The 1153433-nt window shown below is 39.2% G+C and overlaps 4 protein-coding genes, 2 long non-coding RNA genes and 2 pseudogenes across 17 annotated transcripts; 2 read left to right on the top strand and 6 right to left on the bottom strand.

Annotated features, from left to right (window-relative positions):
* The first annotated feature begins 16175 nt into the window (after positions 1 to 16175).
* On the top strand, positions 16176 to 39977 carry LOC135322579 (uncharacterized). Its single transcript, XR_010383236.1, has 2 exons — positions 16176 to 16512; positions 37237 to 39977. It is a non-coding gene; the product is annotated as an uncharacterized LOC135322579 (long non-coding RNA).
* A 75532-nt stretch (positions 39978 to 115509) lies between these two features.
* Positions 115510 to 115808, bottom strand: LOC105096765 (bolA-like protein 2; annotated as a pseudogene).
* A 194777-nt stretch (positions 115809 to 310585) lies between these two features.
* On the bottom strand, positions 310586 to 331415 carry DIPK2A (divergent protein kinase domain 2A). The gene is made up of 3 exons (XM_031448705.2): positions 330491 to 331415; positions 316354 to 316657; positions 310586 to 313454 (listed from the first exon to the last, which is right to left on the bottom strand). The coding sequence occupies exons 1-3, from the start codon at positions 331145 to 331147 to the stop codon at positions 313123 to 313125; spliced, it is 1293 nt and encodes a 430-aa protein (XP_031304565.1). The 5' UTR covers positions 331148 to 331415; the 3' UTR covers positions 310586 to 313122.
* Positions 331416 to 331537: 122 nt separating this feature from the next.
* On the top strand, positions 331538 to 939438 carry SLC9A9 (solute carrier family 9 member A9). 10 transcript variants are annotated; one of them, XM_031448597.2, is made up of 17 exons: positions 331538 to 331644; positions 336598 to 336840; positions 352403 to 352522; positions 476428 to 476505; positions 478060 to 478136; positions 580295 to 580410; positions 617526 to 617631; positions 680492 to 680630; positions 683261 to 683366; positions 700548 to 700636; positions 744247 to 744360; positions 745922 to 746033; positions 765727 to 765880; positions 835002 to 835053; positions 846863 to 846942; positions 935391 to 935496; positions 936824 to 939437. In XM_031448597.2, exons 3-17 carry the CDS (start codon positions 352457 to 352459, stop codon positions 937049 to 937051), a joined length of 1623 nt encoding a protein of 540 aa, XP_031304457.1. In that variant the 5' UTR covers positions 331538 to 331644; positions 336598 to 336840; positions 352403 to 352456; the 3' UTR covers positions 937052 to 939437. The 10 variants fall into 10 exon arrangements, with proteins under 10 accessions (XP_031304457.1, XP_031304530.1, XP_031304543.1 ...); XM_031448670.2 differs by lacking the exon at positions 331538 to 331644 and adding an exon at positions 331836 to 331851; XM_031448683.2 differs by lacking the exons at positions 331538 to 331644; positions 336598 to 336840 and adding an exon at positions 336864 to 336882 and having other exon boundaries at positions 936824 to 939438.
* LOC135322578 (uncharacterized) lies at positions 434158 to 445003 on the bottom strand. The gene is made up of 4 exons (XR_010383233.1): positions 444905 to 445003; positions 437285 to 437456; positions 435400 to 435507; positions 434158 to 434261 (listed from the first exon to the last, which is right to left on the bottom strand). It is a non-coding gene; the product is annotated as an uncharacterized LOC135322578 (long non-coding RNA).
* A 736-nt stretch (positions 939439 to 940174) lies between the features above and the next one.
* Positions 940175 to 940647, bottom strand: LOC116152230 (large ribosomal subunit protein eL37-like; annotated as a pseudogene).
* Positions 940648 to 1054645: 113998 nt separating this feature from the next.
* CHST2 (carbohydrate sulfotransferase 2) lies at positions 1054646 to 1059788 on the bottom strand. The gene is made up of 2 exons (XM_031448212.2): positions 1058308 to 1059788; positions 1054646 to 1058201 (listed from the first exon to the last, which is right to left on the bottom strand). Exon 2 carries the CDS (start codon positions 1058017 to 1058019, stop codon positions 1056427 to 1056429), a length of 1593 nt encoding a protein of 530 aa, XP_031304072.2. The 5' UTR covers positions 1058020 to 1058201; positions 1058308 to 1059788; the 3' UTR covers positions 1054646 to 1056426.
* Positions 1059789 to 1105670: 45882 nt separating this feature from the next.
* U2SURP (U2 snRNP associated SURP domain containing) lies at positions 1105671 to 1149171 on the bottom strand. Of its 3 annotated transcripts, none has more exons than XM_010976825.3 (28): positions 1149039 to 1149171; positions 1140594 to 1140638; positions 1139123 to 1139254; positions 1137131 to 1137229; positions 1135196 to 1135310; positions 1134630 to 1134763; positions 1133728 to 1133795; positions 1133065 to 1133159; positions 1132945 to 1132980; positions 1132776 to 1132858; positions 1131590 to 1131755; positions 1131196 to 1131407; positions 1130217 to 1130260; positions 1127018 to 1127122; positions 1125880 to 1125946; positions 1125638 to 1125801; positions 1124151 to 1124313; positions 1123669 to 1123748; positions 1122640 to 1122727; positions 1121564 to 1121686; positions 1119851 to 1120007; positions 1118953 to 1119048; positions 1118202 to 1118268; positions 1114045 to 1114204; positions 1111166 to 1111276; positions 1108724 to 1108842; positions 1107345 to 1107521; positions 1105671 to 1106214 (listed from the first exon to the last, which is right to left on the bottom strand). In XM_010976825.3, exons 1-28 carry the CDS (start codon positions 1149081 to 1149083, stop codon positions 1106076 to 1106078), a joined length of 3090 nt encoding a protein of 1029 aa, XP_010975127.1. In that variant the 5' UTR covers positions 1149084 to 1149171; the 3' UTR covers positions 1105671 to 1106075. The 3 variants fall into 3 exon arrangements, with proteins under 3 accessions (XP_010975127.1, XP_010975128.1, XP_031303984.1); XM_010976826.3 differs by having other exon boundaries at positions 1132948 to 1132980; XM_031448124.2 differs by lacking the exons at positions 1130217 to 1130260; positions 1131590 to 1131755; positions 1132776 to 1132858; ... (7 more) ...; positions 1140594 to 1140638; positions 1149039 to 1149171 and having other exon boundaries at positions 1131196 to 1131391.
* Positions 1149172 to 1153433: the final 4262 nt, after the last annotated feature.

Here is a 1153433-nt window from a genome sequence, read left to right as displayed (position 1 = left end):
AAACGGAAGAATGGTTTTAGTGCTCAGCGCTAAAAGTCTAGAAAAGCTCCATTTGTGATTTAAGCACCCCAAGGAAGGGTAAGGGGGGCTTAGACATGGGCTTTGAAGCCCAGGCTGAATCCTCATTATTAAAATCTCTTGGGGATAATAATACAACCGTGGCTTTGGAAAAGGTAGTAACGGAGTTTGACATTGTTTCCAACCGCTGACATGACAGATTCGGAGGAGTCTGAGAATAGCTCAACGTCTGTGGATGTTATTAATTATGTTATAAATAGCTTCACATTTATTTTCACCTTTAGCCATGCAGCAGACCAGATGAGTTTCTAGACCCAATTTCAAGTTCAACTGTTGCAGTCACTCCAAGAGATCCTCTTACCTATTTGAATTCAACTCCAAATCACAATTTAAAACCCCTTGGAATCTACTGAAAGTTTCATAGAACGAACGTGCTGGAAGTTGGATTTAACAAATGGTCATTTTATTTGACCTTCCATTCTTCCTTGAGTGAAGAACAAAAAAAGGTGGCAAAACAATACAGTCCTACGAATTTTATAAAGTGCTTATGTACCAAAAAATTTAAAACAATGTTATTTGATAGGTACAGCAAATCTGTGGTGGAAAACAATGAATTCTAACAGGCAAACATACAGTTCTTGGAGCTATACAAGGATAATTCTTTGACTAAAAAGCACTGGAAGCTCTGAGAGAGCTGTAACTTAAACTTTCAAAGCTGAAGGAAGTAAATAACTGAAAGAGTGTGATATCACTTCAGGAAAACACCCACGTTCGACTTAATGAGAAACTGCATCACCTCTCCAAACCCATTTCTTACCCAGAGGGGAAGAGAGTGCAGAGACAAACCCTTACACTGCCATCTATCCTCTAGGTACTGTATTTTCAAAATTCATCAGCTGATAAAGTACGAGGGAAGATGCTTCATGTTATTTATTTATTTATTTTTTGCTGGAAAAAGTAAGCAGTTACTGGAAAAACAAATGAGCAATTTTATAGTTGAAACTCAAACAGAACATTCAGGCTTGAAGCTTCCAGAAGGATGGGGACCAAGTCTTCCAGCTTCCTGAAGCATGCTTGTTTTTGCAATGTCACCCAAACCATCTCCCTAACAATTTAAAAAATTATTACCTTATAGTCTCTTATTCCATCATTATATGATAGCAATTTTAAAACTCATTGCTTTATATTTTCTTGTTACATCATTACATTGTATTGTAGTTATTCTTATTATCTATATATGTCCAACTTGTCTCCAAGGCTAGAAAATCCTAAAATTTCCACAGAGCACACATGGAAGCACATACGTGTGCACCCCACACTGGTGGTGTCGGTGGAGGAGCTTGCCTGTGCTGAGAGCTGGGGTGGGGGGGGTGGGCTCACCTTACCTGTGACCCGTTCATGTATCACAAGAAAAAGCTCTGCACTAGATTCTGGGCTCACTGAGGGCAGGGTGTTCATCTTCATGCCTATGAAGAAGTGCCCTCAATAAGTACAGGTATGAAAATGAAGAAATAATTCCTGGAGGTGGAATCTGGGCCTTTCACAGCCCAAACTCCAGCCACTAGTCCCCACTTGTACCTCATCCTAGACTCTGAAGTATTCAAATAATAGATTCATGTTCTGTGCACTTACTGCCTTGCTACATGGTGAACACTCAACAAAAAATCCTGAGTTATGGTATCTTCAACAGAGCAATGCCAGGATGTTACTGCCACAGGAACAACTCCACGACCGTCCCATGTACATTATCAGAGACCTAAGAGTTCATCCGACACATCCCTCCTTCGCCCACATCCAGTCAAGCGCTACTTCCGGCCACTCTAACCTCCTAATGTCTCTCCAGTCCATCCATTTCTAGGATCATCGGCTGTCATCACCTCTCACTTGGACAATTTCCATACTCTCCCAATCTCTCTCAAAGCATTCAGCTGCCTTTCTTCACACAGTAGCCTAAAAGAACCTTCAAACACAGGCATATGATAACCTCACCTAAAATCTTTCAATCTCTGATCAGTGCTCTTATGATTAAAAAAAAGAAAATTCTTAATGTGGTCTATGGTGAGCCTGTGCCTACGGATCTCACAGGGCTCAGCTAGCCTATTATTGTGCAGTTTCTCCTCTCTTATTTTGCAATCATAGCACTTTCTGTTACTTCCCTAAATACAAGTGCACTCCCACTTCAGAACATTAACAAATGCACTTTGTTTTGGATGACCTACTCACCCTTCCTTCTTAACCTTGTTAATGCCTACTTGTACAGTAAATGCAGATCAAAAGTCAAAATCTCAAGAGAAGCTTAAGAAACATTTATTAGGTCCCTAACAAATGTTCTGTTTCCCCCCAAGCTTTTTGTACAGGAGTAAACAAGATAGAAAAGATGCCTGCTCTCATGTAAGCTATGAAGCAAGATTTCATTTGGCTGCTAGTAACCAAAAGCCCTGCTATAGTAGCCAAGTATGTAATAAATTTTTTTTTCTCCAGTACAAGAAGTGGCAAGTCTTGGATGATACAGTATGTCAGCTAAATAATGTCATCAGTGGTTCCATGATTCTTTCCATATTCTTACCTCTTTGCCTTAATGCAGAACCCTCGGTGTACTCATTCCTATCATTCTTGGCCAAAAGATGACTGTTCTTTAGACTTCAAGGTAGGGATACAAGGAAAGGGGGGGGGTAATATTTCTTACTAGGAAAGTAAAGTCTCTGCAGAAAGTACTCAGTAGACATCCCTTTATAACTCATTCACCAGAACTGCCATGTTTTGCTTCTGTACTATAGTGGAGACCAGGATACTGCATTTTATTAGCTGGACAATTGCCACACTGAATAAAACCAAGCTTCTGTTATTAAGGAAGAAAGGAAGAGTGGGTACAGAGTCTCCTACATGAAATTCACAGGTCGAAGAAGAAACACTGTGTTCAACAGAATAATGGCCCACCAAAGATGTCCACCTTCTACTCCCCAGAACCTGTAAATATGTTAGTCACATGGCAAAGGAAAATTAAAGCAGAAGATAGAATTAAGGTTGCCAGTCAGCTGACTTTAAAACAAGGAGATTATCTTGGACTATCCAGGTGGTCTCAGTGTAATCACAAGGATACATAACTGTGGGAAAGACAACCGGGGAGATGGCAGTGTGAGAAGGACTTGGCCCATGTTGTGGTTTTGAAGACTGAGGAAAGAAACCATAAGCCAAGGAAAGCAGGCAGCTCCAGAAGAGGAAAAGGCAAAGAAATGGGTTCTCCTCTAGAACAGGCAGAAAGGAAGGCACCCTGCCAACACCTTGATCTTAGGGCAGTGAGGTTTGCGTCGGACTTCTGATCTACAGAACTATACAACAGGAATTCTGAGTTATTTTAAGCCACTAAGTGTAATTGGCTTACACAAATTAGTAATTTATCACAGCTGCAACAAAAAACTAATACAGACACACACAGACACACACAAATCACTCCAATAACTGTTAACTTTACCTCTGATGATTGTTATAAGCAGAGAGCCACAAGACTGTTTTTTTTTTAAATTGTGTTATAGTCATTTTATAATGTTGTGTCAAATTCCAGTGTAGAGCACAATTTTCCAGTTATACATGAACATACGTATATTCATTGTCACATTTCACAAGACTGCTAATAGGGGTACATAATGTAGACTGGGACTAAATGTCCAAATGCTTACTTTTTTTTTTTTTTTTATTTTAGAACCTTCAAATTGTAGACTTTTCATGGCTTTCAAACCCTTGCGTCAGTTCTCACCGTCTTCCATTGTATCCAACCACCATTTTCCAGGTTAAGACCCCAGTACTCAGAACACCACCCAACACATGCTAAGATCTGAATGATTTAATTAGTTAACTCATTAATAATCAATTAATTCATTCATTAATAAAGAGTTAATAGTTGTGAGTCTGAAATGTAAAATATAGATTTGTGACTTGTAAGTGTTTAGGGGTTAGTTGTTCTGATAAAAGAAGTGAGAAAGAACTGGGAGATTACAAAAAGTAGAAAAAAAGAAGAGTCCAAACCAGAATTGTGGGAAACATCAACATTTAAAAAGTAGTCAGAAATGAGTATAGATACAGTGTGAACATAAAAAGATACTAGGTACTTGATAGAAAAATCAAGATTTAAAAAATTTAGATAATTTGACTGGACTATTGAGAAACACATAATCACAAATGTGTATAGCACATGCAGAGCCTGGGAAGAAACCGATCAAAATGTTAACTAGTTGTGTTTGGATTGTGTGCATATTGGTAAAAATATATTGTGACAATAAAGAATTTGTTTTATTCTTTCTATATTCCAATTTTATGGAATAAAATTCCATGGTATTTTAAAAAATAGCAGTAGCATTTCATGGTCTCTTTCAAATGATTCAGAGTTTCCTCCCTTAGATATTCAGAGGGAAAATCTCCCACCTTTTTATCTTGGGGACAGATCCCTTTCCACCTTGACCCTTGCTGATGGCCTTCACCACTGCACCTCACCCACTGCAATCCTCTCTGTGTCATACACTTGGATTCAGATATTCTAGGCCAAATAAAAATTGCGTTCAGCGCATGGGCTCAAGTCATCACTCTTATTTTAAAAGGCATTGCAAACTGGTGTCTACAATTTCAGTTTCTTCCCTGATCCACATAGCAAAAGTCAAGTTAGGCGATCCTTTGTTGAAAAGCCCAAGGGTATTTACATTTAAAAACTGGGAACTTCATTTACATATCACTACTTCCCAGGTGCTGGTGAGGTGTGCCTTGTATTGCTGAAGCTGTCAATCAAACTCCAGCCACTAGGCTCTCCAGGGACCAGCCAAGGGACCTAAGGCTAGAGAAGACAAGGACCAAATCTATTCAGCTATGGACTCAGAGGATCAGTATAAACTGAAAATAATTGTGGAGGCATTTTAAAGGCCACAGTTTCATGGACAATAACCTTAACAAAACAGTCATAGTGCAGGCACATGCACAAGGTACCATCATGATTAAGACTATATTAAAGGTCAGTTTTTAGGAAAGACTCTGCCTTGAGAGGATGGATGCAGTAATAAATAAATGGAATGATAATTTGCCTTTCTTCATCATTTCATCTCTTGCTTTTATACATTAAAGATGATTAAACTACGTATCTTAAGATATCTCTTAGTCCATTGTGATATCTGTAACACGTAACATTGTGACATAGGGTTGAATGCACCCTGAATAAAACAAACCTTAATTGAAGTGCTTGTTCAATTTCATGGAGAAATGTGGTTGAGTTCCATTTTAGAAACTGTTACCAGGATTAATGTATCTAGTATAAACTTGTCTAAATGTTTTTGTTTTGATTTTAATCTAAAAGAGAAAATCAAGACAAGTTTTTGTTATAGATTCAAAGAGTTGAGATTATTTGGGCTGTGTGGTAAACCACATTTTTAAACATTTGGGGTTTAATCTTTACTGGGATGAAAAAAAAAGGCATAAATAAATAGCACTGCTAGTGCCTATTGGATAAAATCAATTGATTATGTTGTTGTTAGACAAGAGAAGAGACTCTTCTTTCTGGATATTTCTCAACTGTGTAAAAACAGTGATCTCTGTGGCTTCCCACAACTCTCCAATATTATGATGCTAAGGTTCTGTCAGGACCCCCTCACACCACCACACACATCTTTTTGTTGGCTTAACGTTTTCAGGGTGCTCTGTTTTTCACTGACATATAAAGTCTTTAGGTCTTGTTTTTATTCAAAGCAATAACTTTCATAAATGTATCACCCACTGTCCAGGGCTTCCTTGCCAATTGGAATGGGTTGAATTGTGCACCCCACTAACCATCTGTGTATTGAAGCCTAACTCCTAGTATCTCAGAATATAACCTTCTTTGGAAATGGGGTCATTGCAGATATAATTAAGATGAGGTATTGCAGGGACCCTAATCCAGTATGACTGGTGTCCTTATAGAAAAAGGAAATATGAATACAGAGGCAACATGCATAGGGGAAAGAAAATGTGAAGAAACATAGGAAAAGGAGGCCTGGAAGAGATCCTTCCTTCACAGCCTCTGGAAAACGTCAACTCTGCTGACACCTTGATTTTGGACTTCTAGTCTCCAGAATTGTAAGACAATAAATTTCTGTTGCTTAAGCCACTTATTTTGTGTGCTTTGTTATTGCAGCCTTAGCAAACTAATATACCATTTTGAAGCATCACACCATTTCCTAGACATATCTAGAATTCTAGAACTTTACTCAAGCCATATTATACTCAGTATGCAAGTCATTTTTCCATACCAAAGATTTCTTATTTTAAAAATATATGCATCTATAGAAATCTCCTTCTTTCCTTAGTTTGTTCTTCTAATTCCCCAATTCTTATTTGAAAAGTCCATGTCTGAACACTTTTCACTTCCATTTTCTTTAGAGACAGCATCTAGACCTAATTGCAGGAGCCTAGACCTTGATGCAAGAACCAATCACTTACTGAGCCTCACTTTCCTCATTTGCAAAAGGCATTAAAAACTCTCACACAGAATTTTTTTGAGGACTAAACTAGATAAAATATAAAAAAGTGTTTGAGGGGGAGGGTATGGCCCAGTGGCAGAATGCATGGTTAGCATGGATGAGGTCCTGGGCTCAATCCCCAGTCCCTCCATAAAAAAATAAATAAATAAACCTAACTCCCCTCAAAAATAGAACAGATAAACAACAAGGCCCGACTGTATAGCACAGGGAACTATGTTCAGTATCTTGTAATAAATCATAATGGAGAAGAATATGCAAAAGAATATATATACTTACATATATATGTGTAACTGAATCACTTTGCTGTAAACCAGAAACTAACACATTTAAATCAACTATACTTCAACTGAAAAAAAAAAACTTAACTAAAAAATTGTTTGAGGTGCTACTGATGTTTTTGTGTCATTTGCACGACCTCTCTGATGATTCACAGAATTGTAATAACTGTTTGTGTCACCACAGACTTCAGGTGGATGTCTCCAGGAGTAGAAGACAGTAAGAACTCTCACATTTTATCATGGGTCATCACTGGTGCTCAGGGGGCATCATCATATAAAATTTGGTTTGTATTATTTTTTTTATTATTCTACAACAGTCACACATCCAAGGTGAAGTTCATCTTTGTGTCGACCTCACAGGCAAGCAGGAAAGATTTTTCTACAGTTTATCCTTATCAGCTTGACATTTAATTACCCAGAGAAGCTTAGTGTCCATCTGTGAACTTGAAGATTTTACTGGGCACTTCATCTTCCCGATCACTTATAAAAACTTTAAATGAAGCCAGTCCTGGCAATAATCCCTGAAGCAGAGCCTTCAACCCCAAGTGCGGGGAATGAGTTACAGATGCCCTGAGGTGCGGATGCTTCAGGAGAGTGGACAGTGACACAATCACCATCTTCTACAGACATTATGTAAGAAAAATTGGGAAATGATACTTTAACGGTAGCTTCTGTTAAGATCATTTTATTCATAAAAGTAGTTATCTGTGCCCTTGCCTTTTTCTTATGAATAAACTGGGCTTCCAGCCATGAAACCATATTCTCCTGAATATCTAGGCAATTTGTTGAGTGTGTGTGTGTGTGTGTGTGTCTTCTATGACTATTTTTAGTGGACTTAATTCGGCATAAACAATTTTCAGATGTGTTACAGTCATGACAACTAGAATCACAGTAAAGGTGAAATTCAAAGTGATGTGAAGAATCAGTCAAATGAGTAAGTAAATGAATCAGAAGTGAAGGTCAGAGAACTCACATGAGGTATCATATGACTCATACTGTCAGATCTCAACAGATGAAAACATTTTGTGTTCGTAATGTGGAACCATATTGTTATGGAAACTGTATACATTCAGGAGCCTTGTAAATGTTACCTTTATTTTACATCTACTGGACATTCCTCGAGGTATCCTAAAAGATCATCTCAATTAATGAATATTTTGTTTTACTTAAGTCTAGCCACAGCAAAGCTTTCTGAAAAGATAAGGCGTTCCTGTGCAGGTAAGAACTCTTCCCTCTGAAGATGATGGAGGAAATAAAAGGAGAGGGTTGGGGGTGGGGGTCATTTAGTGGGAGGAGGGGAATTCTTAGGGAAAAGGTGAAGCAAACTTAAGCAACACTGGAACATCTGTTAGAAATCTAACAGCCTGGTCAGAGGAGTGGCAGGCAGGCTGGGGTCCCTCAGCGAAGCCTAAACCTCCCACAGGAAGGGGTCGCCTAGTAAGTGGCTCAGAAAACAAGTAGAAAAATAAAAGAGCAATAGGGAGAGAGAGAGGGAAAATGAAAAAATGAAAGCAAGAGTGAAAGCAAGAGATAGTGAAAGAAAACCCTAGGCGAGGCAATCCAATTCCTGTCTTACAGTAACATCTGTTACTACGTGAAGACAGCTTCTATATATATGTCAGTGGCAAAATTCTGTTTGAAATTTAAAACATTGTGTATGTATCTACACACACAACACACACAAGCACACACACACGCACACACACATACTCTCAGCATTCTAGGTAGATAATCTATTCTGTGTATAGATAAAACAATATAAGAACTATTTATTGATGCATTTTGTGCTTTCGCATGGTGTCATATGCAACAGATTGAAGCAGATGACCTCTCCAGGGTAGGAACTAAGGAGAGACAAGGCACTATAGAATAACTTGTGAAATGACGTCCCTGTCCTATGAGACTGGCACATGTCCAAGCTGAATTTTTCACAGATTGCTGTTGTGGGAGTTTCTGAGATTCCCCCTTTACCAACTCCTACTAGAATACCTATAATGCACAGGGAGCCTGCACCATTCTCAGCCTGGGAACCCACAGTCAGACCCTTGCTGATCTGTGTCACCCCAGAATTGCGTTGGATGGATTTCCCTTCAAAATGGCTCCACTCAGGCTCCCTCCAGACAGGTGGGTTGGGAGGTCCCCCTAAAGCCCCTCCTACTTGAATAGAATCAGTTCTCCCCCTGCCCCAATAGAAAAGAGAACACACAGCTGGCCCATCGTCTCTCTAAGGAAAATCTCCCTCACTCATTTTCTACATCTACGCATTTGTGGTTGGAGCTGAGTGATCACTAAGACAACAGAATCTATTTAACCATCTCAACACACCCTGGTTAAAAGGCATAGCATGTGACACTTTGGAATATCTGACATCTATCATGTTATTCCTTGCTGAGGGGCTCCAGGCAAAAAATGAAATAAAAGGAGTTCTATTTACTCAGTTGCTCAATTTTAAATTGCTATATTTGAGGTTAAATATGGTGGTCTCTATAGGCAATTTCATATGTCTGTAACTAACCAGGCATTATAGGACCCACTGGAACTAACCAGCCTCTACTCAGCTCTAGTTGATTATTACCATACAAATGTGGGTTCACTATTGCCCAATATTCTTTCTTTTTTTTTTATGAGATCCTGGAAATGGATATCTTTAAATTAAATGTCCTATTTTATTTTTTATTTTTTTTTTTGAAATTGGCAAGCTATTCAATTAAAACATACATCACTGTGGAGGCCAAATAAATCACCTCTGAGAGCAGCCAATTTGAAACTAGCCTAGCTGATGATTACAATCCTTTTCAATTCCAATGTTCCACGGATCTACTAAATAAATGTTATAAAACTTTTTCCTTTTGTTTTAAATAATAAATATTGTAAATGTTGTAATACCTTAAATGGCTTCTAATTTTTCTTCCAAATGAAAGATTTATGATTATTAATGCATTATGTTTTTTTTTTTTACTTTTCTATGAGATAGCTTCCTGTACAAAGAATTACAGGAATTGAAGTTCATATTGTGCATTTGCTACAGTAAGTCATCAAATTCAAAAATGATATACTTACTTTGATGTATAACCTTTTTATTTTAATAGAAACATGAAAATAATGTGTACCAATAAGGAATAGCTGTACTTTTCCTCCCATCCACAGAGGTGGTAGTTAAGAGTGTCACCTTGAGCAAGTAGCTTAACCTTTCTGTGCCTAAGTATCTTTTTTTTAATTAATTTATTTTCATTTAGTTATAGTCAGTTTACAATGTTGTGTCTATTTCTGGTGTACAGCACAATTTTTCAGTCATACATGAATATGCATATATTCATTTTCATATTCTTTTTCACCATGAGCTACTACAGGATCTTGTATATATTTCCCTGTGCTAAATTTCTTGATATATAAAATGAACTTATAGTAATAAGCAATAACTAGGGTTTATGCGAGGATTATATGAGTTAGTACAATTGAAGTGCCTGGAATGTTGAGCAGAACATAGTATCTAACAAATGTCGGTGATTTACAAAGAGAGGCATGTAAGTTGTAAAGTATAGAGGAGCTCATGCTTTGGCCAGGAATAGAGCAGCTCAGTGTTGCTTCTGTACTTCTTTGTGTGGCTTTCAGTCTAGCTCAAGTCCACCTTTTCAGGTCCCTCATCTGCTCTCGTCCAACTTGACTGGATAGTCCAACTAATCCAACTGCTCAGCATTTCCTAATCCCAAAATGCACCTTCCTCTTATTTGGATCCCGCAATCTGGACCACCAGAGTCTTATTCTTCTTTGTTTGCCCATCCTAAGAAGCAAATGTATAGACAAGTCCTCCACAAAATCTCCACGGATCCTGCAGAGAACTGACTGCTTATTTCTGTAGTAGGTGTTTAAACTTCAGGTAAAAGTGAATGGCTGATACCTTGCATTGTACTCATTTACATATTGATCTGTTTTGTTCATAGATGGTAAGTTCCTTACAAATAAGTACATTTTAGTTGTGTTCCTACAGAGCTTAGTATGATGGCTTTTCTATGTTAGGAACTCAGTAAATGTTAATTAAATTGCATATAAAATGTTCAAAAGAAGCAGACCATTCAACAACGGACAAAGATAAAAGGAAAAAGAAATCATTCGATTTTATATATCAAATTTAAACAGGCATTGGTCTGCCAGGTTTTAGAATTTTGGGTTTGTTTTGTCGTGTGTGTGTTTACTTGAATATTCACCTTTTCAGTCTTAAAAGGAAAACAACTAGTGGGATGAGAAGCCTGTCCAGGAATCATTCCAAACAACATAATTAGATTCATAGCCTCTTGAATTTAGGAAACTTTGCTATTCTTAAATGAGATAGACTTCCGTCACAACACAACAGCCTAGAGCTCCACTTATAAAACACACATAGGCCTTTGACAACAGCAAGAACACAAAGGGAAACCTTTACAACGAATGAAAAGGATGCATGCCCACTTATTTAAGAGCACAGCACCCATTCTAAAGCAAAACGCTGCCCTCACTGACTAGGAAGGGTTTTCTTTAACATATAGACCCACTCTCTGGGGAGAACCCCAAAGGCCAAAGATGACTCTTAAAAAAAGATGATTTGAGTAGAAAGCTCCGTTCCACTCCTCCCAAAGGCAAATCCATCAATAATCACTGAATTTGGGGTTCTACTATACTCTCATTTGCAACAGCTGCTGCAGCAACATTTCTGCCTCTTTACAAAGTAATCATACAGCAGAATAGCCTGCCAGCTTAGGCGTGGCAGGTTCTCCTGCTGGTTTTCCTTGCCATCTACCCACTGTGGATGCTGAGAATCCTAGATTCTTACTTCCTGGGCCTCACTTCCAGTCTGGTTACGAATTTATAAGCCAGAGCTGGTCAAGGGAAACCTGTTGCAAGTCTGCTCTGGGTTTCTGGGAAAGGTTTTCTTCCTCAATAAAAAAGACCTCTTTCTGCCTTTGAACATGTTGTGTGAGGATATCCTGTTGCCTGGAGGTTATTTTGTAGCCACAAGGGGACACACATGAAAACTAAAGCCAAATCACCAAAAATAGAAGATGGAAGAACCCCATCACTGCTTTGTCGGAAGATAAAACCCAAGGCCTGCCAACTCTGGACTTCTTTTTACGTTAGATCATAAATCCTTATTGTGTAAGTCACTTTAATTTTGGTATTCTTTTACCTGTAGCTGAAAACAGTCTAACAGATAAGCAATTTTCTCCACATAGTCTAGATTTTGCAATAAAAATACCAAATCTAAAGTGTTTCCTGAATGATATAGTATTCATCATAATCACAGCAGACAAAGACTTGTATTTCTCAATCTTTTTTTTTTCCTGAATTAAGTCCCAGTTAACAGCAAGATTTAGTTATAATAAAATGATGACTTAAGGGACATTTAAACTGACATTATGGGACTGTCTTTATAAACCGTAATACTTCGAAAGATAAAACTCATGGTAATCTTGTGCAGTTAAACATTAATATCTTGCGATTCCTAGACCTCCCCGGTGATTTACAGTGATTACAGTGAATACTGCTAATAAATACTCTGGTGTAATGCATGTCGATAATACTGTGTGAGAAGGACTGTATCAACTTACTTCCAAATGAAGCAGCCAGACATATGAGCTAGAAATCTTTCAATTATTTTGTGACAAAGAAATTGAAGAAGTTTCTATTTCAAAAGTCAATTGATGTGTACTGCTCAATTTGGGTCTGTTTGCCCTGAGGACTGACTTACCAGGCTGGTCTAGAAATATGCAGGGCACTTCTTGTGTATAGAGCTACGTCCAAATAGCCCTGTTCACTTCAGGTGAGTTAGCAAGACTCCTAACCCTCACATCCTTCTTTAAGACAGATACCACCTAGCTGTACCAACACAAAGCACACAGAGCAGGGAAAAGTAGAAGTTATATTTGACTTAAATAAAACAGAACAGAAATTCTTTAAGATGTACAATGAGCAGAGTCAGGGTTAGGTGTTTGCCCAGTTTACCTATTAACAGAACTTACTTCATCTTTTTTATAATTAAAGTTAGATAATAGCTGGTTATGGTACTATACTAACTACATAGTACAGGATGAGTGGAATGTGTGGAGTTTACTTTTTGTTTTGCAAGGAATGGGCAGTGAACATTTCAATCTCTTCCTTATTTGGTAAAAAAAGGTGAGCTGAAACTCCTCTGATTATATATGAAAGAAATCTCAACACAAACCAACTTAAGCTAAAAAAGGAACTCTACTGGGTCAGGTATTTGAAGAGGCTAGAGTGGGTTCTTGTTAAGTGTGATTCAAGAATGCATTCAGTATGATTTGGACTTGGTTTCTCTGTCAGGTTTGTTTTCAGGCTCCTCATGTAGCCTCGCCTAGCTTCTGGCTCACATCTTCCTCATTACTAACAAGATCAGGAGACAACAGCCATGCCTTCCCTTCAATGATTCCAGAAAGTCATCTTGCATTTTATTTCCTTTGACTGGGTCTCTGTCCTTTCCTGAATCATAGTGACCGGAGCAATACAGTTCCAGTGAGCTAGGAGTTAGAAGTGAAGATTTCTGCACTGAACTACAGGGACTGAGAATAAAGGAGGGTGTTGTTCATCAAAATACAATTGTGAATTTATTACTAAGAGGAGAGAGAATAGTTGCCGGGTAGCAAAGACAAAGATGTCCACTATCATCATTTTGTTTTTAACTAGACTTGAAATAAAACTAAACTGACATACATTCTCTGGATACACAAAGGATCGGTCATTTAGTTGTCAAGTGACAGAAATGACTTCGATTGAGGTTGACTGAAATTACTTATCATTCCCAAATCTTTCAATGTAAAACTAAATGCAAAATATATTTTATACATATTACTTAATATATTTACTCTCTTTTAATCAAACAGCAAATTGAGTATTTGATGTGGTGAAGTCTACCATGACCTACCATGAAATATTTCTCATAGAAGTAGAGAAGAAAAGACATGACTCCAGATATCAAATTAACCTAACTGGGGAGAAAAGACGTACTTATGTGACGTGGTATTGACCAATGGAATGGGAGATTCAGCAATGTAAAATTGTGTGTTCTTGCTATGGAAAAAGCAGCATGGATATAGAAAACTTTAAAGAGGTTTGAGGTGGAATCCTCAAGGAATTTTAAGATTTAATTAGATAAGGTCAGAAGATAATCTTGGTGGAAGTAACAACAGCACCCCTCAAAAGAAAAAAAAAAACAGTGAATAAAATAAAATTGATTTTAACGGGACCACAAAGTTGTATGTCAGGAAATCATGGAGGTCCTCAGAACCATATAAAGAAGGATTGACAGAGTAAGGTAACAAGCAATGTAGATAATGGAATCACATAGACCAGAGCTCAAATCTCAGTTTTGCCATTAACTAGGTATGTGACCTTGGACCAATTACTGAACTTCTTTGTGCCTCAGTTGCTTCATCTATTAATGAAAGTTAAGAAAACCCATTTGAAAAGACCGAGAGGACTAAGCAAGGCCATGCATTTGAATTTCGCATCGCCCCTGGCATGTGAGGTACATGTAGTAGTCGCCAGTTGTTATTATCATTCCTATGTGACTTAATGTGATAAAAAAAAGCAAAGATCCCGTGTTGGGTTCTTTTAGGAAAAAACAAACACTGTCTTGCTCAATTCCTTCAAGTAACATGCAATTGTTTGTTTTTAGGAGGAAACATAGAACTAAAGACAATGCATGACAAGGTTTCAAAAGAACCCAGGGACCATCAGAGAACAGAAACCATAGTCGACCTAGCTTCACAGTAACCAGATCACCACACCTGAGTGTGGTTCAGGCTCCAGGGCTCTAAAGAGGCAAGAGCTAATTGTGCTTCCTTCTCATAACAATCTAGTCACGTTGTCTGATGAATCTTTTTATGAAGATTCTCTACTTCTCTCTACTTTTGCTCCTTCCTCCACTGAGCTGACTTTTCTCACATGGCAAGTCAAATCCTGAAAGAGAAGGTTAGTTCTGAGTCATTCCTTGGATAAAGCATTCACCCCTTCACCTCTTCGTCTGTGAGTCTGTATATTGGATATCCCTAGACCAGATGCCCATCTCGTTAGCAGCTGCCAGTTAACAGAATAGAGTTTGGAGAAAAGGCAGTTGTAGCATGTTGCAATTTGCTGAAGGAAACCTGTAGATTGGGACTGTGCATAGAAACTGGGGTGGAGGACTTAATAGATTGTATGAGGTGTGGCCTATCCAGGGCACAGCAATTCAAAACAATTATCTAAGATATTAATAATAAAAGCCATCTTTAAAACAATTATTAAGGTATCAACATATCAAATGCATCCTGCAAAAAGCTGTTACATTTATCCTTGTATGATGTGTAAAGATCTGATCTAAGACTCCAGGAGTGAAAATGGAGAGGACAAGTTCACCAAAAATATCTAAACAAAATTCATATGACTGATAACTGACCAGTTATGTGGTAAATGGTCCTTTAGCAGAGTGGTTAAGAGCATATACTCAATGCTTGATCCAGCAATCCCACTCCTGGGTATATACCTAGAGAAAACTCTAATTTGAAAAGATACACGCACCCCAATGTTCATAGCAGCATTATTTACAATAGCCAAGACATGGAAACAACCTAAAAGTCCACTGACAGATGAATGGAGATACACACACACACACACACACATATATACACATACACCCACACACACATGTATATTAAACAGAACATTAATCAGCCATAAAAAATTAAATAATGCCATTTGCAGCAACATGGATGGACCTAGAGATTATCATACTAACTGAAGTAAGGCAGACAGAGAAATATAAATATCATATGATATCACTTATATGTGGAATCTAAAAAAATGATATGAATGAACTTATTTACAAAACAGAAATAGACTCACAGACATAGAAAACAAACTTATGATTACCAAAGGGGAAAGGGAGGAGGGATAAATTAGGAGTTTGGGATTAGCAAATACACACTACTATATATAAAATAAACAGCAAGAATTTACTGTACAGCACAAAGAACTGTATTCAGTATCTTGTAATAACCTATCATGGAAAAGAACCTGGAAAAGAATATACGTGTGTGTGTATGTAAGTATGTATATATGTATATATAATACGTATGTGTATGTGTGTGTGTGTGTGTTTGTGTGTATGACTAAATCACTTTGCTGTTCACCTGAAACTAACACAACATTGTAAATCAACTATACTTCAATAAAAAAATTAGAAAAAAAGAGAATATACTCTGCTTTGAGAGTCTGAACAACATTGTTTAATGTTTGTATTTTGTCATTTATTAACCGTGTGACACTAAGAGTTGTGTATCCACTCCAAATGTCAGTTTCTTTGCCTATAAAATAGGGTTACTCACCACAGCAGCTGCACAGTGTTGGTGTGCAAAGCAGATGAAATCATGCACTTGAAATGCTAAGCACAGAGTGTCATTTAGTGCTCGACTCACGTTGCCTGCTTCCATTAACTCCATAAGAAGAGGAGTCTGCTGACTCCAAGGGATTTAGATGTAATCCATGAAAAGAGGCTCAGAAGGGAAATTGATCCCAATGCAGCAGAGACTGGGTTCTGCTTTGATGTGTTGGGTAGTTTGTGGTACAAAAGTCTCCAGCTGGAAAGGCCAGAAGAGCTCTGGACACATGGAAGGTCATCAGCTTGGAAGAAGACAAGAGACAGAACAAGAGAATGGCATTGGGGAGGCAAAGAGGACGATGTTGGAAGAGCACAGGTAAGCACTCTGGAGATAAAGCAGGGAGATCAGAGAGAAGAGAAGTGCCCCCTCCCTCAGTTAGAGGTTGAAGGTGGGATGTGCCAGGAACAAGAATAAAGAAGACTCCCTGAGAGAGGGTCCCAAGATTCATTTGTGGGAATGTGTAATTTAAATAATTTGTAGTATGTTTAAAAGCATGTGCTTATTGTTGGCCTTTTATCTCACAGCGAGAATATAATGCTCTATAATTAACTGGAAAGTTGAATAAAAATGATTTTAATTTATATAAGGTGTTCTGTGAACAAAATAATTCATACAGAAGTAATATTCCTTAAGGACTACATCACACATGAGAATATTTAGCAGGTTATAATACAATGACAGTTTTTGTGTGTGTGTGTGTATATATATATTATTACATATATGTGTGTGTGTGTGTGTGTGTGTATATATATATATATATATATATATATATATATATATATATATATATATATGGTATTGAAGTATAGTCAGCTTACAGTGTTGTAATGGCACATATTTTAAATTTGCTTACTTCTGTAGGTTGCATCATTTCATACCATAACAGAAAATGGAATTCATTCTCATTGGAATCCACCAGTAATTCAGTAATATTTGCTAAAGATCACTGCCTTCCACCTAGCTTCTTAAGCCATAAATTTAGTAGAATTTCCTTTCTTTATTTTAGTGGTGATACCCAACACACACAGACACACACACACACTCACAATCAAGCACCAAGACCTATTGTCTCTATAGCTTAATTATCTGTCAGAACTGTCCACATATCTACATGGCCACTGCCATGGCCCTAATCCAAGTTGCCATCTTGCCTTATCAGGACAACTGTATGGCCTATAAGCCAGTATTGTCACTTCCACTCCTGTTCTTCTCCATTCTATTATCTAGAGACATTTGTGTTGTAAAAACACAAATATAATCACAGATGTCCACTGTTTAAAACCCAATAGTTGCTTCCTCTAGGCCTCCGATGAAATCAAATCTCTTGGACACGTTGGACGCTATACAGTCCTTCATACCTGGCTCCCATCTGCTCTGAAAGCTTCATCTTTTACCACTCTCCGATTGGCACTCTGTCCCAGTCATCCTGGACCCTTTCCCGTTTACGGCTCATCCCTGATAATTTCCCTCACTCTCTGGCCGTAGATACACCCAAGACAAGTCTGACTCTTCTACTTGGTCATTCTTCAGTTATGAGTTTAAATTTCCCTTTCTCCAGTAAGCCCTGGCCCCCAAGTCAGAATAGGTCTACATTGCTATTCATTCTACTATCTTTTTGCTTCTCATGACACCTGTCGCACTCTTAATTGCTTACTTTTCGTCTGTCTTTCTCATTAACCCACATACTTTTTGAAGGCTGGGACCGTGTCAGTTTTGTTTGCAGCAAAAACTGCAAAAATAAATAGCAGAATCTATTGTATAGAAGAAACAAAAAATATTGGCTGCATTTACTGTCAAACCAAATGGCAGTAAACATTTACATTATCACTGAGTAATTCTATTAATCATTTGTTATTTGTCTGTACAGCCCATTTATATCATATAATCTGACATACATTACAAAACACAAACTAAATGGCTTATATATATGCACTTCAAAGCAGATCATAACATTTATATACATTAAAATGGAGATATATATTTTTAAGATTGTGATTTCATAGGCAATTTGGCTTCATAATCATTTAAATGATAGAAATGTACAAAACTGTTTCCACAAGTATATCCTCTTTGTTACTAATTTCTCTGCAAAATAAAAACTTGATAGAATTTCCTTTGTATTTTTTCCCAACTTCTTTATAATTGAAATACTCTCTTTACACAAAATTAATATGATTTTTCCACCATAGCAGTAATTTCTTAAGAGGAGGAAAAAACTGTGAGACTTGGTACTTGGATATTTCCACTTAAGCTAGTAAGACAGAAAAGGCAGGGGAACATGACAAATGAAATTTATGCTTCATTGTCAAATAAGAGCCGAATGGTATGTTATGAGCAGCACGAATGTTTGAAGCTCAGAGATAACAGAGATTTTCAAGGAAATACATACCCCAGATATTCAAAGGTCATTTCAATTCAATCCTAAAATAATGGAGCCTAAATTATTAAATAGATTCTGTCTCAGACACCCAGAATTAGACCAGGAGCCAATTAAGTATTTATTGCTACTGGGTATCATGAACTAATTCTCCCAAACTCCAGGGACAGGTTTCATTCTAACCCAGTCCTAAAAATAAGAAGCCAGAGAACAGTCTTAGACTATTTTATTTCATCTCAGGTTATTAATTGACTTGATTCCTGCCCTTATGTGGGAGAGAGGTCAGTGGGTACAAGCTATCACAGAGTAAAAAGGCACTTGAAAATTAAAATTATGGTTTTACATGGCAATCAATGAGCGGTGTTTCTTTAGAACATTTACTTCAAAAATTAAGGCTCAATAAATATTCATGGTTCTTGTTGAAAAAAAAAAAAAGACACCATTTCACTTCAGTTAAAGACCACTACCACCAAGGGCCAGGAGCACAAGTCTAATAAAGCCCAAACTTCCCGGCTATCTTGGTCTTCCAATCACAAAAATGTTTCAGGTTTTGACTAGAGTGAAATTTTCAGATTTAACTTAAGTATAAACCTAACATCCAGGATCATGGCAGAAGCCAACGTCAGAGACTAGAGGACCCATGGAATCTTTACCCCACAGTTTTGAACTCATGTTAGGGGAGGGATCAGAGTCTTACCTTTGCTCATTGGGAATAAGATAGGCAAATGGAAAAGTGAATATTCCTGCATATAGAAACAAACATCCTTCTCTATGTATGTAGATGTCGCTATTTCCTGTTATCAGCTTGAAGCTGCAGCTGCCAAGGTCTCTCATATTTCCTCGTTGTGACTCAAGGACTGGTGTCTTAGGTTCACTCGGCTGTAAGTTTAGCTCTGCCTGCTGAGGATGCGGGCCTCACTCATCCCTTCATCTCACTGTTCAGTGCCTCCATTCCCCTTTCTTCCATCTAGGAGGAATCATATCCTCTCTTCTCAAGAACTTAAATTTTCTCTACTTCAGTTAGTTCAGCTGGCAACTTCACGTGAATGCTGAACACTGGCTTCTTAACCACATCAGTGGTTTTAGAAACATATAAAACTGGCACCTTTGTCTAAACTGGGGAGTCTGCTGTCCTTGCTGGACCAGAAAAACTATCCTCTCTGTACTAGAGAAACTGTCCCAACCAAGGCTGCCAACAAGCCCCTAAAATCAAAATAAGAAGATTCTTCTGGGTCTCATCTTTCCATAATTTGGCAGTGATGACCCATTCCTTCCTCCTGGGATTTTCCCTCCCCTTGGTCTCTAGGATCACACACTCTCCTAGTTTTCCTCTAATCTCACCAAGTAGTATACCATTTATTCTCGGTCACATGTGAAGGTGTTTCCTTTAGTGCAGAGCCCACAGAAGACCCTGAAGCATTACACTGTATCTTCTCTTTCTATCCAACACACTGCCTTACTCTTACACCATCAATCTCTAAAATAGCTAAAGACTTACTCATCTCCATGTTCAGCCCAAGACTCATTCTAGACCACCATGTTTATACAACCATTTGTCTATTCAATATTTCTGCTCAACTGTGATGCAGGAAATTCAACCTCAGTATATTTAAAACAGAAGTGCTCCCTGTTTTGCACACTCTAACTTATGAAGAACACCACTTTTTCACCATCAAGTCATTAAAGGCAGAAGTATGGTAGCTATCGGGGTCTTCTCTTTGTTCTGAATCAAATCCTGTTAAATCTTCCTCTTTCAATGTCCTTTGTAACTTCTCCACCTTTCTCTTTCCTTTCTGGTATCTCATACTGGCACATCTTCATGGTCTCATGATGGTCAGCCTGTACTCATAAATGGTCTTTCTGCTGATTTTACCTCCCTCTAATCAAAATTTCATTAAAATCATCTTTTAAAGCAGAGATTTGAACATATCATCACCAGCTGAGTGCCACTTGGGGGCTTCTCTTAGCCCACTGGTTCCCAAATTTTAGCATGCTTCAATCACCTAGAAGGCTGGTTGAAACATATAGACTGTTGAACCCCACCCCCCAGAAGTCCTGAATCAGTAGGTTTGGGTTGGGCCTCGGAATGAGCGTCTTTAATAAGTTACAAGGTGGCATTGTTGACACGACTGAAACTATACTTTGCAAATCACTGTGTAGCTTATAGTATACACTTCAATCCCTATAGCATCGTGTACAGGGCTTTGTCAACCCGTCTCCCCAGCCATATCTCCTTACCACCACTATCTAGATCTGAGAAATGGGCTCCAGATGCACGACAGTGCCTCACTGCTTCTTGCCTCTTTGCCTTTGCTTGGCTATTTCTCTTCCTGTTTCCTTTCCCTTTGCCTCCGTAATTAACATCTATTCATCTTTCAAGAACCAGCTCAAGTGTCACCATCTCACTGAGGCACTCCCCTCAACTGTCTCCTATCCCTCACTACACACACACACACACACACACACACACACACACACGTTGGTAGAACTGGTTCATCCCTTACTTGGGCTTCATTTATGAACTGAGTCTACTCTCACCACAGAACATGCATCTTTTTATTGCACTCAACTGCTTGTCTTCCCCTTTAAATTCCAAGATCTTATGAGCAGAAACTCTTACTAGTATGCATACCTCCAGTAGGTAGTCGAACATCTGTAAAATTACAGAAATGCAATATTTGATTATTGAATGAAAACAGATGAATATGAGTTAAACAACTTTAAAAGCCCACACTGTCCCACATATGTTACTCTGTACTTTTGTGCAAGGAAAACTCATAAATTGGGGGAAAAAAAAGTCCAAGGATATTTTACCTTTGTAGTATATGAAAAATATGGAAACAAGAATCAGAGCAGATTAAACCTTCTTCTTTCTTCTACTTAATGAATACAGACACTGAGAATAATTTCGCTAATGGAATATTAGGCCATACAACTGATTACACAGCAATTCCAGAAGAATAAAGAGATTCCAGTAATTCTACTGTATTCTCGGCTACATTGGCGAAGGCCAGCATTAATTTACGATGCATGCACCATGCTTAAATAAAAAGGATCTAGGCCACCTTTAAAAGAAGAGAAATAATTCACTTTAAACAGGGCCTGGAGTGGGTGGAAAAATTGCTTCTAACTATAAATTATGGAATGGTCAACCAAAATGAAATTTTTATATTCTTCCTGGGTCAGAGATATAAATCCCTGCATGTTTCATAACACATTATGTTTTGGATAGTTCATTTATTTATAGTTTTAAAATATAACACACAATAGAATAGCCAATAACTATAGTGTAAAATATTGTGCTAAATACAGTGGAGGAGTCAAAGAAGAGGCAACACCACCCCCACCCTACGTGGCAACAGGGGCACCTTGGTGTTTTCAGTAGGACAAGTCTTCACTGCGTGGGGTGGTCCAGTGCGTTCCAGGATGTTTAGCATTCCTGTCATTCACCTGTTAAAGCACTGGTAGCATCCCTTAGTTAATGTAACTAAACTCGCCTTCACCTTTCCTTCCGTCCTAGGCGTGACAGAGCCACAGCTGAGGTTTACTGTACTAGAGGTGCCCTGACAAGGAGGTTCTTTGTGAAAAAGTGTGATACTTTCACTCTCTGGCTGTCCCACCCCATTTTTGAAGGGAATAAGAGAAACATGAAGAGGAAACACTTCAAATTTTCAATTTTTATTTTGTTATGGTTGACACATATGCTACTCATGTAACTCACTAATTAACATGTTGACATTGAACGGTAATGGTAGAATCTAGTAATTAGTTATGAGGGGAATAAATATTTCTTATGCTGATGTCTGTTATTATAAACTGGGCAATAATTATTATCTGGCCTGGGCTTTATTGTTGGACCACAGGAACATAATGGAATATGTTGTTTTCTATCAATGCATAAGGTATTCCTATATCATGGTTTATAGAGAGCTAGCTTAAATTTATGTATTGTAGTCAAAGTTAAAAAGGTGAATAGATTTAGATTATGATTTCTGGCTTTGATCCTTAATTGTCCAGTGCATTTTATTTTTGTCAGCTTACTCACATGTGATTAGAACTTGGCTTGTTTAATTCCCCCAAATGTAAAACATGTTGGTAAATCAGAATGTCAATTTGTTATTTACAGTGGGGCTTAGACTTTGTTTGGGACCAGAATGTTTATGTCCTCTCATCAGGATACACCCAGGTCATAATTCAAAGGCTGTGCGTCCACCTCTACCACTTCCATCCTTGTCCTTGTCTTAGCAACTTTAATTGCATCTTGCCCTGGTGCATCCTGCTGGCCCATCTCCAACCTGTGCTCAACTAGTTATCCTTGTGATGAGCATCTTTAGAAAAATTAAATGGTGATTTTAACTCCCCTGCTTAAATCCCTCCAATGGCATCCCATTGCTCTTAAGATAAGAAACCATAAAAGTATTTTTCAGAAAAATAAAAGCTCAGAGACTTAGAAGCAATCAGGTGAGGACTGTAAAAACTTCTAAAAAAAAGTTATTCAAACTGAAGAGAAGTGACAATAAATGGAAACTGGAAGTGATACAAAGAGATAAAGAAAATGGTATGTGGGTAAATATAAAAAGCTGCCTATTTTTCTCTATTTTTTTAAAAAGATAATTCTTACAGCAAAAATAAAATTTCATTGTAGGTTTTATAATATTTGTAAGAAGCAAATTATAGGATAAAAGGAGTAGAAGGAATTATATTTTTAAGATTCTTTTATTCTACACAATGTGGTATATGTTAACTCCAATTAAACTGTATTCTATGTTCTAGAGCAACCAAATAAAAAAATAAGTACACAAACATATAACTAAAAGACTGATATAGAATTTAAAATAAACTAATAAGTCTTTTCAATACTCAAAAATAAAATATTTGAGGAGTGAAAAAGGAAACGGAAAATAGGAAAATAAAAATCAAACAAATGGAATGAGAAACCAATAGCAAGACTATAGGCTTAAATGTAATAATATCAATGGTTGCATTAAATATCAACAGACTAGCTAATTAAAAGACAAAAACTGTCAGACAGAATAAAAAAGTAAGAGTTAAGTGTATCACATATAAAGACACAGATTGAAAGTAAAAGGACAAAAATTACAAACTACTCAAACAGTACATGTAAGAAATAGTATGGCTATAGAAATATCAAGCAACATAGATTTCATAGAAAGAAGCATTACCAAAAAGAATGGTAAATGGGACAATTTATCAGAAATACTTAGCAACCCTAAGTGTGGTTTCTTTAATAATAGGACTTCAAAATACAGTGTTCTATACCATACCCCAAAATGATGTCCAGATGACCATCAACATGATGAACAATTTGAAAGCTAAGACTGTAAGGCTTCCCAGAGGAAAAACAGAACATTTTCATAATCCTGAGGTAGGCAAATACTTCTTAGTGAGGATTGAAAACACTCAAGATAAATTAAGAATATATATAATCTGGACTTGGTCAAATTAAAAGCTTTTGCTTATTAAATGACAGTCTTACAAAGATGAAAAACAAAGCACAGACTGGGAGAAAATATTTTCAGCACAAGTGTCCAGGAAAGTACTTGCATCCAGAATCCAATGAAGAAGACTCAAAATTGAATAATACATATAACACAGAATTGAAAAATGGGATAAAACTTCAACAGACATTTCACAAAAATAAGATGAATAAATGTTCAATAAGCCCACAGAAAGATGTTAAACATCTTAAATCATTATAAAAATAGAAAGTAAATTCACAATGATAAAGCACTTCATATACCATGAACACCAAAATACTTAAAAATGTGAAGCAGGTGGAACTCTACTTCATTAAGGGGGACTGTAATATGATTCAATTAATTTGGAAATTTGTCATATATTTTAATGTTAAATATATATGTAATATATAATCCAACAATTCCAAGTATTTGTACCAAAAGACTCATAGAAGAATGTTCACAGTAGCCTTATTCATAATAGTCAAAAACTGAAAACAATAAAAAAAAATCAATAAGAGACTAGAAAAATAAATTACGGTGTATAGATTCAACAGAAAGTTACTCAGTAATATGAAAGAATTAACTAGTGATACTTGAATCTCACAAACAGGTATTACATAAAAGAAGTCAGACTCATCTGACTCAAAGTCAAAATGCATTGAATTATACACTGAAGATCTGTACGTCATAAAAAATTTACCTCAGTAAAAATAAATATAATCCTTTTGAAAATCCAAAAAGTGGGAGGGAGGCGTTATCCCGTGAAATGTAGCAGAATTGAGAGACAATGTTTAAAATCCATTTGAAAATAGATATAAACTTTTAGCCTTCCCCCCCAAAGAAAGAGTGAATCAAGGAATATAGGCATGTTTCACTGTGCTTAATAAATATACTGACATTTCAGGTGACCCTGCAAGCAGAGTAACCTGTTAGAATGCTTACATTCTTGTGACTGATATCCCATGATTTATAAATTCATATAGAAGTTGACAAATGATGTGGAATACTCTTGAATTAATTTACTAGGGTTTGGAATAAGAAATTAATATAACTAAAAACTGAAATGTCAAAGTCTATCAATGTTTCATGAATGCTTCTCCTCTAATAAATATAATTCTAAGGTTTAAATCTCCTATTGGTATTAGTGTTGTGGATTCATAGGAATCTGGGCAATGACAGTGTCATGGACTAATCTATAAAATATAATTCCTGTTTAAAATGGTATCATGCAGCCGAATTTGCAAAAGGTTCCTCTGAGGTGTTGTACAATATTCTGCTGAGGAAGTGTGGGTCATGAAGAATGGGCTAAACCGTGTTATTTATTTCAGTGCAGAAGAACTTGAGATTTTCTATTTCTTAATATGGTCATTTGAAAATCTAGGAGAATGTATAAAATAAGTCCTGCCTCTTGATCTGTAAGAGAAAACTTTAAGGTGTTGATTTCTCTCATACACGTAAAAGATTGAGAATTAGCCACACCTGAAGTAGTTAACCATGCAAAAGGAACTATTTCAACATATAAAGGGTTAACATCCTGTGTAGGAAGCCAAAAATCAAGTACTAATGGTCAGAAGCAAAGCTAAATGAACTTTCAGTGGGGGCATGGGGGTGAGCACGGAGCACTTGCAGTAGTTCCGATTCAATGCGATGAAAGTCTTTGTTTTATCTTTTTCTTCTAATGTTTTTTTTCTTAATTTCTAAGTTTTACTCTTTGCCTGAAACAGTACTAGAGAACACAACAACTTCTCAACAAATGTGTGGTAAATGAACTAATACATGAAATAAATAGGGCAAGAGACAGGGAAGAGAAAACGAAGGGTCCCATGGTGCCACTGCACAGGAATCGCAGTGCCATAGAAAGAAACCACTGACTTGAGACGTGGAGATGCTGGAGAGGGTGACAAGTCCTCGAAGAACGTCTTTTTACAGAATCAAGAAGTAAATCCTGAAATTAGAGACCTAACCCCTGCCCTTGGAGATCATACGTCAATAGAATATCCTTTCCTAGTGCTGTCAGGCTGAGAATATTTCGGAGAACGTCTGCCTATGTCATCAGATGTTCCAGCATCAGAGTCAGGAAGTCAACTTAGCTGGCAGGTCTTTCTCAGAGCTCAATTTAAACACAGCTCCTGATGAGAGGTGCATTAATACTAAGATAATGAAATGAAGATGAATCCTCAGCCACTAAAGAGTGGGAAGAGGTGGACTGGCTTGAGTTCTAATTTAAGGATATGTTTATTGTTAAAGCATCATCCAGACTGATCATTCATCTGTGAGGATACTGCTCAGACTGGAGGAGAGGTGTGAGGGCAACACTGTCCCATAAATAAAAATACCATTTCCTGAAAATTCTGCTGGAGGAAATTCCTACTTATTAAAATATCTAAACTAAATTTTTTCAGAAGAGCCAACTGAATCCCCCTCACTAACTTCTATCTCATCATATTACTGTTCTAGTTCCTAAAAGAAATCTTCAATTGTGAATTGTCAAAGAACTCTGGAGTTTATATGATATTTCATGATTATTTTTCTCCACAAGGAAACAAAAAGGACTAGTAGAATGCAAAAAATCCATATGTTTCAATCCACTGAACAAGGTAACCAGTTTAACTTATGAACAATGGTGTTCAAAACAGGTCTTCCTTTGCAGTCCTTCAGGGACCTGTATTACTGACCCACAAACAGATTCATCAGAAACCATAGCAGTGCACACTTCACATCCCTTCTTGAGTCTGCTCAATACACAATTAATCTCATTTTTATTGCATGGTTTTATACAGTGGTAGAACTTTTGGGGCACTACATAAAAAAATTCTTCCCAGAATCTCCCAGAGACAAGGTTTTTATTTTCCAACTCAGAAATTCATATTTGGGCAAATTTCAGTTTAGATATTTGTAGCCTGTCAAAGGTAATGATTTCATCCTTTAAGCTCCAGGCTCACTTTCTCTTTTAAGTCATGAGGATATTAATTTTCTTTTGGAAACGAGCAAGCAAATTGAGGAAAGCTCTTATGGCGCCTCCAAAGTGGTAACTTCTCCCCAGAGGAGATACTGGCTTCTGTCTTTGAGCAAATAACTTACATATCCTGGCTTTGATTTTTTCTCATTTGAAAAGATATATCACTGGAATCAAATGGCATTTCTCAAGGTAGATCTGTGGTCACTAGAACAGTTTGATGTAGAGAAACCAACTGCACTGTCAGATTTTTAACAAAGATGTTGCTACTTATAAGACTCGTATTACAGAGGATAAATGGGGAGCATTTTTCATCCAAAAGTTGGAGACTCCACACTCCAGTTCATTACCACATTAGAACCAAGATTTCTGGTACACATGAATACAACCTCCAACCCCTACCTCGTGGTCAGTAGGGAGGAGGGCACTCAGCTCTCAGCAGCAGAGGTGAGGTGGACTTTGCAATCATAAATCAGCAAACTACACAAGGCTACTCAGAAAGGGTCATGCTAAGATACAGATGAAAGAGGCCATAGTATTTACCTGGTAAGATATTAATCAGTAAGTTTTGTTATCAGTAAAAGGGTAACAGAGTGTCTCTAGGAAACAATCTCTTTATTAGTTCAGATTTTAATGTTTTGAATATGTGACATGAAGTTCTGTTGGTTTTGGAAACCACTTATCTCTTTGGGGATTCTTTCAGTATAAGCGTCCAAGTTCAATGAGTTCTGGTCAAACAAGGCTTGCTACCCTTGGAGAGTATACATTAATAAACAGAAGGCTCTCTGTAAGCTGTGTTTAACTGTGCTTCCCAAACATGTTTAACCACAAAACCCATAACATATACTTCCAGCCAATGGAAATAACCACCTTAGAACAGTCTTCAGGAAACACTGACCTCAAATGATTTCCTAAATCTAATATATATTCTGAAAAGAGGCTAAACCTGAGTAGACTTTGATTTGTAGCCTTCAAAACTAGTGAAAAAAGTAACTGAACATATTTCAATGGTTCTTTGTTGTTTTCATATTTCTTCTCTCAAACCTGTTTTAATTGATCTTCACAATTCCATGAAATGGCTTTCATTTTTAAATTGACACGGGGAAACCACAATACACCAAAGACTTCTGCAAATGATTTCAGTGGAAAATCACCTGACCTCACAATAATAGTCATACTGCTCAGTTTGCAAGATCTTCTCTGGATAGAGCCATGCCACATTTCCATGTCTCCAAGACGTTAATTTCTTGAAACCGCCCTCACAGATTCCCCATGCTTCCCACATAGGCCTATGCAGTAAAGACCCTTATGCTCCAAATGACTCCTACTTCCCTCAGTCTCTCAAGATTTGGTGAAGTATTATATTACGGAAATAACACTGGTTAGAATTAGACACTCCTGGGTTCTAATCCTTACGCTCTAAGTCATCAACTTCAAGACCTTGCAAGTTACATTTGGTAATTTCATTTACTCCCCTTGAAAAGAGAATGATGACATCTGTGCTTTCTAGGGACAACAGTGTCTTGATATAGAATAAAGACCTTCAGAAGAACTGATTTTCCCTTGCCCTCTTCGCCACTCTCGTTTTCTGACACCATTGTCAGAACTGCAAAGAGCTAAGAGTGAAGATTATACTGATATTTATTGTTGAGAAAACAATGGTGAATAGAGTAAGGAGAACAGCCATCTCAGCACCACCATTACCCACAGCCCTTTCTGCAGAATGTCATCTTCACTACAGGACAGAAGCTCTATTTTCTAAGACTCTGAAGGCATTTTGTGACTACAATGGGGTAGAGGGCTTTGCAATGGACCCCCGTTTCTCAGACACAGAGGACTTAATGATTATACTCAGAAGGGAGTTAATAAATGAAGAAAAAGGCCAAAAGTTCACACCACTTCTTCAGTAAAACCCAGTAGCATTGCATGGCGGTATTCTGAAAAATAAAGGGTGTCCTTCCTTCCTTCCTTCCTTCCTTCCTTCCTTCCTTCCTTCCTTCCTTCCTTCCTTCCATCCTCATTCATAAAATGTTTATTGACCACTTACCATGGATCAGAGGAATAAGGAAAATTGTGGTTTGTCCATCTTCAGACTCAGTTACTGCAGCACTGGGGGCTGCTTTCTTTGTCCCAGGACACAGTGGGGTGGCTGACACCAAAGTGAGCAGGGGCTCACGGTGGCACCCGAACAGCACAGGGGCATACGAACAGGAATGGATGCGACTCACCTCCCTTTTTACTAAAAAAGCCAAAGCCTCTCCCCAAAAGAGGGGCTTACTACTAACCCAAATGGATTTTTAGAAAATCAGTCTGAGGTAATTAATTCTTTATGAGAAATTCCAGAAAGACTCAGGTGCTCTGAAGTATTTAGCAAAGAATGGCTACATTTTAAAAATTATTGTTGGATACATATTGCACTTAAAAATTGAACTATTTTTAAGGAAAATTACATGGCATGGCATTGAGTATTGGGTTTCAGAGAAGTGGGACTACCTGTATTATGTATCTCAAATGTATTTGTCAACAAAGCCAATTCTGAAGTGAAAGATTTTTGGTGCTTTCTTTTGATGTTGCATAGAAAGAACTTTCCCAAAAATTATGTGTGGCTTGGTCTGTAGGCAGTGCAGTCATGGGTGTTATAGTTAAAGTATGGCTTGTTTTGCAGAGACATTTGGACATTTCAAAGGAATGTTCATGAATTTCCAAATGCTATGTTTGCTGTAGCAAGACACGCAGAGTAATCATTACCTCTGGCTGTGATTTCCATCTTCCCCACACTGCTCCCCGTGTGTGCTTCTTTTATGTTTGACAGACATCCTGCATTTTTACCACTCTGACAATAATCATGTAGTTGGTGAGCAGCAACCATTAAGCTTAAGCGTATTTGGTCCTACTTAGTCCCAATTATACGATCACGAAGCACTTCAAGTGGTAACACAAAGTCAAGCATCAGGACAATATAAAATCAAGAATTTAAATGAAAAAGAGAAAGGAAGTTACTTTGAGTGAAGTACAAGCTAAAACACATCTTTTATGGGGTTCTTTTTAATATAATATATTACCCTAGAACAAATTATTTGAAAATAATTTATGAAATTACCATTAGAACATACATAAGCTGTAGCAAAACTTTTGTGAGATTTTTCAATCTTCTGAAAGTTTGTCTTTCTTGAATATTAAAACACCTTAACAATATTGTCTTAAAACAGAGTAACTACCTAGTAACTCCTCAAAGGATTTTTTCTTTTTGTAGGATCTCAGAGTGCATATTATTCTATTCTAAGATTCCACCCAACATGTCCTTTATAACAGTCTACTTCAGAATAAAACAATTAATGTACAATTGCATCTAGATTATATTTCTACTTGAAATGTGCAAATAAATATATTAAAACTATATAGCAATGTCTTCAGTAGGCATATAGTATGTGTGTGCATATGTTTATACATACATATATATGTGTGTTTATATATATTTAATTTTTTTAGCTTACATTTTTGGGAGCTAGACATAGCTAATCCTAGTAATAATTACATCTTTACTTTCTTACTTTTCATTGCATTTTTTTTAGTAGAAATATTTTCATGGAACCCCCTAAAAAGAAAAGCAACAGGTAGTGTCTTTTAATTTATCATATTCCAACTTAACTTAAGGACTTGTGAGAATGAATATGATGTACACACACAAAGATTTTTCTTCCAAAAATATTAGACCTATTCCATTCAAGAGTCAAATGAGATGGCAGACCTAAGTGATTTCTCACAACTCCCTAAGTTAACAATTTGGAATTTGATTAATTAAAAAATACAATCTCCTGTTTTTCTTATTAAAATATTCCACTAAAATAGTTCTCCCCCCCCAAAAAAAAAGTTCAGAAAGAAAGGAAATACTCATTACTAGGATCAGCTATGTCTAGCTCCCAAAACTATAAACTCAAAAGGAGCCTGACTCCATAATATAGCTCTAGGTTACATATAATTCAGATGTCACTCAGATAGAGTCAAAAAACACACATATATTTTTAATTCTTTAGATATTTGGATTACAAAGAAACAGCTTTGGAAAAAGGAGGATGCAAAGTAGCAAATAATATCTTGGTATCTTGACAGTTAAAAGTTGTGGAAAAATTTCATGGGAACAAATGTGATCGTGAATTGTAGATTTGTATTAATATTAGAATATATATCTTTTAAAGTTTGGGATTAAGAGACAGGTCAGAGCATAAAGTGGAGAGAAGCTGCTTCCTTTGCCACATTAATATTGTATAGGAAGCACCTGAACTTGACAATGACTCTCTTTGCAATTGAGTGAAATAAGAAAATAAGTTATCTGGTCAAGATTTTGCAACATTTTTGAGTAATCTGGGCCCGTTCTACCAAAATTCTCATTATTTATCATGTACCTTTCCAACCATAACACAGTCAAACTTTCTTCTTCTAAGCCCGTTCTGAATGGCTACAGGTTGAATAGAAAATGATAGGAAAAGCCAAAATGAGACCAGATCTGAGTAAGTTATTTGACCAATTTCTAATGGGAGCCAACATGATGTTATCCATGATAATTACCTTAACCTGCATTGATGATCTATTTATATGAACCATCTCTACCATTCTTTTATATATAAATACGTATTTATAACTTTTTTAGAATTTAATTATGGTTGACTTGTGCTCCCTTTGGGATACGATGAGTTCCACTTTTTTAATTCGTCCCATTGTCTTTCTGTTGTGACCTCATCTTTATGACTTATTCCTTATAGACCATAGTCACAAATCAAGGCATTTTAAGTTAAACTCTTCTCTCTTATAATTATAAAGCTATGAGTTGGGGGATTTACTGACCGTAAGTACCATCTGAGCAGATCAAGACTTCAAAACTGGTTAAAAGGATAATTTTCTCCAAAATGGATGTATGGAGTCCAAGGAGAGCTCCACTCAATAGGAAATAGGAGTTAGGAGTCCCTACATATTTCACTGTGGTCCCTGGGATTGCCTCACTGAGCTATTCGAGATGCATGTCCTTGAAGGAGAACCATCACCAACTGGACTGAAGGACAGATTGCTACAGGCTCACTAGAAGGCAGCAAAAAAGGAAGCGAGAGACAAGATTAAGGCCACATACTCCGCTCTAGCCTGCTGGCCTTCTCCTGGGGCTTTGATGCGCACAGATCCACGCTGTATTATCCCTCATTTTACTGATGATCACTTTCAGATTCATCCTGGGGAAGGGAACTTCCATTTGAAACCTAGCATTTAATCCTTGTCTAGAATTAAAACTGCACTCAACCCCTCCTTGGAAAAATGTGTTCAAGTACTCAATGACCAACTCAGTTCCACTCAAATTTTCTCTCTAGTCCAGCAGAAAAGTAGAAGTGCCATTTTTTGAGGGTTGCAATGATTTTTGTCATTTTAATGCATTTTAATTTTTCCAAAACAGTTTTATTAGAGAAGTTTTAAATTTGTCCTTTTTTCCAACATAAAACAAGCAGCTATTGTCTAAATATAAACTCACATAAAATGTCTTTATTTAAAGGTCAATATTTAAGAATCCAAATGGAGGGAAGGGGTACTAAAAACATACACCTGTAGAATACATACTTTGTTTCCTTCAATTTCAGAATGAATCTCTGACTTTCAGTGAAGTTCCACAGGCCATGTAGCAGTATCTTGTATTTTAAATCTCTTAACCAGGCTTTTAGAGAAATACTGGATCAGAATGCTGTGTCTTATCAGTAAAACACATTTCATGGTAAATTCAGAGGGAAAACATCGAGTGGAACAGATGTATGCTCTTTAAGGACCATTTATTACACCAATCCTATTAAAAATAATCATGTAGCTTCTCACTCTTTATAATATTTTGATCCTTCCTTTTGTTACCCATAATACCATAAGTTAATACTTTACATGAAAATCCATTTCCAGGACAATCCTATTGGGCTGCTGTACCACAGTAAACTCTAATCTCTGGAAGAGAGAGAAATTGCCGTGAAGGATAACAATGTCCATCCTTTAAATATGGGTTACTGTTTTCTTTTGCATTTAATAGAAGGAAAAAAGGAATAAAGAGGGCAGCATTCAAAAACCCTATTGGCATACTGAAGAAAAGATCAAAAATAAGACTAATCCTTCCAAAGAGGAGATCAAACCTAGAAAGCCCAGGAGAGTGAAAGTTGATGGCATTTTATTCAACTGAATAAATGAATTCTAAATGTGAATATGACATATAATGAAAAATGATACTATAGTCTTAAAAAAACTTTTTAATCTAAGGCAGACAGTTTATAAAAATAAGGGTACACACACACACACACATGCAATGCCATATTATTCAAAAATTTTCCATATAATTGTATAGCTTCCTCCTACACACACACATTCACAGGGTACAGATGAATGAGGAATCATGTTAATAGAAGAAATTCTGTTACAATCAATGGGAAGCGTGCTTTTCTATTCCTGCATTATTTCCCCAGTCCCAACTCTTCTAAAAGGGAAAAGCAGAGACAAACCCATTTGCAGAAGGCAAGGTCCTGGGGGACATCTCCCTCTACATGCCTCCCTCTTTGTCTTAGTCACTCATTCAGTAAATACTTAATGATTGTCCACTGTGCACCAGCTGGGGCTGGGGATACAATGATGAGAAGAATAGTTTCTCCCTTCAATTATCATCTAGGGGGAAGAGAAATCTACAGACTACAACACAGCACACTAAATTCTCCCCTCTGAATACTGTTTTCTGCAATAGCTAGTCAAAATGCTGAGAGCGCCTGGAATCAGTAAAGACAGAACAGATCTGCTTGCAGAAGGGGAGATCGGGTGGGCTTGGTGCTATAATTTCATGTATCTCTTTAGATCAGGAATTGAAGTAAGATAGTGCATGAACACCTGCCTCTCTGGGCCTTCTCTCCACTCCTGCATTCTTCACATCCATCCCCATATTCCTCCAGATACAGGCCCCAAGACACCTGCTCTAATTTTTTTGTGTCCTGCAGGTAGTTCTCAAAAAAAAAAAAAAAAAAAAAAAAGCAGATAAAATAATTCTGGGACAAATTCAATTGAGTACAGCGTGTCTGCGAGAACTTGTCTCCTGGGGACTCCCTGTCTCCCAAAACCTGTATCATGGACTATTAAAGCAGAAGTTTCATCTGCAACATTAGGATGGATATCAGATACCCAGGCAAGATACAAGGCAAACAAATTTTCAAAAGCCACTGTCAAGTAAAATACAAGTTTAAAGCTGCACTTCAGTTATATCCAAATTAAGAATACAGAAGAGTGGGAGGAGGGAAAAAATGAGGAGTATGGGATAAACATATACACACTACTATATATAAAATACATTAACAACAAGGCCCTACTTGTATAGCACAGGGAACTATATTCAGTATCTTGTAAAACTGCCTTCCACTAAGGAGGCTTAGGAATTCTATAAGGGAAAAGAACCTGAAAAGTAATATATATACACACACATGCATAATGTATATCTGAGTCACTTTGATGTATACTTGAAACTAACACATTGTAAATTAACTATACATCAATAAAATAAAAAAATATATATATATGGCCAATCAGTGCACTTAGACAGATTTTATCTGCATCTATGGCAACTATAAATTATAATTGACCGTTGATTGTTATTACTTTTCTGTATATGGGACTGACTGATAACCATACAATGTTACTTCATATGAATAATAAAAATAATTATAACCCAGTAAGATAAATAAATATATATATATTTGAGAAATTAAAAAAATAAGAATATAAGAGTCAAGTGAGAATTTGGGGGAAGAATTTGTAGGGCAAGATGAATTCTATAGGAACCATTTACCCCAAAGGGAGGGAGGGAAAACTTTCCTCTGCAACTCAAGTCAGAAGAAAGGAGGGTTCAAAGGGACCACTCTTCACAGTGAAGGTGACCCGATAAAGTAGGTTCTGCCTTCCACTAAGGAGGCTTAGGAAGCAGGAGAGATGGGCCTGAGAGCTGGCCAGAGAGCTTGGATTGTGCAGAGAATGAGAATTGCTTCTGTATTGGGATTGGTCTGCCCGCCCAGAATTTGTATAGGCAAAGAGAGCACAAATGTTTCCTGTTGACCAGATGTGAACCCTTTTCAAAAGAGAGGGCCAACCAGTGCTGCTGAAGAGGACTGCCCCGAGAGAAAAGCATCTTGGGAAGGCCCTTGAACTCCAGCAGAGACAATCTGTGGGGAGATCTCTGAAACATGAGAAGTCAGCGGGGAGGATGGCAGAGTTGGGGGTACAGAAAACAAGTGGGAAAATCAGCCCTCATGTCAGGGGAAGGACCACCATATGTACACTTGGGGGCCTCTGGAGGTCCACCAAAGCCCCCCTCTGAGAGTCAGCGTCAAACAGCTGCCAGGCCCACAGAGTGAGATGCTAGTTTGTGACACCACCAACCAAGGAACACTTTCCTACCCCTTCCTTGTCTTTTCTCCTCAGCCTTCAGGGTCAAAAATCAAACAGAGCAACAGAGGAAAAAGACAAAAATAAATAAATAAACAAAAAGCCTGAGACAGGGATGCTAGGGGAAAATATCCAAAACTTGGGAAAGAGGGGGAAAAGCAGACTGCGTGTCCTTTCTGTGTCACGCCCAAGCACAGCTAACAGGTCTACCCAGAAGGAATCGTTATTTCACTCACTATTTCTGCTTATCAGGGCTCAGACGTTAGAATTGGATACCGACTTACAGATTTCGGTCCAGGAGAAAACAGAACCTGAAAGTTACAGTTCTAGGACAAATTTAGGAAACTTAATTCAGCTTTCTTTTCCTGGGCAAATGTGTGGATTCTGCAAAACCTCTTAAATCAGCTTGACCAGCCTGCTGATTTCCTCATTAATGACTTACATACATTTTTGACCTGTGCTCACTTTATGACTGCAGGAGACTCGCGTTTGAAACTTCTTAAAATAATACCTTTCTAGAGAGGCAACCTTTCTCTGCCTCTCATTGCCAGCCACCAGCCTGCCCCAGACCCCCAGCCAAGGAAGGGGAGAAGATTTAACTATAATTCAGCTCCAAAGTTCTCGTTCTGACATGTGGCTGTCCCTCTAATTTCTGAGCAGAGGCCATATTAGCAACATACAAAGTGACTTTAAAAGTTTCAGTAACCTGGGAGTGTTCATAAGTGTCATGTATCTGCCAAAATTACATGTCCAGAGGTAGTGGAATATTTGCTGCAATATTTTTTTTTAAGTAAAGGGATAATAGGAAATAAAAATGATGTCTTTGATGAAAATCCTTTGAGTTCTGTTTGTTCTTAATTTGTAGTCCTCTAAAACTACAGAATGATGATAGAAAGGGTCACTAAAAGAAAAGAAACCAGAATATGTATTTCTTTGTTCTTTTTCTAACCAGGGTAAGCCTCATTTTTAGTTAAAAAAAGAAAACAAAAGTTTTATATATGAGTGATGTGCATTCCTTTTAAATACAGATAGCCTGTTTAAATTTACAAGCACTATATATGCTAGAAAATATATTATCTTGAATCAGGTATTCAGAAGATTATAAACAACAGCCAGCTCCAAAAGTAATAATTTTCATCAGGACAATTTCATTTAAATTCCACTTCATCCAAATGATACCAATAATGTATTTTTCTTGAGCAATTATAAAAGCAGATGGGATCTTATTATAGATTTTTGCATAGCAACAGTAAGATTAACTGTACTCAAAGTTGAGATGACCTATAAAACCTGGCACAGCTTGTGCTGTACAGGATGTTAACATTTTTACATCCCAAACACAGAAATGCAAATGAAATAAAATGCAGAAATACAAAGAAATAAATGAAACTTGTTAAAACATACTTTCATTAAATATAACCTTTGAACATCATACCAAAAATAAGATACTTAATTCAACAAAAGTAGTAACTGATACATAATTTAATAAAAATAGTAATACATTATAACTTCATGTCATGCTTGGTTTACTGACTATTCACACAGGAGTGACTATAACCCTTGGAATTAAGTCTGAAATTTGGGGTCTACATAGAGTCAAGTTCTAAACCCACTTCTTAACTGGCTGTGGAATTTGGGAGGAAGATCATTTAGGTTATTTTAGCTCCCATTTCATCAAAATGTCTACTGCAAAGCGTGTTAAGTATTAAATATAAGAAAACAATGTATGTGAAGTACTCTGTATGCTTCTAAATCCTATGTTCATGTTAATTATTATTAAAGTTTCTGTTTTGCAGGTATGTTCTCTTCGTGGGGGAATAGTATCATCATAATGCAGAGCATTTTCCTGAAGAGTAATAGATTGTAAGGAGAAGACATAATGGTCCCTCTTTGAAAACTCCAATATGATTCACTGAGACGCTGAACTTGAGAAATGAAGACGGAAGTGAAGTAAGACCTCTCTGCTGCTGCTTCCGCTGTACACAGCTTCTGCTTATTTCTGGCCAGTGGAGTGAGAAGGCAGGGAACACAGAACACTCCCTCAACACGTGCAAGGAAAAGCCAAGTGCAGCAGCTGTTACCAACTGCAGGCACTGGCTCCCTGATAGCAGAGCTCCCAGCAAGACTCCTGAGTCTGAAGCCAGGCAAGTACTTGGAGTCCTAGCCTGCAAGGAAAGCCCTTCTCCCCTCCTGTTTCTCTGCCCTGAATCTACTGAAGACCAATGCCAGAAATAGCAGCATTCAGGAGTTGAAGACCCACCATTCCACGAGACTGACATGACTGACGGTGGCAGAGTAGCCTCTGCCAATATTTAGCTCTCCAGTAATTGATGGGGAGCAGCTGGATAAAACCTGCTTTTCCAAACTGCAGCCTCTCTAAGCAGAGCACTGACAATAAAGGAAGAAAAAGTTAAATATCAGAGAAGACAAAGGAATGGATACAAGTTTCCTCATATTTTAAGGAAACACCTTGTTCTTTGGAGATACATTTGTGGAAAAAAATTAGTATGTTTTGGATTCAAATTATCCCCCTGCATAAGTAGATATTCTGTAGCTTCTGGAGTGAAAATCACAAAAAGAACAAAAACAAACAGAAATGAGATTATTTAAAAGTAGCATATGTTAACTTTGGACTATTAAGTAACTAAATGTGTTAAACTAGGTTCTCCTGCACTTCCTTGTACAGTCCAGAGAAATATATAATAACGTCCTGAAAGGTAAATACAAAGTAATATGTCAGATGATAATCACATCGCAGATCTATGACTACTGGTTATAATTTTGGAAAACAGTGGAGTAAGTGGAGAACACTTACTCAGTGCATCACGGTGTTCAAGGAGCCACCTCCATACACTGCTAGCTTTTTGGCTTTGGGGAATGACTACACAAATCATTTAAAGAGCAGCTAATCAACAATTTAAGGACAAATGTACACATAGTAGCTAGCAGTTTCTATGTTCTGGGTATCAAATGAGTCATATGAAAGTGATAAATTCCAGCCTGCAGCTGTTATGCTAATGAAGTCACCAGTGAGTCAAGTTCTATCTAAATATATGCACATGCATTTCTATTGCCATTACATTTACCCCCAGTTAACATCAATTATCTCAAGAGTTAAAGGGCATTTCTTCACACCCCTACAAAATAAAAAAAAAAATTGCCCAGAATAAATTATGCGTTCAACAAATCCCCAGATATATTCAATATACCCCAGGATAGCATTCAGATTCCAGTCCTTTCAATGGGCAGCTTCTGGACCCTGACTTGAGGTGCTTTGTCCTCACAACAGAGAAAACTGTGCAGTAGTGTTAGTGCGGGCTTTTGCTCTCATGATCTTGGTGATCAGTATTGAAAGGAAAAGAGATTTTTGACTCAACCTTTGTTCAGGGTTGTATCCACAGACGTAAGGCAAACACAACTGTTTTTCTTTAGTATTTTTTTTTTCAAAACAATAATATGAGGTTGTCACAATGATATTTTCTTTTGCTTTTGCGTGGAGATCACAATTCAGGATGAAAAATACAGAACCTAGCAAATTCTCAGTTATTTTAGTTTACCCTAGGAAAAACCCTGAAGACAACCATAGCCACAGAAGGCAGGAATTGAGATTCCACTTTGCAGGCATCTGTGGTTAAAGTAACTACAAAACATAAAGTAGCCAGAGCAATAAACTGGGTCAGAGTGTCAGGTCTGGCAAGGAGGAGTGGCCTGACCCACTTGTGTCATTTGGCGCTTGGGGCCTCTATTGACTGACCTGGAATCTGAGAAGCTTAGGGAAGGTCATTTCAAAAATGTTCTTAGTTCTAATATCCTATATTTGGGTAAAGAGAATGTTAAGCAATATTATAACTTGCAAAAGTAGCATCAATTGCCCCCTCCAAAAATCACAACCTTTACAATTAATTTCCCCTCTCCCAGTAACTCACCTTCAAAAATAGAAAGGCTGTACATTTGAAAAAAAAAAAAAAAGCTTTCTTTATTATGAACTTAAATGCATAAATACAATTCTTAAATCACATTAATTCTATATAGTAATTTTGAGACAGGAAGAGGGCAGGGCACAGCCATTCAAGGAATGCTACAGCAATTAACATCAAAATGGTGAAAGACTCAACCCCCAGTAGGCCTTGAGGCTCAAGATGGTGGGAGATTTGACTTCTAGCAGATCTTGAGCTTCATTATACGCTCACTGTAACATATTAGCATGGTGAATAACACGCCCACAGGCACCATGGCAGTCCCAAGGCTAGCCACAAAAGGTCAAAGAGTGGGAAATGGCCAACTTCCAGGGAATCCCAGCCCCTTCCCCAGGCTACTTAGACTGGTCCTTCCACTTATTAGCATATGAAACCATCAAGCCTATAAAAACCAGCAACAGGGTGCCTCGTGGCTGCCTCTCTCTCCCTCTTCCGAGACAGGCCCACATTCTGTCTATAGAATGTGTACCTACTTTTAATCTGAGCACCCAACCCCCACACCTTGTGGCCTTTTTCTTGCCTTTCAATGTATCTCTCTAAATAAATCTACCTTTACTCAACTGTGGCTCGCTCTTGAATTCTTTCCTGCGCGAAACCAAGGACCCACACTTGGCGGGCACGTCCCAGGGGCTCAACCAAAGCCTGGGACTCGGCCCTTCTCACGCCCCACATCTGTTTTCCTGCATCAATTTCACATATACGCATAGATAATTTATTACTTATGCGTATATACACTACACATAACTTTCCCAAGCTATTGGTACATGTGTTCATTTGTCCTAGATGTGAACAGGGGAGTCAGGTGTTGAGTTGAATACATACTGATACAATGAATAATAGATGGCTGCCAGACATGCATTTCATGTTACAGAATACAGTATCCAACATAGTCATCCACTGCTATTTCAAAAACATTTTGTATTAAGACATGATACCAATTATCTCCTCTTGTTTACAGGACCTACCATGGGATTATGAGTTATAAACATGGATCATTTAATGTCTAAGCTGCCTGCATTTAAACGTAAGGCACAATCAGAATAACTAAGTGCATCCACCATATTAATTTGAAGTCCTGGTAGGAACTATAAATTCAGAGGAACATAATCAGTTCACCAAGGAAATAATGTTGATCTCTTAGCCTTATATCATATTCACCCTAGAATTATTCCACTCCATCAATCAGAAAGAGAAATATAGCTTATGAGGCAGCAGAAACCATCTTAAATGGGAACCATTCTTAAATGGAAACAATCTTTGCATATGATTTTCTAGAAATAATGCACAGGACAGGTTCTGAATAGTAAGAAAACACTGAGTCACCATACTGTGTGCTTCCCAGCTTAGGAAACGAAATAAAAGTTTTCTCTGGGAACATCTCCTCCTACCCGACCCATTTATGACAAGGAATAAGAAAGGTTTGATGGGACACTCTACAAGTTTCTAAAAGGGAGATAATTTCCCTTGTCCGTGAAGTAGAATTGGCAAATTAACCTGGGGGCAACATCACCCTCCCCTCCATTGCTGGGATCCTCAATGAACTGCAGTGTCCATTTCATCATTTTCTGTTTAGAAAAATACTGTGCCTAGTGCACGCGGGGCAGGTGTGCTGCTGGAGGAAGTCAGGAGCGCTGGAAATGACAGAATTCACTGCAGCTATGTATCACGAGGGCATCATGGGCTTTCTGGGGGAAGCAGGAGGGGAATCAGCGGCATCCAACCTCTCTTTAAGACCCTCCCCTGTAAGGATTCCTCTGAGTGATGGCTTTCCAGGTGTCCTTCTACATTTTTTTTCCAATATGCATCATCTTTGGAAGGAATCTGGAAGATGTCATCCCTCAAAGTACCTCTGGGCTTTGAAAGAGGTGAGTTGATCTTTAAGACAATCACAACAAGACACAAAAACTAATTTAATGGTCAGTAAATAGTCTGTATCTTAGACTCTCTTGCCACAAGTCCTATTTATTAAAAGGAAGACTAAGAAGTGATGGAGACACACTTCTGAGCATGTGACTTGTTTTAAGAAGAGGAAGGTATGTGGTGATTCTGTTTTGGGGTTTTTGAGAGGCCTCCATGTTGTTTTCCATGGTGGCTGCACCAATTTACATTCCCACCAACAGTGTACAGGGGTTCCCTTTTCTCCACATCCTTGCCAATATTTGCTACTTGTGCTCTTTTTGATGATGGCCATCCTGACAGGTGTGGGATGGTGTCTCACTGTGATTTTGATTTGCGTTTCCCTGATACTGGTGATGCAGAGCAACTTTTCATGTTGCTGCTGGCCATCTGCATTTCCTCTTTCGGAAAAATGTCTGTTCAGTTCTTCTGCCCATATTTTAAATGGGTTGTTTGTTTGTTTGCTAGCTTTTTAATTGAAGTACAGTTGATATAAAATGTTTTATTAGTTTCTGGTGTGCAGCATGGATGGCCTTGGAGGGCATTATGTTAAGTGAAATGAGTCAGAGGAAGACAGATACTGTACAATACAACTTACATGTAGAATCTAAAAAAATACAACAAACTAGGGAATATAACATAAAAGAAACAAAGTCACAGATGTAGAGAAGGAACTAGTGGTTACCAGCGGGGAGAAGGAAGAGGGAGAGGCAAGGTGGAGGATTAAGAGGTCCAAACTCTCAGGTATAAAATAAGCTACAAGGATGTACTATACAACATGGGGAATATAGCCAATGTTTTATAATAACTATACCCTAACCTTTAAAAACTGTGAATCACTATAGTATATACCTGTAACATATAATATTGCACATCAACTATACTTCAGTTTATAAATATGATATTGTAAAATAAATACATAAATAAATAAAGTTAAAAAAAAAACTGAGGGAAAACATTCATTAAAAAAAGAAGATGAAGGTAGAAACTAGATAACCTGACATTTATACTTAGGTACATTGTAAAGAACACGTACAAGTTGTTGGATACTTTAAAAAATTATAGTCAATCTACCTTGAACTCATCAGGAATAAGCCAAATAACCTCACAGAATGAAGGCCTGGAATGCATCAGATCAGGAGGCACTTGATTGGATTTTCATGAAGTCAACTACTCACCTCTTATCAACTTATAAAATTCAGTTAATATAAGAGGAGGGAGAATCTTGACATAACATGGGTTCTTCTATTCAGTGGCTCAGTTGACTCAAAACCAGAAAGATGTGCTCATTTTTAATTTATGGTTTATGAAGGATTGGGGAAGTTTAGATCCTACAAAACTCATGAAGAAATGGAATTCCTCACTATATCTGAGACAAAGACATCAAAGAGACCCTTCCTTCACCATAACTATTGGTGACTCTCAAATCCATTAATGCAAGGGCTGCCTGGAAGCAACTAGAGAATGAACTCCATCTCTACTGGCTGAAGATTCAGGCTCTCTCTTTTGATTTGTGCCAGTTGTTTCTTGTCATCATTTATGAATAAAATTCATAGAAGGGTTAGAAGTAGAGTTGAGACCAGAGGCTAGGGTTTCAGTTCAGGTTCAGGATAGCATCAAGGATCCTGCCTTAAACATAAATATTATTTAAAAAAAATTATTGTTTGTTTGTTTTTGTTTTAGGGGGAGATAATTAGGTTTATTTACTCATTTATTTTAATGGAGGTACTGAGGACTGAACCCAGGACCTCATGCATGCTAAGCACACACTCTATCACTGAGCTATGCCCTCCTCCTCTGCCTTAAATGTAATTGATCCCAGCATCTACACATTCCTGATGGACATTTCTGTGTGTGTGCTCTTCAGTGTTCAGTTCAGCATTCTCAAAACCTAGCTCAGGATATTCCTAAAACACAGACCTTCTTCCCAACTTAACACGAGAGTCTCACCAATCAGTGGTCTTGCAGCCCAGGAACACTGGAGTTTTCCTGTCTCCCTGTATCACTTGTGTATCTCTAAGTCTTGTGAATAATTTCCCACCACCAACCTCCCTGGTTCTTAAGGTCTTCCTGACCTCATCCCGAGGACAACCAAGTAAAGAGTTTCACGATCACAACATGAGCTGCAGCAAAAGCTGCTGAATAAGCTTTTCTTTTCTCATCCAATGTATTCTACACGTGACCAACAGGCAAAAGGTCTCATTTACAGCACTGTTTTGCTCTTGAATCTCTACTGCCTCCTTGCTGTTTTGAATCAAAGTCAAATCTCACTTGGTCTTGAAGGCCCTTTACAATGTGCATCTCTCATTCCTATAAAAAGACACACGTGCTCCCACACACCTCTGTGCCCTAAACACATCCTTGGCTCAAGGAGAGCAGTCTCATCAGGGCACCGCCATGTACATGTTGGTACTTGTGCTTCCACTCTTGCCGCTCCCCACCCTGGAAGGCTCAGTCTTCTCTGCTCTGCCTGGCTACATCCAGTCCATCCGTCCAGCCTCAACTTAAGTCACCTTGCATCCATCATGTCCTGGACTATCATAACTTGGAGTCTCTCTTTACTGGGATCCTACCACATTTGCTCCATATACCCCCCAACTTAGCACTTTGTAAGTTGTGTCCTTACTCTAATTGTTACCTGTGTATTTGACATCCCCAATGCAGCTGGTCCAATGTGCAGAAGCTGTTCAATACATGCTTAAATCATTCATCTATGAATACTAAAAGTGCTCTTGTATACAGTAATATGGAAGGACAAGGTACAGATAGAAATGGAGATTAATGAGTGTTTACAAAAATGAAGCCATTTTGGAAAAACTGGAACAAAAAGCACTGTCATTATTCTAATTATCCTTTGACTGAGTTCCGAGTATGTGTCGGAAAAGCATTGTGGGGCTGGTCATCAGTGCATCTTATTTAATCCTAGTAACAACTTTGTTAGGTAGATAATTGACTATGTTCATTTGACAGCAAAGACACTGACTTTAGGAAAGGCTGTCTGACTTGCCCAAGACTGTCCATCTGGTAGATCGTAGAACCAAGATGATCTCCAGGTTTGTCTGACCCTAAATCTATGGTTATTTTACCTGTCCAGGAAAGTAGAGTTTAAAGACATAAAAACAGAGTATACATTTTAAATGGAGAAGATACACAAAAATTAGTACATGAAATACTCAACTCTGTTATCCTCTTTGTATGTGAAAGGAAGCTAGCCATGATCTTTCTCGGGCACAGACTTTCACCCTGTCACCTCCCACACCAAGATTTATGCTTAGACAAAAGAAAGCGTGATTCTTCAGCTGCCAGATGAATACTCCTCTGGGAGAGCAGCGCCGGCTGCTTGGAGAACTACCTATATATTAAAATGACATCACGGATACTTTTAAATCAGTGCCCCTTCCAAAGATGCACAGGAGCAAGATAGTTTTCTCTTTCTTGTCGAGGATTTCTTGTAATTTTTAATAGAAGTTTACATATGAATTAAGAATACTCCATGCCTCACATTCTGTATCATCCACCCTGTACTCAGGGCGGTGGCAGGGATGGGGAAGGGAATGCTAGGGGGCTAGGGAAGTGGAAGACAGGGGGAGGAGGACAGGAGAGAATCTATAGCTCTTTGAACTCCGGCTGAGGAGTCTGGAGTTTGATCTGCAACCAGAAGGCACTGAATTTATTGTGTAGGAGGATGACACTATCCTCAGAGGATGCCACAAAATTCTCCAAGTAAGACGTGAGTAAAAATAAGAAATCTGTCCTTATTCAAGTCCATATTACAGTTAAATAGCAAAGTGGATCAAAAATTTTAATTTAAAAAGCATCAGATTTAATACTATTTATTTGATCTTGGGCAAGATACTTAAAATGCTTGTGTTCAAGTTTCCTCATCTTAAACACACACATACAAGAAATGATAAAGCCTAATCCCATGCTCTAGGGGTATTGTGGAAAAAGTGAAATAAGGTATGTAAAAATACAAACAGAAATTTATAAGCAGCAAAACTACAGAAAGGGAAGTTTTTATACTACATTTTCATCGTGGATAAAATGGAAAAATACAGACTCAAACCAGTAAAACAGAATCTCAAATTTGTAGGAAGGTTATGATTCACATATCCTTGACACTGAAAGACATTCAGGGAAGGTTTATTACTTCTCCCAACGGGGAGGATCTTCTTTATATCCAGCCAGATTCCTTAATTCTACAGTTTTTTATTCACTTGCTAATGTTCTCACTTCTGTTAAGTTGCAAATGGTTTTCATCCTCTCCATAATAAGCTCTCCCATTCTTGAAAAATTTTTAATGACCTTGTGCTTTGTGGTCTAAACTATTCTAGTTTCTTTTGCTTTTTCTCCGAATACAACATTCTACTGCCTTTATAATTTGCCTAATCCAAAATTAGAAAAAAAAATGTGTCCCCTGACCATTTTTAAAAAAGAGAGAGAATGATGTTTGGTGATCTCTCCAAAGCATGTACATTTTGATAAAATGCAGATGAAGCACGTGTTGTTTATTCTGATTAATAATAATGAACAAAACTGATATACTCCAGAGTGATTTTATATAACTACCCAACATTTTAATATTTCACGTGGGCTCTTTAAGGACTTGGGTGATGGAAGGAGGATGGCAGGGCTGACAGGACGAGAAGCACCCCGTGAAATCTGGCGGTGTTTCCTGCTGAAGCTCCGTGCTCTGTCAAAGCCACACACATCCTCCGTCACAGGATGCAGCTCAGAATCTATAACAAGCTTCATCTACTTTTCAACCAAAAATTCTAATTTGCTTGTGCCTAAGGGATAATGTGTCAGGTTCTCTTTCAGGTTTTGCGCTTTGTTATTCTGTCCTGCCTTTAGCTTTAAATTTTATATGACTTGTATTATATAATAACGTGTCCATTATCTTGTCCCAAACCTTGGTCTTCCGTGGGCTTCATGCCGCAGTCCATGTTGCTCTCGGTTTTAACTATTAGTGACCGCTCTGAAGTTAAAATAAGTGTCATTAATCCCTGTTCAGAATTAGGGAGTCAGATCAGTTCCAACTACAGGGTGGAAGGCTGCCCCATTACTACCCCAAATGAGAGGCCAGCTCGCCCCACTCCATTTTCCTTGGATATATCGGTGCCCTGGAATGTGCTGTGGGGTCACCAGACAGAGACTCGGACTAGCCTAAAGGTATGTGTGATGGAATGTTCATGAAAATAACCCTAATCCGTCCCCTACTGTAATCTAGCTCTTGATTTTGCAGCTCCTCCCACCCGATGGCATCTATCCCCCCACCCGCTGAACTGAGCCTTCTGAGTTGCTTTGGACAATAGAATATGGCAGGACTGACTGTGTCAAAAAGGAGTTTGGGCCTCAAGGGTCTGTGTGCTCTTCCAGTGAGAACAAGCCTGGGCTGGCCTGCTGGAAGGTGAGAGGCCACAAGGAAGAGAGCTGATTCAGTCCCGCTGAGGGTATTTAGGACCAGCCATCCCTCAGCTGACCACCAGCTCACTGCAAGTGCATGAGGGAGCCCAGTGGACTGTCCAAGCCCAGTCAACCCAGAGAGACTTTGCATCCTTTCTCCCATAACTTACAAGGATTCGTTCTTGGCATTTTTTTCTCTTTATCCATCCTTGAACAGTGTTGTGGAGTTTTGTGTTTGTTTTGTCATGTTGACTGAGTGGACTAAAGAATGACAGTAACTTTATACTAACATCACAGATAAACCGGTGACCTATACTCACCTACACTTGCTGATACAGCTCTATAAATATGAAAACTCAGTCTCTGAGCTATTTCATGTCTATGATAGCAAGTGTCTTGCTGCATTCCCCACCCCCAAGACTCATATGTTGAAGTCCTAACCCCCAACATACTTCAGAACATGACTGTATTTGGAGGTGAGACCTTAAAAAATATAATTAACATTCTATGATGTCATAAGGTGGGCCCTAATCCAGTACAACTAGTGACTTTATAAGACAAAGGGATGGGCATGCACAGAGAAAAGGCCACGTGAGGACACAGAGAGAAGTTAGCCATTTGCAAGCCTGGAAGAAAGGCCTCAGGAAAAACCAAATCCGCTGACACCTTGATCTTGGATGTCCAGCCTCCAGAACTGCGAGAAAATCAATGTCTGTTGTTTAAACCACCTGTTCCGTGGTATTTTGTTACAGTAGCCCTAGCAGACGACCACAGCAGGTAGCCAACCTAATTGCCCAAACATCCAGGTAGCTGCTTGGACTTTTTGCCTTTTTACTTAGAGATTTATGTACAGAACCTAGAATGAGACTGCAGGTTTTAAGACTTGACTCTGTTACTAATGGCACAACCCAGAGCAAGTTATTTAAAATCTCCTAGTCTCATCAGCATGAAGGGGCTGATAGGAACTCTGCATCTAAGTGCTGTTTGTGAAGATTAAATGAGATAATAAATGTTAAAGTGTTTATTAAGCACAGTTCCCAGAAGCATATCACAAGGACTCAATGCATGTTACCTATCAGCATAATTGTCACTGTATTCGTATGACTTAATAAAGCCAGAAAAATTCAATTCCCCGATGCAGATTCTTATCTTTGTAAGGCTTTTTAAAATACAAAGTGGCAGAAAGTCCCAGCCTTCGACTGCTTTTTCCTTCTGTTATGAAATATTAGAATAAATTTATGAAAGTTTGGAATCTTCCTGGGTGGTGGTGAGAGTTGGGGGGATGGTGAGGGGGTAGTGACATTTCCTAAGACTTTTTTTTAAAGTTAGCCTATGAAATTTGCAGTCATAGATTAATAAAGTGAGTCAACAATCATTTGCAAGGTTCTACGATCAAACAGCCAGGTAACAATTTACATAAAGGCTCAGAGTGTTCTCCTAAAATCTGCGACACCCTTCAAAGGGAGCTCTGCAATAGCTCACCTACACATTTCCTGTTCTGTCACCTACTTGTCACTCTCACAGTGAAAGCAAAAGGGTCAATAGCTGAGCAATGGTTGGAACCTGAAATCTGAGAATTCCGGGAGCAAATGTGAGGCCATAAGAATACAAAGTGAGGAACAGGGAAGGAATCTGCTTTTAGCAAAAGCTTTTCCCTAGCATCCTGGAATTTCAGAGCAGGGCCTGTTTAGTGCTAGGTGAACTGGGTTTCAAATCAATGCCTTAATTTACATAAAGCAGAAAAACAAGAGCACAAAAATTTAAACGGTAAAATTGCACAGTATCTCATGTATTTAAATAAGAGCACTTACTAGATTATTTTGGAGACATCAATTTGCTCAATTTTCACCAATTGTTTAGGAACCTCTGTTTGCAACTATGTTTACCACCATCCCTGCCCTGACTCTGCTGTATTGTGAATCCCTCATTTGAGAGTTTGGAAATTTGGATTCAAACAGTCTGGGTTCAATTAACTAACCACCAGTGACCAGCTGTATGGCCTTGGGCAAGCCATTTAAGCACTCCATCACTCAATGTCTGCACTTATGAAATGAGCGTAAATATCATACCATTACAACAACAGTAACGTAACACTGCTTTATTTCTGTTAATTAGTGAGCACACTGACTACATGAAAAGTGCTTAATAAACATTAGGGACTATTATTATTGTGAAGATATCTTCACACCCAAATCTCTGTCTTTGACCCTGTTACTTCACTTCGGTATAGTTCTCATACACACAGGATCCTTTCCCCCAACATATCTTTGACTCTTTCTATACTCTCCTTGACTTCAATATATGGCCTCATATGAGGAAGGAAATTCATTTGACATGTGGTCATTGTGAATGCCACGCTTCAAAATCCGAAGTGCTTTAACAAAGCGTTTTAGTTAACAAAGTCTTCTGCTAACCTAGAGGAAACAATGTACTGCCTGTGTCTCAGTGATTAGAATTTAGAAACAAAACAAAACAAACAAACAAAACTCGAATTCCTGAATCCTGACTTGAGGATTTAGAAGATACTTCAGTATTTTCAAGTATTTGAGATGAAGAATAGAGGAAGCTACCGAATCACGTGGAAACAAAATGGAGCTTTTTGAAATTTAGGATTACTTGCAGCTAAGGCCATTTGGATTTTTAATAAATTATTTTTCATGCATCCTTCATTGCGTCTCTTTTGCTGAATAAAATACCTTTCTTCCATCGGCACATGCTAATATAGAGGTAAAACATCGGCCACCAGCCTTTTGGCCCTGCTGACATATTTTGTAATCTTCCTCCTGATGAATGTGGGATGGTGCAATCTGTGTTGTCAACTCTACAGGGACTGACAGCAGCTATTTCTGGAGACTATCATTAATTTTCAAGAAATTCATCACAAACATGCAGAAAGAGTGGCATTTTGCAAATAATGCATTGTCCTCTTTAATATAGAAATGACCTCTATATACCCAAGGGTCTCAGTGCTTCAAATAGCCTTCTCTGCATTCCTGAGAGCTGGAATTTTATCACATTAACCAAGAAACTGATTTATTCCGTGTCTGAACTGACAAAAATTTCATCTGCCAGCCTTGTTTTTATTTTCAAATGATTGGAAGATAATTTTGATTCCCCTCTTCCTTAGAAAAGAACTGATACTTCAAAGTTCCTATGCATTTGCAAGAAATTATTTTTCCATAACACCAGTATTTCTAAATACTCCATTAAAAAACCCTCTATAGTCTGATCATTTAAAAAGCCATAATTGGTTATTTCAGATTATATAACCTCCTAATGTGTTTAAATATTTCAAATAGCTTGACCAGTGCTATTAGATTCAATATATATATAAAACCTCTCATACAATTAAAATTGATTCCAGTGTTACTGTGTTGGCTTCAGTGCCTGCTATTAACTGTCTGAATTTTTACCTCATACCAATAAGGCATGAACTACTGTAGGATGACCTAATGAAATTCAATGAGTTTTGAATCTTGACTTCATTTCGGTTTTATTACAGAAAAATATTTCCTTCTTGCTATAATATCCTTATTTTATTTTTATTTTTTCCTTTAAGTTATACCTCTCTGGATGTTCTAATCAACTTTAAAACTCTTTAAAGTTACTTCCTACAATTAATAGCTTTTGGGCAAGTACACTTCACCAAATCATTAAATTATAAAGTAGCCAGTAGCTGAGTTTAACGAAAGAACAAAAGGAACAACCTCACAGACCCTGGGAAGCCAGGAGAGACCAGGTCAGGGATACTTACGCAAGGCAGTAGCCTTTGCTCCCACGGTTAGGTGAGCAGAGGTTTTACCAGGACATGGAGGAAATACCCTAACTGATCTCCTGCTCCTGAAAACTCTTTCCAGATGTTTCAGAATCTTGAGAATTTATGATAAAATTTTAATAGAGGAAAAACTTCACCAATCCAAGCAAAATCTCTAGGCCAATCAGATGAGTCATGCTGAACTAACTGTATGGAAAATAATTTAAGAAAGCCTTGTTGGTATCTCAGCAACAAAAACAAAGGCATTTTTCCGCTATGGGTGGAAAAAAAAATTCCTATCTCTTTGAATTGACTGATTTCATTAGAAAAGTTGAAGACCTAAAAATATTCTGATAAAAATCAACAAAAAGATCTACAAATTTTCAATCTGAGGCTGTCATTTTGTGACAGATTGTGGGGGGAGGGGAGCAAGGAAGGGTTGCCTTGGAAACAGAATATACAATGCAAAGAAAAATAAGGTTGCCTTATGTAAAGCAACTGAGAACAGGAAAAAGAGACTCAATATTTCAGCATAACAGCCTTTATAATGCTATGTGAAACTGGCATTAAAACTGCAGTAAAATATAGGACCATCTTGGAGACAGCAGACTTTTTGAGTTTGCACTCCTGAGGGGAAGTTGCCTTAAACTGCCTCCTCCAAATGCATGCTCTAGAAGGGGGTGTGGGAACAAGACTGATAGAACAGAATTAGTGCTAAAGGAAGAAAGGGGACAAGATTAATGCTCTTTAAGAAAGCAGTAAAACAAACTGAATAGGGTGAAGCCCTGACCCCAAACCACCCCAGGTGTCCTTTGCTTGCAAATAAACGACTGAGATTAAGAAGACCCTCTCTGAAAGCCTTTCTGGCTTCTCTGTGTATTGATTGGCTAAAAGAGACACATTTTTTAAGATAATAAACTAGCCTTTCTCTCTCTTCAGCCTTGAGTGTATGGTAAGGACATTACTTGTAGAAGCGTGGAAAAATCACCCCCAATTCACCGTGAGAAACTAAACAGCTTAGAGTTTAGAATGCCAAACTTGCCTCACAGGCCCTGGTGTCCTGTTTCCCTGATCCCTCAGACCTCATGCTGATTATCTGACCTAGTTCTAGTCTTTCTCCTTACACAGCATCGCAAGCTAACCCAAGTTACATATCCTACGCATGTGGGTTGATTGGGCACGTTTTGTGTTTTCCTTGCCAGGTGGGGATGCTAAGATGGCTGCAAGGTCCAAAAGGCTTTATTCATACAGCACAAAATTGATGCTGATGACCAACTGGGAGCTCAGTAGGGGCTGACAGCCAAAACCTTCCATTCTCTTCCATGTGGACCTATCCATGGGGTTCCTCAGCCTTCCTCACAGAACAGCTGCTGGGATCCAAAAAGGAGGAATTAGGAGGCCCCTGTCCTCTCAAGGCCTGGCCTCTGAAGACCTAGGATGCCACCCATGCTACATTCTATTGATCAGAGCATTCTGAGGGCAACCCAGAATTATAGAAGGAAGAATTCCATTCTACTTTTGGATGGAGGAGTGGCATGCATGTATAGAGACAGAAGGAATGGATGGCAGCCATCTTTGGTGGCTACCACACAGACTTAATTTGATTCCCCTTCTGAACAGGTTAAGAAAAATACGAAAGAAAGCTTTCAGAATTGCCCCACACTATAATAGCTCTTTAAATCCCAAATCAACACAATAAATCTACTATATGGTTTTCTTTTGTGTAAGCAGTTATTTAATTCTTAGAACTAAAAAGCACTGTATATTTTCTTCATTTTAATTATATTATTTTGATGCAACTAAAGCATTTAAAACATTGCTAAGCAAAATGTTAGTTACTATTCTCTTTCTTAGTGTTACTATATCTACCAATCATTTGTTGAACAGAAATAATTTTCAAGGATTTATGTTGAAAATAAATCAACTTAAGACTCAAAAATGAATTGTTAAATGCAACAAAAGTTGCCTGAAACCTAACTTTAAAAGAAAAATACATATTATTATAACCACTAAATGCTTATGAAGAATAACAGCTAAATATTTAACATTTTAGTCACACTTTGAGACTTAAAAACAAAATCTCTTTGAGCCAATATAATATAGTGTAAAAAAAAAAAAGAGAGAAGAGGAAGATGATAAATAAGTACTACCAAGTAAAAGGCTAGCAGAAAAAAAAAAGTGAGGGCAAATTTCATAAAATACGATATTTCAGAGAGAATCTTAGTGTAGAAAAATAATTGAAGAATGTTTATCCATTAGAAGATCACTGTTTTATTTACCCCAAATGAAATATGGATATAACATATGTCAACTCCCAAATCTGTTAAACTAAATATGCCCAGACATCTACTTAAGAAATTAGAAAGATTCTGAACTATTTGTCTTATTCATTAGTGTTACAGTCTGACACTACATGTCTCCAACTGGAAGAAAACTGAAAACCCATATACCAGCATGCCAGACTGAGAAACATATGGCACTTTCCAGTAACCAAAGCTCGCTGCTTGTAGGTGCTGAAAATCTATTTGGGGGCCTCCTAACAGCTTATAAGAGTAAGCATCGTATGTTTACTTTCAGGAGTTTCAGTATGAAGAAATCTTAGATTTGTTTACAGCACAGAGGAAAAAGTATTACCTTTATTCATGGAATGCGGGGATCTTACAGAGACTGGAGGGAATTCTTTTAATACATTTCTTTAGAAAGGGTTGGCAGCTCAGAAGGAACACTTTGTGGTGTTTTTAAATATTTAATATCCCACTGCTGTTTTCTAGCTTGAGAAAAACTCATGGTTCTTTACTGGGAAATATTTCAGAGCTTATCTCAACTTGTACGGAATTTTTAAAAATGTTTTAAGATTTCTAAGTGTAAAGCTAGATGAAAAAAACAACAGCGTAGGGCAACAAGGTAATTCTTTGCAAAATTAAAAAAACTAAATATTAAAATTTCAGACTCACAAATCTTCCCAGTTAGATGACATGTTCTTGTTGTTGGGGGTTTCATTCACTATCTTTTAATTAATACTTGTTGGCTGCCCATTGTACATGAACTATTTGAATAAAAGGGTTTTGGTGAGTCAAGTGATCATGTGGCTTCTGTTCTTAACAGTGCATAATTTAGTAGATAGACACAGCTATTAGACAAAAGATATAGTAATGAGCCTTACTGTCTAGGGGAGATGCAGTATTATAGCAGCATGGAAACAGCTAATTATAATAGGGTGATTGTAGATACATATTTTTTAAATACTGTTGGAAAGTCTCTCTTAATGGACTTACAGTAGATCCGGAACCACATATATTATTAAACTCATAAAGTTAAGTCACTAATCAAATAATGTGTATTTCCTAGAAGACAAAGAACATTATTTTTTATCCTTTATATGTGTATGTACCTATTAAATTATTTATAATGTAACCCCCATCTACTGTTAGAGAGGGTTGTCAAGACAACTGGTGATAAAAGGTACGATATGAGGAAATTTCTAAGTTATAACGCATTTTTTAAAGTTAAATATTCAGTTCCCTAATTGAATAATGGCAGTGGTTAGTAGTAGGGGTCCCACAGCCAGAGTATCTGGGCTTCCATCCTTCATCCACTATTAAACAGCCATATCAAATAGGCCTTTGGCAACTTAATTAAAAGCACCATGGATTAAATTCCTGACCTTTGAAGTAGAAATGTACCATACTTTATCTAAGATGCCTTTGATTATGACATACCATTATTTTATGTACTACTAGAAAAGAAAAATCACCCAAAGGAGGGAGTTAAAAAGAAGACACTGTATAAAGTGGATATACCAAAGGGCTATGACTTCAACATGAGGAAAATGAGAAAAAGTCTTGACACACAGAAAAGGGAACCAGAAAACTTGCACACCTCCACTTTGGCACAGAGTGAAAAGAAAGGAAAAAATACATCCCCTAAAATATGAACAAGAAGCCAGTAATCATGCCATTCAGCTGGCCTAATTCACACTATGGTCTGACAAATCTCAAAAGAGAATTTATTTGCAAGTAACTTTAGGTTGCTCATACTCCAGGTGACTGGCGGAAGGAAACACAAATTGTCTCTGGAAGGATTTGATGGAAATCCAAGCTGAAGACATTTCAAGGGAACACTGATTATAACACCAATTTCAGAGATGCTATAATGAAGAAAAAAATAATGCGCAGCACATTAATTGCAAATATGGCCCTGATTCTTTTCTTCCCTGAATCCATGTGCTTTGCATCATGACTTCACAGGTCCTCCCATCTAGAGGTCTATTTCCCCAACGGTCTCTGCATGCCTCATGACCTGTCTTGGCCAATACTACATGACAGACAAAATGGTGTGCCAATTGCAAACCTAAGCTCAAGAGGCCTTGCACATTTCCAGTTGGTACTTGAACTCTGCCATTTCCAGGAAAATAAACCCGCACTAACCTGCTAACAAGCAGAGGGATCATATAGAATAGAGACAGTTCTTCCTAATCAAGGTTTTGCTAGATCACCCAGCCCCCAACCAACCCATCAGCTGACCGCAGATGCATGAGCAAGTTTATATGAGATCAGCTGAGCCCACCCAGATCAACAAAACCACTCTATAGGCTTGTGAGCAAGAATAGTTGTTATTTGAGGCCATTAGATTTTGGGAAATTTTCTTATACAGCAATAGCTAACTGAACAAGATATATCTTTAAAAAAATCAAAGAAACACAGCACTATTACTTACCTTAGGGGGCTATGGTAAGGAATTAATTGATTTAACACCTCTAAGGCACTTAGAATAATGCTTCATACATGGTAAATCTTAAAAAATGCTAACTAAATTCTTTATTGAGGTATTACCATGTTCAACTGAGACTCTTGTCTCCAACTTCACTCATAAATAAAATAGGAGTTCTGATCTGAGGAATGACTGTGAAGATCAAATGCAAGTAGACAAATGTTATGACTGTAAGATACTAAATGAAATGTGATTACAACTGTAATTACACAAGTAGCTAAAATATAATCATGTATATGTACCCAAAAGGTATAAACATGTAAGTGGAATACAAAAAAGCAAATAATGAATTCTGCCTGGGAAACTCAGGGATGGCTTTATAGAGAAGGAAGCATTTGAAATGAACACAAAAGAATAGGCAGGATTTGGTAAGGTAAAAAGTAACTCTAAAGAAGAGAGTGGAAGGCACTCTATGTTAAAGACACTGCATGTTCAAAGATTTAAAGATACGAAAGTATTTGTTATACAGCCATCTTGCCTAACTGTCTGATGTGATAAAAGTAGAAAGTATAAGATGAAAAATGGTCCTGTAATGATGCCAGCAAGATAGGTTGAAAACCTAGTCATGTATCTGTCCAAGCCAAAAATGGCTTTCTTCTTTAAGCAATATAGACATCACCAGAAGTTCCTAAGAAGGCAGTAATATGACACAATCTGTTTTAGAAATATAATTCTGGTAGCAATGCAGAGGAAAGACTGCAGGGAGGGAAGTAAACACAATCATCTGGGTGAAAAATGAATACGGTCTGCCTTAAGGTCTGTTGAAATTAAAGAACTAGAGACGTGTTTGAAAAACTCAATGAAAGACAATGAAAGTTCTTAAATACCTTACTCTGTAGCAAGTCCAGAGCTAATTGTTCTCACGTAAATTATTGAATGTAATTCCTCTGAATTTTGAAGCCTGGACAGGCCACTGTCCATGGAAACACAGCTGGTGATCAAAATTTAAGTCTGCCTGCCTCCAAAGCCCACAACTGTTTATTCTTATGCCTTGCTTACCAATTTACAGAACAAGAAAGATAGAAGCCAAATATACTAAAGCCCTAATGTATTTGTTACAATTATTTACTGAGTTGACTTCTAGATACCAATGAAACCCTTATGAAGTATAAATAATTTAACTTTGAATTAATTCCCTGAATTATCATAGAGATGAGTTTTTAAGAATGGGTAACAGTCAAGTAAGACTTCATTGGGTAAAGTTAAAAGAAAAATCACTTGTCAGGTAGGATCTCTCTATAAAGCCACAGTGGGGATTCCCAAATAGTCCAAAAGTTTTATGAGCAGGCTAAGGTCAGGAGGAAAAGTTCTGAAAGGAAAATGTTGGTAGTGAATATAAGGTGTCTAGATGTCAGATTATAGAATAATTCTTGAGGAACGCTCAGCCCCAAAAGGAGGCAGTATGCAAAAAAAATCTTCCAAATATGTGAAAAGATGCCTTCCATTCAATGGGCTGAACTCTTAGTGAGTTACTGCAGAATTTGGAACTAGGAGTAATGGGTAGGAATTAAAGGAGATACAGTTTTTGACTTACTATAAGAAAAATTTTTCTATTATCTAGAGCCATTTGATTAGGAAATGGGTTTATTTGTGAGGTTATGATCCCCACCTCTGAAAGTATTCAAGTATTGTTCATTCAAAAATACTTAACTGAGCAACTAAAATTTGCCAAGCTCCAGGCTAGGCATTCAGAAACAACTATGAACAAGACTGTCAATTAGAAACGATTATAGAAAGAGATTCTGCATTGTTTACGTTAGAATAGACCCTTATATAATGCTTATCATATTCCAAGTGCTGTTTGAAATTCTTAACAAATATTAATTTACTTAATACTCAAAACAACTTATAAATAGGGAAACTGAGGCAAAAAGAGGCAGTTTGTTCAAGAGAACACAGGTAGTAAGTGTTGGCCCTGAGATTCAAATTCAGATGGTCTGGCTCCTGGGTCTGTGCTCTTGGCCACTATAACTGCTGCCTTTACTGGCCCCACTGGATGGAGTTGGACCATGGGACTGATAAGTTACTTCCATCTCCTCACTCCCAGAATGCCCTGAGTGCATCTACAGAGTGAGTGGTAGAGGACACTGAAGTTTTTTTTTGTTTGTTTGTTTGTTTTTTTTTTTGCCAAATTCAGTATGTTCCTGGTGACTAGACTTGATTAGGTTTTGTTGTTGTTTTCTTTTTTCTTTCAAATGTGAGCATACACCCCCAAAAAACACACATGCATACCACTATTCCAGAATGTTTTTGTTTGTTTGTTTTAGTCATCAGCCCTCAGACGTAAGAAAGTCTGTGTATCTAAGGGAGAGAAAGTTTGGAAATCAATTTTGTTATACAGAATTTATTTTTAAAAATCCATACAAACTTAATCCATATAAAATTATTTCTTTCAGGCATGAGATGCGGAGAATGAGAATAGAGGAAGAAAGGGGATTACATTTTAGAATTCTGTACTATTTGCTTTTTTATGAACATTCTTTGTTTAAAACTTATGGGAGACTTGTGTAAGTAAAAGTTTATTATAAAACAATAATAAGAATGTCTCTCCTCTTTGCTTATCTAGAAATGAAAGCAAGAATTTGGAATTGTGAACAAAATTCATAAGACTGCCTCTAATTCCCATAATTAGAAAATGTTGAAGCTAACAGCATGAAAATTGCCTGTCATGTAACCGCCTTATTCTACAGATGAGGAAACTGAGGCTGAGAAATTTTATGAAACTTGGATAGGGTCAGAAAGTAAACTGGTTAAGTTGAAATGCACATAGAAGTCATTAAAACTATAAAGCACTGTACAAATACAAGTTTCAACATGACTGGTGCCAGAGCCAGGACTAGAACTAAGCTCTTCTCATTGGCAGGTCAGGGTTTCTGTTACTTTCTCACAATATGTGTTCAGAGTTGCCTGCCACTGTGACTCACTTAGCTACTAGCATCAGGGGACACAGAACTCTGGGGAAACAAATTTAATATTTCTGAGTCTCACTTTCCACATATGTAAAACGAGAATAATAACAGTACCTGCATCCTACTGTTGCTCTGAAGATTAAACGAGCAAAATCGTGTAAAGCATGTAGCCTGGAACATAGTGCACCCGTAAGTGTTATTAATATTTGTTATTACTATTATTGTTATTAGTCACCAAATCACTAGCCTCAGCTAGTTTCCCACAGCAAAATTACCATTCCTTCTCAAAGTAATTCTATTTGTTAAAGTATCCGGATGATGGAGTTTAAAATGAGATCTGAGCACAGATGCCAGCACTGCCAATTACTAACTGAGGGATCTTAAGCAAACTGTCTAAATTTGTAACATTCACTTTTCTAGGTGAAAAATGTAGTGATACTATATAGTGGAATTGTGAGGTTTAAGGGAAAAGGCAGGGAAAACACTATACTCCTGGCATTTATTAAAACTTCCAGTAAATTACAACAGTTATAATTACTTATTAAATTATATTAATGTATGTCCTGAAGGCTCTGTGATGCATGCAAACAGTATAATGTAGAAAAAGAGCTCAGAAATCAGCAAGATGATTGTACGTGGGCAATAGGTTTGCTTAATTCGATTTCCCTAGGTATGCTTTCTCTTCAGCTCTTTGACTACAGCCACCTGTGTTTAAGTGTAAACTCAGGGAAAAAAGAAAGTAGTGGGGAGGGTATATCTCAAATGGTAGAGCACTTGCCTAGCATACATTGAGGTCCTGGGTTCAATTCCCCAGTACCTCCTCTTTAAAAAAAAAAAAAAAAAAGTAAGTAAAACTAATTACCTCCCCACCAAAACCAAAAACCCTAAATTAAAAAGAAAGAAAATAAGCTAAAGAGAAAAATCAAGAATTCAATGCCCCTCCCCTGTAGATCCACCCATGGGATCCAGCCTGTTCGCTGGTCAATTCCACCTAGAGGAGGAAATGAAAAATGACCAAGTATCTCTTGTCTACCATTTTGTGTAAGATAAAAGGGTGAGAACATTGGATTTGGACCTTAAGGAGAGTCCCTGGGGCAACCCAGGATAGCTCTTTAGAAAGGAATCATCGAAAGGATGAGGGACATAGTGGAAGCCCCACTATGGAGCCAAATGGGGTACATGAGAGCCTGCTGGGGGGATGAAGAAAGAACCTGTGAAGCACTGGGGTGGTGATGACTGGGGACAGGTGGACTCTGCTATCTTCCTGATATGCATGATCAAGGATGCCACTACCCCTTTAAAGAGATAGATAAGACTGAGTGGACAGAGAAAGCTAAAATACGAAAATAGAAAAGCAAGGGATCAAGAGAAGAATTTCAGTTCAACACTGCATTTCACTTGGATCAATGGTTCTCAAAGTGTGGTCTACAGACCCACAATACCAACCTACCTGGGAACTGGATAGAAATGTAAATTCTTAGCCCTTCTCCAGGTTATTGGATCAGAAACTCTGGGGTTAGTTAGTTGGCTGGGGAGGGCAACAACCTGCGTTTGAACAAGCCTTCCAGGTGGTTCTCTTGCACGCAAATTTTAGAGGAAAGTTAGCATCCTTCTCACTTTTTATTTGAACTGACAATGTATTTTTCTTTTTTATGCCCCAATCTGAACCAAAAAGATAAGGGAGAAGGGTTCAAAGGCTGGATGACTGGGACAGACCTATTTGAATAATCTGCAAATCTGAAATTTACTAAAATTAAAAATAAAAGTGAAGGTTAACAATTGTTTAATCACAGACAAACATTTTCATGCCATGCATGACTTTCACAAAAGAATAGACATATTAGTCCAATGGAATAAATAATAAGATCAGAACAATACAGAACAGTCTTTGTTAAGTGGAGAGGAAATGGCACTTGATGGGTTGCACAATGAACTGGGAACGAGATGTCCTAGATAGAACCTTCCCTATCACCATAGCTCCTGCCAGACCATTTCCGCCCACATCACTGAAGGACATTATTTGCTAAAGCCTAGTTGATCCTATGCAAACAGGACAATGCTGTATAAAGTCTGCTGAGGTTTTGTCACAGCCCTGATTCCAGCAGAAGACTAGCATTATCAGAAAAATCCTGTTGTGGAAGTACATAAAAGAACTAGCAAATAAAAGACTGAAAATTGATATTCGTCTTTTGAAAGAAAAGATGTACCCTATTGGAAGGGCACTGGAGTTAAGTTTTCTGCACATCTTGCCTCTCTCATTTCCCACCTGACAAGTCTTATATTGTACGTTTTAGTCATATGAAGCTTGTCTTCATTCACCTTAACTAGCAGCATGTTCTTTCAGCTGTTTCAGTGCTAAGAAGATCTACTTTAAATGTATCCATTGAAAAATGGGCATTTTTAACTTATTTCACTAATGAGTGAGCATGTGAATTTTCGTATAGTTACTAAAACCTTTGGTAAGGTGTTAATGAGAAATACCATCATTGGTACCAAAAATTTCAAACCAGGCTGAACTTTACCGTGCATCCCATAAAACCCCATGGGATCATCTGATTCAAAGAGATCTGAAGACAGAGTCATACTGTTGCATTCTGATATTATAAGATATATTGCCTCTCGTTCACTTTTGTGATACTTTAAAAAATTAGTCTATAAAATTTTCATGGCAGCTTCAAAGCATTAAAGTGTAGGTAATGGAATGAAATGGCTTGAAATGAAAAGAGTTATTGAGATTATGCCGGTCGCACAACTGAAATTAGAGCAAAGAACTAAGCATCAAAGAAAAATGTTTGGGAAATACTTTTTAAAAGTGACTATAACCATCTCGTCAAGAGGATGTATAATGGCAGTGAGTGGCTGTTCTATTATACATCAAACAGTCCTGGTCTGCAAGTCCATGAGTAGTTAGGAGAGGGTACAGGATTTTTTCTCAGGGCAGGGATAAGAAATCTTTGCAGGACTCTCTCTGTGTATCAGTGGCATGTTCACCTCTTAGTCAAGAACCAGGTTCCAGGTTACCTGGTATAGAAGTTCCCACTGTCTCTAGGGTGAGCTGCCACAAAGAGCCCACAGGTAGAAAGCTTGCAGCTAAGGGAGTTGCCTGGCCAGTGCTGGGACTGGGGCAGATCTGGTGTTCAGTGGAAGAGGAATAAAAAGGCTGTGCAGGAGGAGTCTGGAGAGGAAACAGAGAACAGAGGGAAGCCATCTGGCTACCAACAGTGCTAGAATAGAAAAGAGTTCAGTTGCTTTGCTTGTCAACTCTCTCGACCCCCTGCCTGAATGGTCACCACAGGAACCACAGCTTCAAATGAAAGTGGTTTATTTGATAGGAAGTCGAATCAGCAAACACCAGAGCCACCAAGGTCTGTGTAGCTCCCAGATCCTACAGAAAGCCTGTGTGTCGCATGTGGGGTGACTCCGGGGCAGCAAGTACCCATTTTGAAAGGGAATAGGAGGGGGAGGCAGGTGAAAGGTCATGATCCATTAGCACGGAAGCATCTTCTAGACTCTTTCATTTTTCTCAAACACAGTTTCCTTTGATGACAGGAAGACACTCTACTATAGATTTTTTCAGAGAAAAAACTTTGCCCTCTCAGAAGCCTTTGTTTTAAAGATTCACTCCAGATGTTTAAAGCAAGAAGGACAGCAAGGATGCACACGACTTTGAGTGTCCAATGTGCCGTCTCTGGTAAATTTACTTTGCTAAGTGAATTAACTTCTTTTGCTCAGTCTCTTGGCGATGAAAATAGGAGCAATAATATTGCAAATCTCTTTAAGCAACAGACTACATATTCAACTGTCTTAGCCATCCCCAGTAGAAGTGATTCCGGCAGCTCAAAGCCACAAGTTTTCCTAACGAACCTCGCCACCTCTCCCAAACCTGCTGTCCCCTCTCAACAGCTGGTGCTACCACATCTACCAGTCCTCCAAGCCAGAAGATAAAGTCTTCGTGGGTTTCCCGTGCTATTTCTCTCAACTACTCCTTCCTCATTACTTACCTGGGTTAATGCAACCACAGTCACTATTGCTGACTGGCTGCCTTCATTCCAAGCTTGCATTTTCCATTCCCTCTGCCCAGAGGGACAATTTCATCTTTTTATCCTCATTGGACAGAAGGACTGGAAAGGGATGGAGAGAGAGGCAGGTGGAGGTGATTAGATATTGGAGGCATGGAATAAAAATAATTAGAGTTGGTGTGGGAATTTGCTCTGTCAGTTTAAACTTACTCTTTCTAACGAATACCTCAAAAAGAATGTCATTAGAAGCCAGTAAAAACAAAACAAAGCAAACAAACCAAAACTTTCTTCATTCTTTCCAAAATATCTAACAATTTATCTGTTAGGAATTATCAAAGAGAACAGAGGAGTCATTCTTTTTTGTTGATTTTTTAAGGCCAGATACATTGCTGGTTGTGCATAAATTTTCTCTCTTACAGTCGCATGCCAGAACATAGAATACTTTCAAAACAACAAAAGCACTTTCTGTTTTGCAGAGGTGGTGAAGTGCAGGCTTGCTCTCTGCATTTTGTACCCAGCCGGCAGACACAGTGATCTCATAAACAAGTATGTGACAATTCTGCTGTGCATGCACTTGTCTCTGTAACTAAGTTATGAACTCACCACAACTACCTGTTTCTGCACAGATGCTCAGCTCTCACACTGGAAGCACTAGAAATGTTCTCAGAACCTGCACCTTGGAATAAGCACAAAGGACAAACAAGGACCTGATTTGACCTAATTCTCCAAAAGGAGAATGACTAACAATAGGTGGTTTGTCAGTTTGGCAAGGAATGAGTGGATCCTGTATGAGTGAGTGTCTGAAATATTGCAGACCTGGTTCCTAAAGTAGAATCATAAAACTTTGGAGCTGGAAAAGATATCAGAAAAGCAACCTCTCAGCTGGAGTAGGAGAGCAGACTGACACTCAAAAAGCTGAAGTGGCTTGCATTTGGCAAGTGAAATTGGCACTCAGCTACAGAGAGAAGCAGAGCCGATCCTGAAACTCTGGTCTCCTGATGTACAGACAGGACAGCAGCCATTTGCTTAGTTCCCAAGTAGCAAACAGCGAGAAGTCAGCTCATCTAAGTCCCAGTAGGTGTTGAGTCATCTTGGCTTTCCCAAATGTGAGCCACTCTGGGGAGATTCCAAGCACGTGAGTGAAAACACACAGAGGATGGAGCCCCAGGTGTGTCCTGCCTCTAGTGAAATCCTGTGCCAGAGTGAGAGGCAGAAACTCCTCAGTTCACCAGTCCAAAACAGCAGGAGGAACATGCAACTAACACTTCTAAAGTTCTATCGGTACTTTGAAGAAATAATGCAGCCTGTCCCCTGGAGGTGCTTAGATGCTCCTGCTTCACACGTCAGAAGTTCTCTGAGCCACAGGTTATTGATATGGAGTTACTCCTTCACGGAGTCATTTGCAACTCATTCAACAAGTGTTTGTTGAGCCAGACATCATGATATATACCGAAGCAAATCTGATACATGTAGTCTTTGCCTTCACAGGACTTTCCCTGAGGCAAAACTTCTTATGATTTGCCTGCCCTGCCCTCCAAGCTCTACTCAAGCAGTAAAAAAAAAAATGCACTGATGATAACAAAAACTAGTTACATACATGAAAAGACTGGGATAACTAGCAAGTTACTATTTTCTGTAAAATTCTTAATTACACCAAAGCATGTGAAAATAAATCCCCCCCCCCAAAAAAGACAGATTTTCTTAATCACTAGGATATAGAAATTTTGAAAGAAAATTAAGTTAAAAGAGAACAAGTGCTTTTATGTCAGAGCACACAGCATATTTAGTACAGGCTAAAGAGAAACTGAAGTAAAATACAAAATCGCAGGTTTCTCCTCTTCTCTAAATCCAAGCTTTAGTTTGCAAATGACCCAGCTATAGAGTTTCACATTTTTTGCACATTTCATGTTTTACATGAATGAAATAGACAATCTAGTTCTCTGAACTTTATTTCTTAACATTTACTTTCTCAAACCCCTGAAACCTGGTTACCTTTTCATCGATCCACTGATGCAGTAAAGTGGCCAAATCCCAAGGTCCCCACTCAGCCCTTAAAAGCCTCATGGTTGTTGCTAAGTGTGGCATTCCTGAATGCACTGTTAGTCCTAAAACCACTTTCTCCCTCTGAGCATTTTCTCTTGTTAGCAGCTTGTGTTCAGTCCAGATCATCTACTCTAGAATCCTCTCTCTTCTTACAGTCACTTTTTAAAATTTATTTTTTATTGAATTATAGTAGATGTACAATATTATATAAGTTACAGTTGTACAATACAGTGATTCACAATTTTTAAAAGTTATACTCCATTTATAGTTTTTTAAAAAAATATTGGCTATATTCCCCATGTTGTACAATATATCTGGGTAGCTCATTTTATACTAATAGTCTGTACCTCTCACTCCCTCACTCCACTGGTATCACTAGTTTGTTCTCTGTATCTGTGTGTCTGCTTCTTTCTGTTATATTCACTAGTTTGTTATATTTTTTAGGTTCCACATATAGGCGATATCATACAGGATTTGTCATTCTGTCTGATTTATTTCACTTAGCATAATGCCCTCCAGGTCCAACCACATTGCCACAAATGGCAAAATTTAATTCTTTTTTATGGTTGAGTAGTATTCCATTGCGCGCACGCGCGCGCGTGTGTGTTTGTGTGTGTACCGCATCTTCTTTATCCACTCATCTGTTGATGGACACAAGTTGCTTCCATAGCTTGGCAATTGCAAATAATGCTCCTATGAACATTGGGGTACATGTATATTTTCAAATTCAAGTTTTTTTTTTTCAGATATTACATAGGAGTGGAATTGCTGCATCATATGGTAGTTCTATTTTTAGTTTTTTGCGAAACCTCCATACTGTTTTCCATGGTGGTTGCACCAATTTACATTCCCACCAACAGTGTATGAGGGTTCCCTTTTCTCTACATCCTCACTAACCTTTATTCTTTGTGCTCTTTTTGATGACAGCAGAAACTCTGCAGGACAGAAAGGAGGGAGCAGCACGAAATATTTAACGTGATGAAAGGGAGAAACCTACAACCAAGAATACTCTACCCAGCAAGGCTCTCGTTCAGATTTGATGGAGCGATCAAAAGCTTTACAAACAAGCAAAAGCCAAGAGTTCAGCTCCACCAAATCAGCTTTACAACAAATGTTAAAGGAACTTCTCTAGGTGAAAAAGAAAAGGCCAGAACTAGAAACTAGAGAACGACGTTTACTTTTTAATTTAGGTTGTTCTGAAAGCATTCTTCTGAAAGCATTTAAATTGCCTTGCAAGGCAAACATCATATAAAATGGACCAATTAGGAACAAAAGAGTTTCAATCGTACGCACGGAGATCTCATCCCTTGCTTGAAGCAAGGAGAAATCATCCCAGTTCAGGCTGAGCAGAACGGAGCTCCGCATTTTCTACCAGCTGAAACACCAAAGGAAACATGTTGAACTACATTCTTTTCATTATCAGACAAACAAAAAGTACGCACAACTGTCTCTGTAGTCTGAGCCACTTCCTGGAATGAAACTCAAGGAGTTTATGACATGAAACCTTGTAGAAAACACAGCAAGTAACACATCACTTCAATTATGTGATTATAACATTATGTGATTACAAAAATTCCATTCAGACCACCCTTTGTAAAAACAGCATGCTATACAGAATGCAATGAAAGCACTGGGGAGAGAAGGGAAGACAAGGTAGTCTGGAGCCTGACATTCTCAGGATCTAAATTAAGATGGGGGATAATTTTGAACAGTGAAACAATGAATGTGTCTATTAGACTCTCTCAAATACCAGATTCCTTAGGTAATGCTGGCTGAGGCTATATTATTGTCATTTCATGATTACAACTCTCACAAGAAACTGCAGTGTAAATATTCTGGTTTGTCAGTTAAAACTAAACCTCCTTGCTTTAGTTATTAGTCAAGATTTGTCATTTTTGTCAACAGTCACATTTGTTCTCATCATAAACAAGTAGTCTCACTCACCACAGCAGGGATGCCAGCCAGCCTAAGAACAACTGTTTTCCTTACAATTGGCCTTGGATAGGATCTCAGTAAAGATGCTATCATTTGTATCTTCTAACAGGAAGAAAAGAATTTCACTGTGAAAGTTTTATTTTTTAAAGCCTAAACAACTTTGTTTTGTTTTATGATTAGTTATTCTCATCCACTGAAGAAACTCAGTGTTAAGCCTCTTAAATATTAAATAGTAAGAATAACACTGCCCTAAAGACCCCATTGTTGTAAGCCAGCTGGAAAAATGTACCTTTATGTAACTACACAAACCCAAGCTGTCAGTTGGATTAATCTTGATTATTTAAACATTGATGAGTGTCCAGATTATTTCAATTTATATTTAATGGACTCAGAGTTGTTCTTTCATGTAATGACTTGCTAATAGTCTATATCTTAAGATCCTTTCTGTTTAAAATGATCAATCTAGAGCTATGAGAAGTTTTTCTTTGTGCAGTATATACTAGAACATGCCCCTAGCTCTCCTAACAACTGTCCATATGGGATAGATAACCACTAAAAGGGAACAAAAGGAGTACTACTGAGACATAACTTGTTGTCTGCATTATGCGTTAAGATTCCATCTGTTAGATTTCCACTTTTGGCCATAATGTAGTAATTTGAACCCACTCGCTTTCCCACCAAAAACAATGAAAAAAACTGGATAAAATATACAAAATAACTCTGTAGATACTGGACGACACACAAGGCAGGACTGGGATCCCTGCGAGAAGGAAAACAAATGAGATGGCCCTACAGTCACTCTAGTTGTTGCCTGATAGCACTTTCCAGACTGCAGCACAGGGAGGGAGTCCCACACGAGCACAGCCGGGCCTCACCAGTTCATGGTAAATGTGAGTTCAACTATCTGTACTCACTGTTTTATCCCAGTAGTTAATATTTCGACTTTTAATGGGATATAGTGGGACTTTAAATTCTTCAGATGATGTGCTCTGGTAAAAGAATTTGAACTTAATAAGACTTTCAAAAACAAGTGGGTTTAAAATTGGAAAATGTATTAGAGACAGCAGATCATTTAAAAAAATAAAACTGATCAACTCAACTGATACAGAAACAGCATTTTAAAAATCCTTCACTAAACCTTTTGTTTAACAAGCTAGACATCAAAAACTAGGAAAACAGAAATAGGAAGTAATTAGGGAGCATGATAAAAAAATCAAAACCACTAGTCAATAACAAACCAAATAATGCAGTTATTTCATTATTCTCACTGTCGATGTAGACTAGACATCTTCCTATTAAAAGCAGTAATCAGACACAAATGCTTCTATTTCCTTTGTGGCTTAATATTATTCTTAGATCAATAAAATGTCTAACAGTAGGGGACTACTTTAGAAATATATGTACTAGATATAAAATAACCATTAAAATGACATTGTAGATAATGAAAAAGGAATGGCGTTTTAGGCCTTCATAGAATTCAGTTTTAAAGAGTTACTATCATTTGTATAATTATAGAATTTTTAGACTTTTCTAGAATATAAAAAGTTAATGATCAGTGAGATAAAATACAGCAATTTTAACAAGAATTATTTCTGGGTAGTACAGTATTTTTTTTAACCTTACTAAGTTTTCTAAAATAAGCATGAATTAATTTCATTATTACATTATAATTACTTTTTATTTAAGAAAAAAAGACTTTTAAAAACAGCTACATATGTGTATATATGCTCATATAAACATAGAAAATATGTAGAAGATTATACATTAAGCTAACTGTTAACACTGGTCATCTTTGAATTAATGACTTGGGCGTATGTGGGCCACGGGCAGAGATCTCTGTATTATTTGACTTGTAATAGGTACATGTATTACTTTTGTGATTTCAAAAATCTGATAAAATAAATGTATCCCCAGAGCTATCATAAATAAAATAAAGGACACACAAAGGGATAACTATTTGCCAAAGATGATATATTGGTATTTTAAATGATTAATAATGCAGATAACAATAATAAAAATGCAGACACACCACTATAAAATGGCAAAACAATATTAAAATAAAAGCAAAAAATACACATAAGACAAACACTTGAAGAAATATATATCCCTAACAGCATATAAATATTAGTCAACTGCACATATTTCAAAAAATATAAAAAGAATTTGTTATTAACATTTTGACAAACTGACATAAGTTCCAGAAAAGATACAAGTTGCTGAAATTATTAAGCTGATTATTAATAATTAATAAATTATTAATCTTATAAACTACTAGGAAAAGATAAATTGTTATTTTTTTCTTGAAAATAATTTGATAATATACACATAGAACTGTTAAGGGTTTCTACTATTGAAATCAGTAGATTCCACTCAAAGAAATCTACCCAAGTACATTATTAAGAGATCTAAAGAAAAATGTATTGAAAATAATTATTGCAGCAATGTACATAATGGAAATACTCTAAAGTCCAATAATAAGATAATGGCATATTAAGTATAAAGTGTTCAAACTGTGAAACATTACAGTCTATAGGTAAGGTAGCCTAATTTTTATTTCTAGTGTCAACTGAAATCTTGACCCTATGGAATGACTTTGCCCCAAGCACTATTTAGGCTTAGCGACCAGCTGGGCCAAATTTCTGCTTTTCTAGCCAAGGGCAATCATGGTTTTTTTCAGTTTACCTAATCTCTGCTTAAGATAGAGAGAGGTCTCTCTCAAATAGAAGAGTGATTTCAGCCTTTCTGGCCTTCCAATGTGCTCCAATCTGGTGCGTATCTGGTCTTATCTGGCTTCCTAGCCTTTCCCCAGACCCCTCCCAGGGCTGTGGCTTTCTCTGCAGGTGAGGATACACAATGAGTCCCCAGGAAGGGTCAGCAGTGTGTGACTTTTAGACCACAGCCAATGTAAGATTTACACATAAGAATAAGATTCAATGCCATAAAAGATATTTTTGGATGTTTACAACAGCACATACTGCAGTCTTATTCATAAAAGAAATCAAGAAATGTGTGGTGACATGTCATTGTACCTAAAATGTATTATCTAAAAATGTTCTGGGTTTGGCAATCCAGACAAACATGGCTTCCAAATCCACCAACTGGAAGTACATTTCAATTTTCATAATTCATAAATTAAATAGTAAATTATTAAACAGGACCTATTCAAGTTTTGCAGTAGTTTTCATTGCAGGGACATTAGCTAGAATTATGAGCTCCATGGGATACAGTCATCTTGCACAAGAAGCCAGTAACCCTACAACTCAGTGACTGATTCCTGCTATCTTGGCCGCCACCAACCAAATATGTCACAACTTAGAAAGGATTTAATTCTCTGCCATTTTAAAATATTACTGTTGACTATTATTTCCTCAGTGTGTAAAATCCACTTTGGTTCAGCAAACATTGTCTTTACCTTGGTTAGCACAGTATTGGAGACTCGATAGTAACATTGTCCTCATTCTTGAGTTGCTCACCAGCTTATGCTTTTTTGATGATGATATAAACTCACTACAAAAATATCTTAGAGAGAAGTAGGGAGGTAACAAGAAACATTTAGGTTCAACTGGTTCATCTTTTTTCTTTGTTCTTTATTCACATCCACTAAGTTAACATGTATACAGTGTCTGAAATCACCACAGCACTTGATTACATCTTTATCTTTGCATAAAGGCCAATAAAATGCCAAATGTAGTTTAATCCAATTTATGACCCAAGAAGTGGATCATAAAGGAATGATCTTTTTTTCTTTTAAACTTCAGATGTGCAAAGTCAAGTTAATCAGATTCTTTCCCTTCTGGCCTGCTACCATCTTTGCCAACTCCTCTTCTACTTTATTTTAGTATGTTTCCCCATCTCCAACCCCATTCTCCACCATGGTCACTCACTGTAGTATTTTTAATAAATGTCCTTATTGTATATGCATGTCCAGAAATACATAGTTTTCTTGTGTGTGACACTTAATTTCCACGACTTAAACTGTACTATAAATGTTAACACAGTCCTTTTTTTTTAAACTCAATACTATGTTGTCCATGTTCTGTGTCTAATTCATCTTTGTTTCTTCTGATATAGCCACATCAGTTCCATCATGTACATACACTACATTTTTCTTATCCACATCCCTAGTGACTATGTTTATGTTAACTTTTGCTCCGATAAGCAATGCTATAGTGAGTATCTTCCTAGACGGCCCTTATGGACCAGTGAAATTTCTTCCCTGAGAGATAGAGTCTGGAACGGGATTGCTAGGGTGGGATACAAGCATATTAGCTTTTCTAATTATTGTCAGATTGCTTTTAAGGATGAGGGCAACAACTTGTCTTCTGACCATTGGGCACAAGATGTCCCATTTCTTCTCATTTTCTCAAACAGCTGATACCATCCAACCTCTAATTTTTGCAAATCTAATGAGACAAAGAAGAACTCATTGTTACGATTTAATTTCTCTGGAATCTGATGTTAAAGTGAAGCCAAACATTTCTTTACATACTTAGTCATCTGGGTTTCCCTCTCAATGATGCTCCAGTGTGAGGCTTGCCCACTAATGGAGGTCCCGAGTGAGTCCCACGTGCTAGAAACACATGCCAAGACCTACCTCCCACTTCCCACCTCCAGCGACCAGGAGGAAGCCCAGTGTGATCTGAGCTGCACAGGCCTTCCCCAGCCCTCTCTGCTCCTGGGTGTGTCTGTCTAAACCTCATCTCTCAATGTGTCCCTCATCTTCTGCCTCTAATCTAACCCTGAATCCCTTCCGAAGACACTACATCCGCTGTAGTTTCCACAACAGTGAAGTCTATTCTTTCGCCTCATCCTTGGTTCCAGTGTTTGGAGGAGGTGAAGGTTTTTTTGGCCCTTGTTGCTGGTTCCAGGATATTCTCTCCCCCTCGTCCCTAAAGTCCTACATCTCTGAATCCTGTGTCCTTACAATGCGTCACACCCCACTGCTCGAGGTTGCTGTCCTCTGCTCATACCTGTTCTCTCCCTCACTCCAGAGACACATCACTTCTCTCTCCAACTACTGTCTGGCACGGTTGAGTACTTCTTCCTAAAATGACTTCCTCCCATTTGATTCCAGGACACCACTCTCTCGGTTTCTTTCTTATCTCAATACTCCTTTCCAGTTTTTCAGCTGGGAGTCTTTTCCTAAAATCCCCGAAACACTACAGTTACCTAATCTCTCGGAGCCTTGGTCTGTCTTGTAGATTGCATAGATGCAATGAGGCTTCAATGAAATAAAATTTACCGAACTGAGCATTAACCTTGGATCACAGGCATTCAATGAGTGATGGCTATTACCATTAGTAGTAGCAAACATGATATCAGGGGACAATTAGTATTCCCAGGTAAGGAATAATAAAGATGCTGCAGTGATTCTCAGTTAGCTTTTCCTAGGAGTGCATAAAAAATAAAAGGTCACAACTTTAACCTTTAAAAGAAATATATACCAATAAAATAAAGACTAATTTTATTTCTTGATATGAAAATCCCTTGCTATGGAACTTAAACAGAACCAGGAAATTGAAATGCAAAGTCTCACCTTAGATAAGAGATGGTAAAACACACACATTTTTAAAACACCAACATTCTATTACACCAAAGCATAAGCCAAAAATTATTAATGGCAGTGATATATTTTTTTAGCTCAGCATGTCTGTTATGAAAGTTTGAGAATCTGGTCTAGGGGAAAATTATGTTATTTGGAAAATGTCTTTAGTCACAGTGGGCTAGAGCATGTGCAATTATAAACGATCCCCAAATTCCAGTGGCTTAAAACATTGGTTTCTGCTGGTTTTCCTCACTTATGTCACATGTTATCACACATGTGGCTCTGACTTATGCTGTTTTCACTTTAGGATCTAGGTGGATGGAGCAGTCACTATCTGGAACAGTGCCCATCACTCTAATGGGTAAAAGAAATAGCCAGGCACACACTGGCTCTGACAGCCACCCCCTGGAAGGGCAGGCATTGCTTTCTTCACATCTTAAAGCTAAAGCAAGCCATGTGGTTACACACAGCTGCAATTGGTGCAGGCATGCAACCCTTCCACGTGCTCAGAAGAGAGAGAGCTGGATATCTGGAACAGCCCCAATAACTACCATTCTTCAGTTCAATATTCAGAGTTCAGTTCCCATTTCCTTTGACTTCTTGAATGGAAAGAACCCTCTCAATCTTCAATAATCTTTATTAACAGGCAGTTAAGAACTTTCTATGGAGTTGCCAGATGTATCAGACTTTCAGTCAGTAACAAATCTGAACTTAGATTGGCAAAAGCAAAAAGGTTTCTTTAAGGTAGCAAGACTTGCTGATACAAGCACTGAACTAAGAATTGGTATTTCAGTCTAGGTTTTACCACTGATATCTTCTGTGGCCTAAGGCAAGTTGTTTAATGACACCATCCTTCAAGAAAATAAGGAGACGTAATGACTGATTGATGCTGGAACATCTCTGAGCAGAGTAAGGAGGTGGTAGAGATTAATAGTGAAATCTTCCCATCAGATGGAAGCCTGAACTATTCAGTGACTGACACTAAAGAAGCAAAACATTGACATGCAAAGTGTTTCAAATCCTATGAGACGGGCTGTCTATATTGTAAAGAGTTATTATATATGAGCATGCCATATTCAGTTCTCTGTTTCACACTGATGGAAAAAGAAAACCTACACGTTCAAATCTGGCTCTGAATTTTCCCTGTAGTAACACAGGCACTGTCAGGAACTAGCTATACAATATTGTATTTATCACATATCCCAGTGTGAATGTCTGCATTACCTAGTAAAGAGTCCCAAGAGGAGGGAACAGACAGAATTTCTTTAGAGACAAACTATTTTCTAGTCAGGCTATAAATAATGGCAGGCAGGGAGCCGACAGTGTTAGTAATAACTCGTGATGCTTTCAGTGATCCCAACTCAACACTGCCAGATCAAAATATTTGAACAATTATAAATTGTTTTAAACAAAGCATTTCAAAACACAGGCAATGCACAGCACAGCACCTTACATATTATATAGTTTATTTTCTGTTTTCTCTTCCCTTTGTTCTAACTACATAAGTAATTTATAAATATTTTTGTCAATGTAACAATTCAGGCATAAAAACATACAGTCCAAAACCTCAAACCCTTCATTTACTGTATCTCCACAGATAGCAGCAACCTCTAACCTTGACAAGCCTCCTATTAATTTATACAATAATGCACACATGCTCATCCATATACCTCTTTGTAAAGTTTTTTTCCTACATGAATGATGGGAAAGTATATATGTTAAAATAGAGTTTATTTTTTCCCCTTAAGAATGGGACTTGCAGAGATTTCCATGTAAAGAAATATAACTTTATCCTATCTTTTAGTTGGCGGCATAATACAGTTAAGCACTATTTATTTAACATGTCCCCTATCAACAGTTCTGCGGGCCAGTTTCAAATTTTTATTATTAAAGATAAGATGCAATCTTTTAAAAATATACCTTTAAGGTGGAATTTTAGTAGTGGACTTGCTAGGTCAACAGTACTCTTTTTTACCTTTGGAGAGACACCATGAGATTGCTTTCCCAGCAGATTCTTCCCTGTACACCCCAACCAGAGTGTGTGAGTCACCTGCTTGACCTTCATTCTCAGTTCAACAGCATATGCTAATCTAATGTGTAAAAACATCTCAGTTGGTAATTTAATTGCGTCCTGATTGACAATACAAGTTAGCACATTTTCATTGAAAGATACCTCAGGAAACTGAGATTCATGTTTGGAGACTTTTTTTTTAACTGTGTTTTTTGTATTTTGTTTTCACTAATTTATAGAAACAGTTTGGATATTCTGGGTACCAACTTGTTGTCTGTTAAGTATGTTGTAAATATTTTCCAGTTTAATGCAAGTTTGGCTTTATATTTAGTGCATTTCATTATACAGAAGTTTACATCTTTTTGTATCCAAATCTGTGGGCTTTGTGTTTAGTTAGGAAGACTTTCCTCTCCCTAAATTAATCCAATATATTATTCTATTCTTTCTTCAAATCCTGTCTTTGGAAGCCAAGTGTATGGAGGTATTATTTATAGGCAATAAAATTCATTCTAAAAGTGCACAAGTTTTGACAAATGCATGCAGTCATGATACCACTACCACAATCAAGACACACAACAGTTTCATCTCCCAAAAGAATTCCTTCAAGTCCCTTTTGTCAACCCTTAGTCCAATACCCAGACCCAGACAACTTCTGATCTTTTTTCTGTCCCTATGGTTCCCTTTTGCATAAAGTCTCATAAATGGAATCATATACTATGTAGCCTTTTGAATCTAGCATCTTTCACTTAGCATAATGTACTTGAGATTCATCTCATTAGCTGAAGGCACCTATAAATGGCTACATCTTATTGCTGAGTGGCGTTCTATTGTACAGATGACCACATCTTATTTTACCATTGGCTGGCTGAAAAACATTTGGGTAGTTTTTGTTTGGGTGATAACAAACCACTAGAAGCACTCGCTGTAAGATTTTTGGATAAATGTAAGGTTTTAGTCATCTTAGGTAAACATCTAGGAGTGAGAATGTGAAGTCATGTGATAAGTTAATGTTTAAAAGAAATTGCTAAACTGTTTTCCAACAGGATTGTCCTATTTTGCATTCTCACCAGCAGTGTCTGAAAGTTCCGGCTGCCCTACATCCTCATCATTAGCACTTGGTATTATTGGAATTTTAAACTGCTTTGTTTCTCTGGCCATTCTAAAAAGTGTGCAGTGATTAACACTGCAGTTTTAATTTGCCTTTCCCCTTTAACTAATGATGTTAAGCATCTTGTCATGTGTTGTCATTCCAGTATCTTCTTGGGTGAAGTATCTGTTCAAATCTTGTGCCCGTTTTTATTGGGTTGTTTCTGATTATGGTGTTTTGAAAGTTACTTACGTAGTCTAGATACAGGTTCTTTCTCGGATATGCGTATTTTTCTCCCAGTCTTTGGCTTGTCTCTGCCCTCCCTAAACACTGTTGAAGATCGGAGATTAATTCTGATGAAGTCCCGATGATCAATTTATTCTTTTTGAATTATGCTTTTAGTGTCTTATCTAAGAAATCTTTGCTAACTCAGGGTCATAAGGATTTTTCTCCTAAAAGTTTTCTAGTGTAGGTTTTATATTTAAGTCTATGACTTATTTTGAGTTTTGAATTTGATTTATGAATTATATTAGTTTGCTAGGGCTGGCATAGGACTGGATGGCTTGCACAACAGAAATTTATCTTCTCACAGTTCTGGAGGCTGGAAGTCCAAAATCAAGGCATTGGTAGGTTTGATTTCTTCTGAGACCGCTCTCCTTGGCTTGCAGGTGGTCCCCTTGCTATATGTAAGCATGCTTTCCTGTGTAAGCATGCATCCCTGATGTATCTTTTTGTGTCTCAATCTCCTCTTCTTTTAAGGACACCAGTCAGATTGGAGTAGGCGTCATCCTTATGGCCTTATTTTAACTTTAATTACTGCTTTACAGGCCCTATCTCCAAATACAGTCCCATCCTGAGGTAATAGGGGCTAGGACTTCAAACATGAAGCTGGAGGGAGGATACAATTCAGCCCTCCCTCCATGAATCAAAGTTCATTTTTCTGTGTATGGATGTCCAATTGTTCCAGTACCATTTATTGAAAAGACCATTCTTTCATCATTTTTTTTTTTATGGTGAACCTGTTTTCCTCCTGTTCTACAAGTGAAATTGTATTAGTATTCTGCCTCTCCTTGGAGATCTTTCTGTCCTTAAATTTCTAGCTAGTTAATTGCCCTGAGACCTCAGCTGGGTCTCATTCTTGCACTTTTTTGTGGGTTTGAGAAAAATGAGGATTTCATACATTTTCTGGCTTTTTCTTTTCAGCATGGGAGATGCTCTTTTTCTAACTTTATACCCTTTCAAGATCCTGTAATGCCATTTTAATTTTTCTGTGTATGTTTCACTCATTAAGGTTTTCTTTTATGTCTCTCAGTACAAGTTTATATTTTTCATAAATTTCTCATATTTTATAAGGTTTATTTCTTGACATTGCAGAATTTTAATTTTGGTTATTTTGATGTATGCAACAGTATCATTTACTTTAGTATTGCTTTAAACTCTACTAATATTTAGGGAAATAAATGATTTTTATAAGTTGATCTGGCAAACTTACTGAATTTTATTAAATCTGAGAGTTTACCCATTGACTTTTCTTGAATTTTTTCATCCACTTATTCTTAGTTTGTAGCTCCTAGAACTATTCTATTGCCATAGCAATGTTTTCCTATATGTCGTGGGCTGCCAGTTCATCTTATTTTTATCCATAGATCTGATCCTATTTTCTCTCTTTTAGAAATTAAGAGTTTGTGTATGGCGCTGTTGTTTTCCTGTGCCTATATAGATATTTTCCAAAATCTTTTTTGGAATTTCATGAAGCATCCTGCTCCATGTGGAAACTCGAACTCAACACTTGCTTGCTTTCAAATGTGCCTCCTCTAATTTGATTTTTCCCATGAGTAAAACTTGTTTGCAAATCAGGTGTATTTTGGAAAAGTACACATATAAAGTTTCTGAAAACTAAATCCTATTTTAAATATACTAGGTAAACTTAGCTTTCAATAACATCTTGCGAAGGGGGTAATAAGTTGTCAAGCACAAACTCAAAATAATCAAAAAAAAAATAGCTGTATTACTTTCATCCAGTTTTGGTATCAGGATAAATCTCAGCTCATTCACTGAGTTTGAAATTTTCCTATTTTTTTACTTCTAGAAAATTTTTTCTAATATGGAAATTATACAGTCCTTGCAGTTTGTTAGCTCTTTCCAAGAAAATCCATTTGCCTTATTACCAATAATGAAAAGATATTTCAATCACTATTTTAATTTTTTTAACAGCACTGGTCTAGCCCAACGTTTGGCTCTTCCTAAGTTAATGTTAACTTAAAAAGTTATTTTACCTAGGTTTTCAAACTGCTTGCATGAAGCTTTTCATAATATTCTTTTATAATTTTTAATTGCTTTGATTTCTGCAGTTACATATTCATTGCTCAGGTTTTCTAAATTTTCTATCAACAAAAGGATGTCTTTAATTCATTTTCAAAGCACCAGGTTCTGTTTTTTTTAACATCTTTTTTTGAAAGTTTTCTCTTTAACTTCAACTTGTACATTTAATAATTTCTTTCTACTTTCCTTGAAGTTATTTTGCTGTAATAACTTCCTGAGTTGAGCATACTTCATTTATTTTCATGATAAGTATATTCAAGACTCTAAATCTCTATAGTTTCTCTCTGACCACTTCTCACAGGTTTTATGTTTCCTTTGTCATTTATTTTTTAATTATTAGAGAACTGCTTTAATGGGACAAGGACTTGCTAGTAATGGCAGAAGAAGGCATGTTTGCTAATATTTTTAAATTTCATTTTTACAAGCATTTACATGGATTCTGATTTTTGTTTTTAAGTATTTTTTATTGATTGATATTTTGTTTAACCTATTCAAACCTTTGACAACATCCTGTGTATTTAAAAATAAAGTGAGAATCAGTTGCAAACATATCTTAGAATCACTAGATGCAAATATGGCTAGGAGACAAAAAATAAACCTTGATTTTACATGCCTATGTCTGAAAAATTAAGATGACCTCATGGAAAATCAGGCAGCATGACCTATAAGAAATCAGAGGAAAGGCCTAAAAAGTATTTTAAATATGTTGGTATTGTTATTCTGTCCCCGAACCTCTTCAAATGCGCAAGGTTGTGGTTTTTAATTTTCATTTTTATTATTTCATCTTCGGATGTGAAAAGCCACAAATCTACCTTCTTACCATATCTTCTAAGTCTAGTTATCACAGGAAGCATTAGAGAAGTAGACACTTTTGACACAGGAGACAGAACCATGGCAAGTTTAGGAGATCATATGGAATTTGTCTGGATCGCATGATAGTTCTTTGGAAAACCATTTGCAATATTTGATTGCACACAGTTAAGTTACAGCCTAATACTTCTCCAAAAATGGGATAGAAAAGGCTGTGCATTTTTTCTTTAACCCACGAGTATATCGACAACAGGTATAAATTGAACAAAGGGGAAATTATTTTTAAGAATACAAAGGAGTTATCCCCATTTCCTCAGGCCACACCAGCCTGGAGGAAGAAATGATGTCCCAGTGTTAGTAATAAATACCATTATTCTGCATTTCATTCCCCAATGTGTGAGGAAATCTTTCAGTTCTCACAGCTACCTCACACTTGCCTCCAACTCCCTTAAGAGCAGCACAGGCAAGCTTCCAAGCTTCCAAGCTTCCAAACCCTTCTCTCGGCAGCCACCAACTCCAGAAGCCTCAGCGGCTCCAAGTGGTACCTGATGCAGTCTCGCTCTCACCTGCTCTCCAGGATGAAGGAGGACAACGGGGTCCTGCCAAGACTGCGCCTCCCTGCTCCCTCAAGTGCCCATCTCCTGCCGGATGGGAGGTGGCTGAGGGCCTCTGCCACCGTCATGGCCTTGGGGTCCTCAGGGCACCTCACCTGGGCTATCTGGAGCCTGAGCTCACTTAAGCCAGAAGCACCTTTGCCAAAGTAAAGTTTGCCTCCCTCTGCCTCTACTGTTATCCTATTATCCTGACCCCCAAGAAAAGCTGCCTTTTGCTTCCAATACGGTATAGAGATGTGCAGAAAGATAGCTCTTTTTTGTTTGTTTGTTTTACTCATGTGCCATTTTCTGCCTAGAACTCAAGTGTGGATACATGACCACTGGACTAGCGTCACACACACTGTAATGTGTTAGAACCAACTCTTCCATCCAACGGCAAGACATGGCTACATGTCAGACCAAGCCCATGCAGCCAATTCTCTCCCCCATAGGATGAGGTTTTTCTACAGTATCTCTCAACTCCTGATGCAAAGGGACTCCTGGTATCCACCCCATACCCTGCCAGTGGTGCTCAAGTATTTCTGAGTCCAAATGAATACGTAGCTCAGATAAACCAATGCCCTCCCTCTAAAATATAGATGATATTTAATCTCCTGGAAAATCAGCAAAGAAAATATGCAATAAGTAATAATCCTATTTGATAAGCATTTGGTGGAAATTTACATAGAGCAGGGACCTGATGGTGCACAAAGCAGTGATTCATTTGTGAGGCTGGCTGATGTCATAAACCAGGAGAGGCGAGGAGGAGAAGTTTATGGGCAGTAGCAGTTGCTTCAGAGTAAATTATGGCTGTGTATTCATTCTGGGACATTTACTACTTTCTCCCATAAATACAATTAATGTGCTGAATTTATTTTCAAAGCACAAAGCAGGGTTATAACTTATCTTAAAGTTTTTTCAGTGGAGAAGCATATAAAACAACTTCAAAGGAAATTCTTTGGGACTGGCTTATTGAAGAATTGAACCAACATCTTCATTTTCCTTTTGGAGACCGTGGCACACGTAAGCAGAATTTCCTTTCAGGATGTGGCACGTTTTCAAAAGCAACAGACAGAAACTAGATACTCAATTATGGTTTTCGGTTTTCTCTTTATCATTCCTGTCTTTCCCCCCAAAATCTGAATTTGACTTAAACATGGTGCTTTTTTTTTTTTTTTTGAAGGAGCTTGTCATCATGAATAAAACATGCTTACAAGTAACTGTAAGCCATGGAAAGTTACTCCAATTCATTTTCAATTATCTAAAAATACACAGTTAAAAGGAAACATTCACAGAAGTTTACCTGAAGACTACAGGAATTTTCTAAGTTCTTTTAAAACTTTGCCTAGTCACCAAGGGGCCTAATTTGCACTAACTTTATATTCCATTGTCTTAAAAAAAAAAAAAGAAAAGTGATTTATTTGCATTTATCGAAAAGCTAATAAATACAGCAAAAGGAATTTCTTCCAATCTTCCAATCTCCCTTTCCCACACACATTCTCTTCTCTTTGTCTTTCACACAATCTCCGGATTCATTCTACAGTGTTCCATCAAGAAGGGGAAAAATAGGCAGGTGGGGAATGGGTCCATCAGGCAGGCAATGGAGCATACAAGCGGGCCACTGACCAAGTACTTAAGCATCCAGATGAAACCACATGGCCGTAAATTACTGTCATTACTTTCTGAAAGTTCCCAAGATGGTGCAGGATTACCCATGCAATCATAATTACAGAGCAAGCTGTAGTAATCATTAAACAAACACTGCAACTTCTGCAGGCTTAAACAAACGCTTGTTTTCCTCACTGATGCTCATTTGCAATCCGGAATCAGCAAGTGGGAGGCAATAGCTCACCTTCAGTCTGTAGGAGTCAGAGAGAGAGTAATGCTCTCAATGGGCCATTCTTATTCTCACCAGCAATGGCATTTGGCAAACTTATATTTCAAAGTGATGAAATAAACAAGTAATCAAGGTAGCTCCAGGGACCATCCAGGAAAATTACTCAAGAAATTCAGTGAGGAATTCACAAATGTGAGTTACCATTGAAGAAAGGTTTTTCACTGGGCACACCCCTTCCAGATGATGTTTAACCTTCTTGGTTTTCATGAAGGGAAGTCAAATTGGAAAATTGACATGAATGAGTAATTAGGTGGCAGGGTAACAATGTTTTATCTATTTTTTCCTTTTAATATTCACAACAACTCTCTATATAAAACAGCTTAATTGCCTCCATTTTATCAAGGAGGAGAGTTAGGCTCCAAGTACTGTGGTTATTTACCATTTTTCATCACTGGTTCATGCCAGAACCACGATTCAGCACCAGGATTATCTATTTGGAAGGCAATGCTTCCTCCACTGCGCTGTGCCAGTGATGGAAAATCTGGGAGAACTTTTCAACAGTAAAAAAAAAAAAAAAAATGTTGAGTGGCATTTTATTTAAGATTTTATTTTAAAGATGAGGCAATTTGCACAGATCCAATAAAACTTCGACTATTATTACAAACTTTTAAAAGCCAATCAATCCAGCCCATACCTGGAAGAACACAGGTGCAGATGTTTGCCACAGGCAAAAGCAAAACTTAAGTCTAAACACGACATTTATTTACACATCTTTATTGAGGGCTGATTTGCAAAACACTCAGTCAGATGTTGGTGAAACAATGATGAATATGGCATGGTTTCCACACTCTTTGAGCTCAGAGGATGGTCGGGGAGATCACTGAAATACAAAAGAACCAAGGCAGAGAGAAACTACAATTGGTGATGTACTTCTCAGTTTCTTAAGATGAACTCCTCTACTGACCTTCTCCACCTCAAACATTCATAGCCCCGAAGAGGGGAACAAGCAGCCATACACCCTTGTGAAAATGCTCACATTGTGAGAGGCGGTAAGAACCCCAACTCCAAGGTTCCAGGTAGACCTAAAGCATTGTGAAAGAGAAGAAGGATGAAGACCAGCTAATGATGAAATGCACCTGCACGAGTGCCACCTTAGATGCCAGCCTGCAGTAAGACAAAAATACCCCTCGGAGTCCAATCTCTATTTATTCCATCCCAGACCAGCCCAGGTAGCTGTCCCAGATCATGCACTGAAGAAGCCCAAGAAGCTGAGTGCTACAGTCACTTGGAGAAATAACTGAATTTCCCTGGAACATAAATGTAGTCACTTCCAGCCCCACCCTAAGCTCTTCCTCCTCAGTGATGTGACTCGTGGATGCTTGGTTGGCTTCCCCCGTCACTAGCCACGGGACACCCTGCAGCGCTGGACCACCTGCAGTTCCCAGAGAGACTGACGTGCTGCTGCTGCACCTTCCTGCAAGCCCTCTACGCTTATCTCGTCCTGTCCCAGTGTTTAAAAATGCAGTTCAGGCAACTCCAGCCTCAGTAAGAGCCTCCTAATTCCTCCAAAAGCGTATAGGGGCATCCGTATGATTTCATGTATGATATTATCCAAAACACATTTGTAAACACTGAGGATTCAGCAGTGCACAAGGCAGACAGCTCTGCCTGCATAGAGTTTATATTACAAACAAATAGGATCATTTCCAATATCGCTAAGTACCATGAGAGGTACTTAGGAGGGTTAATGATGCAGGAGGACATAATGGTGGGTAAGGGGCAGTGGTGGCCTGCTTCACCCAGGGCTCCCCTCAGGGCAGTGGTAGCTGAGCTGAACTGTGAAGTACAGGAGACTTCCAAATAAGAGGCAGTGGAAGGGCTAGTTTTTAGGCAATAGCCAAAACAAGTTTGAGTGCCACCTTACAGCATTTCTCAAATGGCATTCTAATTGCCTCCTGATGGCAGTCTGAAAATTTTGAGGGGAAGTTCTATATTTTATTCATCCTTGCATCACCAACATATCCCTTAGAACCTGGCAAATGGATATTCAATAAATGCTTGCTAAATGAAAAACAACAAAAATATTCCTGGTCTTGAGGAAAAATTTACTTGAGTCTTTATATATGGAACACTGAACAGTATAATGGACAGACAATACCCTAATTCTGCAAATGTAATAGGATTGGTGTCTTGGCAGAGCAGGGACTATCGTGGCTTTGGTGTGCCAAGAATGACACATCCATCCTACATTTATTCCATGACATCTACTTATGTACACTGGGGGTTAGAAAACCTTCCAGAGGGAAACAAAAACAGCCTTCCACAAACTGCACTGATATTTGGACATATCAACCAGTCTAATGGACAAAGTCCATGAGAACACAGAAAGAAAACTTGCTCTAAGGGAGAAAAGTCTGGCTTCCAGTCCTCAGCCAAGGGATGAATGCCCAATGGGAGTGGTGGTTTCTGGCCATGAAAACCTGTCCTCGGCCAGCAATTCCAGAGACCTGAGAGGAAGGGCTGTACACATGAGCTGAAGGTCCTCTCTCCCTGACCTCTGCACTTTGTCACCAATACACCCTGCTGTGGCAAACCCTAACAGCATGACACAGAGGGAGGAAGCGTTTCCTCTGCCTTTATGAAAGTTGAATGAACTGCCACAGTCAAGGTTAAGAACAGCATTGGGCCACATGACACTCCAGGGGAACCAAAAGTAGCTTAGTTCATGGGAAGCGAGCCCCAACCCAGCCAAAGTGACAGCTCTGCCATGGAGACATCGGCTGTGGGGCTCTCTGGCTTGCCGGGGGTCACAGTAGGCAACAAGAAGATTGAATTTGTAAAGACACATTTGAGTCTCCTAAAGAATCCTGGGAATTCTTGGAGACAAGAAATTGTACAAAGTATATTTTTATACCCAAGTATGTAGAGGTTTGTGAGTAATGAAGATAATGTTAAATCATGGTTCTGTAAAGGAAGTGGATGGGGGCAGTTATTCCTAGACTAAAACATGACTAGCTATTTCTAGCTTACTACGGAGTTGAAATTTAGAGAATCTTATAATTTAAATGACTAGTATTTCTTAAACTAGTATTTTGCAGTAGATGAGAAGTGTATGGAAATGTATCTAAATCACTTAGGAAGTTTTCAAAACAAGTTTCCCTAGTTCTCCCTCTGACTATAATACTTACCTGCCCCCTACCCTCTACCCCATGATTCCACTGTACTCTCCCTTCCCAAAGAGCTGAGATGGGACATGTGTCTCTTTTTGTAAAATCCCCCTAGATGACTCTAATTTATATATATATATATGTATCTCCTCTCAAAGCCATCTAGCTCTTGAACTGAGAACTGTCCTAATCGCTCTCTAATATCAGTTAGGCTTTGACTAATACTGTGTAGGAAATCAGAGTTAGTTCCACTAGTTAAGTCCCTGAAAGACAAGTAAGTTGATCATAATGTTTCTGGCTGTGAGTAATTTTTTTAAAAAATGAAAATATCTTAAAATCAAAGGATATGTATGATTGCACATAGAAATAATTCTGAAGATAGGGTGGCTCTAAGCCAACATTATCAAGAATGAAGAGTCCTATACTGTTGGTGGGAATGTAGTTTGGTGCAGTCATTATGGAAAACAGTATGAAAATTCCTTAAAAAACTGAAAATAGACTTACCCTATGATCCAGTAATCCCACTTTTGGGCATATATCCAGAGGGAGCTTTAATTTGAAAAGATACATGCACCCCAATGTTTACAGCAGCACTATTTACAATAGCGAAGATATGGAAGCAACCTAAATGTCCATTGTCCAGTGACAGATGACTGGATAAAGAAGATGTGAGATTGTATATATATATATATATATATACACATACACATATACACAATGGAATACTACTCAGCCATAAAAAGAATAAGATAATGCCATTTGCAGCAACATGGATGCACCTGGAGATTGTCAAACTAAGTGACGTAAGCCAGAAAGAGAAAGAAAAATAGCATGTGATATCACTTATATGTGGAATCTAAAAAAAAAAAAAGAAAGAAATGACACAAATGAACTTATTTACAGAACAGAAACAGACTCATAGACATAGAAAACAAACTTATGGTTACCAGCAGGGAAAGGGGATACAATGGGATAAATTAGGAGATTGGGATTAGCAGATGCTAACTACTACAAATAAAAAAAGATGAATAACAAGGTGGTACTGTATAGCACAGGAAACTATATTCAATACCTCGTAATGGCCTATAATGAAAAAGAATATGAAAAAAATATATGTATATATATATTCCTCATATATATGAATCACTGTGCTATACACCAGAAATGAACACAACATTGGAAATGAATTATACTGTAATAAAAAAGAATGACGACTCTTTATCTTCTTCATCTGTGCCATCCACAGCAAATCAGCTCATCCTCTTGGGCTGGCACCACATGATTTCAATATAGCTGTAACAGTTGCATGTTTTACAGGCAAACATAATACCTTCCAGAGGAAACAAAGGTGTTTCTTCTTGTAAACTTCCTTTTTAAAGCTGTCAGTGAGAAAAACCTCTCAGTAAACCCTCAGCTACATTTGCCTTAAAGGTTGACACAACTCTGATGTTTTATCAAAGCATGGCACCAACCACTGAATAGGGACAGCCCTGTGACTGGCTCTACAGATGCTCACTGCTCATTAGAATCAGGGTAGAGCCCACATCCTGAGATCTGGATTTAATTAATTAAGTAGGGCGGGGCCTGAGCACTAGAGGTGTTTAAGTTCCCTAGATGACCCTGTCTTGTAGTTAAGGCTGTATCAATCACAATTCACCCCTGGAACTGACATTTGTCATGCCTCAAACACCTGCCCACACAGAGGAAGTAACAGAATAAAAGCAGGGTTGTGTTAAGAAAGAGGAAGAGGAAAACGAACATTAGGAAGACCACAAACCATAAAACAGGTGTTCTGAATTGTTCCCTGAAAGAAAATCCATGAGGGGGTGAGCAATGGACTTAATTCCAAAGGTTACAAAAAAAAAAAAAATTCCATTCAGATTTAGGGTTTATTTACATTTCTGATAACTGATCAACCAAACATTTTAAAATGCCTATAGTTTCCTCTATGAAGCTTTCTTCCAAATAAAAATGTTCTAACGTCTCTCCCTCTAAAAATAAAGTCACACTTTGAAACATTTAGGGATAGGTTTGATATCTGCTTCTGGCCACACGAGAGGACGACCTTACGGCCACCACCTTGGTGATCTCTAGGGAGAGCTCAAGTTTCCTCTTCACTGTCCCTGGGAGGCTCAGGGAGGACTGGGGCTCACTGGGCCGTCAGAGTGAAGGAGGGGTGAAAGGTATGGAACTTTCAGTGCTCAAGGAAAGAGGATTAAGTTCCAGGTCTATGTGGAAGCAGTTTTCTCCCTTTGGAAGTCTCCTCAGAACTGTTTCTTGAAAATAGCCTTTATAAAATTGATGGAAAGAAGCCCAAGTCTAGAAGGTCTGTACAAATTTTCTGGAACAAAGGGACTTTCTGCTCCATTTCTTAGTGTGCTTTCCCTTCAGTCTACCTTTTCTTGCTATTAAGAGAACCCAGAGAGGGCTGAGACCGTGTGAGGGCTTAAAACGAAGTGGTTTTGAGGAGATCACCTACAACGCTACCCAGCTTTAGTTGTGACACTGAGGCTACCAATAAGCTAAAAGAGTCCTTCTGGCTCCTCATAATTTAGGTCAGTTTATAAAAGCTAAAGCTTGACACTGGGGTTTGGAGCCCCACCCTTCCTTGCCTGACCTATTTCTCACTCAGAAATTGCCTGTGGAATGAATGATGTGTCAGTACTAGGGCAGAATCGTGTTTGGAATCCTGGGTCCCCACCCTTTCCGAGTCTCTTCCATCTTAACGCAACTCCTGCTACCACTTAGGTTGGCGATGAGAGAAGAGAAGGAAAAGGAGAGTAATAAACATTCAGGTTAAACAGTGATCTTGTTCACTGGCTTTGAAAACAGAGAGACACAATTTCACGCCCTAGACCTAGTACTTCCTTAAGTGGCCTTAGAAAAGGTGCTTAAAATCTCTGACCTTTAATTTCCTCAGCTATAGAATAGGGATAGTAACAGCAGACACAGACAGTTACATTGAGGGCTAATTTCGATCAGTTGTTCTCAAACTGAGCACACATCAGAACAGCCCGGAGGAACTGTTGACCCCTGGGTTGCTGCGCCTCACTGCTAGAGTTTCTGACGCACAAGGCCTGTGACGGGGCCAAGGTTATGCATCTCTATTAAGTCGCCAGATGATGCTGATGCTGCTTGTCCAGAAACCAGGCCTTGAGAACCACTGATTAAGATCATGCAAGCAAGTGACTTAGCACAATTCTTGGGAAAGAGTAAGCAAGCAGTAAATATGTCTTAGCTATTATCTTTAAGCTACATTTTGGCCTTATTCTTTTTCTTTTTTCTTTTTTTATTGAAGTAAGGTCAGTCTACAATATTGTGTCAATTTCTGGGATACAGCATAATAGTTCAGTCATACATACACATACACATTCGTTTTCATATTCTTTTTCATTATAGGTTACTGCAAGATACTGAATATAGTTCCCTGTGCTGTACAGTAGAAACTTATTGTTTATCTATTTTATATATAGTAGTTAGTATCTGCACATCTCAAACTCCCAATTTATCCCTTCCCACCCTCTTCCCCCACCTTAACCATAAGTTTGTTTTCTATGTCTGTGAGTCTGTTTCTGTTTTGCAAATAAGTTCATTTGTGTCTTGTTTTGTTTTTTTTTGTTTTTTTGTTTTTTTTGTTTTTAGATTCCACCTATAAGTGATATCACATAGTATTTTTCTTTCTCTTTCTGACTTACTTCATTTAGTATGATGATCTCCAAGTCCTTCCACATTGCTGCAAATGAAATTATTTTATTCTTTTTTTATAGCTGAATAGTATTCCATTGTATATATACCACATTTTTCTTTATCCAGACATCTGTTGATGGATGTTTAGTTTACTTCCATGCCTTGGCTATTGTAAACAGTGCTGCTATGAACATTGGGGTGCATGTATCTTTTCGAATTAGAGTTCCCTCTAGATATACGCCCAGGAGTGGGATTGCTGGATCATATGGTAATTGACTTATTCTTAATGCAAAAATTTATTATGTTTTAGAATTTTTAAAATGAAGCATATGTTCTACCATTCCTAATGCTGGCAGAGAGTTTGTGCTGACATTGTCAGTTATCTCTCATAATGTAATTACATCTACATGTCAAGGCACATGATAGGTTTTTGGTAATAGACTTTTCTCCTATGACATGTTTATTTGCCAATATGAGTGAGTTGGTAAATATATGTGTAGAAAATCCTACCTTGACTATTTCTTCACTCTGATGATTTCTGTGTTAGGAAATCTGAACTCTCACTAAATTATTAGCCAATGTTGGCAGTTTCTTAAGCGATTGGGTTCTTCAGTACCTATCTCACAAGATAACCAGGTATCGTCTAAAGAATCCTGAGAAGCAACAGTTCTGCACAAACTGGGCTAAAAGGAATCATATCATTTTGGCTGTTCAATCATAATTTATCCCTCTCTACATCAGGGTTCAGTGAATTACCCTTCCAGATTAATAATAAGTTCCAAATGACACTCATACAGTCTTCTAAATACTTTCACATTTATTATTTTATCTGATCCATACAGCCTCACAGAGGTAGTTTTATCACCACTGTAGCCATCCCACAGATGAGCAAATGAAGATCTGGTCTGGTTGTAATTGAATAGTCTCATTTGCTAGATTCCTGGAAACCCAGATTTACGTTCAACGTGTGCTTAGAATGGTTTCAGAATTTTTAAAAATCAGACATAAGATTTGAGATTTTTAAGCTTTTCATTTTTCATTTGACAATTCGTTTAAAACTGAAACACTAATACCTGTCTAGGATCAGAAATCAGAACACGTGTAGAAAAAAAAAAAGAAAAAAAAATGAAAACCACACCCAGTCTAACCCACTCAAAGAGGACCGCTTTAGCATCCTGGTGCACAACTCCCTACACTCCCCCTCATTATCACACCATGTGCAAATCGAACTCTGAGGCTTTTGAAGTCACTGTTTTCACTTACAATATATTAACGATCATCTTTCTACGTTAATAAATCCAAATTTTTTTATAGCATAGTGGTTCATTGTTTGAAAGCACCGTCGTGTTCTTAACCAGCTGAGTGCTAGGTGGTTTCCAACTTTTGGTTTGTCAAAGAGCACTCCATTGAACACTCTTGGAGCTCAGACCTTCCCACATCCTTAGTTATGTCCTCGGGGACAATTCCCAAAAGTGAAATTACTATGTCAAAGAGCCTGCACAGTTTAAGTCTTTTGATACATATTGCCAAAATGACCTTGAGAAAGGTTGTTCTAAATTATTTGCCAGCCCTCAGCTCATGAGCACGGCACCTCCCCTCTTTTACTGTCATTGGACATTATTTATTTATTTGGCTACTGGTGGATATTCCCTGGCCAAAGCATCTGATGTTCTGTACTTCCACAGAAGAAGCCTCGAAGCATTCAATAAAAGCACCTAAAAATCTCTTCTCGTGACGAGCTTTGAGGATTGTGTGAAGAAAATCGATAAAACTCTTTCATCATTTAACCCTGATGTCTCAAACCTCCACCAATACCTTCGACTCCCCATTCCCACCTGCAATGGTCAGTCTTTACAACGAGCCACACACTATTTTAAATCCTTTACTGTGTAAGTCATTTAATCCCACAGTATCCTCAATCTAAGAGGAGACTCCATTATCATCCGCTCTCTACAGATGAGGAAATGGAGGCCCATCTTTGCCCAAGATCCCACTGGAAGTATGAGAAATGATATTTGAACCCACGTAATCAATCTTCAAGCAAAAAATAAAGGAAAATGGAGAGACAGAGAGGAACAAGGCAGAGAATGGGGGGAAACAAGAGGTGCTGTTCCAGATTGTCAAACGGACAACTCTGAGGATGTCAAAGGAGACATTAAAATATGTTATGTTTTGTACTTGTTATTATTCCTAATAAAACATACGGAAATTGAACTAATTGGATCCAAAGTAGGACTAGAAGCACTGCTCAATCTGTTTCTGTAGCTCCGTCCGTGGACCTTGTGAGGAAGAAAATCAGGCCTCTTGAACCTCAGGGCCTCTGTGCCAGGATGCATACCTTCTGAAGCCCCGGCCTGTAAACAGAGCTGTTTCATCTCTCTTCCTCCACCAATTTATTGTTCAAAGTGAGCACACTAAATCATTCTAACTCTGATGGGCAAAACTTATTCTCTTGACCTGTCAGATGTTTTCCAGATTAGGAAATAGAGCAAAATAAGGCATGATAATTAAACAAACAAACAAACAAAAGAAAGAATCCTCAGACAAGCTACTATGCCTACATCCAAAATCTGGAAGGAGACTGCACAAAACTGTTCATTAATTCTGGTGCAAAAAGGATATAAACTGTGCTAAGCCAAACGTTGCTAACCTATGGGAACCTTGATGCATTTCTGAATAAAAGCACTTCCTGAAAGAAACTAAACAAATAAGTGTCCCCAGGCTGCTATTTTATTGAGTTGTGTACTGCTTAAGATTTGGGATAAACTAGTGATATGACTTATTAAAGCAATTTAGACCATTATCAGCCTTTGCAAAAAGGGATTTTTATCCAGAAACAGCAGATGCTGTATGTCTTCCCTTTGTCATGGTTTGATTCCTTTAGTCCTCACCCAGTCTCAAGATACGTTTTTTCCCCCCTAAAGTACTGTTTGTCACTGTCTTCTTTTTTTTTTTTCATAGCGCTACCTCGTAAATTGGAAATTATTTTGTACCAGTTCCTAATATCACAACGTCACAAAATTGTTAATTTGATTTGTTTAGGAAGTTTAGGAAGGTAAGAAGTAAGGTAAGGAATGGAGGTGAAAAAAGGATGTAAATGTATTTTTCCTCCCCAAATTAAATAGGCCTCAGTTTTCTCCAATCCTCCTCTCCTCTCTTTAGGGTTAACTAAAGAAGTCAGCAACAAGGTAAGTAGGAGTCCTTGACCAGAACAGAAGGTGCTTGTCCTAATGGCTCCATTCTGATGCAAGAGAGGGGCAAGATGTGCAGGCCCTGTTCCCAGAGAACATGTTGCAAAGATGCACAGGTCCCTTCAGGGAGGAGGGGTGTGAGGGCTTCTGAGATCCTCTGAATTGGGTAGGTCTACTTTTCTTCTTGTTGCAATTTCATTCTTCCTCCTCAGTCTAATTCTCTAAACAGCTTATTTTTTTTTTATTCTTGGTTTAATTTTCCTATCATGTTCTCAAGAGCCAGTAAACTTCTGAGGCAGACAGAAAATGTAAACCAGATGTCTGCTGAAGGCCATAGGCAATAGCATACGGTAGACTCAGTCTTCTGCTGTAATTTCTTTTTTTTCTTTTTTGAAAATAGCTACAGATGAATAACCAACTCAAACGATAGCAACGGAAATGATGGAAAAGAGGATAGAATAGTATATTCAAATGCAACATCCTTCACTTCCTTTTAGTTGAAGAACTATTGCAGCTGGTTTTACTGTGAGATTTTTCCCCAAAGGAGAAAATAAATAAAAGTCAAAACCTCAGGTAAACTTTATTAGGATAGTTGGAAAAATTGCCTCAGGACAAAAAAACCCACAAAAAACAAAATATTGGAGACATGCTAAAATGTTATGGTAAAACATCTTGTGCCCATTGTAAGCTTGCCAAAATAGTTACACTCTTTTTAATATAAGCTTGTCAATTCCCAGGATCATATTATTTTCTTGTTGTTCTCACCAGAACCTGTAAATAAAAATGAAACATACTATGACTGCTAGATCTTTAGGAAGACATTTCCTTTCAAGAGTAATCCTTCAAAGTTTCCTCTAAAGTTGATGAACCAGGTTTGACTTGGCCGAGATCATAAGCTTCTCAAGTCTTTCGGAAACATCTAAGTGGTTAGTTACGAAACACAATAAGACTTTACTAACTCAGATTAATTTGGGAAAAGCTAACATGTTCAAATGATAAAGTATTCACTGAGTTTTAGTTTCGTTATTCAGACTGTACTTATGAGTAGTTACCGCCATACCAAAGTGCTGCCAGATTTTACAAGGCCCATCTTTAGTTATGCAGTTATTTATTGAGTAAAGTTTGGGTTCTTCCTTTCTCAGATATTACTTTCTCTCAGGGAATAAAATCTGCACTTCAGCCTGAGTAATGCAGATAGTCATCACTTTATACATTAGAAGATTAAAAAACAGAAGTGCATAATGACATGGCCTCCAGCCAAAAGGCTAATTTATTCCTACTCACTGATGGCCCTAGTATATTTCCAGTTGTACACTCTTGAATGCTAGTTACCTGGAGAACATACTTTGGATAAAGATGCTTATAAGAATATTCTCTGTCTCTCAGATGGGAAAGCTTTGCCAGGTATGCAGGTGAGGCCTCATACCACCCACCTCATTATTACACTAGTAGATTGGGAAGGAGCTATAAGCGAGATAACTTTAGAATTCCAAAAGGATGTGATAACCTTGAGAAGTAGTCTAAAGCTAAAAGTAAATTCTCGTAAGCAGGATTTATGTATATCAAGCATGATCACAAAGATTGAAACAAAAATAGAATTTCTTTTTAAGCATGTTAAAGTAAGCAACGTTATGTGTGCACAGCACAAGGGCAAAAATGGAGACAATTTTCACATCTATTTCATGAAGTTAAAGTGACTATTGAAACCAAAGATCTTTCAGAATGAATGAAAAATAAACCTAATGAGGTTCCTCCAATCAATTAGCACAACATGTGAGCTATAATTGAGTTATAGAACAAATTATTACCAGTGTGAAGTATGTGTGATTACTTACAACCTAGAAGAGAAATCAGCACCACTAGCTCAGGTTATATCTGTCATTTTGCAGCTATCATAGTATAAGGATGTTTGATAACTGCATGTAGTATTCAGTTGAAAGAATTTCAAGCTGCCCACCCTAATCTGAGCCTCTCTGGTTAGTAAATCTTTCAACAGTGTTTTCCACAGAGGGCCTTTCAGTTTTACAAGAGGAGGCTTAAGACCCCAAGGAATACCATAATGTTCATCCCTGAGCATACATCAGATTTCCTTATTATCTACAAAACCATTTAAAGAAAAATTACATATGCCTATAAGAAAAGATGAGCTTGATCAAATTTTTAAAATGTGTTCTTGAACTAAAATACACATAAAAAAGAGCAATGTTAATAAATATGCTCATAGAAGGATCAAAGGGAAACATGCTAATATCTTAAGAGAAATCTTGCCCTTTCAAAAAGGACCAAGCCAGGAAAAAAAGAACCAGACTTGACAGGCAGCAAGGGTCTTTGTGTTCTGGGATAGCCAGAAACAAACTCTATTCTGGAACACTTTTATAGCTAAATAAAAGTTTTTCAACCCTGATTCACATTATCTTTGCCCCATTACCCTAACTCCATTTTCCCCACTGTCACTGGCCAAAGTTCAATAATTTATTACCCTGAGAAGAATTTGGAACATGCAACTGAGGTCCATATTTGGAAAAGAAATTGCATGGGTAAGGGAGTCAAGAGAAAAGTAATAGAGAAAAAATTCTCGCCATTTTGGCTTCTACCTCAAGAAACCTCATGACATAACTTAGAATCCACAAGCCTACATATGAAGGTATAATTGGCTCTTCTCCAAAGCATTGTTTACTTTACCAAGCATGACCCAGAAAGATTATTGCCAAAGTGTTTAGTTCCAGAAAGTGGAAAATTTGTTAAAAGGGAATGAATTTAACATAAAAAGTATACAGCTCCCCCACCAGGAGAAATATTTTTATGAAGAAATGGAAAGCAGTACACATACACAGCAAATTCTTATTTAATCTGCCATGTGTCTCATAATCAAAGCATATTTGGCCATTTAAAAATACTACAGGCTTTCCTACTTTTAAAACATGTATTTTGCTTTATATTTCTCAAGATCCTTGGCATTACTTTCTTCTAATGTGATATACTTTGGGGTTCCTGAAGAATGTTATATAGAAGAACCACAGAATAGTGTTCTTGTCGTATGGACTTTTGTCTTTTTCTAATAATTTTCATCACCATATTGGCCAAGTTGTCATCTCTCCCTTGCTATATGGGAAAGGGTCTAACAGACTCTGTAAGGGTCTTCTAGGACCACTTTCTCTATAATTAGATGCTCTGACCTACTGCATGCTCAGAAACCAGATAAATAAGCTTGAAACAAGAATAAATAAATACTAAGTTAGGATTTTTTTATTGGCAAAGGCCATAATATTGGGAAGCCTTTCCAAGCCTTACGTTTAGCTTCTTGACCATTTCCTGAGCAGTAGAATGTGCCACTTCAACAACTGTCATGTATGTGAGGTGTTGAGTGGTGTGCCTGTTTGTGGGTTGTGTTGTTACTCAAAACAAATTGGATACTTACAATAATTTTTAGTCTTAAACAAATTTAGCAGCAGATCTTTCCTCCCATGCTGCATATGTATTTCAGACTTCAAAGACCTTCTATCACCAAACTAAATTAAGACAGAACATGTGTAACAGGGATGAAGACAATGTTCTCACATCTTTAGAATAAATCAAGGTAAATGTTTGGCTTCAGGTCACATTCTGAATTAATGTGTTGGCAGTGCTGTGCAAGTCGAGGGCACAAACATATTCGCGTCACTTGTGTGCACTCATGCACAGACTGACTCTCAGAGGCACGTGTGACTTGTTATTCTAGCAACTAAATCCAGTTCCCTCTCCTAACTTGAGTTCACTCAAGATCGAGTGTCTTTACTTCTCACATCCTCCCTGTATGTCGTACGGATGATGCTTTGTTCCTGGATGGTATTATGAAAAGCAAAAGATCCCTGGGACTAACAAACAGATGATGCTCTCAAAGCATTTTGGCAAAATGGAGAAAGCAAAACAGAGCAGTGTTTTAGAAATAACAGATATCTATGGTTCCCTTGAAGAAACTTCAAAACTCACTCTAACAATCTATTTATTTTTACTTCATGCCTAGAAATGCCTCCTTTTTCACATTTCTACTCCCTTCCTCCTTTTAAAATATATATATATATATTTTTTTTTTTTTTAACCACGAGAGCATCCGGCGCCTCTCTAGCCAATATTGAAAGTAATTTCAAGCAATGGGATGATTAGAGGCTGCATTGTTACTTTAGAGAAAAATGAAAAGCATTATCCTGGCCATTATCATCATGCCAAAAAGGGAGAAAACACACTTAAATAACTGCTGAGTTAAGCCATAATCTTCATTGCTTACACAGTTGCTGTCCAAGCAGAGATTCTCTCATCTACTTATCTTCAAATATATATTAAAAGCTTAGTTTCATTTTCATTTCTGAAGATTAGATCTAGTCAGAACTCATCTCAGAGCACAGAGTGAAGATATAATGCCTCTGACATGCTGAGCATTGGGTTGGGACAGATCTTCATCTATTCCAAACCACTGCTGAGTATCTCTGAGATGAGGAGACATTATCTCTACTAGTGAGAGGCTGTATTGCTGTTGAAGCTCCAAAATCCTTGGGAGCATTTAGCACTCACTCTGAGTTACCTATCCACATTTTAATATTACTGTAGATTTCAACTAGCCCCATGCTCTAAGAGATTTAATACCTGCGTGTAGACACTGACACACGCTTGAGACTTTTCACTCCTCCCCACTCTCCCATTTCTATCCCTTCACTCACTGGCTAATTTGACTAAGACTTAGAAACTAAATATGAGGGCTTAAATTTTAAGCCTGAATTGAGAAAATATCAAATTTCCCTAATGCTCCATTCATTCATTAAACATTCATTAGTACAAAGCACACAGACTCAAAGAAATGGTGTAGAGATACTGTACCTTCTGCAGTAGAATGCAGAAGTAATTCAAAACTGGGATTGGCTTTGAGAAAGGTTTTAAAATAAGTGATTTGCTTTTGTAGCCTCCTCTTGTCACCTCATTTCCTTATTACGTTTCTTTCTATTTACTCACTCTTTCTTCACCAGACCCTCTTAGGGAAACCCCATGTTTCACTTAAAGCTTTTGCCCGACATGTAATTTCTTTAGACTCGAATATTATGTGCAAAACTGACTGAAACTGCCTCTTCTCTTGCCTCCCATAGGCTCCTTCTTTCCCTTCCCACTTTTTTTCCCTTTCCCTCCCCTCCCTGTTTCTCTCCTTGGTGTCTTCCTATTTCTTTCACTGTATCTAATCCCTTTCTTTTTTTTTATATCTTTATTAACAAAAGAGTATCAGCCCATAGTGGGAAAATAACAAAGATGTGGGGAAAGAAGGAAGGAAGGGAGAGGCAGCAGGAGGCAGAGAATCAGTTCAGACTCAGCCTAATCTCCCAGCCCAGAATGCCTAAGTACCTAGACCTTTCTTCCAATCCAGCTGCAGGGCATGGACAGTAGAAAAAGAATCACATATTAGGAAAGTGAGACATAGTCTCTTCTTCTCCTCTTTTTGGTTCCAAGAAGATAGAAAACAAAAGTCATGATCAGAGGACTGAGTTTATTTTGTCAGAATTTTCGAGCTGAAAGGGACCAGCTCTCATCAATCTGGGGCTAATTAGCCCTTTGGGTTTCCATTTATGTGTGATCATCATTCATCATATTCTCCAATTCTTTGAGTTCAGATCCCTCTACTGTGACTGCATATTTCCTTTTTCCATTTTGCAAAGAGCCATCTTTTTTTCCATAAGGCTGAAACCAGCCACTCTCCAGCCATGCTGAGGCCCCCCTTCCGGTTTCTGCTCTCCGTGCCAGAACCCCATCAGTACACCCTGTGCCCCCAGTGAAGGCTCACCTGTACCGACTTTGCCTGACCGTGACTGAGTGGTCCCTTCAGCATCCAAGGCCTATCATTTTATTTTCTCCTTCTCTACTTGCCTTCTCTTGAAGTTGTTTTGTGTCAAGACAGAAGCTGCTGATCATCTTAATGGACCTCATCGAACAGAGGAAATCACACAGCAAGTTCTAGCACCTCAAAAATAGAAATTATCCACTTTTGAGATAATATAGTTAATAATCACCACAGCTTCAATTAAGACCTCCACTAATTGAGGCATTTCTTTCTGCTTAATCATCTTTTCTTTGCCTTAGTCAGTTATTTCTGGCAGGAAACCCGAAGGCTGTTAAGCTGCTGCGTTTCCTTACTTCATTTCTAAGTAGTTCCACCTGGACTGGATTTGTGAAGATTCATAGCAAAAAAAGCCAAAATAATCTTGTCTCTCAACAAAATATTTGGACTCTAGAATGAACTGGATCTCTGAACAAAGCAGTAGAGAGGCTGACAGCATAAGCTCAAGAGTTGTAGGGGTGTATTCATTTTAATCTCTTCTAAGTCTCGTTACCAGAACCATCCTGGGAGCCAGTCCACTTGCACAGTATCAGTGCAACTTCAAACTGCCTCCACAGAATCTCATGTCACTCTGCTACATCAGGATAAAATAAAAGGCAAAACTGTCTCATCACTCAACCTCAAAGAAGAAAATCATTTACAAGAGAGATGGTCTTGACTGATCTATGAAATTACTGCAGCCTGTCATAAGTTTTTTCTCCCATAGCTAATAATTCTGGGCATTTATCAGTGATAATATTTTCATTGATTGCTAACGAAGAAGAGATTTAGTTTGTTAAATCTTTGTTGCTGTATTATAAAATGCTGCTTGAGGGTTTGAAGTGTTTCTTAAATCCTAAAATTAGAAATCACTCTGATTTGAAGGAAGAACAGCTCTGTTTAGTTCAACAGTAATTTTTTTGTATTGAAATATATTTCCATTATTGTAGTAATAGAAACTTTAATATGAAGATTAATCAAAATAGATCTGAAGCCTCAAAATAGACCGTATAAGCAGAAGCTACTTACAACCACAATCTTCCATATCTCTGAACGACACAGAATTATTACAAGAGAAGAAACTAGGCTAAGATGGCTGATTGAAGCCATTCAAAACTGTTGGAATGAATATATATAGTGTTAGCTAGATATTTAAATAAATTCATATTAAAATATATCCATAACATCATGGCTAACCAAGAAATATTATCAATTGTGAATCAGAAATGTGGATGAATCTGTGAAAAATAAATTCAACGTTTTGAAAGAAATCAACAAAATTTCATTTACCATCTGAAGTTTTCAATCATTGCTAATAGTGCAATGTTATGCCCCTCAAAAACCTTAAAATACAGAAGTAACTAAAATACAAAAAAGCTTAAAATATAATAAGCATAATCCTAGAGGATATGGAAATGACAAAAAAAAAAAAAAAACAAAACAAAACCTCAAAATCCAACATTTGATTGGCTCTTCTAGGGAAGAACATACACACATGTTATCTTTTCTAAAACATTCCTCATAGAATACATGGGTCTCTTTGTCTTGATCTGGTTTCCTATACCAAAAGGGAATATTGCCACAAACAAAAATCCCACATGGAAACAAAATATTTATGATAAAGCAAGCCACTCAGAACAGCCAGGCTCTCTGGGAAAAGCAGGAATGGAATAAAGGATGCCGATACGACTGATAACACAGGTACAATCTATAGCCACAGACCATCTCAGCACAACTGCTCTGGGCTCTTCCCCCACAGCGGAATCTGAAGTGGGCAGAGCTCATCAAAATTCCACTTGTGCAAGCCCCTTCTGAGGCAGGTGGATATTAAAGGAGAAATTCATAGAGCAGTCTGGAAATCAACAAGCCGGGACTCCAGCGTTTTATATTAGGCCTCCTCGATTGGGCCTCCTTTTCCAGGCCTCCCTGGAGGAAATGGTTTTTTAGCTTTATAGGGCTTCTGTGTTACAGGAGACAGAAACCTTAAGATGTATGCACTACCAGAATGAGCTAGCAGCAGATTCATTGATTTTAAGTCAGTGTGAGGGCGAAGGAATGGGATTCACAACTGAAGCAGCTGGAAGGGGCTGCCTGCTTTCTGACTGCCCAGGTTCCTTTGCTCCTGGGATTTTTACCAACCAGCTTACCTGAGAGAATCACAGGTGCAGCATTTCTCCCTACATCCCAGTTTGCAAAACAATAACCAAAGCTCATAGACAGGTCAGAGGGTTGTGAGCGGTATACGGGAAAGCCACACTTTGCATGTGTGATGGCTTTTCTCACAAAGTAGTTGCAGACACCTGAGATTTTTTAATTCAGTAAGTTAAAAATAAGAGATTACTGAAAGCATTTTTAAAATTCTGAAATGATACTAATATAGAGAATTGAAGGAGATACGTAATACTATATATGTATATATATATATACACTTTCTAAAATTGTACTACAGAAATAGCAAACAAGGGCAATCTTGTTCACAATAGTGATTGACTGAAAGCAATCCAAAAGTTGAGGGTACTCATTGGTGTTTCTTGTAGTCACAAGGTAAGTTTGGCCACAACAGAATGGACACAGAAGAGCCATGTTAGTTTTGCAGTTGTAGTAGCAGTTTTATGAAAAACTTGAGAATCCTTACTAATTATGAATATGCCTCAGTTTCTCTAACCATAAATTATATGACAAGTTCTCAAGATCAATCTGAGATGAACTGTAAGAAAAAAAATGGGAAAATGTCAATAAATGATGATAATGAAGTATTGGTAACTAAGCTAAGATCCTTAGGTAAAATCTCCAAGGAAAAACTATAACTCCTTCTTACCAGGTAAGAGTGAAATCCATTCACGTAATTGATATTTAATGGTGATTTTATTGTCTTAAATTATACCAGGAAATGTTACTGTTTTTAATTTAAGGTAAACATAAAAAAAGAATATTAATAATCAAGTTTAGAGACTGACTAAAGGGGGAAATTGAATAAAGTACAGAGGGATGAAAAGGTACACAGCTGAAGCCCAGGCGTAAGTTACTGAGATTTCGCAAAATCCATATTCAAGTATTTTGACAAAAATAAAATCCATGAAGAAAATAAGAGACATTTTTCATGAAACAAAAAAGGCATGTAATTAGAAATGACAGAAATGACTGACAAAATAATCAAGCACAAAATGGAGAAGGAATAGAAGTTTGTAAGTTGGTGTAACTTGGTATATTAAAACTCAGTTACTGCCTAAGTCAGAAAGTCAAGATGAAGACAGTGATCTTGCACTGAAAATAAAACTCTCACAAAAGGAAATAATGTGTTATTACTCATGTAAAGTGGGCTGCTACCAGCACCAGAAGGGTCTCAAGGTAGTATTCTAACACTGCTTTTCCTAGTTTCACCTTCCTGTAACCGTTTAGTTCCACTTTAAAATCTCAATGATATATCATGACCATGAAAGTGGGAGGCTGTTTTCTGAGCGAGAAAAATCAACGCTTGTTCCCACTTGTTCCGTCTTGCAACTGGATTCCTCACTCGGGCCCCCAGTAGGGAGAAAACAGACACGGCGCTGTGGCCGTTCCAGTAGCAGTGTCTCTTTTCTCTATTGCATTTTCTTTCTCTCCTCCCTTCAATAAGAAACACATTTTGTGCAAGGAAGGTCACCTGTCACCTCACCTTAGGCAGTCAGAGGATTCCACTTATCCAACTTTCAACCTCCCTCCCTCTCCGCTGTGCTGCAGGATGATGTGCTGTCTGCCCTCGCTACCCAGTAAATATTACAAATGCTCTCTAGTCCACAAACCATGTTCACCACGTTAGTAAGCACAACGCAATTCTTGTTAGGCCTCAGCTGAGGCTCCAAGCCCAAGGTTTGGCCTGATAACATTTTCTTTTAGAAAGATGTGAGGTAGGAAGAGAACAGAAGGCAATTATCACAGAAAAGTTGTCCTTGTGCTCTCCCAGAGACAAATTCACTTTCCTTTTACTGGCAGCTGCACTGATCCTGCCCACACACAGGGATGGGGCATTCGAGAACCCAAGGAACTGGCCAGCTAACCCATAAGGGCTTTGGTTTATTTGTCAGAGTCAGAGGATTTTACTGTCTTTTGAAAGAAGAAAGTACCCACAATCACGTTTAGTATCTTACTTTTACTATCGGGATAAAGACTGGCAGCTAAGATAAGGTATGAGGAAATGTTATGCCAAAGGGAAAAATCAGAAAGAAGATAGCAACACACTGCAATCTGTGAGCCCAGCTTACAGCTTTTCCTGTTTTCACTTAAATCCACTGCTGATTGCAGCAAAGGGGAGGAGCTTAAAGAGAGAGAGAAAGGATAATTAGTAAAGAAAACCTTATCTAAAGGTTTCCTGGTTTATTCAGAAAGATCTCGTTTTCAGGGCGAACACTTGGCTGTCAAGAATTGTGAAGAACATTCTCCCTGGTATCTGCTAAATGTACTGCTCTAAACATGACACAGATGAACTCCAGTGTATTTTTCTTTCCCTTAGAAGAGAGAATCCATTTTGAGTATCTCTATAAAATAACTCGAACAACTTATTTTCTACTGTGGCATGTGACATGGCTACACACGATGAAAGTGATTAAAATATTATTTACATCCAGCGGGATTCACATTTACATCTAGCTTTCGGCATCCATATTAGTAAACCTGAAAAATATTAAGGAAACTCTCGATCAGGAATGTCCTACAGTGTTCAGAGATGCACAGAGAGACTAAGGAGACCTGAACAGAACAGCTTCAGTAGGTGATTTTGTGCTGTCGGCTCAGCCTATGATAAGCCCCTTCTTCTGAGAACTAACTCCATCCACCAGGGAAGGACTTCAGTAGCCGTGTTTAAAACACGTGACCGTGCAGCTCTCGCTACAGATGATGGTGGGCCGATCAGATTCTCTCTTCTCTGGGAATTTGTACAGAAGGGATGTAAACTGAAGAGAAGGGGACCAGTCAGTCATCTTCCTCTTGCCCTGTGCTTGGAGAAGGAGATAAACCAGATCTTGGGAAAGGAGAATAAAAAAGATGCAAAGACTAAAACAAATCCATGAAATGGAGAGAAGCAGAGGATACTACTAGGGTGCCTGAAAGCTTTCCATCTTCTCCTGCTGACAATCCTGCTTCCTTCATGCCCCACGGGGGTTGTTCCGGAGCACCCTCCCCATTAAACTTCCTGTGCCTAATTCTCCATCTCAAAGTCTGTTTCTGCTGATAATGAAAACACAGACTGACAGTCTTCCAGGTATTATTTCACCCACTATTCACTACAAAGCCGTATAGGTCAATGTCAAGAAGCTCTTCCAATTGGATATTATTATTACGCAGTCTATGCATTTCAAATTAAAAAGGTGTATTTCAAAAACACAATAATCTTCACCTCCTAGAACATTTCAGATCATTTCAGATTGTTCAAAATGTAAAGGGAGAGTGCACTGCATTTAAATTAAAAAAGTAACAAGAAACTTTACCTCATCTGAACTTAACTCCCTTTATTAGTTTAACCACATGTTGAAACACATATGAAACACGGCATCTGGTGAGGCTTTCCAAAAAACTAATCACCTATCTGTGAAAACATTCCATCAGAGGATACGGAGTTCCTGGCTTTATCTGAACGATAAAACATGAATTAAACAGCTTTGAGTTTTTAAGAGTGTAGAAAATCTCATATTTTCTTTGTTCTTCTCTTGGCAATTACAGACTTCCCTGAAATCCAAGAGCTTGGAGAATTAACATATTTTCAAGTCAACCCTTGAAAACATCCACTTATGTCTCAGTGACAGAAATATATTGTGGCAGAAAATTCTCCTCCTCTATCAAACACAGTTTGTGCAACCAAAGGGAAAAGTCTTTAGACTATATCAAAAACTCATGCAGTTAACCAAACTTAATATGTTCATGTTTAATTACTAACCAGGTATACTTTAATAAGACCTTAAATGGACTATGGTTATCAAAAATACTTTGTCTTTTTTGTAACTTCTTTCTCCTTGAGGGCTCAAAGAATTTTTAGCAGAATTAAAACATTTACAAAGCTTTTGAAACTGGCCTGCTTTCCTTCAGGGGCAAAATACCATTTTAATATGCAATTCTTTTATAACACTGATGTCTTTGATAAGTGACATCACAGTAGAAGCTAAGAATTCCATTTAAAATTATTATTTTCCCTCTCGCATTTCATGGGATATATAAGAGTCTGATTAATATTTAGTCATCTTGAATGTGAGCATAATTCTATATAAACTAAAATATTGTCCACTTTAAATACATTTGCCCCTTATTATAACAGATCAGTGGCCAACATAGTTGTTTCCTATAGCAAGTGTGCAAAACAAAAGAATGCCCTAAGTTAGAATAATATTAAGGAAAATTTAATGTGGGCTGTTATCTCTATTCCCTATATCTGAAATTGGTTAAAACTAGGAATTTTAAGAAGAAAACTTGTAGGTTGTTCTGTCTTCTTCAAAAGCCATCTTATTATTTGGAAAGCACATTAGCCAATTTAGTACATTAATTGAAATGCTGATGCACTCTCAGCCTTTTGGCTAAAGCAGAGCAGTCATTGGTAGTGAAAGCTTTATCACAGCTTTGCAGTTTCCTGGCCTTCAAGCCTGTATCTCTCTGGGTTTCTGAATGAGGTGCCGTTTTAATAGTTATGGAGGCTATTTAAACATCATGGCATCAACTGTGATCACTGCCTGCTAAGCTGCCCCATTCCCTCTCCTCCCGATCTGTAGAGTTCTTTGAGCTGCTGCTCTGGGTCCTTCCTTTAGTTGAGGAAAACACTGCTCTTGGCAAGATTTGGATTTCTCTAGCACCATTCTTACTGCTGTGTCCCTTTGCTATTTGAATTGCTTATCCCAAGGATAAATTTATGTGTCAGTCTTGCTGGGTCCTGGATCATAACGCAACCCGGACCTGGACTTGACAACAGACCAGAAGTTAATTACCATGATCAAGATAGAAAATAAAATGCCTCCACTTGTTCCTACACTGAGTAAACACTGGTCCTCACAACAGGATCTGATCCTTGTGTGATGAATCTTTTCACAAATGAGAGGTTTGTATATTGCAGATACATCTATCCGATGTGTCATCTCAAATAAAGATGTCTCTCGAGAGCTCCAAAGTCTGAACTTCTTCCACAGTGAACCAATGAGCCAATCTTTCATTTTATGCCATTTTAGATTTCTATAGGATTATAAAATAGCAGGTACTCATTATGCTTTTTCTTTCTCAAAGAACATCACACACTCACACAAGGTACATAAAGGCCAAAGGAAAAGAAATTTTATTTCTGCCTGTAAATAGCTTTGCTATATATATATATATACACACACACACACACACACATATATATATTAAATTTTATTACAAATTCAACTTTTCCACTACTATTTCTTTAAAAGAAATCCCTTCAAATTCAGTTGTCATTGATCCTTGGTTCCTTTCTTACTGTCAGAAATGTTAAAATTCAATTTAATATGGAAATTTTCTTCCTGCCTTTCAGTGAAGTATCAAATTTGCAAACTTTCCAGATGTCTCACTGAATTCACCCACAGCCATTTCATGAATGTCTGAGCGCATACTGGTTCCACGGACGCCCTTGGAGAGAAACAGGAGAGCTCTCCCCACTGAGAGAGGGACGTCCTCTCCCCTGCCCATCCAGGGCACAGTGAGTGTATTCCGCCCGCTGCCCCTTCTATTCTTCTAGAACATCACATTTCATTCTATCTTGGCCTCTTTAGAGAAAAATGAAATGAGTAGAGAGACTATTATTTCTCATCAACCTCTTTGGAAAAGCAGACATTTAAAACTGTCTCACTGATGGAGAGCATTCCTTTACTTCTCCTGTCAGATTTGCTGTCTTTATACAAGTTTCCTGAGCGTGATGTGAAGCCCCGGAGGCTTGTGCTCAGATGGAACAGCTGCTTGTGGCGGAATGAGCCTCTTGCGCCTGACGGTTCTACCGTCGCTCCTGGGAAGAGGATTCGTGAGCGCAGCTTTCTGCATATCTGTGGGGTTAAGCCTTCCTCTGCCCAATAAAGCGTAATTCTGATAAAACCCGTTTATTCTAAAGTTCAACACTGTTTTTCAAATTCACAATCACCTTCCACACTTTTTTCATATATTTTAAAGAAAAAAAAAGTTTCTTGTACAAATGTTTGAGAAACACATATAAGTATAAAAATAAAAGTCACCAAGAGCTCCCAACCCAAAGTTGACCACTGTGATTCACAACCTTAGGTTAATCCTTCCAGAAATAAAATATAAATTAATACAATGCAAAAATAAAAACTTTTAATTTTATTTTTAAAATTGATATCACAGTTTCGAAAAATGCTTTTGATTATTTAATACATCTTTAGAGGGGAGGGTATAGCTCAAGTGGTAAAGTGCATGCTTAGCATGCATGCGGTCCTGGATTCAATCTCCAGTACCTCCTTTAAAAAAATAAACAAATAAAACTAATTACCTCCCCTCACCAAAAAAAAAAAAAAGAAAAAAAAAGTTTTTAAATTAAAAAAAAAAGATGATACATTAAAAAATATTTTTATGTTTGTCCATGGGTTTTTAGGGTCCATATCATGTTTCACTGTACAAATGTCTCTTAATTCCTTTAAACGTCCTCTTGCTTTGGGACATTTAGGTTTTCCTAAATCCTTTGCTATTACAGACAGAGCAGAGAGAACACTGCAGTTTGGAAGTTCCTGTTACATATGCCTTTATGATTTAAAGCATAAAGGATAAAGTTAGGCTTTACAATTTTAAAAATAATTTTTGCCAAATTGGTGATTAATGGCACTTTTAGTTCTGCTTGCTTGTACTCAGTACTGGGCATGTGAATCTTCGGAGAAAGAGAAGGAGGTTAAAAGGAGGCGGCAGAGGTGGAAGGAGGAAAGAGGACAGAGAGGAAACATCAGCCCCCCAGTGCTTTTTCTGTTCCACATTCTGCTAAAAGCTTTCAGCCCTTCCACACTGTCTCACTGCTGTAACTGTCTCAGGGTGCTGTAACAAAACCCCACAGACCGGAAGGCTTAAACAACAGAGACTCTTTTCCCACAGTTCTGAAAGCTGGAAAGTCAGACTGGGGTGCCGGCACGGTTGGTTTCTGGTGAGAACTGTCTTCCTGGCTTGCAGATGGCCACCTTCTCACTGTTTCCTCACATGGAAAAGGGTGGGGGATGGCTGGGGGAAGGGGGATTTCTGGTTTCTTTTTATAAAAACACTAATGTCATCATGATCACCCCCATAACCTCATCTAAATCTAAATCTAATTAACTCCCAAAGGCTCCACCTTCAAATACCATCACATTGGAGATTAGGTCTTCAAAGTATGAATCTTGGGAAAACACATTAAGTCCATAATACATATCTTCCATGCATTTATATATTCAAATAAACAAATATTGGTTTTTACAAAGAAATAGGAATAGGCTGTATATGTTCTTCCAAAATAAGGTTTTTTTTAAACTTAAAAATAGATCATGGACATATTTCCATGTCAGTCCTTGTAGATCAATCTCACTTTTTAAAAATAGCTCTAATGATATTCCATAGTATGGCATTTCCAAGATTTATTTAACCATTTTTTCTACTGATTGACATTTAGCTGCTTTCCATTTTTCTCCATTAAAAATAATCTTGCAGTTAGCATAAGTAGCCTAATGAGTATGTGGTAATATTTCTATAGGATAGATGGAGTCTTAGAAGAAAAATGAGGAGAGGGTGGGTAGGCAAAGGGCACATGCACTTAAGACACTCAGGGACACTGCCAAAGGGTCCGTCAGAGGGTTTTCCACTCTCACATTTTTCATTCTCACCCACAAGCCTTTCTATTCCCATCCTTATACTGTCAACCTTACATTTCAAACATTTATCCTATTATCTGACACATATTAAGTGCTCAAGAAATTGTATTTTTATGATGAAAAATTGATATTGACTGAGCATATATCTGGAAAAGATGAAACCTCTACTTTGAAAAGACACGTGCACCCCAAAGTTCATAGCAGCACTATTTACAGTAACAAAGATATGGAGGCAACCTAAATGTCTATCAACAGAAGAATGGATAAAGAAGATGCGCAATGGAACACCACTCAGCCATAAAAAAGAATGAAATAATGCCACCTGCAGAAACATGGATGGACCTAGAGATTATCATACTAAGTGAAGAAGTGAGACACAGAAAGACAAATATCATACGATATCACTTAAATGTGCAATCTAAAAAAAAATGATACAAATGAACTCATTTACAAAACAGAAACAGATTCACAGACACAGAAAACAAACTTACAGTTACCAAAGGGAAAAGAGGGAGAGGGATAAATTAGGAATTTCGGATTAACAGATACAACCTATTATATATAAAATAGATAAACAACAAGGACCTACTGTATAGCACAAGGAACTATGTTCAATATCTTACAATAATCTATAATGGAAAAATAATCTGAAAAAGAATATATGTGTATATATATGTGTAACTGAATCACTTTGCTGTACACCTGAAACTAGCACAACATTGTAAATCAACTACACTCCAATAAAAAATTGATATAGAGATTCAGTTTATAATGCACCATGCTACTTAATATTTTGCTATATGATTAACCACAAAGGTCCTACTTAAATGACTTTCTATGCATGTGAGTTCTTATTAGAATATTATGTGACATCACACTAACTATTAAATAACATGCTGTAACTCTCACAATTCCCAGGGAACACTGGTAGAATGAGAAAGTCAAGGAGAGTTGGAGGTTACCAGTCAGGTCTCCACACTTCAGCACCAGCAACAAAGCACACAAGAACCTGAGTCCCTTCACATATTCCTCACATCTCCACAGCCAGGAGAGGCAATATACCAAATTAATTCTGAAAGCAAAAACTGAGTGTCACTGGGTGAATAAAACTGGGAAAAATTATTAGCACCAAGGAACATCTGCTGCCATCACAATGAAATGGTGGCACATAGACCATCTCAAAATGACAACACGCACAACAATGAAACTAATGTACAGACAGAAGACCTGGTAACTACCTCCATGTACCTGTGCCCTCTTTAGCTGCTTGCCAGCATCTTTAGCCCAGATCTGTGATTCACTGGAATTGCTGCAAAAATTGCCAAAATAACCTCTGAGAAGCAGATGGTTATGAAGGCTTCTGTCCAGATGCCAGAACCCCATATGCTTGCCAATCTGTGTTTCCAGCATGCACCATTATACTTAAAATTATATTTTTCCTTTTTCTGCCATGTTCACTCTACCATCATTAACAAGATTCTAATGCTTTTCCAGAAAACAAGAAACATCACAGCCTGCTTGCCTTCTCTTTATAAAGAGAAACATAAAAAGCAAGTGTCAGACACCCCCAAACATTCAACCTATGCCACACCTCGACTACTTGGGACTCACATTAGTGGTCTTCATGGAGTCTTTTTTGTAATTTTTTTATTTCAACAGAGTCATCGCCTCCCCTGGGCTCTCCAAGCACCACAGTACTGAGAGGGCTGCTCCCTAATTCTTTTCCAAGTCTACTAGCAAAGAAAAAAAAAAAACAATAGTTTCTAGAAAGGAACTAGTCACAGAATTCTTATTACCCAGAACGAGGAGAGAGAATGGTAAGAAGCAAATTCTCTATTTTAGAATAATGGTTGGATTTCTCAAGCCAGCAATGCCGGCTAATATACCCCACATACCATGACAGCCAAACTTCTGGCACCATCTCAGAGGTTAAGCTTTTAGATACCAAAACAAAGCACTTTGATCAGTACCCAAGGTTACATATCACAGGGAGAACTGAAATATTCCCCAAACCCAAGCTGACCCTTCGGAGAACTCAGAGATACCATTGTTCAGAGGTCAGTCTTTCCAACAACCAGCTTTTCTATTGAGTTGTTTACTTGCTCCTGGACCAGAACACCCACCCCCTCCAGGGTCTGGCACCATTGGATGTGGAAAATGTCCAAAATTTCACAAGTTGTCTATTTCTGCAACAGTCAATTTGGCATATTTACATGGTGTTCCAGTGCAGGGTGTTTGAAGCTACCAGTCATTGTAAACAGCATTCTCTCACATTCTCTAATGCTGTTTTCCCAGGAATCTGTGTACCTTACCTGCAATATTGGAAAGGAAATACCCTTACACATTCAACCTTTCAACAAAGAAGGAACTTAAAGTCCTTTCAGTGAATATTTTGGAGTTGCAGAACAGTGTGTTGATTATATTAGTAAAAGTCTGAAACAACACTGGGTTTTTTTGTTTGTTTGATGTAGGGAGGCATGATGTTTTTGAAAAACTTAGATTACATTGAAATATGTGACTCTGAGTCAGCAATTTAAAAGAAAGTATTATGACACTTTAATTACATTTTAATGATTAAACCTTGGAAGTGATGCTGATTTAAGTCAAAATAACTTTTGAAGGTGTTTTTCTTGCCTGCAGCTATCTGGAAACCTGACAGAAGGGAAACAGGAAAAGAGAGAGTAAAAAGAGAATGATGTTTTAACTAAGAAAAAAAAAAAGTGAGTGGTGGGCTTGGGAGATTTTTTGTTGTTTATTTGAATTAGGATTGATAACCATGATGGAAAAATCTAGGCAGGCAACATCTGGACATGTGTCAGAATGCAGGATACTGTGTTTGCATTTGTTTTACAAAAAAAAAAAAAAATCAACACTAAGGATGAAAAATTAATGACAAAGACTGCAACACATAATTTCTGTCTGCATGTATGCCCTACCTCCCACTGCCACAGAATCTGTTTAGGTTCTGCTTGGACTTCTTAAGAGAGGAAGGAAGGAAGGAAAAGAAAGAAAGAAAAAGGAAGGAAGGAACCGAAACTCAAGAAGATTAGATGGAAACACCAAAATCCTAGAACATTTTTTCTCAGCATTTCTTCTTCCCAAGGAGAGAGAGGAAAATTACATATAAATGATAAAAAAAAAAGTTTACTTTGAGAAGACAGCAATAATGAGTTAAAGGCAAAGCCTTCTTAAAACACTGCACTTAAATATATTGATCATTTACAAAAAATAACAAAGGGCTAAAATATGTTCAAGTATGGATGATCTAAAAGAAACTAAAATGGATAAATATTATGTTTCTGTTGGAGACTGATGTTTGATTTACAGTACTTTTTTTCATTGATTTTTCTATGGACTTCCTAATAATGTTTGTAATTTTTTTTCCCTAAACTTAAAGCTCCAATAAAACTAAAAATTTTGCGTTTTGCAAAGCACTTGCCCATGGCCCTGGGCCTTTGTACCTGCTATTTCTTCAGTGGAAGATAGGCATCCTCACAATCCCTGCCACATAGAAAACTAGCCAACAGTGAAGTTTCTTGCTCAGATGGAACGAAAGAGAATCCAGACACTGATCTAGGTGTGAGATAGCTTTTAATATTATAAAGGTGACAGTTCAACTCAGTGGGCTAATTATTTGGTTCATAACTAGTATTGGAAGCATTTGTTAATTATTTGGAAAATAAGTAAACTTAGACCCTTGCCTCATGCCTTATTCAAAACTAGATTCCAGAGGGTTAGCAGTGTGAAAATGGAAATCAAAACTATACAACTATTAGAGTATCATTTGGGAAAATAATTTTTATAAAAATCATTTACAACGTGGAAATTATGGAAATAAGCAAGTAACTAATAAACACATAAGATGATAACTTCAATAATGATTAAATAAATATAAATAAAAACATCTAGTTTGTACTAATGATCATTTATCATAATGTGTTATAAATATGTGAGGGAACGAAAAAAAGTCACTCAAATGTTGTGGGTGAAATTTTACATCGGCATAAGGATTTTAAAAGGCCATTAGACAAAAACTCCAAATTCCAAATGGGCATACTTGTCAACCCCAAAACTTTAGTTCTGAGGAATCTATCTCATAGATATACTTCTACTTGTGTACAAAGACACACATACACACACACATTGCAATATCATTTGTTATAGCAATAAAATGAAGACAGCAAAAGTCCATCAGCAGGAGATCGGTTAAATCAATTAGAATTCAGACATACAACAAAAAATCAGACCACTATTAAAATGAACAAAGTATATCTGTATTTACTGAGTTGGATAAGTGTTCATGATACACTTTTAAGTCAAAAAAGAATGTTTTAGAACCACATGCACTGAATGTTTTCTGATGAATTACACAGGAAGAAAAAAAATTAGCCCAAGTGCAAACTGGAATAAGGTAGAGAAATCTTTTCTTAAGAGCTCTAAGCCATCTTCGAACGCAGTGGCTCTTAACATGGGGTCCCTCAATATCAGCAGCAGTATTTCCTGGGAACTTACTGGAAACTCTGAGGGTGGGGCCCAGCAGCATGGATTGAATGAGCCTTCCAGGTGATTCAGATGACTACTAAAGTGGAGAACCACTCTTCTAACGGCTATGGTTTTGCAGGCTTTGATGAACTCAACTTGGGGTAAGTTGACTGTAACAACTCAAGGTCTTCTTTCATTGGACTTTTACATTTGGCAAATGGGACTTACTCAGTATCTAAAAGGGAATCACTTGGATGCACACATTTATTTTTAAATGGGTAAGTATTTGATATGAAACATGGTGATAGCAGAACATGTAATCTAACATTTTTGTCTGATTTATAAATACTTAAATTTGAAATCTTATAAAAGTCTGACAATTGACTCAATATCTTGTAATAAGCTATAATGGAAAAGAATCTAAAAAAGATATATATACATATAAATAACTGAATCACTTTGCTGCACACCTGAAACATTATAAATCAATTATACTTCAATAAAAATGCTTATTTTTAAAAAAAATTAAAAAAAATTAAGTATGACAATTGAATTCATCGATGTATAGTTAACAAATCATCTCTTTTAAAAAATATATAGTCATTGGACCTCTCTCAGTATATTCCAATAGCCATATCTAAATGAAAACTGGACAGTATCTGTTCTCAAAAAGACAGTGATTTAATACATCTCTTCCTTGACTTCAACCCTACTTCTACCACTGTTTCTGTCATGGTAATTAGATGATTATCTTCCTTGATGTCCTCAAATTATTAACAGCCTTTTATGGAGCAAGCATTTAATTTATGATACAGATGAAAAGCCAGCACCTTCTTATTGCAGGTATGTTGAAGAATAATAGTTTTCTTCCTCCTGTCATATTGTACATTTTCAGTCTCCAGATTTTCTAAACCTTCAAGGAATTTTATATAAAACCATAGTATAAAGTCAGTGCTCTCATTCCTTCCTCAAATAATTCAAACAAGGTTAATCAGTAAGATGAAATGCATAATAATGTGCATGTAAATTATGAGTATTTGCTATTAGGTCTAACTGAATTTGAAACCACAAATAACCTTCCCCCAGCAAAAAACAAGTCTTCCTCAGGCAACACAGTAGCCTTGATTATGGAAGAAACATTTCTTATTCTATTGGCCCCAAATACTTTAATAAAAACACTAATTATATTGTAACCTAACTGAAATGGGTCAGAAGTTCACATGATTGTATACAGAAGCGAGTAAAAGTAACAAATTGACAAAAAATTCTGTAATTACTAGATTGTCTAAAACACCATTCATTAATTTAATTATTGTATCTGATTTGTCTTAAATCCCCACATTAATACGTCTAAGATGAAGGCCAAGTAGTAGACCATTCTCATTGCTCTCTCTGTTTTAACTTGCTGTTTATTATGTCTCTTTAATTTAGTCTTTTAACACTACATATATAAAAGAAGCCATAAGTGTTACAAGCTCTGGGTTAAATTGTTCCTTTAATTCCTGTACATATATTATATGCCTTTAAAGATTCAATTAATCACAATTTTTATATTCAAAATTAAGTAATTTATCCATCATAATTAAAATTTTCTTTCAGCTAATCTCTCAATTTAAAATGTCAAACTAAAAGTAATATTCATCTTTAGGAAAAGATAACACATATTAAAATGTTCTGCATGACTGGGGATTACACAGAGACTTGAATTCCTCAAGCCCAAAAGGAATAAAAATGATATGCCATCAGATGAATATACATCTTTTTTTTCTTGGCAGAGGACGGGGAGGCAGTGAATAATTTAAAAATATTGTTTAATGTCTTTCTTATCAGCCTCAGTATGCCTCTGCCTCTTTCTTATTCAGCAATGCAGGTGCTGGGAATTAGAAGCAGTAAAAAGGAAAAAGCTGCCTTTGCAGCTTGTTTCTCCTCTTGGCTCCTCCTGGCCCCTGAGCCTGACATAAGTTGCAGTTGTCACCAGCAGCTCAGGTAGCAGACAGAAACCCCAGCCTGTTTTGAGACCTTGCCAAGAGCAGCAATTGTTCGGCACCAGCGGATGCAGGCGTGCGCCCGGCATTTCCATCGGAGCATTCTGAGTCCAAAGACAAACCTCTATTAATGGTGCATACTAATGATCTTTACATTTTAATTAGAAATGCTTGAGTTAAGATCACTGGCTGAAACCTTAATGAGCAAAGGAAGGCTTACCTCCTGTTCCTCTGCTTTTCGACTACAAGGAAACGCAATAAGCTCACCTGAATCAGGTCAGAGCAAGTATCAAGAAAACTCATTTGAAATCCGTGATTAGTCCAAGCTGGAAATATCAGATATTTCCACTTCAAAGCCAAGAAAACATGAAGTTAGCAAAAGGGATCATCCACAGAGGTCTCTCTGCTCTTTTTCTTTTTCCATTCACTCACACATGCTTACATTTTTATTTGACTTTGCCATAGCCAATCCCTTCAATATGCAGAAACCAAAAGCCATATGCCTGTATCAGTGTCTTAAGGCTCCATCCAATTTGAATATTTTCCTATGCAACTTGAAGGTTTTGTTTATTTTCTTTGCCTATAAGCACCATTATATTATTATACTAAATGAACTAAGATTTACTTCTTGATTACTGTAACACCCAAAAAAAAAAAAGTAGATTTAATACTTTTGGAAAATATTTTGGAACATTTTCTTTAAACTGAAGACTAATGTGCTCCTTTTGAAAACAGAGACAAGATATGAATAATTTTAAGAGATGAGTTTATTGGGGAAAAAAAGTTCTACGAGGTTCTGCTTTCCTACCCACAATGACTCCTAATGCACCATTATCAGCATGGAAGCTTTCAAACATTGCCACTTAATAAATTAAGTCCTCAAATATGGAGAAGTACCAAGTCTAGGCCCAGTTCCAGGGAATGGCTTTGAGCCTCTCCTCCAACGAAAACAGGGGAGAGGTGAGCAGTTTCTCTTAGCTATTCCACTTCCTACATATAATTTCAACCCAGATGTTGTCTCAATGTTCCTTCCTCAAATATGTGGAGCTGAAGTGAAGTTTCCAGACATCTGGTCCATGGTTCAATCAAGTGGTCTTCAGATAACATGGAAGCTTTCAAAGAAAAAGTAAGGAAATGATCATGCTAACAAGCATTTCAGAAACTTATGGGAAATGTGAAAAGATTTGATTTTCATAGGAATCTTGTCACATGTATCATCACCTTTTGAAAAGCTGTTGTAGGTCCTGTGAGAGTGTGGATCAATTCTTGTCTAGTCTTCAGTTAACAGAGTGTATTTTTGTCTCTGCTGATGAATTTTTTCACTTGTGATATGTTTTTCATAATTGTGACTTTAATATCTTCTATTGTAAGTATCATGCTGAGTTAATGCCCCTGTTTGAAAACTTGAATCAATGGCTCAAAATGGGTTCAATGATGCATGAAAGTAATGATGATGATAATAATAATTTCTACAACTCTGAAGGTCCTATAAATAAAAAGTGAATGGAACTCCACTGCAAATATAGATTATGAGTTTGTATATATTCGAATATGTGAATCTGCTGGCTTTCCATAAGCAGATAAAAAAGAGAGTGAATATCTGGAAATGGTTGTTTTGGAGGAACAGCAAAACTATTAGAATCCAGCCCAATTCTGTTTTCTATTTTGAAACTTTTTCCAAATAATGGCATAACACACAAAGCTTCATTTCTAAAGATAACAAAGTAACTTCTTATGGAAACAACTTGAGTTAACATAGTACAAACATTTACGGATGCTTTCATTATACAATTAATTTTGTTACCGGGCCAAAGAAGGACTAAAACCAGAGTGGTATGATTGACACTGGCCCTTCTCATAAGCCTAGAGCTTTCATTCTAATAGCACATTTAAGTCTCCCTGGCTTAAATATTTCTCCTTTAAATTTGAAGTTTTGTATTTAATATCATTGTGTCATCTACAGATAATGACAGTTGTCTCTTCCTTTCCAATGGTTCCTCTTTCTGTTTTCTTATCAAATTTATTGTTTGGTTTTAGTCCTCTATAGTGTCGAAGAGTTGTGGGAATAGCATCTCATTAGTGTCTCATTCCTGACTTTGAGAAGACTTCAAAAGTTACAGCATTTTCTGGAACACTGGCTGTGGATTGCTGATGGCTATCTGTTAGCACATTAAGGAGCTTCCCTTCTGTTTCTAGTGAAGAGTTTTTTAATATTAACTGGTAGTAGATTTTACTAATTGTTTTAGAAGGGCATCAATTAAGATGATTATATTGTATTTTCCCCCCTTCTAATCTGTTTCTACAGAGAATTGCATTAGATCTCCTGATGAAATCCCTGCTTAGTCATACTTTCAATCCTCTGCTGCAGTTTCCTTGCTGATAACTTACTTTGAATTTTTGCATCAATGTTTATAATCCGAATACTACTAGAAGTTTGCCCTTTTTGTATTAAAATCATACAGTTTAGGTATCACTCTAAAATTAGCCTTGGAAAATTAATTAGATAGCTTTCCACCTTTTTTAATCATCCAGAAGAATTTCTAAAACATGAGCATTAGCTATTCCTTTAAATTTCTATGAAACTTAGAGTAAACCATCTGGCACTAGTTCTTTGAGGAAGATTTTTGACTGCATTTCCCATTTCTTCTGTGCTATTGATGGTTTTGAAGTTTTCTACTTCTTTCTGAGTCATTGCTATTAATTTACATTTTCTTAGAAAAAAATAATTTTTTTTCTCCTAGAATTGCAAATTTATTGGTCCAAATCTGTACATACATAGCATTTTCTTCAAATTTGTTCAATTCCACAGCTCTAGTTAATAGCCCTATTTCTTCTTTTCTATTACTAAATTATTGCCTATGTCATTTTCCCCCCGGTCAGACTTAGCAAATGTTTATCAGTTTTGCCATATATTGCCTTTATTGATTAATAAGACTTTTATTCTCCCCCCCATATATATATATTTCAGCCATTTTTTTTTTTTTTTTTTTTTTTTTTAGTCCTGATTCATGATTTAATTGGTGTGCTGGTCCGGGTCCCTTATTTCTGCTGCTCTCGGGCGCACTGCTCTGGGGTCAGGGTTTTCTGCTCGAAGGCGTGGATGTGCCGGAGCTCTTTCGCTAGCCACAGTGTTCACAAGCAGGTGTCTCTGAAGCAGCAGCTTCCCCTCGAACTTGGCGACGAGGCCACAAGGACTGGAAAGCTGGACGCACAGCGTCTGGGAGTCGTGCCCTCCACTTCCACGTGCTCTGCCTCCAGGTCAGGCTGCAGCTTCTCCTGGAGGTATTCGGCGCTGAGTTCCATTGCCACAGCCCAGCATGGGTGGCAGCCCAGCGCAGACGTATATTTCAGCTTTTATTGCATTAATTCCTTCTTCATATTTCATTAGTCATTCACTTATTCATCTAGTGTGTAAGAATTGGGGCATCATTTCAATTTGTCCCACTGATAATGGTATTCACTTTGATCACTTGATTAATGTGGGATCTAAATATCCTGTTTCTTATCAAGCTTTTAGTTTATTCATTTACTTAACTGTATCACCATAGACTCCTGGTTTTCTGTTTTGCCAATAGGTTGCAATCCATTCAAATATTTATTTTGATACTGAAATTGGACTTTGTTTCGTGGGAGCCCCTCCGAGAAGGCTTTGAATTCTTTCTTCTGCCACAAGATGACTCTGGCTTATTAAACTTCACCCACACCAGCCCTGAAAGCAGCATTTCTCAAAGGAGCCCTGGATACTTTTTGTGGAGAAAAGTGGTTACAGAATCCTGCCAGTGGGCAGAGCAAGGGAATAGACGTGTGCACACACTTAACATTCACAGACACACGTGTACATCAATGTTTAGTGGGTTTACAAACACATTAACTGTATTTAATTCTGTAGTTACCTATCTTTATCAATTTATCCTAAAAGCCATGAATTCACACTAATACTGTTGAATCCAATCTACAGAGTCCATTCTAGTTTTCTCCCTTGCTATATTTGTAATACCATTTCCAACTATGAGAAACTGCTTCCCATTATCTTTAGGACATACATTCATTTGATTAGTTTCTCCATATATAGAGTCAATATCCCATTTCTGGATACTCCCCATTTAAAGATTCCAAAGCCAGCACAGGCGTTCTCCTCTGCCTGCTTGGGCTCTGACTCCCCACGCCAGCTGTAACCCCTCCATGGCCACCCCCTCAACTTGTTCAGATTCAAACATGGTACACAAGACCACCCATCCCCAAGAATTTCTCTCTCACTCTGCTCAGGTTCAAACTAGCCATGTGGGGCCACCATCAGCTGTAGGTGCCCTTCTCTCCCTGCGAGACCTCTGACTGCCCGCCCACTCTGGGCCTCCCTGGCTCCCCATTCCCAAAGACATGGACACCTTTATCAACCCCATCTGAATTATTCAGGGAGGAAAAGGACGCAGGAAGAGGGAAAAACTGTATTCTATTCTACATTGAGGTTTCCTAAGAATTATTTAAAAATCCAGGAAAACTTTTTATAAGGATAAATATTTATTTGTTCATATTGATCAATCGACAAACATTTACTGAATACCTGCTATGTGCTCAGCTGAGGCAATATAAAAGAAGTATGAAAGGGTTCCTGCCATGTAGCTACTTGAAATTAGATGGGCAACTCAACAAGGAATAGAATAATAAAAGTTTACTATATTTTTCCATAACAACAGAAACAGGAAAAGGAAAAATCTGTAACTATTAGACTCTCAAATTATCATAATGCATATTTTGCTTTGAAGTAACCTTCCCACACCTCGATATCTAATGCCTTTCCTTCTCATGCTGTTGAAGCTCACTTCGCACCAAACTTTTTATTAATGCTTCAGAACAACTGGTGGTAACGTTTTACTCTGTTAAGTTACTGGAGCAGACACTATTTATTATTTTGGTAGTGCTGTCATCAGAATTAAAGCATACTGATGAAAGTCACAGTGTAATGTAAAAAAAAAATCATCACTTAAGAAATGAAAAAAAAAGAAGAAAGAAATGTATTACAGAATAATTCTTAAAATGTGCTTGCTGTAGGTTGTTCTGACTCAGATATGCAATTTATATTTTAAACATCATTTTCATAAAAGTCTACATTTCATGTGAAAAATGTAAAGCATAAAGCGTGGTTCCATGTTCCGGCTGGGAGTGCGGAGGTTGTGACTGTGGAGCAGTGAAGTATCTATAGGAGGATTAAAAAGAGAACCCAAGGGGAGAGGAGAAGGCAAGGAGCCCACGGTGACAAGAGGAGACAGTGGTCCTGCTGGGAGGCCCTGGAGGAGCAGGAGGGAAAGGAAGTAGCTGCTGCCAATCACTACTGTCCCCACAACCATCATCATTTTTGATGTCAGAGGGAAATGGTATCATTCGTGTCTTATTCTACATGGGTTTTTAAAAAAGTGATTACTGTGGCTGAGAGTATAATGTCACAACTGAAGGTCACATACTGACTAATGTCCACAGCAAGAAATGACCACTATTATTAAAATCATTAATTATTGTCCCAGCTACTGCTCTTCTCAAGATAAATGTGCAGAAACAATTATGGAAGCAATTACTTATGCCTTTAAATTTCACAAGTATGTGTGGACTTCACTCTCCGGCTTTCTACAGCAGTGACTGAGACTCAGTACTTCCAAGTAATGTCACTTATGATCAAGGCACAGTCTTCATTAAGGTACAAAATATTTCCCTCCATAACCTAAGAGGAAATAAAAGCTCATTCCTGAATGTTCTGGATGTCCTTCCCTTCAATAGACAAAAGCTCCCTCATGGTCTTCACTTCCTGCAAATGTGCTTGGTCCTACATTCATTGAATGAGATCTTTGTGAACGCTGCCCAGGCCCTGGTTTTTCCTCTAAAACCGCTCTCCAGCAGTCAACCTCTGGGACCCTGCCTCTTTTGCCCAAATCATTCAGTCAAGGTAATACTGATCCAAGCTGGATGAATGAGATCCTTCCTTGGTGAGGTTAGTGTTAGGACTCGGGGACTCCAGTCACAACCTGACAACACTGAATTTTTAAGGACATCTAAACATGGGGACTGGGAAGATGTGCCTCATGTTGGTATCTGTAGTCCTTGCATGAAGAATCAGAGAAAAGTGATTTATAAAGAGACTAGAAGATGAAGTAGGTGGGCTGAGAGAAATGGAGACGGTCCAGGGAGAAGTAGAGGAACTTCTGATATGACCTTTCCCTTCTGGGTCTACAGTTGGCCCCTCCATGTGGTAAAATTCCACTGGTTCCTTGTAAACATCCCCTACCTTCACCCGACCTTTTACTTAAATTGTTTAGAATTGGGCAGAGTTGAGGAAACCTTTTGTTCTATGAATGGTGTATCTGAGAGTGTTTGACAAGTTTTACCTCTGACTCTGTGACCGTTTGTTTTAACTGGTGGCAGTGTGTACACGGAAATACCTCTGACATTTTTATATACCTAGAGGTGGCTCCCAATGGATTACTGAACACCCAGATTAACAGACTCATTGCTTAAGGCCTCCTTTCCACCCAAATTCAATCATATCAGTCCTGGAGCAGGTGATCCAAGGAGCAAGAGCCCTAGATGGGGACGTTCTCTCAACAACTCAGAATATTTCCACTCAAGATACTTACTAGAGACCTTAATGTGTGTTTCCTGTTCAGGTCCTGAACAGCTCGCTCAACTGACCTTATTAATGCAATAGCATATGCTAATTAATCCATCTGGGCCCTCAAAGAATTGCTGTAACACCACCGGCTTAATTATATAAGACACGCTGCAAAGGCTTTTAATGTCCCCTTACAGTGAATGTACCAGGGATTGCCTTAATTAAGCTAAGCTTTCAGCTTTCTTTTTCCCTGCCCACCTTTATTATTTGGCTCTTTTGTTTCATTTTGGTTTTCATGTTTCTTTGTTGTTGTTGTTTTGCCTAGTTTTTTTTTTTTTTCCTGTTTGTTTTGTTCTGTTTAGTTTTATTGTCTCTGTATCTTTTATGGTTAATGTACTTAAGTTACTCTCGAATAAAAGAATAAAAACAACAGTGAAGTCAACAATAAGAGGAGAAAATTATTTTCAGGTTCATCCACTTTGTTAATATATCAGCCAGGGATATGGAGTTACCAGGAAATGGAACATCACTCAGAACAGAAGCTCATGGACTCTTTCCTACAAGGTTAACAATATCATGTGCTACACGCTTCTGGGCCTCTTTCAGGACCTTTTATTTATGTTTACAATTACTGAGCCTTGGCTCTTCATACAGGAAGCAGAAGTCAAGAAGAAAAACTTCTTTCACTTGAGGAATTCATAGTCAGTGGGGAAGACGGACATGGAGTCAGCTAATAAGAACATAAGAACAAAATAGGTTCTAGGAAGGCAGGCACATTTGTATGAAAAGAGAGGACAGAATTGGCCATGAAGGAAGAACAGATTGAGAAGAAACACAAGGTCATCGGGACATCCCAGATGAAAGGGACACCCTGAACAAATGGGCAGGTCCCTAAAGTTTCACCTTTTGTTTGTGAAACAGTCAAAAGCCAGTCAGGAATATCTTGATTTGTTAGAATTTGTTAGAAGCGTCAACTATTTGGAATCGGGAGTTCAGGTTTAATATACACAATATAATACACACTTCATACGGCTAAGATTTTGTCATGTCAAGTGCTGCTTAAATAAAAAATAATCTAAAGAGAAGGAATAAAGTGAAAAGAGTCGAGTTGGGATTGATGAGAACAGAAATGGAGACAGCACCCTGGAAGCCTAAGCACGGAAACTTCTTGTTATTGTTGTTGCTGGTGTTGGGAGCCCAACACGGACTCAGCCGTGAGCTGGACAGTTCCACGCTCTACCAACTGAGCTAGCCAGGTGCAGCCTGTTTTTGGAAAAACATCTATTGTATCCCTGTTGAATCTCCGCTTGAGATTAGATGTTTCCAAGATAACTGACCTCTCTGTGTGCCACATGATCCAGGTATGTCTATGCTGGCCTCACACTATGGTCCTCCACCTTTTGGGAGTCATCCACACCATGGACTTCCTTTGGTAGAGCAGAGCATGCATACATTTGCATAAGTGAGCATGGTGTGACCACATCTTTATTTTCACTCATATTTTATGGTAACTGCATAATTAAAGGATTGACATTTAATGGTATAAAATCATCCATTAATTTTATGTTTGAAACTTTCTGTATTTTATCAACTAGATATTAAAACATTTTTCCTATTACCTAGAAATGGTTCTTGATCTAACCTGAAACAAATTAACTCTAAAAGAATTTATAGTTTTTGCCCAAAAAGCCACTTCTCTCTTTTTCCTGGAGGATTTATATTTAGCAAAATACAGTTCTTCTTGTCAGTTTGTGACCATATGCTATAAAGAGACACATAACTAAAACTGTCAAAACTAAGCTACCGGCTGCACATTTGTGTGACAGGGAAAACCTAGGTTGATGCACTGTGATCACAAAAGCAACCCAATCAAAAGGGCCACAGGGCAGAGATCTGACACCCAAAGTTTGGCATCGTACACGGCAATTCTTACATGGCAAGACAAACGCATGACTTAAAGGGAGACTATGTGATGGTCTTAAATTTCAATTTTTCACACGCATTTATTTAAAGGATACCTTATAATCATGGATAAGGTAAGAAGTAGTCAGAACAGTGAGAAATGAGGAGAACAGAATCCCACCATCAAACTGGAAAGACTAGATAATAAATTCAGTGCAAAGGCATTTGCTTTCCAGTCATCTCTCACAGCACTCCAAGGCCTTCTCTCCCACCGCAGCCACAGACAGCAGAAGGAAAACAGGTTCACATTCAAGCAAGCTCCAGGAGTTCCCTGTCTGGTTCTTATCATTTATTTTGTTTTGGAAACTACAGTGAAACAGCAAACATCATCTTATCTACTGGAAATCAGCATCACTTTCCCCGCTTTTTAGCACCATCCCTTGTACAACTGCCTTTGATCTTCTCTCTTAATATTCTTCAGCGGGAGACTTCAGGGGAATTGATTACTCAAATGTTTGAAGGCAGATATGAAGAATTACCAGTTCTTACAGAGAATTCGTGTGGTGACACGTTTATGAGGACCCTTACGGAGAAGCACTCCTAGCCAGCCAAGCAGAGACTGGAACAAGATGAAAACATAACCTCATAACAAGGTCCGGTGAGGCCCACTGTTCTCCTGCCAGTGGGGCGGCCCCTCCTCCTGCAGGAGGAAGCAAACCCCTGGGGAGCGGGGATGCTTCTGGACTCCGTCTAGGGCCTGATGGCAGTGGGCCAGGGGAGGAAGGGCTCTGCCCACTGTCAGGTGTGCTGCCAGTGTCTCTAGGCTCCATGGGACTCCCCCGCCCAGGAATGCTCACCTCTGAGACTCTCCAGGCATGAATAAAAGAACATCCTACCCACAGTCTATTATTTCAAGGCCTGGGGCTTCTCCAAGGTTATCACTGGAGGCACCAGATGCTCGCTTAACCCGCTTAGCTCTGAGTTCTTCCCCATAGACAGTAAAGGAGCTGACTAGCAAACAGCACAGAGAACATTCCATACCTTGTAGTAACCTATAATGAAAGAGAACATGAGAAGGAATGTATGTCTGTACATGTGTGACTGGAGCATTGTGCTGTACACCAGGAAGTGACACAACATTGTAAACTGACTGTACTCCAATTTATATATATATATATATATATATATATATATATATATATATATATATATATATATACATACATACATATATATAAAAGCATTAAGTACATAATCACCACAGGGATGAGCCGACAGTCAGACCCCCAGCCACTCAACTAGTGGAAACAGCCTCCTACCTGTATTAAACAATAAGTGGTCTCTAAATGACAACAAAAGACTTATTCCCTTTCTCTATGGGAGGGGCATGGGAGGCTCTAATAAACACTGCCTTGACCAGAAGCTATTAATTTCACGTTGCACATAAAATTAAGGTTATTGAGCTAACAATTTAGATTATGTTTACTCTGAGCATCCCCATTCTGCCCTGACAAACCGAGGAGCACACAGGAGAAATGGCAAAGGTTGACTGAAGCAGAACCAACTGAGGGAGGAAGAAATAACTGAGGAGAGAGGAGACAGAATAAATATCCAAATTTAGGAGAAAGAGTGTAAGGTCCGAAACCGGACTTCCTGGGTTCAAATACGGCTCTGCTACTGACTACTTTGTGAATCGAATAAGCCACTTAACTTCTCTGTGCCTCAGTTTACTGAGCTATAAAGTGGGGATAACAGTGGCACATGCCTCAGTGGGTTGTTTTGGATCATTTTAAATGACTGAGTTCCTGCAAAGCTCACAGAACTGTACTTGGCACAGAGGAGGCCCACAGAGCCTGCAATTGTTAGTTGTTGGTGAAGGTGGTATCAGAAAAGCACAGCAGTTAGGAGTGTTTGAGCAAAGGCTCTTACACGTCAGGATAGACCCAGCGGGGCTCAGGCTATTGGAGTCTATGACAAATAATAGACTTTAAAAGAAAAGTATCGAACTGGAAATAGCGTTTTGGGATCTTTTATGACCTGCTTTCTTCGCTTAATGTTTAGTGAACACTTTCCTATGAAATTAAACATAAAATTCATCCTACAGCCACATCTTTTATTTGCCAGTGTCTGATTATCACACATTTAAGTGTTTTCAAATTTTTATATTAATAGATAGAGTGAGAAGAAAATATCAATATTTCAAATAAACAAAAAATTAACCATTGCTATTTCCGTACACTAGTGGATATGGCTCTTTGTTTAGGAAGGTATCTAGAAAAGCCTTTTGGGGCATGAAGAATAACAATCCATTTCATGGTCTGAAGGAAGAGGAAATTACAAAGAGGAAAGTGAAAAGAATATATAGAGTGAAAGGAGTTTTGTTTTGTCCCTGGTTTGCTTGAGAAGAGTAGGTGAGGTTTGGGAATGGAGAGGCTCCTCAGGGGAGGAGAGGGTCCGGGGTTAGAAGGGCATGGCAGGTGCCAGGACTCTAAGGAGGACACACTAGCAAGGAATTTCCCAAGGCGTGGGATAATTTTCCAGTCGTGGTGAAATTTGGCACTGACATCGAAGCTGTTCCTGGTACCATGCTTTATCTACTTCCCTTTGGTTACCTCCAGACCTCAGTATCTCCAACAATACATTTATAGCAATGATAACACAGGGGAATGGAGGAGGATATATGTCTAGAGTGGAGAAAAGCAGGTCACCAAGAAAGGTCAACAGATATCATTTCTAGCCGTGAGATTTTAGGAATGTTACTAAACCACTTTGTTCATAATTAATCTGAAAATGGTGATAACCACTTATTTCACAGAGCTGCAATGTAAATTAAAATGCTTAGAAGATGACTGGCAATAGTGCATGTGCTCAATAAACGTTAACCATAAAAGTCTACCCCAGTGAATACCCTTATGCACATCCATGATTGAATGTCATGCCCTACAAAGTCACAGAAAGAATTTTTAATCAGAACAAAATCAGGTTTCAATTGTTCTGCGAGGAAGAAACTGGGATAAAGCAAGAATTCAAGCTAATACACAAACACTTAGAAGAGATATGAGATTAACTAAATATATTACAGGCATACCTAATTTTTTATGCTTTGCTTTATTGTGCTTTGCAGATACTGTGTTTTTTTTACAAATTGAAGGTCTTTGGCAACCCTGTGTCTATCAAGTCTATTGGCACCATTTTTCCAACAGCATTTGCTCATTTCATATCTCTGTGTCACATTTATGTAATTCTTGCAGTATTTTAAACTTTATTATTATATTTGTTATGGTAACCTGGGATCAGTAATCTTTAATGTTACTTTTGTAATTGTTTTGGGGTACCATGAACTGTGCCCATATAGGAGCAAGCTTCATTAATAAATGTGTGTGTTCTGACTGCTCCACTAACCAGCCATTCCCCCATCTCTCTCCCTCTTCTCAGGCCTCCCTATTCCCTGAGACACAATAATATTGAAATTACTCTACAGTGGCCTCTTAAGTTCAGGTGAAAGGAAGAGCTGCATGTCTCTCACTTTAAAGCAAAAGCCAGAGATGATTAAGCTTAGTGAGGAAGATATGTCAGATATGCCAAGGCAGACTGAAAGTCAGGCTTTTTAAACCAAACAGCCAAGCTGTGAATGCAAAGGAAAAATTCTTGAAGGAAATTAGGACTAGTCCAGTGAACACATGAATTATAAGGAAGTAAAACAGATATTGCTGATATGGATAAAGTTGGAGTGGTCTAGATAGAAGATCAAACCAGCCACAATATTCCCTTAAGCCAAAGCCTAATCCAGAGCAAGCCCCTAACTCTCTTCAATTTTATGAAGGCTGAGAGAGGTAGGGAAGCTGTGGAAGAAAAATTTAAATCTAGCAGAGGTCGGTCCATGAAGTTCAAAGAAAGAAGTTACTTCCATATACACAAAAGGGATGTAGAAGCTGCAAGCAAGTCATCCAGAAGATCTAGCTCAGATAATGAATGAAGGTGGCTACACTGAACAACAGACTTTCAGTGTAGAAACAGTCTCATATTGGAAGAAGATGCCATCTAGGACTTCTAGAGAGGAGAAGTCAGTGCCTGGCTTTAATGCTTCAAAGAACTAAATGTCTGTTCTTAAGTGACTTAAAATTGAAGCCAATGTTCATTTACTACTCCAAAAATCCTAGGGCCCTTCAGAATTATGCTCAATCCACTCTGCCTGTGCTCTATAAATGGAACAACAAAGCCTGGATGACAGCACATCTGTTTACAATATGGTTTACTGAATATCTTAAGTGCACTGTTAAGACCTACAGATCAGGAAAATATGACTTTCAAAATATGACTGCTCATTGACAATGCACCTCGTCACCCAAGCACTCTGCTGGAGATGCACAATGAGACAAATGTTGTTTGCATGCCTAATAAAACAATCCATCCTGTAGCTCATGGATCAAGAAGTAATTTTGCCTTCCAAGCCTTATTATTTAAGAAATACATTTTTAAAGGTTCTAGCTGCCATTGATAGTGATCCTCTGAAGGGTCTGACCAAAGTCATTTGAAAACCTTCTGGAAATGATTCACCACTCTAGACACTATTAAAACATTCATGATTCATGGGAAGAGGTCAAAAAGCAACATGAGCAGGAGTTTGGAAGAAACTGAGTCCCCTCATGGATGACTTTGAGGGGTTCAAGACTTCATTTGGAGGAAGCAACTACAAATGTGATGGAAAAAGCAAGAGAACTAGAATGAGAAGTGGAGCCTGAAGATGGACTGGATTTCTGCTATTGCGTGATAAAACTTGAAAGGATGAAGCACCGCTACTCATGGATAAGCAAAGAAAGTGGCTTCTTGAGATGGAATCTCCTCCAGGTGAAGATGCTGTGAAGTTTGTTAAAATAACAGTAAGGGATTTAGAATATTACATGTATTTATTTGACAAAGCAGGGTTTGAGAGGATTGACTCCAATTTTGAAAGAAGTTCCACTGTGAGTAAAATGCTACCAAACAGCATAGCATGCAACAGAGGAAACATTCCTGAAAGGAACAGTCATTCAGTGCAGCCAACTTCATTGTTGTCTCACTTTAAGAAATTGCTGAAGCCACTCCAACCTTCAGCAACCACCAGTCTGATCAGTCAGCAGCCATCAACACTGAGGAGAGACCCTCCAACCGCAAAAAGATCACAACTTCCTGAAGGCTTAGGTGATAGCATTTTTCAGCAATAAAGTATTTTTTTCATTAAGGTATGTACATTGGTTTTTTTTAAAACATATGCTATTGCACACTTAATAGACTACAGTCATGTAAACATAACTTTTATATGCACTGGGAAACCACAAAAATTCATGTGACTGGCTTCATTACAATATTCATTTTATTTCGGTGGTCTGGAATCAAACCTGCACAATCTCTGAGGTATGCCTGTATATAATCTTTCCAAATTCCTTTCTCTAAAGAAGTATTCATGTAAGATAAACATTGTGGAAATAAAGGATAGATTCCTACCAAAGACCGTTCACATTCTACGCATTTTGTGTCTGTATCCCTTGGTTACACAGGTTATTTTTGCAGAGAAGCAAAAATTACACAAAAGAAGACTCCTGGAATTGCTTGATCTAGATCTCATTTCAGTTGCTTTTAAAATGGAGTTTTTGCTATTAAGTATTAAGGGTGATATTGAATTATATACAACATATTCAATTTAATAAGGCAAGAAGTAGAGTACCTTTTAAAAGAAAGTTGGTTCAAAAGTAAATACATATATGCTTTGAAGAAAAAGTTTCACCTGTTCAGGAAATCTGGTTATCCAGAATAAGTCATCCCCTAAAAGTGCCAACTAACCTAAGAAGTTCTGATATACCACTCCTCTGAGATTTCTGCATTTCACTCTACTTAAACATGAAACAACAACTTGTGAAAAGTTTTTTTTTTCAGCCATGTATTCCTTCACTGGCTACAAGTATACATTTATCCACTCATCATGGGACCAACAAATACTTTTTGTGTAGCTACTGTGTGCCAGAGTATTGGGCACTAGGTAGGGATACGTTCTGATTTCAGAGTACTTTTGTTGAACTGAGCACGAGGCTACATATATATGCTGCCATCCTTTGTTATGCAAAGTGTGTCCCTTTTTGCTTGCCAGCCATCGTGAAGGAGGGCTTGGGAAGATTCCCACATCATATAGTGTAGACTAGGGAAAAGCCTACACCTGGGGACACGGATGAGGCAAGAGAAGGCAGAGGCCCTATCCTTTTGTCATCCAGCAGATGGGTGTGCCTGGACCCACCATCGGAGAAGGTTCCAGGTGAGGGTCCCTGCCACTATGTTGATCTCCCTTCTTATAAGGCAATCAGGAAAACAACCTTGTGTGTGTGTGTGTGTGTGTGTGTGTGTGTGTGTGTGTGTGTGTGTGTGTCTGAAAGAGAGAAACAGGATGGGGATGAGAGGAAAAAAGAAAGCTTGGCAGAAGTGAGAGTGTGGTAGTAATCAGAATACTGGGGAACCAGGCAGAGCAGGTTACGTTCTAGAAGTCTCTCGTCATCTGGGAAACCAATCGTCCAGCTCTCGATGCTCAAGGGAAGTTTGGTTCAAGCACCGCCCCTTCGTGCCAGAGCTTCTTCTGTCCCCAGTCCTGTGGGATGCTGAGTTTGGGTGCAGTACCTTCCATGGAAAGACGGAGGAGTCTTCTCCCATCTGGCTCATCTTCCAAGGAAACGAGAAACCCCAGGGTAACTTTCCAGACAATTTGAGGCTCTCCTGTGTGCCAGATTGTATGCCAGGTATTAAGAATATCAGAGTAAATAAACTGGATAAAAGTCCCTGCTGTTGTGTAACTAGCAGTCTAGTGGGAGATACAGACTACTACAAGTGAGGCTACCATATTAAGTATTATCTGAGCATAATATCAGCATTATCCAAGATGTGCAAGAGATAATTTTACACTTATTTTAATGCATAATAGAAAAATGTATCCAGTGGATCAAATTTTTAAAAATACCATTTGAGATAAGGCCAAAGAAACAGTAAGTTAAAAAAAAAAAAAAAAAGGAGGGGGAAGAGTTGCTTGCTAAATCTTGTTAAGCACATAGCAATACAGATAGAGCCTCATATGGCATGTGAATAACTAAAGTTTGGGAAACACCACTTCCAGCCACTGAATCTTCACAAAATCCTGTAAAGTAGGCACTAACATATATATTACTGTCAGAAACTGGACTCAGAAAATCTAGAACACCGTCCAGTCCCTCAGGACCTGAAGGATAGGCTGCCTGGCTCTGCTGCCCATACTCCCTCCGTGGTCGTGCACTGACATCAGGAATGCCAATGATCATCAAAAATTCTAATTTCTGTAGGATTTTCCCAAATGTTAAACCTGCACAGTCAACTCTCTCCCGCAGAGCAATCTGGAGTCACCATGCTGAGGATCATGAAAGGAGTCATAACTTACTTTTTCTCTCCAAGAATCAATAGCTCAGTGTTAGTAGCATTTACTCTGCCTGTGCATTCGCAGCCCAGGAACCTGAAGGCAGTTACATCAAAATTCAAGAAAATGTCTACTGATAATAGGTGGTCCCACGGAGAGGTTTTCCACCATAGGGAAAATGAAAGAGAAGAGGAATTAAATATGGACAGAGAGAAAACTGCTGAGCTGGCTTCCACAATGGAAGTCATTAACCAAGTTGAATTAGTAAACTCGTCCAAAGCCACATCTGCCCCATTAAAGCTTTAAAGGCCATATGCCAAAGTGAAAATTAAATAAAGCAACAAAAAGTCAGTGCCCAAATGAATTTGGTTTTATTTTTACTACACAGAGCGAGGCTCTGCACAATAAAGCAACCACAGAGAGACTTTGCCAAGTTGTGGTGGTTTCCCAGAATGCATTAAAAACTCAGGAAGTCTCTACCATCTCTACTAATGCTGTTTGCTACTGGATCATAAAAGGATTTCTATTCTGACTTTTAGGGAAAAATCCATTTAGTGAAAATTTCATCAAGTAATGGGAAATTTGCACATCAATTTTAGTACAGTCTGCTAGGAGTGGCCAAAAATTCTGTAGCAATAAAGGTTTCAAAATGCCTTGTTGTAATTAAAAAACCTTATTCCTGTGTTAATTGTGTCTTTTCCTTCCAATATTACTAAGTATTTTATCACATGCAAAAAAAAATCTTGGCTCTAAATTGAGTAAGGGACAAAGGATAGCTCCATGGAATTAGATTATACATTCAAATGCTGTTATGATTGCAAAGGACTTTTCCTATTCTGTTCATTGCTTGATCAGAAGAAAATTTAGCCCTAGATAAGTTTTATTATTGCCAGGTTGCTTCAAGTATTGAATTTTAAATTATTTCCTGGTATAAATATAACTTTATATATCTTTATCAATTTTGGAGGATGATAAATCTGAATTACAGAATATTTGTTTTGCCTTGCTTTGCTTCTTTCTTTTTTTTTTTCTTTTAAGTTTGTGCAGTAACTCAAACCAGACCAAAAATATTCCTAACAACCTGTTTCAATGAATAAGAATAATGAAAGGGATCTCTAAATGGTACAACAAACATATTCTCAAGTGCCAAATATGGTTTGTTCACTGAATTGCAAAGACTTTTTTTTTTAAGCAAATTATCCTTCCCAATCCTTGTTTCATAATCAGTAGAAAAAATTGGTAGACTATTACAAAAATCTTCTGTTACAGACTTTTAGAAAAACTGGGTAAAATATAACAAGTGATAGTATTTTTTAATACACAGCATAACTTGGTGTAACAGTAGGGCAGAATATCAGGTGCTAAACCTCAAGAGAGTTCTGAAAACCCCACTGTGTGTATTTAAAATAACACTGAAAGCGCCCAGGGAGGGAACATCAGTACTATTAATCTAGGGACATGGATTTTAAGGTTAATCTAGGGACTGAGCAGTAGCAGTGGAACCATAGTACGTGAGATCCCAACAAAAAGTCATAATACTTGAATAGCTGCCCACTCTGAATTGGTGGCTCCCTGGAGTATGGGGGTAAAAATTCTCAAATGCCTATGGAGGGCTGTGCTCACAAAGACTAATGGACAAAACCAACCTTGCTAAAACTTAGTTTGCAAACAAAGTTAACATAACACATGGGAAAAAAAAATGTATCCAAGCAAGAGTCAGGAGACATTAAAAATAATATTTAATCCCATAGAATTTTATGCAATAGAACAATATCTCAATTTCTAGGCAAGCTGAAGTCTTATTTCTTATGAGAGCAGTAGGAAAAGCTGGATGATAACAGGTATGCTATGTTTGGAAATATTATTAAAGGACTACAGATCAATGAAATCCAGGAGGATCTGGATTTTGAAGACAGTAGAAACATGAGGAAATGAGCTGACATTTTGCAGCTGCTTTTTTCCCAGGCCCAGTTGCTGATTTGGGGAAATGGGCAAAAGGCCAAGAATTAAGATTTTTAGGGCGCATGCTTAGCATGCATGAGGTCCTTGGGTCAATCCCTAGTACCTTCATTTAAAAAAAAAGTGTGAGAAAAATTTAAAAATAGTAATAGATACAGATTTTACTTGGACAGAAAAATCCTTCTAGGACTAGAAAAACCATCAGAGATTTTAGTAGTCTAAAAAGATGAAGAGATAAAATTGGAGACTTGATGATTCTTGTAGTCCCCCAATTGTGTGAACAAAGGAATAAGCCTTCGGCTGGAATGGTAAACAAGTTATAAAAGGCTGCAGACTCAGAGGTGAGAAGGCTGGTTAGCCAATGACAGGTAAGATCCCCAGAGGAGGGCAACCTAAGACAGGCACAGCCCCTGAGTCAGAAAGAATGTCATCAAGCAGCTATTTTCCTATATGTTCTGCCCTGATAAGATGTAAGGCTCACTGGCTCCATGATGAGCGTAATCTATCAAAAATATCAAAGGATCTTAAGATCCTGACCTTAAAACAATCTGTGCGTCTAGGGAGTCATAAAATGTCATACCATAGTTAAACACTTTCCATATTGTTCTCTTTTGCTTTATAAGCCTGTGTAGTTTAATAAACTTTTAGAGTAGCCATCACCTCTCTCCGCATACAGTGTATGTGTGTGTACGTTGATATTGCGGCGCCAACAATTCTCTAATTGGAGACTTGATGGTGTTCTCTTCTAGAGATTTGTCAAATTATGAAGCTGCACAAGAGAGGAGGTTAAGGGTCTGCCAAGGAGGAAGCTCAGAAAGACAGAGCAGAATTTTCTGGAAGCCCGTTGGTCCAAGGACACAAGGACTGGAGTTCAAGAATAACCAGGGAGAGGAGACCCAGGGCATATGATAGCCTCCCAGTTGAATGCTCTGGAAGGCTATGACCTAGAGTAGAGAAGAATGAGAGGTAGACTGAGCTCTACCAACATTGCAACCAAATTTTGAATTGGCTTAATTTCTGATTGGATTAATGAACTCAGCCCCAGCCCTACCTGATTTGCAGAGCAAAGAGTAAATCTCCATGAAGAAATATAGTATCAACTGGATCTATAAGGTAATATACACAATCCGGCATTCCATCAATGATAATTTGACTTTCCTAGTTTTTAGAGGCTGCCCACATTCCTTGGTTTGTGGCCCCACTCTATCTTCAAGACCAGCGACCACATCACTCTCACATTTGCTCCTGCCTTCTCTCACTCTTCTGCCTCCCTCTTCTACCTTCTAAGAACCTTTGTGATTATTGAGGCCACCCAGATAATCCAAACTAATCTTCCTATTTCAAAATCCTTAATTTAATCACATCTACAAAGTTCCTCTTGCAATGTATGGGGATATATTTACGAATCTTGGGATTAGGACATGGACATTTCAGGGAGATCATTAGTCTGCCTACCACAAGAGTAACATTAAAAATTCAAATAACAGTGAGATCTATTACACAGCAGATTAGAAAGCATATACTTGTCTGTTGACAAGTATGAGTAAGAATGTAATGTAAAGGGAACTTTTACACACTACTGGTGAACACGTAGAACTTTACAGTTACTTTGGAGACTATTTTGACAATGTCATTTCTTGGTGTCTACCCTAGAGAAGACATCACATGTGCACAAGGAGTCAAGTTCAAAAGTATTTATTTCAGCTCTGTTAGTAGTTGTAAAAAAGAGAAATAATCTGATTCTTAGCAGGAGAAAGAGAAGTAATTATGGTTTATGTATGTAATGGAATCCTATACATTAGACAGGTATCTTGGTAAGACATTTGCTCTTGATTTTCAGTATTGGTGAAAGGAGAATCTTAAGGGGCTTCTACATGGTTCATTGAATCATACTATCTGTCAATCAAAGATTCAGAAGAGCACTATGGAAGTTCTACCATTTGCTAAGTATATTTATAACAATTACGTACATAGAATTTGGAAAATAGCCCAGATAATGGTTTGAGGATACCAAGAAGCTACTCATGAAGTTGAACTGGGTCAAAATCCCTTTCAATGATCCACACAAGCCTCTATTCTGACTGATGGACAAAAGTGATGCTCTGGGACCCAAGGATTTTTCTGTTCAAATCCATTTCCAACAACGCCTGAAAGATCTGATCACTTGTCTTTTCCCATTATATAGTGACTCAGGTCAACAGGCACATAGAGACTTAGGAGGTTTTCTGTACATGTTTGTGACATTTACACCCGCTTCTTCCTCAAGAAAGGCTTCCCTCTTTTCAGGGGCTCTAAATCTTGTGAAAAGACTATGGTTTAAGACTTGGGTGAAAAGCACCAGACTCTTTTTTTTTTTTTTCCTCAGTTATAAAAATCCAAGTAGAATCCTTTTTGATTAGGTCGACTTTTCATCTTTTTTAGGCCTAGGAATCAATAACCAATTATCCACCACCATGGATCACTGTGAGTCAAACCACTCTAATGAACACGCCTATCCCTTTACCTATAGTCATGTCTATCCCTATAGTCATGGCCATGCCTCTGGCATTTAATGGCTTGAGTCTACCACTCCAGGATGCTGTCTTTGCATCTGAAAAGAAGCATCCTATTTCAATGGTAGTGTCTCCTACCAGTGTCCCAGGTTAACAGAGAGTGCTTTTCAAAGATGATGGGGCTGTTGTTACCAATGCATTTTTTCCCAATAATTATGCCTTTTAGGGAGTCTTTTTCAGAGCCCTCTTGAGAAACACAGGTTGTGGGAGGGGGGCATAAATCAATGTGTCATATGTGAGCAATCCATTTCAATTCATATCTCCCTAAGTCTCTAGGGTCCTTCCTAAAGCCCTAACTGCTGCATAAGAGACCAGACAAAGCTGTGAATTTCACTGCAAAATAGTGGCAACTGCAGGGGCAAAATTTGAATTTGGTTTTTATGTATCTCAGCCCTATGCCACAACTGATAAAAATTTTTAGCAAAGAAACTCTATGGCTTTCTTTCTCTCTCTTGAAACAGGAACTTCAGATTTTGAACTTGTAATTCTTTTTTAAGTTGTCAAATGCCATTACAATCAAACACTATATATTCCTTGAATTCCCCATGTCTCTGCATACGGTTCACTGGCTGTGGGCCTGGTTCCCTCAAAGACTCACCTTCTGCGACTACTTCACTGCAGGTGACCACAAGTGAAAATCAGAGGGCTGTTTCACACTGCCTGCCAAGAGCTTTTCATATTGGCTAGGGTTCAGAGTCCTCAGCTTGAATCAGAGCAGATAACGAATCCTAGATACTTCCTTTTGCCTGAGGTTTTGTTTTCTAATATGGCTTCTGGAGTCAGCATCTGTATCAGTCGGGTTATCTGTTGCCTGCAAAATAAGCTAATTTTAATAGTTTAAGGAGAAAATGAGCTTGTTGTAAAGATATGGCAGCTGATGAAATTTTGAGAGAGATGGAGGAACAGGTTAAAGATTAAGATTCCAGAATTAATGCCCGCAACCATATCACAGAACTGGCCCCAGGAGGAAACAGTCACTGCTACCAGTATTGAGCTCTTGAGACTAGAGTTGATAGGACTGTGAGCGATAAGACTTAATTTGCATCTGATACTGAAGAAAATTTTGTGCCAGGAATTCAGTCCTAGAGGCAATTCACCCCTGAGAGGCAAAAGCTGAAGTACTGTACCAACTAGTATGGCTAACAAAATGAATTGTTCACGGAGCCTCCTTTCTTCCATCGCTCACTTCTGAACCACAATCTGGCACCAAGGTTAACTGGATTTACCTAGGTCACATACTTGTGCCTTAAGTGCAAGAAAGGCTGACAAAATAAATTCTCTGGTCTCTACTTTGAGGATGTGAAGCACATAAGAAGGAAATTCTCCAAACACAGGAAAGATTCAAAAATGCTAGATAATCAAAAAACATAACAGATATATACTCTTATTATTAATCTGTGAATAATTTTTGTCTTAAGTATGTTGGATACAAGTTGCATGGAGTCTTCTTTCTATGGTCTTATTTTGGGGTTTTTTGGTATTTATGTCTTTTGTTTTCTTGCTTTCTCTTTTTTAGTATTGTTGTATTACTCAAGTTTTCTTTACATTTTTTGTCAAGTAGTTTAAATGTTCTGCTTTCAGTATTTACCATTCAATTAAATTTTAAAAACTGAGCTATTATTCTTCTACTACAGTCAAAGAAAACAGCTCTCTCATCAGCAGGATAAGAAATTTAACCTGTATTTCTTTCTATCCACACTGACCTCATAGTTTTCATTAAAATAATTAACATCTGGAATTTTTATATCCAGGATATTTTATTTGTTCTTATTTTATCCTCTCTTTTAAAATAATTTTGACACATTATCTCATAACTATGTTAATTTTTTTCAAAACTCAAATTTTCCATATAATTCAGATATTTATTTGGTTCCATTTATTAAGTAGTTAGTGAAAGCTTTCCAGCAATTTTTTTCCAGGAAGTCTGTTTGGGTTGTCTACTTTCTCAATCACTGCCTGTCTAAAATTTCTCTCTAAAGCATTTATTTAAGAAATATAAATTCATAGGTTATAGGACACTTTGGTGGCAATTATCTCCTTAAAACTTTGAAGAAACTATTCCAATGTTTCTTGCATTTAATGTTATGGAGAATTTAATGACACTGTGTATGTGTGTGTGTGTGTCTGTGGGTGTGTGTGTGTCTGTGGGTGTGTGTGTTTCTTAACTCCTTGTTAGGTAACCTGCTTTAGTTTAGTAAGGTTAAGAAGGAGGGAGTTTTGCCACCTGCAAAAAATGTGTGCAGATTTCCTTCTGGTTCCGAAAATTCAACTTTTACCAAGATATATTCTAGAAGTGTAATTTTTGTTAATTTTGCCTGCAATTAAAGTCTGGAAGTTTGACAACATTCTCTGTCAATGAGGCTATGGGGAAATAGGCTCTCTCATATATTGCTCATATAAATATGTAATGCATAACTTCTATAACAGGTAATTCATTAACATCTAACAAAATTATTTATGCATTACCTTCTGAACAGCAATGCTGTTTCTAAAAATTTTCCCCAAAAAACCCTGGCAAAAGTATAAAATCATTTGTGTGGAGTTATTCATTGCAAGATTATTACCTTGTAAAAATTCAAATGTCCTTCAACAGAGCTAGTTAAATAAAGTAGGGATATACCCACAAAGTAGAGTGCTATGCAACTCGAAAATAGAGTAAGGGATATCTGAGGATGCTAATATGGAGTAACATCCAAAAAAATTCAGCTAGGTTAAAAACAGAAAGAAAAAAAAAGCAAGGGGGAAAAATGCATACAGAATGCTATCATTCAGCCAAAAAAGGAAGGGTATGAGCATAAATATTTATCTCTGGTCTTAAAAAGTAAACAATAGAAAAATAAGCCATAAAGTAAAAGGAGTGATTTCCTTTCAAAGGAGAAAAGTAATATTAAAATCTATATTTCTTTGGATAGATCTTGCTTTTTACATTTTGCATAATTATAAAAAAATATTTTAAAGCAATCTCTGAAAATTAAAATAAAAATTGGGGAGTAAACTTAATGTGTGTTAAGTTGATGGCACACAGACTGTTCCAAATGACTTTTTTAAAAATAGTAATTTGACAGTATATCCCTAGTAGGACGTAACCCAAGAAGTAAAGGAAATTTAAAAACTAATTTTTTAGTAATAATATTGTAAGCGAGGTGTTGGCTATTATTAGTCTGAATTTGCTATGGGTTTAGTTTAGGACAAAAAAGTATAAATGTGATATTCTTATTCTTTAATTCTCCCATGTTAGTTAGAACCAGGATTCTCAGCATGTGTAGAGAAGATACAAATACAAAGCTGAAATGGTTAAGTAAAACCTCTGTAACCTTGGATTTGAATTGAAAGTACCAATGCAAATTTGCAATGACTTTTCCTTAAAAAAAAAAGTATTTCCTAACTCTGAGTGCTAAAAAGCTAAGAGAGAATGACCAACTCATTTATAACAAACACTCTTAGTACCTAGATTATGGTCACCACATACTATTTATCATTAAAAGAGACTGAGGCTCCTTGGAGAAATGTCTGATTCTAGGTCTACAGCAGAAATTTTACAAATTAAGCTCAGTGTACTGTGTCATACCACACAGCAAGGGAACTCTCTAAGACTGCTAGGGTCATTGTCAAAAATACACAGAAGGCAACTTAAATAGGCTTACTCTGGTCAAAGACAGAAATTTTCAGCATTAATAAGAAATTAAAGTGGTTTAAAATTCATTATAAATACTTCAATATAGGTCTGTACAATATAAAAAATAAGCATATATGATATTAGTGAAAGAACTCATAATTTTTAAAACTAGTAAAAGAGGGAAAGAATCTTACACCTCTTCTGCCTTTCCTATACAACCATGCAACGGGGTAATCAGATAATAATGAAAGGGACTTGTTCTAGAGAAGTATTCTAGCTGGTAACTAAGGAATGAATGATAGAATTAGAATACTGCTGTTTTTCAAACCATAATGAGTCTAGGTATTGATCATCAACGGCTTCTAATATCACAAAAAGACAAAAACCCATGAAGTAGATTTACAAAAGAAAAAGAAAAAAAAATCAACCTTTTCTGGTCAAGCTTCTAAGTCCATATACTAACTCTAAGGAAATACAGAGGTTATAGGATCCTTTTATTCAACACATCAGGGGGCAATTTGCAAATCTCAGACTGGAAAACTTCAAGATTTAAAAAAAAAAAAATAAAAAACACTCTTTAATAACAAATAATTGTAAAAACAAGAAACAAACAAAAAAAGAGATGGAGGGGAAACCTGTAAGTAGGCACTTAAGACACCTATCAACCAATTCTTATCTAAGGACCTTATGTGGACCTTGATTCAATCAAATGATAAATATTTATTTGTTTGTTTATTTATTTATATTATAACATGTACAAGACATTAAGAAATTCAAACAATAGACTCAATGCTTGATAATATTAAGGAGATATTATCAATTCAATTTTTTAAGAATGATAATGGTTAGGGTTTTTTTTTAAATTATCTGTTTTAGAAATAAGAACTGAAATATTTACAGAGGAAATTATATGGTGTCTAGAATTTACTTCCAAATAATTGAGGAGGAAGAATTTAATCTGTGTATAGATGAAACAAGATTGGCCAAAGGCTAATGACTATAGCTGGGTGATGGGTATACGGGGGTTCATTAACCTATTCTGTCTACTTTTGTATAGGTTTGCAATCTTCCATAATACACTGTTGAAAAGAGTGTTTACTACTTAATAAGTCCTATAATTCTGGAGATACAAATGTGTGTGTGAGCTCAACTAATTTATTATGTGTTTCATTTTTTTTTCCTATTCTCCCTTCATCATAGTTCTTGACTTTTGGAATTCCTGTTTCATACATTGTGGATCGACTGGATCTGTATTTATAGCCTTTGTGCTTTCTCTTATTATGTTCTTTTCTTTTTTTTTTTTTTTCTCTGATTGTGTTGTGCTTTCGTTTAAAACTATTACAAGATTAAATTATGTTGTTTTTCAATAGCCAAACTTTATTCACTACTTTTATGGAATATTTTATTTGTTATTGCATTGTCATCTCCAAAACAACCAATTTTCTCAGTCTCATTGAGAATATTATTTTATTAAATCATTTGATAATATTTTCATTAAATTATATATTTCAGGAAATATTAAATAATTCCATTAAATGATCATGGTGTCTCATATATTTGCATACCTTTTATCTTTAGATTATTCATTTTTAACAGATAAGAAACCTGGGGTTTATAAAGCTTTAGTAACATCACAAAGACCCAGCCTGGACTTGGCTGGGCTCATTTGGAAGGTACTGTTAATCTTGGCTGGGCTTGCTCAAGGGTCTGGAGCTTGGATGGATGCTGGCTGATCTAAGTGGGCTTATCTAGGTGGTTCTACTTTTGTTCCATGGGTCTTTCCTTCTTCCGGGGCCAAAGGGCCAGCCCATATGTGGTCATTTCATGATGATGGTAAAAATACAAGGAGACAGGCAGAAACATGCAAAGACTCTTAGGGCCTATGCTGGGAACTGGCACACCATCAATTCTTAAAGTCATATGGCAAAAAGCAAGGAAACAAATCCTGATCCTTCAGTGGGAAGAATATCTAAGTCATAGAACAAAAGGGATGAATTTGGGGAAGCTGATAAACAATCACTCATGAGAGTTCTCTGTAAATCAAATGACCGAGTTTTAAATCTGAACAAGAGCTTGTGCCCCTAACCACTATGCAACAACGGAATTTCTCAAGTTTTCTACTGATTTCTTATTGGAAGATACAAACATTGATGTCAGTGATTGATATGCTTGTTGGAATCTCTTGAATCTTTTCATGTGCCTGTGATTTTTTTTCCTGCTTTTCTCAAATAGAAGGATGAGGGGCATGTATTTTTATACAGTATTGGGAACTGGGATGGTCTGTTAGATTTTATGCCTGTGTCCCTTTCATTTTTCACATCAACTATTAGAGACATTCCAATATATCTCATTGGATTATAAGAATTAAATGCAACACCTGGAAATACCAGGCACATAGTAGCAACTTAATAATAATGCCCCTGTATCTCCTGAGAGTCCTTCACCTGCATGTAAACATGTACAACACTTTCAGTGCTCCTCAAATTTTCAACAACACTGCCTTCTGTTCACATTTCCTACTTTCTCAGGTCTTAATGATTTCTCAGTATGGTTTGCTCCAGGCTCCATCGCTTAGCCACCTTGAGAAACTGAGCTCTCAAACAACACCACTAATCCAATTTTCTTCAATTTCCATTCATTCCTCAGACAGCTAACACTCCATACAACTGCATTTCCCGAGGTCACCAATATCCTCCATGTTGCCAAGTCAATGAGCACATTTCTTTCCTCATACTACTCACATTCTTAGCGGTATTTTACGTAGCTGATCACTTATACCTTCCAGAAACACTCTTCTCGCTTGACACATGATACCATACTCTTTGAGACTTTTTTCCCCTTACATCTCTGGCCATTCAATCTTACTTTCTTTCATGATTTCTTCTCCTCTACCCAATCTTTAAATACAAGAGTTCCCCAAGGCTCACACCACCTGGAATCATTTCTAATTTTTGTAATGTATTTTCCTTATTAGATGATTTCATGCTTTCCAATGGCTTTAGACAACTTCCAGATGCTGAAAACTCTCAAATTCATATCTGGGTCTAAGCCTCTCCTTCAAACACCATGTTCCTACCTGATATTCCTACTTAAATATGTCCACGGACAAAGTCTTAACTTCTGCTATTGACTTCCTTGTTTAATTCTCATAGCCATTCCTTGAAGACGCAACCTAAATTAACTCTCCCAATAACACTATTTCACATCACTTCGTTTTACTACATGACCAACACCACACACAGACACAGACATACACACACACACACACACACAAACGCACACATATATCTGAAATAATCTTTTTTTCCCACTTATTTGATGCTTGTTTATTCTATCTGACCATTAGGGGAAGCTTCACGAGAGCAGAAACTTTGCCTGTCTTGCTTACTGCTTTCTTTAATACCGAAAATACTGCCAAACACGTAGTAATAACTAAGTAGTTTTTGAATGAAGGAATGAATGTTGTATTACTTTGGCTGATTTTCTGAAAAATAAGCTGAAATATACTAAAAAGTTTATCAATTATTAATAATAATTGCTCACTTACTTATGCTGCTTTATGTTTTGCAAATATTTTCATTTAAAATGTCTCATTTAATGATCGTAGCAACCCTGGGAGCAGGGATTATTATTCTCTTTATAAAAGTGAAGAATCTTGTGACTGAGAGGGCTCACACAGGTGTGAAGCTAAGTTTTCATTCCAAATTTTCTGATTCCAAGTTCACTGATATTTCTATCATACAATAATATTTATGATTTTTCCTAAGTAATTATATTTTTTCCATTTTTAAAAGAAAAAAGTTATAAAAGGCATACATTCAGATTCCATATTCATTCATGTACATAGAAACCATAAAGTCAATGGAGTTTTTTCTATTGCTGTATTTTTTAATTCCTCAATAATGAAGGATGTATTTAGATTACTATACCCAGGGACTGACTGACAGCATCATCTTTCACCTGGAAATTTTTTTGTAATGATTCAAAGAGAAAATTTCATGAATCAATATGACTGGATTTAAATAACAACAATCGCAGTCATAACAATCATAATAATATCCATGCTTCTGTGTGGTACAGTGTACTTTTGTGATACCTGCCCTTTTGATTTTCACACAGACTATAATGTAAGATTCCCAAGAGCCTTTTAAAAAAAATCATTTTAGGTATTTTTGAAAACCTACTTTAATATGACTATGTAAATAGCCCAGTAATATACTTTCAAAATTGACTTCTTAATGTCTCCATATACCTAAACTCAGTATTGTCTTTAAACCTTCCACAGAATTTTCTATCCCTTAACTCATTCATTGATACTTGCCTTTTCAACCAAATAGCCCCCTGATAGTCTTCTTGAATGTAATCTGTACCTTCTAATATGTCCAATATCATTGCCCACTGCAAGAGAAGTTGCTGTCTGCAGCCTCCTATTCATTTCTTGCTATTTACATTTCATTGTTTTTCCATAATCCTTAAACAAAACATACCATTCAGCATCTTATATGCTCATCTGAACTCTCCACACCTTTTGTCTCGATGTTGATAAGTAATTGCAAGCAACAGAAATACTCTAGCTAACTTAAGCAAAAAAGTTATTGGGAGTCTCACAACACAGTTTGAAGGTAGGAGGTCTAGGGTGGGAATTGTTTAGGGAACAAGCTTGGTTGAAACAGGGACAGTCTAGTCAGTACACTGCCACCAGGATAAAATCTACTTCCAAACACGCCAGTTGTCTTATCTCATTGATCAAGATTTAAGAGAGCATCCGACTCACGTATCTTGGGTGATGTGCTGCTCCTTGGTTAAGGGAGGATATATCACTCATATGTGGAATCTAAAAAAAGAAAAATGAAGACAGTTATGAACTCATCTACAAAAACAGATAGGCTCACAGACATAGTAAACAATCTTATGGTTACTGAGGGGAAAGGGGGTGGGAAGGGATAAATTGGGAGTTTGAGATTTACAAATATTTTGCAAATATTAAGTACTATATATAAAAATGGAGGGAAACAAATTTCTTCTGTATACCATAGGGAACTATATTCAATATCTTGTAGTAACCTATAATGAAAAAGAATATGAAAACGAATATATGTATGTATATGTATGACTGAAATATGCTGTACACCAGAAATTGACACATTGCAAACCGACTATACTTCAATTTAAAAAAAAAGCATACCTACAAGACTATATTCAACAGAGAAGAGGTAATTATTCAAGAGGGAATAGGAGTTCTGGGTTTTTGTTTTTTCTTAAAAAAGGAAATCATGCTATATTGACAGTCAAAAACAAATTCCACTACAGTCTACTTCTGTGACTATACAATAGCCATACATTTTCATATGTACCTTTTCAACAATATCTCTAAATTATCTATCCCCTTAAAGAAACAGCCAAAATTCTTCCAGATCAAAATTCACAGTTTCTGGCATCATTCTTTTCCTCATGTAGTTCCTTCATGACATCACCTCAATATTCTGCAGCCAAGAAACCAAATGGAAAATTTTAATTACCATATAACCCCCTTTATAAAATAGTGGGGTAATGGAAGGAAAATGAGAATATATATTGATTTAAAGTATAAAGATGGGTGTATAACACAAAAAGAAGAAAATAATGGTAAAGGTTAACACCATTATTTCTGCTACTGGTCATGAGGCTGTTTTATACTTCCTTCCTCTACTACCTATTTCAGGTTCTCATGGCCTTTAGCCAGTATTCCAGCTAGTAGAGGTTACTTGTTCTGTAATGTAATCCAAACGTGTAGTCTGAGAGATCTAAGTGATTGGTGGTCTTGTATATATAGGATTGTAATAGTCTTACTTTAACTGTTACTTCTAGTCATACCAAAACAAGTTGGTACCCCAAATAGTTGCCCAAGTTCCTACCATTTTTCTCTCTGCCCCCGTTGTACAACAGAAACCCTATTTCCCCTTGATAAACAGGTCCAATCACCTCAATTAATGTCATAACCCTGTTTTTCACAGTTTTCCCAGTTACATGACAAAGGCAAAATTACTACACAGTAGTCCAGACTTCCAAAGCTATGGTCCCTAGTGGGAACACTCCCCAAATGGAAACAAAGCTAAACCTTGAATGGCTATATAAAGTCAGAAAACAAACATCAGCCCTCTCCACTTATGTTCCTTGATTACTGAATCCATATTTTCTGATGTTGAGGGAACTCCACATTTCATAAGATAATGTGTGTCAAATGGAATCATAACTGAACCTCCCGTTTTATGACTACAGTGAAACTTCTTTACCTTTACCTTTGGTCAGAAGTAATAAAATAAGGGCAAGGTTTAAGGAATTTCACTAGTAAACAGAGTCATGATGTGAATAGAAAACAAGTGCAAATTCAGAAAAGGTATCTATCCTAGTGGGGAAAAACTGCAATCAGTTTCAAGGGTAATCAACTTTCTACTGTGTGGTTGGATGGTCACAGAGGTATGAAATCAAATTAAAGCCCCAGGTTAGTAGCTGCTCTCTTGCAAATTGGACTCTCAGTGGTAACAGCCAGGTCAGCCTTGGTGAGAAGTAAATGCTCTTGAGTCCTAGGATGGTCTCCGTGTTCATCCTACCAACAGGACCACTTTCTTTATGAGCTCAATGAATGGACATTAGGATGGCAGTGGTAAATGGTGACTGAAAATCAGTGTGCACATCCTATCCACCTGATTTTTTAAGGACTTCCTTTGTAGTGGAGACATAGATGAGCACTTGGGGACTCAGTTTGAGAGATTCATCTACATTTTCCTTCCAGAAATTCTTGTCACTACTTCTCCAATTATACTCCTAATTTCCCAAACATGAGACCAAAACATTAGCTATTGCCCATTAATTTACATGAATCTCCACCTTATGACTGCCATCATGCCTCCCAGTCAAAGTGGAGTACTACTGACACTGGTTGCATCTAGAAGAACTGGTATGCTGGGCTGGTTACTTCTGGGAAAAGAGGGTTGTCAGGCAGACACAGGGGTGGAGGGGTTGTGCTGGGCATTTGTTGAGCTTTTCTTCTCTTCACTGTCTAAATCTCCTTTCCAACTTCACTCCAAAAATCTCCCTAAGAAACAATTATTTTGAATAACTATTTTGGATAAATTTTAAAACAAAAGAGCAAGAAAGATGTGGCAACAGAATTGCAATTTCCTATCTTCCCCTCTAGTTTTTTATAGTAGGAGAGTAAATGGGAATTGTATGGAGAAGCTCAAAACCAGGAATAAAGAGCTCAACAATCATTTTCTGTCATTTACTCAGAAACTTCAGTATAGTAATTGGCAGTTAGACCACATCTACTTTACAAAAACAATCTTAAATTAGACAAAATCAGTAGAACGTAACTCTTAAAAGTCTGAGGAATCTCAACAACCAAATTCCAAAATAACTCCCTTTCTGCAGTTTGTTGTGGATTCTATACTTGTCCACTATTTTGCGTATATACAATATGTTATTCTTTATTATTTTAATTGCTTTCTCCGAGATTTGGGGAGAGAAAATGTTGGAAATTGAATAGTTCTCATAATTTTCTTATATTTCTAGAAATTTATGCAGAAATTTTATTCTTCTTTGACATTTCAAATTAATTATATTTTTAATTTTCCAAGAACACTGCTATGTTACCATGAATTTTAGTGAGAACCTTAGTGAACTTTGGGTTCTAGTTTCAAGAGCACACTGGAGACAGTAATTTTTTTGGAAAAATGTGTGACTGAACTGCTATAAAATATGCATTGTGTTATAAATCATGATCACCAGTGGAAGTGTATTATTAATCCTGCATAAAAGATGCAGTAGTTATTATTACTACTGTGCATTCAGTCCTCTGTCTAGGAATGTAGCTGAAATTCCCAAATTATAGGTCAGGTTAATCTTTCAGCCTAATGAGCAGATTTTTGTATCAATTATTTTTATATTTATCTTCATATCTTATAATTATGGATTACTAATTTTCTTCTGGCATTAAGCCATCTGCCTCAAAGTTAGTTTTACATTCTAAAAGTCTTCTCAGTGACTGTCTTTATTACAGATTGTTGGAACTGCTAGAAAGGAATTACATTTTTACTGCTTTTCCCTTGAATATTTGACCTGTTTCTAGGAAGGCAAACTATTTTCAAACTTTTGGTGATTCTGATCTCTTCTTTCATTATGAAATAGCTTTGTGCAATAAAAATGGGGAAATTTTTTCATTCGGTGACATTTTACCCTGAAAAAAATTCAGCATCCATGAGCATCTGATTTTGTACATGAAAACTGATAATTAAAGAATTTCAAACAGGATCAAATTAGTAAAAGGCTAGACTTCAGCTCTCTTTTTAAATTAAGATTTAACTTCCATTTTTACGAAAGTGATAGAGGTTCACAGTTTCAAAACAAAGAATATGCTAGACTTAAAATGAAAAACTGCCGTCTTCCATACCATGTCTTCCCACTCCCAATTCTCCTTGCCAACTACTGATTCTCACTTGTAAGAAGCCACCACTTTCATCTCTCTTAGCTTTTTCTTAGGTTATCTACAGCCATATTTTAAAATAACAGGACTATACTGCTGTCACTTAGTTAATTCTTACGTGGAAGAGGAAGAATGTGTCATTCTTTGCACACAAGCACACACACATACATAAACTCTTCCCTCAGCCCATCCTTCATATATAGTGAAATCACATTTTTGGATTAAATTAGTACTCAGTGTTCAAATTATTATGATCAGCTACATTTAGTTTACAGTTTATCTTCCAAGTATGCTATTATTACATTTTCTTTCTTGTACAAACTTGTGCTTCCCTGCAACTATACTTGCCTTATATTTTACATTTGCTTTAAAATGTATGTATACCTGACACCAATTCATCCCAAGTATTCCAACTTCTTCTAAATATATATATCCAAAGTTCTACCAATATTATTTATTCATTAGACTATCCCTACTAAATCCCTCATCTACCTACTTCAAACTGCATTGCTTGAGCTACAGATATCACCCTAAAATTTGCTTAAACGAATTTCTCTGTGGATTCCCTTCAGCTTTTCTTTTTAGTGGCTTTTTGGGAAGGGTGTTTGAGTGGTAAAATGTTCAAGATTTTTACATGTCTGAAAGTACCATTATTCTACATTCATAATTGCTTTTCACTGTGGCTGGGCAACAAATTATAATTTTGAGGGCATTACTCAGTTGTCTTCTAGTTCAGGTGTTGACTAATTTTTTTCTATACAAAACCAAATATTAAATTTATTGGCTTTGTAGAGTGTAAGACCTTTGTTGAAACTACTTAACTCTGCTATTGTAGCTCTAAGCAGCCATAGAAAATTTATAAATGTCTGTGTTCCAGGAAAAATTTATTTACAAAAGCAGACCATAATTTGCACTCCCTGTTCTAGGTTTTAGCACTACTTAATGCCATGTGATTTCTAGTTCATTTATATATAACTTTTAACTTTCTTTATAGAATCTTTTAGTTTTAAAGGCTGTTCACTTTGGCCTTGACATTTGAAATATCCAGATGATATACTTTGTTGGGCACATGAGATTTCTTGCTGGAAACTAGATGAGCTTTTCAAACTGAAGAATCTGGGCAAGGTTCATTTATAGTGATAATTTCCTTCCATCTCCTTTCTTTATTCTCTCCTCTGGAACTCATATTGGTTGAATGTCATAACTACTGGATTCATTTTTTAATTTGTCACCATTATTTTCATTATACTTTCTGGAAGATATTTTAGAATTTAACTCCAGTCTGTCTTTTTGACTTTTCATTTATGTTACCTTTCTTTTTTTAAATTTGTAAGAGATCTTTCTTACTATCTGATTCCTTTATAGTCCCTTGTTCTTGTTTTATGAATACAACCTCCACTAGGATTTTAACGTGTGTGTGTGTGTCTTAGTTCATTCAGGCTGCTATGACAAAATACCATAGACTGAGTGGCTTATACACAACAGAAATTTATTTCTCACAGTTCTGGAGCCTGTAAAATCCAAGATCAAGGCACCAGCAGATTTGATGTCTGGTCAGACCTCCTTCTGGTTTGTAGGGGGCTGTCTCCTCTCTGTGTCTTCACATGGTGGAAGACGTCTCTGAGTTCTTTTATAAGGGCACTAATCCCATTCATGAGGGCTCCACCCTCATGAGCTGATTACCTCCCAAAGTCCTCACTTCCACATACTATTACACTGGGGATTAGGTTTTAACATATGTGTTGGGGGAGGGCACAAATACTCAGTCTATAGCAGCCTGTGTGTGTGTGTGTGTGCGCCTGTTATCTGTATTGCCTCCTTTTCTTCTGACTTTATTCCTCCTCCTCCTTCCCTCCATCTCTCTCTTATAGAGGCTTCCTTGAAAGTTAGACGATTTTTGTCTATCTCTTCACATTTAAGAACAAGGCACTAAACTGATGATTGGAAGCTCCATAGGCATGAGTAATTTTGACAGCTGGTCGTGCTTTATCACAGTATGATCAAATTAAACCCAGAAGTTTCATTGAGGACCCCTAATTCAGCATATAGGACTTTTTTCTTTGGCTAGTCAGTTTCCCAGAAAGCAATTTTCCAATCTTTTGACTGGGGAACTCATCTAGCTAAGAGCATTCTGGGAACCAGGGAGGGAAAGTATGGTGTAAGGATCTCACAGTCCAGTAGGAAGCCTTTCACTTAATTCCTGTGGTTGCAGTGTGCCCCACCACAGCCACCCTGGGTGTGTTCAGTATTCCTCCAATCAGACTTTGTCTGACTCAACATCTATAATAAGAAAATTTTACTCAGTCTTCTTCATGGGCTGGAGAAGGGTGACCATGTGCGCTCAGGAAGGTGATCTGGTGGTCTGATACTTTCAAGACTTTCATTTGATCTTCCTTTTCCCATCCAGTCCTATATCTTGTGCCTTGAGGTACCTGATACTACCAACTCTTTACCTTCCCAGGCATCCACAGGGCAAACTAGCTTGGTTCTTCTTGACTTTCCAATCAGCAGGCTTAGATTTGAGATTTCTGTAGTCTGATAATTCATTTACCACTCATACATCAGCTTTCCAGCATTTAAAATATTGGTTTTTTAGTCAATCATAATCTTCCCTTTTATTCTTTATGTTTTTTTCTTTGTATGCTTTTTAATATTTTTTAATTCCTTTGGTATCATTTTAATAGGATTTCAGGAAGGAACAGACATAAATTAATGTGTTTAATCTAACATGTTTCATTTAGCTGTATCTCCAATTTTAGGAAACTCATACCAACGCCAGCTATTTAAAAATTCCATAGGGAGCTCTGGAGCTGGGATGGTCTTACAAGGTTCTCTTGAGTTGGGGTGATGGAGGTGGGCTTTTATAAATCATCCTTCAGTGACTGGATGCTGGATGCACCAGGGAAGGGACACATCCTTGAGTGAAGCAGCTGAGGGCAATTCCAGGAAGAAGTTTAGAGCTGAGGCCTGCCAACTCAGGTACTGGGAATCTGGGCTACAAAGCATAGTGTCTGATGCATATGGCTTTTAGCAAACTTGGATTTGAACAGCTGGACCAATAAATAAAGTTGAAATTTCAAAAAAAAATTCAAGTGATTTACTTAGTAAGGATAACTGACACTTCTGAGACAGGCAGGGCTATAAATTCTTTAATTGTAGAAACTATGTATAAGTCATTTCTGACTGCAGGATTGGTTCATAGCTTCTCTACACTTAATAGTTGTTTATTAAATAAAATTGATAATTAGCTTCTATTCAAAATTTACTGCTAATATTAACATTATCTTTTTCAGTAGCTAAATATAAAACATTTTTTCCTAATAAAAAATTCAGCATGTGGCAGTCAATGAAAAGAGTGTAACAAATAGAACAGTTTGACCCATGTGATACATATTGAAATGGAAAGGTCACAATATATCACCATGATCATAAGTGGAAGTACATGTTGTCCTCAACTACCACAACCATGTCAATTTGCTCCTTGACAAAAATTGTTGTTTACACTTAGGGAAGTAATGTAATGACCAAGAATGTCCTAGGTATAATTTTAAGTCAATAACTGGATTATTTTTTTATCTCTAGTAAAAGCTAGGAATGGAAAGAGCTGGGGTTAATGATCCTGAAAAAAAGTGTTATTTAGAATTCAGGAGTAGATTTCTCTAAGCCATTACCCCATACGGAAATAACACTGGACAAAAGATGTCTCTGCTTTCAACTACCTGTCATCTACTGGCCAGTTTATTACCTCTGGATAGTGAAGCATCACAGATCCCTCTGGGCATATCCAGCTCATTTACATAGGCCAGTTGTCCACTCAACGGTCTTATGTTAAACTAGCAAATAGCTAGAAGAAAATGAATTCCTTTCAATACACATAGTTCAGAGTCATATTTTTCTCATGTTGATGGCTTGGAGAGAGTGCTGCTTTTCAATTTTGTACTAGATGCCTAAGCTTATGCTGTGTCAATCAAATCACATTATATCTAGTTACAGAGCAGGTCAGCACAAACGGTCGTGTTCAAAGAAGTCTCTGACTTCCTGCCAAGTTGTTTGGCACCACTCATGTCGTCATCAATTTGAATTACTTGTAGATCATTTCAGGAGATATTAAGATAATTATTGGCTGTTTTCATAAGGGTAGGAAGCCAGAAAAGCACTCACTGAACCTCTGCATTTATCTATAAATTGAGAAACAGACACTTTATAGCTTAAAAAAATATAATTCATGTCACGCTAATGCATGCACCATTTCAGTTTATATTCTATTATTCTACTCTTAAATTATAAAATATATTGGGGTAATTTATCCAGTTGATATTAGCATGCATGCAGCCTTGTTGTATCTAAGATAGTTTCTCTCAGTGCTTTGCCGAATTCTTCCACTAGAGTTATTAGTGAATAAAGGCACCTGGTCATGCTACATCCATGAAACAATTGAAATTGGGCTTCAAAATTTACCTTTTTAAAATAAATAGGCATATAACAACTGATATTACAAAAATACTCTCCAAGTATATGGTATTATTTTGCAAAACTTCATTCAAAGGCTGGTTGCCCGAAATGACCTTTCACATAGGAACGATACAATTATGGATCCCCACAACCTGGTTATGATTCAACACTGTAACAATAATAATGTCATATTTACAATATTGGTGCTGTGAAGAAAGTCATATACACTTGAGGAAGCTCTAAGAACACATCTCCTAGTATGATGTTCTAGCAGGAAAAAAAAAAATCAAACTTTATACCTTCTTAATTGACTTCTCAAGATGCCAGCAATAGGAATGAGAATAAATTATCTTAGTTATCTCCAGAAAATCAAACTCAAAGAGAAAAAGAGTGGAGATTAGCTCCTGGTAAAGGTGATTTGTATCCCTAAGTCAGGAACTTTTATGTGAGAAATGGAAATGGTACCTAACTAGCAAATTTCCCTGTCAACATCAACACTTATTCCACAGCTTCCCTCTCTACCCCTTTGAAATTTATCTTCCCATCCCTTCTCTTCTAATGACTTATTCCAGTTTATCAAGGAGAGATCATATGATGGTTAAAAGCACAGGCTAGAGTCAGACCATCTGGGCTGAAAACATGACTCCATGTTGGAAGGCAATTCTTCATAGGTCTCTCGCATTTCTGCACATCCTTTCAGCAAAGGCACTGACAGCCTTTATTCTGGAATATTTTTTTCAAAGCTGTTTTTATAGTGAACAACCTTGGACAACAGAGATAGCCCAGGTGTGTCTGGAGCAGAGGGGCTATTTATTTGTTACTCAGTAAAACAATGTCTCCACCCAGGGCAATTGTTAGACATGTCTACATGCAATCCATTAAAGACTGGGATTTCCTAAATTTGGGATTCCTCAGCTGTGATGCAAAGCCACAGCATCCACCTAGGTCTGCCTCAATGTTATCTCCTTGGGACTTGAGGGGCAAGGGTAACCAACAGGAACATGACACTCTTGCTACCTGCCATGTCTTTTGTCTTTGATCCAGAAGGCTTGTGTCTTTTGCAGGCATCCGTGAAACTGTGAGAGGCTAACATGCTAGCTTACAGGTCAGGTAAAATCTCAGCTTGACACTGCCACTTGGTATGCGTGTGACCTTGGAAATGAAACTTTGGTTTTCATGTTTTAAAAAGTGAGGTTAACAATTGCCTTCACTTCACAGGATTGTTAGATGTTTAAATAAGATAGTGCTCAAGAAATATTTAGCCTAGTTCCTGGAACTGTAAATGCTCACCAGTAAGTTAACTGTCATTGTTTTTTATGTTTTGTGTTCTTCCCAACATATTTGGCTTAAAATTGCTTTTTACTCTTTTTATAAGCACAGTTCATCTTTTTGGAAGTACTGTACATATTCATTTTTTCTCTTGTTTTAGCCACGTATTTGTATAGAAATGGAAGGGTAAAACATTCAATAAAATACAATAAAACCTTGGAATTGTATATCTAGGCACCATCCAGAGATTTGCAGAGAAGAGAAAAGGAGCTTACTGCTTTTGCTTTCACAGCTCAAAGCTGAGGGTTTCGCTCTAGAGATGTAGCACAGATAATATGCTGTCTAATTGAGAAAATTCCCAAACACATAAAATCAGAGCACCTGACTGTGGGGGCCCCGGCATTAATGGTGTCTCCATATTCTCTCAGGTGACACTAATGTTCAGCTTGGTTGAAAACTACTGTTCTGGTCAAAAGGATTTGTCTTTTTTCTTCTAAGGTGAGGGCTGAGTCTGAACTGAAAGCATCTGGAGAGCTTTAAAACTACATGTGGATGCCTGTGCCCCACCCCAAAGTTCTGATTTAACTGAATGTGAGATGTCGGCCTCACAATATTTAAAAACTCCCCAGGTGATTTCAATCTACAGCCAACGTTCTAAGAAAAAAGAGCAGCAAGGTGGTAAAGACTTCTCTTTGAAAGTATTTCAAATGGGGCGGGCAAGGGATATAATAAAATCATGAACAATTGAAGGGACGAGTCCATCCTTCTTCATGCTTCAAAGTTTGTAGCACCCAAAATCAAGTTGGAGACTCTCAAAATCAGTCCAAGTCAACCAGCTTTGCTCTCAAGGTGGCCAAGGTGGTCCTGTAATTCTTTCCCAACACAACAACTAAATTGTGGCACATTGTAAAGTAAGCATTGTATATTTCGATGTTGATGATTCAAATAGTTTCTGTAGCCAAATATGCTGTAGACATTAGTCAGACGGGTTGTATAGACAAGTCTGTAGTTGATCCTTGTGATCTGGGAAGGTTATGTTTGTTCTGAATGAAGGCATCTTTGTTTTTTACATCAGCATGGTTCACTTGTATATTTGTAAAATGTGATACTATCTAGGGTAGGAAGGTCAAAGCATGATTGTTACTGAATTATCTGCAAAATAAACAGTTTCATCTAAAAAAGCCATTTTTAGACCACCCATAGACAAGGATTTTACAGGGATCCTTCAAGTTAAATATGAATAAACATACAACCATGGTCTAAAAGCAAATGCTGTTTGCAAATTAGGAACTTGTGAAAACAATTTAGAAAAAAATATTACTTAAGAATTTGATTGGTAAACAACTTCACAATTCTCTCCCCCAAAATGAAAATATAAGGATCAAAACAAGTTAATCAATATTTCACTTTCCCTATTCATGGCATTCAATGGGATAAGTTGTTAATATCTGAACAGTTTCTTCTTCTTTATATGTTATGCACTATAATAACATCACTATTTCATCTTCATGCACACAACAGCCCTATTGGGTGGTGGTATTATTGAGGGTCAAGGAGGTTAAACTGCCTGGAGTAGTTCAACCACTATGTGGGAAGAAAGGTAGGCGTGGACTTCATCAGTCTCATGTAGAAATCTCACTCTTTCCCATTACATCACTTGGCATTAACAATGGACTCAGCACACAAGGGCACCTAACGAAGGTGCTATGGACTGAATTATGTTCCCACAAAATTCATGTTTTGAAGCTCCTAACCCCCAGTGAGACTGCTTTTGGAGATTGGGACCTTAAGGAGATAATTAAGGCTAAACAACATCATAAAGGTGAGGTCCTAATGTGATTAAGACTGAGGTCATAAGAAGAAGAGACACCAGAGTTCCCCTTCTCTGTGAGCTCACAAAGAGGCTATCTGAGGACCCCGGGAGAAGGTGGCCTCTACAAGCCAGGAAGAGGGCCCTCTCCAGATACCAACTTTGTTGGCCTTGATCTTGGACTTCCAGCCTCCAGAACTTTGAGAAAGTAAATTTCTATCCTTTAAACCACCTGGTCTAGGACATTCTGTTATGGCATCAAGAGCACACCAATACAGAAAGAAATGCTTCTTTAATTCATTTATAATCTCGCTCTATATGCCTGGAATCAGGAACCACTGAATAGTAAAGAAGTGTCTGGACCAGGAGTTAGAAGATCTCATACCTTCCCCTCAGCATACCAGCCAATGAATGTGGGCATGCCAAAAATTATTTGAGCCCCTGTTTATTCATTTGTAAAATTGAGATTTATCTGCTCAGCCTACCCCTCCAAGTTACTGTGAAGATGGAAGTTCTGATGCTTTATAAATTATAAAAACTAAGCAACCATAAGGAAATATCATCAATAAAATTCCAAGTACATGTGACAGGTGCCCAGAAAATACCACTTTCCTTCAAGCGAGTGTGGAAAATATTTATAGTATGAAGGCACTGAATAGATTCTATGCTCGGAATAGATTTCAAATGGCCTGTCCTGATGTGTGAAATTTAAATTTCTCTGGCACGTGATTATTCCTTGGATAGAACCCAGGAGACCTCTTAGGGTTCCTGGATGGAGCAGCTGCAAGTGTGCGGTTACAGCCTCTCATTATACACCACTAGCTTTTATATTCCCTTATCGGTCTTCCTTTAAAGGTGTTTCTCCTCTACCTGTAGCACATCTTGGGTTTTCTTCCTCAGTACCTGGGAATCTACATCTTCATCCCAGGTCAATCACACTCTAACTATGGATACTTAACCATATTTCACCTCAGTGGCTATAACGTCTTCATCTAAAAAATGAACCTGTTGGGCTACGCTTAGGCTTGCCAGATAAAATACAGGAAGCCCTGTTAAATTTGATTTTCAGATGAACAAAATTATTTTTTAGTATAAGTATGCTCTGTATTTTTATTTGTTAAATTTGACAACCCTGGCTGACTAACTTCTCAGGTCCTACATGGTATCACTTCAGATTATATAAACAGTAGCAATAGCTGTAAGTTTATTCTGTGCCAGGCATCTTTGTCTTTAACATGTATTATCTAACTTAATCCTCTACAAAGCCCTATAATATAATGGGAATTAGAGGGAGCACAGTCCACAAGACCACCCTTGCTGCTGACACCAATCAAAATTTCAGAATCCTTAAGACAACTTTTAGTTTCAGTAATTCACTAGAAGGACTCGCAGAACTCACTGAGAGCTGTTTGAGTCACAGTCACAGTTTATTACAAGCTTAAAAATACCGATTAAAATCAGCTAAAGGAAGAGGTGCCTAGAACAGAGTCCAGGAGGGTCCGATACCAACTTCCAGGAGTCCTCTCCTGTGGAGTCATGGGCAGTGTTAACTCCTCCTGGAGATGATGCGTGACTGTAGTCACAGAGCATTGCCAACCAGGAGGGCTCACCTGAACTCTGGAGTCTTTACTGGGGCTCCATCACGACTGCCCACATAGCCAGCATCAGTGTCCAGTCCCTTCATACGTCAAGCTAATATAGAATTCAACAACCCCACCATAAATCACTACATTAGACTTTCTGCTGTGGCTCAAAGCCCCCAGGTAAACAAAGACACTCTTATCAGGCAGGACATTCCAAGGGCCTCCAGATAAGCTCAAGAGGGCAAAGGCCAGACCTCTTTAGGTAAAGTTAAGTTCTTTGCTACACTGATAGAAATTAGTAGTAGCTCTCATTTTAAAGATGGAAAAATGGAGGTGTGGGGTCAAATGACTCCCCTATGGTCATATAAATAGCAGCAGGGATGGAAGTCAAAGTCAGAGTCTATGCTTTTAGACACTGAACTATGCTGTATTTGATTCACAGAAAGATCCAGAGCAACTCCTAATAACTGTTCCATCTTCCAGCTCCTGCTACTTTCAAATCAAGCCATCAAGTCCTTTTAAACCAAGTCTGATCCAAGTCAGGTTGTTTCCAATAAAAAACTGGTTTCAGTTTCCTGATTAAGAAACAGCCAAAGGTGATTTTTGTTTTTGGCTGAAAAGATACAGCACCCCAACTTTTTCAAATAACGCCACAAAGGATGCACACCCCCTATGCCGGGCAGTGCACCAGTGGCGTCACTGCACCTAAGTAAACCTTAGTCATGAAGGGTGGGTGCCCCTTCACTCTGTAACTTCTGAGTGGCCAACCTGCAGCTCTTGTTCAGATTCTCAGTCTCTCTCTCCCTCACTCCCCTCCCTCACTCCCTCCCTCCATCTCTCCTGCCCTCTCACTGAGGCTGGTGGTCCTCACTGCTAGGTGTTTGTCGGTTTTCTCTTTTATTCTTTGACTTCAGGTCTCTTGGGTGAGTAGAACAGGGTCTCCAGCTTGTGCTCAAGGGAAAAACAGGCAAGGCCAGCTTTGTTTTGAAGTTCCTTTGGCCTATTTAGCATTAACTTAAAAAAAAAAAAAGAATTCCTCAGGGTTCAGCTGAATTATTGAAACTACTTCAATTCAAAGGCCAAAGCCATTGCTAACTCTATTTGTGCTGCCGCTGTATTCTTATTTTTCTTTTTGTTTATCTCAAATGGGAATTCTTGAGGAGAAAAATGAGTCTAGATTTAAGAAATCGTATATATTTTGCCAAAATAATATCATTATTAAAACCTAATACTTACCACTTACATTTACTGTGCTACCAAAAGAGTAGAGAAAACTGAGGATCAGAGAAGTTATGTGAGGAGGCCAGCATCACACATTAAGTCAGCATCCAAGTCAGAACTAGAACAAGGGTTTCTTGATTTAGAATTCAACAAAGGCTATGCCACCTCCTCTACAGAGAGAGAGTCTTTGCTCTAGATAGAAGGTCAAGCAAAAGATAACAAAAGGGGGTGAGCTGGCACTCAAACATGTGAAGTAACTAAAGCTTAATAGTTCAGGAAAGATTTTCTGCAGAAGAGGATTTTAAGGGTTTTTTGCTATTGTTTATCTACATTTTACCTTTGTCTTTAGACAACACATTAATAAAACAGTCTCCAAAAGGAGTGTTTTGTAGTTTGGATTAAATTTTTTGTTTGCTTTTATTAGGTTTTGTGTATGTGTGTGTGTGTGAGGTGTGTTAAAGGGGTAAGAGGTGTGAAATTAGGTGGTGGGAGTTAAGAGAACGAAGAGACGACTTTGTTCTTTCTGCTTTTAAAGTCTCACAACATACTTCCACATAAGGGTAATTTTAACAAACGCTAAAACACAGGTGCACCGAGGACAGCAAATAATTAGTCTCGGATGTCACCAATCAGTCCAGATGCTGGCCACAGGACATGAGTTTAGAGAAATGAGATACTGGGTGGACACTGGCTGAATGTCAATGCTATACAACTCATAAGTTCTACTTTTTATTGAGCACTCCTATGGACTGAATGTTTGTGTCCCCCTACCCTCTCACTCCCCAAAATAATTCATATGTTGAAATCCTAATCCTCCATGTTAGGAGGTTGGGCCCTTGGGAGGTGATTAGGTCATAAGGGTGAGACTCCCATGAATGGGATTAGTGCCCTTTTAAAAGGGATCCGAGAGAGCGCTGGGCCCTTCCAACATTTGAGGACACAATAAGATGGCCAATCATGAACCATGAAGTGAGCTCTCAGCAGACACCGAATTGTCCAGCACCTTAACCTTGGACTTCCTAGCCTCCAGAAATGTAAGAAATAAATGTTTGTTATTTAAGCCAGTCAGTCTATGGCATTATTGTTATAACAGCCCAAAGAGACTAATCAAATTTATTCTGAATCAGTCACTATTTTACAAACACGTTATAGGACTTAATCCTCCCAACATTTCATTTCACAGATGAAAAAACTGAGTCCAAGAAAGGTTAACTGCCCAATATTTTACAGCTAGCAATTGGCAAACTTTGAATTTGTACCTAGTTTATACAACTTCAAAACTCACAATATTAATCATATAACCTTCCCCATAATAAGGTGACATAATGAGACATACTGGACATCAATAAGGACATTATTGTTTGGATGATTTGGCTTGGTTTGTTTTTGATTTAGTTGGATTTAGTTTGGTTTTAAGCCAACAGTCCCAAAAGAGAACTTGAGGAATCATCATTTTTGGCTTAAACTACTTTATTTGTTTTGCCGCAAAGCAAAGATGTTTCAGCATATTTAATTTGTCAACAGAAATTCTATAGATAAAATTTCAGGTAATAAAAAGTTTAAATATTTAAAGAAACTATAATTCGCAGCTGTAAAGTATTTCTCATCTTTAAAGAGTTTACTAGCAGTCAGCCTATTAATTTTCTTAGACCTCTGCCATTATTCTCACAGGTGGTTGATGAATAAACTCCACAGTGAAGATGGTCATGGGAGAGCTATGTGTCATGGGAAAAACCATCCCCAAATCAAAATAAATCCTTGTGCAACTAACTCTTTGCAAAGGTCATGTAGAGTGGAAACGGCACATTGGTCTTCCTTCTGCACTCAGTCCAACCAGACTGAGATGCATGGGGAGGTTAACAAGCAAGTTAATGTAGCAGTTCCCCTATAGGTGTTGGGGAGATCCACTACTCAGGAAGTCATCATTCCAACGTGAGTAAATATGAGGGATAAACACCACCAAAACAAAATGCATTACTGAAAGCAGGAATTAACATTAAAACTAAATATGGAAACAGGTCAAAGAATTGCTAAGGAAGAAACAATCTGAGTATGAAGAGGCTATTTGGTAGAAGAGCAAATCCATGTTTTACAGTTAGACTTATGCATAGCCAATGCCTGGTATTCCTCCACTATGCTGAAGCCACTACAGAAAAAACAGTGCTGAGAGTCAGCAGTAGTTCAAAGAAAATAACCTGGAAATGAGAGAATGTTATTAATTACACTTTGGTAACAATCCAGTAAGTGTGCTGATAAAAATCTAAGCCAAGTGATGAATGAATCTGACTTTCTTTTCTAAATGTTAGCACAGACAATCCTTTACCTGCAATCCAAGAATTAAAAGAGTAGAATATAGGTACACCATCATCTATGTGGGTCTAAGTCAGAGATCCGGGCCTTTGAGTTGGGCAGTGGGGAATAAAATAAGTAGCAACCAAAAGTAAAAGATCACAAAGGACTGGACATACACAGGGGTCATCAGCGATCACTCATCTAACATCCACGTTTGGGTATTAGGTTGAGCTGTAGTGCATATCCAAAGTCCCAGGTTCACAAATTATAGGTGTGCCAGTTCTCACAGATGCACAGTGTTCACACATAAAATCACCTAATGAGGCTGTTCACCGTAATCTGGGCTCCACTCCAAGACCTACTACCCAAGAGTGACTAGACCACGTTCCACGATGAATCAAGGTTCATTCCAGAGAACATCTGTTAGCGCTGGTATTTCTATGGCTGCTGAGTGAATCTAGACTATTTCCTTTTAATTACAATTTAAATAAGACCAGCCTCTTATGAAGCAAGTGCACTTTGTATGGCTTCTTTAAGCAAATGGGCCACCTACAATTTTTTTCAAAGGTTTTCCAAATCAGAGTCCAATCTAGTAATCAGTAGAAAATCAGTCCAGATAAGGATAATTGTGGTGAGGTTTCATCAAATAAATAGCAGTGGTTAAAATTCTATGCCAATTTGCTGCTGGTATTTGCATGTGACAAATAAGTAGATTCAGAGATTCAGGGTTGAAGATAAGTGAGCCTCTTCATTAAAGGACAGAAATCACATCAACCAAATTCCCCAGAGATTGCCTCCAGCTGCTCTAGCAACCCCAAACCAATCAAAAAGAAAGTTTAGTTGGTCCTAGTCCCATCTGGACTCAAAGACTGAAGCCAAGGAACAGAAGTAAACATACTATAGAATGGAGATCCCTAGAGTCAGAGTAATTTATTTTAGAAACGGCTGATTGGTTTTGAAAAGGTGACTAAATTTACCATTTGTTCACTTCATATCAAGATGTTTAGGAGAAAAATTTACTTTAAAATGTGTCTGGTGCTGTGTTTTTTAAGGTTGTATGTGTGTGCTGTTTTGCTTTGTCTTAAAATACTAGTTTCACAACGTGTGTGGTATGAATCTTACGTAATCAAGAATGGCTTGAAGGCTGCAGAGGTGGCTGACATTAAAGCTGTCATTTAAACAGCACCAACCAACTGGGAGAGAAGGTGCCTTGGAAAAAGCCAGAGCAGAGCATTAGTAGTGGACATTAGCAGCTGTGTTACTGAGAGTGGAGGCAGGCCAGGAAAGAGGAGAGGGGCTGAATACAGACATTCCAGTGGATCAGAGAGGCCTAGATTCAAAATTACCCCACGTTAGCAATGTAGAAGTTCCTTAAATTTGGGCGGTTATATATACAAAAGTCAGTGATTTCATTTTAATTTTTAAAATGACATAAAATTAGTAATTTAAAATTAAACAATATTACATCCTGAAATTTAAACTATAACTTCTGCTAAATGTCTGTATTAAATATCTGGAGGGGATTTTACTTTTATATATTATTTATTTTACTGTAATAATTTTCTTTTTATTCAGCTCACCCTTCCCCCTTCCTAACAGAATCTTTAGGCAATTAATATCATCAACCTGGAGTTAATTCCTCACATCTTCTATTATAGATTATATTTATAAAATATAAAACAGCAATTTACAGAAATGTAGATAAAATGAAAGATTTTTTCTCTCAGTTAAAAAAAACTTTATCATTTTTTTCTATTTTAAAAGCAATTGAAAAGTAGAAAAAGAAAAATAAAATTTCCACGATGGCATGTTCTAAAACAACCATGCTAATATTTTATAAATTTTTTTGAATTATTTCTCCATAGATTTAGGTTATTTTCTAACGTTATTATATATACATATATACACACACATAATTTTAAAGCCATATTATGTTTACCTGTAGCTGTCAATAAAATTAAGAATGAGTTTTAAAGATACTTGTAAATATCTGTGTAATACTCTACTGAATGGATGTATCATGGATGTGGCAGAATATTGTACTCTTAGTACCAGTACCCACATGCTTTTCTTCATTCCCAGAAGCCCTTGCAGTTAGATTAGCTATATTCTGGTCAACAGACTGTAGATGAGAATGATGTATGTCACTCCTAAACTGTCCCCCAAATCTTCCATGTAATCCCTTTGCTCTCCCTTCCTTCTTCTCTCAACTGGATACAGAGAAACAAGCTGAAGACTAAGGAATCCAAGAAGTTGGAAAGAATCTGCATTGTTGAATGACTACACAAAAGGCCATTTACCAAAAACCTGATTAGACTGTGACATGAGCAAGAATTAGAACTTTATTTTTTTATGTCATGAAGGAGGTATGTGTTACATCATCAAGCGTACCGTCACTAATGCATAACTTACCCTAAAATTTTATCTTCTAGACATATTGGTTAAGTGGCTGTCATGGATGGGCACTGCTCAGATCTACAAGAGGAACCGTAGCAGGAGACATAGCTAACTGACAGCCCCAAGTATTGTTCCCTGGGCTCTTCCCTGGTGTTCATACCAAGGCCAGGCTTCTCCTGGACTCCTCCAGGCCAATGACCGAGCACACAGTGGGTACTAGAGCCAGGATATTCCTACACAAAGCAAGAACCCTATAGCCTTTGTTCAAAGATTCCTTCCCCATCAATATACTGAGACTCTCTAAGAACTACGCTACTGTCTAAAGGCTCTTCCAACTCCCGTTCTCCCTTCTTTATCTTTCACAGGAGTTTCATCCAATAAATCTCTTACATATATAATCTCATCCTCACATTCTCCTCCTGTAGGATCCAAACCAATATAGGTTATTTCAATTTTTTCTCTATTATATGTAAAATTGATATGAAAATATTTATGCATATTTTCTGAATTTCGGATAAAATTCTTAAATGAGATTCTTCAGGAGGCAAAATGAACATTTTTAGAACTCTTGGCACATATTGCCAAATTGTGTGCCAAATTGTCACAATTTACTCTAATACTAATTACAAATGGAAATGCTTACATTACCACATACTCAGCAAAATTAAATATTATAGTTTTTAAAAAAATAATAAAAGCTTTTTGCTCATTCAAAGGGCAAAAATCATCATTCATAGCTGTTTTGTTACGTACTTTTTCAAACCTAGTGAATGTGAACATAATTCTAGGTATTTATATACAAATAGTATTTTGTCTTGTGTGAGAATTCTATTTGTGTACTTTGCCCATTTACCTGTTGTAGGTTCTACCATTTTTTCTATCTGTGACATTTATTTTTATTCACTAAAGTCCCTAGTTCTTCTTTAATTTCTTTTAAAAAACTAATTTGAAACAGAAATAGAATAACTAAGCAGACAATGTTTCCTTGTAAGTACATCAATGTTACATGTAGCTAATGATAAAATATGAGCTGTTTTTAAATAACACTCTTCCAATGTGTTATGAGCTCCTCTTTTACCAGAATGTCAACATTTATTCTTTGGCATATTTTAAATGTTAACAATGAAATATTTGTTGAATTACCTATTATAGAAAAAACAGAAATCTCTGCTAAAGATACTAAATAAAGAAAATGTCATAGTTCTTAAATAAATTTTGGGTTTTTTCTTCCCCCGATACAGTACTGTTGACTGTCCTTTACCCATCTTCCGTGTCTCCAAGGAATAAAATCAGTTGTGATTATTCTTTAATTGTATCTTCAAAGCCAAAAAAAAAAAAAAATCACAAGGAAAAAGACTCAAATTATATACAGAATCTCTATAGGACAACTGAAATCACACACACACACACACACACACACACACACTTATACACACACTTACACACACACTTACACACAAAGCCCTAGTGTTGGCATGCAAAAATAAAGAAAATAATGTTACAAACACTTTTTTACCCACCATCAAGCTTAAGAAAAAAAAAAAAACAGTGCATATTGTATCAAAGCCCCTTTTATAATCTCAATCTCTTTCTGCTTCAAACTCCCAAAGATAGCCACTATTATGAATTTAATGTTTATCAATTTTAAACTTGTCTTTACACTTTCACTATATATGTGTCATACATCAATACAAACATACATTGGTTTGCATTATCTATATTTATGTAAATTGTATCATATCTACATCCTTCTGCAGCTTGTTTCTTTACCTCAAAGATAGATTTTTAAGATTTATTTATCTTGGCAAGTGTAACGCTGGTTCATTTTAATTGCTAGAGAGAACCATCCTCTTCCAGGTAGTGTCTGTGGCTGAGTACTACTGCACCACCTGGGAGTCTGTTAGAAATGCAGATTCTCCAGACCCACCCCAGACCCACAGAATCAAAATCTGTATTTAATTTAACAAGATTCCTACGTGATTTAAGTTCACCCTAAAGTTTGAGAAATGTTGGCATTAAATTCCACTGTATTAGAACTTCACATTTTATATATTCTCTGCTAATGGATATTTAGACTTTCTAAATTTTTAATATGCTAATTTGATATTTTGCCTATTTTATTTTTCTGTTTTTAAGAAAACTTTCCCATCAACAAAACAACAATGGTTTCATGCCTCCATTTAGGCATGTAAATAACCTACTGAGGGAGTAGTTCTTTATCACAGAACTAAGACGACTTGTAACATGTATAATTTGCTCAACAGCCCACAGTGTGCAAGATAGATCACATTCCTTAGTCACACTAAACTGCCTAAAAACCCTGCATCTGTTGACCAAGGCCAACAAGATTTCTAGTATCAATTTTTTTCATGGTTTCCTCACCTTCACATCCATTTTTCTAGAACTTTAATCTGCAAAGATAAGAATGAGGCATTAGGTTATCAGTCTACCAGGTCAATAATGGAGATGCTCCCTGACCAAGCCTATGAATTTCTTTCAAAGGCTTGTGGCTGCAATAAACCCACAGACTTTTGCTCAATGAATCTTTGACAAAGGAGGCAAGAATATATAATGGAGAAAAGACAGTCTCTTCATCAAGTGGTGTTGGGAAAACTGGACAGCTGCATGTAAAAAAAATGTCTGGTCTGTGGCTCCACCCCCTCTGTACCGAGCTTCACCAGGGACCACTTCACTGAGTCCAGCGGCCATCCCCCAGTGCTCAGGGGAGGCATTTACTTCAGGGTCCTGACACCTCCAGGTGCCCTCATTGGGCCACCTGCAACCCTTTGTTTTCCTTCTCAGTGTTTGAGGTATCAACCTCTCGGGTAGAGCAATTACCCATCGAGAATACCAAGTACCACCAGAGTTCTCTCCTGCTCTTTAGGTCAAGTCCATTATGTCTAAAACTCTTTCTTTTTTTCACAAAAATCTGTTACTCCTCCTTTGGGAATAAGGAGAGCTCAAACTTTGGGAAGAAGCCCAATTTAAGTCCTCTTGTTTCTAAAGAAACAACATACAACACAGAAAAATAATACCAGATGCCAATTAATTTCTCATCACTTGCTGAATTATAAGCTTAACATTTGCTAAAGTTAGAGGATCTAATTCAGGGTCAGGGTAAACCAATCAAGTTCTCTTTAGGACTGATCATCCTTAGCACTGAGTCACTACATTTCTTTAAACTCATCTCCTCCACCTTAACACCTTTCCTTTAATAAATTAAGAATTCAGCCCAAAAGAATAGAAATGTTTACAAAAGCTTAACGAAGGTCCCAAGGTCCCAAGCTTAACCAAGGTCCCAAGGAAGTGATGAAGCCAGAGTTCCTCTGGAAAACATCAGTTAGGAAATGCTCTCAGAAGTTCCATGCAGCATGAGTCCAGTAGGATTCGCCCTTCCTGGGACCATCATGGGGATTCACTCAAAATGCTGCCTCAGCAATGAAGCTGCAGTCATAAAACCAGTCCCTACTACTAATTATAAAATATATTTAAAGAAACAGAACTTGGTAGAAACGAATCAGAGAAATTGGTAGGATCGACAGATTGTGTGAAGGTAGAGTCTGGAAATAAGTCAGCAATCATTAAACACTTGCTAAAGTGAACACAGTTGATGGTAAGGGTGGAAAAATTCCACGAGTCTTGCCTACCTAGGCAACTCAATTCAGCAAACATGTCCACTGCACACTAGGTGCTAAGTGCTTCATACTTCATCTCATTCAATCTATAAAATCATCCTGTAGGATAATATGATCATTGTCATACATATAAAGAAGCTAACTCTTGCATTAAAAAAAAAAAAGATTATATACTTGGCAAGTAACAGAACTGAATTTGCTCCAGGTGGGACTTTTGGTTGCAGATTCAGCTCTCCTGCCTGTATACTTCACTAAATTGCCAATAAAAATACCAGGCAGCTAAAGACCTCTAGACTTACCAGCCCTGAAGAACTCATATTAACAGTAATCATCCAGATCATCCCATCTTTTCTGCTCAGGTTGGATTTCACCCACCTGAAAAGAAGCTACAGTATTTCTAGCAGACATGCTTTGGAAAATGCCTGCTTCTACATGGACACAAATTCTTCCTTCTGCCAGATATCTGCTGGATACTGTCAGGTCAGAAGGGCACCACTATTTCTCATCAGATAGTCACTGGGCACTTTCAAGCATGGTCACAGTTGGGACACCAGAAAACTCAAGATTCCAGACTTGGACTTTATTCTATCATGTTATAGCAAAGAATCAATCTCTCTTTCTTTCTCTCCTCTCTCCAACCTATTAGAGAAATACCTAAATAAGGCTATTAATATTTCCTACACAGGCTTCATAATGAACTCACTCATCATGTTTATTGACATCTTCATTCCTGCCCCTGGTCACCACAGTACTTGGGTACCAGCTGAATGAAGGCTCGGAAAGATCTAAAGGACCAGTTAGTCATTCTCAAACTCATCTCACCTATATGATATTCACTAGTCAGGCTTCTTGAACCCAGATTCTTCCACATCAAGGATCCCCATGTAAAGAGGCTTCTGGAATCCCACTGCCCAGTTTGCTTTGCATGTGTCAGTCCCACTTGGACCCAGCCCGAGGCAAGCCCTGCAAGGAGAATAAACAGCTTCTTGTTGAGCTCCTGTCCTGAGTCCTGAGTCAAGTGTTATTTATATTATTTATTCTTCTTATAAACCTGCAGGTAGCTAGTATTATCTTCATTTTCAAACAAGGAAACAGACTCAGAAACTTTAAACTGTCTGAAACTGTACAGATCCAAAGTAAATTATCATTATTTTACCTTAGGTCCTTCTGATTCTGAAACCTATTATTATAGGTTTATGCCCTCCCAAAATTCACATGTTGAATCCCTAACGCCCAATGTGACTATATCTGGAGTTAGGGTCTTTCAGAGATAATTAAGGTTAAATGAGGTCATAAGGGTGGGGCCCTAATTCAAAAGGACTGTGGCTTTAGAAGAACAGGAAGGGATATCTCCCTCTCCTTCTTTCTGTTTCTCCTTCTCTTTCTCTGTTTCTCTTTCTGTCTGTCTGTCTCTGTCTTTCTCTCCTCCCTCCACATCTCCACCACCACCACCACCCCCACCACCATGTGAAGCCCAGTGAGAAGGCAGTCACCTGCAAGCCAAGAAGAGAACTCTTACCAGGAACCAAATTGACCAACACCATAATCTTGGATTTTCCAACCTCCAGGAATGTAAAATATAAATTTCTGTTGTTTAAGCCACCCGGACTGTGGCAGTTTGTTAGGGCAGCCTGAGATGACTAAGACACACATGCTGTTTCCTCTTTGTCTATCTCATGTGTTTCCCTCAAGTAGCTTCCTGGCCATTTAATTCTTCCCACAAATGCCAGTTTACACTTCTGTGCCCTATGCTGTGCATGGGAAATATAACGATGAGGAAAAAACACACATGGCCCCACCCTCATGGAGCTTACAGTCTAGTGGGAGAGATAAACAGGAATTAAACCACCATATACACGTACAATCATATGATTACTGATACCGAGCTTCCTGGCCCCCAAGTCCATCAGATGGCATGTCTATATAAGTCCAAAGGCAATTTGTGAACACAACTCAAGATTTATTTTTCCTAGAGATTTCTCCATCCCTAGGTTAATAAATAAATACATATTAGTATTCATTAAAGAGGGGCTGGATTTGCCCAGCCCCACTGCTCGATTCATCCAAGGCTCAGCTAGGGTAATCTGGATCCTGCAATGCAGCAATTAGTCTCAAAATGAAAATTACTCTGGGAGAGGTAGTACATAACTGTACTGTCCCACTAAGGAATAAAATCTGAAAGCAGACATCCTCGAGAGAAATTTTGCCAACAAGGTATGTGCAAATGTTTCTTACGGTATCATTTTACCTCAGTCCTGTCCCGGAGGAGAACTATGACTTCAGAAACTCAGGATGAGTTTAAAATCTCACTAAAGTAATTTTATTTCCATTTTATAAGTCTTATGTACATTTCAGATAGTTTCAACTGCCTTGGGAAAAAATATTAGAAATGAAGTTTGGAGCATTTCCTTTGAAGGAAAACTCTATGCTGCTAGACTGGGAAAAGGTTACTTGCGGCAGAATGATTAGGAGAATTTTAAGATAATTGCTGCTCTGTGCTCCATTTTAGAATTTGAGGTTGCGATTTGAAAGGGCAGAGTTGGCAGAAACTTTGTGACATCTTAATAAATGATAAGAGAGCAGTTCCACCATATTTCAGAGAGCCGTATTTTTCAGAACCAGCGAGAGTCTCTCTCAAGGGCACCTCATGCCTTTAGCTGCCACAGACTGAGCAAGTAACCCCATTTCTGAGACACCTGCAACGGAAGGAAGTGGCTGCTGGTTCAAGACCCCAGAGCCTTCAAGGGAGAAGAATCGAGAATGTGATTGGGAAGGTCATCGAGGCTTGGCTGAGGCCAGCGTCACCTGCACGGCAGGGCCTATGGGTTGGTGCGCTGATCCTTCTCTTCCACGTGGGCCATTATTCTGTTTTCTGAGGGAGGCTGGAGATGCAGTTGGAAGGAATACGGCTCAGGGCACTGAAGCTGTCTTTTTCGGACATGGGAGAACAACACACCCAGAGATGTGATGGAGGAAGGGGTGGCTTCCTTGTAACTGGGGGCAGACGATGGCACGCCTGGTACGGCGCTGATTCTCACAGTGAGTCAGCGTGCTGGCAGTTTCTGAGTACACAGATCCATGTTCCATAGCACATCAGAAACAAGCTTCAGTAGGGAATAAGGGCATGGCCGGTGAGCAGAGGACTCATTAAAATAGCATAACCTACAAATTCAGTCACGTCATGCTCCTGCATAAAATCCTTCAGTGGCCTCCTGATGTCCACAGTATAAAAGCTAAGCTCCTCATCATGGCACACTTCTATCTAAATAGCCTTCTAACCACTGTTGCTACTTCCTAGACTTGGTGATTCAGGATGCCTACCCTCCCCCCGACCCACAGCTTTTGTCTTTTGTCTTTCAAGTCTTGTCTCCAGGGTAATACAGTCCTCTCTGTCTGAGGGGATTCTTCCTCTACCAGGCAGAGCATCTCCACCCCCACCCTCCATCCCTCCATGACAGCACTTCTGATCCCTTTGTATGGTCATTGTTTGCCTTGTCACAAGACTGTAAGGTCCCTGAGAACATGATCCATGCTGTTGCCTTCTTTCTAACTTACTAGCTGGGTGACTTTGGGCAAATCACTGAACCACTCTGTACCTCTGTTTTCCTGCAAGAAGGTGGCTACTTATGTCATATTTCCTTGTACTTTGAAAAATAAGGTAGATAATGTCCAGCCTGGTGACGCTGATTCTAAAGAGGCGCTACATGAAACTGACAACAGACAAGTGACAATTCAGAAGTCAGGACTCAAAACTAAAGTGAATCAGGACAACTAAAGCTCTGAGATCCTTGTAAAGGTTGGGGAGGACCACAGGGTTGGGGTTCAAGGTAATCTGATTAAATCTTGAATAAGGTTGTCCCAAGAGACTGAAAGATTTAAGGTTATCCATCCAAACAATAGGTATGCACCTGTATTTCCTAATATCACACTATTGCTTCTGTCCTGATGGTCTCTGTTCTCCAGCTTTGCCCCAGGAATTGGCTCTAACTTCTCTTTTGCCTGTGTCCACTGATGTCAGTAATGGTTTAAAAAAAAAAAAAAAAAGAGAGAGACACTGGCCAGGCTTTCATAAACTCCACCGAACAAATGCAGGTAACTCAGCACTAATTCATTCAGACAGCAATGTCTATAGAGTACACCCCAGGCACTGGGTCTACCCCATGCTTCAGGTAGACAGAGGAAAGGGGTCATTCCTCAGGTTGCATACTTTGGCCTAGAAATATTCCAGGACTAGAGACAATGAATCCCAGCCTCCCCAGCTCGTGTAATAAATACCTCTATACCTTGATCTAGCACAATCCTTATAGAAGTGGATATCCTATTCTAAGGTGGTTGCACTGGTATTTCCAAATCCATGAAGTTGATTTCACTTCAGCAGTTGCAGTAATAATCCTCAGATGGATTATTGTTACTTTGATCTTATAATTTCTGAAGCATCCTTAGGCGGTCAGTCATCCAGTCAGAATATTAACCCTTGGTATCTCTGGATGAGACGGATATTGGTAATGCCATTGTTCATCCAGCCACATAAAAATAACATCATAATTGAGGATGAGCTCAGTTCCACTTTCTTATTGGCCATCCATGACCTAAACTATTATGGCACAACCTCCTTGCAATCTGTAAAGGACAGCTATAGATCTAACAACACCATAACACATTCTTCACTATATGATATTTCTTTTTCTAGGACAGAATGGAGACGGTTAAGGAAAGTCTCCCAACATTAATCCATCAATCACACAGCAGGGCTTTGATGAAAGACTTAGCACTTCTGTTGCCCCAGGTCCTCTGAACATGGGGTTTTTTGGCTTTCTTGAATAAAACTCACATGTTCCTTAAGCTCCACAAAAATTAAGTCCGTTTGGGATGGCATCTAAGGTAAAAAAGAAGTTTTTCTCCTGAGATGATATTTTAAAATCAATAATGATTCTTGACCACTTTCTTGGTCAGTTTAGAAATTTGATGTTTTCTCAAGATTTGAAGGTCAGTTACCTTTTCCAGATTATGAGGTATTGCTTCTCGCTAATATTTTCAGGTAAATAATACATGACAATATCACATATATATGGTTAACATTTTCTAAAATAATGTTTTAGAAATAGAAAAGATGGTTTCATGGGTGGATAGTTTATGTTGAAGGCTTGTAACAGTGTGAATCTTGAAGCTTGAAGGCAGGTGAGGTCAAAGTCTATCACCTGGAAAAAGTGGCAGACAGGTGGGAGGTTTCAGAGTGGAGAATTTACTTTCATGAGTCCAGCTTTGTCTAGAATTAGTATCGTTAGCTTTCCAGGTTTAGACTCCATTCTGCCAGTAGCACCTCCTTCTGTCGGCATTGGGGGAGGGGGAGATTTACATGAGCTAAGTTCACACTATCATTAAATCAGACAGTACTATTTCTCTCTTGCATAAAATAACTCCAAAGTTGAGAACCAGGGCTGATATAGTGGTTGCACTATCAACATGGACCCAAACTTTCTCTCTGCTCCACTATTCTTACCCCTGACTTCCATCATTAGGGTTGCCACATTATTCAAGATGTCCAGGATGTCCACATTCCAGGAAGAAGTAAGGAAGAAAAGGAAGAGAGCAAAAAAGGGGCATGATAATTGTTGGTCTTCTTTTTAAGGACCATTTGGAAGATCCATCTAAAAGATTGCTTACATGTCATGAATAACTGAAAAGGAGGCCTGGATATTTAATTTTTTACTGATTCCACATGGAATAAAATTGGGGTTCAGTTAATAAGGCAGAAATGGAGAAGGAAGATTATTTGGTGACGAACATCTTTTCCACAAATGCATGAATCAGAGTATCAAGTTATTAATTTACAGCAAGAAACATTACTTTGTTATATTAAGGAATGGGAAGAATTGGGATGGAAAGTCAAGCCATTAAATAGGAGCTGGTAACAGGTATGCAGATAGAAATTGCCAGAAATTGACTCCCATCAAAACAGGTGGCCAGGGTTAGAGGAACAAGACAGAGCAGAAGTCAAAGCCAATAAATAAAGCAAGACAAACAGTGGAAGGAATGTCAGTGTCACAGTACAGCAAGGAAGCAGAAGCAAGAAAACCAAACCAGATCAAAACTCAGAGAATGCAAAGGGAACACATTTGCATAGTTAAAAGTAATTCTGCTATTACAGAGTTTTTCAGTCACGGTGCTATTGACATTTTAGATTGAATCATTCTTTCTTGTAGGGAGCTATCTTGCATGGCAGCCTCCCTAGCCTCCACTCACCAGATGCCAGTCACGACAATCAAAAATGTTTCCAGATACTGCCTAACGTCTCCTGACCTGAGGAGAGCCACCTCGCTCCCTGATGGGTACCACTGTGCTAGCAGATTTGTTGCTGTTCCAACAGTTTTTGTAGTTCCAACTCTTAGAGTGCATTAAAGGCAATGAGTTACTGCTTACATTTCATGCATCTTATCTCAGGAGATGTGACTCTCAAAAGCACTGATGGTGTCATCAAGGAGTTGGAGGTGACCTAAGAGATCTATCACTAGGGAAGGGATCAATAAAGTGGTGTGGATGCACTCTAGAATCTTAGGCAGCAGTTAGAAGCAAAGAACTGGATGGATGTGCAGTAACATGAGTATTACTTTAAAACACAGTGTTCAGATTTTTAAAATTAAGAGAGAGCTATAAAGTAGTGTGTACAGACATTTAAAATATAGATAAGTCACAGAAGAATCTGTAGATTTTACAAGGATACAGATCTACTGAAGGACATATATCAAACATACTAGACTGAATGCCTATGCAGGGAACAGGATCAGGACTGAAGATAATCAGAGAAAAATAAAATTAAATTAGGATAAAGCCTTATATAATACAATGAATTAACATGCCATGAACTGAAGAGTATAATTAACTCTCAGCACTTGCTGTCCAAAAGGAAAGAAAGAAAATATGAAACTGGATATCTCAAATTCACATTTTCGCTATATGGTTAGCATTCTCACGGTGGAGGCCTTCCTGGCACTGAGCAAGCTCACTGTGGATAAGTCATGCAGCATCTTGCTGATAACTTCCTAATTACGCTACAACTCCTAGGTCTTAAATTATGTGAATAATTGAGAAATACTGATAGGAGGTGAGTTGAACTTCCACAAGACTAACTGAGATCTATTTTGATCATTTTAAGCAATCAAGCTATTTTGTCCCATTTTTCATGTAGAATCTACATTCTTCCTTCCTGAACTAGACACAGAATATTGGTATGTCACTCTTTGGTCTGATATAGCAATCATTGCCACTAAACTCACTCTCAGATTATGGGCAGTGTCCATGACTCAAACTGTTGGCCAGCATTAGCTCCTCTCAGCTTCGTAGGTGACAGTGGAGATGATGTTTCAGCCGCAGGCTCAGGTGCTGAAGCTTCTCCTCCATTTGTTATCCTCAAGTGACGCTGTCCTGCTCCTTTTCTGGGCCATTCATTACAAATGGCCAAAGGCATTGTTACAGGGCTTCATCATGAACTCAACATGCAATATAAACAAATGAAAAGATCTTTGAGAATTTCAGTGCTAACACAGAGGTATAATTTTGCAAGGGTGACATTAACACCCACAGCAGGCTTTGATGGTCCTACAGTAATTCAAACCTCTGAATGGTAGCTGGTTGTGGCAGACAAGGAGATGCACCACCCAGATGCCTTCAAGAAAGGACTCCTGCCCAGTTGCAAAGACTGTGATTAGCAGATTGCCTCCAGCTTTTATCTCCTTCAGGATCTCCCTTAAACATTACCCTCTAGGTCTCACTCTAGCCAGGAAAGCCACCAGTCAATGATTAAGCAAGGCAGTGAGGCTTTGCCATTTCTGCCCGGTGTGAGACTTCTCTGACAGGCAATCTTTGCTCAAAAACTCTGAGTTAGCAGAGTTTTCTCAGTTCTGCATAGTTATCTGACACCTGCCCAACCCTATTTTCTCTCCTTTTATTTCTACAAGTGTTATCCCATCCCCCACCAAACACACACACACACACACACACACACACACACACACACACACACACACACAACCTTTAAGACTTCTAACGCCATCTCAGATCTGCTTCCTGGAGAATCCTATTTGTGACACCAGTGGTGCCAATGAAAAGTGTTATTTACATATTTTCATATTCCTGGGGAACTTGGTCAGACTCTAGAAGAGAAATCTGCAAAAATTCTAAAATCATATAAAAATGTGTGTGTACCTAATGTGATTTTTTCTAAAGGGACCTTAGCTTTTGAAAAGATTCTTAAAAGGTGACTGTCACATAGAATGATGATTGTGAACCCTCCCCAAATCCATCCTTCCCTTCATTTTTAGCTGAGAACAGAAATGTCAGAATAAAAACAATTATCCACCTTTCCTTACAGCAAAGTATCAACAGATGACCATGTTAGTAAAGAAAGAGAGATTATCTCCACCCTCTTCACATCAACATGATGGCCAGGGATTGACCAGCCATCTTGGAATAGGAGATGGAAGTCAACTGTTGAAGATGACAGGAAAATAAATTAGAAGCCTACATTCTCAATGACCATGGAGATGACATTCCAGTTACAGACTGCTTAGATTTGTAGGAAGGAAAAAAAAAAAAACCTTGTTTAAGCCTTGTTTGTTTGGAGATTTCCATCACTTCTAGCTGAATTTAATCCTAACCAATCCAGAGCCCATGACATTAAAAAGATTTTAAAAAGCAAAACAAAAACAAAACAAAAAAACCTATGCAGTAATTCCTTAATCTGTAAACTTCTTGAGGTCAGAACTATGTCTTACTGCACTGAACTGTACTGTACAACACTATACCTGACACTTAGTTGAAATACAATACGTTTGGTAAATGTCTGAGCTCTACATATTTTGGGGAGCTGCCTGTTCTGCTCAAGTCTTCCCATTTAATTTGCTTCCAAATTGGATGAAAGTCTCTCAGGCTATAAATCCCAGGAGGTGGGCTTTTGTCACCAAACTGTTGAATACGTCCCAAGATATCTATGTTAACCTCAGAATCTGATCTGGTTCCAATATTATTTCGGGGTTGATTTCAACTGCATACAATTACCCAGCTTTTTAAAATGGAATTTCCCTTTTGTAACAGAAAAGATGCTCCCTTTATTGAATTGCTATGAAACAACTAAGCAGATGACAAGCATTCTGTCCCAAGATAGGGCTTTGGCTGGGAAGTTACCACACAGTAATGAATGTACACCCGTTCTCTACACTGGCCAAATCATAGCAGCCTAGGCCTTCAGAAGAGCTTAAACAAGGATATTGAAAGCTGATATTTCATGACAATCACAATGAAGAACATTTCAAAGTTTCTTCTAAGTTTTGGAATTCACCCACTATTTATTCTCAGTCTATTTCCCCCCATCCCACTAAATACCAACTTCAGGTTGCATCTGAGGTTTGAAATCTCCCCACTTTTCTACTGTCGAATCCACATATGTCATTAAGATAAAACAAGCTCAGTCTGAACCAAGAGTCTCTGGCTAGTTTTCTATCTTATGGGGAAAATCTGAAATTTGAGTAAAGCAATCATTTCAGGAAAGGCTTTGGAAATGAACACTTTTCCTTTTATGGCAAACTGTTCCAGTCATTTCTCTGTTCTCTGGCAAGTCTAAACAACAATTTAACCACTTTTGTATTTTGTTCAAATCTTGGATAAGAAAAGTTATTCAAGGACAGAGATCTAACACTGGAAGTTCCAGTGCTTTCCCCAGAATGAATTACAACCCCTGCAAGATGCAGAAAGAAAGTTATAACCCCTGATGTCTTAACTTCCTTCCACGCCACCCTGGTCACCACAAAAGCCTCTCAAGGCTGGCAAGCTGTGTCAGCAAAACCATGCAGATTTCTGCCTGTGCTGACTCTGCCTGAGGATTCTATCAGGGCACCTGTCCCGGCCCTTGTCAGTTGTGTCATGTTTGGCTGTGGTACATCCTGTGCTGACACAGACTTGAAGATGTGTCAGCCATGGCAGTGTTGGCTTCTTGGAGCCTCACATGGTGCTTGTGACCAGGCTGAGGAAGCCTTGCACTTCAGTAATCATTTTAAAAAGAGGGAGAGAAAATTACACAGAATTCCTGAAGTAGTCCACACCCTTGGAGAAGCAGCGTGGAGCCAGGCTGGCTGGACTTGAATCTCGGCTCTGTCATTATTCACAGCATGAGCCTCAATAAGTGACTGGCTTCTCCATGCCTTACTCTCCTTATCCATAAAGTGAAGATCCTAAGAATCAACTCTTAGGTCTGTGATGAAGACCAAAGGAGCTAAAATTTTTAAAGCAGTGGGAACAATGCCTGGCACATGGTAAGAATTACATAAATGTTTGTGAAATATATTTTTGTTTGAGTTTCACCCATTAGAAGATGATTCCAACTCCTAGTTTCTTACCATAGAAATGAGCCTTTTAAATTCTTGTATGGCTTCTCACAAGATTTTAGTCCTGTTTTTAATTCCTGAAATTAAATCCATCTCACATAAACAGTATCCAGCTTAACTCATTTCAGCTGATTCCTACAGTACCATCAATGAACAAGGCACTGTGCAGTGCAGAGCACGGCATGGCAGGTAAGCCACACTGCCTGTCCTCAAGGCATCATAACCTAATAGAAGGAATAAGAGGCTGTGTGATCTTAATCAAGTCACTTAATCTCTCCGAGCTTGGTTACACATGTCCCCGTCTATAACTAATTAATCTCAGAGGTATCTTCCAGCTTCAACAATTTATAAATCAAATAACTTAAAATAAAAGGCTGAAAGCAATGAACCACAGGTGAAATGCAAAGTGTCATGAGGGCTCACAGGGGGAAGATTATTTGTTAGTGCTTCTCCAGGTTTAGTTATAATGTACATACTAAATTGTCTCAACTGAATTGTTGTTCCTTCTCTACTAATTCAAATTGTTTAAGGCATGTGATTAGGGTCGGGGAAGTATTCTTTAGTATAAATCAGTACAATTTAAATTATGAGATTTTATCAGATTTTAATTACAGAGCTTTCAAATATGGAGTTTATCAAGCAGAAGTCCTTTTTTTAACAGGAAAAGGGAATGCTTTGCACCTGACCTAAGTCAGACAGCTCTCCGTCTTGGGGAATCCAAACTGCCCTGACTCTGGCTCCCACCCGCCAGCTTAAACAAGAGCTCTGGCTTAAGACAAACTCCCTGTCTGGGGTGCACCCAGGAGGAGACTTCTTGGAGTCTCACATGTGCTCGACCACCAGCCTGCTCACCACTGTCCAAGATGCTCCCCTGACACTGCTGTTAATCTGCTCAGCTTTGCTCCTTGGAATGGCTGCTGTGCTTAACAGGATACAGCAGTCTCCCCATCCTCAGCTGGGACCAGTGCCTTTAAGGCATTATGTTCACTGTGATGCTAATGACAGTTTCATCAAATACCCAGGCTACCTTTTGTTACTTCCAGCTGGAGGCCCCCTCCCTGGAGGTCCCCTCCCTGGAAGTCCCTCAGATGCCACAGTCCCGCACAGGTGCATGCCTGGGTCTCCCGGGTGTCAATCTGTCTGTTCATTACAGTACAATGGGAGGAAATCAGCGCTCCCATTCACACTGAAAGCTACTGGAATGGTCCCAAAAAGCAATGTGTCTTGGGTCCAAAAAATGTAACAAATTTTGCTAAAATAGCACTTTAGGGTTTTAGTTACACATTGTTCTTCCTCCCAAGAACCTAAGCGTGCTCTCAGTGGTTAGGTGACAATCACAACCCTGCACTAGCTAGGTGTGCCCTTCCGGTGTGAAAGGCCTCACTAGCAAGCCCGGCTGGCCATGGCTGCTTCTTGCTTTAGTATGAGATCTCCCTGGGGAGGCCCTTCCCACTGCACACAGGACATTCACTAGTTCCCCCACATGCCTTGAGGTTTCTTAAACTTGGCAGTCAACATAGATGAAGACTTTTCCCAGGCATCTCCTCAGTCCTCAAGAAAATAGGCTTGTAAAACTATTGCTCAAGCTTTGAGAAGAATGGTTTGATATAGGACAAATCTTCAGGTAAACCTTCAGAGAGGTGGCTGGCCAAAATTGGGAAGAAAAAAAAGTGTCAAGGAAAGAGGCAGCTTGCTAGTTATTCCTCCAAAATCCATTCTCTCCTTTTCCCAAATGATTAGAGTTTAGCTGGGCATGAGGTTGCCCAGCCAGGACTACACTGCCCAGGCTCCCTTGCTTCCAGGAGGCACCACGTGGTTGAATTTCCTCCAACTGTTTATGAGTAAAAGTGAGATGGGCAACACTTGTACCATTTGCTTAAAATGAAATCTATACTTCCTCTCTCCCCCTCTCCCCACTGACAGTAACCAAGCTTCAACCAAGGGAAAATAAAGCAGAGACACAAAGATACAGGAAGGAAGAGAGGGAGGGAGGGAAAGGAAAGGAAGGAAAGGAGGGAGGGGCAGGGATGGGGGGAAGAGTGCTTTCTTAAGCTCTGTGTTTGCAGACTGAGATGAATACCTACCACAATTCCTTGTTAAGAGACTGCACTATATATTTGAAAGTTACTAAGAGAGTAGATCTTAAATATTCTTACCACACACACACACATACATGTAATGACCTGAGGTGGTGGAGCTGTTAACCATACTGTGGTAATCATTTTGCAATATATATGTGTATCAAATCATTACGTTATATACCTCAAACTTACACAATGGTGTATGTCAATTATATCTCAATAAAACTGGAGGGGGAAAAAAGAGACAACAGTGAAGTCACACGACCCCTAGATCAACAACATAAGTATAAGAACGTCCCTTAAGATAAGAAAACCGCTTTCCCTGTAAAACGAATATTTATGCCATTGGTTTTGAAACTTCAGTGTAAGTGTGAATCACCTGAGGAGGTTGTTAACATAGAGTCGAAGCTTCCATCCCCTGAGATTTTGGTGGAGTTCCTAGTGGAGGTCCACGGCTCTCGGCAGCCATGGCTGCACCATCAAACACCCAAATATGTTTTCAGTGGCTGCACTAACTCACAATGAAGTAGAAGCAAAGAGCTAAGGAGATCTTGAGAACAGCAGAAATCCACAAAATGCCTCAGGAAAGAAGATCATTTATATCCTCCAACCCAAACTTTACTTCTAAGATGCTCTTTTGAGAAAATAACATTTCCTACATTTTCTTGTAAAAAGCATTTTCTACACGGTATGAATTACTATTTCCCTTTTCTTATTATTTGCCTGTTTACAGTGCTTCTTATGATAAATACTACAAAGAAACTTCATTGAATCATCTCTCCAAACTGTTCTACACTCCTAAATATAGAAGCCTAAATTAATGAGGTTCCTACCACCCTCTGCCTCAATGACCTTATCATTCATGGAAAATAAAACAATGTGGTGTTAAAAACCTTCTTATCTTAGTCTGTATTAGAATCAGAGACTTGGAAAATCATAAACTTCCTGTCTGACCACTTATTTTTGCACAACTGGTTTATAACTTATTAATAAGATACGCTGCCGAGTCAGTACTTGCTTCAACATCTGAAGTTCATGGTAGAGTGGATTTAAACCATCATCTATCCAAGGCAGTCCTGCAAGTTGCCTGGACCAGAGTTTCTCAAAGTATACTACCTCGACCAGCAGTAGCCACATCAGCATCACCTGGAAATTTGTTAGAAATGCAAATTAAGCCCCAGCCCAAACTACTAGCGGTCTTCCAGGTAATTCTGTTGCTCACTAGAGTTTGACAGCCACCACCCTAGACTTCTCTCTCTTTTCTGCCTTTTCTGAACAATAAGCATAGCCCATCACTGTATCTCCCTGTTTTTCCTGCCAGCCCCATTCCTTCCCATACCCCAGTCCAATTCCTTATTATAGTTCACTCATGCTATGGAAGAAGCCTTTGTATGGTTTCCTTGACTTTAATTTTGCTCCCTTCTGCATCCAGCCTTCACAAAGCATCAAGACTTACCCTTCCAAATGCTAATTTGCCCATGAATTTTCCTAACTAAAATTCTTCAAATGCCTGCAGGATAAAACACAAACACCCTAACTTGTTGTCATAGAAGCTCTTTATTATCTGGCCCTCCTTCAAGGCTGTATCCTTGATAAGCAGCGCCCTCTCTACCCCACCCCCGTCTCCCATTTTAATATCTCTTGGCCTTTGAATATACTGTTCCCTGTGCCTGGAATAAATTACTTAAACCAGAAACATTGATATATAAAATAATATTATTCTTATCTAGTCACTACAGCAGAATTTTTTCTTAATCTTCCCAGCGACTGCCCTCATCTTATGCACAGAGTGCAGCAAAGGCAAAATCCTGTTTATTCATATAGACTCAGTAAAGTCTCGATTCCTCTGAGCAGCTTCCAGTGACCACCTGTAGCAGATTCAGTTGCTCTGTCCTTTGTGCTCCAATGCACTCTGTAAAAGAGCTATTTGAAGGCCCCTCATGGACTACTGCAATTTATGAATACGATGTTCTTTCTATTGGGAACAGGGATTGTGTTTCGTTCCATTCTGGCATCTCAGTAACTCCAGCACCTAGCACAGTATGTGGTCCAAAGACACTAAATGATGTTGCTGATCGGTAAAAACAACAAGTGAAAAAGGAGTAAATAAATATCAAACAATATGTGGTATGGAAAATAACTTGGGATTTGAAGTCCTTTGCAACTTGGATTTCTATTTTCTGCTACATTCCTTTCCACGTTGCAAACTAGTGGCCAGAAACAAAATATTTTCCAAGACCGTGTCTTATTTGGTCAGCACATTTTTAAAAAATTTAAATTATTTTAGTTGAGGCATGTACCCCCTCTCCAGTATCCAGTCCCCTCCAACCATTTTTGTCTTGCTTCCACTAGACTCACACATTTATGCTACCATCTGGGCTCATGAAGGCAAGTGAGCCAGCCACCAGCCTTATCTGCTTTTCTGGACCCTGATTCTTGGCTCTGGTTTCTCAGACATAGCTCTTGCACTCCATCCTAGCTGCTGCCCAAGTCCTCCGCTCCACCTCCCGCTGGCATCCTTAGATGTATATGTATACTTTCCAGAAATCTCAGCATCTCTCTCTGGCATTCACCTTGGGCCTCTCAGGCTGAGTTTTAAATCCACTGTTTCTCTAGTTTGCCTTCTCATGGTCCCAGTTCCGGATTCTCTTAGCCTCCAAAGCAGGTAAGATAATTTTTAGGGCACAAACACCAGCTCTGACATGCAAACTCGGTGACCTTGGAAGCTTCAGTTACTTTATCTGTAAATGGGAAATCATGCCTTCCTTGTAGGTTTGTTGGAAGAATTAAGTGAGAAAGAATAAGTTAAAACATATTGTGTATTTCTTGCAAACTAAGAGATCCTCATTCAATTTTCTCTTCTGCAAGTTAGTTAAGGCAACACAGCTCCGATGGCATAATCAAAGAGGTATTTATTAGTGAACTGCTGTGTGTGTTAGTCTGTTAAAGTACATTTGTCAGTGAATCCTTACCAAACAGTAACTATAAACTGTGAGTTAAGTATTTTTCCTAATTTATATAAAAGGAAATTGAAGCTCAGAAAAGTTAAAATATTTGCCCATCATAATAAATGTTGGATATCAGTAAGGAATGCTTTTGGCTACAAGCAATGAAAGTATTTTTTAAAATCACATTACAAGGAATCAGAAAGCTGATAACCTCAGAGCTAGGTCAGTGATTCAACCAGATGGGCCACTAGATTGGGTCCTGGTATCTTCTTGTCCTTCCCTTTCTTGGTCAGAAGATAACCACAACCATCCATTTACAGATGCAATACAGGAAGAAACAGGGTGATGGTAAAAAGAAAATGACTTCTTCCTCATGCTGTTCTGTCTTTTTTTTTTTTTAGGAAAAGGTTTCCTAGAAATTCCCTGAGGACTTCCCCTTAGAGCTCAGTGGACCGAACTGGGTCATACAACTTTGTTGGAAAGGAAGCTGAGGAAGCTAGCATCTTACTGTTTCAAGCTCTCTCTGGGAAGTTGGGGAGAAGAAAGCAGGCTGGGAAAAGCCACTGGGTGAGCCAGACACAGGTCTGCCACAGGAAGATTGGGAGAACTGGGGTTTAATACAAGCCTGTTTGGCTTCAAAGGCTTTATCCCTTTCATTATATTATATCTCCTGTTATATGAATGTAAACTATTTTATAGGAATTTAATGTATTAGTAAAAAAAAAAATCCAGACTGTTTCTATTTCCATTCTGAATTCTTTCAAAAGTATAAAGTCTGATTTCTGTCTTTAGTGACCTATGATAAAAATGGCCTGTTATAAGTAAATCATTGTCCCTTTATGGAATAGAGATATTAGCTCTCTTGAAAATATGTTTTCCCTTGGATATCAAAAATATGAGTGATGTTATAAAGCAAGAGTCATCAAATTAGCAACAGATTTCAGATGTATTTAAGTTGGAGGAGGATGGATTATATGCTTTTAAAAGATCCATTTTATATTTTTGATCATAAATTCATGTAACCTAGGTAACATGTTTCCACTACATCTTTCAACCAAATATGTCTTCAGCATTTTCCAATTTCAAGCCAGAATCTTATTTCAAAGGATTTTTGTGTTTGTTTGAAGACTAGAGTTGCATTTCAATTTATTTTAGCAATCCACTGATATCTAACAAGATGTGAATATATAGAATACTAGGATATTTCAATCAAAAATTTTAAAGATAGATATTTACTTATTAAATCAATTTCACTGTTGAAATGCAATTCAAAGCCAAGTTTTATTTCAAAGTTAAAATTGCCACTGAGTTTTGCAAGAAATAACTGTGTTTGCTTTCTTAAAGGCAAAAAGAAATGAATGTTTGTTTATCTAACAATTAATAAGGAGGTTAGGTTAATTATTTTAGGGTGTAAGAGAACAACCCCCTCTTTTAGTCTAAAAAATCACCATGATTAACTATGCCAGTTGTCAATGACAGAATAGTTTCTCTGGTTTAATATTTCCCATTTGATTTATGAAATCACCTCTCTGTTATGAGTATAAAAGGAAGGGGTGGATTATAAATACTGTGCTCAGATTTGTCATCTAAAAACAAGACATTCATAAAAGAATGTAAAGCAATATTATCTGCAGGGATGCTAAAAGCTTTCCCAGTAAAAGAAAAAAAAAAAAGCTTCAAACATCTGATAGAAACAGTCTATACTAGAGATGGTTACAAAATACTACGTGAATGCTAAGTACCATTATTGATCTCAGAACTGCCTGATAAGCGATACTAGTTTAAGGCTGCATTCATTAAAACTGCATTCGGCTCGTTGCAACAGAAAACTACCTAAGGGTAGCTTCACTCTGTAAGATTATGTTGCCTCACACAACAAGAAGTTGAGAAAAGGCAGGCTAGGACAGGGATGGCACTAAAGTGCTGGCATCAGGGGCCCAGCTCCCCAAGTCATAACATGCAGGCTTTCATCCTCTTGGTCACAAGGTAGCAGCTTTTGCCGCCAGGTAGTCTCATGCCAAGTGGGATGAGGAAGAAAAGGAGGTGTGACGTCTGGCCGGTAATCATAGAAACACCATTGTGAAATTTTACAACATAATTTTAAGACAACCTGATTCTAGTCCCCTAATTTTTAAGTGAAAAAAACTAAAATGCTGTGTGAGAACAAATAGCTTTTCCTAGGTGACCCAGCTAGTTATATTTAGAACAAGAATAAGACCTCTGAGTCCTTGGGCTCATGTCATTTCTACTGTACCCACCACTTGCTGACTGTTGGGTGGGCTTCCTTTGAAATGCCAACAGTGAAGGCCACTGAGGACCACTCCATATCTTGAAGGAGAAGGGCAAGGACAAGGTGGGGTCCCTGATTCATAAGAACCTTTACAGTATGGATAACAGACCAGTGGGACATTCTCCTCTAAAACCTCACCCTTCTCTATCATCCACAGAGTCAGCTCTTGGCTTCTTGGTATTAAAGGGCCAGAGTATAAAGAAATCTGGAAGAAAGTTTTGGTCACAATTATGATGGCCAAGGTGGTGAAGGTGGCAGAGGTTGGATGGGGAAGGGAGTGGGAGGTGAGGGATTGGTGTGGAGGAAAGAGGATCTAATCAAAGTTATTAAAATGCAGAAGGTCTGAGTATCTACTTTTCTCAGCTTTGTGCACCACATCAAAGCACAGAGACAAATGCAAAGGTCTTATTTGATATCTTCTTACTACACAAACAGAAGAGTGCTCATAATTATCATTGAAATGATATAGACGGCCTAATACTTTAACCACTACGAAGCAGATTAAGTAGTTCTGGCTTGATTGAGATGAGTACTGAATTATTGTTATCAAAATAATTGGGTCATTCAATTCAATAGGATGACTATCCTCTAAAAGTGTAGCTATGTAGTCAGACTTCTACTTGAGGAAGCTGAAACCCATCCTGCTATGTGTGACAGCAGATGGCCTCAGCATGCCTTCATGCTTGGTCAGATGTCATTAATCTATGACCAAAGGAGCAGGTGGCAACCAGAGACCGCACCATTTCCTTCAGAAGTCACCCGAGCTACAGAAAAGTATAAATTGTTGCAACATGTTAGACTCTCCATACCGCTTGTTTTCTTTAATAATTGTACTTTTTGAAGCAAATGGAAATGAGGAACTGACATTTTATCTCCATTTTCCCGGTGCCTATGAAAGACTCCACAGAATATTTAAGTGAGTAATCACTCACTCAAATACTCACTGGACAAAAGTAATTCTAAAATAGGACATTAACTCCACATTTAAAGAAAAATTCATTAAGCCTGAGTAGTTCATTGCCATGAAATGCATTTGATTATATTTTCGAGGATGAATAGGCGTTTCCTCAGAATAAAGCATTCAACCAAACATTTTACAGATTAACATGCACGAGGAGTGTAACTTATTCTAAGCCAAAGACTATTTCCTTCGTGGTTCACCTCTGTGCAGCCCTAGGGTATCACCCTGGGGTCTGTCAGATCAACACCGCCATGAGTCTTCCTGGAGGAAGGGTCCCAACAGGCCTTATCAGTCCACATGGGTGTGTTTCTGTAAAGAAGTTAAAACACTAGCATTGCAAATTGAAATCTTAAATTTATTAGCTACTGTTATTAAAATGCCATGGTCATATGCTATTCAGCATCACCCAAAGAGCTTTTCTTTCATATTATTATTTGTATTACGGAAAGCCATTTAAAAATGAAATCCCATTTCAATTTATCTTTGTGTTTAGATTGTTGGTCTAGCTTTAAAAAATGAAGCAAAAAAAAAATCCCTCTACAAATGAAAATTGCCTTCTTGTGTTCTGAACCAATTTAATCTAAATCGTTAACTCTGCAGAAGGTACATTCTGAAGAGAGAAATCTCATCCCCAGGGCTAGAGGGGTAACAGGCTTATCTTACTTATGCATCTGGTGCCCTAATTCATGAGACTCGGAAACTCTGGACTTACCGCTCACACCCGGCAGAGCCTCCCTTTTATTCAATAAATTCTGCAGTGGCAAAGCAGTAAGATAATCAGCTCAACCCAGTGGAGTGTCCAAGATAATACAGAGCTACAACATAAACCTTTAGGAACTGGAAAGGAGCAGATGTTGGAGACCATGGGAAACCACCTGGAGTTGAAGTTTGGGAGGTAGGAAGACGGGGACTTGGAGAGACCACACCTTTATTTCACCCAGCTTGCAAAGGGAAAATATAGCCTTCCAAAGCAAACAGCTCTGAATCTTATGTGTGAAATGCTTTTTTCCCTATGTGCACGACAACCGAAATTTTTTTCGGTTTATTGGTATGTTTATTTGAATGCTTTAGACTCACCTCTGTAAAAATAAACATGTGGTTGTTAAACTTTTATATTTGGACCAAAATACTGAATGGTCTCTTAGATGAATCCACCCAAGATTTGTTTCTCTGTTATGTGTCAACAGAAAGCACCCACATCAATGCCCTAGCTCACTTCTTTTCCTCTCCCCACACAGAGCAGCATTATATCTGGAATTCAGAAACCAGGACCCGACAGGAGTTTGAAACAGTGTCAACACTTCTCCAGTCTGCAGGGAACTGGTTCCTTGTCACTCTTGCTCTTTAAGCTTAACTCATGAAACAGGCAGTTGGAAAACACAGTTTAACCAGATAGCAGTAAAAGATTTCATCATAATTTGTTTCCTAATTTCTGTTGGGTTGAAGGAGGACACATAGAAGTCATTGTTAAAAGTTTTCCCAAACCTTGGTTTTGAATGAAGCGTCTCAGGCAAGTTTGCTCCTGCCTGAATGTTTCATAGCCCTTGTGAAACTTTTGTCCAAGTAAAGCTGCTGGACAGGTTCACATGTAAGAAGTCTTGGTTAACTCTGCTCTTAGCAGTAATTGAAACACCTACCAAAAATAATTTACAGCCACAGAAAGTGCACGTGAAGGTGAAAAATTGCAATATTTCTGCCACCTGTAGGCAAGCTAAACAACTTATCACTTTAACTAATTCAACAAAACTCCTAAATTGAACTCTGAAGCAGTTTAGGTATTAAGTAAGGAGATATTTGATCTGCTTTAGCTACCAGGGTGAGGGCTTTTTTCCCATTTTTACTTAAGGCTGTGTACATTCACCCATGAATTCAGGATAGTCAGGACTACAGGATGTGGTCTGGAATCATGTCTGTCCTCTTCCTGGCCTGTCAGGCAGCTTATAATAAAGGTGACCTCAGCAGAGAACAAGGAGCTTGAGCAGACACCAGAGGGTCCAGTGTATCCAGGAGAGCGGATCATGTTCACTGGATAACGTAAGATCAGCGAGGCTGTAAATACAATGGGACGTGGTTGCTGAAACTTAGGATTGTTAAAGCATCTGCCACGTACTGGTTTTGTAATCTTGGACATATTTTTAAGCTCTCTTTTACAGTTTATCCTCATCTGTGAAATATGGACAACAATACCTCCCGAGATGGCTGTCAGGAATAAACAAGCTGATACACAAAGTACTCAGCACAGTGTCTGGTTCACAGAGGGTGCTTTACAAATCTTAACTTTCCATGAAATTAGATAGCCCTCCCTCCTGATAGTAGGCTGAAAATCAAACCCTCTGAAAGGTATCCATATCCTAATAATGCCTGGGACCTGTATATAAAAAGTATTTGCTAAAAAGAGTCTTTGAAAATGTGATTAAATTAAAGATTTAGCGATGAGAAGATTTTCCTAGATTATCTGAGTGGCTCTTAAATCCAATCACAAGTGTCCTTATAAGAGAGAGGCAGAAGGAAACTATATACTCAGAGGAGAAGGCCTCAATGGCCGTGGAAGCAGAAACGGGAGTGATGTGGCCACAAGCCAAGGAAAGCTGGCCGTCCCCAGTGCAGCAAGAGGCAAGGAGGGACTCTTCCCTAGACCTTCTGGAAGGACACAGTCCCACTGACACCTAGATTTTGGCCTCCAGAACTGTGAGAGAGTAAATTTCTGTTGTTTGAAAACACTAAGTTTGTGGCAATTTGTTATAGATGTTATAAGAAATGAATACCTTCCCTAACTACTTCAATGTTGTAGACTATGGTACCAGACAATGGTCACGCTGCTTTCAAGGCCACCAGCAAGTCCTTTCACTGTCCACAAAGACGACCATCTTGTGCACTGTGGTTGGTGCATCCAAGTACAAAGTGTCTGTTTTCCCTTTAATTGAAACTTTTTACCTCAAAATAAAGAGAAAATCCTGGGTAGTCTGTGATATACTACACCATGGACTGTGCTGGTTAGGAGGCATTTCTGCAAACCATACAACTGGGTTCCAGCCGAAAGCCCAGCATTTGTTTGCTCCCAAGCCCCTCATCACTAGGGCAGCCCCAGTAGTGCTCCAGAGCCTCTGGCTGGATGAGGCAGGACCAGTCACAGGGAGAAGAATGTATATTTTCTCCTAAAAGGTAGTTCCATAGTCATCAAAACAATTCATGGAGATGATTTTAGGCAGTACAGCAGATGGTCTTCAGTGGTACTTGAACACAGAGTTAAACAGTCTTACTGCCTTTTAAATTCTTCAATCCTATGCATATCAAGGAGAAAATCTAACGGTATTTATATTGATTATGACCTGTTTGTGGCAAAGATTTCTTTTTTTTAACTATTTATGATAATCATACAAATGTTCCTTCTTAAACAAATGCATTTAAGTAAATGTGGTGAATCAATTTAAACCAAAGTCTCAAATAAATAACACTATGGGTGGTCACAGTGAAGATAAGTCCTTCAATGCTTACAGTTTGGGACACACAACCTTAAAAAGACAGGAACCTCTATAAAGTCCATTAAGGACCACATCCAACCCCAAAGCTTCCCAGACCATAAGCCAGTTAACCTCAACACCTTTCACACAAGGTCTGTCTAATCCCCAAACTGGTCTCCAGTAGTTCCACTAGATTCTGCCTGAGAATCCCAAAGTGTGATCGAGCTCTTCCTTTCACCTGGGAAGCACCCTGGGCGTTCACAACATCCTGCTGAGTCAGGATCCAGCTGATCTGAACTGCACTGTCCACCCACTCCCTGGACCATCTCCATAACAGTCAAGAGAGTCTTTTTCAGGGACAAATATATGCAATTCTTAATTTACGCAATTGTCCCATATCATCTTCCTATTCCCTATCCTTCTAGAAATAGAAAGGTAATCGGCTCCAACATTAGCCATCAGAATAAATTGTGTGGCTGAAGGGACTTGCGTTCTAATGGTCATTTTAAGAGAAAAATGCAGTTCAGTAATCTTAAATAATTCAGGAGTCATATAATTACAGTAATTTTTACATAGAAAACAAAACAAAAACACTTAAGATAATTTGGGTTGAGTCATACTTCACTCCGGTTAGCGGAAAATTATAATAATACATCTCAGGTTTATTTTTCCCCCATGGATGATGAGAAAACTGCACTCCAGTACCACAATACACAGAAAAGGGAAATCACTTGTTTTGGGGGTACTGACATTACACTCCGATGTGTAGGAGAAATGGTGCTTTCTTAACTCACCTATAACTGATTCAGCTTCCCTCCTGAGCCCCACCCACAGGATGGAAGAGAAAATAAATAGATTTTTTTTCAATAGAGTAATCCCAGGCCAAACCCATCACTGAACCATCAGCTTAGGTCACACAGTCTTGCTTTGATAAAGGCTGTTCTTTACCCTTCTCTCTTCCTTCCTCAAGTTGGCTCCTTATTTGTGCCCCTTGTGCAACTCCTCATTGCTAAGGCTTCTAGCACCTGCTATTGAATAGCAAAGATCAGTTCATCACTTATCTCCCTCTTCATTCATCAGCATTCCACAGGCTTCTCTGGTTGGCTTTTGTTGGTGTTCGGGGCATCCTGAGGTTGGCCCAGGCAGTTCTGCATTACGGGCCCTGGTTTTAGGACCACTTCACTCTGAACAATGATCGTCACCCAGAGTTTGACACCAGATTGCCTGTCTTCAAATCACCGCTCACTATCTGGGAGCTTGGACAAGCTATTTAATATCTTTGTGCTTGCGTTTCCACATTTATAAAACGGGGTGGGGAGTAATAAGGATAGTATCTACCTCTCAGTGTTGTTTTGTGAGGATGAATTACTAAAGAGAAAACACTTTGAGCAGTATCTGACACATACAAGTGCTACATAAGTGCTTATCACCATTGTTGTCATTGCTCTAGGGAGATGTCCAGGCAGACAGCTTACTTCCATCTCCCACAGGAGCATGTGTGGACCTCTAGATTCTATTCAGATTATATACCTGACTAAGGCAGCTCAGAGATTTAACCCAGGTGGTCTTCTCAGGCCATGGGGCATTCTCAGTTCTGACCAGCTCCAGGTCAGCAGGAGAGCAAGCTGTGAGGCAGACTTCTCCTAGAATCCCAAAATAAATCAAGGGGAAACTCTGCCCACGTCATTCCCTTGGTTTGCCTAAGCACCATGCCCAGGCCAAAGTCAAAGAAAGGAGCGGGGGTTCAGTCTCAGCGCATCTCCCTCACCTCTCACCCGACTCCTCCTCCCACTATCCTGAAATTGCTATCAGGAGCTTTTCTTTTGCTTTTCCTTCCCGTCTTCCTTCCCTTGCATCATTCCTTCCTCTTCCAGACTCTAGCTTTGTTGGTTAGGACACAATGATGGACAGAGCGGAGGAGAACTTACCAACAAAGTGACTTACATTAGGAAGCTTTCGAAAATACCAAATGTATGACACTAGCTTATAATCTAAAAAACAGCAAGAACCATCTTCACATACTCAGTGATAGAAGGAACAAAGTAAAAACAGTTGTACTGAGTTCAGGGCTAGCATTCAGAGAAGTAGCAGAGCATGCTTCAGCTCATGGAAGTGCTTTCCTGAAGAGAAACCTCCCACACCAATGATATTTGGAGGAGGAGGAAACATTTTAACTAGAAATAAAGTGTTGATTCCAGGTAATTATAAACTAAGTTTTTTTTTTTGGGGGGGGGGACCAGCCATAAGATGGATCTTTCAAAACTATAATACACAAAACAGGAAACACAGCACCTTAATGAGAAACAACCTGGAGTCAGAGTTCCTTACAGATACTTTCTGCAGAAAATGCCAATTTCTAGAGTCCATAATGAGTAAGGGTTTTTTTGTTGTTGTTTTTTCAGTGTGATGCCAAAAAAAAAAAAAAAAAAAAAAAAAAAAGCCTACGAAAGGAGAATCACTTGTCTCGTTGCAGAGGCCTCCTGTGATCTATGAAGATATACACAGAGGTTCAAGATCTGCCTGTTCAACACTCTGCCAATACCATGAAGCAAAGCCTGAAGTTCTAATACAAGGGAAGTGCTTTGGGACTTCCCCAGGTTATTCCTACTAAGGTATAAAAACAGAGAATATGCCATAGAATACATAACTCTAGAAATACAGACATCTCCAAATCACCATGAGAACCACTTATCACACGCTGCAGTGTCTCCTAATGAGCAGATGACTGCTGATGGCTTCAGGTATAAACCGTCTCCTCTATTAATATTGCAGCCACAAGCGCATTATTTTATTTTCAGAGGCTCTATGTGTGTGTCCAGGCACACGATGAAAAAGTTAAACAGGCTCAGAGTCAGAAAGAAAACTTTGGTAATTCTAATTGTGTTGCCCATTTCTATCTGTAAGGTAGGTCATTCATTAGCCTCAATTTTATGAAAGTGGCAGGCCTAACTCATTAAAGCCATTGGTGTTTTTTAAATGGAAATGGTTCATAACAATTTAACAGAAGAAAAAAAGCCCTGGAGGCATGCAGAAGTTTCTTCATTAAAAGAATTTAACCCTGAATTTGTAGCACTGTGATTTAATGAGCAATGGTAATGCTTGCCCAAAATATACAAGATCAAAAAAAGTACCATATGGCTTGATTATATGCAGTAATTGGGGTAGAATTGGGAAGCAATGAAATCATAGCATTTTAGATCTGGAAGAGCTGTAACAGATCATTTCATCTAATATGTCTAGTTTCTTCTTCCCAACCACCCCCATTCCTCTCTCCCTACACACATTTTACAGATGAGGCAACCGAGTACCAGAAAAATTAAATTCCTTTCTCTATATTACATATTTATTAGAACTGGAAATCAACATTCCTATTTTAAAGTACAGAAAAAAGCAAAAGAAATTCTAGTGTAAATGACAATCTAGAGAAAAAGACCGCATTATGTAAGATAAAGAGGTGTTATCTCCTAAACATATAAATAATTTTCTACTAATCAATAAAAAAGTTAAACAGCCCAAAGAGAAAATTTTGAAAGGAAATTGATAGACAATTTAAAAAAGAATCCATAGGAATTCTTGATAAATGTTCAACCTTAATAAAATGCAATTTGAAACTATAAAATTCCATGTTCATCTATCTATTGACAAAGATTGTTTAAAAGGTTAACATTCAGTATTGTTAAGGGTTAAGGAAAGGGGTCCTTTTATATGCTTGTCATGAAAACAGTACATAGTTTCTGAACAGCAATATGTCACATAAGCCTTAAGAATATTTATGTCGTTTGACCTACTAACTCAATTTCTAACCATTTATTCTAAGGAATTAGGTAGATATGTATACCAATAATTATGTAAAAGGATGTTTATTGCAGTGTTGTAGGAGTGAAGAGTTGGAATCTATCTGAAAGTCCAATAATAGGGATTGAGTAAATACATTTTTGTACATTACTCAGTTGACTACTAGCCAGTGATCATGTCATATGACAAAGCAAATTTAGTGTCACAAAAAAGCTTATAAAAATACTAGGTTATAGAAGAAAGGTACAGTGTGATTTAATAAATTGATCTATCAATAAAGAATTAAATATATGGAAAATAAATACCAAAATGTATGGCAGTTGCACTGAGTGATTTTTTTCTTTATTTTTGATAATTTTTCAATGAACATGTGTTAACTAAAAATAAAACCTAAACAACAAAGCATCTATTAAGATAAATCTGACTTGTTTGTCAACATGGAGGTAGAATTTTATAATCTCACGAGAACTCTTCCAAGGATATTTTATAGTTCAAAAACTGAGCCACACTCTGATGAATTCTGCTTCAGTGAGAATAAGACAAATGATCACATACACAAACAAAACCTAACAAGGAATATTTTAATACTGCATTTAACCTTCTGGAGGTGTGGAAAGTGGGGAGAAAGACCAAGTGTTCTTTCAAATCTTTTTTTTATTCAGGTAACATTAGTTTATAACATTAGGTAAGTTTCATGTGCATTATATTTCTTCTTATATTTTGTACATTTCTACATTATATTTCTACTTCTGTATACAGTACAGTGTGCTCACCATAAAAATTTATTTCCATTTTGACCATACAGTTGACTCCCTTTACCTATTTCATTCTCCCACTCCTTACCTTCTGGTCACCACTACTCTGTTCTCTGTATTGATGTGTTTGTTTTTGTTTGATTTAGTTTATTCATTCTTTTTGGTTTTGTTTGTTTGTTTTGTATATTCCACATATGAGTGAAATCATATGATATTTGTCTTTCTCCAGATTAATTTCATTTATATATTTCATATAAATACATACATACATATATATATATATATATATATATATATATATATATATATATATATATATATATACACACCACATCTTTATCCATTCATCCATCAATGGGTACTTATATTGTTTTATCCTTTATTTTGTTAATATAGTCTATCATGTTGATTGATTTGCAGATGTTGAGCCATGCTTGCATCCCTAGAATAAATCCCACTTGATCTTTTTAATGTACAGTTCAAAACTGAGCCTTCAGAAAACCACACTCTCTCTGTTGAATTCTGCTTCATTGAGAATAAGACAAACAATCACACAGACACATACACACACAAAGTATAACAGGGAATGATTTTAATAATACTTCACTTAACCTTTTAAAGATGTAATGAACGGGGAGAAGGATCCAGTGTACTTCTAAAGCTTAAGCATCATTTTGTAATTTCCATTGCTGAAAACAGAGTCACTGGTTTAATGCCTTTAGCACTTGATTAATTAGTAATCAGGACAGAGTTAGATAGTTTTTCTGCTTCAGAGCTGGTAATTATCATTCCTGACACAGAATTCAACTTTTGGTAGGCAGCAGGCACACTGCTGTCACCATTATACTATGCTCCGTGCTCCAAATTTATTTCAAGGTTCTGTTTGGAAAAAAAAAAAAAAAAAGAACTCTTGTAAGGATTTTACTCAAAGTAGCCACTTACTGGAGTCATTTTTTTTTTCTTTCATTGGATCTCTGTATTCATAGGTGATATAATTGACCACTTGATGAAAGCAAAGACTTTGTGGAACACAAGTAGATAGCTCAAGGGTGTATTAAATATTTTTAAAACTCATGTCATAGTTGTTAAAAAGTGGGGGCTTTTCAGAGACTAAGAGGCTATTGCATCTTGAGAAAGCTCCCTAAAGTAGCATGGAAAAATTAGAAAGGCTGACTTTCTCCTTTTTAATTTTGAGCATTGTGCCTGCAATCAAACATGTGTCCAAAACTTTCTAAAGCCATAGTTTAGCCCCTATTAATTAAAAATTCTTTAGGGAAAATGTCTGTAATAATTCAATTGCCGCACATATTTGGAATGCAAGTAACCAAATTACCAATTGTAAGTCCATTTTTCCACTCTCAATGTTAGATGCTGAAGAAGGAAACAAAAAAGGTAAGACAACCATAACAAAGAACACATTAAAATTCCTCTCAATGAAATAATGGTCACAGCTGATAAACATTCGTGATATGATGAATAAACACACAAACAAGAAAATAAACAGACAAATACAGTGCACTCTAGGAATATCATATGGCATGGGTGGTCCTATCTGTGGTGAACCTCTACAGTGAGGTGTCATTCTGCCATTCTAGTTACCTTTTATGCTCCACTGACATTTGCTGTTTCCTAATTAGAATCCTAAGTTATGGGGAGCCAGTCTTAAGAGGCATTTCTTTTTTAAGTAGTGTTGTTACTGAGTCCAGGCTTGTACTTCTCACCATATAACAGGGCAACAAATTGAGAGATGGAGTGTTGGGGCAACGAATAGCAACTCTATCCAGAAAGCCAGCAGACTGAGAAGATGGCAGAACAGTGTCCCATAGAACCATCTTAGCCAAGTTAGAATTCAGGCTTCCTTTATACTAAAAGAGGAGGAGGTGTGGCTGATTATCGCGAACTTCCTGGTGCTGGCCGGCTCAGGAAGGGGATGTGATAATCCTCTGCTCTTGCACCTGTCCGCATAGGGCTGGTCACAATGGTTCTATAAACCTTCAACAGAACAAATATTATTTTCTGTTCTGCAACTTTTTATCTCTATAACAAGAAAAGTGTTATACCTTTAAAGGTCAAGCCTAGGAGGCATAGCCTTGAGAAAGGGCTATTACATATATTTCAGGCAATAGGTAGCATTCCTTCACAAAGGTGCAGAACCAGCATGACTAAGCACAGGCCAGAGAGCACAAAAGTTAGAGCTAAAGGAATAGATCCACTGTGGAGTTGGGTTTGTTCTTCTCTGTTACAGTGTAAGCAATGTAGGATTCTATGATCCAAAATTTCCTTTACAAGAATTTAAATCCATAGACCCTGGAGATGACCATTTCCCATTTCTTTCAGATGCTGGTGCTCTTGACGGAAAGAGGAAAGTATGTGCGACGCAGAAGCGATGTCCTGATTCTCAGAAACATAAGAACAAGTTCCAGGTAAGAGCTGCAGGGTGGTGTAGCAGTTGTTACCTGCCAGGGTTCCTGGACTCCTTAATCAATAGAAATTGATAACAGGCCAGATGAGAAATTCAGATGAGGCTTTACTGGGACTTGTGCTACAGCATGAGAGAGCAAAAATAAGTAACAAGTCCCCTTGCTTGCTCCCTGAGTGGGGGCAAGCTGGTCCCTTAAATGGGATGAGGGTGGGGGCAGATTCATGGGTCAGGCCTGAGGTGTGGCTTAGGTGGCTGGCCCACCCCCTTAGTGGTGCTGTGTGCAGGGATCATGCACAGGTTTTGCTCCTGACACCTCAGAAGTGTCAGGTGGGATTTCAGGTTTTTTTGTATCTTATTCATATTTTACCCTAACTGTGTATGTACACATTTATTTTTAGTCCTTATAGTTTCTTTGTATTCTGTTACTCTATGTTCGTCCAGGTGCATGCACTGTAGCAGAGTCCCAGGTTCCAGGTTCGAGGTCCCAGCCTGTCCCACAGTTACACTGCAGGAGCCAGACAGTGGTAGCAACTTTGTGCCTTTGTGTAGGTGCATTAAACAAACAGGATACGATAAATAGGTTGTCTTGGAATCTGACATGGTATTAGTAAGGATTACCCTTGAAAATGCTGAGAAAATTGTTAAAAAGAGTTGTTGGCAGTCAAGTCATTGTGGAAATTAAGGTATAGAGACATACCAAAGTAATCAGCATAGTTTGCCAAGTATATCCAGCTCTCAGTGTTCCAGGAACTTCCAGGGGTCCCTATGAGTGGAGCCAATGAGTCATAAACTCAAATGAAGTATGTCATTTTCAGATCACAGCATTTAACGGCCAAGGGGAGACACTCGAGTGTTCTTTTTTCCTTCTGGCATGGTGGCCAGCCACATTCAAAACGGGCGGCTACTCTCTCAACTTGAGTCCCTAAAGAGTTACAATGAATCCAACCCCCTTTAGACCCACAAGATACATTATTGAATGAGAAATAAATTTGGTTATTTGAGGCCACAGACATTTGGATTTGTTTGTTACCTCAGCATAACCCAATATTCTGACTGATAACATATGTGACTTCCAAGTGACATATGTATCACTTGTCATATTATCCTTAGGCTATTTAGTTTTTTCTAATCTTTCAAGAACTTAGATATAAATCATAAAATTCATAAAAAACCCCACAAAGGCCATAAAAATCCTAGAAGAGTTAGAAGTTAGATGTAAAAAGGACAGCAAAACAGCCTTGAACTAGTGTATCTCAGGGAAAAGAAATGTTGGAGGGAAGGAGTGAATCAAGAACTACAAGCATAAACCTAATAAATAAAAATTTCCTTATGTTTGCTACAGTTCTTCAAGCAAAGTAAAAATAACTGATAGACTAAATTCTTTTCATAAACATTTGGAAATAATTTCCCTGTTTTTGATACACTGTCCTATACATAAAATGCACCATTACATTATTCTCACACTACTGTCATTTTCCCCTGTGAATTAGCAATCAAGAAAGATCATTCTCTCATTCTATAGATAAAATAAACACACTGCCAACTAATTAATATTTCATCCTAAACCAACTCACTTCTCAAAAAAACATGAGATTAAAAAAGATAAGAATATGGAGGATATAAATTTCCATAAAACATTGAATTCTTTGTCACTTATTAATAACAAAAATTCTTTATTGATTTTGAGAAATAAAATTTGTGCAACTTAAATTGTGTGTCTTCAACATGAGTATAGACTAACTATGGTATCTATGTAATCCCCACTCCCCATTTCATGAGTGAAGAATGGGAGGCTCAGAATCACCATGAAGCCAACTACAATGCATTTAGGAGTCCATTTTTTAGTATTATTCAAAGTTGCTAAATATTTGATACTCATTTTGTCATTCAATAAATATTTAATGAGACCCTACCATGTATCAGACATTGGGCTAGGTGAGCAAGACACACTCTAATGGTAAAGGCAACCATCAGCAAGTAATTAAAAAACAGAATGGAAAGTCCTAGACTTGAAACACAGGAAGGGCGCAGCTGTGAGGGCACACACGGGGCCATGGAACATGGGGCTAGGGGGTCTGGGGAAGACTGTTAGTGCTGCACGTCTAAAATGAGACCAGACTAAAGGTGGCTGAGGGCAAGAACTTTTTAGGAAGAGAGCAAATAAACAAAACAAGCCTTTAAAAAAAGAACCTGAAGCAAGAGAGAACATGGGCCTTCGGTCAGTAGATTGGTGTCCTCAAAAGCAAGTGGAAAATGGTCAGAGATGAAATCAAAGAGGTAAATTTGATAAGATTCAGGTCTCAAAGCTCCTTTTGAACCACATAAAGGGATATGTATTTTTGGTTAAAAACCAGAAAGCCATTAAAGGAATTTAAACAGTGATTGCTGTGATGGAATTTGAGCATTAGCAAGGTCATTCTGGCCATAGTCTAGAAAATGAGGATTGGACAGGACAAGCTTGGAAGCAGAGTGGCTGGTTGGGAAGCATTTTAAATAATCCCATTTAGGTAAGTGTCCTTCAAACTAGGATAGGGGGAGCCAGGTAGAGAAAACTGAACAGTCTGAGAGAAAGACAATAGAATCAAGAGAAGGTCCACAGGTCAGAAGATGGGAAGAATAGCCCAGAACACTCCCCGAAAGGCTCTGGGTTCCCTTGCCTGGCTTGGGAGCCTGGCTTCATCATTTACTACTGGGTGACCTTGAGGACCTTTCCCAATCTCTTCTGCAATAGTTTCCTCAAGTAACAAATAGAGATAAAAGTAGTTACCTTACTGGTTGTTTTGAGGTTAGCAGTCCCATTAAGGCCTAACACACAGTTATCTCTCAATAAACATTAGCTGTTAGTTTGCAAAGGAAATCAAGCAGGATTAGGACTGAAAATACCCATTAACTTATTGACTTTGGGGAAAATAACTCTGTCATTGGAGGGCAAAGACCAAAGTCACCATGCAGTGATCTAAGGAAAAGGAGAGATAAAGAAGGAGAGATGGCAAATGTGGGTAAGTTTTGGATGAAGGAGGGATAAGAGGCAAAATGGGAGGGAAATTTGAGGCCAAAGGAGGACATCTGAAACAAAATTTTTAAGGTGATATCTCTGTACAGTTAATTGCTGATAGGAAATAGACGACAGAGAGCATGACACTAACGTTTCAGGAGAGAAAGGGCACGTGTGACGCTACAAGTCCCACAGGAAGGAGAGGGAACGTGGGATACAGAGCACAGCTGGAGGAATAAGCACAGAGGAAAGAGATGAGCTGTGCTTTCAGATTCGGAGAGTCCTTGATGCAAACAGTTTCTGTGTGTCCAATCAACAGAATATTTTTGTTCATTCTTATCATAGAAAAGAAAACACTAAGACACATGGCACATAAGACTTAAGTTAAGCAATCACATAACTGTGCAAAGTGAATGAAGCAGGATGGTAGTTTCTTTCTAGCTCTTTGTTGTCGGATTGTACCCTAGTCCTCTGCATGTCACTGACAGAGCCGCATTAGGCCACTGTTCAAAGAGTCCTTGCGAGGTCAACAGTGATGGACTATTGAGCAACCAGGAAGATTCAGCAGTAATTTAGCAAATGATGCTAGACCAAGAAATAAATGTACATATATCCAGAAATCAAACTCAGAGAGCAAGGATTAATAATATAAAGATAACAAAGTATTTAGATACAGTGAAAGGCTAGGATAAGAACCAAGGTTGATTCTTGCATGAAATATTTATCTGTATGGAATATTTAAACTTCTATATTTTCTCAAAAACATATTTTCCCAGGTTCCATTACAAAGCCAAAGCTCTTAGTAGGCCTGGGCTCACAATGCCTTCCAGGGTCAGCATTCTATCTGGGAAGGTATTAATTGAAACTCAGGCATGGTCACTTGCAAGGCTGTTGGCAACGTGGCAACGAAAGAGGCTCTGCTATGCAACTGATTTTCAAGGCAACAGGAAACGTATGTCAAACCTCATACCCTTGTGCATGACTATTTCTGACTCCTCTATAAGGCAAAGTGTTAGAAACTACTGGAATAAGTTAAATTTATATTTTGCAGAATTGTTTCTAATGGATCACACTCTGAAATATGAGGAAAATGTAAAAACATCCTTTAAAATATAATAACAGTACAAAATTAGTAACTGCTTGAATTTTAAAAGATCAAAGAGATATCTCATTAGCATAACAGAGGCATTATAGGTAATGTTTTCTAAATATTAAGCACTTATAACTGTAAAAAAATTTGGAAGTCAAGTTAATGACATGCTTGCTGAAATATTTAGGAGTGAAATGTACTAACATTGGCAACTTCTTTCGAAATGCATCAAAAAGTAAGATGCTTTGATGGATGGATAGAATGATGAATAAATGAGATATGTGATAAAGCAGACACAGAAAATGTAGCAAAATATTAATGGTAGAATCAACGTGATGGATATATGATTGCTAACTTCACAATTTTTTAACTTTTCTTCATGTTTTAAAATTTCATGCTAAGATGTTGTAAAAAGTACTTATAAGTAATCATTTCACTAAGGTCTTGATTTCATCAGCTAGCATCCTCTCAAAGCCCTTGTTTCATCAGTTACCAACTTTTTACTCTGTCTTGTACAACTTCCTCATTTTTTTCCCTACTAGCTCTTTCGTCCTTTCAATACTGAATAGATTGTGTGTGTGTGTGTGTGTGTGTGTGTGTGCATGTGTGTGTGCTGAAAAACAGAAATGTCTTAAAGAAGATTTTAGTTTCAATTATTTTTAGAAAAGGAAGGTTTGGACTACTCATAATTTGCAAGTTACAAAGACCTAACTCAATCTGACTCAAGAAAAATGGAGAATTACACACTTTATTCAAGTCTTCCCACAGAGTTGGGGAATCCAGAAGGTTCAGGCAATGCTGGATCCAGCAGCTCAAATTATGCTGTCAACAATCTATTTTTTTCAATCTCTCTGCCTTTCTTTTACTATGTTAGTGTCTTTTCAGCCACTGTAAGATTATTTGAGAAGCAGTTGTGTGAGGGGTTGGATCATAGTATTGTCTGACTTGTTCATTGTGAAAACTTCTCCTATTCTGAAAATTATCACCCTTAAATCTGTGTCTCCTTCTAGCTATCACCTTATCACTTGCCACACCTTTTGAAAGCTCTGTCTATACTCATTTCCCTTCTTCCTCACCTCAAAACCCCTTGTTGGTTTTCTGCCATCTGGATTCTGCTGCTACAGCTTCACTGAAACTACTTTTACAAAAGTAAACAATGACTTCCATATTGAGGAAGACGTTGGGAACTTCCATTCTCTCATGGTCCTCTGTGCAGCATTTAACTCTACTGACCATGTACTTTTTTTCTTACTTTGGATTCTTTCAGTCATGGACCCTGAGACAAGAACGTGGGTTCAAGGAGTCAATCTGAAAGGTGATCTCAAGAAACACAATTGAAGTAGAAAAAAAGTGAGTCATGGAATACAGAAATGCTAATAGAAAGGCATTAATTTTAAAAAGGCCCTCATCAGTTTTGTTTTCAGCTGGACTGTGACAATAGTCCCTTCATGGGTCACCTTGCCTGAGTTTTGCTTTTCTAAATCCATCCCAACATGCATTCAGGGAAACAGACACAAAGTGGATGCCCTTCCCTTTTCAGGTTTACAGATCCCTACCAGATACTATCCAGCTACCTAGCACTCAGCACTAGGTCTCCGACCACTTAACCCTTATTTGTCTTTCTTGTCACTTCTGGCTCTGGTCTCCTTTAGTGTTGGACTTACAGCTACTGTGGTGCTTGCAACAGGACAGGCTCCTTCACACCCTCTTGTCTTTGCCTCTGCCTAGAGCACATGTCCCATTCTCAGTGCCTAAAATGCCTTCCGCATCCTTCACAACAGGATAGGGCAGTCTTCCTCCATGGCCCACTGCATCTTGAGCAAACCTTTACCCTGGCACCATTAAATGCTATCATATCAATACAGTCTGTTCCCTTTTTCTGTCTCCCATACTTGACCATAAGAACTTCAAGGGTAAAGGCCATTTATTATTCTGTAGGCACTTAATAAATACTGAACTGAACTGTAAACATACTAATAGTGCCATTAAGACATCTCTCAATTTAAGCATATAAAATTGTTTATAATTTATTTCGGGACATGAAGTTACAAGCAGTATTTACTGCAGGAGGGAGGAGGAACACAGCAAGGAGGTTTGTTTTCCTCTGAGTACTAGTATGTCGGAGCTAGCCAGATGCCTGCGGCACACACTGTTGGAACTGGTGAGCGGGGGAGGTCAATAATCCCACCCTGTGCTCCTTGGCACTCTCCTCGGTGAATGTGCTAGGGTTTCCAAGATCTGGAATGGGCTTCAGCCTGTAGGCTAAAGATTTGCTTTTATTAATAGGTAACATGAATTTAAGCAGCCGTTTCTCTTATCTACTTTAACTAGATGTAAACTTCTACCACAAAAATGAGTGACTTTATCCTACTCCTTGAGATTCTCAGAGTAGTCTGTTCATAGAGAACTTTTTGTCAATATCATCATTCACTCATTCAACTAATATTTTGTTGTGTTTTAATTTAATTAACTTTTGAAAAAATATAACATCCCATGGTATGAATATTAAATGGTAAAAAGAATAATATAAGTCAGTTTTATCTAAAACATCATTTGGCAATGATGGAAATGTTTTATTTCTATGTTATCCAATATGGTAGCCACTATCCATATGTGGCTATTAAGCCTTCAAATGTGGCTAGCACAACTAAGGAACTAAATATTTTATTATATTTTAATTAAGTTAAATTAAATAGCCACATGTGACTAGGGGGCAACTTGTAAATGCAAGATAGACAGTAAGACTTCTTTTTCCCTTTATTTCCCCTCAGGCACCAAGTTCCCCTCCTCAAAGGAATCCACTATTTTCAGATTCCTGAACATATTTCCAGTGATACTCTATCTATTTACAAATACAGACAGGCATTACTATGCACAAAGAGCAGCACAGAAAGTTACACAAACCACTTTGAATTCTGGTTTTTCCCTTCAGAGAGTTTGCCAATATTTCCACATTAGAAAATAGGATTGCTGCGCGTAGGAATATTGCATAGTATTATTCCTTCTCGGGTGTGTGCCATAACAAGTCCTCTATTCATGGCCATTTTGCTTGCTTGAATATTTTCCTGTGAAGACACTTTATAATAAATGTTTCACAAGTCCCCAAGACCATCTACATAATCCATGATTCACTAGAAGGGCTCTTGGGTCTCAGAATACAGTTGTTCTCACAGCTAGGGGTTATCATGGCTAAAAGATACCTAGCAAGATCAGCAAGGGAAAAAACGCACAAGCAGAGTCTGGAGAAATCCATGCATAGGCTTCCCAGGTTGTCTTCCTCCTGCAAGGGGACACACACACAGAGTGCACACCTTCCTTCCGCAGCAAAAAGTATAGTAATATGTGTGCGATGTCTCTGCCCAGGGAACCCATTAGAGACTCGGTACCAAGGTTTTCACTGGGGATTGGTTACACAGGTCCCCCATGTCTAGCCATGATCAAAATTCTAAGTTTCTGGAAGGAAATCAGTTCATCAATGTCCCAAGTGAGTGCAACAGCCTTATCACTTAGAAACATTTTCAAATCAGGGCAGGTAACTATTTACCAGCCAGATTCCCGGATGCCAACCAAAGGCCACCCTGTAAGCCCTTTTAAGATAGCAGCCTCAGACTTGCTATGTTAATTCATGTCTGCACAATGAATATCTTTTCATGAACCTGACTTTTCACATGTGCAAGTGTACCTGCTGGATAAATACTTAGACATAGGAAAGCTGCATCAAAGAGCATGAACGTTTCCAATCTGAATAGATATTGTTGAATTGTACCAATTTACATTTGCACCTGCAGTATATGAAAGTAATTCCCTAAATCCCCACAAACATGGTGAAACAAATATTTTTTAATATTTACTATGTACAAGGCAATGTTCTAGGCACTGGGCATAGAGTGTTAACCAAAGCAGAGGGTTCCTGCTTATAGTTTATACAAAGAAAGTCAGGAATGAATAAGTAAATGAGTAAATGAACAAAACAACCTCAAATAATGATAAGTAATATGAGGAAAGTAGAATTAGATCACATAATATATAGGGACAAAGGGGACTGCTTTAGATTCAGTAGTCAAGGAAGTTCTCTCTGATCAAACGCTCTTTGAGATGAGAACTGAATTACAAGGAGACAACTATGCTAAGACTGGAGGCAGAGCTCTACCAGATAAACTTAAGGGAACAGTTCATAGGCCTCAAGACAAAAACAGAAGGAAGGTCACTATGGCCAGAACACAGTGCTGGACCAAGGTGGAGAATAGCTCAAGTTCAAGTCAGAGAAGACAGCAGGGGCTTTCTAGGTCAATGCAAGGAGTTTCAGTTTCATTCTGAGGGCTGTTGGGGAAGGCAGCCTCATGTATGTAGTCTTCAACCCCTTCTTGGCCACATAAGAATGGGCCATGAACCTTGAACCCTTCCTTAACCCAAGCCAAAAGAGTTGTCACAACCTCACAGCCCCCAATAGGCTTATCACCTTACGTGGGAATATTTTTCCCTGTTTCAGACTCAGTTGTGTCCTGCATTGTTCTGCTTACCAGTGTGGGTATATGGCAGGTGGTCAGCCCCACTACTGTATCTGTCCCCTGCAGGAAGAGGACAGGGTCCTTCTGCTGCAGCACAAGAAGGTTGTATGTGGGCCAATTGCGGGCTTCTAGACAGAAGCAGCTGGCCACAGGAGTATGACACTCACCACTGAAGCTGATCTTGATCTGTCTTTTCTCTATGTGAATAAAGAGTTCTATCCAGTGCTGAATGGTGTCATGTCTTCCTTGGAAATTCCAGTGCCAAGATGCAGTGGGCAGAAGATGCCACTTGCTCAACAAGTGCAATGTGAAACTTTTGGAGGACTTTAGGAGGAGACAAAAGTGATCAGTGGGTAACCGTGTAGAGAATGGACTTGAGAAAAATATGAGAAAAAGCAGAAAACTTTGGAAGTTATAAGGCATTCCAGGTGAGAGACAATGGCGATGAAACTACAGTAGGGGCAGTAGGGATGGAAGACGTGAAGCCAACAAGACCTGCTGAGAGTTTGGATGTGTGTATACCAGGCACTGAAATCAACATAATCTCTGTCCCTGTGTTAAAGGATCCTGGGTCCAGGCATAATTTCTCTTCCCCGTGTTAAATAGCAATGAGAACAAGCATAAAATAACTCAGCTAATTGCTTGAGGATACTTACTCTTAAAGACAAGACTTCAGAACCAACTAAATAGCTTACCTATCAAGACTAACAGCTTTGATGCTATAGCCTTGACATAGCTATCTACCCAAAATTATTACGTGATAAACTCCGTCTAATCTCAGCCAGTTTCTTGCTTTATAAGACCCATCTTAAAAATTACTCAGCCCAGGACCTAAAACCCTGTAAATATCCTCCCTGGCTTCCCCTTTGGAGACACTGCTAAGATTATCAAGGCGGTTTTCTCCTTTACTGCAGATTCTAATAAACTTGGCAAGATTGATCAACAGGTTTTTCATGTTATCTTCTAGTGCTGAAGGTCCAGAATGAGTTGGGGAAAGGGGGGAAAAAGCAGAGAGAGTCTTATGGAAGATTACTATCCTATCTCTATTACTGTAAAGTTTTTAGAATCGTAGTACGAGATGTTGGTAGAATGAGTCCTAGATTAAAATTTTCAAAATGCTTAGTCTATGGCAAACTCACAAACTTAAACCTCTCAGTGCCTCAAGCTCTTTTTCGACTAAATAATGTAAAAGTAAAAAATTAAACTCTGGTCCACCTTCAAAAATATGAAATAATTTATGTAAAACACTGAGTAGCTGGAGGGGAAAACTGATCTTTATGAAGTAAAGGAACTGTACTATTTTCTGATTCGAGTGGAACTTATAGCTCACATTGAACCATGTATCCCTTTGAAGTACAAGATGAGATTTTCTGATTCCTCAGGAAATGCCTTGAAACCAATTATGTTTTATATGAATTTAGATTCTATCAAAATAGGTGACAGAACTAGCATCTGGGTGTTAATTTTCCTTCAAATAGTAGGAAATAGATAACGATCCCAGAGCCAGCAGGGTCTTAAAAATAGACATAATCCTAAATTACACAGAAGAATGGTAAGGAGTGCAAACATTGGCAGAAAACCATAGAGCACTTTATTCAGGTTATGCAAATTTTATTTCAAAATATTAATTTTTTCAAAAAACACCCATGCTTGCTATCATAGACATATTAAAGTTTTGCTGACTTTGAAATGCAAAGATATCTTTGTTCAAAAGGAGAGGAAATAGCTACACTTCTCTCTGGTTTGAATTTTTTTTTTCAGTATTTCTCATCAACTATTTGTAATTTGCTTATACATTGCATGGACCAGGTGCTACCCAAACCAGTATAAACCTTTTCAATGAAAGCACAATGGTTATTCAGAAAATGAGGGCCTATAAGCAGTGTGTTGTGGTATATCATCTTGCAAAATCTAAATATAGTGCCAGGTCAACTCCTGTAGGTCACTGAATAGAACTGCCGGCAAATCCAGACAATTACTTTTTTGTATTTTTCCCCTTGAACATTTCCACCACCTGTCTTCATGTCTGACCTCTCCAGTCATTTCAAAGCAGTTCACAAAAGGAAGAAGGAAAAAAACCTGGCAAGCCCATATGACAAACTAAATCATATCCAAGAGACCAAATGCCTTCTGAATCCAAGAAATGGCTATTTATAGACCTGTAATTAGTGATTAAACCCCCAGGGAGCATTTTGTTTTCCTTTTAACCTTAAATTCTTCTCAGCTTCTATGTATTCTCATTCTAAATGCAGTGCTACACAGCTCTGCCATTTATTAAGAAACAACCTAGTAATTATTGTGGGAAGTGTGCTCTCCACAGTATGTCTAGTTTGCCCCATATTTTTAGTGGCCAATTATTCTTTAAGATAAGATCAGAGCCTAAATTTCCATGGTCAACCATCAGAAAACTCAGCAAGGTAAAAATTAGGAGATACATTAAAAGTGAAAAGCAATTTTTCATTAGTAGCCATATTTCTGATAATTTAAGCTGAAATAGTGATATGTAAGAAATGGATGTTCAAGTAGGAAAAAGAGAGCGGAGCTCACTACATTACTATTTAATAACAGAGAAGTGAGTAATGTTAGATTAGAAGTATGCTTATCTATTATTACTTGTTCTGAATATTTAACTACCTGAAGGACTATATATTTGCTTAATTAAAATTTGCCCAATGTAAACAGACACTTCACTTCTAGCATTGAAAAATCAAGATGAGCAAACAAAAAATTGATTAAAGATCCCAGGCAAAGAATTCCAAAAAAACTTACGCAGATACTCTGTCCTCAAGGAGGGGGAGGGGAGCATAAAGTCACACTGCTTAAGTATGGGATGCACCTAGTGACTTGTTCCAAAGAGCGCAGGATGGAAAGGGGGAACGAGAGAGTGACTTTAAATAGAGAAACTTGACAAGCACCATCTCAGCCAGGTGACCAATGTTAGTATCAAGTGATAACTCACGCTGACTGTAAGTTACCCTCAATACTTTGTGATGAGAATGGCACTTCACTCCTGGATATTACTCCCCCAAGCGCACAATCCAGTCTAATCATGAGAAAAACGCCAAATTCCACTAGAGGGGCGGCCTGCAAAACACCTGACCAGTATCCCTCAAATCCATTAAGGTCATTAAAGACAACGAAAGTCCGAAAACCTGTCAACCAAGAGGACTCTAAAGAGACATGACAACTAAGTGTCATGAGGTATCTTGGATGGAATCCTGGAACAGATAAAGGACAAGAAGTAAAAACTAAGGAAATCGGAACAAAGCATGGACTTTGGCTAATAATAAATCAATATTGGTTCATTAATTAATGAAGGTACCATAGTAATATGTTAATAATAGGGAAATCTATAGGGTATGAAGGTACTCTCTGAACTACTTTCTCAATTTTTCTGTAAATCTAAAAATGTTGTAAAAGATAAAGTATATTTTAAATAGTAATAATAATAATACACATGAGCACATCTAGTACCAAGATCTTGGTTTCTGGCACCAAAGGCTCCTTGGAGAAATGGCTGATTTTTGGACTGGGGCAGGGAATAAAATCTCAAGCATCCAAGAGTAAGAAAGCACTCCAAAAAAAAAAAAAAAATCTACTATGATAAGTATATGCCAGAAAGATAGAAGAATCAACTAAAAGAGCTCCTAATGGCCAAAGCTGGAAAAAAATGAATGATTTAGCTTTTGCCACTAATACAAGGGGGAAGGAAAATAATACTGATGGCAGGCTGCTTATGAGCCAGGCACTGTGTTAAATGCTGAGCATTCACGCCACATTTAATCCAAGGAACCACTCTGTGAAGTAGAGTGATTATCTCAGCTTCACAAATGAGGAAATTGCAGGTCAACAAATTTAGTTACTTTGCCCAAGGTCACACAGGTCTCAAGGATAAAACCAGGTTTTGAATCCTGGGGTGGCCTAGCTCCTGAGTCCACTCTTTTTTTCACTATCCAATGCTGCCTCTAATTCAGATTCAGTCTTCATCTGGTCATGAAGCTTAATCCTAACTTATGTTTCTTGTGAATATCCATAAAAGAGTTTAAAAAATTGGATGGGAGAGAGACGGCTTATATTAGAATTTATTATGATTATTTCTTTAGTGACTATGATGAACAAATTCACATACACACACACACACACACACACACACACACAATGCTGCAAAGCTGAGGAAATGATAAAGATATCCATTCTGAGCACTGTTCTTAGAACTTTAATTTGCATCCCAGCAGTGGCATCTAATACTTAGTCTGCCCCTTAAAGAGCCCAGTGTTTCTGCTTCATTTCTGCTTACTTAGCCTCCAGGAGAACTAGTTTCTACTACAAATTGATGAGTAAACAGCTGATAGAGTCTCAGCGTGACCTCATCAGAGGAAAGAAACCAGCATACTTGGTAAGGCTGCTCCCATCAAGCTGTCACCCTGGAAAGGCCAAAAGGGACCTAGTTAAACAGAGCATCACCAGGGAATGGCTTGATGCATGGAAAAAGCACAACGCAGCATAGCACACATACTGCCCATGTGCAGGTTGCATCACTCTCCACACAGCTCCATTTCCATCTTCACTCCCTGACCCCACCAGCCACATGATGGGCTGCTCGGTTACCCTGTCACGCAAAGCCTCAATATCCAGACACTGATGCAGTGACTGGTCACTACTGTGTTAAATCAGTACATTGGTTTTGTTGAAGTTTATTTCTTCTTTCTGGATAAGTAACTCACACTGGTTGTTTTGGACTGTAGGAGTTTTATTTACATATTTTCTTCCTTCAGCCTCTTTACTTAGTGGTCGATTCCAACAACACTTTCAAATTCTGACTTGAACATTGTCTCAGGAATTGTGTAGCCTGGAAAGTTAAATCCTAGACAATAATCAGGTCTATGAAGTATCTCATAATATATTTTTCTGACTTTATGAATGCATCCTTTCCGATCCCTTTTTTCTTCCAAATCATATTCTCTCATTATTGAATTAGTCACTTTTATGTGCAGGTCATTTTCATTATGCTTTTGTAGACAAACTTTTTAAATCTTGTTAGAATCCAACGATGTTATTTTCTTTTCTTTGCATATACAAGCCCTAAATCATTGAAGGATACACTAAGAGGTTGAAAGCCATCTGGCACCAATAAAGGTAGAAATAATTTTATTACACTGAGAAGGCATCTGAGATCTTCCAAATTGGACTTCTAGACTCTGGGAAAGTTTTATGAGGCCACAGCTCAGATCCAAAAGGTTTGATGTACAGTAAACGAACTCGAGTTTCTCTGTCAAAGAAAGAAACTGCCATTCAGGATGATTTGTTGGGGCTAGGGGGAGGGGGATAGTATTAACTTTATTTAGTTAATCTAATCTTTATTAGATCACTAATCTTTCTGTAAATAAATTACGAAACAATTTTAAATATTTTTGTTTCTTATAGACAAAAACGGATGGCTAACTTCCAAATAAAATGCATATTTTGCCTGCCTTAGAGAACCTAACAACAATATGAGTGACAGAATTTTAAGCAGAATTTGAAAAATATTATTTCCAATATTTTCCCACAGTTAACAGTCTGGGGACATTTTCTCTTATTAGATAACCAAGAAGCTAACCCTGCATAACATTCTGGCAATTTGCTTCTCTGGACAAGGGTGGGAAAAGCAAGTATTCAAACTCTGGGAAAAGTCATGTCTAAGGAAACCCCCATGTTTACCCTTCTTTGAGGAAACTGCATGAGTGCAGAGTTCTTCACGTATAAGCAGGCGACATGCAGACAGAGCTTTCAGAGAAGGGGTGTCAAAAGCCCCTCCTCAGGGAATGCCTGAGGTAGTCACTTGCTTATTAGACTTCTCTGGTAATTAGATGTCTGTGTAACTGCCCAAAGCCATGTGTTACCAGGAAGAATGAAATCCCTGGGAATTTATCCCCTGGATTTAACGTCTGGCAGACAGAAATGACCAGAAAGAGAGAGGGGGTTGAGGAAAGGGCAGAACCAGTTGTAGAAAGAATGGGACAAAGATTCTCTCACCTAAAAAAAAATTAAAAATCGAAATTTAGAACCCAGTGTTCCTAATTAAATTTGGATTATTGAAAAGACATGCCCTTTCCCCTCACAAACTGTTTTAGAAAGTATTAAGCATAATGCTAAAGAAGAGATTTGGGGGGTCCAAACCATTGAACAAACAGCACCCTTTTTAATACGAGCCTGGCTCCCAGTACTGAAAAACCTGGGAAATGTACACACTGGGTCTAACCATAGTTAATACTGGATTTTATACAAATGAGGGCAGAATAAATAGCCAAACTGCACCATAGATATAATTGTATATTTGAATCTCATATAAGAGATCTTCTATAAGCTCTTAGAGAACCCATCTAGAAGGATTAAAAAAAAAAAGATTAAGATTTGGTCCTTTTTCATCAAGGAGTGTGTTGTCTGGTAGGGTAATAAAGAAAGCACATTTTATTATTAAAGCAGTAATATGGACTCAGGGAAGGATGGAGCCGCCCATGTCATTAGGACTAAGAGCAGGTGTTTTATTGATGAAGCATATTTGAAATAAGCTATGGAGGAGAAAGAGCACTGAGTTTTGATAGGTGGAGACAGGGAGTCCAGGCAAAGGGGCAATGGTTAAAAATTAATAATAATAATGATAATGATAATAATAATAGTGAGTTTTGGATACACGGAATTGGCAATTTGTTTAGAGCAATGTTATCAAAGTGTGGTTCCTGGACCCACTTCAGCATTGTATGGAAACTTGTTAAAAATGTAAATTCTTCCAAGGAAGATATTCAAATGGCCAACAAATACTGAAAAGATGCTCAATATCACTAATTATTAGGGAAATGCAAATAAAAACTACAATGAAATATCGCCTCACACCTGTTAGACTGGCTATGATGAAAAAGACAAAAGATAACAAGTGTTGGCAAGTTGGTGGAGATAAAAGAATCCTTGTGCAGTGCTGGTGGGAATATAAATTGGTGCAGTCACTATGAAAACAGTGTGCAGGTTCCTCAAAAAATTAAAACTAGAACTGCCATGTGATCTAACAGTTCCACTTCTGGGTATATAGCCAAAGGAAATGAAATCACTATCTCAAAAACATATCTGCACCCCATATTAATTGCAGCATTATTTACAATAGCCAAGACATGGAAACAACCTAAGTGTCCATCAATGGATGAACAGATAAAGCAAACATGGTGTATATGTTAACAGTGGAATATTATTCAGCCATAAAATAAAAGGAAATCCTGCCATTTGTGACAACATGGATGGACTTTGAGATTTTATGCTAAGAGAAATAAATTAGAGAAAGACAGATATTTCATGATCTCACTTATATGTAGAATCTAAAAAAATCAAACTCATAGAAACAAAAAACAGACTGGTGGTTTCCAGAGGCCAGAGGGAGGGGGGAAGGATCATTTAGTCTTCTCCAGTAATGGTTTCTATTCCTATTTTCTTATTTTAACTCTCCTGTTTCATAAACATGTTACTTTTATAGGGAAATTCAGATTCTTTTTTGAGGTAGCTGGAATCAAACGCATATAAAATATCATAAATATTTCTAATTTGGAAACAACAAATGGAAAGCTGATTATTTCATAGCCGATTGCATTGTAATTAAGGGATATAAGTACTCAGAGACTAAAAAATTTTAGCTATTTTTAAAATAACTTAATGTATGGACTATAAAAATACATATTGATATGAGTCAAAAGTATTGATACTCTGACATTCAGTGTCTAATTGCAGTAATTTACCCACATTTTCTGGGATGGAAATCAATAAAACATTGCTTGCACCCTCAGCTAGCAAGTTGATACTAAAAGAATATACCAACTACATAGACAGTGTGTTACAGTTAGAGAGAGGAGGGCAATGTGGAGTAGGGGTTAAGAGTTTCAGCTGTGAGCTTGAAGGGGCTCTCACTGATCTCACCTGGGACATTTTAGGATCTAAATAAATAATAATAGTGATGGAAATTAAATAATATAGAAATCCATGAGTTCAAAGCTACAATGGGGAGGGTATAGCTCAAGTGGTAGAGTGCATGTTCAGCACACAAGAGATCCTGGGTTCAATCCCCAGTACTTCCTTCAAGCAGAAATCAATGAATAAACCTAATTACCTCCCCCTCACAAAGAAACAAAACAATACAAAAAAAAAGCTACAAAAATGAATTTTAAAATTAATTAATTAATTAAAAGTTTGATAAGAAAGAATACTTCAGAGTCTTAAATAATCTTTGCAAAAACTACTTACTAATTTGCAGAAGAAAAGAATAATTTTATGGTGGAGAAACCTGGAAGACACCACCTTAATCAAGTGATCAAAGTGAAGATCATCAGACGAGACAATTCAAAATCACGCACCACTTGATAGTATGCACTGAGAAGAATACAGTACCATATCTGAGAGAGCCCCATCAAAGATGCCTGAATCTCATCATTAAAAAAAAAAAAAAGACAAGTTTAAATTGAGGAGTGGTCTACAAAATAACTGACCTGCCATTCTTCAAACCTTAAAGTCATGAAAACCAAAGAAAGACTGAGAAACTGTTCCAGACTGAAAGAGACTAAGAGACATGACAACTAGGTGGACCACATGAGTCTGAAGTGGATCCTTTTGCCGTAACTGCATTATTGGGACGACTGAAGAACCTGAATGGGATCTCAGCATTAAGTGTCAACAATACGTCGATGTTAACTTCCTGAATTTGATGGCTGTATTAAGGCTATATGTGAGAATGTTCTTGACTGTGGTATTTATATACTAAGATGTTTGGAGGTGATGAAGTGTCAGGTTGGCAACTCACCCCTGAAGAGTCCTGCAAAAACAAAGTTCTTTTACTGTACTTGGATCTTTTTGGTAAGTTTGAGCATTTTCCCAAATACAAATTACTAATAAAAATATAAAACAAAAAGTTTTGGGCTTGGAAAGAACTGCACTGCTTGACAGTGCTTGAAATCCAGTGTAAGATCACAAATTCAGTGTATAGTTCCAGATTTTTGGTTATGCCAGCCAGCCGGCAGCGGAAGAGGGTTCCAGTTGGGGAGTGGAGCAGAGCACCCAACAGCAATTTTCAGTCTTACCCAACAAGGCAAAGTGCCTGGAGGGTGAAGAGTCAGTCCCAGGGCAGGTCAAGGAGGAATCAGAGCTCTGCCCCTGCACGCAGTTCAGCAATGATTCCTGGAGTTTAAGGAAAACTTAGGTGTAGGAGCAAAACAGAAGCCCAGCTAGCCCAACAAGATAGAGAACCAGACACAAAGTAATGTTCAGAAGAGGAACACAAATGATGAGCCTCTGAGTCCCAGAGCATACCTTCATCTCTCTCCCTCTATTCATTCAATAGCAAAAAACTAGGGGAGAAACTTAAATGTCCACAAATGGGTGACTGGGTAAATAAATTGTAATACAGCTATACAATGAAATATTTCCCAACTAGAGTTGACCTTTCACTAACACAGGTTTAAACTGCATGGGTGCACTTACACGAGGATGTTTTTCAATAGTAAATACTATAGTACTATGCAATCCACGGATGCAGAACCTCAGATATGGAGGACCAGCTATAAGTTATACTTGAATTATCAACTGCACAGAGTCTCAGGACCCCTAACCGTGGCATTGTTCAAGGGTCAACTGTATTTAAAAGATACGGCTTATGTATGTGTTCCAACTGTAAATCCACAAGAGCAGGCAATTTGTCTGCTCTAGTGTTTGCTACTCTATCCCTGGAACCTGAAAAGTGTGGCACGTAGCAGCTGTTCAATAACTATTTGGTGAATATAGAAAGGAATGAATATTAATTAAAAATAAAAACAGGTTGCAAAATGGTATGAATAGTCCAATCTCATCTAAGATTTACCTGGATGGCTCAGTCCTCTAGTGTTTATCCTTTTCCTTTAAATACTCAAACCTAATAATTCTAGCACTAATTATTTAACATTTTTGGTGGGGAGGAAACATTTCTAAAGGAGAAAAGGCTTACAGTCTCCTAGAGGTTGCCTGCGACTTCTCATTTCAATTTCCCGCTTGTTTTTTTCTCAGCTCTCACCCCAGACCTCTCTGGCCTCTTCCCCCGACCCCTTGGCCACCAGCATGGACTGTCTTTTATTTCTTCTATCACCATTTATCAAAGGCTGTTTCATGCAGTACATTTTAACTGAAGATCTGTGAACAGTAGAGGGTCATTTCAGCTTAGTACAGAGAACAATGTAAAAACGAACATTACATATCACTAACACTCCTGAACTCACAGGGCATCCTTTGACGAGGAACCTTCTTTCCCATGCCTGTGGGCTTCCTACTCCCCAGCACCCCATGAGTCCGCCTCACTAGCTCATTACCACCTGGACCTACCCTCACACCTTTCATTCTCCCACATCCAAGGCTTTCTCCATTATATACCCCACACTCACTCTCATGCAGCTCTGGAAATAGTGAAAATGACGATTGCTTTACTAGACCCAGTAATTTTGGTCCCTTTTTGGTCTCAGGCTCTCTATCCAGCTGAGCCCTGAGTCTTTCCTTTTCCTTTTCACAGTCACTAAACACACCTATTTTTTTGTTGTTGTTATTGTTTTCTCCCACCAACATGCAGGTACCTCCCCCAAACAATTTTCACCCTCCTGGATCAATGTGCTCAAAGTGAAGGCTATTTTGGAACTAGAAAATGTTCCAGCCTCACTATGCATAGATATAATCAGGAAGAATATACACCAAAACATCAACAGTGGTTGTATCAGGCAGATGGGATAACAGAGGTTGAAATCAAAAATACCTACAGAGCTAGGTAGGCAACAAAACCAAGGAAACCAAGCTGATGTAAGAAATATTTCTTCTAAAGAAGCAAAAACATAAAAAAATAAATTTTTTTTTTAAATTAAAAAAAAAAAAGACGCAAAAACATTTGTGGGAGCATTCCTTTGCCAGATATATCCCTGTTTTAGTTTCAAAAAATGTGAATACTGGTATAATGTATTCAGGTTACCTCAATGCACAGAAGTTTCCCTAAAATTAATGCATACATGCTTGCTTCAAATTTTCATAATTAAGAACAGCCCACCCAAATCCTTAATTAGAGCCCAGAAGAGCCATATCTGGAGATTTTTATCAGACATCTGAGATTCCGGTATATATGTAAACTCCTCTGATTGTTAGCTTATGGTTCATTTAAATGAAAATATTAAAATGACAAATCACCCAATTGAAAAATTGGCAATAGACATTTCTCCAAAGAAGACATAAAAATGGCCATGAACATATGAAAATGTATCATTAACCATCAGGCAAAAACAAATTGAAACTGCAATGGGATTTCACTTTACACACACAAGGATGGCTAGAATCAAAAAGTCAGATAATAAATGGTGAGGATGTAAAGAAATTGAAACCCGTACACACTGCTGGTGAAAATGTAAAATAGTGCTTTGGAAATAGTCTGGCAGTTTCTAAAATGCTTTAACATAGAGTTACCCCATGATCCAGCAATTGCCCTCCTATGTATACACGCAAGAGAAAAGAAAACAAAAATCCACACAGAAACTCACAAACAAATGTTTACAATAGCCAAAAAGTAGAAACTCCCCAAATATCTATTAAAAAATAAAAAATGTGTTATATCTATACAGTGGAATACAACTTGACAATGAAAAGGAATGAAGTGCTGATATATGATACAATATAGAGGAACTTTGAAAACATTATACTAAGAGAAAGAAGTCAGTCGCACCACATATTGTATGATTCCACTTATACAAAATGTCCAGAACAGGCAAATCTATAAAAACAAAAAGCAAATTAATGGTTGCCAGGGGTTAGGGGTTTGGGGGAAAATAGGAGGTGACTACTTCTTTCTGAAGTAATGAAAATGTCCTAAAATTGATTGTGGTGATGGCTTCATGACTGTGTGAATATACTAAAAGTCACTAAATTGTACATTATAAATGGGTGAATTGTATGGTATATGAACTATATCTCAACAAAATTATTTTTAAAAAGTACCAAGGAGGCAAAAAATACACAGGCAGGCCTGATGTCACCTTCAGACCCTCCAGTGTGGGATCTTTGCTTTATATTTCCTTACTTATTGAATGTTTCACAATGAGTATTGTATCAGTGAGCTCTCACTGCCATGACAAAATACCATAGCAATAGTGGCTGAAAGGACAGAAATTTACCTCCCATCCTCTGGAGGCTGGAAAGGCCAGATCAAGGTGATGTAGATACCATTGTGCACCCTCTTCTCTTGGCTGGTAGGTAGCCACCATTCTCTGTGTGCTTATGTGACCTCTTCTTTGTATAAGTGAGAGGAGAGAGAGCAAGGAAGTTCCCTGGTGTCTCTTCTTATAAGGACACTAATACCATCTTAAGGCCCCACCCTCACAACTTCATCTAACCCTTATTACTCACCAAAGGCCCCATCTCTAAATACTATCTCACTAGGGGTTAGGGCTTCAGCATGTGAATTTTGGGAGAACACAAACATTCAGTCCATACCAAGCATGATTAATTACTCTGTAATTTTTAGAGCTCTGCTTTACTTTTATTATTGAAGTATACAGTCAGTTACAATGTGTCAATTTCTGGTGTACAGCACAATGTCCCAATCATGCATATATATACATATATTTGTTTTCATATTCTTTTTCATTAAAGGTTATTACAACATATTGAATATAGTTCCCTGTTAGAGCTCTGCTTTTTTTAAAAAAATATTTTTAATCAAAATAATAAAACCTCCACTGCCTATAGTCTGGTTTTATCTTAAGACTGGAAGTCAGCTTCTTGAGGATGGGGACTGGTGAATCCAGCTGTCTGACATAGAACTGGCACTCAAAAATATTTGCCAAAAGAGGGGAGGGAGTGGGGGAGGGAGGTAGGAGAGAGCTAACAAACAGGGGCCTAGGCTGAACCTGCAGGTGGAGGATAAGAATATAGACCTACAGGACCTACAGGGCTGCAGAGGCAAAGAGTCAGGCATCTGAGACCTTCATCCTTTAATTTCACCCTCTTCATTCATTCATTGCCTGAGCCCAACCCGTTTCAAAGACAGGCAGGGAGCTGAGATGTAAGTGATTCAACGCTGTGGGTAATCCCTGTGCTCCACCTTAAGCAATTTCAAATGACACGGATGTAGGGGTGTCTACACATCAGCGTGGATCAGTTCACTGAATCAAGGTCAACCAGCAGAGAGCCAGAACAAGCATCTGTGAAATGAGACAGGTGTCCTGCACACTGCGGGGCACTTTCCGTGGACCCTGATGGCTCACATGGCAGCAGGGAGTGGAGTCCAGGGTGAGAGGGGTTACTGAGAGCAGCCAGGGGATTTTGATGAGACTGGGTCGTTTATGCCTGTAACATGTGCAACTTGTCTGTCAAGAGACTCAGGAGTTTCACAGTATTGCCATGAGAGGAGGATGCGCTGCTGACCACATTCCAGTTTTGCTCCTTCAGTGATTTCAACCTTTCCCCAGCAAGCCCCATAGCCTCACTTCCTTCCCTTCCCTCACTCTCCATCTTGTTCCCAGAATTAACTTTCAAATATCTGATCTGACACCTCTTACTTCACAATAGTGTCTAAAGTCATAGCTAATGTACTTCTCCTATCAAATCACACAAGCAAAGAACTCAGCTTTTGGGGAGAACTTTCCAAGAAGCAAATAAATCAGTACTATGTTTCACTGTGGCACCTCAAAAGACATAATAATGCCTTATATGTGCATAGTCCTTTACACATGACAAGCACTTGCACATCTTTACCTCATCTGATCTTTTTGAGTCTTACAGGTGCTATCCTCTGGAGGCTGAAGCTCCGAGAAGGGAGGTGACACAAAATATTCAAGACTGGATGGAGTATTCACACTGTGCATACACTTCTCTTGGTGTGTAGGTGTGTGAGCCCACTTCATTGCAGGCAACAACCCTGGCAGGGAGGTACAGTTACCACCCACTGAGGGAATGGGGTACCCAGAGGCACCCATGGCTTAGTCAGGATCTCACAAGCACACAAAGAAGTGGTAGGAAAGTGGGGATGTGAACCCAGCCTGGCCAGCTCCTGAGCACACAGGCTTGTCCTCTGCGCTCCTTTGCCTCCCTCTGCGTGAGCCAGACGCCACTGTCGATTCCAGGACTTCTGTACCACCTGTTAGTCCAGATCATTACTACTGTTAGGGATGGCACTGAACTGGTGGGAGTGTTTGAATTTTAATAAAGTTAGAAGATTTATAATCTTGTCTTTCTGAACTTTCAGATCCTAAAATTAAGTGTGTGCATACACACACACACTTTACTTGTGTGAACTGATGAGGTTTTTTTTTTTGATAACTGAAAAAAAAATCATACTAATTACTTTTTGGGTAAAAGGGTGTTGTGTGTCTTCCCAACTCCCCTCAAATAGGGCTTGTGAAAGACATGAAGGAGATGGAGCCTGAATAGGGTGGCTGTGCAGGTGGTTGGAGAGGGCAGAGGGGCAGGGTGTCTGAGAAAGTAACTAGATATGTTCATTTTGCTTCTATTACTATGTGTTTAACTCTGGTAGCTATAAAAATGTCCTTTTTGAGGACATTTTCCTCAAGGAGCTTGCACTGTCCAAGAGACAAGCCCTATGGTTACAAAATAATTAGAGAACACCACTAACACAAGTGCAAGTGTGTGGTATTGACAAGTCTCATCCTGGGCATGAGGACCTAAGGCCAAGTACAGCTCTGTAGATGTACATGGACCGCCTGTAAGGATCCTTTTCTACATGCCAGTGTGTGTGTGTGTAGGGCAGGGAAGATATCTGATTGTATTATGATGATTATACTTTTAATCTCTGTTAATTGAGAATGTAGATAGATAGATAGATAGATAGATATAGATAGATAGATAGATAGATAGATAGATAGATAGATAGATAGATAGGTAGATAGATATGAATTCAAGAACACCTCAGAATAAGAATCCTGCATGATTTAAGAAAAAAAAAGCAAAATGAGGCAGGAAAGATGGGAGATTGTGGAATTTAGGATAGACAAAGAGGAACTAGTGAAATGTAGACTGAAAAAAACAGCATGAGATATTCAAAGCAGAGGGAACACAGAGCTAAGGCCCAGATGAAAACATCAATCTTGAATAGGGGGGGTGGGGAGGGGTGTAGGGAGTCATGTCACTTTTGAACTCTACATTTATCATGCGCTTCTCTTTTCATAATCTACTATAGTCATGCAAGAATCTACTTAGAATGAAATTGTTCCCCATAATTTCATGGCCAAAGGTATCAAGTTATTCAAATTGCTATTTTTCCCATTGCGGTATTTCTCGCTCACTTAGGTAATTCATAGTAGAGACATATGGACCAGGTCAGACCATCTTTTAACACATTCTTTACATTCTTACTGGTAGAGAAATTCTAAAGTGAAAACTATAAAATACCACATACTGATTTCAATAACTACTCAAAGCCAAAAATATGTATACATCTGAGATTCTTTTCAGCAAGACCTAATTAAATGAATCTTGCCATGTCTGGAGCGTTTAGCCCTTTGGAGGAGCACATAAGCTTTACTCCACTGATACCTGGTGACCTGCCCATCTATTACTTGATTGTCCTAAGAAGTACCAGTGATTATTTGTGATTTTCCAAAGAACGTGAAACAATAGTAGAAGGGATGATTCTTAGAGCACAGGGCAAACATTTCAGCTTTATAGCTTGACATCTGGGATTACATACAGACAACATTCAGTTTCCTATAACCTCAGGCTTACAATACTTTACATCCTAAAAGGTCTTCTATTGCTTCCCAGCTTCAAGACAAAGAGTCCAGAAGAGAAAAAGAGATCTTAGATTCTTTCTGGTGTCCCAAGTGATCCAGATAAATGAAGGCTGAGCTATAGGTGGAGGAAGTATGTTGTTTCACAAAAGAAAGCAGAATGGGGAGAGAAGGAGGATGTATCAATCAGCTACTGTTACAGCAATGCAGCATAACAAAGTACCCCAAAACTCAGGAGATTACAACATAAGTATTGATTTTTCTTATGCACAGGTCTTTAGCTTTGCAGGCATGACTGCCCCAGGCTGTGGGTTGGTTCCAGAATGCACTTTGGGACCAGATATATTCTAGATGTCTTTCAACTTCCTTGGGCAAGTGACTGCCTGAACCAGATTCTTCCTGATGCTCAGCAACTGGGGTCATTACAACAAACCAAGAATCTAATGTGAGAAAAACCTGGAACTTCTTAAGAATCTCTTGAGACACACAAAAAACGAAAAAAATACCATCAATGACCTGGGAAGCATGGTTCTCTCCAAACAGCCTTTCTGACCTCACACCATTTCTCCTCTCTCCTATGTACACTTTCTGATGAGCTTCTGAATTTTCTCTACTCCTTAAAGTCTACTGATACTTGGCTAAACTCATAATCCCCCCAAATCTGGATACTAAAGAAAAGAAGCAAAGAAAGGGAAGGGCCACATTTGATAACAAACTGCAGACCTTACTTTGAAAACTACTTATTCCCTCTGAGTCTTGGACCTTACAAAATGGGACTTGTTTGTAGCCTAAAAGCAGTAAAGCAACTGGAAGGAGGGGAATTGAGTTGAGTCTTGAGTGCTCTGCTGAAAGAAATGCTAGAAGGAAGCAAATTTAGCAACATCTTCTCCTTAAATAAAAGTCACCATGAAGAGAGTTTCTAAAGGCCAAAATAAATCTGTTAATAGATACTTAATGGGGCAACTGCCCTGAGAAACAGAGTTCACTTCGTAGCTGAATTTATTCTCTCTGGGGGTGGGTGTCAGGGTATGGAGAGAGGTCAGGTACCTGAATGAAGAAGGTCAGGAATGATTTAGAGGATGCAGTTTTTCTTGGAATAGGCACAGGCACTGCTAGAAACTCCATTCCCATCCCTTTCTATCTTTTGAGTTCCATCTTTTCTCCACACTTGGTGCAAATGAGTGGAGAGGGGGTCAGAGAGAGTAAGCTGGCAAAGCCCACTCAGGGGTGCTGGGTGCACCGGGGTCCACTTGGGTCATGACACATGCATACAGCCTTCTACAGAACAATGTCACTTGTCAAACAAACAAGCTGCTATCAGCCTCCTCCTACACCTGCTTTACCTCAAGTGATGAGTAGCAGAGAGTGGCGGTGAAGCTGCCCAGTCCTTGCCACTTCTGCTTGTGCTGTTGAGTTCTGGAGATGCTGTTATTCCACTGGCCTTCAGGCTCAGGGCAAATGCCTGCACCTGCAGGGACAGCACATTGTTGTGTTAATTAGCAGGGTCTTGCCAACTGCTGGAGGAAGAAGAGGTTCCCAGGACTGGAAATCAACCTGGTAGGAGGCCCATGGTGGGCAGGACACCCAGCTCTCTTTTACAGAGCAGTCAAAGTGAGCCAGGAAGGAGTAGCCTCAGGTGTTGGGGGAAATGACGGTGCCAGCTCCCAATCTTGTGGCCAGCTGAAGCTGGAACCTGGTCCCCTGCTAAGGTGGGCAAAAATATGTCCCAATCTTCTGGGACCACCTTGCAGGATGTGGAACAGGGACAGACACACAAGTCCAGAGAGAAAATGAGTGAAAGTAGGATCACAAAACTGCCCTCTGGAAGGTTTCTGTGCTGTGTGCGTTTCCTTGGTTTGCTTTTCTTGCATTCTCCCTCAGCACTGACTAAAGTAATTGCGTCTTTTCATGCCAGCTGATCTCAGTGGTGGAACTTTCCAGACAAAAATGGGCTTCCCCAACCCAAAGCGGTATGTGATGGCAGTGGTCACTACAGGAGATAGTGCCTCGAGGTGACAGAATTGAAGCTGCTTAGTCCAGGTGGTTTTCTCCATCAGGAAACAGGCAGATTTTAATTCTAAGGGTGGTATTTCCCTCTCACAAGGGATGTCATGTTATTTGTTGTGTAGGGAGTGGGAGAAAGTCCCCTTGGTGGCCAAGAATGTGGTTTCTGAAATTAGATCTAGGACTCAACTTGGTCCCACCACTTACAGCTTGAATAAGTTTCTTCATCATCTAAACCAGTTTTCTCATCTATAGCACGGAGATAATAATTGTAACTTACGAGGTTGTTGTAAGGATTAAATAAATGTAAAGCTTTTGGGACAAGGCCTGGAAGAACTGAATACATATTTATCATCACTATTACCATCATTATTATCATTACTCCTTATTCTTTCTGGAAATTTGGGGAACAGAGGTGATACTCTTTAAAAATGTAGGATGGAAGGAGTTGCTAACTCCCCCATCTCTCTCTCCTACTTCTGTCTCTCCATCATATGTGGACTGCTGACTCTAAATAATTGATAAGGGTCACACTTTCTGGGATGGGAGAGAACAGTCAGTGGACGCTAGTGAAGCTCTTTTGTGAGGCAAGTTGGCTCCTGAAATACGCAGGAAAGAGAGAAAATGCTCCTCATTAGTGTTACAGAAATCAAACACCCCTCATGTTTCCTGGTGCAGATCAAGGTTTTACTAGTAATTAAATTCTCAAGAAAAACAAAAACAAAAATGAGAAGCAAATATCTGCTTCACCAACAGTACAGTTTACCTTTGGAGGACAAGCTTCCCATACTAGGCATACAGTTTAAGAGTCCATGATTCATGGCTCATAAAGAGGGACTATCAAAAGGAAAAGTTAAACTGGAGAGGCTACACCCCCCACCCATGAGACTGAAGCCTCTCCTCCCCTGTACTCACTACAGCAAGACACACTAAATAAAAGAAAAGAGAAATGATCTAAGGAGCCAGATTTTCTACTTTGAGAAGGGGTATATTTAGATAAGGAGAAAAGAACAGAGCTTTCCCTTTGAGACCCAATGGAAAGTCCAAAAGAACTGGACTAGTTTTCCAGTAAAGAAAATCACTTATATCTCCCCACTCTGGAGTGCTAATTTGGGTGAGACTAAAGATACCAAGTGGAGATGAGAAGGATGGGGGCTTGCTTGGTCCTATCTCCCTCCAAGCACAGCTGAGAGGCAGCAACAAAAAATCAAATGAACTGCATTTTGAATTCCAGATGGAGATCAATTGTCTGGGTTAATGAGGCCAGGAAATTCAGGAAAGTCAGGACAGACTCAGTGGGTCAGAGAAAAACTGGAGGTGAGGGGTAGGAGAAGGCAGATATAAAAAGTGAGGAGAGCTGAGATAAAATAGTAACCATTGAAGAAACTGAATTACTGAGCAAAAGTTTCCCTCACCAGAAGACACCAGGCTTAGACTATTATATGGGCAGTTCTACCAAAACTTCAAGTAACTGATAATATCAGTCTTACAGAAAGTGCCTCAGTGATCAGAAAAAGTGAAGAAGCTACTTAACTCATTTTGGATCGCCAGTATAACCTAGATATCACAACTGGATAGTAATAGTACAATCAATACAAGAAGATTTATATCTGTCTCACTTATGATCATAGATTTGAAAATATTAAGTAAATAATAGTATATAAAATTCTGTAGCATGTTATAAAACATGTATGAGAAAGGTTATCCGAGAATTAAAGTTTCAGGTGTTTTTCAAAAGAAAAAATATATTTTTTTAAAAAATCAAAAGAGAGCTTACAGTTTTGACAACCTGGCCAAAAATTCCATTCCATAATACCAAGATCCAGGTAATGTTTAAAGTGCATTTAAATAGGACCTTAAAACCACTTGCCTACTGCTTCAGTCACCATGATCTTATCCCAGCCAACAGGAAGGAGAAACAAGGAAAGAAGGGTATGACACCCTCCTTTAAAGATAATTCCTCAAAACCTCACTGAGCACATTCATTTAAATACATTTCACCTGAACTTAATGAAATGTCCACTCCCAGTTCAAGTGCAGCTGGGAAATACGGTCTTTGTTCCAGGCAACCCTGTTTCCAGTTAAGGCAGCAGATCCCCTCCTAAAATAAATAAGTGGATAGACATTAGATAGAGAGAGAGAAAGAGAGAGAGAAAGAGAGAAAGAGAGAAAGAAAGAGAGAAAGAAAGAAAGGAAGGAAGGAAAGAAGGAAGGAAGGAAGGAAGGAAGAAAGAAAACAGAATTTTTTAGATAGAAAGTGGACAGTAACACAATAGTAGTAACCCATTAAGATGTAATAAAAAAAGTTCCTACTGAGAATAATTATAGTGCATGGTAAGATACATAGGAATAAATCTACAGAAACTGAAAACTAAAACCCAAAAAAGTGGAAAAAGATAGAGAAAATCATTATAGATTATTAAAGAATATAACAGAAAACTTGAATAAGAAGAGAGATATAGAATATTCATGGATAAAAAGACCCAACAGCACGAAGAATTTATTCTTACCAAATTAATCAATAAATTCAAAGCAATTACAATAAAAATCTGAGCTGGGATTTTAATAAAATTGTTAACTGAATCACAAAATTCACATGGGAGAACAAGAGGTCACAAATTAGTTTTGAAGAGGAATTAAATGGCAAGAATCACCCTACCAGATATTAGATAATGATTAAGTTGGAAAAGAGTAGAAAAACAGACAAATGTAACAGAACAGAGAGTCAGAAAAAGATTCAAGTACGCACTGAAACTTGATATCTGACAGTGGGGACTGCATACATATCAGTGGGTGCATAAGTCAGGGTTCTCCAGAAAAACAGAACCAATAACATGTGTGTTTGTCTGTATCTGTATCTACCTATATATTTATCTATCTATCCATCTCTATAGTGAGAGAGAGAAGAAGAAAAAGAAAGTGGAGGGGTGAAGAAAGAGATTGATTTGTTTCTAAAAATTGGCTCACACAGTTGTATAGGCTGATAAGTCCAGTCTTCAGGGTTGGCCAAGGTGTTGGAGAGCCAGGGAAGAGTTGATGCTGCAGTCTGAGTCTGAAGTCATCTGCCAGCAGAATCTCTATTAGAGAGGTCAGCGTTTTGCTAATGGCTTCAGTGGACTGGAAGAGGCCTACTTACATTATGGGGGGTAATCTGCTTTACTCAAATTCTATTGTTTAAATGTTAATCTTAGATTGAAAAATACCTTTACAGGAATATTTAGAATACTGTTTCACCAAATATCTCCGTACTGTGGCCTAGCCAAGTTGACATAAAATTAACCACTGCAGCGGAGTAAGAGAGAGCTATTCTAAATGTGATGCTGGGACAAATAATTATCCACATGAAAAAAATCAGATTCCACTCACTTCACTCCAAATATTAATTCTATATGAATTAAAGACTTCAATGTAAAGCAGTAAAACTTTCAGTTAGAAAAAAATAGAATATTTTTGTTGCTTTAGGGTAGAAAACACAACACACAACACACATCAAACGCATACTATTATGGCAAATTAATAAATTCAGTTACCTAAAAGTGAAAACTGTTCTTTCAAAAAAGGAACCAGAATCAAAGTTCCAAGACAAAATAGACTGGAAAAAATATTTGTAATAAAATAAATAGCAAAGGCCTAGGATGTGTATTTAAAGAATCTCTTCAAATTGGTAAGAAAAAGACAGCCAAATAGAAAAGTAGGCAAAGGATATCAACAAGGAATTCACAGAAGAGGAAACATTAAGTGGCTAATAAAAATGTAATAATTGTTCAATCTCTAGTAATCAGGAAAATAAAATTTAAGACAATGTTATGCTGTTTCCTATCCATTGCATTAGAAAAAGCAAAAATAACCTAATAATTCCATTTTTGTGATAACAAAAATGATGCAACCACATCAAAGAAAACTTGGTAGTTTTTAGTGAAAGTTGAAGATGCACATGCACTTCAAACCAGCATTTCCATTCTTGGCTGACTCCCTAGAGAAACGCTCCTACCTATGAACACGAAATATAAGAAAGAACAAACATAGCAGCATTTTTCTAATTGTGAAAATTAGAACCAAGCTCCTACCAATCAAGGAGATTGAATTCCTAACATATGATACATTCAATATGCATTCAATAGTTTATTACATAATGCTAAAATGAATGACGTCTAGATCCCATATAAGTTAACATGTTATTAAAATAGATAAATCTTAGAAATAAAGTGTATAATCTGATACTATTTACACAAACTTTGAACACATGCAACAACACATTAAATGTTAATTATGTATTTGTGTGTGGAGGCAGCATACACATGCATAAATAAATGGAATAAAGTATAAAAATGTGAATGATAATAGTAAACACCAAATTCATGGCAGAGATCACTCCTTAAAAATGAGGGAGGGGAATGGGTTCTAGCAGTGTTACAAGAAGTGTTTCAACTGTATTTGTGACATTTTGTTTCAAGAATAATATGAAGCAAGAAGAGCATAATGTTGGAATTTGGTAGAGCAATGTGATGGGTACACAGGTGTTCTTTATGTTGCTTACTACTTTGTTATCATTTAAATATTTCAAAATAAAAAATGCTAAGAATTTACTAGTAATCTGTAATTTTTAAACTGTATCTGTCACAAAAAGGCCAGAATTTGTTTCAAAACCACAATTTATTGGACAGAGTACCATAAATATAAAATGGTTTCCTGACTTGTGAAATAGCTTCCTTTTAACAAACTCTGAACAGTATTTTTAATTTCCACTAAGTATTAATTCTTTTTCACACCACATACTTGTGGATTCTAAAGAAATGCTTCAGTTGATGTGAATTTAAAGACCTGTCAGTGGATGATAATATTAAATTATTAAAGGAAGAGATAAATACCCAAAGTGTTCAGCCAACTGGAAGGAAAAATATAGCTAGCTCTTTTAACAAAAATTCATAAAATGTATTTGTTTCAAATGTGTACACATTAACTACTCTGATTGGCATGACATGTAACAAAACCTTGTTAATGCAGTATTATCCACAGGGGATATGTTTCAAGACCCTTAGCGGATGCCTGAAACTACTAGTGTAAAACCCCACATATACTATATTTTTTTCCTATACATACATAACTATGATGAAATTTAATTTATAAATTTGGCACAGTAAGAGATAAACAACAACAATAATAAGACAATTATAACAATGTATCGTAATAAAAGTTACGTGAATACTCCCCTTTTCCGAAGTAACTTATTATACAAATTTAATGCCTCTTCCATCTTAACTAAGCACTTATCATCAGTGCACTGAAGCCACAACTTTTGCAGTGTGAGGCACAACAGCAAAGCTAGCAGAAATTTCTTTTTCCTTCTTCACAGTTTCATGGACAGAAGATTTGTTCTTACCATAGATCTTAGCAATCTCAACATATGATTTTTTTCTTTCCTTAATAGGTTGGGAACTTTCATCTTTTCATTTGAAAAAAACATTTAACAGTTTCTCTTTGGCATATCTGATGCCAGCATCACTCCTCTTTGGGGCCATTATCAGGTAAAGGAAGGGTGACTTGAACACAAGCACTGAGAAACTACAGCAGTCCCTGTGGTAACCCAGACAGCTACGAAGTGACTCAGCAGTGGGAAACCCTGGACAAAGGGATGGTTCCCATCCCAGGTGGGATGGAGCAGGATGGTGCAAGATTCATCACTCTACTCAGAATGACACACAATTTGAAACCTATGAATTGCTTATTTCTGGAATTTTCCGTTTAATATTTTCAACCTGCAGTTGATTTGGGTTAACTGAAACCACAGCAAGTGAAACCAGGGATAAGGGGAGACTGCTGTCTTCCCCAGTCAAATTCTATGTGCTAGAATTAAAGAGATGCCACGTTCCACTTTAAAGTATTTGAAATAATACAGTGATGCAGTAAAGAAAGACTCAATAAAACTTATCTCTTGCCCCTCTTCATTTCTTGCATGGAGCTTAAATTTTAACCTGCATATACTAAGTATATATTAACTTGTGTGAAAACCATCAGGCAGGGCGTCTTGGACAGTGGAAGAACCATAGCCTGAGGAGTGAGAAAGACTTGGATTCTCTGTCACTCTCTCAAATGGGCCATAGCCTGAAGCACATTGACAGAAGCACTGAGAAAAAAAAATCATGGCGTTTCAATTTATACACTCATTTTTCTTGAGCCATGTTCTGCTCTCTGCAAGACCATATGTGATACTATTTTTAGTGTGGCCCTAAACATGGAGGGAGCCACTCAGCTTTTCCTTCAAGAGAGAACCTGCTTCAAGAAGTGCAGGCGGCTGACAGCACCCAGGAGCAGCACCTTGTCAATTTACCACAGTATTCACCCCCAGTCAATGACTGAGTTCAGAGGGCGTGCTAGGATGCAGCAGTTTCTGCCCACCGTGGACCTTCTCCATACGCCATCTTCGTACTGAGCTTCTGGTTGGTCTGGACAAGAGTTTCTTGAAGCTGCACCACAGTCTAGGGCTCTTCCAACCCAATCCTCCCTTCTTCCCACTCTTAAGTCATAGAAGACCGTCCCTGCCTCCCCCTGCTCCCTTTTCCCTTTATCCTTCATAGATGTAGCCCCCAATAAATGCCCTGTACTTCCTACTGTCTTAGCTTCTGCTTCCTGGGGGACCTGTACTGAAACAAGGGGAAATAAACATTTTTGTTCAGAAGGAATTTTTAACCTGGAATATAATATAAATTAATTATATTACTAGGGAAATATGTAAATTTTAAAAGCACATTATGATCAGTCTACTGCGAGGCAAATAATTATAGCCTACAACTCCCCAAAAAGCTAATAAAATTCAATAACTTAGTAGACTTATTCCTTAGAGTCCTTTTGTTCTCCTAGGATGTCCTGCGGCAAACAGGACAGAGGTGGGCAGTGATTCAGATAAAAAAAAAATACAAGTTTTAATTATTGGCTCCTCCTATGGCTAGCAAAAGCAGCAGCTGTAGTTACTCTGACCAACACTACCTGACACTACTGAAATCCTCTCCTTTTTGAAGAATTACGGAGTGTGACTGACTCCTTGCTTTTCATCCCTGGGACACTGCTCTGGAGATTTACTGATGGCTACTTGAGTTGATACAAGTACAAATAAGTAAGCTGTAAAAGTGGGGAAAATATGACAGAATATCCAATATATTTATTCTGCAAACACTGTGGGCAAGGCTCAGTGTTAGCACTATTGGAGAGTCATAAATATGAAACAAATATAAATATTTCCCTAAGGAGCTTAGACGGTAGTCAGGAAACTCAAGATTATTTAGGTATTTCCATTTCTGAAGTCATACTTGCAAATTTAGAAATATTTAAAAAGCAGAGGAAAGCAGGGAGAAGAAAAATACATTTAAAAAATAAAGATTAGGAGCTCAAGTGGTAGAGTGCGTGTTTAGCATGCATGAGGTCTTAGGTTCAATCCCCAGTACCTCCATTAAAATAAACAATCAAACCAACCAAATTACCACTCCCCCCCCAAAAAAAACCACAAATAATAAAAAAAAAATTAAAAAATTAAAAATAAAGATTAAATACTAGGTATCAATTTATTAAAGAGGTAAAGATAAATTGCTTTGGGAGTTCAGAATAAGGAATACTACTTTCAGCTGAGTTGAGAGCAGAGAAAGGGGGTAACATGTAAAATTTCACAGAGAAGATGGAATTGGAAATAAGAGAGACAGGATTTGGACTTCAAGCACAGACATAAGCCATGCCCCACAAAGAGAAGGAAGTAACAACATGAGGTGAACACAGCAGCAAGGACACGCAGAGGCCAAGGGAGGGAAGGACAGTAATTCAGGCTTGTTGGCACAAAGGATAAATCAAGAAATATAGTAAAAAATGGGGTAGGAGAGGTAAATTGAGGCTCAGTTTGGAGGGTCTCAAGTGCTGCACAGAAGGTTCATATTTTATATCATACATCCAACTGACAGAACAGGAGGATGATGAGACAAAATAAGACAGGTGTGCTCTTTTACAGTAAGTGAACACCAAATGAAAATATCAGAATCATCTTTGACTTCAATGTCACAAAGAAGCAAAACTTTTCCACACATTTTGAAAAGTCATTACCATAAAGAACAAGTGACTTAGCCTGCTTGAAGTACGATCATGGTAAAGAATTTTGCATTTCATTTAACTTTTTAAATATGTATTTCTACACCTGATTTTATCATAAGGGGGGAAAAGGCTTTCCAATATCCTTCTCATGAAAATGATAAGATTTTAATATCTGGTATCTACATGTAGAGAACACAATGTATTCAAAATGTCACTTAGCTTGGAATAGGAGATTTAAGTAGCAGGTTGTATCAGAAAGCTTAAGCTGCACGTGATAGAAAACCCCAACTCAACTAGCTTAAAAGTAAGTAAGAATTACTGCATTGTACACCTAGAAATCCAAGGCAGAAAGTCTCCATCATTGGTTAACTCAGCAGTTCAACAACATCTCCCAGAACCCCAGCAATTTCCATCTCTCTGCTCTGCCGTCCTCAGAACGCCCCTCTCTTCAGGTTAGCCCCTCATGGTGACAAGGTGGCTGCCTTAGTTCTAGGTTTCAAATCTCAATTGGTAATGCATAGCTGAAAAAAGGAGGCTGTCAGCCCTGTGTGTGGAGCCAGGGAACATTTACAAGAAGCCCCTCAACAGACTTCCCCTCTTCATTGGCTAGTTTCCAACAAGGTTTACATGCTTCTTCTTAAGGCTGAGACCAATCAGGATTAGTTCTGGGTCAATGCATTAGGGGTAAAATCCTAGAAATGTAGGATCAGCCACCAAGGAAGAGTGAAAGGCCTTGGTAAACAACAATGCCCACTGTATAGTCTACCACTACACTGCTGTATGACGGGGTGTGGTTTGTAACATCTCTGAGCCACAAGGTCCTCATTTGGAAAATAAGAAATTTCGTAAGTTCCACATGACACTTTTCAACATACTGTTCATTGTTCTGCATGAAAATGTATCTTTCTCTTCAAATTTTTCTTCCCTTTGTTGTATTCCTTGTTTTTATTTAGGAACTTGGTGGTTTAATGCTACAAAGGCATTTCAGATAAAACTGAAATGAACAGAAAACAAACTTGCAAAAATAAAAACTGCAGTTCATATAGAAAAGGGCTATATATATATATATAAAGGAAGTTATATAAAAGAAGGAAGTCTCCTTCAAATTGGAAAGAAAAAAATCAAATTAAAAAAACTGGTAAAGTTCATAAAGAAACACATCCTGAAAGAAGAAATACTAATGATTCTTAAGTATATGAAGATGGCACAGAGAGCAATTCACATTAAAAATACACTGTGATACTACTTTTTACCCATTAGACCAGAAAAGATCCAAAAGTTTGGTAATGCTCTCTATGGGCAAAACCTCCAGAAAGCAGGCCCCATGTGTACCTGCTATGGAAATGGAGCTGGGGAGACCCCTGTGGAGGGTAAGGAGCTGGCAGCTCTCCACATCACAAATGCACATGCCTTCTGAGACAGCAAAGTCAATTTTAAGATATTATCTTATAAATGTATCCCTGGTAACAAGATAATTCACTGCACAGTTATTTTTTTTTAATAAAATACTGGAAATATCTGTCAATAGAAGATTGTTTTAAAAAAATAGGTATACTGCATACACACAGAGAAATAGCATACCTGAGGAAAAGCAAAGAAAAAAGAAAAACTGAGGTGCTGATATATATACTGATGTGAAAATATCTCAAAGAAGCACAGTCCAAAAGAATGAACACAGTATGATAACATTTGCTCAAGAAAAGCAGTTTACAATGTTTGCTCGAATTCACCTTAACATTTCACGAACAGCTTAGAAACTAATTATCCTGACTCCCAGTGTGGAAGAAAACTTGACAACTGGGAGACAGAGTTGGGAGAAACATTTTTTTCACTGTGAATTTACTAATTTTTTAGAGTATTTAACTATATGGATGCATTGCTTATTCAAAATTAAATAAAACATTTGTAAATTGTTATGATAGATGCCTCATAAAACTAAAAAGTTTGCTTCAATATTTATCTCACAAAATGTAGCAGTAATTATCATAAGCTGGAAAAAATTCCCACAATATACAATTCTATCCAGGGAAAAGCACATATAAAAAAAAAATTTTAAAGAATACATAAGCAGATCATTTGACTTAAAAACAGTCTTTACTTATTACTTATTGACTTTTCCTAAAAATGAAGCACACGGGGTGGTTGATGTTGGTTTACATCATCAGCGTAACAACAGTGCAACAGTGTGCAGCTGGAACCTGATTATGTCTAGAGATGCAAACTTTGGTATCCTGCACTCAGCGGCTGGGGCACCAGTGCAGTCTACGCACGAGGAGCCTCTTCACGGCAGGAGAGGTGCCAATATATTTTCTTATTTCCTGGTTTATCTGTGATGAACCAGCAAAACATGACTAGACTCAAGATAAAGATCAACTCTCAGTTTTGCCTGATTCACTATGGAGACTGGATTTTCTTAAAGATGAGAATTGGCACCACAACTTAAGCTAGTGTACATATTTATTTTGAACACAGGGCCATAAGAAACTTCCCTGATTTTTTTAAAGCCATAGGAAGCTATTTGGGGAAACTATAATAATGGGAGGATTGTCCAGAAGAGTCCAGTCAGCCACTGCCAGAAATGAAACTCCTCTCCTTGGATTTCTGATTGCATCTCAGCACTATAAAACTTTTATTTCATATCCTCCTATATATCCTTCGTATCCAGTTTACAAATAAATTCATTTGTAAATTGTCTACATGTGCTTCTTTAGTAATAAATTATATATAAAACCTACACAAGAAACAGCAATATTTTTAAATATCAAGAGGTAAATAAACATTTATAAAAGTTTTAAAACTTTCTTCTCACATTCCAACATCATGCACTGCTTGTGGTATACACACCCTAACATGGAACATCAAATTAAATAATTCAGTAATTTTGTCATAATTTGCATACTATTAGAATGTTTTTTGTGAATATAATTGTAATGAATATCTGTCTCTAAACAGATAGATGACTTATACATAAAAAAAAAGATTTCACGATCCTGAACTACAGAGGAGGCTGTGTTCTACATACTTGGAACGAAATAATGATTAAGAACTCTTTCTCCTTGTCCTTAAGGAGCATTAGAACTTGGTAGGGATATTGCAATCTATGCTTTTATGTAAAATCTATATTACCAGTAAGTGATAACTATCGTATACTCAAATGATTTGCAGTTTCGAGGGCAGACAAAAAGGCATTTCAACAGGAATCTTCAAGAAAGACATGACTGAAGAGGCTAGGTTACAGCTTGGCTTTGAGTCATAAGAAGCTTTTCAACAAATGGAGATGGGTGTGGGCACGTCATGATGGCTGCGATGCCATTCTACATGGGGAGAAAGGCAGGAGCAACATGGTAGAATGGTGAGGGGTGTTCAAAGGACAAGGAGAGGTAAGCTGGAAGTGTGAAGTGGGAGTCAGATTGGGGAGGACCTTGAATTGCTGGCTAAGGATTTGGGTGTTTACTTAACACTCAGTTAGAGAGCTCTGAGGAAGATGTGATGGAATTGAAAGAATTCCAAAATAAGAGTTAGATAGCCTTGTTCTAGTGCTACTTATAGTTATTTGACTTCAAGAAAATTAGTCTCTCTAAGCCTCATTTCCTTTCCTAGATGAAAGCTTCTTTCATCACTGATATTCTAAATTATAGAATATAATTTATTATTATAAAGTCCTTATAGGACTTTTGAGCTTGCCTTGGCTTGAGCTGGAATCTGATTAAAAGTATATTCTAATAATCCAGAGTAGGGTAATGATGGTCTACACTAGGGAGGTGGCAATGGAGGAATGCAGTGGTTCCCACAACACAGAACAAGCACTGCCCTGCTACAGGCTTTATTTAAGAAATTGTCCAAATGAGAATGGGAAGGAGGAAAGAATATGAATGACATTGCCAAGATCGTACCTTGGGGCATGGTGAGTAACTAGCAACAGGGACAGGAAGAAGATTCAAAAATTGTCCACCTGCATTACCAAGAGAACTTCAGCACCATTATCACAGAGACTGGGAAAATATTCTAGAAGAAGGAGGTGAGGATAGTTTACTTATTGAGTTTAAGTAGGTAGAAGATTTTCCAGGTCAAAATGTCCGGCAAGGAGCTGTTACCTCGACATTAAAATTACGGATTTGAGCATCATCATCCCTCAAAAAGAAAATTCAAGATCAGAATTATAAATAAGTGCTTTCAAAGAGTTTATAAAGACAGGAAAATGCTCAGGAATAAAAAAAGCAATACATACATTTGGTTGCAATGTATGTAATTATATATTCATAGATAAAAGGTAAAAACAAAATAATTAAAATATAATCATTCAGTCTATATTATGAACATATGAGCGAACTTTATCCTTTATGCTTTTGCCTTCCAGTATTCTATAACCTACATTACTCTTATAAACAGAAAAGAAAAACAGTAAGAAATGAAAAGAAAAGAAAAGAAATGCAAAAATAAAAAGGATGATCAAAAAGTTTCTATTAAACTTTAATAAATGTTTTTATAGTAAGTCATAAATGTCTCTGGAAAAAGAGGTCTGTTTCAGAAGTGCTCACACTGACTAAAAATCACACTTCATAGAAATCCAATGGGACGCACTACAAGAATCAATTTTCTCAAGACTGCATAGTTCCAGTTATAAACAATGAGCTATTTATTCTCCCATTCCTGGTAGAGTCGAACACATTGTATCTGTCTTCTTCCATAACAAGTTTCTGTATACTTAAAAGAGAAGGGAAAATACATCTGGACATGGAGAAAACCTCCGAGGAAGAAAAAATAACACTAAGTGTCAAGAGAGAAAACTTGAGTTTCAAAAGTTCAGGTCTGCCCCATTAAATTAACTCCATCACCAAGTAATAAAACTGAGACTTCAATTTTAATTTTATGCTTGGCAGCATCTTGTCTCTTAACCCCTGACAAAAAGCTGTATCAAACGTAGGAGGAGTCTTAAGCTGAAAAAGAAACACTTTTATTAAATCTAGAATTAAGCAACCTCGTTTGTTAGGTCACATGTAACTGGAGTATAAAAAACAAAGTAAATACACTGGCTTTGTCTACTCAGAAATTCTTATTTATGTAATATTATAATTAGGCTAGAGCAGAATATAATACACAATGAACGAGATACAAGATTCTAGGGTTATTCTGAAGTTGGTTAGTATTTTTCCTTCCTAGCTATTTGGAAGGAAGCTGCATAGGTTATACCAACTGGCCTGAGACATTTATTTCTCCTAATGAGAACTCTCCCAGGGCCACTTGGATATAGATTAAAAACAAAACTGACCCATGGGATGTCATGAATAAAGAGAACAGACAGTGACAGAACAAAGGAGAGGCCATTCCTTATGTAACATTTAGGTGGGAGGTAACTCAGATGCTAGGTGCTCATCTATAATTTCTTAGCCCAACGGGAGTGATCACTGGGTCAGTCTAGGTGGCTGACTCCACACCTGGAGCACCAAAAAGTGATGTCCAGCTTAATACTAACCGAGCCTAGAACAATTCTCCAAGAACTATAGCTGCACCATAATTGACTTTCTAATATTGTCTGCTTGTGATCTCCCTTGAGTTTTGGAAAACAACGTAACATATTGAAAGGAACACGTGTGTTTTGAAACTAGAGAGACTTAGATTTAAATCCCAGTGCCACCATGTTACACTTGTCATGTGACCTTAGATGAGTCATTTAACCATTTGGAACCTGAGTTTTTGCATCTGTAAAAAAGGGGGGAGAATATTCTACCACAGAGGATAATCATAAGAATTAAGTGAGATAACATACAAAATATTGTAACTGTATCAGCTCAATGCTAATATAGCAAATTGCCTTGTCACAGAAAACTGTTGTATTCTCCAGAGAAGCAGAACCAATAAGAGACAGATGATAGATACATACATACATAGACATATATATGGAAAGAGAGATTATGAAAGCTGAGAAATCCCAAGATCTGAAGCAAGCAAGGTGGAGACTCAGATAATATAGTCCCAGTCCAAAAGCCTACAGACATCAGACCCAAAAAGAGCCAATGTTTCACTTTGAGTCCAAAGACAGGAAAAGGCTGATATTCTAGCTCAAGCAGTCAGGAAAGAAGAGATCTATCTTACTTGCCAGGTCTCAGCCTTCTTCTTTGATTCAGGCTTTCAACTGACTGGATGAGGCCCACCTACATTGGGAGAACAATCTCCTTCACTCAGTGCAATGATTCAAATATCATCCAGAAACACCCTCACCCACACACAGACACCCAGAATAATGTTTGACCAAATATCTGGGCACCTCATGGCCCTGTCAAGTTGACACAAGAAGTTAATCATCACTACAAAATCTTAGTGGTTTACAAGGAGCGTTCATTCTCCTTAGATCAATAGCTACCGTACCAGGCATGATCTCACAGCAGTGGCAGACACACATGAGAACATGCCCATTTCATGCACAAGCACATTTAAACATTTGTTCACATCATGTCTGCCAACATCTGATTAACTAAAGCAAGCCACATGGCAAGCACAACTTTAGTAGAGCATGGAAATACACCCACCTCCGGTAGAAAAAACTGCAAAGCCATAGAACAAAGGGCCTGGATATAGAGATGGCAAACATTGGGGGGAAACAGTACAATTTACTGTGGTAACCCAGTGCCTGGCACATGTTAGATACTCAACAAATTTTATTTGTGTGCCTTTCCAAATCCCTCCACCCCAGTTCCACTTGCTGTTTTCCAAGAATTTTCCCATCCCTCTTTGCAGTGCTCTACGTTGAATACTAAAATAATATTTTAAAGAATTAAGATAACACCATTAATAAGAAAATGCTCTTTCACTCTATGGAGAGTTTCATGTACCAGGCAAGATGCTTTTTCACCTGACTCACAATACCTGTTAGTTCATTGCCCTGAGTGGTTTTACAATCAATTAAGAATGTACAATGTGTGTAAGTAATTTACAGCCTATTCTTCAGTGTGCCCTACTTTACACTTGCCTGTGTTGAATTTCACCTGCTGTTATTTTGCTCAATTAACTATGTTTGTTCCACAATTATCTAATCTATTTAGTATGTTCTGGGAGTCTTTAAAGCTCCTTTCCCATCTCTGCCCTGACTAAATAATTTATCATCTGGTATGCTAACTGTCTGGCCATTCAGCCCAGCATGGTAGAAATTTCTTTAAAAGTATAAACATTTCAACTCTCAGTGTAGAAGGTATGGATGTTGTACAATTAATTTCTTTTCATGCTGTGACCTGCCTTTTTCTCTTCCTTGTTTTACTAATCTCTCAACTTGCTTTTAAATCCATAACCGAATTTTACATCTCAACACAATGCTACCAGTTGCTGTACGTACTTCTTTATGGAACAAATATGAAGATCTTATCAAGATGTCAACAGTCAGTTAGTAACTTGAGGCAACATGAAAATTACTCATAAAGAATGAAGGGTTCAGGTGTAATTTTAAACTGTAAGGCCAATGTTTAACAGTAAGATAGGTATTTAACCATTAAGTTGTCTTATTTCAAGAGAACACTAATAGGTATTGCCCCTTCTAGGATCTATCAGGCACTGTGTGGATGTGCTCAGACACTTTATTTCACTTTAATTCTCACCACAACCTTACCACATTGGTACTGTTATCTCTACTTTAAGGATGAAAAAACTGAGTTAACCACCGTTTAAAGGACTTGACCAGGGTTACTGGCAAATATGTGAAAATCCTAATGGTTGATTCCAAAGTCCCATCTTTTCTCTAAATCTCACTAATAGCTCTTTCTCATTCCTTTGTCTGTGACTCTTAGTGATAAACAAAAGTTCTCACCATTCCATAACTATATTGGAAATTAAGTAGTACTTTTCAAAAAGAAATGGAAGCAATAGGAAAAAAAAATACCACTTTTTTTTTCAAACTATACTCTTCCCTTAAAAATGTATCTAATATGACCTACTATGGGAATATTCCCCCTCTCTATCTGAAAATCAATCCTTTATAATATTTAAATCAGTTCATGAAAATTATCTTCCCCAACACCAGTCTCCAAATTCACTAAGCTTATTTAAGATTCTCACTGTAAAGTATCTCCAAACATTTTCGGTCACACATTCCTATTAGTAAAAATTTTTGCATATCCATCATCTCTAAAGTAAGTATATTGATTTACACATCATTTACGTGGGCAACTTTGATCCATATGGTATAAAGCTGATGTTTTACTTATTTTTAGGAAACAAATAAAATTAGTTTTGATAGCTCTTCTTCCACCTCAGTGTGGGAGGAAAGGAAGTTAGAGACCAGTGCTGAATTATAAGCTCCTTGCAGTCCTTAACAGTGTCTTATTTTCCTCTGACTCTTTAAGACTTGACATAGACCTGGACCATGCCAGGCATGGAATTGAGGCTTGTAAGATGAACAATGAATAACGGAGCTGACATTTTAGGAAAAGATCAGAGCCAAGCCTTTGTTGTACTTCTCTAACTTCAGAAAAATATTTTGTCAAGGACCCATCAGACCTTACATTCTTTTCTCAAATAATATAAATTTTCTCACGAAATGAATCTGTCTTGCGGCCGCAACACTCAAATCCCCACTCTAAGATGGAGTGGTTCCCAGGAAAGGGCATTGGCGTGAGACTTTCAGATTTGAGTTCTGGCTCTGTCACTGGCTCAACTTCACACCCTGTACAAATCACTCAAACCTCTGAGTCTCTTTTTTATCAAGGATTAGAAAAGATTGGAATAGAGAATTATGAATAATGCTGCAGCTATACCCACCTAAATAAGAGGATGCTTATAATATTTTTCCTAAAAATAAAAGTTATATTGTGTATATTCAGCGACTTATATAAACACCTTGAAAAATAGTTACTTGAACCAGTCTTATACTGAGAAAAAAAATCCAAAAGTTGTTCTTTCTTCTTTATATTCAAATAAGCAAATGATGCCCAGGGGTGAGTAAGGATGCGGCTTGGTGTGATGTTCTGCTACAGCTAAACACAGTAAGTGTTGTAAGAGACACTACCCTCCAGCAACTCCCACATAAACCCAATGTCTATAACGTCTCAACTCTGTTTCCCTAGGAAGCCTATCTTTTTGGTAGAATCTCTAAGGAGAGATGAAGACAATCAAATTAAGACTAATGAGTCTGCAGTAAGAGCCAAATCACAAACTTACTTGTGATGGTCTATCTTTGTTCAGGGGATGCTTGCAACTTGATTAAATTACAAAAATGCTGTTATAGAAAAAGACAAAGGAGGGTGGGGGTCAGGGGAGGAGAGACTCTAAGAACAGCTAAAAATCTCCATTTTCGAAGAAACAATATTAATTTATACAGTTAAATATATCATATAAGTTGTTCTGCCAGACATACATTGTATCCAAAAATTGCCTCTTGGAGTTTTGTCAGACTCTGATGTTTCAAAGACCATACTAATGTGAAAGACTGAAATAAGTTATACTGAACAAATGGAAAATTCTGCCATTAGACGGCAATTTTCTGTCAGAGATCTGCCCCTTATCTTTTGAATTAGATCTAGATGCCTTCCTGGAAATAAGCATTCTTATCAGAGACTGAAGTGGTCCCAATACAAAAGAGAAAGTTTAAATACTCTAGAGTTTCACAAGGCAATCCTCTGACTATTCCGGTGAATAAAGTGAATTTGGAAAGTTTTTTCTTTGTTTAAATGCCACTTCACAGGAACCATTCTATAGCTTTTCCTCTCATTCTAAAGTGTTTCCCACCAAGGATGTAAGACTCAGCTCAAGAAGGGCCCAAAGCCAGCTCTTGAGCCCCTACTAACAGCCAAGTGCTTTTAGGATGCCATTTGAGCATGGATAAGACAAAAATTATCCCCTTTTTATAGCTGAGTAAATTGAGGCTCGAAAAAGTTAAATAGCCTGCCCAAATCCAGACAGCTAGCCAATGGCCAAGGTCTGTTTACCCCAAAGCTCACTATCTCGCACTAGCGTGTGAACAACCTGCTGATATGCTGACCGTTCCAGTCTCGTTTTCACCTCAACAGTGACAAAATAAAATAGAATCTCTCCAGACACTTCTGTTCTCTCTTACAAGATGAATCCTTACTCTTGATTTGACTTTTTTTGTGGGCATTTTCTTATTATTTAAAATTGAACACTTAACTTTTTTTTCCTCTAAAAACAAAGCCACAATTCCTTAATTAATAGTGCACACACGTTAAGTTTAAAGCTAGGAAAAGTGAGTTACTCAAATGTATAAAGAAACCCACTCTAGTAGTAACTTTCTCCTTAGGAACCTATAGTGTTTTCATATCTATCATCTCACTCCTTACAGCATCTTTCCAGAAAATCTAATTACCACATTTCATGATTAGTTATAGGGTCCAAACACTGCTATTTCTAAACTAGCTTATCCAAAGGACCTGCAGGAGGAGAGAAAAATTTATCTCATTGTACTAGCCTCAGCATAGGTTTTTCCTAAGTAAAAACAGAACTGAAGGATAGCAGATGTTCTGGCTGAATATACTTCTAACCCACAACTATAGCCCAGTGGCTTTTCACAAAGTGTTTCTTTCCATTCTCACACTGCTGCCTGATCACTCCTTTCCCTCAAAGAAATTTTGGACAGATTTTAGAATCATGATCCAGTGAATTTCTACATCATTCTTACAGCTTATAATGTGTACACACCTGTGCACACATGCCTATTTATTTACTTACTTGTTTATTTATTAGAAAAGCTACAACAATATGTCTTTCCTTACTAAAGCCTGGTGATTATGCAAGCCCAGGCAAGAAGAATTTGTGTCATTTTCACTGGGGTTCCACAAGCTTTGACATTCTCACAATTTTATTTTCTTAAAAACTAGTGAGTAACTAGTTTTCTGTAACAGTTATACAGAATAAAAAAAGTATTGCTATCCACGCCTTTAAACATAACTAGACTAGTAATTAGACTCTGAATTTGATAATGAAATTATCCTCAGGAGGTTTCACAGATACTCATCTCATTCAACATGTCCTTAGCCAGCTCAAGCATAAATTTTCATGGCATTTAATAGATATTCACTGCAACAAGGGAAAAGGGATAGAAAGAGATACCTTCAAAGTCTCAAAAATAAAATAACACTAAGATCTACCCAAAATGCCAGTTGTCGCCCCACTGTTACGGCTCAAAATTACCTGGAATAAGAGGCCTTGTTATGGTGTCCAAAGGTCCCCATTTACTACCCCAAAGCCTGGTTAACTACACCTTTGTACAGGTTATCATATGAGTAAATAATAGATTTCCACCACTCATCATTCTATCTTGTTATCATGCAGAAGATCACATCAATGCAAATTGCGCACACTGATAGCAACTCAGCAAGTAATGTTTGCTGTCACTATGAAACACATATTCCATCCATTCGCCAAAAAGCTGTCCCTGTGATTAAAAAGGATTCTTAGAGAAAGGAATGTAATCCAAATTGGAAATGAGAACCATCACTGAGTTGCCAACTTTTCTCTTAGATGAGAAAGATAGTTCAGATGGATCTTTATTTCTTGTTTTCCAAACACCTACCAAATAGGACAGCAGGAGAAGCTGCACAGAGGCCTCACAAGAGGGTACAAAACTTCCCTAATTTGTATTTATCATTGTGATTATCACCAATGAGTTCACCAGCAATATACAACTCCTCTGAATATAACAAGCTGTGCTGGGCAGAGCCCTGTCCATTTTCCTAAGACATGTATTAGTTAGTTTGCTAGAGCTGCCTAACAAAGTACTACAGATAATGTGGCTTACACAGCAGAAATGTGTTGTCTCATAGTTATGGAGGCTAGAAATCTAAAATCAAGGTGTCAGCAGGGTTGGTTCCATCTGAGGGCTGTGAGGGAAGTATCTGTTCCAGGCCCCTTTCCTTGGCTTGTAGATGGCTGTATTCTCCCTCTGTCTCTTCACATTTTCCTACCTCTATGTGCATCTCCATGTCCAAGTTTCCCCTTTTTATAAGGACACCAGTCATGTTGGATTAGGGCCCACCCTACTGACCTTGTTTTAATTTGATTATCTCTATAAAGATTCTATCTCCACATAAGGTCACATGCTGGGGGTTAGTACTTCAAACTATGAATTTGGAGTAGACACAATTCAACCAAGACATTACTACCTAAATATCACATACAGTTTAGGAGAACTGTGCCACATTTTATCAGTAAGTTACTTGGATCATCACCAAATTTTAATAAGAGGCTGGTGCAGATACAGGAGATCCAAATAGCAGAAGCGCCCAAATTCTGCCCTCAAAAGCAAACCAATCTAATTGAAAAATTGGACACAAACACAAAATAACAATATGGTGTGCTTGTGATGAATAGTAAGATAGAATTTTACAAACTGATTTACATCCTTCCATTTCCTTCCTTCCTCCCTTCCTCCCTTCCTCCCTCCCTTCCTCCCTTCTTCCCTTTCTCCCTTTCTCTCTCTCTCCCTCCCTTCCTCCCTTCTTCCCTTTCTCCCTTTCTCTCTCTCTCCCTCCCTTCCTTCCTTCCTTTCTTCCTTTCTTTCTTTCTTTTTACATTTTGGATCCTCTCATCTTTATTTTTTTCAACCCCCAGAGGCTCTTCACAGTCTCTGGTCCCCTCTCCAGGCTGGTTCAAGCCCTTTCCCAGAGCACCACCTTGGATCATATAGTTGCTCAATACACTTCCATTTCCTTTAGATTTTCATTGTACATTCACCAGTGCAACCAAACTTGACTTGTCTGAGCAACCACAGCAGGAATCGCAGCCATCACTTAATCAGAATGAGTAGAGGCCAAATACAAACAGAAAAAACACCTGGAAATTGCTTTTAGGTGTAATAGGCCAGCATCAGAGCTCAATGTACAATAATGTATTGACAGAACCTTTCTGTCTGGTTTACTTGCTCTGGATGCCAGTTTCTATATTTGTGCTAGCAAGTAGCACAACTGCCGGCTGTTATTCGGGTCACTTTATTTGGTTTTCCCAACACTGAGACGTGTATTGTAAGTCTATAAATGAGGACAATGAAGCTCAGGACCCCTTAGTTGACGTGGGCAAGGTTATACCATAACTTGGCACTAAAAGTAGGTCTAGATCTTGGGTTCTTTCTGCTCTCCCCACTACTCTGCTTCTCATAAAGTGGGTAAGGACTGCAAACCTTTGCGTGGGTAGGTTTGTTTCGTGCAGTTTGTCAGCTAATCCGCACCTGACCCAGGCAGCTGCTTCGTAAATGTGTTTTGTGGGCCACGAGGCCTATCAGTGTAGGGTTGTGAGTGAATCAATAAAAAGAACTCAAAATGAATGTTCTACCAATTCTGGGTCAAGAGCTATCTACCTACCTTCTTACATGAAAAATGGGTTTTTATTAATATTATAGACAGACAACTTTAAAAAAAGCCAAACAAACAAACAAAAAGACATTCTTTGGAACTACTTCTGTTCCCACAGTCTTGATACTGTGTTTACAGATCTGTTACTACAGTTTCATGCACTCCCATGGCATGTTCCTACTTGTATCGTTCTTGTTCCTACTGACTATAAGGAGTAGACAGAGAATCACTGCAGCTGTGGAGGAGAGAGAGAAATACAATAGAACAGTCATTGGAGTAATTGAGCTTACACAGTGGTGATTCTCAAACCAAGGAGTCCTGTCCCTAAGGAGACCTCAGAGTCACCTGGCATGATAGATTATGTCCCAGGAAGATGACAATGACCCCTCACATCCCCATGCTCTTTCACTAATATAATTGTGCCCTCTTCTCATTAAGAGATGGGTGTCTATTTCCCCCCCACTTAAAGTTGGGCTGGCCCTCTGACTTATTTTGACTTTGATGCTTTTTCATTTTTTGGATTTATGTCTTAGGAGAACTTACAACCTCTGTTTTTTCCTTCTTGGAAGCCAAACACCACGTAAAGAAGCTGGGGTGAATGATGAATTACCGTGTGGACAGGGAATGTTCCCAGGCTCCAAAGCATCCTCAGCAAGTCCCCAGACATAATGGTGTGGGTAAAGCCAGCTTGGACCTCTCACCCAGCCGGGCTGCCAGCTGAATGCAGCAACCTGAGTGAGCCCAGAGAAGACTAGTAGAAGAACCACTGTGCCAAGCCACACAATCTTGAGAAATTAAATGGTTGTTGTGTGAAACCACTCAATTTGGGGTTGGTTTGTTACAGAAATAAATACTGGAAACACCTAAAGCTTTTCTGAAGTAATCATGCATTCTTATCTTCCCCCCTTGGACTCTGATGCACTACTTATCCTCCCAGGAACTTTAGATTTATCCGATAGAATCAATAATATGACCTTTCCTTGCACTCCATTTGTTCAACTGAGGATAATTAGCCATGGTACAAACCAGCTTGTGGTTAAATGCTATAATTTAGGGACACAAGAATTTTGTACTTCATCGGAAGTGCATCCACCCTTGTCAAAAAAATTGAGAATTTCTGCTTTATAGAACCATTGAAAATGATTCCCATTCAACAACAACAAAAAATAAACAACCTGATTTTTAAAATAGGCAAAAGACTTGAATAGACATTTCTCCAAAGAACATATATAAATGGCCAACAAGCACATGAAAAGATGCATAACATCACTAATCATTAGGGAAATGCACATTAAAGCCATCATGAAATACCACCTCGTACCCATTAAGATGGCTACTATCAAAATCCAAACAGAAAATAACAAGTGTTGACAGGATGTGGAAAAACTGGAACACTTGTGTATAGTTAGTTGGTGGGAATGTAAAATGATGTAACCACTGTGGAAAACAATATGGTAGTTCCTCAAAAAATTAAATACAGAAGTTCCATATGCTCCAGCAATTCTACTCCTGGGTATATATCCAGAAAAGAAAAATAAAAACACTAATTTGAACAGATAGCTGCCTCCACAACATTCACAGCAGCACTGTTTGCAATAGCCAAGGTACAGAAGCAACCCAAGTGCCCATCAACAGATGAATGGATAAAGAAGATGTGATGTGTGTATGTGTATATATATATATAAAGAATGTGCTCCGTATATTGAGATCAGTCTATTCTCAATCACATTGGAGAAATGAGGTCTAGATTAAACTGAAGAATGGATAAAAGATCAATCTCTGCCCTAAATGAGCTCAAAGTTTGAGAATGAATTGCTCTGGTGACTGTCCAACATAATAGGTGTGGAAATAGTGACATGTACAGAAAGCCATGGGAATACAAAGAAGGGAGCTGACCCAGGGAATCAAAGAAGGCCTAAGAGATGATAGCTGGGTTTTATTTTTAATAATCATGTTAAGCCATTAAGAAAATGCAACTTAAAACTTTGAGACATGACTTCACACCCACTAGGATGGCTAATAAAAAAGAAAGATAATACAAGTGTTGGTGAAGAAATAGAGAAACTGGGATGCTTGTACACTGCTGGTGGGAATTTTAAATGATGCAGAGGTTTTAGAAACAGTTTGGCAGTTCCTCAAAAAGTTAAGCATAGAGTTACCACATGACACAGTAATATCACTTGTATGTATACAACAAAGAGAAGTGAAAACACAAGTCCACACGAAAACCTGTATACAAATGTTAATAATAGCCCCAAAATGATAACAACCCAAATGCCCCTCAACAGATGAATGGATAAATAAAATGTGATGTCCATACAATGGGATATTATTGGATAATAAAATGAAGTACTGATACATACTATAATACGGATGAACCTTGAAAATATGCAAAGTGAAAAAGGTAAATCACAAAATGCCGCATACTGAATGATTCTGTTTATATGAAATGCGCATAACAGGCAAATCTATAGAGACAGAAAGTAGGTTAGTGGTTGCCAAGAACTGGTGAGAGGAAAAATGGAGAAATATTGCTAGTGGATATGATGTTTCCTTTTGGAGTGATGAAAGTTTTCTAAAATCGATTATGGATATATTAAAGGCTACTGAATTGAACACTTTAAATAGGTAGATTTTATGAAATGTGAATTATATCTCAACATAGATATACAAAAGCTTTGAAGGGAATATGACAAAATCCTAGTATTTCTTAATCCTTCTAGGGGTGTGGGAGTAAGTTTAAGTGCATGAGAGGACAGCACGGAAAGGGAACTCCAGGATAGAGAAGAACGTGGTCCAAGGCATGGATGTATTAAACGCCACGAGCTGAGATTGGAAAGGGGTTTGCATCTTTGGAATTTGCATCAAAATCTGAGTCTGTCCTGAAGGTAACTGAGAATAATGAATTGATTATAACAAAGAGAGTGGGTCATGTTTTAGGAATATATGTGGCCATGTAGAGTGAACTGCTGAGGTAGTTAGTGACTGGAGGCAAGAGAGACCAGTTGGCTGTAATCATCTGCATGAGAACTGTCAAGGACCTGACACACTGTGATAGTAGTGGAGATGAACAAGAAGGAAAATATTTGAAAGCTAATTACAAAAAATTGAAGACTTAAAAAGTCACTTACTATGCTAAGATTTTTAGGTTGGGAGATAAGGTAGATGCTGATACCAGTTTTAACTTTTATAGTAAAACCCAGCAACTTTGGGAGGCAGTGTCCATTAAAATGCATCAGTAGGACCTCCTGCTGCAGGGGCATAAGGACTGAAGGCTCAGGTGCTCTGAATCCACCACTGTGTTAGCACCAAGGCCACACTTCCCCAGGCTTCTCTCAGCCAACGACTGGTGTGGTAGGACTACTAAGGCAGGTCCCTTCCTGCAAAATGTGGCCCTCTTCTGGGAGACAAATTTGACTCCAGGACTTCTTGCTAAATTCTTAGAACCGCACTGCAGCGTGAGGCTCCACCTACCAGTCCTCTTTCCTTCCCTCTCTCCTTCACCAAGGCCAGTCCCCCGTGGGTCTTACAGCTCTCTCAGCCTCTTCCAGCTCCCTCCCACTTTTCCCCTACACGTTGCCATAAACTGAATGTTTATGCCCCCACATCCATATGTTGAAATACTAACCCCAAATGTGATGGTATTAGAAGGCAAGACCTTTGTGGGTAGGAGTGTCTAAACCACTCTGGCTCCATTTGTCAGCTCCATCTAAGACCCACAGTCCTACGCTCTCTCCTCGTGGTGTAACTGAGCTTTAGCCTACTCACAAGGAATGTGCCCAAGCCAGATAAGTTTCCCATCAACTTTTACCCTTGCCTTCATCTGATATGAAAACTGGAAGAGTGCCTTTTTCTGATACAGGAGGTTAATGGTCATTGAGTCCGTTGAGGGGAAAGAAAAAAAGCCTGGGTCCAGTTGGTGCAGACAAGCTTTTCACTCGGTAGTCAGATTCTATGTTTAGCTTTGGCCCCTTTCAGCCACACTGTATGCCCTTCAGTGGTCAGAAGGCAGCTGCAAATGCCTCTGGATCTTCTGCCTGCCCACCTGATCCTTCCTACTTGTATGTAACTTACCCACAACTTCATAGTTGCACTTAATGGAGTTGCACACTGAGTCTTTTGGTCTCAAAATTCCTTCTCCATCTCCCAACAGCATGATTAGATCATGAGGGCGGAGCCTTCATGAATGGGATTAGTGCTGTTGTAAAAGAAAACCCCAGGGACCTCCATCACTCCTCCCACCATGTGACAATACAGTGAAAAGACAGCCATCCACAACCCTTACTAGGAGAGGCTCCTTACCAGAACCCAACCACGCTGGCTACCTGACCTCAGACTTCCAGCCCTCAGAACTCTAATAAACCCTGCTTCTCATGTCTGTAGTATTCTCACACTGACTAAGACAGAAATTGGCACTGAGAAGTGGGGGTGCTCCTGAAACAAATACCTGAAAATGTGGAAGCAGCTTCGGAACAGGGTAACAGGGAGAATCTGGAAGAGCTCTGAGGTGCATGCTAGAAAGAGCTTTCATTGTCGCAAGCAGGCTGTTGAGAGCAATGGTGCCGGGAGCTCACAAAGGAGAGGTGAGCTGCAGGGGAGCCTCAGTCTTCCTGGAGATCACCTACTAACCAGGAACAGGGTGTTGGCAGTAAGGTGGACAGTCAAGGCTATCCAAATGAGGTGTCAGACAGAAGTGAGGGATATGTTATTGGACAATGGATAAAATGCAATCCTTGTTATAAAATGGCAAAGAACTTGGCTGAATTGTGGAAGGTAGGACTTGTGAGAGATGAAATCAGATATTTAGTCGAAGTGATTTCTAAGGAAAGTGTTGAAGGCACAGCTTGGCTCCCCTGACTGCTTATAGTAAAATGTGATGAAGGAGAAATGACTGAAAAACAGAATTGTTAAGCAAAAAGAAACTAAATCTTAGAGATTTGGTAAACTCTCAGGTGTTTGGATATTGCAAAACAAGAGAGCGTGTTAGGCAGCTGACTAGGGTGCAGTCAAGTGACCATTTGATAAAGAGATTAGTCTTAGTATGAACCATGGACCTAGTCTGTCTCAATAGAAACCAGGTACTATTCTCCAAGTCAGTGGAAGAATGACCTCAAAGATAATTCAGAGAGCATCAGAGCTGCAGATCTACCACAAGCCCAAAGTGCAAGGGTGGTGGGGGGCAGTGATGCATGAAGGGCCAAGTGGTTTCAAAGTCAAAAGACTGATACCTGGGGGTCCCGATGCAGCACAAGCTGCTTTGGCTGCCCCTCTGGAGAGCACAGGCAGCAAATCTGGGCAGCCTCCACATGGGCCTCAGGAATATGGTTGCCTCCACCTGGATTTCAAAGACTCTCTAGCAGAGCCTCTGGCACAGGACTCCAAGCTGCGAGAGCCCCAGGGTCTGGGCAGGGAGCTGCTGGAGGGCCTGCCTACTGAGCCTGGGGTGGCATTGCCGCCACAGTGGGCCTCAAGGATTGAGCCGATGAGAAATATTCACAAACTTTTAAGGTCTCATGGAGTTTGCCACGGAGTTTAGACTGACTTGGAATCAGTCGCCCAGCTCTTTTTTCCTGTTTCTTCCTCTTGGAATGGAAATGTCTGTCCTATGCCAGCTCCATCATTATAGTTTGCTTTACTTTAGGTTTTATTTTGTTTTTTAATTTTTCCCCCAATGGAGGCACTGGGGATTGAACCCAGAATCTTGCACACGTCAAGCACGTGCCCTACCACTGAGCTATACCCACCATCCCCCAACCATTGTATTTTGGAAGCACATAACTTGCTTGGTTTCACAGACTCACAGCTGGGTAATTGGCTTTTCAGGTTGAGTTGTAAATTTGAGTCTCACCCGTATCTGATTTAGATGATATTCAGACGAGACTTTGAACTTTATACTTTAGTTGATGCTGGACCAGGGCTGTTGAGATGGAATGAATGTGTTTTCCATGGACATGAATTTTGGGGGGCCAGCAGTGGAATGCTACAGAGTAAATAGTTACGTAGCTCCAAAATTCATATGTAGAAATCTTAACCCCCCAATGTGATAACGTATTAGGAAGTAGGGGCCTTTGAAAGATGATTAGGTCATAAGGGCAAAGCTCTCACGAATGGGATCAGTGCTCTTATACAAGAGAACCCAGAGAGTTCCCTTTGCCTCCACAGTGATTTGAGGACAGTGAGAAGTAAGTCATCTATGAGCCAGGAAGTGGGCCTTCACCAGATACCAACTCTGTCAGCACTCTGATATAAACTTCCCAGCCTCCAGAACTGAGAAATAAATTTCTGTTGTCTATAATTCACCTAGTCTATGGTATTCTGTTATGGCAGCTCAAAGGGGCTAAAACACAGGTGATTCCTTCAAAAAATTTCTTGCAATCTAATCCCATCTTGGTATCTGCTTCTCAGAAGATCCAAAATAATAAATGGGGGAAAAGAGGTGAAAATAACACTCCTTATTCCTTTAGCCTAGTTTCCTTTTTTAATTAAAATTAAATATTAATGCAACAAACATTTTTGAGCACCTATACATACAATGATCTACAGAGAAACAAATCAAATACCATGAAAAATTTCTTGGTTTTAGTTGTTTTCCAAGGTTCTATGGTTTTGTTTTACATATTAATGACCTGGCCTTGGTTCAGTACACTTTTTATATTATAGAGAAATACTGATTATCATATAAAAAAATTGTATAATATTAAGGGAACAAAAACAAAGTTAAAACTTTAAGGTTGCCCCAACTATTTTAAATGTATTTATGTACAAAGAGAGAGAAAAGACAAAAAAAAAAAAAAAAAAAAAAAAACCAGTTCCCAAAGGTCTGAAAGGTAGAAATTATGAATTACAGGTTAGAATTATGAGTTATTTTCCTTGTTTACTCTTTTCTTTATATAGTTTTAAATTATCCAAAATTTCTTCAATAAACGTTTTGGCAATGAGCAAGATTTCTATGTCTTGAGGTTACCTATAGAAAGAACTAAATTGGTTGAGGCAGATAAGAAAATGTTATTTTCTAGTTTCAGAGACCTTGGCTAGACTCTTTTAGTGTGTTGCCATGGAAATTAAAATAAAAATAAAAATTGCTATAATTTTTTTTATATCTAGAAAGATCCATACATAGTGTTGAATCTCCTAGATTATCAGAATCATCCCTCTCTGCAGTTTGATGCAGATGTTTTCATGTCTTGTTAAAACCAGGTTTGAGAGCTCACCCCTACGAACTATGCTAAAAACTCTGAGAAAATACTCTTTAAATACAAAAATAAATACCCTCCAATGCTCATTAACACTGAAAGGATTTAAATTCAACATAATTCTCAAAAGAAAATGTAGGGACAGCAATGTCTGTGCCCGAGGTGCATTTCAGTTCCCTTTCCACCATACCCTCACTGTTTTTTCTTCTTGGTATGTTTAATACAAACTCTTCTCTTCACCCTGGCTCCTTTTTTTTTTTTGCCCACAGCTAGAAAGTCCGAAGTGGCACAAGCCTGTACCTTAAAGATAAAAAGGAAAGGACATTACACTTTTATCCTTGGGAGATTTCATTTTGCTTGCTCCATTATGTCTACAGAAAGCTAGTCTTTCAATATTTGTGCCATTCAATTTCTCAACCAGAATCCAGTCAAGAATCCAGTCAAGAACAAAATATAACTCTTGCGAACACCCTGAACAACCATTCAAATAGAACTCCAGATTGAAAGACCTACCAGATATAGAAAAATGAAGATTACCATTCAAGAAGTTTGGAGCACAAAAAGTCATCAAAGTATAAGAAACAATAGCATTATTAGAAATATGGAATCATTTTCCTTTCTTTAAGAAGACAAATCTCATTGCTTAAAAGACTACACAGTATCAGTTTGAAATGCAGAGTTCTGACCAAAATCTCCTGCTTTAATCTCTTGCTATAACAGACTGAGCCAAGATTGGTGCGTCCAGGCAACTATCAGAGAATGATAGTTGATGAGAGCCATTCAATTTTGTGAGAATGCTGAGAAGGGAAATAAGTTTGAAAAATACAGAGTCTATTTTGGAGGAAACAGAGTAATTTTTTATGCATTGCTATGAATTTGACTAGTGTTCCCAATCTCAAATTAGTCTGTTAAAAAAAAAAAGCAAATGTTTTAATTACATAAAACCAACAGGACTTGAAATATAAGCAATCTCATTTCACAATATAGAGCAATGATGGCAAAAATAAAGTAGTTCACTATTATGAGGTTCTATATTACTTATTTACATGTAATGTAACAATAGTAGGCTGAGAATTAAAGAAAGTCAAATTCTAATCTCAGATTCACCCTCTACTAAGCTGTACTAATTAGAGCAAGCAAACTGAACTTTCTTATCTGTTTCCTCATCTACAAAATGGGTTGAGTAATACCTGCTCTGTCATCCTCAAGGAATTACTTGAGATTTGAACATGAAAATGGCATAAAAGTGCTTTAAACATCATGAAGCATTACTCAGATTAAAAATGATTATTACTTCCAGCTACACCAAATTATTAATGTATAGCACATGGGAAAGATGGCAAAGTGAATTCCTACTTCATTAGCAATGTTAGACAGAATGCTCTTTCTCTCTCTCTCTCTCTCTCTCACACACACACACACACAAACCATTCCTTATCAAAGCCAGCTCTGAAGAGCAACTTGGGTGATAAAAGGAAGAATAATATTTAAGAGCAAATTAAAGATATTCTTTAACTCATTAAAGAAAAATTCTGTGTTTTATGTTCTTAGCATTTAGTATTATTTAAGTAGGTAAAATATTCCTTTCTTATTAAATATGCATAAGTGAGAAAAAGTAATAAGATTAAAACTCTACCTCATACCATTCACCAAAATAAAATCTACATGATAAAAGAACAGACTTTTTTAAAAATTTAAACCAACCAGAAAAAAATAGGTGCTCAATCTCTTACATGAAGAGGAAAACTTTCTAAGCATAAGAGCCAAAGTAAAAACCATAAAATAAATTATGGATAAAATTTAATAATAAAAAACTTCATGTATATCAAAATAATATCATAAAAAAATTAAAAGGCAAATGACAAACTGGGGAACTATCTATGTTAGCAATGGATTGATATTCTTAACATATAAAGAACTCAAAATCAATTAATATAAAGTAAATATTACAATAAAAAATTTTAAATAATAAGAAAAAAAAACAACCCAATCCAAAAATGGGCAGAAGATCTAAACAAGTAATTCTCCAATGAAGACATACAAATAATCAATAGGCACATGAAAAAAATACTCAGTATCACTAATTATCAAAGAAATGCAAATAAAAACTATGATGAGGTATCACCTCACACCAGTCAGAATGGCCATCATTCAAAAGTCCACAAATGACAAATGCTGGAGAGGATGTGGAGAAAAGGGAACCCTCCTACACTGCTGGTGGGAATGCAGTTTGGTGCAGCCACTATGGAAAACAGTATGGAGATTCCTCAAAAGACTAGGAATAGACTTACCATATGACCCAGGAATCCTGCTCCTGCATGTATATCCAGAAGGAACCCTACTTCAAAACGACACCTGCACCCCAATGTTCATAGCAGCACTATTTACAATAGCCAAGACATGGAAATGGCCTAAATGTCCATCAACAGATGACTGGATAAAGAAGATGTGGTATATTTATACAATGGAATACTGTTCAGCCATAAAAAATGAAAACATAACGCCATTTGCAGCAACATGGATGTTCTTGGAGAATGTCACTCTAAGTGAAGTAAGCCAGAAAGAGAAAGAAAAATACCATATGAGATCGCTCATATGTGGAGTCTAAAAAAAAAAAAAAAAGAACATAAATACAAAACAGAAATAGTTTCATAGACATAGAATACAAACTTGTGGTTGCCAAGGGGGTGGGGGTGGGAAGGGATAGACTGGGATTTCAAAATTTATAGATACTGACATGCATATGCACAATAGAGCAACAAGATTATACTGTATAGCACAGGGAAATATATACAAGATCTTGTGGTAGCTCACAGTGAAAAAAAATGTGACAATGAATATATGTATGTTCATGTATAACTGAAAAATTGTGCTCTACACTGGAATTTGACACAACATTGTAAAATGACTTTAACTCAATAAAAAAAGTTAAGAAATTTGATATGACAGTTCACAAAAGAATAAATATAGTCAATAAACATTCTTTAAGGTCAATTTTCACCACAACAAAAGCTGTTAATTAAAATAAAGCATAATCATTTTTCTCCCAGCAACTTGAAGGTTTCAGGAAGACCCATACAACTATAAATGGCTGAGGAGAATTTAATTTGTTATAGCATTTCTGAAAGGTCATTTGGTCATATAAATTATTTCACTTGTTTAAGATAAATTTGCTGAATGCCAATAAAAGTCAGATACTCTAACACAGACTAGAGAAAGAACAAGACATGTGAAATTCCCCTTATAATCTGGTGGGGGAAACCGGCATTAAATTGTTGTACAAATAGCTATAGTAATGTAGTCACATGTGAGGTGATGACTGGAAGAAGGAAATGCACTTGAGATCTGTTTTGGATATAGAATTCACAGACCTTGATGTGAGGTATTCGCTATCAAGAACAGGTTCTAGCATGAGCAAGTGATCAACTACGCAACTGGGTAGATGGTGGCTCTTTCACAGGCTGGGAGGGGGAAAAGGAGAGCAGGTCCAAAGACGTTAGGTTTGACATGCCTGGGAGACATCCAAAGACGTGAGGAAACAGGTCAGAAAAAAGATCTGCATGGAAAATATAAACTAGTGGATTGTCAACATGGGGTTTACTATATTTAAGCCATGAGAGTAGAGAAGATAGGCAAAGGAAAGTGAACAGAGGGAGAAAGGGATGTTGCTGTTGAAACTGCTGAATTACGGAGAAAAAAGAATGTGGGTGCAACACTTCTGAGACATCAGGTAAATACAAGAATGAAAAGTATCCTTGGGATTTTGCAGCCTGGAGATCACTGGAATTTTAGTGAAACAGTTTCAATCACTCTATTTCTAGGAATTTACTCTAATGAAAAAATTAGAGGAGCACAGAAAACATTAAATAAAAAGGTATCACAGAATTCTATACAATAGAAAAATGCAGAAAATAATCTAAATGACTGAAAATAATTGGTTAATGTTTCTTCTATAAATAGAATGCTATTAAGTCATTCAAAATGTTTTCAGTATAAAATGTTAATTTTTAAAAAGCAGAATACAAAAATATACAGCATGATTTTAAATTTTGTAAAAAAAAATCACAAATATAGAATACCACATAAAGTATATTTAAAGACAATATATTAAATTCATCTCTGTGTAAAGTTATGGATGATTTCTATCATGTTCTAAAAAGTCTTCTCAACATTTCTACTATGACTGTGTATAACTTTAATAGAGAAGAAACTATAAATTACTTGCATATTTTAATAAGAGGTTGCCTAGACACCTCTGAGCACCCGAGTTTTTAGTGATATTAAAACCATTTTTCACAATTCAAATATGTTTAAAATGATGTGTCTGAACAATTCAAGTTTCTTTATTTTTATAAAGTTGGAAAATATTGATCCAAAATTTTTTTATGTCAAAAATCCAGAAATAGCAAAATTAAAACTATCAAATCAATAAATAATACTTAGTAAGCTTATTGTGCACATAAGAACAATTTGCAAACTGGAAACTTTCCAAATTCCAAGATTGATATGAAGCTCAGGGGCATGAAGTTATAGGATGGCTTATAAAGTGAAAATGAGAAAGTTGTTACCTTTTACAGTGATTGGTTATTACAGTGAAGGTTTTCAGACAGCAGAGTATTGGTTAAAAGTGATTATCTCATACCATTTTAAGGAATATGACTTGTTGCTTTTAAGATTGTCAGAAGCATTTACAAGAAATAACCTAAGTTAAGTTTCACTTATGTTCATGAGACAAGGTAAATTTAGTTTTGCTTACATGACTTAAATGGTTTTGTCTGCTTAGGGAATTCTCAAGTCCAGTCTCCACTTTGTATCTACCACATAAAATAAATTTAGGTTACAGGGAAGAGACGGGAGAGAAAATATGATCCATGACACAATCAAGGAGGAATACTAGAAAATAATTTCCAAAGTTTCTTAAAAGTACTAAATCCTAGGCTCAGGAAGGCAAGCCCCTTGCAAGAAGAGTTGCAAAGAGAGATGGTGTAGCCTCATTTCTAAAGCCAAGATACCTGCAACTCTATTTTCTCAGCTAATTCTGCTGCTGAAACTTCTAACTAGATGAAAAAGAGATCCAAAACTCCCACCCAAAACTTAAATTTCCAGATCACTTTCTTTCTAAAGTGGTATAAATGAAACTAAAAACAACCGCAGAAAGAAAAGGACAATAATTGATCTAGACTCTTGGTTTCAAAACTCAACGATCAAATCCATTTCCCATCAAAATGACACTTGGGGAGGAGGTTTAGAGATTTAGATAATAGCTTCCAGCTAAAAAACAAAAAAGCAATGGAGTGGATTTTGAATGGGTCATTGAGTTTCTGGCCTGGAGCAAGTCACTCCACTTAAAAAAAAAAAAAAAAAAAAAAGTCTGTTTCTCACAATGCTACCATGCTTTTGAAATCAAAATAGAAAATTTGTAATAAAAGACAATACCTACTAGCAAAAAACCAAAACTCTCTAGCACTACTTAGTATAACAGAAACATCTTGTTTCTATGTCAATCTATCTTAACCTAAGGTTAGCCTTTTTTTAATCTGCTTTACTTGCTTCAAAAGAAATTCTGCATTGAAACAAAGAACTTAAAATAATTCACATTATAAGTTCATCTTTAATAACGTTCATCATAAAGACTAACAAGGAAAATCAGCTTTTTAATGGAAAGCAGACATTAGCACAACCAAGTTTGTAATGTGCGAATATCTTGCTTGGTCATCTTACTGCCTCCCTTATTAAAAGCCTGTCAGCTTTTACTTATACTTGACTTTCTGCCTCAACTCTTAAGAGATATTAAATATCTACCTTCCATTTTGACAGACTTTAATTTTGCTAAATGCCACTTCCAACTTTTAGAGTTTCGGAAGTTTTCATTAAAGTGGAGTGTTAGCAGAGCTTTGTTCAAGTAATTTATTCAGCATCTCCTTTTATAACTATGCGCTCAGTTTCCAATAGGCCTCTAAATTACATCTGCAATGTATGATAACCTTTTCAACAGACAAAATTGCTTATTTTCTACATAATGGTTAATTTTAACCATAGTCATGCAAGGACTTATCTGATTTTAGGAGACTATGCCAACTTATTAAATCCAAAAGAATTTTTTCTTCTTATTCAAGAGCTGATACATATTTTAAACTTTGGTTTGATATCAAAGAGGTAGAATATTTAATTTATTATTTCATTTTACTTGCTCCCTAAACCTAGACTAGGCTCAAATGCAGACCAACAGGATTTCTAAACACAAATGCCTGCCAATGTCAAGAAAGTTGAGCATCTACGAGAAAAGCAGAACTGCACTGCACTGTGAGAGGCTATGACCTGTTCAAAGCAGACACCTGCCACTCAGCAACAGCCCACTTTTGCTAGGAGAGAATATAGACCAGATGAAACCAGAGCTTTAGATCCACCAAAAAGGGCCAGAAATTGGGATTTATAAATCCATTAGCAACTAGTGTTAAAAAAAAAAAAAAAAGAACTCTGAGAATTAAATCAAGCCAACAAAAAATGTTGCAGCCCACATCCACCACCATTTTGTTACTTCTGATGTAGGAAATCCCCGCATGAAGTGAAATTCCCTCTGTACCTGCTCCTTTAAAGGTTTAAGTTATACTGTTTAAATGTGATTATACTATCTGAAAGGAAAAAAAAAATAGCAGTTATCATACTGCCTTAGTTCATAAAATCAGAAAGAATTAATCTAAAACTAACAAATGAAACCCAAAACAGCTAGATTTTGATGACGGAAATGAAGGGGAGAGCCTGGTTGAGAAAGCTGCAATGAACTATGGCACGGGAAAACCCAGATGTAGATGAAGCAATGGTCGGGGATCTGTTTATGCAAATGGAGCCTGTGACCTGCGCTGAGGCGGCTTTGACGACCTAGAGGCTCTGCAAGAGTCCCTGGTATTCGGGACGAGGCTGCAAAGTGTCATTGATTTCTAAAAGTTGGAGGAGGCCAGCTCTGTTTTAAACAAGTATTGTCGACTGGCAACTTAGTGTAATAAGTCCCTAATCAATTAAACTACTAAGTACCGTATAGGGGGAAAGTTGCTAACTTTTTTTTCAATCCACTATGTTAAAATTAAGTATTATGCAAAGCACTCGAACATTTAAGAACCATATTATTAAACCATCACCAAGTCTTGGCAACCAGGACACAACAAGGAATCAAAACAAAAGGGTAATTATGATAGTACAGCAGCTGGTATTTTTTTGCAGCCAATTTGTTGAGAGGTGCTGGGTAGCAAACTGTAAAGTTCTCATAGGATTGAAAAGAGAGCCAAATAGTGAGGTATGTGCACTGCCAGGTTCTAAATTATATATCCCAAGTACCACGAAGCCAAAACATCTCACATTTCCATTACCTCTATTCTGACCACTTTAACTCTTTTGTTTCTTCTGACAAAGCACAATATTCTCATGACTCTTCATTATGACACTTACCATAAACTGGCTGGTGCTGTTTAATTGTCTTCACTTAAACACTGGAGGACAGGGAAAGGTTATTTTATTATCACTAACACATCTAGCAGGGTCCCTGGTAGAGAATACCGGCTCCATAAACTGACATGAATCCGACTGGTGGTGGCGCTTCCCTAATGCATCCTGGCAGCTCCCTTTTCTTCAGCTATTCCCCAGGGAACATCTGCTCTACCTTCTTATCTGGCTCTGCTGCCAGCCTTATCGAGAACGGTCTCAGCTCTCCCAACAGAATCTGTCATCCAGAAACTGTTTACCAAGTTTGCTTTTCGTAATACCCTTAAGCAGGCTCTAACCCGTGTCTTGGTATTGAGAATGGTCTCTTAAAAACTAGTCTCCCTTCACATTTTAAAAATTATTCCTGATACAAAATTCTCCCAATCTCTTATAAAACCTAGTAACTATGAAAACTGTCCTAATGTACTCAATAATTCCTAAAGCTTTATGATGATAAAGACTTGAGCTCTGTCACATTTACCTCCTAATTTTCTAGTATTGCAAATTCCTGCCTCTTCAGAACTATTACTTATTTAACTCTCTCTTGGGACATGATTTGGTCCTTAACAGGTATGGACTCTTCTTTCTGGTAGTTCAAAGACACCTTCATCCTTATAGCAACAGACAAGGTTTAATTTCCTTTCTCTCTGCTAAAATACCTGCTAAGATAAATGACATTGCTGAAAAGTGAATCCGATTCAATTCTCCACTGAACATGCCCTTGATAAAAGAAGACCAGCACTTCTTAAACCCTGGTGCGCATATGAATTACTAGGAGATCTGGTTAAATGCCTGTTCTGGATCTTGTATTTCTAAACCCTACCAGATGCTGCTGTTGCTGGTCCACACAGACCATACTCTGAGTACTGAGGATCCAGACAAGGTACCTTTTGAACTCTTCCCCCGATGCTTTTTCAGTTTTCCTTTTCTCCAAAGCACCCACCCAATTGCTGTCCCTACCCTTGGCCACACTGCAGTAACCTGCCCAAGCCTGCTTCCCATGAACTGGCCCACCTCAGTGCCCCATTACTCTTTCATGATTCCCATAGGGACTTGCCCTCGGCAGGCTGCAACACTGCAACAGAAAGCTAGTTGACTGACTCACATGAAATATTAATAGCTGCTTTTTGAGCCATGCTTTATTTTACAACTCTCTACTTGATTCATAGGCAGTGAGAGGAACATTCTAGAGCAAGGGTGGGGGCTTTCTCTGGACTTCTAAAATCCCAACCCATTGATGCTGCCTAAATTCACCTGTGTGGGCTGATTCATTTATGCTCTTGAATGTTATCACTATACTAGAAATTTCCATTATTAGGCACCTCTCAAGTTCACCTGCCTAGAGTGACTCTGATTCTCCTAATTTTCTCCTAACCCCCAGGTTGAGATGCTGTGACAGCCTTACTCGGGAACCGAGACTGTTAAAAATGTTGAAGTGCTTCTGAAATCCTACCAGACTTGGCAATATTACAGGGATGAATCAGACACAGAAGTATGTTCAACTTTCAGCTGAAATGAGAATGTCTTTATCTAAATTCCATTAAACCTGGCATCTTTCAGAGAGTTCTCCGACAGGAACAAAACTCAAACACAGTGTCTGCAGGCCTGCCAAGTTCCCCTTATCTGAATAACCCTCAATTTAGGACTGGCCTATACCACTGACTTTAGGAAATTACCTGTCACTCCATTTTTGCTTCTTGTGTAATTTAGGTTTTGTTATAGTCAAGTTCAAGTATCATTTACAATATAACATTAAGATTCCTTTACGGTCATTATTTTAACCTCTATAAGCATGCATGCCCATAGATGAGAAAGAAAAGAGATTTTAAAGTTGAAAATTTAAAAATATTGCATGATCAACGGCTCCTGTACCAATGTAGAAGAATAAACAGTCCCCAATTTTAGATGTATTTGTCCCTGAGAAATGTTTTTAAGCAGAGTGGAAGGCTGGGTGCCCTGTAAGCTATTGAATGTGCCCTGTCTCTTTCATAGATTAACCATCAATAGAAACAGAAAGGACAAGTCAAGTCAACAAGAGGTGACCCATATCATTAGGCAAAGGAAAAATAAGAGGATTAGCATGGGAATCAGAGAAAGGAAAATATTTGTCTAGGATTTCCTCCTTAACCCACTAGCATGATTCTGATTACAGCTCCTATATTTGCTTCTTTAAACAAAGATTACCCTAATTATCCTAACGATTTTTTCAACAATTACTTAGAAAAGCACTGCCTCGCTTTCCCAATTAGGCAGACAAAAATTGGATCTGATTTTACAGTACTGACAGAATGAACTCAGCCACAACCTAGGGTCAGCAGAGCAAAGTATTGACAGGCACAGACGGAGAGCCTCCTCTCCTGAACTCCTAAAGGCACATGATGTGTTTTCTAGCATTTCTGATTTTGGAACTCACCCTTACCCTCTTGAGTACCAAAAAAGTTGCCCCTAAAAATCTGAAAGGGCATATACTGGGCAAACAGAGCAATGTGAAGGTCTTTCTATAACTTTGAATATGTCTAAAGCTGAACAGCCTTAAAAGCTGCTATGCTCAGTCTCACAAAATCCCCATCACCTATGTGACTTTGATTTATCAAGGAAACTCCCAGCTAACTTTTAGGCTCTGGCTTGGAAGGAATAAGCAGGACACCATTAGTTATGGAGCACACAAAGCAAGCATGTGCTGGGAAGTTATATAAATCCAACCAACTCTTCAGTTCCAGATTTAGAGATAGAGTCCTGGGATGGCCTCTAAGCCTCCCACCAGCAGCCCTGATGGGCAATGAAAAAAAGTGGCGCTAATGCAAGTTGTAAATCTACTGTGATGGATTCCTCAGTGACGACCTTGGAGGCTGGAGAGAGAGCTCTGTGACAGAGGGTCCTGGAAGCCTGCAGCCTTGGTGATTGCGTAGCAGCTGGGAAACAGAATCACAGAGTCAGGAGCAGCCTCTGACAAGCACGAGTTGTCTGTAGGTGCCCTCCATCATCCTTAATAAGTGCCTGTGAGGTGTCTGTCATGCTCAGGGTCTGGTCAGACAGAAAGAAAGATTGTACAGCAAGGTCCTTTCCCTTTATGCTCTTGTTTACTTTATCTGTAAACACCACTCAACCTCTTGGCCCCCAGGAAATCCTCAGAGAGCATCTGTTGAAAAGGCACATAGCCCAGAACTGAGAATGGGAACATTTCAATAGACTAAAGGACAGGAGCCAACAGAGCCACTTAGGACTTAAAACAAAACAAAACAAAAACATTGGAAGAAAGAACTGTAGACAGAGGTTGACTTAGTGAGTTTGGAAACTAATCAAGCTACCATCCGTACTACCTGGATTTTAAAGACCTGGCATATTCTGAAATTGCCTTCTCTTAATTATATAATGCCCAAAGTTTTCCATTCTGAAAATTATCAATTCATGAAATAAAAGCTGTCCTATATGCAGTAAGTGAAAACATGTATTTCTCCTTTATTCTTGCACTAACATGAAATCTGGTCTCTTCTGTTTAAAAACACACTTACCAAAATGCAGCTTTAGAAATATTAATAAAAGTGTATTACTTTATATCACTTCATCAGAAAGTGGGCCTAGGATAAAATGACAGAAATATTCTGTACTTCTCACTCAGCAAAGGCCATTAGACACCCGAGGCAAGCAATTATTTGCCAAACTAAACTATTAAACTATTTTCTGACTCAGAATCAATTGTCAACAGTATAATGCAAATACTTTAGAAAGCTTGATTACATAAAACTAGATCACAAATGGGAAATTCAAATAATTTGTTTAATAAATGTAATAAATATGTATGTTGATCAACAAAATATTAGAGATGGATTAGGATTTTTTTTAAGTATTTCCACTGCAAAATAGAAAAATAGCTGTTGCTATTATAGAGTATTTTGCAGTTCAATGTCCTCTATCTGAGTAAAGTAGAACATTACCCCAGAATAGTGGAAAGTCCTGACCTAGAAGAGGTAAAGTCAAGAGTTGACAAACTTTTTCTGTTAGAAGTCAGATAGTAAATATTTTACACTTTGCAGGAAACAGTCTCTGTTGCAACTACGCAACTCTGCAACTATAGCATAAAAGCAGCCAGAGACCATACAGTGAAGAATGAACATGGCAGGGAGCCAATAAAACTTTATTAACTAAAACAAGTGACAGACCTGATTTGACCCAAGGACCATAGTTTGCTAACACCTGAGTAAAGCCAAACCCCACTATAAAAATCAGATCCAACAATGTTGTCAAATTTTACCTAATTTTAGTATCTGGAGTCTATTCCACCATTTTCTAATTGTACTAAACCATATTTTCACAAATATGCAGGAAATAAAAAATCCTGATTAAGTATACAATCAGGTATGACAGTTTTTCAATGAATAAGTATTCATTAAACTAGAATGTGTCACATAATATTGTGCTATTAGATTACATAGGAAATTGCATGAAAAGCAAGTAATATTCTCCTAAAACATCATAATCAAAGCACCTTTCAGGATCTTACAGCAGTGCTGATATGTAAGTATAAACAACCTTCATTATATAATATTGTTAAAATATAATTTCAAAAGGACTCTCAAGCAAATATATACACGTTAAAGATTTTATTTAACTTATTACTTAATGAGAGAACAGTTAAGATGCCAAAAGTGGTTCAACGGTTCAAAGAACATTTGAAATGGTAATATGTAGGCAATTTAACAAGAAAATATTAGGATAAGTTTATTGGGTTAGATTTAAAACTGGTTAATTGACCAACAACTGAGGTTATCTGTTTAACTGGACAGAAATTATTTGCATATTACCTGACATAAATCCACAAGTTAACCTTTGTCCCACAGAGTTGTAAATGGCCCAGTTAATAGAAGCCCAGCATTACAATGAAAGAAGATCTAGTAATCTCTTTTACCTATTTCCAAGTCTCAAATGATTTTTCTGACAGTATTGGAGATTAGCCTATATTTGTTCTGCATGTATGAAGCATCTCGAAATGTATTAAATAAACTCTATGTGTTACCTTATTGTTCTATTTTTTTGTTTTCCCATAAAAGTAGAGGATAGAATTCGGAAATAGGTGAGCTTCTCTGCATCATAGCACACAAAAAATAATGACAATGTATAGCCTTCTCCCAAGTCGTCCTGCACTAAGCCCTTGGTTGTGAGGACCGCATTCCCGTGTCCTTCGGCTTTACTGTTCCAAGAGTCTGCATTCACGCAGCCAACAGTGGACAGCTGAATGGATGATGGTATATTAGCACCAAGGGATAACTGCAGCTGTTGCCATCATGTTGGAGAAACACTTCTTGGCATGAAAATATTTTCATAATTAATTCATAAGTGAAAAAATTCAGCTATTTGATAGTGTGCATAGGCACTTCTGTGTGTACATTTCCCTGGTCTTCTGCATTACTTTTATAGTTTTGAAAGTTTAGGATTCTCTCCTTATTTCTTAAATGTAGTCTCTGCATAATGACTTTTTCCAAGGAGTACAGTATGTAAAGGGGGGGAAATAATTTTATAGTGAAGAAACCTGACAAACACTACCTTAACCAGATGATCAAGGTCAGTCTCAACAGTGATAATTCACTCACGCTAACACTAGGTACCCTTGATATGATGTGATGAAAATGGCGCTTTACCTCTGTGGTCTTCCTCTCAAAACCCCACACCCCCAGTCTATGCAGGAGAAAAACTTCAGACAAATCTAAATTGAGAGACATTCTTCAAAATCCAGAACTGCACTACTCAAAATTGTCAAGGTTACCAAAAACAAGGAAAGTCAAAGAATCTGTCACATCCAAGAGGAACCTAAGGAAGACATAACTAAATATAACACAGTATCCCAGAGCTAAGAGGGGTATCAGATTACAAACTGAGGAAATCTGAATAACGAATGAACTTTCCTTAATAGTTATCTATGAAAATTGGCTCATTAATTACAACAAATATACCATACTAGTGTAAATGTTAATGACAGGGGAAACTTGGGTGTGGGACATATTGGAACTCTCTGTACTATCTTCACATTTTTTTTCAGTAAAGATAAAACTGTTTTAAAATAAAATTATATTAAAAATGTTTCAGGTTTTGATTCTCTATTTTTTGCATCACTATTTTTTCATTTAAATTTCTTTCAGATTTTTCACTCATGTTTCACCTTCATAAAGTGAAGGCATATTTACTTTAAAACAAGGAAGCATCTTCTGTGAACTCATGCTTCTATATTTTCAAAGTTGCCATCTCAAGACTCAGAGTCTCTTTCTCAGAAAAAGAACACTTCTATACACATCGCATCATAATTTTCTCCAATATTTCCTCAATCGTTTCTTTTAAGAGAGTTCTCCACACAATATGAAAAATTGTAACTTTGATATAATAAGACTTAAACTTCTTCATAGGGTTTGCATGTTTGACTTCCTATCATGTAAACTATCTTCTGTAATATTTTACTTTATGAATACCACCCCAATGCCTAAGTTAAATCAATTCAGCTATACTGGTAAGGAGAGAAATGGTAAAAATATTAAATGTGGGTCCTGCTTATTAACATCCCAGTATAATTTATGGTGACAGAGGAATCTAACAGGTAGTTTTGGGGTCAGAACTGATTTGTGTCTTAAACTTTACTCCATACTTACTGAAAGGTCAAGTTATGTGTATAGAATCTATGTGGTAATTTTAAAATATAAATGGTATGATATAGATGTGTAAATTAACTTTAATCTATATCCTCAAGTGGCTTGTTAGTGGTTGGAAGACCCCTAGTCAGAAATCTACATGACAGAGGTCTTGTAAGCCCTTCAAATGTCATTACTGAAATATGCACCAGACTTTTGTTAATGAACATAGAGGATGTTTAGAAAATAATTTTCATGAGTGAAATAAATGGAGTTTACCTGTACTAAATGATTCCACAGATGCCACCACCACCCTTACAAGTGCTACACTCTAAGCCTACTGCTCCATTGGGTTCTGGGTCCTCCCCACCTCCCAGCTGCCCTCGTGGCCTGACCGCACGAGAGTTCATGTTGGGCCGCTAGAATGGTGGAACACGGTTCGTGTCCATGTCAGAGTGAACCTTCAAAGTAGTAAGGCCTAACATGTGTTGATCACTTACTGTGTGTCAGGCACTGTTCTATGCTTCATGCATGTAGACACTCATGCAGTCTCTCTGAACCCTGTAAGGTGTGCAGAGCTACACATCACAGATGAAGAAACAGGCCAGAGAGGTTACAGAACTCAGCGAAGGTCTCACTGCCAATCAGTGATGCCAATCAGTGAAGATAATACAAGAAGCACTTCTTAATCCACAGAACTTTATTATGTCTTATATTCTAAGAGGTGGAAACTCCAACAACAAAAAAAAAACTCTTAAGGTGCAGACTGCCTTGACTATATTACATGACAGGACACTCTCCTTTGTTCTTCTGAAGCAACACTTGACTCCCTTTCATTTCAAATTTTTGTCTACTGTGATGCCCCTTGTTTTCAAAATGTTTGAGTTTCTTTTCAAATGTGTATGTGAAGTTTAAGAAAAACTTCTATTAAATCGGTGTGTTAAAAATTATCGTGTGATAGTCCCCGGACTCTGGCTGAAATGACTAACCCATCATGTCATCCTCCAGAGTGACCAGTGTGATGCTGGTCTTTTCCCACCACAGTTTGGTATCATCTTGGCCTGACCTGGAAAAGAACAGATACTGAAAAAGAGTAGACTGGCTATACAAAAAAGTCTCATGAAAATCTGCAGAAAACTTCTCTGAGCAGTTTTCAGTTCAAAAAGCTTTCATTATTTCAGGTAGGAATGAATCATCCTGAGCCTGTCTTCTGTGTTTGCTTGTTCTGTCTGTCCTCTGTCATCCCTCCCTACCACTTAATATATTTTCTGTAAAGTTTCCATAAATCGTTTTTTCTAGGTATCCTGTTTTCATCCCTAAGCAAGATTCACTTTTTGTGGACACTCTTTTGTCCAAGAGTCAGGAAGCTGAAGCCCCACCCTGCTCAGTTATCTTCAACCAAATGGACTCTGCATAATTTGGTTTACCAGCCATGACCCAAAGTATTCCCCTTGATGACTTCCAGGACCATCATGACTTGAATCATCTAAGAAAAAATTGAAAATTTTTTCTAATGGAAAAATTCCATCCTGGCCAGATGGAGTCTGGTATCTATGGGAAGAATAAGCATACAAAGAAAAAAAAGCCATACTTTAATTGACTCCCTATCAGATAATCAGGAGAGACTGCAAACCTTACTAAGTACACCCACAGAAAGAGAAATGAAGAAAGACAGGGTGAAACAGAGAAAGAACTCGGGGACAAGCCTTATAAATTTATCTATTAAAAGGCCCCAGGAGCAAAAATTCTAACCCTCCTCATTCAGAGGAGGTACACACCCAGGTCTCTCCACCAGACTATGTTTGGAGAGATGGACCCCTGTGAAACTCCACTGATAAAGGACTGTCCAATAACCTCAATAACATTTGTACTTCGTTCTTCAGCTTATAATCACCCATGCATTAAGCCCCCACCAGCTTCTAGATTTCTGTCCTCAGGGATGCCAGGAAAGTTTCTGTACAGTTACTTCAGTACAAGATAAAATATTCAAAACAATAATACTGAAGTCCTAAACCCTGAGGAGGTCACACCTTAGAAATAATGGCCAGTGTTGGCTGCTCCACTTACAATAAATGGAACAAAGACTCATCCCCAGGATAAGTTTATCTTTCGCAAATTAATTCCTCTGCTGCCCATTCCTTCAGTTTTATATAATAGAAAGTAGATCAAAATAACCTCTCTCCTTAAGTAGACCAACATTACAAAGAACAGTAGAATAAAAAATGTATTAGTGTAGCAGGAAGCAGTGAGTAGATGTTGAAATGCAAACAGGTATAATTACAAGTAACTCTGCTTTAGGTTGTAATGTAATCTCTCTTCCATCCATAGATGAAAAATAATATCCTAAAAAATATATAAAAACCTGTTTGGATAGTTACAAACATAAACTTGTTGAATTACAAATGATGCTGAGAACTTTTTAAGAACCTTAAGAGCTGTCTGCTTGAGGAGCACTCCAAATACATTTACCGTATAAAACGTCTATTTTTAAATGAATATGGTTAAAATGTATAAAATGTGTTGAATCTATATTAGAATATTTTGATTGAATATGACCATTGATTTATTTAACCAGGAAGACAGGATGACACTGAAAGTCTGTGTATAAAAATAAAAGTATATATAAAATAATTCTTATTTGTTTACTAGAAGAATCATCTAAAGCTCAAAAAAGAAAAAGTTATCTTTGGTCTGACAGAGGCCAGTGACAAGCCAAGTAACTGATTCTAGGCTTGAGCCTGAGGCCAGCCTCTGAAAGTGAACAAAAAGAGAGGGAGGAAGGGAGGAAGGACATCAGCCTAAAACCTGCAAATAGTGGTAATTTCAGTTCTAGAAACCTGGGCAAGAGGTGACTTGATTACTTCCCTCTTCTTTAATAAAATATTCATATTTTATCTCATTTTTATTTCCAAAACACTCATTGCCAGTTTGAGGGAGTTTTGTTGTTGTTGCTGCTGCAGTTTTAAATGCCCCTGTTAGAAAAAAAAATGTATCTAATATATGGAGATAAAACAAAAGGAAGAGTGTGTGTCCTCTCACTGTCTCCCTGGAACACTGTCTCATAAGAGTCAGCCGATTCCCTTTGCTTGACTTACTATTTACTGTTCATTAAAGTTCAAACTCTGTAAAGTTAGCCATTAACCTGCAGAAAACTGGTAAGTTGCAAACGATTTTGATCCGGTAGAGATGTAAATGATGTCTGCCCTATAGAAAATACAACCCCCCAAATTAAAGCTCTTTTGCCCTGTTTTGCACCTAATTTAGTGCTCTGATTTCAGCATTCTTTGTTTTGAATACTCCTTTGATCCAGCTTTGCCATCCCACTGGATTCCTCTTTAATGAGTTGAACATGCCATGCCTTTGACTCCATCTATATTTATATGAGAATCATATTTTTAACCATCTACGTATTATACTTTGACATCTTTAAATCTGAAACCATAATTTTTAAAAACATTGTGTAATAATGAAACTTCTACTGGTGTACATGAATTGCAAAGAATGCAATTTTATATTGTACTCTGTAGTTACAAGAGCAATTACTATGAGATATAAAACTGGAAATCTTGGGCATAGCATATTTGTTTTCATTCAAGAATTTGAATTTCTGCACTAAAACTGAAGAGCTAATGTTTTATGTAACACATGACATTTCCTTCATTTGAAATGAAGTGCAGTTGAAATGTATTATAACTATAAACCTGGGTATTCTTTCTGAGTATCATTCTAACAGGACACAGATAATCTAAAAATTATGTGAACCCATGGAAAAGTTTCCACTTGAATTTCTTGAGTATACAATCTTCCACATTTTCCAGATTTTTTAAATCAATTGCATTTTATTTGGATATGTTCTTGATATATTTATAACATTCTTAGTTGGATTTTAGAAGTCCAAATTCATAAATGTTAAGATAATATTTATCTGCATCCAAAGGCTTCTGAAAAATGGCTGTGTTTATTAGAATCTTTATTAAACTTAGGATATCAGTAATATATGTGAAGTATTTTTGACCTTTTATTCCAGGCAAAGCCTGAGAAGCCTATATATCCATGCTTTGTTGTTTGATAATCACATGGGTTACAACACATGACACATTCCTTTGATAACCCTGGAGCAAAACTGAAGACTTTGACTGGGTCAACCTGATCCTAATTGAGAGATTTGGTTTTATATATTGTAAACTTGATATAACAATGTAAGTCATAAGATATTGAGTTCTTAAGGGGATGTTATATACTGTAAAATAAAAAAGAATTTGTAGCTCAGAAGAGGAAGCAAAATAAATTTAAATACTTAAAAGATCAGGAGATGATTTACCACAGTTTAAATTATATATAACTAAATACATAAAAATGTATATATAGAGATTCTGATATTCTAGAAATTCAGTAATACTTAGTAATATTTTAATATATAGCTTAATTATGTTTTTATTATGGATGATGATATTATAGACAATATACAGAATTTTGAAAACTGAGCTATTTGCATTTTATTTTATCTCAAGTAGAGCAGACCTTTCTTTCTCCTAGCCACCACGAAAAGATTAGCAGCTAAAAGCTTCCTGTTTCAAGAATTTAGATTATCAGCTAATAAAATGCCAAGGCCCTCAAAATGAAAGCTAATGGAAACAACTGGACTAAACTATGCATCACAGAACTTTATAGCTACACAAAAGCTATATAAGTTCTAGAACAAAGCAATTTGACTGCAAACCCTTTGAGTAATGCAGTTTAAAAACAAAAGGAAATACATAGAAATGTCTGGACGTTATTCTAGTAGTTTTATTATTTGTATTAATGTTGTATTTTTACTCTGAAGCTGCAGCTAGTATAGTTAATAATTATGTTGACTGCATTAGGTATCTAGATTCCTATAAGATATACATAGCATACTATATGTTATAGAGTATGAAAGAAAGGAGGTAACATTTTAAAATCAAGAATTAAAGGAGGAACACTCTATGGATAGAATGGGATTGGAAACTACTCATGGGAAATATGCCCATGAGGCAAGATTACCTCATTTCTTTATAAAATTTAAAAAACAAAACCCTCCAAAAAATGTTTCCTGTCTCTGCAATGTCACTTCTACAACGTACCCTAGCACTGGGTTCTACAGCCACCGATACTGCTTTCCCCAGGTTTCTCGGAAAAATGCCTGATGTCATGCCTGCACTGGGAAGTTACAAGGCAAACGAAGATCAACTTATTGACCAAAAAGCAAGACGGCATTCAAAGTTTATGAGAGCATGTCAAAATTACACCAGAGCCAATTGAAATGGGGCTCCCATTAGTCACAAAGCTGTGATAATCTGAGCATCAAAAGGAGACATTTGGCCAAGACTGACTGCCATACTTTAAATTCGAAAAGCCATAAATCCATAATGATATATGGGGGAAGGGGTGGGAAGGGGAGGCTAACGCAAAATAATCTGAGAACTAAAAAAAATTGATTTCTATTGTTTTGTATTATATCAAGATGATCTTATTGAATCATTTACTATACCAGTGAAGAATATAGAAACAAATAAATGCAAATACATAAGTTAAAAGGTATTTTCTGATTCACAGATATGGCCTAAAAGATCCTGAATGACCAGAAGCTCCTGACATTTATTAAAAGAAATTAGATTTTATAAGTTTAATTAGGTGCTATTTGTTTAGTTTTGTTTTTATTTCTATGCTTGGGTAGACTGCCCTAGCAGAACATTGCTAAGATTTATGTTAGAAAATGTTTTGCCTATGTGTTCTTCTAAGAGGTTTATAGTGTTTTGCCTTATATTTAAGTTTTTACATGCACCCCAATGTTCATAGCAGCACTATTTACAATAGCCAAGACATAGAAATAACCTAAATACCCATTGACAGATGACTGGATAAAGAGATTATGGTATATTTATACAATGGAATACTACTCAGACATAAAAAAGAATAAAATAATGCCATTTACACCAACATGGATGAACCTGGAGATTGTTATTCTAAGTGAAGTAAGCCAGAAATAGAAAGAAAAATACCGTATGACATTACTCATAAGTGGTATCTTAAAAAAAAAAAAAAAAAAAAAGACACAAATGAACTTATTTACAAAATAGAAACAGACTCACAGACATAGAAAACAAACTTATAGTCACCAGTGGGGTAAGAGGGTGGGAAGGGATAAACTGGGAGTTCAAGATTAGCAGATATCAACTACTATCTATAAAACAGACAAACAACAAGGTCCTACTGTATAGCACAGGGAACTATATTCAATATCTTGTAATAACCTATAATGAAAAAGAACATGAAAACCAATATATGTATGCATATATATGACTGAAACATTATGCTGTATACCAGAAATTGAACATTATAAACTGACTGTACTACAATAAATAAATTAAAAAAAAAAACTTAGAAATTGCTCAGCAGCTCAGGTGATAGCACAAGGCTATTTCACTATATTAAAAATTAATATTCTTACTAACTAGATCAAAAGTAATCAATAATGAGAACAGACGTTGTATATTGTTAGATAAAGTTGGACACAGTGATTTTTTAAATATCCTTAAATTCATTTTAAAAGTAAACAGGCTTAAGTTTGTCATTTTATCAATAGAATATTTTTTAAATTTATATATTGATTTCTAATCATGCAATCTACTTTTTTTAAAATACAGATGCCCTTACACAGTCAAAAGACTATTCTACCACTCTTCATGCTGTTAATTATTTGTATTACGTTGGGCAAATCATTCAGATATTAATACATTTATCTATTGTTCCTTTTCCTCAGAGTATTGTGGTAAAGATCAACCAAGAAAATATATTTTACAGTGCTTCAAAAAGATAAAAACAAAGAAGGCTTCAGTTCTCACCCTTGTTTTTCCTACTGTGAAGTTAAATTCATATCTTATGGCAAGACAAGAAAAATTTAAATATAAAAAAAAATCTTCTCTGTCCTTTGGTCTCCTTTCTCCAACCGCCCCCCAACCCCCCACCCCATGCACTGCATATCCACACTGTGCAGCAATCAAACCTCCCCCATTGGCAGAAATACCTGTTCAACCATTAAGGGCAACATTCTCTGAGAACAAGACAACTCCTTAAAAGATAACATTCCTTCTTGATCTTGTAAGGGTCCACCAAGAGGCTTAGGTCTGGATTGTGTAAATTTTCAATAATATGTCATTTAACATACAGTCCTCTGTCTCAAAAAGCTTATATCACTGTGCCTTGACTTCCAATGGGTGAAACAGTTCTTGGAGCTGAGATGCTGTTCTCAGGTTATAAGCCTCATTTTGGCTAGAATAAAATTTTCCACTTCATTCTTAGATTGACTGATTATTTTTTTCGTTGACATTACCAAAGTGCACATGACAGAAAACATTCACATCCACTATCCACTCCTATGGGAATATTTATATATTTTTTATGAACACTCACACAACACTTGCTGTGTTCTAGGCTCCATTCTAAGCAACCTGTAAATAACAACTCACTGAATCCACAACTCCCTATGAAGTAGATGTTCTTACAATTTTCATTTTACAGACAAAACTGAGGCACAGAGAGGTGATGTAACTTGTCACAAGTCACACACGTAGTTGAGTCACAGAATTAAAATATAAACCTACCGCTACAACTCCTTAACTACCATAGGAAGCTGTAGCTAATGAAAATAAAGTGAATCATGATGCAGTTTCTTTGTTTGCTTTTGAGTTTTTAGCAGTTACATAAAGTCACATGAAAGATGAAGTCAGCTATCTGAAGAACTCAAATTGTAATTTTACATGAAAAAATAAAAGGGCTAGTTAAAGAAAATTAAATCTTCTTTAAAATCTCAAATTTTCAAAACAATCTACTTCCCTCTCCCCACCCTTGGGTAATGATACTAAGACAATCACTTGAGAGGCATGTGACATAGGGATAGAAAGGAGTTTCTGGAGTTAGAACAGCTTAGTACTGAAATTCTTGAAGGAGCTTGTAATTGTTGGTCATGAGTATTGAAGGCTCAAAGAATTATAATATTTATGATTCTCCTCATTCAAGACCTGCTGCCAAATCACTTCCCACAGATTCAAAAGTATCTCATTTATCTCTTCTACAGGGGAGGAAAAACACAAATGGGCAGAAAGCAGAACGTTACTTCTCAGATGACAACATAAATTTCAGTGTGGTTTTTTTTTTTTCTAATCAGAAAGTGGTAACTTTCACTCACAAAAGAATAAAAGATCCTTCTTCCTAAGCAGAAGTTCTTGTGATTGCTGCTGGTAAGGTATTTAGTGAAGTTTAATAAGAATGGATTTCCTCTTTAGCTAGAGTTGCCACTGGCAGCAATTCTGTTTTATACATCTTTCAGCAAGGTAATGTTTCAGAAATGATGCCTTGATATCTTGTATCCTTTACAGAAACAAAGAGCTTTCAGCACTGCAGCAGACAGGATAATTTCAGTTACTATCATACAGCAATACACAATACTCTTGCTAGTATATGCCTACTATGTGTCAGATCCTGCACTCATCAGGGGAGACCAACATAAGTCCTGGAATACATCCTAAAAGAGGTCCCACAGCAGTGGCGGAAGCAGTCATAGGAGTAAACACTGACAGAACACTGGGACTTGTGGTCTGATACAGGCATATAAAATGCTGTGGAAATACTACAGATGAACAGCTCCATCATCCTGGAGGCAAGCACTGATGAGGTGACCTTTAGTTTTGCCTTGAAGAGCAATGGAATTTTAATAGCTGGAGAAGGGAGGCAGAAGGTGTCCATATGTCGAGTAGGAACAGCACGAGAAGGGGCATAGAGGGATGAAAGGCAATAATCTGTTTGTGGGACTGCTGATAATTCTTAGTTACTTGAGAACAGCACCCCTGAGAGAAGGCTGGAGAGGAGAATAGGCATGACTTGTGAAGAACCCTGGAGGGCATGCTAAGGAGTTTATATTTTATCCCGCAGACAAACAGGAGACATTTTTTAAGTTTAAAATCAAGCCCCAAATAACACTTCTAAAAAGTTGCAGTTTTGAAAGGTCACTCTTGCTGTAATGTGGAGGTTGGAGTAAAGGGAGAAATTAGAGGTGGGAACACTGCTAGGGGAGTACTGGGATAATCCTAATGGAAGACGATAAGAGAGTCACCAAGGAGACCAAGAAGATGCTTTGGGAGCACTTCGTGCAATAGAATCGATAGGAGTTGCTGATCATTTGGTTAGATGCGACGAGAAAAAGGATGAGTCACAGATTTGTGGTCTAGATCACTGATACCACTAGCTAAAGTAGGGAGAATAGAAAGAGAGAGAATTAATCAGAAAGTAAAACTGAAAACATACCTGATGCTCATGTTCTGCAGGAAAAGGACAATGGGGAGTAACTGAATCAGAGTCTCTGGCATGGGTGCTTGAATGCAAAGCACAGAGAGTTAGGAGTGGGTAGCAGAATTAGAAGCAGAGAGACACCCAGAATGAAAGTGGTGAGAAGAAGCTGTATGTCTGTAGAAGTCATGAGGTGGTAGAAGACACAGGGCATCAAAAACCATGCCTCTATGAGGAGAGTGGAGAGAACTCAACTAACAGGCAAGAGCAACAGAAGCAGAGAAGGTGCCTGATGGGTCACTGTCACGTGGAGCCCCTCCAGAGTAAGCATGCTAGCTCTATGAGTACAGTTTCCAGAGCTGCCCCGGGTCTCCAGGAGAGCGGGAGGTCAGCTGCCAGATCACTGCCTTGCCCTGTGTACTGACCATATGGTTGTTCCCAGTCCTCCAGGATTGCACAGGGAACCCTCTATTCCTCTACCATTTCCCATGTATCCTGACAACAAATCCCTATCACCTGAATCAGCATGAGTTTTTTATTCATTGTACACCGCTTCCTTTTGTCTTTATGCAAGCTTATTATAGAAAAAAAACCAGTAAACTATGCTTATTATTGACTTCAAACCCATGGCACTGGATTTTCTTAGCAAATACTTCTAGAGGTTTGATACAGTAGTATAATTACTCCATTCAAGGACTATATCCTTCCTAGCATTTAATTTCTGAAAAAAAAACTCATGAATTTGTGTTTGGAATTTCATGATCATATGGGTATGATTTTAATACCAATGAAACTTCAATACACAGAAGTTATCCTTCAGACACTATACATGGCTTACCCATGTACGTGTACATCTGCCCATAAATTCTAATTCCTTTTCTTCTGATGTTAGATCAGAGGTAGCTGTAAGCTCTGAGGTTTTATTTGAATCAAAATCAATAAAGAACTCACTATAGGAAAGTAGAGGAGAGATGATGTGGTTTCTTCAACAAATAAATCACAAGAAAAAAGAGAAATGATACAAAACCCATAGAATAAGAGAGGCTTAAAATCATACTGATCACAATGTGTGGACCTGATTTAAATAAGTTAAATAAATTCAAGTAAAACTGTAAATAAATACAAAAAAACTTTGGCATTTATGAGACACTTGGAAACTTGAACACTGAATATTGACAGCAAGAAGGAATATTCTTAATTATACTTGTTTCTGATAATGTTTTGTGGTTATACTTAAAAAAAGAATTCTTGTCTTTCAGACACACATACTAGCATCAAGGATTTGCTTCAGATAACATAGGAGGGGGGAGGGGGAAATGGGTGAGGGTATAGATGAAACAAGATTGGTCACAAGATAATTGTTAAAGCTGGGGATGGAGATTCATAATACTATTATGACTCCCTTTACATATATTTTGAATTTTTTGTAATAAAAACTTCTTAAAAAATCAATAAAGACCTTGAGCATCTGTCCTTTCTGTGACTTGATACAATAACAGAAATGAGATAATTTCATCGTCTTCCAAATGTATGCTTAAGCATATGTATGCATGAAAATATAATTGGAAATAAAATGCCAAAATATTAATGGTGACTATATGCAGATGATGTGTGTTTTAGACTGAATGTTTGTGTCCCCCTAAAACTTATATATTAAAGCCTAATGCCCAATGTGATAATGTTTGGAGATGAGACATGTGGGAGGTGATTAGGTCATACAGGTGGAGCCCTCATGAATGGAATTAGAGCGCTTATAAAAGAGGCCCCAGAGAGCTCTCTTGCCCCTTCAGCCATGTGAGGTTACAGCGAGAAGGTGGCTGTCTGCATACCATGAAGCAGGTCCTCACCAGACAGAGTCTGCTGGCACCTTGACCTAGGACTTCTCAGCCTCTGGAACTGTAAAAAATATATTTCAGTTGTTTATAAGCCACCCAGTCAATGGTGTTTTTGTTTCGGCAGCCAGAATGAACTAAGACTGCATGATTCTGAAAGAACGCTTAAAAACTTTTCTACTAATCTGTGTGTGTGTGTGTGTGTGTGTGTGTGTGTGTGTGTGTGTGTGTGTGTGTGTGTGTGTATTATTCCCCCCCCACAGTGGGTATATATGATGTTGTAAGAGATTTTCTTTTTCATTTTGCACAATATCCATTATGCCTGAGATAATAGCTGAATCACAGTGCTTAAATTGCACTGCACAAATTGGTGCATTTCCCTGAAGTGAAACACATACATGCTGAGAATTACTGAGCCAATCAGAAACCTGTTCTGATTAGCCAATCAGAAATACTGATATTTTCAGCCCAAGTTCTTCCTTATACCCTGAATCTCACATTGATACTGTTCCAACTCTTTCAAATTTGTATTTTCTTCATGATTTACTCTAAATGACCACATTCTCAAAAGTCCAATTCTAAAACTTCTTCCCAAATATTTTTCTTCTACATCATATTTCAGATGTCAAATTAATTTTTTTGGCAAGTTGCAATTCCAAAGATCTATAACTTTACAAACATTTATTGAGCGTTTATTCGGCTTAAGGCACTGTGTTAAGTACTACAGAAAATAAAAAGATGAACAACCTGTCAGTCCTCTCTACATATAAAAACTCTTTTATGATATTATATAATAAATATATAATGTTAGATTTTATTTATATTTGTGCATATATATATAAAATATGTGTGTGTGTATATATACGTATATCTTTTGTGAGAATTAAGATAGAGACACAAGCAATCACAAACATAAGGCAAATGGAAAGTGACAAAATAGATATATTAAAATACTGTAGGGAAAATAAAGGAGGAACAGATTACTTCTGATGAGATGCTCTTGAAAACTTCATGGAATCGGGGCCATTTGATCTGTGTCTTCAAAGGTGGGTGGCATATAATAAGCAAAAATTCACAGGTAACTTTTCCCATTATCTAGGAAAAACATTCTTGTGTTTTCCTTTGCTCACACACTTACAACACTTCTGACACCAGATGTGTGGGTTTTCCACACATTAAGCAACTCAGCAACACCAGCTGGGTCCTTATAAGCCAATTCAATTCTGACACTGTCTATCTGAAGTTAGCATCAGATCTCACAAATTAAGGACTCAGTTCCACAAGACTGCCTCCACTTCAGACACTAATTGCAAGTCCCAGATTGTTACCTGTACTTCTGACCCACTGTCTGTAGATCAGGGTTCTCACTACCCCGTCTTGGATTCCATAATTTGTTAGAATAACTCATGGAACTCAGGGATTACTTAACATTTACAGGATTATTATAAAGGATAAAAATGAACAGCCAGATGAAGAGACATATAGGGTGAGACCCAGAAGGGTCTGCAGTGCAGAAATTCTGTCCTCGTGGAGTTGGGATGTGCCTCCCTTCTGACATGTAGATGTGCTCACCAACCCAAAAGCTCTTTGATCTCTGTAGTACTGAGCTTTTTTTATGGATGCTTCATCATACAGGCATGATGGAACGTTAACTCAATCTCCAGCTCCTGTCTCCTTCCCAGAAGGTGGGGGGTGGGGCTAAAAGTTCCAAGCTTCTAATTACTGCTTGGTCTTTTTGGTGACCAGCCCCCATGTAGGAGCCCACCAAGAGTCATTAGAACAAAGGACTCTCCTATCACCCAAGAAATTCCAAGGGATTTAGGAGTTTTGTATCAGGAACTGATGTCAAAGACCAAAGTGTAAGAACAAAACATCCTCCTAGTGCTCTTATCACTTAGGAAATTACAAGTGTCTTAGGAGCCCCATGTCAGGAACCACAGGCCGTGTTTTTTGTTTTTTTTTTTTAAAGAGAGATTTATATTTTTATTATATATTTTTTCTATTACTTCACACTCCCTCATCAAGGGAAAAGACAAAAAGAAGCAGTCCAGTGGCATGCAGCTTTGGATACCATATTGAGATTTTTATACATTTTAATAAAATGCAGCCAAAATATTAAATTTTGCTCTGATGCAATTTTTTGGTATCATAATGCTCTCTAAATGTAATTGTCTAGTTAATGACCACAACCAATACAATTGAAAATTTTACTAAAATGGGCCCCAAGAACCCTTGGGACCCAATGCCCTGCCTGTATCAACTGAGTTTTTGCTGAGAGTGTGACTGTGGATAAAACTCTTGGGAATGTCTACATATTTAAGAAGTAGGTAAAATGGATGGTAAAAGTGGATTAATTAAAGGAATATCCCTCAAACTTCCTTTGAGGTTTTTGCTTTAAAAAACCTCTCTCCCCATCACATGTCCTCTCCCTGGTCCTACACATGCTTTTCCTGGACCTCCCAGTTCACATTCCTGCATCTGCACTGGGATCTGTATGGCCATTGGGCCTGACTCTGAGCACGCCATATTCTGACACAGTCCAGTAGTAAGCCTCTGTCTCTAAGCTTGTACAAGAAAGAAATATTCTCCCTCTCAGGACATTATTTTTATGCAATGCCCCTGACAAATATTAGATTAGTAAAATCCCATTACCATACAGCCCAATGGATAGGCCGGAAAGCATAGTACAAGAACCCATCTTGGGTAGACTGAAAGAATGCTCTCAGGCTGGTCTGACTACATTCGTTGCTCACCAGAAAACCCAACTTGGAGCAGAACAGAAAAGCCCAAAGTGATAACTTTATGATCAACAGGTTTCAGGAACAAGCAATTTTACAAAGCAGCCTTAGGCAGCAGTATATACAACTGTGTATAAAAACAATGGGCAGTTTTAAAATAAAACCTAAATGTCAGGCATAAAAATGCATTTTTCTTACTTTACTCTGAAAGAATGCACCAGGGAGAAATTCAGCAAATAAAACCTGTTGAAAACATGAGCATTCCTGCAGGCTTACTTCCAGTGGGACATTAACACAGGCTTGCGGTAATACTTCTATTAATGAAGAGAATGTGTTCCAATGACACACTTATATTCATCAGACATTTCATAAGCAAGCCAGAAAAAAATACAAAAGATTGAGGTGTCAGCTTCAGAACTTCATGTGGGAGGGTAGAAATATGACAAATAATATAAAAACATGACAAAAGACTAAAGAAAATAGCACCAAATCTGCTGGGAAACATTAAATATGCCTCCTACGATTCAGTGTAGAAGTAAATGGTGAGAAATCATGCTAAAGGATTAGAGGAAAGAAACCCAGTATTAAGCCTGTAATTGAGAAAGGTTTGGGGAAAGGTTGATTGGAAAAGGTTCACCAGGTGATCTGTTGAAGAGCAGGACAGTGCACCTTTCAGTAAAACCCTGTAACAAAGGACACAGTTTCATCTAACTCCAGCCACCCCAGTATGTGCCACTGGTAACCCAGAGGAGTGGAAAGAGAGGGAGAGACTGGGAGGAGTATTCTAGGGGAAAAAAATGGAAGTATCATTCCTCCCCTCCTATTTGTATTTTTTTTTCATTTTCCCCAGTTTTATTGAGATATAGTTGACATACAGCAGTATGTAAGTTTAAGGTGTACAGCATAATGATTTGACTTACATACATCATGGAATGATTGCCACAATGTTTAGGGAGCATCCATCAACTCATATGGATACAAAAACAAAGAAATCGAAAAAAAAATTTTTCCCGTGATGGGAATTCGTAGGATTTACTAAGCGTTAAAAACCTTCATTTATAACATAGAGCCGTGTTAATTATATTTACCATGTTGTACATTACATCCCTAGTACCTATCTATCCTGTAACTGGAAGTCTGTACCTTCTGACTGCCTTCATTCAATTCCCCTTCCCCGCATTCCCCCCACCTCTTGTAACCACAAATCTCATCTCTTTTTCTATGCTTTTTTATTTTTTAAGTATAAGTGACCTATAACACTATGTTAGTTCCTGTTACTTAATATAGTGATTCAATATTTCTATATATTTCAAAATGATCACCACGATATGTCCAGTTGATATGTCACCACACAAAGATCACGCATAGTTATTGACTATATTGCCCACACTGTACACTTCATACCCGTGACTTGTTTATTTTGCAACTGGCAGTTTGTACCTTTTAATCAGCTTCAGCTATTTCTTTCCTCCACCTACAACCCCAATCCTATTTTTAATACAAGTTACTCAACTTTACTTTCATAACCCAGAGACCTCACAACTTAAGACTGTTACATACCTACTTCCCAAGGTCTGATATTCTTTAAAGAGGGAACTAAATCTTTTCCTTCACAATTTGAATGTATATGTATAAAATGCAAGTTCGTAAAACTTAAGTGCTATTGAGGGTAAAATTGTCATTAAATACAAGAGACAAAACAAATGCTCACAAGGGTCAGCAGGGGACTTAAATGAGTGAGGCAGCTGAAGAGCGGGAAAAATGGGGTTGGTGTAGAAGGTGCCCCCTGTGTGGAGGGGACAGACATACCCCAGCTTCAACCAAGGGTGGCTAAGGGAAAGTCTAGATGGTTACAAATGTTGCAAGAGCTTCTTATATTTCAAGAGAGATGCTGAACCATATTTATGTAAAATGTTTGTATTTTTAAACACTGGTAACTAATTCATTCAAGCCAACAAACAAAGCACTGTGAGGGCAGACAAAACAGTTTTGCCAGCCACACTCAGGATATAGATTGTCATTTTGTAACTTGCACATCAAAAAATATTTAGTCAAGAATATACAATGGAATAAAGACAGTCTCTTCAGCAAATGGTGTTGGGAAAACTGGACAGCAGCATGTAAAACAATGAAGCTAGAACACTCCCTTACACCATACACAAAAATAAACTCAAAATGGATCAAAGACTTAAACATAAGACAAGATACAATAACCCTCCTAGAGGAAAACATAGGCAAAACATTATCTGACATACATTTCAAAAATTTTCTCCTAGAAGAAATAAAAGCAAGAATAAACAAATGGGACCTAATGAAACTTACAAGCTTCTGCACAGCAAAGGAAACTAAGTAAAACAAAAAGACAACCTACAGAATGGGAGAAAATTTTTGCAAATGAAACCGACAAAGGCTTGATCTCCAGAATATATAAGCGGCTCATATGACTCAATAAGAAAAAAATAAACAACCCAATCGAAAAATGGGCAGAAGACCTAAACAAGCAATTCTCCAAGGAAGACACACAAATGACCAAAAGGCACATGAAAAAATGCTCAATATCACTAATTATCAGGGAAATGCAAATCAAAACTACAATGAGGTATCACCTCACACCAGTCAGAATGGCCGTCATTCAAAAATCCACAAATGACAAATGCTGGAGAGGCTGTGGAGAAAGGGGAACCCTCCTACACTGCTGGTGGGAATGCAGTTTGGTGCAGCCACTATGGAAAACCGTGGAGATTCCTCAAAAGACTAGGAATAGACTTACTGTATGACCCAGGAATCCCACTCCTGGGCTTATATCCAGAATGAACCCTACTTCAGGATGATACCTGCACCCCAATGTTCATAGCAGAACTATTTACAATAGCCAAGACATGGAAACAGCCTAAATGTCCATCAACAGATGACTGGATAAAGAAGAGCTGGTATATTTATACAATAGAATACTACTCAGCCATAAAAACCGACAACATAATGCCATTTGCAGCAACATGGATGCTCCTAGAGAATGTCATTCTAAGTGAAGTAAGCCAGAAAAAGAAAGAAAAATACCTTATGAGATTGCTCATATGTGGAATCTAAAACAAACAAAGAAACAAAGAATCAAACAAACAAAGCATAAATACAAAACAGAAACAGACTCATAGACATAGAATACAAACTTGTGGTTGCCAAGGGGGCAGAGGGTGGGAAGGGATAGACGGGATTTCAGAATTGTAGAATAGATAAACAAGGTTATACTGTATAGCACAGGGAAATATACACAAAATCTTATGGTAGCTCACAGAGAAAAAAATATGACAATGAATATATATATGTTTCTGTATAACTGAAAAATTGTGCTGAACACTGGAATTTGACACAACATTGTAAAATGATTATAAATCAATAAAAATGTTTAAAAAAAAGTTAGGAGATAAAAAAATATTTTATGTACTGTAAGATATGTGCTGCCCTGTTCATTTTTTAAATCACAGTGCCTTGCACAGAGATAAAAACATAGTTGTACCCAAAAAAAAAAAAATTTAGTCAGCTAGGAAAGCTGGTGGAAGTGAGACTTCCTCTTAGGCAAAGGTGAGAGTAAAGAGTACAGGAGGGCACTGGTTTAAGGAGGCAAGACATATTTTGAAAGCCTCACAATTTTGTTCCTTGAAGCCCTAGCTGCCTGCATTTAGATAGGACAAGTAAAAGCTGTGTAGAGTCATTTGTCCAGCTAGTTAACCACATGCAAAGCTTTTCTTCCCACAGTTTTAATAGTGCAATTTCACCATAAAGGAGACTAGTTCCCAGAGTTTTCACTAATCAAGGTATCACATTATGTTTTTTGGAAAAAAGCATATTTGTGTATCACATTAAGTTCTATCCATGAGGATGATTTTTCCAAAATGCGGCAGACAGAGTGTGGTTTTGGATTCTGCAGCCCAAACATCAACAAGGCATTTTTTTTCAGGAATTAAACCATAATCTGCAATGCAGCAATAATTCACTACAGAGCTTTGGGCAAGAAGCCTGCCACAAATTGTCAGTCTGAAATGTTATTAACACATCAGCTACTAAGGTCACCAAAAGACACTATAAAAGTTTCTTTCACTGTTCTTAGATGGTAAAATATATAAATCACTTAACTGGTGCCCAGAACCTACTTTAAGCAAATAAATCCAACATTTGCTATTCATCGATTTCAAGGAAAGCAACAAGCTGATGAATAAATAATTTTGGGGATAGTAAGAATCGTACAGCTTAAATTAGATAGCAAGAACCACCCACAATGATACCCCAAAATACTCATGTACATTTGAGTAGAAGGAATATACATATGTTTATAGGTATGAGCACAAGGTAGCTAGGATGTGTGTGTGGAGAAAGCATTCCCTTGCAGAAACTAGAAACATTCATATGGTCTCACTATGAATTTTTTAAAGCTGGTACTGTTTGCTTACACGCTTTTTGCATTCTGTTGTAAATTTATTTTCTATATAAATAAATACTATCTCATTACCAACCATCTCCACTAGAATCTAGCAGACCATGAAATAGGCTTTGCAAGATCAAGCAATGCACTTAAGCCCAAAAAAACATTGTTTTGGCTTTTAGCTTAAGAACTCATGGAGAAATAAAATTTTACATAACAGTTTGGAGAATATACACCATATAATCCTTTCCAGTCAAAGGCATTTCTAAAAAGGAAAGCAGATTATTTATAACTGTGCAAAATAAACATTTCTACTTCTACCTACTTCTTTGTCTACATTTCTAGTATTTCTAACTTGCATTTTTCCAACAATCCATATTTAAAAGACTGTATTTTCTCTAGTACAAAAATCACCCAAGGGCAAAGCATCCTGAGATTTAAATCTGCTAAATTAAACACCAAGTAAGTGATCAATCCACTCCCCAACTTGTTTTAAGCACGTAACTTCCAAGGAGAATGTAACTAAGAATATTATAAAATTCAAGAGCAAGTGCCTGGCCACATCCTGGATGGCATTCTGAAATGTCGCTAAAATACCAATAAATCAAGCGTGTATTCCATTAATTAGGCAAATGATGCTGAATGACAACCACAGTAAATACACACCATCAATTGTTCTTATAGGCACTCATTTAGATCTTTACTTAAATCGCATAAATTTTAGCACTTTTCACAAAGTACATGTGCCCAGGGCCCAAAGTCTGAAAGGAGTATTTAAGTATCCTCCCCAAAGAAACATCAAAGAGTTATATTTTTTGCCCTGAATTTAAAGTGAGTGGGAAACGTAGCAACACAAATTTTTGTAGAACAAGTTCTATTGCCAAGATTAGGAACTGGCGAAAGCCCAGGAACCGATGTAAGAGCCTGGCACAGCAGAACAGTAAGTTTTGATTGGCAGAAGGCGAGCCTTGAGAGGCACAGCAAAACACACACAAGGGCACTTGTGTTCTGCCCACTCTCGTGAGCCCCAGGAAAGAAGCAGTGCAAAGGCCCCAGGACGCTTACACAGCAGAAGCCATCAGTTCTGCAGCGTGCATGAACCATAGCAATATTTTTATTTAACAGTATGTAAAAGAGAGTTTTGAAAGAACTGAGCTTATACTAAAAGAAAAATGAATTAATCTATTAAGTCACTTGGTCTAATACAGTGTTTGTATCGCTCTTTATAGGATATTGATTTGGGGTAGCTATATTTCAAAGTCAAAGATATTTTTCATATACTCCAAGGGATTTCTAAAATGAAGTATATTTAAATATGAACGGTATAGAGGATTCTATTTTAAAAACAAATAATCAATCTTAAAATTCAGCTACTTGGCGGTGGGGAGGTATCACCGTGGAGACTGTTGGTTGGCTGGGAGGCATGTGGCTTTGTAGAGAAGGATCTGGCTGGGACCTCAGGGACTCAGGGATCAGTGCTGGCAGGATGGTGGAGGGGCCACCATACATCTTGCACCTCCTGATGGGATGCAGTAGGAACTAGGGGACATTACTCATAAAGTATTTGTGTCAAAAATGTTCAACTTGAATCCAATCACTCCTAAAGATCAAACTTCTGGTTTGTAGAAAACCAGGAGCTAGAAGAACAAGCTAAAGCAGCATCACCAGGAAGCAATTAAATTAAAAAAGCAGGTGGTTTCACAAGATGACTGGCCTAGTCTCATCAACAAGTTAATATCATGGAAAGGGAAGGAGGGAGGAAAAGTGGGTGTTGTAGATAAAAATAAACAAGGGACATCACAACAGAATGCACCATGGTCCCTCCTTAGGATCCTGGTTTCAGTAACTGGCTATAAAAGACATACTAGGGACAAGACAGGAAATTTGAATATGGGTTCAGTACTAGATAGTATAAGGCAATTATTATTGTATTTTTAGTTGTAACAATGAATTGTAATTATGTGGGGAACTGCCTTCGTTTTCTAAGAAATCCATTCTGAAGTATTTAAGAATAAAATGTCATGAAGCCTATAATTTATTTTTAAAGATTTCAGAAAAAAAATAGAAATATGACAAATGTTTCAACAATTATAAAGTCCAAGTAGGAGGTATCTTGGTGTTTATACATAGTATTCTCTGTACTTTTTAGTATGTTTAAAATTTTTTAATAATAATAAATATAAACAAATAAAACAAAGTTATTTTTTAAAGATGTTTCTGTCACTTTCTTTAGTTAGTTTAGATATTCAAAGCAAAATAGTCTCTATGTAGCATTTAACTATCTTCCTGTCCCATAAGTCCCAAGAAACAATTTTGTATCTTCTATTTATTTGTACTCTTTAATGCTTTTCAAAAAAGCAGCAGGTTTCTGAGCCTTAATTCAGTAACTTTTATAGAACACTTGAGAGTATATCTTATTTTACTCTTCTAAAATACACATTTAAGTGCTTGCTTTGGCAGCACACACACTAAAATACACATTTAAAAAAAGTATTTTAAAAGATAGCCAGTTACTCAATACTGTCATCCAAAAATGACCATTGTTAATATCAATATTCCAGTCTTTTTTTAGAGCACATATATTTTGATATACCAAAGATATTACTACACATAAATTTTTATTCTGCCTTTTTCATATATTGTAAAAGAGCCTGGGTCTTAGTCTTTTTCTAAATTTTTTTTTTCTTTTTCAGTTTTATTAGGTAGAATTATTACAGTTTGACTGCACTTACACATTATATTGCATGTAAATACATATATATAGTATACTGCACTTTTTTTAGTTTACATATATGTACAATTATTGTTTCTAAGAACAGATTAGAGCATTAGCTTTTTAAACTTACCTAGTTATCAAAAGAACAAAGCCAACTACAAAATAAGAATCAACAGAATGCAGTAATCCAATCATAAAGGACAGTCAAATGTGCTTACATATATTCAAGAAATCAAAATAATAATTAGTTCATTTGTGTCATTATTATTATTGCTATTATTTTTTAGATTCTTCATATAAATTATGTCTTAAATTGTCTTAAAAGATTCTCTAAACACAGGGTAGATGTTATAACTACAGTGCATCTATGCATAAGGACAATTTTTTTAAGCCAATATTTAACTATCTTCTCCATTAGAGAAATTCCTATTAAGGAAGCCACAAAGAGGAAAACCACAGTTAGCATATAACCACCAAGCTATATTATGACTGGAATCATGGCCCCAGGGCTCCCCACTGCCAGCAGACAGCCAGAAATGGGGGCAGAGGCTCCTTCTCTTCAAAGTTGCATAACGCTGACATCCAATTTCATTACTTGAAACAATTTGGGGATATGCTCCTTCAGAATGGAAAAACTGAACACAGATAGTTAGAAATATTTATAGAAGTAAGTCTTAGCTGTACCTAGAAGAAGGCCTGGCATGGATATGTGGATTGAGAGTCAGCGAGAAGGCAAAAACACAAGGGAAGGGATTGAGTTGGAGAAGGGTTTGAAAATGGGCACCTCCTGAAGAGGCAACATAGGAAAAGGTGTAGGAAGGTGTCGAGTACGTACCTGTAACCAAGCTACAGCAGAAGGTAGCTGAAGAGATTTAAAACACAATTTCTATAAGTAATATTAGACTGATGATAAAAGACTTTGAATGACAAATTCAACCGCACTTCAAACTTCACATCCTGTACAGTTACTGTGAGTTCTCAAGCCATAGAAAGCCACAGTGAAAGCAATGTTTTAGTTAGATCAATCTGGCAAAAGTGTTGGTGTGGTTTGCTTTGGAGGTAAATAAAAGCTGGGAAAGAATGACACGTCTGTCACAACAGTGAGTCAGTGGACGGCTGTAGCCATGGGACTAGGAAGGCAGGAACACTGTAAAGGAAGAGTAAACATGACTCTGTGGCTAATTAAATAAGAGAGATAATGGAGAGGAAGAAGTGAAGGATGACTCATGGATGTATCCCTGGTGACTGGAGGAAAGGCACGCCACCAACTGAAAAGAGGGCTGGGGAGTGGGAAGGAGATAGGGAGAAGAGGGAGGCTTGACTTCGGAGTTTTAACTGATAGTGGGACGTGCATGTGGAAAAGTTCTATAGGCATCTGGAAAGATAAACCTAGACCTAGGGCCTAGAGCAAAATCTGACAATAAAGTAATGTGAAACGTTCCACAACTGGTTTGTACAACCCAGCATTTTAACTATATAGGACTCCTTTTATAGGCCAGTAGCTTAAGCGATCACTGAAACAAGAGCGAAAAATAATCTTTGGTCATTCATGTATTCAACCAATACACATTTATGTTCATCATGAATGCATATTACATTTACCATACATCAATGACATTCTAATCCCCTTCCCATTAAGAAGGTGTACAAGTAAAATTCAAAATACGTGAAAGTCAATCCAGGATAACTAGGGGATGTGTGCTGTCCTCATCTATGCTGGAAATTACTTGTATATTGAAAAATCAAGACAGGTTGTTTTCATATGATAGAAAACATCAGTGTGATTCTAGCTCCACAATTTGATAACATAGTTATTCTTTTAAAATTACCTGTTAACCCTGGGCAACAGAAGAGTAACATGGCTCCACTGGACACAGGAGGATGGGGTAATAGGCAGGGGCCTTTTTTAGCCTTTTGAGAAGAAAATGAAATTATTTCATCTCTGGACTTTTAAGTACTATTAGAATGTTTTTTTTCTTTCTAAACAGGGAAATAATGTTACAAAAGCATCTTTTTTTATTTGTTTGCATCTCTCCCCCACACCCTGGTGTTTTAAAAATGCAAAAAAAAAAAAATACACTTTCTGTATAAAAACACTTAAAAGATTTTTTAAAATACACCAAAATAAAATTTAAAAATACCTGTTAGCAAATCTAGCCTTAAAATGCTGTTGCATCGGGAATCAATGTTGCATTAAACGAACTTACAAAAAATTCCCTGCCATCATCTTTGCTATAGCTGTCAATATTACTCAGCTCCCATTAGCCACAGTATGATTAAGTCCCAGTGAGTCTATTTTGATTCTCTTACATAGTTACTCATGGTGTTTCTGCTATGTCTCTAACCCAGAGAGGTATGAAGTCATATAATTCACAAAACTGTCAAAGAAAAGTGAATCAAAAGGACATTAGCATAATGGCTTAATCATTCAAAAATGAGTGGTGGTAGCCAGAGACAGGCAAGTCAACTACCTTTTCAGAACTCTTTTCCCAGGGTATCAAATTTCTTATTTTCTTTATCCTATGCCATGATCTAAAGGTCTTACCATATCTTTATTAACATTTTTCTGCACAATGTTAATAAATGCCAACATGTCAGAAATAACCATTTTTAATAGTTCATTAGTCAGCTGACATTGGCTGGAAGTCTTCCAGCTGCAAGTAAAAACATGATTTAAGCTGTCTCAGATAAGGATATGTATACCTGTAATTCCAGGGGAGGGCACAGTATAGGTTTGAAACAAGCCAATAACTCCAGTCCCTTTTCTCTGTAATTCACTCCACTGAGTCCTCCACTGTGAATTAATTTCACCCTTAGATTAGCTTCTGCATGATGGAAAAAGAGCTGCAGCAGTTCTGAGTTTTTTATCTGCACCTCCATGACGGCCAGAGAAAGACAGAATATCCCTTTTGAGTGTGGCTCTCTCTTAGAAGCAAGAAAATTTCTTTCCCTGAAGCACTTAGCAAACCTTTTTTTATGTCTCACTGGCACAAACTGGGTCATATCACATGCTCATTTCTGAAGCAATCACTTTCCAAGACGAGAGATTATGTTTGGTCAGTGACACCAATCCCTAGAATTAGGAAAAAGGTCTTACCTGAAGACCAAAGGCTCTGCCACTGGACATTATTTTTGTTTTATTTTGTTTTGTTTTTTAAGTAGGGATTTTTGGTGTAGGGTAAAGGAAAAAATGGAAAAGAACCCATTTGCTAGTTCACATGGTTACCTACTCCTTCCACTTGCCTCAATTTTTCACTTTTTGAATTTCAAGAGACTGCCCTGTCATTTGTCCCCACTTACTAGCCTAATTGCAAGTTTAATTTTTCAATAATATTAGTAACTAGGATCCAGTATACTGGGACTACTTTTTCCTAGTAATTTTTTTCACATATGTATTTTTTCTTTCTTCTGTTCCTAAAGATATTAGTCGGATTTCTAATATTTGGAGGGAACACTCATCAAGAATAAAGACTTTCTGTGTATCACTTCCAATACTAGATCATTTGAATACTTTTTGAGGGGTGGGAGTATGCATGGTATTTTTAAAATACCATCAGTTTATCAAAAGAGATCTGACATTTTCACTGCTAGAGTAAAGGTAAAATTTTTAAACATAGTATACTTAAGCCTGGTCAGATTTAATCTTTTCTCTGTCTCCCATATACTGCTTCTGAAAGGGTGTAGTTTTATCTTCTGCCTTCCTCGTTCTCTCAATGGTGTGAAGAATCAATCCCTTGGCTCCAGATCTGATATATATTACAACTAACAGCTACTATTCATTGAACATGTAGGAACTTATCTACATTACTCCTCATATCAGTTCTGCATAATAAATGTTATTCATTAATTTATTTCCAAGGAAACTGAGGCCCAGAGAAGCTAAATTTCACAAAGTTTTCAGACTAATGATTGGTACAGTCGAGATCCAAAAAATGTCTGTCTGATTCAAGGGCCATATTATTTCCATTATGTCAAATGGCTTCTCGGTTTCAAAAGCCCACCAATAATTTTTTTAAATTAATAATCTTTGGGGTGCAGGGGTAGCCCAGTGGTAGAGTGCGTGCTTAGCATGCATGTGGTCCTGGGTTCAATCCCCAGTACTTCCATTAAAAACAAACAAACAAACAAATAAACAAATAGCTAGCTAGCTTTTTTAAGAGCAATTTTAGAATCACAGTAAAACCGAGCAGAAGCAGAACTGAAAGTACAGAGTTCCCATGTACCCTCTGCCCCCACAGATGCATATCTTCCTCCACTATCATTATCCTTCACCAGAGTATTATATTTCTTTCATTCGATTCACTCTTGATGTTATACATTTTGTGGAGTTTGACATCTGTGCAATACAATTACCCACCACTGTACTATCGTGCAGACTACCTCCACTGCCCTAAAAATCCTCTGCTTTGCTGATTCATCCTCCCTCCTTCAACCCCTGGCAACCACTGATCTTTTACGGTCTCCATATAGTTTTGCCTTTTCCAAAGTGTCATGTAGTTGGAATCATACAGTATGTAGCCTTTTCAGATTGCCTTCTTTCACTTAGTAATATGTACTTAAGCTTATTCCATGTCTTTTTGTGGCTTGATAGCTCATTTTTTATCACTGAATAGTATTCCATTGCCTGGATATACCACAGTTTATTCATCTGTTCACCTTCTGAAGGATATCTTGGTTGCTTCCAAATTTTAGCAGATATGAATAAAGCTGCTATAAACACCTGTCTATAGGTTTTCAAGTGGATATGTTTTCAATCCCATCAACAATCTTCAGTCACTCCCACCTCCAATGAATGTAATTTTAAGGAAAATTACAGCAATCGTTAGAAAGATTTACTGTAGGCTTGTCCTCTGAGTGAAGTTTCCAAGGGACATCAAGAATTCTCTAAATCCAAAAGAAAATGTTTTGAAAATATAGGTTAGTAGTTAATAATATCTTATGAGAGAGTTTTTATTAAAATTATACAAATGTTTAATATGGACTTCTTAACACAAATGGAACTCCTGAAATATTGTAAAAATACAATTTGAAGAATATTAATAAAGATTAGTTTTCACTGTTCTTCAGTTGATAGAACTGAAAGTCTCAATGCCAAATGACAATGGCAAAAATAAATTATTTTCCAATAATTACATATTTGCATTCCAGCCATTCTTGGCACAGATTTTAGGGTGAACATATAGAGAAAAAGGAGAAGGCTGTGCAAGCAAAGATAAGGACCTTATCCTGAGAGGCCCTAGATCCTGTGGCCCCCGGGAGAGGCTAAGGGTATGATGTCTGCAGCACTAGACAGCAGTATAATGAATTCCAAATCATAAATTTCACTGAGGGTTAATGTCCAACATGGGCCCAAACAATCATTTTAAAACAAGGGCACATAAAATAAACTCCATTTTCAGCACAATTTTAGAAGTTTAATTTGAATCTGATGAATCATGTTTAACACATATAAATTTTTACTTGTAGAGTTCATGTTATTTTAGATCATTCTTTTTATTATACAGGTAGATCTCAAAGATAGCGTGGGTTTGGTTGCAGACCACTACAATAAAGTAAATATTGCGATAAAGCAAGTCATGTGAATTTTCTGGTTTCCCAGTGTATGTAAAACTTGTGTTAACACTATACTGTAGTCTAATAAGTGTGCAATAACATTATGTCTTAAAAATCTATATATACCTTAATTAAGAAATAATGTTGGAAAAATGGCACAGAGAAACTTGTTATCCTGCAGCTGCAGGGTTGCCACAAAACTTCAAAGGCAGAGTGGGAAACCTAGACAAGGAACAAAGCCTTGTGAGGCTGCAGTGACGCTCCCCAAACCCTCTCAGTGGTAGTATCAGAGACAGCAAAGTAGGAAGCAAAACCCCCATACTAAACATCCTTGTCTTGCATCATTTCTGACAAACCTGCTGTCAATCATATCTTTATTAACCTATAGTGCATTTTTTTTTCTTTTTTCCTTTAGCTGCTGCTTTTAAGATTTTTCTTTCATCACTTCTTCTAGGTAATTTAATTATAATATGCCTTGGTGTAGTTTTCTTCATGATTCTTGTGCATGGAGTTCATCGAGCTTCTTGGATCTGTGAGTTTAAAATTTCAACAAACCTGAAAAATGTCAGGCATAACTTATTCAAATATTTTTCTACATCTCCCTCCCCTTCTTTGGAGACTCCAATTACAACAATATTAGGCTGCCTGAAGTTGTCCCAAAGCTCACTGATGCCTTTTTCCTTCCTTTTACGTTCTTTTCTTTCTCAGTGGTTCACATTGGATAAATTTTATTGTTATGTTTTCGAGTGTACTAATCTTTTTCTTTCCTGCAATGTCTTATCTGTTATTTATCCTATTCAGTATATGTTAAAATCTCAGTCATTGTGGTTCTCATCTCCAGAAGTTTGATTTGGGTCTTTTAATGATATTTTACTTAGTTTTTTGAATTTAGTTCAATCAGTTTTAATGCCCTTATGTTAACCCATTTCTGGGTCCACTTCAATTGATTAATTTTTCTCATCATTATGGGTCATGTATTTCTGCTTCTTTAAATTTCTGGTAATCTTTGATTGGATGCCAGACATGATTTTTATATGATTGAAGGATGCACATTTTTGTATAAATATTTTTTGAGCTTTCTTTTTTAACACAGTTATTCGAGAAATTTGATCATTTTAGAGCTTACTTTTAAGATTGGTTAGGTAGAATTAGAATAACATTTAGTTTAGGGATGATTAATTATTCTCCACTGTTGAGACCCTTCTGAGTACACTACACAATGCCCTGAATTGTGCGGTTTTTCCAGTGTGGCTGGTGGAATCAGGCCCTCTTCAGGCAGTGTGTGAACACCAGGTTTAATTACCTCTAATCTTTTTTTTTGAACAGTTCTTCCCATGACCTTAGGTAGTTTCCTCCCATGTATGTGTAGATTAGTACTTTATTGAATACTAGAGGAGGACCCTCTGCAGGCTTCCAAGATTCTCTCTGTGCAGCTCTCTCCTTTCAACACCTGGCTCTGTGAGCCCCACCTACCATCATCTCTCTGGACTCCCAGTAGCTCAGGGAAGCCAGTGTTCTCTGCCTTGTTTTCCTTTCCCTGCATCAAGGCCTGGAAACTCTCTCAGGCAAAAAAAGAGGCAATAGTAGGACTAACTTCATGTGTTTTCCCTCTTTCAAGAGTCACCTTCTTTCATTGTCTGATGTCTAGTGCCCTGAAAACTATTTTTTCATATATTTTTGTCTTGTTTTCTTGTTTGTTTACAGCAGGGAGGTAAATTCAATCTCTGTATTCTCTCTTGGCTAGAAGCAGAAGTCTGGTGAGAAAATCTTGAAAGAAATTAGACTTGGAAATTGTACAGTCAGAAGACAAAGGAACCCGTATCTGCCTACTCTCTTTTACTCTTCAGTGGAACATGGCATTTGAGTGCTCACCATTGACTAAATGTTCTTGTCTCCCTAGACCCCACCTTCACCAATTCCCAGAATACCGAGACTTAGGGAAATGTGCGATTAGGAAAAGGAGAACAGATATTAGACCTAGATCCTACACCTCTGTATAAGGGTTGAGTTTTTCTGAAAGTCGGTGGAGATTCATTCAGCATAGTTTCAGTAGAAGCTTGGAACTGAAGATGCAGACTTGAGGTCAGGACTGCCATTTCCCAGTGAATACTCAAACTTCTTGAACATGTTTTCACACCAGCCCTGAGAAGCGCACGTGATCCAAAGGTGCAAATTCCTTTAACGGGAAGACTCAAGTGGGACTAAGCTAAAATCTCCCTTTTTCTAACACTTTCTAGAATAAGCTAACTTTAATTGCATTACTTAATTTCCCCCCAAGAAAGAGTATAAATAATAGATTCATAGGGATAAGAGACTGTGGTGAAAGCCACAAGTTACTAAAATTAGACTCATGTGTTTAGCTTGAGATTGTTGAAACTGACATTTGGAGAGCAATGTTTCCTGGCTGTGCAAAAAACAAGTGTATTCTTAGAGAAGTACAATTAAAGGAATGACCATTTCAGAAAAAAAATTATTTTCAGGGTATAGTATAGACAAATTTGCAACACATTTTTCAATGCAGTATTACCAAAATCTGCCAATTGAGTTAAAGTTCTAGTGAAAAAGTTAATCCTTGAGACTGACCAGCTTCTCTGCCTTCTTCCAGACTTCACTCCAACTTCCTTCTTGGAGAAACTCCTCCTGTTTAAATGGACATACATCTTATCCTTTCATGGAGTTCACACCTCAGAAACATAGGCCAAAAGGAAGAGCAAAGAAAGAAAACTGTGTAATACTACCTTCCTTGGTTGACTCCTAGGATAGCAAAGACTTGGATAAACTTCATGAGGAAAACCACAGTACCCTAAAACCAAAATTCAAGCTCACCTGCAGATACCCTACCTTTTCATAGAATCTAATTCAAGTCTTTTAAATGTAGAGGACAATTTAAAGTAAATTCTTGCTTCATTAACCACCCAAAACTCTCTATTAGAAACCCAGTGTAACAGCTCCAGGTTCTTCTTCTTTTCCCAAAACCCCCATTGTCTTCCCTTGAATCTGGAAGATAAGCAATAGCTATAAAACAGTAATCTGGAAGAGACGGCTGAGCCTTTCCTCATAGGGCATAGGGGTGTCTGATGTGTCCAAAGCCCCTTTACAATCTGAGCACATAATCCTCTATCCTATACTAAGATTGGACCCCAAACCACCTGATAAGTCTTGATTTCCCAACCTCACTGTAGCATAGGTATAATGAATAAGTACTTTAAAGCCCCAATATAACGTGAGGACAGATCCTCCTCTGAAAGGACAAGAAAAATCTTCACTCTGCTACAGAATCAAGGCACCATACACTCTCCAGCTCCTAGCACCACATACTGCTCCCAGCTCCAATTCTGCAGTAGCGATTGATGCTCCTAGTCATTTATCCAACAGTTATCTATTGTGCACCTGTTACATGCTAGGCATTGTGCTAGATGATAGAAACACAAAGGAGAACAAGCCTGAAAAGGCCTCTGATGTCACAAAGAGCAGAAGGTGAAAACAGGTAATAGAAGAGTAAACAAATAGGTAATTGCAGAAAAATAAATGTTTTAAAGCAGATGAAATAGGGTAATTATGAAAGAGTACTTTGAATGAGGTGTAGAGGTTTCTATAAATAGAGTAGTCAGGGAAGGCCTCTCTGAGTGGGTGACATTTGGGCTGAGATGGAAGGCAAGACGTTTAAGGAGCCCAGGGAAAAGCCTGTTCTTAATTAAAAGGACAGGCAGGACAAAGTAAGGCCCTGTAAGATCCTAGCCAAGTCCCTGCTCCTTTTTTGGAGACTCTGCCTCCCAGACATCAGACGTCATGAACATTGATTTTCTGACCTGCTCTACTATGACACGCCTGTTCTACCTCCAGACTCCTCCCATGTTGAGTGCAAACCCTAAAGATTTCCACCTCTATCACAAGAGTCACCATCCAGGTCCAATCTTCTACTGATGATCAACATTCCAAGGACAACATGAGCTTTATCCTATAAGTCTACATAGGTATAGTCTTTGGGTGTCTTCCCAGCCTAGAGTTAGACTGTGCGCAAAGCACACTTACAGGAAAAAGCAGAGACAAGAAAAAGGAAGAAACTGATGTTTTCCAGTCCCTGGGTTCACTCCCTTCCTGAAGCCTGGCCACATTCATGCTGTTGGAGTATGAGACACTTTTATAATAAATATTTTTTTAAAACATAAAGTAGCTTGAATTACTCCGTTACTTACAATCAAAGAATATTAATCATAATGCTCTCTCCATTTTTCCCTCTACCATGCAAGTATTTCTATTTAATGTCAGTTCTGAACTATGCACTCAGTGATTTAATACAATGATGAGTGACCACACTTGGTCAGCTTTCCGATGCATTTTCTTCCTGATGGTAGAGAAGTTTCACTAGACAGTCTGTCATTTCTTAGATGCCAGTGGCTTGTACTGTTTTCCAAATATAATACTAGAAGCATCTAGTCTTGAAATTGCCCAACTGCTATTTATATCATCTTTCATCTAATGGCTGTGCACTTTGATAATAATATGTTCATTTTGCTGGTTCTGTCATGTTTGCATGTTTCTCTTAATGTTCACTTTGACATTAGATTCTTATTTTTTCCTATAAACATTTTAACAAACCTTCCTACAGTATTTGCCTTGATATCACTGAAAGTTTCTAAATGGGTTTTATTAGAGCAAAATATCCATACTCTATTCTTTGATCAGTAATAATGTGTAAAGGAAATGTCACATTTTCCTTCTCACTTGTTAGTATAGTTCAGGGTATTTGGTAGGTATTATAGACTACATCAATTCTAATCTCATGTACAAATACATAATGAAGGCAAAATCAGGAATAGATGCTAAACTTTGCAGGAGAAGAAGCACTGGGAACTTTCACAAAAATAACTTAGAATCTGTTCTTGATAAGAATGAGTTTTCCTGAGAACACAGATCATATTTTTTAGTAGCCATCATTTCTACTTACAAGAAACAATTTCAATAGAAGAAAAAATTGTTGAAAACAATTATTAGATAGATTCAGACATTTAAGTCACTTTCTTTCTTAGTATAAACAAATGATCCTTTGTTACTATTTCTAAGATGATTGTAGTAACCCATCTACATTTGATTTAATTATGCCTATAAATATTTTAATTAAAAAAAACACATTTAGATAAGTGATGTCTAATGGAAATTCTAATTTCAAGTGTATAAAAAAAGACATTGGAGATGTGACGTGTTCATATTTTGGCATGTTTGAAGCCCAAAATTGGTGGGTAATGGGATAATCTAGTAAATAGGCAATCCCATTGCTGTATCTGTATCTGAATGGGATTGCCTATTTTCAAAGCATTAGACCAGCCCATTAGTCATTTACACCATTCTCTTTGAAATGCCCCCTGACACACTGGGCTGAGATCCTGACAGCCATTTTTTGCAAGTGGCAGTTATAAAAAAAATATACTAAAACATATAGAACTTAAATGATAAAAAGTGCCACAGAGAAAAAGAAACCAAGGAAGGGGCACAGTCATATTCAACAGGGAAACATTCATGTTCTATTTCAAATGTGAATATGATTTTATTTTACAAATATTTGAGAGAAATCTGATGAGAATTTGAATGAGTTTAGGATCTAATAGAATGCATAGCTATTTAGAGACTTAGAAAAATATATAAAAGAAACACAAATGTATAATGCTTTAAAAACAGTTTTTATAAATAAAAAGCTTTACCAAACTCTAAAGAATAGCACTTATTTAGCAACAAGGTCATCCTCCACATTCATCCCCATCAACAATACACCTCACCCTGACAAAAAAACGCACCACACACACACACACACACACACACACACAAATGTTTATGAAAGCAAATGTATATTCATTTAGGTCCTAAAATCACTCCCAGGAAAGTATGGAAAATAGATCTTAGAGGAACTTTATCCCTTGTCTTATTTTTTTCTGCACCAATACGTTTCTCACACAAAGACCCACTACAGTTTACGAAACACATCTAATCCTCTAGCAAGCTTTTATTACAAGCCATTTTGCTTCACACCTAGTTATGAGTGTTCACTTTCCATTATGCTGACAGACTTCCAGGCCCTTAAAGGCATAGATATTTATTGAAAGAATATTTTAAAATATTTAATAGCTTTTTAGTAAGGTGTTCAATATTACTTGTCCAATGATACAGTACATATTATTTCAGAACACAGAGTAGTTATTATTTTAGAAAAGGACTTTTTAAGAAATCTTAATATATGATGTTTAAGTACATCACAAAGACCACAGTAAATTTATATCAACTTGAAATTATAGAAAACTGCAGCTGAAAATATCCTTAGGGATAATTTAATCCTACTTCCTTTTAAGAGGAAAAAGTTGAAAATCAAAGAGACAAAGTGATTTATCCGTGATTATTCAGCTCTAAGGTAAAGAGAGGCCTCAATCATAAATATTCTAGCATCCAAATCTTACCTTCTTTCTCTAAAACTTGGCAAAGGCCTTCAATCTTAAAATTTAATAATCTGAACTATAATTCAGCAAACTGCATTTTTTAAAGAATTGGGTAAAATATCTTTAAAATGCTTAAGTTCGCTCTGAGAATGTATATCCTTAAGACACCACTAGTTTTATCACAGCTTAACAGCAGTATCTAAATCTTCTCTGCCAAATGATGTTTCACAGAAATAAATACAGCCTCTGCCTTGAGGTTGCAGCAGTCCTGACCTTGGTGCACCATTGTCTAAGATGAGGACATTTAGGTAGACATTGTAGTGACACTCAGCAAAGAACATCTTTTCTCAAATCTAAAGAGCTAATTCAGATTTAAGGATGAGGCATTTTCTTATGTTATCCTCCAGGCTTGACCCAGCCTCAGAGACAAGAGAGTATTCATGGTGACTCGGCTCTGAAGTGGTAGCAAAGGAGCTAAAAAGTGAGTACAGATGGAATTCAAATTTGGAACACTATAAGACATAAGATTAGAAAGAGTTCTTTTAAGGGCATGGAGTCCATATGGAAATTACATTGGAAAGTTTTGTCAAGGGCTGCCTCCTTGCATCCTGCAGAATGAAAGTACACACTTGAAATTTTTTATCCTCAGTAGAGATCAAAGAAAATGTCCTAAACATTCTCTTTCCTGCAACCAACCTTACTGCTGACCAGACATGCACATTTATTTACAAGGCAGCTGCTCAGAGAAAAAAGGGGGGAAACCTAGCATTTTCCCAAACTTTTAACTTACAGGAAACTAAGGGACTAATAATGGTTAACTATGATGAGACAGCCCATTCTGATGTCCTTTTAAATCACTTTAAAGTGGTAAAAATAAACTTGCTTTCCTAAAGACTTGAAACGTAAACAGACGGAAAAAAAATAATGATTAGGAGTTTGGGATTAACAATATACACACTACTATCTATAAAATAGATAAACAACAGGATCTACTCAATAGAAAAGGGAACTATATTCAATATCTTGTAATAACCTACAATGGAAAAGGATCTGAAAAAGAATATCTATAATATATAAATATATAGGTATATGTATAACTAAATCATTTTGCTGTATAACTGAAATGAACACAACACTGTAAATCAATTATACTCCAATTAAAAAAATGTTCTTTATTCTTTAGTCATGAATCATGAATGTCTTACGAAGGATAAGGTCCTGTTACTCCTTGGACTAAAAGGGCTCTGGGAAATGGGTGATAAATTATGTAGACTACCCAAGGACAGTCAATTATTGAAATGTACTAAAAAACGCCCTTGAGGAATGAATAGATTTGTGTCTTTTCTTCCGGAAAAAAAAAAAAAAAACAATGAATGTATCCTACTTTTTCAGATTAAGCTTTTTGCTGCTTTAAATTTTTCAACAGTCTCTTATTTGGAAACAGTCAGGCTGAAAACTGTTGCAGCATTTCTTCCTGGTCTTGCTGAAGACAGGTGGCGAGTAGGTGAAGGATGAGTTCCCCTGGCCACAGCTCTTCTTTTTCCAGTATCTCATATATGTAACTCTAGGTACATTCATCCACAAATAGAAATGCCCTCCAAAGAAAGGACAACCTCTTAAAATGTGGCAACACATATGAACATATATTTTGTTGAGCTCAAGGCCTGGTACAAGCTAACATTTTAGTGTCAAAAAATAAAACAGTGCAAGGCAAGATCACATCACAGACATACATTTTTAAGAGCATCGAGTTGTCAGAAACTTGCCAAGAGGAAACAAATATCACACACAAGAAAAAAATCTTGCCAAAAACTTGAACAAAGTTGAAAGATCTGCAGACCCATAAAATTCTTTGCCAGGAGCCCTAAATATAACCTGAGGTGGCATGTAAACTTAAAAGCTAATCTCATCTGATGGGCCATTTCCTAACATGTGACTTGAGAGTATTTTAAAAGGAAACACCAAACAGATATGAACATTACTTTTAGCAGTTCTCAAAACTCAGGTTTAGAATTTTTATTAAAACCAGACATGAAGGGTAAATAAAAAACTGATGGCTTGAATTCACTGTTTTTTTTTTTTAAATCATTCCTTTATCCCTATAGAATGCACAAAAAAGGCAGTAAGTAAATGCTTCTGAATTAAAACAGTTAGTGCTAGTTTAGTGAAAATACTATGGGGAAAGAAGTGTTAGGAATTTCAAGTGGGATCCAAACTACTGAACTGTTTTCTTAAGGGGTTTCTTCATCCAAAGGTATGACATAAATAAATTTTTCTTCAGGGACTGCATTACCTAGGTATGTTTTTGACAGTCTGGACAGCTTGTCAGAACCACAAAAGCACTGCTAAAGATTTTGAGAGCTAAACAGTTTTCCCCATGATTGCCAAGATTCATCTAAACTTTAGAGATGGTAACAGCACACTTATAATTCAGAACTTAGTTTTATAAATTCGGTTAAGAGTGAACAGATCATTTTCTCAAAATCAGACTGAAATATCTGTACTTGAGAAAAGGGTGCATCCTAAGAAAAAAACTAGAATCAAGAGAGAAATTTAAAGATGCTTCCATAACTTTTTACCTTAAATTTCTATTGTGGTTACCATTAAAAATGAGATGAATTCTTTTTTTTTAAAAAAGTATTGCCTCATGCATTTATTTTATTTTCTACTCCTTTTTAATATTCATCATCCTACCATCATCATCACGGATGATGAATATTAAAAACCACATCCATTTTAAATAAATCTTAACAAAACAGTATGAGTAAGAGATTCACAAATATTGGTGATATGGACTTAAATTATGAGAGTGTTGAGTGGGAAGTGATCAAAAGTGAAGTAGGATGTGTAATGAAAGAAGACCCAAACTGGGGCAGGAGACCAGTTTCTGGGCAAAATATTGCCAACAACTGTGCCCCCTCCTCCTGCCTTCTAGTGACCTTAACCACTCCTGGTATAATTTCTCATGTATCAAATGAAGAATTCAGATTTGATGAATAATTTTTTGACAGTGTTTTCCAAAGTAATTGGGTTTGGAGGAAGTGCCTCTTTTGGGCCACCCTGAGGCTGGCACAGGTGATGGGTACAGCAGTCAGAGTGGGTCTACCATTTATCTGCCCTGTCCATCAAGATCTCTAGGGGATTTTGTTTGCAAATAGTCTATCTCTGCTTGTTACAGTTTCAAAAACTACTGGACAAAACCGCTAATACCCCTTTCTAGATTCTATAAAGTGAGAATTCATTATGAGATTTTTAAGGTCTCTGCTGTAATCCCTTGATTCAATTACTTCTACTAAAGATTGGCACACCCATTTCTTTCTATGGCTGCCTTATCATGTGTTTAATTGTTGTCTACAATCCAGGTACTGCCTGCCTTTTGATGTTCCTTCTCAGAGGGTATCAGTTTACGTGTTAGATAATATGCTCTGAGCAGCATGGGGAAACCTCCAAGACTGGAGAGCAGACCTTTCTGAGAAGCTCTGTATCAGCAGTGTCCTAGCTGATCTGACCTAGCAGGTCCCAACTGGCCAGGCTGATGCTGGAGAAAAATAGCAAAAGCATTATATGTAAAATTGGAATCACCATCATCATCATCTATATACAAATTGAGGTAAGAAAGAACAGAAAGGATGGGCATATTCAGGAAGTGTGGAAAGCTTTCAATTTTAAAGTTGGATCCAGAAGTTAAAAATCAGTGTACAAAAAAACAGCAGAGAAGCTATGATGGTTGAGGAGATGCTGTGAGATGGAAGCTCTGACTGGCCATTTACTTACACAAATGGAACCTCTAGCTATCTTTTGATGTTCTAAAGATCCAGCATCAGGAATATTTATGAAAATTATGTATGATGGAGAAATGCAAAATCAATGGCTTGGTTCATAATATTTATTTATAGAAACAGTATTGCTGTTTATCATGTGACCTACAGTGATTAAAGTTGGCAGATCTGATATAGCTATAAAGAAAAAAACGTTGCCTGCATAACCATTCTTCAAGGATCAAGTCATTAGCCACTGCAGTCACCCATCAATAGTGCACCCTGAGAGGGATTCAGGATGGAGAAAAACAGGAAGCATTCTGTGCTTTGGATACACAGGCCCCTAGATAGTTAAGACATATATTTAAGGAAAAATTTCAGTGACTCCAGATTCTTGTATCTTCCCATACTGGAAAAGCACCAAAATCATTAACTTGAGGCATCTGTTCTTTGTAATTAGCAGTAATCTCTTGATATTTGACTATATGTTTTTTTTTCCAGTTAAAAAAAATGTATATATTCATCCTGGCTCCTCGCTTACCTCTTCAGGACAGTTCCCCAGAGTTATCTGAGATGCTGTCTCCCAGGCTATAGTCCTCAGTAAGATCCCTGAATAAAACTTAACTCACAACTTTTATATTGCACATTTTTCTTTCAGTTGGCATAGCCTACTGCTAACAGTCTAAAAACTTAGGTGGGGTAAGGTATAGAACCTCCTTGAATGTTACAAAATGCATAGGTTGCATCAGTGCTTGGATCATTTGTCTATTACTACTTTAAAAAAATACTCCATAATTTAATGACCTTAAATAAATAAGCCTAAATCAACCACCATTTTATGTGCTTATGATTCAGTGAGTCACGGAATTAGGCTGGGCTCAGCTGAGCAGCTTTTCTGTTGCTTTTGCCAGGTCACTCATGTGGCTGCAGGTATTAGGCAGCTCACCTCAGAACAGGATGGTCCATGATGACCTCATGGATATGTTAACAAAAAATTAATCAGTCCATCTAAGAAAGATATGGAAAATTTTACTCCAGCCAAATTGTGGATTATAACCTGGGAATAGCATCTCAGAAAACCCTGAGACTTGTTCCACCCATTAGATGTCAAGGGGCAGTTATACATGATTTTGGAGACAGAGGACTGTACGATAAATGACATATTATCGAAAGTTTACATAATTCAGAACTAAGTGTCATGGTAGCCCCTTACAAGATCAAGAAGGAATGCTATTTTTTAAGGAGTTGTCTCGTTGATGCTCGGAGAATGTTGCTCTTTATGGTTGAGCAGGTATTTCTGCCAATGGGGGACATTTAGTTGCTGCACATTGTGGATACACAATGCACAAGGGGGCAGAGAGGAGGCCAAGGGGCAGAGAGAATGTTTTACATTTAAATTTTTCTTGTCTTGCCGTAAAATTTATTTCACAGACCTATCTGGCAGTGGGTACTGCCTGTCAGCTGAGTCATGTGTCTCCAGGTGGTGTTCTCAGGCTCCCTCATGGAACAACAGCAGTGGGCCAGGAGGGCAAAAGCAAAAACTGTGAGACCTCTTGGGGCCTGGGCTCCAAGTCACACCACCCTGCTACATTCTACCAGCCAAAGCCAGTCCCAGATTCAAGGAGTAGGGAAGCAGAATCTATCTCTTAAGGGGAGGAGGAGAAAAGGACTTTGTGTACAAGATGGAGGGCTTATCCTCCATAATGTCTTTAATGCATTTTCCTCACTCAGACTACTGTACTTGGATTGATAAAGTTGCTTCCTGTGAGGCATGGGTTAACAACTCTGAAACTACTGTACATGTATACCGAGACTGAACAAAAAAGTAAAGGCATGACATGATGGGAGCCAGATTTCTCCCAACCCAGGTTTCTTAGAGGAAGAGGCTACAAATAAGAGGGTGAAGCTAGAATGAACCTTATGGGCCTGGACTAAGTTTGGAGACATCAATGTGAACTCATGTTTAGCTTAATATACAGACCGATAAATACATGAATAACCATAGATATGTGTGTATACATATGTGTATGTGTGTGTTAATACACGTACATGTATTTCCTACCTCTGTTCACTGAAAAGGCTTAGAAACAATGGAATTCTCATAGCAACAAGCACACCAAGGGCCCACATGTTGCTTTCTGTGCCATTCTCCAATTAAGGAACCAGTGCTCTTTGGAGAAATGGCTAATTCTAGGGCTGGAACAGAGAATATACAAAGTGAACCTGGAGTGTTTTGTAGTGTCAGAAAGTAAGAAAATACTGAAAAAATAACCCATGTGGTCATGTCACAAGGACACAAGACCAATCTGAAGAGTTCCCAATGACCAAAGCTGAAACAATAGAAGCAATAAAATAAATAATACGGTATTGGGTTATAACCCAAAATATAAAATAAATATCCATGAGTCTGTACTGATATAAATAAATGATTGAATAAATAAATAAACAGGGGAGAAGAGACAAATCTCTCATACAAAAGAATTCCAAATAGTTTATGTAGACACACCTCCTCTGAAAGATGCAGCTTAACTTCTCATGCCTCAAGTGTGGGCTGTGCTTAGTGACTTGATTCCAAAAAAGAATAGGAAAGGGGAAAACAGCAGCTTTACAGTGGAAAAATCTGGCAAAAACTATCTCAGGCAGGACATCAAGGTTAACATCATCAGTGATAAGTCATCTGGTAACATGAACCCTTGGTATTTACATGAACCCTTGGTATTTACATGAACCTTGATGTAGTGAGAATGGCACTTCACATGTGTAATCACCCTCCCAAATCGCATAACCCCAGTCTAGCCATGAGAATAACCTCAGGCAGTACCCCTCAAAACTGTCAAGGTTGTTAAAATCAAGGAAAGTTTGGGAAATTGTCATAGACTAGAGGCTAGGGAAACATGAGGGTTAATGTAATGTGACATCCTGGAACAGAAAAAGGACATCAGGCAAAAACCAGTGAAGTCCAAATAAAGTATGGAATCGAGTTAACAGTGTACCAATGTTGGGTCCTTAGTTGTGACAAATTTGCCATTATAATGAAAGATGCAAAAGATAGGGGAAACCAGGTGAGGGTTATACAGGAACTCTTTTTGTTATCTTTGCAACTTTTCTGTAACTGTAAAAAGCTTAATAAAAAAGCTTATTAAAAAACAAACCTGGCAACCAACTGTTAAAGAATTCTTCTACTCTCTTGTTCTCTGGTTCAAACCTTACTTACGTCTGCTTTCCAAACTTTCCTATGACTTTGGACCTGGAGTCTCTTAATCTGTCTAGCCCTTTGGACTGAAGGAGTCTGGATGACCCATTGACCCATAAGTGAAAAGCAAAAAATATATATATTTAAAAACAAATATATACCTATACATATACACCTATACATATACATTTGAAATTCACACACATACACATATACATATAGACACATATATAATCACATTGCAGAGATGCAAAATGAAAATATGCCACAAATAAAAACAGAACAGATAACCACTCCTAGCAGCTCTCTGCATAGCCCACTAGTCTCTTCTGAAATAAGAACAAAGTTTTACATGCTGTTCAGAAACCCACTTTCCCCACAAAGTATATTTGTGACGCTTAAACTATAAAGCCCCATATAAGCATAGACCCTTTCCAGGTATCTGAATCTATTTTCTTCTTAAGTACTCTAAACTGTAAATTTTAATACCCGCAAAACCTGGATTCACCCACTTCCATGTGAATAAATATGTATCTGCATTATCATTTTAAGTGCCAGAAAGTATCATAGTATTTCACTGAATAGATGGACCATCCTTTTTCAATTAATCCTTTAAGGAGCTGTCTAGCTTTTCTAATTCTCTGGAATATCACCCAATATTTCTGCTTGGGGGTTGAGTTAGCTCTCTCTCTCTGAAGTGTTTTCTCTATGCCCTGAAGCCCCTTCACTCAATCCAGGCTCCTCAATAGTGCTCCTGCCCTTGGTGCTCCTGGCCTCTAATGGCCTTGGGGGGACAACTGAGAGTAAATTTGGGACAACAGAAAATAAGTGCAAGTTCTTGAGCAGGAAGTCAGTGAGAGGAAACTATGTTTTGGAGAATGTTATTATGACAATCATTTTATCATCATATTATGACATGTGTATGTCATAGTATCATCATAGTATGACATGTGTGCTCTGTGCAAATATAAGTCTCAGAGTAACAGGAAAGAGAAACTGTAACAAACAGATCTTAGAATCCCTGCAGTGGCAATTGCAATCCTGGGGGAATAAGATCCCTTCATATGGCTCTTAGGAGAGAAAATATTTGAAATAAAAATTAAAATATAATAATAAGTAAATAAATAGGAAATAGAGAAAGCGTCTGCTCAGAGGGCAGAGATAGGGCATGTGGATGGGTACACTTTAGAAAGGCAACCCCATAAGCTACCTTTTTTCTCTCCTATGAAAATAGGAGGCCCCGCTATGCAGCAAGAGCCAGGACTTTGATGCTGAAGTATGCACAAGGTAGACAGAGGAAGTTAGAAAAAAGAAAATTCATACCAGCAGCACAAGGGATGGTTTAAGAGTTTGGGAACAAAGCTTTGTACCTCATTAGCCAGATACCAGACACACTGAAGGAGCTGCAGAGCTCCGGGCAGGATCACAACAGAACAACAGCCAGTCCCAGGAAGGGCAAAGCAAGCCTGCAACGATGAGGGGGCACCCTCTTTCTGACTATGGAGATGGGGAAGTGATGGTTAAAGAATTTCAAACGTGAAACTCTTAGGGCCAGAGTGGCACAGTGAAAAGGACTGCAGGATGGGGGTGGAGGTGGCAGGTTATCTAGAAGCAGAGCCCTGTATTTGGATTCCATCTTTGCAGTTCACTAGCTCTACGGCCTTGGGCTGGCATTTAACCTCCGTTTAACCAGTTAACCTGGCATTTAACCATATAAAATGGAAATAGCATATCTATCTTGCTTCATAGATTGGATATAAAATGTGAAGCACAATGCCTGTCACTTTGTGTGTACTCAGGTGGAGTGGTATTTAAAATGATGTCAGTAGACCTAAATCAACTGCTCCTTCTCTCTCCCTGTCTCCTTCTGCTAGTTTCTTCCCTCTCCAAACCCCAGGTCATCTCTGTGGTTTCTGTCTGTCTCCTTTTTTCAGGCAGAGTCTTTTAGCTCTTTCCATTTCCTATCCCAGACTCTAATAAGATAGAATTGTTCAGTTACTCTGGGCATAGTTTACTCCTTAGATTAATTTACAACGGCTAATCTCTTTGTTTCTAAAGATACAATTAAAGAACCTCTGGCCGCTCTTGCACTTAATGACATACAGCTGTGTGGACACTGTTGCCAGATGCTTTGCTCCCAGTTCCTTCACAGCCATTGCTGCATCCTTCCCAATGCATAACTTTCTATTTATTCTCCATGGTGTCAATCAGATGTTAGAGTTAAAGGATGTGTGACAGTTTGGAGATTTCTGAAAAAGTTAAAAATAAAATTCCCATGTAACCCAGCAATTCCACTCCCAGGTATATACCCCATAAAATTGAAAACAGGGACTCAAATGGACTCCTCTATGCCAATGTTCACTTCAGCATTATTCACAATAGCCAAGAGATAGAAATAATCCAAGTATCCATCAAGAAATGAATGGATGAACAGAATCTGGTATAGACATGAAATAGAACATTTTTCAGCCATAATAAGGAATTAAATTCTGGTACATGCTACAGCATGGATCTTGGAAACATTATGCTAAGTGAAAGAAGCTAGACACAAACAGACAAATGTATGACTCCTCCTATATAAAATATCTAGAATAGGCAAATTCATAGAGACTGAAAGTAAATTAGAAATAACCTGGGACTGGGGAAAGGAGTAGTGGGGAGCTATTATTAAATGTGTACCGAGTTTTGCTTGGGGTGATGGAAATAGATAGTGATGGTGGTTGCACAATATTGTGAATGTAATTAATACCACTGAGTTGTACACTTAAAAATAGTTAAATGACAAATTGTGTTTTATATATTTACCATAAAAAAAGAAAAGAAGAACAACACATTGGAAAAAGGCACTCTAATTCATCAATGATAACATAAACATTTCTTCAAATTTTAACATACCTGAAACCAACATTTGTTTCACCATCATTGTCTTACATTTACTGTCTGCCAGGCTGCAGTTGTGAAGTGGAGGCATTGCCTGCACGTGTTCAACTTTGGCTGATATTCCCATTATTATTGGAAAGGTGTAATCCCTCAACACTTCAGTCAACATACAATTCAAGAACCATTTAAAGAGAAAAATATGAGCTCTAGTTTTTTTGTCCAAAACCTTGTTACATTTACTGGTAAGTTCAAGAAAGTGCCAGCATCAAAACTTAAAGAATTGGTGGCTATGGCTTGTAAAAAAAAATCTTGGCAGCAGCACCGAAGCACTCTTTGGAGAAATGGGGCTACATGTTCTTGATGACAGAGAGGATGACATAGTGTGGGAAAACATGTACAGTGAGGGCTCTGAAGAGAGAAGTGAGTCAAGACAGTGGATGAATTCTGAACATGTTTTGCAAATACCCTAGCCAATCTATTTTGCTTATGTTTTTCCTTTTAAGTATATACTCAAAAAAGTCTAAACAAGCTCTTTCAGTACATATAAAATAAAAATTTCAAGTGATAAGACTCACTATGACATGGCTTAACTAATAGGGGTTTTTGTTTTGTTTTTAACCTCCCTCCCCTTAGGAGTATATAAAGCAATGGTATCTTACAAGCAATGGCACCTTAGATTTAATAAATGCAGTAATTGCAACAAAGATTAATATCCTTAAAAAGATTAAGCACTTCTACGAATCAATAAAAAAATGATAAACCAGCTTTTAAAAATGGGCAAAGGATAAGGGCAAACAGTTCACAAAAAAATTAAATGGTCATCAAACTTATTGGAAAGATGGTCAACCTCACAAAAACGAGCTGGAGTGTCAGGGGAAGACATTGACTTTCTACTCCTGTCTCCAGGTGGAAAGACTGCCTGAGAGTGGCACTCCTGATCTGTCTCCTCCCCTTCCTCAGTGACTCATCTAACTGGTGAGTTTGGGAAAGGGAACTGGATGTGTGCGGTTCACACACTTTCTCTTTCCTCATGGGATATGACTGTATTATGAGTCGCAAATTCTCTGCTTCTCCACAGATGATTTCTAAGGAGAGACTACTAATGGCAGGACTGCCCTTTCCCAACTCTGCCTGTGATAAAAGCAGGGAAGATGAATTCTAGGATACAGTATTCAGAAAACGATTGTTACCATGGATATAGGCTATGCTGCCCAACAGCTTTCTCAGTACCATAGGTGATATTCTCCATCTTCATGATTCCTGAATCTGCCTCTCAACTTACTCTAAATCAGGCAGGAAGGTAAGGGGATGTTATTAGTTCTCTCAAGCTTCATCAACTAATTATTAGAAATGAGGCAAATATTCTGCACATAAAATATTGGTAAAAATAAAAACATATAATAATGGTGGCAGGCAGTAAGAAGCCCATTCTCAGATGCTGTTTTGGGGAGTATAAATTGGTAAGTCTTTGGAGAGTTTGGAAGCTATATTTACATATTTAAATGTGCACACCTTTGACCTGGCTATTTCACTTCCTACAGATGTATTCCTACATGTACAGCGTTATTTATATAGAGATATTCAAAACAGCAGTGTTTAATAGTGGAAAACTGGAGACAATTAACTACAGAAATAATTAAAGTATGGTTATTTTTATGCAGAAATACTATGTAGTAATTTAGAACAGGGGTTGGCAAACTGACCCATTGGCCAAACTTTGCCTGTTTATGCAAATAAAGCTCTACTGGAACACAACCATGCTCAGAGGTTTTGTACTGGCTATGGCTAATTTTGTGCTATACAAAGGCAGAGTTCAGGAACTGCAACAAAGACCGTGTGGCCTGTAAAGTCTAGAACATTCACTGCCTGGTTTTCAAAGAAAATGTTTGCCAACTCCTCATTTAGAAGAATGAAGCAGATTTAAACTGATACACTCTAAGGTCTACCATGAAAAAAAAAAATCCAGTTTAAGACTAGCATGATACCAATTATGTAGTTAGTGTGATCTCCCTTACATGAAAAATCTGCCTGTATGCTTACATAAATGCAACCCAACACAAACAGCACAAACAGCAGTTACTGATTTGAAGGAGAGAAGAATTGGGGTAAGGGGAGAGGGGTGATTTTTATGGGCATATATTCATATACTACTTTTGGAAATTTAGCATAGGCATCAAAAAGGACAAAGAAAATGTCTGGATCCATCCAAGGATTTCTCTTTGCCTTCTAGTACCCTTTATCCCTTTACTAAATCCTTGCTCTAGACTCACGTTCTGTCAAGCCAAGAAGGAAGACTCTTCACCTGACTCTCTACCATCTTCCCTGGTACTGGTTCCCTCCAATGAGAAGGGTAGGGATGAGTGGTTTATCATTGGATTACTAATAAGCTTGCATATTTTGCCATGTTAGCCCCACTGTGTTTCCTCTTTTGAGCACTGTGAGACTTAGTTGCATATACTACACTGGTTTCATTTAATTCTGATCAGATAAAACAAAGAAGATTCTAAATAAGACCATGAGCTGAAAACAAATAGCCACACCTTAATTATCACAGTAACTGACATTTTTTTATTTTTGATATTTCAAAAGATGCAAAAATTAAGTTTTAAAAATGATAATTTATTTGACAAAAGTAAAGTTTCTGAACAACCCCCCTTCCCCCCAAACGTTTGATTTCCCCCCCTGCTGATAATAAATTATTATCCTATGAAGCACAAGAACCTGGAAACTTAAAATTCTCATGCTGAATCACATCTTTGGCAATTCATCTAAACCACAGGAAGTTTTCTAAAAATATCTGCTGCCTCTTCTCCTGCTAAAACTAGTTTAGAGTCTTAAGTTATAAAGTAAAAGTCATGAGTGGCTGTGTACTGCTAGTTAGCAAGAAGTCAATTATTTAATCCTTGAATGAAGCCTCCTCTGTCTCCAAGCAAACCATCAATAGTTGTTCTTACAATATACTTCACAGCTTACAGAATATTTTCCCATACATTAACACGTCTGTTCAGTAAACTTGTAATAAGAGTCAAAGAAGAAATTCTGTTTCTTTAATGTGAACACTATCTCATAGATGTCAAATAATTTGTGCAGGGAAGCAACTGGCAAGTGTCAAAGAAGAGATTCAAACTTCCTTAGAAACATCTAAGTGTACATTTTTAAAAGTTCAGAGATGTCTATCTTTCCTCTCTTTTTTAACTGCCTTTTCTCAAATGACATTAGAGAAACACTATTTTTCCATGGGGCATTTATGAGTGTTAAGTGTTTGAGACTCCCACTTCTGGCTTTAACAATAGCAAATGACTTTTTAAGAGAGAATTACTAGTTTCAGAGGAAGATAGGGAAGAACTACCCACAAAACTTCATCTCATATCACTGCAAGTACACCAGTATCATTAACTAGTTTCATAAGATCAAAATCTTCCTGTAACTTCTCCTAAGTCTTAACCTTATTCTACTTCCCCAAATATTTGAAAAGAAGTTGTCTCAAAATCATTAGACAACTGAAAACACACCTTTCAAAGCAAGCCTCAGAAAATAGATCATTTAGGGGTGGGTATGTTTTCCTCATCACTCCCTAACAACCCAGTATTACCAAGTGATTATTTAAAAAACGAAAAGATAACCTACTTGAGACATCCTTAGGAGAGACTACAAGTATAATTAAGTAATTTGGGTAGCTTAAAAAAGAAAAAATGAATACATATTACAAGAAACTAAAACCAATAATCGATGTCTTTAAATATAAAAAGAAAAAAAAATAGAAAATTAGTGAAACCACTCAATGTCATTGGAGGGCCACTAGCTCTGTCCCAGGATTAAAGTGAAATATTGACAGAGCACTGCTTCTGCTTGTCCTATCTTCATCTTACAGTCTAGAGGTGACCTCTTTCAATATTCTGAATCACCTAAACACCTGAGATATACATTGAAAAGGAAAGCTAAAATGAACAAAATCCCAAGCCTGACAGCGTAACTGTTGAGCTTATTTTAATGGTCTGTCACCTTACAAGGCAGACTTTCTTACAAGTCTACATCCTTAGAACTTAGGGTATAAGGCATGACATACAATTTTAACTGTAGGATAAAGAAAGGTGAAAGGAAAAAAAAAAAAAACTCGAAAGTTTGAGGTAGATCCTTAGAGACAGAATGTATTAGTAAACTTATGTTGGGAAGAGTAATCTAAGTAATACTACATAGATCTACAAGAAGCCTAGCGTTTTGAGGTTGAAGTGAGAAAGATCTTACCCTTTTATTTCTCTCACTTTCTGCCCTCTTCTCCCCGTCTCTCTACTAACCCTGACATCCTCTTTTTTTTTATCTTGTACCTTATTTGGGATTTCTCTAATTCTCCTTGCCCTTACAAATCTTCCCCTCCACTTACTTGAGAAAATGCATGTGAATGTTTCATGCACTTATATTTTAATGATCTTGCCTTCAACTCTATTCTTATGGTTCTTAAAAGTTGCAACACGGTATATTAGAATGTTGAAGTCAATCAGAAAATCAGTGTTGAGACCCACGTCCACCACTACCTATTTTTGTGACTATGGGCAAATAACTTTTCAAAAGAAAAAGAACCAAAATTTTATCCAAAATTTAGACATACAGTTAACTTACTATAGGTAGAATAAGTACTTTTATGGTTTTTCCATGTTAAAGCAAACATAAAATTAAGTTGATAAGGTAATTCAAGACATCCACCTATTGTTCGGTTGTTCAAATCTGTTTCCACTTGGTTTTAAAGTAGATTTGTTCAAATCAGGATACAAAGGTAACATTTGTATTTACTTTGTGTGTTATTTAAGTCTCTTTTAATGCAAAGGGTCTCCTTCCTTTTCCTTGCAATCTGTTAAACAAAACCAAGCCATTTATCCTGCAGAATTGCCTGTGTTCTGGATTTTGTTGATTGCATCCCCATGGTGTTCAGCAACGTGTTTCTTTGTGCTGTGTATTTCCAGTTAGTAGGCAGATCTAGGGGCTTGATGAGACTCTGGATTTTTTTTCTCCTGTCAAGACACTGCATAGGTGGTGCTGGGTACTTTTTATTGAGTCATATTAGAACACACATCAAGATTAACCAATAAGTCCATCAGGTGCTACCATCCTGATCCATCCATCCAAAGTTCATCAGCTTTTCAATTAATAGCTTTGGCAGCCATTGAGGATCATTGTCTAGCTCTTGCCAATTCATTAGAACTTTAAAAACAGTGATATTCTAATAGCACTCCTTCTGCATATATTAACTGGAGTAATTCTACCAATTCTTCCCCTCAGTAATTTGATTATCCTGGAGTAAGGCAGGATTAATGCTCCTTTCTCTCCAAGTTACCAGTCTTCAGAATAATCCCTCAACATCCTTCCAAAGGTAACTGAGTTGGTTTTTGTTGTTTTTGGTCACATTTATCATTTTGAATACATAGGTTACATATTTAATACATTTCAATCCATTTCAGTTACTATCCTTATGAATCATCAAATCATTTCATGTACATCACTAGTTGTTTAGAGCCTCTGCAGTTCAATCTTGAGCTTTTGAGAAAATACCTTTGAGTTTTTGACAGCTTTCCCTCTTCAGCGATATTGAGGTACTACTGTTAATTTTTTAGATGTGAAATTTTTGTTGAGGGGGATAAAATGCCTAATGTGTACATCAGAATCAAATGATATCTCAAAATAAGGAGGGGGAAAGTAGGTTGGGGTATAGATGAAATAAGTTTGGCCACATGTTGCTAACTTTTGAAGTTAGTATAATCAGTTTATTATTGTTCATTATATTATTCTTTTGTATACATTTGAAAAATTGCAGAATGAAGTTTTTTTATCCCATTTTAGTAAAAGTTTAAAAAATCACCAACTACTACAGAAAAACAGAAGAAAACACACATACCTTAAGTCCAGTTCACACCCAACCAGTTTCTGAAAATTATATTAAAATACATGCAAGAGGGGAAAAAAAAAAACTTGTATCTGTATAACCTTATTTTCCACTCAAGAATAAGCCGTATATTTGAAAAGAGACAGTCTGAAAAGTGTGATTCTTAAAGTACTCTTTATTAAGTTCATTAAAAGTTGTAGAAACAACTTTATATTATAAAGGCACAGGGAGACAGTTCTGATAAAATATTCAAATTAAACAGTAACTTACAGTACAAAAGACAATTTTAATGCACATACAAACCCCAAATGTCTGATTCAAAAATATTTTACTGCGTCTATTAATGGGAAATGATTAAAAATATAAATTGCTGCTGTATAATAAATATCTGATAGTGAACATCTTGATAGCAAAGTGAACAAAATATTTATTGCTTTTCACATACCTATTTTTCCCTGTAATGTTAAATTCCTAATTCTTTTACTATCTTCTCAGTTTTTCCAAAGATAAAAGAAATTCCACATAATCTCATGGGGGAAATGGTAGTTACAAAAAACTACCTCAAGTAGCGATCACTGCTGGCAGTGTTTTTCACTTCCTGTTCTGCAATCACTCTTCCAAAAAGTAAGATAAATGTTTGCTAAACCACAGAAGGACGACTCCTCTATGACTGGCATTCTAAGTTTTGTAATGAATACTTATCAAATATAAAAGGAACTCCATTTTGAAAATGAGTATTTTATTTAAGGTTTTGAATAAGAGGTGAATGTTTGACTAGCAATTTTACCCACTCCCCTCAAAAGTTTTCCAAAGTTGTAAAGTCAGCTTAGTAAAATTTCCAGCAATTAAATGTTTCTTTGAGGGTTAGTTGATATATGTAATGTACTGATGTATAAAAATTAACATAATGAAATCTATTTTATAATGAAGCGATCTTACCCTTCTTCCAGTTTTTAAACTGGTATTAACTCTATTGATTTTCTCCTGCTGTTTTTGTAGCAACCCAGTGATAGATGGTACGAGCAGAATTTCCATCACAACAAGATAACACAAAAGCATCATTCTAATGTAATGAATGCTATTTCAACTTAAGAAATACCTACATTAAAGTCTTTGACAATTACTGTAAAGTAACTTAACCATATGTCATGTTCAGACAGTGTGTAGCAGCTAGTGATATACCTGGCACAGAGCTGATGCTCAATAAATAGTTGCTGAATGAATGAAAAAGAAAAACTTGGCTTTGGTTGTGCACATTTTAATCACTGTCTGATTAGAATAAAGTCAGTCTAGAACTAAATACTGCACACTAGAACAAACTTTGCCATAAAGAAAAGTTATAATTTCAAACAGGAAAATATCACTTATGTTAGTGATAGTCAATTTATATATTGTAACTTTTAAAAATAGCTCACAGAACTTTAACACGCTTGTTAATTTTTACCCACATACTTAAATTTGATGTCTTGATGTTTAATAATTGGGTAATGAAGACCAAGCTGCGCAGACTGGCTAAACCGTCTGCTTTACAGTAAATATTACTAGTCCACCAATAAATAAAAAGTTAGGATGCCAGATTAAACTCAAACTGTGACTACCATGTTGGTTTCTGCAAAACTACCAATCAATAAAAGGTAGGACATCTTTAAGTTACATATGCTTGGGAGCAATAGCTTAATTTTTCAACATAAAATAACTAGGGAGATGTGAATTTAATAATGACAGAGCTGAAGTACTGGAAATAGGATAATAAGAATAAGTAGGTGACCAATTTTAAAATCTAACCATAGGACTAGGTCTAATATTTCTTTGGCATATGCATTACTATCTTGGACTAGTTAGCATTTAAAAAATACTGGGTTTTCTTCCTCAATTAAAATTAACATCAAGGTATAGATTGCTAATATACTCTGAAAGCCTTTTAAAGGACAAAAATGACATTTTGCAATATGCCAAAGTTCATGTTTAGTGTACACTTACAATTATTGGCAGAGAGGGATGTAACTGTTAAATAACCTTAAATGATCTCATGCAGTGGTGAAACCACAGAAAGTAGAAAGAAATGTATTTACATAATAAAATATTCAGCTTTCCAAAAAAAAACACAGTAAACCTGGGAATCCTGCCCTAACAGTAAATGTGTACCGCATAGCACTGAATGAGAACTAGCCCAAATGTAAATGAAAACCTACATAACCTGAATGTGTAAAATTTAATAAAAAACATAAAAATGAAAAAAAAACAAACAAACGTTACACATCAGAAGGAATAAGTGGCCTATAAAACAGGCCAATCTAACTTGACATTCAAAGTAAGTATAAGAGATTCACAAAATCATGATAGTAATGAAAACTAAGTCAAGTACCAAGTACCCTTTGATACACAAGCCAATGTAACTATCAGACTCATTTCCAATAGCTTAACAATATTCAGTAATCCACTCAGGCATTCGGGGGTAAAGCAGTCAACGATAGCTCAAGTCTCCAAAGTGAAAGACCAAACTTATTTGCAGAAGCATCACGTGATTTTTGAAATTATGTCTTATGCTGATGGATGTTAACATAAGATCTATCAGTGCAAGTTTATCACCTTCTGAATGTATTACTCCCAACTTTCATTTTTCCAGATAGTTTTTGGTGGTTTCGTTTTAGCCAGTGCTATTTAAATGGAGAAGAGAAAAGTTCACCATAGACTACCTCACATTGTTACTTAATTGTGCTAGATATTCACGCAGTTCTTTTGCAGCCTGGAATCTGCCATAGCGCTTCTTTGGGTTGGCGCACTCATCCAGCAAGGCCTCTAGTCGGCCATCTTTGGCAATTTCACTTGGTGGGTCATGGAGGAGTCCTCCAGAAGTGCCACGCCAGGTGGCATGTCTAGATAAGAGGTTCTGACAAACAGCATAATAATTGTGGTCCACAGTGGCACGAGCACAAAGAATTTCTTTTGAAAATGATAAGCAAGCCTCCTTATCACAGTCATCAAATTTGCTTTCATACCATACATCCCAATTTTCAGGTTTATCTGCGAAAAGGGGACAGAGCAGAAAAAGAAAAATATTTGTTTAAAAGAGTTTTCATTGCTTCCCAAAATACAGCATTTCACTAATTAACATGGTAGTATTTGTTTTTAAAATTTTATTATAACTTTAAACATTTAAATATACTGATTTATACACATTTATTGGGAGCCCACCAATGCCAGGCAGAAGGATCAGATAAGGGCCCTTCTACCAAAGGGTTCAGTGTAGAGTGAAACTCTCCATGATACAGAGGAAGTGCCACACACAAGTCTGACATGATGCTACATGAGTACAGAGGAAGCAGTTACCTCTGCCTGGAGCTACAGAAAGCTGCAAAGAGAAGAACAACTGATTTAGATCTTGAAAGATAAGTAGCTGTGATGTAGTCAGGTAGGCAGGTCATATATACAACTAGAAATAGACCTGAAACTTATGACTTGAGTCAGAAGAACAGTACATGTACTTAAGAATGCATCAGCATATCAGTGCTTGATGGAGCGAAGAGAACAACTGAATTATATTGAAAAGCATGTTGAAAGCAAAGGAAAAAAAAAATTTAAGGGGTTGGCAGAGGAGAAGTTAAGTGAAAGAAACTCCTTCATTCACTCAGCAAATAACTATCTGAATGCCTACTCTATGGCAAGCAAAGATATATTAATGGTAAATAGATAATACATGGTTCCTGTCCTCACTGGCTTACAATCAAGTATGTGAAATATACATTAAGAAAGTAAATAAACATTATCTATCATAAATTGCGGGGAATGCTATGAAGGAAACAGCAGTTCCTAACAGTGGAAAGGTTTATGAAAGAAACCCTCTCTGCCATTAGATATAGCCTTCAAGTTTCTCTCAGAGGTAACATTTTTAGCTAAGGCTTGAAGGACAAGTAGCTAGCTATGTATATGAGGAGAGATGAGGCATGTTAGGCAAAGAAAACTGCGTATGGGAAAGCCCAGAAGTAGAAAGAGTCATTCAAGAAATCAAAAGGCCACTGTAGCTGAAGCATTAATAAGGGCAGTGGAGGGATGTTAAAAATGGAGAATTGAGCCAAGTCATGCAAATTATTCTCTGGCAAGGAGTTCGAATTTTACTCGAAAAACAATGGGAAATCATCAAAGGCATTAAGCAAGGGAGCAATAAGATCAGATTTATGTTTTAAAAAAGGAACCAAATGGAGTAGAAGGAAACCAAAGGAGGAAAGAATTTCAGAAAGCTGTTACAGTTCATGAGTCTGCCAATTAGGTGGCTGCTGATGGTAATACAGACTTCTGAGTCAGGCTTAGAAAGTAGAGATAGGCAGCAAGCAATACTTTTATAAACAATGGGAGAGCAGGAAAGAATCTTATACATACTTGTTTACGGGAAGGTAAGAAAAACTAGATTTTAAGAAAGAGGGGCTGGAAGCTGAAGAAGAAAACTGACGCAACAAGTTCTCAAAGAAGGATCTACTCTGTCTGGAAAAGAGACATGAATGTGTATTGTTTTTACCAGTTTAGATGATAAAGGAAAGGACACTGAGGAAATTGCCACTATAAAACCTCAATTTCCCTGTAAAGGTCATTTACTAGAAAGAGTTCAGAAAAGAGGGTGAATAAATAGATAACAGCCTTTCGCAAAGTGTCTGTTTAGATAGCTCAACATGAGACATTTGAAAAGAACTAGACAGAGCTGAAGTAGCACTGGAGCAATGCTCACCGCATGAAATGCAAGAAAAAAAAGCCATATGCTGTATTCATCTAAGGTCAGGAATTAGTTGGTATAAAACTGTTAACATGTATTCCAGGAACGCCCACATTAAAAAATTTTAAAAAATTATTTTTACAAATACTGGAATAATTTTTTTTTAAGTTTAGGCAAGCTGCACAACTCTGTGAATATAATAAAAACCACTGAATTTGAAAAAATCATGTTGTAAGCTGATGCAACATTAAAAAATGTAGGAGGAGACAAGTGGAGGGTGAAGCACTCTAGAGCAGGACATCAGCTCCCTGGGGAAGGATCTACATGGCAGGTCAAGGAATAATCAGAAAGTTTGGTAAGTATGGAATCAGAAGAAGGTATTGGGAAAACAGAATATTTAACAAGATTAAGCTAATATCATGCAAAAAGTTAGTGTCAACCTAATACATTGCTGTTACACTCACTGCATTCATTCCCTAGGTGCCTCAAACTTTTGGTCTTGTGTTCATCAAAAGACCCCTTTATGATGGGAGGGGATTAAAAATACAAGATCCTCACCATGGAACAACACTTCAGTTTCTTTTACTAAGTACATTAATTATAGAACTACAGGCTTTGTCCGTGACACTTTGAAATTCCTATGACATTTAATTTTCAAAACATTTCAGACACTCTGCCCACCTCTCCTGTGAATAGGTGGAAAGCAAAGTTTTGAATGAGATGTAATACTGTCACATCAAAGTTAGAGATGTGTAGTGATGGAATCATCTAAATGGTTAAAAGGAAAAGAAAAATCACTGGAGGGACCCCACAGAACAGTGGAATACAGAATATCACTGTAAGAGACTCTACAGAAAAACATGGCCTCCACAAAAGCGGTATAGTTTCTCTGATAGCCTGTAACTATATGAAAACTTAATTCTGCATTAGACTCCTAAACCATGGAATATAGCAGAGTGTATGAAAAAGATGTGTATACACACACACAGAGTATATCTGTGTCCATTTGAACCTGAAGGATATTTTACTTAATATGGAGAAATTGTGACTAAGAGTACAAGAGTGAGTATAATAAATCAGCATCCATTTATTGATACTGGTCAAATAGTACAAAGAAAGATGCAGGGTTGCCATCTAAGGAGGAAATGAAAGGTTTGCTTCACATTAATGTAAACATTATTTTGACATAGAAAAAAAATCTAAAAATTATATACTTACTTTGTCTAATTAACCTTTTGTCAGCAACCAAAACATTTTCAGCATCCACGATGATTACCTTGCCGTCTCTAGGACCAACTGCAAAATTGTCAAAGCTGACGTCCAGGAGGTAGAGTGCAAATTCAAAGTCATTGTTTGTAAGCTGCTCTGCTATTTCCATTAATTGCCAAGCGAGGTCAACTCGTTTCTCCCACGGTGCATTAAAGTAACTCCACAGTTCTTCTCCAACATAATTTACAGCCACCATTCTTCCACAGGCTCCAAGATACTTTGCAAAAGGCCAACCTTCATCAGATGGAAAACTCTACAAAAGAATTACCTTAATATTATAAAAGATTCCGATGAAGTTATCCTAGGTCTATCCCCAGATCCTCAGTAGAGATTCCTACTAGGCATGGGCTTGGATTTTCTTGTTATATTCAGCAGTTCAATAGAGATAAATTTGATTTCTTTAACTTTTATAATTACTATGGACTTGAAAAAAATTTTTGAATTGGTAACTTTGCATTATAAAACTAAAATAAAATAAGTATGCTTATCAAAATCTCAGAAACAAATTGATCAACAAAACACAAGACATCTTCTTTATTACCAGATTTGAAAGTATGTATGATTTCCTTTATCTTTCTGACTTGCATAAGTAGAGTCAACCAATCTTTTCTTTTTTTCTTTTCCATTATGGTTTATCACAGGATATGGAATATAGCTCCTTGTGCTATACAGTAGGCCCTTGTTTTTTATGCATTTTATATATAGTTGTTTGTATCTCCTATTCCCAAACTCTTAATTTATTCCTCTCCTTTATCCCCGTTCCCCTTTGGTAACCATAAAATTGATTTCTCCATCTGTGAGTCTGTTTCTGTTTTATAAGTAAGTTCATTTGTATCATTTTTTAGATTCCACATAAATCATAGGATATTTGTCTTTCTCTGACTTATTTCACTTAATATGATAATCTCTAGATCCATCCATGTTGCTGCAAATGGCATGATTTCATTCTTTCTATGGTTGAGTAGTATTCCACTATATATATACACACATCTTCTTCATCCAATCATCTCTTGATGAACATTCAGTTTGCTTTCATGTCTTAGCTATTGTAAGCAGTGCTGCTATGAACACTGGGGTGGCATGTATCTTTTCAAATTAGTTTTCTCCGGATATATGCCCAGGAGTGGGATTGCTGAATCATATGGCAATTCTACTTTTAGTTTTTTAAGGAGCTTCCGTACTGTTTTCCATAGTGGCTTCACCAATTTACGTTCCCACCAATCCTTTTCTCACACCCTCTCCAGCGTTTGTTATTTGTAGACTTCTTAATGATGGCCATTCTGACCGATGTGAGGTTATACCTCATTGTAAGTTTTGACTTTCACTTATCTAATAATTGGCAATGTTGAGCATCTTTTCATGTGCCTACAGGCCATCTGTATATCTTCCTTGGAGAAATGTCTATTTAGGTCTTCTGCCTATTTCTTGAACCAATCCTTTCTTTTGAATGAATAGGACTGCAGGCCTATTAGCCACCAAGTATTTACCAGGCACCAGGCACTATGCTATGCTGGCAATAAAAAACAGTGAACTACACAGTCTCTAAAATAAAAATTTGAGAAAAGACAGATACCAAACAAATAATTATAAGTGTAATAAGTGTTAGTTATTAAAAAGTGGTGCAGGTCCTGAAAGAGTCTTTAATAGGGGCCTTATCTAGTCCAGAAGCAAGCAGGGGTGGAACTCAGAAGGATTCTTGGGAAGCATCTTCTAATCTACACCCACAGGTTGGTAAAGAGCGATCTGATAACCTATCAATGCAACCTCCACTCCAAGTACCAAGTACCTCTGGTCCCACGTTAGTCGTGCTTTTCTTTCCAATGCCACCACATTTTCTATTCACCTTAAACCCAACTTCTAAACTATTTATTCTCCTAATCTCAGCAAGATTTTCTAATGGATTTTATAACTACTGGGAGGAACAAGTCATTTTCAACCTAAGTAAAATGGCAAGCTTATTCTAAGGTACTTTCCAATGCTAAAAAACCTACCTACGAGATGAGCACCCGAGTAAAAACGGATGGGATGAAATGTTTCAACCAACTTCTTGTAAGATCACATGACCAAAGGTGTGTTTTAAGAGCCATTTGTCAGCCTAGCACCTCTCCTTAAATTGGGGGAAAATACTATCCAAAGATGATGTTTACACAAACTGCAGGGAAAACAACAACAAAAATCACTACAGAATATAAATGTAGTCTACTTCTGTTGCTAAAAACTGAACAATCTACATACATTAAAAGAGCTACGTAAGGCTTGTCTTCTTGGACCCCATAATAAAATAAGTAATATTAATTATACCCTGAGCTTTCATAAAATTGAAAAAACTCAGTAATATCCTTACATTAAAGCTTTTATCAACTTTAAAACAAAAGAGATTTTTAGAACTAAACTTCATCCATAATTACCTGTTTTCATTTGAGCTTCCTTTCAGCTCTATCAAGGCACAATATCTGTACTTGTTCATTGTACATACACATTTTTTTCTTTTAAATTTAAATATATGCAGTTTTGTGATAAAATGCTAAGTATGTAAACTATAAATTTAGATATGATAGTGTGAACCTTTAAATACAGTTAATGAATTGATCAGATTTTGTTTAGAGACAGTATCTACTGATACTTTAGCAATTAGAGGAAAGTACACTTCAATCTTATACCTGAGATTTTTTTTTTATTTCTTCTGGGCATTGGGAGAAGTGACAGATGTCCAAAGTGAAGTGCAAAAACTGCCAATCTCATGTTACTTTCAACTTTTCCTCCCAACTTAAAATACCTCCACAATCTTGAAAATTTAGTTAGGCAAAGTGATTATAAAAGATTTAACTGTTTCCCAGAAGTATTCATGTATAAAAATCTGACATAAAGAAATGAAAGCACTGAAAATAAGTAAATACATGATATTATATAGTTTTATCATACAAAAAGTAAAAAGAAAAAAAAAAGAAGTCTCCATACACTATTGGTATATTATTCACATGCCATATTGTAGAACAGATACAAACATATCTTTGTGAAAATAAAATGGTCTTTGACAACAGGAGGAAAGGGAACCCTGCCAACATCTGCACATGTACAAATGCCTCCTTGTTTTTGGAGCCTTTCCAACTGGCAAACGACAGTCAAATATACACTTCATTACCCAAGTCCCTCATAGAAGAGGATAAAATATATGAACAAATGTCACATTGAGCAACTTTATATTCATACAGTGATTTCTGACAATGTTAACTGAAATCCTGTTATGCCTCATTTTAAGAAGAGCACTACAATTCTTTCATATAGTTTGCTACCTAATCTTTTGGAAGAACTTAAATAAATGAGTGCACATCACTTACTCATACAAGAATTTTTCACTGTACAATCAAAATAGTCAGATTTTATTAATGAGAACGGAGTTGTATTGAACACACTGTAGTTCAAAGAAAGGCAAAATACTTACAATTTGTATTTAAAACAGTTCTGCCTTAGAACCAAATTACCATGTTCAAGCAGAGTTTGAGAGATAAAATTTAAAGACATTACTGCTTGGACTTATTAAACATATCAAGCAGTAAAAAATACAACTTCTTACTTTCTGACTACCAAATTCCCACAGTGCATAACACAGTAGCTCAGATAAGACGTTTATCACTAAGGTACACATTTTTAAAAATTTAAGCAAAATCCTAAAATCAGTTATTCAAATTCCACACAGCAGGCACACAGTTTAAAGTAAACTGAAATAAAATGGGTGTATTTTAAAGAATCAAAAAAAAAAAATGTGTACAAACACCTTTCTTTTGAAGGAAAGAGTCTTTAAATTGGAAATAATTTAAATTCTACTTGGATTGGAGGCACTCCAATAAAATTGTTCAGACTTTTCATCAGGCTTGAATGTATGACATAAAGTGTAATATGCAAAGTTTTTAAAACAAAGTATTAGTTTAAAGTTATATGGAGGCACAAAGTAGTTCCAAAACAATATATTCCCTATTACACTACCGTTTTTTTATTTTTATGTTGTTAGTGACCACCCAAAGAAAAAGTCTATTGAGTATTATAAATGTAAAAATTAAAAATAGAAATTTTAAGATCAAGTGAAACATGGTTAAGAGTTAGAGGGTACCCGAGTTGTAATTCTAGTATGAAATCTTATCAGCATACCTTAAATAACTTATCTCAAGTCACATAGGTAGTAAGAGGCAAAGTCAGGCTAACACAACCTCTCAATCCAATAACCTTCTGTTTCAGAAGGTTTTAAATTTTGGAAAGGTAATAGTGCATGTATTTCATACTCATATTATGCAATGACCCCAGGAGAGTCTGGGGCAACTTGTCACAAGAGAAACGTATTATGCTGCAAAAATAACATAAGCTTATTCATCCCACATGGGTTAAACCAGATAAATTAGCTTATGTGTTTTCACATGTTTGTTTTTGATTTGACAAAACCTATTTTTCTACAGGTTTTTAAATTTGGATTTGCAGATAAGGGATTGTTGGTCAACCCACATTTCATTGACTACTACAAGTAGCTGGAGTAAAAGGCAGTGAGACAGTTACTGTAGAATAAAAAGGATACAAATTTTGAATTAAAAAGTCCTAGATCTAGCCTAACTCCCCCATGAAATGCTATGTAAACAGTTGTAAATAAAATAGTCTCTATCCTCAGGAAAGCTTTTCAGCCTGAGTTGGGAAGATGGTTATTAAACACATATACATTATAAATTATGAAATTTGTTATAACTACAGAAAAGTATAGAGTATACTGAGAAAGAAAAGTAGAGACCTATTTTAGATTGTGTGGTGAAGGGCGGCCTCCATAAGGAAGTGCTACTTAGGGTGAGATCTCAAGGAGGAGTATAATATTACATAGACTGGGGATGAGGCAGTAAGAATGTTCCCAGCACATGTTAGAGCCAGAAACTGTCTTCTCAGAACTGAAATAAAGGCCAAGGCAGCTGCAGTGAAATAAACGAGGAGGAAATGGCTTGAGGTAACAGTCTGGAGAGGGACTTGGGATCAGATCATGTTGGGACTTACAAATAAAATACAAGCTCTTCAACATGCTATACATACTATAGCATGTGTCAAAACCTTAACTTTCAGAAACATCTTATATACCGGAGTTAACAAATATTCTGTGGTATATAGCATCACTCTGAAAAACAAGTTTTCACAATTATCACAATATCCTTTAATCAACAGTCATTGTCTTACCAGATTAATTAGGTAATTTTATTCTATTACGTCAGAACACAGTCCCTGATGACATGCGACATATAAGTAAAACTGATAGAATAAGGTCAACTCTAATGCACTTGTGTTCTATTATCTTTTTCTTTTTCTCTTTACAAAACCAAAAGTAGGGTTTACATATCATGTTTAAAAGATCACAAATGCTTCCATACTAAAAAATATTTTATAGCCATTTATTATCTCACAACACTCCATTAAAAGGAACACAACTTTGCAGTTGGCCGAAAGAAGAAATGTGTTACGAGACTATTTTTTCTTTTTAAAGAAGAAAATTCCTAGTAAAAAGACTATGACTTGAAAAAAAATCCATTAATAATCAAAACATACAATCTAAAATCCAGTTATAGGTTTTCTACAGAACTGGCAATTCTGTGTGCACACACACAAATTTAAACTTGAGAACACTTTTAGAAAGAAAATGTTATCAAAAACAAAGAAAATGCTTAAAGGTTTAATTTCAGTTTCAAAATTATTTTTAAAAGCCCAAATTTGAACAAAATCCCCCTGTAGTAACACATGTTATAACAGCTGTTCATGGAGACTAGTCAACTGTACTGGTGACAGACTAATGTGTTCACAGTTTTGTGAACTGTCTGGAGGGGGAATATAGTAAAATTACTGGGATGATTTAATGGTTACCTAATTTTTGCTAAAATTTCTCTAAGACCTTGGCTTAATTTATACCGCCAAATAGTGGCCAAATCCATTGCAAATACTACAGAATCTTAACCTCATATTTTCAAGTTACAGGATATGTTCCATTTATTTCATTACATAATTTTCTGAATGCCATTTCCACCCACCTAGAATTCCAACAATATTAAGCAATGCCTTGAAAATAGCAAAGTTGTGTTATTTTACTGAATATTATGCCCAACAACTGTATCTAAAATTGGAAACTAACGTTACGACACATCAATGACAAAAAAATCTACCAAGTTTCATAGAAATAAACCATCTTTTAAAATAAACAGCTTAAGAAATAATCTCTGCCACCTTAAAAAAAAATCACTTGGCCACAAATTTTAAATATGCATAAATTTACTAGTCTCAACTGACCTTTTCTTATCTTGTGAGAATCAGCAACTGTGATCTACGTTTCTAAGTTCAAATATATGCTTAGAAACATGACACTCAAATATTTACTTCCAGTAAAACAAAATGACAAATAAAGGGGGGAAAAAAGATACAAACAACTTCTTTTGGACCCAATAACCTAAGAATGCTATCTTACTTTCTTTGGTCAAGATCTGATTTCTTTTTAACAGTCTGCCAACAGAACAGTACTAACTTTTCCCATTCCCTTAAAACATAAATTAACACAGCCCTTCAGAAGTATAGCAAAATATCTGCTAGGAGCATAGTATCTCTCTGCATTAAATATCTGGTGCCTGGTTTTAGATTTCCTTTCCTGTTGTTGCCTTAAATATAACATAGTCAAAATGAAATTCTTGACTTTTCCCTACCCCAAAGCCATTCCTTCTCTGGGCTTCCTCATCATAATAAGGAATTGTCATTCAGTAGTTGCTGAGACCAAAACCCTGAAGATATCCTTTATTTCTCTCTTTCCCTCGCACCATAACCCATCATCAACCACCTTAGTACAAACCACCAAGCTTTCTCCCACAATCTGGTGCAAAAGCCTGATTCCTCTCTTACCCTCTTACAACGCAATCTCCACCAATCAGGCCCTGCTAAAAACATGTCTATTGTTTCCCACTGCACTGAAAACAAAATCCTAAACTCATTAAGCATGTTTACAAGGCTATACAGGACATGGGCCTTGCCTACCTCTATGATCTTTTGTTCTACCATGCTTCCCTACTCTGCTGCTTGATCTTGCTTTGGGGCCTCTGAATTTGCCATATCTCTTGCTTAAAATACTCTGCCATCAGAACTTCACACCACTGGCTTTTTCTCATCATTCACACCTCAGATAAAATGTCACTCTTCCTGACCACCCAATTTAAAGTATTCTATCCTCAATCCAATTCTCCATCACAGGAATCTGCTTTGTTCTTTTTAAAGTATGTAAAATCTAAAATTACCTTGCTCTTTATTTGCTGCCCAAACCTAATGCCCCAGAAAGCAAAGACTGTGCAAACTGTGCCCGGCCTGTCTTTACTCTACCCTAAGGGCATATACAGGTCAGTTCCTGGCACTACTGAACAATGCTGAATAATTCTTGTCAGATCTCTGCATTTCAGTTAAAACTCCAAATGAGCACTAAGGCAAAGTATGAAGAAGACCCTGAAACATCATACCTACCTCAGACAGTAAATCTTTTAAGGTTCTGTCTCAGAGTCTAAGAATGCCTATAAATAACTCAGACTTAACCTCTATTTTTCAAATTATCATTCATCAATGTACTAAGTAGAATTATTAAACTTAATGATTTACAGATAAAAAGTAAACTGTTTTGTATTACTGAATCTTTATATAAACCAGGTTTCTTACAATATTCATCATATGGAACAAATCTCTAATCTCCCTTTTAACTACTATTCCAAAAAAGCTGTAGCCCGAAGCAGCAGCTAACATAGGTATTTATGACGTGTGTGTGTGTGTGTGTGTAAAGGAGGCGACATTTGAACATTTGCCATAAGGAGAGTAAAATTTATATATTTCGACGACAGATGTCAACACAGTGTACTACAGAACTTTTCAGCTACTATGGCTGTCTAAAAATGGAATAAGCTGATTTGCAAAGTAATGATACACTGTAAAAAACTTTAAAGACATTTTGTTATATGATCTGAATAATCCTTTTTCCTTTGATAATTTAAAACAATCCTATTGGATAAGTAGTAACATTCCCATTTTACTGATTAAAAACTCAGGCTCTGAAACATTAAGTGACTTGTTCATTGCCACCCAACAGCTTTGTGGTAGTACTGAATGTTATCTCAGTACTGCCCTCACCACACCTCTTGCCTCCCCCAATCTATGGGCAAAATCTCATTTATCCTCAAACCTCTAATCCACTGTGAAATCTTCCCAGGTATCCACTCCTAAAAAGACACATGCAGATGTCCCTCCATAATGAGTCATCTGACAGGGTGCACAATATGTTTTTGTAAGGCTTTCTATGCTATATTGATTATAATTAGTTGTTTATATACCTACCTCCTACATATAGCTAAGCTACTTGCTGCCTAGAAAGACCTTTTCAGTCCAAATGCCTTATAACAGACTATTTACCAAGTGAACAAACAAAATTCAGTTCTTCTAACTCTAAATCCAGAGCTGGAAGTCCAAAGAGCTTCCAGGTATTTCACAGAAAATTTTGTACCAAGAATCTATTAAAAAGACATAAAAAAATGGATAAAAAACTTGATTACATAATTTAAAACCTTTCAGGGTCTATGACCAGGATGAATGATGAATAACTATCCTCATCTTACATCAATAATTTACAATCTTAAGACATTTTACAATTATTTACTAAAGTCCATTGTATATACAGAAAAAAATGCAGGGCTTATATTCAAAGGTCATATTAGTTTAATATATGCATAATGAGTGAAAAGAAAAGAAAAAAAATATGTCAGTATTTTGTGAAGAGTCAGCAGCAATAACAGCAATATAGGAAATTGGCCAGAGACAATAAGCCAGAAAATCAGACTAAAAAAAGTCTGATTATCCCCTGAGAAAGTGACCACCTATCTCCAGAAAGCAGATTCCCAAAAAGTAAGCTTTCTATTCCCAGCCAACATGGATGAGGAAAATGTGCTGATCCATGCAAGAGATATTTGAGGGAAAAGAGTTCAAAGATTAGACAAAAGTACAGAAAGGACCTCAGAACTAATAATGGTCAAAAGATATGGCTATATCCAGAAAATAGGCCAGGGTGTCAAATGATTTTGCTCCACTGATCTGGAAGTGGTGCTTTCCTAAGAGTTATTGTCTGTTTCTATATCTTTCCAAAATAAAAGTCTCCTTTTTTGGACCTGAGTTAAACAGATTTTATTATTTTGGTTTGTTTTATGACGCAAGATGATCAAGTGTTAAAAGTGTCAATGAAACCTCTGATGATAAAAGAAAAAAAAAAGAAAGAAAAAAAATCACTCTAGATTTAAGCTTATGAATTTATTAGATAGAAAGTTCTCTATTCAGAACTATCTAGTCAGAATCATCTCTGAAGCCTAACTCTGAGAGTGCAGTTACTACAGCAGCAGCCAGCGCGAAAGAAGTAGGTGGCTCCCTAAACTGTTGAAAAATAAACCCCTGAGACAAAGTCTGGAACATCCCTTCTAGGTGCTATTGCCCCACAAGATCCTTAGCTACCTTTAGCTCCATGTTTTTTTCCTTTAAAGGCAGTCTTAAATTTCTGTTTTGTTTTAATCTAATTTCACACGTGTGAAAATTGGGGATAGGAAGATAAGCTTAAATCAGGGCTATCTATCCTGGTCTCCAATCCATATTTTCCAGCAGAGATCAAAGTACCCAAACCCCCAAGTTCTTCTAGAAGAGTTTAAACCTACCAGTCAAAGTTAAGCTCAGAAGTAGAACAAACAATAATTTCTCAAGACTTTGATTGTCACAGGATGTCAGGGTTGAAAAGGAAAAGATCTAATCCAATAGTCTCATTTTACAGTTAAGTGAAGGGAGTCCATGTTTATCAACTGGTCCAAGGTAAAGACCATAATCTTTTATTCACATCAAAAGCTGCATCTTAGACAGTGCACCTTAAAAAATACATTCTTCTCCCATAGAAATTATTTTTAAGGACAAAAATAAAAACATTCAAAGTGTACTGCAAAAATACATCTTGTAATGTAGGAATGGATTAAATCAGTGCAACTAAAGATATGGTTGATATTCAGAATCATAACTATTTTTAAGGTGATTCATATTCCAAACAAGCTTCAAAACTGCTATTCAAATGCACTAATTACTTTTAACCTTATTTAATATCTAACATTTACTGAGTGCATACTATGCATCAGGCACTACGTAAAAAGTTTTCCAAGTATTATGTCATTTATAAGAACTGAAATGAAAGCTTAAAATTTACAGCTTAAACAATGATAGTTACATACTATAAAAATTAAGGAAATCCTATTAAAACTATCATTCAGAAAGTTTAAGACAAAGTTCCACAAATATAATAAAACAAATTCTCACCTTCTCATGCCTAAACAAATAAGAGTTTTCTTATCCCTGTAAACAAAATCATGTTCACTATTTCCAGGTCATAAAGTTAGAATACAGTTTGGACTTCAGGAAATCCAGGCACATTTTTCTCTCTCACACACAATTTCAATAAATTCAAGAATAGGTAAGTACAAATGCTGGTAGAAATTTTACCAATAACAGAAAACCTCTTGTTATCGTGCCAAATACTTCAACACCTCAATTTTTGACTATTCCAAGAATGTTATACACAATGTTACAAAGTCCCTCTCTGCATTTTTCCCATAAGATTATGGCATACCTGTAATTAAAATATACTTATTGATGAGGTAACAATGAAAAGAGAAAGTATCAGACTAGAAAAAAAGGTTCTAGTATTATCTTGTTGCTTGATGTTTATAAAATTTTTTAGAAGATAATTCTAAAAAACAACTTCCCTTAGAGCTAGATAAGCTACTGTAAGCTAGTAAAACTATATCCAACCATGGGAAGAGAGTTGTACTTCCGTATCATTTCATATCAGGAAATCTGTATTTCAGATCTGTCTGTATAGCCTTACATAAAGTATGTCCATAATGTATCTTATATTTAATACCATTCATGTTTCTTTTCAAGGCTTAAAAGAAACTTCAGGTTTTTATTGTTTCTTAAAATCAGCAAGAGGCAAGTTTAATGGGTTAAATTAATATATAATTTTCAGTTCTTTAGTACCTTATAAAAAGAGATTTTTTTTAAATGTTTATTTTGGAAGCATGTTTACTACATTGGAACCTTTGTTAAGAATAGTTTGATGAATTCAGTTCAAAAGATTTTTTTTCCCCAAATAGTTAATTTGGGGGAAATATAAGAAAAATCTAGTTTGTCACCAGCTGTCCAAAAATTCAATAAGTAGCTCCCTCTCCTGGAAAAAAAAAGTGAATTCCTCTTTTAAGCTGTAAAACACACACTTGTACCCTTAATAATATTTTTTAAAGATATATAAACCCCAAAATATACACAGAGAGCACAATTTGAGTGAGTTTGCCTACCATTATCAATTAATACCCCATTACTACCATAAACAGCTATTAACAGTTTCACAGAAACTTGTATAAATACTAAAATTATGTATGTTTGTCTAGCTGACAGAAAGTAATAAATAATAAACATCATGATTTGACTTCTTATATAACAATCTTTGTATTGGATCCAGAATTCTGAGATTCTTTTTACTTTACTGATTTTACACTGTCATCGAACCTTAATTATATTGTTCATACTTCACTCACTAGTTTTTTACCAAAGATGAAGTTGTTCTACAAGGACAGTAGCAGCTCTATGAAGACCTTTCATTTAAAAATAAGTCTACTTATTCTACTTGCTGTTCATCAGGTAAAAACTAAACATACCAATATGAATGACTAGTGCTAAAGACCTCAAATTTATATTTCATACAGCATGTAAGTAGTTACAAAACTGGGTTGACTAAATTAAAAATTCAATTTACAAGTGTCACAGTGAACAATGTTGATACATATATATCCTCACAAAGGAAAAATTCTTATCCTATAACCCATCCAGCCACCCACTCAGAGCAATTGTGTCACTAAGTTTAAATTACAAAAATAACTGTGATTTTGTTTAAAGCTGTTTATCACTACAGATGAAAACAGGAAGAAAGACTAAGCTTAGGGAAAGAGTTAATCATAAAATAAGATACAAGCATCCTTGCCTATCTCAATAATAAACTGAAAAAGCCAAGACAATGTCAAACTTCAAAAAATATAAAATCTTCCCAAATAAGGCAGATTTACTTTAGTGTACATCAAATGCCAAAGTTTCTCATATTTAAATGCCAAATGTTTATAGAACTGGATATATAACACTCTTAAAATACTGGTTCTAATATTAGTTGTTTCTAACACATACTCATAACAATACTCAGAATTACTTGATAAAAACTGTTCAATATGCATACACAATTATAGATGCAGAAAATGTGTATTACTAAGATAACTCCCTACTGTTTTTGAGTCCCAGAGAATTTGACAGACTAACTCAGCAAACTATACTGCTAAAGCATTCCCCAGAGATCAACTGTATTAACATAAACATCTATTTCTCAAAGAGAAAGGCATTATAAGTGAAAAAAAAAAAAGTTTCAAATCAAACATATATACCATAAATATGGACTTACACTTTAGAGTTTTGAAAGTACCAAATAAAGTAATTTCTCCCACGGAAGTTTATCCAGTTTTATATACCATTCACTGTTAAAAAGAGCAGCATTTAATACACAGTCTGTACTTTAAGTGACCCATTACATACAACCTATAATGCCTTAAAATTTACTAAGATCAACACTAAAGTTTTGTTTGAGGCAAAATATTTATTTTGTGTTAAAATTATTTAGCTGCACTAATCAAACAAAACTGGTTTCTCTTAGCTAAGCTAGGCAGTGGAGAACTTGAGAAAAGAAAGCTGTAATATAACAAATACTGCACATTCCTATTCATGTACTTTAGATTTAAACAATATAACCCTCTACAAACCTCCCGGCCATTAGTGACACTCTTAGCAGCACAGACACGGAGTGAAATATACCAAAATTACTTGTGATTAATTGTAAATCATTTTCCCCCTTGCATTTGAAGTACAGCACAACAGGTATGGAAAAGGGGCAAGGTAACTTTCCCTGCGTTATCAGGAGAGATCACAATCCCCAGCTGCAATCACTACCCAAGGACACCGCACTAAAGGGGAGTGGTGGGAATGTGTATAAACTCAGTCACTATTCCCAAGGAAAACACAGTTGGGGGGGGGGGGTTGTTTTCTTTTTTGCTGTCACCAGTATAAAAGACCCCAACCTACTCCCTTAAAAGGCACATTTGCTTTCAAAATAAAGTCATGAGAGAGCCTGTAAGTCAATTAGAAGAAAGGTGAGACTCTCCTTTCTCTATTTCTCCTGGCCCTAACATTTCATCTCCTTCCTGCAGCCAAATTACCAAAGGAATAGGGCAGGTCACAGGATCAGGATGAAAATGTATTGGCCTTAAACCTTCGCAGCCCCATGTCCAACGATGCCCTAGTTTTTCCTCTTCCTAATCCCATTCAAAGCACGGCTCAAGGATTAATCTCACCCTGGCCCACGGTCCCCATTCTCTGACCTTATCCTCCCGAGTTCGTCCCCAAATTAGCTGCCTCAATGATCTGCCAGGTGAAAGAGCTCAGGAATAAAACAAAGAAAGACTTGGAGGCCGAAGTTAAACCAGCCACACAGGTACTAAAAGGGAGAGCAAATGCGGTGTAGAAACACTTGAGAAGAACTAAGGAAGGTCCAAGGGCTCCTGAACAGACTGAGTTGTGGAATTGCAAGCCCTGGCGGATCAAAGCAGAAAGGGAGGGAGGAGAGCCGAAGGAACTCGCGGGAGAGACATTTTGGGAGTGTACAAGACGCGCTCCCTCTGGCGTTGAGGGATCCGCAGTCAGATCCGAGATTGCGCCCGCGTCTAGGTGACAAGAGCAGACTCTCCACCAGTCGCGACGCCCACCGCCATCCCGCACAGTGCCCAGGGGTCCCCCAGCGTCGCCCCCTTCCCATGCCCGCCGCCTGGCCTCGCCGGGCCGGGTCCAGACTGGGAAACGCGCGTGGGCGGGGCCGCTTCTCCCAACTCCCGTTCCCCTCCCGGCCCTCCCGGCAGGACGCCCCCAGCCCGGGCTCCACGCCTACCTGTAGCACCAGCGGCTCGGGGTTGAAGGCCAGGGTCAGCAGCAGCTGCATGCGCTCCGAGTCCTTGAGGTTGCGGAGTAGGAAGCTGCCAGAGTCCTTGGTCTCAGCGTAGCGGCGCACCAGGCGGTCGAGCAGGCGCTGAGAGGGGCAGTGCACCAGGTCGGACCAGCCCTCCACCGCCTCGGGCGTGAGCAGCCGCACGTCGCCGTTGAGGCGCGCGAACTCGGTGCGGGGCATGGCCTGGAGCAGGTCGCAGCGGGGCCGGCCGGTGGCCCGCTTGCAGATGCTCTGGTCGAGCTGCGCCAGCTCGCGCTGCGAGCCGAGGCGCTTGAGCACCACTCGGCGGCGGCCGCCCTCCCGGGGCTCGCCGTACTGTGCGAAGTAGACGTTCTTCACGTTGAGGAAGTCCAGCAGGCGCAAGCGGCCCCACGCCTCGAACACCACCTGCCCGTTGAGAAAGCGGCGGCACCAGCTCGTGCCGAAGCACGCCGGGCACTTATTGAGCTGCAGGAAACGCCGGTCGGCCAGCTCGTTCCGCTGCCAGGAGGCGAGCAGCGACGGCGAGTGCATCACCATCAGCACCAACAGGCTGCCCAGCGCCGCCAGCTTCAGCGAGCGGGACAGGCGGCCCAGCTTCGGGGGCACCAGGCGCCACATCCCGCCCGCCGCCCGTCCGCACCCGGAGGGCGAGGGCACCCCCGGGGCGCCCCCGCCGCGCCGAAACCTGGAGAGCGACCGGCAGGGGCCCCCGGGCGAGAGAAGGAGCGAGGGCGCGGGTTGGGGCGGGAGGCAGAGTAGGTGTGTGAAGAGAGACGGGGAGCGGGAAGGAACCGACCAGAGCAGGCTGCGACTTCTCCCAGTCACTAGTCTCCACAACTCTCGGGCTCCCTCCTCCGAGCTCCCCGCCCTCCTACTCCGGCGGCGCCTCCTCCGAGCCAGTCAAGTTATAGAGCAGCGAGAGGGGGAGGGAGCGCGGGGACCTGACGGCCACGCGCACGCGTGCGCGCACGCGCACTGCTCGCTCTGGCGCGAGAGCTGCGGCGGGGCTGGCCGCCCGCGGGGCGAACGAGGTCTCTAAGAGGGAAAGAGGGACTCACGGAAGGGAAAGAGAAGCTGGAATATCTCACACCGAAAAGTAGCAACAGTGTAGAAAGGTGGGAAGGAAGAGGTGCCCGCGCGTCCCTGACGCCGCACGCCCCAGTTCGTGCGCGCTGGCTCTCCAGAGGGAGGGGGCCCGGGGGCGTGGCTGGCGGGGCGCAGCCAGCGCGTCGCGCGCCGCCCGGAAAGCGTAAGCGCGGGCTCCCGGGGGCGGCTTTGAGGGGCCGGCTCTGTGGGGGCGGAGCTGAGCTTCTGGAGGCAGGGTAAACTCGTGAGCTCTTGTGGTGAAATTACTTTTAGTAATAGTTAATCTTTTATGATTGTTGACTTTTACTGGGGCCTGTCTTTTGTCTTTGTGGAAACATTCTCTTGGCGGGGGAGGAGAAATAAACTGAGAAAGCCTACTGCAACCCTTTCGTCTGCGCGGCGCGCGCCGTGTGGCGGCAGAGTGGGCGGGGCGGCGTGCTCCCCGCGCCTTATTCGGGTGGGGCGCGCGCCTGGGGGCGGGGCGAGACCGCCAGAGTGAGCTCGCTTTCCCCGGGGCCCGCGCGCCAGGCCCCCGGGGGCGGCCCAGCCGGGGAAAACGTGGGAAACGCGTGAGGGGTGGCAGGCCGTTTGTGGGCTTCATCTTTGGCGACTGTCACATCTGTGGAGGCCTCTTAAATTACCCTGACTGGGCACGGAAAAAACGAAGTCCGCGAGACACCATGTTACAAAAAGGAAAGTAGGATGAAGAGGGAACTGACGCGGCGGGGTCGCCGGGAGTTCTGCCCTAAACACTGCGAAGAAGCGGGGACGAGCAGTTGGCTTGCTCTCCGCCAGCCTTCCCAGCCCAGCCCCGAAGCCGTTTCCTTCAACTCGGGGAAGCGAACGTCCCGGCGCCGCCCCTGAGGGTCCCTGAGGCGCGCGGGCGGCCACCTCTGCCCCTTCCCTCAGGCTCGGGCCTGCCCCGCGGGCCGCGACGCGTTGCTGCGGCGGTAGCCATGGGCGCCCGGGGCCGCCGGGTGCTCCACACACAGGCACCTTGGCTCCGATTCACGCCAGACAGAAAATAACTCGGAAATGCTGAACTACAGCGCCTTGTTTGAGTATAAGTTTTAGAGGACCCAGGCGCTACAATAGCTGAAATATGTAATTATCATGCTTGTTAGTTTTAGCGCGAGAATAGTTGAAATGAGGGGTAGTTATTCTGATGGACGAGTGATTCCTGATGTGATATTAAATATCTGGGGTTTTAACTGAGTTAATTGTAGGGACTGAACAGTGATTTTTAGAAGACCCATTTAATGGCATGTATAAATCAATTCTGAGGAACTTAATGAGAAACGTCTATACTGGATTGTCAGATTCATTTCTGAGTTCTAAGCAGCTGTTTGATTGTAAAAGGCAGAGCCATTCTCTTGAGAAGAATTGTTGAAGTCAGTGTTTTCACCTTCGTGATGTAAGAATTCAAACTAAAATAAAACCTTTGTACAATTTATATTCAACATAGAAGTGATCTTTAAATGATGTTGCAGTGACTACAGACAAACCAGTCTGTAGAAGATTTAGTCTTCAAAGCCTGTAGAAAGTGACTGCTTAAGAAATTTGACTACTAAAACGAGGGACTTTTTGCCACCTTTGGCAGAAATTTGTTTAACTTGCCTTCAAAGCATCCCAGAATTCCATACAATGTGAAGTTGTGAGTAAAATCTCAAATGAGGATTTTGAAAGAAAAGAGTTTGGTATGATTTATCTGGAGGTGTCAGCTATACCATTGCTGCTGCTGCTGCTGCTGCAGCTGAATTGTAAACTAGGCAAGTTATTACTAAACTGCAAATTTCTTATCCCTAACATCTTTTCTACCTGGCCTGTAGATCTGTTCAATTAATACTAGGTAATTTATGTGGAATTGCTTTAAAACAATAAAAGCACTACATATGTGTTTATATTTATAGTTAGAGTGAATGATTCCATTGTCGTTCTTGCCAGTGATTAAGCTGAGGAAATTGAGGCATAATGAGAGACTAGGGGACCAGTAACAGGATTAAAGAGGTATTGCTTCTATGTATAGAAAAGATCTCTGGAGTTCTTAAACTATTTTCAGCCTCCAAATCTTTGGAATTGTATAGGTATCATTTGAAGAGTAGAAATAAAAAAAGGTTATTAACCTGTAAGTTGAATATTGAAAAATACTTGCTTTGTATCTAAATATTTTACATTTGTTTAAAAGCCCTGATATTTCTTTTCAGTTAAGTTTTCTAGACTTTTATCAAGAAAGGTAGTCTTCAAGAACTTAATACATTCCTCAAGGTGGTGGAGGGGAGGGCAGGAGGCTTAGAGCTATATGGAATAACTCAGAATGTCCTAAAGTACCATGTAAGGGTTTAGAAAAAGATCAGTAAATGAATGCTAATGTACATTACCCACCTATCTATAAACTACAGAATGCTTTTGCCTAATGGATTATAAGCTAATACCCAAATTTCTTCCCTGTAAATTTAATTAATGACAGTTAATGTGATTTCCAGTACATTGTAAAATGTCAATTTACAATAGCTCTTTTAAATGTATGTAATGGAATTGAATATCATGCTATTTTAATATGCGTCATATGTTTTTTAAAAATGAGCTAGCTCTTTGACAGTCAAACTTTTACATTACATTGCTATTATATCTCCTACAGCAGTGGTACTCATGGAATATAGCCTCGTGGTGTGAGGGTGGGGACATTTGGCAATATCTGGAAACATTTTTGGTGTCATAAATAGGAAGTGGGGGCTATTGGCATCTAGTGGGAAGAGTCCAGGATTATTGCAAAATAGCCTGCATTGTGCAAGGCAATTCCCAACAAAAAAGAATTAACCAGCACAAAATGTCAATAGTGCTGTGCTATTGAGAAACTCTGACCTACAGAATTCTACTGTTAGGTAGTATGGTTTTAGGCATGAGAGTCTTATTGGTTATTATTTCTTTCCTGCAGCAAAAAAAAAAAAAAAAGTGTAGATACACATTTATTGCATATCTTGTGATCATAATATTCTGAACATTGTCAACTCAGAAAAATTTATCATTATAACTGTTATTAGTATACAGCTAATCAAAATATAAGTATCAATTTTGAATATTATAAAAAGTAATATTGAAATACATTTCTTAAGAAATTGGGCTTTTTATCATTTAGGTAAAGCTTTCTTAGATGAGTATTATTTATTGCTAGAATCTGATAGAGTTCAATATCAATTCTTTTTCTCTTTTTCAGTTTTAGAGATGAAAAGGCTAAATAAAACATCTTGTTCGTTTAAGTTGAGAGGAGTAAAAAGAATATTATACATTAATGTCGTCCAGTACTTTTTATTCCTTCAGTGTTGTTTGCCAAAGATCATTAGTGACATTGATCTATCAGAATATCCTTAATGACATATCGATTAGGCTCTCCAGTTTAGTTTGGTTTGGAAGCAAAGCATTGGAATCCCGACTTGGAAAATGATTCCTTATTGAGTTAACTTTCTCAGTATTGACTGTTTAGTGCCCTGGCAGTTATTTAATGGAACAATGCATCATAGTAAATTTAGAATGGTTAAGAGATATTCCTTTTGTAAAGGCCAAAAGGGCAATACTCTGTGTTCTTAAGTACCCCGAACAGTGTCTGATTTAAGTGGTTGTTTATTTGTAATTGTTGGATGCGTAGATGGATGAACAATTGAAACAATGAACACTTTAGGATTAAATATTATTGGGACAATTCAAACTAGAAATGACAGCTGATAATAAAGAAGCTGTTGAGAACATTCTCGATATATTCCAAAAACAAATCTAACAGTTTACACAAGGTTTGGATGTGAGAGAAGAAAAAGCATCAGCTATCACTGTATGGTTTTTGTCCTAAACTACTAGAAGAGTTACAATTTACTGAGATGGGGAAGATTGAAGGAAACGGAAGAGGAAGATAACAAGTAAAATTTTTCACATCTATTTTTTTCAGTGCCACATTTGTGTTTCTAAACTTAATTTAGCTGTTGAACCTATAGTTATCTATTAAAGTATAAATATTATTTTCAGTCTAATTAAAAGACTTATACAGTCATTTTCCCACAAAATGTTAGTCTTTTCCCTGTTTCTAACACCAATGCCTAGAATTTAAACACTTGACAATGTCAGTTGTAACTCTTCTACTAAGTAATGTTAATTATCTGGTTTATGTACATTAGATGTACCTTAAGGACAGGTTTTATAGTTAAAAGATGTTCAATGTTTCAATAGAATTCTAAGTACATGTTATTCTATTTTAAATAAATTTTTAATCAATAACGCTATACACAGGTATTTTTTGACTGGCTTAATATCAAACAGTTGACTCCACTGGATATGAAAATAGACTTCTCAATTTCACAAACACCAAACCATGATTTTGTCTTTGATAATTGAATCATAGAGTTTTCTGACTTGGTTAGAATAATTCAAATGAGTTCAAATGCAACTGCAGTTTGTAACTCTTGACTCATGTTAATTCAAATTAACATGCAATGTTGCACAGTTTTCTACCTTGACTACGCTAATCCAGAGAAGCACATTTTTCTCTTAGTAAATTTTTAATAATTCTGTTTTTTTTCCAGTTTGTTTTAGCAGAGAAAATAAGATATGCAAAGACAAAAAAATTAATACCACTTCAGTGAGAGGTCACTTATATATCCAATTGTTAAGATCTTTTGAAAAGTAAAACCAAAACCTATGTAAATGAACATTATTATTATCTATTTTGAGTTGGCATACATACTGAAAATGCCCGTTATTCAGTTCCACCCAAGTACAAGATTCTGTAGGTTTGGGTTCTCAGTCTAGTGGAGGAGACAGATACATACATACTAAATTTTATTACATGTTTGTGATAAATACTGAGATATAAGCAAATATTAAAGTGTCATAACAAATTCCTGTAGCTACAGACATTATCTTTGCATTGATAGCACTCTTCTTAGGAGAGTAGGTTTTGTGCACTAGGGTAATTTTGCTTCTTTTTTTCTTGACAGTTTATTTTCCTCATAAGCCTCACATGCTATGTCTCCTACTCTTTGAATCTACTGGCTTATGCAAGTGATGTTCCTGCCACCTCTGCTGGATGATGACAGCTGCAGCCTACTGCTCTTCTCTCTAAGCAAGCATTCCAGAAAGCTTGGAGAACCCCAACTGCCCTTTTCAGAGCTACAGCATCTTCTGGGTAGCTAAAGCTCAGACTTCTAAGTATGGATCCCTTCGTGGAAACCACAGTTTAGGTAAAAAACCTGCCATAGTCTCCACCGTAATGACTGTGCCAGGTAAAAAGATCAGCCACAGCTGAGGAAGGCTATTTACATTTTGTACTTGGATATCAAACATAGTGTGTATTTAGTATTAATAATTATGTGGTTGAGATATGTTGACTTTTTTGTTTTTTTCCTTATAGCAAGGTTTATAAACACTGTAGGTAAGTAATCAAGAATTGCCATTTTCAAACCTAAAGATTCTGGTCACCAATTCTTGTGTGGGAAGTATATGTGCATGGGAGGGCATTGCTTGCATCAACAAGCAATTCTTCGACACCAGCTTAGTGTCCTACAATTTAACTCAATTCTGACACCATCAGATTCCATAGATTAAGGGCACAGTCCCATAAGACTGTCCTTCACTTCAGAAGAAAATTATGAGCCCAGGTTGTTACCTGTGCATCGGATGACCTGGACCCCTCCTTAGGTTACACGGTAGGGGGTCAGTCCTACAAGACTCTCCCTCCCACTTCACAAGCCTGTTGTAAGTCCAGGTTATCATCTATGCTTCTCACCCTGTGCCTTCCTTGGGTTTGATTAATTTGCTAAAGCAGCTCACAAAACTCAGAGGAACATTTTATTCACTAGATTACTGGTTTATTATAAAAGAATATAACTCAGGAACAGCCAGATAGAAGAGATACATAGGCAAGGTATGGGAAAAGGGCTCAGAACTTCTATGCCCTCCTCAAGTGTGCACTCCCCTAGACTCTACATGTTCACCAACCCAGGAATTCACTGAACCCTATCCTTTTAGGGTTTTATGAAGCCCTCTCATTACATAGTCACAGCTGATAAAATCATTGGCCTTTGGTGATTGGTTCAACCTCCAGCCCCGTTCCTCTTCCCTCTCCCGTTATCAAGGGGTAAGGACTGAAAGTTCCAACCCTCTATTCAGGTGGGTTCCCCTGGCAATCAGCAGCATCCTTATGTGCTTTGCAAAAATCACCTGATTAACATAAACCCAGTTGTAGTAGAAGGGAGGTATTTATGAATAACAGGACACCCATTTCACCGTGATGGCTCCTAAGTGATTTCAATAACTGCAGACAAAAGACCAAATACTATAACAAAAGGTGTTCACATTGCTCTCTGCTCAAGAAATTCCAAGGTTTGGAACCAGGTCAGGAACCTAAGACCAAATATGTATTTCTTATTATAAATCACAATATCATAGGTACTAACTGGTGATGTCTTATCATCTAGTATAATCTAATTACGCACTATACCCAGTAGAACTGAGTTCAGAATAGATGTAACTGATTCACTGGTCTTTGTGATTTGACAGACCATCTACTACTTTTCTGTCCTCCTTGTGCTGCTATATATTTTCTGTGGAAAGTAGATTGATATGCAGGGTGTTTTCCATTTCCCTCCCCCTGCCCTCACCCTCAGGAAATAGTAAAGCTCTAGTTATTTTTTGAGAAGTTGTTACTGAACCAAATTTGGGTCCACTTGCCTGCCTCACAGCAAAGCCAATCTACTGACACTGGGTTGTAGTGAAGGAAAGTACAGCATTTATTTGCAGGGACCCAAGCCAGGAGAAAGGGTAGCTTGTGCTTAAAAGACCCAAACTCCTGGATGACATTCAAGGAAGGGTTTTTAAAGGCAATGTTTTGGGTGAGAGTTGCAGCTTGTGGACTTTCTTCTGATAGCTTGGTGATGCAGTAACAGGGTGACCTTTCAGGAATCTTAACCAGCAACCTGGTTCCATCCAGTCTGGGATCTATGGCTTGTGGTCATCATGTTATCACCATCTTCCATCTGGTTGGGGGTATTAGTCTCTACAGAACAACTCAAAGATATGCATCTGATTGTTACGTATATCCTTTGAGGAAGAACTAGGGTTTTATTTTATCACTGAATTATTGTTTAGGCTGTTATTACTTATCTAGCTTAATTGCTGTTCCTTTGTTTCTGCATTCCCTCACTTTCCTAATTAGTAATGATTTGAGTTTGCTCTTTGGAACTGTGGGAAATCCTGGGAGACTGAAGCTTTTTTCTGCAATCAAGAAAAAAGAGACAGGGAGAGGCTTTTGTATCCAGGAAGGCCCCAAAGGGTCCTGCTCAGTTTGAAAGTCAAGAATTAAAATTTTAAATCACATCAAAGGAAACAGAAAGATTACATATTCCTTTATTATAACTAAGCTTCCTTAAAGATTTGCCTGCTACTTAGAAAATATAATTTAAATAGTTACAGATAAGAAAATATATTGTGTGGTGATCTAATCAATGATAACAAGACCATTAGAATTTACTGATAAACTAAAAATAGCAACTTAGTGGATTAAACTGGAATATCAAAATAATGTATATTTTTATAAATGTTACATCATTTTAACATAAGATAGCACCTAATTGCAGCTATCAGTTTGCAGACTCAAGGGTAAATACAGTAATTGAAGTTCTATAATTTATTTAAAAAGAAGCTTTAAACCCTATACAAAGGCACATTTTAATCCTTTTTTGTGGTAGATTTTGATTCCCAAGTCTTTGAGACACTAGTACTTAATATTGAACTGTAGATAATGAACGGCAGTTTAAGAAACAGTTATGTAGTCTCCAATATCAAGAGAGAAAAAATAATTTAGTGCTAAAGTCATAAATACCAAGGTGATGACCAATAGTAAATAGTAAAACTTTCCTATAAAAATTATTAAATTGTAACATGTATTTTTATTCATTTTTTGGAATGTTCATTTCTATCAAAATGACTACCAATGAATTACATTTTTTTAACCTTGTTTTCACTCTTAAAATGAAGTAATTGCAAAGGAAATTTCAGAGAAAATACTAAAAAGAAAAAAAATGTGTTTTAAAATTACTTTCAAATTCCACAGATATTTTTAAGTCACAGCTCAATGTGCAGCTTAATCCTCAGCAAGACTCTAGGTCAGCCTTCTACAGTTCTCTGCAGTACTTTCTATACATTATTATATCTCCTCAACATTATCATATCTTGCAAATTCTAGAAAATTTGGCATCCTCAAACACCAAACGCTTGGTGTGACTGCTGATTTCTGTCTGGGAACCCTTCCACATGCTCCAACCTGGGAACTCCAGAAATGAACTTGGACAAAAATAGGGCTTACCTTCCTTATTTCCTTTTTAACAGGGTCACTGATCACTATTCTGTGCTGACATTGTCCAGAGTCTGAAAACCATTGTTTAATGTGTTTTGTCCAGTTTTCTGTTTGTTTTGGCGGGAGGATAAAATCTGGTCCCTGTTACTCCACCATGGTTCAGAATGTAATATTTTGAAATTACATTCCTTGAGAAGGCACAAACTTTCCCATTTTACCACTAAACTGTTCACACTACATATAGTTTTAGAATGAAGAGTTTCACAAACATTTATGTCACTTGCTTAGACTCGAAAGATGGATGAGTTTGCAACTGAATTCTAGTGTGGCCTTTCCAGTCAGCTTTCTCTAATTCTTAGAGTTTTCTTCTTTACAGTATCAGAGTTCCTACAACAACTGTTCAAATGAAAATGACAAAAAAAATACAGAGGGTGATCCAAATCCAAAAAGAAAAAGACACATTTCACAAGGAAGCCAAAAAACCTGTAGAAACCTGATACCTAGATACATTTAATTTACTCAACAAAACTCTTAGCTTCTCTAAGATGTTTACATTCAAGATTGTTAAAGTTTTCCCAAGAACAATAGGTATATACTTGATTTACATTTGCTTTGTGGGCACATTTTTTATGGCTGTCTTAGAAAAATAATCTAAAGGTAAATTTAACCTCTTAAAAAGCAAGCATACTTATAACATTTAAATGACATTTTTCCCAGTCTGTATTAATCAAGGGCTCAAAAGTATTTTACAGTATCACCTTTTTCATGTGGTATAATAGAAAAATATTTGTTCTTTGCCTCCATTTCCTAGCACAAAATTAAAACTTTTAAGATTTCCTTCCTAATAAGGCAGGCCCTTAGACAGCTTCATGTTAGGGGCTGGTCACCAGAGGGCCAATCCATGATTAAAAGCTTGGAACTTTTGTTACCCAGAAACTAGGTTTGCCTCTTGGTTGAGTGTCAAGCCAAAAGACACAAGAAAGTCAAAGAGTGGGAGAAGAATTTATTTCTTGCAGCAAGTAAGGAGGACACCAGAGATCTTTCTCAAAGCATTGTCTCCCCAAACAGCAAAATTGGGGAGGTTTTAAGCCAAGGGTACATGCATACTCATGAAGGGGCTTGGGCAATGTATGCATATTCATAAAGGGGCTTAAGCAGGGAAGAATTCAGCATAGAATTGGGGCAAATTGATCAAGTCCAAGTTTTAGTTGACTGAAGTCACAAGGGTCAGAAAAGGTCAACATTCATCATTCCTTAGGTTCCAACCAGTCTGGGGTCTCAGCATGTAGTTATCGTCCTCCACCTGGATGGTGACCTTAACCCAGAACTCAAAAATACGTATCAAAATGTTATGTATATCCCTTGAGGAGGAACTTGGACTCTGTTTTATCACAGAACTATTGTTTCTTGACTATTTTTCCTTTATTCCTCCATTCCCTCATTTCTTTTAAGATCATTAAAGTGAGACCTGTTAAGGGCAAGCATTGTGGCCAAGCTTAGATCACAAAATGGCTTAGGCCAGAAATGACTTCTCTTATGTCAAGAAAGTCATGCCTGATTCTCTTTCTCTGGGGAACCCCTACCTTATCTGCTTACACTTTTAGCACCCCCTCCCAACTTCCAGGATGAGGAGAGGGGCTGGCGATTGAGTTAATTACCCATTTCCAGTAATTTAATTAATCATGTCCATGTAATGAAACCTCCTTAAAAACCCCTGATCAGTGAAGTTTGGAGAGCTTTTCAGTTGGTGAACTCACTGAGGTGCTGGGAGGTTAATACATCCAGAGAAGGCATGAAAGCTTCACACCCCTACTCCTATACCTTGTCCTGCACATCTCTTCCATTTGACTGTTCCTGAGTTATATCTTCTATAATAAATCAGTAGTCATAAGTAAATGCTTTCCTGAGTTCTGTGAGTTGTTCTGGTGAGTTACCAAACCTATAGAGAGGGTTGAGGAAACCCTTGAATGTTTAGTCTGCTGAGCAGTAATGTGAGTAGCTTTGGCACCCCATCTGTGGCCAGCTTCCCGAGTGGATGCACTCTTGGAACTGAGACACTTGTAGATCCTGATGCTAACTCTAGTTGCTTGTGTCAGAGTTGAATTGAATTGTTGGAAACCTGGTTGATAAAAGAATTAGTTGATGTTAAAAAGAAATATCTATTTTTCCATGGATGGTTGTTACGGGCTGAATTGTGTTTAATTAAAATTCGTATGTTGAAATCCTAACCCCCAATCCTCAGAATATAATCATAGTTGGAAATAAGGTCTTTAAAGAGATGATTAAGTTAAAATGAGGCCATTAGGATGGATCCTAATCCAATCTGACTGTGTCCTTATAAGAAGAGGAAATTTGGACAGATAAATGGATACCAGAGGGCGTGCACACACTAAGAAAAGACCATGTGAAGAGGCAGCAAGAGTGCAGCCATCTGCAAGACAAAGAGGTCTCAGAGGAAATCAATATTGCTAGCACCTTGATCTTAGACATCCAGCCTCCAGAACTTTGAGAAAATAAATTTCTATTATTTAAGCCACTCAATCTGAGGTATTTTCTTATGGCAGCCCTAGCAAGCTAACATAACAATTTGTTACTCCTTTTTCATTTCTGTTGATTTGAGATGTTTATTTCAAGCCTGAGTCTTTAGTCTGGAAATTTTAGGAGCACATTAACTAGTATCCCTTTCTCATTCTATCCAAACCTAAGGATTTGAATCATGATTTTCAAACTTTAAAGCTCAGCGTGTAAATCATACATCAGAATTAGAAGTATGAAATATTAAAAGGAGGACAATTGAGAGCACAGAACAAAAATAAAAATGGTTGGAAAGCATAAAAGACAAGAACAGAGAACTGAAAGACACATACTGAAGACCCAACACTGAATAACAAGAGTTCCAAAAGGAGGAAGAGGAAATGATGGAGTAACATTTTATAGCAAAAAAAAATTTATAGAAAAACAATACTCCCTAAACTGGAGAAATACATTCATCTGCTGAATAAAAGATCTCACTCAGGTAAGACTGATGAAAGAAAACCCTGTTGTGGAAAATAAAACCATAGACTCAAAATTTTAAATAAGACTTTGTTATTTACTAAGAATGACATTGCAGAAAATAAAGAGGGAAGTTCCCACCAGCTATAGCAAAGCCAAGACAACTAATTTCTTAATACATCAAAATTATCATGATTTATTTTATACACTAGTATAATGAAAGCCCAATTCCAAGAATTGCATTGTAGTCAACAGGGGAGAAAGGACTCATTTAATTAGATTAGTGACAATTAATGAGAAAGGAAATATCAGCAGTCACAAATTAGCAAGCAGAATAGCTACTTGAAAGATGTACCGCTATCTTACAATTATAAGGGGTTATAGAATCTTCATTAATATCTTAAGGACCTATCATTTGGTTGAGATTTCACCTTTCTCTGCATACTGACTTTTAATACTGTCTTGTTATGGACATATTAGAAATAATCCAGTTAAATTTCTGAGTTCCAATGATAAAGGAAAAAAAACTGTAATTATCTTCCTTGGAAAAAGAATTAATCATGAAGGGAAAAGAATCAGATCACTTTTTACTTACAATATTAAAAGCTACAAGAAAATTTGGTATCATTTATACTGAGAAAAAAGACTATGGTCGAATGACTCTAATATAACCAAAATATTACTTAGTCGTCAAAGACAATTGTTTGGGAATATGTGAAGATTAATGGAATATATCATTGAGTAGCACAACTGAGGAAATAGTAAAGGAAAGGACTGTAATCAAACAACAAAAAAATGGAGGAAAATACAGACATCAAGAGATGGAAAGATGTACTAAACGAAAGAGCTCTGGCACATCTGTTACCTAAAGAAATACCTAAACAGAGATGCAGAGTGGCTGAATATGTGTAATATGAGTACTAACTTGATTCTTGAAATAAAAGTGGCATACTGCAAGGGAACCCTGATAATAGACTCTAACCAAAGGCAATTAAAATAGATCAGTGAATCCTAGGAGTTTGGGGGTGGAAAGGGGGAAGTAAGTGTTCTAAAGGGTTCATCCAGTGAAGGAACAGATCACCTAGCAAACAAATAATTGGTTTCCTATTTTTATATAACCCTTACTTTCATATACATTTCATTTTGTGTATATGAAAGTGATAATCACCTGTTGAGTGGAAAGTACAATAGGATTTCCTAACTAAAAAGAGGAAAAAGATTATAAATTTAATTAGGTCCCATTTGTTTATTTTTGCTTTTATTTCTATTGCCTGGGTAGACTGCCCTAGGAGAACATTGCTAAGATTTATGCCAGAGAATGTTTTACTTTTGCTTTTCTGCAATGAAGACATACAAATGGCCGATACACACATGAAAAAAAATGCTCAGTATTGCTAATTATCAGAGAAATGCAAATCAAAACTACAATGAGGTATCACTTGACACCAGTCAGAATGGCCTTCCTTCATTAAAAACTCCACAAATGATTAATACTGGAGAGGGTGTGGAGAAAAAGGAAGCCTTCTACATTGTTAATGGAAATAAATGTAGTTTGGTGCAGCTGTTATGGAAAATAGTATGATGATTTCTTAAAAAACTAGAAATAGAGTTACCATATGATCCAGCAGATCCTGGGCTTATATCCAAAGGAAGCTCTAATTTGAAAAGGTGCATTCACCCCAGAGTTCATAGCAGCACAATTTACTATATCTAAGACGTGAAAGCAACCTAAATGTCCATTGACAGATGACTGGATAAAGAAGTTGTGGTATATATATATATGTGTGTGTGTGTGTATATATATATATATGTATATATACACACACACACAATGGAATGCTACTTAGCCATAAACAACAATAAAATAATGCCACTTGCAGCACCATGGGTGGACCTGGAATTTGTCATACTAATTGAAGTAAGCCAGAAAGAGAAAGAAAAATACCATATGATATCACTTTCATGTGGAATCTAAAAAAATGACAGATGACACAAGTGAACTTATTTGCAAAACAGAAACAAAATCACAGACATAGAAAACAAACTTATGGTTATCAGAGGGAAAAGAAAGTAGAAAGGGATAAATTGGGAGTTCAAGATTTGCAGATACTACTGTATATAAAATAGATAACAAGTTTCTACTGTATAGCACAGAGGACTGTTTCAATATCTTATAGTAACATATATGAAAAAGAATATGAAAAGGAATACATGTATGTACATACATGACTGAAACATGCTGTACATCAGAAATTGACCCAGCATTGTAAACTGACTATACTTCAATAAAAAATTAATTTAAAAAAATTAAAAGAGGAAAAAGATAAATAATAATAATGATTAAACAGGAAAACTAGTAATGGAAATATTTAAAAGGAAATAAGGAAAACTTAAAAAAAATACAAAGTGGGGTGAAAGGATTAAAACACACAAATGATTAAATTCCCCAATGTATAAAATAAATTCTCAGATTAAGTTGATAAAAACAAAACTATCAATATATTCCTAAAACACACACAAACATATACATTTAAACAAAGCAGTGAAGACTTTGAAACAAAAAATGGGAAAGGAGAGAAGCAATTGCATACAAAAAATGGAAGAAAGGGAACATTAACATCAGATAAAATAAAAAGGTTTAAAGTACTAAACAAGATAAAGATTATGCAACTATAAAAGGCACAGTTTACAAAGAGAATATAACAATTATAAGCCAATTTTTAAAATATCTCTCAGCTTCAATTTTACCCTTCTATGTTTCATTTTGTGATGCTGGAACTAGAATTCTGGATATTGCCTTTCTGATTTGTCAGATTGTTCCCTGTTGAGCTCTGTCAATAGGGGGAAATAAGGGTGATCACAAGACAGGAAGAAGAGGAAAGAAACTCTTCTTTTTCTTACCATTTGCTTCTTGTTTCTATAAACATCACCCCAATAAAGCTTCATTCTGGCAGTAACATTTCCTTACAACAGCAGCAGTTGACTGTAGTTTGCAATTTTTCAAATACCATTCTGATTGTGGCCCCTCAGGGAAACCAGTACCAATGGTGCTCCAGCTTCTCTTAGGACTACAGTCCCCTCATCTGAACTCAGAAATGCCAGCACCAGCCAAGCAGTACACTCTTCTTTGGTCTCGCATATCTAGATGTGATAGTTGCTTCCTACAGTTTCTAGCTCTATGATATTCAAGAGTTCCTTTTCAACTTTCTTTAATATCTAATTAATTTTTTTATATTAAGTCATCTCACTTTAGTAACTGTATGGGATTGTGAGAAGATGGTAATAGAGATGGTAGCATAGGTTTGAGATCTTTTGAATTCCCACACAAAAGCACATTGCAACTAGATAACAAAGGCAAAAACAGTATTTGCAAACAAGACAACAGGTTTTCCTCACAAGCCTCAGAATACAAGCAGGTGGAATAAGCCATCAGTAGTCACAAGACCTGTGTCCTATCGGTGTCTATGCCGGAAAAAGCAATGTGAAGCAGTGAGGCATCTGATGGACCTGAGAACAGAAAAAAGCCACATAAACTAAAAGGTATTCACTGGAAATTATGGTAACTCAATTTGAGAACAGTAGCTAAAACTGGGAGACATTTAGCATATTCCAATAATCAGAGAAAAGTCTTAGTGTTGGCTTATTCCCATAAATTCTCATAACTGACACTAGGGCTCCCTTCAAGTACAAGATCTTATACTGAAGAGAAACTGCTGAGATGAAACAAAATTGTTCAGCATAGAAACAACTAAAATGAAAGGAAAAAAAAAATCCAGGTAAAAGGGAGACGGAAACAGAGCTGGAAACTGCACCAAGCAAGCAATTGTAGTTTTACTAATATAGAAAACAACAGAAAAGGGAGCTCATGAGAAGTTTGAAAAACTATCTGACCCAAATCTTCTAAGAAGTTATGCAAAATAAATTTATTTAAAAATGATCATTGGAAAACTATTGAAGCCAAATACCATACAAGCAACTGTAAGAAAAGATGACAAGAAGAAATAGAATAATCCTGCAGGCAAAGAAAATACACTAAAAAGACATGTTCATCATGTATGCAAATTGAAACATACTATGTCAAAATGACCTAAGAGACTTAATATTGCTTAATGAAAAGATACAAGATATGAAAAAAAACAAAAATTAGAGTTGAAAAACTTAGAAATTAGCGATACAGTTCAAAAAGAAAGAAAAGAAAAAATATTTCAGAGCTGAGGAATAAACTAGAAGAAAAAAATCACACACTCTCACACACACACACACACACACACACACACACACACACACACACACAAATCCAAGCACAACAAATAATGCCTTACAAGAAATAGTAGATTAGAGGGAGGTAGTTTTTAAAAAAAACACAACAAAATGAAGAAACAAAAAGGATTTGAGAGAAAATGATGAATATTGAAGATATTAATAGAAGATTCAACATACAGATATAGGAGTTCCTAAAAAAGAAAAAAAATACATAAAGAATAGAACAAATATTAAAAACTTGCTGAAAAATATTGTTGTGAAATATACATTAAAAGAGCACACAATTGCCTGAGATTTTTAACCCAGAGCAAGACTGAGAAATATTCTAGTAAAATTATTGGACTTTAAAGAAAAAGAAAAAATAGTTTTGGGGACTCTAGAGAAAAGAGCACATATTTCATAAGGGCATCACATTATATTATCATCAGATTTTTTTAACAGCAGTGCTTTGTACCAGAAGAAATGGAGTAATATATTTAAATACTTAAATGGGATAAAAAAAATAAGTGAGATAAAGCAAATGAACAATTATGATATATTCTAAATCTATCATTACTTGTGACCTTAAGAATGAGGATTCTTAGTGTGGAAAGATGTAAAATAAGAAAGGTTAAGTAAAGACTATGTAGACCTGAATTTGAAAAATCTAATAAAAACATCACCAACAAGTAGCAAATAGCAACCCTAGCTTCCAGATTATACTTTTGACATACTATTTTCTTTTAAAGGAAACCTTGGCTTCTTCAAAATATGACTGATTCCAAGTCTATAGCAGAAAATATAAGAACATCTTGAAATACTGTATAGCAGAGAAAAAATAGAATATTACAAAGGTCATGTCACAAGGATTCAGAAGTCAAATTGAGGCTCTAATTGACCATAGTTTGTATAAAAATTAAAATGGATTGAGGCCAATAAAATATGTTTAAATTTGTGAGTTCATAATATATTTTTACATAATATATTTTTAAAAGATTGTATTTGTCACTGTGGTAGGTCTTTAAAGATACATAGTTCTTATGACTTTTACTGTAGGTGGAAAAAGGGTCTTTGCACATGTGATTAAATTCAGGGTAATGAGATGGGAAGATTATCCTCAATTATCCAGGTTGGTCTTAAACATAATCACAAGTATTCCTAGGAGGGAGACAGAAGGAGATTTGACTACAGACAGCAAATAAGACTACCATGTGATGGAAACACTGTTAAAGAGAGAAGATGGAGGATGTACCATGAATGAGGATTGCATTCTTCTTGTCTCTGGAGCCTTTGTAGTGAGTGTGGCCCTGCTGAAACCTTGATTTTTAGCTCCATAAGACTCATTTCAGACTTCTGGCCTCCAGCATGTAAGGAACAAATATATGTTGTTTTAAAGCATCAGGTCTGTGGTAATTTGTTACAGCAGCCATAAAAAGCTAATACAGTCAGTCACAAGTCATTATCTTAAAAAGATAAATAAAAGGAAAAAAGTAAGCTTTCATTTCTCCCTTCTTAAATGAACCATACCAATTGGTAAATAGTAAATGAGGTTGTATCTTCTTATAAACTTATTCCAGCTAATAAAAACATTAGGATATCTCTATTTTGCAAACACCAATGAATCAATGAATCTAAGCATTGAACACAAATGGCTGCAAACATAAAATTGAGTGAAAACAAGCTGTAAGTGCCTTCAGATGAAAATTATAGTCTTACCAAAGGGATAAAAAGGTAGTTTTATCAAGCTTTTGGATCCTGAAGACAGCTTGCAAGAAACAGAAAAAACAGAACATGTTGAATTACACCATGAATACATAATCAGCGAAATTCAGACTGTGAGAAACTGGACAAGACAAACAGCTCAATTCTTAAAAAGATGAATAGTAAAGAAAAGAAAGGGATGAAGGGAACATCTCTACATGAAAAGAGACTTACAAGACAATTCAAGGTAACAAAAATGGGTAAGACTATATAGTGTCTAAGGGTGCCCACTTGGATGATTGAAAACCTCAAAAACTCCAAGGAAATGAGTATTACAAAAACTGAGATACTAGATATGGATAGAAGGGGGCTGTGAATGGGGAATAGCATACAGAGAGGCTTCCAGGATAGCTAGCCAATTTCTGTTTCTTGGCCAGGGTGGTGGTTATAAAGGTTTTGTCTTAGACCGTTTGGGCTGCTATAACAAAATACCAAAACTGAGTAGCTTATAAACAATGGAAGTTTATTTCTCACTGTATTGGAGCTGGAAGTCCATGATGACAACATTGGCATTGTTGGGTGAGGGCCTTCTTCCAGGTTACAGACCTCCTTGTATTCCCAATGGGCAGAAAGGGCTAGGGAGCTCTCTATTGCCTCTTTTATAAGGCATTAATCCCATTTGTGAGGGTTCCACACCCATGAATTAAACAAAGGCCCCACCTTTGAGGGTTAGGATTTTAACATATGAATTTGAGGGGGGACACAAAAATTCAGACCATGCATGGCAGGCATTTAACTTTACATTAATTCACTAAGCTACATTTTCTTTTGTGTGTTTAATTTAATTTAATTTTACAATAAAAAGGCAAAAAATATAAAGCAAGTAACAAGTACTAGATTTGTACACCATAAACAACTAAAAAACTGGACAAAATATGAGAAACAACTGGTTTCAGACTTTGGAAAACAGGCAACAGAAGGCTGTGAACCTAAAGAGAAGGGAGACCACTTAAGTGAGTTCAACAATCATTCCACCTTTCTAACTGAAGGCACTTTCCAGAATGAAAGACAGGAAGCAGAGAGCATGAACAAGCCTGGGAGATATTTGAGCTCAGACCAGCCAAAGTGGAGAAACATTGGTGAACAATAAAGGAATTCAGTAGAGATCCCCAAAGGGTCATACCTTGGTAAGAAGGCTAAGTTATGTCTGAATTAAGGCTATTCTAGTATCTCATGAACAAAACTTTTTAAACCACCTCAAATGGATGAAATAATTATACCTCCCTCCACGCATACAAAAGCGCATTCTTTAGAGGAAAACTAAAACTCCAGACTCAACAACATGAAAATCATCATTAGCATTGAATCAAAAATTATTCAAAATGCAGGAAAAAGCGACTAATAAACTAAGAATGCAGTTAGTTAATAGCAGCAAAGCCACAAATAAAATAGATGATAATTACCAGACATTCTTTAAAAAGAAATTATAAATATTTTTAAGGATTTAGAGGAAAACATAAAAATGAGGGGAATTAAAAATATGAAAAAAGAACTAAAATTAACATCTAGACCTGAAAAACATATCCAAAGTAAAAAAAAAATCACTTTAAATATAAAGACAATGATAGGTTTTTAGTCATAAAAAAAGCTAAAGTGGCTGTGTTCATATTGGATGAAATAAAACAAAACAGTATTGTTCAGATCAAGCAATATTACCAAAGTAAAGAATATCATCTCATAATAATTAAAGGATCAATTCACCAAGAGGACATAATTCTAAATGCATATGAACCTAAAACAGAGCTTCAAAATACAGGAAGCAAAAACTAAGAGAACTGAAAGGAAAAATAAATTAACCCATAAATGTAGTTGAAGATTTCAACACAATTCAGTATTAATAAAATAAGTTGACAGAAAATTTCTAAGTGTATAGGAAACATGAATAGCAGTACCATCCTGAATGACCTAACTGAAATTATGGAAAACTATACCCAACAAAGAATACATCTTTTTGCATGCACAGGGAATATTTGTCAAGATAGATCATATGTTGAACTATAAAAGAAGTTCCAATAAAATAATAAAGTCATACAGCATGTATTCTGTGACCACAATGAAATTAATTTAGAAAACAATAACAAAACTTACCTGGAAATAAATACCTAAACATTGGAGAATTAGCTACACAGTTCTAAATAACCCATGGTTCAGTGAATAAGTAATATGGTAAATTAGAAAAAATGTTGAACTGAATGAAATGATGAACTGTAATGAGAATAGCACATCAAAATTTGTAGAATGCAACTAAAATAATTCTTATGGGGAAATTTATAGCTTTAAATGCTAATATTAGAAAAGAGGAAATATTTAAATACTGATGATTTAAGCTTTGATTTTAGAAAGTAAAAAAGAAATTTAAACCCAACATAAGTAGAAGGAATGAAATAAGGAATTGAGTAATGAATTAAATAGAAAATAAATGATAAAATCAATTGAGCAGAGATAGTTCTCTGAAAAAATTGATAAAGTTGATAAACTTCTTGCTAGACTTATTATAAAAAAATGAAAGAAGACAAAAATTGCCAAAGACAAGATTTAAGAGGGGAAAACTCTTTGGAGCCTACATACATTAAAAGAATAATGACATATTTTGTTAAAAGCTATGACTACTTAGGATAAAATTGAAAATTCCTGGAAGGCCCAATTAATAAAACTGGTACAGGGGGAAAAAAACACATGTAAATAACTCTTCTATTTTTAAAAAAGGAAATTGATTATTTAAAAATATCCCACAAAGAAAATACCAGTCCCACAAAGAAAATACCAGTCCCACAAAGTTGGACTGGTAGATTCAAACATATATTGAAAGGAAAGCAATGCTAATCTTACATAGACTCCTTCAGAAAATAGTGCTAATGAATCACTGCCAAGTTATTTTATGATGCCAACATTATCCTAATATGCTAAAACCAGTTGGATATTATAAGCAAACAGAACTATAAACCAATATCCCTCATGAACATAGATAGATGCAAAAATTCTTATCAAAATATTGTCACTCAAATCCAGCAATACATAAAAATAATATTACATTACCAAGTAAAATTATTCTATTAATGTAACATTGATTTAATTTTCAAAACCCACAGATACTTAACTTGAAATGAGTCATCGATCAAAACATAAAAACTAAAACATAAAACTTCTAGAAGAAAACCGAGGAGAAAATCTTCACAGAACTGGAGTAGATAAAAGTTTTTGCAATGAAATATCAAAAGCTCTTACCATGAAATCAGAAAACTATAAAATTATTTTATCAAAATTAAAAATTCAGTTCTTTATTTTTAAATGCTTTTATTGTTAATTTTGTAGTTTAATAAATTATTTTGTAAAATATATAAAATCCGTTTTAAGAGGTAAGGAGTTAAATTGACTAGGGGATTGCTTACAAAGGTTATTGGGAGACTGAACATGTGGGTTCTGAGATATAATTGTTTGAACATAAATTGCAGGCACTGACGAGGAGAGAGCATCCTGACTCTGATGACATCCCAAAGGAATGCTCAATGCGAGGAAATCACTGCAACTCTAAAACCTCTGTTTGGCAGTATAAGACCACACTTCATCCCAAGGTACAATGGAGTAGCTATATGTTTTAAGACTAGCTTGAAATTTACTAATACTTTCTTTTTTTTAACATTATTTATTTTATGATTTTGGCTTTCCTATTCCTTTTTTCTTTTCCAGTTTCTTATTAGCTGTTGGTTTACAGTGCTCATCCAATTTATCCTTACTTCATTGTTTTTTCATGCTTGATGTTTTTTCTGGCTTGAAGTACCTGTAGAGATGCCAAAATGTCTCATGATGATAACTGCCCTTCTTTTTTTCTTCTGTGCTTCCCACTCAGGGTTGTTTTATTACCCATTTTCTAGTGTGAATCTGTATTACAGTATATTTTGTTATGACACAGTCACAGTCTTAATTCCTTTTGGAGTGGTTTTAAAAAGTGAGTTATTATTTTTATTTTTAGATTTTGCAACAGTATCTTTACTTTTCCAGTTTTATTAATATATAATTGACATACAGCACTGTATAACTTGAAGGTGTACAGCCTAATGATTTGGCTTACAAATTTGCGAAATGATTATCACAACAAGTTTAGTTAACATCCATCATCTTGTAGAGATACCAAAAAAAAAAAAAAGAAAAAAATTTTTAAATGTGCGATGAGAATTCTTAGGACTTACTCTCTCAACAACTTTTAAATATGCTATACAGTATAGTTAACTATAGTCATTATGTTGTGTATTATATCCTTACTTATTTATCTTATAACTGGAAGTTTGTATCTTTGACCACTGTCATCCAATACCCCCCACACCTCCACCTCTGGTAACCACAAATCTTATCTCTTTTAGTATGAGTTTGTTTTTTGTTTTTGGTTTTATTGGGGGGGGGCTCTATATATAAGTGAGATCATACAGTATTTGTCTTTCTCTGTTTGTCTTTTATCACTTAGCATAATGCCTTTAAGGTCCAATCATGTCACAAATGGCAATATTTCCTTCTTTTTATGACTGAATAATATTCCATCATATATGATATATGTATTTATGTATATATTATTTCTTACATATATTTTATATTACTTATTTTTATTATACATTAACTTTTTTATTTATTCATCAGTGGACACACTTTGGTTGTTTTCATGTCTTCACTATTGTAAAAATGTTGCTATGAACATTGGGGTGCATATATATTTTAGCATTAGTGTTTTCATGTACTTCAAATGTATTTCCAAAAGTGGAATTGCTAGATCATATGGTAGTTCTTTTTTTTAATATTTTTGAGGAAACGGTATACTTTTATTCATAGTGTCTATACCAATTTACAATCCCTCCAACAGTGCACAAGTGTTCCCTTTTTTCTATATCCTCACCACCATTTGTTGTTTCTTGTCTTTTTGATGATAGCCATTTTAACAGGAGGTAATATCTCGTTGTTGTGATTTGCATTTCCCTGATGATTTGTGATGTTGAGCACCTCATCATGTAGCTGTTGGCCATTTGTATATCTTGTTTGGAAAAATATCTATTCAGGTCTTTTCCCCATTTTTTAGATTGGATTGTTTGTGTTTTTGCTGTTGAGTTGTATGAGTTCTTTGTATACTTTCGTTATTAGTCTCATCAAATATACAGTTTGCAAATACTTTTTCCCATTCTGTAGGTAGGCCTTTCACTTTGTTGATAATTTCTTTCGCTGTGCAGAAGCTTTTAACTGATAAAGCCCCATTTGTTTCTTTGATTTTGTTGCTTGTGCTTTTAGGTGTCATAACAAAAAATTATTGCCAAGATCTATGTCAAGAAGTTTTTTTTTTTTATGTTTTCTTCTTGAAGTTTTATTGTTTCTGGTCTTATATTGAAGTCTTTAATGCATTTCAAGTTAATTTTTGTGAGATGTGTAAGGCAGTGACCTAATTTCATTCTTTTGTAAGAGAATATCCAATTTTCCCAGCACCATTTATTGAAGAGACTATCTTTTCTCCATTAAGTATTCTTGGCTCCCTTGTCAAATATTTCTTGGATTTATCTCTGGGTTCTCGATTCTGTTCTGTTAGTCAGTGTGTCTGTTTTTATGCCAGTATCATACTGTTTCAATTACTTTTGCTTTATAATATAGTTTGAAATCAGGAAGTCAGGCCTCCCACTTTATTCTCCTTTCTCAGGATAACTTCTGCTCTTTAAAACACACTGTTAAGGAAATAAAAAGACAAGCCATAGATTGTGAGAAAATGTTATATCTATCAAATTTATATATATAATTATACATATATAATATATGTAATATACTTACATTATATTTTATATAAAACTGTATATATAAACAATATGTGAAAGTATAAGTAGTCAATAAAAACATGAAAAATGTTCACTATCAATAGTCATCAGAAAAATACAAACTGAAATGCAGGTGAGTTACTACTACATACATACCCTTTCACATGACTAAGATGAAAATAACTAGAAATAATAAGATTTGGCAAGAATATGAAGCAACAGAAACTCATGCTTTGCTGGTGGAATTGTGAATTAGTACAGCACTTTTGAAGGCTATTTAGCAGTTTCAACAACATGTTGTTTTAGAACATGTTTACACAAATAAGTCAGTATCAAGAAATAGCACCCAAATTTACCTTATTTCAAAAATAAAGAGAAAATTGTATAGAAATTCATCTTAGTTACAATTAGTGCTAGAAGGGGATGCAATATTATTTACAGTTTTCTCAGGAAAAGAAGGACCATCCTAAGAATTTAATGCAAAACCAAATTATTGCACATGTTTAAAGCCAACAGACTTTTCAAGCCTATAAATATCGGAGGGTAAGTTATATTAATTTTAAAAAGAAAACTATTGAAATTATTAGGAAGAAAATAAACAAGATTAAAACTAAACCAAATAAAAAAACAAAACCTTATAGCAAACATAAAATTAAACATAAAACATAACAATTTGACAAAACTAAGACCAAACATATCTATCAGATCAATAAATTTAAATGGAATAAACTTACCTAGTGAAAGAGGAAACTCTCAAATCAAATCACAAAGCAAAACCCAAGTATATAAACTATAGATTAAAGAGAATCTAAAACCAATCTAATTCAAAAAGTTTGAAAATTAATAGTTGGACACAGACATACCTGCGAATACCAATAAAATGGAAATAGGGAATATTTGTGCATGTTTGTATGTACCAACGTTTTTGTTTTGTTTTTGTTTTTTGCAGAAATTGCTAGATGCTCATCAATCCCATTTCCCTTTCCGAATGGGAAGACTACTTTTCCTGAGCCAGATTGCAATATGGATATGGCCTTGTAACTGGATGCTGGACAAAGTAATGTGGTAGATAGGATACATCCACTTCCGGGCCTGACAATAAAATGTTTCATGTGGTCTTCCCACTTACTTGTCTTAGCCAGCTAAAAGCAAAAGATCTAACATAAAATTCTGAGAGGACCGTAGAAGATGACTTGAACTAACTTGTTTTTTCCTAAAAAAAAAAAATATGTATATATATATATATATATATACACACACACACACACACACACGCATACATACATATATATCTGTATATGTGTATGTATATACATAGTTGATAGTTTATACTTATTCCTCTAGATAATATGGCCCTTCACACCAGAAGGTAGCATCTTTAGGGGTGATTTCCTTGTTCTGGGGCCTTGATCTGCTCAACTCTCAACCATGAGATATCCCTAAACTTCAGAGGAAAGGTGATATTGAAATATTGCTGGGTAGTGCAATGTAAAAACTGTTTTTATTTACCTACTTTCCACCATGTAAAAATTCTGAATCATCAAAGCCTTATTCATTTGATGAGAATGATTTCATTCCTAGCATATCCCTTCATATAAATAATTTATTTTTCTATGTTGTGTACTGACTCTTGGCATAGAGTTATGATTTTTTGTTATTCTAGCAGCTTATCTCTGCTTCTTCATGATCTTTTAGCTAATAACTGGTTTCTAACTCCTGATCACCACTTCTGTTGCTGAATATATCTTTCTTGTTATTACCTCCTGGACCCACTTTTTGAATTTCTCCTTTGACCCAGATGCCATGATTTCCTTTCTCACAAAATGGAATTTTCTGTTTTTTCTCTTAAAGTGGTAAAGAATTTCTGGCTATGACATTTATAGATTTTTTTTGCAGAATATCTGATGGTTGTACCTAGTGATAAAGTGATGAATTATATTAATGTATTAAAATATGTTTTGAGCTTAAATTAACACCACATTTTAGATTTCAGAGTCCAATTGAACTGCTCTAAAATACCAGCCTTAACGAAATCGCTGTTGACAAAATGATGGATGTTATACTCCTTTAAAAGTTTCCTTATGGTATTAAAATTCCCCCCTGTTCCCTTCCCCCATCTGTCTGGAGTATCTGTACCTCCTTGGCCCAAGTCAAATATTTCTCTAGGAGTTTAGGCAACATAAATGACCTCCCCATCTTTTAGGCCCTTGATTCGTGTTAAGTTTTAAAGTACATCATTGGATGGTAAATCATCCTCTGTTACGCTTATAAAACTGGCTTATAGTCTTCAATTCTACTTGCCAATTTTGTTCCATATCTAGAATCAGCCTATGGTTCTCTTAAAGCGGAAAAAAAAAAAAGATGCTTTGTTGTGGAAAGCATAAACATTTCTTTCATTTAAAGACTGTATACTACCTGATTCAATTTACCTTCTTGTTCCTTCTTAACTGCTTCTGAAAGATAGGAGACACAGCCCCTTAGCTAATAGTTCCTAGAAAATAATAAATCTTTCTAAATAAGTGCTGTGCCTTGTTAAATCTAGAGGATTTATTAAAACAATGGCTGTCTCACTCTTCTAAGGCTGCCATAATAAATTACCACAATCTAGGTGGCTTATAAAAATAATCCCAAAATCTATTGTCTCACAGCTTTAGAGACTAGAAGTTCAAAATCAAGGTGTCTGCAAGGCTGTGCTCTCTCTGAAACTTATAGGGAGATCCTCCCTTGCCTCTTCCTAGCTTCTGGTAATTTGCAGCAGTTTTTGGCATTCTTTGGCTTGCAGATGCGTTACTCCAGTTCTGTCTTCACATGGTGTTCTACCTGTGCCTCCTGTTGGAAGCATTCCTCCCTTTGAAACTCAGACCTCTAGATCAGAGTGTAAGATTGCAAGTACACAAAGCAAAAGTTTTGCTAGTGGATCACTAGGAGTAACAGTGAGTGATGCTACTCCCATATTCTCCAGGAGGCTGTGTCTAAATCAGCACCCAGTATATGATATTGTTTCTTCCATAGCCAGAATTCACAGGTCCAGGGATCAGGGGTAGAAAAATGGAAATGAATCCTGTTGCTGTTTAATACAACTATTTCCATACTCTAAAACTTGACCAATAGTAGTGTTTTGGTGATTACTTAAAATTAACTTTCTTAAAAAAACTTTTAGCAATATACATAGTCACTAATATAAACACATTAAAAAGTACTTATGGATTGCTCATATATTAAAGTATGTGAAAAAATTTTAAGAAAAAAAGCAGTTACAGCTGAAAATTATCATTTCTTAGTCATGAGGTTTTTTTTAGTTATAGTTTTAAAAGGCCTCATGCATCATCCAATATAATTTCACAATTACTTCTTGTGCTGATCCCTGGGATATTTAAAAAGTTGTGGAGGCAGTGTTTCCTTTTATGTACATTTTCTGTAGTAAATGTTTATAAGTCATCAGGCGCCAATGTAGTTTAGAAGGTCTCAGGTACAACTCCTAGAGAAAGTAATTCACTTTGAAAGAAAATGACCACGCCACTTTGTTTAAACAGACCTAGTGTGTTAAACTTGAGGAAAAAGGTACACTTTCATGTATAGATGATGATTTAACTTATATTTGCAGCCTTGATTGCTTCTCTGAGCTCCTAATACACTTACCTGCCATAACGACCTATCCACGGGGAAGCCCCTCAAACTTAACGTCGCCCTACCAGAACCCTTGTGTCTGCCCTTTATCCCCATCTTAGTAGATAGCTAAAATCCAAGACATTCTTATTTTCTCTTTCCTTTACACTTTACATCCAATCTGTCTGCAAGAACTGTTGGATTTATTTAAAAAATACATCCTAAGCCTGACCACTTCTTGAAACCTCCACTGCTACCACCCTAGTCTAACTCACCATCGTCTCTTACCTGAACACTGCAGTAGTCTCCTAAATTTCTGCCTGCTTCTACCAGACCATTACCTACCATCCAGTTTCTATATGGAAACCAGGGTGATATTTTTACAATGTAAAGTAGACCATATATGTTGCCCTACAGCCCAGAATACGGCTCAATGTCTTTACTTTGGCCTAAGGACCTACATACCCTTCTGTCTGGCCTAATCTTATACTACTCTCCCCTTCCTGTCACTCCAGCTACACGATCCTTCCAAATCTTCCTACAAATACACCAAGTTTGCTCTAGCTTCAGGGCCTTCCTACTTGCCATTTCTTTTATCTTTCACTGGATAACTTTGCAGATTCAATCCTTCACCTCTTTCAGTTGTCTGGTCAAATGTCCCCTGAGAAGTTTTTCCTGATTGCTCTAAAATGCCACCCTTTCCCACTGCTTAATACTTTTTGACTCCTTGATTATTTTTCTTCATAGGACGTGTTTATTTTTTGTCTCCATCTTGATTGTCTGTCTCTCCTGCAGGAATAGGAGCTTTGTCTTTTTTCATGGCTTTATCCTCTGCCTGGTACAATGTCCAATGCTTAGACAGAAATAAGTATTTTTGAATGAATGGATGAATGAATTTACTTAAGTATTCATACCTTAAAAATTGAGGCAAAATAGTTTAATTTAAAAATGCATAATGCTAGCTTAAAAAAAGAGTTGTATTACTTTGGAAAAATCTCAATCAGTTAAAATTGTTTGGAATTTGCTTCTCTGAAGAGAGTTGATGTTCTGAGTGAATCAAGCATTAATGGGTACACCTGGTGGCAGGTGCAGGCATTGCAGAATAAGGACTAAAAACTTAATTTGTCTCGAATGGGCCCCAAATTTGGCCATACATTAGAATCATCTGGGGAGATTATAAAAGTCTAATGACCAGGATAGACCACAAAAAAAGTAATTCAGAATCTTTAAGAGTTGTATCTAGGGCTCCAATAACATGTTTTAAAAAGTTCCTAAGCTGATTACAATGGACAACCAATAATGAGAACCATTGATCTATGAAGTAAGGGGTTTTTGTAAAACTATCCTCCATGCTGACAATAGTATAGGAAGTATTCAAATACCTGTTAAATGAATTAATGAGTAAGTGAATGAATGAATGGCTGAATGTAAAGGATGTTGATAGCCAACTGAACTCTTGAAAACCATACAAATGGCTCGGTCTACCCATAGGGTTGCCAGATTTAGCAAATAAAAATACAGGATTCTCATTTAAACTTGAAATTGAGATGAACAAGGAACTTTTTTCAGTAATCCATGTTCCAAATATTGTAAGGGGCATACTTATACTTAAAAATGTACTTATTGTTTGCCTGAAATTGAAATTTAACTGGCATTCCCTGTTTTATGTGGCAACCCAATCTACTGATGAGGCAAGAGTTAAGGTTCTCTTGTAAAAATCATTGTGTTATTAAAATATTTAAAGCAATTCACTGTTAAAATGGTAATTTAATCTCTTCTATCTTCAGCTATAAAAAGCTACCATAAAAATAGTCTATTATCCTTAGGAATAAATTTAATTTTGCATTTTTAAAGTATTAATAGAAAAAGTATAAAAATTAGGTGAGTTCTGCATTATAGGTTTTCCAAGAGAACTTCAAATTTAAATACTTCAGTATCTACTTTCAAGCTATCAAATCTTGTACCCTAGAGTAAGAAAAGCATAATTCAAACTGTTTTTAAGACCTATGAGGTACACTCATAACCTCTGAGAATGTTCTCCTCATGTCCCTAGAAGTGTGAGAAAGGCAAGACTCCCTCTGGCTATAAGCCTTTATTTCTCCCTGGTTACTTTCTGCTCATTATACTGACCAGCAAAAACTAGGATTAAACAGTAATAATGAATAATACTTGACTTTAATTCCGGAAAAAGAAAATGATTGAAACAAATCAGTTGAATAATTGGTCATGCAAGCCGAAGTATCAAGATACTGCCTTTTTCTTTTTAAAAAATTTTTATTGAAGTGTAGTTGATTTATGATGTTAGTTTCAGGTGTACAGTAAAGTGATTCAGTTATACATATACATACATATATATGTTGTCTTTTCAGATTCTTTTCCATTATTTGTTATTGAAAGAAATTGAATATAGTTCCCTGTACTATACAATAGGTCCTTGTTTATATATTTTATATACAGTAATGTGTGTCTGTTAATCTCCAACCCCTAATTTTTCCCTCCCTGCCCTTTCCCCTTTGGTAAACATAGTTTGTTTTCTATGTCTATAAGTCTATTTTTGGTTTGTAAATAGTATTTCTGTATTTTTTTAGATTCCACATATAAATGATATCATATGATATTTGTCTTTCTTTGTCTGACATTTCACTCAATAGGATAACTGCCTTTTTTCTTAAAGGATCCACTAAAGTTCCAATCCTTTGCAAATGGCAGATAAACACCTTTCCACCACCAGGTGGCATACTCATATGTTCAGAAATTAATGAGTGGATGATCAAAAGAGGGATCAATTATGGTTCATTATCTATCTGTGGAAAGAATAGAATGATGAAAAGGCAAAACAGAAAAGCCTGTTAACATTTCTAATGCTTTCTGTCCCCAGCGGAATTGCACAGAATGGACTGGTTTCTATGCTTCCTGCAGAATTTGCAGGAAATTGTTCCCTGAGAGTTAGGTGGTCAGAATTTTTTGATTTTATTGGAACACTGTCTTTTATTGTTTGAAGACATCTTCTTCAAAACTTGTCTAAATGTTGTAATAAAAATTAAATTTTTGTAGGAATTTTCCTGGATATATGCCATTTCTTAGCAGACATGTTAGCAGCCCATTCCTAAATCTACTGATAAGTGGAAAAAAAAAAAACATCAAAAGAGGAAAAGGTCTATTTAGACAGAAGTTTTAATCCATTTATCCCGTAAGTCTGAGTCTATTTCAACAAGAAAAATGTGGAAATGTCAGGCAAGCTATATATTTTCTACATATCACTCTGGCTGACAATCTGTGGTAAAGATACAAGAACATGGAAACTCAAATTGATTTTTCTGACATGGAGTGCATCTGGCACTATGCTTTTTCATAAACATTACTGCACCTTTCTTTCTCAGAGCTTGAGATGACAATTGTTGGCTTTGTCATTTTTCAGCAACACACTAAGATAGCTGATGCAGACATGAACATAGCTTTAGAGTATAAAATTACAAGCTTTTTTTTGAGGAGGAGGGAATATTTAAAGTTTTGTTCCTAGAAAGATTGTCCTGGGAAAGTCGATACAGGTGTGGAATGCTTAGCTGTATTTTGACTTTTAGAAGTCGTCCTCATACTTACTTTGCAATTTGGTACAAAAGTAGATGCTCTCAGTTCAAAAGGTTGTCCATGAAACTATTTGATTTCCTAACTACATTTGTCAACTTTCAAACATAATGCATAGATGTATTTTTTTTCTTTAGTGAATTGATTTTAAGTTTATTTTTTAAGCTGATACCTATGGTAATAATTATGATAGTAGCTAATTTTTGCTGAGGTATTATAGAAAAAGTTAAAGGCAACGACCTTGCAAAGTTTTCTTCCTGGGTTTTGACCCCAGCTCTGTCTCTTATTAGCTGTGTAATTTTAGCAAACTATGTAACCTCTCTAAACTTTAAGAGAAAATAAATGCCAAGTCACCAGCATGTAGTAGGCAGTAGATGGTTGGTAGCTGCTCTTTTAAGGATAGAATTTGTAAACTGGAAGTTAACATTTCAATTAACTCATCTCTGAATTAGAGATTATAGCATACCTACCTTTATGGCTTTTGTGAGGATTAAATGATGTAAAGTGTATGACATACTGAGTTTACTGGTTGGCATATAGTAAGCAAGTCAATAAATGGGAGCCATTGTTTTATTATTCTTGTTCAGGCACCATATGTACTACATTGCTAATAAAAATATTATCCCTGTTTTACTGAGTAGAAACTTAAGCCCAAACAGCCTAAAAGGAATTTGGTCCAGGAGTCAAACCCTAGTCTGGCTTCAAAGACTGAGATCCTTTCCTGACAATCTATTTGACTCTAACCAATGGCCATTCCGACATCAAAAGGGCTGACATTGAGGGACCAAGGAACAAGTTTTATTTCTTTAATTGTTCAGAGATGGGACACTCCTCAAACCATTTTGCTAATACCCTACTGTATAATAACTGAAAAATACATTAAGTTTTGAGGACTTTTAAAGAAACATTATAATGATATTATCTTTTATCATTCAGGCAATAAGATTACAGATTTCATAACTAAATAAAAAATAAAGGAAAAAAAGGCAATATCATATTCTTTGAATTCTCTAAAGTCTCTGATAGAATTATATACTTCTTTGTACTTTTTGGTGTACTTTTAAAAAGCAAGAAATCTGATATTTAAAATTAGAATTATTTTGTACAAAGATGTTACATGAAATTATTATTTTTACCTCTAATGCTTAGTTTCTACCTCTAGTGTTTACAAAATGCACCTGGCTAAATATAAACCAGTCAATCAGTTGGCGTTCCAGATGTCTTGGGAAATATCCAGATGTTTGTGATCTTAAAAAAAGGATATTTTCAAAACAAACATTTTATTTTCCCACTTTTCAGCTTCATGTGCTAGCCTAGCTATTACACAGACTGAACTACAATTTGCTTTTTAGTGTAAAATAAACCGAATCTTTTCACAGAGAAAATTCAATTTCAAAAATATAAACTTTAAGTCACTTTGGAAACATTTTAGAACATTAGAATGGAAAGAAAAATAAGGACTGTCAAACCAGGGATTGGTGCACTTTTTCTGTCAAAGTCCAGATAGTAAATATTTTATAGGCTTTGCAAATCTAAAATCACCCTTCGAACTACTCAACTCTGCCTTTGTAGAGTTGATAGGCATGGCTGGATTCCAATAAAGCTTTATTTACCAAAACATGCAATAGTGGGCTGCATTTGTTTGACCTGGGTCTAAACACACTGTAAATACCAGATATATCCTGTTTTGGATAACAAGTAAACATCTGTCAACATAAATTAGGACAAGAAATTTCAATATGATAGCGCTTATCACTACTTAATCGGCCTTGAAGATGTGCTAATTATGCTTCATGTGCCCCAACTTCCTTCTCTGCCCTCCTCTGTGTCCTGGGAAGCTGACCTTAACAGACAATATCACCCTTGGACATTGGGGTTACACTAGTAGGAGATGAGAAGCTGAAAGGAGGGAGAAACTGTTTCAACTTTGGAGTGCCTCACCCAGACATAGATACTTAACTGCCTACCAAACCTGGACTGCCGTGTTCTAAGGGAAACCATACTGTGCAGAAATCTTTCCTCTCTCCTCCAAATTAAAGTGTATTGCTTCTATATGTATTCTCTAAGGGCAAGCTTCTGGCTGATTCTCACTTAAAAAACAGCTCATAAGCCTGCTAAGTGTTAACTAACCGTGAGGAGGGACTTCTCTTTATTAGAGAACTCCAAGAAATACCTTAAAAAGTAAATAAAGAAGGATTTTATAAAAATAGTACCAGAAGCTACCTTGTGGAAAATGAGGGCAAAAGAGCCATTATGGCAATTCCTACCGTAGAGAAAATTCATAATCCATATAGTCAATCTTGATACTGGCAATGAAACAAGATTTGGGGGCACAGGTTTGTGTATTATGTCATCAAATGCTGTTAGGGCTTAACAAGTGGTGTGGTATTTATTCATGTTTGATACCATCTTAACTAGTATTATAGAGATATTTTAAATTACTCTCAATTGTCAGATGTTAGGATATCCATGATATAATTGAGAAATGATGGAATAGAACTAAAGTGGTGATTTTTTTTCATGATATCTTAATGACAATTAGAAATATTACTGGTTTAACCAGCTGTGTGTCTATGAAGAATCTACTGTTGGAAAAAAATCACTTTAGAACTCTGTTAATTAGCCATTTGTACTTTTCTAATTCCTGAAGTCTGCTTCCTGGAACCCTAATCGTATGAGACTCTGTAAAAGAGTTATATTATAATCTGTTCTTAAAGGATCACAGTGCACAGGAGCAGATTGAAACCTCTGGGAAGTATTGCAATAACTAATCTGTTTAACTTTCTTCACCAACTTTTCCCCAGGCCTGCTTAATCATGAAATTTTATTTTGAATGTGATTTATTAACAATCCATGGAACTTACTTTAGGAAATGCTGGTAAAAGATATTAAGATACTTGGTTTCAATCACTAGGAAAATTGCTACTATTTCATTCAATTGTTTATGTCATCTATCAATCTATTAATTTGAATATTTGTTATTTAAAATTCTTACCTTTGAACAGAAGGCAAAAATATAAGGCATTTCCCAAAATGTCTGGTAAAAAACTTTTGCCTGCCTCCAAATGTTAGATCTGATGACTTCAAGTCAGTAACCAATAGTGATTGAGAATAAGGACTTCCTACCTATGTCCAACATTCAACTCAAATCAACTCCACTTGGAAGCATTTCTGACTAATGATCCAGTTCCTTGCTCCCTCTTATACTTTTCCCTTCCCATGGCATTTAATGATCTTGTTTATAGTCAGTGATTTAACCTGTCTAATTCAACTCCCATGGATTATAAAATCCTTGAGGGCAGAAACTATATATAATCATGTTTGCTCCTAATATCTAACATAGTACTTGATTTTTTAGTAGTTGCTTAATAGAGTTAATTTCTTTGACAATTCTCCATGGTTTAAGGCGTCTATAGAAATAATTGACATTCTCACTAAATATTTAAGCAGTAGTAGCCAGAACTTCACCAAATTCTGAGTGTATACCAACTCGTGAGAGCACATGGTCAAAATCTGAGGAATTTTGCCAGCCCATTGATTTCACATTAGTACCTTGATATCAGGCTATGGTGAGAGTATTTACAACATAGAAATTGGGAAAAGCTACAAATCAAGACTTTTTTATTTTCCTGGAGAGCCAGTTATTAGGAAACATTTACCAGCATACCACTATGTATGATGTCTTTTATTGTTTTTTTTTAATTAAATAGTAATTTAATCATTAAAAAATAGGATAAAATTTAAATTTTTAAAAGTAATGATTTTTAAATGAGTTGTTCTGTCTCCTCATTTAGATTGCAAGTTCTCTGGGGAAAGGGCCAGTGCTTTCTTTTTCTTTGTTGCCCCAGTGCCTGGGAACTTATAAGCATTGAATAAATAATTGTATATGGAGGGATTGATTTCCTAAATGGGCTTTGCATTTTGAGTAGTAGGGTAGTGGTGGGGTGGTGGTGGAGTGTCAAAAAGGGATGAGAAAACCAAAATAATGTTTTGAGTTGATCCTAACACTGAATTTTGTATTCAGAATTATACATTAATAATTATAATAAATTACACATTATTTTTTCTCCTAATTTTATGTTTATTCTCAAAATTTAAATATATACAAGAGTTATATTAAAACCAGTAACATAATCATAGCCACAAGATTATAATCTCAGGGATATAGAATTTTATGATGGTTGGACTAAAGACAAAGACATACTTTCACTGCCACAAAACTGCAGCAAATTAGCTGAAGTTGCAGAATTTCCTTAGTTTCCTATTTTAACAAACTACCCTAAATATCTAGGGATATCTAGGGATATTAATCAACCTAATGAACTACTTTATTGTGTGGATTGTGATAAGAATTTCAACATGACTTTTTGACAATATGTGAAGAAAATGCTGCCTCCACAATGTATCTTGTAGTATTTATGCTCATGTTGTTACAAATAAAATGAACCTTCAAAGCAAAAGTCATCTAACACTAGGATTTAATCTAAGCAAAATACATACTTTAAAAATGTTTTAAATTAAGATCTATTTTACACACAGCAAAATATACAAATCTTAAAAGGAAATTGTGATGAATTTTTACAAACATAAACCTCCATAACCATCACCAGATCAAGATTTAGACATTTACACCCTAAATGAAAGTTCTCTTCTGCACTTTCCTGTTGATACACATCCTTCTCATATCATTATTCTGACTTCTACCACCATAGGTAATTTTGCATATAGAAGATATATTTTTATGTCTTTTTTGTTGTTAACAATTATATAAAAAGGAATGATTACTGTTTGGGGACTAGTTTGGTGCAAATGAATATGAAACACATTGGTGATTATATATTTAATAATGATAATGATTAACTCTCACTTTTAGGGATCTAGCAGTGTTTTCTTAAAGAGGTTTTTAAAATATCTTCCAACACTTTAGGAACACTTTAGGAGTTGTCAGTCGCTACTATGATTTTATTTACTCTGCCTACAGTTCAGTTAGACAACATAGCTTTTCTGTATGAAGAACTTTTTCACAAAAAGACATTTTTTTTATATTCTTTGAGTTCATTGTTTGAGGACCAAGAGACTGTGTTAGACATAGGCACTTCTGTCAAGAAGTCCATAATCTAATGTCTGTAGAACTTACCTGCCTTTCATCATTCACTACTATTTGCTTTATTAGGTTTTCTCTCCCAAGTAGTATATTTAAAGCCAGCGTAGGATTGGAATCTGGTTCTCCACAAACCTTACCCTATGGTTAGCTCAGCCTGGTAAAAAGAAAAACAAAAGATGTTTCCTTTGATGGTAGGCCACAGAGATGTAGCCCAAAAGCCAAATGCTCTTCAAGTGGAATATTGTAGGCCCTGAACAGACGGATTCTGGGAAAAGCCTGAAAGGCATGATTTTCTGCAATGTGTCTTCTTCACAGACAAGATTCGGAGACTGGAATGATAATAATTATACTTTATATGGTCTACAGTTTTCTTGCTTCCCAAGTTGCTTTTGAGAAGGGGCAGAATGTGAATGGAACAGGCTCCTCCAGACAGCATTCTTAGGGTGCTGCTCTCCTGGCCTGCTCTCCAACTCTAAACACCACAATTCCATCTATAATTGTCAGCTGGGTCCAGGCTAGAGATGGACCACACCCTCTGTAACTTTAATCCCTTCATCTAATATTCCATATTGCCTATTGCTTTTGGGAGTTAGCATCCAACCCCACAAGTCCCCTGGCGGATTTAACAAAAGCCTCATGAAAGAAAGGATAATGTCTCGTGTATCTTCCCTTTAATTTTTTTTTTAGTTATTAATTGATCCAAGAAATTCTTGTTTTCTTTCAAAGATATTTGATTTAGTATATTCCCCCAATGTCCCAAACTTAAAATTCAAGTTAAAAATTTTATACCTGAAATTTTTCCTATCTGTTATTTTTCTTTTCTCCTAATTATTATTTTCAAACTTAATTTAAATGAATTCAGTTAAACAAATCTTTCTTGGGTTCTGTTGTGTGCCTGGCACATAACCTAAGTCCTGGGGAAGCAACAACAAATAAGAAGCTCACAGGCAGAGGTTCTCAGAGGGACTGGAGTCACCGAGAAGGTGCAGACCCTGGAATACTTTTTTCCTTTTTAAAAAAATTCCAACTGAATGGGAATTTTGAGAACCACATGTAGTGAATATTGTGGTGTGGCTTTCTCTCCAGCATCTATTTCTTTTTCTTAGAAACCTCCCTGAATTTTCATTTTGATAGTTACAACTACTGCATACACCCCTGGCTTCAGGGTGGGGCATGAAGCTCAAGCCCAAAGTAGATTTTATATTCTCATGTTCTGAGCTCAGTGATTTATTAAAGGTTATACCACCATAGAAAAGCCAGAGTCAGTTTGAGGCTAATACATAGAAGACAGAGACCTGAAAAGGAATGACTTCTTGATCAAATCAGTTGTGAAGTCCACTGAAGCCCTAGACTCTCTAGTTACATTAGCCAATTAACCCCTTTTGTTTTAAAATTTGACCTATCTTAGGGTAAATATTAAGCTGCTATAAGAAAGAGACAAAAAAAAAAAATACACCCAGAAAAAACTAGTTGCTAAATTAAGATAATAGTGTATTTCTTGTTTTATAGTTTAACTTGACCATCTAAGGCTGAGGAAACAGCTCTGTTCCTCCAGGCTATCCAGAGACCAAGAATCCTCCATCTTACTCTTCTGCTATCACTATGGTTATCTCTTCTGGGGAATGGTTAAAACTGGGTCAGTGCCACGCCTATACCCCAGCCTATAGGAAAAGGGGAAAGAGAAGCTGGAGAAATATATCCCAAATGTTTTTAAGGCCAAAACCTAGAAATGGGAAACATTATTTCTCTTCACATATCATCAGTCTAAATCCAATCACATGGCCCTATCTAACTAAGAAGCAGACTGGGAAATGTACTCTAACTGCATGCCTAGCTAAAACTTGATAACTAAGGAAGAAGGTGGAAATAGATTTAGGAGACAACTAGCAGTCTGTCACACAGTTTAGGTTTAGTTTTCTGTTACTTACAACATCAAAAGTTTTGAGACATCATTATTATAAGAGGATAAATTCATGTTTACAATTTTATGTAATGATATAAATACTATAGAAACAGAAAAAGTGATGCATTTTCCCCCCTTAGATCTTGACTTAAGGATAAAAATTGCAGTTCTATGAAATTATTTGTAGAGCACATTTAAGCCATTAGAAGATTCCTGGGGATGTCCAATAATTTTTATTTGATCCATTTCCTCTAACCTGATCTATTATCTGCTTTTCATTCAGTCTCCTGGTTTACTTCAAAGTACAGCCTCCAAAATGACCTAATATTGACTATTTTGAGAAATCTTTCTGAGGACATACAAAACTAAATGTGTTTTCTAATTAATCATTACTTTTATTTGTTCAAACAAGAGTACAGAAAAAGACAATGGCATTTATAGAAAAGTACTTCAACCAACCCAAACTTGGTCAATATTTATCATACTCATTAAGCTATCCATGTGTAAATGGCTCATTTTAGTCATATAATTTCATTTTGAAATTACAGTAGTGGAATGTTTTTGTTAAAACCTGAGGAAGCGTTTTACAATTTTACTTGGAAAAGTTACTTCCTTTTAAAAAATGGCAGCATCTCAGAGCTTATAGATTTTTTAAGTAGACTTTATTTTTTTAAGATTTTTTTTTTAAGAGCAGTTGTAGATTCACAGCAAAATGAGAGGAAAGTACAGAGTTCCCATTTACTCCCTGCTCCCACACATGCATGGCTTCCCTCATTATCAATAGTCACTTGCAGAGTGGTACATTTGTCACAATGGATCAACCTGCATTGATACATCACAAGCACCCGAAGTCCATAGTTTATATTAGGATTCACTCTTGGTGGTGTACAATCTATGAGTTTTGACGTATGTGTCATGAAAGTATCCACTATTGCAGTATCATCCAGAATAGTTTCACTGCCCTAAAAATACTCTGTGTTCCGCCTCTTCATCCCTGTCACCCTCCTACTCCTGACAACCACTGATGTTTCATACAGTCTTCATAGTATTACCTCTTCCAGAATGTTACACAGTTGAAGTCACACAGTATGTAATCTTTTCAGGTAAGCGCCTTTCACCGCGTAATATGAATTACAGACTCCTTGAGACCAAGAGATCTCAAATATAGCCACCCCCCTTTTAAAATAGTCCAGCTGAAAATTTTCATTTGAGGAAAAATTTTTCCCATTTAAAGTGTTCTGATTCCACATTAGACCTAAAGTAAGGCTTTTGAAAGCTTTGAGGATTGATTGTTGAGGTTTCCCAAAGAGCTGTTTTCTCCTTGTTGACCTCCAGTATTTTATTTTCATCTTTAATTGCAAAGGTTTTCTTTCCAACTTAGAGAATTTCTCAAGTAGCATCACTTCTTTCTTTTTTTCAAATCCTATGGTTTTTAGATACAAACAGACACACGTATATACACTCATTTACAGATATATATGTTTTTAAATTTTAAGATTTTAGTACCTTTAAAAATGATAAGATGTTTCCCTTTATCCAACACAACCTTAAGCAATTAGGTCTATGGCTATTGTCTTTTTTAGTCATCTTCCAAAAGGTTTTTTTTTTTTTTTTTTTAAGAATTATTACTGTAGCAATAAGATGAGTTATGACAACAAACAATATCACCTCCTTTATTTGTTAAGGAAGAATTTAGTAAAAAATCACAATGATTAATTAGTCAACATTTTACTTTATTAGCATAACAGTTGCTGTGTAATAACTATATTATGTATTGCGTTGGCATGGCATTAAATTTAATTCATATTTATTAGTACACAGGTAAAGACTTAGAACTGTAAGATAAAATATTTTTATCTTCTGTCTGAATTCCAAGTTGGGATATTCATTTCATGCCGTATACTATCTAAGTTACCAATATAAAATCATAACATAATTTTTTGCCTGGGAAATTGCAGAAGTTTGAAGTAAAATACATTTCTTCTAGGTTGTTTTCCTACATTGACTTGTAGCTCTTAAATTCATATTACATTTTGAAAGTTTATTCACCTATAAAATAGTTCAAAAAATATACTTCCATTTTACAAATTCACTATTTGAATATCAATGACAGATGCATTAAACATTGACCAGCAGGCTCAGTGGTCTTTAAAGTACAGTGCTTCCACACCTTAATTGCTATGCAAATTGATCCAGTGGAGTGTGGGAAGAAAATGTTAAAACACATAATTCTTGTTAACTTTTGAAAATCTCATCCATTTAAAATAGCTTTTTTAATGAGTTCTTATGTACAGTATTAGTGCAGGAAAACATTATGTAATTCATAAATAAATAATGGGTGTATTGCTTTTTTTTCTAATAACACTGCTCAGTTTAAAAGTTTTGTAGACACTGACTCTAGATATAAACTTCATTGTTCTCTTTCTTATGGCTCGTACCTCATACAGTGCTTGACACAAAGTAGAGATGCTCAGTAAATATTTGTGAATGAATAATTAATTAGAATGGGTAGAAAAGGGCTCCATGCATTATTTAAATCTAGGAATGCCATGGAAACAGACTCAATATATAAATAGGCAGAGTAAATGTTTTCCAGACCTGTTTTTTTCGGGACACTTAGGCTTAGTGATTTCTGTGATACTGGATTGTCCCATGAAGCACAGAGCCTTCTAAAATGAATTCCCCCAATTTTTTTTTTAACTTTACTGGGGAACAAGAACAAAAATAAAAGCAAATGAATAAACATAAGTATTTGATAGGCTAGAATTCTATCTAGACTTAATGAAAAGGAGATTAGGGAAGAATTTGCTATTGAATCTAAAAATGTTGAAAGGGAGCAAAATGAAGTGTTGACAAAGAAACTTATAGAGCCATAGCTTCTAATGCTCAAAGCCTCCACCTTTAAGAATATCATTTAAATTTGCATAAGACTTGATACATTTGAATTTTTATAGTTTTTTTAGAGTCTTTAAAATTAAATAATGAGAAAAAGAAATTTAGGGAAGAGTTCTTTTTTAAAAGGAATGAATGACTGCGTAGATTCTCATACAGAAATTACAGCCCTGTTTTGGAGGACATGGTAGTATTTTCTCAGGCACCTGCAGTGTGGCCCTCCGCAGAGTGTAGGAAAGGAAGGAAGCAAGATTGCTTATTGACAGTTAAACTTGAAGATCAAAGCAGAGGGGATAATTGCATAGGTGTGCAAAATAACTAGAAAGACAGGAGTCTTGGCTGTCCCCAGACTGAATGAATCACCAAGGAAGACTTGACAATAAGGTGGGGGCTGCTCAGTCAAGGACTTGGTAGTATTTGATCTCCAGCGAATCCTAGTGTAGTTATGGATGCAGGCAGTGTCACCAATGAACTTTCAAGGGTGTTTTTAGTTTTTTTTCAAATCAAGACCTTCCCTCTTCTGAGGTTCAAGTTAGTGTTTCTGCTTGATCTGCTTTCAGCCCAGCAAGGGACCTTCTGAACAAAGGGCCTTCTCCTAATTTGATTGCTCACATGGGCTCACCTACAAGAAGAAAAAGATACTAATTGTATGAATTTGGGTTTTTCCTGATAGCTATGATAGTGGTTTCTTAAAAAGAACTAATAAAGTGGCTTCTGATAATGTTTGGGGTTCAAGCTAAGAAAGTGACCATGCTAAAGAGACCAGCACTCTAGTCTGTGAGACAGAGTTCATTATTCATGAACTGGTGTCTTCCTCCAGTTCAGATTCATTTTAGGAACCATGAACGTTGCTCAGGTCTTATCATTCCTGAATGAGGACAAAAGTGAAGTATTTGCCATTGCAAAATCTTGAAAGGTTGGCCTGAATCCAGGATTTGGCAGTCCAGTGAACCAGCCTTTACTTAAAGAATTTAGCTTGCCTGCCTCTTCTCTGTTCTCTCTCCCTTACCCAAAAAAGTGATTTGAACACAAAGCACAAAGTACTTTAACCTCTGTGTGAAAGAGCAACCAAACTACACAAGTCTTGAAGAATGACTTGGACATTTGTTATGATTTTCTTAAAGGGGTACATCAGACGGAAAAACTACCCCCTAAATCTATTAGCAGCTTTCTTTCTCCACATTTTCACCAGTGAGCAGCTGTTTGAAAATCAGTCCCTCTCCCCACCCCTTCTCTTTGCAGATAGTCCTATTACCCACACACCGTGCATTTCACAGTCCTCAGCCCGGACCCTTTCAAAATCCTGCCTATCGTCTGACTTGTCCTCCCCTGAGAAGAGTGCATTCTTGCTGAACAGTCCCCCTGAGATTCTGTAGAAAAAAAATCCTTTACCTCAGTTCAGCAGTGAAAACAAAACTCCCTTGGAAACTCTTTGAAATGATGCACCATTTTTATTTTAAAAATAAGCAAATATCAAATGGGTGATTTCTTATTTTAGCATAGGCACAAATTCTTTAAAAATGTAAAAATAACACTGAGAGAAAATGATTATTCAAATCTTTGAATTTGGTAAATGACCCTATCACAAGTTAAAAAGAAAAGGGCTTTGAAAAGAATTCCAAGGGACATTTGAAAATGTTTAATAATGAAGAAATACTTGAAAGGGTTGTGTTTATTTTTGATATTACAGAACCAATTGCTAGAAAACTTTACACTTAATCTCAAGCCATTATCTAGGTTACTGTATTTTTTAAAAAATAATTAATTTGGTGGTCTTTTACTTTTCTATTATTATAACAGTACTATGAGTTCATTGTACACCTTTCTTTTTCTCCCCAGCTTTATTGAGATATAATTGACATATAACATTGTGTAAGTTTATTGTGTACAGTGTATGGATTTGATACATGTATATATTGCAAGATGATTACCCCCGTAGCATTAGCTAACACCTCCAATCACATTACCTAGTTACCATTTCTTTTCTTGTGGTAAGACTATTTAAGATTTGCATTTGCCCTCTAGCAACTTTCGAAGGTTTCTGTATTTTGTTTTTATCTTACTCTAAGGAAAACCACTTGGCTAGGCATAACCCAGTGTCAAGCCATCTGATTCTACATTTCTTTGAACTTCGTTTTTTTTTCATCTGTAACATAGGATTAATATTTGCCCTGCTATGGAGATTAAATGATATAATTAATATATGTGTAATAAGGAAAATTTCAACAACTGGCACCTCAATCCTTCCTGAGGAGAAAGTTAAGGGACAGTTGCCTATATGCTAGAACAGAGTTAGAGTTTTTTTTTTTTTTTAACCTTCAAAATTATTTGCCCCTCCAAAAAAGTTAGCAACCTTAAATTCAAGTCTTATATCACAGGACATCATTTCAGTAGTTTCATAGTGGGTGACAAAGAAGCATTTGGGGAAAGTCTGCCTGAAATTGCTTTAATCGATATTAATTTTAGTTATTTAGAAAGGTCACCCTAAAGAATTGGTTACAAAAAAGGAGGCAAAGAAATTTAACCCAGCTGTAATCATTTTTCCCCAGTACACCCTCTCAACTGCAAGTGCTGAATGTCATTGTAAATAAGGCTTGAGGGTCACTTTAAAAAGCAATAAATTAAGTGGTTACATTATGGAGAACATAAATAACAAGTTGATTCTTATGGTTTGGGATAAAATTGCAGTACAAGCTGACTGGATTAAACATGCTTGTACTTCAAATTAGTTAGAAGTGAACTTGATGTGTTCTAGAGAACTGTGTTAGATGATTGAACAGTGGCTCTACTGATTGCAAAGATACGCATGTCAAATGTGAAGAATTTTCATGAACTTTGAGAGTGGGAAAGAGATCTGTATTTTAAAAAGCAATATAGGTCCTCTATAACGGGTGCTTTTAAGTCTGTGTGGTTAAATTGATAAACTCAATACTGTAAGAACACATTTGACTATTTCTTCTGTATCAGGCATTTATATACATATTATGTTGGCTAAAAACTTTTTAAAGGGAATCTTCTCTTCCAGAAAATACATTCTTGGGTCTCTTTTATTTAGTCATATATAGTATCTTTATGAGCATCTCGTTGGGGAACTTGTGACTCTGGAGATGGGGAAACATCTCCATTTGAGAACATTTGAGGCCTGTTTTCAGAGAAAAAAATATTTGAGTGATTGTTAATTTGGAAATATGTACTTTGTGAAATAAGAAAAGAGTCATGTTTTTACTGAAGTCTGACCTGTCACTGAGTGGGTTTGAATCTTCCTCACTTTGTTTTTACTTGAAATATAAGTGCTTTTGCTAGAGTCACATACTTGCTCAATTTTACTGTATATAATTTCATAGTTTAATTATTATCTTCATTTTACAAAGAAACACATTAGATGCTTAGCTTCATCTATTTTCTCAGAAACATAAATATAGGCATAGCAAACATCTGGCTCATAACTCAGATAAGACCTTTAGGAAAATTACTTTTAAAAATTAATAGAAAAAGCATTAGTTTCAAGAATAATAACTTTTTACAAATAAGCAAGATTGAATTAAAACATGTTTTAATTTTATTCTAAAATGACCTTCTTTAATATATTTTTGGTTCCCATAACAATAAAAAAAGCTGTCATCATTTTCTGGTAAATGAAAATGGCATTTCACAAGCTTTGATAAGGAAAGCAGTTATATGACGTTGCTTCTGTTCATAAATACTGCTAATTTAGTTAAGTCTTATTTCAGCCATTTTACTTCTTAAATCATTTTAAGCATGTACCTGTTTTGAAAGCAGGTATTTAGCTTATGCTTGGAAAAAAATAAGTTAAAATCTGACTATTCTTTGCAGTTTATTGTCCTATGCAGTAAGGACTTACTTGTGAGGAGATTCAAGATGGAGGAGTGGGGAGGAGCAGGATGCCACTTGTTTAGTCACCAGGGGTTTTTACTGTGATCCTTATGTTTCTTATTATCTTGGATCTATTTCTGTAAAACTTGTAGTAGCTATTTTCTAAAATAAGAATTTGAGGCCTAACTGCTGATGTATAATTACAGCAGTATTATTATGTCTCTTGGTATAATCCACTATAATCACAGTTGTACATGTACTCCCTGATTATATATCCAGTTGTTCTGCCAACCATGAAACAGTTGCTGGGAATGTTCTTGGGAACCAGTTGTGCTTCTCCTTATCATTTCTTCATAAAATCTGCTTCTGCACTTACTATAAAATCTTGAAGACCTTATCTCTCCTCAGACACTCATTATCTTCCATACATATAAAGCTTCATGTGAGGAATTTCTCTTAGAATTTAGTTTTGAGGCTCCAACTTTCCATACTGACAGAGAGAATGAGAGATCAGCGAGAAGCAGAGAGAAGCAACTCAAAAAAGAATTTAAAAAAATTACCCTTGGCCCACCTTGTTTATAATATTTTTGTTCTTCCCACTTGAAAGCTCTTTTTTCATCCATGAGGACTCCATGTTGTTCTGGGAGTTAGAGAGCAGCATTCTTAATGCCAGATTCATATGTTTGATATCCTACTTCCTGTACCTTTGGCCAACATTGCTAGTTAATTTAGGTATTCTTTCCTAACATGATCTCAGAATCCTCATCTATACAAGATTGGTAGCCCCTCCCAAGCAATCATAATTGGCTTGCAAGATGAAGCCCATTTGTTGTCTTTAGTTTGGAAGGTATAACTAACAATTCCCCTTTAAACACTTTTTATTGATGTTTGTATGAAGACATTGAAGCCTTCTTATTAGATTTGCAGATGACATCATGGTATGGAGATTGACTGTTGTGAGAGCAGCTTAGTGTTGTGCAAAGAACAGTGGTCTGGGTGCAAGTTCAGACTTTGATCCCCAATGCGACTCTTCACAAATCGCCTTCCTTCTGTCTGCTTTCCCCTTTTGTAAAATGACTATCATAATTTACCACTTAAGTCTGCAGTGAGAATCTAATTTAATATTGGATTTGACAACTGTTATACTATGTCTGATGATATACACATGGAAGTCAGTGTCATTTTTGTTTTCTTTGGAAAACTGTGAAGTGGAAATATGTTTTGCTCTTTTGTCTTAGTCGTCTAGGGCTGCCATAACAAAACACAACAGACATTATCTAAGTGGGGCTGTAGTCAAACAGACAACTCATCTCTAACGGACAACTGAAGAAGTGTAGTCCATTAGTCCCAAAGAGCTGGAAAATTCCCTCTTTTCCTATTCCCCACCTTTCCTTTCCCCTGTCTCCTCTTCTCCTTTTTCATCTCTTTCTCTACTCCTCCTCCTTTGTCCTAACTTCTTCTCTTTCCTCTAGAATGTTTTAGGGGGATATTTGGCCAAAGATCAGGGGTGATTTCGTTTTCTATGCCAGGTCTCAAAAAAATTAATAAACTCTTGTGTATAAAGCAGTAGATAAAATGTTCAAAATGCCAAGAGATAATCATTAATCAAGATTTAGAATAAAATTGCTTCATTGTCTACTCAAGAAAAGGTGAGGTAATAGATGTTACCTGCACTGGTTTCTCAGCCCCGAAAGAAGAGGCCTTGCTTCTGCCAACTGTTTCAGAGATCTGAGAAACCTGTCCTAGGAAGGAAAGACCCAAAGAGGATCATCCATGGTCAAGATTCATGGCATAACGTGTTCACTCTTTCTCCCCCTTCAGAAGAGGTGTCTTTCCTTTTTGGACCCAAGAGGGATAATTGACAGTGAGGACATCATCTGCAGTTTTCCTGTTCTCATTTGTAGTGTTGAGAGGCCAGCTTTCTTTTCTCTCTGACAAGTTTGCAAGATCACAAGCATGCAAAATTTCTGAACAAAGGGCAAGCTATAAAGCACATTACGCTTTTGTTCTTTTCCCCTTGTTTTCACTTATGTAAATTACCTCTTGGGAATGGGCCAGTTTAAACTTGCCACATCAGGCTTTCTTAGAGAGTAGATACTCAGGGCATGTGCTCACAAACTGCACAGGATCAGGATATTCCCTCTGTGTTTATGAGATTAGGCAGTAACTTGGAAAATAAAAGAAAAAGAAATAGAAACATCCTTGTTTAGAGTTGTGTAACAATGGAATAGTTTCCTTCACCAAGTAGTGAACTTCCTGACACTGTAAGTATTGAATAAGGGGTGGATGCAACTTTTAGAGACATGGCACTAGAGTTTTCCTCTACTTTGGCTCAAATGATATCTGACTGTTCATTGTAACTCTAATATTCATGGATTTTTCTGGTTCTGTATGACATATCAGCAGGGAACAGAGACCACAGACAACTGAAATATATAACAAAGTAGTTGAGGAAAACAATATTGAGTATGTAGAGTATATGATCATATGAATTATGACTGTAGGTGCCAGTTCTGACCACAGAAATGTATCAATACTAACACACAAAGGCTGCCTACTGTCAGTAAGGGCCACCTCAGCTTTTTAGCACCAAGATATTAGGTCAGCCTAGTTTGCATATAGCCAGTAGTACCAAGAGTGGGAAGAGCAGTAATCCTAGGTGAAACAGTCATAGAAAGGAGCACTTTACTATAGAGAGCAGAAGCCTAGGCTTCTGTGGCTGGATGGCCTTGCTCCCTCAGCAGGGGCTCATGCCATTGCTCTGTTTACTACACACTTGAAAGTTGAGGCTCTGACCAGAGATTCTGGATCCCGCTTGACTCTGACAGTGCAATTTGCTCCATGACAATAACCCAGACAGTTTCCTGGGAGAAAGAAAGCATTCATACCAACAAGGCAACCAATAGACCAATGCAGCTTCTCACCTAGAGACCTCACCCCTCAGCAATGAACGTGTGGGGGAGAAAGGTGCAGGTATTAATGGAAATGGTTCTACATTTGTAACTCTATATAACAGTAAGAGAAGGTATAATCCACTTAGTAAATCATGACCACGGTTGTTTATTATTCACTGTCCATCTTGACCACCAAGAGCTTTGAGGGAATCATTTCAGTATCTCAGTACTTTGGAGTCATTTCCAGGGAGTCCCCTACTCCAAGGTTAGACTTTTCTGAAAATGAGAGGATCCCCAGTGATTATATGAACTAAGGCAAGTCCTGCTTACCCCAGACCCAATCCTCTGAGGCCAAGAGGCCATCACTGATGGATTGAGGCTGGCAGGGGGTCCCACTCTGACTGATTCTGACAATTATAGGACTGAAGAGGGGAATTAGGAACTTTCATCTTGCCAGTGGTAGGTAGAGTGGGATTGGATGCAGTTTTAGGTTCTGTATTTAGCAAGCCTTGGGCCTCTGTGTATTGAAAGTTCTGGTCTTCCATTCTGATCAGTCCCTGCTCTAAGGGCCTGGTCAGAGTCAATACTGTTTCTGCCTCAATCTTCTGTTCAGCACTCCAGTTTTCTAGAGAACCATATATACCAGTACCAGCCCTTAAACCTGGTTAGAAAGGGCCCCTGTCCTGAGCCCTGAACTTTGGACAGGCTGTATATCAGAAGTACCAAATTGCAAAGACTATGAGAATGTCTTTTGGATGTTTGGTAACTGATAGAACAAGTGAGAATTGTAAGAGAGGAATTTATGAGCTGAACTGGGTGTCCATCCAGCCCAGAGAATGCAGGGCTGAGAACCCTCACCTGTGAGTGTGGTGGTGAGGGTGGGCGGGGGGGGTGGGGGTGGGTAGAATAAAATCACAGCCTCTGCCCTGGGAAACCAGGGAGAGGGGATAGTTTTTATTTGAAGCTAGCTGCTATTCATTCGAAGTGGCATCTGAGCAAACTGGATTCCATCGATAACTGTGCCCCCTCCCTCTTTTTTGGGAAATGCTAAAAATTCTAAGAAGAAAAAGTCTTTGTCGGGAGGAGGACTGGTCCCCTTCAGCATTCTGGGGAGCTTTTCTGTATCACTGGGCCTGGGGCCAGTTTCTGCCCTGCCCTGCCCTGCCCCACCCAGCTGATCTGTGTTGGACCGGGAGAGGGGCCATATCCTTTAGCCATCAAGGCTCCAGGACAATACCTGGGAAATTAGTGGGAAAGGAGATGCCTGGGAAGAGAATGTGAGCCCCACACTACACTTTCGCTAGTTCCCTGTGCTGGGTTACATGAGGGGGATTGGACTCTGCTTCTGAGACTCTGGTCCTGGTCTAGGGTCTGACTCAATAAACTGATTACCTAGAAGAACAATATTACTGCCTGCTCTTCTGGGTTTGACTTGCTCCTGCCTAGAAACTTCTGCTACTATGTTCTTCCTCCCTAGAGTACCCACCTTCATAACATCACCACCATGACCACCACATTGAACCATCTTGGATAACTTGGTCAGCTTGAGCTAATCCCCTTTTTGCCTTGGAATATTGGATATTAAGTAAAATCAATCTCCCTTAACCCCATTTCCTACCAGGCCTAGTTCCCTGGTTAAAAAAAAAAGATTTCAGGCCAGGTAAAAATTGTGGGTTAGTCACTGACGTTAGTTTTCTAGGGCTGCCGTAGCAAAGTACCACACACTGGGTAGCTTAAACAACAGAAATTTATTTTCTCACAATTTTGGAGTCTAAAATTTCAAGATAAAGAAGTTGATAGGATTGGCTTCTCCTGAGGCCTCTCTTCTTGGCTTGCAGATGCCTGCCTTCTTGCAGTGACTTTCCTCTGTGGGCCCACATCCCTGGTATCTCCCTTCTCTTATAAGGACACCAGGCATATTGGATTAGAGTCTACCCTAATGATTTCATCTTCACTTGGTTACTTCTTTAAAGACTATCTACAAATACAGTTACATTGTGTACTAGAGGTTAGGATTTCTCATCTATACCTTTTGGAGGCAATGCATTTTAGCCCATAACTGTCACTTATCAACTATGTGACCTTGGGAAAGTTACTCACTCTGAGTCTCAGTTTCTACAATTGTAAAATGGAGAGAGGCATAACCACCCTATGGGGTTATTATGGAAATTAAATACATACTACATATAAATAACAACAATGATCCTTGGCACTGAGTAGAACCAGAGACCCTTGGATGCCAACTTGACTACTGTGGGGTGGATGAATGTGTGATTAACAGCTCTGCTAACTCAAACCACGCATACTATGGTGTCTGTTTGTGCGAATGTGAGTAGAAAACATGTGACTTCTGGATAACCACTCATGTACGTGCCTTTCTAGTGTCTGATACAAGTATTTATAATTTAGTTTGAAGAAATAGCCCTATACAATTTCAGAAATGAAAGTTACAATCAAATTCAGGTGTTAGAAAATGAAGGAAGGCTTGTTTCCATTTTGGCACAGTTTTTTGTTACTCTTTCAACATTTTAACTTTTGAGTGAATCAATTCAAATTATGTTCCCTAATGGTCTTTGGTGTGCATTTTACAAATTGAAGAAACAGAAAAAAATAGGAAAGAGTCTACCATTGATATAATAGGTTTCAGTTTTCTTTTATCTTTTTTAGTATATTGTTTTTGAAGTAGACTCCCACAGGAATAGAATTTCCTTCATGAAATTTGAAATGAAACTGCAGCATTCCTCACACAGAGAAGGCCATGTGATTCCAAACATGCTTCCCATTCATCTCCATAATGAGAATGGATTTTCCGTGACATCACCCTGAGAAATGTGAGCATCGTGGCTGGGGTGATCGAATAGGGCAAGATCCATTTTGGGGAAAAACAACAACAGCAAAGAGAAAATAAGTTACCAGAAAAGTTGCTTTTCCTTAGTGTCCTTTGCCATGCATAACTGGTAATTCCCAGAGGCTCTGGTCAGGGGCTTGTCTGGGGACAGGGCTGAGTTGAGCCCATTATAATGCAAGTCTTCAGGACAACTCAGGAGGAGTGGTCAGGCCCAAAGCTGTTCCTGAAGCCTGACTTAGAAGACTAGGTGTTTGGGCCTGAGAAAGAGTGTTTCACTCCATGGGCATAAGCACACCAAGTTAGCAGGGAAAGGAGGCCCCACACTGCTAGTTTGGTGTCTTTCTCTAAACAGTCTGGGGTTATTTCCAGGACGTCTTGAATTCATTTTTGGCAGCCTTTCCCCATTCTATCCGGTGATATAGTTCTGTTGCCCTGGCAGCTAGTCTGAGATGTGCAGATAGCTTTCCAAATGCCCTTTTGCCTTCCATCCACTTTCCCTGTCTCCCTGACAGGCTCAGGGCCAGGCCTCCTTAATGGTCTCCCCGGCCTTTCCTAAAGTCATGCTTTACACTGAAATCAAAGTGTCCTATAGATAAAACTCCAGATCCTTTCTTGAGCATGTAGCGATGCCAGATAAAATACAAGATGCCCAATTAAAATTAAATTTTAGATAACCAACAAATAAATTTTAGTATAACTATGTCCCATGCAATACTTGGGACATACTTATACTACAATGTTATTTATTATTTATCTGAAATTAAAGTTTACTTGGATGTTCTGTATTTTTATATGCTAAATCTGAGGAATCAGGGCCCTGCATACTCTGGCCTAACCTTGCTTTAACCTCTGTGGATTTTACAAGTTTTCTCTGTTGCTCAGCTGCTTGCAGCTCATTCAATAAGGCTGCTTAGTCTGGATTCCCCAGAGCAGAACCTGTGACAAGGACTGGAGTGAAAGCACTTTATTTGAGAAGTGCAGAAAACACTGGTAGGGAGTAGGAAAACGACACAGGAAAAGGAAGCCCGTGCCCACAGTGGGGTTTGGAGCTAAATCCTTGGTGAAATTCTAGGAAATACTGTAAAACACTCTCAGAATTATCCCACCGGAAGGGAGAAGAAACGGGGGTGTTTTCATATAAACTGCACCACTCTGTCATTGGTTGAAGTCTGCTGCTGGCCATGTCAAGCCTCTCAAGCTTTTTACCAGGATTTCCTACAAGAGAGAAGAGCCTTCTGCCACCTGGGAGAAAACTCTCAGGTGGAGCTGTAGATACAGGCAGGTGAAAATGCACTGGAGAATTGGAAAATTTTCAAGCCCAAGGGATACTGACAGGGCAGCCACAGGCCTGCGATACAGATAATGCTTTTCATCTTTTAAGTCCCTTTTCTTTGATAATCTTAGATGCCTCTCATCTTCCCACTGCCCTTTGTTCTATTCACTCTGTAGTATTCAATTTATATGTCACTTCTGGAGGAATTCCTCCCCACCATTACACCCACTCATACATCCAAAATTCAAGTACTTCCCCATCTGTGTGCTAACATCTAATACAATTCTTAGCGCGATTTTCTTTTTCTTTTCTTTTCTTCTTTTTTTTTAACTGAGGTATAGTTATTTTATAGTATTATATTAGTTTCAGGTGTACAGCATAGTGATTGAGTATTTTTGCAGATTGTACTCCACTATAGGTGATTATGGCTATATATAATGGCTATGCTATATAGTATATCTTTGTTGCTTATCTATTTTATGTGTAATAGTTTGTATCTGTTAATCCCATACCCCTAATATGTCCCTTCCTTCTTCTTTCTCCCCTTTCATAACCATAAGTTTATTTTCTGTAACTGTGAGTCTGTTTCTGCTTTGCATAAATATTCATTTGTATTATTTTAAAAATTCCACATATGAATGATATCAGAAGGTGTTTGTCTTTTTCCGTCTGGCTTATTTTACTAAGCATAATATTCTCCACGTTGTGGCAAATGGCAGTTTTTTTTTAATGGCTGAGTAATGTTCCATTGTATATATATACATATCTCATCTTAATCCAATCATCTATTGGGCACTTGGGTTGCTTCCATATCTTAGCTATTGTAAGTAGTACTGCTTTTCAGCTAATTTAGTTATGAGCATATGTCAAAGTTCATTACAACTTTGCTTCAGGGAAAAAGCCTATGAAAGATTATGCTGGCTAAAAATTATTTTTTGGTAAGAAATTTTATAGTTAAAATAATGATTAGATAATTATTGCTGAATCAGATCAAAATGAAAAGAACATTTGGTAAAAGTTCACCAAACTCTTGACTGACAGTCATCATGATAATGGGTTACTTGATTCCCTAAGGCAACTTTTTACCTATTAAAATTTGTAGGGAAATTATTTAAAAATTAATCAAAATTAATACTTTCTCCCCAAAAAAGTGATGAATTACATCACTCAAAACATGTTCTTTCTTGGATCAGATTTGGAACAACTTCTTTTCAAAATGTGATTACATATTTTCTTCTCTCTTGCCTCCCTCTAATTTCTTGAGGTTGGTGATTATATCTGGTTCCTGTTATATTCTTAGTAACTAATACAATTACAAAGCTTTTAATATACAAGGGACTGAATAAATTCATGTTGAATAAATATTTATTATTCTAAATACTAGTAATCTGGTCCTAGCCTGGTAACATAACCTTGAATCTTGCTTCTCTGCAAGATCCCTAATCAAAAATATGTTTCCAAAAAATTAATTCAGCAGGTACTACTGGTATACAGCTCAGCAAGTAAGGATCCTAGAAGTCACCTAACAATAAGTAAAAACATGAACAAATCAATAACTCTTGATCTTTCAGAGCAGTAAGGTTACAGGGTAATCCACTGCCCCCAAAATCAGTGTCTTATAAGTTTGGGCTGCTACAAAAATGTCATAAACTGTGTGACTTGAACAACAAACATTTATTTCTCACAATTCTAGAGGAAGATCAAGATCATGGCATCAGCAGGTTTCATGTCTGGTGAGAGCCCACTACCTGGTTCTTAGATGGTTGAATTCTTGCTGTGTCCAGACATAGCTGGGAAGGGCAAGAGATCTCTCTGAATTCTCTTTTATAAAGACACTAATCCCATTCATGAGGGCTCCACCCTTATGACCTACCTAATCATCTCCCAAGGTCCCCACTTTCAAATACCATCGTATTGGAAGTTAGAATTCAACATATGAGTTTTGAGAGAACACAAATATTCAATCTATGACTTTCCACTCCTGACCTCCCAAAATTTATGTCCTTCTCACATGCAAAATACATTCATTCCATCCCAACAACCCCAAATGTCTTAACTTGTTCTAACATCAACTCTAAAGTCTAAATGCAAAGTCTTCGCTAAATATCATCTAAATCAGAAATGGGTGATTTACCCTGACACAAATTCCTCTACAGTTGTGAATCTGTCAAATCAAAAAATTGGCGTGCTTCTAAAATACAGTGGTGGGACAGGCATAGAATAGACATTTTCATTCCAGAAGGGAGAATTAGGAAAGAAAGAGCCTAATGGGTTCAAAGTGAGTCCAAAACCTAACAGGGCTAAAAACATTAAACATTGAGGCTCAAGAATAATTCTCTTTGGCTCAATGTTCTACCCTCTGATCCCACTGGGGTAGCAACATTGCCCTCAAAGACTCAGTGGGGTGTTGTTTATCCTATGCTGTCTGCAGTGGCCCTGCCCTTGCTGCTCTCTGCTGGGGCCCTATCATTGAGGCATTGAGCAGGGGCATCCTAGCCCATCTGAACTAGAGAAGTAGCCTCACCCTTTGAAGCAGTTCTGCTACCTGGGCTCTTTCATTCTGGGACTGTGGTGGAAGTGGCAGCTCTGATGATCTCTGAATCACTTTGTGGAGGAGGTGTTTTCATTCTTCCCCTGTCTTGGAAAATAGTGCCTGGCTTTTGTTGAGATGTTCTTTTAGGGCCATGGTTCATATCCATGGTTGTACCCTTAATGTTCTCTTCAGAATATGCTCTCTATTTTTTTATAATATGGATAGGCTGAGAATTTTCCAGATCTTTAAGTTTCAGTTCTTTTTTGCTTAACAATTCCATTTTTGAAGGACTTCTTTCTTGTCACATCTTGTGACCAGCAGCCTGAAAGAACCACTCCTTCAACATTTTGTTTAGAGATCTCATCAGCAAAATATCCAATTCTATTGCTCACATGTTCCACCTTCTACAAAACACTACAACATGAATATAAATCAGCCAAGTTCTTCGCCATTTTATAACAAGGATTGCCTTTTCTCCAGTTTCCAATAATACATTCCTTATTTCCATCTGAGATCTCATCAGAATGGCCTTTACCATCCATGTTTTTACCAATATTCTGTTCAGGGTTACTTAAGTATTTTCTAAGATGACTGGAGCTTTCTCTATGCTCTGTTCTTTTCTTTCTGACCCCACCAGAATTACCTTTAATGATCCATTCATAATGTAGTATGTATCTCAGAACTCTTTCAGCCTCTATTCATTACCCAGTTCCAAAGCTGCTTCCACATTTTTTTGGTATTTGTAACAGCAGCACTCCCTTTTTGTAGTACCAATTTCTGTTAAGAGAGAGAGAGATTTATTATGAGGAATTGGCTCATGTGATTATAGAGGATGAGAGGTCCCAGTCTGCTGTCTGTGAGCTGGAGACCTAAGCTGGCAATGTAATTCGGTCTGAGTCTGAAGGCCTAAGAAGCTGGGGAGCCAATGGTATAAATCTCATTCTGAGGGCTGGAGATGAAATGAGATGTACCAGCTGAAACAGTGAAGCAGATAAAAAGGGCAAATTTCTCCTTCCTCTGTCCTTCATTCTATTCAGGTCCTCATTAAATTGGATTATGCTCACCCACATTGGGGAGGGCAACCTATTTTATGGAATCCACTGGTTCAAATGCTTATCTCATTTGGAAATACCCTCAAAGACACCCAGAAATGATGTTTAATCACCAGGTACTCCATGGCCAGAGAAGTTGATGTATAAAATTAACTGTCAAATTGGAGAGACAGAGAGATACAGAGAATCACAACTAACTGAATCAGCAACCCATGAGAATTGGTGCCAACACAAGAAAATCTTAACTGTAACTGATGAATTATTAGAGACTTAGTGTGGACAAGTCTGAGAATTGGAAACTCTAGGAAGGCCCAGTCATAGGAAGGCCCCACAATATTTTGAGATTTACCCCAAGACCTCTACCATGTCTTCACAGTGAATATCAGAGGCAAATCTCCTCTGGCTTCCAGCAGGGAGAGAGGAAAAGGAACCATCTGCAAATATACCAGAGCATTCTGTTCTTAACAAATTCTGCCCTCAGGAGAAATTATTTTACCAGAGCCTAACTGGCTGGGAGTTTGTCAGAGCCTCATCTACCTGGAGGAAGGGAAATAACCAAATCCAGTTGACTAGTGTTCTACATGAGGGAAAGGAAGTATTCAACTCCTGCCCCTTCTTGCCGTCCTATCCCACATGAGGTAGGGGGACAGGGAATGAGAATCACTAGTGAAGTTTACAGTCCAGGGTCAGAGGCTTACCAAAAGACTGAAACCTAATCATAAGACTGTAGAATGTTTCCCTCCATACACAACTTATAACTTACCATTACATTACTGAAGGTCTATTTACCATGGTTGTTTTTGCAGAGTGCATTATATCCACCTTTCAAAATTACAAGCACCAAAAGGCAAAAAACAAAGTTTGAAGAGAGTGAATAAGCATCAGAACCAGATTCAGTTATGGCAGGAATGTTGTACTTATCAGACCAGGAATATTTTTTAAAGCTATGATTAATATGCTAAGGGCTTTAATGGAAAAGTAGACATGTGTAAGAACAAATAGATAGGGTAAACAGATGGAAATTCTAGGAAAGAATAAAAAATGCTAGAGATCAAAAAAACTGTAATAAAAATGAAGAATTCCTCTGATAGACTCATTAGTAGACTGGACACAGCAGAGGAAATAATCTCTGAGCTTGAGGATATGACAATAGAAGTTTCCAAAACAAAGAGAAAAAGGACTGAAAAGAAAAACCAGAATAAAAGGTGGGATCAAGATGGCAGAGTAGGAAGATCCTGAGCTTATCTCCTACAGATACACCAAAACTACAGCTACGTATAGGGCAACTCTCTCTGAGGACAACCTAAAGACTAGCAGACTAGCTTTTCAACAATTTAAAGATGTAAAGAAAAAACCACATTGAGGTGGGAGGGGCAGAGATTTAATCTAATCTGGATCCACAACCCCAGCATGGCAGCCCACAAGTGAAAGGAGATATCACAAACAGAGGTCCTCTGTAAGGAGTAAGGAGTTCCAGCCTCACACTGGGCACCCCAACCTTAGAGACTGGCACTGGGAAGACAAGTACCTGTAACTGACTTTGAAGCCAGCAGTACTTACATCTGGGAGAGCTGGAAATCTGTAGGAAATTGAGACTCTATCTTTAAAGGACTTGTGCACAAACTCATTCTTTTTGAGTCCCAATGCAGTTTGAAAAGAACCTTTTGCTTTAGCTAGACAGTCAAGGCTGACAGCCTGCCCCTGGTCCACACCAACTCCAGCACCAGCTGTCCCAAAGCAACAGTACTGGTGCACACTGGGAAAGCCTCTAGTCAGCACACACTCCAGCTCCAGTCACTTCTCCATAGTGGGACTGGCCTGGCCTCCTAAGTGCCAGGACTCCCCTAGCCTATGCCTGCTCCAGCCCCAACTGGCCTGCCAAAGCTACCTGGTACATTCAGTCTATATGGGGGATGCTCCTACATAAGGCCATACCTTCAAGACTGGGAGAGGTAACTGTTTCACTTAATTCATAAAAACAAACACAGAAAGTCAAACAAAATGAGAAGACACCAGAATTGTTCCAAATGAAAGAACAAGATAAAACCCCAGGAGGAAAAAAACCCCTAATGAAACAAAGATTAGTAATTTACCTGATAAAGAGTTTAAAAGGAATAGTCATAAAAATGCTCACTGAACTGAGGAGAAGAATAGAATAACACAGGATGTCAACAGAGAGTTAGAAAATATAAAAAAGAACCATTCAGGGCTGAAGAATAAAATAATGAAAATGAAAATATGCTAGAAGTTATCAACAGCAGATTAGATGATACAGAAGAATGTGTAAGCAACCTGGAAGACAGAATAGTGGGAAATCACCCAACCAGAATAACAAAAAGAAAAAAGAATTTTTAAAAATGAAGATCATTTAAGGGGGCCTAGGAAAACATCAAGCATATTAACATTTGCATTATAGGCGTCCTAGAAGGAGAAGAGAGAGAGAAAGGGACAGAAAACTTACTTGAAGAAATAATGGTTGAAAAATTCTCTACCCTAAGGAAGGAAACAGATATATAGGTCCAGAAATCACAGAGAGTCCCAAATAAAATGAACCCCAAGAGCCACATCAAGACATATAACTAAAATGACTAAAGTTACAAAGAAATAATTTTAAAGGAAGCAAGAGAAAAACAATAAACTACATAAAAGGGAACAAAAAAAAGGCTATCAGCTGATTTTTCAGCAGAAACTTTGCAGGCCAGAAGGGAGTGACTTGATACATTTAATATGCTGAAAGGAAATAAATTACAACTAAGAATACTCTACCCAGTAAGTCTATCATTCAGCATTGAAGGAGAGATAAAGACTTTCTCAGATAAGCAAAACTAAAAAGAGTTCATCACCACTAACCTGACCTTACAAGAACGGTTTAATGGTCTTAAGTAGAAAACAAAAAGCCATAACTAGAAAAAAGAAAATATATGAAAGAAAAAAATCTCACTGGTAAGAGCAGATATAGTATGAAAGCCAGTATGAAGGTTCAAAGGCAAAGTCATAAAATCACCTATAATAACAAAAAATAGTTAAAAGTAAAAAGTTGTAAAATATGATGTCAAAAACATAAAATATGTGTGTAGAAATGTACTGCTTTTAGAATGTGTTTGGATTTAAGCAACTATCGGTTTAATTGCTATATCTATGATGTATCATAGATATATATCATAGATATATATCAACCTCATGGTCACCACAAATTAAACTTTTTTTAAAAAAAAGAAAGGAATTCAAACATAACACTAAAGAAAATTATCAAACTGCAAGAGAAGAGATTAAGAGAAGAAGAAAGAAATAAGAAAAACTACAAAAACAACCAGAAAACAGTTGACAAAATGGCAATAAGTATATACCTAGCAATAATCACTTTAAATGTAAGTAGACTAAATACTTCAATTAAAAGATATAGGCTGGCTATGTGGATAAAATACAAGACACATCTATATGCTGCCTACAAGAGATTCAATTCAGATTTAAAAACACACATAGCTGAAAGTGAAAGGATGGAAAATGATATTCCATGCAAATGGAAATGAAAAGAAAGCTGGAGTTGCAATACTCATATCAGACAAAGTAGGTTTTAAAATGAAGTCTATAACAAAAGAGAAAGAAGAGAATTATCTAATGATAACGGTATCAAAGAGGACAATGTAACATCTGTAAATATTTATGCAAACAAAATAGGAACACCCAGATATATAAAGGAAATATTAAAAAATGTAATGAGAGAAATTGACAGTAATAAAATAATCATATCCCACTTACATCAATAGACAGATCATTCAGATAAAAAAATCAAGAGTGTAATATAGGCCTTGAATGACACATTAGACTAATAGATACATATAGAAAATTTCATCCCAAACCATCAGAATACATATTCTTTTCAAGTTCTCATGAAATATTCCCCAGGATGGATCACATGCTAGGCAACAAAACAAGTCTCAATAAATTTAAGAAGACTGCAATTATGTCAGGCATCTTTTCTAATCACAATGGTAGGAAACTACAAATCAATTACATGAAGAAAACTGGAAAAACATACCAACACATGGAGACTAAACAACATGCTACCCCACAACTAGTGGGTCAATAAAGAAGTCAATAAGGAAATAAAAAATACCTTGAAATAAGTGAAAATGGAAAAACAACTTTATGAAATCTATGGGACACAGCAAAAATAGTTCTAAGAGGGAAGTTCATACAGAGAGGCCACCTCAAGAAACAAGAAAAATCTCAAATAAATAACCTAACTTTAAATGTAAAGGAACTATAAAAAGAAGAACAAATAAAGCCCAAAGTTAGTAGAAAGAATGAAATAGTAAAGATCAAAGCAGAAATAAATGAAATAGAAACTATGAAACAAAAAATAGAAAAGATCAAAGAAACTAAGGGCTGTTTCTTGGAAAGATAAACAAAGTTGACAAACTTTTAGCCATACTTATTAAGATAAAGAAAAAAGACCCAAATAAGTAAAACTAAAAATTGAAAAGAAACTACAACAGATACCACAGAACTACAAAGAATCATAAGAGACTATTACAAATAATTATATGCCAACAAATTGGAAAACCTAGAAAAAATGAATAAATTTATAGAAAGATGCAATCTTCTAAGACTGAATTTGGAAGAAATAGAAAATCAAAAGGAATAAATTACCAGTAATAAAACTGAATCAATAATCAAAAAACTTCCAACAAACAAAAGTACAGGACCAGAAGGCTTCACAGGGATATTCTGCCAAACATTTAAAGAAAAGTTGATACTTATCCTTCTCAAACTATTCCACAAAATTGAAGAGTAAGGAACTCTTCCAAATTCATTCTGTGAGGTCAGTATTACCCTGATACTAAAACCAGACAAAACACTAGAAAAAAAATTACAGGCCAAGATAGATGCAAAAATCCTCAAAATATTAGCAAATTGAATTCAACAATACATTAAAGGGATCATACACCATAGTCAAGCGAAATTTATTCCAGGGATGAAAGAATATTTCAATATACATGAATTAATCAACCTGATACAGCATATTAACAAAATGAAAGATAAAAATCATGATTATCTCCATAGATGCAGAAAAATCATTTGACAAAATCCAACATCCATTTATAATAAAAACACTCAACAAAGTGTGTGTACAGAGGAACTATATCTCAACATAATAAAGATTGTATACAACAAACCCACAGATAACATCATAGTCAATGATGAAAAGCTGGAGATTTTTTCCTCTAAGATCAGAAATAAGACAAGAATGCCAACTCCCACCCCTTCTATTTACCTAGTATTGGAAGTCCTAGCCACAGCAATCAGACAAGTAGAAGAAATAAAAGTGTTTACAGTAACAATGGGGTGTAGATAGATTAATATGTAAGATCTTAGCCTGAAGTATCAGGATTTTAGAGTCTAGGAACCAGAGGTTTATTTCATTCAGCCCTGTGCCTTTCCTCGCTTGAATGTGTTCTGGCATCAGCGTTCCCAGAAGACGTGCATCATTCATGTCTGAAGAGTAGAAATGTATTTAGGTTGTTCACTTAACAATTTGCTAATTTTTAGGAATCAATCAAGGAGAATCCTTGTTTGTCATTCCATGTAGATTTATATTCTAAACATTTACCTAAGGGATGCACTCTGGATGACCCAAAACTTTAGCACTAGGAAGATCCCACTACCAGGGGTTAGCATATGAAAGGAATTGGAAGCTGAGGGGCCACTGAGTGATCATGAGTCAAACAGCCCAGAAGTTCATAGACCTTTGCCTCATTGCCCACTGGGTTAGTCTGGCCCTCCTCTATGCTATCCCTAAAATTCCTATCTTTCTTCCTTTCACTGGGAGCATCTCTTAGAAATATGAGATTCTTCATATTTCTGTGGAGAAGCTCAGTACAATATGAGCATTTTCATAGGGAAGACAGTTCTTTGAAGAACATTTTATTGATGGGATTTTTCCCCTTAAGAAACATGAAAGGTTTGGTCTGAAAAGCTCAGATATTAGATGGAATCATTCATACTTTAGAGTTTCCAGGGACCAAAGTATGTGCAAAATCACAATACTCAGGACAATTTATTTATATTATATGTCAATTAGCAATATATAGATGTCCTAAAATTGGTCATAGTTACATATTACAATAATTTCTAATCTGTTACTCATAAAATGACTAATGAAATTAAAATATAGCAACAGACCTGATTCCTCTTGAGTCAGTCTGCTTCCATTCTGGCATACACACACACACACACACACACACACACACACACACACACACACACACAGCAACTCAGTCACTCAGAGCAGTTTGGAGATCAAAGTCTCTACATTTTCAGGTTTCAAGTTGTCCTGAATAATTAAACCCAATCTTAAATCACTTAAGTTTTCAAAAAATCCTATTTGCTTTTTTCAAGCCACATCCTACCTGGCTCATTAAGAGGGAGTGGTGAGAAAAAGTGCTTGGGATAAATGTTCAGATAGTTCTAGAAATAAACCAACAAGTCAAATTAAAGGTAATATGCATTTGTAGCAGTTGTTCAACTAATTTGATTCAGTTATTGTGATTCTAGAATTTATGCAACTGAATATAGGGCCAACCTTACGGTTCCTGGTATGCTCCTTGGGTTGATCATGTTTTGGGCTGTGCTGTCAGTTTAAACTTTTGAGCCTTAAGGGGAAATATCGGAAATGTCACCAAGTTAGACAAGTTACCTTATTTCTCATCTGTTAGTTTCTCATCTTTCAAGTTTGTAGTGAGAAGTAGAGATAATATAGAAATAAAAGAAAGAATAAACAAATGGGACCTAATGAGAATTACAAGCTTCTGTACAGCAAAGGAAACCATAAGTAAAACAAAAAGACAACCTATGGAATGGGAAAAAATTTTTGCAAATGAAACCAACAAAGACTTGATCTCCAGAATATATAAGCAGCTCATACGACTTAATAAGAAACAACCAAACAACCCAATCCAAAAATGGGCAAAAGACCTAAACAAGCAATTCTCCAAGGAAGAAATACAAATGATCAATAGGCACATGAAAAAATGCTCAATATCACTAATTATCAGAGAAATGCAAATCAAAACTACGAGGTATCACCTCACACCAGTCAGAATGGCCATCATTCAAAAATCCACGAATGACAAATGCTGGAGAGGCTGTAGAGAAAGGGGAACCCTCCTACATTGCTGGTGGGAATGCAGTTTGATGCAGCCACTGTGGAAAAAAGTATGAAGATTCCTCAAAAGACTAGGAATAGGCTTACCATATGACCCAGGAATCCCACTCCTGGGCATATGTCCAGAAGGAACCCTACTTCAGGATGACACTTGCACCCCAATGTTCATAGCAGCACTATTTACAATAGCCAAGACATGGAGACAGCCTAAATGTCCATCAACGGATGACTGGGAAAAGAAGATGTGGTATATTTGTACAATGGAATACTTCTCAGCCATAAAAACCGACAACATAATGCCATTTGCAGCAACATGGATGCTCCTGGAGAATGTCATTCTAAGTGAAGTAAGCCAGAAAGAGAAAGAAAAATACCGTATGTGGAATCTAAAAACAAAAAAACAAACAAACAAAAAAACACAAATAAAAACAAAAACAAACAAACAAAGCATAAATACAAAACAGAAACAGACTCATAGACATAGAATCCAAACTTGTGGTTGCCAAGGGGGCAGAGGGTGGGAAGGGATAGACGGGATTTCAAAATGGTAGAATACATAAGCAAGATTATACTGTATAGCACAGGGAAATATACACAAGATCTTATGGTAGCTCACAGAGAAAAAAATGTGACAATGAATATATAAATGTTCATGTGTAACTGAAAAATTGTGCTCTACACTGGAATTTGACACAACATTGTAAAATGATTATAAATCAATAAAAAATGTTAAAAAAAAAAAAAACAAGCAGTTTTAGGTCTTCTGACATCAGTCCTGAGCATGCTTTGATGGTATGCTTGCTTCCTTACTCCACACAAGTTGGTAAAATGGGAAGACCACTGTGAATGGTTGTAAGCTGCTTAACTTTACAGCCTAGGGAGATGACACTATTACAACAAAACAACATATCTGTCCAGCTTTCCATGAGTGAGTTATATTATCCATGAAGATGAAGACAATTACACATTTCTTTATATTTTCTTGAGAATAAGAAAGCTGTAACAACAACAAAAAGGATCAAAAAAATGGAAATAAATGTCAGATTTTTCTTCTGGTTCACCTAGTATTCCAAGATGAAATATTGACAATGCACATTGCAATATTCTACAATTCTCTTATTTGGTTATATTTCTAGCAATTGATGTCTCTAAAATCAAAAGCACTTAACAAGATCTGTAAATGTTAATACTGAAGTATTGTATTAGTTAGCTCAGGTTGCCATCACTAATACCATAGACTGGGTGGCTTAAACAACGGAAGTTAATTTTTCCAGTTTAGGGGGCTGGGATGTCCAAGATCAAAGTTCCTGGTGAGGACTCTTTTCCTGGATTGCAGACAGCTGCCTCTTTGCTGTGCCCTCACACAGTAGAGAGAGAAAGAGCTCTCTCACTTATACTTCTTATAGGGCTACCAATCCTATTGGATTAGGGCTCCACCATTACAACCTCATTTAACCTTACTTACCTCTTAAAAGCTCTATTTTCAAACAGAGTTACAATAGGGGATCAAGGTTCAATTGTATGAGTTTTATGGGGACATGGTTTGGTCCATAACAGGTATGTTTTTAATATCAAGAATAAATAGAATAGGAAGGGAGGGCAAACAAAGGCAGGGAAGGGAGAGAAATTTTTTAGTGTGTGAAGAGGTAAACATTGGTTTCTTGGTATTTTAGATCCTGAATGGGCTTCCCTTAAGTTTATAGACTTGAGTTTTACTGCTGCAAACAACCATTAACTAAGAAACATTTCCTGTCAAGCTGTTGCACACAAAGGTGTGAACTAGCATCCTTCTCACAAGTTTCCATAGAATTCTCAGCTAACTGGCATTGTTATAGCAACCAGAGTGCCAATGGAAGCAGTCATGGTCTTCATCATCATCAAGTATCACTATGGCAACAGGAGCCTCTGGAAAGTAAAAGGGGAAAAAAAAAAAACTTAAACTGTCAACTGGAATCAAAGAGGTTTGTGAAGAAAAAAAGGCGGAGGCTGAAATGAACATGAGGCTGGAGCAAGGGGCAGAGCAAAGAGAAGTGATTGTACAGAAGCTGAGCAAACAAGAGAGAAAGAAAACAATAAGCAAAACAGAGGTCAGAGACGTGGCTTGCATAGGAAAGAGGAAGGCAGGAAGAAACATGTAAACATAAAATGATGGAAAAAGTGTTTCTAATGAAGGATTTGTAATATTTACTGATTTGAATAGCCCAGAGGTAAACATAATAAGTTAAGGTTTATATTGTTGGGACTATCCAGTATGCTACTATTAATATTCAAGGAATATTTAAAATGAGGCCACAAGATAGTAAGAAAGGGTAAACCAATTTACAGAGTGCTTTCAGCATAGCATCCCGCTGACTAGGAATTCTTGTAATATTTGGTGTTCAGAGGCACCACATTTAAATGTGGATCTTCCTTTATTGGACAGTATGATTGCTTCAGACAAGGGCATGTTGCCATTTGGTCCATTACAAATGTGTATTTCCTTCATTAAAGGATCTTAATGGATGCTTTTTTTCCAAGAGAGAATTAAGGTAATTACTCTAATACTATTAAAAAGTAAGTGGCAATGTCATTTAGAATAAAACATTTTCAGTTAATATTTTCTGTTTTATTAGTACTCAGACAATACTCAGCTTTTTTATGGCATAATATTAATTTTTTTCAAGGGAAAATATATTTTATTAAAAGGTACAACAAAATTTTGATACTTTTTTCTTTTTAAAATAAAATGATTTTGAGAAGTGAGAGATTAAAGAATGAATGAAAATAGAGACAGGGAAAGATGTGATAGGTGCAGTCATAAAGAAATAAAGCAAAAGAAAAATAACAAAATCCTGAGATTAAAGTATAGAAATAAAAACAGCAGTCTGGGTGCTTTGCAGAAATCTGTTCCCAAGAATTTTAATAGTATTTTTTTTTTCTGTTTTTTGTTTTAAAACAAGCATTTCTCTCAAGCACTGTATTTTAGGTGTCATTTGCTGACTTGGCAAGGGATGGTTTGTCACCATTTCTTTTCTGTTCAGAAAGAGTCAACAGGTTGACAACAGAGATGAGCAGACCTCTTTAAGAAGGCCCAGGTTTTCAGTAGCCATAGGCCCCTACTGACCTGTTCCCACCAGCAGTAAAGACCAATCCCCAGAGCACATTATGGGATGAATATCCATCTGGTCTTTGGGATCCATCCCAAAAGCTGGGATGCCAACAATGACAATGCCTCTTTGTGAAAGTTCATGATTTGAAAACCAATGCAAAGTTTTTTTTACTGGATAATACTTACTCTAAAGTTCCATTTTTCTTTTGACTATTACAGCTAAGTTTTAACTTTTTTCCTACTTTTTCTGCCAACAGACACACCAAGCATCATAATTTATAAAATATGTATAAAATTCAGTGATGCATAAGTAAAATAGCCAATTTCTAATGTTCTAGATTCTTGAGAAATGAAACAAAAAAGTGAGGTAATATGCAAATAGAAGTCAAATTATGGATTATATCTTTAAAAATAAACTTTTTTGAAGTGTAATATTAAACAAAAAACTACCTAAAAATCATAAATGTGTTGCTTGATGAATGATCTTATAGTGAACACATTTGTTTAATCACCCAAATCATGATATGGAACACTATAGTATACCTTTTCAATAGTTTTCTAATAGTATAAGAAATTACTTTTGACACATTTTGCAACCACATCAATTTACATTGTAAGATGGATAAGCAAAATGAAAATATTCCATTGCAGCTTTTAAGAATTTTTGTACCATGTGCAGAGAGAGACCCCTGCTGGAACAATTTTTTTTTTTTTTTTTTTTTTGTAAAAAGAATGACTAAACCAACCCAGAGAAAGTGTATGTAAAAAGTTCTATGACTCTCCTGGCTTTAAGATAAAATATTTGAATGTATTTTATCCCCCCAAATAGAAACTATTTAACCCTCTACCACAAAAAAAAATTTCCAGTAGGGGCAGCTTTGGATTTTTCCTTGATATTTATTTCTTTGCTTATTTTCTTTTCATCTCTAGGCTTGGGTAACAATAGGATCTAACTTTTTTCTATGTGTCTTGAGATCCCTATGTCATTGCTTTCTGCTGGGCTAATCTCTCCATATACTAAGGATGCTCCTGGAGGCCTCCATCCTATGGGGTGTGTGGCTGCTCCTCAAGTTCTCTATGGCACTGTAACCTAGTGTTTAAGATAGACTGTGGAGGTGTCAATTGACTCCAAAGTATAGGCCATAGTTTTATAGTAATATGGATGCATATCACTTATACTTTCTCAGCTGATTTAATTTATTCCAGAGTTTGGGACTTTGTATATGCTCTTTACTGGGGCTCTCTTAGTGATATATCTGAAGTCTGTGGTTGCAAATTATGAAGATTGGATCTCTAGTCAGTACCTTGGTGTGGAGTGCCAGCTAAGGTGGGAAACCAAGAGAATCTGGAACTGGAGTAATAGATGCATGGGGGTGTTGTTCAGCCTGAAGTAGGAAGGCGAATGCTGGAGCAGTTCCCTGCCCCAACCACTATATAGTTGGGTAGGCTTAATCAAAAGTTCCTTAGGCAGAGAATGGGACTCAGAGGGATTCAGGTACATAGAACATGGGAATTATGATAATTTTAGAACTTGCACCACTTTAATTTTATCTAAATTTCCTCTAACTCCATACTTGTCCTCTTTCTGTGTTTCCTCTCTCAGCAAAATAGTACAAAATAGCTCCTCCCTCACCCCAAAACTCAGGATTCCAACATACTTACTTCCTTCTCTCCTTCACCTGGACCACTCTCAAAAAGCTAACAAGTTCTACTGAACTCCAATTCGTAACATGTTCTGAATCCATTAATTCCAGCTTCTGGAATGCTCCAGGGCTGCCCGGTAAAAGCCATCATGATTTTTCACCTGGCCCACCATGACAGTCTAAGGATTGGTACCTATACCTAATCAATTCTCTGAGTGGCAGGGATAAAATAATAGCTCTCTTATCACTAAAATATTCCATCTCAATCTTCAGTGTTTTTGAGGTCAAAATTTCTTGGTGCAACATAAAGGGTCCTCTACTATCTACTTATTTCTTAAGTTTTTAGTTCCGTCTCTTGGTAGACATTGCCTCACATCCCTATATTCTGAACTTCTCAGCTGTTTGGGGGTTTCTGAAAACATCTTTGCATTTGCTATTCTTTTTCCTCCCTTATTTACCATGCCAACAGCTTGTGACTACTACTTTTTTGAACCTTTTATAATCCTTCCCCTCCAACCTCAATTGAAAAGAGCCATTTTCTCTTTCATATTACTATTTTAACCTTGTGTTCTTCAATGGTCACTCTTTTACTAATTTCTTGAACCTTTTTACTTACCTGCCAGTTTCTCCAAGCTGGAAGGTCAGTGGGAGCCACAGCTGATTGATGTTCTTAGTGCTCAGCCCAGGGCCTGGCTCCTAAAGGAGCTCCTTAAATATTTGTTGAAAGTGTAGTAAGGTGCTTCAAGACTCAACACCAGTGACTCTGGAGGAGTGACTGTTGGAAAGGTAGACAATTTGTTATTTTATCTAGGAGGCATTAGCTAAATTTCTTATATTTATTTTAAGAAAATCTATTACTAGGTCTTTACTTATGCAAAAGTAAAGACAAATTCAATTCCAGGATGCCCAAGTCAGGACACAGATATCAACCGAGTTGCATTAGCACATGCAGTAGATTGTCTTCATTTTGATCAGAGTGGTATTTTTTGCAGAGATTATCGTGGCATTTAAGGGACATCAGGAGATAGATTGAGTTAAGGAAGGAATTAAAAAATTTCCCTCCTTGTGAGATGAGCAAAAGCACTTACAGATAGCTGGGTAGTGGATTGGCCCAAAGGAAGGAAAAAACACTGATATACAAATAGCTTTACTTTTCCCTTTTCCTTTAGTTAAATTCCCTTCTGTAAGCTCTCAAGTTTGAGTTGTATTAATCACTCTAGCCTGGATTCATTTGAGCTTTCAGGACATATGTGAATGGCAGTGAATGGTGGGGTCCGTTCAGGGCAAAACAGCTTAGTTAGGAGCAGTGCGGATGCCTCACCACATGCCCTGAGAAGTTCTGGGTTCAGAGTAAAATGGCTGGATGAGCAGCAGACAGAGCTGCCACTAGCTCTTACGGCACCCTTGTATAAATCAGAAGACGGTGCCCAGTCTTCAGTACCCCTTACTTAACTCTGTCAGAAAGTTGACCTAATATACTTATGTTAACAAATTAACATTTGTTAAGTGCAGCCCAGGGTGCTGGATGGTGAGCTGTGGTTCAACAACAGACCCAGGAGAAATTGAAATGGAGAAGTTTACTACTCACAGGTCCTGAAGGAAGGACCTGGCACATCTTGAGGGGCCACGTGGGGAGGTCAAATGAGAGAGAGAGAGGCAGGACCTGGGGCACATGCCTTTATTAAGGTTCATGAGTGGAGTGCTTCAGGGTTCCCAAGTAAGGGTCAGATTGGTCAATTCAAACCAAAAGAACTGGGTTTTGGTAAGTCCCCTGAGGATCTTAACACTGGGAGGCAGCGGAGACTGTTGATCAAAAGGGGTATGTTGAGAAAGTCATATCAGAAACTTGAAACATTTGCTTCTGACTCTATGGGCTGTTATCTAAGGCTTGTACTTATATGACAGGGCTGGTGTTTTTAAGGTTTAAGATTATTGCAGTCTGCTTGGTCAAACAAAATGAGTGCTGAGGCAACAATACTATGAAGTACTTAGCTAAATTCTCAAAAACTTCATTTGTTAAAGCAAACTCTTTACTTCTACCTGCCAGAAAAGTGTTGCATTATCTTTATGACGTCCACAATGGGAATGATGCCCCTTTATGTGTGGTCCCCTATGCATTACAGACATACATAACTGTACACAGCATATGTGGTCATGAGAGAAAGATGCAATGCATTATCATACCTTGAGAATCCCCAGAAGTATTTGAGATTAAGAACCTGCTAATCAGAGCAGATTAGGACTGACCAAAGAGAACATTACCATTTCTGTTTGCATGAGTGGATGATATTTTCAAACAATCACACAAAGTATACATCTTCACAAAACTAGGCAGCAATACAGATGACTACAGCTGTAGTCTAGTGCATCTACAGTTACAGGAAAGTCCTCTTTGAAGGCAGTCCAAGACTTTCCCACTGCACTTCTTTAAAAAAGAAAGGCTGAGATATCTGGTCACTTTGTTCAAATCCAAAGAACTGGATCCTTGCTGACTCTGGCGTAATCTTCTTCTATCCTGAAAGATACAAGAAGTCTAGCGCTTTCTATTTGTACCCAAAACCATCTAGTCTTACTTTGTAGGCAACAGAGAACTGGAATGCTAAACTAAATGCTAAACTAAGTGCCAGGGCTAAGTGTGAGCGATGGCTGGTTGACCTGTGGACTGTGACATGGAAAGGAGACCTGAATTCTGCATTTGGGAGTGGGGGAAACTAGGGAAAATGGGCCAATTTGGAATATTTGGTCTAATGGGGAAAATGGGAATAACAAGCACAATAGAAGCAGAGAGTCTAGAACAGATGAAAACTGATTTGGCAGGGTCAGGAAGTGGAAGTGGAGGAGATATGTTGGGGTGCTGCTGCACAGAGGGAAGACACATCACATGGAGAAACCCAGGGGAAGGGAGGGAGCTACTAAGGCCAAGCTGGTTCAGAGGGGATATTTGTCACCTCTGTGACTGTTCAGTATCCAAACATTTTGTTTTCTATTTTGGATTAATTCCAAAAAGATGAGAGGCAGGACTTCACCTCTCACCATAGCATCATAAGTGAGGCAGATGTTCCTTTTCCCAGCTTGCTAGTTCAGGATATGAGAATTGTAGCCTAATCAACTGATGGCTCCAGCCTGGAAATTTGAAAGGAAAGGGTGTGACACTGATTTAGCACCAGTTCCCTAGATAAAAGAGCCTGGGGAAGAATCTTAGATGCCTAGTTCTTATTGAGGAGGCACAATCCCAAGAAGACAAGGTTGAGGAGAAGGAAGGAAGTGAAGCAGGGTAGGAGGGAAAGAAAACACAAAGTGATGCATTACAAATCTGGCCACAGCTTCTCAGGAAGACACCATTGGTAGCTCAGTTATGTGAGAGATGACTACAGTGTGTGCACGGAGCTCTGTGTCAAAACAGTCCAGCAGGGGCAGAGAAGAGAGTTACCTGCAAGCCTCTTCCTACCTTCCATCTCCTGTAGATCAAAGTTCTCCTCATTTGGGTGTTAACTCTCCCACACTTCTGGGTTGTGTTAACCTGCTCTCAAGGTCAGCTCTATAGAAGGCTCTGTGTATGTGAACAGATTGAATTGGCCCTGGAGCTGCTTTGGCCATGTAAAACCTACTCCCGTTTCAGGGGTGACTGACAAAGTAGGTGGCAATAGGAGATGTGATAATGTTACAGCAAAGCATCTAACACCACAGCAACAGCATGAGGAGCTCTCTGTCTAATAAGCCAGGCAAGTGGCTCAGGCCTGAGGGCATGAGGGCCCAGCAGCTCTGGGATGGTATGGAAACTGGTTCTGGTGCCAGTAGGTAGTCAAGGAAACCATTGAAGATTATTTAAGGACACATCTATTGTCTTAAGGTGGGGATGCCAACAGTGATATTATAACAACTGTCCCCATGACTAGGGAGAACTGTAAATGACCAGAGTGGGATTTTCTTGCTTGCTTCTAAAACCCCTGATATCCATCATGGCCAATTATCCTTTGGTTTGCAAAATGCAATACTCTGCACTTGCTCTGGATGGAGAGTGTCTGTGATCGTACCCCATCTATGTGGGGGCCTGAGATAGGCAAAACTACTTTTTATGGCTCTAGAACAAGTCACCAATGAAATATTTTGAAAACTATTTCAAATTTTTAAGACACTATGTTACAGGGTATGAAGAAAGGAAGTAGCATTTGGTGGGGCTCATTCAATTCGCCATGTGCCTTATGTATGTTATTTCAGCCTCAGAACAACTTTTGTGATAGGCATAAACAGAGACACCACAAAAAGTTTCAACATAAAGTGGTTTAAGCACTCTTTAATTGCCATTTATTAGAAATGTAAATCTCTGTTTTATGTAATACTCCCTCTGATATCTTTATTAATGTTTTGGTTGGTATCTCTGAATTGTTCACTATATTTAATGTAATACTTCTCACATAGTAGGTCCTCAGAACTGTTCAGCATATGGAGTTGGAGTTATATGCCATATGCTACCAAAAACTGCCTTTTACAGAGAATATAAAAGGCTACTTTGTATTCACTCTGCATATTGTAGCAATGGATTTTCATTTTCTTATGGACCATGAACAGTATAGCCATCTTGTCTCATCAAACTTGTTAGAAGAAGAATTTACCTGTCTGTGTATGTCTGTGCATGTATAAATCTTTTGTTTTGGAAAATGACAGTGACTGTGATTACTATTTGCAAATCAGTTAAATGACTGCTCTATAATTAGCAATCATTTCCAGATTTTACACACAAGGATTCCCATTTGATTTTAACCCATTGTTGCTATCTGTGTGCTGTTTGCTCTTGGCATTGTAGATTGCAACCTGCCACTTAGATTTACTTTCAGGCAGATTATTTTATGAGATAATTGGACATCTATTGTCCCAACAGCTCCTCATGGTGCCACATTTGTTCCTTTAGTAACTATTTTTGAAGTGCCTTTTGTAGGGGCTTTGGTGTTATTGGGCTTCAATGAATTGCAAGCATTGACTTAATCTTTCACATGGGCCCTTGATTTTTGTATTAATTACATAAAAATCTAAATTCTGTAACAAAGAACCCAATAAACCAGTGGATTAAGTCAGATTATTTCTCTTACCTAGTGAGCTTCTCCACACTACATGACTGTTCAGGGACCCAGCTTCCTTCCCTCTGGTTTCCACTGTAGATTGTTGCCTGCATAGTCAAAGGTGGGTCACAGGCACCAGCCTGTTTCAGTTCACAGCAACAAGAAGCAGGAAGGAGACTATATATAAGGCCCAGGCCCAGAGTGACACACATCACTTCTGTTCACACTCCACGGTCACACTTAGATGCAGAGGGGCCTGCGATATGGTAGCCCCTAGCTAAGTGGCTACATGTGCAAGTGAGACTGCATTTACATGCAGAAAAGGAATGATGGAAATCTGTCTGTCACAGCCTCAAGGACTTCTTATGCTTTACACTTTGTTTTTTGAGAAGTGTAAGTCACTGCCTTTCTAAAATCATTACTGCAGAGCCATCCGGAGGCCTCCCTTTTGGAAATAAAGGTTTTGATGACCAGCTTCTCTAGAAGTTCATGCTGGTCCAGGAAAATGTCATTCTTCTTGCGCTTTGTTGATATAGCATCTTTCTTTCATCTGTTATCTCATTTTCCTGGACTCATTTCTGATGCCAAATCACCCCATCTACCACATCTCATTGTTCCTGGAACTTGCTTGCTTAGAAATTTATTATTGTTAAAGTTAATCCCTGTGGCCAGATAATTTATCTAAATATTTACTGAGATATTAATTGAGTGTTTTTGTTTTCCTATTTCAGAAAAATCACAGAGATGCTTATGTTTTTATTTTTTTATTCTCCAAATGTGTATTGAGTACCTATTATTTATTTAATTGAGATATAATCAACATATAATATTTACTTTCAGGTGTACAGCATGATTCAATATTTGTATATTTTGAAATGATCACCACAATATGTCTAGTTAGCACCCTTTACCATAAATTGTTACAAAATTTTTTTCCTAGTGATAGGAACTTTTAAGATTTACTCTCTTAACAACTTTCAAATATGTAATACAGTATTTCTAACTATAATCAACATATTTTGCATTATGTATCCATGAATTTTTAAATTTTATAACTGAAAGTTTGTACCTTTTGACACCCTTCACCCATTTTGTCCACCTTCCACCTCTGGTAACCACCAGTCTGAAATCTATATATATGGGCTCATTTTTTTAAGATTCCACATATAAGTGAGGTCATACAGTATTTGTGTTTCTCTGTCTGACTTATTTCACTTGGTATAATACCCTCAGGGTAAGATTTTATTCTTTTTTATGCCTGAATACTATTCTATATATACCACACTTTTTTGTTATCCATTCATCCATTGATGAATGAATCGTTAGGTTGTTTCTTTATCTTGGTTATTGTAAATAATGCTGCAATGAATATGGGGGTGCATGTATCTCTTTGAGTTAGTGTTTTCAATTTTCTTTGGATAAATACCCAGATGTGGAATTCCTGGATCATATGATAGTTGTTATATTTCTAATTTTTTAAGGAACCTCCATACTGTTTTCCATAGTGGCTGCACCAATTTACATTTCTACCAACAGTGCACAAGAGCTCCCTTTTCTCCATGTCCTTCCCAACACTTGTTACCTTTTGTCTTTTTGATAATAGCCATACTAATAGGTGTGAAGTGATGTCTTATTGTGGTTTCGATTTGCATTTGCCTGATGATTAGTGATGTTGGATATCTTTTCATGTGTCTGTTGGCCATCTGTATGTCTTCTTTGGAAAAATCTCTATTCAGATCCCTTGCTGTGCAGATGTTTATGTTTTATGTTAAGATTTATTTATTTATTAATCAATTTACTTATTATTATAGTCACATCTTTTCCTTCCATGGCCGTGAGTTGGGATAGATGCTATATTGAAGGCTAAACACAGAAATTACCTATGTTCTTGCTTTCAAAAATCTCAGTTAATTGAATGGATTATGCTAGGTCAGTCCTTCTCAAAATGTAGCCTCAAATCAGAGTCACGTGGAGGATCTGTTAAAACACTTCCTTCTGGGTCTTTACATCAGAGATTTTGATAATTTACATTTCTAACAAGCTCCCCCAGTACTGCTGCCACTGCTGCTCTCAAGATCACACTTAGAGACATGAGAGAGGTAAGGTGGGAAGGAGAGTGTTCCAAGAGTAGTTCAGAAGCAGCATAAGGAGGGAAAACAGTTTCCTCCAGCTAAGAAGGGGTCAGAGGTCCTAGGAACCTGAGGCCTGCTAGGTATCCTGGAGAGATATCACATAATGGCTTCTAACAGAGTCTTCTGACTTCACCCAAAGAGGGGCAGTGCCCCTGCCCTCAAGGGACATTTGGGCTTTGCTAACACACATAACAAAAAGGGACCAAACTCCTGGCTCCTTCTCACCCTTTGAAATGTTCTTCTTTGCGTAAAGTCTTCAGGACCTTCCCATGCCCTCATGAGTGGACCTCATAATCTTTAGATTGGATTTCCCAACAGCTCTGACCAATCAAGACATAGATTGAGATTGAATTTGATTTGAATAAAGAAAATGACATTCTTGCACATCTGGGACTATAGGGTAAAATTTCTACATGCTTCATTGACTAAGTTGCTATCCAGGAATTGGCTTAGGGCACTAATCCTTCTCTTTATACCTGGACATCTTTCCAAGGCCACAGGGAGAGTACTTCAAAAGGTCATTTACAAGCCCTGTGATTTAGCTTTGGGAGAAGATTGGGGCTGGAGGAACACTTCTCAAGGCCATGCCCATGATCCTGACCCTCTTCCCATCCAGCACAGCTGGTGCAAGTGTTCTGAGGTTACGAGGGAGGTGGCCTGCTATCCCGGATCAGCAGACCTCCATTTGTCTAGACCTCAGGGCTACACTCTGTTGTTGCACTTCTATAAACACTTTTACATTTAAGCAACAGTGGAAATCTTTTGCAAAAATTATTATTGTTCCCCGATTCTCCCAAACAAAAAGGCCATTTTGTATAAGCCAAGATATTTAAAACAAATGTTCTAAATCAGAAATGTTTATTATCCAAACATTATAAACAAAGAAACTTTGTTTCTATGTACTTACCCAAATAAAGTATTTTCTGGGACAAAGTTTCTTCTGGGAAACTTGTCAGGGAAATCTCCAAAATGTCCGGAGTATGTCATATAATGCTTTTCTTTGTCCTTAAAAGATTACCCTTTGTTTTGGCTTTGGCTTGTTCTTTATTGATTGAAATTCTAAGCATAGCCAAGAATAATGTCTGTTTTCTGAATTATTTTCTGGCCATTTTCACAGAAACATGGAATGAGATGGTCATTACATTTAAAGGAGATGACAATAGAAAGAGAGGTTGATATAAATAAGGTTTAAAGACTTAGCAGGTATTGACAGTGAGATAAACCACTGTGAAAGAAAGTGGAAAATGTCCCTATAATAAAAGCATGGTGTTCACACTGGATCATTAATTCATATCCTGCTGTGTACAGACCACACAAATATTTGATACACAACTTGCCAAGTTTAGTCTCTGCCTAAGCTTTACAGTATTTGTGCAGAGGCCCGAACTCACTTTCTGCACATAGATGAACTCTGTCAAGTCACATAATACATGGCTCTTTTGGGTGCTCTATTAGATGTGGCATAAATAGAATACAACATGCAGCACCTCTTCAAAAAGGCAACACTGGATTATTATTTATCTTCTCTTGTAGATTGTGCCTGATACATTTTTGATAGCTATAAAAATAATCAGACTGCACACTGAGGACTGGTGTTGCTTCACAGTTCTAATTTCAAAATATATTAGTAAAAATAGCAGCTTCTGCTGTTGTAAATGCACCTTTGGATCTAAAACAGGAAAGGAATACTGTGTATGGGGCAATTTCAAGTCAGCTTAACAGTCAGCCTCTATCCACTGTCATTTCAGGTTCTGGGTTTGGTTTTTGTTTTCCTTCTGGTAAAACATAGAGAGTTCCTATATTTGCCATTTGTTGAGATTTAGAGAATTCTTAGACATTGTGCTAGGAAATGTACATATATTTCTCATTTGATCCCTACAATAATGCTATGGGGTTAATACTGGTTTTAACTCATACTGCTATAACAAAATACCATAGACTGAGTAGCTTAAACAACAAGAATTTATTTTTTTACAGTTCTGGAAGCTATAAGTGCAAGATCAAAGTGCCATGTCTGTTGAAAGCTCTCTTCTTGGATTGTAAATTGCCACCTTCTCCCTGTGTCCTCAGATGGCCTTTCTTTGGTGCATTTGGGTGGGGAAAGAGAGCAACTTCTCTGGTGTCTCTTCTTATAAGGGCACTAATCCCATCATGATGGTCCCACCCTTATGACCTTATCTGAACCTAATTATCTCCCGAAGGCCTCATCTCTAAATACAATCACATTGAGCATTAGGGTTTCAACATACGAATTTTGGAGGACACAATTCAGTTCACAGCAGTATTATTATTATCTCCACTCTAAGGATGGAGAAATCAAAGCTCTAAGAGGTTCAGCCAATCAGTGGAAGAGCTAGGAGTTGTATCCATTCCATCTCCAGGTTCTGATCCCTGAAAAGCCGTACAACCTTCCTAGAGCCATCCTTGGGATGATATCACTGGCTGATGTCAGTATCACCTAATTCCCCAGATCTTAGTAGCCCATATCTATAAATAGAGTTACAATTCCAACTGGACCCTTCCTTTCCTGATCATCCAGGGTCTCATCTCTCGCAGATTGCAGTCCTCCAGTCCTTATGGGAGATGACAACAATAATTCAGCTTCATTAGGGCTATCTTTCCTCAGGTACCTGTCCTTTCCATCCCCAAACCCCTTGTTTCACCCAGGCTGAAATCCTGGAGCCTTCAAACTTCATGACTTCCTACTGGAAATGTTTGTTGAATGCCTTCTGTGTTCCTGGCACTGTGCTTCATTTACCACAATAGGTGAGACAGAGTATAACTGAGTGAAGTATTAAATATATATATGACTACAAATTATGATACATGTTTTGAAGGTTTCAAACCTGTGTGTTATGGGGTAAAAGTACATCTTTCTCCGTCTTTTTATGAATGTATTAAGAAAAAAAATCTAAAACTTAGAAAAAAGGCAAGATGATAATTGTATGCTCTTTCAAAATCATACTAGACTAGTGATTCTCAGCCATGGGCAATTTTGTCCCCCAGAGTCATTTGGCAATATCTAGAAACACTTTTAATTGTTATGATTGAGAGGGGAGGTACTACTAGTGTCCTGTGGGTAGAGGCAGAGGTTCTGTAGCACGTCATACAGCCCACAGAACAACCCCCTTACAACAGTTATCCAAGTTATCCAGCTCAAAGTGTCAATAGTATCAAGATTGAGAAACACTGTACTAGAGCATGATCTACCAAGCCTGATTAAGTGTCATCTGGTGCTCTAGGGGACAATAACTTTGTTCGACTGTCTATTTACAATTCAGTAGTTCTTCAGATGTAAATTTGGTTGTTAACTTATAGAAGATTGATAAGCTGCCAATGATTTCTGTCTAGTACAAAAGTTTTATTGTCTAAATGGTCATTGACCATTTTTTTTAAAATCTAACTTTGTAATTTTATTCCAGCATTCTTTTCTTCTCTGAATATGTATACAGTTGGTGTTCATTGTTTGTGGTAGTTATGTTCTATAAAGTCACTGTGAACTCTGAATTAGTGAATACTAAACCACTGCCCCAAGAGGAAATATAGGGTTAGGTTCCTTCAAGCTTCTGGTCACATTTTAATCAATTAATCAAGACTTAACCTTGATTTATGTGGGTTTCTGTTTAAAGGCATCTTATTTAATATATACTGTTAACTAATTAACATTGAACTCACAGCCAACAGCACTATAACTCATGCCTGAATGAGGCATGTCTAACACACATAGTTTCTCTGTGAGACATATCACAGCTTTCTTGAATTCAAAGCAATAGACAGAATCCTAGCACTACTTGTGGGACTCATTTTGAACAATAAAATCACCAACAAAAATACAAAAATGTGGCAATAGACTTCAAAAAGGACATTTGTTTACAATATGAGAACTGAAACAAGAAGAAAGAGCTTTTACTTCTTTGACCTCAGCTGGGAACTTATGTGTTAGGAGACACTCCGCAAATGACTATGAAGTGATGCAAGTATTGATTTCAAGATTACATATAAACTTTAGTGAGTAGATATATTTGCAAATATGGAATTTGCAAGTACTGAGGATTCACTATGTTAGTTTTTCATATTCCGTTTTGAACCAGCTTCTTTCTCGTCTTGTTAGTTTTTTTTTGTCACTGAATTAAAAAATTATTTGACACATGTCACTATATTGGTATGAGTGACATTTTTAGCTTTTTGAAAATTGAAATAGAAAATTTAACACTTTTCAGGTGTCCAAATTTGTTATTTAGGAAGACAAATGCCCAATGTCATGATGGTTTAGGGCAGTAGCTCTTCCAGGTTTATTTCAGGGACATGAGTCCCACTCAAATGGCAGCTGGGCCCAGAGATGAATGTACATGGCAGATGACTCAGTGTTAAGGGTCTTCTCTCCCTTCAGGTGTTCCTGGGCTAAACCCCCTACGACTGGCCCCTATTTCTCTCAGGACGCGTTCTCCCTCAGGAGGCTTGGTCCTAGGGAAATAGGCTGCTTCTGAGCCCACTACACAATTTCCAGAAATGCCAGGCTAAACTCAGTCTGGGTCTCCTAGAGACAGGTGGGAAGCTGGCCTCTGAGTTCACAGCAAAGGTAAAGTCAGGGAGGCTACAGTCAGAAAAAGTTCAACAAGGTTAAGCCTCACTAAAGGGACTGAGGAAATTCTCTTTCATCATAGAACTTTTTGGAAACTAAAGAAATAAGGTCACAGCCTGTAGCAAAATAAACTTGTAGCATCCTCAGCATACAATTGAAATTTTATCATAAAATTAACATGTAAAACGTCTTTGTAAGTAAGAGGTGCTATATTACATTAATCAGGCTGCCAAGAGGAAGGCTGATGTCTTGAGAATCAAAAGTAACTTTACAATCCCTGCGTACTTAGAATCCATGTGAGTTGTATTTTTAAATACTAGTATACATTTTTTACTTGGGGAGTTTTAAAATTAAAAATAGTATTTAATAAACTCAGCAAGAAGTAAAGTAGCATTTTCCTTTTCATCCCCTCATCTTCCCTTCCTTCTTCTTATCCTTTAGCAACCTGAATCATCCTTACAGCCTTGTGAAAATTACTGGGATGGTGTTTTCATCATTCACAACACTGGTTCTGTTACTGACCCTCTTGAGTCTGAGTCGGTGCTCAGCAAGGTTTCTTCTGCCTGGTGTCATTTGAGCAAACAGAATGAGACCGAACTCCATTCAGAAGCAAAGGAAAGCTTTATCCTTTGATCAAAGAATGGAGAGGTGCAAGCTTCCACTCTAGAGTACAGGCTCACCCCAACAGGCCTCTAGCAGGCTGCCTTATAGGATTCTTGTCTTTGGACAGAGGAGCGGAGTTCTTGTGGGTTGGGAGCAGTGCTGTTGCTCAGGGTGCTCCAGACTAAAATACTGGGTGCAGCATCTCTGCACAGAGTACGTTATCACCATCTTGAGTTGGAGTGTCATGGGCAGCACTTCTGCTGTGGTCCACCAAGTTGGGATGTCGGGCCCAGCATTTCTGGCTGGGAACTCTAATCAGACTTGTTAGGTACAAGGCCTCTGCACATGGCCCCTTATAGGCAAATGAAAGTAGACTTAGCACTAAGAAGAGATTAGATCCTATCTTATCAGCTCGACTCCATCTTATTTTTCCTGGGGACCTCAGTGGGCTTTGCCAGTGACCGTTCTCAACCAGGAAGGATTTTTGCCCCTCAGGGGACATTTGCAATGTCTGGAAACATTTTTTGGTAAGAGACAGAAGGGTGGTTAGTGCCACGGTTTTGAAACTAGTCTACCCAGGGGTCAGCAAATTTTTTCTATAAATGACCCAATAGTAAGCATTTTAGGCCATACTGTGTTGCAATGACTCAACTCTGGTTGTAATGTGAAACTAGCCATGGACAACGTGTAAACAAATGATTGTGGCTGTGTTCCAATAAAATTGTATTTATTGTCACTATTAAATTAATTAAGCAAGGAGGCCATTAAGCTGAGGTGGCTGTAATGCTGTGACTGCCTACATAAGCAAACCAAAATCTGATTCTATAAATTATGCTATAAGTTTACAAAATTGAAACCTAAGGACAACCAATCACAGTTACCTAGGCTTTAAGCTGTAGCCAATCAAAAATTTCCTCTCTTTGCTTCCATCTTTTCTCTGTAAAAGTCTCTCCCAAGCTCCTGTCTGTGGAGCTGTCCTGACCACTTCTAGCTTGGCGATACCTCATTTGAATCAATTTTCGCTAAAATACACTTTAAAAATTTTTTATATGTATCAACTTATCTTTTAATAACATTGAAATTTGAATTTCATATAATTTTTATGTTATAAAATATTATTCTTCATGTGATTTTTTTTTCTTTCTCAACAATTTAAAAATACAAAAAAAACAAAAACAAAAAAAAACCTATTTCTGCCCTGCAACCTATACAATAAGAGGATGGGCCTAATTTGGCCCATGGTCCCAGTGAATACAAGGGTTTTTGCTTCTATCTATTTAAAAGAAATGTTAGCAGATAGAGGGACCCCTAAATTAGGAGGCCCACCAAAGTGTGGGTCTTTGCCACCATCTGTGAAAGAATTCACTCAGAAGAAGCAGAGGGATGATGTGAACAGCCGCTTTATTGCTCAGAAGGGGAAATGTAAGGAAACTCCTCAAGCAGGGAGAAGGGAAGAAAAGTGCTCGAGCAGGTAAAGGAAGCCCCCAAGCAAGGAGCCATCGTCAGCCAAGATGGGCAGAAGGGACAACTCTGGCCCGGGTCAGGCCATGTGGACTTTTATGGGAGGCTTCTGCCCTTGCGTCCGCCTTCTGAGTGTGATGGAGCCAATCAGTCCTTGTATGGGCTTTTCAGCCCTTGCATGGACTTTTCTAGTTGTTGTCATGGAGATCGTCAATTGTCAGGGCACTGGTGGGTGTGTCATTTAGCATGATAATACCTTACAGTGAGTGTATAATGAGGCTCAAGGTCCACTGAAGTTCAAATCCTCCACTATCTTGGACTCCATCTATTCTAAATGATTTTTGTTTCTTCTCCTTGCAAGTGCCTCCTGAGACTTGGATAAGGGTAATTAGTTTCTATTCGAGGGAGGGGCAGGGGTATGATCCTGGCAGCAACAGCCTTGGTAACAAAAAGGAAAGTTGCTTTTAACCAGAATGCCTAGAATCTGATGGACCCGGCATCCCCCTGCACCCCCAAAAAACCACATCCAAAGATCCTGTTCAGCCATGAAAGTTTTAGAGGGAAATGGGGGAGTAATCTCAGTTAATCGTTGAGCTAGGAGGTCAGAGTCATTACCATCCCCCGATGCCTGTAGGCTTGTCCTAATCAATTGCGAGCTTGCTCTTCTAAGACTTAGGGAGGACTGGGAGAGTTCAGGTTTTCCATAAACAAGACTGGGGAGGGGTGGTGGATGTGGTGCCCAGGGTCCTGCTCCCTTTCAGAAGCACAGTATTTCCATTCAGCAAAACCATTCTTTTTTTTTCTTTTTTTGCTTACAACATTTTACAGTATGACTTGTGTTGTGTGTTAAACACCAGTGATTCAGCTAAGAAGAGCTGTGGATGAAGAATAGCCCTATTCATGTAAGCAGTGCTGTTGTGTTCCGGTCATTAAGAGCTGAATTTTTAATAGGCTCATGGACTGAGGAAAATTATTCTTTTCCTTAAGTGTTTATGATTTGGTTATTTAATCTTTGTCCCCCTTTTCAGCCTTTTTGGCTTCTTTTGGCTTAGTACTGGATCTTCCGAGTGAAGCAGACCCAATTTTCTGTGGGGCTGAAATTTCACCAGGGGTGAGTTCATTCGGATTTGGAGTCATTTACATTTCAAGTCTACAATTTGATCTGATTATCACTGGCTGAAAAGAAACACTAAGAGCTTTATAATGTGGGCTGAACTGGATAACCCATTCCAAGGGCTGGGTAAAACTGGGAGTCTCAATGGTAGTTGCTTTCTTTTTATTTCTCATCAGTGGAATATTATGGGAGAGTTTCATAAACACCATTTTCCAAAGAACAACTGAAAAAAAAAGGCTGAAGAACCAGGAAGGGAGAAATACTTCCTGCCATGGCGAAAAGGAAGGAGGACCGGGAAAGGAACAAAAAGGGGTTATCAGGGAACGGGCTGAGACATGCCTAAAGTGAAGGGCATTGTTTTCGTACTTCCAGTACTTTCTCCTTTCCTAAGTGGTGCAAAGAGTACCTGAAAAAGCTCTAGAACTGTTCAGAGTTTGCTACAGGGCCCAGATACCATATAAAATATACAAAACTCATTAATTTCTAAGAAAAATGAAGGATCTCATCCTCAGTGTCAACAAAAGACATAAAATAGTTAAGAATGAGCCTATCAAGAAATGTGTAAAACAGACATGATGAAAACCACAATATTTTACTGAAAGTTACAGAGAAAAAGTTGAATAAATGGAGAGACGTTTTATCAGTCAGGCTTCTGTCAGTGAAGCAGAACCATTATGAGTGATGGAGAGTCGGGGCTTTATTCAGTGACTGGACCTTACATACAGCTGTGAACCGCTGAGAAGTCAACATGTGGCAGTTGTTTCTGCATCTGGTGCTGGCCTCTTGTCAGTAGAGTCGGCAAATGGTAAAGAAAGATGGTCTTAAGTGAGGGAGAGCAGGGAAAGACCGGCAGTTGCACTTTTCCCCCTCATCTCCACCAACCTCAGTGACCTGGGTGGCCTTCAGGAAAACTGGCACCCTTCACCATGGTGAAGCTGGCACATGAAGCTGATTCTGAGAGCTCAAGGAGATCAGGCATTAACCGGTGGCTCTGTAGGTCCCAATGCTGCTTCATTTCATACACTTCTCTTGGCCAACCCTATCAGAACCAAATAGGGAAGGAAAGTGAAGCATAGTTCCAGCCTAGCCAAGTGGACCCTGTATGAAGCAACCATACATACTGTGTCTATGGATACTAATATTAGTTATAATAAAACAGCAAACAAACAACAACATTTACTACATCTTAGACACTTTTCTAAGCATTTTACATTTATTAACTCATTTTAACTCTCACCACAACTCTTTGAAGTAGGTATGATTATTAGCCTTATTTTACAAATGAGGAAACTGAGCCTTAAGAGCTTAATAGCTAGTAGGTGGCCATATACCTTGCAAGTGGCAAAGCCATCATTCAAACCCAGACAGTCTGGAAAGACTGCACTTTAAAAAATGTTGTCTCCCTAGATTAATGTATTTTAATACAATCTCAGTTAAAATCCTAATAGGTTGAATATGAAAATTTGTGAGACTGTTCTAAAGCGTATCTTAAAGACCAAACATGTGACTACATGCAGTAAAACTCCACAGCTGAAATAGCATATTTCATATGAAATAGAAAATCAAATATAGCCCCTAACAGAGCTTAATATACACACCCAGAAAAGAAGAACTAGAACTTGAAAAATGCATCCTTGCAAAACTGGCTTCTGGGGCGGAATCCAGTGAGACTGTCATCTTCCTGTGACTCACTGTGACTGTGACATTGAAAGAGGGGAGACAACGTCAGTCACTTTCACACTTTCTCACCATCGTCCTGGCAAAGCTGCCAGACCAACCCCTTTTTCCTGTGTATTTGAGTACTGTCCTGGTCAGGGAGGTCCCATCAATTATTCAACCATTTTTAGGTAGTAAGTCCCTCCAGTCACATTCAGTCATAAAAGTAGGAGTGGCAAGGAGTAGAAAGTTCTGACAGGCAGAGGTGCTCTGGTATTGGCTCCTCCTGCCTGCAGGTGTTTAAAGCTGGCTCTTTATTGTGCAGTCGTTTTCTGGGGCTTACCCTCACTAGTCCTGCTGGATCCCTCCACTGCAGATCCCCTGAGGGGCAGAGTTTTTCCTATCCTGGTTCTTGCCTCCCACCTTAGCCTCTCCTAAATGCTGTTTTCCCTCTTTTTTCATAACTTCTTGGGCAATGTATAGGGTGACCTGGTTTGCCTGGGACTGAGGGGTTTCCCAGGATTTGAGACTTTTAGTGCTAAAACTAGGACAGTTGTGGACAACCAGGAGGATTGGTCACTGTAGACATTCCCATTTAAACAACACTTCTGTGCCACCATGCCTGTCTACATCTGGCCCCTGAAAAATAAGCACTTTTGATCCACTGTTATGTCCCAAACACAGTCTTGTGCTGCCATGGGGTCACTGGTAAGTGGCTTGAATCTTACTCTGGTCCCTTGTGTCCCCAGGTACCAAGAAACTACACACCAGGCTCTCAGAGTGGCCTCTTAAAAGCCCAAAACTGGGATTGAAGTGAAGGGGAAGAGTCCCCAGGTCCTCCCTTCAGAGTAAGTGTGGGACCTGCACTGACAACTCTCTAAAGAGCGCCCCCCCCCCCAGGCTTTTTCATTATCAATCCTTGTAAGCCTTTTTCTATGGTAGGAAAAGGGCCGCAACACTGGTGATTATCACTCCTTTGCAGTGCTGTTGAGGCACTGGAGTTTAGGCACTACTTTGGAATGTGGGAGCACCTGCCACCCATTTTTCAGTCATGAGTTTTTAGGCCTCAGAAGAAAACTGTGACAAAAAGAATTAAAATTTTAATATCAAGTTTCATAAACCCATTAACCACAAAAAAAGAAAATTTCAGAATGACATTTAGAATGTCATTCTAAGTGAAGTAAGCCAGAAAGAGAAAGAAAAATACCATATGAGATCGCTTATATGTGGAATCTAAAAAACAAAAACAAAAACAAACAAACAAACAAAAACAAAGCGTAAATACAGGACAGAAATAGACTCATAGACAGAGAATACAGACTTGTGGTTACCAGAGGGGTGGAGGGTGGGAAGGGATAGACTGGGATTTCAAAATTGTAGAATAGATAAACAAGATTACACTGTATAGCACAGGGAAATATACACAAAATGTTACGATAACTCACAGAGAAAAAAATGTGACAATGAGTATGTATATGTCCATGAATGACTGAAAAATTGTGCTGAACACTGGAATTTGACACAACATTGTAAAATGATTATAAATCAATAAAAAATGTTAAAAAAAAAAAGAAAATTTCAGGGTAAGAGAGGACTATGAAATATGAAAATAACTGATTTGATACTTGGAATTGTTGTTTCTGTACATCAAAAATTGTATACAAATTTAAAAGTTAATAGACAAGTAAGAATGTGTTTCCAACAAAATAACAAATAAGAGGTTAATAAACATAACTATGTTTGAAAAAACCCACTTTTACAAATAATATTCTAGAGTCCACATCTCACCACCTGTACCTGGCCCCTCCCCTGTCCAAATCACTCTTACCAATTTTCCTGGACTGAAAGCATAGAGATTTAGGGTAATGAATGCCTCTGTTGTCTCCCAATGTTCTATTCACCACCATTGTCAGAATGATCCTTTAAAATGTGAACACATCATTGCTCTATCTGAATTTTCTTTATGGCTTTCCTTACATTTGAAAGTGAGATCCAAAGTCCTTACCTGCCATGGTGCAGAGGGCCTCATGCCGTCTGGTGCTGGCCACACTTCTGACCTGACTCACACCCTAGCCCTCTGTGAGAGCGGAAACTGTGTTTATTGCCATCACTCAACAGTGCTTACCACAGAGCACACACTCACTAAATTTTTGTTGAGTGAATGAATTAATGAGTGGACGACTAGAAGCAAAAAGACCAATGAAATGTGAAGAGTTTTTTTAAAAAAGGGTATTATTCATCTTTGGCTAGTTGCTAAGGGCACTCTCTTGTACTGCTTCAGGACATATACATTTAAACAATATTTTGGGGAAACAATTTGGAAATAAGAATGTAAAGTACATGAAGTTCATATCATTTTAGGATTTAGTAGTTTCAATTCTAGGAATCCAGAATATTCATACCAGTTGATTTAGGTAAAAAGAGTTTATTATAGCATTATTAATTATAATAAAAATTTTGAAATAATCTAAATGTCCAAAAATAGGGGGAAGTTTAATACATGTTTGTTTACTCACATGATGGAATATTATATAGGCATTAATTATAGTGATTTTCAGACAAGTTTTTACTTCTGTGTGATTGCTAAGTAAAAGAACAAAATATAAAATTTTAGATTTCATATAATTATAATTAATAATTCGTATGCATAAATTAAAAATTGGAGTAAATCATTACAATGTTAACTATGGTTAATTCTGGTTGGTGGGATAACTAGTGATTTAAATTTTTTTTATACTTTGTTTAAATTTCAAATTTTATTAAGTTTAGAATCAGAAAAGCATATAAAATTTATTTTTAAAATCATTGTAGTGATAGAGAAACTACTGATCAATGAGTGCTGGTGGTCTTTAACATTTCCACAGGCAGGTGTGGGCCAGTGAATTGATGAATGTGATTCAAATGTACATAAAATTAAATTAATTTCCTACACAACAAGGCCAGAGAACCATGTAACAAGATTGCAGTTCACTCCTGTGGCTCAGATGTGCATAAAGAGGAACTTTGTTTTTTGTAACTGGTCTCATTTTAATCTACACCCTCTTATGCCTCTTATGATAGGACATATTTGATCTGTCAGATGAAGTTGTCTCCATCTCATATAGTTTAAAATAGTATATTTTGGGTAATTAGTCTTTGCTATTCTGTCTCTTTCTTCTCTGGTTAATATAAATCTGGGGGATGTGGTTCATGAGTTTGTTCTAGAAACATGTCATTTCATCCTTGCTGGACCTGGTTACAGTATCTCACTTTGTTTGGCCACTTGCCACATCTGCCAGAGTGTCTCTTGGCTCCTTAGTGACTGGAGTCCTGTTCCATCAACTATGGAAGTGAGGGTGGTCTCATTTGGTGTTTGGGGCAGTGTTTCCAACTAATGCTTATAACAACTAGTTTTTATTGAACACATACCATATGCAGGGGCATTGTTCTAACAACTTGAGGTGTACTAGCTTGTGTAATTCTCATCCCAGCTCTGTGAGATAGATACAGATAAGGAGACTGCAGAACAGAGTCAGTAAGTACTTTGCCCACAGTCTGTAACTGTCAAGGTCAGAATGACCATGGACCTTGCCACTGTCCCAGTTGTCAGGTTCCCTCACACTGTGGCCTTCTCATTTGACCCCAGATCTCCTTGGGACCCCTTCTGCAAGGTTCCAGAAACCCTTGACTGCTTTTCCACAGGAAAAGTTGGGCCCTATGAGGTTGTTCTCATACCTAGGTACAAGTCTGTACCTAGAATCCCCCACCATCGCTGCCTTACCTTGCCCAGGGTGAACTGGAGGCAGTAATGATAGGGTGGTAGTTTTCTCAGGGTCGTCATAGGGAAAGAAGGGAATTTGTCCCACTGTCTTCAATTTTCCAGGGCATGCCCTCCTGAGAACTTCTTCCCAGTTCTGTTCCTCTAGCCTCTGGACAAGATGTATCTTCTTCAGCTTTGTCTTTTTTCCTCCTTGTCTGATCTTCAAGCTTTAGATCTTAATGTGTGAAAACCCAGCTGTGAGATATTTGATAAAACCATTGAAAAGCCAGGTTATTAGGAGGAAAAAAAAAAAATCTTGCTAGGAAAAAAAGTTCAAAAAAGTCTTCTTAACTTCAGGTATTACCAGTTTGTTGCTTTTCTGGATTTGGCTTTATAATGAAGAGCTAAAGAAGGAAAAAAAAAAAAAACCACCTGAATTACACAGAAAGGACATTACCCTGCTCCTTATTTTATCTTCAACCCTGAAGGTCCATGCTAGCCTGGCCATCCCTACCTGGAAGCACCCCTTTGTGTCTTAGTCAATGGTCCCGCCTTTCCCATTCTGCAAACACACACTCAAGAGCTATTAATATCTAAGTTCTGCTATTCAGCATTTGGAAGGCTCTTGGGTTTCAAAGGACCCTTGTTGAACTCCATGCTACTGAAAGTAAAATCTTAAACATCAAAAGCTGACATTTTAGCTACAGTTCACTTGTGTGTCTCAAGTGAGAGTGGGAAAAAGAACTCAGAAAGGGATTTCATAGAAGGTCAGTGAGAGTATCAGAATTTTACCCAGAAGACCCTCTTCTTTCTAATATGAATGCTCTCATTGCACAAAGGGAATGCTGTGCTACCTTTACAGGAATATACTTGCAGTTTAATTTCTCTGTTGGAGTCATAAGGCTAATGATAACAAGTCTTAGTTGTTACCTTTCATTTTGTTCACATATCTAGATTTCACGTTATGTTTTCCTCATGTAGGAATAATCAATATTCCCTTTTTATATCAAAGCATTTAGACTCACATTCTTAACTCTGTTCAACTTGTAAGACTCTGCTGCTTGCTTACAGTGGAAAAGAATAACTAGAAAAATTGCTTTTCACTGAGGATTTTTATGGAACTGAACTTGAATCCTCTCACCTGCTATGCAGCAAAGCCAATCTATCGACACCATGTTGTGGTAACACCAATGTTTATTGCAGGTGCCAAGCAAGGAATAAGGGTGGCTCATGCTCAAAAGACCCAAACTCCCTGATGGTTTTTTAGGGAAGCATTTTAAAGGTAAAATTTGTAGGGAGGACTGCAGGGTGTGTGCCTTTCTTCTGATTGGTTGATAATGAGGTAACAGAAACAAGAATCCAGAAACATGGATAGGCTTTTGTGCCTGGGAGGGACCCTCAGGGCCCTGCTTGCTTTCAGTATTATTACCATAATAATTTTAATCAAAACAATCTTGCCTGGAAGTTGAGTCAACAGACAATCCACACTCCTGTAATATTCATTTCATTCCTGTTTTGAAGGGCTCAACTAAGGGGAGGAACTACCCTTCAAGAAATCTCATTGTGCCCTAGAGGCAAAGTTCTAGAGGTTGGAAGTTCATCTAAGTTAGTATTTAATGGTCTTCTCCCTTCTTCCTTTTTGAATATTGTCATGTACTTGACTACTTCTTTAAGTTACTAAAAGTAAATTCTCCTCTTATCATTGATTTGCTTAGACGCATTTTAACATTCTAATCATGAAATTAAAAAAACAAAAAAGCAAACACTTTAAAAGATATTTCTTCTCTGATTCCCATTATTATAAGGTCCTGCCCATCTAGGTTCTGTTTCTGTCTATGCCTCTTACCCCCACACTGGGAGAGGCATTGAGGGCAGTCATGGCAGATGTCTGCCAGTGCATGAGAGCCGGTTCAATGCAAAAAACCAAAATGATAATGATGTTGATGATGAAGTTTTAGCTTCATTGTCTGTAGGGCCAAGGATATAAGCAGATAGTTCAAAGGAAAGGAAATGTAAATGTCTATTAACTCACATGCACAGATGCTTAGCACCATTCATAGTGAGAGAAATGCATATTATCAGATATACCATTTTTCACCCAGTAGATTGACAAAGATCAGAAACTCTAATAACATGCTGTGTTAGGAAATACATTGGAAAATAGATCACCTTTGGTGCTGACATTTGGCAAAATCTAACAAAATTGCCAATGCATATAGTTGTTGACCCTTAAGTCCCACTTCCAATAAACTTATACTATAAACATACTCACGCAAATGCAAAGTGACAGATGTAGAAGTTTATTCCAGAGTTGTTTTTAATAGGTCTATAGGAAACAATTTTAAATGTTTATTAATAGGTCACTGGTTGCATAAATTATAGTACATCCCTGCAGTAGAAGACTAAGCAGCCTTTAAAAGACTGAGAAAATATACACAGATACATATGATCTCTAAATATAAGTTAAAAGAGCAAAATATTGGAGGCGGTTACCATTTGCAAAAAAATAATTAAAGGAGAGGGCTTTGTTTATGTACAGCACTTTCTTATAGCAGCAAAAAATAACTCTGGAAAGACTTATAAGAAACTGATAGCATTTGTTGCCCCCATAGAAGAGAACTGGAGGGCGTGACATTTTTCACTATATTTCTGTCTATCTACACACATACAAATACACACACACGTTATTTTTTGTTTGAATTTTGGACCATACAAATATATTGTCTATTTAAACCTTACATACACTTTTGTTTGTAAATAGTGAACACTTTTGCTTCTCAGTAACTGTGAGCTGTTTCTACTCACAACTTCTGACACCAAATGTGTGGTGTTTTCACCAGCACCGAGTTCTCCAATTCTCCAGCTGTCTACGGGCTGTTCTACAATTCATTTTAATTCTGACACAGACCTCATAGGTAAAGGGCTTATTCCCAGAGAAGCCTGAAGACTGTCCCCACTTCAGACACCAGTTGCAAGTCTTAGACCACCCTACTTCTGATTAACCAGTTATAAATTGGGAGCGCCCATGACTCCCTCCTCAGGTTTGTTAATCTGCTATACCAGCTCACAGTACTCAGGAAAACACTTTACTTCCAATTATTGGTTTATTATACAGGGTACAACCCAGGAATTAACTCAGTCACTGGCCACTGGCCACTGGCCCCTTCCTATAGGTTAGGCAATGGTGCTGAAAGTTCCAACCCTGTAGTTGTGTGTGCCTAGGTCTTTCTGTCTTTCTGGCAACCAGCCCCATCCTGAAGCTATCTAGGGACCCTCAGGCAGCAGTCATCTCATTAGGATACAGAAGACACTCTATGGCTCCAGAGATTCTAAGGGTTTTAGGAGTTGTTTGCCAAGAACCGCGGACAAAGACCAAACATATATTTATTGCATCACAGTAACACATCACCTTACAGAGGATGTGGCAGATTATGTTTTCCAAAGATAGCTATATCAATATATCACACGTCACAAGCTCATCTTACAATATAATTCTGACACTCCCCTTGACTCTGGGTAGGCCTGGAACCACGTGGAGGTGACTATTTGAATTTCAAGGTTAAGTCATAAAAGGTGCTATAGCTGTCCCAGACTTTCTTCCTCTCTGGGAATGCTTGCCCCTGGAGTCCAGTTACATTGTCGTGAGGAAGTCAGTAGCCCCACAGAAAGATTTTGTGTAGATGTTTCCACCCCAGCTCCAACTGAGGTCCAGGTACAGCCAGTATTAACTACCAGACTTGGGAGTAAGTGAGCCAGCCTTCAGACTCTTGCAGCCTTCAAGCCATCTCAGTTGGTGCTGACTGTAGCAGAGACAAATTGTCCCCTCCCAGCTCTGCCCAAATTGCAGATTTATAAGTAAAATAAATGATACATTGTTTTAGGCCACTAAGTTTTGGGATGGTTTATTGTTACACACCAATGAATGAATAACTAGAACAGAGGGGAAATTGTTAGAAGTTTTCGAGAAGACCTCTGGTGCACTTGCATGAAATAAAGGCAGGCATACAGCTTGGTGTTGGGCACAGCTAGAATCAGATTGGTCACTTTCACGATTTCCCCTCTCTTTATCAATTTCTCCTCATCCATTGGTCATTGCTGCTTCTCTTTTCCTGGATATCATTTTCTTAGATCATCTAGCTTCGTTTACATGGTATGCTTTCCCAACTCCCAATTCACAGCCCCTTAAAAATAACTAATCCTCTTTTCTCAGTTACAGGTTTCAATATCCTATGAACAACTTTGGACCGATCAAATGTGCCTAAAGGGAGGGTCCTATAACAACATTTGGCTTCTAGGGGCTCCACCAGAGAATTGGGGCTGTTTTCGGAGAAGAGAAAATTGCAAAATGAGTAGTCTTCTCTTTTGACTTTGGGGGAGCTGTTAGGAAAATAATAAATTACTGTCTGTGTAAGTTTAAATCTCAGAATCTCAAGCAAAATGCAGCTCTAATTTTATGATAGAAATCAGTGGCAAATAGGATTAGCTTAACAGGAATTCTTCTAACAGTACCATCTTGGATACTTCAATAAAAGTCATCAAGATCAGTTGATTAGGGAGCTAGCAGGATGTTAATGGTAAATCAAAAGGGATATTGTGAAGGGCAAATTTATCCAATGTGGCTTTGTACTTAGACTAATTTTATGGAGCAGCAATACATTATAATTGTTAGGAACCTGGTCTCTGGAGTCAGACTGCTCTGCTAAATATGGCTCCACCACTGGTATCTTTATGACATTTGGCAAATAATTTCTCTGTGCCTCGATGTCCTCACCTGGACATTGGCTATCATAACATTTCCTGCCATAATGGTTATCGTGGGTTTTAGTAAATTTCTTGCAAAGCACTAATAATAGTGTCTGGCACAAAATGAGTCCTCAGTGAATAATGACTCTTGCTTTTATATTCTGGACACCAGATTTGATATCCTATGGAATTTATAGATTAAGTCTTTTTCACTAGAATTTATAATCAAGTTAAATTAATAAAGTATGAGCAAATCCAGCCAAAAATTAGATGCTAATAGGAAACTCCTTTCTATTGCCCTTTGGTCCCTGTCTCCTGTCCATATTTGGAACTGGTGGAACATTATGAATATAGTAGTTTGGCACTCGTTATCCATTCTAACTTCCTCCACATGTGCCTGGAGTCATGCAGCGACTGGCATACTGAAACCTACCTTCCCTAAACTTCCACACAGCTGGTGTTCTGGGCACAGATTAGACTCTTTAATTGGATGCACTTATGCAGTCTTTAAGGTGGACATAAAATGAGCACTGCCATCTTCCTGTTGCTTTAGACCTTTCTACTGGCAAACATGGTTGTGACAATTCTGAGTTTTTCTGGAGAGGTCCTTCATTGGCTCTGTGTGTGTTGAAAGGCCACTGTGATGGGGAGGGCAGTGGCTGCAGCTTCCTGATCTCTGGGTCACAGGAGGTGGCAGTGGGTTTTGAGGTCAACCAATCCAAATGTCATCTCCTGAAGTCCCACATTTTTTAATGTGTCAGAGGTAGCAGCTCTCTTGGCAGGACTGTTATATAATTTGGTTGGGAGTCATTCCTCAAGCCCCTACAACACTTATGTAAGCTCCTAATTTCCTGCATTGTATCCTTTCAGTTCCTTTTCTTGCAGCCAAACTCTGACTGATTCAGACAGGGAGCCACAGAAGTTGTCTTCTCCATGGCAGTCCTCAGTCAAGTGACTAATTTTTTCGACTTATTTAGTGTGACCTTGTTGAGCTTCTCTTTATAATGGAGGAAAGCTAGAAAAGGAGAGTGCAGGCTGAGGTGCTGGATTGCTGATAAAGGGTGATTCTTCAAAAAATGACAAACAGGTTCATTATGTGCACAGGCAAAGCCATTCCTCTGCTACAGCACTGTTATTGGGGTGCAGGGGGGTCATGTAGTGAGAGAACCTAGAGTAATCCTCAGCATGATTACCCCCAAAAGAATTTTAGTTGATTTTACAAGTTATTGTTGGATATTTCCACTTTAGCAGAGTGATTCAGATCTGTTTTATCTCCTCTGCTATGCCACCTTGAAAAATTAACTTTTTAATGCCTGTCATTCTTCATCAACACTAGTATTAGGTTCCCCAAAGGTTCTCAGCTCCCTCCTTTCTTACTGTTTCCCTCCACAGGGGATAGAAGGCCATACACTTACTGCCCTGTCTTCTCTTGCCCTAGCAGGGGTCATATGATCTAGTGAAACCCTGCCTGAGGTAGCTTCTAGAAAAGCTTTTGTTTTCTTTATATATATAAAAAAAGACATGGTTAATGGAGTGCCCTCCTTTCTTTCCTTCTATCTTAAAAATAAACGTGGTATCTGGAATGCTAGCAGCCATTTTGTGAACATGAGGTGACAAACCAATTCACCAAAGACAATAGAGGGAAAAAGACAGGAGTCAAGATCTCTGATGACACCATCAAGTCTCTGCATTTGCCCTGAACTTCTTACACCTGTACTTTTTCTTAAGTGAGAATAATAAACCTCTACTTGTTTAATTAAGTATTGGTAGGATATTGTAGTCCTTATAGTCTTATTTCTACATAATATGTCACTTATATCTCCTGGGGGTTTTGTGGGGACCCAACAAAATAACTGGTGTGAGAGTACTCTGAAAAAACTAATTTTAAAGTCTTATTTTAAAGGGAATCAGATGTTTTCTGAGTAGCTCAAGATAGAAGAAATTTCAGTGAAATGATAAATGATTGACATAAATACACCACATACTCCTTTCAGCAACTCAGATGAAGGTTTGCTTCTCTCTTAAATTATTAACAACCCCATTTAGTACTTTCAAAGTGCTTTACTATCATTTGATATTTAATCCTCAGAATTTTCCTAGCAGATTGTAAAATCTCATTTTACAAGGGTCAAAATGAAAACAAGGTTTTTGAAAGACTTTCTCAGAGGTACATATGCCTGTGGCAGATTCAGAATTAAAAATCAAAGAATCTAACACTCCAGTGTGTAATTGGCTTTCTCATGTAAGTTTGATATGCAGGGCATGACACAGCCCAAGGAAGCTGTATGCCCTAAGCATTTTAAGTTTCACTTATATGTGTATTCTAAATGAAGTCCAGCTATCCATATATTCTATACTTTATATATGTGTGGATAAAATGCCTTTATGCACAACATTAGAAGAGGGCAATAAAGTAATATCTTCTACCAGTAGTGAACTTAAGTCCACTTACATGCTGCTATATACTGTATAATAGTTTTGTGTGCCCCCCAAATTCATATGTTATACTTAATCCCCAATGTAATGATATTTGGAGGTGGAGTCTTTGAGGGGTGATTAGGTCATGAGGGTGAAGCCCTCATGAATGGAATTAGTGCCCTAAAAAAAGAGACCCCAGAGAGCTCTTTAGTCTCTTCTACCATGTGAACACAAAAAGGTGGCAATTTTTGAACTAGAAGGAGGTTTCCCCATATATTGAATCTGCTGATACCTTGATCTTGAGCCTTCTAGCCTCCAGAGCTATGAGAAATAAATTTCAGTCTATTTGTTTATAAATCATTCAGTCTGTTTGTTTCAGCTGCTCAAATTAAGACACATGCTGAAAGCACCATCTAATCCTGGCATAAAAGAAGTGAGGTCAGATTACTTTGTTATTTTCCTGATGTACATCATTATAAGCATTAAAAAGGTAGTTATGTTGATACTGTAAGTTGGAAAAAAAAAAACAGGGGCAAAATATGGGAGATATATAACTCCCTAAGAAGGAAGTAGATTCATGCTTAAAAAAGGAAGTAAAGAATAATTGGTGATCAAAGCCTCATTGAGAATTGTGCTGCTCAGAATTTCCCTCCACCTTCAGCCCAAGGAAATGCTCTGGCAATTTTAATCATGTTTTGTTCCATGAAAAGAAATTTGGCCTTTAATTAATGGTGTTATTTTCAAGAACAAATTTATGCATTTTAAACTCTTTTATACAAATTCTTAGTAAGATTTACATGATATGAGGTCAAAGAGAGGAAAAAGAAAAAAAGAGCTTAGACAGAAATACAAAAAGGCTTAAGTCTATATTATTACTATCTTTATTTTCACATCCAGAGATGGGTGGTATAGGCATTTCATATCCCAGCTCCACTACTTCCTGGTTGTGGGACTTTGGGCAAGTGACTCCCTCTGAACTTAACTTTCTCAAGTGGTAGATGGGCATAATGCTAGTACCTTCATGGGCTGGGTAAGTGGATTGTATGAAATGGTTATTGTAACAATAATGTTAGCAATTGTTACTATCTATAAAAACCGTGACACAGTAGGCACAATTGAAAAAGGGACTCTTAAGACAAATACTACAAAGTTACAGGACCTATGTCAAATACATTTTGTAAAATACTACGGGGCAGATTTTGAGCGGTCACAAAGAGCACCCTTTGGTCTAGTTCTGCCATTCTTAAGGGCAACAATGGTCACTGGATTGAAGAGGACACAGTGAATTTGAGGAATGAGGAGGGTGGTGGTCAGCAAAGAAACAGGGCTATTCCTGAATAGAAATCCACTGTAAATAGGAGAAAATTATCAAAAATTATTAAGGGATTATTACTTGTCACAACAAGGAGGGGATGGCTTCCCAGAACTGTACTTTCCAGAAGGCCTGAACAGTAGAACTCTGATAAGCCCTCTTGATTCTTGTTGAGGCTTATGAGTTTATGGGAATAGCACACACCCTGGGAGAAAGAATTCTGTAAGATATTTAGATCTCTGTCACCCGGTGATTTAAAGCCTGTTGTGTATGTACATTTTATTTGTTAACTACCTCTTCTGCAAAGGTTTTATAACAATTACAACAGGGGAGTGAGGTTACAATCTTGCCTTTTTTATGTAACATATTTTCAAGATGCAGTGGTGTTAGAATGGGGGAGAGATAGGAAAATGAAGCCAGAGAAAGCACAAACTTGAAACAGGAAGGCTTAAACTAGGTAAACTCCAGGAAGAAATGTGAAGAGAACATAAATGTCAAGCCATACCTGGCTTCCAAATATTGTTACTGCCTGATGCACCCAGCACAGGACAGAGCCCTTCACCCTCAGGACGCCAAGTGTCCTCAGTGTCCCAAGAGCATCTCTTGTGTTTCCTGTCTGCCTCCCAGGTGGCGCAGCCTCTTCTGAGTAACTTGGGCTAAAATAGGGGAAATAAAATGAAATAAGGGTGAGGAAGAGAAGACAACAGGGAAAAGGGGGGAACTGAGGAAGAATACAGAAGAATGAGGGAAAATTAAGAAGAGAAAGAGATAGCAAAAAAAGGAAGAAAATTAGATAAAATATAGAGAAGAAAGAAAAGAAAGCTGAGAATGGGACAAGCATGGAATCACAAAGACGTCACTTAGAAGCTTGGACTGGAGTGTTGAGCTAGAACTGGGTACAAGAAGGGAGAGAGGGGACACTGTGTCCGGAGGGCATCGTGAGAGTAGAAGAGGTAGGAGAAAAGAAGGTTAGAGGAATAAGGAAACACTGTCATCCCAGATGTCTGGATTAATAATCATCTTTTATGTCTATTCTGTCAAAGCTCTTAGTGGCATTGTGGGCAGAATCACATCCAATATTATTTCAAAATAACGATGCCTTCTGTTGAAGCAGAGTCTATGAGGGGGAGGAGAATTAGATAAATGATGAAGAGATAAGGGGCCAGTCCTATGAGACACTGTGGGGAGACACTGATGCTGATCACTTGGGAATGGAAGTGATGCAATGCCTGTGAGAATGAGCAGGATGTTTATTACCTTTTTGCACAGTTAAAAAAGGAAAAAAAATGATGGCACTGGCAACACACAGTATTTTCTTAAAGAAGAACACATTGATATCTGATTTATCCATGACTGGGTTGATTGTCACCTTGAGGACTTGGCATGTGTGATATTATCTACATGTGATGTTATATACCAGTTATTTTACTATTTTTAAACCAGACTTTAGCACTTTTTTATTTGTATATTGGCTCCTTTTACTTTATGAATCATTTATTGCTCTATCAAATCATATGTCTAACAAGTTATCTCTTGGATCTGTTGTTCTCAAACTTTAGTTAGCATCAGAACCATCTGGAAGGCTTGTTAAGTACTGATTTATGGGCTCTGTCCCATCAGTGTTTCTTATGCAGCGGTCTGGAGTGGAAGAATCTGCCTTTCTAACAAGTTCCTAGGTTAAGCTGATGCTACTGGTCCGGGTCTCACTTGAGAACCACAGGATCTGACACACAGTAGAGTGTTCCAACTGGGCACAAATGCTGTTACTGCTGAGATATTAAAATTGTATCTCCAAGGATGGAAGTTTTAGGGTTTAGAAAAACTGTTAGAAGCATCACTATAGACAATTATCAATTAGATTATTAAATCAATGGTAAAATCAAAGAGTTCTATGACATTTTTTCAGGAAAGTTTCTGAATTTGTGACTTTCTCTGATTAGATGATTGTCTTAAGTTCTGGTCTTCCCATTATAGTTTCCCCAATTTTAAAACCTCAAACTTAAGAGTTGTGAAGAAGTACACCCAAAACTAACACAATATTGTAAATCAGCTATACTTCAATTAAAAAAGAAGAGTTATGAAGGAAAATTTTTCCTCTTCTTCACCTAATCCCATCTTGACCCAGAGAGGACATGTTCATTACTACTTTTCTCTTCTCAGAATAGTTCTGGTGAGAAAGCTTGTGCCTCTCCCTACATCTATTCTGGACTGCATGTGATACTCACTGGGCTATGTTGGTTGTGAGGACTGTGCCCATAAAAGAGAAGGGGGCCACCTTTATCTCTGTGACTCCCCTGAGCTCTCAGGTGCAAGGATGCTCACCTGCACTTCTGTGGGTGTGCATTAAGCCCACCTGGGGTAGTGCCCTTCCACAGGCATCAGTTCCTGCTGGAGACAGCCCACAGTGCAGACTGGTCCTTGCAGCTGGCTGGGTAAGTGGACACAGAGTCTTATCTGCAACCTGAACACAGTCCCAGTGTGAATGTGCAGATCCTAGATCTAAGAAAACTTCAGGTTGAAGTTGCATTCTCCAACATGCTTTAGCAGAAGTCCTGCTAAACCATTAATACAACTGGCTATCGGTTCTTTGTTTCATCAGTCAGCACTCTGGAGGGGAGAAAGAAAGAATTTTAGATCAAAAAGACCTCTAAAACATAGGCTGGAAAACAAGTATACACATAATATGGACACTTGGGCAGCAAAAGCTGACCTAGGGAGACAGAATCTCAGTGTGGGACTTGGTCGTCAGCTTGGGCTGGGACAGCTCGCAGTAGTTTGTAACATAGTCTTAGGTGGTACATCAGGCACAAGGATGCTCAGAAGCAGAGTTATGGTCAAGTGCCACCTCAAAATATGTGGCCTTCACTATGTGAGGCCTTTTTAGACATTTGTGGAAAGAATGATCATCACTTTCATAGTGTCTTTTTTCTCCACATAGTGCTTCTCAGCTGGGTTCTCAGCTTCACGTGTGGCACAGGGCACTCATGTGTCCATTCTGACCTCCAGCTTGTTAGGATCAGGCTTCAGTGTCAGCTCTAGATCAGTTCCCAATTTCGATTTCTTTATCCTAATTTAAACTAATTAGGAGCCAAATAGTCTCTTGGACTCATAAGTCTCCTTTATAGAGTTCCGGGAATATCCAACCTCTGCCTCTGAGTTGTAAATTGGCTCTGAAATGGGTATGTTAGGAATTCTGCTTATGGGTGTGGATTTACCCCAATTATAACTTCAACCATGGAAGGGTTGTGCAACAGGCAAAGAGGAATATGGAATTTCTCCAGAGGAGCTATGTCACATTTTTAAGCTGGAGTAGAAGCAAAAACAAAACCATCTTCATTATGAAGCAAAGGGCAAGAGGAATAATTTCAAGATTTCCTTCCAGGACACTCTATTATTTGGAATTTGGTTTGCTTAGTGAAATATTGAGGAAAGAAAACTATTTGGAAAGAGATTTGATCTTGCAATCAAAACATCAGTGAGAAAAAGTGAAAGTAAAATGAAGGCATATGGCATTTAGAAAGAAGACAAAGATGGAGAATCTACTTACATTTGGAGAAAGGTTGAATTCTTGAAAAAAGATGAGACTAGGAAAAAAGGGAAATATTTCAGTTGTTAATCAAGGAGTTTGAGGAGCTTAAGAAATCAACTAAAGGAAAAGATATTTAGAGAGTTAACTGGATTAACTCTCCCAGTGAGAGCCCAGAGAGAGAATACTTTTGAAAGAGAACTTCCCTTCCATTCCCCTCCCTCCCCTTCCTTTTCTCCTTCTTCTTAAAAGAAAAAAAATTATTACAGAAATTTCCTAGTGTATACCAAAGAATAGAGAATAATATGATGATCTCCATGTGCTCATCTCTCAGCTCCAGCAGTTATCAACATATGATCATTCTCAATTCTTCTGTAACTCTCCATTCCTCCCCAAGCCCCTGATCACCTGCTGGATTATTTTAAAGTTAATTTCAGACACCATATAATTTTATCTGTATTATCTTAAAGACATAATGATTTAAAAAGCAAAATTTAACCACAATATTCTTTCACGTCTAAAAATATAAAAAATGACTCCTGGAGCTAATAAGCTATTGCACCAAATTTCCAGTATACAATGTTAATATACAAAACTTAATCACTTTCCTACATACAAACAATGAACAAGTGGAATTTGAAATACAAAATGCAATATCATTAACATTAGCACCTCAAAAAAGAGCCACTTAGGTATAAATCTAAAAAATATGTATAAGATCTATATGAAGAAAACTATAAGACTATGATGAATAATACCAAAGAAGAACTAAATAAATGGAGACATATTCCATGTTCATGAATGGCAAGACTCGATATTGTCAAGATGTCAGTTCTTTCCAATTTGATCTATAGATTTAATCAAAATCCCAGTAAGTTATTTAATGGATTAGACAAGCTCATTTTCTAAAGTTAATATGGAGAGGCAAAAGACCCAGAATAGCCAACACAATATTGAAGGAGAGAAACAAAATTGGAGAACTGACCCTACCCAACTTCAACACTTGGTATAAAACTTCAGTAATCAAGATGGTTTGTTATTGACAAAATATAGACAAATGGTTTAATAGAACAGAACAGAGAGCCCAGAAACAGTAACTCATTAATATAGTCAACTGATCTTTGACAAAGGAGCAAAAGCAATATAATAATATAATGGAGCAAAAATAGTTTCTTCAACAAATGGTTCTGGAGCAACAGGACATCCACATGCAAAAAAAAAAAAAAAAAAGAAACTAGACACAGACCTTACAGCCGTCACAAAACTTAACTGAAAATGGGTAAAAGACCTGAATGTAAAACACAAAACTATAAAGCTCATAGAAAATTTAACATCGGAGAAAACGTAGATGACCTTGGGTATGATGATACCTTTTTAAATACAACACCAAAGGCACAATTCATGAAAGAAATAATTAATAAGCTAGATTTCATTAAAATAAAAAATTCCTGGCCTGTAGAAGACAATGTCCAGATAATGAGAAGATAAGTCACAAACTTGGAGAAAACAGTTGCAAAAATCACCTGATAAAGGACTGTTACCCAGAAATATACAAAGAACCCTCAAAATTTAACAATAAAAGAATGAACAACCCAACTAAAAATGGGCAAAAGATTTGAACAGAGTTCATCAGATAAGATATACAGATAATAATTAAGCATATAAAAAGATGCTCCACAACATATGTCATCAGGGAAATGCAAATTAAGACAACAATGGGATACTACTACACATTTCTTAGGATGGCCAAATGTGAGACACTGACACCACCAAATGTTAGGAGGATGTGTAATAAAAGGAACTCTCATTCATTGTTGGTGGGAATGAAAAATGGTACAGCCACTTTGGAAGCCATATTTTTGTTTGTTTTTTTGTTTTATGAAATGAAACATAATTTTACCATATCATCCAGCAATCCTGTTTCTTGGTATTTATTCAAAGGAGTTGAAAACTTGTGTCCACATGAAAACCTGCACATGGATGATTGGAGCATTTTTTATTCATAATTGTCAAAACTTGGAAGCACCAAGATGTCCTTCAGTAGGTGAATGAATAAACTGTGGTACATCTAGACAATGGAATATTTTTCAGTGCCAAAAGAAAATAAGCTATCAAGTCATGAAAAGACATGGAGGGACCTTAAATGCATATTACTAAGTGAAAGAAACCAATCTGAAAAGGCTACATACTGTATGATCCAACTATACAACATTCTGAAAAGGGGAAAACTATGGAGACAATAAAAAGATCAGTGGTTGCTAGTGAGGGGCAGGAGGGTGGGGAGGGGGAATTATGAATAGGCAGAGCACAGAAGATTTTTAGGGCACTGAAAATATTCTGTTTGATATTATAATGATGGATATATGCCATTATACTTTTGTCCAAACCCATAGACTGCACAATACCATGAATGAACCTTAAGGTAAATTATGAACTTTGGGTGATTATGATATGTCAGCAAAGGTTCATACTTGGTAAAAAATATACCATTCTGATGAATGATGTTGATAATGAGGCAGCTGTGTATGTGTGTGGGCAAGCGGAATATGAGAAATCTCTGTACCTTCCTTTTCTTTTTAATTGAAGTATAGTCAGCTTATAATGTTGCATCAATTTCTGGTGTACAGCATAACGTTTCAGTCATCCATATACATACATATATTCCTTTTCATATTCGTTTTCACTATAGAATGTGACTTTATGATGTGGACACTTAGGAGATCAAAGAAATGAATTTTCTCAGGTCTTTGATTGCAGTAAATTTGCAATAAAATATGCTGCAGCCTGGAGTGGCAGTTCTCCATCATGCCCTCCCTGTCCTTGGCTCCAGAGCGCATACTTCTTTACAACTCTGAAGCCTTCATCCTGGGTTGTGGGGGAGGTTTCAGCCACTGTGGCCAGTCTGCACTTACCCTGCCTTATGAATTGCTGACAGAGACTGAACAAAATAAAAAGCCAATGAGTGACATTCTTCTCACAGTTGACCTTTCAATATGTTCAAGACAAAAGAGGGGACTAGTGAACTGAAACTTGTTATTTCTTTTTTCTTAACTTTTTTTTTTAAACTGAGATATAATTGACATGTATAATTCACAAAAAGGTGCTCTCTCCAAAAGAAAAGGGGTGATATGCTGTAGATAGAAGTCTAGGGACAAAGGGAGAGAAGAAGTAGAATTAGGCATCAAGATATTCACCTGGGACCCTCCTCACTCTGAGACTTTACCTGTGAGGCCATTGACCTTTGATGGCATAGGGATGATGTGGCTAGATCACAGGCACAATGCCAGATTTGCCTCCCTTCAGCTCTGCACAGCTTTGGGACTTTTCAGTGGAGAAATGCTTAAATAAAAAGTGGGATACAGTATGTGTTTGCTGGTCTCACAAGTGGCATCCAGTGCAAGTGCTAGGGGATTTCCCTCTTCTCTGGTCAGCACGGGTCAGGGGACCTTATTATGTATTCCTGCACTTCAAGGATGAACAATCCAGGGATAAGACCTCACCTGGGAAAACAGTGAGGTCTGTACCCATTTTCCCTCCTCAGAGCATGGCTGAAACACACTGTGTGGGTAGAAGGAAGTGATACTCATTCATGTACACAAGTTTCTTCATATGAGTTGTTTAATAAAATTATACAAGTCCTCTCATTTTCACTAGTTTTCAGTGACCTTTATTTCACCTTGCCAACATAATGGAGATCAGTGGAAAGAACATGGCCTTGGGGGTTATGTCCTAAGTTCAAGGTCCTTGGTCCCATACACTCAGAATCTGCAGAGGATAAAGACAAAAACCAGGTATTATGCAGTGAATTTCTCTGGGACTTAATACTGTCCAAATGTTTATCATGAAATTTAACTTTCTGTGAAATTTTTAAACTCTCATTTCTCTGTGGGAATCTACTGATGGGAGGGGTTCATATTCAAATTAGGGGCATTTTTATGGTAACATGTGACTTTTGGTGGGTAAGGGAAGCTAAGATATGTTAAAAGATAAATTGAAGCACATTAAAATTTTCAAGAGTTTGTTTGAGCATGCATCCGTTCAAACTAGGGCAGCACCAAGCTGAAAGTGATTAGGAGCACTCCACCAACAGGAGCTAGGAGAGAAGTTTTTTTATAGAAAAGACTGGGAAACAAAGCAAGGACATTATTTGATTGGCTACAGTTTAAGCCGTCACCTTATTTGGGAAACCTTAGTTTGCCATTTGTGATTGGTTGTTCCTAAATTTTATTTTCTCAGATTTGAGCACATTGACTCTGGCTTAGGTTTGGTTTGTTTGCATAAGTGACCAAGGCATCAGAGTCACCCCAGTCTAATGGTTGCCTCAGTTAATTACTTTAACTAATGGATTTATGGCAAGTTTGAAAATAGAACAGGTGGTGAGTCTTTGGTTTAGTGCATTGTGTGACCTTCACATAAACTTAATTACAGTCCTGTCCTGTCCTCTTTTAGAACCTTTGTGGGCAAAATATGAAACTCCCACCTCACTGGTCTCAGAGAAGGATAAATACACAGAGAGAGGCCGAGTGAATGAGACAATGGGATTTTCCTCTAACCCAGGGTCTGTGTTGACTTCAGTATTTTCTGTTAAGTCTAATGTTGAGAGAGAGCTAAGGTAAGGTGGGGCTCCAGGGAGCAGGGAAGAGGAACCCTCAGCATCTCTCCTCACCCTAGGGAAGTTTCCCTTCTCAATTCTCTAAGCCCACAGTCTCCACTATCTTCTCCAAGAACAAGGGACTCTCAAATGGTTGGTTAGATCATGAAACACAGTCTATGGGTTCTAACTGGTCACATTCACAGCGTGGGGTTACTGTGCTACACAAGGTTATCTGGCGTGGAATTCTTCTCCCTTCAAGTCTTTCCTTCCATGGGGCTGGATGGGCAAGCTGAGGCAGGGCATACTCACTGCAATAAGCTGGGCCATCCTGCTTTTCTCTTTTCTTCCCTCCTCTCACCTACATGTTGTATCTTGCAGCAAGAGCCTTTGACTCAGTCAGCTAGCAGGTGTTAAGATCTAAATTAAGAGACAATCAAGAATTCTCCTTTGGGCTTTGTGTTTAAGTTTTGAGTTTCATCCCAACTTCATCAGAGACCTAGCGCTAAGGGTTATGTCACCAGCTAATAAAAGTGCCTTAATTTTTAACTGATATTTTTCTTTGTGTGACTATCTGGCCTCAGGAGTCTCATAAAGAATAATCATTTTTGACAGTACAGGATTTGTAAGTTGGGGGAACCTTGGCTATTAGGGTGGCCAGTTGTCCTGGTTTGCTTGTGACTGAAAAGTTTCCTGGGATACAGGACTTTCAGTGCTAAAACCAGGACAGTCTCTGACAAGCCAAGATGAATTGATCACCCTAAGATGAAATGCCATCTTAAGGCCATTAAACCCTATACATAAATTTAACTCCTACTGGCTGTGTAACCTTGGATATATTAGCAGCCCTCTCTGAGCCTTAAATCCCTCACATGTAGAAGGGTTTTTATGAATACTACATTAAACTAAATTAAATTTCCCAGCATATTTTCTGGTACATGTAGATACCAAATTAATATGTGTTTTTATTTCATTTTCTTACTTTCATTGGTAAAGAAGAATATAAAATGATATTCTGAGAAGAAAACACAAAATAGGAGAAATTGAAATACTTTTCTGAATGCAAGAATTGGAGAAGTTTCCTGAGCTCCCTTTTCCTCTCAGCTTTCTGTCTTAATGTAAAACAGTATCAGAATTGGACAATGCAATAGTGAATGTATTCCATTCTTGGAATTAACCAGGGGCCACCTATTCAAGTGACTGTAGAGGCCATGCAGGGAACATGAATGAGTGAAATGGGGTGAATGGGACTTGTGGCAAACAGGCAACACCCCCAGCCCTAACAGATTGTGGCCACATGGGAAGGAGGGCCCAGTGTGCCAGAACTTAACATTTTTTTCTAGAGAAGCCATGTCTATGATCTTTTATGTGAAATATACTTCTTAAAATATGTTGACATCAAGCTTAAGATTTAAAAAAAACAATGTATTAGCCAGTCAAAACATTCCATTGGCCTTTAATCCTCTCACTGAGTTGCTTCATTGAGTAAGAGAGGGAAATTAGGTGTCATAATAAGACAACCAAAGAAAGTTTATTCTGCCCAGATGGAATAATCATCATTATTGAAAGGAAACCAAAGTAATTAAATGGTGACTGAAAAGAAAAAAAAAATAAGAAATTGCGAAGTTTTGAATTTGGGTTGTCTTGTAGCTCTCATGACTCGAGACTAAACCTGTGGGGTTGCAAAATTGTAAAGGTAGAACCTGCTAGCAAAGCTTCATGAAATGCTTGCAAGCATCATCTGACAGATTTCAAAACAGTTTGAATATTAGTCATCACAGATATGCCTGCCAAAAAGGGTAGTATGTTAAAAGAACATCTGCAGCCCACATAAATACCCCTTACTGAGTTAAACTCAGGAAATCAACTTCAAAAGTTGCAGAAGGCAAAGCAGCTGAAACAGCAGAGTTTTATATTAAGTGGTTGACAGACTTCCTCTGTGGGTGCAACTGTTATTGAGGAGCTAGTTAGCTCCCAATATATTGCATGTTCGACCTCCAGCTTTTGGTGACAAGATGTTTTGAGGATATATTTGGACTCATCCTACTCAATGAATCACTTACACTGTCTAAAGTGAATACCAGTTCTGTCAAGTATGGACATACGAGGTGATTATTAAAAAAGCAGCAGAGCTGATGGTAGTATTGTCTTGAACTTTTTCAAAAAGCATAAAGATATTAATTCAAACAGAACCAACCTGCCAAATGGAAGATGGTCTGAAGAATCATCACTGTCTGTGCCCTGGGATTCTGGAAACTTCACTGTTGGTGGCAGACTGTTCCTCAGTGAACCACGTTGTTTTGCCACAGGACAGAGGAGGTTTGTGATCTGTAGCAGATTTCTATGGGTCTTGATCGTGTGGACAGGAGCTTACAAAGAGAAATCCACGTATGTGGCATTACTGAGGATGGCTGTATGGTTTCTTACTTCAAAGATACGTGTTTAGCTTTCTTTCTTTTTTAACTCATCATATAAAAACAGTGCAGCCGCAGAGATGAGGACAAAATTCTTTTTGTTTTATGCTTTCATTTATTCTTGTTCAAAGGAAAGCAATTGATTCAGAGTTTAAATACTGCTCTTGTGACTGCCAGTTATATAAAGCCAGAGAGAGAGAGAAAGAAAGAGAGATAGAGAGAGAGAGAGAGAGAGAGAGAGAGCCACATACAAAATTATTTCTTGCTTCTCAAAAAAAAAAAAACAAACACAAAAACCTCCTGAAATCATCTTAGGTCAAACCCATCACATTGCGAGGCTTTGGTTGGGGAGGGAAAATCTCGCATGTGACTGAGGTTATGATTCAGGAATTGGCTTTTTGAACTTAGAAAATGTGTTGCTGATTTAAGGTGATCTGTTTTATTATTAATCTGCAATTCACCAATTATGCAGCTTCAGAAGACTTGTTCGAAAAGATTGATCATGACTCAAGATCTCAGAATGATTCCTTGCAGGCTTGTCCAATATGAAAGAAATTTCATGGAATGAATCATTTAAAGACAGTAAGAGTAGATGATGAAACCACACTCTGGAATTTGAAAAGAGACGGGGCTGCTTTAAGAGAGAAACAGGAAGTTGTAACTAGAAGCCATCTGAATACTAAGCCAAGACAGAATGCTCATGAAGTAGCAACTTAAGTGGCAGTGTTTATCCCGAAATCCTCAGGCAGCCAGATCGTCTTAGACAAACCTTGATAAAATAGTCCTTATCCAGGTTTTTATCTAAGGAATCCTGAGAAGACAGAAGAATGGAGAGACAGCGAAGGTTCATGTCAGAGAAGGATGAATATCAGTTTCAACATCAGGGAGCAGTGGAGCTGCTTGTCTTTAATTTTTTGCTCATCCTTACCATTTTGACAATCTGGTTATTTAAAAATCATCGATTTCGCTTCTTGCATGAAACTGGAGGAGCGATGGTGTACGGTGAGTGAAGAAATTGTAGGATTGATGTGAAACTTGTTGCTTGGGCGTAATTAGAGACTTGTGCTCAGATGGCAAAGTATCGAAACTGGAGAAAATGTGCTGATTGAAATGTCATTAGCTTGATGAAAGGTGCTGCAGCATAATGAATGCTCATCTCTTTACAGATGAGCTGCCGAAATTTGCCTTGTCACAGGAGTAAATGTCACAGTTGTGTTCTCACGCAGCACATAATGAGAGTCTGTTGACAGATGTGGGTCCATTGTCATGTGAGGAGCCAAACCAGGCTAGCTGTTTGTTTTTGTAATGATAGATATTGGGAAGTGATGGCTCTGAGGCACAAAGAGCAGCCTTTTTTCACAGGAGGGGCTGATGAGCATTATAAAGTTCTAGAAGCAGCATCACTTAAACATGTATTGGGTAAATCCTCTTAGATCAACTAGTTTTAAGAAGAAAACTTGGAGAAATGCATTCCACCCCTCCTATTGGGATAATTTTGTTCAAATCTGTTTTAATTACATGAACATGTTTTATTTTCTTATAATACACAAGAGTTTCTTTATGCAGTACTCTTCATTTCTTAGCCTGATTTCACACTTTCTAATTAATAATAATTGTCATTATTAGTATTATTTGCTGTGTGTCTTCTTTTTTGGAGGGAGGGACAAGGTGTGGAAATGCACTTAACATTTTAAACTCCCAGTTGCTCTTTCTGTACAATTTACCATGCCATGCCTTTCAGAAAGTTTAATAAAATGTGGCAGAGATTATCCAGGCTATACTCTCACCTTTTAAAGTAAGATGGAAGACAGGTTTAAAACTGACCTGATTGATGAAATAGTTCACTTTACCACTCTTATCTCAGTCTGATAATGGATAGGAACTTTGAACACAGTGGAAAGAGCTGAGGTATTGCTATAATTCATAGCAAAGGATAGACTTTTGTATTTCACTTCCCTTATTTTTGGAAGTCCTGAAGCCTTTTATACCCCTGAGGTTCAGGGAAGAGGATCAATGCACATTTTATATGCTAACCATATGATGTCCTGATGATAACAATGTACAGTCATGATTTGAGACCATAAGAAATCCTATGCCTTAACTGGATCCCACTGTGAGATACTTGAGCAAGAAGGCAGAAGTTTCAGGCTAAGCAGTGTAATTTTTGTCAGGAGACTGGCATGCTGATCCATTCAGAGCACAGAGCTAAATTCCTTTGCATGGAGGGACTTAAAGCACACAACAAAACTCTTATTTGAGGGGAGAAACTCACAATCAGTTTAAAGAGAAATAGTCAAAGAGAAGGGAAGTGACACCATCAGATGTAAAGCCCTAGGCGCCAGTCATTGCCCTTGTCCATCATCAATGGACCAGGCTCTTGCTCCTGACTTGACTAATAACTAATCAAGAGGATATGGGAAGTAATTTGAGAAGCCAGAGACAGTGTAATTCTTGGAATTTAATTAAAGGGCTATATATGGTTTAGCAAAACATAGGTTTTAAAATTACAAACTTCTATTAGATGGAAAGATTTCTTCATAGCCTTGAATTTGATTGAACTATGACTGATTTACCAATTTCAGCTTATTTATGATGGAGATACTGTTTTGTTAAACTTTTGATTAGGTTTTGGTGACCTATTAAAATTCAGACATACTTTGTGTTCATAAGACATAAATGTAACTTTTACTTTTGAACCTTAAAAATTCCAGATTATCTTTAATACTCAAAAACTCCATTAAATACTTTTAAGTTGTGGTTAAAGTCCTAAAATATTAGCACATTGAGCAATAGTTGAGGTAGCATTTCTCTAAATTGCTATGCTTAAGGCATTTTAGGCTTAAGGTTTATTATGTGTGGGATTAAAGTTCTGTCCTTCTTTCATGGATTTTCTATACGAATGTTATTAAAAGCAAGTTCTGAAACAATGTAATATATAAAGATTATAAAAAATTATGGAGACATGCATATATGTGATGAGTATTTGATTACTAGAATTTTTAGTATCCTTGAGTTATCTTGAACTGTATAAATCAAGGAAAAGATTTTTATTTTAGTGTTATTTAATTTTTTTGGCATAGAATTATAATTGTTGGAATTAAATGGGATCTTAGAGGTTATTTTTTCTAGCCCTCTCATTATACAGAGGAAGAAACTAAATCTCAAAGAAGGGGAGTAACTTCCCCTAAACTGAATAGCCACTCATAGCAATATCCGTGTGATTTACTCATCCCTATGCCTAATAAGGTTCATGTTCATCTTAGAAGAGCTGCCACTGATAGTCTCTGCAAATAGTCCATATGGATGGCATTAGTGACATCTCATATTTCCTCTTAAGGGATGATCTAAATGTTATATCTAAAATATTTATTAGGGACTTTGTCAGTGATGTAATAAAATAGTCTGAAGCTACAACAGAGAAATAAGATGGGACAGTCTAATAAACCTTTTTAAATGTAAGAGGAAAGGAAATGCCAAGCGAATGAATTTCCCAATAGCTATAAATGTTGAAATTCTTATATTGGGAAGGGGTCTTAGAGATCATAAGTCCACCATCTTCATTTTACAGGTGAGGAAATAAAGACTTAGAGATGTGAGGTCATGTAATTAGTTAGCTGCTGAGCCGGGATTCAACTTTTATCTCTACTAAGAGGTGCTGAATATATTTTAAAATAAATAAATTCTTTCAGTGATTGTCCTGCAGAGAGGATGTATCTGTGAGATCCAGATGCATCCTCATATTGTTTTTGCTTTCAAGATAAGTCAGATAGATTCTATTTTCCAGGAAGTCCAAAAGAGTGAAATTTCAGAGAAAGACCATATAAACCCTTTCCTTATCAGAGGATGGAACCTATGCTTCTGTGAGAGTCCTGCCATGGGCATGATGATAATAAATGGAGAAGAAAAGAAACAAAACTGTGGTTCAAATTTGAGCTTTTAAAAGGTTTTTTGTTTGTTTGTTTGTTTTAAAGGGGATGACCATTGAAGAGTAAACTGCACCTCAGTCATCTCCATCTTACAGATAGATACACTTGTAATGAAATATCTTCTAAGATTTCTTGGTCCTGTATATAATACTTATCAATGAATTTGGCTAACAGTCCCCCTACTGAACTATTGCTCTTACTCTCATAAACTATTTGCATAATGTGTCATTTTCCTCTGTGTCAAGAATCATAAATATTTTTCTTAGGCACCAGATTTTGTGTAATCCCTCAGCCCGGCCTGCTATCTGCCTTTCTGTTCATATTCCACTGGCATGTGTCAGTTATCCTTTAGAAGACACAATAGATGTTGATGCATTTTATCAGTATACCAGGAAATCCAATTTGAAAATTCCAGGGAGCAGGGGCTTAGGAAATGAGCAATTAAAGAAATGTTAGGGGAAAAGTGATAAAACAGAACATTTAACTACTCTTTTACAGTTATTATTAGAAACAATTTCCAAGTTGTTAACCTTAAAATATCCTATGAAGGGTTGTAGAGGTGAAGAAAAATCATGTGTGGTATTTGGTTTGACTCTGTGTTTACTGGAGATAAATCTGATACTCCAAATACAAATAATCCATTATATGAAAAGTAGCTTCTTTTTTGGTATCAAGAGTCCTAGGATACTTGCAAAAATTAGTGGCAGCATTTTAACAATATTTCTGCTTCACCAGGAATAGCAATTTGTAATTGTGTCTCATGACATCCTATAGCTCTTATTATTTCAAAATCAAAGGATTAGAATCCATAACTGGTTTAAAATACAACCCATAGTGATGTTCATTTAAATTGGACTAAAAGCTTTAAAGACTATTAATGGTCAAAATATTGATTGACAGCAGATGGTGCACTTTGCACTGCTCACTTAGGGCAACGTATCCCTTACTCATTGTTCATAAAAGAAAAATTGCTCCTTGTTCCCTGATAGCATTAACAATTCCATTACTCCTCACTGAGGGCTCCCTTACTTTATAGGACATTTATAATGCCATGCATTTGAGAGTTGGGATCTGAGCTTAGAGACAGAATAATTTAAACCTCTTAGAATTCTACTTTTGATTTCGTAGCCTTACAATATAAAGGACAGTCTCTAAATACACATGGAAATCTCACTCACTATTTAGTGGGCTGAAGGGAAATTTCAAGCCACAGAGTTTAGATTTTGAATTCATTAAACTATATTATATTAAACTGTTAAACTATGTCTGATCCTCTAATAACATACTTAGAAGTTTAATAGGGCCAATTGAGTTCACTCAACAGCGTATTTTTCAAGATTTAAAGAAAACATAGTTACATAGTCAATCACCAAGGTTTTAAAAGCTATCTCTCTTGAAAAATCATAAGACATTAATTTTATCCTAGCACTGCTTGGAGGTTCCTCAGGATAAACTTGGGTTGTTGGACATGGTGTGGCTCTTCCCTACTGATCCATTTTACTCTGCTCTAGTCCAGCCGCTTGACTGCCAGGCCAATAGGAGATGTTGACTGCTACTTCACACCCTTCTCCCTGCCTGGAAGGCCCTTCTGAGGCTTTTTATTTATTCAAATGTGGCATGCTTTATGGAGAAAGCATTGGATTGGTTTTTAAATCCTTATGACTTCCCTTTTTTTTTTTCCCCAGTCGCTAAATGCATGACTTTGGGCAAATGACTTAACCTCTAGCCTTACTTTTTTCATCTAAAATGAGGAAGAAATGAAATATGTATCAATAACCTTCCTTCCAGCTACAAAAGCCCTTCAAAATTCAGGTCAAGACTGACTTTAGTAACCAGGCATCTCTCAGCCACTCGAACCCAAACCAATAGTTTTCTTCCCAGAACCCTACCAGCCTTAAATGACATCTAAGTCTTTCTCCCAGATGGGATCTTGGTTAGTGTTATTTTATGATTCTTAGTTCTTCCAGTCCTGCTCTGATTGTGTATTGAGTGCTAAGTAAATGCTGTTGAATTCCTGTTAGAAAGACAAGGAGAGAAAGTTATACCATCAGAACAATGAGGGCTGACTATGAATTTGGGGGTTTGTGGATGCATATCATATGAAGATCAGAGTGGCTCTGGTTTAATTTGAAGAGATCTGTAGGAAAGGTAATTAAGGTTAAGAGCCTAATGAACTAAACTTGTTTTCCTTTTCAGTGAAAAAAGATTGATTTTCAGATATCATGGCAAGGTTTTCCATGCTATAAAGTGTTAGCCAAAGAAAGGTTGAAAAGTGGGAAAATTGAAGGTATATTGCTCTATGTAAGTTTTTAAAAGTTAATTTTAAGAGAGTAATCTGCTATATATTCTGCTGTGCTTTGAATCCCTAAGGAGCTATAGAGGAAGATCTTAGAGCAAACCACTGTGTTGCCTCAAAGGATCCCCTCTCAGGTCTTAAAGGCTAATGAGCATGCACATCAAGAAAATGAATTATGATTTAAACTATTTATTTAGATATTATATATAGTCTAACTTGAATTAAAATTACATGACTAGGCACGTGGGGACATGACGAACTAACATTTCTTAATCATTTATTATATCAAAATAACATAATAAAAAGGAATTTAAGAAATAACTAATAAAAATCACTAACACAAATAGCATTTACAGTGTGAACTTTGCTGTCATAAGTACTTTACATATATTAGTTCATTTAATCCTCACAACAACGATTTTTTTTTTAGATGGAAAAACTGAGAAATTAAAAATAAAGTAACTTGCTTAATGTCACAGATCTACTAGATGTCACAGCTGGACTCAGACCTTGGCAAGTTTGGCTCCATGAGGTCACTGCGTATCACAGACAAGGGTGTGTTTGTGTGTGCATGTGTGTGTTACAATGGGGGAGGTATTATCATTTTTATGTTACAGATAATCAAAGCAACACTCAGAGACATAAAGTGACTTGCTGGGCTGACCTTCAAACCAAGGACCATAAAACTCATGTTCTTTCACCTATATCCCACATTTAGCCCTGGAAGAATTGCTGTTATTTACTAAATGTCTACTCTGTGCCAGGTGATAGTATCTCAGAAAGTTTATAGAAGAAAGATAGAGATTCAGAGATCTCACTACATACTAACCTTCATTGCGAATCACCATATCCATGGAAAATAGGCATGAGGATCTTCAGTTTGTATATAAGGAAACAGAAACTCAAAAATTTACAACTTTGGCCAAGGCTGCACACAATAATTGTCAAGAACAGCATTTTTGAAAGTTAATGCTCTCAGATTTTGGCCACAGTGGTCCTCTCATTAAAGTCTGCTGTTGGTATGTAACTCTCCCATGAAGTCAGGAGTGGGGAGACCTTGGGGAAGGTAGGTGAGGTAGTTAAGTTTTCTATTTACCTTGGAGCTTCAGAAATGTTATACTGTCTATAGTAAAAAGCCCAGAATGGGAAAGACAGTGGGAGCAATATGTGAAAGTACATACATGCCAAGCAGCTGGGTTGAAATTTCCCACGGAGTGTGATGAGGCTGACCCGGAAACACCTGCCCCAGCATCAGGGAAGGTGATGTTGCAAGTCTGTGGCCATTCTGGTTTTAAATGCCTGTGGTTGTCAGAATGGGTGGGGAAGTTACTGTAAATCATGTGGAACATGCAAAATAGTCTTTCATCGTATGTTAGTTTAATGGAATTGAATTTTTGGAAGAGACTGAAAATAAAAGCATTAATTATGCTCTGGGCTCTCCAAGCTCAATAAATCCTGTGTGCATGAGCCTGAGATGGCATGGATTTTGACAGTTCTATGACTGTGGTGGCACTCATATTGGTAGGAACCTTTGTTTTCCAGGGCAGTGCTTCTCACAGTGAAGTCCCAGGACCAGCAATACCAGTATCGCCTGAAAACTTGTTGGAAATGCAAAGATGTAGGGCCCAACCCAGACCTACTAAGTCAGAAACTTGGGGTGGAGTCCAACAAAGCAGTGATTTAACAAACCTTCCAGAGGGTTCTGATGCACTAAAGTAGGAGAACTACTTCACCAGGAAAATGAAACTGAACATGCAGTTCCTAGTTTTGTCTCCTTTGTTTTCTTCTATCTTTTTTCTTTCTCACTCCATTACCCTCCTGTGATGAAGAAGGAGTTTGGAAGACAACCTTCATGTATTGGAGAGGCCCTTCCTCTTTCACTATCTATAGTACTTTGTGACATTTCCACCTCTGGTCTGAGGAAAAAAAAGTCTGCTTTGTGTAAATATTATAAAGTAAGAATCATTTCGTTTTAGTCAGTATGTTTCTAGTCAGATATCTCTATCTCTATATTTCTTCTGTAAGCTTCCTAAGGGTATTAGCTAAATATAAGCTGGTGGCTGAAATAGTTTTTAGAGAAAAGTTTCCTATAGTGCTGTGTTAAGAATCCCAGAGTGCTGTGAAATGTGTGTGTTGTGTGTTTGTGTATATAGTGTGCATGCATGTGTTGTCTGGGATGCCCCAAGGATAGGAGTCCACATTGGACAACCTACCATAGTGGACAATCTCATGGTTGAGACTCTTTGTTATTTCCCATGACTCTAACCTGTCCAAAGATAGAACTTTGGATGAGGCATCCCAAGGTGGACCAGCTTCATGGACCACTTTCCACCTTGGAATATCATGGGATACTCTTGCTGGCAGATGCTCCAGAGCAGTTCTGAAATCCTTATGAGACACTTTTCTTCAAACCAAGTTGATAGCACAAAGCAATAAAATGTGTCCCTTTTAGCAACACTCACACATTCCTTTAGTTCTTTGAATTTGGAAGGTTGTGGGAGGGCAGAGAAAAAACAAAAGCCCTAAATAACCAGAAGGCATTATATATTTTTACTTCGTGTTCTATAGCTGACTAATCTCAGTGTAAAACTAAACTGCTAAAGGAAAATGTTAGGGAATGCATGTAACATTTGAAACTCAAACCCATGTCATCTCTCTAAATCAGTGTTCTGACAAACGCTTTGGTAAGATGGTGGAGGTGGATTAATATCATGTAAACAGTTAAAAATTGTGGAGTTGCCACTTCATCTCTAATATTTGTGAATACTATCTTACAGACAGTTAAATGGTGTCCACTGGTTTGGCTTCCTTCCAATATTTAATTACACTCTTTCCTTCTTTTTTTCCACACCTGTATCCCTAGTTCATGTTTTTCGAATCTGAGCAACTGAAATTACATTTTAGATTCCTTGCCTTACAGAGTCTCCCACTGTAAAAAGTCTTAAAAGTGGTCAAGGATACGCTTCCTTGGGCTTTATTTTATTCCTGTTATCTTGAAATTCCTCGACTCAAGTTCCTCTGCTAAATTCTTTTTTTCACATAAATATAAACTAATTCTGATGTTAACTTCCTTTCCATGTTCCCACTGTATCTCAGTTCTCTCTTTAGATAATTGTCTCCAAACACTGTTTCCTCTGCTCCAAGACAGAGCAAATCTACCTCCCCAAAGGAGCTCACTTTGTTCTTCTTCAAGATCTTGGCAACCATCTCCTCCTCTTGAACATGCTCTGTTTCTCAGCTGCTCTGGGGCCCTTGCCCCAGCTGCTCTAGTGGGCCATCCCAAACTGCCTGAAGCGCCTGATTAGCCCTGTACTCATTGATTTCCATGTGCTTCTCCCTAGAAAATCCACACCCTCTTCTCTACCTTGCAAATCCTATGCATCCTTAAGAACCTCCTCTGTGAAGCCTTCCCTAACACTTTAGGGGTGGAGTTAATTAACCTCTTCTTTGAGATTCCTTGGGGCTTTGTACATTTACTTGTTAAAAAAAAATGTATCTATTAGGACATATTCAGATACTAGTCACAGAAACCCTGACTCAAACAGATTTAAGCAATATGGACATTTATAATCTCCCATAACTAGAAGTCTAGAGAAAGGCAGTTTTCAGGGCTGGCTGACTGGCAGTCTACTATTGTCATCAAGGACCCAGGTCCTTTCCTTTGCTCTGCTCTGCCATTCCCAGTCCTGACTTCAACATCAGGCTAGGAGCCAGGTGGGTATGGTGGTTCCTGGTGTCCTAACCAGGCCCAGGAATAGCCTGAGGAAGAAGAGAGCTCATCTGGTCTCCCCCTCTTCTCTTAGGATGTCAAAACTTCTAAGAGACCTCTGAGCAAGCTTCCCTTCACATTTTATTGTAAACTGGAATAGATTCACATGCCTTCTAGTACCAATCATCAGCAAGGGGAATGGAAACATCCTTGGAACTGAGAGAGAGAGCAACTTACTCTGAGCATGTGTGGGGAGGGGTGGTTAGCAGAACGAATCAGGGCTTTGTTGCGGGGAAAGGGGAGGATGGATGCTGGACTGGCAATCAACAGTTCTGGTGCCCTTATCAAGGTGAAATATAAGATTACATATTATAAGGATTTATCTTCTTTTTTTAAGTAAGGGACAATATCTCATTTCTGTAGCTTATTCTTGGTGGCCCCTTAGTGCATAGAGAGTGAAAAAACTACAGAATTCTGTTGTTCTACATTCTTCATATATTAACTACATTTTCTTTAGGCTTCTAAATTCTCTCCGATACCATGCGGCATTTAAATATATATATGTGTAATAGTCTGTTCAGATGCATGTGTATAGTTGGGCTTGTTGCATTGCACAACTCCTGGGGAACACCAGTCCAACAGAAAAAGAGCCTGAAGGGAGCCTGCTGGAGTGGGCCATGCAGTGTGGCAGTGTGTGTGATAGTGTGTGAACACAATCATCAGTTTGAACGGAGCCAAAGACATTGCAACACTTTATATCTTCAAAACCATTCTGTAAGCCATTTCATTATATGTAAATATAATCATTATATATAAAAGTAAATCCCCATCCATATTCCTATAAGAAAAGGCCCTTTAGGATAACACTTCAGCATCATGTAGAATGACTGTCAATAAGATGCAGGGAAATTGGTTATGAAATGAAGGCTTAATATAAGAAAACACTGAGGAAACACTTTTTGTACCTTATTCTTACTGGAAATCAGGATCACAAGATTGGGCAGGAGAAAAAGGGCTAGTAAGATTAAAATATTTTAATATTTTATGATCAGGGCCATATTTTATTCATTTTTATAACTCCCACAAGCCTTAGAGCAATGATTTGCATGTCTGTAGCATGAAAGCAGAATGAGGGAGGAAGGGAGTGGGGTTTTCTCGTAATTTTCAATGTAGAGAATGAAGTGAGAGCCAGTCCAGAAGGATGAGGCTTATATTTTGAAATGTTTCTCTTTCCTCTTTCCTCCCTCCCTCCCTCCTTTCTTCTCCCTCAAACACCACCATGTCAACTGTATGTCAGGCATCTGTTATGAGAGTTCTTTTGCAAGCTCTGTAAGGAAAGGGACATCGCAGCAGTTGTGATGCTCCATACATGTGACATTTTTAAATGTTGGTCACTGACTAACTACATAAATTCAGAAGATCTTTTTCTTCTTGAATTCAAGGGAGTTTGTGGACTTGGAGAAAGTTGGGTTATAACTGCCTAAAGTGTTTGGCATTTCTAGAGAAAAAAGAGATGAATAATAGCACAGTCTCTGCCCTAAACCATCTCATTGTCTAGTGGGGGTGACAAAACCAAGGTCTACAAAGCACAGCTGAACTATATAAGTCTTTACAAAATTGGTCCATAAACAGTGTGTTCAAACTGTGAGTGCTGAAAGAACTCAAAGGCTAGAGAATCAGTGAGCATAAGCTGCATCAGAGCACAGGCCCCCCAGGTGGGACGTGAGCTGGACTTTGTAGGATTGTGAGTGCTTTAGGGATGAGGTCTGTTGTCCAAGTTCCATCTTGGGGCTTGTTGGGGTGAGGTCAAGTTCCCATTACTGTCACCCTAATTGCCCAGATGCTCAGACTTGTAGGCCCAGGGAATACATCTGGACTAGAGTTCCTGCCTAGAGAAGGTAATGTCATCAGCTGGCCAGGTGACCGAGCTCAGCAGAATGGAATGTCATGCTTGTGAGGATACAACCTGGAACCCGGGCTGTCCACACAGATGTTGGTGGTATTGCTCTGCTGGTACAGGCTGCCCCCTTTTCTCCCTGGGCAGGTAGGGCTCTGGTTCATGGCTTACCAAAGAGAGTGTTGTGGTTTGTGTCCATAAGTCATGGTAGACAGTCCCCTCTTTCCTTCTTGTGTACACGGGTGGTTGATGCTTTCTTTATCTTGTATCTCTTTGAGGTGTAAAAACCACCGTCCTTTATTAGCATACTCTTTCTACTAGCAATTCTACTTTATCTGTCACCTGCTCTCATACAGTCTTGGGCTGGAGTACAATAGCTCAAGACTCCACATTTGTGTCAGCATATGGCTAAAGCTCTGAGTGGATGTTTGGCTGTCAAAGGCATTATGAAGCTCCGTGGGTAGGTGTCAGGCCTTCCACATCAAGGATTTTTCAGTTGCTGCTATTGCAGCTGGGGTGCACAAATGGGTGGATGTTTGTTAACTGAGTGCCTTCCCCACTGGCCCTTCCACCATGCCAAGATGTTGATTCCTCTCAACCCTTGAGGTTGAGGAGAAGCAGAGCCAGGGGCTTTTGTCTACTGTGTTAATTTGAGTCCTCCAAGAAGCAGATGCAGGAAAGAGATTAGTTGTGCAAAATATTTATTGGGGGAAATTCCTTTGAGGAAAAATGAGGAGGGAGCCTGTGGATGCTGGGCCAGCTATCAGGCCTTAGTGGAGCCCCAGCCAACCCCTGTGGAGAGAGGGAAGGAGGGGATGCTGGGTAGGAAAAGGTTTAGGCTGTGGTGCAATTCTAAGAAAGGTTTGGCCAGGCTGATGAGAAGTCTTTGAACTATGGTGGCCCTTCAGAGAAGTCCCATCTCCCTGTCTTAGTGCCCCTGCTGTGGTCAGCCATTGGTCAGCCAGATTCCAGACCGTCATCAATGTGCTCCTTATCGTGGGAGATCTATCTGAAAGGTGTATTTTATGGCCATTACGTTTGGTCACCTCTGGTGGCAAGCAGCTTTCCACCAGTGTGCCTCGTGTTAAAGGCTGGGATCAGAGCTGGTATGGGGGGCCAGGCATGGCCATTTAGCTTTTGAGGCATTGTATGAATTTAACTGCAGAGACCAGGTACTAAGCACTTGCTATTATGACAAATGCCTGTTTTCCCTGCTTGGGAAAAATGGTGGACACTTCACGTTCACTTCTTGCTATTGCACTGAAAGCATTTGCGAAAACAAGCATGTCACCCTCCGGGAATTTCAAATAGTATTAATACAGGTTCTCTCCATTCCACTCAGCAGAAAGCAGAGGTCATAGTATCATTCACCATACCTGCCAAGTTACTTTTAGGAAATGAATCCTTCCTAGGCAAAGAGTGTTAGAAAAATGATGTTCTTACTCAGACACCCTAACCACATGCAGTGTACATGACGTGTCTTCCTTTCTCCTTCCTGACTAATTTTATTGTGGTCGTTTGACGCTGCACATGGAAGGCTGCCCACTGTTCTGTGGCGGGCCCGTCACCCATGGTGGTTACATATCCGTCACTTACTTTCTCTTGCCAGCAAAGGTTAGGATAAAATATTTCTCACTAGTATGGAGGAGTGGACCACACACTGAAGCAGAAATAAGTAAGGTAACATATTCTTAAAAGAAATCTCTTTTTATTCTTATCTCTCACTATAAGTAGCTCTCCACATTATTGCCAAAGTGATAGTTCTTATATGAAAATGTGACTGTTTTACTCTCCTGCCTGAAATCTTTCAATAGTTCTATATTATCATTGGGTTAAAAAGAAAAACTTCTTTGCCTGACAGAGAAGCCTCTTTATGATCTGGCTTCTGCAGTCTAGAGGTGTTCTCTCTTTTTGTCTCTTTCCCTGTCTATCTGTCTCTCTTTCCACTTATTCTCTTCTTACTCCACTGCTGATACTCTAAACCCGTCAGATTTCTTAAGTCCCTCTGTCTGTATACATTGTATTCCTAGGTCATCTTAATGACAACAGAAGCACTCACATTTTGGTGACACAAGAGAAGTTAACTTTTCACTCACATAACAGTCCAGTGCAGGTTTTCCTGGTTGGTGGATGTCTTTTCCCTACCCGATGTCTCAGGGACCCAGGCTGCTTCAGCGTAGTGACTCTGTCTATCTAGAGGGCCCTGTTGCCTCCCCACCCATCTGATAGATGGGGAAAGAGAAGGGAGAAAACTCACCTACTTCTTCAGTGCTGTGCCACATACCACTTTTCTTATGTTCCTTTGGTGGGAACCCAGCGAGATGCAAGACAGCCAGAAATACAACCTCTGGCTGAGCAGCCACTTCCCTACAACTATTCTACACATCGACGAACAAAAATCCTAGGGAATGTATAGCTGTCTGTCTCTGCTGTTACTCACGTGCTGCCACCCACATGTGCAGCCTGGATCCTGATTCATTCCCTGATTCAGCTCATCTGGACAAATCTTATGTGACCTTTTAAGATTCATCTAAAGCTTTGCATCATTCAAAGGGCTTTGGCATGTCTCTTCTTTATACTCATATAATGCAGAGTCCTTACCAGCTGTCATAGCACATGTCATGTTGTATTATATTTGTTTGCTAATGGGTCTTCATTTTACAGACTTCAGCTCCTGTAGGATTGGGGCTGTATTTTTATTTTAAGCCTGTAAATGTCTGGTGTAAAATATGCACCCAATGAATGTTTTATTGAATAAATGAAAGGCAATTAGATGACTAGATTCACAAAAGCATGGTAAAACCCTCAACATTTGATGTTTTAAAGAGTGAACTGTGGATTTATCTTAAATACATTAATCCTAAATTTAAATCGAGGAATGTGTGGGCTTCCTTGCTATTTGTTAATAAATCCACAATATTAAGAGAGTTCACATTTATCTGATTACCACAAGCATCCTTACAGAGTTTATAAACTTAAAAGTCAAGGATTGTTACTTGGGTTCAACTCTTTAATAAAAGAAATATTTAATCATTAGAATGCTTTTGGCTACAGGTGAACAGAAACTTGATTTTAAATTGTTTGAAAACTTAGAAAATGTATGTCACATATCAAGAAGTCTAGAATTAGTATAGCTCTGGGATAGATTGATCCAGGGCTCAGTGAAGTCATCCAGGACCTGGGTTCTGTCTATATCTCAGTCCTCCATCCTCAGTATGTTTTTGGACTATATCCCCTGAAGGTCACAAGATACCTGACAACAAAAACATGGATAAACATATTGCCTTGATCATGTCCTAAGGGAGAGAATAAGAACACCTGTCCCCTAACCATGGCATATAAGTACTACCTTGTAGTCTGATGGGGCTGTCTCAGAGATGTGCTGATCTGTGGACCAGAAGCTTTCTCCAGGGGAATTCCATCTCCTGCCTGATTAGGTTACTCAGTATCTGTCACAGAGCCAAGGCTTCCTTGAAGCACTTGGATGGATAGAAGAGGTGGATAGCTCTTTTCTCCAAAATCTATGGGTCCATTAGGAAGGAGAACAGGGGGAATATTAAGAGTGTCCATCACAAATATTTTAACAGTACAATCTATTGAACTGATATCTATGGAAGAGTGAACACTTTTCTAAACCAGGCAATGACCCTTTTTCCTGCCACTTATACAAGTTCTAAATCACATATTTAAAAGCATCTAGTACTGAACATTTTAGATTACATTCCTCCAGTGCAATTATTTATCCTTTATTTTAGGCCTTGTAATGGGATTAATTTTACGATATGCTACGGCACCAACTGATATTGAAAGTGGAACTGTGTATGATTGTGGAAAACTGGCCTTCAGTCCATCAACTCTGCTGATTAATATCAGTGACCAAGTTTATGAATATAAATACAAGAGAGAAATAAGCCAGCACAACATCAGTCCTCACCAAGGCAATGCTATACTCGAAAAGGTAAGGATCCTATCTGGTCATATATTTTTGTTTTCCGGTACAAATAATTGCATCATATGTGAACCACCATATATAATGCAGTCACACACACACACACACACACACACACACACACACACACACACACTTATGCCTCTTTTCAACACCACACTAATGGGGCAATTTAGTTGACTAAACAGCTAAACCTCGATATACTTTTATTATAAGCTCAGTTGTCTGTATTTTTTTTTCTAAAAGTTATAAAAGAATGCTTTTTAATATAGTTGTTTTGCAAGCCACAGGTATATTAGGTAAAAACATAATAATGATTCAGCTGACTCTGCCTTTCATGATACTTGATTCAAGTTTTCACATGTGTGTTTTGTGTCATTATATATATATTACCAGCTGGCTACTCAGTTCAAATCTTCCTTAAGTCAAAATAAAAATGGAAGAGAATTTTTTTAAAAAAATTGCACTTGCAAGCCTTGATCTAGAATGACTGACTTCTGGCTGCCAATGCAAAACACTGGCCACTTGGTTGTTTATAAATACACTGACGCACAGTCAGTCTCAAGAGATCTTAACTCCATCAATTTAATTAGGGATCTTAGACTGCAAAAAGAAAAATTGTGAAGTTACTCATCTTTTAAAATTTATTTCATCATTCCAAATGTGTGCACTACTTCAGTTATTGGAAGGAAAATGTCTTTCTGCCCCCAGGACTCTGGTTCAGAAAACAGATAAGTTTACCTTTTGTGGTGCCTTGTGTGTGGGTCAGTCTTTGGAATAAGTGAATTTGTATTTAACCATACAAGTACATGCTAAGAACCAGGATCTCAAGTGACTTATTCTAGATCCTTTTATGTCAGAGCTGAGAACTTCCTTGAAATTATGGAAGTGCATTTTATCACTTTAATCCCATATGGATTTCATTTTCTCTTAACATATACATCTTTTTTTTTTTTTCATTTTGAGAGATTTGGGACAGGAGGGGAAATGTGTGATCTCCTGTTTTTCCTCATTCAAGACGAGTAATTTTTAAGTTTTTTTTTTTTTTTTTTTTTACAGTATCTCTCACTCGCACATTTCTAGATTAACTTCCTCCTAGCACTTGGTGAGGCTCAGAAAAGTCAAACTAATTATAATATTATCCTAAATCAGACTTAGGAAAGTTAATTGAAGCACACAAAAAGCAAATTAAATAATGTATTTCTGAAGTAAATAGGAGCAATATGTAGATCTTCTGCTATTTTGGATGATCTCTTCCATGTGATTCTTTCTGGGTAATAGAAATTCTTTCATGGGTAATAGAAAATTATCTATCTTGAAATAAATAATCCTTTTAAATGAACTTGTGAGCAGAATAGGATTTAAATACATTCTTCATTTTTACCTTTGATTATTACCAGAGCATAAATTATTTCCCTTCTCACTCTTTTACCTATTTTTATCTGCATTTCTAAGTAATATTATTTCTCTGAACAGGTTAACCCCCAAAGATGCTGATAATCATCTCTGTTATTATAACAATTCGTTCTCTAACAGGATTGCCAGCAAACACCTGATCAGGAATTTTGTTCCTGTATTATTGACATACTGATTTCTTTATCAGCAAACTCTAGTGTTTGCTTTTTAAAAAATTACAGCAAGAGATGGAGAAAATGTCTAAGTTTCTGGAGCCCTCTTGGTTTTTTCGTTGGATAGATTATGAGTTCTGAACAGAAAATATTTAATGGACCTTAAATGGCTCAACTATTTTATAGATTAAGTTCTAGATCATGTGACTTACTGAGTCACAATTAGCATTTGCTCCTCCAGGTATCCAAGATTGGCAATAGGTGACTCAGTTTCCAGGGTAACCCCCCACCGCCCCCACTGCTGGTGGAGAAACAGGCATCCACTTATACACTTACCATACTAGGCGACTTTTAATGGGAAGGATATTTTTTATAAATAGCCAGAGTATATCTGAACACACATTTGTTGCTTATGTGCCAGTGTTGGGGGGCCCTAGTTAGTCTGTGAAATGGAATACCCATTGTCTGTCTTCCTTACTGGGAATTCTCCACTGCATGCAACTGCTCATATCAATCAATCAATCAATCAATCAATCAATCAATCAATCAATCTGTGTCAGATGCTAAAGAACTCCAAAAAAAGGCCCGTTTATTGGAAGGCTTGTAGGGAGTCACCAAGGGGTAATGGGGAAAAAATCCTGCACCAGACTGATGTGCCATGCATCCTTAGTAAGTTCCTTGAACTTCTTAATCTCCAACTTGCTTGTTTGTAATGTGGGGAGATTAGGACTATTTTGTAGGATTGTTTTCGTGTTTAAATGAGACACTATATATAAAGTGCCTGACCACCCACCATAAGGCCCCTTACATTGCTCTCACTACCTCTCTCACTACCTGCTCTCACTGCCTCTACTACTTACCACTTCCTCTGCCACTGGTAATACCCACTGCCAGTACCGGTACCATCACTACTACACTACTTCTAACATCAGTGCTACCATTGCTGCTACTAGGTAATGTTTGAATGCTTAATGTATGCCAGGGATAAATGAAATGTGTGTTTGGGTTTTTTTCCATTTATTTAACATCCTGGGGAGATAAGTATATACTAATGTATACTATATGCTAGTATATAGTTTAGTTCTTGATTATATCACATAGACTATGAGGATTTTAAAACTTTACAGATTAGTTGTCACACAAAGCACTTGTCTTGCTTCAGGACCTCTATACATGTTACTCTTTTTTCCTAAAATGGTCTTACTCCTGCTCTTCAGTTGTCAGGCTCCTTTTTATCCCTAGAGTCTTGAAATTCCATCTCTTCAGAGAGGGCTTGCCCTGTGATTTTCTCACACCGTGTCCTCTCTCTCTCTTTCTTTCCTGCCTTCTCTTTTGTTTCGAAGTACTTAGCACCATCTGAAATTTTATATGTATTTTCTTGCTTACTGATTATCATTCTTACATTGTTTAATGTCCTCTAGGCTGTAAACTTCACAAAGGCAGGGATGATGCCTTTTTTACTGACCAGTGTATCCTCAAAACCTACCATAGTGCCCAATGCATACTGCTGCTGAATAAATAGTTTGTGAATGAATAAACGAATAAATGAAAGAGTCTGAGAGCTTGGTGGAGCATATACAGATAGAATATTTGGAAGTTATCACCTTGGAGTTGGTAGAATATTGTTCTGGATGCCTAATGGCTGAAGAAACTAAGATATTATCTAATTTTAGTTGTGTAATATAAGTATAAGGTATATCAAGAGAAATTACAAAGTGGGTCAAGGTCCCACTACTGATCAGAGGCAGAACTGAGACCCACGGCACTTTACCCTGAGTCCTGAGTGGTTTATCATACCCCACACCACTGGACAGGCTTCTGAGTGGCCCTGTGGGAAGAGGAAGGGCAGGGTGCCTTGGGCTGAGGCCTGGGGATTCTCACAGTGACACAGGTGGAAGGAGATAAGGACCAGTGCTGGAGAGAGAAGAAGCTGGGTGGGATTATGGGGAGAAGTCCAGCATGGTGGCATTGCAGAAGCCATTGGTGTGGCTCTACTGGTTCCTTTTTCTTTATGGTACAGATTAAAAGGAGTATTTGGCCTTTGTTTTTAAAAGTTACAGGGTGAGGTAATAAATTTTACAATCAGAAGAATGTAGTTTAGGGGCTTGGATGAAATTCTTGACTTAAGGATTTGGAGAGGCTGGAATAAATTCCTGTGCAATGTAATCATTTCTTGGAATACTTGTAAGAGCACTTGTACTTTTGGGATGGTTAGGCATTGTTGTGCTTGGAAAAAGCATTGAGCTTGATGGCTTGCTAAGTTTCTTCCAATAAGAAGGTATAAAACTGGAAAATATGAGAGCTGTTGGCATTATATAAGCAGCAGTGTATTCTACTTTAATGCTATGTTGTAAAAATATAAAAAATTCAGGAAATACCGTATGCCAAGCTTCTTTTGTTCATGCTTGATACAGATAAAAGTGTAGAAAAGAAAAAAATATTTTTGCTTAAAGATCAGTGAACACTTTTTCTATATATTGTGAGCAGCTGATGTTCTCAAAACAACCTTCTGAGAGAATAAAACTAGATAGTGTTGCTCTGTGTCTATCCAGTTAATGTTTCCAAAACCATTTGTCAAATTGTTCTGTGGATCCAAGGTATTCTTACCTAGTTTTAACTGAATGAGGCCTATATTCTGTTACACAATGGCTTTACAGACATTGATTTGTTATGGAATATTTAGGAATACTAAAATATCTACTAAGCATTTCTGAATTTCATATCAATAGAAAGTTTAAAACTTGCTTTTGAAGAGCAGATGATAAAAGTGCTCTCTCCATCACTCATCCATTCTTTCAACGCAAGTGAACTGAGTCCCATCAGTATCAATTCTGTTTTGTTTGTTTTGGGGATAATTAGGTCTGTTTGTTTGTTTGTTTATTTATTTATTCTTAGAGGAGGTACTGCGGATTGAACCCAGGACCTCATGCATGCTAAGCATGTGCTCTACCACTTGAGCTATACCCTCCACCCGCCTCAACTCTGCAATAAGGAATGGTCTCAAGGAGTTTATTGGTAAATCTGGGGAAAACACAGCATATGAATAAATGAATAAATAGACCACAAGATAAGTATTAAAGGAGTGGGTCAAATACCACAGATATTCAGAGGGTACAATATTAATCCTTACTAAGGTGATAAGGAAGATTTCAAAGAAGCTGATTGACTGTGGTGGTGATATATGTAGTGTGTGGAGGTGGAAGAGCCATTCCAAGCAGTAGGAAAAGCATGATGTGGAGGTGGAAAAAGGGGTAGAGAATATTCCAGGAAAGAATAGTATTTCCAGTTTGTTGAAGTATGGAAGACCAGTGAAACATATGGGGCTGGGAATAAGGGCAGAGCTTGGTTACAGAATCCCTTAAATGACAGGTTGAGAAATGCCTACTCTATCTGTAGTCAGTGGAAGAATGTAATGTTGACAAAAGCAAAGGAACGGTTAGGCTGCTGTGTACAAGGTAGAGAGTGAAAGCAGGCAGACAGATGAGACCTGTGCTTGGATGGTAACCAAGGGCCAGATGGAAGAGAAGCAAAGAAGGAAGATGCTGTAGATTTTGGAGCAACTGGGCATGAGGAGGAAGAAAGAACAGCTTATTCTGCTACCTTGTTTTGTGGGTTCACAGAGAATGGTAAGACAGAAGTGGGGAACTTAGAAATTAAGGAAAGGAGCTGGTTTGTAGTTGAAAATCACAAGTATAGTTTAAAACTGATGAATGAATGAATCAGTCTATCTCATCACTAATTTATTTACCATTGATTGAACACATTATGTTTTTCCACATTGATATGGAAAGGTGAACAGGCCATTTGGCTGGAAAGGTCTTGCAGACCCAGTAAACTTTCAAAAAGTTGTCAGCACAGTTAAATTTATACTTCCTATAATTTATAAATCAGTTGACTGTAATGTGAAAAGTCAAAGGAACTACCCATTGAAAAGTTTGCCTAGTCTTCACTTCCTGTGTGACAAGTGACACTATCATTTGGTAAGGAAAGTTATTTTGGAGTAAGTTACACTGCTGAATAATCTGTCCTGTCTATTGTTTCAATAAAGAAAATTCCCAGGCTTCAAATAGGTCACACTGAAGCTGTTATCAATTGTGTTGATAATATTGTGTGCTTTTTGAGATATTTTAAGGAAGTCCTTACAGCAACAGCTAATTATATGACTTTAAAAAATAATTTTGTGCTATACAGAGGAAATTTGAAAGACAAATAAAATTTTAAAAAAACAAAACCCATAAAAAGTAATTTTGTATTTGCAGCATTAAAACATCAGTGTCTTAAATTTTTTTCTCTCTGTCCAACTTTTTCTAATGGTTATTTTGACTTATTGTGTTTCAGAATCTTAATTCTCATAAATTTGTTTATAAACTATTTCTGTTCTTTCCAGTCTTTCTCTTTGCTTTATTATTCTGGCCGCAGAGGCCAGAAGGAAAAACTCTTCTGGTAACAGGAACAGCTTGACCAGAAAGAGTCATTAGACTACGAGATAAATATGTGCAGTTAATGCTGGGACACTTTTGGGGAGGATAAAGAAAAGACAGGAAAGAAATCTCTAAAACTATTCTAGGCACAATGAGAGGAGCAAGCATCACAATAAATCAGCACTTTGGGTCTGGAGAAACATTTGTAGGATATTATCAATTACTTCTCTATTCTGCAGAAAGCAAGGATTCATGATTTATATTTTTCTATCATGACAAGTCTTGGCTCTTACACATGAGATGGTCCCAGGGAATATCAAGCTTGGCAGTGCTTGGGATGCGGCTGTTTGGATAGACTTAGCTACTTTCGTCCTCAACCTTAGTTAAGAGATCTATTGTTAATAAAGAAACTTAACATGTTAAATTTGTCTTATCTATTTTTTTCCCACCTTTATTCAACTCTTTGCAGAAAGTTGGCCTGAGAAATGATTTCAGAAATGTCTCAAGACACTAAGTATTCCATTTTTAAAACATGTTTGCCAGTTTTATTGAGATAAAATTAACATAAAAGATTATATTAGTTCAAAGTATACAGCATAACGCTTTGATATATATGTATATATCAAATGCAAAATAATTATCATAATAAGTTTAGTCAACATTCATCACTTCATATAGTTATAATTCTTTCTGTGGTGAGAACTTTCAAGTTCTTAGCACCTTTCAAATGTACAATACAATGTTATTTACTGTAGTCACCATGCTGTAAATTGTATCCCCAGGATTTATTTATCTTACAACTGGAAGTTTTTATCTTTTGACTACCTTCAGCCATTTTTCCCACCTCTCATCTCTCACCTCTGGCAACCACCAGTTTGTTCTGTTTTGGTGAGTTTGGTTTTTTTGTTTTGTTCTGTTTTGTTTTTAGACTCCTGGTACGTGACATCATACAGTATTTGCCTTTTTCTATCTTATTTCACTTAGCATAATGTCCTCAAGGTCCGTCCATGTTGTTGTAAATGGCAGAGTTTCCTTCTTTTGTATGGCTGAATAGTATTCCATTGTGTATGTGTATGTATGTGTGTGTGTGTATGTATATATATATATATATATATATATATACATACACACACCATTTTTCTTAATCTAATTATACATCAGTGAACACTTAGATTATTTCCATGTGTTGACTATTGTAAATAATGCTGCAGGAAACATGGAGTGTGACTATCTCTTCCAGACCCTAATTTTAGTTTCTTTGAATAGATTTTTAGAAGTGGGGTTACTGGATCATACGGCAGTTCTATTTTTAATTTTTTGAGAAACCTCTATACTGTTTTCCATAGTGGCTGCACCAATTTACATTCCCACCATCAGTGCACAGTGTTCCTTTTTATTGACATCCTGGCCAACACTTGTTATATTTTGTTCTCTTTTGATAATAGCCATTCTAACAGATGTGAGGTGATATGTTCTATCTCCTTGTGGTTTTGATTTTTATTTCCCTGATGATTAGTTCCATTTGGTTATAATTTAGTCATTGAACAACATAGATTTCCTTATCCATTTAGCCATTAAACAAGTATTTATTTATTTAGCACTAATCATATACCAAGCACTTATTTTAGGTGATGAAAATTTATCAGTGAACAAAACAAAGTCCTTGCTTTCATGGAGCTTAGATTCTATGGGAGAGACAGACAAGCATTTATAGCATTTATAATCTAATGTCAGGTGGAGACATGCTATGAAGAAACCATGTGATTTGAGCATAGATTGTTCGCAAAATGAGAGGATGGAGAGAGAAGTACATTGAGATATGTCCTGCAAGCCTCATTGAGGAGGTGAAGTTGGAGCCAAGATGTGAATGAAATTGAGAGCGAGCCACCCAGAGATCTGGAAGAAGAGAATTTCAAAGCAGAGGGCAAAACTAAATAAGATTAGATGCCTTTGCTTTCTGGAAGTCATTTTTTTCTTGCCAGATCTATGCTATATTTTTCAATATCTAAGACCATTTTGTCTATACAAAAAGTTCTGGAAAAATCCCATTTATTGTGGTCAAGAAAGGTAGAGGAGAAGAAGAGAGACATCTACTTGAAATGGGCAGTGAAAATGCAGAAAATGCAGAAATAACAGGAACATCATGCCCCAAAGGCTGGCAGACTCTGCCTAGCTTCCTGGCCACTTTTGCAATCCTGAATTCAGAATGCACAGCCAGACACCAAAGAGTTGTCCTACTGCACTTTGATTGTATCTTGGAGCACCCCAAACACAAGATTAAGAATTACCTGGACAGATCTGTTTGGCAGAGTTGGGGTCAAGCCCTTGCCACCTGGACTGCAGCTTGGCTTTCTGAGACAGGGCCATGGACACCTCACTCAAAAACTCTTCTGACTTCCTTTCTTATTCTTCACAAATCATCACTCAGGACTCATGTTCTAAGGAAACTGGCCACTGGAACATTGATTTGTGGCAGGGATTGCATTCCACCAGCAGTCCAATTTTATTTCTTACCAAAAATCCTAGCTACTCAAAATAACATAGAAGCTGTTGGTGGCAGTGGTCTACTGGAGTGCCATGTGATTTGAGCATAGATTGTACTGTTTCTCTCACACTCACTCTTGGCTGGGGAATGAGAGCAGTCATATGAAAGTGTGTGAGCAGGCTGAACACTGGCCTTGGTCCTCTTTCTGACATGACAGAATTTGAAAAGAGGAGAGTGGCTGTGGAATAAATGGATGGCGTCTTAGGTTTCTGGCTTCAAGCCCTAGAAAATACCCTAGAGCACCACAGGGAGAAACAACTGGGATGCCCACCCATCTCCCAGTCTCCCCTGCCTCTTGCTTACTGCCTGGTCTTGGACCATCTTAGATCATCCATCTGGTCATCCATTTCCTAGTTCCAGAAGGGACTTAAGGTTGTAGCACAGACACACTTTCTAAGAACTGGGAGCCAGCATGGCAGAGCACACTGTGGACTAGTGATTTGGGATATTGATAGCCATCCACTTAGATTAGATATCAGAGGACATGTTTTTAAAGCTATTTGTGGAGGGAGTGCGTAGCTAGGGGTTCTGAGACTGTTCTCTCCACTTCCCCATCCTGCGCAGCTCAAGATCATGGTGAAATATTTTCCATGCAAGGCTAATCTTTTAAAAACTGACTCATACTTTGTTATTTGATACTATTTTCTATATATATCAATAAATCTTGTATTATATGTTATCTCAGAACAAATTATTCCTCCTAAGTGACTTTTCACCAAACAAACCCTAAATATTCTTTTAAACATTAACATGTATGGTGATTTAAAAAAAAAGTATAAAAAGTTCTTTGCACTCCCACAGGGATCATCTTGTTCACTTCCTGACATATGTACACCCCAACTTAAAGACCAGTAGAATAGCTCATATTTTATTAACATTTTATTTTTATTTTAACTATTTTTGTTTGTTTCTTGAAAAATTCCGCTCTTTTCTGAAATCTTACTGTATTCTGAGTTTCAGCAGCACCAGTATATACATAGGCTCTTGGCTTGAGGTAAGGATGTTCTTAGAGGCTGTTAGCTTTGTGGGAACATTGATTCCCATCCCAAGTGACCCCACACTGCCATACTTCAGTATCTGGTTCTATCAGCTTGTAGCTCCAGCTTGGGTGCTCCCACTGTATCTTAACTGAGTGGTAAGTTAATATTTATATCTGTGATGCTGGATTAATGTCTATCTCCTCACTAGGTCGTAGGCTCCAGTAGGGCAAGGACCAGGTCTAAGTCTGTCTGTGGTCACATTGTATTCCCAGCTCACAGCAGGGTGCTTTGCACATGGTTGATACTCTGTGGACCCTGGCAAGTGAGTGGATGAAATAATGAAGCATCATTCTCCAGTTTTCAGTTGCTACTTCTCCCTAGTACTCAATCCTGTCTTAGTTGCTGGCCATTTTATATCCAAGTATCTATCATAGCTTCCCCCTCAGAGTGAAGTACCGGGCTCTGTGGTGGATTTTGCTACTCAGAGGGTTGAACTGCTGGCAGTCTCATCTCCAAATAATGGAGTAAGGCTAGAGGGAGAGGGAGAAGAAGAGGCTGGGCACAGGAGAGACAATCGGGGAGTAGGGGGGGAGAAAGGGAGGGAGAAAGAAATTTCTCATCAGACTTTAAGTAGGTAAAAGTTAAAACAGGTCTTTCAATTCCTTTCCCCTTTGCTTTGTTCCTTCTAAAACATTAAACTGTGCTGAGAGTGCACATTTATCATCGTTGATCTCCAGCGAGTAATTATATAAGGTTTCATCCAACTGCATTTCCTTGTTCTTCCCTAAAGAGCTAAGAAGCTCCTCATTAGTAGCTTATACAGTCCGAAGTTAGGATACGCATCAGCGGCACTGGAGGGATGAGGACCGTCAGGAGGGGTGGGAACCTTAAGGAAACTGTGCATTTAACTGGCTTGTCTCCTGATGCCATTTGAGCCTGTCTTGAGTTAAGAGTCTCCCAGCTGCTCCTCTCAGATCCATTTCCAATTATAAGGCTAACTGGACATGGTCTGCTGTACAGAGTTTCGCTTCAGGTGGTGGCGTGTGGAGAAAGAATGTCCTACAAATTCAGGTGTTCTCCACCGTTCCTTCTGACTATCGGGTTCTTAAAGAAGTGGTCTCTGATGTGGAGTTTAGTGAGCAGGATAGTTAAGTGCCCTTGAGATCAACACTTACTAAATGAAAGAGGAAGGAAGCCTGAGTGGGCCGAGGGTGAAGTTAAGCTGTCATGCAGGCTCAACAATTTTTTTTCTATCTCCTCAGGAGGCTCTGGAGTTAGAATGGCTCTTTGGGGTCATCTCCAGTTGGTCCGAGATGGCCTGGACTCTAAAATACCAAAGCATTCTGTCTTTGGATGCGGGCTACTCTGGAAAGGGCATGGCTTCAGATGAGGTAGCTCTTTTTAGTCTTGGCAATCTCTAAAGGGGCTGAGAGCATTCCAAGTGGCAGAGATAACAAGACCTTCATTGGAGGGGATCCCAGTATCCAACACACTGACCTTTGCAGGGGAAGAAAAATTTTTCTTTCTACCCATCTAAGTTTTTGACTAGGGCCCCTGTAAAAAAGGATAGATTAACAAGAGAGAAATAAATGGAAATTTATTAACATAGTTATTTCATATATACCTGGGAGAAATCTAGGGAATGAGTAACCCAGAGATGGCTTAGAATTCAGGCTTTAATATCATCTTCAACTAAAACAAGGGAAAGGATATAGAGGAGGCAAGTTTTAGGAGAGTGGCCAGGAAATGTAAGGTAAATAAGGGTAAGGTCCTAAGGTTTAAGTCTATGCTTTTCTTATTGATAAATTTCTCATGATTTAGAGTCATCCTTCTCTTCCTACTTTAAAGCAGAGGTTTCCTTAGTGAAATTTCCCTTACAAAAGGCATATTTTGAGGGGGATATATTCTGGTCTTCTACACCTTCCATGGTCTGGGAACTTTTATATAGGTTAAGTGCTCAAGAAGAGAACCCAAATCACGACTTAAAACATAGTTGGAGTCAAATAATGTAGTAGAGTGCTAGAACAGGCTTGTCCATGCTCTGAGAGCTGATTATTTATTAGGTATCTAGGAATCTTGCAAGCCAGTTGCTCAAACATTGGCTTCTTGAAATGGGCCATGGTAAGAGTAGTTAGACCACAGAAATTGTCAAGTCCTACAAATCTGAGCTTGTGGGCTTTTTTTTTTTTTCCTCCAGAGAGATGATTTACTAGCACACCAGTGAAAATATGCCTATATCATTGCATTTTTAGGAGAACTGGAAATACCACACACCTCATTTTTCATCTCACAAAAAAGTTCTTTGCCACATGATGACTGTCTTAAAATTCCACTGTTAGAGCTGCATATCTTCAGCTTAAACTGACTGCTTCTAAGGTGATGTAGATAAATGCATAAGGTTTTTGTCTTAGTCCTTTTGGGCAGCTATAGCAAAAATACCATAGTCTGGGTGACTTAAACAACAAACACTTATTTCCCTCAGTTTTAGAGACTGGAAAGTCCAAGATCAAGACACAGGCATATTTGGTGTCTGGTGAGAGCTAGCTTCCTGGTTATAGATGACTGTCTTCCTGCTGTGTCCTTACATGGTAGAAAGAATGAGAATGCTCTCTGTTTTCTTTTATAAGGGCACTAAACCCATTATGAGGGCTCTTCGCTTATGACCCAGTGACTTTCCAAAGGCCTCACCTCCTAGTACCAACACTTTAGGGGTTGGATTAACATATGAATTTTGAGGAGACACAAATATTCAGTCCATTGCAGTTTTGCAGTTGCACCTAGAGCTGAATCCTATCTATGTCATTTCTAGCACTGAGATCTTGAAAAGTTAACTTCTCATATTTTTTTTCATCTATGAAATAGATCAGTGTTACCCATGTTAGAGGATGGCTTTACAAAATAAGTGAGAAAAAGTTACATTTAGTGTTCGGTGTGCTGTAAATATTACTCTGCTTCCTTAACATCTGCCCTTGGCAAGCATGGATTCCCCTCTTGGGGCAAAATTTGAGGAAGGCATGTTGGAGGAACTTTGGTGTTATTTTTTAATTCATCATACTTAAGGTAGATGCACTGTTTGAAAAACACATCATTTTAATTTTAAATCAGGCTGTTTGGCATCTATCTTCTGCTGATTTCAGCACCTCCTCCTCCTTCCCCCAAATCCCCTCAAGCATGCCTGCTGTGACTGCGGTCCTTGCTGACTCAGCCCTTCACTGTCCAGCTTCCCCAGGCCAGTTGCTCCCTGGTGAGGTCTTGTGATGGGGAAGCTGCCCGCACGTTTCAAAGTTAGGTGAGGCCAAAAAGAAACTGTGGGGCTGCAGTGCTCCCATATGTTCTGAGGGTTGGAAAGCACAGTTTCTTTTGCCTATAATATAAAGATTGGCCAAGATTAAGACCAATTCCAGATTGGGGAAAATCACTCTTGATGCACAAGTTTTCAATTGTGTTGGATGCCTTTCCTTTTGTAATTCTTACCTTGGTAATGAGGAGTAAATACTCTTGGTGAGATGGGGACCAGTCCCTTCTCACACCCACCTGTTATTTTCTCTTCCCCTGCTTATATCGAGCCAATATTAGAACAGGAGCCTCCCCACCCCACGCCACCCTCCCACCCCCGTCATTTTAATATCACAGCTAGTGGCGGGAGGTAGGCTATCCATACAATGAAGGGCAGGCCCACAAAGGACCAGCAGCCAATCGAAGTTGTGTGTAGGCAGTTAAAAGGCCTGGAGTCTGGGTGCCTAGGTTCAAAGGAGGAAACCAGATCATTTGATTTTCAAACTGGAACTCTTGAGAGTGAATGGGGCCATGATAATTAGGCCAGGACAACAAGTATTACCTGGGACTATTCTGGTCAAACCAGAAGGTATGGTTATGTTAGTAAAGGCTCACAAAGGTAATAGACGTAATTTCATGTGTCAAGAATCTTATGTAGAAACATAGGAAACTCTGGCCATCAGTGTCTAGGTGCTGTGGCAATGATCTAGAAAACCTAGGTGGTCTTTATGTATTTTTAGCCAATGAGGGCACATCCAGCAGTGGAGTGGGTAACCCGAACCCACAGGTGGATGGCAGATGGAATATTGTAGTTAAGAAGGCAGCCCCTGGCACTGTATTACTTGTTTCAAATGCTACTCACCAGCTGTGCGACGTTGGATGAGTTACTTAATTTCTCTATACTTCAACTTCCCCTTTATAAAATGGAATATTCCTAACTACATTGTGATTTGCAAATGAGAAAATACATGTAAAACACTTAGAATAGTGCTGGCTTATAGTAAGCACTCAAGTTATGTTAACTGTTAGTTTTATTATCATTATTTTTATCAACAAAGCAATGAACTCACAATTAGAAGCTAAGATTTGAGTCTAAGTCTTACTATTTACAAGGTATGTGATTTTGTGAAAGCCACATGACTCTCTGAGCCTTGGTTTTACCTCTGTAAAAATGAGCTGTTCACAATACTTATACTAGGGTTGTTGTGAAGAAAAAATGAGAGTCTGTGTATGAAGGCACTTTTAAAACTGTAACAGCCTTTGAAAATGTCAGTTGTTATTTTTATTATTAATTATTATTATGATTAATTGATGATTGGTAACTGTACTAGTATATAAGTGAGGAAGACAGACCTTGAACTTCAGCCCTGCCTAAATTTTAATGACTGTGTGTTCTCTTTTCCAGGGTAGTTGTTATTTCCATTTCAATCTCACCATTATTCTGTGAGGTGAACAGATGTTACTCCTATGTTTCACAATAGGAAACTGAGGCTCTTGAAAGCTTATATGATTTGATCAATATTGATCTGTGGCAGAACTGGTCTTAGGACCAGGTCTCCTGACTCTAACTTCAATGTTCTTTCCACAACTCCATGCTGCCAAACTCAATATTTAGAACTATATAAATGTTTTGTTCATAATTCTCCGCTTAAGTCTGCCTGGGTTTATAAACATTATCTACCTCCAATGAAATACCAGTGTTTATATCTGTCATTTTTGCATGTATAATGTTCACAATAGTGTATTTCTAACTTCTGGAACTTTAATCACATAAAAAGTCATCATATAATGTATATGTGCAGTCAAACTGTAATAATTCTACCTAATAAAACTGAAAAAGGAAAAAAAATGACAACAATAATAAAAAAAGTCATCATAGTTTTATGGTATAATATTCTTACAATTTCTCAATGATAATTTATGCTTATTACATGTAATATTACAAATAAATATATTTACATATATTTCACATTTTTCCTATGTAGTTTAAATCAGATAGTCTTTAAAACACTATAACTTACTTTATTTATTATCATAACCTAAACCTTTCCTCAGGCTTTTAAAATTTCAGGATGAACAGCCAATTATAAAACTTCAGGAAAAAAAATATATTTATGACATTAGGATAGGGGAAAATTTTTTAAAGTTACCAAAGCTGAATTAAAGTAAAGATGGAGTAAATTCTACTACATTAAACTGAAAAATTTTGCATGAAAAAGACACAATTGATAAAGTTAAAAGGCAATGTCAAAAAGTTTAAAGAGGTGAGAGAATAGAAGAATGTATTTGAAATGTAAGTAACCAAAACTCACAGCGGAAAAAGAAAGTGACAATGAATATATGTATGTTCATGTATAACTGAAAAATTGTGCTCTACACTGGAATTTGACACAACATTGTAAAATGACTATAATGCAATTAAAAAATGTTAAAAAAAATAACCAAAACAGAATAGTAACCAGATTGTATGAAGAACTAATAAACAAGAAAAAGTCACGCTGGGTAATAGATATGATCCAAAATTCACTAAAGAGATATCAAAAAAGGCCAATAAACAAAGGAAAATATGCTTATTTAATTAGTAATGGAAAATGCAAAGAAAACAATAATGTGACATCAGCTTATACTTAACCTTGTGGGTAAAAATTAGAAATTTGTCAGTATTAAGCGGTGGCTAGAATGTGGGGAAATACTCCTATACTCTCCTGCAGAGTGTAAATTGGTATAACCACTTTTAAGTAATTTGTCAGTACATTCTAATATTGACGATTAGTATACCTTATCATCCAGCAGTTCTATATCTAGGTATTTTCTACTTCTGGAGAAATTTATACCTGTACGCAAAGACTTAAGTTCAAGAACATATGTCGTGTTACTTTTAGTCATGGTGACAAATAAGAAACAACCTAATTGTCCTAATTCTCTTGTTAGAGAAAGAAAAAAACAATCATGATACATTCACCAATAGAAGGCTACACAGCAGTGTAAGTGAATGGACATAATACACATGTATTAATGTGGGTAAATCACTTCTGAATGTAAAAAGCAGGATACAAAGGCTAAATTTTGATAAAATTTAAAAATAAAAATACTAATTTTTGCTATGAATACATATATATGAAGTACAAGGATACAGTCATGGGAGAAAGAACACTTTCTAACTTCAGAGTATTTATTACTTCTGGAGAAGGGTAGAGGGAAGGTCTTCAAGTCTGACACATCATTTAAAACTTGTTTGAAGCAAAATTTAAGACATAAATATAATAAAAAGAGAAACAACTCTAATTTAGGATTTCTAAGTTCAGTAGTGCCTCTGAGTGACCCAGTGACCTTCCACATCTCCCTTGAGCTCTCTAGGGGATGATATTAGGTCAGGGCTTTGAATACTTTTTAGCAGAGGAACCTTTCATGCAAAAAAAATCTGAAAATCCTTCCCAACATGTGAAACGGGTGAAATCAAAACTGCTCAGGCAGAAACTGGAGGGCAGAGCCAGGGTGGGCACCAGTGCAGTTGTTCCCACTTCCCATCACCACCGCATCCTCCACAGAGCCCAGGGATCAGCAGAGATCAGTTTGTAGACCCCCAGATGGGTGACCTCTAAGACAGCTTCTCCTTCTGACAACCTGTCTGCGGTGCTGTTTTTCTTAAACAATGGCCTACTTGAGGTAAAGCTTGTTTCTCTGACGAGAGCCTGCCACGTATAAGGGCTCTGCAGGGACCATCTGGAGGGGTGGAAAAATACTTTTCACTGTGAATAACTATCTCCTAATCTGGCTGTTCCTCAGATTTGAATGTTGAGAGTAGGATTTCTCCCCATTAAAAAAAAAATTGATTCACTAACTTTTTGCTGCTCGTATCACTTCCTTACCTCTCTCCACTTATACCTTCATCATTCTATGTCCTGGTCTGCTCTCCTGCATCCTCCTCCCTCAGCCTTTGTCCCTTTGTTCCTCCTTCATCCCTCTGTCTCATCCTAGAGCCATGTATCAGGTTTCTGAGAGAGTCTGACACTCAGCCTCCCAAATGAAGGGCCTAGAACCCACTGCTTCCACATTCTCATCACTCACTCTTTCCTTAACTCCCTGAACCTACTTCTTGATTGAATCAATTGAAAATGATCAACAGCCACTTCTCAACTATGAAATTAAAAGATTTCTCCCGGGCCCTCAAAATTCTGTTCTCAGTCACTGATCCCAGGATGGAGAGTCAGCTTCTGCTTGATCATTCCCTCAGTCAACCAGGTGCAAAAGCATAGGTTCGTTTTGGGTTTTTTATTTTTGCCTCTCTCTTTATTTATTGAGTTTCAGATAAATAAATTATTGGGGAAGGCATGTTCCAAATATGATACTAAGAAATCATTCTGAAAAATTGCTGTTTATCTGAAGTTCCCATTTAACTGGGCGTCCTGTATTTTTATTTGCTAAATCTGACAGTCTTGCATCAGGGAGCAGCACCTCCTTTTTACACCATACTTCTTTCTGGCTTTCTTTGTGCATGAACTTCATTCTCCTCTTCTCTCTGATTGTTCCTTCACTGTCTCTCTCCGTGGTACTACCACCTCTTCCCATCCCAGGGTCTATTCTTGGCCCTCTTCTCTGTCCTACAGCACTCATTCCTTCAGAGATCCCATCTATAAGTCATCCTCCATGCTGACGATTCTGGATCATTTCTCCTTGGCGCTGACCGTCCCCAAGTATGCATTTCCAAATGTCTCACAGACACCTCAGCCTCAGTGAGCAGAGGCTTCAATTAGCCCTCAACTTTTCTGACCCCTCTTACCTCTGCCAAGTCAGCTCCTCTTCAATCATTTTTACTCAGTCAGTCACCCAGGTACAAAAACATAGGTTCCTTCTGGGGTTTTGTATTTTTGCCTCTCTATTTCACCTGCAAGCCCTGCCAATCCTCCCTGCCATATGCCTGGCTTATTCTAAGTAAATATTGCTGGATGAATGGATTCCTCCTGGTGTGTTCCTTTCTTTCCATTCCATATATATATATGGTGAGGCTATGGCAATTTTTGTTACACATGCCAGACATGCTGTTCTATATCTTGCGCTTTTACCTTGCCAACAGACTTTAGAAAGCAACCATATCAGTTCGTAGATAGTTTCTTCAGCCTTTCTAACAGTTCATAGTATTCAGTTTTATAGATTACAGTTGACCCTTGAACAACACAGGTTTGAACTGCACAGGTCCACTTATATGCAGATGTTTTTCAATAGCAAATACTATGGTACTTTACGATCTGCAGCACTACATGGTCCAATCTGTGGATGCAGAACCGTGGATAAGGAGGAAATGCAGAAAGGGAAGAACCTTGTGTACAGAGGTCCAACTGTGAGTTGTATACAGATTTTCAACTGCGTGGAGGGCCAGCACCCCTAACCCCTACCTTGGTCAAGAGTCAGCTGTATACTGTGATTTATTTAACCATGATTCTGTGATTTATTTATACCATGATTTATTTAATCCATGGTTCAATTATCCTCAATGCTTTCTTTTTTTCCCATTCATTCATCTGCAATGAATGCTCTTGTCCTGTCATTCCACACACGTGCAAGCATATCTGCAGGACAGATTCTGAGATGAAGTATTGCTGAATCAAATGGTATGGATATTTGACATTTTGTTATCTATTGCTAAAATACCCTACTAAGAGATTATACAAATTTATATTCCCCAAAGCCATTTTATTGTTTAATCCTTCTGTGTAAAACTTCTCTAATTTTATCCATGTTTGAACAAATACAGTTCCAATTTATTTACACCGGGTCAGAGAGAGGTTCATAGTCTGGGTAGTACCCACGTGCCAGGCCTTAACTGCCTCTCCTATCACTTAGGAGGTTTACATTGCCTATTTCTGTTCTCCAAGGGCTCCAAGTGTACCCTGGGCCTCCAATCCTCAGTCCATTACTTCAACAGTTTCTTTCACTTAGATTCAGGTACAGTGAACATCTCTTGAGAAACAATCAGGGTTGGGTACCAAGTAGAATTCTTTACATCTGTTATCACATCTAATCCTCAAAAGCAATTCTAGGAAGTAGGTATTTGCATGCCCATATTGCAAATGAGGAAACTAAGGCTCAGAGAGATTAAGTAAATAGACTAAGCTCATCTGATTAGTAGCTGATGTATTTTCCTCAGACATTCTGAATTTATTCTTTTTTCTCCCACTCTAGTGCTGCTCACAGCAAAGCATAACTTAGGGCAGAGGAAAGGAAATGCACACCTTTGAGTTGTCTCTAGGTACGTTCCCACAGCTGCCTGCCCTGAGAGAGACAAGTTTTCTTTGAAGTCCCCAATTTATAATAAAAATGCATACAAATTTTGAATTTCACTTTTAGATATGCCTGCATTTTAAAAATATTTAAAATATTTCAAATTGCTTAGTATCAAATATAACTGAAACTCCAGGAAGCTGCCAGTTTCCTCTGTGGCTTAGTGAACCCTGGCTCACTGCTCCCAGGGCAGACAAAGGAGCATGGTTCTGAATGTTGATGCCCCATGGAGAAGCTCCTACCCGTCTTTCAAAACCCAGCTTATGTGCTGCTTCAACGTGAAGCCTCCCTACAGGGTCAGCAAGCCCAGACAGGTGTCTCTGTCCTAGAGAACTCGGAATTACAGCTTAACCCCCTGCCTTGTACTGACACTGCACGGCACCTTTCCTATCTTTGACTATAACCTTCATGGATTCAGTCCATCTATCATATATCCTCAAGAAGTTTGCAGCTGAGAAGAAGCTTGTTAGATTTCTAATGAACAAAGCATTGAATATGAGTGAATACATTATTGTGTTAACCATTTTTACTTTTCCAAAAGAACTGGGAATTGCCAAAACAATGAAAGTCTTCTTCTAAGTCCCAACTTCTCTTTAACACTGTTAAATCTCGCTTTAAGTAGTTGTGTTAGCCTGGCACTCCCCTGGAAAATACACGTTTAGTTTGCCCATGCATGTACACCCCATTCCCAGTGATGTCCCTGTCACATTGATTGACACTGGGCATGCCATTCATTTCTTCTTTGTCTCTGGAAAGCGGGAATAACTGCATTTACCAGCTACCACTCAGGAATGTTGTCAGAATTGATGAAACGATGTTTCTAAAAGGCCTCTTTGGAAGTAATATGCCCCATAAATCACAGTCCCCGTTAGAGTGGTTATTTTAGTACTTGGTTATTTAGTAGTTGCATAGAACACTGGTATTTCTTCCTAGATAATTCATATTGAGTTGCTGAGTGCCTTAATACTCAGGTCCAAACAGAGTTTTGTATCTGTAACCTTCTGATTAACTTAAGAACTAAACTTGGTACCTTTCCTTTCTACTCTTGGAAGTTTTCAAGTTGATTATCTCTATGAACATATGTCCGGCCCATTCCCAGCCAAATACTGGTGTATATATGAGACAATAGGTAATACTTGTACTAGTTGAATATATTGATATTTTTCTGTCCCTTATGTTATCTGGTATTTAAAAAAAACTGAATCCCAATATTTAAAAATCTCACTTAAAGCATCCATAATTCTTTTACCTCAGGGTTTCAGGTCTGTTTCTCCAAATTAGCCATTCTTTGTATAGGATGATAGACCATCTAAAAACTGAATGTTCTGCATTTTTAAATTCTAGTAACTGTCTATAAACGTTCTGTCCACAGTTACTAGTTCTAGATGGGAAAATAAAAAAGTCAGTCCCTCAGTTCCATTGGCCTACACTTCAGTTGCTCAGTATCTCATGTGGCTTGTGGCTACTGTATTAGGCAGTACAGTAATGGCACATTTTCACCATCACAGAAAGTTCTATTGGACAGTGCTGGTCTGTAATATTTGTGTCTTAAGACTAATGTCTTTAGCTGAAATATTCTTTAACTTTCTGTTCTTCCAAATCACATCTATCTTAGATTTTTCCTCCTCATGCTGTAATGAAAATTTTTAGTTGTTTGGGTTTTAAAAACAGTCTCACCTCCAAGGCCACGATTTGAACACAAAGTCCGAGCAAAATGACGTGTGGAATCACCATCTGGAGGTTGGTGCAGCAGCAGATCCAGACATCTCTGAGAAATTGTCTAGGATTGGAGTTACTCCCAGAACTCTGATTTAGCAGTTTCTAAGCTTATAGCAAGTCTGAAAGGAACACAAATCTGTTTTGTATATACAAATAAATCCTCGTATGCTGGATGCCATTCTCAGCCTGCCAGTTTGGTCTGGTTGTTCCAGAAAATATAATTCAATAGCACATTAGTTAACCTGCATGAAGGGAATGGGGCATTCTGATTATTGAAATGTTCTGGTTGAGTGATTAACCTGATTTTTGCAGAAAAACTGCTGAGGCAAGGAATTTTCTGTCCAAGATGTTGTGCCACTGTAATTCTCTCTCCCAGATGACCACAGCTGCATTGCTTCACTCCTCTAGAACTCAGAAATACATCTCTTTGCTAAAAACTTTCAAAGATGAAATTGATATTCTCTCAAAGAGGCCTCATAAAAATAGATCAATATGGTATTTCAGATAATTTTAGAAAAAATAGTAAACTTAAAAGGAAAAGTAATATTTTTGCCCAAATATTACAGTTTTAACCTTCAAGAGTTCCTGACAACAGGGCAATTTCTTCAAATATCATAACTTGAAAATATTTATTCAGATATTTAATTTTCTTTAGTAATAAATAGTTACAAATGCTCACTAGCTGTTAGGCAATGCTATGAGGGCTTTGCAAACATTAATTCAGTTAATTTTTATAACTACCATAGAATTATGTATCAAATTATTATGTTCATTTTAAAGATAGAGGAAGTAAGGCACAGAAACCTATGGATGCGCCAAGCTGATCTACTTGAATGCTCACTAGTACGAAAAGTTGTAGCATCAGTGAGGTTTATGAAGAGGGGACCCAGGCAGCTCCTACTTCACCCACTCATCCCTTCCCAAATAGTGGCTGAGTAGAGCTGAAGGGCTGGGAGGGGGAAAGGAGCAGAAGGACTCCAGCAATGTCAGCTAGGCCCAAAGAAGAAAATACAGTTAAGAAAATCTTTTAATCTTACTTAAATAATTCCTGTGTGTGATGTGTAAGGTTGTTAGGGCCATATATAATTCATTCTATTTTAATAGATTTGATTCTCAAAGGTATTTTTTTTCCAATTTAGAAAATGTGTATCGAGCAATGGGCTAGCACTGGGAGGGATGAAAGTAACACAGAACTGATGAAGGAAGGCATCATTGTGATCCTTGATAGGTTCCCAATTTAATGGGGAAAACTGTCAAGCTGAAACCAACAATCATATAAAAACACATGCTATAAGGGAAGGTACAAAGTGCCGAAAGAGCATAGAAGAAACATTGGTCAGTTTTGACTGGGGAAATGAAAGCATGTTTCAGAAAGGAGTAGCTTTTGAGATCCAGCTTCAGAGAGGAGTAAGAATTCAGGCATAAAAGGGGGAGGAAGTTAGAAATTATAGTTGTGAAACTCATACATCTGAAAGATTTTGATGAGCACTGTAATGATAAGGAGGCCTTAGTGGTGAAATAATGAAGGGCAGCGTGTGTGTGTGTGTGGGTGTGGGTGTGTGTGGGTGTGTGGTGGCGGGGAGAGAGAGAGAGAAAGGCACAGAGAGAGAGAAAGTAAGGAAGAAGAGACTGAGTCTAAGGAAGGTTTTAAAGATTAAATGAGTTTTCATTTTCAGACTGCCCAGTAAATAGCAGATATTGGATTCAAGAATTTCTACATCTCATTTCATCCTACTTCATACCAAGAAATATTTATTTTTTGGGCTAAGTTTATTTTAACATTTAAGTAAAAGCCAATAAACAAATACTAGAAAAATCTATTTTCACTTTTAAATGTGTTTTTTTCTAGAATCTGGAAAATATTTTGAACATTGGAAGGGATAAAATAGGGAAAACTAAGACTAAATTTCTAAAACTGTTTTATTGGGGAAAACTTTAAATAAATCCTTGTCAGAAGCTAAAATGTTTGAACGCTACCAGACCCTTCAACCAGGAAAAAAAAAAAACCAAAATAGAATAAAAGCATTTAACATATGAGGAATGAATAATTAATCAAAGTAAAAGGAAAAAGTTTTCTTTGCCTAGAGAGGTTTCATTGAAGTTTTTTGTTGTTATTATTCTTATTAGCTACAGAATTGAGTATAAGTTTTACATTTAAAATATTACTTTACAGTTGTATTCAATTATGAATTTCTAAGTTTGCATTTTCTCTTATTTTCATCTCTGCTGATTTAATAGCATTTTAATATGTCTCATACAACCTTAGCAAAGGTGACCAAAACTGTTTTGTTTTATTTTTAAACCTATTTTTAGTAGCACCAAGAAGCATCTTCCTAACTCCACTTTTGTCTTTTCTGGCAGATGACATTTGACCCAGAAATCTTCTTCAATGTTTTACTGCCACCAATTATATTTCATGCAGGATATAGCCTAAAGAAGGTAAATATACAGTGATTATTTTCTTCTTTTATCATTAAGTAGAGAATTTTGCCAGCACTAATGAAAAAACAATTATTTTATTTTATTGGTTTACCTATTTGGTAAGAATATCATTATCTTAGATCATGTAATATAGATTCAAATCTGACATTCTTAGACTTCTTCTAAACCTGTTCTGTCCAATACACTGGCCATTAGCCATGTGTAGCTATTAAGCCCTTGAAATGTGGCTAGTCTGAATGAAGATGTGCTTTAAGCGTAAAATATGCGCTGAATTTTACTCAGTGTTAGAAAAAGAAGGTAAAATATGTCAATAATGCTTTATAGTAATTTCATGTAGAAATGATATTATTTTGCATATATTGGGTTAAATGAAACATATTATCAAAAATTCATTTTGCTTTTTTTAAACTTATTTTATTGCAGCTACTAGAAAAAGTTTAATGACATATGTGGTTTGCATTGTATTTCTATTGGGCAATATTATTCTAGATGATTGTAACCAAAGAGTTTGCTATTAATTAACATCAGGTTTAACCATCAAGGTGACAACTTAAGATTGCTTTGCTAATACTCAGCTGTTGATGCTCACAGAGAGAAAGTCCAGTTTTGCAGTTCCTATGCACTTTCATGACATTGCTTAGGTGCAGCCTGAATGTGCACATTTCCCAGATTAGGAATTCACATCATAGTTTAAATGCTAGCACCCCCTGTGCCACAAAGTGAGGCTCTGACCTGAATGAGTTTTGGGAAGCAGAGGTAGCGAGCTGCTTTTCTACTGCCCACTCCCCGCTCCGGAGACTCCTGCGGCTCTCCTCCCTTTGGCCTCTGGGCTCCAGCAGCCAGGGTGGCTTGTTCAGTACAGACCTGATTTTCTGGTGTTCTCCAGGCTCCCTCTTGCTGTCAATTCTGGCTACTCAGACACCACTTGCAGAACCGGAAGGGAGTTTTCCCAAGCAAGCACTGGAAAATATTTAGAAGGCTGGATTCATTCCCATAGTGCTTTCTCCTCCACAGCCCCGAGACTAAGCAGCATTTTTGTGTGATTCATTAAAATAAACTGTTGTAGGTGATTAAGTTTTTGTTTCATCACATTCAGAAGAAATATAAATCAGAGATCCAATAAAAGCCAAAAGGCAACTTAAATCTTTTAGAATGGTATTTTTTAAGTGCTAAAGGGGTCCCAGTGACAACAGAACTTCTTAAAAACTCTGTCTTCCTTTAATCATTCCAGAGTCCTGCGTGGCCATTGCCCCAGTCCTGTCCCTCCCTCCCGGGTCCAGCCAGCTCTGGCAGTCGTTTCTCTCTTCTCTACCCTGTCACCTACCAGAAGTATTTTTTCCCTTTTCTTTGGAACCCTCCATCTTTTGCAGTGTAAATCTTAAGTCTTGTTTATACAGTAAGGCCAGGAACTGAGGCTCCAAAAACAAAACTTGCCGAAATAGTGAAGGAAGGGAGAGACTGTGAAAACTCATATATTTATTTTTACTTCCTGTTACACTAAGAAAAAAACCCTGATGTGCTATATGAAATATATATATTTTTTATCCCCAGAGACACTTTTTTCAAAACCTTGGATCTATTTTAACATATGCCTTCTTGGGAACTGCCATCTCCTGTATCGTCATAGGGTAAGTGACATTCAGAACTCAAGTTCCAGAAGGCTGTGGGGCCAGTCGTCTGTGGGAGGGATCTCACATTTCCTGGACCCTTACTGACTGTATGAATTATCTAGTTTTTTCAGTGTATCACGTCTTTACACATTTTTCTGACTCAGTTCCAAGGCTTGCGTGTCTTCATGCCTTTTGTTGCAAATCAAAGCAAACTAGAATTAGATTGTTGGATTTTCTCTGTGAGTTTTGGACTTCTGACTTAGGAAATGTGGATAATTTGGCTTAAGGTATGAGAAGCAAAATGCCTTTTTTCCCTTTTTGGCTTAAATAACGCAGATAAGCATATTGTATTCTTTTTCCATCTCTTTGCGGAACCTTACCTCTATTTGACAGGAATACATTAGTAACTATATGTCAAGGGTTTTACTTCTAAGGGAAAGTTGGCAAGAGAGCAGTCTGAGACAGGCATCTCCAAAGATCAGCAGAGGTGTTCAGTGCTGGGATGGCTTTTCGGTTGATACACTGTAGAATGCAGACTTGTTTTTTCTCATTACATTTTATTGGCTATACTGCTAAGCCCCAAGTCTAACTATACAGACTCTAGCTTGCAGCTCATCATAAAGTAAAATGTGGTACAAAATGGTGAAGCCAATCCAATTCACTTATAATCCTATCCAATACATTAAATCTCCACTGCAAAAAACATGGCCAGCTTCTATGTCTGTGGTGGTGTGGATGTCTTAAATTGTCTGACACAGCCAGTTCTACCCTGGAATTTTATTGCATAAGTTGTTACATCCCTAACACAAGAAACTGAGGCTAAAAATACACATTAGTCACTCATCCAGTCCTTTCCTTATGAAGTGTTTAGTGCGTGTCACTGGAAGGCTAAGAAGTTATCATTACTTGGACCTGAAAGCCGGACAGGGTTATATTGAATTCTCTTGTAAATTTTTTATTGATTCAAGCCTAGAACAACTCGGTCTACGTTATATGGAAATGTCCGGTATGATGAAGACAGTGAGGAAGCTGAAAATTTCAGCACCTGTAAGTGGAGGCTTGCCGAGACACAGACTGGGGAGCCCCATCAAGTCTGGACAGCTAAGGTCTGCCAACTGTTTGTGGTTGAGAGACACAGTGGATTTGATCCTTCTCAAAGCACATTCAGGGAAGGCTTTTCTGTTCTGTGGGTATGCCATAGCTCAGTATCCAAATTTCAAAGCTGGCAAGGGCCTCAGAGATTTGTGTAATTAAAACTCCTACTTATGAAGATGAGGAATGTAACATCTTAAAAGGTAAATTAATTCTTTCAGTCTCACCATCTATGAGAAGTAGGGCATCGGTCAGGAAAAAATTCAGAACTTCTGCTCTTGACCCAGCAGGGCTTATCAACCCCCCTCTTCACTTAGCAATTTCTCTTGAATTCTTATATTCCCTAATCATTGTTCCTATACATTGACAAAAGACTCTGAGATATGTGGACTCTCAACAAATATTTATCAGTTTGTAGCAAAGATTGATCTTTAGCAGTTCTACAATATGGAAATCTGAAATTTATAATGGATCCAAATTCTAAACTTGTGGACAATGTTGTCAAATTATAGAATAATCAGTTTCATTATTACCCTGTTTCCTTTGCATAGCTGATTTTAAGTATAGTTAAGTGTATGCATTTATATAATATGCTTTTACTATCATAAAAATCTATACAACTATTTTTTAAAGCACAACATTGTGTGGTGTGAGTGTATGTGTTCACACATGTGCATCATATATAATTGACTTGTTCTTAAAAATTTCAGTTCAGGAGATCCAGTGATATGTATTTACTGGAGTTGAGAAACTCTTCTAATTGAGTTTTAAGCTACAATCAATAATTTGTAATGGAGAGTGATTTGAATAAAATCTTTTAGAACCATGTTCTTTGTTTGAAGAACAAAAACTTGTAGGATGTCTTCTTAATGTGGGTCATTAGGGTCATTAGATTAAAGTGCAGAAGGGATAGATAGTTAAGATTTTAGGATCTTATCCAGCAAGGTAAGGGAAACCACTGAAGAGCTTTAGCTTGAGGGTAACAAGGTCAGATTTACACTTTAGGAAGGTCATTCTGGTGGCCATGTAAACGAGAAATTTTGAACTGGGAAAAAGACAGCAAGGGGACTGTGTATGAGACAATTTCCCGACTGGGTTGGAAGAGAGGAGGGCCTAGTCTCAGGCAGTGGCAGTAAAAGTGGATGTGGAATCATTAACTTGTTAAAATCCTGAGAGAATGGGGTCATCCAGGGCAAGTGTGTGGAGTGAGAAAAGCAAGGTACCTGGGCAGTAGCACTGTTTGAAGAAAGGGAAGAGGTACCCACCAAGCACTATCCAGTACTGGGCCAAAGAAACAGGAAGCAAACCAGCAGGGTGTGTGTCTGAAAGTCAAAGGAAGACGTGGATGGAGGATGGACAGTGTCTAACACACGGGGGGGTCAAGGGGGATAGGAGTAGGTATCCACTGGATTCAACCTCTAGGGAATGATGGGTGACTTGACACATCCATCCTGTGGGCAGAAATAAAGGAAGAGTATTGGTAGGGTCAGTTGTTTTTGATACTGTACGATGAGAAACAACACTTTATTTTTATGCTGATCTCCAGACACAATTTCAGAAATTCTGAAGGAAAGGCACAAACTTCAATTCAGACCAAACTGACACTTTCATATTTTGGTGACTTCCATTGTGTGTCACTCAAACGTACCCTTAAACCTTAGAAAATGACCAGTTATGTATTTCTGGTAAGTTAATGCTGATAAAAACAACACAACAAACATTTATGGAGTGCTTGATATGTACCATACCCTTTTAAAAGTACTTTACATGGATTATTTCATTCACTCCAAATAATCCTGTTAAGCACATATTGCTATTACCCTCATTTAACAGTTGAGACAACTGAGGTTGAGAGAGAATAAGTGTAAGTAATATGGCTGGTATTAGTAACTAAATAGTTTGGCTCCAGAGTCAAATTCCAAAAATGCGCTTTACTTCTATTTATTTTTGGCACTAAAAATAACATTTAAAATATTAAACTAGAAAATAAAATGGTGTAAACCAGTCAATAGTTACTAACATGCGACATGTTTCTTCATTTATCCCTTTAGAAGTTCTCACAAACATAAGATACTTTTATTAGGGGATCCCATCTGAAAGGAATCCAGATTTTTAAGGGGAATTAAGGATGTCCAAGTTTATGCAGAAATACTCATACTTGCATGAAATGGGCAGGAGGAGGGATTCAGGGCAGTCAGTTAGATTGGACTCTGAGAATAAAATTATAAAGCAGGTAGTCATCTAATGAAGAGGGGTGAGTAGTTGGATTTTCCATCATCAGGTGCATTAGTCCTGTTGCATATGGGGAATACTGTGCAAGTTTCCAAGCTGGAGAGTAAGTTTCACAGGGCAGTGTAAGAGAATGTGGAAACTGATGCCAGAGAGTCAGCTGAGAGATGGCCATAAAGCCCAGGATCAGAAATGTATAAGGATGTGAAGATCATGAAGAGGGAGTGTGGAACGTGAATGAAAACTTGGCTAGTGGGCCATAGTGTTCTGTAGGTAAAGACTGTGTCTAATCAAAATACAGGTTGGTTTTAGAGCTGGATTCAGATGCTTTATAGGAATTGGGATCATTGGGTCCATTTAAATGAAAGAGTTCTTAAGTTTTATTAAATTCATTTCATTTCAAAAATTGGATGTAAAGCATCTTTCATATTACAAGGGAAAGTTTTACAATATCCCTCTGCCAATAAAATCAAGAAATCTTAAAAAAAAAATTTTTTTTAAGCTTGGATTATTCTTAAAGAATTCAACTGCCTTTCTTGGCCTCTCACCCATTCTATCACTTAGGAAATGTTTTAAATACATCTCTGTTTTAAAATAAAACCCATGTATTTGAATTATTTCTCAATTCACCTGCTCCATCTTTGGGGGCTTTTCCTTTATCTTTGATTTCATGTCTCCACCCTTATGGTGACACAGATATATCATCGCAATGACAACCTACCTAATGCTTATGTCAGCACATACATGTCTGTCCTAAGAATTTATTAGTAACCATGAAATGCTTCTTCTTTAAGAGCAATGAAAACGATATCCTTTTGACTTCTCTGTTAATGAGGAATTAAAACGAATGCCACAGTTCTAAAAATATTTGGAGAAAAAGACATGGATCTAAATGATGAAGAATGGGATTTTGGTTTTTAAAATAGCTCATTTTTAAATCGCATCCCATGTGCCAGAAACTGACCTATGCTTTTTACACACATTATCTCATTTTATTCCTGTAATGCCCCTATGAGATAGATACTATTATTATCCTTATTTTATATCCATGGACGCTGACGTTGAGACTTGCTCAAGGTTACACAGTAAGTAAATGGTAATAAATGGCAAAGCCAGTCTGACTTCAGAACAGACACTCTTAAAATCTCCTTGTCTTCCTCCCCCTCCTGAGTTAGGCCCTTACATTTCCTGTAGTGTTTCCTGTAGTTTGATGAATAGCTATATCTGCCAGACAAACCAAGCCCTAAATAATTTCAGATTCATACATTTATCATTATGGCTAGCAATTATGAAAAAAATCTGCACATTAAGAATGAGCTGTGAATACGATTGCAAAGTAGAAATGGAACCTGTCTTTTCTTATTGGAGGTATTTGGAGGGATAGTCTAAGTCCATTTTACTTGCTTAGAATTGCTAGACTCTGGGTAATACACTCTGGAAAACCTGGCTTCAGAAATGTGAGGTTGTTTATATTATTCAAGTCAACATTCCTCTGAAATGTTGGTTTTCCTGTTGGGTTCCTTAATAAACCACCAAGCACACCTGACACTTTGCCCTCTTGTGTCATTGTGCCTGCTGACCTGGGGACCTCAGGCCTAAGTGCCAGTGGCGCTGGTTCTGGAATTGCTGTTGCTCTGTCCTTAACTAGGATAAGGTATGGCGAGGTTCAGTAGTCTTAAAATGCTGACTCCTAAACCTGAAAGAAGGGACAAGGAACTAAAACCAAATCCTGAAGAGGTATAGTTCATAGATGGAGTCCAAGTGATAGATACATCAATGTCTTAAGCTCTAACACTGGAAAGAGAATGACTTAGAGCAGAATTCTTAACCAGGAAACACAGACCCTTAGATGGTGCATAGAAGGACTTCAGGAAGGCAGTCAATCCCCTTAAATTATCCATGAATTTTTCATGGGAGAGAGTCTGCATAGATTTCACTGTTTCATCAGCTTTGCTAGGGAATTACAAAGGACAAGTGTGTTTTTCAAGAGCCTAAGCAAAGAGAGAGTTGGGAAAGGAAGGATTTTATATCTCCATAGTTAATTAGGACTGAAGAATTATCTCGACTGCATTCAGGGTAGCTATAAGGTATTGAAATATGCATGCTATTATTTTATCATGTATCATAATGCAATAACAATAAACCAGCTATTACATAATTGTCTGTGTTCCCAGACTTGGTGGCCCTTCTATATTCATATCTAAGTGTGGAAGTGCCAGGATGGAGAGTCTACAAATGAATTGGTTTTTATAAAATAATGCAAAATTATTTCCAAACCAGTTGTGCCAATTTTTCTTCTTAATTTTTGGCTATCTAATATGTGTGAAATGAAATTATTCTGTGGACTTTATTTATATTTCCCTGATTGTTAATGAAATTAATTATATTTTCATATGATACCAGACCAAATTTTTTGTCCATTTTTCTAATGAGTTGTTTTATCATATTTTCATTAGTTTGCCTGATTTCTTTATATGTTCTACATGGTAATCCATATTCAGTTACATATGCCACAAGTATTTCCTCCCAGTTTAGTCTTGTGCTTTTATTTTTTCATGATGTCTCTTAATGAACAGAATTTCTTAAATTTAGTGTAGTCAGGTTTATAACTTTTTTTTTCCTTTTATGGTCAGCACTTTTGTATTTTATTTAATAAATCCTTTCCTACCCCAGAGTCAGGAAGATATTGTCTTCTAAAATGTTTTAAAGTTTTGCCTTTTGCAGTAAGTCCATTTTCTGGAATTGATTTTTGTATACAATATAAAGTAGATATCCAATTAAATTTTTCTTTCTCAAAGGGACAGCCTGTTATTATAACATCATTTATTGTCTAGTCCCACTTTTCCCCAGGGTCTATCTACAGTGCCTCCTGTGCCATTTGTTGTGGTTTCTGTTTCTAAACACTTAATTCTATCTGGCTGGCCAATATCTATCCCTGCACCAATACCACACTGCCCTAATTATGATGGCTTCATAATAAGTCTTTATATCTTAAAAGGATACTCTTCTTCATGAGCACCTTATCTGTTATTAGTTCTTTACTCTTGAACATAAATTTATTTCAATGTGTATATTTATGAGTATATAATTTGAAAATTTATAAATATATTCTTATATTCTTTGTACATATTTGTATACTTTATAACTATATTTCTGAGTATTTTCCAAGGGACCCACTTGCACACATGTACCATGTATAAAACTATTTTGTAGCAACATTATTCATGGTAGCAAAAACTTGTAAACAACTTGTATCATTAAAAGGAGAAAAGAAAAATGAATTTATATAACATAACATTACACAGTGGGGAAAAACAATGAAATAAAATTGCTTATGACAATGTAGGTGAATCTTGGAAATATATTGTAGGATCGGTAAATCAAGCCCCATAAGATTACATGCAGTATGACATCATTTTTATAATGTTCATAAATGAGCAAGGTTAAACAATATTGTTTAAGCATGCATGCATGTAGGTGAGAATGCATATATGCATATGTGTAATAAAGAAGGGAATTAAAAACAGAAAATTCAGCGAAGTGGTAATTTCTGGGAAAGAGGGAAAAGAATGGAATAGAAAGAAACACATGGAAGAGATAAATTATTGGTAGCATTCTGGCTCATAGGTTGGAGTGGGTTTCCAGGTATTCAGTATTTTTTTAATAATTTATAACTTGTATAATCCTTCTATATATTCTCTTGCATGTATCAGTTATATTAAAGTAAAAATAAAGGGGGAAACAAGTGAAAGGAGCTATTTAATAGATTTATAAAGCCCTGCTTGATTATTCTGCTTACTTCCATCTCTGGGAAACTCTGATTCTACAATTGTGTGTTTTAATAAGAACAACTCGGGCTGGCAGGCAGTAGCAGAGAAGCAAAGGCGCCAAGTGTGTATTTGCCAATATCCCCTGGTTAATTCTTACCAACCACAAAGCCCTATATTTTTCGTCTCTCTTCTTCTGTCTTTACCTTCCCTCTTCCTTCTCCCTTCTCTCTCTCCCTCCTTCCCAACCATGTTTTTCTCACTGTCTCTTGAGACTCTCTGGGCTGCTGCTCTCTGAGACTCCATTTTCAGTAGGTTGCAAAACAGCAGAGCTCAGGGAGGCTGTGTTGAGTCAGACCAGAAGGCCCTGTGACTCCTCAGTGCATTCATTCATTTACTCTCTGAATTTGGAGCTGGCACAGTAATAGCTGTCACTGATGTCAGAGAGAAAAAATAAATACACTGCTGCCCTGACACAGCCAAATAAGAAAAAAATAATCTCTAATCTGTCAAGTACAGCCCGAGCTGCTTAGCAGTGTGGTTTCTCATATCCATATCACAGCAAGCTTGGGCTGTATGTCTGGCAGCAGAGAGATGAGTGAAGTTTATGAGGAAAAGAAACTAAAGGGAGGGAGGAGGGGACTGTGGGAAACATCAGAGATCTAGTTTGGAAGTAAAGGAGGTGAAGTCGTCAGAGCCACATGGATCTATGCGTTAGTCACCAATGCAGTCCTTCCATCACAACCTTGAAGATGTCTGGGGTAAGAATGATAGGACAGGGTAGGAGAAAATAAACAAATTCTAAAAGATTCAAAAAGGAAAACAAATAAAACCCAACTCTAAATTAGGAAGAGAAATGTTAAAAGCCATGTAGAAGGAACAAAATGGTATATGAAATTGCTGATGTGAGAAAAGAGAAACAGAATAATTTTTAAAATATAAAAATAACTGAAACATACTTTATTCTGAAAAAGAATTTACCTGAGAAGTCTTATTATTAAACAGCGTATCGTAAAGATCCTAACTATGGAATTCATTTTAAATGAAATATTCAGATCTTGTAATTACCCAGTTTACTTTCATTCTTCAGTACCCTTAGGCACAAAGCCAAATATTTTTTTTTTCTCAGTTTGACCAAAATCTGATGGAGGAGCTACAGTAAATGTAGGTCAGCTTCTACATACATACATACATACATACACACCCCTCATCCCATTCAGATAGAGGATAAAAAAAATAAGGGAAGTACATCAGTTATCTATTGCTGTGTAGCAAACCACTCTCCAAATTTAGTGTCTTAAAACAACAATTATTTTATTAGTTCACAATCTGTGGCTCAATGATTTAAATTAGACTGATTTGGGCAGTTCTATGGTTCTCATCTGAGGTGACCCATGAGATCACAGTCATTTGGGGCTTGAGAGGGATTGAATGGTCTAAGATGGGCTCACTCAAATGTCTGGTAGCTGATTCTGTTAGCTGGTTGGTCTGGGGCTCAGCTCTGCTTCATGTAACCTCTTATCTCCCAGTAGGCTAGCCCTGGCTTTTTTCCACGGTGGTCTCCGAGCAGCATTCCAAGATGTTGGGAACAGAAGTGAAAGCCCCTTAAATCTCAGACCGAGAAGTCCTGTAGTATCACTTTCACTGCATTATATTGGTCAGATTATCACAAGAGCAGCCAAGATTCAAGGCACGGGGAAATAGGCTCCAGCTCTTGATGCGAGATGTGATAATTCACATTATAAAGGGGTATGCATACAGGGATGGGAAGAATTATCATGGTCATCTTTGCAAATAACCTGCCATGAGAAGAAACTATAAAATATCTTCAGAGCTATCAAGTAAGAACGTGCATTAAAAATGGGACTCAGAACTTGGTATGAAACTTACGGCTACTAAAGGAAAGCATGATGGAGAATCAAGTTGGCCTTAGAGGGGCTGACTCACTGGCCTCCACTGTTAGACTTCCTCATATTCTGAAACTAGAAATAATGATGACTTAAGAGACTTCTAAGAAGTATCTTGTTCTATGTTTGGATATAAAATTTCTAGGGAAAAAAATGCATAAAGTTCAAAGGAAATAAAGTAGAAAGCATAGCTCACTAAGATTTTATGCTACCAAAGCAAAAGGCAGTCATGGAAAAATCGACCCCTGCTCAGCTAGAGTGGGTAATTATGGAAAAGTTTTATTTAATTTGAGAATTTCACTTGCACTTTTCCCCAGCAGTGATCCAGAGAACACGGAGGTGAAGGTGTGGCCATGTTAGCTGTAAAGGCAACATCTCTGCTGAGGGGGCTTCTTTCGTAGCTTGTCAAGGGCTGTCAGATCAAGCCTGGCTTGCATCCGCATTTGTCTGGCTGGTGGTAGTGCTTTGGGAAAGGGTGGAGCTTTGAAGATGACTAAAGCTTGATGTTGGCAGCTTATTCACTTTGCTTGAACAGTTTAAGAAGAAATAAAATTAAGGAGTTATGCCACATGGCCTTTATTGCACCTTTTCAGGGCCTTGAAGATTAACTTAAAAATGGAAACTCATGAATCCTTCACCATACTATAAACTACATTGTCAAAACTGCCAAATTTATCTGTGTGCTCCTCCCATTCTCCTTTTCCTCATTCCCCAGAGGTAAAATCTCATGAGGAATTTTTATTTGTAGTTTTTCCATGTGCTTTTGAATTTTATAAAATCAGTGTCGTGCTTTGCATCATCAAGCCATTTTCTTTTCTCCCCTGTTCATAATTTTTCTAATTCATCCATGTCATGGTTTTCAGCTATATTTCAATTTCATTGATAATATGCAAATATGTGAATATTTCACACTTTACTTATTCTCTTACTGATGGAGTTGCTTCCATCTATGAATATTTTTGTACAAGTCACCTGGGGCCCATGTAGAAGATTCTTTAAGCAATGACTGTTGAGTGGAATGCACAATACCAAACTGTCTTCCAAAGTAATATCCCTACCAGCTGGTGTACATGTTTCCATTGCACTACATCCTCACCAGTGCTTTGTATCGTCAGACTTCTTCCTGATCAATTTGTCTAGCCCTGTAACAGTACCACACTACTTTAATTACCATTGCCTTTTGGTAATTAATTAACTCTTGATATTTAATAGGACAAATCTTACCTCTCCACTGTACCTGCCCTACAATATTCTTCTTGAGTGTCATAGTTATTTGGATCTTTTTCTTTCATTGTAAAATTTTTAGAATCATCTTATCAAATTCTTTGACTCACTGCATTGGTATTTTGATTAGAATTGCATCAAATCTATAGATCAGTTTAGGGAAAACTGACATATTTATGATATTGTCTTTCTAGTCTTGAAATCTGATATCCCTTTTACTCATGTTTACTTTAAGTATTCCAACAAAGATTGAAAGTTTTCACTGTAAGAGTCTTGCACAAATTTTATGCAATTTATTCCTAAGAATACTATATTATAAATATTTCATTTATGAAGATTTTATTTTCTTAGTGTTGCAATTTAGCAGTGTTGATGAATAAGAAAATGGCTCACTCCTGGCTGGCCTGGAGCTTACAGACTACAAGGAAGGTAAACATTCATGAGGGAGTCACACAAACACTTGGGAAAGTACAACTGCAGTGAGTGTGAGTGAGGAGAAGTGAATGGTACAAAAAGATCAGCAACTTGGAGGGTCTCCTTGAGGGCTGGGCCTGGTGTGACAAGAACTGTGATGGGATAGATTGAGGAGGCTGAGGGAGCACACTAAGAGGGCCAGAGAGGCTCCTAAAGAGGTATCTTCTAACCTGAGATCTTACATTTATTTCAAGGGAGGGAGCCAGGCAAAGATCTGGGAGAGGACATTCCAGGCAGAGAGGGAAGCACATGGGAGGCCAACAGCAAGGTAGAACTTCAGTTCTGGCTTTCATCCAAGGAGGCCAGAGTGTGGGCAGGTAACAGTAGGAGATACACACGGTGAGGAGGGAGTTTATCCCAAAGACTTGAGACCTTGTTCTAGAGTTCGGATGTAACTCTGTAGGCTGCAGACTGCTAAGCAGGGGATATGTACTTTTAAAAATTCACTCCAATTGGAATATGAAAATGGAAGAGAGAAGGTCAAAATGGGAAGTAAGAGAGGAGTTAGGAGATAGGTGATTGTACTTTAAACCGGGAGACTACTTGGCTGGATTTGAGAGCGGACTGGGAGGTGGAACTGACAGGACGTGACTGTTGATTAGATTTAGAGAAATAAAGTCCATCATGGGTGACTCTCAAGTTTCTGGCTACAACCATAAGCCAATTCACTCTGAATTTGACTGTCAGATCTAGCACAATTTGGACCTCATGTGCTATCCCCTTCCATCCGTGTCTTATGTTCCCTAGTAGACGTAACCTCGTAGTTATCATGCCTTTACTTTCAGTAAAAGTCAATAACTATATTGCCAAATGAATGAATGAGTTAATGAAAACATTTGAGAATTGCATATCCTTTTGTTGACAAAGAGGTGGTAGAAATAACAAGTTACCACCAAAGCTAGTTTTTGGGGCATTTTCTATGTTCCTGGCCTTGAACTGATCATTCTGTATTTATTATCTTATTTAATCTTTCAATAAACAGTAGAGATTGATAATATCTATTGTTCCCTTTATGTAAGTGAGAAGTATGAGGCTCACATCGCTTAAGTAATTTTTCTAAGCTGTGACTGACTCCAGAGCTTATATGCTAAACTCATCCTTGCAACTTAAATTGCATCTTTGGACCTGTAGCAGCTCCTGGAGCTTGTTAGAAATTCCAGAGTCTTGAGCCACCCTACACCTCCTGAATCCTAATCTGCCTTTTAACAAAAACCCTAGGTAAATTTGCTATGCTGCACTTACAAACTGGTAGTAAGATTTAATACCTTACTTAGGATTTAGTAAGAACAAACTATAGAAAATAAGATAATTTTAAACTTGCATTTAATCCATATTACCCAGGCATCATTGAAACTAAACCAAATCAATTAATTTTATAATTTATATCCACAAGATTTATATAGCTATCTCTGTCTGTGCACATGTCCTCATCAAATATTGTATGTATGTTATGTAGAGGATAGTTGGTAGATTACTATTAGGCACACAGAGCCAACTAAGTGAGAAATGCCCAATGTTCTGGTCTAAAGGTTTTCGCAGTATCAATGTGGGAGGTGCTCATCCTGATTTAGCAATTATACTCTGATGTCATTAAAATGAAATGGCCCCAATAAAAGGAATAGAAGTCAATCTTAACCACAGCTCTGAGATGCTTTATTGCTCTATTTCACCCTTACTTATGAATTCCTGCTGCATGAGAGGTAGCTATAAAAGTTTCCAATAGGCAAGCTACATTATCAACAGAATCATGAATATGAATGATGACATCATTGTTTTAGCTTCAATGAGCAAGTTTAATCTTGAAGGTCATTGCTACTGGATTATAGGTACCTAGGATCTCTTTTTATACACTGTGACTATTTGCCCTGTGGTTGCATCTCCTTTTTCCAAAATGTAAGTGTGATTTCAACACTTATATGAATTAACCTGATTTTAACTGGATTTTTCTTGGAATCTCTGTTCTAGTGCTTGGTGAAGTGGATTACTCAATCTTTTCCTTAACTTCTCAAGTGTGTCATAGCACTTGGTCCCTGTCTTCAAATATGGACTACAACTATAAGAACTATTGACTGTAATGATGACAATTGCTTGCATTTATTGAGCATTTACTATGTGCCAGCCACTAACATGCACTTTACATGCATTAAGCTCATTCATTACCCCAATCCCCCACTTAAAGATTTTTTCTCATCATAAGAATATATATTTATGTCTATATTCTTTATTAAACAAGTTTTAATTTTTTCTTAGAATGTCAAAAAGTTAACAAAATACTTTCATAAATATTCTTATTTATAAAATAGACTTTTGTTGAAATTTTGTTAATTTACAGTAGAAGTTTAAGATTCATGAGAAAGAATGTCTACAAAGACAAAGAGTGAACCTTAATGTAAACTATGGACTTTAATTAATAATAATGTATCAATATTGACTTGTAATAGAGGCAACTGAAGGGGAGTGAGGGGTCTATGGGCACATATTTTGAGATTTTGAGTACTTTCTACTCAATGTTTCTGTAAACCTGAAATGTCTCAAAAAATTAAATAAAGCCTATTAAGTAAAAAAAGAATGTCCACATTACAAATCTTTTACACAACCTCTTTCTTTGGTAACACATAGAATATACCAGATATTTCCTGTGGTTCCAAAGGTTCAAGACTGAATAAAAATTGGAGGTCCTAAACCTTGGACTCCAACTCTTTTGAGCTCATGGACTCCTAAAGTCCATTCAGTCTGTTTCAGGGGTAGTGCCTTGGTTGACCAGTTTGACAGTGGCCCTATCACACTTCATCTCTATCATTGTATTAGGGGTCCTAAGAAAAGCAGTAGAAACTAAATTCTATATGACTACTGGGAAACTTTCCCTCTTGTTCACCTCCGTTATACAGTGGCCACCTTCTCAATCCCTTAGAATAAATATTATGAGGATGATGGTTTCTTAATTGCCTAAGTTAAATCACATTTCCTCTATTTTACAGAATGGATATTAGCACTCATGAGTTCCTTGCTTCTCCTTTGTAAGTGTCCAAGCTACACTATTGACAAGGTCATGATTGAATAAAAGCTTTTCATGAGAGTGATCATAATATATCATAAATCTCTAATTGACTGTGATTGAGTAATCACATTTCTCAGGATAATTTTCTCCATAGCTGTGATCATAATGTCTTCATTATGCTTTTTGGTTGCATGTAATGTGCCAATGTTTTCTTCCCTCCAAATACTAGGCATAATTTAATCATCTGTTACTAATTGATTCTTTCTGTCTGAGTAATACATGTCACTTTTGTTTCAAAATTTACTTATGTGTTTAGTTTTTCCTGTTGATTGTGTATAGCTTGGTTTTTGTTATTGGACTCTCCTCTATCCAGGTAAACCTATGACTCCTAACATATGTAGATAAATTGCTTACATGATTGTGAAGGCATTCCTTTTAATTTGCAGCATATGTATCTATTCTAGGTTACAAATTTAAGGCTTCTATAGGAATCAATAACCTGATTATTTAACAAGTTATCCACTGTGCTTCAGAGAGAGAAATACAATTATAGTCTTATCCCAGCAGAGAGAAATTAAGAGTCTAGGAAAAGGTAAACATTATCCTTTAAGAGTAGAAAGTAAATGGAGACTCATTTGGAAAAATATAAGTGGTTAGTGTGGATGGCACAGGATTTAGGAAAGAACTTCACTTTAAAATGTCCTATTTACATAGGAATAATATTCTAATGTTAGAAATAAAGGTAAAACATACAATTTTCATAGTTCCTTACCCTCTTCTCAAAGTGTATTCATTTGTATCTTACAATAACCATACCAGACAGACAGGGACAGAAATGATCCTACTTCAGGGATAAGAAACCTGAATATTAGAGAAGTTAAATTACTTTCTCAAATCCTTTCTTCATTAGTATTTGTCAAAACTGGGGATGATATCTATTTTTTCTAATTCTTAGATCTCTTCAAATGCTTTTCATCCTTGGTTAAGGGCCTACCCATCTCTTGAAATCTACTTTCTTGTTGATCACTCAATACAACAATTAAGACTTATAATAGACATGATAAATAATAACAGTATATTACACGCACTATTTATATACATGTACATAACTACACATACACACATACACATACATATACACCACGTTCAATTTTTAATTAATTTTTTAAAAATCTGTTATTTTAACTGCCCATCAAGCCAGCTGGTATGTAAGATTTTCCCCCCAAAACATCCCTGAGCCAGATCAAGAAGTGAATATAAATGCAGTGAAATTTTTTAGGACACTGGAGGTGTAATTTCAAGTTATTGCAAGAGTCCTACATTAGAAAAAGTGCTGTGTTCATGGAAGTTTGGAGAACTGTATTTAGGTAATCTCTAGAGGAAATTACATACACAGAGCATGCAAGTCAACCAGCATTAACTCACTCAATTGCAGCCCAAGTTACACTTTTCAGGAGCTGTGTCTCTAATCTTTTCTCAGACTCAACTGATCTATTACTTCCACTGATGTGCAGTTTAGCTTGGCTACTTCTAATGAATAACTTTTTGTTAGGAAATTGATTTTCCTGTTGGAAAAAAGTACAGAAATCTCCCCAAAGATTTTTCTCTTTTTCTTTCTAAATTTAACTAACTTTCCATATATCAGATTAGGAAAATACAGATTTCTTGAAAGATATGTTCTTACATAGTTGCCAGATGATTTCTAAACCCCCTTTTTCTCTTCCTCCCTGCCTCACAGATGGATAAGTTTACAAGGGACATAATTGGACATTGATATACAGTTCCAAAAACCATTTTCCGATTCCATTCCTCCCATACTGACAAATTTCAGCATAATTTAGTAGCAGTTATGGGGTTTTTGGTTTAAAGTTTTACAAGATGAAAGGGACTTTACTTAAACCTCGAGTCAGTCATAGCTGTTTAGATTCTTTGAAACATATTTTGAGTAGTTTTTTTTTTTTTTTGAATAGTGTTGGTACTCTTCAGACAATGTAGTTATGAGAACATATCAAGTTTTTTACAAACCTTGCTATAAGAGGAAAGGCCATGAGCACAGTGCTACTGAAAGTGTTGTCTGTAGACCCATGCTGATCTGGGAGCTGGGTGCTACTGGATTGGAAGGGATAACTACAAAAAGCCATAAACTTTCCATCTTAAGTAAGTTTCCTTGAGGCAACTGAGCTTCAAGTCACTCTGGCTATCCAGTTTTTAATGAAAATGGATGTTTTCTAGGAAGGGCCCAGTACAACTGAGCTTCAGGAATGATCTCTGTGGTGGGCATGCCAACACCAGCCTAGTATTTTTGAAAAAGAGAGAATAGAGCCCAGGAAGAGGCGACAAAAATATCCTTTAGTGGCCTCCTTGGTACCCCAAAGAACTAAACTGGTGTATCTTTCACTGAATAGATACTCAGTTCCTGAATGTTGCAAGTTGCTCCTGCAAAAGAAAGCTTTTATATCGAGAATATATCTTAGCACTCCCTTTAAGTGAGCTTACAAAATTCTTATGATGAGGTGTTCAAAATTTGCAATCTTTCTAAAATAACAGCTGTACATAGGGGTAGATTTTCCTCAGTTGAAGCAACATTCCTACTGTGGTGTGGAATTCATGCATGTTGAAGAGGAAATAAAATATTGCTTTAGAACATAACTTATAATTGAAAAGAATTCTGATCCAAAAATCTAGCCTCCCTTTGTAGATTCTCTCAGATTTTAAAATTTTAACATCTAATAATATTTATGAGATTTTTTATTTTATTAATTTAAATTTTTATCTTTTTTCTCATTATACAATTTTTAAAAATTGATAAATCTGTAGGAGAAGTCATAGTTATGAGAAATAACTTTTATTTTAAATGGAATTTTCCTGCTCTATCCATTTTGAAAAGGAGGGAGAAAATTACATTCCTTAGAATTGAAGAGTTGACTTTATATTGCTTTAGAGTTTGTTTTCATCACCCACGTTGCTGTTCAGTTTTTCAGATGTTCAGATGTTTACTTACTAGTTCTTAACTTCACTGGATAAGTCCATTCAATCACTATGAAGAACATCTCAGTACTAGGGAGAAATTCCCCTGACAAAGTTTAGTTTGATAATTGGATTGGCATGAGGATAGATAGATAGGTAAATAGATAGATAGATGATCTAATAATAATCTTTATACATATTCCTTCTGAAGAAAGGGAATAACACATAGCTTACTATTGTATGTGTTAAATCCTATTAAACCGCCAGTATTTTAGATAAACACATGTTTTGAGAAAACAGAAAAGAGTAGTAAATTAGTTTTTTTTAAATTGTGATGTTTTGGATTTAAAGAACATACATTTAAATTTTGAAGATGATAGATTTTATTTAGAACATGATAAGGATGTGTATATTTTTTCAGTGTTCCAAGGATTTGCATATAAACTAGATTTGGAGCACAGAACAAATAAAGCTATGCCCTTGCTTTTTAACCACTAACGCCCAAGCAGAGTTGAAGCCGGATTTTAGCAGTGCTTAAAGGCACCACGATGTGTTATTGTAAGTTTACATTTCAAGGTCATTTCAAAGTTACAATCTTTTGCCTATTGGAAAGAAAAGCTGTAACTTTAAAAAGATCTGTTTCAATAAGCAGATGTGAAAAGCCATTTTGGTAAAATTATTTGCGGATTTCAGACTCAGGCAAACCCTAAACACGTAAAGAATGGAGTGTGGATTATATTAAAATGGATGTTAAACAGGAGGGGGCAACTATCACCACCTAGGAAGCTGAAACTCCATTCCAAAATCAACAGAATGAAATAATTATACACAGTAAACGATACACCAGCTGTAGCTCGGCAACCATTGGCTTTTATATTGTGCCCTCTGGTGGGAAAATTTATAAACCACAATTTTAACAGTTTTGAACTGACTCAACAAGGTTTGTTATTTCTGGGCTTTATGTATAATCAAATTTTAGCCTAAGGGAAAATACATGATGACTTTTTGAGGCAGAGTTGCCTTAGGTATCAACTAATCCAACCTCCCAGTTTTACCTGGAGATGATAAATAATTTAGTCTGGCTTAAGAGAAGTGAACTATTTATTATTCAGTTCTCCTGTCCCGGGGAACGTATTAATTATTGAATACCACTTAAGTGCCAGACACTATATAAGCATCATTTCATTTAACCTCATTAACTCTGAATTTAGTCCAATAATTTCCCTGTTACCTTAAGGTCTTCCGAGTGCTAAAACCACATCTCCAGTTTATTCATTCTTGCAAATACAAGCTTTAAATGTTATTTGCTTCCTGTCCCCTTTTGGAGAAAGACCAAGGAGTGACAAGATCAGCAGGGAAGGGGTAGGTCCCAGCAGATGCTGGTCTCTCTGGCTAGTGAGACCAGAGGCCTGAGGCCTGGGGTCCTTCACACAAGTTAGCAGTGGGATTGGGAAATCCAACTCCAGGTCACCTGTCCTGGGCCAGGTGGGGCAAAAGTCCATGACAGAGAACTGCCATGAGGTTTGTGAAGCTGCAAAAGCTGAGGAGAAAATGAACCAGAGGCAGGTGAGAAGAGGCTGGCAGGGTCCTGGGGTGGGGAGAACACAGTGGGGCTTTTTCACACAGCATTGGGGTGGGCTTGCCCACATATGCCAGGTCAATTTGAAAGGTCCAGAGTGGGCAAATATGTATAGAATATGAACATTTTTAGAATTAAAAAATATTGCAACAATATGTAGTTCAACTTTTGGTTTTTAAAAAATTGTCTTTTTTTTTTTCTTTATAATATGATACATGATGCACATAATAATAATAATATAATAGCTAACTTTATAGGCCACCTTTTATGTAGGTATTTTGTTTTAAGCCTTTCCTGTATCTCAACCCATGCAGTCCTCACACACACCCCATGGAGCGGATGGCGCTGTTGTCCTCAATTTGCCAATGAGGAGACCTCAGCTCAGTGGGAGCAGGTACCATGACAGATGTCACATAGACATTTAGTGTGAAGAGCTGAGGTTGGAACCTAGGCCAGCTGACTTTAACCTGTGCTCCTAACCAATATGCCATGCCTACAGGAAGTTATGAAGCATAATAATAAATCAAACACCTTTAAACCCTCGGCTCAACTTTAAAGAGGACAGGCATCGCTAGTACCAGTGAAAGCCCCAACTAGTGAAAGAGCCTTTCCCAGAAGGGCTAAGTGACTGGCCAACAGCTGGTTAATACGCCTTGCTGAGTTTAAAACCCAGGTGATGAATGTACGTGATTGCTACACAGTAGTGAACGTAGAAGTTTACTAGTTGATTTTTTATTTATTGAGGCCAATGTAACAGAATTTTTTCTTTATATGACTTTTTTATCTTATATCTAAGGGTCACTCCACCCACCCTTTATTTGATTTTAAACAAACCTGAATCTTTTATTGTTTTTGCATTTGGAAGACTTTCAGGCTCTGATAGTTACTCATTAATAGATGAACCAATTGATTCACCAAACGTATGTAAAATGCCTACTGGGTGGCAATCACCACGCTAGGGACATGTGGCGACGGTCAGAGGTGCACTGAAGTGGCTTGTACTGACTCAGAGCTGACAGTCAGTGTTTCAGGACTTTCATAAGCCTGCTGTCAAACACAACCATTATTAAAAATTAAATTATATGAAGGTACAAGTATATAAATTATATTATAACAAAGTTAATAAATACTAAGAACCTATCACTTCCTAATTTTTTGCTCTTGATATTATTTACAATTGCATCTGTATGGTGGAAATACAGTGTAAGAATGTGCTAGCAATTGTGCATTTCTTCCCAACTCTACTTCAGAGACTTCACACTGGTAGCTTGAAACTGGCCATTGTGTATTTGTACTATGGAAATCGGCAAATGCTATATATAAATCAGGGCTTTTCTCCCCAAAGAGCTAGTTTTTAAACTTTTGGTAGCACATATACAATAGTTACAGTGAAAATCAATACACAATCTCTAGCAAAAAAAATGCTTGATTTAATGTAATTAGTGATTTGATCAATACATACACTTAAAATTAAAAAAAGAAGTTGAACAGAACAAACATCAAAACCCACCATGGTCTCCGACAATGATAATTTTCAAGTATTATCCTGTAACAATTATCCTTTAACATAGTTAAGATCAACTCCATTTCCATTTTTCTCTGAAATTTACAGATGGAAATACAGAACTGATTCCACACTTCTGAAATTGGAATCAGTTGGGCTGGACCTCTTGGGGGCAGTGGTATCCCTGTAAATGTTTCCAGTCAGAGCTCTGATCTGACAGTTTTCCACAAACTTGACTTTGGAATAACCATCAGCTTGCTAACCGGCACTTCACAATAGTGGTCACAACTCTTCTTTTGAGGTGAAAAGTCCTTTTGAAAGTATTTAACTAATAGAGTTTAAATGCTATAGTTCCTTCCAGAACCTGCTTTCACTTCAGGTAACAACTAGGCAGAGAATACTTGGAAAAACCACAGAGTCCCTGGGCTTATAGGTTAAACTTACACATGACTCAACCTCGAATTTGAGTCCCTTCTAACTAGAACCTTCCTTCTCAAATATCAGTGTTTGATTATACTGACTGGCTGTCCTTTAATCCACAAGCTTGAGTGTACCAGAAATAAATTTTTCTTTACTCTTTTTCTATAACTAAAATTATTTTCTGTTTTGAGGCTTTAATATTCTGTCTGGGTGGCCAAAACTAAATCTTTCTCCCTGAGATCATGTCCAGTGCTAGGAGACCTTGTAGCACCAGGGTATCCAGGGTGGGGGCCTCCTGGATGTTTTCTGGGCATGCTGGCATTCACGGAGACACCATAGCCTGGACTTCAGACATTGGTCTACACATTTCACTTGTATACCCTTATTTGTCCTGGCAGCAAAGTCTCACCGGGGCTGCCAGCAGCCGTGTGTGTGCCACTCTGGGACCCATGAGAAACGTTCCGCTGCCCCCACCCCTCAACATGCAGACACACACACCCTGGGGATCCTCTGAGGCTGCCTGGGACCCATCTGCCTGAACGTGAGGCTCAGCAGACCATCTGGCTGTTCTTGAGTACTTCCTCTTCCATTTCTGCTTCTCAGACTGGAGGGTAGTCTGGAAAGGAGGCTGCTGCTTCCTCTGTGTCATTTTAGGAATGGGATGTGGTCACTTCTCCACCCCCTGGTGAGTGAGAAGAGGAGCTGAAGTCCTCTACTGGCTGCCTCCAAGTGATGACAAGAGGAAGAAAAGAATCTGAGTGGTTTCTGCTACTTTCACAGCCAAAAATATGGCAAGGAATGGCAACAAGGGTAGAAAGTAAATCATAATGTCTTATTAACTGAGTCCACCCGCATGTCAATAAAATTTCTATTTATAATTAAGGAGTTTCCTGGGGTTTCAATTACAAGTTAGCCTGAAATGTTCGATGTTGAGGATAGATTCCCTTTCAGTCTCTTTATCCTCAAATGTGACATCTCAGCCTTTCCCCAAGGCACTGACTCTCTCCAAGTTCAGGGTATCTGTCTACATGTATGTGTGTATGACTAATAAGGATAGTATTAATTTGAAAAAGGCAGGCTTCATTCAATATAGTCACTCTGTCACTTTCTTTCTTTGATACACACCAAGCACTACATGCAGTTGAGTCAGAATCCCATCTAGCATGTCATGAAAAGAAAATAAATACCACAAAGAACAACTCCACCTTAACATGGTTGGCGTTCAGATTCCATGTGGAGAACTCCTTTCCCTGTTCTCTACAGATGCTCTCATCAGCCATTACAATCCAGGTCTGTTATGAGATCCCCTTGCTTCTTTGCATCATTGTGTTGTGTGGACTGAGTACTTGTGCCCCACTCCCAAAATTAATATGTTGAAGCCCTAACCCTTCAAAGTGATATTTGGAGATGGGGCCTTTAGGAGGTAATTAAATTTAGATGCGGTCATAAAGGTGCCATCCCATGAAGGGATTAGTGTCCTTATAAGAAGAGGAAGAGGAAGCAGAATGTGCGCCCCCGTGCTCTCTCTCTCTGTCTCACTCTCTCCGCCAGTGTGAAGACATAGCGAGAAAGCAACTATCTGCAAGTCAGGAACAGGGCTGTCATCATGACCAGAATCTGCTGACAACTTGATTTTGGACTTCCAGCCTCCAGAACTAAGAGAAATAAATGCCTATTGTTTAAGCCACCCAGTGTATGGTATTTTGTTATAGCAGCCCAAGCTGGAATATTATACAATGTGTATTTGAAATCAAGGCTCCAATTAGAACATAACAGGGAGGCATTTTCCCATCTACAAACATTTTGATCTGATCTTTGCCATTTTGATAGGTGAAAAATAACAACTTGTAATTTTCATTTAGACTTCTCTCGTGCATAAGGCTGAACATCTTTACATTTGTTTAAGAGCCATTTATAATTCCTTTCACTGAATGATCTTCATACTTTTGTCTATTTTGCCTTTTTCTTATTGAGTTGTAGGAACCCTAAAACATCAATAAGAGTGGTCTATAGTGATATGAGTTGCAACTATTTTTCCCAGTTTGTCATTTGTTTATGATAGGAGTTTTTTTTTTTCCAAGAGTATTTTTTTTTCATAGAATTGATGTTATCGATTCTTTATTTTGTGGCATTTAGGTCATTCTCACAAAGCTTTTCCCAGTCTAAATTTTATTTAAACTTTTTTTCCTTGTTGTCTTCAAGTGCTTTCATGTGTGTTTGTGTTTGCATCAATTATATGGTCTATCTTCAGTTCCTGGTATAAAAGATAATGACGTAAGGCTCTAACTTTATTCCCCCCTCCAATCCCACACACAAGGTGGTTACCCATTTATTCCTGTAGTGTTTGTTGAACAATCTAAATTTTTGTCCACTTATCTTAAATACTATTTTTGTCATATACCAATATACACATTTATTTGGGTTTTCCCCTGAACAATATACCCTGTTATATTGATTATCTTTCTTTTTAAATGCCAGTACACCACTATCTTAATTATCATGGCTGTAAAATATGTTTTAATATATGATAGGGCTAGTGTCTCTTCCTTTCATCCCCAGAATTTTTCTGACTATTCTTTTTTGTTTATTTTCAATATTAACTCATGAATCACCTATTTAATCTTGTACCAGAATCATATGTAACTAGTTTTTTTTAACAGGGATTTTATTAAATTTATAAATTAACTTTTGAAAAATTTGTATATTTATGTGGTTGAGTCCTCTTATTTAAGAAATATATGTTGCAAATAATTGATTATGAATGAAGTATCAATGAGAGATAATGATTTATATTCTTGATATAGTGAGAATTAATTTCAAGCTACCTGTAAACACTTACTTGCATACAGATCCAGCTTCTCTTAAACTGGAGAAAAAGAGATCACAGTGGCAACTAGTTACCTAGGAATTCCACACACCTCTTGGCATATCTTATCTGTGTACTCAAAGGTGTGTATTCTGCTTATAAACATCATCCATCCTTGTGTCACATTTGAGGGGAAAAAGTTTTTGATTGTAGCCAGAGCACATGCTCTTATTTACCTAATAGATTGCTGTGTTTTCTTGACCTTTTCCTAGAGTATTACTTTTTCAGATCAGTAATGGCCTAACTTGCTGCTATATTTTTATATTTTTGTATGTTTATATGTACTTTTTATTCATTAGTGCACATGGAATTACAAGTTAGCATGGCTTCCTGGAGATCTGGGGGCCACAAGGCTATTCTTAGAAAATAGCAAAAGAGAGCATTTGTGGTAGTGTGGAAAAGAAACAGTTCTCATGTTTCCTAGTGTTTTCTCCCGATTTTGCTTTTGTTTCAGAAGACTACCTTAGGGACTGAAGAATGAAACATTAAATAGACTAGGCTGGTATCAGCAACTGAACTCAATACGGGCTTGTTTTCACTAATGTTAACATGAGTAAGGGTTGTATAGATTCTCTGAGGGGAATAAAGAGAAGTTTTGGTTTCTGGGCATAGAAACAGCATGATGCAGAGCAGGGCCCAAAGCAAGTTCAGGTTGTAGTAAGAGCTGAAGAAACCACTCCTATATTTTTAAGATTATAAAATATAATTTTATTTTTGTTTACTTTGACAGCTCCTTGCTTCTTCTTTAATAACCGGCAGTAACAGTAGTTACTATCTACTATGTGCCAGTTGCTAAGTATTTTACTTATCTTTTCTCCTTGAATCTGAATAACTATTATCATGTTGTTTCTTCCCACTCTGTAGATGAGGAAATCTAGGCTTAAAAAAGTTTAATAACTTGGCCAAAGTCACACAGACAGTAAATAAAGGAACCTGAGTGAATAGCTGAACTCATAACCACTAATCCATTCTTAACCTTTTATAACAGACTCAAAACCTTATTATTTTTAACTATTTATATTTCAATATGAAACATTTTCTCAAAGCAAAATATAAACATTTGTACTAAATGTTGCATAAAGATATATAATTTTGTTTTAAATAAAATAGCGTTAGTACTTTGGAATTAGAAACCTTACCGTGGAATCCCATTTCCCACATTTTACTGAGTGAAGACATATTTATAGACCATTAATTTGCCATGCCATTTATTCAGCAATTACTTTTAAGGCATCTATTATAAGCAAAGCACTGCATATCTCAGTAGCCTTACTATAAAGAATCTGTGTCTTCTAGTATGCATGAGTAAGAGTTCTTTTACCTGAAACAGCCCTTTGGTATCTTAAGCCAGCTCCTCCTGTGTTTAGTTAGATGAGATACATTCCATCCAGTTCCAATACCTTGTTAAGTAGTATTCTATTACTAGAGTTACATGCTCAGAGCAATGTGGTGCATCTGATTCCAAGAGAACAATATTTCATTCTCTTAAAAAAAAATAGAACAACCTTTTTCAAATCTGTAACTTGGGGACAAAATAAAAGGCAAGTTTATTGTGAAGATTAAATGAGTTAATATATATGAATTAATATATATGCAGTTCTTAGAATGATGCCAGACACATTTTGCCCCCTCCGTCAGTGGTGTTCTGATTGCTTTTTATTACAGCCATTATTATTACTTATAGGTAGAAATGCTTTGCTGGTTTTTCCTCCTGACTGAGAATCATTGAGAGAGAGGAGCCCTTCCGGTGTATAACTTTAGTGTGTAGCAGTTAATTAGTGAACGTTGTATGAAAGCAAAAAGAAGGGGTAATGTGAAGAATAAGAGGGGAAAGAAAATGGTAAGAAAGGGAAAGGTCCGGCTGGAAGCAGGGAGCACAGTGGTTATGGAGACTATCTCTATAGCTGTCATCTATCTGCCTTTAATTGCCTTGTACAAACTTTGCTACAAACAGAGCAAAGATGAGATTTTATACCAGCTCTCTTCAAGAGGATATATTTTGATCATTAGAAAATTCTGAGGGAGTGAGAGGCTAGAAAGATGTAATTACTGTCTGTATAGTTAATTCTAAATCATTAAGGGTCCCCTTTATAATCATTTAGTTATAAGATAGAGAGGTGTCACAGAAATGCATGAAGTGATGAAGATGATTGGGAAACCAGACCTCTAAATGACCATTTCATTAAGGAAATAGACTGTTATTTTTAAACATTCAGTGAATTTTTTAAAAAATCATGCTGTAAAGGGTAGAGGAAGATTCATACTTACTGTTGAGAAAATTCTAAACCTTTTCACCTCTATAAAAACAAGGCTGCACTAAAAGTCCCTTACTACAAAAGAGTAGAAACAATAGAACACATTTGTTGAGGGTCTACAATCTTTATTCCAGTGGACTTGGATGCTCTAGGTATTTAAGAGTGAGAGGAGTCCCTGGTCACAGGGAGCTGTCTAGTTGAGGTTAATGAGACTTTTGCCCATTAAACTATCCTTCTTCCACCAAACCACAATAGTCAGTTAAGGTAGCCCTTGAAGTCAATTTATTTTTTCCACTTTCTTGTGCATGTGTGACACATACGCACACTATCTTTCTGTTTCAGTAAACAAATCATCTGAAGGGCAGTACCGTCTCATGTGTGTATATGATAGGGAGGGAGTAAATAAAATGGAAAATTGCATGTAGGTGGGGGATCAGCCACATCTTCAAAGGTCTTGTTGCTCAGTCCTGTCTGAAGATACCCCAGCATGAATAACGTGCTTGAAGTTTGGCCATGTTATCTAGTCAAACACCAGTTCTTTCACTGTTTCCCCTGCAGAGACATCTAGAAATTCAATTAAGGGGCACACTTTCTGAATGAGACATATGCTTTAAACAACCTAACCATATTATTAGCATAATTCTCATGAGGTAGTCTTCAGTTCAGATACACTCAGATCATAGTCGTATTGCTTTTTAATTATATTTTATTTTTTATTCTACTGCTTCTCTCTCTCTCTCTCCTTTTCAACTTTCTTAAGTGTCAGCTTATCTTCAGCATGAAGAACTTTCTCACTTTTGTTCCCTCTAGCTGTCATTTTTCAAAATCCCAAACTACAGTTCTTCATTGCTCTCAGATTACTATTTTCCAATAAGAACTTCCTCTCGTTAACCCCTAAGCCATCCCCAAACTAGTGAGCATCCTCTCTATCAGTTATCTATTGCTTCAGTAATATTGCACAACAAACCACCACAAGTCTCAGTGGCTTAAGGTGATAGTAGCTCAGGAATCTGTAGGTCAGCGATTTAGCCTTTGCTCTATTGGCTGGTTCTTCTTGTGTCAGTTGGTCTCACTCACATATCTGATATTCAGCTAGGGTGACGATAGTGATTGGGCCACTTACCTCTCATCATCTTTTAGCAAGCTTGCTTGGACATGTTTTCATGGTGATGGAACCGCTGTGAGAGAGGAGGCAGAATTGTGCAAGTACCTTGTCATGTCTCTGCCTGAGCCAAGTCTGCTAATATCCTGTGGCCAAACAAGCCACAGGGTTGAGGCCATAGGCAGAGTTAGAGGGCACTGCAAAGTGGCATGGCAAACAGACGGAAGAGTGATGGAAAGAGTGGGGTCTTTAATGCAATCATTCCCACCAAAATCTGACAGGAAAGTAATATTGAAATTGGTTGCACAGAGGCCAGGGTGACTATGAAGCACAGACTTACATCAGTGATTTATATTAGCAATTGCAGACTTGTATCTTTCATAGACAGCGGTCTTTATACCAACTGACAACTGATGCTTTTTGGTTTTGGAGTAAAAGGCAATTATTATATAAATTTAATGCTACTTAATTCAATTTAATAAGTATTTATTTACCAAATTGATATGTTAGTCATGAATAAACAGCTAGCGTACTGAGTAGCATAATTCTGATGAGATCCCTACTGAACTTCAAATGTCTCCCATCTTTCCAGCAGCATATGTATAATATGACAGACTCATAGGGTCTGAACTCAAGGAGTTAGAAAACAGGGATCCCGCTTGGTTCAGTGATCTCTCAGGGATCATTGGTGATGGACTCAGGTGCCAGAAACAAAATGCCAGACAGAAGGAAGAGAAGGTGGAAAATTCAGCAAAGGCGTTTTTAGCCTTTCCAGATCACTGGGGTAGCCACAAGAGATGGTGACAATGCACCCAAATCTTTTCCAGAAGTTACTATGAGGGCAGCAGTTAGCACTGCTTGTGGAAATGTAACTTGCATGACATGCGGTTTTACTTTTCAAAGGAAAAAAGGATCAGAAGTGGTTTATTTGGAAAATGACATGCTATCATTGAAATTTCTTCAGTTAGTTGTACAGAAATAATCTGTCTTTATTCTGAGACATAGATGGGAGCCCCAGGATTTATGATGTCTCTTTAATCTACCTGGGAACACTCACATCACCTGTTATATACCTTGTCAGCAACTTTCTCCATCAAACTTTTGATGAGAATTAATAACTAGGAGAAAAATGGCCTTTTCTGAGCAATAGTCCCTTTCCCTTGCCCTGCCCATTCAGACTGGATTTTTTTTTTAACATTTTTTATTGATTTATAATCATTTTACAATGTTGTGTCAAATTCCAGTGTTTAGCACAATTTTTCAGTTATTCATGGACATATACACACTCATTGTCACATTTTTTTCTCTGTGAGTTATCATAACATTTTGTGTATATTTCCCTGTGCTATACAGTGTAGTCTATTCTACAATTTTGAAATCCCAGTCTATCCCTTCCCACCCTCCACCCCCCTGGTAACCACAAGTCTGTATTCTCTGTCTGTGAGTCTATTTCTGTCCTTTATTTACGCTTTGTTTTTGTTTGTTTTTGTTTTTGTTTTTTAGATTCCACATATGAGCGATTTCATATGGTATTTTTCTTTCTCTTTCTGGCTTACTTCACTTAGAATGACATTCTCCAGGAGCATCCATGTTGCTGCAAATGGCATTATGTTGTCGGTTTTTATGGCTGAGTAGTATTCCATTGTATAAATATACCACTACTTCTTTATCCAGTCACCTGTTGATGGACATTTAGGCTGTTTCCATGTTTTGGCTATTGTAAATAGTGCTGCTATGAACATTGGGGTGCAGGTGTCATCCTGAAGTAGATTTCCTTCTGGATACAAGCGCAGGAGTGGGATTCCTGGGTCATATGGTAAGTCTATTCCTAGTCTTTTGAGGAATCTCCACACTGTTTTCCATAGTGGCTGCACCAAACTGCATTCCCACCAGCAGTGTAGGAGGGTTCCCCTTTCTCCACAGCCTCTCCAGCATTTGTCATTTGTGGATTTTTGAATGACGGCCATTCTGACTGGTGTGAGGTGATACCTCATTGTAGTTTTGATTTGCATTTCTCTGATAATTAGTGATATTGAGCATTTTTTTTTCATGTGCTTTTTGATCATTTGTATGTCTTCCTTGGAGAATTGCTTGTTTAGGTCTTCTGCCCATTTTTGGACTGGGTTGTTTATTTTTTTCTTATTGAGTCGTATGAGCTGCTTATATATTCTGGAGATCAAGCCTTTGTCGGTTTCACTTGCAAAAATTTTCTCCCATTCTGTAGGTTTTCTTCTTGTTTTACTTCTGGTTTCCTTTGCTGTGCAGAAGCTTGTAAGTTTCATTAGGTCCCCTTTGTTTATTCTTGCTTTTATTTCTTCTAGGAGAAAATTTTTGAGATGTATGTCAGATAATGTTTTGCCTATGTTTTCCTCTAGGAGGTTTATTGTATTTTGTCTTATGTTTAAGTCTTTAATCCATTTTGAGTTGATTTTTGTATATGGTGTAAGGGAGTGTTCTAGCTTCATTGTTTTACATGCTGCTGTCCAGTTTTCCCAACCCCATTTGCTGAAGAGACTGTCTTTATTCCATTGTATATTCTTGCCTCCTTTGTCGAAGATGAGTTGACCAAAAGTTTGTGGGTTCATTTCTGGGCTCTCTATTCTGTTCCATTGGTCTATATGTCTGTTTTGGTACCAATACCATGCTGTCTTGATGACTGTAGCTCTATAGTATTGTCTGAAGTCTGGGAGAGTTATTCCTCCAGCCTCTTTCTTTCTTTTCAGTAATGCTTTGGCAATTCTAGGTCTTTGATGGTTCCATATGAATTTTATTATGATTTGTTCTAGTTCTGTGAAATATGTCCTGGGTAATTGGATAGGGATTGCATTAAATCTGTAGATTGCCTTGGGCAGTGTGACCATTTTGACAATATTGATTCTTCCAATCCAAGAGCATGGAATATCTTTCCATTTTTTAAAGTCTTCTTTAATTTCCTTCATCAATGGTTTATAGTTTTCTGTGTATAATTCTTTCACCTCCTTGGTTAGATTTATTCCCAGATATTTTATTACTTTGGGTGCTATTTTAAAGGGGATTGTTTCTTTACTTTCTTCTTCTGTTGATTTATCGTTAGTGTAAAGAAATGCAACTGATTTTTGAACGTTAATTTTGTAACCTGCTACCTTGCTGAATTCTTCAATCAGCTCTAGTAGCTTTTGTGTGGACCTTTTAGGGTTTTCTATATATAGTAACATGTCATCAGCATATAATGACACTTTTACCTCTTCTTTTCCAATTTGGATCCCTTTTATTTCTTTCTCTTGCCTGACTGCTGTGGCTAGGACTTCCAGGACTATGTTGAATAGGAGTGGTGATAGTGGGCATCCTTGTCTTGTCCCAGATTTTAGTGGGAAGCTTTTGAGTTTTTCACCGTTGAGTACTATGCTGGCTGTAGGTTTGTCATATATAGCTTTTATTATGTTGAGATATGTTCCCTCTATACCCACTTTGGCGAGAGTTTTTATCATAAATGGGTGTTGAATTTTATCAAATGCTTTTTCTGCATCGATTGAGATGATCATGTGGTTTTTGTCCTTTCTCTTGTTGATGTGATGTATTACACTGATTGATTTGCGTATGTTGAACCAGCCTTGTGTCCCTGGGATGAACCCCACTTGGTCATGATGTATAATCTTTTTTATGTGTTGTTGGATTCTTTTTGCTAAAATTTTGGTGAGGATTTTGGCGTCTATGTTCATCAGTGATATTGGCCTGTAATTCTCTTTTTTTGTAGTGTCTTTGCCTGGTTTTGGTATCAGGGTGATGGTGGCTTCATAGAATGAGTTTGGGAGTATTCCCTCCTTTTCAATCATCTGGAAGAGTTTGAGAAGGACTGGTATGAGTTCTTCTTTGTATGTTTGGTAGAATTCCCCGGTGAAGCCGTCCGTTCCTGGACTTTTATTTGTAGGGAGGTTTTTAATTGCTATTTCTATTTCCTTTCTAGTGATCGGATTGTTCAAGTGTTCAGATTCTTCTTGATTCAGTTTTGGTGGACAGTATGTTTCCAGAAACTTGTCCATCTCCTCTAGGTTATCCAGTTTGGTTCCATATAGTTTTTCATAATATTCTCATATGATATTCTGTATTTCTATTTTGTTTGTTGTAATTTCTCCATTTTCCTTTCTTATTTTGCTAATTTGTGCTCTCTCTTTTTTCTTCTTTGTGAGTTTGGCCAGAGGTTTGTCGATTTTATTTACTTTTTCAAAAAAACCAGCTTTTGGTTTGGTTGATTTTTTCTATGGTCTTGTTAATCTCTATTGTATTTAATTCCTCTCTGATCTTTATTATTTCCTTCCTTCTGCTGCTTTTTGGGGCTTTTTGTTCTTCTTTTTCTAATTCATTCAGGTGGTCGGTTAAATTGTTTATTTGAGATTGTTCTTCTTTTTTGAGGAAGGCCTGTATTGCTATAAACTTCCCTCTTAGCACTGCCTTTGCTGTGTCCCATAGGTTTTGAGTGGTTGTGCTTTCATTATCATTTGTCTCAAGGTATTTTTTAATTTCAGCTTTAATTTCCTCATTGATCCATTGTTTTTTCAATAACATATTGTTTAATCTCCATGCTTTCCTTTTTTCCTCCTTTGTTTCTCTGTTGTTGATTTCCAGTTTCATGGCATTGTGGTCAGTAAAGATGCTTGAGATAATTTCTATCTTCTTAAAATTGTTGAGGTTTCTTTTGTGCCCAAGTACATGATCGATCCTGGAAAATGTTCCATGTGCACTTGAAAAGAATGTATATCCTATTTTTGGGGGGTGTAATGCTCTGAAAATATCCACCAAGTCTAGTTTTTCTATTGTAGTATTTAATTTCTCTGTTGCCTCGTTTATTTTCTGTCTGGAAGATCTGTATAGTGATGTTAAATTCAGTGTTAAAATCTCCAACTATGATTGTATTCCCATCAATATCCCCCTTTACCTCTGTTAGTAATTCTTGTATGTACTTAGGTGCTCCTATATTGGGTGCATATATATTAACGAGTGTAATATCCTCATCTTGTATCACTCCTTTAATCATTATAAAATGTCCTTCTTTATCTTTCTTTATGGCCTTTGTTTTAAAGTCTATTTTGTCTGAAATCAGTACTGCAACACCTGCTTTTTTGGCTTTTCCATTTGCATGGAATATCCTTTTCCATCCTTTCACTCTCAATCTATATGTGTCCTTCTCCCTAAAGTGGGTCTCTTGTATGCAGCATATTGAAGGTTCTTGCTTTATTAGCCAGTCTGCCACTCTGTGTCTTTTGACTGGAGCATTTAGTCCATTAACATTTACAGTAATTAATGATAGATGTGTGTTTATTGCCATTTTGAACTTATCTTTGCAGTTGAATTGGTATATCCTCTTTGTTCCTTTCTTCTTCCTTTTGTGGTTTGGTAATTTTCCTTTGTATTATCATGGATTTTATTTAATTTTTTTGACTCCTTTGTAAATTTTTGGCTTGTGGTTACCCTTTTATGTAAATCTATCAACCCATTACTGTAACTGTTTTTATTAAACCGATAGTAATATGATCTCAAACCCATCCTACTGTTAAAAATTTTTTAAAAAGAAAGAAAAAAATATTCTATATTTCCCTGCCTCCCTCTCCCACTCTCAGTGATTTGTATGTCTTCTTTTATAATTTCATGTTTACTTTATTTGTAATTCATGAGTTATCACCTTTCCAGTTGTGTGTTTCTCATTTCTGTAGCATCCTGCTGCTTTTCTATTTAGAATAGCCCTTTCAATATTTCTTTTAGCATGGGTTTAGTGTTGCTAAACTCCTGCAGCTTTTTTTTGTCTGTGAAACTCTTTATTTCTCCTTCTATCCTCAAGGATAGCCTTGCTGGATAAAGGATCCTAGGCTACATCTTTTTTTCATTCAGGGCTTTGAATATATCTTGCCACTCCCTTCTGGCCTGTAGTGTTTGTGTAGAGAAATCAGCTGAGAGCCTTATGGGGGTTCCCTTGTAACTTACTCTTTGCTTTTCTCTTGCTGCCTTTAGAATCATTTCTTTATCCTTGACTCTGGCCATCTTGATTATGATATGTCTTGGTGTGGGTCTATTTGGGTTCTTCCTGTTTGGGACCCTCTGAGCTTCCTGTACTTGGATATCTGATTCCTTCTTTAAGTTTGGGAAGTTTTCAGTCATGATTTCTTCAAAAACCTTTTCAATCCCCTTTGATCTTTCTTCTCCTTCTGGGACCCCTATTATGCGAAGATTGGGACGCTTTATATTATCCCATAGGTCCCTTATGCTATTTTCATTATTTTTTATTTGCTTCTCTTGTAGTTCTTCTGAATGGGTGCTTTCTATTGCCCTGTCTTCTAGATCACTAATTCGTTGCTCTGCATTATCTAGTCGGCTTTGCACAGCTATTAGATCATTCCTCATCTCTGTCAATGAGTTTACCCATTCTACTTGGCTCTTCTTTATAGCTTCAATTTCATTTTTGACATATTTTATATCTCTAAACACTATCTCTTTTAATTCCTTCAGCAATTCGATCACTCCTTTTTTGAAATCTTGATCTAGTAGGCTATTGATGTCTATTTCGTTGATCTTTCTTTCAGGGGATTTCTCTTGTTCTTTTAATTGGGAAAGGTTTTTCTGCTTCTTCATCTTGCTCATACCTCTTTGGCACTGTGGTTTATGGAGTATCAGTTGTTTATTTTGGTCCTTAAGGATTTTATCTATCTAATGCCTATTTAGGAATAGAACTTAGGAAAAAAAGAAAAAAAAAATAAGAGAGAGAGAGAAAGAATTTTAAAAGAAGGGAGAAAGAGGGTTTGAAAACAGTGTATAATGAATAATAGAAGAGTGAGTTGAAGTAGAGTATTAATCGGGTTGAGACGTCCTTTTAAAACCTTTACAAAAAAAGGGGGGGGGAGATGAATAGATGTATTTGAAACCTGTGTCTAATCAATAGCAGGACATCAAAACCCAAGAGAAATAGAAATGAATTAAGAAGTAAAAAGAGAATAATAGAAAATAGAACAGGTAAAAACAGATTAAAAAAAAGGGGGGGGGGGTTTGTCGGTGTTCTCCTGGAGTCTGTGTGCTTTTACTGTGAAGTCTTTCTGTCTTCGTCCTGTTTTGGAAGCTCAGCTTGCTATTTTCAGAGGCCCTCCGTTGGCGCCCTCTTCTGTGCTGCTCCCAGCACCTGTCGGCAAGCAGATCGTGCCTCCTCCTAACACTGGGTCAGGTGCAGCTCTCTGCTGTGGGCGGGCGGGTCGCTGCCCCTCCGGATGCCGCAGTCAGATGTTGCAGACTGGCCGGGTAGGAGGGCGGGTCGTGCCCCCTCCCAGCACCTCGGTCAGGCGCTGTGTTCCTGCCCGAAAGGCGGGGGGGGGGGGGGGCCGCTCTCCCTCTACCTGCGCCGCCGGTAGCTCCGCTCTCTGTACGGCTGCGCGCTCCGCCCTGGTCGGCGCTCCGCAGGTGGGCTCCGGGAAGACCGAGGGACAGCCTTGTCCCTGCTCCGAGCCAGAACCCAGCTCCTTGTTTGTCTTTGTGGAGCAAGTTCTCTGAGGGACCAGGATGGAAGGATCCTATTTGCCCCGGGCTGCAGGCCAGTCTCAGTCTGGCCTTTGAGGCTGCTAAGCCCTTTGGTGCGGATGCAGGTTTCGCCCCCGCCCCCGCCTGAGTGCTAAGCGCGGAGGATATGGCGGCTGTGCCTGAGCCCCGCCTCTCTTCCCCCGAAAACTTTCCGCGGGTTTTCAGAGATGGGGGTGTGCACCCTTCCCCTGAGAGCACATCAACCTTGCTGTTTTATGGAGGGCCCAGGTTGTTCTGCCCTGTGCACCCACAGCCACGGCGCGCAGCCCCTTGCGTTCCCCCGGGGCTGCCTCCGTGCAGCCGCCCCCGTCCTCGCCTGGCCCTGCCCGCCGCTGCCGGCCCGCGTCTCAGGCTGGGTGTCGGGGGGACGCTCTGTGCCCGTTTAACTTAGTTCTGTTAGTCAAGGGCTGCTCTGTACAGATCCGAGCCTCGGAGGCTCCCCCTCCGTCCCGCTGGCCTCAGTTGGAGAGGGGAGACCCAGCGAGCGAGCGCCAGTCCTCCTTTGCCGCTCCCTCCCCGCGGGACCCGTCCCGCGCTGCTTTGCCTTTTGTTCTTTCTTTTTTCCTTTTCTCCTACCAGATTTTTGGCGTCTTTATCTTTTGAAGAGGGCGATGTTCTGTCAGAGTTCCACAGGTGCTCTGGTTGGCTGAGTGGGTCTGTAGATGTGGGTCTTGGTGTATTTGTGGGAGAGGGTGACCTGCGAGCGTCCTTCTACTCCGCCATCTTCTCCGTCTATCCCAGACTGGATTTTTTAAAAGCAGTGAAATCTTCTAATAACAATTTGACAAAGGGAATGAGGAAGAGCCCAGCTATGGTTTGACAAAGAATGGCTTTCAAGGATCAAGAGTCTTAGTAGAAAAAGATCTGTTAATAATAACCTAGGAAATGTGAATGTTCCAAGTTAAAAAGGAGCAATATTGACTTATCATATTAGACTCTCGATAAATACATTTTGTGTAGTAAAGAAAAAACTCATCTGACTTTATGGCCCCATCCCCACCTTTCTTGTATTTTTAGTTCTACAACAGAGTTAAAACCTTAAACATTCCACTAGGTGGAGATCCTGAGCCATATTTCCATGCTTTATGACAAAAAAAAAAAAAATGAAGAAATGTGAAAAATATTTAATTTTGCTTTTTACTTCATTTTTCGTGGCTTTTTTTTCTTTTGGAAGATTGCAGAGTAGAATTATTTATCAGTTGGTATATTAAAGAAAATCTGGCATGTACAAACAAGCACTCCAAAGATTTTTAGTAACACCTATCACAGGCGGCTGAATTGATACCAGAAACTAGGAGTGTAAAATCCATGATGGTATTTTATTATAAAAGAGAAGTGCAAGGGTTTGTGCTTTGTTTCAGAACCACAGTGACCAAATTATGCATCAGTTATTTGAACTTATCTGTTTATAAAGACATTTACTTTAAATCAGATTATGGGATTTTTTTTTAATTCAAAATTTCTTTGTATAGAGTTTAGTAAAATAAATGTATGATGAAAAAGAAAAAAACTAGAACAATGTAAATTTCCAAGGCTTGTGAACTAAATGGTTCTTGCTTTAGTGACTGACACATATCTGAGTGTCATTGCAGATTGTCTCTCATGTACATTATCTGCATTCTGAAGGCAGGGTTGGGGGACTTCCTTGGCTCACAAGGAGAGAGTATGAATTTCTAGTTCTGCCCACTGTATAAGAAAGCCAGTAGAAGCTGCCACCAAAAGCCTCAATGAGGGGCTAGCCAGGTGTTCTAGAGGCATCTGAGGACTCTCCAAAATGTCAAGAAACCATTGGAACTAGTCCTCTCCCTCTCTCTCTCTCTCTCTCTTTTTTTAATTTTAACAAATGGAACCCAAAAGCATAGCTCCATAAATGGCAGAGGCTGGACCAGAACTCCCCATCCGGTGCCTGGCCATTCTACTGGCTACTTCTCATGTGAATTGATCTGAGTTCAACTGATCTGAGGTTTTTGTTTTGTTTTTTTGAAACATTTTCTTAGCAGTATTGATCTGAGTTCAAGAGGCAAACCCTAGTTTTCCTCTTAATGTTATAAAGCTTGTAAAAGCCACAAAGCCTTCTCAAAGAGGTGAAATGTAAAGAGCTTTAAATCAGGAATGTCAACCAACTCAGGATCCAATGCTAAGTGTGCCATTAAATTGTGTAACTTTGCTTTTTAAGCCTCAACATCCTCATCTGTAAAATGAGGATGATGGAGAAGAAAGTCTCCTTGTTCTATTTTGTATTCATCCACAGGCATATTAATAGCTCAAGCAAGTTCAAGTCAACTTGAGAAAATAATCATAGGCAGTATCCTTGCCTCCATGGTCCTCATAAAAACATAGTTCATGTGGGAAAGTTGCTTTCTGGATCATTACACTCTTAAAGCAACTCATTGCAACGTTTTATTTGGGAGTATTAAAGTTAAACTTCTATCAGGGTCTATTTTAATTATTTATCCAGGATTGCAGTAGAATTCCTTTTTAATGAAATTGGTAGACTATCAAAATAGTCCAAATACCATTAAAATTAAAGTCCACTCTACAAAGAAGAAGAGTATTTATGATATTAGATGTGATGGTGGTGGCTATTATTATTTTTAAAGTCATTTTCATAAAGCAACACTCTGTGGTTATTTTGTTCCCAGTCTTTCTAGGAGGAGATAGAGGTCTTCTGATGCCTATGATATTATTGTTCTAAGGCTAAATCTCAGTGGGAGATTCCTCATCTGAAAGGAGACAGAAAAATGTTGATGAAAAGAATAAATGCTTAAGGAAGTAAAATACATAAGAGGAGGAAACTACAGACTGGTATCTCTATGCTGTTTTAATTACATCTCTTTGGTTGTAAGTGACAGAAACCAACTCAGTGCAGGTTAAGCAAAAAGAGTGTGCTTATAATGAGGACAGAGGGCATCTCACTGAACTGATGTCAGAAAAGAACCTGGTCTCAATTAGGCCTGAAATAATGAGCTGGACAACCACTGAGGACCTCAGAAATACTTACTTTCTCTCTTTTCTATGTCCTTCTGCTCATTCCCCATCTTCTGTCTCTTAGTAGGCACAGAGGGAAGACAGCAGACACCTGGTACCCCTGTATTGACATTTTAAAGCTAAAAAGACTGATCCAAACTGACTGGTTATTTCTATCCCAATTCCAAATTACTGGGAAGGAGAGAGAGAACCTGAATGGATTAACTTGGGGCCAGATGCCCTCCTTAATTTGAACAGTTCTGTCCTGGGGAGGGGATAGTGCACACAGGGCTTCTGGGGCCCCTCGTGGGGAGATGGAGATAGTTCTCACGGGGTCTGTTATCCAGGGAATAGTAGAGAGTGTCAGGTGTGACAGAAGGCATTGTTACCTAATGGTTAAAAACAGGGATTTGGTACCAGATGCCTGCCTTCATATCCCTCTTTCTACCTGTGATTTGAACAAGTTATTTCACCCTCTCCACTTTAGTTTCTTCAGCTGTAAAATGAGGATGCCCATAGTGTTGAGATGAAAAAAAGCTAATCTGTGTAAATTTGATAGACTATTGCCTACAACATAACCAATGAATATTAGTTGTTGACATCATCATAATTATTAAAAGGAACAGATATTTTAAAAGCATAACAAGGGTTACTTTGAATTCGTTTCTGAGGCTATAGGAACTTGTTAGTGACCTCTTATTTTGCAATCCTCCCTTCCTTGCCAGTAATCATGGACATTACATTTAAAAGCCTAGCTTTATACCAAGGCTTAGAGGACTCCTTCCTCCTCCCTGCTCCCCAGCCATGTCACCTCTTTCCCCAGTGACACACACCCAGTTTGCTAGTCTTTAGGAGTAAGCTTAGTGTCAGTTGTACCTCCTGACCTTTCCCTCCCCTGGGTCTTCCACCCTGCATTAACTCTGTCTGACACTCCTCCATTGTGAACTTTTGAAATTGTCTAACACATATATACCTCCCCCACCCCCAACTTGATTCATTTTCTCTTCTCTGACAACAGTTTTATTCCAAACATCTTCAAGTCTGCATATCCCTGATACCTTCTTATCGTTTTTACAGATGTGAGGGCCATTACTCTATCAGGGGAATCTCTACAGTCATTAAGTCCTTGTAGGTTGTAGCTTACTCCACTCAGAGGAAACAAAAAACCCTACTTTGAGAATTGGTGCCAGATTTACATAGGATATTATAACATGCAATCAACCATAGGTAATTTCTATTTCTGAATGAAACACTACATCAATAGGTATATTAGCTAGGTTGACTGGTAAAAGGACAATGACTTGGAAATTAAGGGAGCTAATTATATCCATAGCAGCAACCTTGGGTTAGTGTGGGCTATTGACCATGAGTTGGCAATGGCCTCATTATGTAGAACTGGATGTTATAAATGGTAGTCATTAAGACAGGATTCTAACTTTATTTGAGGGCCAAAGATATAAATGCAAAGTTTCTCAAATTGGGCATTCTGGGAAAGTTCCAAGGTGATGGAAGAGGATGAAAGAGAGCAGCTTTGAAAAACTGTGTGGTAGTAGTAATAATAAAAATCACTAGTCCAGCCTCCCTCCCCACATACTTTCCCTGCTGTTTCCTTTGCCTAGTGACTGCATTGATTCGTCCTTTGATCATTTTCTCCTCCTCCCCATCTCATTATCTTCATATTTCCTGCCAACCCCTTCATGGTACCCTTTCTAATCCGGTGTAAGACAAAGGAAAGGACCTGCTCTTATACTGTCCTTCTTATCCTGAAAATCATGTTGTGAAGAGGGAAAAAAAAATAGGGTGAGATATGAAACTATCAAGAGGTAGAATAGTTTAGCCATGAATCTAGACACTATGGTTCTTACCTCGGGGGGGTGGGAAACACATATTTGAAATTTGTTAGTTGTCTGAATGGTGTTATAGCTTTTGGTTCCTTTGAGACCCGAATGTTCATAGACTTGGAATGCACGGCAAAGTCCTGCACGTCCTGCACAGTGAAAACTTGTTCCACTCCAAGTGCCAGTAGTTCCACTGTTGAGAAACTTTAGTGGAGTGAAATATATTGATTCTTTAGACCAGAGGTCTCAGTATAGCTACTGAGCCAATAACTGTGGTCGACAGATGTGTTTTGTCTGAGTTAAAGCATGTTTGAAAAAAATATAAATTTGAATGATGGGCAGGCACATACTCCATTTCCCCATGAGCCACCCCTTCCCTGGTTTTTCACCACTTCATTCTTATTCATTTATACCACCCACTTGGAACTTGAAGGCATTTACGTTTGCCTGGTGATTTTTGGTTTAGATGTCTCAAATCTATATTATTCAAAACAAAAGTGAACCCTGAGTTCTCCCTGTTACTGGTTTGGTTTCTCCAGCATCTGTGGACTGTTTGGCCCTGTGGACTGTGTCTGACATTGCTCCGGGGGACAGTTTCTGGGATATCACAAGGAGCCTTATTTTCTCATTTCTCCTGGGCCCTGATAGGGATCTATTTGTTCATCATACATTTTACTTAAGCCCCTGTGGAAAACATTTTTATTTTATTACATTTGTTTATATATGACTTAGATCTTTTAAAAAAGACTTTGAGGCAGCTTACCGTAACAGGATAATTAAAAATAGAAACAGAACCATTTAAGAGATCAATTAAAAGGACTAGAACTACCAGGATTAATTTGTTCCTTCAGTCAGATATTTAATTTAACTCTGTGCCTCCTTGGATAAACCAAAGAATAGATTATAGAATTCTCTTGCCCAGTTAACAGAAGTAGACATCTTTGTTTGGTGAGTCAGACCTCACCAAACAAAGCTAATAATGAAGCTAATATTGAAGTCTAAAAATATTTTATTACACAAATTCTTATACTGTGGCTATTTCTAATTATTTTCAGTCTGTCTCTATTTATTGCTACAAAAATGGATTATCCATTCAACAAACCAACACTCTCCCCAGAATGCCCTGGTTTCTGATGTTCAAAAGTGTGGAGGACCAATGAATGCTTTTGAAAATAAGCACCTCTGAAAATCTCTGGATACTTTACATATATAGGGCAATGATTACAAAGCAAATGAATGTTTGTGTTAAAGTTTCTCAAGCAATTTGGGGCACAGATATTTTTTAAAAAGCACACTGAAAATATGGTACGAGAACGAGATAGTGTATGGAAATGGCAGCAATAACTCTCTTTTCATGCTAAAGCCCTTGTCTGGTGAGTCAATGGCTTTAATTGGTTTATTCCAAGGATTTATAAGGCCTGGGTACTGCCACTGTTCTGTGAAGAAGAGCTTTCCCCACCTGAATCTTGAGGTGTAATTATGGGATTGTGGCCTTCATGTTTTATGACCACAGGCACAGAAAGGCCTCTAGATATCTTCTCTTTATGAGAGTGTGAGATAGATGAAAAGTGATTTGTTTGATGTTGTTTGGGTGCAGAGAGGAGGAAGAGGACCTGATTAGTGAAAAATGGTGATTTACCGACCATGGTGTTTTAGAGACTGGATCTCTGGAGCCACCACTGCGTCACCTAGGATGTGCCATTGAGCAAGTTTTTTACTGGAACCTTAGTTTCCCTAAGGTTATATGGTGTCCATCATCTTTTCTTTTCTTTTCTTTTTTTTAAATTTCTTTTCTTCTGTGAGGCTCAAAGAGAAGTATAGAGCCAAATTTCTTTAACTTATTTCTTGATATCTGACACAATTCTCTTCCCTTTGTTACATTTTAAAAATTACAGACACACACATACGCACACACACGTGCACACACACACACATGCACGTGCATATTTGCATATACATAATATATTTTGGCATAATATATATTATGACATTATATTCTAAGTGACTTCAAACTATTTTTGGAAGTCAGAGGAGTATATATGATAAATAAGTTAGATAAATAATAAATTAGGATTTTTCTAGTGCTTTTCAGCAATTCTGCCTTATTTCTATCTTCCACGTAACTGTTTAACAGGACACTTCTATGTGGCCACATAGGAGCCTCACAGTAAGTATTTCTTGAATGTCTTGAACCCTATTGCTTCTAACGGGGCTCCAACATATTTTCAAAACAGATCTTATAAATTTTAATATTAAATTACCATGGTTGCATACTGATTTAGGCACTCCCTCTTTCCCTGAGTCCTTGGATGTAATCTGTAAAATTCCTCCTTGCTCTGAAATGCCTGTGAACATGTTAAACACTTGAGAACACACTTGTGGTCATTTCGAGGATCACTATTTTGGGGCAATCAACAAATCTTATAGGTGTGCATACCAGTGTGGATCCAAATGTGTTCATCTTGAGAAGCCAAGACAGTGAGCCTTGGCAACCTACTGAGAGGGGAAGTGCCTTCAGTTCCATTCAAGGGTGGCTTAGGGGCAGCTGGAGAGAGCCCACCAGCCCTAGTGCTTTCCAGAAGGGCTGGAAGCTCCTAAATCACCCATTGTGCAAATACCCATTCACTAGCAAGTTGTGATTATAAGATTATATGCCCATAGCAAGTTTTTGATGGTGCTATAAACCACTCAAGCTGAGCTCTTATAATTTGTTGAAACACCAGTTCCCCTCAAGGGAATTACAGGCTAATTACCATTTGTCCAGGTGCCATAAACCAAGTCAGGAGACTTTAAATTTCTCCATGGCAGAACTAAATGCTATGTTGTAATGGGGGGAGGATGCTTTTGTAAAAACTAAACAGCTTAACAGACAAGGAACCATGCCACCCAGATGAAGTTCTTTTGATACACATATTTTCTCATCTCTCCTCACCACCCACCCTTGTCTTAATCCCTGAAAATTCCTTTTTTTGGAGGAGCTTCTGTGATAATCAGCTTTCCTTTTGAACACCTCGAGAAGCTTTTGTTTTCAGCCCCGGCTTTGTCTCAGGACTTCTGGCTCAGTTTCCACCCCTCTGTTTTCCCCTTGTCACTTTCCTTTCCTGGAGGTGCCTGCCTCTGTCTGACTCGTCCTTTTCGGTGGCTCAGCCTTTTCAGTCGCTTGCTCACATGGGGAAAAGTCTATTCTGTTCAGGGACCCACTGAGGCTTCCACGTCAATAAAGCAAATTGATGGCAGGCTTAACACATTTCCCAATTATTGTCTGCAGATGCTTTTCAGAACAAACAATCCCCCAAACCATTCACACACAAGAAAACACTCCCCTGGCAAAATAATCTTGTTGGGAGCCTGAAAAGGAAAACCCTGATAAAGGAAGAATGGAAAATATTCATTGGCAGGAGCTTCCTGGCCATAGACCTTACTCCTGTTCAGAGGGATAAGAGCAGGAAAAAGTCCCAAAGCATCATAGCCTGATGCTGGGGTTACCATATTGGACCTAAATTTTACTGAGAGATAGAGACTGGGTGCAAGAACACTTTCCCTTATTTTATCACCTCAGTGGTTACGTCTTTCTATATTTTCTATTTTCTTTTTAGTCTCACTTTTCCACTATTGCGGAAGGTGGGCTAATCCTGACAGCTGGTTGTCTCTTTTCCATACCTTTGTCTCAAGAGTCTTCCCCATGTGATCTCTGAAAGGCCTATGCAAAACTGTGGAGGATGGTTGGGCTTTAAGCCCTTCTCATGGCTTCTAGGAAAGAAAGAGAACTTCTGAAACATCCAGACATGCCTGATTACAGGGGAAGATTCAGCACATACGTTGGTCTGTTTCCTGTCGGCAAGCAAACTCTGGTTTTTTATTTCATTTTTCTCTTTATCAAAAATCTTCCCTCTTTGATAACATTTTTCCCTTCCTCTCTCCACTTAAAAAATTAGAAATAAATTTCAAGACATTTTCTTATCTATTATTATTACACACCCTTCTGGGCATCGCTGGTATGCAAGTGATCCTGACAAGGCTGGGGATCACCAAGGCTGGAGGCCTGAGAGGACTAAGTCCCCTCCAGCTACACGTCCATCTACGGTGAGGGCGTGTCTCAGTCACATCCATCTGCATGAGGGGCCACTGGGACTCAAAAAGCTCTAGGGGCTGCTGCAGTGAAGGACAGCATCATTCCTGGAAATCCTCTAAGGTTGCTGTCAGTGGTCGCCAGTTTGAAACTCAACTGTGATAACCCACGAGGGCCCTGAGGGGCACCAGGAAAGAACAAAGGCCAGTGTTACATCAGGCCCAGGGCATGGCCTCCACTGGCTTCCTTTTCTTTCTTTTTTTGGAGGGAAAATTCCACCTTGTTTCCCCAACCATTCAAAGAAGGGACTGGATCTCCGTGTGGCTGCAATTAACAGAAGTTGGAGAGGGAAAAAAGCAGAGCTTTCAATCAGTGTTTGGTATCTCCGTAAAATTCAGCTAGCCTGCCACCCCCCAACTTGCATGCATGCAGAGTGAGCAAAGTGATACATCTACACCTTTTTTTTCACATAGGCCAAAATCTAATTTCAAGGAGGCAGAAAAGCCTTTCAAATGCGGCAAAATACAAGGCAAAACTACAGCCTAGGGGCAGATGTGAGCTTTCTAAAAGCAGAGCAAAACTTCTTGGAGCCATTCTGCTCGAGGGAGTGAGGAAAGAGAAGGAATGAACTTCAAAGAAATGTAAATAAAACATTCCTCTGGCTCTGATTTTAATCTTTTCATTGGTTGCTTTCTGTGAGGGGCTGCAGAAGTGAGTGGATTTGCCTACCCCTTCAACAAATCAAAGCTTTTCAGAACAGGATCATCGGTGGGGACTCCTTACCCCAGGAAACTATAATTGGAGGTAAATATTAATTCCAGAGGAAGGCCTTTAAGCGCAAGAAGTGCAGCAACAATGTGCCTCCAAGGAGACATTTCTTTTCTTTTCCATATCCGTTGGAAGCAGATTGTGGGAGCAAAGCTTATCTCCCATTTTTATCCACTTTAACAATGCTCTGCCTACTGCTAGTTAAACTGAGCTGCCTTAAGCTCAACACAAAAAGCTCTTTTCAGGGCATCTAACAGATAACTTAAAAAAAAAAAAAAAAAAGGAACCTTTTCACACCGCTCTCCTGGTGCCCTTTCATGAGATATGGCTGTGTGCAGACAGCCAGCCCTGAGATGGCTTTTGGGGACAAAGGCATCACCAAGCATTAGGTCTGCACTTACTCTTCTTTGAAATTGCCACCATGCTCTTACCTCTAACCTTCTGCCTTTCTCCCCACACCCACCCCTATTCCTCCCAGGTAGGTAGGCCTATGCTGGCAGCTACGATGGCTTTCCTTTGCACGTTGTCCAGCAAAGCCCAGTGAAGGTCTCTTGTGTTAAATCATGTCTCAGTTTCATCAGCTCGTGGTGTCGAAAACTCATAGTCTCATCCGGAGACCCAGTAGACCACCTGTGGCAAAGATGATAAAAAGGAGAATTCAGAACAGGTTGGTGGCCAGATTCTGCTAGAATTCTGTGACTGGTTTGTTTCCACACAAGCATGCTAAAGATGGGCTGCTGTTCTCTCTGCTAATGAGACAGATCCCTGGACTGCCATTTCCCTTCCATGATAAAGGCAGGAGTGGCGCCCACTCTGCTGTGCCGCTGAGGAGATTTCTGAGAACTCTGGAGTTTATTTTAAAATCTCTGAACATCACTTTGAAGTAAGGCTTCTTTGAAGTAACTCTGAAGCTGTTTCTGGAGAGTCTGATGAGCGTCTGTGAGGTGATTAAAAAGACTGTGGATGGAGGAATCGCTTCCCCTCCCAAACCTAGTTGTCCTTTCCTCTCAACAGAGGCCACGTTGGTGCGAAAAGATTTTTCAGTAGTCGAACTCACTGAGGATGACCCAGGCTCATGGACCAGAATCCACTTGACTTGACTCAACTCAGTTTGAGGAGAAAGGAAAACATTACCTACTCTGTTTTAGTCTTCAGTGTGGCCTACTTCTTTCCTGTACCTTCAGCCACTTTGTTACACATCCTTTCAGCATCTGCTTGTTGATGTCATATCCACCTCGTTACTCTGACTTTGATCAGCGTCATACCATTTACTTGTGTGGAAGGGAACTTTGTGTCATCTCTGTCACAGGCCAGCTCCTTCGGAAGCCATCTATGAAGCAGAGGTTAGTGTGCAGAGATTAGGGAGCATTCTTATGATACAGGCCTGTGGAAGCAGGTAGCCTGGGGCAGGGGGAGAAGTTGAGTGACAACACAGTGCCAAGGCCTTTGTCCTCTTCATCTCATTGGATGCAGGCTGCCCCTGGAAGGAGGATGCTCCTGAACAAGATGGATCTCTTCAGTCAAGGCAATCCCTACAGGGAGGCTGACAGCAGCAGGGGAGTAAACCCTACGTACCTGAAGGGAGATGAGGCCATGCATCATATCATCTACTACATTCCCCATGTTAGACCACTAGGTGGGCCTGCTGGGAGCATTCTACCAGTGATTTTAAGGTGGTAGGTGCTTAGAAAGATGCCCTTCAAGTGTGTGCATCCTCTTGTCCACATAGCAGGAACCTGACTGAACAGTGGTAAGAACAGTAACCTCCAGTCACCCTGCAATGCCAAACTGGGGTCCCAGTTAGCCTGGCTTCAAAACCAGAACAGTCCATAATGACTTCTTATCTAATGTGCATCTTCTCCAGCAGCCCTGGTTCTGCAAGCTGGAGAGTAGAGACCTAACATTTAGACACAACAGGAAGCCTGAATTTCAACACAGAAAAAAATATAAATATTTATCTAATTACTTAATTAAAGGAAATCCACTGTCCCTGTACAGTTGCAATCTAAATGGCCCACTTCATTAAAATGCAAACGTTTTGTGAAATACTTTAAACTATTTCCTTAAAAGACTCTTTCCTCCATGGATTTATTTTTTTAAAGTGGAAACATATAAATATATCTTATATGATATAAATATACTTTTATAATTTAAATTAAATTAAATTAAAAAAATATTTTTATTATATATATTATATTTGAATACATTTTGCTTTTACCCTGTACCTACTTCCTGCTTTGCAATAGAACAGTTATGCATTATTGGTACTTAACAGAGACATTACCAGGCAGCATTATGAAACGTTTTCTTCTATGTTGTCATTACAGGTAGCGGGTAGATTCATCTACACAGGTGGGGGAAGTGGAGAGCTGAATTATTCAATGACTTTGATTAATGTTTATGTCAGAGCAGGAACTAATGTATCAGTAATGGGGAAGTTCAATTAGTGCTTTAATTAATTAGACTCCTGTTTTTAGCTCTATTGTGAAGGATAATTATTTGTTAGCTTTACTTAGGACCTGGGTGAAGGCACTGATTACAGGTATTACAAAAAATATGCCACCAAGGTTGGGGCCCTTTGAAGCAATGTGAAGCTTGTGAAAATAGAAAATGTCGGTGAAAATTCAAAAGCATTGTCATTTACTAAAGCCATTAAAGGCTCAACTGAAAGTTAGAACAAAGTTCAAGATGAATGATTATAACTGAAGATAGGATTGTAAGACAGACCTCTTTGATGCATTAATTGTCTTCTGTTTGAATTTAGAGCCATTTTAAACTGCAATAGCCAGACAATACAGTATCATGCATTTAACCAAGAAGCTGACTTGAGAGTCTCTCTCTTTCTTTCTGCTGCTACAAATTTATATCCTTACAGTGATAAATCTACTAACAAATATTAAGACCATGGAGGCTTAATCTTACCGAAAAATGGAGTACCACCTGTAGGGGAGCCTGCATAATTTACATTTCTCCCCCTACTCACTGCCAGGGTTCAATCATATCTGAGAGGCAGAGTAATTTAGATGCTTAAGCATCTGCAAGTAGATCTTCCTTTTGTTCCTTATTTTAGTGTGGCCAGTAGTTCTCAAACTTCAGTGATATGCTCAAGGATTACTGTACAGAAATATGTTCTTAAAATCAGGATAGTTGTACCTCATGGACCAATTAAGGGATGTTCAAGGGTAATCTTAGCTATCTGAGAATTATAAGAATCAACTCAACTATTGAGCCACTTAGGCCTTGAAATCAAGGCCTAATGATCAAAAGTATTATCCAACTAGTCATTCTCCTCCACAAATATTAGGCTACTGATAAAGTATTGAACCTTATGAATGATTTGCTTTATACTTTTGAATGAAGTAGAGAGCATTTAACATTTGTCCCATAAAGTAGCATGCTTAATCTTCAGCATCAAAGAATGTTTTCCTAGTGGGAGAAAAGGAATTCCAGCCAAGTCTCCAGATCTGGAATTCTTAGCCTAGCTCTTTGATGCTGTAGCATTTTGCTGTGGGTTGTGACTTTCAAATTCCTATAGTGTTTTTGAAATTGAAATTATAGTTAATTTTCTTCTTAACTTATCTATGGATACAGTTTTCTAAAAGGAAGAAAAAAAAAAGAGTAGAGGAAAAAAAAAAGAGTAGAGGAAGAAAATGTCTCATTTGTGTATGATAAAGAATGACACCATATCTATCTGTTTTTACATCCCAGCAGTTTCAATGCCTCCAATAGGGCAAAGAGATTTATGCAATATTTATGAATATCAATTTAAGATAACAAGCAAATAAGTAAAACCATGTGTTCACAATATTTATAGTCATAAAATGCTTAAAAAATTTTAATAGTCTGTATTTGCATCCATGAAATAAATGAAAGTCTAAAAGAAATCAAGATTTAAAAAAATAAGTTCAGTTAAAAAATATATATGCCATATTTAACTATTTTCTGTGAAAAAAATGACACTTTTATTATTCACTTCCTCATATAATGCTGTTACTCACATCTTTATTATGTTTGAGTTTTTTTTTGGACTGCAATTTTAGTTTTATTCCTGTCTTTAGTTAGTACCATCTTTTTTTTTAAATACCTTTTTTACCCCTATTTCAACTATTTTATATAGTTGAAATAAATCTTTCATATTTTACATTACCCCTTTAAGTCTTCTAAAATCTCTTTTTTTTTTTTTGAAGACTGTGTATGTAAGTGTGCATGTGTGTGTGTTTGGGCAGGAGGATAGTGGTAAAAAGCAAGCAAGTAAGTAAATAAACAAAGACATCTTAAAAATATGTGTAGGCATACGTGGCCCTGCATCTCTTACACGGCTGTACTTGAATGAAAAAATGAACGCAATCAGCAAGAAAGCTGTTCTTAGATTTTATATGTATTAAATGTATATAATCAACATACATATTTATTAGGCTTATTGGATTGCTTCTCACTTGCAGGAACAAAATGAATGATAAGATGTGACCCTCGCTTTCAGGCAGCTTGTGGTTGATGGAAAAAGACAGAATAGTATACAAGCTATCACTGTTCCATGAGACAAGTTCTGGAAATACTTGTGCTTAGGCCTGAAGGAAGAATAGGAATCTCCCGTGAGATAGGTCCTCTCTGTTATCAAGGCAGCAAAATAAAAAGCAGCAAGAGTAAAATAATCAAGTCTCAGAAAGCTTCATAGGAGGGATAATTCTTTCTGTTTATGATGGGAAAGAGAAGCACTGTGGTGCCAGATAAAGCGTGAACATTCGTGAAGCAAGAGGCAGTGAGCCGAGAGGATCATGAATCACATATTTTGTCAAAGGGAACGGGGCAAAGAAGACCAGCATTTATTAAAAATCTCATGTGAGGTGAATGATGGACTCATTAACCCCTCAGAGCAAGCCTTTGACGAGTATTCATTCAGGAGTAAGTTATAGAGCCAGCACCATGCTCGGCACTAAGAACATAGCAGGGAACCAGTCAGTGAATCCCCCTGCCCACATGGGGCTTCCACTCCACTAGGAGAAACACAGTCAATAAGGAAACAAACAAGTGAATAAGCTGGGAGTGGGACATCAGGAAGTGATAGTTGAGCTTAGAGGTACTTGGAGGAAGGGGTCCATTCCTGAGGTGATGTGAGGGCAGAACATTTCAGGCAGATACAAAGGACCTGAAGTGGAAATGAACAGAGCATCTTCAAGGAACAAAAGGAAGGAAGGTTGGTCTAGAGAAAGGTGAGCAAGGAGATAGCAGAGAGGATAGGAAGTCAGAGGAAGAGGAGCCACGCTGTGGGCTCTAGTGGAGAGTTTGGCTCTTCTAAGTGTGATGGGAAGTACTTGGGTAGTTTTCTGCAGAGGACTGATGTCAAAGAAAAACGCAAGCTATGCAGCAGTGAACATGATCAAAACTGATTTCAATCAGTAACTATTGCAGGAGGGGGAAGGAGACCTCACATAAAACTGGGCTCAATTCTGAATACAAAAGCAAGAGGGGATTTAGCCAATAAGCAGGGTCAGGGGCCATGGATAAAAAAATTATGAGGCAACATTAAAGCTAAGAGGGGTGGGGTTCTGCTAAACTAACTCAGCAGACTTCCTATTGAAGCTAGGCCAGCATGATCAGATATCAAGGGTGAAGGCTTCTCCAAAAATTGACTTACAATGATACTTGCTCTTGAGGACAAAGTCCTAAAGCTGGACCTAGTCAGAAAAGAGCAGGAGCCTGACTAAAGTTTGATCAAGGAGAGAGTCTTTGCCAGTGACATGATTATCTGATTTTCTCTTTAAAAATATCACTCAAGCCACTGGATGAGAAATGGATTGTGGGGGATAAGAATAGAGACACTGAGGTCACTGCAGTGGGGCAGGTGACAGGCAATTGAGGCTCCATGAACTTAAAGAATGTGCCATTAGTCATGGGGCACAGATTTGATGCAAAGTCTGATTCCTAAGCCCCAGTTCTTTTGGTTATTGGATCCTCCCCTCGTTGGTTATAGTAATGTGCCAGGAACTTGTACAAGAACTCTGATGAAGAAGATCAGGAATGTGGAATGCTCTTTAAACTAGCTATCAGACACTCAGACTTGGGCAAGGCAGAGGAAGTCACATGATGTCAGCGCAGTAAGCCCAGACCTATTTCTGGGTCTGTAACATTTGTGGGTCCCAGGATAAAAGCACAGATGGATACTCATGTATCTTTTGCCTAAATATTTAAAATTAAAAGTCAAGCCAACAGACTGCTAAATAAATATGTTCATACTTCTACCTTGACAAATATACCTTTATCATTAACTAACCTGGAAGGTTAGTTCCAATTTGGAATTCTCAAGACACCAAGTTCAATGCCAGAATGTAGGGGCAGTGAGAGTGTGTCTCTGATTCCTGGTTGCCAGCCCACTCTGGCTCCATCTCAGACTTAGGAAAGGGGCCCACAGAATCCCAGGAGCAAGCGTGGCACCATTTAATGGTAGGGGATCCCGGAGTCTCAGATACCAGAGTGTGATCTAGGAGGGCTGTGGGTTCAAGGTGGCCACATCTCCTTGTTCTACAAACTCTCACCCTGAGGAGGGGGGGGTCCTCTGGACAAGGTCGATAGTTGTGTGTCTAGAGCACAGGACCTTGGACACGTGGTCATTTCTCCAGGTCTGGGAACAGTGCTGCCTGTCCAGTGAGCTGAGAGGTGCAGTAGGAAGCTACAGGGGACAGAAAGCAGACCAGATCCCCAAGGAGAATTCTTTAAAAAAAATAATAACTTAAAGCATAGCATTGTTGTGTTGGTTTCCTATGGCTGCTCTACAAATTATCACCAATTTGGAAGCATGAAACAGCAGAAATGTATTGTCTCAAAGTTCTGCAGGTCAAATTGTGAAATCAGTTTCACTGGGCTAAAATCAAGATCTCAGCAGGGCTGCTTTTCCTCTAGAAGTTCTAGGGGAAATTGATTCTTTGCTTCCTTCAGCTTCTGGTGGCCGCTGGCATTCTTTGGCTGGTGGTTGCATCACTCCAGTATTTAAGGCCAGCATATTTAAATCTCTCTGCTCCATCTTTATATCTCCTTTTCTCTGTGTGTTCAACTCTCTCTCTTCCTCTGTCTTATAAGGATATATGTAATTGCATTAAGAGCCCACTTGAATAATCCAGGGTAATCTCCCTACATCAAGATTTTTAACTTAATTACACCCACAAAGTTCCTGTGTCCATATAAGGTAATGTTTACAGGTTCTGGTAACTAGGACCTGATATTTTCTGGGCCCATTGTTCAGCCTCCCACAGCATTGTCTTTGTCTGGTGGTTCAAGTTATAATATTTGGTCAAAAAGGATTTTTTAAAATATTACTTTAAAGGGGAAAAGCAATTAGATTTGTCACATGGTTTAAAGAGATAAATATTTTCATCTTGGATGCTATCAAGACCATCATCAGTGATGACAACAATTTTCTATTTGGTCATCTTTTTTATACTTAGGGTGGAAAACTGATCACAGATGACTGAGAATGCAAGGATTTCTAGCCAACTGTTTTCTAATTTTGTTTGCATTAATCAGCACTATTTTTATTTGGAATGGGCAGGTGGCAAGCCACATCATGCTGGAAAGAAATTATTTGAGCGCTTAAAAAAATGGTGAACGTACTCAGATAGGCAAGGCCTAATGACAAGCTTTATTCTTGATAATTTGAGATAGGAGTCTTGAATTCAATTCAACATTTTATTTATTTATTGAGACACTGCTAGATGCCAGGCACTGGGCTTTGGAAATAGAAAGATAAATTATATCCCATACATGTCCTTCAAGAGCTCACAATTTAGCTTGCTAGAGAGACACAGAAACAAACAATTAAGAAAATGAAACTACAGTGTGTTAAGTGCTGTAAGATGGATATGATTGAAGTGCTAAGGATAAAGGTCCAAGAGGAGAAAAAGGCGAACCTAGGAAACCATCAGACACTCAAGAAGCACTCAATAAATATTTGAATGAATGGACCACTGCCCTCTCTTCCCTAACACCTCCTCCACCTCACTGTGAGTTCAAGCTACCATCATCTCTTGCCTGAACCACAGTAATAGCCAGCAAACTAGTCCCCTGCTGCCATTCTTGTTCCCCCACATCCCTTCTCCATGCAGGAAATCTCTGTCTTCTCTGCCTAAAACTCTCTCATTTCTTACCATATTGAGAATAAGATTCTATTTACTTGCCATGGCCTACCAGGGACATGGTTTACCCCTGCCTATCTTTTGATAGTTGCTTATGTTCATCTTTCTCCATCTACACTGGCCTTCTTTCTCTTCCTGGAAACCCTGATCTTATTCCTGCCTCAGGGCCTTTGCTTTTGCTATTCTTTTGTTGTATCTTAGTTCCTCTTTTCATCCAGTCTCTGCTCAGGTGTCAAGTATAAATGTCCAGAGTGATTTCCTGTATTTATTTTCTTTCTTTTCAACTGAAATGCAATTTCCTTGAGGCAGGACTGTGTTAATCTTATACAACATTTTATCCTCATTGCTTGCCACAAGATAGAGATAAACTTTGACACCTGCCATGATACGAAATTTTAAACTCTATGTTGTCCAAGTCAGGGCCTTGATGAAAAGAATTTCCAGAAAAATACACACCAAACCTTAGTGGTGTAGGCATTGATGACATTATTATCCCAGTCCTTTAAGTAGGCTTAAGAATTAATCCCATAAAGGCCAAGTTGCATGGCTATAAAGTTTTCAGGAAGGATGATTTTAGTATTCTTTCCAGACTCCTAGGCTAGTCATTGAGCTAGAATTATGATACAGGAGTAAAAATGAACTTAAAAAATACAGTATCACTTTAAAATGAGAACACAGCAGGAGATAAAATTGTGATAATTTGAAATAGTTATTTGAAAATCTCTTCTTTTTTCTTTCTCTGGACAATATTTTCTGTACTGCAACAATAAAAATATCTGTAAATACTTTGCAGTCTGAGAAGCTTATTATAAAAACATGTCTTGGTTGCTTTAAAATGCTCACTGGTCAGTATTTTTTATTTATCAGTCTCTATGCTGTATTTGTCTGGAAGCTCCATCTCTCTCTCCTTTGAGTTACTGCCTGAACATCAAACTAGTATATTTTGTATGCCAGTCATATTAAATTTGAGGTTAAAATGAAAAAGCTCTTTTGTGTAAAGGTCAAGCTCTCTTTAAAAAGCTTCTGGCATTCAAAGTTGAAGCAATAAACAACAAAAGAGCATGGCAAAGTTGAACAAATGGGCCTTAATTGGCCATTAGACTTAGAATGATTTAAAAACGAATGCCTAACTCTGCATTCTGGGTATCCACCAAATCTAAGCTAGTTCCCCATTAGTGGGTTCACTTTAGATAAGTATCATCTAATTCCTTTCTCACTAAAAACTTCCTCTGGATATTGGCACAGTAAATACCTCGTGTAAAAAGCTACCCCTGGCTCACACCCCTTTCCTCTGATTCTCCACTTAATCAGACTTAATCATTATTCATTTGCGTAATTCAGGAAACATTTAAGGCTGTTAATCATTTTGACTAAAAAAGCTACAAGACCAGTGGAGATTTTTTTTAAGCCTGTTAAAACCTTTAGAGCATAAAATGGTGAACTCTAATTATTATCTAAATAAGACAGGGAAAAAAAGAATCAGGAAGTTCTTTTCAATGGTGAGGGGAACACATGCAGGGCCTGGGTAGGCTGGTAAGTGAGTGGATGGGGCCCTGGGGAAAGGAAGCCAAGTTTTCTATTGCTGTGGCTCAGCTCTGAAGGGGTTTTGTGTTAGGGACACCTGTGTGGGAAATGACTATGCACAGGTAACTGTCATCTCTGATTAACACCGCCTAGAGTCCCGTGATGAGGGAGACACACTCAGGAGCCTGTTAGAGGGTCAGTCTCTGCAGCCAAGAGGCACCATGAGGGATGTCTTTGACGGGTGTGAAGCAGCTTTTGCCAATGTTCCTAAAGAGGACAGGAGCATCAGCAGGTTTCCACCAGCTGAGTGGATGTCTGGGGACACTGGAGCCTAGGAATGGTGTTATGCTTTAAGGCAAAATTGAGAATTGGTATTAACCTGGAGGTGTTAAAGATTCTGGACTTTTCAGAAATTACCTTGAATTCTATATTGCTGGTGCCGGGGACATAGTCAAGTATTTAATTGATGCTAACTACTGTTATTGGTGTTAATTATATTAGCTACTCACCACCTGCATCCACAGGCTCATGAAGCCTAGATGGTCATCTGGTCGAAACTTCTGCCTTTAGGGGCTTAAAGTGTCAGAATATATTAAAGTTAAATGTCTCACTTGTATTCATATCTAAAGAATTGTACAGCAGAAAAAAATATTCTTCTCACCCTCATGCTTTCACTCTTGAAATAATGAGGAATGCCATGGGAAACTAATACAGGAACTAGCATATATTAATGCATTTATGCAAATTATAAGCACATACCAATGCCTTTATGCAAATTACACAAAGCTGCCCCCTGTGAAGTGGTGCAGTCTATTACCTGGGCCACAAGCTGTATAAGCAGAGTGGGAGTTGGGTTTCAGCCCCAATCACCCTCCACAACTGGCATAAATTGGAATGAAATGAAGGTAACCTGGGAACAGGCCGCAGGCTCTCTTGGAGAGCTGTGATATATATATATTTATATAAAATATATATATACATAATATGTATATATAATTCTTTAAATAATAGGCTATATTTTAAAACAGTTACAGATCTGCAGAAAAATTAAGCAGATAGTATGGAGAGTTCTCATTATATCTCCCCCATCCCCCCTCCACATGCAGTTACCCTTATAATTAACATCTCACACTAGTTTTGTTAAATAACAAAAATTCAACCGAATAAATTTTAAAGATTTACTGAATGATTTATGAATCAGGCAGCATCCCAGCTAGCAAGCAGAAAGGAGCTTTGAGGAGCTGTACAAAATGGAAGACTTTTATAGGCAGAAGAGGAGGAAGAGTAGGTCCTTTCAGGCTTAGGTACCTACCTATGGGGGATGGAAGGGGTCTGTGTGGCAGATTACCTCATTGGTGCTGACCAGAAAATTCCAGACTGATCTGAAAATTCTAGGTTGACCAGTTAAGTCAATATTCCTGGGAGAGGTTGTAACTGCAATTAGGGTAGGTATTAAGTCTTGACTTGATGACATCAGGCTTATGACAAGTGACTTCATTTCCAGCCTGTTGTTTCTTTTTTAACAGTTTGGTATGTTTGTTAACTCTAATGAACCAATATTGATACATTATTATTAACTAAAGTTCATACTTTATTCAGATTTCCTTAGTTTTTAGCTTACTACCGTTTTTCTGTTCCAGGATCCCATCCAGAATATCACATTACATCTAGTTGTCATGTCTCCTTAGGCTCCTCTTGATTGTGACAGTTTCTCAGATTTTCCTTGTTTTTAATGACTGACAATCCTGAGTACTGGTCATCTATGGACAGAATGTCCTTCTGGAATTTGATGTTTTTCTCATGATTAAGACGGGTTATGGGTTTTGGGGAGGAAGATCACAGAGGTAATGTGCCATTTTCATCACATCATATCAAGGGTACAAACTCTCAACATGATTTTTGACTTAATGTTGACCTTGGTCATCTGCCTAAGGTAGTGTTTGTCAGTTTTCTCCACTATAAAGTTACTCTTTTCCCCTCCTTTTATACTGTACTCTTTGGAAGGAAGTCATTATGTGCAGCCCACACTTAAGGGGTAAAGAGTCATGTTCTTTTTCCTTTCCATGGAGTATCTGCATCATTTTTTGGAATTCTACATACATGGAGAGATTTGTCTCTTCTCCCCCATTTATTAATTTATTCAATTATTTATTTATTTCAGTATGGACTCATGTATATTTATTTAACCTTTTGGTTTATATCTGATATCTCTTTCTTTCTTTGTTTCTTTCTTTCTTTCGCTCAAGTTATTTTAGCTTTAGCCATTGGGAACTCTTTTGGTTGGCTCCTATGACCTGTTGACAAATTCCCATCATTGTTGGGTTCCTTGTGGGTGGGGGTCACTTCCTTACTTTCTGGCACTACAAGATGTTCCAGGCTTATGTTGTATATTTCCTGTCCAGTGCTAGAAGCATCCATTTATCCAAAGAACACTGGTTTCTTTTATTGCAGAATGATTAGAAACCAAGATTTGAGGGTTAGGTAAAGTCCTTTCTTTTAGGCCTCTTAGCTGAGAGGGCAAGGAAATATGTGTGTGTATACTAACTGTGTATATACATATGTCTATAAATATCTCTATATGTAACCATCTGCATCTATATTAACTTAAACATGAGTTCTCACCAGTGTCTCCAACTCTAATCTGTTACCGGAAGGATTGTTTTAGCCTCCTCTCCTTGCTGACCTATACATTTTCCCTCCAATAGGGAGAACCATTTCATTATTTAATTCCAGTCTATGTGTATAGTAGTATCAGAGTTTTTAACCCATACCTCTATGGAAAACAATTTTATTAACTAGAATGAAGTATTTAGGTGCAGTTCCTTTTGCCTTTAGTTTTAGGTCAGTCCCTTCCTCCTTCTTCTGTTAGTGAGTTTTTTCATACATTTTTAATACAGCTACATACTCTTTTCACAGTCTGCATTTTTCCCTGGGATTCTCTAACGAAGAGATGTGATCATTTAATAAATTAATTAATCCCATGTTTACCAAACACTATGAGAACCATTTGTTCATATGTTCAGGTAGTGGCTTAAAGGAAGGACAGATGAACCCTGTATATGTTATTATAGAAAATATCATTGCTTGAAGGCAAATGAAATAAATGAAATTAAACTTGAACTTTGGAGTTCCCTTAATTTTATTATGGTTATTGATTGCAAGATCAGGTAAGGTTATTAACCTGTAAATTTAATAAAAGTGACAATTACCAACATTATCATCTTTGTTATAATCCTTTTCCTTTAATGGCAAACTTTTAGTAAGTATTAAATAACCGTTCTATTTATGTTTGACCTCTTTTAAATCAGGGACATTTTGTTATTTTGGGTGTGGTGGTTAATAAGAGCAAATGGTTTGGACAAGAAGGAAATTTTTTTCAATTTTTTTTTTTTTACTTTGTTTATTTTGAAAACATACCTCAAATTTGCTTCATTTTTCATTTGCTCATTTGAAGTTTATCATAAAATATAAATATAAAAATCTTAAAGAAATTTGTGGCCTCAGATACAGTAACCCAATTTTTAGGAATTTCTTTTTATGGTATAATATGAAATGCAGGCAACACTTGGGAGTATGACTTAAGAGTGAAAATTGGAATTCATCTCAATGTTCAATATTAAAGGACTACTTAAATATATTATGTTAAATAAAATGAAATTTTCCATTACCCTTACAAGTTAAATGTGTAAATGACAAAGAAAATTCTATATAGTGAAAAATAGGAATTTGTAGCATTTTATAAATGGTAGGGGTCACAAATGGGTTAAAACGCATAAAAATTAGATTGGTATAAAATGTGCTAAAGTTGTGTACAATATATCACAGGGCTTAAAAGTGCTGCCTCTGGATACAGACTGAATGAGTTCTAACACTTTCTAGCCATTGGCCTTAAATGAGTTTATTAATCTCTTTTAGTTCTCTACTGGGAAATGGAAGCTGTGGTACAGTGGGAAATATATATTTGGTCTTTATCCTGGGTTCCTGGTACAGAGCTCCTAAAACCCTTGGAATTTTCAGTGATAGGAGTGTCACTATTCATAACAAGCTCCTTTTAACTATATGTGAGTTTATGCTTCTAAGGTGATTTTTTGCAGGCCTGTAGATAGCTTCAGGATGGGGGCTGGTTGCTAGAAAGACCAAGGCATGATTAGAAGTTTGGAATTTTCTACCCCACCCCATGACCTCCAGGGAAGTGAGGAATGGAGATTAAGTTCAATTACCAATGCCAGTGATTAAATCAACCATGCCTGTGTATTGGGCCGTCATACAAACCCTGCATGATGAGGTTCAAAGAGTTTCCAAGTTAGTGAACACATCAAGGTGCTGGGAAGGTGATGTACCTGGAGAAGGCTTGAAAACTCTATGCCTTTCCACACCCACTGCCCTCCACTACCACCACTATCCTTGCCCTATACATCTCTTCCATTTGGCTGGTCCAAAGTTGTATCTTTTATAATAAACTGGTGATAGTAAGTTAAAAGTTTTTATGTGTTTTGTAAGCTGTTCTAGCAAATTACTGAACTGAGAGGGGATTATGGAAACTCCCAGTTTTATAGCTGGTAGGTCAGAACTACTAGTGGCCTAGGAATTGTGACTGGCATCTGAATTGAGGGCAGTCTTATGGGACTGAGCCCTTTAACTTGTGGAATTTGATGCTAACTCCAGTAGATAGTGTCAGATTGAATTGAATTGTTGGACATCTGTTGGTGTCTAGAGATCTGGAGAATTGGTTTTTGGTGTTGTAAAATACGCCAGGAGTCATATTATTATTTAACTGTAACACTAATTGTTCACTTGAGAAAACAGATTGACTCTAGATATTTCAAGTAGAAAAGATGTAATAATACTTGGGGGTTTACAAAACTACTGGAAGGGCTGGAGAGGGAAGTCAGGAAGGTGGCCACTAGATTTTACAACTGTGTCCCAGAGATCCATCCAGTGGTGGAGGACTGTAGGAAACCTTGCTGTTATCCCAGTAATACCTAAGTCCTGTTGCATGTAACTGGAAGGGGATTCAGAAGCCATTGAAAGACTAATTTCTTCTAAGGCCCACATATCTGCAGGAGGAAGAAAAATGAATTCTGACTCCCTCTTGTCTGCCAAACCTAGTGCTAGAGCATCTCACTAAATGGCAAAATGTAAGTTGCCTGCAGAACCTAGGTAGCAATGGAGTCTAGGACACATAGTTCTTGGTCTTCCAACTCCTGTGATAAAGGGAAAAGCACAAAGAAGCATGGGAATACATGCTAATGGCTTAAAAATAGTTTTAAAACTCCAGCATACTATCTTATAGGGTTTCTGTGAGGATTAAATGAGAAATGCATGTAATGTATTAACAGAGAGCATGTGAGCATATTTTAAATATTTAGTTAGTGTAAACATTCTTGATGATGATGGTGTAAGGTCTTAGGGGGTGAGGGAAAAAATGGATAGTCTATCTTGCTCTATACTTTTCCCACACTTTCAAATTTTCTACAGTAAAACCTTGCATATATTTGGAAGAAAATTAAGTAAATACCAACATGAATGCCAGGAAATCATTTTCTGTAGGTACATATAAAATATTTGTATAGGATAGCATATTAGAAGAAATTATATATAAATTTACAAGCAAATTATGTTTTCTACACAAACCAAATACATTGACCTTCATCCTGCACATGTTTGAAACTTGAGATTGATACATGCCATCTGAACAATCCTCACTAGTTCTGCCATTCATGGGAGTTTTAAACTCTCTTTAGTAGGGTTCTTATTTTAGGTATTGAGTGAATTCTGAATCAAGTCTTTATTTCTGTGATTCAGACTTAATTATTCTACCTGCTGTCTTCCAAAAATAAAAGTGCATCCAATTCCTGTGAGAACATCTTGGTAAAAATTGGAAAAGGCAAATGACTAACAGGAAGAACATTAAATGTACCTAGAACATAAAGAGTAATAGGAAGATGAAAAGAGCTAATTTTTCAGTGAACCCAGAGAGACAATTCCAGTTAAAGGACTAATTAGAATACTGGGGCAGAAAATGTTGTTTTCACGATGAAATGATGTAAAGACCTAGAAAGCATGGTACTTCCGGAATGAATTTTAAAATATGACATACTGCCTTGACATTTTTAATGTGGCATGAGGTCTACTGAGTTATTATTACCATAAATCTTTAGTAATGTAAAAATATTATAACCTGGTATTTTAATAAAAAAATATTATTAAAATGACTCAATATCTGAGCTTTGCTCTACTTAGTGTATTAAAATAATTCTTTCAAATACTCCAATTATAATTGTCAGAGTAAGTGGGAAATAATTTATTTAGGAAGTAACCACATTCTTAATGTTCCCTACCCACTGACTCAGAGCTGATTAATACTTTACAAACCAGATGTGATTAGCTGGCAGCCTGGCTTGGAAGAGTCATCTCATTACTGGCCCATTATTTGTTAGCCCTTTGCTCAAAAACTGATTAGTGAGCCAATTAACTACCCTCTCCTTAGTGCGCAGGAGCATAGAATTGTGGTGTGTTCCTCTTTTACAGATGTCACCTACCATAGTCATTTATTTTGAATATCATGAGAACTAAGAGCAAATAGGAGAGAGGTTTCCTCAGTCTTAGACCTCCTTGCTATTGCTTTAAAAATACCTCAAAATTTAGATAAAACTTGAAAGGAGTAAATAGTTACCTTCACAGAGCCTCGTATTTAGTGTGTTTTGTGTCTGTTCAACATTTATTGAATACCACTTCTACTTCAATATAACTTCTAAGAGGGTAGGGTTTTATCTTGATTACCTTGAAATCCACACTCTGAGAATTTTGCCTGGCATGTAGTAGATACTCAATAAACGTCTGTTTAATGAATAAATGAACACTTGACATGAGGCTGGTGTATAAGGACAAAGAGAACATTATTCTTACCTTTGGGGAACTCCTAGGCTAGAAGAGAAACAGATACATAAACAAGTAAATACACAGTAGTAAGTGATGAATTATTATAATATAGGTACAAGAAAGAATGTGAGTCAGGGAGAGACTAAATTTGGCGTCAGGAGTGGGTAGGGACAGAGCAAACTCCCCAGGGATGGGGAAGCATAGATTTTAAAGAATTGTTAGGAATATAACAAGCCAAATGAAAGGTTCCAGAAAAAGAACACAACATATATAAATGTATGGATTCCTGGAAGAGCATCATGTATTAAAATATCTCAAGGGAAACTGCATAATCGACTAATTTTTGCAGTTTCATGGTCATGATTCTCAAGAAGAGAAGTAACAGGACATGGGGAAAGAACAAGTAAGTTGCAAGGGGAATCTGAAAGTGGCAAAAAAAATCATTGTTGAAGAAATTAAAGCTTAGAGAGGCTAAGTAACTTGCTCAATGTTAGACAAGTAACAAATGAGAGATCAGGGATTTGAACTCCTCTCTCTTACTCTGGGACCCATGATCTTACACACTAACTCTTGGCAGTATTGTGAGGCATCCACTTACATCATCCTTTCCTTGAATTATTATACCTGAGAAATCACACGAGTTATTCAAAGCCTTATTTGGTGAGCATGAAATCTTAAAAAAAGAAAAGGGAGCCTATAGTTTAAATGTTTTTATAGAATCCTATGGTCCCTTTAGCTTTCTGCAGTTTCATTGCTTCATTCATTCAGTCAGCAGTTCCTAGCTCTTGTATCCCAGGAACTGGGCTGAGCATTGATTCGTAACACTCCTTTCCCTGGGTTTTGTAGACAATGAGAAGTCTTGATTTCCGACTTTACTTTCTCAGGCTAACCTGAGAGTTAATGCAAATCTAATTTTACAGATAGCATATCTTTATTTATTATTTATTTATTTGTCAGTTTTTATTGAAATATAATTGATTTCAAATTCTTTTTCAGATTCTTTTCCATTATATATTATTACATGATATTGAATATTGTTCCCTTTGCTATACGATAGGTTCTTGTTGTTTATCTATTCTATATATAATAGTGCATATATGTTAATCCCAAATTCCTAATTTATCCTTTCCCTTCCTTTCCCCTTTGGTACCCATAGTTTGTTTTCTCTGTCTGTGAGTCTATTTCTGTTTTGTAAATAAATTCATTTGTAAAAGTTTTTTAAGATTCCACATTTATATCATATGATATTTGTCTTTCTCCAACTTATTTCACTTAATATAACAATCTCTAGGTCCATCCATGTTGCTGCAAATGGCATAATTTATTCTTTTTATGGCTGAGTAATATTCCACTATAAATATAATATAATAATAATATAATATAATATACACACATCCATATAACTGGGTTGTTTGTTTCTTTGATATTAAGCTGTATAAGCTGTTTGTATATTTTGGAAATTAGTCCCTTGCTGGCTGCGTCATTTGCAAATATTTTCTCCAATTCCATAGGTTGTCTTTTTGTTTTGTTTATGGTTTCCTTTGCCGTGCAAAAGCTTTTAGGTTTAATTAGATCCCATTTGTTTATTTTCACTTTTATTTGCATTACTCCAGGAGATGGACCCCCCAAAAATATTGCTGTGATTTGTGTCAGAGAATGTTCTGCCTATGCTTTCTTCTAGGAATTTTATAGTATCTAGGCTTTCATTCAGGTCTTTAATCCATTTTGAGTTTACTTTTGTATATGGTGTTAGAGAATGTTCTAATTTCACTCTTTCACATGTAGCTGTCCAGTTTACTCAACACCGCTTATTGAAGAGACTGTCTTTTTTCCACTGTATATCTTGCCTCCTTTGCCATAAATTAGTTGACCCTAAGTGGGTGGACTTATTTCTGGGCTTTCTATCCTGTTCCATTGATCTATGTGACTGTTTTTGTGCCCATACTATACTGTTTTGATTACTGTAGCTTTGTAGTATAGTCTGGGGTCAGGGAGAGTAATTTCTGCAGCCCCATTTTTCTTTCTCAAGATTGTGTTTGGCTATTCAGGGTCTTTTATGTTTTCATACAAATTAAAAAATTTTTTATTCCAGTTCTGTGAAAAATGCCATTGCTAATTTGAATGAGATTGTATTGAATCTGCCTTGGGTAGTATGGCCATTTTAACAATATTGATTCTTCCAATCCAAGAACGCAATACATCTTTCCATCTGTTTGTGTCATCTTCAGTTTTTTTCATCAGTATCTTGTAGTTTTTGGAGTACAGGTCTTTTGCCTCCTTGTGTAGGTTTTTCCAAGGTATTTCATTCTTTTTGATGTGATGGTAAATGGGGTTGTGTCCTCAATTTCCCTTGCTGATATTTTATTGTTAGTGTTTACAAATGCAACAAATCTCTGTACATTAATTTTTTTATCTTGCAACTTTAATAAATTCATTAATGAGCTCTAGTTGTTTTCTGATAGCATCTTTAGGATTTTCTATGTATAGTATTATATCACATGCAAACAGTGACAGTTTTACCTCTTCTTTTCCAATTTGGATTCCTTTTATTTCATTTTCTTCTCTGATTTATGTGGCTAGGACCTCCAAAACTACATTGAGTAGAAGTGGTGAGAGTGGGCATCCTTGTCTTAGAGGAAATGTTTTCAGCTTTTCACCACTGAATGTGATGTTAGTTATGCTTTGTCATATATGATCTTTATTGTGTTAAGGTATGTTCCCTCTCTATACCCCCTTTCTGGAGAGTTTTTTAAAAATCGTAAATGGATGTTGAATTTTATCAAAAGGTTTTTCTACATCTTTGAGATGATCATATAGTTTTTATTCTTCAATCTGTTAATAGAGTGTGCCACACTGATTGATTTGAAGATACTGAAAAATCCTTGCATTCCTGGAATAAATCCCAGCTGATCATGGTGTATGATACTTTTAATGTATTGTTGAATTCGATGTGCTAGTATTTTGTTGAGGATTTTTGCATTTATGTTCATCAGTGATATTGGCCTGTAATTTTCTTTTTTGTGTTATATTTTTGTCTGATTTTGGTATCAGAGTGATGATGGTCTCATAGAACAATTTTGGAGTGTTCCTTCCTCTGCAATTTTTTGGAGTGATTTCAGAAGGATAGGTGTTAACTCTTCTCTAAATATTTGGTAGAATTCACCTGTGAAAACATCTAGTCCTGGATTTTTCTTTGTTGGGAGTTTTAAAATTATTGATTCAATTTCACTAATGGTAATTGGTCTGTTCATATTTTCTATTTCTTCCTGATTCACTCTTGGGAGATTGTACTTTTCTAAGAATTTTTCCATTTCTTCTAGGTTGTCCGTTTGGTATATAGTTGCTTGTCATAGCCTCTTATGGTACTTTGTATTTCTGTGGTGTCACTTGTAACTTCTCCTTTTTCATTTCTGATTTAATTGATTTGGGCCCTTTCTCTTTTTTCCTCAAGAATCTGGCTAAAGGTTTATAAATTTGGTTAATGTTTTCAAAGAATCAGCTTTTAGTTTCATTGATCTTTTGTATTATTTAGGTTTTATTTCACTTACTTCTGTTCTGATCTTTTTGAGTTCTTTCCTTCTACTAATTTGGGACTTTGTTTGCTCTTCTTTCTCTAGTTGCTTTAGGTGTAAGGTTAGGTTGTTTATTTGAGATTTTTCCTATTTCCTGAGTTAAGCTTGTATTGGTATAATCTTTCTTAGAACTACTTTTGCTGCATCCCATAGGTTTTGGATCATTATGTTTTCATTTTCATTTGTCTCTGGGTATTTTTAAATTTCTTCTTTGATTTTTCCAGTGACCCATTGGACGTTTAGTAGCATATTGTTTGGCCTCCGTGGTTTTTTTTTTTTTTTTTTTTTTGCAGTTTTTTTTTTCTTGTGGTTGATTTCTAATTTCATATTGTTGTGGTCAGAAAAGATGCTTAATATGATTTCAATTTTCTTAAATTTACCAAGGCTTACTTTGTGGGCCAACATGTCATCTATCCTGGAGAAGATTTCATGTGCACTTGAAAAGAATGTGTATCCTGCTGCTTTCGGACAGAATGCTCTATAAATATCAATTAAGTCCATCTAGTCCAATGTGTCATTTACGACTTGTGTTTCATTATTGATTTTCTGTCTGGATGATCTGTCCATGATGTAAATGGGGTGTTAAATTCCCCACTATTATTGTGTTACTGTCAATTTGTCCCTTTATGTGTCCCTAAATGTCTATTAACTTTTGCCTTATATATTGAAGTGCTCCTATGTTGGGTACATATAAATTTACAATTGTTAAATCTTCTTCTTGGATTGATCCTTTGATCATTATATAGTGTCCTTCTTTGTCTCTTGTAACAGTCTTTATTTTAAAGTCTATTTTGCCTGATATAAGTATTGCTACTCTGGGTTTCTTTTGATCTCCATTTGCATAGAATAACTTTCTCCATCCCCTCACTTTCAGTTTGTATATGTCTCTAGATCTGAAGGTTTTTTTTTTTTTTACTAAATAAACATCCTCAAAGAAAATGTGTATTGGTAACATGAAGTAGAGGTAAACAGTTATAAAGAAGGGAAATATTTTGTATTAACAATAAAAATTAATAGATTAGATGAGTCAATGATTAATGAGTGGTAAATACTGTGTAGCACAGAGCTTTTACAGGCTTCAGAAAGAATACAGAAAATGTGATGTGAAAAGATTAGAAGTAGAGATTTCAGCAAGATACTGAAGTGGGGAAAACTCCACAAGTGAAGAGGAGAATCCACTTGGAAGGAAGAAGAGTGCCAATTTTATATATGTGAAAGTTTCTTGTAGGCAGCAAATATATAGGTCTTGTTTTTGTATCCATTCAGCTAGTCTGTGTCTTTTGGTTGGAGCATTTAGTCTGTTTACATTTAAGGTTATTATTGATATATATGTTCTTAATGCCATTTTGTTCATTGTTTTGAATTTATTTTTTGCAGATTTTTCCCCCTTTTCTTCTTTTGTTCTCTCCTATCATTTGGTGACTGTATTCAGTGTTAAGTTTGTATTCGTTTTTCTTTCTTGTGTGTTTATCTATTATAGATTTTTGATTTGTGATTATCATGAGGTTTTGGTATACCAACTTGTGTGTATGTGTGTGTGTGTGTGTGTGTGTATACATATACATATAAAACATACATATATGTCATTGTTTTAAGTTGCTGATCTCTTCAAATTCATTTAAAATACCCTGCATTTGTACTTTCCTCCCCTCACAATTACTGTTTTTGATATCATATTTTACATCTAGTTGTTTAGTGTATCCCTTAAGTGCTTTTTGTGGATACAGATCATTTTACTACTTTTGTCTTTTAAACTTGCTGCTAGTTTGTGTGTGGATGATTTCCTACCATTACTGAATATTTGCCTTTGCCAGTGAGCTTTTCCATTTTATAATTTTGTTTCTAGTTGTGGCCTTTTCTTTTTTTCCTAGAGAAGTTCTTTTAGCATTTGTTGTAAAACTGGTTTTGTGGTGCTGAATTCTTTTAGCTTTTGCTTGTCTATAACGCTTTTGCTTTTTCCATCAAATCTGCATGAGAGCCTTGCTGGTTAGAGTATTCTTGGTTGTAGATTTTTCGCTTTCCTCACTTTAAATATATTGTGCCACTCCCTTCAAGCCTGCAGAATTTCTGCTGAAAAATCGTTTGATAGTCTTATGAGAGTTCCCTTGTATGTTATTTGTTGCTTTTCCCTTGTTGCTTTTTAATATTCTCTCTTTATCTTTAATTTTTTGTCATTTTAATTCTACTGAGTCTTGGTGTGTCCTTAGGGTTAATCCTATATGGACTCTTTGTGCTTTCTGGATTTGGGTGACTGTTTCCTTTCCCAGGTTAGGGAAGTTTTCATCCATTATCTCTTCAAATATTTTCTTAGGCCTCTTCTCTCTTCTCCTTCTGGGACATCTATAATGTGAGTATTAGTGTGCCTGATGTTGTCCCAGAGATCTCTCAAACTGTCCTCATATCTTTTCATTATTTTTTCTTTTTTTTGTTCTGCAGTAGTGTTTTCCACTACTCTTTTCCAGCTCACTGATTGTTCTTCTGCCTCATTTATCTACTATTGATTCCTTCTAGTGTATTTTTCATTTTAGTTATTGTATTCTTCAGTTCTGATTGTTCTTTATATTTTCTAAATCTTTGTTAAAAATTTCTAACTTCTAACTCTGTGCATCCATTCTCCTCCCAAGTTCTTTGATCATCTTTACAATCATTACTCAATTCTTTCTTGGGCAGATTGCTTATCTCCCCATCACTTAGTTATTCTTCTGGGATTTTATCATGTTCCTTTACCTGTAACATATTCCTCTGCCACCTCATTTTGTCTAAATTTCTATTTATATTTTTGCGTATGTGGTAGGTTAGTTATGTTTCTCAACCTTGGAGAAGTGGCCTTCTGTAGGACATGTCCTAGGCATCCCAAAAGTGCACTCCCTTCTTATTGCCCAAGGGCCAGCTAATCCTGGGGTTAAATCTGGCCTGCATTTTTGTACTCATTTCACAGACTGCAGAATCGCAGTTTTCTTGCTTCTGGTGTCTGCCCCCTGGTGGATGAGACTGGTTTAAAGGCCTGTGCAGGCTTCCTGGTATGAGGGTTCAGTGCCGGCCCACTTGTGGGTAGAGCTGAGTCTTAGCTCTCAGGTGGATAAGAGTGTGTCTAGGGGCATATCTAGGGGTGACTGTGGATTCAGGAAGTCTTTAGGCAGCCTGTCTGCTGATGGGTGAGGATGTGTCCCCACCAGTTATTTGTTTGGCCTAAGGTGTCCTAGCACTGTCACCCACAGGCTGTTGGGTGGGGCTGGGTCTTGGTGCTAATGATCCAAGCAATATGTGAGCCTCCAGGAGAGTTAATACAGATATATACTCCCCAATATGTCTGCCACCATGTCTGTGTCCTTAGGATGAGCCACAGCCACCCCCTCCTCACCTCCCTAGGAGATCCCCAATACCAGCAGGTAGTCCTGGCTCAGGATCCTATAAAATTGCTGCTTTTGCCCTTGGTTTCAGTGAGCATGAGATTTTGTGTGTATCCTTTAAGAGCGAACTCTCTATTTCCCCCAAGTCCCATGGAGCTCCTGCAATTAATCTCCACTGGGCCTTCAAAACCAAATACTCCAGGGGCTCCTCTTCCTGGTGCCAGTTCCCTGGGCTGGGTAGCCTGATGTGGAATTCTCATTTCTATAGGAAAAACTCTGCAATATAATTATTCTCCAGTTTGTGGGTTGCCACATGGGAAGTGTGGAATTTGAAAATATTGGGAGTCTACCCCTCCTACTTGGCTTGTTGTGGTTCCTTCTTTATGTCTTTAGTCATGGAAGATCTTTTCCAGTCTTTTTTTTATCAATGGTTGTGATTTTGGTGTCTTTGTGAGAGGAGGTGAGCTCTGGCTCCTTCTACTCTGCCATCTTGGCTGCCAGCCATAAGTTTGTTTTCTGTGCCTGTGAGTCTCTTTCTGTTTTGTAAATAGGTTCATTTGGAATAGCATATCTTTTAAATCTAGGATTCCAGGGCTGAACAAAAATGACTTGAATAATTCCTGGAGTTCCTTAAAGGGCAGGAGTTCTTTTATTTGAGGACTTTAGGAATCTATTGTTGACTTTTCTGCTTCACATCATTGATTGCAGAAGCTTTAATCATTATTAAGATTTTCATTTAGGTAGTTGATCCTCAAAAGTGATTACTTTCTCTTTGAGGAATGAGGAGAAAGAAGAGAGTTTATTTTCATTTTTATTTTTCCAACAGGGCAAGAAGTGTGGCTCTCACAGGTATTAATGTTGATTTTGTCAGGGACTGCATTCTATGTCTTAGTGAATAGACCCTTCATTCTACCCAAAGCAAGTATTTGAGTACACTGTTTATTGTCATTTGTTAAATGGATTCAGTTGGGCTGTAGCCAGATTGAATTGATGCATGTTTACCAAAGTATGGGTGACAACGCAATGCACAATCTTATCGTCTTTGTTATGACTTAGCCAGAAGATACTTCACCTGGGGTTTTCTTTAGTCATTTAGAGAAGGGGAGTAGAGGAAAAAGCATGGCTATGTTACCTAAGTTTTAATTCATCTTCCAGCTCTGTCACCAATGTAACTTGAACACATTACTGAATCGCTCCATAATAGGGTCTGTTCATCCACAAACCTCCCCAGCAGGTTTATGATTTGTGATGATTAGAGATAGTACCTGTATATAACATAACCAGAACGAAATCAGCACTCAGTAAGTGCTAAGTGCTGACACTAACATTATTACCTAGGTACTAATTAGTGTAATAACACATATACATGGGAGGACACGAGAACATTGGAAAACAAGATTAATTAGAAGGTTGAAGAATGAACTTTGAAATGGAAGACTATAGAGACTAAGGTTCATGATATTAGAAATGAGAAGAAAGACAATTTATTAATGGTATTTTGCAGTATGAAGTGTTATTATCCTAAAGATGGCAATTGTTTGCTATTTAACTGAATACAAAGTAGGAAAATTGGGGCCTATAATATAGGATGGTGAATAGAGGTTAGACAAGCTGTTCCCATGATGTTTGCATACACTAGACTCTTGATAAATTAGTTGAATGAAAGCACACATGAATTAATGAGCAAATGTAGAATAATTTCCTAGTGTTTATGTTTCTTGAACATTAAAGAGATTGGAGACGTGATTAAAGAGGGACCTTCCACTGTCTTGACAACATGTTATTTCTGAGCTGGGTGAGTATATATTTACTATAGTTGTGTGTTGGTTTATTTATTATTTCTTTTTGAATAGGTTAAATATTGCATAATAATTTTAGAAATAATCACACCACTAAAACAGATTTAGGTGTCGCAGAGAATAAAATCCTTTTGCAAAGAGGCTTAGTGATGAGAAGGAATAACAGGAGAGAAGGATACCAAAATGCTCACTTCTGCAGCACCTGTGGAATATGCTGTGCCAGCTCCCCAGGATTTAGCATGTAGGAGGCTGGGCCACAGATACTTCGTTCCTTATCATCACTGCCCTGGAATGGAGGCTGCAGCCAAGGCAGGAGGGAAAGGCATTCTGCTGGAGACAGCTCACAGCTCCCACGGTGTTCCCATGGAGAAACTGGACTAGTTCTGAGCACGTTACATGAGGGGCTGAGACCTCAGCCTTTCCTTTTAGCATCTCATTGGCCTGCAGTGGTAATAGCTATCATGATTCTGTGTGTTTTTCTACTAAATTAGCAAAAATTTAAACTAATGCTCAGAGGTAGTTAAGTGTTGAGTGAATGAAAATAGAGCATCCTTCCTAATACTGAAAAATAAAATTGTAGAAATATATGAACAATTAATGGTTGTGAGTATTACTGACTCCAGTAGATGGACTTTTGTGGTCTCTGTTTCCACTGGACAGCTGCTTACACCTTTGGCTCCAGTTTGGTCCTTCTCTCAGAGTACCTCATTGGATGATTTGTCCTGGGATCAAAATGCCTGTCACAAATGGTTACAGTGGATCCTGGGCCCTTACAAATGGAGGACCAAAAGGAGACCAGTTCTCCCCCTTCATTCCTTCCTCTGAATTGTGAACCTCTAAAAAAAGGGTTTCTACAGCCTTGTGACCATAAGCCTGCTCTCCCCTACTCCCGGTCCTTTTCAAAATCCTCCTTGGGGCCATTCTGAGTATGAGACCCATGAGTGGAGGTAGTAGGGACAATGTTCCTTCATTCTTTTTTTTAAATTGTGGTTAAATATATGTAAACTGAATGTTACCATTTTAAATATTTTAAAGTATATAATCCAGTGGCATTAATTGTATTCCCAATGTTACACTGTACAACCATTATCACTATTTATTTTCAAAACATTTTCAACTCACCATATAGGAACTTTTGTAACCATTAAGCAATAACTCCCCATTCTCCTCTCCTCCAAGCCCCGCCGGTAACCTCTAATCTACTTTCTGTCCCTATGAATTTGCCTAGTCTAGATATTTCATGTAAGTGGAATCACATAATGCTTGTTCTTTGGTATCTGGCATATTAATTTAGCATTAATGTTTTTAGGGTTCATCCATGCATGTTGTAGCATGTGTCAGAACTTTACTCCTTTTTATGGCTGAATAATTTTTGTTCAACATAAGTCCATTGAGCACTTACATTTTCATAGCCCTGAGTCAGCTATACAAAGATGAAAAAATAATACATGGTCTGTGTTCTCAAGATGGTCATGATGCAGGGAAAGATGAGGGAAGGACTTATGGAAGGTGGAAAACAAGTAAATGAGTCATTATTGGTTGTACCATGTGCTAAGTATGTACATCATGTAAAAGTAAAAATCAAACAAATAAGACCAGTTTAAAATGCTTTGAACAATAAGTGGATTTATTGTCTCAAATAACCTAATGTCTAGAATTCTTCCAGTTGGTTAACTGAGCAACTTAAATCTAGGCCAGTTTCCTCTGATGCTTTTGCTCTGCCACCTCCAGACTCCTCCTATCAAGCTAACTCCCTTCTTCACAATAGCTGTTAGGTTGGACAATAGCTAAAACATTTCTAGGCAGCTATTTCTCATACACAGACATCCAAAAGTGGGAACAGGGATTATCTCCACCTTGAGTGTCCTTTTAAGAGCTAAGAAACATTTTCCACAATATCCACCCACCCCCAGCAGATTTCCCCTCGTGTTTCATTGACTTAGATTGTCCTACATCACCCCTGGGTGGGGATGGTGTAAGGCCTTTCTCACTCAGAGTGCTCTGAGGGAAGTCACCTGAACAAACTTTGGATTCTTCTGGCAACACAGGAAGGAAAGGGCCTAGGGTGATGGACCACATTCTGTTACTTCCTGGGACAGAAGTGTTCATGGGGTCTCTAATCAGCTTACAGAGTGGGAAGAGATTAGATAGGATCTTCTCTTGATGTTTTATTTCTCTGAGGCTCACAAACTGGTTACTTACATCAAATTCTTCTTTCTTTTGTAACTAATAGTTTTATTTCTAATATTGAAGTCCACATGCTTCTTAAAAAATGTTTAGAATAAAAATATATAAAGAAGAAATAAAAATAAGACATAATTCTACTATTCTGGGATTTTTATGTATTTCTTTTCTTTTTCCATAAATTATAGATCACATATAATTTGTTTAAAAAAAATCAGGTATATAAGCCATGTAACTTTATTTCCTGTAATTCAAATCACCATTATGCCTGGAAGCAAAAAAAAAAATCTTGACTTAAATTAATCTCAATCAATTCAAGATTTGAATTAGTCAATCCAAGTCATCCCCAGTCAGTTCAAGGTGTTCTCTTTCTCTTTTCTTGGGGATTCTCTAAGTTCCAGGAGTCACAGTGTTGGTGGAAAGTCAGGGCATCTGGATTTCATTGTCCTCTGTCCACAGTCCATGGCTAGATCTGCATCCTGGGTAGTTTCTCAGTTTTGGTCCAAGCAGATGACCACTATGTCCTCATTGTTTCTACAGCTAGACCTCTTGGATCTGCCAGCTGTATTGCCTGTCTCTTTGCCAAGAATTGCACAGGAGGTATGGCCAGGGATGAAGTTAATGAAGTATTTAGGTGGATTCTATTGAAGCATGGATTTATCTGTTGTAAAACTGGACATTAAACATTTAAGTGAAGGCTTTGTTGATGAGAAGTTAAAATCAAAGTGGTCAGAGGCTGTCCTCAAATCCCCATTCATAATTCCCACGGGTCTGTCTAAGATATTCATACATGCAGCTGAATGTAGTTTTGCATAAAGCTCTTTCTTTGAGGTTAATACCATAAACATACACTTTCATTTATGAGAAAAGAGGTTAGTGGAACTTGAGATATCTCTGTCACATAAGGAGAGAGTGATGAAGAGCTGTCCCACTTTTCTTTGTAAACTCTCTATTTGTCCATGATTGGATTGCAGTTTAAATACAAATTAAGATATTTGCAAATAAAATACAAAATACAATTTAGGAGGCCAAATTAAGGGACTTGGGGATTTTTGACAGAGAGACATAAACTGCCACCAAGTTTCAGACAAAGTGATGTATTTTAAATTCATGGCACAGTGTGCTTAGCTTTTGAAGTATGAGATCTGGGCCTTCTGTCGTCGTCAAATTCATCCTCTGAATCAGTGACACATGGTCCAATAAACATCAAGTGACAGCTCCTAGTCAGTAACCAACACAGGGTTTCTGGAGCGGATCCAATCCTCAAGAACAGAAGCCATGTAAATAAACTCTGTTGGGCAGGTCGTGCACCGAGAGCAAACCAGACTAAGACATCAAGGCAATTCCTGGACATATTACTGTAGCTGAACAGATGGCAGGCAAGAGAAGTGCTTAAAGGAGCCACTGGAGCACAATTTCAAGCGATGTCTCACATCCTCTGACAGTTGGAGAGTGATAGAAGAAAACAGATCACGGGGATATATTACCACTCAGAAAGGAATGATTTCATTCAAAGATGACCAAGGCAAAAGACACAGGAAGGTCTCCTCAGAAAAGGGCAATGGATATGGAGAGCTGAGAGCAACTTTGGGCACTAAGGACCTACCCTGGGTCAGGAGTATAGCAAGGGTGACTTTCACATCTTAAGAGTCTCATGTTCTTTGTAGGGCACTGCATCCCAAATCATCTTAACAATAAGAATACTTGATATTAGAGGGAGACAGGTATATTAGAGCACTTCTTGGCTCAGAAGTATGGCTGAGGACACATTATGAGGTTGAGCCTGCAGGTGGAAAGATGAGCGAGAACAAACTGTGGAGTAGGAGAATTGAAACAGAGGGAATGAAGTGAGGACTCATAACAAGCAGGATTACTGTCTTCATCCCTTTATAGACCTTGCACAGGCCCAGGAAGGAGCAGTAGAACTCAGACTCAAACCTGTTTGGAGATGCATTTTGAATAAGGGAATCAACTGGGAACTTTGACTTGGGGAACAAATACCTACCCAGCATCCTCTTTTCCTTCCCCTTGCTACCAGAACACCCATTTTGTTAGGCATCCACCCAATACCCTCATGAAGGTGGTGACCTCTTCCCTAGTTCAAGAGTAAATCCTCATAGGTATGAGTAGGTTCCTTGCCAGAGGTTGGTTGGACATGTGATCTAGTTCTACCCAATGAGGCTTGTCGGGGAAGTCTCTACAGGGCTTCTGGGAGAGATTTCCTCTCTCCTAAAGAGATATAGCCCCTTCCGCTTTGAAGGTTGTTGTGTCTATATATAAAGGCCAGAACAAGATGTTGCAACCATTTTGTGACCACAAAGGAACCAGTCTATGTTGATCAGATGAAAATGACTGAACTGAAAAATTACTGATATGGGTCTAGTGTTTTGTCACTTGCAACCTATAGCATTTTAACCAATAGTTTTTTTTTTTAAGTCATGCTGACTTTTTAGAAAGTTTAGTAGAGGTCAGAGAGAGGGGAGTTGGCTTACTCTATAAGGCTCTATCTTTTCTTCTGTCCATCCATCCATCATTTATTATGTGCTTACAGTATGCATTTAGATGACCAGGAAGATATAAAGATGAATTGAAAATAACCCTTGCTCTTGCAGTGCTCACAGCACTATTAATGGATGATATGTCTTGTAAGTTAGGAACGTACAAAATGTCTTGATAGTCCAGAGTGGGGAGTGATAAGCTCTAATCTATAGGTCAGATGTAGAGTAGGATGTACAGAGACTGATTAGAACTTGCCCAGCATACTTATGTTTCAGGGAGTAGGAACTGAGGAAGCAAAAAGAGGCTGTAAAGAAATCCCAGATGCTTCATTCCTAGATGTAAATCCGTGCAGAAAGGCAGACTATGTGGAAATGGACTGTCTACATCATAAGGGAAGTCCAGATCATGGCAAACAAAAAAAAGAGTTTAGATGCTACAAGAGAAAGAAGGTAGGTTTGAGGAAGGGTGGGAGGTGGGTTATAAGAGTAATCCTTGCTCTTGACTTAACACAGTCATGCCAAAGTCCCCAAAATACCTCTCTTTCAAAGGTGGTCCAACAAGTGAGTATGCTCCCTGAAGTCTTCGTGACCCCCTTTCTGGTTCTGATTGTCAGAATGAGATAAGGCCACCCCACTTGGCCTTAACATGTACTCTTAAATTCCAAACACATTTATGTAATTAACCACTTGCTATATGTGATATAGTTTAAAGAACAAGGTACAGAGATAAATACCAGGCTTCATACCTAAGGAGCTCACAGGATAGAAGAGAAAACACACAGAACACATAACTATCATACAAGAGGAAACATTATAATAGAAGTATGTACACAGGTGTAATCCTTGAGAGGTACAATGCAGGGAGATTGGCCAGGTACAGACAGTAGATTATATTTCTGTTGATTCTGAATGATAAGTAATGGTAGGAGTTTCCAAGTTGGGAAAAGGCAAATAGAAGGATCAACAAAACAGAGAACTCCAGAAGAAGAGGGCCTCTAAGGTAAGAATATTCTGGGGGCAAGAAGTCACAATGAGGTGAATTGGGGAGATGACACACATGAGTGGATGAGAGAGGAATGGGAGGTGATGAGAGGGGAGGGGCCTTATGGACCAGTAAAGGTAATGTATGCAGTCTCAAAGAGTCTGAATTTCATCTATTATGTGTTTTTTGAATGTCTCCTATGTGTCCAGGAGTTTTAGGATTCACAGATACAAAGTCATAGTCCCTACACTCAAAGAATCCTGGACCAGTGGAGAGGACAGACACAGGGACAGGAGTAAGGAGAGTTAATGTTTGAAGAGCCTTGACCTTGTGCCAGCACTCTACCTAGATTATAGTATGTATAAGATAACTTTTAAACATTAGAAGGAGTTGGCTAGGTGATGAAGGGAGGACATTCTAGACAGAGGGAAGACCATGAGCAGGGGTGTGGAGGTAGGGGACTGCCTGGTGGTAGAGAGAGTTAAGAGTTGGTATCACATACATTAAGAGGCAAGAGAAGGGAATGAGATGAATCTAAATACGTAGGCAGCAATCAGATTATGGATGACCTTCAAATTACAAGGAGAGGACCAGACACTGTGTATGCTACATGACCAAAAAACACTTCAACCATTTCACCATCACCAGCTCCCTGCAAAATATCTTCACCATATCTGTCATTGGACCCATAATCCACTCAGTTGTTAAGACTAGACCTTGACAATCACCCTTGATTTTTCCATACCTCTATCCCCGAACTTAATGAATCAGGAGTTAAGCGAGGTCATTTCTCCCTTCTAAATATGTCTCTAATCTTCTCTGCTCTCCATCCTCCCTGCCAATACCCAAGTTGAAGCAAATCATTCTTCACCTAGATATGGTGAGGACCTCTTTTGTGACCTTGTACTTCCTCTCAGCAGCTACAGCAATCTCCTGAAAATGTAACTCAGACCACCTAACTCCTCACTTCTGTTTTAAATTTTCCTGTGGCTTCTCTTATGTATCAGATGAAATCCAAACACCTTACCATGGCTGGCAAGGCTCTGCCTTCCTCTCTAAGTTCACCTCACCCCTCTCTCCCCTTCATCCATTTTGCGCCACTTCCGTCAAGATCCTAGAATACGCTGTACTCCTTGCCTCAAGGCCTTTGTTCTTGCTGGTCTTCTTTCCTGCAATGATTCCCTTCCAGATCTTCACATGATATCCCCCTTTCCATTTTTCAGATCTCAGCTTAAACAATGCTTTACTTGATTCCTCCTTCCATTCTCCTACTTCAAGTTGTTCTCCATCATTGATGTTGTCATTTTCTTAGCATCCTCAGCAGAAGTAGTCAACTCCCAAGAGGACAGCACCATGTTGTTTTGTTCACAGTCTATCCTGAGCACCTCATCCAGAATAGCCACAGTCCTTAGAAGTATTGTTGTCTTCTGTTAATTGTTTAATTACAGCTCCACTAATTAATAACTGGAAACTTAAAAATAACTTTAAGGGACAGCATAAGATATAGAAGAATATGGAGAAGAAATAAAATTTGTGCAGGAAATGTATGGAAGCATGATGATAAATTTGGCTTAACAGGCATGGGGACATGGTGACTACTCTGGACAGTGCCTGACACAAAACGGGCATCAATAAATATGCCTAATTAATGTTAGCTCAATGATTGAATCTATTGACATAGACAAACAATCCAATACTAACAGACCTCATAGTGGCATGTAAAATTAAGAGCCCAAGTCGGGTTATTGTTGAAAGCGTTTTCTTCCTCTGTGAAGGGAAAGCATTCAGTAAATTAATCTGTTTTATTTTCACGGCTTTCTTTTTTTCTTTACTGTACAAATTTGAAGCCAAGATATAATTTGTTATGGATGATGAGCCCTGCTAGCCATAAAATTTTGGCAGGAGAGAGGCAGAAGCCTTTTCACTTGGTAGTAAATAGAGTATGACTCACTAAGAGTAATCTAATAATAGTGAGAGAAACAAGTGTCAAACCTAAAGAGTGGGCTGAGAATCTTTGGTCCTCATAGGCTAATGCATGGATAGAGATATATTTTAATTTTAAAAAAATTTTAAAGGTTACTTTCCATTTATAGTTATTACAAAATATTGGCTATATTCACTGTGTTGTACAATGCATCCTGGAGCCTGTCTGATACCCAGTAGTTTGTACCTTCCACACCCCATCCCTGTATTGTCCCTCCCCCAACACTGGTAACCACGAGTTCTCTATATCTGTGAGCCTGCTTCTTTTTTGTTATATTCACTAATTTGTTGTATTTTTTAGATTCCACATATAAGTGATATCATACAGTATTTGTCTTTCTCTATGTAACTTATTTCACCTAGCATAATGTCCTCCAAGTCCATCCATATTGCTGCAAATGGCAAAATTTCATTCTTTTTTATGGCTGAGTAGTATTCCATTATATATTTGTTTATTTATTTATATACCACATCTTCTTTATCTATTCATCTGCTGTTGGACACTTAGGTTACTTCTGTATCTTAGCAATTATACATAATGCTGCTATGGATGTTAGGGAGCATGTATATTTTCAAATTAATGTGTGTTTTTTTTTTTTAATATAAACCTAGGAGTGGAATTGCTGGGTCTAAATGTTTATAATTCAAATGGCACAACACCAGGTCATTGAAGTTGGTTTTTAAAATGTAACAATGGTTCCATTGATGCCCTAAGTAGCACTTGTAGAGAAAGCATTTTATAATGTAGATTTTCTTCACTGTTCACATTTATATTTGGAAATGCAGTCTATGTTTGAGCTACCTTGGTTACAAATAAAGATAAGATTTTAGACTGTTGTATCCTCTTCTCAAAGTACTCAGAAATTTTTTTTATCCCTGTTTATTAGACAACAAATATTTATTGAATATCTGCTATGTGCCAGAAAGTGTTAATTAAGGTTTTTTTTCTCTTTGTCATGTTAAAACTCTAGGCCTTTATTGTTGTTTGCCCCGTAATTAGGAAGGCCGCTTTTTTTTTCTAACTATTCATTTCTTTTCCATTCACTCAGGACTTTTTGTAGGGGTGAGGATCTCTTATATTTAAAATCGTCTATGATTCATGTCAAACCTCAAGTGATTATTAAAAAGCCCCACAGATGCAGTAAGTCCAATCTTAAGGCACTGGAATGATTCCTTTATATTTTAAGCTGGATTCTTTTGCAATGATGGATTCCTTTAGAATTAAGGAAAGACATCTCTGTCTCGGTTACTACATTTCCAATCAACCATATCCTCCCAGAGTATTTCCCTCAAGCATTTTAGAAAGGGAGTGGATTTTTTTTCCCAGTCTATGAAGATATTCTTTAATTAACTGGGTCAATACCTTTTAAAACTCTGGCTGCAAAAATGTCCATTCACCTCTCCCTGCCTACTATTTGAACATACTTATGTTACAGCTTATTCATGGACAAGTAGCTTACCCACTGAAGAGATGTGTCACAGACTATATTCAGAATATTCAGAGGTCAGCACAAATCTAATGATGTACTGTGGGACAAAAAATTAACAATGTGTGTGATAATCTTTTTACCTGATAAAGTTTTAAAATGAACTTTATCAAGATGTCACTTTCATACAATAAAAGGCACCCATTTAAGATGTACAGTCGGATGAGCTTTAACAAACGTATGCCCCATTTAAGCACCACCTCAGTCAATATAAAGTGTATTTCCATCATCTCAAGCGTTTCCTTGGTGTCCCTGTGCAGTTAGTCACCCTTGACCAAGCCATAGGCAACATTGATTAGAACTGTGTTTCTAATTTTCTCCTCATCACTGGGCAGAGTGAAGGACAAGACACATCTACTGCCTTCAAAATCCTTATGCAATAATAGGAGAGAGGAAAAATTCCAAAGAAATTCAACAGCAAGTTAGTGATATACTCAAGCATAAAGATTGAATGTTGGTGGGGCAAGCAGTGCTGGGGTGGAAGTTGGCCTAGACTGAGCAGTACGAGGCCTGGACTCTCTTTTGTACAAACTCTATTTCTAACTCTCTTGTCTTGGTTTTCTCACCTATGACATGAGCTTGAACTACCTTCTAAAGGCTCTTCTGGTGTCACACTTCTGCATTTCACTTGTGAGGAATGAATGCTCTAGTCCTTGGGATTGCCACTGGTTTCGGAGTCTGTAATTACTCTGTGGTAGGTAAAATGTCTGACTTCACTCACCAAATACATTTTCATAAAAGTTAATTTTTTTAATGTTTAGCATATTAGGCTCTTCTCATCAGAAGCAATCAATGGAATTTTATTTTACTCTATTTACATAATTTGAAATAATTTGAAGGAGCTACTTTTGGGTTCAGTTTTGTGAAATATGTTAATTGATGTTTTCTAGTCAGGCAATAGCTACAAGAGACTGTCCTTAATTGTCCATAATCTTCCCTGCTGGTCGGTCTCCTTTACTCAAAAGTGGCTTTCCACGAAGTTGAATGTCCAGAAAGTTATAATTCAAACAAGGAATAGATAGGGAGTGAAAACAGAGGAAAAGAGATCTCTTCAATTCCAGCAATGGTAAAACTTCCATCTCCAGAGATCAAATAGATGGGCAATTATTTAAACGTTGTTCTAGCATCTCTGACCATTAGGGGTATTTTATTTTTCTTTAATAGTTCACAAGTTAAACTTCTCAAATTTGAATCACCTGAGAATCTTGTTAAAATGCAGATTCCAAGTCAGTAGGTTTTGGTGTGGACTCTACATTTCTAACACACTCTCAGATGATGTGGATGCCCCTGGACCAGGGGCACACTTGGACAGGTGACTGGAGTGGTGAGCTGTGAGTCAGCTTACCTTTTCTGGATAACTGATCTACTGACCGCTCTACTTCAAGTTATTTATGTTATAAAAGGTGTATAGTTTAGAAATGTCAACTTATGCAGGGAATATGCTTCCTGTGAGTTGAGTCCAGTATAGAGTCAGCAGTCTGCAAATGTCATTGAAATATACATTTTCCATTGGACAACCAATTCACTTGTCTAGTCTTCTGGCTAGAAAATGTCTCATCCTTTGAATTAACATGAAAAATATGAAAATTATCTCCAGCCCTAAATCCCCAGGGACCTGTATGCAAAAAACAGAGGTCCCATCCCAGTCTTCTGATGGACTTAAACTTGAGGCAATAGTAGATTTGGGCCCCTCTACCCAGGGTACCTGTTTTGGGAGTTTAGCATCTAACTCTACATGAGCAGTCTAATCAAATTTTTGTCCTGACCTTGGTTTTCAGGAACACAGGTTTTTTTTTTCTCTGCTTATTGGTTTGTTGATTTCTAAAAGCAATCTTTGTTCCATCAATCACATATCAGGAAGACATATTATTTTTATCACCTAAAAAAGGCAGATACTGAAATTTAGAGCAGATTTATATGTTGTTGGGTTTATTTATCTGTAGGGGTTCCAGAACTCAATCAGCCTGCTGGGTTGATTAGAAAGGAATGAAGTAGAGAGTAATCATCAAACTATAGTCAGGAGACTGGGGGAAAGATTATAATTTGAAAGTTGTACAGAAAGAATAGGGAGCATTAGCAATAGCTAGAACTGATGATATGGGATAAGGATTACACAGGAACTCATTTTTAAATGAAATGGAGAGTTAGGAGACAGCCAAGGTTTTGGTGTTCTGAGCCCTGTTTGTACTCAGCAAATATTAAAATACTAATTATCAAAAATAATTGGGCCTTAGGAATAGTGAATGGGTAAATAAGCAGAAAATGGTCTTGGAAACCGTAGCACAGAGACTAATTAGTGGCCACTGAAGACAAAATTGACTAAAAATCAAAAAGAAATTCAAGAGGAGTTGGGGAGTGAAAAGAAACTGTCCTCTTCCCAGGAAGGAGGACAAAAGGAAAAGAAAGTTAAAGCCAAAGAATTTTTGACCAAGCAGAGAGAGGGAAGCCTGCATTCTGTGTGATCTTGCAGTTTGTGTGGGACTGGAGGCCAGACCTTCGGTACACAGGCTTGGCCCTAGGTGCACCATCATTTTTATCGATGATTACAATTCATTTTGGCCTGCAGAAAACTGTTGAATTCAGGAGGAAGGAGAGTGTTACCAGATATACATCTGGCAAAATTGCACTTCATTTCCACACCTACTGCCCACCCCTCCATCCGTCAAATTCTTTAAAACTTAACATGATACTGCTTCTCTTCATTCACTTAAAAAAATTACTTTTGGCTTACAAAATTCTTTGTAAAGGCCATGTTTTCAATAATGCGTTTGTTTTAGATGCTGACTAGTCAGATTGCTGAGATATAGAAGCAAACCATCTGTTTTTAAAAATGATTTTTTCTAGGCTCTTCTTCATTTGCCTTTGTCTGATGTCCATCTGACCCTCGGTGTTAAAGGTCACTTCAGAAAGGGCTCCACACTTTCCCCCCTTGTGCTGAGCTGCTACTGTGTGGGAATTTCTCCTGTCTCCACCACTGCTGACCCTTACAACCACAACCACTAGTGGTTCGGGACCTCACTGCTGGCCAAGGCTGCTGTGAAGGACTCTATAAAGCCTGGGCTGTTGGAAAGAAGTGGGGGGGATGGGGTTGGCGGGGGGACGTTACCCACCTCCGCAGCCCACAGGAACATGCCTCTCCCTGGGGCCTGAGGTGGATTACCGAGGCACACCTCCAACTCTTCCCTCTACCCTCCTTCTTATTGATTACCTCTTTCTCCAGAAGTTCCCCTCCTGCTCCCTCACAGGCATCTCCAGATTCAGAGAGTGGAAGCTCACCACTTCTAAGTGTTTCTTTATACCATGCCATTAAAAAGATTAATAAACGGAAGCTCCTAAATTTCTCCTCCCTCTGTCTGCCCACATGAGGGGTTTCTGACTTGGTCCTCTCAAATAGCTTCCTCCCAGAGGCTCTGAATATGTGGGTGTGATTGCAGTAGGTAGGAGATGTAAGGGGGGATTTTTAAGAGGTCTTGTTGGGACCTTTTCAGGTGAAAAAATTAAATCTGATGACCTGGACTTTGTTCTTTTAACAACGATAAAGTTTAAGGAAAATACGTAAGGACTGAACTATACATGGGTTATAGCTTCAAAATATTAAATTGATCCTTCCTGTACCTAGAAAGCCAGCATTTTCATTTCCCCATTCTTTTGCCTTCCTAAACTGGACTTAGAAGAGAGACTTGGGCATGAAAACCTAAGAAGGCGTTTTTCAATGCTCTGCCCATTTTCCTGTTGAAGGCTACGTGTGTTCCTCCAGGACAGGTGAGGGGGCATTGGAGAGGAGGGGGAAGCTGAGACTGTTGGAAGCAACAGAAGGTGGAGGTGGAAAGGGACGCTGGCTCTTTGCAGTTATAAAGGGTGTGACAGGACACCCGTAGTTCTAGGTCACATTTTGAGGAGGCTTATACTGGCAGGAGAGCCTGGTTTCCTGTCATCTCTGTACAGCAGGGTTGAGTTAAAAAAAGTGAAACTCTGCACCTGCTCATTTGTTCTTTCCTCAGCAAGTGAGGCCTGAGGCATTGGCAGCCGAATGCATCTTCCTCAGGTGGCCTCCAGCCTCACTGTTAGTCCTGACTTTGATTGTCAGGTAAAGAACAGCAAAGAAAAACCCTGGGCCTAGGTAGAAATCTGTCTTGTTTTTTCAAATTATTTATCATGTGTATAGCTAGATAGACAGAACCCTTGGAATACCTGCCTCTTAATTCCCGCAGAGACCCCAAGCGTGGCATGTTGCTCTGTGTGTGTGTGTATCAGAATCTTTACAAAAATCAGTTGGGTTTAATTTAGAACATTCGTTTGGAAGCCACTTAAAAATACTGCCAGCTATTTAAGGTTAGGAATTACAGCCAAGCATGAGAGGGAAAAAAAGGTAGATTACTTATTTAATTGTGTACTTATTGGGCATCTACTCAATAGTAGGAGTAATAGTAGAAGCAGTTTTTCGGAAGGGAACGTCAAGGAGTCTCCAAGTAGGAGGACTTCTGATTCTCTGATTGAAAGCTAGTGTGCAAAAAGTATTACCATGTTTGACCTATATACGTATGGGTGGCTGAGTGAAAAATGGAAGGTGATATCCCAGAATGACAAGAGGGCGTATACGTGGCTAGGAATGGAGATAGTTCAATACTGCTGCCAAGTATTGCTTTTTTTATTTATCATAAATGTTTTCAACAAGCAATTATTCAGCACCTCTTAAACGCCAGGCAGCGTGCTAGGTATTGAAGATAAGAGAAAAACACGCTGTCCCTGCCGGAAGGCACCCACAGCCTAGCTGCAACAAATATACAAATGTTACAAAACGAAAAGATAAGCTACATCTACCAGGGAATCAGGGGTAGAAGAAAGGAGAGCACACTACCTTGGAAGACCCAGTGTAAACGATGGACAGGTCCAGATGGCTTCCCAAAGATAGCAGCCCCTGAACTGAAACTTGAAGAACAGGTAGGACTATTTCAGTGGCTATCCAAGGGTGGTAGTGGTGGGGGTGGAAGGTATTCCATGTGAAGGAAACAGCAAGTACCAAGGTGCAATTTTATCAGCCTTACGTGTAATTCAACAAGGAACATTGCATGCATACTTGCATCTATTTTATTTTAGAATAAAAATATGGGCTCTGATATTTCTCCAGTACCACCATCTTCCACATTGCTAAGACTCTCACCATCTCCCTATTAGGAAAAACAAGCAAATATTCAAATAAAATAGTGACTAGATTAATTGGGACAAAGATAATTAAAAGCTGGAGATCCCAAACTGTCTTTTTAACTAATTTCTTTCATTCCTGAAAGGGCTTACTTGAAAGCTAAAGAATGTTTTTGTTCTGTGGCTTCATCTGTGTTTTTATTAAAGATACAAGAAAAGGGACTTTTTTCTCAAGCAAAACAGAATTTAAATTTACAGTTTATTATCATCCAGCATCATGCCTGTGCATTTGGTGCCCAGGGGCTGCTGCAGCCCAGATGTCTCCCCACAGGAATGGCGGTGCTTGGAGGCAGCTACAAGTCCTGCCCAAGAATCTTGTAAAATAGAAAGTGGCAAGTCACCTGTCTGCATGAGAAAAATCAGGGCCCTTTATCTGCCATGGAATACAAATTCCCAGTTAGAGCATCTCAATAATGTGCATTGTGTTCCATAAGGAAGCAAACACAAATTGAAAAAAAAAACAGTAAGAAATTAATGTCCATGAACACATTAGCATGGATTTTTAAAAATCTGAATGAATATATATATATTCATGTGTGACTGAAGCGATGTGCTGTGCACCAGAGATTGACGCAGCATTGTGGACTAACTATACTTCAATTAAAAAAAAAAAGATTCAATAGCCATTTATTTAGCTGTGTGTAAGCACAGCAGCCTTCCAGGTTGGTAGGGTTATTCTCATTGTACAGAGAAGGGGACTGACGTTCTGAGAAACTAAGCTGTCCTAGTTTAAATAGCTCCTAAATAGCAGTGCTTGGAGTTGAATCCAGAGTTTCTGACAAGTCAAATGCCCCTTTCCCTATATTCAATTCTCACCTTGAAATTCATAAAACAGGGTCCTAAGGAATGGAATTCACGATGAAACAATTTTATAAGAGGAGAAAAGATAAGGAACATTTCGATCCATGTGATACCACCTGGGCGGGCTGAGCCAGGTGAGCTGCTGCAGAGCTGGGCCTGGGCCCCTTGCAGGAAAGCTATGCGGGGCTCAAGGGCAACAGCAGAGCCTGCCTGTCCAGATTGGGAGTGGGAACGAGCTGGGAAGGAGGGGGAGGCATTTCACCCCATGAGGGGCTCAGCTCCAAGTGAGAGGTGCTGGTACAGCAGGGACCTGACTGAACCTGATCCAGGCCCCCTGGCACTGTGCTGCCTGCACTTTTCATTCAAAGCTCTTGATTCTATAACAAGGGCAGAAATGTTCCCTCTGTGAGGACTCTGCTGGATATGGTTTCAACAAAAACAAGGACGAATTATGCAAGGAAAACATTTTCCCCTGAGTTTCTTCTCCAAATCGAATGTGTGGGGGAGAGAAATATGTAAGGAGAACAGAAAAATGTAAGTAAACAGTGCAAATCAAACCAGTAGGCGAGCTTGCACATCCAAAGATTGCAAGGAGGAAAAAGGAGTTATTTCAGCTTTATGTTGTTCTCTGTGAATGTTTCTTTTTGTTTTTAATGTTTTCAAGTCAGAGGCTTGTAAACGTGCCAATTCCTAAGAAATGGCCTAGGTGGGATGCACTCGCTATCTATTTTTCCTTCTTAGCTTCAGTCGTTCTTTTCTCCCTTGTTTATCTCCCTGTAACCTATTTGATCTTTAACTTCTGTGGCTTGAACTTTCCATCACCATCTGGATCCTTCTACCTTCATTGAACATGATTAGCTGCTTAATTCTTACCGCTTGAGAATGGTACATCCGCATTGTGATGTGTGGACCTACTAACCCTGCCGCTGTTGATTCAACTAATCATGTTTTCTCTCTTTATCTGCAAATGGATAAGGCCACCTGTCCATAGAAGATGTGTTCTTTCTGCACTTGTTTGCCTCCTCAATAGCAGTGACATAGCTCCCTAAAATGGAGAATTATGTTGGTAACTAAAAAGACTTGTCTGGAAGCAAAATTATCTTTCAAAAAACAGGGAGCATCTCAGTTCAAACTAGTATATCAGACACAAATGCAGAGGGGGATGAGGCAGGGGATGTAAAAGATTGAAGCCACCTAGATGTAAGAGTAATTCAGACTGTGGCAAAGCAGAAGCAGGCAGCCACCACCCAGTTCCAGTGGGCTGTTTCCATGAGGGAGCAATGGTCCAACATTGCTAGATGTTATTTTCCAAGACAATTTCATAGTCTAAATTTTTATGTGTCATCTTTTACTATTAGCTACTAATCCTGATAATTTTCAAGACACTCAACTGCTGCTCTGTGGTAGGTGAGGAATGAAAGAGAGAAGCCACGCTGAGATAGCACTATTCATTGGAAAATGATACCATGTGTGTAGTTTAGGACCTTGCTCCTTAAAATGTGGTCCATTGACCAGCAGTATTCATATCACTGTATTCAAATCTGAATGAATTAGAATTCAGAATCTCCGGCCCTACCCCAGACCTACTGAATCAGTGTCTGCATTTTAACCAGGTCCCTATGTGACTGGTCTGCACATCAGAATTTGAGAAGCCCTGATATCAGTATAAGGTGATGGTTGGTGTAAGGACAACTCTGATGTTCTGGAAGGGGACTTCACCACGGTTCACCCATCCTAGGAGACACCAAAGGAGGCTTTATTAGCTCTACAAGCTACAGACAGGCAGCTGAATGTTGTGGTTTATTTGTAGTCATCTCTCCCTCATCTCTTCCCATCCTCCTTTGCCCCTTTCCTGGTCTCACCAGTTGTGGTTGGAGAAAACAGGGCTGTTGCTCTCCATCGACCTCCCAGACATCTGAGCCAACAGCAAGAGAACCACATAAAGGGCTTTAGCAACCTCTTTCACTTTCATTCTATAATTCTCTCTCCTTTTTTTCTCTCTGCCTTTTGCACATTCCCTTACTTACCACCTCCCCCTTGGCCATCATCTTACTTGTTTTCTGTTTTGTTTTGTTTTGTTTTGCCTTAGCCTTTGTCCAACACCATTTGAGCTGACAACTTCATTCTGGTCTGATTTCCAAACCTTGACCTTGTACTCCCATAGGATGCTTCTCTGGAGTGTCCTTCCTCCTCTCACAACCACGTAACAGGAGAGACTTGCCTGAGTTCAGCATAGGCTTCTGGGCACTGGTGGCCACTTCTCCACTTGTCAGGAGTCTGGGATGAGACTCTTTAATTAATCTCTTCTTTGATGTGAGCTGATAATTAACAGGTAATACTTAATAAGAAATTAAGTAGGTGGTTTTTCTGAAAAATATTGACATTTGAGCCTTGAAGAAAAAAACGCCATTTCTCTTTTGAAAACATCTCCAGGTAACAACTGTGCCAAATCCAGCTAAGTTGCTGTATGGTGGCTTAGCTGCAGTAACAGGAAGTGACTTACTCTTTGGGGATAAACCTCACATTATGAAAATGCATTTAATTGAAGATATCTTCTTTGACAAACAATCTCTTTGTGAAAAGTATCCTGCCAAACAACTTTTTGATGTCATATCTCCCCCAGCTTTTCTACAACAACGAGAGGACAGCCTCTGCTGCCCTCACTTCTTGGCCTTACAGCATGGACGTCCTTGGTGGGTGATGGCTCTGTTGGCTCTGACTGGGGCTCTTTCACTCCCACCTCGTCCCTCCTTTCTATCTTTTCTTCTTCTCCACTCTCACCAGCGCTCTCATTTGATAGATAATTATTGAGCACTTGTGTGTAAGTGTTCTAGGGATTTGGGAATGGCTACTACAGAGATGGTCCCTACCCTCTTCCTAGGAGGAAGGACAGAGATTAGACAGTCTGCTACACAGTTACTCTTTTAATTCTATGGTGAGTGCTATGAAGAAGTATAAGCATTATTAAAAGATCTGTTAAGCAGATCTGACTCTTGCAGGAGGATCCAGAATAGTGTCCTGAAAGAGTGATGTTTGAGAACTATTTAAAAGATGTGGGCAGGGCAAAGAAAAACTGTAAGGATAGTCCAGTTTCCAAGGCTACTAACAGTGGGGCATCATAATCTGAGGGGGAAAGGAATGAGGTGATACTAGAACTTGAGATGAGATCTGTGTGGACAGGACCAACTGAATGGAGTTGTGACCTTTATTGAAGAACAAAGAGCCCATATAAACCCTGAAGGGAGAGAACTGAAAGAATAAAGAATAAATACCCCACTCTTACACTTCTCTCACACTCTGATCTCCTGCCAGTGTCCCTTTACCCCACTAACCCATTGGTCAAATCTAACCAAAATCTAGAGAATAAGGGAGCCAAGTGATAGAGCCCATACATGGTAGCCTCTTGGGGCACAGAGCAGGGTGGAAAGGATAGAGAATGGATCTGGAGAGGAATAACCACCACAAGTATTTTGGCATTTAATCTAAGAGCAATGGGAACTCATGAAAAGATTTTGAACATGGAGATACATGGTCAGATTTGTGTTTTACAATGATTCTGGCAATACATTGGTAGAAAGTGAGGGGATACAAGGAGACTATTTCAGCAGGCATAGGAATATCTAGAGGAGATGTAGTCTAGGCTAGATGTTGGATATATCTGAAATCAGTTCAAGAGTGAAATAGCAGTTTAGTGATGAGTTGCCTATGGGGAGGCACATGGCGAAGAGGTAGACATGTGTCTAAGATGACCTCCAGTTTTCTGAGTAGGAGATGCTGCCTTTGCTAAGAAAAGAGACTCTGGAGCAACCCCAGGGTTATGGATAAGATCTTGTGTTCAGGATTAAAGCTGCTGAGTTTAAGGTACCTACTCATCATCTTAGAAGCCAGAACAGGAGCCTGGGTATTAGATGTGGTAGAGAGGCTGCTAGATATCCTGTTAGAGTCATCTGGGGGAAAAAAAGTGAGTTATTCCCCAGTCTTGGGGGGAATTAAATGAGTTTTGTGAATATTCCTCCCCTCTCCTAGGAAGGTTGAGGTATTGACACAGACAAGAATAACTTCACGTATTTTCATTTTAATCTCAGAGTAAGCATTTGTGAAGAAGCTACTGTCAAGTTAGGAAAAGAGTGCTGATTAACAAAAGCAGTTCCTGGTGCCAGACTTTGGGTCCTGTCAAACTTGTCTTTATTTTGACTTTGATAACTGACTAAATGCTAGAAAATATTGTGAATTACAGAGTTTCCCATCTTCTGCTCTTGGTCTTTGCTTTTATTGAAAAAAATAAATTTTTTTTCAGATTTTATAAAATCATAAAGTTTGAATTTGAAACTACCTTAAAATGTATTTAGTTCTACCTCCCAAGTTCACTCCTCAAGTATGCCTTCATCTTTTTTCACATAATAAACTAGTATCCTTTTAGTAGAATACTTAAGGAATGCTTAAATGCCTCCAGGGAAGGAAATTCACTACCTCCCACAATAGTGCATTTCTACCTCATTCTTTGAATAGTTTTTCAATAAGCTGATTTGACTCTTTGTAATGTCCACCCCCCTCCCACCATTTTTTCCCTGATTTTCTGGAGGAACACAGATTAAGTTCTCTTTCTTACTTCTTATGATCACCTTCCTGTTCTAAACTCTGGATGCCACATTTCTTCTTGGCCTTCTTCAGGTAGCAAACCCAGCTCTACATCTCTTGCCCATTTAACATGTTTCTGACCCCTCAGTGTCTTAAGAGGCATTTTCCAGTGGGGTATTTTGAATAAGAAAATATTTTAGCTGAGATCTGAACAATGTTGAATACAGTGAAATTAGTATGTCTCAAGACCTACACAAATATACATCCATTAATACAATATCTTTTCCCTCCACTACTTTTGCCATACATCTGTCCTCTCTTATTATCTTCTCTTGTCAAGTCACTAGGCTTTGGGAATTTTGTGATATTTGTTTGATTATTTTCATTATGTGGATGACCAAACCTATTAAGCTATTTGTGGCTTCTTGGCAAGCCTCCCTTCACCATCTTCTGCTTGGCTACTTGCCTGTTTTCTTCAGGGCACCTGAAATTGGATGTGGTGGTGTCAGCAGAGGTAGGCTCTCTGATGTGTGCTGGGCTGACAACACTAGATCTGGTATTAAGAAACATTGAAAGGAGTATTCTCTTTGCCAACGAGTTCTTAGCAACTTTCTATTGCGAAATTAGATGAAAATGTATGTTTCTATGTTTAAAACAACCTATTAAAAGCTTCTCTTGGTAGCTCCAAATCTGAGCCTCCTGGTTTGCTGATTCTCTGAGGGACATGTTAGTGCTAAGTGGCCTTTTGTGTTTCCTGACAAAAGTGATAGCTGGAAGAACTAAAGAATCCCTTGGATCATTCAGCAGTGGTTCTCTAGTAATAACACAAAAGGAGGACTATTATATCTATTTTATGGACAAGGAAACTGAGGAGAAGATGAGATAGATAACTTGCCTAGTATCAAAGAGCTAGAAAGTGGCAGAGGCATTTACCATAACTGATTTCAACAGTCTGTTTACTTCTCTACATACCTGAGTAGAATGCCCATTATTTTTTTTTCCATTTTATGCCCAGCACCTACAGGGTGCTGAGTATATAGTAGGTGCTCAATTAAAAGTGTATTGTATGAATGATAAATGCTGGAGACGGTGTGGAGAAAAGGGAACCCTCTTACACTGTTGGTGAGAATGCAGTTTGGTGCAGCCATTGTGGAAAACAGTATGGATATTCCTCAAAAGACTGAAACTAGACTTACCATATGAGCTAGTAATCCCACTCCTGGGCATATATCAGAGGGAACCTTAATTCAAAAAGGCACCTGCACTCCAGTGTTCATAGCAGCACTATTTACAATAGCCAAGACATGGAAACAACCTAAATGTCCATCGATGGATGACTGGATAAAAAAGTTGTGGTATGTTTATACAATGGAATACTACTCAGCCATAAAAAATAATAAAATAATGCCATTTGCAGCAACATGATGCCCCTGGAAATTGTCATTAGATTGTCATTCCAAGTGAAGTAAGCCAGAAAGAGGAAGAAAAATACCGTATGATATCACTCATTGAAAAAAAAAACAACAAATGAACTTATTTATAAAATAGAAACAGACTCACAGACATAGAAAACAAACTTACGGTTACCAGGGGAGAAGTGGGTGAGAAGGGGTAGGTTGGGAGTTTGAGATTTGCAGGTACTGACTGGTATATATAGAATAGATAAACAAGTTTATACTGTATAGCACAGGGAACTATATTCGATATCTTGTAGTAGCTTACAGTGAAAAAGAATATGAAAACAAACATATGTATATTCATGTATGACTGTGCTGTACACCAGAAATTGACACAACATTGTAAACTGACTATACTTCAATTTAAAAACCAGTGCATTGTATGACTTCACATATAAACTTGATTCTTACCTCTCTCTCTGAAACTCACTTTTATAAAGAAGAAGACACTTGTTCCTTCTATGTTGTGGTTTTAGAGATTACACTTGGTAATAACAGATGTTTTATTCTCCAGAGGAATGGAGTTGTTAAGAAATCAAATCATTAACTCTTAAGTCATCCATTTACTTGGATGAATCATCTGTAGTTGGTTCAAACCACCATGTTATGTCTTACTGCTAAAATTCAACTCAAATCACATGGGAGTATGCCAAACTGTCTACCCTTCAGTTCAGTGCCTAATAGTGTAAAGCCAGTCCATTTGTCAAGTGGATGGGGGTTAGTTGACAGTAAGTAGGGGCACAGATGAAGAGTAAGTTCTATCAATTGTCTGGTGTTGTATAGACCAGATAACTGGGTGATTTGTCAGAAATGTTCTCATAGATTGTGCAGGCTGGCCTAATGTAGATCTAGCCCTGGAGTCTGGTCAGTTAATATTATGACAGGGACACTTGGGAGTAGCAAGATTTAGCAAACCAAATGATCTTTTTTCAGCAAATGCTTGTGCTGCTGGAGTGATGGGAAGCAGCAGCAGTGATCTCAAAGCTCAGGCTCTGTAAAGGAATACTTAATTACCTTATGGGATTAAATATTTTATTGTTTTCTTGTTCTCTAAATCACTTTGGTGATTTCTTCTATATTTGATTAGTTGGTAAACTCTGTTATTAGAAGAAAAACCCATGAGAACAATGTCTCTGGGCTCTGAAAGGTGATTTGAAATATTGCGAAAGTTCACTTTATAACTACAAAGGAATTTCAAGTAAGTAGTTGTATTACATGCATCATAAGCAAAACAGGCCATTTTGAATCTCTCCATTCTAGATCAAAAAGTTTTCAAAAATATATTGACATGGTTGAAAAAGGAAGAATCAGGCCAAGGAATTAATGTTTGATTTTCATCACTCATAAGATAAATGGTTCATTTTATCTTGTCACCAATAATGGTAATATATTTTAAAGCCATCAATCAAACAGTAAATAGTGTAACATCTTACACTGAGCTAAATATGTCTTAAACATCTACATTATTTATGAGCTTGCTGCTTGCTGGAAAATTGATCTGATTGGGGAAAAATCCAGAGAGTTGCATTTTCTTGCTATTTACATTCGATTACAACCAGCAGTTGGCTTTAGGGTTCCAAATGGTACAGCTGAAGAACATAAATATGCTTTAGGGAATATGAAAAGAGATGGGAAGTTTTCTAGGAATAGTAAATTAGGCAAATTATATTCAAATCACAGGCTTTATTCCCTTTGCTGAAATCCCAGGCAGCAGATCGTCTGTGGAATCTGCCAGTTCTAGTGAAATCTCTTTAGGAGAAAACTGGCATTCCAGTCCTATCTCCTCTACCAACCAGGTTCAGTGTGACTTTGACCAAGTCATTAACCTGGGTGGGTCGTGGTTTTTATGTTTTTAAATAGAGATTCTGCGTTGAATAACTTTTAAGTTTTTTTTTTTTTTCCTGGTCTAAGCAACTGTTTCCAAGGGGTTTCAATTTCGCACCTTTGGGAAAATAGTGGAACAAAGGCTGTGAAGTGGTGCATAGGCCTCTAAGCTCCTTGTGGCAGTTACTTCATCTGTGAAAAGAGAATGATGGACTTTTATTTCATCCACCTCCTGGGAAGGGTGAGAGCAGATGAGGCAACAGTCACGCACATGTGTTTAAAGGTGAAAAGGAATGGCCAGGGCCTGACTGTGCGGGGCATCAGGTCGTCTATTACTGCTTTAGCCTGAATGAATTTCATAGTTGGAGATATTTTGTCCAAGCTTCCTTACTTGTTATTGATCAAAGATTATATGTGTGTGTGTGTGTATACATACGTCTACATATTTATGTATATGTGTGTGTGTGCATGTGTAATACACACATACGTATTTGTACTACTAATCAGAGTTTCTGATTTGATATAGTTCAGCCCAAAGCAAAGAAACCTGTTATTTCATTTAATAGTCACAGTATTCCTTTAACAAACCTGTAAATTTCTGCTAGGATTGACAAAAAAAAAACAAAAACATTTAGAAAGAAAAGCTTGAGGATTCCTTTTACCACTTTTGAAAACTCAGTAGAACTTTGCAGTGACCAGCCTCAGATGTGATGAGACCAAAGCAGTCATCCAGCTCTTTCCCTGTGTCAGTGAAGGGCGGGTCTCTACCTAGGAAAGAAGTCTCCATGGAGCTGTAGATCAAAGGCATAATGGAAGTCTGTTAAATTTTACATTTTAGTGGGAGAGACATTCTTTCACTTCCCCTTCCCCACCTCTTTTTAAATTTTCTTCTACAAGAAGCTCCAAATTGAAAACTAGAATCCTTACATGCTATTCAATAATCCTCACCACTCAGTCACAAATCAGCAGGGAGACGAAGTCACCAAGCCGTGGGTATTAGGTGCTTATCTGCATGTGAACCTGTATTAATTACATCTCAGGCAAGCTCTATTTGTGAATTCAAAGTGCTGCCCCCTTAAGGAACTTACCATCAGGGCTAGAATGTACACAAGTGGCTGAGCGATTTTGCTTAGTTAGCAGCCTCCTCATTTAGAGTCTCCTACTCAGGGTGTGGCATGGGACCAGCAGCATTGGCACCTGGGAGCTCATTAGAAATGCAGAATCTCAGGCCCATTTCAGACCTGCTGATCCTCAGGTGATTGGTCTGGACATTACAGACATGATGTGGTGATTTAGAACCCTTGTTCTAGATCCTGGCTACATATTGGACTAATGGAAAAACTTAAAAAAAATACTGATGTCTGGGTCCCATCTACAGAGATTCTGACTCACTTGGTCTGGGATGTAGCCTGGGCATCATGATTTTCATAGCTCCCCATGCAATTCTGATATGCAGCAGAATTTGAAAACCACTGAATTAGACTATATAGCAATTCATAGCGGAAAAATCCATCACCTCATGTGTTGCTTTGGTGGCCCTTGTTACTCCTTAGTGACCACCTCCTTTTCCTCCTTCTCCTATCACAACTCATGTCTCACCCCATTGGCCCTTCAAGAAAGATTCACCTCCAATGCTTTCTTCCCCCAGACCATATTTCTCCTTTCCTCCCCTCAACCCCATACCACTTTATCTTTAGGTTTCTTCCAAACTGCTTATTTCTCACATAGTAGTCCAGTTATTTATACGTGTTGCTTATCCCTTCTCCTAAGCTATGAGCTCCTAAAAGACATAAGCCACATCACGTTTATCTTAGCATCTAGCTAGGCTGGGTAGTATGCAGAGGGGAACAGAGAGGGCAGAAGGCAGCACAGCCCAGAGGTGCCATCTCTCTTTACATTGGTCAGATAAGATGGACACACAAAGAATGCATGAGTGGAATTTAATATCTGGATGAAATAAAGGCGAGAGCTGTGTTAACCACGTCAGAGGATGGACAGTGGTGATACAAGTTGAAAGAGGGGTGGAGACAAGAAAGCAGTGAATATATCCAGTAAGCACTAACATGGGGTTCTGAAGGGAGAAGGCAGGATCCCCAGGCTGTAGAGAGAGGAGCAGAGCTATGATTACTCATGCATTCCAGAATGCTGGCTCAGACTGACAAGCTCTGCAAGGGAGGTTGTCGTTTGGGGTGCAGGATGCCTTTGGTGAGTGTGACTGAGTCCTACACTGCCTTCGTTGCTCCTCTCAGTCTTCCCAGAAGCAATCCCTTCACCCCTGAATGAGCCAGCGTGCTCCCAGAAAGTGGATATAAGTAGACACGCAATAGGATGCCTGGTTAAGTTCAATACTGTGCTTAGTTCACCTTTCAGTAGATCTGAACCTCCTACTGCATTTCAGCATCGCCACTTACGCCCGTTCCATATTCATGCTTGGGATTTATATCACATTTCCTTTAACAGCTGTGAAGCACTTAACAGGAGGGAGGCTTGATTCGCTGCAGGCAGCTACACAGATTGCTGGAGGGCCTCCAGGGGAGGCCCAAGAAGGTGGTGAGTTGATAGTCCAGCGGTCAGTACAGTATGTGGGGAAATGGACTCATTTAACTTTGTTCCAAGGGTCTCAAGATCCCAGAGCCCTAGACCCCAGCCATGGTTAAAGAATAGTGTATTTCATCACAACCTCCTCTCTGCAGCCTCTCTATTTTTGAAAAACAAACAAACAAAAAACATGGTGACCATGTGTTCTTCTAGGCCCATAGAAAGTCTGATATAGAACTGGCTTAAAGGGAAAATCATGGAAGGCATGGCACTTTCCATATCCTCTTATAGCCAAATTTGATGCCTAAAAGCAAGGTCTTCTAGGCCATTCCTAACCCTCAAAAAGCTGATCTTATTATGTATCATTTCAAAAACATTCTACCAGAAAAAAATAATATAGTAATTGACTTTTTAAATTTGGAAAGCCAAGGCAAAGATATCGTAAATTTTCTACTTAGTGTCCAATAGTAAAATATAGAAAGGAACGTGTATTTAAATCTCATTTCTATCATTTGCTGGATTTCCTTGTCTGTAAAATAGGATTCATGATAGCTGCTCAACTAACTGGTGTGTGTGTGTGTGTGTGTGTGATTCAAAAAATATATAAAATGCATTAACATAGGGCCTGATACAGAGTAGAACTCAACAAATGTTAAAATGTTCATTCCCTTCCCCATCCCCCCATTTTTATTCCTATTAATTTTTTTTTAGTGACGGTGCTGGGGATTGAACCCTGGGACTTCATGCATGGTAAGCATGCATGCATGTACCACTAAGCTATACCTCCTCCTCCTTATTCCTATTACTGTTATTTCTTCTTAAAATCTCAGAGCCAGAGAGCCCACTACCCAATGACAGATTAAGTGTCTTGAGAAGAATTAAGGTTTCATGATGTTGGTAGCTAAGAAAAAAGTAGAGGACATGGATAGAGAGAACTGTGGAGGTGCAGTTGTCTTGGTGATGGCTGTTGCAAACAAAAATTTTTGAGTGGTCAAATGTCCTGGCATAGAATTTCCCAACCTCAACACACACATTTGTGCCTTTGACAATGAACCCTCCCTCATTTCTCCCCTTCCTCCTACCCCATCTCATTCTCTAAACAGCCTCCTTTATACTTTTAGGGACAGAAAAGTTGGATGCAACCTTTCTCTTCCTCTAAAGACTGTCTCTCTCTACCCCTTTCAGAGGAGAGAGGATAAAGGGCAGGCAGTGTGCAGTCTTCCTGGTTCCTTGTGCAAGATATCTGATACAGGAACTGGGCAGGGGCTCACTTCTCACCATAGCCAAGCTGAATGGGGCTTCACCTGATACCCTATTTTCTGTTAACATACCCACAAGCCACCCAATTGATTCCTTCATCCTCTTCTCCCCAACTTTCAATAAAACAGAAGGAACAAAGTCTTCAGACTGGTGGGAAAAATAGAATGGGCCAAAGAGGTCGCCTAGTTTGTGAAATCTTAACACCTGATTCAGTAACAAAAGCCTTCTTGGGGCAACAACTCCCCATACTGGGTACCAAGGTAAAAGCCATATGTACAGCCACAGCTAAGTCAGGACAGGCCTTTCCCTGTCATCTCTGCAGTGAGTGGCAGATGGCAAATGATTCCCCGGATTGCTAAAGGAAAGGTTTTGATTCTTTGCCCTTTGGGTTTTGTACTGAGTCAAAAAGAAACCACCTTCAGTGGGAATGGTTTTGCATTTTAGGGGAAAAAATCAGTAGTTTGGGCATCATGCATTTAGATGAGACATTGCTGGCAGTCTCCTAACTTAAATGTGTATTTCAGATTCAGCAAATATGCCACCTTCCTCTCAAAGCCTTTCCTGAGTCCCCAAGTAAAGAGAGCTCCTCTGTGAACTCAGTGCACTTGATCTGTACCTCTCCTGGGACACTTAGCACCTTCTACCACACATTCTGCTTTTGTATGTGACTTGTCTCTCCTTCCTGAAGATGAAAATTATGCCTCACTTATCTTTGCATTTCTTGTGGGACTTAGTAAAAGCTTTTATGACAGTAAATACTGTATGTATTTACTATTATATATATGTATGTGTTTATATATGTGTGTGTTTATATATATATACAGTAAGAAACAATGAAAAAATAAGAGACTCATCTCTTTGACACCTGTAGGAGCTGATGGTTCTATAGACCCTCTAAAGTCCATACAATTTCACCCAAATTCATATTTACCACCTTGTGCCACTACTCTTGATGAAGCAGAATTATTATTTTGTAACTCCTGTTTGTGAGCAGCCATGAGATGTGAGCTTCTTCACAAATTCTTCCTTATGTCTCTAAGATTGACTTAAATCTCACCCCAGTCCCCTTTCATAAGCCAAACTCCTTGGAAGGATGGGTATGTTGCCTGTCTCAATTTCCTCATTTTCTGTGAGCCCTTCAACCCATTCTAATCCCACTTTAGCTTCCACAATCCTAATAACACCAAGTAAAATGCCCTCCTTGGCAACATTCATCCCTATTTATCATACCCTCCTTCTTGAAACACTCTTCTCTGGACTCCTGAGACTCTCCACTAGATTACACTCATGTCTCTGTTAACTGATTCTTGATGTCCTCTGCTCCGCATCATCTCCACCTCGTCTTCAAATGCTGAACGCCAGCGTTCCCAGGCCTCAGCCATGGGCCCTCTTCCACTTTATGTTCTCATCACATTTTCATCCATATCCAAGGCTGCAGTAACATACACCACACCGTTCTGCTCTCAAATCTATCCCTTGGGCAACCCCGTCATTAAGTCTAACTCTGAATACCTAACAGGCTCACCAACTCCTCAACCTCAACATTTCTAAAATTGAACGTGTGATCTTTCCTATAAAATATAGTCTCCCTTTAATGTTCCACAGCTGATCAAAGTGTGCACATGTGCAATCTGTACTTCTCTCCATAGGACTTAGCCACGATATTGATAAAATTATAAATTAGTTATTAAACATCTGGCTCCCCAATAATATATAAGCTCCCTGAGGGAAAGAATTATGTCTATGAGTACTTATTTGTTGAAGAATGACTTAATGAACAAATTAATGAATGCATCAGTGAATGAATGTGTCTAGAAGGCCTTCCCAATCCCATCCATCCCAACATTAATAAATTATGAGTTCTCCCATAGAAAAGGAGAACAGATTGGTGGTTGCCAGAGGCACAGGGTGAGGTAAGGTGGGAGAATTGAGTGAAGATAGTCAAAGAGTGCAAACTTCTAGTTATAATATGAATAAATTCTGGGGATGTAATGTACATCATAGTGACTATAGTTCATACTTCCTTGTATATTTGAAAGTTGCTAGGAGGTAGATCTTAAAATTTCTTACCACACAAGTGTCCCAGAAAAAAAAAAGAAACTGTTGAGATTGAAACTATCCATAAAATGTGAACAAATAAATAAGGAAAGATACTTATCCAAGGGAAATGTCTCAGTATAGAAATCAGAAGTCTCGATGCAGATTATAGTCTTCGTGTTGCTTCCAGAGCCTGTTGGTGCTGGGCTTTCCCACTGCAGACTGGGCTCCATGTAATGGTCTGTTTCACATGCTTTCACGGGCAGGGATGTGGCTCTTCTGACAGCTAACAGGCCTGGTCCACACAGCTGTCTCCAAACTAACAGCAATTCCCTTGCTTATCTCTAGCAATTCAAAAAACTGCCTTTTCCAGTAGATCTATTCATAGCTTGATCAAGACTATTTTTTTTAAGTTGCATTCTTTTTAAAAAATACTGAGAAAGACTAAGATGGCATACTTAAAAATCATCCAAGCAGTTGAGCCTTCTGGAACATTTTATTTTGAAACATTTTTGCAACATGTCTTTAGGTGTGGAGCTTTAATAGTGTGAAACAAGCTCATGAAATTTAAAATCAGTATGTGTATCACAAGCATTCGATAAAGTGAGTGTGTGGAGCACTGTGTAGGGCATTTCCCCAAATTCTCTTTTACCCAGTGCTTTCTGTTAGCATAAGTGACATGACTTTCATCCTGTGATACTCTACTCTTTGAAGGCAGGTCATGGATTTTTACCTTTGTATCCTCCATAGCATAAGCACTCTGCTTTTTAAAGAATAGCACCAAGTAGATGTCTGTTGGAATCAATGTTATCAACAATTTGGCTTTTTATATGGCAGTTCTGCTTCTGCCCATCCCTGTGGCCCAGGCTGCCCCTAACCACAGACTGACCCCAGGAAGGCATTTCACTCGGATCTACCATCTTCATGGCATTGCATGGGCTGGACTTCACTGAACTCCCTCTCCCCATTAGACTACGTCTTTCCTGTCTTCTGAGCCACCTGAAATACTTTCTAGGAAGTGCTGCTTAGAATGTACCACTCTGTGAGACTATGGTGGTGCTTTTGCTTTCATTTTTTATCCTCCCAGTTAATATAGTTATAACTAGTTAGTTATAATAATATAATAACAATGTCAATAGCTATCATCAATAGAAGAGTGCCTGGAACTTAGTAGATGCACACTGATTATTTACTTATTATAATTACCAGTGATAATGACCTTTGTTAGTAATATAACAAAATATATTGAGCTCGTACTGAAATGGTCTCCCTTTTTTTGCCTTTTTTTGTTATTATCTCAGGGAAGCTATTGGATATATAGTAATTTTGTGTCCAGGAATTGATTTGGAGTGAATAAGTCATTTACTTTCTTTAAAAAAAGAACAGTGTGTACAGGGGGGTGTGTGTTTCTCCTGATTTCAAACAATTCAAAAGCTTTACAGAATAGTGGTTATGTTGGCTTTGGCATCCAAAAGCCTGGGTTCAGAAGCTAACTTCTGTGACCTTAGGAAACTTATTTAACCTCTCTGAATCTTAATTTTCTCCTTTGTAAAAAGGAATAATTATAGTACCTAACTCATAGAATTGTAAGGATTGGATGACACAATAAACGTCTCTTGTGTCACATAACAGCACTCACTAATGTGCATTGCTATTTTTTATTATGACTGTTATTTTAAAAGAACTGGAAAATGTGGAAAAGCAAAAAAGAAAAGTCACATTTAATTCCATTATATAACCACTATTAACATCTTAGACTATATGCTTCTAGTTTTTTATGTTTATGTGTGTGCCTAAGTATGTTTAATTTTTATAAAATTAGAAATTATTATTTATTACTTTATAATTTGCTTTATAAATTTACTTTTCTGTGCCTAATATATACTGTCATACATGGTATTATTAGTTGCATATTTATCATATGTGTCTTCTGTAATTTATTCACTGGACATTTAGATTGCTTTGAATTTTTCATTAATAAATAATAGTAGTTTCTTGGCAAAATTTATAGGAAATCATTTAATAAACTGCAGAATATAAAAAAAAATTTTTAAATAAATTGTCAAATTGGCTTTTATAAAGACTTTAATTTTATTTCCATCAATAGTGTATGAGACTTCTAGTTTCCATATAACCTTGCTGAGCCTGGATAATATATATGGATATACTTTTTCAATCTTACCCAATCTAATGAGTTCTATGCAATATAGGGCAAGTCATTTTAATGCTGAGCCTCAGATTCCCAACCCATAAAATTAACTAATGAGTATAGAATTTAGAGATATGAGTCACAGGTCATCAAGTTATATTGATTCTAGAGCCTATTGATGCTCCATATTAGAAGTGTAGCTGAAATGAGAAAGGGCTGTGGTGACACTTGGTTAACATGCAAAGAGACTGAAGGGGGTGACTATGGGAGAGCATTTCCCTGGTAAAGTCAGGACTGTCCAGATCTCCCAATGTTCATCAGACATGCAGTCTAATTCAAAGAGTGATGTGGGCAACATGTATAATTAATATTTATGATTATTTTTATTGCCACTTATCTTGCTATAAAATGCAGGCTCTGCAGGCACAGGAATCTTTGTCTTGTTCACTGACGTATTTTAAGTACCTGGCACAGAGCCTGACACATAGTGGGGGTTCAATAATAAATATCTATTGAATAAACAAATAAGCTGAATGAAACTAACCTATACCTGTCCAGAGGCTGTACACCTTGTTAACCAACAGAATTGCCTCCCCGGGATGAATGTAGGTGACCCACCATGATTGTGCCTCTTGCCAGAAACCATTGCTGTGTCCCATCACAGAGTCTTTCTCAGTTATGTTAATACCTGCAGTCTGGTTAAGATTCAGGCTTTCTTATGGGAATCCACACTCTTCACAGCAATGTTGGGTCTCTGTGCTCCAACCCATTATAAATTGTCTTAATAGTTCAACTCAGAAGGTAGTATTATTTCCAAGTTCTTAGGAATACTCCATTACTGCCCCTTTGTACTACCTAGAACAACCACCTTATGGCCTAGTTGAGAGTACACTATATGAGATAACATATAATGTAAAACATAGAACTGTTTGTCAGGCAATCTGATGTGGTGGTTAAAAGCATGGGAACTGGAGTCAAATAATGCAGTTCAAATCTGGGTTCAGCAATTTAACAACTGTGTTACCTTGAGCAAGTTAGTTTATCACCCAGTATTCAGTTTTCTCATCCGTAAAATGCAAATAGTACCTGCCTTATAGGATCAATGCATGGATGAAATGAGTTAAAACTTGTGAAGTAGAAATAGTAAGTGACTATTACCTAATGATTATTATTATTAGCAATAATAATAATAATCTTATTGAGAATTTACTATGTGTCAAAACCCAAGTTTATATTACTTAAAATAATCTTTAAAACAACTCTATGGGCTAACCATTACTATTATCCCTACCTCATGCTTAAGGCTATTGAGGCTCAGAAAGTTTTAGTAATGCCCTAAAATCACATAGGTAGTGAGTAGTAGAAACTGGATTTAAATGCAGGTGTGTCTAAAATAGTCTCTCATGGAGAAATCTTTAACAGAATTTGAAACATCTACATTCTCATTGACGTTACAATTTCTAATATCTGATTTACACTCTTTTTAGTCATGCTCACAGCCCTAGAACATTTTTCAACAAACTTTTTTTTTAACATTTTTTTTTCATTCAACAAACTAACTTTAAATGCATGTGAATACTTGAACACCATCTATTGGTCTGAGGGTCTGTAGTTTCTAAGGATTCTTACACTCACTTTTAGTGATTTTATTATGGTCTAGTTCAGCAATTTCTGTATTTCCTCGAGTAGGATTTAGCAAAATCAGTCAGTTAAATAATTAAATACAATTTATAAGCTGTAGAAGGGCAAATCTCATGAAAAAAACATCTTTCCTTGCAAGGTCAAATGTAACCTTTTCAGGATTCATTTTCAACAGCGTGTTGAAGTTACGGGTACTCTAACCTAGCAGTGATTCTCCACCTGGTGTGGAAGTGTCTTGACACCAGCAGTAGTACAGACTCATCTGTTGTACATTAGCTGGTTGACATGGTCCCCTGTGAGCAGATAATATCCATCTCATCGCATTGAGAGACTTGAAATTTTAACCCTTTTCAGACATCTCCTAGCAGACAAAACAACCTGAAAAAAGCAAGCCATCTACAGTTGTCAAGCCAGCCACCACATTTGTGGGCCTGATTTGCTATGCCATATTTGACAGATTATTTTTTGTATCTTTGAGACTTATCTTGTTTTCATTGAAATTTACTCTAAAATGTTCTGTTACCTTTGCCAAGTGAAGGAGTTGTGATGTTTGGTAAAAGTGTCTTTCATAGTCAAGAGATTTAGACAATGTACTGAGAACTAGTATGGCCACGAATTGGTAGAGTAGTGGTAACTTGGCAATGATCCTTATTCAGGAAGCACATTAGAATGTTAGCTATGATTGCATGGGTTTATACAGGATTTGACTTGAGGTTTGAAGATCATATTTTTCTCTTCAACAGGTTAATTATTTATGGCTTTGTGAAGGCTATGGTATATGCTGACCAGCTGAAAAATGGAGACTTTCATTTCACTGACTGTTTGTTTTTTGGTTCACTGATGTCTGCTACAGATCCAGGTAATTGCCCAAATAATGTTTTCTTCTTTTAAGAGTCAAACATGTAAATTGAATGTTTCTTTAAAGACCATCACCTGAGCCTGCATAATAATAATTCCTTATTCCTCTTCATTTGCAATTGACATACATGTTAGTGATTACAAAAAAAAAATAAGAAAAGAAACAGGTGAACTTTCTAACAGCTCTCAAAAAATGGTTTTGAAAGCAATTTTAGTAATGGGAAAGACTCTTTAAAATTCATTATAGTTTATTTCTCTAGAATATGCAGCCATTTTGAACTATGGTCCTTAATTTTTCTCTGTTTAACTTCTTTCAAAAATGATTTGCTGAATTAAATAGTAAAAAATATTTTTAGAAAATTATTTACTATGTAACTTTTGAAACTAAGAGAGAATAGTAAAAAGATTTATCATATATACTTCAAATCAAATTATGATAATTATCAAATATGATCAATATTTTTATCTATACCCTCTTGTACTATTCCCAGTGTGACTGAATTATGTTAAAGCAAATCCCAGACATCATATTTTATTTGTAAATATTTTGAAAAACTACCATTGTCAATATGAAACCTAAAAATATTAATAATCATTTAAAAAATATTATCAAAGAGCTAGCCTCTGTTCAGATATCCCCAATAGTCTTTTTGTCATTATCATCATCATTATCAGTTTGAGTAGTAATGTGTACAAATTAGGACCCAAATAAGGGCTACACATTACAATTGATGGTTATGACTATTGAGTTTCTTTTAATCTATATGTTCCTCCTCTCTTCTATTTTTCTTGTCACTTATTTGTTAGGGGGAAAAAGGCAATTTTTCTTGTGGTTGAATTAAATATGGTACTTAAAGTGTTTCTCTATCCTCTGTATTTCTTGTAAACTGTTGATTAAATCTAGAGGTTTAATCAGATTCAGGTTCCTCTTTTTTGGCAAGATTACTTGCTTACTATGAGTCTTTATAGAATCATATCGGAAAGTGTGTAGTGTTTAGTGACTCAGCTGTCAGCCTGATCCATCACATTACTGAATTGCTACTCCAGCAAAGACCACCAAAACGCACCTGTAGTTGAACAAGATGTGTTTATTGTAGTGAAGAGACTGCTCACCAGAGAAACAATGGGATCTCTCAGAGGGTGTTAGAAAGGACTTGTTATAGGACTTGGGCTTATGCTTAGTGATTTTAGGGAGAGCTTAAGGAATTGGGGCTTTGCTCTGGATTAGATGCTGTCTGGAAGCATGAGTAATTGGGCATTTTAGTAAGTCTTATCCGGTAGGAGGAAAGACTGAATAGAGCCTAAGGCTACAAATGGTAAAGAAGCAGCGCCATTTATAATAGCCAAGATAGGGGGATCTTTGGTCAATTTTGTTGTTTGGACAGTGTTCATTATTTGTGTTTATGCAGATATGATTATGTAGTAGTCTTATTTTTGTCTTGATCCATGCTCACAGAGTGAACTTGTCTGATGTTTTCTGTGAAATTATTTACATTCAGCTGAAGAACAAGGCCCAGCTAATATACCAGGCCAGCTCGTAAGTGCCAGGAGCTGCTTTTCTCTTTCTTAGAATAGCCCTCTGACCAGCAGTATTGATTGGCACCATGTGGTAGCTTGTTATAAAGCAGAGTCTCAAGCTCAACCCCAGAACTACTAAATCAAATTCTAGAATTTAACAATATCCTCAAGTGATTTATATACACATTAAAGTTTGAGAACCACATTTCAGACTTCCCCATTTTAGCGAACGGCTTTAGAACCAATTGATGCTTACTGCTTAGTCTAGTATTATTAGTGGTTACAAACTAGTGGTATGCTAATTTTATCCTACCTTTTGCATGTATTACCTGGTATTCTCCTAAAAGAAACAATTTTCCAGATCCATTATTTGAGTGCCCTGTGATATTATCTGAGGAAAAAATCAGGATAAATTATTTATTTTTTCTGTTTATTTACTAATTTTCTGTTTTCAAAATAATGAGTTATTTCCCTAGCATCCTCCACATATGACTAAGGATATGGGTGGGGTTGGCTTTTTATGAGTGTCATATCAACACATGGATTTAAACATAGTTGATATGTTATAATCTACTACTGTAGTTATACTTTTTTGATGATCAAAATATTCCATCTTTGACAACCAGGAGCCTTTTCAAGTTTCTCCTGCATCCTTTTGTCATGAACCCAATGGTCTTTCATAGATTTCTTGTTTTGGAAAAACATTAGGTGTTCCAACCTTATCTTGTATGTTTCCTGTACTCTGACATAGACCAGACATTTCTCCAAGAGGCTTGGTTCTTTCTAAGAGGGAAATGTATCTAAAGACCAAAATGTGGGCACTAGGCATTCTCATTGCTACTGGATTGCTCATTGTTTCTAGATATTTTTATTTGTTTTGAAGGAGAAATAATATCACAAATTCATATTAATATTTTTAGTTCCAATTTAGGATTTCAGGAATTTTACTTAACTGCCTTGAATTTTTATTTGCATTTATATTTTTCTTCTTCCTACTTTTCTTCTATTACATTAATATAATTTCTTACTTCCTTTAAATATATTTTTTCAACAGTATAATACACATTACTACTAAAATATGATTATTGAAAACTGCTTTAGAGTTCATTGTGGTTCTTTTTAACCTTTGTACATATGACAGTAGGATGAGCAGTTTAAAATTACTCTGTTTTACAAAAGACCCTGAATAGCCAAAACAGTCTTGAAAAAGGAGAATGGAGCTGGGGGAGTCATGCTTCCTGAATCCAGACTATATTAAAAGGTACAGTAATCAAAACAGTATGGTATGGCACAAAAACAGACACATAGATCAATGGAACAGGATAGAAAGTCCAGAAATAAACCCACATACTTATGGTCTATGATATATTAATCTATGACAAAGGAGACAAGAATATACATGGAGAAAAGATATTCTCTTCAACAAGTGGTGCTGGGAAAACTGGACAGCTACCTGTAGAAGACTGAAATTAGAACATCCTCTAAATACCTAAATATAAGGCCAAATACTATAAAACTACTAAAGGAAGACATAAGCAGATCACTCTTTGACATAAATCATAGCAATAGTTTTTTTCAACCAGCTCCTAAAGTAAAGGAAATAAATTAAAAATTAAACAAATGGGATCTAATTAAACTTAAAAGATTTTGCATGGCTATAGATACCATCAACAAAACAAAAAGACAACCTACAGAATAGGAGAAAATATTTGCAAATGATGTGACTGACAAGAGACTAATTTCCAAAATACACAAATAGTTCATACAGCTTAATATCAAAAAAAAGCAGCCTAGTCAAAAATGGGCAGAAAACCTAAATAGACATCTCTCCAAAGAAGACATCCAGTTAGCCAACAAGAACATGAAAAGATGCTCAACATCACTAATTGTTAGAGAAATGCAAATCAAAAGTACAATAAGGTAACACCTCACACATGGTAAATTTTAAAAAGTCCACAAATGATAAATGCCGGAGAGGGTGTGGAGAAAAAGGAACCCTCCTACGCTGTTGGTGGGAATGTAAATTGGTGCAGCCACTATGGAGGACAGTATGGAGATTCCTCAAAAAACTAAAAATAGACTTACCATATGATCCAGCAATCTCACTCCTGAGCATATATCTGGAGGAAAATATATTTTGAAAAGATACATGCATCCCAGTGTTCAGAACAGCACTGTTTATAATAACCAAGACATGGAAACAACACAAATATCCATTGACAGATGACTGGATAAAGAAGATGTGGTATAATTATACAATAGACTATTACTCAGCCATAAAAAAAGAATAAAATAACACCATTTGCAGAAACATGGATAGACCTATATATAGTCATTCTAAGTGAAGTAAGCCAGAAAGAGAAAGAAAAATGCTATATGACTTCTTATATGTGGAATCTTAAAAAAAAAAGAAAGACACAAATGAACTTATCTACAAAATAGAAACAGACTCAAAGACATAGTGAACAAACTTATGGTGACCAGTGGGTAAAGGGAGTGAGAAGGGATAAATTGAGAATTCAAAATTTGCACCTCTTGGGGAGTGATAGAAATGTTGGCTATTTTGATTGTGGTGGTGGTTCCACAGGTATATATATTTATCAAAATTCATCAGATTATACATCTGAAATAAGTGTAGTTTACTGTAGAGGAATCATACCACAATAAAGGAATTTTTAAAAATTACTCTGTTTAAAGAGTTCTTAAAATAATTCCTCTGTATGTTTAAGCTGCAGGTCAATATACAATAATGTTCATTTGTTTCATTTTGTTTTTAATTTTTGTTTTAAAATTATATTAAATATCTACAGAACTCCAAAATGAAAACCATAGAACTAAACAAGAGAAATCTAGCTTTTATCCCTATCACGTCTATCTTAATTTTCCCACCATTTTGATTGGTTTTTACTTTACCCTTCTACTTTTAAACCTAAGCAAATACACAAACATGAGCACACTCTACTGTATACTACTATACACATGGATCTTCACCTTGCTCTTCTTTAGTTAACAGTGTTTTCAAGAATAATCCTTAGCAACATATAAAGATCTTTCTCATTCTCTTTTATAGCTGCAGAATACTTCATAGTTTATTCAGCCTGTTGTCTGTTGATGGACATTTGGGTTCTTTCCTGTCTTTTGCATTACTAGTGGTGTCACAATTAATAACCTTAAAACTAATAGCTTTTCATATTTTGCCAGTGTTTCTTTAGGATAGATTTCTAAAAACAGTTTGAAATGTATATGTAATTTTCCTAGATGCCAAATTCCCTGCCGAAGGTTTGTACTATTTTGCTTTCACACCAGCCGTGTATGACAGTATCTGTTCTTCACAACCTTGCCAATTCAGAATTCTGTTACAATTTTGGGTTTTTATCCATACAATAGGTGAGGATTTGTATCTCCCTGTGGTTTGACTTAGTACTTTTCTTGTTATGAGTAAGGTTGAACATTTGTTCATACATTTAGGCAACATGTGCATTTTTTTTTCCTGAAAATCAAATATTTATAAGATGCCCTTTTTCCAGTGAGGCTGTTGGTCTTTTATTCTTCAAGTTTTAGAAGCCCTTAATATATTAGGGATATTAACCCTTTGTGTGTAATATCAGTTACAAGTATTTTTCCCAGTTTTTTACCTGTTTTATTTCGCTTATGGGATGAAGGAGGAAAAAATATTTTTTAATGTATGATGTTTACCTGTTTCCTGGAAGAGGATGAAATGAAAGTTTGTATCACATTTGAAACCCATGGTGTAAATTAGAGAATCAGAGCTCCAGAATGATGTACATAAATAGACAACTCCATCTTCAGGCCTAGAGATGACCTGGCCACTAAGTCCTTGCTGAAACATTTTACACAACACTCTCCCAGCCCCAGGGAAATGCAAAAGTCCCTTGGCATCCATGGAAGTATGGACTTGAGATAAAATATTTTCAACCCATCAGTGATTTCTAGGGTTGTTCTCTTACGCCATTTATGGATACTTTGCTTCTCATGGTCAGGTCCCATTTTAGGTCACCTTTGCACAAATCTGCATGTTGAAAAGCATTGAATCCATTGTTTCCTGGTCCCAGCATTAATGGCTGAGTTGTTGCATTCTATTGAGTGATTCAGCCAGCTCCAAGCACAAAAGTGTGTTGTGTTAAAGCTTTGCTCCCTCTGTGTCTAGTGATGTTCCTGAGGTTATGTTTACACAACACAAGAGGTCTGATTGAAATAGAAAAAAAATATCTAGCTTAGTAAGATGGTTACTTATCTGCATGGTGTCAAACAGCTGAGCTGACTGGATTTTTAAACACGGAATTGACTCACAGCCATAATGAGAATCCTGGGAACCAAGTAGGCTTTCCAAGTCTGGCACAGACCAGCTGTGCAACTTTGAGCACCACTTAGCCTTTCTAGATTTTATGGGTTCTTGGAAGTGGAAGATATTCGATCTCGTCTCTTCTAACCCCTTCATTTTATAGATGAAGAAACTGATATTTCATCTGTAAAATGAAAAGTTTCGACTAGAGCCCTTTCTGGCTCTAAAATTTCATGACAGTATCTGTCATGATTCTTATTTCTGTGATACTGTTTTTTTTTTTTATTTTAAAATAAGCTTTTGTTTTAAAGAAAGTTAAAAGTCAACCCAGAGTCCCCCACCCAGACATTCTGGGGTTCTAACCCCAACTCAACAAATGTTAGAGAAGATCTTATATAGCAGAGACCCACACATGAGCAGAAATACTTAAGCTCCTTTCTCTTCTGGGAGTTAATTGTTATATTAAAACACATTGAACCCACTCTCTGCTAAATTGGTGCAATTTAAGATCTTCAACAACCTTTAAACACCTAGTTAATCTTACCCCACAATTATTCATTTATTGCCTAAATTATTGTGACTCACTAATTTATGAAAGAGAACCTATGCTCTCCAGGTCTGATTTTTCTTGGCCTTCTTTAAATTAATTCTTTCCCATTTAGCCTTAGCTAAATCTTAGCTAAGTGTTATTAACTCTTCATATTTTTCTTTTATAGATACACATTTATATTTAAATCTAATTCTTCTTGCATGTTTCATACTCTCTTCAGCCAGTTTTCAGTTTATTTCCAATAAGGATGATTTGGCTATTATTTGATTGATTTTATCTCCTCCCTTTCTCACTGATGAAGATCTTGCTGGTGATGTAAAGGTCATCAGCAGCATTTGACAGAAAGAGTTTATAACTAAAGGCAGACCCCCCCACAAAAGACCATGTATGATAAATTACAGGGTAGGGGAAGAGAGAACTTCTTAGTGGGCCTGATCAATGAGCCAGCTCATCTTCAGTTGTGTTTAGACAAGGAAAATTTGGAGGATGGGGCAGGGGAGAGAAAAGATCAACAAAATGACAATAGAATAAACTTCCCAACAACTAGAAATTGATGCTAGAGTTAATATCCCTCATTTTACAGATAGTCATAGCCCATTAGAGAACCTTCTGACCTCATACTACCCTCCTGTCTCTTTCAGCATTGACTTGGGTCCAAGTTTGGAAAATTTAGGTTATCCAAGATAATTATTTTTATTAATAAATCTGAAATGTCCCTTTATATGGGGTGGGTGAGATAGAGAGGTTTAGGGTATGTAAAGACACTTGGGAATCCCAGTGTACCTATGGGCTATTCTTGAACACACTAGTCTTTTTTTTTTTAGTTAAAGTATAGTTGATGTGCAATAGTATATTAGTTTCAGGTGTACAACATAGTGATTCAATATTTTTATAGATTATACTCTATATAAAGTTATTACAAAATAATGCCTATATTTCCCTGTGTACAGTATGTCCTTGTTTCTTTATATATATATATATACACATATATATAAATATATATATACATATATATATAAATATATATAATATATTAGTTTGTATCTCTTAATCCCATGCTTCTATCTTGCCCCTGCACTGGTAACCACTAGTTTGTTTTCTATGTCCTTGAGTTTGTTTCCATTTTGTTATATACATTTATTTGTTTTATTTTTTAGGTTCCATATATAAGTGATAATAGAATATTTGTCTTTCTCTGTCTGATTTATTTAACTAAGCATGATACCATCTAGGTCTGCCAACAATGTTGTAAATGGCAGCATTTCATTCTTTTTATGGCTGAGTAATATTCCATTGTATTTATTTACTATTGTTGATGGGTACTTGGGTTGTTTCCATTTCTTGGCTATTGTAAATAGTGCTGCTATGAACATTGGGGTACATATATCTTTTTTTTTTCTTTTTCAGTTTTATTAGGTAGAATTATTACAGTTGGATTGCACATATACATTATATTTCATGCAAATACATATATACAATATACTGTACTTTTTTTTAGTTTACATATATGTACTGATAATTGTTTCTAAGAACAGATTAGAGCTTTAGCTTTTTTAACTTGCATAATTATCAAAGGAATAAAGCCAACACAAAATAAGAATCAACAGAATGTGGTAATCCAATCATAAAGGCCAGTCAAATGTGCTTACACATATTCAAGAAATCAATCATCTAAGATATAAATAATAAGTTCATTTGTGTCCTTAATTTTTTGTTTTTTGTTTTTTAGGTTCCACATATAAGTGATACCATATGGCATTTTTCTTTCTCTTTCTGGCCCACTTCACTTAGAATGACAATATTCAGGTCCATCCATGTTGCTGCAAATGGCATTATTTTATTCTCTTTTATGGCTGAGTAGTGTTCCATTGTATATAGGGGTACATATATCTTTTCAAATTAGTGTTTTTATTTTCTTTGGATATATACCCATCAATGGAATTGCTAGATCATACAATATTTCTATTTTTAGTTTTTTGAGGAATCTCCATACTATTTTCTGTAGTGACTGCAATAATTTACAGTCCCATCAACAGTATATTGGGGTTCTCTTTTCTCCACATCCTTTCTAACATTTGTTATTTGTAGACTTTTGAAGATAGCCATTTTGACAGGTGTGAGGTGATTATCTCATTGTGGTTTTGATTTGCATTTCTCTGATCATTAGCAATGTTGAGCGTTTTTTCATGTGCCTGTTAGACATCTGTATGTCTTCTTTGAAAAACGTCTATTCAGGTCTTCTGCCCATTTTTTAATCAGGTTGTTTGTTTTCTGATATTGAATTATATTAGCTGTGTATATATTTTGGATATTAACCCCTTAGCAGTCATATCATTTGAAAATATTTTCTCCCATTTAGTAGGTTGTTTTTCCATTTTGTCAATGGTTACCTTTGCTGTGCAAAAGCTTTTAAGTTTAATTAGGCCCCATTGGTTTATTTTTCCTTTTATTTCTTTTGCCTTAGAAGACAGATACAAAAAATATTGCTATAATTTATGTCAAAGAGTGTTCTGCCTATGTTCTCTACTAGGAGTTTAATGGTTTCTGATCTTACATGAAGGTCTTTAATCCATTTTTTATCTATTTTTGTATATGGTGTGAGGAAATGTTCTAATCTCATTCTTTTAGATGCAGCTGTCTAGTTTTCCCAGCACCACTTATTGAAGAGACTGTCTTTTCTCCACTGTATATTTTTGCCTCCTTTGTCATAGATTAACTGACCAAATAAGTATGGATTTATTTCTGGATCTATTCTGTTCCTTTGATCAGTGTGTCTGTTTTTGTGCCAGTACTATTCTGTTTTGGTTACTGTAGCTTTGTAGTATATCTGAAGTCAGGGAGTGTGATACCTCCAGCTTTGTTCTTTCTCAAGATTGCTTTGGCAGTTTGGGAATCATATAAGTTTTGTGGTTCCATATAAATTTTAGAATTATTTGTTCTAGTTCTGTGAAAAGTGCCATGGGTATTTTGACAGAGATTTCATTACATCTGTAGATTGCTTCAGATAGAATGGACATTTTAATGATATTAATTCTTCCAATCCAGAAATATGGGATATCTTTTCATTTCTTTGTTATCATTTTCAAATTCCTTCATCAGTGTTTTATAGTTTTCAGAGTATAGGTCTTTCACCTCTTTGATTAAGTTTATTCTTAGGTATTTTATTCTTTTTGATGTGATTTTAAATGAGATTGTTTTTTACTTTCCCTTTCTGATAGTTCATTATTAGTGTATAGAAAAGCAACAGATTGATCTATATTGATTTTGCATCTTGCAACTTTATTAAATTCATCTATTAGTGTAAAAGTTTTTTGGTGGAGACTTCAGAATTTTCTGTGTATGGCATCATTGCATCTGCAAATAGTGATAGTTTTACTTCTTCCCTTCCAATTTGGATGCCTTTTATTTCTTTTTCCTGTCTGATTGGCATGGCTAGGGCTTCCAATACTGTATTAAACAGAAGTAACAAGAGTAGGCATCCTTGTCTTGTTCCTGATCTTAGAAGAAAAGCTTTTCAGCTTTTCACCATTGAGTATGATGTTATCTGGAACACACCAGTCTTGTTGCTGCCTCGGGGCATTTGCATTTGTTGTTTCTCCCTCTTCATCTTCTTTGGGCCTTTACTCAAATGCCACCTCAATGAGACCTTCCCTAACCATTCTATCAAAAATTTTACCTTATAATCCCCCTATACAGTCACCTGCAAATCACTTGGCTTCCCATCCCCTTTTCTTGACTTACATTCTTGTACAGCACCAATCACTATTGATCTATGTATTTATTTTATTTCCCCTTATTTCTTTGTCTCCTGTGAAAGAGGAGCTTTTTTCCTGTTTTTTCCCTTTATTTTCACTCTTATATTTCTAGTATTTAGAATAGTAGGTTTTCAATAAATGCTTGTTAAATTAATGAATTAATAAATTTGTGGAAGAAACTGCTAGAGCAAAATGTGAAGGGTGTCTCTTCTCAAATATGAAATGTGAAGCAGTTTAGTATCCCAGATCACCCTTGGAGATAAGGAGTCTCATGGCCCCAGGAGGGACAGTGACTCAAGATGAAGGTGGACCTCCTAGCACATAGCTGAACTTCCAGCACATAGCTGAGTGGCAATATTAGTTTCTGTCCTCCAAAAAAAGATATTCAACCAAAACAAAAACATGTATCTTTCTTTTTTTTTTATTGAGTTACAGTCATTTTACAGTCTGGTGTCAATTTCCAGTGTAGAGCACAATTTTTCAGTTATACATGAACATACGTAAAAATATGTATCTTTCTTTTTGTTCAACCGTGCAGCCAATATTTCTTTCTCCCTACTCACCAGTGGTCAATGGCTTAACACTTTCCAGAGAGCACCAAGCCATAGACTGTAGACTTGCAGAAGCAGTTCTATATAAAGTGTGGGGTTTTTTTCAGGTTGGAAGATGTCCAAAATAGGAGCTTCCTTTAGGAAAAGGAAGAACTCAACACAATACATTAAGTAGTAATCACCCATAAGACGCCAGAAACAGATCCTGATATTTATAGGACTGACATTTCTTCCAAGGTCTCCAGGAAGCCATTCATTCAAACACACGTGGGCTATGCATTTTCTCACTTTATCAATTTTCTTGTTTCCTATTTGGATTAAAATGCCTTAATTTTATATGATGCAGCTGCATAGAGACTCAAATACAGCTGCACTATTTTGAACTTCAGAAGTATTAGTCCAGTATTTAAAACTAGAAAATAATTCTTACTTCATAGAGTTGTCCTATTTTCTCTCTAGAAAATTAATCCAGGTTGTCCTGATTTAGGTAACCTCAAATAGGGCTTACTCAAGCATTGCTCTGTCCAGTTTGGTGGCTATAAGCCACATGTAGCTACTTGAAAGGTGACTAGTCAAAATTGACAGGCTGTAAGTATAAAATACACCATAGATTTCAAAGACTTAAAATGAAAAAAAGTAAAATACCCAGTTGATAATTCTATAAGCCACATGTAGCTACTTGAAAGGTGACTAGTCAAAATTGACAGGCTGTAAGTATAAAATACACCATAGATTTCAAAGACTTAAAATGAAAAAAAGTAAAATACCCAGTTTATAATTTTACTGCTATAAAATTATAGCAGTAATTAAATATTTAGTTAAATAATATATGCCATTAGAATTACTTTTGCCCATTTCTTTTTACTTTTTTAATGTGGTCACTAGAAAATTTTAAATTACATATGTGGCTTACATTGTATTTTGATTGAACAGCACTGCTATAGAGCAATATAGATATGGAACTGTGGCAAGCTGAAAAATATTATTGACATATATAACATAGAAATGTTTAAAATGTACAGGGTGATGATTTGATACCTGTATGTATTGTGAAATGATTACCACAGTATGATTAGTTAACACCTCTATCCTCTCACATAATTACCTTGTGTGTGTGTGTAGTGATAACATTCAAGATCTACTCTCCTACAATGAGATACCTCATCTACAATGAGATATCACCTCACAACAGTGAGAATAGCCATCATTAAAAAGTCTACAAATAATAAATCCTGGAGAAGATGTGGAGAAAAGGAACCCTCCTACACTGTTCATAGGAATGTAAATTGATACAGGCACTATGGAGAACAGTATGGATGTTCCTTTAAAAACTAAAAATAAAGATACCGTATGATCTAGCAATCTCACTTCTGGGCATATATCTGAGTGAAGCTATAGCTTGAAAAGATACATGCACCCCAATATTCATAGCAGTACTATTTACAATAGCCAAGACATGGAAACAACCTAAATGGATGAATGAATAAAGAAGATGCCCATATATATATAATGGAATATTACTCAACCACAAAAAAAGAATGAAATAATGCCATTTGTAGCAATATGGATGGACCTAGAGACTATCATATTAAGTGAAGTAATCAGACAAAGACAAATATCATATGATATCTCTTATATGTGGAATCTAAAAAAGCATGACACAGTTGAACTTATTTACAAACCAGAAATAGACTCACAAAGAGAACAGACTATGGTTACCAAAGGGGAAGGAGGGGAAGGGATACATTAAGAGTTTGGGATTAACATATACACACTACTATATATAAAATAGATAAACCACAGTCCTACTGTATAACACAGAGAAGTATATTAGATGTCTTTTAATAACCTATAATGGAAAATAATCTGAAAAAGGATAGGTATATGTATAATTGAATCACTTTGCTACACACCTGAAGCTAACATAACATTGTAAATCAACTATACTTCAATTAAAAAAAGATCTACTCACCTAACAATTTTCAAGTTTATAGTACAGTATGGTTAACTGTATTCACCATATTCTATCTTAGATGCCCAGAATTTCTTCATATTATAGCTGGACATTTGTACCCCATTTCCCCTATTTCCAGCTCCTGGCAGCCACCATTCTACTCTCTATCTCTATGAGTTCAGCTTTTTTGGATTCCACACAAAAATATGATCCTTAATAGAAATATCACAGTTTTAAATTGAGTAGAAAAATTAAGCACAGATATAACACACTGCACAAATTATAGCATTTGCTGAAAAACAGGCCATTTATTTTTATAAGATTGAACTAATGTGTCTGAAATGTTCTTTTTAAAGTCTCTTTTCCTTGTCTTATTTTTCTGCTCCAATACATAATAACCCATAAACTAGTTCACACCCATGCTTCAGAAGTAAAACAAAGCGAAATGAGAGTAAATATCTGTATGATTTAAATGGCATGTATATGCCATTCAAAATCATAAATACAGCAACCTCTGACTTGAGAGAAGCAGATTAAATAAACTTCTGTCCAAATGTCTCAATTTTGTTCCTGTCCCTTAGTAAAACATAAATAACAAGTCCCCAAGCCTGATAATCTCAGAGTTGTTTTTTTAATGCCCATTACTGTTTTGTTTCTTATAGCATGTCAGAAATCCAAGAAACTTGACATTTATATTGTTAGCCCTGTTTCCAAGTAAGTTGATGCGTTTAATGTCCCTAAATTAGGTAGACCTAATATCAGAAATAAATATTGTTCTAAAAGGAGTAAGTAGAGACTACCTGTGTTGCCAGTTGGGAAAAATCAGTCCATAACTCTTTTCATTAGGTTTAAAAATCCAGTTGATGTAAATTATTAGTTCGATTCTCCAATTAAACAAGTCAAAATATACATAATGCTTAATAATGCCATTTCTTGATCTTTATCATCATTAAATAATCTTTAAAGACTAGAACTAAGAAAGCATCTACAGATGTCTCAAAATACAGAAGGTCTGCTAAGTTTTGCATAGTGCATGGTAAATATTTATTGAATAAATAGAGCAGTCATTGAATATTGGTTAGGAACACTGTATATGGTGTGGGATAGGCCTGCATTTAAATCCCCATTCTGTCTGGCCCATTTGAGCCTCGGTTTCTCCAGCTATAAAATGATGATAATAAGATTTATTTTAAAGGTTCTTTATAAGAGTTAAATGAGATAATATATTTAAGTTATTATTTTTATTTTTATGCTATATTAGGATAAGGCTGCTATTTTCCCATCAGCAAGTGAAACGTGCACATTTTTGCTTGTTTTCCTGGTAACAGTAATGGATTTCCATAATTTTACAACTCGATTAGTGGAATGTTCACTTGACCAACTACATTTGCTCATGAGTTGGGAGTGTAATATGTATAATGTGGTAATTTTACTTTGGATAAAGCACAAATACACTTTTATATTTACATTTCACGGGTCAAAGATAGTAATATGTAAAACCAAATCCCAGACATTCCCATTTATCCTCATGTATTTTGGTATGCATCTCTATAATTATGAATATTATTCTTATTTAGCCATGAAGCCATTAACAAACCTGCAAAATTTTCTGTAATCCATTGATATCATCTAATACCCAGTCCACATTCTATTTCTCTGATTTTTGCCTTTTACTTTAATCAAAACTCAAGCAAGATTCCCACTGGACATTTAATTGTTAATATTTCTGCATTCTCTTTTAGTCCAGAGCAGTGTTCCCCTCTTCTAGTCCACACTTTTTATGCTATTGACTTGTAGAGGAAATTGGTCAACTCTGTAGAATGTCCCACATTCTAGATTTGTCTGTTCACTTACCTGTGATGTCATTTTATTGTTTCTGTATTTCCATTGTGAAAGTTAGTTCAAAATCTTGATTAGATACAAGTTTGCCAGTTTTTGCAAAAATATTGCATAGGGGATGGTTTATAGTTCATGTTACACCATGTCAGAAGTTATACATTCTCTGGGTGTTGACTTTTAGTGATATTAAGTGTGATCAGTTAGGTTCAGGTGGTGATTCCTCCTTGTAAATTTCCCCATGAAACTTTCATGTAATGGTTTCATTCATTGATGCTTATTGTCTGGTCTTATTAGTTTCATTAAAATTGAAAAAATGTGATTTTTTTTCTAATTTTATCATTTCTTTCAAATTGTTTGCTAGAATTTATCATTTCTTTCAAATTATTTGCTAAAATTATTATTGCAGCCAAAAAAAGTCCTATATTATTACTTTGAACCAATCATTTCATCTACAAGGAAGGTGTAGATCTTATCTGGATCTTTGGCCAAATAAAGCAGCTGTAAACAAATTTCCATTTTAAACATGTGGCTTAAAACGTAACCCCAATGCCATCATTACACATAAAATATTAACAATAATTTTTGTGGTAGGCAAAATAATGGTCGCCAAAGACATCCATATCCAGAACCTGGGAACATTTTATCTTACTTTGCTTAAAGGGCTTTGTAGATGTGATTAAAGACCTTGCAGTGTGTATCACCCTGAATTATCTAGGTGGGCCCAGTCTTATCACATGGGTCCCTAAAAGGTGGAGAAAATATTCCTGGCTGTGATCAGGGGAAGATATGACTATGGAATAAAGGCACAGAGAGACAAAAATTTTACTGGTTTTGAATATGGAAGAAAGAGGGTATTAACCAAGGAGTGTGGATGGTCTCTCGAAGCTGAAAAGGACAAGGAAACTTGTCCAGTTCTCTCTTAGAGCCTCCAGGAGGGAATGGAGCTGTGCTGCACCTTGATTTTTATCCCATGAGACTGATGTCAGACTTCTGACCTCCAGAACTATAGATAGTCCATTTGTGTTGTTATAAGCCACCAACTTGGTGAAAATTTGTTATAGCAACCATAGAAAACTAATATAATTTTAAGTGTTATCAAATTTATAGCTAGATTTAAATTCCCCAAATTGTCTCATAAAAATTTTTACAGCTGCTCTATTAGACCAAGGATTAAGACAATGTCTGCCATTGCTTTCAGATGATACAAGGAATAATTTTAAATAATACAATTGTAGGATATTTTTGCAGGAAGAGACTTTAGAAGTCATTTAATCTAACATTCTTATTCTACAAAAGAGCAAACTAAGGTTTAGACGTGAATTACTTGACCCTAAGATGGTCATGTCAAAACAACATTATAATCACTCTAACACACTCAGAAAGGTCTTCAGTGAGTTCTGGGAAAGCGATGACTTTACCTTGGTTTCCTTGGCTTTTATTACCCACTCCAATCTACCCAATTTTGCTATGCAACCAAGTGCTAGTGAAGCCATGAGCTCACAACAGGTGAAAAAACAAGTACTGAGCTTTCTCTACCATGGGCGTCTAGATGCCAGCTTCACAGATGTTTTTAGCTAGAGACAGGAAAGCTATGAATACTCAGCAAAGGTCTGGATTGTAGAAATCTGTGGCTCTTGGTGATGGGAAAGGGGGAATAGGTTGACCTGCTTGACCATGCATGAGTGAACTTGATTACTGGATACGGGGGTGGCTTCCTTCAGGTGTCTGAGAGTAGCCCATCTGCTTCAACACCACTGGCCTACCTTCTGCCCCTTATAGGGCTACTATCTTGGAGGGTAGTCCAACAAACAGTCTTAAGCACCAATAACCTAAAAAAGAAAACACAATGTAACTATTCAGCAGCCTGAGAGAGGAAGATCAGTCAAAACAAACACACATACACAGAATAAATTCCTGAAGTAGTCAGAGGACAATTTGAACAACATTCTTATAAGAAAACTCAGGAGGATCAAGGGCAGATAAAATTCCAAGTAAACAGTAGAGTAAATAAATTAAAGAAGAGGATGATACAGTCAAGACCTTCCCTCCAAATCAGATAATCTTCTGGTCCAAAATGTCAATAGTTCCAAGACTGAGAAACCTGTGTTAGCCAATTTCCCCAGTCACGGTTTAGACCTTTAGGGAGAAACAATGTTGGTAATTGACCAGCCCTGGATTTGTACAGAAAGAGAATAGCTAAGATTCTCGTCAACTTCTTACCCCAGGAGATCTTTTGCACTGCCCTGATATCACTCGCATGAATACCTGTCCTAGTGTCTAGCTAATGGTGTGTGTTTTGTGTGGCAAGGAGCTGAGCAGTAATTACTCCATGGAATACAAGTGAGCCGAAAGGATGGAGCTTAAATTGTTTTTTCTAATTTGTCTGTTCACTGCTGTGTATAGCTGCCCTTTGCTGGAGTCAGCTGTACCCTTCCCACTTCCCTCACCTCCTTTCCACAAGCAGCAATTCAAAACAGGCTTCCTTCTTCCCAGGGATTTTTCATGGCTTTTGTTGGTATTATTCTTACTGTTTGTTAGCTTTAATTCCGTTTTCTTTGTATACTTTCTCTACTATTGATTTTGGGGAGGAAGTCAGTAGATTATGCTAGCTTACCCTCTTGATGATGGGGAAAATGCTCTGATAGAAATGCCACTTTCCCCCCAAATAACTATAAAAATTTGATGTAATTCCCATGACAGCCTAACACTTTAAAAGTTGGAACTGGATAAAATTATCTTAAAGTTTACAAAGTAGAAAAAAAAACATGAGGGGAAGTTTCTAATCAGGCATAAGAATATACTGCAAAACTATTATAATGAAATCAATATGGTATTGGCTGAGGAATAGGGAGACCAGTGGAAAAGAATAGAGAATCTAGAAACAAATTTCAGTATAAATGAGGGTTTGACAGGGGTGGTATTTCAATTCAGTGGGGAAGAGATGGTTATTTAATAAATGGTACTTGACAACTGGCTGGCTATCCATTTAGGAGGTGTTAAAATTGCACAGTTATCTAACCATTTACAAAAGTATATCTAGAAGAATTAAAATGTAAATGAAAAAATAAAGTAAAATAACTCCTCTGCAATAAAATCTGTAAATTTATACTTGCAGATTATAGATAGGGAAATTCTTCTTAGCAAAGAATGGAAACCCAGAATCTACATTTGACTATATAAAATTGTTTTAAATGAGAAAAAATACCATAAACAAAGATAATAAAGAGATAATACATTGGGAAAAAGCATTTAAACCTAGAAGACAGAGTATTATTTTCTCTAATATACAAAGAACACTTAAAAAAGACAATCTGGCAATAAATAACTGAAAAATGAAAAAAGACTATAAAAGGGAAATTCATAGAAGAGCAAATCCACTTAGACCACAAATGTGAAGTTATTCAAACTCACCAGAAATCATAGAAAGTAAAATGAAGTAACAGCGTATTATTTTACCCCTTGCAGTTTGGCAACAATTATAACACCAAGTAACAGTCATTGCTGGCAGGGAGGCAGGGAAAAGTGGACTCTTACCCATTTCTAGTGGAAATTTAAATCATTAACAGACTTTTGGAAAGCCATTTGGCCACAGTTTTAGAATTTAAAATACATAACCCCTTCTCCCAGTGATCTGACTCCTAAGAAGCTGTCTTACACAAGTAAAAAGACTGGTCCTTAGGGATATATGGACAGGGATGTTTACTGCAGCTTTTTGGGTTTTGTTTTTTTCTTTTTTACTGAAGGGGGGAAAAAAAAGCTGCAAGTGAATCCTATCAATAAGGGAATTGTTGGATACAGTGTAGGACATCTACGCCATGTCAGGTAGCCCTTAAAAAGGTAAATTAGTGCTCTTCCAGCTGACTTGAGAGTTTTCCAGGAGGCATTGCTGACTAAGTCAAGAAAAATGCAGAAAAGTATATATAATATATGATTCAAAAAATTTTAAAGCAACAGTCACGCCCATGAATTTGTATATAAATAACTAACCTCCATGCCTGTACTTGTATATACATATATATATATGTATAAATCAGGACTCATGGGGTTAACCATAGAAACTGCTTTTTTTTTTCTCCTCCCACTGCTTCTTTAAAAGTATTCAGCAGTACTACTCCTCTCCCATCTTCTGGGTAAAATCTCTTGGCATTTAAGTTGCAATCAGAGACTCAATTCACAATGTGCATGTCCAATATCATGATATGTCAAGTTTTCAATTTAATTTAAGACTTTGCCCCACCTCTCCTAGCCCATTGAAGGCAGATACGGTTCGGGTTTCTTCCTCACATGCCTTATCTACCCTTTGCTAGATGTAGTTTCTGACTTCTACAAGATGGGGGCAGAAATGAAGTAAGAAAAATTTTTATTTGATTGAAAATAAGCCACCATTAGAGCAGGTGAACAGTCACATCCCATTAGATTTCTCAGGTGAGAGTCAACCAGCTTTCCACTGTGTTCCCAAACTCCAGGGGTCACATCTTAAGCTGTTTAATGGTCTAGGCAAAGTTCCTTTTCATAGCCTTGAGATGAAGTCAAATACCCCCATCCCTCCCCATATGGGAGTGTGAGATTCACCACTTACAAGTAGCAGACAAACTCCATTCACAAATCTTAACTGCTAGGCTAGAGTCTAGAGACACTTCGACATTCTTAATGTAGGTGAGAGGTTTAAGGGAGTCATGTAACTGATTTTTGAATAAGTTCTTTCTTTTCTTTTCTTTTCTTTTCTTTTCTTTTCTCTCTCTTTCTTTCTTTCTTTCTTTCTTTCTTTCTTTCTTTCTTTCTTTCTTTCTTTCTTTCTTTCTTTCTTTCTTCTTCCTTCCTTCCTTCCTTCCTTCCTTCCTTCCTTCCTTCCTCCTTTCCTTCCTTCCTCCCTTCCTTCCTTCCTTCCTTCTTTTGGTAGGGGGAGGTAGTTAGGTTTTTATTTAATGTATTTACTTTAATGGAGATACTAGGAATTGAACCCAGGACTTTGTGCATGCTAAGCACTTTCACTGAGTTATACCCTCCCCCTGGATAACTACTTTAAAATTGTACATCTCACTGTGGAAAATGTTCTTTTTTCTTTGCTTCTCAGTTTAAACTTCTGATTTAATCTGTTATAAATGTGTGTATGTGATTATTATACAGAGAATTTTAGTATAAAGAGACATTGGTGGGACATATACTAGATTGTAAAGTTGGGTTACTTGGGAGGTTGGAAGATACAAGTTTAGGAAAGGAAGAGATGGAGAAAAGGGAGACATGCCAAAAAGGAGAAGAAAAAAAAGACTATTAAAATAAAGCACACAAATAAACAGAGCGTATATAATATGATCACATTTATGCATTTGTATGGAAGCACATCTATGTATGCAAAAAATAAAACTTTAAAATTTCATAGAAATGGGAAAATCAATTATTTTTTATATCCTGTTAGTAAATCACTATGAAGTGTGAATCCAGACTCAGTATGATATTGTGCATACCATGGAGTTAAAAAAAAATCCAGTGAGTTCACATATTACATGTAAGTCACACATCTTGACTTGCTCTGGCGGCTAAAGTGTGCTAAGAATCCTAAGTGCTTGATGAAGCCGAGTACTGGGTGTTGGCTTTCATAAGGAGACTGGCTCATGTTAATTGAATTTAGAATATTCCCTCTGGCATTCTCCTGTCTGGAGCCTAAATTAAATGTGTGGATGATAATTCATTTATTGAAGTTAGAAGCCAACAGGAATATAGATACAAAGTCTCTGCTTTGCTAATGTTGAGCCCAACCAGCTTCTACTTGGCAAGTGCCAAAGCACCGTGCTATTCTTATTATTGGGCATTGGGAGATCTGAGATCTAGTTCAGTTCCTGCTACTAACTCACAGGGCAAACTAAGGTGGCCACTTAACCCTTCTAGGCTTAGTTTCCTCATATATTCTGAGAGGCATTGCTGAGGTCACTCACTTCCTGTTCTCCATTAGTGGTTCTCCATTAGTGGTTCTCCAACTTGAGTGTACATAAAACTCACTTAGAGAGTTTGTTAAAATGCAGATTACTGGGCTCTGTCTCCAGAGATTCTGAGTAGGTTCAGGTGGGGTCCAGAACTATATAATTGTAACAAGTATCCAGTTGATGCTAATGATGCTAGTCCAGAGGCCTGATAAATTAAGAATTGATGAGTGAAATATTTGCATTTCTGAGTAAACATGGTGAATCATAGAGAGTGAAGTAGGCTCAATACTGATGTTTTTAGGCTGAGGTAAATATCAGTTCACGCACTTGTAGGACACATGTAATTTAAAGTGTGGCAAAACTGAGTTTTTAGCGTAATTATAGTAAAGATAAAATTTTCCCCATATATGTTCCCTCTTCAGAGAATGTGACTGTATAAGTCTCATTTTGCAGGAGACTGCAGGAGTGTAGAAAGTGCTGCTAGAAAATTTCTGAGACTTCCACCTCTGGGAATAGTGACCTCCCTCTCGAGATGGCCACCGTCCCGCTTTTCCTGGTGGTCTCCCTTACTCCAGCCTTCCCAGCATGTGCTTCCTAAAGTCACAGCTAGGTGTCGCTCTAATTATGGAGCCCTTGGTCTCAAGGGGAGGTGTGCACTAGGGCGTTACCAGTTCCTGTGTTTGTGGGTTAAAGCATGTAAGAGAGTGCCTAGCAAATTCTCCATATAAAAGGATCACAGTTAGGGATGGATCATAAACTTTCAATCCCAAGAGGAATTGCCACTAAAAATAGAATAGGCATGTGATGGTGTAGGAGAGTTACCTATAAATGAGGTCAGGATAGGGCCTTCCAGTGACCAAATTATCCTGAATATTGAAGTGTCTGTTCATTAAGGGAGGATTAGTGTCATGGGTGAATGGAGCACCACATTTTAGTGATTTAACTTCTCTGAACCTCACTTTGCATGTCCTTAAAATAGATACTGTGAAAACAAAACACAACATGAAGTACCTTCAGTTTCTTGACAGAATTGTTATGAGATCAAATTTAATGCGTAGAAAATTATTCATAAATTGCTAGGTGTCATTAAACAAATTTTTACTAACAATGAGTTTTTCTAAGTCACCTTATTGGCTTTTTAGATGACACTATCATAACATTCGTATTTGTTTATAATTGAACCTAAAATTGCCAGATATCCATTCTTTTCTTAAATAGCCATGAAGAAATAATTGTTTTCTCCTATTTTATTACTACTCCATCCACTTTCATGGTAAATCCCAAAGGTAAAAAGATTTAAAAGAAATAATAATTATAATTTAATTTATCCTTGTGTGAATTCTCTACTTTTTGTAGTATTCACTGTACATTTAAATATTTAAAATTCAGAATAGTTTCCCCATGCTTCCAGATGCTGCTCCTGTAGTCATATCAGGCATTACAAAATGGAATACAAGGGCTTGTATGCAGCCTCTGTTTTGCATTATATAGATCATGAAGTAATTGAGCATAGGTGCTCTAGCCTTTTATTCCCTGCTCACCCATCCCTCCCCATCCCTTTCTACCCCTACCACAATTATAAAGCCAAATTCAGATCTGTGTTTGGGTTGGTACTTAACTGCTTTTTCAAACCGGTTCCACTTCCCTAATTAAAGGCTCCTTTTCTTTGTAATGTGACTGCCAGTCCACACCTTGAGTCACTGACTATAGCTTATCCCACGTAATGTATGTCTGCAATCACCATTGACAGTAGCCATCTCTGAGTGCATGGACACAAAAAATAGCTTCTCATCCCGCAGGGCGCCCAAGGGTAGGGTTTTCTCTGTAGCAAATTCTCCAACTTGGCAAAATGATTATTATCGGAAATGAGCAGCATTGAGTTTTTATTTTTTTCCTATTGTTAACACTTTGAGGAAATAAAAGTCTCCCAAAATGACAGGCGTTTGTATACACCATACTTGCCAGTCACTGTTTTCATTTAACATTTAAGTTGTTGGGGGGAAAAAGGCACCTTTATCCTTTAAAGTTTGCTGCAGTGTAACTATTCCAGCGGCACATGAACTATCTTACCTTTGATCATGTTGGTAATCTGAAGACCCTTTCTATTTGGGGTTACTATGGTTACGGCTGCACGAGTGATGTGCGAGCTACACTGCTGTTTTGATAAAAATAGGTATTAACTACCAGTCATAGTGCTTCTCATTTCACAGTAGTTCTTGCAGAAAAACAGCATTTTTTTAAAAGGAGGAAAAGAAAGAAAAAAGCCTTTCCAAAGAAGTGTGAGAGAACATCTGCATAAATAATGGTGATGGGTCATGTGTATAAAAATATTTTTAATTAAATTTTTTTTAATTAAACAGGGCATTTTGCTGAATCCTTCTCTGTTATTTGCACCAAGCTTAGCCTTGAGGAAGATAGCTGATTAATAGACCCAGGAACCTATAATTAAAAGCAGAACTGTTATTTTTGGAGAAAAGCCTCTTCAGTAAGGGTGACTTAATTGGGCTGTCTTTCATATTTTTTCATTTGTCATTGAACTCTCTGGTTAGAATTTTGATTTTTTTTGTTTGTTTTTTTTTTTTTTTGCCATGGGAGAAATGATTACGAACATTGTCATAATCAGAAGAATTTTCATTGTTGAGTTTTGTTTTTCTTGAGTCCCTTTGATCACACACTCTCTTCACTGTTGGTTTTCAATATTTAATAGTGGTCTTAATTCACTTCTTTTGCTTGTATTATATCTTCTTTTTAAAGTCATATATATTGTTCTTTTCCACCTCTTGTCCTCTCTGCCTTTGCATTTCAGAGTTTCAGAATACAGCAAGTTAGTGGTTTCTCATCACTGGTGTTATCAGCATTCTATAAGGGAATTCAAGAGAAAACTGAATAACTTTCTATCCGCAGACAAAAAAGAAATAAGATGTAATTTACAAAGTAGTCCCTTGAGCACCAGGGCTTGCTTTGAGAACAAAGACAACATTCATTTAATGTTAAGCAGCATAGGAAGAGATTGAGATGGTTTTATGGCCATACTCTAGGGGGAAAGAAAGTTCACATACAGTATAAGGTCCATGTCCTTAAATTATTTGCATAGTTATCTGTAGAGAAACTTGGGTGACTCTATTTTTTATTACCTAATATTTGGTAGAGAAGTATTGTATTAGTATTGCTGTGGCAGAAGGGAAGCTGTGAGGGATCATTCAGGGTCTTTTTATTTATATGCTTTCATTGAATTCCAGGGGGGGTTATTACACCTCTGAGGAAGTCAGAGGATATTAGACCAGTGTACTTCCCATTGAAGGCAGTAGGCTTCTAGAGACTGCAGACATACCATTTTCACCATGCAATCTGTGTATCAAACCTGCACCCAATGACATTTAATGGTACTCAGCTGCATTTTCTGTGTCTGTCCAATTCCATGTTAAGCACACTGGGATAGCATCAGTTTAAAAGCCTCGACATAAACCCAGGTCTATAAAACACCATCATATAAACCCAGATTCTATTTTTGAGTAAATTTACCCAGAAATAAAAAGAACAGCTTGAATTTACAGTATATATCTCTTTCAAAGAACTCAGAAAGCTCCCATACACAGTATTTCTGTTACTTTCACACAGTTTTCTTGGGTAGAGAGGATCCATTTCTTAAGTGAAATAATTGAGGCACAGAGCAAGGATATGTTTTTCTTAAGATTTTATAGTAAGTCAATGAGAGATTGACACAAAAGCCAGGACTTCTATTTTCTTAGATGACTAGACTATGTTTTTTGTAAGACACTAACATCTGTGTGATCAAAATATATTATTGATTGCAGCCAACTATGAAATCAGTAATGTCCTTATTCTACCCATCAAAGCAACTGTGCACTTGAGTCAATATTTAGAACCCATAGCCACCAATTGGTAGCAAATGAAAAACTCCATCTGAATTTTTCTACCTAAAGAGTATGTCATTTAGTGATAAGAGCCATTAACTGTGTACACATATATCATCTAATTTGATCATCACTACAGCCAATTACTTCCATTTTAAGAAAGTTAAGATCCTAAATACTTGAGTGGTTTGTTTAAGTCTACAAGCCTCATAAGTGGCAGAGATGAGAGACAAAGCATATCCAATATTCTTTGTCCTACACCTCTGCTGTTTCTCAAAATAGAACAGTGAGGTGCCAATCAGTCTTAGCACAAAATGAAACCCAGTAGTCAAATTCTCACTTTATTATTGATTTCATTTAGCAAACATTTATTCAGCACCTGCTATGCACTAGGCATTGTAGGAGTGACTGAGGGAGGGGGTGAGAAACACAGATCCTGCCCTCGAGAAACTCTAGTCTAAAGGGGTATATAAATGCAACAACCGGTAGTGAGTTTAAAAGATAGGGCAGAGGTAGTCAGGCAGTTTTGTAAGCTCGGAGGAAGGGCCCCATGAACTGTATCATTCTGGTGGGGAGAGGGTTCTGGGAAGGCATAAAGCCTCCTTCACTTCAAGGTAATATTTTGCTGGATTGAAGAAGATGGCATGTCAGTTGGAGGAGCCCCAAACTGTGTTTCTCTTCTACAAGAGAAAGCTGTATGAGTAGGGTATATTTTGTTCCCATTCCAGACCACAGACGACATGACCTGCTCAACATCAGCAAGATCTGCCTGGGCTCAGACTCCCTTTGGAGGGGTCCTGGCTTGATAATCCTGGGGATCAGGGTCAGATCGAAGGCACACACACTTGCTATTATGACAGCTCTCTCCTCACTTATGCAGAAAAGAGTCACACTCATGATCATTTGTCCTCGACGCTATTCTGCACCTCTTGCTGCAACCTGTGGTCCCAGTCCTGCACCCAGGCGCCATCAGCATAATTAGGAAAATATGCACTCTCTACACCTAGAGTCTACAGTTTAGAATTTAGGTTTGAAAGCCATAGAATTTTAGCTTTGAAAGGACCTTGAAGACAACCTCTCTAACCTCATTTTTAGACGGGGACCCTGAGTCTCAGAAAGAGAAAGTAAATGTACACTGAACAGGAATAGGTGTTCTTTTCAAGTGCAGAAACTCAAGGAATAATTTGTGAGAAATTTGGGAGGTTAAGAGAAGTTTTCATCACTTCTCTGCTTGATAATATCTATTTTTATCTCTTGAAGGCACTTTTGAGTGTCAAAGGGAAAACACACAAGTAGAAGGAGTCATTCCATTTTATAATGGACTCTGATGGTTTGATGACATGAATAATAGCATTAATAGTAACCACCATTAATTGAACTACAATATGCCAGACACTTTACATAAATTATCCCACTTAATCATTTCCCAAAAACCTATGAAGGAGGGAATATTTTTATCTCCCTTTTGCCAATGAAGCTTCCTGAAAGCTTAGTGAGGTTAAGTAGCTGGCTCAAGATCACCAAGTTCATTTGCATTGCAGTTGAGATCTGAACACAGGTTGGTGTGACATCAGAGTTAAGTTCCTAACCATTATCTTACTTCAAAACAGAGTTGTGATTAGCAGGGTCTTGGCACAAAGGTCTTCCTTCAGAAATCAGAAGCCCAGTTATGGGAAGTCAGCTCCCTAGAACAGAATTAGAGCAGATAATGGATGACAACCAACTATATAAATGCCTCGGGATATTGAAAGTGGATAAAGCAAGTCTCCAGGTGTTCTGAGGATGGGATTTCAAGAACACACTGAAAAACCATTTGAAGCAATTGAACAGCTCTGTGGACAGCTGGGAAACAGCTGTGGCTGACAGACCTCTCTGGCTCACTGCTTTGGGGAACAGAATGGCTCTGTTTAAATGAAAGCAGTTCATTCTCAGCAGTGCTCAAAGACAGACCTGCAGGACAGAAGTTTTGAAAGTCAGTGTCCAGCCCACACGTTCCATTTTTGTGTTTCATATTGTGGTAAATTGGATTCAGAAATTTGTTAGAGTGTTTCCTTGGACAGGAGGCTGGTTCCCTTGAGGGCTCAGCTTAGCTGACTGAGGGCAAAACCATGGGGCAGTGAGGCAACTAGTGAGTCATATTGAAGGCAGCACTCACTCTCAAAGTCGTGTAAGTGCAGTCAGCACTTACACAACCTGAAAGCGGGGACTTCCTGAGGGCAAGAAGCCCCGGGAGCCAGGAGGTTGAGCAGCAGTCTGGATTGAGTCCCCTTGCTCTACAAAGCTCCACAGAGGCCCCTGGGGTTAGGATTCCTTGAGAAGTGGCTTCCCTCCTTCTAAAACACAGCCAAGAAAGGGAAGAGACTGACCTCTTACCTGGGTACAACAGATAAAAAACATTGTACTGTTCAATGTATTATTTTGACCTGAAATGGAGATAGCTTTTTATGGCAAGTGCTGTCAGGTCAGTGAGTGGGCAAAGAAGTCATTGATCACAATGGGAGAACACAAGAGTGGCAGGGGCTGGTCTGATCCTCAAGGAGTTAGACACATGGCATGTGACCTTCAAGTTTCATTCATTCCTTCACTCACTGAATCAACAGAATTAATTGACTGCTGCTTGCCAGAAATTATCAAAGGTATCAACGCATACACAGATGAACAACCAATACCAGTGATGACCAATTATTTATCTAAGAGGACCAATTCAAAGAAAAGTTGAGATGCTTGTGGGCTATTTCTTGGGCAGGGGTGGGGGGGGGGTTCTTTTTAATACTGCTTTCGCATAAGAAAAAAACATTAATCTGCAACTGAACTTCTGCATTCTTATATTATTTTCCAGTTCAGAAAGGATTACTGTAGAGGGCTAAAATTTCAGATATGACAACACTAGTTCATAATGCAGTATCTGATGTATATAGCACTTCTGGAACTGGTTTCTTTTTCTTTTCTTGACTGACCTTATAAACTACTGAATTGCAAATTGTGGCTTGTATCTTGATATTATATCCTACAATGCCAGAGGTTTCTCCATTGTAAATAAGATAAATCACATTTTTATAATACAAACAAAAAGTTTCTCGGTAGGTCAGGATGCCATTTCTTACCAATTCAAGAGCGAGAGCAGCAGATTGATGAGGTAGTTAGGGGATAGAAAATCTATGGTACGTCCATACCAAGTGCCAGGCATGCAGTGATGTTTAATATGTATTTGTTCCAGTAGAAGAACTCCAGGTGGAGTTGTCTTGGCAAAGGCTAGACATGGGAGTCTGTAGCTGAAGGAGAGGAAGGGATAGACTGGAGACTGGGATTACTGAGTGTGGATGAGTTTGCCCAGGGAGAAGGGAACTGAGGAGGAGTTCCTGAGCAACATCTGTATCAAAAGGATGGGTTTACAAAGGGGAGAGAGAAAGAGAGGCTAGAGGGGTTGAAGGGAAACTAGGAGAAGTTGGTCTTCCCAACACAAAGGAGGAGGGCACTTGGAGAGACAAGAAGGGTCCGCAGAGTCATGTCACATAGCGAGCTCAACAGTCTGGAAGCCTGGCGAGAAAGTTCTGAGAGGAAGGGAGGAGAAGAGGAGGCCTCACATATGGCATCCTAGGCCATGGAAAGAGACTCTGCATTCCATACTCTATCTTCTTACTAATTTTGCCAGTGTCTAGAATGGCTTTTTGTTCTTTCTTATTCTAAAAATAGTGCATGCTTATTGTAGAACATTTATAAAATACAAAAAAAAAAGGTTCAAAGAAGAAAAATGAAAATGTCACTGCTTGCTTTTATCACAAGAGCTGCTTTGTGACTTTTGGCTTGCCCTCCTCAAGCTTGGCTTGCCCAGCGGTGCTAACCTTCCATCCTGGTTTGGACATCATCATTCCCTCTCTCAGCACTAATCCTCCATAGTGATTGAGCTCAATAATGTAGGCCAGATAAACACTGGAAAATAAACTGATTTCTTAAGCTATAAAATAATACATTCTGAGTATATGAGTGATCGGTTGTGTGTGATGATCGTACTGAAGGGGACACACATGGATAATTAATCAGCAAGGAGGGCTCCGTAGGCACACATATTCACAAACCCACAGCCTTCTCATTGGTTCAGGCTTTCTTTGCTAAGCATGAGATAAGACATGAATTTGTCTAAGTGACTTCTTTTCTATCAGAGGTAGGGTAGAGGGCAGGGAGGACTGAGGGACCATTCTGGCCTCATTCCCACTCAGTAACTCATGTTTTGCAAAATCAAAGGCCTGGGGGCTTAGCCTGCCCATCATTTTGTAGTTTCTATTGTGAGAGGTGAGCAGAGTATATTTGTTTGCCACGGCTGCTGTAACAAATTATCCAGAAACATTGCAGCTTAAGACAACACAAATTTATTGTTTTACAGTTGTGTAGATCAGTAGTCCAGGCTGGCTCAACTGGGTTCTCTACTCTGGGTCTCACAAGGCCAAAATCAAGATATTGACTAGCTGAGCTCTTACTGAGAAGCTCTAGGAAGAATCCCCTCCCAGGCTCATTCAGTTTTTTGACAGAATCCAGTTCCTTGCCATTGTAGGATTGAGGTACCTGTTTCCTTGCTGGCTGAAAGCTAGGACTACCTTAGCTTCCTGAAGTATCTCTCTGGCCCTTGCAGGTGAACCCCTTCATCCCAGAGTCAGCAATGGTGTGTGTACTCCTTCTCACACATGGAATCTCCCTGTCTTCCCTTTTTTAAAGTCTTTCTTCTTGCCTTCTCTTCAGCTGCATCTCTGACTCCAGGCAAAGAAATTTGTCTGTTTTTAAGGGTTTGTGTGATCAGGTTGGACCCACCCAAATAAAAAAAAAAATTCTTCCCATTTTAAGGGAATCTTACTTACATCTGCAAAGTCCCCTTTGCCATGTACAGTTACATATGCACAGGTTCCAGGGGTTAATGCCAGGACATCTGTGGGGAGGTCATTCAGCCTACCACACAGAGTGATAACAGGAATGATTGGACTCATGATATGACCCCTCTCCTACTGCCTCTTTCCCCCTTTCTCTCACACAGGCCCGGTGTTGACTCTTCTCAGTATTACTCTTGTTTACCCTTAGCAGCTTTGCTAATCTTCTTAAAATACAGGAATATGCACGCTCTACTCTGAAACCTTTCTGTAATGTCCCTCAGGGTCTGGATCCACAGGTTGGGGAAATGATGGTATAAGATATCTGCTTGTTTCATATCTTTTTATTGCAAGAGAAAAATTTAGTTGTGAAATATAGTTATGTGTCCCATGATCATGACTAATACCATCATCTCTTTCCTTACAATTATTACATTTAATGGGTCACAGTGATGTTTTTACCTTTGATTGTTGACCCATCCAAATTTTGTCTGCTTTATGGCTCCACTGAGCTTTTCTCTGAACTTATTTCATGATTTGTAGGCAAACCCCTGCCTACCTCATTCATTTTTTAAATGGCAAAATGCTTAGGTCATAATCCTGATTGGAGAATCCTTGTAGGACAGGGTGAGTCATCTTCACTCAGATACTGAGCACACAGCAAAGATTCCCCATTAAACTGCACCATGGCTCATTAAACCCCATTGGTGAGAAAACTGAGCCTTTGTTAAATGTTTATGTTCTGTGCTAATGTTAAATTTAGAACATTTCTGCTGTAGATACCTTTGGGGAAATTTTTGAAGCATTAGCTAAAGTGCCAACAGATCTCCGCTCATAAATTCCCAAATTCGGGATCTGGAAAACATCTCCCTCCTACCCTGGTATTTATTCTCAGATTTCTCTCTTTTTAATCTTTATATATCTTATTTATTTTTCTTTTCTTAATGCCAAACCTCGTGATCTTCAGATTATCTTTTTTATATTCTCAGTAGCTACTAAGGACTGTACTTCTGGCCTTACAGTAAAAGAGGAAGTAGATTGTTCTAGAACACCATTCAGCCATGTTTGAAATCAAGAAAAGGATGTGTGATTGTCAGTGTTTTTATTATGCACTCATGTACTGAGGAAATAATCTCTTCCTACAAAGCACTTACATTCCAAAAAAGGACTTAAACAAACACAAATACTAGTTCACAGAAATACGGTGGAATTAATGTGAAAAGAATAATTTTCCTTATATAAGAGTAATTAGAAACCCTGTACCTGTACCTGTATGCCAAAAGAATCAGCTGGTTATTGTGTGGCAAGAGATGTTAAGATCTAGGGAGCCTTTCTCAACAGGAATCCAACAGGAGAACTAAACTCTACAGAAAATTATGTGAGGAACTGTTTTCCCTTTTCTCTCAAAGATGATGCTTAGCTGGATGTGTAGCATGTAAGTTAATTCATTACACACAATAAATGCATTTAGTTCTCAAGCGTTTTGGTGTCATAGTCCCTTTTGGTGTCACAAACCACAATTCTTCAAAATAAGAAACACCTCAAGGAGTTTTATGCTTATGGGTGTTATATCAGTATTTATGTCTATCAATATTTACCATATTAGAACTTTAAAACATTTTAACATATTTTTAATGATCTATTTAAAATAACAAACATACACCCTTTACATGTTAAATGACATATTTTTATAAAAAATAAATTCATTTCCAAAACAAACAAAAAAAACTTGCTGAGAAGAGAGATATTGTTCTACACCTTTGCAAATCTCCTTAATGTGTGGTGGAGTAGAAGACAGCTGGATTCTCACATCTGCTTCTGCATTCAGCTGCACTAGCACACATCACATCACATCGCCTCTGGAAAATTCCACTGTACACAGAAGAAATAATAAGAATGAAAAATGCAAGTAACATTGTCATTTCATTCTGAAAATGGTTTTGACCTTGGGAATCTTCCTGGGTAGGTCTCAGGAGCTCCTGGGGGTCCCTGGGCCATACTTTGAAACCATTGCCCTGGGGCATTAGGGCTGGTTTCTCCCAAGGATTCTCGGTGAAGAGGTCTGCAATCGTGTGCTTGCCTATAATATTTTCTCTATTTCTAATTCTGTACCAAAATGATATATTGATGGCCAAAATAAAATTGTAGTGTTTTAGGGCTAAATCATTCATGATGGTTTGTATAACTTCTAATTTAGAATGACCTCAGTGAAGTAACATCTAGTGGTTAGCTTTCTAGATTTGGCATTGTTCTCTGACCTACTTCAGAAGGGTTAGGTTTTCTAGTTGTATTTCTAGAACATGACTGGCAAAGCTTGACCAGCAAAACCAACAGGCACTGATTCTGCTGCCAAGTCTTCACTGGGAAGGTTTGGGCTCAGAATAATTCCAGTATTCCAGCCTGTCCTAGGATACCTCAATTTTTTGGAAGCCTTTCCTTGAAATCTCACTACATACAATATTTCAGAAAAGTGGAAAAAGGTACTGGAGAATTTCCTGTACAGGAATTACAGGAGGGAAAAAGAAACCTACATTTTCCTCATAATCACTTTTTGGAAATGGAAAAATGCTACCTCATCTGTAAGACTACCAGCTTCCTCACCTGTCAGGACTGACATGGTTCAGCTGCACAAGCCGGAGACATTTTTGATTCTCCACGTGTCAGGAACAAATGTCAGACATTACTGATTTGCAACCACAGAGAGCAAAACCACAGTGAGCTCTCCAGGGAGAGCCAGCGTTTTGACAAGGCTGAGTGACGACTTAGAGCAACAGGGGTGGGAACTACTGTGTGGTGTTGTCCACAGACCCAGGCAGGTCTTGTGCCAGGTTGCTGAGAGCTACTGCATTAAAATATCATTTGAAATTTAAATTCCTTGTGAAACACTAAAAAAAAAATGAGTCAGAGAGCTGCTAATGGAGATTCTAGGGAAGGAACTATCACTAAATCACCCTGAAGACTTAGAAATGACTGAAAAAGCATTAGGAAAGTGGTCAGTTCAAAAGCTGGCATTGGAAAAGAAGGAAGGAAGGAAGGAAGGAAGGAAGGAAGGAAGGAAGGAAAGAAAGAAAGAAAGAAAGAAAGAAAGAAAGAAAGAAAGAAAGAAAGAAAGAAAGAAAGAAAGAAAGAAAGAAAGAAAGAAAGAAAGAGAGAAAGAGAGAAAGAGAAAGAGAGAAAGAAAGAGAAAGAAAGAGAAAGAAAAAGAAAGAAAGAAAGAAAGAAAGAAAGAAAGAAAGAAAGAAAGAAAGAAAAGAAAAAGAAAGAAAGGAAGGAAGGAAGGAAGGAAGGAAAGAAAGAAAGAAAGAAAGAAAGAAAGAAAGAAAGAAAGAAAGAAAGAAAAGAAAGAAAAGAAAAAGAAAGAAAGAAAGAAAGAGAGAAAGAAAGAGAGAAAGAAAGAGAAAGAAAGAAACAAAGAAAAAGAAAGAAAGAAGGAAAGAAAGAAAGAAAGAAAAGAAAAAGAAAGAAAGAAAGAAAGAAAGAGAAAGAAAGAAAGAAAGAAAGAAAAAGAAAGGAAGGGAAAGAAAAGAAAAAGAAAGAAAGAAAGAAAGAAAGAAAGAAAGAAAGAAAGAAAGAAAGAAAGAAAGAAAGAAAGAAAGAAAGGAAAAAAGAAAGAAAAAGAAAGGAAGGGAAAGAAAGAAAGAAAGGCAGACTGATTGTTTAAGAGTCAACACATTGAGATACTGATGGGGTTAAGCAGTCATTATCTAAATTTTTATTTCCAGATATGGTTATTACATTTGAGATGGGAAAATGTTTTGATGCTGTAATAGGGTTGTAACTGGGGATAAGACTCCTGATATGATGAAAAAATTTATCAAAATATCGTATTACTTCACTCTTAGGGTTTTTCTCTAGAAGAATGAGAATTAGCCTATAATTGACCTTAACAATTTTTCATAAAACTTGACTTCATCCGCCCCCAGCTGATCTGGACATTTTTAAAAATCCTCTAGCCTCTAACTCATGCCCTGCTCCCCTGGCTTCCAGCAAATGATCTTGCTTTATTGAGAAGACAACCTCACTTCAGCCCCTTGGTTGTTCTCTGCCTTCTCTGGACCTTGATCCAACAGTTTCCCTTCTGTCCCCTCTGTCTTCAACTTCTCTTTCCACTTATTCTGCTCAATCTGTAAATTAGTAATTGAAGAGAAAGCCTTGCTTGGCTTTATACTCCATAGGCTTCCTTTTATCACCAGCTTCTCAGAAGTGCCATCCTCACCACTGCCCCATCCATCCCCTATCACTCCTTGCTGTTTGGCTGCTGAAACTATTTTCTCAGATATCTCCAGTGATTCAATGGCATCTCTCAATCATCCACTACTCTTACCTGGGGGTAGTTGTGTGTGTATGTGTGTTCATCTCCTTGAGCATGAGGTCATATATGCGCTTGTATCCCTTACTACCAACTTGGGAGACAAAGTGGGTTTTTCTCTAGCTACAAAGTCAGGTGGGAAGAGGGTGTGTGGAGGAGGAGCCCCAAGCGGAGCATTAGAACCTGCCCGTAAGTGATGAGTACAACTAAAGTACGACAAAGGCAAAAATGACTAAATCTCCTGATAGAAATCAGAGGTTTAAGAAGTTGGATTATGTCTTCATCCCTTCCTACCCAGCTGGTGTCTAGAGTGTTCCCTTTACACTGTCACAGAAGGCTCACCTAAACATGCATTGCTTTTCTGCCCAGCCTTGGGCCCGGGTTGTCCTTATAAACCTAGTAAGGTGCGGTCAGAGCCAATGTGAGCATGTCCACAGCTCTTCCAAGAGGTTCTCTCCTGGGAAGGTGCCACAGAGAGTTTTGGACATTGTGTGTGAGACTGAGTCCTGCCAACGAGCTAATTAAATGAGTTTTTTAAAAAGCTCTATGCTTAGCAGCAAAAGTGGGTGGCTAATTTCCTGACTCACCTATTCAACTCATTTGTGGTCCCAGCAAATACTTCCTCTTGTAGGACACACTGCCTGGCTTTATTTCGAAGCTGTCCCATTTCTTCACAGGGTAGTTAGGAATGCACGAGCAATAGCTTTCTCTTTCGTGTGGGACAGCGTTTATGAAGTGGAGCTCAGTTCTTCGTGCAGGAGGAATTGTGGGAATGTCAGAACAGTTTTGAACAAAACTGGATATTCAATTAAAAGCCTCCAAAGGTCCACAGCTCTCAATGGAAAGATGCAAAGTCCGTTCCAGCACAGGGTGGACTTTGTACATAGGGAAGTGGGGAGAGAAACCCAGGACCTAACTTCCCTACTTGTGAGCCTAGGAAACCCATCTGGGAGTGCAGACAAGCTGCAAGTCATTGTCAAAGGTTGGAAATACAAATAAACAACTGCAGAGATTAAAGTCAATATTCAATAGAGCTTCTATGATAGAATTTTCTAATTTAAGAATAGCTTTATTTTTATTCCACAAGATCCTAGCAAAAGGAAAATGCTATTCATTAGAAACCCCAGATGAAGCCTCTTTGTTTTGATTAGATGCAGGGTCTTGACTCTATCCTAGCAGCAGAAAGAAGTTACTTAGCAGAGGTAATTGTTAGCCCCTTCCCACCACCACCTGCAAAGGCCAAGGGTGGTGGCAAATGTGAACAGCCACACACTGGTAGAGAATACATCTCTGCCGTCCTGCCTGTCACGATTAAGGATCTGCTCAGCTAGAATAATGAAATTGACTCTATGCCTAGTAAAATGGGATTTAGCTAATTATCATGCCGATTCATGACATTTTCTATCTGTTGTCTCTTTACCCCAAAGCTAGTTGTTGAGTTCAATACTCCTTTCCCTAAGATAGTTTTTAGTAAATAAAAATCTACTCATGATGGATATGGTTTTCAGCCGACTTGTTCATGCTTAGGGTCAGGTTTGGCAAATATACCACATGTATATTTCATGCTTCTTTTTCTCCACTTACCCCTCAGCTGTAAGTGTCCCCCAGGGATCTCTCATGAACTCTCTTCTCTTTCTATATACTTTGTCTAGGCAATCTCAGCCACTCTTGTGGCTTTATGTTCCATCTATATGCTTATAACCCCTAAAATCTTTCTTCTGCTTTGACTCTGTGTAGTTCAGCCTTTTATTTTCAGCTTTTTTACTGAAGTTTCCACTTGAAATTCCACCTGGCTATTTAAGTCAACATGTCAAAAACCAAACGTACAAAATTCTCCTGTCTACAAACTAATTTCTCTTATGCAGCTCATCTACCAGCTGCCCAGGATTGAAACCCAGGTCACTCCTTGCTGTCTCTCAGGCACCAAGACCCACCAGTTCTTCATCCCAAATATGTTGTGGGTGCTGTCACCTCTGCTGTATCCTCTCTGACATTATCTTTTGTGCATTCACCCACTAAAAGCTTACTGTATTCTAGCACTGTGCTAAGGGCTAGTGATACACAGGGAAGATGAGAAACAATGAATAAGTGAAGTACAAAGCACTGTGGTGACTGACCTGTCAGAACCCATGGTGGTGGCTGTTCAGGGCAGAGCAGGATGTGCAAGAGTTTAAGAGCCTGAATCTAGGATTCTTCCTGTCTTGGTACAGCTCATCTCTTGCCAGAACATTTGGGAAAGCCTCCAGCCACATGTCCATTCTGCCCTCTGTCCTGCTGCCTGCACTTTATTTCCAAAGTGCAGATTGTGTCACTCTCTGACTAAAACCCTTCCATTATGGCAGGACAAGAGCCAAAGTTCTTGACCCTACTTATGAAACATTTCAACTCAGCTTTTTCTCCCTCAGCATGCTTTTATACAACACAGTTACTAACCTCACAGTCCAATAGCAAAGGAAAGAACAGAAATGAAAATGCCCACTCTGCCTTAAAAATTTACCATCAGTATCATTTTCAACCACCCTCTTCTCCCCCTTTGGCAATCAGCTCAGTGGATCATTTTCCTAATGATGGCTGTTCACACTTTGCATAACTTTTTCAAATATCAAGACACTGAATAGTTTTGATGAACACAGTTAATCCGAGTGTGATTATTTACTGCCCTGATGAACTCCTGGCAGCTGCATACAAGTATTTGATATATAGTAGCCAGGCAGCAGGCTGCCAAATACGAATCCTGAGGTCCTGCTCTTAGGAACATTGACTCCATCTTTATGGATGAATGTGATCACGAGAGAATGAGAGCCAGGTGCCACCGCCTCTCCTTCCACAGGAGTCAGCCACTGCGACACCATTCATTCAGTCAGTCACTTAGTCATTCGTGCATCAAATATTTATTGAGCATTTGACAAGTGCTCACAGTTTCTTCTGTGATAATTTCTCTTATTTTCGCCACATCTGGGATCAAAAAGGAGTGAACTGGGTCACTGCTGAAGGATCAGGGGGCTGGGGGGACCCTTGAAAGGCTTTTAAAGATTGAATAAAATTTTTTTGTAGCAAGAAGTGTGTATGTGTGTTTATGTATTTAAGGAAGGAAGGGAATGGTAGCACTTGAATGGGAAAGAAATATCTGCTCTGGTAAAGTGAACCAAAATGCAAAAATAATTTACAAAGGACACAATGTGTTTGGGAAATTGTGGCAAATCAGTATGGCTTGAGGGAGGCAGCAAAGGGTGAGCAGGCGGTGCAGATGGAGATGCTGGAAGGTAAACACAGTGCAGATTATACAAGACTTGTACCAAGGAGTTCAAACTTTCTCGGTAAGCAGTGGGAGTCCAGAGAAATCTCTAAGGAAGGGGATGCCAGATTGGATTGTTTGTGTGTGTGTGTGTGTGTTTGTGTGTTTGGCGGGGAGAGGGTGGGTAGTTAGGTTTATTTATTTGTTTATATTTGGAGGAGGTACTGGGGATTGAACCCAGGACCTTGTTCATGTTAGGCACGTGCTCTACCTCTTGAGTTATCCCCTCCCCCACAAGATTGTTTTCTGATGAAAGCTCTGGTTTGTTTTTAGAGATGGATTTGAGAAGACAAGCATTTACTGAGTACCTTATACAGGTGACCACAACCAAGGACAAGTCAATGGCTATATCCAGCTAACGCTGCATATTTGTGTGTGTTTCTTCCCCAGTGACGGTGCTGGCCATTTTCCATGAACTGCATGTTGACCCCGACCTGTACACACTATTGTTTGGGGAGAGTGTGCTGAATGATGCAGTCGCCATAGTCCTTACATAGTAAGTACCAGACCTTGGCCTGTGCTTCTTCCACCATGTGAAATATGCTTCTGTTTGGTGATAATTCCTAGTGACTTTTCTCTTATGGCATAGAGATACAGGCAATTTCTAGCTTTTTAAGGAATTGTTACCAAAGAAAATCTCCAATAATGGGTACAATTCATTAGGAACTTAATTTCAACACTAGTAATAAGTTTCATGTTTCTAGCCTATTGCAAGATACTACTCAGAGGGTACTGTTTTTTTTTTTTTTTCTCGGTGCATATATTTAGCTGATTCACTTAGGGTTCCTAAAATGCATATAAATAAGCTTTCTTCATTTCTAATCAATATCATTTAATTTTTTTCCCTTAAGTCATTTTCCAGATAATAGACTAGCAGAAACCATTATATTTGTAGCAAGTTTGGCAAATTGGAGATAGAAGTTGAATCAGAATACTCTTTATTTATCAGTGCAAATGTAATGCATTATAGAAACACACGTTTTCAAATCATCACGTGACAAGTAAAACTGATGGAGTTTCAGCTAAGAGCTAATGTAATTTTCCCTTCTTCCTGGAAGAATTTTCTTCTTGAGATGAGAACGAGTGCTCTTTCCTCACCTCCCCCTGTGACACATTTGTATTTAATAAATGCCACTGTGGTGCCTTTCGCTATGTCTGAGGTCTCTTCTTGGCTTTAGATTAAGACCAACATTTTGGGCAACTGTCAAATACCCCAAAGGAAAGCAGCTATCTGATAATTAAATGTGACAACAGGATTCAATTCAGGGTGTTAATTACTTCAAATGCATTTGAAAATGTATTGTGAAGTCATAAAGGATTTTTAAAAGTCAGCTCTCACAGAGGGGAGTAGGAAACAGCAGGGCAGTGCTACTCTTTTTCCTGCCAGCTGACATTTCTTAAGACTGCCACCCCAAAGTTATCACTGAATTCAGCAACTTGCAAGCAAAAGTCTCCAAATAAACTTCTATTTCACCTGGCTACTGAGAAGTGCCTTTCCCGCATTAAGGGAAAATACCACAAAGTGCAGATTAAGAGCAAAAGCCAAGGCAGATTCACAAATGCTGAAGGATGTTTTTAAAGAAACACCAAGAACAATTAATTAGAACATCAGGAATCTTTGTTCAAGAAATAACAGTGTTAAAGGAACTTCTGGAGTAAAAATGTTTAAAAATCTGCTGAGTCCCTCATTTTTACTTCCTGGGCTGCCAAGTTATAAAAGGCCAAGCAAAGCAGAACCACTAAAGCACAAATGAGCTTGGGAAAGAATAATGCAGCTACAACCAAGGAAAGGTTTGGCCCTTCCGCTTTTAGCACCACCATTCACAGTGGTTTTCCATTAAAAAGGCAAACTCCAAGAATGAATGTTGATGCTGTTGAGCACTAGCCTGTGGGGCATTTGAAACAGTCCATTTAATATCTCAGGTCAATAGGTGGTTATTACTGGCAGCGCCTTTTCTACTCCCCTACCCGGCGTTTCATGTCTTAATAAAATGTTTTTCCCACCATGGCAAGTATCCCTGCCTTTCTAGGCACCAGACACTTGCCATTCTAGCCAAAATCTCATGTGTCCCAGCTTTGGCAATTCAAGTGTTACGCAGAGTGAACCTAATGAATTTCAACTTTAAAATCATGGTAACTCTAATTTAGGAATACTTGATCCAGAAACTTCCACACATTGAAATCTGCAGGCTCTTTCTTCCGCCTGGTGCGTTTGGACTCCACCAGCCCCTTCCAAGCACTCTACTGAGTGTTATGTACAATCAGCTCTCTGTCTATAAGGGATTGGTTCCAGGACCCCTGAAGATACCGAAATCCATGGATGATTAAGTCCTATATACAAAATAGCATAGTACAGTCAGCCCTCTGTATCCGCAGGTTCCATATCTGCACTGTCAACTAACCCCGGATAGTTCGATTAGGAACTCACAAATACGGAGGGCCACCTGTACCTACACTGTCCTGGGTCTGGACTATGTCCACCAGTGCTGACTGTTGTTGACCACTTCTTCTTTCACCTGGCACAACTTTCCACATGTTGTACTCTGCTTTTCTCACTTGCTCCTTAAACAGTCTACAGAACTTATGACAATGTCTTTTGATGCATCTACTTACACACACATTCCCTCTCCTTTTAATGCCACATCCCCATGCTCTCTCTTCCAAGTATCTTCTACTTCACATGGAAGATCCCTATTTAAGTTTTCCATGACTTTCAGACCAGAAGTTCAAACCTTTGTCTCTCTATTTTTCTCTTCCTTTACTCTAAACTTTGCACAGTGCCCAGACACAACTCTCTGGCTTGTAACCTGACTTTGTTTACACACACAAAGCTGTCTCCTTCCCAACTTCTGTTTCTTCCTAATCAAGTCATTCACCACATATCTCAATCTCCTCTTTCAGGAACCACTAGGCCACCTGCTACGTCCCTACTCCACTCCTGTATGTGCTTCCAGCATAACAGTGCAATATTCAGTTTACACATATATTTGTGTTTCTAGATAGTAACTTTTTGAAGATGGAGTCTTTGAAATATACATTAAAAGAGCAAATGAAAATGTCTTCTGTATTTTTCCTTTCTCAGTTCCACCTTTGTGTGGTTTTGAAATTCAAGAATAGAGATAGACCTTTTATTGTACCATGGAAAAGAAAAGTTACACATTTTGATGTGAAATCAAGGAAAGAACCTAAATCATCGACCACTGTGGCCTTGACAGTACCTCCAAAGCCTCTTTGGAATGGCCACACACTTTCATTTACTCTCCCATCTTCCACCAGCAAACCTCCTTGTTTAAGAACCATCTTCTTAGTATTTTAAAATTTTTTCATTTTTAGTGTTATGACAGTACTGTGCTTTAGTATTTTTCATTCAAATACACAGTAACCTAGCCACATTTTAGATTAAATCAGCTTTTCTGTGCTAGTCTATGAAGTAAATAACTCATTATAATACTGTTTCTTAGGTTAAATGTGCTCTGAATTTCAGACAACTAAGGTACAATTGAATTTTATGACTGCAACTTTTACACACAGCAGTGGGTGTTAGATGGTGCATTATGTCTTAAAACGATCCAGAATTGTTTATTTTAAATTAAAAGTAACTTAATTTAATAAAAGTTTTGAAGTTAGGTTGTCTCTGATCCATACTGTTATTTCAAGTATATAGGGAGTATCATGCCCAAATATGTCATGCGTCCATGTTCATGAGTGAATGAATTCCACGTGATGGATTTGCATTTCTAAAAATTGCTTAATAGGCTATGAAGGAAGGCAAAGATATATTAAATATGTCTTGAAGGGTATGTGTTCCCAAAACCTGAACAATGATCTTACTTTCAGAAGCATCATGGCAAAGTAGAAAGAGCCCTAGATTTAAGTCAAAAGAGCTGATGTCAGGATTGCCGTAAATTAAGTGTGTGATTATTACAGTTGACATGAAACCAACCCAAACTGGACTAAACACAAAAGGAATCTGTGTTGACTCATGAAATTGAGCAGCCGGAGTAGAAATGGCTCAGGCTGGGGAGGGTATAGCTCAGTGGTAGAGGACATGCTTGGCATGCTTAGCATGCATGAGGTCCTGAGTTCAATCCCCAGTACTGCCACTGAAATAAATAAATAAATAAATAAATAAATAAATAAATAAATAAATAAATAAATAAATAAATAAATAAATAAATAAATAAATAAATAAACAAACGAACCTAATTACCTTCCTCACCCTGCAAAAAAAAAAAAAAAAAAAAAAAAAAAGGCAAAATGGCTCAGGAAAGGATCCAGTGAAATACACAGGATCCTCTCCTTATGCAGCTTCTTCAGGGTTACCTCCCTCACCTGGGCACAAGATGGCTGCCAGCATCTCCCTGGGCTGTATCTCTCTTAAGGAGAATAGAGCAGGAATCTTTGGCCCATTATTCCCAGCCCAAATCTTAGCACATCTTTCAGATTCTTATGCCGTTTCCAGACCCACTTGTGGCAGGGGAAATGTGCGGTATTTATTGTTTCAGGTCTAAGTCACATTCTTCATGAGTTGAAGGCAATAATTGGTTTTACTTGGAAGCACATGAACTGAGCCTGGGCAAAAGTGGGGTTATTGCTGAGAGTGAAGCTGCCACAAAAAGGAGAAGTGGATGCTGCTTAGAAACAAAACAAAACCTAAAAGACCACGACAGTGACTTTATATGGCCCAAAACTCTTCACGCTTATTTCCTTACCTATAATACGTAAGAACAGTCATTCTATATATGTTACAAAATTATCCTGGGCAATAAATAAAGCAATATAGTTGGAAAGGCTCTATAATCTATATAATCTACATAGTCTATGCTTGTAAGTATATGCTTAGTATAATTTATACAGTCATTTATATCAGTATCCTTCATTCTACTTACACAGTTCTCTCTGGTTTCATTGAAATGACTAAAGATAGACCTGCTTCTAGTGAAGCATTCCTTCTTAAATATGGTATTTCATGATCCAAGGAATAGGAGAATAACAATTTTTACATGTGATTTCCCCCATTAGGAATGAACCACTTAGTTAAGGCATCCTGTTTGAAGCTGATAAATCAAGAACTAGAGGTTGAAATGTATTACTTAAAGTTATACAGGTATTCCCACCAAAATTGATATCACTTGTGGAAGTTAATTGGTGGGGAGAGAGGGAAAGACAGGACTGTTACCTAAAAGGCCACATTTCTCACAGTAAGAACTCAATATATGCATGTGAAGTTGATAAATCAAGAAATGGAGGTTATATATATTATTTAGGGTCATAGGGCAGCTATTGGAAGAAATAAATATATAAATGGTTAAAAGGAGATACTTTTGCTACGTAGGACCATGATAAAGGGGGAAAAGATAATTTAATTCTTTATTTCAAATCCTTTCATACTGTCTGAATATTTGTATGTATTTGAATTATATTTATCCAAACTATTCTTCAGGTGATCAAATATCAAAAGTAGAAACTATAAAAAAAAAGGCAATTTATTTGATGGCAATAGAGTTAAGAAATCCTAGCAGGCAAAAGTCACTACAAGCAAAATTAAATGAGGAAGGATAAATCAAGGAAAGCAGTTTCAACACACATGTCGATAGGTTAATGGTCTTTATAATATACATAATGAATTGTTCATCTTTTTAACATACCAAATGTACTAGTAATGTTACCTGAGGTAAAGTACTTAATCTCTCTGTACCCCAGACACGTCATTTATAAAATAGAGATGGTAACAGCACTTACCTTGTTGGGTGGGATTAAACGTAAAACGCTTGGAACAGGGCGTGGCTCATAACACTCAATAAACATTAGATGTTAGCTACTGCTGTTACTCCTGTTACAAAAGACCAATAAAGAAAAGGTAAGCATAATAGAAAAATGAACAAAGGATGTAAGTAGATAATGAGCAAGCGAAGAAACATAAATGGCCAATACTCTACTAAATAAGATCAGCTTTACTAGTAATAAAACAAATTAAACCAACAATGGAGTATCTGCTTTGCCTCCCAAATCTTCAAATTTTCAGAACCCCCCCCCAAAAAAACAACAAAAAACCAAAACCACATCAGTCATAATTGGGGTAAATCAAAGTTTAGGGAAATGTGAGCGTTCCTACATTACTAGTGAAAGAGAAGAGGAATGAAACTTTTACAAAGGCCATATGGCAGCATTTATAGAGTCATTAGAATTTGTGAATCCTTCCATCCATTTATTTCATTTCTAGAAACTTATCCTAAGAAGAAATTAAGGGCGTGTGCAAAAACTTCTCCATGAAGATGAGTGCACTGATTTGAGCAAGAAGTTGTACATAAGTTACTAGATGGTTAAATAAATTAGAATATACTAATATCATGAAATCCTATGCAGACATCCAAAAAGATAGAAAAAAATGTATTAATGTTAAAAGATATTCACAATACATTTTTAAAGAAAATGGGAAAATTTTAAAATGATGTATACTATTTTGGTTCAAAAAAATCAGAGCCAAATTCATGTGTATGCATGCAAGGGTGTGTGTATAACACATTACAAGTATAATTTGTATGTAAAATAGTAAGTGTTAGGTGGGAGTCACAGGTGATTTTTATTTTCTTCTTTTTGCTCATATGTATTTATTGGGAATAGATTAAACTACTTATGATTAACCCTGGTCCAAAGAATCCTCCATTAACATACTTGATAATTGGCAATCTTCATTTAAATGCAGATTCTACAGAGGTTTAAGTCTGAAATATTTTTCTACCAATGAAATAGGAGAAAGAAGATGTTGAGTGTTCTCAGCCGTTTATCCACAAAACTGAAATATTGCCAGCATTGTACTGAAACATCTTCTTGTGAAATAATTCCATAGTTTGTAAATATCTCCAGATTTTCTCAGAGATAAAATATGAACCTCATTAAACAGCTGACTCTTGGATGACAGCAAATACATACTAGGTGCTTTTAATTGTCTGTTAAGCAAATGTTTCTAAGGAAACTCAATGCAGATTATTAAAAGAGAGTGAGAAATGAAGCACTGATTTTCTCTTTTTTGAGTAAGAGTGTTAAGCTGGTTAGAGGTTCTTGCTAGAAAATGTCATTTAAAGTGTGTAACTGCCAAATGCTTGGCACTTAGAGTGAGTGACATTTTGAAAGACCACATTTCTTATAGCCTATGCATCTTAAGGGAAATTTAACATGAAAATTAATGGGATGGCTGTGAGGTTCATGCAACTAAGAAGAACCCTGAGATGTCATCCAGCTGTTCAACAGAAATGCACTAAGGATCTGTATGTGCCAGATGTTACGCTGAGTGTTGGTGATACAGCTGGATGGGCAGGCACAGTCACCGGTCCCTGCCTCAACTCCTCACTGAAGTAGGGAAATGTTACCTATAGCAGGACTTAATATGTGCAACAAAAACTTGCTCTAAAAATTACCCCAGAAAACAGCTGTGTAGGGATTGGTTCTAAACATACATCACTAAGGAAATCTATTATTTCTCTAGGTACCATCATCTCTAAGTAGATTACAAGCTCCTTGAAGGCAAGTTATACTTTTCTCCAACCCCCACGACATGCAGCTAATTGTCTGGAAGGTTCTCAAATAATCCCTGAATGAGTGAGATAATATACCCTTTCAAATACAGGTGGGGACATTTTACTAATCCTCTCATTAAAATCGAGAGGATGGATGTTTAATATTCTTCATACTACTTCTTTCAAATATTTGGAAAGCCTTGTTAGTTATCCTCATTAGCTCTACTTCTTCTCCCATTTGACCCATAACTGTACACACGGAGGTGATAAGAAGGTATCTCCTTTTGATGAGAAATGAACCGAAACTGTTATCACAACCAGAAAGTATACTATTTCTCATGGATCTGCTTAACTTGAAAACAAATTTCTTATATCTTGACACATCTTTCTGAGGTAATTCACTTTGATATTTGCCTTGGAAACTGATAATCAGCATGAAACGCATTTATTTTGATGCCTGTCCAGATACTGCTGTGATACATAATTTTTAAAAAATTATGGCCCTTTTTGCTTAAGGATTCCTTGCCCTGGCAGTCAATTCTATGTCAGCTTCATTCTTTGGACACCAGGTGGCATCACCTAGCAGGAATGGGAATACGTCTTGGCATTTTAGAAGCAGCTGGGAGGCAAAGCTCAGCTGACCTCCAGTTTAAGTCAGAACGCCCAGTGTTTGTGGCCCACACCCCTGCCTGCTGCTTCAGCTTTGTTAGTTTTTTCTCATTCCTGATCCCTGCTTCCTGTTTCCTGACTATGACTGGCATCTCCCCTATCCTAGCTCTTAATGTCTCCATTCAGATTACTGAAAGTTGACCTTGGCTTTATCCTGTGACTCTGTCCTCTTGTCTCTCAGATTAGATCTGACATTTACTCACCGCTTCTCCGGAACTCAGAACTTGCTTTGCTTCATGTCAAGCCAAGCACGACAAACTGACCTGCCAAAAATTAATAAATATAAGAAACCCATGTTGATGCCTTCTTATCTCAACTCCATTGTACTTTAATTTATTGGTGTATAAGTCAGATGTAAGTGACAGAAACCCAATTCAAATTAGCTTAAGCAGAATTCACTGACCTACTTAACAGGGATTGCCCTGACTCTGGGCATGCTGGGACTTAGGGATTCGAATATGTCTATTCTTCCTTTTTCTTTCTTGGCCCTGATTCCATCTGAGTGCAAGTATCATTTTTTCCTAGTACAGATAGATGACTGTGCAGATAGATGACCCCAGAGCAGGAGAGGATGACTAATGGCATCTCCAGGCTTATATGGTTCTAGCTCAAAGTGACACTTAATTCTCACCATGTTTGCATATCAGCCACAGAAAAGGATTCCCACTGGCTCTGCTTGTATCAGAAGATCACCCCTAGGCCAATCACATAGTACTCCATGGGAATTACACATGGTGATTGGCCAGATCTGAATCATATCCCCATCCCTGTGGCCAGTTGCATGGACTGTATTGTCAGAAGAAAACAATTGGAAGACAAGTATAATGGGCATCCCAGAACAACTACTATATTTCACAATAATAGAATGTTCAGAACGTGGTGGATTAAAGTGAATCAGCTGTCCCTATGTCATTACAAGCTTAAAAAAAAAGTTTCATGTAAAAAGGCAAAAATTATTTTCTAAATGCAGATTCGATTTGAAGAAGAGAAAAGGAAATTCTCTAGGTATGAGAACCGAGAGAAATCAAGGCAAGAGTGAGAAGCTACCACTGTCAGTGGCCATGTGATTTTGTATAGGACATAGACCCAGAGGTTTTAGAGCCAGAGTGCCGTTTCCATGTGGAAATCAGAACCCTGTCTTTTGTAGGCTCACTCATGGTAACAGATCTTGAGGAAAGTTCTTTGAATAGAGCCTGCAGTCTCAAAGGGCTCCCTCCATCACACAGGCTCTGTCCATCAGCCTTAAGAAATAGTAGGGAAATTTGCCATCTATCTGGATTTTGCATCAAAATCCCTGGCTTGGGAAGTTATGATATAAGAAATATATGCCAATGAAATAACATTAAAAGTTTTTAGGACTATTAAAACACCTGCCCCAGTCTTATTTCCCTTTCTTTATTTCCAAATATGCTAAACTGCTCTGAAGTGATACTATTTCAACCCAAACACATGGAAATCCCACAGTTAAAAAAACAAAACAAAAAAACAAAAAACCCTTCCTGAAAGTGAATTCACAATAAAAATTTAGAAGCCACAAAGGAAGTAACTCCACTATGAAGAAACTTCAGGATATTAACTCAAAAGAATAAGCACCCTAAGGAACTAAACAAAAATTACAAAATTTGAGATAAATTATAAAATGAGCATATTAAAATGACTAAAGAGATAAATGGAGTAGCAGAAAAAAGTTAGGAAAGAACAGTAAAATAGGAAACAAAAGAATGTTTCAAAATGAAAAATGCAGATACTGGAATTAAAACCTTAAAACCTTAAAAACTAAGTGGATGAGATAAATGTCATATAAAATCCAGCTGGTTAATCAGAAGAAAGAGTTTGCAAATGACCCAGAATGCAGAGCAAAATTGATCTGTGGCAATATTTGATGAGATAATGGATGATGATTTTCCAGAATTGAAGAGAAAAAGTGAAGTAACATATTATGTCCAGAGCTGGATAAATTAAAACTAACCTACATCCAAATATATTATAGTGAAATGTAGGCTCATCAAAGACAAAGTGAAATCTTAAAAAGCAACCAGAGAGGAAAGATGAATTACTTACAATGGAACATAATTTGGATCGCAGCAGTTTTCTCATTAGCAGTAATAGCTGCCAGAGGACAGTAGAATAATATGTACAAAATATCAAGGGAAAGTAACCTGCAATCAAGGTTCTGAATTCAACTGAAATACCATTCAAGGGAAAGGATGAAATAAAGAAATTTTCAACTAGACAGTTAACCACTCATAGATAATCAATGATAGAAATAGGAAACTGAATTCACAAAGGAATGGAAAACAAGGCATGGTGAGCAAATAAATGGATGCAATAACCATAAATATAATAAGGAATGACTGTGGTGTTAATAATGATGATGATTAATGGGGAGGGGTAAATTATGGTAGAAATAATATTATCCACTATAATATTCAAAGATGGTGAACATTAAATGATAGTGAAAGGAGAGATGATGTTTTGTAGAGGAAGTGGAGACACAGCAAAAGAGCTATTTTAAAGCAATCCAATTCTCACTCAAGTAGCTATGTTCATCAAAATGTTTCTCAAAATGGCACAAAAGAGTCTAACAACAGATAATTCTTTCCAGTTTGGGTTAGAAATGCTGGAATCAATTTATAATTTCAAACTGTACAAAGTATTTCTATACTGATGTATAGAATTTAGAAATATAATAATGTATCTTTTTAATGGGAGCTGGTAAAGTACCTTCCCTGGGACCTTTCCATTTTTCTGTTCAATATTATAGGCTCTCTCCTTTGTACCCCTAGTGTCTCAAGTGTGGGCCTTGTCATGTTCTGTCTGGAGTCTGTTCATCTTTCTCATTGTCTTCCTAGTTTTGCTTACCCTCTATTCTGATTGCCTTGCATTCTTTTATTGTTAGATTTATGATCCACACTAGGAACTCATCTGTTCAGTTCTTGCTAAGTCCTAGGAAGAGGAAAGCTCCCTAGATGTAAAGTGGGGGACATTTTCTGCCACACCAGTTGCTGATATCTCCATCAGCTGTATGATGGAGATTCTTTAAAATATGGTCCTTTATGTACACAAGTGACTTTGAGCCAACGTTTTAGGCAATGAACCAGTTTTGAGAAACAGCTGGAAGAGGTAGTTCTGTCTTCTGACACTAAGTCATGGTAGCTCCTTATTCATGGTAGCCTCTGTTTGAAATTTTGGCTCTCTCTCTACATTGAAGAACCTGGTGATGTTCTCTAGTCTGGGCCCAGGATGACCAGCCATGTACTAAGAGAGTGACTTGCAGTATGAAAAGTATGTGTGAGGCAGAGGTGGGTACTAAGGTGCTGATGTAATAAACACCAAGAAATTACTGATCTATGAACCAGAATATCCATGTTAGCAAGATAGCTCATTTTTGTTCTATAGTTAAGCTACTTAGGAAGCTGAATCATAATTAGCACCCACTTTATTAATTCGCCACAGGAAATTACTGTCACCGGGATTTCAAGTACCCCAAAGATCATATGATAAATGCAATTTTCCCTTGTAGGCAGACCTGTATATAAAGACAAATAACATCCAGAGGGTTATATGGTCAGTAAGGGGACAGATGAAAGGTAGACCGATGAGTTATGTTTATCTGCATCTTTCACACAAAAAAGGTATTTTTCCCCCAATGGAACTTGGAATTTTGAAGTGGTAGGAAACCACCCCTCCCCCACCAAATCCATAGCAACATTTAGGCATTTAAAACTACTCAGAGTTTGTTAGGATAAGTAAATCTTGCTCTCTCCCCACTACATAAAGCTGAGATGGTCATTTGCAGTATTTGATTCTGTGATTCTTCACAGTTCTTCTGTGACTAATCAGTCCTTCTTCTGGGGAGAAAGTGATACATTCCACTTTTATCACTATACATGAATGCCATTTGTCTCTATTTAATATCCTTTAATATCTGGTGGGGGATTTATAGTGATTCCCTCTCCTTCTCTGTGTTGTGACCAGTGGCATATATTCAAACACAGTGACCTAGTGATGGGGAATAATTCATAACTACGTATCAGGGACATCCATGAGAAGAATCAATCTTGGCTTTGGCTTCACGTGAGCTAAGATTTCCAAAGGTTGTCAAACTGGCTTTTATTAATAACATGATCTAAAACGCTACACATTAAACTTTTGGGGAGGAGGTTATAAACTTCTTTTAGAATCTGAAGAAAACTATGGCTCTCACCTCAGAGGTAGAGGGAAGTGAATCTAAACAAAAAGACAAGACTTTATATTTTAAGAACTCTGGGTTAAGATTTTTTGTGTGTCCTCAGGCATATTTCCTTTCCCATGTGCTTAAGCTTGACTTCTCATTCTTAAGAACCATTTATTTGAGGTGATCAATTCTGAAAATTTTCCAAGAAAAAATATATTCCAGAGAACAAGGGGCCAAATCAATATGCAATCAAAATTTTGGTCTAAATTAAAAGCTCTCTCTTGGCCTGGAGAATATAGTCTGTTCATATTACTTGGGCTCCATAATTAATTTACATGGCAGGCTTATTGCAGGTTTTATGTGGGCTCTGCATTACCGTGGCATGTAATTCTCAGGGAATCTGATTAAAACTTTGGGAAGGAGCAGCTGTTCAGCCATAGAGGGTGAACTCAGGGCCTATTTTTCAGAGCGTGACTATAACGCCTGACACCCTTGCCAGCTTTGGATGATAAATGAACTGTCTTTGAATGGCCAGCTCCTGTGTTAATAGCTTTAAAATATTGGTTGTTTATGGGAAAGAAGTTGGGAGCTCTTATCAATTTTCCTGTCCCAGGGTCCTCAAATACATCATTTTTTTCATTGCCAGAATGGTAGGCAGTGTTGAAGTGAAAAGGAAAAAATTCTTTCACTATTTAGTTTGTTCTTCATGGGTTAACAGCAAGAGTTTCTCATTTCAAAAGAAAGTGGAGTGAGTGCCCAGTGAATTCTTATATGAAGTGAAACATAAAATCCAGACCACATGCTTGATGGCATTATCCTATAGTAGCAAAATCATAATGTGGCTTCACCTGATTTTTTTAAAGGTACTTCATTCAATTAAACATATGAAAGTCAAATTCTGAAGCCTGTGCCAAATAGCTTATTCCCAGAATGGCAGTTAAATGGTCAGATTTGATCTAATGCCATTGATGTGAGCATGCTTTACCTGCTGCCACTAAATTAAATCCTAACCATAATATATTTGGAGGTTTATCCCTTTTGATCTTTAACCCCATCTCCACCTTCACCTGCCTACTTTGTTTTTATGAACATTAGGATATCATCTTCTAAGTGGAGTTAATTCTCAATGATGTGACTGTTGACCACTTATACTTTCAGATATTGTCTATCGTTCTAATAGCAGTTTGCTTTTAGCCTTTTCATTAGCATGTTTATAAGACGAAGCTGTGAAAGCTAAAAAATATATACATATATGCATTCAATTTTGTTTTATTAGTCATTCTGGTAAAAGTTTTGGTGGAGGAATTTTAATTAGAACATACCTCATGTGTAGATCGTGTGTTTTACTTTGTCCGTGAAGTGAAGGCTGGGCTGGGAGTCTGGATGATGACTCTATCATTTACTGACTTCATGCCATTGAGCAAGTCAGTGCACCTCTTCAAGTCTGCTTTCTAATTTCATCAAGATGGAAGCTTCAGTGGGATAAAGAAGTGGGACATACATCTATCCCAATTTAAAAGGTAAAAATCTGTTGGGATTTTAGAAGCAAGATTACACTGACGATATAGATTATGAAAACAGATGAGATCAGTGTCATGGGGAAATGAAACTATAGAAAACCAAAGTCCAAGACATGTATAATTATTTACTAAGATGGAATAAAAGACTATTTATATCCCTAATACAAGAATAGTTGAAATTTTAAAAGTAAAATCATAGAAATTTAAAATATAAAAATCAAAATGAAGTACTTGGTAGATGAGCTGATATGGTTATCTACTTAAAAATACAGGGACTCCCCCTAGAAGAAAATATAGGCAAAACATTATCTGACATACATCTCAAAAATGTTCTCCTAGGGCAGTCTACCCAAGCAATAGAAATAAAAGCAAGAATAAACAAATGGGACCTAATAGAACTTACAAGCTTCTGCACAGCAAAGGAAACCATAAGTAAAACAAAAAGACAACCTATAGAATGGGAGAAAATTTTTGCAAATGAAACCAACAAAGGCTTGATCTCCAGAATATATAAGCAGCTTATACGACTTAATAAGAAAAAAACAAACAACCCAATCCAAAAATGGGCAGAAGACCTAAACAAGCAATTTTCCAAGGAAGACATACAAATGATCAATAGACACATGAAAAAACGCTCAATATCACTAATTATCAGAGAAATGCAAATCAAAACTACAATGAGGTATCACCTCACACCAGTCAGAATGGCCATCATTCAAAAGTCCACAAATGACAAATGCTGGAGAGGCTGTGGAGAAAAGGGAACCCTCCTACACTGCTGGTGGGAATGTAGTTTGGTGCAGCCACTATGGAAAACAGTATGGAGATTCCTCAAAAGACTAGGAATAGACTTACCATATGACCCAGGAATCCTGCTCCTGGGCATATATCCAGAAGGAACCCTACCTCAAAATGACACCTGCACCCCAATGTTCATAGCAGCACTATTTACAATAGCCAAGACATGGAAACAGCCTAAATGTCCATCAACAGATAACTGGATAAACAAGAGGTGGTATATTTATACAATGGAATACTATTCAGCCATAAAAACCAACAACATAATGCCATTTGCAGCAACATGGATGCTCCTGGAGAATGTCATTCTAAGTGAAGTAAGCCAGAAAGAGAAAGAAAAATACCATATGAGATCGCTCATATGCGGAATCTAAAAAACAAAAACAAAACAAACAAACAAAACAAAACATAAATACAAAACAGAAACAGACTCACAGACATAGAATACAAACTTGTGGTTGCCAAGGGGGCAGGGGGTGGGAAGGTATAGACTGGGATTTCAAAATGTAGAATAGATAAACAAGATTATACTGTATAGCACAGGGAAATATGTACAAGATCTTATGGTAGCTCACAAAGAAAAAAAGGTGACAATGAATATATATATGTTCATGTATAATTGAAAAATTGGGCTCTACACTGAAATTTGACACAACATTGTATAATTATTATAAATCAATAAAAATGTTAAAAAAACAAACAAACAACAACAAAAAAAACCCAATATCACATTGCAGAGATGATGGCAGAAATTGATGCCACCATTAAAAACCTAAAAAAAAAAAAAAAAAAAAAAAAAAAACCCAGGAGACTCAAATGTCAAAATTTAGAGAGCTCAGAAATCTGGCTGGACAGAAGACTGACACACAAAATAGCTTTCTTAAACTTCAGCAACAACTGATGATAAAATGTAATGGGAAAATTATTTAGTTCACAGTAGCATTTAAAATTTTAAATAAACTAGAATATCCCTAAATATTCTATTATTCTATTAAATAAACTAGAATATCCCTAAATAATAAACGATATGTGAGAAGAAAAATCTTAACTTTAGTGAAGGACAAAAAAAGACAACCTCAATAAATGAGGAGACCTACTATGAAATAGGATGGGAGGATTAAATATTGTACAGTAGTTAACCCTCCCCCCAAGTAACCTTCAAAATAATCTCACTCCTCAAATCTCAACAGATTTTTTTGAGGTAATTCTAAAGTTCATGTGGAGCTTCTGCTTAAAACAGAAGGACAAAATATTTTATTCTCCTAGATGCCTTCAAAACAAAGTAGAACTATGAAAACCATTGAAAAATAGGAAATTTTCATAGCACATGAAACAGTGAAATAGTCCCACCTCCAAACCATAAACTATGAAATATTTAAGTATGAAGTATTGCTGCCAAATAATGTGAAATCATGAACAAGAGATGGAAAGATGCTGAGCCAAGGCAGTTCCTCTCGGACCTGACAGCATATCACATCACTAAAAGGAGCAGCTAATTTAATATTCTGTTATTTTGAGCACAGATAAGATCAGGTTGGATGGGCCAAGGAAGAAATGGAGGAAAATAATCTGACCTTTCAGAATGAAAGATGAGTAGAAATCATGCTGACCTACATTCTAGTTTCCTAGCTAGGGCACTGGAGGAGGCTATTTGCATTGGAGGAAAGGGAAAACAATTTCCAAATCAAAATATAATTTGTCTGTAACTTATGGGTCTTTTCTCTATGGCACTCAATTTGAATTCTGTGGACTGCAAAGAGATGTATTCCCAACAGAAAGAAACCAGATTTAGTGACAAATGTATAAGACAGACAACTTGGGGCAGTTTTTGAACATGACCCTCACATTCTTTGACACTTCTCCCACAGGGAGATGAAGCCTGTGTTCCCTCCCCTTGTCCTCTTGAATGGATAAAATGCAGAGGAGGGGATGCTGTACCAGTTTCTAGGCCCAGACCTTAAGAAACTAATAGCTTCCATTTCCTGTCCCTTATGACACTCCCTTGGAAAGCAGCCACCTTGCTGTGAGGTCAAGCCGCTCTGTGAAGAGTACCACCTGGGGAGGGAATGACAGCCAGCCCACTTTCCAGATGTGTCGGTAGTTCATCCTTGAAGTGTATCTTTAGAACTGCCCTAGCTGATGCCACTGCAGCAGAAATGAGCTGAACCTGCTGAGCTCTGCCCAGTTTGCAGATCTGTAAGCAAAACAACTGATTGTTGTTTCAGACCACTAAGTTCTGGGGTGGTTTGTTGTGCAACGATAGATAACCAGAACCAAACCCAAATTAAAACTTCAGTTGGCTTCAGTTTACTCAACTCTATTCCACCCATTTCCCTGTATGCCTGCACTATATTATTCTTTAATAAACAGCCAGTCTCTTTTAAAGATGAATGATAATCAGAAAGCAGGGAGTAGGACATATTCATCAAAACTGCAAAGTATTTTTTAAAATTTAAGCCAAAGAAGAGCCCATAATCCCCCAATTTACCAAAGTATTAAAGAAAAATTTAAACAAAGAATTCTCCACTATTATGAAGGACAATATGAATTTTCTTTCTCCCTCTAGATATAGATACAGATATATGATTCAAGACTTCATGGGAGAGACATAAAATAATCAAGGGAGATTAAAAGTGTGCTGGCAGAACTCAGGAGAAAAGCTGGAGAGATAAAATCACTGACGAGATTTAAAAAACACTTTAGAAACAACAAAAACATGATGAACTCTGAAAACACTGTCAGGAACATAGAAGATAGACTTGAGGAAATAACAAAAGAAAAGAACAAAGATATAATAATGACTATAGGGAATATGATAGAACTGGATGACAGATAATTGAGTGCTTTTGAGAAGAAAACACATGGAAATTATTTTAAAACATAATAAAGCAATATTCTCCTGAAATTATGTAATAAGTGAATTAAAAGACTTAAAGGAGTCACTGGATACCAGGAAAATGTCATTTGGAATCATCAACACAATGAGGTAAAATGGCAAAGTTTTTGAATTTCAAGTTTAAAGAAAGACAGAAAATCCAAGTTACTTACAAAAGCAGAAATGATTAGGTTGGCCTGGGACTTGACCACAGTGACATTCAATTTCAGAAGATGGAAAGGCCACACATTTTCACTTTTAAGGGAAAGAATGTGAAACCCAAGTCAAATTATTCTTCCCATATAAAGGCAACAGATTGGGTGTTTTAATAAATAGTGTGAGTCAATGGGCTATTCCTTTGGAAGAAAAAGTTAAATGCCTAATTCACATCATTTCTAAAAAAGAAACTCTGGAGGGATTACAGAACTAAATGTTGAGAAAAAACTATGAAAATATTAGAAGACATTTCTATAATTTTGTAATGTTAATGGTCTTCCTAAATAAGACTCAAAACTTAAAAACAGTAAAATAAAAAATTAACCAATTTATACACAAATTTTAAAAAGTAAATAACAGCATAAATAGGAGACAAATGACAGACTAGAAGAAAATATTTGTGACATCTTTGACAGTCTTAATATTTTAAATACACAAAGAACACCTACAGATCAGTGTGAAAAAAATAATACAATAAAAATCTGAATAAAAAATACGAACAAATAATTTGCAGGTCTCTGTATGTGTGTATATACATGTACGTGTACATATATATATACATATACTGAGGTAAAATGATGTTTATTTACAAATAGGGAAAATATAAATTCAAATGAGACATTTTACATCTATACAATTAGCAAAATTTAAAGGATTTTTTCAAGTTCAGTTCAGTATTGGCAAGAATAAAGAGCCTTAGGTGTTCTTATACACTATTTGTCAGTATCACCCAACATGTTAAATGTACCCAGTAAAACTACTTCTAGTAATATAACTCAAGAAATATTTCCTTATGCAGACAAAGATACCTATACTGTGCATCAGTGTAATGACAACAAAAATATAAACAGCCAAAAATGTATATTGATGAAGGAGATTAAGTATATTGTACTACATACAAACTGGAGAAAACTGCGGAGTCTTTAAAAAGTAGATGACATAGAAAAATCTCTAAGGCGTTTTAAGTTGCAAAATAACATTTCTGAAAAATACGTATTGTATAATAGCATTTATACAAAAATTGACATTTGTATATAAGTACACATAAGTGTAAGGAAATGGCTTTCACATTTTATTCTGTATTTTTGCATTGCCTTAACCTTTAATATAGAGGGTGTATTTCTGTTTTACTTTGGTAGTAAATGCATTTTTAATGGGAATAAAAGTGCCTCACCTAGTAGAGGCTTTAAGTTGTGTCTACTGCTACATTCTGAGCACCCCACAACTGGCATAATAGTTGGCAATCTTTTGTTAGTAGATCTCTGTCTAATGAATGAATGACTAAGGTTGTGGTAAGATCCAATGGGAGGATGGTTATAAAAGACTTACACAAGCACAGGTATTTGTGTGACAGCAAAACCTGATTTTAAATTATAAGAGTAAAACCCTAGAAATATGTGTATCTCTGCCAGAACAGTTGACTGAAAATTGAAACCTTTGTCCAGTCCATTTAGATCATTTTTAATTTGAAGTTCCAAATTCCTAGCCATATAATAATATTTAAGAGGTATAGGATGTATGCATCATGAACTTGACTCAAGAAAATATGTTTACATAAAATCAGGTTTTTTGCCTTTGTATTAATGATAATGCAATTTGAAGTATTTGGAGACAAAGCAGGTGATGTAAATTTGCGATGGTCTAGGATACAAGACAACAAAAAATGGTGGGGCCAGTGCCTAAGTGGAAGGTGCATGCCCTCCAAAAGTACTTTAGGTTCAATTTTAATTTTAAACATTGTGATAGCCAAACATAACTAGAGGTGACCAGTTTGTGACCCTAGGTTTATTTGACATAAACAATGAACCATTAGAACTTTCTCATTGCCCTCCCCGTTTCATGCCATCCTCATTTCTACCTTTATTCTTTTGTGCCTGCTGTGTTATCAGCTAGGAGTTCCCTCCCAAGTCTTCAGTCTCCAAATGGTTATTGTTTTACAAAGTTGAGATCACATCCTACCTCTCCAACAAACACTATCAAGAAAATTCTAGGCATAGATTCCCCTCTCTGAACCGTAGGGAAAGCTTTATTTGGAACCATAGACTCTCAGAGTGAGAAAGGGCATTCAAGGTAAATCAATCCAGTCTCAGACTAGACTGCCTTCCAACATGACCAGCAAGCGGTCACTCCTAGCTGGGACTCTGAAGAGCAGTGAGTGCTTCCTTCCAGTGATCTCCTACCTGATTCCCTGTATCTTCAAGCCATTGGTCCTGCTCCACCCCATGGTTGTCCTGCAGTAACTAGCAGTTTGGTTTTGTTGGGACTCCCCTGTGTTGACTGGCAAAGTGTTTTCTTAGAACAAATCTGAATTTATTTAAGATTTAAAAATCAAGCAAATTAACATAAAAATGCAGGTTTCTGGTTACTTTTGAAAAAATCTGTTAGATGTACTAACACTGGGAGAGCATAGATAACATCTCCGCTGACAACAATTCACTGGCATTAGGAAACAGCTGCCCTCCTCTTTCCCCGAAGTACAACACCTCAGTCATAGTATCGCCCCTACGCTGAGCCCAGGGATCATTAGCTGTGGGCTATTGAGTTTGCACAGTGACTTTTTACGGGATAGTTAAGAGGAAAGGCATTATTCCTTGTGCTAATGTCTTTATCAAAGGAGGAAAAGTGAGAGTAAGGCTGTCCTCCTCACTCACATTGCCTGCCAGACCTCTGTGGAAATTTGAATTGGCCACCTTAGTATTGAAGAACAGTACCCTCTCTTTCATGTAAAAGCTGCACTAACATATTAGAAAAAATAAAACTACCAAAAAGAATTAAAGGTTTTCTCCTCTGCAAATCCCTATTTCAGTTCTACACGACGTAGTTCTGATTTCATTCATCATCCCAGTTGCTCTGCTGTGAATGAGTTGGCTGCTATGTTTTCAAAAGTGCATTAGAATTTTTGACCCAAATGCAGGGATTATTGTTAATCCCTACTAAATTTTGTTTGGATTTATGCAAAGTGCTTGGCCTCTCATCAGAAACTTGTGGAATAATATGGAGAACTTAAAGTTAGTAATAAGCAAAATTAAGTAATTGGGTATTCATTTAAGTAGCAAAAGTCAATATTTCTAGTAGCTTGGCAGAGAGCTCTATTTGGGGACTTATTCTGTTTAATATTTTTATCAGTGACTGAGATGGAGGGACAAATCACAGCCTTGTCAAATTTGCAGTTGATATGAATCTAAGAGATATAGCAGATATACTGATAAGATGCTGAGATTCCAGCAGCAGGCTGGAAAAATAGACTACCACATGTATTTAAGGTTAGTTTGACATAACTAGTCTCTGAATTATTAATTATTATATCATAATCATCCTATCAGATTTTATTTTGTTTTCAGCTATTAACTGATGAGTAACACTAGGGAAGAGCATTTCCAGAGAAATATACTTAAAAACCTGTTATATTCGGAAAATACATTGGAGTATGAATTCATTTTTAATGTATTCAAATAATCAAATTAAAAATTGAGCTGTAAATCAGAATTCTGTTCCTTCTTCTTAGATTTTCAAGTAATGAACTCAGCTCATGGCCTGAAAACTAATCTCTGATCATTTTCCCCATGAACTGTATTATCATTAATATAGTAGATATTATCTGAAAAATCTCACAGATAATTGTCAAGACAGAAAGAATTTGCCTTAGCTTCTGTGATAAGAGGAATGGCTCTGTGCTCTTTTCCATAAGAATCATTCCTCCCCCGCCTCCAAATAAACTGATTTTCAGAACAAAAAGACAATTCACTGGAGTATTTGTAGTTATCCTGGCACCTTCCAAATGACTACATTTATAGAATTTATCCTGTTTTCTGTTCTTTTTTCATATCCAGAGCATCTCTTGATATTCTTAAGGCAGACTAGATCAAACAAGTGGTTGTTTTTTGTTGTTTTCTTTGTGCCTTTTGCCTCCCTGCCCCCACCGCCTCCCATACTTGAGTTGATTGGTTTAGGGAGTTATTTAAATGGGTCTGAATTTTCTCTAGAGAGTTCATTTTACTTCTCATTGATTTTGAGGCATTTTATTGATGAGCAACCCAAAGACAATTATTGTAAAGGATAACAAAAGGTTGTCAGCCAATTTCTTTTCTTCTTTTCTTCCCCTGGCCAAGTTGAGGATAAATGGTTGTTGAATTTAACAAAAATACACATTTTGTTTTTTTCATTGAGCCTCATATTAACAGCGAAGGGAATAAAAAATCGTATAGTTGGATTATCTTCCATCCTTTTACTAAATATGATTTCACTGCTGCTGTGCCCTGTCATCCTAGTTGGTTCTAAAGAACTCTTACAGGTCCACCAGAGTAGAGAATGCTTCTGTTCTGTTCATCATTGTATCCCCGGTGCCCAGTGCCTGGCTCATAATAGATATTCAATGAATACTTGCTGAAATAAATGGACATCTCAGGGCCTTTGAACATGCTGTTCTTTTTGTCTGGAATTCTTTATCCCTTCCTGCACCTACAACACCCCACCATGCCACCTGCTTTCTTTCCTGGCTGTCTCCTTTTCATCTATCCAATCTCAGTTTAAATAAACTGTCTAGAGTGAGGTTTGCTTGACTATCCTAGCTAGTGTATCTTTTCTCCTGCCCTCTGCAACACACACAGGCACACACATTTATTTTCTATACTGGTAGGGTTTCCAGATATAGCAAATAAAAAAATAGAATTGAATCATTATGCTGTACACCAGAAATTAACACAGCATTGTAAATCGACAATACTTCAATTAAATAAATAAATAAATGTAGGGCCTGCAGTTAAATTTGAGTTTCAGATCAATAATGAATACTTTTTTTTATATAGAAGTTTAATATAGCAACCTTAAATATGGTGCCCTCATCACAACACTTACCATGATTTACAACTATATGTTCACTTATTTACTCATTTATTGTCTATCATCCCCTACTATTTTGGAGACTCCATGGGGGCAGGGACCATGTCTGTTTTCCTTACCAACATATCATTACCACTCAGCACAATTCCTTGCACTAGTAGATGCGCCATACATATTTGCTGAGTGAGTAGTTTGGAGATCAGATGAGCTATCTATCAAGCTTAATAAATGATTTTTTTATTAATTGATTGATGAGTTGAGTGGACAATTTATTGATTAGTGTTTCCGCCCACCGCTTGATGACTGACTGCAGTCAGTTATATTTGAAGAATATTACCTTTTTCCTTTGATGATGTCACCAAAAAGGTGACCTCTCTAAGTGCAGGTGATCCAGAGGAAACAGAGAAATGGCCATGGATTTACCCAAAAGAGATTTTAACTAGTAAAACATTGATATTGAAGTTCCTCTGATGATGGTATTTGTCTGTTTTAATATTTCTAGCAAAAGAAAAATACTTAACTAAGCTACATTTTAATTTATTTAATTTATTTTATTTTTTGCACAAGAAGGATTTTGAATGCATTAATCTTGTAGAAAATAAGATTGTTTGACTATGACAGTTCAAAGACATATTTGAACATTTGGGCCTGATTTACATCGTCTGTAAAATGAATATTGACTAAATGCCTCTTATTTTATGTACTGTAACTCTGATACCACCAAACTATAGTTCAGAAAATAATTTCATAGTTCAGAAAATGATTGTTCTAACAGAAATAATCAATTTAAATGACTCAAATAAGCCATATTGTCCATTTTACTAACAATGAGTACTAAAGAGTGAGTTGTTATGGTACTCTATTCTTTTATCCTTCCATCACTCCATCTACATCCATCTGTCCCTTAGGAAAATAACTTCTACCTGCTAGGTTCTCGCATTCTAAACAAAGAAGATTCTGCTCCTTCTAAAGGGTCACAAACAGCAAGAAAGTAGTATTTCCCTAAGAGTGTGTAGAAGGGTTTAGCATATTCTTAGGTAGAGCCCCAGGGTAGAATATAGACTACATTGTAAAATTATAAAATACATTAAATAAATAATGGCCTGCCCTCCTGACAGTTCACAGTTTAACTGGAAGAGTAAATGTTCTTCACTGAACTTGTGTATTACCAGATTCCTGCTCATTTTTTTTAAAATGTTAATGTCTATTGAGTATTTACTATGTGTTATGTATTGATAAGTAACTTACACATACCATCACATTTCATCTTCCCAACAATACTATGCAATAGATACTTCATATCTCCATTTAATAGATGAGAAAACCTAGGCTTAGGCTACTTGCCTACAACTCCTCAGTTAGAAAGTGGCAGAACTTAGTATTGGAGCCACTGCACAGATATTTGGTACAATTTGAAATGAGATATATAGAATAAATGTTAAAAGAAAGAGGTCCTGTAGGAGAAGTGCAAATGAACCAAAGGGTCATGTCATGACTCCCAGACACAGGGGCCACTGAGAGGAAGAGGGGTTCCCCCAGTCTTGCTGCTGTTCCATGGCCAAGGCACAGCTGTGACAACCCAAAGACAGCCTGGATTGAAGCCCCACCTCTGCCACTTCCTAATGATCCTGGACAAGTTACTCAACCTATCTGACCCAAAATATAGTTGTAACTTTTATGAAAACTTAATGAGATAGACTCTTTGTTAACTGTAAAACACTACACAAATTGTATTTATTATTTGACCTCTTCTTTTAGTTTGTCTGGAACTTGTTGAGATATTGAGAAAGAAAAGGGCATTCTTAGAAGTGCTTCCCCAAATCTGTTCTTCCCCAAATCTCTGGCCATGTGGGTGGCCCTCTGGAGTCAGCTGCAGGGTAGTGGAGATTAAGGAGGACTAGTTTATCCTCTTACTCAAAGCTATTGTCCTGTTAAAATGAGGATTTGTGTGCCTTTCCTCAGGATTGACACAGCACGACACCAGTAGATGAATTTTTATCTGGGGCAATACAAAACATTGTACAAATGCATTACACTAAATAAAAGGTCTATAAAGATTTTAATATTTGAATGCTGTGCATGGAAAATGTGTGTGCATTATGTATAAAATGCAAATTTTTGCAAATTTGAAAATCCCATTTTCATCAGACAAGCATAATGGTTCTGGTTTGCTTCAAGTAAGCCTCCTTTCTAAATATTAGTTACTGTTTGGAAATGTGTTTTCTTTCTGTTTTCGCCATACACAAGCACAATTATTCTGCTCAGAGCATTTATCACAAGTTCTTTCAAATACAGAGCATTGCCTGAGATTTTGCTTCAGAAACTTTAATCTTTACAGTGACAGCATTTCTTAGGTTTCCTTTTTAACCTCTTTCTTTCCCTCTTGTCTTTCAGTTACTCCTTGTGGACCTTCTTCAGCATCTCTTTCTAACGTTAGTAAAGTATAGGGCTTAGAAAACTGCCTCAGCTACGCTTCTGAATGAATTAGATAGAGGTGTGTGGGCTGTCAAGGAAAAATCTTTTCTCCCCTGTAAGATTCATTTCACTGTTACGATGAACTTGACTGGAGAAGCTATCACAATTTTCAAAATTCAGGATGTCGTGCTTTGAGTCCCTTTGATGTGATGCTCCATGAAAACTGCCATCTCTTCTCTGCTCAGAGATATGGCCTAAACCCTCTGTCTTTTATTCTCCACTTGGTCAAAATCTTTAAAAAATACTATCTGGTACTTGTTTTTTTCTTCAAATAAATAACTGTTTTGAGATTATCTCTCCATTCACAAGTGAAAGTCGCCTTTCAACTCTGTAAGATGCTACTCCTCACTAGTAGTTGGTGATAGATCCTTATCGGAAAGCTCAAGAGAGTCTTTCTAACAGACAAGAAGTGACTTGCCTGCTGTGCATCTAAAGAGGCTGAGAAGAATGGTATGTCTCCTGATGTAGTATTAGGTTGGTCCTGAGGCAGCCCCTCTCTCTCCATCAGAAACCACTCTTGGTTTTGGAGACAGAATTATGAAAGAGTGGGAAGAGGCACATGGATTGGATACTATCTTTGAGCCCCTGTGAGGTCTCATATCTGCCTCTATCTACCAGACTTTACAAATCTGGGATGTATATTGGACCCCATGGCTCCTGCTAAAGCACTTGTCCCTTCAACCACCTTGATGTTCTACCCCTACCTATAATGTAAAGTGATGGCCACTAGTCCCAGATATTGTTCTATAGTGTCTTCTGAAGAGCTTCTTTGTCCCACCTCAACACTTGTCATCCCCAAGATTCCTGATGCATAAGCTGTCTTGACCCAAGGTCGATCAGTCAGCCATACAAAGCAGGCCCTTACTGACTTTAGGACTCTGTTGAGAATCCCCAAGTGGGGATTCAGGAAATGGTCTTCCCCACACCATTCTAGTAAGAGAAGAAGTGGTTAGCTTTTGTCAATCTAATGTCTTCTGCTTGTATCTCAGTCCCAGCTGTGCTCTTGGTTGCCGTGCAAATATTCCTAATATCCATTTCCTCTTTACTTTTCCTCTGACACTAAGTTAAGATATTCCTCAATCCTTTACTAGACTTCTGAATTCAAAAGCCCTTTGACTGGTCTCACTGCTTCTGGTCTTTGTCTCTATTAGTCCATTCTTCATGATGCTATCAGAGTCTTGTTCTTTAAAAGGCCAGTCTCCTGAGGTCAGTGGGCTCTTTCAAACCCTTCAGTGGCTCCTCACCACCTCAGAATCAAGTCCAAGTTCTTCAACAGGGCATTCCTAGCTCTTCAATGACTCATTACTATCTTTATCTCCAGCTTCTTCTGGAATTTGTAAACTTAAATTCCTACAGGGCAGAAGTAGACAGATTAGTGAATGAGGCTGGAAGCGGAAGGACAATGGGAAAGTGGAGAGCTAATGCCCATCTGCAAGGGGTTGCTCCTACTCAGCTCTGATTCTTGCCATGCAGAAAAGTACGTCCAAAACTGGTAGAACTTCTGATTTTTTAAGAGTAGATACAAATCTGGATTTTTTATGTGCAATCTCTTAATTTTTAAAATTTGAAAGTATTTCATATTTTCTTTTAAACAAACAAAAGAATAACATATAGGCCAAATAAAACATGGCCATCAGATGAAGCCCATAGGCCATCAGTGTGTAATTTGTTCACCCTGCTTCCATCTACTCTAATCCAGGGTTCTGAAGACTTTTTCCTATGGATTGTCAGATGGTAAATATTTTAGGTTTACAAGCCATATGGTCTCTGTGGCAACTTAACTTCATCATTGTAGTACAAAAGCAGCCAAAAACACTATGTAAATGGATGAACATGGCTGTGTTCCAATTAAACTTTATTTATAAAAATAGGTAGTTGGCTGGATTAGGCCCATGGGCTGGCTATAGTTTGCTGACTCTTGCTTTATCAAATTAAGGTATCTGATATTTCTCTACAGACTCCATGTCATGGTAGATTCTGTTCCTTTGCCTGAAATACCATCTCCTCCTTCATCTGCCTGGCTGGTTCCCAGGCACCCATTAAGACTGAACTCAAGAACACCTGCCTCGGAAACCATGCCAGATTGTTTTGAAAGTCCAGCTGTGCTGGGTGTCTTCTGTGGTCCCATTTTACCTTGAATATTCTTTCTATCATGCTAGACTTTCTTTGTTGTTTCATTTCTCTGTCTCTCTGACTAGACCATGATCATCTTTCAGGCAAGCATTTGTAGCTAATTTATCGAGTAAAAAGGATATAATATATAAATGAAAGTTAAATATTTGATTTAACAGTGCCAAACAATGAGATTTCTTTTTTTTTTTCTTAATTCATATTTAGGAGAGGCTTCTTAAGAAGTGTCACTGAGCATCCTTGGGAGAAGAGCCTAGAGGAGTTGTCAGCCTCCTGAGCTAGGAGTTAGGAAAACTGAGGTCTTTGCTCAGCTTTGCCAGTGACCAGCACTTGGCTGAGTCAACTCTGATACCTTCTGGACATCAATTTTTTATATCTGTAAAGTCAGCCCAACCTGATGATCCATAAATGTCCCTTCCATCTCTAATATGCTTTGGGAACTTTTCTCAACATTTTAAAGCAGAACAGTGAATATATTTAATGCCATAATCCTGTAATAAGCCCAGAGATTATTGGCAGACATACAGAACTATTTGCCTTTTCACTCAATGTCCTCATCTTATTTTTCTGTAAAATAGTTTTCTCCTCCTAAAATTTCAGTTCTAAGTTTTTGTACTTCTAGAAGTCTCTCAACTCTCCAATTTGCCATTTCTAATATGTTTTACATTATAAAACTGGGTAATCAACTGCTCTAAACTTCTTAGAATTATGTAGATAGTAAGGATCAGTGGAAGCAGATTATTGTACAGAAAAGAACACAAATGTTAGTCAGATAAGAATTCAGTTCCTCTTTCCATAACTCACAATGTGCAGCCTTGGAGAAATTACCTATTCTCTCTGAACACATATTTTCTTCGTCTATAGGATAGGGATAATTTTACATACCTCACACAGTTTTTGTAATAATAATAATGGTAATTTTTTACAGCATCTAATGCAAAATAAAAATTAAACAAATGATGTTTGCTATACTTATTTTACTATTACTGTTGACTCTGGGTTATCTCCTGTGATAATTTTAATATATGGACTTAAGTTTTCATGACCTATTTTTTTTTTATTTCAAATGTCTAGGCTCATACACTCGCCTTTTGAAAACCTGAGATTGTCATATAGTCAGTATCTGAGAGAACACCAAGTATCCCGCCTGACATGTAAGAAGATCCCATAAATGTAGAATCTGAATTGATAGTTCCACCACCCATCATGGGAGTGGAAAGTTTCCAATGTCCTAGCTATGGTTTATATCTTTCTTATACTAATAAGACGACCAAAAAAAAAAAAAAAACCCAAAAAACAAACCAAAAAAACCCTTGAAACATCCTAGATCCCTATTGAATGCCATGTGAGCAAAGACATGATCCAATTATAGCACATTCAGAGAGCAATTTCTCCTCATTTTATTAGGCAATCAGTAAGATGTACTCTATTGTCTGTTGGAAGATTGTGAATTAAAGTGCCTGGAATTGGAAGAGAGCTCTGCACAGTCTATTTTTCTCCCAAGCTAGAGGTATCCCTGAATACGCTTTGTGGCTTATTAGAAAAGAGAGGCAGAAATGATTGAGAGCCAGAAAGACTGATCAAAGAACTAAATATACAGCTTACCAAATGATGCACAGCAAGGGTGAGAGCGGAAAAAAGGGATCAGAAATTGATACAAGCATACGTCAGATGAGGAAAGGGATTTGTTTTGAGAGCTGATCAGAAGCAGGAACATGAACCTAGGCCTAGGAAACGCTAGTCTTAACCCTCAGAAATGGTGTACTCACCACATGGCTTGTTGAAGACTCCCCCAAAGGAAATGAAGGAAGGACCCAGACTCATTCAAGCCATTGGTTGCTGCTCCGGAGCAGGTGGGCAACTGAAAACACAAGCAGAGGTAATTCTCAGAGCCCACTGGAGTGGAATTATACAGTTTGAAGAGGGGAGAGATATACTACTGCATAGGAAAACTCATTATTAAAACTGCTAATTCTCCCCAAATTAATTTTAAAATATAACGCAATTCCCAAATTTAATATGACCACTTCTTTAAAAAATGGATAAAATTATTTAAATTTCGTATAGGAGAATAAATGAGTTACAATAATGTCTAAAGTAATCCTGAAAAAGAAAGCATAATGGAATGATATAATTATAATTATTGCAATATGGTACCAGTACAGGAATAGACAGGTCAAATGAGCAAAATAGAATACCCAGAAATAAACAGATGTGTGTCTGTGGAGATGCATGCACATATGTTATATGTTTAAGGTAACATTACAATTCAGTAAAAAATGAGAAAGAAGATGAAGTTGGGCCATTTAACTGGCTAATTATAAAAAGGCGAAAGAAAAATATTGTAACTCTACCACCATATCTTACATGAAAATAAATTCCAGATGATGTATAAAAAAAAGGTACGTAAACTCATCAGAAATACTACCTTTACTACTACTGAAAATTACCTATTAGCACTTAATAAATATTTCTGGACGATTTTGTGGTCATAAGATTTAATTGCACAATTTGAGAAGATTCGACATATTCTGAAGACTCTGGTTGCCAGGACTTCAAACATATTGAAATTACAGAATGTTTCACAAATTCTTCATGACTCTGTACTTAATTTTCTTTTTAGTAAGTTAACCATAACTGCCAGAAAATTAATCATTTGTTATTGATATTTGGAATTTCTTTTCCACTCTTTTCAGTTCTAAGATGTTTTTTGAAAAGAAAGAAAGAAAAAAGTAAAAAAAAAGAAGCATACCTCAGGGCCCTGCCCCTCTGCCCCCTTAGACATTAATCATGTGACTCTAACCACAGTATCCCGTACAGAAGGAGAGGTAATTGATCACTATACCAGCAGCTTGCCATAAGAAAATGTTTTGTATCTTTTCAGTACTTCCTGGAGTCAAGGAATCAAACTGAGAAGAGAATACAAGCAGTGTGTTATTGGGAGACTATTGCAATCAGCACAGCTATTTCCAAATTGTTTGTCACATATTTTAGCCCCTGCTGTGTTATTTTTTTCTTTTTTTCTACATTAGGGGAAAAAAATCCATACTGGTCTGATTTAGCTTTCTTAAAGTGCTTCAGGTTTCTAAGACAGTACTTTAAGTATGTTGCTATTGAGGTAATTCCTTTTGTTTACACATAATATTCAGATTGAAATCACAGTCCTTCCCTCTATGTGGCAGGCTAGAACATTTCTGCGAGAGATGTCACAGAGTCTGCCCTCAGGGATGTATGAAAATGTAACTTGGTGCAAATTAGCTGGGAGTTCCCGTGCATGTCATTTCAAATCTGCTGAGACTAGTTGCAGGTATTTTGGTCTGTTTTTCTATAAACAAAGGATACTATGAAATGGAGGTTTGATAAATACACAGTTTTTTTGGAGATCCTTGAAACCACCTCAGAGAAGCAATGATTTACTTCTGTTTTCAATCCAGCATCCATATTGGCAGCCTGGCATCTTAACCCCTTTTGCAAACCTGTCTGAGGACAGGGGCACCGCCTTGAAGGTCAGTGAGATTGCCAGCAAGGCCAGATCCTTGCTCTTTCATGTAAGATTATCCCATGAGTGAGAGAGTCTGTCTGAAGGCAACTGGATTGCTTAGGATTTGGTTCTACCTTGCAGATACTATTCTGTTTAAATGGGCTGCACTCATGCAAATTCTCGTGGGTTCAGGGTTTGAGACTTTGAAACAGGCTGAAAAATGTCGAGTTTAACTGCTGTTCTGCTGTACGTAGTGGTACCTACCTCTCTTCAAGCTTCACTGCCAAAGGCAGTCACTGCTTGTGGAGACGGGGCCCCGGGCTACTCCACTGTGACACACCCCACATGGAGCAGACTGAGGTGCTATCATGGGCGAAGTCCAGCACTCACTATCTGTCTTTTAGATGCTTCTAATACTGATGATTTACCCAAAGCTTTAACTTAAACGTATCCCCTGCTTTAATCTCCACTTGCTTGTGTTGACCTCTATAATGTCATTGTCTTTAACCTCTTGATTATCCATCCAAGATCCCTTCTGCGTGAATCTACTCTGTATTTTTTTCACCCATGTGCCCAGACCCTAGAGCACTTCCTAGTCATCTTGCAGAACAGGATCGAATTTAAAACAGCTTTGGAGACCAATTGGCTGCAAACAAATTGATCTATCAGTAGAATGATTTTTTCCATAAATGAGTATTCCATTCTGGCTTTTTTTCCCATGTATCAGTTTGATTTTTGAAGTGCCACAGATCAGTTTTATATGCTTTGTTGTCTTCTCTGATCGTCTCTCTCTTTTGTTGTTGTTGTTATTGTTGTTTCCTCTGCTTCCCTCCACCCTCCTCCTAGAATACAAGGGCAACTAAATATTAAAAAAAAATGTATTAAGTTGAAAAAAACCTAAATACTCAATGGTTGGGGGTGATGCCTACCAAAATTGTTTGGAAAGGTTTTTGTTTTTTTTTTTTAATAGACTGAGGGTAAAAATTGGTTTAAAATGAATGTTTCACTATATCATGATTTCATAACTTTTTGTATAAAGGGCATGAGGTAGTATATGAGGAGAATGCAGAACAGGCCTAATACCTGAGTAGACATACTTGACCAAGAATTAACTCAAACTTTATAAATTAAAGAAAAATATCTGAAAAGCCCAAGTTTGAAAAATTTTAGTATTTTTTCTTTCTTTGTATTTTTCTTTCTTTTCACCTTTAAACAAAAGTAATTTATGCACTTTAGAAGAAAATGACAAATTGTAGACAAGTAAAAAGTACATCAGAACCCTTGCCATGATCCAACCTACTTAGAGACAACCACCATTTTATATATATATGTATACCATTTCTTTGTTCATACCTGTATATAACATACATATATATGCCTTATTCAGAAATTATACCATACCATACCTAGCGTATGAGAACATTTAGCCAATCATCTGTTGTTGGATATTAGTTTTATTTACGTGTGTGGGTAAATTTTTATTACTACAAACAGGTACAGTAATAAGTATAAAAATAGAAATTAAAAACTTAAGAAAGGAAAAAGGAAATAAAAATATTCTTGAAATGGACAAAAATATTTTTAAACAAAACATTGTAAAACTAAATAAATACCCAAGTTACCTATTTGTGAAAAAAAAAAAGTATTGTTGATAATTTTTTTCCAGCAATTCATCCTTTTGACTAAATTATCTTGTTCAACAAATTACTTGTGAACAATTTTCTAACATCAAGTCCCATTATTGAGTCCCATTACATTTTTTGCTGCAAGTGTCTGGCTCTCATAAGAACTCAGAAAGTGGTCCTTTCTGAGCCCCAGGTGTTCTACCACTTACCATATTTCAAATCTATTTCTTGCTCCTTAAACCCCTGATTCTTCCACCCTCCATCTGGAGTTTCTCCTTCAGGCAAGGAGATTTGCCTGATCTGATTTATAAGAATACCCAAGCTGTTGCTTATAAATTAACTTTTACAGAATCAATCAGACATACCATTGTTCCTACCTTTATCTTCTTACTCTTTTCCTTAGTCTCAGATAAACCGTCCAGCTGGTTAGAGGGAATGCCTTCACTTGGATTCTCATCCTTTTGTGTGCATTTTAAAATGTGATTCTAAACTCATCTCTTCCTCTACTTTGTTGTATCTTTTCTTCTGTATCATCTCCTTTATTTCTTCTTTCAGATATACCCTAATTTTCCCCTCTTAAATAGTACTTTTGCTTGTCTCTACTATCTACTTTTACTATAAATATACTTTTCTTTTTCTTTGCATCCCCCAAAATAGTAAATGAATTATACTATTCTACTTTCTCATATCCCTCCTTAACCACTGTAAATTGGCTTCTATCCCACTGACTCAACAAACCTGCTTCTCCATTCCTTTTAGTCTATTCAAACTTTGTGCTTTGCAAGAACTTGGCTGCCTTCTTCTCTGAAGCATCAAGAACTGTTTAACCCCTTACTTTTTAGGACTCTTCCCACTTCCATCTATTCCCAACACTGCGTTAACCTAGCTCTCTACCCATCTTTCCTTAAACCCTCTTGTGTTTTATCCTAACCGCATCTCTTCCTCCTCATCAAACATTAATGAGGCTTAAGTTTCTGTCCTCACCTCTATTTCTCTCTTGGCATGTACTCCCTTCAACAACTTATCTGTTCTCATGGTTTCATATCCCTTCTCTATTTCATCTTTCCCCTGTATTTTCTTTTTTAGTATATTTTGGAGGGGAGATAATTAGGTTAATTAATTTATTTTATTTTTAGAGGAGGTACTGGGTTTTGAACCCAGGACGTCGTGCATGCTAAGTACGCACTCTACCACTTGAGCTATCCCCTCCCACTGCCCTATACTTTCATGGTGCATATCCTTTTGTATGTTTCTGCAAAGGAAGCATAAAGAGCAATTATTTTGAGACATTGCCTGGTAAACACAGCTTTACATGTTTCATCTCATTTTCTCAACTTTTCTCTTGTACTTTTCAATTCTTTATTTATATCTATCTAAACATCTATGTATCTATTAATATAAACATTTTGGGGGAGATTCACTCAACTTTATGTTCCAATTTTGAAATTTTCATTGCAGCCCTTGTATTTTTAATTTCTAAAAGCCCTTTCTTGTTTTCTGGTTGTTTCTTTTTCTAGAGTCCTATGCTTGTTTCCATGAATGCAATATTTTCTCTTGCCTCAAAATATTGATAATAAATTTTAGAAGAATTTTTCAATGCCTTAAATTCTGTCTGTTTTCTGCAAATTCTTTTTTTCCCCATCTTTTCATTTTGTTCTCCACTTTTCCTCACCTCTCTAGAGAAAGTTGGCTGCATATCCATGTTTAAGAGTAAAGGGGGACGTAAAAAAGAAAGCCTAAGAACGCACAGGATGTGGGTCGGGGGCAAATTATGGGCTTGTCAACTGGTGAGCCTCATTGTAGGGTAACTGGGGAACCTGGCCTTTATCTGGGGGTAACCTAAATCTAAATATCTGTGAACCAGGCAGCTTCTCCAAATAATTGTTCTAGTAGGAAGTATAAGTAAATTATCAACATTTTAGGAACACTGAATGGAAAAGGATCTTGGGGTCCTCACAGTTCACTGTATGGACTTTCATTTAACCCACCTCTATTCAGTTCTGCATCCCCTTCTTCCTCTCCTGTGCCTTTTGTCTCCAGTTCAGAACTTTTCTGGTTCAATTTCTTAAGAAAGTAAATCCTTCAGAGATGGAGTGCATGAGATTGGCTGACTGCTCAGAGAAACAGATAGGATATTTTAAACTTAACAAAATGATGCTAAAGTTTATCTGGAAAAATGAACATTCAAGGAAAATTCTGAAAGTCCTGAGTAACACTAGAATACCAGATCTACCTGACACTAAAATGTATTATGAAGCTCTAACCATCAAAGTTTGGTGCTGTGAGGGAAAAGACTGTAGCTTTATGGAAAATCAGAGTCAGAAAAAAATCCAAACAAACACATGTAGGGATTTTGGATATAATAAAAGTGGCTTTTCATATCTGTAGGGAAAAAGATGAATTATAATAGGATATTAATTGCAACATTGTTTATAAAAACAAAAAATTTTAAACAGCCCAAATGTCTACCAATATGGAATTAGTTTAATAAATGTAATAACTTAATACAATATTTGCAACTGTTCAAAAGAATGAAATAATTATGTGCAAGTGAGCTCATTTGGAAGATATTCAATATATCACTTAAGTTAAAAAACAAGTTGCTCAATAATATGTACGATATTATCCCATATTTGTTCTAAAAAAAGAGAGGGTATATATTTGTAAATCCATGCTTAAAAGTTCTAGAAGCATAAGAAATATTAATAGTACATCTGGGAGTGGGAATCAGGGCCTGGAGAGGGAGGGAAAGAGTCTTTCACTTTTCACTTTATACCCTCTGCACTCTTTAATTTTTAAAAAAAAAAATTTCCTATGAGAATACATATCTTGTATAGCTAAAATTTTGTTAAAAATTAATAACTACAAAATTGCTAGCTTGCTGTCCAAATACTAGATTGCAAAACAGTTTTTAAATGTAATTGAAAAAATATTGATTCTAGGCTGGTTTGTCCTATAGCAAATTGGCCCGTGAGCTGGGATTTCTTCAGGCTTGTCATCATCCCATATATTTGCCTTCATCAGCTCCATCTGCCAATTATCATGTTTTCTTGCTTACTTCTTGGAACCCTCTCTCCCCAATTTTTATTTATTTACCCAGTTGCAACATAAAAGTTTCCCAGATATCTGTTCTCTTAGGTCATTTGCTACAGTTGCAGCAGATCTGTATGTAGAACAGCCTGACTGAGAATAGTTATCTCCACCCCACCTTTACCTCACTGGAGTGGGGAAATAGGTCAGATAAGGAAGTTGTAGAACACCGCCTACAAGGACACAACAAGCCATGTTCTATCGTAGATAACTAGGGAATTTACATGATCTCACATTTCTTTTGTTTTAGAGAAAATATTTAAAATGATTCAGCTATATGAAGGTACACAGAAAAAAAAAACATGTACCCATTTCTCAGATTTTCCCCAATTCTCAGATTTTCCCCAAAGGATCGATGTTACTTTAGAATTCCTTTCAAAAGAATAAAATTACAGCTCCTGTTGTAGTCCTATTCCTTCCTGTTCTCTTCCTTCCCCCAACTCCCTTATCCCTGAAGGTAACCACCACCATGAAGTCAGTGTTTGTCCTTCCTGACCATTGTTTATTGTGCTCTGTATCTGTATATACCTGTAAACAATATGTACCCCATTTCTGTGTTTTAAAAATTTTACAAAAATAGTATTATACTGTACTTACTTGTTTCCATTAGATTGCATTCAGCTGCAAAGTTAACTGAAAAATACTCTACAGGGTATTAAATAATTGAGTGCTATTTGTGTCACTAAAAAGATGTCTAGGCAAAGATGGTCTGGTGGTCATTCAGTGGCTCAGTGATGTCATCAGAGATGATAGTGATGTTTTCTGTCATCCTTCTCTACTATTCCAGTGAGTAATTCTTAACCTGCTAGTTACAAGTCGGTGACAAAACCTCAGGAGTTCACACTCCAAGGAGGACAGAGGGAAGGCAACAGCCAAAAGCCTTTTTCCTGTTAAGTTTTGTCTTTTTATTTGGGAAGAAAAAGACACCCATATATTTTCACTACATCTCATTTGCTAGAACTGATACTTTAAAACTTTGCTTTAAAAGAGGGCAAAGTATTGAATATTTTAGTTTTTCATCTTCCTTAGTGGAGAAAGTCACTGGGAAAAAGGGGGGCTGTTAATAACTTTTAGGTAGCCAGCCATGCTATTATTCTTTCAAAACTTGCTTTTTCCATTTGCCATCATGTTTTTTACAGTTTATTCATTTTGGTAATTCTAGATATAATCCATTCATGTTAACTGTTGAGTAGCATTTCATTATATAAATCTATCAAAATTTGTGTATTTTCCTATTGATGGGCCTTTAAATTGTTGCCATATTTTCACTATTTGAAAAATGAAATCTTTGTGTGTATATATATATATCTATCTCTTTGTACTCATGTGAGAATTTTATATATAATACATATAGATTACACAATGCTGTAATACATAATACATGTTACATATTGTATATAGTATATTACATATTGTTATATATAAAATATATATAAATAGTGAAATAGGATGGTAGATAATATCATTTTCATCTCTACATGCACACACATACATATACCTTATTTTGTGCTTTCAATGTAGATTCTTTTCTGTGCTTCTTTAAAAAAAAAAAAATCTAATGAGGATTGAACCCAGGACCTCATTCATGCTAAGCATACACTCTAGCACTGAACTATCCTCCTCTCCCACCTTCCATGCTTCTTGTTCTTTCCTTTCCTGCTTTCATTTGGATTATTGAATGTTCTGTGTCCCTTTTATATTGTCATCATTCTACTACTCTGGAGTGATTCATTTTGGTTCATTTTGTTGTCTTAGTCATTATCCTTAAATTATAAATACATAATTCATAGCATACATAATTAACAAAGTCTGAAATAAATAAGTATCTCTAGCATCATCCTGGTTAATAGTAAGAAATTAAAATCCTTTAACTCTTCTTACTCCTCCCATCATTCATGTTAGTAATTGTCTAGTATTTTAATTTCACCTCATTTTTAGCTATTTAATAATAATTGTTGCTGTTACAGTTAATGTTTATTTTAGCTTATGTTTAATAGCTTCTTTAATTAACATTGCTTCATAAACCTACTCTTTCTTCTGTGTCTAGTTTTCTTCTTTCTGAAAGTTTTGCTGTTGTGATTCTTTTGAGATTAGTAAATTAGTAGTTTAGCAGTAAATTACTAGTTCTTGGCTTAAAATTTTCTTTATTTTGTCATTTTTAAAAGACAGTTTATCTAGCCATAGAATTCAAAATTGACAAATATATTCCCTCAGAACTTTGGACATATTAGAAAACTGTATCTTGGACTTTTTTGCTATTGATTAAAAAATGCTCTGTGATTGTTATCATTTTTAAAGCTAATCTGTCTTTTCTCTCTGGTTGGTTTTTGGTTTTCTCATTACATATTATAATTGTGCAATTTCACTATAGCAAGTCCAAGTGCTTATTAATTTTATTTTGCTTCACTCAGAGCTTGATATGATTCTTCTATTCTACAAATATTCTCCTAGAATATTGTCTCTCCCTCATCTCTTTTCTTTCTTCTGAAACTGTTATTAGATATATGCTGGATATCTTCAGTTTATTCTGCATCTGTCTTATTCATTTAAATATTTTCTTTCTTTGTATCAATTGAGTTATATCCTCAGATCCTGTTCTCTGATTCTCTTTTGAGCTGTGCCAACTGAGTTTTTAATTTTATTACCTCTGGTTTTCTTTCCAGATTTTGGTTTGTTTCTTTTTCAAATTGGCTATATTCTTTTGTTATGTTTTATATTTATTTTTAAGATATCATTAATCATTTTAAAGGTAACTGTTTTGGAAGGTTTACAGATTGTGCTGCTGTTTCTATCTCTTATGGTTCTAGTTAGTTCTCCTTTTTTTAAATATTTTTATTTTCTGCCTCTCCCTCATAGGAGTTTCTCTTTTTACATTATGTATATATTTTTAATTTTTTTTGTTAAACAAACTTAAAATGAAAAGAGAAGGATATTGGTTTCAATTCTTCTTGGGGTCCGTTGCAGAAAGCACGACAACTCATCTTTTGTGAGGTTTTTGTGTTGTTTTTTGAATAGCATCAAATGGAGCTCATCCCTCTTGCTTTCAGTTTTCCTTTGTTCCTTTCTCCTGGGGATTTCTATTTCTTTATTTTGCGTTCAGCTATGAGTTAAAAAAGTTGTAATTTACATATAAATTTACATACACTAATACATTAGTTTAGTTCTACTAATTGCAAGAACCACATATTAATGACTTTCTGAGGACACTTAACTTCCTTAACACTGCTCTGTACTCCTCTTGGCACTCAATCATGTCAAAAGTCATTGAAGACAAATAGAAATTTTAAAAGTGGTTTCTGTACAATTCCTTTATTATGTACCAAAGATAATATCTGCTAATATGGTTATCCAAAGCTAAAGTTACAAACATATGGTCTATGGTCAGATCCCATCTGCAGACATATTTTTAGTCCACACAATGTTTAAATTTTTATATGTTTCCTACATTTAAAAATTGGTCAATTTTACATAACGGTTAAGATTTTTCAGTGTCTCTTACAAAGAAAATAACCAGAAAAATGCAGTTCCTCCTGCACTCCTGTGCCAGTCCTGAAAGTTAGAGTTCTTACCCTTTCTCCTTTGTTTCCACAGACAGCTTGTTCCTTTATATAATAGATGTGGCCTTGCAGGCACCTGAGTTTGTAACTTCTAGTTTAAGGAAGTAAAAAATTTGTAGAATGCCATCAGATAAATCACCATTCAGATCCTAATAAATATGTAAAAGGCTGGTTAATGTGGTTAGTTGCTGACTGCTTTAGCATGTATGCACTTCTTTGGCTCACTATGGTCAGAATGATGATCTCCTCTTTTGGTAATCTCCAAGGGAAGCATGTTTATTTTGGAGAGTAATCCGAGGTCCTATAAAGAAAACCTATACATTAACTAGAGTAACTATGGACACAGTGGGTTCCAGTGTGGTTTGGACCAGCAGAAAGAGCAGAAACGGCATTCATTTTGGCTTTGTATTGGTACATTTGTATCTCTGAAGTTTCGTGGTTTCTTTGGGAGCAGAGCCTCCAGATCTCTCTCTAACTCTTGTTTCAGCTGGTGGGCCCCTTGCTGGAAACTTGACAGAATCTGTGGGTAATTAGTAAGAACTGGACATGTTCCAAGTCTAAATTATTCCTTCTTTCTAGTTTTGCAAGAATTCAGCAGTATCACAGCTGAGTGGGAATGCTGTAAAATGTTACTGAAGAGCTTTATTATTCCCTGTAGGTTACTATTTATTAATTTGGTCAGTACTCATACGGAAAAACAGTCTTTATTGTGTTGAAATTTCTTCTATATAAACTGTGTTCCTGGATACTCAGAAGCACATTACTTGTTCTGATTTGTACCCCATACACTTCCACCTCCACTTCATCCCTACTTGAGCTACACTGAACTTCTCACCATATCCTAGATGATTGTTACTTCCCTGAGACCTAATGCCAGCTTTTCCCTCTTCATCAGGCCCAGTTCTGGTTTTGTCTCAAGTCAGAAGTCATTTTCTCTCACTAACACTATCATCCTGCTTTATTCACTCTGTGAAGAGCATGGCTGTCATCTTGTTTTATGGCTAGTTCTCCAAGTAGCTGTTCATTACTAGTTTTTGAGCTTCTTAAAAGCAAGCCCTACCTATTTTTTCTCTTATTCATCTTTGTATTTCTAGAGCCTGGTACCCTGCTTAGCACCTAACAGGTACTCAACAAACTCACAATGTCTTGAAGTAATCTTAATTACTTCTGAAAAGGATGTGAGCTAGTTTACGGGCCTAAGGAACATTTATTTTCAAAATGGATAAATAAGATTAAAAACTGATAAGACGTCTCTTAAAAGAAATGAGAAAATGAGTATCGGGCACCAGTTAGATCCTTAATTTAGCACTAAATTTTGCTCAGAGCCTCCTGGCAACAAAGTGAAAAGGAAAGTACATCTGTTTATATGATTCTCTAAGCCAGTTAAAGAAAACACACAGATCATCTGCCAGTATTGCTTTGTTATTGAACTCCATGAGAAACAAGGCATAGGGTGATGTGGTAGACAATATTATTGACTATAGGCTTATGAAAGATACAAAATTATTCTTCAAATTGACCTTCTAAAATCTACCCTCTACAAAAGCTAAAAGTAAAACAATAATCCCTAAGTAAATAAAGCCACTGCTATAATAGTTCTTCAAAGATGTTTCCTCATGATCTGACGTGGAACAAAGTTAGAGCTTAAGTAACTATTAGTTATCCACTGCTGTGTAGCAAATTACCCCTACAACTTTGCTGCTTGATATGGCAAACATTCATCTCCCATTCCTGAGGGTCCATGTAGGCTGGGTATGCTGGCTCAGGAGCTCTTGTGACTTTGCAGCTAAGCTGTCGGTCAGCGCTGCAGTCTCTGACGACTCGACTGGGACTGATGGATCCACTTCCAAGCTCACTCACATCGCTGCCAGCAGAATGTTTAACTTCCCTGCCATGTGTTCTCTGTAGGGCTGGCTATGACTTGGCTTCCTCCACAGAGAACAATCCAGGAGAAAGATGATGATGTGGCACATATGAGAGAATGAGAGAGCAACCAAAATGGAAGTTGTGGGGACTGTTTAAATCTGATCTTGGAAGTGACCTGTTATCACTTCTATTGGTCACACAGACCAACTCTGGTACAGTCTGAGAGGGGATTACACAAGGGAGAGGATACCAAATGTCAAGGATCATTGGAGGTCACCTCAAAGGATGGCTGTCACAGCAACCCTGAAGAATGTTTGGTTCTCATATACTTTGGATGGTCCTTCTAGAATCTCAGATGTGAGCACTTTTAAGTAATGCATGAAGACCATTCAAAGTCGACTTCTATGGTTGCAAGTCAATGTTTATGTTGTTGATTAATGAGAGATATATATACTTCCAGTCCCAGGAGACAAATGTACTTGGTATGGGGTAAAAATGTGCAGGCCTGCTGTGCATATTTCTTTCCCATCCTTGCAGTGATTAAGCCAACAGTATCCTCAGAAGAAATCTGATTATGTTCAAGTACTTAGAAGAGCTGAACATAGATTTCTGCACATAAAATATGAAAGAAAAACTCTTGGCTTTAAAACCTTTAAGCACATGTGTAGTCACAGGCATTCTCAGCCACAAGTCTTAGAAATGCTATTTCAAATGCCTGATTTTAAGGACGGCATCTTTTTTTTTTTTTTAGTTGAAGTACAATCAGTTACAATGTGTCAATTTCTGATGTACAGCACAATGTAAGGACTGCATCTTAAATGGTCCTCAGCGACAGAGCTAAAGAAGGGAACTGTCTTATAATGTTAAAGGGACTCCTTTGGAAAAAGTCAGGTACTACTATCATCCCTATTGTACAGGGGGATTAAGTAATTTACCCAATATTCCAGAGCTAAGCATCATATATATTAAGCCAGGAGAAACAGATTAGGCTCTGTCATATTAGACTACATGCAGAATTATCCCATTCATGCCTGTATTTCTTTAGCCTTTTAAAAGGAATTATGAAACGATTAAAAATGAATGAAATATTAATTAAAAACACAAAAGCTAGTATTAAATAGAGAAAAAGTAATGTACTTAAGTATCAAGAATTTCTAGAGGGTAAAAAAAATCGCTTTACGTCCTTCTATAGGCAGCTGGTAAATGTTTGGAGGAACTGACCTGATACAGCTGGCTTTCCTCACCGGGAAGAACTTCTTAACAGGCAGACTTTAACTAAGATCTCACCGTTGAAATCTTGAGAGGTGTTGACCTAAAGTCCTTGGGTCTGAGCCAGAGCCTTCAGCCCCCGTCAGAGCATGCACAGGAAGAGGCCATTGGCTGCGGGGCTGCCTACGTGCTGCTGGTCCCATAATAAGCAAGCCAGCGAATTTTCAAAGCACACTGGTCCAACCACCCTCCTCTCTCCCCTGACTCTTGGATGCTTTGAAACATTAAATAATACAATAGCAAAGTTAATTTTTATATGGTAGTGTTAAGGACAAATAAAACCTGTAGTAGTAAAAAGTTTTTAAAAATTGAAGAAAGGCATTGACTAAAAATAGGAAAGAGGATGTTGGAAAACTGTTATATACAGGCTGGAAATGCAATAGAGTAGAATTTCTCCAGGAAGTTTCCCCAGCAGGGGCCTCAAGTCTTAGCCAGGGGAGTATGAGGGCACTGGATGGGGGATGGGCATGGGGGGGTGCAGACACAGTGAGGGGAGGGGCACATGAGAGCAGTGTAGGGGAGAGTGAGAGGGTCTTGGGCCCAGGGAGGGTGTTTCCTCCAGAAGAGTCTGCAGAATGAGAGATACTCTTGTGCAAACCACTTGGACACATTCCATCGGGTTTAGGCGCCTTTCAAAATAATGTAGAACTATGTCTTCCTTCTGGGTGATTTTATGTGAGAGCTGGATAACGGGTTCAATAAATAGCCCCCAAAAAGTGTGCTTCACAGGCATCTGCGCTTGAGGATCTAGGAATTAGACTACCTGGTCTATTTGCTGGAGTTCTGCTCACACCATGGCACTGGCCCCAAATTTCAACACAACACTTGTTCATGAATGAAAATAATGAGAAGCCTAGTCCAGCTACATGTCTTCTATCAGACATCTGTCTTATAGGATTCCTTTAGCCATAATTACACTTCACTATTCACAAATCTTCCTACATCTGTTGCACAATATGATTCTCATGACAATATAATAAATAAGGTAAACTAACATCATTATCATTCCCTTTTCACAGATGAACCAGTAGAGGCAAAGAAGAGTAGTAGTAACTCCCCCGGTTTTCATATGGAACCATCATGTGTGTGTGTCATGCCTTGCCTCTTACCCCATTGAATCCTTACTGCAGTCCTGTAAGTTACTGTACTGGAGATGTTGCGTGACCCTGCCCGGTAAATTGCTGCCTCCAGGGTGGCGGAACTCCTCTCAAACCTAGAGGATATGGCACCAGCCCTCCTATCTCTCCACAGTGAAATTTGAAAGCAGTGATTAAACTTCAGTGCTATAAATTAGCAGTAGAGAGTGGGAGAGTTAAATACATGAATTTGGAAAACTGTTTAATACTGGATTTGGAAACTGTGCGTAGGTACACAAAATTTTAAATCAATCTGGGAAGGTGGTATGATACAGTAAAAGAGCAGAGGTTTTGAAGAAAGGTGTCCTGAATTTAAACCCTGGCTACTCCATTCACTGTTTAAATGGATTTGGCTAAGTCACTGAACTTTGCTTAATTTCAGTCCCCAAATCTACAAAATGGAGCTTTTACCACAAAATTTATTTAATTGAAATACGATGAAACTCAGATAAGATACTGTCTGTGAAGTCACTTTAGAATTCTAAATTCTGAATTCTTTCAAATCTTTGTGTAAGGAGGGTCACAGGTCACTCTCCATCTCAAAATACTGATTGTTGGTTTACATATTTATTGTCTGTCTCGTTGCCTCCCCCTCATATTCACCTACATAATCCCAGGTCTACAACAGTGCCAGGCACTTAGGCCCTCAGCAAATATTCATCAGATGAATAAACATGAACACCAATAGAAATAATCATACTGGAATTTTATCAAAGAGAAGAAATTTTGAAAAATAACACCTATACTATCATGATTGAGACTGTGTCCTGTGTCTAAGGGAAATGAAATGTGTGCTTAAACAAATACACCTGCGGCGTTTCCATTTATCCCCAGTCACCACTTTCTTATGCCCAGTTAAAATAAATCACACAGAGCTTCACCCCCATATTGTTTTCTGATCTTCAGCAAGTCCTGCCATGAGCTAGAGACTGCCCAGTGGGTCTCTTCTCTCAGCCTTGGGCACAGTGAAAAAGAGGATTTGAAGTAGTTGAAAATGTTTGTTGGAAAAAAATATTTCAGCCTTCTGGTCTGTTTAACCACCTGTATCACCCATATTTCATTACCTTATCTCCTCTCAATGACTGTAAAATAACTTCTCAATTCTTTCCTTAGTCCTGGTTGCTGACCAACATGAGTGTTTTCATAGTGATCAGTTTTTCTGATTTACTGGCAGTCATTTTTGGGACATGATGTCAAATCCATTGATGAACAAGAATGTCACCAATCTCTGTACATCATCAATATTTAAAAAGCTAATAATGTTTATTAGCTTTAAGGATTGAGTTACCAATGTTAATATTTAAGTCTAATAAGTTAATATGTCCTACTTTTATTTTTTGCACACTTAAAGAATTCTAATCTGTCTAGAGGGAGCTTCTCTGATTTGCTGCATTTCAGGGCAGCAGACTATCTGCAAGCAGCACTGGGCTGATAGGTAAGATCCAAGAAAACACTCGTTGGGACAGTTACTGATTAGCTGCATGACCCTGGACAAGTGACTTCATTCTGCATATTTCCTTTGGTTTCTGAGTTGAAAGAAAAAATGGAATGAGCCCCTGATTTCCTTTGAGAGATGATAAGACAGGTGAAATGTTCTGGGACACTTTGATCCCTTACAGGTCTCGAGGGATCCATAGGTGTTTGTTTGTTTCTTTCATTTATTTCCATTTTATTATCTATTTTATTATGGGTGATACTGAACACTTCAGGGCACTGTGAAGGAATTTGGATTCCTTGGTCCTCACAGCCCTTGTCCGTGGTCAGCCTTACCTCATTTGCTTTGCAGTAGCACAGAGAGAGGTGAGTGACATTTTGCTGGGTCACAGAGAGTGTCAGTGGCAAGTTAGGACCCAATGCAGGCAGTTGTTTACCTCAAAGTCCCACAGCTTCCCTGGATGATTTGTGGGTCGCATCTCTACTTTATGTTTAGTAACAACCGCCATGAAAATTGCTGATTACTCAGATGTTAAGCACAGCCGTATTTCTTTGCAAACAAAGGCTTTCCTCACAGAATAAAAGAACCACTTATGCTTTCCAAGTATAGTCCCTTTATTAGTAAATTCCTGGGCATTTGGTGATTTATACCATTTATAATTCAATGCTCTTAGTAATAACAAAATTGCTGTAACCAACTGTTTGATAAAATACAGAGAAATCCGGAATCTTTTTTTTTTTTTTTTTTTTTTTGAGAGTTAAATGGTAATATGAGATGGAGTGAGGTGGGGGCAGGGAATGTAATTTCTTTTCACACCCTTTTCCTGTGAGGCACTTGGTAGGCTTTCTTTTCCTCTTTGTGGCCACAGCCCCACTGCGCCTGTGTTTCAGCAGGAACTGTCCCTTCAGGTTAATGAAGGGATAACTAGTTTCAGTCTTGTTTAGAATGAGGGATATGAGGGACTGAGGCCACCAACATTTCAGAGCTGTGAGTTCTTATCGCATAATATTCAGTAGCTGGTTGGCCAAGCAAATCAAGGGCTTAAAAACAAAAGCAAAAATGAAACAATAAACAAAAGCATTATCCTGCTCCCTGAGAAAGATACTGTCATTGTTAAAGAAATGGCAGCTCCAGAGGTGTCTTCTTGTCTTGATTGGTGCCTGCTGTCCCACACAGTGAAAACCAAATTCCCTCTTGAAGGACCAGGACAGCAGCAGGCAGCACACTCGCTGTGACTGGAAAGTGGAGAATGATTTTAAATACATTGTGTTGACCTTCTTGCAGCATTTTAATAACTCATGAAGGGGAGCCATGGGACTTCAGATGAACAAGTACTGAGTGAGTGCTGTCAGTAGCGCTTGCTTCTGGAATGTTCTGGGGTAGCATGTGGAGATTAGAGGCAGGTGAGGGTATTTTTTTTAAAGGCAGCTATTGGAGAAATTCCCCTAAATTCCCCTCCAACAAGCCCTGAAGGGAGCCTGGCCACAGTCCATCCTTGGTTCTGCTCGGACTCACAGACATGGCCTTCTCATTCTGGCAAAAGGCAGGAGCATCATTACGTCTCAGCGTGTTTTATGATGCCTCATGGAAACAGCTGTGTTGCCTGTCTTTGTGTGGATACAGTTTTTAAAAAATGGAAATTGCCATGGCAACAGCTGCAGCCACTTATTATAGAGCAGTAGAAGTGACGCCGGTATTTGTGAGGAAATCTATGCTCTCAGAATAGTGTGCCCCTTACAATGGAGTGGATTTCTCCTACTAACATTTCCATTTTTGAAAAATCGAAAGGTATAAAAACGTGTCCAAAAGAAATTTACCAGGGAACTGGAGAACTTAGGGAATTGGTAAGTGGGAACGGAGCCTTTTAACTGTGGCCCCTGAGTTAAAAATCCAACTGGCAATCTCAACACTGGGATTCTAGGGAGGGCAGCGCTCATTATTTGTTTTTAACCCCGTGGTACCTAATATGGTACTCTAAACAGGATTGCTTAATTGCGATGACAGGGATGATTAGAATTAATTAAAGCCAGTTTTCTGCTTCTTTTCACATCACACCTTCCTTACAGCTTTGAGGAACCTTTAAATTTGAGACTATCAGAACCAATGTGCCCTCATCTCAGCCAATAAATATAAAGTAGTTTAAGTATAAGCTTCAGTTTTCTTTTAACTCAGTTCTGAGGTAAATAACATCTTTCATAGGCTCATGCTAAATATTTTTTTGCTAAGCATTAAGAAGGAGAGTGAAGAAGAAACCTAACAAAGAAAGATTTGCCATGACGTGTGTTTAAGACTTTATACATTAAGGAGGGAGCATCCTATGCTGAGTTTTGAATGAGTTTTTCATGTTCTCTAAACATGATGTCATATCATTTTAATGATCCCATAGACCATGTCCTTGATGGAAGCAGCCAGATAATTTAACAGGAAGTATTTAACTATAAGGAACACAGAAAAGTGATATCAGTATTGTGTAACTTATGGAAATAAGCTGGGTCTCTAAGACTACAGATAAATAAGCCTTGAGCATGGCACAAACATCTATCAAATCCAGAATTTTTCACTCACTTCCAAAGAACTCTGACACCTGATGAGAGATTTCAGGTGTACTGTTGTCTCTGAGAGAGTCGCAAGGTTCAAATCCCTTAAATAAGTTATTCCATATATATATATTGGATATATATATATATTTTTTTTGGTTGTTGGGCCCTGAAGTTTTAGAGTATATATTTCACCACCAAAATTATATTTCATCTGAGCTTTGTTCAACTAGGTTGTGCCCCGGTTGTTTTCCTCCCATCACTCAGAAGAAGCAGAGAAGCCCATGGAGAAAGTTTTTTTGCCCTGGGCTATAGGAAACATATTGCAAAAAGGCTCCATCTCATCCTATTCCAAGAAACGACTGAAAAACAAAAACTTCCCCCCACTTTAAATCCAGTCACTAGGGATTGTTTTATTTTCATTAGAAGACAAAGCAGCATATTAGAATCTATTGTGCAGCAAGCAGTATGTCCCATCTCTCTCCTTTCTGCTGCCAAATTTGTTCCCCATTCAAGCCAACCAAGCAACTGTTACACAAAATAGGCTAGAACACCATTGGATGGAATCTGTCCAGAGAAATCTTCAGTGCTCATGATTTACCAGTCCCCTTTATTTCTATACTTCATCCATACCACTCTAATCAATTTATTCATGGCATTGCATTGTATCATACTTGAGAGACTCAAGAGGAAGGTAACTTCAACAATTTTATATTCACTAAACTAGGCAAAAAGGAAGGGCGTGCTGATTTAAATCTTGATGCAGGAAAGGGAACATTGAAAGGAATGCAGCAATAAAGAAGGGAGATAATCTTTCTCTTCATAAGAAGTCAATACATTTTCCTGAATACGGTAGCCTCAGGCAGATGTCTGATAAGAGTTGTTGGTAGAGAAGGAATTACCATCTGGTGATAAAATGCATCTTAGTATAATTAATTTCTCATTTAATAAGTATATTCAATTTTGCTGAACCACCTCTGAAGCCAAAGGAATATGTCTGTTGGGAGGATCTTGGATCTGCAAGGAGGATCTGGTCCTCTAACTCCACTTATAACCTTTGTTGGTGTGCTTAGGTCAGAAGGAACCACTGCCCCCAAATCCTTGTGTACTTTGAAGCACAAATCATTTGTTCAAGAACTCATCAAGGGTCACATTTCTTGATGGCGTCCTATCTAGATGTCCTCAAGTTTGCTTTGAGGTATAGATTTCCAACATTTTGCCCCTAGAAGAGTCTACATTTGGTACCACATTCCATTCTGATAGAAAAATAATGTTTTAATTATCCATAAAATTTAGGAGCAGCCAAAGACAGATATGCTACTTCCTGCCAGATACCAGGCAAGACATTCTACCTTTCAAACACAAACATTTTGTTAAGCCTAGGGAAAGTCTGGAGGAGAGCTGACCCTGATTCTACTTCAGTTACAATAGCCGTACAGTGGCCCCGGGGCCTTTTTTTGGTTAGCTCTTAAATAAACACACAAAGAAAGAACTAAAGAAATATGCAGCTAGATGCTTTGAAGACCTCACCTCCCCAGTAGAGACTACCTAAGGGAAGAACTTACTCATTGGGACCATCAGGTATAACTAACCTTTTGTTGATGCACAGACACGCCGACAGTTTACTGGGAGGAGGCAGTGAGGGAGAGGCAACACAGGAGGTTTGGAACTTGGGTTCTAATGCCAGTCCTACCATTTACTTCCCATGTGACTTTGGCCACATAGCTTAACCTTTCTCAGTGTCCTCAATTTCTCCTTGTAACATGTGGATAATATTATGTCTTCTGTGGGGTGGTTGTAACGATTATAAATGCTGTTACAAAATGCCTCTCACAGTTCTGGCTTGCAAGAGGCCCTCAATAAATGGCAGCTATTAGCACTGCAATGTAGGAAGCACAGGGTCCAAGAGGATACTAACACTGAACATTTTGCAGAAACAGCCCATATATATACAGCTTTCCAAATTCAGTATTTAAGGCTCTAAAATTACACTGGCATTGCATGGGCTGATCACTCAATTTACCAGCAAACTATCTTTTTATATTTTCCTAGTTTATTTTATTATGGTTTTAAAAGCCAGAAATTATTATTTTTTCTCTGTGTCATTTTGGTACCTTACTAAGTTCTTTTTTTTTTTAATCCAGAATTTTGAAGGCTGAATGTTTTCAATGTAGGTAATTCAACAGAACCATGATCTTGTTCCTCTTCACTGCCACCTACACAGAGTGGTTGGTGCCAGAGTCACAGATTATCGGGTAATACCAAGGCAGAAGGTGGCAGAGGCACTCATCCAGTTCTCTGAGACTCGTTTTCATTACAGTCCCCACATTTTGGCATTAGGTCTGTGGGATTATCACACGTTGCCTGTGATGAAGTTACCTGGGACGTCACCATCACATTTCGTATGTATCCATGGTGCTCTAGTCTCTACCTATGCACTGACCTCTTGCTGATGATGCTTCAAGAGCACTAAGTGACAAAGCAGGCTTTTCACACACAAAAACATGAATTTTGGATTTTGCTATTTCTCAGCATAAAGTTTTTTAGAGCTTCTCTCTTGCTCTCTAACACACACACACATACAGACACACACACACACACTTAATGGATATGAGAGCAGCACAGTCCTCTATTGTTTTCATCTAAATGGTGTTCATCTCTCCTATCACTGGCTCACCTCTGTTTCCATTTGGATGCTTGCTAACAATGGCCCTGAGGCATTTTTTTTAACTGCATTTTCCAAGAAGGTGGTAATAGGTTTGAATAAAAATATAATGAATACACTTAGTCCAGAGGAGACACTGAGGTATAATTATTGAATTCTGCCTTTTCTTTCAAAGACTTTGCAGTTTCTCTATAACCTTAGTCCCTCTTTAGAAGTAAAGTTCAACACTAGCTGGTAGCATGCTCAGTAATGTGGGCAGAATGGTAATACAAAAGGGACCTGACCAAATGAATAAAAAAAAAAAACAAAAAACAAAACTGCAGAGAGAGCGAGACTGACTCCTACCATAAAAGGAACAGAGGGGAATTATCACAAAGTAGCCCTCACCACCTGCTGCATGCCCTCCAAGTAGGGGGATCTACTTGGCATCTTGTACCAGCTCCTCCTTTCAACCCACCCTGGCTACTAGCTTCCTCCCTAACGAAAAATGTGAACAATTCACTAGTTTTTAACCCATCTCAGAAAGAGACATCTGCATCCCAAATGCTATTTATTACCAACATGTTACTTATTTAGTAATTGAGCCATCAAGGAACATTTCTCCCCCAAATTCCTGGCGGAGCAGCGTCCTGCTTCTCCCATTTGCTCTCATGACACATAAACAAAGACAAAGGTAGTGGGTCTTCTGAAGATCTAGCCGTGGGTGCATGGAGCAAAGCCTGGGAGCTGTTGTGTCTCACACATCCTGGGCAACCTAAGAAGAGCCAAGTCCTGGTAGTAGTGATGGTGATGGTGAGTCTGGGCATGTGACTTTGGATATTTTGAGTCGATAAAGTTAAGCTAAACCATAAATAGGGAGCAGGATTGGTTCAAGTCACAGTTAATTTATGCATCGTGGTGTTATCTGCTATACTTCCGAACTCTGCCATTTACTCCTGTGTAAATAGAACTCTCCAAACCTCACCTTCCTCTCCAGGTATACTTAGATGTCGTTATTCACTTGCATTCTCCTATGCACTGCCTGCTAGCCCACAGCAGCCATGTACGATTTCGGTGTGAGCAGGAAGGATGTGAAAGGCCATGGCTTAAGCACAGGGTTTCTTCCACGACCCCACTCCTGTTTCCTGGACTTTGCACTTGTTATCTGATTGTCTTTCATCTCACCTTCTGTGATCACCATTCACTTCAGCTTATGACCACTCCCTCCTTGTTCTACCTATTTGTATATGCCTACTTCAGTGGTTTTTAACCTTTTTGAGATCATGGACTAAATGGAGAAGGTGTATGAAATTAGGGACTCTCCTGCCAGCAAAGTGAGTGTGTGTGTTTATTTGAGTTTACATCCACCTCTGGACTCCGTAAATCATTGCTTTCCTGGCCATCTTGCTGGTTGTTTTTGTGCTCATTCTGGCTTGCTCACCTGGTCTAACTTGAAGCCTTCCACTGACCTCCCTCTACACCATTCTCAGACTCAGTCTTCCAACCTGAATTTTTCCCAGCCTCTGAGCTATTTTTGGCCACATGTGCAAAAACCACACACCTGATTCTTCAAGACTGCTTCAGGGCCCAGGGCCCCAGCTCCTGGCACTGCACAGTAGATTGTGTTCCTCCACAGCAACAGCCTTGGTAAATGAAGTATTCAAAATGCTTGTGCTTGGCATTCGACTCCAAGTCTTAGTAACTATCTTTGCTGCATAAAATGGGAAAGACCTGCCTGTTGCTTGAGTTAGGAATCCCTCAATTTTCACAAGTTGTATTGGTTTGAGATTCAGATATAATGTAAAGTCTACATTCTTATCCTGGATAAAGCTGTGCCCTGAAGATCCAGTATCAGAGATGACCCTACTGTGGAACCCTAGCATTCTGCAATATCTACTTTTCAGCAACTGTTAGACACATGTAATGTCCTTTAAAAGCATTATGTGGAAGCAAAACCCACTTTGATAAGATTTGTTGGTCTGTAGCTCCCATGCTTCAAACACAAAATCGAAATCTGTGGAGGGGAGGCAACTACTTTGGTAAAATACATGAGTTTAGGAAGATAACTGTGTGCTTTGCCCCCAAAGACAACCTTGTACTCAAGCAAGAAATTATCTGCAACTCTAAAAAATGGATGCAGATTCTCAATTAAGTTGTGATTTGGGGCCCAGATGCTCACCTAATTGCTAATAAATGGAAGAATAAGAGAAGGATCGGAGGCTACAAGTTGATCAGTGTGAACATTTCCTGGAGGTTGGCTTGTCACCAGGTAAAACTCCATCAGGCTGTCTCAGAGAGCTGTTTGTAACAGGAGTGAGGTTTATTTAATGCAGGAATGAAAAGTGCCCAGATTAGAAAAGCTTTTCATAGGACATTATCTATGGTAAATCCTTTCATGCAACCAGAGGAAACTGGCATTTCATCCAGCCCCTCATCTTTGTCCTCAGCACACAGAATTAGTGGAGCACTGCAGGTCCCTATGCAAGCAAGTGCCTGCTTTCAGATTCTTCTTTATCTCTAAGTGACATGCAGGGAGCTGTGAATTGGTGATCGCCATGAAAGTAAATGTCATTGATTCCTTGATTATTGCTGATCAGCAATTCCACACAACTTCCTTAGACACCCTCTGTTTGTGAACACTTTTTGCCTCAGGTATAGCAACGGGATTTCTGTGGTCTGTCTACCTTGGTGTCCCCTTCTCCAGCAAGGCTGCTAGAAGATCAGCTCTGTTGGATTTGCAAGACACTTGTGGATTTTTTCGATCTTAACTATTGTTAACAATTTATATGCATCTCCTTTTTTGATACTGTCCCAGTAACTTTGTGCTTTACAGGCCTCATTAAGAAAAAGATGAATTCAGTATTTGATCTAACTCTAAACTTTATTACTCATTCCACCCCAGAAAATTCTTATAATGGTCTGACACATTAATTGGAACTCCTAAATGCCTCTATATTCTTAGAAGTAGACCTCAGTTTTTATAGATTTCTTTTGAGCAAATGGTGAAAGATAGAGTAATTATTCCAACAATAATATTAATACGAGTAATAGTAACAACTGTAGTAGCAGCTAACATTTATGGAGTGCTTTCTATGTTCCAAGTAGGAGCACTGTACATGTTTAACCCAGTTAATCCCTGCTCCATGAAGGAGGCACAATTTTTATCATCACCGTTTATTAGATGAAGACACTGAGACACAGATAAGTAATTATTCTAAAGAGACAGTAGTCACCACATGGCAACACAGGGTGAACCGAGATGAAATGAGATGAAATGAGACCTGAGCTGGTGTTGCCATGAACACCTAGAGACGTGGAGTGTACAGAGTTTCACAACAGACTCACTGGATATGGAGAAGAGGCCTCCCTGAAGAAGTCCGAGCCTGCGAGCAGCACTAGGTTGTCAGCAAAACAGCTTGTGTGGAAATGGCTATATTCACTAATGTGATTTTTCTCTCACAAGTTAGTACTGGAAGTCCTAAAACCTTCAACTTCCAAGAGTAGTCTGCCTCTATGGTAGGAAGGTGAAATATTTGTTGAGTCATTTATCCGTGAGCACGCTCGGGCAGTAGATCCAAGTGTTCTCACTTCCCATCTGTGGCTGTGCACGGGCTCTCAACAGTGAGGCCTGAGTTGAGTGCCTGCCCCTCCAGCTACTAGGGAGTTACTTGGGGCAAGTGATTTACCATCCCTGGGTCTATTGATCTCTAAAAGGCAAATATTTTCATTAGATGGTTGGAAGGATTAAATGAAGTAAAATATACAAAGTTACTGAATTTCTCTAAACCGTGGTTTCCTCATCTATAAAATGGAAATCATAATAGCAGCTACTTCAGGAGGCCCCTGTGAGGGTTAAATGAGATAATGTTGATAAAAATTCTTAAATGCTCTGTAGGAACGAATGCAGAGAATGATAAGTATTCTGAGTGCTCAGAAAATGTTGAAGCACCTGACCCCCTTCTGCATTTCAACCTTGGGGATTAATATTTGGTCTTTCTTGTGCCTGTTAATGATTATATTTTAATTTTAACTAGATTTCCATCTTTAGTGGCTATTAACCTACTTTTCTATGTCTTTTTATATCTATTATGACTAAAAGTTTCACATATCACAGTACTCTTTGGAGCTAAGATTTCATTAGCAAGGATTAAAGGAACTGAAAAGTTGGAGAAGGGGGTTGAAGCTCCCATTAGATCATGAGAATTAGTCTCTCTCTTTTAAATAGGCTCACGGTAGTGCGATTCAAATTCCTGTTTCTGCTTCAGAAAAGAAAGAAAGGAAGAAAGAAAGAAAATGAAATAAGAGTATTTGCAAGTTACTTTTATATTTAGGACTATCTCAAATTCACTTTTCTCTCAATATTAGGTGTAAGAGAAAAATTCTCAAAGCCCACAGACTAACTCAATTCTGACAAGACTTTTCAGGCTAAATTGCAAAGTAATTTAAGGTCTCCTTTCAAAGGAAATGCACATATAATTCATAACAAACCTCCTTCAACTCTTCTTCCCTTTAACCAGTTTTAAACACAGAGCTCTCTTTGTCACTTTAAACTTGGAACTTAATGGACCAGAGCCACTTAGGACTCCGTCAAAGACTATTCCATGCTGAAATTTGTAACTGTTCTTAATGTCATTATCAACCTGGCTCCAGCCTCAATCATCGGTGCCTTCATTGCTTCCCCACTGCTCACTAAATTCTCAGCCGTTTCTAGTGGCAGGATCTGGTTTGGCACAGAAAGCTGAGTACTCTCCATCCCTCTCCTGATAGTCCTGGAGGAAGCTGGAAAATACAGAGAGTTGGTGACTCTTGGGGTGGGAGGTTCCTTGAGGCCCCATTATGCCACTGTCTAGTGCATGAATTTCCTCCATAGTACCTGACAGGTAACTCTTTCATGCTGTGTTTAAGTATCTCCAATGACAGAGAACTTGCTTTTATAGATCCCATTTCATTTCCCATCAGATCTAAGAATTAGGAAGTTCTGAAATAGAATATAAAGCTGAACTCTTTCTCCCTCTGATGTCTTACTTGGGGTCTTTATCTTGCCTTCTGGAAACACAAAGAACGAGGCCAGTCCTTCCTCGGCATGATCACCTTTCAAGTGCTTACTGTAGCTGTTTCTAAGTCCATCTGTCTTTTAAACTCTCCTCCTTATTTACACCTTCCTTCCCACACCTTCCTTCCTACTTTTTCTCCTGGGGTCTGCTGTGGTTTGTCAGGTCTCATTCAGGTGGTGGCATCCAGACCAGTGAAGAGAGGCCTGGTCTGCTCCAGCCACTGAGGAGTACAATGGGGCCATGCTGACTCCAGCTCCCTCAGATGTTATAACATAGCCTCCACCTGGAATGTTCTATACCATGCTTTCCTCTACCCTGGACTCTCCAGTGGAAGCCCTTTCACCCCTAGAGGAAAATCCTAAGTCCTGAGAAAGTCCTGAAAGCTTCCACAAGACCTGGCCCCAACCCCATCTCCAGCCCTGTCTCCCACCACACTCTCTCCCCTTGTTCATTGCCCTCCAGGTACCCTGCCTCCTTGAGGCTCCTCAGACCTACCGAGGCAGCTCTGCTTTAGGGACTAGAAGGCTCACCCCGCTTTTTCCACTCAGGACTCCACTTCATAATGTTTTTCAGAGAAGCCTTTCCTGTCCACCTTAACTAAAGCAGCACCCCCAGTAGACTCTATCCCATCCCCTCATGATGCTTCATTTTTCTTTTCAGTCTCTGTCATTAAATCATATGTCTATTTGCTTAGCTATTTATTATGTCGTCTTCTCCACTGGAATGCAAGGAACATGAGGTCAGAAGCTTTGTTGTGTTTCCTTCTGTATCTTTAGTGCCTAGAACAATGTCTGCAGATTGTAGGTGCTCAGTAAATATGTGGATGGACTGAATCTGTTAATTCAGCCTGAGATCCTATTATTCTGGAGGCAGCCATGGTATACTAACTCATACTTCTCACAGAATTCTTGTCTTTTTCTTTCTTGTGCCAGACCTCAAAATGACAAAATGGTCTTTGTCCAGGATTTGGGAAATCACTCTTTGGTATGAATTTGGATTCTCAGGGAGCAGTCATTAACTAAACAGTCCTCCAGAAGCCGAAAGAGTTAATTGATGTACCTCCCCAAACACAGCTCTTAACCCTGCAGGGTTATTGGCCCTTGGAAAGGTGAAATCCTATGGTTCTAACTCAAGCTCAGCGAACTTCTGGCCAGCTCCTCTTATTATTAAAAGGCAGCTCTTCTAAACTCCCAGGGTGCCTGGAATGCCCCCAGTTCCTCAAGTCATTATGTTTTACAGCAGGTTCTCTTGAAAGAGCTTCATCGGCCTTTGGCAGAACATAAGCCAGAATAATGGGCAAGCAGATGCCAGAGTGAATTCCAATGTGTACACACAATTCTTGGCCCCGTAAAAATCAATTCGTTATTCATAATTAAGCAACTTCTTGAGAAAGGGAAGGTTGATACAGTTATTAAAAGATAAATAATAAATAAAGATCTACTTGTTTCTCTTTTTTTGGAGGGAGGATAAAAAATTTTAAACACAAAATAGCACTGTAATTAGTTTTTCTTCTACTTTGTTTCTTACCTGTGACACTTAGGGCCAGCCAAACAGAGCAGCTTTTACAAATTTCCATCACCCCTTTGTGTTGTGTTTCTCCTTAAAATGCATCCTTCAGAGCAGAATGGCAAGGCAGCTCCCGATAGTTGGGGAGAAAAGAAACTAGAAGCACCTGAACATAAAGGTCAAAAGGTGTATCATCCTGTAATGTGAGTCTTTTCTGGTTTTCCAAATTGAGTTTAGGGAGCAGAGCTGAAAACATAAGTTGCTAAATGCCTTAGTACTAAAAGGAGCCTCTGGGCTGCCCAGCAGTTAGGACCACACACCTCCCAACAGGCTTAATTGGCAACAGAATTAGCCTCATTACCTCCCATTTCTACCTCATCAACCTGGTCTCAAATCAGTATATAAAAGGGATAGGAAAGAAAGGGGGTCCTCCTTGGAGAGAGTGCAGGTTGAAATGTGAAGCTATTACCCCTCCCCATGAAAGAGATTCCTCTCCCCTAAGTCAAGTGGAAGGAACCCCCTGGAATCATCCAGATAGACTGGAACTGTCTGCGAGAAAAGGGCTTCCAGCTCATCCCCCATGGAGGGAACTGAAGGGGGGCTGAGGTCCTCCCAAAACAGAGCAGAGAAGGGAACTCTTGTGTGTGGCTTCTTGGAATAGGAGAGCACGAGAACACAAGGGTTGGCCTAGAGATTTCTGAAAGGAATCAGCAGGAGCCTTCTGTGTCAGCAGGACCTGAACGCTCCCTGGTTTGCTGTGTTTGGGGAGTGATCAAGAGAGAGGTGAGAGCCACTGACCTGCCCAAGTGGCCCCTGATCCAAACCAAAGAAAAGGGCTGGGGATGTGTATAGCTGGCAGGGCAGATGGAAAATTGAGTGGCTCCAGAGAGGGGACTCTCAAAAAAATAGAGGTGCCACCATGTCAGCAGAGGCATCCAAGAGAAGAATCAAGCAGGAACAAGAGTGAGGCCAGGGGCCCCTGACCACTATGGACAAGCAGTGGGCCACCTAAGATGGAGAGCTTGGCTCCCATCCATCCTTCATGCCTCCATCACCAGGGGGTGCTGGTACCCAGGAAGGTGGTGGAAGGTACCTCTTCTGCCTCTCCTTCGTTCTAAATCATCCTGCCTGCTGCTCTAGAATATTCTGCAGGGAGAAGAATACTGCTTTGATGATTTAGGTTTTAAGCTGGACAGCACTAAGTTTTAAAAGCTGAAAGGAGTTGGATAATGGAATTTGACCAAGACATCATTAATTAAACTATACACCCAGCACAAAGAGGGATTCAATATAGTACAGTTAGAATCAGTGATTGGAAAAAAATATTCATGTATATGTCCCAACTAATCAAAAACTCTGCAATAAACTGGTGCCAGCAGTTAGAAAAAAAAAATTGTTAGGGATTAAAGATTTGGCAGAGAAAAATGGGAGGCTCTTTTGTGTATCTTTGGCTATAGTAATCATCTCCCCTTTTTTTCTTTAACGATTAAATTCACAGAAATTCTAAAAAGGATACTATGTATTTGCATAATACTTTCCTTCTAAAATTCTTAAAGTAGCATTGATTTCATGTTGATAGAAGAAATGAGACAGGACTGGGAGATAGAGAAGCAGGTTGTCCTAATCAGGCACCCAGGACAGTGAGTGGATTACGTATGGAAGCTGGGAGGACCAGTCAGAGGAGAGCATCGTTATGAAAAAATGGCTGCCTGGTAATTTGAGGTTGTTGGGTAGTTTCTGTGAGTAATTGTGGGGGAAATATTTTAGCAGTAGCAGTAAAGAGTAACAGGAGTGGGTGGTGTTGGAAATGGGGTGGTCTCGAGAAAGATTGTAAGAATCAGGAAATAAATGACTTCATAGGGTCCAGAATGGGAAGATGGCCAGAGTTTTGGAAGGGATGGCATTGGTGGCAGTGATGGTGGTACCATTTATAGACTACTTTCCACACATTATCTCATTTTCACTCAGCATAATTGCAGTACCTTCTTACACACCTCCTCTTCATTTTACTTCTTTTCCCCTCTCCCCTTCTCCTTCTTCTTCATCAGTAGCATTTGTTGAGCATATGTGCCCCATGCCATTCTTCACAATCGGTAAGCTCAAATGGTCCCTGAAACCCATAGATTCAAGACCAGGGACCAGTCAGCACGTGAGAGAGATAGGTGATGATGCCTTAGTTCTGTTTTGATTGAGGTATTGATTGGACATCCAGTTTGAGATACTTCTTTTAGAATGAAACCAAGCTCTGAGTGAGAGAGAGAGAGAGAAAGAGAAGGAAAGAGAGAGAAGGAGGAGGAGGAGGAAGAGGAGAGGAGGAGGGATGGGTTATTTGAAAAACAATGATTTACTTAAGAAATGTTTACCTAGTTCTTAATATGTGCCAAGTACTTCTTCAAATGCTTTAAAAACATTAATTTATTGATTTCTCAGAGCAATCTTATGTGACAGGTACAATTATTATCATCCTGATGTTTATTATCGTGTTTTAACCATCATCATGATATGAAACTGAGGTTCATATAGTCTTTAAGTAACTTGCTTGAGGTCACACAGCCAGTAAGTGGCAGAGCTGAGATTTGCACCCAGATCTCAGATTCAGATACTATGCTCGTAATGCTACCTAAGCTGCCAGGTGGGCTCCCTGCACGAACATTATAAAGATGAAAAGATAGGTTGTTGAGAAACACTGGAGTTTCCCTCATGTCTATGAATCTTAAATGACCTGGTGAGTAGTATGATCCTTATTCAACTTGCTCTCATCAAAGGAATTTAGGATATTTCATACATTTCAAAACTTTTGAGTAAAAGATATACACATTTATTTCTGAGACTGGATGCAATACATATCATCAAACTAGTTTTTGCTGAATAATCTGTTTCTGAACAGAATGAATCAATAACCTGGACTTATTTCCAATTTATGAGATGAATATTTAAACACCACTGTGTATTTCTGGTCATGCCATTTTCAAGGATATTGGTTCCCTCCAACTCAAATATTCTTTTCCAGAAATCTGGGGGCCACAGATCTATCTTCTCCAGCTTGTTCTATGAATAGTACCTCTTCAGAGTGTTGTCCCAAAGAACAAGCACCACAGGTTAGCAGAACGTCTAATTCCTCTTCCTCACCTCTCCCCACTTTGGTATTTGCATCCACTAGTGGTTCAAGCCTCTCCCTTGGTGCAGAGGAGGAGGTGTTTCCTTTTTAAGTCCAAAGTGCTGAAACCGTTGGAACATGATATTCCTTCCTCTCTCGGGTTGAAGTCGGAAAACTCTACACCCACTACCCAAACCCTCAGTTGTTTCCAAAAACACCCTCTGCAGCTGCTGTGCCATAATCCAGAGGCTTAGTGTTGAAGCTGAGTTAGAGCCTGGAGGAACCACCTCCTAAGACCCTGGCAGTCGGGAGAGATGCAACATCCCTGAACCACAGGCTCCTGCTTTCTTTACCTCACTCCTCGCCAAAAGCCAGAGGGCTTTGCCTGCAGAACATCCCCTGTTAAACCTGGGGAGATGCAACTCAAGCCCAGTCTCCTGGCCTGTTCCTGTCCTGGGGCAGATCCCTGTCCAGACGGCTGAGGACACTCCTTTCCTCCTTAATTCTCAGAGCCAGGAGCTCCGCACTAAACGTGACAACCTGCTAGCCTCACTTCTGTGGCCAGTTCCTCCCTGGAAACCCATCTGTTCCCATGAAAAAGTGACTGGTTCCCCTGCAGCAACCTGGAAGCACATGGTGCTGGGAGGGAAGCCATACCCCACTGGCCCGTAGTGGGGACCGAGGCCTGGTTTAGCCACGGCACTCTGCTCTCTGTCCTCAGGAGCTTGTGGAAGTCCTTAGTAGAATGATGATGACGATGTTGGTGATGGAAGTTAACATTCACTGAGTGTTAATTTTTTGTGCACATAATCAGCACTCAATGACTGGCCCTACAACCCACAAGGTAAATATACAGATTCTAAATGTACCTCATATCCTCATACATTTCTGGGGGATAAGTACTTACTATTATATCTACTTTACAGACTTTGAAACTGAGTCTGAGTATGATGAAGTAACTTACCCAAGGCCTTTCAGCCAATAAGGATCAGATCTTTGAGGCTCAAACTGAGAGTCCCAAGTGTCACCTTCAGTCTTGATTTGATGTATTTTATTTAAAAAACGGGAGTTGGGAGAAAGAAAAAGTTAACCTTACCTCTCTATTTATCTAGCATACATTTTATAGGATCAAATAAGGTTATAATGCAGGCATAAGAGAACTAAATATTATGTAACTGTGAGGGCTTTTGTATATTTTTAATGTGGAATTTAAAGCTCTGGGTGATGCCACCTACCCACATTTACCCCTCCACGGTTGCCCACATACATGCCCCTAGGCTCTAGCCGTAACTATATGGTTCTACCTTGAAGTGCCCTTAACTCACCTGCCTCCTTGCCTTTGCTTCCACTCTTTCCACTGCCTGGAATACCCTCTCCCTATCACTGACTATTGACTTGCTTCCTTGCTCAAACATGACCCCCTCTATTCTAAAATAGTCTCCCTTTCCTCTTTTGCCCCAATAAATGTTGTACATCTCTCACAAAGTCACACTCAGCACTATGACTATAGCTAGTTGTCATCTATATCTTAGGCTTCTCTGCCTATGTCTTGCAGGTGGTCAATAAAATGTTTGTTAGCTTAATTCTGCTTCTCTTTTCTATGCCCTTCCCTGCCTGCCCCCAACACCTTGCACCTAATGCATCTCCTGGTATAGAGCAGGTCCCCAGTGCATCCTGGGTAACATCCTGAGGTGCTTTAGGGCTGGCAAATTCAATGGGCAATCCTCTATAGGTCAAGGAGACTTAAGCTCTTCTTTTCAGTTAAATCTGACGTCACAGGGAAGGTAGGCTGTACCCTGTTGGGTGGGGATCAGAGCCCAGGAAGAAAACATTTCCCAAAATGCAGACTATCAACCCATAGGGATACCCAGATGATTTTAAGTGACACACAGGTGAACTTCTTTTTTTTCAAAATTTATAATTACATAATCTCATTTGTATTAGAAAGAAATATAGTAAGCACATCAAATCTATGATTTCATAAAGATTATTTAATAAAAGCATTTACATTTGAACAAAAATATGTTGATTTAGAGAAAATCATCACAAAAATAATGACACAGAATATGACCAGAAGGTGGGCTGGTGGGGCTTCGGGCTCAAGAGTCATGGGGACAGAGAAAACACTTCTGCTGAATGTGGAGGCGAAGATGGGGGTGAAGATGTCCTGTTCTATAAGTCAGATCTGCTGGGGGCAGCCTGAGGAATTAACAGAATTATTTACAAAAACTGTGTTACTGTGCAAAAACCTTTGTTTGAAAGGCACACTGCAACTAGAATGTTTTCTCATTACTATTGTTTCTTCATTGGAATGAAGAAATATGTTCACATCTCACGTACACGGCCTTAGGCACCAAGTTTCATGACAGCGAGGGGGTTTCACACACTTTCCCAGGCCTGTCAGCTACCATGGACCCAAATATGGGTTTGCTTTTCCTTTCTTTTTTTTTTTCCTGCAAAGCACCACACTTTACAAAGAGGAAAAACACTTCAAAGGCAATCCCTTTCTCGCATACATTTCAGGGTTCCATTTGAGATCCACATTCATCTTCCTTATCCAATTACGTGATCAAAGCAGAAGGGTTTGGCCTACTTTGGCGGTTTAAAGACATCCAGGGAAAAGCTAAAAACATTTAAAACTACCTTTTCTATGCCAGACATCTTCCTAGAGGAGAATTGGAATCCACTCCCCCTGCTTTCTCTTAACTAGTCTCTAGACACAAAAAGTCAGGTCAGAGAGTTAACGTGTCCTAAACATCCAGCCGGTAAAAGATTCAGTTACATCTCTGTAAAATCCAATCTAATCTTAAGTCAGTGTGTCTAGTGTACTGTTTGCTCTCTACACAGCTACAAAGTCCCTTCCAGAAGCTGCTGAGAAACTCTTGTTTTTGTCTGATTACTTTTAAAGACCTCGTATTAAAATAAAAACTGCAACAACAAAAAAAATCTGAACAGTTAATTCATTAGTCTCCCCAAAGCTACTGGCTCTAGCACATCTGTTCATTTTAATGCTATAATATGGAGTTCATGTTTCCTAAAATAAGACATACCTTGTCCTTTACATGAATAGTCTGGGATTTGAGGCCTTGGTTAAAAAAAAATAGCAAATATAAAATCCTCAAAAATATTTAAGTGAAAAGACTGCCTATTGGTGGATTGATTTTTCCTCTATGGGTATAAATCTGTTGGCAACCACCAGAATCGGGGTATGAAAAATGACCCGAGGCAGCTGCTGCTATTTGTTTCAGTGGGAAAACGAGGGTTTTGTCTCTCCCCAGGGGTTAATGCTGTGATGCTCTGAACGTCATCTGGGCTCTGTTTCTGAAGGGTTACACTGGAGAGGAGCAATGCTTTGTGGTTTATGACAAGATCACAGCAGAATATTTTGTGCATGCTGTGATTTGTATCGCCCATTTGTGCACAGGCTATAAAAGTGCACTTTTTATCAGGAACATTTGTGAATATATAACAGCGCTGAAGACATATGGCCACTAAATAATTCACAGTTATCTATCTCCTCAGCAGATTCCTTATACACCTACCATGTTTTAATGCCTAGTTTGCTCAGAAACAATATTCTTTATGACCCTTCCAATATAAAAATGTTTACTGACTGGCAGCAATATATGGATACCATGGGATTGGGCTGTACGGAAGGGGAGAGCTTTCTGCTTTCTCCTTCTCTCTTGGTCCTCATTTGTTTCCCCTGAACTCTTCCAGACAGCACCTAATCTCATAGGAGAAGGTGTCCTCCCCCCGAAAGTGGGTGCTAAATTGTAACTTCTAGGGTTTGGGCCACGAGATGGAAGTCACTGACTAACCTTCACTCTCTTCTCTTTTCAGTTCTATATCCATTTACAGTCCCAAGGAGAATCCAAATGCATTTGATGCTGCAGCATTCTTCCAGTCCGTGGGGAATTTCCTGGGGATCTTTGCCGGCTCATTTGCAATGGGGTCTGCGTATGCTGTTGTCACAGCACTGATATCCTTTGTCTGGAGGTGGAAAGCTGGGGACTGTGTGAGGCTGTTAAGAGCAGTCAATGTCCCTGGAATGTTTCTATGGATGGACAAACTCCAGGCCAGAAAATGGCTAGATAGTCTTGTTTAAGTGCAATCCAGCACCACTGGGGCCATCTTGATTCTGAGTCAACCCTCAAGGCATAGGTACCAGTGGAAGAGGGGCCCAGGCTCTTTTCCTGTCTAAGGACAGTTCTAGCACTGCTGCTGATACTCTCTGATTCTAGGATATCAACAGTTTTAAAAATTACCACCTGAGAAAATAGGTGGGAAGGGGGGCATCAGGATTAACTACATTAGGGTCAAGAGGAAGAACTAAAGATCCAAGGCCAAGGATAAAACAGGATTGACTGTGAATGATAAACTAAGTATTTTCTGCCTCCTTCTCAAACTTGTATCAATCACTAGTTCACAGGGTTGGCTGAGCCAATGATCACTATGGGTTTAAACAAGCATCCATAGCTATTTTCTGGAAAGGGAACAGCAAGCAACGCAGAAATGATGTTTGCTGTTATCTGGGTAGTCATCTCATTTCCTCTTTTCAGTAGAGAGGTGAGAGGATGGGTAGATTTCCTAGAGGAGTCAAGCCAGGGAAAGGAGCTGGTCTGGTGGGTTATTCATTCAGAGCAGTTGGATGGACCAAAAATAAGTCATATTTGAGGAGGAAAGCCAAAAGGCTAACGTCGAGTATGAGGACTTAACAGAGGTCACAAAGAAGAGGCAGAGCAAAGGATCAAAGACCTTGGGGAAAAGAGAAGGAAGAAAGAAGACAGGTGCAAGAGGGGTCAGGGATTGAGGCAAAGAAAGTGAAATGTTGAGGTCTTTTTGCATGAGAGCTGGTCCAGCAGTTGACTGAAAACTGCTAAAAGACTAGGTTCTATGAAGGGTTTCTAAGACAAGTCAGAAGATGAATAAAACGTGGACCCTGCCTTCAATGGGAAAAAGGGTGGAGAGAAGGAAGAGACGGAGGTGGGGCCTCGGCCAAACCTCCTTTGGGTATAGGCTCCAGGGCTCTGGACTAGCGTGGAGCTTGCTCAGAACCGAATGGCTTTCTGGAGGCAGTAGAAGGAGAACACCCTATGTCCAGGGGATGCTCTGCTATTCAAATAGGCCTGAACCTTCTCCTTATAGCACATTAGAAGAGAGAATTCAGAGGAACAAACGCCACTAGAAACAAAGCCTTTCCTCCAAGTAACAAGAAAGGATGCTGGAAGAGTCCAAGGGCAGCCTATTTTTTCCTCCAGATGAAGAATTGTTTCCAGATCCTCACTGAATCTTTTTTCAGAAAATGTTTTGCAGAGCAAATTAATTTAAATCACACTAATATAAAAACTTACACATCCCTTGTCATATACCCCACACTCTTCTGAGCACTCGACATATTGTAACTGGTTTATATACCTAGAGAATCAGTTGCATTATTATGCCCACTTTCAGACAGGGAAACCGAGGCACAGAGCCCAAGATAGAGTTGGCTTCTAGTAGCCATACTCCCAACCATGACATTACCCTTGGTATTTTGTGCTTTCTAAGTCCTAAGACTTTACAAAACATTTTTAATATACTTCATCTCATTTTACTCTCCACACTGTGTGGGTAGGTATTCTTCTTATCGCCAGTTCACCTAGGATACCAATAAGGCTCAGAGAGATAAACATACTGCTCAGAAATCACACAGCCAGTGACTTAGAGAACTGGGACTCAAACCCAGATCTTCCATCCCAGGAGTCATGCTTTTTGCTTCCCTGCCCTGCTGCTAAACATCTCTTAATGTGGAATTTTCTTTAGATTTCGCTCTAGAAGCACAAAAATGCAACATTGCATCTCCTTTTCTGTCAAGGCATTTTCAGCCTAACAGTGGACACAGCTGCAGTGTAGTCCTTTCCCATCCATCACATGCTCCTAATCATCTCATAACCCATTCTCTGCATGACTCAGATCACTGTGCCTTTGCTCTATTTGCAATTTATAGACTATTGACCAAGTGTCATCCTGGCCAAAATGAACCATTGCTCGCCAAAGGGCATCTTGCTTGACCTAGAAATAATATACTTTTTCCTCCATCCTACTTATACAGAGAGAGCATAGGCAGCTTCCCTATCACTGAACATGAATGCTTCTTATCCAATTTCCATCCCCAGGAGAGAAGTTTCTTCAAGGCGATCTGTCCACAGACCAGCACTCCCTGGAGAGCAGTGGCCTCCTTTGGTGTTTATGCCCTGGTAGGATCTCTTCCAGCCACAATCTCCTTGGCTTTCCCCCTAGATCTGCCAGTCTCTTAAGGGGCACACCCCAAGAGCTGAGGCCAAATTTAAGAAGTTTTTTGCCTGCACTTAGCTGATTTTATCCTCTTAGTAAGACATCTTTTTATTCTGAACACCAGTTTGAATTTTTGCAAGAGTGTTCGGCCCCCAGTGAAGCATGAAACTCATGCTGGCTTTCAAAGTAAGTCTCAGTGAGAGTTACAGCCTCCCAGTCAGGTCTGAAAATCAGTTCTCTCATCTAAAACTATCACAACTAGATTAGTTTCTCTCAGCCAAGAAGGAGATTTATCTGTACAAGCAGTTGTTGTTTCCCTTAACACGTCTTTGTCACTTGACCAAATTTACCAAACTGTGTGAGTTCCCAATGCTGGAAACCGGCCTGTTTTTCCTCCTATCTTGGAGCGCCTTCCTGTCTGCTGAGGCTGCTGGCCTAACAGGTCAGTACTTTGTTCTGTGCAGCAAACTGGGCATGTGAATACATGTGTTTCCCACCCCACCCCCTGCCCTGTGCCCCACTCCCTGCACAGCAGGTGAAATGAAGTCTCTCTTCTATAGGTTTGTGTCAGAATCAGTCTCTTGGGTACCCTGGGGAGAAAAAAAATTCATCCATTTACCCAATAGCTCAATCAGAAGTCTCCAAAGTGCCATTTCCTCTTCTCTCCTTGTGGGTCAGGAAGGGGATGTTGAAATCTACAAATGACTGATGTGTGGAGGTGATGGATGATTTTACAAATGGGAGTCTCTGCTCAGTGTGAATGGACGCACAGCTGCTTTGTGGGAAAGGGTGGTGGCTTTCCATTGGCTATTTACAGCTATGCCTGCATAAGCAGCCTGTCTGGGGTGTGCACATCTCCACACACAACAGTGTTCACAATCTTTGCATTCACTCCATCACAGACCAGAAAACAGAGAGCTAATGTGGTGACTCTATAGTTTGGTATCTCCTACTGCAGAAAGTCTGTATGTAGAGTCCTCCGAGGTGGAATAGTTGATAGACAAAGAGGCAGTCCTTAAGGTTCCAGGGCCATGCATCCTGTACCTGGATTTGGCAATTAGATTGCCTTCCTGCAACAGCAAGGGTTTGTGCTTGGATGGCTGCAACAATTGGGTGCTTTTCCATGTAGAAGAATCACTGCAGCTCTGAGCAAAATGTCAAAGCTATTTCTCTCCTTTGGCCTAGTTCCCCGCTTCTCCCAGGTTTCAATCCTAGATCCCTTGCTACTCACTAACTACACCTTAATTGACATTCAAGTGGTGAGACACCCCCTGTCTCCCAAAGTGCTAGCCGGGAACAAAGTGTGTCTCCCTGGGTGTTTGAATTTGAATAGATGATACTTTAAGTGTAAATAATAATAAAAGTTGACATATGTTGAACATGTACCATGAGCCAGGTGCTGGCTAACTGCCTTTTGTGAATGTTCTCATTAATTTACAGAAAGACTCAAAGTTAAGGATTATGCACAGTTTACTCAGCCAACAGTAAGTGGTGGAGCTGGGATTTAAAACTAGGAGATCTGATTCCAGAGCCTGGGCTCATGGGTACCAAGCGTTGTTATCTTGAATGAAATTCTATTTATGGAATATAAGGCAAGCCCCCAAGAGTAGGAAGACCCAGGAGCCTGCCAGGCTCACCTGCTTCTAAGTTGGTTTTGTCCCTTCTGGGAAAGCCAGAGCAAATCTTTGTTGCCATGGTAACCTGTTGCTCTGGGCAGCTGACTCACCTGACTTCATAGCCACAGGAACCAAGCTATTCCCACAGGCTCTGAGTGTGTTGCTGAATCAGATAGCCACCCTGCCAGTTCTTATGACACTATAATCAAGACTACATTACCAGAGTCCACCCCACCAGGCCCTTGTATCATTTCAAGTCATTCCAGCACGACATCCATTATATTAGTGCCTTACCATGTTATTAGAGAGGTTACTGAAGAGTTTATGCATTCCAGAGAAAGAGAATGCTAGTGTCCCTTAAATGAAATAAGGCAGGAAACAGTTTACATCTGTCTTTCAAAAATTTGTGGTCCCCTTTCTTCCACATTCTGTGCCCTTTTCAGCACTTAACATGTTGTAAAATGACGCAAGTAATGTTAACAATAAGAATAGCTGTTTGACCTTCCAGAAAGGTAAAAAAAGTATCTTAATTCACTTGGTATTTTTTAGTCTCCTGTTGAACATTGTAATAAATAAACACACACACACACACACACACACACACACACACACACACACACCAATGCCTAAGATTGTTTCTGTGTGAAAATTGTCTTACTATTTCCTGGTCCATTTCAGCAAGATCTTGTTTTCTTAACTCATTTAAAGGATGTGGTTCACTTACAAATCTCTAGCTTGTCTGTGCCTTGCTTTTTTGCCACCCCTTTCAACCTGGAATCTTTATTGGATACCGTGCAGCCTGCCACTAAGGAGCTAGCGTCGTGGGATGGGTGGATGCAGGTATGGGTCTCGTAGCAGGAAGACTCAGACTTCCATGGCTGCACCCAGAGGTGCACTAGTCCAGAACAGTCCTCCAGATTAAGCAACATGCACAACAGGCGTTTGATACAAACCAAACTTTAGGTGTGAGCATTTTGTCCTGCCAAAGACCAAGCCTGCTTAGTCCAAATGGCTTATGTGTTTGTTTGTTTATTATTTAATCCTTGCCTATTTCTAAATTGGATTTGAGACAACTCATAACAGGAGCCATGTACATCATGGGACCATTTAGTTGAGGATAGACACTCAAGTGCTTTGGGATAGAGTTTTTCTGCAAAATTAGGCAGCTGTTCATTGCTGTGGCTTGGCAATAAATATAGCTCTGAGCTTTCTGGCAGCCAAAGCCAAAAGGGAAACTTGATGACTTATGTAGGAACAATACAGTATTATAAACAGAAGTCATACTTATTTATAAAATGGGAAACCTTGTTTTCTAAAATTTTAAGGAAATTTATCACATGCATATTTATATAAGGACCTTTGAGCACTATAACAGACAATGTATTGTCTTAGGGAAGATGGAAATCCATTCTTCATGTAGTCATTTCCCATATCAACCATCAATAAAATCTGAGGGTGTGGTATTAAATTACAATTCTCTGCTGATATTTCATGTAATAGGAAAATCCTTCTAGTTCTAATCCATAAGTAAACTAATACAGCACAAAGCTAAAATCTAGAAGACTTTTTAAAAAGTGCTTAACAAATGAATATATGAGAATGAATACAGCAAACTAAATGAACTGAGTTAACAAGTAGTTTATGAGTAACTGTAGCAGTAACCAGCAATCCCAAGGCCTTGCAAGGATTCACTAACAATACATCATGTAAGTTCTAGGAAAGGTGCACAATAGTTTCTCAACACAATTCCACCAGCCCTTTCGGTGCTAGGTGGGTGCTCAAGGATGCCCACTAGGCCATCCCCACATCACCCCTCTTACTGGTTCCATGAATTAGGTTTTCACACAAGATTTCATTTGAAAAAAAGATTTCTGTTGCTTTAAACAAAATACATCTGTTTTTAAGAACATTTTTAAATTTTTTTCTTACTGCCAAGGTAAGGTATACACATTGTAGAAAATTTGTAAAATGAAGATTCACAGAAGGAAATAAAATTAGAGTTACCTATATTCTCACTGCCTATTAATAACTGTTTTTAGTGTTTATCTGAGTCCATCTAATTATATGCATTTACATGTACTTAATTAAACATATGCATGAATACATATATGTGATTATATTTTTATTTTTAAGTAACTTGCTTTTTTCATTCAGCGATTTATAATGGATTTTTTCATGGCATTAAATATTCTTCTATATTACTATTTTTAATGGCTGCCTAGTACCATATCATATTAATTATTCCCATAATTTATTATATCAACCTTTTGATTGTTTATAGTTTTCAACATTATTGTGATTGTGATGGTAATCCTCATATATTAACACATGGATTCTTATTTATTTAACTGCCTTAAAATAAAGTTGTAGAGTTAATAAGAAGGCTAAAATTTTAATGTCATCCAAGTTATCCTCCAGAAAATGTCTATCCTTTTGTATTTCCGCCAGCAATGTAAGCGCGAGCTCATTCACTCACATCTTCACCGCACTGACTCATTTTCATCACTGCTAATTTGATAATCAAGTTCCATTTCATTCTGATTTAAATTTATTATATTTTCACCAAGGAAATCATTTTAATTATGTCATTGGCAATTTGTATTTCTCCTTTGGTGAACTACCTGTTTATGCCCTTTGTCCTTTTTTCTAGCGAGGCGCTGATAGTTGTCACATTAAATTTTAGAAGATCTTTATCTATTAAGAAAATTAACCTTTTAGCTGTCCTGTAGGCTATAAATAGTCTCCAATTCATGGTTTTACCTTTCAAATATGTTTTTTTTGTTTAGGTTGATGTAGACATTTTCAAGTTTCATATGGTTAATTTTATCTCCTCCTTAGAAAGCCCAAGATTTTATTAATTTCTACTTAGAAAGCCCAGTGTTTGTTGACAATAATGTGTACTTTCTTTTAATAGTTGTCTGGCTTTATTTTTGCATTGAAATCCAACTGGGATTTGTTTTGATATAAGGTGCAGTATATAGTGGAGATTTGATTCTATTCACTCATCCTAAGACCCTTCGACCTTAACCTATGAATTTATACTACAGTGTCCACATGTGTAGGTACATACATATATGTGCAAGTTCTGGCCTTTCTATTGTTCCACTGAGCTTGTGGTTTTGGTCTTTACCGTTTTCATCATTTCAGCTCCATGTTTCATTTTAATATCTAATAGATCCATTTCTTAACCCCTTCCCCCCTTTTCAAGGACCTCTTTGCTATACTCATTTTTATTATTCCAGAATGACTTTGAAAATAGTTTCATTATGTTTCAAGCAGAAAATAACTTTAGGATGATGATTTGGTTTGTCTTAAATTTTTAGATTAATTTGAGGAGAAGTGGTGTTTTTACAACATTGAGTCTTCCTACCCAGGAATATGTTATATCTCTCCATTTATTCAAGTCATCTTTTATGGCCCTTAGTAAATTGTTATAGTTGTCTTCACATTAGACTTACAGATTTCTTGTTAAGTAGTTTTTAAGCTATTTTATATTTTGGCTTACTGTGATGAGTGGAAGCTTCTTCCATTATAGTTTCTAGACGGCTATAGTTTATTTATGTGCATGTAGACTTCACTGTACTATTTGACTTACTCTCTGCAGCTCTGAAATAGAGAACATGGGCTGATGTGTAGAATTAGGACTGATGGATCAAACTTATATTAAACTACCAGGCCCATGAGGGCTGTATCATCATTGGCAGTATGGCTGAAGCATGCTAGGCATTCAGTGTCTTTTGAGCAGTGGAATGAATGATTTTAGCTCAACAAAAGGAAATATTTCCAAAAGTTGAATAACAGACTATTTTATAAGGTAGTGAGTGCCTTATGCCTGAAATATTCTTGCAGATTTTATATTCTGGTCAAGATATTCCAGAGCAGATTCATACACCAACTAAAGGATATATAATAAATTGCATTAATTTGCAATTTCATTTCTCTAACCATTAAGTTAAAATAGAGACATGTGACCTAAGGAAACAAGAGCATAGTCTAAAAGAATATGGTGGGCATATGTTGGTTTTGGCTGCCCAGCACCCATTCTCACTTTTACTGATAAAGCATCCTCCTGTTACTTAGGGAACTACCCCTCCTCCATCAGATACTAACTTGTAAACCCCACCCTCCCACTCCCCTCCCCTACAAAAGATAATAGGGACACCTGAAGCTAGGTCAACCAGAAACTCTTCCCCCAGGATGTGAACTTTAGGAGGGAGAGAGAAGGGTCTATAACTGTTGGCACCCATAATTTCCAAGAGTGGAACACTGTTGGGACCCTCTATTTATTTCTGCCATAGATCCCTGGAGCTGCCTTCCTGCCTCTTCCCTCTAGTAAATTCCTTTCTGATTACAGTTGCCGGAATCAGTTTTTATTGCTTATAAACAAAGAAACCTAAATAGTACGAGGGAAGGAATAATCCATGAGGTATTTCAACAAAAGAAGCTGCATAACTTGGTGACAATTCAGAAGGGAAGAGCGGCTCAAAGACAGCACAGCCTCTAGGCCTGGATGCTTGGGACCATCTTATGCCAGGTGCATACTGATAGACAAAAAGAATCACGCTTTTAAAGACAGTTTGCACAGTGTTCATTATCCTTTTCAATTCAGCTTCTTATAAGATTCATTATGAACGCTTCTTTGTGAGGGGGGCTTGCTCATTACCACATCTTCTGCTTTCACTTTCAGTTGTTACTAATTTGATGATGATCATCTGATTTATTTTGATCATCTTTTACTTCAAGGGCCACATTTGCAGCCACCTCATCTCAGTCTCTTGGAAATTGCACCTGCAAGTATTCAGTAGTCACGTAGAAGAACTTAGTTTTATGGAAACAAGTGGCTTTTAGACATGCAAATGAAGGTTGTCATTTCTGTTACCCAGAAGTCTGATGCTCTGCTATTGGAAATATACAAGTGCAGTTTAAGAAAACTTTTATATGGGAAGACTGGGCAGAATGTCAAATGCAGGTGAAAAGTCTTTCTGGAGAATGAGGATGTGTAGATAGAAATGGATTTTAAGGAGTCCTCACGAGCCAGGATTGCATAGAAAGAAGGGAATTTATATGGAAGTGTCTGCCCTAATTACAGAATCAGCCCCTGGGGGATATGTCTCTGGCTTCTAGCTCTTCTGCTAACTTGCTGAGGGATTGGAATAAGTCTCCCTGTTAATTGGTATCTCGGTTTTTTTTTACGGCCAAGGTAAAAGGATTTTTATTATTTTGTAATAGAAGGACACTTACACATACAGAATGTGGCTTTTGAGTAAACACGTGACCTGAGGTATTCTCTCCATGAAGCACCTGGAACACATGCATACCTAATTTCTGATCAAGCAGAATTTTTCTCTTGCAGAGTCCTATTTTCTAAAAGTCATTAGGTTACTGAGCCATTATTTTAAATTGAATATTGAAAATAATTCAGCAGTATTATTTATAGCATAATCTCTAGTGGAATTGAATCCTGTCATAGAAGCTGCTTTTCAGTTTATAAAGATAACCCAAAAGCACAGCTGGACAGGTTGTTTGAAAATTCATTTTTATAATCTGTTTCCCAGCTGAGACTTTAGGGTTCAGGTTTTTGCCAGAAGCAAACTTTCAGGGACTGTCATTAAACACCTGAAGAGTAAGATTTCTAATGGCAACATTGACACCATGTCTAATGATTTCTCCGCTTCCAGGCACTGCTGTAATAAAGACAGCTTCCATTTTTAGATTCCTGGGGCATATTTTATGTCCATTGGAAGTGAAAGAGGAGGAGGGGGGCCATTGGCATCCCTCATTTTCTCATGCAAAAAGTTAGAACTGTATAGCCCACTGTTTACGCAGCTTAGAATGGTTTCCATCTAAGAAAACAAACACGTAAAAATCTGAAAGAAAAGTGCTCATTACTAAGCAATGCTATTGGGCTTTGTAGTCTGATTCTAGAGAGTAAGAGACTGAAGAATTTTTTTAAACACAGAAGGGTGAAAACAAGTGACACTCTGGCCCGTTCACTAAGGAATTGACCAAGATGTCTGAAAGAGAGAAGAATTTAGCACACACAAGCATCAAGCACAATATAAACAGTTAATTCATCTCAATCCCATCAACCAGGCCTTTTCTCCTGTTGGTCTCAAATGACAAAGGCCTAATTACATTGTCATGATAAGGAAAAGCTGACACTTGAAAGCTCAAGTCCTGCTTATCTGTCAGGTCAGTTCTTGAAAGGCTTTTGTAAAGTAGTCATGAAGGGAAGCCTGGGGAAGTCTTTCTTTTTTGCAGTAGACAAGGAGGAAAGATTTCCAAATGAAATGACTATTACTGGACATGTTGCAACTTCACTTGATCTGAGTAAGTTGGCTTTTTACATCTCATCGCCATCATCTCTCAGCTTGGCAAAAACTTGTCTGTAACTCTTAAGAAGGCTTCTAGTTCAGAGGTGAATGTGTTCTGTTTGGCTTTCTACTGATGCATCGCATGACTGGATGGGAAATATATTTCTAGATCTCAGTAAATAAAACAAATCACCAGGAGGGGACTTAGTTTGAATTATTTCTCGATTCAAGTCTGGCTGGTTTCAGTTTCTATATACATGTCATTAGCTGACATCTCAGCTTTAGACTGTTCTTGCTTCATATTGACAGGACCATGTGAATCCAGATTAATTAGCCAACAATTCACCAGCAAATGAGGGGCACTGAGTGTTTTCCAAGCCAAAAATAAAACCCGGAGGCTCAAAATATTAGGCATTCAAGCTGTAGCAATAGACACCCAAAGTTCTCAAGGGGATTAGTTAACCAACTTGCTTAACCAAGGGCAAACGCTCAACGATGCCATCGCAATAAAAGCAGGGGTGTAAAGTACATCTCGCATAACAACATATTAACTCACAGCTGCACTTTCTTGAACCAAACAGCTCATCATTTCAATATTCAGACAACCTTGCACATGTAACTTGAATAGTGGACAAATTCACCTCTGCTTTCTTCACTGTAAATGTTTTCAGTCATGATTTAACATCTCCCCATGGTGTCAGCAAGGCTTAGGGAAAAGAGAAAGTTCTTCCCTTCTCAGTTGCCCATGTTCTGCACAGGTATGTAGAAAATTGTCAGAAGATAGATGGTACAAATGACTAACATGTAAGTGAAGGAGAAAGAGGGGTTGACGATCATTCTCAGTCCCTATAGCAAATGGATCAGTGGTTCATTTCATCAGACTGGGAGTGGTAAGTGAATAAATACATGTAGTAGAAAAGGAGACACAAAAACTGGTTCATTTGAAGAAAACCTTCTGGATTCTACACAAGTGTGGAAACTTCACATGGAAAAGTACAGTGGGCCATGGGACATGAACACCTGGGGTGAGCTTGCTGATTAGACATTTAGGTGACGATGTCCAGCTGACTCTAAGGAAATGGAAACTGAAAAGAAGGGACAAACCTGACAAACACCAACATTTGAGGTAAAAAGCCAGGAATTTAAGCTAAAGGGGATTTTTCTTCTTCTCTAGGCCTCAAGTTAATTTGCATAAATATTCACTACTACATTATTGAAGGAGATTTTTGTTTTAAATGGAAATTTATAAACCTTGCAGCATTGACAAGAAGTAACTCTTAAATGCATGCCTACCTTCTGCATTGAAGAATCTAGAAATAAGAGCATAGATGTGTGTTGTTTTCTGAATTGATACTCTTACATCCCGCAGACTCATGATTAATTTGCGGACTGTGGCATTGCCAAATATGGTGAACTAGACAGTGATTGTACGCTTTGGAAACTTGGAATCTTTCATATTCCCTGAAGGAGTTTTCTATTTCGCTAAATCTTTGACTTTTCAGTTCCAGGTTCACGTTCAGCAGTGGTTGGTAGGAAACCTGTCAGAAATGTCTCTTTTTACCAGATCAAAAATAAATAAAAGTGTGGCATGGAAAAATAACCCATCAACCTTAAAACCCCTCAGAGTATCGTCTGAGAGGAAGACACATTTTTTTTTTCTTTCTCGTTTGCTCTCGCTCTTTGTTCTGATGATATAATCAATATTTCCTGTCCAAAAACGCAATATTCTCTGGTCTTAGAAACCCCTCAAGTCTGCATTTAATGTCAAAGAAAATCATGCTCCATGTGACAGATGTTTGCTTTTCAGCTGCTGTATCTGAAGGCTTCATCAACTTTTAATGAGAAAAGAACTACTGAATAATGTTATCAGTAGTAGAGACTGTAGGTGACAATAGTCTTGAATAAGAAAATTTAAACACTAGAAGAAAATGGGCCCTGCCACTAATAAATTCACATAAACATCTATTTGTATGCGAGGATCAAAAATAATTTCTCCTGCATTCTCTTTTTAGAGCAGATAAATATTTCTTGAAATAGAGTTTCATTCCTTTTACAAACCTGCATTTGAGTGTCTGATGTCTGCTGGGCACTGTTATGGAATTGGGGGCAATTCAAAGAGGGAGGTCATTGACCAGCCCTTCAGGAGATCAAGGTCAAGAAAGGACACTGGTAATTCAGTTGTCAGGAAGTCAACCTGAAGCTAGGGGGACAGGGAAGGCGACTTATAATTCTTCAATTCCATATATGCAGACCTTGGAGCAAATGTAAAAACAACCATTCAGATCACATTTAAAATGGGGAGGTGCTTAGAGATCATTGAGCAGTATTTGCCAGTTTCTTGACCCTTGTTGGAAAAAATAAAATAGTTCTGTCACGCATTTATCTGCATGTAGCATAATTTTTTGCCCACAAGGGTACTTATATACTTTAAAATACACAAAAATTCTAATTAAAAATTATGAGGTTCTTATATTTTCTTCCACCCTTCGGTGGATTTTCTTGTATACTCCAATTTAAAGAACACTAATGCAGACCATCTTCTTCAATTCATTGAGAAGAAAACAGAGGGCCAGGCAATGAATTTAAATTGCACTAGTCATTCAACTAGCTAAGTGTCTGAACTATGACCAGATAGATACCAGGTCTCCTGGCACCCATTGTAGTACAGTTTTTTATATAATTTAGAACCACACAGTGAGCCGTGAAATCATGTACACATGTTTATACATATACCTATACAATATTTAGTAACACAAGAGCTCTCTGAGAGGGTCCAGAAACAGAAATCACAGAGAACAGTATAAATGGTTCTCTGGTAACCAAAAAGAGTTAATTGTCCTCTCAAAATTGATTCTCTGGAAAGAATTTACTGGCTAGCAGAATCATTATTCTTCCCAAAGAATTATGGACCACCTCATGTTGTTTCCTAAACTACTTTGCTTGCCAACTAATTTGAATTTAACTGTGTACCTCTTTGTGGTTTCTCAAACAGCTCTTTTAGTTAGTGTCATAAAGTGTTGGTTTTAGTTCTCGTTCAAAATTGCATAAGTGAGTCCTTGCAGACAGCCCTTCAGGGATGTTGCTCACCCCTGAAAGCTTGCTGTGCAAACTGAAAGGCAATTTTGAGCACACATGTGAGTCAGAAACTCTTATTATTATTTTCTCTAGGCCACTTCTTGATTTCTTTCAGAGCTCCTAATTTATTTTAGTTCTCAGCTATTTTTGAGCATGCTCCACTCCCTGTGGACCGGATATATGTATTTGGTTCCATTTGTCATTGCCACAGGACCCCATAAATACAACCTGAAACCAAGACCTTAGACGTGCAGCCTAGTAGTTGCATTTAATGACTGCTTGCTTTTGCGGAAGAGGTAGAAGCAGAATGATCAGATTTTACTTCTGCTGGGAAAGAAAATGAAGTAATGTTTTAACAGCAGAAGACAGACGTACTATTTGTTTCATAGTTTTATTTTATGGATACTAGAACTAATTTAACATGTAAGAGAAATACCTTCATACTTATAATAATTAGACTATTTAAACATGGATCATATTCATTGTTTCTTCTAAGTTTTGTATTTAGAAAAAATGTAATTAGTTGATTCAATGTGTGTTTATTCCCTAACCTATAATGGATTAAAACCCAAAATATGCTGGTAAACTGCACGTTCCTCAAACATGCCCCTCAGTCTCCTACCTCACTCCCTTCACTCAGATTGAATTCCCTACCCCTGACCTTGCACCTCCAAATTCTTCTTATTTTTCAAGACCTAAATGCCTCTGCATCCTTTAGGAAAAGTTTCTCATCTCTCTCCCACCTTCCCCAGTCCAAAAGAAATCACTCCCTCTCAGAATTCCTATGTTCTTATCACCTACTGCATTCTGCCTCCTATTAGGTGTCTCTGTATGCACGTGGTCTCTGGTAGGAGACATAAAACTGCTTGAGATCTAGGACTGGGTTTATTCATCCTTGCATTCCCCATAGCCATAATGTATGCTTTCCTCATGGAATGACCTCAGTAGATAGTAACATCTGAGTGGAGGAATAGCAGGTACCCTAGCTAACGTGCAAAAATATGGTACCTTAACTATAGTATACTGAGAATTGCCTAGGTTTGGATTTCTAGGAGGGAGGAGCACATTTTCACTTGCTCTTCCTTGATGTGGGAGTTAATGTGGAAGAGAAGGCAACAAATAATGATTTAGTTATCAAAAGTTGCTTATGAACTGAGAAAAAAAGGTAATTAAAAACGTGTTGCTTCTTTGGAGCTGTCTTCTAATTGTCCCAAGATGCTAAAAGGCAAGAATAAAGCAAAAATCTCTTTTTTAAGACCATACAAGATCAAGGCCAAGCCATTGCAAAGGGGAGTTGAGACTTAATACCAAAGTGTCGGTCAGAGATTCACATCTCAAAGTGGGATCCTAGAACTAGTAGCATGGGCGTCCTTGGTAGTATAAATGCAGAATCGTGGGCTTTATACGAAACCTACTGAAGCAGAATCTGCATTTAACAAGATTACCAGGTGGCTTGAATGTTTAGTAATTTCCAAAGGCATGAGGTGGAGTTCAGAAACCTCTCTTGCCTAATGCAGATTCTTGGGCCACAGCTGAGCTTCCAGTGGGGTCAGGTGGTTTCTGATGCATGAGGATGACAAGATAAACTGTAAATCAAGCACAGTCTGCGAGTGACAAGCGAGACAGAGGGGTGAGAAGCAGCGGTAAGGAAAAAGAAAGGAAGTGGGTTCCTCTGAGGTGAGCTGTGTCTGGCACCTGAGCACAGACATCAGAATTCACCATTTTCAATGCCCTTTGACCTGAAAGTTTGTGGTCTACAGATTTACCACATTTTCTGCACAGAGGAGATTTCCTGAGTTCATCTTTAAACCTTCTAGCTTACTTGAAAAAATTAAGTTTTTATGATTTGAGGGTATGGTAATGATATGTTTTAAAATTTTACTTTAGAAAGGTTGTCTATCTAAAATTGAAAGAATATTTGAAAGTCTCTAAGTTTATCTTGTCTTCACTTTTTGAGAAAGTCAGGCTGCTTTTATTCAAAAGGTCTATAGGTTTCATTTGGAGCCACTATTATTACTTTGTCCTGAACTTAAAAAAAAACAACAACTAAATTGAGATGTTAATCCTAGTGAATTAATAAAATAATATATAGGAAAATGGTAGACCCATAGAACTGGAGGATATTTAAATTTCTACTTTATGAAAAAATTTATTTCTATAACACCTCTGACAGATGATTATTCAGCCCAAACATTTCCCATTATATCGAAATTTTCACACTTCAGGGCAGCCACCCCACTGTAGGATTGTTCTCACATTTTGGAAAAATCCTGTGATTGGGAATCAGAAGACACAGGTCGGAGTCTGGGCCACCCCTCTTTAATAGATCTACGCCTAACTTACTCCTCTCCCCAAGCCACTTGTTCCAATCTAGTGGCTCAAACTCACATCACTTTTTAAAAATATGAATTTCAGCCATAGGTAGGATTGAAATGAGCCTGAGTCCAGTCCTCTGGGACTTGGCATGGTGTCTTAGTTGACATTGGCATCTTCCATGGTCCCAGTTATAATAAGAGAATACAGGCTGAATCTTATTTTCTGATAACACAGCTTCGATGTTTTCAGAGAACCTGAAAGTTTAGAATGCAAAAGGACCACAAGAGACTGCTGGTCAGGTTTCTGTCAGGAAGAGAGGAACCAGCTGGTTGTCGACAGGGTTTAACGCAGGAAATTGGATACCTAGGTGGTAGAGAGCTGCCAAAGTAAAAAGCGGGCACTGAGGCAACACAGAGGTAGTAATTGCAGGAAGCAAGTGTGAACCCTAGGACTGGAGGAGCAAAGGAAAGAGAATCTAGAAGCTTCTTAGAAGGAACCTCTGAGCTGGGAACCAGACCTCTGAGGACAGTGCCTGGCTGCTGCTACTTTCTCTGAGGGGGTCCCAGGAGGCTAATCCAGAGTGAAGCTAAAAAACAGAAAACAAGCCTGGGACCAACTGCTAAAGCTATGGTCAAGAACCATTGCTGAGATGCAGCCGAGAGGAACAGCAGGCAACCAGGGAGAAGCAACGCCTTCTCTCCTCTCCTGCATCCTGGTCTCCCTCAGGGGCTCCGTACTGACAGATCCTAGCTGGCTCCAGCAAAGGAAGATGCGGTCTGCGAAGCCCGACCCCAGAAACACAGAGCCAACACATGCGCTGAGACACTGTAGTTTGCCAACTGACCCAAAGAACACTTGGTCCTCCTCCCCCACCTTTTTACACCTGAGAATCTGAGACCCAGAGCATGTAAGAGGTTGTCTAGGGCCCTCCTTTACAGTGGTATGGCTCAGGCTAGCAGGTATGCACAAATATAATGGCAATTAAAATGCACTTTTGTAAGGTAGAAAACTGCTAACTCTAAATCTGTTTAGATGGCAAAGAATTTTATAGGTAATAGATGTATTTAGGTGAGACATTTTCAAAATGTGTTTTGGCTTGTAAAAGTCATACTAATTATAGTTAATATGTGTGAGTTGATTAATTACCAAGCTATAGAATTATGATTGTGTATACTGATACTAAGGGTCGGATCTACTTAGTTGTTTTATTTTAATTACAACACTAAGACTCTGGTCACATAGGCACCCTCTTCATTGTTTGTTGCTTGTGTGACTTATCTGTACACAAAACTCAAAAAATATTAGCAGAAACTTTGTTAGTGTTCTAACAGAAGCAAGGAAACAAAAACCAGTGGAGCTACTGGGGAAAATATCCTCAAAGGAGACATCCAGGCAGATCACATGTATAATATTCGTCTTCAAATCTCTGACTTTTTCCCTGGGACATCAGAAATGACATTTTTAGATAAGCTAAGATTACCCTAAACATTCACGGATGGTCTAATACAGGGAGAAAAGCACAGGGAGTCTGTGGAATTTCGAATCTCAGCTCTGTCACCTTCAAGGTGACCTTGAGTAAATTACTTTAGTTTCTCGTTACATGGGGATAGGACTGTTCATTTATTCAACAAATATGTGGAGGGCCTACCATGTGCCTGGCATTGCTCTAATGGTTGGGGACCAGTGAATCACTGTGCACTCGATGAGTTTCCATTGCAGTGCAGGAAGGCAGAAAATAAACCTATAAATATATAAAATGTTAGGTGGCAGTAAATAATATTAAAAAAATAGATTATTGTAGGCGAGTAGAGAATGATGAGAGAGATTATTTTTGTAGAGTATATAGCAAAGGCCTGTCTGACAATGTGACATCTTAAGGAAAGGAGGGAACCATATAGATGTTTGGAGAAGAACTTTCCAAGCAGTGGGAACCAGACATGCAAGGGCCCTGCAGTGGGAGCAGGGAGCAGGAAGCAGGGAGCACGGTAGGAGAGGAGGTCAGAGAGCTGTGGAGAGGGGAGGAGGGATCTAGGTCTAGATCTAGGTTCTGCAGAGCCTTTTAGTCATGGGGATCTATTACAGAGCTGGGAGCAGAGGACTGACATGATCTGAATTGTCTTAAAAGAACCAGTATTGCTAGGTAGAAGATAAACTGGGCCCCAGGGGCAGCAGTGGAAAAGGGGTGGGTGGGGGTGGAACCAATTAGGAAGCTGTTGCTGTCATTCCAGGCAAAAAAAGAAGGTGGCTTGAAAAAGAGTGTTAGGGTGGAGGTGTTGAGAAGGTTTCAGATAAGTTTTGAAGGACAAGTCAACAAAATTGCTGATGTACAGAGAGAGGAGAGAAAAAAGGGTGTTCCCAGAGTTTTGGCTTGGGCAGCAGGAAAAATAGATATGCCATTACTGAGAAGGGGAAGATAGTGGGAGGGGCTGATCAATAGTGGAAGCCTGCTGTGAGATAATAAAACAATGAAATAAGGTGGTGTAAATAAAACTAATGTGTTCTTTGTTCACAATAGACATTCAGCCAATCTTAGGCCACTTACCTATCCTTTATAACAATCCTTTGTTACCTGTTCTTCTTCTCAGAATGCATTTGTGCACTGTTCACACCCCTCTCCCTTTTTATTCACTACTTCTCCACAGATCAATACATAGTCAAAACATTTCCGCAACAGTAGGAGGTCAGCTAAAGCTCTTGTGAAAAAACCTCCAACAGACTGTGCAATCGGCAGAAATAGACAAATAACATTTTTAAATAAAGAAAGAAAAATATTTGATACCAAAACAACATTCATGGCAATCCTCCCAGTTCCTCAAAATACTTGACGTGCTTCGGTACCCTAAAAGTTTTCCTGTTACTGGTTGTTTTTTAATAGAAATTCTGTGAAGAGTGAAATATAATATTTCACAAGCATTTTTTTCCTTAGAATTTCTGAAGACAGGCTAAAAAGCTGAGAAGTTAGCCCAAAAAATCTGTATAAATGCTTACTACATATATATTCTTTGCAAAATTTCCTAGCTGTTTTTATTCTTTTTGCCTAAAATTTTGAAACATAATATTAAGAGGAAATAAATGATAAAAATATCTATGCACTTATATTAGATAAATACATCTTAGCAATATTTTATCCAAAGCCAACCCTCAAAATAACAAACATATAGATAGAAGCATACAGTCTGCATGTTAAAAATATGCTTGGTTCTTTAAATTCTCTATTGCAGATACATTTGAAATGTCAATATTCAGTTCATGTAGTTCTATACTCTTAAGAATCATCAGCATTTAATTTATGAGTGTTTTTAGTTGGAAGATTCTGCTGCTTAAAATTCAGTTCAATCCCCTTGGTTTGAGTTGAGGAATACTTACATCTAGTGTTTTTCCCAAAGCCCTCCTTCATGCCCAATTTCCCATAATTAATCAAATCTTTAATTCAAAGTAGAATGCAGCCCCCACCACTTCCCCACCCCAGCTCAGGGCAATAACACATAGAATAACAGAGCCCGGGGACAAATAACACATTTGTCCCATGGTTGCTACTCCTCTGTTCCCAGGCAGCATCTAGCGTATGTGTGGCTTCACGTAGTGTTTAAAGCTGGGTATAATGATGGCTTAAAAAATAAATCGTGCAACCAGCCAGGAAGCAGCGGAGGGCCACTGTGGGTAGGAAGCACACAAGAACAGATGAGCTTATCTTCAAGGAGTGTGTGCCTTGGATGTGTTCATGAGATTAGTCAGCAGCAGAAAGACAAAGCCCCCAGCTTTGCCAAGGAGGCAAGGGGCAAACGAGGACCTGTGTCTGTGCTTGGAAAGTAGGAGCATTGGCAGAGGCAACAGAACCCTTGTAGTTGTCTTAGGGTTATGACTTACGGTTTTTAATATTAAATTACAGTATGAGAGAAACTTCTTCAGTCTCCTTAAGGCACACAGTGGAAAGCAAATGTCTAAGCAAATATGCCAGCATTTCCTATAAAATACAGCAAAGTAGTTGGCACTGGCTAGGAGAGGCCTGGAGTTGACTGTACAGTCTTTTGTTTATGAGTTTCCAAGTATAAATTTCCCAACTCATGATCAGACTATCGTTTATCCCTGGGAAGAATCTATTCCTTAATGCTTTTCTTTAGCTTTAAGCCTACAAGCTCCATGTTTAAAGCAAGTAGCAAGGTTTACCTGGGTTTCAATATCATAATTATTAGCAATTTTAACTCTACTGACATCAACTCCATTTTCTAGCTGGGATAGTACTACCCTTTGACTTAGATGAGAAAGAAAATTGTTTTTAACTGGTATGTTTTTAAATTTCAGGGATAGTCGCCGTTCTCTTCTGTGGAGTCACACAGGCACATTATACGTACAACAATCTGTCGCTGGATTCCAAAACCAGGACTAAACAGGTAAAAGAGAAAGCTCACTACAGGCTTTGTCTCTTTTCTCAGTGTAATGGTTATGTAGCAATTCTGGCAATGCACTCGGGAAGAATTTCATTAGTAAAGGAAGAAAAAAAAGCTTAAGGCTTCATTATAGATTAGATATTTATAGATTTTTTTTTTCCTTCAGGATAACTATTAACAATTCTCTTGGTAAGCAAAAACATAGTTATAATAGTCTCTCCCTCCTGAGAAATGTGGACCGTAGACTGTCAGTCTTGAAGATGAAAGGCTCACTGTTGGTAATAACTCACAGTCACTTACATCTAAAAGCATTATAAAGCGTGTGCGATTGGGTAGTTACATAGAGAGAAGGAAATGGAGAAGAATAAGCAAGTGATGTTTGGTTTTTAATTGGGTGCTTTCGCTTCCAAGTAAACTCAACTGCCAGTTGTCACACAAGCAGGATGTATCTCTCAAGAACACATCTGTTTCAATATTTGCACATAAACACTCACAGATTCCTTCCACAAACATTTGCTGCATAGCCACTCTGTGCCAAGCACTGTGCTAGGGACTAGGAATAAAAAGGCAGATACCTTTAAGTGGGTCATTATCAAATCTGTTGATAAAGACATGCAATGAACAATTAATTATCCACAGTGTGATAAGTACTGTGATGGAAGTATCTGTACAGATTGTTCTGGGAGAATTCAGCAGGGCCTCCACTCATGGTTAGGACTGGGAAGGTGAGGAGAAAGTTTCCAGAGCTGATAGCCCGATCTGGAGCTTGAAATACACATAGAAATTAATTAGATAAAGATGTGGGATTCATTGGGGGATGAGAAGGTGGCAAGAAGGGCATTCAAGGCCAAGGTTGTAGCATGGACAAAAGCTCTGAGGCAGATGATTGGAGCACTTTAAATAGCTCTATGTGGCTAGTGAATGAGGTTGGGCTGAAGCTAGTGGAATACAGTGAGGGATGAGACCACACACATACCCAGCGACCAGATCATGAACAGACTTCCAAACCTTGTGAAGAAGTTTAGACTTTATCCTAAAGGTAAATGGGGAGGAGCTGAAACAAATAAACTTATTGTCTCAGACTGCTGGAGGCTAGAAGTCTGAGATCAAGGTACAGGCAGGATTAGTTCCCTCTGAGGGCACTGAGGGAGAATCTGTTCTATTCCTCTTTCTTAGCCTCTGGTGTTTTTCTGGCAATCTTTGTGTTCTTTGACTTCTAGATATATCATTCCTAATCTCTTCCTTCACATTCACACAGTATTTATCCCATGAGCATGCCTGTCTCCAAATTTCCACTTTTGATAAAGATATCAGTCATATTAGAATAGTTGAATAATATTCAACTTAACTAATTACATTTTCAATGACCCTATTTCCAGATACAGTTCAGATTCTGAGGTACTAGGGGTTAGGAATCCAACACATGAATTTGGGAGGGCATCATTCAGCCCATAACAGGAAGTCACTGGAGGGTCTTAAGTAGAATAATTTTAGGATAATTGAAGTTCCACTTTAGATATCACTCTGGCAGACAAGAAGAGCATGATTCAAATGGCACCTGTATAGTTAGCTTTTGCTATGTAACAAGCAACCCCAGTGGCATCCAACAATATTTATTTATCATGCATCTGCAGGGTTCAGCTCTTTTAATCCAGGTTGATCTGTGTGGCTCTACTTGTCTCTACTGGGCTGATTCACTGTCTGGGGGTTTGGTGGGGCTCTATTCTAGGGTAGGCTTGGCTGGAGCACCGTAGCCAGTGCCATGTGTCTGTCATTCTTCTCCTGGCAAAAGAACAAGCCCACTGTGCAAGTTCACTTCAAGCCTCTGCTTGCATCACATTTCCTAAACATTCTACAGGCAAAAAAAATCACATGGCTGAGCCCAAGGTCAAGAGACTGAACAGGTCACCAGCCCACAGTGGGAGAGCACTGTAAAGTTATATGACAAGGAACATGGATATAGAAAATGATGAAGAATTGGACCAAATGATTGTAATCTATCCCAAAGTGCAAATGGAGGTAGAGAGGCTCCTTATAATGAGCCCAATGATGTTGAGGACATCTGATGTGATACTGGGGCAGTGGCAGTGGCAAAAGCCGAAGTGATAGCTAAGCAAACCTGTAATTGGCTAGGAATGCGTAAACGATTTTTGAAGACTTACCTTAAAATTCTCTAAAATGGTCATTGTTTTCATCCCTCTCTCTTGGTCATGTCCCAAGCTCAGCTGGACCTGACCTCGCCTCCCACCTACCCAGGGACTCTTCAAGGTCACCCTTACCCTTTGCCCACCAGAGGACTCAGAAAATGCAATTACAGAAATTTTAAGGACCCCCGATTTTTTTAAAAAATGAACAAATAATTGATACTAATATCTAGAAACCGCCAGTATAGTCTTCTAAGATCCTTTTAATTATGGTGACAACTAGCATTCTCTAGAGTTTAAAGGAAAATATCTTGAGCTGGTTTTCCCTGACCTCATGTAGTTCTCTGAGCATTTGTATTCTTGGAAGCTGAACTCTGTTGAGGGACTTACACTTTTAAGTCATGCTATCTAGACTTCTCGGCAGAACTTCAAAGATAACGCATCTCATGGCGAGACAGCAGCCTAGCACCTAGGGGAGACAAAGCCAAAATCAGTGCCCCACAGCGTTCTGTTCTCCTCTGAATGGCTTGACAAGCACTCCCTGATGGGCTGCCAGCATCCATTTTTACAGTAGTCTCCCTTAGGGAAGGAGATTTTTACAAGTTCATTTTTTAACATCCGGATAATTGCATCCCTCCATCTTTGTACCCCCCGTCGCCTTCTTTCCTTGGTGCCTGGTTCATCGTAGGCACTTAATGAGTGCTAATTCCCTTCCCTTCCTCACTTCTTTTCTTTCAAGATCTCTCATTTTCTATTTATTTTTTTCTCTCAATATAGCCATATGTGGCATATGTGCATATTTATACATGTGTGTATATATACATACATACATATATATATATATATACACATCTACTCACATATTCCTCACTCTGGTATATACAGTCTGATCTCATTGTAAAAAAAATGAGATTAAGACCTTTAATTAACTTCACAGATCAGAAGTCCTTGGCCACATCTGCACGAATGTAGCAGGCAAAGTTTAAACTCCATGTGGGAAACCAATTACAAATTGTAAAGATAAGCTGAGGCAGGTATTAAGATTGTGGCTATTTCCTCTCTGAAACTGGAAAAGGTTTAGAAAGTATTATATGGTGACACATGGTTACAGAATACGTTATCTCCCTCTGCATCTCCCTGAGTTGTTCATTGTCAGTGGGAGAAGTAGCCTCTTTGCCTCCATCCCCAGGACTGTTTAATGGGATGTAAAGGAAGTCAGTTAGTGAAGTCTAAGGAAAATCTAAGAAAATCAACTTTGTGTTATAAAATCCTTAGGTGATATGATTTACAGAGGAATTTTATTCATGGACTATGCCTATAGCAGCTAATCAAATAGCTACATCTGAATACAAAGACCTTTGAGAATTAATATATCCTGTATAGCTTTAAGAATCAGAGTGCCTTTTAAAATTGCATTTTTACTTTAAAATATGTTTTGTAACTGATAATGACCATCTAGATAAAGGTAAATTAATTTTCACTCCAGCTCATGAAGAAACATGTAACATCACTGTGTGTTAGGCACAAAGCAGAATAATAAACACACCCTGGAGCTGCTACCTACCATAAGGATTTATATTTTCATAGGAAAGCACTCTAGTGACAGGTACATGAGCATATATGCAGCAGTCCCTTTCCCTGGACTTGGAGCGGTTTGCTTACTTTAGGGTGTGCACATATAGCCCTAGAGAAGACAGATACTATAAGCCATGACTCTTGCCCTAGAAACTGAGAACTGCTAGAGATGGACATCAGCACACCGCAGCCTGTGAGCCTAGAGCTCTCACTGAACCATCTGAAGACTGCATACTGACCGCATGACTCCACTCGTACAAATCCCAGCCTGCCTCCCACCCGCTTCCTCCCTCGTGGGAGGCTTAGGAGCCGGTAATCTGGGCCAGACTCCAGGGTGTTTCCATCATCTGTCTCTACCTTGCCTGAGGCTGATTTGCAAAACCATGTACTTCTTTATTATTCCTTTGAACTAGAATTTCTCCTTCTCTTCCTGCAGTTTCCACCTAAAATTTACTTCCAACAGATACACATGAACATATGAGATTAATTAAAATAATTAATATCTGTGGTACATTAACATGTACAATTACTTATTTAATTTTTCCTTATTTCTCCACCTAAGAGGTAGCTCTCCTTATTATCACTGATAACCTTCATTCACTCAACTAATATTTATTAAGAGCCTGCCTTGTGCCAGCCACTCTTCAAGGTGCTGAAATACAAGAGTGAACCAAAAAGAATTGCTAATAGAGGAGCTTTATAGTAATCAAAAAAAATAAGCAAAATATATAGTGCATCTGTGGTAAGTTATAAGGCCAATAATAAAGCAAGAAAGGGAGGTAGGAGTGTGTGTATGGGGAGGCAGATTGCTATTTTATTTTTGTTGTTGTTGTTGTTGATTTGTTTATTTTGGTGTTCGGGGTGGGGGTGGTTACTATTTGAGACAGAGTGGCCAGGGAAGGCCTCAATAAGAAGGTGATTCTTGAAAGAAATTTTAAAAAGATCTATGTGGGTATTTGGGGCAGAGCTATCCAGAGGTTGGGAACAATACATTAATAACAGCATCCTGGGACAGGGTGACCAATGTGGCTAAGGTGGAGTGGACCACGGGAGAATAGGAAAGACAATATCAGAGCAGTGACAAGGGATGTGTCCTGGAAAGCCTGAACAAGCTGGGAAAACACTGGAGGATTTTACGTTCAGGCATGGCATGATATGATTTAAGTTTTAAAAGAATAGATGTGCCATTTATTAGCTGAGAAAGACTGTAAGATAGCAAGTTTGAGGGACAATCAAGAACCAAGTGTTGACTTGCTACACTGGAGATATGTATTAGTTAATAAAGCAGAGCTGTTGATAGCCAGTTTCAAACATAGAATTTTGGAGTTCAGGAGAGAAGTCTAGACTAGAATAATATATAATACTGTTATGTATTGTACTATAAAATGTTACTATACTTTATTATACTATTATATTATATATAATATGTAATACTATATTATACTATTGTATAATAGTATAAATTTGGAAGTCATTAGTGTAGAAATGATATTGAAAACATGAGACTGGAGGAGATCTCCAAGGGAGTAATAGAAAAAAGATCCAAGAACCAGGCTTTGAGGCACTCCAATGGTGTAAGAAGTCAGGAACTAGCAAAGAAGAACGAGAGGGAGTAGCCAATAGGGAGAAGGAAAATCAAGAAAATATAGTGTCCTGGGAATCAAATGAAGAGAATGTCTCAAGAAGGAGCACGATGATGGTGCCAAATACTGCTGAAAGGTCAAGTAAGATGAAGGTCATGAACGTCATTGATGACGCTGATAAGAACCATATTGGTGGAGTGTCAGGTAAAAGCCTGAATATAATGGCTTCGAGAGAGAATAGAAAGAAAGAAGTTGGAAACTGTGTGTGCAGACAAGTCTTTCAAAGGGTGGGGAGCTGAGATGTGAGATGATAGCTGGAGGGAGAAATGAGGCTAAAAGAAAAATATTTTTATTTTTAAGATGGAAGAGGTAACAGTACTTTTGTATGTGGATGGGAATAATAAAGTATAGAACACTGTGTGTTAGAGGATTTGCCCAGACTTATGAGTGGCAGAAGTAAATTTTGAACTTAGAATTTTTGAATTTGTAGTTTTACTTTGTAGTTTGCCTCTTAATAATGTTCTTTGATTAGTGGATGGGATTAATAGCAATTGTGGGCCTTAGCATCATTTATTCAGTAAATCTTCAATAAATAGATGAATGAAGTTTTGCTATCTTTGTTGCACTTTAAGCTAATTAGACATTTATCTTATATTTAATTCTATTATCTCTGAAAGTCTAACAATTTCAGTGCATTTTATTTGTTTGTTTGTTTGTTTATTTTTACTAAAATACAGATTGGGATGGACATAGATATTTTAATGCATTTATTTTGAGAAACCAGATCCTTGTCTACCATTTATGAGCAAACAATGACATTTCATTACAGCACATTCTTTCCAGATGCTTATTTTATTTCCATTCCCCCTGGATGATATTTGGAGTGTTTATTACCATTAAGTGGAAAAGCAGCAATGCAAATCCAGATTTAAATTTTTGATTAAAAACAATACAGTGGGAGCCAAATTGGATGTGCTGTGCATGACTTTGTAAGAAAATTAAGAAAAAAGAAATCTGGAATGTGGGAGAAGCTGAATGATATGGTGGAAAGAACACTTGACCAAAAGTTCAGAAAGCTGGGGTTTGCCCCTTAATCTCTACAACTGATTGTGGGGCCTTGGATAATTAATTTAACACCTGTGAGCTTCAGTTTTCTCATTTATAAAATGAATGATTGAACTATATGACTGGATTTTAAGAAACATCCTCTAAACCTAGTATTCTGTGACTTGGCACAAAGCACAAGATATGCATCTGGTTCCCTCTTCCAGACCAGGATTGGGCAGGGAGCGCTGGTTTACAGACTGCAGTGCATAGAGATGAGAGAAGACATTGCTCTTGTTGGCAAATCATCAGGTAGACCATTTTAATAAGTTGTCAAATCAAATCCAAGGATGAAGCGATCAAACATCAAAGGCCCTGGTTCACTCTGGGGTGAAAAATTTCTCTGAGGGCTGGACACCTCTTCCTGGAAAAATTCTCTGCTCCTGAGTTATTGCATGGGGTTTTTCAAGTACTGCCTGCATCCTTGGAGTAGAGAATATAGAGCTTACATTGCTACCACTCAGTATTGGGGTCTGAATGAAGGGCTTCCCAGCCCTTCATTTCAAGCTTGGACTGAGTGTGGACTAAGCACCATATGGCTGCATGGCAGGCACCATGCTAGAAGCCAGAGAGGCAAAGGCAAATAAGAAATGATTCTCACCCTTAAGAGCTCCTAATGTAGCAGGGGACACATGCATATACATACATGCATGCACACACATGCACAAACAAGAATCCCATGTGGCAGATGTTAACATAGAGGGATACACAAGGTGTCATGGGAACCAGAGGACTGCATTTCTTCCTGGAGGCAAGGAGTTCATGGGAAGCTGATTATGGATTGAGTGTTTTGGAGATGAGTCTAAGGATAATTAGGAGATTTTCTTCCAGATTTCTTGGGGAATGAAAGCAAAGAGAAAAGAGTATGCCAAGGCATAAAACTAAGAATGAGCTTGACAAGTCCCAGAAACAAAGATGTAGTACACTCTGACTGGGGCCCAGGTTGCCTTGGGGAAGTGGGTAGGAGTGTTTGGGCTGTGGGTACAGGCTGTGGAGCAGGAAAGGGAAGGCTGTGGGAGTGTGTTGAAAATTAAAATGGAGAGGTGAATTCAGGTGGACATTTTAGTGTCTCAGATTTAAAAGAACTATATTCTATAAGACTAACACTTGCTTAAGGCTTTTAGACATGGAGATGATGATAATAATCAGATCTGTGCCTTGCAAAGATAATGAAGATAGCATCATGGAGGAAATGACATCAACTCATGGCATCAATCTCACTGCTCATCGCACTTCCTTTTGATATATACTTACATGTGTAACATCTAAATTTATCTTAACCTTCTGTAGCTCTAGACATACTTTTGTCCTGTCTAATGTCTTAAGATGTTGTGGTCTATATGAAAGTTTATGGAAATTTACCATTTGGTTTTGTGTTGAACTTAGGAGTTCATTAAATTCTTGCTGAGTTAACAAGTGAATGAATGAATGAATTGTAACCATTAACATTCCAAGATAAAAAATAGGGGAAACAATATTTGCTAATTAATGGTTTCATTTAATTTTGATATGATGCATTAATTTAAATATAATGAGTTTGATGTATAAAGCAAATGTCTAGGGTAATCCTGAGATATTGAAAGGAAGATCAAGTATAATTCCATTACTTGTGTGAGTTTCCTGCAGTGTGCCTCTGCCTTATTGATTTGCATTACAGTGATTTTTGATTATGGCTTTGTGTAATTTTTCTCCATCACTTTTAACAAAAGCAGGCACGTTCCATCCCAGTTACCTATTCTGAGGCACAGCGGAGAGAGAAAATTGTGGGCAACAATGCCCCTGCCTCCCTGGCTTCTGAGAAGTAAGATCAAAGATATCTTCATAAAGCATAGAATTGCCTTTTTTAAAAACTCTAATTACATTTCTTTTGTCAAGATTTCTACCACTTTTCTTCTTCCTTTCATTCAAAGTACCTTTAAAAATACCATCCTAGAAGGGTTGAATTCATAAATGATGGCAAAGTGTTTAAATTTCTCCTTAGCTAAGCTGGTGATTCTTTTCAATGAAACTCATTATATTGTATAAAGGACATTTAGTAGTTCAGCTAATAAGTGTTCTCTTTTAAATGCTAATGAGAGTGGAGCTCCAACATCATGGCAAGAACACACTGTACTTTCAGTGCCCAGAAAGAATGATTGTCTGTGAACCACTAGTTAAGAAGCCTTACACCACAACCAACTTGCAATGTAGTAAGAACCACAAATGACCATTAGGCACCTCAATATTAGGTATCTCCTATACACCAGGTACTGGGACTCAGGGAGAAATAAAGCTAAGTAAGACATGAGATGTGCTTTCCCTTGAAAATTTCTCAGGTAAATTTTTTCTATGATAAAGCTATAACTGTACTGTAACTTCTCAATTAAATTTTAGCTACTCTTTTAACCACACATCTGTGTTTGTTTATCATAGTATATAATTGCAGTTGGAAGTTTTAAGTCATAAAATCCAAGAGGTTCCAAGCAAGGTGGAACTATAGAGATAAACTTTTAAACCCAGAATTTTGTTGAAGGAAACTGAAGCCCAAGCAAGTTTGAGGATATGAGGGATAGAATCAGTTGACCCAGGGGCCAACCTGGACATAGAACAGTGCTCAAGAGATACGTATTGTAAGCTAAAAATACATAGTACCCACCTCTAAAAGTAACCTTTGATGTATTAGTTATCTATTGCTGTATAACAAGTTATCCCCAAATTTATCAGTTAAAACAGCAAACTTGTATTATATCATATAGTTTTGTGGGATCAGAATCTAGGAGCATCATCTTAGCTAGGTAGTTCCTGCTCAGGGTCTCACATGAGGTTGCAGACAAACTGTTGGCCCAGCAGTGTAGTGTCTGAAGACTTGACTGAGCCTAGAGGATCCACTCCAGGATGTCTCACTCACATGGCCATTGTCAGAAGGCCTCAGTTCTTCACCATGTGTCTTCCATAGGGCTGCTTGGGTGTCCTCATGATGTCAAAGTTACTTTCCCCCAGAGCATGTGTACAGAGAGAAAGCAAGAAGAATGCAGCAATGCCTTTTGTTAACTAGTCTCTGAAGTCACACATTGTCACTTCTGCCATATTCTATTTGTTAGAAGCAGGTCACTTAGACCAGTCCACACTCAATGGGAGGAGAATAAGCTCCACCTCTTGCAAAGAGGAGTATCAGAGAATTGTGGGCATAGTTTAAAACTACCATGGAACTTGATGTCATTTTTGGAAGTAATTTTTTTATAATAATTTCAATATCTTATATGGTTGAATATTTAGGTTTTCTACTTCTTTAGTCAACTTTACTTTCCTAGTGTACTATCTAGTCTCTCCAGATTTTCAAAAATTTTAATAACAACAACTGTTGAACACTACAGTGTGCCAGGTACTATAAATATATGTTTCATATAAGTTATTCTAATTAATATTCATAAAAAATCCATGAGGTAAATAGTAGTATTAGTCAGATTTTTTTAAGCCTTAGAGGAGTTAACATGGTTACCTAAAGAATGGGATTGTGCATCATAACACATTGTTTTTAATGTCTTTTTCATCTATTTGATTATAGACTTTTCCTGTAGAAAATGATGTGTGTGTGTTTTCCCCCTTCTTTAATTTAACTGCATACTATACTGATCATTTTAAGACACAGCATTTGGATTTGTTTATCCTTTCCACTACCACGTTCTCTAATTCATTCCTTTCTCCTTTTATCACTACCATTTTCTTCCTCCCATTGGGTATCTTTGCTTCTACCCTGTTCCCTTTAATAGATGACAGTGCACCTAAGTAACCTTGTCCCTGCTGACCAACCCTCCTCCCTTTGCTCTTCTTTTCCTTTCTCAACCGTAACACCAAACCTGACATGGCCTTAACAGGTAGAGCCAAGGATGTCATTTCTTTTTCCACCAAAGTATTGATGCTATCACATCTTCTATTCACCTCTTTATCTTGTAACAGATATTTTATTCCACTTTGCCGCTGTTGATTTTCTCTTTCCTCAGGATTCATCAGTGCTCCATGTAGCTAAGAGTAATTGAGCATTATTGCTGCTTTCTTCTGCTTCCTCATCCCAATAATAAAAGACTCTGTATCTGAGTCACCTGTCAGGACTGTCACCCGATAGGCAACATCTTTTGTGGCCCATATTAATTCACCATGACATTTCTTGCCAACAAGATTCCGAGTCTTCTCTTAATTTTTGTCTTATTCATCTTTCAAAAGCCCAAGAAAGGGTACTTTCTTCATTCAGAATTTTCTAAAATTTAATTTTTACTACATTTCCCCCAAAATAATGGCTTTATATTCTCTACTCTGTGTTTTCCCTAAGAGGGCACTGTAAATCATTAATTTATTTATAGGGAAAACACCACCCTGTAGAGCTTCAGCTTCTCAGAGAGATGGTCCTCTCAATCCCTCTCTCACTCCTGCCCTTTGTCTCACTCTTTTCTTCTCTCATTTCTTTCACCTTCAGGAAAAAAAAAGTCATCATTCATGTTTAAGTATCAACATATAAATACATACAGTCCATGTCCTTCTATGTATGAGTCTGATTCAAAGCATAATGGAAAAATTTATCTGAATAGGATTTAAGAGATCAGCTGGCCTGGTACCCACTTTGATGGCATTCAAGACAGATGGTTGTTCATTATTACCTTAAAATTTCTCAGGATGGCAATGGCATAACCCCTTTGAATAGCCCATTATAGTTTTATCACCCTGCTTGATAGGTGCAGGTATGAAGGGCTTTGGTCTCATAATGGCATTTTGGGATGATAAATGGAAATTACTGTAATTTTTCTACTCATTTTAATTAAATTTTACTGACGCAGCACAGAAAACATCGAGGCTGAATACATGTGCCTGAGTGTGTGTTTGTTAAAGAATACTGCCAAATTTAAGGATGCCATTTCCTTGATGGTTTTGAAAGATGCAGCGAATGGATTTAATAAAATGTTGAGTCTTTTATGCAGTTCCCTCCAAAGAGAAGTTGAACTGCTTCTGGAGGCACAGCTGAAAAATCCAAAGAAGCCCATCAGGGGAGAGATGATAGGGAACTCCAAAGTGCCTGAGAGGGAGCTCTAATGAATGAGAACGAGAGTTTGGGTTTAGGAAAGCCGCTTAATGCAATTGTTCTGGGTTACACTGAGAAAGAACTTGACTGCAGTCAGCAGTGACTGCTCTGTTCTTGAGGGAGAAGAGAACGTCCCTTCTAATGGACCTGCTTTAGCAGTGAACACGCAAATAACAAGCTACTCCTGATACATTCTTCCATTGGTTCCAAGCTGTTAAAAATTGTGCTTGAAAACATATTTCTTCTCCCTTTTTGTACTGTGTCTTGCTCCATTCACATTAAATTTCAAGGACAAATCAGAGGGGCAAAGATACCTGATAGAAAATAAAGGAAGTCTTCTGTTGAGAAAGAATGTCTAATCTTTTCTGAGTCATTGTAGGTGACTGAATTTACACAACTCTTCTCTTCCCCAGAGATCTGTGAAAATGTGGTTGTCAGGACTCAGATCTGGAAAAAAGTGTTATTTTGGGTTTCTAGGACAATGACTTCATACTTCACTCAGCACATGTCATCCTCTGACACACTTTTCCTTTCTAAAGATTCTGCTCTGATGACAGCATAGAGACCTACAACATAGGGCTGAGGTAGAACATCTCTTGGACAGCTAGAAACAGACAGGCAGTGAGGGGCTCCAGGTAGCACGTGGGCTGGGAACCAGCCGAGTTTCAGTATTCTGAGTTCTGACACAGCAGAATTTCTATGAGCAGCCCTCGGGGGTCTTTCCTAGGGCCACAAGGTGAACCATAGCTTAACTGTTTATACCCTTCTGCAGATGTTCACCAGTGGTAGTTTGCAGGCTGATGTCATAATGATTCAATTTTATGACACTGCCTATACTCAACCCCAAAATAAATTAATGATTTACACCACCTTCTTAGGGAAAACACCACCATTCTTCCCCTTTGTGTTTGGTTTTTTGCTTGCTTTTATAATACCAAGTTGGGGTAGGTGGCCTACAGGGGTCTTTTGCTTCACCCAAGTATATTAGAGACAAAAGAGTTTGAGACCATCTAACCTTCCAGGGAAAAAGTAATCTGATCTTAAGGGAACATTTCTAGTTTCCTTGGCTTTACTGAATGTTTCATGTAATGGCTGGACTGTTGTTAGGACTCAGATGTATAGGCCTGTAGAATAAGGCAACGTTCCTTTAGGGTCTTCCCTATGTTCTGGGGGGAAAGTACCTTATTAAAGGCTCCAGAATGTTCCCAGGCACTAGCACAGGCATCTAGCGCTGGTTCCTTATGTGCCTGAAGTCCAGGCAACCAAGAAAAGGAGCTTGAATTTTATCCCCAATTGGGATTCTGGCATAGAGTGATATATGTGTGAGGAAAGGGTTAATGACAGAAGTCAGGCACAGAGAGGAATAATTCAACCCTTAAGAGGCAAATTCCTATCAATTGGAAGGCATCTGGTACAGCCTGAGGGTCAACATCCTCTTGTGGGACATTGTGAGGATGGACGTGGCCCTCCCAACCCACCCCACTGCGGTCGTGCCTGCACTTGGAAGATGATAGCACTAATGGGTAAAAAGGGGAGTGAGGGAGGCAGCATTGTTTCCCTGCTGGGACCTTCCTCTTTTCCCCAAATGGTGGGTGGTAAACTAGGAAGAATTTAAGTGGGTGTCCAAGTAACTCTACTAAGGGACCATCTCTAAAAGAACTGGGAACAAGAAAATGAAGGCCTCTGCTACCAGTTGGAGTGATGGATAAGTGGCAGCGACCAGGAGGCAAAATAGTGGGTGTCCCAAGGAGGGAGGCCATCCTGCACCTGCAGGTGGCTGGCAGCTGCAGCGCAGGCGGAGTGGAGCGCAGCGCCTGCTCATCCCCTTGGAGTAAAGCAGAGCAGGTCTGTGCAGGCAGCATTGCTGTGGCTGAGCAGAGCACCCACGGGGAAGCTGGCACTGAGGCATGGCAAGTTCTACACCGTGGTCACATGCCACCCCTGCTCCCTCCTCCTAGAAGCCCCCAGAGCAGTCATTCCCAAGCCTGGGAGCATGTTAGAATCACTAAGGAGCGCTTACAAATCCCAGATGCCTGGGCCCTGTGCCCAGGAATTCTGATTTATTTACTCTGTGGTGAGGCCTGGGCTACAGGATTTTTTTGAACTTTATCTAAGTGATTCTAATGAGTGACCAAAGTTGAGACTCTAGAAGGACACTGGACAGGGAAGGACTGAAGGCCTGTCCCTAGGCAGGTGGGGTTATGATCCAGCAGACAGAGGCCCAGGGGCCAAACTGTTCAAGTGACTTCATGTGGGGTGGGAATCGCACACTGTGGGCTCAGGGTCCTGGTTCTCCCACCAGGCTGCACACTGGAATCACCCGCGGAGTTGTGCCTGGTGCCTCCCCCAGGGATTCTGGTTTAATTGGTATGGGGTGGGATGGCCCAGGCAGCAGAGCTATTTAAAACACAGCAGCACTTGAGAACCCTTGACCTAGGGGACATTGAAGTCACTCATAAAACTCCCCTTTGGGATTCCCGTAAATATTCAAGAGACAAGGAAACTCTGGAAGGAATTTTATATTCTGTATGAGTAGGTGGAGGCTCAGAGCCATCCAGATTTGGATGTTTATACTTCATATTTGCAGTCAGGGTGTTTCAGAGACATTACCCAGATAAGCATTTCCACAGTTCTTAAATCTGGGAAGACAGTCACATTGACAAATCAAAAACAACAACTGGCAGGCCCCTTTATAGGTGACTTGCTCACCTACCTGAAGCAAACAAATAGAGTTTTCACTTTAAGATTCACAGATTCATTGTCGTAATCACAGCCTGCAAACCTGTTATACCACATAAAAAATGGGACTTCAAATATAATGAGCTATTTAGGGCTATCTATTTTCACTTCTTTCATCTTTAACTTGGGAGAATGCAGATTTGATTAATATTTATTGAGTATCTAAAAAGTTCCAGTCACTGTCTAACGCGGTTTGGTGAAAATTAGTATATTTAACCTTCATGACAACAACTGGTGAGTTAGGTCTTAATAGCAGCTGTTTTACTGAGGAGGAAACTGGCACACAGAGAGGGTAACTAATTTACATGGGATCGTACAACAAATAGACATAGGTAGGGAAAATGGGACTAGGACAGATTCCAACTTCAGTTTTTTTCCCACATCACCAAGCTGCCTTTCTTCCATCTCTACTTATGGACTTAAAAGCATCCCACGGCTTAACTCTCATTTGCCAGCTTTACTTTCATATGGTAATTTGTTTGGGATGAATTTCATGAAATACTTTTGGAAAATTGCTAAGTAGAGGCTCTGTATATGAATCTAGACTTACCTATACTATCCTATACCATAGATAATTCTAGGAAAGAGGATTTTTCTCCACTTTTTCTCCACCTAAATTTACTTGGAGCCCCAATAAATAACATCTTCCTAGAGTCAATACTCTTGAGAGTATTGAGATCAAATCTAATTTCACCAGCTGAAGAGGTGGTATTCTTAAATGACAGTGATTCTAATTACTGTACTCTCCCATGGATGAATTGGGAAAACATGTGCCGTGTCTATTCCTCAGAAGGCACGCTCTGATAATTTTCAGAACTGTACAGAAGAAAGTGAAATGTTTTCTATGTAATGAGGTAAATGTGTAAAGAAGAATCAAATGTGTGTTTAAAGTTATAATCCATGTGCAAATATTGTACATGTTTATTTTAAGAATTTTTAATTCTTTAACATTCTCAAGAGCTTTCATCTTAGAACACCTTACTCTACTCACTGAATCCCTCTCCCACAAAGAACACATTTGTATCATCAGTTATAAATACTCCAAAAGCTCATATCACCATAAGGAACATATTCAACTACTTGAAAATAGTCAAAGAAAATCCTGTTTTGATTTTAAATTGCTTCCGATGCAATTTAAAATGAAAAAGCATTTTCTTTTCAAATGGAATTTCTGGGTTGAGGGAGGCCTTTAAAAATGGTAGAAAAAGTAACTTTAATTGCATAAATCATTCGAATATTTGGGTGAACAATAGAAATGAAATCAGTTCTCTTTTAAAAGCAGATCTCAAGTTTAACTCCTATAGGTTACCTAAAACATCATAATAAATCACAACCTATGATTTTGAAAATCCTGTGGTTTATGGTAATAAAACCGTATATTAGTATTTAATTTCAAGCAGTTTACACAATGTTTTTGTGTAGAAAAAAAAAAGGTTGTATATTCATTGACAATGTTCAACTGGACATGGAAATAAAACACCCAGGTATCATTGGCAGAAAATGATAGGACTGAACCTGACTCCATGTTTCTACTTCTAACATGATTTTTTTTGTTCAGAAACAATATGTACTAGTGGATTTTGTGATATAGAAACTTCTATGACAGAACTCGAGTGGTTTGAGTTGTCTTAAGATTTTCTCCAGTCTCTATGTTCATCAGTAGCTGAATTTTACTGACTTGAGTATGTATATTACATGTCTTCTCAGCACTTTTAAGCACTTTTAAGGGATTGATTCTTTCCTAAATGTTTTTCTTGGTTGTTATTTATTATGACGACTTAAGTGGTAACCTACGGAGTTAAACTTGAGATCTGCTTTTAAAAGAGAGCTGATTTCATTTCTGTTGTTCACCCAAATATTCAAATGATTTATGCGGTTAGAGTTACTTTTTCTATCATTTTTAAAGGCCTCTCTCAACCTAAAGACTCTATTTGAAAAGAAAATTCTTTTTGATTTTAAATTGCATTAGAAGCTTCCGCTTATTACACAGAACACAAGAAGTGATTGCTTTTTAAGTTCTTGTTTGTTTTCTTTTTTAAGTAAAATGTTAGCTGTACCATAAGTTCCTCAATAACTTAAGTAAGGGTTGCAATTCAAAGAATGCCTCATGCCAAACTGAATGTGTTTACTCCAAATATGTTTTTCTGATACTACTATCCAACCTTCCAACTCTTCCACCAGTTTCCAAATATCAAGCCAAGCAGCCACTAGGGTAGATAAAGAAACACTTAAGTCTACCTTGCTGGTCACCACACAGGGCTCAGGCAGGTGGCTGGCCCCCCAGCTCTGCCCTGCTGCCACTTTCTAAAGTTAAACCCAAACTCTGTGGACCAAAAGAATCTGGGGTGTCTGAATGAACCCATGATCTTTAACGTGAACCAATGATCTGCCTGCTAAAACACACCCACCACCTGCATCCAAAAAGCATCATTACCTGACCCTGTGAGGAGTAGTTCCAGGGCTCTGAGAGAGGTGCCCAATGCACTGGGCTCCGGGAGAAAGCCATTACCACAGAAACTTTAGACTTCATGGTGGCCATGTTGAGAAAACCAGTAAAAAATTCACATTTTATAGTCAATCAACTTCATAAAGTCATACTTAACCTCTTCAGACTTTGAACTAGGTGAACAGAGAGATGATTTGATTTGTGACTCTATTGCACAAAAGTTGCACATCATTAAAAATAATTTTAGAATTTATTTTCAAATTTTTTAAAAGCACCAAAAAATCATTTTTGTGTTTTATTGACTTTCAGACTTACTTAAATCTCAAAACATTATTATCTTTTAATTATTATAAGCTGGTCTTGAGTTTCAAAGTATCATCTGATAACCGAATTAATTTTCAATGTGTAAAATATGGGCTTTCTTCCCACAAACAGAACTGTTTTTTTAAGTGAAATCTGGGCAAGATAATTATTACACTCTGTTTTTACCATATGAAACCTTTAATAAAAAAAAAAAAGCTTTTACTATAGCTCTGTGAGTTGTTTCAACCTGCAATATATGACTCCATTTGTTCATAGATACTTATGTTAAAAATTGCATTGTATTTTAGACTATAGGTTAGGTGGACTAAACTCAGACATTTATTGCATTACAGGATAGATCTACACTATTATCTTTTGAAAAATATGCATAATAGCTCTTCACAAATGTTCACCTCATTAAAAAAGAAATGCCATTTCACTTTAGCTACAAAGACCTTTCCTTGACAAAGGCGTATTTGCTACAGTGGTCTGTTTGAATTATTTTTCTCTCTCTCAGATACATTTTTAAAATACCTCTACCTCCAGGTGATTCAAAGATACATGAGATTTTAAAATGTAGGGTTTTTTTTTTCATGGCTATGCATCAGTAGCATAACAAAGGTCAGCTTAGCCATGTCTTGCATGTGGCATATATCTGACTGCTTCTATCCGTTTAGCCTCACTAACTGCACCTCTCCAGATTTCAGTGTGTTTGTCCTTTTCAAATCATCTTCTGCTGGGTTAGAGCCATGACTTTTGAATTATTAACACATTGCCTCCCAGAAACGAGAGAATACAAGTGCTGAATTATCCTGTATGTCTCCAGGTCAGTCTTCACACAACCTTGGCATCTGGGAAGTAGGGCAGGTTGGATGGCAAACACTGAAACTGGGAGACCTGGGAGACCCTGGGCTCTCAGCCTGGGTCAGCTCATGCACTTGTGGTAGCTTCTGATACAAGAGATTCTTTTCTTTTACTCTTTACTATTTTGTATGCTTTTTTTTTCTTACTATGTCATGGGCAACATTCTAGGCCACAATATAGATGTCCTTCATTAAAATGAGACTTGTGTATATATGCTAAGTGATAGTTACCTAGATCATTTGGTATTGTTTTTCCTACCATTTCTCATAATTTATCATATCTTGTCTTTTATACAGAGTTAGGCTGTAAAGAGGACAGGAGAAGAAACTCCCTCTTCTTGAAGGAAGGTTTGCATGGACTGCCCTTTTCTAAAGATTTTTAAGACAATCTTCCCATATTAATGTCTTCCCGGTGTTAAGGCCACTTCCAGCAGGAGGATAGGCTGTGGACCACTTGTGGTTTTTGTTCTTTCATTCCCTCATCTGAATCCCAGTCCCCAAGGACATAAAAAGATGCCCTTACTATTTGGGGGGAGAATTCAAATTGGTAAAACTCAGCTGCATTCACTGCGGGCTCTAGAGAGTTTGGAGCAGAGATCAGTAAAGAGGAAGCCTGGGGATTGCGGTTTGCTTTCCTTAACAATAGAGCATTCAAAATCTCAAGAGCTCAGTGAGACCAAGACACCCAAGAGGAGGCCTGAGGGGGTGAATTTAGTTCTTTCGTGAATGGGGATAATGACAGCTTCTACTTCACGGCCCAGAAATCTATAACAAGACTCACCAAATGCTGTTGATGAATGAATAGAACTGTTGTGAGGATTCAATTTGTTTTCACACACTCCTTGTTTTAACAGTGTTGTGGCACTCTATGCATGTTAGGTTTTGTTTTGGTTATTTTGTTTTGTTTTCTGAGTGCTAGAATTAGGATTCGTAATTATGTCTTGCAGTTTGAGCTTCCAGTTTGTAATGGGATTATCTTATTCCATGAAATCAAATTTAAAATGCTGAAAGACGATAGGTTGACATAGGCAAATCCTGGATCATAGTATAGCAATTTTGCAATGACTTTAGACAGAGTAGTGAGCAACCTGAAGCCCATTGGATCAGAAAACGGGTAGAGAGGAACGCACATATTTACAGAGAAGTGAGAGGCCAGATCTGCTCTTTGCACAGCTGCCTGATTCTTGTCTCTGTTTTCTGTGTTGCAACAGCTATTTGGATAGTGGTTGGGGGACTTTGGACAGACTTGAGAAAATGCCTGGGCAATCTTCCATCTGGTCAGTAAGGAAAAACCTTGACCAGATAAAGTAACTTGATAAATGACTACCACTCGTAATAATTTCCTTGCTTATTAGCCGCTTCTTGTTTATTAGCCAAAAGCCTCTCCATTCCTCGAAAGCAGATATTCATTCCTTTCTCCTTGTGCAGTACATGTCACATACTCGATAAATGCAGGCTGAAATAAGTCATAAACCTAAAACGAGGCTGCAGCTGCTGGCCAGGTTCAAGAACAGGTGATGCTCAGGTTCAACTCTGGGCAAACACAACCCCCAGTTTCTCACTCCTCCATCCTGGAGTCATGGAGGTGCATCTGTTTCTCTCATCATTAATTTGAATCAAAGTAAGGCACTCTGATAGATGTTTCTTTTGCTAAATTAACTAGAAGTACAACATCAAATATAGTGTGCAATCTTTTTAGTCTTCCATTTGTGAATTCTTCGCTTTTTAATATGTATCAACAGCTTTATCTAATACTCTATGAATACCATGTAAATTTTATAAATATCAAATACTGTCTACAATCCTCTGCCTTCTCAGTCTCTCCTTAGAAGATAGTAACCATTCATAGGTCACAGAATCCTTACAATTAAAAGCATGACTTTCCTTTTCCTCTCTTCAAGTTTTCTAAACAGTTAAAAATTCCTGCTCTAATGTGTTCAGTTCACCCAATATATAAAACTATCCAACAGAACAGTGTTGGATCCTTCCAAAATCCACACAGATCCCTTTATGGGCTGACATTCCCTAAGCAAAACTTCATAATGCTCTTGTTTTATCCAACCCCCTAGAGAGGATTACATATCAAACACAATAAAAACTTTTTACTAGAAATGAGGCCAAAATGCTTCAGATGAATAAAAAAAATCCTCTAGATCTTTTTCAAAAGCCAAATGAACATGGGCTTTTTCTCCATTCTGTGTTTTTATTAAAAAATTTTTTAAGTTTACTTTGTGTTTTTGTTAACTATCTCAGTGTTGTGGTTTAGGCCATAAAACACTGACTTCCTTCCAAAAGGCATTTCCCACCCTGAAATAAGATACTGTGATTGTTGCTCAAGAGGCTTGACCGGGTCTCTGAACCTGGACAAGTTAGATGACCCAGGAGACACTGCACCGTGTTCAGATGCTCTGTCTCCTCCCACCATCACCTGCCTCTCTCCTCATCTTTAAGATACACATACATGTTCTCCTTCAGGCTTGTTTTCTTTTTCTTCAGAGATAAGATCCTTGCTGACTTCATATTTCTGTCTTTTAATGTTGTTGATGTTGTTTTTCTCAACTTAGGAGTCATGAAGTTCAACCAAAGTGAAGATAAATTCCTGATTTATCAGCTAGTCCAAACTCTGCAGATAGTAAATGCTCAAGAAATACGTGTTGCCTTTTCTTTCTTTTGAGCTAGAGGGGTAAGTTGAAGTATAGAAGGCCCCTTCTCCTTAGCCCCCTCCTAGATATGTTAGGACTTTTTCTAGGCTGGACTATGTGAAATGACTGCTATTTGAAGGTTTTGACCTACAAAAATGGCAATTTCATACCATTCAACTAAGTCTGTGCTGCTAAACAGCTGGACATTCTATTTGTTAAGAGTTCCTACCCTCATTACTAGGTAGCCAACCAGTGGTCCTAATTTGCAGAAGACTGAGGGGCTTCTAGGCTATAGGATTTCAGTGCTACAGCTGGAAAAGACCCCAGCAAACCAGGACAAGTTGGTCACTCTCCTCATTAGACTGCAGTCAAATTTTGCTTTCTGTGCTTTCTTATTTCCTAAAAGTGTAAAGAAAAAAAATGTCTAAATTTCTCATAATAATATAATCATCAATAAGGTTTATTGAAGGCCCACCATGTGCAGACACCTGAGATCATTTGTTTAATCCTTCCAGTAATCCTATGGGGTAGGTACTATTCTTGTCTCCATTTCACCAGTGGGTGAATGGAGGCACAGAAAAGTAAAGCAACCTGATTGAGGTCACAGAGCCTGCAGTGGTGGAGGAGGGAGCTGAGCACAAGGACTCTGAATCCAGGGTTAGTGCTCAAAGGAGAAATATTCACTTCTCCCTTCCCTGGGTGTCTATAGTTTCTGCAAACTTGGCCAATGAAAGTGGTTTCTGAGGAAAAGGAGTACAAATTGTTTTTTCTGTCCTTCTCTGGCTTTAGTCTGTTTCCTTTTCCTCCCACACCCATGCCCTGAGTGTTAGCATTCATTACAGCTACTTATTTTTGGTCATGTCACTGCCCAGCCCCGACCTGGTGACCTTCCCCTCACCTTGTCCCAGATGCACATGCTCAGCCCTTAACATGAGATGTCACTCTCTGTCTGCTAAGCCTGTCCCTCTGCCTGGACCACCACTTCCCACAAAACAGTTTCACCTACGGCCCCTGCCACCCGCTGTCCCCACTGCTAAGGGCACAGGGGAGGAGAGTTACGCATCAGGAGGTGGGCCTGTTGCTCAGTCTCGGAGAGTGTTGGATCCTGAAAGTCGTGCTAAGCAGTTTGGCTTTTATTTGATAGACAGTAAGGAGCCAGCTAAAGTTTATAAGCAACGGCATGAACACACTGTGTTTTAGGAAGATGAGTCAGAAGGTGGACTGGAGCAGGGAATCTATAGGATTACTTTCATTATATGAGAGCTGACCAATTCTGATGCGGTAGCACTCAGTGTGTACTGTGTGGCACCAACACAACTAGTCAATTAAGTGCGGGGGGTAGGGGGACAGCGTAATCCAGTTACTTCAGCCTTGTGGTCATGTTCCCTGATTTTTACTCTCCTGAACCGATTGAAATTTCTAACAAAAAAAAAAAAAAAATACAAGTTGTCAAGTTTTGTCAAGTGTCAAACACTTTAGATCAGATTAGGTTTAGATTTAAATTTAGGTTTAGATTGGATCATACGGTGCTCCAAAATGGCTAATATGTTTAGTGAAAATGATAGTTTATTAATCTTATATTAAGACCTAAAAAAGAATGATGGAACACATTTCATGCTATCTATGAAAAATGGTGAAAATCAAAAACAAAAATGAAAATGTTAAATCTGTGAAAGAGAAACAAGTGCTGGAATATGCTATCAAACCACAGTTCTGTATATGTTTGTGGATTCCAAGCAGAGTTACCTAAAAAAGCGTGGAAAAGGTTTCAGAACTAGAGAGGTAAAAGCCTGCTTTATTTTAAACCTACTTTAAAATGAGAAAACCTCTCCCCAAATAACCCTGGTTCCTATTATGAAGTAGATCTGCTTTAAATGAATGCAACACTTTTCTACGTATGTGTCCATAGTTCCCCAAGCGTGCCCAAGCCCCTCACCCCACAGGAAGCTTGATATGTAGTTCAACACATAAGATAGCATATACTTTGCTCAGATACTTCCTTGCTAAGTTCAAGATCCTTACAATGGCTGCCAAATCCTAATATTTCAAAGACTGTCTACATTAATATCTTTCAAAGCCCCAAACCTTGGCAAGGAACAAAAATTGGTTTTGAATCTGCTTCAAGAATTAATATTAGAGAATAGGAGATTTTCCTCTCAGCAAGTAGAAGCTGAATAAATTGTTCTCTGTCTCCTTAGAAATGGAATTGATTACTAGAGGTGAGCGCTGCTGTGAGAAGGCAGGGTGCAATGCTGGGTAGGGCGCGTGTGGGCTGAGAGGGGCCTTTGTTCTCTTCAATTATTGGCAGGTCTGTTTCTCTAAACCCAGTATAAATGCTAAAATACAGGAAGTAAGTATATTAGCTTGGAGTTACATTAAAGACAACTGGAATTGCTGAGAGGTTACTGGCTGTTTTCTTTTATTACTGTGCACACGGAGCAGCCTGCTCTGAAACATTTCTGGGTGTCCTCGCCGCAATGGCAGGTGAATTGAAGCAATCCTGTCAGATTTGCCTTCGGTTCTGTTCCTTGGAACAGGACAGCAGACCCGAGAGACTGCTCCTTGTGGTGCTTCTGGCATCTGCTTTGTCACTCTCTGCCCCACGCAAGCAGGGATTCTCTGGTTGCGGGTTTGGTGTAGTTCCTCCATCAAATATTTCAGTGATGATTTTTTGACTTTGTTATTTTTTTCTATTTATAAAAATAACATAATTCTTATAGTATACCAGTAAATATGAAAAAGAACAATGAGACTAAAACGAAATCCTGCTGCCTAAAAGCAACCGCTATATCTGCTAGTATTTTGGCATTTTTTCCTTCCAGTCTTTCTTAGTTGTTTTAATTTAGTCGAGGAGAAACTGTGTGTAATTTTGTATCCTGCACCATCTACCTGACAGTTATGGCCTAAGCATTTCCCAGTAATTCTGTCTTCTTCTTTGTTTTGTCATCGCTGGCCAAGTAGGTGTGTCTAGATCCATCTACTTTTCTTCTCTTAAAAACCTGTGGATTTTTATCATTTTATTCTCTCTTATTTATGTGTCGAATTACATCAGATTCCACAACAACTTAATGACACCATCTAAGTTTTAAGGGGATAAAATGTTCTTCACTATAGGCCCAGAAATACACTCTGAGGTTGACTGTAATGCCATTTGAGTGCTGATTCCTAGGGTAAAAGAAGAAATGTTTCCCCAAGAGAGTCACAGAGCAAAGGAAGATTGTGGGGGAGATTTGGAGGATGAGATTCATATGCTACTTCAGCATCTAGAGAAGGCATCCATCACTAAGCTGGCAGAGCCAGAGTCCTCACTTGTCACTTACTTGCTGTGTTATCTTAAATATGTCACTTCGCTGAGCCACAGAGGCTTCATCTGTGCAATGGGAGAAGTAACACCTAACCCACGTGGGAGCATTGTTTCGCATGTAATCGATGTTTGTTGGAGCTCTATCCTTCCTGTTCAAGATGAGGTCTTTTCGTAATGGATTTCTGTTAATTTAAACAATATAAAAATAGGGAAATGCCATTTTCAAAAGCCTTAATAATATGAAAACTAGTTCCTAAATTAACTGCATCCTCCTTTAGCCAGCATTTTTTAAGCAGGTAGCCCGTATTTTGCCTGGGCTGACAATTCCTTTTGACATCTGTATAGCACTCAGTGTACTTTGTTCATCTTGGTCAAGTGTGGATGTAGAGTCTCAAGAAATCTATGAATTGGTCATAATGATGGACACTCTGGAAACCCAAACGATTAGTGTAGATAGAATTCTAGGCGCTCGTTTCCAAAAATATATGAAAAAACTGATTTTGTTACTGTCAAGCATTTTCAAAACAACTATATACATATAAAGAAACAACATGGCTACCACACATTCATTCCTGATTATTAAAGCTGACCCAGTTCTCCTCTCTGCACATTCTCCAGTCCCACCCCTGCCTTGCCTTCAGCTTGACTCAGACAACTGAGGCCATCAGTTGGATGGAGAATCTATTACCCTTGATCCCCCATCTCAGTTCAGCCTCTATCCTTTTCTTCTCCTATGTCAGCAGGGTCTTGGGACTCTTCAGGAACTTGGGTTATCTTCTTCCCCACTTGTATCGTCAACCTCTCCATCCTTTCTAGCTGTTTCTCCTCAGTACAGTGTTTTTCATTATAGATAACAGATACATTCTTCAATCCACCTCTGATTTATCTGAGACAGTCAGTCCTTTCCTGGTCTTCCTTTCTCAGTCTTCCATCTTCTTTGCTGAGTCTTTAAAGTCTACATTTAGAAAGGATCCCCCAAGTCATGGCCTTTCAGCATGTCAAAGAAATATAACATTACCATTAAATTTCATTGTTTGACTTGGATGGAAGAGACAGCTATATTCAACTCGTTCTTCTCTTTATATAGCTTATGTGACAGAAATAAAAGTAAACACATGTACCATCAAAACTGTGTTTCTTTCTCTTTACCTTCTTACCTTAGGTATAGACAATCCACAAAATGTTGTCATGATTTGTTGTCTTTCAACAATTAATAATTGAGAATCCCTATGTGCTAGACATTGAGGGGAGTACAGAAAAATAGTGATAACTGTTACCCTTCACTGAGCCCCTCATGTTTGCCAGAAGGTTTACATAATAACAACCTTGCACAGTAGGTATTAAGTTCTCCGATTTTACATGGAATGATGTTGAGGCTTCAAGTTCTCAAGTTCACACAGCTTGCAACCAAAGAGCTGGGATTCAAGCTGTGTCTTTATAACTTGACACTTTCTTTTTATGACTCAACACTAAGTGTTGAGCACATATAACAGCTCCTAAGAGGAACAAATTATGAGGAGGGGTGATTACTGGGGTTAGCTCTGAGTTTTGATAAAATTAATTGTGTAGTTTTTTAATTTATTCATTTGTTTTTCTAAAAACTAAGAAAAATATGAAGTTCTGCAAAGTTTGAGTTTTGTAAAAGGTAAAAAGAAGTCACTCCTCTCCACATTTTTCATTTCAATTTATAAATCAATTTTTCCTACCTTATAAAATCACACACTTTGGAAGCAAAGGTAAGCATAATTTTATGGAGAAATATGAAAATACGTTCAGAAAAGTTACATGCTGGCCTTTTGCTGGTCATTCCTAAGACCTGTAGACTAGGAATTTTTACATGATTCGGGAGGTGTTGAAGCTGTGTCTCCCCGACAGCTCATTAATTATGGACATGTTCTCTCTTTCTCTACATGGAATTTTGGGACTGGAAGAGAGCCTGTTACATAGCCCCCATAGGAAAATAAGCAATGACCTGAGGACCAAATGAGATCGGAGCAGGTCTAATGAGAATCAGGAGGTGTGCATAGTGAGAGGCAGGCAGTGGGCCTAACGAGAAACTTAACAGAATCTGTTTCTTTTTTGTTTTTTCCACTTTTTTTTTTTAATTGAAGTACAGTCAGCTTACAATGTTGTGTCACTTTCTGGTGCACAGCGTAATGTTTCAGTCACACATACACACGTATACATTCCTTTTCATATTCCAGACTCTGTTTGTTTGTATTACCCTTTCTCTGTTTTTCAGGGTAGCGTTTGGGTTGTGTTTTGCTGAAATCTAAGCATGTTTTCATTTACACTTTCTTATATTCTTATAACTTTCTAATGTAGTGATTATAATGGCATGAAGTGGCAAGGCTGTACCACGGTGTAGGTAGCTACCCGGGGCAGTGTTAAAGTAGCCCAGGGAAATCCTTGGTAGATCTGGTGCCCAGGATTTTCTGATCTTGGAAGCTGGTTACATTTGAGGGGAATACTAGATGCTTTCTCCTAGGTCAGGGAAGATAAGAAGGGATGAAATACGATGACTCAGATGAATTGAAAATACAATGTAGAGATAGAGTTTATGGCTGTTTCCAAAATCAATGGGAAAGAAAACTGGGACCAATTAAATGCCTGTCATGGGCATAGAAGATAGAACTTGTGGTGCTCCCACCAGGTTTGGCCATTTCCATGTAACAAGGCTGTAAATCCCTCTATTTGGCTACTAACTTCTAGAAGACAAGACTTATGTTTTATTCCTTATTGTATCTCCAGTGGCTAGCTTTAGCATAAGGTAAACAGTTGACCAATATTCAGAAATAGATGGGAATAGAATTAAGAGTACAAATAATGATTTTAAACTATTTTCAAGTTTGATTTATGGGCTAGGGTTGTCTCATAAATAGTTCTTAAATGTAAGCTACTAAATCTACGATATCTCAGAAAATATTGTTGGTTTCTAGGTGGGAAAAGATGTATCCCCTGAGAAATTTAAAATTCAGCCTTGACCTTATGAGAGTTCATGGTTTAAATTTATATTTCCTATGATATCAACAATACCCAAACTTAAAAATAAGTTTAAAACATGATCTTAGGTTGGAAATATCCCTAGAAAAACTGGCAAAAACAAAGACAAAGCATCTTTGGAGTCCACTTTCTAGGCCAAGGTCACAAAGATATCACCTCTGCTAAAACTCCACCAACATTAGCTCATAATTCAAAATTTAAAATCCACAAGGAAACAAACCACTATGAAAGACAGAAGAAATAGCAAACAACAGAATTAGACCCCAAGATTTTCATATATCAGTAATTGGATAAGAATAATAAAATGTATATATTTAAAATGATTAAAGAAGTAGAAGATGGAAGCAAAAATAAGAAAGGAAAATAAATTACTAAAATAAGGAACAAACAGATCAAAGGATTTTCAGTTCTTGGAATATTAACAGTAATCCACCTTATGTAAAATATGTTTGTTATAATAGAATGCATAACTTCCAACCTGGTGAAGAAATAAAGAAGAAAAAAGTCAATCCATACAAATGTAGACAGGAAATGGGAACAACAACAAAATCCCCAAAGCATAGAAAAGCAGGGTAATTTGAAAGTAGACAGAAATAAAATCAAATACATTAATAGTAGGCAAATGGACTAAACTCATGACTTAAAAGGAAGAGACTTTCAGATCTAACTTTTAAATTTTTTTACTGGAGTATAGAATATAGAAGGGAAAATGCGTATAAGTGCACAGCTTACTGAATTTTTGTGAACTGAACTCAACTGTGTTAAACACCACCCAAGTTAAGAAACATTACCAGACCCTCAGAAGCCCCTCTCATGCATCTTTCAGTCACTTCCCTGCTCTTCCCCAAAAGAGTAACCACTATCTTGACTCTAACATCATAGACTAATTCTTCCTTTTATTCTAGATTAGATTAAAGATGAACATATGTAAAGTAAAACTCATAAAACTTTCAGAAGACAGTGTTTATGATCTCAGAGTTTGCAAAGACTTCTAAAGCACATAAAGTATATAAAGGAAAAGACTGATCACTTTGACTTCACTAAAATAAAGAAGTTTTGTTCATCAAAAGACATCACAAAAACAGTAGGAAGTCTAGTCACAAACAAGAGAAAATATTTGCAATTTGACATATAACTGCCAAATGATCAGTATCCAGAATATATATAAAAATTCCTACAAATCAATAAGGAAAAATAAACTACCCATTAATTTGAAAACTAGACTAAGATATTAGGTATTTAATATGAGAAGAAATATTAATAGCCATCAATATATCACAAAATGGTCAACATTAGTGGTCACATAGGGAATTCAAATTAAAACCATAACTACAGGTTAAAAATACTGAAATATATAATTTATTGGCTAAGAGCACAGACTCTGCAGTCAGCCTAGCTGGGTTCAAATCCCAGATCCACATACCTAATTGTATGTTCTCAGGCAGGTTACTGCACTTCTTTGGGCTTTGGTTTCCTTGCTTATAAAAAAAAAAAGGCTAATAATTCTTCCTGCCTTATGAAGACATTAACCTCATTAAGATTTTCATTTGTTTAGGCTGAAATCTTTGTGTCATCTTTGGCCTTCAGCAAATCCCTTCACTTCTATTTTAAAAATGTATACAAAATTTTCTCTCCTTTCACAAGCCCCATCACTCCCACTCTGGTCCAGCTTCACTGACATCTTCATCGTGGATTATTATAATAACCATCTGGCCTTCCCACTTCAGCACTGGCCCCTGTAGGCTATTTGCAACATGGTAGCCAGAATAATGGTGCTAAAGCATAATCAGAACCATGCCATTCTATCCTTCAGAATCTTCCAGTGCCTTCCCATGGTCCCTAGAAAAAGCCAAAATCCTTACTAAGTCCTACAGATCCCTAGATCACCTTGTGAGCTCCTGATTCTCACTCTGATCTGTTTTTCTTCCATTCTGCTTCTCCGCTCCAGCCACACTGGCTTCCTTGATATTCCTTAGAGCCTTTGTGTTGCTGCTCACTCTACTTGGATTGTTCCTCTTCCAGATGTCCACTTGGCTTGCCTCACTGTTTTTTTAAAGTCTTTACTTGAAAGTCTCTTTTCAGTGATAACTTCATTGGACACTATCTAAAATTTCAACACTTACCTTGATACGTTTTTTTCAACCTCCGAGAGGGGAAACCAAAGGCCAAAAATAACCTGAAGCAATTGAAATTCCTGGGCCAAAGGCAGTGTTCAGCCAACACATTGAATAACCCCACTTTTTCCTACCTAGCTTCCTGTCTTGGCCACACAACACATCAGGTAACTTCTGACCTCGGCACTTTCCCTCTGAATTTTCTCCATCAGTCTTGCCCTCTTTTTGGAGGGGGGGATTTGGAGGGGGTTAGCTGGGACTGCTGTCTAATAGCTGCAGCTCTCATCTCCCTGGCAGCAGAGTGAACTCCTTGGGAAAAAAAACTTGATATTTTATATCTCCCTTTCTTGCTTTATTTTTTTACCTTTAGCTCATATCACTAATATACTATATATTTTAGTTATTTTTCTTGTTTAGTGTCTCCTCTACAGAATTTAAGTTCCAAAAGATAAGGATTTTTGTCAGTTTTATTCACTACTGCATCTCCAGCACCTAGAATAGTGGCTGACACATAATTAAGTCCTCAATAACTTTCTGTTGAGTGAATGAATAAATGAATGAATGAATGAATGAATGAATGTCTAGTTTGGGCAAGTATGTGAAGCAACTAGAACATTTACACATTGCCGGCAAGGGTGTAAATTTGAATGACTTTGGAGAAGCAATTTGACAGTACCAATAAAGTGGAAGATGGGTGTACCTTCTGAACCAGCAATTTCCACTCCTGAGAGACACTCTCTAGTTAAATGCATCATATGTGCATCAGGAAACAGGTACAAAAATAGTCAGAGCTCCACTGTTTGCAATAGCAAAGAACTGGAAACAACCCAAATGTTCATTAATAGTAGAATAGATAGCTGCATTTCCATTTATTTATACCATATAGGAGGGAAAATGAATGAATCAGACCTGTAGCAAACCAACACAGATGAATCTCAAAAACAGAATATTGAGCAATATATTCAATGTGATTTCATTTATATAAATTTGAGAAACATAACAACCAAGTAATATATTGTAGAGAGATGTTAAGATTTGTAGCAAAACTGTAAAGAAAAGCAAGGCAATAATGTACACAAAATTTAGGATAGTGGTTACCACAGAGGCAGAAAGGAAGAGATGGTATCACAGAGGAGCAGAGAGCAATTCTGAAATGTAAAGTTCATGTTCTTTTTCTTTAACTGTGTAGAGAATGCATAGACATATGTTATATTACTTCTTTTTTATTTCACAGTTATAAGTATTCCATATTGTCTACTCAATATTTAAAAAAAAATGATTTTAAACAAAAATCTAAAGAAAATGATTAAAGAAAAAGATAGGCTATTCACTGAACAGGAATTCCAATTGGTCAATAAACATGAGAGGTTGCCCAAACTTACTATTAACCAGTGCTACAAATCAAATAATAATAAGATAAACTCATGAGATTGGCAAAAATTCTAAAAGTTGACCAGGTTAGGTCTTTTTAAGGTTTTAGAGAAACAGATATTCTAATCAACTGCTCATGAAAAGGTAAGAAGGTATACTCATTTAGAGGGAAATTTGGTAGTATCTATTAAATTAATGTGTAAACCTACAACCAGCAAATTTTCAAAGTGGTACCATTTTTTTCCTTTAGTATATTTTCAAAAGAATTCCATTTTGAAAAACATACAAAAAATAATATTTTATGAGTATACCTTTCTAGATATAAGTAGACTACATGGGATGAGAGAGGGAGAGACCAGGAGGATGGTCAAAGGGGATTCTCTCATCTGTAATGTTCTAATTATTTTTAAGCATATTTATGTATTGTTGGTTTAATTATATTTAATTTTACAAAAGAAATATAATTAAAGCTGTATACCAAAATTTGCAGCTAATTTAATGTAGTGTTTACATGAAATTAGAGCACTTATAGCCTTTAATGTTTATATTAAAAACTACAAAGGACTTAAATTTAATAAGTTAGAGTATCAGTTTAAGAGGTTAAAAAAGGAACAAGCAGAACAAATGCAAGGAATAAAATTAAGAAAAAAAACAGAGATAAAGCAGAAAAAAAAGAAATAGAAGTCAAAACAGTAGAGATCAGCAAATTCAAAAGTTATTTCTTTGAAAAGATAAAGTAGACAATTTTTTTTTAAATTGAAGTATAGTTGATTTACAATGCTGTGTTAGTTTCAGGTATACAGCATAGTGAATCAGTTAAGTATATACATATATATTCCTTTTCAAATTCTTTTTTAATTATAGTTTATTGTAAGATATTTAATATAGTTCCCTGAGCTATACAGTAGGTCTTTCTAATAGTGTGTATACGTCAATCCCAAACTCCTAATGTATCCTTCCCTGCACTTTGGTAACCATAAGATTGTTTTCTATGTCTGTAAGTCTGTTTCTATTTTGTAAATAAGTTCATTTGTGTCATTTTTTAAAATATTCCACGTATAAGTGGTATTTGTCTTTCTCTGTCTGACTTACTTCACTTAATAAGATAATAGGTCCATCCAAAAATAGACAATCTTGATAAGGCAAAAAGAGAGAGCAAAACTTAAGAATGTTAGACAAGAAAAGAAGGACATAGCCACAGGTGCTGTGGAGTTAAAAAGATATGAACATGTCATGCACAATTGATGCAAATAAATCTAAAAACTTAGATGAAATGGACAATTTCTTAGAAACATACAACTTATCAAAACTGTCTGAAGGGGAGAAAACTGAATAGACCTATAGTCATTAAAGAAATTTAATTAGTTGCTAAAAATCCCTTCACCAAAACACATGGTCCAGATTGTTTTATAGGTGAGTTCTATCTAACTTTCAAGAAACAGATCATTCTATTTTATACAAACCTTTCAAAAAAAAAAAAAAAAGATAAAGGAGAAATGCTCCCCAAATCATTTCATGGAGCTATTATAATACTCCTGAAATAAAAGCCAGTCAATGGCAGTAATAAGTATGAAAAGTATATTCCAATCTCACTTATGAACATAGATGCAAGTGTTGTGAACACAATACCAGCAAGCCAAATTCACCAGTGTCAAAATACATTATTACTGAGCTGGGTTTGTCCCGGGAATGTAAGTATGTTCTAATGTTAGAATATTGTAAGTATAATTTACCCAGAAATAAATGAAAAGAAAATATCTCAGTAGATACAGAAAATGCATTGAATATGAAAGATTCAACACATTTTGGTCTTTTAAATTCTTGGCAAAGTATAGAAGGGAAGAATTTCCTTTGTCTGATGAAAGATATCTGGCCAAAACCCATAGGAAACATCATACATGGCAGTGAACCTTCAGAAGTGTAATCCTTTTTAAATCATTTAGTATTCTTCTTTTGATGTATGTTTTGGTTGTCTTCCATATTTTTCTATTTTAATCAGTGAACATCTTGATGTAAATCTATGTATACGTGTCACATTATTTCCTTAGGGAAAATTCCTTGAAATAGAACTGTTCTGATCAAGGTACATCCTATAAATTTTATTGTATTTTCCTAAATTTCCACAAAGGAAGATTGTGCAAACTTACAGTGATACAAAGCAGTTCCTAAGAGTTCCCTTTTTATTTAATTATGTATTCAACAGATATTTACTAAGCATTATGATATGCTAAGCTCTCTGCTGGGAGTTGATGTTCAGTGACAAATACAAAAAATGTGCTCGGCCCCCTTCTGGAGATTACGACTAGTTTTGGGGTCATCTGTACATCTTCTTTAAGGAATTGCCTGTTTGGGACTTTGCCCAGTTTTCTGAGTTTTCAGTTTGATTTCCCAGAAAGCAAGATTCTAGGATATTTGGCGTCTGAAGTATAGAGGTACAAGGAATGGGATCTCTTTGGGTAAAATGACTTTGTTTTCCAAACCAAAAATAGAACAGATGGTGGAAAGCACAACAGTACTTAGATGGGGACAAAAGAACAAAGTATTTGAAAATAGGTCGGTCCCAAAGAGTCTGAAATATATGATTTTTCACCCTTAGAAAGGGAAGCAGTGCCCCACACCGAGAGGCCAAGGGCACAGGCCACAGACTGCATCATAGTCCCAGTTTTGCCTTGAGCAGGCTCTGCAGCACTCCTGATGTGGGCAGTAATTTGACTCAGATTAAACTCAGAAACCCCTATAGAGGAGGTTCAATACCATTTATCATTCTCAGTCAGCAACTTTCACTTTAAAAAAATAATACAAAACTCGGTGATGACAAGATAGTGAACTAGCTTCAGCTGCTGGCTCCTTCCTCCCAAATCAAACCTGGAGACACTACATAATTGAGAGGAAACATGGAACTGAGCAAGTAATAAAAACTCTAAGAACACCTGGAGAGGCCAGAGGTGGTCTTGAAGTGTTGTGGAGAGGCCACACCTGCACAGCAGCCCAAAGCAGGAGCCAGGAGGGAGGATCAGTGAGAGATTTTTAACTTCTGCACTCACCTCCTGCCCTCACCGTTTTGGGGTGATCTTCACCCGCATAATAACAATAGCCTAGGGCATCCACTGTGGTGTCAGGAGTAGCATCTGGGCAGTAAAGAAGCTGATGAAAGTGCAGGGTGACCAGTTGTCTTGCCCTTGAGTATCTTCTCCATCTCCTATGCCTCCAAAACCCCTGGCTGGTGGAAAATGACCTAGAGAGACTGCCTCTTCCCAGTGTTGCTTTGTTCTAAAGATTTAAAGGTGAGTCCCTGACAGAGGAATTGCCAGAGGAGTGAACCCAATTCAATTTCTGTGGAGTGATCAAAAAATGTGATGGTTCTGGGGGGCTTCCTCCTCCCTGAAGCTCATCCCTTCCCATAGCCTAAAAATCACTGAGGGGACACTCTAGTGTGTATCCCTCATAACATTTCCTCATAACATTGGCAGACAGGATTGACCCCAGGAAAATATGAGCTCACAGGCCAAAATAACAAGATGTCCAATGAGCACAACCACTATAAAACAGAGACCAAAATTTGGACACGAACCACAAGAAGCAACATTATTGGAACAGACAAGCTGACAATTTATAACAGGCAGAATTAGTATCCTTAAAGAGATAAAGGAGAATATTAGTAACACGGAACAGGTACAGGATGTTGTACAACTAAGCAAATGGAAATACTAAATACAAAAAGAAGTTAAAATAGAGAAAAACAGACACCACTTTTATTCAAACAAAGTTACAATCAGTCAATTAATGGAAGTCAGTTAAAGCAAGAAATCATTAAAAAATGACACAAATATCTCCAACATTTAATTGTCACTTGTATAAATGCATATTAATTTGCCAATCTTTTGATAAAGATTCAGTGCTTTTTCTTTGAATCTTAGAGTTCTAGGATGTCTTTCTTGCACAAAGCATACCCAAAATATATCTACCAGAACTTCCAGTTTCTATTTCTGTTCTTTAGTTCAGAGCCAAGAATTAAAAGACATCAGCAAAGCATGTAAGTTGAGAATCCTTCTATATTTAAATATATTTTTGGTAACATTTTATGGTTGTCCTGCTCACTACCAATTTAGTAGCATTTTCTAAGCAACTAAATTTTACCAAGTCTTTTCTACACATTTAACTTATTTTTTTTTGAAAAACATCAACTCTTTCTTTCATAGTCATACTAAATCTACATAGTTAAATTAACAACTACAAATAGCAATTTAAAGCAAAGATAAATAGATTTTGGAACAAGTGGAAATGGCTCTTGTTAAGCCTAAAGTTTTTGTGGTGGGAGCAGAACTGACTTGGGCACACTGGAGAGTAACCTAGTGCCATCTGCATGAGGTGTGCAGGAAGCATTGGTCACTGTGCTTTCCAGGAGGAATGGAGGGATAAGCAAGAGACTGGAGACTGATTAAGAGCTTCTAATGCACATCTATAGCAGAGTCTTCCCCTCTCTATATTTGATTTGCTTTACATATAAACTCATTTTGAACATCATCAAAAATACACATGTAGCCCAAGAGAACATTCTGAGGGATCTTTGTAGAGTGCCTAAAGAGTTCGGAACAATAATAAAATTAGCTCCAAACCACCAAAGTAAGTCAAAGCTAAAATTCTCATTCAGAATTGATTTACGCATGCATGATTTTTATGTGAAAATATAACTGCTTTCCTTGGAAACAAAGAGAAATGCATTCTCATACTGTAATAATTCATAATTTTTGACATTTTGCCTGTATTGTCCAGGGTGTACAGTAGCAAAGAGGCTTTAAGGAGGGGGTTTTATAAATCTTGCTGAAAAAGAAAGCTCAACAAAGTTAATTGGTGTAAAATAAGAGTTTTCTGGAGGTCAATACAAGCACTGAGAATCTACACTCACTGCATTTTAACTGTCCATTACAAAGAAACAAGCCAAACAAACTTAATTTTCATCAGCTATTGATTTATCGATATTTGCGCCTTCATAAAAATCATTTGGTAGCTGTTTTCTAATTAAATGGCATTAGTCAAATGTCATGTATTTGTTGTCTTCATTTTCATTGATTTCTCTGATCTATAAAGACTTTTTCACTCTCCAGTTTCTTATCATGCTTAGCACAATCAATGTTCTACTCTAAGCTTTAAGCCTTCTATTGAATGCCTTTCCATAATCCAATTCACCATAATTCAGAAATTGAATTAAAAATCTTCTGTAAAAGGAAATGATTTTTAACTCTTAGTTTTGTTTTTTCTTTCCTTTGTCAGTGAAGTCAATTAACTCTATAACTATCTGAAAAACATAAAATTAAGAGTTTGAACCTTACCGTTTACATATAGTATAAAGTTGAATGTTATGTATATGCATTAGACTTAAAGTCATATTGAAATACACAAGAAAAAAATCTATACCTCTTTACATTCTAAATTGTGCAATATCTACCTCCATGTATTGTAAAAAGATGACCTCAAAGCAAAAGGAAAAATTGAACAAAGAGTTTGGTCAGGTTAAATAGCAAATCAGTTGAATCAGTCTTCAAATTATTTTCCCTCAAAAATAGAAGATGGAATAATGTTTGTAAAATAGTTTTTTCTGAGAAGTTCTGATTACTGTTGTACCACTACAGCAGAGTATTCAAAATTAGCTGCTTTAGAAAGTTTATCAAAGGAGTTCAAATATGATAGATGCACTAACATAAATGACAGGGTTTATTAGGAATAACGTAATATGAAGCAAAGAAGCCCTTGAAATTTTCAAGCTAGTGATACAAACACATGCTTCAACTTCTCACTCTGAAATCCTGAGGCAAAGTTTTTTTCAATGAATACTGGTTTGACTCTAGTGTTTCACATTTGTCCGAATATTCTACTGCATTACACTGTGAAATAGCTGATCATGAAACAACACAGAATCATGTCCTCCATCCTAGGTGTTTCACTTTGCAGCACTTTTATCAAGGCAATGGGAGGGCATGGAGAAGTCAAACACAGCTCATAGTGCTTGAGGCTCCATATTCTATATGTTGCCAGTGGTACCTCTTCAGGTACAAGGAGCACATTGTTCTCATAGTGCAGATGGAGTAGAATGTCCTCCGCCATGGTGTGGGTGGTTGTCGCTCAGATCAGTGGCAAGGGCTGAGGTTTTGACATTCGACTCAGAGACATTAAAAAAAAAAAAAAATCATTAGAAATCTTCCCTTTCTGTGTACATTCTTCACACTCCTACTCAAGAAAGAATTCAGCATAGGTTAATTATAAAGATAAAAAGACACACAAGATGGATAAGAAAGGAGATTAAGACTAGCTAAATGAAAAAAGCTAAATAAATGGTATATAAACCTTTAAATTTTTTGATACTGTGTGAATTTTTTAAACCAATGCCCAACAATATCAGTATTTCTCTTGGTTTATTCATTAAGAGATTTTTTTAAAGCATGGTTTTAATTTCTACAAAGAAAATATATTGTTTCAACTAGTAAATTTTCTTTAGCTAGTATTTATTGGCAATACTACCGAGAAATTAATGTGTTATGCCACATGTCTTTTTTCCCCCTAAGGGCCAGTACTTTTAGATTTACTAAGATCCTTCTGGAGAACACTTATTTGAAAAAAATTAGAGTTACTGCAGTCCCCCAACCCTTGAAGGTATTCTAGACTTGAGGCCCCACAAGCCAATCACGAACTCCTAGTAAAATGTTTACTTTCAAGACAAACAAGACTATGGGATGAAAAGTGGCAGTTGCTGCCTGAACTGCAGATTTGCCAACTACTGCAGCTCTTCTGATAGGAATCCCCTTTCTGCTGTTAAAGGAAAGCAGTATGGAATAAAATGATACTCTGTGTGACTTTCTCTTTTTAATAAACTAAAGAAGTAGAAGTAGGAGAAGTGGACTCAATCTCTCGACATAAGGAGAGATTTTCTAAGTCACAGATGTACCAAAATGCCATTTGCTTCCTGGGAAAGAAGTGAGATTTCTGCCTTTGACTGTGTTCAATTACAAGCTAAAAAGCCCCTTAACAAGAGTGTTGGAGCAGTCAAGCATTGGCTAGATGTCTGAACTACATACATCACAAGATGACTCTGCCTTTGAAATTTTGTGCTACTGTATTGTGTGTGTGTGTGTGTGTGGTGTGTGTGCGTGTGTTTAAATTCACCAAAATAGGTCTGAGGCCAATCTTATTTGGGGAACCAATATTTCTGATCAATATCATGATAATAAGCGCTCTGACATTGCAGACTTGAGAAGCTATTCTTAATAGTATATAGACTTAAATACAGCCTTATAAAACTCTGCACTTTCACCTTAATAGTCCCCCTGAAAAGGAAGAATCAAAAGTGGAAAATCTCCAGAAATAAGAGCATTATCATCAGTGTTTACTAGCTAAAGTAATTTAGCAAATTCATAGAAAATAGCCTTCCCCTTAAGTTATAACCTCAAGGATTTCAAGAAAATCTGGCTACAGTATTTATTCAGTTTAATGGAACTCAACTCCTTGTAGCTATAACTACAATTACTTCCTATATTACCTTTACTTACTTAATGATGACTATTCATCTTCCTAAAATGTGTTTTGTTGTGTTTTTATAGGCTGTGCTTTTGAAATTCTCATGTTTTTAAAAAGCCAAATTAAGTTTAAAGAAGACAATGAAAAATGCAGGGAGTGGGAGAAGGTTGAGTAGTAGCCAGGAGTTCATATGGAACCCAAGAATTCTCAGACAAACAAATATATGACAAAGAAGCAGCTCTCTGAGCACTTAAGTGGTACACCTCCTTTACATCAGGGCCAATGGAGTCCTAACCTTAAAGAATCTGATCTTGAATTTGGAACCCATGTCCTGCAAATGGAGCAGAGACAGAACATCCACACTGAATGAAGTTTGTCTCATTTTAGACCATAGACAGATGATGATAGATAGATAGATAGATAGATAGATAGATAGATAGATAGATAGATAGATAGATAGATATAGAGATATAATATATGCATAGTAGTATAGATAAAACCACATATAATCATTATCATGGTACCATAGGGGACAGTATAAAGTCCAGAATCTCTCTAAGGGAGAAATGGGTTGGAAAGGGGTGATTGGGAAGGAGATTTGTCTTGTAGTTACAAAAGCATTATAAGAACTTTGCTTTTACTCTTTTTCTTTTTTTCTGAGAGGAAGGAGAAGGTTAGAGATTGACTTGGGTGAGTGGATAATAACAGAGAATAAGTGTCCACCCCCCCACCCCCTCACCCCCTGCTTCCACTAGTTGGATACAAAGAAATCTACCTTTCAGTTTCTTTACTTGAAGAAAATGTGGTTAGAAACACAGATATCTTTCCTGCCTATCAAGAGTTGCTCTGATGATTCAAACATATGTATGAAAATATGCTTTGCAGACTCTAATGTATTACAAATATTCATCAATATTATTATTAACAAACATCTTGCTGTCCCTGAACTGTATATAATGGAGAGGCAGCCTAGTCTGGCAGAAGTGGTGTGGGCTTTGGAAAAAACTCAGGACAACTGTTTTTTTTTCCTTTATTGTGGTTTATTTACATGGGCAAATGCATTAATACCATTGAGTGCAGTTTCCCCAACTATAAAATAGAAATAATATTATCAATTTATGAGCTTTGTAGTCATTATAACATGAATAGTTAAAAATTTTAAAAGTAAGCAAAAACCTTTAACAGATTCCCTAGAACAATTTAAGTCCTAAAAAATGAATCCCACTAGCATGGTTACTATTTCAGAAGTAGAAATATTGATATTATTAAAATGTCCTAAATCTCAAAAAAGATTTCAAAGGACTGCACTTGTATTTATATGTAACTACAAATCTTCAGCTTTGTAAGGAGAGGCTATACTCTGGGAACATGACCCTGACTGACAGCAAAGCCTTCAGATCATGTATGTCCTAGTGGGAAAGATCATGTGTCTTCAGTACAGTGTATCTCCTATGCTAACCTCTAGAGCCCACAGGAATTACTGGGTTCCTGGTGACTCAGGACTAAGAGAATATTAGAATCCCAGGAGTAAAGGTTTAAAATTTCAATAAATATATTGTAATATTTGTTTACAAATTCCCTAATATGGGAATAAAAATTGTTTACTTATACTCCAGTTTGTTTAGAATAGTTATAGACACAATCAATAGTGTATGAAAAGTGAAATCTGAGATGTCCTCTAAAGAAAGTTGCCAGTTAGGAATAAAGGCAAATTTTATAAACAAAAAAAAATTAATCTGGAGACAAAATTATGGAGAAAATAGAAGAATATTTATAGTTCTACCTTTTCTTTCACTTTTATTACAGCTTTGCAGTTTCTTTAACATCCCAGTTAAAATGAATCTCAGTGCATTACTTGGACAAGTAGATGAAAGTCAGTAGGTTGGGTCAAACTTTACTAAGCCAAATTAAAGCCATGTTGAGGAATATATGTGAATTTAATTAGCAGTATTAGTTAAGCAGGGTAGAGTGAACTGCTGTAGTGTTTCTGTCCATGAATCATAGTAATGCAGGAAAGTTCTTTTACTAATAGGAGAAAAAGTCAATCAGAATTAATAATAAACATGTTTTATAAAATAGATATGACTTTTTATTTTTACTTTCTAGTGTCTAGTAAGGAACACCGACTTAAAAGCATAGTATTGAATAAGTCTTTAGAGAACATGATTTGCTGACCAGATTAAGTTGTTCAATTAACATATGAGTGGTTACCAAGAACTTTCAGAGTTTTTAAACACAGATTGTCCTCTTATGCAGTTTAAATATTTCCCTGGTCTTGTTTGCACTATTAACTTGCTTATTATTTTTTTCTCTCTGAAGAAAAGCTTTGCTAAGCAAAGATTAGTTTTAACCTGGGTCCCCTCCAAAGGCTCACAAACTGTGAATTCATGGAAGTAAAACAAATATTGTTTACTGTACTGGATAAATAAAATGTTGATTGAAGTTATTTTTCATTGACCCTGAGTGGGAAAAACGTAGATTTGAGATTATTCACATTGAAAACTGAATCGACTAGTTTGTCTGTTGTTGTTGTTATTATTATTATTGGTTTTGGGGTGGAGGTGGTTCTTTTTTTCTTTTTTTTTTTTTTTTTTTTCTCAGAATTGACCAATAAATCTGCTCCCTCAGTAACTGACTACTCTGAGTCAGACTCAGGCAATAAAGGTTTCATGTTCAAACTGGTGGTTTCTGTCAGCTGAGCCTTCCTGTAGATTCTCCTCTGAAACATGTCTTCAGGAGATTTTTGCATGTGAAACCCAAAGTTGAATTTGCCCACACATTTTCAGTAAATGCCCCCAAGAAGGAAGTTATTATGAAGCTATTCATTCAGAGGAGTGTTGTTACATGTTATAAATAGAACAGGAGTGCTAATCAGCGCTGCTGCCTTGCTATGAAGGGAACCTTTTTTAAAATGCTAACAACCATCTACAATTTAAAATGTGAGTCTATCAGATTGACAAAGGTTTTGTAAAATTGATAAAAATTAATTTTGGCAAGTGTGTGAGGAAAAGGGCACCCTCTGCACCATTATTAGAGATGTAAATTGGTATATCTTTCTTAAGGGCAGACTAGTAGTATGTTGAAAAAGAAAAATGAATGTATATCCTTTGACAAAAGTACCCTGTATCTAGGAATTTCACCTAAGGAGTCATCACTCAACTGAGGAGAGATATTTGTATAAGATGCTCAACGCAGCATTGTTTATAACAGGAAAATCTGAAACAACCAAATATCCAATAATGGGTAATAGTAGGTACAGTGAAATAAAATTTGGTACAAAGACACAAAGGGATATTATGCTGCCATTAAAAATGGTTTAGCAGATTCAAATTTATTGCCATGAAAAGAAGCTTATGAAATATTAGTTAAAGTAAATTATATAAAAATATGGTCAGATTTATGTAGCACTATGCATGTTGTCTATATAATCTTCGGATCTGTGAATGAAGAGATCACTGAAAAAGATGCTCCACAGAAAGATAAGTGTGTTTTTTGTTTGTTTGTTTGTATTTTTCTTCATTTAAAAATAATTTTTAAAGAAAATAAGAAAAATATTAAAACTAGATATACATGCTTGATAATTTCCTGAAACTAAACAAATGAAGAGTTGCTAATGCTAAAAGGAAGAAAACATTTGGAAAACATTTTATTCTACTTTAAAATTTTTGTTCTAATTTAATCTAATTTTTTAAACTATGAAAGTAAAATGTTCATGGTTAAAAAAATTGATACAGATGTCAAATATCCATAAAGTGAAATAAAAATTATGTGTAAATGTATATGTTAATACACTTAATGGATTCAGACATACACAAACATATCCTTTGTTTCTTTAACTTATATTTTTTCTTTTTTGCATCTCACAATCAGAAGTTCTAACTCCAGCTAATAATTACTGAATTCATTATACACATTTCTGAACCAAACACACTGGGCTGAGATTGGGAAAAGAGGTGGAACCCAGAGGCAAACTGGGGATATGACCACTAAGAACAGGCTGAATGGATCCCAGTCAGCAAAATGTCCCCTCTAGAGTAAAACACACTTGAGATGGAGGCTGGAGAAGGAGAGGCCTTGGGAATTTAACCCTAACATGTGATTATTAATCTCAAAACCTGGGTAGCTGCTCTGGACTGAATGTCTCTCCCCCAACCCCAACAAATTCGTTTGTGGAAGTCCTGATCCCAGCGTGATGGAACATGAGGCAGGGCCTCTGGGGAGTGATCAGGTCATGAGGGTGGAGCCCTCAATGAATGGGATTAGTGCTTTCAGAAGAGACACAGAAGAGAAAATCTCTCTTGCTCTCTGCCATGTGAGGATACAGCAAGTAGGCTGCTGTTTGCCAACCAGGAGGAGGCCCCCCACTGGAACCAAATCAGCCAGCACCTGGAATTTGGACTTTCCAGCCTCCAGAACCATGAGAAATAAATTCCTGTTAGTTAAACCACCCTGCCCATAGTATTTTGTTATGGCAGCCCAACGTGTTTTGGCAGATTAAGACAGTGGCCAAATCTCAAATTTTGAAAAAGTAAGGATACAATGAGGTAGGAAATATTCTCCCATCCCCAAATCCCCCCCCCCCATGTCTTCAAGTTGCCTGTACTTATGTGGGTGACAGCGTTTGTTTAGATGAGCTGGCCTCGAATGCAAAGTGAGTGCTCAGGATAACTGATGATCACTGCTGCTGCAGAAAGACCATCCTGTAGCAAAGGAGCTGTGTCTTTTTAATCCTTTCTTTCTATTCCTGGTTTTAAATAATGTGTCTGACAAGATCCTGCTTTTCCCTCTGTCAACTGTCAGTGAACAAGTATTGGGCGTTATTTGTGGGGCTGTAAATACATTACATGAAAAAATAATGAGTCCTTAAAAAGTCAAGAGAAATGCCTCCAGAGACGTTTACTTAACAGGGTGATTTATGTTGGTCTCGGAATGAAGTTTCAGAAACTTCCACATGAAAAGTCTGGAACATAATCGAAAGCCTCTTCCAAACCTGCCTTCGCTATAGCCCCTGGATACATTTCCCTTTCACTTCTAATCTGGAAGTTGGAGAATGTTTTGCATGTTCGACTTAAATTGTTTAGTTAATGGTCTAAGAGTAAGTCTTGGGAGATCCCTCAGCATAACGTGTTATTACTCTATTCCTCTGACTGAATTTGATGTATCTATTGTGTTCTTGCTGAATAAACTGATCCCTGGGATTAATCATTTTCTTTTTACCAGCTAGAAATTGTAGACATTTAATGGATGTACCTACATCAGTCAATTTAATGAGTCTCATTGTCTGAAGTTTGAAATATACTGATCATTCTAATGTTGAAATATAATCAACATTCATCCTTATTACACATTTCTAAGTTTTCCAAGTTTGTCCCTCCTGCCTGCCAAAGGAAAGTAGTTTAGCTAAGTTGTTTTTTTTTTTTAATTAATTCTTGAGGGTCTTGGAACTCAAGTGTACCTACTGGTTTACAAGGGGCTAAACAATTTTTGCATCATTCATGACAGTACATGTTGAGCAAATCATGTAGTTTCTGTTTCTGTAATAGGAAATATTCTATTATCCTAGTAGGAATTGTCCCACGGAAGGTCATGCTGGTTAATCTCACCCAGAGGTATCTCTGGCAGCCTTGTGGTTGGAAAGGAGGGTGGGATATTGACATGGCTGTGGTATCTGTCACTGAGTGGAGAGCCAGGGTAGAGTCAGCTGGCCTGGCAGAATAGGCAGGGACCACTCCACCCCTCCAGAGATTGAGCACGAGGCCAAAGGATGGCTTTCCCTTCCAAGCACCAAATACAATAACAAGAAATTAAGTGGATTCAAAGCTGAGTCATAATTAATGGGTTTTGGTTTCTGTTTTATTTTCAGTTGTTTGAATTTATGAACTTCTTGGCTGAGAACGTCATCTTCTGTTACATGGGCCTGGCCATGTTCACATTCCAGAATCATATCTTTAATGCTCTTTTCATACTTGGAGCCTTTGTATCCTTTGAAATACAGAGCATGGGGTGATGAGAGAAGAGAACAAACTACTTACCGTTAGTGATTATTCAGTTAAATTATTAAAGTAATTTCAAATTCAAGGCAGGTAAGTAAATCTAATTAGAGGAGAAAAGTATCCTAAGAAATTAAGACTCTTAATTAAATGCTTATGATTCAGGATAAGAAGTTTGGAAAATACTGAGGGAAATAAAGGGGGAAAAATAAAGGAGAATGACATTTTTCAAATATTCAAAATATGTTTAACTAAAATTATGAATCATTTACATAAAAAATTATGTCAATCCATTTTTATAGAGAAATATATTTAATCTGCATTAGAGTGTATCTGAAGAGAGCCAGAATTTAGAACTTTAGAAATATTTTTTATTCCAAGATGGTAAAATCTTTTTTCCAGTGAGGACTTTGAAAATAGGACAGACAGAGTAAAGACCAAGTGAAATTAACATGATGGATGTGCTTTCAATATCTTAAGCATTGTGCACATGTAAGTTTATTTTAATAAGACAGACCCTTCCCTATAAGTAGTAGGACAGGTAGAATCTAGACCTCACTTTTAATGAATGCATAGGGCTTTTCTAGCTTTAAGCCAGGGGTGTAAGCATTCCAGTGGATGTCTATCTGAAAAAACAGAGCTACTCCAGATGTCCCCAGGGACAGCAAAAGCTTCTGTCCTTCTTGCCACTTGGAAAATGGGCAGATGCCGCCTCGACCACAGGCAGGTGATCCTAACAGCCAGAAGAGTTGAATCCTCCTCTCTGGAAGCCCCGGTCCAACTGTATTTGCCTCCCGTTTTCTTTTCACTCATCAGTCAAGTGAATTTTCAAATTCCATCCAAAACCTGTATCTGAGAAAGAAGCTCCCTCTTCCCAAATAACCCCATCCCATCCGAGGACACACTAGAACAGACAATCAGGGGTGGAGTCCACGATGACAAAGGGAAGAGATGACTACCACCAACATTTTCCTAGATTTTAACTGTAAAGCTTGGATTCCAATGAAACATCTCTTAACGTAGCAGTTGTGTTATACATTTAGACAGGCAGTTCCTCTCAAAATTAAATCCACTTAAAGAAAAAAATAAGTGAAGCTTGCTAGATTTAGGGAGTATAAACTGATGGAAAGTAAGATGATAATCATGAGCCGAAGCACATTTATCCTTCCTAACGTGCTGCTTGAGAGGATAATGCCACAGCCTCGGAACAATCTCTGCCTCACATCTTGCAGCAGAATTGAGCCTAGAGTCAGTTATCTGCAACATAAATGTGATGAGAAAATTTACAGTGATGGAAATGGTATTGGGTTAACAATTTTAAACGAAGTATATGTTCAAAGAAGACAGAGTTCTCCATTATTTCTGGAAAGGAGCTGACATTGAAAGACGAATTCTGGAACCAAGTTGGACATACGTGTATTGACATGTTTATCCTTGTTTTCTGGGTCATAATATAGAGAAGCTTAAGGGTATAATATTTAAAGCTCAAGGACTTTCACCTTTATTGCAACAACATTTTCCTCAATGCTGCCCTGTGCTCATCTACAGCTAGCAATTTTTGTAGCCAGAGCCTGCAACATATATCCCCTCTCCTTCCTCCTGAATCTGGGCCGGAAACGGAAGATCCCCTGGAACTTCCAGCACATGATGATGTTCTCAGGTACGTGAGCTATATTACAAGTTAGTGCTGCTGTTCTCTCACACTGCTCTTCATGTGCTAATGTTCTACGTTACATGTTAGTGCTGCTGCTCTTTCCCAGCTCTTGGGAAACCACAAGGATACTTGGAGACCTTCTGGGGAAGCATAACTTCTCTTCATCCTATTGTACATACTATCATGCTGCTATCTGTAAGTTCTGAGCAACAGAGGGATGTTTCTTTGCAGAAAGGAAACAAAATGAAAGGGGATTTTGTTGGGATGGCCTCAATGTTCAGTAGCTGCCAGAAGCTGGCCTAGAATAGACATTGGACTTTCCCCTGACCTATTTAAGATCAATTTTCACTTGGGGAAATTTATATCATCATTTCACAAATTCCATACTTGAAGGTAGATTGTGTGTATGTGGTGTCAGTGGTGTCATTTTTGTCCAATGTTAAGGCTCCTTCTCCTTAGAACCCTTGCTCCTCCCCTATTGCAAAGCTCCAGGGACTTCCCATGGTTAATACAAAAGTGAGTCATATTCAGGTATGCTCAGTTGTCAGCTGAGAAAACAAATATTAGTTGTACACTCACCTGATGCCAAGAGCAGTTCTGGGCACAGGTGGATGAAACCGACAAGGTCTCTGCTCTCAAACCATACCAGAAGGTTCCTTTTCCCCATAGAAAATAAACAAAATGAATTTGCTGACCGGAACTACTCTGGGGATTGTGTTTCTTTCTGTTCAATTAATTTTCCTACCAACAGTCTCTCCCTGTTTGGAGACATTTCCCCTTACATGCTTTCTGTGTGTATGTACCCTTACATTACACTCACGTTACACCCAGAGGCAGCTCATTGGAAGATACATGAGAGTAAAACAAAAAACTGCTTCAGAATAGAGCAAACAAAATTTGGAGTATACAGGGAGATATGGAAAAAGTAAGAGAAACTATCATTTATTAAATATCTACTATTCACTACTCACTATATATATCTATCCTGTGAAGCAGATATTAACCCAACTTGGTTGGAAAGCTGAGGTTGAGGATCTCAAAGAGGTTAAGTGACTTGGCCGAGGATGAAACCATTCCTAAACCCAGGTTTGTGAGACTTCACCTCAAACCCAACTAAGTGTCCAAAATTCACATTTTTAGAAGTAGAACTAGGAATAAGAGGCTTGTTTCACCTTCAGTTCCCTCCTGGCTCATTCCACATAGCGAAGAGTGCAGCTCCCAGGTAGAGAATGAGTCATTTAATCAAATATGGGCAAATGGAAACCCAGAGTTAAAAATTGCCCTTCTGTGGGCCTCTGACAGGGCTTCTCTACATTTCCAGACATGCTAGGATGAGAGAGAGAGTCACACAGAGGACAAGTTGTACTGATAGGTGGTCTTTGACTTAGAACAGTCATGAACTTTGGTAATGAGTTGACTTCATCATGGGAAGGCAAAGGGAAAAGTGAATCACACAAATAGGAAGGCAGCAGTGGGTGGCATTTTTGCAAAGCATTTCTAGGAGTTGGGAAGCACTTTTCCTTCTTTCCCATCAAAATATCAGTAGCTCTACTCTGAGAATGGTGGCTTGTTTTTAAAACTTGGATATCATTATTTTAAACAATGCTTTATTTTACAAAGAAGATTTCGAGAAAAGTGCAAAGTTTTAAATAGCCATGTTGGGATGTGAAGTATCTGCCCAAATAACCTTGTGGCTTGATGGTTTTCTGGGTTTGGCACCTTCCATGTTTGCTTAGCTGTTGGATTGGAGCTGCATTAAAAATTGAGGCCAGCAGTATGGTGTGTAATGTGAGGAAACCCAGAATTTGGTGCTACCTTATGATACTCTAAAGAAGGGAGTCAACAGACTATGGCCTTTGAACCAAACCTAGCTCACACGAATTTTGTATATAAAGTTGGAGCATAGCTGTACCCCTTTGTTTACACCCTGTCTGTGGCTGCTTTTGTGCTACAAGGATAGAGGTGAATGTTGCAACAGAAACCATATGGCCCGCAGAGCCTAAAATTCTTACTTATCTGGTCCTGTTCTAAAGCATCTTCACCCTCTAGAAGGAAATCAATAACCCCATCACATTAATGGAATTGACATTATTAGTTTAATTCAGGGAATACCCATCAGCTAACATTAAGAACATTGGGTTTTCCACTAAAATGCTGTCTTAGCTTTAAAATAAGGAGATTGCTGTGTTAGATGGTTGTGTAACGGAATCACAGATGCTCGACTCAAAAGTCGCTTTATACCTTTCTAAGACCTTCTGTGAGCAATGTTTTGAGACTCAAAGCCAGGACAAGACAGGATAAGCATTCCTGGTCTCTGTCTGCAGATTAAAAAAGAGAAGGAGAGAGAGAAAGACATGCAGAATTTGGGTAGCTTGTTCACAATCTGACAACCGATTAGAGGTGAAATTGAGACTTGAACCCAATCGGCCTCTTGACTTTGAATGTAGAGCCTTCTTCTCTGTATGACACCACTTCAGATTTACCCTCAAGGTCATGAGAACAAAAATTAAATCAGAACTGTGCTTTTTCTAGGCCAGGCCCACTCCAGCATGTCTAACACTGCCCTCATGCAAACCTGACCCCCATCCAGTTCACAATAAACCACATATGAGGGCGACACCCCTCCCAGCTGCAGGCTCAGTTTCTACGCTGTGCCCAGTCACCTCGTCAGAATGTAAGAAGGATCAGGGGAGCTCACCATGTGCAGGGCAGTATTTTTCTTCAAAAGAAAATGCTCCAGACCAGCCTTTGCTTTTCTGCATGGACTCTGATATACCATACTTCACTCAGGACCTAAAGTTTAAAATCTATTTGCCAAGAAATAAAGAATTTAGAAGGTCAACTTAAGGTAACATGAGCCAGAGAAGGAGGTAAAAAGCAGATCAAATGACACACCGTCTAGCCTTTTCTGGGTGTGTGGGCACAACAGCTGCTGAAACCGGAAGAAGTAGCCAACCCCCTTAAGGAATATTTGCAGCGTAATGTGGTTTAATGTTCTTAATTATGCCTAGAGTGGTTTTGGTCGTCCAGTAGAAGCATGACTTTAGAGGCTCTCTGGCAGAATCTTGTTGTTCATACCTTACTAAAAATTTAGATGGAGTCTTTTTTACATAGCTCAAAACATTCTTCAAAGAGTTCTTTAGAGAAGGTAAACAACAATGACCCTCAATCTAAAATGGGAGTGTGAATTTATTCACATATTCAATCCATCCATCACGCAGCTACTCATTCAGCAGTCACTCCCTGACAGGCTCTCTTGGGGAGGTGTTTGAATGAACAAAGACAAAGATGTGAGCCCTGCCCTTAAGGTGGCTTGCAGCCTAAGAGAGAGAAAGAGCTTGGCTTTGGGCCAAGCTTGGTCCACCAAGACCTCGCATCACAGATGGTTCAAAGGCCAATCAAATAAGAACCAGAATTTCTGTCTTACTCAGTTACATCTACCATTTGACAAATCCTTTTCTGTCATCATTACCTTCACCTTATGCATGCCCCTTTGACACTGGGCAGAGGAGAGCTGGTGATGCTTTCCAAACAGAAGTGGATTTATTTGTAAAGTTAAAGAAGCTTGAGCTTCAGGCTCCTTCATGTCCCCCTTCCAAGACCCTAAGATGGGTCCTAGCAGTGTGTCTTGGTGGCATATAAAATTTGTAAGATGTTTTGTATCATTTTTCTTAAAGAGAGTCCCCAGTGTATAAGTTTCAGTCCCCATAAAACTTGAATCAGACCTGTCTCCAAATCTGGATACACGTAGAGGTGACAGTGTGCAGAGGGGTCCGGCTGCACATGACTTCGCTTGTGGTGGTGGGCCCACACTACTTGCAGAGAGCACTGAAGCAAGGGCATGGAGCTGTGTAGATGGCTGCGGTTCAGCAGTGTTTCTGAGTAAAGGTCACCCTACTGCTACCTTCACCACCTCTATGGCCGCCTCCACCGTTGGCCCCTAGAGCCAGTTAAACTAAATGAAGCGACTGTCAGGGCCCAGGTTGAATTTCTTGCCTAGCACAGACCCTACCCAATTTGTTTTGTATAGACTAGTAATACACACACACACACACACACACACACACACACACACACACACACAGCCTTGGAACTTGAAAATGAGGAATAGTCTTAAGGTCAGGAGTAGAGTGGTCTCTCTGCTCTCTCTGTCTTGAGAAGCTTTTAATAATGCAAATTCTGTTTTTGGTAGCTAGGTTGCAGCTAAGAGTCAATGGGGGAAGTTTACCCTGAGACATTTTAAGACCTTCTTTAAATTCAAGGCCAGAAGTTCGTAACTGCTCTGCTGTATCGTGTGACACCCAGCACAAAGGGCTTAAGAGGAACTCTAAGTTCCCCTGAAACTGTTCCTGTCGCTCTCAGCACAGCCCTAGTTAATGCCTGGAGTGAGCTGCCCCGCCCAGCGCTCAGCTCCCTTGAAACTGAAGAGGCAGAGCTCTGTGGTTTAAATTAAAGGAGGAGATGTGCTTTGCACAAATTAGCTTTCCTATTGATGTGGTGCATATTACAAAGATCAGGCCTCTTGTTTTAATTCAAATCCATGTGCTGCAATTTTTATTTAATTTAAAACTAAATAAGAGCCCGGGAGTTGCTGGAAGGAGGGGAAATGCCAAGCCCAGTTGAGCCCTGGCAGCCTTCTCGAAACCACTGTGACCCGGGCCTGTAGCCTGCTGGGCTACAGAGGCTCCGTGCGGAGCTGCTGGGCTGATCCAGACAGAAGGGAGGCCCAGAAGTACCCAGGCAGGTTGAAGGAGGAGCCCAACAGTGCGTCAAAGAGCATGATTCTCCAATTTGTCCACTTCTGCACCTTGAAGAGACATTGCAACCCTGATGTGTCCTATCACGTAAACTAGGAAGAGTTTTACCCAGGAGAATCTGACGGCAGGGGACGGAGATAGTATAAAACCTCATCCGTGAGCTGGCATAGCCATAAAGACAACAGCACCCACATGGCCAGTCTCTGCTGCTGATGTGGTTTGTCATTCACTTGGTTGTCCACTGGCGCTCAATAGCCTTCAAATAGCTTCTTTCTCAAAGAACTAAGAGAAAGTCATGGAAGAAAACCTTTAAATTAAGAAAAATTTCCCATTAGCATTCACTTTTACCCCTTAATGATGGGAAGACTGCCATTACTATTAAAGTTTTGGGAACACTATGCTCCACATAGAACCCCAGTGTTCTATGGAGGGATGACTTAAGAACCACTGCCAAGGTATAGGAGACCACATTTCTCAGTGTCTTTTTGGTGAGCCACCAATCAGGCCCTGAACAGAGCCAATTTGGGACTTTGACCAAAAAGTGGTTTTCCCCGGTTGACACATCAGTGACAGCCAGGAAGTAAACATAAGTGAAATTCAGGAAAGTGATGATTGAAGGTTATTGTTTCAGCAATGCCAAGAACAGGAATCTGTATCTCTGACTACTCACATTAGTGGAACCCTATTAAGCCACCAGGACTGTCCCACGACAATTACCAGCCACCATGTAAAAGGGGCACTTCCATGCTTTCTTGATCCTTGAAACCCCAAAGTATGGTCCTGGGACCAGCAGCTTTGACATCACTTGGGCTCTCTTTAGAAGAACTAAGTCCAAAACTGCCTTCTAACAAGATCCCCAGGTAATTTGTGTGCACGGGCAGGTTTGAGAAGCACGTCCCAGAACATAATCACAGTTCGTGGTTTCTGTCCTGAGCCTCTCTCATCAATCCAGTCCTCCTACCTTATTCTGTTTTGCTTTAGACCCTCCTGGAGGCCAGTCTTGCTTCTTGTTTCTCGATTTGCCAATCTGATCAGCACAACAATATTTATTCAGTTACCAAATCTCTTCCAGTTCCTTTAGTATGTGGCGGTCTTTCCCCCATTCACTCGGGTTCTCACTCTGCCCAGACCCCTCTCCATGCCCATCCACCTTCACTCTTTTACTCAGCCAGTTCCTTGTATCCTTCAGATGTCGGCTTAGACAGCACTTCCTGTAGCAAGCTTTGGTCACTCCTGCAGGCCGCATGGATTTCCCTCTCATCAATTTCCATAACACCCAGTCCTTCTCCTCTCCTATTACCCTTCACATTCTACCATGATTTTTGGTTTGCCTGCCTGTGTGCCCCTCTAGACAGGGAGCTTTGTGAGGCCATATGGTTCTCCATCTGGTTCACTCTGTACAGCACCCAGCACACTACTTGAACCTGAGTAGCCTTCCAAAAATGATTGAAGGATGACTAGGCAAATGAATGAACAACCTACAACATTGTCTGCCCAGCTAAAATTGTACATTTCATTAAAATGCCACTTAAGGACTATCTATTTCTGTCCTATCAGCCCTGGAAACTTCCAGGTCCAGAATGGGCCCCACAAGCAACTCTCAGACTAGATTTGCCCAGTTCCACAGGTGGAAGCTAAGCAACAATGAATTTAAGGAAAGGGATCAACAAATAAAACCTTTTGTTTTTGAAATGAGGGAAAGTATTTTTCACCTACTTACTTCTGGCTAAAAAAGCCTTCCCTGAGTGTTCATAACAGTAAACACTGTTAACACTTCCTCAAAAGTGGCATTCGAATATGAGAATGTTTTTCAGATCTTTGTTTGCTTTGTGTTGGGGGGATGTTTTTGATTTCCAATTAAAAATTTAAGATATCATTAAATATCCTGGGACTTTTATATGAGCCAAGCGATTTGAATCAAGAATTGGGCTAAACCTAACTTCAGCTTAAGGAAGAGGTTTCTTTAAATGTATACACAAGGGTTATCTGAGAGTCTGAGTTCTCTAAGCAACAGGACTCTTTCTCTCCTTCTCTCTTCCTTTGTTCACACTTCCAGAAAGAGACAGCCCAGGTGAAACCGTCACGCTGTCAAGCATTTCTTGCCAAGGCTACCTCTCCACAGCCCGCTCCCCCAGCATCCAGTTCTCTGCGGGCTCCAGTGCTATATCTCCTTCCCGCTCTGGATATATCTTGTGCAACTGATTAGGTCACTCTCTCTTCCTTACTAGTACAATGCCACTAACCAGGTAATGAGGCACAAGCTCAGGACCTTTTCTCCATCAGAGGAGATGAACTTCCACCTAGCCCCTCCCCCTCTCACGTGGTACCCACTGTGGCCTGGGGTGGGCGTCCGGGAGCAAAGTGGCTGATTGGAGAAGGTCTTCTGAGGTCTTCAAATGGGACAGGGTTAACCAGCTTATGCAGGAAATGAATCATGAAAAATGTTCTAACCAGTGTATCAAGCAATCACAGAAAGAGGCACCTCGAATAATGAATAACCATGCACAGCATTGCTGTGACAAAGTAGGCAAGCATGCTAGGCCCATGTGAATCACAGATCCCATTAAGTCCTCATAGTTTTGAGTGCTGAGAAAATTTTATGTGATTATGGTAAATTCAGAACATCTGAGAGTTAGTTTCGAACTGTGGCCAGCCCCAGAGTTTCCCCCTGCTATTAGGTCAAAATTGCTTACTCTCCACTTGGTTCCAAAATAAATTTACAATAAAAGTTATTAGCTCTTGCATCTTTAAGCAGCAAATTGGATTGTGCTATTTGGCACACCACAATATTTTCTAAGTAGAAACTACTGTTTTGGTGAAATGCAGTGAGCTCAGGCTTTGAAGTAGGCTCAGCCATGTGGAGAGGTTTAACCCTCTGTGAACCTCAGCTCCCTTGGCTGTAAAATGGTATTTACCTCAGATGGTCAATGTTGAAAACCAGACTTGAAAATACGTATAAAATGCCTGGCACAGGGACTGCCAGTTAGGAAACTTTCAACAGTTGGGAGTTTCCATCACTTTCTTTAACCACCTAAGATGAGATTACCATTAGGGCTTCACAGAGACGTGATTCATATACACTCACAACTGCTCTCAGAAAAACCTCCTATCAGAGATTAAGGTTTTCATTCTAAAGAAGGTGTGACTGTCAGATCACTGCTAAGGACCTAGTCTGAGGCCGATGATAAGTGCTAGTGACACACCTGTGGAAGGCAAGACCCAAGGCTCCCCCTCCCCTGCCCCCACCCCCCATTTAAGGACAATTGTTTGTGTTCTTTCAGTTCCAGCATTGACGTAGACCTGGCACTAAGACACGAAATGTTGTAACTCAAAGTACCAGTTTTTGTAAGGAAAATATACTGTAGCCCCTTCTGGGCCAAGTTGACACATGCAAAATGTCACTACCTACTCAGACGTTTATGGAGTGTGAAAAAATGTCAAGACCTTATAGATAACCCAACCACTCTATATAAGGAGGGAGTACAGTCAACGAGAGCGTGTTAGCCCCTCAGAGACTTTCAGGATGTCCAGAGTGTCACAGATAACCACAAATATCTGACTGATAGTTTTAACCAAATTAGTCTGTCGATTGAAGCAAACAAATGGACTACATTATTTCCCCCTGTTTTCTGCCTGAATTGGCTTACTAATTGCTTGCTTGTTTTTGACATTAGGTAGACATAACCTTAGAAAACCATCAAGACACACGAACCAAGTTCAAAAAATAAGTCTGTCTGTTGCCAGGCATAAATCCCTCTAATTCTGCCCTCAGGTTCTGTGGATAGAGTTCAGAAGTCAATAAGATTGACTCAAGTAAATCATAATGTGCAAATGAGCAAGAAGCAGTTACATTTAAAAATACCTTGTGCTACAGGGAAATATATACAAGATCTTGTGGTAGCTCACAGCAAAAAAAAAAAAAAATGTGACAATGAATATACATATGTTCATGTGTAACTGAAAAATTGTGCTCTACACTGGAATTTGACACAACATTGTAAAATGACTATAACTCAATAAAAATATGTTTTAAAAAACTGAAGGAAAAAAAATACCTTGTGCTAAATGTCCATAGGGCCATTATGTAATTTAGGAATTTTTGGCATTTGCTCTGATATATTGGGAACATCCAAATGCTGTTTGGGCCACCAAGTTCTTCCCAGACAGACCAAACATCTGTGTGTAGGGCTGGGTCCCAGCCCCACTGCCCAGCCCACCACTGATCCTCTTCCCAAAGCACCAGGAACTTTTAGAGCCCTGTGATTACACATAAGGGCAGGAGACACAGGGGCAGGTGCCCTGCCTGTGAATAATAACCTTGATCTCCCTTTACAGGATCCTCCCTCCCACTCACCACCTACTCCCCTCAGTGCCTGAAAAAGGCCACTGGGCTTTCCTGGAGCTGTTTTAAATTCCACCAGTAAACGTGAAAGCATGCATGTTAACGAGAATTTAGAATGCACACTCCTTGGGAGAATTGTGTGCTATCCTTCCTCAGCAGATTTCTTCCTGCCGGTTGTTTTCTTCCTGGCAGGAAGCTCATTTTGGCTGCAAGCACAAATGGGAGGTTTGACTGGAAAGTCATAAACTGATCGTTTTAGAATAGGGTCGCCTGGGCTGGGGTGTGGAGGGCACCCTGATATCAGTGATGCGGGAAAGGGAGAGAGACAGAGACAGAGACAAAGACAGAAGGCACAGAGAGAATTGAGGAGGGAGAGCAAAGGCAAAACATCTATTTCAAAATGTTGCCTCAGGTTGATCTTCTACCTAGGAAAGGAGAAGAAAATTTTCTTCTTTGCATCTTTCCTGAAAATTCAAATTCTTAAGATAGCCATTTTATTAAATCTCTGTTACAGGTTATATATTCAATCGGGGGGATGAGACACAGATTGAATAACCAGCCATACCATTTACTATGTAACCTTGGCCACGCTATTCCTCCTAGCCCATATTTCCTCATCTGTTAAGAAAATATTCTGATTCTACAGGGACATGTAGGGGAGAAGGATGTAGGGTAGGTAGGTGTAGAGAGCCTTATGATAGGCTGAGCTGCTGGAACACACAGACTCTCTAAATTCATTTGTTGAACCATAGTGTTGATCCTTTCTGGTTCAAGTCACAGGCCAGGGTGGATATTAATATGGGGGTAGGGAGCAGATGCCTCTCCTCCAGGTGGTGATTCAGGTATCACCAAGCTCTTCTACCTTCTGGCATCATAATCCCCTAAGTCAAGGGTTCTAAAAGTGTGGTCCCTGGAGCAGCAGTAGCAACAACACCTGGGAACTTGTTAGAAATGCAAATTCTCAGGCCCCGCCACAGACATGCTGGATCAGACACACTGGGGGTGGAGCCTAGCAGTCTCAGGTTGAAAAGGTTCTCCAGTTAATTCTGATGTAGCTAAAGTGTGGGAACCACCGCTAGAGGAATTCATCATGTTTGATAACTGGCTGGGAGAAAGGGAGAGAGACTGCAATAGGAACAGCTGCTTCTTGAAAGCCTAGCCCAGAAATGACGTACATCACTTCTGCTCTCATTTCACTGGTGAGAATCAGCCAGATGGCTATTCCTAGCTGCAAGAGATGCTAGAAAATATAGTTCATGCAGTTATAGCAGCATGACATGGGTGATAAAAATAGGTACCAGTGGATGGATAGCCATCTCTGCCAAAATAGCCTCTGCAGTAGGAACATTATCAATATTCATAACATTACCTCTATGGGGAAAAGCAATCCAGTATCTATAAACTACGGTCTCTCAACCACAACAACTATTGATATTTGGAGCCAATAATTCCTTTCTGTGGGGATTGTCTTGTACATGGTAGCAGCACCCCTAATCTCTACCCATTGGATTAGTTGTAGTACCTCCCACCTTCCAGCTGTGGACCATCAAATGTCTCCAGACGTTGCCAGATATTTCCTGGGGGACAAAGTCACCCAAGTTGGGAACCACTGACCTAAACAGACACAGACCTTTGGAACACATCCTGGCCATTTTTGGGTACTGCTCACCGAATGTTGACTTTCTTCTGATCTCTGTTAGCCTTTGTCTTGAAACCCTCTGTTGAAGATTTCAGCTAGTGGCAAGGATTATTCCACAGTTTCCTATCACATCCCCATGACCCATATAAAAATAAGCCTCCAAAGCCAGAGGCATCTATGCATGTTAACTCAGAGCTGTGACAGAGCTAATCCTAATTACAATTACCCTTCCTGGCTGCCCAGGGTGTCCAAAAACAAACTTTATTTAATGAAAAAATACACTGAATTTATGTTGCATTCCTTCTCAGTGGTCTTAGTTTAAATGATTCAAGTTCAGGAAGAGAGATGGAGAGAAAGTTCTGCTTGCCTAACACAGACTGAGTTTCCAGGAAAACTCAATTTATTTTTGAATGCAGAAGGCTTTTTCACTGAAACAATCTGTTGGCTTCACTTCCATGTGATAAAACGATGTTGAACTGAAAATGGGACTGTGTAACAAGGTTGTACAATCTTGGAAAATGTACTTTGAAATCAGACTGACATTTTTGCTGAAAGTAGTTACTCTTTGCAAGGTCACGGGACTTCAGCAAGTGTAAAAGCAATACATTAGTCAATTGTAGACCCAAACTAGGGTTTGATTTATCAGATTAATGATAAGAATGTGTTAAATCTTTGGAATCAGCCCTCTCACAGTACTTGAAGTAAATGGAAAAAGGAGAATTGCAATGGATTATATCCCAAATGGAAAGAGAGTCAGCAAAATAACCCATCTTAGGGACATTTCTTTTAAAGAATGGGTCAGTTTCTCAGGGACATTTCTGCATCTCTGTCCCACTACTGCTCGCTTTCCTTTGGGTTCCAGTTCGGTTTCAAATGCAAAATATGGCCTTTCCCTCATCGTTCATTCATGCATTCATGCAGTGCTTAGAGAGGGCCTGCTCTATGACAGGCAGCATCCTGGCCCTGGGCATGCTGTCACCAGGCTCGCTTTCTTGTGGAGGGACACAGGTCTTAAAGGTTAAAAAGTAAACATATAATTTCAGATGGTGATAAGTGTAGTTATAGACATGCAAAAAAGACATGAGTTAGAGTGGGGGGCACTTAGATGGCATGTTCAGGGCAGCCTTCCTAGGACTGAGATGAGGAGGAGCAGTCGGGGGCAGCCTGGGAGGAGCCCTCGAAGTGGGAGAAGCAGCATGTACAAAGGCCTTGAAGCAAGATCAAACTTGCTTTAAAATAAAATTTATCTTTTCACGCTTTCAAACCAAACTTTCTTCCTATCTTCCCACTCTCTCCAGTAAAAAGATTGTACCCTCTCCCCTGAACTCCAGATTCTTGGATCCAACCACCCACTCAAGCTCTCCACTTGTATGACTAATAAGTATCTTGGGCTTCACATGGCCAGAACATAACCCTGGACCTCTCCCTACCTTACACCCAAACATGCTCCTTTCACAGTTTCCCCCATTTCTTCCAGTAGCTCAGCTCAACTCCATTAGCTCTTGGAGTTCTCTCTTCATCTCATACCCCTCGTCCAACCCATTAGCTTGTGGACCTTTGATGTTATTCCAGCATTACCACGCTACCAACCTGTTCTGATTCACTTTCACTTCTTCCCTGGATTAATGCAGCAGCACTGACCTCCTACCTCTGTCCTGGAGGTCTGTTTTTCATAGCAGAGCCAGACAAAACCTTTTAAACATAGAATGGATCTTATCACTACCCTGCCAAAAACCTTCCAAAAGTATTTCATCTCAAAAGTCTGTTGTTCTAAGAGCCCAACATGATCTGGCTCAGTTACCAATTTGGCATTATCTCCATCCACATCCTTCTCCCACCCCCCACATGTATTCCATTCCAGCCACACCAGCCACTTTGCTGCAACTTGAACATGTCAAGTACATCCCTGCCCCAGGGCCTTTACACTTACTATTCCAGAAGCCTGAAATGTCTTTCTTCCAGATATACATGGCCTCTCCCTCATTCTATTACAGTCTATGCTCAAATGTCACTTTACCAAAACAGCTTTCCTAAACACCCCTACCCTTCACATAAACACAGTCTCTATCTTCTTACTGTGCTTTAGTTTTCCTCATAGCACCTTCCATACTTTTTTCTTTTCTTTTCTTTTTTTTCAACTAGTCTGGAAGCTCCTTTAAGGCAGAGACTTTCTTGACTTCTTCTGTCCCCTGGAGCCTGAATAAATGAAAGAATGAATGAATTTATACATGAATACCACCATCTAATATCTAGAGGGTCTGAAACTACTGTAATCATTCAATTCAAAAGCATTTGCTGAATTTCATGTTTTGGGTACTATGAGAGATATAAGAACTGTGTAAAGAAGAAGTAATTCCAACCTTTTAAAAGATTAAGAATTAAGGATAAAGAAGAAATCACATTAAGCTACTGACTCATCTCAGACTATCATTGAATAATACGAGTGGTGTGAGCAATATGTTTTATAGGATTTCCAAGAAACAGAAAACAATATGGACTGGAGTATTCCTGGAAAACTTCATGGGATGGAATAGAGGCAGAAAGAAGTAAAACAAGGGGTTAACGGTGGGGTCACAGCACAGAGGCAAGGATAACAATTGTTTATGGAGAGAAAGGAGACCACATTGTTGGTATGAAAAGTTCTCAGTGGACAAGAGGAGGTAGACAGGAAAAGCAGAATGTAGTTCTGATTGAAAGGTTTCTGTGGGCTATAGGAAGCCACTTGTGGTTACTGGGTCAGATCACAACCTCATACAGCTAGAGTTTGAGGAAAATGTTCAGAAGGACATCAATAGTCTAGAAGGAGGAAAGGATGGGGGCTGTGAGGCCAAGAGACCAGAGTGTTGGTCAAGGGCACAGTCAGAGGTCATGAGAGGTGATGGGCCTTAGACCAAGGTGGTACAGAGGGAAGGGAGAGGAGCCTGAGCTATCTGTTAACTCATTTTGCTGAATCCACATCTCTAGAGGCAGGACACTAGCATGAGTGACTACCTGTATTTGTAAGTGTCATTCTGATGGGCACTTCTGGCTAAAGACCATAAGCTAGTCTTAAAACCTCTATTTAGTGATGAGACAACACAGATCCAGATGAAGCAACCTGCTTATGATCATGCAACCTGTCAGACAGGCCTGAGAACAGATCCCAGGTCTTTTGACTGTCAATACAAGGCTTTAAGGGTCTCAGTAAAAAATAAAAGAACAGAAGCCAAACTTGCAGAAATAATCACTCAACCATTCCATTAAACTAAGAGGTTTTTCACATATAATCTAGAATCATGAAGAATTAGAACATTCATCCCTTCATTGACTTTTTCAGCAAATATTTATTGAGCACCTACTATGTGCTTAGCATTGCTCTAAGTGTCGTGGATAAACAAAGAGCCAGCCAATTACAATGTAAAGTCATAAGTCCCCTGATAGGCTGAGCACAGGTTGTACTAGGAATATAAGTTAGCCCAACCAAGGCCCAGGCCTCAGAGGAGGCTGCATAGAGAAATCAGAGGCTCGCTGAGCTCTGAAAAGCAGTTGGAATTAGGTAAAATTTGGGTGAGGGTTAAAGGAGAAAGAACCAGAGAGAAATTGGATGGGGGAAAAATGATTCAAGTATAGAAAACCATGTATGCAAAGATCTCTTTACCCCACCATTGATTTTAGCGCCTTGAACATTGCACGTTCGCTGACAATGGTCATGATTTGGGCCTGTCATCAGACTATACATGCAAAGCATGCTCTTTATACCCCTAATACTCTTCATCATAGTTTACCTATTAAAAGAGTCATTTTGAGGGGACTGTGAATCATGGTACAGAGGAACCTAAGCTTCTTCATCATAGCATTCTCCTACCGTGTCTTGGGTAACATGTGCTTAGTAGAAGTTGAGGGTTTGACTGTTGCTTCGCACCTTCAATAAAAATGCCTGAGAGGGTACTTAAAATTCCTGTAATTTAAATGCAGCTATATATGACCTTCACCCATTTAGAACACATTTGCAAATTTATAACAGATTTAGTTTCACCTTTGCTGTTTAAAGATAAACAGGAAGCTACACATTTTCTGCAGCAGGGGTCCTTGCCTGAAAGCTTTCCTTGGTTCAATAGTCTTCTATTGTTATGAATAGAACATCAATATAATTAACATAAGAATCCCTTAGAGGCCAATTTTAAATGAAACCACTTTTAATTGCAGGTAATTCTTTTATTCCCCAAGATGATGCTAACTTTTCCAACTGAGTATGTGAAATATGTCAAGTCTCTGAACATCTAAACCCATCTAAAATGAAATGGTATAGTCTATCAGTCCCCAAAAGTATAGAGTTCTGTCCTTTAGTTGGCCAAAACAAAGAGAAAAAGAAAGGTAAACCCAGAGTCAACATATCCATAACACAAACCAAAGTGTAAGTTTTGACAGTGAGTTCTGAATTACCTGTTTTTTAAGCAAAATGGCATGTGTTCTTTGGAAATAGTGTTTTGCTAAAAGAAACTCCTAAGTCAATACTAATCTTTCATTTCTGGTGTTTTGCTGGCAGCCTAAGTAATTTATTTCAATCCTAAAGTCCTCTGTTTCCCAAATCTGCGGTGTGAAGAAGACAGGAGAAGTGTGCCCAGAACCTCCACACAGCAGATAACCAACACATACTACTCTAGCCTGAATTGTGTCCCCCTCAAACTCATAAGCTGAAGCCCTAACTTCCAATATGATGTTATTTGGAGATGGAGACTTTGGGAGATAATTAGGTTTAAATGAGGTTAGAAGGGTGGGAACCCTATGATGAGATTAAGGCCCTTAATAGAAGAGACACCACTGAGCCTGCTCTTGCACAACAAGCAGGCGGCCTTCTGCAAGCCAGAGATGGCTCGGACAGAACTTGGCCATGCTGGCATCCTCATCTTACACATCCCAGCCTCCACAACGGCCGGAAAGAAATTTCTGTTGCTGAAGCTACCCAGATGAAGGTATTTTGTTATGGCAGACTAAGACGCATGTCTCAAATGGAGCAATGAATGGCCATTAACTTGACAATTTTCTAGGCTCCAAATGTATAATCAGTAACTTTGGAATCGTAAAGGATGAGTGGGACATAGGCAATCGTCCTTATGTGGAGTTCTAAATTGCTTCACTTTGTCCACTTAGTGACCTCACCTTGCTCCATTCCAGGCTTCCCGTGCTACCAGGCCATCTCACAGGTGGCATGTACCATATTTGCCACATGTGGCCAGGGCTACAGACATATGCTCTCTTCTCCAAAACATACATTGTTTTGTGGTTTTTTAAGTGGTCATTATATGGAGAAGGCATCCTCTTGTAGGGCCATCTTGGAGTTGGTTCTAATTAGCAATGTTCCTTAATATGCCACAAGTACAAGGAAGTGGCTGCACTTTTCTTTCTTCTTCTTCTTCTTCTTTTTTTTTTTTCAGAGATCTCCGTATTGCATCTCCTGTAAATATAGAGAGTTTTATATATAGGATATAGATTTTTTAGAAGTCAGAATAATGGTTATCTTTTTTTGATTCAACTTTTTATTTTTTTAATTTTTATTTATTTTTTACTTTTTTAATTGAAGTATTGTTGATTTATAATGTTTCAGGTGAACAGCAAAGTGATTCAGTTATAGATATATATATTTTTTTCTTTTCCAGATTACTTTCCATTATAGGTTATGGCAAGATATTGAATGTAGGTCCCTGTGCTATATAGTAGGTCTTTGTTGTTTATCTTTTTTATACAGTAGTGTGTAAACAGATATCTTCTGAGTATGTTTTTAAAACAAGAACTGCCCATGAATAGATAATTTAGATTTAAGAACCTAGTTACGCTAGTTTCACATAATAACAGTACAGTGTTAAACATATTTAGAAAGATACATTATGTCCTTCCTTGCCCTTGATATCTAACATGGAAAGTTTACCATAAGCATGATACAGCAACTTTTAACTTTTATTCCAGTCTCTATTCTTTTCTTTCTCACAAAATTCAAAGTAAAAACAAAAGATAAACCAACACACACATACACACGAATATTCAACAAAGCGAAAATAAATACTTAGAGCCTCATCACTCAGCGTTTCTAATACACACCACTTAATGTGGGGCGATGCTGCTTTATGAGCATTTCTGGCAATGTGAGCTTAAGGAAAAGAGAAAATGGAAAGATCACCTTCTGTCTCCAAGCTTGTACCAATTAAACAGTGCTAGGAGCTTTACCTTCACCTATACATTTTCTCCTCAGATACAGAAGGCTGTTGCAAAACTGTTTCCTTCGATTCTCGTTTCCTAATGACACCATTTGTATTTCCTGGAGACATTATTGAAATATTCTCCAGTATTAAGGGTTATTAATATCCCCACTCTCTTGTCCTCAGCTGGGTCTGAGTGCTTGAACATCTCTGGTGGGAAACTTTCCTTCCTGAGTACAATCATCTATGTGTTCAGAATTTCTGATGTATAAGAACTTTTTTTTTTATTAATATCTACTTCAAATGTTATCTTCCTTATCTTTGGGCCATTTCCTTGTCTACATGGAGATTTAGAATAATTTTCTTCCTCCATTACATTTTGTTCCTTGAAGGTAATTTTATAATCAGAGTGCATGTTCCCCTCTCTTTCTGAAGCTTCCTTGTTTCAGGCAAAATACATTAAGTCTCTAGTCGAATCCTCTGGATCTTGTATTATGTCACTTGTCTCTTGGATATTCTCAGTGTGGAGTTAAGAAAGGAGCATTGTAGTCTAAGCTGCTAATCCAAGGGTAAAAACCAAAGTGCTTGTAGTGTTCCTCATCCTCCCCTATATCCAATGTCTGAAAGTCTTTTAATATATGAATAAAAATTTGGAAATGTAGAAACCTAAATGATACAGTAAATATTATAAAGAGTGGACCATTGACAATTTTTGTATATGACTTGAACCTTCCTATAAAAAATAACAGAATCACTACCTCTTTGACTTATACTTGGTGTCATTATAAATGTTTATCTCCCCTGTTACATGGTATAACAGAGCGTGTAAATGTCTTGTAAGTTTTGTGTTACCCGAGACAGACTGTCCATTTTAACATTTTTACTTTACTACTTGTGCTTTTATTTCCTCTGCTTTGAAATCTACATCTGTTTTTATGTCATCACACTTTGATTTGAAATTTTAGCAATTTAATCTTTAATACCTCTTCTTACAAATACACTTAATATATTCATAAAAATTCATTAGATATTGTTATTAAAGAAGAAAAATAAACAAATAAAGCAGGTTTTCATAGATCAGCTTAGATTATAGTCTTTGTAAAAGTGTCTTATCAGGCTGGAGTAAATCTTAAATGTTATTTAATTATTTATTAATTTTCAGTGTTCCCATAAGCTTTTCTCTTGTTGTCTAACACATTCAATTTTTAAAAAGTACTTGTGCCCAGAAAGTTTTTTTGTAAATACAGACAATATTCTTTTTAAAATTTTATGGAAGGGCAAAAGAGCTAAAATAGTTAAAACTATTTTGAAAATGAAATATAAGAACCAGTCTCTCTGTCATTAAAGGTTACCCAGAATAAATATGACAATGTACCATTAAAAGGGATAGGACACATAGATCAGTGGAACAGAATAGAGAACCCAAGAATAGAACCACACAGATATACCCAACTGATTATTGACAAAAGTGCAAAAGCAATTCAACAGAGTAATTAAACATCCATAGGCAAAAAAAAAGAAAAAAAAAATGATCCTCAGCCTACACCTTGCCCTTTATACCAGAATTAACTCAAAAGAGCATGGACATAGATGCAAAATGTAAAGCTATATAACTTTTAGGAAAACAATTTTAAACAGGGAAAAATCTTTGGGATCTAGAGCTAAGTAAAGACTTCTTAGACTTGACTTCAGATGATTCATAAAAGGGAAAATCAACAGATTAGGTTTTAACAGTAAAAAGCTACAAAGTGGAGGGAATATTTGCAAACTACATACCCAACAAAGGACTGTTATCTAGACCATATAAAGACCTCTCCAAATTTAACAATCAAAAATCCAACAATCCAATTAGAAAATGAGATAACGACATGAGCCATTTCACCCAAGAGCATATACAGATAACAAATGAGCACATTAACAAATATTCAACACCAACAGAAAAATGCTAAAATAAAAATAGTGACGACACTAAATGTGGGTAAAGGTGCAGAGAAACTGAATGACATATATCGCTGGCGGGAATGTGAAATGGTATAGCCATTCTGGGAAAGTTTGGTAATTTCTTTTAAAAATATGCAAATAATGAATAACTCAGTGATTGCACTCCTGGGCATTTATCTCAGAGAGATGAAAACTTATGTTCACACATACAGCAGCCTTATTTGTAATAGCCAAAACCTGGAAACTACCCAGATGTCCTTTAACAGATGATGGTTAAACAAACGGTGGAACATCCATACCATGGAAATACTGCTAGACAATAAAAAGGAACAAACAATCAATACATTAGGCAACCTGGCTGACTATCCAGAGAATTATGCCGGGTGGGAAAAAAAAAAAAACCAATCCCAAAAGGCTACATATTTCATGATTCCATTTATATAACATTCTTGAAATGGGAAAATTATAGAAATTGATTACTGGGTGCCAGATGTTAAGGAGGGAGTTTGTGGGAGAGGAGTAGGTGTGGTGATAAAAGGGCAAAGTGAGGGATCTTTGTGGTGATGGAAATGCACTGAATCTTGACTGTATCAGTGTCAAATCCTGGTTGCAGTCTTGTACTAGAGTTTTGAAAGACGTTATCACGGGGGGGGGGGAGTGAGAAAAGGGCATACAGCAAGTCTCTATTATTTCTTGCAGCTGCCTGTGACTCTACAATTATCCCAAAATAAAAAGTTTAATTTTAAAAAGTGATTGTGTTTCTCAATAAACTGTAATGATAAATTCAATGAAATGAGAACGAGACTCATGCGGATCCTTATTTCCTTTTTTTGGTTTTTCCTGTAAGGTTTGCGAGGAGCGATCGCCTTTGCCTTAGCTATTCGGAACACAGAATCTCAGCCCAAACAAATGATGTTTTCCACCACGCTGCTCCTCGTGTTCTTCACAGTCTGGGTGTTTGGGGGAGGAACGACCCCCATGCTGACTTGGCTTCAGATCAGGTGAGTGACGCTGCTTGACGAAGGAAATCATGACGAGGCATGCCTGCACTGCTGTTCTTGTGTTGCTGACTTGGTCCAGAGTGCAACGGCATGTCTGTCCACTAACTTCCCCGGGGGTAAAGCAGACAAGGTGAAACAACATGACCCATCACCAATAGAACTGAACTTTTCCAAGAGTTCTAGAAATCTCGGATGATGTCTGTTTCCAGTCTGTCCCTAGGAATGAATTTATTTATCTATGATATCTTCCCTCCAGCCACATTTATTGAGTACAATCTGATATGCTATGGAGTTTCCAAAATTGAGTAAGACCCAGGTCTTGGCCTCAAGATCTTCATGATCCAAAGAGATTAATACAGAAAAAGCTGTAATACCAAGGAGAAAATGAATTTGTTTTATTTTTAATTCCTCACAGCACTTACGATAGAATTAGGGACACAGGAAATGCTTAAATGTATTTGATTAGTGAGCCATATATTTAGCCCGAGGGATGCTATAGACACCGACTAGACAATTTCTCAAAGGAAGATGGGGTCAAGGCTTCCATCAGGGGCCCTCCAATGAGCAGTGCTGGGGAGATGACTGCCATAAAACTGAAGTATTCAGGGAGTAGACAATTTGATGAAAAATGAACAGCTGGTGCCAATTGTGAAAAGGGGTAAATCTGTTGTAAAATGTTCTTGTCTTTATTTAAGTATTTCTTTGACCTGGGTCCTCATTCTCCCAGAATGTAACAGTGCTTTACGTAAATCACATTTCACTTCCCAAAGCCATATATCTTGATGATCAAGCAGCCCCTCCCTGGTCCCCACCCATTCTCTGTTAGGCAAATCTGTACCTACTACATGTGGCAGGAAAAGATCCATCTGACTGGAAAGGGACTTCCAAGAAAATTCTTCCAGACAAGGACTCTGTTATTCGAGCACCAGTGCAGTGCCTGGCACATGGCAGAACTGAATAAATAATTGCTACGTGAAAAAATTAAATGAACATAACCACACAAGTAAATTCCTTTTTTTAGGCTTTTACTGACAAATTTCTATCTATTTGACAAATAGAAGCAGAAACAGGGCTCATGAATTTAGTATAAGAAAGCTTATGTCTAAACTAGGCCAAGTTGCTATGCATTAAGCCATATTCATGGGGGGAAAAGGACCCCTTAAAGTACTGTGAATATTACTAAACACAAAAAAGGACTTTGACCAAAGGTTGAAATGGAGAGAGCTTTGAAATGCTCACTGGACAATTTTCCAGGCAAAATGTGACCTGTAATTTCTTTCACAGTGCTCTGGATGAGCACAAATATGACATTAAATGCTATAGTGTTGGGTCCCATGTAAACTGATAGTAAGATAATGATGTGTTCGGGTTTCTGGAAAGTAAAATTCAGTAGGTGGATCCATGCATAGAAAAATTAGGACTTGGAAAGCAGGAGTTAGAGGAGACCAATCCCCAGCAGATAAACATATTGAAGGCTCTATCAGGTAAATTCAAATATTCAGAATATAAAGTAGTGATGTCAACATTTTTCTTGAAGTAATTCAAATATAACTTATTTTCTACTGTTGTCTTTCTTTTTACGCTTAAAGAGGTTGTCCCCAAATCAATAACATGTTTTACCTTAGAGTGTTTACCTAGCTCTCCTATGGTGTTTTCCAAACGTATCCATTGGCTTCAAATAGATGTCATAGCTTATGCAGTCTCTTGATGTCTGGGCAGCAGGGAGAGGGTAATATAACAGTGGGGGTTTTGGCAGATTAGAGAGATTATTCAGGTTATAAAACAGAGCCTAATAAAAAAACATAGTAATGTCAACCATAGTGCCCACACGAGAGGGGCCTGGAGGTCATCTTAGGCCAGTATTATTATGGCCTTATGGCCTGCTAGGGGCACAGCATGGAGTTGCCAGGTCATGGATGCCTCAGTGAGAACTGGCCCCAAATGGCCCTGCTGATTCAGTGCCAGACTTGCCCACCAGCCAGGAGGGGAGAGCAGTGAAAGCAGGACCCTGATGTATTTAGGGAAGGGAGCCAACAGGGCTCCAGTCTAGCAGGCCAGGTGGAAGTCCCAGCTGGGAACTAGTGTTAATCTGAAGTCAGGCAGAAACCCAGTTAGAGAGACCAGAGATCTGGTCATGAGGAAATCAGAGGGGGATAAGTGAGGTTTATAAGGATGTGTGTACCCAGGAAGTCAACCCAGGCAGACAGGACACAGGGCAGGAGGACCGAGTTAAGACCAAAAGCTCTCAAACTTTAATGAACATCAGAACCACTGGGAGGGGCCATTAAACCTCAGATTACTGGGCCCTTGCCCCAGAGCTTCTGATCAAGTAGGTCTGGGTCAGGGCCCAAGAACTTGCATTTCAAACCCATTCCAGGTAACACTGATGCTGCTGGTTCTAGGCACATTTTGAGAACCACTGGTTTAGACTTATAACCCCACATGGAGATGGGGCTGGTATTAAATACTGTCAGATTTGACTGGGGTTGCCCAAGGCCAAGAACACCTGAGCCTTCAGTTCACATATTTTAGGACCTATACCAGAAGGAAGCAGGTGCTCACTTGAGGAGAAAATGCCACTGTGCATTCATCAATGGGAGGGAAATAGAACATAATAGAATAAACATAAAAGAACAGGACCATAAGTCAGTGTGTGTGCAAACACACACACAAGCATGACATAAATTTGGTTTGACCATGTTACAGTGACACCGTCTTATGCTCCACTTCCCTGTCATGGTTTATAATGCTATCAAAGAAATCCTCAATCTTATTATAGCTTTTCAATGATAGTTGTCCATCACTTACACTATATTTAGCAAGACTTTGCTTGTTTACAGAGCAACATCTCATTAACTAACTTTCATGTCTGACTCTTTCCATAAAATACCACAATGTAAGTAAATTGGAGCTTTAATAAAATGACACATAAAGGGAAACCCAAGGAGCAAGAATGCAAATGTGATGTTGAATGAACTCAGACATCCTCACTTGGTTATGATTTATTTATACACTTTACATTGCCTTCCCTTCTTGATTTTTTTTCTAGATTTTTTCCTCTTAAATTATTAGGTATGTACTTGAGCTATTTTTTCAATCCCTATAAAATTTGCTATTCAGCTGCAAACTACCACAGTAAGATGTAGATAAAATGTTTTATATAAGGTAAAAATTGATAATATTAGTATGAATTGCACTTTGATAGAAATAACTTCAAAACAGCAATGACCTCATGCTTAGAGAAACTCAGAATGATCTTTACATAGGAAACAAATTCTCCATCGGTAAAGTCTTGTCCTAAGCACATTCAAATTTCTTGTCCTAAAGCTGTTTTTTTTTAAATAATAACAAGATATTTTTAATTCAGCATTTGAAATAAATCACAGGTCTTTGTTTCTTAAAGTTCTAGAGAAAAAGAAGACTCTTCCTGTATTATTTTGGAGATTTTCATGTAAAAGAAAGTAGAATGGTTTCTTGATTAGAATTCAAATCTCCTCTCTTCTGTAAAATACATTAATACTGGTGGTGAGAAAAACCCAACCCCCAGTCTCCAAGGACTAGCTCTGCTGTTGGCCAGGAAACAAGGGATCAAAGTGTCAGGCTTTGCCCTACAGAGGCCAGTAAACAGTATTATCTACCAAATGATCATACATGCTCACAAATAAGCCTCAAAACCCAATAAGGCAGAGCTTTCGGGCAGTGGTAATTAATTTAGGGTGATAACCCCATCCTTAGTTTAGAGTAGAGCATCACATGGGGTTAACAAATCTCATGAGAACGGAGCCCATACCACAGTACAAACCTTTCCTGGCTTCTCCCAGATAGTAATGCTGGACTCATCTCTTCAAAATATCTGAATCACAGTACAGAAAGCCTTGCACAGCAGAGCAATTCAGAACCTGTATTCCAGATGATAATGAGAAAGTGCCCTCATCAAGAGGATGTCTACAGCTTCAAGATTTTTGCTGCTTATGTCTTAAAGAGTAATAGCCAGCTTTTATTGACTATTTACTCTGTGCTAGATATTAGATAATAAGGTGCAAGGCACAAACCTCCCTGTGACCCAGCCTCTAATCTATCAAGTGGGGATGATAGTCGTAGCGACATCTTAGGATGCCTGAGGCCGGGAGAAGTGGCTCGGGGTCCCACTGTCGGGCTGCAGAGTCAGACTCCAAGCAGAGGCAGCCTGAGCCCAGGGCCTGCAGTCCCAGCTAGTTCATTCTTCTGCCACCCTAAATAAATGAGCTTTCTCTGCAATCTACCGTGATTAACAAATCCTCTGGAGGAAAAAGAGATGTACTTTTATAACCAAGACAGGCCTGTTAAAAAGAAACACAGGAAATCTTCATCCATCATGAGTGATTGGTTTGACTTACACAGCACAGACATTTTTCAGTGCAGATTTTTCTCTTTGACCTAGAAAAGTTAAAGGTAAACAAGGCCAGCCCTGGTCTAAGGTAGCCAAGCGGGGAAGTTTGTCTTCCTCAATTATAGGAATTTGGAATTAGAGGAATTTATTACCCTCAGGCTCATCTTCCAACCCCATTTGGAATCCCAAGTAAGCCAGCTGTCGGCCTCTTCCACCCACAGATCAAACAAAAAAATTGCACAAACTGCCCTGTGTCCGTTGCAGAGTTAATAACTTGTAGATAGTGCAAGATCTCAACTATCATTATTTTAGTTAAGAGTTTAAATTTTATTTGGGGTTTAGGGCCCATCCCATTTTATGTCATCCTAGAATGATTTCTTTACCATATATACCCACTGGTTACAAAATTTTTAATAACAGCCTTCATGGGGATATAGACAGAGGTAAAGAGAGAACTATTTTTAGTAATATTTTTTTAATCTTAAACAATAACACTTAAATATACCTGCTTACCTACAGACTTCTTGTATTGCTGAGGTGAGGAAATATCAATTTAATAAAATGGAATCATACATATAATCATGTTCCCTCACTAGCAGTGTTCTGTTTGGTTTTCTTTCTAGCATCCAAAGTCTCTTGCATGTTTAACAACTTGCTTCACTGGTATATTAATGTAGTAAATCAGCACACACACTTTGGAGGTGGACGGTGTGGGGCTCAACCCTGTCTCCCTCTCTTACTAGCTGTGGGAACTTGAGCAATAAATTCAACCTCTCTATGCTTCAATTTCCTTCTCTGTAAAATTGGAATAATAATAATACCTACCTCTTTGGATTGTTACATGAATTAAGAATTACATGTATAAATTTAGAGCACACAGTAAGTACTCAACAAATGTTGCTTTAACAATACCCAAATGACCACATACGAACCTTTTCTTATCCACTCTTTTACTGCCTATGGCATATATATACACACATACATATACATAAAGTGTTACTAATTAATTGTATTTGTGAAAGCATGGCTTACATGGGAAATATAAAGAAAGAGTCTCTGGGGAGCTTAGTTCATTTTATGTAGTGACTGGACTCATCAATTTTACAGGCAGCTCCTATTTCTGCAGTCAAAATGATAAACCTCTTAAAGACAAATGCTCACAACAAGCATTAAATTTATACCACAGCTCAGAAAGATTCTTTCTAGAGCATGCTTCTATTTTCTTCTTAACATAATAATCCTTGCTTAGAATCTTTTCAGGTATTTAATTTGCACCACATCATTGATTTGCATTGGGTTATTATTTTGCATTGAGTTTGTACCAATTTGTATATTTTGTATCGATTTGTATTAATTGCCAAGCCCAAGAAATACCCTCTGACATGAAACATGGAAAACCAGTTTATCCATTTGAATATAAACTTACACTTAGTGTTTCTTACCTATAATTCCCACTGAAAATTATGTTCTGTTTTCTGTGGGTTCTTCTAAAAAAGTTTCAGAACTTTTATGTATTGCTTAAGCCAATCTACTTTGGCATATTTTATTGAAGACATTGGATAACTCTAGTAACCTGTTGTTGACCTAAATAAATTCCAGGTTCTTAACAAGCATGAATTAGCAGCTCCTAAACTTGCTTCCAATGCCATCTGGGCTCTTTCATATGCTTTCTTTCTGTATACAGCATCTTCCCAGTTCCAGAGATAACAGTCTTTATCTTCACAACTGCCAGCTACCCTCCACTAGGCAAGTTCTCATTTATCTTCTCCAACATGCTCTTGAAAACATCAGTATCAATAAGCTTCACCCATTTATTAAGTTTACCCAACAATGAACATTCTGCTCTATTGAAGAGAATTTTTTTGCCTGCTATCATAAAGTAAGACCCAATATAGATGCCTTACTTAAAGTAATAGATGTATCTTTACTTTCGGTAGTAGATGAATTCTGAAAAAAATATTTTAAATTCAATACATGAAACTTTTGATTCAAAAGGCTATGGAGGAGGTTCTAGTTCTGGTCGAGATGGAGTAAGATTACTTATTCCCCTCTGCCTCTTCCACTGAATGCAATTAAAATCCCTGGACAGAATGTATATAGTTATCTAAGGACTCTTAAAATCAAATAGTAGCAGACAGATTGGGGAAGGAAACAAGAATTCGGAGTACTACTAAACCAGTGGTGAATTTCCCATTTTTTTTTTTTTACTCTCTGGAATCTCTTGACCTGAACTCAAAGGCAGTTCAAAGGCCAGAATTGCACAGCAAGGAAAACAGAAAGAACTGCAAAATAAATTCTCTGTTTTGGGCATAAGGAACAGGAAAGAGGACCCCAGTGGATCAGAAGATGAGAGGAATCCCCTGGGTTTGCTTCATTCTCATCCCAGTGCCAGGCACACCTGAGGCAGCAGTGGTGATGATGGCAGCAACAGTGGGGCAGACCCCTAAATTTCCAACCAGAGGAACTGATGTCCTGGGACCTTGGGACGAATTCCCACTGGGCTTTTTTCACTCTTAATCCTTTCACTGCTTAACCTTAAAAGCAGGCCCAATATTATGGAAAAATCATAGGAAACACAGAGCAGTGTAAGAAAACTAAAGTTGTGGGCTTTGGAAAGCCAGAAAATGTGGAGGAGATTGTGGAGTGGAGGGAGCACAAGAAAGTGATTCTATAAAATTGTATATAAACTTTTGAGCTCACCCCCAAGCTGTGTAAGTATGTATCTGACCCTAAAGAGCTCACCAAAGTCTTTGAGAAATGAACTACAAGGGAGAGCATCACTCAGGCCCCAGACTAGACACTGGATGGCACACATGCAGAACAGATATGAATAGCACTGCAAAGACTTTGAAACTGAACTGACATTGGAACCACAGATAAAAGAAGGCAGGTAAGAATTTGTGTCTTGGACCTAATGTGGTTAATTGACTGATAAAAAAAAAAAATCAACATTCTTCATAGAGGAAACCTATGTCATTTAACACATCTAAATCCAGAGTCACTAAACATAATCTTCAAAGTTGCTAGAATAAATCCAAAATTACTCAGCATATGAAAACCAGGGAAATCTTAAAATTTCACAAAGGTAAAGACAAAGACAACTAACATATCAACCCAAGATGACACAGATATTGATTTTAACAGACCAAGGCTTTAAAGCACCTATTATAACTATTCCCCAAGAAGTGAGAGTAAACACAATGGAAACAAATGAAAAAATTGGGAAAACATCAGCAGGGAAACAGAAGCTACAAAAAAAAAAATAAATGGAAAATTTAGAACCAAAAAATGCAGTAACCAAAACAAAAAATTTACTGGATTGGGTTAACAATCAGATAAAGAGTGGCAGATGAAAGAGTCAGTGAGCTTGAAGACACATTATTAGATATTATCCAATTTGTACAAAAGTGGGAATCGAATTTTTCACCAGCAGACTTGCTCTAAAAAAAAAATTAAAATGCCAAAGGAATTTCTTCAGGTGGAAGAAATGATATTAAAGGGCAACTTTGAACACCAGGAACAAAGGAAGAACAACAAAAATAGTAAATATTAGTTTAATATAATAGACTATTTTTTCCCCTTAAGACACTTCAAATATGTATGATTGTTTAAAGAAAAATGTTAACATTGTCTTATGGAGTTTTCTAAAAGGAGAACATATAAAGGGACCTGTAAGATGTAAGTTTTCTACATTCCACGTGAAGTGATAAAATATTAGTAAGTAGACTGTGAAAAATTAAGTATTTATATTGTAATTTCTAGATCAACTATTAAAAATTCTAAACAATAAGGTATAGTCAAAAATCCAATAGATGATATAGAATACAAAATAAATTCAAATAACCCCAAAGAAAGGAGGAGAGGGAAATGGGAGATGGGGGAACAAAAGAACAAACAGAAAACAAGTAATAAGATGGTAGATCTAAATCTAAGCATATTGAAAATTATATTAAATTTGAATGATATAAAGATGTTGATTCAAAGAAACAGATTGTCATGGTGGACAAAAAAGCAAGACTTAACTGTATGCTGATATCCTCTCTATAAGAAACACACTTTAAATATAATAATATAGTTAAATTAAATATAAAAGAATAGGAAAAGATGTAAGAAAGATGTACCATGTAAACACCAAGCTGAAACTGGAGTGGCCATATTAATATCAGACAAAATAGTCTTCAGAGCAAGAAAACTACCCATGGATAAAGAAAGACATTGCATAGCGGTAAAAGGGTCAACTTACCAAGAAGGCATGACTATATAAGATGTGTATGTACCTAATAACATAGCTTTAAAATGTATGAAGCAAAAACCAGTAAATCTAAAAGGAAAAATAGACAAATCCATACTTATAGTTGGAAACCGCAATACCATCCCTAAGTAATTGGTATAGTAAATAGGCAGAAAATCAGTAAAAGTATAGAAGAACTGAACAATACCGTTAACCAACTGGATTTAATTGACATTTATAGAACACTCCACCCAAAAACAGTGTAATACACATTCTTTCAAGTGCACACAGATACAGCAAACTAGATCATATCCCAGTTCATAAAACAAATCTTACAAATTTAATAAAATTGAAATTATATAATGTCTGTTCTCTGACCACAATGGAATTAAACTAGAGGTAAATAACACAAAGAGTATTTGGAAAATATCCAAATACTTGGAAATTAAATAAAACAATTCTAAACAATCCATGGTTTAAAGATAAAAACCCAAGGGAAATTAGAAAATATCATGAAGTAAAGGAAAATGAAAAAATCTAATCTACCAAAGCTTGTGGCATGCAGCTAAAGCAGTGCTCAGAAAAAAATTTATAGCACTAAATGCTTACATTAGAAGACAAGGAAGGTCTCAAGTTAACAATCTAAGCTTCCAGGATTAGAAAAATAAGAAATCAAACTAAATCCAAATCAAGCAAAAGGAAGGATAATAAAAGATTTGAATATAAATCAATGGAATTGATAATGGGGAAACAATAGAAACAAGTCAATAACCAAAATCTGGTTCTTTGAAAACATGAATAACATTGATAAATTTCTAGTCATGCTGACAAAAAGAAAAAGAACTAAAAGGGAACCTCATGACAGACCTTAGAAACATTAAAAGGATAATTAGAGAATACTGTGAACAACTCTATCTACATAAACTCAACAAAATTGATGAAATGTAACAATCCTTGGCAAACTGCCAAAATTCATTCAAGAAGAAATAAACTGAATTCTGTATCTACTAAAGAAATCAAATTCATAGTTTAAAACCTTCCAAAAATGAAAACTATAGACCCAGATGTTTTCACTGGCAAATTTTTCATTGAAAAAGATATAACACTAATTCTAAACAACCTCTTTTAAAAAACAGAAGAGGAAGGAACATTTTCCAACTCATTTTAAGAGACCAGAATTACCTAAATACGAAAGCCAGATAACAGTGTCACAAAAAAAAGTTAAACTACAGTCTAATATCTTTCATGAACTTAGATGCAAAAATCCTCAACAAAACATTAGCAAATTAAATCCAGCAATACACAAAAAGACTAAACACTGAAACTACATGGGATTAATCCCAGGAATGCAAGACTGGTCCAATATTCAAATATCAATCAATGAAATCTATTAACAGGTTAAAGAAAAACATGATCATATCAATTGACATGAAAGCAATTTGACAAAAATTAATTTTCATGCATGATTAAAAAAAAAAAAAAACAACTCAGCAAACTAAGACTAGAAGGAAACATCCTTCAACTGATAAAGGGCATCAGAAAACTCCCATAGCTAACATCATACTTATTGGTGAAGACTGAATGTTTTTTCCTAATATTGGGAGTGAGACAAGGATGTCCACTCACCACTTGTATTCAACATTATACTGGTATTCCTCTCCAATGCAATAAGGCAAGGAAAATTCAGTAAGATCCTTACAGATTGGAAAGGAAGAAATATAAATGCTCAATTTGCAGACAGTATAACTGCCTATGTAGAACCAAGGAATCTATTAAAAAAAAAAAAAAAAAAAGCTTCTAGAGATAATGGGTGAGTTTACCTAGGTTCTAAGATACAAAATCAACGCTCAAAAATCCCATGTATACAAACAAAAACACTAACAATAGCTCCAAAAACTTTAAATATTTAGGAATAAATTTAACAAACCACATGTAAGATCTGTATACTGAAAAATACAAGATGCCAATGAAAGAAATAAAGAAAGACCTAAATAAATGAAGAAATACACTCTGTTTATGGATTGAAAGACTGAATATAGTCAAGATATCAATTCCCCATGAACTGATCCATAAATTTAATGCACTTCTAATCAGAATTCCAGCTGGATATTTTGTAGATACAAACTGATTTTTTTTAATTTAGAAAGAAAGGCAAAGGGACTAGAATAACTAAACCAAATCTGAAAAAGAAAAATTAAGTTGTGAGACTCACACTGCTTGATTTTAAGACTTACTATAAAGCTGCTGCAATGTGGTATTGGCAAATGGGCAGACACATAGATCAACTGAACAGAAGTGATTCCAGAAATAGACCCATACAAATATAGCTAATTGATTTGACAAAGGTACAAAGGCAATTCAATGGAGTAGGGACAGTATTTTCCACGCATGGTATTGGACCAATTGGGTATCTGTGGTAGGCAGAATTCTAAAATGCCTCACATTTCTCATCCCTTTCCACTTTGGTGTCCATGCCTTGCACAACCCTTGGAACTGCAAATATGATGAATTTTTATTCTCATGGTTAGGTCACATTAAATGGCATGATTAACTTTCAAATAAGGGGATTACCTGGGAGGTGCTGACTTGAGCCTTTTTACAAGTAGAGAGTTTTCTCTAGCTGGTCATAGAAGAGGAATTCAGAGATTCAGAGCAAAAGGAGGATTTGATGCACTGTTGCTGCTTGAAGATGGGGGTGGCCACTTGTCAAGGAATGCAAGCAGCCTCTAGTTCCTGAGAGTGTTCCTAGCTGACAGCTGACAAAGAAAAGGGAGCCCTAGGCCTACAACCAGAAGGAATGGGATTCTGCCAAAAAAAAAAAAAAAAAAAAAAAATGAACTTGGAAGCAGATTTTACTCTGGAGCCTCAGACAAGAATTCAGCCCAGCCCATATCTTGATTTCAGCCAATGTGATACCCTAAGCAAAAGATCCAGTCACACCATGCCAGACTTCCAACCCAGAGAACTGTGGGCTAATAAAAAGATAATGTTTAAGCCTTTAAGACTGTGGTGATTCTATTACACTGCAATAGAAAGCCAATACAATATCCATAGCCAAAAAATAAACCTTGAATTAAACCTCAGACTTTATACAAACCTCAACTCAAAATGGATCATAAATCAAAACGTAAAATATAAAACTAGAAAACTTCTAGATGAAAACTAAAGAGAAAAATCTTCATGACCTTAAATTAGGCAAAGATTCTTTAATATTATACCGAAAGCATCATGTAAAAAAGAAAAAAATGATAAATTAGACTTCATCAAAATGAATGTATTTTGCTTTGCAAAAGACACTGTTAAGAGAATGAAAGTGCAAGCTACATTCTCGGAGTCGATGCGTTGCTGGTGGGAATGCAAAACAATACGGCCAATCTGAAAATCACTTCAGCAGTTTCTAAAAAAGTTAAACATACAGTTATTATGTGACTCAGCATTCCCTCTCCTAGATTCCTAGCCTAGAGAGTAAAATGGGGATAACAGCATCTATCTCTGAAGATTAAATGTGTGAACATTAAATAAGAAAATACATGTTAAAATCCTTTGAGCAGAACTGAGCACTCATTAATAACCCTATTTTACTCACAGCTTTTATTAGAAATGTCAGAAGAATTTTAATAGCATTTTCAGCATATATTGAGATAATCACATAGTTTTTTTCCTCTACTTAATTGATGTGATGAAATATATTGATAAATATCCTGGTACTGAATTATTCTTACAGTCTCAGGATAGCGTTTTCCTGCAATTCTGTTATCTGTAATAATAACTGAGGTTAGTCTATGGTTTTCTTTTTCTCCTTTGGGGAAAGGGAGCTGTCTTTATTAGGTTTAGATAATGTTAAGGATGTGCTATAGTCAAAGCATGCGCTAAAGACGTCTACTCTTTCATGGTCTGAAATAGCATAGCACAGAAATGATCAGGGCTTTAAAACCTAGTTAGAAGTCAACTGTAAAACTATCTGGTTCCTGCAGTCATTTTAATGCTAGGTCTTTAATCACCTTTCCATGTGCTTCCTATGGTAATTTGTGTATTCAAATATAAAATTGTCATTTTTTAAGCTCAAAAAATGGTCAAGTATTGGCAATTTCACATGGTTCAATATAATAGCAAAATACATATCCATGCACCCTTTACCTAGTTTTATCCACTATTAATATTTGCCCATTTTGCTTCCTTGCCTTTCTCTATTTATACATATATATTACATATATTAAATATGTTGTTATTTATTCTTTTATTTTTCATTGAATCATTTAAGTGTAAAAACAGACATCATACAATTCTTATCTAAATACTGAAGGATGCATCTTTGAAAAATAGGGACATTCTCTTAGATAACCAAAATACTAAAAATACTAAAAACAATTAACAATTTTATCAGTACATACTCAAAGTTCCCCAGTTATTGCAAAAAATACATATCATGTACAGACATTTTTAAATTCATGATCCAATTGAGGTTATGTACTGCATTTGGTCAATTTTTTTTTTTTTTTTTTTTTTAGTCTCCTTAAATCAATTTCTCTCCTTTTTTTTTCCCCATGACATTGATTTTTAGAAGAAACCAGGTCAGTTGTTGTGCACACTATTCCACATTCTGGACTTGTTTGCTTCCTCATAGCATCAATTAATATGTTCTTCTCTATGCTATATTTCCTGTAAACTAGAAATTAGGTCAAGGTTTGAAATTCGGGTTGAACACTTTTGGCAAGAATATTCATTCGTGATGCTATATGCTTAATGATGTGTATTTCAAAAATAAAAATTAACATGTACTTCATATCAACAGGCACATAAGGTCGAGTTGCCCCACTATTGGTGATGTTAAGTTTATTCATATGGTTATAGCGGTAACCTCCATTGTAAAAGTATGATTTTACCTTTGTAATTAGTTTTTAATCTATGGGGCAATACTTGAGTGCTATGTGAATCTTCTGTTACCAACATTCTTTACTCCCTGTTTTTAGCATCCACTGATGATCCTTGTCTGATTCAGTGATTACACTTGAGATAATTCAGTTCCAATTTCCTTTGATAATTTTTTGGAGGGAGAGTTTTTTAGTTTGCAGAATGATTACAATTTTTGATTACCTTTTTATTATTTATTTCTAATTTATCAAATTATGAGAATGTAATCTGTAATGATTCTACTTTTAAAATATAAGATTTTCTTTGTGATCAAACACATCACTGACTTGGGTGTATGTTCTATGGACATGAAAAAAGTATATTTTCTATTTTTAAGAAATTGAGTTTTTTATTATGTTACTCAGATTTCCTATATCCTTACCTATATTTTTTACTAGATAGCAGTCTGAAAGATGTACATTAAATTTCCCACTATAATTTTTGTAATCAAGGTCCTGCATTCTAACTTTATATAGTCTTTGGTATATTTCTGGTGCCCTGTGTGTAGTATACCACTTCATTATAGAGAATCTTCAAATTGCCTGGTATGTCTTTCTTGTCCCAGAAATAAAACTTAAAATGGTTATATTCTTCTTTTATGTTCATGCCCCACTTCTGTCCTCTAGTTCTTATAATATGGAATCCTAAAATACAGAGGGAAAGTAATATAGAAAAGTCATTTTCATTAGTACCAGACAGTGGGGATTCCCTCTTTCCTCCATTTCATTTTGGTTGTAAGTGAGCAGTGAGCTTGTATTGCTTGAAATAGATTTCAGTGTTTTGATCAACATCATTTCATTCCCTGAGGTCCTTCTCTTCAGAAAATAAAGTCTTATTTTTTAATCTATTATCATCTTTTACCTGCTAGCATGCATTTTAAACCTTAATGAAATGATTTAAGAAAAATTACTGTGTAAATTCCAAAGAGCTACAATAAAACTCCCATTTTGTATTTACCCTATGGATCAATTGCATAGCCAAAATATGGGATTTTAACTGGAGTTTTTAAAAATAAGTGCCAGATTCTATCACACAGAGTCACTTTGAAGAAATTGCTTAAGACAGTGCATTGCCCATTAGAGGCAAAATATGCTTTAATGCAGACTTCATTGTAGTCGGTACAAGGAATGTTTGGAAGAATATTAGCTCTCATGTTCTTCTCTCTCTCTTTTTTTTTAATGAGAAGAGTGTTGCATCCTTCCCAGTGCTAGATTTGCAGTGCAGAGTAAGACTGGCCAGTAACGAAGTGGCACCCGTATTTGGAGATGAGGTTGAAAAGCATATCGTTACTTCTCAGTGGCACGGCTACTTAGTTCTTACATTCTGCAGGATTCAATGTGAACATCAAGGGTCACCTTATGTCCCCTTGAACAGCCTTATCTCTCTTTCTCCTTCGTCATAGCACCTGCCGGAGTGCCCACCAAACAAATGATTATCTTTGTTTGGAAAGTCCAGCTAAAATGCTGGGAATGGGTCTGGTTCAACCCATGCTCGGGCCACCGCAGCTTGGATGTCCTAACCTGCGCTTCTGCGTGGCTCTCTCTGAGCTTTGCCAAAGAAAACAGCTGCCCACCTGCAGCATTTGTCCACATGGATTGCAGTTTATTCTGGTCTAGCCATCAAAATAATTCCACCCTTTTCTTTTTTTATTTTACTGTCACCATGGATCTATTCATTTTTGTACAGCACTCTTTTCATTTCAATGGAATTCTCAAAGGGGAGAAGATGTAAATGTTCCAAACTGTGATCTTAGTTCTATTTTTCATAAACCGATACTAGGCATTTAAGCAGGTGTTTAATATTTCTGAGTATAAACTAATATATGCTTATAAAATTAGAAAACTAAAAAATTATTTTAAAGAATAAAATTCACTTGAAGTTCTTTTACAAAGAGATTATTACTAACACTAGTAGATTTTTCTATAGACTTATTTTGGCAATCAATTTTTTTTTGACAAAATTGAGATCTGTTATTTTTTTCTTTAAAAATATAGCATGATAACTTTCTAATTTTATTTCTCTATCCCTTGAAATTATGTTTTCAAGGACTGAATAACAAAATCATATGAGCAGGCCAAAATTATTTACTTAAATTGATATTAGAATATATTAGACTAAAATTATTTAAACTATTAAAAATGATGCTGTAATTATTACATACATACATAAATATATTTATACAAATATTTGTATCTCTGATTTTTTTTATCACTAAAAATGAGATTAAGGGGTCAAAGGGTAGAATATATTCTAAAGCTCAAAATATATTTTGCAAAACTGCTTTCTAGGAAGGATGAGTTAATTTAAGCACCAGCCATGTAATCTGTTCTTTCCTTGGTGACTTTCCAACCTGTTTCTTCTAATCCAAGTTAATTGCATGTTCTTAAGGATGTCCAATAGTTTTCTGAAATTTTGCCCTGATTCCAAAAGCTCATTCCTTCTAGGTTCTCAGGAAGCTGTTCCTTTTTCTTCATTCTACAGAGTATCTTGATAAATTCTGTGCAATTCTTCTTGTCTTTGCTAGTATGGAGAAAGCTTTCCAGACCTGGTATTTTCCAACAGAAAGTGTGTGGATTGCCCCTGGCTCCCCTCAGTGCCCATGTGGTTGTTCATCACATTCTCTTCTTGGAGCCATAGCCAGCAAGTCAATCTGCAACATTTATAATCTATGCTCTAGGATCAAGCAAATACTCATCTCTGAACCTATGCCCTATGTGTGTAGAGTTTTATATATGTGCTGCCCTCATTGCTCAGGCTACAGGCCCTCTGAATTCACACTCTGTTCCTGGCATCTCCCTACCTCCACCCTGGGCTACCACCTTGCTTGTGGGACATACATACCCCCTAGAATGCAGTGTGCCAATGCAAATGCTGACCTCTGCCCCCAATGCTTTCCTTTTCTCATTCACATTCATTCAGTGAATATTTATTGAGCTTCTACTTTATACCAGCCACCAGATAAAGCAGAGAAGAGAAGGGACAAAAGTCCCTGCCTTCCTGTAGCTGATACAACACCCCCAACTCCCACCTTCCACCCCACCCTATGACTTTTTGCTCTAGGTTTTTTGATTGATACAAGTTCTCTAAATTGGGGCAGGTGGTGAGGCTAAGAACAAAGTGTGTTTCTGCTGCCTTGCAGACAGGCAAGGATGCTGCATTCCATGAGGTGGGGGAGGGGTAGGCATAGGCCGCTGGTTGCTCTTCTCAGAATAGCTCTATCAGCCTTACGATTATTGAAAACTCCTATAAGATTCTAACATTAGCCTGTCCGTTATTTCAGGTTTTTGATGATATTGGAGTTGTTTGCCATTTCTGGGCCTTCAAAAGCGTTTTGGTAGGAAGTTAGGAGGGGTACATTAGGGACTGCTAATTGAAACTGTTTCAAACAGGAGTCACACAGAGCATTTGCAGACTTCTACTTGTGCTGTTTCCTTTTTTCAAGTAATCTTGGAGGCAATCATTTTGGATAATGTTTTGTTGGCAACAAAAGAAACTGCTGTAGTAATTGTATTTTGTCAAGCTACTGATGAATATTGATAGTATAGTTTTGATTTTTTTGTTTGTTTGTTTTACTTAATATTTCTGCTTCCAATCCTCAATACAAACATTTGACTAGAAATTTTTTTTTTCAGTCACTGAGCCAAACCCTCAGTCTGTATAACTCAGTAGGACACCAAGGTGAATGAAAATCTGGCCTGGCTTTACATTTTACAATTAACTTGTCATTGGGTTGTTCAGTGTGCCCCATAACTTCTAATGCATGCTATAAAAATAACTTTTTAATTTTGTCTTCTGCCAAGCACATTTGCGATAGGTGGGGTTTGGGGGTGGATACGGAGGTAGTTTCTAGTGTGCGATGCACGTCATACGGAAACGGGAAGGCAGAATGTTGCTGATGGTGTATTCAGCACATGTGTGTCTGGGACTCGCTTGGTCATGCATATACCCCTCTCCCAAACATGCGTGCACGTGAGTCCATACAGATATGGGCCTGTGCGCGTGCACGCGCGCGCGCGCGCACACACGCACACACATCCTATATCTCAGCCATGTTGAAATACTTTCATTTCCCGCAAACATTCCACACTACCTCAGTACAGGCTTTTCTTTCTACCAGGACAGGCTTTCCCCTTCATTACTTAGACGACTCCCAGTCCCCCTTTATTCCTTGGATGAGGAGTCAGTCATTCCCTCTGAGAACCTTTCTCTCATCAGCAACATCTGCCCCCCAGGTAGAATAGGTTCTTTCCCTACTTCATTCTCCCACCATGGTCCTGATGCATCCCTTCCTGATAGACCATACCTCATAGAAGTCATTTGCCCCACTTATGTATCTGAATGACATCTCTCTACCTTAGACCATAAGACTCCTGGAGGTAAGGTCTGGATCCTGTCCCTTTATCTCCTAGCTTTTAGCACCACGCTTGGCATGCAGGATCATGGGCTGCCCAGCAACCATCCTAAAGTTCCCTAGCTCATTAACACCCCCCCTCTGCCAGACAAGCTCATTCATACCTTCTCTCCTCCCCTCAAGCCCCCTGCACCCCTGCCCTGGCTTTCTCTTTCCACTGATGACCTTCCCAACTCACTAAGGAAACAGAAGCAATCAGAAGATAAATCTTCACAAGTTTCCCCTTTATCTACCTACTTCCTTGCATCAATGCCCTTAAACTCCACTTTCCATTATATTACGAGGGACAAATTGACCTTACTCCAATTAAGGCCTATACTTCAATCTGTGTGTTAGTCTCATCCTCCCTCACTTATTAGAAGACATCACTCCAGCACTTGTCTCTTCTCATTCATACCATCATTTGCCCCTTCACCAAATAATTTAAAAACCTAGTTTAATTACTCTTATCTTAAAAAAATAAAAATAAAAAACCTTTCTTGCCCGCACATCCCCCTCCAGCTATAGCCTCATTCTTTGCCGTCCTTTGTAACAAAATCCCTCAAAAGAGTTTCCGACTCACAATATCTACAAATTCACGCCCCTTACTCTCTCTGGAATGTACTCTGATAATGTGGGGGCCCTCATTATTCTACCAAAACTGCTCTTACCAGTTGTTATGCTCCTCTTCATGTTACTGAACCCAATGGTCAGGCCTCACTTTTCATTTTATTGTACTATCAACATTTAACTCAGTTGAGCCTCCTTCTTACTTGACACCTCCTTCTTCCCTTAGATTCTATGACACACTCCCACCAATTTTCTTAATGCCTTCCAGGTCACTACTGAGCTAGTCAGTTTTTGCTGCAAAGACAATAGCCCAAATATCTCAATGATCTGCCACCACAAAGATGTTTCTTGTTCAAGTTACATAAAGGCTGGGAGTCACCTACAGGTCTGCTTGACTCTACTGGGCTCTACTTAGCTGCAGCCCAGCTGGGCTTAACTCCTCTTGGCTGCAGTTGGGCTGGAGGTGGGCCATCTTTTTTCTCATTCTAAGACCCAAGCTAGTGGGGCAGCCTTATCTGGAACATGCTGTTCTCTCATAGTAGAAGACAAGAGAAAGGGCTGAAACTCCAAAAGTCTCTAAAAGCTTCCACTTGAATGTGGTGTGTATTGTGTCTACTCACATTCTACTGGGCAAAGTAAATCTGTGAGTCCCATCACCTATGAGAAAGGGATAATGTGAATGAGACATCCCCTCATCTTAAGCCCATGAGCTGGGATCCAGGAAGACTACTGATAAGCTTGATGCATGTCCCCAGAGGATTGAGGGACCCAGTGTCAGACCTGCTACCTGACTCACCTGAGAAATCTAAAGGGCCAGGGACTGGCAGGAGCAGCCTGCAGCAGAGTAAGATCCACAATGTGGGAAGCTGATACATTTCCGCCAAGAACATATCTTAAGGAGTGTGTTTCCTGTTGACTGATTGTGCAGTATAATGGACTGATCCTATTGTGTGGCGTTATCGTAGACCTGGCCCTAGAATGTCACCTGGACAGGCCAGGAGATCACAGCAGAAGAACACCAGGTCTACACAGTTGGATGTTCAAGGGCCAAGGGAAGGGTGGGTGGAATGAACAATCCATTAGGAAACCGCTGGTTAGAGAGTTTTCTAGGCTTCCAGAGAAACCCTCACGAATTCCACACCAGTCTGCTTCCAACATCCATCACAGCCAAAGAGAAGCGGCGCCTTAGTCGTGCTGATGAGCGAAACCTTTCTTGCCTGTTTATTTCTCCTCCTTTTCCTATGCCCTAAACTTGGAGAAGCCAAGCTAGCAGTAGGAGTGGGGTGAGAAACAGCAGGAGCAGGAGGATGAAAAGAGAGGTGGGCCCTTGCAGCTGGTCCAGTGGTCCAAGCTGGTGGAGGGAACTCACTTCTAATGAAATTCAGTTTCTGATATTATTACACTCAACTGAACATACTTATTACCTGAGACTATTTCTGTGATTACAAGTGACCAGAAGACTCTTTTCTAAGCTATCTGAGGAAAAAGTCACAGGACCAGCTCCACAGAGGGAGTCTGTAGAAGCAAGTGTGTGTGTGTGTGTGTGTGTGTGTGTGTGTTTGTGCTGGGTGGAGGCAAAGGAGGGTGATAAAGGTGTTTTCTTTCTTGCTCCCTGAACCACATTTGCTGCAAGGACTCCTGGGCTGGTTGCTTCCATCTGCCTGGGTTGTCTCCATACTAAGAAGCTGTAACAAGACTTTGTGGCAACTTCACTGACATCTTTGATCATGACGATCCAGGAGGCCAGAACCTTAGTTTACAATTGGCTGCCCTCACATTTGACCCTGTTTACGCAAAGGAAATCTGGGCATCTGGCCAATTCAGGACCAAGGAATTCTGCGACGAGGAATTTAAAAAGGAACTTCATTTCCTTTTTCATTTATAAACACAGTTGGAGCTGATTCCGACATGTTTTTAGAAAGTCAGTAAAAACATTTAGGTGTAACTACTACTGTTTTATGAAATTTCATCTATTGTTTTGACCTTGCCTGTGCTTAAATATGGTAATTAAAAGCTTGGTCTGGCCAAGGGGCCATGGGGGAGTAGAGGGGCATTTATACCATTACAGTACCTATTTCAGGTCAGGAAACTTCAAGCCAACCATCCACTTCCTACTTTAGTAAGCCAAGGAGTGCAATCAAGTGTGTGACTGAGGGTGACACGGGTCAGGTTAAGAACTGAATCTATAGAATTTGTTTCCTGGCCAAGAGAGCTACAATTCAATTGCTGCTAGAGTTAGGTGGAAAATACGTACTTTTACCTTCATTAGAGCTATTGTTACTTTTAAAGACTTGCTGAGAACATAAGATCAAATTTAAACATGATAGCATGAATTCTAGTTATTGGAAACTAAAAGAGCCCTTGGGAATGTTGCCTTCCACTTCGCTTCTACCCGTGCTCCATGTCTGACCTTGGACATCACATCTCAGTCCTTACACCTGAAAGAGAGGCTGTTGCTCATTAACACTCAACACTGGGCAACTTTTAAAAAATGCTCATTTAGATACAGGTTTGACTAATATGATCCCTCACCTGTAGATTTATTTATCTAGTTCTTCACTTCTTAAAATGGTACCCTTCACAGAAGCACCTCACGGGGTACAACCAGCACATTAGAACAGTAATTAAAATAGATAAAACATTACAAAGCAGCAAATGAGGTTACATCTTAAAACACTATTATGCTCAAAACCTTAAAACAAGGATAAGGTGATGCTCACCTCAGCATTATAGCCAACACCCAGGCAAGAAGTGCAGGAGCCTTGTGGGGACTTTGAGAAATCAGAAATGGAAAGAATGTGATAATAAAATTACTCTAAACCTTGCTTCAAAATGTAATTGTCCATCCCGCTGCACCTCTGCCCTACTCTGTTTGCCTGTAGGGTGGCTTGTTGTACACCCTGCTTTCACGTGTCTGTTCAACCAGAAAGGGTTACAGGGGATTCCAAAATGTCTTTCTTTCCCAGAAGCTATAACTGGAGTCCTTAATCATACTTAACATGGCTTAAATGGCAGTTGGTGATGCTTAAGTACTGGAAACAATCAAAGGACCTCAACATCAGAGAACATTCTTCCAAATGAAGTAGGAAAATCCTTGCCCTTCATCCCCAGCTCCCCGCCCCGACCTGGCCCCACAAACCCACACAGTTTCCTTACCATCCCTCACCATCCTGTCCCTCACCTAAGCAAGCCTCTGTTAGTCTCTACCAACTGGGCTCACCAATCCTGTTTCACTCCACCCTGTTCATAAAGGGTACTTGAAAGATGTGGCTTTTAAAAGTTCGGATTTGTGTGAGTAGCAAGCAGTTTAGAAAAGCTGAGAAGTCTGCAATTGTCTGCTTTTTAAGCATGTGAGAGCGTGGTGAGCATTCTGAACCGAGGAGCTGAAAATGTATTCTCTCTGTTAAATTGAACTAGGGACAGGTCGCCGCCAAGATGCTGCTCTCTAACACACATTGAGTCCTTTCAGAAACTGCTCTATAGGAAGTCCATCTTGTTGTTTGTATACAGGTGTCCCTGTACGTCCATTGGTTCATGTGGTATTAAAAGGTAACGTTCCATCGTGCCAGCACCTGCCCCTGCTACCCTGGCTCCCTTCCAACCTCCCACTCCTCTCACTCCAGCAAAGCCACACCACTCTGGGTGCTCAGTTCAGTACATGGACAGAATTCCCAAGAACAGCATCTTAAAATCTATAGTTCTGGACCAAGCTCTGTAGAATAACAACCCACAAAATTTATGCCAGGCTTATTTTAAAGCCTCTTCTATGTGGACATATTTAAACAGTTTCAAATTTGCCAGCAAAACTCCTTTGGGGCTTGTACGGTTCAAGTGGTTTTCTGCCACAAAGCCCTCTGTGATCACTCTGGAATTTGGCGTCAAAGACAGAGAGAATCTCTATGTTCAAAGAAGCCCTTGCTTTTGGAAGCAAAGGCTTGCTGAGGCCCTTAGTGAACTCCTTCAGGTTCCTATGGCTCATTTCATAAATAACTTCATGTACCCGGTGGGGTGTGGCCCCACTGCCAACAATAAACAATAGGGAAACTCTGAGAATTCAAGCCACATTAGCAGAGTGGCGATTAAAGAAATCATTAGAATGCTTTAAAAGACCTTTTGATTTCCTACAGGAAACATTCTGAAATTGCTGTGTTTTCAGAGCCTGTAAAATCCTTAGGTGGGTCTCCTGCAGAGGAAAGGGGCAAAGCAGAGTCAGACACATTCTCAACTAGCGTCAGCCTGTGCTTCCCTTGTTTCCTGCACCATTCACTCCATCTTAACTGTCCCTTGCCTGCTGTAAGCGCAGTTGGAATGTGGCTTAAGTGAGCATGAAGACAAAGCAAATCACATTGGCTAATTCTGCTGCTCTGGGAAGCCCACAAGGTCAGGGGCAGGCTGAATCTGGCACAAGGACAGCCTCTGAACTCCCGGACCCATAAAGCCCTTGTGGGCCTAATCTTAAAGCCCAGACATAGGTGCCAGAGCTTCAGAAGAGCCACCTCTGCCTCTAGCATGACTGGCTTCTGCTTTGTCCTAGTGGCCACGCCTGCCCCTGAACTGCCTCCTTCCTCCCCACCTCCCAGGGCTCATAACAGCCCACTCACTCAGCCACCTCCTCTCAGTCAGCTGTGTTCTCTGTCCCATCCTCTCTTTTCATTGACCTGATATTTACTGGGTGCTCTGCAGAATGACGAGTGGGGGACAGAGAGGAATGGCATGGTCCCAAAAGTTGGCCCCTGACTGAGGGGACAGATGACACTTGTGAGAAAGCCACATGACTCCACAAGCCAGGGCTTGACAGGTAACCCACTGTGAGGTCCCTCCAGCCTTTGCTCCCGAAACACCCCACCCCAGCTCAGGCTGCCTCTCTTGCCCTAATTCTTCTTCCTATGCTACCTTCTACTTGGTGCTGAGTTGTGGTGACATCTCCTCCATAAACCTTTCCTAATTCTGTGGAGAACTGACCCCTACTCCCCGTGCCTCTGCTGGACTCTGAAAATACAGCAAACTCAGCCAGAGGCACTGCGAGGTGGTGGCTAGGAGGATGGGCTCGGGAACCCGATTAGCAAGTACTAAATCCTAGGTCTCCTTATCTGTGTGGCTTGAGGCAAGTCTTTCTGTGCCTCTGTTTTGTCATCTGCAAAATGGGGATAAAATAGGGACAATCCTACTGCTCAGGGTTCGCAGGGCATTAAGTTAACAGAAACAGCTCCGAATCGTGCCTTGCATAAGTTCTTTTAATTGTTGGGTGTAATGACTGTTGTCATTCCTGCTAGGCAGCGTGGTCTCCCCGGGACAGACACTGCTCGTGTATCTTTATCTCCCCACCGCACTTGCAGCCATAGGGAGCACAGAGTGGGCAGTCACATAAGTTTAATGCTATACAAATTGTACAACTGCATAGGTGACTGAATCAACAAATGAAAGGACCTTAGTGAGAACACAGGAAGCAGCATCTTATTGTAACAGTAGCCCTGGGCCCAGACTGGGAGGCTTGAGTTCAGCCAGTAGCCTGAACTTCCTCAGTCAGAGGAGCCTCTGAGTCCTCTAGCAAGCATCCCTGGAGACAGACGGTGGGTGTGTCTCTGGGGTGGCCCCAGGGGCTGAGGCACTGGAGACTGGGATCCACTCTGCCATCAGGGGTTTGAGAACCATGTGGCTCAAGCAATCCCAACCTTGGTTTCCTCAGCTTCCAAAGGCAGGCACCGGACAGACCAAGGGCCCCAAATCCTGTGGGTCATTCCAGGCTGAGGGCGTGTAAAATTATGTTCTTCCTCTTCCCTGGGAGACCCATTTCATTGTCTGGAGTGGGGCTGGGGATCTATGTTTTTTAAAACTCCCCAGGTGTTTGTGAATCTCAGACACGGGTTTCTGAACAACTAGACTAGACAATTCCTCAGGCTGGAAGTCAGAGATGACTGCGGGCTGTGCACTGGAGTGTAATTCTTGTGTGGAGCTCCCAACACTACCCTCCCAGTCTTACTGTGCACGTTCACGCGTGCACGCGCGCGCGCGCACACACACACGTGCGGGAGTGGGGACACTCAGCAGAACCCAACTCCACCCTGCACCTTGAACACAGACCCTTGGCCCCCTCCAAATCCCACACAAACCTCTGCTCCATGGAGGGAGTGCAGCATTGTTGCTCTGAAGCCACCTTCCTGAGGCGACCGGCCTCCCCTCCGGGGCCCCTCCCCAGCACACACCCGACAAACAGTAGGATGAATTGCCACCTGCGATTGATCCCTGCGAGTTCTAAACTGTTATGAACTTGGATAATTGTTTTGCCTGTATAAGCACATTTTGCTTCAACCATTTGTCAAGCTGAAGGAAGGTTGTTTTATAAAACGGGATTTAATTAAATGTTTTGTCCCAGCCCAGCCTTTCCTTTCCACATCTGCATTATGCTTGTGTCATATTTTCCCTGGAGGGCAGGAAAACAATTTAGTGAAAATGAAGGATTCATTGATTTACTATTGAAAAAGGAAATGCCAAGCTAACAACTCCCCTCTGTAATTTTCTAGTGACCATAAGAGAGAACCCAGCTGTTTCACTTAAAGACAGTGTGTTTCCTGGCCCACCGGGCTCTTTACATCCTTCTGCACCATTCATGCTGTTACGTCTGTGGCCTTGCTCTTGACGGAAATTATGTTTTGAACACTCTAAAGAGCTATTTCTTCTTCCCTAAACAGAAGAGATGTTTCTAGTCAGTAAAGTCCTTTCATTTTTTCCCACCTCCAGTTTGGTGACATGGGGGTGGAGAATCTTTCCTTCCCCAAGAGCCTATCAGTGGGATCATAGCACACCTCCCATCACTGAGCCACAGATCTCCCTGTGTACAGAATTTAACTTGACCTACTTTTCTGCCTGTTGAGCTGCCTCAGGCCTCAAAATGTTCTTCTATTAGAGATCAACTGTTTTCCAGGTTAAAGGCTTAGCTCTTTAGCTCAATACAGTATCCCAGCACCTCAAAGGAAGCAGGTTGCATTAACAGTCTGAGGGAGCTGAATATGACAGGACCCTTGCTGGGCGTCTCCTTCCTCCTGCCACCCCATGTCCACTAATTACCGTCCTGCAATCTGAGGCTGCACCAAGGACCAGGATGGTTCTGGGAGCGATCCCTTTCATTCTGAGGGGAGGGGGCCCACGAGTGAGCATAGGACTAGAAATCGGGAAAATACGATTCAACACAAGGAATGCTGTGTCTTTGGTCACAATGTGTCACCTCTGGGGGCTTCACTGTCCATCCCAGTGTTAACACTGCGACATTCATTCATGCACAAGTTTTTGAGCCTCTGTTAGCAGCAGCCACTGTAGCTGCAGCAGTAACGGGGAATTGAGGCAGACCTAGTCCTATCATCATGGAGGTCCAAGTCTAGTGGGAGGAACAGGCTGAATGATGTGTGAGATGATAACACTGAAGGAGCGACGCATGCCCGAAGGGCACACAAGACTGTGACACATCCTCTGGCTGGAGCCTGGCTGTACAGAAAGCAGGGGGTGGAGAAAGCCTTTAGAAGGGAGTGGTTTTTGAGTGGACTCACAAAAGATGAATTAGCTGTGAGGAAGATGGCTCCAGGCAGACCCATCCAGACAGATACTAATACAGCCTCAGCCAAGCATCCCAGGTAAGGATGTTCATTTCCCTGTGAAGAGCATTTGCCTTCTCTCTTTTTGATCCCATAGAAAACATAGCAGCTGACCTCTGGATTGGAGTTGGTCAGCCAGAATGCATTTATATCTAATTAATCACAGATTACTGTCCATGAAGAGGAAATATTTTATTTTGCTGTATTAGACTGAGAATCAGGGCAGCCGTACTTTCACTGTGTCCTCTTCCATCTGCACCACGAAGAAAGCAAGGGAGAGGACCTTGCTTCTGCTCCGATTTTCACAAATCATCTGACCAAATTGCAAGGGACTCATTGGGACAGGACAGTAACTCACCCATCATTTGCTGATGGGCTGAACGAGATCTGGCAGAGGCTGTTTTGCATTTATAGCACTTTCCACCTGAAGGCCTCAAAATGTTTTGTGAGCATGACATGCTACAGGGTCTCACGCTAATGTTAACTGTTCTCATAAGAAATTCTCACAGGCCGGGGTCTGGCTCAATAGCCAGCTGCGGTGGGGGAGGGGCATGCCACCGCGGGGTGCAGGGGAGTCTGCTGAGCCTGTGCCCACCAGCCGGTGCTCTCGCCACAGACACCAAGTGTGAGCCTTGGGCAGACTGAAACCCACTTCTCCCCGTGCCAGGAGGAGTCCCCACGGCTCTTGTGTCTGGAGAGGTGCTATAAGGGCTGAGTGACAGAGAAGGGCAGAGAGAGACTAGAGACAAACAGGGAAGTCCTGTCCTTGGAATGAGGGAGGGCAAGGAGAAACGTGGGTTGGGCCTCAGGGATTGGTTAGAGTGACAAAAAGCTGGCACGGTCATCTTAAAGGATTGTTGTCAATGTCTGTGACTTCTCTTTCTATGTGATTCCTCCTGGTCCTACCTCTGGACCTAGGAAGTCACTCCAGGGAGGAAAGGATGCAAAAACTGTGGCACAAGCTTGTTTGTGTAAAATTGCATTAGCCCTCCAGGTCTATTAGTGGTTTGACTAAGCAGAGTAGAGAAAAGGATTTTCATATGCCAATTCGGACTGAGTGGCACTCAAGCTGGGAATCTTTGGGAGAGATCTAAGTGGGGCTTCCTGTCACCCCTCATGCCTATTACTCCACGGGCTGTTCAGGAAGCCTGCCCTAGGCTTCCATGCTTCTGGTCCTCTCATTCCAAAGCCCCGTATCTCCTTCAAAGCTTGATTTCATCGATTCATTCCTCCAAGTTAATTTAGTGAAAGTCTAATGTGTCAGGCAATGTGTTAGACACAATATGAAGACATTTTCCCTTGCTCTGACTTCTGAATTTCCCATATTTTCTGTAATGTGCCTGCAGAATTTTTTGGATAGTAGAATTCACTATAGAATTATAATTGAAAATAGAAGTATGTAAGCTGATCATTTATTAGATAAATAAACAAATTATTATTACTTTTTAAAAAAAGATTTCTCAAAACTCTTATTAAAACCTTGACTTTGCTATCTCCTTCACCAAGAAACTACAAGGCTATTGGACTCCAGCTCTCTCACTATTTACAAGTGTCTTTCCTCCAACTCAGAAAATCAAATGCATTGGGTTTATAATGGGGGAAAAAATTAAGGAAATTTTTAAAAGCAAAGACACAATCATGCATTCTGTCCTCAAGATGCTTACAATATAGTCAGGTAAGAGAGAAAAGACATCCAAAAATAGAAATTTTATAATATAAAATATATAAAATATTATATTAAATATAAGACAGGATTGAGAAGGATAAATGTTTTAAAAGATGTCTTCATAAGCCTAAGGGTTGCCAGTAAAAGGTGTTTGCTCCAGCTGAAGGTTGGAGAAGCTTGACGGCAAAGAGGCACAGGAGCTATGCCTGAAAGCCAACAGGGTCCAGAGCTGCAGACAAGGGCAATATCGGGCAACCAAGGAACCGGGTTGACATGAACAGTAGAAGAGAGGGCAGAAGAGGCTTGTAAGATGGATCACATGAGCTTGGTTAGCATGAAGCCTGGGAGGCATGAAGAGATGGAGGTGAGGCTGAGAGAGCTGGGTGTGGAGAGGTCATGCAGGGTGCTGGGGACCAGACTGAGGGATTTGATTCCATCTTCAGAGGTACTGAGATGTTGGGGGCTCTCCCCAAGTCAAATTAGTCCAGCAGCAGAGGTTATGGGGCAGGTGGGGAGAGATGGACATTTGTGGGACTGAATTTAAATGAGATAAGAGGAATACCTGACCCAGGGGAGTAGTTGTGGGGATGGGGAGAAGGGGCAGGCACAGGGGGCATTTCAGACACAGAATCAGCAGATTCCCAAGAAATAAGGAATTTTCTGTTAACCTGTGCCCTCAGATTGTATGGGGCCAGCAAGAGAAGGCCAAGGTGGTTTGTAGTGGCAGTAGGACACAGGAAAGGAAAATTACAGCACAATGCAGAGGCTGGAGAGGAAAATTACAGGATATTCTTCCATGAGAACTTCAGTGCAGAGGAATGGCAGGAGATGCCAGCATAATGAAAACTAAACATAGGATTTCCAAATAAGCCAAAAAGATAACCTGTAAGACTTCTCTTTCTTTTTCTTGTCTGCCTCCTCCTTTTTTTTTAAGCCAATAGTCACTAAATATCCATAAAGCAGTTATATGATGTAAGAAATCAAAGAAACACAATTTAACACCTAATCACCATTCTCAAATATTCTCAATATATTTGCAGAGATAGAACGGCATCTGTAGTTCATGATAAAGGCTGCATTGACAAAGATGCTGAAACTTGAAGCAAACTTGAAACACTGTGTAAATTAGGAGAAACTAAGTGTGTGTGTGTTGGGGAGGAGAAGGCAGGTATCAGAATGCAGTGCTACTATGTGTCATATATTTGACTTTTGTTATTGTGCCCATTTTAAAGATAAGGAAATGAAGCCCAGAGAGTTTAATTGACTTCTTCAAAGTCACACAGCCAGTAAGTGGCATAGCCAGGAGATCCTGATCCAAAGGCCCTTGGTAGCACATCACCCTCTAGTGAGGCACAGGCTGGAAGGCACCTAGATGAAAACTTGATGTGCAAAGATAAGGAAAATATGGGCGATCAAACTTCCAAACCATTGAAACTCTAAAGGCTTGGTATGCACCTCCCTACTTACTCTGCTTTTCAGGGGGTTTAATAGAGGTTTCTGAGAGACTCCTGCCGCTGCCAAGAATCTACACATTTCCTCAAGATTTGGGACAGGGTAGGACAAGATAGAAATACATGAGTAGACAGAATACAGATGAATTGCTTTCTGGAGTGTGTCTGAGAGTCAAACAGGTTTATTCCTTGTGTTGTTTGATATGCCTGCCTCTTGGGGTTTATAGGGTTAAGAGACAGCAACCTTTTATAATATCAGCAGATCTTGATTAATCTGGCAAATGCTATAAATCAAGGGGCAGTGTGAAATTGGACACTAAATGTATTGGACGTTATTATAAAAAGAGAAATTGGATAATTTCTACTCATTTCTATCTGAAAATGAAAAACCGCCAGGGTAATGAATCTCCTTGATCTGCTGAAATGCCTATCAGTTATAAAGTACTTTTCCATCAAAGAGATAAGCAGAGTCAAAACACACAATAAAAATTATTCATCACAATATTTTTTAATAAAAGTAAATAAATCTCCATGATACTTATGCTTTATAACCCCCCACAAACAAAAAGACCAAGTGACTATCTCTTTAAAAAAAAAAAAAAGGCACAAACTCCAAAAAAAAAAAACCAAAAAAGAAGCTTTATTGCCCTTACACATTTGAGTAAAGGGAGGAAACCTTTGCAGCCTTTACTGGAACTGTCCAACCTTCCAAAAACTCAACAGCAAACTTATCAAAACTGAATCCTATGATCAAGTCCAATTAGATTTTCATGTACAGGAATACTGGCCTAAGGGTTTTATTTAAATTCTCCCCTTCATTGTTAAGTTCAAAGAAGGTTACCATGGCTGTAACTTCATACCCAAGGGAGCTGGTTGATGCCGTTGGTCCAGTAACATCATGTCTTGGATTCTGATTTTTTTTCAGCCATAGTCAAAAAGGTGAGAGTGCCTTCTGTTGGAATAAAATGTGGGCAAGATCAGCCGGCTGGCCTGCATTCTCAGGGAGAAAAAGCCCTTCAAATTCCGACCCTGGTCAGCCTGCTCCTTGTAGTAACAGCTTTCTGTGTAAAGTTCTTCAAACCCTGGACCCAATCTGTTTCCCCTTCTGTATGAATTATGGATGGGACTGTAATGAAGTAGCCCTGCAGAAATTAATATTTCAGTTCTTATCCTTCCTTTATGTGATAAATCTACCCTCTGCCTATTAGTGAGACTTGTCCAAGTCGCGTAACAGGGATGGTCAGCAATCACTTAGCTGTAGACTCTCCACGGTCCAGGATCATATCTTGTTCCTACCACATCCCCAGGACTCAGAGGGTTTGGCACATAGTAGGTCCTCAGTGCCATAGTGATCTTACATGAATCAATTTATTCATATGCTCAACAAATATTTATATACAAAGCACTATTCTGGTCACTTAAAAGAAATCAGCTAACAACAACGACAACAAAAAGACAAAAATGCCTTCCCTCAGGGAGCTTTCATTCTGGCAAGAGGGAATAAACCATAAGCAATATGCATAACAAATATGTAAATTTTATAATATATTAGTAGTGAATGAGAGATAATAGAAGAAAATAGAACAGGGTAAGGGAGAGTGGAGGGCTGAGTGTAGGGGATGGCTTTGGGTGGCAATGTGAATTAGGGTGGTCCAAGTAAACCTGATGAGAAGGTCTCTTTTGAGCAAAGACTTGAAAGAAGGCAAGGAGGGGGAGCATTTTAGCAGAGGGACCTGCTTATGCAGACTTGTAGGTGAGAGTGCCTGACACTCTAGGGGAACATCAATGGACCAGTAGGGGCGAAGGGTTAGAGAGGAGGAGAATAGTAGGAGGTGAAGTTGGAGAGGGGAAGGAAGGTCATACAGGGCCTTATAGCCTATTGCAAGGACTTTGCCTTTTACTTTGGAAAAATGAGGCTTCGCTGGAGGATTTTGCAAAGAACAGGGATTTGATCTGACTGGTGTTTTAAAGAGACCTCTTGTCTGCTGTCCTGAGAATACACTGTAGGGAGGCAAAGGTGGAGGCTGGGAGTCAAGTTAGGAGGCAACTGGAAGCATCTGAGCAAATCAGCAGATAAGAGGTGGTTTTCTGTGTTGTGGTGCTGGTACGACAAGGCTTGAGTGTGGAGCAGGGCGTGCAACCAGGTCAGGGGAGGACTTCTCAGGGGAGGACTGTGATGTTCCATTTGGAGGAAAGGGATTTAGAGACTGTGGCAGGAGGTGAGATGGGAAAGGTTTTGTGGCATCAGATTGCCTTGAATCCCTGGATTGTTTCTTGTTATGAAACCATGAAAATACCCAACTATGTAACTTACACAAATAGGGTTGTATTGGCCTCACCCTTAAGAAATCTGAGGATCAGTCCAGAGCTTGTACAGAAAATTGGTGATGACAATAGTGACTCAGGCTCTTTCTGCCATCCTTGTCATGATCATAAAAGGCTGCCACAGATCCATGTTCTCGGAAGGAGAAAGGGGTAGGGAGAGCACGTGTAACACATGAATCTGTCACCTCCTTTATTTAACCTGGAAAGCAGATCTCCTAGAAGCCCCATCCAACAGCTTCTGCTTACGTATTTTTGGCCCAGTGGGGTCACATGACCATCCCTACCTGGAAGGTGGCTGGACAGAGGGGCTGGTGGACCAAGTGTTGCCACGACCAACAGTGCTGCCACAAGCTCTCAATGCAGCTGATCTAAGTGAGAGGATGCTTTCCCAGAAGGCCACAAGCAGCTGCATGGCCTCCCCACCTCTTCAGAGGGTTTGGGTTCAGAGGAAGCAGAGTTGCCTGGGAGCACCCAGTCCCCACCTTGGCTGTCATTGCCCTGCCCCCCCCCCCACGGGGCCCCAGGTGGGCCAGGCAGGGCTGCCGGGTCCCGCCTTTCCTGCGTATCTGTAAGCATCACTGACTCAGCTGTGGGCTGGGCCCCTGGGCTGCCTTTGGGACCTGTCTCTCTGTGGAGAAGAGGGTTGGATGAATGGACATAACAGTCAGAATTTCTCAAAGACTGCAGGGCTTATTTTTCTTTTGTCAGAGGAGGTTTCTGTCCTGTCAGCCTAAGTAACGGAGCAGGAAGGCACACGTGTGAGGGACCCGCGGCTGTGCAGGACTGAGTCACGTTGTGAGTCTGCAGAACTTGATTTCAGTGGCTGCCACCAGGCTCTTCCCCACCCCAGCCTGCTGCTCATCTCTCTTCACCCTCTTTCCAAATCTTTTCTCCTACAGGCTCTGACAAAGTCACTAACCCTGAAGTGTAAATGACTCATAAGACTGAAATGTCCCCTCCCCTAAGTGTGTCCTCATTTAAATAGCTGCCAAGCCCCTCTGGCTTAGGCCTAAATGTGGCATGAATAGGGCATCAGAGCATCTGGGTTCTATTTCTAGCTCTGCCACTCTGCCCAGTGAATCAGTATGTCTCATGGGCTTCAGCTGCCTCATCTGTAAAACAACAGATTTAGAGGAGATGCCCTCTATGGCCAGAAAAGCCAATTAATGAACACAGGACATCGTGACTCTGGCCTTGACTTCGTCCTACACCCTCTCTGACTACCAGGACCCCACACACTCTGCCTCTCCCTCTGCAGGGGTGATCTCCAGCCAGGTGTGCACCCCCTTCCTCCCAGATTTCTGCCCGATTCCCTCTAAAAGTGAGTATCTGGGTGTGAACAGCCATGGAGAGGAACTGCCTCTTGGTGTCGTCTGATAGACCATCAACTTGTCAAGGGCAGGGCCATGTCTGGGTCACTGTGGTACCTCTGGCATCCAGCACAGTGCTGGCACGCAACAGGCACTCCATAAGTGTTTGTAAAGATGAACTGTCCTAACCATGGTTAGAAGGACAGCAGGGAGAGGCCTCTTTCTCCACTCCTCTTCTTGCAAACAGACTCAGTGGGGGTCTGCCTTTACCTGCCTTCTCCTCTCCTCTCTTCCTAATGCAAGGCAACGCCTGCTTTACACACAGTCTTGCTAGGGAGTCCCAAGTTGGCACCTCACCCCAAATGTCATCCAAACATCCTCACAGCCTACCTAGCTGCCTGAGACACCACAGGAGTCAGTTCCCTAGTTTAAAGATATTACTGCTTTGAATGTCTGATTAATAATAACAATAAATCCCTGTAGCACCTTTTCAAGTCTTCCAAGTGTTCTCATTTATTCCTACTCTCTTGGGAGAGGTAGTGTCTCAAGCTGATACCAAGCTGTGACTTCAAAGAGATGAGCTGACAGCCAGCTAAGAGACCCTAGAGGGAAGGAGCCTTAGGAGACAGGCCTGAGAGAAACATCAGCATTAAGTGCCAGTAGCTGGGCAGGGAACAAGGATAAAAGATGAAATATCAGAAGCCAAGACACATTTCACCAACGTCGCACCAGTGCCTGGTGCCAATGAAGCACGAAGTCCTGGGCTCAGGTGCAGTAACTATGTCAGGCCCTAAATTCTCTGAAACCACCATTTTCTACCCACTTCTGACCCCACCTCATCCCCTTTATCATAGACATCATTTGTCCTTGTTCAACTACTTGACTTTGTATTGTAAGTTGCCTCAACTCCCATTTTGTAAAAAAATAGGGTACAGACAAGAAGTACCTGACTTGATAATTATTAGAGACCATTTACTCCACACAGGATGCCCTGATGCAAGAATTGTTTTAAATACCTAAAAAGTAGCCTAAATTTCTAAATAATAATAATAATTATTAGTATTAGTATTGTTATTGTTATTATTTTAATTTCATGAAAATGTGGTGGTTTCTTTTCTTAGAGTCTGGGACCACATAAGGAGGCCTGGGTGACTCCAGTAACCTGTGTGCCTGAATGTGTCACACAAGTGTAGGTTTTGCCATTATTTCTGTGGATATTTTCTGGGCATTTAACCTACTTCATACTTCAGCCTGAAGTGCTCAGTAATCAAATGGAACCTTCCCCAGGACTCGTCCGTGTTGGTTGTCAACCAGGATATGAAGAAGTTGCTTCTCAAACCTCTTTTACTTCATGTTTATGGATTTTAAAACAAACAAACAAAAACCCGTACATTGGTTCTACTTTGCTTACCCAGTCATCGTGTTCTGTTCTGAAGATACTAGTAGATGGTCTTGGCTGTAAGCATGGGCTCTGGGGCCAGCTACCTGGGTGTGAATCCCAGCTCTGCCACCTGCAAGTTCTGTGGGCTTGGCCTCATTACTCAGCCTCTCGGCCCCTCCCTTTGCTCTTTCATAAACAGGGGATTATAGTAGCAACTACCTCAGAGGGTCGTTGTGAGGGTTAAATGAGTGAAATTGTGGACGGCATAACCAATCCTTAAAACAGTGCTTGGCATATAATAAGCACCCAGTAAGTGTTAGCCCTTCTAATTATGAACAGTCTTCTACCATTCCACTTAATTTCCATTTCTAGTGCCGTTTTCCAACATGGCATTGCTTATTATCTAAATTATTATCTTCCATCAAATAGGTTGTCCACCTAAGAGTAATCATAAAATTTCTAGTTGACCTTGACCTTGATGGGTAGCTTCTTATTTGTTCTACGTGTGTATGTGTGTTTGGAAAATATTAAGAATATAAGTCTACGTTGAGAGACAAGAATTTATTTAGGAATGATGAAGAGTGAAAAGGTTGGGGGAGGGGCAAGAAAATTGCTGCTATGTTTCCCTGAAATGAAGAATCAGTGAACCCCGAGCTGGATGTTTTAAGAAAGGAAACTGATAGGTTTCCACAAGATGCTTCTTATAAACTCAGATCAGCTTGAAAATTTCCAGTGGCTTAATTGTGAGGGGCCAAAATGGTTCCACACTAGTGACTGAATATAAAAGGGTTGATTAAAATACTTCTTTAGGAGTTCATATCCTTGAAAGTAAAGTCTCAGCTATGACCTGAGCCAGTAATAGCCAGTAAACAGCTAATTACATTATAACGTGTGTTTTTTAATTGTTAATTATAATAAAAGAAGCAACAACCCAACAATAATTTGCCAGTCCGTACATCTGTGAAGTTTAAATGGGAAAATTGCCTCTTGTCTCAGCAAGGATGTAATTGATTCTTGGGCACTTAACGATATAATACCAGTTGCTGCCTGTTCTCCTTTCTTCCTTCAAAGAGCTGACACCATTATGTCACTGATATAAATGGAATCTCGAAGGTACATCAAAAATTCTCTGCCTTTTGAGAGGAAAAAAAAAAAAGCCAGTGTGGCTCTTTGATTTGAAGCAGGGGTATATTCCAACTGGGCATCCCGGGGTCAATGTTCAGCCCAGTTGAAGGTTTTCACTCTTTTCTGTAGGATAGGGTGGAGCCCATTTGCTTATGTTAGCAATGGTCATTGTGAACTTCTGAAATGCTTTAAAGTAACATTTTAAAAGACTGCCAAATGAGAGAGCAAAGAGGCTTTGTCAGAGCCCATCTGCTCTCATGTCAACCAAAGCTAACTGAAAAAGAACTCAGCGTTTTTAAAACTGAATTTCATTAGTAGAGATGGACCCCCAAAATATGTATTGAAAGATAACTAGAAAAATATTAGCCTTACTCCCCACCCTCAGACTCATCATATTGCATTTTTCCAGCTCGATATTAAGTATCCAAAGGGCAGAAAAGGAATAATTTCAAAGAATCAACATCAAACTGCTATCTGCATTTCCTTTCCAATCAGAACATTGTTTTAATGTCAGTGTTTTAATTTCCATTTTTAATTGAATTAGCCACTCTTGGTAGTGGATACACTTTAATCCTTTAAAATAGACCTTGCATGTATATTTTTAAATCGGGTAAGAAACATCTTGTCAATGTGATAATCACTTTTTCTTCATACTAATGCTTACATTATTCCTAACACAGTATTTTGACCTGATAGGATGATTATATATAGTTTAAAAAAAATCTAATCCCCTTTGGGCCCCACATCAAAAAGTGTATATCCAAAGATGATAAACATATCAGTGTTATTTTAAACTTTCTCAGTCTATGAAATCTACAGCCATCTGCCTGAATAATAGGATTGACCATATAGCAAATGTTTGCTAGCTAATCCTATTTCTAACTGTACAAGTCAGTCAGGGTGCACCAGATCTCTCCCCCTGGCATATGCCCTGAGGGGAAATGGATCACAGAGAATCATGTCACTGCTTACTGTGTAATAAAAACAACCAGTGACATTAAGCACTGATTATAGATCTCACGATATTAAGTACTTTATGGTTGCCAATCACAAATCCACAAGGAACCTATGTTGGTGCTTTTATTATCCCCATTTTACAGACCAAGAAAATAAGTCCTAGATAACTTAGCCCCAGGTTCCCACAGCTAGTAAGTGGCAAAGCCGGAATTCAAATCCAGAGCCTAAATAGTGTTTTTAACCACTTTACTAGAACCCCTGCCTGCACCATCTGTGTTTCTTTTTTTATCGTTGTCTCTGTTTTGAGATTTTTATTGCTGGGGGAGAAAACTTTTTATCTTGAAAAAAATCCAATTTAAAAATAGTTGCAAATACAACACAAAGACCTTTTTTCCTGAACCATTTAAGAGTAAGTCGTTCACCTGATACATCTTTACTTTGAAATACATTAGCATGTAATTCCGGTAAACCAGATAGATATTCTGCTACACAACCACAGCACAACCACCAGGATCAGGAATTTTACATTTAAAACATTGCTTCCATCCATTCCTCATACCCCATTCACATTTTACCCTTTCATCCACTCATGGCTGTTAAAGCAAAAGAATGCAATTCAAAGTCATGTATTGCATTTATTTGTCTGATTTCATTGGTCTCATTTAATCTGGAATAGTTATCTCAATCTTTTAACCTTTATGACCTTGATACCTTTGAAGATTACTGGCCACATCTTTTGTAGAGATCTTTCCTTTGGGAATATCTGCTATTTCCTCATGACTAGATTCAGTTTTTGCATCTTTAGCAGGGATATCACAGAAATGATGCTGAAGTCTCTTCACTGTGTGCTATCAGGAGACACAGAATTTGGACTTGTCACATTGCTCATAATCTTCACTCTGATCATTTAATTAAGATGATGTCAACCTGGTTTCTCCACTGTAAAGTTACTCTTTTTACCCCCCATAATTAATAAGTACTTTGTGGGGAGGTATTTTGAAGCTATGTAAATATTCCAGTTCATATCAACTTTCAAGAAATTCATTTATTTGCCAATATCAGCATAGGCTTTTCTATTTATTCAATGGATTATAATGTATTACTACTGTGATTTATTTTGTTGTTCCAGTTGTCCTCACTTTGCCTATTGGGAGCCCCTTCAACCTGTCTGCTTTGTCTTTTTGAATTTCCCCAGCATTTTTGGAGCACTGCCTTGCTAACTGGCACAATAACATCTTCCAGGCTTATCTTGTACCTTCCCTGTTCCAGCTCTGGCACCAACCATTTCTCCAAGGACTCCTGGTTTCTTCAGAATGGTATTTGGAAATCAAGATGTGTTGCTAGGTATGCTCATTGCTGCTGCAAAGCTGGCCCTCTAGGTGGAAAGAATTAGGAGCTGAGTGTGTGTGTGAAGAGAGATTAACATTTAGGTTCATTTCTATATCTGCACGTGGAAACATACACCTTTATATATGAGTGCACACCAGTACCTTCAATTCTAGTCTAACACCATTCTAGTTTTACCCTGTCTTTTTAAATAATCTTTTTAAAATTTTATTATTATTATTTAATCTTTGGGGGGAGGGAGGTAATTAGTTTACTCATTTTTTTTAATGGAAGTACTGGGGATTGAACCCAGGACCTCATGCATGCTGAACACATACTCTACCACTGAGCTATACCTTCCCCCTATTTTTCCCTTCCATATTTGTTACTCCCTTCTCTGAGAGTGAGAAACCTAACAGCCTGTGCTCTTAACCATTCTACTATATTGTCTGCCCCACTGGGGCTCAAGGGAGAGGAAGAAAACTAGACTGAAAATTGGGATTGAGTCTTGGACCTTCTCTTCAATAGCTGTATGATCTTGAACAAATCACTTAACTGCTCTGATTTGCCATTCTTCGTCTGTAAAATAACTATGACCATAATACCTGTTTCAGGAAGCCACAAGGGGGTCAGAGCAAAGGGCCTGGGGCCAGACTGCCTCTGATACTCACTGGCTGTGTGAACTTGAAAAAATGACTCTTCTTCTCTGAGGCTTGTTTCTTCATCTTTAAAATGTAAATAATGCTACCACCAAGCTCCCAAGTGGTTGTAATATTTAAATATATGCAAAACTGCTTGGCATAGGGCCTGGTAGATAGAAACAATTAATAAACAATTATTCCCTCACCTTTCTCTTCACCACAATGTTAAGTAATAAAAATTAATGATAATAATAATAATAATAATAATAATAATAATAATACAACTATGATTATACCTATATAAACAGTAAAAGAAAATCCAACACAAGTTAAAATGATCATGTAATTCTTAAGTATGGTTCACTTAGATGACCTTGTATAAATAACAATTGAGTGTAGTAAGTGGTGTTTTCACCCTCTCTGAATATTCCCAAGGTGCGATAGAACAAGGAGGAAGAGATGACTGCTCCAGCAATAAAGGATGTATTTAAGACAATTTTTACCATAGCAGTTTAACTCTGTGTAATAATAGATAATCATTGCCTGGGTTGATTGACTGTATCTTATACCAAGAACTTTACAAACTTATTGCTAATCTTTACAAAATCCCTGCAAGGAAGGTACATTTCATAGATGAGAAAACTGTAGTTTGGAAAGCTTAAATGTCTTCCCCAAGGCTGCATAGCCAAGAAATGACTGGGACCAGATTGGATCCAATGTGCAAGGGGCCCCAGACCTACCTTCTGTTCAGCCCACTGTCACATTACTTGTCATGAGAAACATGCCTGGGATGTGAACCTGTCCAGTTGATTTGTGGAACTCTGACCATGCTCCATTTGGTCAAAGTGACAAATTAAAATTGCCAACAATGAGCTCAGAACATCACCTCAAGTTCTCAGCACGCCCCATTCCCCATGTTCGGGAAATTCAAGGGCACAATGACTAGAGTTCTTGGCATCTTATTGCCAGAGTATTTCTCTAACACAACCAGAAGTGTTGGTATCTGCTCAGGGACTAAAAAGGCTCCCACTGAGAATGAAATAAATTCAGCATCATCGACCTGTTCTTTTTCTTTCTGTAGCTTGTTTTTCATAAGGTCTTGTGTCTCTGCAGGTTTACCTGTGTCCTTTGTTGTACTTCCCCTGTCCATTTGATCCCCAGCTAGACTGAGTTCAGGGGATGCAAGGAGAGTGTATACAGCATGGAATCCAAGCAAGGCTGCCTGGGTTGAATCCTGGCTCTGATAGTTACTAATGCTGTGTGACCTCATGCAAGTTACTAAAGCTCCCTGTGCCCTACCTGTAAACTGGGATTGTTGTGAAAAATGAGTGAGTCCATATACGTAAGGTGCTTAGAACAGTGCCTGGCACATAGGAAGGGCTATATAAGTATGAGTCCCATTGTCATCTTGCGCCCTTGTTGCTTGGGCAGAGATTAAAACCCTGATAGGGTAATAAAAAGAAAATGTAGTACCTAAAGCCACATAAACTAAGAAAATGAGTTCTTTGTCCAAAGCATTCCACAAATTAAATTACCATAAACTAGTAATTTACACATGTAGTCTCAAGGGAAAGGGACAAGGAAATGAAAATGAAGTTGCACAAGGTGAGAAGACTCTAATATATTTCCCTTCATCATTAACATCATGTGTTATGAAAAAAAATTGGCACACTCGCTGTGTATAAAAGCAGATTTTAGTGCACAGTGGACACGCACCCCTGTAAATGAGGACGATCGATCAGAAAGCAGCTCTGCGCCTTCTGCCTCCAGCACCTCAGGCTGCTGGATGTTGGAAGAAATGCACACAATCAAGCCTCTGTTTTCACTTTAAATTCATGATCTCAAGATTCAAATTGGCACTCAATATTGCTCAGCAAGCTCGCTAGGTTTCTCTAGAAAATTCATTTTCCCCCTCTCTTAGGCATCTAATTCATTCCTTCTCCATCCCTTGCAAGCCTCGCACAGCCCCTCCTCCACACTCCCCATCAGCTGATGACCTTGCTTCATGCTTTACTGAGGAAACATAAACCAGCAGGCTCACACCCCCTCACCCTCCACTACCAAACCCGCCACTGCAACTTCACTTGCTCCTGTCTTCTCCTCCCGATACAGTCAAGAGCATTTCCTCTAGAAGCAGGTGCCTAGGCCCGAGCTGCCCATGCTTCTGCTCCAAGAACTGCCGTGGGTCCATGCTAATGAACTCAAGGGAGAGGAGCAGCACAGGTAATAAGAGCCAAAGCTGAGTATTTACCACATGCCAAGATTTTTTACATATATTAACTCTCTTGATTCTCCACAATAAGCCTACAATGTGGATGGTATTATTATCCCCACGTTACAGATGAGAAAACAAAGGCACAGAGAGGTTAAGCAACCTGCCCTAGGTCACAACACCAGTAAGTGATGAACCCAGGCATCTGGCTCCAGAGACTGAGTTCTTACACCGGTACAGCCTCACCATGACGTGTGGGTAGCAGTTGTGAGAAGAAGAGGTAATAAATCATGAATTCTTATGTCAACCTTTTGGTGCTCAGAGCAGACCCTCCTGTTGGGTCTGCTTCCTTCTTGGGGGTATTGAGTAGGAATTAACCAGACAGAATGTTATGGGGACCACAAGAAATGCATGTAATGAAATTGCTTGCCCTGGAGGGTAAGACTGCAGAACCCTGATGCTCCTTCCTCTGAGGGTCTCCCATTGTCCCAGCCTCTGTGACCATCACATAAAGCAAAGATGTGCTTTCATCAAAGTTAGAGTCCCTCTGGACCTTGGAGGCTACCCTTGCACAGGTTGATGAGAGTCCTTGAAGAGTGTCTCAGTCCGCTCAGTCTGCCATAACAAAATACCCAGAAACTGAGTTGCCTAAACAATAGAAATGTATTTCTCACAGTTCTGGAGACTGAGAAGTTCAAGATCAAGGTCCCAGCAGATTCAGTTCCTAGTGAGGGCCCTCTAGGAACAAGGCCCCTTCCTTGCAGATGACCATCTTCTATGTCCTCACGGAGCCTTTCTTCAGTGTGTGCAGTGGGAGAGAGATCTTTCTCTCTCTTCCTCTTCTTTTGGTTGACAGCTGCTAAGTTGTTTACCATAATACTTATGTGTTCCAAACTATGTATCCAAATTATCAAATAATATAGGACTTCTTAAATTATAATAAATCCACAAAACGGACCACTGTGATGTGATTAAAAACAAGATGGTTGATTAGAAACATTAAAAACAAAGTATTCATGATTATATCTTTCAGTGAAAAAAGGCAGTTTCTAAGACAGTATGTGCCATCTATTCAATTTGAAGGATAGATGTATTTGGAAGATATTCACAAAAATATGAATAGAGGTTAAGACCACCATCTTGCATGACTCGTGTTGTTTTCTGTGTGAATGGCAGCCCCAGAGCTGTGCAATGCAGGAGTCCTAAGTGGTTCTTTCTGGGTTGTAGGGTCACAGATGCGTTCTGTGCATCCTGTATTGCTTATTTTATTCCCCCTTTTTTTTTTCAGAACACATTGTCACTGAACCAGGTCTGTTTTGTCTAACAGGCAGCAAGCCTACACCCTGAGATTCAGAGCGTTCGCAGTAAAGAGAGTGTTTATTCACAAGGCACCAAACAGCTTTTCCTCTCCCTATAACGCCACTAATCCTGTGGGATTAGGGCCTCACCCATACATCCTTATTTAACCTTAATCACCTCCTGAAAGCTTTATCTCCAAATACATTGGGAGTTGGGATTCAACATATGAATTTGAGGGGACACAGTTCATTGCATAACAAGGAGTATTCCAGAGCCTTCTGCCACAGGTTCTACTGCCCTGGGAGCAGTGAAACAGGGTGGCCCAGCTTGGAAAGAGCCTCCTAATCCAGTAGAAGACTTGCCTCTTCTATCTAAGGCGTTCTCCCCTGAGCTCTGAAGTCTACCCTCACTCACGTCTCAGATCTTCCATCCCTCAGCTCCCCTCTCCTTCTTTCCTATACCATCAATGTCTCCCTTTAGAGTGGAGGGCTAGTACCAGCATCTCAAAATGTTCTCCTCTACCCCTTCCACTAAAATGACTGTCTCTTCTTTACCCTTTCCCCTTCCTCCTACAGCAGTGCTATAAGAGTCAGGAAAAAAACCCAAGCAAGATGGCATTTAGACTCTTTTCAATCTAGCTTTTATGAAGAAATGGCTTGATCATTAAGCTGTTGTGGGTATCTGATTTTTTAATTTATAAAATGTATATTTAAATTATATATAGTAAATGTGTGCATACACACATATATACACATACCAACACATATACATCCACATGCAGATATATATATACACAAATATATACACATACACACATATGTATAGATTTACACACACACTCCCACACAAAAATATACTGACATACACATAGACATGTATACAGATACACACACATACATAAAGGCATGTAAAACTGGGCCCACATAAGCACATACACACATACACATTAAACACATGTACACATACAAACACACACATCTATACACATATAGTCTTGGAGGAGGTGTGAAGAGGAAAGGAAGATTTGGAATGCAATTATATAATCAAATGGGGTGAAGGCCAAAAAGAAGGAAATGAACAGACTGAGTTTCTATCTTTCCACTGAATACTGACTGTTCTGCTTTCAGCACGTTTTTCGAGAGCCTGCTCTGTGTCTGGCCTGGGGTGAGGCACTGGTCCTTGCCTTTAAATGGTCCATTTAGAGTGACAGCATGCTTAATGGGATTCTTAGAGGGGGCAGTAGGCTCCTTTCCAGGAATTGCTGCTGCTAATACCTCTTTACAATAAACACACACACATGCACACGCTCACTCAGCTGATGATACAGGTCTCTGCACTTGAGTACCTTCAACATGGCTTTCAGAGCAAGAGCAAGAAAATGACGCCATGAGAACAGCTACTTCAAGGGGCCCCAAGCAGAAAAAATGGTTAGACAAGCCCGGCTTAGGCTATTGCTTATCCAATAGCATTATCTTTGCTCATTCTCAAGTCGCACAGAGATCTGGTGACAGGTGAAGAATTCTCTAGAAAGTAGTGGCTCATCCTTCCCTCCACAGCCTCCCCTCCTCCCACACAACAACTCTGCACAGTAGGTCCCAGTCCCCTGCCCTGGGCCCAGCTTCTCTCTACTAGGTGGGAGTCTGTAATCAGGTGTGAGCAGAGTGAGTCTTGCTTCATTACAATGAGTTGCCTTTGAAAAGGCCCCTCCCAGTTCTTCTTGTGCATTCTGTAGGACTGCACCATGCTGGACCAATCTTTCTACTTCTTAACATGATGCATCTTGTCAAACTTCTTGAAATGTCAATGATATTTCCTCCTCAGAGCTTATCTTTTTAATGACTCACACATAACAGGTCTTCTGAAAAGCACAGACTTCTGGTCTGGGATGGATGTTGCTTGAGCTGGCCATCTTCTGTTTTACCAACCTGCACACTATCAGGCCACTGAGGAGAGGTTCTGCAGGAAACTCAGTGACCATGACTGACCCCAAATGCTGTTACTCCACATCTCTGTACAATAACACCTCCACGGGGTTGGAGAAAATAATAGGACATCCTTCCCGTGGGATACAGAAGCCTTTTCTGAAGGTGAAAGTCTGCAAGCTGACGCTGAGGACATCAGTTCCTCTGTTCAACTCCAGCAGCTCTTCGTGACTTCATCTCCCACCTAGAGTAAGAAAAGCTCAGGGTGGGGCCGCCAATGTCCAGTTTAATTGTTTTCCATTGTCAATTCAACATTACAAATATTGGGCATCCATTTTATGGAAGACACTGTGTGAAGAGATAATATAAAACAGACCTGGAACCTCACTTCATATTATTTAGGGTCTGGGGTGGAGAGGGAAAGAGGTACACAGGTCATTTAAGAAAACACTGGTTGTATTAAGTGTTGCCGCTGAGACAACTAGGAGCGATAGAGGCACTGAGGACAGAGGAAGAGATGCTAACTGAGGCTCTCTGTAAAAGGTGGTGTCTGAATCAGAGAATGAGGAGGATGCCGAAAGTCAGAGATAGGGCAAGTGGTGGAGCTTCTAGATAAAGGAAAGTGTTCTCTGACATGGAAGGGAAAATACACTGCATGGATCTGGAGAAACTGATGAGTCAGGTGTGACAGAAAGCATAGGGTTCAGGGCATCCAACCTATGGAGGGTTCAGCTCGAAGGACCCAGGGTTTGGACATTGTGCTCTAGAAGATGGGGACCCAGTTGAGCATATTGGGATTATCACACCTACATTTTAGGAGAATAACTTGGAATCTGAGAAGGTGTCTGCCAGAGAGAAAGTATGGTCCTTGTCCCCTGTTCTTTTCAAGCCCTTCTCTAGAGTCAATAAAAGTGAGATTAGAGTCAGGGCCCACAGGACACATCAAGGAGAGAGCATGATGGGGACTCTTGGTTCCATGGCAGCCAACAAGACCTGGGGACCAACAGCAGCACAGGAGCCTTAAAGTGAAGACCTTGGATTCTGTGACTCTCTGAAAATCCCATCTGGCAGATGTCTGCCTGTCCCCTTAGTGGGGGACTACATCTATCCTGACTACAGGTGTGGAATTCAAAGAGGTCATCAACTTGTACTCACTCTCCTGGACCTACATAGGACTTCCCTGTTGGGCTGAATTGGTCTCGTCTGTTCTGTTGAGAGAAGATTCGATCAGAACCTCAGCAGAAGGTAACAGTTTGCTTGCTTGGTGTCCACAGCCCACAAAAATGGGCACTGCCATGCCCCCCGCTCTGCCATCACTGCTAGAATTCCCCAACAGGCTGATCAAAACAGGTATTGAGGGAGCACACAAAATCAGTAGGTAATGAAAAATTACAACCTACTTAAGCGGAGTCCATGGCCAGAGGGAGAGAGACTAGGCTGATCAAGTAGAGCTGGCGACTTCGTTTATAGTGGGGCTAATGGAAGAGAGAAAGAGGAGACATTAATAAAAGTAATTAGAACAAGATACAATTAGAGCACAGAAAAGGCTTTCTGGAAACAAGAATGATATTTCTGAATCTTAAAAGTTCAGTAGACAAACTGAAAAAAAATGAATGTTCACTGCTGAGAATAGAATTTGTGCTCTGAGAGATCAAGTTTAAGAAATATCTCAAGACAGAGAGAACTAGTCCCTAAAGTAGAAAGTACATGGAATAAGAAAAGAGCCTGAGAAGACACACCCAGAGGACCCACCATGTTAACAATGGGAACACCAGAGGACACAAAGGAACAAGTGCATGAAAAGCAATAAGCAAATAAGAGAAGGAAAGATTTCCTACTGAAGAAATACTTGGTCCTTCATATTAAAAGCTCCACTGAGTCCTAGAGAAGATGAATTAAGACAGGAAAACAACAACAATAAAAAGCTGAGACATACTGTAGTGAAATTTCTACATTTCAAAGATAGAGAGAAAACCTTCTGATAGAAAGAACATGTGACTTACTCATCATCTGAAGTATTAGAATCTAAAGAACACTGAAATAGCATCTATATAGAGAAAGGAGGACCATTAATAAAAACATTAAAATCAAAAATGAAACATTAAAAAAAAGGACCATTATGATCCTAAAATCTTATCTAGCCTAAGTATCATTCATTTGAAAGAGAAAAGAAGGCAATGTCATTGGCCCCATTCTCTAGTTACAGATGACCCTTAAACAACATGAGGGTTAGGGCACCAACCCTCAGTACAGTTGAAAATCTCCATATAACTTATAGTTTGCCCACCATATTCAAGTTTCCTCCATATACACAATTCTGCATCAGGGATTCCAACAAATGTGGAATGTACAATACTGTAGTATTTACTACTGAAAAAAATCTGCATAGAAGTGGACCTGCGCAGTTCAAACTACGTTGTTCAAGGGTCTACTGTGTTGTAAATCAAAACAAATGATTACCCAAAACAAGTGTAATTACTTGCAAATTAAGAAATATTCTTTGACATAATAGACAAGTCCTAGCTAAAATTTGATATTATCTAGAGAGTAACAAAAAAGAAAACATTTCATACTAAACAGTGTAAGACACAGCTAAAACTGTATTCAGAGGAAAATGTAAAGCTTTGAATGCTTTTAGTATGTTTATTAGAAAAATTAAAAGGAAGGTAAAGAAACTGGAAATAAATGAAATTTACCTATTCAACTTCAGAAATTAGAAAAGGAATAATAAAGTACAAAAAAAAAAAAGACAATTCTGACAAAAATGCCCCAGGATAAGAGTGGAAATAATTCTGAAGCAAATTGATAAAGGCCAGAAATACCAAAGCAGCAGGATCGAAAAGAACAGCTGGATTGAGAAGCTGTTCTGGAAGTGAAATGATCCTGGCATCTGAAAGCAGAAAATTGGAGGTAAAAGGAGTCAACGAGGAGTGATAGTTGGAGACTGGATAATTAGGTGAAGGTGATACTATTAGTAAGACAAAATGGAGAAGGAAGAATAAGCTTGGGAGGGAAGACATGAAGTTCAATTTCAAATATATACAGTTTGAGGTGCCTGAGATGGGCAAGGCACTTTATGAGGCGCTGTACTCATTACAGATCTGAATATGCCCCTGTTCACCCAGACTCCTGTGTCACCAGTCCAGGTCTGCAGTTGGCATATCAAGGTGACAAACAAGCTATATATATATATATGTTTAATATAGGCTGATCCCAGGAATGTCCAGCGAAGCTCCAGAATGAGAGAGAAAACTCTGTCCTCTCCAGCCCTCTCCTCTGCTACAGTTCAGAGGGAGTGTCCTCGGAGATTGAGAACGGAGGGCAGGGGCAGAGAGAAGCAAGCGAGGTCAGCGTTTCCTCAATCCAGCCTCATTATCCAACTCAAACGCCCTACTTAGGGAACAAGTGAGCTTCTCAAGAGACTTGTTCCTAAAGTAATTAAACACAACGTCACAGTTGTAGCTCAATGACTGTTAAATACAGCTCAGTTTATGTTTTCTTTGTCCTTCCCTCCTGCCCCTGCAGCCCAGAGAGAACTGAGAACTCTAGATTTTGGGAATCAAAGAAAAGAATCGCTGGTCAAGATCTCTTAATATGCAGATAACTCTTTTAAACAAATCTGGTAACAAACATTCTGGATTCCATCCAAGTCAGTCTTCCTGCATAGCTTCTAGAAAAGCAGCAGGTCAATGATAATATTTGCCTGGGGAAGAAAAAGAGCCAGGCGGTGAAGCATCCTGGAAAGACTCTTCTATTCTGTGCCTCTCCTTAGGCCAGCTTGATTTTCCCTTTGATGCAGAAAGATAGTTTCAGGCAAAGTATATTTGCTTACTTCTTTACCACTGATTTGTGCCATGTTAACTTAGTCTTGGTGAGAAGGTTTAAACTGTGAATGAAGTGGGAACTTTGAATATTGGCAGCTAATTTTGATCAAACTTTCTGGTGCTTTCTTTGAGGCTGTGCGACAAAGGACTGAGAGGCTAACCTACTATTCTACTCTTAGAGATACTTACAGGTTGGTCTGTGCAGTGTCCCAGAAAGTGTTCTCCCAAGTTAAAGCCATTGAAGATTGGGTAACTATTTTTATGCCTACCACTTTTCAGTCAAAAGAAATAACAGGACATCACACTATTTACAGTTGAAGCCTCTAAAGTTTTTCTTTGAGGTAATACCATCAGAGAGCACAGTGGCCTGACCTCACATCCAAATGAGCCCAATTCATACTCAAGGAAAGTAAAGGCACAGAAATTGAAAGTAGTTCTGAGAACCACTGACATATCACTAGAGAAAAATGGTATTCCTGAGCCCAGTATTAACTTGCCTCATTTGTAGGAAATTGTCAAAATACAACTGGGCAGGCATTCTCTTTTCTCTTTCTTTTCCTCTTATTTGTAAAGCCGTTTTGTAAAGTCAGTCCTCCTTTCTCCTGGCTGATGATGCTTATCAACAGTCCCAAATTAAATGATGGCAAAATGGCCTGATTCTTCATCTTTTTTGAAGTTGTACATCCCTTAAGGTAGTACATATTTGGAGATTCAGGTAGAGTATTCTTTCCCCTCTGTGTGCTAAGATTATTTTTCTCATATGGTGCTATGGTTTTGTCTTTTTGCATCAGCTGAAAATGAACTTTTTATACTGTTCCAGAGAAGGGGTGTTTGGAAATAGACTTTTAGATTTGAAAGCATGAAGCATGTCATCTGGCGAATTTCACATGTCTTAGAAGAGGTCCAGGTATCTGAAAGATACTGTTTAAGGAAGTTCCACTTAGAGTCATTTGTTAAAGAATTGACTGCTACTGTGGTAATCTGGTCATGTCTTTATACTTTCTTTGATGATATCTTATGTATAAAATAAGGTGCAGTGCTGTTATTCTCATCAGCATCATTCCTGAACAAGCCTTATTAATATGATTAGCTGTGTCATTCCATTATCATTGAGCACCCCCTCTCTGTCCTAAAGCAGCAGGACCTGGGACCTTTGACTTTAGTTCCCTGATACTCAAAATGTGGTCCAAAGGCCAGCAGCATCCACATCACCTGAGAGCTTGTTAGAAATGCAGAATCTCAGGCCCCACACACACCTACAGCTATGGACTGAATTGTGTCACCTTCCCAAATTCATATGTTGAGGCTTTAACTCCCAATGTGACTGTATTTGGAGATAAGGCCTAGTAGGAGGTAATTAAGGTTAAATGAGATTATAAGGATGGGGCCCTGGTCCAATAGAATTAGTGTCCTTATAAGAAAAGACACTAGAGAACTCATGCTCTTTCTTTCTTGCACACACACGAAGAAGAGGTTATGTGAGCATATAGTGAGAAAGCACCTATCTGCAATCCAGGAGGAGAGAGCTCCCTAGTAACCAAATCAGCTAGTACTTTCATCTTAGACATTCCAGCCTCCAAAACTGTAGGAAATAGATGTCTGAAGTTTAAGCTACCCAGTCTATGGTATTTTGTAATAGCAGCCCAAGCTATCTAAGGGACCTCCTAAAACAGACTTTTCATCCTAACAAGATCCTTAGATGATGAGTAAGCATATTAAACACACACACACACACACACACACACACACACACACACAATGCCATTTCTCTATTTTTAATGTTTCTTTTGAGCCAAGCCTTTTTTTCCATTAGTCTTAATCTAGTCATGCATTCTCCTCAACAAAGATTATTAATACCAAAAAGGAAAGACGGGAGAATTAAGCATTTATTTATTTATTGAGCACCTGATGTTTCCTAGTAAATACATTGGGTGCCTTATCTTCATCTCTGAGTGTGATGTTAACTCTGCAGAGTAGGTTCTATCATCTTCTTTTTATAGACAAATAAACTAGTATTCATAGAAAGGATGTTTCTTGTCCGTGGTTTCACAGCTGAAAGGAATGGGGCCAAAATTCAAACCTGGGTCATCCTGGTTCCAGAACCATTAGGCATTCTAGCACATCCTGTGTCTAAAGTGTGATACATATGAATGCAAGAGTATTATAGGAGGTACAGTGATTAACTTAAAATATTTTAAGTTGTACGTGTATGTTTAACCCCTATTATAACAGGGAAAACACTCATTATTATTTACCATCTAGAGCCAATGTGCTTTTGTTTTTTAAATTTTAAAACATTTTACAAATAATTTTTTAACATTTTTTATTGAGTGATAGTCATTTTACAATGTTGTGTCAAATTCTAGTGTAGTGCACAATTTTTCAGTTATACATAAACATATATATATATTCATTGTCACATTTTTTTTTCACTATGAGTTAACACAAGATCTTGTATATATTTCCCTGTACTATATACAGTATAATCTTGTTTATCTATTCTGCATTTTAAGATCCCAGTCTGTCCCTTCCCACCCTCCGCCCCTTTGGCAATCACAAGTTTGTATTCTATGTGTATGAGTCTGTTTCTGTAAAACATTTTACAAATAATTTTTGCAAGAATAAACAGCTAATGAAAAACACCTTAATTCAAAAATTCAGTAAGAACACAAACACAGTTTTTATTATATATTTTTCTCTCTCTCTTTCTCTCTTTAGATACATAAAAGAGAGAGAGAAATCTGAACTAAGTAACATCCTCTGAGTTCAATTAATTGCTTGTCAACTGTCATGCATGTACCAAGAACATATTCCAGATTTCAAATGCATCGCTAAGAGGTTCTAGCTTATAATTACTTAAGGATCTTCTTTTTGTACCTTCATCATGAAAATGGAAAACTTCAAGTTTTTTTAATAATTTTGATTAATTATAATTTTGTTGAAGAGGCCATATTTCTAATTTCACATTACAAAATATTTCCATTTTAGATTTACAAATAGCAGTTAGAATAATGTCTATTGAATTGTTTTAATTTTCTTCCACTCATCTTTGTATACATATCTGATTCAGCATTTGTCTACTTACAAATCATATCAAATAATTTTGGCACAAAAGCATCATAAAGTATAAACAAATAAGGGATATGTCCTTTTAGAAACATGGGATAACCCAAATTCTTGTTATGAAATAGTGCATGAGGAAGTTCTTCCTGTTCAGTGACTCAATGGATGAGAATACCACATCTCCTTTGTGCTCTTAGAATTATATTCATCATAATTCATAAACTCATGGATTCTTAAGTTTAAAACAATTCATCTAGGATATTGTTATCTGAAAAATTATGGTCTAAGATTTTGCTAATACAGTTTGACCATCATCCTTAGAGAATAGAGTTTTGCTGTCTCTTTGCATTTGTCTTCTCATCTGTCTAATAATTGTGAAATATCTTCTGTTGTAAATTTTATTCTTTTTGTCATTATGGGTGAGAAATGAAAAAAATTCTGAATTCTCAGTTGAGTCCAGTGAAAGCTACAAGCAGACTATGACTATAAAGAGAGTACCTCCTGTCTTTTACACCTTTTTGACAGGTGATGCAATATATTAGGCAACATAAGATAACTGAAGGATGATAACATAATGATGACTCATTTCACTATTGTATCTAAATGATCCCATCAGTATTCTTGTTTTCTTATTAATTCAGTAGTTTTTTAGCATCATTTGAAATAATAAGTGATGGGGACATAATTTCTAGGATGATAAAATAGCAAAATTTTTCAAGATACAGGCAAAATAAGATCACTAAAATTTTATAATATATCTTAGATTTTTAAAGGTGTCCAGTGGACATATGTGGTAATTTCAAGAAAAAAATAGTATTATTTTATTTTTTTAATATGTTAGATTTACCTTTGTCCTTTGGAAGACATAAGAAAGAAGAAGAAGGTCATGATATAGCAACACTTACAAATAGAACTACTCAAAAATAAACTCAAAAACTAAATTTAGATCCAGTGAATGCTGATAGTATACTAGCGTAAATGGATATTTAAATATATAGCTAGAATATCAAACCATGATTTCATAGATACTGTTGTTTAAGATAAACTAAGCTTGTAAAAACATCAGTTGAGCAGGACTTCCAAAACGGAAATAGACTTTACATAATTTGTCCAGGCAATCCACTAAACAAACAAATTAAGAAAATAGCAACATTATCATGCCCTGGGAAAGGGAGAGAGCTAATCAGAATTCAGAATTGGTACAATATATATCTATAATGTCCAGTTTTTGACAACATATTATGAAATATGGGAAGAAACAGGATATTGTGACCCTTATACAGGAAAACAGCAAGTAAACAGTAAAAACTGCATTTGAGGGGGTCCAGGGAAAGGAGACAAAGATATCAAAGCCACTATTATAAATAAGTTCAAACACCTAACTGAAACCATGTTTAAAAAATTAAAGGAGGATATGATGACTGAGACTCATCAAATAGAGAATATCAATAAGGAGACAGAAATTATATTAAAATGGAAATTCTGAAGTTGCAGAGTATAATAGATGAAGCGGAAAATTCACTACAGGGGCTTAACCATAGATTTGAGCTGGAAAAAGAAAGAGGTAGCAAACTTGAAGATAGAGCATTAGAAATTATACAATCTTAAGAACTAAGAAAAAAATAAAAAGGAAAAATGAATAGATCCTCTGAGACATTATTAAGCACACAAACATGTGAGTATACCAGAAGGAGAGGGAAGAAAGGGACAGAAAAGATATTCAAAGAAATAATGGCTGAAAACATCCCAGATATGATGAAAAACATTAATCTACACATTTAAGTTTAATAAACTCCAAAAAGAAAAAACAACAAAAAAAACCATATCTAAAGATACCACAGTCAAAATGTTGAAAATCAAAGACAAAGAGAAAATCTTGAAAACAACAGAGAAAAATCATTCATCACATAGACGAGAATCCCAATGACATTAACAGCTCATTTCTTATCAGAAACAATAGAGTCCAAATGTTAGTGGATAACATATTTAAAGTGCTTCAAGGAAAAAACTGTTAGCCAATAACACTATATCTAGCAAAGTTAGCTTCAAAAGTGAGGAAGACATAAAGACATTCCAAGATAAATAAAGACTAAGAGAATTTGTAGCCAGCAGACCTGACTTACAAAAAAATACTAAAGAAATTCTTCAGGCTGAAAGGAAGTAACACTAGACCATAATTTAATCCATATGAAAAACAAAAAATGCTGGCAGAGGAAATTATGTATTAGCTATAGAGGATAGTATTTCTTCTCCTTTCTTCTCTTAATTTATTAAAAGACAACACAATAAAACAATATCTATAAAATTGAATTGTGTGGTCTATAGCATATAGAGATATGTATTTGACAACAATAATACAAAGAACAAAGAAGGGAAGGATACTACATTTAGTGACCAAGGAAGTGACATAAGATGGCAACTCAAGTCCACAGGAGGAAATGAAGAGTACCAGAAATAGTAAATAAGAAGATTACAATAAAAACTTTGTAAATATATTTTTCTGTATTCTCCTTAGTTTCTTAAAAAGACATTTAAAGATTCATAAATTATAATTTTATGTAAGATTAATTTATAATTTATAATACTCTTAATTTATCAATCTTATCTAATCTTATATTTATAATTTTAATATAAGATTATATAAAGTGCCAATTATAACACTATATTTTGGGGTTTGTAACATACATGGATATGATGTATATTGTATTAATAATACAAAAGAGTGGGAATAGAGTGGAACAAATGTTCTATATCTCACTGGAGTTAATTTAATATAAATCTGAAGTAGTCTGATCAGTTAAGATGTACATCGTAATCCCCAGAACAACCACTAAGAAAATACTAAAAATATATATATATATTTTAAAAGTTAATAGAGGAATTAAAATGATACAAAGATAATATCCATTTAATACAAATAAAGTAATAAAGGAAGAACAGAGGAATAAAAAATACATGAAACATATTGAAAGCAATAGCAAAATGACAGGTAAACCTGATTTTATCAATAATAACATTAAGTGAATGAACTAAACAATTGAATCAAAAGGCAGAGATTATTGAATTTATTTTAAAAAATAAAAACAAGATCCAACTAGATTCAAAGATACAAACAGGCTCAAAGGCAAAAGATGGAAAAAGATATACCATGGAAATAGCACCTGTACGAGAACTGAAGCAGTATACTAACAGCAGACAAAATGGACTACCACACACACGCTTGCGCGCACACACACGCACTTCGATAGAGACTCCTTTATAACGATAAAAAATTCAGTTCATTAGGAAACTATAACAATTATAAACACATGTTCTTAACAAGGCCCCAAAATACATAAAGCAAAATTGACAGAATGGAAGGAAGAGAAGTTAATTTAAAGGAAAATATTAAAGAAATAATGGTACGGGTGGCTTTCACTGATGCAAAAAGCAATCACAAAGCTGCTATCTGAATTACTAGAGTTTGAGAAATATCACATCAAACCACATTACAGCCAATACTGTTTTCAGATTTCAAATTCACTCTGTATTGTTTTATCCTGACGTCTCAGACAATAAGTATCTTCCACTAACCTCTTCATTTTAATCTTTCCTTCTGAAAGTCCCCTCTCACCAAAGGATAAAAGAGGTTTTATAATCTCCCCAATCATTATTCATTTGCTTATTTGAGATAGGCAGCATGCAAAGTTGAAATGAAACAACCTAAGTTTAAAAACTGGTTTACGTCTTATTTCTATTACTTACAACCTAATTACCTCTGCCGAATACTCTGTATGGGTCTTGGCATTCTCATCTTTTGATGTGGTAGGATGATACCATTTGAGGTCCCTTCTGAGCCTGGTGTGAACTGTTTTTACCAAGCTCACCATCAGGACGGTCAGCAGGAGCCAGATTGCTGAGTTGGTGAGATCTACCTCATGGCTTCACTAGGTTACAATTTTAGTTTCTAGAAAGACTTCTGCCAGCTCTTTAACATTTTTCCTGAATTCAGTAGTTTAAGACAGAACATTTAATAAAGCATATTTTGCCTTTGGTTGTAATAAATGGATCTAGTTCTGGAATGCTTTTATCTCCTCCTGTTTAGGTCCTAGTACATCTGTGGTATGATCTACGCTCCTAATATCTGCAGTCAGCAGATTATCCTGGTGAAAATCTGAGCCGGCCTAGGGCTGGGAGCAGTTTCTGTCAAGTTGGGCATGAATATGCAGATGCCCTAGAGAAACAGTTAAAAGCACAATTCTAACTTTTATGGCTGGAAACGAAACTGTGTTTAAGATTTGTTTATTATATTCAGGAGTTCCCTAAGAAATTTCAAGTGCCTGCAAACAAAGTTCCCAGCCAAGTAAAAACTTTCTACAGCTGCATACTCACAGATATAAAATTTTCTGTATTAGCCCCAGTTTAGGCAGGAAACAAGTGGCAGATTCAAGTTGACTCATTTAAAGAAAGTTAATAAAAGGAGTATTTACAAAGATAGGGGCTGGCCTAAGAAAATCAGCAAGGGATAGTGCAGTACCCCTGGAATAGAATCGGTGGAGACCAGTTACCACTCTGTACCCGAAAGGGCAGGAGAGGGAATATTGACCAGGACCCAGAGAGAGTAGCTGTACAGAGAAGGCTGCCAATTAGAAGCTGAGGAGCTCCCCTTGAAAGAGGGACACAGACGCCATGGTGACCTGGCAAGAAGGGAGCTTGAGAAATCAATACTGTCTTCACTCTTCTCCCTCTTTCCAATATCCTGCCAGCACTTCCTTTTGGCCAAAACCGTTCCAAAGCCAGAGAGCAAGAGAACACAGTTAACGCTGTTCACATTGTTGAGCATCTCAGAACCCAAGACAGTAAGGAGAAGGAGGAAGAGAAGATGTAGAGGGGCAAATGGAAAAAGTCACACATTTCCCAAATCCAGGAGTGGGGCAGCAAAAACAATCGTGAAGGTATTTTGCCCAAGATCAGGACTAGGGTGAGGCAAACAGAGTACCTAGGATGCACAATTTAAGGAGATGCTCACTCTCAGGATCAAGCTAACCTTCAGCACTTGCCTAGCCTGGAGAGAGAGGTCACCTAGTCCCAGCCCTGATTTCACTGAGAGACTTGATTCTTTGCAGTAGAATTAAGAAACAGATGTATTACCTTTTAGTCTATAAGTATAAAAAGACCATTTGTTTAAAAATTTTTAAATATCTTTTTTTTAATTGAAGTATAGTCAGTTACAGTGTGTCAATTTCTGGGGTACAGCACAATGTCCCAGTCATACATATATATATACATATATTCATTTTCATATTCTTTTTAATTAAAGGTTATTACAAGATATTGAATATAGTTCCCTGTGCTATACAAAAGAAATTTATTTTTTATCTCATTTTATATATAGTGATTAACATCTGCAAATCTCTTAGACTTTTTCCCCAAGGACCAGGCAGATAATACACTACTTATACGTGAAGTGTCCAGAGGCTAGAGTGCTTAATGGCCCAGCATGGGCACTGAGCTCTGGATTTTGATTATTCTGTGTGGGGGTGTCATTGATTCCAACTGCACATTTTTTCACATCCTAACATTTCTGAAGTCAATCTTATAATCAATGGTGTCAGAGTACAACTAGCAGCATTTTTCTTAGAAGTATATGAAGTAATAGTGTGCCTTATAATGGATGGCATCTTTGATTTGATTAAATTCACTGTAAATACTTTATGTATCTGGGCTTAACACATTTTTCATATCTATTACAACATCTACATCTAGCATGTAATAATGGTCATGGGATGTCCTCAACCAGGATTTCCCGAATGAATGAGTGAATAAGTGAGTGAAGGAGGGAATGAATGAAGGAGTCCTCCTGTCCTAGCTGATATTTACTTGCAGGGCTTGGATAGTGTGGTGTCAGGAAAAATATCAGTTCGTATACAACAGTTTAAAATATCATTATGATCTTCTGGAATGATAGGCAAAAAGCCTGATTGTTGCATTAGCCATCAGCATTCACTTAACTCTCATTATTTCATTTTCTGCCAAATTGATGCTAATTTTCTTTCCACGCTGTGCACTTTCTGTAGTCTTCATGATCATTTGAAACCCTGTTTTACAGCAGATTTTTACTCACTCCTTTTGTCTTCCTCTTTCTCATATGCTCTAAGATAACTTCTTCCCAACAGCCTTTTCATTAATTCTGTTTTTACATCTCTGATTTTAACCCTTTAATTCTGAAATCAAGGTGCAGTTGTCAGTGTAATTCTAGCATTAACCATGAATTCTTTTACTTTAAGCATTTCATTTTATTTTAACACAGTCCTGCATGAGCATGCCCCTCATCGTTAATAGCTGCTGGTTTAGCCAGAGAAGACATTTTTCTAGTGATTTACTTTAATCCCTGTCACCAAGAAATGAAAATCATTTTCTTCTTTTTGATGAGTCATGCAGTAACAGCTTCCTCGCTTACCCTTTATCTCTTCCTGTCAATTTCCCTCTAAAAATTAAGGTATTTATTCATTCTTAGCAAAAGCAAGATAATGCAATATTGAGACTGGTATTTCTGACTTCACTCTCTTCTGAGAATAAAGAATATGTTTTTTTTTCATTAAAAAAAGTAAATATATGTATATCACAAAGCTGAGTATTAACTATTAACAGCATTACATGGCCTTAAAAAGTGTTAACCACCCCGAAGGAAAATAAGATTTCAGTTGTTAATTTGTATAGATTATGAATCACAATCTACTTCCAGTTTGGGGCTTAAGTAATGGTTTTGGCAATCATTATTTACCCAAAATCTATTTTAATTTCAGTTTTAGTGATTTATTAGTGTTGGTGAAACAATCTTTTCTAGCTATTTGTTCGTGGTTTATGTCCACATGGTTAATAATTCTGTACTATCTGCAGGACATTGTTGATGGATAGCCAGAAGCAACAGATGTACTGGTGCAAAATTATTACAGAACCCAGTCGCAAGTGCCTTTGAATGGATAACTTAAGAAATGGGTTATAGTTTGTTTTTTTTTAAATACTAAAATACATGGTGTTACAGTGATAACTTTAGATCCTCTTCCCAACCTCCATATGCTTTAGATAAAACATGAATGCTACCTAGTGCATATTCTAGCCCTCCATAAACACTCAACGTATGTTAGCTGCTACTATGATTTTAAGTTTACGTTTCCAGCTGCCTTTTCACACTCTGCCTCCCTTACATCCTCTCTCAATACCCTGGTGACCTTTTGCCCTTGGGCTTTTGTTCTCACCTCTTTCTGTTCTCAGGAATAAGTCTGATCCAATCACTTGTACATTGTTTGACTACAAGTCCAAATATTGCCTCTACCAAGTCCTTGCCTTTAGGACCGATCTTCAATGGGGAATGAAGCACTTTATCTCATGCTAAGGAAGTTCAGGCACTAGAAGTTAAAAATGGTCATGATTCAGGGCAGTAGCCTTCTCAAAACATCTTGTAGATTACCTGCCCTACCAACTGCTAAAACCAATCTGGGATGGAGATTTCAGAACCAGCCACTGAAATTACACCTTCTGCCTCAGCTGTACTGTAGATAAACATCTATCAATCTTGCAAAGCTTTTTTGTTCTCTTCTCAGGATTATTTCCAGGACATCATTCCACATAAATGTTTCCTTGTCACCGTTTACTTTGGCTGGGTCAACTTTTCTCCTGGATTTTTGCCTAGAGGAATTTAACGTTTCCCTAAACATATGTTCCATTTATTTCTCCCTCATTGTCAAAGTCCATTCTTATTTTTTTTTAATTTTTATTGAAGTGTAATTGATTTACAATATTAGTTTCAGGTATACAGCAAAGTGATTTAGTTATACATATACATACATATATATTTTCTTTTCTGATTCTTTTCTATTATATGTTATTATAAGAAATTGAATATAGTTCCCTGTGCTATACAGTAGGCCCTTACTGTTTATCTATTTTATATATAGTAATGTGTGTCTGTTAATCCCCAAACCCTAATTTATTCCTCCCTGCCCTTTCCCTTTTGGTAACCATAGTTTGTTTCCTACGTCTGTGAGTCTGTTTCTGGTTTGTAAATAGAGTTTGTAAATAGAATTTAATGGTTCCCTAAATGTATGTTCCACATACTTCCCCCTCATTGTCAAAGTCCATTGTTGATTTTTGCATCAAGAGAACACATTCCTATCCCGGCCCCTTCCCTCTGAAGTCTGAGCACATCCGAGAACAGCAACATGAAGGCCTGCTCTGGGGTGGCAGTCCAGACCCACACTGCACACCCAGTGTGGGCCTTCACGGAGAGCTGGGATTCTGCCGCAGTTCCACCTGGAGTCCCTTGTAGCCGGAGTGGTTTGGAGTGAAGGAAGGAGATGCTCGTCTGGTATTGTCATGTGAGCCTATGTGTTTGACTGTGAAGTAACCACAATAGTCTCCAGGCTTTAAATTTTCTACTTCTCACTCAGACCGCCGACAGTCTGGGATTTATTTTCAACCACTTTTGGTTTCACACCAACATACAAAGCAGACTCCTACAACCATTTTATATTCAGTAGTAAAAAGTCTCTTTTTTTTCTCACCCATCATCAGTTTGACATTGAGAAGACGCCCCACCTGGTAACACGCTAGAATTTCAACAAGCTAATCCACTTGAAAGGATAAATCCCTAATTGCCCAGACAGGGCACCCAGAGTGAAGCCTTAGGGAAGAAAGGCCAGATGCCTTGATAAGTTATTACATCTCTCTTCTCACCAAAGTGTGTCAGTGTGCTTGCGGCTTGGGTCAAAAGAAATTAGCCTGTGTATTCAGTCTCAGTCCTGTTTCTAATTGACTCTTATCTGTAGCCTGAAATTAGCTTACATCTTGGCAGAACTAAACATGGCACACTCAAGGGAAGTTTTGCCAAACTTCAAGAACAGGATGTAGATCTGCATTTGTGTCGGTGACTTGTACTTGTTTATTAGTGTTTATTTTTCAAAGAACATTATGTTTTCAGCATACGTATATGTTCCTGAGCATACTTCCGAGTCGTCAGAGGTGAGAAACACCAGCTCAGTGGCTCATCTCTGCATCCAGGGCACACCTACTCTTAGTCTGAACACTATAAATAAGCCTCCACTGGAACCAGACATCACATGGAGAACTGACTTTCAGGTCAAGTGAGGGAGGGCAGAAACACAGCTCCTATGCTGGAGATGCTCACAGTACAATCTTAATTCAGAAGACCTCCGTAGCAAAAAGAACAGCGTCATCACCCACCACCACCAGAACAGCAGCTGCCACTCCTGAGCAATTCTTGGTGCAGCCTGTGCAGAACCTCCTACCTGCATCATCTCTCAAGCACCCCGTGGGATAGTCACTACTTATATCCCATTTTAAGGGAAAGGGAAAGGGAGGCACAGCTTCTCGCCTGTAGTCACACAGGTGAATGGTGGGACCAGCTTGTCAGGTGTCTAACTCCTAATGATTGTGCTCTGTGCTCTGTGCCTCTTGGTAGCAGTCACCTAGTAGTTTTAGTAAACTATGTCAGCAAAGAGTTCAAGAGAGGCCAGACCCTTCTCTATTCTGATCAGCCTAACAGGGACCTAAGGAAGCTGTCCCATATCCATAATCTCATAAAAAAAAAAATGTCATGTGGACAGCCCCAGGACACCAGCACAGGAATGTCACATGAACCCTTGATCTAGCAAGTTGGTAATCAGCCAGATCCCAGGGGTGGGAAAGTGTAACGTAGCAGAGCACATGAAGGACCACCAGACGCCAGTGCATCCGGGCACCGGTGGAAACCCAGAGGGACAGCTCCGCTCTCAGCAACATCCCCAGACTTCCCAGTTTCTTACTCTTCTGCGGTTTGCTCAGTCATAGCAAATGCTTCTTGTCCCCAAATTATAAAACCTCTCTTTCTTCCTTCACTGCATTGGCAGATGTATTATCTTATCCCTCCCCAAATTCAAAATCAGAGTTGCTTCTGAGTACACGTTAACCTGTGTGCTCTACAACCAGTCTTCGGATAGATGTGTAAAACCAGCCACCCAGTTACTGGCCAAGAGACTCACTATCACACCTCTGACATGATCCATCATTCTTTGCTTGAAGGCAAACAAGAAATGGGAGAGGTTATTTTTCTTGATACCAAGCCCACACTGATAACATTTGGGTAATTCCCATGTGGTATGGTCCCACATAACAGATATTAATCCAAACAGGAATTTTTCTATGTCTATTGCCACAGCTTTCATCCAGAAAATGTTCACCTTCTTCGAGACTGTGATAAATTACTCTCCTGAGCCTCTTTCCTAAGCCTCTCTATAGCCTTTCTTAAATATGATGTCCAAACTGTCTTCAAATACTAAATAAGATACACCCTTCTCCATCTTCCATGAACATTCCCAGGCCACTGATCTTGCCCTTGGAAAACCCACTTCCCCTCCCTTTTTCCTTGGATTTTACAGTTTGGTCTCAACCTCCACTTCAGACAAGCAAAGAGCCAAAACTCTTAAGGGTGTGGGAAGGGCTGTTTTTCTTAAGAAGGTAGAGAGCTGACCTTGCTACACTCACAATAGAGATGCTTAGAACTCACTGAGCCGAGCTTCTGTTCCACCTTTCTAGGAGGATGTGCCTCAGGGAAAACTCACACATATTCCTCCCGTCTGCGTCTGCGGCTAATGGCAGGGGTGAAACATTAAGGGCAGGAGTAGAAACTCGGAATCATCTCAGTACTTTCCTCTCCACTCCACAGCCAGTCCACCACATCCCACCACCCCCCCCCCTCCATGCACACAGCTCTCAATTCCATCTCTTGTCCACCACCACTGTCTTAGTTTAGACCCTTGGTCAGACTATTGCTGTAAGTCTACTAAATGACCTCTATGCCTCCAGTTTCTTAATATCACAGTTTTGCCCCCAGTGGTTTCTGTAGAACATAAATCTAATTATTTCAACCCCTACTGCCTACAGGAGAACAAAACAAAATGAAAAATACTTTCCTAAGCATAGCATTCAAGAGCCTTTATAATTTGGCCTCAAATTACATTCTGATCTCACCCAGAGCAACTCTGCCCACCTCAACGTGCATAACCGTCACAGTCTACCCACATTATCATGTCCCAAGTCTACTTTTTTTCTTTCAAATTTCTCCTTTGCTCCTGGTGTGCCCTCCCCAACCTCCCTTTCACCAAAGGTTAAACTTTTCCTCACTGTTGTGTGAGTCCCAGCCCACTGATAGTGAGGCTGTGAGCTAGGAATGCCTGAGGCACTTGCCCACATTCCTCACCCGTATTTCTCTAGACAGAGACCCCACAGGTGCTTTCCCACCAGGGCCAATGTTGTGGCTAGACCAGCTCTTGTGAGTTTTGTTATGATTGCAGGATACACTTCCAGAAACCATCAGGGAACTTTAAGGAAAAAGATTCATTGCTCTCACAGGTCCTGGAGGGTATACCCGGCACGCCTGAGGTCACACAGCAAGGTCATGGAGACAGAGAGTGTGGACCTGAGGCTCTGCCTTTATTAGGTCTGAGGTTGGGGGCTGAAGTGTTCGCTCCTTATTGGCTAATAAAGCAGAAGAGCAGGAAATTGGGCACAGGAAAGGAAAATCTGGGTCTTTCAAGCACTTATTCATTTGGGTTATCCAGGGCTTTCCAAAAGACAGACTTTATGGGTGGGGGCTGCCTAACTCCTCATCTGGCTGTTTTGCTAGGAGCTGTATTGTATGGCTGGCAATATGTTTATGGAAGATAGATATCTTTAGAAGTGAATGCCTCAGTGATCAAAAGCTTAATGTCAGGCACCTATACTACACTCCCCTTTCAATACCCACTTCCTCTTTGAAATGTGCCCCACCTCTCCACAGCCCATCTTGGCTGGACTTTTTGTTGCTGTGTTTCAGTAATTCCGTGTGTAATGCTTATTACCTCATCACATTCTGGTTCTTTGTTTCCAACAGCTGTCTTTCCCATTAGATCTGGGGTCACTGATGGCATGAATCCTGTCATCAACCTTTATATCCTAGCATCTATCATTTATAGACAACCTACCCTTGGCTTTACCCTATCTGGTATTTACCATTCGGTGTAGGGGACATCAACACCTCCCTAAAAGAATAACACCAGTAATGGCAAGAACATCAGCTAATGTTTCATGAGTGCTTCCTAAGTGGCAGCCAATATGTTACACACATATATGTATTAACATATTTCATCCTTAAAATAACCCGGAAGTAAATATATACTTATCCCCATGTACAGTTGAGAAAACTGATATTTAGAGGCATTAAGTAATTTGTCCTGAAATTACAAATATAGTGAATGATAGAAGTGAGATTTTAACCCATACAGCCTGGCTTCAAAGTCCCAACTCATTTAGCTACTGTGCCACATCGAAATAACAAAATGAACTGAGGCGAGTTTTCCACTTACCTTAGTCCATTTTTTTATCTCCCCTCCCCCAAAATTTAAAATCAATTATAATAGATTAATTTGGGTCATACACAAGTTCTACTAATATTTATGCAAATAATACGAGGTGGGGATGGGGCAAAGTTCCAGATTTTGGCATGATGTTCTCATAGCTACCCAACAGCCCGCAAACCTCAGCAGGGGTCTTTCAGACTCCTCCACTGTCCTGCTGTATTTATTGTGCTCAGTATCCAGTCACTCTTCTCTTACTGAAAATGTCATTTTTTATGTTTAGCCATCAAATACAGCTCTTAGAGGAAGTGGCTTCTCCCCCACCCCCCCGCCCCACCACCCCGCCCCTGTCAGCCAGGGACTCAGAAGAACCAAAACTGAACATAAGACTGTTGGGATTCACACAATGAGATTAAGCCCTGGTAATATTTCACTGCCTTTCCGGAGGTGCTAAGTGATAAAGATCAGAATGGGTTTTGTTGGCTTTAATGGGAAAAGTGAACCTTTTGTTAGTTGCTTACCTTGCTTCCCCTCTAAGAGAAACCCAACTTTGGAGCTCTCTCTTTTTGCCGTGGTTGGATATGGGAGCATCCTGAGACTTTAATACATCTAATAAGACTCATCAAAGAATGGAGCTGCCATGGCAGGGGAGGTGCATTGTGCTGCACAGAGATGTGTTTTGCTCTGAAAATGGAGCTATATGCTTGCTGTAAATGAGGAACCCAGAGTGAGATGTTGGAGGGCACAGCTGGGAATATGTGCAAAGCTCGTTTTCATTTTCATCTGAATACCATAGAGGCAGCACTCGACTTGTTTAAAATTAAAAGGTGCATCAAAAATGCAAAACATCATATAAAATTTTAACCAGTCTTTTTAGTTGCTTTGTAATCTTTACTGGCGCTTCATTCTCTATATTTTTAGAAAATTTTTTGAGCTGTGTGGTGGTTCTTCCATCCACCCTGGGCTTCCCTTTCTATAGTCGCAGGTACCTTTCTGGTTATTCGTCCACCACCTGCCCCTATTCTTTATAATAATGTACTGCTTCCTTTTCACCTGCCTTCTCTTTGCTCTCCTTCTGCTCAGTTCTTCCCTTCCCCCTCTTCCTCTTGCTCTTTAGACACCTTCCTTTCCTTTGTTGCCCTCTCACCTCCAGAGCCTACCAGTAAATTGTAGGTAAATTCCAATCCGGGAAACGTGGCCCTCCATGAATAGAAATCATGTTCTGTGAAACCAGAAATCCCTGCTGTGCCCTGGCCACTCCTTGTGGCTCAGCTGGAGCTGTTTGTGTACATCCAAGGGTTACCCGATGCAGAACTGGGGACAAGAAGTGTTGAGCAGTGACCATGGTGGTACTGAGCTCTGGCCCCGCTGATTTTAAAAAGTACTGATAATAATAAAAATGACAAAAAGGACAACAGCTGCTAACATTTCTTGAGCACTCACTAGGTACCAGGCCCTAAGCTAACACTTTATTAGTGTTTTCTCCTTTAATCCTTACAACAACCCTGGGAAGCAGGCTCTGCTATCATCCCCATTGCACTGACAAGGAAGCCGAGGCAGTGAGTGATGCAGTCACACAGCAGTGAGAGGCTCTTGCCAGCTGGGTTTCACTCACCAGCCCTGTTCCCCCAACAACCACAGGGTAAGCGGGAGTCCTGGGATTCCTGAAGAGCTAGCCCCAGGGTGACATGCAGCCATGGATGCAGCATGTCATGGCGTAACCAGACAGGTGGACCCAGGGTGGGCCAGGGTTGTCATAGCCCCAGCAGAACGATCATAGGGGCCCCAGGAGGGGTTCCGTCAGGAAGCAGAGTACAGAGTAGAAGGTGCCAGCTACTTGCAGTCCAAGTCAGTGAAAACTTTAAGCAATGGGGCATCTGAACCAAGTTAGGGCACCAAGATGAATGGTCCACGGTGATTAGAAGAAGAATGGCAGTAGTGGGAAGTTCAGGAAAGTAGGTGGGGCATCACGATGGCCAGTGATAGTCAACAGGGCCCCAGCCACCAAATGGAGTTTGGAGAGAGGGGATTCAGTTGATGGAAGAGGCACTGATCTAGGCAAGGCCAGAGCTCAGGGATACTGGGTCTCGGAAACAATGACAGGTCCAGTTACCAGCCCTGGGGGACTGGGTCCAGAGGAGACAAGCAGCAAGGGTAGTTCAGTGTTATGGGAAAGACGCTTAAGAGCCTTAGATGTCACCCAAGGAAGTGGGACCTCATCCCAGACACCTGTGATTTCACCTGGGGAGCTGCTGTATACACATGGGGCACCACATGCTAGGACAACATCCTGTCTTCTTTCTGATAATCCCTCAAGAACCCCTAATGTGTAAATGATCTTTTATGCTTAAAAGGGAGTGGATTCGAGGTTAATCCTAAAAGAATATCATTTTCACACTCTGATTTGCTTTCTGGAAGAGAAGAGGAAGAGATACAGACACAGCTGGCATGTTTGCTTAACCGTGGGGATGCTGTGTGATGTGCTGTGCATGCTGGTGTCAGATTATATGTCACAATTGTGAAAGGCCAGCAAATTGCCCTCAGAAACAATGGAGAGTCAGTCTGGGGGTGTGCAGGGTGTGGCAGAAGATAACTATGTTTTCTTGTAAGCCCTTATATAATGTTTCAATTGTATTGTTTTGTTACATATGTGCGTGTGTGCGCGTGCAGGCGTGTGTGTGTGTGTGTGTGTGTGTGTGTGTGTGTGTGTGTGTGTGTGTGTGTATTATAAACTTGAAAAGAAAAAAATGCACAAAACTTGACTCTCAGGCTATCAGTCCCATCTGTACTAAACTAAAGACATATAGAGACAATATGCTAACCTATTGTTGCAGACAGGAAATCGGCACTCTAACTGGCAGATACAAGAATTTTAAAAAGCAAAAGAATAGTAGCCAGGGACCATTTAATGTAGGCATAAAGAGGCTCACTTTCCTCTCAGAAATCATTATAACACAGCAAGTGTTAGATTTTATGGGGCCAGCGGTGATACTGAGACCTCTAGTCAAGTTCCGCGTATCCCCATTACACTATGGTTTAGGAGGCAGGGAGCCAGGTAATATATTTTAGCATGACTTCTATCAAAAGGAGCCAAAATCACAAATGAGAGAAGGTATCATTCTTGCCTGCCTTTCCTTCAGAACTTTTAAATTATAATGAACTGTTTAGATTTTTCGAATGAAACCCACCAAACTGTATGCCATGTGAGGGCAGGGACTCTGCCTGCTTTGTTCACCCCAGCTGCCCCGGGGTTGGGGGTGGGGAGTTTCTCTTTCCTCGAACCTCTTGAGTGTTCAGTGTGCTGTAGGCAGGAAGGGAGTCAGGCCGGGCCCCAGGAGAAGCGCTCCTGTTCGGGAGAAGAGCAGCTCTCCTGGGTCCCTGAGGTGCTTGTCACCAAGTCCCACAGAAACTGAAGAACTTAATCCCCTGCTATCATTCCTCTGCTCCACCTGGCTTCTGGAATAATTGAAACTAGAAATGTCTGCTGTGATTGCTGCTAGGGAGGAAGGCTTAAATTTTAATGGAAAACTTCAGTACTACCTCAAAACTTTAAATGTTGGGTTTCTTGTGAAATTTGACTTCTGTTCTCTCCAGTTTTCTAGAGAGAAAGAGAAAAGAAAAGAAAAAAAAAGCGCTAAACAGATGCAGCAGGGGGAACTTCAAGACCCTCAGTTCAATTCACAGCCTGCGTGGGTGCCAGGCAGCCCTTGGTTGGGGGCAGGGGGCTGGGAGGTTCTGGCTTACTCAGTAATAAAGGCCTCTGGGGGCCCCAGCTTCCCCAGAGAGCTCAGAGCCCCTGGAGGCTTGAAGGTAGACCAGCCCCGTGAGAAAGGGGGATGGGGACTCCAACTTGGCCCTCAGTGTTTACAGAGGTTAGACTCATGTCACCAGACCCCAAGGTCACTGCCTAGACTCACCGTAGGAGGCTGGGCCTAACCTCCCCTCCATTGTCTCTCTCCCAGCCCTTCTGGAAAAGATCCTTCCTGACTCTCACTGCCTCTGTCCTCCCACCCTCCCTCCCCCTTCACCTTCCCCAGTCTTCTCTCCCCACTGCCCCCCATCCTCCCCCTCCCTGCACTGCCCTCTCCTCCCCTCTCACTTCTCTTTCCTCCCTCTCCTCTTACTCCTTCCTGACCTCCTTTCCCTCCTTCCTCCCTCTTCCCTTCTTCTCTCCCTCCAACTTCAGTGAAATAGATCAAATAGCTCTTTCTACTCAAAAAAATCAAAGGTTAGTCCTCACCAAAGTCCCTTTCTGGTTACCTGAAGGCCAAAAAGATCAGCATATGATAAATAGCTACCCATTTTCCCCCCTGGGTTAGAGAGAAGGGGTTCTTCTTGCCCAGAGGACACTAATTTTTGAAAAATCAGAGGTATTTTAAACACACTGCCTCTCCACTGTTGCTTTCCTTTCACGTGTTAACACGTCTGTCGTCTGAGCTGGTGGCTTCTGGCCTGACTCCCCTTCCCACCTGGAGAACCTAACAGCCAGGGCACTAAAGAAGTGTTTCCAGGGGCAGGCGTGGAGGGAAGGACTCTAAAGTTCTACAGACTGTGGTGTTCTCAGGAAAGGCTCTGCTCGAGCTTGAGCCAGGTGGCCCTGAGCTGTGCCCCCACCCCCACCCCACCCCCGACAGACGGAGGCTCACTCTCCTCCCGAGCAGAGGAAGTTCAAGCTCCGGGCCCCCACTTGCTCTGGCCCTACCAAGGTCCTGGGAAGAGCCTCAGCATTGTGTTCCCATGGTCCTATGTTTTTGTAAGATTTGCAAAAGGAATATATTTTAACCACTGTTGGGTATGATCGCTGTTTCTTTCCACCACAGCTTCCCGTCCATCATGCTTCTCCCCTGGTCAGTGGGCTCTGGAGTGGCCCTGGGCGTCTGGGGGATCCAACTAAGGGAAAGCCAGATTGGGAGTGCATTTAGTTTCTCTCTAGGGGGATGCGTCTGTGTGGTCTGCAGTCACTTCTGTGTGTGGGCAAGTCACTTCTGGCCATCCTCCTGCAGGAATAGTGCCACAAGGTTTGATCAAAGATGAACAGGTCCTGTGGCGCCTGGCTTCACAAGTCTGTGCGTAGTGGAGGAAAAAACAAGGCTTGAAATGCACTGAGCCAGAAGCTAGTCTATGGATAATCCTTCCAACTATGAGATGTGGAAAATTCAAAGTGGAAGACTCCATTCTCACCGATGCCCTTTCAAAATGGAAATCAGGGATACGGATATTCAGTGATGCAGCATATACCCAATAAGCATAATGGGCATTGTTTCTGAGAATTGCATGAAATGAGATTTATCAGAAATCTTGTCTTCTCAGGGTATTAAGCTTTAGCAGTACTGCACACAGCAAGCGTGTCTGTGTGTAAGGAAGCATGCTTTAATGCCTCCCAGTTATTAATAATTCTGATCAGTCTTGCTGGAAGAAAAGACTACCTTATCTGCCTATTCTCTCTTATATAAAACCATTATCATATAAAGTATGCAGGCAAAACTTATGAGGAAAAAGTTATTTTAGAGACATGTCAGGCAGTAAATTAATTAGAACATTATGTATTTTATAGACTTTGAGATGTCGATTGCATTTGCCAGATTTTAAACTTATGAAGTGTTTTATAATTCATTTTCTCTTTCTAAAGAGTCACTCTCATACCTAATTTTGTATTTGTATTTTTGTATTAATTTTCTTAAAGAGAGCCCCCCAAATTGTGTAAGCCTCAGACCCCACAAAGCTGGATCTTCCCTAGCGAAAGCTTCCATGAGCATCTGGACAAAGGACCTATTTTCTTCTGTCTTGGGGAGCCTGCTCCAGCCTGGGGCCCCCCCCCCCGCCTCCCAGAGCAGTTTGTTCAGTGATCCCGCGGGGGTAGCAGGTGGCCTTCCTCCAGGATCCTGTTTCCCTGGGAGCCTTTTTCTGCGGGCTCCTGGCCCAGGTTCTCAGGCTCCTGGTCTTGCCGAGGAAAGACAACAGCGAGGAACAGCTGCTGGTGCTTGATCTCACCAGCTGTGCTGAGGCCCAGATGTACAAGTTTTCATTTTTGCCGTAAATCCATCTGAAGTTCTTTTGATTCAGGGAGAAGTGGGCTGGTTTTCTGCCAAACCTTTCCTCTGTTTCGTATTTGGGTCGGGTGATCTGACAAATGAGACTGTCTTGTCTCACCCGCGGCAATGCCGTGACCACTTTTCTGTTCTCTTTTACAGAGTGGGTGTGGACCTGGATGAAGATCGGAAGGAGGAGCCCTCCTCACACCAGGCAAGTCAAAGAGGCCGATGCATAGAGTTTATAGAGGCTGGAGATGTTCTGTTCCATGGCTGAGGGGCTCATTCTAAAGGGAGGGCTGCCTCTGCAGATAAAACAAATCAGACGGCTGAAATATATGTGAGACTTACAAGGTGTCGATAACCTTTGCGTAAAATTTAGAGAGCTTAGAACTAGCATACACGTGTGCCCTCCTCGTGGCAGCAGGAAGCCTGAAAGCTCTGCAGTGCAGGAGCAAAGGCACAGCTCTTGGAATCAGGCAGCCTGGATTCAAACCCCTGCCCAGCGACTTGCTGGCTTGGCCGTCTCAGTGAAATTTACTTGATGCCTGTTGCACGCATGTTAGGCACGCAACAGGGCCTGCTTCTCCTGCGTGACTTCTCATGTATCAGGTCTAGGGGTAGAGAAATACAGAAACACTGAAAAATCTGCAAAAGCACAGCCGGAAAATCCTTAGGGAAAATTGTTCAGAACAACGTGCGATTGTCTTAAGTGAGGGAAGTGTATTCTCCAAACTCTGGTCTTGAATCTAACATCAGAGTAAAGCCCGTCATCGGCAATTTTGCTCTAGTCATTTTTAATTCAGTACTTAAAGCAAACAATTGTGTAAAAATGTTGCACCTTTTGCTGAAATCACAGGGAGACAGACATGCCGGAACGACGTTGTAAGTAAGTGACGCTGCTTAATGACTTGTGGTTCTGATCACATCTGGATTTGAGGAGGAGCCATCTCTCTTTTATTTCTTGCTTTTTCCCTCCAATGCCCAATGAGGTGCAGCTGATTAGTGCCACTGGGCAAGATACTGCTGCTTTCCTGGTTCACGTAAAGGAAGGATGCTACGCTCTACAAAAAGGGCTGCAAAATTAAGTTGGCGACGATCCTGGCTCTTATGTACTTTGAATTTTTTTGTCACATGTGTTCCAAGGCCAGCCTGGTGCTGTTTTCACAGACTTTATTGCCCAGGAAAGACACCTAACTGCAGGACCGAGCCCAGCAGGAGTGTCAGCGAACTGGGATTAGGGCCAGAGCAGTGACCTTAAAAAAGAGATCAAAGCCCATCTCCTTATACTGGTGGGCACTAATGAGTGGTTAGGAAGGGCTGGTGGTAGCCCTGGCGATTTTTACAAAGCATTTTATCTCCCATAGGTCAACTAATCCATCCTCCTACTTTCAGGCATGACTTTTATCTAAATTGTATCCTTCTCTTACATCTTTTTCTTTGAAAGAAAAAAGACAGAAAAAGAAAACTCATCAAAGAAAATTTATCATCTTCCTCTAACTGCCTAATATTTTACAATCACATATAATTATGTGCTAGCCTAACTTTTATAATTTAAAAGTATTTTATTTTAGCTCACTCACACCTTTGTCAATTCAGTAATAACTCTTACCTGAAGATACGTAAACCAGTAGAAAGTATTTTTTTGTTGTTAGAGAAGTGAAATAGTACAACATATTACAGTGAAAACTACGTGGTGTTTGGATCATGGGCAAGTGCTTTACATCTTTGGATCTCAATTTTCCTATCTGTAAAATGTAAATGATAATAACATCTACTTCTCCAGGTGGTTATAACAATCAAGCCAAATTATGTTTATGAAAACTGGGCAGTAAATTAATCAGAATATCGTGTATTTTATAGATTTTGAGATATTTGTTACATTCACCAGATTTTAATTAATCAAACTTAACTAATTTTGTTAAAACAATCTTATGAAGGATTTGGTGAAGCAGCTTACACTACCACATATAAAAAATAGTAAAATTTTTTAAGAATTGTAAAATTCAGTAAAAAATAATAATAATAATTAATAAGAGCAGAAAGTCAAAACCAGAGGAATAAAAAGGATCGTGAATAAGCAGCTCATAAGGTCCTATATGCTTGCTAGGGTTGAACCACAAGTAAGCTTTCTGGTAGCCAAAGTCGGGAGAAAAATCAGTGATACACTAAATTATTATCATTAGAGGGAAAAATTATACTGTCTCCTTAAGCTGTGCAAAACTTCACAGGCTACAGTGTTTCAAAAGAAATTTCTCACTTGGGGCTTCCTGGAGAGGACGAGTTGAGATTCCTTGTGATCATTTGCGCGGTTCCTACTGATCTGCTGCTGCTTAAAAAACACTTTTATTTTTAAGAAGCATCCTGCAAGTGTTCTTATTCATGATGTTGACCACATGTTAGAAAGAGGTTTTCTCCACACCTTGGAATAGTTCTTATTTTCAATGCCAAGTACAGGAAACAGTGGGCTCAGGCCAGAAGTAACAAACCACAGTGTCCATGCAGCTGCCCCTCAGCCTGGACAGACAGGTTTTTTTGGTACTTTCCAAACCGTGAGTCAAGAACCTCTCTGCCCTCATTTTGCCTGACAGCTTGTTGCTTATTATCAGCATCTGTTGCTCTGACTACAGAGCACAAACCTAATTCTTAGCAGGATTGCATTTTCCCACTCCGTTTGCATTTATTAAACTGGCCTTGCGTTAACAAATAGGATAATCTTTGCACTGGTCGACCTCTAAAAAACAAAAGACTTTCTTCTTACTTAACAAAAAAACTTCTACAGATAATTACAGCAATTACTGATAGACACTCTCAAAATCAATAATACCCGTATGTAATGACATGTACATATTTTTGAAGGAATCTCCCATTTCTGTGTTTATGGAGAATAAAATAACCTTTGGGAAATATGAACTGGTGGCTGTGACTATCTAGCAATCTCATGATTTTCCGTTTTGCCTTGTCACACCTTGAAAGTGTGACATATTACGCTGTTACTTGTACCAGACCCAGAAGCTTTAAAAAGCATGTTCCACATGCAGGCATCAAACTGCAAATACATGCTCCATGCAAATGTGCCACTTGGAGAAATGGAAGGTATTGCAGTTGTGAATTTTTATGTCTCTTAAATGTAAGCAAACAAACAAACCACCCTCAGACACCCTCTGCCCCACGTTTTCCGTATAGTCGATTCTGGGTCCTTGGAAGCCAGCATTACAGAGAAGGTGAGAGTCGCTGGAGCGTCACTCCCACCTTAATCTTTCAGTAGAAAATGCCTGCCACCCAAGAAGGGCTGCCACTCTTGCTTCTCTTTTTCCTTTCTTGCCATGTTTCAAGATCATCCTAATATTTGTGGAGTAGTGAGTACTGTTAACACTGTTCTCAGCACCTTACCTGTATTAACTCATTTATCTTCCGAGGTAAACCTATGAGTGGGCACTATTATTATGCTTATATTTCAAATAAAGAAACTGTATACAGAGAAGATAAATAACTTGCCCAGAAGAGGTGAAATTTGAACCCAGACAATCCAGGTCCAGATCGTCCACTTTTACCTGGCGTGCGTGCATGCATTCATTCATGCATTCATTCATACAGCGTCCATGTCAGGCACTACTCCAAGCGTGAGGAGGATGCAGCAGTTACCAATTCAAAGTCTTCGCCCTCACAGAGCTTACACTCTAATGCAGGATGCTGAGAAGAAAAAGTAAACAGCTACATAGTCTTAAGTTCAGAGAGTGGTAACAATGAAGCAGGTAAGAAGATGGAGAACAATGGAGGAGAGGCTGTTGGCTGGCCAAGGCAGTCCTCTGTGAGGAAGTGGCATTTGATGGGAGTCCTGAACGATGTACAGAAGTGAGATGTGCATCTGGCCTCTGGGGTGAAAACGGTCCAGGCAGATGGAACTGCAGGGATGATGGCCCTGGTGTTGCAGTGGGTTGTGTGTGCTCCACGTGCTTCAGGAAGGCCAATGTGGCTGGAGCCGAGTGAGTGAGGTGGGAGTGGGTGGAGGTGATGTGGGGGAGACTGAGAGGGGCCAGATCACTGGCCATGGTGGTGAGTTTGATTTCATTCCATGTGTGATGGAGGCAAGAACTCTCGTCGCAGCTCTGGAGCTTGGAAATAATGGAATCACCCCTTTTTAAAAACTCCTTTTTCTTCCATCTCCACTCTGCCAACTGTTACAATGAGGTTAATTTTTATCTTTTCTGCCATAATTTTACTTTTAACCGTATGCTGGCTTCTCTATGTGCTCCCTTAAAGCTAACTTCCAATTTTATTTTTGCTTCCGGAAGTCCCTTTGTTGAAATTCTAGTTTTGCTTGTCACTTGTGCTTGTGTGTAACCTGGGTGGATCAGTTCTGGTCACTGAAGCTCAAGAAAGTCAAAGCAAAGCTGAGAAAGGTCCAGAGGAGGGCAGCTTCCATGAGTAGAGGGAGATGAAAAGAATTAGGATTTCTCCAGCAGAGAGCCCAGCACTAAGAAGGGATACAGCAAAGTGTCTGTAAAAATATGAAGTGTGTGAGTCAGGTGAATGGAGACTTGTTTGCCAAATCCAAGAAAACCATAACCTGGAGTACCCTTAAAACCTGAAGGAGCCCATTTGGAGAAGAATAAAGTATTTGTTCTTCTGTACAATTGATACTTATAGTCATCTAGAGTGGCAAGGGCTGGGGAGACAAGTGGGTTCAGGAAGGGAAGAGATTACTTAGCAAATAGTCGGGTCATCTAGTCTTTAAATAAAATTTAATTTCGCTTTGTGAGTATTTCAAATATTTCTGACAAACTTACGGAAAACAGAATAAAGATTCCCACATATATGACCTCAGATTTAACAATCATTAATATTTTTTCATACTCGTCCCTAAGCTGTTGGAGTTGGCCTCATAGGATGTAAATTCCACACTAGACCCCTACAAATATTTCAGAAATAGAATCCTAGGCTTTAAAATTGATCTGACCTAGATGAGGGTTTGTTTTTTTTTTATGTTGTTGCAACTAATAGTACTTCGAGAAAATGGAATGACTATTTCAGAGCAAATATCTTGGGTTTTCCCTTGGCCAACACTGAATTTACTGGGGTTATATTTACTTGTGGCTTATACACCCAAAAGTATACACCCTCTTCACTACATTTTTACTGCTTAGGACTAAATTATATATATATATATATATATATATATATATATTATATATCTCTTACCTTCAGATTCTACAATTACACGCTCTAGAAAATAGAAATAATCATGAGGAAGAGGAAGTGAAGGAAGACAGCAGCTACAATTTAGCAAACACTTTTTATACATTAGATGTCATATATAAAATCATATTTAATTTTTACCTTGACCAACCAAGATACCAGTTATGAACCTCATTTTGTAAATGATGAAATTAAAATTCAAAGAATTAAAGTAACTTTCCCAAGACAACAACACCAAAAACTTCCAGCCACTTCAACAACACCTAAACTCCAATGTCTAGTTCCCCAACTCTGTGAGACTGTTGCTCGCTGCTTGCACTGTTCTCTGCTTGACTGCACTTCCTTGCACTACAACTGGGGAAGGGCCTCCAGGCAGAAAGAAACAAGAATATAGGGCTCACCTCGTTTCTTTGCCTTCTCTCAAGGATCACAGTCTTTTGCTGCCTGTTACCCAACACCTGAACTCTATCATATATTTATGATATCAATTATTTTATCATGGCCAGCCAGTATGTACTTTGCAGTAGTTTTCTAGGGGGAAACATCGTTTTGTTTTGTTTTCAGACAAAAACATAATACAGTATACTCACATCATAAGTCTAAACATATGACTCACTTTTGCTATGGCATTTGTGGTTTGGGGCACTGTCACTGGAGGATAGCATGAGCTGGGTGGGATCTACCATTTTCCATTAGGTGGGTGTGTATATGGGTGCATGTGTACATGTGTGTGTGTGTGCATATATATAAAAGAGCACAATAGCTAAATTATGCTGTAAATCAGGCATTAGTTAAGAATACTGTGAAACAGGTATAGTGAGATGATATGAACTTGCTCCTGCTTGTAATCTGGTCCCTCATTGTATGTCTTGGTATTCAATCTGCAATCAGTAACATGGTATACTTGACCTAGGATAATTTTTTATGTACTTTTAAGGGGAAAATATGTCTTCTATACCACAAATATGTTACCTTTACAAATACACTTTGTAAACTACAAAGAGTTACTCCTCACCATTTTATTATCTCTTCCCAATTCCCACTCCAATACCTTATCTAGAACTTATGATTCTAGTATATAGTAGTATCAGCCTCCTATTGCTGTGTAACAAATTATCCCCAAAATTAGTGGCTTAAAATAACCAACATTTGTTTTCTCAGTTTCTATGGGTCAGGAATTTGAAAGCAAATTAGCTGAGTGTTTCTGACTCAAGGTCTCTCGTGAGGTTGCAGTCAGGATGTCAGCCAGAATTACAGTCATCTGAATGCTCGACTGAGGCTGAAGGATCCACTTCCACGATGACAGGAGGCCTCAGCTCCTTGTTGACTATTGGCAGAGAGACTCAATTTATTACCACATGGATCTCTTCCTAGAGTTGTTTGTCTCCTCACAACATGTAACTAACTTCCCTCATGTGGTCCAAGACAGACAGACGGCAAGGAGGAAACCACAGTGCTTTTCTGTGACCTAGTCTTGGATATCACCATCACTTCTGCCCCATTCTGTTATTAAAAATGAGTCACTAAGTACAGTCCACACTCAATAGGAAGGGAAATTAGTCTCCATCTTTTAAAGGAAGACATATCAAATAATTTGTGAATATACATTTTTTAATCACCAAAATATCATGTTATATTTACATGAACCAAAAAATTTATTTTTCCATGGATTAACTTGGATTTCTTGAATGGACAAAGTTACTTGAACCAGGCCTTTTGATGGGGAGCTGAGGGTGGTGGAGGGTAGCTAAACCATGAGTTTAGCCCATCTGCAGTACATCTGTGATGTCTGTGATGTCTGTGATGTCCACATGTCCTCTTGACAGTTTTACCCATCCTTATCTAGTTGTTTTCTTCATTTTTTTCTCTGTAAGCATTTATTATCTGACCATACCTTCTTGGGAACATTTATGAGTTTATCATGGCATGAGGAAGGTGAGAATATTTGTATAAAATACTATTTATATGGAGGCTAAGGATTAATTTTACCTTTTAAAACATAAATCCTAAAGAATTCCTATTGACTCTTAATTATATTATGTTTTCCCTCTTCAAAATCCAGACATTTTTCTCTTTAGGGGAACAGAATCTGGTCCTCTATTTGATAATCAGAAAATCAAGGCAATAAACTTGAAGTTATTCCACGAACACATTCCAAACTGGGGGAGATGGCAGGGCAAAAGTACTGCTATCAAATTCCATTCACACTCACTACTTGAAAAAGTGCTCTGGAACCCATAAGGAACTCTACAGATTTGTTACGTTAATTATTTGTCTTTGTCATCATTCTGTGTAACTTCCGTTGACATTAGTATTGAATATGAAAGGTTGAGAAATAGAAAGGAAAATCTTGGCTCTCTTAATCCTTTGAATCCCCCTGAAATGAGGAGCAATCCCATATGATTATCCCAGAGCAGAGTTCATCCAGTTCACTTAGCAAAGTCCCCTCATTTGAATATTGATAGAGGAATGTATTTACATTTGCTCAGTTCTTTTTCATTAAGGTTAATACAAGACATCCCCTCTTGCTTTAGTGTCTGGTTTTCACAGATTTCTGGCCAGAGCCTCTTGTTTTCTCCCAGGGGTCCAAAAATGTCTAAAACAAAGAGTCCCCTCATAATTTTCCTGTTGCTGTCTCTCTGGGGTGGTGCTAAGAGTGAGGGGTCACTTGAAAGACATCTACTCACTCCCTGCTGCACCCAGTCACTTCCCAGCCTCTGGCCTATTCCTTTGTTTAAGGAGAAAAGGGAAAGACATCAAATGCCCCAGTCACTTTTACATTTTCCCAGAAATAGAGGCTAATAAAGGAACCAGAAATTGCACATATATCAAGCACTCTGCTTCTTAGAAGTATCAAGGGCAAATAAAAGCTAAGATTCAATGCCCTTGAATCGCCAGTTCCCATGCACAGCTGTGAAACAGGAGGCTCCGAGTTGGAAAGTGTATCATTATTATTAAATGGTTAATGGTAGAGAGTCAGAGCTCAAATCTTGGTCATCAGTTTCTGGATCTTCTGCTTGTTTTAACATGGACACAACCTCCCCTCTGGGATCACAGAACTCAAAAGAGAAGATATATTGCTAGTGATAAAGAAAATATCACCAAGTTCCAGATTCTACTGCTGATGACTGCACACATCCATTGTCCTTGGGTGTGGGCTGATCTCTGCTTCAGAATAATCCAGGTACATTGATGCTACCTGCTGTCCTCGGCCCACTGGGCCCCCCCGGGGGCCTGCCCTCTGTGCTGCCTCATCAGAGACCTTCCCCGTTCCAGGGTGACTGCAGAGGCTGGCCTTCCTTTGGCACATTTATCTTCAGCCCCCAGTGAACAAGCAGAGCACACAGTGGACTAACTCATTTATTTCTGCTCATTTATTGATGGCCTTTCATAACCGAGTTATTAAGTCATCAATAACTTCAGAGAAATAAATGAATGGATCCAGAACTGGGCCGACAGATCTTTAAGACATACACTGAACATTTTATCTAAGATCAGCAGAAAAGTCAATGCTGGGTCATCAGTGGTATTTCCCTCACCTGGAAAAACATGTTCTATGTTTTATTCTAATTGGAACCTAGTTTATCTCTCTACAAAGTAGAGAAATGAATAACATCTTCAGTCTCCTGAGTAAATTAAAGTTTGAAAAATAGATTACACATGTGACCATTTTTCCAAAATGCTACCTAGTATGTGTTGCTCTCATCAGCTGACAAAAAAAAAAAAAAAAAAAAAACCCTGCAAGATTTACCAGAAATTTAGTATAAGCCCTTTCAGGAGTGCTTATAAGTTCTGATGCATCCCCCGTCAGGAGATAAAATAAAATTAAAGGGAGAGGGAAAAGGAAGAGAAAGGCAGTGAACGTTTCTAAGACCTTGGAAAAACCTCTGAAACTAAGAGTCTAGAGAAATTCCTAACACCAAAATTTCTGTAGGGACACTCAGCGAGCCGTCAGCAGCTCACCCAGCTGAGGGCAGCCATGCATTTCATTGTCTTGGGGTACAGGTCGCTGCTCTCTCTCACCCTCCATGAGCACTCCAGTATCCTGACCTCCCCTCCTGTTCAGATACCCATTTGCCCTAGTTTGCTCTTCACTGGTGCCCCATCTAAGATGACAGGAATCTTAGCTGCTGCTGAGAGGCCACAGGTGTGCCTGGAAACCTCTCTGTGCCCAGTTGCCTCAGTTTCCTCATCTGTAAAATAGGAATAATAATCTATGAATAGTGTCTGGCACATGATACGTTCAAGAGGTGTTAGCTGTTACTGTTGTTGTCATTAATGAAAATACAGTATTTTCCATATGATTAGGACCTCAGAGACCAGCCAGTCCAATCTCCTTGATTCATTTTACAGATGAGGAAAGTGCAGCCCAAGTAGCCTGTCGTACAATGTGTGTGCTTTCCCATTAAAGGCTCACTGAGACACTAGCAGAAAGAACAGCATCTTTGGAGTCCTGCAGTCCTGCACCCAAATTCCAGCCCTGTAGCTCTCTAGTTGGGTGACTTTGGACTCATCTCCTCCCTTCTCGGGGCCTCTCTATGTCCTCACTTGCAAAACAGGTATGGCGCAATCTACCTTGATGGATTATTGTGAAAACTGAAAAATAATGACTGAAAAAGTTAATGACTGGATCATGTGACCAGCATGCTGCCTAGGAGTTAATGAGCATCCCATAGCTGGGGATTGTCAGTACTACCCATGTCATTCAAGTGGGCTGCTCCAGACAAAAATAGGAATTTTCTTACATTCCTTTCTATTAGTTTTCTTCAATGACTGTCTTGTCACTATCTTATCAGTAGGTACTATCAGCTATCAAAAATTACCTGTGCCTCTTGATGGATAGAATCCTGTAAGTCCTTATTGTTCTTAAGAAAAGAGAGAGAGAGAACTCCCCAGCACCTTTCTAACTAGTTTAGGGTGAACAGTTTTACTCTGCCAACTGAGCCCCAGCATGCTGACCTGTTTGAAAGATGGTGACTCAGAAGCAACTCGCAAATGTTGCAAAATGTGTAGCAGTGACTTTTCAAATTTGACACCTTTGTTCGAGTAGAAATGGCCACAGAAAGGTTCAGGGAAAGATGGAAACTGAACTAGACACCCTGGTTTCCTTTTTGTGAACATATGATGAATAAATTTTAAGTCTAGATAACAGAGCATGGTACTCTGGGTCTCTCAGAAAACAGATCTGCATAACTCTAATGTCCATGAAAAGATCATAGATGTCCCACCATGGGGTTTGGAAATGGGGCCTTTGGTCCATGGCCAGGTAAGTTTGAGAAATGCTTCCATCTCGAAGATTTACATTGCTTATTTATAAATGAAGGAGTCCAAAAATTTCTGTATACAACAAACCTGTTTAGCACTCTCGAACCCATCCTTTCCTGAACAATTGGCACAGAGTTTCCATCAACATCACGTGGCATACTAAGGAACACTGCTTAGGAAGCTGTACAGTGTTGGAAATCAGAGATCTTAGCCAATGAGAAGAGCCGCCAGTTGGGTTTTTAAATTTAGTGTGTCTCTGCTTCCACCGTTTTAGACAGAGGACAAACGGCTGACTAGAAATGGACCACACGTAGCTTTCTTGCTTTCCCGTTTCAGCTGTGCGGGGTGGAACAGCATCATCTGCTGTCACATGTTTCAGAGAACAGACTGCAGCGTTTTGTGTTCAGTTATTTATCATTAACCATCAGTGGAGCTGTCTGGGAAGGGGCAAAAAAGTAAATAAAGTAAAATGAAAGACATCAACTGGGGTTCATGTAAGGGCTGGCTTTGGAGCAGTCAGTGGTTTGTCCCTATCTTCCAGGCATCATGGTTTCTTGAGAATGTTCATGTTATTACTGGACTGTGAGCTCCTTATACAATTTAGGAATGGAAACTGAGGGCCCAGACAAAGCAATGCGGCTGATGTTCAGATATAAGTACTTTTAATGATAGAGATCATTACAACCAATTGAAGCCTGGAATTTTCTTTTCTTAAAATACAAAATGGGATACACAGAAGAAGTAAAAATGTCACTGAATCTCCTTCTTACCACACTGCAATGTTTATCATCTGTCTCTGAAGATCACAAAAAATTTTCACCTTTTTTTCTCTTTGTCACATTTTCATCCTCTACTCTCACATAAAAGCCCATCAAATGCTTTCTCCTTTGTCCTTCCTAATTCCTTTTCTTCCTGCCTCCCACTGTGGTCCTTTTGGAAAAAATAAAAGAAAAAAAAAGAGTTGGAGGAGAGAGCGGCACGTTCATTTATTACAGACTTCCTAGCAGGAAACTTAAGAATCAAAGAGGGAAAATATCAAAAATTAACCATAGCCTTTGGTAGTGATTTATCCAAAAGAAAATGAATGAAAACTAGTTTAACAATTATTAGACTGTTATCATCCCTTTAGTCTTGACCTTTTGGTAAGTCCTAAATAAATACCATCCAAATTTGACAGAAGTAACTGCCAAATTCCCACAACTGCAATCTGACAGAAATATCATTCTTACTGGTGTCAAAAAAGTGGCATTTCTTAGCTGTTTAATAAAATAGGGATTATTAAGAAAAGTAAATGTTGAATTATGCCACAGGAGCCTCATCCATATGGCAAGATCTATGAGCTAATTTGCTTGGCAGCTGCTTCACCACTTAGATGAAAATGCCTGTCTCTAGAAAGTCTTTTTAAAATGTAGTTAAGTTTAATTTGGTTTGACGTGTATTTTTATAGTTAAAATACAAAATATACTATTAGATACACATTATATATTACTGTTTATAGTATATATCAATATTTATATTGATTACTTATCCAATGCCTTTTTTCTATTATCTCCCTCCAGGAAGCAAATGACTTGGATAAAAGCACGACAAAAACGGAGAGTGCCTGGCTCTTCAGAATGTGGTACAGCTTTGACCACAAGTATCCTTTTTGATAAAGATGATCTCCCAGATCCTGCTGCACAGCAGAGGCTAACATCCAGCACTTAACCCACGAGGTACGCACTCCTGCTCATCAAGAAACACAGAAAGGTAAAGCGAATTCACAGCCAAACTTATCAAAAAGAGTGATTTCAAAAACTAAAAAGCTGTGTAATCCATACTTAGGTTTTACAAAGAGCGACAGTGAAATCTCTCACAGTGAAATGAATTTGGTGCGTTCATGGCAATCTACTCTTTCCTAATGCCAGGTGATGAAATCATATAGTCCTGAAAAACTGATCTCTTTGACTAATTTTACCGTTCGTCCCTTTGTAAAAATCTTACTTCTGGCGGAGTTGGCCAGGGTGAAAAGTTCCTTCACCCTTCTCCCAGGAACCTATTTATGTGTTTTTGTTTCACGCTGTAAACAATGAAGTGGCTGGAGGGGGTAGAGGAGAGGACGAATGGCCCAAGGAGAAGAATGAGTCTGGTCACCACACTGTAAAATAATCCTACTTTGTTTTCCAGGAAACCCTTGAGTAAGCTTTTTCTAGTGAAGGGCAACTTTAAAGTTCTAGCAATCAGTGTCAACATAGTGGCTCGGATACACCTTGCCGTGTGACTCACAGGGCTGCGAAGTCAGGCCTGAAGGGCTTTGCCATTGTGAGCTGCAGTAAGCGGTCCAGCTCTAATCCCAGGCAAAAGCATTACAGAAGGAAGGAGAGAACTGTGCTGAAAATTGAATGTGTTGGGTCTTTGTAGTTAGTTTTCCACAGTCACAAATCCCTCTCCTTTCAGGGAGAAAATGCCAGTCACTGGGTGATTTGAAAGCAGCTCAGCAATGATTAAAGCTCCATCAGTAGGAGAGGAAGAAGAATTAAGAACAGGGGGAAAGACATTCAAAGAATAAGATAAAGAGGAGGTAAAAGTGGAAAGGGGACAGGAGGCAAGAGAAATATAAGAAATTCACAGCAGGAAGGAAAGGAAAGCAAATTAGAGGAATGACTGTAGGAAAAAAAAATTAAGTAAGAATGAAGTGAAGCCAGCCAAAGATTGCAGAGATAAGCAAAAGTAAAACAAGCTTAAAATTAGAAAGCAATTCTGAAAAAGTAGAGCATTCCAAGAATTATGAAATGGAGATGTGGAAGGTAGAGGTGTTTTGAGGCTACAGTTTTGCTTTTCCACACTAACGTTGTCTATGCACGAATACCTTGCTTTCCTCAATCCTGCGTTTTCACAGGCAGTGTAGGTTGCCACCATCTTAAAAGCGGTCCATCTTGGCCATTTACTGCCTCGTGGAGGTTCTGGTACCTCATTAGCCACCCAAAGCCTTCCTAGTCTCTTTGCAGGAAACTGCTTCTTAGCAGGTTATGCTGGTTTATGTTCCAGGTTGATTTCTCCTCTGGAAACACGATTTTCCCCTGCCACTGCTCAAAGTATCTGATGACCAAATTTATAGGAAGTTATAAAAACTTGGCTAAAGGGTACATACAAAGGCTGCTTAGTTATGACAAGATGTACAGTAAGAAACTGTCTTTGGGGGTTCCTGGACCAACTTGTGGAACGGGGGCTTCCCCACAGCCAAGCAATGCACCAGACACCAGCTCAGTGTCCTAAAATTCAACTCAATCCCTATGCTATATACCTGGAGGAAGTATCAGATCTCACAGGAAAGGGCTCGGTCCCGCAAGACTTCCCCATCACCACCACCACCACCACCACCACCCCCCAGACACCACTCACAGGCCCAGCTTGTTACGCATGCTTCTTACCGACCAGCTACAGGTTGGAGGTTCCCATGACCTTCTCCTTGGGTTTGATTAATTTGCTAGGAAAGTCACAGAATTCAGAGAAATATTTTACTTACTAGATCACTGGTTTATTATAAAAGGATGTAACTCAGGAACAGCCAAGTGGAAGAGGTGCTTGGGGCGAGGTATGGGGAAAGGGCTTGGAGCATCCATGCCCTCCTCAGTACACCACTGTCCCCAAATCTCCACCTGTTCACTAACCTGGAAACTCTCCTAAACCCCATCCTTTGGGTTTTTATGGAGGCTTCATTGTATAGGCACAACTGATGAATCATTAATCATTGGTGATTGAATTCCATCTCCAGCCCCTCCCCTCTTCCCCAGAGGTAAGGAGGGTGGAGTCTGGTAGTTACAACCTTCTAATCATACAGTTGGTTCTCCTGGCAACCAGCCCCCAACCTAGAGTGGGGTCCAAACATCACCATTAACATCACAAAGGATGCCTTTGTTGTTTTCATCAATTAGAAAGTTCCAAGGGGGTTTAGGAGCTCTGTACCAAAGCAGGGGATGAAGACCAAATATGTATTTCTTGTTATAAATCACAACATCACAAAATGATAAATCAGAAATTAGGTAAAAAATATTTTTGTTCAAATTCTGACAATGTTGTGAGGAATGCTTTATGACGAAGAAAAGGACAAAATGGAAAAAAACAACTTGGAGACAAGAAAATGAAAGAGGGAACCCACCCAAATTTTTAGCTCAGAGCAGTTACACTAAATTCAGATGATGTCATCGTTTTTGCCTCACATTTCATCAGGGGGTGATTTCCACATGATTATGGACAGACTAGCAAAAAATGAAAGCAGACTTACCCTCTCTGTAATATCTCTTCTCACGGTAACTTGTCCTCCTGTGCATTCATTCTAAAAATTGCAGGGCTACCGTCACTGTGTAAATATATTTTTCACTTAGACAACAGAGTTTTTATATCCTAGTTATGCTCTGAATTCATACCCAGAGAATAGCAAACCAACCAGTTTCCGCTCTGTAACCTCTTGATTTATCTGTATTTTTAAAGACAAGTTACCCTCTTGGCATTTATGTTTGTTCTGTTGTCCACCCAGAACTCAGGTGATGTGCCCCACGAGCCCCATGAGCAGACTGTGCCAGTCGCTATCAGTGTAGGGATGGTTCCCCCCACCCTGGGGTCAGGTTGCCCGGCCGGGGCAGAACAGAAATTGTCGTGAGACCAAAAGAAATGGATTATGCAGTTTGGAGCTGCTCAAGTTTCATTTTAGTAAAACTGCATCATGCAAATGAGGCATCAGAAAGAATTACTGACAAAAGAAAAAGAAGAATAAATAAGCCTTCATACGTACCTTCATTAGTCAGGATTCTCCAGAGAAACAGAAACAGAACCAGTAAGGGGTACACACGTGCACACACGTACATTTATGTATACGTTTACCTAGACATACACACATACATATACCTACATATACACATAGATTTATTTTAAGGAACTGGCTTATGTGATTGTAGGGGTGGCAAGTCCAGGATTTGTAGGGCAGGCTGTCTGTCTAGAAACTCTCAGGCAGGAGCTGAGATGCTGCCATCTTGAGACCAAATTTCTTCTTCCTCAAGAAACCTCAGTTTTGCTCTTAAGTCCATTTAACTGATAGGATGAGGCCCACCCACATTACTGAGAATTATCTCCTTCATTTAAAGTCAGCTGACTGTAGATGTCATCCACACCTGCAAAATATCTGCACAGCAACACCTAGATTAGGGTTTGACTGAATAACTAGGTAGCTTAGTCAAGTTAACACGTACAACTAAGCATCACCATACTCCATTCACATTTAATTTATGCCCAAAATTCAGACCCAAAGATAGAAGGATCCTCTTAATTCATCGCTGGTATCAGTAAAACAAGCCACTGTTGCTCATATAGTTTTTCTTGCCTTTTTTTTTTTCACTTTTTCATAATGAACACACATATACATTTCCATAATTTTTTCCAGAAACTACAGAAGAATACAAAGAATAAAAATTAACATTCCATGAGGACGAACAATGGCCAAGGACTGTATTGAGTACTTTACATTATAATTTTATTTCAGCTCCACAGCTCTGTAGGAGAGTGGGACAGTCTAAGAGTACAATGCAACCCAAATAGACTGCTGATTATGTCAGCCTCCAACAAAACAACCTGAGCTCTCCTGGTCAAGAACGCTGTTGGAAGCCTGTGGTGCCAAAATCGATGATTAACTAAGATTTCATTGTGGCTCCATATGCGCAGCACTTCTGAGTCATGCAGCACAAAGTAGGAATTGAGAAGGGGGAGATGAGAAACGGAACTCGGTACGCAGTACCAACACTTTGCCATCGAAAACATTATTTCATTCAATCCTAATAGCCACCCTTTTTGTTTAATTCTCACAAACACTCTCTTTGAGGTGGAAGAAACAAAGTCTCCAAGAACTTGAATAACTTCCTTAAGGTTCCATAGCTAGTGTCAATTCTGTAATTCAAGCCCAGATCTGTCTCACTGTGAAGTTCATAAATATACTTAAATGAACTTTATCATCGACAGCTCTGTGTCTGTGATATCCTTCATCTACATGTAAAACCCCATCTCCATGTGTTCAGAATGTCACTGTTAAAGCAGAGACCGTTCTGACTGTTTACATTATATAGTGCAGAGCTCACATCTCAAAACATCTGTTGAAGATAAATGGTGTGATAAGTTTCAGGGTCCTGGTTGATCACCCTAAGAACATCACCATAATGGAGTCTCCAAGTTTCTGAATTAGGTCCTCAGCTTTTCAGAGGCAGAAAGTTCTATATCCCAAAGACTCCAAGAATGGCCTAGTTTCATAGAGATGGATGCACTTTTGCCAAACTCCAAAGAGGCACAAGTATAAACCAGACATCAAATTCCTAAATCATCACACATGTCCTTGTGGGGAGGAATGTTCTTTCCCAGCCCTTAGAAGGGTCAAGTCACAATCTGGTCCCTACATCCCTCCAGCATCCTCTCCAGCTCTTGCTCCCTGGCTCACTCTGCTCCAGCCACCTTGGCCTTGCTGAGATACCCCAAGCACGTTCCTGCGTTGTACTGGCTCCTCTTCCCTCTGCTCGGGGTGCTCTTCCCTCTGACATCTGTGTGCCTCCTTCCTTCACCTTTTTCACCCAGTTTGGCAGTGAGAACTTCCTGGCTCCATATTTGCATTAGCAGCCCCAACAGGTGTGCTTCCTCACCTGTTCCCTGCTTCTTTTTTCACCATTACACTTACTACCATCTCACACCTATGTACTTTATTTATTTGTTATAGTACTCTCCTCCAACCAGGATATATGCTTTCTGGGGACAGCAATTTGAGTCTGTACTCAGAACATACAACAGTGCTTAGCACAGAGTGGACACTCAATAAATATTTGTTGAGTGAATGAATGAATCAAGCAAGCAAGAAATATTTTCTATCCAGGGAACCTTCATTCTAGACATTGATATAACAGAAAAATCCAATTAATTATCTGAAGGTTGCCAAGTGAGTCTGAAAGCAGAGCAAGGCAGAGCAGATAATCTTAGTGTTTTCAACCAGGCTGCCTTTCAGTATATGAAAGGCACACCCCGTGTAGACATTCACCCCCACTCCAGCCTCACTGTGTCTCTCCCTGGGCAGGGACAGCCACCACAGCAGACTTGGATCCCTGTTGCCTCACTGACCTCCTCGCTATGGTTGGTCCATCCTTCCTTAGGTTTAATTAGTACATCTGATCTCATACATTCAAGCCTGGCTCTGGCTTAGCAGCCATTCTGTTTGGGTGACTGTATCTTCTCTCACCAATTGTGTTGATTTTATTTGTATACAGAACTCAGAATTTTATAATCACCTATCATCCTCACTGACAATTTCTTATAATGAGATAAGAAGCAGAAATTGATGCCCCCTTAGTCAGACTTTAAGACATCAGATCAAATGATTTGCTTAGATTCACAGTGTTACAGCTGGGGTGGGAATCATAGGTTGCCTTATTCATAGGTGACTCATGGACCTGCTGGAACGTCTGCTTCCTATGGTCCCTCTCCATCCAGTCTATCATTTATCATCTCTCTCCTTCAGCATGTCTGTATATTCATCCTACAAATGTGAGTGACACAGGATAAGAATGACCTTTTCCAAAGCAGCCTAAAATCATTTTTAGCTGTCTACCGACATCAACTGAAAATAAGGAGTTATCCTGTGGTTGCCAACATTTTACTTAAGTGTAAAGAAAGCCCAGAGATAACAATGGATTGGCAAGATGACACAGTAGCAGAATTACATAAAGTCACATGGATGGAGAGTTTCTTCCCATCCCTGGTTTGAAATGGATTGCACTCTGAGATGTTACCAGCAAAATGAAAGGCCCATGGCAGATGTGTGGTTGCTGTAGCTTTTGAGTTTTCCATCAAAGAGTCCGGCAAGGAAAGTAGCAGATACCAGACCCCTTCCTATACCAAAGTGTGCCAGGCTGGGGCTGCATTCAGGAATCTCAGGGTCATTCAAAACGATACTTGGAACCAAGTATTTCATGGATTTACAGGTAATGGCGTTATAGTCTTTTAAAAAACAAAAAGGAAAAAAAAAACTCCTTTTTCCTAAAACTTGACAGAATTCATTATATCCCACACAGTCACACTCATTTTAGATCACAGGTATGAATATTGTGAGCAGCAATTTCCATTTTTAATGATGATCACTGCATTGCAGTTTTTTTCTTATTCTGAGTAGCATCAGAGTAAGAAAAGCAGCTATGAATTATTTATTGGGTTGGTACTGTGGCCTTGTGAATGACTTGAGTTTACTTCACTAAAACCCTCAGAGGAGCAAGGAATTGTAGCTCTGTGATTCCCGTTTTATAAATGAGGCAACTGAGCCCAAAGGACAGAAAAGACACATCCAAGGTCAGTGATGGACTTGGAACCAGCATTCATAATCAGCAAAGAGTGGGCTGTGTCCACCCGAAGAATCCTGGTTCAGGTAGCCCGTCCACTAAGCTCTGGCAGCATCAATATGTGTGTGATGCCGTTATTGTAAGTGTGCCTGGCATACGTCAGATAGTTTTACGGGATAGCTTCTTTGGTGGCACAGCAAAAGCTTCACCGGTCTGGAGGTAGGGAGCCAGAGGGCTAGCAGAGGATGTAACTTAAGATGCCTTTTGTTCAACTTGACTGAGCGCCTACTTTGTGCCAGACAATATACTAGGTACTGAGGGCCCAACAGCAAACAGGGAAGGAATGGTTGACTCTCATGAGGTCTTGCTTTTTTGACTCATTAAGTCATGGCCCCAAAACCCCTCGAAATGACAGGTGGTCCTTAGTGTAGGAAAGAGGAACACTGGCATCACCGGAGTTTAGTGGGGGGACTCTTCAGGGAGACATAAATTAAAATCATTTGTAACCTTCCCTTGCAAAATGTAACCATATAACTCCACAAGTTGTTTCAGAAAACACCAAAATTTCAAAATATTTGAAACAAACATAAGCAATCAGCTTTCTAAACACTCTCTCTAAAGACATCCCCAGTAGTATCCCAAATGAGGATTCCCATGGCGTTATAACTCCTTCCCTCCTGGAAAGCTGGCTGCAGGGAGGAGCTGAGCTTGTACTGGGCAGTAGTGAAGCCAGCACTCCCTCCCAGGTGGTTAATCCATTGAGTGTACAGCTTGGCTTTTGGTCATCCTTGTCCTCACAAATGCTGGTGTAGAAAGATCTTGTAGATAACCCTTGACTTAGCCACCTAAGTGAAATGAAATTGAAATTCACTAGAAGAAAACACTAGCTTCCTGGATCATTGTGTTTCTTGACTTTTTGGTGAGAACCAATGTAGGGGGATGTTATTAGTACGTGGAAACATGAGCTGTCTTTTGTTCAAGTCATAACTAGGGTCTTCCATGATTTCTTCTTCTGTATAATGGGAATAATAAATACTATCTTCTGTATTGGCTAACTCCCCTGGAAAATTTGGCTAGTTATTAAAACAGCTTCCTACTGATGATAACTTGTTCACTTACCTCTCAGAGCTAAAGCATGATTAAAACAGTTAAATAGTGCCATTTTCTCAAGACGCAATGGCGTAAATACATTGCAATTTCCATAACTGGACTAAAACTCTCCTGGAGTCTTGACAAGTGAGTACAGTCATGATATTGTGAATTGTTGCCCAGACACGTTGGGTCCCCCACTGTGAATGTGAAAAGTTGTGAGTCCCCAGATGATAACTGAGTTTTCCACAGTAATCCTAGGATTCTATGAGAGTTTGGGCCTCCCTAATTTGTTTTGCGTTTTTCCCCTGTAAAAGTTTTAATAATATTTCTATTAAATGAGAATGCTTACTCATTTCATCTTCACAGTAAGCAAACAGTATGAAAATCTGGGTTTACCCAAACAAGAAATCAGAAGGTGGCTCTTCCTCTTCTAGAATGGATTCATAAAATAAATTCCTTTAAAACTAATTTTTTAAAAATCTATTGAGGACTCTCTCATGGCAAAGCACTATTTTAGACTCTTATCTCTATGTATTTGTTTATTCAGCACATGTTTATCATGAGCCTAGCATAAGCCATATTCTCTACTGGGCACTAGGGATGCAGCTGTTGACAGACTCTCCCAGAGCTTACATTCCAATCTGGTTCTGTTTTTAAGTCTCTGATTTACAGATGTCTTTTCAGGAAATGACTGTGGTATAAAGAAAGATACACTTAGACAGCCCACTATTGGTTTTTAATCAAATAGAGGAAGGTCTGGCTCAGTGGTCCAGATTTACTGATTTGCTATTGCAGCCTACCCATTTCTTAGCTGTATAATTTTAGGAAAGTTACTTACCCTCTCTGAGCCTCAGTCTCTCACACAAGTCTCTACCTCTTAGGTTTGTTTTGAGAATTAAATGAGTTGACACAAAACACTTAGAAAAATGCTTGGTCATGTTAGCTCTATTGTCACTACTACCTGTTGATGTCTGCTTCCCTTAAAGGGAGGCATCATGCAGTGTGTTTAGTATTTATTTTTATTTATTACCTCTGAGTGACCAAAGCATGCATTGTCTGTATGCCTATAATAATTTGGAGTTGCAACAGCCATATTTTAATACCATAAGAAAGTTTTCAGTCTCCATAAACAAAAGGTTCCATTTAGGCTATAAATCAGACAGAATTCTTCTAATTTGATCTTGAGTAAATGGCTGTAGCTAGGTGTTCAGCATTTCCTTTGTGTCCCCTGTTCTGCACATATGATTGTTTCATCTATGAGTTTTCTAAGTTATAGTCCATCAGCCCATAGTTATCTTTCTGAAAATTACACCACAGATAGCAATTTTTGACTTGCTAGAGAAGTGCAGCAGTTTTTCTGTTCCACAATGGACGCGCTACAAGCCTTTGATGATAATTACTTCTCTTACACCTTCTTGTGATAAAGGAAATCTTTTAATTGCACCTTTCAGGCAAAGCCGTCGTATTTTATCATTAGCGATGTGATGGTATATTTGAAGATTTCTAGGTCAGTACGTATTGAATCATTTTATCAGAAATAAAGGAGAAGGAAAAAATGTTAAGACTGACAAATATATATATATATATATATATATATGTTACCTGAATGTTGTTAGTTTTGAATTCAGTTTCAATATTTCTTCCCCAGGGGAAAAGAAGAGAATTTTGTTTAAGTGTTCTTTAACTGCTACTTGGTCACTCCTTCTCAAGAAGCCAAGGCATTTTCAGGCTGGCAACAAATTCATGAGCTACCAGAGACACATTATCAGCAGGGACCGTGGCTGCCGGCCTCACGTGTTATCACCTGACAGGGAGACAGGGGCCGAGTCTGTCTCGTGGACTGCGGTCCTCAGCCCTTGTCTGCATGTGAAGCTGTGGTAGACACAACACAAGGCACACGGGCAGACACGGCCTTGCGCTAATCAAAGTTCACTTCACGAGGTGGATGGTGATGACATAGCCTCAACGTCTGCCAAACCAAACCATAAATAAGAGCGGGCACAGAGATACATGCACTGGCGGTTAACGGGGGGGGGGGGGGTGGGGGGGGGGGGGGTGTAGCAGAAACAACTACTGCTCTTCCAGTCACGTGGGAAAGCGTCTGTGGAGGAATCGGGATTTCCCAACATGAAATTAAACAATGGAAAGGGAGGATGGGCGTTCTGAGCAGAGGGGGTAATGTGGAGGAAGTTTCCATGACGGGTGAGGCATGAATAGCTGAACAGAGCGCAAGTAAATCTGGGCACAGAACTGGAAAAAGAGAGAGGAGGGAGTCTCTGGAGAACGAGTGTCAGCCTTTGAAGCAAAGGCCGAAACTCTATTCCCTACACCTCGCGTAATCAGAATTCTCTCTTATTGGTATTAATTTTATTTCTTGGTTTGGTTACTCGGTGGCTCACGACAGGACAATCTGTCACCAGCTAAGGAGCCTTTAGAGTTTCCTTTCAATCACAAATCTGATTCATCTGTATGACAGTCTTTTGTTAGATATCTACACATTTAATTCTTTCAAAATTAAATTTAGTTTTAATATATCCCCTGGGAAAAAAATAAGCATTTAGTTTACATTTTCTTTAATTTTTTTATTTTAACTGAATTTAGCTTTAAAGCTTCTTCTCTAGAAAAAAAATATGTAAGTATGTCTTTTAGCTTCTTCTGAAGCCACAGAGATAAATAAGAAATGGTGGTTGCCGTCAAGATGCCGGCATCCTAACGAGGTAGAGACAGCAGCCACCCGTTCACTAGGAACTATATTAAAGTTATGAACAGAAAGTCTTGCAGAACCCAGAGGCGGGGATAGTCAGTTCACTCATGAGCTTTAGAGAATCAGAGAAGCCACATACAAGTAACTTTGAAGCCAGGAGGAGCTGGGCTGAAGATGTGAAAGGCATTCTGGCAATGGAAACAATTCAGGCCAAGGCACAAACCAGGTGCAGGGTGTTTGGAAAATGGTAAGAGTCTCAGTGCGACTAGACCAGTGAGAAGTAAAACTAGAGAGTTATCGTGTGGACAGATTAGGCTGGACCATGTGTGCCATGGTTTGGAAAGTGGATTTTATCTTGTTAACGGCAGCAGACCAACACAGCGCGTTGAGCAGAGAGTCACACAGTCCTGTTGGTTATCATGACGAGAACTCGTGGCTGTGCAGACGGTGGTGCGACAGGGAGGACGATGAACTTAAAGTGATTCTGGACAGATGCTCTTGAAAACCCCCACCCGTTTTCTATGCGGATAAAAACGAGGACAGGAATGTCCTCATTCTTCTTTGAAAAACATTTTGGAACACTCAGTATGCATTTCAAAATACACATGTGTTAAAATATAGAGGTATCATTTCATTAAGAGATTGGTTCTTAAGCTTCCCCTAAGAAAAATGATCCAGTGGTGAAATTGTGCGGGTCTCCTAGGACATTTTCCCATTTAAGAGCCAACACAGTCTCTCAGCTCATGACCTATCACCGTCAGAAACAGCAGCGCTTCTGACAGAGGTTTTACCTAATCTAACAGAAGATGTTGAATAAAAAATCACTTTCAAAGAAAAGGCTGCTTTTTGTTCCTGAACTGATAAATTCGAATGCCCCTGGGCCTCAGGCCACACTCAGCCTTGGGGTCAGCCACTTGCCAGTGGTAACTGATGCTTTTAAATGTAGGGGAAGCAGCACAGGAGAGCTAACCTTCTTCCAGTGGAAACAGACACATCCTCAAAGCATTGGCTTTGCCATCCCTTGAAGCTGTTTCCTTGAAATTTCTTGAAATCCACCGGTGTGTTGAGTTTTACTGACCTGTTGCCTATAAACAGAGCCAGAGCTGATGTCCGGCTTATACCTACAGTCTCCTAAGCAAGTCTGTCCCTAGTCCTTTATTATGTTTAATAGCTGGAGCAGGAAAGACTGCTTTGTCCCTTTCCTCACTACCCGTTCCCAGCAGCCGCAAACACCCCTTCCCTCATTCCTCACCGCCAGGAGCACCTGGGTTGCAGGTGTCAAGCCCTGTACCTTTCCCTCCCTTGCTTCACGAAGACACAGATCGTGTGTGGAGCTCCCAAGAGCAGCGTGCCAAGGCCAGCTGCAGGTACCACAGGAAGAGAGGACCCCAAGCAAGAGGCAGGTACCCCAGAACAGCTCCAGCAGCATAAGCTCAGAAGCCTGATCTTTAGCTTGACCACTATTTTTTTCCTTTATTTATTTATTTATTTTTAAATTTTTACTCTTAGTCTGAAGTCCTTGGGCCTTCTCTGAACTGCAGTGTTCAAAAGATGAACATTATGGTAATCGGTAATTGTACAAGCACTTTGCAAACATCAGGTGCTTCATAAAGTCGAAAAGATACTAAATTCAGTGACAGGTTTATAGGCCCGAAGGCCCTCAGACTCACTATGCAGATATAAACAAAGAATTTCATTACATTTTTATTATTTTTAAATTCTAGCTGATTTCCTGCTATATTCAAGATTATGATGTGCACACAAGTCTCCTCTCAGTCTACAGATGTGCCCTATTGAGAAATCTTTCTCCCCCGATCTCTGGCACTCACAGTCTCACTCTTTTGAAGATGATCCACTGTGAAGTGGAGGTACCCCAGTCCTCCATCTCTTAGCTCATTAAGAGTTCCTATCTTTGCATGACCTCACTTACACATGGAATCCAAAAAAGTGAAACTCATAAAAGCATGGAGTGTAATGGTGATTAACACCAGGGGCTGGGGACTGGGGGAACTGAGGAGGTGGTGGTCAAAGGGTACAAAGTTTCAGCTATGCATGTGAGTAAGTTCTAGAAATCTAATTTACAGGATGGTGACGAGTTAATAATTGTACACTTGAAATGTGCTCAGAGAGTAAATGTTCTTACCACCAAAAAAAAAAAAATGGTAACTGTGTGAGGAGATGGATTTGTTACTTACCTTGCTCCTGGTAATCATTGCACAATGTATACATACATCAAAGCATCACATTGTGCATCTTCAGTAGATACAATTTTTGCTTGTCAACTATACCTCAGTAAAGCTGGGGGAAAAAAATCCTTATTCTTGACTTTCCAGCAAGTAGAAGCTGGTGCTCTCCAGCTGAGGCCCTTCCTTCCTGGCCTAGCCATTGTGAGAACTGTTGGTGTTCCTGTTAGGACTACAGATAAAACCCCTGATGACCACAGCTCTACTGCTAGCTCAGTCTTTTACAAATCTTTGACGGTGTTGTCTAGGCCATTTGAAAGGCCAGATTCAGTTTAAACCAGAGTTTTCCAAACTGCTGATCAGGACTCAGTAGTAGTTCTCAAAATCAATTTAGTGGGTTCCTAACCAGCACTTTGTAATAAAAGAAAGTAGACTAGAGAGAATATGATAGTGCATAGCAGAATTAGAAGTAAATGCTATTTCATGAAACTTATTTCAGCTCTGCATGTGTGTGTGTGAGCGGATACTAGTTTATGATATAAAATGTGTATCTTAGTGGAGGTCATAATCAAAAAGGTTTAAAACCTTGATTTATGTTGGCCTCAAGCCCTTATCCAGGAACTCTCAGGCCTTTTCACAGAACTGCTTTAAGTGCCAGGGGAGTTAGACAAGGAGCTGTCAGAGCTTAGGAATGAGAGAGCCATAAACTCATATGGGTTATTTTGAAAGAGTTCGTGGAGTTAGTGGATTTGAGCTGGATTTTGAGAAAAAGGCAGAACTTGACAAGGAGAAGCTGGAGGGGGCCAGAGGAAAGCCCAGATGTAGGAGAGAGAAGAGCCTCACAGGACTGTGGACAGAGGGAATTTGGAGACCTAGCTCCCAGGCCTGCCTCGGCCCCTCAGCCATGGAACCTCAGGTTCCAGGCTGGCTCAGAGCCAATATTTTCTAATCTGCAAAATGAATATAATCATATCTGCCCCACTTAGTAACTACAGTTTTCAAATAGAATAAGGTAAGTGAAACCGTTATGAAAACTAGGACTTACCAAGCAAACACACGGTATGCTTATTCAGTTTCTCCAGGCAAAGCAAAGGTCGCAAGTAAAGAAGAGAAAGTACCTGGGATAAAGTGAGGGCGGCAGCTTGGCACGCGCGGGACTGGCTGTTAGAGAGAAAGGGATTTGCTTAGGGAAATCTGGAAAGATTTTGAGTATCAGGTGAAGGTGTCTGGATTTGACGCAGTAGATAATGGGGAATCAAATGATTTATAGACACAGGAGTGACGCAGAGTCTCGTTTTAGAAAGATTGATCTAACAGCATTGATTAGGGAGAAGTCACAAGGGCCAAAATGAAGGTAGTGGCAACGGGACCAAAAAGGAAAGGGGTAGGTGCTAGAAAACTCTGGCCCCAAATCCACAGAATCTGACACTGCCGTACTGGGGGTATCGGGGCTACAGAGAGGAAGCGCCCCGGGGGGAGCAGTTGTAAGGAGGTGGGGGCTGCAGGTTGCTGGGGGGTTCCAACCTTCTGCTTCTGCCAGTCACAGGAGTGGAAGGCAGGAGGACTACTCTCACGGGGAGAAGCCAAGGGGTTGGTTCCCCCAGGTGGACACCTGTTTATATGAACCTACTCTGTGTTCTTGCTGAGCCTGTTTTATGGGACAGTCAGGCCACTCGTCCAGTCTTGCCTCACAAATGGAGTTCGCTAGACCTCTGAGTGAACTTGTTTTTTTCTCCGGAGCTGCTCTCTCACAGAGAGATATTCTGCAATTAATATTCTACTCAAAAGGAGGCAGAACACTTATTGTAGTATTTTGTGAAAACTCAGTCTCATTAACCTGTCTTCTATTTGTAGACTTCACTTAAATTAACCCTCAGGTTAACTTATGTTATGAACACAGCCCTGATACCATATCCTACCAAGTCAAGTTCAAACTCGTTAGCCTGGAGCAACATGGAGGATGAGTCAAATAGCTAGGTTTAGGTCTTTGCCACTTACCAGCTGTGTGACACTGCAGAATCTACTCAAACTCTCTGAACCTTAATTTCCCCATCTATAAAATGGTGATGATAATCATGATTAGGTATCATAACAATACCTATCTTTCAGGACTGTTGTAAGATTTGTAATGTTCGGCACACCTAGCATAGGGCCTAGGAAAAATAGGCCCTCAATAAAGGGCTGCTATTGTTATTATTATTCAAGAATATGGATTGATGTGTTCCACATTCCTTCCAGCCACACACTAGCTTTTCCCTAGTTCCGTGGGATGAGGTTTAACCCAGAGGGGCTTCCAGGGCTGACCTGGAAAAGGCTATTCCTGACCCTCTCCTCCCAGCTTAACATCTAGAAGGCCATCTACAGGCTCTTTAGGCAAAATAACTTTGTTCCAGCTAAACAGCAGTCCAAAAATGCCACCATGTCCCTCAGTGGGAGTAAGTGGGCTATGTGTGTACCCCTTGGGTTGCCCAGTAGCCAGGGGCACGGGGTTGGTGCTGTGGGAAGACTGGGTTCCCATGGCTGCAGGCAGCTGAGACCTGGGGCAGCTGGCTTCGTCCTGTCCCACGGTCAGGAGAATCCTTGGGGATCCCATCTGGCCATGACATAAACTACCTGTTTTTCTATCATAAAATATGATTGCAAGCAATTACATTCAAGCAATGATTTAAGTGAACAGAGTGTTCCTTATGAGAAAGTCAGACATTCACCAGCTAAACCAGAAATTACAGTCAAAGAGTATGCAGTTGGGTCCCAAAGGTCACAAAGCAGCAGGATTACAAGTCAGAAGTCCTGGTCTGGGACCCTAGCTTTGCTGGCCATGTGACTTGAGACAACCCCTCCCAGCCCCAGTCGTCCCATCTGTGAAGTGCCCTTTCCTGTTCTTTGACAAGGAGAACAACTCCCCCAATACACAACGCTCCTTACGTGAGTTTGGGAACCAGGGGCCTTGACAGCCCATGAGTCCCACACAGTATCCTCCACATTTTTAATAGGCTTAATAGGGTTGGAAATTCGAGCTCATTTTTCAGTCTTTCATGTCTATTTAATGCCTCCAACCAATACCATGTTGCATAATGGAAGTGCTTAAATTCTTCTGTGAGAATTTGGCCCCCTAAAATCCACTTTTATGAAAAGGAGTGTATAGTCTCCCATGGTTTTGTGTGAAGAAAGTAAAGACATCCTTGGAATGTCTCTTGCACACCTGGAATCTATTTTCCAGAAATAGGGCACACTTGTCATGCTTTTATCCTTGCAAACTCAACAAAATATAATATCCCATTTTGATGGCATGTAGTAAATAAAGGTATTTTCTAAGACTCCCAGAAAGTAAATAATTGACCTATTAACTTCCTTTGATTCAATCACAGGAAGCATACATGAAAATGAAAGAAATAAATGGAATAAAGTCCAATGAGCTACCATCAACAGTGGCTTACGTTCTCATCCAGCTGCTGGCAAGACCCAATTTTACCCTATTTATGATAGAAACAAAGGAAGAAATCTTGCATCACTTCTGACAAGTGATGAACTCATCGTTTTATGAATGCTCCTTAAACTGTCACCTTACAAATATTTTTTTCTAACTGGATCCTCTTCATCATTTTCATCTTAAAACAGTTCTTTCAAGACAGAGTTAGTACCCTCATTCACAGGGTACTTCTAAACTACATCTCAAGTATTTGGGAAAAGGGTGGAAAAGGTTATCATGTAAGTCTGGCTGTGGATGAGAGAGGGCAGGTGACAGCAGTGGTGGACTTCTCAGTTTAGCCCAGAGCAGGAGGCACTCCTCCCTCTTCACAGGTGGGGAAACTGAGGCTCACATAACAGGGACTAAAACCCAAGGTGTAGGACACCCCCATCCAGAGGTTTTTCCCTGTTTTGTGTTTTATTCCTCTGGACCAACTGGAAGGAGCTTCCCTTGTGGTTTCTGTTTTAGCCAAAAAGGTCTATATTTTCTTGTAACAAATTCTCTTTGGAGAAATTTTGCGGGGGAGGGGGATAATTAGGTTTGTTTGTTTGTTTGTTTATTTAATAGAGGTACTGGGGATTGAACCCAGAACCTTGTGCCTGCTAGGCATGCACTCTACCACTGACCTATACCCGCCCCACTCTTTGGAGGAATTTTGAAGTTCACTTTTATTCCTTCACAAATCTGTTTCCTTGAGTGATTTTCTTGATTTCGCCTTTTCTCCATCTCATCATTTCCATTTGTTAATGCAAACGAACAAAACCATTCCTCTCCTTTCCCATGCTACCATCTGATTAAACCATACATAAAGCTGCTTCACTATTAAAGCCCAGGATGATTAGTTGCCACGCCTGTGAAAGTTCTCGAGCCAGTACATGGCCAAATTCGGTGATGAAACACATCTTGGACGTTCCTTGCTGAGAAAAGTTTTATCCATTATCTGATAGGCTCACAGATTGGCACATTCTGGAATAATAGCAATTGCTCCAATATGTCTCCTACCAGGTCCAATTTCAGGTCCTTGGATTGTTAGATGCTTTTTGTTTATTTGAGGTTTAGTTTGTGAGAAGAAAATTCCGTTTCCTTTCATTTGCTGTTCCAGAATAACTAGTCATTTTCCCTTCTGGGAAAAAAAAAAAAATTAGACTTGACCTTGGCCGTGATATTACTTATTATTTGGTGAAGGAAATTGACAACAGTCATCTGAAAAGTTTTGTGGAGATTGAATGCAGTGTTCTTTCTCATGATTTTTCTCTTGTTTTCTAATAATTAGGGTTTTCTTTCTTTCCTTTTTATTGTATCCAAAGGTTTTAATAAAAATAATATAATATTAAAAGCCCACATAGTGCAAAAAAAGAAATGAGACTAGTATGATTATTTTTAAGTATCTTTTTCACAACAAAAAATATCAACATTCTCTAACAATTAGCTCAGCATTCATTTTGCTGAGAATAGTGAGAAAATTAAATGAAATGAGGCTCCCCTTGGAGCAAAGTTATGCTTTCTATCCTCTTTCTGCATTTTTTCCCCTCATCTGGACTCCAGTTCTTTGTACACAGTGGTGTGCCTTTACCCTTAGCCAAATGAAAAGAGAGTATTTTTCCACAAATTTATTATGCCGAGAGAGTTTTAACTGGCATGTAGGGAGAAACCCACATTCAGATAAGAACTTATACAAGTCTGAGCTTGTTCTTTGAAATATGTTTTGTCTCTGCTTAGACCTTCCTACAAATTTGTGGGAAGGGGAAGTAGTTAAAAATGGACTTAGTTCCCTTTTGTCCTTTAATCAAAAAGAAGTTCTTTATAGTCAGTGGCTTTAAATAATTATAACTTTAAACAAGACATAAGTTTTCCTTCTCCTATAGACAAGCTGTACTAAGGGGGACATATGCCCAGATGGGACCCCACCCTGATGTGATAGGGACTCCAGTTGACTAAAGTCTATCCTTTCTCCACTCTTCTGTTAACCTAGATTGGAATCCATTCTCTACCATTTCAGTAATTCTAGATTTATTTATCCATTATCCTTTTAGTACACCCATCTGGCTACACCCCAAGCAGTGATGAACCCAACTCTCTACTTTTGAAGAAAACCACATCTGAGTAGGTGAGCTGTTAGAGTTACACACCTGGGAAGACTGGTTCTCTTATAAACTACTGATCACCAATCTCAAATGGATCTGTACTGCTCCACACATCCTACTTGACATCTCCCAATTTTTACCTTTAATTACTTTTTCAAGCCTGTATATGCTCTCCTCAAACTTCAACTCTCCCACTTTCCATCTCACTCTCAATAAACGAGCCCACCTCATTTTACAGAGTAGAAGCCACTAGATGGGAGCTCCTCTCATCTATCAAACATGAAAATCAGCCTACTTACACACTTTCTCTTTTTTGTATTGTTGACCACTCCTCTCAACCGAATCCTTTGAAATGGCCTCTAAACACGCTTAAGTCTTAACCACTCAATACCAACCATGTAAATGAAAACTTCCAGTAGCCTTGCAACCCCTTCATCACTCATCTTCCCTTTTACAGTCAAAATTCTCAGAAAAATTGGCTGTAACTCACTGTCTCCATTTACTCTTCTTCTACTCAGCCCTCACCCCACCCAGTTCTGGCTTCCGTCTCAACCACTTCACTAAAGCAGTATGTTAGGTCAACATGACCATCGTATCTCTAGACCATACAGGTATTTTTCAGTTCTCTTCCGACGTGTCTTTTTAGCAGCATATGATACTGTCGACTATTCCCTTCTTGTAATGCTTTTTCCCTTGTCTTCCCTGACTCAACACTCCCTTTGAGTTTCCTCCCATCTCTCTGGCCAATCGTTTTCAGGCTCATGTTTCTTTGTCCATTAAATGCCGAAATTAATCATGATTCTACCCAAGGTCCTCTTCTCTTCTCATTCTATTCTCTATCCTTAAGTGTCCATCCATACTCCTGGATTAAAATAACAGAGAAACAGAGATAAGTCACAAATTTAAACCTCTGTCAAACTCCAGGTATCTAGATGCAACTGACTTGATGTCTCCACTTATATGCCTTAAACTCAGGAATCTCCTCTCCAGACCTAATCCACGTTTAGTGTCCCTCTATTCTGTTATGCAGACAAAAAGCTCAAGCATTTTCCTGGATACTTTCCCCTTCATCCAGCTGTTATGCAAATCATCTCTCACCAGTTTTACTACCTTCAAAATTTACATTCAGGGTAGCTTAGAATGTTCTGATTGTTACTGTCTGGTTGAATGTTTTAAAAGAACTGCATAACATCTTTTTTTTTTCCCTCCAACACACTGAAACAAGAAAGAATTATAAATGGGAAATGATGTAAGTGTAAAATACTGCACAGGGTCAAGTATTTTTTGAAAAACAAAAAACAATTACATGTCAGGAAATACTGTTTTTTTAAAAAAGAAACAACATTAATAGTGGGCATCATTCTTGTCACCTTCTCAAGGTCAGAGTCACTAAACTACACAGAACTGAGACACAAAAAGGATACAAGCTACACCAAGAATTTCAAAAGGTCTAAATGGATTAATATCTCACCTTCGTAGCTACATATTTCTTCCATTTGGTAGAGTTGTAAAACAGAATTTTAAAGTTAATTTTCTGATCATAAAAACTTGCAAATGGTCATCATCACCATATTGGATTTCTCAGGGGATCTGTGACTTGGCCTATAAAAGAGATGTCTCTTAATATATTTTAAAATATTATCTTTACTTCTCAGCAGAAAGCACTGCAGAGTTGGAAGGAACATTTTACTCTGTTTTCTTTTGGTCTTGATCGTTTCTACACTAGTTAAAAAAAATGATATATTCCTCTGCAAAGCCTCCTGAGAACATAGAACTAAATGCATCAGAGTATTGAATTGTTTGGAAAAATGAGATTTGCGTTTTTGCAAATAAACCCTCTACTTATATTGAAAGCTGAATATGCATAGGAGCTTTCCCAAATAATATGCCTCCCTCTGCCAAAATACAAAGCAACCTCCATCAGTTAATAATGAGCATGACTAATTATTAACCTGAACAACAGATGACATCAGAGAAAACCAGCATAAATTATCCCGAAATGAACTGTGAGTGAATCTGTCCACTTAATGAATCTAATTTACATGATTCTTCTCCCTGCTGTTCCCTTTGTAAATAATCTTTCATTTAAATAATTTTCAGCCCCAAAGCTAGAATCATCATTATTCTGGGAGTTATGTGGGTTTGATGGGTAAGCTATTCTTTCAGCCATAACTTGCAAGCTGTTCAGATCATTGATCACTACACCTGGCTGTTAGTTTAGACTGTTTGTTGCTCAGACAGACGGCTCAGAACCTTGTTCAGAGCTCAGATCACAGAGAGAGACTAGTTAAATGGGAACTCCTGGGAAGCAATGCTGGGTAAATAGCCTAGATAAAGATGTATCTCCTGTGTCATTTTTAAAGTATGGATAGGAGACAAAAGTATATTCTTTTTATACATAACCATGAGTCATCTTTGACACCATAGGAAGAATCAGTGGCAGTCACACCACCTTTACAGCCCTCCAAGTTCCAGCGGACCCTTTAAATTCATCTGGGGGGGACACAACAGGGACTCCTGCAGTTTTCTCTCCAGAGCATTTTCTTGCCGGATCCAAGACCACATTATGAAGCCATGTCATTGATTTGATCGACTACCACTTGTGACAGTTCTCTCTTAGCTGTTGAAAATTACTTTTTTCCCTCTTAACATCTTGCTGGAACATCTCATTCTGAAAATTGGCTTACTCTATTCCTTCATTCCCAAACTTTGCCTAGAAAAGAATTTTAAAAATATGGCCTCCTATTTCTATCACTACGAAACAAAAATTCAAAAGAAATTTAATATTTCCTCTCACACATGTGCTCGTGTGTGCATGATCACACAGAATTAGTCCTTTCCTAATAAGGAGGAGAAGACCAAGGAAAAAGAGCATCCCTCACCTTTTTTGGTATTGAGCCTACCAGATGTGATGCACAGCAAATCATCTACTAAGGTCAAAACCATTATCTCCTCCTCTGGGTGTCAAAACTGCCCATATCAGTTATTTCAGTGAATAAAAGAATAAAGACTAGAAAATAGGATAGTTGCAGATTTGAAAAACAGTAAAAGCGTCAGTGCTGTGGATGGCTATAATACCACTTGTATCATTACAGTCATTTTTATATTACTAGCATCTGAGGATTTTATTATCTAGCATTTGAGGGTTGTTTTGACAATTTGTTCAAAGAGAGAGAAGACAGAAAGAAGGAACAGTCTTTTCACGAAGACAGACATGTTTATGTGTGTATGTCCCAGCTGGAACATAATGTAGACATAACCTCGCCTACCCAAGTGATTAAACAGATCACCCAATAGGAATTTTTGCAGCTAATTTTCAGTTTGTTTGGGCTTTTGAAATAAGGTGATATGGGGTCCACAGGGATATGTGTCTACAAGCATTGCCCAATTTTAACAACTTGCTCAAGTTAATCTTGACGAATCTAGTTTTTGGCAGCTGTTTGGTCCTGAAGGTTATTCTATTTGTGAATATCACTCTGGTGCCTACATGGATAACAGCACAGGGTGGCGTGTTTGAAATCTCGGGCAGTTCAATGATAAACGGGAATACATCCACAAAAGCTCTACAAGTGGCCTCCTGAGGAATCTCCCTCACCGAAAATCCTTAACCAAACACTGGAGGCTCCCAATCTGGTCCCATCTCAGATGTACGTTCTCAGATGCACCCATAAGCCCTCTCCTCCAAAAGGCCTGCACAACAGAGGCACTAAAACCAGTGAAAACCATCCTAATCAAAGAAAACTACTTCCCACTCATAGCAAATGAATACTATCCTGAGATAAACCCAGAAAAAAGAATTGATTGTATTCGATGTAAGTGCCAAAAGGCATTTGGGCAGAATTTTCAGCCTAAATGATGGTGGGAGGGATAGTCTTAAGAATTCCATTAAGGATTTCTTAAAGAACTTTCTTCAAACTAAGTACCCTTTTCCATTTTAATTATGATTCCGCTACGAACAAGAGTGATAAAGTTCAGATGATCCTAACTGCACAAAATATGCAGAAATGAATAAAAAAAACCTTTTGTCCTGATGACTGATGAATTTCAACAAACTCCCTGTCTCTCTTCTTTACATTCCTCATACCAACCCATTAGTACTGTCATCTTAGGGTAAATGAAAGGGCGCCTGCAGACAGATTTTTGGACCTTAAGAGACTCTCTCCTGAGCAGAGATAAGATCTGGGCAGAAGACCTTTCCTGAGTATATTCTGAAATACAGATAGATGACTAGACGAAGGGCAAATAATTATTATGAACTGCATCTGAAAAAGGATTGGTGCCCTTTTCCAGAAGAAACCTTGAAGAAGGAGCAAACAGAGAGCCCTGGGGAAGCCGCCACGGCCCAAAGCAAAACCTCACTGACAGAGTTCTTCAAAGACTCCACCAGCTACAGAGAGGCTGAGATGGAAACCCATCCTGGTTTTCCACTGAAAAATTCCAACCACTCATTAGTGCCTGTTTTCTCACCAAGTTAGCCTCCAGGCCTGCCACCATGCCTGGCACATAGCACATGTTCTCAAAAATGTCTTATCAGCAGGTAATCAAAAAGGTCCTGCAGTTAAATGATAGTAAAAACACGAATATATTCCACCAAACAACTTGCTGTATTTCAGGTTAGTGTTGGGCATTGTCTCTTGACCTCTGCCCACTATTTTATTTATTTATTTGCTTTTCACTTCATTTTTGTGGCGTGGAATGGCTGTGCACAGTTTCTGGAACCTAAGTCTGTATTAGGCCAGTCAAGCATGAAATTATAGTTTGTTGGCTAACAACACGCAAGGATGCCTGGGAGACTAAGCATGATACAACAGCACTGAGGGCTTCTAACAGGAATGTAATCAACCATGATTCTCAGTCACTTATTATTTTGTTTACAATGTCACAATGCAGAAGTTCTCATGGTGGGTCCTTAATGCTTTTGAGATTTCTCCTATGCATCAGTCTTTGACCTGATCGCTTTTTTTTGCCATGTCAGTTAACACCTTTTTGGGAGCTGTAATTGTATATAGCACACCCCATAATTCAGGCAGCACCATTCTTTTACAGAAGCAGTTGTCACTCCCAGAGTTACATTAATAATCGTTAAGAAAACAGTGAACTGAGCAACAGTTGTTAACGTGAACATAATGATCAGAACTGACCACGGCCAAGCTCGGCTTCGGAACAGGAACGGAAATTATCCGAGTGGATGTGATTGTTGAGAACTCCGGAGTACTCCTCAACAGTCTGCTCTTTGGGTAATTTTTTAACTGTTGTTCACCAGGCTCAACAACGGTCTTCAACGACGTGGCAATGCAGTGTGAAGGAAAGCCTTCAGAACATCCGTGCAAAGGATCTGAAAAGTGATTTGTCCATGTTAGGAACAAAGTAGTAAGTCAATGCAGGAGGGAATGTGATGTAAGGGAGGCAGGAGGGGAAAGGAACGCTGTGTTCTGAGCGAGAATTAAGCAGCCTGGGACGCAAGCAGAGAAGATTCTCATCCAAGGCTGGAGGAGAGTAGGTGAGCAAGGGAGCTGGAAACTGCCTTTCTTCCCCCCAGCCACTCGGCTCCCATGCAGCAAATTGTGATTAATGACAAAAGGCAAAGATGACAGCAGTGCAGCCCAGCAGTGAAGGGGCTGAGCGCACCTGCCCAGGGAGCAGCAAGAGGAGCCTCCTCACCGGGAGGGAGCACTAATGGGGAGACTGTGAGGTAGAGCACGGTGGCATTCCAGGGACTCGGAGAATTACTGATGGTGATTGAGAGCGAGGCCGTGAGTGGCAGATAGTGGCATAGGGAAGCCCAAATTCTATCCCGCGGGCTGTCGCTTGACACAGAGCCTTGTGTAGGAGACGTCCGTGAGATTTAAATTATGGAATCTGAAGTTTCCCAGCAGTCTCAACCACTCCTTGGTTATCATTCTAGGAAGGCCTAGTAGAGGAGAATAAACTTTCAGATCACATAAGTTACAAGTTAAAGGTGGTGTGATTTGTGCAACTTAAAAGGTCTTTGGATTCAAAACACAGGAGTTAAGACTCCTGTCTCTTTCACTTAATAACTGAGTGGCTTGGACAAGTCACTTAACTTTTTTAAATCTCTTTTTTCTAATCTCCAAAGTGGGAAGAAGCTATTGCCATAATGGGAGAGTGCCAACCACCATACCCACATTCATGACTATTTTGGTAAGTTGGCAGCCTAGACATAAAATCCTCAGGCTGCTATAAGTTTGGGATTATTTTTTTTAATGTAAAGGTGACTGATCTGCCCTGCACCGTTCTGATTCTTCTCCTCTACCCAGTGGCTGCTGGGAATAGAAGCAAGCACCTGTAAGCCATCACCTGGCTTGGGTGTGGTCAGGTGTGTTGTCGTTTTTAAAGGATCTTTTAAAAATATGAGTACGCATATCCCAAGTTCTGTATACACAGTGTGGGCTGGGAGTGAGTTAGATCAAAAGTAAGTGATTAAACAGAGCTGACTGGCTCCCTCTCCCCTTCTCTTTCCAAGGGTTTCACAAAGGTGTTTGTTAATATAACACTGCCCTGTCTGCCTGTCAGGAATTTCAGTCTGACACAGAAAAACACAGACCAAATTGGGCTGAAAATGTTTACACTTCAGTTTTATTGACAGTGAAGCCTCTTAAAATGTATTTAGACACAACTGGGTTGACAACCATAACTCTTTGACATTGCAGTCAAAAATGAGAGCTCTTTCCCTTTTTGAAACTCTGCAAGACCACTATGATATTACAGCCAGCTTTCAGCCTGGTCCAGGAAGGACATTCCATACCTCTCCAAATACACGGGAGTATGTGTTTTAATAGGACTTGTTATTCAAAGAGACGTCCATGTTAGACTCTGATATACAAAAGTCACTTAAATGATATTCAAGTATCCTTCGTGGCTTCTTTTACCCTTTTTCTTAAGGACAGAAAAGCAAAAAGCACGTGACTCTCCTTCATGGGGTCATGACTGGTTCCACTCGGGCCCTGAAAAGAAGTAGCAGTGGGCTCTGATTTTCAAAGTTCCCAGGCAGGTGCTACTCTGCCAACAGAGATGACACGGGTTGAGAAAGAAAGGGACTTGGGTACAAGGCCAGGTCACCATAGGCTGGAGATTCCCCTCTCATTCTTTAGTTTCACAAGAACCTTCATCACCGTTTTTCAGGCTGCCTCTAACGTAGTAGTTTCTAATTGTGGAGGCAGTTCAGAATCCCCTGGGGCACTGAGTAAAAGTTCAGATCACTGGTGGCTGTCCCCCTAAAGATTCCGATTCAGGGAGCCTGGGGTAGGGCAGGGTGATCCGTACACTTAACCAGTATCCCAGGGAATTCTGCTAGAGCAAATGAAAAGAAAGCTTTGGGAAAGTCCAGAAGTCCTCTGTCAGTTTCAAGTAGAGCCTGACCACTGTGCCCATTTTGCAGAAGAGAATACTGAGGCTCAGAGTCAAAAAGCAAGTAAAGGTCTGAATTGGGTCATGACCCAAAATCTGTTAGATTCCAGAGTCCACATTTTGACCCACTATGAGACAGTCCCTCCAGTGCAGTGGGTGACTGAGTCTCAACTCACTTCTTCTGCTGTGGCTTGTATTCGTTTTCAACACGTCAGCTTCCAACAGGTCTCTGCTAATATATGCTGTTGAAATTTAATAACCAGGATTGTTAAATCAAAAACCTTGTCTTTAAACCCATTTTAAGTCCATGGCCATGGTATAAGAGCATGTAGGTAGATCCAGAGCTCTCCTGAGAGTCAGGTTCATGGGCTTTGTGACAACTCTTATCTGCTACTTTTTCCAGACATGCACAGAATCGAAATTGGATTTCCAGACAATTAAAATTAAAAGAAGTCCAACTGACCGACATATGCAAATGCTCTACCCAGGGGTTTCTTAGGTCTAGTGCCGCGCTCTTCTTTGTTTTCAAATGTAAAATTAGTAAAAGCAAAACTTCTCTGGTTGGTATGGGATGGGATGAACATCCTAGAGCCTAGAGCCCAGCCCTCTCTCCTACCTTCTTCTCCCACCCATGACATCCACTGAGGTCCCTCTTACACACTGAGGAATCTTGGAGGTCCATGGAACACAGCTGGAAAGCCAAGGTTCTAGGGTCTCCTTCCAATGATAAAAAAGCAGATGCTAATGGCATGCATAAGATTTTCCCAAGGGAGTAAATCATAACAAACAAATAAAACACCCCTTACTTAGCTCCATTGTTAGAAATTAATACTATCTGATAACTGAAGACTTTAGACTTGGAGTTAGGAATTCTGCACTGTCGTGTGTTCCTCTGCTGGGGTCTTTCATTATCAGGGCAAGCCATGGGGCTCACCTCACTGCAATAACTTGCTTCTCCTCAAGCCCAACTTTCAAGGTCTATCACCCAGGCCAGGAAGCAGCCTGCTGGCTTGTAGGTGAGATACGGTTGTCAAATTAAACACACATCGCGGCTACTGGCTCTCATATGTGGCTGCCTTGGTTGTGCAGAGATAAAAGAATTGACGTTTCAGGCCAGCGTTTACTGTGCGTGCTACTGCTATCACCAGTCTCCTCTTTACTAGTCCTGAAACCACCCAAATAGTTAGGCAGCCACAGAGTGTTGATTGGTCACTAAATAACAGTTGGTGAAACAAATCCAAGGTTTCTAGACATTTGCAAAAGGACATTTAAAATGAGCCGACGTGTCTCTTAATTTTAGAGGTTTCTTTGTACCTTTGTTCCGCAATCACAACCAAGCAAACTCGCCTGGTCAGGGCCGTGATGTGATGCGCGTACAGTAAGGATTTAGGCCAACCAGATCACAAAGTGCAAACACAGGTCCTGGTGGGTGGGAATTACCTTGTCTGGACCAGAAAGACACGCATTCCCCTCAGTCCTCCCCAGAAAGACTTCAGTAGGTGTAAAATCACCCATTTCCTGGATCACAGGGCCAGCCCAGCCTCCCTGACAGAAAAGAGGCTCAGGTTTTAGTTCCTAAAGTGAACTTGATCGTACGTAAGAGTAACAACATACTCCCCAGCTGCTCTTATTTCTTCTAATGCATTTCCCGTGTTCTACATGTGATCTAAAGTCCTGAAAGTGACGTGGGGGAGTGAAAAGACTGTAACTCTGAGCATCGGATTTCCTTGTGACTGTAAGCAAGTTGCTTAAGGTCTCTGAGACTTGTTCACTTCAGCTGTAAATTGAGGATGATACATACTTATTTAGAGGATTAACATGGGGATCAAATGAAACGATATATCTGCATACAAGTTAGCAAACACATAAACACATTGTCGATGGCCAAGAAAGCACAGTCACTATTAGCAGTGCTATTTGAGTAAAGGCCAAACAATGGCCAGTCCTTTCCCATCTTCCCCAAGTCATCTTCTCTCCTCTCCAAGCTCATCATGAAGGGAGATAAAACCTCTCTGTTTAATAAATATTCTCCCTAACTAATACCAAGACAAGTGGATCTCAACCCCTGGGCACATGCGAATCATTTGGGTTCACTGGTTGGCGGTGGGACCTAGGTGATATTTTTAACAAGCACCCAAGTATTTCAATGTGCACCCGGGGCTGAGAGCTTAAGCTATTAAACGTTTACTATTGGTTTTTCTCAACCAAGATTCTGTTCACTCTGATCTATTCTCTAGTAAAATAGTCTTAGTATTTATAAAAGACTAGTAGTCCTTACTACTAGTAAAATAGTCTTCCCAACAATCAGATCTGACTTTGTCATTCCTGTATTTAAAAACCTTAGATAGCTTCCTTTGCCTACAGCAGAGACAGTAAATATACTTTTCCTATGTTCCAAACCCAGTAAGGTGGAGGTAGCTTCCCAAAGTCCTTGGCAGAGAATGATTCCATGGGTTGGCTCGGGCTCAGGAAGAAAGAATGCCATTCATGGCAGACTGGGGACATCTGCCACAGGGCTAGAAGGTGGGGAGCTCTGGGATTTGCCATTCCCAGCATATAGAATAAAGCTGAAGCTCTAACATGACATCGAAGATCCTACAGAGGTTGCCTAGTTCCATTTCCTACCTACGAAGCCACAAGCTATAGCCACAATCAGTTTCTTATTTTCTTATTTTCCCTCCCAAGCATGAATCCTTAACTCCATGACTTTGCTCATACTATTCCTTTGCTGGGAAAGGAAAGGCCCTTGCTCTCCCCCCTCCCCATCACCTCCCCTTAACCCCCTTATCCAGCTTCAAAATTCAGGCTGAATGTCACCTTTTGTCACCTGGGAAAATTCCTATGACTCTGCCAGATATAATTAGTCTCTCTCTCCACTTCTATGCTTGTGAAGCCTTTCCCCATTTTTATAGCTGACTGTCATACTGCCAGATAGTCATTTACTCTATGTTTATATATTCAAGTCCTTAATATACGATGCACGTCATTAATGCTCAGTAAACGGTGAATGAATGAATGAATGGACTCCCTGGCTGCAGCTACTATCCCTTACTCATCTTTGTTTCCCAAATGCCCAGCTGGTAACTGACGCATAGTAGGAACTCAGGAGTCTGCTGAGTGACTGAGCTGGTGTCTGAAGGCTCCGTTGCCATCCATATGGCACCATGATCTGGGCTCATTCTGAGTCACAAATCACAATCTGCCAGAAAACTTCCATCTGGAGAGATCACTCCCCACAGCAGCTTTTCCTTTCAGTCTTCAGGCCTGTTTTGTTCCTTATTCAACAGGAAATAATTGAATGCTAGCACTGATTCAAAAATAACTCGGGAAGCTATAAAAATTGTAAAAGGTCTATTAAACAATAGTGTGCAGGATGCTTTATGGCAGCCCTGCACAACACCATCCATCTCCTCCCCAGGGTTTCTTTATGCATTTGTGTTGCACATGCTTTCTTATCCATGTGGTCAAGGCAGCCCACCAGCCTCTCTCGTCCCTCTCATGTGCAACTCGGCCTCCTGACTGCTCAGTGCAGCGAAACTGATCAGCTGTCTACGTAGAGTAAAGGGAAGGCGCTCAGGGTATGCTCAGGATTGTCCCTAATCAGTTACAGTTGTGCGGAAGAAATGTCGCATCTGTCCTTTCTCACCCTCTCCCACCTGAAATATAACTGCTCTGCTCTCTCCACTAACTAAAGGAGCAATCCTGCCCCAAGAGAATTCTTTTATAAGCGCGAGATGCACAAAGAGTTAAGCTTCCTGGATTCCTTGTGGTTTACTCATTTAAATCGGCATCGCTACAGAGCAGAAACTATTTTGGCTCTCTGCATAAGCTGAATATCTAATACAGAATTACATTATAATGAACTATGCATTAATGCAAGCTTCATAAAGTTCTCTTCATGCTCTGTGGGCATCCAAAAGTTGAAAATGCCTATAATCTTATTTTAGTTGCTGCTCAAACGATGATCCATCGGGTTAACATGCTTAATTAAAAGTCACATTTGAAACATTCAAAGGGATAGTTAATTGGCTATTGACGTTTGCTATGACACAGTTAAGCATTGTGGAAACAAGACAATGGGATCTGTCACTGCTGCTACGAGTAGAAGGAAGATATTTTATGATTTTCAGGAAACGGCAGGTACTCACACCCAAGAAAATGTAACTAACCATATCCTAAAATATTTGCCATTGATAATAAATTTGTACCTAGAGAGACTCTCTGATAATCATACCCAAACCACTTACTTGTCTACTTTTAAATGAAAATTAATGAAAAAGAGATATTTCCAGGTGCCATTTATTTAACAGTCAGGTCTGATTAGTTGACCCGTGGGCACAATCCTCAGAAATAGATGAAGACTCTCTGAAGACTGTCCCTTTCAGTTTCTGATGCGCTATCTGTCCCCAGTGTTGAAAGTGAGGCTTGAAGCTATTAAAGTCCACTCCCTACCACTTGGCACTGGATTTAAAATAAAACGACCGAGCTCGTTCCATTCACAAACATCTTGACTTCCCATTTATAATGCTTTATCCTTTTATTCTCCTGCCTTAAAGTCCATGCTGGTTTAAATGCAGCTGGGCTGCCCTCTGCTCACACTGCCCCTGCCGATGCTCTGGCCAGATCAGGTGGCACAGAGCATCCCTCACCTCCCCAGCTGTTTCCTCCTCCCCGGCTCAAATCCTGGTGTGGTGGGTCACAGCCCGGCCAAATTCCTCTTTTCCAAGAATTGCGCCTCCAGCATTTTTTAAAAAGTATTTCAAAAGCTCTTTCTCAGGATTTCCTTCTAATTACCTCCCCCACTATATCATGGAGAAAAAAAACCACACAGCCCAGCTTGCAGGGAGTAAAGGTGCTGAAGAAAAGCTAGTGGGAAAGAGAAAAACACTGAGGGATCCGGATCGGGCTCCCAGGCCCCGCCAGTGAGGACCCCAGTCCCTGGGGAGGAGGGGACTGGTGTGTCCAGAAAGGGGAACTGCTAGGCATCCCGGGGAGATGAATGGAATGGAAACCATGCTCCTCGGCCTAGAAGCAAGCGGGTCTGTATCAGCCCTGAGACCCCACCAGGCAAGAGGAGCAGCCATGCAGGTCAGCCCAGGCGCCAGCAGAGCACTGGAGCAGAGGGTCACATGGGGTAAGCCCAGCTTCTCCAGTGTTAACACCCCTCCCTCCAAGGACTTGATGGAAAATCAAAATTGTTTTGCTAATCAGTGATTTCAGATTTCATCCCACTAGCGATCCACTGATACTAAAACAGAGGGGAGTTTTCTTTACAGGGTCTACAAGCATTTACTTTTTCATTTTGGCTATTTCGGCACTCATGACTCTGCTGAGTACCCTGTTCTGCTCCTGGTCTCAGATTCTCTTTTTTCTTCTCTAACCCATCTACTCCCCTATTGCCACTTCCATCCCAAACACACACACACACCCTTCAAGGGACAATAAATTACCAGATCTGTAAAGTTGCCCTAACTAGGAAACATCCCTTATACGCTAGGATTTATTGTGAGCATTAGGGAGCAATGGCTGTACTGAGGCTCAGAAACAAACTCCCTGTTCCTAAATGGTTGAATTCTTGAAAGCCAACTCTTAACATTCCTGACCTTTTTAGAGCAAGTGCCACATGTAAAGGTCAACTTGAGTGGAAAGTCTGGGGCCCCCAACAGGCAATAAGGGTATATTTTCAGGGCTCTTTGACAAGATCCTTAAATGGGTCAAATGAGGTCAAGCAGGGTTGATGCAAAATATAAACCAGCACAAAACATGCACACTTGCAGACAGGCAAGAACAGCATTACCAGAGAGGAAAAATCCAGGCACTGTTCTCTCAGTCCCTCGGTTCCATGACAGATAGGGTGATGGGGGAGGGGGTCAAGCTAATCGGGGAGCACAACCCAGACATCCTCCAGCAGCTAACACTAACCTGTGATAGAAGCAAGAGAAGCCCTGCCTGCAACCTGTGGGAGCTGGGAAAGTTCAAGCAAGAAGGATGAGATTACTTCCCAGGGGAGAACTGGGTGTTCTGACATACGGGAGGGCAGGAACTGGGCTTTGAATACTGTGTAGGGTCTTGAATCACGGAGGTGGAGGGAGGGGGTGTATGAACGTGAGCAGGGGCATCTCGACTCGTGTCCCCTGTAAGATGGCAGAAGTTCATCACTTCTTTGTGGCTCACTGTTGTCACTTCAGGCTGTTCAGAATGGTTCTGTGAAACAAACGTTAGTATTATCGAAGATCTTGAAACCAAAGACATGATAAACGACTTTGTATTACTGCGCTTTACTTTTTAGAGCAGTTTTAGGTTTAGAGAATTTTCAGCAGAAAGTACAGAGTTCCCAGATACTCCATCTCACTCTGCACTTAGTTTCCTCTGTTCTTAATATTTTGCGTTAGTATGGTACATTTGTTACAGTTGATGAGCCAATATTGATACATTATTATTAAAGTCCATAGTTTGCCTTGGGGTCCATTCTTTGTGTTGCACATTCTATGGGTTTTGACAAATATGTAAGGACGTGTATCCACTGTTACAGTAACATGTAATAGTTTACTTTTTCAAAGACAGCTCAGACTCTGGTTTCTAGATAGCTATTATTGATGAAAACCCAGGTAGGCAGGGAAAACAGACAGTACTTGTACACACAGCAGAAACGTCCATGTGGAAATACTTCCTCTGTTGACACACGTTGCTGGCAGCAAGGGAGGAGCCTCCCGGAACCTTTCTTTTCTTGGCAAGAACAGCTTATCTAGGTTTGCAACTTCCAGTGGAACATGAAAGCTGGGGATTGGACTAGTTAGCACTGAGTTTAGAACAAATTTGGAAGAACTGGTACTGTTCCTCATAGACATTGCTACAGGTACTGGATCTGCCCCCTAGACAGCCTGGAATATCTTGTTACTACCATATCCCAGAACAGTGTGGGAACACACCAAAATTTTGAGATCTGAATGTCCTGTTACTCCTGTATTACATTCAGAGTATCACCCCCAAGTACACTGACCATGAAAGATGTTAGGGATATTTCTGTATCTCCAGTAGGTGGCCATAGACAGAGGATGTTTGTGGAAGAATTAAGCCGAGTGAAGGGGAGAGGGGGCGGAGAGGTCAGGGGCAGAGGAAAATACTTCTAAGTTCAAACGATAGGAAACAAGAAAAGCCTCAGGGTGCAAGAAATGGAATCAATCTACTAGTAATAATAAGAAGAGATGGAAAAAGTTAAACAGACAAAAGCTATGTCTCCTCCTCTTAATTAAAATTCATAGTTGTTCCAGATGGCACTGTACTAAGAGACTTCTCCTCTGTGTACTGTTTGATCCAGTGTCTAAGTTGGTTTTCTTTTTTATTCCCCACATTTAATAGGCAAGTTCCTTTACTGTTCATTCACCCCACTCTACCTCACCCCCACATGTCTACTTTTATAGATTTTTTTTTCTTTAATTGTAGGAGGTGGTGGTTTTTTAAGAGAGGAAGCTTAGCTCTCATTTGGATTTATCAGTTGCAATTTTTGGAGAATTTAGACTTCCTTCCTCTTTCTTTCCTGTCTGAACAAGCCCCGACAAGTGAGAGCTTTAGTTGAAATTCTAGAGGAATATGTTTCCAGCTCTCCACTGTACTCTCAGAATACTTGCAAGGACCATTTTCAACTAAAATTATCCTTAGAAGACTTACTTATTTCTAAACGTGTATCTGCTGACAGATTCAAGGGGATCGTTACTGCTGATGAGGAAAAAAATTACTTAATTTCACCACAAGATAAATGAGTGGCCTCTGTCACCACTGATAAGAACTCTGAGCACAAGGCAAGAGAACGTGGACCCCTGACCAAGAGACACACGTGGCCACTGATTTAAGTGCACGAGGTATAACATCCTACTGATGCTCCAAGTACTTACTTAGTGCCTACCAAGTACCATGCACTGTTTTGTTTACCATGATGGACAGGAACCATGGAGGGGAGAAGCTCTGTTAAAGAAGGTCGTCAGGAAGGGCTTTCTGCAACTAAAAATGAGAAGGAGCCAACATTTTGAGGAGAAGGCTTCGAGGAGAAGGCTTCGGGCAGAAGGAACAGCATGTGCAGAGACCTGGCAGGGAAAGAGCTTGGTGTGTCTAGGAAACAGAAAGGCGCCCAAGGTGGCTGGAAAGTGGCGAGGGAGAGCATGACCAGCGGGGAAGGCAGGTCACGCAGGGCCTGGAGGCCAGGCTAAGGAGGGTAAATTTTATTCTAAGGGAGATAGGCATCCATCAGAGAGTTTTAAGCAGAGGAATCGTGTAATCTAATTTCCTTTTTCACGGATCACTGTGCGAATGCCGTGGAGAACTGTAGGAACATGAGCATGGCAACTGGGAGGCCAGTTAGGAGGCGGCTGTGTGACTGTAGGTAAGAGACAGTGGTGGCCTGGATGCAGGGGATGGTGGTACCTTGAATCTAGTCTGGAGGCGGAATCACAGGACTTTCATGCATTTGGTGTGGGGAGTGGGGAGAGGGCAAAGGAGGAATCAAGACTAACTCCCAGGATTCCGACTTCAGCAACCATGTGGATGGCGATGCCATTTACAGAGACAGGGAGGGCTGGGTCGGAGCAGGGAGGGCTCCAGAATTCAGGGAGGGATAAGTTTGAGGTTGGCCAGTGGAAATGGTGAGTAGCTGGCTGGATATACGAGTCTAGAGCTCAGGAGACACAGGGAGATATAACATTTGTACATGTGATTTGTTAACCTCTAGGTGCTATTTAAAGCCATAGATGAGATCATCTAGAGAGATGGTGTTTTGGGGGAAGAGAGAAGGTAGGACAGACCATCCAGGTATACCAGTTTTTAGACCTAAGTAGAGGGACGGGAATCTGCCAAGAAGACTTCAGAGGAAAGGCCCAAGGGTGGGGGCCAGCCAGCAGGGTGCAGGGTCCTGAGGGCGCGGCACAGAGAATGTGGTCATGGTGTCGGGGGCTGAAGGACACAGAGAAGAGTCCTTTGGAGTTGGCACCACAGAGGTCATTGGTTGACCTTGACAAGAGCAAATTCAGTGGAGTGAATTCAGGAACAAAATGCTGGCTGGGGGTAGATTGAGGAGTGAATAAAAATGAGAAAGTGAAGGTAATGAGCATAAATTAACTCTTTTGGGTGTTTGAGCTCTAAAAGGAAGCAAAGAAATGGGGCAAAATATGGAGGAGAGTTAAATACGGAAGATACTGGATCACGTTTGGATGTAGCTGATGGAAATGACTCAGGAGGGAGGGAGACAGCAGTGATGAAGAGTGAGTAAAAAAGGAATTCCCTGAAAAGGTGTCAGAGGATGGAATCCAGATCCCAGAGGGAGGCACAGGCCTTTGACGAGGCGGGACAAACACTCAGAAGACAGAGGCGCAGAGGAGGAGGGCACCTCCCAGATGGGTGGGAGTTTGATGGTGGGAAGGGGAGGTGGTTCCTGTCTCCCCATCGGGTGGCTTCTTGTTATCTTCCTCACAGCACGTGACGAGGTCATCGGCTGACAGTGAGGGTAGAGCAGGAAGCTAGAGGAGAGAACAGCAAGTCATTTCAGGGAAGAAAAGTAAATCTTCTTAAAAAAAACACACACAATAGGATCATGTGGCAGGGTTGAGTACCCAGAGGAGGTCTGTTACCACAACTCAGTTGAGTAATTTTCTCCAACGCTGTCCAGAGAGAGGATCCTTCTTGCTTCCTCCAGAAAAAGCCCCTTTACTTGCCAGAAAACATCTCCCCGCTCAGGTGCTGGCACTAAGCAGCTTCAGAAATGCCTGCCAGGACTAGAAGCTCTCTATGAAATGTACCCAGGATCCAGGGATGCCTAGGAAGATGGACAGAGGAGGGGTGCAGGGGCAAATTTCTTCTAAGTCTTCCCCTTCTCCTTCAAAGTATTCATTTCTCCAATAATTACATCCAAAGGCAGTCAAAACTTTTCACTGCACATCTAAGATTTTTTTCCATGATCACTAACAACTTTTATTGAATTTTATATGAATATCCATGTGCAACCAGATACATAAAGTGCTCAGAGGACAGTTGCATGCATGAACAGAAAACCAATACCAAGTGCTATTACAGCTTCAACCATAAAAAACAGATTCATCCTTCTTAAAGCAGTATATTAAGCCAGGACACATTATGATGCCTAAGGACTGACTGAGGGCATGTCAATACATTCCAGAACACGCACAAGTGCTGGCTGACACACCCCTCTGTGCTGGCCCTGAGCTCATCCTATAGGCAGAGACCAGGTTAGCAGGATTCACTATAAACAGTTACTGACAAGGCCCCAATAAACAGTCCACTACAATCCCCTTGGATGCTGCTTCTGATAGTCTTGACAAGCATGAGGCCCTGAGCTTTCATGAACACCCCACAGAGCCCAAGGGGATGTCTTGGCCTATGGAACACTCTAGTAGACATCTTTTTTCTTTTAATCTATAGGCATCCTATTCTGTACTAGTTAATACCCTAAAAGTAACCCTTTGAAGACACACACACATGCAGGCACACAAACCCACACACACAAAGGCCTAGATCCACTGAGGAAGAAACAGTTCACAGGCAAAATGAGGATCCTGACTCTTCTTTCCCTAGCTATATTAGTCAGGGCTCTTCAGAGAAAGAGAATAAATAGGATTTAGAGAGAGAGAGAGATTTGTTTTAAGGAATCATCTCACATGGCTGAGAAGTCCCAAAATCTGCAGTCAGCAAGCTGCAGACCCTGGAGGGCTGATGGTGTTCGGTCCAGTCTGAAGGCTGGTGGTATCAAAACCCAGGAAGAGCCAATGTTTCAGTTCAGGTCCAAAGGCATGGCAAGATGTATGTCCTACCTCAAAGGCAGTCAGGTGGGAGGAGTTCCCTCTTATTCCTGGCAGGGTCGGCTTTTTTTGTTCTACTCAGGCCTTCAACTGATTGGATGGGGCCCACCTGCACTGGGGAGGGCAGTCTGCTTTCCTCAGTTTGCTAATTCAGATGTTAATCTCATACAGAAATATTCACAGACACAGCTGGAATAACGTTTGACCAAATTTCTGGGCAACCATAGCCTAGTCAAGCTGACACTTAATATTAACCATCATACTGGTGAATTATGTAAATAAAGGAAAAAGACTCAGATGAGCTCGACCAATAGGTCAGGGCTCCTCCACCATCTTCCTGAAAGCCAGAGGCCAGGACTCCACCGCAACCCCCTCCTCTTCGGAGAAGTCAGCGGAAGGGCCTAGCAGCTTCCCGTTTAGACAAGCTGAGACGAGAGAGAAGACGATCTGCCTGGGGCACAGCAGGGGCTCCTGACTCGAGATCCAGGGCCTAAAGCATCATCCACATGTTGTGTGGATGTTCACCTGTCAAGGGAGACTCCATAATGTCACCAGACACTCAAAGGGTCTGTCACCAAACCAAGTCTAAGAATCATTGCTCCAGAGTGAGCAGAGCCTCCCTGAGAAACTAAAAATCTGAATCAAGAACTTTTGACATTCCACAATTACTAGAATTGGAGTTTTTAAATATTCCTTAGTTACCAGGAGGGATATACTTCAAAGCAGTGGACATATCTTTGGGCCTTAGTGCTTACGAGTAATGTGAGGGGGAGCGTCCCAGAGCATGCCTGACAGACAGACCACAGTGCCCATGGCCGACCCCTTGGGCTCACTGGAAACAGAACAGACCACACAGAGTAAGAACTTGAAGCTCCAAAATGAAAGGCAGCCAGTCGATAGGTAACTGGTGGGTCCCTGATGGTGAACATGCCAAGGGAAGCCAACCCTGGAAGAAACGCCTCCTGGAACAGGAAGGACTTCCAATGGCCGTATTTGAGGACCGCACTGACCCACAAGGGTCAGAGGGCTCCTTGGCACAAAGAAACGGCCCCAGTAAATTCCACACACTTCCCTCTCTGCCCAGCCACATCTGTTACCGCTCTGACAAAGCCGCTCTGACTGATGACCTACTGCCTGGCTCTGCCGGGGAGGCTGCGCTGTAACTGAGCTTCCTGTCTCACTCCCCGAAGGGTCTCTTGTTGATCTGTAATAACCCTCATGTCTCTGTTTCCCAGGGTTGTTATAACAAAGTACCACAAACTGGGTGGCTTAAAACAACAGAAATGTATTCCCTCACAGTTCTGAAGGCCAGCTGTTTGACATCAGTGCAGCAGCGGGGTCCTGCTCCCTCCAGGAGCTCCTGGGAAGAGTCCTGCCTCGCCTGCCAGCTTCCGGCATCTCCGCCATTCCTGGGCTTGTGACTGCCTCCCTACAATCTCTGCCCGCACCTTCACATCATCTTCTCCCCTGTGCGTGTTGTGTCTCTATGTACAAATTCCCTCTTCTTATAAAGACATCAGTCACTGGATTTAGGGCCCACCTTGATCCAGTATGACTGCATCTTAACTTGATTAGATCTGCAAATAGCCTATTTCCAAATAAGGTCATGTTCACTGGCACTAGGGGGTTAGAACTTGAATGTGTATCTTGGAGGGGATACAATTCAACCACAATACATCAAATACAGAAACTTTCTCTTCTTCTGAGCAGGAGCTTGTTGTCATCGGCGTGATAGTATGTAGAGGAGAGGCAATAATTCATTCAGGCAATATTTACTGAGCGTCCCAGGCCCTGAGGATGCCATAGTGAGTAAGACGGACGAGGAGCCTGTCCTCGTCATGGGGCAGCCTTATTTCTCCTGCCTTATTCCCTGTGTCCTCTACAGTGCAGTGGAGGGAGACAGAGAGTGAACAAGCAAGCAAGCAGAGTGACTTCAGAGAGCGGTGAGAACTGTCATCCCAGCTGCTCCCAGGTGGCCATCCAGGTGGTGGAGGGCTGAGCGGACCTCCGATGTCACCGGGCATGCCGTAGCAAAGCCCTTGAAGCACTGGTGCTAACGCATGATACCGCCCCACGGGGTGTGGGTAGATTAATTAGTTAATGTTTGTCAAGTGGTTTGAAGACCAGCGCGCTTATCTCCTGTAAAAGATTTTTACCGCTGTTCCCAAGAAGTCCATTCCCTTAGAAAACCAGGCCGCCTCCCAGGGCAGTGGCTGCTCTCCATCTGATGGGATAAGATCTTCCCCATGTTTTCATCTGTCAGAATAAGAAAAAAAAAGGAGGGGGGTTGTTTAATTAGCGGGCGGTGTTTTTCTGGAAACAGCTTCGGTGAATTAGCACAGAGGCTGCAACTCCCAGTGTATTATTATCATTTGTCTTTCCCCCAAGCTGACATTTGCAGTCTGTCGCAAATTCCTAAAGGATGGATGTACTAGAGGGAAAGCTAAGTGGTGAGAGTGACAAGCCACTAAGGATTTCTGTTGCAGTTGAAATTTAAAATCATGCAAGAAACATCTACAAGATCATTAGGGCAAAATGGTAGCACAGAGAGTAGAAGCCTGGAGGGGCTGGTGGGTAAATGCTCTCCTATTTTATGTTTCTATTTTCCTAACACGGCAATGGGCTGAGTCCTCGCCTGTCCCTGTGCTTCCCTGTCACGTTGTTTGGGTTGATCCGGTCACCTGGGTCCACTGTTTATACCTTCTTCTCAGGCAGGCAACAGAAATGGGTATCAAAGGCTCACTAAAGACCAGGAGAGATGAGCGAGACTCCACCACACGTCAGGGAGAAGTGGCGAGGATTCTGGCAAGCCCAGAGTTCATGCCCCATAAAGAGCAGCCGTTTGTGACTGATGGGTGGTTTTGATTTCTTCGGTCCAATGCATGCTTCCGGACGGTTGACTATGACATTTACTGACTAATTGTGAGGTCTGTGTGTCGTTACAAGTTCTGCTTGACGGCACTGAGTATTCTGAACAAGCAAATCACTTTTCCTCTCCATGTTTGTTTCGTCATAAGAAAAATACACCTAGTAATATATCTCTCATATTTACTTCGCAGGGCTAATTGAATGTTACTTTGAGTTCCTCAAAGAAATAATACAAAAATGCTGCTTATCTTTCTTATTTTAAATATTGCAGTAGCGACAGCCTCTTCTCAATAGTTTTAATTTTTTTCTCATCTTCCCTTTGAAATATCCCAGTCCTGGTTTGTTGAAAGAAGGGCAAAGTGCATTTAGGAGCATTTACTGGTCATATGGTGAAACAACCTGAAATAGAGTTTTTGAAAGTAGATTATTTTTTAAAAAGTAAAAATAAAAAGGTGACTATATCAATATCCAGCCCCACAGCTGGTGGTTGTAACAATCTTCCAGAAATCCCATTGAGTGTCAAAACCTATAAAGAGATTGGATGGAGAGAGAAGGAAGAAATGAAACACAGAACATGTCAAATCTCTAGAAATAACGAACTTTGTAGACACCGCTTTCTTTACAAGAAAGGTAATAGATGTCTGCTTTCTTCACTGCCCAGGGTGTCTAAGTCTTGGAAGGTGTCAAATGTGGTTCAACAAATCCCATCTGTCCCCACCCACAAAAGACCTCGCGCCCTCCTGCAGGCATGGGAATCAGGAGGATTTTGACTAAAGAATGTCTTTTAATCTCAGTAACACTGAGACATCCAGTCTGAGAGAAAAGGAAGGGGCAACTGAGGCAGGAGTTGGCTAGCCTTGCGCTCCGGGAGAGCCATGCTGAGATCTCCGTGAGCTGGGAGCATCTCCTCCTCGGAGCCGGCAAAGCGCATCATGTTCTGACTTCACCAGAACCAGATACCTGGCTGTCCAGAGGAGCTAGCAACTCCTACCTCATTTCTTTTCTCCTTCAGAGGCAGGTAATTCATGTCTTTAATCACGGAGGGGTCTGCATTAGGTTGGTTAGTTGAGGGGAGATCATTTCTCTTTCTCTTGGAAGAGTGCCGCAGGAGAGATTTGTCTGTGTTGGTATTAATAGTTAACACTCACCCGAGTGCTGGCTCCATTTTGAGCCCATTCCTAGCACTTTGCAAGTATTAACATTTTTAGTTCTCCTACCAACCTGAGGATCAGAACTAAGATTGACTCCTAGGCTCACCACTTAGTATCTGTGTGATCCTGTGCCCACGCACACTACCTGACCTCTCTGAGCCTCAGTTTATTCATCTCTGAAATGGAAATAATGATTGTTTCTTCCTGGGAGGGTTGTTGGGAGAATTAAATGCAGTAACACTTGTAAACTGTTTTGGGTGAATTTGCTTTAAGTGAATTTTGTTTTTAAGTGAATTGTCTTAATATGCATTTGCTGTTAATATTGTCAGTACCATTCTTCTCTGCTCCTGCTTTGCTGTGTCCATTGCATCCTGTTGACTCCCAGGAGGGCTGATTCTCCCCACTGTCCTGTTTTTCATCCATGTGAGATGGCCAGGGTTCTATGAAATGTTGAGACTGCACTACTTCATATTTACATGCCTGGTAGGTGGCCAACTAAATATTTTATTAATATCATTGTGGTATCGGTGTCTGTGCAGTCTTAAAGACACATCTCCAAGGCAATTCACTGCATGGAGCATTGTCTACTGGGCACTGTGCTGCATGCCAGCTCTTCTGGGAAGCACTGCAGTGTGGGAGAGGGCCTCTTGCCGCCGAGTTTGGGAATAACTTCTGGTCCTGTGTGCTCCCAAAGATTCCTATCTAGCCCCGCTCAGAGCACTGAGCACAGGAACTGAAGTTGCCGGTTTGTTTTCTGTCTCCCTCACTAGAATAGGAGCAAGTCTGAGGGCAAGCACTACGTTGTAATAATGGTCATATCACCATTGGCTAACAAGCTCCTTGACATGTAGTAACTGCACATCATAAATGTTGGGTGGATCGATCATGAAAATGAAATAAAGCTGGCAACCCTCTTTGTCCATGTGGCCGAATCTGTTGTCTTGTGCGTGGGGAGTGGTTTTCGATGTTCAAAGATGGAGGAATGTCTTTACCTGTGCAGTTTCAACAATGGGTCTTTTCCTCCTCAATCTAGTTTCAAACCCTTCAACTCCAGCCTCAGTGTCCCTCAGTGCAGGCTGCCTCAGCTAAGTATAACCCATTTTGTCAGTTGGAGGATCATTTCACAGAATCCTCTGACCGTAGCCTTGGGCAAGGGGACTTGGATGTCACGGCCTCCCCCTTGCTGCCGCCTGGCTCCTTTCATCAGCCGCAGATCCTCTGTGGCTGCCCTTTGGAGGCATCTTCTCTCCGTCTAGAACCCAGGCTTCACCTTCTCCAGGACCCTCCCCAGCTGGGGCCGTGGGATCACGTTCACCCTACCGGCACGCAATTAATGCGCACTTGAGCATTACCCCAGGGAAGCATCAAACACTGGGTTTATTTTCGCTCTGCTCAGGTGGGAATTCTTCCAGTTAAAGAAGATAATGTGAAAGCCTGAAACTGGTGCAGACAATAACTAAGAGTTGTCAAGTCTCCGACAAAAGGACAGGCGACCCCCTGGGTCTTTATTGTCTTACGGTTCCTGTGCCATGATCCTCACACATGGTTTTAAGCAAAGCTAGGTAGCAAAGGGACTAGGTGACCTCTTTCAGCTCTCCTTGGGGAGGCGACGTGGATGTTTGCTTAGGGCCAGCCGTGTACGCACTCTGCGCGCTGAGCAGCAGAGGGAAGAGAAGCGGACCGCTGGGTTTTGTTTTGTCATGCCACGCGGCAGTACATCAACTCTTGAAACACAAAGAATGCTTTATACAGCCGAGCAGAACAGAATCTTCCCAGATGGAGTGTGTTGCTGCTAGAGGCTCTCACCACCCATCAGCCCTGTCAGGATGAGCCAACTATATCTTTGCAGAGATCTAATTTTAGAGAGATCAGAGCTTGGTAATATGTGCCCCGTATAATGGGAATAAAATGTGACTTCCATTACTTAGACGACCAGAAATGTACTATAAACTTGTCTTTGCTGGGGCCTTACGGCTGATGCATTTTAAATTTAATTTATTCCCAAAAATTGATTTTCTTTATTTGATTCGCCTCCTCTCTCAGGCTTTCTACTAAGACTGCCCATTGTATGACCATTAATAACCACAGGACTCTCTGAACTTTCCTTGAGTATCACACCTCGAGGTTGTTTGTTTCTGTGAATTAGATTCTTAATTCTCTAATAAGGACATTTCAAAAGCCAAACAGTATTTTATGTCTAACTTCCCAGGTGCTGAAGGGCTAATGGAAACAGCACAGCCCCCCAGCCTACCAGCTACTCACTGTTGAGTGCTGTAACAGACCAATTCTGAGAGTCCCAAGGGCTGCTCTGAGGTTCATCAACAAGAGTGTGGCTCTTGCCCCAAAACGGAGTGAGGCCAGCCTGGCTGCCTCTGTCTCAGGTGGCATTTTACTTCCAGCTTTACAGATAGTGCCAGGGAATTTGCTCAGGACCAGTTAAAATTTGGGACAAGCAGCCAGTGAAAAAAAAATCGGAATTCGTTTTATCTCTGTGACATGGGGAACCATAGCCTCCAGACAGGCTGGCCAGTAGGGGAAAAGCAGGACTAAGGGAGCTCTTTTTGCTTCAGCTGGAGCAACTTCTTTCCTGCAACCCATTTAGAATGATTTAGATGGATTCGTTTCCATGGAGTTTTGTTTTAAATTCTGAGTTCATTTGTAGTGATACTTGCTAATCAATTTTAAGTGGAAACAGCTGCTGTGTGTCACTCACACAGCCCCCCCCCCCCTTCCAACTGGGGAAAACTATAATTCAAACCATTCGCTCCCCACCCCCCAAGCGTACTCATAATGCCTATTCATATGACTCTGTCTGCTGGACTGCTTCCCTCTCTTCCCGGGCCAGCCCTCAGTGGGGACAGTTCAGGGGTAGAAGGGCCAGACCGCTGTGGGGAGAGGTAGGCGAGCCGGTGGGGCATGGGACCCTGACATCCAGTGACACAGAGCAGTGTGTGACCTCAGCAGTAAGGAAGGTGAGCTACACGAGGCAGCCAGCTTTCTCCTTCCACTCGTCCAATACTTATTTATTTAACGGTTACTATGTGCTAAAAACTATGCCTCCTGCTAGGGATGGAAATGAGAAGATATAAACCTTGTTCTTAATTTGCTCATAGTCCAGTTGGGAGATGAGCTTAGAAAGTCATAATTCAGGGAGTTAAGTCCTGTGATGGAGGTGGACACAAGGACAGCGGAAGCTCCCGAGGGATTGCTGAACTCACTCTCCACCCTACCTGTGCACACCCACATCCTCAGTCTCGCAGAGGCAGGTCTCGCAGCGTGATCAGCTCCATGCCGAGGCCGGGCATGGCCACTCCCTGGAGACAGCTTCTGCTCGTGTGGGATCAAGGCCGAGTCTGCCGCTCTCTGCCTCCCCGCTCTGTGCTTCCACTTCCCATTAGTGGCAGTTCCACTTTGAAGGCCAGCATCCTAGCCAGGGCCATTTTCCAGGACCAATCCAGGAGAAGCAAGGCATGCGGCACGGCCTCGACCCAGAATGGAAGAATGAGGAAGACCCAAGTGTTCCCTGAAAGCCAAGAGGTCAAAAGATTATGAACTTTCACTCCTTCATTGTTCTCAGGACATGGGTTTCTCTATCTGTAGAATGGTAGTAACACTTGGGGAGGATTCAGGGAAAAAATAGAACTACTGACATTCTGGTAAGAGAAAGTGAAGAAATCTTATGACAGGCAGCAGTGGCCTGCCTTCTGGCCATTGTGACTCCAGGACGGAGCAGGGCTGTAGCTTAGATCATTCTGCTGATCTAAGCAGCTGAGCCCTGGCTCTGTTACCTGTGGAGCTATGTTCCTATGGCTACAGGCAGACTAAAAAATAAAAAAAGAAGCAGGGACAGGATTTAACCTTGGGGATGGGCCCCTTTCCCATCACTGGGCCCCATCCTCCTTGAGTGTCTGGCCTTAGAATCAGCAAGACACTGAACTGTGGTTCTTCTATTCACAGTGGTACTGAAGTTCCATTTCCTCAACTACGCAACCAGCAACAGCCAAACTCACTTTGAAGGACCATCCTGAGGATTAGCTGTGAGGGTTACCTGGTCCACAGTAGAAGATCAATTATTTCTTTTTTTTCTTTTTCTTTTTTTTTTTTTTTAAACCTCCTCAGCCTTTGTGCTGTTTCCTGTATAATATTATTAGCTTCATCAAAATCTCACAAGTTGAATTAGACCTCTTGCCCAGAGAATAACCTGAAAGAGGAAATTTGAAAAAAGAAGATATGTAATCTTTTTTTTATTGATATATAGTTGACTTACAATGTTGTGTTAGTTGCTGGTATACAGCATAGTGATTCATTTGTACATATATACATACTCCTTTTCATATTCTTTTTCATTATAGGTTATTATAAGCTATTGAATATAGTTCCCTGTGCTATACAGTAGGACCATGTTTATTCATTCTGTATATAGTTGTTTGTATCTGCTAATCCCAAACTTCTAATTTATCCCTCCCTCCTTCTTCTTTGATAACCATAAGTTTGTTTTCTATGTCTGTGAATCTTTTTGTTGTGTAAATAAGTTTATTTGTCTCATTTTTTAAGATTTCACATATGAATGATATTATGTGATATTTGTCTTTGTCTGACTTACTTCACTTACTATGATCATCTCTAGGTCCATCCATGTTGCTGCAAATGGCATTATTTCATTCCTTTTTTATGGCTGAGTAATATTCCATTGGATATATGTACCACATCTTTATCCATTCATCTGTTGATGGACAGTTAGGTTGCTTCCATATCTTGGCTATTGTAAATAGTGCTGCTTTGAACATTGAGGTGCATATATCTTTTCAAATTGGAGTTTTCTCTAAATACATGCCCAGGAGTGGGATTGTTGGATCATATGGTAACTCTTTTTTAGTTTTTTAAGGAATCTCCATACTATTTTCCATAATGGCTACACCAAACTACATTCCCACCAACAGTGTAGGAGGGTTCCCTTTTCTCCACATCCTCTCCAGCATTTATCATTTGTGGACTTTTTAATGATGGCCATTCTGACTAGTGTGAGGTGATACCTCATGGTAGTTTTGATTTGCATTTCTCTGATAGTTAGTGATATTGAGCATCTTTTCATTTGCCTGTTGGCCATCTGTATGTCTTCATTGGAGAAATGTCTGTTTAGGTCTGCCCATTTTTTGATTCAATTGTTTGGTTTTTTTATTATTGAGTTTTATGAGCTATTTGTATATTCTGGAAGTTAAGCCTTTGTCAGTTGCATCATTTGCAAATATTTTCTCTCAGTCCTTAGGTTGTCAGAAGAGGTGTAATCTTAAGAAAAGCTTGTCCTCTGGGATGGAAGATTGACTGGGGAATTCTTTGAATCAGCAACATAAGACAGGTGTTGTCACAAGCATGAGATGCCATCTTGGGCTGAGCAATGGTCAGAGGTGTGAGGGGGATAACATTAGTCCCCAGATAATAATAATAATATCAGAAAATAGTAGCCAGCTGCACTGAAGGCATGTGCAATATGAGAGACCCTTTTAAAAGTTAGAAGATCTTCTAGGAAGCTGAGATTGCTACCCAAGGAATGAGTTGCCAGAGGAGGGTATAGAATATTACTTCTCTATCAGCTGTGAAAGCAAGGTAGGTCTTCATCTACTAGACAGAAAGGCAGGATGATGGAACAGATGACTTCACTGGGTCCCCCCTCATCTTCTGGCCTCTTGACCACCCAGTGTCCAACTTGGAAAGGCCATGTGTACTGCCTTTGTGTGACATCAAGCAGCTAACCTGCTTCTCTCCTTTGGGACAGGTTCAGAGGTAGTCAGATGGAGGTTGGAGTAAAGCTTTGAGAACAGTCTTTTCCCAGACAAATACCCATGCTTCTGAAAACATCAAAGCCAGACCTTTTGTAGAGGTGCTTTTGTGACATTACAACTGAGGGTCAACTTTTTGGCAACCATTTCTGTTTTTCCTCCAAAGTTTATTCCTGCTCCTTTGACTTTCTGTTGGATTGAGCCTTGTTGCAATACAGTTTCAACCATCCAGCACTGCCCCTAACCCACACACCTACCCATCAGTCCTTGTTCAGCAAATGACAGAAGTAGGTTACACCACATCCTCTGGCACTGTAAGAGGGCAACTGAGTATTTTTCTGGGGTAGAGGGGTTGATTCTCTATAACTTGAAAAAGATTTAACAGACCAAATTGTCGGCATTCAGATTTTGTTCCTCCAGGAGGTTTGGAGCTTAATGCTTTTTTCACCTTCTGGTAGACAAATAAAATGTGTCTCATCCCTCAATAGGACTAATGCATTTAACTTTTCCCCATTGGGTAGGAAACTGAAATATATTTTCTAAGACTGAACTTAGGAGGATCTCAGAGAAACTGAACTATGGACTGGCTGCCCTCACTCGAGTCTCATAATGTTTAGTGTTGGTATTCAGGCCACAGGGGAGCAAAGCCAGAGCAATAGGCAAAAAAAAAGAACATTCAGAACATAGCTGCTCTCCCCACCATTGTCAACATAATTAAAAGAGGCATTTTCCCAATATTTTTATTTCATGTAATAAGACACGACATACCTGCTTCTAATACAACTTCACTTGTCCTAATCCCCCTGTTGTTAGTTCTACAAGGTAAAAGGTGTAGGAGCATCCAACCTGCCTGGGAGTGAAGGCTGCTTTTACCCGGATCCAAGAGAAGAATTTCTCATAACCTAGAAAAATTGCATTATTTTAAGATGGAAAGACAATTTTGAGCTGGAATAAAAAGTCCCTAGGTCAAGTCTCACATCTGCCATTTAATCGTATGCCCTTGAGCAAGTCATTCTTTCCCATGCTTTCAATTTCTTTATCTGTGAAAATGGGAACACATACCTCACAAAACAGACATTTAGAGTAGATGAAACATCATATTCTCATTAAACTGTTAAGTCCTATACAAATGTATGAGAGTGCATGGTATTTAAATGGTTTTGTTCCATTAAATTTCCCAGCTAACTGTAAGAGAAGGTCATAACCTAGGGAAAGTAGGTACATTAATTTATTAATGTAGAATATTTATGATCCCATATCAAAATAATCTGTCTTTCCACTTCACCAGCCGTGTAAGTTCTTCCCTAGGGAGACCCAAAAGGTTGAAATCTGAACTATCAAGGCATATTTATTTTGGTTTCTGGCTATTAAAAGTGTTTCACTATCTTTTCTGCTCACTGAGACATCCTTCCCTTTATTGCTAAAGTATAAACCCTCCTACAAGAGAGAGGTGTCGGGCGAGTAAGAACCCTGGCCACTAGAAACAAGGCAGTTGACCAAGGGCCAGTGAGTGCACAGCAAACTCACTTTTAAAGAAAGGACCGCCATCTCCCACTAACTGCGTGGGGCACTTAAGAAGCCAGTTTTAGTCTTGGCTGTACTAGATGGGGAAAGTTCTCTGGAAATCATCTTGTTTACACAGAGCGCTTTTACAACCTCGGGCAACTCAACCTTTCTGGGTGCCCATTTTCTGATCTCTAATATGAGGAGGCTAAGGACATCTGACGTCCTCCCAAATAAACAATCCAGCCCGACTTGAGGACATTCAAGCATCCCTGGAGGATTTGAGGACAAGAATAGTTTTCCAGAACTTCAATTTTTCTTCTGATTTTGTATTCATGAAAATTATGACCGCCTGCACTTAGTAGTGTTTACACAGTCTCGTGAGCCTGGGAGACACAGGTCCTTGTGGATACACCAGTTCTCAGGGCTGCCCTCTCTGCACACACAGTGTTCTCACCCTAGTTTTTTCAGTCCCCTAGGGGATGCTCCATCTACCTAAACAACCATAACTCCACAATTCTACAATCTCTACAACTAGAAAGCATCCCTGGTGTCAGGATGGGAGCAGGAAGCAGGAAATATCCATTTCTGAAATTGGTGCAAACCTAGATTCTAAATTGGGATCATTTAAAAAAAAAAAAGTGCAAGACTTTCTGGGTTTGTTTTGTAAAGGCCACACCACCCCCGCATTTCACTCCAAGCTTCTCATCCCTCACGTTGGCCTGATACCAGTTGAAAATTCAGAGCAGCTCCAGCTGTATGTGGCTTTCTCCTAGAAAGGAGATTATTACCCAGCCCTATGGAAAAGGAAGAGAGTGCCCAGTGGAAACTGTTCTTAGTTTACAACCTTATTCGCGGGCTGATCCGCACTGGTTGGCAAATTAGAGTTCCTTGGAATGTGAGCCTTTGGGCTTCCTTTCTAAGCTGTTTGAAAATGAAGAAAATGGCATATTGCCCTAAATCTCAGTGAATGCTGAGGGTGGCACAAAAAACCCTTTTCGGCTGACCCTGTGGCATCTGTCAGCTCAGCACCACTGCAGCAGAAGAAGGGCAGGTGAAACAAAGAGCCTAAAATTACAGTCTTCACTCCCACTGAAACAATACATGTTTTGTTTGGCCCTGAGCCAGTTCATGTGAAAAGTACAACCTTAAATTGAAAAATATATCAGTTAAAAAAGTGAGCTGGAGCCCATGGTCCAGCCAAGGATCCCTCAGTGAGAGGACTGGCACGAAGGAGGGTGGGCACAATGTTAGGGAGTAACAGTATTTCCAGGAACAGAGACATTTTTTTATTCTCTAACTCTCACCCCTGGGAAGAGCAAAACTTTCCAACCACCAGGCACATGACCAGATGCCCCATGGAGAGATCTAGTGGGAATTCACTCAGACCAGACCCAGGGCATGGCTGAGAACATTCCTTCTTTCATTTCAACCTTTTCTCTTAAGGGGGGGATTAGATATCCCCCAAAGACCAGTTGAGATAGAGGGGAAAAAAAGGTTAAGAAGATGTGCCTTTAGAGAAACATCTGTTTGTTCGCCCCAGAGTGCAGAAACGTGAGAAGAAAGGGTCTGGGAATCCTACCCTCAGATGGGGAGTGGGGAAACCCTTGTCCTTACTAAGTAGAAACTATTAGAGAAATTCTGAAAGCAAGCCTGGGTCAGGTGGACTAGGCTTGAGAAAACAGGAACAAAAATACTCGGAAAAAAAAAATCATCTAACCAGCCTAAATGAAGTTCCTTTTGTTTTGTTTTGTTTTGTTTTGTTTTGTTTTGTTTTGTTTTGTTTTGTTTTGTTTTTCTACTTCTTTGTTTTTATGAGAAATTTTTCAGGAAAGAATAATGGCAAAGTATGATTATAAAGATGTCCTCTGGTGTTTCCTTAGCCAGGAAAGAAGTCGTATAATACTGTGGAGGAGCAGGGCTGATCCCTGCCCTCCTCCATCTTGTTACATGGCCCCAGGCGAGGCAGCCAGCTAACTCAAGCCTCAGACTGCTCACGTGTAAAATGGGTTGACCTTTGAATTAGAGGAACTTTAGGAATAATCTAAAAACCCTTGATTTATGTATTCAAGGTTGGAAAGAGAGACTCTTTGATATGAACGGAGCTTGAAGGCCAAATAGAATCTCAGCAAACCCAGGGAGGGAGAAACTGCTTTCAAAAGAACATTAAGACCTTGCTCGGATGTATAAATGTCATGGAGTTGGCCAAAACAGATTTAAAGCTGGTAAGCTCTTTAGAGATTTCCTGCAATCCCCATGTTTTATAGAGGGAAAAATCTGAGCCTAGAAAAGCTGAAGTGACTTACAAAAGATCACCCAATTCACATTACTGTCAAGGTAAGAATTCAGGAACCTGTTCCAAAAGAGGTTGAGCAAGCCGGGGAAGCCAGGCCAGACCTCAGCAACAGTCACCCCACCCTCTGAACATTCCCTGGCAAGGCACCATGCTCAGTGCTGTTGATGCTTTGGGCCCCACAACTCTGAATGTGAGGTGTTATCCATCTCCAGGTCCAGCTTCATGGACTTGAGACCAGTGGAGTCACAGAGAGGCCCACCCCCTAGAAGGGCCCTGGGTCTGCAGTCACCATCTTGAAATTCTTAATAGTTTTTGAACAAGGGACCCCACATTTTCATTTCACACTGAGCCTCACAAATTATGTACCTGGTCCTCATTATTTCCGTGTTATAGATGTAGCAACAGAGACAGAGAAATTAAATGGCTTATTCTTGGTCCTGGCCACTCATGTAGGTAGGGACGCAGACACGCGGAGTCACAGGCAGTGTGAAGGTGGACCGAGGGAGTGGCTAAGTGGAGGCTGTGCTGTCAGAGCCCCTTTGGGATGTCCCTTCCTCTGATGGCTTCAGACTGCTCTGTGCTCTGAGTAGGGTGACTAGCCATCCAGATTGCCTGGGACTGTAGGGGATTCCCAGGACATGGGACTTTCAGTGCTAACATTGGGGAAGTTCAGGGCAAACTGGGAAGAGATGCTTACTGATCAGTTGCAGGCCTGGAGCTCTGGAGGCTTCCCAGACCTCATCTGTTGTGCCATGTCCTCTGTCCACTGGGCCACATGTAGATCCCCAAAGGTAGGGCTCATCCAGAAAGCCATCTGGAGACCTTGACCCAGACAGAGAGTGGGCAGTCAACCCACTGTCAGTGTGAGACTGGGGACCAGGCAAGTGAATCCAGAGAGACCAGTCTGTGTGGGAACAGTCAGGCTGCAGTCCATCTTCAGTACCTTGGCCAGGCTGGAGACAGCGTGGGTGCAGACAGCCAAGAGTTGCAGGCAGGAGGCTGGAGCAGAGCCCCAAGGCACACACTCAAGGGATCTTCAACTCATTCACTCTCTGACGTTAGGGGAAGTCACTGACTTTGCTGAGCCTAACCCTCCTCATTTGAAATACAAGAGATACAATACTAAGTTCATAAGGTTATTATCAAAATGAAAGATCACATATTTATATGAAGATAGATAGATAGATAGATAGAGCACAATTCAATATGGTGACCCTGAAACTCTCAGTTTATGCTTATTTAATTCCATAAAATTTTAAAGAACCCTATTATGAACCAGCCTCGGTGGGAGGGACCAGGATAACTTCAGCTCTTGTGGGACTAACCAATGGTGTGCAAATAAATGTTTAACAACCAGCTTTCTGGAGAAAAAGTAAAAAACTGCATTATAGCATATGCCAATTTCCATGATGTAACTATTTCCACTGAGGCTGATGTCAGTCTACCAATGTGAGGTATCTGAATACAGAGCTGGGAAAAGTTGTGCTGAATCTGCTCTAAGGAGCCTGTCCCAGCTACCCTCTACTAGAAAGAACAAACTGACCCCAAAAGTGTTATAGAAGTAGATGGAGAGGGGAAAACAGGTTGATAGAACTTTGGACGGAGAGCAGAGGGTCACCTGGAGGAAGAAGATTTCTGCTGAGACCTGAAGGAGGCAGAGACATGACCAGGGGAAGAAAACAGCATGTTTTCAGGCCAGGAGGAAAGAGAAGGAAGAAGAAAGGAAAAAAAAACATGTTTGAGAAAGGCCCGGAGCAGGGAAAGGCAAGGCTGTGGGGAAGCAGAGACCAGACCGAGCAGGCGCCAAGTTCCCCAGCTTCCACGACCATAGTACTTACATATTTTTTAGAACCTTCACTCTGGCTACAGTGTGGGCACTGGGTTGAGAGACAAGAGGGCAAGCAGGGAGATAGGCGTTGGCAGCATCCCAGGAAGAAGATGCTTATGTCCTGGGCCAGGTTTTATGTAATTGTTTGAAGAGACACTTACCAAGCTTGTACCAGGTACCTATATGTGTGCTAGACCCTGGTGATTCATTAGCGAGAAGGCTGTCCCAGCCTTCATGGAGCTTACTGGCAAGTGGAGAAGATGTTTTAAAAAATTGGCCCCAACTCTTCCTTTCCCAGTCTACCCACATGGCCCAGAACATCGGCATTAGGATTGTTAAGCACACAGATATGGATATAAAAGCTGTAACTTTGTTTTGTCACCTTCTTAGCAAAGGGAAAGGGAATCTTTTTCTTAATCCCAAAAATTATCATTTTGACATCTGGTCCAGGATCAGATATCAAAATATAAATTATTCTCCAAAGTTGTTCTTCATAGACCCAAATCAACTGGTTGACCCTGAGGAATAAAGGTATAAGCAGAGCCAAGTGGCACCCAGCAGGAGGAGTTAGATTGCCAGTGTGTGTGTGTGTGTCTGTGTGTGTGTCTGTGTGTGTGTGTGTGTGTGTGTATAGAGGAGCTGTGACCTAAGGGTGGGAATCCTCTTCATCTGGTCTTGTAAACAATCAACCTTTGGAAAGATCTGTGTTTAAAACTGAGGCATTTAATGTCACTGGACTTAAATTTTAATAGGAATACTTTAGAAGGAAGGGAAGATGTTAAACCAGCCTTTTTAAAAAATTGCTGATAAGAGATAGATTTAGAATGTCTGAGGAAACATTCTGGGAAGTCATTATTATTTGCATTATCTTTATTGAGAGAAATCTCAGAGATTCAGCCTTATCAGCGGTGATAATAGCATTTTATTGGCTACTCTGAAGATAAACCTTGGATGTCTCATTTATGAACCAGCCTTGGCTGGACTTTTATCAAGTCTGTCAACTTGCAGCCAAGTTCTTGACCAAGGCCTGAATGCCACCAAGATGAAGTCAAGTGTAAACAAGGTATAAACATTCCCACTTACCCCAAAGTGCCTCTCTTATAAAACTCCAGGTGATTGAGAGACTTTGGGTTCCTCTCTATGTTTCACACCTCAGACACAGGATGCAGTCCCCTGTTAACTCGTATGTTTCTCGCTTCTCGAGTTAAACAAAGGCACTTCCCAGACACAGCCGTTAGAGTGGGTGTTTCCTGGAAGGCTCGGCCACCAGTGATTCAGAAGATTAACCCCAGAAATTGGATTTTCAAGGCTCTTTCTCATCTCTCTCTTCCCTGAGGCTGTTTGGTAGAAATCTTACCTGTGTACAGGAAACAGGAAAAGGAGAAAAACACTGAAGAAATTTCATTTTGTTATCATAAGCAGACCTCGTACGAAGTTATGTTTAAGTCACAAACCAAAACCATTGGGTACACCATTCCAGTGGCCACTGAGAACTGACTGTAGTTGCTGTCTCCCCACAGAGATCTAAGACCTCACTGAGTCCTCTTTCCCCCAGTTTCCCTCTTCTAGCTGACAATATAAATATTTTCTGGAAATCAGTGCCAGTACATACCCAGCGGAGCATTTTGGTTTAGCTTTCTAAAGACTAACCTGGTATGAATAAAGTCTTTCTGTTGAGAAATGAAGGAACTAGATTTTTTTTAAATCACGTCTTTAGGGGCCCAAGGGGCCTTATCTGAACAGGTCTGAATCTAGCAATTTTTGGCTTTTGAGCCCTTGCTGGGCCTAGCAAGCTCTACAAGGGAAAATCTCACCAGGTTTAGCGCAACAAAATGAAGTCAGGTTCTGGCTCTGCCATGACCTGAAAGATGTGACGTGGAACACATCATTTATAAATACCCCTTTGAGGCTGAGTTTGCTCATATATAAAAAACAAATAGTGATACCATTCCAAAGTAACCATCCTCAAATGCAAATTCCATGTTTCATCCCTGCCTCAAACCGGACACTCCCTATTTCCTATAAGGTGACGTCTGGCTCTGAGCCTGGCCTTCAAGTTCCTTCACTACCTGGCCTTTCCCACCTGCTCTAACCTCATCCCCACCACTGGGTCCCCTCTTAACGGCCATTCGCACAGACTCTCCGGCAGCCTTGGCTGTTGTCCTGTTTCCCACCTCTGCTTCCTTGCACCTGCTGTTCCTGCTCCACGGCAGTTCTCTCCCCTTATCCCACCTTCCCCACCAAAAAGCCACCTGCAGCGGGGAAACATCTGTTTATCTTTGAAAACTCAGTTCAAACATCACTTTCAATGAGCAGCTTTCCCCCAACGCTCCTGGGCGCACGTGCGCACACACACACACACACACACACACAGCGTCTTCGCAGAGTCTCTGGCTCTGTGACTCAGGTCTTGTTTTATGCTCCCTGCACTTTCTCTAACTCATCTGCCCCTGTGTCCAATCTGCACAAAGGCCGCGGATAGGCAGCCCATGGCTCTGGAAGAACGGGGGTCCGTGGGGACAGGAAGGTGGCTTAAGAGTTCATGTGTCACAGTGGACGGAAGAGCCTGGAAGTCAGGAGGGGAGGTGCCCAGAGACCCAGTGGGGGCTCTGTGATGGGAGGGGCAGGATGTGGTGGCTGGAAAGGGCCGGCAGTTGCCAGGGAGGCTGCCAAGGAGCCGTCTGTGGTGTTAGCCGTGGAAGTCTGGGGCTTAACTGAGGTGGATTTGTGAGGTGGGAGGGACTGTGCTGTCTCACAGAAGATCCTTGAGAACAAAGAGGATTATGCAATTTGAAAATCTCCAGTTCCAGAAAACATGGTCCACCCTGATAGTGACCCACTTCACTCACACCAGTTTGACCCTTCCCCCCACTTCTGCCTCATCAGGCCAAGTCCCTCCTTCCATCCTCAGCGAGGGGACCAACCGTCCTGGCCCGAGGGAAGCTGTGTCCCTAGGGCCGGGCTCCCTGCCTCCCTGCCTCCTTCCTCCCCGCCCTGCTCCCGTCCTCTGTCTTCGCTGCCCTCAGTCCGTGTCGGTCACCTCTGTTCTGTCTCTCTGGTCGTTTCCCCCCTTTCCTCTGGCTGTTTCAGGGGCCCTGTCCCCACGCAAACCTCACTCAGGCCCCCCTCACCTTTCCTGCATCTCCTTTATTGGGCTTTTTCAGCCCTTTACTTCATTCCCTTCAATATTTGCTAGCATGAATATCTTTTCTCTTCAATATCGTTTCCTTTTTGTCTTCTGGGACCCTTCAGCTCTGCCACGCTGCCTGACTTGACTTCTTTCTGCCACTGCGTCCATTCGTTGGACCAGCACCACTTAAGCCCTGCTGTGTTCCAGGCAGTGTGCCAAGTGCTAGGGAAACGAAGATGCAGGAGCCTGTTTCATAAAGCCGGGCACGGCCATCATCCAGAGAAGCGTGGGCGGGGGGACCGAGCGGGCCGCTGGAAAGTTGTGGGACGTTCCCACCGAGGGGTCAAGGACAAGACTGACCCCGCAGGGCCTGTCTGTCTCCTCACCACGGCTCTTCAGAAACCATTTCTGCTCTCTTGTTGATTTCTCTGAATCTCCAGGTTGCGTTAAGTCTAAACTTTGCGTGAATAGAACAGGAAGGAATTCGTACCCTTAAAGGAGAGAGAGAGACACCTATAGTTTAAATGTGACAGATTTTCAAGACTCCCAAAATATGCATTTTGCATAGATGTCCAGATTTAGTCAGCAAATCAGAACAATTTGAGAGACACGAAGGCGTGTTTTTGAAGCCACAGCTGACCATACACCAGTCCTGTGGTCACTTTGTAGGATTAGCCAAGTTTCGCAAATGAGAAAATATGGAAATACAAGCACTGAAAGATTTTCCAAGGTCGCCCTGAAGGCCGTGATGGAGAGGGTTAGGGGCTGAGTGCTCCCTCTTGGGCCTGTTTCTGAGCTACTGTACAACACAACTTCCTGAATGCAGATGTTAAACAGGTTTTCGCCATTAAAGTAAGAGTAAAAATGTTCTTATTTTGGCCATATTTCAGTGCCAGTCTCCTAGGGAAAGCGGGCCCCGTTGTAGGGAAATTAATTACTTCAAGCTCCTGGAATATGCATCAATCCGACTTCTTTTGCCTCACTAAAGAGTGCTTTGGACTTTAGAGAGAGGTCCTCAAACTTTACTGCTCATTAAAATACCTGGGAGCTTTTGAAAACCTTAATGCTCAGACCTCACCCTCGACCAGATTGGAAACTCTGAGTGGAACCCAAGCACCATTGTTTTTTAAAACCCTTCAATACACAGTGAACTTTGAGAACCAGCACTGTCGGAACCACACCCTGGGATCAGCTGTAGAGTTTCAACCATGACTGATGTTTGCATTGGGATTTCATTGGTTCGGGGTGTGGTCTGCGGTTGTTAAAAATCTCCAAAAGATTCCAATATGCAACCAAGTTCAAGAGCGGCTGCTGAGGGGCCTCACCACTCAAAGCATAGCTGGACCAGGAGCATGGGCATCACCTGAGAGCCCTTTGGAAATGCAGAATCTCAGGCCCCTCCCCAAACCTGCTGACTCTGAATCTGCATTTTAATAAGATCCTCAGGTGATTTGGTTGCATATTCGAGTTTGAGGAGCATTCTTTTAGATCAATGCCCCTTCCAAAGTAAAAAAATTTAGGAAGTAAAAAAGTTTTTACATTTTGAAACACTGGAGGTTTATCTCCTTCTTCCAATAAGGTAGGGAATAGGCACAAGAGTGAATCGCAGGATTTTAGAAATGGAAATAATAACAGCTAGTAATAAGAAATAGTATCTAGCATTTATTAGTATTCACTGTATACAAGCTACTTCGCATGCCAAGCACTCCACCTGCCCTGCTTTGTTTGCTATTCACCTCCTATGATACAGGTACAAGCACCGTGCCCATTTCACAGCTGACCCAACTCTGCTCGGCCCTAGGTGAACAGCTGCAAGACCACGCAATAGGCAGAGGGAGGACTCCCCACAAGATTTCCAGGCCTTGAAAGCACACGCTCTTAACCACTTGGTCTGACTTTCCCAGCCGAACATTCTAAATGGGTTACAGATGTGCCAAGATATTGGTGCCCTCAGTCCCCCGTCAGTCTAGCAGGGCCTTGGGAGGAGGGACATCCACTACAGAAAAAAGATCAGGTGGCTCCGCTCTAAATTACACTTTTTCCAAATTATACTTGTTGCCCTTTGTCGGACAAAGAGGAAGCTGTGTCTTCTAAGGCTTAAGAGACTTGCCTAAGGTCGTGCAGCCTCGCAAAGCCAGGATGGGCCCAGAGCCCAGAATCCCAACTGCCTGATGTCTCCTCCCACTAGGCTGCGTTTCTCCAAGTGTGGTCTCCAGACCAGGGGTGGCAGCAGCACTTGGGGGTTGTGAGAAATGCAGATGTCCAGGTCCCACCCCGCAAGCCGTTTAACAAGCCCGATGCTTGCTCCTCTGAGAGCCAGCGCACTAAGGCAAGCAGCCCCAGCGGCCCGGCCAGCGTGCGGGCTCACGGCTCCGGCGTGAGCCCCTGCTACAGGCTGCAGCTTCTCTGCAAAATAAAGATTTCTTACGGGGCTTAGCTTTGAACCAAGCTGAAATGTACGTGCTGATTTAATCTTCTTAGGGCTTCTTTACCCCCATGACAGGAAAGAACTGTCATGCTCTAGAACAGAGGAAGAAAATGATGGATAACAGATGAAATATTAAGCACTCTTCCCATGCCTTCAGCCCACTTTCTGCTAGGACAGCAAACACGTGGGCATCAGAAAAGGGAAAGAGAACTGGCATTTCTTGAGCACCTCCTGTATGCCAGGCATCAGGCGTGCTGTGATACAGCATATATGCCTTGCTCACCCATCATCTCATGTGATAGACTGATCCCTGCCTGAGAAATGGGGAAACTGAGGTTCAGAGAGATAAAGCGACTTGACTGAAATCACAAAGTGGCAATGGTAGGTAGCCCCAGGGTTTTTCCAACAGCCTGTGCTCTGGTGTTTCTCGCCCTCCAGCAGGAAAGGTAAAGAGCTTAGGACACACGCAGTGTCTGGAATGATTGGGTCGGAATTCCCAGAGCAAGCTCCCAAAACAGCTCCACCTACTCAAAGCCCCTGGGATGCCTCATTCAACAGCCCTATGTTCTGTATCCTCACTGCACCACGGAAGCCGCTCTCAAAGCATGGAACAGACCGACCACGAGAACTGAAATAGTTCAGCTGTGCTCGAGCACCCTGAAACACTTAGAAATCTGTTCTTAACTGGCAGCATCTGTTCCAGGGCAGCAGGTCCTGCGTTGCCAAGACCCTGCTACGCGTCCTTGAGCTTTGCTCTTCAGAAGACCAGGTAACCTCTTGGCCACATCTCAAACTTGGGAAATGAACTCCCAAGAGAAAGGAACACATGGAGGCAGTGCTAGTGAGCCATGGCCTCCCCACCTCCCCAGTAAGAGCTCTTGTTCGTGCTATTAAATGCAACAAGGCTCTGAGCTAGGATCCGACCAGTACAACAAAAAGGACACCAGCGAATTCAACCACAGGATGAGACAGACGTCTGGTTAAAGGGTAGCAATGGGTTGCGGATCCGTACAGACTTCCTTCCCTGTCTCTTTGCCCCAGTGCCTGCCCAGCACAACCTCTGAACACCCACTTCCTGACTGCCATGTCCATCCACGGGACAGACACACCCTGGTTAATCTGGACCCCAGGATGTGAGAAGCCCTTCCGACACTTGGTCCAGGTAGATAAGTTCTACAGAGAAAGTTTTGTCTCAGCCCTTCTCACTCATGCAAAGCGCAATTTTATTTGGATTAGATGCTCTGGTCAAAATGCAGATCAATATTTCTGTAAGGACCTCCATGGGCCGTTTTCCCCCTTGTTTGAGGTTAAGTCAGGGATTCTGAAGATCTGCCTCCAGCACAAGGGTTACCGTGTACTTGCCAATATCGGGACTCCAAGTTCCACTTCCCATTGCCCCTTCCAGGTACATACTATGGCCTACTCAAAGTCAAGAAAAAAGTTATTCAGACATGATGGACAATGGTGTCTCAATTGTACAATTACAATAATACAATTAACAATTGTAAGCCCTTGAAACAGGAGTGATGATGGAAAGACCCACAATGGTACCCACATGTCAGAGAATGTGGGGCTTCATTTGCCAGTGAGTAGCAGGGGCCGTGAGCAGCTATGTGAGGGGGTGTTGGAGAGGCAGGAGCCTTTGTATGTTTAGCTCAATTGTTGTGTTTCATATTATGAAAAGATGTTGCTATGTAATTACAGTAATATTGGAAATGGTCTGAAGTATAATTAAAAAACCACTTGACTAAAAGAAGAATGAAAGGTGAGAATGGTCTAGAAAAGGGCATAGGTGATTAAAAAGGTTAGCTGTTGAATGGATATGAGAGGCTGCAGATACATTGTCAGTGGTGGATTGTTGGTGGGGCAAAGTTTCTTTAAGAACTATTTTTCAAGAATGTCTTAGAGTCTGTTAACATTTACTGAGCATAGTCTCATGGGCTGTTTTATTTAATCTTTCCCAAACCATTTATCATTCCCACATAATAGATGAGGAATATGAGGCTCACAGTGGTTAATGGACTAGCCTGAGATTACAGAACTGATTAATGGCATGGGAGATCCTTGAATGCAGGTCTCTTTCTTTTAGCTTCTACTGCTTTGTGTATCAGGAAACCCACCTAAAAGTGCCTACAAGGACAGGGGAGACAGGGCAAATAAATGGAAGCTGCCAGATTTGAGGGGGTGGGGGGAGTGAAGTAAAAGCAATCGATATATGGCTTCAGTGTCAGGGAGATATTAGGGATTGGTGGGGACTATGGCAAAGTGGAAAATTATAGACAACATCTAAAGTGAACAGCTGGTACTCAGAACCAACTGTTTGTTACCTTTCAGGAGTGCAGACTCGATTGCCAGATCTGCTGATTGTTCAGATTTTCATATAAGGTTTCCTGTTAGTTTCTTTTAATGTTAGCTCAAAAAAAAATCTTAAATATCAGATGTTTACCTGTTCCATCAACAGGCAAAACAAAACCTATCTGCAAACTAATTTCAGTTCATGGACTTCCAGAGGTAACTTCAGCTTTTTCTCAACCAATAACATCAAATCTTTCCATTTTATCACAGATAAGACTTCATGATCTGATCAGCTCCTCATCTTGTACATGAAAAATTTTACAATAAGGGATAAACACTAATTGAAATTGTCAATATCAATCCTCAGATAATGTTATTTTTGACATAATTCTATTTCCTATATGGGACATGTGTAGGAAAAAACATGTCATCCACTCAAGGTTAGAATCCCAGTCCTGCTAAGTAGGAGCGGTGTGACTTTAATACAAGCAACTTAATCTCTCTGAGTACTCAGTTTCTTCGTCTGCAAAACGGAGACATTGACATGTGAATTATAAAGTTGAAACAAGATTTAAATAAGGCAATTATTAGAAGTTGTAGTATACGAAGCTCATCAGAAAGAGCTCAGGCAAGACCCTAGGGGTTGCCACTGCCCACCCTCCACCCCTCTACCCTCCCTCATCTGTAAACTTCTTTTCTTTGGGTGTTGGGACATCCCACTTAGAATACAACTTATTTTCTCAAAAAGTGAATGTAAAGTAGAAACTGGAACTTCTACTTTTGTCTGAAGCAGGCTCTTGCACTAGACTTCTGCACTTCCTTGGCACACACTGGGCCCCTTGTTTGGCTGTCGTCTTGCCTTATCATGATTTGAAAATGCACAGTCAGGATTTGAGCGTTACCCCACTCTAGAGGAAGAACCCAGATTTTTCCTTCCTGAGTGGGGAAAAGCCAAATTCTTCCCTTCTGTGTTTCTTCCCTGTGAGTCTCCTTTACTGTGAGTCACTCAGCCCACTTCACTTCCGACATTTCTGGTCACCAGATGTGGAGGAGGGCTTCCCCACAGCAACGAGCAAGTCTTGGGCACCAGCTGGGTGTCCTACAGTTCACTCAGTGCTGACACCATCTACCAGGAGATAGCATCAGATCTCACAGGTAGGGGCTCAGTCCCACAAGACCACTCCCCTCACCCCACTTCAGACGCGGGTCGCAAGCCCACATTATCCCTTGTGCTATTCATTGGAAGTTCCCCTGGTTTGATCAACTTGCCAGAGAGGCTCCCAGAACTCAGGGAAATCCTTACATTTACCAGTTTGTTAAGGGATATGATAAAAGATACAGACAAGCAGAAGATGAAGAAGCGCACAGGGCAAGGTCTGGGAGGGTCCGAGCACAGAAGCGTCTGTCCTGGTGGAGCTGGGGTGCATCGCCCTCCTGGTGTAGATGTTTGTCCATCTGGACGCTCTCCAAACCCCTGCTAGAGGGGATTTCAGGAGGCTTCCTCATGGAGTCATGACCAGTTTTTAATTCCATTTCCGGCCCCTCTCCCCTCCCTGGGGGATGTCAGGTGGAGATGAAAATTCTGTGTCTAGTCATGTTAGTCCTTCTGGTGACCAGCCCCCATCCAGGAGCCACCAGAGAGCCCACCCAGAGTGACTTCATTAGAACAAAAGATGCTCCTAGTGCTCTTATCCCTTAGAAATTTACAGGGGATTCAGGAGGCCTTGTGTCAGGAACCAGGGTCAAAGACATATATATACATTCGGGTTTTTTGCCTTTAATCTCACACCTAATATAGGTGTTTTGTCAGTTGAAAACAGGCAGAAAGCCAAGGTGCCTACATCTCTTCCCCTTCCCCCATCAGTTGCCTAAATTCAACATGTTCTTCCCCACTGTAAACACCAGCAGCTACAAGAGAGGGTAGAAACCTGGGGTTTAGTTTTCTTTAGTTTTCTTTGAGGTTAAGTGAATCCCACAGCAATGAAAAATCAATATTGTATTTGGTCAGATAGACATTATTAAAGCACCTAGATTAAATGGAACATAATTAATAGTCCATTGATTTTTTTTATCTAATGTTTTGTAATTTAGTTTGTAGGAAACAGTTATTCACAAGGCACCAAGTTCTTGATTTGGCTGAGTATATTCTACAGCATTTCATATGAATTTATGTTTCATCATCTCATCTTATTTGTTCTATTTGTTTGTATAGATACGCATAAGAAAAGAAGATTATAAAAATTTTCTTCCCTTTTTTTACTGTCTGGTCCCTAATTGAATGTTCAGTTTTAACCAAGCATTTCAATACCTCCCATAAGGATTACAGAGGCATTCAAAACACTGGCTTTTGCTAAAAGATGGAATTCTTCAGTACTAATAAATACTGTAGGAATCACATTTTAAAATCTGATCATGGAGATTAAACCACCTTCTGATTCTGAGACTACCCGCTGCTTCAGTGTCACATTATTCAGGAATTTCCAATTCCAGCCCAGATAAGACTCAGATAAGCTCCCATGATTGACAGTAGTGTACTAAATTTCACAGCCACCAACCTCCATCTCAGATCACATTCAACAACAGAAAGGGAACTTGTACAATGATGTGCAGTCCTCAGGTGGGTTCCATTTTGAAGTTCCTCTCTCCCATAAGCACCGAGGATCCTGAAAACAATTAGCAGGAAAATGCCGATTAAGACAATAACAGCACAGCCAGAGAATGATAAACAGCATGGATTAGTCTCCCCTCTCAAGCCGTTTCCAAAAGTATCCACTCATGACAGGTTTCCCATCCAAAGGTGTGATTGCAAAGCTAACGTTATGCACATACTATTGATTTTTGGTGGAGTGAAGGCAAATAATATGAAAATAATGTTAAGAATGAGGAATACATGCAGATGCACATAACTGCCAGCCCACTTGTTAAACCCTGCCCGAACTAGTGCATACAAGTAGGTCCCTGTAAGTCGATGCAAACCAGGGCAGCTCCCCTGGCAGGAGACATTAACCTGCAGGAGAAATCTTGCAGACAAGTGATACATTTTAGCCAAGCAGCTGTATATATTATTTATGAATTGATATAAGCGTAGAGATACATGGGGAGAGGAAAGCATATTACACGTATCCTTAAACATACTCCAAAATAAAGAGAGATGGGAAGAGACATTTATACCCACACATTCTCCAATTTAAAGAGTCTCTTCCTCCACCCCCACCCTGACCCCTCCAAAAAAAAAAAAAAAACTGAGCTCTATTTACAGCTCTAGGGCCTTAATGCAGTTCAGTGCCTTCTATTTTATCCCCCAGCAAGTGTAGCATTAACCAGCCCCGGGTTCCTGTCTCAGTTAAGACCACCCATGCCACAGCCAGAGCAGTGCCTTCAGGGCACAGAGGGATCAGGGGATTCACGTGTGTCACTTGGTCCAAAAAGCACCAGGGTCTTGCATTTTGAGAAAGGGAGGCAGATTTCCCTCCCTAGGCATCCACTTAGATGTGAACCCCATTTTAGACAGTGGAACTTGTTTGTTTAGAGTTATGGAATGAGAGGTCAAGAAGGAAACTTCTAGATCATCCAATCCACAGCTCTCGTTTACAACTCTGGGACATCCCCCAGCCACAAAGACTGCCCCAGAAACACAGGAAAACGCAACAGAGGACCTCCCTGTGGCCAGAAAGAGGCAAGAGGTAACAGAAAGAACAAGGGTTCAGGAACCAGGCTGAGTTGTATTCAGATCACAGATGTATAAACTGAGCCAAATCCCTACCCTTTCTGGTCCTCAGGTTACTCACCTGTCTGATGGAGATAATAGTATAAATTCACAACCTGTCTTCAGGCATTCAGAAATCCAAGCTGCCCTGAAAACCAGAAGTGTTTCCTAATTTCTTTGGTGGCAAAAGTCAGCCCGGACTGAGCTTACTCGGAGGTAAAGACTGACATGATGAGGCTGCAGATGGTCGTTATTGATCCTGTCGCGGCCGAGCACCACGCCGGGGGCAGTGCAGGAAGGGCACTGGTTCTGTGTCCTCATCCCATGTGCTCAGTGAAGAGGCTTCCCATACTTCTAAACCCCTATCTCATCCTGCTGTTCTGGCTGAAGGAGTAGGCTAGGCCAAGAGGATGGCTCGTTCTTTCTTTCTTTCTTTCTTTCTTTCTTTCTTTCTTTCTTTCTTTCTTCTCTCTTTCTCTCTTTCTCTCTTTCTCTCTTTCTCTCTTTCTCTCTTTCTCTCTTTCTCTCTTTCTCTCTCTCTCTCTTTCTCTCTTTCTCTCTTTCTCTCTTTCTTTCTTTCTTTTTTGCGGGGGTGGGGGGGTGGGGGTAGGGGAAGCGGTGTCAAAATCTAAACTCTGAAAGTCTAAAGCATTCTTTAGTAAGGCACAGGGAGAAGTCAGACTGATTCATATCCCAAGAGCTTAAAGTAATTCATCTCCCTGCGAAGGGACCCCCCTTTCCCCTAGTGGGTCCCCTGTCCCCCACCCCCCCGCACTGGCTTAGAGCAGCAGTGCAGGTGGCAGTCCCACCAGCTGGACTGGCTTGCACCTCATATCAGCTCAACTGCAAAATTTCACTACAGCATCTTCTGATTTTTCTCCCCTTTTAGATTGGAAAAGGGACAGTGAAAAAGGAGGAGACTCAGCGTGTAGCTTCAAGAAATTCTGTCATTCTGGAATAAATAATTAACTTGAAAGAAGGCATAGTATCTCAGAAGAAAAAAAAAATCAAAGTTACAAAGATTTTGCAAAAAGATTATTCAAGACAAGCTTTTTAAACCTGTTGCCAGGGAGCTGGATTGAACTTCTGAGTGCCATCTTTTTTTTTTTCCGCCTCCATTATTGGGTGGTGTTAAGTTGGTTTTAAGTGGCTTTTCTTTCCTGATGTCTTGGGAACACCAACAGCCTTGTCCTCTTCCTTTCTGCCCCGTGAGGCCCCCTGGGGTGATGGAGAGGGCACTGGGCTTGGGTGCCTAATCAGGGTTCACCTCACAAGTGGGTGGAGTGAGAAATACAATGTCCCATCATGGGGCGGCAGGACCCTGCTCAAAATAAGCCCTGCCACTGGCCTCCTGCCACTCGAGCTGCTCTCCCTTGAAGCCAGAAGGGTGTTAGTCAGCAGGAAGCATCTAAGCAAACAGCACTGGGTGAGGCTGAGCCTCATCAGCTTAGCACTTTGGTAAATAGACACTGACAGCCAAGCCCCGTGGGAGTGGACGTCGGGGAGGTGGGCTGGGAACAGGGTATGAGGCCAAGGAGGGCACTGCTCGAAGGGAGGGTGCGGGGCGTGACAGACAAGCTTCACCAACTTCATTGTGCCCCATGTCATTTTCAGGCAAGTCGGCATCCTCCCGTTTCCTAGGCCACCTGCAGTGCTGGCCTGGCAGGTTACCTGGCTTCCCCCACCCCATGCTCTTCGGTCCTCAGCTGAATGCATGGCATTCTAGGCCACATGCAACAAACTTTTTTTGAGTGTCAACTGTGTGCCAACTGGTCTAGGCAATGGGGAGGGATGAGTCAAGTACAGCCCTGGCCTTCAGGGACAGAAAGCTTTCATCTACCTAGAGGTGTCTGGGCGACAGGACTTTATTGATTCTCAGAGCAGGTTCCATGGAACAGGAAGTCTGGGAGATGGGACAGGGAAGGGGGAGAGGTTCTTTGTCTACCTAAATTTGAGAAACGCTACTTTTCTCACAGTGTTTTAAAAAAAAGTCTTAACAGTAAAGAGACGTGCTTAATTTCCGTGACTTATTTGGGCCCAGAACCCATTTATCATTTAATATGTTTTACATCCTAAGGTGCTTATCTACCAGGAAACACACTTTGGGGCCTGACCCGTCTGCTTCATTTCAGCCAGATGTGCTCTGGAATTCAGAATTTGGGCAGTGTTCAAAAGGCAATCTAGTACACCCCTTTTCTGTGCTATTCTTGATAGCTGAGGGCTTCTTCAGAGGGAAAACAGAGAATTCCTAGCTCCATTAGACATGGAAGGTTTGGGGATGATTTCACATCAGATTCTGGAGTCTGGGACCACATGACCAGACTCCTATTTGCATCAATCATATTCATCCTTTCTCTCATTTTACTTAAAAAAATACGTTTTGAGCACCTGCTGTGGAAGCAACCACATTGAAAACTGGGCATTCTCTGTCATTGGGGAAGTTGTAGTCTGCCAGCCAGGGTTGGGGTGACCTGGCCAGTTAACAAGCCGTTTGAAGGTGTGTGTGGCCCATGCCATGCTTAGGGTGACCACACACCCTGGTTTGCCTGACTCAGCCCCTGTTTATGCCTGTTGTCCTTGCATAGTGCGTACGGCTACCCCCTTTCTGCTCCCTTAGGTGTCCTAGTTCTGACGTTAGATTACGAGGTCCCCCTGGTTATAATGGCTATAGGCTGTGGAAGTCCAGAGGTGGGAGGGCCAGGGGAAGCTTCTGGGAGGACCTGACACGAGTCCTGAATATCTGAGGGGGAGGAGGAGCCAGGGACAACAGTGGCACCAGCACTCAGGTGGAAGAAGTAGCAAGTGCAAAGGATGAGAGAAGATAGTAGGGCTCAGCACATGTGGTTATGTCGAGGGAGGCAGGAGACAGGTCTCGAAGAGTTCAGTTATATCATGGTAAGGAGCTGAGACTTTTCAGGGCCTTGGGAAGACCTTGGTGGGGTTGTAGGCAAGGAGGTGCCTAGATGGAGTCAACGTCGTTGAAGAACCACTCTGGCTGTGAATGGGAGCAGAGGTGGGGCAGTGAGCTGGGAACAGTCAGAGGAGCCCCTAGACCAGTGAGGAGATTGCTGCAGCCACCCAGGGGAGAAGAGCTGACGGCCTGGGTGAGGACCACAGCTGTGGGCTGGAGAGAAGTGGGCGGATAAATGGGTGGATGGATGGATGGAAGGATGGATGGATAGGGAGGTCTTCATTGATTGATTGATTGATTGGCTGTGGTGGGGATGGGAAAAGAGAGAGTTGAAGGTGAAACCCTTGCTTGTGCATGAACATGGATGCTGGAGTCTTTTCAAGGAGACAGGGAGTGTAGGGGGAGGAACAGGTCTTGGGAGAGGGAGACAAGGAGGCCAGTTTTGGTCAGGACATATGTGCGTGTCTTGGCCTTTTCAGAGCTTCAAGGCTAAAAGGGTAAAGACAAAGGGGCATTTTTTTTAAAATGATTCAGAAACATTCTTGAAACTGAATGAAACAAAAAGCCAAGTCACAGCGTACCGGAGCAGCCTTGTTACTGGCACGATGTGTCACTGGCCGCTGTTGTTTGGGAGGCAGGGAACTGAGCCTCCAGCACCAAGCTCCTCTGTTTAGCCCTGCAGCAGAGCAGGTGTGGACAACGGCCCTGTGAGCACCCCTCCCGCCCACCCTGAGCACAGGACCCTCCACTTGCCGCCTGTGCTACCACGGACAGTCCCCCGAGCGGACTGGCTGTTAAGTGGCCTCAGTCCTTCCCCAGCCTGAGGCAGGTTTCCTTCTGACGCTGGAATGCTCTCGAAGCCGTTCACCAGCCCCCTGAGCCGTCCACCAACAGTGTCAGTTCTCTTGCCTCTGCTTCCTCACTGTCCCCAGGGCCATTGTGCAGGTTGGATGAGGGCAGAGACAAGGGGATTTGGTTTGCTTTGGGCCAGAGAGAATCAGAGCTTAAAACTGCCATGGCAGCTCTTGGATCTTCCAAGGCCATATGGCATTCCCTGCTTGATTGTCCAGTCATTTTTGTCTTTCAGCTATTGATTCAAGGTTTATTAACATTATGCATCTCGGTCATGGCCTGAGAAGTTCAAGTGGCTGCATGTCTGTAACGGTCCCACCCTTTCCAAGCAAAGAACAAGAAAAATTGCTCCATGGCTGTCAACGGGGCTCTGCCTGATAGTGACGCCGTAGCAGGAGGCGTTCCCTCTGTAGCAGTAGTGAAATCACCTCACCCGAAACAGTCCGGTCCAGGCAGTGGAACGATTCTGTTGTCTGAAACCCTGAGCCATCAGCAGATGTATTAGTCACCCCCATAGGCCTCCTGTTGTAGTCCAGAGGGCCAGCCTTTGCATACAAAGCAAGCAAATTCCAAGTTCAAGTTTCATTTCATAAGCTGTAACAGTGACCCAGGGCCAAGGTAAACTTTTTAAAGAAAGCCTAAAAAGAATTCTTGGCCCTGAAAATGCAAACAAGTAGAACCTGAACTGTATTTATATTTTACTTAGCAGTCCCAAGAAACCTATAAGCATTTGGAGTTTATGAAGTGTGATGTGTTCCTTGGTTTTTGTTATAGCAGGAGTCTGGGCTTAGCTTTTTTTTTGCATGCTCTCTCTGTGTAGAGCTGGAACTACAATCATCATAATCAAGCATTTAAGCAAACAAAAATAATCATTTGAAAGCTATTTTCCATAAGCTCTTTAGTTCTCAATTCACTACAATTGTGTTCAGAAGAAAATGTTCCATTTCTTTCCTATTGTAGTACTTACTGTCAGCAGCAGAAGCAATGACCAGTTCTCCACATATAAAATTAATTCCATTTCAGCATTTCTGAATAAAAACAAATCAATCAAAAGCCTAAATTTGTTTTTCTTCCAGGAAGACATTTTTTGGGACCGTCCAGAACCTCCCAGAGGATAGCATCCTAGGTACACCTGAGTGTCAGCACTTGGCATAATTTTGAGCCCTTCTGGCAAAACCAAATAGTTCACCTCTGGGAAATTTTTTCATGTCTAAAATCCCCTTTGGCATTCACTTCATGCGAATTCTCCCCTTAGCCCAGGCCGTTTCTAATTAAAGTGCAAAGGTTTATAGATACAAGGAGTCTATAAACTAACTCACTGCTAGTCCGTGGCCGGTGGAGGGCAAGGTGCTGAGCAGAAAGTGGGGAAATGATTGCACTGGCTGCAGGAATAGCCTAACGGGAATGACTCCAAACCCCGAGGGAGTAGCTACCGTCAGCTCCCTCACTGTGACCGGCAAGGGAGCGAATTTGCAGGGATAACTCAGAACAGTGGGCCATCTGCTCCCGGTTCTTCTTGTGAATCCTAGAAACAAGATGCGAAGTCACAAGAGAAGCTGGCAATGGTGAGTTCAGGGCGAGAAGCTCCCGGAGGATAAAGTTGAGGTCTGCCTCTTAACAGGCTATTTTCTGAGTCATCAAATTCTTCATAGTTTGCTTTATTAGCACTTTTCCAAATTGGCAACGCAAAACTTTTGTCCCAGGTGTGAGCTGGCCAAGCCTAGCGTCACACAGAGAGTGGGAAATGGTACCTGCTTCTCTGCCTTGTGCAAGTCACACCCACGGCCCATTTGAGAGCTGCCTAGCTGGCCTTCTTGGGCCTCCCCTGCTTGCCAGCAGTTTTCCCCCATCCCACGTTGGCCCAGCTACCAGGACGGAGAAGGGCCTGAGAGGTGGAGAATTTGGCTGACACATCCCTTGTGAGGTTCAGAAATAGGGAGACCACATTTTGCTTTCAGACTTCTGACAACCGAGGCTGTAATGACTCAAAGGGGACCTGCATTGGCACCAGTGTTCACAGTCTGTCAGACACTGTGAAGTTTTATTCTAAAGAGTTTGGAGTTAATCTGAGTTATTTCCTTCCTGGGGGAGACACCAGAAGACGCCACAGTGATGGGTAACTGAAGTCCCTGAGATCTGGGGTGACTATCTCCAGCTCCTCTCATAACTGGAGCTGCATCCCTGAACTGGGAAGAATCAATGGGAGAAAAAAAATGTCAGTTTATAGTACGAAACAACGCAGCCTTAGCCTGAGCAAGAACACCCTGTGAGGCTCCAGGCGAAAGGAAGGGTGGGAGGTGGAGGGGATGTCACCAGGCTGTCAACTTCAGTGATCACCAGGGACCCTGGGCACCGCCTGCACTGAGAATGCCTTGGCCTCATTTCAAAATATCAGATTTATTCCAAGGGCTCTGCATGGCATCAGGAGCCCTGTGGGCCCACAGAAGCCAATAGAACAAACTGTAGAATGCTTGGCTGGGCCTCCTCAAAATCCTCCGGAAAGTCGCAGCTCCTCTGCGTCGAGTGACACTGGTGCACGGGCCCAGGGCCTGACTGGAGCTCACAGGTTTGTGGAAACCCCACCACTTCCCCACTTCCCCCTCGGGAGCACATGCCCACCTTTCTTTGCAAACACTCTGAAAATCAGCAACAAAAAAGAAGCTCAATTAGGAGAAAATGTTAATTGTGTTCAATCAGCAGATGGTGCGCGGAATGTGAAAATTCTCTAACCTCCAAAGTCACCAACTTTTGAATGTTCTTGATTTCCCTTTCGCTGTTTGAAAGAGAAGGGAATCTTTCCATTCCGGGTACATTACTAACCTCTATATTCCAACCTCTCTTGGATTCTGGGTTATAAGCCACATCTCATACTCCATAATGGTGTATTCAATTCCTAAAATGCTCAAAAAGTGTCACTACAGCTCGTGAATAGAACCTCAAAACTGTAAGTAGTAGAGAGAAAGGGGGGAGGGTGAGAGAGCATAGTTCCTCTTTCAGGGTATCCCCATTTCCCTCTCCTTCTCCGCCTTTTCCTCAAGGAACCAGAGATACGTGGGACAAAATGTTAAAACTCCAACCATTGCAAACGGAAGTCTCCAGTAAACTCCCGCATGGCAAATCTTTTCATACCAATAATACTGCTCCCAAACCAAGCCTATGAATCATGCCAGAGTTCCCGGGCCTCAGTCACCTATGGGGTTGATGGCCTCAGGTATGAATGGTGCTGAGGCAGCCTCAGAGGATGCAGGAAAGGGAAGGTCTTTTCTAAGAGGCACCTCTGATGACTCCTTCCAAGGCCAACGATGTGACCGTGTGGCCCCGAGCTCCGGAGTCAAAGCGATGAGGAGCCAGGCTGGCAGTGCAGTAGCCTGAGTGCGCGTTCTGGCTCCACCACGTCCTAGTCATCTCCCAGCGCCTCAGTTTCCTCACCCATAAAATGGGGATAATGATAGAGCTACTTCCTAGGATTAAAGGAGATTATTCATGTAAAGCACTTAACACAGAAGTGCCCACGTGCCTAAGTGTTTAATAAATGCCCAACATCACTAATTTGCAATTCTGAGCCAGAGGCATGAGCTTACTGCTTTTGATTCTAACCCAGAGCAGAAACTCAACAATATTGCACAGAACGTGAAGTTGGAGAGCAGGAGTTACAGGAACTCACCCACGCTACAGAAAGGCCCACTAACACCAGCATATACCCACCTTCTCTACCCAGTTGGTAGTCGAGCAACAGGAATCTCAAGAGACTTGAAACCCCACGTAGAGCCAAAGGACACGGCCGATCTGTATCACTCATTTTGTCGACAGATGGTTCTACTAGGCTTGGCAGATTACCCATAAATGCTCACTGCTGTGTGGGGCAGGGGAACCCCTGGGAGAGTAGCCAAAAAGCTAGGACCATCCCATCCTTCCAGAGTGGTTCCCGTGGGCTCCAAGTTTTTGTCTGGACACCGAGGTCCAATTAGGTTAGGTGGAAATCTCATAAGATCTAGTTTCCTTACCATATTCTAGTTCCTCGGATTCCAGTTGAGCTGAAAATGTCCTCAAAGTGATCGTATTTCTGAGAAACTGCCAATATTTCTCACCTATGACCCTACTGAGTCATAGAGGGGTGTAAATGAGGGAAAGTTCTCCATCCTGCTAAAATATTTAGGGAGGAATTCTGACTGAAGGTCACAATCAATTCAGCCTTTCCAGTTCCTCAGGGTGATTTCAAATTGGGTTTCAAAAAGAGGCCAAGAGCCAAATCCCACAGAAATTTCAGGAGCATTAAATGAATCTTGCACAGAACTCCTAGCAGCGGTTAGATATTAACAAGGAGAAAAGAACAATTATCGTTTGGGACTCCAAGTGCCACTTTATGTCACTTTAAAGAATGAATAGACTTCCAGCTCCACTCAGCTGTCTGCTCACAATTACAAAGCAATGGTAAATAATCGTGGCAAATGGAAGGTTTGATTTAGGAGAGTGAAATTGTGTAACGACTCGGTGCTTTTTCTTCCTTTTCTGTGGCAAGCGGGACAGCTCCTGCCACTGGTTTGGCTTATATCCAGACCCATGACTTACAAAAAAAACAGGTTGGTGCCTGGAACCACTTATTAAAGCAGACACACTGACACACACAAAACCTACCAAAATATTTTTTATTATTTTTACAAGGAAAAAATAATCATATTGTGTGGCATGGTTTAATTTGCTGTCCAGTGGTTTTATTTAGCCAGAATCATCTTTGTCCATGCCAATAAAATTTTTCAGCGGCTTTAATAGAAAGTGCACCTTTCCATTTTCTGAGAGCACCAGTTTCCGAGGACGCCCCCGGAGCTCTGCCCCTGAGAAGATGTGTTGATATAGTGGGTATGCAGGACTTCTCTCCTTCTGCACCCCTAATTCACTGGAAAGGGTGGGGCAGGTTTTATACTAGATCTGAAAGGGGTCTGGGCTCCTGGCAGGGAAGACTTTGATCTAGGGCCCAAAAGCATCTTATCCAAACATGCATTCATTTAATCTTGCAACTCAAGAGTGACAGGCCCTTCCAAAGTGGTTTGGGAGGACCAAGGGGACAGAGTAGAGGCACACAGGAGGCCCCTGCAGGCATGCCCAAGGAGCCAGTTATCTGTGATACCCGGTCTCGGGAGAGAAGCTTTGCCTCTCAGAAAGGCAGGAGGGGCGACTCAAAGCCTTCCTAGTGCAGACGGCCTCCTCTCAGGGCTTTTCAGGGGAGCGAGGTTTTGTGGACTGGAAAGCCTAACAGCAAACAAGAGCTGCCCGAGGGAGACCCAGACGGGCTGGAGTCCACGGCTGCGGTATTCCCCACCTTTCCTTCAGTGGCCGGCCCAGCCCCTACTCATCCCTCTCACCCTTATCCCAAAGGCCCTGTCCAGTGTCATTTCTCATGACTATTTCTTGCCAACTAAATCCCAAATAAGGTTCAGGTTTCAGATAATACCCTTTCCAAAAGAATTTGCTTGTTAACAGAAAACCTCAAATCTTTTTCAAGTCTTAACTGAATTTAACAAACATCAATTGAGAGAACTCATTTCTGAGTACTGGGCGTTAAGCACGGCAGACACAAAAAGGAATGAGATGTGTTCCTCACTTAAGGAGCACACAGTCTAACAGGACAGGAGAGATATAGTCAAATAGTTCTTATATATTAAGACAAATACAATTAGAAAATTGAGTGAAGGCCTATGGGAGCCCCAGTAAAGAAATTCTCTATGTTTTGTTGCATATAGCAAGAAAATACAAATAACAATGGCTTAATCAAAATAAATGTTCAGCATTAAACAGTCTACAGCTGGTAACAGACTTCTATGATATCATCAGTATCTCTATGGTCCTCCTATCTTTCTTTTCTACCATCCTTAGTATACAGCTGCTAGCCTCAAGTTTACTTCATGGCCCCAAAATGGCTGCTGGAGCATCAGACGGCTCATTCCAGTTCCAGGCAAGAAGGGAGAAAGGACAAAACTGATGCTCTCTTTGCAGAGCTTCTCTCAAAATTCTACCCAACAAATTTCTTCCATTCCATTGGCCACCAAATCTGCTGAGGAAATAAAATCTCTGCCCACTGTAAGGAGGAAAGGGAGACTGGATATTGGCTAGGCAGAAAGCAATCTATCCCACAGGCTTTAAAGAATAAATAGGCCTCCCCAAAAGACAAAGTGAGGAAGGGCATTCCTGGTAAAGGAAACAGAGCATGCAAAGATAAAAGTACTTAGTCAATGTGGGAAATGTGAGTAGCCTACAAAGGCCTTGCCTCTCAGCCTTAGTCGATCAACCTTGTTTTTTCGGTCAGTGGGTTTCCTAACTTTGGGGTATGTGTTTTGGTTATTGTTGTTTATTATGGTTAAAGGTCATAGGGACTCTTTTATTTGGATGGAATTTTGTGTGGAACCCCAAGATGAAAACGCTAAAAGAGAACAGCTCTAGTTCAAGGTGGGGTTAGACAAGGAGCACTGTACTTTACTAACCATTAGGTAGAAAGTGGCAAGTCCTAGGAGAGGAGTAAGTAAAAGATCCCTGGGGTTTCAGAGGCAGTGACAGTTGATCTGTGTCTGAAAGGATTTAGGATTTCCAAGTGCCAAGGTGCAAAGAAAAGCTGTTCAAATGGAGGAAAGAGGGAAAGGCCCCAAGGGACAAGGGATACGTAAACAGGAATCAGGGCCCAATTTCCCTTACCAGAAACTAAGGCTTTGAGGAGAGTGTGGGGAACAAGGTTGGAAAGCTGTGGGATCAGCTGAGGACAATGAAGTTCATGTGTCTAGCAAGGGACGTGGCCGCGATGGAGGCCACTGACGTCTCCACTCCACAGGACAGTGGTAGCAACCATGCATCTGTACTCCAGCTTCTTTTAGTAATAGCCAGGATACACCTGTAATTTGGGTTCTCAGTGCATGTAGGCCTATTGATAAAACACAGAATACATGAGGCCTGAATCTGGATGCACATAGAGCCAAAAGGCAAAGTCCCACAGGAAGGCAAGTCCACGATTCGGTCACCTTTGGAACTAGTTCCCAGTGACTCCCCAGTCAAAGCTACTGCAGCCTGACTCTCTATGTCCCAAGTCACACAATCATCCAGTCCTTAAGCCAACCAATCCTAGGAAGGTGGAACCCTGAGGAGAGACGGCACTGCTACGTGCTCTCCCTCCTCTGTGGAGTTCTCGCTCTGTCTAAACTTTGGGGCTATCAGTGTGGCAAATGCTTTGGAAAAATGATTTGCAAACTGTAGGAGGCTACCCATAACTCAAGACCTGCATTTCTTAAAGAAAAGAAAAATTAGAATAAGACAGAATACCATGTTAGAATAGGTAAGACTATCTTGTGGTAACAAACACTTCCCAGATCTTAGGGGCCCAGCAAACACTTTTATTTCTCTCTCACTTAAAGGCTGCTGAGGATGTACATGAGCCTCTAGGGCAACAGTCTACCATGTGGCAACTAGTCATCCAGGAAGCTTTGATGTGTGGCCCCACCATCTCAACCCGAGGCCTCCTTGGGCCTCTGTGGCAGGGAAAGCATCAGCTGGGGGGTTGCTGGCTTTCTATGCGTCAGTGTAGAAGTGACACTAGAACTGGATATCTGGATACCAGTGCCTACCAGCAACGCCGAGCAGAAGCACACAGCAGTCAGAGGGGACAGGGTAGGATGGGAGAGAATAGGGCTAGGAATAAAAATAGGAATAGGACTAGATCCAAGTGCATCACAGAAGTATTTTTAGTTGTAAGACTGAGCAGATGCTAGGACATGTACTGAGGAGCAGTTGTAAAATGTATTTCCAGGTAGGGGTTTGAGGTGAAAAAAAAGTTTGAAAGTGACTGCATCTGAGAGAAAAATGTGCCTGGAGATAAGAATGAGATTATTTATGACATGCGACCTTGTAACAGTAAAGGGCTCTCCCCTGGTGTCCTCTCAGTCAAAGGAAATAGAGTTTGTGATGTCCCCTGAATGGGTTTCATCCCATAGTGCAAAATAGCCCAGTGTCACTTATCCTGACTCCCACACGCGTAACAAACTCAATGGGTTAAAGCAGTCACCGTCAATGTGTGTGTGTGTGTGTGTGTGAGAGAGAGAGAGAGAGACAGACAGACAGACAGTCACAGACAGAGAGAGAGAGAGAAGGGGAGGGAGAGAGGGAGCGATCTGTCTTCTTCAAAGAGCGTTCTACTAAGGAGTTTGTTAAATGCCCTGGAAGAGGTGGTGTCTTCAGAGGATGGGAAAGTCGGATTGGCCTCAATGACCACCAGGGCCCAGAAAAACAAATAGGATGATGAGAAAGGGTTACTCTAAGGTGACCTTAAAAGCCTGATGCCCAATACGAAAGCCCCACCTTCTGAGTGAGTGCCTCGTTCCCATGGAGGAGCCTCGAACTGTAAGCACTCCATGGAAATCCTGCTGACATGCAGCAGTGAGCAGAGCCTCCCTGGACACCCCCGTGTAAGGGGCACCTCTCCAAGAATAGAAGGGAATCTTCTGAGAGAAACTTGGACATCTCTTTCTCAGGGCTCCAGCAGACAGCAGAAGGAAAATCAGGAACTCCGCAGGGCATGTGGGGGCTGAGCAAATTGACTTGGGGATATTTGAAATAGATTTCTAATACTTATAACTCCTCCAAGGGCACAGTGGAAAAAAATAATAATGTTAACTAATGTTTGTCTATGCTTATTAGGTGCCCAGACCTGTGCTAAAAAATGGATCTATTTTTATCTCACTTAATCCTCTCCCCTCTGAGGTCACTATTGTGAGCTATTTCTATTTTTTGAATGATGAAAATGAGGCTCAAGGAGCTTAGGAAATTTGCTTACACTCAGAGAAGAAGTAGCAGATCTGTGATTCAAACCCAGCCTGTCTGTCTTTTTAACTCCTACCCCAAAATAAATACATACATAAACAGAAGATTTAGGATTATCCAGAAGGAGCAGGAGGTTGTGGGCTGAATAGTTTCCCCCCAAAGAAGATATATTGAAGTCCTAACCCCCAGCACCTCACAATGTAACCTTATTTGGAAATAGGTTCGTCGCAGACGTAATTTGTTAAATTAAGATGAAGTTATACTGGAATAGGGTGGGTCCCTGATCCAGCGTCACTGGTTTGCTCATAAAAAGACAGTCATGTGAAGACAGGGAGAAAGCATGGAAGATGGAGGCAGAGAGGGGGTGGTACCCCTACCAGACAAGGAACACCAAGGAGTTCTGGCCGTATCCAGGAGCTAGGAGAGGGGCCTGGGACCGCATGGCCGTCACAAGGAACCAGCCCTGGCCATACCTTGATCTCAGACTCCGGGCCTCCAGAACTGGGAAACAATACATTTCTGTTACTTTAAGCCACTTAGTTTGTGGTGCTTTGTTACACAGCCCTCGGAAACAAAGACACAAGATAATTGTAATCTCTAAACAATTACCTAACCAGATCTAACACAGCATCATGTCTCTCCTCAGTAATGAGAAAACAGAGGCACAAAGAGTTGGAGACCTTTGCTCAAATGGAGAAGCAGTCACAGAGCCAGAACCCCAGCCATCTGTGTTTGGTGTCTGCTGTCTTCTTCCCCAGGAAAGCACTGAAGATAGTTTCCTCTTTAGCTTTGTGCTCTGAGCATCCTGACCCACAGAGTCCACACTGAGGCTGCCAGTGCAGAAGTGACTGTCTCTGTTTCCCCGGAGGTAGGAGATGAGTAGAGCCACGCATCCCCATGGGCTTGCTGCCCATGCCCACATGGGGACCAGGCCCCTCTAACCCGCTCTCGCTTCTGGATATCAAGGGAAGGGCCCAGCCCCATGGGGTACTGAAGGAACCACAGAGGGCTCGGGCAGGCCTGGCCATCTCCATCTTAAATGTGACGTCCAAGGGAGACAGCTGAGGCTCCAATACTCACATGACCTTATCTAATCAGTGTTGGGGGCAGAAATCAAACAGAAATTTCCCTCCAAACCAGTGTGGAGACTTGGAACGCTGGGGCAGTTACTTCAGAGAGCCCAGTTCTCCAACACGCTGCAAGGGAGGTGACCCGTCAAGTCCTTTTGTCAAAATCACCATGAGCCAGCAGGGGCTCCGGATCTGGGCAGCCCTTCCTCTAACCAGAAGGCCTTGAAAAGCCAAGACCCACTCCATGTGAGTAACAGCAGCATTTTTCTCCAGAACCACTTTCTCACAAAACAGTGTGCCAAATGTCCCATTCCATACGGTGCAAATGGATTTCACTGCATCTGACAGGCAGCAAAGATTCCTGGAAATCTGGTGATCCCATCCTGTGCCCAAATGGAAAAATTTTAAGGGCACAATAGTAGGAAGAGAAGCGATAGTAGTAAGAGTAAAAGTAATGTTGTCGTCGTCACTGTTCCTGTTGAATGCCTGCACCGTGCGGCTCGTGGATGTGGCCCCTCCACATCCAGAGTCCCTTAAAAGCCGAGGTGCCATTCTCCTCTGCATCACTTAGACCAGTGGTTTTCAAGGGATTGTTAATATGCAGATCACTAGGCCCCCACCCAAGGGGGTCAGGGTCAAGGGCCCAGAACGGCATTTTAACAAGCAAAAGCCATTCTGATGGAGATGATCAGGTGACCACACTTGGAGAAGCCCCAAGTTTGGACTTGCCTTTGTATTTAGAGCTGAGGCTGTGAATCAGGTGAATTCTCAGGTTTCCTCCAGCCTCGCGATTCCAACATCTCTCCCTGTTTATCTTGTGTCCACTTGCCCTACTTAGCTGGTTGCTTTGGTCTCCTACAACTGTCTTCTTTCCTTTAACCTTTCCAATGAACTCCACTGCCCTTTCTCTGTCCCTGAATTGTCTGTCTGGAATGGAAGAGCCCAAGAGAACTATCAACATTTGATAGGTAGATCCTATAGATACCTGATAAAACTGGCTCCCAATGCAAATAGGATAGCAGGCACACCGCTTTATCTGCCTTCAGTCGGCCCTCACGCTTAATACTTAATCACCCTTGACCAGAGTTTCCTAGCTCAGGGGCTCTAGGGGAGCACTTGAAACGTCATGTGAAACTGTATGCAAATAATGAGCACACGGGCATTTTTTTCAGAGACACCAGTCCAAGGCCAGGGAAGGGTAAGAATCACGGCTCTAGGTACCACCTGACTCACCAGCTGTGACATAGGAAGTCCATTTTGGTAGATCTAAGCTACATTGGTTAAATTACAGACAGTTTCCAGTCAGTTAAGGCAGTTCATACAGAGCACAATTTACAAATCTAACTAGACCACATCTCCATTCACATGTAATATGCTAGATACTAATCACCAAAAATAGGAGATCAAATAAAATACAGTTCCAGGAGGATTCTGGGAAGATGGCAGTGGTACCAGCAGCAGTCTTTCAATCCCTCCAAATCCCTGCATCAAAATAGGCAGAACAATTAGATAACAATGCCAAAATCCATGGACACATTTACAACAAAACTAGGGGCAAGTTTTCTCACAAACTCCAAATGACAAGTGAGTAGAAATGAACCACCCATAGCTCAAGTGTCCATCCAGGAGGAAAAGGAAGCAATGAGGTAGCATCTGACGGACTTGAAATCAGGAGATCTGCCAAATGGCCAATAGTATTTCCTGGAAAGTGTAGTTGGACCAATTTGATAAATGTTCCTAACACATGTGTTGGGGTGGGGAGTGAGGGTATAGCTTTCTCTGAGAGGAGCAAGTAAAAGTCCCCAGGAAGAGGTCCTGAAGGGGACGGGGCAGTTGAGACTCCCAAGAGCTCTCAGAATGGATCCCCCAGGGCCCTCTTCCAGGTCAGGGCCCTGCACTCGGGAGAAACATCCTTGGAGTGGAATCAAAATTGAGCTGCATAGAGATGATAGTGACAAAGGAAAGACAAGGTCCAGACCAGTTAGTGGGGGAAACATGGCAGGAAAGCTCAGAATGCAAATTCTGGTAGACCACCATGTCTACCACTATATGAAAATAACAGAAGAGGGAACCCTATGGAGTCAGAAAAGCTTTCCTGAACCTGGCCTCATTCTATAAGTTCAGGAGAACTAATTTCACATAAAAAGGAACAACAGAAAAGAAATCACAACCCATACAGTGTTATTATAAGAAAAAAAAAAGGATGAAAAAAGGCCAGAATAACATCTCTGCAAACAATGGAAGCATGCCAGAGAGATGTGCCCATAATGTATCAAAACTACAACAAACTATACTAAAACAAGTTAAAAGGCATTAAGAAAATGATATAAGATGTATCTGAATTAGAAAAAAAGAACCTCTGTAAATAATTTAAAATTTAAAAACCCTTTCAGACATGAATAGTAAATTAGAAGGACTACAAAAGCAAATCAACACAATGACTAATATCTTGAGAGGAAATACCAGGTGAAAAGAAAGAAAAGTTTTTTGAATCAAAAAGAATGAAGAAAAAGATTAAAAGGATTCAAGAGAAAAATGACAAATATTGAAGACAGGCAAAGAAGATTGAACATTCAGAAAATAGGAATTCTTGTAAAAGAAAAGCAAAGCAAGGAAACAGAATAATTCCTAATTCCAGAGAACTTTTCTGAAATGCAACACATTTAACACACTTGAAACTACACATTGAAAGAACACACCATGTACCTAAGACTATCAACTAGGATCAACCAACATCAGAAAAAAATTAGTGAAATTCTTGAACTTTAAAGAAAAATTCTTCAGGCATCTATAGAAAAAAACACATGTGATTTAGAAGGGAAATAAAACTATATTTTCATTAGACTTTTCAGGAAAAACTCCTTATGTCAAAAGAAGTTAGAAACATATTTAAGTAATCAAGTAAAGAAAATGCAAGTCAACAATTTTATGTCCAGAAAAATGGACTTTCAATGTATAAAGAGTACAAACTGTTATCAATACTCAAGAACTCAGAGAATGTTCCCGTAAGTCCTTACTGAGAAATCTACTGAAGAACAAGCTTCAGACAATCAAAGTGACTAGAAAGACATTGACAAGAGGCCTGAAAGTGAGCATTAAATATACAGTTACCTGTAGAGCTAAGATTAAGTGAGAGCTGAGAGAGAGAGATTATAGAATGCAATGGCTATATGATCTGACAATGTAAATATAGTCCAACTACGTATAGCTGTACTATAGATTTTCCTTTTTTAATGAGATGTTAGAATGGAGGGAGGATAAGCAAAAAATGTTAACATATTATGTAATTATTATGGTGGTAGTATCAGTATTCTTATTATGAGACCCCGTAAGTGTAATACCATGGATAAAACAAATGAGTAACTATGGACTATTCTATCATTCCTATGTCCTTGAGAATCAGAAACGCTTGAAATTGAATTGGAAGTATCCATAGGAACTCATGACATATATAACCAGTGGTGTGGTAAAGCTGGTTTGCAACAGCTGGTGAGAACAGACTGAACACATCCTGTTCAAACTCCACATTTAGTGACTTAGTGCTGGTGTACTGGAATCAGCCATAATGGGAGTATTTACACCACAGAAATTGGGAAATGCTACAGATCTGCCCTTTTTTCCAGAGAGTCCGTTGTTAAACATTTACCAATACTGTATATTGCAACCCTTGGTGCCCAGATGGTGCAGTTAAAATACCATTTCTCACTAAAAGAATCCAGAGAATTTTGGAGAAGTAGTTGGTTTGAGGTCTGAAACAGGAAATGTACGAGATGAGCCTACAACACCTTGTCAGACAGATGACCAGGAAGCTGTCAGAGATACTGGTATCATGTCAGTAGGACTCAGAAGCCACACTGAGGACACCCGCTGACCAAAGAAGGGTCAGTCTGAGCTTCAATAGTGATAATAATTACAATCAACTTCATTTAAATTCATTACCTTATAGTGATATTTAAACAAAGAATCCATTATTTTCAGAGGGTCATAACCAATCATTACCTGGAAAACAAATAAATAGATGGAGTAAATCAAACATTTATCTTGCTCTTCCTATATTGACTATTCCACAGAATATCCCAGTCAGACAAACGAAAAGTGGCTCTTTATAGAAGTATTCTACCTAATAAAATAATAAAAAGATAAAATTAGAATTTCATCATTTGTGCATCCCAGAGAGCAAATAGATAGAGGTATTACACATCACTGGCCGTGAAGATCACACAAAAAGAGACAAGCAGATATGGTATCTTTAGTCTTGCCAAAGGGATAGAATTAGAACCTAAATCTTATCCAGTCTCCGGATCCAGCTGGCAATTTGCAGCAATACCAAGGGCAGAGGAACATGCTGGGCTGCACATGAGTTTGCAATCAGAAATTCAGAACACGGGAATGTCCACAGGTCAAATGGCCCAGGTTCTTCAGCAGATAAATTGTAAAGAAAAGGGTGGAAGAGGAATCTATAGCTTAAAAGACATAACACATTTTTTTAAATAGGCAAGACCAAACTGTAGTGTGCCAGAATGCACATTTGAGTGATAAAACTGTAACTAAAAATTCAAGGAAGTGATTAGTATAAAAATCATCATACTGGCTTTAGGGGAGACAAAGAAGTTTTGATTAGGATGAATCACCTGGAAAGGGCTTCAAGGGTAGGCGACAAAGTTCTATTTCCTGGAACTTGGAAGATTTCCTCATCTTGTAATGATATAAGGTAATGAGGTAATGGTGTAAAGATATACACTGGATCTGTGAGGTTTGATGTAGCCCTTTTTCATTTTACAATAAAAAGATTTTATTTAATAATAAATTTCTTGCCCTCAAGGAGTTTAGAGTCTAAAGAGGAAGACGGAGATGTAAGCAATTAGCTTCACTCCGACATGATAAACGCTATCAGGCAGGTATGTACACGTTGCTTTGGAGCTGCCATGGAGCTGAAACAGTTCAGCATGGCAGATCTGAGGAGGCTAGGGGAGGAAGGGACACACCAGCTTGGCTTGGAAGGGAGAGCCATTCATCAAACAGACGTGAATAGCAGAGCGAGACCAGGCTGAAGTGGGTTGCAGTCACTCCTGGCCAGCTTTTTCTGCTGACCCAGCAGGTTTATTCAGGCTTCCTTTCTGCCCCAGCAGTCGTCTTGGGCAATTTCCTTTAAAACGGGCAAGGTCAACCAAAGGAACACATGTTCACCTGTGTGTGTGGATAGTGGGTTTCTACCTTTTCCTTGTTTTTAAACCAGAGCTTCATGCATAGCCTAGGAGAAGGTACCATCCTGATAGCTTGTTCTTGAAATAGAGTGGCTGCAGCAAAGACAGGATCCCATTCATGTGTTCTCTACTTGTGTGCAGAGCAGAATCAGAAGTCCTTCCTTGAACTAGAGAGAACAAATTGATGAAACAGCTTAAAGAGGAGGGCTTTTGGTTGGACTCTTAAATCCTTGCTCCAATCTGAACACCAGCTACAGCTCAGCAAAATGATTTATCACAATCTTAAGCAAAAGGGCAAGACAGGGAATGTCCAATTACAGAATCCAACATATCCAAAGAAAAGAGGGAGAACACATTCAGTTTGTTAGTCCCCGTTTCCTGTGAAACAAAGCATGAAGGGTGTGACTTGTATATTGGAATCAAAGAGTGATGGGGTGTGTACAATTTGGGGGTATCCTCTGCTAGTCCTGTGCATGGGTGCTGTGTAAATAGCAGTGTGGGGACATAGCAAGTCAATAGCTAGTGGGACCTGGTTTCCTGCAGTAACATACGGGCCTGGAGGGCAAGGTTGGCTTCCACTCCAGGATGTGCTTATCCTTCCCCACCACCTGGCATTGATCCCTGACCATCACTGGTGGCACGTCAGCCCTAAAAGCTAAATGCACTCTTGAAAGTGAGGTATAGGTAGGTTAGAAGAGAATTTAAAAGCCATCTGATTACACTTGCCTTGATCTGTAAAATGGGACTGTAATAGCCACCTATAGTTGTAAAGAGAAAATAAGACATATAGAAATGCCTTATAACTAAAAAGATGCAAGGTGTATTACTGAAAAGATAAATGTGCTTTCCTTCTGTACACACCTCTGCTTTAACAAGTATTTCATCCTGATAAGAAGACCATTTATCAAGCCTATACATACAAACACATTCAGATGCTTTTGGTAGACACAAAGTCTTCCTACAAAAGCCAAGGTGCGATGCTTCATTAATCCACTCTCAGGAGTTACATCATCAAGACTTCAGCTTGTTAAGTCAAGTTGCCAGCCCATCCCCTAGATGATATGAAACAATTGGCACCGGATAGGTCTGGGCTCTGGGCAGATGGGTCTTCTGCCTATCCTTACGCTAAAAATGATGGCTTTACAACATAAGAGGCCATGTTCTTTTTCTTCCTGTTTGAGATTTGAGTCCCACATAGAGGGCAATACACTGGAGAGAGACCACTGTGCTCCATACTTGCCTGATCACTGGTCACCTGGGACACTTGAAATACAGGAACTCTGTATTGAAAGTACAGAGTCCAGGGCTACTTCCCAGAACTGCCAAGTCAGAATCTCCAGGGGAAGACTTGGATATCTGAATTTTTATCAGATGCCAAGATTATCTTCATGATCAGGCAAGTTTAGAGAAACCCAAGATAGAACATAGCTCTTTAGGGTTCTCAAATCAAAGACTTTTATGAAGACCAGCAAGAGGGGTGTGTTAATCTGCCCAGGCTGTCATAACAAAATACCACAGACTGGTGACTTAAACAATGAAATTTATTTTCTCAGAGTTCTGGGGGCTGAAAGTCTGAGATCAGGATGCCAGAATGGTCAGGTTCTGGTGAGAACTCTCTTCCAGGCTTGCTGACAGTCACCTTCTCACTGTGTGCTCCCATGACCCCTTCTCTGTGGACAGGTAGAGAGAGAGTCTCTTCTTACAAGGACACTAATCCCTCTATAGAGGCCCCACCCTCATGACCTCTTTAAACCCTAATTACCTCGCAAGGGCCCCATCTCCAAATACCATCACACGAGGGGTAGGGCTTCAACATGTGAATTTGGGGGGAACACAAACATTCAGTGTGCAGTAGAGGGCATGGATCTTTGCTTGGGGCTTTTGCATCTCACCAATCTATGTGTGACCATGTCATACGAGGCATAGGCATGAGCAAGCTGTGCACCCAATTGTTTTGGCAACTTACAATCGACAAAACACGAGGATTTAATCAAAACAAAAACGAGAAATTCATGTTACTGCATATTTTAAATATTAGTTCAGTTAAGCACTGAATTTAGTTCTGAACCTGATGATAGCAATGCACTTTCTCCTTTGGCCTGAGGTAATTGTCTTCCCTATTTCACACATGTTAAATTCCGGGTAGAGTTCCAGCTTTTACTTACATCTCCTGAACCAAACTGTTATTTCCAAACTTATGCCCTTTAAAGATGAGAAAAGTTATTGTTTTATTCCCCCAGAGCTCAACATTTCATCTCAATGCATTTCTAGCTTATTAGGGAAGCAAAACTAGCTGTACCAAAAATATCCAATGGGGAATCTCTCTCTCCAAACCTACACTAGAACCTGATAAGAAAAATTACACATTTTGCCAAATTGGCAGTTGGGGTTTTTTGGAGATCAAAAGAGTTTTCTTACTTTTTAATAATTCAGGTAAACCTAGAGATCCAGCCACTTTCCAGACACTGCTCGGTAGTGAAGAACGAGAAAGTCACGGATTCCCGGATTCCAAATCAGTTATTCAGTCAGATGAGACCTGTTGTTCCGTGTCTCTATGCAGAAGGAGGACGCCCAAAGTGGTGGAAATGTCTGGAGTCTGGGGCCCAGCTCGGCTGATAACTAACTGGCTGGGTTCCTCTGAGCGGTTCTTTTACTCTCTCTGAGCCTGTGGTCTTCATTCACTTAACAACTTTTTCCTTGAACATCCAAAATGTGCCAAGCACTGTATCCAGGTGAAGGAGACAGCCCTGCCCTCAAGGAAACCACTGTCTGGAGACAAGGGAGCTTTCTATTTTATAATATAGGTATTCATTTCTTTATGTGGATGCCTCACTAGTTTAGCACATAAAACAAAAACATATGAGCATATGCAGGAACACAGGAGGGACTGAGTGAGTGACACATAAAAGTTGTTTTTAGCCTCTTTATTCTGTGCCATTACCACATCATCCCCTCTGTCTAATAACTTAGGCCTAAGAAGTCCATCTTTGAATTGACATTTCTTAGCCTTTTACCCTCAGGAAAACCTCATTCATTGGCTGTAAATCTGCCCCCTTCATTCTTGGCATAGTTACTCAGAATCTACCTCCATCACTCATAACACTCCTGAATATTTTTTTTCTTCTTTTTTAAATTTTTTAAAATTTTTATTCTTATTCCTTATTGACGTGTAGTCAGTTTACAGTGCTAGTTTCAGTTACACATTCAACAAACATCCACTGAGCCCATAATATACGGCAAGCCCTGGGCAAACCAAGACATCAGAGAAAACGGACTCTGCCCCACGCCTGCCGCGTCTGTGGATGGTGCTTATGCAATCCGTTCACTGCCTCACGGTGTATGTTTTATTCCGCTGACTCACAGCTACTGAGATACCAGGGCAGCCAGAATAGCATCACGAGTTTCCTAGAAGAGTCTTATATGAACAGGTTCTCCCCACCTCTCACCTACCACCTCACACTAGCTCCCTACACAACATTTAACCCAAATTGCTATTTTTGGTGTAGTGTTGCTACACCAAAAATAAAAACAGCTTCTGTACCCCACTTACCGAATTGAGACTCAAGGACAGAGTTTTGGACGAAGTAGAAAAAGGCAGCTTTATTTCTGCTGGGGAGAGAAGGCAGGGGGTTTTATAGGGAAAGTTTAAGAGTTCAAGGGGCAGAGCTAGTTTCCATAGAGATCATGTACACAGTAACAAATTGTTGCAAAGTTGTTCTTGCTTTTGCAGATGCAGTGGTCCCCTTCCCTCTTCTGGGTATGAAGTTCACCTCCAGCTTTGGGACTCTTAATATTCTTGTACCTAGAACAAAGAATGCATAAGAAGGTGTTCTGTGGGAAACAGCTCTAGAGAAAAACTTGTACAGTTTAAAGTCAGGTTGATAAATGCTTTTAGCCTTTTAAGTAGGCTGAGGCCTGGGATCTCCTGCTGCAGGCTGAGTTCAGAAATCACAGAGCCTGTCCAGAGGAGGACAAATGGTAGCCGGCTTGGTCCAGGCCTCACATTCACAAAAAGTTACAAAGTCAGTCATTCACTGTTAGCTCTGACAACATTACACACAGAGTTACAGAGATACCACATCAGGATTAAAAGAAGAAAATGTTCATTACACAGTTTTAAATTTTTGTTTTACTTTTGTAGTATTATTTTGGCATTTTGATATTTCAGTGTATTAAGAACCTCAAGCCGGGAAAGTTGCCAGGGCCTTTCTAACTCTTAGCGCCCTGACAAACCCCTTTGTTTTTGTTTCTACAACGTCTCTAAACATGTTGCTTACTTGCTGTCACTTTTCTATCCAGAAATAAAGTTTGTAGGATTTTCTTTGATTTATACTCCAGTTGTACATGTATCTTGTCTGCCTCACCTCCCTAAAAAACTGATATGCCCACCATAAACCCTAAGACAACTACATGTCTATATATAAAATAAAGAACAAACTTCTTCCGTATAGCACAGGGAACTATATTCAATATCTTGTAGCAACTTTTAATGAAAAAGAATATGAAAACGAATATATGTGCTGAACACCAGAAATTGTGCTGAACACCAGAAATTGACACATTGTAACCGACTATACTTCAATTTAAAAAAATTTTTTTAAAAAGCAAAAAAAAAAAAAAAATAGTCAGTTGATTTGGGAACTAAAAAAAAAAAAAAGACCACATGTCCTCCTCCTGTGCCCCGGGCTGAAAGGATCCGCAGCTCACCAGCAAGGGTGAGGTCTGCAAGCTTCTCTCTCCAGAGGACCAGCTGGTCAAGCACATGATTCTGCCCTGATAAATCACCTTCCGCTGGGATATGCTGAAGGTAGATTCAAATAGCAAAGGGAGACTTTGGATTGTTTAAAATCATCATATCCCTAGGCCTCAATTCCTTTATCCAACAAATGAAGGAAATAACACTCTGTAATCAAAATTAATGGAAAATCATCAAGGGCTTTCCAGAGTTGTAGAAATACTTACAAGGTGTTCCAGGGAATGCCAGGCTCTGAACTTTAATATCTTCCCGGTCCTTAACTGAGCACAACAGTTGCTCATCTGAAAGGAGTTATCAAGTATTCCATTTGCAGTTGGAATTACAGACCCTCTTAAACATCTTTTCAGTTGCTGTCCTCTCATCATAACTAGGCTACGTTCAGGAGCCTCTCCCAATCTGTCCCCACTGTGGTGGTGAGTGGGTTTGAATCCAGGGGCAACCAGACTCCCAGCTCCTGCGGGCTGCATCCGCCCTCTGACCCACACACTCAGGGCATCCCAGGAATGACGGAGTGGCACTGCCCAGATGTGGACCAGCTCCAGCAGCACCACCTCCAAGATAATCTCTTGTCTTGAGTGCCTGGGGGTGACTGTATCTCTACAAGCCAACATTAACCTCTTTCCATTTTTTTCCCCTTTCCCTATTTATTACAGCATTTCAGAAAGTTGATGAGGTGAAATATTCTCCAGCAGAGGAAATTATATAAAGCCTAAGAGTTAGTTCTGATGGAACGGTGAAATAATTTCACTACTTTTCTTTGAGGGAAAAAAGAAAAGGACTAAGGCCACCTGAGGCAGCCTCTAGGGATTTCATTATTGATAGATCGGAGGGAGACATAATGGCTTTATACGGACAGGTTTTTCTTTTAACTTGGTAGAGCACTTTGGGATGAAGAGATGAGAAAGACAGACAATAGAATAAACCGGGCACCAGCTCATTGACATACATTTTGTATCAGGATGCACTGAGGTATGAAGTATAAACCGACTGTGTTGAATGGGGAAAATAAAGTATTTTGGCAGTCTCTGTTCACTACCCAGTTCGAGAATGACTGAACATTTTATGAAATGCCTCTTGCTTCTTGGTGAAAATTACTGGTGGTTTAAGCTGTGTGTGCAGTTTTAAGAAAACACAATCCTTTATGCTATTGTTGAAGATAATGCTTAAGGATGCATTCTCTAAGCAGATGAGACAGAGTGGGAGAAGGGGAGGGAAGAGGACCGTTTCCACATCTCTCTGATACTGGCTAGTCCAGGCTCCATTTCTCCATGATGAAAGGCTACCAGGAGAGCTGGGAAAGTGTGTGGAGCCAAGATTATAAATAGTAATTTTTGCAGGCCAAATTACCTCCTACAAGGGGGAGTAGGGATGTCGAGGTAAGAATGACTGTCTCCTTTCACTGCATGCAAATGTTAGTGCTGTGTGAGAAACTAAACCCCACCTTCCTTCCAGCAAGGATTCCTTAACAGGCCTCGCAGATACCTGAAACCGATTTTAACCCACTCTGGTCCTCCATTGACCACAACGTTACCTAAGTGGTGCGGCCCAATTTCCAGACTGCTCACCAGTCCTCAGGCCTATGGGGTGAGTAACTATCCCGAGAGGGACAGGCTTGGTGAATACTGATGAGCCCAGCAACCTCGAGGCTGTTACTTCCCAGCTTGAGGAGGAAGGAGTTAAAATTCACTGCACCAAGAAGCATTTCTCTTCTCTCTCCAGTTGTAGCTGATGTGGGCTCATTCTTCTTTTAAGAATGCAGATTTTTTATGGTGACCAATATTTTTAGCCATAAAATGGATTTTGAAAATATAAATGAAGTCATGTGTCCTCACAAACTGCTGTGTTTTGAGGTTTTGACTATTAAGCCTGTGCTTTGTAGCTCAAGGGAGTGGAATAAAAAAACCACTGAGAAGCAATTAGACTCATTACCAGTAAATCAGAGTGCCAGGAATTGGAGAGGAGCAGAATCTTGGAGTTTGTGGCACCTTTGGAGGTTGTCCAGCTGGTCGACCCCTCATATAAACAGAGAAAAAGGGCCTCTTAAGTCTCTGATGTGCTCAGGGCACAACAGTCTGAAGCAGTGGTCATCAAAGTGTGTCCCCAAACCAGCAGCCGCAGCATCACTTGGAAACTTAATAGAAATGCAAATTCGGTCTCAGGGGCCCAGCGTCTGTACTTGAACTAGCCCTCCAGGTGACTCCAGTACAGGCTAAACTTGGAAAACACTGACCTGAGGTCACCTAACCAGGGCCCATTCTACAAGTAATTTTGTTTGGGTTTCCCCAAACAAGTGGAAGAAGAGTTGAGATTTTAATTCTCTTCTTCAAGGAAAGCTCTGTCTGAGGAGAACTTGTTGGCCAGACCTAGTTCATTTCCACCATCATCCACTATGGTAACTTCCAACCATGTTTAGCCTTGTGACCCTCATCCCGAGAAACAGACTGTGAGGACTTATTTTTCAAAGAAAATATAAGAGAAACTGTGTTTTAAGAATTTTGTGATAGGCAGGAGGATTACAAAGCCCACACTGAGAACCATTCGGTGCTATGAGGTCACAGGATTCTGCAGACTCCTAACTCCTCTCACCCAGATTGGGTACCAATTCAAAGCATCCACTGCGTTTAATTTCAACTCCCTTAACCCACAGAGGCGCTCAGTTAGCACGGCTAACTCTCACCGGCTAGGCCTGGAGACCCTGATGGCCATGTGATGATGTGAGTCCCCAGTGCTGACTCGGGGAAACGCTTCAAAAGCCCACGACATGCAGGGGGCATAGGCACTAGCAGAAACTTCAGCAAAGACCGGGCCGTTAAAAAAGGAAAACGAACATCCTATTTTCGTACACCGTAGGACTGCTATTGTTTTCTGCCTTTATCAGGAAGTGACCTCTCTCTCTCTTTCCAAAATCCAGGAGCAGCTAAAAGAGGATGATGGAGAATGCATCGTAAATCAGGACGAGCTGGCCATGAATTTCCAGGAACAAGCCCCCTCACCTTGCAGTCCTCCCGCCAGGCTGGATCTGGACCAGAAAGCTTCGCCCCAGACTCCGAGCAAGGAGAACATCTATGAGGGGGACCTGGGCCTAGGAGGCTATGAACTTAAGCTCCAGCAAACTCCGGGTCAGTCCCAGCTGAACTAACGGGCATGAACAGCGCCGAGGTGATCGCAGGCCGTGCGAGGCTCGCGGAGGGATACGAGCCGCTGGTGAGGCCGCGCAGAGGGAAGGCTGGAAGATGTATTGAGGGCATAAATTGGAGAGATTCAAAACCTTGTCACATGTATCCTCTGGTGCCTGAAGAAATGAGAATTTATTATCAGCCCTCTATATCATGCAACTGAATTTAAGATTTTGACAGCGCCATTTTTATTCATGAACTTGGGGGTGGGGAGCGGAGAGGGGCAGGGGCGCCAGGAGTCTAGCTGCTGGAGGATGAGACGGATGTGCTTGTGTCTGCAGGGGGTTTCTTGTCTGTGGGCAGCTCTCCTTCACTCAGATTTTGGATTTTTATTCCCTTCATTAGGGAGAGTTTAAAAATAAGAAAAAGAGTTTCTGAGCTTAAACGTGTGGCTCCTAAACTGAAGGGAATGCCCAGTTGTTCAGAAAGTGATAGGTTTTCTATTTTTAGAACCTAGGCTCCCACTTGCTCTTAACGAAGTAGGGCTATTTGCAGAGCCCGGATACGTGCCCGACAGCACTGTTGACGCCTCACAGAACCCTTGGCTCGTGGGGACCTCCTGTTCTCCTCCGCATCCTTTTCACACCGCTTTTCCCATTGAGTGAAGGGGCTGGCTACAGCTGGGGTGCACTCTGCTCTAAACACGGTGCCACTTTCCGCCTCGCTAGGACCCCGTCCAGGGAAAGCTGGGTTCTCTTCCCAGTACCGTGTTTCACCTGAATAATGAGCCTTCCTGTCCTTGCATTTGAGTCACTTCCTGGCTCTGCGGCAGGTGCCTCTGGGGGCTGCGAGGTGATGAGATCCCATAGCACAGGGCACTCTCCCCCGGGCAGGAGCCGAGACCTGTCCTCCAATCCTAACTTTCACGGCTGAATAGCAGTGCAGGGCAGGACCGGGAAGAGCAGGGCTGAGGATGTGTGGGGACCACACGGAGGAGGCAAGGACGCAGCATCAGGACCACCTCCCCTTATGCGGTGTGGCTCTTGGCCCTTGGAGGAGAGACCAACACAATAGCTTTGAATTCAGCTGCATGACCTGTGCCTTTAAGCCATTAAGATACCTCAAGCCCAGCTTCTCTTGAAATACAGATGTAATATTAGACTCCAAAAAGCAGGCCCCACTCACGGGTGCCCAGGCTTTGATGAGTCTGCGTCTGAGGGAGGCAAGAATGGCGTCTTCCTGGGACCCAAAGCTTGGAAGTAACATATGCTTGCTGACCAGTTGTCAGGCTTTAAATACAGACCATGGTGGTGTCAGGCACGCCACTATGCACACGGGTTCTCTTGCTTTCCAAACAGTAAAATCCAGGGGCACAAACTGTTTTGTACTCAGCTAAGTATAACTTGGCATTCCAGGTAGATATGGCAAATGGCAAAGCATGAAGTTTTCTAATTTGACTTAATCCTAATAAAATTTTGTAATACAGTAAGATGGTGTTGGCCAGTGCTTTATTTAGACATCTTCTCTGTCCATGCTAACTGGCAGTGCTAAGCCCTGACTCTCAAAGTGCCAGGAGAAGCAGACACCGAAAGGTGACATCAGGGAGATGCTGGGGTCCTCTGACCCAGGAAGAGCCGCAGGGGCTGCTCACCGAGTCCATGACGAGTGAAGAGAGCGCACTGGGCTGGGCTAGGCTGGGTCAGGCAGAGGGATGCATCCCCTTCTTTCACAATGCAGGGGACCAGAAATCCAGAAGAGCTTCAAAAATGAGGGAGGAGACTGTAGAGTAGAAAGAAGAAAAGGCAGAAGAGGAAGATTCATCTTATTTCTGCCCTTATCACATGAAAGGAAGGGATGAGAGCTCGGTGTTCTGTTTCTTTCCCTTGGCGTGGAGAAAGACACACCAGGGAAAGAGATGGTCTCCCCAGACAGCGGGAGCAGAAGTGGAGAGAAGGGGAGAGATACTACACACCAGATGCAGGTGAGGTGGGGAGGGGAGGGGAAGGTACCCCGTCCACACCTGGAACCAACTCGCTAAGAGGACAGAGCACAAATAGCCTCACGCCCCACTGGCAAAGCCCTCTTCCTGCTTGGGAAAAAAAAAAAAATCTCTTTCCAGTTGAATATCATGACCCACTACCAACATGGAGCATGACTGTTTGATCTGGGCTGGACTGCTCACCTCAGCTGACTCCAGGTAAGAACGATATTGTGAGTTCAAGGAAATTGGGTCCCACCCAATGTGTGAGAGCAGGTTCCAGCTTCCATATGTAATAAACAGATTCCTTCCCTTTGAATCAGCTCAAGACCCAAATGGAGGCTACCCAGTGTCCCAGTTAGCAATTCATAAAAATCAAATTCCCTTGATGCTACTGTTGTGAAGGATAATAATTTATGATCTTAAGAAATGCTCTGTGCTTTATTAGCAGCATCAGGACTGTGAAATTCAAACCTATTATTTACTGCCAGTTCCTAATGAATAATAAAGGCAAAGGAGCTTTATTCAAACCACTAATGCTTGCACTCATTATTAGAGCTTTAAAGGACTCTCATTAATTGGCTTACAGTTCTTCCTTGAACTTCTTACTGTGTGGACATCACACACACATATGTACACATACACAGTTCCTCTCACTGTCAGGGTCCCAGTTGGCCCCTTTGCAGTGTTCCCCTGGGTCCTCAGCACATGTCTGAGCAAATTCCATCACAGTCTTCATTCAGGAAGTTTCTAGAAACTTCCTGGAATATAACTTAATGATATGAATCAAAGCTGAACATTCAAATACGTTTCATGGGCAGTTTCATGGGCAGAAAAATTTTTCCAGATATTGGAGAATTTTATACATATAAAGGGTATTTATTAAAACTACTGAATTGTCATCCTGGTGAAATAAAACATGGCACAGCCCCCTCTTGAGAGAGCATCATATGGACTGATATGGAATGATCTCCAAGATTTATCATCAAATAAAAAGAGCAAGGCGCACAGTAGATGGGGTGCCGCCATCCTGGAATGTTAAAGAAGAAACTGGTAGTATGACTGCTTCTGAAGAACTGAGGAGAGACTTCTCACTTTTTTTTTTTTTTTTTTTTTTTTTTGGTTTTCAAAGCCAGAACATTTATTGTGCAGCTAATCGTTGAAATCTTTAAGATGAACTGGATGCCACAACAGCTGCCCTCTTGGGCTCAGAGAGCCCTTCCCTCACGGAATCCGTGCCTGAGTCTGCAGCGTACAGTTCTTAGGCGCCTCATTTGCCCGGTCCCGGTGGTACTCCCATCTTTCAGCTTCAGCGCTCCAGTTACACTTCCTCGTTCACTTGGGAGGGTGGCTGCATTTGCCACAGGTAGACTTCTGAAGATGGTGGGCCTTACAGCCAAATCGGCGGCCCACAGTGTGCGTCTCACTCCGACGCTTTCCCAACGACGACGTTCCCTTCGTCATCTCGCTTCTGCAGCCGAGACCAAGAGGCCGGAACAGAAGGTACTTCCGCTGTATCGCAGCTTCTCACTTTTACACCTTTTGGGGTTTTGTACACTGTGGATGCATTGCTTATTCAAAATAATAATAGTAAGAAGCAGCTTACGAAATAACCCATTGAGGTACTGAGCTACAAAAGGAGGTAAAGACTGGAAAAGTTATTTTTCACCACAATCTTTGAGACCTTGAGAATGCAAAGTACACGATCAATAGCACCGAAATCTTCTGATTTATTCATTTGTATCAGTTTAACACACATGGATGCACACTATGTAAAAGGTTTTTAAAATTCAAAGACGTATGACTCAACCCCATCCGTCAACATTAGTAGAAGACAGACAGCTAAAATACATTTGATTCCTTATAAGGTACCAAAACATATGATAAAGCTATAGTAACCAAAACAATACAGTATTGACCCAGAAATAAACAAAGAGATCAAGAAAATCTACTACTAAGGACAGAAACGGATTCATGAATATATTTAGAAACTTGGTTCATAAAAAATGTCATTTCAACTTAAGGGCATGGTTGAATAGACTATTACTCAATAAATAGTCAATCTGGAAAAAGAAAGAAGACTAGGTAGTACCCTCGAACATGTACAAAATTAAATTCTAAATAACTCAAACAGCTAAGTGTAAAAAATAAAATTACAGGGTAACAAAAATATAAAATAGAATATATAAATAACTCTGGCATATGGATGGTCTTCCTGAGAAAGATACAAATCAAAAACAAAAATGATAAATTTGACTTCATAAAAATAGGAACTACTGAATTCAAAAATATGTCAAGAATATGTAGAATCAAATATGTATAGCTTCTACCCAGACTTCTACTTTTAGGCATCTCTGTAGAAGAGAAATACTTGGCATTTATGCATAAGGAGGCACACAATATATTTATTGTGACACCATTATTGCAAAATATTAGGGGAGGAAATATCCACCAATAGAAGAAGAGTTAACTAAACTATTATACCCATACTATGGAATTCACTGCAGCAATGGTACTCTGTGTAGAGATGTACTTACATGCATGCACTCAACATGGAATATTTCCAAGATAAATTGTTAGTAAAAAAAAAAAAAAAACAGCCTGGAATGATTGCACAGCAGATTGATAACCAAAAGGGGAGTGGGAATAGGAGCGCTGAATCAGAAGAGCCTTTTGTTTTATCTGCATTAATTTTCATTTTTACAATGAGATCACATTCATGTACAGTCAGTTCTGACAGTGGCTCTGGCTTCAAGATGGAGGAAGGGAATTAAAGTGTAGTCAAGAACAGCTTCAAGGAGGAAGCTACATTTGAGGGAGGTCTTGAAAGATGAGAGGGTTTGACAAAGCAAGCAGATTGGCTCTGGTCTGTGGGGCAGGAGGTGGGGTGGGTCACTAGAATATGGAAAAGTATTCCAGCCAAAGGGAACAGCATGAGCAGAGACAAAGGGATGTGAAGCAGCCTGGGATGTTAGAAGAACTACAAATTATTCCCTACGGCTCCTGGAGGGGCTTGAGTGTAGGAAATGGAAGAATATGAGACAGTTCTGGAGCTGTAGATCAAACTAAGCAGTCTGGGCCATGATCCTCTGAGAATGGGGAGCTATTGAAATCTCTTCAACAGGGAAGATAATGACCTGTTTTGTGAGGAGATGGAGTGCAAGTTAAGGCTGGAGGTGGTACAATAGCCCAGTTAGGATGCTATTTCACTAGCCCAGGAGAGAGATGATGAGAGACTAAGGCAGAATCAAGGAGGATGGAGGGGAGGACAGGTTCTAGATAAGTTTCAGGCCTAGAATCTACAAAATTGGTAGCTGATTGGCTATGGAAGGTGAGGAAGCTGGGGGAGCCCAGAACGGTCCCAGGTTTAAGGCTTAGATGACAATAGGTTGGAGGCTCCATTCACCGAAGTGTATTGGGAGGAGGAACAGGTGTGGGGAAAAGCCAATGAGTTCAGCTCTGGACACGGTGAGTCTGAAGTTCCTATGCAGAGCTGCGTGGAGACAGATGTCCAGAGGTTTACAAGGAACTGAAGTCTCCAGGCTGGAGATGTATATTTGGAGGGATGAGCTGTGCATGCCAGCTTCACTGAAGAGTTTCGCAAATGCCACATGCCTTCCCTCACCTTTCTCTAAGAAAGAAATTCTAATACTCCCTCCCCACAAAAGGACCATGTCAGCAACTCCGAGCAGACAAGCCTATTTTTCTTCAAAAGGTACCACAGATGCTTCTCATTCAAACCCTGGGGAGACCCACTAACAAGAAGAAGAGGGAATCAGACAGAGGCTGAAAAGCACTGCATTCAGCGAATGGACAGAGTGTGCCCTCGTGAAAAGAGCCCTAGACAAGCCCTCACTGAGAGTCTAAGAAGCTCCAGCATTCCCCAGGGGACAGGGAACTAGATTAGAGAAGTACTGATTTCTACTGTTACTGTGCTGGTGGCCTCATACAATGGCCCTACCTCTCCTCAGCTGTGACGGTTTCATTTGTCAGCTTGGCTCACTGATAATCCCCCATGATTCCATCCAGCACTGATGTAGGTGTTGCTGTGAATGCAGATGTTGTGGATGTGATGAGCATCCACAGTTAGCTGACTTGAAGTAAAGGAGATTAGGCGTGATAATCTGGGTGGGCCTGACTCGATCAGTTGAAAGGCCTCAAGAGCAAAACTGAGGTTTCTGAGGAGAAGAAATTCTGCCTATGGCTGCAGTTTCAGCCCCTTCCAGAGAGTTCCAGGCGGCCCCTCTGATGCCTGCCCTGAGCCACGATTTCCTTCCCTCCCCCAGCTCTCTCTCCCTTCCCTTTTTCTCTTCCCCTCACCCTCCAGATTGGAACACAAAGATAAAGACATGTTCATTCATGCAAAAATAAATGAAACAGGTTGATTATTTGATAAATTCCAATGGTTTTGAAAGGAGTACTTTGGGGATTTGTTTCTTTAACAAACCACATTCCACACTACGTTCTGATTTGATCATAGTGTTGACCGGGTCCCCTACCCCTTCTCCATCTATAGCACAGTTGAAGGATAACCGATGGCATAAAGATGGTCCAAAAGCACAATCCTGAAGTGCCTGTGAGATTAGCCAAGCATTCAGGTGTGTTTGTTACCCAGCACAGGCAGCTGGCAGGCTGGGTGTGGCGCAGGCTGCAAGGACTAAGAGGCCTGTCTGTGGAAGGTTCCACATGCCTCCCAGATATTGTCCATCAGCCTGTCAATCATTCAGTTTGACAAATACTTGTTAAACACTTACAGTATACTGCTGATAATCCTGTGGAGGACCAACAGAACCATTCAAATGACAGCTCTTGTAGTGGAGGAAAAAAAAGTCCTCTCTGAGAGGTCCCCTCTCACATTGATCTGTGTAGCCAATATGGTGTTGTGGAGATGGTAGCACATAATTCTTACAGCCACTCCAGCTTCCGCCTTGCTTTCTTGGATGCTCACCCTGCAGGGAGATTGGCTGCCATGTCGTAGACACTCAAGCAGTCAGTCGTATGCAGGTGGGGTGGCATGGAATTGAGGCCTCTTGCCAACAGCCAGCACCACCTTGCCAGTCCTGTGCGTAGCCACCTGGGAGGTGAACCCTCCGCTTCAGTCAAGCCTTCAGATGAGCCCAGGCCCAGTTGACTGCAACTTCATGAGAGACCCTGAGCCAGAACCCCCCAACTAAGCTGCTCCCAGATTCCTTATCCGCAGAAACTACGTGAGACAGGAAGCGTGCACTATTGTTTTCAGCCACTGAATTTTGCAGTCATTTGTTAGGGAGCAATAGATCGTTCAAAGGAAAATTTCCTGAACAGACGAAAAGAGGCTTGTAGCCATCTATACATTTACGCACACTTTTTTCTAGCAGAGTCGAATCTTTTGCTTAATAAGAAAGACCCTAGCATTTCAGAGCTCTTGCCTCTCTCAGCCTCATCTCATGCATATATGACTTCCCTGCCCCTAATCTTCGAGTCCAGAAACAGAAGTGATGGTGACAGCAAGAGCAGCAGTAACCACATCCCCTCTGAACAGGGTCAGTGGTCACCCAAGGGGCCCACCGCAGGTGAAGCATTGGATGGAGAAACAGTGTGATGTCCACTGAGTCCGTGCCAGATGCTGTGAGGGGTAGGAGATGAGAAAACTCTGCCCCTGACTTCTGGGAGCTTACACTCTGGGCAGAGGCAACAAGTGAAGACAGTGGTTTCTTGTGTAATCCAGAGCAGCATGAGGCTTAAGAGGAACCCTGAAAGGAAAAGGATTATGGAACTGATCCTCCACCCTGGCCAAACACTGGACAGCCCACAGAGCTTTACAAACTCCTGATGCCTGGGTCCACCCCCACCAACCTGACTTAACTGGTCTGGGCTGTAGCCTGAACATGGGGATTTCTTAAAGCTTCCCAGATGATTCCAATGGGTAGCCAAGGTTTCCAACCACCAGATGGCAGGGACTTTGGAGGAGGGCGAGGTGTCATCCAGGTGCAGGAAATTGTCAAAGAGGAAGTGGTGGCAGGAATGGGCTGTAAAAGCTGGGAATGTGGGGGGGCAGTCGGGGAAAGGGACGATAAGGAGCAAGCCGCAGGTGCCACAGGGCCGGTGGGATGGCTTCCCGCCTGCTGGAGCAACAAGGAACCACCCATTGGCTAAGAAGTAACAGAGGCGATGGGGATGCTGCTCTCGTTTGCATCTAATTCTCAACCCTCAGGATGTAACTAAGTATGTTGCCGAGACCACTGTCCAACAAGAAAAGCACCAACTCACAAAACCTGTGAATCATCAAGTTTTAAATCCCTGGCATGCAGTGCATTTGGGAGCCGCAGCTGCTGCCTGAACAAAAGAAGAAAAAATAACTGCTCCCTTCCAGCCCCCATGACCACACAACATCATCCACCAAATCACTTCAAATTGTCTCCTCTTCACAACACTGGATCCAAAGATGAGAACTGCATCAGGCGCTGGCCTTGGTCTCCAAGAGCACCCTTCTCCCGGTGCAACCTTGACAGAGAGCCAGCCCCGCCCTCCACCCCCCACCCCCCAGTCTGCACCAGCTCCAGTGAAGAGATGCCTGTTGCTTCACTCAGGGCTTGTGTAGGGTGGGGAGCGCTTCCCTCCTTCCCTTCTGGGTTCTGTGCCTGGTCTAATCATTAAGTTGACATGGATAGAGTCAAGGAAAAAAACACATGTTGTGCGTTTGGGAGCCTCATAAAACGACGAGACTCCCCGGCAGTCAGGTAACTGAGGCTTACATACCAGCCCGAGCTAAGGAGAAGGGGGCGGGGGCCTGGGGCTTCAAAGAGGAGGAAGGCAGTTCAAGAGAAGCAGGGAAGAGCAGATGTTTGGGAACAAATGTTTGCCACGCCGTGTAGATAAGTCCTTCGGCTATAAACACTCTCTCTGGTAATAGCCGTCTTCCTGGTCCAGGCCCCCTATCTAAATTCTTCTAGGCAGTGAAGTGGGAGGTACAAAGCTCCTTAGGAGTCTGCCGGGCCCCAAATGTCCTCAGCGTGAAAGAATCCACATGCCGGCGTGGCACCTCCTCGGGTGGCCGATTCTGCCCCTCCTCGGCTGCCCGTGCGGGCGGCGTGGACGGCCATCCTCAGGGGCTTGTGCGCCTGCTGCTCCTTGTTAGGAGAGTAAATACGCCCTCCTGACGCCTGTCTTAGGAAGGGGTGTCCGGAGCATCACTTCTCAAATTTTAACTGCATCTGAATGCCCTGACAACTTTGTTAAAATGCAGATTCAGATTCCGAAGGTCTCAGATGGGATCTGAGGTTCTGCATTTCCAGCCAGCTCCAGGGTGATGCTGATCTGCTGGTCCCTGGACCACACTTGGCGTCACCGGGGGCCAGAGCAGTGTTTCTCAGACTTGAGACTGGGTTAACAGGTGGTCCTTATCTGTCAAGGGATCTGCAAACAGTTTGGCAGTTTCAGAAATAAAGTGACAGAGCCATGTGGTTCACAGCCAGGGCGCTCAGATGAAATGCAGTATTAACTGTGACTTTTACAAAAATCCTTCTATTTTTAAAGTTTGTCCATGGCTGGTAAGGATGAGAATGTTGAGTTTGCCCCAGCTGCTCCTCAGTTAGCTAATCCTTCAGATATCTGATCTTCAGTAAGAAAGCAGAGCTTATCTTGATGAATACATTTTCTCCTTATTTGGGCAAAATGGCTGCATTTGTCATATACACATTTTTGTGGCTGGTATGGCGTCACCAGAGTCCTAAAAATGGATCTAGACTCAGAAGTAGTTCATTGAAGCACAAAAGTGCAATAGAAATAATAATGTAAAGACTATGATTCAAAATGTTATACATGTTGATACAAACAAGACTCAAGGAAGAGCTTCGATCTGGGGTGCTGGTGTCTGGGCAGGCAGGTGAAGCCACAAGGATGACCGCTTCACATAAGCAGCCAGAGGAGGTGCAGCTGAAACTCGGCGATCATCAGGTCACCCCTCCCTTGCGGGACATCATTTGTTAGGAGACGTGTCAGAGAGCGTAAAGCTTTACCTTCACTTCAGAGCAAGGAGGGAAACTTCTTTTAACTTCTGTGGTAAGATTCTTCTGTTTTGCTAGAACAAGTACAAAATAATACCTTCCAGGACAAAATTAACAGATTTGGCCCAAAGTTGAAGAAGAGTCATAAGGCAGAGAAACATCATTAAAAGTTGTATGCCTAACAGCAAAAAAAAAAAAAAAAAAAAAAAAAAAAAAAAAGTAGGATCGAACTCTACTTTTGCCAAAATGTCTGTTAAACCAGTTTCATTACAAATCTTATGCTTAGAGGGAAGACAAGAGTGAACTTTCAGACACAATTTGCAAGGTGAAAAGCCTTTGTGGTCTTGTGTTTGCTAGTGGATATTTGTCTTTGGTTGGACAACAGCACCAACAAATAGAATATAAATCAGCTCTCAGCTTATGTGAAATAAATGAAGTAAAAATGCCCTGTAAGTTTTTGTTCTCTTTGTTACTAAAAGCCCTTGCTACAGAAAACACTGTCCCTTTCGAAAACGATTGTTTTGTGCCTGAAGAGGTAGACCAGGAAAGGCGTGTTCGGATCAGACTGACAAAATGTTGTTAGGTGGTCAAGGAGGCTTTTTCCGGCAAATGGAAAAGTCCACCCACTCACCACATTCTTCAGAGAGAACCTTGGTGATCATCAATATACCTCTTGACCCTTATGTATTCCACAAATACTTAATGAGTATCTCCACTATGTCAGGCACTGTTCCAGGAGCTTAGAATACTGAGTAAACAAAACAAAGTTTCCTCCCCTCCAAACATTTACATTCCAGCAGAGAAAGGTAGACTCTAACAGTGAATATCTGGTAGATTACCACGGGATAATGCTGAACGAAGGGAAAATAGAAGGAGGTTGGAAATATAGGGTGGAGTAGGATGGAAGTTGGGATTTTTAAATAGGATAATCAGAGTAGGCTTCAGTGAGAAGATGGCATTTGAGCAAAGACTTGACAAAGGTGAGGGAGCAAACCATGGAGATACCTGCAGGGAGAAAATTCTAGTCTTGTCTCAAATCATCAAGGACTGCAAGGAAGTGAGTGTGGCTAGAGCAAAGCTAGCAAGGAGGAAGGTTGTGGAAGATAGTCAGAGATGAAATTAGTAGGGCAAGGAGGTAGTTCATATTATATGAAATTATATTTTCACATTATATATGAAAATAAAGGTTTTTGTTTGACTTTTAGGGAAATGAGAACCAACTGCAGGGTGCAACAAATAACTGACAAAATCTGGTTTCTAAGAGGATCATTCCATCTACTGTGTTGAAAATAGGCTCTAGGGAGGTAATGAGAGAAATAAGGTATTTTGGTCAGCTAATGCTGCGTAACAACTACAAAGTCTCAGCAACACAACAGTAAGCATTTATGTAGCTTGTGTGTCATGATTCGTTGTTGGGGGGTGGTGTCTGTTAATCCAGGCTGGGTCCTACTTGGCTAGTCCCACTGGTCGAGCCTTGCTGCACCTCCCATCTTTCCCTGGGCCCAGCAGGTAGACCTGGAATTTTCTCTTCATGAGAATCATTGGCATATAGATGGTATTTTAAGCCATAATCTTGATTTAACAAGAAAAAAAAGTTGCATATCAAATCAAATTGTAGCTACCACATGGGTACATGTGGTGGTGAGTCCTCTGTGCTCCGAAATACTCTGAATGTCAAGGGGAAAGGGGCTTATATGGTTTTTTTTAAAATGGATGATAAAAATTTTTTTAACTTTGATGCTGGATTCTAGCGGAGACCATTTCAATAACTAATCATTTCAATCATATTGCTAAAGTTACACGTCACAGTCACATATTCAATGTCTTGAACAACCTGAACCTATCACTTCAGAGCTGAAATGCCATATTTTTAATATCAGAAATGAGACATCTGGATGTTTAAGAAATAAAAAGTGGTGCAGACGAATCTATCCCTGGAAATAGCTATTTTCCAAAACAATTTCTTTTTTCTTTGGAGAGAGAAATATATGGCATATTGAAAAGCTGTATCTAAATGTTACAAAAGATTATAAAGAAAACTTACAAATAAAACTAAATCATAAATAAGGAATCCGTTCACCAGCATCTCCCTGGTTGAAAGTCCCTATTGCCACAGAAGGACATGCTAGTTGACAAGGGGGCTGATGGACATGAGGACACTGAGAAAGTGCTCTGTCATGCGGGGTCCCTGTCCTAGTCAGATACCCAGAACCATCCAACAGAGCCACCCTTCATGACCCTCCACTACCCAACACATAATTATGAATAAGGATTTTCAAATTTAGGAGAAATACAAACTAAAAAGCAATGGACTACAGGGAAACTCATCTGTGGCTCAGACTCTCCACCACTGATACGTTCTAGGGATCTGTCTACAGATATGGATACGTCAGTGAAGGATGGTCAACTTACCATGTGTCTCTTGCTAGGACAAAGCAATTGTTCTTCATTGTGAATGCACTTTTCACTTCACTTTTTAAAAATTGTGTTCCATCTTTTTTTCTCTGAAGATTGTGAGCCATGGGTGTATCAGCGGCTGCTAGGTATTCTTATAGGCTAAGGTTTTGAGAAACACATGCCAAGAAGGCACAAGTAAATCTAATTCAGTCACTCACCTACCGCCAGTCAGGTTACACTAAGTACTTTTGACAGCTAAGCTAGAGGAAGAAGTAGGGGAGGCTTTCCATTTGAAGGAAAAGAAAAATTACTCGCGATAATTTTCAGTCCTCAACACCCAGCAGTGCCAATAAGCCAAGCCAGTTAGAAGAAAGATGAAATAAGGACAGCCATGAAAACAGTGACCCGTCCACATTAAAAAGAAAAACACACACACAACTCCATTTAGCAGCTCAATGAAGATGACCTCTAGCCATCACACTTGTTACAGCGACGGCTTCTCCCTCCCACACCCACTAGACTCAGCTTTCTCATGTGGCCTGGAAACCAGGGGGAGGTGATCAGCATTCCATAAGCACTTGTGGTGGCTTTAACCTCGGAAGAGGCCGCGCTCTGAAGGGTGAAGTTGTCTCCGTCATGTGTAATTAGCGCGTTGATGCCTCTCCCTCACTGCGCTCATCCCCCCGAGGGCAGCATCAGTAGGTCAAGTTCAAGTGACGAAGGCAGGCAGCACAGCTGCGGAAGATGCCAGCGAGCCCTCGGTGGAGAGGGGGCGGGAACCCTGAGGTCTCGGAACCAACACTGATGCCCTGGGAGACGCGACAATTGTTTGAGCCTTATGACGTGTGACTCCCGTGTCTGGGGGCCGGGACAAGGAGCACGTGTCGGGCGTGGCCCGTGCGGCTGCGCCTCCCCCGTGGCCTCTCACGGGAACCCGGAGCCAGGTGAGGGCAGAGCGGGTGGCGGTGGAGCGAAGAGGAAGCGCGGCCAGACCAGAAGCTGTAATACACACACAGCCACGGAAGGATGTCGGGGCCAAAGAAAACGGTTGTTTCGACAAAGATGTTGGTTAAGCACAATTACGAGACCGCAGCGGAAATCGCAATGGACTGAAAGAGAGTGAGAAATATGGGTGCTGAGCCGCGCAAAGCTGAGTCAGCGCAGTCACACCGGGGAAGGGGCGGTGGGGATGGAAGTGTCATTATCAGCTGAGCTGCCTGGGAGCGTTCCCTGTGTTTCTTTGTTTTTCTGTTCTAGACTGGTTAGAAGCAGGGGCATTTAGGACTGCTGCAGAGCAAACAGAGCCACAACGCAACGTTCTCAAGTTCTGAGGCTGAGTTTATACGCTGTGGGTAGTTCTGATCCAACTTCAACACTTACGGTCTCCTCCCCCTCACAGGCACCCTGGCTAAGCTAATGGATTGGTTTCCCGCTCAAAGGTGCGCCGGGACCACACATGTGGATACAGCACGGGAGTGACCGTCGAACCCAGCAAACATTCAAGAGTAAACTTGCCCCCGAGACACCACCTGTAAGTCCCCTCCACAGTGCAGGAGTTCAGCCGTCTGTGGAAACCAACCAAAAGCCTGTAAATGTGTGACTGCAAAGATTGGGAATATTCAAAACTCCAATCAAAGGGACCAGTGTGTGATTTTAAAGAAACAAAACCGAACTGTAACTGTAATTTAGGAACATCAATCCTAATCAATTGTATTGTACCCAGCTGAAGAACAGCCTCGGGAACACAGGAGGCACGGCTGTCCTGGAGCTCCCAAAGGGGCAGCACAGGGACCCCATCACTGACGGTGTTTGTTCAGGCCCATCGGGCTTGATGGGAGAGATTCCAAAGCTGGCGGCAACAGGGAGGGGCATTGTGCCACGGCCCGGGCTGACGCATCAGGCCTGTCCCGGACGGAGCCCTGGTGCTGTCTGAGGGCCCTCGGGGCCACCACAGGTGGGGAGGAAACCCCCCACCAGATGCAAGCAAAACAGCTCTCCCTCAATAACTCCCACATACTAGACTTCTCTTGTTAAAAAATGTGCCTTCTTTTGAAAACTGTCCTGAATTAAATGCCCCCAAACTCTGATTTTTTTACTGAAATATAGTTGATTTACAATGTTGTGTTAATTTCTGGTGTACAGCATAGTGATTCAGTCATATTTCTTTTCATATTTTTTCATTATAGGCTTTTACAAGGTATTGAATATAGTTCCCTGGGCTATAAAACCTCTGATATATTAATACTTCCCTTTGCTCTGACTTCATAGCTACTAAGCAAGTTTCTGATAATTCTTCTCTACGAAAGGTAAAGGGGCTCCAAATTGTATCAGTACGAGGCACCAGCATTCAGTGTGCCCAATTATGGATGCATAAAATCCTGCTTAGTCATCAGTCTCTTTGGAGTTTAATTGGCTCCAGTGACTCCCAGGACCTACCCCAAGTCAGGTCAGCCTCCTGTCCGGCTGAGGCCCTCGATACCCTCGTGGGAGCTGGCCTTCCACTGCTGTCTTCAAGTTACAACATGGAAGTGTGAAAATTAAATGGTTAACTCTGTATTCGTCAACTGACAAAAACTCTTCTATTACGGTAAAACCCAGAGAAGGAGCAACTGGACAGATTTTCCTGGCAGCTGCTGTGGCAGAGGTAGGTTGGGGGGTGATTATTAGTGCAACACAGGAAGCAAGTGGAGAATCAAAGCCTTGAAAGCAAGGGGAGCATTTTTGAGGATGCACACAAACCAAAAGTGATTCTTTCCTCTTAAACTCAGAGGAAGCCACTCCCCAGGTGGCTCAGGGGAAGTTGTCTGTACACCTTCAGGAACATCACTCAAACACTGTGGCAGATGTTTGCAGAAGGCATTGGCTGGAGGAAGAAAAAAAAAAATCCCTCCAGCATGTAAGCATCGGTGTGGAGCATTGCTGCTATAACAGATTACCACCAGTGCAGTTGCTTAAGTCAACACAAATTTGTTATCTTATGGTGCTAGAGGTCAGAAGTCCGAAATCAGTCTCAATAGCCTCACGTCAAGTTGTCGGCAGAGTCTGTTGCTCCTGGAGGGTCAGGAGGAGGATCTCCACCTTGTTCTCCATTTGCTGCCCCGGCCCTTGGTCCATCACCCCTCCCTGTACTCGCTCCAACCTCTTACTTCTGTTACCGTATTCCCTTCTCCTGACTGAGCCTCCTGATCCCTCCTCTTGTAAGGACTTTGTAATTACATCGGGCCCACTGGGTTATCCAGGGTCATCGCTTACTCTCAAAATCTTTAACTTAATCACACCTGCAAAGTCCCTTGCTCAGTGCAAGGTAACGTCCAAGGGTTTCAGAGATGAGGGCCTGGACATCTCCATTCTCAGCCTACAGCAAGCATCACAGCCATGGGTGGACTGAAAGGTAAACCGAGGCAGAGTGAAAATTTTAAGAGTTTATTTGAGCAAAAATCTATTCTATTTGGGCAGCACCAAACCTGAAGTGGTTGGGGCCCTTGGCAGACAGAAGCCGGAGAGAGACTTAGGTAAGGATGGTGCAAACACAAAGAAAGGGAGTGATGTCACTGGGTAGAATTTAAAGCCTGGTTGGCTGTTGGTGATCGGTGGGCCTCGGCATTTCGAATATGTAACCGGGAGGCATTTATGGGTTCAGAGATGGGTTTGCTTATATAGGTCATCAAGGCATTAGAGCCCGTCTGATGGCCTCCTTGTTTAAATCATGGAACAGTTGAAACAGGAGTAAATGGCACAACTGAAATGCAATTGATAAACCTTAAAGACTGAGCTCCAAGGGGCTGCCTTCTAAAATTCAGAGAATTCTTTGTGCCTCGGACATCGATTCTGACTCAGAAAGAAGAGCATGTCTGAAGTGGGCTGGCATGGGTCCCTGTGGGACACAAATCACCTCGGGACATCAGCACAGATCAGCAGAACTCCCAGGACCAGCACAGCCTGGGAGAGGACACTAACAACACCCAGCAGACACCCCCGAATCCCAGCCGCCTCCACATTCACCAACTGGTAATCACCCCAGAAGCTCAGATTAAGAAGCATCCAGGATGTTTAGGGTCTGGGTGGGTTTTAGTTTATAATATATAGGCTGGATGAAAGCTGTGTCCTTCCGTGTGTTCTTAATTATTCCTTCTTGTTGTCTTTACGAAGTCCAGGGTAGGAAACTCCTCTAGAGCTTGTTAAGCAAGTAACCTGACCAGAGGTCCCAGCTAGAGCTGGTGGTCACTCTGCCAGGGCTTGAGCTGGGGAGCTCAGGTCAGCATCGCACATCATCTATGATTTGCCTCTCTTTCCAATGTGAGCCACGCTGAGAGACACTCAGCGCAAAACGTCTCCCCAGACAACCCCATCACAAGCCTGTAACAAAGACCTGCTTCCTATCCAGCTGGCTTCCAGCCTGGGTCTGTCCGGATACTGATTTGCCCTGTTTTTAGCTGTGTGATGGTGAACTTAACCTTCCTGGTTCCATCATCCATACAAAATAGCTCCTAATCTCTACCTTGCAGGTTATTATGATTGCAATGAATAATGTAGAATTATAGCTAACAACAGAATATAGCACTCAATAAATAGTAGCTATTTGTTATCGTCATTGATATTATTTTCCAATCGGTGAAACAAGGATAATAATAGTCACACAATTTGTACAAATGAGCTACTGCGTGTTAAACACCTCACTCGGGACCTAGCATGTAGAAGACGCTCAGTGACGATTCACTCCTAGTCCCCTTCTGCCCTGCATTCCTCACAATCACTCTGTTGGGTTAATAGAAAAAAAGAACTGTTGGCTCCAGAAAAATGCTGTCAAAATGTAAACCTTTTTCCCTGGGACAACGCCCTCCCCATCGGCTCAGCAGTACAGACTCATTGCTCAGATGAGCCCGCCATCAGCACTGCCCTGGGAGCCTGTCCCTCAGGGGGCAGGAAAGACTAGTTTTAATGGGGTGGGCCATTAAGGTGTGTAGGAGGGTACTTACCTCTCATGAAAGGATCCTGTGAGTAACAAACACAGTTTTAAGAAGCTTAAGGAAAGACATGTAGGATGGAGAATTTGTTGGCTAATATAACTGAAAAGTCCAGTAGGCATAATCTGGTAAATATGACCAGATCCAGATACTCCAAAGATGTTGTCAAGAAGAGTGTCATGAGCCACCTCTTGGCTTTGCTTTCTTCTGTTTTTACTTTCTTCTATGTCTCAAGACGTGACCCTCCTCGGAGTGGCCCCTGGTCACCAGATTAGCAAACGCAATGGACAGAGGGAGCCTCTTTCTCAAGAGTTCCAGCAAAATCCCTCGGTCAGAATTCACTGGACCAACTTGGGCAAGGCAACCAGCCCTACACAAGTCCCCAGGGCCAAAGGGATGGAATATGCTGTTGGCCAGGTGGACGGGACAGGCCCACCTTGGAGCTAAGATAGGCAGAGTAGGGGAGGCTGTTTATTAACAGCTCCCACCTGGACTGAGTGGGTGATGAGTCATTTGCCAAAGAAAGAAAAAAGTGCTAAGGTGAAAAGAAACAGAAGTAGATGCTAGAAAAGCCAGTTCTTCAGAGGGCCTGGGCTGTCTGAGCAACCCGTGGTCTCTCCTAGAGATGCCAGGAGAAGCAGCTCCTCTGCTTACAGTTCTTACCCACCCTTTGATTAGCAGGGGACCACATCCCACCAGCCTTTCAAAATAGTCTCTAGAAAACCCATGATTCATCTTCTTTACAAGACTCTAGAAGATCTTACATCTTCAGAGGGTGAACCAAGATCTGGGGTTAAAGCCAGACAAAAAGCCACTGAAACTTGCGGCTCTGTCCTGGACGGGCTATCCTGCATGGGGTGGAGGGCAGAGAGCTGGGAATTAACCCCTTTGCTTGAGAAGCCTTGTCAAAGGATGCTTTAAATTGGTTTAAAAAAAAAATCTTAAAAATCACAAAGTTTGTTGATCGGATCATTGATCGGGTCCCCACGAAAGGGGGCTACACTGATCAGCTATTTGTTCCTGACCTGAGGTGTCCTAGCTCCTGATCAGTCCTTAATCCCTGGCAGCTATGCAGTCTCCCCACTTACCAATTCCTGTCTTATGCAGAACTTTATCAAAGGCTTCTAGAAAGACTAAATAAATTATAGCCACAAGTCCCTTTTATCCACTGCTTTATTTCAAGGACTTCTGATGGGTTCAAGAGGCATAATTTTACTCACTCCAAAGGCATGCCAGCTTGTTCCATTCAAATTCCACCCATCTAGGTGCTTCAGAAGACTCTTGAGTGATTCAGTTTACCTCGTCTGTCTCGGCCTCATTACAGGGGAGCTGTATCATCAGTCTGTGACTCCCAAGGATGCAATTCTTTCTTCAGCCTCTGCTGAGTACCATACATGTGGCTTAAATTAAAAACAGAACAAGGTACTGGCCCGTTTGTCCTCAGCTCTCCAAAGTCTGCTTTTTTTTTTTTTAATTGAAAAACAGTCAGTTACAATGTGTTAATTTCTGGTGTACAGCACAATGTCCCAGTCACGCATATACATACATATATTCATTTTTATATTCTTTTTTGTTAAAGGTTATTACAAGATATTGAATGTAGTCCCCTGTGCTATACAGAATAATTTTTTAAATCTATTTTTATATATCTTGTCTAACATTGGCAAATCTCAAACTCCCAAATTTATCCCTTCCCAAAGCCTGCTTTTAAGGGTGAAGTGCCACCCACCGAATCGACGAGCTAGCCAAGAGCATCTGATCTTCACCCTGGACATACGTTAAAGTCATTCAAGGAAATTTTTAAAATAACCATGTCAGAGCCTCACCCCAAACCAATTAAATACAACTCTCTAAGGTTGGGGCCTAAATTCTGGAATTTTCTTTTAAACGTGCAGCCAAGTTAAGAACTACTGATTACAAGAAGCTGGGGTTCCCACGGCATGGGGCCAGGTCATCATTTCTGATTCATCCTCAGGCTGGTGTCACCTAGAGAAAGACATCTGCCAAACGTCCCAGGAAATGTGTGCCCCACTCATTGTGTTGAGTTCCTGAGAGTGATGAGCTTATGAATTAAGGGATCCTGAGGTCAGATTTAAAGGAGACCCAAACGTCTGTGCTTATGAGAAAAAAAATACTCTGTCTAGTCACAAAGGAGGACACTGACTGATAAAGGAAGTCTGTCCCCTAAACTCTAAAGGGTCAGACCATCAGGGTACAGTTAGCAAAATCTCACAGTGACGGCACCTCTGGGTCTGAGTGTTTAAGTGTTTGTTCTTCAAAGACTCTGACACTTATTTGCTATATGACCTCAGATAAATCTATTAACCTCTCTTGTCAAGTTTACCCACTTGAGGACTAGGTTGGGCCTTCTTGGCACTTTAAAGATCCTTTGAAGAAACAAAAGGCATTAGCTCTCATCTAAAAATAACTTTTGACCTATAATAAATGAATGATAAAAACAGGCCATGGAAGCTGTTGATAGGAAAGAGAGGTCCCCCCGATAAATGGAGGGACCACCCCCCCTTCCCATCGCTTTCCTTCTCTCTCTGCAGCAACAAAAGACAAAACTAACAAAATGCACGAAACTAGGTAAAGGATATATTAAAACTCCCTCCATGTGCTGCAGATAAATGCTTTGAAAATGAAGATGATCAAAGCCACTCAGAGTTGAAATATGATGAGGGTAAATCAGAGAATCACAAGTCTCAACAATCTGTTAAAAAACATAAAAACCCACACGCTTTCAAAGAGCCCCCCCACCCCATATGTACAGATGAATTCATGCATTGTCAACATGTCTTTCTTGTTACAGAGAAACAGGAAATGATAGTGGAAAGTTATTAACCATGACAAGGCTTCCTGACAATAAAAACCAATACAAAAACGAACAATAATTTCTAGCAGGAAAGACCAGAGTCAGAGCTGACATACAGTATCTTGGATTCAGTCCTCCTAAGTCTTCAGTTCTCTCAGGTCAAGTAGCTGACCAGGTGAGCTCTTAAATTTGGTCGCCATCGTCAAGGGGACAGAACTTGGGAAGCAGGCTGGTTCCTTCCTCCCAGGCCCAGGCACCTGACCCCAGTGGGCAATGTCATTTGATTCGGGAGAGCACAGTAAGCAACTGAGGGTCTCTCCACGTACAGGTAGCCGAGGGAACACAGGCAATTCGTCTCATGATGCAGTCCCCTGTGGCAGTTACTGAGATGCAGACATCGTATCTTGGAGGACCACCTACTTTCTTGATTTATTTCCATCAGAATGATTCATTTCTTCCTTCCTTCTGCTAGTCACTCTTTCAGGAAACACATTGTATTTCTATTGTGTGCCAGACTTAATGATAGGTATGGTGGATAATGCAGAGCTTAAAAAAAAAATCCCTTCATTCAAGAAGCGTGGTAAGGGTTGTGACTAAGGAATGCCTAGCACGCCACGAGCAGTGGGAGGGGAACTGAATCCAGATTTAAGGGGTGCAGTCAGGGAAGGCTCTCTGGGAGCATCAACCTTGATGAAATGAGTAACCCAGTGAGAAAATGATGGGTATTACAGTTCAGGCAGAGGGCAGAGTTTATGCAAAGTCCAAGAGATGCCCATCAATCAGAAAGAGTGTTTCAGGCACTCCAATATGGCTGAGTGTGTGGAATTTGAAGACAAAGGGAAAGAGCTGGGATGAGCAGGAAGGGTGGACCAAATCGGGAAAGGCTCTGAGGGCTCCAGTAAGGAGTTCGGATTTCACACTGAAGGTCATGTGGAGCCACCAAAGGTTTCAACAGTGTTATGAATGGATAAGAGCAACACAGTGAAGGATGGATTGGGAACATGGGGAAAATGGAAATGAGGAAGCCGGTCAGGGATGCTTGTTGCGTAAAATGGCAGAAATCAAGGGGCACAGGACAGGAGTAAGGAGGAGAGAGTCAGAGAGAAAGTAGGGGGCTGGGGTGAGCCCAGCTTCCGCATTGGGTGACCGGGGGTGGAGGTGAGAGACAAACCTTGGAGGAAAGCACATCTGGGAGAGGGCAGGGAGTTCAATTTTAGTGCTGGTGGCAAGCTGGGTCCTAACAGGAGGTGAATCTGTGAATCTGGGACTGGGAAGAGAGGCTTGACCACAGTAGAAGTACAAAACTAAGGATACAGGATGGAGAGAGATGCAGTTGCCCACAGAAAGCGTGTTCATGAGATGAGAAGGTGGTCAAGACCAGAATCCTCCCTCTGGGAAAGCAAAGGTTGACAGTGATGGACTCTGTAATGACTAATGACTCAAAGCCCCCAAATGTACAAACATAATAGACCAGTGCTGGCTCCCTCTTACTGAAACTTAGCAGGTGCCAGGCAGTGCATGAGTGACCCCATGCCACCCTCCAACAATCAGGGACATGCCTCCCATTTTTATCCTCATTTTCCAGATAAGCAAACCTAGATTTGTGGAGGTTACAGGACTTGCCCCAGGTAACACGTTAGTGAGGGAAAGAGCTGGGTTTGAACCTAGCGCTGTCAGAGTGCAGAGCACAAACCTTAACTGACGTGGGATGGTCAGATACCACATGCTATTTGCAAAGAAGAAGAAGAAGAAGAAGAACTTTACCTCTGCTCTTTATCAGGACAAAAGGTGAGATTTTAAAATGCAAATGTTAGAAGAAGAAACAATGACTTAGAGGACAGGAGAACCAAGAAGAAAGGCATGGTTTACTTAAATCGAGTCAGAAACTACCTCAGCCACAGTCTGCACGTGCTTGTTGCGCAAAGGGCACAGTAAGGAACAGATCGCAGTCTGGTCCCTCCTTTCTGAACCTGACAAACCCTTGCTGATGTGTTAGAATGGTTCGCACCACATAACAAAGAATGATGCAGGGTGAGTGGACCAGGGACTGAGAGGCTACACCACAAACTACGAGGCAGAGGAGAACTTGGCTGAAACAGTGCATCTTCTTCAGCAAATCATCCAGAAAGTGCCTTTCACTTGCTTAACATCAGACAAGATGTCACACATTTTTTTTCCTTCCTTTTCTTTTCCCCCTGGAAAAAAATGTGTCTCCACAGGGCAGTCTGGTCTTGGGGCTTTTTCTATGATTTTCAGCATTCAGACCCAGCCTAACCTCGTCTCAGAGAGAAGTCCTGGGGGAGATTGTGCCGACGAGCCCCTCCCCCAAGAACTCCACCGAGGGCCATGTTTGCCTCTTTGGTTTCACATGGCTGACTGGATGCCATCAATTCAGGAACCGATTTTTTTTTAAAGGTGAGCGTTTTTCTTCACTAAACTCAAGGCTGGCAAGCCTCTCTCCTCTCTCATACACACCCACACCTCTTCCTTTCTAGCCATATCTTACTGCGTTGGTGAAGGGTGCAGTGAAGCAGAAAACAAATGCAGGAAGTGACAGGCGACACAAGCATTTCTCCAATTAGCAATGCGAAAATCACAAGTGCAGTGATGACCACTCATGTCGAACAGCCAGCTCAGCAAAGAGCCCTGCTCCACGTCTCTCTAATTAGAACCACTCGGGCCCCCACTGCCCAGCCTTTCCCTGCATTTTTATCCTGCACAGTGACCATCTTGGCCATTAATGAGGGATGTGGAACCATCAATAGTTTTGATTAAGCCACAGACAACCGTGCTGTTTAGATGGACCACGTTTCATAGATTCTGAGACCTGCTTCCCCCCAACATTCAAGGCAATCATGAGCTCGTCATCATTGCCTCTGTGGCGAAATTGGTCCCAGCTGTTCATGTTGTCATCACTTCACTGAGTTCAATACATCGTTGCAACCACGGGTGTTGAGGTTCAATGGCTTTTAAAAGGCCCTCCAAAAAGTATCCTATATTTTGGTGTTCAGTGAGCTATTGTGTATCCAAAAAGGAATAAAGGTAGGGGCTGTAAATTTGACATTTGTGAAGCAAATATTTGTTGCTACAGGAACAACTGCCGTTCAGTACTTTCTCACAAAGCAACTATCAGCCACTTTCAAGACCTAAAAAAAGATGAAATCTACAAGAAATGAAGCAGTTACATTTGCCCCACATTCAGTAATGGGACTCAAAGCAGGAGTAATTGATGACTCCTTCAGAAGAGGTGAAAGTCATTTCAAAGCAGCAAGAAGGCTAGTGTGACCGACTCCTGGGCCATGCAGAACTACAGTTCAGACATTATATGAGTTCAGAATAACTTTTTCATCTTAGAAGTTCACAAGATAATGGTGATCCTTGTTCTATGGTTCTATGGTTTCTTAGGTTTGATGAAATATAGGATTTCAAGAATAAATTTCACCTCCAAGAAAACACATAACTGCTCTTTAATGTGCTTGAGAATTTGAAAAGGGAAACTTCACACTTCAGGAGAGAGTAGCCCCTGCAGACTTCGATTAGAGAAAGAGGTAGGTCTGAGTACTCACAGACACCACCCGCCCTGCAGCAGGTGCTCGCTGTCAGCCTCTACCCTGTCTTTCTTGCTAAAAGGACCCAGAGTTCATTCAATGCTTAAAGGGCCCTGTGCTTCAGAAGACTTGATCCTTCTTCCCTCCAGAGAATCTTCATAAATCAGTCCCAACAATGATGAGTCCTTCTTATTCCCATTGGTTGTTTTGGGGGTCGCATGTGACCCAGTTCTGACCAATGAGATGTGAAAAGATGGGAATGGAAGGATAGGGAAGAATTCTAGGATCTTAAAAAAAAAAAAAAAAAAGATGCATGAGAAGAAAAGAAAGGTGTCTATTTCATCTCTGGGCTTGGTGATGCCTGGAGTGGCCCTCGCCAGCTTGCAAGCAGGAGGGAAGCAAACTGAAGGACAGGACACGCACTGAAGGTGGCAGAGGAAGCAGACGGAGAAGACCTAAGTCCTCGACGACGGCACTGAACCACTTTCTTAACCAAGCCTAGAGACTGGTTTCTGGTTACATGAGCTATTAAGCATCTTCATTATTCAGCCCACTGTTAGCAGCTGGCTTTTCTGTTCCTTGCACCCAAAGTCATGTGACTGACACCCTCTGCCCTCCCCTCTACTTCCCAGGTGCCACCGTGCCTTCTAGACTTCTTGAAACTCCCACCTGGGAGGAGTCAATAGAAGTACGGACTCTAAAATGAGGGATGTGAGAGTGCTGGTCAACGCCGAGCCGAGCTAGTCAGTCAACATCTACAGGAGGTTGTCGCAAGCTAGGAAACACCCAGTTATGAGGGGAAGCGGAGCATGTGTTAGGAAGAACCTGGCACAATAAGGCTGAGGCCTGTTCATAGAAGAGTGACTGATATTTGTTATTTTATTGAGTGGATCTGTTAATGAATAACCAGGATTATACAGTGATATCAAAATCACGTAAGAAAGCGGAAGTTGGATAATATTGTACCTTGGGGGAAAAGAAGCCCTGTTTGGGGTAGGACAGGGTCTTCATGGAACTGAAGGTGCAGCACGTGTGAGCAGGATGCTGTTGTTCCTGGGTGGCCCCGGAGGGTAAGACTAGAACACACTATTGTCATTCATTCATTCATTCATTCATTCATTCATTCATTCAACAAAGATGTCCCAAGCTGCCACCTCACAGCCAGAACTTGCCCTCATGAAACATATGGCCTAGTGGGGCAGATGGATGATAAGCAACCAAGTTAATTATTACAAAGCATAAAATGTGCAAGGAAGGAAATGAAGTAAGGCCCTGAAAGAGAGAAGACGGGCAGAATTCTAAAGTAAATAGAGAGACACACGATGCTTCTGAGGCAGTTAGGTTTAAACTGAAGCCAAAACACAAAAAGAAGACACTATTCAGAGGGCAGGGGGGAAGAATATTTAAGGTGCCATAACAGCATGTACAAAGGCCCTGAGGCAGGAAGGGCCGAAGAGATTTGGGACTCATGTATCCAAGTGAATGAGAGGACGGGGAAGGAACGAACAGGAAAATGGGGTCCACGCCGTAAAGGGCTTTAGGCTATCTGAAAGTCTGAATTTTATGTTAAATACAAAGAAAGCCATTTAAAGTTTTTTAAAAGTAGAGGGACATAATTCAAGTTCAGTTTTTGAAAGATCGCTGACTATGGCCTGAAGAACAGTTTGAAGAGAGGCCTGAGGGAAAGAGCAGAGAGCAGTCAGAGGGAGTTGTCACTGTTGAATGGGTGGTTCGGGGAGGCTTGGACAGGGTGCTGGCACGACAGAGGGAGCTGAAGGGACACATTCAAGACATTTTGTTTTAGTGGGGGGAGGGTATAGCTCAATGGTAGAGCATGTGCTTAGCATGCACAGGGTCCTGGGTTCAATCCCCAGTGCCTTCATTGTTATTAAATAAATAACAAATAAACCTAATTAACTCCCTCTAGAAAAAAAGACATACTCTTTTAGTTGAAATAAATAGGACTTGCAGGGAGTGGGAGTGGGCAGGAAGGATGAGTGAAAGCAAGAAGTCAAGGGTGACTCTCTAATTTCTAGTTGAAACAAATTGGTGGCTGGTGATGCCATTTATCACGACGAGGAAGAAGGCCAGGCGATTAGGTCCGGGGGTTGGGAAATAGAGCATGCAGTTTGGGCATGTTAATTTGAGATGTCTATGAGGTAACCAAATAGAGGAGTCAAGATGGCAGTTAGATATATGAGGCTAGAGCTCAGAGGATTGTACAGAGGACCTACGTGTCTGGGGGCCTGCGGATGCTGTTAAAACCCGTGGGGGGCAGGGAAGTGGATGAAGTAATAGAAGGCAAGAATATGTAAAGAAAAGGAGGGCGTAACACTGCACTGTATGGAAATAAGAGTCTGATTAGAACGGGGTTATCAGCCAAGGACAGTAGGAAAAAAGGGTCAGAGAAAAGCCAGAAGAGCGTTGTATCATGGAAGTCAATGGGGTATCTCAAGAAAAAAATGAGTGGTCAGCTATAACAAACGCATCTGAGATGACAGAATAAAGGAGGCATTGGACTTATAAACTAGAGGTTATCCTGACAACGGAATGATGCAGACAATGACTAGATGGGAGAAGATTGAGCAGGGAATGAGAGGCAAGGGAGCGGAGACAGCTCCCAGAGAAAACTCTCTGATGAAGGTGGCTATGAAAAGCCTCGGGAGGTACAAGGAGAAGACAATAACAGCAAAGAGGAAAGCTTCCATGGACGGAGCGCCCACTATGAGCGAGCAAATAATCTCCAGTCCATACAAGAACCCTTTGTGGCAGATATTATTATGCTTTACAGAAAATCACTGAAGTTAAGAACAAAGCCCAAGATTGCATAGTATGTTATTCATTTTCTTGATTGTGTAATAAATTGTGCAAATAGCAGCTTAAAGAAACACAAGTATAGGATTACACACCTTCTGAGGGTCAGGAGGTCAGGAACGGCTTAGCTGGGTCCACAGCAGAGCTGAAATCAAGGTGCCAGTCAGAGATGGCTTCTCATGTGGAAGCTTGTCTGGAGGAGGGTCCACTTCTAAGCTTTCTCAGGTTGGTGGCAGAATGTATTTCCTCATGACTGTAGAATTCCTCACAGCTCACTTCTTCAGAGCCAGCATGGAAGATAGCAGGCGGTCTGCCGGGAACATGGAGTCTTGAGTATCACGGGCATCACATAAGGAAGGGAGGGACATCACCCTGCTACACAGTGTAACGTAATCAGAGGAGGGACAATCCGTTCCTTTTACCATATTCAATTGTTAGAAGTCACCGATTCACCTACACTCAAGGAAAGAGAAGTACACAAAGGCATGAACACCAGGAGACCGGGGTCCTGGGGTCATCTTAGAGTCTGTTCAACTCACACAGTCATTCATTCTCTTTCAGGTTAGCTGCAAAGCCTCAAAAATATAAAAATAAGTTTCTAAAAATGTAGTCATCTGAAAATGGAGTGTACTGACTGCAGAGGCACTAACTTCTCTGTCACTGGAGATGTCCACGCTTAAGCCGGACGGTCGTTAGGCGTGGATGTGCTGGAGGGCGTACGCGCTAGCGGCATGGGGCGTGGCAGGAGGGAGCTGTTGAGTCAGGTGTCTTCCGAGGTGCTTCCCAACCTTGCGATTCTGATTCCATCGGGCACATCATGGAAGCACAGGACGTGACGTTGGGCAGAGTCTTTGAGATGGAGGCCAGCCCCTGCACTTTCCAGATAAGGAAACTGAGGTCAGAGAAGCCAAACTTGTCTCAGGCTCAGCAAAAGCTGCTGGTGATTTTCTATGAATGGACATAATGCCTGTCTTCAAGACACTTATAATCTAACAGGGAGAAAGCAGTAAAAGTACAACGTAATAGACAAAAAACAAGTCTTATGATGAAATATAATTTCAAGCACCGCAGGAACCTAGAGGAAGAGAGGAACCTCAGGACGGGGCAGGGTTATGGGGGCAGATGACCATTTTAGATCTGGGCCAGTGGACATTGAGTACTTAAGGGACATCCGGGTTGTGATTTCTGGTACGGGGCTTCTCAGACCTTCATGTTCACACACATTCTCCCAGAAACTTTGTTAAAATGCCGCTTCTGGCTCAGCAGGTCTGGGATGGAGCCTGAGATTCAGCATAACAAGCCCCTCAGGCGGTACAGAGCCTACTTATCCTCAGACCACAGTCTGAGTAGCAGTCTCATAAGGCAGTTGGATAAACCGGTCTCATATATTGGCTCTCCATTCCTTCCCCCGTCATTCCATTGTCCACTCTCTGAAGAGGGACAAGACTGGAGTCTTTTGCCAGGATGAGGAGGAGAGACCCCAAGAGGATGTCCAGGTAGGCGCACTTTCACCAGAAGGCCATTGGAGGCAGCCACGTTACCTGGGAGGGGAAGATGCCTTTTAGTTGATGCAAAGGATTCATCTACTATTTCTAACCTTCGACTTACATTTACTAACTGTCCTTTCTAAGGGAATACAAAACTGAATGATGCAGCCCACCACTGCAAGAATTTAATAGTGCAGATGTTCGTGCCTGATCAGCCAGGACCTGTGGCCTTGAGGGCAGGTGATGTAATAGGTTTCGGTACTGAGGGTGAAAACCAAAAGGAGGCAGTTGGGGGTAAGACACTAAAAGGACAATCAGGGCTGAATGCAGAAGAGGCTAGAGCTAAAAGACAGTCCTTTCCCTTTATCAAGGTAGCTAGTGGCCCAATGCAGAGGGGAGTAAGTTACAAACGCACCGAGTCTACAATCCTGAGAGACTATTTTCTCCATCAGGCGCTCTCGGCCCAGTACCTGAGTTTTTCGGGGACCTGTAAAAATGTTTGAGGCCAGAATATAAAATCTTGACTCCCAAATGTGAAAAGAAAGCAGCAAAATGGAAATTAATACATGTTAATTTCCAAAATACAACATTATTTTAATTCAGTTTAGTACTCATAAAAATTCCATTACATTGAAAACTATTTGTAAGTTAGATCTGCTCACTTTGCAAAACCTCCAGAGCAGGCAGGATGATTGCCAGGAAATCCTAGCAAATTGTCAACGAAGGAAGGTTCCAGTAGCCAATAATTTCTAAAGAAATCTTTTGCTTATTTTACAGCAAAAGATGTATTTTTAATGCAGGCATGTATTAATATCAATACATAAGATGTCTGATATCATGTTAATATTAACACATTGATACGTTAATTAATGTGTTAATTAATACATATGTGTGTATTAATACATATGATGTCTGAATGTGGTCTGAAACCTGGTGCTGACCTCAGAACGTTACAGTTACTTTGTGAAAATTCTAAACTGAAAACGAGCGATGGATCTCTAAGTGACAATAATCGTTCAGGTGAAATGATAGAATTTTGAGAGTTTCACTCAAAGCAGTCTAAGGATAAAAGAGACGAATCCATTCACTGAACACTTTCATTGAGCACCTACCATGTACTAGGTGCTCTCCTAGGCAAAGGGATACAACAGAAGTTAGGAAAGGCAGCAGGTAGCAATGTAACGTAAGGGGAGGTCACTAAGCCATGCTCCCCCCAACCCGTAGGCAGGGCCAGGTGAGCTCAACGAAAGGAAAACAGATGTCCAAGATGCCTGGAAGGCCTCCTTGCTTCCTTAAAGAGAGGGAAGAAAATCCACATTAAGTGCCTACCTCGTGCCACACTGTGCCAAGCGCTATGTCATTCCTTCCTCTTGACGGGGGTCTCTTAGGTCACATATGACCAGCAAGGGAACTGAGGCTTAAGCGCCTGGACACCTGGCCACCTGGCTACCTGCCCGAGATCAGACAGCTAGTTAGCGAGTGGGTTACTCGGGACTCAAGCCCAGCTCTGCCTGACCCCCAAACCCCACTTCTCTCCTCTCCTAAGGAGCAGCCAGCGCTGCCCGCTGTGTGCTCGGGAAGTCCTCTGAGCTGGCAGCTGTGTGAGCCAGAGCCAGCAGGCAGGGCGGGGTGCAGGGGGGCTGTTAGTGCTGTGCCTTTTTGTCACCATCTGGGGACACAGGGCCCACCCAGGCCCCAGCTCTGTCAGAGAGCCCCCAACGGTGGCCTGGAAGGCTGCGGATGGGCTCTGTCTCTGCCCTTAAGTAAACATCTCTCTGACGAGGGCAGGGTTATCTGGCGTCTGGGGAGAACGCCACCCCAGCCCTCACCAGCCCCTCTCGTCCTGCAGATACTTGTCTGTAGCTGCACCGATGCCGCCTGGGGATCCAGCTCAGTGTCCTCCACATCCCTGAGCAGCATGGCTGACGGCTCCTTCCCTCCCTCTGGCTCATGTCAGCTGCTCCCCCAGCGGCCCCCAGAATTGAGGGGACAGTGGACGGGCCTCTCCCAGGCTCTGCCGCTCACCCAGCTCACCAGCCTCTCCTCTTCTCCCCACGCCCACTGCTTCTCAGGTGTCATCGGCTGTCTCTCAGGACCAGGTGCCAAAAGTACAGGGAACAAGACTCTTTAAAGAGTGATGGGCGTTCATGGCTCACTTCCAGGCACTCCATCCAAGGGTCCTCCTGTGCAGGCCGCTGGGGAGATGTTAACGACCCCACACCTGTCTCGGGTGTCCCTTAAAGTGCATGCAGAAAGCAGCCGGTCTTCTGCTTAGTGTCCTGGCTTCCATCCCCTTGTCTTCAAAGTACTTAAGTACAAAGAAAGAGACAGCGGTGCTTACATTTCTTTCCCCTCCTGCTGAGGAGCGGTTCTCTGGAGGTAGAGGCAGGGTGGTCCCAGACCTCGTATTTGGACTCTTTCCCCTCAGTAGCTGAGCTAGAAGTCCGTCTCCCTGTCCTTTTAGGGGCTGCAGGTACCTCAGTAAAGACCTGGCCGGAAGCCAAAGCTGATCAGAGGCAGGGAAAGCCAGTCTGTCTTGTAGCAACAGCAACAGATCCCAGCCAATAACAAAAATAATCCGACATCAACTCTCGCGTGCGCGTGCTCTCTCTCTCTAGCAGACACCACCAGTCATCCCCTCAGTATGCCTTCTCCTCATCCTCCTCCATCATGTTTAAAGTCTCCACTTCCTTGCATCGATCCCAGCTCCTCCTTCCTCCCAGGAGGACTTCCAACAGGGTGACTGGTGGCCAAAGCAGAGTTTCAAAATATGGGGTCCGTCCATTTAAAGAAACCCTGCAAGTCTCATTCCACTCATTCATTTGGGATTTATCTTCATGAATGTTACTAGACACAAGTCCTCTTTGATCTTCTTCCAGGTGGATAGCCTGTTGGGCTCACATCACTTATTAAATAAATCATTCTTCTTCCACTCAATCGAAATGCCACATTTTCATATATAAAATCCTTCTATAAAATGGGATCTGTTTCTGAATTGTCCATCTGTGTCCTGATCTGTACTGCAGTCCCTATGCCTGTATCAGACTGATTTATTACAGCGGCTTTTTAGTATTTTAATACCAAGCTAAGCAGATGCCTCCTTCTTGTGCATCTTTTTACACTCACTGACTGTTAATAGGCATTTTTTCCCTCCATATGAAATTTAGATCATCATCATCAATTATCCCCTCAAAAGCCCTCACTGGAATTCTAATTGGAATCACACTGACATATTAATAGTGACATAATAGGTTATGTGTGATATTAACACTTTCATCCAAGAACATAAGTTCTCCCGTTTATTCAGATGTCGACTTACATCCTTTCATCTCATATTATCATTTATTTTATAGGTTCTATTCCTTTCTTACCTATATTTTAAATTTTTTAAATAAATAAAATTTTTGTTGGTGTAATAACTGAAATGCTTTCCCATCTCCAGATCTCATTTCTAGAATAAAGGAAAGTTTATGCCCAACATCACCACATTCTCTTATTAATCCTACAAAATACTTAAAACTAGAATTTCTTGATTTTTCTAGGTGTCAAATCATATGAATGGTTTAGCTCTTTTTTTCTCCAATGCTTATATGTACTATTTGATTATTATTTTGTCTTAGTCCGTACAATAGAACCTCCAAAACACCACAGACTAGTAAAGGTAGTCACTGGTGCCTCTTTTATGAATTTCGTTAGCTTGCGTTCATCATTTCAGTATGCAGGGTGATGTTTCCTAGTTTGTTTTCAAAAATAACCTTTTGCTTTAATTGAGGTATAACTGGCATATGTTAGTTTCACATGTACAACACAATGATTCAATATTTGTATATATTGCAAAATGATCACCACAGTAAGGCCTGTTAGCATCCATCCCCCTACATTTTTACAAGTTTTTTCTCTTCTTTTTCCTGTTAATCTGATTTATATCAATTTAATTTCTTTGTTTTCTTGTTTTTGAGGGGGAGGTAATTAGGTTTGTTTATTTATTTATTTTTAGAGGAGGTACTGGGAATTGAACCCAGGACCTCATGCATGCTAAGCATGCACTCTACCATTTTGAGCTATGCCCTTCCCCTCTTTTTCTTTTCTTTTGATGAGGATTCTTAAGATCTAGTCTCTTAGCAACTCTCAAATATGCAACACAGTATTATTAACATAGTCACCATGCTGTACATTACATCTCCAGGTCTCATTTGTTTTATAACTGGAAGTTTGTACCTTTTGACTCTCTTTAATCATTAATGATGTTTAAATAGCTTTCTGTTATTGTCACTTATTTAGAGGGCTTTTCTTTAGGAATAACTGCTGGGTTTTTGTTTTGTTTTTTTTTTTTACTTGTATTGTTTGTTTTCTGAGATGGGAGGTAACTAGTTTCTTCACTGATCTCCACAGATCTCCACTTGAGGAGGTACTGGGGATTGAACCCAGGACCTCTTGGGTGCTGAGCATGCGCTCTACCACTTGAGCTGTACCCTTCCCCCCTGCTGGGGGGTTTTCTTAAACAATTTTTTCAGCATTTATTGCTCTGATCATATGGCTTTTCTCTTATTTGCTGATATGATTAATTATTGATAAGTTTCTTGATATCCAACCACGCCTTTCCTCCTAGGTTACTATACACCATTGACTTGATACTTTGCTGTATTTATTAGTATATATTAGGTAGGCCAGCTATGTTTCCTGATCTTAGAGAAGTGGCTTTCTATAGGAGACATTCCATGGGGCCCAGCAGCACACTTCCTTCTGGTCCCCGGAGCTATATTCTCTAGAGGTGCCCTTATCTGGGTTCATGGGCCTTTCTGTTCTGATGAGGCCGACTACAGTGGACCCACTGGCCATCGAAACTGGCTCAGCCCAGTTGGCTGCCAACTTCTGCCTTGCTTAGTGGTTGCCAGCCTGCTGGTGGACGAGGCCAGGTCCCCCGGGTGCAGCTGGCTGCATGGTCCAGTGTCTGAGGCTGGTGACGGCCCATGGGTGGTGGGGCTGGGTCCCAAGGCTGGTGCCAGCCTGCCGGTGGGCAGGTAAGCCCCTGGCATTACTCAGCTATAAAAAGGAATGAAATAATGCCATTTGCGGCAACACAGATGGACCTAGAGATTATCATACCAAGTAAAGTAAGTCAGACAGAGAAAAACAAACATCATATGATGTCACTTATATGTGTAATCTTTAAAAAAAAAAAAAAAGATACAAATGAACTTATTTACAAACCTGAAATAGACTCACAGTCATAGAAAACAAACTATGGTTACCAAAGGGGAAGAGTCAGGGGGGAGGGAAAAATTAGGAGTTCGGGATTAACATATACACACTACTATATATAAAATAGATAAACAACAAGGACCTACTGTATGGCACAGGGGACTATATTCAATATCTTGTAAAAGCCTATAATAGAAAAGAATCTGAAAAAGAGTCTATATATATGTATGTATAACCGAATCACTTTGCTGTACATCTGAAACTAAGACAACGTTGTAAATCAACTCTACTTCAATAAAAAGGGGGGAAAAACTAGCTGCTCTGTAAGCAGTGGTAACCTTGGTGCGCCTGTGGACGGAGATGAGCTCAGAGTCTTCCTACTCCATCATATTGGCCACATCTCTCTCTATAAATATTTAAATGGCTATTTAAATACCTACATAATATCCTCAATTTACCTCTCACAAAGCCTAAAATATTTACTACCCAACCTTCTACAGAAAGAGTTTGCCAACCCCTGTTCTCAATTTTCAGATAGGTTGCTGATGAGTTGCATGCAATTTTCCCTTACTGTTTTAATCTGCACTCTCTGTTAGCTGTCTCTTCTTAATCCTGTGTATTTTTGCTCTCACATGTCACTTTTGCTCTTAATCAGCCTCATGAAGAGTTTATGTATACATTACCAATCTTTTCAAAAATCTAGTTTTTGTATTTATTTATTCATTCTGCTCTTTTAGTTTTCTATTTCATAACTTTAGCTTTTGGCTGTGTTACCACATTTCATCATTATTTTGGATACCACTAAGAAAAATAGAACATTTTCACATTATCTGGGACATAAGGCTTTCTTATCACTTGGAATGTTTATTTTATACTTATTGGATGAGCTCTTTTAGACTCACTAGGCATACATTTTAATCATATTTCTCTCATGCATTCATAAAAGAAAATATAAAATCACTTAAGATACTTCTAAGATGTCTTCTCATTGAGAGTCCGGCTCTTTAAAATCACCATCCACTCAGTCATCAATGTCCCAATCTTTCCACACAATTTTGTCCTCTGTGCTGGTGACACAGCATTTCCTAAAATAGCATTGCAGTGTTGTTTCTATGACTTTCTTCCAAATTGCTGATCTTCATTCTTTAAGTTCTGATGGTAGTTCTCTCTTCCTAGAAGTGCCATTCAAAGTATTTCAGACATCAACTATTATTCACATCCCTTCTCAAATAGTGCTCAGATGGTTTTGTGACTGACATCCCAGGGGATTTCAATCATACCACCAGGAAGAACAGCCACGGTCTCACATGCATAGGCAGTAATGAGGTCACACTGCTACATGGTCAATAGAAATTGAGGACATATTCTGATTTGAGAGATGTCAAAATAAATAAAGTGAGCCTTAGAACAGATGAAATGTGGTAATCCTCAGTTCATGGCTTATTTTGATTTATTGTATTTTTTTTAAGATAGGCAATAAGTTTATTTTTAGTCCTATTATAATAATGAAGATATTTAAGGCTATGAGTTTTTCTATGAGAATAGCTTTTGCAGTGACTATTAGGTTTTAGGATAAAGCATTATTTTCATTGTTTTAAAAAGACTGTAAATTCAATTTTGAGTTTTGATTATACCAAGAATTTTCTATTTATTTTTATTATCCATGCAGTGATATTTTAGTTACTTCCCAGTCTTTGGGGGTTTTTTTTAATTAACTTTGCTACAATACGACATTTTTCATCTATTATTTCCATTGGAATTAGCTTTTTATTTTTTTTTTTAATTTTTTATCAAAGTATAGTCAGTTTACAATGTGTTAATTTCTGGTGTACAGCATAATGATTCAGTTATACATATATATTGCTTTTTCATATTCTTTTTCATTACAGGCTATTACAAGGTATTGAATACAGTTCCCTTTAGGGCAAAGGACACATACAGATTGAAAGTGAGGGGATGGAAAAAGATATTTCGTGCAATCTTGGCTTTTAATTGTATTGAATTATGACCACACAATTTGCCTTGTAAAATCTCTACCTTTAAAAGGCAGTAAGATGTCCTTTTGGGTAACATAAAACTAGTTTTATAAATTTTTATGGACATACAAAAATGTGTAATATTAATCCAAAGAAAATAAGATTAACATTAATTAAAATAAAATTCACTAAGAATAAATCAGTTTGATAATTGTTTCATTCAATTCCTCACTGTCTTATTTTTTTTTTCCTACTAGTTATGAAAACAAAAAATTAAGCAATTTCAAGAAGCCTAGAGTTTCTGGGTAATACAGAAACCTAAGTGGAACTGGGGTGCGATCTTTTTTAATCACACAGTCAAGCAGAGCTCACATTCATCATGCAGCCACAGCGTTAGTAGTCAGGCCAGAGGTATTTCTGTGGGTTCATGACTGAAAGGGCCATGAAGGGAACGTCTAGGATCCTGGTAATTCTCTGGGGTTTTTATTGTGATTATTATTCCTGAGCCAGTTACATGAACATAATCAGTTGGTAAAGCATTGTATGGTTTTTGTACATTTCTTTATATATGTTATCTTTTTTTAATTTTTAGTATTATTGTCACTTTTTAAAATTCTTTTATTTGTTTTTTATTTTTAATTATGTACTTTTTTAATGGAGGTGCTGGGGATTGAACCCAGGACCTGGGGTCTGCTAGGCACGCACTCTACCACTGAGCTCTACCCTCCCATCAATTTTTTTTTTAATGTAACCCCAAGGTGAAATTATTTAACGTCGTTTCTTCTTTCTTTCCCTATCCCCTGTTCTCTTCAACAAACATTGATCGAAAAGAAATATTGATTCCACCTCTAGGCCTGTGTTTGGGAAAACTGCTTCATTTCCTTTCTTCATTGTTCTTTTCCCACATATTAATCAAGATGGTTTAACCTATGGTTTAACCCAGCACCTCTAGGGCTGAGCTTGCCCACACAAAGCCCTTTACAGATCAGGAGAACTTCCTTTGTCTCATCTTCATCTAGAAAACTGCACAGTAGCAGAGAAAGGAAAACCTGGAGAGTCGCTCAGGCTTTGAAGAGCAGGGTCTGCAAGCGGTTACACCACTTCCACCCTCGTCGGATGGTCAGAACCCAGCTAACTGCCAGGGGCCCGGGGGAAAAGGCGCTCTCTTTTTGCTGCTGGGGCCATGCCTTAGTGGCCTGGTAGCGTGTGTTTCACATGTCAACCCTGCAATCTTCCCAACTGTCCAAGCTATCTCTTAATCCTGCAAACCAGCTCTTAAACTCATGCAACTGGTATCTTAATCCCTTTTCCTCCATTGTAAATCCAAACAACGTGTGTAAACATTTTACTTTCAGAAAGCAAAAAGACTCCAGTGCTTGTTTCTAGTTAAGTTCAAAGTGGGAAAGGAAGAGTTTTAATCATCTATTTACTTACTTAGCACCTCTTATTTTTCTTGGACACTCCTTCGCACATGGTCAATTTTGCCTTCGATATTCTCACGTCAGCCAAACAGTAAAAGACTCAAACTCATGTGTGGCTTGATCATTTTCTCCTCCTACCTATTCAAACCCATCCTCTGGGGCCTAATTTTCCCCCTGCTCATTAGATGAAATTTAAGACAAGTGTCATGGTTTTATGGTCAAGCATCACCAATTTAAAAAAAAAAAAAAAGTTTTCCAGCTACTTATAGTCATGAAAATAGTCTTAGTTCAAAAAAAAAAAAAAATCCAGATTTATCGAATTTGAAAAAAAAAGAAAGTAGCCTTAGTTCAATAATTAAAATATCTAGTCTTATAGAATAGTCACAAGATTCGATTCCATTTGGAATGAAATCTTCCTGTCAGACATGCTTTGAGAAGGAAATGGATGTGGTTGACTCCTTTTCTGTTTCTCCACCTAGAATTTCTGTTCCCCTCCATTCTCTGGGCTGTGCTCGCCTCGTCTAGGCTTAGAGAGCAGGGAGAGGCCAGGGGCAAAAACATTCTTATTAGACAGATACTGTCATGAGCTTGTGCACGGAGAAGGTTGATGCCAGCGAGCCTGGACTAAACCTGAGCTGTTTTACTCAAATAAAAAAATGCACCAGTGTGGCACTGACTCCTGGTCCAGGCATGATTAATAGTGTCACTTTAAAACCATGTGTCTGAGGAGTTTCGGTGCTTTGTACCAGCTTGTCAGCATTGCTTAGTGATAACAGTGTCATTGATGATTTGCACCTGGTCTTGGTGAGCGCCCCCGAAAGTCTCGGCCATTGAGGCTGGTTGCATAGCAAAAATATACCCAAGTGACAAGCAGAGTATAAGAAACCCTGGTCCAGACTCTCCACTGGGCTCCCCAGCTCCTACGTATTCTGTGCACACATCAGTGGTTCCTGCACTGAGAGGGCAGGTGCATCCCACCTCGGCCTTCACGGAGAATGACGTCTGGGGCTTGTACCTGGTCTCCCCTGACCCCTTGCTGGGAGGCAGCCCTCGGCTGAGATGGATGTCCTTGCTTTAATGCCGGTGCTCAATTTCCTTCTTCTCCTGCCATGAACTGTAGACAGGCAAGCACTGACAGTTGGGGTCCTGTGAGCCTCCTTTAGTGATCACACCTCACAAGCCACCATCAGTGCAGTTGACACCAGTGTTTCCTAGGATTGGCAGCTGTAGATAACTGATTCTTGGTTTTGAGTGGCAATTTTGTGGGTTCTTCAGAGACTCCTCCTAAGACTGGGTTTCTCCCATAAACCTGGATGCCGCAGGACCCACCAGCACTCTCGGCTGACTTCGCCCTGCCCTTCCAGGCAACCTTCCTGGTTGGCATCTAAAACAACCCTCATGAGCAACATCTGATCAGAAGAAAACGTATCTTCTTGCCCAAATCAGCTTGGAGACAGGAAGCCATCCCCTTTGCAACATCTTTTCACTCCTCTCCAGTGAAGCGAAGCAAAATTGACCTCTTGCTTTTCTGATTTCTCCAGCGTGGCTCAAACATCAATCGGTTAGGACACATGTCAGACTCACTGGGGGTCCATTGAAGACCTTCTTGAGGTAAAAGGCTTGAGATAAAAGAAAAATCTTCCACTTTTCCAAATAAAACTATCCTAATCTCTGTTCAATCCTTTCATATCCTTAAAGGCAGAGGGGGTAAGAGTTCCAAAACTGATTTTGAACTTCCTGGCAAGTCCTGCGTGGTGGCTTCATACCACACTTGGTTGCATAAGTTAATATCATCATCTTGAAGCCCTGGCCAAAACTGATAGCAAAAAAGTTCTGTATTAACACCCTATTACACTGGCATTAATGGGAACTCAGGATTTGAACCCACATCTACTTGATTCTAAACTTCATATGCTTTCTACTAAGCCAGAAAACATCTATCTGTGTGAAATTAAGGATGCCATTTAGAATTTATTTAGTACGTTTTTGATAGTCTCCATTTTGGTCCTGGGGAAAAAGCGTCTCTAAATATGTGTGGCCGCATCCTCCCCTTTTTGGTGATTTTTGTTCGCTTTACCAAGAGATGGAAAAAAACAAAGGAAGCTATTGGCTTCTCTTTCCTTGGTAAAGTGGAAAATTTTAATTAGCTCCTCTACTCAAGGAATTATGCGGTATTAACCACTGTCAAACTGTAGTCTTGTGGCATCACTCTTTCCTTAGAGAAATGGGGAGGTAAGGTGGAGGACAAAAGGAAAAAATACTTTCTCAGCAAACGCTGGGAAAAAGCACTTGAAAGATTTTTGCCAGTCACTGACGCGGAAGTCTGGGGTTTCCCAATTTCCACTTCCGAGGGGGGGCCATATCAACAAGTGTGTAAATCTCTTCACATCCTGTGGGTGTCGTTGTTGTAGAACTTGTGGGCAGTCACTTCAGGGCTTTCTGACTCCCCTTCTCACCCTGAGCTTTGGCCACAGGATCAACAGACATAGAAAACAAATTTATGATTACCAAAGTGGAAAAGAGTGGGGAGGGATAAATTAAGAGTTTGAGATTAGCAGACACACACTACTATATATACAATAGAAAAACAACAAGGAACTACTGCACAGCACAAGGACCTATATTCAGTATCTTATAGTAACCTATCATGAAAAAGAATATTAAAAAGAATCTATATATATAGATTTATATATATATATAATTTATATATAAAAAACTGAATCGCTGTGCTGTACACCAGAAACTAACACAACATTGTAAATCAACTGTATTTCAATTTTTAAAAAGTGTAAAAGTTTCTCTTTACCCACCTCTTAGAAAATCAAAGTTAGAAGCTTGGCCATATACTTTCCCACCTTTCTTCATGATCATTTCAACATTTACAAACATATGTGCATATGTACAAGGCAGATTCTTTCACAACTATTTCTTAATCATATCCTACTATACATATTACTCTACAACTGTATTTTTTTTCCTGCTTATATAAGGTATTAATTGAGCGGTAAGTCTGGCTGCAGATAACAGAGATCCAAATGAAGAAGACAGAAGTTTCTTTCTACCTGACTTAACAGTTCCTGGGTAGCTAGTCAAGGGGCCTTCTGGAGCTCACCCCAGGCAGTGGGCCAGGCATCCAACATTTTCTGTCTTGTTACCCACCCTCCCCACGCAGTACCCCTCATCCACATGGCCTAAGTTTGCCATCACAGCCACGTTCAGGGAATAAGATGGAGGAAAGAGGGAAGAAAGGACACGCCCCGCCCCCCTCCTTTCCAGAACACAGTACAGAAATTGCCCATCTCACTGGCCCTTTAATCTCATTAACCTGGACCTGGTCACATGGCTACACCTTGCTGCAAGGGGAGCTGGGAAATGTAGTCTTTCTGCCTGGCAGCCATGTGCCCAGCTAAAAATCATGGAAAGGGATAGATTTATTTTGGGGAAGATGGTGTGGGGGAGGTAACACACAGCCTTTGCCCCAGGTGGAGCTCTTACTATAATACATGTCACCCATTTTAATTACCATTCTTTTTAATACCCCATCATTCTTTTTATTAGTGGCTCAACTCTCTAAAGTGTGGGTGTGTCACAGTTTATCCAACCATCTTATTTCTGAAAATGTGCACTCTTTCCCGGGTTTTGCTGTTTTCTCTTTGCCATGACAGGCCAGAGTACTTGAATTTGAGTGGAGGTTTATCAAACAGGTTTAAATAAACGTGTCACATTTTAACTCTCATTGACAGGTAGGTGGAGGGACCACTGTCTCTGCTTCTCTAGTGAAGCCCATCGACAACGGGTGATGAGACTCGTGTCAAAGGCCCCCTTGCTATCCCCTGTCCCCGGGTGTTTGTTATCCCCTTCTCCGCTCAAAGAGCTGCTGAAGATCACGCAAATGGAACCCGACATCCGTACTTAGCTCAGGGAAGGCTGCCTTCAGGGAAGAACAATGCCTTTGCTTATTTCCCTCAGATAATAGGTTGTGAGCTGTACTCTGGGAGGTATGCCCTTCAGCTTAATTAAGCCTTCAAAGCTGAGGGTTTGTAGCTAGGGGATTCCTGGCAAGAAAATGGCTTTGGGTGAGAACAGGGATTCTCTGTAACCTGAATACACAATGATAGTGCAGTTTTGGGGGGAAATTCAAAGAAAAAAAATGAAAAGGAGCAGGGAGGGAGGAAAGAAGGAAGGAACATTTTGCAGCAACAGGTGGGCACCAGAAGTATGTTCGGGAAAATGGGTCTCTGCCTGGTACGTCTCTTTGGTTTGAAGTCACAGAAAATAACTCACGCGGGCTTATAGGTAAGGGTAGTTTATAAAGAGAGAGGAATATTCAGGGAGCAAAAGGAAGGGAGGATCAGGGAGAGGTGGAGGCCAGAAAGGAGGAAGCTCTCTGAAATCTTCTCTTTTCCCTCTGAAGACCAGCCTTTGGTGCTTTCTCTGCACGTATGAGCAGGAAGTGAGCGTATCCCAGCTCCTGAGACTCTGTCCTCTCTCCTCAAAAGACCAGCCCAGACTGACCGGGTTTCATTCTCAATTCCAAGTTCCCAGGAGAAGAAATACCGTTGGTTCAGCATGGATCAGGTGCCCCACTTTTGTTTCAACCAACCGTGGCCAGAGAGGCAAAGTCAGGCAGTACAAACCTGGCTGGCAGGACAACCTGTGAGTCAAATCTAGGACTTTATTTTCTCTATGAAAGCATGTTATTGTGAGCCGGGAAGAGAGCCAAAGTACCTAATCAAGTTAAGGACAAAACCAACTAGCTACTCAAGTCTCTTAATAAGGGAAAGATAAGATATTCTACCTCAGATAATGTGAATTGCAGTGAGAGCCTGGCCATCTCTGGACAGGATTCTTGGATTCACAATTCCAATTACATAGTTGAGGATGAATTATAACTGATACAACAGTTCTTGTCCACAAGATGTGCAAACCTTAGCATCCAAACCAGTAGATCAGAAAAAGGTCATCAGTTATTGTACCATCATCTGAACACCACTCCATCCCCTGAGAAGGGAGATTTGGCGTTTTCTCGCCACACTCAGACCCAACTATCAGGAGAGTCATTTCAGCCTTAGGCATATGATGACCTACCTGCTCCTAGGATGGTGTAAGCCAGTACAAAATCAAGCTCAGAAAATGACAGAGAAGTTAAATTTAGGAATGACACTTCCCACGTACAGCGTGGAGGGAGCTGCTTGAAACAGAGACAGGAAATGTTCTTCGGGACCACAGGGCACAGCTCCTGGCATGACTCCCATGTTGAAGATTTGGAACATGGAAACAAGGGGATTGGCTTCTGTACCACCACACTGACCTGTTCTGCGGGCAAAGCAGCTCCCCTTGCCCCAGGATCACTCCTGAGGAAGGACTCTGCCATCGGCAGGCATGGGGAAGGGATGCCCAGTCCTCGGGGGAGGAGCCGGGAGGCACATCACAGCATCCCCCATGTAGATCAAAGAAGAGAACTGACTGCACAAACCTAATCTTCTAAATGCACTTATTAATAAGAATGAGATTCTGGGAAAGCGTAACTACGTTCCAATAAGATTTAAAGACCTGGCCGGTATGCAACAACGGTGGGACAGAGAGAAAGACAACAAATATCAAAAGCCTCAAAGCCTCCAAATCTTAAACTCTCATGACCAGCAAGAGAAACTGTTAAAAAGTGGACCCAGCCAGGACCATTGACCACAATTCTGGTTTAAATTATCTTGAGCTTAAAAAACAGGTCCCGTATCCAGACCAAGAATCCACTGGTGCCTCCCAGAACCTGCCATCTCAGTGAGTCTGGTAAACTTCCACTGCTACCCTGGGAAGATAAAAGTATACAAGTGAGAATGAAGACAGAGATATGGATAGAAACAATACAACATTGAAATGAGTAGTGTACGCATCCTGAGAGACAGCAAGGTCCTACTGTAGAGCACAGGGGACTATAGTTAATACCTTGTAACAGCTTATGATGAAAAAGAACATGAAAAGGAATGTGTGTGTGTGTGTGTAACTGAACCATTTTGCTGAACACCAGAAACTAACACAACATTGTAAACCAACTATACTTCAATTTTAAAAATTGTGTAATCGTAACAATAAGGTCTACAATCGTTGTGCTGTTCTGAGTGTTTTCTCTCTCTCTTGGGGTGTTTAGATCATTTAAAAGAATCCTGATACTTTGGACTTGTGAAGATTTACTGTGTGAAAGTGTTCAATCAAATAACTTTCTAAGTTTGTGGAGGGGGAAAATATCTTCTCAAATTCCTACATTTTGACATTAAATTGCATGTAAATATTTAGAAGAAGATTAATTATTTAATCATTTTAATGCTTATTGTTTTATAAAGTCAAAAAAGTGAATAAACTGAGCATGAAAGGAAAGGTAGGTAGTAGTGAGTGTTCCTCTCCAAGCAAAAAAAAGCCTTTCACATATTAAGTCATAGAGATGATATCACAAATTGTGCCCCGGGGTTGGCAGAGAAGACATAGTTTGATCGATGTTGGTATTGCTGTAGCCATAAAATTCCCCATATTCAAAAGACAGTACCCAACAGAAGACAATTCCAAGCTAAATGTAAGTAATTGGGTATTGTCCACAGCTTCTACCTTCTTCTAACTGTCATGTCCCATTTGCCAGACAATTGTGGGCTGACTCTACACTCAAATAGTGATGAAGTTCTCTTGATTGGCCCTGATACAAGAGTTCTTTATCTCATCCTTAATCAACTCCTTCCATCCTTTGCTCTTCCTGGAAGGCAGCAGATAGACTTGTGTTCCAGGAGCCCAGCAAGTGATCATCTGGAACTGGTAATTATTTGAGACTTTATCCAAAGTCATTTCCACCAGGAACGTTGCTCTCCTTCCAGGGTGGGAGAAAATCAGGAAAATCAAAGCAAATTCAGATTGATGCTTGTGTGATACAATAAATAGAAAACACTAGACTCCTGACACTCCAGAGAAGCCAAGAACCAGGCAAAGATTCAGATTTTAAAACCAATTCCTTCCCAAATATGTTTTTAAGTACTCGGGCTTCCAAAATGCATGCTGTACACTCAAAACAACTCCCCTGGAAGTATTCAAACAGACCCTAACGAGCTGACTTCCTTTTCTTCATAAAGCATGTAAGCTGTGCACCGGCAATGGGAGATCTCTGTCACTGGAATAATAACCTCTCTTGGAAGTTTTCAGTCCTCGTGTAAAATGTAGGTGTGAGAGATTCCAGGCTTGATTCAAACCCACTTTAATGTCCAAAAACGTGAGCGCACAATGCCTACTCCGTTCCCACAGATTTGTTTGTGTTTGGGGGTTTTCTATTTTGTTCTGTTTTTTCAGACTCTTCATTTCCTTTTCATTTTCTGTTGAGTTTATATTTACTTTTCAAGACACTTTCCTGAGCTAGCTTGTCAGCAAGCATCATCCAAGTTGGCTGGAGCTGCCCAAGAGAGAGAGACAGAGACAGACAGACAGACAGACAGACAGACAGAGACAGGGAGAGAGGGAGAGAAAGAGAGCATCCCGGAGGGCTGCTACTGAAACTGACCACCACCCTCCAGCATTTCCGCCTTCCCAACAGATACACAAAACATGGAGACTGTCCCCTGGAGAAAGAATTTTCTTGTCCTCCAAGGAGATGTTCCATAAGGTGCCGTGAAGGGGAGGAAAGATCTCTGGTCTCCAGAAGCTTGGATTCCAAGACCAGCACTGCCACTAGCTGGCCGTGTGACCTTGGGCAAGTCCCCTCCCCTTTCTGTGTCTGCGTCCTCTCTGGCACAATGAAGGCACAGGATTAGATCATGTATTAAGAAGTCTGACTGAACAGCAGCAGTTGTAATTGACAGCTTTTAACCTCATCCTTCCCACTTCCCCTTCTGCCCCACATCTGGAAAAGCTGAAAAGAACACCCAGATGTTCCCTCAGGGGAGTCTCAAGTCACTCAAGCCTCTGCCGGCCACATGGGAACCCTCACCCCCCTCCCATCCCCTAACAGCCATAAAAACCCCAAGCCAGCTCCCTAACCCTGCGCTCTCAGGCTATTTTGGAACTGCCTAGGACCTACCCTGCCTTCCCCAGAGAGCCTCACTACGTGGGCAGCAAACTTTTTGTGCCCTCCTGCTATGTGGCATGTAATCAGTCTCAGAATCTGAACCAAATTTGGGGTTGAAGTCCATCCAGTTTCTGCAGGGTGGTCACAACAGCCCGTCTCTGAGATCTTGGTTCTAAGGCAGGAGAAACGTTAACATGAGCTGCCTGTGGAAATTTAAAGTTTCTAGTAGCCAATTTAAAAAGTAAAAAAAAAAAAAAAAAAAAAGATGAAATCAACTGTTTATTTAATTCAGTACATCCAAAATATTATCACTTCAACATGGAGTCAATAAAAAAGTTCCAAGGGGAATCTTAGCATTATTTTTTCCATTTGCAAGTCTTCAGAACCTGGTGAGTGTTTTGTGCTGCAGCACATCACAACTTGGACTAGCCACATTTCAAGTGCTCAAAACCCACATGGGGCTGGTGGCTACAGTTTTGAACAGCACAGTTCTAGGAGATTCTAATGAAGGCCCTACATTCCTGAAACCTTTGTTTTTTTATAAAAAGTATTACCATATTCATCCAAACTAAGATGCCATCAATTACAAGTTACATTCTTACTTTGTATAACCATAGGGAAAAAATTGTAATTATAAATGCCATAAATTGTCAAATGAATTCAAAATTCAGAGATTAAGTTGTGAAAAAAAAAAAGTCACCTTAGAACTTAGGAAACTTTAGAACTGATTGAAAAAGAATATATATATAACATATAATATTATGTATGTATACATTTAATTATTATATATATGTTTCCCGTAAAAGCCCTGACATCAGGGAAAGCTGCAAGAAATCAATATCTTTGCTGTTATCACCCATTTCCTACAAGATTCTATCTCTCCCCTTTGACCCTCTCTGCTTAATTCCTGCCAATCATTGCTTTAATTATCATTAAGTGATGAGTGAGTACTCACTGATAAGCACTCATTGTATTATAGGAATCCTTGATGTGACACTTGTATTTTCAAAGAGGGCATCTACAATGAGACATTTATTGAGGCCCCATGTTATGCAGTGAGCTCGTGTAATCCTTCCAGCAACCCTGTGAGTTAAGCATTATTTTCATTTCTATAGGCCAAAAAAAAAAAAAAAAAAAGCGGAATCAGAGAGGTTAAGTATATTACCCAAGGTCAAACAGTATCTAAATGGCAAATTCAGCTTTAAAACCTAGCTAGATCTGTCTGATTTATGAGCCCAGGTATTTTCTCTGTAACAGAAGAAGGAGATGGAAACAGTGGGTGACAGGTAGCATCCCAGAAGGCAACCACTTACCCACGCCCCTTCCTAGTAAGACCACCTCATCCCTTGACAGAGACCTAAGGCTGGAACTGTCAGTGATCCTTCTATCAGAAACGCCATCAGATGCTAGCTCTGGCCACTACATTTAGGCACCCATGGTGATTCAGCAGGTTTCCTCTGCAAGACTGCAAGAAGCACTGGAAACCAAAAATCCCCTTGAAAAAAAACTGCACCATCCTGGGCTCCAGGGACATGCGTCAGTGAGCAGATGCAAATGCCAACACAGAAAGAAAGGGCTGCATGTGCATTTTTAGAGATGAGACTGCACAGTTGAGTGGTCGTGGTCCGTCTCTCAGGACACCACGGCTGCACAGCTGCCGTTCTCAGGAGCCCAGCAGCCAGGCCTGGGCAGACATGACTTGTTTTTCTTCTCCACCCTTGACAGCAGCCGTCCGAAGACCTCAGTCAGGTCTGAAGGGCTGCCCGGCAAGCCAGCCAGATGGAATTCCAACCCGGCTCAGAGAGCTGAAATGTAAGAAGGGGCTATTCTTCGGGATAACCAAGGTCAAGGCAGCACACGGCATTAGCAATGCTTCGAAACACACAGGCAAAGAGCCCTTCAACGAAGTCTCTCAGCTGGAATCGTGGGTAGGTACCAGAACTGCTCTCCAGCACTATTTATCATTGACAAGCTGTGAATATGAGGGAGAAAGCAAACAAGAAAAGGGAATTTGGATGCCGTCATAGAGAAATAAGACAGTGCAAAAATGTGGTCCAGTCTGTCACTGACAAGGATTAGAAGTGGGCCAGCTCATGAGAGAGCTTGCTCTGTTACTTTGAGCTGGAAGTCAGGACATGTCCTATGCTAATCTTTCTTGGACACCACTACCATTAAAAAATACTTTACAATAGATAAATAACAAGTTTCTACTGTATAGCACTGTATAGGGAACTATATTCAATATCTTATAGTAACCTATAATGAAAAAGAATATGAAAAGGATATGCATGCATATGGATGACTGAAACATTATGCTGTACACCAGAAATTGACACAACACTGTGAACTGACAATACTTCAATTAAAAAAAAACACTTCACAAATGCCTGCCCCACAGGTCCCTACAAAAATCCATATTGAGTTGTTTTTGTCGTGATCCTTCAATTTCTAGGTATTTGGGATACTTTGGATGAGAACTGCTGCTCAAAGGCTTAACATGCCTCATCCCAAGCCAAGCCCTCGCATCTCCCAGTGAAGGACCTCGGCGTGGACACTAGGAGCTGTGTCTCCCATCTGCCCACTCTGACAGCTGCACCACCCGGGGCAGGTGGCAGGGGACGGGGGACATACAGGCACTTGGCCATCTCCATCTGACACGCGTCAGTAGCCACGGCTGCCCAAGGGTCAGAACAGAGCCAGCGGGGGCCGTTCCACGGAGCCCCCTTCACACCAGCCACACTGCTCTCCTGGGCTCACTGGGGGAGGGGCAGCGCCGAGGAAAGAGCCAGTTCTGCGATCCCGAAGGTAAAGATTCAGACCAACGCATTGTAGAGTGGGTCCCACCCACTTAATTCTAATGGACAGAAATGGAAGGAAGGAACAGACTTCATTTTTGTGCGATCCTCAGACCAAACTCAAAGTTCCCACGTGCCCACTTAACTTTCCCTAATGGCGATCTGAGTTCTATTAACTTTAGTAATAAAGGTGATAAGAGCCCTTCCAGTTTGCCAGGCCCGGTGTTAAGCAGTTCGCATATCTCATCTCATTTCATCTTTGTTGTACTCGTCACTATCTGAGATTATCTTGTGTACTTACTCATTGTCTGCCTCATACAAATCTAGTCACCAGGAGGGTTGGAAGTTCATCTGTCTCACACAACGCTGTTTCCCCAGAGCCGAGAATGGCGCCTGGCACACAGCGGGCACTTAAGAAATACTTAATTGCATGAATGATTGTATTTTCACAAGAATTCAATGATGGAAACCTTTTTATCCTAAGGAAATAGAGTCAGAATAACTCAGTTTCATAGCTAATAAGTAGCAAAACCACGGAGAGCAGAAGTGGAGGTAGTTCCTTGACCGTGTCAGTGCTGAGTTTCATCAAGGACCTGGCTTCTCCGTCCTTCCCTCTGACCTGTCCCCTTCAGTGTGTGGCTCCTCCTATTGGGCTGTTGGCTCCCTGATGGTCCTAGGATGGGTACCACAGGTGCAGGCATCAAGTGCAGACAACAGCATCCAACGGTAGCCTGAGAACCACCCTGTCCTTCAACCCCTATTGAGAACAAGGGAAATTTTCCCAAAACCAGCCCCAGCCAACTCTTCCACTCACCGTATTGAGCAGAATTGCATCCCCTGAGCATACCCAATCTAAACACTTAGTAAGAGAAACGAGATGGCCTTAATTGCCTTAGACAAATAAATACTCATCCTCAGAAGTCACAAAAGGAGCACAGACTCTCCCTCAGGTCCTACACATGCAGAAGAGAGTGAACAATTGGGATTCTGCCACTCTTCTGGCTATTACTGTTCCTGAAGCAATTCCCTTAAACTTAGTGGCATAAAACAACAATGATTTGATTATTCTTATAGCTAGCATGTTTCTCAATGTCTGGGACTTCAGCTGGGACAATCAGAATGGCTGGGGCAGTGGGGGGAGGGGACACAGAATAATTATCTGGAGACTTCTTCGCTCACATGTCTGGCTCCTTGGTAGGAATGACGCAAAGGCTGAGCTCAGCTGGGGTGGGTACCAGAATGCCTACACAGAGCCACACAGTGTGACTTGGGTTTCCGCACAGCATGGCGGCCTCACGGTAGTTGGACTTCTCTCATGGCTTCCCTGGGCTCCCAGTGTCAGTGTCCCCGTGAGCAGAGAGGAAGCTGTATCACCGTTTAGGAATCAGCCTAGAAAACCATCTAGCACAACTTCCACAATGTTCTGTTGGTTGAATCAGTCAAAAGCCCACCCAGACTTCAAGGGGAGATTACAAAGACCTTATCTTTTGATGGAAGGAGTATCCAAAGAGTTGTGGCAACTTTTTAAAACCCCCACTGTTAGCAAAACACAAGGAGTAGAATAATAACAGCATTTGCCTTCAGATCAGAAATGAATTTCATTTTCAGAAAACAACCCCAGAATAACCACACTTTTAGAAAACTAACGACGTCTCACAAACTTTTCCTGGAGCTGAGTCTCCGTCCAGCAGTGAGGCTGCAAGACAGACCACCTACCCACTGATTTCATCTATAATTCAGCGATCAGTAAGGCAGGTGCTTTTCAAAATATATGAAGAGCACATTCTCTGCTCCCTAGGAGTTGCAAAGTTTAATGAGAAAAAATGAGCCGGTTTACAGCTCCTTTTCTTTAGCGTTTTCCATTGGTTGGAAGTTCTCTCTGCATGCTTCCCAGCTCATCCTGCCGCTCCGGTCAAATGCACCCTTGTGCGGGTTTGCTCTGGCTTAGGCGTCTGTAAAATGGAGCTAGCCATCCCCGGGGGAAGCAGGTCCTTGTAACTTCTTTTTCCTCTTTACAGCAGACTGTAAGGTTCGTGGAAACTGTGCTGTGTAAATGCAAAATGTTGCAACTATCATTTCATCATTTGAAAAACTAAACAGCACGAGGATGCTTCTGTTGCCACGTTGCCAGGTTACCGACAGACCTCCCCATCTGCACTGAAATGAGTCTCGCTGCAGCTCTGCACCAGGGCGGCCCTTCTCAGGCTGAGAGGAAGGTAGGGGAGAGAGGTGGCGGACCTCGAGTCAAATTGCTATGAACGTCACTGGGAAGAGAGGGTATTTAGCTACCAAGTACCATGGCAGTGTTTGCTTGCTCTTTGCAGCTAAGATCTCAGACTGTAGTATCAATGCCAGAGACGGCTCAACACCCAGCTGATGGGCTTAACCCTGACGAAGCTGAGACTGCTTCTCTGAAGGAGCCCAGTCCATAGGCACTTCATTTTCTAGAGAGTAAGGGATGAGATAATCAAATGTAACAAGCAGGTAATAGGTAATAATACCTGGAATGTCTCTCATATGCTCCAGGCATGACATTGCCCTTCTGACACATTTAAAGGGAGGAGAAAAAAATTGTGTGCTATTAATATGTACCATTAAAAATACTCTTTCCAGGGCAGCCCCAAGGTGGCTGCTACTGGAAATGTCTAAAGGAAGATAATTCCTCCCAGATATGACATGTAGATACAGTGACAAGTAATTACCCACACACACAAAAGAAGGAGCTCTCGCCCAGCACATCTCCAGCTGAGTACTATGTATTGAATACACTCTACTGCTAAAGAAAACTTCCAGCAGCTTTATCCTGGTGAGTCTTTGTCTCTTTAATAATGATTTAAACCTGGCACCAGCACCAGCACCCCCACCCTCAGAAAACCCGCGGGTATTTTCTCCCTGTCTATGTAACCGTGAAGGGTAATTTTAGAAAATTCTGAAATGATCTCATCAATGGGGATGTGATACTCAGTATTCATCTGAAATCCTCTACCCATCTGTTTCCTTCTAGAGAAACATGGGAGAGAAATAAAAGACAAGGAAACCAATAAAGTAACAAATGAACAGGGGAAGGTGGGAAGGACAGAGGAAGGCAGTGAGAAAGTGAAAAAGGAGACAGATGGAGATCGAGCTGTAGGTGAATTCTGCCTGCACAAGGCAGGGAGGGGAGCGGAGATGGGTCTTCCTGGGAAAACCACGAGGTTCAGTCCTTTGTCACCAAGGATTTACTGGGCACCTCTCTGTGCCAGCCCTGTTCCAGGTGCTGGGGGAGCAGCAGCAGAGCCCTGACGGGGATGTACAGTCCTTCCAGAGAAACCAGTAAACACGCAAGGAAATGTCATTCCACAGACAGCGGAGGGAGGCAGCTGGGAAGCCAGCAGGATGCCGGGAGCGCATACAACTGGGAGACCTGACTGGGATCGGCAGGTTGTGGAAGGCCAACCTCAGTGAGTGACATTTGCTCTTGGGAATTACTGGGAGCCTGTGGACAGCAGGAGAAGATGCTGGCGGCAGAGCTCACGGGCAGCTCAGCATTGTGGGGACCTGACCCCAAAGGCAACTGGAAGCGAAAGTAGAGCTGGTCCACTGCTGCCACTGAATCTGGACCGAGAAATCCACAGGGGCTGCAGCCTGTGGTCTGGCTCTGCCCCCTTCCCTTTCCCGGGGTCCCCAGGGAAAACAAGCATCCTGTTTGCAAGATGGTTTGTAGATACTCCCTCTTTCTCCGGTCCAGAATGAAGTCAAAGAAATCTGTCTGTTTGGTTTTGTAATTTGGCGATATTATCCTCTCTTTTAATCCTGTCACTTTTCATAGCATTTTCATCACTCTTTTATCCACATGAACCACCCTCCTCCCTTGGTGGGTAGTTAAATGCTTCCCCAGAATCCAGTTATAAAGGAAGATTCGCAGTAAGCTATCTTCCACAATGAAATGGGACAGGATCTCAATGTGTATAGACAGGATGAATCTATTCTTTAAAAAAAAAAAAGAAAAAGAAAAAGAAAAGGAAGGTTTTGGGGCTGCGATAAAACATTCATTCTTCCTGATGTTGAAAGAGTTCTTGAAGAGGACTCACCTCACAGAAACCTCTAACAGGACTACATTAATTAGCTGCAAATTGAGTTAACATTATATAAACTTTGTGGGGAAAACCTAATCCTGTCTCTCAGTCCCTTGAATCATTTTTCCTAAAGCAGCGTGGCCACAACTTCCAGATGCTCGTAGCCTGGACAGAGAAGGGAGGCAGCATTCACGAGAACTGGCTGCATTTATTCACAGTCACAGCTGCCATCCTGCAATAAACATTCTGTATGCAAATTGCCTCAAGTGACTCTCCAGAAATTGACTAGTTTCTTGCTCTGTAGCTTAACACCAAAAGAAATTGAAAACATTTTTATGGCTTATGTCCATAATGCATTCCTTCAGTATGTGCTGTGTCTTTATCTGCCAATATATTAAGCTCTTCTCCCAGTGCTGGCTTATGCGTCACCAGTTCATTTTTGTGACAATAGGGGGAAAAAGAGCTTTCCAAAATATCCATCTAAATGAGAGCTATTAATGGCCAACACCAAACTGAGTGCAAGCTTCCATTGTTCTTGGAACTAAATTGTTTTCAAAAGCAATAGGGAAAGTTGTGCAGATTAAAACAATTTATGATGTAGAAATTAAGCCCCATTTCTCTAGGGGTGAAAGATCTTGGGTGGACCTGAAGCTTTGCTCTGAGTTATTCTGTCCTGGACATAAAGCTTGGGCTACTACTTGGTTGAAAAAGAATTTCCATCGGAGCTTTATAATCCAGTTAATGAGATCAAGCAAAGCCACTGTCTTTCGTGTTTTCTTTTTAATGGTGAGATGAAGATGATTGTGTTTTTGTTTTGTGGGTTCCTAGGGGGTATTAAATGTTTGGTCATGCTCTTAGAAGCCTCATTTTCCTCCTAATCCCATTGCTCTTAAGAAGAGTTTGGCAGGGACCTTCAAAGCAGCTCCATTTCTTTTGTTTCGCTTCCCTGGAGCTTTGCAAAATGGTAACAGTGCCCACGGCTCCATGCCTTCAACGTGAGGCCCACCTCCTCCCACGGAGAGCTCACATCTCACCCCTGCTTTGGAACAGCAACAATGGCATGGTGTGGTGGTTTTAAATTTGTTTTTATCACAGTACTGAAAGCTAGAAAATGTAAAAAATGAAACTAATTCCATAGTGTGCACAGTTCTTCTATTTCTTACTGACTTTCATCTAAGGAGTGGTGGGTGGGTGGATGTGTGCAGTTGAACTTTTGTGCACGCCTGTGACAGTGAGCTATAGTAACATTCTCCTCCTGTGGGGGACCACTTGCTATACAAATTTTGCATCATGATTCATGGAATCACAGGCTGCTGTTGCTGGAGAAATCTCAAGCCTTCCTCATTTTACAGGTGAAAACATTGAGGCCCAAAGATGTTCATTGTCCAAGTTCATACAGCCATTTGGTGGCAGGGCTGGAACAGGAATAGCCAGAATCCAGGTTTTCTGATTTCTGGTCCAGGACTGCTTGGGTTAAATTGAGAGCGGTGATGAGGCAGGCTTGCTGATCCTGGCTGATTATCAACAAGGGAAAGGAAAAAAAAAGAAAAATCCTAGCCTGTTTAAAAAAAAAAAAAAAAAAACTAGGGTATTTCTTTTATCCCACAGCTGACTCCTTGATTCCAAGGACATAGCCGTGTAACAAGACGTTTTATGTTCCACAGCCGGCACCTTGATCCCAAGGATATAAGCCAACATCTTTGTCTTTGTTCTCTTTTCCTCCAAAGTTTCTGTTGTAGGGCAAGCTCCAAGGGAGGAAAAAAGCCTGTAATAGAGAGAAGGTGATTGGCCTCCACATCACCGGAATAAAGGTAACGATCACAAAACCCTCCAATAAAAAAGCCCCACAGCCCGATCTGGAGGTGAAGTTGCCTCTAACGGTTACCTGTGTGGGGCCTCCCTGCAATGAGAGTTTGCTTTTCCCTTCTCTCTTTTGAGCAATAAAGCAATCTTTCACTTTGTCTCTCTGCCTCTGCTGAGAATTCCTGCTCAACCAGTGGGCAAGGACCCACACTTTTGGTGGGTTTCTAATTTGGAAATTTCTCTGTCCACTAACAAAATCATGTTTGTGTGATTTTATCAAAGATACTTATCAAAAATATTATATTGCATCAGAAGAAATCTCTAACTTGAAAAGATACCTGCACCCCAATGTTCACAGCAGCATTATTTACAATAGCCAAGACATGGGAACAACCTAAATGTTCATCCACAGACTAATGGATAAAGAAGATGTGGTACATATATACAATGGTATATTACTGGGCCATAAAAAAAGAATGAAATAATGCCATTTGCAGCAACATGGGTGGACCTAGAGATTATCATATTAAATGAAGTAAATCATTTAATCAGATCACAGAGAAAGACAAATATCATATGGTATCACTTATATGTGGAATTTTTTTAAATGATACAAATAAATTTATTTACAAAACAGAAATAGACTCATAGATATTGAAAACAAACTATGATTATCAAAGAGGAAGGGGTGTGGTGGGAGGGACAAATTAGGAGTTTGAGATTAACATATACACACTGATATATATAAAATAGATAAACAACAAGAACCTACTGTATAGCAGGGGAACTATATTCATTATCTTATAACAACCTATAGTGGAAAAGAATCTGAAAAAGAATATATATATATATGTATATGTATAACTGAATCACTTTGCTGTACACTTGAAACTAACACAACATTGTAAATTATTGTAAATCAACTATACTTTAATAAAAATTTTTAAATGCAAAAAAAGGTATTATATTGCACAGATATTTTACTGAATACCTAACAACAAGTTAGCTATTTGAATAAATGAGAAGGTTGATCATGTTGGGAAGAGAAGCCTGGGTCATGTGAAGATGTTACTTCTCTTCAAATTAATTTATAGGCTTAATACATTAGGTTCAGTAGACTGGGGATAGGAAAGAGCGTGATTAAGTTATTCTGAAATTCATATGAAAGAATAATTGTTTTTAAATATTTGGAAAAGGCATCTCATTGGAATTTTCACTACTACTTTTAAGAATACACTGCAAAAATACAATAATTAGAACAGTGTAGTACTGCTTTGGTAAGCAGATACAGTTATAGGAAAGAATTGATATCCTTGAGGTGAATCCTAATGCATGTAAGAATTAAATATATTTCAAAAATAACAGTTCTTTTACATAAAATATTATTCAGTGAATGGTGTTGGTACATTTGGCCATCTGTTTAGCAAAACAATAATGTTAGATCTCTAGTTCACACTTGCACAAAGGTAAATTCCAGATGATCTAAAGATTTAAATTTCAAAAGTGCCAAAGCAAATAAAGCCATAAGAGAATGGATTCATGCAAAAAAATTAAAACTTCTTTATTTTAAAAAATCCTAAACAAAACTAAAACAAAAGTTAGAGACTAAAAATATTGTTTGAATATATATACATATATACACATAAATATAGTATATATACATATATATATTTATAAGAATTCTTGGAATTCTATGGAAGAGAAGAATATTTAACCCATAAAAGTCTTAGAAATAAATTAATTAAAAATGAGGCACACTAACAGAAAAAAATAAGCAAAAATATCTGAGCAGAAAAATATTACAAAAGAAGAAATGTAAATATTATAGATAGATAGATTGACAGACAGATATTTAATCTCAGTCGGAATCCAAAAAACACAAAAGAGAAACATTGAAAAATATGTCCTCCTATCATGCTTATAGAAAGATCTTTTTTCTCATTCTCTCTTTTTTTTTTTAGGATAATATCAAGGTTACATGCTAGTTCAGTCAAAAGGGAATGCTTACACACCCACAAAAAATGTGTTCATTGATACAATCTCAACAGATGGACAATTTGGCAGTATGTATCAAAAGCTTTAAAATGTGTTGAAACATTTTGGCCTATATCTGCCATTCTAAGAATTAATCCAAGGAACTAAGAGATTGGGGGAGGGGAGCGAGAGGAGGGAAAGCTTTATGAAAGAGAATATTTCTTATAATATGATTCATAATAGAAAAACTTTAGAAATGTTCCCAAACTCAAAAGTTTAGAATAGCCAAATAAACTGTACTGTAGCCATGTGATAAATATCATGTAACAGCAAGGATCATGTTTGGAAGAATATCTAAAGACATGAGTTACAAATTTTTCTAAAGTAAAATAAAAACTACAGACTACCTATTTCTTCTCAAAAAATTTGGAAAAGATATACACTGAAATTGTAAACTTTCATATTGAGTGATATTTAATCTTCTAAACTCTGAATTTTTCAAATTTTCACAATGATTTTATACTCACAAGACAAAATGTTAGTAGTAAAATAATATAGAATACCAAGTTAGGAAGAGGCCAGAGCTGGTCCAGAGGTAGCATGCCCAGCCCCTTCTCTAGAAAACACATATTTAAACAGTTGCTCTGTATACTGAGTCCTGGAGATCTGTCGTGCTGCTAATGGTTGTGGCTGGGCCGGAGGAGATGGTTCTGACTGCTGAATTTTGAAAGGGGGAGGAAAAAATGGACCATCATTAAAAATCCTCTAAATTAGAAGCAAACAAGATGTCCTTCAATAGGTGAATGGATGAATAAACAATGGTACATCCAGACCATGGACTATTATTCAGCCCTAAAAAGAAATAAGTTCTCAAACCATGAAAAGAAGACATGGAGGGAACTTAAATGCATATTACTAAGTGAAAGAAGCCAGTCTGAAAAAACTAAATACTGTATGATTCCAGTGATATGACATTCTGGAAAATGCAAAACTATGGAGACAATAAAAAAGACCAGTGGTTGCCAGGAGTTAGGGGGAAGGCGTGATGAATAGGTGGAGCACAGAGGATTTTTAAGGCAGTGAAAATACTATGTATGATACTGGAATAAAGGATACATGTCATTATACATTTGTCCAAATGCATAGACCGTACACCACAAAGAATGAACTGTAATGTAGACTATGGACTTTGGGTGATAGTGTTGTGTCAGTGTAAGCTCATCATTTGTGACAGATGTACCACTCTGATGGGGGATGTTGCTAGTGAGAAAGGCTGTGCATGTATGGAGAGAGGAGGTATAGAGGAAACCTCTGTAACGTCCCCTCAATTTTGCTATGAACCTTCAACTGCTCCAAAAAATTGTCTGGGGGAAAAAAAAAGAGCACCTCTAGGATTCCCTTGTATGCAATCAGCCACATTAAATACCAACTTATTACAGAACCACCACCTAACAGACAGACTCCCTTCTTTACATCTATCCCTCAAGCCACATGTTGACTTTTTCTAATGCCTTTTTCTCTTAAGCCTTCCCACGACACTCACTTTATTCTGGCTGCACTTGGATAAAAGTACAAGGGGTTATATATGGAGAGCAAGCAGTGTGATCTGCCCCTAGAGTATAAATAGTTCAGAGATTTTTTTTCTGAAAGGGAATGATCATGAGATCTGTTGTAGAAACAGATTTACTCAGCTCCAGAAGAAACTTACCTTAGTGGCTTACAGTAGAGAATCCAATCCTTTTATACAAATACAAACAAGCAGCCAAGACTCAGCAAATCGTTGAGGAAATCAACAACATGAAAGAAACTCTAAGAGAAATAGAGCAACTCATCCCCAAGGATGCACATGCAGGTTCAAAAAGACACTGCACCCATCAAAACTGAGTAGGATACCTGAACATGTGCAGAGACAACTACAATCTTTTGGAAACGAAATACATAATTGTCAAAAGAAAAATCCTAGAAGGGCTAGAAGACAAAGTCAAAGAAAGATGGTGGATTAAAAAGAGAGATAGAAGGAGAAATGTGTAAGGGAAAAAAAGAGAAAAACTTAAGCAATATGGTAGCTCTAACCTCATTCTGAGAATTCCAACACCAATTCAACAGGAGTTCCAGTAAGAGAGGGGAAAAAAAGAACTAGAAGAAAAGGAAATCATAAAAAAAAAAAAAAAACCATAGAGGAAAATTTCCCAGAGCAGAAGCAAGTGCAAGTCTGGGATGTACCAATTACCGAACAAAGAGGCCCATGACTGAATCTATTCTTATGAAACTTTGAAATGTAAAAGATAAAAAGAAGAACATAAAACTTCCAGTGGGGGGATAAAATATCTACAAAAGAAGTGGCATCAGACTTCTCATCAACTATACTGGATGCCAGAAGAGAGTGGAGCCATACTGGCAAAGTTCATCCCAACCTAAATTCTATATCCAGCCAAAACATCAATCAAGTGGGAGAGTGATGCAGTGCAAGGACTTTTAAAACATACAAGAACTCAGAAATTTTACTTTCCAGTTACCCTTTCTGAATAAATTGCTTGTCATTGCATGCCAGCACAAATTTAAAAGACCTAAGAGAAAGAGGAAGACGCGGACCAAACAGGAAGTGCAATAAAATACAGCTATGCAGCAGTACTAAACCTGAAAGTTTACATTGAAACGGAGTCAGAACCATCCCTACACACACACAAGAGGTCTTCACTTAGGAAAAAATAGATTTACTTCAATAGCAATGCAATTAAGAAGTTTGAGATGCTTACTGAGTAAAGACGTAACAACATGATTAAAATCTCAGTCTCCAAAATTAGACTGTTTGGTTCAAATTACAAACTATGTGTGTGACCTTGAGCAGTCACTTAAATTCTCTTTGGTTCAGTTTTCTTGTTGAAAAACGGGTATAAAAATAATTTCTACTTCATAAGTTCATTGTGGGTTTTCAACAAAATAATACATGCAACATATTTAGTGCCTGGCCCTCAGCAACTTCTCTAAAAAGGTTTATTTTTATTGTTATAATTTTCATATCAACAAGAAAAAAAAAGCAAAGGAATCAGAGATTTTGGAAAAGACAAAATAAAGCCGTCAAGAAATGTCATATATCAAAGCAAATTAAACTGCAGTGTGATTTTTAGCAAGTAAAGGAATATGGAGTGGAAAACAGAGAATTCATCTGACCTTGAAGACTGGATTTTTCTCCTTTGAGTGTCATGAGTTTGGTGATTTAGGATTATTTTTCCTTTTCTACAAGCCCAATCAAAGTACTTGGTTCTACACTGAGTAATATTTACATAATCATAATTTCCAATTGCCATTTAATGATATTCGATTTTAAGAAACTAACCTATCATCAAAGCACAGAAGACTTAATTATAGTCACAGATCAGAATATAAATGTAATAAACCTTGATCGTGTAAAAGTAATGACTGAAGCTGAGCAGGGAAGGGCAGGGGGTAGGGGAAGGGAGTCTATGTATATTTTCTCCTCTTCCATAAAGGGGAGACAAGAAATAGTGGTTTACATGCACTATTTATGGTTAAAAAGGTAACCAAAAGAAGACATTTTAAACAATCATGTAACTTTTAAAAACAGACAAAGAAATGGAGAGGGGTGATGGTAAATGCTAAATTCTACAAACTTCCAAAACCAACTTAGTTCTTGGGAGTGGGACCAGCAGAGGGAGGTCCTGCACAGAGGCAGGAAGATCACTTTACTTTTCATTTTATTCCTTGATGTTATCTGAAAATTTTCTCATGCACTTGAATTACTCATATTATTCAATAAATCAAAACGCACTGGTCCAGTCAGTTAATAAATATTTACAGAGACATACTCTGTGCCAGGCCTTGTCTAGTTTCCAGGAATCACAAGATAAAGTCCTTGCCCTCAAAAAGCTCACATTCTGGTGAGGAAGGTTAAGAGTAAACATGAAATTTGATGAATAAGCAAATTTTAGATAGTGACTGCTATGAAGAAAATGGGGGGATGTGATACCAAGTTTAACAAGGGGGCCACGTGAAATCTCCTTTATCTGCGGTAATCAGAGAAGGCCTCTGGGAGGGGATGATTTGCACTGAGCTGTGAATGATGCTCTCAGAGCAGCCGTGCAGATGTTTGGAGAAGCATCACATTCAAAGGATGGAGACTGGAGGGAGCTTGGCATTTTCTCAGGCTTGAAAGACCAGCTGGTTGGCGCGGAATGGGTAAAGGGGAGGTAATAGCAGTTGAGTTTAGAAAGTTTGGCTGGATTCTTTCAAGGCATGCTTAACCATTTGATTTTGCTCAGTTGCAACACAAAGTAATGAAAGGGTTTTAAGTAGGAGAGTGAGATGGTCTGATATTCACCTTAGTAAGTTGACGCTCACTTTGATGAGTCTGCCATTTGCACCAGGCAATCTGAGGCCATTGGCTGTGCTTTTAACCACACAGTGACATCTTTACCCAATTAGTGAAGAAAAGGTGAGCAGCTGCAAGGTGATATCGTGGCTTGGACTGGGATGACAGTAATGGAGATGGCAAAACAGTCAAATTCAGAATATTTGGAGCTAGAAGGGAAAGACTTGGATTGAAGGATGGATGGATGGGTGGGTGGGTGGATGGACAGAAGGGCAGATGGACAGATGGATGAAGAAAAGATTGATGAAGAAAAGTAAGGAATCTATTGGGACTGTGGGATCTTTATCCTAAGGAACAGAAAAGATGTTGGCCTTTGCTCCAGTGGGAGGCTGAAGAACAGCAGTTCAGGGTGGGAGGCTAAAATCCATTGTTCTGTTTTAGCTGAGTTGATTTTGAAATGCCTATTAGACATTCAAATGGAGACACAAAATGAACAGCAAGGTATAAAAACCTAGAGTTCAGGAGGAAAGCCCTAGCAAGAGGTACAGTTCAGGAGTCCTCAGAGGATGGATTGTATAGGAGATTAGATGTGATCACCAAGAAGAGAGTGCAAACAGAAACAAGAAGACATCAAGAAGTTGATGATGTTAGAGAAAGGAGGGATAGATGCAGGAATGAAATATTTAATGAGGTGAGAAAGGATGCCATGCACAAGGAGAAGGGTTTGCCTTGGATCAGACCAGAAATTCTTTTTCCACTTCAGCAGAATGGAAGACAAGGTGTGTGAGTGCAGATTCCTGTAAGGTGATGGGTCTGGTAGTGGGAAAATAAGGCATTTCTCATCTGATTGCGTATATAAATTGTGAGCTGAAGCTAACCCCGGGGTGAGTGAGAGGGATAGAATGACGCTGGGGATTTGAGGAAGAAGAAGACGTGTGACATGGTCCTGCTGGAGAGTGGGAAGGTGAACAGCAGGAAACTGTGCTGAGATTGTCTAGAAGTCTTCAGAGATCATTTGAGATTCATGTTAGTAAAATAAAAGTGAAACAAACTAGCTAGAAAGTTGTGTGATCTTTCTCCGGAAACATTCAGCTACTCAGGTGCAGACATGGAGTCAACTGAGAATTGGATTTGACCAGGTCAGGAATATTGTCAGGCATGGAAGAAGGGGAAGCAGATGAGGGCTGTCAGTGGAGAAATTATATTGCTGCATCATGATCAAATTTTTTCCAAAGATGGCGTCAACAATACCCGCTATTCCACATGCTCTTTTGCAGTGTAATCTTGCCACTCGCCCACCAAGAGATACAGTGTAATTCTTCTACCTTTGGATCTGGGCTTACCATATATTTTGTTCTTTCTTTCTTTCTTTTTTTTATTGAAGTATAGTCCATTACAACATGTCGATTTCTGGTGCACAGCAAAATGTTTCAATCATACATGTATATATATATACATATATTTGTTTTCATATTTTTTATTTTGTTTTGACTAATGTGATACAGCAGAAGGGATGCTGTGTAACTTCAGATGTTGTGCAATTTCTGCAGCTTCTATCTTTGCTAATTAGAATACTCACTCATGAGATCCAACTGCTGTGTAAAGATGCCCAAGACGGACATCTGCAGTGCAGTACAAACTGAAAGAGGAAGAGGCCCCCGCCATCACCAACAAGGTTCCAGACACAAGACTGAAGCCATGTGGGACATTCTGACTTCAGTCACCATCTGACTAAACCCTCATGAGAGACTCCAGCTGATGCCATGCAGAGCAGAAGAACCATCCAGTCAAGCCCTGTCCAAATTCCTGGTCCAGAGAACTGTGAGCAAGTAAAATGCTTATGGTTTTGAACCACCAGGCTTTGGAGTGATTTGTTACACAGGTTAAATAACTGAATTGGTAACTGCTCCACCAGCCTGTTACCATCGTCCACTGAAGGGAAATGAGGACTTCAGGGGGTGTTATTGGAAGTGAAGTAATATAGGGATGCTGGAAAGTTGGATTTGAGGCTTTTTTTGAGGCCAAGAAACTTCTGAAGTGGGATTACTACAGTAGAGGGTTGGAAAAACAGGAGGTGATGCCAGAGAGGGGAAAACTTGAAATCAATATTTGGAGATAATGCTGTTATAACTGAAGCAAAGACCACAGGCGTGGGTCGTGGTGGTAGAACCAAGGCAATCAAAGAACAGAATAGCCAGGGTATCAAGTGGGTTGTCTGCAGACATGTTAAGGTTGCCAGGAACGTGCACAAGAAAACTGCTTAACACGGTATTTGTATGCACCTGCTCTGGAGCCAGACTATATGTCCAACCCTGACTCTGTCACTAACTGCGTGTGACATTAAGAAAAATAGATGACTCGCTGCACCTCAGCTCACTCATCCATAAAATGAGGGCGATGATCATACCGATCTCCCAGTGTTCTAGGAATTAAATACAGTAATGTTCCTAGAGTGCTTAGAAGAATTCCAGGAGATGAGAGGGGGCTTGGCAAATGCAAGTTCTCCTTGTCGCTGTCTTCGGCAGTGGAGACAAAGACAGCCGAGCAGGCACTGGAGGCACCAAGGACTAAGGTCAGTGAATGACAGCAACGAGGTGGGGGAGCAGGTGGTAACATCTGATGATGTGCTTCAAAGGGGCTCTGGTCTTTGAAGTTGGAAGCAAGAGCAATGATTAATTAGAAGCAGTAAAGAGCGAGTAAGGAAGAGATTTCCCCTTTTTCCAGGCTTTAAGATCCTTCAGGTATGAAATCAAAGTCTCTCCTTGAGAGGGCTGCAGAGGAAGCAGAGTCCTCAGGGAGAACCAGGGTCCAGTCCAAGTGAGACAATAAAGGGAGCATTCTGGGGAAAAGGGGGGTTTATGTCTGATAATGACAAGCCAGGAGCTCCAAAGGGCATGGTGGAAAGGCTTGGACAGATGGGAGAAGCATCAGATTTCAGGATGCACAGAGCAGGGTGGGGACAAGGGAACATGCAGTGAGGGGTTATCTGATGGGGATTAAGGGTTAAGGCAAACGTATTCACGACCCACAAGAGGTCAGTCCGAAAAGTCTCTCAAGAAGAAATTCAGGGAGATCCAGAACCAGCTGTCCATTCTTGTGGCCCAAAGTGATCTGTGGGTCTAGAGAAGGGTGGAGGCCTCCTCAGAGCTTCTCTGCTGAGCAATTCGGTTCCTATGCAAGCCTTAAAAAGGTACGAAGTCAGGGGTGATGGTGAAGGGGGTGTTCGTCCCATCTCTCCTTGGCTGGAAGGAATTAGAGCATCCATCTGTGATCCATTCGTGGAAGCCCAGAGGGTGATCATTCTCTTCCGGGGCTAAGCCAAGCAACCCTGGCTGATTCAAGGGAACCAGGTGGTTGACATGTCTCACAGCAAAAAGTGACCACTACTGGTCTTCACAGTGCAGCTTACTTAGTCCATTTGGGCTGCTGTAACAAACAGACCATAGGTTAGGTGGCTTATAAATAACAGACATTTACTCTTGCAGTTCTAGAGGCTGGGAAGTCCAAGATCCAGGTATCAGCAGATTGAGTCTGATGAGGGCTCACTTCCCGGTTCACAGGCAGCTGTCTTCTTGCTGTGTTCTCACATGGCAAAAAGGGCAGGAAGCCCCCAGAGGTCTCTTTTCTAAGGCCACTAATTCCATTCATTAGGGCTCCACCCTTGTGACCCAATCACCTCCCAAAGTCCTCTGCCTCCTAATACCACCACATTAGGGATTAGATTTCAACATACGAATGTTGGGGGCACACAAACATTCAGTCTGTGGCAGCAGTGCCTTAATGCAAATCAGGAAAAGACACTTTCTCCTGGAAGGTGCAGCTTCCAAGGTACATGGCTGGACCAGCACATGGGGCTAAATAGGAAGAAAAAGGCCCTGCTTCCTCTGAGCAGACACAGCCTATAGCAAGGACATCAAGCTTGATGTGGGCTCAGCCAGGGGCCCCTCTACAGTGCACAGCCTGCACATCATCCCTGGTGGCACCTGCTGGACGTGGACCGAACTTCAGCTGCACTGGGTTCTTGTGTTGATTCTCACTTTGCAACCTTGGATCCATCACTTCTTCTCTCCAAGCTCACTCATCTTTAGGGGTCTTACTTGGCTCATATGCCAGATGAATAGTTGGGGTAATTCAATTCATACATCTTCTAATGCTCTTATGTGTCTGTCACTTGTGCTGGGCACCAAAGACACCAAGATGAATTAGAAACCCGGTCTTTGGGGGAGGACAGACCCAGAAAAAGCTGGTTCCCACACTGTAATGCAGGGGCTATGACAAAGGTGTGCACAGGTAGCTGTGGAAGCAAAGAGGAGTCCCTGCATCTCCTGTCAGACATATGACAAGTTCTGGCCAAGGAGATGTGAGTAGAAGAGAAGTGTGTCACTTTGCCCAGAGGCAGTCACAGCCCCCCTGCTATTCTCCAATCTCCTCCCATCCCGCTACAATGCTCCTAGGGAGGTCTCCTGTCAACATGGGGAAACGAGCAAGACCAAAGCATCCTGGATCCCCAAGGAATCAGTGACAGATGGCTGCCGACCCACAGTGGACTATGTATGAGCAATAATTAAGCTGAATCCGTTAAGATTTTGGTGGTTATTTGTGCCAATGACAAAACCTAGACTATCCTGACTGATATTGGAAAGAGATAATTAACAATGGATGATGTCTAAGTTGCTTTCCAAGGTGGGTAAGTCTGATTAACTGCTGGGCTTTTGTTCGGCTGAACGTATATGCAAAACTGGGGCCAATGTTGAATCATTCAGGATAACAGAGGAAGGCTGAACACACTGTCCCCACGGGCCTCAATCTCCTCAGTCAGATTTCCTCCAAATAAATGTGGTGCAAAACATTTAGTTTTCTTTTCCTTTGAGGACCCATCCTCCCACCCCCTCAGTTCATGTGAAATAGCTCCAGGAGTGAGGGTGTACCTGGCCGGTTACAGCCCCACATCTTCCTGGCCACATTGACTGAGTCAGCAATGGGAATGTGATCCAAGCCATGCAGAGACAAGATCCCAAGGCATCTTTCTGGAGAATCACTGGGGGAGAGATTTCTGTCTTAAGATGTGGTTATGTGAATGGATGTAAGGTTGGGGCTGCTAGTCTGACTTTACCACGGCATGGAGAGAACCTTCCTGAATATGAAGACAACTCAGAGGAAAGCAGAGTCAAGAAATGAAGAGACAGTGGCTAGGCAACAGTGTTTATTCTGTCCAGGACACCCACTGTGACAGTCCAGTCTCACCACGCTGTAGCCCAGGAGCCCACCAGCCCCCCTTGTGGTCCTTGTTGCTGAGCCCAATCTCCGGCACCCAGCTCATCACGTCCATCCTCAGGAATGCAAACGAGGTCAAAGGCTCACGTGCTCTGAATACGCCCACCCAGCCCTAGACTCCACCCCCTCATTGGCAAAGAACAAGAAAAGCCCCCAGAGATTTGTGTGTTCCTGGGAAGGACCCACACCCTCTTCCCACCTCCCTCCCACCACCAACACTCACAGCCTCGACATCACTGTCTGCTGGAGAGCCCATCTGGATGAATCCCACCATACTCCTCCCCCCTGCTTCTCAGCCTCCACAGACAGGTGACTCCAGGTCACCCCTTACACCCCAGCTCCCACCTCAGACATCCTCTAGCCTGATTCTCTCTCCCACCTGTCCCCAACTCCTGAGACTCTCCTGCTGTGTCTGCTGAAACTCACTGCACATCAACAGAATCCCGCAGCACACCGCAACATCTTTTCTGAACACCCTGTCACCTCCCCGCTCCAACGGAAACTGCCTGTGTTCTGAGGGCACTGCTTTCCCTTCGGCCCTCACATGTCATGGGCTATTTTCCCCCTCATGGTCATCATATCCCTGGGCCTGGAGGTGGACTTGCTCCTCACTGATATCTCGCTTCTCCCTAAATATCCCAGATGTGCGTGGCCGGACAGCAGCCTAGACGTCCACTGCCTCTCCTCTTGAGGTCACCTCTAGACCCTCGTCACACTCCCTCATTGCTGTTAGCTCCAAGTTCACAAAAAGCACATGTCTGTCCTAAGACTGGTTGATTTCAAGATCCACATAAAGGAAACTTCCAATATTCTGGCTTCCCAATTCCTAGACCAACTCCCCTTCTCCCCCCACCACTGAGCTACCTCAGCTATCCATGCACATAGTCACACATTAAATCTTGCCAGTAACAATAATCACATGCTCTTTATGATCTCAGTTTAAATCTCCTGCTGTCTGTTCAACAATTACTATCTCTTCATCCATCTCTCTGATACTCCAACTGCAACAACTCTGACTCCACCAGGAGAAAATCTATTGATCCTACCATTTTTACTGCTCAGATTCTCACTCCTCTCCCTACACAACTTAGATTGGATGGTTCACCATTGTCATCACTCCCTTTCCCTTTCTTCCTTTCTTCTTTTTCATCTGAAAAAAAACACAGCCCAGTGACATCCCACACTCTCCTTGATTCCCGCCTACACACTCCAGCTGGATGTGGCTGGAGAAAAGCACACCAACAGGCTGACAGGTCCCACCCTAAATTCAAGACCATGATCGACAGTCCGTCACGCTGCCGCCACCTCTACCGTTCTGCCTGAGTTCAGTCCCTCTCCCCCCTCTCCTGGACTCTCCTCCCTTCTCCCCTCTTACATGAATGACCTTAAGTGTGGGGCTTAACCCTCAAAATCTCAATTTATCATCCATAAAATAATTCCAAAACCTACCTCACACTGTTGTTGCTAAAGTAACTGACATATGCTTGTGAAGTATTTCCATTCCACTGTGCTGGGATTTGATAGGAGCTAAATAAGTTCTTACCATTGCTGTTGTCATCACAACTGATGTCACTGCAGCAAACTGTGGTCAAGAATTCCGTTTGAAGGGTCCCCCGAAAACCCTCCTCATCCAGTTCTAGAAGCTTCAGGGGTCAAACACACTCCCCAGGCTTGCCCTGCCCCAGCAGACCCTCAGCCAAGCGTCCCTCAGGGCAGCTGGGGGCCTCAGGCTTGTCGGTACCCCGAGCCCTTTGTGGAGGAACACTTCTGCTTGGGGAGAGAGTAGCTCACCTGTGTGACACCAGTTCCATCTTCCAGGACACCAAGGTGGTGTTCTGTGCAATGAAAGTAATTTACTAAATAGCTCTCTGGTGCCGCGGAAAAGTGAATTCATTTTGCACAGGTCACAAGTTTACTTCCAGAGAGCAGTTTCCTCCCTGCCAGAGCAGGCCCAAGTCTAATGGAAAATTGAAGAACAGCACTGAGGGTCCACGTGACAGTGGTTCCTGACCGTCCCGAACTTTGGGAGCCCGGCTGAGGGGGAGAAACGGGAGCCGCAGTGATGACTGTGAGAGGGGGAAGTCGTTCTCTGTGCTGCTCTTGGGACTGCTGGCTTGTTCAGAGGGACCAAGAGACCGGGGTAGGGGTGTCAGGTGACTCCCACCAGGAAGAGGAAGAAGAAACAAAGAAATGAACACAGTGGGAACCAGTTGTCTAAAATACAGTAAACTTAAACCTGACGGTGATGAGACAGAAAGAGAGAGTGAGTGTTATGGTAGCAGAGATAGAATACAGTTCTTAACCATAGTCTTAGAATGTGGCTGGGAATTCCAGCCCCCAGATGTGTAGGCAAGTTCAAACATGAAGTGATTGCGATGATGACAGAGTCTTCAGTAAATAACAAATCCCTACATCAAGTTTCTCTCTTTCTCTCTCTCTCTCATTTCTGTGTTTTAAAAAGATCTCTTTCACATACACGTGCACACTCTATAGCTGTTCCTCTCAGATAAGTAACAGAATTTCTCACCATATCTGCGTTTAGAATCTGCCCTTTTTGAGCATTTAGAAATCACTTGAAAATGTCAAAAGAAAAAAAAAAAAAACACGGCTATTTGAGGAGATGCTGCAGCACACACAGGGAGGGCAAGTGAGGTCCACCACTATACTTCCAAACTCACATCGAGAGCTGACCGCGTCGGGAAGAAATCCAACAGTGTTAGTCCACGGTGGGAAATGTCAGCTCAGCAGATTATCATAGACCTTAAAAGATGAATTTAGACCTCACAGGCAAAAAAGACAACCATGTGTATCATGGTTTCACTTCTTGGTCATTTTTTTTCCAGCCCTTTTTTGCTTGCCTTCTTTGATTTTTAAGGAATCAGATTGAAATTATACAACACTGGTTCTACAGGATATTATTATTTTGTGAATATAATTTCACAAAAATTGGTCAGCTTAACTTGGTAAATTAGGTTGAGAAAAGTTAACCAGGTGTCTTTCCTGAGGGACGCTTCTGTACCTTTAGTATGTGTCTGGTGAATCTCAAATATACCAATACAGCATGTGAAGTTCGCCAAACTTATTTGATGATAGAAACCACTTCACAGGGACCATCCTGAAGGGGCATTCCTGCAAGGAACACATTTTGAGAAATGCTAATTAGGTCTTTCCTTTTTATTGGCCCAGAGAAACATTAATGGAGTCTCTTGTGGTCAAATTCTAATCAACCGTCTTTTTAAGGTAAGGACTTATATACTGGGCACTTTTGAAAATCATGGTTTGAATGTTTGGTAAACATGTCAGTTCACGATACGGACATCTGAACCCCGCAGCAGTGGAATTATCATAAACTCAAGCCGCGTTTGAATGCAGACAGGCTGGCATAGAGTTTCAGGCCACGGACTCTGGAGCCAGACTTCCTGCATTTGAATCCCAGTTTTAATCTCATTTATTAACTGTGCAGCCTGCGTTAGGTACTTAACCTCTCTGTGCCACCGTTCTCAGCTTCTCCGTGTGTATGATGCAGATGATGATAATTATAGCCCCTGCTGACAGAGTTGCTTGAAATTTAATGAGTTAAAATTGCATAAAGTACTTAGGATGGTAAATACTAACTAAGCCTTCGGAAAGTAGTATGTGATGCAAATCGTTTCAAGCTCTCAGGAGCAAAATGGCGTACGTACCCTTTGAACCAGTGAGATTTGTCCCATTGCCCTTCCCTGTCTGAGAACCGTCTCGTTTTCAATGTGAAAAAGGAACAGTGGAAATTGGAGTTAGACATTAAAAAAAAAAAACAATCAGCTGAAAAGTTATACAATATTCAGATGCAGAATGAGAGAATGTTCAGTTTGGGATGTTTTAGAGAAAATAATCCGATGTGAACTAAATACGATCCACCGAGTCTTCGGGCCTGGGAACCCTGACATATTGTGGAGGAGGGTATGCAGGCCCGCATGTCTGGGTGCTTTTGTAGACACTGGGCAATAACATTTTTAAGATTTTGCTATTTTAATTGCTGGATTTAAAAGATAACTATGTGTCATAAAACCATCAGTGTCACAAGCCCGTCATTAATAAGCAGATTTTCAGCATCTGTCTAGATTCAGTGTGGGGGCTACCGATGATTTTACATTGGGCAATCCGTGCCCCACCACGGGCCCCTTCTTCCCTCTCTCCAGGCTGCACCTTCCTGATCATTCTCCCCTGGTCTATCTCTTCCCCCATCAGCACAAATGCAAGACTCTGCCTTAAAATAATCCTTCAAAACTCCACTGAGCACTCCAACCCCATCACCTCATATTCTCGCAAGCTCATTTCAGCTTCCTTCAAAATAACTTTCTGTCCTCAAAGACATGACTGAAAATCCTCTGGGTTCTCTACCCTTGGTTTGGGAAAGGCACTTCAGATCACGCAAATCTAGTGAGGCTGCAGCTTCCAATGAAGCCTGTCCACTCTCTTTGGATTCACTGTTGCCTGCAAAAGCAAGCGTGTTATGGCTGGTTGGCTGCCTCCTCCCGGGGCCATCTTGGTCTTTCTCAGGCTGCTTTGAGCCCTGCAGACCGACTCCCATGGGCTGCATCAACCAGGCTCTGCTCCCAGCTGGCTCTTGGCAGGGTCTGGCCAAGGGAGACACCTTAAAGCGAGACAGGAGAGAGAAGACAAGGCATTTCTTCTTTGCTCCCTCCCTGTGCCAGGCCATGTTTTCCCACAGCAGCCGCATCCCTCCCTGACTCTAGCTTGCACCAGACTCAAGTAGGCGCCTCGTAAAGCCCCGTGGCCCTGCCGGCCTGCAGTGATGGCGCTCACTGTTCCTAGTCTCAGGGACCTGAGCCCTGTCCACATCCCTGTAAACAGCCTGTTCTTTGCAGTCTCTTGACTTTTGTCCCTGGGATTCTGCTTTTGCTGGGATCTGGACTGATAGAGAGCCCTAGTAAAAATTTAATACTTTCATGTCAATTATAATTAATGTGATTATTAAACAAAAATAGCATATTTGCATATCTATAACCTCAAAGGTAAGAAAAAAGCCAAGTATTGTTTCTTTTCAGTTCTACCGCCCTGGTGAGTGAGGGACCCTTCTACAGGGACGTAAGCCTAGTACAGGTATCTTAACTTTTTCATAAGTAACATTCGTGATTCCTAAATGAGTTAAAATACCTTGTACAGGGCACATGCTTACAACCCAGACACAGTTATTTCGCAAAAATTAGAAATGTTTCAAAATGTATAATGTTCTCAAAAAAAAAGGGGGGGAGAGAAAAAGCTCATGTTAAAATTTTTCATTTAGAATCTCACAAAATTCAGCCCCTTTAGCAAACACACTGGGTCTCTCCCTCGCCCCTTGCTTCGTTTCTCTACCTGGAATTCTCCAGATATCTTGATAGCTGACTTTTTGTTATCATTCAGGTCTCAGCTTCATGGGGACTCACCTTCTACCCCAACATTCTAATTTAATCCTGTGGAAAATATCTTTCACTGTTTGGTTTGGGGGCAGGGTTTGTTTGTTTGGGTACCTTCTCCCCAATCAGGACATAAGCTTCAAAACTGCTGAGACCTTGTCTATTTTATACACCAATGTATCCTCAGCATTTGACCCACAGTAGCTGCTTAAAAAAAGGAAAGAAAGAAAGAAAGAAAAAAAGAAAGAAAAAAATTATTGACTGAATTAATGAATGAACTGACATTTTATAAAAGATAAATAAAAGAAAAAACTGTTCCTGCTCTCAGGGAAGTCATAAATGGGAGAAAGAAACACACCTGAAAATTTAGAGTATTTATAGATTAATAAGGATAAATGATAAGATTGAGAATTTTATCAGAGAATTAGAATCTCTAAAAAAGAATGAAATGGAAATTCTAAAACTGATGTCAGAAACTGAGAACTCAATAAATAGATTTCACAGATTAGACACAGCTGGGAAAAGGACAAATAATTTGGAAGATGCGATAGTGGAAATCATCCAGAATGAAGTACAGGAGGAAAAAATGATGGAAAATATTAAAAGAGACTTATGGGACCCAGTATAAAACTCTAACCTAAAGAATTAGAGTCCCAGAGAGAAGAAGGAAAGAAAGGGTCAGAACAATATTTGAAGAAATAAGAATTTTCCAAAGCTGACAAAAGACAGTAAGCCACAGATTCAAGTAGTCCCCCAAGCCCCAAGAAGGATAAATATAAAGAAGAACAGACCAACCCACATCAGAGACAACTGCTAAAAGCCAAATGCAAAGAGAAAAAACTTGGAGGAATATGGCAAATGTTATCGTTCCATAAAGGAGAAAAATAGTTTTTGCTTCGGAAGATCAGATAAAGATTCCCAAAGGAAGTACAACTCATTTATCTATTCATTCAACAAGGACTCACTGAGCAGTTAAAACATATCCATCACTAAGTAAAATCTTAACAAAAAGATAAAAATGACACAGCCCCTGCTCCCTGGGAGCTCACGCCTGGTGTACAAAAGAGGCAGAAATGTAAGCAGAGTCTCCATAAAGCCTGCCAAGGGGGGTTGTTTTTAAAACAGAGGATGGGAGATGCTTGGGGAAGACGGTGGGGAGGGGCTTAAGGAAGACGCAGGACATTTGCTTGTCGTCTTGCTGGAGGCTCTAGGGGTGAAAACAACCCACGCAAAGGCCCTGTGGGCATCTCATTGAGCAAAGTGAGTTGCCTTTTGGAGTTCAGTGTGGGGAGAACGCAGGAGGGTTGCAGAAAATGAGGCTGAAGTGTTAGGTTGGAAACAGATTCAATAGGCAGTGGGGACCCACCACAAGGTTTTCGGCAGGAGAGGGGCAGCATCTGAGTCGTTCTTTAGGAAGAGCACCCAGAGGGAATGTGAAGGTACTTTTGAGAAGGACTCGATGGCAGCCCATGAGACCAACCAAGACAATTATTTGTTGTCCTGGCCTGGGCAAGCAAGAACTATGGCAGTGGAAGTAGAGAGGGAATCCAAAGAGAGTATTCTGTAGACATTTCAAAGTCAGAATCGACAGGTCTTGTCCACCATGGATTGTAGGAGACAGAAAAATGTCAAGATTGACTCCGGTGTGTAGAGGATGTCAATGGTATTAATGCAAATATTGCTTGGAGTTAATATCATGAGGTCACTGTTAGTTTGTTGAGTTAGAAATACCAATAGGATTTTTCTGAAATGTTTCTTAGGGAACTGAAAAACCCAGTCTGGACCCCAGAAGCAAGATCAGGGGCTGACACCAAGCTCTGAGGGCCCAGAAGGGGCTGCCTGGCGGAGCAAGAGCTAAGACCAGTCATTCCAAAGCAAACACGTCTCAGGAAATACAGTTCATCCTAACAGTCTATTCTTGGGTTTCTCATTTTGAGATATGTGAAACTATATTAATTGAAAAAATCATCAAGATGCTCGGGACATAGGAAAACTCTTTGAGAAACAGATATTTATTACCCTTCATATTTTGTTTTCCTCAGCCTTTTGCTAAGCCGCATCCCAATTTTTCCTGCTTAGACAGCAGAAACACTAACGATGTGAACTGCAGTTAAAAGCTCTCTCCAAGTCGGCTGGTTGAAAGCTTCGGTATGAATAATGCCAGAGGCACAGAGGGGTTTAAAAGCTACATCGGTGTCATGTTTCTTAAAATAATGCACATCAAATTAAGAAAAACACCACTTAAAACTGAGATGAAGTTTCCACAATATTAACCAATTACTTTGATTTAAATATATATGTATATATATACACACACATCGTACATACACTGTTTACTGTCGCTGGGGAAATCTTTTCCCTGCTATCAGTCAGTTGGCTCCTCTCATTTCAGATATGATTTATGGATAGGAATATAACTTTGTCAGTGAGAATAGAAGCATTTTTGCAGCCCCCACATTATTGCAGAATACTGAAGTTCAGGTCAAGAGTAACAGACTTCCTCTGCTGCAGAAATTCTCTCACAGAGTTACACCGGATGCAATTTGAACTTTTGTGTTTTTCAGCTACTTGTGGTTTATTTCTTGAAAAGTCTGTTGATCTGCGCCAAGTCCCCTGAGGACTAGAGACAAGCAACCTCAGTTAATCTTCACACATTTGGTCTTTGGAGATGATCCCCCCCAAATTACTTTCCGACACCCCTGAAAATCAGCACCCTTTGGTATCTACCCCAACGCAGGTTTAATTAGAGAGTGAAACAATGAATAGTTACTGAGTTCCTTCTACGGGTTCAACTCTGCCTCATGTGACAGGAAGCAATGGAAGAGATGAGCTTTGAGGAGAATGAAAGACGTTATTAAAGAAACTAACTAAAAATAGCTATCATCAAGGGCTGGAGTAGCATCAAGGATTAAGCACTGTAGGATCTTCTGTAAAGGAGTGATGTGGGTGGACTGCAAAGATCTGAAGGCTTCATGGAGAAGGGAGAGTTTAACCCTGGAAACACTAGTGTGCCTCTCATACAATCTTTGGTCCAGATGTAACCTGTGTGGTGCATTTTTCCAACCAGCCAGGGAAGACTGTAGCATCACAGACCTGGTGTTTAGATCAGGCTGAGAAGTCAACCCCTCTTCCTGACACATTGGAGTAAATGGTCAAAATTGCAGCTTCCCTCACTCCCATGCCCACGTTTGTGCTGCCTGCCCCCATCTTACACACACACACACACACACACACACACACACACACACACACACACACACGAGTGCCTGAGTGGGCATGAAGAGGTAACGCAAGGAGAGAGGTGTAAAGGTCCCCATAGGCTGGATGTCTGGAGAGCCCCAGTCCAGGCCAACCCCAGGCAAGACGGCGGCACGATGGAGGTGGTCCACAGAGCTCCTCGTGCTGCCCCGCCTCCCGCAGCTCTCTTTTCACTCTCGTTTAGCTTCTCTCTGGACTTTTTCCTCTGCAGATTTAGATCTCATGGGTGGTCATTCACCAAACATTCACTAAGCCCCTACAAAGTCCTCCACATGAAGCAGACAGAACCTGTGTACCCAGTGAAGGGGCTGCCAAGCTGTGCACAGCCTGTCAGGGGGACAGACAGACAGAGAATTCTCAGGCGGGCAGGCGGTACTGTGTGCTAGAACTGGGTACAGACAAAGCTATAGGGGATGCGAATAGTGAGTCCACAGACACAGGAATTTTTTAAAGCCTAGTGGTATAAGATCTGCAGGGAGGGGAGGAGAGTAGGGCTCATCAGCCAGTTAACACACAGAATTACAAGGGAGCCCCTCTGAGGACAGCCTTGTGATCAGCAGGGGAAAGGGGACCAGGATGGCACTCAGAGGAGAGGAGATCTCATTAGACTCAATATGAGAAGGAAGAGCAAAGCTTACAACTGCTTACAAAAAGAAGAAGGAGGAAGGGGGTAGTGTTTGAAGAAAGTACACTTGAAAAAAAGTCCCAGCATTTGTTCAACAAAATGTTCTTGAGCTTTCATTTTGCTGAAACGTTTTCTTTCTGTGAAACTCCATAAGGTCGTCTTATGAAAGTTGGAGCTGCTTTCCGCCTTAAGGATGACTAAGGGGGAGAGAAAGGAATTGGGAGGCTGCAGGAAGACTATGTAGGAGGTGGTGTACGAATCCAGCCCAATGCGCAGACTTTTTAAAGGCAGTGATGGGGGCACAGCATGATGGGAATCCATGGCGAAAGGGAGCAGCAGCTTCCAGGAGCCGCACAGACTCCAGGAGAGCTGCATGTCCACACATAAGGTAGGACGGGGAGTTCAGGAGGAGTCTGATCCAGAAGAGGAGCCTGGCACTAGTTCTTGCAGCCACTGTGTGCCAGGCTGGACTGTGCAGACTTAATCACGTGGGCACTGGGGGGCCACTGAAGGTGGCTGGAGCCTCCATCCCACCAAACCATCCCCTGAAGCCGCTCATGAACATTGCCTCAGGGGTGGTCCTCCTGGAAATATTCATATTTTAATTAAAAACTTCCTAAAGGCAAAAAAATAAATAAATAAAGGGTTTGTTAATCCAAAGAAATAGGCATCAAGTGTCAAGTGAGAGAACACTTACAAGGAATGTATCTTGGGACAGGGCCTCCAAATACACCTCAGACCACTCCTTCCATGCCAGGATGCTTGGCCTGCAAAATAAAGGAGGTCTAGCCCCAGATTTCCCTTCCCTTTTCCCCCTGAGGCACCCAGGACAGATGACGGTCACTGACAGAACGTCCTCCCATGGGTGCAGATGACGGTCACTGACAGAACGTCCTCCTGTGGGTGCACCCAGGCTCACGTGGGAAACCAGCTCATCGAACAGACTGAAGCAGGCAGGGTTCAAACAGGAAACAGCGTTGTTGTCCTCCAGCCGCTGCCTTCAGATGGGCCCTGGCAGACCTCCCTCCTCCCCCCCGGTGACACTCTTGCCTGATGCCATAACTTCCCCGACATTTCTAAGAGCAAGCCTCATGTTGATAGTGAAGACTCACTCTCAGGCCTGGTCCAACCAAAATCGAAATTGCAGTCCCGTGCAGTCAACGCTCAGCCTCCTCTCCCTCAACCACTGACCGCCCCTCCCCCCCAGCTTAACCCAAACCTGCGTGGGCCGGAGAGTGGTGTGTGTCTCTGCTGCCCTTCCCCGCCTCCCCCACCTCTGCCCAGCTCTCTTCCATGGTAGGAGTAGGGAAAGGGGGATGGTGCAAAGGGGACATGCAAATGTTCCCTGATTGATGCTTCTGTGACTCAGTGTTGGCACCCTGGGGGACCTTCCACCCCAGGCTCAGAGGCAAGAGCCAAAACTCTGTCACGCAGAGCATCACTCATTTCCTTGTTAATCCCTTTGAAGCTCTGGTCTTCTCTTCAGGTAAGTTGAAGGTGGTCATTGGCTGAAGCTCACTGGGCTGGTTTAGCCTCTTCTATTTTTTAATTTTTCTAATTGAAGTAGACTTGATTTACAATGTTGTGTTAGTTTCTGGTGTACAGAATAGTGATTCAATTATACATATACATACATTCTTTTTCATATTCTTCATTATCAGTTATTACAGGATACTGAACCTAGTTCCCTTCCCTGTGCTACACAGTAGGACCTTGTTGTTTATTCTGTATATATAGTTTGTATCTGCAATCTCAAACTCCTAGTTTATCCCTCCCCATCTTTCCCCTTTGGTAACCATATGTTTGTTTTCTATGTCTGTGAGTCTCTTTGTGTTTTGTCAATAAGTTCATTTGTATCATCTTTTTAGATTCCACATATAAGTGATATCTTATGATATTTGTCTTTCTCTGATTTATGAATACTACTCAGCCATAAAGAAGAATGAAATAATGCCATCTGCAGCAACATGGATGGACCGAGAGATTATCATACTAAGTGCTTTGGGCCCCTCTTAGTAGGTGCTGCAGGACCATGGCTAGCAGCAACTCCCTAGGAACTTATCATTCAATTATTATTATTGGCTTTGGGAGTTTAGTTGAATTTCTCGAGCCAGCAGAAGTGCCATTCAGCATCTAGTGTAGATGCAAGTTACCACTCACTAACTGCCACAAAACATTTCTCTCCCACTCCCTCATGAGATCGTATCAAATATCAGCCAATGAGAATAAAATTATTACACAGAAACCCCTAAATCTACTCTAATTTATTTTTCTAAATATATATTGTTAGCACAACGAATAACAAGTTAGACTTGACACAGCTCATGACTGATGTTCTACAACACACATAGAACCTTTCCTTTACTGGGGCAACTACAATCTCCTTCCAAGGCGAAGAACTCAGTAGAGAGAGGTCCACTTGTGCAGATATAGAAGTGCTGAGATGCCAGCGTTAAGTAGTACTTTGTATTACTAAATCACGTATCACGTGGGCAGGTTTAAAGAATCCTGACTAATCGCACCTTGCATTTTTGAGTCACCTCTCTGAGGCAGGGAATAAAGTGATGGAGAATCAGGAGAATGGAAAAGAGCACGTGGCATAGAGGGAGTATGGATGGTGCCAGACATGCAGCCCTCACAGCACACTTCACAGCGTTTTCCGGCTGCTAAGTTGTGAGTGCCTTTGGTCTCTGTGACCTAATATGTGGTGAACCAGCATTATAAGAACTGCCTGAGAGCCTGACCCAAATGGACCAGTGTTTGGACACCAATATCCATTCTCACTCCTTGGTCCCTTGCAGATTAGGGCCTTAATCTTCACAGTGATGTATTAAATCACCACAGCATCCATTAGCCTGCTTCTGTGAACAGGGAGAGGCTGGCAGAAGACAGACAATTTTTGTCAATTTCTCAGTCTCTTCTCAGATACTGAAAACATTTACCGTCACAGGCAAATCAATCAAGGAACAAAAACCTAAGAAGCACCCACTAGGCGCAAGACCCTGCAGGGTACCCCCAACCCCAGTTCTAAGGAAAAGCACAAGCCAGCCTACCTCTAAGACAGAGAGGCTGGACTCACCCCATGGCACTTGACCTCACAGCATGTTCCCTTTAGGGGATGGACTTCAGGGACGGACTTCAGAGTTTGATGTGGGTCAGGAGGGAAGGAAAGAAAGGAGAAAGCTCATCAAGAGGTAGAAGAGATCACAAATTTCTCATGGAAAATGCCCAACTGATAGATAGAAATTAGGGGATGAAGAATTAGGGTTCCTAAGAGAAGACAGATCTAGCGATATAGTCAGCTCTAAAATAAGGAAGGATGTCTCATACACAGGTCAGAGCCATCCATTTAGCTGATGGTGTTGAGTGACTTCTAAGTCCTCCATGCTGAAAACATGGTCCACAGACAGAGCATCAGCATCACCTGGGAACTTGTTAGAAATGCAAAGTCTCTGACCGCATCCCACAAATGGTGGATCAGAATCCGCATTTTAACAAAGATCCACAGGTGATTCACAAGCATATTAAAGATTGAGGAGTCCAGGTCTGAGTGCCAAGCATTGACTACACAGACAAATGGAGACCAGGAAATCTGCTTGAGTGGGCCTTTCTGAGCTGCTGAGAAAGACTCAGTCCTAAGCTTGTCCTTCTTCCCTATAAACCTAGAGAAATCTCAAGTGGCTGGTGCTCTCAGAATTCCCACCTGGCACTTAGTTCCCTCAGTGGGGGCCATTGACTGCTACGGCTGCTTTGGAATTCAAGACAGCCTTCTCTTCAACCACTGAGCCAGCAGGAAAAATGCTGAATTACAACTCAGAATGCACTTTCCCATTGGCCAGGGTTTGTTACATGTTGTTGTGCATTGGCTTTCTTGGTATTTCAAATTAATTTATAGAAATTATTTACACTTCCAAAAATGATCTGTAACAACTTGCAGCAAAAGAGATACATTCAGGCGGGGGTATAGCTTAGTGGTAAAGCACATGCTTGGCGTGCACAGAGTCCTGGGTTCAATTCCCAATGCCTCTGTTAAGAGAGGGGAAAAAAGACAAAAAAAACAAACAAACAAAAAATAGAGAGAGAGATAGTCAATAAAGGGTGTTCAAAGAAAAAGAAGAAAAATCAGACAGGTAGGAAAAAGAAGAAGCAAGAGGAAATGCTTCAAGCACCTCGGGTATCACGATTATTTAGACTAAGCAATAGTGGTAGCTTTGAGGTTGCTGGTAGCCAGAGCAAAAGTAGAAACACGGCGAGTTACGAAATTCATTATGTGAAACATACTACTCCACTCAAGAGAGGTAAGAGTTATGTTTGCAAAGCCTCAATATCAGTGCTAGGAGGAAGAAGTTAAATATTTAGAGAAAGAAAGATTAAAGAAACAAGTCTGGTTCCAAAATCTTCAGATCAAAAAAAAAAAAAAGTTTTCCATTTTGCATCCATCCTTCAAACTCTATATAAAACTCTTCAGGATAAGAAATGTATTTCCTAAAACTTTTGCGCCCCCCACCAAGGCACTGAATACAAACTGCAAATTCAATACTAGTGAAAATATATGTCTCTTTTTCCCTCTCCATTACAGACTTAGAATTTCAAACACTCAGATTTTCACAGCACTTTCAAGTGTTATATCTTGTTTGACCTTCACAGCAACCTTCCGAGATTACTTCTTCCATTGCACCATAAGGAAAGCAGGCCCAGGAAGGTTACATCACTTGCCTAACATCACACAGCGGGTCAGCCCCAGAAGTTAACCTGAAATCTATGTTCCCCAACACCCGGTCTGGTCTACTTGACGCTACAATCTGCCCATTCTTGGAAGTCAAGATTTAATTCCAGTGAGCAGTCCAAAAATCTCATTTCCAGCTACCAAACAGCAGATTCTTAAGGGAAGTAACTCCTTAAGACAAGAGGAAGATGGATCTGTAATATATCACAAGGCCAGTGACTGCCTGCTCTTAGAAAACTCATTCTTAAAAGGGTCAAGGGGAGAGAGCACTCCATCTAAAAAAATTCCTGCATCCACGCACTTGAGAGCTCAGCTGAAACCCTAAGAGGAGATTTTAAAGTCTGAAAGAACTGAGAAGGGGAGGGAAAAGGTAAGTCTACCATAATCAAAGAAACACAGCCAAGACAAGTGAAAGAGACCTCTGCTGGGATGGGCCATTCAGCAGCGAGCTTGTCTTGCCAGAATATAACTCAAGAAAAGGTGTCAACATTAAAACTGAAATTGCAGAAAAACAGCGTGAGGATGAACTGTGCAGTGGGCAAGCTGATCACACAGAGGATGACAACAGAGGTTCAGAATATAAATAATGTCGTCTCCACTGCAGGGAGAGCCCTGGCGCCACTCACTTCCAGAAGGAAACCTTCATGTCTTCCTGCCAGGAAAACCGAGCCAAGAACAAAAAAAAAAATCTCCAGTTCCTTCTCTCCTCACCACTAATCCACCACTCAGGCAAACAAATCGGACACCTGGGGTTCTGAATAATAGATCTCAGCTCAAGACGCTGCTTGAGTGCATCTGTGAATCTGCTCTGTGGGCTGTTTAGTAACTAGTCATGTTTCCCTTTTTGTCTCTGTGGCTAGGAAGCTCGGAGCCAAATCTATAAACCTGCGTCTAGCAAGGGTTCAGGACCAAATGGTGTCTATTTATTTGTGGCTTTGGGTTCACATTTACTTCCTACACCATTTTATCCAGTGGCTGACATGTATTTTTATAAGCCACATTAAATTGACTTTGGAATGAGGTGGGATAAAGATGAGAAATGAATTGGAAGAAGGGAGGGAAGGAAGGAAGGGAGGGAGGGATGGACAGTCCATGATTGTGTGTCTGTGTGTGTGAGTCAAGAATTCAGGTGCGTCGTTGTGGGTTACAATAAGAACATCACAACATCTGCCAAAACTGGGTCCAGAGGGCCCTGCTAGGCAAAGTGGGTGGCTAACAACTCTGCTGATTTATTGGGGCAGCAGATCAAAACTAAAACCACTGGTGTTGCTGTCCATGCCTGTCATACCCACAGCCACCACCCCTGAGATATTACCCTGTGCCCTTTACTTCCTTGTCCTTTTTGATTTAGGGATAATTTACATACACTACTATGCACACATCTTTTAGATGTTCAGCTCAGTGAGTTCTGACAATTGTATACACTCATGTAACCACCAGTCCTGCAAAGATAGACATTATGTCCATCACCCCACAACATGGCTTTGGGTCACTCTCAAGTCAGTTCCCACCCACGAAGGCAACCATTGTTCGATTTCTATCACTGTAGATTCATCTTGCTCTGTCTTATAATTTAGCAGAAATGGAATCACGCTGTATGTTCTCTTGTATCTGTTCTCTTTCACTCGGCATAATGAGGTTCACCCATGTTATTATGTATCAGTAGTTTGTTCTTTCTTATTGCTGTGTAGTATTTAATTGCATGGAAATACCACAATTTGCTTATATTTTCACCTGCTGAAGGACATGTAGGTTGTTTCTGGCTGTTATGAATAAGACTCCTATGAACATTCTTGCACAAATCTTTTTGTGGACATAGGTTTTCATATCTCTTGGATAAATATCTACAAGTCTAATTACTGGGTCATAGGGTAGATGCATGTTTACCTTTGTAAGAAACTGGCAAACCATTCTCCATAATGGTTGCAACATTTAAATTCCTCTGAGCAACGCGGAGGGTATAGCTCAGGGATAGAGTGTGGGCTTAGCATGCACAAGGTCCTGGGTTCAATCCCCAGTACCTCCATTTAAATAAACAAACAAACAACAAACAAACAAACAAACAAACCTGATTACCTCCCCCCAAAAAAACAAAACAAAAAAGAATTTTAAAAGAAAAATATATTTTAAACAAAAATTTTAAAGAAAATATTTTCAAAAGATGAGACTGATGAGGGCTTAATTTCCAGAATATATAAACAGCTCATACAACTTAATAAAAACAAATCTCAATCCAAAAATGGGCAGAAGACCTAAACAAGCAATTCTCCAATGAAGACATACAAATGGCCAATAGACACATGAAAAAATGCTCAATATTGCTAATTATCAGAGAAACGCAAATCAAAACTACAATAAGGTATCACCTCACACCAGTCAGAATGGCCATCATTAAAAATTCCACAAACTATAAATGCTGGAGAGGGTGTAGAGGAAAGGGGACCCTCCTACACTGTTGGTGGGAATGCAGTTTGGTGCAGCCCTTATGGAAAATAGTCCAGACATTCCTCAAAAATCTAAAAATAGACTTACCTATATGATCCAGTAATCCCACTCCTGGGCATATATTCAGAGGAACCCTTAATTCAAAAAGATACATGCACCCCAATGTTCATAGCAGCGCTGTTTACAATAGCCAAGACATTGAAAGAACCTAAATGTCCATTGACAGATGACTGGATAAAGAAGTTGTGGTATATTTATACAATGGAATACTACTCAGTCATAAAAAGTAAAATAAAATAGTGCCATTTGCGGCAACATGGATGGACCCGGAGATTGTCATTCTGAGTGAAATAAGCCACAAAAAGAAAAAGAAATACCATATGATATCACTTATATGTGGAATCTAAAAAAAAAAAAAGACAAACGAACTTACTTACAAAACAGAGAATAGGGGTCAGAGAAGCCACAGCCCACCCACAGGATGATGCGGTTACTGAGAAGTTAAATCAGTCCTTCAAAACTGCCTACCCCTTGGAAGAGTTGTTGGAGTGATTTCCATCCCAAAGACACTGTCAGCAGGAAATCATGGGATGACTGGGCCAGAGGCTGAAATCTCCAGGGAAGAGATAAGGCAGCCTCTAGAGAAACATAGAGGTGATCAATCAAGGACAGAAGGACAATGTCCAAGAATTCAGAAGGAATTAAAAAGCAAAATGGCTTCTGTACAGCACAGGGAACTATATTCAATATCTTGTAATAACTTTTAAAGAAAACAAATATATGTACATATACCCATGACTGGGACCTTATGCTGTACACCAGGAATTGACACAATGTAACTGATTATACTTCAATTTAAAAAAAAAAAAGCAAAATGGCAGCACTCATGATGAAGATATGAAATCTAAGTGGAAGAGAGAAACCAATGCAGAAACCAGTGAAGAATTCAGCTTTAAAATCATTCTCCTGGGATCTATGGACCTCCCTTACTCTCAGGACACAGACAAACATTTCTGCCTCCACAAGCAAAATGGGGAATTCAGCAAATCTCTGGGAAACTGGACACAAAGAATTCAGGCTTTTTAAGAAAGGACTGTCTGTTGCTCTCTTCATCCGAATTACTAGGATGTATCTTCTGCTCTACCTTTAGAGCTAGACAAATAGAACTTTGCAATTAAACACAAGGCTCACCACTTCAGTAGCTTAAGAGAAAGTTAGATTGTTGAGTCAAATCAATTCATGAAACATTTCTTTTCTAAAACTCTCCTCAGGTCTTTGGAATCTTTTATTATCCTCTAAAGACAATAACAGCAACGGGGAGTTTCTCACCAGATACAAGGCAATTTGCTTAAAATGTATGTCCAAACACAGGAACTCATTACCCACACAAATGAAAGGAAGGACAGGTAATTCACAAACAGCCATGAAGCCACGTAGTATCAGTGGCCACCATTTATTAAAAGTTTAGTGCAGTAGGGCAGCCCCTATGCCAACCACCTCACATACAGGAATTTAATCCTTTAAAAAATTCTATGATAATAATATCAATGGCAACTGATGTAAACGATTTCATTTGTTTCTCGGATCAAGCCTTGGAGTGACGCACTGTCATTAGTTTATAGATAAGGAAAGAATTTAAAGACGCTAAATAAATTTAAAGGCACTAAATGTACTTCCCATGGTCCTGTTGCTACGGAGTGTGGGCCACAGAATCAACCCAAGTGCCTGATCTCATTGTGTCTTTAACTACTAAACCCTCCCCACATTTTACACGTGAGACAACTGAGCCCTAGAGAAGATAATTATATCAAAGGACACACAACTGGGAAGGGGCCACATCAGGACTTGAACTCCAGTCTTTCTAACTCCAAGTTTCCACGCTCTTCAACTTGGCATTGTACTAAATTGACTTTCACACCTACCCTAACTTTGATCTGCATTTTATTTGAAGATTTCATAAGATATGAAATCAGGGAGATCCCAGGGCTTCAAACCAACACCCAAACTCCACGGTAAAAGACTACCTCAAGAGAAGCCAGATGGACATCTGAGTGACCTGCCCTGACCGTGCCCTGAAGGATGGCTCAGAGCACCTTTTGGTTGACAGCAAAGCCAACCACGTATCACCATCTGACTCACACCTACCTTGGCAGGGAGGGGATAACTATCTAGGATTTAAAGTGAATACAATATGTATGCATATGCATGACTGGGACACTGTGCTGTACACCAGAAATTGACACATTGTAACTGACAGTACTTCAATTAAAAAAAAACAAAGCGAATACATACTTCAACTAAAAAAAATTAATCTGAAAATTTTTAAAAATTTAAAAAATGAAGTGAATACCCGTAGGGAATGTGGGGAAAGACAGTCTATTGCTCTGTTGTTTTACTGATGAATTAACTCCGAGCTCACAATAGATAGAAGATGAGCACATCACAGAGGGTAGAAGGCCTCTGCTGTTGGCAGTTTACCACCCTCTCCCCATCGGTGGGTTTCTGTTAAAGGTGCTCTGCTGTCCCACAACCTGAGTGGGCACCTGACTCAGGCTAGGCCAATAGGACACTCCCAGAAACTGAGTCTTGATGGAGAGATGCAAATTTCTGAAGTTGATTCATTCTTACAACCATGGCCTGGACATCGTGACAGTTGGTTCCTCCCATGGAGATTCCCAGAGCTTCTAAGTCCCTGTCTTTCTGCAGCAGGGTCCAGCAGATTTTTCTTCCACTCTATGAGCAACCGTATATCCTCCAGCACATTCTTTTTCTACTTAAGGTAGCTAGGGTTGTTTTCTGTTGCCAGCAACCAAAAAAAAACCCCAAACCGAATCTCAGGTTGGCCAAGGGAAGGCATCTCCTGACTGGTGAATCTCAGCATCAGAGTCCACTACAAAAGCTGTCAGACTAACTGATGTGACAGAGCAAATGAGTGGAGAACTGGGGGCTGTTTCAGGACAAGAAGATGGGGTAGCGGAGGGTAGAGCTCAGTGGTAGAGCATGTGCTTAGCATGCACGAGGTCCTGGATTCAATCCCCACCACCTCCCTTAAAATAATAAATAAATAAACCAAATTAACATCCCAATAAATAAATAAATAAGATTTCTTTAAAAGAGAGAGAGAGACAATAAGATGAGGGAACAAGTGCTAATTTTGTTGGGTTTCTGCATAGTTTTACACCCCACAGATACTCCATCCCTTGAATGATTCACACCTCTCACAGTTACTCATCATTTAAACCTGTGATTTATTGTCCTGCGAGAAGCAGCTCGGCTGTCTAAAGCATGATGCTAATGAGGGCAGCACTTCTGACTTGACTTGTGGGCTGGGTACCTTAGTTCTGAGTCACTGACAAGAATGCACACGAAACCTGATCAAAGCTCTTTTGACATTTCATGGGGCAGGAGCAATGAAGTTGATGGACAACACTAATCATTGCCACTGGTTCAGCTCATATTTCTTAAGACCTTGCTCCATGCCAGGTAGTGCATTAGGCACTCCACATGCATTATCTCATTGACCGTCAAGCAGGCACCCGTGACAAATGAGTCCAAGGGTACTACAAATGAATGACACAACCACATTGAAAAGGGTGGGAGGAAAGGAACAGAGACAAGTAACTTTGGTAAATATCATCTTAAATGGGTACTGCAAGGCTAAAGGCACAAAGACTATACATAAACATTATACTCTAGTTGGTAAATTTGTTTCTCACTGGAGTATTGGGTTAGCAATTCTGAAACGACTCTGTATGTATGCTAGCATTGAACAAATGAGAAAATATATTGCTAATAATGAGAACCATCCTGCTGCTAGAGAAAGAAGTTACAAATAAAGCAAGAGGGAGACTAGAATAATCCCTGTCTGGCTAGATGGGAGTGGGAGGCAGCAATGTGAATTTACAGCTATTTTTTTACACAACATACAATTCAGTGGCATTAAGTGCATTCACATTATTGTGCAGCCATCACCATTATCCATCTCCAGAACTTTCCCATCATCCCAGACTAAAACTTTATACCCATTAAACACATACTCATTATCCCATTGTTCTTTTCTTATAGTGTCTTTGGCTTTGTTATCAAGCCTCATGATTAATTGTGGCACATGTACAGCCAAAGAAATATAGATGTATGTGTATGCATAGATTACTATACACACATGTGGGTCCTAACTTGAGAGGGCCTGGAAGTAGTAATAACCCTGGAGCAATGAGCACACCTACTGCCCTGATCTTGGTTTCTAACACCACACTCTACTAAAAGGAACCTGTGTCCCTTAGAGAAGTAGTTGTTTCCAGGTCTGAAGTGGGGAAAATATAAGATGAACTTGGAATATCTCACAGTGGTGTAAAGTTAAAAAGTGATGTATATTTAAAAAAAAAAAGATAAGGACATGTTAAAAAGCATAGGAGCCAACCTGAAACAGCTCCCAAAGGCTAAAGATGGAACAATTTGTGTAACAAAGTAAATAGCAATAGTATTGCATCATAGCCCAAAAATTAAAATAATAAATTCCCTGAGTCCATAGTAAGATAAATAAATGGTTGACTGAATAAATAATAAGCAGATGGGAGAAAATGGACAACGCTTCCTTACAAAAGAATTCCAATAAATAAATGCAGGAGAAACTGGGGGAATGGGAAATCACTGTTAGAACAGCACAGCAGTACCTGTGAGAGGCGCAACCCACTGAATAGTTGTTAAAATTAGCGAGTGAAAATTTAAGGAGAAACAGGATATTTCCAGACTGTCAAACGATCTCCCCCCAGATAAATATTTCGAAGGTAAACATGGTCATTTCACAGCGGAGAAACCACCTTCGCCACTTGATCAAGGCCAACATCACCAGTGACGTCATTATGACATCATGTACCCTCCAATACGACCCACTGACAAGGGCGCATCACCTCCGTGGTGCTGGCCCCAATGATCCCCCGCTCCGGTCTAGTCAGGAGAAAACATCAGACAAACCCAAACAGAGGGACATTCTACAAAGTCCCCGAGCAGTATTCTTCCAGACTCCGAAAGCCATGAAGAGCAAGGAGAGACTGAGGGGTTGCCAGTCTGCCAAAGGAGACTAAGAAGACATTACTCCTCAGTGCAGTGTAGCTTTCTGGGCTGGATTCTGCAACAGAAAAAGACATTAGCAGACAAACGAGAAATTCTACAATCATCTGTAGTTTAGCTCATTGTACTGTGCCAACGTCCATTTCTTAGGTTTCATAATTATGCTACATTTCTGTAAGATTTTAACATTTACAATAGCCTGATAAAGGGTAAATGGAACTCTCTGTACTATTTTTGCAACTTCCTTGTGGGTCTAAAATTATCTCAAAATTAAATGTTTTTTAAATATCTGAAGGAAAACAAAAGCACACAAAGTCTATACTTTGAGAGTCCCAAGATGTCATCTTTCTAAGCAAACAAGGCACACTTTCATTTTGCGTGAGTTAGTAATTCATGGCAGGAACTCACTGTCTCTCCCACCCAGGAGTACAGAGCCCTGAAGGGACACTGGTCAGGCACTGTATTTGGGAAGCACTGGGGCACGGGGCTGAGGCAGATCTGAATTTGAATTTGGGGAACTGGTCGGGGAAAGTTGTTTCTGACCTCTGAAATGTAGTAAGATCTTTCCAGAGTCGTTGTGCCTATTAAATGAGGCCATGCTTAAGAAAGCACTTTATCCATCACAGGTATGCCATCAATAGCCTTTCTCTTCTCTTCTCTTGTTTTAAACATGTTGGAATACAAAAGGAGAACAAAATGTGCCCCCTTCTACATCAGGGCCTTATAATCTAGATTGAGACCAAATATGCACAGGTGTGAAATAACGACCAAAGAACAGCTTTACACTCTGATACAATCGAATGCTGAGTTCTGTTGGACAGTGGGACAGTGTGCACCAGAGCACAACCCGCACAGTAGAGAAGGGAGAAATGCGGGCCAGCATCCCCCGGGGCGGTCTTCTAGAGCAGTGGGGCTGCCCTGAGCGTGGTGAGCACCAGCTAGGAAAGGACGGGGCGAGGCGGGGCGGGGCTGGGGGAGGTGCAGTGGGGAGGAAGCCCAACTAAGGAAGAGGCAAAGGCGTGAAGACAGGATTACCAGTGGGTGGACGCCAGCTATCTCCACTTATTTTTCCATTCTTTCTGCAGATAAAAGCAGACCAGTGGGAGGCACATTCATTGGGAGCACAGGATGAATGCGAGGAAACAACAGATCCACACGGACTGATTTGGGAATGGAGTCAAGTTCTGGAGAGACCGAAAGGCAGCCTGAGTTGTTCAGGATGCCAGAGGAAAGGGAAGCTGTGGCTGGTTCTTGAGGAAAAAAGTAGGGCTCAAGGGAAGCACAGAATGTTTTAGTTTGGACTGAATTTGGTACCCAGAAGTGTTTTAAGCAGAGGAGTCCTGTGATCATAGCATGATATATCAGGTAGGAGCCTGTTGCAGGAAATCAAAGCTACTTTGGCAATTTTAAGTGGAAAGAGAATTGAGTACTTATAAAATCATGGAAAAGGCTGGAGAACTGGGTTCTAGGCTGTTTTAGTAGGACTGTAAATTGGTAAAGCCTTTTTCAAAACCTGTTAGAGGGTGCCTATCAGAATTGTAAATGTATGTATATTTGACTTAGAAATTCCATTCTTGAAAAAACAACTCAGTTCTGGAAAAAAAAAATCTAGTCTAGAAAAGAAAATGACATAAACACAAAGGTAAATATACAAGGTTGTTCACAGGAGCACTTTTTCAACTAGTGAAAAAAATTTTTTTTCTATTTTGTAAATGGAAGAAGTTAAATAAAACATGGTATGGAATATCATGCAATAATTAAAAGAATATATGGAGCCTTTGGGGAAAAATCTCCCAGACAAATTTTTAATGAAAAATCAAGTCTCAAAGCAAAGCCCATAGCCTGTCCCATTTATATGTGTTACAGTGTGTGGACCGAACGAATGCAAAGCAGCGGTCACAGGGCTTGTCCCCTGGGGCAAGAGACAAGAGGGATGGGGACATGCCTGCCATTGGGAGGCTGCTGTGTTTCCCTCTGAATATTCTTGCATTGTTTGAACCTTTCATGAGGACTATGCATTCTTGTATTCCTTGTGTAGTAAAAATAGGAGTAATGGGTGACCTCCTCCAAATCTTTCCTTAAAATGGATAAAGAAAATAAGCCTGACCTTAATTGAGACCGTGACAGGGATGAGTGAGGAGCACCATTCTTCTCGTATGAGAAATGAGCTATTGTTCACCTCGGGTAGAGAGGATGACTGAAAGGGAGCACCAAGCCAGCGTCTCCTGATTTTGTTCTAGTGGGTTGGGTGGTGGAGGGAGGAGTGGAGATTTAATTTTTCCTTCATGAGCCAGTTACAGTCATACCGAGAGGGATGTATTGAAAGGGCAGAGGCACTCTCTGAATCCACTGGAAAACTGAAGGCATGGACTTGGAAAACAGATAGAAAAGGGCTAGCAGAGCAGCCAGGAACACCAACAAATTTCCATCCAGATGGGATGTTGTCAGGTCATCTCCAGCCAGGCCAACGCCACCCACCTCTGCCTGCCTCAACTTCTCTTCAAAGGACCCTGCATCCTTGCATCACTCCCTGAAAATTCCATATCCTGGTGGAAGCATCTTAATTGCCAAGAAAACAAGGAATAAGGATTAAAGAGCATCTGTCCCTCTCCTCGGTTTTGTCACAGACATCTGGGACCTGCCCAACTCCAAGACCCCCACAAGCACAGACCTGTCTCAGATAAGAAGAGTGCTTTGATACTGACAAAGCCAGCAATGATCAATGTCAACCACACTTGGCTGGTTCAACTCAGATGTAACCTGGTTATTGAAAATGTCCCACATGCCTGTCCATTTGCCTGTAGGTCTAACAAATTCATTTGCTTCTGATTTTTGAGCACTTCATGTTAGCTTAGAACTTCACAAACCACGTGAAGGAGGGAGGGAGGCTCCACAGAGAAAAGGCAGCCTCACTTCTGAAGAAGGCACCGGGAGCGGCATCCATGAGACGAGTATTTACTGAGCTAAGGAGCCAAGGAGATGACGGATGCCCCGTCCCACAGCCTCCAGCTGAAGCGACACGCCCCATTTCAGGTGCCCCATCGCATCAGGAAGTGAAACAAATGATTGGGAAGCATCTAGGCTGGCTGGCCGGGAGGGCTGGCGGGTGTATTCGCTGGCTTCAGCAGGCAGATAGGTTATACTCTGGAAAAGAATTATTCAGCCTAGACTAGGGAGACAAAAAAGCAAATTCAATTGTGGTTCATAAAACTTATGAAGCATATGCTGACAAGTGCCTCAGCAACTCACTCCCAGCCTTATCCCATCAATAACACAAGGACAAAGGGGAGAGGAAAACGAAATTGGAGACTGGGAAAAAAGATCTCTTTTGCACAAGCAGGACTTTAGATGAGGCAGGCAGGCCCTTCGGCAGGCTGTGGTTGCCAGAGCACAAAGGAGAGCAAAATGTCTTTGGAGAGGCCCATCTCATTTGATTTTTCTTTGGCCTTTGCAGGTATGGGGTATTGGCACGTCTTGAGTTAGAAGGCAATTATATGTTTATTGGAAAAGGAAGGACTCAGAGGGTGATTATTTCCCGTGTGTAAGAGCGGTTCATAAAGACCACATTCACGTCTGCATCTCACCCCAGGCTCTCTCCACGTGCCTCGCATCACTCTGGGAAAGGGAATATGTGAATTTCTTTTCTCTGGGAAATCTCTGGGCAGATGTAGGCATAAGCAAAGAGGAGTCTAAAGGCTGGGTCGCATCTTGGCAGACATCAGAGTCCCTGTTTGCTGACGGCTGAAGGAGCGGGCATATGCTGTCTCCAGCAGTCTCTGGCTTTTACCAAGCCAGGGAGCAGGTAGGGGAGCACCAGTCCCCGAGTTGTAACTGCACTCCAGGAGACCTTGGCCCAAAACCACGTTCCTCCTTCTCCTCCAGTAAATCAGCAGCTAAAATAAGGGGGTTAGTTAAGCTAATACAATTACCTAGGAATGCTTTGGTTGTTGAATTTTGTTTTTAAGGGGCCAAGAAAAGCAAATAGGACCACGGCTGGCCTCTCTCTGGCCATTCTCCTGGAGTTAGGTCAGGTCACTCCCTGTCAAATGAGGGGACAAGGACAGCCTCTGAAATCATTACTGCAGGGAGGACAATATTTGTGTGGCAAACAGAGCTAAGAAGACGCCAGGGGATGTGACCAAGAGGAAAAGAGCCAGGACAAGAAATTAGGCTAAATAGGAGCAGAGGGAACCCTGCCAAATCTGGAGATGCAAGTGGCCTGTCGGCGTCCTCACAAAGGATTGCTTCCATTTAAATTTTTTTTTTAAGGAACACAAGACACAGGAGGCTAGATGCCATAATTTAAGACAAAGCAGTAGCTAGAAAGGCCAGTTCTCCTACAGAGAACTAGACTGTGTATCGTTTTCATTATCTGCTCATACACCCTTTGTTTTCACATAAAATCTAGAGCCCATTTCAAAAAGGGGAAATTTATTGCTGTCTGCTAGCCTGTTGTTATGGAAGCTATTTGTATCAGTTAGAAATATGTGGCAGATGCAAATAAATGAAAACCTGACTACCAGGGACTTAAATAGATAAGGATTTATTGGTCTTTGGCGATAAGCAGTCTGGGAGTCTGCAGTCTAGCAATAGCTCAGAAATGCAACACTGGCGTCTGGACTCCAGTCTCTTCTCTTCTTCCTCTTCCACAAGCCTTATATTTTAGGTCTCCTTTTCCATGCTTGTCGCCACACAGCTCCAAAAAAGCTGCTGCATCTTAAGTCATCACATGTACATTCCAGGCAGGAAGAAGAGGAAAAAAACCAGAAAAGGGAAGCACTTGAATCCAGAAAGCAAATGCTTATCCAAAAATCCCTTAGCAGCATTCTGCTTACAGCTCAGTGACCAGAGTGGTGTCCCATGGCCACTCAGCAGCAAGGGAGTCTGAGAGGTGTGCGTTTTTAGTGGAACACATTGCCACCCCCTCACAAAATCACCATTCTATCAATAAAGTGAAAGTGCGTATTGGAGAAGCAACAGTAGGGCCATTGCCATGATTGGGCTACTTGTACTAGACACGACCACGAGCACCAGCCCAGACAATTAGCAGGTCTGTGGTTCAGTGCCAGTGTTGCAATCGGCTGAGTTCAGAGAGCTGTCAGAAGAATGCTGGCATTTTATATTAATGTATAATGCTGATACGTGTGTCATATACGAGTTAGTCTCATCAGTAACTCAGCTTTCTACATCTATAAAATGGGTCCAAGCAGAGTTGGAATTATCTGGTGAGGAGAAGGAACAAATTGCCCTTCTAACAATATGGAACATGTATCTGATTTAGTTTTCCTCCACAGCTTCATAGAGTCTACCCTTTGCGATTACCTGTTTCCATAATTATCCAGTTTCTAATGCCATTAAAAGGAGTAGCTATGGGACGACATAATATCTCAGGGAGATCCTACTGCAGGACTACATCACAGGCGAAACTCTCTTGAAAGTTCATCTTTCTCTACCTCCAGCTGTTGATGTAGACTCTAAGGTCACCCTGCATCCATCATATGTCTTATCAAATATCACTTTCTCAGAGAGGCCTTCGCCGGCCACCTTCCCTAACACATTTGGTGTTTCCTTGTTTCCTTGCTCTCCTTTATTTTCCTTACCAGGTGCTTCTACCATACCTGGGTGGCTCACACGTCTAACAGCTCCATGAGCACTGCCAGCACTGCCAGCACTTTCTCCTGTGCCTGGCACAGAGGAGACACCCAATGAATGTCAGCCCAACAACTTTTAAGCAAACATTTATTGAGTATTCCTTGGCATGATTCTCAATGCTTGACATAGATTAATTCATTTAAACTTTACAGCAACCCTGAGGTAAGTGCTGTCATCCCATTTTTCAGATGCAAAAACTGAGGCTCAGGAGGTTAAAGTTGCACAGTAAACGACAGATCTGGGACTCAAAGCCAGACAGTGGCTCTGGAGCCGTGACGTTAGTCCCTGCTCCGTTCTGCCTCCACCTTGTAGAAGTTTCCACGACACCGTGCGGTGCGTTGTATCACTGCCCGTCTGCTATTCCTGACACCTTATCTCGGGACTTCATTCAGCTCTTCAGTTATCCTTACTTCTTAATCTTTTTCTCCCTCCTCCCCGTTGCTTAAAGTGACCCTGGCCCTCCTTTAACACTTCATGAATTGGGCACAAAATAGGCACCGGTAAATGTTTATTAAAAACTTCATTACAGTCCTTAAGTGCTCGGGAGAGTCACCATTTGTTGGAAATAACCTACATTTTCAAAGCCAGCTGTGAAAATAGTTATCCTTTTCTGCTCAGGGAATTTCAGTTATGGCAGATATAATTGATCGAGTACTGCCATCAGTGATGGCAGATATAATTGATCGAAGTAGGTGCTACTTCATGCCAGCAGCGTGCCGGGCACTGCTCATACGTTATTTTTAATCCTTTCAGCAATCCTGTACAAAGTCAGCACTTTTCCATTTCTGCGTTGAGAAAGACAGCCTTCAGGGGTTAAAGTGAATTGTCCAAAGGTGTGTCATGAGGTGGAGGTGGAGGATCGGTATTCCCGTTCACCAGTTTTCACCATTTTGTGAAAGGATTAAGTGCCTTCCCAGACCTGAGGTCTTCACAAGGAAAACCTGAGGGACAGTAAACGTTAAACCACCGTCTCAATGAAAAGCAAACTCCATAGGCGTCACATGCCCCATAAGAGAGTTGAACAAGCAGAACTCCTTCACCCCAGTAAGAAGGTGCTGTACTTCTTTCAACAATTGTGCCAAGAGAAAGGCACTTCTGAAATTTCCATAGAGCCAGGTCACAGGGCACACGAGGACAGGAGCACCGTGACTCGGCCGTCTCATTGCATACGCCCAACTTCCCCCAGAGAGGAAGCTCACTTTGCTCGCAGCTCCTTTCTATAAAGGATTTTTAGCTCTATTCCAAAAATCAAACCCACCTTCAAAGGATAAAGATTGGCCTGTCACTAGAGACGATGATGAGGTTGTAATCATCTCCAGTTTATGAGGGAGGAAATGAAGACTCAGCGCTTGAGTCAAGGGCCTGAGGTCATTTATTTTGTCATCCGTGGAGCCCAGTCTTGACCCCTCATCTTCCAACACTACACCCCGTGCTTTTCCTCAATTTCTAAGAAGAGCTTCATTGTCCAGGACAGGTTATAGAGGCCAAGGAGTTGGAGAAAAAGAGAACATGTTATAGGCATTGGGGGCATCACTGGAATCAGCCCATCTTGGCTCAGGTTTTGACTTTGGGGGAAGCCACACCTACGTATGTTAAAAAGCCATTGATTTACTTCACAGTCACAACTCATGAGATGTCACTGTATGAAATGAGATGTCATTGGCTGTCCTTGTCCCCAGGGAGAATTATCCTCAATCCCTCTCTGTAGGACGTTTTCCCATGGACACTGGGGCTTAGAGACTTCTAGGATTTCTGCTCATTTCCTCAGTCAAACAGATGGTGGGATTGAAGGACCTTCTGGATCCCTTAGATGACAGGCCACCAGCCACAATGTCTTGGAGACTGCCATGGGCTCTGGAGGCAGACAGACCTGGGTCCAGCTCCCATCTCTGCCACCTGCCTGGTGGAAAACCTCAGTTTCTTACCACCAATACAATGGAGTAACTGGTACGAAACTCAGGGGTGGGCGTGAGGGCTGGAGGAGCTCCTGCTGCAAAGCCTTTAGCGCAGTGCTGGCACTGAGTGAGCTCCCCATTATTTCTGCCCTTCCAGCTGGAAGTGGAGGGTCCCAGAGGAGTCACCTCCATCCCACTGTGGGGACTTCACGGGGCAAAGGAGACAAAAATTGCTCTCCCTTCAAAGGTCAGCATGACATTGCCTAAAGGGACCCTGACTTTAGACTGAAACACACGGGCTCCCTGAATGAACCTCGCCAGGTGTGGGACCTGGGAACATCCCTGCCTCTGGTCACAGCAGCCGTGGCCATGTTTGCCGAGGGGCACATCCCTCCCACGAAGAAAACAGAGTGAAGAAAATCTCCAAGAGCAGCTTGTTTGCAAAGCAGCCATCCAACCTCTAAGCATACTTCTTCAATAAAAACGCAGGAAAATACTGTTTTTCTTTGTTTATACCATTTCTAGCATCGAAACGTCGTCTAAGAGACACATTACCATAACTGCAGTCACCCTCTGTGCACATAACCTGCTTCTTTCACAAAATATAATTACTCCCACTCTCCATGCTTTTAGCCGAAGATTAACTTGTAGCAACTTAAAAGGTCAAAGCTGAGATCAAACTGCGTGTGTTTTAATCTCCAAAAAATGTAAATTGGGCCAAAATCTCAAAAATAACAAGCCCTGCGGGTAGACTGTCTATTCATGAAGAGTGTCCCATGACACAGGAGCTGGTCTTTGGATAACCAGCTTGGCATCTGAGCAGCAGATGTAGCCTCTGAGGAGGTACTTGCCGTGGTCGGGTAAGTGCAGATGCTTTACGGAGGAAGAAACAAGCCAGCGGAATAGAAATACCAAAACATTCCACGGTTGAAATGAAGGTTGTCTCCAGCGTGGGGGCCACGATGATTTATTCAGCCAAATGTTTAAAATAAATGCCTTGGTATGTTTGTATTGATCACTTTTATTTTCACTGACAGAAATCGTATCTACTAACTCCATCTCTGGAGTTAGAGGGGTTGGATTGGGGGATATAAATTCCACCATTGTGCACCATAAACCATCCTGAGGAAAAGAAAATAAATAAATAAAAAAGCTCCACTTTGCACAGAAACAAAAATGCATTCCTTTCCACATGGCTGTTCTTCAACAAGAAATAATGAAGGAAAACAGCGCTGAAATGTGCCGTGCCAGTCTTAATGGCATTTTAATAGTTTAAATTAGGAGCGAAAGGCCACTCGGCATGTGGTTTTGCATAAACATTGCCCTTTCGTGATAGTAATTGGGGTGAGGAGAGTTGTCAGATGGCAGGGCTCCGCCCCGCTGGCCCGGGGGGTGGCCGGGTGGCACAGACCCGCCTCGGCCCCTGAGAAGCAGCAGCCAGACCCGGATGTCAGAGTAAAGCAAATCTTATCCTTACCCCCACATTAGGAACTGACTTACAGTTCCTTACACATGCGGGTGACAACTTGCTGGTCTGCACACTGCAAGTGCTTAATTTATGTAACGTTCAGCTAGGGAAGAAGGCTGACGACCCTTCGCTGCCACTCAAATTCATCTTTCCTAGTTTCTACAAAGAGAGTGATCATAATCATGAAATTCCAAGGCAGATAGCTACGGGGGCGTGTGAATTTACAATTTGGTGGTGGACCTGAGACCACAGCATACCAGTCAAGGAGGCCCAGAGACTTGTTCCTTCCAGGTAAAGTTGATGGCTCTGTCTACAAATAGATACAAGCATCATGAACCTGTTATCAGACAGATTTCACTATTCCTGTTCTAAACCCTGCTCCCAAGAGGTTCCTAGTCTAGCCCCCTAAGTGTCGAGTAAACAAGGAACCAACAAAATATCAGGTAATGATGAGTGCTATGAAGAAAATAAAACTGGGACAGGAAAGAGAGTGCCTGTGTGGTCAAGAAAGACTCTCTGGAGAGGGTACATTTCAGCTGAAACCTGAATGGCACGAGGGGAACAGCCAAAAAATCTCAGGAAACAGCATTCCAGGCAAAAGGTACCACAAGTGCAAAGGCCCTGGGGTGAGCCTGTGCCACGTTTCCTTCCTTTCACAGTCAAAGCAGGTCCATGTCATGTCAGATCTTCTCACTGCAGCATTTCTTGGACAGATGGCCTAGCTCTCCCAGGAAGAACATGGGCATGTTTCTAATGCAGAAAACGACCACCTTATTGAAGAAGTGAATGCAGTGCTAGAGGATCATACAGGCATAGAATCCCAGGAGAGGAGGAAAACATAAGTCCTATTTCCAAGGTACAAGAACTGGTTTGCAGAATCCCCCTAAACCCTCTAGGGCAATTACCTACAGAAACAACACATGGAATTAAAGTGTACGTGGGAGGTGGGAGGTGGTCCTGAGAAGGTGTTTGACAAACGCCAGATTGTGTGTTAGGTTTTTGACATATACTGAGGGATAGGATACTCTGTTGCCAGGTTGGCTGATCTGAGTCAGTCGCGAGTTTTGCTCTGCCCCACAATTCCCATGATGGCAATAATACCTGCCCACAGGGGTAATCTACCAAGGGGAATTGAAGTTGAGGCCTATCCACTGGAGCAGTAGGAGCCAACAGGAAGACAAGTCTCTAGGGGCTGACTTTTTCTTCATCAGGAGCTCTGGAGGAAGAAATAATGCTCCCAAGTGGTTTCAGAATGGTATCACATTGTGTCTCGAGAGGCTAAGATGGAAGACTGGAATGGATCTTATTCTTTCAGAATACAATTTTAAGGGAAGAGCTACTCATAAAAAGCACTCTTCTGTTGAAGTAATTCTGAGAGGCACACAGGAAGTATCAGAGATATCCAGATGTCCTTTCTAAGCCTGTTGGGAATGCCCCTCTCTTTGGAAGGACGGTGCCATGGTCAAGTCTGGTGCCATCCCATTCAAGCATATCTCTTGATCAGCAACTATTTTATAGTCACAACCCAGGTTTGATCATACCAGGAAGTGCTCATTTTGGGGGGAAGTGGCTCTGGACAACAGAAAAAAAAAATTTTATAAGAATATGTAAAATTCCTCCCAACTTCTCTTTTGAAATCTTGCATTTTTCCTCCTTAGTCTGTCATCTGCCACCAAATACATCAAATACAATGTAGGGAAGTCTTTGACTTTCTAGATAAGAAGAATTAAGTGTTTTGATTTATATGACTGCTCCAACAGCACTACTCACGTGGGAAATTGTTGGCTAAATCAGCATGATTGAATCGTGTTCCAAGGGTTTCCTCACTGCACTCTTATTTGATCTATAGAGTGAATTTGACGAGGAATCCATAGAAAATGAAATAGAGATATCCTTCACCAAAACAGAACAGATTAGCTTTTGCACTGGGATATTTGGCCTTGAAGTTCGTAAATCACCTGTTGACTATGCATATAACTATGATATCCTTCAGGGGAAGGTGTACTCGAGAGTATTAAGCTATGCTGACTTGATATGACTCAACCATCTTGGCAAATACATCACAAACTGGGCAATTGAATTTCTAACTAAAGCTATATCTACACAAAAACACAGTTGTTTAAAAAATGAAAAATATAGTTAGTTGTTTAGGGTCTAATTCTGCCAAACAACCAGCCACACTGATTTTTCCTCCACTAAATTGTCCAGTAGCTTGAGCAAATGGATTGAGTTAACCAGTAGATAAGGAATTAAATAGATCTAGTCTATTCATACCAAAACATACAAGTACATAAGCAGAGTTAGATTATCCATAATCTAGTCTCCTTTCAGCTATAGTAGAAATCAATTTTGGTGCTCACAGGGGAAAAGATGAATTGTTAGAACAGTAAATAGTCAATAAATATTTGTTGAAATAGAGTAAATAAAAATAAATATGCACACTGGTAGTTTCTGTAACTGTTAGAACATTAGCTTATATCTGAACCTCTCGCGGGCCATAAAAATAAGTTGATGATAAAGAAGTAACTGAGCAGGAAAGAATGAGAAATGGCAATACACAACCAAGGCCCCTTGTATAGAGGCATACAAGCGTTCCAGTTGATGACCAGATCTAGCACTCAGATCTTAATTTCTAAATGTCATTCTCCAATAAAAGGAACCATGACTCCTTGGAGAAATGGCTGATTCCAGCACAGGGAAAGAAAAGTAAAAGACAAGCCTGGACCACCTTACAATGCCAAAAAGTAAGAAAGGCTCAAAAAAGTGATGGGACTATGTCAAAATGACACAAAAACCAACTGGCCAAATCTAGGATAATTTTAGCCATAAAGTAAACAATGATAGTAATAGATAATTGCCCATAGAATAAAATAAAAGCCATAAACCTACACTGATATAAATAAATAATTGAATAAACAAATAAATAAGAATGAAGGAAAAGCTCTTGCAGTAGAATTCTAATTAATAAATGTAGAAGGAATGATGGAAATAGAGAATTTGACAAATACCACAGGAATAATTGTTCCCAGCAAGAATTATCAATGGGTGTGAAAATTAATAGGCATGAGTATGAGAAACGAGATGTTTACATGGTCTCGGATTATCTCCCCCTAACATACTTACCAGTTACAGAGGGGGAAATAGTAACTTCCCAGTGGAGAAACCTGTCAGACAGCACCTTAACTGAGTTACCAAAGTTAATACCACCTGTTATGGATCAAATCAATCTCATGTGCCTCCTGATATGTTGCACAAAGACACAATATCACTTCTGTGCTGTTCTTGTCAAACATGCGTAACCTGAATTTAATCACCAGGAAACCTGGACAAATCCAATGAAAGGACACTCCACAGAATAACTGGCCAGTATTCATCAAAAAAGGTCAAGGTCATGAATGACAAAGACTAAGGAGCAAGCTGTCACACATTAAAGGAAACTGGGAGACAGAACGACTAAGTGCAACATGCTATCCTGGATTGGATCCTGGACCAGAAAACAGATATTAGATGGAAAACTGGTGAAATGTGAATACGGTCTCTAGATTATGCAAGAGTATTGCATCATCATTACTTTTCTGGTTTTTATAATTTTACTGGGGCTAGATTAAATGCTAACATTTGGGGAATCTGAGTAAAGGGGAAAATTCTTTGTGCTATTCTTGCACCATTTTGTGAGTCTGAAATTATTTCAAAATTAAACATTAAAAAATAAAGAAAAAGTTCATAATAGTTCTGGATGGAGTTGTGGTTGGAGTCGGCAAGTAGGGATAGCCAGCTGTGTAGAGACCAGCTGTGTGATCTGTCAGAGAGCTAAGGGGTCAGCCACCAACAGGAGGTAGCAGCAACCTGAAAGTTCAAGGTCTAGATAAAGCCTAAACCCTAAACTAACCTACTAATCTGAACCCACACCTATGGCCACACTTACCCATTTACATCCACAGATGCTTCAGATTCCAGCCTGCTTCCCACAGCTCTCAAAAATGGAGAGCAAACTCCTTCATGCGACTTTGGACAAGGTATTTAACCTCGTCATTCTCCATCTATAAAATGGGGCCATAATATCAGCTATGTCGTGGGGCTGTCATGAGAATTACATGAAATAACATGAAAAGTACTTAGTATGGTGTCTGGCACAGAGACAGCTCTTGATGAACTTTGGCTACTCTAACCATCATATTCGTTCCCATCCTCATCCTCATCATCATTATTACTCTGTTAGCAAAGCCCCACAAACAGCCTCACTAGAGTCTAGTTCCATGGAAGTGGGCACTCTGTCCAGCTTGGTCACCGCTATAGTCCCAGCTTCACACAGTCCATCCACAGAGCAGACCCTCCATAAATGTGCTACTCAAATGGAAGAAAGAAACATCTGGCCCAGCTTACCTCTTAAATTATTTTGAATAGAAGGACAGCTGCTGTAACAGAGACCCAAACTACCAGTAACTTAAATAAGACAGAAGTTTACCTTTCTTTCACATCTCCATCTGAGCATCAGCTGTCCATGACTGCAAGATGCTTCCAGGAACAAGACCCAGATCCTCTCTTGGGGCAGAGCCATTCCCAGAAGTTTCATGACCTCATTCACATTCCAGCCTGAGGTGGGAAGCCCCATGAAAAAGACGGCAAGATCCCCAGACAGGGCCACTACTCTCCTGCCAGCACCATCCAGTTCCCTGGCCCAGCAGCATTATCTCGCTTTTTGTCTCTGAAAAGGCTTGCTTCTAGGAAAGCGGAACTTACCCCTAAGATTCTATTGGTTCCCTGGGCTAACTCCTGATTGGCCCACTTGTAGTGCCTTATTTGCATGGAGCTTACTCCTGGTTGGTCCATTTCTATCACTCCTGATGGGTCCATTTCTACAAAGCTCATTCCTAATTAGTCAACTTTGTTACATCTTATTTGTGTATGATGTTGCAAAGTCTAGACTGGCAGCCTATAAAGGCCTGTGTAAACCTACAGACAGGGTCCAGAGCTTGGAATGCTAACTCCTCTTGCGTTCTCCAACCCTTCAAGTGCTGCTTGGTCTCTCGCCCGGATCCAGGTTGCTGTCACAACTGAGCTGTAACACTGAGCTGTAACACACTTTGCTGCAACAAGCCCACAGGAAGCAGGAAGGGCAAAGAGGAAGGACACACTCTAAAGAGGGCACAGCCAACAGGATATGCATATCACTTGTATTTCCTCCTCCCTGGCCAGGACTTGAACGTGGGTGACATCCAGTTGCAAGGGAGGCTGGGGAATGTAGTCTTTATTCTGGGCAGCCATGTGCCTTGTTAGCATTTGGTGGTTCTGTGACTGCAGAGGAAGAGGATGATGCATTTGGGAAGCCACCAGCAGTCCTGCCAATCTCTCCACCTTCATCACTCCCCCTCTAGACACTGGCCCCACAGCACTTCTCCCAGGTCTTTGCACCCACTGCTTCCTCTGTCCAGTGCCCTAGCCCGGCCTCAACGGCACCCCTTTCAGAGAACCCCCATTCACTTTTCAGACCCCTAAGGAGACATCACTTCCTCTTGGAAACCTTTTAGCACCCCCACCCAGTGGGGATTAGCCCCTCCTCCCTCCTTGAAAGTCTTCCTCCATCCCTGATCTTGCCCTACAGTGGCACTGTGTCTAAACTGTTTATTAGTCTGTCTCTTTTCACTCCAAAAGGGCAGAGAATATCCATCTGTCTTTGTCCCTTGCACATTACAGCGCTTGAAACTTCTGCTGAATTATTGTATATATACTTTTGAGAATCTATATTTGAATTTTTAAGCTACTGTAGCTTTGCCCAATACAAGAACATTCCTGGCATAAACGGGAGCACCCCGGACCCGGGTAAGTAGTAGAGAAGATATCAGTGAAATCAGACCCGCTGCTTAAGAGAAGAAGGAATCCAGATGCTGTGGGCCTCACAGGACCCTGGGAATGTTTGTCCGGCTCCTGACTCCTGTTTACATCTAGCCAGGCTGGAGGACAACAGAGCCCCATCACCAGCGCCTCCCTCAGTGAGCGCAGCCAGCCCGGGGGCCGCCTCGCCCTCAGGACAGTACAAGCTCACTTCCTGGGCAGGGAACATGGCAACATCAAGACCCTGCTGGTTGAAGTCACAGCACAGATGGCTTATGAACATGAAAAGGCTGTTTAATGTGAAAAGCCTTTGATTTTTTTCCCCCAAATTAATTCCTTCAGTGCCCTGCAAGCTGTAGGCAAAACTATAGGAGCCAAGGAGAAGGGGCGTTTCAGCCAAAACTCCTAATTTCCTTGCCTGATACCGTTTCCGTGAGTTCCAAATCTGAGTCTTAAATATATGTTTGTGGAATTAATGTTTGTTTTGTTTGTTTGTGGTAAGGGAGTGAAGGATGCCGTTCTGGGCTGTTTTGCTTGCCTAAGTCTCAACAAAGGGGAAGAGAGAAAAATATCAAGCTTGGATGGAAGGATCAAGAGAAGTTACCGCTCACTAAGGATGTTGTATTGAAGGAAATCGAATCTTCAACCTCATCCTAACTCACATCTTACTCGCGGGTTTATAACCCCTGCACACCCTCTCCTCCTCCCTGATGCCATTTCCCTCACTCCCAAATCAGTTTTAAACAAGTTTGTCCATGGAGGGCTTGCTTTTGTTCGTTTCTGGAAGAATTCCTTCAGTATTAGACCATCTGGCACTTTTACATGTCAGGGTCTACAAGGAGTCTCATCTCATTTAATTTTTTTGCCAATGAGATAAAGTCAATAACAAAACAGGCTTTAAAAAAGGTCTCCAGCTGGTGGGTGACAGTGTCTCTTCATCAGAGACCACCACCTGGAAAAAGACACCAAGATTTAATGTTTTCTTTGGCTGCTCAGGGAAAGTGAAGGGAACCCCAAAGACTCTTTCCTGAGGAAGTTAATAAGCCCATAGATCACTCTGGGTCCTTGGCTCATACTCGTCTGTTCTGTCACCCCCCCCCATAACACTACTCTTAATCAAAATCCCCCCAACTTCTTGCCTCTTACTGATTGTTCAACAGGCCAGAGTGATCTGTGTGTACTCCCTGGGTAACCAAATCTGTGCCCCTCCGCTGTCTCCTGTCAGTGAACAGAGCTATGACATGAAACAGTAATACTTGTCACACCAACGCAATGTCTTTATCTTTATTTTTAAGTACATGATACTCTGGAAGATGACAGTTTTGAAAAAAAAAATTTTTAACCTGCTCTGAACATCACAGGATATTTTCATAATGTCTTGAGGATTCAATCTCTAAAAAGTGACATCTATGTGAGATTAAGTTTTCAATGTGCATCTTTATTAACAACACGGTCACTGAGGTCCCCTGCCCACACGTCTGACTAAGAAAACACATAAATAAGTCCTCCTAAATCATGCGATGTCAGCTGATTCTAAATGGCATGAAAACAGAAATAATTGCTTTCCTCTTGTACCCAAATAGGACGTTTCCATTAAAACTGTTCATTTGATTCAAAGTAGGGACACTACATGATGATGATGATTCAGATCAGAAATTATATCCTAATTGGGTCTCTGGATTAGACAATTTGAAGTTTTCTTTAAAAAAAGAAAACCTGTAAAAGCAAAAAACAAAGATCCCTCCACAATTATTCAGACTCAAGGAAGGGGTTGTGTGACGTTTTCCTCTTCCTGGCAAATCAGTAGCCCTGTTCTAGGTTTTCAACTTGACCAAAGGTAGCCGTGTCAGCCTGAAATGAGAACAACTATAAACTCTTTAAAAAAAAAAAAAAAGAGTTAAATGGTAAGATCTTGGGCTCTGGGCTGAGACTGCCTGCTCTACTGGTTACAAGCTGTGTGACTGTGGGCAGGTTACTCTACCTCTCTGGGCCTCATTTGAGAGCCGGAATAAAAGTAGTGGCCACCTTAGAGGGTCACTGTGGGGATGAGATACATGCACAGCACAGTGGCCGGAACAGTACACTCAGTAGAGGTCAGCAGTGATCATCCTCTGAAGGTCGAAGGATCTTTTCTACCCATTCACGGCCAATATGAAGTTGCTTTGGAAAAGTGAACCAGCCACCAATTTGGCAAATCTAAAGGGGCTGGTACCTCTCCTGGAGGAAGGAAGCACTGCCTGCGCCAGTTGGCTGTTAGGTGCACTTAAGCCCAAGGTGGAGTGTTTAGCCCCTCTTTGCTCAGCTCTTACATGTTAAAATGCTATTTGTCCCTGAAATAGCTTAAAAATACATTTATACACACAAACATATATATGTGTGTGTGTGTCTATACAGATAAATGGATATAGCATATCAATAACTATCTGTTGCCACTCTTGATTTTCCCCTGCACTCTGAGGGCTGTCTTCCACCCTCAGCAGTGAGAACCAGAGTGGCCAGCTGTCCCGAGCTCTCGCCCAGTGAGTCCTCCTCCAGGCTGCCGCCAGGTCAGCGTGTCCCACAGTGTGTCTTGTTTAATCTGCGGTGCTTTGCTCTCGACCATTAATTGGAGCTGTAAACCATGCTGGCTGTTAGACATGGTGGAAATGAAGGCACTTAACTTGACACGAAGAAACAAAGGCTGAGTAACATGTTGGGTATCAAAGTTCAAGTTCCCACACTGGGATACTTCCATCAGAGGGGTTAGGTGATAATCTATAAGCCATTAGGAATTCCTAGAAGCCCTCGAGTATTATCAGGCACCAGCATATCATTGCAACCCAGAGAACTGATCCCCAGCCAATGCTCAGCTCGACACTAGAGGCTGGAAGAGCAACTGCCAAAGGCAATGCCAGGACCATGTTCCCCAAGGGACGATGCTGAGTCAGTCATCACTCCCGCTTCCAGGAGAGCAAACCGCAGCTAGGAAGGATATGACTGTGTTCCTCTCCTGCTCCCAGCTTGAAGTCTCCAACCAGCTGTTTTTAAACAAATTCTTAAGTTACAGAAAAGAAATGACTCATTCCTTCTGCCCTGTGTTATTGCAAATCATTTATGTCACATGTACATATGCATAAAACATGCATATATGATCCTTAGATGAGACTGCCTTTATAAATCCACTCAAAATTCAAATTATGATTGAGTGCAAAATTCTTATGGTAGAAATATAGTCTTACTAAATTGAGGCAAGCAGAAATCAGAAAAAAAAAAAAAAAAGAACAAGACCAACATTGTCATTTATAGCTAACATAATTTTTATGGGGTCTGGCTTGTCAAATATGCTTATCACCTGAAAACAAGCTAAGAAAGGAGAGTATTCGTCATTTTCTCTGTTATTTATACAATGCTTGCTTGCCTTTTGCCCTCTTAAAAATGCATACTCAAAAAGACTCAAAATCAAAATCAAAATTCTGGAGTCAGCCACATGGCAAAAATGCTGCAGGACCGAAGCCCAGAATTCATTTTAACATGTAGTCGTCCCTAGACTGTGACAGAATTCAGGTTTCAATTAGCTTTCTTCAGGCTCCCAAAACCAAGAAGAGTCTAGTGGGTTGTTAACATATTCATAAGTAAACAAATATTTGGTCCTTTGACGAGCAGCCAGGATGGGAGGGATCCAGGCATCCACGGGGAAGCCGTGGGGAGCTTGCACTTCCCTCACTCCGTGGGAATGGACCCACTGTGGATGCTGCTCCTGTCTTTCTGAGCATCTTTATCTGTATCTTTATGGAACCCTGTGAGCAAGATGCCCACTGTAAGAAGCCTGACATGCAGCCAGAATTACTAAACTGAGGTGGCGCTTCTTGTGCAGAACCCTGCCAGGCTCAATGTTTGCAAAATGAAATTGCCCATAGGTCTACACAAATGTGAATGTGCACGTCAATCACCGGGTTCCTATTGAATGCAGATTCCAATCTGGCAGGATAGGGAGGGGCCAGTACTGCGGATCTGAAGACCCTACTTCTGTTCACAATTAAATAAACATGGTTTGGAGGCATCCCAGGTGCCAGGCACTGTGCCTTCTGCTGGAAACACAAAGATAAAGCAAGGGTCTTGCCCCAGAGATGCTTGTGCAATAGGAGAGACAGCTTACAACACACTGGAAAGTTCAGCATTTGTTTGGATCTTTTGCATTACCAGGAAGAAAAGCCCATCCAAAGTGGCTCATGCAAAAAAAGAATGTAACTGGCTCCTGTAATTGCAAAGCCTGGGTAAGGTGACTTGCGATCCAGTTTGAAGCAGGGCTAAAATGATGTCACTAGCACCTGGTTTCTCTCTCTGTGTCTTTTGGCTCCGCTTCCTGTTGTTTGGCTCCCTTCTCTTGGAGGCAACATAGATACCAGTCCATATGTTTTCTCCTCTTAATAAGTGTGCCTTCTTATCCAGGAAGTCTCAGCAGAAATCTCAGGGTATCTCATTGGCTCTAACTGGGTCATGTGTTCAGCTCTGAACCAATCTCTGTGTCCAGGAAGTCAGACTTCCATCATGGCAAGCCCTAGAGTTTAGGGAGGAGTTAGTGCCAAAAGAACCCCATGTACCAAAAGGGCAGGAGGCGTGGATTCCTACAAGAATCAGAGGTTGAATGCTGGGCAGCCAAAAGCCCACAGTCACCACTACAGAGAAGTGATAGAATCACAGGCAGTGAGCTTGGAGAAAAACACTGGTGCCTGATAAATACCATCACAACGTGTGTGTGTGTGCGCGCGCAAGCGCGTGTGTTATGTGTGTGCGTGTGTGAGTGTCACCAGCCACAGGCAAAGTGCACACAGTGCCCAGTCTGGAAAGGACTACTGATTGGTTTCTTGGAGGCCTTTAACACAACACCTGCATCCTTCCACCTCAGCCATGGTATAGTTCAGTCACTCCAGAAATACTTCATTCACTACTTTCTGTGCAGGAGTTGAGAAGTAGAAAGTATGGTTTCATTGTTCCTGAGGTTAGAGTTAACTGGAATATAGACCAGATTAACACACTAAATATTTGAAAGCCAGTGCAAAAAATACTGTGTAGCTGAGCACTAATTTGTCCTAAAAGAAAGGAGGCATTGTTGTGAGCTGGAATAGAAGCTTCCACAGGCATAAACATACAGATGCACAATCCCACTCCTGGGCATATATCCAGAAGGAACCCTAATTCAAAAAGACACCTGCACCCCAATGTTCATAGCAGCACTATTTACAATAGCCAAGATATGGAAACAACCTAAATGTCCATCAGCAGATGACTGGATAAAGAAGATGTGGTATATTTATACAATGGGATATTATTCAGCCATAAAAAATGACAACATAATGCCATTTGCAGCAACATGGATGTCCCTGGAGAATGTCATTCTAAGTGAAGTAAGCCAGAAAGAGAAATAAAAATACCAAATGATATCACTCCTATGTGGAATCTAAAAAAAAAGAAGACAAATGAACTTAAATATAAAACAGAAACAGACTCACAGGCATAGAATACAAACCTGTGGTTGCCAGGGGGAGGGGGTGGGAAGGGACAGACTGGGAATTCAAGATTTGTATATACTGACAGGTATATATAGAATAGATAACAAGTTTATAATGTATAGCACAGGGAAATATATACAAGATCTTGTAGTAGCTCACAGTGAAAAAGAATATGAAAATGAATATATGTATATTCATGTATGACTGAAAATTGTGCTGTACACCAGAAATTGACACAACATTGTAAACTGACTATAACTCAATAAAAAAAAAAAAAAACATACAGATGCAATGGTGAGCTGGCTTGTATACTGGGTCAGGAAGGGACCAAACAAGTTGTAGAAGAGGACAGTGTCATCTTCCAACACCAGGGACAAGTGCCCAGATCAATGACCTCTCCACTATGGCCCCCACCCTGACTGCAGTACCCATGGTGGGAACCCATCTGACATCCTAGCTCCAGTCCAACACAACTCCCTTAACCCTGACCCAAGAACAAATGTACCATCTCAGAAACGGAGGTCTCAAGAATTCCTGCCTACCTGTGCTACACTCTGTCCTGCCAGAACTGTGTGTGTGTGTATATATATACATATATGATCTGAAATCTTTGTCCTCATTAAAAGTTTCAATCCAGTATCTCTCCTACTTCTTCCCTATCCATTACCCATCCTCCAATCAACCATCTTCTCTACGCCTAACCCAAAGCAGCAGAATGTAGCTACAGGCACGGACAACCTTTAAATTCATTATAGCCACAAATGCCCAAAACAGCAATGATGACTGATGACGGTGATGATGAGGATGTTGACGACGGCGGTGATATCATTATCACCTAACGTTTATTGAATATCATTTTGCAGCAGCCTTGTTGTGGGCTCTGAATCAGTAAGAACATAATTCTCTTTGGCTTAATTTTGCTCAGTATTCCTCAAAAGAACGCTATTGGCATTTGGAGCAGGACAATTCTTCATTACCTGGGACAGTTCTCTGCTCAACAGAACATTCAGCAATACTGCTCGCATTCCCCAAATGCCATTACCACTCCCCCGTCCTGGCAAAACACACACACATAACCACACACAGTTTTCTAAAGACTGGTCTTCAGTACTCCCCCCCAAGCAGTTTGCAGAAATAGTTGAGGACCACTGGCTGATGGAAAGAGTGCTAATTTGGACGTCAAAACTGACATTCACTGTACTTTGACCTTGAGCAAGCCACTTAGCCTCTCTGGGTATCAGTTTCCTCTTCCATAAAAGGTGGATCATAATCCTACTTCTGCTTAGTGGTGGCAAGTTTCAAATGATCTAATAAAATATTAGTGAGACTATGTAGTGTATTCATTAGGATTGCAGTTGGCTGTGAGTAACAAAAACGGCTTAAACAATTAAGCATTTCTTCTTCCCACACCGCAGGTATTCGGAAGGCTGGTGGTCTGTGGCTGGTGTGGTGGCTTCATGGTGGCCTCAGTATCCCCAGCTTCTGTCTTTCTGCAAGTGGCTTTTACCTTTGTGGCTGCCTCTCAGTCACAAGACAAAGACCCCACTTCCAGGCTCATGACAGACAGACAGACAGAAAGGAGGCAGGAAGGAAGGAAAAGGAGGCAAGAAAAATCTCTATTTATATCAGAAACTAAACTAAAAAGGGAAGGGAGGAAAGAAAGGAGGCAAGAAAAAGCTCTGTTTATATCAGAAACTAAACTAAAAATCCCCAGGAGATTTCTGTTGACAGCTCACTAGCTGCCACGTGATCATCTCTACCTGCAAGGGAGACTGGGAAATATTTTTAGCCAAGCATATTGCCTCCTTGAACAAAATTAAGATTCTGTGAGTAAGAAAGAAGGGGAGAAGGTGGGAAGCCAGCAATATTTGCCGTACTTTTCGGTAAAGTAAAAAGCATCATAGACATGTAAGCAGCATTATTATAAACCCTGAACGAAAGCACATCACACAACACAGTAACTGCATGAATTCCGCTCCATGATTTAACCCCCGTCACTTAAATAAGTAAATGTTCTTATTTACATCCAACAAGCAGGGCAGCCCAATTAACTAATAAGGCACTTCTCTGCCCACATCCTAACACAGCAACGCAGAGTCAACCAGCTCTTGCGTAGCAGGCTCTAAAGCAGATTGGCCCCAGTTATTCAAGGTAACAGGAGAGTATAAGAGAGCGTGTAAATGAATATAGAAGATCTTTATTGGTTTAAGTCCACCTGACAGTTATTCCCGTACTTTTGATAACTGCACCCTGCTGTTGTTGTGGGAAACTACTTCCCCACATTGTGTGCAGGTTGGTGGGACTGCCAGTCAAAGTGCCCTGCTTAGGTGCCAAGGAAAGACACCTGCCCCAACCTCAGCCAATGCAACTCTCTCTTCCAGGACTTCGAATTCTGAATGTGTGAAGTGAGACAAAGAGAGAGACAGAGACAGAGACAGAGAAGGGGAGTTGGAGAGTGGGAGGGAGGGAAGAAGGAAGGAATGAAAAAAGAAATGAGAAAACCAGTGTCCAGCCTTGCTTTGTAGCTGTTCTTCAATTCTCTGGGCTCCCAAATCCTTTCCGGTTAATTTCCTGTTTTGTTTAATGTAACTGAGTCAGTTTTTCAACAAAAGAACCTTGACTGATGCCTCTGAGAATGACACTTGCAGATCACCCGGAATCTCAGCTGTCTGCTTTGGTTTCAACCTCATCTCCTACTAAAGCTCGACCAGAATCCCAAAGGGCACTTCTTCTCTGATCCCCAGACACTATAGAGATACCGCGAAATCATGGAGTGGCCAAGACTGGGAGGAACCAAAGAAATAAAAGCCTTAGGGTGAGGACGTGTCAGGCAGCCCCCAGTTGGGAAGCAGGAGCTGTGATTTCTAGTTTGCACAATTTCTCTGACTAGAGACTCGGCGTACATCTTTCGGCCTTTCTGCACCTCGACTTCCACACTTGTAAATGACAGAGCTGACTCTATCTCATCAGCTTTTAACACACCAGAATTACTTAACTTTGCTAGGTCTCCACCTGCCCACTAAGTTCCTACCTGCAAAGCCTTAGAGTCACCAGCAATGTCAACCTCCCGGACAGTCCTACGTTTTTTTCCTTTAAATTTTAAATAAGGTTGCCCAGAAGCCCCATCTCACAACTGGAGAGAAATTTCCCACCCTGCTCAACACCTCCAGGGACTCCTGGGCTGAGCCAGCGCATCCACAGATCAATTCTATCTCTGAGTTCCTGCTTCCACTGAATTTGCAGTCGCCTCCCTGCGTTTCACCTCCTGCAGTTTTTTGCCCCGTGCCAGCCTGGGAGGCACAGCTCTGATTCCTTTGAGACAGGAAAGGGGCAGGGCACAGCCATTCAAGGAATGATACAGCAATTAACATCAAAATGGTGGAAGGTTCAACCCCCAGTAGGCCTTGAGGCTCAAGATGGTGGGAGATTTGACTTCTAGCAGATCCTGAGCTTCATTATACGCTCATTGTAATTTATTAACGTGGTGAATAACATGCCCACAGGCACCATGATAGTCCCAAGGCTAGCCACAAAAGGTCAAAGAGTGAGAAATGGCCAACTTCCTGGGAATCCCAGGCTAGTTAGACTGGTCCTTACACTTATTAGCATATGAAGCCACTGAGCCCATAAAAACTGGCAATAGGGTGCCCCGTGGCCACCGCCCTCTCTCTCTCTCTCCCTTCAGAGACAGACTGCACTCTGTCTATGGAGTGTGTACCTACTTTTACTCTAATCTGAGCACCCAGCCCCCACATCTCGTGGCCTTTCTCTTGCCTTTCAATGTATCTCTCTGAATAAATCTACCTTCACTCAACTGTGGCTCGCTCTTGAATTCTTTCCTGCACGAAGCCAAGAACCCACACTTGGCAGGGCATGTCCCAGGGGCTCAACCGAAGCCTGGGATGTGGCCCTCCTCATGCCCCACAACCGTTTTTCCTGCATCGCCTTCAGCTACAAAGCACTACCCGCTCAAGGCAAAGCACGTAGCAGCCTTTACTAGAAGTTTAGGGTAACAGAAGCTACCACACTGCCACTTGGTGGGGCAAACACCTCCATGCTGAACGTGGCTTTTCCCATCACTGGCTTTCCCTTCTCTTCTAGGAGCATCACTGTAGCATCATCTCCTTGGCTCCCGCATCCTGTCATATTGCGGGTCTCCTATTATTCCTCCCTCGACCTCTTCCCTTCTCCTTTCAAACTCTCTTTCTCCCAACCCCCAAATTGCCTGTTGAGGTTTTACGCAGCATTCTTCTGCCACCAGAATGACCTATTACCTGTTTTGCTAAACAAAGGTCATTCTAAGAGGAATTTTAACCAGCAGCACTTAAGCCAACAATTACTTCTCTCTACTGAAAAAAAAAAAACATCTCCAATGATACGGATGACACCTGCTCCCAGGCTGAAGGCATAGTGCCTCCAGCATTTAGGAAGCATTTCTCAGAAAGCATTAGGCTGGGACAAAAACCTTTGCTATTTTGTTGCTATCCCTTCAATGAAAACAGTGTGACCTTTCCTGTACCATGCAAAAAGAAAGAGGCTTTGTCATTTACTAAGCCCTGTGACCTTAGGAAAATTACCCGTCTAAACCTGTATCTCCTTTCTGTAAAGTGAGGATATTTCTTTGCATCACAAGGAAAAGATTGTTTTTTACTATTTCATTAATTTTGTGTCTATATGAGATGACAGATGTTCACTAAACTTACTGTGGTCATTATTTCATGATGCATGTAAGTCAAATCATTATGTTGTATACCTTAAACTTACACAGTGCTATATGTCAATTATAGCTCAGTAAAATTGGAAGAAAAAATGAGGACAATAATAATACTTCTATTAATATCACAATATTGTTATGAGAATCAAATAGAATCATACTAGAAAGTCCTCTGCAGGAGGTGGGAGTGTAGCTCAGTGGTAGAGCATGTGGTCAGCCTGCCAGAGGTCATGGGTTCAATCCCCAGTATCTCTATTTAAATAAATTAAATAAATAAAGTACTTTGCACGAGGACCAGCACATAACAAATGCTCTACAAAAGGGTAAAGGACAGTACTGTTAGGACATTTGAAAGTGAAATTAAAATGGGGATAGAAAGTTATAACGAGCACAGCACATCGAGGAGTCACTTGGGAAATGTAAAAATATAAATGAAGACTTAACCTCAAAAAGTGCACTCAGAACTCACATCCTAAGAGGATACTGGTCTCACCAGCAAGGAGGGCTGGTTAAATAACAGGGCTAAAAAGTGTAAATGTGAATGCTGTCATTTCAGAAAGAAAATGTGTTTCATTTCTATTTTTCTTTTAAAAAGGAATAGCACAATATCCATCTAAAGATACTGAGCACCAATATGAGAACATCAAATATTTTCATTCCTCCCAGGACCTAATTCAGTCCTAGAGAGAATAAGAGCTTGCCAGAGTAACTGGGACATCTGCAAACAGAAATGTAATATTCAGAACTCCACGTTGTTCCTTGAAAATTTTCCAGTCCCTGTAAAGGTTAAAAGATGATCATACTGACGGTATCAAAACAATTACACAGGTTCAGCCTGCAGGGCAGTAACACGTTTTCCTAGTGGGCCCTTAAAAACCTGTGTCATTTCTACATTCACCCTAACGTTCTTAGCAGCATTTTTTACAGCTGCCAAGATATGGAAGCAACTTAAATGTCCATCAATAGACAAATGGATAAAGAAGAACTGGATAAACAACCAGGTCCTACTATGTAGCACAGGGAACTGAATTCAGTATCTTGAATAGCCTAGAACGAAATTGAATATGAAAAGGAATATGTGTATGTGTATAACTGAATCACTATGCTGTACACCAGAAATTAATACAACATTGTAAATCAACTATACTTCAATTTTAAAAAATTAAATAAAATAAAAAATAAAACCCTGGAAAAAAAATAATGGAAAAAAGTAGATACACACACACACACACACACACACACACAATGGAATACTACTCAGCCATAAAAAGAATGAAATTTTGCCACTTGCAGCAACATGGATAGACTTGGAGGGCATTATGCTAAGTGAAGTAAGCCAGACAGAGAAAGACAAATACTGCATGATATCACTTATAAGTAGAGTCTAAAAAATACAACAAACTAGTGAATATAACATAAAAGAAGCAGACTCACAGGTACTGAGAACAAACTAGTGGTTACCAGTGGTGGGAGGGTGCAATATAGGGGTCGGGGAGAGGGAGGCACAAGCTATTGGGTGTAAGACAGGGTGATGGATGTATTGTACAATACAGGAAATATAGCCAATATTTTATAATAACTGTAAATAGAAAGTAACTTGTAAAATTATATAAAAATTTTTAAATGTGTAAATATATACATTTGGTGCATGGCTACAACAACAAAAAAACTATCATTTCTGTTTAATTCAGTTCTTACCATTCTTTTGGGGGCTTCAATTTATTGTTTCTCTGTTTCAAACATTAATATGGAAAGTCCCCATTTGAGGCCTTCCACAAGCCTTATGTGGCATTTCTTTTGCCCATATTAATTTGTCTGGCTATTTCAGCTTCTGCCTACCACACATATGAAACTCAGGCCATGGTGGAACGTCACCTAGTGACTCTAAAGCCTCTTTGACAGTGTCAGTCCCTCAGTCCCTTCTGCTCAGGCTTCTTGGGCGCCTTCTTTTACTCGGCACTCACCTTCTAAGGACCTACTAGCAAAGCACTGTTTCAGTGTTGGGGAGACACACACACACAAGCAGGATCCAGTCTCTTCCCTCCTGAAGGACCATGACTAGGAAAGGATGTAGGCTAGAAACCAAGCATCCCAGTCTGCAGGGAGACACAGCAACAGATCAACACATCAGGTGGTGAGAGGGACCAGGGGACGAAATCTTGGAGCAAGGCTGATACATAAAAGCTTCAAAGAGAGTCAGGATCTTCAGTAATGAGCAGGAATTCACAAAGCCGAGAGGACATGGGAGGCAGGAGAGGGGCAGAGAGTGTGGAGAACTTCACCCAGAGGAGAGCGAGACACACCACACCCATAACACACCACACCCATAAGGAAGTACACGCAGTGGACCAGACTCAGCACAACGAGGAGGCAGAACAGCTGGCTGAGCGCATCTGACATCCTGACTCCTTGAGTTTATTGTGACTTGACCTTCTGCTTTTCTAGACATAGACTTCCCCTCTGTTACACATGAAGCAAATGGAGAGAGCCCCACGGTAGCTTCAGAAGGAAGGGAACATCGTCATCAGCAGAACTTGCCAGCATCCCCAGTTGAGGACGAGGAGGTCAAGCTCTCCATCCTCACAGAAGACATCTGTCTTCGTGAGAAGGATCCCCTGACAGTACAGGCTGTCCTGGTCCTGAACAGGATTGGTCCCCAAGGGTCTCCAGCCCAACTGATGACTCAGAGAGCATGTCAATCGCTTGCTGCAGTCACCAAGGATTATCTGTCGTCTGTGCACCACCTCCTTAGAACATCATCAGGCAGAATGCACTTGTCTTACTAGGATGTCTGAGTTTTAATTAGCATTATGCACAACCCCCTGCAGCCACTTTCCAGGAACTGTGCAGTCTGTGGGCCCCACATTCAGAAGGGCCCAGGCTTGGTTTAATTCTCTGCTGTTGCAGAATCGAAATGCTTAATAATTTGTTTTTTAACAAGAAGCCCTGCATTTTCAGTTTGCACTGAGCCCCACAAACTCTGCAGCTGGTCCTGTCTAGAGGACTAACTGCTTCAAGGTGAATTGCTATCAAGCCCTGGCTATACACTCAGGACGGGAGCCATTACTGAATGGTTCTGAGTATAGCCTTTGGTTACGGTGATCATTTTCACGTCGTTTACTTGGCAGGATGACTGTCAAAAACCTGAAAGTTCAGACATTCCCAAAACTCTTTTGACATCTGATTACAAGTAACTGATTGGGCCACAAGCTAAGCTTTGGCCCCGGCCAGCCCCTGTCATCCTGCCAGGTAGGCAGGCAGGCTCTTGTTCCTTCAAGCCTCCTTCAAGTTTATAAACAATACCACCCCCCAAACTCTGGTTCATAAAGTTTCCCATTTTATAAACTTAATGTGTTATTCAGAATTTAACGATTTCCTTAGCATAATTTGGTTAAGGGTATGCAGAATTGCATCAGATGTAATAAAAGTCAAGCCCTGTCATTTCAATTATTAAACACTTGTACCAGATCCTGTACCCAAGCAGCTCAGTGGCTCGTACTTGAACTGCGAAAGTTGCAGCTGGGCAGCCAGAAAGAAGGGAAGGTACAGAAACCAATGGTGTGCTTAGCCGTGACAGGTCAGAAAGGGCCCTCCTCAAGGAGAGTGAGGACTTCTTTTGAGGAGTCCGTAAACTGTGCATTGACCTCGGGACATCCCATTACACACCTGAAGCCATTCCTCCGATTGCAACTGTCATTTTCTACCTGCCCACACTGGATCCTTACTGTCACCAGTTCTGACAGAATAATCATTCATGTGCTCTCAGAGGCCTGAGATCAAAAAGTGTCCCTCCCAACAGACTGTTAGCTGGCACAAAAAATAAATAAATAAAAAATCTCTCTTCTAGACATCAAGACAGTGCAGAAACTCACTTATGGGGAGGGGTGGGGGAGCTGTGCATAGAGAAGGAAGAAGAGTGGGGAGGGAGGTAAAGTGACACGTCATCCTTATTCACAACTACAGATAAGACACACCTTTTTACTTCCCTCTTGGTTTTTCTGAAATCTTTATTTCATTGCTCAGACCAAGGTAATATTAATTTAATGGCCTCGCTCAGATTGATATTAATTTCAGATGGACAGCGTAATCCAGCCACAACTATCCTGTGTGCAACAGAAATCTGGACACAACTGGCCAGGACCAGGCAAGAGACGCAGGGGAACAGGCAGTCCTTGTCTCGCTCAGCGTCCACAGCAGGACTCACTTCCTGCGAGGGGCCAGTCTATGCCTGGGTGAAATCCACCGCACAGTCCTCCCAACCTCACAGGCACAGCGCTTCAGACAATAAATAAATATCACAGGCTTCTGTAATCATGAACGTCACAGTTCTCCCTTTAGCACCAGGGCAGCATTCAGTCTGCAGGTATGTTCCGATCCCTGACCTTTCTCTTGTTTGTGCAACGGGAAAAATAAATAATAAAACTTGAATTCCTCATCTGGAAACTTTTATCTCCCCACATTCAGAAATGCTAACTCATCAGTGGGCCTAGACATAGACCCCTTGGAAACCTTGAAGATCTTCCTCTCACCCACTCTCTTCAGCAAACTTAATGAACAGCCTGGAACTTTCTCCCAACAGGTAACCTGTTCTCCCACTCTTTCCCTTCCGACCACTTTCAGGTTGGATAGTTACCTGTTTCATTCACTTAATGAATTATTTATCAAGTACTCAGGGCGTGGTAGACACTGAAGGGTATAGGATTTGCCCCGGTCCCCACCCGCCAGGTACCCACGGGTCAGCCTGAATGAGGCCTTTGAGTACCTCGGAGCTCCCTGAAACTCAAGCCCCCAGCCCGGGCCGCTGCCTTGCTTCAAACTCGTATTTGTTGGCTAAATGCACTGGCTAGACTTCATTTTATAAATAGAGCTTTCTAATTAACACAGGCATTCCAAAGTCAAAGGGGTAAGTCAGGCATGCTATCAGTGGAGCAGAATCAGAAAATAAAAATCACTCTGATAACCCGCCCTGAAGAATATTTCCTCCTGCCAGTGGACATATTGCCCAGTCGGGAACCACAAAAGGATCTCTTTCACATTTGCTGTCTCAGAAATTGTCACAGGTGCTGTAGCAATTTGGTGTGGCCCCGGTCTGCCTGTACCAGGGCTGACAGAAGCTTATTAACGCCAAAAACTGCTTCTTTCCTTCTCAAACCCGAGAAGCTGAATGTCATTGATATGACTATCTTGGCCGTTAGTGGGAACTACACCTGTCTCCCTTTCCTAGAATGCAGCTTGGTACAAATCTCCGGAGCAACAATTCACCCTGTCAAATTACAGAGCCCGGGAGTGGTGGGGGGAGAGAAGGCAGCTGCTTCAAAACAAGGGAATTACAGGCGGAAACCCCGTTCAGACACAGCAAGGGGAGAACTGTTGATGTTTTGCTTAAAATTTCATCTGAGCAGAGACCACGAACGTGCTGCCGGCTGCAAAGCCTCTACGTGGCATCTCACATTTTTTTAATATACAAGAGCCAAAAAGATTTAACATACAAGAGCTAAATTCCACTGTCACGCAAAGTCCTTGGATATACTGAGAGAAAAATGAATTAATTCAACTGCTTAAAAATCCGTCACTCCAAAAAACTCAGCACGAATTTTACTGTGATTAAGTGAAAAGAGTTGATTCTAATGCCACATGAAATTTGTTTTTAAATGGTTCTTTTATTCAGAGTGGTTGCTTTTTAATGATGCTGTCTTCATTTCCTGCTAAACCTGTTTCATCTATAGTCATTGAACATTAATATTTATTTTGTTCATTTAATGTTGAAGTATTCTTAAATTAAAGCTATTACAGATATTCCACTGCTGCTGAAGATGATTCAGTATAGACACTACCATGAAAATATCATAGAAACCATGATCAATCTGGTTACTAAGCTGTAATCTGGCTTAATAAACACAACACTATAAACTATTTTAGTAAATCAAGAAATAGCCATTCTAGAATGTGCTATAAAATCCACTGCTAAATACATCCTTTTTTTAACCTCTGTGCTTCTTTATCTCAGAAATTGAGTGTAGTTAATTGCACACCATAATGAAAATTATACTTAAGATTCATCTTGTGTTAAAATATTTCCCATGTACATATTATTTTTCATCGTATTTTCCTTGAAATAAAATCTTCAGCATTTAACCGATAGATTGGTTTGCACAGATCTCACAATCAATTATTGTAAAATAAAGTCAGAATGAGCTTGAACTTGTACCGTATTTAATGTAATATATAACTATACTCTCTTGTTCCTATTTAGGCTTCATAACTGCTTATCACAATACAACATTCTGCAGAATGCTTCAGTACAAATGGGCTCAGGACAGCAGCAACACCAGTACCACTGCAGGAAAATTGCAATGGTTTTTCCCCTGGAAATTAACAAATCTCAAAAATCCAACATACTAATTCATAATTCATTTTTGTTTCCTCTTTCCTGTAACTTATTTTTCCTATCTAAAAGGAGCTCTTGGTTGAAGCCTTATACTGTCAGCAACATGTTGTAACTTCTTTGCAATTTTACTTTTAGGAAACATTATAAGGAAAGGCAATGGGCCCCCCGGACATTCCAGGTAAACCAGTATGAATTCACATTCTCTGAAAAAGAATATGAAAACAAATATATGTATACATGTGCATGGCTGGGATATTATGCTGTATACCAGAAATTGACACACTGTAACTGACTATACTTCAATAAAAAATAAATAAATAAATAAAAATTCACATTTCTCTTTTGCACTAATTTGGTTGGGAAGCCAAGAAAAGGGGAAAAGCTTGTAGGTGCCCTTACAGTTCTCAGATCAAACTTCCCTTTTCATATGCCTCCATGGACTGTGCCAGAAGCTGAAACACACTCCAAACACATACACTTTCTGTCACTTTTCTAATCAAAGAAGTTGCTACTGTTGCCAACACAATGTTCACACTAATTTTTGAGGTTTGTGTTCTCATCATCGTAAGTTTCTTAAATCACATACTTTTAAAAAAAAAAAATCCTTTTTCTGAACTAAACACAGGACCAAAACATCAGTCTCTGCTTCAAGGTTTCCCCGTCTCAATAGTAATCAAAACCAAGTGCCTTCAAATCCTAAGAGGTTGCTTCTTCCTTTCTGTGCTCCAAGTGGAAGAGGAAAGTAGCCCTGTGCTTTTTCCTCCGCTGCCCTGCTTGGTTTTTGCCTTTAGAATTTGAAGATTTGTTCCCATTCCTGGGCACCTGACAGGCTGTGATTTACATGTGAGAAAACAACTCCAAGGTTCTTATCAAGGAATCAGAAGCTGTTCCCACCCATCGTGGCTGTTTTCTAGGAAACAAACGGGCAGAAGGGGTGGCGGGAGGGGAAGCAGATTCTGTCTGAAGCTGCACAGGACAAGTAACACAGGTAAATCCAAAGTAACGGAGGCAAATATAAAAAAAAGGAATATTATTTATTACCTTCTTTATTAATACTCACATATAACCTTTGTTTTTTACACAAGTCTACTTTAGAAGAATGCCTCCTTGGTTTAGTTTGCCCAATGGGGCATTTTGCTCCTGGACCACTTCCCCTTTCTCCACCCCAACCTCCACATCCAAATGACTCTTTTACATGTTCACAGATAAAGGAACATTTTGTAAACAAGATCGGGGTTACTGGATCTTGATTTAATCAACATCCCACTTTAAAATGGAAGGTAGAGGAGAGGGTAAGAAACGGGAGCAAAGGGAAAGGAGAAAAGGTAGTGCAGAGAAGAGGAGGGGAGGCTGGTCTGAACTTTCAAGTCTTGCCTTTTCTGAGATGTGTGTGTACTGTGGCTGTTCCTTGAAACTCAATGACTCAAAACATTGACAGCAAGTGCCTGTGTGGTTATTTATATTACGTATCTATAACAGAATATGTGGGCTTCCTCAGTTTGGATCTGGGCTGTTTTTGTTGAAACACACCACAATCCTCCTGAGGGTGTCTCCACAGGGAGTCAGGTCTCCCTGGAACCCTTCTCAGAGTCGGGGTTTCCGGAGCAGGGTCTTGCTGAGGTCTTTGACCTCCTCGGGGCTATTGACCCGCTCGTAGCCCAGCACGGCCATGGGCTGGTAGCAAAACTCCTCCACCTGTTTGATCTGCTGAAAGGTGAGGGCAGTCCGCCAGGCGTTGGCGGCCTGCGTGGCGTTGCGTGCGGACACCACAAAAGGCTTGGAAGAGGAGCCCGAGCCACTGGTCATGTTGAGGGCAAACTGCTCCATTTCGGGGCTCACCAGCAGCCCAACGAAGTCATACACCCTCCGTAGGGTTTTGACGGGGTCTCCCACCAGGTCCTCATACCGCACCACCAGGTAGTGACCTTGCAGCCAGTCAGGGGGCTGCAGGGCCGTCTGCAGCGTCTTGGCCATGCTGTTGCAGATGACCTCCATGGCGCCAAGGGCATGGTAGTCTGCTGGCCCTCCCATGCCTTCCTTCTTGGGACCCAACTTGTGGCCAGCGGCCTCCAGAAAGGGCATGCGGTGGGCTCGCGGGTCCCGGCTGCGCACCACCTGCAGGCTTTCACGGATGAGACCATGGCGCGAGCGGATGCGTGAGCTGGCCACAGCACGGGGATCGCGCACCAGGTGGATGACCTTGAGGTCTAGGGCCGGGTCGCGCAGCAGTGGCGCCAACACGGCCACGTCGAAGACACGCACGCCCTTGATGACCAGCGTGCGGTACTTGCGGCATTCCTCCTCGAAGCGCGCCAGGCGCTGCGGCGGGCACTTCTTGCACACGCGATCGTCCACCAGTCCCACGACCTCCTTGCGATAGGCGGGGCAAAGTGGCGACGAGCACACCACCTTGTTGGTGGCAGCTCCAAAAATGCCCAGTGTGGTGAGGTTTCGACCCCCGCTGCCAGCGGGGCTGTACAGCTGGAAGACCGAGAGGTCGCAGCGGTAGAGAGCGCTCAGCATGTCCCGCGCCGCCCCTTGCAGAGAAACGGCGTCCCCTGGGTACAGTTTTTGCCACACGTGCCACACTGGCTCGTAGAGGAAGAACACCTCGGGGTTCTGGTTGAAAAGCTCGCCGAAGAAAGACGAGCCTGAGCGCCACGTAGTGAACACGTACACCAACTGCCGCTTGTCCCCGCTGCCCCCCGTGCCCCGAGTACCATTACCAGGAGGGACTGCTGCCCCTGCCGCGCCGGCCCCGGCTGCCGGAGCCGCTCCGACGGCGGCGACCGGAAGGCGGTACGGGGTACGGGGATCCAAGCGGGTGTGTGCGCGGGGCGGCACGGCTGGAGGTGGCCCTGGGCGTCCCAAGCTGCCCGCAGCCGCGCCTGCCACTGCACCCGGAGGCCCGTCGGGGCTGCACTGCTGCAGTGGCTCCTTGTGCCACTTGTAGTCCAGGAGGTTGAGCATGGTGAGCACCAGCAGCAACGCGTAGCCCGCGCACAGCACCAGCGCCTTCCTACGAAACACCTTCATTCCGAGCGGGGAGGCGGGCCAGCGGCGACCCGGGCGCCGGGGCCACGGCGGGAGCAAGGCGCGCGGCCCGGCAGCAGGCGCGGCCGGGAGCAACCGAGGGGGCGCGCCGGCAGGCAGGGCTCGCGGCGGGTTGCGGCTCATCACAGGTACTGCCCCGGCCGGCAGCGCGGCGGAGGCGGCCGTGCAACCCGGGAGCGGGACGTAGCGGCCCGGCTTCGTGCGCGGGGACTGGGGCCGCGGCTCCGAGGCGGGCGCGGCAGCAACGGCGGCTGGTCCCCGGCGCCCAGGGCTGGCTCTCCCATGGCAGCGGCTCCGAGAGGGACCTGCCAGGAGAAGCAGAGTAAGCCCGTGCGCCCCAGTCCTCCTCCCCAACCGCCTCTTCCCCCTAAGTAACGCCCACCCTCGGGTCTGCCTGGCTCCCCCGCTCACCTGGAGCCGCGGGCGCGCCCCGGAACGGCCCGGGATTACGGCCCGGCGGTCTGTCCTGCTGTCACTCGTTCCTTGATTTCGCGAGCGCTGTTTTCCGCTGGGGGTCCCCGCGCCTCAGAGGGAGCTACGGGAGTCGGCAGCCCAACCTCTGGGCAGAGTTTCCGGGCAGCGGACGCCCTGCGGCTGAGGAAAGGAAACTTTCACCGGGCCCGGAGCCCTGCTCTGCGCTCCGCTGAGCCCAGTGAGCCAGGCTCCAGCGGCGTCTCGGCCGCCCTCTCGGGAGTGTAGCTTCCTTCCTCGCTCTGGGGGACGAAGCTGGCTGGGGGAGGTGGGGGGAAGGGGGCTTATACGGGACCCAGCTCCCGGCAAAGCGGCTCCGCCTCTCTCGCTCTCGGCCTCCGCGCCCCGAATCTTCCCATCTCTCTGGCGGCGGTGGATGGGGCGCAGCGTGACCCTGCAGCGGCGGTGGCGGCAGCTGCTTCTTCCATCACCCAGAGGATGCCCGGGCGGGCATTGCCGCCAGCCCCGGCCGCTCCGTAGCCTCCGACTGGCCCGGAAACCCCCGACACACACAGCTCTCGGCAAAGGAGCTGGGGTCCGCAGCGCTCCTTTGCCCACCCCGCACCCGACACCAGACTCTTCAGGCCAATAAGGTAACTGGGCAGAGAAAGCCCTCGCCGCTGCTGCCGCTGCCGCCGCCCCGCGAAAGCAGCGCCCAGGAGGATGCTGCTACCCGACTCTCCCTACGCCGAGCCGCTGCAACGCGCTCGGGCCAGCCTCTGCGCGGCTCCTGCCAGCAGACGCCGGGTTGGTGCGCGCCGCCGTCTGTCGCTGCGGCTCCTCCCCTTCACCGCGCTGCCCTCCTCCTCCGCGCGTCCCGTGCCCGCCCCCTTCGCGGCACTCAACTCCCGCCACCGCCGCCTTGGGGGTTGGAGATGCGGGTGCCGATTTACAGCGGCGCCGCTTGGGCCGCCATCCGCGCGGCCGAGGCCGTAGCAGTCAGTGCGCCAAGCGCCATGGCGTGGACACGGGGTTCGAAGCGCTCGGGCGCCCCGACCTCTGGGAAACTTGGATTCTGCGTGCGGCTGCCGGACTCAACCGCACATTTTTGCTCTCGGAAAGAGTTAGCGATAAAGTTTGGGCAGAAACTCCCCAGCGGCTTCCCACTCCACTCTTCCTGTGGGTCGGCACCGCCGGGCCCCTCCGGGAACCGAGGACGCCCCCGCCCCCCGGAGCGCTCCGAGGACGCCGAGCGCCGCTTTCAGGCTTCCCGCTCCCAGCTCGCCCGTTCCAGCTGGCGTAAGGCTTCTCCCTCACCGAGGAAGTAATAAATCTTTCTGACCCTGGGGTCAAAGAAGACGCTTCAGTTTTCCGGAGGAGTGTGCCGGCGGGGCGTCTTCTCCCAGCTTTACTCCACCTATGAAGAGGGCCTCTTCGGTTTTATTACGCCCACAGCAGCCAGACGCTCTCCCAAGCTCCGCTCGTGATGCTGCGTCCTCTGTGACTGACGTCCTCGGGAACTGGGGTGATGGGGGTCGGGGGTGACTCTTTGTTCTGATTTACAGTAAAATACTTATCTTGCTTCTTGGTTTTAGAGATGAGATCAAATGACTTGACCCTAAAGGAAACGCCGTTGTTGGAAGTAGATCATTTTCAGTTGGTTTAAGTACTTTAAGACAATGAGGAACCGCTTTCTGTGTGGGTCTCGCTCGCTCTCTCTCCCCTGCCCCGCCTCGCCCCGCCTCGCCCCGCCTCGCCTCGCCTCACCAAAGGAGACTAAGCCATAGCTCAGTTTCATCCGCGAAATGGAGACAATTGTAATAACCTCCATAACTGAACAGTGATGGGGAGTTAGATGTCCAGATGATTAAATCTCACGTGAGCCCCAGGCTGAATCACTACGAATCGCCACGGTGCCAGAAGCTGATAACAGACTGATCTCCTGGAGGCGTTTTTCTGCGTCCTGTCCCGATGGACTTTTTAGAAGTTTGACAAAGTTAGGGCGTATTTATTTTTGAACTATTTGATGTAGCGTCTCTCAGCCAGAAGATCCTTCTAAATTTGAAATGTTGTTTGTGCCATTATTCTACACTGAGTCTTACAGAATCTTGGAAGTGCAAGGATTCTTGGAAAGTGACTTAATTCATTTGAGGTTTCAGGGTAGAAAAATATTCAAAGAACTTGACTTAGCCTCATTTCCCAGAAAGATCCATAATGCCACAGTAGAGTTTAGATCATTTTTCCCCCTGTGGTTCAAATAAAGTATAAGGATGAGATGTTTCTAGGACAGATTTTATGCAAATAGTGGGATAATAGAGATCGAATTTTAAACGCAGCTTTCCCAAGTAGCATAGCATTATCTCTGGGAGCGTTCAGGACAGACAGACGTTTTTAACTGCTGTCTTCAGGCGAAGATGATAGTTTAACTGAGTGACATCACGTCTCTGCATTTCTAGACCCACCCACTTTCCTTCCTGTGCTGTCTCTATCCCTGTCACTTCTTCCCTCTACTCTTTTCCCACAAAAACTAAAGTGATATTGACACATTCAAAAACTGATGGAAGAGAGAAGAAATTGAGGAGAAAAGAAAATCTCAGTGTTAGTATTCAGCATGGTTCCAAAAAAAATAATGTCTAATATTTTAAATTTAGTCCCTGGCTTTGTGGTTACTCAGAAAGCATGTGAATTGCAGTTATTTGATGGATGGACCCTTTTTTAAACAATTGTTTGCATAGACACAATTTTGTCTGCACTTTTGTAACACTTCGCTGAAGTTGGCAAAATAGAAAATCCATTTGCCAGACGCCCCCACAGTGAGCGCTCAGCTGGCATAAATGTACAGGTTCCAGCATCTCCACCCTCTCCTTGTTTGCAAATATTTTGCCATATTGCCCCATGTCAGTTAATTCCCAACTTTGTTACAACTGATGACATCCAAAGACTTGATAATGCCTTCCTTCCCACATTTGTTCAGCAAGTCCTTTCATTTTAATCCGCTTATCCCTTTAGTACAATCATGACCCAGGCATATAATAAGCTACATGATTTCATTGGCAGCGAAGCCAGTCATGCCACAGGTCTGTCCTTCAGCTCACTGTTGAGTTCATTGCAATTCAGTCTTTTCCAGGATGCTCCTCGGTCTCTCTCTTCTCTGCTATCTGGGATGTGGAAAGGAAACTGCTGTTGGAAACTTGCTGTGGCTTTTATCTAATCTTGGGCAGAGAGGGGACCTAACATTCTGGGGTGCCCTAGGCCCAGTGCCCCACCTGTGAAATGTGACAGATCTTCCCAGACCTTCCTCCATAGTCTGCACTGGGAAAAGATGTAAGGCTGCAGTGCCCAGACAGTTCCTGTCCAGGCCTGTCCGTGTCGCTGGGGAGCTGCAAGTTTCACCTCAGGAATGCCTGCCCCTGGACATCAAGATAGATTCAGTCACTCAGTTTCAGCAAACATGCATTTTCAGTGGAACTTCAGTGCACAGAATTAGATTAATCATAATCCTTGATTGAAAGGATAAACCACAGTTGCCATTAGTTAGAGGGTGGCCCTTTTCTATTTTATATGATTTTAAATAATACAATGAATATTCATGAATTCATTATGGAGCCCAGGAACCTCCAGAGGTAACCAGTCTATTTAATTTAGTTTAAAAACTGAAATGAAATAGTCAAGTCCAAGGGGGAAGAATTGGGGGAGGGGGGCTTGCCTTAAATGCAAAAAAAAAAACAAAAAGATATAGCCTGAATACTCTTATGATTGTGAAGGAAATGAAGCAGTCAGTCATTTTAAATAAGAAAAATAACGGTCCCAGAGGGCTTTATGGGAGAGTTCTACCAGACTTTTAAGGGCTAGATAATTTCCACCTTATACAAACTCTTCCAGAGAATAGAAGAAGAGGGACTTCTTCTCCAGCTCATTCAAGGGTATAACTAGAGAGGGTTTTCAGAGAAATAGGTTCTTTTCACTGATTAATATATATGTTAAACTCCTAAATAAAATATCAGCAAAACAAATCTAAGTGTGGCAATCAAGCTAGGTTTGTCTTAGAAATATAAGAATGATTTAATAAATATTTATTAAGCACCTAAAAGGTGCTAGTCTAACTCTGTGGGAAGCAAAAGTGAAACAGACAGGCCTGGTCCCTACTTTCACAGAATTTACACCCTGGAATGGGAGACTTTTGGTATACGTGCACTTCAACAGATAGGTGCTATGGAAAAAATAAAATAGATCAATGTTGCAGGTGACTGGAAGCAACTCCTTTACATTGGGGAGGTGACCTTTGCAAAGGGGAGGTGACCTTTGCAAAGGGAGGTGACCTTTGCAAAGGGGAGGTGACCTTTGCAAAGAATAAGGAGGCAGCCAGGTGAAAACTGGGTATCACTTACATGTGTAATCTAAAAAATAATACAAATCAATTTATTTACAAAGTAGAAACAGATTCACAGACATAGAAAACAAATTATGGTTACCAAAGGGGGAGGAAGGAGGGTTAAACTCAGAGTGTGGGATTAACATTATACACATTCCTGTATATAAAATAGATAAACAACAAGGACCTACTTACAGCATAGGAAACTGTATTCAATATCTTGTAATAACCTATAATGGAGAAGAATCTGAATACACACACACACACACACACACACACACACACACACACATATATATCTGAATCACTTTGCTGTACACCAAAACTAACACAATATCATAAATCAACTATACTTCCATTTTTTAAAAAAAAGAAAAAAAACTGAGGGAAGGGCATTGCGTGCAGACGATACAGCAAGTGCAGAAGCCCTGGGGATATTTTTACAATACCTGAAGAGATGTCCTTAACATTAGACTTCGAAAAGCCATCTGTTAAGAAGCCCGGAAACGATGTTATAGAAGAAGAGTGCTCAGGCTTACTTCTCCAGCAACTTACGTGCTCATCACCAAGCGTGTCCCCCAGGTGTTGTCCTTGTTTGAGCACCACTTTCTCCTCCCCAGGCTCCACCCGCATGTGCTCAGCCTTTCTGCATCTTCGCCTTTGAGACCTGGACCAGCCATCTACCTCCTGGCTCTCACCCCAGCCTCGAAGATTGGCAACAAAACCTTGGCATTTCTTTCTGCAGTTTTCCCTCCCAGACGTTGGCAGACAGGGATGGGCTAACTGGACCAGGAGAGATTTTCCTCTGCCAGACTAGACACCATCTTCTCTAGTGTGCCAGCCATTTCTTGCTGCCTGTAGTGGGCATCCCCTTGGGTTCTGCCCACCCACATCCATTCTTCCTTCCTTTGGTAACAATGTCTGAAAGACTCCACCCCATTGTATGTGGCTTTGGTGGGAACTTCGACCAAGAAACCCGCCCCCCTCCTCCCAGGGGGAATGTATGTGCTCTGGGCTCAGCAAATTAGATGAAAGTTGCATTCATTTTCATTCTTTCAGTCAGTCTGTAGACACTGAGCTCCTACTATGTCCCAGGCAATCTATATCTTCATCAGAGAGACCAAAAGATGGAAAACAGTTGCTGCCCTCCCATCCCAAAAGTGGACCCTAGAGAGACGTCCCATTATTCTCTCAGAAGGGACCCTGTCCCTTTTAAGCCCACTATTTGGTTTTTCTTTAAATTTTGTGAGCTACTCCAAAGGCATCCACAAATTCCTCTCCCCATCCCCCCATTAAATTTGTGAGAGTCAACTTCTGTTACTTACAAACAAAACTTCGTGGTTGACACAGTGACTTACTGCCTAATTCCAGATTTGATTTCATTCATGCTTTGTCTTTGTGTCTTGTTCTCCATCTGCCCTTAAAGCAGTGCTTTCTCTTCTGAGTTCCCACCTTTAAATTTTAGGATCTCGCCAGCCAGGCATCCTAAGAAACTCCAGCCTCTGCATCAGCATCACTGACCTCACCACTCACACCTTTCTCTGGACTCATTTATCACCAACTGGACTGGAAAAAGCCAGTTTTCCACCAGTGTCTTTCTCCTTTACTATTCACAGAACACTTGACTACTTACTTCACTTCTGACACTTCTGGTCACCAAATGTGTGGATTTTTTTCCCTCCGCACCAAGCAATTCTGTGGCACCAGGTGGTGTCCAGCAACTTAATTCTGATGCTATTTACCTGGAGATAGCATCAGAGCCCAGAGGTCAAGGGCTTAGTCCCACTAGACTGCCCCACACTTCTGCTGCCAATCACAAATCCAGATTGTTGCCTGGGATTCTGGCTAACTGGTCATAAGTAATAGGTTCCGGCGACCCCCTCCTCGGGTTCAATTAATTTACTAGAGCGGCTCACAGAACTTAGGAAAAGTTTACTTGTGTTTATTGGTTTATTATAAAAGGTTATGATAAAGAATATAGATGAACAGCCAGATGGAAGAGATGCAAAGGGCAAGGTATGTGGGGAGACGCCCCCTGCGGGCGCACCGTCTTCCCAGCACCTCCCAGTGCCACCAACGACATGCAAGTTTCTTGAAGCCCCTGCTACTGGAATTCAAGGAGGCTTCCTCATGTAGTCATGACCAATGGTTAACTCCATTTCCAGCCTCTCTTCCCTCTCTGGAAGATGTGGACTGGGGCTGGAAATTCTAAGTGTCTAATCATGGCTTGGTCTTTCTGGTGACCAGCCCCCATCCAGGAGCCACCCAGGAGCCCACCCAGAGTGACTTCATTAGAACAAAAGATGTTCCTAGTGCTCTTCTGACTTAGGAAACTACAATGGTTTAGCAGTGCTGTGTCCTGGGGCAGAGACCAATATATATATTTCTCACTATCTCACACTAAGATTGATTGGGGCATTTATTCAACCTGTGATGTACTGGGCCCTTTTATTACCATTTAATTACAGCCCCACATTCAAAAAAGATAGTAGGAATTTGAGGTAGCCCGCAAAGATAAATACAAGAAAATGCATTCATGTGATTTCCTTCTTCACTGCTTTATTCCCAACACTGGCACTGTATCTGACATCTAAGTGCTCAAGCAATATTTATTGGCTAATTTACTATGGGTCCTTAAAAAGGAATTATGCAGTATAGAAAGTGCCCTGTTTCCTTAAATATGTCTCTATGTTCTACAATAAAAATAACTGTAGAGTTGGGGCAGAAGGTGCTGGTTCTTATAGGCCGTCAATGCAATCTAACATTGTAACGTCAACGCTCAGTTCAGTAAAGGTACTTTAGTGTGGGCTACGTCCACCCTCCAATGGTAGGGCCCGCTGCCCCATCTCTGCAGGCTGCGTGAAGCTATCATCATGCCCACGTGTACCGGGATGAATCTCCTCTAGGAAGAGGCTTCTTGGAGAAACTACTGCCTGCAAATAAGAGACTCAGCTTCTGTCAACTCTTCCTGCATCTCCACGCCAAACATCTCCCAGCAGCGGCCAGAGCTGTGTCTTGCGCTATCTTCAGCTAGAAAGTGGTCTTGAAGCATTTGGAAAATCATTTAATTCCCCCTACTTCCCCCCTCAGTTTCCCAGGACTCAGGAGTTAAGAACACACTAAATGGGGTTGACTGGAGAGTGTGCAGCATGCCTTGCTCTGACCACCGCCCTCATCCCCAGACTGGAGCTCCAGTTCCCAGAAATTGCTCCTTGGAGCAAACCTGTTCTCTCCATGGACAGCCTGTCCCCTGACAGTTGGGTACTCAGGGGTTCGTCCTCTCTATACCCCTTAGGCGATGGCCAACCCCTCACCTGGATCCATCTCTCACCTGGTCCTGATCAGTCAGGAGCGGCTCTCACTGTATTTTGAAACACAATATTTGAAAAACTGAAGGAGCTTTGACACTGAGGTTTTAGTCCATGATCATAAGTGCTTTAAAAATAATCAACCAGTCACCAAAATCAACTGTCATGAGGAAGCAGAGATAACATCACATTAATAGAAACTCCATGGGACATCCACATGGCTGTGCAGTAATAGAATTCTGTTTAAAACAAATAAAGGGCTGTCTAGTGTGATATACCCCCTGCCTTCAATGTGACTTCTACCTCAGGTACCACCATCTCTGATAAAAGGCTATCAACTGGAAAACTCTCTCTTTACTGACAGAAGAAATTAAGTTCCTTGAGATTCAGAAACAAGATGTAGTGACTCATATACAGAATTTGAAATGAACCCTGGATTAAATTTCCTACAAGTTGACTTACGAGTTCTATGTTCTTGGACAAGGTCTGTCATCTCCTTGGGCTTCAATTTTCCATCTGTAATATTAGGATATTAATAGCTGTCTCTCCAAATGGCTAGAAAAATCCAGGTATAGGAGGCACACGGCGTGGCTCAGAGTGCTCAGAAAACAATAAGGACTCTTCTCCTTCAGGAGGAATGAACTCCGGGTCTGCAGGAAAGAAGGACGCCATATCATTTTCTCAACCCCTTCTTCGGTAGGGACATTTGGGGGTCTGGTTTGGCGAGGGCTTTTTTCAAGGTAGGGAACATTCTGGTTGAAGTTTGCAAGGGTAGAAGATGGGGAGGAGGGTTCAGTGGTTAGAAGAGAGGATGGGGACTTCGCAGCAGGAGCTGACCTTGGGATTCGTGGGACTTGACATCCCCTGGGACTTGCTTCTCGAAATGTGGTCGGTGGATCAGCTGAATCAAGGTCACCTGAGAACTTGTTAGAAATGCAGAATCTCAGGCCCCAGATGACTTCCATCAGAATCCAGATTTTAACAAGATCCTTGAGTGACTGATCTGCACATCAGAGTTTGGGGAGCCTGGTAGCAGCCATTCTGGTATTTAAATGAGTGGAAACATCTATAATAAATAACTTAGGGTCATGCAGGTAGGGGGCTGGTTTATCACTCCTTTTTTCTGTTTCATAAGATTATCAGGTGGCTAGTAGAGGCTTCATCTGGCACAGCTGCTAGCACACATATTAATAAGAAACGCCTTCCTCCCCACCGTCCCTGCCCCAGGTGCGGACCAGGGCTCGCAGCTCGTGAGCAGGAGCCTTCGTGCAGAGCGAAACCTGCACAACCGCATGAGGGCCTGTTCTTGGCACAAAAATAAGTAAAGTAATACTGACACGTTTCCAAAACTCGTCCATCACTCTCAGCTTCTGTATTTACCAAAAACAACAGAAATAGCTCCCTCGCTTGCATTAAATAGAAAGAAAAAGAGATTACGGCCGCACTTAATTACAGAAGCAGTACACTGTACATCGGTTGCTTTTCTGGGCCCCTTCCTGAGTCTCATGGTGCTCGTTGCCACGAACAAAAGCAAATTCCATTCCGGGCAGCATTACCTCCATTCTTGTAACTTACAGGCAGGTTATTACGCAGAAACACAGCAATTTTCCACAGATGACCTTCGTGCTTATGTGTGTCATTTCTATGGTGCATCGGTGAACGAGGGAGAATGTACAATTTCACGCATACATTGTTTTGGCAGTCACAAGATAGAAAATCCAATCGGTGAAAAATTTCAGAGGAGGAAAAGGGGTCTCAACCTAGATTGTTTCATTCTGCATCTCCTCAGTCTGTGGTTGGTCCTCCCCACACTCATCATCTATTTCAGCATCTGAGTTCTGAATTCCCAAAGTTTGATGTCAATTCTTTATACTTTGGCTCAGATCTTGCCTTGTTACATGCCGAAAAGTTGGATGCAATTTTGGCTCAAAATGTAACGTCTCATTAATTTTCAGATCATAATGCTTTGTCCTTCTCCAGATTTCTCTTTACTCAGTCACAGCATAACATGTGGTTTGACTTACTTCAAAGGAACAACCTTTCTGCTTAAGCACAGATTCTGCCACATCCATTTCGAGAGCACAGAATGTTTTGTTGATTTGTTGAATTGTTTTCTTTTCCTTTTTCTTGTTAACTGTCTATTTTTATGCAAGATTTCATTGTTAGGACGCAACACATTATGCAGAAAAGTTTCTCCTGCAAATCCATGCTCCACTTACAGTTTCGGGAGACAATCTGCTTTTGAATACCCCAGGTCAAATTCCAATCCAATAAATACCTAAACTCCTAGCCTTCGTATGAAAATATATCATTCTTTTCCTCTCCAGCCAATGCCTCATTTCTCTTTATTTCAGGATTTAATTGACTTGAAATTCCAATGCAACGTCAAGAAATTAAGGATGTATTGTACTAACATATCTGTTTTGATTTTTATAACAAATACCTGGGTTCATCTAGGTGTATTTTTCCATTACCATTTTAGTGATGGTTATCTTGTTTCTTTCTCCCCCAAATCTCCTCTGCCCAGAGCGTGGGCGGCTGGTGGGCTTTAGACCTCCTGTTTCGGGCCATCGCTTTCTGCTCATCATGGAGAACCAACGTCCAGCCATCGCCACCGCCTAGACTCTGCCCAGAGAATGAAGACTTGATGGACAGCATCATAACCCGTGGCATTGCTTCTGACTGCGGGCAAAGTGGAACTAACAGTCACTGATGGCAGAAGGAAGCCCTCTCCCTCGGGTGAAATTAATTCTTCTCACTTAATATGCATGGCACTGCTCTGGAAGCTTCTGGATCGCTGGCCTGTTGAATTCTGTCTATAATGATGTGGAAGCCACAGCACCTTCCCCTATTTGCAGCATTTTTGCCGGTGTCACCACATCAGAGCCCTTGGGGGGTCCATCTCTCAAGTTTTGCCCTTCTGCTCAGTGTGCTATGTTGGAGAAGAGCCTGAGAGAGATGGTGCCATCTGGTATGTTTTGGCTGAATGGCATTGTTTCTGCAAACAGCTGGATTTGTCCAACCATATTGGCCATCAGCTTGTGTGTTTACAGCCCTTGTGAAACTCCCATGTCACTCAGGCAGGCAACTGTTTACTTATGTTCTGAAGGAAACCCTCGGAAATATGTGCTCAGTCGCTGCAGATGTGCCCACAGCTTGCCCACAGTCCCAGCCTGGGTCAGCAGTCTTTTGCATCCTTTTAAATAACCCACTCAGAATATCCCCTAACAGATTATTATCCATCTGGTAGTTCAAGTCAAAGTGCTGAATATGCACTATGTGCTTTGGGGGTTCACATTTAATCTAATCCCATGGTTCCTCTTGATTCAGAAAGCCTTTATTCACCTACAAGTCTCCCCACATCACCAGTTCTTGCTGTCAGTAGAAGATACACAGTGTCATCTCTTTGCACAATCATGGTTCACTTTCAAAGCAATTTACAGATGCTCACCCTGGCAACCTCCCACCAGAGAAGGGTAGAAATTCCAAGAAGACAGGAAATGAAGCACTAATTTTGCCCATGAATAGCTAGGTCCAGTAGAATTTTAGCATCCTTATTTCATGGTGTCCTCCAAGGACCACTGGATGCCTAGCCCTGCACTAGGTTTATAGAGAAAGCATGAAATGACGACTCAAAAAAGAAGATCTTCTGTCTCCACCTTCCCACATCCAAGCATTCTCCTCCCAATCTCTCCCACAAAAACACCGCCAGATGGGTAGCAAATATGTGTCTAAGCTTCATGGGCAATGTGAGAGATACATACACGTACTGAAACTGATCTTGTCCAGGGTTGCAGTGCAGAGCCCAGGAAAGGGGAAACCACCCAGGGGAATTACAAGTCTGTGATCACCAGAGGGATGCTGACTCTGTGCTCAGAGGGTTCTGACCTCCAGCTCTGTTTCTGTTCTCTAGATTCACAGCCCCTCTCAAATTGTGCTCCAAGGACTTTCTCAAAGTGGCATTTAAACACTCTCCTCTCCTGACCCACTGAATCATTATCTCCAAGGGTAGGGTCCTAGAGAAGCCCTCTAGCCGATTCAGATGCACACTTAAACTGGGGAACCCCTGTCAACTGCAGTGCATGCCTTGACCCTCAGGTTTTCACAGTCATTTCCCCATTTTGCAAGGCTCCTGGCTCCAATCCCCATCCATAGACACGCTGAAAAGCTTCCTCCAGGAAGGTTTCCGTGATTACTACGGGAAGAAGAACAACCAATGTCCAGAGTTCTTTCTGTCTGTAGCTGATGTTTGAACCACTGAGTTAGCTGTGCAGAGTTGTGTATGTGTGTCTGTCTTCTCCTTGGGCAGTTTTCCAAACCTCATTCATTCCTCCTTCATTTTTACTCCTTCTTCTCATGTACGGATACCACTTGTTTTATTGCTTATTTAACATTCTCTTTTATCTGATTCACTGTTCAAGACCTAACCCATGTTTATTTTAAATAGAAATTGTGTATCACCACCATAAATGGAAAACCATTATCATTTTTTTACAAATGAAAAGTAACCAAAAAAAAAAATAACAAAAAACAAAAGGAAGTTATTAAATTCTAGTTAGATTATAGCCTGTAAAAGGCTTAAACATGCTCTCTCTTTGTTTTGGGGTTTTCTTTTGTTTGTTTTGTCCTATTTTTAAAGGAGGAGATGTTTAGCAAGTATTAAAAACAGTTAAAGACAAACCAGCCCCAGACTGAAACTGAAAATTATTCCTTATTCTTCTGAAAACAATCTGACATACCATGAGTGGTAGGGTTCCTAGTCTTTAAGAAACACTGCCCTAGGAACTGAAAGTTTCTCAAAGACTATCTTATGGGAAATGTAACAGTTGAAAAGTAGATGTATTGCCATTTAAGAAACCAGTCAGAACATTTTATAATACTGTCCCATACATCTTTAAAATGGCTTAAGGACTTAGAACAAGTGCTTTGCATATGGAGTGCACTGAACAAATATTTGTTGGGTGAACGAATGAAGGAATGTACAAACATCTTAGCTGTAAAATTGATTTTGCAACTTTCTTCAGTTTAACTGCTCCATTAACCTTTAGTGGTTCAGTTCAGTGTCTCCGTGGTACAATACAAATTCTACTCTGTGAATTCCTTCCCCTTTGTGGCGAGTTCCAGTTACACAATTCAAGCAGACAGCACCCGATTTGCATGTGATTTGATTACGGTCAGAATGCTCATTAACGGAGGCAGAAGTGGTGTTGTTTGTTTGCTTGTTTAGTACACTTTCCATCTTGTATGCCAAATCACCCCATTCATTATTGTTAGGTCATGAAAGACACGATTTATGGGAGCCACTGGTTGGCTTTTACGTGCGGGTCTTGGTTTAGGATTGTGTGTCTAATTTTAACCCTCCAGTCACTAGCTTCTCTGTGGCTGAGGGTTTGTGTTTATGCCTGGGCAGCCAAAAGCAGTTTCACTCAACCTGTAGCTCTAGCTCCAGCTCACTGAACAACTTCTTCATGCTATTTCCTTATTAACTTAACAGTAAATATTTCCATTCCAGGCTCATGAGCATTGCAAAAGATGCTAGCAACTCTGTGCATCCAAAATCTGATAATTCCATTGAAATGCTTCTGTGAACCATATCCATACATACAATTTGCTTTTGTTGTTAAGCTTTATAGTTAAGAAAGAGCTTTTAAAGACACTCATTTGCTTTTGAGAGCATCTAGGCCTTCTTTTCAGAACAGTATATAATCAATTATTTTCAAACATCAAAGCCACGTGGGAACCACACATGCGGTTTTGATGATCAGGAAAAACACATTCTGCTTGCCGTTATACTTGGCATTTTTATTCATGCAGAAGATTCATATATTTAGCACATATTTTTGAGCAGCTACTGGAGGCATGAGGTCAACACTGTATCACCACCTAATTAAATCACAAAACATATAAATAGTCCTCTTCCATGCTCCATCTTGTTCTGACCTGATTCTGGGGGTTCACATTGGTATCACCTTTTCCAGAGTGCCTTTTGGGGATGATATATCGAAATCTTAAAAATGTGCCACTCAGGAGATACGACTTCCACTAATGATCAGCTTGGTTATTCAGATCAGCACACCCACTAACTACAAAATGTGGCAGTTATATAGTGCTGAGGACCAAGAAAAACCAAGCAAACCTCAAAGGAGAACAAGCAGAAGGCATGCTGTGGCAGATACAAGGCCTGGTAAGGCTCTTGGAGGGTAGAGCTCAGTGGTAGAGTGCGTGCTTAGCATGCACAAGGTCCTGGGTTCGATCCCCAGCACCTCCATTAAAATAAATAAATAAACCTAATTACCTCCCCACCGCCCCCCAAAATAAACAAAAATAGCAATAAAAAATACTTTTAAAAAACCCTGTAAGTGTTCCCCCTTTAAAAAAGAAAAAAGACTTGGTATAAAGCTCTTGTTATTCAGATAGGGTGACAGAAGTGCAGGGACAGAAAAATGGACCATGGACTAGAAGAGACCAGGCAGATCCATCCCAGACTCATGCATATCTGGACCTGAACTGTGACAAAGTTGCCACTGCCAAAGGGTAGGACAGAGACAGTCTCTCAATAAATGTTGCTTGGACAATTGAATGTCCGTATGGAAAAATGACACTGAACACCTATACCTAAAACTCAGTGCCAGCTAAGTTACAAGCCTCAATGTGAAAGGTAGAACATTAATGCCTTTAGTGTAATATAGAAAACTTAGTGATCGCAATAGAGAAAAAAAATTGTAAATATACAAACGCACTAACCATGAAGGGAAAAAATATGCCTTTACATTAAAAAATAAGAGCTTCTGTTCATCAAAAAAAATAGCATAAAGAAAATGGAAATACAAACCATGGAACAGGAGAAGATATTGCAACACATGTAAATGTCAAAGGACTTCAGTCCACATTGTACGAAGAACTCCCATAGCTTAGTAAGAAAAAGGCAGGTATCCTAATAAAAAAAACTGCAAAAGACTTGAATAGGCTCTTCGCGAAGAAATAGGTTGAAATTGTCCATATACACAAGATGGTGCTGAATCTTATTAGTAATCAGGGAGATGCAATTAAAGACCACGAAAAGATATTACTACACACCACCAAATTGCTGAAAACATAATATCTGGCAGCACCAACTGCTGGTGAGGGTGTGAACTTTCATTTGCTGCTGGTGAGAATCGTAAATTACTGCTAATTTGGAAAAAATGTTTTGATATTATCCAATAAACTTGAAAAAGTTCATACCCTATGACTTAGCAGTGCCACTCATAGGGGATGTTTGCTAGAGAATCTCTGGAGAAGAGACAGACCAGAATCCTCAAAACAACGTTGTTTATAACATCTAAAAATATCCAAATAGATCAATAAATTGTACAGTCAAAGAATGGAATATGAAATGAAAAGAAATGAAGTAGAGTCTAAACAAAAACATGAATCTTACAGACACCATTGAGTCAAAAAGAAGCAAGACATGAAATACGACCTCATTCCTATGAAGTTCAAGAACAGGCGAAATTCCACTGTTCTTTTGATGTATAGGATGACAATATTACGTTTTTTTAGAATCAAGGAAATGCTTTCCACAAAAGCCAGTTAGTGGTTACCTGTGCGGAGGAGAAGGCAAATGGTGACTGAGAAGGCGTTTGGGGGTGTTTACAGGGGACCCCAGTACTCTCATTATTATATTTTTTAACTTAGATGGTGGTAGTTGAGTGTTTGTCTTTATCAGTATTCATTATAACGTATATTTTTATGTACTTTTCTTATAAGATGAAAGGAAATAAAAGGGGAAAGAAGGAAGGCAAGAAGGGAGGGAGGGAAAAATGAGAGAGAGACGGGAGGCAGAAAGACCCCAGCTGCTGGACTGAAGGCAGGCTTGTGACCTGTTTCGATGCAGATAAGACAGTCCTCTCAGGCATGGCAGAGCAAGGTGGAGGGAGCACCGTCCCTGATTGACCACATGGAGCCCAGCTGGCCCCTAGTCTCCCAGCCCACCAGCCTGGGCCACCACCTCGGAGAAATAGATGTCCATCCGCTTAAAGCCACTATATTTTGCAGTGTCTTTGGGAGAGCAGCACTGCCTTTTACCATAACTAATACAGTTGTCTACACCTCAAATCAGGAGATTTCAGATAAAAATTCAGATTTCTGTTGAAAAATCTGAAGATCTGGTGACACTGGAACTGTATGCTCGTAAGATAATGTTCCAGAGCCGAGTGCTGGCTGTCCCCTCAGAAGGGCCATGTGATGAGCAGCTCCCCAGAGCCCCCACCTGGTCCCTTTCATCTGTTCATGGTACCTGCCGAGCCTCTGAGAAACTGGCCACCCCAGCATCACATGCACTGTTATCAATCGGTTCTTCTGATACAAAGATTTCATTTGCTTCCCACTGCCAGCAAGATTTTGCCCAACCCTCTTAGCCCAGCATGGGAGGCGCTGCATTCTTACCCCAACCGTGTTACCCTCCAGTCCTGCACTCTCAGAGCCCCACTTTCACCCCCAGGCTCATGCTGGTGGCCCTTCCCAGCCCAGGCCCCCAGCCTCTCCTCTCTGCTCAGGCAACCCCACCCCTGGAGGGCTCCTCAGTGCCCATCACCTCGTCATGCTCTAAACTGCTAAGACACAAATCAATTGTCTGTGCTTCTCAAAAGAGCACAGAATTTCAGAGCTAGAAAAAAAAAAACCATAATGAAGGGAACAGAGAAATGTAATGAGAGAATTTGAAATCACAAAACTAGTCAATGGTCAATTTCTGAAAGGGAAAACCTGGACTCCCCAACACCTAGCCCTTTTGACTCCATCTGATTCATTAACTTCTCCAAGCCAGAGTTTTATAAACATTTTTTTAAATCACAAAACACAGTAGGAAACCAACTTTACATTACAACCCTGTACAAACACACACCTCCCCACTCGTTTGCACGTGTGCACAATTCACAAAACATGAGATGCACTCTGATCTTTTCTAGTCTATTCTATTTTTTTAATACTGTCCTTAACCCCTAATTATTTTCATGACCCATACATTGTTTACAACCCCCACAATCTGAAAAACGTTCTGCTCTGTGATTCCGGTTTGTCTGGTCAGGGGGCAAGGAGCTCTGCAGTCCTGGATTAGCCATTTTGGAAGCTCTGAGACTTGGGGAAATTGCCTGACCTCTTTAAGTCTCAGTGTTCTGATCTGTAATATGGGATAATAATGTTTACTAGGTTGTTGTAAGGACTCAAGATAATGTGTGTAAGGATTTTTATCCCAGTGCCTCGTACACAACACATGGTCAATAAACAGAGCCTTTGTTGTCAGTTTTTCTTTAATATTTTTGTGTTACATTCCTCAACTGCATGACAATTTTCTTTAGAATGTCACGGCCCCCAGAAAGCAGCTTTGCACCTGCCAGGTTCTCAGTGTTTACATTGGGGACAGTGTCCTGTCATCTCCTGGATTCCTGCCCTGAGGTCCCAACTTCAGGAATCAGCTGGTAGAGTCTAAGTGGAAATCGGGGGGGGGGGGGAATGTGGGAAGAAGGGAGGAGAGGAGGCGGAGTGTTCCCTCCTCTGATGCCTGACCACCAGCCACCCAGCCTCCTGAACACAGATTTAGAGGCTGTCAGAACTACAAAGTATCTTCAAGGTGATCAGAATAAAACTCCTCATGTGGGGCCCAAAGGGAACATGCCCTGGTAGCAACAGCTGGAGGGATGGGACAGAAGTGTGGTACTCAATTTGGGGGAGGGGAGCTTTTAAAAATGACACACGCACATGCACAAGGACACACACACACATGCACAAGGACACACCCACATGCACAAGGACACACACACATGCACAAGGATGTACCCACATGCACACATGCGCACACACACACACACACACTGAGTTGTCTGGTGAGAGTAATAGTATAACATGGTGCAATAGCCCCATTTTACAGTTGAGGAAGCTAAAGTCCACAAGGTAACTGGCCAAAGGTCACCAGCTCACCCAGATCTGGGCCAGGAACAGAGTTCTTTTCTCAACCAACACCTTTCCCCCTGAGCAACTGCTAGCTGCACGCTTCCAAATCTCCCTGAGATTCCCTCTCTGCCTCTCTTCCCTGGATACAGCCGGGGACCACATTGGTTTTGAAAAGTCCTGGCCATTTCATCTTCTGTTCCCATTTTTTATAAGCAACAAGGCTGGTTTGGGTTAATTTTTGTTTTTTAAATCTCTGAGGAAAGTAACATTGAAGACGTGTGATATGGAGGTGTAACCATCATACTGGCCTCTTCAGAAACAGCCCCAAAGCTTCAACCGTGGAAACGTCTCCATTGGTGATCTCTGAAGACACTGCCGTGGACCACGGAAAACCCAGCTCCCTTCCCATCCTCACATTTGCCTCATTTGATTCTGGAAATCAGAAGATAAGCACTGAACCATTAAAATATTATAGAGTCACTAACAAAGGAGAAACCAAGTGAGTTTATTGGCAGCCTGCACTGCTGGCTCGGTCACCCAGCCTGGGGAAATGCCGAACGTTTAGGCCATAAAGGACGGGCCAGGCCCAGTCCACTCCGTCTTCAAAATGCAGGAATTTCTCATAGACAAGAGGCTGAACAACAGTTCGAGCTCTAAATTTCTAAGCTTTTGTCAGTTTAAGTTAGTACTTTAATGCAATTTTAATAGGCAGTGATTTTATTTTGTATCTAATGAAATCAACAGAGCATGGAAATAGACATCAGAATTCGGAAGATAATGAGTCTGTTAGCTCTGCTGCCAGCGTTGCTGAGCGAGGTATGGTACTTAAGGTACAAAGAATAGACTGCTTCAGAGGAGGCTTTTATTAGCTTCATTAGGGTGGACATCAAATGAATGATTTCATAGCAGATCTAATTAACCAAAGAATGTGCGGAGGCTGCATCTTCTTCCTGCTAATTGGGCATCTAGACGCCAGGCATGTTTGCTACCTTAGAAATTTAGCCTACAGATAAACTGGAGAGTGCTTTGTGGAAAGTGTTCCAAGCCAGCGGGGGAGGATTTTATAGCAGAATTTTGAACAAGATAAAAACTTTCCAACCCTTTGGCTCCTGACAGTGGACCAAGGACACTGGTCTATCTCACCCTCTTCCCCAGACACCAGGAAAGGTGGTATCAGCAGACCGAAGTTTGAGGAATCCCCGGGAAATGGTTTGACTGTGGGACAAAGAGCAGAGAAAAAGGCAGAGCCAGAGAGTAGACGTAAGTGGAGGGTAAGGGTCAGCCAAAGGGAACTCTGGGGAAGCTCCAGGTTCTGCCAGAGACAAAGGGCTGTCCTGGGGCGAGTCATCAGATTGCACTGAGGGTGGTCAGGGCTCTGGGCAGTGACCACTGAAATGGAGCCAGGGAGAGCCGACCACAGCAAAGCACTCCACCCCAGAACGACCACCTACTGCTGGCCGGCACGGCTCTCCCACGGCCACCTGCCCGGCTTGACTTGTCAACTCACCTATCAGGTTGTCCATGTGCCCCACCCACATATATGAAAGCACGAGGCTCCTGTTTCAGGAAAATTCAGATCCACACGTCTGCAAAGCTAACTCATATGGGCGAGTGGGAGCTGTGGGACATGGTCAATCAGAAAAAAAAGAAGAGAGATCAATTAAATACATGATCATCAATATAAAAAAAAAGTAGAAGGATGGTGGGAAAGACTGAAGAACAAGTCATTGATTTTAAAGGCAAGTCAAAATCTCCCAGAGTATACAGAATAAAAAGGCAAAGAAATAGAAAACATGACAGAAAAGCAGAGAACGAGAATATTCAGGCAGTTTGATGTGTATCTAATAGTAATTCCAGTACAGTCATTCCGGAAGAGAAGAAATAATCAAAATGATAATAAAAGAAGATGCCCTGAACTGAAGAAAGCAGGGTTTTTCAGATCGAAAGGCCTCACGAAGTCTCCAACAAGATTAAAGAGAAAGACCCTCATCTGGAGACATGCTGCTGTTTCCAGACGCCAAGGACAAAGAAAAAATCCTAAAAGTTTCTAGAAAAAAAAATTCATATTACCAAAAAGGAACAAAAATCAGGCTTCTTTTAAGCAACACTGGATTCTAAAAGACAATCATGAAATATATTTCATAGTCTAAGGAAAAATTATTTTCTACAGAGAATTTTATGCCCTGGCAAACTGAGTCAAATATAGAGTAAAATTAAAATATTTCTAGTCTAATAAGTACCAAAAGATTTACCACGCACATACTTCATATGAAAGAACAAGCAAAATTAAACGAAACAAAATAAATCTACATTGCGTAGTAAGATCGGCCACTGAATATGAGTTCAGAGAAGTGAAGGAAACTAGGAGAGCTTAAGGGATTGAAATCCATTCAGATGAGATGCTTGGAAAACTCTTCGATGAGCAAAGATTTTTAAAAGAAGGATTGTATTTTCTACTACGTGACTCAAATCAGAGTTGACTCTACAATGACCAGCACCTAATGACATGATTGTAAATGCTGGTTAATAGACCTTCATGCTTTAGAATTAAGCTAAAGGGAAAATGGAAACTTTACTTATAGTTCCATGAACAGAGTGGAGTTGTGGCAAAGCATGACACTGATATAACAAACATAAACTGGGAGGTGGAGAGAGAAGTGGACAGAGAGTTAGAAGACAAGATGGGAGGATTGGCTGCAGGACTCTCTCAGCTGTTGGAGGCACCACTAAAAGATTCGGGCAGAATTACAAACAACAGGCAGCTGGGGTGGAGAGCGGGAAGGGGACAGATGTATGAGTGAGCTAAAGGCTTCTTTCTTCATAGAGGGGAGTTAAAAGATAGTAAGTCAAGAAGCAGAGGTATAAGCATATTACATAAAGTTATGGTAGTCAGTGCCCCAAGAACTTACGGCAGAAACTATTCACAGTGGTTACCTCTGGGGAAAGACCCTGGTAGTTGAGGTAGGAGGTATTTAATTTCCTTTTTCACTCTTCTGTATGTTTGAAATGTATTATTTTACCATAGGCATATGTTTTTATGGAATCTTTAAAATAAAAGATGAATCATCACATTGATAACCTCTAGTCTTCACCAAAGTGTTTCAAAAGCAGTTAATAGGAACACACTGAACAGAACAGTTTGATGGCCTTCACCAGATTTCAAAATTCACTTTCCTCTAAAGAACTTTGTTTAGCTGGATGTTAGAGATCTCTGTGTCTGGACTGACCTTATCTGTTGCTTTAACCAAACGAATGTAGTGGAAGTAAATGTGTGCGACTTCAGAGCCTAGGCATTAAGAGATCATACAGGATCCAGACTCATCCTCTCCAAAGAGTAGGAAGCCCAGGATGAAAGGTCACGTAAAGAGGGAAGCCAGCGTCCCAGATGTCCCAGCTGAGCCCAGCCCCCGGCCGACGCACCAGCTGAGTGATGTCACCAGTGCACGGGGCAAGGCCAGCAAGCCCCAGCCCCGTCCGCCCACAGCACTGCACGACTTGGGGGCCACCGAGGTGCGCGTGGTTTGTTAGCAGCCATAACTGAGACAGAGCTCAGACGGCACAGCCCACTAATTCAACAGTTAAAGAATTAAAAGTAAAGCAACTCACCAGGTCCTTAAAGGCAAAAAAAAAAAAAAAAAAAAAAAAAAAAAATTAAGACAGAGCCACTGTGACCCAGCCTCTTGCTAGAGAGAGAATAATGCCTGTGCTCAGGGAGCCACTAGTATTGCGGGGCCTGCATCCACCCTACCCTGGAAGGACAGGGGCCCAGAGCCGCAGGTGGAGCAAAGGTCCAGCTTCAGGCTGCAGCTGTCACACTGCCCACCCTTCCCTGACTTGGCCAAGTACCCGGGATCCTCAATCTTAATGTGTGGGGGTGGGCAGTGGGGGGTGGAGAGGACCAGCCTGCAGATGCTGGAGGAACCTCCCACCTCATGCATGGAGCCTGAGCTCAGAGGCTGGCAAATGGGAGAAACAACAGAAATCAGCAAGGGGATCCCCCGCTCATGACCTGAGCCTGAACTGAGAGACTGCGGACCTGGGGTCATTCTCCACATCCATCCCAGCGTTGGGGGCAAGGCAGCCTCGGAAGCCCCCCACTTGCCACAGCCGCTGCCCTAGCTGATCAGCTGGCAAAGCCAAGCAGCCTGAGCTGGGAGTGAGGTGGTCAGGAGACACTAGAGGAGACAAGGAGGGAGGCGGCAGGAGGAGGAAGAGGGAAACAAGGAAAGCCCAGGGAGGATTCCAGAGGTGCCCCTTCTCCCACCTGCCTCTGTTCGTCTCTCTGTACCTGCAGGCCAGAAGACGAAGGATCCGGTCGGGGTCTCAGAAGGGTTCAGCCCCTCCTCTCCAGCGAGGGCCTGGCCCTGCTGCTACCCCTGGGGCCCCTCTCCCTGGGGACACAGCCAGCGGCTCCTCTCCAGTTCTGGCCTGCCCTGGTCTCTTCTCTCTCTAACCCACCCCCACAGTGGCACAGCGGGAACTCCCCAAAATCCCAATCTGCTGCTCCCTTTCCTGCAAAAACGGGACAGACCTCCACCAGCTCTTTGCACCCCGCCCATGCGATCTCCTTTTCCGCGGCCACAGTCACCTGTACTATCGCTGTGCACTTTTCTTAAAAAAAATGGCTCACTTTCTGACTTAAATGTCTCCTCGTCCTAAGCAATAATATCCATGACATGGTGGGTTTGATGTGCTGTCTACAGTTTTTCCCAATATGCTTTAAAATAATTACACAGCTGAAGAATGTAAATGTCCTTTGTGCGCCACCTCAAACCACCCCGCTGGCTGGATCTCACTGTGAAGCCCCACTGGGAACGTGTCAGAATATGGGGGTTGCCAGAAAGGGGAACTGAGTCTGAGCCCCATAAATGAAGATGTTATTAGGGCCCTGTGGGGGTGGTTGGGGGCACAGTGGGCGGGTCTCACCAGAGAGAGGAAGACAGAAGTCCCAGTCTGGTCTGGTCTGGTGGAGAGAGAGAGGTGCCCAGGAGACGGTGCTCCAGCCCCAGGAGGCACAGCCACTGGAGTGAATGACACCCAATATTTTCTGTCTCTACGTCAAATCAAAACGCGATTCAAATTCCGGGGAGGGAGTTCCCATCATCCTGCTCGGCTCCCTCGCCCGCCTCTTAGCTACGGGTTCAGGGCCAGTTATAAAAGAGATGCAGCACCACCCAAAAAAAAAAAAAAACCCAATATCTACTCTTGTTTCCTTCTTAACTGAAAACTGCCTCTGCAGAAATACTCAGGGGTAGAGTGTTTCACCAACTTTACACTGAAGGCGGAAATCGGTTTTTGTCTTTGGGGCAGCTCTGGTTCTTTGGAGGGATTTTTATGTTTGTTTGATGTCGGAGACTTTTAGGAGGAGGGTTGAGTCACAGAGGACATTAGTAACACTATAATTGTCCAACTTTAAAAAATAAATCCAATTTAAATAAATTAAAAGACTTGAATCATCACAATCTACTGATAACCTGGACCCAGAAGAAATTCCTTCTGGCTCATATTCTAAGAGCAGCTGCTTGTCCTCGTTTAACTAGGAAGCTCAGAGCCAAATCTGGGTCCACTGATAGGAGCTGTGCTGGTTTTTAGCCTCGTTCCATTTTTATACATCCGTACTTGTTTTTCTGCTTTCCATCAGCCCTTCCCAAACTCCACTTACTTTCTTTTATGCTATATTGTATCCTTGAAAGGAACCTTAAATATGATACATACCAAGTTGGGGGGAGAGAATGATGAAGACGCACAATACACACACACACACACAACAGGATGTTAAGCCGGGCCTCCTTCAGTCTCAGTTTTGGCCCAAACTCCACATGGTCAAGAACAAATCAGCAGGTGTCCAGGACTCCCACATTTCACAGTTTGGTACCAGACCCCCCACAAAAGAGTTGCAAAAGAGGGGCTCAAAAACTGCAGTCCTTAGCCCAATACCACCTTGAGGGTGCTCACGGGGGGAAGCTGAGAGATGATGGAGAAAGCTGTTAGCGAGATGGGGAGGTTTCCCTCTCCCTCCTTCTGTGGGGAGAGGCAGGAGGAGAGGGGCTTACTAGGGGCTGGGGACAAGAGGGGAGAATAAGTGGGTTCTTGGGAGTCCTTGGGACCCCTACGCTTTGAACACACCAGTTCCCACAAACTCACAGTCTTAATATACAGAGTTGAAATCACAGAAATCAATTCTTCACACAGCACTGGTCCCAGGGCCCCTGGATGCAAGCCTACAAGTTTTCTACCAGATAACCCATCACAGAACTAATAACTTACAATTGGACAATAGCATTGATCTAAGCCTAGCAAAATGCCACTCCACCCAGATGCCTAGATGTCCCCTAGGGGTCTTTGGATTTTGTTTTCTTGATCTGGGAGCTTTTCAAGTTTTCCCTTGTTTGCATTTGACGGGCACCGGTCTTCTAAGCCTAAGGATGGGCGGCTCCTTCCCGCTTCTCACAAAACACGCTGACAGAGGCCATTGCCCCTTGGCTGTCAGGTGAGCACAGAGTCTGAAGAGGGAAACGGTGACGGAGAAAGTGGAGGACCGGAACGGTGGTGGGCCCAGGCAGCAGCGAGAGCCCAAGATGTACGCCTTGGGAAAGCCTGCGAAGTAACCCGACCAGGTCATCAAGGCAGGAATCGAGTGGGGAGGTCCTTGCCTGACTTCTCCGTAGGCTGGGAGGGTGAACAGTCCCACTCCTTCGTGAAATGCAGTAGCTAAACGCAGGGCTCTCGTGGGGCACCGACCCTCTTCACCTAATTGGGAAGTACCTGGAGATTGGGTGTTTCTACGTCTCCTTAATGATAGGTTGTTCTGAACGTTCGATCCATGTTAACAGATGTGGTAGGAAGAATGGATTGTGCAGCTTAAAGCAAGTGGTATGAAATTTTAGCAAATCAATGCACTCTAGGTTAAGTGTTTGATTACAATTACAGAAAAACTAAGAGATTCAAATAATGAACTCCAAATAAAGTGTTCCTTCATTTTCTGAGGTTATGACTTGAGCACATTATCTTTCCTGAAAATCAAAAACACAGCAAATGAGATGCTTTTTTTCCTTCAATTGTTTAATTACTTTTGTTCACCTTTGGGATTGTGTCTGATAGCTAGAAAAATGAGAGATGAAGGCATCCCAGGGCTCCCTATTAACTCTATGCACCAAATGTTCCCAAATAAGCCTACATAATACACTGCTGACCATAAATAATTTAGTTTGAGAAATAAATATATTTAATTATAAATGTATGGTTGGGGATAAGCTCTCAGCTTCTTAAGCTTTTTCTTGTTTCCCAGAAATTTCCCAAAGATAGATGTTGACAAAGGACTTTTCAAAAAGAATTTCTTTTTAATGAGTCATCGACTCAGGAAAGAAATGGGCAAAAGATATGAACAGACACTTCACCAGCAACCAAATCCCTTTCCCATATTTGGAAACTTCACCAACATGGGTCCATCCCGCTCAAGAAGCCAAAGAGGGCTGACACTCATGTTCCCAGATTCTGCGTGGATGGCCCAGGACTGTGACTTCAGCTCAACTAACCAGCTTTGCAGATGCTGAGCAGTCGAGAATCTAGTCTGACGGTGGTCTATGCCTTTAGCACCTCTGTTCCCACCCATCCTCTGACCCTGGCTCACAGCCTTCCTACTGATTCCAGGAGCTGCCCAGTAACTCTTTGTCCCCTCAATCAGCACTAGTCAGTTTCTGTTGCATTCAACTAAAAACTCTGACTTAGTTGACAAAGATGTGGAGAAAAGGGAACCCTCATACACTGTTGATGCAAATGTAGATTGGTACAGCCACTGTGAAAACAGTATGGAGGTTTCTCAAAATATTAAAAATAGAACTATCATGTGATCCAGCAATCCCACTCTTGGTATTTATCCAAAGAATACAAAAATAATAATTTACAAAGCTACATGCACCCAGGGTTCAGCTCAGCATTATTTACAATAGTCAAGATGTGGAAACAGCCTAAGCGCGTGCCAAGGAATGAATGGGTAAAAAAGATATATATACACAATGGAATACTATTCAGCCATAAAAAGGATGGAATCTTGCCATTTGCAACCACATGGATGGACCTTGAGGCTATTACGCTAAGTGAAATAAGTCAGAAGGAGAGAGAAAATTACTGCATGATTTCACTCATATGTGGAATCTAAAAAACATGTAAAAAGAGCCTAAACTTCACACACAATGAAGCAATATCGGTGGTGAAAGCATATGTATATTTTTTCATTCTGATCGATTTTACAAATTGCCCTCCACAGAACTGTCCCAGTTTACATTTCTACCAATAACTCTAAGGGCTTGTTTCCCTGCACTGTCACCAACAGTGTATCAACTTCTTAAGAATCTCCGCCAATCTTACACATGAACATTTGCTCCTTACAGTTTAAATTTGCTTTTCTTTCATTGTGTGTGAAGTTTAGGCTCTTTTTACATGTTTAAGAGTAATTTGCATTTCCCCCTTTATCTACCATTTCTTCATTGTCTTGTCACACATTTACTGGGTTACTGGTCTTTTTCTGAAATTAACATTTTTAGGAAAACTAAATGTAGTCAGAAAATCCATCTTTTGTCAATTGTATTTCTTTTTCTTCATCTTATCTTCTCATATTTCTTTTGTTTTTATATCGTTATATATCCTTTCTTTCATAGCTTTTAAGTGTTTTATATTATCTCTAGAAAAACCGTCTTTCTCTAAGAATTTTTTAAAAATCTTTCATTTCCTCATTTATTTATTCTTTCAGTTTTTATATTTAAATCTTAAGATTTGTTTTAGTTACCCATTTAGCTCTTCTAGCCTAATTTGCTGAATAATTCATCTGCTCATCATCCGAATATAATATGATTTCCATCAGAATATAATATGATTTTCATCATATGCTAAAATCATTTATTAATAAACGGTGTCTTTTTATGGACTCTTTAAAAAAGAAACCTGGGAGCGGGATAAATTAGGAGTTTGGGATTAGCAGATACACACTACTATACATACATAGATAAACAACAAGATCCTACTATATAGCACAGGGAACTATATTCAATAGCTTGTAATAACCTATAATAAAAAAGAATATATATATATATATATATATATACTGAATTGCTTTCCTGTACCCCAGAAACTAATACAACATTGTAAATCAACTATACTTCAATTAAAAAAAAAATCCTGACTCGTTCATTATTGATCCAGGAAAGCAAGAACACTGTGCTCAGACTCCAGATCTCGAATGTGCCTGTTTCCCACCTAGAACATGCAGCTACAAACGCCAGCCTGTTCCACTGAATTCCTGAGAAGAATAATTTGTCAAAATGCAAACGTCCTTTGGAATTAAGTGACATGGCCAAAACACATCCGTGTACAAGCTTTTTGGACCAGCGCATTTTACTAAACAGAGTGCAAATTTCAATACTAGAGGAGAAGAAAAAAGGCTCCAGGCAGAAACGCTGTTCCACATCTGCGTCCCAGGTCCTTCAGGCAGTAAGTGGAAATCCAGCTCATACTGCAGCCTGACTGGACTTCAGAAGTTACGGAGCCACTTAAGGAAAGGGAAGAGTTTTCTCGCAGACCCAGCAATGCCATCTAAAGCTCAGAGAAGCATCCCACTTAGCCACAAATCTACCCGTGTGTCACCGCATCTCTGTGTCTCCTTCCCCTGTTTTCTTTTTCAAGCTGCTGAGATAAATAGAGAACCACGGTCTCTTAAGAATACATCTGTTGGAGCCTTTTCTTCGCACCAGCTGTAACCTCCAATTGTAGCATCCAAGGTAGAGGCTGCGGACGTGGTAATCTAGTCATGATGTATTAGCCCAGAAGGGAAAAAGAAAAAAGAAAAAAAAAAAAAAAAAGGCAGCAAATACAAGGAAACCCCGCACATCTGAAGCCCATTCCTAGAAGAAAAGGGTACTTGCAGGGGAAAAGGAAAAAGGGAAATGAGCATTCAGAGACTATTCCTTCATTAAGACTGTTTCAAAGCCTATAAGGTTGAGGTACCCGCAGCCTTTAAAGAATATCACACACTTCTGTTTGCAAATCCATCCAACAGCATTGAGTCCCCTCTTGCTGCAAGTGTGTTGGAGACAATGAATAAGAGCCCGTCCTGGGTGACCCACAGGGGAGGAGGGAGCCCCAGGGAGCGCAGGGCGTCAGACCAGAGGTAACATTTCCCTGCTGGTGTCAATGACTTGGAAAGTCGATTCTATTCCACAAAGCCTTTTTTCTCAGTGATGATACTCTGAACCCATCTTCTTTTCACACCTGCAGCTTGGAGACAATTGTGTGAATCAGTCTGTCGCCAGCCCGCCCTCTGCAAGTCTCCAGCACAGGCACAGAGGTGGCATCAGCAGCTGGCCTGAGGCAAACACAGAGACTCCTTTTAGGGGAAGGTGCTACCAAAAGATTGTCAAAGTCTGGGTGCCCGGAAGGGAAACCTGCAAACCTCCCGCTGTCTGCAGGGAACCAGGCCCTTCTCACAGGACCCAAAGGGCAGGGAGAGCATCGCCGTACTCCCGCTCTGAGGCTGAGTTTGCTCATCCTTCCACACTCCTGGAGGGAGTGCCCAGCAGACAGACAAACTCACAAGCACTTGTAGAATTAAGAGATAGGAAGACCGGCAGTGAGGAGGGTCTTGCTCTGACCTCTCCCTGCAGCTCTGAAGTCACAGTTGAACGTGATTTCCCCAGGTTAGCCTCAGGTCCATGCCAGGTGTCTGGGGTGCCCTAGCTCCCAGAATAGGGGTTACTGGGCACCCCAGGTTTGCCCTCAGCCTGCTGTGCTCCTCACCCAGGACACAGTGAAAGGCCATCACTCAGTCAGAGATGGGCACTTCTTTTGCATGCATTCAAAATGCATGCAGCCCCGCGCTTCAGCCAGTATGAGTGAAAATGGCTTCCGCTCTCCCTCTCCGCGGGTGGGGACATGGAGGGGACCATGCAGACCTGGGCTCAACCACAGGGCCCCACCTGTCCCTGTAATTTTCACTCTATACAGTACGTCCTGACTCTTCAGAGAGTTTAAACCATTCGTGTTAGCATTTTTCAATATTATTCCTAGATGAGACACAACGTTATTACCATCTCCAGCTGCCCTTTCCAATTCTAATATTCTCATATTCTGGGCATCCCAAGGGGCCTCTTTCCTGACAAAGATATTTACCTTAGATATGTGTGACTTCCAGGAGTCTAAAATATGATCACAGAGCTATTAGCTAATACAGTTGTTTTTAGCTTCTCCAAAGCAGAAATCACGTCATTAATAAGGCTTTTAGGATATTCATCTCTGCGCAGCTAGCCTTCATCTCCCTATGTGAGGAAGACTTATTAGAGACTATATCTTAGATCCACCAGGGGACTACAGAAACGAGGTCTGCGTGGCATTTTATTAGCCCAATAGATTATGTTCATGATAGAGAGGGAAAGAACACAAGTTAACCCCCTCAGGAGACCTGTAATATTCCAAAGCTTCTCCTTCAGGGGGAAGCAGGTGGGAGACGCCCCAGCCTGGGCAAGGAAGGAGTCAGGCTCCTGTGTCTCCTCTCCTTTGGCTCACTTTTGCCCTTGAGAGACCAAAAGGCTTATGCTGCTTTAGAAACCAGCTCTGAGAGTTCTCCTGAGGCTCCAGGATGGTCTGGACAGGAGTTCCCAGACTTGAGCCTAACGGAACCTCCTGGAGGGCTAGCTGGTTGAAGCAGAGATGGCTGGACTGCCCCCCACCACCAGAGTTTGGTCTGGGGTAGGGTCTGAAAATCTGCCTTTTTAACCAGTCCCCGGAGATGCTGTCTCTGCTGGTCTGGCGACCACACTTCAGAACCAGTGGGGTTCCAGGATGGGTCCCTGTTTTAGGACACTTTCAAGGGGCCAGTGAATACAGGCTCTGAGGGACATCCAGCTGCTCTTCAGGTCCCTGTGGACACCCCTCCTCAGAAGTCCAGATGTTCCGTTTGACCTCAGGGCCAAGTGCCGTCCTTGCCGCAACCCCTCACCACGAGGACAACTGCTCGCTGGCTCCACCCCGTCTTCTCCCCTGCCAGGACCAGTGACAGAATTTGTGCGGCTCAGTGGTGGAGAGCATATAGCTCAGTGGTAGAGTGTGTGCTTAGCATGCACGAGGTCCTGTGTTCAATCTCCAGAACCTCCATCAAAATAAGTAAATAAATAAAAACCTAATTGTATCCCCCTCCCAAATAAATAATAAATTTTTTTAAATTGTGGGGCTCAATGCAAAAATGAACACATGGGCCTCTTATTCAAAAATTAAGAATTTCAGTACAGTGACAACAGAGCATTAAGCCAAGCATCCCCTTATTCCCAGGGTGGGGTCTCTGAACCCCAACATGCAGACCAGCAGGTTCTGAGTCTCTCTCTGCCCCATCGTCCCATCTCCCTCATGTCTTCAGACAAGAATTCACCCTCTCTCTGCACCACACCCCACCTCCTTGACTCCACAACTTCTGTCCCTCAAAACAGGGGTATTGATATATTTTTGGAGGGAAACTTAAATACCCATCAAAATTATAAAGTGTTTCTACACTTCGACACAGCAATTCCACTCCAAGGGATCTATTTGTCCTCCAGTGGGTAGATTCCCTGAAGTGCTCTTACAGTGCTCAAAGGATGTTCACCGACAGGGTGTTTGCAAGAAGGAAAAATGGTGGAAATAAGTGTTTATTAATGGTAGTTAAAGAATGAAGCAGGTTTGTGGGCAACGACAAGGAAGTGTGCTCAAGATGTAGTAACTACAAAAAGCAAGTTGGAAATACATGTGTATGCCTCACACTGGCCAGAATGGCCATCATTAAAAAGTCCACAAATGATAAATGCTGAGAGGGTGTGGAGAAAAGGGAACCCTCCTACACTGCTGGTGGGAATGTAGTTTGGTGCAGCCATCATGGAAAATAGTAATGGAGACTCTCTAAAAAACTGAAAATAGACTTACCCTATGATCCAGCAATCCCAGTCCTGGGCATATACCCAGAGGGAACTCTAACTCAAAAAGATACATGCACCAAATTTTCATAGCAGCACTATTTACAATAGCCAAGACATGGAAACTACCTAAATGCCCAGACAGATGACTGGATAAATAAGTTGTGGTCTATTTATACAATGGAATACTACTCGGCCGTAAAAAAGAATAAAATAATGCCATTTGCAGCAACATTAATGGATCTAAAGATTTTCATTCTAAGTGAAGTAAGCCAGAAAGAGAAAGAAAAACACCACATTATATCACTTACATGTGGAACTTAAAAAAATGACACAAATAACTTATTTACAAAACAGAAACAGATTCACAGACATAGGAAACAAACTTATGGTTACCAAAGGTGAAAGGAGGGTGGGGAGGGATAAATTAGAAGTTTGGGATTAGCAGATACAAACTACTGTATACAGAATAGATAAACAACAAGGTCCTACTGTATAGCACAGAGAATTATATTCAATATCTCGTAATAACCTATAATGAAAAAGAATCTGAAAACAAACATGTATATATATAACTGAATCACTATGCTGTACACCAGAAACTAACACAACATTGTAAATCAACTATACTTCAATTTAAAAAAAAAAAGAATGCGCGTTGAGAATTGGTGGGGGGGGGGGAGAAAAGCGTGTATGTGTGTGTTAGCACATGAATAGAAAAAAATTAGAAAATCTAAACAATACATTGTTAGCCATTACCACTAGGAATTTTTACTCTTAAACTCTAAATTTTAAAAATTACTTTGTTTATTATTTCTGAGTTAATGTAGAACTAAAAAATACTTAAGACCCCACCAAAACTGTTTTCATCCAGAAACCTGGACCACCATGCAGACTGCTCCCTCTCCATTCCCTCTTCCTTTCAGAGTGTCCTTTGCAAGTTACATGTCCCATCCCAGCCACTCTCTGCTCCTGTTGCCATGAAGACTCTCAGGGACCTGATCAAAGAGAGACTAAGCTGAATCTGCTGCCTCTAAATGTGTTCAGTTCTCCCCAGAAATGAGCTCCTGTAAAAACCTGACAAGAACACTGAATGGCGAAGAAGCAATTATGGAATGCCTTTCAGATCTTTTGCCTTATTTAGCTCTCACTCGGACGTGATGAGTGCATCCTTACTGTCATGTTTGGACTTTCAGTATGAGTCAGGAAGCTCACCTTTGGTCAAAGGTGTCTCCAGGTACATCCCAAGCTGAACTTTGATCTTCGCTAGAGACCTCAGCCTCCCCACCTCCTGAGGCTCTAAACCATTCCTCTTTCTCACTCTCAATCCTGAATAACAGGCAGTCAGTTGAGATATTAGGGTGAGTAAGGCTAGCTAACGACAAACTTCCACATTTCAGTGGCTTAACACAGAGGTTTATTTTTCACTCAGCTGGGTCCAATGTGGACGTTCCTTGCTGGCAGACAGCTTTCTACTTGGCCATCCAGGGCCCCAGGTGCTGCCATCTTCTGGCCCTTCCTTCCCTTGTGTCCTCAGCACAGAGAAAGAGAGAGAGCATGGAGGGCAGATTCGATGGGCCGGACGGACCCAGAAGGGAAGAGAAGGAACCACACTCCTCCGGTCACTTTCCAACGGCCAGAACTTGGCGTCATAACCTCACAGTGTTTTGGAGCCTGGGATGAGTCGTGTGGTAGACAGAATCATGGCCCCCTAAGAAGTCCCCAGGGCTTTGGGTGCTATGTTACATGCCGAGAAGGACTTTGCATGTGTGATTAAGTTAAGAATCTTGAGATGAGGAAATTGTCCTGGATTATATGGGTGGGCCCAGTGCCATCCCAGTATCTTAAGAAGAGAGAGGCAAGATGGTCAAAGTCAGAAAAGAAGACATGGAGATGAAGGCAGAGGTCAGAGCAACGTGCTTGAAGGTGGAGGACAGAGCCCCAGCCAAGGAACGCAGGTGCCTCTAGAAGCTGGAAAAGGCAAGGAAATGGAGTCTCTCCTGAGCTTCCAGAAGGAACAAAGCTCTGCCAACACCTGGGTTCTAGTCTTCTGACCTCCAGAACTGTCAGAGAACAGATCTGTGCTGTTTTAAGCCACTCAGAGTGTGGTCATTTGTTACAGCGGCAATGGGACTAATACACGTGGTCTAGCTCTGAGCCAAGGAGGAAAAGGCAACCGAATTTGGTAAATAGTAGCGGCCTTTTCCTCAGTGGGGAACCCCTTTCTGCTGCTGCCAAGTCTGTTCAGACTCTGGTGGCCTTTCTTCACCTGGCCCCCGGCTTTGGCTGCCCTCCGACCGACTTTACCTTATGCCAGCCTTGTGGTTCTCCATAATTACAGGTCAGATGGCGTCACTCCTTTGGTCAAAATCCCCTAGAGTTGCCACAGAGGAAAGTCCAAAGTTCTCATCCCGGCATTCCAAGTCCCGTAATGTAGCACCTATCTGCTTTCCATCCCAACCCCTCACAATGTCTTCTCTCCTGTGAGGGGGAAATGCTGGGGCGATCAGCACCCAGGAGTAGACGTTAAGAGGTGGGGTCAAGGGAGGGAGGTTATGACTCAGTGGTGGAGCAGGTGCTTAGCATGCACAAGGTCCTGAGTTCAGTCCCCAGTACCTCCATTATAAACAAACAAACAAACAAACAAACAAACCTAATCACACCCACTCCCCCCAACAAAATAAAAAAGAATTAAAAAAAAAAGAGAGAGAGATGAGGTCAAAAAGGCCCAGTTAGATGCTGGCAGGTGGCCGGGGTTCATCCCCTTCCTCAGCCTCAGCACCACCTCTCATCAAGAGAAAGAGAAAATTGGGAGGGCTTTCCAGATGCGAGGAGTGGTCTTTCTCAAAAGATGCTTCACACACCAAAAAATACAACACAAAGGAGCCTGTTCTAAATCTAAATAATTACAAAGACAAACCCCAAAGAAATTTTCATCGACTCCCTTGGATTCCAGAATATATTGAGGCCAAATTCCTCAGCTTGCCTGGCTAAACAGTTGTCCCTGCCATCAAGTCACATTTACCAAAGTCTTCCATGTGAAAACAGATCACAGTCCTCCCAGTGATGAGATGCCTAAGGTGTCCAACCAGAAGACTCGGAGTCTGAAAGATTCCTGCCCAGGGGGAGGGTATAGCTCAGTGGTAGAGTCAGTGCCTAGCAGGCACAAGGTGCTGGGTTCAATCTCCAGTACCTCCTGTTAAATAAACAAATAAACTTAATTTACCCCCCGCCCCCGTAACAAGATCGAAGCGTCCAATGTCAACACCTCCCCCTTCTCGGCCAGGTGCTCAAATCCCCTCCCCCACTCCTCCCTAGGTAACCCCCAGAACTCTGGGCTTTGCCTAATGCTCTGGGCCCCGCCTTATGCTCTGGGCCCCTTTTCCCTAAGCCCTGTTGTTTCTAAATGACAAGGCACTGCAAGTCAGTTAACCATGACATATCACAGACTCATAGAATTTGAAAATACATATTAAAGTAATTTTGGAAGAAAAATTGGAAAAGTGGGATGGTAGAGAGAAATCACCCATAAGTCTACTAACCTACTGCTATCATTTTGATATATTCCATTTTAAACATTTTTGTATGCATATTCTAACATACTGTCATAAATACAATTTTGCATCTGGCTGCATCGTCCTCCCAGGCATCATTTAATGGCCTCATAATCTTCCTTCCAGTAAATTCTCCACAATCTATCAAACTGCTCCCCTATTTTCGGAATTTCAAGCTAGGTCTAATTTTTTACAGTTTGCAAATAAAGCTTTGGTGTATGCATCTTTTTCCAGATTTTTTTTCTGTTATTTTCTCAGATTTCTAAAAGTGGGATTTCTGGGTCAAAGTGTATGAAAATATTCAGGGCATGGTCAAAAGGCATTTTAAAAAGTTGTACCAATTTAAAGTACAGTGACAAAGGAAAAGAATTTCAGTTATCAAAATATATTTTTATTTCATATAAATATTTTAAAATCATTTCAAATATATTTTTGCTACTTTAACTGGCAAGAAGGAAAAAAAAATTGCATTTTGGAGTTGGAAGGACTCTCAGATCCAACCCAGATGCTCCCAAACTTGGCTGCACATCAGAATCTCCTGAGGAGTCTTTTAATAATATGAGTTCCACGAAAGCTTGAGAAATGGCTGTTTTAGGTCTGGAGTCAAAAATGTACAAGATGAGTCTGGAGAATCTGTCATTTCAGAAAACAAGGGAGCTATGAAAGACCAATGTCAAAAAGACTCAGGAGCCAATGGCACGTCAAATATGTTAAAATCCATGAGGTTATAATGATGCTAATGATAATAGTAGTAATAAAATTTTAATGGTCACTTTGGAGAATGGTCATGATATCCCTGCATCAAAATGACTTTGAAAACTGGAAAATAAAGGGGAAAAAAATCAAGCATTTAGGCTGATTTTCCCATCTGAACTGTACTTTGGGCTGAGCATAGCAGACAAGGGGCAGTTTCTCTATTATCCCCACTAACAAATGAAAAAGGAATGACAAACTTAGGATGTCACCATCTGGAGTCATAATGAATGAATGGACACAGGCAACGACCATCGCTAATGTCACAAAAAGAGACAAACAGACATTATGGGTTCCTGATGGAAGTGCACACCCCCACTTACAAAGTTTTCGTGCCAAAACGTTTAAACCTAAGTCAGATCGAACCTTTAAATCCTCTAAATTACCGCTTTACAGAAAATAAACACAACAGGAGGCAGGGGTGCAGTCAACAGAATCCAGACTCTGGGAAAGTCTTCAGGACAAACAACTCAGCCTCTTCCACAAAAGATTTAAAGGGAAATAGAGAAAAATGAGGGACACCAAAGGATGAAACTTACTTAAGAGATACATTCACCAATCATAATGCAGGACCCTTACTTGGATTTCAATTCAAACAAACAGAAAAAAAATCTTAAGAAGGCAATTGTGGATTTGTGAACACCAAGATTTTTATGATATCCAGAGATTATTGTTAATTTTTTTCTGATATATAACTGGATCATGGATTTTTTTTTTTTTAGGTCTGTATCTTGTAGAGAAGAAACATACTGAAATACGTATGATTAAAATAAAATGTCTGGGATTTATACAGATGGAAGTGGCTGCGAAGGGATAATTATTGAAGCTGGGTGATTCATCAAGGGGATTCATTATACTATTTTCTCTACTTTTGCATATGTTTGCATTTTCCATAATTAAGAGTAAATATATATATATACACACACATATATATATATCAGGTCTTAAGTCCCAGCCCAGACCTATTGAACCAGGATCTCAGAGGTGCGACCTGGAACCTGAGTGCTGAGATGTCCTGAGTGATTCTGATGCAGCTAGTCTGTGGGCTGGTATTTGGGAAGCAGGAGTTTGACTCACAAGGACACTGAGGCACAAGGACAGTACATTTCTCACCCAGGCTCACACAGCTAGTTAATGGAAGAACCCAAGTTGCTTGACTCTGACCCAGGATCCTTTTCTGAATAATAGACAGCCTGTTGAATGCAAACGCCCTTCCTCCTGAATGTAGTCCCCTCTTAGGCAATGTGATGCTTTGACCCAATTTAAATGCACGTGTCCGAAGGCACCCTGGGAGTGATCTAGGATCTTTCATCGCTCTGTAATCCTAGCCCCATGGGGCTACCTGATGGGTGAGGACCTCCGTGTCTTTTACAGTAAAGGAGGGGAATTTCGAGCCACATCTGCACACAGGAATTCAAATTTAAGACCTCCGATGTTATCTCCACATGGAGATCATAAACCTTCCCTAGTTGTCCTCCAGGATTCACAGTCCAGCTGCAGCAAAACCCTCTGTATCCTCAACATCTTTTCTGAACTTTCTTATTACCTTCTGCTTGAATGGAAACCAGAAGGCAACAGGAACATGCAGAAAGGAGGCTGAGGACATGGGAAGCTTTGCTTCTGTTGGACAGTGAATCCTGGACAGAATAGGGAATATTCAGCCTGAGGAATACTAGAATGTTGGAGGTGAAGGGTGGCCTGGGAGTCTGGGGCTTCTCCTAACTGCCATAACCTGGGATAAAGGATTGGGTACATTCAGTCTTGGTGGATTAAAGAAAAACAATGGTAGGAGCGGTTGTGAGAAGCTGTGAGAGTTGGGGGGTGGGGGGGGGGCTGGGTGTCTGTGGTTTTCTCCTGACCTCAGGAGATATGAGGACCTCTCCTTGACCTTTGGTGATGGGGGTAGAGGCTTAAGGGAGGTTCACGCTAACCTGACCCATGTTGTTAAGGAGGCAAACCCACACTGGAAGCACTGGCCCCCCCCTTCCCAGAAGCTGGAGGTGTCTCATCACCTATGGTGACGGGGGTAGGAAGCTTGGAGAGGTATGGTGCGCCCTCCCGCCTTGCTACCTACCAGGTTTGATGTTCCATATTGCTACTCTTTAGATTAATCAAACACAAGACAAGATTTGGAAGTCTTAAGGACCAAATTTTTATTGACTCAGTGCAAGAGGCTCTCACAGTATTCCATCTTGAGTCACCTGGGAGAAGGACAAGTCTCTTCTTAACCACATGCGAAGATAGAGCAGAAAAATGGAAACCCGCCCAGGTGGTCCCTTATCTGGAAAAGAGGATACATAGCATTGCTTGCTTGATTTCTTAATGTACCAGAAATGTCTTCCATTCTATCTCCCCCGGGCCTGCTCCTGTAACTCGTAACCATACTTAGACACGTACGCATGTGAAAAACTAACCTGGTGAAATTACATGAAAAATTGAAAACAGCTAAGGTCATGCAAAGACTTACATTTAAGTTATTATAGAACTTCTGTCTACTAAAAGTTACAGAAAATAGTGATTTTTTTTTAACTGAGTTACAATAGATCCTTATGGAGAGTGTTTGGCCTTCTGCCTCGGATGTCAGAGGAAACTGTGCAGATCTAGGGATACCGTCGCCCCCCAGTAAGGCCCGTGCAAGTGGCATTGCTTCACTCGTTTCTTCAGATGACTAGATCAGCTACCTCTCTCGTCTACACAGCCCGCCAGAATCACCCTCCGTTTTAGACAGTCCAGAAATCTCCACAGCCGGGAGCAAGCCATTTCATCCAATTCGAATCACTTTTTTAAATAATATGTCCCAAATTCCCAGTGCTGGCAAAGGCATGGTGTAATATCCAACATTACAAAAGTCTAAAATGGTACATTTTTGGGAAAAAAAGGTTGGGAACATGCATCACATGATCTTTAAAATGCCTACATCCTTTGACTCAATTATTCCATATCTGGGAATAATCCAAAAAAATTTTTTAAAAGAATGAAAACCAAAATGTTATGCACAGTGATGTTCATCACAGCATTATTTAGAATAGAGAAAAAGTGGAAACAACCCAAGTTTCTAACAATGGAGTCTTAGCAAACTATAGAAAATTATTGTTTGTGGCCATTAAAGTTGTATTTTCTAAAAGATTATGACTGGAAAGCTGGGTCCATCAGCTGCCTCTTTCCTGGAATCTGAACCTCCAGTAGAAGTACAAAGAGGCCGAAAAAGGTGGGAGCCGTGATGGTTCCTGGGGCGGCCAGGGGGTGGTGGTTGCCTGGCCAGACCGTCCATTCCGTGATTCCAGCTCCCACAGTCTGCTGCCCTCCACGTCCTGCTGACCCCCACATCTGCCTCTCCACCTGGCATTGTCAGTTCTCGGAGCCTACATGGGCTTCCGTTGAATTTCTTTTCGCTTAATTAACTAGGGATAGTCTGTTATTTGTGCCAAAGGACTCTGACCCAAGAATCAGATCGTCAGACTTGGAAAAATAAAGTTTCCCGATCACAGTTTGAAAATGTTTTCCAAAGTACGTTCAGCAGAACGTTAGCCCTTTGAGATCAGGTAAGTTTGGGAAACAGGACGTTCTGTCGCCTGCCTGGGGATACGTAGTCCATATTCGAGGTGCTGAGAAGTACTGCTGTAAAGAAGCCTATTGAGCCCGGTGTTGCTCAGCTGATTTGACCACACCACTCCCTTTTCCAAGCAACGCCTATTAACGCCCTGCAGTGCAGTCGGTAGTAGTAGCAGCAGGGGGCAATATACTATAGATATGAAAGAGTGCTTATGTAGTCTACACAACTTATAATTTCCTCATAAACCAGCCTGAGAGCAACAGGGGTGCTATGTCCTGATCTGGTTTGAATTTGTTTGAGAGGTCAAGTGAAGTTCATCTTAAAGCGAATGCTTAGCCTCTGTTGGGAAGAAAGAAATCACAAGATCCAAGAAAATGACAAGAGGAGAGGTTGAATTATTTATTAGAGAGCTGCTCTGTGCTTGGGGCAATGCTAGACACTTACATGATCTCATTTAATCTTCATAGCCAAGAATTTCCTAACCAGGGTCCGTTTCTCCGCTCACCTCTGCACAGTGGCCAGTGATCTGAAACTCCATCACTCCCTCGCTTAAGACTGTTTGAGTTCTACCTCCCCTCGCTGCCTGCTGCACCCTCCTTTCCTCACTGTACTGGAGCCACACTGGCTGCTTTCCCTCCTCAACACACCAGCACTGTGCCCTCCTTAAGCCGTCCATACTTGCAGCTCCCTTGGCCTGGAGCTGTCAGTGCACTGTCTTCACACCACCAGCCCCACCTTATTTCTCATCTTAGCCCAAACTTTACCACCACTGTGAGGCCCTCTTTGACTACCCTACCTTTCTGTCTCACTGCCCTGTTTTTTGTTTTTCAGTACCTTTTACTATTAGAAACGATCTTGTTTGATTTTTCACCTGGCTCCTCCCACTAGTATGTAAATTTCCCGACAAAAGACCTTGTTTTATACATCACCATATATCCCGTGCCTAGAAAATAGTGCCAGGTGCTTAGTAAATGCTCAGATTGCGGATGAATCCTGCAAAGTGGATGGTGCACTCGTGCTGATGAGGACACAGGCTCAGGATGCCTCAGTTAGGCATCTTGGCCAGCGCCACCCAGCAGGGAAGAGACTGGAAGCCTTGTTCTGCAACCAGGCCAGGCCGAAGGGAGTCTTTGGAGTCCAGGCATTATGTTGTCTGGTTTGGCCAACTCCCGCTGGGCTACAAAATACAAAGAGCTGGGTCTCCAAGGAGGCACTCGGTGTCCGTGAACTTTTTGCCTATCAAGCCCTGAAGGAGCTCATCTAGATTTGTTAAAGATGACCAAGGTCAGAAACTCATCTTTAGAAATCACATTCCACCCAAAATATCTAAAGAGCCCTAAGGTCTTGAGGTTTGACAGCTAGATTCATTCAGACATGAGATTATGGGAGTGATTACATCTAATACTTCGTGCCTTTGCCCTAGTCTTCTTTCTTGCACTGGGCAGTGTTGGGTCAAAGTATCTGTACAAATCAGAGAGAAACATCGTTTAGCCAAGATCAGACATTTTATCATATATACCTTGTTGTCCACAACACATTCTGCACAGAAAGCTTCAGGGAAAGTGGGAAGGGGGAAAAAAGAAGCACTATAAGGCAATCAGAAGAGATAAGGAGGGCAAGGCAAATCCTCTATTTCTCCAAAAGTACATTATATCCTCCTGCATATTCATCACAAGGGTCTGTTTCCACAGACATAAACCATCTTCCACACAGACATAAGGAGATTTGCAAGGTCTTGCAAGGTCCTCTGTGGATCCCCAGTGGGTGCGTGTGATGACATTAAGATACGCTGACAAAAAGCTAAGGTCTAGGATAAAGAGGGGTAGGTATTAGGAGACTCAGGCACTAAAAATAGCTTCAAGGCCTTTTCCCTATAATCCAAGTTATATAAGGACGCGTGAGGTACAAGGAAAGCCATGATGTGATGATCTGTGTGGCTAAGTACTTTGAATTCCATTGTGATAGGCTCTGGTACCTGAAGGGAACCATCTGAACTCTTCACTGGGTAGGACAGTATCTGTGTCTGGACTGTGATGGTTAACCACGAAGATTATTATTACTACAAGCTCTGGAATATACAGCGGGCAGGGTGATTCTTTATCTTAGCACCAAAACTTCCTCTCATTCTTGGTCATGGTTTTATCATATAATAGAATAAGAATACACTAGATTTGCTAATACATGCAAATAAAGAATATTCTGAGAAATTTCGACAAGTTTCACGTCTTTCACGTCAAGAGAATAAACAAGAAGATCATTTCCTGCTTAAAAACTTTCTCTAACATAGGCCTGCTAGTTAAGTAAAATTAAGCATGATTTTAGGGCAATCAACTCAGCATTAAACCAGAAGTTTTAGATGTCGATGCCTCTTGAGAAGTCCTTGAGTGATACTTCTGCTTTGAGGCAGACATATATAGGATTTGGCACAGGTTTGGACATGCCGCAGGTTTTTCTGGAGAGGACACGTTCTTAAAATAAGATGGATTTATCAGAAGTTGAGGATAAGCACCCTATGAAATACATAAGGTACACGTAATATGTGGTCTTGAAATTTAGAGTTGAAATTCACATTAGCTAAATGTTGTGATTGGAGAATACAAAGATAAAAAACCTACTTAGAAACCTTTTGGTTTTTTTGATACCGCACTATATACCCTGTGAGGGAGGCCGATATTAGGCCCAGATAGCTAACTTTCCCAGGAGTGAGTGAAGAGTTTGACAGATCCCTTATTAAAATGTTAGCATGGCTAAAAACCATCTGAAAAGCATCTTTCCTAAATGCTCTTAACAAACTGCTCACACCCAAGAGCTATTGCAGCACAATAAAACAAAATATGCGGAAAGAAGAAAAATCATCTAATAGCACTTCATGTAATAGGGCTATTTAGCTGCTAAGGTAGTCGGTGTATAGTGAGGTACTCATTCTTTTCAGCTTCAATGTTTCAGCTACATGGAGGACCAAATAGTGTCTTTAATCAAAGTCGTACTCTTCCAGATTGTTTGTGCTGCTGCAAGAACTCCAAAGATCTGTACAAATGTCCTGAAGACACTACTACAAAGCCATTATTTCTGAGTAGAATTTCAAGTGCAATTCCCTTTTCAAATTCTACATAGTTTCAGCTCTCCATTCTAAAAGTAGTTTCAGGGTAGATTTCTTATTTCTGCATAATCTGAAAATACAAAATTTGTAACTTTCAAATATACACAAAATACAAGGGTTCAATTATACTCACATTACCAAGCCTCTTTTCCAGTCTTCTCTCATGCTGTTCTCTGTCCATTCTGTGAAAATTACACTGCTGCTCAGCTCTGGTAATTTGTATAGTCTTTTGTTGCTGTTGTTTTTTACTTTGAACTCGGGCAAAGAATCCAGGGCTTCATCCTATCTTACACTACTTGCCAGGCTTCTTCCACATATACCCTGTTGAAGCTGTTCCCGTTTGGGTTTTGCTATACAAGCTTCCTTTCAGGAACTTTGATTATAGGAATTCTACAATAATAAATGAGAACTAATAAAAAGTATTTTTAAAAATCTACTTAATGAAAGTGTTTTTCTCAAAGGAGATTAAACGTCACCAATAAGACTGGGACAGCAAATTATTAAGTGATATCAGTGTGCAAACATAACAACATATTCCTAAGTGTGTAAATTCATGAATTATGTTAACTAAATACAAATCAAGTACAAGAAAATCGCTTTTGAAGGTAGTTTAAAGGTGCTATGGAATTGTAGTGTTACTCTTTTAGTTAAAAGATGTTCCCATCATTCGTTTTCAGGAATACTGAAAGGTTACTAATTTTAACGATCACTGAATAACAACTATGTGCTGGTGATTTGCATGCGATTTCATCCTTAAAATAAACATACATTATTGAAATATTATAGGCAAGAAAAATAAGCTCCAAAGGATCACACAGCTAGTAGAGGGGAAGAGCTGGTGTTCAAGTTCAAATATGATGCCGCAGCCTCTTCCTCCACCGTGCCATGCCACATTTCATTTAAAAATCAAACAGTCTGATGCTTTATGTTTTCTCAGGATAGGAAAAAAATAACTAAGAAATATTAGAAAGGTTTTTTTTCCCCTTCCTTTGTGGCAAAATGAGTATATAAACACTGAGTATACTAAATCCCAAAATTTTAGTTTCCTTTTCATTAGGCAATAAATAAAACTACAAAGAAAAAAGCATTTGAGTACAGTCATTAATATTAACACACTACAACTTTAAAATCACATGTGCTCTGAAATTATATTTTGCACCCCATACTATGGAGTGCTGATGTGAAAGCACACCATACATAAACATTTAAGAGAACACAGCACAAAAAGTGATCAAAATGGTCTAAACGAGTGGTACTTGGCATATATACTTGGTACTACTTTGATTTTTTTTTTAAGTTTTTACTCAAAATAGAAAATGTTAATGTGCCATTTGAGGAAAAAATTTTTCAAGTTCTATAAGGAAATACAGAAACTTTAAAGAAAAAGTAGGCTTTAAAAAAGAACCAATGCACGTGCTACTGCATGGGTGAACCTGAAGGGACGTTACGCTAAGTGAGACATGCCAGTCACAAGGCAAATTCTGCCTGTTTTCACTTTTTTTTGAGGTGTTTGGAGTGGTCAAACTCACAGAAACACAAAGTAAAACGGTGGTTGCCAGGTTGGGGCGGGGGGCAGGGATGGGGAGAAAGGCTGTTTAACAGGTATACAGTTTCAATTTTGTAAGATTAAAAAGTTCTGGAGACAGGTTGCACAATATGAATACACAACACTACAGAACTGTACACCTAAAAATGGTTAAGATGGTAAATTTTGTTATGAGTATTTTATCACAATTTTAAAAAACTTTAAAGGAACCAATCGATTACTTTAATGTGATAATGACACTGTGGTTATGGTTTAAAAATAAAACATTTAGAGACACATACTAATTAAGTCGGTATTTGCAGGCTGATGGGTGTTAGGGATGCTCATCTTACTAGTCTGCTTTTGTGTATGTTTGAAATTTTCCTCAATGAAAGAAACAGAACAAAATAATTCTTTAAAAAAAAAAGGTGAAACCAATAAGGAAATGAAATTTCCTAATCAAGAGAATCATCTATAATGAAAATATTTTATTATGATCTAAACATGTAAAATGCAGTTTAGCTTCAACTGTTAAGTATGACATCACTTATTTCGCTTGGGAGAAAGCTGCTGAAATCTGGACACGGTTCACTGGGCTTACAGAAGACAACCTATATGGAGAAAATTACATGAACAGTCTAAAAGTTTGCTATGAAAACAATGTATTTTTATTAAAGTAATTAAAAGTCAAAAAACAACAACAAAAGGGAAATTTCACAACCTTTGTTTGCAACTATATAATCTTTATGTAGAAAAACTATAAAGTGACAGTCTGGAAAGCAGCTCCACAATAAACGTAATCCTTAACATCAAGAGTAACTAAATTATGGAATCAGTTCACCAAAAGAAACTGTCTCGCCGTAGAATGTCTCAGCTGAGCTGATTTCAACTATATTATTCTCATTCCTGAAAATTTGTCTTTCCTGATATTTCCGATCACCAAAGACATAACATACAAAGAGCCTATTGAAGTCAAAGAATAAAACACAAATACTCCCAAGCACAATTACATACAAAAATGAATGAAGGCATTTTATCGCTAGAGCTACAAAACTATATAAATAACCAATTACACACACACTCTGTTTACTCTGAAGCTCCATGAGGTGGTACTGAATAAACACTGAGGCATTGAATTTTCAACAATGGAACATGGCTCATTCTGGACAGCAGCACATTCCCACCTTTCAGTCCAGCATCACAACACTGCCCCTGGGGTTTGTATCTGTGTATTATCTCAGCCCTGGGAAGTTGACAACCAAAATAAAGAAAATGCCAAAAGGAAAATGAATTAAATACCCCCTAAGATCTATTCTAAAACATGCATGTGAAACAGAAAGAAACCAAGCACTTTGTGAGTTTTTACAGTCACACATTCCTTTAAACTTACACTCGTGTCTTCATTAGTACCTGCGCTGAATTTTCTATAGCTTTTCCATTAATATATAATTGAAGAAAAAAAGCTCTTATTTCCTTAGAAAAGTGGTACTATTTATTTTTAAAAACAACTTTCTCTGCTAAAGAGATTACACTGTTGTGGTCATCAGAACAGGTTATGTCACTTTGGCAATAGAGATTTATTCTATCTCATTTTTAATAATCATAATGATAAACTATTTTCATGGCCATATAATTTTTCAAAACTTTTACCACTATGGAAGCAAATATGTACAGGATATTTCTAATAACCTAAATTAAGTCATGATTAGAATTTCTTTAAAATATTTTCAAGTGCACAAAAATATTAAAGATTGGGGGTAAAAATACAGAAGTCATAAGCAAGTATTTCCTCCTTCTAAGATCCTTTAACTGGGATAAAAGTCTCAGGGTAAGCCCACAGGAATGGTCTGCAATAAAGAAAAGTTAGGTCAGTATGTAGTCATTTCTGCAAACTTTAGCAGAAAAGCCAATGACATTCTACAATGAATAAAAGCATTATTTTGGGTCGGGGCTTTTTGTTGTTTTAGTTCTTTAGTCTCTTAACTTCTCAACATGTTACAACTCAGAAGTGCCCGTACTCTTACTAACAGTAATAAGAAAATACAAAGTCAAAGAAAAGATTCACAAACATGATTCTTTTTAATCATCGGTCTCTCTTTGGTAAGAAATGGACCACCATTTCTTTACTTTCTCTCACCTGTTGAAGACAGGGAGCTTAAATGATACTAACATGATAAGGAATCCCTGTATAAAAATGTTAGAGGGGAAAGAGTTTAAGCCACACCCTTAATAAAAAGAGTAGACAACAGAGAATTTCCTCTTGCATGTAGCTGTGGTGGAAGGTAACTGTCTTTTATAAAGCTGAACAAGGTATTTCCTATAACTGGATGGCCATGCCTACGAACATTTTAGTCAACCTGTAGAAATTCTGCTAATTAACTGTTCTTTAGATAGGAAACAGGTGAATATTATGCTATTATAAAAATATGGTAGAATATCTCCCCCTTACAATAATTTCTGACTGTTAAGCTTTCATAGAATCTATGGAGAATTAAACACGCTTGCTCTAGATATTTTCTCATTAAGCAAAGTTGGATATAACCTATCTAACAATACCATTTGCAATTCCAGGGTAAAAAACTCCAATACAATCTAATATGCACATTAACTTCACAGAATACATGTTCTAGCAAGCCTAAATGATACCCACCCATCATCACCCAAAAGGAAGTCAGTCTTACCCCCTCTAAGATAAATGATGTTCGTTATATCTGCATCCAGATTAAAAGAACTGCTAAATTCCACTGCAGTAGAAAACATACTACAAATAAGCACCCAGACTGATCTAACAATTTCTACTCACTCCTGCTTCTCCAGTATATTTTTTTAAAGACAGAAAAATAAGCACTCTTTGCAGCAACATAACTGGCAAAATCACTACCTGACCAATTATCTCTAAACCTATACTAGACACAAATGAATGATGGAATGCCCAAATCACCAGTAACTCAACATTATTATTTTTGCAAAGAAAAATAATTGTATAAAATTCCGTTCTCCCAGGCAATGAACAGGGGAGAAAAAGGTGTCACAAAAATGGCTATATTTGTAGGTTTTTTAAAAAACCAGCACCAAATGTTCATATTTAATTATTCTGAGCAACAATTAGTAATTAACATTTCCTAACAACATGGACAAACAGAAGAGTGAATGATAAGGGAGTAACTTTCAAGCAATATTACATGTTGATAAGAACCACTAAGTAAAATAATCTGACTGGCTCACTTCTACACCTACTGCAGGTTTGCCCAGTTTGGAAATAACATGCCTCACTGGCTCAGCCAATATATCTACTCCTAAAATCACGGGTATAACTTTTTTTATTTTGCTACTAGGCAAGATTAAGTAAAACAACTTGAAAAGATATTCTTAAAAAACAAGCTAACTCAAAACAATCCATTATTAGAACAGTATTCTACTCTCTATTAAGGGGAGGAGGGGGAAGAAACATCAAACCACTGTATAAGGTGCCTAAATGAAAACCTAAAAGCAAGATTCACAAATAGCAGTAGTGTCAGTTCAAGTCTACATAACTCTTTATTACATTATAGCAATAGTATGTTTAATGTTATACAAGTTTTCTTATTTCTTCCTCATACTGCAGTTTATTCCCATTGTATAAGATTTCAACTCTGCAAATGGTTTAAATTAACTTTGCACCTTGAATTTACAAACCATTGGATTTCAATTTTCCTGAAAATTTTACTTTTAAATTTTTTTAAAGCTAAACCTAAAACTAAATTCTATCTTAAAAAAAGAAAAAAAGGAAAAAAGGAAACCTAAGGTGCTTTGAACAGAATCGTGTAGAAATATACTGATACCAATGTTTGAAAGACAGCCTACAGAGGGCTATAAAAGGGCAACTATTATACAAAGAATTCTATGGCCAACTATTGTTAGAAAACTTCTTTTGTAAATAATTTTTTTAATGACAGAAGATGAAATCAAAAGATGAAAATTTACTTTTTCCTGAAAATAAATAGTTGCTCAGAACACAAATTAAGTGTATTGAAATCATATTGCTCCTGTGAAAAAAGAAAAATATATTTCAGCCCAGCTTCCATTAACAAAAGACCATGTCACATCCACCTAGTCTTTTGATCTCTGGGTACGAGTATTATCCAAGGGAACCTTATCAAAGAAACTGGCTGGCAAACCTACCAAATAGGAGTAGCTCAGGCCCTTACATTTTGATAGTCATCTTAGTCACTACAAAACTTTAGCTACTTAAACAATGGATTTTGTAAAGTGCATTACTTATATAAGAAACACAACAGAAGTGCTAAACTTAGTAGGACTTTAAAGGACTTGGTGTTATCAATAGGGCAAAAAAACAACATTATAGTTTTCTGTGCAGATTTTATTTGAAATCTAATTCAAATTGTCAAAGCTACAAAAGGGGGGAAGACATCTGTATTATTTTTTGCTAAGTCACAACATCCTAAAACAAAATACTACTACTGCCAGCAGATCCATTATACACATTTCTGATGAAATTCATTAGCACAATAAAAATTTCATCTTGAGAAACAGCCACAACAAAAGTAATTTATACAATATAAAACAACGACAGGTCTACAGATGCAGTTACTTATGAGTTTACACATGCATTCACAAACAAATAAAAACCCCAGGAATGCTCTTTCATTAGATTTTTCGTTTTTTGCTTTTTTTAAAAAACAGACCGTTCAGGCACAAAACAAAATCGCATTTCCAATAAGTGACAGCATCTTAAAAATTTATGTCAGTGTTTGTTTTTCTTTGACTTTTTATGAGACCTGTGTGGAGATCGGGACTGGGATCTGGATTTCTTCCCTGATTTTTTGGGGGATCTAGACCGTGATCGCCTAGACCTTTTAGGTGTCCTTGAACCAGACGGTGACCTGAGGAAACAAACAAAAACAATTTATCAAAGTATTCATGTGATCAAAACTGACTATCCTTAAATTATCTAAAACAATCCCTAACAAAGCACAATGACATTGAAAAAAAAAAGTTGTAAATGCTCCAAATTTATACTTTTGTCTACTGTACACACACAGATTTTGTACTTCTTATGCATGGTGCATAGGAAACATGCTTAGAAAGGCAGACTCCTGAGTCTTACCACTGCTCTACTGAATCAAAATCTCGAGAGGCAGGGACTAGGAATTTGCATTTTAACAAGCTGCCCAGATTATATAAGCTTCAAAGTGCAAAATGGCATCTAAGATCAACCACAAAATTTTAGGAACACAGCAGCTCTGCAGCCTATCTCCTTGAGGGAAAAAGCACCCACTACTGCAGTATTGTTCAAGGGAGTCATGACGACAGCATGGCTTTGCAAGTGCTGCTCATGAAAATTACCAGAACAAATAAATACATTGTATGTGTATATATATATATATATATAAAATATATATATATATGTGCAAGTACCATTTAGAAAGAGAGACTTATCTGTTTTATAGAGAGGTTACTAAAAATGGTTATAATAAAAAAGTTTTAGGATAAAAAGCAGTTTTAGCTCTCAGGAAAATCCCTCTATATAACACCAGATAAATAAAACATTTCTGAACCACCTTTCTGGAACTCGGAGGAGAAAGGTACATGACACACTAAATTATACACTGAAGAAATGGTATGTCTGTCCACAAGTCTCTACCCAAGAACTTTCTACTACTGTTGGGTGGGAAAGGAAGATGCATTTTTCTTTCAGCCTTGACAAAAATCAAAGAATATTCTACAGAAACTAAAGAACAGAAAGAAAAGTAAAGCAGCTATCCCTATTCCACAGGAAACTGGATATGTTTACAATTCTTGGCTCATCTTTACTTGTTGGAAGCCTTCTTGTGCTTTAGTCATGAGGAGACTAGGGTGAGGAGGTGGGAAGGAAGAATCTAAAATGAAAGTATATCTCTTTGGTTTTCTGAAATCTTTTTAAAAATGGCTGCCAACCGAATTATTTTCAAAAGCTGGTGGAATGACAAGGAAACTGGCAACTGAAATATTACAGAAAATGACTTGTGTTTACCTTTTGGCCTTTTTGCTAACATCTCTAGGAGAATCTTTGTGAGATGACCTGGACCGTGAGCTCTCTTTATGAGATCTTTCTGAACGCTCTGATCGCTCCGATTTTGGTGATGGGGATTTCACTCGTCTACCACTGCTACTGCGAGATGGGCTAGGGGATGTACTGTGTCGCCTTTTCCTATGGAACAAAGCCCCCAAAACATTCCATAAGTGAGCAAAGGATCAGGTATTCATTTTCCTTTTACTAAATTAGCTTTTACTTCCTACCAGCTTACACTAACTTTATTTTCACTAACCTTATTAATGTTATTTTCCAACAACATTCAAAGCCCTTTATACCAAGAACAATTGTTAAGTCTTAAAGATAGGCTGATCTAAACAAAAACTGAATTCAACTAAATTGGACTTTCTTCTGCTCTAAGAGAGATTACTGGAACAATGGACAAAATTCCATCAAGGCCTCTAATTAGATAACAGTGTTTTTTAAATGTTAATCTCCTGATCTTGAAACTTTTATTGCAGTTAAGTATGAAAATGGGGCATCATGTTGGCAAGTTACTCTTAAATGGCTGGGGAGGAGAGAGGAAAGAAGGGAAAGAAGAAAACAAAGCAAAAGGAGAAATATTTTAACATTTGGGAGGTGTGAGTGAAGGATATCTGGGAATTCTTTATACTATTCTTGTAACTTTTCTGTAAATCTGAAATTATATCAAAATAATAATAAAAAACAAAAAAGTAATAAATTTATTATTTAACCTATTAGTATAATTATGTTATTTGTAACTGTAACGTAAAATGACTATGCCAAAAATTTTTGATTTGCACTTGCTTGGTTTGTATTAGAAAAACCTCACTTCTGTTAACTGAAGTAATTTTCTCTACTAATCAGAGTTTCAGGAACTATAAAACTGAGAGAAATAATTTTGATTAGGATAAAGACTTAAAGTGAGGACCAAGTCCTTATGGTTTACGTACACCATCTCCCTTTAAGACAGGACTAGGAGACCAAGTTTACAGGTAGCAGCCTCAGCACAGAAGAAACGCTTGTATTGGAGGCTACAGGTAAGATCTAGCAAGTCGTTTAGTTATTTAAGCCTTAGGTTCGATACCTAATAGAGTAACTGAATTCTTGCACTGAACTAAGGCCAAGGTACCATATGAACCATGTAAAGGGATAATGGCCCAGATAACTAAGCCAAGTGCCAACTTACTGCCCCATTTCTCAGCTAATTCTGCCTCCTGCAGGCAGAAGCCAAACATGTTTATCACAAAGAATACTTTTCCAAATTGTTACCAACAGTGCTGAAAATATTACAGAATGAAACATGATTCCAAATCCTGAAACCAGTTATAGGCATTAAGTGAGAAATATTATTATACCTCTCTTTCCTTGTTGGAGTGCACTCATCTTTCTCCTTCTTATCTTTGGATCGAGATTCCAATTTTTCTTTATCCTTCTTGTCTCTTTCTCGTTCTCTTTCTAATTCTTTCTCTTTCTCCTGTTTTTTTTAAAAGAAAGAATATTTAGTCATTAAAGAATACCAATCTGGTTACTCTCATTTATGTAACAATATTTTAAAATCACTTTTTTTTAGCTATTTTTAAATCACTACTAAAGGTTTAATACTATTTTTTTAATACTCACCCTTCCAGAAAACTAATCATTTCTTCTATTTATACTGAGTAAGAGTGATACCAGTGACAGCAGCTGAGTGCCCACCATTACTAGAAGGCCAAGCAATTACTAACAAACTTTCCGTATACCACTTCATGTCATTCTTCAAAACATGCCTAGGAATAGTATCCTCATTCTAGAGATGAAAAAGTATGGCTCAGAAAGGTTAAGTACCATGCCCACAGTCATAAAGGATGGTAAAGTCAGAATCTGAGCCCAGCTCTAAAGTCAGGGCTCTTAACTACCTATAGAATGCAGTTTTGGTTTTTTTTTAAACTGGAAAAAGCTAACAATCCAATGACCTTTCCATCTCAGATTACAATAAAAACTGTCAGTAGTTCTAATTGCACAGCAAGTTGATTTAATCAAAGGAAAGTGTTTATTGGTGTGATATACTGAGAAAGAGAAATAGCTATTCACAATAACTGTCCATCAGAAAATCTTAACCAGTGAGAAACACCTCCCAATCGTATTGGAAATATTAAGTCCTAATTTATAAAAGTATAAACTGACTACAGGACTACATAACAATATAAACCAGAAAAATAACATTTGCTTATTCCCAGCTGCTACAGTTGCCCCTTATCACTTGAAATTATGACTTCTGTTTATAATATAAAGGAATGGCTACAGACAATGAACCCACAGAGCCAACTTACCCTTCACCAACAGGAAATGAATTTCTCTATGATTTGTATGCATCAAGAAAGCTAACTGACAGCTAATAAAAAGCCTATACTAGATGCTGGCAAATGTTTTCTGTCAAGGGCCAGGTAGTAAATATTTTCTGCTTTGTGGGCTACATACAATCTCTCACAAGTATTCAAATTTACACTGTAGTCCAAAAGCCACCACAGATAATACATAAGTGAAGGGGCGTGGTTGTGTTCCATTAAGTTTATTCACAAAAATAAGGTGATGGCCAGTCTGCTGACCCCTGGTATACACCTTCGAAAACCACTCTTCTCTCCAATTACAACCATGGGATGCAAGGAGACTAAAATGGTAATACATGTATTACGACCATCAGGCCCAGCTGGCATCTTGAGGTATAGTCTTCCACGCAGGTCAAAAATCTGCCACTATCTCCATAGGAACTCATGGGGTTCAGATATATAACATCTTTTTTTTTTAAATCTCATTAAATTAAATCTCATCTTTTTTCATACATATTGAGTACAAATTTAAAAAGTGAAGCTGAGGAGACTGACTTCCTCTGGTGATCTGCAGGATGTATTTTCCTGATTGATAATTTTATAGGAATCAGGCTACAGTGAAAATACTTGAAGTATTTTAAACATTTTAATTCAATAATAGAGAGTGATAGTAACAATTATTTAATTCACAATCCTGCAAAAATTGGGACTATAACCCAGTGTCACAGAGAAAAGGCAGGTTTCAGGGATGTGCCTGGGTGCACACAGCAGAGTGGCGACAGACCTGCTTTACCACACGGGTTGGTGCTCCTATCACCATTAACAGCTTCGTGTAACTTTAAGTTCCCTTCTGCTTGTTCCTATTTCTCTCTAGTTGTTCTTATAAAATCTTTCTTTGTAATGACAGTCAAGATACAGGTAAAAATTAATAGCAGTCCCAATGTAATTCCTGGGTTCTTTCAACAATTATCATGTGGGCCTCCTTGTTCTAAAATTCTCTGTATATCCCTACATGTTATTTTATGCACAAGACTATAAGGTCTCTTAAAGTTTAAAATTCACAGATGAGGTATTCTACCACTTGTTACCTGTCCTTGGACACAATGGAAAAGGAGTCCTAAATGAACTTCCCAAACCCTAACTCCACCTCTGTCTCTGTGCCACTTCTCGGGGTTGTTGTGTCTCACTGTCACAAATGTGACTCTTCCTATAGGATCTTCCAGTTTTGAAAGCACGCTCTTAGCAGGATTTTCTGCTGCACAGGTAGTATCCACAAAAAAACAGCATGCTGTTGCCCTAAGATTTTTTCCCAAGTTGAAATAATTGTAAAACGTGAAATTTCAAATGTTCCTAATTGTCTACCAGTATTCAGCATTTATACAAAGGATTTAATCTGAAATACACTTTTCCTGAAGTATACCAACATGCCCATGGTGTAGGCAAACAAGTAACTCTGGAAAACGCATGTTAGTGAGTAAACTTATTCCTTACTCGTTGGAGAAGTTTATCTCTGTAGTGTTCTACTTGTTCCTGAAAGCTCTGGCCCGGCTTTTTAGGTCTTTTTCCAGATTCCAATTCATCCTGAAACTTCATAACTTTGAGCTGTGAAATAAGATATTTTTAAAATAAATCTTTTTATCATTATAGCTTCTCAAGCATTACTTTGCTCTGTTTTAAAAAATTCTCTTCTTTGAAACAAGTGTGTAAAAAGGAAAAACATAAATATAGCAACATAAAACATAAGAACAGTAACTGATTAGGACTCAGTCAAAATATAACATCAACATGTAACTCCCTAATCTGAAGGCCATTTGTCAGATAAGCCTGATGATACAGAATTCAAGTGATCAGGCGTGGGCCCACAGGCTCTCTACACAGCCGTGTGACGACCTAAAAACCATGACCTGTGGTATATACCCTTGAGAACCTACTTATTCCTCAACACAGTGAAAATGAATTTGGTATCTGGTTCCCCAAATTAGAAAGGCAATGTTGCTAAAGGCAAGCATACTTTCAGCAAGATAAGACAGCCAGCAAAACACAGAAGACAATTATCAAAAAAAAAAAAAAAAAAAAAAAGAGCAGCAGCAGCATTCTGGCCACTGCTCTTCTAAGAATGTTACATTGGTTACTTCCTAGAGCACCTTTTAAAAAATCATTATAAAATCCTTAGTTACAGTTTCTGCTGATGTGGCCTAACTCAGGCACAAGCACAAAAAAACGGGTCACAACTCAGAGCAGCCCATGCAACAGCTTGTTAGCCAACCATCCCCTGGTTGCTGCAGGACAGTGCCAAGTATCACTTTCCCACTCAACTATTCACTCTTTCCTCAGGAATCAGAAAAGAGCAGAAAAGGGATCTTCCTCTTTCAACAACAAAAAAGGGTCTTCACCTGGCTCCCTACCTAGTGTTCCACTCCTCCAACCCTTATTGGTAGAAATGGACGTAACACTAGAGTGAGAAAAGACAATGCCAACCTAGGCACTGCTCTAAGCGGTATCTGAAAGATTAAAAACTTCCTTCCAGTAAACACTGTAATATCACATGGCCTCATGTTTTCTATGTGCTTTGCTGAGAATGCCAGTATTTTATAACATGAATCCTTTGGTTTTTATTAATCCCATGGTTTTAAAAAAAAAAAAAAGGTTAAGCTATTGACATCTTCATTATGACACATTTGGGAAAGAAGAAAAGATACATATATGTTTTTAAACAGAAAAATGACATTATATATACATTATACATACTACATATACTATAGTATACAAAAAAACTAATTAGAACTTTATCTGACAAAGAGAGGCCAGATTATCAAAGAGCATATGAAGCAGGGAAATGTATGTATGTATGTATGTATAAAAGATGTGCTGGTGTGTACATGTATGTGCATGCATGTACAACACATATATACAGATACAGTGTGGAACCATTCAAATTAACAAAAAAAGCTGAATCATGTGTTTTTTGTTTTGTTTTGTTTTGTTTTGTTTTTAAGTCAATGAAAAAATAGAACATTTAGGAACCATCAGGCTGTTCTGACATTTGCAAGAGGGTAATTCAATTATCGAGAAAATATACTTTTTATTGAACTCAGTCTTTGTTTCTACTCCAATAGTTCCATCAGGTCAGTAAGGCAGAGTTCAGTAAGATTGGGAGGAGTTCTCAGAGTTAAGAAGGAGCATATGCAGCTTAAAAAAGGTCCCCAGGTGAGTGCATTCACTGATATACATCTTATTCCCCTAAACATTTTATAAAGAATGTATATGTATGTATCTCAGGAAAAATGAATCAACTTATTAACTCTGAAAATCCCTCCTGGTCACTGATAAGTGACACCATACTGATCCTGCATAAGTTTGAAAAAAAGCGTTTTCTCTGTTAACTTTTTGGTTTGGTGGTATCCGAGACAAAGGTGGGCAAGAACTTGTACCAACCCAACAGTGAGAAGCTGGAGAAGTAGTAGTAAAGTAATTAATATGGTAGGTATAGTATCTAAAAGTCAGTAAGAGAAATAGCACTGACACAGAGTAGGCATATAAAATACTATTAAATGAATGGACAGAGTATTAAAATTCCCTCTCACACACACACTTGAGATTCTGGACTGACTAATACACTATTGCTAACATTCACTGGGAATGTTTCATCACCTGGGGCAAGGAATAAAGTAGGTTTTCATTACAAAACCCTCCTTTCCCTGACATGTCTGAATACTTTTGGTAATTAAAAAAAAAGGCATTATAAAAAGGAGAAGGGATGGAGAGAAAAGTCTTGAGAGTTTATACTCTCTGTGAGTTATTCCCCTCCTTGTATTGTTAAGCCTCACTCAGTGTCTACTCTCCCCACCACCTGTACAGACACTTAAAATGAAGTCTACTATAGTACAATGTACACATAACATGAACATGCCAGAAAGTATCTCACTTTTCTTTGTTACATACAATGTATACTCAAAATGTGATGGATTTCATAATGCAAGATATAATCTACTCATTATATCAATTTCTGCAGAGGATCCCCTATGTGCCAGGGACTGGAGATAAGATGGACAACAGACATGGAAACCAAAGCCTACTGGGGAATACAGACATTAAGCAAGCAGGAAAAAAAACATAATACACATACAATACATGTAAAATCACAACACAGATAAACAAGAAGAAAACAAATCCAGAAGGTCAAGAAAAGGGTACGAAGAGAGAAGAGACACTTGAACTAAGAGGCCTGAAGAAAGGCAGCTGGTACAAAGGTTTCTAAGCAGAGAGGAAAGAGTATGAACCAAGGTATGATGCCACGAGGGAGCACAGTTTGGTGGAAAAAGTAAAAGAAGGCCAGTGTAGTGTAGTTAAAACTTCACTGCAATACTAACCTCAATTTCACGGAGTTTAGCTCGTTTTTCTTCACTCATTTCAGAGTACTTAGAGAATTTGGACTCAGTCATTTCTTCTTTGATTGGATTAGAGTACACATGATGTTCTTCAGACTTGGAACTTTGAGTGTCTTCTTCATCCTCACTTTCTTCTTCTTGACTTTGGAAATAAACAGAACACATCGTAAGTCAAGGCAGCAAAAAAAAATTACATTTTACAGTCTGGCTTTTGATTGCCTTAGAGCTTAAGTAATGCTAACAAAAACATAAGGGACAATTTATCACTAAGATTTTTTACAAAATATTGATCAAATAATATAGACAAATTTATAAACTTATGTTTCCTCCACAGAAAATGTTTGAGCTTCAACATAATCATACTTATCAAAATTCTGCTTATGTTATTTCTGTGCCTTTATTCTACAACAAACTCTCCTTGCAGCAGTTAAATGAAATAAATAATCAGTGATTTCTGCATATTTTGTAGTTAGAGCGATTTCATGACAGTTAATGTTTAAAAAGCCAACTGTTTACCCATCCTTTAGCAGAGCCTATTAACTAGAAGATACATGAGTTTGAGTCACACAAGAGTTACTATAAAACAATCAAAGCAGCAGGTAAAGACATTATCTAATTAACACATAATACCAAAACAATGCATTAATTTTAAATATTAGCACACATTAGTATTCAAGTCAGTCGATTACGAAAGCTATACTGTTCTATCTCAGATAAAAAGAAAATGAAAAACTAAGTGACTACTACAGCTAAGAACACAAAGAAGAAAAATTCTCCTGCCCTCCTAGAAACAATCTAATAGAAAAGACAGGCAAACAGCTCTGTAAAGCTGCTCATCATGGCTAAAATAGGATTAACAATGTTCTTCAAGTAAAAGGAATGAAAGGACCTTTATTTTAAAAAAAGATTGAATGCTCTGGGACTGGGCTTTGTGTGTGTATATAGTAAATCTAGGCAAGTCTTCCATGTACAAACTAATGCAGAATGTTTATGTATATAAAAACAAAATTCCTTTAAAAATATTGTGGTATGAACACTACTAGCATAGCCTAGAAAATGTGCCATTCTCCCTTTAATATTTGAACCTGATAAGCCCTTACAAGTTGGTATTTGGGTACTAAATACACTCTACCATAAATAGGAGTTCTTTCAGTATATATTTAAAACTATTCACAATAATATAAAAACAATTACAATCAAATTATTTCCAAATAAAATTTTAATTATTTTAGAGTCTGATAAGAAGATACACACACTGAATGAGAAAACTTTAAGTAAGGTAAACAAAAATAAGGAGAGGATTATGCTACTAGCTTTTTAATTTCCTTTTTGGAATATTAATAAAATACTCCACAAATTTTATACTCTCAGAGCCCCACAGACTAGTAGCATACATTCTTACAACTCAATATAATACTTAGGTGAGGGGAAAAAAAGAGAAAAAAGACAAAAACCAATAATTAAAAAATATGTATAATATTCTTTTCAGAAATAAACTTTTTACTTATTATTTCTCATTAATTTGTCAGATGCAATTCCAATTCCTGTGTGTGTGTGTGTGTAAATACAGATATTAACTAACTGAAGGATTATTCTGGAGTCAATCAATAAAAATGCAACACAGTTAATGAAACTGTGGTATCTATGTAATGGAAATTATTTAACCAATTCCAGCCTGTTATTTATAATATTTAAAAAAAATTTTTTTTGCAATTTGAAACATTCCTTTCTTTTTTTTTTTTGGTGGGGGGAGGTAATTAGGTTTATTTATTTATTCTTAGAGGTGGTACTAGGGATTGAACCCAGGACCTCATGCATGCTAAGCACATGCTCTACCACTTGAGCTATATCCTCCCCCCTGCAATTAGAAATATTCCTTGATAAATTTCCTTGTACACTTATCTGAAAGCTTGCTTTTTCAATCACAGATGAATACAGAGCAGATTAACATATGGATTAACATGGAGTAATAACAACCATGATACCTGAGAGAAAAACGTGGATCACAGAATAGCATGCAATAATTTGTTTTAAATAGATATGCATTTTTATATATACAGAGAAAGGACCTACGTGGCTTGATGCCAAGCATTAATCATATTAGGACCTTTAAAATGAAACACACTACAATTTGATGGTTTAAAATACATACAAATTTTACAGTTGCAGTTTGATGATTCAAAATATATACAAATTATACAGCTGCTATTTAAATTTTGCAAGACCTGAGCAGTCTGTTTTAATTGGTTTTGATTTTAGCTATTAGTTACTATTTCTAGATTCAGATCTCACCACAGCTTCATCTTGCTCTTCTTTTAAAGAAACAGAAATTCAAGACTCTAAACACATACAGAATTCATTACAAACGAAACTAAATTACTACCTGGAACTTTTCTGCAGGGCATTAGTAGTGCTATATATGTACTTTTTAAATCACCATTTCTGCTACAAATACGATTATTAGTGTCAAAAAGCAGCTCCTTGGTAAAAAAAGGCATTTTAGATTCAGCCACTAGAGAGCAGTAGTGAGGCCTAAGAAAATCTCAGGGACCAGAAAGTTGCACATAAAAAAGTATTTTTTCCCTGCTTCATACTTTCATAAAGTTATTTTAATGTTATGACTTATTTGGAGCTCCTAGGAAAAATCAAAAATATATTTTCAGTGATCCATGCTTCACTGTATGAATTTATGATTACCATCAACACTAAAAAGCATTCACATTTCAAATATTAACATAAATACCGAATTTATTGCGAAAAAATTAGCACCTTTAGAAATGAAACCACTTAACAATATTTAAGTTCTACAATGGCTTTTCTACCCTTCCTTTTCCTTAAGTAATTATAGGTACACGGAATCATTTTAAAAAGTAGTAATTCTACAATGGTAAAAGATGTTACTAATGATGGGATTGCAAACATAAAAAAGAGAGCAAACTGGACTATTTCCAATTCTTGTACTCCTGAACAGCCTCAGATAGGAATTTCCATCAGTGAACCACATCTGTATTTCGTATATATGGTATCATATTTACAGTATTACAACGTTACACTGTTGACTTGTTCTGATCACACCATTTCCGGACAGACATCACTGTTGCCAAGTTTTCCTCATCATATTAAACTGTGTTTCCACAAATGCTGATCAATCATATTTCCTTAAATCTAAATGCTACTAATACTCATTTACTGAATGCATACAAATGTTGAAACTGTGCTGGGACACAAAGGGACTTTTCCTCCTGTTCACTCTTCCATTTGAAAATGATACAAGAAGAATGATTTTTAAAAAACCAGAAACCTCTGTTTCATGTTCTTGATGCCATCTCTTTAAAAAAAATTTACTTCCTTTGCAATGATTTAAAAAGGCGTCAAGAGCTACCTAAAAACTACTATCATAAACTTGCAGGAGAATTTGGAAGCAGGAATTCCTATAATCATATTCAGTGTTCAATTCAAAAACAATTGGGGGTAATTACCAAAGAGCAAAATTCAAAATTATACATTCTCTATACATTAAAGGAAAGTGTTGTTTTTTCTTTTATTTATTCTTAGTTCTTCTAAAGTGTTTACATTTAAACAACGTAACAGAATGGTCATAATGCCTTTATTTAAGTAATGTACGATCCCCCCAAAAAAGAAGTATAATCTTCCCATTCACTATTTTTTTTTTTTTGCAGGGGGAGGTAATTAGGTTTACTTATTTATTTTTGTGATGGAGGTACTGGGGATTGAACCCAGGACCTTGCTCATGCTAGGCATGCACTCTACCACTTGAGCTATACCCTCCCCGCCATTCACATTTTTAAAATCACTTTTTATGAAGCCAAAATAATACTTGATGACAAAGATTTGAAATAAATGCAGGTGACCATTTAGTAACTACAAGGTGAAAAATGTATAACCTAGCATAGAAAAATAAAACTCAAAAGCAAAGTGAAACCAGATGCATCAAGACCAGAAACCAAAAGCTTTTTATTCACAGGAAAACCAATGAAGAACTAAAAACGATTCTCTTAACAAGTTTTTCTTAAAAGTGAAGTTTTCCTCCTCACTATTATTTCAAGCACACTTCTTAATGAAAAAGGGAGTGTACATGCAATAAGAAAGTTGAGTATATTCGAAATTTAGATTCTTACTTTTGATTTTCTTCTTCTTCTGATTCTTCATGCTGGTCAAATAATTCCCATTTAGAAGTTGTTACAGCTGAATGGAAGGGGAAAAAAGGATGTAATTCCATAAGGTAAATTAGCATTTTTGCAGTGGCATAGTAGAAGCCCAGCTTCAGAACTGAAAGTTTATATTACAGAAGTTCTCTAGGTATACCTTTTCCTTGAATATGTGCTAAATCTATTTCTTTCCTCACATCTACACTGTAATTTTATTCAAATTCATGAAGTGAATAATGTTGTCATTCTTATTTCTGTGCTAGATGGTAAGATCTATTTCATGAGAACCTACAAATATTAACAATTACAGATTATAAGCACTAGGATAGATGTCAAAGCAAGTATGAAAGGCTAAACTGCATCTAACAAGTCAAGCAATACAGGAGGGACAAAGCTTTGGTTTTTCTGAAACTGACCTCTAAGTAAATTCCAAATACATACAGCTTCCCATCTACATTTTCTACTAAAATGGCTTAACCTAAAAGGTTTTTAGTGATTTCTCTCTCTGATTACTCTCAAAGCATCCAAACTGAAGGGATCTAAGAAAAGTTTAACAGCAACCACAATGAAAACTTAGCCACTAAACGTAAAATATAACACTGGGTCTTAAGGTTGAAACATGTAAAATACAAAAGGAAAACGTACACGTACAAACAAATGACTTGGTAAAGTTGTTAAGTACTCAATTTTTCAAAGCTTCACTAGCTGTACTTTTACTTACCCTGTGCTTCCAATTCAGATTCATCTACAGCTTCCCATTTTGATGGAGCAACTTTAAATATAGGTTCATTCTTCTTTGAGTCTTCAGTTGCATCCACTATTGAAGAAACATAAGGCATGAACCTGACTATCAGAAGATGATTTAAAGAGCTCATGAGTACTATGTTATTAAAAAGTAAAATAAGGCCACACATGGACTAATAATGCTAATGTCAAGAACAAGGATTAGGACTAATTCAAGACTAATTCAACTCTCTGCACCTGAGGTCCAACTTTTAAATATAAATATATACATACATATATATGTGTGTTTGTGTGTGTGTATATAATATATGTTTGTCTCTCTCAACCAACCCAGAACACAGACATGGTTACTTCAAGCAAATGGAGAAGCTGAGGAAGTACCTTTACCCAATTATTGTTTAAACTGTAGAATTCATATATTATTCAATATTTTAACTTATAATCCAAAGGTATTGAAGATTATGTACCCTTCCTATTTCCAAAGATGATTTTAGGCAGCTAGGAAAACTGAACCTGTAAGTTAGGGAAACTAATAATAAGAACAGAAAAATAAAACCAAGCACCTGGGATCATGCATACAACTGAACACAGGATTCTGCATATAGTTTCCAGACAATTAAGACAAAAGAAATTTGTTTTTATAAAAGGCTGACTGTCCCAACAAAGAAATGTGACCAGAAAGAAAACCTTTTTCTTGGCACAATCAATGTATTACTGAGTATCTGACAACTCAGAAATAAAAGACAGCAAAAAGTTAATGACTGACACCTTACTCAGAAATTATAACCTTTCCCCTTATCAGTGTGTGTGGAAATTAAAGAGTTCTGTGAACAAATTTATTAGCTAGATTTAATGAGTTTAAAATTTCAACTTACAAGGCACTCCATCAAGATCATCATCAAGATTCTTGATAGGGACTCCATCGAGATCATCAATGGGAGTAGCATCAATAGGAATTCCATCTACATCTTCTAGAGGTGCACCGTCAAGCTCCTCCTCAATGGGGGCACCATCAAGGTCATCTGGTACATCCTATGAAAACACATGCTACTGTAAATTTTCTTTAGCATGCTAAGGTCATATTGTTAAAAAGATTAATTTGCAACACAGTATAAACCAATCAGCTAGATATCCACATTCCCAGGCACAATGTGAGGACACAGTTAAGTACATTTTCAATGGAATACTACTCAGCCATAAAAAGGAATAAAATAATGCCATTTGCAGCAACATGGATGGACCTGGAGATCATCATTCTAAGTGAAGTGGGCCAGAGAAAGAAAAATGCCATATGATATTCCTTATTATGTGGGATCTTTAAAAAAAAAGGACATGAACTACTTATTATTTATAACTTAGATGACTGATTTCTTGAATAAGCATAAGTACATTTGACTGTCCTTTATGATTGGATTATCGCATTCTCTTGATTCTTATTTTGTGGTTGGCTTCATTTGTTTGATAACTATGTAAGTTTAAAAAGCTAAAGCTTTAATCTGTACTTAGAAACAGTGATCAACACATATATGTAAACTAAAAAAAAAATGTGCAGTATATTGTATATATGCATTTACATGCAATATAATGTATAGGTGCAGTCAAACTAAGAATTCTACCTAATATAACTGAAAAAGGAAAAAAATAAGAATATATTTTTATCAAAGAGGCAGTCATTTGTGCAATATTTATCAAATAGTCACCAAGTACTTAAAGATGCCAGGTACCATGTGAGGCACTGAGGATATAATGATGAGCAAAAATGAGTTTTGGTCCCTCAGTCCCTCTTGTCACAGAGCTTAGTAGAATTTTTAGGAAGCGAGGGTGGGGAGGGAGGGTGGAGAAGGAGTCAGGCAATCAGATAATCACAATACACGATGACCACTACAACAAAGAGGTGTGCCATAGTATTAGAATGTGTAATAAGTAGGTTTCACCTAAGAGGTCTGAGAAGGCTCAATGAAGTTATGCTCAAACTGACATCTGAGTCTCAGAAAAAGAGATATCCCAGAAAGAGGAAAGAACATGTACAAAGGTCCATGGTAGGAGGAAACATATATTTAAGAAACTGAAACAAGGACCATGTGGTTGGAGCAGGGAGGCTAATTAGGAGTATCTTGTAGAAGTGAAAGTGAAAATATGATAGCTGGATTAGGATGACAGAAATGAAGATGAAGGATTTAAGAACTACTGAATAGGTAAAAAAAAAAAAGAAATCCAACAGAATGGTGATGAACAGAATCTGCCACCACTGTGATGCATCTTCTTATGTAAATACTGACTTACATATAGCTATCTTTAGTTTAATAAAATGAAATCATGCTGTATATATATTGCTCTACTACTTGCTTTTTTTCTAATATGTTATAATCATTTCATGTAATCAAATAAAAAACCAGTCACCAATCTTCACATAAGGACACAAAATCACGAATTCCTCCAGGGCTCCAGCAACAAAAATCCTGTTCTGTGACAAACAGTACATATTTTTTACAAACAAGTGTTACTCATGTATGTAATATATCACACCTCCAAAGCATCCCCAGAAATAAATTTTAAGATATTAAGGCATGTATACACTGAGAACCTACCTCTGCTTCCTTTTCTTCAATAATATTTACAAGTCCTAAGAAAATATTTTGTAGTTTGATCAAAAATGGTTCTGGATAAATTGCCCAATCTTCCCATGCTCTAAAGCAGGTCATTACCCGTTGCTAATAGGAAAAAGACAACGAATTATTATTTAGGGCAATATGTATCAAACTTCATCTCATAATAATGACCATCACAATCTGAATTTTCCTTTAAACCAATATTCTTTTTAAAATTTAAGAAAAATAACTATCATTACAATATTTTTAAAAAATCAATGTTACCTTCCAAATGAAAGGGGAGAGAAACTAAGAGTAAATACAAGATAAAAAGAAACAGTAACTGTTTGCTCTTAGTCACCTAAGATCTAGGTCCCATAACCTTGGTGGTACATGAGGCCACATTCCGGGAAATACTACCTTAGAAACTTACAGAAAGCTAGATCTCAAGGTAGCCAAATTTTGATTTGAATTCCTTTATAGTCCAATAAAATACTTCCTGATTCTGGCTAACACTTCTCTCTGTCCCATCCTTAAACTTTCCTATAAGCTCTGTCTTATGGTCAAAATTTAAGGTCAAAAAAATTTTAAATGGAGTTGTTTCAGTCTGCTGAATGGTGGGGTCACTGGACATCTTCCCAGGTTAAAAAAAAAATTTTTTAATGAGTCTCTTCCCATGAAAGTATATCTGTTTTTCAACTGTAAGTAAGATACTTTGTTCGGCTTTTTTTAACATTGGTCCACAGCTTAAGAGGTTATAAAAAATTAGTAACTTTATATACTTTCTAAACATAAGTAACTAAGATGTATACTCCTAATATCACTACAGAAGAAGTGATCTGAATGTTTTCTGTGTAGAGACTATATGCTTAAAACTAAAACAGGCACCCAACAAAATAACACTATGTATGTTTTAAAATTTCAGACTTTTTTTGATACTGAAGATAAAATGGCAGTCAATTTTAAAACGATTATTTCTGAAACATACAAGTTATGTCTTATACCTGTCTTCCGTAGATGTGCTTCCTAGACCCTAAGACCCATTTAAAATACTAGGGCAAAAATAATACACGTACCTTAAAGTTTTCAGACTGTAAATGGCCTTGAATTGTACGATACGTAGCATTGAGGTCTGAAAATATCTGACATAACTTTGTTTCAAAACTGAAATTCAAATAATATATTTATTACAATAGAATTTGTTTTAAAATCCCTACCCACTTCAGCATGCTAGCCAATGAAAACCACTCCTGGACTTCAAAAAAATATACAAAAAAATTAATCCAGCAATTCTTTAAAAAAATCAAGAACTAGGTATTTAAAACTATAACTTTAACTCCTATTATTCTGAATTTTTCTTCTGCAAAAATCCCCAAAAAGAGTATTAATAACTATTTCCTTTGATTAGCAAGGAAACTTACATCTAGGATACTTTGAGCCATTTAGCCCAAACTTTTTGTTTTATAAAATACAAACAGAAAAGTTAAATGACCTGTCCAAGGCAAAAAACAAACAAACAGCAGAGCTAAGCTTAGGATCCACATCTCCAAATTTCCTTTCAGAGTCATTTCCTAAAGAAAAATTTCCCTAATTCATAAAATAAACACCAAAAAGGAACTACGGGGAACTGAGGAAGAGTTATGTATTAATTACAGTTGAGCAACATAATTCCCTATGCCTAGGAAAACAACAACAAGGAACTACAACCAATACAATGATGATCAGAGAACAATGATTCCATAAATAGCTAATGTTTTGTCTTTGGTTTTCTCCTTTATTTTTGCCATTATTTCTATTGTTTCAGCTTATTTATTATACATGTGCCTAAATATGCAATAGAAACAATTATTTTTAACTCTTCCTATTTGCTCTATCATCAACAGTTAAGAAACTGAGATGAAAACTTTCAAAAGATTCTGATAATTAGCTTAAACCAGTTTAATTCAATAAATAAATTCCAATTTTATAGAAAATCCTATAAACTATGATGAAATTCAAATTATTTATTATTGAGGGTATTAACTAATAAAACTATCCTTTTTTTCTGACCTCCTTAGCCTTTAATATTTTATTTCAGGAATATTAGCTTACATCACTATACTTACAATTTTCTGTAATAGGAAGCATTGGCAACTTTGGCTGAAGAGTTGTATAAAACATCAGAAACCAAATATAATCTGGCAATCTAGAATACCAAAAGGTAACATAAAATGGATTAAAAATTAAAACCAACAGCAAATGTTTCTTAAAAAATTCCATACTGAAATTTATTAAATCAATGATATAAGGCCAATGTCTAGCTATAATTTAATAATCTCAATTAGAAGAGGTATAAGAAATTCAGTATCACCACAACCATGACTTTGGCAGGCATAAAATTAGTAATTCATTTACATTTCAATCTGTTGGTAACTTGTGTCAACTGACATAAGTTACCCAGGCAGAAGGAAAATAAAACTGCATAGGAAAGATTTCTTCAGTCAAGTTCTTCATTCAAAGGGGAAACCAATTTTAATCCAAAAAGAAGTCAACTATTCTCTCTCTTTCACTTAATTAAATGTTCCATAAAGAGAAATCATTCCCATACCTTTTTGGGAAGGGGTGTCTTTAAGATAGACAATGACTCAGTGATGCAATCCACTATTTCTTCAGCAGCTTCAGCATTATTAAGACAGAAAACCATTGCATCTCCAATATCATTTTTCCTTGGAGTTAACCCCCGCAGAATTTCTTCTAATTTATCCCTCTGTCTGAATACAAATTTTTTTACTTATAAATATTTACAGATACAAATTTCAAATGCCATTATAGTTTCCGCTCACAAACTAATTTCTTCAAAACCCACTCAAATAAAATTCTGAAGACTAAATTGTGTTAAGTCTAACTGGTGTTACGTACTCCAAATGTAATTTTTTAAAAGAACTGATATGAGAAGGAATATTTTTCCAAGAACTAATAAATTATTTGAGTGAATTTTGCTTTACAAATTAAGTAAATTTAAAATTACAGGCATTTTTCAAGAGTCTTTGAGAGTGTGCCAGTCCTATTATCCTATTACATTGAAAAAGAACCTCCACGTCCTTTACTTTCCTTTGAAGGAAGTCTGTCACTTCAGCACTTCTGCATAGGATTAGGACAGGCTAAAGCAAGGGCTGACAAACTTTTCCTGTAAAGGATCAGATAGTAAATATCTCAGGCTTTACACGCCATACAGTCTGTCAGTTACTCAACTTTGCTACTATTAACATCAAAGTAACCACAGACTACATATAAAGGAATGGGCATGGCTGTGTTCAAATAAAACTTCATTTACAAAAACAGGAGGCAGCCCGATTTAGCCTATGGGCTAAGGCTGCAGATCCCTGGGCAAAAGTAATGAAGAACATACACCTTCAGAAGCAAATACACTCTCAAATACTATAGCTCTCCATTAGCATATGCTCTCACAAACAATGCATCAATGCAACCAGCATTAAGATTTATAGACTATACAGTGAAGTATATAATCCTATATGCTAAAAATTATTTTAGCCTTTTTCTTTCCCATCAAGTATACAAAACTTTCTCCGAATATTTCAATAGTTAAATCTGTTTTTGCCTCTTAAACCAGGCTAACTGCACTGTACCAGTACTAACTAAGCACTAACAACATGCTTCCATGGTGGCCACACATTGCACTCTGTGGAATAGCTTTGCACAGTCACCCATCTGACTTCACTAAGCCATACAATAATTTCTCCTCTTTACGTTGCATTCAGAGAGGCAAGAATTATAAGGGCCCAGAGATAATTTCTGTAAGAATCTGAAGTATTCCACTGCTGGAGTAGAGTTACTTAAGGGATCATCATTAATTTTTAATAGTAGGAGGAGGTCAAGTTCAGTAGGACACACACTTCTACTTGCCAAGATGTTTAAAATTACAACGCATGTGTTAAGAGATGTCACTATTCTAAAAATTCACAAATTTTGAAAACCATTTTATTTTAGGAGTAACACATCTTATAAGTCCATTAAATTAAAATGATTATTAAAGCAACATTTTTGAATATATAAACAGAAAGGCAAAAATCTTACTCTTCTTTAAGTGCTCCCTTTTTACTAGGCTCTTCTACAAAAGCTTCTGTTTCTTGCTCTTCTGACATTCCATGCAGGTATGGATTTAGTGGTGGCGGCCTCCAAAAAGATCCATTTTTGAACATACGAAAATCTTCCGTCCGCCACTTAGTTGGTGAATCTCCCTAGTAAGTGTGCAGAATATTATTAGAAAGGTCTAATACCTCAGAGTCAAAATTAACAAAGTAACTGATTATACTTGCCTGCAGAATGGAATAAAGTTTCCACCTATAGTAAACATGGGCTGGTGTCTGGTTTTCAAATAAGAATCTAAAACAAAACAAAAAATTAATCATATTCTTTAATGGAGAACGGTCTTCAAGTAAATATAAACAAATGAAAGTATCAGTTGCCTTTCTGGCCCTAAATAAAGCCAAAAGCAAATATCCCTGAAGAGAAATCCTCACCCACTGCCATCTATCCCCTTCCTCACTCCAACCCCAGACTGCCTTTCTGACATTCATACTCAGAAGGTATGTACACATCTTGCCGAGTCTCATAATCAGTTTTATTGAACACTTATGTGTCAGCTACTGTGTCTGGCAATGGAGAGGTTTTCCCAAAATATAATTTCAAAGCAGTCGTTTTAAATGACTTAAGTAAAACTGTTAAATGAATGTGTTAAATACCATAGCTATTCAGAAGTTAAGCAGTTTTCTATTAACCTCATTTATTCTACCATACCTCATTTACAAAAGACTCTTTCATTGAAAATGTAATAAAAAGTATTTTCCTCCTAGAGAATGCTAAAAACAATACTATGTTATTAACTAAAATCCTGAAAAATTATTGAAAATTGACTCAAATACATTCTAGTCTAATTACTAAAATTGCCTCCTCACCCCATTACAAAAATAACCTCAGACTTCTAGAACTTTATTCCTGGAGTATTTTTAATTCCAAAAAATAAGTTTCAAGTGTTTTTTTAAATGTACACCTGAGGATAAACAAAATGTGGTATATCCATGCAATGGAATACTATTCAGCCTTAAAAGATTAACGAAATTCTGACACATGCTACACCAAGGATGGACCTTGAAGACATTACACTAAGTGAAATAAGCCACTCTCAGAAGTACAAATAAGGTATGATTCACTTAGATGAGGTAACTAGAGTAATCAAATTCAAAGAGACAGAAAATAGAATGGTGGCTGCCAGAGGCTAAGAAACCAAGGGAATGGGGAGTTACTGTTTACAGGATACAGTTTCCATTACAGAAGATGAGAAAAGTTGTGGTAATGGTTGCACAACATGAATGTACTTAATGCCACTAAACTGTACATGTAAAAATTATAATTTTTTGTTATATATAAATTTTACCGCAATAAAAAAATACACACCTGAACATAGGATTGTTGATCTCTCTGTTCATAATCATAGCTTCAAACATTGGCCCTTCACGTACAACAAACTCTATCATTCGATGTATTAGGGCGAGCAAATTCCTACAACAACAACACAGTTAAAGAAAATGGATTCAGACCTACCACTATATAAAACTACACTTGACCTAAGTTACTATAATTGTGCAGAAAAGATTATTCTGCTGACTAATGCAGAATCTTATACCAAGAAAGTAACCTGGAGCATATTGTTAATACCTTGTGCATTAAGAGGGAGTGGGGCAATGGGGATAAGGGAGTGGGAGGGGAAGGAAAGATAAGGGAGGGTGGTAAACCACAACACAGCTTCATAGTAATTAAGATTTCAATTTCTAAATGCCACTTAACTTTATTTTCCAAATGTAAAACATTAAATTATGAATCACAACTAATTGGAAAGCTGCAAATACATAAAATCAGTAACTTACAGCTTACACATTATAGCCATCTAAAAACTTACACACTATCTCAGTTTTAAAAGAAAACATTCCTAAACCAAGCACTTTTGTGGTAATATTGAAATGCTATATACATAACTATAATTTATAAAAACATAAAACTATTTAACAAGTTTAAGGCCTGATTTAATTTTTAAAAAATCCATCCAACTCCTGTGCTTTTCTGGTACACACATAGCAGATGGAGTTTTTATTGAATCTGACCTTTCATGAGGCAACATCCCTTTGGATCACACTTCAAACTAGTTCACACAGTTCATGACATGTATAATTTCGCCCGTGTGTTATGAATCAATAAAGCAATTATATTGCCAAATGAATGGAGTCCTCTTTCCAAAATATTCCAAAATAAGGGACATAGTGATATGCCCTCCCAATTTTTCATAACAATTACTTTCCAATATTTAAGCCAAAAGTAAACATGTGAGTAACTTTTTAGTAGTCATGTTATTGGCTGGAGTTATAAAGTTCTTTATTTTTAAAATCTGAAGCTGATACCTTATTAGACTCCAAACACATTTTTATAATTGATTACAGTGTCAGGCAAAACTGACTCAGCTTATCACAGCTACTTGTGATTTCTCATTTCACCAGTCCCCCAGCAAACAGAACTGGCAAATAACAACTGGGGAAAGCAAAAGGATATTGGCTCTTGGTACAAGGCACACACTAAATTACACCTTTAGCATTCCCAGCTCAAATTAAGTTCATATAATTGCTAGAACATAAATAAATATGTAGTTACAGAATAAGACAGATTTTTTTTTTGGCTCTATAATGCCCTCCTTCAGAGTACATGAAATAATTTATGTCATGGTAATTATAATTATTTTCTCACAGTTTTCAAACAAACCTACTTAAGTGGACAAAATCTCTACATTGTGAAATAATGAATTTTTTGACCTCCTAAAACAGGTCAAAAAATTATATGAAGGTTTACTAATCTTAAACAAGGGGGAAACTATATATTTAAAACTATTAATTCAACCTCAAATTGTTAAAACAAAAAACCAAAAGCATCACTCAATTTTAAACCTAAAAATCATTTTTCTTTCACAGAAGTATTAATTGCTCTGCAAATGTGCAGTTCTTGATATCCAAATGAGAATGTATTCTCAGCATCCATATGGTTAATGACATTGTTTTAAAGGAAGGGAGATAATGTAAAGTTATGATTCAGTTCCAAAACTCCCACTGGTATGTGTCAAATTAAAGTGTAGGGAAATTTTATGTATCATAATATGTAAAATCAATTACTAGCTGGAGAAATGCTATATATCCAGAAACTTATTTGAATTAAGTCAAAAGCAACTTGACTTGCATATTATAGATAGATGAAAAATGGTTTAGCAAGTTTAAAACAAATGATTCATTGTAATGGTGAGTCAAGATTTCACAGCAAAATGTATACTCAATATTTTGTATAGCAATAAGCTGAGCCACAAGTAAAGCTAATACTGGATATATGCTTTTTGAGTGCTACAAAAATACTCTCCTGTGAGTGCTTTATCAGTGGAAAAAAAAAAACCCACTATAGTTTTAAACAGGCTTGTAACTGATAAATCTATTCTTAGAAATTTTACAGTTTAAAAGTTTTAAATTTTTTCATGATTATTTAAAATCAAAATCTGACAATTAGTTGTTGCTAACTTAAGCTCAAGATTACTAAAGAATTGTAATCACACTTTTTCCTTAAGGATTGTGTTTCTTATTTTTAAAAGGGTGACTTTTCTATCAAAATGAAACAGTGTAGTACAAAAAGATGATATATTTTAAAGTGCATTATTTTATTTTAAAATGGTAATTATCTTATTCTGGGCAACAACAACAAAAAAAAACCAAAAATTGTCTCTCAGTTATAATAAAACCACATTTATTGGAGTCGATCGTACCAATGTCTGGTCAAAAACTGTATACTTTCCCAATCCATCCCATGATGTTTTCCTGGTCCCCCGCTGCCGCAGACAGTTCAGCTGGTGTTGCTCACCAAGGCCAATGTCAAAGAGAATTTGGTATTCTTTTGTGTTCATTTATTATTCAACCAGTGTTGTGTTCCTGTGTTTGGGAAAAGGCTTAGCTTGACTGAGCAAGAGCATACCTAGAGCATGAATTCTTCTGCTTTAACATTATGTTGAAAAAGAAAAAAACAAAAAAGAAGAAAGGAAAATAAAAGAATTCCAAACCCCTTTTGTAATCATGAAAAAAGTGGTTCTAGTATGTTCAGTGCTCATGAAAATAATAGAAATTCCTTCTTAAAATTAATCAGAGTGGGAAAAAAAGCTATGTCTTCAATAAGGAAAATTCAAATACTAAACATTCAGAAACCAAGAAAAAATAAGATTGGGTCAAATTGTAACATTACCTAAAGTTTAAAATACATATAAAACACCTACTTATTTTCCCATCACAACAGTCTATTATGATTAGACCAACAACTCCAGATTAAATCTATTAAACACATTCTAACTACTAAAGCTATAAAACACCCTACATTGGTAACAATAAAAAACAAAAAAGATTATGACATAAAATTGCAAAGTATACTAAAGTTAGTTAAATTTCACATATCCCCCCAAAAAGTATTGGGAAGGAACCATTGCTCAGTCAAGAGTTTACCTTTTCCTCAACACCATTTTTTTTTAATTCAGAAGGGGATATTGTCTATATTTAGATCAGTAATAATAAAGAAAAACATGTACCTTTCTGTTGGGATAACCACTTTGACTATGGCTTGCGACAGAGTCTGTATATGAAGTCACATCAGATAATAAACATAGAATATGTGAGTATTGTTAACAAGTAACAAGCAAAAATATACATATGCATTGAAAATACTACACATCTAATCACAAGTTTTGCAGGCAATCACTGCATTTGAAGTAATCATATACTAAGCAATTACATAAATGCAAATGGATGTGTTCAGTGAACAATAACGTTCACCAAATGCAAAGAATCAGAACATTCCTGCCAGAATGCACATCAATGCACTGAAATAGGTACTACACTGAGAATTATCAGATAAAGATTTTAATTTGTGAAATAATTAACTGTTTGACTCTGACCATACAGTTTGCTACTTTGTTCCCAAGCCTTTAAAACCAGCCCTGTCATTTTAAGTGTAATTAATTCATAATAGAACCAACAAATTTTTATAACTTGAAATTAAGTTGGTTTTATGTTTAATAAAAAGAAAATACTCACCCTTTGCTTTCGCTAGAGTAGTTAACGTTTTAAAAACCACATATGCTGTCAAATATTCTAATACCTCAGATCTTGAGAACTATTATCTAGCTGCCATCCAAACAATTTAACTATTTAGGAGGTCTTTCTACTTGAAAAGGCACTTAACCAAATACAAAGTATCACTTTCTCAAAACAAAGCAAATTTAGATAGTACACTTAAGCAAACCTGGATACAACAGTGGACAAAGGAAAAAAAAAAACATAATAAGTGGTCAAAAAAGGAATGGTAGCCACAAATAAAAATATGACCTAGTATCCCAATACAGGGTTTCCATGGGCTAAGGCCGGGAACACATCTAGTTATTTCTTTTTCTTTAAGAGTTGCCAAACAGAATTACACACACATTTTCTATAAAATTGTTGAAAAGAAATACTACCACAGATTTAGTATTTACAAATTAGATGCGGCCCTATGTACATTTTTTAAATTACCTTCTCAAAATCCTCCTTGTTTTTAGGTGGTGGTAACATGGGAGCATTGGGGTTTTTTAACCGCTCTCTAGGCTGCGCATTAAAAGGCAGTCCTGATGGAGGTGGGGGAAGTGTATGTTCCATCATAGAAGGCGGAATGTATATTGGATGTGGAGGAATAGGCACAGCTTTACCCCAACCTAACTTCATTTCAAAAGACATAATCATCTTTCCTAAAAGAAAAGAAAAGAAAAGTCACCTTGATAAGTCTCAAAAGAAAATAAAAGATCTCTAGTGATTTGAATTAAATTTCATTTTTAACCTTTACATTTCTGGTCCATCTTTCCTCTAGAGTTTTTACAAATACTTTTCAAAACCAAAACAATGTCTGAATTCTATAAATGGACTTTCTTACCATTTAAATTTTTTAGAGCTCTTTCAGCATCTCTTCTATTCATAAAGGCCACAAAGCCACAATTTCTCTCTCTTGCCCTTTCTTCATCAGTTCTAGGCCACATAATTTTCACACTGGCTAATGGTCCAAATCTCCCAAATTCTTGGCACAACATTTCTTCATTCATCTATTAAAAGGCACAAGAGGTTTTTGGTATGCAAAAAAGAAAGGGAAAAAAGAAATCCATGCAACAGAAAGCAAGGTAGTTTTTGTAAAATGGAAGTTTTTTATTAATACTACAGTTATCCATTCAAGTACTGGGACCTCTACAAGGGTAAAAAGAGAAAAAAATCATGCCCTCATGGGGCACTCACAAATCTTTTCATACCAGAAACATTCCGTTTTACTAACAAGTGACTGAATAAAGAGGCTGGGTGGCTGAAGAAATCAAAAGCACACCTTTACCTTCACTATTCCTCTTTTTGAGATTCTGATCTCAAATAAGCTGTTCTACAGCAAAGGTTTGTTCAGGCATTTAGCAATACTTTTTAGGTAATGATTACCACACTTAAGTCAAGGAGGAAATATTTGCTGGCAATGAAAGAATAAATAATATGATAACTTTTTCTTATTCCAGCACCCAGCTACCAGTGTAATCAAGAACAAAGAAAACAGAAAATGGTAAATATGCAATGAGGTCCAAAATATATACATTTTTAGAAGATCATATTATGCACAATAATCAGTACATTCCCCATAACGATTAGCACTGAAGCAGGGAAAATATTTAAAATATAAAAGAAAAAAGCACAAATACTAGTCTGCTATCATGAGGACAAAAAAATGAAAAAGGAAATCCATAAGGAAGCAAGCTATGCATCAGAAAGGGGTAATCTCAAAAGAATACTGTCCACCACTGGTCATATCCTGATTTGATAAATAAAATCAGCACCTCATAAAACATTTCAAAATCAGAGTACAGTTCAGTTACAGAAAGAAGAGACAAGCCCTCAAGAATTGCAACCAAAAAATTCAGCCCATACCAGTAAGGCTCAACTTTAAAAGATAATTTTAGAGACTTATCTAGTTCCACTAAATCTGCTTACTTCAGATTCTTGACTTCATTTTTTTTTAATTGATCAACAAAGTTTTCCTCCAAAAGTATAAAGCACATGAGCCAACATTCATCTTATTTTTCTAATATTACCTGTGGATTAATGTTTCCAAGGTACAAATTAGTAGTGCTTGGATCTCCTACATCATGCGAGCCAGGTGCATAATCATCAAGAACTAGGACAAAGAGAGAAAAAAATTATAACCTGCAAAAAAAAAGTTGGACAATTTCTACGAATTGAAAAAGCAAAAAACTGTATTACCACCAGATGATCTATTTCTTCTTGAAGGTGCGTCCACTTTAAAAGGGGGAAAAGAAAACAATTCTCAGTTTTTAGAAGAGTTTCATCACAAATACAAACATTAAAATAAATGTCACTTACTAGAACGACGCTGACCATCAGAATCTGACTGAGGTGGCTCAAACCGACTTAACCTGCCTTTCGTTTTATGTCTCTCATCACGCTCTTCTTGAATTCTGTTGAAAATATATGTAATCAGTGATAATAAACCAAAATTTGTTTGTTCATATTTAATAACAGACATTATCCAGATACCATCTTCAAATAATCTGAAATATTTGTGTGTAATGCCAGTTCGGATAATCACATTAGAGAGTTCCTCAGCTACAAGTCATGAGCAAATTTCTGATATATCATACAAGTAATGGAATATAACACCTACTTTTAAGATGAGGAGAAAATTCAATATTAAAACCACTGAAATTGTTCTTTCTTGGCTAAGGTCAACCACTCCTCACCTCATCTCAGTGACTATATTGTTTCCACTGCAAACAGGACTCCGGACATCAGTTATATCAATTGAATTGCATCCACATAATGCAAGCAACCTAGACACTGGACAAAACGCTAATTCATTTTCAAACGTACCCCACAAAATACCACCAGAATACCTAAAACATCGTCATGGTAAGCCAGTTAGTAAAAACTAACTGGTAGACTACATTCTCCATACCTGCATCTATTAAGTATCAGCTCAAAATACCTATGATACCATGATACCATTCTCAGCACTATAAAACTTACTGTTTCAATTCTTCTTTGAAGAGTTCCAAATTGCTTTTTTTCTTTTCTTTCTCCCCTTTCTTCAGTGGCTATGAAGGATATGATAAGTTATACTCCCAACAAAACAAGTTTAAACAAAACTAATGGTTCAATAATCAGATCATTTTAAATAAATTTTTATTTTAGTGCCAATTATGGTCTAATTATTTAAATTAAAAAGAATGCTTTTGTCACCACTGAACTTTATGGTGTGTGAATTATATCTCAATAGAGCTGTTAATTTTTTTAAATAGTTCTGAAAGAACTATTTTATTTTATTTTTATTGAGTTTGAAAGAATTACTTTAAAAGCCACACACCACACACATACACACAAAATATCAGTCACATTTCTTCACCAATTTTGGCTCCAAATGACATGACCCATGTCTGTCTACCATCTCCCATGAAAACCCCACTCTCAAAAAATAAAGCTTCCCTAACACTGAGAATATATAAAGTGTCTGACAGTAATTCCAAATAAATTCCAAAAATATTCCAGGCAACAGACACATTGCTGCAGCATATAGTCTTCCAAAGTAACTGATACTACATGCTGATATGATTTAAATACCCAAGTTCAGCACTACTCAAAAAGACAATCCCATTATTTCACATTTATACCTAAAATACAGTTAACTTTTTACTTGCAAAATGCTATGAGTAAGTAACAGCACATGTTCAGTGCTCAAAGAAGATAAAAAGAGTATCATCTATGTGTCCTAATTTATTATCTCTCATCTAGGAAGCATCAAAACTCAACATCTACTCCCAAAATAATTAAAAACAAGAAACCAAAGTCCTGCTTACAGTGGAAGTACTGAAAATATCATTGGCAGTGTTATCTCTGAACATTAAATGGACACTTCTTTAAGTATGACTTACAGGTTTTTTGGTTTCTATCACAAGAAGAGATGGTGGTCTTTCATTGGATGACTGATTTGGAGGATTTTTTTGATCGGCAAATCTTGAAGATGGCTTATAGATTTTACCTCTTTTTTCATCTGTTTCATGTTCTTCTGAAATTTAAAATATCAAGCTTCAAAACTTATTTAACATTATGTAATTTTACTATTTTTATTTAAAAATAAACAAAAATTAGTAAAATGCTTTTAGTACTAAGATATATCACTAGTGACAAAATATGAAATTAAATTCAAATATTAGCACCCTACTCTCAAAAATGCTAATTGAATCATATGCCTTAAAATTTTTGCAGAGTTCTCTACCATCTTGAAACCTGAGAAGTACTAAATATTTTTAAAACTTAACTGGCTCCAATATCTCATTAATCCACATTGGGCCATTTATTTTATTAATATCACCACCAGAGGGTGCTGACAGAAAGGAAAATATGAAATTTACAAGCAATCAAACTTCTTTAATAAGTACCTGCAGTCATTCAAGTAAGACTTTTAGGTTTGCTCAAGGACTATAATATTCACACTCACCTTTAGCTGCATTAACAACACCTCCACGCACAAACGTTTTCACTTTATTACCATCACTTCCTTCAAAAGCAGCAAGAAATTCCTCATAAATCTCAGCAGCTGCCTTTTCATCCTCCTAAATACACATGAAAATATTAACGTCACTTGATATTACTGTACACAGGGTGAAACTCATCAAGTAGTAATGGAAACAAAACCTCTCCCTCCACTGAGGAAAGAAGGTTAGTAAGCAGTCTTAATAGACAATAATATCTAATCCTTAATAGATATTAGATACTAATTAACAGTAAAATTAAGAGGAGCTCTGCTACTCTACTGGTAATTTGTGGAACCAGAAAATGATCCACTAAGTAAACTTGCTTAGAGACAATTTAAGGGTCCAACTGTATGACAACTGACTATAGAAAATACATTATTCTATTCATGTTTATGATAGTACCAAGGCATGATCTAATTCAGTGAATATAAAGATCTCCTTCACAAACCACCGAAGACATGAGTATTAGAAGTTTGAAGAAGCAATATCTCTGGACAGTTGGCATTAAAGGAAAAAACCTCAGAAAAACCTTGACAATTAAAACTATTCTAAATGTCCCCAAAACATGTATGAAAAGAAAGGCCAACAGAATAGAATAGAAAATGTAGAAATAGATCCAACAGCATGTGGAAATTTAGTATTCAATAAAAGAGGCATCTCAAATCAGTGAAGAATAGACGGGCTTTTCAATGAATGTTGGGATAACCTGATGGCTATTTGGAAAAAAAAATGAACCAATTCCTCATATCATATAACAGGAGAAACTGCAAATAAATCAGATTTAATTTTAAAACATAAGTATTAGAAAAAACATGAGGAAATTCCTTTATAAGTTTGGAATGGAAAAACCTAAACTGACAAACCAGAAATCGTAAGACTGATAATAAATCTGACTGTACAACAAAAACTAGTTTCTGCGTGGGGGGAAAAAAAAACAGAACAGAAGCAAAATAAAAAGGCAATCTATCTAACTGAGAAAAAACACTATACCCTGTGTCACAGACAACAGGAGTTTCAAAAACAGAGATAATCTACTAACTTAGGGAAATATTGGTTTAGCTATGAGCAGACAGTTCAGAGAAACACAAGAAGAGCTGTTCAACCTTACTTACAAGAGAAATGAAAATTTAAAACTACAATGAGGTACCAGTTTTCACCAAGCATATTGGTAAAGCCTTTTCAAAAAACACTCTGTTGGCAAGGCTATGGGGAAACAACCCCTTATACACTGCTTACAGGGATGCAAAATGGACCTGCCCATAAAGACCAATTTAACACTATCTAGCAGAACTATGTTTATGCATGTACCCAGTAATTCAACCCAGTAATCTCACCTATAGGAATAGATCCAAAAGATACACATGGAATAAACCCATATGCATAATATTATCCATAACTGCACTATTGGAAAAGGCAAAAGAAAAAACACAAATGCCCTCATAGGATTTTAGTGAAAAAACTACTGAATATCTATACTGCTTAAAAAAAAAAAAACAAGGAATAGTAAAAGAACAAGCAGATACACTTGCAGTTATCTGAGATATAAAGTTAAACGAAAAAAGCAAGAGAGAAAAGTATACTGTATATAGCATGCCATTTATTGTTCATCTAAAAAAGAATAGGCACAACATATACTTATACACACTCGCTTATCCAAAAAGAATATACCAGAAAATGTTCAAAACTGCTACAGAGAAGAGATGAAATGGTGGATGGGACAGGAATAAAGCTGGACTCCTCTGAATATACTTTGCATTGTAGACAACTTTGGGGTGGGAGCTGAGAATACTTTGGAGGTTAAGAATCTTGTAAAAACATTTCGCCATCGTCCACACACTTAATGCCCCCTTAGACACATTTATTGACAAACATAACTAAAAAGATTTAAAAAGCATTACCTTCTTCTTTAATTCTTCTTGCTCCTTCTTACTTAAAGTTCGCTTAGCTGTACTCATTTTTCCAATACTGAATGCTTTAAGTTTGTTCTCCAGAAGAGGCTGTGAAAAGAAATAAAAAGCATACCTTCATATACAAATTCTTAATGCTATCTATAACACAATCAACTTAACTGTTAATAACCTCAGGGTTAATAACATACAAAAGGCTTTTTTTTTTAAGTAAAAATAAAACACAAAGAAAGACACCAAGGCTTTGAACTCATTCAAGCTACTTGCTGGCAGCAAGAATAAAAGCACTTGAGGAGGGAAAGTACAGACGTTTTGGGGCAAAAGAAGCAGTTACAGAAAACAGACATTCAAATAGGGAGAAGGAGACGTTTGTTTCCATGGTTCAATAGCAGAAATCACTACCATCTAGAACCCCCATTTCAGGCACTACAAATTGCATCACTTCCTTTTATAATTCAGTAAATTACCTTATTCTTCATCAATAAAACTCATGTTTATGAACATAATGATTTCATTTTCATTACTGGGGAAATATCAGTGTTTTAGGTTTCAGGCAAGTAAACAGTCATCACTTAATTTGAATATGAGAAAATAGTATTTTAATAAAGTCTTCATTAATGTAACTTAAAAGCAATTTCCTTCTGAAATATGGCTTAAATAAATTTCAAACCTTTAATTGCTTAATCAGTTATTAACTTGAATGTTAATTTTGATTCATAAACTTTTAAGAAAGTAATGTTTATTGAATACAACCTAAAATACTAATCAGCAATTGAAATCTAAAGGTTTCTCCCTCATTTGTCAAAATGAGAAGTTAACCAATTACAAAATTAGACTATTAATCCCCTGGTTATTAAAACAGGCTTGCCCTTGTGAGATACGGAATGGAAAATAAATATTGCTGCAAACTATTTTAAAGTTACATTAAAATCCCTTTGAAAAAATAAAGCAGTTCATAATTCAAAAGTCAAAATTGGGATTTAGAAACAGAGACAAAGTAAAAATTTTCCCAAAATAGAAAGGAAAATGTTTTGCCATCATTCAGTACCTTTTGTTTCAACTTCTAAAGTTTAAACAAATGGTAAAGTTACATATAAATTCAATGAAAAATATAATTTTACAAAACAGCTCAATTTTATATATATCCTAAGAGCTAAACTTAGACACCTAAGAGAGAAATGGTTAAGGAAATTATGGAATATTTACTCAAAAAATATTAATCATCCATTAAAAAGTCTGTTTACAGAATTTTTCCTAAAATTAAAAAAAATCAGAACTGAAGAATACTTTAAAATGCATTCCTGTAAAATGGACCTCAGCAAAGTAAAAATATATTTATGCTTACAAATATTAAACAAGAAAAATAAATTTATCGGTTTTCAAAGAAAAGTTATCAATTTTAATACTGGCTGGTAATGACTGTCTTCTTTATTTTATCTTCCAAATTTAATCATGACAAGAAAACATTTGAAATGGGGGGGGGGGGGGAGACCAAAAAAAAAAAAATCACAAGACTACTTTGCAGACACAAGCAGTAAAGATGCTCCTTGTCTGTAACCCTGGGCACTGCATTGACCAGAATGAACAGCACCCGCTCGTTTGCTTCCCAGGGTGGGACTACATCTTTGAAGTGTGTTTTAATCATCTGTGTATTTCCAGTGACCAGCATTTAGAACATGGTTCAGTAAATGATTGGTATAAGGGAAAAATAATAAATTTATTTGCCATTTAACATCAAAATACTCCTTGGTTTTTTTTTTAATCAAATTTTAAAACTTTAAATGAAATCTATCTTACATATGAGCTAAAAAACATTTCCTTAGATGAGTTTGAGTTTCTTGTTTACCCAAAAAGAACAATGAATGCTATTTTCAAATAGTACAAGATGAAACAGTAAGTACGAAACCAAAATATTCAACTACCAAATTCAATCCAGGACAGATCAAAATCATTAACTATCCTTTCTTTCTTTATTCATCTTACTTTTGAGAGATTCTGATGAGGAGAATCACAAAGGCTTTCACGGGCACTCTCATTCCTATAATTATGTTTTCTTGGGCTCTTAGGTCGCGTCCGACTTGGCATATCACTATCCGAGGGTCCAGACGCATCCATCTTCAGGAAAAGTAAAAACAAGTTTTTAAAAATTATATATGTAGCACTGAAATTAGAAACAACTCAAATGTTCAAATACTGACAAACTTCATTACACTGTATAAAAATATATCACCAATGATCCCTTAATCCCATCTCTTTCATACCACCACTGATTTCATCAGAAAAGTGCTTAAGCACAAGAAGTTTTCAATAATTTTAGCTTGCATTTGAAAGCTCAGATTTGATATTGGTAACAAATAGCTGTTTTCCTTGAAGTAACAGGTTCATTTCCTCAGTTTTCAAGAAAATATCTGCCAAACACCCAAGGCTATTAACCATAGTTTTCTGTCCATTGTACCTTCAAGTAAAAATGGTATTCCATGAAAAAAGGAGCCAGTTTTATTTCATTTAAATAATCCCATAAATAATTTTCCTCAGGACAAATATCACAGTTTGGCAAGCAGAAGTGTGTTATATGTACTTCCCATTTCATCACTCAGAACATTAAAAAGATCCATACACAAGGACAAGTTTTAATATTAGTAATTTTTACTGCTTCATCAAAAACATTCTTAAATGAAACTAGCGTATTTTTACCATGCCTGGTGGGGGAGAATAAAACGGCTACTAGCACATTTTGTGACACTGCCTTGATTTGTGCTAAGGTGTCAACAGTTTACCCACCAATTACTTCTGCACCTTTAGTGTAAATGCCAACATAACGGAGGCAAACAATGTCTTAGTAATGTTACAAAATACTTCTGAACTCAGATCCTCTGAAAGGTTCTCAGTGACCCCAGAGGTCTGAAGACCACACTGTGAGTGCTGCTGTAGTAACACATGTGAAGGAATGTTTATTGCAATATTATTCAAAATGTCAAAAAGCTTTAAACAAAATGTCTATGCCCATAAACAAAGAAATAGCTTAATAAATAACTGTACTTCCCCCATGGAACATTAAGATCCCACAGAAAGACTAGATTACAGTTATATCTATTGACCTGCAGGGATTTCCAACAGGTGTATTGTGCAGTGACTATGCATAATGTAAACCCTTATTTTAAAAAATGTGTAAGTACACACTTAGTGTGCATGTACAAAACTTTTTAAGTACAATAAAAAAGGAAATATACATATTTGGTTTCTAACATGGTTTGAGGGGGCCAACTTATGTAAATAATAGAACACAAAAAAGGACACAGAACATCTAACAGAAAAAGGTGAAAGAAAACAGGCACAACCAATTCACTCACATTTATTTATCAAGTAAAATCAAAAGGGATATATCAAGCAGGGATATATACAAAGAGAAATTAAATTTTAAAGAAAAAAGACAAAGATTGTTTTTTATACTCACATGTGCATCTGAAGATCCAGACGAATGAACATCTGATGATCTGGTCTGCAAGTATTAAAAATAAAAGTCAACATTTAAATAATCAGAAAATGAATTACACTAACAAACAAGTGTTTCTCATGTTACACAGACTTAATCTTTCCACACTGTAGCAATTTCTTCTCAGCTGGGATATATCTGAGGCATAGTTACCTTTTACACTATAGAGTGAAAACCTAACTATTTTTACAACAGAATTTTTGTTCCATAGCTCTTTCCAAGTCATAAGATACACTGTTTACTCCCATAACACTGATGGTCAAAACTTCTTGCTACACAACAAAGAAACCTCTTAAGAGTCAGATTCCAACAGCAAGAAAACCCATACCTAATCCCTTGATGTCTAGTAAAAGGTACAAATTCTATTGGGGAAAGAGTTTCAAGGAAAAGAAACTCTCACTATGAAATCTTAGAAAGGCCACCATTTGCAACTTGTTTTAGGGAAACACTTCTAACGTCAGCTTGCCACTATTACCAACTGCTGCATAAAAGAGTTCAGTCTTCACATAATGGCACTTTCCCATTAAGTCAAATGTTAAACTTCATCTTATTTTTTCTTAATTGGTCTACATTTCAGATTACATATGGCATATAATAATTCATTTGATTTTCCACTATGCATCTAAGGATGAAGAAGACAAGCTACAGGGCTATTAACTAATATCTGGTATCTTTCTGAAATTTTTAGTTGGAGGCCCAGAATTTAATTCTATCACTGAGTTGTTTTTATTTTTTAAGGTATTGGGTATTGATATTTCACTTATTCTACATACATTTAAGTATTTAAAAGTGAAATCAAGAATCTTGAGATCACAAATATCTCACCTGACCCTAGCTCAGTCCTAGATCTGAAATAAAGTGCACAAGATGATATACTAATTTTTAAGAGAAAACTGAAGATTTGTATGATGTAGAAAAGAGTAAATAAGATTCATATGGGTCCACACAGTACTGCTTTACCTATCTTGTTGAAACTTAAGGCTAAGAACAGCTGGTCAGATTTTCATACTGAATCAATTTATTCCTCTGAATTCCATTTTACTGGGCCCTGGGCAAATCAGCCCAAGACAACCAAACACCAAGGTATCTCCCATCTCCATTCTCTCTACTCATCTTTTTTCTGTTCCCCCAACTTTTATTGTGTCCCTCCTCATTAACTTTCTTCTCCCTGCTAACCTTTCTTAAAAGGCAAGATGGCATGGAAGAAATGTTTTGATATTTAAATTTAACCCTGTAAAACACACTTTAACTCACAGTTTGAAATACGCCCACTTGCAGACACTTAGAAATAAGAAAATCCAAGGGAATAAATAACTCCTCTTAGAAAAGAAAAAATGTTCAGTCAAGAAACTGAATGAATTGACAAAAAAATTCAACTGCCTTCCAATAAACCTGCAAGGTAACAAGAACAACACCCTAATCATAATAGTAAAAAAAAAAAACAAAAAAAAAAAACCATAAAACACCTAGAAACCAACTAAAAAATATATGAAACCTACACGAAGAAAATACAAACTTCATGAAAGAGTTGTTATTCAAGTCACCTTTCGGAAAGATTCACCACATTCCTAGAGGCGAAAACTCATTATTAAGACAAAGTCAACTATACGTAAAGTTATTTACATATTTAATACATTTTCATTCAAAAGCTCAAAAATCTCAAAGTGAAGTCTTTGCAAGGGGACAAGAGGGATTGCCAAAAATAATTCCAAAGTTCACCCAAAGCAGCTAAGAAAGTGCAAGCCTTTCTTTCTTTAATCTATGCCACCTCATCCAAATCATCATTTCTAGGATTTAAAAATAACAGCATGGCTGAGGAAGATGCATCAGCTGACTCCAATTAACCTAAGATGACACTGTTCATATTTACTGCAAACCAGACATTTTCCACTGATACGCAGCTAGAGCTACATAGCATTCAGAATGAAACTTTTTTTAGGCTTGAGAACGGCTAGAGAGATGCAAACAGTAGTTAATAAAGATTTCAAAGGAATAATCAACTTCTAAAGCAAATGGGTCCAGGTAAACAGTAAATGTAATGCTACTTCAGTAGCTGAACCTCTCCCTCTACTTAAACTGCAACTGTGCTGTATTATTTGCCTTGGGTTTGGGTTTTACGTTTTCACTGAGGAACTGCAAAGTAACGATGTTTAAAGATCTTCTGAATTCCACAGCACAAATCCTCATCCAAATGAAAAGACCCAAAGCAAAAAATGAAAAGGGTAAAACAAGGGAGGTTTGAGGCAATAAAGAAGCAGACACAAGAGAAATTTATCTCAGGAGAAAGCAGATACAGTACAAATGTAGGGAAGGACAGCAAGAGAATTTTTTAAATTAAAAATATCATTCTGATGGCTGCTGAGCAGATAAAGGTGAAGTCAACTAAATTATACCATAAAACTTTTTTTCTGGCTGCTCCTACTTTACTTCATTTGAAAAACCCCTACACCTACGTTTTCAAATTAGCAAACTACCCGCAGCAACATTTCTCCAACACCTCCATTCTGCCTAGTCAGATCTCCATTCCCACATCTCCCTCTTCACATCCTTTGAAGCATCAATTTACATCTCCAAAAGTTTAACAGTCACTCCCACAGGAAACATATCAACACCTTTATCATACTGAGATGACTCCTAATTCCTTACCTTGATGACTCTCCTGGGTTCCAATATGTTCTTAAACAACTTCCTGGGCATCTTCACCTGAATGTCTTCAAGCTCCTCAAATCTAATATACCCAAAATTCCTCCCAAACTGGTTTCTCCTGCTGACCTTCTTATTCCTGACACTGAATGGTAACTCTCAATCACTCATAATCTGTAAGTAGTAAAATGTTAAGAACACAGATTCTGGAATCAGATTTCCTGTTTTTAGCATTTACTGGCTTTGTAAGTTCCTTCATCTGTAAAGCTGAATCATACCTGCCTCACAGGATTGTTGTGCAGGACAAACACAGGTGAAGCACTAAGAACCGTGTTCGTTACCTAACAACTGCTCAATGAGGGTTAGCCAGCAGCATTCTAACAGGGTCAACATGGTGTCCTTTCCTTATCCCCATAATCAACTGCGTCAAATTCTGTTCATCCCACCTCTAATATAGCAGCTTTTCTACAGGGACCCTTCTTCTTTCTAAATTCACTATCGTGGTTCAGATCTTCCCTTTTTTCAACCATTTACTAGGCAACCACTTTCTGGTACTTCATCATGCATGAGAGATATAAAGCAAGACATTGCTCTTGCCCTTGGGAGCTAATAAAAAAAGAGAACAATGTGGCTATACCACAAAAGCACAGAGGGCAAGCAAATATTAATGGGAGTGGAGATATGGTAGAAATGCTTAATAGGAGTGGGGAGATGGTAGAGTATCTGAGGTGAGATTTCTGAAGGAACCCTCAATATTTGTCAGCAGCACTGCAAAAATTTTCAGACTAGTCCTCCTCACTCTCAAATCCTTGCAAAACTATGTCCCCAGAATAGCTTTCCTAAACGACTTCTCTGCCTCTAATTTTCCACAGCTTTCGAAAACACAATTTAGCTCAAACTTACGTCTCCAACTCAGCAACTTTTATTCCCTATGCAAGTGCCCTATACACTGGCTAAACCAGACCATTTATCAATCCACTTCCCAGTGATTCATTTTCTTCACCTTACCCATCCATCTCTTTTCATACCCCTATATCTACCCTTCAAAACTCTGCTCATTGTTCTAGAGACTTAACCAAACTCCTCTATTCCTGAAGCCCTCCCACCATCACCCTCCATTCAACTGTCACTTCCTTCTCTAAACTTTAAGATGCTTCTGATAGCTCTGCCTTGTACTGTTATGTGTTGACTCTCTTCCTCTACTATATAGCATATTCCCGAAAACAGAATACTGTCTTATTTAATGTTTTCTTCTTCAGAATCAAGCACAAGATCTGGCAAGTGAAGGAGCCTCAATATACTTGTTGACTTAACCTGCTGGAACAAGTACCTACCCAACAAAATTACACTGCACACTATCAACATACTAAGCTGCTGTCCACTCACTAGCAAGTGGCAGTACCTGGCTGAACACTACTCTTCAAGACAAACCAAAGACTACTTCTCAAAAAAACTTCATAAAATCACTGAGACATGCATGATTTACTTTAATAAAGTTAAATAACCTAAAATTAAGTTAATTTATTAAGTTTATATTAATTTATAAAATATTATTTGTAACTATTAATAAAGTTAACAAACTTAAAATTACATCCAAAACACTACCAATATATGAAACGTTATAAGTATATTTTGAACGATCTGTAGTTAATCTAAACTGAGAAAGAGCCTAGTGAAAAAAAACTCAAGGAAGAGACATCTAACAGTATCAAAGAGCCTCAAATGCTACTGGCAAATGCACTTTGCTTTTTAAAAAATTATTTCAGCAAAATATCTAGCATGTGACCAATCTGCAAATAAGTGCTAAAGCTATTTAGTAATAGTATGAGGCAAATTATTTGTAATATTAATGTTTTTGAGTTTAATACCCTGTAGGAAGGTTTTTTTATTTTAAAAAATTATGCTCTTTATAAAAAGAGAGAGGCAGGAGTCTTCAACCTGCATACCAAATGAACTCTCCTCTCCTTTGCCAGCAAGGTAAAGAAGTAGCTTTTGTCAACTCACTTTCCAGGAAAAACAAAGAATCAGGAATTAAAAACTTGAAGGAAAAAACTGGACTTTTAGGAAACAATCAATTCAATACAACAAGATGGGAATTTTTTAAAACCATATAAAGTCATATACAAGTACCAGTGCTGTAAATACTCAAATTTCTAAAAAACATCAATCAAGAAAACAAAAGTTTGTAATTCCTCTCTCCACACAAAAACACAGCCTTCCACCCAGAAAACTAACCACTTTATATTTTAAGGTAGTTGTCTTATGGTTACAACCGTATCATAATGAAGATTCAGTTTAAACTAAAACTGGCAAACTACAAAGAGCCTAATTTTCAAGGTCTGTGTTTTGTTTGGAGTTTCCCATATTTAATTTTTACATATATTAAGGTACCACCAAAAAAAAGTACACAGGCAGTAATATACATCTAAGAATCACAAGCCTTGAATGGATCCTCGTTTTATTTATTTCATACAAGTGAAACACTTTTGTTAATCAGCAGTCAATTAAAACAGTTCCCACACCAATTTAGCACTAGGTGTCCAAGGAATCCAGCAGTTATTTTCTACTTTGCTTATGTACCTCTCTAACCCAATTTTTGACAATATGGCAAAAAAACAGCACTGTCAGAGTGAAGTATCAGGGCACACAATTCCATTATATTAGCAGTATTATCAACACTGGAAATGCAGAAGGAATGATAATGCCACATTTATCTTCATATCTTCATTTTGATGAGCAAAGAACTCTTAAAATCAAAATAAATTAATTTTTAGAAATTAAATTCTAAGGAAATATGTTTAACATTTTTCTAAGCAAACAATTATGGCTCTTTGTCTCTCCTCCCAAGATAATAAATACAAAATAGCACCAACATCCCTCTCATCCAAAACATTATTTCAGTCTGGTGATACAGGAATAAATGCACAGGAAATTTTTAGTTAATTCCTAAAACATTTACTGAATTTCTCCCACATTTCCCAGGCTTAAAAATGAAAAGTACAGCAAAATTACACAGCAAATAAAGGACAAGGGGGTCTCCCCTATAGGGAAAACTACACATAAAAGTTAAATCATTTGACTATACACACTTACAATGCAATTTTTAAAACTAAAAGAAACTGCAGAGGTTATCTAATCTCTTCATTTTATAATCAAGATCCATCAAATAATTTTGCCATTGTCAATAGCAAAAACCCTGTCTATTATACATTTAATTTTTAATTTCTTTTTATTGAGGTATAATTAACACACAACATTGTATTAGTTTCAGGTGTACAACATGATGCTTCAATATTTGTATACACTGCAAAAAGATCACCACAGTAAGTCTAGTTAATAGGCATCAATTTTTTCCTGTGATGAGAACTTTAAAGATCTACTCTCTTAGCAGCTTTCAAACATGCAATAGTGTTATTAACTAGTCTCCACGCGGTACATTACATCCCCTCGTACATTTTTAAATTAACATTTTCCTCAGTGTCTAGAAACATGATTAACAAGCATCCCCACCCGTATAAATGAGAACTTAACTACCAAAGAGTAAAAATGAACATTAAACTGAAGAATCTGTTCATTCCATCTGTATCACAGAACATGTCATTCATGTGCACTCCCCAGAGGAAGGGAAATCAACCAGAGATCAAAAGCTAGAAATTCCAAATACTACAGTATTAGCCAAAATGATCTTATACTCTCTCCAATAAATTCTGGACTTGCATTAGAAGTAAAAAGCAGCATAGAAAGTCATTATGAAAACTGATGACTTAGATTCTAAATCTCAAGATTAGAACTTATCCTGATATTTTGAAAAGTACTTTTCATTTCCTCCAAACAAAAGGGGAGAGGACAGGAATTAAGATTTTTTTACGTACTTTATATTCACTCATTCAATCTTTGTATCAACCCTGTTAAGAAAAGGGACTATGTCCATGTTACGAACGAGGAAATTGAAGCTTAAAAGCTTAAACAATCTGCTTTGATATCGCAAGTACAAATAATTACCAAGTCAGGATTTGAATCCAAATCTCTTTGTTATCAAAATCCATAATCTCTCCAATATATCATGCACCCTCCATATTATTGGAGAAAACCACGTCACTATCATTTGAGTCCTGAGATATTTACATACATCGGTAGGAAATCTCTTAATAGCAACAACTGATGATAATTTAAAGAAAAAGAAACTGTAAAGATTTATCACTGGAAGATCCAACAATTTACTTGTAGGTAACAGCCAGACTCACAATCATGTGAAGTACTATTAGAGAAGAAAGCCTGAACATATACATTAAGATGTTTTCAATGTATCCAAAGCTTCAAATAGGAGATACTTTAAATATTACTTTGAGAAGAAACAAATATAGTGAAGCTTATGCATGAATTTTATGGATGTAGCTAGCTTTAGTAATAGTTTCCTAATGGTAAGGAGGACTGTTTTTGTCACTAGTCTACTGAGAAAATGGGCAGTGATGTACTCAACTATTTCCTTCCTCTCCAAGGGAAAATGTACTGGGGAAGGGAAGAAACAAGGAGTAAACGCAGGAAGTAAAGCAGCCAAGACTGGTCCTCTAACAGTTTCTACGTAACTAAAGGATTTCTGGTAAATCCATTACCAATTACGAACTAATCATAAGCATCGTTCACCAAATGGCATAAAGACTGATTTATTAGGAACTGCGAAAGCCAAGTATATAACAGGTTATGTTTCCCAGAACAAACTACACACGGGAGTAGTCCCATTACCGTAAACATAACTTCCTAACTGACTTAAAATCATACACACTCTATAAGATGTAACAGTCCTTAGAACCTTTAAGTATCACACAACTACTTGCATCAGCATCAAAAAGCTTAACAACTACTTCAGGCAGAACCTATTACTTTTAATATCGTGTTGGAGATGAGAAACTTGAAGCAAAAAACTATTAAATGACCCGTCCAAGATGGCAACTAGGACCTGATGATAACCACTACCTAACTAATGCTAAACTACTTCTACAGCTCAACAGTTTCGCAATACCCACACACGCTTTCCTGAAAACTCAAAAGCAATTTACTAATTTTAGGTGGCTTCCAAGTCTATGAAAGGTGTCCTTTCAGGAGTTGCAGAAGACCCCGAGTCCTCGAAAATGAGCCCTCCAAAGAAGTGCTCATTTTATACTTCCTCTTTTAAGTGAGGTAAGACCACGTGTAGAGCGTAGCATTAACCTTGGCGATGCAACACCGCCCCTGTACTTCCCACCCCGGGTCCCTCCACTATTGGTCCTCCCCTCACAACTTGCGGCCCTAGAGATTATTTAGTCCCTGAAGGACGTGAGGGAAATTGAGGGAGGCCGGAAGCGTGTGAAATCCAAAACCAAAGAACTGAGGAAATAGAGGCAGACACATAAACACCGGGAAGCGATTCCCGCCTCTCCCAAGCTCTGTCCGCCGCCTCAGAGCTCAACAAGCTGAAATACAGAGGCGCGTTTTCACGGCTTCAGACCTCAATCGAAGTCCCTGATTTCACTCCAGTGCCAAGCGCGGGCCGAACTATTCACGCCACCGCCCCGGACTCGCCAGTCTCGAGCCGAATCTAGGCTAGGACTAAGGGAAGCCACCAGGCCTCTCAACCTGCGCACCACGGTGCGTCTGCGCCCCGGCCTACCGTCGCGACCAGAACGCGGACTCCCACCCCAATCTCCTCCCGCTGGTCTGAAGCGTCCGTAGTCCCCAGACGACAGTGACAGACTCACTGACTTACGAAGTCCTCTAAGATATTACCTTTGAACTGGCCTTCTGAGAGCCGCCTGGCGTTTTGTCCGCCATCTTGAGTTTTGCCCCTCCTTCGGCGGCGGCAGCAGCACGGGCGAGTCAAGCGCCGAAAGAGTGGATCTCAGTGGAGCCCGCCAGAGGCGCCTACAAGGCTGAATAGTCGACTGCCGACTTGGAGAATTCAAGGAGAGCCACCCACGTGGCTTCCGGTGTCGGTCTTTTCCCCCGGCCCCGCCCTCTCTGCCGAATTTTTTGTGGGCGTTTCCTTAGCGGGTCGCGCTATTGGGCCTGGGAATTTAGAGAATCTTGTCCTAGCTTCAGGACCGGTTGATATTTCAGTGTTTTCCCAGCGCCACCGCTTGATGTGAGCCAGTAGCTCTTGTTCGGCGAGGAGGGAAAATCTCCTTAGAGAAGAAATGCATGATCAGCTGGGGAGGAGCTCTTCGAGTCTAGAGCCGACCGTGGGCGGGGCGGGGCGGGGCGGGGGGGGGGGGAGGTGTCCGGCGCTCCCTGGACAAAGACAGTGTTCGCGCCACCTCTGGTGCTCACACCCCAGTGGGAAAGGCAAACTTGCAGTCTGTTCAAGTTAACGCAGAGTAATGCCCAGAAAGCACAGGAGGGGAATATTTGACCCAATCTAAGAATCCAGCAGTGGAGTTAATCAGACTCAGTATAGGGCGTCTACAAAATGGGTACATGCAGAGAAGTTGAATGAGAGAAAAATCATAAATAGGTAGTATTTTATTTTATTTTTTATGCTCTTTTTACTTCCAGTCTATTATTCTTCTGGGGTTTTTTTATTTATTTATTTTATTTGGGGGGTAATTAGGTTTATTTATTTAATTATTTTTTAAATGGAGGTATTGGGAATCAACCCAGGACCTCATGCATGTTAAGCATGCGCTGTCACTGAACTATACCCTCCCCACAATAGACAGTATTTTAAATCTAGCATCCATGTAAGTTGTATGTCATTTAAGAATTGCATTTTACTGTTTAGTATTGTTTTCGTTTTTAATCACGTAAATGGAGGGGAGCACCAGAAAATTCTCTGCATTTAGGTTTTTTGGGGTTGTTTTTTTTTTAATTCTTAATAGGATCTATATTCAAAGAAGGAAAGCTTGCTTGAGAAGGTCATTCCTGAGCCAAACCAGGCAAAGAAAATGGAAAGGGCATTCCAGGCAGAGTGAAGAGTTGAAACAGAAGCCTAGTGGCATGAATCAGTACAGCCCTCTGTGCAGTCACGTTGAGCAGTCACGTTTTATTAGATCAGATTTGGAAAGATGGATAGGAGAAAGTTCATAAGGGGCCTGAGGTAACCAGTGTAGATAGGAGTTAGAATTCTATTCCAAGGATGAAGAGTGGCCTTTAACAGTTAAGTAGGGTTATGGGGTGAACAGATTTTGAAGTTTTAAAAGATTTCTCTGATCACTGGGGGAAGGGAGGAAGAATTAGGGTTCATGACCTTCTCCCTAATTCATTTATTCAAAATATTTTTGAGCTGCATTTTGTGTTATAAAAGCCTGCCCAAAGTGTTGAGTGGCTTACAGAGACAAAAACACATTGTCTTCATTTGATTTAAAACTTAATGAGGAATAGGGAAGAGAAACAAGGGAACAACAAACTAACACTATGTAGAATTAAATTGATGCTTCAAGGAAGGACCAGTAGCAATGAAAGAAGAAATTAATTCTGAAGGTAGGGGTAGAGTAAAGAGATGGGGGAGGTTTCACAGAGAAGGAGGCATTTGCGCCAACTCTGAAGAAGTAGAATTTTGTCTGTTGCATGGTAAGGGGGGTGTGTAGTGGAAGGGAGGTTTTTGGAGGGGGTGGTGAGGGAAGACACATGGAAAGATTAACAGTCCCGTGTGTCAGGTGCTGAGGAATCAGCAGGTGAGGTAGGGCTCCTCTTCTGTGTGAAAGGATAAGGGTAGAAGAACAGTGAACAAATAAGCAAAAAAGAAATGATCTGAAAGTAACAAGTGTTCTACGTAGAAATTACAATGGAATGATGCTTTGCCACTTCCAGTGCTATTGTATTTATTTTCAAGCCCAGATTTTTTTTCAGCTCTGGGCTTCTCCCCTCCCCCCCCACCCTCATCCTGGCCTTTAATTGAAGGCTAATCCATTTTTTTATTCTTATTGAAGATATCATTTCCTCCCCCACCGAGCCTGAGTTAGAGACTCTGCTTCTGTTTCCATAGAAATCTCTTTCCCACTCAAGGTGCTCATTATACTAGACCTTAATTGTCTGTTTACAATCTAGGATTAGAAAGTGAAATCATCAGCTGAGATGAAGGGAGAAGTGTGGGAGTGGCTGTGCCTAGTCACGTTCTGGCAATGCTGCAGGCTGATTTTGTTGCTATAAAGTGAGTGTGTGTGTGTGTGTGTGTGTATAAAGTGAGTATATATATATACGTGTGTGTGTGTGTATACACACATGCTTTTCATTCAAATCCCTAAAGTCCTACTTCTCATAAAAATACTTTTTACTAAATGTTTACCCCTGAAGACTTAAAAATAAAGGAATATAGACTTCTTCCCTCCCTTCTTTCTCACACAGTTAAGCCCCAAAGGAACTCAAACAAATGTGACCTGACTAGAAGTAATACATAGGCATTTATTTATTAAGGTCTAAGTACCCTCTTAAAAATACAATCACAATTAAGATTAGAGTTTTCCTTATTACATACAAGTCATGAAATCATGGCCCTATTACTCAAACCACAAATTAAGGAAGATGAGATAGCATGAATAAAAACACAAGTGTAATTTTACAGAACCTGAAATTTTTAATTAGATTCACAATTACCACGGCCACATTTACACATAAATAGTAAGAAAATCATACAATTTAGTGCAATTAGTGTTACTTTTTTATAATCACGTTAAAAACCATGCCACTCTTCTCTTCCTGACCTGATCTCTCATCCCACACCTGTCAACTGTTTTTAAGCGTAATCCCTGCAGCTCTGTTGGACAGAGATTACGATGAAGTGGCAGATACAGGCCACAGAGGAGATTTGATTGGCTCAGGCAGGGAGGATGCTTTTCCTTTGAAATTTGAGCTAGCATTTTTCAGTTGGGAGACTTTGCTTTTTTACACTCAGGATTTCCAATTTTTCTTGATAAATGAAGAAGTCTGGCTACGATCCAGTGGAGGCGAGCCACACCGAGCTGTTGGGAAGGAGGCCTTGGGTTCATCAGGGCTTCACCACACAGGGTGGACAGATGCCCCACACAGGCCTGCAGGCAGGCGTAGGAGTTTTCTATATCTCAGGTGTAATGTAAGTCTCAGCAGGGGTGATGATCAAAACATTTAATTACCAATTCCCCGGCAGCAACAAGAACTGACTTACCCACGAGGCAGCAAAGGCTCAGGGCCTGGGACCCATCTACTTTTAGGGGCCCTCCAAAATGTTTTAATGTATTTTTTAAAAAGAGGGAACAAAGGCGGAGTGAAGAGGCTGAAAGAAAAGCAGCATTTCACAATGTACACAATAAAAGAGCAAGACCTCGAAAATGATTGCCCCAGAGCTAACATCTGTGTTGTGCCTGCTCCTACTTGGTGGCACTTTCTTTCTAGAGAATTTTTAAGCAGCTTCTCCCTGCTCTTTAGGCTTCAGGACGTAGGCTGGTAGAAGGACAGTGCCATCCATTTGTTCCTTTGGCAGTTAATGACTTTCTAGCACATGCCAGGCTCCCGAAGAAAGAATATAAAAAGGGAGAAAGGGAGAGCCAAGTATCTGACTTAGCTTTTCTGCTAAGAGAGATCCTAGCTGTCATTGGGAATAGTCAGGTGGCAGCCTCCGGGGAGGGTATGGTCTGTGTGGAAGGGAAGAGTCCTCCTGATTACCTTGATTGCCCTCCCCACCCCGCCCCCAACGCTAGCCTGACGAGTAAGATTTCAGTGGTAATAACAGCTTCTCCCTTTTCTCTCCTCCCCCACCAAAAAACACCCACCCCAACTTATTGATGATATCTGGATTTCCTTTGACAATAGTAATTAGCAGTGGTATTGTTTAAAACTACAGTGCTTGTCCCTTTGATAACTATATAAATTTAAAAAGCTAAAGCTTAAACTTGTTAGAAACGATGAACAGTATGTATATTGTAAATTTTAAAAAATACGTGTAGTATATTGTATATATGTATTTACATGCAATATACTGTATATGTGCACTCATTGTATCAATTTGACCTAATAAAACCGAAAACTGAAAAAAGAAAACCTACCAACTGGAAAAAGAAGTTCAGACTTTTATATTGTCTTGTGACAGGAATTCAGGTCTTTTTTTTCACCTTTACTCTCTACTTGGTTATAAGTTTTTCAGAGTATATCTTTCTTTACTGATATCCCTCTTCATTTAATGAACTTGTTTTCAAACATTTCAGATAACCAGTT

This window comes from Camelus dromedarius, chromosome 2 (genome assembly GCF_036321535.1).
Source record: "Camelus dromedarius isolate mCamDro1 chromosome 2, mCamDro1.pat, whole genome shotgun sequence".
Lineage (NCBI taxonomy): Eukaryota > Metazoa > Chordata > Mammalia > Artiodactyla > Camelidae > Camelus > Camelus dromedarius.
The sequence above is the reverse complement of the archived record's forward strand: the minus strand, read 5'-3'. Positions and strand labels throughout refer to the sequence as shown.

Bases quoted from the DNA above. Each gene is read 5' to 3' on its own strand.
- DIPK2A (XM_031448705.2), bottom strand. From the start codon at position 331,147: ATGTGGCGCCTGGTGCCCCCGAAGCTGGGCCGCCTGTCCCGCTCGCTG. The intron at 316,658-330,490 runs GTAGGCGTGGAG...ATTCTTTTGTAG, and splicing joins CCGAGCCGCTGGTGCTACAG to AGTTTTCCATCTGATGAAGG. The intron at 313,455-316,353 runs GTAAGTATATAA...CCCTTTTCGCAG, and splicing joins CAAAAGGTTAATTAGACAAA to ATAAACCTGAAAATTGGGAT.
- SLC9A9 (XM_064491830.1), top strand. From the start codon at position 438,329: ATGGAGAGACAGCGAAGGTTCATGTCAGAGAAGGATGAATATCAGTTT. The intron at 683,367-700,547 runs GTCAGTACTTTG...TTTAAATTTCAG, and splicing joins TGAGGCTGCTGGCCTAACAG to GGATAGTCGCCGTTCTCTTC. The intron at 765,881-835,001 runs GTGAGTGACGCT...TCTCTTTTACAG, and splicing joins CTGACTTGGCTTCAGATCAG to AGTGGGTGTGGACCTGGATG.
- CHST2 (XM_031448212.2), bottom strand. From the start codon at position 1,058,019: ATGAGCCGCAACCCGCCGCGAGCCCTGCCTGCCGGCGCGCCCCCTCGG.
- U2SURP (XM_010976825.3), bottom strand. From the start codon at position 1,149,083: ATGGCGGACAAAACGCCAGGCGGCTCTCAGAAGGCCAGTTCAAAG. The intron at 1,140,639-1,149,038 runs GTAATATCTTAG...TAATACTTGCAG, and splicing joins CTCAGAAGGCCAGTTCAAAG to ACCAGATCATCAGATGTTCA. The intron at 1,133,796-1,134,629 runs GTAAGTCATACT...TATCCTTCATAG, and splicing joins TGATAGAAACCAAAAAACCT to CCACTGAAGAAAGGGGAGAA.